Source organism: Sorex fumeus, unplaced genomic scaffold, assembly GCF_029834395.1.
Source record: "Sorex fumeus unplaced genomic scaffold, SorFum_2.1 ptg000013l, whole genome shotgun sequence".
In the NCBI taxonomy this organism is placed as follows: domain Eukaryota; kingdom Metazoa; phylum Chordata; class Mammalia; order Eulipotyphla; family Soricidae; genus Sorex; species Sorex fumeus.
The window spans coordinates 7,696,244-8,786,181 of NW_026606070.1; the positions used below are offsets into that span (position 1 = coordinate 7,696,244).

Here is a 1,089,938-nt window from a genome sequence, read left to right on the forward strand (position 1 = left end):
CTCTCGGTTGAGAACCATAAGAGGTCAACTGGAGGTTTCCCAGAAAGATGTCCCACTCTTGCCTCTTGTCAGGATCGTCTGTTCCTGACATTGACGATACTCCTGCTCTCTCCAGACTCAGAGACAGACCCAGACACAAGTGTGTTGGAGTTAGGTAGGGAGAATAACGGAAATTTCCCAGCTTTCTCTGCTGTCATCAAGTTGCTAAAGTCACCTGCTAGAGCCTTTGGACCTTGAGACTTATGGACATGTGACACAATAAATTTCCTTATCACAGAAATGTTTGAAAATAGTTAATCATTAAATATCGGTACTCATATCTCAATTGGGCTGGAGCGATAGCATAGCAGGTAGGGCGTTTGCCTTGCACGCGGCCAACTTGGGTTCAATTCCTCCGCTCCTCTTGGAGAGCCCGGCAAGCTACCGAGAGTATCTTGTTCGCACGGCAAAGCCTGCTAAGCTACCTGTGATGTATTCAATATGCCAAGAACAGTAACAAGAAGTCTCACCATTTGTTGTGAGACATTACTGGTGCCTTCTCGAGCAAATCAATGAAAAACAGGAGGACAGTGCTACATGTCTCAATTATAACCCCATGTAAGAACTTGGTTCTTACATATTTTCTGTCACAGCGTTTGCTACAGCTAGTACCTCACTATTTGTTTGGTGTGTTTTCTCTCTAGCTGCTGTCTCTAGCTGCTGAGATCAATATAGATTTTATTCACCACCGAATTCTCAGTTTTTAACACCAGGTCAGAGGCATAGTGGTTGCTTAAGCACATTTTTGAAAGAATGACTGAAAGTCTAAGAAAGAAGTCTATTTTCCACTCTTTCTGCCCTTCACAGTTCCTCTAGATGGAACTGACAGAATCTCACTAAGATAGAATCTAACACCCAATACCCCAAACTCTAACAGTTGGGTTACCCTGGGCATCACCAGTGATTTTTAAACTCCGACCTCAGGAACAGTAAGCAAAGACAAAGGACATGGTTGACTCAGTACGAAACATTTCTGGAACATATTTATAATACGATGTACTTGATATTTATAATGTGATGTACTTGATATTTCTGTTCCATTGTATTTCATTTTAAAATGCATGCTCTGATCTGCTAATTAGCAACTCACAGTTCCCAAACACACATACAAAAAAAAAAAACTGGAATAAATGTAATGCAATGTAAGTACTTTGAAAATATCTGATTTCCTCCTTTGCTGTTAACTGTTCATAAAAATCCCCCCCATTGACTGAACACTCTATTATTATAGGGATTTAACCATGACTTAATCATTTTCCCCTCTCCTGTGTAAATTCTTCTCCATCTCTCAGTCGGGTGATTTTGAAGGCCTGCATGAAATGAAAAAACGCTGGCGTATGTTCATGAGAAATTACTTTGTGCTTTCTCTCTCCCCCCCACCCCCCACCCCCTGCCCCAATTAGCACAAAACCCAACAGAACTGCATTCTTCCACCTCTGGAATTTAATGGCTCCGTTCAGCTAAACATATTTTATGGAGGCCTCATTTCTATACGAGTTTATGTAAGTCCTAGTGCAGACCTCCGCTCCCGGAACCCCACCGCCGCCGCCGCCCTGTGGTTTAAAATCAGAGCGTTGGGTTCGAACATTCTCTGGAGGCGCCCTGAAATAGACCCTCACTGTAATTCACATCCCGCAGCACAGAAACTGCCCTTGTCCTTGGTGTCTTCGCCAGGGAAATTCCTCTTGGGGCAGGAGGAAAGGGAGAAAGCCACACCAAGGTCTCCCAACTCCAGACTCCAGAGCACAACAAATAAAGCGGTGTGTGTGTAGGGGGTTAGGGGGTGGTGGAGAGGGGGTGTGTATACGTATATTTAGAAAGCCACAATGCAAGCCTGGGCTGGGAGGAATAACAACATGCAAGCAAAGGACTACTGGAAAGAGTATTTCCAGTCTGAGTGATCAAGAATCCTCGTGCAGGGCTGGAGAGATAACACAGGAATTTAGGTGATTGCTTTGCATGCAGTTGCCTCGGGGTTCAATCCCTGGAGCCCCAGAATGATTCCTCAAGTTCCACCCGGACTGATCCCTGAATGCTGAACCAGAAGTAAGCCCTGAGAGAACTGCTGGGTGTGATCGCCTCCCTTCCCCTCGGCAGCCCCCCAACTTTGAGAAATGCAAAAAATAAGGAAACAAGAATACTTCATCCAAAGGCAGACCTCCGTGCGGATGTCCTAAGCTGGGAGGTCACTCGGGTTCCTTGGAGCTCCGTTCAAACCCCGCACCCCCGCACCCCCAACATCACGGAACTTGGTAAACTTGGAACAAGTGGCAGCTCCAGAGCACTGAAAAGAGAGCGCACGGCCAACGTGCCCGAGCCACAGAATTCCGGGAGGACGTCGGCGGGAGCAGGGAACAGAAGGTCCAGGACACGTGCGTGCGCTCAGAGAGCACGGTGAGATGAGAGATTTTGCAAAAAAAACGGGGTGCGGGGGGGGGGGCGGGGAAGGAAAGAAAAAAGGAACGAATTCAGCAACTTTCCTCTGTCCTCGTCCGCCCACACTTAAAATAGAAATAATCACACACACACAGACACAGACACACACACACACACACGCACGCACGCACACACACACGCATACATACACACACGCACACGCGCGCGCGCGCCCCCAAAGGCGATGCCAATCCCGACTTCAGTGGCCCGGCACGGGCCGAGGGGCATCAAGTGCAGACTCGGGACGTCGCGCGCGGAGTCGAGCTGGGGGCCCCGGGCGGGGGTGCGCGGGGGGTGACCCCACCCTCAGGGCCTCGTCTCGCGGCGCCCGCGTTGACCCCCGCCCCGTCCCGCCCCTCCTCCCCGCCCGCCTCCTGCCGCCGCCGCCGCCGCCGCCGCAGTTCGGGCCTCCCTCCCTCCCTCCGCGCGCCCGCCCGCGCCCCGGTTCCCACGTCCCCCGCCGCCAGCCCCGAGACCACGCGCGCACGGACTGGGGGTCGCGCCGGCGGGGCCCGGCCGCGCACCTGGAAAGTTCCCCGTCGCCTGGTGAGCTGGGCCAGCCCGAGGGGCCCGTGGGGGGCCGGGGGTCGGGGTGCGCGGGTGCCTGCGTGTGCCCCCTGCACGCTCTGCCAGCGCTGCCCGGTGCTCGGCGCGGCCGCCGCGCGCGGTGGGGAGGCCACGGGGTTTGAAGAAACGGGGTGCAGGGCGCCAGGGGCACCCTCAGCCGCGCGTCCTGAGGGTTCTCCTTTAGCTGGGGACTCGTTCTGGGCCGGGATGGTGGTAGGATTTGGAGGTGGGTGGGGGGAGGGTTGCTGGTCCGCGCGGCCAGAGCGTGCGCTCCGAGCACTTCAGCTCCATCAGGCTCTGGGCAGGTAGTGGGGGTGACGCGTGCTCAGGCCAAGACTTGCTGGGTGTCCTGGTCAACTTGTGTGGGTGTCTTGTGTCTCTCTCTCTCTGGGCACGGCGGCGAGGAGTTGCCCACCTTTCTGGCTGCGATGAAGAAACAAGAGCAAGCAGAGCAAAACAATCTGTCAGTGGCTCGGAGCTGCGGGGCGCGGTGGGGGAGAGACAGGGGGTCGAGTTGGAAGAGCGCTAGGGTGGGAGTAAAGGCGCCGCGGTGGAGGCCAGGGCTGAGACGAGAATAGAAAGAAGCCAGCCAGGGAAGAAGGAATATTTAGAAGGAATGACGCTCTGACAAACTGAGGCTCTTGAAGCCATGGTTTTCAGAGCCCGATCCGGAGCGTGCAGGCCTCTCTTTCTGGCCATGCACCTGTTTTCGCCCGCCCCTCCAACTTCGGAGTCGTCCAATGTTTCTTTGTTCTAAGTTTCTGTCTAACTCCTGGAGAGGGCGACTCTCCCGGATGACACTTGGTCGCTGTCACAGTGCTCCTTGTTTGCTCTGGAACGGGAGGGAGGCTAGGAGCTAGAGCGGTGGGGATTTGTTTCTGAGAATTAGGAGAAAACCTTTCCATTGGAGCACTGTATAGCGCTGTCCTCCCGTTGTTCATCGATTTGCTCCAGCGGACCCAGTAACGTCTTCATTGTGAGACTTGTTGTTACTGTTTTTTGGCGTATTGAATACATCATGGGTAGCTTGCCAGGCTGGCAAGATACTCTGGGTAGCTTGCCGGCCTCTCCGGGAGGGATAGAGGAATCAAACCTGGGTTGGCTGGGTCGGCCGCATGCAAGGCAAACGCCCTACCCGCTGTGCTATTGCTCCATGGGAGATCAATGTTAAATAGAAGTGAGAGCAGGGGGAAGGATGGTGCCCAGAGCTGTTTCTATTAGTGAAATACTTCTAGACTGCTCGAGAATCCTTGTGTTGCAAGGCTAATTCGCAGGAAAGGCTTATGGTGCCAGGATGTCACCCAGGGCTTCTGATTCCTTATTATCTTGTTTCCTCTGGGCTATTTTCCTATCAGTGAAACCCCTTTCTCTTGTGCTCTGATTTCTGTCTTCACTAGTCGATTGTTCTGGGATTACAAATGCTCTCAGATTTCCACTAATTTAAAAACTCAGTGCCTGGACCATGATACCATCTTGGAATGGCCCTTGGGCGCTGGGTCCCTGTACCACATCTGCCACATAAGCCTCACTTCAGTGTTTTCCCCTTTCATCTCTTTTGATCTGACATGCCTGTGGGGTGGGAACTGCAGCCTGCTCACCTTGTAAAAGAACTCATCTTCGTGTCTTCTTTGAAACTTCCTTTTCAGATTTTGTTTGCTTCCCTTCTTTCATAAGCAGCATCCCCAGATATTATCTACACATGCTTATATAATACTGGCATTGCTTTTTGTCTTCCTTTAGTGATCTCATCTCCTCCTTTGATTTTATTTTGGTTTGGGGAGCCATATCCAGCAGTACTGGGCCTCCTCCTACTCCCTGGGGATCTTGAGCGTGTTGGCTCAATGAAAGTACCTTAACTCCTGCACAAATTCTAATAAACATCTTACCTGACCCCTGTGAAGCTCTCTGACCAAGACCTTTTTTCTTTGCTACTGTTTCCAGGCATCTGGATGACTCACAAGCACCTTTCACTTAGTATATCTTCACTCATGACCCTTTCCATGAAGTGAGAAGGTCTGTGTTACTTTGCACACAGTGTCACGGTGCCTAACCCACACATGGTTCTCTATGTTGAGTAAATGGATGAATGAATGACTTAATAGGGTTACCTTTCTCTAGAGTCTTCAAAGATCAAAACATCGAGATCATTTTTGACTCCTTTCATGTGCTCAATGGTTTTACCATCACATAGAGATTTTTCCCTTTGAAGAGTTACCCCACCCCATTATTACTTCTCATCCTTTACTGCTTATCCACATTCTCAGTTTACAAGGAAATCATTTTTTTTTACCACATCTATTTTTTTTCTTTCAAACTTCACCTGGACCCTGACAATCTTCCTCTCCTCCGTGTCAGCCTCCTGGCGATCTCATCTCTTTCTTCAGCTTTAGCCTGCATTTATGTAATAGTGATTGCTAAATATTTTCAGCTTCCTTCTGTCACTTGGTTTTCTTACTATTACTTAGTCCTTTTCTTACTATTGAACTTCTCTGCCCTTAAGTTTCTATAGGCCCTTTATGCCAAGCATTTCTAAAGTATGACTTACTGTTTTGATTTTCAAATCTGACTTATTATTATTTTGGTGAAAAGGAGAGAGAGAACATAAGGGAATGCCCTGCCACAGAGGAAGGATGGGATGGGGGAGATGGAGGTTGGGAGGGATACTGGGACCGGTGGTTGTGGAAAATGGGCACTGGTGGAGGGACTGGTATTTGATCATTGTATAATTGAAACCCAAGCACAAAAAATTGTAAGTTTACAACTGTACCTCATGGTGTTTCACTAAAAAAATTAAAATAAATAAATAAATAGATGAGACAAAAATATTATTTTGGTGAAATGAAGTCACCTTTCACTTAGTTATCATAACAGAAACTTTGAACTCTCTTACTGGTTGCCATCACATCCAATGGATGGGTTCATCACATCCAATTTGCTGACTTACACCTATAGAACTACTTTTTGTGTGCTCACCTGTCTTTCTGACATTCTAGCATTTCCAAAAAATTACTGAATGGAATGCCCCAAATCTGACAATTACAGTGTGATCTGTAATTGGCATGTATAAAAAAATGTGCCATGAACATTTTGCACTTGAAAGTAGGGGCACTTTAAAGAAGGTGGTCAACCTCTGGAGTAGCTGGACCTAGAACAATAAAAAAGCTCATATGACTGTCTGACAAGAGAAAATCACTTTCCAAATTAAGATACTGTGGACAGAGAAAACAAGCAGTGGATTCAATACCGAGCCTTAGGTCAACTGTCACAAGGTCAGATGAACAGATGCTTTTAATTGTGGCTTTGAGATGGAATTGAGCTGTTTCCTCACAAGGACAGCTCTGTGTGGTTTGCTGCAGGAGAAGGAACAGGGATTTAAATATCCAGTGATGGTTAATTATTTTCTAAAAGAACTTTAGTGAGACAAAGAGTAACCCTAAATGCACCCCAGTATGTTTAGAAAACTATAAAAGCCTGCATAATTTCCTCCTCTGATTTTAGGCTAGACAACTCACATCATTAAAAAAAATTCTTCCCTACTTTTCATGATTTATTGAGGGGAAGGAAATGGTAGAGTTATCTACAAGCAGAGTGTTTACCAAATCTATGACTGTGTCCTTTTCCTTCTCACCACCTTGGAGATGGTCCTTTTTTTTTTCTTGAGTACAAGAAATTGAAGACATTAGAATAGGGTTGGGAATACTGTCTGGCCATAACCCAGTTCTCATCAATTGTTATTTGGATATGAGAGGAATAAGAAATGATTCCATATTTACTGCCAAGAAAACTAACTCTCTGTAGAACAAATGTGACCATACAATGTAAAAGGTTTCACTTACAGTACAACCCAGATACCATAGAACGGCATATAGTGTTTTTAGTACTTTTTCTCAGCTAGTTCACTTCTATCCTGTGTCATCCACCATGCATTTCGCCCTTTCCCTGAATATGCTGTTTTTTGTGTGTTATAGAGTTTCCTTTTACTCTCCTCCTCACTGTTTTCCTGTTCTTCACTTTTTGCTTGTATATATTTGTTATAATTAATGAACCAATGTTGATACACAATTACTAACTCTCGGAGAGCCCGGCAAGCTACCGAGAGTATTCGATATGCCAGACACAGTAACAACAAAGTCTCCAATGGAGACGTTACTGGGCCCGCTCGAGCAAATTACTAACTAAAGCACACAATTTACATTAAGGCTAATTTCTTGTATTGTACATTTTGTAACTTTGGACAAATATATAAACATATATCCACCGTTAAAGTATCACAAAGAACAGTTTTACTGCCCTGAAATTCCCACTCTTCACCCTTTCTTTCCTTCTTTACTCTTCCAGAGAAGATTATCACTGACTTCTTTTTTTAAAATATTTTTTATTAGTGAATCACCATGAAATACAGTTATATACTTACAAACTTTTGTGTTTGTGTTTCAGTCATACAATAATCAAGTACACATCCCTCCACCAGTGCCCATTCTCCACCACCAATGTTCCCAGTATCCCTCCTGCCACCCTCTTCCCATTTCCCCCACCCCACCTCTGTGGCAGGGCATTCCCTTTTGTTCTCTTTTTCCTTTTGGCTGTTGTGGTTTGCAATAGAGGTATTGAGTGACCATCGTGTTTGGTCTATAGTCCACTTAAAGAACACATCTCCCAACCCAAGTGGGTCCTCCGAACACCCTTTACTTGGTAGTCCCTTCTTATTCTGAGCTGCCTTTCCCCCCAAGCATAAGGCCGGCTTCCAAGTCATGGGGCAAACCTCCTGGTCCTTATCTCTACTATTCTTGAGTATTAGTCTCCTATTCTGTTACTTTATATTCCACAGATGAGTGCAATCTTTCTATGTCTGTCCCTCTCTTTCTGACTCATATCACTGACTTCTTTATTGTCTTCAAGTTTTGTTTTATCCAGAGTGTCACACAGTTAGAATCATCATATAGTATGTAGGTTTATCAGATTGACTTCTTTCGATCATCAACAGGCATGTAAAGTTCCTTTGTATCTTTCCATAGTTCGATGGCCATTACTTTTCATCACTGAATAGTATTTCTTTTGCCAAAGATAGCTTGACTATATCTGAGTTCTCTGTTGTGTACCATTGGTCTCTTTGTCCATTCTTTATTTGCAGTTTAGATTATTCTAATTTTTTGGCAAATCTTGAGGTCTGGTAGTATCAGCACTCTTTGTTCTACACTACTGTATTTAGTGCATACATTTTATTTTGTATACTTTCTACTAAGACAAGTTATTGTAAAATAATGTTAAGAAACTAATATTACTATTTCATGTATATTTAACATGTACAAAGATGTCAGGGTACTGTGATTAATTCTTGTCATAGTTTCTCATTTAATACTCAAACTCTTAATTAAAATGTTAATACTCTCATTTAATACTCAAATTATTTTGCTCAAAAGGTAATATAACATGCAATATTATTTCACCTGCCTGTCCTTTGTTGACATAAAATAGCTTTTCTGTTATTGCTGTTCAAGCTCAATTTATGCCTCAGGATTTACACTGCTATACAACTGCCCTTGGATAGGGATTGTGGCTTTATAACTAAGTGAGCCCGTGCAATTCTATTTCCCATATTAATGTTATACATGAAGCTATACATATAAATGTGTGTGTCTGTGTATGTATTTATATCAGACTCCAGATGGGTACAGAGAGGAATAGCTATCAAGATTTGAGCCAAGATTTTGGTTTCAAGCTACTTTAGAACTGGGGAAAAATAGACAACAAAGCTTACTTAGTTCCTACCATGTTGACTGTTGGGTGTTAATATGACTACAAGAACATTCACAATCCATTTTGCTTTCTTTGTGATTTTTCGCATTGTGTCTTATACGTGATGTTTTGTACATAGCAATAAATGTAATGGTTATTTAGATTGTAAAGTGTTCCTTTCCTGACATTTCTTGCTACATGCCACTATTTAATCCATTTTCTCCTGTTCTGCCTGAGGAATACCATCTTCACAGTGGATGTGGTGTTTCTCTGCTTTCAGTGATAATCAGATTCGACCTTTTGGTTTAAGGATTTCACTGTAATATATGAGTATCAGAAGGGGTTACATGCGGAAATCATAAATTTTAAGAAATCTTCACGACCCAGGAACTGTGTTATTCCTGATGCTATTTTGATGTTTCTTTTAGAATTCCTTCATTCTTTTTTTAGTGGAAGCTATGACCCAAAGCCAGAGAGATATCGTGGAGAGATGGAGCCATGCATGCAGGAGGCCTGGGTTTGAGTCGTGGCATGAAATGGTTCCCTGAGCACTACTCAGTATAAACCAAGATACAAAAGGAAAAATATAATATAAGCAGAATAACCACAGTCCCCACCACTCCAAGAGACTAATTTACATATTTAAAGACCCCCTGTCTAGAAGACTTCCATTTTACTGGACCTCTGACTCACCCAGCAAAAATATCCTCTGGGTATTTCCTTACACCAAGATTTCACAGACTTTGTCTCTGCTCTCATATTTTATTATTTACTTGATGCCTGCTACACACCAGACATTGCCTGGGTCACTTTTCCCAGCCTAATCTGAATAATAACTTTGTGAGATGGACATAATTACATCCATTTGCTAGACAGATAGATTCTAGTAGTAATTTATAGGAAGTTACACAGCTGGGGAAGGGCAGATTGTTTTCTTCCCTTGGCTAGTATGATTCCATTGTTCACATAAAATGCTCTTTATCTAAAAGCTCACTTCTAATTGCATCATGTTCTGCTCACCAATTATAAGATGATTTCAATAAGCTATGGTACTGGCTAGATTGATGGGGCAGCATCCTGTGGTCCAATGGCTCTTTGGTGATGGGGCAGGATCTTGTGGTCCAGTGACTCTTTCCACACATAGATGAGAAATGACTTCTCTTGGTGACTGAACAGAAAACTGAGTGATTCTAATTGCTCTTACGAAGCCAGATACGTGAAGCCTTGGCTTGAGGGACAAAATTTTAATGGACAAACTGCAAAATAAGGCTTACTATTGAGCCATTCAGAAACTCACTTGCATATCTGAAATTGGTGAATGAAAGATGCCTTAGTTACTCTCATTTCACTCTTCTTTGGAATTCTAAATAGCCTGTAAGATTTATACAGCTCCAACACTGACTGCATTAAAACCAGAGAATAGTCTGCATTTTGGGAGAATTCAACATCCTCTATCTAATTGCACTTCAGGTTTGTGCAACTATTAGATCAGTAAAAAGAGTGCTTTAGATTCCATACATAGAGGGAAGGAGTCTTTTATATTTAGAATATGAAATTGAGAATGATAGAACTGCTCTTTAATGTGTCACATCTGGATAAATTGATGTAGGACGAGCCTTAATAGAGTGCATAAAAGTTAGGCTTTAGCAAGCAATGGTTCTGTGGATAAAGGCTTATTAACTTAATGATAGTGTTAAACATTTTCTGCTTACGTTAACATTTTTATTATCTATTTTCAATTTATTTTTAATTGAAGTATCATTGGCTTACAGGGGTATGCATGGTTCTGTGTTATTAGGGTTTCAGTGTTGCCCTCTGAACCTACCAATATCCCTCCACTACAGCCCATTGTACCTTGACTCCCAGTTCTTCCTGCATCCCCTGAGTAAGGTAAAAGGTAAAGGTAAAGACCCTCCCGTTGATCATTGATTTGCTCGAGCGGGCACAGTCATGTCTCCACTGGAGACTTTGTTGTTACTGTGTTTGGCATATCAAATACGTCACAGGGGGCTTGCCAGGCTCTGCCGTGTGGGCGAGATACTCTCAGTAGCTTGCTGGGCTCTCGGAGAGGTGTGGAGGAATCGAACTCGGGTCGGCCATGTTGGCTGCGTGCAAGGCAAATGCCCTACCGCTGTGCTATTGCTCCAGCCCATCCCCTGAATAGGATTGATTTTGTGGCCAGTGGATTGTTTTCTATGAATGTTGCCTCTTTCCCTTGTTTGTTTCCTTACATGAAATAAAATGAAATGAAATAGAAAATGAAAGAGGAAATCCCATATGTATCTTTTTCCTGCTGACATATAACTTGTTATTCTTGCTTTTGTTTTTCATAAGGTCATTCCCTTTCCTTCTACCGTTGCTCTTCTTCTTCTAGCCTTCCATTATTAGGAATGTTTGTTCTTGAACCAACAAAGACTATTTAAAGAAAGGCACACTGCTACAAATTAAATATTTTTATGCAATATTAACTGAAGAGCCTTTAGAGTTTTTTTGCCTATCATTCAAGATCTCATTTCAGTTGGGGGGATGGGCAGTGAGGTAGGGGAAGGGGGAGGGGGGAGGTGTCACACTGAAAATACTCAGGGATTCCTGTTTCTGCACTCAGGAATTACTCCTGGTGGTTCTCGAGGGACTATATGCAATGCCAGAGATGGAACCTGGGTCAGTTACATGCAAGGCAGGTACCCTCCTTGCAGTACTGTCTCTTCAGACGCCTCAAGAGCTCACTTAATTTTATTCTTCAGTTCTAGTCAAACATTTTTCAAATTGTTTATTTTGAGATACAGAGGTGTCCAGGACCACTTCATTGAATTCCTATCTCCTCAATCTTTTCCTATATTCTTAATATACTAGAATCGTAAATGCTTCCAAGTTAACAGAAGCATAAAGGTTATACTTGCCTTGTTTCTGCAACACAGTAAGGTCATTCTCTGGAGGACAGAATTTTTTTTTTATTTATTTTTTTGCTTTTTGGGTCACACCCGGCAATGCACAGAGGTTACTCCTGGCTCTGCGCTCAGGAATTACCCCTGGCGGTGCTCAGGGGACCATATGGGATGCTGGGAATTGAACCCGGGTTGGCCGCGTGCAAGGCAAACGTCCTACCCGCTGTGCTATTGCTCCAGCCCCGAGGATAGAATTTTTTAAGTGACTGCTTTCAACCTCGATTCATGAGGAATATCTGAGTTTTAAAATGAGATTACTTATATAAATACACTTATTTTCTGTATGTACTATCCATTTTTGGTAACTGCATTAGTTATTGGACTGCATCTGTTTGAAACTTGCTCTACAATTTTCCCCGTGTAGGTAAAGATGCCTTTGTTGTTGCAGAGGTTGATAATATTGCAGTAGAGCTGGCAAAGTTCATCTCAGCATTTTATTTCTCTTTGAGTTTGAAATTTAGAGGAAGGGAGGGGGAAAGAATGTGTGGGTTGCACCATTTTAAAGTGTGATTTCTCTCATTGATATTTGACAACAAGAGGTAATTCAGATTTAGTTTACAATTGTTATGATGCTTCTAGGATTGTGGCTGACTAAAATTTCACATACAAAACTGTGATGTTTAAGTGTTTGGTCTAGAAAGACTTGACTCCTTGGTCCTTAATCAGAACAGTATATCTCAGACTTCACCCTTTCAATTCTTTTTAAAAAATTTCATTTATAGGTCCTTATGATCACTGATGTTTTATTTTCTGTTTTTATTGAATGTGTTTAGTAAGCCTAATAATTTTTCTTCTTAAGTGGTATAAATAAAATCACAACTTTATTGTGCAAATTAAGGTAAAAGGTAAAGGCCCTCCCGTTGATCGTCGATTTGCTCGAGCGGGCCCAGTAACGTCTCCATTGGAGACTTTGTTGTTACTGTGTTTGGCATATCGAATACTCTCGGTAGCTTGCCGGGCTCTCCGAGAGGGGCAGAGGAATCGAACTCGGGTCGGCCATGTTGGCTGCGTGCAAGGCAAACGCCCTACCGCTGTGCTATCGCTCCAGCCCTGTGCTATCGCTCCAGTGCAAATTATTTATATTTATAATAAGAGTGAAATGCATAATTATTAAACTGAAAAGTGGCTTTTTGTTTTCATTCTTGTTTTGCTATGGACCATACTTGGTCCAGGTGCTTGATCTTATGGAGGCTGTATGTATATGTGTATCATATCATGCCTGTTGGAGAGCACATGCAAGGCCTTGTGTAAGCTAGGCTCTACCTCTTGAAACACATTTTTGACTCCTAAACAAAGGTTTGTGAATCATCATTTTTTTTGAGGCACTAAAATTATGACGCATAATCCCGGATGTGCTTGTTGTAACTCAAGACCCAGTGGACTAAGAATTATTTTAGGATCAACACCGAGGAGACTCCTAACAGGAAAATAATGGAGCTTTGCACCATAGGGCATCACTGGTGGACATTCCAAATGTTAAGGAAAATGTGTAATAAAGTTCCCTTCCCTGTTCTACTCTCTAATGACTGAGCCCCTACAGGTTTTAAGAGCAAACATTAACAGAAATACAAGCCTGCTTATAAAGGGACACCACCGCCGTGTCTCCCTCCTGAGGAAAGCAGATGTGTTATTTTCAAATCAGAGATGCTTTCTCTAGCGTAGCCGCACCAGGAGCTCTGAGAGTTGTGATATTTGCAAGCCTCGGCTGCTTACTTGTGTTTTCTCTTTACCTTGCTGACATAGAATCACAGTCTTGTTGCGCTGTTTTTTGACAGTTGTACAGAGAGAACCACCAAAGAGCACAGCAGGTGACTCAAGCCATCTATGCAAAATGCTTCCATATGACACTTGTGCAAACAAAAGGTCAGGGAACAATGAAACCCCTGCCACCTCTTTCTCATGGAGGACTCAAGGGTCCAATCCCAAGCTCTCCTCTGGGAGCAGGGTGGGGATGGGGGGATTTATGTTTCTCTGAAACAACGATGACTGCTGCGTTTTTATTTATGTACCGATGGGAACAAGAGGAGTGGCCAGGGCTGTCGGGAAGTGAAAGTCCACCGAGTAATGACAATTCTCTGTCCTCTTGCAGACCCTCGCACAAAATGGGAAATGGTTCGGTGAAACCCAAACATTCCAAGCACCTGGATGGCCACAGGAATCTCAGCAATGATGCTCTGCGGAGCAAGGTGCTAGAACTGGAGAGAGAGCTGAGGAGGAAAGAGGCCGAGATCCAGGAGCGGGAGTACCATTTGAAGGAGCTGCGGGAGCAGCTGTCCAAGCAGACCGTGGCCATCGCCGAGCTCACGGAGGAGCTCCAGAGCAAATGCATCCAGCTGAACAAGCTTCAAGATGTAGTCCACCTGCAGGGAGGAAGCCCACTGCAGGCATCCCCAGAGAAAGTACCTTTGGAGGTGCACCGGAAGTCCTCAGGATTGGTCTCTCTGCAGAGCAGAAGGGGGGCGAAGGCAGGGGTGTCTGCCGAGCCAACAACCCGTACTTATGACCTCAACAAACCCCCTGAATTTTCCTTTGAGAAAGCAAGAGTCAGAAAGGACTCCAGGTAAGAAATTCCCGCGGTCTTTGGTTTTAGATGAGCTTCTTCTCATCAAGCACCCGAGTGCTGGTGACTAAGCTTCCCCATGGAAAAGACCATATGAACTCTTTTTGGAATTGGGCTGAGAGAGGTCTTTCATATAGTTTCATTTTACAACAGAATCTCCATCTGAGCAGAACTTTTCTTTCAAGGCATGAATAGTACTGTACCTGAATTTTAATGTGTGATGATGTTCCTGAGGATCCAAGTGTATGAAAAATCATTTCCATTCTCTTGAAAATCTTAGCAGAGTAATAGTTGAAAGAAATCTATCCTCTCGTTCTCTACACATCACAATGAATTATGAATGCGTGTACTGCAAAACCACTCCTCGGCACTTAGTCTGCAAGGGTCATAAAAAAGTAATAAGATGGAGTTTCATTCATTCATTCCTTGATTCTGCGTTTCTGTTGAATGCTTCCTTTTGCCAGCCTCTGTGCTCTATGCTAAGTATATATCAGTAAACAGACATAGAGGCTTTCTCACAGTAGTGTACACAGAGATGAGTGAATGTTATGTGATCATTAGTTGGATTTATAATAAAAAGGAAGACAACACATTAGTGAGTCATATCTGTGAGTTAGGAGGTCAAGAGGTGATAGAATTGTTAGTGAGACCTAACTGAGCAAATTATTCTTACCTGAGACCCAAAAGAGAGGGAAAAGCAGCATAAATAAGTTGTTAGAGTAATCAAACATAGGAAACTTTTTTAAAAGCTTGAATTGGTTTTTTGTTTTCTTCTGTTTTCTGGGCCATGCTCAGCAGTGCTCAGGACTTATTCCTGGCTTTGTGCTCATGAATCACTGGTGGCGGTCTTGGATCACCATATGGGGTGCTCAGGGTCAACCCAGATCAGCTGCATGCAAGGCAAACACCCTATCCACCATATCTTCACTTCTGCTTCTAAGATAAGAATTTTTTTTTTGGTTTTGGTTTTTGTCACATTCATCAGTGCTCAGGGTTTACTCTTGTTTTGGTGCTCAGGAATTACTCCTGATGGTGCTCAGGACACCATATGGGATATTGGGAATTGAATCCGGGTCGGCCATATGTAAAGTAAGCACTCTACCCACTGTACTATCACTCTGGTCCCGGATAAGAATATTTTTTTAAGAACACATTATTATTTCCCATAGTATTCTTGTGCATGCATGTGTGTATTTCTTTCTGACTGATGTTTGAACTTCCTAGCAGGAATTGATTGGAAGCATCACAAGCATTACTTTTCAATGGGTAAATATTTATTAGTTGAAATTAGATCTATGCTTTAATTTTTGCTGATCTAGCATCTCTTTAGCAAAATATCGATTTGTGAAATCGAATAATTTTTTTCACAGATGCAAGTGATATAAATAAATATAAGATACTTTACTGAAACAAATGATTAATTGGCAATAGGATTAAAACGGGGCGGAGGGCGGTGTTAAATTAATCTGCTGACAGTATTTGGCTCACTAAATACTTGTTAAGGAAACTGACTTCATGTTGGATCACCAATCATGATACTTGTGACTAAAGGAAGCCATGCTAATACGAAGTTTCAGAAGAACTTAAGCCAAAATTTAAATCTAGTTTTGACTGGTTGAGGGTAGTCTTATCTTTTTGTAAAAGTAATAATTATTTTTGTACTGGTTTTAATGGAGCAAATCTATACATCATAAGTATCATAAACAGTCACTTGTTTCACTAAAATTGAACAAGTTACTTCTCTCTTAATAATGTAAGAGAATTGCATAATATTGGTTTATAATGTATCATATGGCTTAATAATATCTAAGTATGTTATTTTGCACAACACATACTTCTGATAACAATGATCTATATATTAGAAGTGCGTGAAAATTAAAATAACTTCATTTCCGATATATATTATGCATATTATACCAGATTTCCTATAGTGACCAAAGATTATGTTTAAAAAACTTGGGCTTTTCTTGAGGCAAAGTTTGCCTGATATTAGGTAACTGAAAAATCTAAGTATAATAATACTTTCCATTTATTGACTATTATAACCAGGCAAAGAAAATTAGTAATTATGAACATTTTCTAGAATAAACCATAGCCCACCAGTCTGTTTAAAGTGAGTGGGACACAGACGAGGAAAACTCCTGAGTAAGGGTGACCCACGATTCTTTGCATCACAAATGCATGCCCGAATGGGCATGAGTCTGTGTTGAGATCATGTGATATGGAAACAGTCCATTTTTTTCTAAATTTAATTTTTTTTATTTAACGAGCTGTGATTTAGAGTTATCAATAGACAAGTCTTAGAAATACAATATTCCAACTCCAATTCCATCAACAGTGTTAGTGTCTACTTCCCCCACCAGTATGCCCATATGCTCCCTTCCAGTCGCCCTTCCCCTGACACCTTGACAGGCACATTTCAAAGTAGTTCTAGTTTAGATCTCATGAGAGACAATTGATTTCTTAATGATTAAGTCCCCAGGCGACCAAACTAGATCGGTAAGGCCCTAATCAACTCCCATCTACTGTTATAGTCAATATGGTTGGGGCAAACTTTTTTGGTTGACTGGTTCTGTGCCTCAATTTTTCCAGCAAAATGTCCCCCCACCCCAGGTCTAGAATAATAGGTTTTAAACAGATAGGTAAGATGTAGAGATTGAAAATTTCCAGTTTTTGAAAGTGCTCAATATTACAATTCATTTCCTCTTTTCCAATAGTTTTATGACCTATCACAAATTTGTAAGGCTCAATATTACAATTCTTTTCCTCTTAACCTATCACAAATTTGTAAGAAACAATTTTTAGAAGTTAGAACATTAAACCAGATCCTGGAACCGCGCGGCCGCATTAAAAATTAAAAATATAGGAATGAAATGAAAAGCAGTACGCGTTGGTTTGGGTACCTTTCCAAGTCTTCCTGCTAGTATTGAAGAAGTTAGCATATTAGTAAGAAACGCCTCTTTTACTTAGTTTTAGATTCTCACAATTTATTTTTTATACTTCCATAACGTTTTCAGACTGTATTCATGACTAAATATGTTCCTACTAATTAGTATCAACTGCATTTTTTATTTACATTAAGTTTCCACTTCACACTGAATCAGAAAATCATTGAATGACTTTTATTTTGGCTCAAAAAATATGTTACTGGCAATGATTATCAATGAGCAAGAAACCAAGGGGGAAACTCCTAGTCCTCTGGCAGTAGTCGATATATATGAAGTATCTATAGAAACAGAATGACATTTGGTGGAATGATAGATTTAGAACTTAAATGGAATAAGCAACTCATGAGAAACTTTGATATGCATGTGCCAGTAGTGTGTGAGTTTTCTGAGGCTTCTGTTCTCAAAAGTATTTTAAATGCCAGGGAAGCTCATTGGATGCCAGACTCAGGCTCACTTGTCCTGCACCCATCAAGTGAAGTTATAATGTCTAAAGAGGTGACTTAAAATGTGGACTACATTCCTCCTACTGTATAGTTGCCTTGTTGACTTGGGGGCACTCAAAAATGTCTCTTACCAAATTCAAGGGCCTATATTTTAAGATTTTTTGTGTGGTTCTAATATAATTTGTTGGTGTTTAGTAAAACTTTCTATGCTAATGAAAATGTTCTATTAGTGTTTTCCAGCATGGTGACCAATAGCAAAATATGACCTTGGAAACTTAAAATGTGCTGTAAAGCAATTGAAGTTTCAGTTTTAAATAATTAAAAAATGAATATATATAGAATATATATAGAATATGTATCTTATACATATATGTGTATATAGAGAGAGGATGTTTCCATTCTAGGATTTTAAATTATAACTGATCTCTCCTGGTTTGGGAATTATGACTGAATAAGGTTTACGAAAATGTAGTAGAAAATAAACTCTGTGTTAGGGCTTAGCCCAAGACCTCAGAAAATGAGCAGAAACTGTCTGATTGAATTGGACACAATGTGAACTTGCTCTTAAGCTGCGCGGAACCATCCATATACCAAAGGCTTTGTAGTGACTTGGAGGCATGCCCACTGACCATTTTAGATCCTCAGAAGCATCTGGGTCTGTGGGCATGCGGCCCGTTTCTATTACAGGTACTCAGCCCTATGGAAGGCTCATAAATCATGATGAGTCAGAGTACATAGTATATCAAATACTCTAAATTCAGATTTAAATTTAATGTGGTACACATCAGACGACTTGAGAGCTGGAAGAACTGTAAAACTTTGACATACTAGCTCCCTTCCCGGAGAAGTGAGGAAACAGGTGCACGGCAATGGCAATGCAGACAGATGTGACTGAGCTAAGATTAGAAGCCAACACTCTTGGTGCTGGAACCGTAGTACAATAGGTAGGGATGGGACGCTTACCTCGTACGCTGCAGACTTGGGTTCAGTTTCCGGCACACCATATGGTCTCCTGCACCCTACCAGGAGTGATCTCTGAGCAAATGGAGTAAGTTCTGAGTACAACCTGGTGTAGCCTCAAATACCACCCCCATAAAAGAAAAAAAATCCCAAACTCTTGACTTTAAAACTATTCTTTCCCTCCAAATTTAGTGTTCTTAGAATTCCCCCACAACAATAAAAGGCCTAAGTTAAACCATTATGGGCACCAGTTGGCTTTTTTAAGTCACATGGCCAGTGATGAGTAGAAAGAGCAGTGATTCTGTCTGCTTCTTCCGAGAGTTGAACACAGCCTACCTCCCATCAATATTCACTAATATCCTGTGAGTGCAGACTTGAGTGAAAAGGGCACAGAAATGGATTTCTTTCATCTGATGACACAGACTGTGATATTTATCCAGGGCAGGAATGTGTCTGCAAATGAGTGCAATAATTCTCAAGGCTAAGAAGGGAATATCAGCAGCAAAGGACAGAGAGGGTGACGGTAAGAAAGTGCTAAGGCAGCATTTCTGTTCATGTTTTACTTCTCTTGAACACCAAGACAACCGTGCATTCAGAGTGCAGACCTTTCACTGAAATTGAATTTTATGTTTCTGTGACGTTGTTTAGCAAACTTCACTTACTGGAAGGGAAAAATTACCAGCTCATGCTGACTATCTGGTGGAACACAGGCAAATTAATCAGAGACATCTGGCAAGTGGTTGGTATGATGGCCTTTGGCTGAGAATTTCAAACTATTGTTTTCTGGTGAAAAAGAAAAAACAAACAAAGACTTACTGATTTCAGGGCTTGAGTCTAGTTTTAGGAAGCACAATTGGTTTCACTTGTCACTCCCACCCCAAAGCAGACTAGGTACAAGTGGAAAATGCTAGTGAGTCACCCATTTCAAAAGGATCAAGGAAGACTCTTTGTGATTATTTCTGCTTCCTTACAAAAGCAGTGCAGAGCAATTAAAAAATGTGAATTTTTTATTGAGCTGGAGCCCGTCTATTGAATAATAATAAACATTTACTATCACTAGGCACCACTCTCATAAATACTGGATGCTTATGACAAATCTCTAAGGTAGATATTATCGTTATCACCCCTGTTTTGATATGAGGAAAGTGATGGGGACTTGTAGAATTAATTACCTTGTTTAAGATGACTCAACACAACTTTTCCCCCCTTCTTTTTATTAGATAGGGTCATCAGGGCTCTATCTGGATGTGCTTGGGGACCTGCAGGACCAGAGATCAAATTCAGGTCTCTCAAATGCTGATCTCATATTCTACCACTTAGCTATTTCCCCCTCTCAAGTGACCCAGCTTTAATACTGGAACCAGGATTTTAAATGAGAAAAAGTGGGGCTGGAGCGATAGCACAGTGGGTAGGGTGTTTGCCTTGCATACGGCCAACCCCGGTTCGATTCCCCGCATCCCATATGGTCCCCTGAGCACTGCCAGGAGTAATTCCTGAGTGCAAGAGCCAGGAGTAACCCCTATGCACTGCGGGGTGTTACCCAAAAAGCAAAAATAAATAAATAAATTAATTAAATGATAAAAGTTTTGTTGAAAATCTGTCTTAACAATTCCTATGTATTCCTTGTATTGGAGTGTGTGTGGTGGTTGGGACGGGGGACAGTGGCAGTTGTTGGACACACCCAGAGGTGCTCAGGGTGTGAATATCTGGTGGACAAAGGCAATTAATCAGAGACATTTGGCAAGGTGTTGCTATGATGGCGTTTCGCTGAGAATTTGAAACTGTTATTTTTGGTGAGAAAGAAAAAGCAGAAGTATTGTTCTTTGGTGAGAAAGTAAAAGCAAAGACTTACTGACTTTAGCTCAGGGGCTATTTCTGGCTCTGTTCAGGAGTGGCCTCTGTTCAACAGTGCTTGGGGATCATGTGACACCAAGGTTTGAATTCGGGTCAGCTGCACACATGGCCAGTGCCTTCTCTCCTGTCCAATCTCACCAGCCCTATATCGCTTTTTTCAAGATGAGAGTTGGAGGAAGACTTCATTTTTCTGTTGGGAAACTTTGTAAATTTATGTACATACTCAGAAATATGTTTCTAATGTTTTTCTGAAATATTACAGGTAGCTACCTGTTTTTATTTTTTTCTTAAATTGTGCTTGTAGTAAGTGCCAGCTATATTATCAGTTCGCAGCCAAGAAAAATTTTGTGGGTGGGAAGGTAGGGAAGCCTTGATTCTTTCATGAAATAAAATAGTGACTTTAATAATCCAGATCATAGATATCAACCTTCGATAGCACAGCGGGTAGGGCGTTCGCCTTACAAGCGGCCAACATGGCCAACCCGAGTTCGATTCCTCCTCCCCTCTCGGAGAGCCCGGCAAGCTACCGAGAGTATTCGATATGCCAGACACAGTAACAACAAAGTCTCCAATGGAGACGTTACTGGGCCCGCTCGAGCAAATCGACGATCAACGGGAGGGCCTTTACCTTTTACCATGTACTATGATATTTTTATAATGCACCAAAAAAGCACATCAGAATTTGACCCCAAAATCTTGGTTTGCAGTTATGATGTCCAAGATTAACTTCTTCAGGCTTGAGAAGTATAACCACTCCTTTTCGACACAGTTAATACATCAAATATTGAATATTCAGCTAAGTACAGTCACTGCTGTGTTTTATTCCTCCTTTTCTTTAATTTGCTCTATTTCTAGTTCCACTCCCCCATTTTTAACTTAATATTTTATTTTGTTTCTCCTTCATTTGCTTCTGTTCTCAGAACTTAGTATAGTTATTGGTCAACAGTTTTAAATATCAATTATAGGTCATGCTCAGTGAGCTGTGACCAGTATAGAGCTAGTCCTAGTGTTTGCACAGCAAGCCCATCGTTGAATACTATTCCGAGCCTTTCAGCAAGCAGAAGTCGCTGGTCTAGGATCATCATTCATACTTCGTCATTACTAGTGTCTAAAGTAGTGACCACCTCGATTTAATCAGAGGAATGATGACAGCTGCTGTTTAGTCAAAGAAACAAAGACACCTCCATTCATTTCCCCTGCCTGGATTTTTAGTCATTGATTAGGTGTCTTTGGCAGTATGTGAGTCTGCTTGACTCTGAGTAAGTGACAGCACGTAAATTTAGTAGTGCTCCTCTGGGACAGCAGCCTCCAGGTCTCATTGCCTTCTCAGTGTCCTCTGAAATAGGACATCCCTCATGACCCGTTTCTTTTCTTACCAACTTAGCATGGATGTTCTGGGCACTGCCTATTTCCTTGCTAGATTCCCAGAAAGTAGGGTGTAGTAAGTCATGTCTTTGAGGAGCCCATGGCCTCTTTCACTTTGCCTCTTAGACTTGAGGGAAGGGTGCTGTCGACCTTTGTGCTCTAATTAGCATTGCAGTCTGTTTCCTGGACCTTCCTTTTCTTCCTGAAAACCTAAGCTGTTTAGCTCTTGTCATCTGACTTGAAACAAGCAAACAAAAATTCAAGAACAGATAACTTTACCAAGAAGAGGAACAGATCTGAAGCCAAGGATAAAGTTTTTCGGTGTTTAGATTTCCTTCGGAATACCTCAAAAGTGATAGATTAATTTCTTGTGTTTATCTCTTGGCTAGTTTTTACAACCAACTCCCCTTCCTGACTTTTAGAAGTACTCGTTGGATCTATATTTGTTAGTGCTGTTTGCCAGGATTTTTTTTTTAAGTCTGCATCTAGGAGTGACCAGATTCTCTTATACATGATATTGATTTTACTAACGTGTTCAGTAACTACCAGTTTTATTTAGTTCTTCCAAGAGTGCTTGTCATGCCAGGTTAATTTTAATTGACAGTTTTGATGTTCTCTGGGAGTTTGTAGATCAAGCTTGGGAAAATAGGACAGGAAGATCTATAGTCCTAATCCACTCATACCGGACAGGAAAAAAAATGAGATAAACTTTGATCAGTGCAAGATACCACATGAAACTTCTAGGAGAGAGAAACTTGGAACAAAAAAATCTATGACCACATGACAAATTACTAAAGATTTATCAGCTTGAAATCTCAAGTGTTTCCATAGGTCAGGAATCTAGACCTGCTGTTATGGTCATCTGCTTAGAGTCTCACATGCTGCAGGAATGGTCTCAGTTTTGTTTCCAGAACTGTCTATTTGTTCTTCCAAGTTCATGTGATCATGTCAGAGATAAGTTCCTTGTGGCTGCAGTCTTCAGTTTCTTGCTGACTGTCAGCTGAAGGTTGCCCTCAGCCTCTGATGCAGGGCCTTCTGGAGGGAAGTTCCCTCTTACAGGCTCTCTAAGCTTCCTTCTACCAGCTCCTTTCTACCTCGGGAATCTCTCTACTTTGCTAAGATGAAGTCTTACATAACATACATAGTATAACCCTTATGCCACAAATGCCATATTCAGTTGGGAAAAAGTAATTCACAGCTTTCATATCCATTCCCAGGCAGGGAAATTCTTGTTTTCTCCTTTGTAAATTTTTCTTTTTGAATCACAGTTACAAAGTTGTTCATGATGGGATTTCAGTCATAAATTTTCCAGTATCCATCCCTTCACCAGTATACTTCTTCCACCACAAATAGTCCCAGTTTCCCTCCGTTCCCCACCCCATACCTGCCACTCTGGCAGGCACTTTTCTTCTCTGTCCCTGTCTCTTTCTCTCTTTCCTTGTGGGCCTTACAGTTTGCAATACAGATAATTGAAAGGATATCAGGTATATCCCTTTACCTACTTTCAACACTCAGTTCCTGTCCACAATGATCATTTCCAACTGTTATTGTCACATTGGTGGTAGGGAAATTCTTCAGTAGCAAATACTAGGGGATCATCTTAGAATTTTTCATGTGTTCACCCTTCTTACTTTTCTGTTGTGAGATTCTGTGGTTAAGGATGTTAGCCATGGGTTTCAGGAATGTTGCACGTTTTTAAAAGTCTAGAGTCTTGTGCACTCATGTTATTAGCAACTCGATAGCCAGAAGATGAAAATAGCCCAATTGGCCATCTTTGGGAGAACCAATAAGCAAACAGCATTGAGATAGTGTTCTGCTTTAAATCACTGTATCACTGTCATCCCGTTATTCATTGATTTGCTCAAGCAGGCACCAATAATGTCTGCATTTGTCCTAGCCCTGAGATTTTTAGCAACTTCTCCTTACTAGTCTTTCCCAATGCACCATGAAATCCCATCAATGGACAAGATCCAGAGACTATAAAACAAAGCTCCCAGAAGAGAGTGACAAAGTCTCCTGCCCGCACGCCAGGATGTCTTCACGGGGGCCCCTTGGAGGGAGGCGGGTTAAGTTTCCCTCCCCACCTCAAGCAGAGCCCCACAGCTGAAGACCTCCAGTACCCAGTCTGCTTAAAAAAAGGAAGAAAATTCATCTTTCATTCATTAGGTTAAGTGAAATAATTCAGTCTCAAAGGTACAGCATTATTTCTCTTATATTATGCACTTACTGGGTGTAATTCAGAATGGTATGGAGTGGAATTGAAGTTGCTAGGAGGGTGGTAAAAGGGGAGATTGGGGATCATTGTTTAGTGGGTATAGAGCCACAGTTTGGGAAGATGAAAAATGTCTTGGACATGGAACGTGACAAGAGTTGCAAAGCAATGAAAATAGACATACAACTACTCAATTATACTCTTAAATATGGTTGGTTAAAAATGGCCTGATTTTTGTGATGTAGATTTTACCACAATTAAAAATTAAACAAAACTTTCTGGGGCGAACTTGACCCCAAGATTTCAAATGTCTGACCATGTTTCAAGTTTCATGCAAGATGATGGGAATAGAAAGAAGAGAGCTATAAGTTCCCTTATTTCTGTATATATTTTTTAGGATATAAAGGGAAATTTAATATGTCAAAGTCTTATGGCTACAGGCATAAATTGTTATTAATCAATGATTATTGATTACTTAAAGTAATTGTTTGCTGGATGTGTCTTTTTCAATGGAGTCTTAGTTCCAGTGCTGAGGGAAGACAGAGAGAAAGGAAAAGTTCAAACTCCCTTTTCTGGTTTTCAGTTTTGTTTTAAATAGATTATTTAAAAAAATTTTAAGACTATGATCTGCAATCTTGTTGATATTCATGTTTCAGGAATCTAAGAGCATGATCAGGGGATGAGGGTGCCTACATTTCTGTCCCCATCTCTCACCCTCCCCTACTCTCACCTTTCCACTTAGCAAACTCAGTTCTATAGGTAGACCCTCAGGTTCTGTTATCATTGACCTTTTTTTAAAAAAAATTATTTTATAATTTAGTTCACAATATTTGATTACATTTAATATTCAAACACCAATCCCACCACCATAACACCTTCCCACCACTAAATTCGGGATGTTTCCATCCCAAGCCCCAATACGTGTCCCAAAACACAAACAAAAGAATATATTTTGTGTTGTCTGTTATGAACAACTTCTGAACATGCTTACAAGTGTTCATATAGAAAACAGTGTGAAGATTGTTCTATTTTGGCAGGAGCCATTATGACATTCTATAGGATATTACATAGCACTGTAGCAATGTCCTCCCATTGTTCATCAATTTGCTCGAGCAGGCATCAGTAACGTCTCCATTGTGAGACTTGCTGTTACTGTTTTTGACACATCGAATATTCCATGAGCAACTTGCCAGGCTTTGCCGTGCAGGTGGGATACTCTTGGTAGCTTGCCAGGCTCCCTGAGAGGGGTGGAAGAATTGAACCTGGGCCAGCTGCATGCAAGGCAAACGCCCTACCTGCTGTGCTATCGCTCCAGCCCATATACATATATATATACATATATATATATATATATATTTCCCTCTATGATTGGTTGTCTACTGTCTGAACCCCATCAACTATGGTGTGGCAACTATGGAAAATGGGTAGGGAGTGTCTTGTGATATGTCTTGTGATGTCTGGGGTGCCAAGTGAAAACAGCCGGGCTTGGAGTCAGTGGCATGGCTATGGGGGGGGCCTCATTTTATACTCCCTTCTGGGAGAAGCAGCTGTGGGATCTGGAGGATGGTGGCTGAGGAGATTATCTGGTGCCTGCAGGAGGTGGCTTATGGGAGTGACCCCTGGGTCCCTGGAGACTGGGGGAAACAGGAGAGGGGAAAAAAATCTCTCCTGGGTCCCATTGAGTCCAGAGTTTAAGGCCACAAAGTTCCACAATACCTGGGTTCTGTGGGACTTCACTCAGGTGTGAGGCTCGACCCAAGCATGTAGAAAGTGACCTGGAGCATGGCGGCAGTCAGCTGCTGGGGCTCAGTCCCTTGGGGGCAGGGAGCCCCTCTCTAGGGCACCCTAAGTAAAAACAGCCTGGCGTGGAGTCCGGTAGCATGGCTATGGGGGCCTCATTTTATGCTCTGACTTTTTTTTTGTAAGTAGTTGTGATACTACACATTAAATGCATAGTGTAATCCTTTGAGAGTATTAAAATATACTGATACCCACAACAACTCCCAGAGGCCTGATTATATTGGTTGAGGTGAAGGTGCCCTCTGTCAGAATTGTCAGAAGCTCCCTTGATGATTCTGCTGTGCAGGAATTTAACAGGATGTACATTTTGTCTTATGAACAAGTTTCCTTGCAATTGACTCCCAAAATATTCAGTCTGATGGCCTATGAACAATACTCATTACAGACTTTACCGGCTATTCTTGACCATTTCTAATTAGCATGCAGCACAATGATGTTTATGCATATCATTAAGTTGTCAGATTAACTTCCTTGTAAGTTTTGGTTGTTTTCAACATTTCATTATTAAACTCTGTTCTTGGATGCTCCAGGGAATTAGAGTATCTGCATATATTTAGAAGAGGTAGAAAGCAGGGTTTGTTGAGAGCATGAAATAACAGTAAATGTGATTAAATTGAATTACAACTGTTCTTAGTTCCACGGGCAGTAAGGTAAGAGAGTTGACAGGAAAGAGTCCTGCTTGTTTTCTGATTACCCATGGCCTGACCTTTTCTTTCCATGCTTGTTTCCATGGACTTGTGAGCCTATTAAGGCTTACTTTTCTTGTTGATTTATCACTAAGAAAAATTTGGGAAAGCTAAAATTAGATGTTTACCCTGTTTCTTATCTGTTGTTTCTTAGCTGACAGACATTTTCCACATCAACTCCTGTCTCTGTTCCCAGGATTGGTCAACTAGAAGAATTTTGGATGTCCTTTAGCATTCTTAATTTTGTTGCGTTCCTACCCTTTTAGGCACGATACTAAATTTTTTTTTGTAAAAGTATGAAGAAGTCTAGTTATGTCCTTGAAAGTCACAATCTCTTTGGGGAGATTAAAATAATATTGCAGTCTTGTATTCCGGGAACACAGGAAAGGCAAGGGTGGCGGGGGTGGGAGGGGGATGCTACATTTTTAGGAGTTTTGCGAAAGGGCCTTCCCAAGTACAGAAGGCAGGCCTTAAGCCTCACTTTCAGAGCTGATCCAAATCAAGGGTTTTAAGTTGCTGGGAAGACGCGGACTTATACCAGCAATCGCCATACAGTATGTAATGTAGTGTAAGAGTCGGGTTCTCTTCTCTATGCTTGCTTTAAACTGTCAACTCATTCGATTCTCACAGAAGTCCTATGACCTGTGGACTGTATTTATTGCTGTGAGAACAGATTAACTGGGGCTTTAGGGTTCCACAGATAATAACTAGCAGAATTGGGAATCAACTGTGACATTCTCAGTCCAGCTACTGTGCCCTTACAAGTATGCTTCACAATGTGCTTTTTATTTATGTCTATGAAATCAAGCTATGGAAACAGGCTCACAAGAAATCCCTGTAGATACGAAAGAAGGTAGTGGCTGCTGGCCCCTGCTTTTGGGCAAAGATCCTTAGGCAAAGAAGATTGCAAGAGACATTCTTCATCTGACAAAACAAACTGTGAGAACACCACTAATAAGCGGACCCGAGGAGGAAGATTGAGGGCCCAGCAGAACAAGAACTGTCAGTGGACTTTGACAAATTAAACTTCCTGAAGCAATTTAGAGGACAAGAATTTATAGCTGCAGAGAATGTTGATTATGTCAGTTAGGGATATTAAAGGATTTCAAGAGATTGCTAATGCTGCCACTGACAAGCTTGTATTCAAGACCCAGCCTTATGGGAAGAACTTTGAACTGAGTAGAGGGTCTTGGCTGTGTCTGTTTTTATTTTGCTTTGTGATTTCCAGAACTTTTTCCATTCCATTATTCCCCTCCTCATGTCATATATGCAGTAACTGATCACTGCCAACCACTATTCATGTTGCCATTTACTAAGTATTTACTAGTACTTTATTTTAGTGAATGAGCATAATACACTGTGAAGAAGGTATGATTTCTAGGCTCTAGTCCGAGAGGAGAAAACAGATTCAGAAAAGTTAAGTGAATTGTCACACAGCTAGGAAATGACAGAGTTGGGATTTGAAACTAGGATTTCAGACCCCAAAGCTATACATATATTATTTCTTATGTATTTATTTATTTATTTACTTACTTACTTACTTACTTGAGTCTTGTGCCACACCCAGGGTGCTCAGGACTTACTCCAGGCTCTGCACTCAAGGATCACTCCTGTCGGGTGTGGATGACCATATGGGGTGCCAGGGATCAAACTGGGGTCAGGCAAGAGCAAGGCCAACACCCTCCCCCACTGTGCTATTGTTCTGACCCCACGTATTATTTTAAAATAACTTTTTAATTGTCTACAAATTATAAAGTGAACATATAAATTATAAAGTGAACATATTACTCAACAACAGATTGAGGAATAAAACATTGTCAGCACCTCCAAAGTCTCGCCTGCTCACTTCCAATCTCTACTCATTGTTTGCTCAAAGTCGGCTGCTAGCTGCACTGGTATTGCAAGAGAGGGACAGACATAGAATGATTGCACTCATTTGTGGAATATAAAGTAACATAATATCAGACTAACACCCAAGGACAGTAGACACAAGGGCCAGGAACATTGATCCATGTTTGGAAGCCTGCTTCATGAGCTGGGGGAGAAGGCAGCTGGGATAGAGAAGGGATCACTAAGTCAGTGATGGTTGGAGGGATTGCTCGGGATGGGAGATGTGTGCTGAACGTAGATAAAGGACCAAATGTGATAGCCTCTCAGTATTTATATTGCAAGTTATCATGCCCCAAAGTAAGAGAGAATAAGAAGGAAATTGTCTGCCATAGAGAAAGGGGATTGGATGGGGTGGGGATGGCTGGAGAGATACTTGGGACATTGGTGGTGGAAAATGTGGAGGCACAGGTGTTTAATCATTGTATGAATGAAATTCAATCATGAAAGCTTTGTAAGGATCTCACAGTGATTCAAGTTTATATGTACTTGAATATATGTATTTATATGTATAAAGCAGCCAAAAAAAAAAGGATCCCAGTATTTTTGTTCTTTTCCAACATTCGGTTAGCCATTTTTCATTCTCAGAACTTTTTATTTTGTTCTGCTTTTTTGATTTTTGGCCACTGAACTCCAGGCTCTCTGCTCAGGAATTATTCCTGGCTTTTCTTGAGGGACCGTATGTGGTGCTTCGAAAGGCACCAGGATTTGGGCTGCATATATGTAAATAGCTTTAACCACTGTAAACTTCCCCTGATCCCCCATTTTTGGGCATTAGTACGGCTACACAGATTTTAGAATTAGTTTGTCAATTTTATAAAAAAGATTCTTTGCAACTCAGTGGAATTTGAGTGATCCTGATCAATTTGAATTGAACTAAAAATTCACAGTCTTTGAGTCAAAAATCTGGTATGTGCCTTGATTCATTCAGATTTTCTTTAATTTCTCTTAATAGTACCACAGTAGCTGGTTGTTGTTGATTTTTTCATGTTTTCAACTGATAATATATTATTATTTTTAGTTACTTGATGCTGGACTATAGAAATACAGTTGAATAATTTTAGTGATGATAATCAGTAAGATTACTTAAATTCCTTGTTAACTTTGATAGTAATCTTTTCTCTTTTTTTCTTTGCTCTGCTCTCAGTGATCATTCCTGGAAGGAATTGGGGATTTACACAGATTGCCAGGAATTGAACCTAGGTGGCCACACTCAATGCAAGCACTCTACTTGCTGCACTCTCTAGCCCTGAAAAATTTCTTTTTAATCTAAACTTGTTAATTTACTCAGATTTATGATTCAAGGTCAAAATGAAGTGTCCCACTTCTGCTGTCTTAAAGGAAGTTTTAGATACATGACTATGTGATACAAAATCCTATTTTTGCTTTGTTGTATAAATATCTTTTTTCATCAGATTAAGAAAAGTCCCTCCTCCTGAGTTGAGCTCTTTATAAAAGTTAAGAACTCTAAGTAGGTGTGCAGTTTGATTGAATTCCTTCTTGTGGTCAGAGTCCTAGTACAGAGTGAAGGCATCTATCTTGCAGTGACTGACCCCTGTGCATTACTGTGCAGCTCTGGATGGCAGCGAGCACTGCTGAGGAGCCTTCAGTAACCCCCCAGTATAGGACTGCAGGCCATGAGCAACCTCACCACCTCAGGTCCAAACACAGAACCACCAGCCCAGTTGGGGTGAGGGGACCCCTGGCTGTGAGGGAACCCCTGGCCTCCTGAGCACTGTGGGGAGGGGTACCCTGAACCACCCCAAGTACTTTCTTTTATAATATAAGAATTGAGTTTTTCTCCCCTCCTCCCATAAGGTTAATTACATTGATTTTTAGCTTGAATTATAATACTTACCTCTCATACTTATTTTTGAGTTTGACTTTTACATCATCATGAGGAATATTAATTTTGAATTACCTTTCTTGTAATGTAGGTTTTGGCATCAGGCTTTCCCAGAACTATGAAATATTTGGGTAAAAGACTTTTTAATTTTTTAGTAAAATAACACATAGCATTAACAATATTTTCTTTAATACATCGAATACTTAGTAATCATGTCATCTGGATCTGTATTTTTTTGTAAGGTAGTTTTTATTTAATTTTTGCTTTGCCAATTCAACTTGCATTTTTGGAGTTAGATTTGGTATGCTTGATGCTTCAAAGAGTTTTTTATTCCATATAAAATTTTTAAATATTTTAAAATATCATAAGATTTCTTTTTGCATATATATAATATATAATTATTTTTTCTTATTTTCAAAGTTGTTATTTAAACTGTTTTTCAAAGTTGTTATTTAAACATTTTTCTACTTTCTTGTCAGGGATTTATCCATTCTATTTATTTTTCAAATAAATTATTTTGGACAATGATGTTTCTCTTCTTTGAATGTTTTTTCATTTCTTTTTCTGTAACTTTGTTTTTTCTTTTTTTGTTGTTTTCTTTTGAGTTTTGGGTTACACCCGGGAGTGCACAGGGTTTATTCCTGGCTCTGATCTCAGGAGTTACTCCTGGCGGTGCTCAGGGGACCATATGGGATGCAGGGAATCGAACCCGGGTTGGCCGAGTGCAAGGCAAACGCCCTACCCACTGTACTATCACTCCAGCCCCTTCTTTTCTTTTTTAAACTTTTCCTTTTTTAAATTTTTCTTTCCCTTTATAGTTACCTTTCTTTTTCTTGGTCTTTGAATTGGTACAAAACAAAGACATTTGTAATCTTTCTTCTATTCTGTTATAGCTACTTAAAGCTATACATTTTTCTTTAGAATTGACTTCACTGTTTTCACAAGTTTGAAATTGTTCTGGTTATTTATTCAATAAATCTGACTTCCTGTTTGATGTATTTTTTAATCAAAGGGCTATTTAGAAGTTCTTGCTCGATAGCCAACAATTTGAAAAATTTCTGAATACTTTTTCAGTTTTGACTTCTAGTTTATACCTACTGTACTCAATAAATATAATCTGTCTTATTCTGTCCTGTGAAATTGAGATTTGCTTTTCATGGTCCACTATATGGTCAGTTTTCATGTACACTCGAAAAGAATGTATATTCTGAATTTGTTGAATACAGTCTTTCAAACTATTAATGGTATAAAGAGAGATGCAATATTTGAGGTGTATATCCTGTTCTGAGCACTGAGGATGAAGTCTTAAGAAAGAAGGAAATTTTATACAAGACTTCTTCTGTTTCCTTTATCTAGCTTAATGATCCATAGATAAGATAAATGAAGGAAGCATCATCTATGAAATTTTACATTGTGTTTGAAAACTTTCTATGTAGAAAAAAAATCACCAATTGTTAAATAATAAATCTAGTCTGAATTAAAGAAATAAACATGAAAAAATCCTATTAAAATAGTGCTGAATTTGAGCAAATAAATTGTGCAGTCAAAAATATTGTGCAGATATCTTTACTGAGCTTAAATGGCAATTTTTTTCCAGTTCAGTAGTTCTATGATTTGTATATATGTTAATTAAATATTTGAATTTTTGGTAATGAACTCTGGGAAATTATTTTGAGCTACTTCTTTCTCTGAAAAAAAAAAGGCATGTGGACAAATGAACCTTGGATTTGGAGAAAGCTGTGAGGCAGGAATATAAATCTGTCTAATCGAGACATACTAAGAATGAAAACCTATAAACCCAAGTAAACTACCACCATAAGCCCCCTCATGGCATGAAAGCTAAGGACCCCCAAGGGAGCTAATTTACTCATCTCAGAAGAGGTACTCAAAAGAGTGAAAGTAGCTCAGACTTCACACTGCATACTTAGGCTTGTTTGTTTGGTTTTGGGGCCATCCCTGCAGTGCTCAGATCGACTCCTGGCTCTGTGCTCAGGGATCATTCATGGCAGGTTCAAGGGATATTGGGGAAGGCATAATGTAGTGCTGGAAACTGAACCCTGGTCAGGCACGTGCAATCAAGTGCCTTACCTGCTGTATTATCTCTCTGGCCCTTACAGACAAAGGTTTAAGAAATAAGTTGTTTCTTATCTTTTGGTTGACTATGCTATACAATAGGAATAGTAATTATCTTTCACAATGGGAATGAGGATTAAATAAGATATAAAATAACTAGTACCACAGTGCTATCTGTGCTTGTGTGGATACAGTGAATACTGTGTCTTAGTCTCTTGAATATTCCTCTTTGTATCTGTCATATGCACATGTTTTTCATCTAGAAATCATGTAATCTGTAATGCATCTAGGCTTCCTGAGAGTTCTACATTTGTAACCTTATCAGGAGTAGTAAGGGTAGTAATAATTACCATAATCATAGGAATGTTCAGAAATGTTTCTTCAGCTTTTATATGTAAAATGTGATAATTGCAAGGGGAAGACATTTAGTGGACTAGAAAAAAAAAGCAGAAATGTGAATCTGAAGAGCAAAATATGGATCTTCATTATAACTAACATTTCTTTTGTTATTCCAGTGAGAAGAAGCTCATTACCGATGCCCTTAATAAAAATCAGTTTCTGAAGAGGCTAGATCCTCAGCAGATCAAAGACATGGTGGAATGCATGTATGGAAGAAATTACCAGCAAGGGAGTTACATTATTAAGCAAGGAGAACCAGGAAACCATATTTTTGTACTGGCAGGTAGGTTTTAGATTTTTTTCCAATACTCATACAACAAATGTTTTGCTAATATTTTTTGTGAACATTTATAAAAACACAGAATATTTTGTCCTATTTGTTGAAAATGTAACAGAACAAGCTATGAAATCGTAACATGATTGATTCAATCACAGTGATTTTTTTTTTACTGTTTACTGAATGCTTTCTACATGTCATTTTGAGCACTTAATAGATCTCATTTCATCTCACCAACTCTGTTGGACTAGGGTTGTTATCTCCATGTTACTATTATTTCTAAGAAGTTAAGTAACTTAACCAAGACCACACAGCATCTGATGGTAGAGGCAGATGCAGATCTTGGCAATCTTACTCAGGAGCTACACTTTGAATCATGGTATCATTATTCAACAGCTAGCAAAAATATTTATATTCAGTGTACTGCTGCTTATGTTGACACATTTTTAGGTAGTTGATCCAGGGGAAAAGAAAAAAAAGTTATTTGGAGGGTTCTGCAAAGTATTTTGGCTACATACACAAATATTCATAAAATAAATATCATTATAATATTTGATAAATTTTATAAATGCAGGTATTAAAGATATGATTTAGGTATGTTTAATCAATAGACAAATAGAAAATTTTGAGATTATAGGCTAGAGAGATAGCTCACTGAAAATGTTTACACATTGGAACAGTCTCCAATGCTTAGCTAGCCAAAGGATTTATTTTTCAAATTTGAATATTTTATAGAACTGCTCCTTCCCTCTCCCCACAAATTTTACATATTGAAGCAAGAAGTTATTTGAAAAAGACTTGCTTATGGTTATTGAGTCTCTTGTCAAATTTTTTAATTGCCTCAATTTGTTGAGTCTTACTGGAAATGGTTGACTAGACAGACTGTTCCCTGAGAAATGCTATAATCTCTGTTTGGTATTGTAGTTCCTGATGGCCTAAGCAAAACCTAGATGATCCTTGTTTTCTTTTGGGCAGAAGTCACCTGTCGAAACAAATTAAACAACACTCTAGGTACAGCATATAAGAAATTGCTTTCACATACTGATTTTCTAAACTTTTAGGTTTTGTAATTATTGGTTGCTGATAGCTGATATACATCTTTTCTATTTTCAAGAAATTTTTCTACCGAAGAAGTCAATTATAATCCTGATTTAGTAACCTTCAAGAGCAGTTTTTTTCTTCTTTCTATGCTTCACTTCTGCTTTAGCAACAATAGAATATTCTGGTAGGAGAAGATAGGTCATAAAGTCAATAAATATTTATGGAGTCTGCTAGGAAAGGATGAGACACTGATGCCAGGCTATTTTGTTCCTTGCCAGTAACTCTGATGAAAGGCTCAGGGAGAGAAGTGTTTGAACTCAAGTCAGCATCAATACAGCCATTGAAATGAAGGCGAGAGCACACAGCAAAATGAAAATTGAACACTTCTTGCTTGAATTAATTATGGCATTATTTAAGGACTATATTGCTTGATTTAAAAAAGGAGCAAATTTACTTGTTAAGTAAAATCTTACTCATAAAATCGTCTTACTAGCAAATAGTAAAAGCATAATTAGCTTAAGCTTTTGGTATTTCACATAATTCTTCAGTTTTGTTCAAATTCTGTGGTCCAACATCATTAGGAAATAAAACACTTGAAATGTATTAAGATCCATGATATACACTTCATAGACTCAGTAAGTGATTTTCATGAAATAAAATATAGTTGTAATGAGAAATTATTAAATTGACATCTCATCTGTAGTACTTGGAGTTGAAACAGAGCTTATTTTTTACTAGATATAACTAGAATTCTGCCAGGGTATGTGTCTTTTCTGTTTCATTCACTCTCACGCTATCTCTCTGGCAGCTGGCCCAGTTTCTGGGATAAATAGGCACTTAAATCAGATTTGTTGAGTGAATGGATGGATAGAATTGACTCAGCAGCACAGTGCTGAATTAGAAAAAGAAACGCTGGGTAAAGATAAAAGCTGGGTAAGGAAACGTAAATGACCACGTTCTCTTATCTCCTGTCTAGAAATATAGGACATTTTTGTCTATGATTTTCATTAGGTAAGGTTTTATTTGCATTTCTTTGAAGGGAAAGAAAAATCTTCCAGAGCAAAAGGAATTGTGAAGTGGCTGTCTAAATGTATGTCTGTCCTTCCCCTCATCCTTTGGCCTAGATGAAGATTTGTGTAAAACATGCTTCTTTTTTTATATAGAGCTTTATTTATTTGGAGCAGTTTTAGGTTTACAAGAAAATTGAAAGAAGGAACAGATTTCCCAAATATCTCCTGCCCCCACATATCTGGAGCCTCCTCCATTTATCCACATTACTCATCTGAATGGGACACTTTTTTTTTTTTAAACCAAGTATCAACCTACATTAACACATTGTAATCACCCAAAGGCTATATTTAGTGTTCTGCATACTATGGGATATTTTTTCCTGCTGTTTTAAAGTTTTTTGGTTTTGAGGTCACACCTGGCTGTGCTCAGGTCTTACTCCTGGCTCCGTGTTCAGGAATCAGGGACCATATTGAGTACAGCCCAGGTCAGCCGCATGCAAGGGCAGCACCTTCCGTGCTACACTCTCTCTCCGGCCATCGCATACTATAGAATTATAGGTTTGGACAAATGCATAATGGCATATCTTTTTAATATCCTACACATCATGGTGGGCTGGAACGATAGCACAGCAGGTGGGACGATTGACTTATATGCGGCCAATCCAGGTTCGATTCCTCCACCCCTCTCAGAGAGCCTGGCAAGCTACTGAGAGTATCCTGCCCACACGGCAAAGCCTGGCAAGCTACCCATGGCGTATTCAATATGCCAAAAACAGTTACAACAAGTCTCACAATGGAGACGTTACTGGTGCCTGCTCAAGCAAATCGATGAACAACAGGAGGACAGTGCTTCAGGGCAGTGCAGTGCTACACATCATGGTATTTTCAGTTGCCCTAAAAATCTTGGGTGTTCCAGAATAAGGGTATGTTCAGTAGAGGAGCTCTTGATTTGCGTGGTGGAAGTTCTAGGTTGTTCTAGCACAGCTGGCACCCCCCAGGCAGCTGTGAATGGTCTTTTTTTGTCTCTGTATTTCCTCTTTTTCAGAATGTTATCTGGATAGCCTTTTCAGATTTCTTTCACTTAGTGCTAAACCTTTATGGTTTCTTCATGCCTTTTTATGGCCTTTTTATGTCATCAATTCTCTTTAGTACTAATATTCTGTTACCTAGAGAGATTATGTATACATTTGTCTACTGAAAGAAATTTTAGTTATTTCAAAGTTTTAGGCTTTTATTTTAGGGGAACTGGTAACTCTTTAGTAGTGCTGGAGACCATTGGGGCGACACCCAGTACTGCTTAGGAGGCCACATAGAGTGAAGTGTTGAACTCAGGGACCTCCATTCCAGCCCTGTGAGCTAACCACCACTCCACCCCCGTTTTGACACTTATGAATTAATCGACTGTGAATATCCATGTGCAGGCTTTTGTGTAGAGCTAAGTTTTTAACTCCTTTGAATAAATGCTAATAAACTTAATCTCTAGGTTGTATGATTGTATGGGTGTATGCTGTATGGTAAGAACATATTTACTTTTGTAAGAGAACTACTACTAAATTGGTTGCACGTTTTAACTTTTCTACCAGTATTACGATGGCATCAAATCCTCAACATTTGCTGGTATCAGTGTTCTAGAACTTGGTCATTTTAATAGGTGTTAAGAATAAAATTATTATTTTAAATATTATTTAACTTTAAATTATTTAAAAATATTATTTAAATTTACCTGAAAAATATATGCGGTACACTGTTTCATATTTGACATCTGTGTGTTTACTTTAACGAGTGTTAAAGTCTTTGGCCTGTTTTTAACAATGTGGCTATTGAGGTTGTGTGATGTGTATTTGTTTGTTTGTTTGTTTGTTCATTTTAAGTGGAGTTACTCAAAGTCACATGAAGTCAATAACTAGAAAGAACTAAGCAGACTGACTTTAGGGTGCCTGCATTTCTTAATTATCACAAGTCAGACCCTACAAGAGAAATGGCTTCATGTCCTATGTTTGTCATAGGGGAGAATGAATTAACAGGGCCTAACTATCCACTGCTTCAGAGCGAGAACTTTGTAACGGTGATGATAATATTATTAGCAACTGTTCTGACAAAGCATTTACTATGTGCTTTTGCTATACATGATTCTGGGTCCTATACCTATATTAACTTACTTAACTTTCACAACATCTGTATGTTACCATTATTACCCCATTTTATCAGTGAGGAAACTCAGGCAGAATAACTCAAGATAAAACAAGTGATACTAAGTGGTAGAAATTGATTCAGACTGTACTCTTAACCACTTTATTCTTTTTTGTTTAAGATATCTTACCAGTTTATGCTTTGTGTACTTTCTAATTAAAAAAAATGATGTATAGAATCCAGGTAGATTTTTGACTGTTTCTCACAATTTCTTCCTGATAGAGGGCCGACTCGAGGTGTTCCAAGGGGAGAAATTCCTCTCAGCCATCCCTCTATGGACCACGTTTGGGGAACTGGCCATTTTATACAACTGCACAAGGACTGCCTCTGTGAAAGGTAACAGGAAATGAAGGGCGGATGTTTGAATTGATGCACAGCATTAAAGGCTAACTGGCCAAGTCAGTGTTTTGTGCCCAAAATCTCATTAGTAAAATGTTGGGCTAATGAAGATTTTTCTACTGAAGAACTTGTGAAAGTAATTGAGGCTTTATAGAACTCTTCTATCAGACACCTGTCTATAAAATAACAAAATGAACTTAAATGGAATGATTTAAATATTTGTCTGACCTACCACTTTTCTTTTTTAAATTTTACTGTGCAAATTTCTGCCTTTGATTCATCCACAATATGTACTTTCTCCTCTGTCTAAGAGGTCCTGACAATATTATAAACCAGAAAATCAATTAACTAACAAAATGTATAAGTTCCAAAAAGAATGTGAATTAATTAGAGTTTTCATGGATGACTTTGGGGAGTTTAATTGATTCTCTCTAGATTTATGCTTCCATTTACTTTATTCATTCATGGGGGTTTTAGGTTTTCTTCTGAATTATTTAGATATGTTGCTTTCTGTGTTTGGAACTTAGTTATAGTCGCAGCAATGTTGTCCTACTTAATAAAAATGCAGATTCTAGAGCTTTACTCCAAACCTGAATCAGAATTTCTGGCAGTCTGACCCAAGGACCTGTATTTTTAACAAGAATACCTAGATAATTTAAATTTATTGTAAAATTTAATAAGCCAGAATATTGGACTTTGTCATGTAGTCTCTCATTACTCCTTTGGAAATATCTAAAACAGATTTTCAGAGTTGCTTCTTCTGTACTTTGTGCTTTTTACATTATATTCTTGATTTTGAGTTTGCTTAATTTCTTTCGAAATAATTGTATACATTTTATACCGAAGTAACCATAGAGATCCTTAAAATATATTGGTTTTCATTAGCAACACTGTCTAAACAAAAGATATAAAAGCCCACTTACAGAATGGCATATATCAAAAAGTCTAGAAATAACTAGTGTTGTCAGAGATGTTTTGAAAAAGGAACACTCATTTGCTGTTGGTGAGAATGTCATCTGGTTCAACCTCTGTGGAAAGCAGTATGGATATTTCTCAAAAGAAGTAAGACTAGAATTTTCATAAGGTCCTGCAATACTACTTCAGAGTTGATTGGTCCACAGAACTGAGTTTACGAGGGAGAAAGGGGTTGCAGGGGGAGGACGAGATTGGGTGGGAGGGATCTTTGGGACAATGGTGGAGGAAAGTGGTCCTAATAGGTGGGTGTGGTGTTGAAATAATGTATGAATAAAAATGTAAATGGACAAAAAAGTAAAAAACTTCAAGTACACACACACACACACACACACACACACACACACACATATACAGATCTTTAACTTTCAACTATAGGCGTGTAATGTCTTCACTCTGCATAGGTATAGGCTGACTAGTTTTCTCTTATATCACATCACAAACCTTAAAAACATCCTGATGATGTAACAAGTAATTGGGGATTACAAACTAATTCCAATATCAGTCTAAGCAAAACATAATTAGAAAAAAAATTATTTGCTACTTAATTCCAAATCATGGCTCACTTCAAAGCCAAAAAATATTTTATAAAATTACCTACTGTTTATATCATGGTTTCCTTCTACTGCCATGTACTTGTTAAAAGAATACAGCTTCCAAAAAACATATCTTTTTCTGAGAATATATAACACACAACTTGAGAGAATTTTTTGAAATGTTTAAGTGGGGTGATTAAACATTTTTATCACTTTCTTGATTTCTACAAAGCTGTTACCAATGTTAAAACTTGGGCACTGGATCGAGAGGTATTCCAGAACATAATGAGAAGAACAGCTCAAGCTAGAGATGAACAGTACAGAAACTTCCTCAGAAGGTAAGAAAGAGACATTGAAAGACCAGAAAGTGTGGTAGTCATATCACAGTTATAATGGTTCTATCGGAATAATTATTTTACGACAGGTCTTTCTCATTTGTTTTCCACATAATTAAGGAACAGAACTATCCTTGTATTTAATATTACTCTATACGAAAGTTTTTTATTTAACTCGCATCAGGTTTATGCCTCGATTAACTTCTTCCACTAGTTTTGCCCTTGATTGATCCTATTATGGTATAGAAAAAAATGTGTGAAGTGTTCTAAAATATTGTTCACTTTGAAAGTCATTCTATAATTTGGAAATGGATAACAAAATACCATCTTCTTACAATGCTTTACTTAGACTAATATTAAAGTTGATTAATTTTACAATAGCACAGCGGGTAGGGCGTTCGCCTTGCATATGGCCAACCCAGTTTGATTCCTCCGCCCCTCTCGGAGAGCCCAGCAAGCTACTGAGAGTATCTGGCCCGCATGGCAGAAATTGGAAAGCTACCCGTGGTGTATTCGATATGCCAAAAACAATAACAACAAGTCTCACAATGGAGACGTTACTGGTGCCTGCTTGAGCAAATCAATGAACAATGGGACAACACACAGTGCTATACTTGTTTTAACTGAGGCATTCTATTTCAATTCCTTATCCACAATATCTTCTATGATATTGCTACTATTAATTTGGGCACCATGAATTACAATAGTATAAATATTAATGTTTTAAGAATATGGAGCGATAGCACAGCGGGTAGGGCGTTCGCCTTACAAGCGGCCAACATGGCCAACCCGAGTTCGATTCCTCCGCCCCTCTCGGAGAGCCCAGCAAGCTACCGAGAGTATTGGATATGCCAGACACAGTAACAACAAAGTCTCCAATGGAGACGTTACTGGGCCCACTCGAGCAAATCGATGATCAAAGAATATAGTGTTGCTATGCAGAAAAACTATTATTTATAGCAAATTAACTTGCAAAAATGTTACTATGCTTATCTCGATGACATTGATCCTGGCATGAGAACTGTATTGTACCCTTTTAAAGTTAGTTTATTTATAGAGAAACAAATATCTATGTGACTGAAAAGGTACACATGTAAATTTTTAGAAAAAAATATGGTCAATTTATGCTATTTCAGTGTTTTGGGGGAATTTTACAAGTTTAAAGCTGCAGTATATATACTAATTAGTGCCTGTGATAACTGGTAATAATAAAGTATTATATGATTTTCAAGAATAAATTTGAATCTCTTTTCATGTATAGTGATGTTTTTCTTGCATAACTAGCTTGCAAAGCCAATGATTTCCATGCCGTATAGTTTATTGCATTTATTGGGAACAAGCACATTGTTAATCAGTAAAACATCACTGGCACTTAAAATTTCTATAAAAAAGCTTGCTGATTCACCCTTTTTGAGATAATACTGACTCATAGTAGAGGGCTGCGATAATAAAATGAGGTGTTTTACTTAGACGCCAACCACTGCATTGTGGATTCTATATACTTGAATGGGATCTCAAAATCTAACAGCTGAGCACTGCACCTCAACATTTAAAGCTAATTTACTAAACTTATGCAAGGATCAAAAAGTAAATAAGCTACCACCCATGTTTGCATTTGAATAGCCCAGATAAAACTTGAATTAACAGGCAACAGGCTGACCAGTGGAATCTGACTTGTTCTGTCATTATGGACTGAGTTCAGAGTATTTACCTGTAAATTCCTTCCTTCCTTCACTCTGTTACCTCATTCACACATTCATTCAACAAGCATTTAAGACAGACCCTAATCATTATCCACTTAGCAGTAAGTAAAATAAACCTGATCTCTGTCATCATAAGAACAATTTTTTCCTTCATATCATCTTCCTCCAATTCCCAAATGTCATAGATTAATAGGAGAGAATTTTCACTAACCCTCCTTGGCCTAGTTTGGGTCAGAGCTACAACTTTCATGGTTGGCATGTTCATCCAAGACAAGCCCTACCACCTCTCATTAGTAGAGGGAAGTAAAAGAGAAACATTTTTTTTATTAATAGTATACAATAGGCTATTATACATTTGCACCTTTTTATTATGAAATATGTGATGCATTCATAAAATATATATAGCACTTATCTGAGTTATAAAACACAACCAAATGAACACCATCAAGCTAGGTCCAACCTGGGAAGTCAGCAATGAGCCATGTTGGATTTATCCAGATTTCTCCTTATTATTTCCAACATTTCCAGTCCCTCGTCTTAGGACAGTTAGAGCATCAAGTTCAACAATCATTCTATCATTATCTTGATATTCTCTTATTTTACTCATAGCAGGATAGCCTATTTTTGAGCATCCTAAAAAATGGTGTTATTTTTGCAATTAATTTTTTTTATTCAATGTTCTTCTCTAAGGTTCATCCTTTTGAGTTTCAGTTCAAAGTTGATCAGTGTAGTCATCTGCCCTGTTGGAGAATTCCATCATCTGCCTTAATAACTGTAGTGTATTATTTGTTGGGGCAATTCAATGTCATGCAGTTATACAAAATTTTTGTGCAAACATCTTTATATGCATCTTTCCATGCTTGTACACATGTGACAGTCCAGATATCTGCTTTCAAAAATCAAATCCAGTTGTGTATTTTTGGAGTAGTTTCATTTTTTCCTTCAGTCGTGTCATTTTAGATAATAACAAAAATGTATTTATCGTATAGTTTCTTATGTTGTGTCCTGAGTAAAAATGGACAAAGTAGAATAGCAAATCTCTTTGATAACTATTAATCATATTGATGATATTGATATGATATTATGATGATATGATATTAATCATATTGAGTGGAATTTTTGATTCAAAATATAGTACTTTTTAGAATTCCATTTCACTCTGTATATTACTATCATTATCTGTAAAAACGTTTCTGTTAAAAAACTGGCCATAATAAATTCTAACTGACAGAATAGTATGGCTAATAATCAGCTATCATTTGAATGCTGATTGCTGCATTCTCCCTGGATATCAATTTTATTTGATTATGAGAGTTTAGATGAAATTTTATACTTCTCTGAAAGTAGAACTCTTCACCGATTCTAACAGAGTTTTTAAAAATTATTCTTATTAAGACATGGTCATTTACAAAGTTGTTCATAATAGGGTTGTTTTAGGAAAACAGTGTTCACACACTAATCTCAACACCAGTGTGATCTTTTTTTTCACCAAAGTCCCCAAGTTTTCTTCCAACCCCCCCAGCTGCCCACATTGGAGGCATTACAACAAATTTATTCATATTGCTTGTTCACACAAAACTTAAAGGAATGAAAAATAGAATTATTAGAAAATACATCAGTAAAAATCAGTTTGTGATGATCGATTATATATGATTTTACCGTATGTTAATAACAAAATTTAAATCATTCAACACAATATATTAATGTCTATTCTCATTTTTATAAATGAGTTTTCAATTCTGGCACCTAAAATATATTGCATTCAGTAGTTTTTTTGTACTTAGTCTTAGTGTGATAATTATCAGGTCTTCCTTATTATTAAAGGTAAAGGTAAGGTAAAGGCCCTCCCGTTGATCGTCGATTTGCTCGAGCGGGCCCAGTAACGTCTCCATTGGAGACTTTGTTGTTACTGTGTCTGGCATATCGAATACTCTCGGTAGCTTGCCGGGCTCTCCGAGAGGGGCAGAGGAATCGAATTCGGGTCGGCCATGTTGGCCGCTTGTAAGGCGAACGCCCTACCCGCTGTGCTATCGCTCCAGCCATCCTTCTTATTAATAAAAGCTTATTTTTTAAAAATTCTGTGCCAATGTATTTTAGAGCTTATATGAAATACTTAAAACCTACAGATGTAAAGCTTAGTAAGAATGAAGCAAATAAAGAAAATTTAAAGAAAAATCTAAATAGGCCTGTAAAAGTACCAAGTGTTCTAAGAAAGGAAAAAATAGGTTTTACATTAGAAAGTATTATATAATGGATACTGTTTGAATATCTGCATCAAAAGTAAAAGCTTGCAATAAAAGTCTTTCTGTATATGTAAAGAAACTGATCATCGTCAATATAAATGAGATTCTAATTTATTATTGGAAATATGTAAAAATCCCTTAGCAAACTAGGAGTAAACATACCTAGTAGAGGGTTACAATAAGCATCATGAGTGAGTGACATATTTAGTGCTGGCATATTTGTCCTATCCAAAAAAAAAAGGGGGGGGGGATTTTGTGATGTTGGAAACACTTTTCCAAAAATGTTTACTTTCAAAACAAGCAGTAAAAATTAAAATCAAATTTTTTCCTGAACAGAAAATATGTGATCTCTTTCCTTTATGGTATCTTACTACTTTATAAAAAATTTTTTTTATTAATTAATTCATTTATTTTGAATACCCATCCCTCCACCCGTGACCATTTTCGACCACCTCGGATCCCAGTATCCCTCACACCTCCCACCCTCCCCTCATTCCATCCTGACTTTGCGGCAGGGCATTCTCTTTTGTTCTCTCTCTCCCATTGGGTGTTGTGGCCTGTATAAGAGTTAATCCTGGTTTTCAGGGAGAAACGTTGGATGATGTACTTTCCTTTGATTACCTTGCATATAGGGAGATGTCGCGCGGTTGCTTATGCGGCCGCGCAGTTTGGAGTAAAAGTCCTAGTTCCCGCATATTCGAGCTATGCTTGTAGAGGCTCATGGTCACCAGGGTTCTATCTGGAGGAGGCGGGATGCGGCACCTACCCCATCTGGGACTTCCCGGTGATCTCAGCTCTCTTCAGGACCTAGTGCATTCTCCGGGAGCTGTGGAGCCTCCTCGCAGCCTTTCTTCTCTGTGGCTGTGTGCTGTAAAGATCTAAAAAATTGTTTTTGATAGATGTCTGTGATCATGTAATTTGTAATTTCATTGTATTTAGATTTGATTATTAGTGTGTGATATAGTTAAGGATTTACTTTGAGATAACTAATATGCATTTTATGTTTATATTCATGCAAAGACTTTGAATCTGCAGATATATCTGCATTTATAGTTTAATTCAGGATACTAACTAAAGATTTCATTTTAATTTTGAAGTGTTTCCTTGCTGAAGAATTTACCTGAAGATAAGCTAGCCAAGATCATTGACTGCTTGGAAGTGGTAAGAAATTCCAAATTAAAAAAAAAATTTATTAAAAGATTACATCATCCACTGATTGCTAGCACCAGAAATGAATTTAGAGATCTGCAGAGACCAGTAACCATTCCTATTGTGAAAAAGCTTAGGCTAATTCACACTCTTCTGAAATGTAAAAAAGGAGTTGGGTTCGCACATGCAGAGTGACATTTGATTTACATATTTTTGTCTTTTTAGTATTTTTGAAACTAAACTGTCTGACTCAAGAGGCATTCAATTTTCTGCAATTAACATGACAATTCCTTACAGAAAGTTCATAATACAAAGGAGTCAGTAATGCATAATTAGCAAATGGATTAGAGAAAGAGGATATTGGGGCTTTTGGTGACAGGTTTTTGAATCAGGTTATGAAAGACCTCCCCGCTGCACCCCAGTGGTGAAAATGCTACACCAGGAGAAGACATTTTAAAAGTCACACTTACAAATCAATTTACCTATTTTAACATCTCAGGAAAACTGGCATATTGGCATGTATTCAGAAGCATTACCCAGATGGTTGGTTCTAACCCAAGATTAGTTAATTCTTTTCATGAATAATGCTCTTCTAACTTGTACCTTGGATTCTAATGATATGCATAATATGAAACCTCTTCAGATTTCAGAGATTAAAATTCAAAGCAAATAACCTTTCCCTAACTTTTGGGGGATTCAATTTCATAGAAAGGAAAATGGCTTTTACGGAAGGTAAGGAATAACCAAAGAGTCCCATGAAGACTTGAAACCTTTATAAAGCTGTTCTCAGTAGGAGACAGAAAATAGCCTGAAAGACTGATTATTGACAGAGTCATACCTTTGTCAATCACAATATATAATGTAAACTAATATCTGTTGAGAAAAGAACCCTGATCATTGTATCCTTAAGTGTAAGTGACACCAGTAATGTTACCATTTACAGTCGTGGAAGTCATCCAGCAATTTATCAAGGATCAGCTAGGGTGACACAGAGCGGCTGTGTGTCCCAAGAGTGTTCTGATATGAAGTCATTTTCCAGAGGACTTTTGCCCCCTATCTCTCAGGATTTTCCCCAATGTAACACTACCCAATAACAGATGTTACAAATTAATAATTCATCCTAATTTCTGAGTGTTTCTTAAGCAAGAGAGGCCCTATATATTTTTTGTTAACTGAAGAAATCTGCTTTTAATATAATACTAATAGAGTAGATTCACTAGAGGGGAATTCCAGGAGGGCAATAAATATTATCACAATTTAGTGTTATGAAAAATAAATGACAAATTAGGCATGTATACCATAGCCACAAGCAAGCGCTGTAGAATATATAGATGAGGGCCTCCAAATTGGGTATTATTTAAAATAAAATTCAAGTTTGCAAGCTCATTTTTTGAAATACCCTAGAAAGACTTTATTATATCAGCATTCATGGACACTAGCATGGTTATAAAGTGCTCTTTATGCGTACCTGGCAAACAAATGTATCTGTGTAACGTGTGTGAAAATTCTCAAATGCGGAACGTGATTAACAAGGGAGTGAGGCTCTATTTAACTCTAAGAAAAAAGCATAATTTGATCACCATAACTCGGACTAATCGCCCATCAACACGGTCCTGACAACAGCCCGTCACTTAGGGATGGGAGTTCTGACAGCTTGCCCAGATGAGTTCCAAGACCAGCTGTCCTGCAAACTGGTTTCATAATCATTGAGAAAAGCAGGCTGAATCTGGCAGGTTGTGTGGGAATTGATTCGAGAAGGTTTTGTTTTGTTTTGTTTTGTTCTGTTCTCAGGGCGAGGGTGGGAGGCTACAATTACCTACCACCAAGAAGATAATATGTTATGTTTATTAAGAGTGTTAAATTCCTAGTTCAAATGTTTCTCACTGTGCAGTGTTCCAGTAGCTTGCGTCACTGTCACCTAAATCACCAAGACACTTCTAGGGGCAAACACCACTTTGAAGCCTTTTCTCTTCATCTGTGGAACGTGTAAGTGGGAATTGTGCCAACATATTCACCAGTGGGCTTTAAGAGTTAACAAATGAGCATCATAATGGAAGATACAGAATTTGAGTGCCATGTAACTATGATGATAATGAAAGTGATAATGACACATCTGCACCTGGCAGTGAGTGGTAGGGAAGACAGGAGTGGATGCAGTTCCAGCTCCCATGCTCAGGACTCAATCCAGGAAGCATGAGATTTGACTGTGGTAGTTTGCAAAGTCACCTGAGTCTGTTACTGAGCTTTGGTATTTGGCCCAGGGTCCTTGCAACTCCAATTCCATCATTTCTGATTGTAGAGGTAGAGTAGGAGGTGAGTGGAGTGGTGTGGAATGCTCTCCTCCTTATCCGGATCACCTGCCGTGAGCACTAGGGGAATGCTTAGGTCAGCCATGACCTCAGAGTACATGGAGAAGAAATGCAGTAAAGAAAAGAAATCAGAAATTGAGGGGTAAAGTAAGAAAAGCAGGAACCAGAGAGACAGGGGTCAAGGGTAGGTTGGTCATGCATTACCTGTAGATCCAGACCACCAAACCAGCATTGGAAACGTGAGATCCAAACTAGAACAACCAAACAAAAATGTGCCTTTCAAGGAGACCGTCTGAGGAGTGGGAGGGAATCTGGGGACACTGGTGGAGGGAAGTGGACACAGGTGATGGGGTCTGTGCTTGAATATGTTGTGATTAAAATTCAGCCATGAATAACTTTGTAAATCATGGTACTTTAATTTCTTTTTTTTGTTTTGTTTTGGTTTTGGGGTCACCCTCAGTGGTGCTCAGGAGTTACTCCTGGTTCTGCACACAGGAATCTTTTATGGTGATGTGCAAGGGACTATATTGGGTACCAGATGTCAAACCCAGGTTGGCTACTTGTGAGGCCAGCAGCATCTTGCCCACTATTCTATCATTCTAGCCCCACTTTAATATCATTTTTTTTCTTTTGGGGTCACACCCGGAAATGCATAGAAGTACTCCTGGTTCATGCACTCAGGAATTACACCTGGCAGTGGTTAGGGGACCATATGGGATGCTGGGAATCGAACCCAGGTCAGCATGCAAAGCAAACGTCTTACCTGCTGTGCTGTTGCTCCAGCCCCCCACTTTAATATTTTTAAGTCAGCTTCCCAGCGACCATACACTGAACCAGAGACCCACATTTTAACATTTTAATCAAGTACTTATTATATGGGGCTGGAGCGATAGCATAGCAGTAGGGCGTTTGCCTTGCACGCAGCCAACATGGCCGACCCGAGTTCGATTTCTCCTCCCCTCTCCGAGAGCCCGGCAAGCTACTGAGAGTATCTCGCCCGCGGGGCAGAGCCTGGCAAGCTCCCCGTGATGTATTCGATATGCCAAACGCAGTAACAACAAAGTCTCCAATGGAGACGTTACTGGGCCCGCTCGAGCAAATCAATGATCAACGGAGGGCCTTTACTTTTTACTTTTACTTATTATATAGAGAGACACACTCATTTAAAGTCATGAATAAAATTTATATACTCAGAGTTTGTCTCTTCATTCAGGGATTTCTCCACTTTAATCAATTTGTTTTGCTTTGTTTCGGAGGCCACAACTTATAGGGTGCAAGGAATCATTCAGGGAGTTTCCATTTTAATCATTTTTAAAAAAAAAACTATTTGGGAGACACATTATGGGTTGCAGGAATCAAACCTGGGCCAACCATACGCAAGGCAAGTGCCCTACTTGTTCTATCTATCCCCAACCTCTTTTAAACAAATACCCTTTTTAGATTATAGGATTCAACTCACTGGTAAACATAAAGACAAGTTTTTTAAGAAGTAAGAATAAGCCTGGTTGGAAAGTCCTGTTTTATATTAATGTCTAGGTATGCATGTACCTGGGTGTACATGTAAAATGCATTTCTTACTTTAGGTGAAAGTAAGAAAACACTTGAAAGCCATTGCTCCCACAGGATAGGGATTTGGGCTTCTTAGTACTCTAAAGGACCCCTTTGCGAAGTGACCATAGGACAATAACTTCAGTGTTTGTGCTTCTCTTTTTGGTCTTGGTGACCACCTAGCTCGCCTGGCTGCACCCCCTGGTTGACAAACACAGTCTAGCATTGTGGCCAGTGCTTCCCAGTCTATATTTTTGGTCTGCCTCCGTCCCCAGCCTTTTTTTGATCTATGAACTTACTGTCAACACAGTGGGAGGTATTATTTATCTGCCTTCCACGGTTTGGGGTGACAAAGAACCATTCCCAGGAAAAACAGCCACTAGGAAGTTTGCTCTGTGGGAGACAACGAAGCTTTCTCAGTGTTCCCTTTCAGGTTATTCATTTGCAGGGTCACTGATGGGAACTGGAGCACACCAAAGGTTTTTACAATCACTGAACGACAGCCTGCCAGTGCTTCAAGACCTCTCCATATTCCTGAGCCCCCCGGGTGGGCCCTGGTATCTGAGTTTGGTGTAAGAGAATCTGAAGAGTAGAAGGTATGAACCAGGAATATGGAGTGCTCCATCCGCCCTTATGGTCAAAACAGGGAGCAGTGGCTACAGAATAATGATATCTACACTCTGCATCTATATGGCACATTGCTCATGCAATCCCTTGTCTCAACTGTAAAAGTCAGCTTGCCTGAAAGTTTGTGATATGAAGTAGAATAAGGAGTTGGAGTAAGGAAATTGTGAGGCTCAAAGTCCAAAGTATATTCCAAGCAAATTTGTCTCCTGTGGAACAGTTTAGAAAATTCATCCCTGTTGGCTTCAGATGACTGCTCTGCCTTTTCCCATGCGGCCCCTCTCCGAAGACCCACTGGGTTGTGTCACTGCAGTTGGGGGGAAATGATGAGGAGGGCATATGAAAGGACTCTGGGGCCCACCTTGGGAGTGAGAATCATCACTTCCGGTCAGATTCATTTCATTAAGCCGGTGGTCACAGCTCAGCGTGGGGAAGCAGGGGAGTGCGGTGGATCTGAACAGCCAGGAGTCACTAGGGAAGACTTTGCTGGTCAGCTTTGCATCTTCCACAGGAATGATCAGTCACAGGCGCCTGGCGTGTAGCTGTATAGAGCTGTAGCATGTATAAAGCTGCCTGTTCTTTTCTATACAGCTGTGCCAGCTCCTCGAGTGTTAGTTGAGGAAGGTTATTTCATCTTGTTTTTGCAAAAAAGGAAACAGATATGGAATAGTCAACCCTTAAACAAACCCTTATCATTCTCCTCCTTTTTATTGTTTAATTTTTTTTAAGATAAAAAATAAAATTCTAACCGACTTCGACCATGAGTGTGGAAAGGTCGGATTACAGCTGAATCTCACAAAGACAATGTTCATGAGAAACAGTCTTGTTCCTGATGTTCCATTCACTCTCAATGGAACCACCATCTCCGAAATCAACAGTTATATATACCTAGGTCGAGAAATCGACATGATGAATGACCTGGCACCTGCGTTATGCAGGAGGAAGAGAGAGGCTTGGAATGCCTTCAAGAGCATTGAAAAATAACTAAGAGGACAAAGAACCTCCAGGTCCGAGCACATCTCTTCGATTCCACTGTTCTTCCTGCATTGACATATGCCTCAGAGACCTGGGTCCTACGAAAACAGGATGAGAACACTATTTGGGTCTCTCAAAGAGGAGTCAAAAGAGCTATGCTTGAAGTATCACGCTTCACTCAAATGAGAGATAGAATCGGGAGTTCCGATCTCCATCAACGCTCAAGAATCAGGGACGCTATCTCATTTGCCAAGGCATCAAAAATCAGATGGGCTGGACACGTAATGAGGTTTAGAGATGACCGCTGGACTAGAGCTATTACTGACTGGATTCCATGAGACATCAAAAGATCGCGTGGACGCCCACCTACAAGATGGTCAGACTTCTTCCTCAAGACCCTTAATGATCGGTTTAAGGCTCTGCATGTTCCTAGAATGAGCAGTTGCCATTGGGCTATGGGATGTCAAAAGATTGCTTGGATGCCCACCTACAAGATGGTCAGACTTCTTCGTCAAGACCCTGAATGATCAATTTGAGGCTCTGCATGTCCCTAGAATGAGCAGATGCCATTGGGTTACGCTATCATGCAACAGGGATGAATGGAGATGTTACTGGCACCCGCTCGAGTAAACCAATGAGTAACGGGGTATCAAGTGATCAAGTGATCAAGTGATTTTTTTAATTAATTTATTTTTTTCTTTCATCTCCCTTTTCTTTTTTTTTTTCTCTTAGGGTGGGAGAAGCATGCTGAAAGTAGACTATAGACCAAACATTCTCCTCCTTTTTTAACATTTTCTAGTCACACCTATTGCTGCTCACAGTTTATTCCTGACTCTGTGCTCAGGGATCACTCCTAGCAGGTTTTGGGAGACCAAAGCTGTGGCAAGGATGAGACCTGGGTCAGCCACACATAAGCGCCTTCCCTGCTAAACTATCTCTTGGCCCTATTTTATTATTATTGAAATGACATGGTTACAATAGTGTGCATGTGTGTGTTCTAGGTATACAAAGATACAGTACCTCTACTCTTCCACCAGAGTGAAAATTCCCTCTACCACTTCTTTTTTTTCTTTTTTATTAGTGAAACACCATGAGGTACAGTTTTAGACTTACAAATTTTTGTGCTTGGGTTTCAGTTATACAATGATCAAGTACCCATCCCTCCACCAGTGCCCATTTCCCACCACCATGGATCCCAGTATCCCTCCCACCCCCTCGCCCCCCCACCCACCCTGCCTCTGTGGCAGGGCATTCCCTTTTGTTCTCTCTTTCCTTTTGAATGTTGTGGTTTGCAAAAGAGGCATTGAGTGGCAATCATGTTTGGTCTATAGTTTACTTTCAGCATGCTTCTCCTATCCTGGGAGGATCCTCCCAACACCCTTTATTTGGTGCACCCTTCTCTGTCTGAGGTCCCTTTTCCCCTAGCATGTGTGGCTGGCCTCCAAGCCATGGAGCAAAATTCCTGGTACTAATCTCGGCCACTCTTGGGTATTAGCCAGAATCTGGAAAAAACCTGAGTGCCTGAGGACAGATGACTGGTTAAAGAAACTTTGGTACATTTGCACAATGGAGTACTATGTAGCTGTTAGAAAAGATGAAATCATGACATTTACATACAAGTGGTACTACATGGAAAGTATCATGTTAAGCAAAATGAGTCAGAAAGAGAGGGATAGACGTAGAAATATTGCATTCATCTGGGGAATATAAAGTAACAAAATACGAGACCTACTCCTTCTACCACTTCTTTATGTCATCAGGCCCCTTCTTACCATGACAGTCATTGAGTACTATTTCAGGAGCTCTGAAAGCTTAAAAAAAAAAACACGGACTTTGTCTTTTTTTTGTGGAAATAGAATGAAGTCACCCAAATTGTTTACACCTTAATTTCTGGAATGTGTGACTACGTTATAGTACATGACAAAAAGTATTGAATTATAGATACAATTAAAATTCAGGACTATCAGATAGGATGGTTATTCTGAGAAGAGAATTTTCTCTGGCTGGAGTCATAGCGATGCAGGAAAACAGAAACTCTGAGACATCCAAGTTTAGGCAGAATTTGATGTGCTTGTTGCTACGTCTGCACCAGAGGGAGGCCTCTGAGAGTCCAGGTAGTCTCCAGATGATGGTCACCTGGAAATGGGCTGAATACTAGGAACTGAATTCCACTAGCAGCCTGAATGGGCACGGAGGCTGCTTTTTTCCTAGGAGCCTCCAGGAAGTGACTCACCCTGGGGAGTCTTCATGGATCTTAGACAGAGACCTCCAGTGGGACTGTACTGTTCTGGAATGTCTGATCAGAAACGAACATTACAAATTTGTGTTGCTTCAAATCACCAACTGTGTTATTATTTGTTACATTTCCAATAGAAAATTGATGTGCTTCTCTTCTCTGAATCTGTGAAAATAAAGATTACTATCGGAACCTTGTAAATTATAGAAGTGAAATTCAAAGTAGAACTGAGAATTGAATCCAGATCTCTCTGATTCAGTGTCCTTTTCCTGCTGAGATAGTATGCTTCCTTTCATGACCTTGTAATAAAAGTTTTATGTAAATAAAAAGTATGTTTATTAATATTAGAACTAAAGATTTTCATCTGTGTAGAGTAAATGATCAAAAATATCACTGAAATACAGTAGACACAAAAATTGTTTTGTTTTTAATTTAAGTCTAACAGAAAAAGGAGAGCTATTAATGTTGTTTGTTGTACCTTTTTGTAAAATTAAACAGGCCTACTATTGTCTGAATAATTATACATTTCAGTGCTGAGACTTTAAGACAAAATCAAAATAAAGCAAAACAGATGTGGACAGTTCAGTCCATCTTTTGTTTTCTAAGAGATGGAGGTGCTCCTTTGTCCTGACAGGTGGATAAATTACTTGCACGCGCGCACACACACATACACACACGTAAAACAAATGACAGTTTGAGATTTTATAGTCAGACCTACTTTTAAGAATCGACTTTACATATGAGAAATTCTGATGTCTATTTTTTATGATGATAAATCTTTAAAAAGGACCCATATAGAGGAGGTGCTGTGTATATAGAGCTTCCAGGAATTCAAAGGCCCGAATCTCTAATAACAATTGAGGAAAATAGTTCTAAATTATTCAGGTACTCACTCAATTTACGTTTAGATTATTTTGGTGAAAACTCAGCTATATATTAGTGATTATTGCCTTATTCTCATTATTCTTCATGTCTTCAATCCCATGCCTGATACTTACCATTCCGGTGACACTTTTTTTCCATTAAAAATTGACCTAGGGCCCAAAGAGATAGCTCAAAGGGTGGTCAGAGTACATACTGTGCATGAGGCCTTCTGAGTTGACCCCCACAACCTTATCTCCCGCCCCTATCCCCCTCTATAGCACTACTGAGCGTGATCCTGGTGACCTTTGGAATGCAGCATTTAAAAGTCATGGCTACATAAAGCAAGAAATAAGAGAGGCAGGCACGAACATGGCTAACTCAAGGACATAAGAGTTTGTGTCTTTAAATGTATGTCTTCAGTATGTCTAAACTTTCTTTTTCTCTCTTCCCAATAGGAGTACTATGACAAAGGAGATTACATTATTAGAGAGGGTGAAGAAGGAAGTACCTTTTTCATTTTAGCAAAAGGAAAGGTAAATGTTATTAAAACTTTGTTTAAAGTAAATTGAGTCTTTTCAAAATCAGTTTGCCTAGCTTGTCAGTGCAGTCTGAGATCTTTGGAGATACAAGAGGTTTGCCAGAATCCAATGGAGACATTTGGTTCATGCAGGCAGGTTGCTTGACTTTCTTTTTTATTTCCTCCCTCCCCTTCCTCCCTCCTTTCCTCCCTCTCTTCCCTCCTTCCTTCTTTCCTTCTTTCCTCCCTTCCTTCCTCCCTTTTTTCCTTCTTCCCTCCCTCCCTCTCTCCCTCCGTTCCTGTCCCTCCCTCTCTTCCTTCCTTCCTTCCTTCCTTCCTTCCTTCCTTCCTTCCTTCCTTCCTTCCTTCCCTCCTTTTTGGGACCAGACCAAGTGATGTCAGGGGTCATTTCTGACTCTGCACTCATGCGCTCAGTATTTATTCCTGGTGATACTTGTGGACCATATAGGATGCTGAGGACCGAACCTGGACTGTGTGCACATAAGACAAATGCCCTCCCCACTGCACTATCGCTTGGACCCAGTATTTTTTTTTTGGTCTTAGTTTTATTATATATGAAATGACTGGATTATTTCTAAAGTCTTTTCTAGCTATTGAATATGTGAGTATCAGTCATTCCAAGTATCCAGATTTCAGAGTTGGAACAATTTTCCTGCCCAACACATAAGAAAAGTAGCAGTGGAGGAAAATGTTTCTGGCAGTTGGAGAGAGTAATAGTCAAATGTAAAACTTTAGTAAATATGTCTCAAAACCTTAGTATATACGGTTTACACAAGAGGTCAAGTTGGTTGATGCTGATTAAAATATAATAATATATACATTTATGTTATGCTAATGTGTATACTTTACACTGATTTATGTACACTCAATGTACCTTGAAATGTATATAGTGTTTAACCTGGATATTGGGTGGATAACTTGTCAGTCACTCACTTCTTTCATGATTCTCAATACTATTTCTCAGATATTAAAAGCTTTTGTAAAATGTTGAAAGTGTAAAATCTTGAGCATTTGTGCCTACACATTGTTAAATTTTACATGTTATTACTGTCATGGAAGAGTTTATCATAGAATCAAGCACTATCCTCTGCAAACTTGATTGTGACCTATTTGAATGAAGCCCTAAGTGAGGGGGTGAAATTAATAAAAATAATTTCAAACCTCAGAAAGTCTTCAATACTTAGACTCACATTTTATTCTCTCTCCAACCTGGATCCCATGCTTTAAAATAATTTTGGCTAATAGTAAATTGCATTTATTATTTAAATGTTAATTGTTAATTGTCAATTAGAATTCCTAATCATCATAAAGCAACCCTTATTCCTATGTGAACTGGAGTCATATAGGTCACATGTAAGAAACCTTGACATTTTGTGGTCTCATTCATGAGGTTCTTAAAAGTCCTGAGATGACAGTCACAGTCAAACACCCATAGAAACTATGAACCCTTCCTAACTTTAAATTTATGGTTAGAGAATTAAGTGAGTTAATCTGTAGAAGCCAGACTTAGAATGCCTAACACTCAACCTTATCGCTGTTAATTTGTCACCTCTTTTTGAATATTGGTACCACTTTGTTTTGAGTACTGCACTGCACTGCACTACACTGCACTGCCCTCCTGTTGTTCATCGATTTGCTCGAGCGGGTCCAGTAACATTGTGAGACTTGTTACTGTGTTTGGCATATCGAATACGTCACAGGTAGCTTGTTTTGAGTAATGCCTTGAAAAGAGTAATTGGATCCACATCTTGAAAAACTAAAACAAAAGCTTTTCTTTTTCCTTCTTTGGTCAGGTTTATATAGATGTAAAGGGTTTGATCGAATGATTATGTGTTCAGATTCTCCTGTTTTTTGTCTTTCTCTTGGTGTCCTTTAGGTAAAAGTCACCCAAAGTACAGAAGGCCATGAGCAGCCACAACTAATAAAAACATTGCAGAAGGGGGAATACTTTGGAGAAAAAGCTCTTATCAGGTGAATCTGTATATTTATACACTGTGTTTGAATCTTTGATTATTCTGTGTATGTAGCTACTCAGAGTTGTCAAATTGTACTACCAAATTCATATTTGCCAGTATTTAGGAATTTAAAAAATTGAACTCTATTTAAAAAATCATTGTTGTGGAGAAATTCAGTACACTAAAATTTTAGGGTAAACAAATTGGGAAGCTTGCAAAGACTTGCTAGTAAAAATATAATTGGTATTTTATTAGTATATTTTAAAAGATATTAAGAAAGTGAAATTGTAACTTTTCCCCCAAAATGAATTTTTCTATTTTCAAGGTTTAAAATATAATCCTGTTTATAGATTAGAAGTGGTCAGATATTTATTTTACACATTTTGTGTAGTTTTAAATCATGCTAAATAAAATATTTTCTTAGGGATTTTTATCAACTCATTCTGCAATTTTTGGAAGTGACTTAAAATAGTTAATTTGAAATAACTACCTTAACTCTTGGTCTTTTGGTCCAAGGGCTTATTTACTCTTGATCTAACTGATGGAAGAAATATTTATAAAGGTTAATTAAATGACTCAGGAGAAAGTTTGTGCTTCCTGGACCTCAAAAAACAACCTCAGAAAATAAATTTCTATTTCTGAAAAATAAATAACTTTATTAAAGCTAGAGTTAAAGTTTTGGCCAGCACACTTCTTGAAGTTTTATATGCTTTGAAATGATCTTGAAATTAATTAAAAATATATATCATAACTAATTGTTTTTATTTTAAATTTATACTCATAAAAGCAGTATTTGCCTCTCAAATTATATCTAGAGCTACTGGTTTTTCTTATTAGCATGTTAGGATTATATGAATAAGGATCAAGAAAAACTTAAGAAATTATTTGAAGACAATTTTGATTATTTAGTATTCATAAAGCTCTTTTTTGAAAAGAAAATCTAAACTTAATTGTGGATATTGGTAAAAATTTAAAAATTGAATTAAAGACAAGTTGATTTTTCTTTCCTTTTTACTGGCTGTTAATGAACTCTCAATTCATTTCTAACCAGAAAATAAGAAAATCACCTCCTTTTATTTGTTTACTTGTGACAGAATAGATTACGTGAGTGTGATCTAATGTCATAAATATGTAAAGTTAGTATTCATGTTTTTGATATATTTATTGTTAACATTTACAGATTATTTTCTCATAGCTCTAACAAAACAATTGAAGTTTGAAAGTTCAGGGAACTTTATAATTGCACTAAGAGTCATAGTTCCTGAAAGGAAACATGCTCTCTGGTTTTGCTGGATCTAGAATAATTTTTGCTGTTACATTACAGCTAGATGATTAGAGTGTTTTCTCATGAGACATCAACAATTTACATTTAACAAGACACCTGGCTCCGTAATGCATTTGAAAATATAAAGCTTGGCATGTACTAGACCATTTGAGCTATCTCCCTGGCCTATGCATGGAAGCTCAAAAACCACTTTGAAAGGGAGTTGGACACAAATATTTTTCATTTTCTTCATTTTTATGCCTTCGCTTTTTAAGACCACTGTAACTCTATATTCCTTGTATTCTATATAGTTCCATAACTCAACACTAAATAGTCCCAGGAGTTCTTTCATAATTTTATGTGCACAAATAAGTCTATGACACAGTGACTATGAACAAGACATCTCTGTATTTATAAGCCTCTTATACATATAAAGTGCTTGTAGAGACTGTCCAGAGAAATGAACGGAATGCTAGACTTGTTTCCTTTGGTTTTCACTTGTTTGGTTTTATGTGTGGGGGAATTGTGTACGTGGGAATTAATTCCAAAGCTTCACATATGAAATTCCAGTCAGACTTCTTTGGACTCACAAAAGGTAGCCTGAATTCAAGATCACAAATATATGTATATAATATCTTTATTTAATTACCTTTATGTCTTTAGATATCTGCAGATATTCAGGTTGAGTCCAGACTACCAAAATTGCAAGTCAGGTGTCCACGGAGCTGATATGATTCCACTGATGATGCTGTAAATGGGAGGGGTGGTGGATTATTGTGGAGGTTTCTGGATACTGTGTGGACAGGGAACTTCGGTTGTGGAAATTTCTTCCATCCCATCACTAGGAGAAGATGAAGAAATATGTGTTGTGTGATGCCATTTTTGACGAAGTCACTTAGAATAGTCTCAGTATTATGTGCTACTCCAAGTTACCCAGCACAAAAGCTCAGAGCACTAGGGGCTATAGGAATAGAAGCCTTTCTGTCAGTGTCTTAGGTTTATAGCCAATGCACTATCCTCCTGTTATTCATCGATTTGCTCGAGCAGGCACCAGTAACATCTCACAACAAATTGTGAGATTTCTTGTTACTGTTTCTGGCATTTCGAATACGTCATGGGTAGCTTGCCAGGCTTAGCAGTGCGGGCGAGATACTCTCGGTGGCTTGCCGGGCTCTCTGAGAGGGGAGGAGGAATCGAACCTGGGTCGGCCGCATGCAGGGCAAACGCCCTACCCACAGTGCTATCGCTCCAGCCCATTCCTTTCACTATCTTTCATTTTCCAAATGATGAAGCAGGTGAACTGAGTGGTGAACTGAGGAAGTGGTCCGCTGAGGTGAACTGAGGTGAACTGTGGTGAGCTGAGGAAGTGGGAACTGGAATGTGAAGGGATTAAGAAGCCAATGCAGGGAGGAGAAAAGAAAAATTAACCCTGATACTTGACCTGTTAAGTAATATTCATTAGGCAATTAAATTCACCATTGTTTGATCATATGCATTTGATCAGTAAATTTAAAATACAAGTTATAAGATATTTATATGGTATATAATATGACCCAGGGGTCACACCCATAAGCCACCCCCAGCCAGTGCCAGAAAATCTCATCGGCCACCCTCCAGAACTCGTGGCTGCTTCTCCCAGAGGGGAACATAAAATGATGCCCCCATAACCATGCCACCAGACTCCAAGCCAGGCTGTTTTCACTCGGGGTGCCACAAAGGGGGGTGAGTGAGAACCCTCCCCGCCCCAAGGGACCCCACCCCGACAGCCGACCTCCACTACCCAACCACCGCCAAGCTCCAGGCCGCCTTCCACACACTTGAGGCGAGACTCACACATGAGTGAACATAATTATAGACCGAGCGACCGCTTTTGCGGTCGCGTGACGCATCATAAGACATTTCCTACCCATTTTCCATAATTACCACACCATATTTGATGGGTTAAGACTGTAGGCAACAAATTTTATATATATATATATATTTATATATATATATATATATATATATATGAGAGTATCCCACCAGCTAGGCAGAGCCTGGCAAATTAGCCGTGGCGTATTCGATATGCCAAAAACAGTAACAATAATGGGTCTCATTCCCCTAATCCTGACCCTGAAAGAACCTTCAATACATTGGGAAAGACAAGTAAGGAGAGGCTGCTAAAATCTCAGGGCTGGGACAAATGGAGATGTTACTAGTGCCCGCTCGAGTACATCGATGAACAACGGGATGACAGTGATACAGTGATACAGTGATATATTATATATTATATATAACTATTATATATCTGTATGAAAGAAAACTATGTGTCAGTTGCAATGGGACTCATGCTTTACTGCAAGACAAGCTCTGATTTGGGAGATTTTAAATGGACACCTTAAATCTTATTTTTTTTAAAAAGGAGTACTTTAGTATTGAATTCTTTAGGTGCTTTGACACTGGGTTTAATTCACGATTGGCTTGTTATATGTCAGTTACTTAAAGTTTACCATTTCTTCAGTTAATTTTAGTTTTTCCTGCTTATTCACAATTCCTGTTGTATCTGAGGGGGACTATTTTTTTTAGGCTGACACAAAGCTCAGAAGAATTTTCTTTACGCAGATGCAGTCACCGACTCCTTTGTGTTCTAATGCAACTATCCTTTCTGAGTTTCTATGTCCGTAGCCTTCATTGGGACATCTTTCAAGTCCTACCCCTTATATTTTGGGGACAGGGATATAGTACACATAATATTAGGGGTTGGAACAATACTATAGCAGGCAGGGCATTTGCCTTGCACATAGCCAACCTGGGTTCAATTCTCAGCAACCTGTATGGTTCTCCAAGCATTAAGAGGAGTGATCCCTGATTATAGAGCCAAGAGGAAGCCCAGAGGACCACCATATTTGTCCCAAAAGCTAATAATATTTTAATGATAATCTTAAGGTGTTTCATACAAAGAAACAATAAATTTTTAAAAATGGATGCTTAATGTCTTCGTCTAAAAAATAGATTTTCCTTTTTGTTGTCTGCAGTGAAGATGTTCGATCAGCTAACATTATTGCTGAAGAAAATGATGTCGCCTGCCTGGTGATAGATCGAGAGTGAGTACCCTGATGTCAGGGAGCCAGACTCCTGCCACCTTTGAACACTTGACCTTCTGTTACTCCAAGGGCCATCTGTCTTCTCATTCATCAGCTCTTGGAAATGCTGGCCAATCGTCAGCTGAGAGAACATTCTATTAAAATTCATGGGAAAGAACTGGGGCTTCTGATCTGAATCTAACTGTGGCAGTGGCAGATGCCGGCAGGCTAAATATTTTGTGTGCAAAGTTTGTACATAAATATCAGCAGTGGGCTTATTTGAATTCTGCATCTTCCAGAGCAATAAGCTTATACATGCTCCTGGATTATTTCCCCCACACAGCACAATGAGCAGTTTCATAATTTAGTTCCAAAAATACTCTCAACTATCAAAATAATTCACAACAAAACCTGTCTCTTCAGATAAAATACAAAGTACCCATTAGCTTTTTAAATTGTGGTCATTTTAAGGCTGAGGCAACAGTACAGTGTGTCGGGTTAGCTTGCCTCGCATGCAGCTAACCTGGGTTCAATCCCCAATACTCCATGAGGTCTCCTGAGCCTGACAGGAATGATCCATAAATACAGAGCCCAAAGCACTTCTGTGTGTAGCTCAAAAACAACGACAAAAAATTGTCGTCATTTTTAAATGATGTGTATCATATTTACATATAGGCATCAGATGATTTTTCAGAATATCTTGTCTGGGTCTTCAATTCACTTCAAATCACGTTTGAGTCTGGATCCTTAGATCCTTTATTAATATTCGAGTGCTTATTAATTAGCTAGATATGGTAGATAAAAGTCAAATTCTCCAAAGCTAAATCCTTGTCTGAAGATTATAATGCAATTAAGAAATAGAGAATGCTCATGAATAGAATTAACAAGACCAGTGGTGACAAGAAATATGAAAATAAATTATGCAGTAGACTACTAATTGGATAAAATATCCATTTAACATAGATTCATAGAGATACAGAGTTGGAAAAATTACTGTTAAAATTTTTAAAAACTTTATTATAGAATTGCAAACATATTTAAAATAAGCAAGATAATGTTTACGTCATAATACACATAATACACATTCAACAATGATCAGTTCAGTGCTATCTGTGCCATTTTACCACTTCACCTTCTCCACACTAATTTTAACAAATTTCAAGCCTACAGCTATTTTCTTCATTCTGAATAATAAGTTTTCATTATTTCAATGCTACTCCTTGTAGATGGAGGTGCACATAGTGGTTTTCAGCCCTTTTCTTTACATCTGCAACCTGGTGAGGGTCTGTGTACTGTCTAACAGACCAGCAGTTGAAAAACACTGGGTGAATTGCCCTGTACTGTGTTTAATAAAATAAATCAGAAGGAGAAAAAGAAAGACTGTATCATATCATTGTATGTAGTAGACCCAGAAACAAAAGGCAAATGATCAAAACAAAGTACTGTAGCACTGTCCTCCCGTTGTTCATCGATTTGCTCCAACGGGCCCAGTAATGTCTCCATTTTGAGACTTGTTGTTACTGTGTTTTGGCATGTTGAACACACTCAGGTAGCTTGCCAAGCTTTGCCGTGTGGGTGAGATACTGGTGCTGGGCTCTCTGAGAGGGGCAGAGGAATAGAACCTGCCTCGGCCAAGCTGGCTGCACACAAGGCAAATGCCCTACCGCTGTGTTATCTCTCCAGCCCGATCAAAACAAAATTAGAACAAATGGCTTTACTCTAAGAACAAAAGAATGATTACAGAAAGGGGTCAACTCTGTGATGATGGATGGAAACTAGAATTTTGGTGACCAACATAGGGTAATTGACTTATACAGAAGTTGACTTAAAGGACTGTGCACCTGAAACCCATATAATGTTTAAACCAGTGCTGCTTTGACTTCAAAGAATAATGCAAAATGATTGTTCAACACTGACGTCTATGCTAGAGAAGGGATCCCACCCAGTTCCGCCAACTCCTTTAGATGTTCTTTTCGCCCTTTGCCTCCCATAGTAGCTTTTCAGAAAGAGCAATCCACAGTGCAGCAAAGTGGCACACTTTTTTATAAGTATGGGAATGATGCTTAAAGTCAAGAGTTTTTTCCTAGGCAAAGAGAAAATGCAGAAGTTGGGATTAGTAAAGAAGTCAGTGGAAGTGAAGTAGAACTTCAAAAGCACAGGGCTAGAAAAATGCAAAGTATGTTAAGATAAAGGTCATTTTTAGATGCCAACTCTCAAATGGAAATAGGTTGGCAAGGTGTTATCCAATGATTCATTGTTTTCTTTATGAGTTCCCTAAAAACATTCATGCCCAGAATTGCATTAATGCTGTAGTACCATCTAAGTTGTTCCAGAACAATAGGACTAATGAAACAAAGTAAAGCAGTATTCCTCTTTTTCTCACTGTAGTCAAATCAAATATATAGTATCTCATATACTCATAATCTACAAAGATGATACATGATTTTATATAGTTTACAAATCTTTGAAAGCATATTCTAATATTTTTAAAGTTAAAAATATTAAGATGTAAAGTTAAGATTCTATAATATTCAATGTAATGTGATAGACACCATGATATCTAAACATTTCCATGAATATTTCCTATCATTGAGAGAAGCTGAATATCTGAAGAAGCAGGTTGATTTATATCCTAGAGTTCCTAAGATGTTTCTGATAATCTCAACATATTTACTATTGATACCTCTTCAATACCGTGAAACAAGTAAAGACCCTCATGATTACAACCTCTTTGATTTCATAACCTCAAAGGATCAACTATATATCTTCTAATAATTATGCTCCAAATTATGGAAACTTTAACATAATAAATCATTAAAGAACAATTCACACAACTGTGCATAACCATAGAAGGAGTCTTTTATGAGCTTAAAAATGATATAAAGTTTTCAATGATAACTATTGGAAGATATTTTTAATTGTATTTTATTTATTTAGAACATTCAACCAAACGGTTGGGACTTTTGAAGAACTACAGAAATATCTGGAAGGGTATGTGGCAAACCTAAACCGAGATGATGAAAAAAGACATGCAAAGTAAGTAGGGGAATCTTTTCTTAAGCAGGATCTGATTCCTGCATCCAATGAACTTGTGATCCAAAGGGTGTGAGTCATTGTGTAATAACATTTGACTTGCCTACACTACAAATTGAGGGGAATTCCTTCTAATTATTTTACACACGCACACAAAGATATCATTTACTATTATAATAGGTATTGGTTTGGACTATAAGCTTTTGGCTCCTTTCTTTAGGGCTGGAGTGATAGCACAGCAGTAGGGCGTTTGCCTTGCACGCAGCCAACATGGCTGACCCGAGTTCGATTCCTCCACCCCTCTCGGAGAGCCCGGCAAGCTACCGAGAGTATCTCGCCCACTCAGCAGAGCCCGGCAAGCCACCCGTGATGTATTCGATATGCCAAACACAGTAACAACAAAATCTCCAATGGAGACGTTACTGGGCCCGCTCGAGCAAATCTTTAGATTATAAGTAGAAATATCAGGAAGAAATATCCTGATTGGGAACCTTGGGAAAGGAATTATTTATATATTTTTGGTGATTTTGTTCAAAATCAATCACAATCACAATCACAACCATCCTGTTATTCGTTGATTGCCTCGAGCAGACCCCAGTAACGTCTCCTTCGTCCTAGCCCTGAGACTTTTTAAAAAAGTGCCATATTCAATGCTCTTTCAGAGTTAGGAGAATGAGACCCATCATTGTTACTGGTATTTGGCATATTGGGTACGCCACAGAGAGTTTGCCAGACTCTGCCATGTGGGCAGGTTACATTTGGTAGCCTGCCAGTTTGTTCAAAATAATATTAATTAATTTGAGAAATAAGCCTTTTGTTTACCTTTCCAAGGAAATAAAACAAGATTGCTAAGAGACTAAAGTAGATCATTTATTCTCGATACATACGTTGGGGTATCAATATAGTTAGTTCAAGGTAGATTCTAAGGAAACAAATTCCCAGTTGTGGACCAGTGTGAGGTAGGAAGAAATTGGGTAGGTCTCTAATTGCAATATGCCAATGAGACATTTTATTTAATGTAAAGTTCTACTTTTTTTTATTTTTGGCAATCTAAGTCCTTTGCTCAGGGTTTACTCCTGGCTTTATGGTCAGTGGTCCCTCCTGGTGGGCTTGGGGGAACCATATGTGTTATCAGAGATCAAACCAGGTGGGCTATGTGCAAGGCAAGTGTCCCACCCACTATATTATTGCTCAGACCTGAAAAGTCTACATTTTAAAATTACAATGATTAAAAAATTGTATTGAACATTCATAAAATGAATGTCTGAGCTGGAAGATATAATTTAGGAAGAAAAAAAATGATACCAGAAAGAGAAGACAACATGCTAGGAAAGTATTAAGTAGTTAAGAATAGTAAGCTTATATGTAAATAAAAGTAAATGCCTGGTATAAAAATTGTTTTGATTAAACAATTTTAGAGTATATTTAAACATATATTCACCAAATATTACCATCAAGGTAATGGAAACTTCTAGGAAACTGAAGAGCCAAAATAGAGCATTTAATCAAGAACTTTAAGGAGTTTTTGCAAGAAATATATTCAAAATTTTATACCAAATGCATTTAATATTAGTTCATGAATACATAACTTAGAGAAGTAAGTCCTAATTGAAAGGAAAAAAATATTTCCAGGAGATTCAGGAGTTAAAGCACATGCATTGTGTGCGGCTGACCGTGGTCTTAGTACCTGAGTATTCCCCAGTACACCACTGGGGTAAAATGGATAATCCGGCACCATAGGCCTGAGCATTGAACTGTGTCCAGGTTGTTCAAGAATCGCCCTGAATGGCCTCCGGGCACTTGAACTCTACTTGTGAGAGTTCCTGAGTAACCAAATCTGCAAACCAAAAAGGAACACCCTTACTTATTTTTTATTGTCCAATAATAATATTATCTCTAACGCAGATAATGTAATTTTGTTCTACAAAACTGTTGTTCTGGTTTATCCATGGGAAGCTTCAAGACATGACAGAAATAGCAAAACACAGAAAGATTCTCAGTGCAGCAATTTCTTGTATATGGCACAGCAAGGTAAACAGCTTTACATTTAGTCATTGACACTTAACTTTAACAGCTTTATTGAGGTATCTTTTAATTGACACTTAACTTTGACAGCTTTATTGCGGTATGTTTTAAATGCCACACAGGTCACCTGGTTATCTTATTTTTAGCAGAGACATTTGTCCTCTGCTAATTTTGTGAGTTTGTCAGCCTTTTGTTTACAGATTTTATTGACCTCCCTTCCCCATGCGGTTGATTTGAGAACGACTTTGTGGAAACATGAGAGCAGTAATTACTGACAGAATAAAGACAGGGGTGGAATTGATGGCATAATCCCCACTTGAGGGAGCATGTATGTGAAGTTTCACTTCTTTTGTGCAGGAGATCCATGTCTAACTGGAAGTTGTCAAAAGCACTCTCTCTGGAAATGATACAGCTGAAGGAGAAAGTGGCCAGATTTTCCTCATCATCCCCATTCCAGAACCTTGAGATTATCGCAACACTGGGCGTTGGTGGGTTCGGAAGAGTTGAGCTTGTAAGGGGTTTACGTTTCAAGCATCTGAGAGAAGCCTTATGACCTTTTTTTTTTTTTGTTTATTTGTTTGCTTTAGATTTTAGTTTATCTTGGCAGAATAGATGAGTTGTTATGCTTTCTTGCATGCTTTGAACTGAAATTGAAAAATGTGTGCTTTTTACTCTGTATGTTGACTAGGAGCAAACCTCTGATGAGAAGTTGTAAAACTATAGTTGTTATTCCACGCCTCTTTTATTCACATTCACTGATAGAATTTTTTCCCTTAATAGCAAAATTAGAGAATTGATAGGCTCTTTATATGCTAAAAAATATTAGGTGCTGGAGAGATAGAACAGCAGGTAGGGCATATGCCTTGCATGTGGTCTCCTACCTGGGTTTCATCTCCGGCATCCCATATGGTCCTCCAAGCACCTCCAAGAGCCAAGAGTAACCCATGAGTATGGCTGGGTATGGTCCCAACACATAAACAAACAATTAGACTGTGTCCAGTAGGCGTTTCATAGAGATGAATTCTATTAATATCTTAGAGTGAACATCTTTTAATCAATCCATTCCCTTGTGTGTATTTAGCTTTAATTGATCTATTTGGGGGTTGTTCAGAAATTTCTAGTTGAAAGAAAAGAAAAGTTGAGCACAAGAAGTTATTTGAAAAGCAGCCTTTTGTAGTGTTGATTGGTACTCACATTAAGTATTCTGAATGTGAAGCTGTAGAATGGAAATCTGGGTACAGATGGCTCTGAACCCATGGCAGCCTTGGGCTTATCTTTGTATTTTTGCCCAAAAATTTTTTAAAGATTTTTTTAGTCTAGCACCTTTACCAGGTGCTAGACTAAAACCAGCCATCACAGCCTGAGTTTAGAAGATTTTTTGAACATTAATACCTTTCTTTAATCTGAAATTCTTCAAGGAAACAAGATGTGTGTCTTCACACACAGTATTTTGTCTCCAGTAGAAGAGGGGGGAGTGATTTTTGAAAGGGGAAATAATATCTATAATGTTTAGCCTGGCAAGCTACCCGTGATGTATTCGGTATGCCAAACACAGTAACAACAAGTCTCATGATGGAGACGTTACTGGGCTCGCTCGAGCAAATCGATGAACAACGGGAGGACTGTGATCCCTGATCCCTGTGAATGTTTATTATGTCACTTGCATAAACAGGGACAGTTTCCATCTACTGTGGTATTTTTCACCAAAGAACTTGTCAAATATTGGAATGAACAATGCTGGCATCTCTTTTTTTTCTGTAGTTAGCTAACAGTAATTCAAACAGTAATCCCACCATTAATTTAAAAAGTCATGTACCAAACCAATGACAAAACTGTATGAAATATGGGAAACAGTTTCTGTATAGTTTTGTTGTGCATCAGATATCGTCTTATTATGGAAGTTTAGGGCTGAAGCAATAGCACAGTGGGTAGGGCGTTTGCCTTGCACATAGCCAACATGGCCCATCCGAGTTCGATTCCTCCGCCCCTCTCAGAGAGCCCAGCAAGCTACCAAGGATATTGAGCCCTCACAGCAAAGCCTGGCAAGCTACCCCTGACGTATTCGATATGCCAAACACAGTAACAACCAAGTCTCACAATTGAGACGTTACTGGGCCCGCTTGAGCAAATCGATGAACAATGGGAAGACAGTGACAGTGACAGTGATGGAAGTTTAAGCTTGTCTAGATAAATACCTACTGAAATGACTTTCTTTCCTCTTAAGGGAAAATTCTGTTTGTCAATCTAGGGCAGTAGTCTCAAAAAATATCTGTACTCTAAAATATATTCATCATTTTCAATGTCCAGTACAGAAGCTATTAGTTATGTACAGCTGGTGAGCTTTTGAATTGTTCCTAGTACATCTGAACTAGAACAATTTGACTAGTTAAACTGAACCTTTTTCATTTAGTTATCTAAAACTGAGAAAACCACACAGGACAGGTAGTAGAGCAGATCAGGCACTTGCCTTGCAACTGCTGACCAATGTCTCTTTCCTCAGCACTACATGTGGTCCCCTGAGCACTGCCAGGAGTGAGCCTTGGGCAAAGAACCTGGAGTAAGCCCTGAGTACAGACAAGTGTGGGTCCCCAAACAAAACAAATAAAAAAAATTAGATGACCTCATAGAACTAGTGGCTGCATATTAGATAATGTATATAATAGATTCTGCTTTAGTATGTTTTCCTTTATCAAAGGAATAAGTATTTAATAAAAGGAACTTTTGGTAATCTGGGGCAGAGCTTTTTATGTCACACACTCAAAATGAAAAAGATTTCTAAATATTCAATCATCTTTCCAGAGATGATTTTTTTCTTGTTTCCAATGCAAAAACTTTGTGGCTTTGCCCCAGTTATGGGAACTATTTTTGAAATTGCAATGAAAGGGAAGTGTGTATCTGAATGAAACTTAGTTCTCAAAGGAACTAATGGATAAAAGCTTACATGCTATTTCTGTAATATTTACTCTCACTAGTTAACAGATTTTGTATGACTTTTGCCAATCTTTTTGTAGATTAATTTTGAGGGTTCGTTCTCTTACATAGGTTAAAGTGAAAAATGAGAATGTTGCTTTCGCTATGAAATGCATAAGGAAGAAGCACATTGTTGACACGAAACAACAGGAGCATGTCTACTCGGAAAAGAGGATCTTGGAAGAGCTGTGTTCTCCCTTTATTGTGAAGTAAGTGAGCAGCTGACACCTAGGACGCAGGAGTTTAGAGTTTTCTTGAGAGTGTTTCCACTTAGGAGATCAGAGAGGAAGAGAAAACTGTCCTCTGAATTTGGCATCCACATCAGGGCAACTATGCAGAACAGGAAAGAAGTTTGAAGCTTTGGGTCAAGAATCCAGATTATTTTGTTTTTGAGTAAACCTCAGGAAAGTTGTGTGTGTGTGGTTGTGTGTATGTGAGTGTGTGCATGTGCATGTGCATGTGTGTGTGTGTGTGTGTGTGTGTGTGTTTAAGTACAGTGAGATAGCTTGAATTGGTCATCTAATGCAGAGCAGATTCAGAATTTAGGAAGCAAGAATGTATTTGAAACCCCTTGGGGGCACGCTATTATTGTATTTCTGGAAGAAATGTCATTTGGACACAAGTATGTTGTCAAAGGATAATAGAGAGTGGTGGTAGAAGCTATTAGATGCCAAAAGACCATCATACAATAGTTATTGTTCTATTTGTAGCTGTCACCAAAGTTTGGAAGAAAAATATGTCTTTCCAGATACTGGATTCACCTGTGAAGTCATGGACTAGTGGTATAAGCCATATACTTATACTTTTTTCCACTTATGCTTTGTTGCTTTAGTGATTTCAGGATGATTTTAAAGTACCCTGATGATGAATATGTACTTTAAAAAAATAAATACTTGAAGTGACTACTGTTGCCCGCCCATATTCCTAGTCCCATTACACTTTTTTGAAGATTAGAAAAATTAAGTTTGGAGACCAGAGAGTCCCCTCAGTGAACTCCGAGCATCTTTTTGTGCTGAGGTCCTAAGTTTAGTCCCTGACAATGAATGGTCTACCAACCATTGCAGCGTGGGCCCACCTGCACGAAGGTGCAGCTAACCAAAGTTAGTAATAGAAAGGCACCCAACATCTTTATATTAATGATGCTCTCATAATGTGTTCCTATTTTCTGTTTTGCCTGTGGGCCACCTCCGGTGGTTCCTGGCGATCCCTCCTGGCAGGGCCCAGGGCACCATCTGGTGTACAGGGAGGGAACCCCGGAGTGGCAAACAGGCACCTGACCTGCTGGAAACTCTCTCAGCCCCACCATGTGTTCCCTTAGAGCTCATTAACGGATGGATGGTGTAGGGCATTTTGCTCACTTAGCATTTACTCATTTCCTCTTTGTAAAGTGCTTGACACGTAGTAGGGAAATAATGTCACTGTCACTGTCCTCCCATTGTTCATCGATTTGTTTGAGTGGATCCAGTGACATCTCCATTGTGACACTTGTTACTGTGTTTGGCATATCGAATACATCACAGGGAGCTTGCCAGGCTCTGCCATGTGGGCGAGATACTCTTGGTAGCTTGCCGGGAAATAGTAAGATGGATAAATATTAATGATAGCATTTATTGAGAAATTAACATATTCCAGTTATCCTTATCTGCAAATATAAATAGATCATGATTTTTGGTTTTATTTTGATATTCAATGTATATGTCTATATTTACATCACTTGTATGTATACATTTCATATACACTGGTACATATTTATATATTGAATGAGTATATGCAATAAATATCAATAAAATATCAGTCAGGAAATAATCATATATAAATGACTTAAATCTTTATTGCCCTATTATGATGATCCAGGACAGTAAAGCGGTGTGGTCAGCTAGCTAACTCAGGACCTAAATGAGATACAACCTACTTCAGACTGCTTGGTTCCCAGGCTCCACTGAACCGCTTAACTAGATCGTTACTGTCGCTCTTGGGTCTGTGGTCAGGGAGAAAAAAGGGAGTGTCTTGATTTTTAAAAGCCCAGAAGTGGGGCCGGAGTGACAGTACAGTGGTTAAGGTGTTTGCCTCACACGCGGCCAACCTGATTTTGATTCCCAGGATCCCATATGGTCACCCAAGCACCGCCAGGAGTAATCCCTGTACATTGCCAGGTGTGACCCAAAAATCAAAAAAAAATTAAATTAAAAATAAATAAAAACTGAAAAGTTGCATTAGCCTATTGTTGAATATGGTGCTCTGAGTCCCACATCAAGATTGACACAGTTCTCTCCCAACTTCCAGGAGTGTTACCATCTAAACACTCTGTCCAGCTCAGTCCCTGTCTGACTATTACTTGTAGGCAGATTCTCTTTGCTCCAGGGCTATCTTGCATCCTTTGATGGGGCAGCAGAGGTCCTGGAGCTGATACTTCCAACAAAGCTAGATTATAATTCGGCTTTACTCCTTTCCAAATCAGCTTTTTCTCTTCCTCAAGGTGTCGTTCCAGTGTATTATTCCTCAGTAAACATTTCTGCTAACAGCTTTCTATTTCAGGGTCTATTATCTGGGGAAACCAATACAGATGAGTTATCTCGAAGCCAGAAGAAGTGAACATGCATAACTGGGATGCTAGGCAGCCTGTAGAGGAAATATATGCGCCAGGTCTCATGAGTCTTTGAAGGAAGGAGAGGCTATATTTGGTATGAGAAATAAAGAGTTGCTTTATCAAGAAGGTGGCCTCTTAAAAATGGGTAACACTTTTACAGTGAAACTGGGACTAAGAAGTTCTTTCTGGGTTTAGAGGGAGGATTGTCTAAATAAAGGAGTCAACACAAGCAAAGCAAAAAGAAAGGAAACAGATGAAAGAGGATTCAACAGGAAGCCCAGGGTAGTGTGTTTGGAAGGAGATAAGAACCGTCATTTAGAGTGGTATTGATGATTCTCTTACACAACTCTAAAGAGCTTTTAAAAGTGGATTTCTAATAATAGCTGTGTTTTTATCTTCACAGACTATATCGTACTTTCAAGGACAATAAATATGTGTACATGCTTCTGGAGGCCTGTTTAGGTGGAGAGCTATGGAGTATACTAAGGGACAGGTAATAAAAATAAAATTCCAAACAAAGACTTTTGTCTGATGCTCACCTAAAGAATGCTGAATTCATGATCATCTAAAGAGCCATGAAGGAAGTTGTTAGAAAGTGACTTAAAAAATATTACTGGGTGAAATAAAGAAATCAATAGTACTTTATTGGCTAATCTTATAATTACATCCTGTAAGGTGTTGGTTCCCATTTTAGGGATAAAGGAATTCCGGGTTTAGAAGGAGATGCGAATTCTCTGTTACATGGTTAGTGTAGGTATAGACCCAAATGATTTCAGTTTCCGAATTGGAAAGGCAGAGAGGAAGGGAAACTGATGAAAGATAAAGCCATAAAGTTGGAATTGGATTTGTATCTTTGTGAATAATGAATAGGAAATTTTGTGTAACAAAAAGGCATGAGGAGGGGAAATGGGAGGGTAGGTGTGCACCAGATTATGGCAGTTAGTGCCAGGACAAACTTATAGATAGTATTGACTGGCCAGTGTCACTCAACATCACATTTACAGTGGCATTTTTTTTTCAAAGTAAAGATTCTGGAATCTGATGCCAGAAATTGTGATTAGCACTGTTGGGATGGGGGACTAGAAAATGGTTTTTTAAATGCCTCACAGGAAAATCTAATGTGCATTCATTATTCATAATGAATAACAATTCATAATTGTTGCAGCTCATAGTAAGAGACATTTAAGCATCTGAATAGAAAATCAAAAAGAAGCAGCTGAAAAAATGAAGTGACCTATATGATATCTGAAGAACTATTTGTATCTTCTTCCTTTCCTTCAGCAAGCAAATCTATTTCAAAAATTTAAATTTATTTAGAAAAAGGAGTTGTTTCTATGTATTAGGCATCTACTTGGTCTTTATAGCAGCCTGTTTAAAGACTGGTAAACTCATTTCACAGATAGGGATCTGAAGCTCAGATCAGATAAACCACTTGCTAAATATTCGGTAGAAGAGTTAAAACCAGTCTCTTACTCCAAAGCCACACCCTTCCCTTATATCCTTTAGTAAATAATCACCACATTTGAATAATTCAGTATGACAGTCTACTCATAGTGCTGAGAGTGGTCAGCTATATTATCAGGGTGTACCACAGAGGGAAAAGTTCTGACCCATTTATCATGTGTTATTGGTACAAGTTATATATAAACAGAAAATGAAAATAATTGAGCTTTTTTTTTTAAGTCAAGCCATCAATTAGTTGCATTTCTCCAGAGTCTTTTTTAAACTATTTTTTTTATCTTTCAATTTTATGTACATATATGGTCTGGATGTAAAGGTTTGAATTTTTTTCTTTTTCTTTTTTTTTTCTTTTTGGGTCAGACCCGGCAATGCACAGGGGTTACTCCTGGCTCTGCTCTCAGGAATTATCCCTGGTGGTGCTCAGGGGACCATATGGGATGATGGGAATTGAACCCGGGTCGACCACGTGCAAGGCAAACACCCTACCCGCTGTGCTATTGCTCCAGCCCCTTTGGTTTGAATTTTTTAATTAACATTTTATTTAATTTCAAGTTAGTTCTTCTTTCTGTCTAGTATGTCCAGAATTTCTTTATGGTCAGCATTTGAAACCATTGCCACTATCAAGTGTTTTAGAAGTGGCAAGAGTGATAGTGCAGAAATTAAGGCACTTGCTTTTGGGTCACTGACCCTGCTTTCATTCCCAGCCTCAGAGCACTGACAGGAGTGCTCCCAGGATAAGCCCTAAATACTTGATTTTGACCCAACACCACCCAGTACACCCAGGACAATAGTCAACACAACCAAGATGCATGTCTAGACTATTAAGAGGGAAATTGTGTCATTGCAGGGGCAGCTTTGATGAATCTACCTCGAAGTTCTGTGTTGCTTGTGTGACTGAAGCATTTGATTACTTGCATCGACTAGGTATTATCTACAGAGACCTGAAACCAGAAAACTTAATTCTAGATTCTGATGGTTATCTAAAACTGGTAAGACACATTTTCTAATTTATGGGTTGATACAAGATATTTCCAAATGCAGCGTTGTTTTATACTTGCAAATGTAATTTTATTTTATTTATTAAATTTACTTATTTATTTGCTTTTTGGGTCACACCCATTGATGCTCAGGGGTTACTCCTGGCTTTGCACTAAGGAATCACTCCTGGCAGTGCTCGGGGACCATATGGGATGCAGGGAATCAAACCTGGGTTGACTGCCTGCAAGGCAAACACTCTACCTGCTGTACTATCGCTCCAGTCCAATGCAAATGTAACTTTAATATACCAATTATTTTCACTTTGGGGGTATGGACTTTGAAACTGGCACCGTTACATGGGGCAGTGTGACAAGCACATTATTTTTAGCCCAGAAGTTTAATGTTCCAACCACATGTAACCATATGGAAGAAATCATTCCATAATAGGATGCTTTTAAAATCATATTGTATTAATGTTTCTGTTTAATAATTTAAACTGGCTTTAGCTGATTTTTGCTACATAAGATGAACTGTTTTAAGGAGTAATCAGAGAAGATAGTCTGGATCCTTCTGCAAGATAACTATTGTCTAGATACGGTTTTAAGAATAACAGATGAATGGTGATCATTTTCTCTTTAAATCTTGCTAATATGATTTTATTTTATTTTATTTTTTGCTTTTTTGGTCATGCCCGGTGATGCTCAGGGGTTACTCCTGGCTCTGCGCTCAGGAATTACTCCTGGCGGTGCTCAGGGGACCATATGGGATGCTGGGAATTGAACCCAGGTCGGCAGCGTGCAAGGCAAAAGCCTTACCCGCTATGCTATCTCTCCAGCCCCATTGCTATGTGATTTTAAAGTGCAACCAGGATTGAAAATGATAACATTGAGGACAGAAATTTTCCTGTTATCCATCTTCTAAAATTTAACATGAATCCCCTTGTAGGTTTACCTCAAGAAAAATTATGCTACGACACAGTCTAAATTGCTTTCACTGAGATGGCAATTATGATTAGGAGGAAACTAAGACTCCCTGAATCTCCGAAGGGAGCCCCAAAAGAATGGAGAACCAGACTAAATTTTCTTAAGTCTGTTGTGTCAATACCACAAGGACATTAAATCATCTCTAACTTCAACTTCTGAAAAGATATTAAACTTTTTTATATCATAACTTTTGTATAGAAAAATAATAGCTACCATTTAAGGAATAGTTGCTGTGTTAAATGTTTTGTAATTGATTTAATAGTCAATGAAAATGGTTCTATCATACACATGTTAAAGTCTATATAACATGCCTTAGGAATTTAATGTATGTAATTGCTAAAAAATTTTGCTCCGGAGTAAAGAAGTGAAATGAAAGGTTTATTTTTCTTCTTCTTCATATTAAAATGGGCTGCCTTCCAAGAAAAGTTTTGATCTATTCAACTTTTCTTTGACCCATAAAAAAACAATCATGAGAGTTGGTGAGTTATTAACACAAGGCCTCAATCACTTCTCTTGTTCACAATTCTTTTCTTTCTGAGAATTCAGTAGTCAAACCTTGGGAATTTTCTAGAATTAAAACCATCATAAAGGATGTAGATTATTTGATGGATTTAACCCTCCTTTCTTATAACTGTTTTGAAAAAGATAACGTAATATCATTATCATTTATAGGCATAGCGGTTATAAATTCCCCATCTCTTAGCCATTATAATGCATAGAACTAACTTACCAACTAGGTAAATGAAGAATAATAACCAAAGTCTTTAGAAATTACAAAAAATACTTCCACTTCTAAGTTACATATCAATCTCGATCCTGAAATATTCTCATGTCAAATTGTCTAAAAATGCTGATAAAGCAAACATTTTAAAAAAAAACCATGTTATAAGTGCATGGTTGAATTTTTAAGATAGCACTGGGATTCATTCTCCAGAACTAGAAACCCAAGTTTGAGCAGTATACAGAGGGCCTTAAACATTGAAGCAGATATTTTCGCTCCCAGCAATCCCAGGGGACCTTGATTTTAGTTGCTGTGTTCAGTAGGAGCAGGAAGTCAAGCTTTGCCACTGTGCAGGGTGGAACCTTTGACTCAGAGAAACTTACACAGTCCCAGAAATCACAGAGATTTCACTCCGAGGGAAAGAGAAAACAGAAAAAAAAAAAACTCCTGTGTATAAATAAGACAGAATATTTGCAAGAAAAACATGCCTTTCTCATTATTGGGCTCTAGGTAGAGGAATAAAAAAATTCTCCTATAAGAATTCTTTGCTACTGGATTGTCTTTATGGGGGTTGGTTGCCTAGTCTTCTAGGTGAAAAACACTCAAACAAAAATTAAAATGAAACTGCATCCTTGTTGATAGTATGCACATGTTTTCAGGAAGCAGTGTAAAATACTTTCTTCCAAAGGGTACTCTTAACTCAGAACACAAAGAACTGCAGGTGATAAAGTGCTAAGGAACAGAAACTCCCATTAAAAAAGTAAATAAAATTTAAGACTATAGGAGAAAATGTAATATAAAAGCAAGGTGCCAGAAACAGAAAGAACTGATCACTAGGCACATATATATTCATTCATTGGGTTAATACGATATAAATATAAAATAAACCCATTTTATGTTTCTTAAAAGTAAAGGTGAGAAAAATGAAGTAAAAGAAGCACTCAGAAATGATCTAGCAGTCTTCGGAAACACCGAACTTTCTGGTTTTAAGTAGAATGTCTATAATGAAATTAAGAACACAAACATTGAAATTCACTAATATTCAGTGGGTGTTTCATTTATAGTGGAGAAGATTGCAAGAGATTAATCCTCTTTCTGAGACTAATGATGATATGTATATAAGATGTGTGTAGACACTTGAGAGCAATAAAAAGCAGACGTTCAGATTTTGATGAAAGGAATCACACAGGGTGAATTGCTGTTACTATTATATAATTGTACACTTGATCTTGTTTGAAACAAATTCATTTTTATTAAAGTGGCATTGATTTTTAGAAGTCAAAATATTTATGTTTTGAGGGTACAGTGTTGCAAAACCATGTACCCCGTCACGTCCTTTATCCTTATCTTTTATCCAATATTCTTTCTAAACAGTCCACCTCTAGGGACTGCTTCAGCTTACACCACCCTTCTTGGTAACCCCAATTCTGTGGTCAGAATATGTTTGTTTTCTTGGGGACCTGTTCCCTTGCTTTGTTCTGTTGCATTACTCCAATGAATGAGATCATCAGTATTTGTCTTTCTCTTTCTAACTTCCCTCTGCTTCTCTAACTCTCCATTTCCATCCACACTGTAGTGAAGGTCATGATTTATTTATTTTTCCCTTATAGCTGAGTAGTATTCCATTTGCATATACCCCTCATCTTCTGTATCCAGGCATCTTCTGGTGAGCTCTGGGGTTGTTTCCTGATTTGACTATTGTAAATGGTACTGCAATGCACCTGGGTGTTCATGTATGGCTGGAATTAGTGTTTTTGTGTTTTTTGGATATACATATAAACATGGAACTGCCTTCAGACAATTGGAATTTCTTTTTTAACAAGAAAAAAAATGTCCTTATTACCAACAAAGGCAAGATTATTTGCTCTTGCTACCGGTACCCGTTCGAGCAAATCTATGAAAAACAGGAGGACAGTGCTACAGTGCTACTTTCATCCTACTACCACCTCCAGCATTTTTGCAGAGGTCTTACCAAATGTAATCAACCAAGATAAAAATTATTAGTTGGGGCTAAAAGGTTGTACAGGGATTAAGGTGCTTGCCTTACATGCAGTTGACTCAGCTCAATCCTGAGTACTCTATATGGTCCCTGCAGCATAGCCAGCATAACCTCTAATGCCACTAACCCACGTTTGATGTCCTGCACCACATATGGTCTCCCGGCACCTGCCAGGAGTGATTTCTGAGCACAGAGCCAGGAGTAAACCCCAAGCACAGCTGGGTGTGGCCCAAAGATAAAACAAAATAATAATTCAAAAATTAAATATTTATGCAAATACTCATGATGAAAACCATGTAAAGACAATGCTGCTTGGTTTGATGTGAACCTGGAAATCAGGGCCCTGATCACAGAGCACAGAGCACCTTGAGTCCTGATCACTGCCAGTTATGGCCCAACTTTTCCCCTCCTAAAACACTCCAGATTGAGAAGTTGCCTGTTATTTGCAAACATATATTTTCTCAAAAAAATCTAAAGAATCTGTCAATGAAATACTAAAAAGAATAAATATAGCATGATAAAGTATCAATATATTAATCATATTCTCTTTATATAAGATCAGTATTTATAAATGAAGCAAAATATGTATGGTAATCCAAAATTATTAAACACTTTTAACTTTTAATGACTTTATATTCACATATAAAAATGTGTTAAATATCTACATTGGGAACCACCTAGTATCACTGTATTGAGAATGGATATGTTTATATTGGATTACTAAATATTTTATAAGATTTCCAGTCTCCCCTGAATTGATCTATAAATTCTTTTTTTTTTTATTAAGGAAATGCTCTCCGGCTTCTAATTAGCTGGCAGTTTTTGTTGGTTTAAGTCATGGGTGACTTTCCCGAATTTGTGAGAATTTCCCTCCCCCCCCCCTTGTTGTTAATAAAGGAAATTTATTGGTTGACTTCAATAAACGTATTGACATCTTGGTTTTTTTGGGGGGGAGGAGGGCAACACCAGCGATGCACAGGAGTTACTCCTGGCTCTACACTCAGGAATTACCCCTGGCGGTGCTCAGGAGACCATATGGGACACTGGGAATCGAACCAGGGTCGGCCGCATGCAAGGCAAACGCCCTGCCCGCTGTGCTATTGCCTCCAGCCCCTGATCTATACGTTCAAGTTCAGTACAATAAAAATTGGAGTAATCACTTTTTTAAAACTGGGAAGTTCTTTTAAAATTTTCACAGAAATGCAGTTTTTTTCTTTCTTTATTAAACATATTGAACACTCATCACTCTTCCTTAAACTCTCACCCTTTCTCTCACTTCCCACTGCTCTCAGGTAATATCAGTTCTGTTTTTATTATTCACTATTTTATTCCTATTTTGTTTTACCCACTCATCAAATTTATCTGCCTGTCTTGGACACATAAGTGAAGTCATCTAATACTTGTTCTCTGAGTGAGATCATCAGTATTTTTCTTTCTCCTTCTACCTTCTCTCAGCTTCTCTAACTTCTGTAATTTCTATCCAGTATAGTGAAGGGCATGATTCAATTTTTGACATTTAAATTAAAAAGAATATTTTTTTTAGTTTTTAGTGGCCCATACCAATGATGCTTCCTAGCTTTGCACCCAGGAATTATTTCTAATGGTGCTTGGGGCACCATATGGGATGCCTGGAATCGAACCCTGGTCAGCAGCATGCAAGGCCAACATCTTACCCACTGTAGCCTGATGCAGAATTCTTACTAATTCTATCCATTTTGCTGCAAGTAGCAAACTTTTAATTATGTGTATATATAACAAATTTTTATCCATTCATCTATGGATTGGCACTTCTGGTATATATGACTTAGCTATTGTAAATAATGCTGTAATAAACATGAGGGTAGATGGAGCTTTTTTGAATTAGTGTTTTCATGTTCTTCAGCTAGACACAGACTGAGATTACTGGCTCATGAGATAGCTCTTTTCTAAGCTTCAAGAAATTTCCCACTTTTTCCCCACAGACACTTGATCTGTTCACATCCTATCAACAATAAATGAGGGTGACTTTTCTTTTTGTTTTCTTCTATAGTTTTTGGGCTACAAGGGGCAGTCCTCAGGGACTGTTCCTTCATCAGTTCCCGGGGTCACCTCCGGTGGTGAGCAGAGTTGATTCCTGTAATCCAAATGGGCTTCTGCATGCAGTATGTGCCCAAACCTTTGTGTTGCTCTTTGGCCCCAGGGTTTTTCTTTTCCGACATTCTCACCACTGTTTGTTAGTGTTCATTTTCATGTAGCTATTCTCATAGGAACAAGGTGCTATCTCATTATTATTTTGATTTTTACCCTCCTAATAATAAATGGTGAGCACTTTTTCATTGACTTCTTTGAAGAAGTTTCTTCTATTCAGATCTTCCTTGAAGAAATTTCTGTTCAGATCTTCTGTCCCGATAGGTTGGTGCATTTGTGGAATTTATTTACATATTTATTACAAATATTTGGTATGCCAAACACAGTAACAACAAGTCTCACAATGGAGATGTTACAGGTGCCCACTCGAGCAAATCAATGAACAACGGAAGGACAGTGCTACAGTGCTATTTATTACAATTTATTTAAATAAGTGGAATTATACTTGCATCACTATAATAAACGTCTCTTGCTGATGGTGTATAATTCATTTAATTGTAAGTTTTTAAATTTATTGATGATATTTTTCATTTGTTTTTCATTTAATTTTCATTTGATATTCACCTATAGTTTTTGTGGTTTCCTTGTCAGGTTGTGAAATCAAATTAATGTTAATCTCATAATATTTATTTTGTGCATATTCCTTCTTAATTTTTTTGTAAGCATTTGAGAATAGGGTTAAGTTCTCTGAAGGTTTGGTAAAAATCACTAGTAAAACTCTCTGCTTCTGAACATTTGTTTGGTGGGAGATTTTTGATGATGTTTTGAATTTTCATGCTTTGTGATCAGTCTATTCAAGTTTTGTGTTTTATTGTGTTTCAGTCTTCGTGGGCTGCATTTGTTTAAACATTTACTCATTTCTTCTAGATTATCAAATTTATTACATATGTATGCTGGAGCGATAGCACAGCAGGTAGGGCGTTTGCCTTGCATGCGGCTGACCCCAGTTCAATTCCTCCTCCCCTCTCAGAGAGCTGGGCAAGCTACTGAGAGTATTTTGCTGCAAGGCAAAGGCTGGCAAGCTACCCTTGACGTATTCGATAAGCCAAACACAGTAACAAGTCTCACAATGGAGACACTACTAGACCAGCTCGAGCAAATTGATGAACAATAGAAGGACAGTGACAGTGGATTGAATATGTTGTTCATAGTCGACTCAAGATTATTTATATTTCTGTGGTATCCATTATCCTCTTTCATTTCTTCTATTTAAAGAAAATTTTATGTAGGCACTGTGGTTTACAGTATTGCTAATATTAGGGTTTCATGCATAAAATACACTGTCATCACCCCTACCAGACTGTCAGCAAGCTCTCCTTCTCCACCCCCCCCTCCTTGAGTTGGGCTTTTATGCAGCTTCTCCATTGTGTCTGCTACCCTCTGGGGTGAATATTATTCATAGCTCACTCCTTAACACTAAGTGACTCAGCCCTTTTAGGTACTGCAGGTACCCTTAGGATTGTTGGCAGAGCTGGGGCCCACACAGGAGAGTTGCAGACACCCAGAACTCTCCTCTTACCTTCTGATTCTATTTTTTAGAGTTTTCTTTTTTTTTTCTTTTAGAGCCTACCTAAAGATTAATACATAATACTTATTTTTTTCCAAAAGTCACCACTTAGTTTTTATTGATCCTTTCTATCTCTTTTATTTTTTTCCTATTAAATGTATTACTAGTATAATTTTTATTTTTCTTATCTATTAATTTTTGGTTTTGTCTGTTGTTCTTTTTATTGTTACTGTTGGTGTGATATTAAATTTTTTAATTAGTTTTTATTTTGTTTCTTCATGAAGACCTATTTGCTATTAAAGTCCCTCTTAATACAGCTTTTACCAAACTATACCATAGGTTTTGATAACTTGTGCCTTTTTTTTTATTTGTCATTAGTGTCAATAGGCTTTTTGTTGTTGTTCTTTTAGGGTTTTGTTTGTTTGTTTGTTTGTTTGGGGGGCACCATTCGCACATTCAGGGCTTATAGTCAATTGTGTGCTTAGAGATCACTCCTGGCAGTGCTGGGATAAAACATGCAAGGAAAGTTCCTTGCATCCTGTAGTATTTCTCCAGCCCCTTCATTAGTTATTTTTTATTTATACTTTATGTATTCATTGGCCCAGAGGTTACTGAAGAGTAAGCTTTTCCATTCTCATTTGTGAGGTTATTATAGTTGCCTGTTTGTTGATTTTTAATTTTATAGAACATAATCAGAAAAAAATACTAAGTATGATTTTAGGCTTTATAAGTATTGACAATTGTGCCTTAGCATATGGTCTACTCTTGAAAATGGGCTTGAAAAGTTCACCAGTTTGAGTTGAAAATTTCTATAAATGTCTAGTAAACCCATCTCGAATATTTCATCTTTTAAGAATATTGTTTTCTTAGTTATTCTTTGTTTAGTTGCTCTGTCCATGGTTATATTTGGGCTGCTAATATCCCCTACTATTCATTGTATTGCTGTCAGTATTTCTCTAGTTTTGCTGCTAGTTGGTTTATTTATTTTTGGTGCTCAGAAATGCATAGATTATTCATCGATAACTTAAGAAAGAATTGAATAATTTTTAATGCCTATTAAAAAGTTTTACTCCAAGTTTAATTTAATGCTTCAGTTATCAAGACAGCATCATTTTGTTATAACAATAAATTAATAACTTGATCTGATGGAACAAAGTGCAGAAAATAGTCAACTTATTTTTAGCAGAAGAGTCTAGTCTTTTTAATATGTAGTGTTGATACAACCGGATATTCTTGTTTATATCCAACAAAAAGTTCTTTTGATGAGACACAAAAGAATTTACAAATCTTTCAGTCCTCTCTGAACAACAAGGGGATTTATGGAAATGAGGAGAAAGAAATGCTAGATGGTCCCCTGAAATAGGAGGAAGCAGCTGGGGGTCAGATAAGGCTGACTGGGCGTAAAGTAGTTCTATTTCCTTCTGTAATAGAGAGGCAGAATATTTTGATGAAAGATGTTCTTATTCTGAAAAGCTCAGTCCTCTTATCTGGAATTGGGTATTCTTTTGTTTTGTTTTGGGTCACACCTAGCAAAACCCGGTGCTTTTTTTCTGGCTCTGTGCTCAGGGAGTACTCATGCAGTGCTCATGGGGCCATATAAGGTGTTGGAGATTGAATCAGGGTTAACCACATGTAAGCAAAGTGTTTTTATCCTCTGTAATATCTGTTGGGCCAAGAATGGGTATCGTTTTTTTGGTCAACTCAGATCTGTTACAGCAGTTGTGAGGAATGGTACAGGATAAGGGAGAAGCTAGCTTAAAGATAAGGAGAGCTGGGCTGGGAGCTTCCATTGTGGGCTACTGATATTATGTGGATAACGAGTTGAATTCTAAACTTAATAGAAGACAGGAACTGGTACCCATTGTTAGGGTCTGGAGTCGACCACCCCTTAAGGACAGAAAACAGAGCTGATAATGCAAATCACATAGCAAGGTCTATTGTTCCAGCTAGCTGGGGTCCAAATATTCTCCCGGCGCAGTGGGTGTCAATAAGGATTCCAAGCATTAGATTCAGCAAGTTCTTATACTTTCATTTTAGCAAGTAGGCATTACTCAGTAATTTTCTATTAACTATAGAGCACATATGTTTTGGTCTGCATCATTCAGCCCACATCCTGATAGTTAAATTCCAGAGACCTAATCTCATTCCAGGTACCTAATCTTTGATGGCCATCTGGTTTTTCCACTTTTCTTGTTCCTGGGAGAGGCTTAAGTCAATCAGAGTCCACAAAGCCTTTAATGCAGTTCTCCAGCTAAGCAGGTCCTAACACCATTAGCTAGCATCCTTCTATAGATTGGTATTTTTTTTTTTTTGCTGGAGACAAGAGTTGGAGCATATCCATGCCAAAATTCTTTTTCTTTTTACTAGAGGTTTTTTGTTAGTTTTGGCCACACTTGATGGTGCTCAGGCCTTATTCCTGTACTCAGGGATTACTCCAGCATAGGCTTGGGGGACCATATGAGATGCTGGGGATCAAACCTGGGTCAACTGCATGCATGCAAGGCAAGTACCCTACCCAGTTGTACTATTGCTTCATTCCCTGTTTTATCTTATAATTCCTAATATTTTATAGCTTTTTTAGTGGAACAAGTCTTCTATGTCTAGGAGGTCATTTCATGTCCCTGTCATTCCTACCCATGTCATTCATATGTGAATAAAAATTAATCTGACTTTAGCCTCACCTTATCTACAAAAAATCAATTCACAGCGTTTTAGAGATAGGTAACGTAGCCAGGACAAGACATCCACTAATATCTTTCCAACCTCTGGGTAGGCAGAGATTTCTTAGAATACAAATAGTAGTAATCTTAAGGGGAAAAATAAAAGAAAATTGGTATTATCTTGGTTCCGCCTGCTATAATTAAAATATGGTTTGTGTCCATTAAATAGTAAGCTTTTTAAAAAAAATTATTTACTTTTGGGCTATCCTTGGCTTACTCCTAGTTCTACACTCATGGATCATGCCTGGTGGGACCCGCAGGACTGGGGTTCAAAGGGTGCTGGGGATCAAACAGGTCAGCTGCGTGCATTACAAGCAGCTTACCCACTGTACCAGGTCACTGACTCCTTTTTACAATTCTCGAGTCTAGGAAGTTCAAGATTAACAGGTTTTGACATATTTGGAGTCTGGTCAGAGCCCACTCCCTGACTTTTAAAAAGTCGGTTCTGTCCTTGTCATATGGAGACAGAGAAAGAAACTCTGCTCTTACCTCTCCCAATAAGTTCATTAAAATTCACTCTTAGGATCTAATTTATGATCTAGTGCTTCTCATAGGTTCCATCTCCAAATACTGTGACATTGGGATTAAGGCTTTAATATGTGAATAAAAGGCAGTGGTTGGAGGAGGGAAGAGGGGACAGAAAGATCTAATCCAAAAAATCAAAATTAGGGTTTAGAGAGATAGATAGTACAGCAGGTAAGGTGCTTGACTTGCCTGCGGCTAACCTCAGCATCCCTGAGCCTGCCAGGAGTGATTCTGAGTGAAGAACCAAGAGTAACCCCTGAGAACTGCTTGGTGTGACCCCAAAACAAAATTGAAAAATCAAAATTAATCCAAATTTAAAATTAAAACCATCAAAATATAGCACTAAGAAAATGAATACTTGTGCCATAGATTTGGAGAAAATATTTTAAATATATATTTGTAAAATTTAGCACTTATATACAGAAAGTCATAAAGAAGTCCCACAACTCAATAACTTAAAAAGTAAGTAATTTGGTCAAAATTGTTAAAGATCTGGAAAAACATTTCACACAAAATATTACAGAATAATCAACCATCTCATTAGTTATCAAAGAAATAAAAATTAAAACCACAAAGAGTTATCATTTCACAGTCACTGGAATGTTTAAATATGATTGCTGGGAAGAACCATTTCCTCAATTTCTTGTACTTGGGAAAGGAAATTATAAACCCTTTAAAGGATATTTGTTAGTTTCTGATAGAATCAAGCATGTACGAATTCTGTGATGAGATCTACTAATCCAGGTATTTACAGAAAAAAGAAATCATTTAAAAATCTAGGGCAAGTGTTATCATAGTCGCTTTATTCCTAAATCCCTAAATTAGAAACAGCCCAAATACTTATCTGAATATGTAAACATACAGAGGTATATTCATTAATAGAATATGACTTAGCACTATGAATTTATTAAATACCACAGGCAAAAATATGAATGAATTTTAAAATAATAGAGAACAGATGGGAGACATAAAAATCTAAAGATTTACAACAAAGATTAAAGAAGAAATATAGGGGAAAGAGCAATAGTACAGTGATAGGGTTCTTGCCTTACATGTGACCAATCCGGGTTCAATCCCTGGAACCCCATATCAGTCCCTGGAGCCCGCCAGGACTGATCCCTGAGCTCAGAGCCAGGAGTAAGCCCTGAGCATCTCCGGATGTGGTCCCCGAAACAAAAAAAAATTAAAGAACAAAACTAGAATTGATGAATAGGCAATTGCCTCTGGGAGATGCATATGATTGAACAGAGGCCTGACGTAACTATTTGAGAAAATGAATTGCCTGTAATTTGACCATATGTTGGTGTGGTTATAAGCATTTAATCTGCCTCAAAATTCAATTAATCTTATAGCAAGAATCTGTGAATTTCAATTGCTTATAAATTATACATCAATTTGAAAGTGTAATGGAAAGGTTTATAATAGCCAATTTACAGATAAAGAGAAAAATCAATGAACTGAATGAGATGACTTGGAAAAAGGAATAAAAATTTCTAAAACATTTAGAGTCCAAGATATAAGCAATATAGGAAATGAGGAAATCGGTATTTAAATAATGACAGAGAATTTTCCAGAAGTTACAAAAAAAGCACCAATCATCACCAATCATCAAGTAAAGCACCCCCAACAAATCCCAGCTGGGACTAATTATACTTACTATAACTACTATCTTTGCATAATAAATCAGTATAAAGCTACTTGGCTTATTGACAATAATCATTTTGATCTTACAGTTTTGGGGACAGAGAAATTTGGGAGTGGTTTGATTAGGTGATTCTAACATGGGGTCTCAGACAAAGTTTCAGTCAGATTTGAGCTGGGGTTGTTGTAGTCACCTGAAGGCTTGACTAAAGCCGGGGTGATTCAAACATGATATAATTAGCTGTTGACTGACAACCTAATGGTGACTATTAGTTGATGCCTTTAATTCTGTTAACTACATGGGCCTCTTCATGGAACTGACTGAATAACTCATGCGTGGGTGGCAGACTTCCCTTAGAACTCATCATCAAAATGACAACAAGGCCTTTCAAGATCTACTCTTGGAGGTCACATACCAGGATTCCTACTGAGATGCTGAGATGTATTGGTCTCACAGAGCAAGGCCTAGTCTGTGAAATGAGGGGATGGCTTGAAATACCAAAAGGAAATCCGTAGGATACCTTGGATGCCAGTGAGTGCAGTAGAGAAAGTACAAAACAAACAAAAATGAAGCATAAAAACTAACAAAGAAAAAGGAATGAAACTTAGTCTTTTTTATTTTTTGCTTTTTGGGTCACACCCGGCGATGCACAGGGGTCACTCCTGGCTCATGCAATCAGGAATTTCTCCTGGTGGTGCTCAGGGGACCATATGGGATGCTGAGAATTGAACCTGGGTCTGCTGCGTACAAAGCAAACGCCATACCCAGTGTGCTAGCACTCCAGCCCCCAAAACTTAGTCTTTTAGCTGTAGTAAAAGACTACATCCATTCATCTTAACATAAACAATATTAGTTAAAAATCTGGAATAATATCTTTAAAGTTCTGAGAAAATATAACCAACAAATTTGAGAATTGCATCTCCAAGGAAACTAAATTTTAAAAGGGTTAAAAAAGTATTATCTGCTGGGAGGATCCTCCCAGGATGGGAGAAGTATGCTGAAAGTAGACTATAGACCAAACATGATTGCCACTCATTGCCTCTTTTGCAAACCACAACACCCCAAAGGATAGAGAGAGAACAAAAGGGAATGCCCTGCCACAGAGGCAGGGTGAGATGAGGGGTATGGGGGGTGGGAGGGATACTGGGACCCGTGGTGGTGGAAAATGGGCACTGGTGGAGGGATGGGTACTTGATCATTGTATAATTGAAACCCAAGCACAAAAATATGTAAGTCTACAACTGTACCTCATGGTGTCTCACTAATAAAAATAAAAAATAAAAAAGAGACCAAAAATAATACTGAAGTTCCTAAAAAAAAAAAAGTATTATCTGGGTCAGAGAGAAAGTTCAGCAGATAGTACATTTGCCTTGTGCTCGGTCAACCCAGGTTTGATCTTTGGCACTGCATATGGTCCCTGATGATGTCACCAGGAGTGATCCTTGAGCACAGATGGATGTGCATCCCCCAACCCCTCACCCCCAAACAAGCCAACAAAAAGTTAAGGGTCAGCAAGACAAATATTCAATCTGGACTTGTGTTCTGGAACTCCATGGTCCCCCAAACACCTCTGGGTGTTGACTCTATAGCCCCCAGTATTGCAGTGGTACCTGGTTTACCCCCAGCAGTGCAGACCCCCAAGCAGCACCCTATCCTTGGACACTTCCATTGGGCCAAAAGTCTGAGAATTACCTGTGGGACTAGGGCCTGCTGAGCAATACGTAGGAGATCCTCCCCCAAAAATCTGTAGCACTGTCATCCCGTTGTTCATCAATTTGCTTGAGCGGGCCCCAGTAACGTCTCCATTGTGAGACTTGCTGTTACAGTGTTTGGTATATCGAATACGTCAAGGGTAGCTTGCCAGGCTTTGCCGTGCAAGCAAGATACTCTCACAGCTTGCCGTGCTCTCCAAGAGGGACAGAAGAATCGAAACTGGCTCAGTAAGGCCAGCCGCACGCAAGGCAAATGCCCTATCGCTGTGCTATTGCTCCAGCCCATCCCCAAAAATATTTTTTTAAATGTTATAAAGTAATAATTATCATTATAATATGTAGTTTGAGATGAGAAAATGCTAGAAAACAGGTCTGTTGAGAGTGGTAGAACTTGAATGAGAATAAGGGAAAATGGTCATCACTTTAAAAGAAGGCCATGAAAAAGAATTTGACAGTCTAAAACACAATGCACAAATTGAAAGTAGTCAGTGATCACTCGATCACTTGAAATCCTATTACTCATTGATTTGCTGGAGCGGGAACCAGTAACATCTCCATTCATCCCTGTTGCGTGCTAGTGTAGCCCAATGGCGTCTGCTTGTTCTAGGAACACAAAGAGCCTCAAACCAATTGTTCAGGGTCTTTACAAAGAAGTCTGACCATCTCATAGGTGGGTGGTCATGCGATCTTTTGACGTCCCAAAATCCAGTCGGTACCGGCTCTAGTACAGCAGTCGTTTCCAAATCTCATTACATGTCTAGTCCATCTGATTTTCGACGTCTTGGCAAATGAGATAGCGTCCCTGATTGTTGATCATCGATGGAGGTCAGAACTCTGGATTCTTTCTCTACCTTGAGTGAAGTGCGATACTCCAAGCAAAGCTCTTTTGGTTCTTTTGGAGACCCGAATAGCGGTCTCATCCTGTTTTCGTAGGGCTTAGGTCTCTGAGGCTTATGTCAATGCAGGAAGAACAGTGGAATCGAAGAGATGTGCTCAGAGCCAGAGGTTCTTCATCCTCTTAGCTATTTCTTCAATGTTCTTGAAGGTGTTCTATGCTGCTCTGTTCCTCCTGCGCAACTCAGGTGCCAGGTCATTCGTCATGTTGACTTCTCGACCTAGGTACACTGTTGCATTCAGAGATGTTTGTTCCATTGAGAGTGAATGGAACGTCAGGAACGAGACCGTTTCTCATAAACATTGTCTTCATGAGATTCACCTGTAGCCCTACCTTTCCACACCCACGGTCGAAGTCGGCCAGCATTTGTGCCTTGGCTGATGTTTGGTGTTTTTTAGAATGATGTCATCAGTGAAAGGGAGGTGATAAAACATGTAAATAGATAACTCTCTTCATAAAACCAAGGATTTTCTTAAGTATCTACCACTTCCTCATCAATTTAAATATAGTAGAAAGATTATCTTAGGAAATTTGGTTCAAGTCTCCCCTCAACTATCTAGGAGGGGACATTAATTTTTTCATCTTTAACATGGAGGTAATAGCCCCTAACTCATTGAAGTTTTGTGAAGATTATATACTTTATACACACACACACATATATATTATATATATATATATATATATATATATATATCACGATCACCATCATCCTGTTGTTCATCGATTTCCTCGAGCAGGCACCAGTAACATCTCCTTCTTCCTAGTCCTGAGATTTTAAAAGAGCCATTTCAATACTCTTTCAGGATTAGGAGAATGAGACCCATCATTGTTACTGGTATTTGGCATGTTGAGTACGACATGGGAAGTTTGCCAGACTCTACCGTGCAGGCAGGATACTTTTGGTAGCCTGCCAGGTTCTCCAAAGGAAAAATAAGATAATAAGATGTCCTGTGGCCACGAATGTCGCCGCGCACGCTTTCGGGAGCTGGGTTTTATAATCTCTGCGTCTTGGCCGTTGATGGGACCAACCTGGTGCTGGCGGCAGCTGGTGGGTATGACGCATACCTACTGGAAGATGGGGGGGGGGGGGTGTCTGGGTGGAGAAGGCCCAGTCCCAATCTGAGTAGGCTTGGAGACCTCAGCCCCGGGACTCGCATGCCTGGGTTCCTCTGCCAGTTCTTTCATGCATGAAGCCCATCCGGACATGTGGAGAGTGGTCCCAGCATGGCCGTGGCTGGCTCCGGAGGTCCTCAGCTGCTGGGGCTCTGCTCGGGGTGGGGGGGGAAGAAACTCAACCCTCCCCCCTCCAAGGGACCCCGGTGAGGATAGCCAGGCGTGGGGGCAGGAGACTCTGCGCTGTTTTCCTCTGAGAGCTGGGTTTTATAGTCTCTGCGTCTTGGCTGTTGATGAGACCAACCTGGCGCTGGCGGTAGCTGGTGGGGGTAAAGCCTACCTACTGGAAGATGGGGGGTCTGGGTGGAGAAGGCCCAGTCCCAATCCGAGTAGACTTTTATATATATATATATATATATATATATATATATATATATATATCTTATTTGAACCAGTAGCAGATATTTCTTCAGTCAGATTTAGTTTTTACAGCAGATGTTGAACTTTTCCTGTGTGCCAAATGTGGTTCTGGGTATAATGAATAGGATATAGTGCCTCTCTGCATAGTGTTTGATTTACTCACACACAACCAAGAGATGATGCTATGGGATGCAATTGAGTGATACAAACAGCGTTAAAAAAGTTCTTAAGAGAAAGCAATTGTTTCTGTAAACTTTAGGAAAACATTAGTGGTGGTGACATATGAGATGTATTCCCTACTGGTTTTTTAGCTTATTCTCATAAATATGAATATCTCCTTCATCTTGCCCACTTCTTACTCTAATTGCTTCAACCATAAAGAGTACATGTCGCTACAAAAGATTCCCCCACCCCATACCTTAGTTTCTCTCTATTTCTGGTCAGTGTCAATACCTACCGTTGTTTATTTTAGTGGACGGAAGTTTGTATCACAAGGACATAAATTATTGTTGGTGTTGGCAGAGAGAATAAACAGATTCCATTTTACCCTTGTCTAGACTTGGGTAAAGAAAGTGTCCTAAAAATACCACATAAATATTTTGGAATGTTATGTCTCCATGAATCATCTGGCTTAATTAGACTGGTCATTTTGGATCCATTTTTATGCAACCAATTTTTTATGGTCACCAATATCTGACCAATTTACAAACCCAGAGAGAATCTTCTGGGAAATGCTAATGCTTACTGAACACAAGCTCCAAAGAACCACAATACTATTTTTTTAAATTTCTAAGTGATGCAACCATGATTGCATATTTTTAAAAAAATCTTAAAACCTCTTAGTTCATTAAAAGTTTTGAAGCCGTAATGTTTGTAAACTCTCAGAGTAATATAAAGTATAATAATGGATTGTCAGTACAGATAAGGAAAACCTGTGTGTAGTTTCTTCAGAGTTCTCAAAAGGCTAGTAGAGATTGAGAGAGAAAACGTGGGGAGTCTGATTTCTTGCAGAGAATAAATTCTGCCACATTAGCCAGGCCTTGCATATGCCTTTCTCAAAATTATCCATTGTGCCCATAGGGTAATTTTGAGAAAATTTTGATAATTTTGAGAAATTCTTTCTGCGTGGTTTTCCAGTCACTGTCTGCCTTAACTTCCTGCCTCTCTGCCCTGTACACACTCCGGACCAGTCACACTGACTCTCTTGCCAAATTTTGAACTAACCCTACTTATTCCTAAAGCCTCAGCCTTTGCACTCACTCTCCTTTTGCAAAATCACTCTTAGATTTTTACTGAGCTCACTTTCTTATTGCTCTGACATTCCTGTTCCAGTCTGCTCTAATTTATCTCTTTGGGGGTCTTTTCTTGACTACCATGAAAGTTGTGTTTCTATAACTAACTCTGCTGAGTATTTTTTGATAGCAGAATTATTACCTATAAAAGTACATGTGACATTGTGTAATTTCTTATGATTGTTCTTTTCTTGATGATAAGACTGGACTTTGTTTTCTGCATGATACATGGTGCTGTGTACATATACATTCAATAAATATATGAAAGTAACTCACATTCCCTTTGCATAGAATTAATAGTGTTTAAAAAAATGAGAGAGTTTTATTGGTAGTATCCACGGTGGCACAGAACAGAGGAAGTATATGGTTTTATAGAAAGAGCACAAAACTTAACATCAGAACTGATCCATATTACCCTGATTACTTTGGTAGTGGGCTGGAGTGATGGCTCAGCAGGTAGGGTGTTTGCTTTGCACGCGACTGACCTGGGTTCGAGTCCTCCATCCCTCTCAGAGAGCCCGGCAAGCTACCGAAACTATCCTGCCCACATGGAAGAGCATGACAAGCTCCCCATGGCATATTCAAAATGCCAAAAGCACTAACATGTCTCACAATGGAGATGTTACTGGTGCCTGCTTGAGCAAATCAATGAACAACGGGATGGGAGTGCTACTTTGGTATTAAGTTTGAGTATCATTTTCTGCTGACCAAATGAATTAGAATAAAGCTGATTAGACCAAAGGATAAGAGGAAAGTAGAAAGTTTTTGTAGCTCTTTAAGTCTTAATATAGTTATTACTATATCTTGTCGCCAATATGCAAATATTACAAAAGCAAAACCAACTATTCAAATTAAAATTTACCACTTTGCAAACTAAGAAATTGCCCCTAAATGGCCAGTTAGCTTCTAATAGCTATTAAAAAGAAAATTTTAATTCAATGGGAAGAAAAAAGTTGAAAGACTGCTCGATCATTATTTTAAAAAGGGGGAAATATGATATTTTCACATATAAGTGCTCATAAATGCAATTATAAACATAGTCTTTGTGGCTTTTAAATTTCAATTTTTAGAAAATTATCTTGAATTTCACATTGGTTCTTACTCTAGAAATAAGTAGATAAGCTAATCTTTGCTAGTTTCAAATTTTAATTTCATAATATCCCCTGCCATCTCAGATAGAATGTTTAGGTGTCATACTGTGTGGAGAAAAGAAAAGGGAACAACAACAAAAATAATATTGTTTAAATTCCCTTCTCTAATAAGGAAATTCATAATGTTGTGTCATAAACTCTAAAGAACATTACATTTCTTAGAGATAAAAGCAGGTAAATTTCTTAGAGATAGGTTAAGTTAAAACCAAAAAAAACCCTTTAACATTAATATTTGGACAAATAAATGAGAGCTCGAGTTCATAATTTATGAACTGATACTTTCATAGGTGAGGGCTAATTTTAATATGGTAGCCTTATTTACTTAATTATTTTAGCCAAGGATATTGCCGTATTACCGAGATACTTCATGAGTAATGAAGCTATTAAAATTGCATGTTACAGTCTGTGTGTAATTTGTGTGCCTGTTTACATGAGTGAGGTGAAGGAGGTTTATTAAAATAATATCTGTATGTATTTGAGATGAAAAGTACGTGCTAAATGACCCTTGTGGAAGGAAACCAACTGTTTGCTCTGCAGGGCAGGGTTTCACTCCTATACACTGCCTCGATTCAAAGAGGGACTTCTTGCTACTCCAGCCTTCTTTGCTGTCTCTATTCTCTGCAGATTTTATTTTATTTTTTAATTTTTATTAGTGAAACATCATGAGGTACAGTTGTAGACTTAAAGATTTTTGTGCTTGGGTTTCAGTTATACAATGATCCAGTACCCATCCCTCCACCAGTGCCCATTCTTCATCATCTACATTTATTTTTTAAATTTTTGTTTGTGAAACACTATGAGGTGCGGATTTTATTGAGTTGAGCCTCTGAGAAACAGAGGAGACAGTTGAGGGTAGCACCAATCTATTACCCTGGGAGAATTCCTAAGCTCAGTCATGGCTGAGTGCCAGTGTTTCCTCCTGATGAAATCTTTTCCAGCCATTTTCTTAATGTCACGGAAGAATATGTTCTTTGATCTTCTGAGTTAATGCTTTGCACAGATTTCTATATAGCTTGCACCACCTAAAGTTAATCATGATTGTGTAAATCTTGTCTATCTGCTCAATGTCTCCTGGTCAACTCTGCCTGTGAGCTTAACACAACCCATAGCGAGTGCTGATGGGATCTTTTCACGCTAATTTGATGGAGGTGCTATCCAATAGTCACGTCTCTTCAAAGAGCTGAAAATTTAAGCAGCCCAACCAAAGTTGAGATGGGGTGCTCCTGTCTTTCCTTTGGACTGCTAAAACTAGGAAGGTGTGGAAATGGTTCATACTACTTTTTTTAAAATTCCAGATTTGGTGGCTGAAGCAATAGCACAGCGGGTAGGGTATTTGCCTTGCATGAGGCTGACCGGGTTTGATTCCCAGCATACCATATGGTCCCCTGAGCACCATCAGGAGTGATTCCTGAAGGCAAAGCCAGGAGTAACCCAAAACTGGGTTACTGAGCATCACCAGGTGTGACCCAAAAAAGAAAAAAAAATACAGAATTTAAACCCCCATTCTCTCAGTTGTTGTTATTATTACTGTTATAATGACACTTCCTGTGCAAGGATCAAACTGCTCCATCTCATTTCCTCTTTCCACTGAATACAACCCTTGACTTGAAAGTTATTTAATCCTGAACTTCGCATATGTCACTGCAGTGCTATTCCACTTGCTAACTATTCCCCTGGTCTTCTATATGTTATAAATGTAGATATGAATGCATGGAACATTCTTGATGAAAAAAGATTTATACTTGGCCTTGCCAGAAAAAAGAGGCTCTGGGGTGTGTGTGTGTGTGTGTGTGTGTGTGTGTGTGTGTGTGTGTGTGTTTCCACTAACATTAGGGGACAGATATAGATTGAAGATTGGGGAAAGGGGGCGATTTAAAAAGAAATTGATTGACCCCAGTTTCCCTCCCATTAGTCTGATGGGTGTTGGAACATTGTATGACTGAAACCTAACCATGAACAACATTGTGAGGGTCTATCTCAGTGATTCAATTGATAAAAGATTTTAAGAAAAAGAAAAGAACAATTGAGCTCTATGGTTTCTGAACAATTCTTTGACATTCTTTTCTAGGTTGATTTTGGATTTGCTAAGAAAATAGGATCTGGACAAAAAACATGGACATTCTGTGGAACTCCAGAATATGTTGCCCCAGAAGTTATTCTCAACAAAGGACACGATTTCAGTGTAGATTTTTGGTCACTGGGAATTCTAGTGTATGAGCTCTTAACGGGCAAGTAAGTCACTCAAGTTATGTTCAACCTCTTCAAAAAAAGTTCTAAAATAACTTACTAGTGATTTAAAAATGGATATGAACTTAATATTTTGTAAATTTACTTTTACTAAGTATAATGTCTTTTCCTCTTTTCAGTATTTCACATGTAGTATGTTTGCTAGTTCATCTGATGACAAAGCATTTAGGAAGCTGAGGAAAAAAAGAGTATACATTTCCCAAAATTTCCCTAAAATGGTAAAGCCTATTATGTTAAGTGTGTGAGGGATATGATCATTTGAAAAAAAAAGAGTAAGAAAGGGAATTAAAGTCATGACTTTTATGACTATTTCTTCTTATATATTATTTTGCAATTGAGAAAATAGCGATCACAGTTCAATTAAATTCATTGAACTTTAAACCAAGTTTAGTCATGTTCTTCCATCTTCCCAATAAATCATTAATCAGAAATGCTATGAGAAAGCAACATTGCTGCATTTCAATTTTAATCTCCTTGTCAGTTGCTTTCTAGATGTGCTAATGAACAGAGACAAGACACAGTGGGAGTTTTAGCAGTTAAAATTGAATTGTCATTCCTGGTGAGATAAAAGGCTAGATTAATGAATACGGGATCTCAGATTTCTACACACACACACATACACACACATTTGTATGTACACATACACATCTAGGCTATATGTAATATTACCTCACATTTATATAGTATCTTGCAGTTTACAAAGAATTTTTAAATGCTTCAAAGTCTTGAGACATACTTTGTAAAAAGTTGTAGAAAGAGAGTTTCATAGAATCTTCTTTAACATTTTAGACTATAAGCTTCGATATTAAATTACCTGGTTGACTGTATCCTGTTACGGTCATACCCACACACATTGAATAAACCTATAAGAAATATTGTTTTATGTCTTCTGAAGTCAGTTTTGAATATGTATTGTTTATGGTTTTGAAGAAAATAAGAGAGAACTAACTGGTCATTTCAGAAAAACATTTTTAAGGGATGCAAGAAATTCTCTTTCATGAATTGCATCCTCATACCTAGGAAATCTGCGAGTTGCTTTTTAAAGAGAAATATGCTACTTTCTGTAGCTAACTGGCGACTACATATATTTATGTATATGTATATATATATATGTATATGTATATGTATATATATATTGGTCCTCTTTGGCCGAAATAAATTGTCATAAAAATAAGTGAGGTTGTGAAGAAGTGGGGGAAAATCCAGTAACTAGGAGTTTCTATTTTTTGACACTAATTATTAGGAAATTATTTTTGTAAATATTTTCAGGGAAGGACATGAGAGAAGTTCATTTTGAGCTCCCTGCATCCTAGAGAATTGGGATCTAAATGAAAATGATAAAAGATCTAACAAAACAAAACATAATATGGTGGTAAATCTATAAACAAAAATATTGCAGCAATACTTTTTAAAAAAATTTCTACATCATTTTTCCTTTTATAAGCGAGATATAGATTATTGAGAACTTGACTCACCTGTCTCATGGTTATTTCCACAAATGAGAACTGTCAGTACTAATAGGTTCAAGTATGCTGAAATATAACATAGTTCATAAAAGTCATTTTCAGTTAAAAAAAATAAAATGATAATAAAATAAACATGAAAGTTAAAGTATTTTTATAGGCAAATGTGTATTTTAAAATATAATCAGCTGGGGTTGGGGAGAGCACCGTGATAGGACATTTGCTTAACATTCAGTCAAGTCAGGTTCAATCCCCAACATCCCATATCGTCCCCTGAGTTCTTCCAGAAGTGATTCCTGAATTCAGAGCCAGGAATAAGTCCTGAGCATTGCCACGTGTGACCTCCAAATATAAACAAATACTAATAACTAAATAAAACAACACATGTAGTGGTCAGTTCCCTTGGTTTATACTCATTTTAGCATGAAATACTATGGGGCTTGGTGTCTAGGACCTTCCTTTCTCTCTTTTTGTTCCAACTTTGGTGACATCTTCTCATTTTCCATTGCTGGCTTGTCACCCACACCTGTCATTGCTGGGTGACTTCAAACCTTTATCTCTTTTGCATCTACTTGCTGGATATTATGAAATTTTATGACTCCTATACTGTCTGTTGATGCTTTGGAAACATAGCTCCATCCTTGTTATCCTCCCATCACTTAATCACTTAATCACTTAATCCCCGTTATTCATCGATTTATTCGAGCGGGTGCCAGTAACGTCTCCATTCATCCCGGTTGCGTGCTAGCGTAGCCCAATGGTATCTGTTCATTTTAGGAACATGTAGAGCCTCAAACCGATCATTTAGGGTCTTGACGAAGAAGTCTGACCATCTTATAGGTGGGCGTCCACGTGATCTTTTGATGTCTCGTGGAATCCAATCAGTAATGGCTCTAGTCCAGCGGTTGTCTGTAAACCTCATTACGTGTCCAGCCCATCTGATTTTTGATGTCTTGGCAAATGAGACAGCGTCCCTGATTCTTGAGCGTTGACGAAGATCAGAACTCCGGATTCTATCTCTCATTTGAGTGAATCGTGATATTCCAAGCATAGTTCTTTCGATTCCTCTTTGAGAGACCCGAATAGTGTTCTCATCCTGTTTTCGTAGGGTCCGGGTCTCTGAGGCATATGTTAATGCAGGAAGAATAGTGGAATCAAAGAGATGTGCTCGTAGCTGGAGGTTCTTTGTCCTTTTAGTTATTTCTTCAATGCTCTTGAAGGCATTCCAAGCCGCTCTCTTCCTCCTGCATAACTCAAGTGCCAGGTCATTCATCATGTTGATTTCTCGACCTAAGTATATATAACTGTTGCATTCGGAGATGGTGGTTCCGTTGAGAGCGAATGGAGCGTCAGGAACAAGGCTGTTTCTCATAAACATTGTCTTCGTAAGATTCAGCTGTAGTCCGACCTTTCCACAATAAATGGATCTCATCCTCCCATACAAGACTCATAAATTCTGCTATTTGCTTATATCATCCCTTTGGATGTTCCAAAAATAAGTCTTGATTTTCTTTCCTGTAACTTGCTTTGACCTTGGCAGTCCTACCCTAAGCATTAGCTCCATTCTATATGGCAAACCTATTCAGCATCATAGTTTTAATTGCAGTATGATGATCTACTTTGTTGTAATGTTTTAGACATACAGTGCTAACTGCACTACAACTACCAAATGCCATTATTCTCCTACCACTATCCCTAGGTCCCCTTTCTCCTCCCCATTTCTCACCTTGCATTTGGCAGATTCAATTCTGTTGGAAAAATCTCAGGGCTTGTTCTCTTTGACCATTATCTATTCCTTACTCCTATCTCTTTACACTCCACACATGATGGAGGTCACCTTATATTTGTCCTTCTCCTTGTCACTCACTTCCTTTAACATGACACTGTCCATTTTCATTGAAGCTGCAGGGAAGTGCAAGACTTCATATTTTCTTCTATTCAGCATGGTTCTAGAAACCTTTCCTCATGCCAGACAAACCCTCTTGACTTTTACCATCTAAAGACCTAGAATTCAGCTATACCTCACCATCTACATCATGGTCATTCTACTCCAGACTTTCCCACCTGAAACACCATCGCAAATTATACTCCACACACTAAAATAAAGATTACATGGGCTATTGTAAATTAGATTTGTTAGATGTGAACCCATTTCCAGATGATTACCAGAATTCACTGGTTCTATATGATATTGTACTCCTCCCTTATACCATTATGCAAACTCATCCCTTCTCTTCGGCATTGCCTACTGCAAGAAGGAATGCTCAGTCCTGACTCACAGTCTTTATACTTTTTTTCCTGCCCACAGATAACAGCACACCTTCTTCATCCCTCTTGGTTTTTAGCTCTGTGATTATCAAATTATGAGAGAAACGTTTCCTATTCGTTCTTTAAAAAATTAAAATCACACGTTATTTTATTCCTCTTCTTTTGTTTCTTTTTCACTTAGTTATCTGAAAAATAACTTGTATAAATATGTGTGACTAGTTTATTAAGTGTCATAAAATTAAGTTAACTATATTTTAGTTTATATTAAGGATTCTTATGAAACAACTGAGAGAGTAGGAAGGAAAAATGATGAAAGAGGAAGAAAAGGAATTTTGTTATAAATGTGTCTAATACCTGTTATACTATTCTACTCCCCCCAATAGTCCACCCTTTTCTGGTGTTGACCAAATGATGACCTACAATTTGATTCTCAAAGGAATTGAAAAAATGGATTTTCCCAGAAAGATTACAAGAAGACCTGAGGATTTGATTCGAAGACTTTGCAGGTAATTGGTACTTCAAAACACTAAGCTCTTGGGGGAAAATTATGAAGGCTTCATATTTTTAAATTAGGAATTTTATTTTTTTAAATGTAGCTAAATTATATTTAAAAATAATTTTCCTGGGGCAGCAAGTTAGTTAGTGGGTAGGGAACTTGTCTTGTATGCAGCTGAACCAGATTTGACCCCTGGCATCTCAAATGGCCCCTTGAGCACGTCCAGGAGTTATTCTTGAGTGTAGAGGTAGGAGTTAAGTCCTGACCATCACTGGGCATGGCTCAGAAAACATAAACAAACAATATTTCCCATTTGTATTCCATTCTAGGAATTTGAGTTTCCAAACATAATTGTAATTCGACTGGATTATGCTGTTTATAAGAGATCTGAATATTTTACTTTATCTTTGGCAGTCATCTTCATCAGTTATTAAGCAAAATAAAATCACAAATACTAATTTTATAAAGGAGTAAATAATTTCTACCTTGTTATTTTGACAGAAAATTCGTGGTTATGATAAAGAAAGTAAATCCCTTTGTTGGATTTCCATTCTTGAGAACCTATTTCTCTAGCCTTATTTAAAGTACTCCAAATTTTAAGTTACCATTATAGACCATTTATAGAAGAATAGACGATAACTAGATTTTTGTTTTACTTTATTTTGCTGCTTGTTTTCTTTGTGTCTAAACTCTTTTTTAAGGTTTAAAATTTAGTGACTTTAGAAAAATGTGTGGTTTTCCAACAGAAATTTTTATCTTATTCTAAGCGGCTAGCTCTGGTGTAATCTTTTTCCAACCATGGAATCTTTCCGGCCATTTTTTTCTATCCAGTGGGCCCCATGTCCTGTAGAATGACCCCCGGGTCTCATGCCATGGACCCCTATATGCATGAGTTTCACCTATGGTACTCATTCAGTATCTTGGGGCATCAGAGCAGGCCACATGGCTCTGACTGAGAGGCACTAAAGTTCTCCATGGTTTTCTCCATAGTGTTGGGGAGCTAGCATCCTGCTCTTCCTTTAAGCACTGATTCATTTGAGTTAAAGTATGGGAATATATTTGGAAGCCATGAGATAGAATGGCTAATAGTGCATTTACCTTGCATATGACCCGTCTGGATTCCATTCCCACATCTCTTATGGTCCTCTGAGCAGTCTAGAAGTGATTTCTGAGTACAGAACCAAGAGTTAGTCCAGAACATCTCAGGATGTGGCCCCAAAACTTAAAAACAAAATATGCATCTCCTGCTGATTCCATTTGACTGTAACTGGAGCTGAGAAGAGCAAGAGATTTCTATCTCCTCTTACTCAGATGTCTGATCCTTAGATCTATAACTATTGTTGAATATATGAATCATTGAATAAAGAGAAGTAAATTCTAATTTAAAATTTTAATCAAGCATAATTATCATGTCATTTAAATTTTTTTAGGCAAAATCCAACAGAAAGACTAGGAAATCTGAAGAATGGCATCAATGACATTAAGAAACACAGGTACAAAGTGACATTTTTTGCTCAAAAAAATATTTATTTTAAAATGTGGTAAGCTTGATATTTCTTTCTATATGCCGTAGAATCTCTTTAGAGACTCCATATTTTTCCTTTTATGGTGCTTTATTTCTAACTTCTGTTTTTCTAAATGCAGTTACAGTAATCAGTTTCAAAGTGATAGCTCTAATACTGAAAATTCATCTCTAGAATGGAAGAAATCATAAAAAAAAGTTACAAAAATCTCTTTTATTAGTTATAACAGCTTAATTTTGTATAGAAGCTTAACGTTTATTATTTTATATCAACTTGGTTACCATAATAACTAACTTTGACATTTGATATTCAAATTAATATATAATATATATATAATGGCTTATCTGAATTCATTGCTGCATACTATTCCATTTCAGGTTTATTTAATAATATTATTATTTGCTTTAAATATGACTTTCCATTTGTCACAGATCAATTATTGAGTCCCCATTACCCTTCTCAAATGGAGATTGGGAAATACTGGGGAATTTCTGCCTCCAACAAATGTTCCTTGTAATCCATGCAGGGATGGAGGGAATGAGGGAGATGGTGTTTGGAGGGTCTGCTGCCTCAGTCTTGCAGGACTCTCACTTTTAAGCACAACAGTTGGAACCTTTTCCCCACCCTTATAATTGCATGTAGATGTGTTTGCCACATGCCCTATGTGGAAACGTTCCCTGTTATGGAACCCGTGCTTCATTAGTATGCTAAATCTCAACGTGTCTGTGATCTTTAATACTAAAATGATCTACCAAGCAGTGCTCAGGGTTCAGGGGTTTCTCTCCAGGGCCCACATCAAGCTCGACAGGTTGGTAAGAACCTCGCCATGTAGATGTGGTTCTATCACAGGCCGGGTAGTGCTGGGGACGGAGACATGTGGTGATAGGGAGTCTGTTTGGATGTCATTTTGGAATGAGTGGAATTGGTACCTTTGAGCCTTCCTCACTTTCCAGGGACATCAAGGCTCCCACGTTCTTTTGAAATAGGATTGCAGGAAGGGGAACAGTTGGTCTCACTCAAGATATAGGGCAAGGATGTGAGTGAATAGCAGTGAATATCTCTTTTTTGGGGGGTCTGGGGAGTCTGAGGGGAGCATGCCAGGACCTTCTTCAGGAGCTTCTCTCTGTGGTGTCCACAGCTTTCCCATGCAAACCATGACCCCCAGCCCATCAAGATATGTCCCCAATCCCTAGGTTTTCTCTTAACTTATACTCCTGCAGCTGTTAACATTCTAACATTCATTTTGATACCTCATGTTGTATTTCAATTTGGGGGTAAAGTCCATGGATTTCCATGGCAATGAGTACTTTATCCTCATGTAATAATACTCTCAAGTGTGCTTTTTGCAATTTTGTGAATTGTTGAAACAGCCTTCGGAACTGTCAGTGACTCCCATGAAATAGATATGGTTTGTGATTCTGATTTGTGGAATATGTATAATATGAATATATGTGGAAGTATAACCTTGAGATGAAAAATGTAAATAACTCTAAGAGCTGACCACAGGGAGGAATTAAGGTTTAGGGGCAATACTGGGTAATGGCGACAGATTATGTTATGCCTGAAACCCTATTGTTAACAGGATTATAAACCATGGTGCTAAAATTCAGAAAAGAAAAAAATAAATCCATACCTATATAAGTCTTGCAACTCTCAAGTTTTTTTTAAATTTTGTTTATGACTTATGGATACAAAAACCTCACCTGCAGTGATATTACAAAACAATGAATTTCAGAATATTATTATTGGAAACCATTGAACACACCGATATGTCTACTTTTAAGAAATAAACCACTTTGCTATATTTTACTTCTCTCTGGTTATTTGTACTGAAGATTTTGGAACATATCAATGTGGTGTGAAAATAAAGGAAGAGATGTTGCTGAATAAAAACACTATTCATTTAGCAGTAGTGTTGCTTCAAAAAAAATGTCCTAAACTGCCAACCCTGCTTTATATTCATGAACTTTCCTGAAAGAAGTCAAGTTTTCAACATTGTAAATTCTTATCAGGCTTTGCCTTAAAAGTGTATTAGGCAGGGAGGTAGCAGGGAAGGCAAAGAGAGAGATTAAAAGACAGAAAGAGAGTGAGACAGACACATCTGTGGATTTTTATAGCCATCAAAATGCTTATAATTTGTTTTTTGTCATCTTTTGGATTGCCTTCAGTGGTAAGCTCATTACTTGTCACAGATTCCAATTTATCTTTCTTTCTACATGCTGTTATCACAATTTCTTTCCTCATTATGAAATGACAGATAAACACACCATTCATATTGAACAATGTTTCATCAATTAAAGTCATTTCTCCAATGTTGTTTTTCTCCTTTTTCTCATTAGTGAAGCATCTTCCTATTTTGCTTTGGGGTAGTTGGAAAATAGCAGAGATATAATTGTTAACAAGCTCGAAAACTCCAGCTTCATCTTTTCCTTATTTACCTGAGGCACCTTTAAATGTAGCTGTCAAACTATGATTGGATGCACATGCAAATTGAGGCTAAAGGAGTTTCTCACCTCAGCATGATAATGAAAAAATCTTAAAGTTCTTTCCCTGTAGGGATTAATTTACTCAATCTTCTTAACAGGCAGGATGTTCTTTGTGACAAAACTGTAGAGATAGAGTGCAGTGGGTAGGGTAGAGTTCACTAATAAGAGGTACCGAATTCACATGGCGTCCCTGGCAAGTCTAGGAGACAGTTACTTCAACTTACTTTCACAGTGCTTATGAAGATTATCAGTCTGGAGTGTGGTAACGATGGAGAACTAAAAAGTATAACTCTCCCTGCCTTCAGAAGGTTTGTTAAAAACCCTCACAATTTTCCAAGTCATATAGCTTGTATATACTTAGAATTACGACAATAAAAGTTGGAAATGATCACTCTTGACCAGACCTGAGTGCTGAGATGAGGTAAAGTGAACTTGCCTTTCAGTAAGACTATTGCAAACCACAGTGCTGAGAGAGAGAGAGAGAGACAGAGAGAAAGAGAGAGAGAGAGAGAGACAGAGACAGAGACAGAGACAGAGAGACAGAGGACAGACAGAGAAGAGAGAGAGCTATCTGTTATAGAGGCAGACTGCAGAGGAGGGGACTGGGGTAAGAGATGTGTTGGAGGGAAGTAGGGTATGTTGGTGGTAGGAAATTTGCACTGGTGAAGGGAACATTATTTGACTGAGACTCATTCATGAAAGACTTTCTAACGGTATATCTCATCGTGATTTAATTAAAGTATGCACTTTTCAATTCTTTCTAAAATTTGCCACCAGTTTCCCACTCTTCTCTAAAGTGAAACTTTCTGTATTTTATTCTTAGAGACCTATATGTTCACTTTAACTTTGTATTTAAACACCATGCAGTTCAATGTGAAACACTGTCATATATTTGCTCAGCCTGTTTCTATTTGTGAGCTAACTTAGAAGATAAGCACCAATCAAGTCTTCAAACAGTCATCTGAAAAGAGAGATAATGTACTTTTAAGGATACAATTAAATCTTTCCTGCTTGGTAATGAAGTACTTGATTTCAACTTTATGTTATATTTTGTTCTTCTATTTCTCTAAATTTTTTTTCAAGAATAGTTCATACAAGTCTAAAAATGAAGAACAATTTTCATCCACTGATATTTCTTTGATGACTATTTTTCACATCTGAGTGCATCCTGTCACTTGAATGATTCAAATTGTGGATAATAACTCCTGATCTGCACTCAGAAATCACTCCCGGTGGTGCTCAGGGGATCATATGGGATGCTGGGGATCAAACTCTGATCCACCACATGCAAGGCAAATGCCCTACCCACTGTGCTATTGCCCCGGCCCGCAAGAGAGTTTTTGTTGAACAAAATTTACTTAGAAAGATGTGAGGGTGGGGCTGGAGCTATTGTATAGCAGGTAGGGCATTTGCCTTGCATGTGCCCCACCTGGGTTTGACTATCAGCGTCCCATATGGTGCAGAGCCAGGAGTAACACCTGAGCATTGTTGGGTGTGACCCAAAAAGAAAAAAAAATGTGAGGGGAGAGAAAAGGAAGAATTGTTAGGACCGTGATCTCCCTTCAACGACAAAGAGACTCCAGAGACTGCAAACAGCAAGCAAGGTTTATTGTAAGACTGGCTAGCCAAGGTCGAGCCGCCTACACAGACACGCAGGTCAGATAGGTGAGGCAAGACCCCGAACTTCTTCAAAGGGGATCTTATATAGGCCTTCACCGGCCATTACAGCAAAGCCCGCGCATTTCATAGCCAATAGATTTGTAACAACATATACTTTCTTAACCAATCCATTTAAAAGTGCATCACTCCTTAGCCTATAGATTCAAAGATCAGCATTTACGTACATAGGCATTGTGGCTAGTGGGCATCTGGTAACTCGGACATTTGGTTATGTTCTTTGTTCCCTTTGATTCTCAGCTCATGGCTCCTGCATTCAGGTGGAGTTGGATAAGGGAGAAGTTCCTAACAGAGGTAACAGATAAGGAAGGGCCAAGGAAGGGTTTCCGAATTTACATCCCAGCAAGGAAGAGTCAACAAATGGTTTCAGAATTTACATCCCAATAAGGAAGGGCTTCACAGCTAAGGCTCTACTAGGGAGGGGGCAGGAAAGGGAGAGTTACTAATTAGCTGAGTTTAGCTCTGGAATTTTCCTCAGGGTCCGACCCTAGGGACCTTACAGAATCTCTTCAGCACCGAATATGGGCATCTCCAGTCTCCAGTGTGTGGGGAGAAAGAGTGGAAAGTGAGAGAGATAGGAGTTCAAGGGAGGATTGGAAGGGCTTGGAAGAGCCAAGCCCAAAAGGTCTTCTGTAGGAATTTAAGTACAAACCCTCCAGGTGGGTTTTTCTTGGAGTTCTCTGTGTAAATAGAGGTTAATCCAAGCGATGTCACAGGAAGAACTTCTGGTTTTTTCATGATCTCATCCCTGGCCCTGTTCATGCGGGTTTCATAATCTTACAGACTTTTCTGTAGCTTCTTATTCCTTCCTCTCGTCCACTGAGAGGGCCCTGCTATAGCTCTGCCCTTAGGCTTATGCAGGTGACACAGAAGCAGTGGACGCAGGTCTCTGTTTGTTCACGATTCCCAGGTTCTTCCGTATTTTCCTTCAAAATGAAAGTATTGAATAACAAAGATGATCAGAGTTGGAAAGAAGAAAAGTTTATTGGAAAGTAGAAGAGAAAAGAAAAGGAGGAACTTAGTGTAAGGCTACGTTACAAGTAAGGGGGATTTGTGTAAGAGGTTTTTATTATTATTATTATTTTGGCTTTTTGGATCACACCTGGCAATGCACAGGGGTTCCTCCTGGCTCTGCACTCAGGAATTACTCCTGGTGGTGCTTGGGGGACCATATGAGATGCTGCGAATGGAACTGGGGTCAGCTGCATACAACGCTAATGCCCTACCAGCTGTGTGGGTATAACTCCAGCCCAGTAAGCGGTTTTTAAAGCTCTCTGGTCAATTGAATTTCTTATCAATTGACAAATGTTACTGAGGATACACGGAAATTACAGGTAAAGGCTCTTCCCGTAGACATTTTCAGTGGAAATTGGGATCTTTACATTTCTTATCAATGAACCAGTATCCCAGAGGTTGTAAGGAAGTTGGTGGTTTATCTTTCTAGCCATTTGCCTCAGGCATTGTGGCTCCCTGTGAGACTAAGCCCCAGGGCAAAACTTTACGGTTGGGGAATTCCTGGGAAGTGATGGCAGGAACTGATGGACAAAGTATGTGTTAGGTGGGTGGGGAGAGATAAGCATCTGGCAAGAGAAAACTGGGTCTTCCTGTCTCACTGGCAAGGGGAAACTGAGGCTGCCTCCTTCAACTTCCCCCTGCTGTTCATTCTGGTCATTTTTCAAGCCATGTCAGGAAAGTGGAAAGGTAGTCGGGAGAGGGACAGAGATATATGAGGGCAGGGGATGTGGGTAGCCTGCGGGGATGGAGGAATGAAGAGGCCAAGGAGAGGGCCCAGACACCAAGTGCGTCCTGAAGTCCTTGAGGTGCTACAGGGTCACTAGAGTTCCCGCTAGCTGGGAACGCTCTTGGGCAGCACCTGTCTGCATACTTGGGATTCAAGACTGCTGAGGAATAGGTACGGTCTACACTCCCTGGAACCAAGGTGTAAAACGGTCTTTACCCATTTGCCTCGTGCTGAAGTATGGCTGCCAGTGTCCCCCACTCCCAGTGAAGCTGCCTCTTCCTCCTCCCATGACACGTCTCTGTGACTTGGCCCTTCTTCCCACACTCTCCCTAATAGTCTGAGAGGGAAGAATTGGGTCAGGGCGGAGCCTGGTTGGTCTAAAGGAAGGGAGGAGTTGGGAGCCCCAAACTTCTTTCACCTTTCCTTGTCCAGCTTAGCACCTCCACGGATTACTCAGTGCAGGGAAACAGTAAACAGCAGGGTGGTCAGCAGGTCCCAAGCAAAATCCCTGAGGCCTCCTGCTTTGATCTTTTAAAAAATGCTTTTGGGTTTTGGACCACACCCCCGGCAGTGCTCAGGGCTTACTTCTGGTGGATTCAGGGGACCATCTGTGGTGGCTGATCAATTTTGGTAGGCCACATGCAGGACAAGCACCCTACCCACTGCACTATCTTTCTGGCTCCGTAATTCCCAGTTACTTTCTCTTCGGCAGCCATTGTCTCCTGTCCACCAGTCAGTTATACCTTTATTCACCTTTTCCTTTTGTTCAATTTAGATTTTGATATTTTCATTATTATATGATATGTCACTGTCACTGTCCTCCCGTTGTTCATCGATTTGCTCGAGCGGGCCCAGTAACGTCTCCATTGGAGACTTTGTTGTTACTGTGTTTGGCATATCGAATGCATCACGGGGAGCTTGCCAGGCTCTGCCGTGCGGGCGAGATACTCTCGGTAGCTTGCCGGGCTCTCCGAGAGGGGCGGAGGAATCAAACTCGGGTCGGCTATGTTGGCTGCGTGCAAGGCAAACGCCCTACCGCTGTGCTATCGCTCCAGCCCCATCATATGATATGATCTATGGAAAATAATACAATATGACTTAGTTTATAAAGAAAAAAGATAAGTGTCAGAAAGATCAGTGTTGAGCCTGGTTAGATCACTGGAGCCATCTAGAGTGACTCTGGAGCCAGGAGTAAGCCCTGAGCATCACAGTGACCACAAACCACACAAAAGAAATCACTCCTTCAAATACAGACATGCTCTATACATATCCTTCCTCCCAAACCTTCCCCATATCTGCCAGCTGCCATTTTGCATCTTACTGGTGCATTTTAGTACCTGGATATATTTGTATTGTTTATTTGTTTTTTCTTTATCACATCTTAGCCAAATGAAAGCATCTTTAAAAAGAGGGACTTTTTGGATTTTGTTTTGTTTCATTGTTTTTTTTAATGCCTCAAAAGGATCAAATTAACTTTTCATAAACATTCATGGACTGACTGACTAGAACTTGGAATCCAAGCTCAGTGACTAGAGAATAGTATTCCGTGATCCTTATAGATATATAAAAACAGGGAGCCCTGTGTGGAGAGAAGCCCGACTTCCTCACTCCTGATCTCACATTTCCAGAGCACTAAGCTTGAAGTGGATCTCAAAGACCAGATTGGTCCTCTTAGATTATGATAAGGGAGCAATAAATAGAAGAACTTTATGTGGCCACAGTATGCTATTATGAGATACTTTAGTAAGAAAGAGATGCTGTGGTAAGTGTGTTCTCTCGCTGAGTCACACTATTCAGCAGACACTGATGCAGGCTTTATTCTGTGTCGGTTGCAACTCCCAAGAGTTAAAGACTCAAAGGAAAGGTAACAGGTGAAAAACCCTGTCTGCACAGATTTTATATTCTGGGGAAGATAAAAAATAAACAAGATAGCTAAGTAAAGTCTATGGTATCTACATTAGTTAGTAGAAAGTGCCAAAGAAGGGGGATAAAGGCTAGAAAAACTGTGCGTGTGTTTGTGTGTGTGTGTTTGTATGTGTGTGATAACATGTAGTGGATTAAATGATCAATGATGGTTTCACTAATGAGATGATGTTTGTGGGGTGAGATGTGGGGAAAGGTGTTGAGAAATAAAATTCTGTAGAAATCTGGGAAGATACAATTCAGACAGAGGCCATAAATGCCAAGGTCTTGAAGTGGGAATGCCTGTAACTTGTTGAAACAAAATAAAAAAAGTAATAGGCAGGGGAGGTTGAGAGAAAAATGAGAGGAGAAGGTTGGGAAGAGGGTTGTGAATAGGGAGGTTCTGTAAGGCCTTAGGAGTTATTGTGAAGACAGGTAAAAACAAACTTTTACAGTATGTGAAACAGGAGGCATTGGGTAATTTTGAAGGAAGACATGATGTAACCTGATTTATGTTTTAAGTGATCTCTTTGGCTGTGGGTTGTTTATGGACAAACCCTTGAAAATGTAACTGTAGTAATGTAAGCAGGTCTGTGCTTCCTGAGAGAGTGAGGGGTTTTAATGCATTCAGTTTAAAGACAACACTGACAAGATTAAGTCAAGAGAAAGGAAAAGTCCAGGTTCTTTGGTTTGAGCAACTAACAGAGTTGACGTAAACCTTAGGTGGAAAATGTACAGCTCTAATTTGTTTCTAATGCATGCGATCTATTTGTTAGACCTATATCTGGAGGGTGAGGACTAGTAATTTACTTGTACAACAACATGGGAGATTTTTTGTTTGGAAATAGAAATTTAGGAATCTTGGGGCTGGAGTGATAGCATAGTGGCTAGGGCATTTGTCTTGCACGTGGCCAACCCAGGTTTGATTCCTAGCATCCCATATGGTCCCCCAAGCATCGCCAGGAGTAATTCCTAAGTGCATGAGACAGGAGTAACCCCAGTGCATCGCCAGGTATGACCCGGCAATGCAAAAAAAGCAAAAAAAATAATAAATTTAGGAAACATTCATCCATAAATGTTATTTAAAGCCACAAGACAATGAGAATACCTAGGGAGTGAGGGTACTTGAAAAAAAGAAGTTAAAGAATACCAGGGAACACACCACTGTGTGTAGAGACAATCGTGGAACATGAAGTAAATCACCAAAGAAGTTAGGGACTAACTCAGGACAGTGAGACATGTATACAGAACACCAAGAGAAGAAAGTATGAATGGTGAGTTAACACTACTTAGAAATTAAGATACAAGCAGAATTGAGGTGGTGTGAGGTGTTTTGAGGATGAACACTTGACTGTGCTTAGGAGAGTACTTTCATGGAGTTTTCCTTCAGTGGGAGAAGGAAAGTGGAGTGTGAAGGAAACAGGCCAAGAGAGGGTTTTGTTGCTGAAAAAGTAGATGTTTCAGTACCGATGGGAATGATCGGGCAGGAGTGAGTTCAAGAGAAGAGACTCCTGAGCGCATGTCTTTGAATGTCGAAGAATCTGAGAAGTCCCGTGAACAGTGGAGGACTGAGCCATAGCTCCATGCAAAAGCTGCTCAGTCTCGGTCCAGGAGAGAAGGGAACCACAGTCAAGGCTAGGTGGTTACATGAGTCTGAAAGTTCTCTCATATTTTTCCCCTTCAGTTTTCTCAGTGACATAAAAAGGAAGCCAAATTGTCATTTAGGAGGATGGGGACTTGGTTCTGGAATTTTCAGGAGGAAAGATGTGTGTGTGTGTGTGTGTGTGTGTGTGTGTGTGTGTGTGTTGTGTGTGTGTGTGTGTGTGAGAGAGAGAGAGAGAGAGAGAGAGAGAGAGAGAGAGACAGACAGACAGACAGACAGACAGACAGACAGAAAGACAGACAGACAGGCAGGCAGGGAGATAGCATACAGCAAGTATGATTATTTTCCTCCTATTATTTGCAGCTGTGCTGACAGGCAATAAGATAAATAACGTGACATGCTAATAGTTTACCAAGCAAGTAATATTCCTCTATACTATTCTCATTTTTCAGATGGTTAAATGGTTTTAACTGGGAAGGATTAAAAGCACGGAGTCTCCCATCACCTTTACAAAGAGAGGTATGTTATCTTTTACTGTGCATCTCTGTGGAGATTTATTTATTTTATCAGTCTTAATTAAACACATTTTAAGACTATGTGTGTATATGCAGTGAAATATTTTTATCTTTTATTTAAATTTATTTTGATCTTTTAAATGTTTTTAAAGATTACAGTAAAATGTCATAGTAGTGATTATAGGAATTTATATTGTCTCACCTATTTGAGAGGCATTACCTCACTTCTCAGAAAACAGTTGCATTTAAATCCAAGTCCCTGGGTGGTGTGTTAGTCAGAACTGACAGGTGGTTCTAGAAATGCAATATGAGCAATTTTCTTGTCATATAGAAAATATAAAGAAATAAGTGAGATTAATTTGAATTATAATATAGCCAATTATCACTAATACGCTCTATATGAAATATGAATGAAGTATGACAATTTTTTCCACACTAACTTTTCAAGATCTCCAGTGACTTCGCACTTGCCACCAGCCTCATTTCAGATTAGTCACATCTTGGGCACCGGGTCACCATGTGCTGCCAGTTGCTCAGCACAGTTCCCTGAAAGCAGAACATCTGTTAAAGTGGGAGGAACAATCGGGACTTGTGAAGGGCAAGGTCCTGGCAGAGGCTATGCTGGGTTCTCTGTAAAGTAATACAGAAGATCTGTGTCTCCTCTATAATTCTTTAGGTAGACATCTGAAATTTTCACTGCAAGTTTATGGAAGATGCCATCTAGCTTGTTGTAAATAATGACATTTTCCAAAGAGAGGCTACTATTTCCTCAAAGAACTGGAAGGATAGCTTCTATAATAAAAGACTCTCATAATTTAATTTACAACATTTGCATCACGGTATGCAGGCATAAATGTGTTATCCCTTTTTCTTTTTGAATTAATATTACTCATTTTATTCCATTTCTCTATACAATTTCATCATAATGCCAAATGTTTTGATAATTGACAATATTTTTAATTGATCAGGTACATTTCAATGAAAATTTTCTTTTTTGGAGTTTGGGCCAGATATGGCTATGCTCAGGGCTGACTTCTGGCTCTCTGCTCAAGGATTATTCCTGGCAGAGATTGGGGGGCTGGGGACCATATGTGGTCCTGGGGATCAGTCTGGGTTGGCCAAGTACAAGGCAAACACTTTACCTTCTATATTATATCTGCAGCCCCTTAATGACAGTTTTATACATTAAAATTTTGGTGACCCCACAAATATTTTTTTAATGAAGCTTTATTTTTTTAATTTTATTTATTTATTTTTTTTGCTTTTTGGGTCACATCCAGTGGTGCACAGGGCTTACTCCTGGTTCATGCACTCAGGAATTACTCCTGGCCATACTCAGGGGACCATATGGGATGCTGGGAATTGAACCTGGGTTGGGCTGCATGCAAGGCAAATGCCCTACCCACTGTGCTATCACTCCAGCCCCACAAATATTTTTTTTTGTAGTCAGTTATAATTACATTTGTATAGCATGCCATTATTAACAAGATAAATATATTACAATTTTGAAGTAATTGCAAAACAAAAAATTTGGAAAGAAATTGGTATGCCTGAGTATATGTGACTCGTTGGCAGAATAAGATCAGATCCCATAGCAATTCAATTTCCTTTCATAATCATAAGCAAATGCTAAGAATTTTGTCATATTAAATATGTAAATAGGAATAGAAGGATTTATAGAAACAATATTTGTTTGAATATTCTCTAAGTGATTTTCTTACCCCTACTGAAATACATCTATTACTGATAGATTTTTTGATGCTCTATTAGTTAATTTAGTTAGGTACTTTTGAAATTTGTTTGAAAGTAGATAATTGGAATCCATTAATTTATAAGATACCTTAATTCCAGAATCATTTTACTTAACAAAGCAACTCATACTCCAGATACATTATAGAGGTCAAATTCAGAATTGGTGAGAAACTTTTTTGGTTTTGTTTTTGTTTTTTGGGTCACATCCAGCAATACACAGGGGTTACTCCTCACTTTGCACTGAGGAATTACTCCTGGCAGTGCTCAGGGGACCATATGGGATGCTGGGGACCAAACCCAGGTTGGCCGTGTGCAAGGCAAATGCCCTACCCACTGTACTATCACTCCAGCCCCAATTGGTGAGAAACTTTTATAAAGTAGAAGAATGATTCTGGAAAGTTTTAATTTCCTCTTGAAATATTTTTATTTCAGTTTGAAAAGCATGGACATTTTTCCATCATCTTTCCTTTTAGAAATAACTCCTCAGGTCAGATACCTTCAATTGTGACCCAGTTCATTTGGTCTACAGAGAAAGGTTTGAACTGAGGGCATGACTGAAGTAACCATTGACCATCTTCTCCTTCTGTGTATCCTATTAGCCGTCATAGTACAAAGCCAGTGTGAAGGTATAGAGCGTTGCTCATTTGTAAGTTCAAGTTTAGTCAACACTGTTCTCACCTTTAGTTTAATCCTTTCTCTGTCAGCTCAGTGGACCCACAGATCACAGCTACTTTGACAAGTATCCACCTGAGAAGGGTGTGCCTCCGGATGAGCTGTCAGGCTGGGATAAAGACTTCTGATTGAAAAAACAAGAAGAAGATCATTATTTAGCCTGCATAGAAAAGGATATGAGGAAAAGTAATCCAACACGGATTTTTTTCACTTTGGAGTATTACAGTATACCTTACAGAATACTGTCTGAAAAAAGAAATCCCTGCCAGGATTTGAGGGTGGACAATAATGGGTATGGAGGTGGAACTGAATTATAATGTCTTATTGAGGAGCTGTGAATTACTCATCTATTCCAGTCTTTGTTTTTATCAACTGTTAAAAGCTATCGATTTTTCTCCATTGTCAGTCCATTATTTTGTTGCAGAGACATATCTTTTTTTCTGCAGTCTATGTCTCCATCCCTATCATGCTCCTCTAAAATGGGTCTTGCTAAATTGAGTTATCCTAATAGATGAAAGGTTGTGGGTAATTTTGAAAGATTTTCTCTGCTCATGGCATCTCCAATTCAGCATGATGGCATCTTAAAATGGTGGTGTGCAGAAATCTTGGTAGCCAATAGAAGCTTTTAACTTTTATCTGTATTCAACTTAGAAATATGTTATTATGCTTCTGATAATAGTTTAGGGAAAAGCAGGTTTGAGTATTAGTCATTGGTAACACCTCCAAAAATTAATCCAGATAGGTAATTATAATTGTTCTTTGGGGAGAATTAAGAAAAATAAACACAGTCTATATTTCATTCTCCTGTGACCAGTTGTGAAACCTCAGAGTCTTTTCAACATGGTTGAAAAGGTGGTTGTCCTAGATGGTCTGGTGATGTGCTTCTGGGAAAGTTTTATTTTATATACTTTTTATCTATATAAATTATCTATATATTTTCTCACTAAAAATGGAAAGCATGCAGGAACAAAATTGTGAAGGACTTTCCCTTCCATTAAATATGAAGGAGAATAGGTTCTAATAGATAAGGTTGCTGACTCTAAAATTCTGAGATATTTTGAGGAACTGTATGATTGTTGCTGTTAATACACCCAGAGTACAGAATAAGCACAATTAATTTTTAATGAAATTCCCATTGGCAAATGTGGAGGTACTGTAATCATTGCTGCATTTGCAACTCTTTTTAAAGGCATTTGTTTGACTCATGGATGTGTTTATAATTTTAGATTGTTTAAGTTAGGCAAGCTGCTGGAGAAGTGAGGGAATGTTAAGAGTAATAGAGACATCCAGCATCTGTCTCCTCTTGTGACTTTCTTGAAGTCTTCTGAGTCATTAACAGGTTAGTTTTAATAGCACTGGATGCCAGAACCTGAGAATTTTACTGGAAAAATGTTTTTATGTTTCACTCCCGTGTTCTACCATGATTATTTCCTACTCTCTATCCCAAATAGAAACAGATTTTTTGTGTATCTTTTCTGGATCAAGAAAAGTAAAAATAACATCTAAGTTCCCTGCATTATTCAAGCTTCTGAGTTATTTTTATTTGCTAATGTTCTATGGGAAAAGCAACCTCTACCCACACTCCACCCATATTTTCAGCGCCGCAAGAAAGTCAGCTGTATGCTTCCCGAAGAGTTAAATCAGATAAGTGAAACCTGAGTGAAGAAGGTTCATCTTCAGCACATAGAATCCTCCCATTTAGAACCCCTTTGCTGAACCAAAGAATTTTGTTTCCTGAAGTTGTATTTTTTAAGATTACGTATTGTACATAGAACCATTTTTAATAGAAATATAATCTGCTTAATGAACTTCTCTAAGATTTTTAAAGACTTTTATTTCCATTTGGTTTGTATGCACTATATGTTTTCCCATGTATATATTTTTAAGTTGACCACCTATAAATTTGGGAAATTTTTGTGTTGGGTGGACATTTGAACTGTACAGTTATAATAGCAATGATATCACAATGGATGTAATTCAAAAAAATATCTACAAATAGACAAATAAAAATGAACTTTGAGTACAGCTGTTGCCTGTGATTTTTTTGCCCACATGTGATTTTTATTGTGTTTCCATCAGAGTATTTTATAAAGATGAAGAAATGAACTATTGAAAAAAAAATGAACTCTTGAACCCTTATATAATTCTGATCTTACTTTCTCCCTGCTGTTGATCTTGGGGGAAAGGTCTTCATTTAATTTTGCATATTTTCTTCCACTTGTGCCTTTGTTTCATTGAACTCATTAAACACTCTTATTAGGTGGCTCAAAGCCCTTTACTGAGAGGCTGTAGAGATGGTTGGGATGAGTTAAATTACTGTCTTCACTCACTAGCTTGGTGGGCTTCTACGCTGCTTCCGGGTTGTGTCTTTTGCAGTCTGGAGGTGAATTTTTACAGTTTACCATTCACCCCCACACCCCAAGAGAGCTCTGGGAGGGATGGATGGAAAAGTTGTAGCACTTTTCCTTCCCTGCCCTACCTATCCTAGTAAAGTTTTTCTGTTTCTGGTTTCTTGTTTTGAGTTCATGGTGTGGTTTTACAGGGCAACATCCAAAGTCATGGGCCTTCTCCTCCTCCTCCAGCTATAATTTGGGGTTCTGTGATTTATTACTGCCACTGCAGCCTTGTGAGGTTTTGCTGTGGGATCTGTGGATTGAACTGGGATTGAGTAACTATTAGTCTGAAGTGACTGGGGGCAAACGGGGCCACACATGCGCCTGTGGGTTCACTGCAAGACATCTCAGTGTGCTCATGTGAGATATGAGGTAGAGAGTTCTGGAAACTGAGAAATTCTTGAACTTGAGATAAAGAGGCAACATTTCGTACATAGAGTCCTTCTGTAGATGAGAGTCAATTGGTCTGAGGGAGGCCCAGGAAGAGGGAGGGGCACAAAGAACTCTACTGGGAGATGGATCACTTTTTCCTTTTTTTTTATAATTAAAAAATTTTTTTTAATAGTGAGACATCATGATGTACAGTTATATACTTACACATTTTTGTGCTTGGGTTCCAATTATACAATGATCAAATACCATCCCTCCACCAGTGCCCACTTCCCACCACCATGCATCCCAGTGTCCCTCCCACCCCCCTCCCCCCCATCCCACCCTGGCTCTGTGGCAGGGCATTCCCCTCTTTTCTCTCTCCCCTTTTGGGTGTTGTGGTTTGCAAAAGAGGCAATGGGTGACAATCATGTTTGGTCTATAGTCTACTTTCTGCATGCTTCTCCCATCCTGGGAGGATCCTCCCAACACCCTTTATTTGGTGTTCCCCTCTTTATCTGAGCTCCCTTTTCCCTACTATGTGTGGTTGGCCTCCAAGTCATGGAGTAGAATTCCTGGTACTAATCTCAGCCATTCTTGGGTGTTAGTTTCCTATTTTGTTACTTTATGTTCCCCAGATGAATGCAATCTTTCTATGTCTATCCCTTTCTTCCTGAGTCATTTCGCTTAACATGATACTTTCCATGTAGTACCATTTGTATGTAAATTTTGTGACTTCATCTTTTCTAACAGCTACATAGTACTCCATTGTGTAAATGTACCAAAGTTTCTTTAACCCGTCATCTGTTCTTGGGCACTCAGGTTTTTTCCAGATTCTGGCTATTGTAAAGAGTGCTGCAATAAACAGGCAATTGCAGATGTCACTTCGACTATACTTTTTTGCCTCTCTGGGATTTATTCCCAGGAGTGGTATTGCTGGATCAAATGGGAGCTCAATTTCTAACTTTTTGAGAATCGTCCATACTGTTTTCCAAAAGGGCTGAACCAGTCGGCATTCCCACCAACAGTGAAGGAGTGTCCCTTTCTCACCACATCCTCACCAGCACCGGTTGCTTTTGTTCTTGTGGATGTGGGCCAGTCTCTGTGGTGTGAAGTGATATCTCATTGTGGTTTTGATCTGCAGGAGATGGATCTTTGACCGGGGATAATGGCAACATCTGGTAGGCAGAGCCCTAATGAAGTCCTTTTCATATTTTCTGAAATTTCTCCAGGGAAGATTGTTAGGTGGTGAAAATTAAGAGATTTTGAGGCAAATGATCTGAGTTGGATTTCCAGCTCTCCACATTTTCTTGACTAACAGAAAGCATGAACGACAAACCAGACCTTATATTTTCTGTAACTTGGTGATTTATGTATGTACATGTAAGGTTTTGAAACCTAGGGTCAGATAATTATTACTCATAAGTCATTAATAGTAGCCACTTATGGATAAAATGTATGTATACTTATTTTAATTTTTTTAAAAAGTCCTTGGTTCTAATTGACAGGGATTATACTACATTAATTATATACTTGATCTTGTTCATACAGTATTACTTTTAGTGAGGTAAAATCGTTTTTATTTAAGGAAATTTGCTTAGAGACATGTTTAATTATGGGAATTGTGTCCCATTCAGTGAATATTTCTAAGGAGCCAGAATATGGTGAAGGACAGGAACAATGGGCATTGCAACGAGGTTTTCAAAATTAAACTAAAGCATGTTTTATTAAACAAGGAAATTACTTACTCCTGGTCCAGTGTAGTGGAAAATAGTTCAAGGATTACATGAGGCTTCTTACTTAGGAAGAGATGCTTTAGCAACAAGAGTAAAAAGTATCTTCCCTAGGAAGGGGATAAATAGGACACTCAGAGAAGTAACTCTGGGTTGTGCTTTGTGTGTGGTTGATGAACCTGGTGGGAATCCTGGACCTCCTCTCCCGGTACCCCATGTTCAGCTTGGGGGAGCCCACCCAGAGGAGGACTGGGTGAAATATTTATTGGTTCTTATTGACACCTTTTTTCACTCAGGGAACCTCAGAGTGTGATGGGTGAGAGCCCTCCCTGCCCCAAGGGACCCAGCCCTGGCAGCAGACCTCCACTACCCAACCTTCGCGATGCTCCAGGCCACTTTCCAGACCACTTTGCGGCCACGTGACACATTATAGGACACTTTCTACCCATTTTCCATAATTTCCACACACCATATTTGATGGGATTCAGACAGTAGGCAACAAATCATAGAAATCTATAAATATATGTCTTCTGGAGAGCCCAGCAAGCTACCAAGAGTATCCCGCCTGCACGGGCAGAGCCTGGCAACACCTCTCATTCCCCTGACCCTGAAAGTGCCTCGAATTGTTGGGAAAAGACAAGTAAGCAGAGGCTGCTAAAATCTTAGGGCTGGGAGGAATAGAGATGTTACTGGATCCCGCTTGAGTAAATTGACGAACAATGGGACAACAGTGATACAGTGATTGACACCTTCATCAGGTAGATCGATTCATTTGCCACCCATACAGAGAAGGCCAGAGAAGTGTCTAGAGTGTTACTTAAGAAAATAATTCCTACATTTGGCTTACCCAGCCACAGAAGAGAGACAATGGTGCTTCTTTCACTTCTAAAGTCACTCAAGATTTGGTCTATGATTTAAAAATAAATTAACTCCATACAGTTTGGCAGCCCTAACCATCTAGAAGAGTGGAGACATTTAATCACATAAAAAAGATTTTTGGAAAATTATGTCAAGAAACTTTTGAGTCTTGGCTCTCTTTCTTGCCTAAAGTCCTCAAGTATAGAATATCTCCTTAGGCTAAACATTAGTCAGTTGAGCTATTGTATGGCTGGCCCTCTTTAATGACAGACTTCTTATTGGATTCAAAGTTTAAAATTAACTAAGTATGTTATTGATTTAGGACAGGTGCAACAGGCAATTCAAGAATACAGAAATGCTATTTTACCTCACCCAAATAGAGAATTAACCCTAACCAAAGTTCAGCTTGGTTTGGTCTTGTGGAAAACCTGGAAAACTGTCTAAATAGAAGAAACCTATTATATTATCTTAAGCACTCCCACAGCTGTAAAAGTTTGTAAAATTTATAGCCGGGTTCTTCTCTCCAGAATAAAACTGGTTTCAGCTACATCACACAGGACTTTAAAACCATATGTATACCTTGACTCATGACTGACTTAAAATTGAATGTTGTCCTTAAATTTTTCTTATATTCACAATTAGTTGTGATGGTGTTACAGAGCTTCATTTCAGTTATTATCCAAAGCACCTCACAAGGCAACTTATTAGGATGACCATTCTCCTTATTGATATTGTGGATCAAGAAGTCAGTTAACACCCAAGAAAGATGGTTGGTCTCTGTACCACAAAATCTTAGGCATCAAGTGGAAAGACTCGATGCCTTGGAGGACTCAATAGCTGTGAACTAAAAACCACCTGGATCCACTTCACCTCAATATTCTGGAGCCCAGAGTGGGATTAGTTACAGACTATGTCAGCGGACCAGGAAGCCTGCACATAACCTTCCGTGCAGAATTCTTTCCATCATGGTATCCTGAAACTAATCAAATCCATTTCCTGATTAGACCTGTAAGAACCAGTATCCCAGGGAACAAGGAAGAAGCTCTGTCATCCTTTACAAATCAGTTTGGGTGCCACATATCATCACTTCCACAAGACTCTTAGTGGAAATGCTTACAACCACCCATATCTGGGGTAGATTCAAAGTGGTTAAATTTTTTTTTAAATTTCTGTATGACGTAGATGGAATTGAGTTTATCCTGGAGGTAAAGAGAATGTCAAAAAATTTGCAAGTTAGCTTTAGAACTGCCACAACAAACTTTCTGACCACAGATGATTTACTTTCATATACAAGTAATTTTATTCCCCCTCAAGAATATCCCATAAATATCTCATTAGGGATTCAGACTTAAATTCCCAAAACTTTCATCTAAATCCTTTTACGTGTAGATGAGACTCATTAGGTATAATTTCTTGATTTATTTTTGGGGGTCCAAAAATCTATCAACTAAGACAACAAATAATCTATCCCCATATTCAGAGTATTAAGTGGTAGATAACAGAGTTGGTCACAAAAGAGACAAAATCCTTCCTTATCTGTGGTTTTGTTTCCTGAGGTTTGAGTTATTCATGTCAACTGTGGTTCAGATAGTACCTACAGGTTTCCGAAGAGAGGCCATACTCATATCTTTTACTATAATTTTGTTCATACATTTTATTATAATTGGTGTATTTTGTAATTATTATTTTTATTGTGGCATATGTCACTTTATAAACTAAACTTTATTAAATGTATGTATATATAGAATATATATATTCACCCGGAACCCGCGTGGCTTTGTCCCTCTGCCAGTACCTTCATGTGTGCGGAGAGTGGTCTCAGCATGGTGGTGGCTGGTCCTGGAGGTCTTCGGCTGCCGGAGCCCCGGTCGGGGCGGGGAGGAAAGCTCAACCCACTCCCCTCCAAGGGGTCCCGGTGAGGGACACCCAGGCGCGGGGGCAGAAGACTGCACTGTTCTCGTCCGGGATCTGGATTTTATAGTCTCTGAGTCTTGGCTGCTGATGGGATCACACGGCGCCAGGGGGCCAGGTGGTGGGTGTGACTCCCGCCTACTGGAATTTGGAGGATCTGGATGGAAGATGCTTGACTCCAACCCGAGTAGGCTTGGAGGTTTCGGCCCCGGAACCCGCGTGGCTTTGTCCCTCTGCCAGTACCTTCATGTGTGCGGAGAGTGGTCTCAGCATGGTGGTGGCTGGTCCTGGAGGTCTTCGGCTGCCGGAGCCCCGGTCGGGGCAGGGAGGAAAGCTCAACCCACTCCCCTCCAAGGGGTCCCGGCGAGGGACACCCAGGCGCGGGGGCAGAAGACTGCTGGGGCCGAGACCTCCAAGCCTACTCGGATTGGAGTCGAGCATCTTCCATCCAGCTCCTCCAAATTCCAGCAGGCGGGGGTCACACCCACCACCTGGACCCCTGGCGCCGTGTAATCCCATCAGCGGCCAAGACTCAGAGACTATAAAATCCAGATCCCGGAACCGCGCGGCCGCATTTGCAGCCGCGCGACATCTTATCAAAACTTTTTTTTATGACATCTTATTATCTCATTCCTACTTTGGACAAACTTGCAGGCTATCGAATGTAGCCTGCCCACAGGGCAGAGTCTGGCAAACTCCCCGTGGCATACCAAATATGCCAAATACCAGTAACAATGATGGGTCTCATTCTACTAAAGAGCTGTGAATATAATCTCAGGGCTAGGATGAAAGAGACGTTACTGGGGCCTGCTCGAGGCAATCGACGAATAACAGGATGATGAAATGAAATGAAATATATAGAATATAATGATTTATATAGGCTTTGGTTCTCTATGTGATCAGTTATCACTGGGAGTCTTAAAATGTGTCTCTGATGTATAGGCTGGGGATGACTCTACTTTTATTCGAAGAAGAAAATAGATACTGGTCTGAGGTATTCTGGAGTTTGACTTGAAAATTAGTCATGTTACTATTTCTCTGCTTAAGACTCAGTTCTACTTCCTGTGATGTACTTTCTAGTGCTCTTGGCTCCTCTCCACCATCTTGGTTCTGCCTTTGAGTCATCTTTCTTTTTCTATAAGAAATGGGTGGTATTTTCAACTGAGTAAACTTCTTGGCCTGTTTCCTGCCTCTCAATGAATGGTGCCTGTTTCAATTTGTCTCTTTATCCTAAGGGATACATTTAAAAAGAACATAGTGAATTTCTAGTTTATGAACTCATATATACTCTGTTGAAGAAAAACTATACTAATAAGTTGTTTATAGTAAGATACTGTAGAAGAAATGGTTCATAGAAGGTTTACATTTTAAAAGAGGATGTGCACAGTATATGCTGAAGACACTTTAGAAGAATTTTTGTTTTGACAAAATTTCAAAACCAATTTTGTGGGAGACAACTGCTTTGAAAGTGGCTTCCACTGATCCCTGCTTATAGTATTCAACTCCTTCATAACCTCTTCTCCTTGCATCTTGAGTGAAACTTGTGAAGTCCTTCTAAAAATGAGAAATAATAAAAAGTGATGGGAGGCCACTTCTAAGATAAATTCACAAAGTGACTTTTTCTATGTTCAGTTTCCTGGCTCTTGCTTTGTTTGTTTGTTGTTCCATAAGCACAAATACTTGTTTGTGCTTATGGAAGTCAGTGATGGAAAGATACAGTCAGAAGTAAGTAAGAGAGCCAACAGCCAGCGAGGAATTGAGCTTTCCTGTCCCACATCCCTTGACTGAATTGAACTGGCAACGTCCCCGTGAGTGAGCTTGGATGCAGATCCTCCTCTTGTTGAACCTCCAGGTGAAATAGCAGCCACACTCGACACTGGCTGAAGCATGAGACCCTTGAGTCAAAAGAATCACATAAGGGGCTGGAGCAATAGCACAGCGGGTAGGGCGTTTGCCTTGCACGCAGCCAACATGGCCAACACAGGTTCGATTCCCAGCACCCCATATGGTCCCCTGAGCACTGCCAGGAGCAATTCCTGAGTGCATGAGCCAGGAGTAACCCCTGAGCATCGCCGGTTGTGACCCAAAAAGCAAAAAAAAAAAAAAAAAAAGAATCACATAAGCAGCTCACAATGAAAAATAAACTATGAGATAAGAAATGCTTGTTCTAAACTAAGTTGTGAAGGATGGGAATAGTGAGGGGGAAGCCAGAATAAAGTACCAAAGAAACTGAAATTTGTGAAGGTAAGCAATAGAGGGCAAATTAAAGTCTGCATCTTGCTTGTCAACGTGAGATGACACCTTTCAGGTATACCTAGTTTGGGACTTACAGGTGCCAGTGGAGAAATCTGACTGGAGCTAGAAGAACCACAAGCTCGGTTATCATTCCTTAGGGGGTGAGGGGACTGGGGGAGGGAAGGTCAGCGCCATGCCTGGCTATATTCGGGAATTATTCCTGGCAATCCTCAGGCATTTGGTACTAGGAATTAAACAGGGGTTGGCTGTGTGCAAGACAAGTGGCTTAACCCCTGTACCATCTCTCTGGCTCTTGGCATTTGTCCTTTACCACAGGTAGACCAGTAGATCAGCTGCATAGTACACGAGTTGCAACTAAACTCGTTTTTGCCCTGACCTCCAGAATCTACACATTGAAGCCACTCACCTTTGCATTTCAGATTTGCCTCAGAACAACGAAGGGAAAAGAATTTTGGGAAACTTCCTTTTTGGCTACTCTGATAAGTACAAAGTTATTCCATTTCAAAACTGTGAAATATGGACCCCAGAACATACATGAAACTGGCAATGACAATTTGTCTCAGGTGATTCGTACACAAAGTCTGAAACAAATTTGGGCTGGAACATATTCTCTTTTGGGAAATAGAAAGTCAAGATTGTTTTTTTATTTTAGTTTCTAAGACCCTTGGTTACTAAATTTAAAACTGTATAATAAGAAGTAGCATGAGATTTGGCAACATCCTCAATGAGAAAAAAATGTTGACATACATGAGGGAAAAATAAATGTAAAATATATGTGCTAAAAAAGAGAATCTCAGTAATGAATCATTCTGGATATCAAGTAAAACTAATGGCCCTTTACTATGAAGGGAGATGGGAGAAAGCCTGGGATTACCATAGAAGATAGGCTGACTAGAATAAGTCACTCAATTCTTAAATATTAAACAAATATTAAAAATAGCTATAAATAAATATTTGAAATTCAGTATAATATTCTAAATGAATGCTTGATGGATCAATGAAAAGAAAGACTGGAAAGCTGATCTCTTCAACATTCTGCTTGGTCTTCCAAATATCTTCATAAAGAGTATTCACTTTGGCATTGGAAAGGAAGATAAAATGATTAAATATGCCTAGAAAGGCTTACAAATGCCACCAATAAGTTGTTTTCAAAGAAAGCAAAGAACAGCAAATAAAAATACTTTGAAAATATTTTTGGTTTTGATAGCCCATAATAATTTTGGGAAAAGGAGTAAGGCAAATTCTCTTGACTGAATGTGCAAAAAAAAATTAAATCAAGTCTTAACTGATTAATTCTATAACTCTTAATTGGACACCATTCTAGGCATTATTTTAGGAGATGGAAGTATAGCTGGAGATCAGATACCACAACTCTGGATAGTCATAGATTTTAGATGATGGCAAGATTCGAACAAACAAACACTGTCTTCCCATTGTTCATCGAGTTGCTCAAGTGGGCCCAGTAATGTCTCCATTTTGAGACTTGTTGGTACTGTGTTTGGCATACTGAATACATCATGGGTAGCTTGCCAGGCTTTGCCAAGCGGGCGAGATACTCTAAGTAGCTTGCTAGGCTCTTCGAGAGGGGCAGACGAATTTAACCTGGTTTAGCTGAGCTGGCTGCGCACAAGGCAAACGCCCTACCGCTGTGTATCACTCCAGCCCGTCAATTCAATTCAACTCAACATTTCATCTAATTTTTAAAACGAAACTTTTATCTACTTTCTACTCCAACTTTTATCTATATTTATACCTATTCAGTGTCCCTGAGCTTATGTACTAATAAGTCACTTGTCAAAATTTCTCTACCAAGCAAGGTTATAGAACATCTTATCTTTCATCTCTACACACAGGTAAAAATATGCAATTTTGGGGCCAGGGATATAGTTCGGCAGTAGAATTACCACCTGCATATTTCACATGAAGCCCAGGGCTTGATCCTCAGCAAGGTAGTTGTGGGAATATTTTGTGTGATGAACTCCGGCTTCTCTGGTCATGGATACTTTTCAAGTATCTCTATTTTCAAATCTTTATACTTTGAACTTTTGTAAATAGAAAATAGAAGTTACCTTGAAAAATAAATTTGACTCAGAGAAATAAGCTAGAAAATAGGTAGTAATTGGCAAAAAAAAATTCTGTTGAATAATATTTATTACATACTTCACAGCTTGAAATTGCTTAAAACATTTTGTCATATATTCATTTCCTAGCTGGAGCAATAGCACAGTGGGTAGGGCGCTTGCCTTGCACATGGCTGACCCGGGTTTGATTCCTTGGCCCCTGTCAGAGAGCCCGGCAAGCTATTGAGAGTATCTTGCCCACACGGCAAAGCCTGGCAAGCTACCCATGACGTATTCGATATGCCAAACACAGTAACAACAAATCTCACAATGGAGACGTTACTGGGCCCGCTTGAGCAAATCTATGAACAACGGGAGAACAGTGCTACAGTGCTACTGTGACCTACAATGCTTTTAGAGAATGGATCTTTTTTGATTTGGAGACATACCTATCGGGACTCATGACTTCTGCCTGCCTCCACACGCAGGGATCACGTGTGGTGGTGTTTGGAGAACAACAGGTGGTATGGGGCATCAATCCTTGTTGGTTGCACACAAGGCAACTGTCTCACCCACTTTAGTATCTTTCTAGTCTGTACAAAACTTTTAATAATAGAGTTTCAGGCGTTTAGTGTTCCAACACCAAATCCACCACAAGTGTCAGCATCTCTCTAACCATGAATGATCCAAGATGCCCTCCCTTCCCATCTCAACTTCTTAACAAAACCATCTTTTGGTTTGCTATTTATTGCTTAGTTAACATACTTAGAATATTTGACCCCTATGGTTTTGATGTACATCGTTACCTCACCTCTACACTACCAAAGTATTCAAGGTTTACCATTATTCTTATGCTCTCAGCAGTCAGCCTCCTGCTCATCCTCTCTCACACATCTTTGGTGGTTCTCATTTCTAGAATGCAGGGTAAAAGGTGACAAACCCTTAACCCTGGAGTGGTTTTTGGTTTGGGGGTAGTTAAAGGCTACTCCCAGCTAAATAGCTGAGAGTCACTCAGCTCTGCTAAGGGCACCATGCCATGCCAACAATCAAATCTTGGCTCCAATCCATTGAATTCTCTCTGGCTTAAGCTAAGTTTTTGGTTTGGTTTTGGTTTTGGGGTTATATATGGATCATACTAGGGTCCATGCCATGCAGGCCTTAAAGCAGACCACATGTACTGAATCACTGAGTTATCTCTCCAGCTGAAATTGCTTTAGACCAATTGACAACCTCTCAGACTTTCCTAGAACTATGCCCTTTCTTAAATCTTTAAGACAAACTTATAAACTCTCTTAGTTCTTACCTCTCGATTATGACAGATTCCACACTGGTTACAAATTAAGCCTTATATTTAAGGTACTTGAAGCTGCCTTTAAAAAATGTTTTGTTCTGTCCTTGAGACATCCCAGCCCCTATGTTTCTGCCTTCTTCCTCATTCCAAGAAAGAGTATCTCCCATACAAACTTCTGTCTGTTAAATATCTTTGCATCATGGGTTGATTATTGCATCCAAATGTTCCCCTAATGAGTGGTGCCAGGTCCTGGCTTCAACAATAAATACAACAAGGTCCCTTCCATCAGGAAACATCAATGTTACTTGTAAAAGAAGAGTAAATTGTGAAACAAACTAAGGCCAATTAAAAAAAGCTTAACCCAACATAAAATTTAGATGTGTGTAGGTAAATAGAAAAAAAGTTAGGGAAAATATGACTAATTTCAGTCCCACCCCCATATCTCATCCAGTTTGAAGTTGATTCAGTCAAATCATTTATATAACTCCCCCAAGGGAAATTAGCACTGTAGCACTGTCCTCCCGTTGTTCATTGATTTGCTCGAGCAGGCACCAGTAACACCTCACAACAAATTGTGAGACTTGCTGTTACTGTGTTTGGCGTATTGAATACGTCACGGGGAGCTTGCCAGGCTTTGCCGTGCGGGCATGATACTCTCAGTAGCTTGCCAGGCTCTCCGAGAGGGGCGGAGGAATCAAACTCGGGTCGGCCAAGGGAAATTACTCTAAAATTTTGATGGGTATTACATTTTAATGGGGAACGTCTTATTGGTATCAAGGATCACACAGCATTTCACTTTAAGTAACTTGGGGCCTTTTAGGGTTTATTAGTTTCCCAATTGGTTTTTGTAAATCACAAAGCATGACAAGCATATCTCTATAAAATGCTGTCTCAGACTAAAGGGCTCGTATACTCATTCATCCTCTTTTTCAATTATATTTCCAAGATAGGACAAATTCAGGCTCTAAGGTCAAATGTCAATTTACTGCCATTTGACTAATGTTTATAGCAAAAAGTTCTCTTTGGGTTGAGATGGGCCCAAATACCCTCTTGAAGACCTGGGACCACCTTTGGTTGCTGCAGACACCAGAGATCTTTAAGGTTCAACTGTGTCTCATTTCAGCTCTTGCTGGAAACTGCTTTGCAAGACTTACTATAAAGTAAGTCTTTATAGTAAATTGTGAAACAAACTAAGGCCCTCTGCTAAGCTCTCTGGGCAGAGGTTCCCAAAGTTATTTGGCTTATTATCCCAATTATGATAATAAAGATCACTCAATGGTGCCTTTCCTTATAACTTCCTTAAATGAAAAACAGAAGGTACCCCAGGACTGGAGCGATGGCACAGCGGGTAGGGCATTTGCCTTGTATGCGGACAACCCAGGTTCAATTTCCAGTATCCCATATGGTCCCCCGAGCACCACCAGGAGTAATTCCTGAGTGCAGATTCGGGTGTGACCTGAAAAGCAAAAAACAAACAAACAAACAAAAAAACAGAAGGTATCCCTTAAGCCTGAGAGTGCTACTGCCTCTCTGGATTGATTGCTCCATGGTTTCCCCCTAACCCAATGTGCATTGCCCACCTTGGGAAACACTGATAAATCTTTTTATTTCTTTCTTTACCTTTTGATTGAACCACCATGATATGCACAGTTACAAAGCTTATCATGATTGAGTTTCAGTGATCCAATGTTCCAACACCCGCCCCTTCACCAGTGTACAGTTCTCACCACCAGTTCCCCTATTTACTATATTGCTACAACACCCCTGCCTGCCTCTTATGGAAAGCTTCCAATAGTGACTCAGTCCTCCTGGCCCTAGGATAAACCTTTCTGTCCTTTCCCTTTTTAGTGGAAGTAGTGCATTTTATCAAAGTAGCATGAAACTAACTCAGGATACTTAGCTCAAGACCAAATTCTGTGGATGGTGCTGTCCTCCCAAGGTTTCAGTCATTTGTTCTAGGGCACCCCAAGTCTCAAAGCAGGAAGAAATTTTTTTTTCTTTTCTCATTCTATGGTTCCCGGAGGGTGAAAAGGGGGCAAGATTTCTCCTCTTTTCTCTGTCCTGCCCTTATACACATACCATTCTCAGGTGTCTTCTAAAAACTCTGATCACTTATAAGCTAAATGAGATAGAGAAATTTAGATCATCCAACCCAAGAGCTGAAGGTTAGCTTTCAAATTTTGAAAGCTTGATGTTACCTAAGACTTTTTTAATTTCAATCTGAGAGATGATCTACAGAACTTGTAACTGAGAGGCTGAATGGGTAAATGATAGAGACCCTTTAGCCAGAGACAGTAGTGTGGGAAGCAGACACTCTGGTGACAGGTATGGTGTTGAAATGTTATGCACACGAAATGTTACCATTGCCAGTGTTGCAAGTCATGGTGCCTCTATAAAAAATATATATATTTTTAAATCTTACTGAAACTAATCCCATATGGCATATGGTAGCCATAAAAGAGAGTTAATAATTCTCAGGAGAGCAAAAATCAAATCCATTAATAATTTTTAAAAGAATGGTTTCCTTTTTTAAGATTAGATAAGCAAGGACATTTAATCATAGTGATAACTTTATTAATATAATTCAATAGAATAATGTGATTAAGTAGAGTTGAGGAATGGTGAGAACAACTATGAGATGGTTTCCCAAGCAGTTCAAGCTGAGACCTGAATGGTGAAAAGAAAACAATTCAGACCATGTAGGAGAATATATTCACAATAGACAAATCAAATGCAAAAGTCAGCAGGTATCAATAAACTTTGTATGTTTGAAAAACTGAATTCTTGTGAGTTTCCAAATTCATACATATTAAAAGAGGTAGACAAGACCAGACAATAACAACCACTGAAGTCACTATAAACTGCCATCTAAGTTCTATCCCAAAGAAAATATGAAGTCATTTGAATTTTGTTGTTGTTGTTATTGTTTTCTTTTTGAACCGTTTCATGTTTTCCAAAGATCACTCAGGTGACCAAAATATTATATAGCATGGACTGGGGGAAATGGAGGCAGGCAGACTGGTTTGCTGGTAGTTGATCAATTTAATTCAGTGGAGGAACAATGGGAACTGAATCAGACAAGATTTTCAAGTTTGTCATATATGAGTAGTGATGGGTAAATTGGGATTGTGTTTTGATGGAAGGGAAGTGAAAGAATTGGATGTGAGAAGTGAGAGGATCAGAGGATGCAAGAATGATCTTTAGATTTTTAAGTGTCTAGGTAAAATAATGTACTATAAAGGCATAATGGTGATTTCAATAATAAGAGGTGTAAAAAAGGAAAGGCACTAACACTTGAGTTTAACATTAATATTTAACACTTAATGTGCCAGGAAGTGTGCAAATTTCATTTAATCTCACTGGTAACTTATACTTAGAATTATGAAGTTATTTTTCTTTTTGGGGGGGGGAGGTCACACACAGCGATGCACAGGGGTTCAAGTTTGTCATATATGAGTAGTGATGGGTAAATTGGGACTCTGCACAGGAATTACTCCTGGCTGTGGTGGGGACCATCACGGATGCTGGGAATCGAACCAAGGTTGACAAGGCAAACACCCTACCCGCTGTGCTATTGCTCCAGCCCCTGAAGTTATTTTTCTACCAGTTTATTTGTGAGAAAACATACTCTTGATAAAAGAGAAACTCATGATTGTAAGATTTATTTGACAAACATTTAAAACAAAATTACTCTGGGTTCAAAGAGATAAATACAGTTGTATTTGGCTTGCATGTGGTCATCCCTGATTTGATATCTAGCATAGTATGTTATTTCCCTAATACTTCTGGGAGTTACCCTTGAACACAGAGCCAGGAGTGACCCCTGAGAACCACCATGCAATTCAAAACCAAAAAAGCAAATAAACAAATAACCCCTCAAAAGAAACCACTGTGCGTTATCCTCATCATTCAGGGTCAAAATGGAAAATATCATGACTATTATGACTACTCTCTGGGAAAAGCAAAAGTTTAAATTCTTCTTATTATATGGTATACTTTACAAATGCAAAAATAATTAGAATAAAGAGCTTGCCATTCATACACTACATTAAACCAGATATAGGAGCAGAGTCAGAAATATTCTTGAATATGCACTGAATCTGGATGTTGGTCAAAACAGGTACATTATGTACAAGTAATCTTGTTATGGCTTGAGATGGTGGAGTATGGTCTGTGGGGGAATGTTTTAAACTTAGTGGGCAACCCTGGTTTGAATCCTTGGCACCCCATATGGCACCCTGAATACTGCAGGGAGTGTTCTCTGAATACAATGTGAAGACAATGTGGTGCCGGGGATCAAACTTGGCATAGCAGCTTGCAAAACACAAACTGAATCCTCTGTGCTGTTTCCCTAGTCGCCAAACAAGCTTATTTTTGAAGGTAGTGAGTATTTGAAGTTGTTAATGATCAAGGAAGTGACCCATAAAAAAATTTAATGGACCAATTCATTCTGAACACCAGTTTCTCTTAAGACGGATCTAGAGAGGAAAGGAAACCTAAAGACATACGGAAATGAGTCAGAATTTCATATCAAAAAAAGAAAAAATGAACTTCCAAATAGATAAAAGGGATACCAAAACTTGGGGAAGATGTAGCTTTCCAAAGAAATTACTTTGGTCATGGAAGGCAGCAGTTAAACAGAAGAATAAATTCTAATGTGTTCATTGAATATTGGGTGTTACTACTCTAGTCACATTGTCCTCTTCCACCTGCCAGCCTTTTTTCATTTTTATTTATTACTTTACTGTACAGATTAAAGTTCATTGCTACTACAACTCCTTAATCAAACTCCAGACATCCATATCTTCAACTTTTACTATATTAGAAGTTTGGGAACTTGTTGGGCTGGAGCAATAGCATAGCGGTAGGGCGTTTGACTTGCGCACAGCCAGCCCAGCTGAGCCGGGTTCAATTCCTCCTTCCCTCTCAGAGAGCCTGGCAAGCTACCGAGAGTATCTCGCCCGTGATGTATTCAATATGCTGAACCCAGTAACAACAAGTCTCAAAATGGAGGCGTTACGGGGCCCGCTCTAGCAAATCGATGAACAGGATGACAGTGTTTGTTTGGGAACTTGTAAAACATGTCTAAAATATGATTAGTCATCTTTCAAACCCCAATTTCCCTCTACCATTTATCCATATAGGGCACCCCAAAATTATCAAACTCATACTATGTACATGTCAATTGGCCTCTATAAAAGATATGAAACTTTCCATTTCTTCCTTTCAGGACTCCAGTATTATTCCCTCTCTTCATTCTTTTTTTTTTCCTCTCTTCATTCATGACAGTCATTCTCTATGAAATCAAACCATTCTATCCAATTCATTTGGCTTATCACAGCAGACTGCTGGTATTTACCAACACTTGTATAAGTGTAATTCCAAGTCCCCATCTCTAGGCCGAACCTGACCCCTGATCTTCAGAGCAGTAAGTTTTTGAACATAGCCACTTAGAGTTTCTTAATCACTTAATCACTTAACTTCCCGTTAGTCGTCGATTTGCTCGAGCGGGCGCCAGTAACGTCTCCATTTGTCCCTGTCGCGTGCTAGTGTAGCCCAATGGCATCTCTTCGCTCCGGGAACATGAAGGGCCTCAAACCGATCGTTCATGACCTTGACAAAGAAGTCTGACCATCTGGTAGGTGGGCGGCCACGCGGTCTCTTGACATCCCGTGGAATCCAATCAGTAACAGCTCTAGTCCAACGGTCGTCTTTAAATCTCACGTGACCAGCCCATCTGATTTTCGACACCTTGGCAAATGAGACAGCGTCCCTGATCCTTGATCGTCGACGGATGTCAGAACTCCGGATTCGTTCTCTCATTTGAGTGAAACGTGATATTCCAAGCATAGCTCTTTCTATTCTTCTTTGGGAGACCTGAATGGCGTTCTCATCTTGTTTGCGTAGGGCCCAGGTCTCTGAGGCATATATTAATGCAGGAAGAACAGTGGAATCAAAGAGATGTGCCTGGAGCCGGAGGTTCTTCGTCCTCTTAGCTATTTCTTCGACATTATTGAAGGCGTTCCAAGCCGCTCTCTTCCTCCTGCGCGGCTCGGGTGCCAGGTCATTTGTCATGTTGACCTCTCGACCTAGGTACACATAGCTGTTGCATTCGGAGATGGTCGTTCCATTGAGAGCGAATGGGGCGTCAGGAACAAGGCTGTTTCTCATAAACATTGTCTTCGTAAGATTCAGCTGTAGTCCTACCTTTCCACACTCACGGTCAAAGTCGGCCAGCATTTGTGCCACTTGGCTGATGTTTGGTGTTATTAAAACAATGTCATCAGCAAAGCGGAGGTGGTGTAGTTGCCGACCATCTATCTTCACTCCCATTCCTTCCCATTCCAGTCGTCGCATGATGTTCTCGAGGGTGGCACTGAAGAGTTTTGGTGAAATGGTATCACCCTGCCGCACCCCTCTCTTGACATCAACGATCACTTCTTTGTAGAATGGTGAGATCCTGGTAGTGAATCCGCAATAGAGCTCACGGAGGATCCTGATGTATTGGGCTTGAATGCCCTGATTGGCTAGGGCTTCAATGACCGCTTCCGTCTCAACAGAATCAAAGGCCTTCTTTAAATCAATGAACGTTAAGCAGAGCGGCATCTTGAACTCCCGAGAAACCTCAATGAGTTTGGTTATCGTGTGGATATGGTCGATGGTGCTGAATCCTTTGCGGAACCCTGCTTGCTCACATGGTTGTCCTTCATCTAGTGTTCTGCCAATCCTATTCAGGATGACTCGAGTGAACAACTTGTAGATGACAGACAATAGGCAGATCGGGCGATAGTTGCCAATGTCATGGATGTCTCCCTTCTTGAACAGTAGTACGGTCCTGCTGGTTTTCCATTGAGATGGAACCTTGCATTCAGACAGGTAGCGAGTGAAGAGCCGAGCCAGTGTATTGATGAGTACTGACGGCAGGTTCTTCAGGTGTTCAGGTCTGACCTTGTCTGGGCCGGGTGCTGTTTGCTTCTTTACTGACGAAATGGCATGTCGGATTTCGGAAGGGAGAACGTTGGGAACGACATACCCATCCTGTGGAATTTGGTATGTCGGCAAGTGGACATGGCTATCGAAGAGATTTGAGTAGAAGTCATGGATAATCTTCTCCATTGCCGTTCTGGAGGATGTGATGGATCCATCAGGACGTCGGAGGGCAGTCATCTTGGTCTTATAGTTGGCGAAGGACAGGCGGGCGTTACGAATACTTTTCCCGGCTTCTGCCGCATCTACCAGTACTTCTGCTCTTCTCTCTTTGAGGTCTTCCCTGATCGCATCTCTGCACTGCTTTGCAAGCTCGGACGTTAGCTTGCGGTTGCCTGAGGCATGCGCCAAACCACGCTGGCGAATTAGCTCAAGAGTTTTCGAAGATAGGCGACTTTTTGTGGCTATCTCTCTCTTGGCGTTCCTCGCACATTCATGGAGGTGCTGAACCAGTCGATCGTATTCCTCGTCAATGTTGTCAACAATGGCATCTTCCCATGTTGCCGCAATAGTACCAAAGAGTTCCCAGTTGGTGGTCGTTCTGGGAGTTCTCTTTTTGAACTTTGCAGCCCTTTCTCCCCGCTCTGTGAAGTAGAATTTTGCACGAAGGAGACGGTGGTCCGATCCCGTTCGAAATTTTGGGACAACAGCGACATCAGTCAGGCAAAACCGTCGATTGAATATGATGTGGTCTATTTCGTTGTGGAATCGTCCACCGGGAGACTCCCATGTCCATCGTTTAGATTCTGCCTTCTGGAACTGTGAGTTACCATGAATGGTCTTGGTCGACATGATGAACTCAGACAGTCTCTCACCCTGTTCGTTCCATTCTAGGCCATGGGTTCCGATGTGAAGTTCTTCAGCTGATCTTCTCGGTCCTATCTTGGCATTAAAATCACCCACAATGATCTTGTAGAAGGTGTGGTCTTCTTTATAGAACTTCTCTAGCTCCATGTAGAACTTCTCGATTTCTCTTTCATCATAATGAGATGTTGGTGCGTAGACAACGAAGATAGAAACTGCAGGCAGTGAGCCACATCTATTCAAATGTAAACGTCCGATTCGGGTTGTTAGGCATTCGAATGAATCAATGCTCTTGGCCAAGTTTGTGTTGATAAGGACACCGACGCCTCCAACACCTCTTTTATCGCATGTTCCGAGGAACAATTCTTCTCCAGTGTCGAAAACGGCATGGTGAGATTCGTGTCTTCTTGTCTCGGTCAGACCAATGATGTCGTACTTGATCATTCGCGCTTGTACCATCAGGTCCTCGATGAGTTTCTAGTCACCATCAATTCAATTTAAAAACATGACTTTGCTTAAGCTAAGATGAATGTTTGCTGGGCATATTTGTACCTTGTGGGACTGTTCTCCAGCCTAGATTTCGGTCAGTTTCCATTTGAATTTTTTAAAGATTATTTTATCCAAAACTCAAACTTAATAGCAGAAGACTATTTTGGTTAAATTCATTTTGCCTAAAAGCATTTTGCCCAATTAAAACGACTTTTTATGTTAAATTAGATTTTGAAAAAAAGACCTTTATAATAATCAAAGAAGTACTTAGTATGTTCAAAGTAGATTGCAAAAACAAAACTAATCACACATGAATTTTTAAAAAACTAGGAACAATAAAAGAATGACTTTCTAACAACCATTTTGGATGAAAATAGTATTTTTTTCCAGTATGATTCTGACTTTTTTTTAATGACTCTGAGTTTTAAGACTACCTGAAACTGTAAAATTTTGTGATAGAAATCAATAGTAACATTAGCAAGATACGTCAAAAATCTGTGGTATAAGAATTTAATACAATGCTTTATGGGCTGGAACGATAGCACAGCGGGTATGGAATTTGCCTTGCATGTGGTCTACCAGGGTTCCATTCTTCTGTCTCTCTTGGAGAGTCTGGCAAGCTACCGAGAGTATCTCACTCGCACGTCAAAGCCTGGCAAGCTACCAGTGATGTATTCGATATGCCAAAAACAGTAACAAGTCTCACAATCTGTTGTGAGATGTTACTGGTGCCCGCTTGAGCAAATCAATGAACAACAGGAGGACAGTGCTACAGTGACAGTGCTACTTTATCAGTGAAAATAGGCTTCATATTTACCTTAGGTGACTAAGAAAGTAAACAAATACTAGGAAATTAAAGGTAAGGTAAAGGCCCTCCCGTTGATCGTCGATTTGCTCGAGCAGGCCCAGAACGTCTCCATTGGAGACTTTGTTGTTACTGTGTTTGGCATATCGAATACTCTCGGTAGCTTGCTGGGCTCTCTGAGAGGGGCAGAGGAATCGAACTCGGGTTGGCCATGTTGGCTGCTTGTAAGGCGAACGCCCTACCGCTGTGCTATCGCTCCAGCAATAGCACAGCGGTAGGGCGTTTGCCTTGCACGCAGCCAACATGGCCCACCCGAGTTCAATTCCTCCCCCTCTCTCAGAGAGCTCGGCAAGCTACCGAGAGTATCTCACCAGCACGGCAGAGCCTGGCAAGCTCCCCGTGACGCATTCGATATGCCAAACACAGTAACAACAAAGTCTCCAATGGAGACTTTACTGGGCCCTCTTGAGCAAACTAGGAAATTAGAAGAAAATATTTTGCATTATCTAATAAAAAATAATTTAGATCTTTACTATAGACAAAGCCGAGATATTAAAAAGACCATTATAATAAGAAAAAACTAAGGCCCATTTTGGAGAAAAATAGTAATCATAAAAGATAAAACTACAAAAAATACAGATTTGGATTAATTAAAATAAAAATTATTAATGTATAAAAATGGTAGTGTTCAGTGGTACATAAACTACTAAAAAATAACTTTCATAAAGGTAGATATATGAATCAAAACAAATAAATTTTTAAGTTTATACATCTGTAAGGCAATGATCCAGATACTTTAATAGCATTTCAATAGACACTTACTATAGTACCTAAACTTTTTCTGTAGAAAAATGTTTTGTAATTCATCCTCTAAGGATAGTATAGACATGATATTTTTCTACAGTGTACAAGAACAACAATGATTAGTTCACCAATCTTGTTATTTTATTGGTGTTTTTATGGCCTATATCTGCTAACACCTCAGGTTTTTTCCTGCCTCTGTCCTCAGGGAACACTCCTGGTGGTGCTGGGGATCAAACTCATTTCAGCTGCATTCAAGGCATGCACCTTACCCACTATACTATTTTTTCTAATTCTGCAATAATATTTTTTTTAAAAAATGGATGTGAAGTCCTAAATTAGATACCAGTAAATTATATCCAAACTACAAGACTCATTTACAATAATCAGGCAGAGTGTAACTCAAATATTTGGAAATGCATTAATGTGATTAATAAAAAGAATGGGTTGATGAAAACTTATTATTCTATTGAGATGTGATGATGATATGATGATGGTGTGATGATGATATGGTGATGGTATGATGATGATGGTGATGATGATAATGATGATGATGATGATGGTGATGATGATTTTGGCTTAGGGACCACATCCTTTAATGCTTGGGAGCTACTCCCTATTTGATGCTCAGGAGTAGATCCTGAGAGTGCTCTAGAAACCGTATGGTACAGGGAATAAATTTCAGGGCCTCACACATGCAAAACAAGTACTTTATTACTTAGTCAAATTGGTGGCCCAGTGGACCATTTCTAAAGGATAAAATTTAAGAGTTAATTTGTAAAAACATGTATTTTTGATAAACTTGTTAAATTCTTTCTAAAATTCACAAGAAACTGTACATTAAAAAAGTCAAGGTATTGAGTAAAAGGAATAATGTTTCTATTCTATATATGTGAAAAACTGTAACTTACAATTTATTTATTATTATTTACCTGGCACCTGAGCTGCGCAGGAGGAAGAGGGCAGCATGGAACGCCTTCAAGAGCGTTGAAGAAATAGCTAAGAGGACAAAGAACCTCCAGCTCCAGGCACATCTCTTTGTTTCCACCATTCTACCTGCACTAACATACACCTCAGAGACCTGGACCCTATGAAAACAGGATGAGAACGCTATTCGGGTCTCCCAAAGGGGAATCGAAAGAGGTATGCTTGGAGTATCACGCTTCACTCAAGTGAGAGAAGGAATCTGGAGTCCCGACCTCCGTTTACGATGGAGAATCAGAGATGCTGTCTCCTTTGCCAAGGCATCGAAAATCAGATGTGCTGGACACGTAATGCGATTTGAAGGCAACCGCTGGACTAGAGCTGTTACTGACTGGATTCCACATGATGTCAAAAGAACGCGTGGCCTCCCACATTTGAGATGGTCAGACTTCTTCGTCTAGACCCTGAACAGTTTGAGGTTCTTCGTATTCCTGTAGCAAGCAGACACCATTGGTCTACATTAGCACAGGGACAAATGGAGACATTACTGGCACCCTCTTGAGCAAATCGATGAGTAACAGGATATCAAGTGATCAAGATTTATTTATTTTTGGCTTTTTGAGTCACACCTGACTCTGCACTCAGGAATTACTCCTGGCAGTGCTCCCAGGAACATAAGAGATGCCAAGATTCAAACCCAGGTCAGCCACATGCATGGCAAATGCTCTACCACTGTACTATTGTTCTGGCAGGTACAATTTATTCTTATTTAAATAAGTAACTATAATTGAGGACTAGATAAGATCTGGATCTCTCATCTCTGTTTATGGCATCTTATCTTTTACCTTATCATTTGTTGCTGACTGTAGGATAACACTGTTTTGTCCTTTCTGCATAGCCTCAGGTCACAATCACGACTGTCCTGTTATTCGTCGATTGCCTCAAGCAGGTCCCAGTAACGTCTCCTTCGTCCTAGCCCTGAGATTATTTTAAAAAGTACCATGTTCAAGGCTCTTTCAGAGTTAGGAGAATGAGACCCATCATTGTTACTGGTATTTGGCATATTGGGTACGCCACGGGGAGTTTTCCAGACTCTGCCGTGTGGGCAGGTTACGTTCAGTAGCTTGCCAGTTTGTCCAAAGTAAGAATGAGATGATAAGATGTCGTGCGGCAGAGAATGCAGCCGCGCGCTTCCGGGAGGTGGGTTTTATAGTCTCTGAGTCTTGGAGTCATGAAGGTACCTGCAGGGGAACAAAGGCACGTGGGTCCCAGGGCTGAGATCTCCAAGCCTGCTCGGATCAGGGCTGAGCATCCTCCACCCAGATCCTCCAAATTCCAGTAGGCGGGGGGCACACCCACCAACTGGCCCCCTGGTGCCGTGTAATCCCATCCATGGCCAAGACTCAGAGACTATAAAACCCAGCTCCTGGAAGAGAACATCGCAGAGTCTCCTGCCCCCGCGCCTGGCTGTCCTCGCCGGGAGCCCTTGAAGGCTAGCGGATTGAGTTTTCCTCCCCGCCCCCACCAGGGCTCCGGCAGCTGAAGACCTCCAAAACCAGCCACCACCATGCTGAGCCTCAGGTAGTTTAGGTTTATTGGGTTGCTCCCATCACAATGCTCCCATTCCTCTGTGTTAATTTGTAACTTCTTTTTTTGTGATCTGTTGACCTGTAAATATTTTTTTTTCTCTTCTAAGTCCTTTCCATAGTTTATTTAGAGCAATGTCCTTTTTTGTATGGACACAAGAAGACAGTATATGCTATGTTTTTGTAACATGACTCTCAGTGATATTCTCCTCCTAGGCATCTGTTCTCTCAACCTAGGGCTCAGTTGCCCTTACTTCCTAGCACCCCCAAAGGCACGGTCCCAACGAGGGACTGGATGGAACCAAGGCAAGCCGTAAGCTATATGCTACCCTGGCATCAAGATGGGCCTGGCCAAAGTGCAGTAATGCTTATTTATAAGTTAAGAGCTTGGTCATGGACAATTTCTGTCATAATCCAAAAAGTAATAACTAGATTCGGACCCTGCTAGGTTTGAAAAGATTAATCTGGCCTGAGCTCTGTAGTCTGAGTCTGTGGCAAGATGTTCCCAGGAGAGCTGCCCTATAAGCCTCATTGTATCTCTTACTGCGCCCATACAAAAATTAACTAGTATTAAGATGCTGACAGAGTTATTGGACTGAGGAAAGGAGAAAAACACCTTAAGAGGTATTTTACCCTTGAGCAGTCAGGAAGGGCTTTGGAATACCAGTAGGTGATGCTTCCACCCTTGAGCCTGGCAATCAGGAAGGGCTTTCTTATGCTGATTTGGCTACCTGACTGTGTGCAGTGTCAGTCCAGAGTGCAGGGGAGGTAGAGAGAATATGTGTGGGTGAGAGAAGAGAGCTGGTGAGAGAGAGGAGAGAGAACAGGGCAGCAAGATGGAGTGCAGAGAGACTAGCAAGGGGAACAGAGAGAGAAGAAGGTAGAAGAAGAATACAGGAGTAGGCGCGTGGAGAGAAAGAGCCCATATTGTGAGATGGAGCACGGAGAGATGAGCGGGAGAGACAGGAGGAGTCAGAAATGAAAGGAGCGTGAGACTAGAATAGGAAACTCAGAGAGACTGGGGCAGGCTTGTTGGGAGAATGGAATAAATGGCATCTGATCAATCAACCAGCTTGGCCCTCGTTTCCTCCTTCTGTCTGCCCTATGACCCAGACTGGGCCACCGGCCCTTGGACCCCCGAACTTGGATGGCTAGAGGAAGAGCCGTGGGGGCCACCCCCTGTCCGCTCCCTGGAGATATTATACAGCTGACTATGTCCATTCTGCATCTATTCCTTTAATTGACATCGTATTCATATTCTGAATTAATTTTGAATTGCTTTAATCATCTGTTAAATTCCTTTTAAGTACATGATTTTATTTTCATATATAAGAACCACAGAATTTACAATAGAGATTGAATCTGTTAATTTATTTATTTTTTAAATATCTGGCTGTTTTTTTTTCAAAGAACCATTAAGATGTCCAAATTAGTCTTTTAGAAGAATACATTGTGCCAAGTTTTAGCATGGTAGCACGGTGCTCCCATTGTTCATTGATTTGCTTTAGCAGGTCCAGTAACGTCTCCATCGTGAGACTCCTCGTTACTGTGCTTGGCATATTGAATACGTCACTGGTAGCTTGCCAGGCTTTGCCGTGCAGGCAAGATACTCTCGGTAGCTTGCCGGGCTCTCCTAGAGGGGTGGAGGAATAGAAAATGGCTTGGCCGTGGCTACGCGCAAGGCAGATGCCCTACCACTGTGCTATCTCTCCGAGTTGTGTACACATAAAATTTCATTTTTATAAATGCAATGAGAAATAGACAAGGTACCAATAAGTGAAAAAAAAAGTATAGAAAACCCAGCAAGGTAATTCAAAATTTTTATCTATAGGACTATTAACGTTGTCCAGTCTTCTGGCAATCACATCAAACTTCAGATTAAATGTGTCCTCACATATTTAAGGAAATTTTTGTATTGTTAGAGAATTAGGGAAAGAGAAAACAAAGCCGTTCATGTGGGGTGAAGGGTGATCTGAACTGCAAAGCAAAACTTGCAAGAATAAGGGATTATTATATATTTCTAAAAAATATTTTTTAATATACTTAAGATTTTTTTGTTTCAGTCCAAGAATTCCTCAGAATTGTCTGTCACATGCCATTGCTCTCTGGTTAAATGGTTGGTGTTTTCTGAAGCCTATCTTTGTTTTTTTTTGGGGGGGTGGTAGGGAAGTTCATACCCGGCATTGCACAGGGATTATTCCTGGCTCATGCACTCAGGAATTACTCCTGGCAGTGCTTGGGGGATCATATGAGATGCTGGGAATAGAACCCCAGTCCACCCCATGCAAGACAAATGCCCTAATCACTGCGCTATTGCTCCAGTCCCATGAAGCCTATTTTGAACTGTGTCTTTCACACATATATAGCCGACACGAATTTCAATGGAGTGAGTTTTTAACATTTGCTTTGGACTTAAGCTACCTGGAAGGGAAAATATGGATATTTTAGCATAAGTATATAAGTTGTTGTTTTGTCCAACTCTAATGAGGGCTAAGTTAATTTGACTAGTTGTGAATCTTTGGTGAAGACAGAGCAAATATGCAAACGGAAAGGTCTTGAACGTTAGAAGATGGGGGGTGTTCTGACATAAAAGCACTGTTACTAGGGGCCAGATGTATAGGGGCCAGTGGGTAGTGCGTTTGCTTTGCAAGAGGCCAACCTGAGTTTGATTCCTGGCTTCTTGTATGTTCCCCAGCATCGCCAGGAGTGATGCCTGAGTGCAGAGCACTCAGGGTATAACCTAAAAAGAAAAAAGAAAAGCCTATTTGTTTTTATTTTCAGCCATAGATCACTTGTGCTTTGCCCATGCTTTCAGAACTGAGATTACTGAGCACTTGGGGTGCAGAAGAGGTGGGAAGAGGAAGGACAGGTAGTCTAAAAGTGATACTGTGGCAGTTGTGGACTATCTTGTGCATCTTGGTGGTGTGCAGTGCAATAGTTCCGTACATCAAAACAATAAGTGTCAACACAGTTGTAACCCTGTGATCTAAATAGCAGGAAGCAACAACTTGCAAATTTTGGATGTACCCAAATGGTTTTCCAACTCTGCTATGCCTTTTTTGAAAGAATGTGGCAAAAGGCATGCCTGAAAATATTTCTTGACAAAGAGTCAGTGACTGAGAGGTCAAGAGGGATTCCATTCTTTAGTTTAAATTGTCAAATTATTTCTTGAGGTTTCTTAGGTTGTGGTGAGATTCTCTGACCAGGTGAATCTCAGAGTTAGGAGTGCTTTCTGGGCAAGATCATCTAACCTAGGACAGGGATGTGTGGAATATACTGTTTTTTTTTAAACACAAAGCAGATGAAAGAAAAAGGGAGAGGAAGTCTATGAACCTCTAAAGACAGCTTCAAGTTTTTACCGAGTGGGTAATTATTTCTCTCAATAATGAGAAAGACCTTCTGATCTCCAGTGGGATTGGCTAGCTGCAGAGCAATCATTTCTGCATCGGTTGCCCTGAGTGTCACTGGGTCCATCTGGAAATTAGGACTTAAACCAGCAATCTTATCTCTTCTGGCTAATAACTGGACTCCATCTAGTGGTCAGAAGAAGAAACTGGGATAAATCTGCTTCCATAAAGAGACTACATTAAGCAGTCCAGCGCAGTACTGGAAATATCTGCGCTGTTGTAGTGGTGAATGAATAAATGACATAGTCCTGAGCTGTTCGACCCTCTTATCAGGTGTTTGTCACCCCCTTTTTTCAGTAAGAGCCTGTTGTTGCTGACGTCCTGTGCAGTGCTAACCTGATGGTTTTCTTATTTTATTTTTAGTGAAGCAAGGTAGTTTTTATTCAATGAAACTTACCGAGGAAGACGTGAGGGGAGAGAAAGAGAGGAATATACCCCAGAGAGGAAGAAACAGAAATAGAGAGATACTTAATCGAGGGAGAATATGGATTTGAAGGCAAGTCTGATGATTTCATACGATGCCTTTATTTTGTGGAACAGTGGGTGAGGGATGGAAGAGCACAAAGCAGATGCCATGAGGATGGTCTCTGAGTTCGCAGGTCCAGTGAGTGTCATCTCTAGGGGATGGTTTCTTTGTATAAGAGAGAGAAGGTGAAACTCCGTTTCCCTTCCATAATCACCTGCTTCACCCTATACTCCTGCTTTGTGGGACTCAGTGAGCTTGAAGTTCAAGGGAAGGGATAGAAGTTTAATATAAGCGTCAAAATTATACCGTAGAAAGTACCTATTTCCATACTGGAAGGTGACAGGGAATTTCATGAAGAAGACTGACCTTAGATGGTTAGATACAGGGAGAGATAGTGTGGAAACTTGGTCTGCATCTGCGACTGAGTGTGACTCTTCATAGCCACACCAATGTTGTTCCCAGAAACTTTCCATGAATACACACCACATATAAAACTATATACATATAACTGTCTGAATAAATACATATAAATCTATATACATATAACTGTCCGCATACATACTTTCAAAAGCTCCATGTAATATTTTTACCAACTGATGGTCATGTAGGGAAAAACAGAGAAGCATAAAGTACAGGGGAAATTGTATTAAAAAATCTCTGAAGCAAATAAATAATCAAATATGCGTTCCTTTGTGACAAAACAAGCAAAGTATGTGAGAAACGTTGTCCAGAAAGAAATGATGGAACGAATTGCTGCCCACAAAAGGCTTCTCTGGCTCCTGAACAATTATTACCCCAGAGGCACATAAACCAATCTCGGAGCCCAGCAGCTTTTGGCAGAAATCCCTCCAGACTTATTACTAAAATATCAGAAATCCAAAATCATGTGGCTGCTATTGCGGCCGCTCAACATCATACGCTCTTCACAATCAGAAATAGAAAACAAATTATCTAATGATGCCTTTTCGGCAGGTCTGATTGTTGGGGAAAATTCCGAATAATAGTGGTGGCTCTTTTGTCATAATATTAAATGTGATCAAAGTGGGGAGAGAGTCAAGTGGAAATCTTCTGCCACACAGGCAGTTGGAGGAGTGGGATGGGAGTATACTGAGGTTCTTGGTGGTGGAAAAAGATGTGCACTGGTAAAGGATGGGTGTTTAATCATTGTATGACCGAGACTTAAACTGGAAAGCTTTGTAGCTGTTCTCACAGTGATTCAATAAAAAATAAATTAAAAAAAAACTTATGGGACCTGGAAATTTAATTTAAAGGAATAGAGTGCATCATGAGATTTCACCAAAACTCTTAAGTGCCACCCTCGAGAACAACATGCGACGACTGGAATGGGAAGGAATGGGAGTGAATATAGATGGTCGGCAACTACACCACCTCCGCTTTGCTGAGACATTGTTTTAATAACACCAAACATTAGCCAAGTGGCACAAATGCTGGCTGACTTCGACCATGAGTGTGGAAAGGTCGGACTACAGCTGAATCTTACGAAGACAATGTTTATGAGAAACAGCCTCGTCCCTGATGCTCCATTCGCTCTCAACAGAACGACCATCTCCGAATGCAACAGTTATGTGTACCTAGGTCAAGAAGTCAACATGACAAATGACCTGGCACCTGAGCTACACAGGAGGAAGAGAGCAGCTTGAAACGCCTTCAAGAGCGTCGAAGAAATAGCTAAGAGGACGAAGAAACTCCAGCTCTGAGCACATCTCTTCGATTCCACTGTTCTTCCTGCATTAATATACGCCTCAGAGACCTGGGCCCTACGCAAACAGGATGAGAATGCTATTCGGGTCCCCCAAAGAGGAATCAAAAGAGCTATGCTTGGAGTATCATATTTCACTCAAATGAGAGAAAGAATCCGGAGTTTCGACCTCCATCAACGATCAAGAATCAGGGACACTGTCTCATTTGCCAAGGCCTCAAAAATCAGATGAGCTGGTCACGTAATGAGATTTAGAGACGACTGCTGGACTAGAGCTGTTATTGACTGGATTCCATGGGATGTCAAAAGACTGGGTGGCCACCCACCTACCAGATGGTCAGACTTCTTCATTAAGATCATGAACAATCGGTTTGAGGCTCTTCATTTTCCTAGAGTGAACAGACACCATTGGGCTACATAGCACGCGACAGGGACAAATGGAGACGTTATTGGCGTCCTCTCGAGCAAATTGACGATTAACGGGAAGTCAAGTGATCAAGTGATCAAGAGTGCATACCTTGCAAGTGGAGACCCTGAGTTCAGTGCTCTGCACCACTTGTTCCCCACAGAAGACCACAAGGTGTGGCCCTGGAGGCCCCCAGCATCACTGGCCTGCATACTGAACCAAGGGGTCTGAAGGAAATAGATAGACTTTCTTATTTGGTAGTTTAGATCCATAATTTCATCATTTATTACAGCCCTGTAAAGATCAGCAAACTGCATGATTTCATTCTTTCTTGCAGTTTCTATTGTGATTACATTCCACATCTTCATTATCTATTTATACTATGCTGATTCCATGTCCTAGCTATTGTGCTAAATGCTGCAATGAACAATGGAATGTATATATCCTTTCAAATGAATTTTTTTGTGTGTCTTATGGTTAGATACAGAGAACTAGAATTACTGGATCATATGGCAACCTTATAGGGCAGATAATTGTTGCTTAAATAATTTTCCCTTACAATATTTTCAATATTTTAAATATAGTATTCCATTGAGGTATTTTTTTTTTTTGCTTGCTCTTTTCATATGAGGAATCTGTTTTGAGCTTTATGTTGTTGCTCTTACATTATAGCTTTTACTTCCCTCGGTGTTTTAAGTTATCTGTCCTAATCACTGAATCTTGCCACTTTGATTACAGACTTTGTGCACAAGCTTCCTTCTTATTATTTGGGAAGTTTTCAGCTATTATCTCATCCGCTAATCTTTCATTCCCTTTCTAATTTTTTCCTCCTCAGATATTTGGAGATTAATCCTCTTGCTATTACCCACTAAGTATTTTTCACTTTCTTCCATTTTAAGCCACTTTTAAAAGAAGTATAGCAAGTTTATTGGGGAAACGTAAGGAAGAGAAGGAGAATGGTAGATTAAGGCACGTGCTCAAAAGAGAGTATGGCTGGAGTGATAGTACAGCAGGTTGGGCAGTTGCCTTGCACATGGTCAACCTGGGTTTGATCCCCAGCATCCCATATGGTCCCCTGAACATGCCAGGAGTAATTCCTGAGTGCAGAGCCAGGAGAAATCCCTGAGCACCACTGGGTGTGGCCCCTCAAACAATCAAATGAGAGAGAGAGAGACAGAGAGAGAGAAAGAGAGAGAGACAAAGAGAGAGAAAGAGAGAGAGAATGTGGCAGGGGTGGGGGTGAAGAGAGAGAACAGATGCTTCTCTAGAATGGAGAGAGCCCAGAAAATATAGAGGCCCCGTATAGTACACATCACACATCTCAAGAAGAGAAATGCAGGCAACACGTGTGTCCTTCTTTCTCTGCTAAATTAGTTTACATACAGGTTTTCTCAAACTGGGTCCATCCCTCTCAGCTCCTTGCTTAGTGTGGTTGCCAAGAGGAAAAGCTTGGAATAGTTGGAGGTCTTTGTTGTCAGTGACTCTGTAAAGTGGGAGCAAGGGAATAGACTCAGAAAAGATTGCTTTCAGCTCTCTGTAAGACCACCTCATTCACCAGTGCTTGGGGAAATGTCTGGCCTGGGTGAGGACAGGCAAATTCTGGTATAAGTATCTTCACAGTTTGGATGCTCACCTCCTACCATTTCCCCGAGGCTACTGTGAAGCTGCTCCTGAAGTCTACTTGTTCTGCATGGCATCAGAGATGCTCCCTCCCACCTGACTACTCTGGGAGTCCTGGATGCAGCTGGAGCAAGGACTTGTTCCTCAAAGGAGAGGAATAGTCAGTGCTTTACAGGCATTCTGGGCCTAACAACTTCCCTCACAGAAAAGAATCTCAGGAGGAGGTGAAATAGTGAAGCAATGAAGCAAACTAAACTGTATGGAACCAAATTTATTTAGATGTATGGAAGAGAAAGAGGGGAATACATGCTCAATAGAGAACTCAGGATTCTCAGAGTGGAAAAAGCAAAGAGACAGAGACAATCGAGTGAGATCTATATTCAGGGGAGAATGTGAGTTTGAAGAACAAGTGGTTAGTTACTTTTCCACCGCCTCTTCTTTTGTGATGTTAGCTTGTGTTTTTTCCTTCAAGATAACTGATGCAGTTTTCAACATCCTGAATTATGTTGTTGTAGCTTTCTACAGTGTTCTGTTTTTTTTTTAATTTCCAAGTAGATCTCATTTCTTTCTTTTTTTAAAATTTTTTGGATTTTTATTAGTGAAACACCATAAGGTACAGTTGTAGACTTACAAATTTTTGTGCTTGGATTTCAATTATACAACGATCAAATACCCATCCTTCTACCAGTGCCCATTTTCCACTACCATGGGTCCCAGTATCCCTCCCACCCCCCATACCCCCATCCCACCCTACCTCTGTGGCAGGGCATTCCCTTTTGTTCTCTCTCTCCTTTTGGGTGTTGTGGTTTGCAAAAGAGGCATTGAGTGGCAATCATGTTTGGTCTATAGTCTACTTTCAGCATGCCTCTCCAATCCTTCATCTCTTTCAATTTCATTTCAGTGATTTCTTCAATATTTTGCATGTTTTTCTTTGTTTTGGCTGAATTTCATTTCCAGAGCTTTATTCCAATATAATCTTTTCTGTATAATCCTGAAGACTTGTTCTGATGTCCTCCTCAAAGTTCTTGATATGTTTGAGAACTCCCCTGGATTTTTCTCCCCTTGTCCTAAAGAAGCTTGTTTTCTTGGATATTTTCATTGTTATGAGTGTTTCAGGAAATTCAGATGTGAGAGATATCGATGAAGATCTGATAGGCTGATATGTTCATAACATAGCAGGCTTCTATTTATCTTTGTTTTGCTTCTAACCATCTCTGATGACTTGTGACGCTCTTTCAGTAGGATAAATTGGATAACACTAAGTCCTACATTTTAGTAGTGGGAACTTAAGAGTCAGCAGGGACAAAACACGGCTGCATGGATTTTTAATACACTCAGAACATAGAAAACTAGCAGAACTGAATTGCTGGGAGAATGCAGCAGGGAAATATCCAGTTGATTTGGCACAAATGAGGTGAATTGAGTGAGCAAAGCTGCAGCACAGCTGCATAAGTGGCCACAAACTTTTTCTTGGAGGCAAAGGACAGGAGGTGGGCAGGCAAGGCTGCTGTTCCAAGATCCAGACCCAGCAGTGGTGAGGAAGGTCACCTGGGGTTCCACACAGACCTGCAGAGGAATCTTGATGCTGTGAGAGGGGACCAGGCGCTCAGGGGGTGCAGCGTCTCTGCATTCTGGGCTGCATTGGAGGCTCGTGGAGGAATGTGGCAGGGAATCCTGCCGTCTCAAGACTCAGACCCTAAGAGCACTTCTAAGTCCGAAAGACAGTGCTGAAATAAGATGTGATTTGAGAACTAACCTGGGAGAATTGAAACAGTTATTCTGACTGCAAGGTTCTCAATTTGACTCACTTGATGTGTGCAACACTCAGGATGATTGGTGCTTTATTACCAGCACCGACTACGGATGACTTACTTACAGAATGTCATCTTGGAGATGTGATGGTGCCCTGAACACGGATCTATGGTGCATTTCTGTCACGTTACAATTATTTGTTTGCTCATCAAGGTTCCCATGGTGCATTATGTGACTTTAAATCCCCGGTGCATAACCTATTGTACATGCTCAATAAATGTTTATTGACTTTATGACCAGATGCCCTGGAACCATTAGTATCAGATGCCAGGAAATGGTTCCTGCACTTTCCTGGTGGTTCCTGGCAGTCAGCCCAGCTTTCTGGCTGTTGGATAATTGCGCTCTGAGGTCAACCTGAGGTAGCAACAATAATCTCTATTGCCTCCAGGGCAGAAATAGAGATCACTGACTGCTTCTTTTCATATGATGAACATACTGGAAATTTCTGATGGGAAGTAGCATACCACCTGGCCTTTTTTGGCATCCTGTCCTGCCATTCTACTTTGTTGGCTGAATCTACCAGGTGAGTCCTCTGAGAAAGAGGATTAGGGTTATCTTGTTTATGTTTGTATCCCCAGATTTTCCCCAGTGCTCAGGTTAGAGTGCAAAGAATATTTGTGGAATAAATATACAAAAATGGAGAAATAAAATAATTATGAAATAGGGAACCAAGTGAATTTAACATGGAAAGATTGTTATTATTTTCTACTTGAAGTTAGAAAATTCACTTACCTTTGGATTTCACTTACAATATCTATGGGGGGTAATATAGATATATGTTCTACTAATAAAAATGTTGTATATAACTTTTAAAAGGTTTTATTTATTTATTTAGATTTTGGGCTGCGCCCAGTGATATTCAGGAGTTACTCCTGGCTCTGTGCTCAGGAATTAATCCAGGTGGGACCATATGGGATGCCAGGGATAGAATCCAGGTTGGTTGGCTGTGTGCAAAGCAACCTTACCCACTGTACTATCTCTTTGACCCCTGTTGTATATAACTTCTGAATGTATTTCTGGAAGTCCTAAAACAATAAGTGGATGACCTGGTAGTTCAAAAACCACGGAGACCAAATAGAACAACATCCTTGGGTACCCGATCACTGTATAACTGAAACCCGAGCACAAAAAAAATTGTAAGTCTACAACTGTACCTCATGGTGTTTCACTAATAAAAATTTAAAAAAATAACTCAGGAAGTAAAAGATGGTTACCACATGGTTTTACACACCGTGGAGTATAAATAATCAAAGCAAACAAAATGGTATATCACAAACACACTGCAAAACTATTCTTAGACTGAAAAATATGGTTTACTAGGAAGTCAGGAAGGAGGGACACAAGGGATGGGTAGAGGGGGTTCTTTGGAGAGAGTATTGGCACTAGCTTTGTTGTGGGCGTGGTGAGGCATTCAAATAAAGAGGTTCGAAATTGTTCACCTGGATTTTTACAGTTACAGTTCAAATAGAGTCTATATATTTTATAAACTGTTAGATCTTGACTATTTACTTAGTCTTTTCAAGTCTCAGGTTTCACTATTGTAAGGTTAAAAGTAACTGTTGTGAAAAAATAGTTCACAAACTATTGTGAAAAATAATTCACTGCTCCTGAATGAATGGAGGGACTTATCATAAAATTATTCATATCAATAAAATTATTCAGATCAAAGGTTCTAGCATTGTATATTATTTTGATTATTTAGAATCTTAGTTTTAAGAGTATCATTAACTTTCACAACTAAAACATAAAAGAAGATTTGTTAGGTTTTGATTTTTCAATCTTGAGAATGCATTGATGCAATACTTAGGAAATAAAAGCAACTAAAGAGTGTATAGTATTCTGTCATGCACAAAAATACTTTCACAGGGGCTGAAGTGATAGTATAGCCAGTAGGATGCTTGCCTTGCATGCAGCCAACCTGGGTTCCATCTCAGTACCTGGAGCCCCCCCAGGAGTGTTCCCTGAGTGCAGACCCAGGAGTAACCCTTGAGCACTTCCCAGTATGGCCCTAAAAACAAACTTCTTTTTTTTTTTTTGCAATCACAACATTCATAATGCTGTAATAAACTATGAACTGCTGGTAGTCTTCCATATATCACAGTGGGTTGTATTTATTCCTCAGCAGATTATTTGGAATTCCTAAGAATGCTAAAGGCCATGTGTAACTCATTTACCTGGCTGATTTAAGAGGAGTTTGATAGCTTCCAAAAGTTTTGATTCTCTCTTTTCTAGCCAGAAAATTAGACCGCAGGTGCATCAGAGATATTGAAGGGAGTTTAATGTAGACGTGTTGAGGGCGGGGGGAGGCAATATTTGAAGAAGCAATATCTGCAAGTGTGTGTGTATGTGTGTGTGTGTGTGTGTGTGTGTGTGTGTGTGTGTGTGTGTACACACAGGCATGTCTGTCTGCACATTGCACTTAAGAAACGATGAATGCCAAGAACTCCTCTACATTTAGTAAGAGAAATTGCCACAGAGACAAATAATTACTTTTCTCAAAAATGAGAAAATTTCAAAGCAAAACCAAAAGAATGAAGTTGTGCCATTTGCAACAAGATGGATTGAATCTGAGGTGATTATGCAAAGTGAAACGAGTCAAGAAGAAAAAGACAGTTACCACGTGGTTTCACTCATGTGAAATATAAATAACCAAAGGCCAAAAATCGCATACCATACACACACAGCAAAACCCTTTTTTGGACTGTGAAAAATATGGTGGATGGAGCGATAGCACAACAGGTAGGGTTTGTCTTCCTTGCATCCCATCCGGGTTCGATTCCTCCATCTCTCTCAGAGAGCCCAGCAAGCTACCAAGAGTATCCTGCCCGCATGGCAGAGCTTGGCAAGCTACCCGTGGCGTATTAGAAATGCCAAAAACAGTAACAACAAATCTCACAATGGAGATGTTACTGGTGCCCACTAGAGCAAATCGATGAACAACAGGATGACTATGCTACAGTGCTACAGAAAAATATGGTCTGATAGGGAATGGGGAAGGAGGAACCGGAGGAATGGGTAGAGGGGCTTCTTTGGATAGAGTAAAGGCACTAGCTTTGAGCTCTTAGATCTCTTTACTCTCCAGCCTTTTGAAGTCTCTCATTTACTGAAGTTCACTTTCTTTTCTAAGTAAGCACGTTTACTAATTTATTGCCGTTTCAATCAGAACTTACCAACTTTTCTCAATCTTAACATTTCCTATAGCTGTATGTTATTATTAATTTCATTTTCTTGATGGCGAATTGCTCACAGTTTCTATTTTAAAGAAAGCACTCTGTCATTTACTCCTTCATATCTGTAGATGCAATACAAATAAAAGTCCTAGAGATAAATATATCTTTTCAAAACATAAGAGATATACGTTGCGGATACTATGATACCATTCTAAGGCCAGAACCACCAACACACCCACTTGACACAGAAGTATACATCCTGGAAAGGAAAAGGAAAAGAAACAAAGTCTGAATGGAGTTCAAGTCCTTCATCAAACAGAAAGCAAGCGTGTCTTCTGATCCAGACACTGTGTATTTTATCTTTAAAAGCAGGTGTTCCTCCCCTCCCACCTTCCTGGACTACACCCAGTATCATAAGCTATGACTAGAGAATCTGAAATTTATTGCTTTAGTCTACTGAGTACCTATGACTTTCTAGGTTAGCCTTGAAAATAGCTACCTTTTCTGGTTAAATTGTTTGTCTTTGTCACTTATCCTTGGTGCTCTGGGAATCAAATCACATGTGGTTCAGGGGCCCTGGTCTGCCATGTGTAGGGCAAAGGCCTTGACCTCTACTGTCTCTTTGGCCCTATTTTTTATTTATTCCGGTAGAAATATGGCTTGAAAGACTAATGATAAATTTGGGAGAACATTTAATATTTTATAACATATAAATGTATCGCTGTATCACTGTCATCCTGTTGTTCATCTATTTACTCAAGTGGGCGCCAGTAACGTCTTCATTCATCCCAACCCTGAGATTTTAGCAGCCTCTCCTTACTCGTCTTTCCCAACTATTGGAGGCTCTTACAGGGTCAGGGGAATGAGACCTGTTATAGTTACTGGTTTTGGCATATCGGGAAGCTTGCCAGGCTCTGCCCGTGCGTGCGGGACACTCTTGCTAGCTTGTCGGGCTTTCAGAGAGGCATATATATATATATATATATATATATATATATATATATATTTTCTCTATGATTTGTTGCCTACTGTCTGAACCCCATCAAATATGGTGTGATAATTATGGCAAATGGGTAGAAAGTATCTTATGATGTGTCCAGAAAGTAGCCTGGAGCATGGCAACGGTTGAGTAGTGGAGGTTGGCTGCTGGGGCTGGGTCCCTTGGGGCAGGGAGGGCTCTCACCCACCCCCGGTGGGGCTGCCCAAGTGAAAACAGTATAATTTTAATAGTAATTGTGGCTTTAAAATAGCAATTTAATAGTTGTAATCAGTGCACTCATCTGTCACTTTTCACTTGAAGAATTATTAAACATTTATTGTAAAAATGAAATTGAAATAAGGGTTTAAAAAAAACCAAACTATCAGCTACTTGTAGTTGCTCAAGTTAAGAAAGAACAAAAGAGTAGGTCCTTCAAAGTGAACTGAAAGAAGGAGAAATAACTTGTCAGATTTGATGTTATCATCCTATGTAGCTTAAGTTATAGAAAAGGAGTTTTGGGAGCTGCCTAGAGCACGTAACGAATGTAATGCTGGAGAGACTAGCACAGCTGTGTTTGATGGTAATTAACATTTGTATTACAAATAGAGGTTGAATAAAAAGTGAAACCAGTGCCAGGAAAAGAAAAAAAACTCAGGCAGTTTTTTTTTTTTTTGTCAGAGTGCGGTTTGTCTATAATTGCAAAGATGGGGGTGGGTTAATTTACAATTTCTAACACTGAAAACTTCTATATTCTGCCCTGAGGATGAGCTTCTTTGTTTTGCTTTGCTTTGTGTGGGGCCACAGCTGGCAGCTCTCAGGACTTACACCTTGCTTTGGCTCAGAGACTCCTACTGGCAGTGCTCAGTGGCAACAGGGATTGAATGTACATTAGGATCCTGCAACACAAGCTCCCTACCCTTTTGTACTATCTCTCTGGCCCCGCAATGCTGCTTCTCTTATTGCTTTTCAGAGTTTATATATTGTCAGAGTATCTTCCTATTTGATTTTTCACTTTGCTTAGGTGAAGGACCTAAAGTTGAATATTTTCACCAAAGAAACTAAGTAAACTACTTCCTGTTTATGCCTTAGATATATATGGCCCCAGGAAATTTTCTGTGAAGATGGAAATATTTTCTCTGTCCAAGAAGTTTGCCATTAGTTCCAGGTGGGTGTTGAATACTCGGCACTGGGATTTGTTGGACCAGAAACTGATTTTTAAGTGTTATTTAAGTTAAATTAGTTTAAACTTAAATAACCAGGAATGGTGGTATTCACACAGGCTTTGATTCAAATTCTTCTAACTCCTATCTGCTGATAAAGTTTTCTGGGAATTGTGTAGTGTTATTTGGCCTTTACAACCTAGGTCAACACTTAAACCCAAGCACCACCCATCACTGAAACTACTTAAAAGTAGCTTACATAGCTTTCGTAGTCTCTTCCTCATTCAACAGCACCTGACCAATGCGTTCACTTTCAAGCAATGCCTTTCGACGAATACATCTTGAGTTAGGACCTCTTGTCTTTCATGGTGATCATAGTATCACTTTCAATATTCCAGTGATTCAAAACAGACATTTTTATGTGAGATAGTTGTTTTAAATCTGTTACAAATCTGTAGGACTTGACATTTTTTTCTCATTAGTTCAGTAAATGTAAAATATGCTTTACATTCAATGTGCAACTCTTAGTCTTTTTCAATTCACTGTGCAATTTTAATCATTCCTTTTTCCACTGACTCCACTTTTTCACCCTAACTCAAGTTTATAGATCATTCTATGTGTGCTGAAGAATCACTTTGATCTAAAACTTACCTCTTGTTCCAGGAAGCTGCAAGAGACCTGAGAAAGAATAACAAAATGTACAACTCTTTAAGAATTTAAAATGTAAATAAAATGTGACACTAATTTAAATCAATATACTAATGTTTAACTGATTTCTTCATCTCTGTCAAATGACCTGGGGTCATTTTCATATGTGATTGAAAAGTAGTTCAAAGCTTAGTGTCATAGAGAAGTTTGGCTGCCATAATAATCAGTTTAATTATGTCTTGTAGATCTCAGTTCTTGACTCATTAGAATAGGAAGAAATTTTAAAACAACTCATATGAAACTCCACTAGAGGAAATGGCAATTGTTGTTGACATTAAAGGCAACTATTATCTTTCAAAGACTCTCAGACTAAACTTTCCAAACAGTAATTTTTTTATATAAGTTTGTTCTCTAACCTTTCCTAACCCATGCCACTGATTGGTATCCCTTGGCATTGCTACAAAATGAGGTTTAGCTCAGAAAAAAGTACAGCTCCAAAGGTTTCAGTTATCTCTCAAAGCTCAACCCCTAGTCAGGCAGACAACTACTTCTGCATTAAAAAAAAATCATCCTGCCATTCCTAATAAGGTGAACGTCTTGATTTATGTCATTGATAGGAACGCCGAGTCCAGTTTCCATATATTACCATGTGCCTTTACACTGCCAAAATTCTGGTACTATGTCTCAATTTCTCCCATTTCTTAACAAAATGATTTAATAAAACTGCGTATGCTGGCCCCAATGTTAAAAGTCCCTGTATGTTTGTGTGCCTGAATTTCAATGTTTATAGTGATGGAAAATCTCCAGAAAGCAGACTGAAGTCCTATAAACACCAACATGTTTCTCTTATGTAAGTTCATTTTGAGACAAGCTCTGGCACATGGTTCCTGTGCATAGCGGCCGCACCTCTGGACTGACGGATGGCTGATTTCACATCTGGCCTGAGCCCCAGGAGGTGGGGATTGGTTTCGACTGTAACCTGATGGCAGTTTGCCCGTGTTCAGAATCTGAAAATGCAGTTGGCTAATATTTTGATCCAAGGGGTGGGAGCATAACCATATCTTTTCCCCTGTCTCAGTGACACTGGAGGGGAGCACATATGTGCACACACGTGTACATGTGTAGGGGGGGCCGTGTGGGTGTGAAACATTGAGTGTTGGTGCAGAACTGAAGGAATGTGAAGAAGGAAAACACCTGCTATTCTTTGCCTTAAATCTGAGTGAGCCTGTATTTCTCTTTGTCTTCAGAGTAGGGCTTCCATGTCTAGCAGGAAATGGGGCCAAAATGAAAGCCAAATTGTTCCAATGAAAATGAACATTAAAATGTATGTGTGTGAGAGTGTGTGTGTGGGGGGGGGAGGTTGCTTTATATTCTAAACTTGGGAATTACCAGCAGTTCACAGAATAGACTTTCTTCTTCCAACGGCAGCTCAAATACCAAGAGAACGGGAATCTTGGCCTTGGTGCTAGCCAAAGATGGACTGTTCTCTTACATCCTCTGATGGCTCAGGGCAATAGCAAATAAGGCAAGCAAATTCTTACAAAATCAAATTCTAATTGCAACTTGAAGTCATCACTCAATCTCCTTTTTTGGTTTACAACAAATGCTCACCAAAGTTGAAAGAGTGATAGGAAGCAGTTCATAGTAACAATTTACAGTTGGGGAATCACTTTTAAATTGAAATTTAAATTCATTTTCCACGCTTTCACAAATGGGACGCTGCCACTACCCCACTTGCTAAGATGGATGGTCATGTGTGATAAGACCTGTTTCTCCCTCCTGCCACGGCCTCGCCCCAAGAGGAGGTGTGGTCCTACTGGTAAGTGAATGAGAGCGGGTCCTTCCCCAGTTGATCCATATTTCTCAGTGGAGTCATGTAAAGATTTAAGCCAAGAGGGACACAAGGCCCAGGGCTCTCAGTTTTATATAACCTCCAGACCATCTCTTTTGCTTCTCCCTCCATTCCTCTTTCCTTGATATTTTTGTTTCTGTAATCTAGTGCCGGAATTTGCCCACCTTTGCTATCTACCCTTTCCTAGACATGTTATTCTGTGTGTCACAGATCGATAAGAAACTCCAGTGTTTGTTCTTGTCCTTCTGATTTAATGTTAGATCTTTCAGTTTCACCCATGTTGAAACAAATAACATCATTTCAATCATTTCTTGTGACCGGGTAGTAATCCATTTTGTATATAGATAGCTTCATTTTCCCACTCTTTTATCATTGTGCATCTGGGTTGTTTCCATAGCCTGGTGAAGATACTAAGTACCACTTTAAGTATATATATCACTGCATCACTGTATCACTGTCAGCCCGTTGTTCGTCGATTTACTCGAGTGGGCACCAGCAATATCTCTATTCCTCCCAGCCCTGAGATTTTATCAGCCTCTTCTTATTCATCTTTTCCCAAGAGTTGAAGGCTCTTTCAGGGTCAGGAGAATGAGACCTGTTGTCATTACTGTTTTTAGCATATCGAATACACCACGGGGAGCTTGCCAGGCTCTGCTTGTTCATGCTGGTGGGATACTCTCTGTACCTTGTTGGGATCTCCGAGAGGCATATATTTACATAGTTCTCTCTATGATTTGTTGCCTACTGTCTAAACCCCATCAAATATGGTGTGGTAATTATGGAAAATGGGTAGGAAATGTCCTATAATGTGTTGCACGGTCTGGAACGTGGCCTGGAGCATGGTGGTGGTTGAGTAGTGGAGGTCGGCTACTGGGGCTGGGTCCCTTGGGGACGAGGAGGGCTCTCACCCGCTCCACTCTGGGGCGCCCTGAGTGAAAACATGAGTGAAAACATATGGCGTGGAGTCCCATCATATAAGTATATATAAGTGATACAAAGTGCTATTTTAAGTATGTATATACTTATATACACACTTAAACACATATCTACATATACAAAGATATATATGTGTGTGATAAATATACATATACATGTATATATATATATATATATGCACACACCTTAAGGTGTACATTTTTTTTAAAAAAATGATTTTGTATCTTCCAGGTAAATACCAAGCTGTGGCATCACTGGGTTATCTGGGAACTCAACTTTAAGTTTTTTGAAGAATCTCCAAAATGTTTTCCATAAGAGATGAAATAGACAACATTCCCATCAGCAGTGAATGGCAGTTCCTTTTTCACCACATCTGTGTCAGCACAGGTGTGCTAATATGTGCCATTATCACTGGTGTGACATGATATCTCACAGTCATCTTAATTTGGATTTCCCTGATCACAAATGATAATATAGTTTTTATATGCCCATTGGTCATCCATCTGTCTTCTTTTGAAAAGAAGCCTGTTCACTTTCTCTCCCCATGTTTTAATGTAGTGACTGAATTTATTGGTTTATCTTTATGAGTGCTTGTATGTGTTGGCTCTTAATCCCTTATCTAATATGTTGTATGCAAATATTCTCTACCAACTCAATGTTTCTTTTGACAAACAGAAACTTTTTCATTTGATATAGTCTCATGTTTTGTTTTTTTGCTGTCATTTATTTCCTTTTAAGGGGAACAAGTTACTTGGTTGACTGTGAAAAATGGGAACTGAGATTATAGTTTAGTCCCAATTTGACATTCCTCTTTCCAGAATTATCTATTCAAAACATACACTTATTCTCCCAAGGTCTTAGTTCACAGCCCAACTGCTGGGGTTATTTTAGCACAAGATGTGCTTGTACTAAAATATCTACGACTTGTGATTTAATAAGCATGTTTGGATCATACACTTTGATATCCAGAGCAAGAAGGAATTTTAGAATATAAGTGGTCTTTTTTACCTGAGAGAAATTTAGTGCCATCAGGAGAAGAAGGAATTTAAGGAAACACATACACCAACAGTTTAGCTACACAAAGGCTGGAATATGGAGTAAGACCTAATATATCTGAAAAAAAAAAAACAATACTATAATCCAGTAAAATGTTAAAAACTTTCTTACTAGGAGAGCAACCTTTGTGTGTAAAGAGAAATGAATGAATAAAATAAAATTATTACATTTTGTATGCCATTAACATAAATGTATACATTGCTGTGTCTTTTCTGATTTTCAGTATATTTGAGTTTTACTGGCTGTGTTCACTTGATAATAGCTACATTATAGGTATTCTCCAGTTCTGTGACTGTGAATATTTTAGACATTGATGCTTTGTATCAGTGTTTCTCAATCTTTTTTCTGAATGCAGATCCTTTTCACCTTGTTTTTTTCCTGTGTCCACAAGATCCTGCTATCAGCCTATTCCTTCCATGGCACTGGTCTCATGTCATTCATGTCATACATGCACCCTTCCAAAATTTTCACCTGGAAGGACCTTGAAATATCCTGGGGCCCTATTCTTGGTCATATGGCCCTGGGGTGAGAAATGCTGTTCTATATTTGAGGTTCATCTTTACCAATTGAGAGATCACAGTGTGAGAAATCCATGGATATTAAATAACTTACAGGGTAATGTGGGCTGGAGCGATAGCACAGCGGGTAAGGCTTTTGCCTTGCACACGGCCGACCCAGTCGACCCGAGTTCGATTCCTCTGCCCCTCTCATAGGGCACCGCAAGCTACCGAGAGTATCTTGCCCACACGGCAAAGCCTGGCAAGCTACTCGTGAAGTATCCGATATGCCAAACACAGTGCCAACAAATCTCACAATGTTACTGGGCCCGCTCGAGCAAATGATGAACAGTGGAAGGACAGTTACAGTGACAGTGACAGTGACAGGGTAATGTGAATTTGCGCTTCAAGTTATAATTTTCAACTCTAAACTTGATCACTTCTCATAACAGATACATACCCAATCCTAAAGAGTATTTCAAAGTACTTTTCAAAGTACTCCATTGCCATGAGAACTGAAGTACCCTATAACAATAGTGGCTCATCTGGATGTCTTCATTAATCACAGAACTGGCCACTCTGATGTTATAATAACCAGATCAATATTCCTCTAAGGCACATACTACCCAGGTAGTAACAAATAGTGTTTGTAATCAAACACAAAACTATTATCCCCAAAAGTCTACGTTCTCTGCATAATTGTATGGAAGTTTCAGATACAGAAGTTTCCAGTAATTTTTCATATGACCATGACCAAAGTTGATTATATCTTAGTCAAGATTCTCTTGGTTGCAATATATAGATATAGTATCAAATTTGCTTAAGTAAGGGTGAACACTTGTATGGATATATTTTTTGTATGGATATTTTTGTATAGATATTTCATGTAATCCAAGAAAAGGAAGCATGGAGGAGAAGAGGGAAAGGAAGAAGTAAAGCTGAAAATGGAATATAGTTAGGAAATATGGCAGTTATGCTCCTTACTCTACAAGGCTAAAAGATTTATCAGTGCCTAGTTTATTCTCTCTCTTTGTCTCTGAATACTGAGTTTTAAAGTTTCACATGCCTCGTTGATGACAACCTTCTCACCAACCCGACACCACTACCTAGCTTTACGGTAATTTACAACATTGGTAAATAATCAGCTCCTGCCAAAAGTCCACCTTTGTCATGTGCCTGTTGGTTGGGGCCAGTTTTTAAAGGAAGGCATGATGAGCAGATACCTAATAGATGCGAAGTACAATATATCTTCATATCATTTTTAAAAATAGGAGAATGGGATAGGGAGTGATTGTTAGTAACTACTAGTAAGTAGATTTATTGTCACATTGTATAGGTGATATAAATGAGACTCAGGGAAGTTAATTTGCTCAAGATGATCTCTAAAGTAATAGTGCTAGATTCAAAAATTGTATGTCTTTCATTTACTATTATAGTTTGAATATATCTAAAAGAAATAGATTACATGTACAAAGATACAAAGGCATATTTTATTTATTAACCTCCAGTCATTCTTTTCTATAAGCAAAAGATAGAGCCTAGACCAAAGTGGCTAAATACATCAAGTAAAGTAATTAAAGTTAGATACTTGTTCTGCTAAAAATGGACGGCATGTGGTAACAATGACTGATGGAATAAAGTTATTGTCAAAATAGTGAGTTAGGCATATCAGAAAAAACTGCCAAGAAGGAAGTATGGAATTTTCAGTGAAAGAAAAGATATTAGAATTCCCCAACCTCCACCAAATAATAAAGAAAATTTAAAAAGACACTATTCAAGTTGAGTTTCTCAAGTTTGGAAGACATGCAAATTCTCATATTATGGATAAATTTCAATACTGTTCCACAGTATTAGCCATGTTACATCAATAATATGTTATAAGGTTCTATTTATGCAACTTGAGAGTATTCAGATCTGTCTCCATGCATTATTACCTGTTTCCAAATGCAGCACAGTTGAAAAAGTTTTGAAAAAAAAAAGTCTTTTCCAAAGATAAATATAAAAGAATTGGGTAATGTTCAATTAAGCAATTTTTATTTTCATTTTGCATAATAAAAAGCTCCTATTATTGAAGAAGATGATACAAATTCAACAAAGCTCAGACATTAGTACTGAAGTGTCTTTCACAGGTTAACTGCTCAAGGATTGAACTGAAGAATCAAATTTTATTTTGCATGTAATAACTATGGTAAAAAAGTTTTTTTTTTCTAACCATCTAAGAATGAAAATTGTCACTTTTATAGGAAGGAAACCATCATTAAATAAATTAAAAGCATATTTAAAGTTTTCCATATACATATTATATATATATATTTTTTAATCGCTATTGACTGTACAAGCATTAAATTCTCCACTAAAACATTTACAAAAGCTAGTGTGGAAAGCTGAAGGGAAGGCCAGAAAAGAGTGATTATTTAATTACCTAAGAACTACATTAAAATAGAATTCTCAAATGTAAAACACTATACAGAAAGTCAGACTTACTCACGATTTCTTATTTAAACTGATATTTAATATTACACATCAGGCATACATAACTATTTCTCTAATGCAACCTTGATTCAACAAGAAGTCAATATGCAGATTTTAGTTATTACCCTAGAGAAGAGTGGGAGCAGAAAGATAAATAATATAATACAAAAAATTGTTATGTCATATTGGTAATGCTATTTACATATTTGTCTATAAAATATTGTCTGGGAAATAAGAGATTTTTGTAAAACAGAAGTTTTAAAGTAAAAAATTTATCTTAAAGAATCAATGATAATCAGTTAATATATAACTAGGTGAATATAAAAATTTTCTGACATAAAATAATCCAGGGATCTGGGGAAGCCAATCTTCCAGTTTAAATTCTACAACCCCAATCCTGTATGCTATTTACACAAGTTACAAAAAAATAGTGCGAAAATACTATATTGATATCCATATCCTCTGAATTTAAATTCAAAACAACAGTTATTTTAAAATTTTCTTTGACTGTTATAGTTCATCTCTAGGAAGTGGTTAAGGAAATAGCTGGGAGATAGAAGGGGTGGGTTATTCATCTCTACGAAGGGGCTCAGGGGTTGGCTGGGAGATAGAAGGGGTGGATAGTTCATCTCTAGAAGGGGCTCGGGGATTGGTTGGGAGTAACTAGGGGTGGGTAGTTTATCTCTACGTAGGGGCTCAGGGATTGGCTGGGAGTTAGAAGCGGTGAATTGTTCATCTGGGGCTCAGGAGATGGTTGGGATATAGAAAGGGTGGATAGAGAGAGAGAAGAAATGGAGATGCAGAATGAGAAAGCGATGCGTGATTTAGAAATGGCACTTATAAACATAATTTCTCTTCTCACCACTCCTGCTTTCTGTAAGATCTAGCAAATTGTGAAAGTAATTCAGTTTTCAAACAATATCATATAATTTTTAATTAGACTATGAATTTATATACATCAGCTTCCACACTGAAAAGTAAGTTTCCTTTATACTTTGGGAATAAAATAGTTTCAATTTAATCGATACTATATCCTCAATGCAGTATATGGCATTATACTGATAGGAATAGGGCCAGGTAGTGAAAATGACCAGTTAACAATTACTCTGAAAGGATTAGGGAAGTGGCTAGGTGGTAGAAAACATTTCTCATTGGTGTGATGCTCTGGGTTGTATCCCTAGAGCCAATTTTGATTACTAAAACTACTTGAGTTTTTTTTTTTTACTATTTTGTAATTATTATCATTGTGCTTAGTTTTTAACCATTCAATTAAATTATGTTATTGTAATTTAAAATTTATGCCTAGATTATATTGGGAAAACTTCATTATTTGGAGGACATTTTTAGATGTTTTAAGATTTAACTAAATGGGTAGCAACTAAAATTAAGAAAAATAACATACAGATACCTGGATAGAATTCTGACAAGTAATACTGGGACTAGCTAGAGATTTTGGTAGAAAAGTGAAAAATTTCATCAAATCTGCCAATGAAAAACAATAGTTTTGCACTGAAAGTGTTTTTTCTTAACATATTGTAAGATGGCCATGTGCTGACATACTTCTGTTATATATCTCTGCATTCAAATTTTGATGTGATTGTTTTTTACTTTTGTGGGGACATACCTGGCAGTATTCAGGACTTGCTTCTAGCTCTGGTCTCAAGGGTCAATTCCGGTGGTGCTCAAGGAACCATTCTTAGGTTTAACCACCGGCAAGGTAAGTGCCTCAGCTAGAGTAATGTATCTCTAGACCTGCATTCGAATTTTTGATGAAATCTATTCAAAGGTGCTGGTGTCATCTACTTCACTTTGAATCTGCAATTTTATGTTACCGAAACAAAAAGTGAATTCTTAGAAGTTGCAGTAATTCAGGCACCAATATTTAATGAATTATTTAGAGCTGAGTTTGGCTGGAGTGATAGCACAGTGATAGGGCATTTGCGTTGCATGCAGCCAGCCTGGCCGAGCTGGGTTCGATTCCTCCGCCCCTCTCGGAGAGCCCAGCAAGCTACCGAGAGTATCTTGCCAGCATGGCAAAGCCTGGCAAGCTACCGGTGACATATTCGATATGCCAAACACAGTAACAACAAGTCTCAAAATGGAGACGTTACTGGGCCCACTCGAGCAAAATCGATGAACAACGCGAGGACAATGCAGTGCAGTGCTATTTAGAGCTGAGTGTTTCTTTCATGGAATTAACACACACTCATGCAGACTTTTCTTACACCTAAGTGCTAGATTCTTTTTCATGGGATTTTTCTTTTCTTTTCAACAATACAAAAAAGCCGCTTCAGCCAAAGAGGATGCAACGTACAAACACTGAAGAACAGGATATTTATGGACAGAGGTACTTGTAATGTTTGGGGTTATTACTCTCATCCGTTCAAGGAAGATGTGTACAAATAGCTAATATTTTAAACGCAAACTTTCAGTGCTAAAATGACCTTCCAATTCAATCAGTCAGCCTGTACATCTTACCACTAAAGACACAGACTTAACACAGTGTCTTTTGCAAAATATATGCTCAATAAATATTTATTAAATTTTGAACAACTATAGTAACAATAGGCAGAGACAGAACAAAATCCCATGTCTTTTGATATTTCACAGCCTATAAAATAGCTTGTCTTTAAAGAGCTGATATTAAAAAAAAGTGATTATTAACCACAGATATAACATCAAAAACAATCCATGGTTTGAAAAAATTATGTCATACATATATGTAAATAAAGTGAGTGAATGATTTTTGAAACATATTCAAGGGCAAAAGTGTGAGGAGATATTTAAGCAAATCAAAATGGGACAAAACTCCCTAAAACATCTATAGTGATTGCCTTTCTTGGTGAACAAGTTTTGGTGCTAAACATGCCAAAGATGGTTTCTATTGATGAACTAAAAGTCTTAATCTGTGTGAAGAAGTACCTGAATCTGGTTGTAGTAAAGATTGATAATAAACCTATGATTGTTATTAAATAGGACACTCAAAGAAGTGTCTAATATTCCCTTAGTTCTTGAGGCTTGATACCTATTGTTTCTTCACAAGAAGTAAAGTCATAGAAAAATAAAAATGGAAAAGCTTCCGGAATAATTCTTGAACTCAAGTTAACTAAGTGTTCTTATGAAGATGAGGTATAGAATAGGAACTACATCTGGGTTTTTGAAAACTGCATTGTTGGATTCCTTTTCTGGGAGGCAAAGAAATGAAAACAACTGTATTTCCAATTAACTGTCTGGGCCAAGTGGTAACTCTCTGCATATGCTCTTGAAACACTCTATCATTTTTGGTAAACTTCTCATAATCAAATGGTGCTGGCCAGAACATGACATGGAAAAAAATTCTGTGTAGACTACATTATAAAAGCATATCAAGCAAACCTACCTTCCTACTAAGGGCATACGAATCTGACAATGTATGTTCACAGATACACCAAGGCACAGCACACATTCTTCACTCAACTTTTAACTCAATGCAAGGTGGGAGGAAGAGACACAGGTAAACAGACTCAAACTTTCTAAAAGAAACAGTAATGTTGATTGGATTATTTAGCATTTGTTTAGTACTTGCTGAGTTGTTTTCTTTTTTTCTTTCTTTCTTTTTTATTTTTAGGAATTTAAGGCAGTTCACCTACTTTAAATACAAAATTATCCTGTAAAGAGTAGAGATAAATGATAAATTATAGTGTTTTCAATTAATTTTCAAATCCCAATATAAAAATAAATCAGTGCTTTTTAACAGTTCTAAAAAACATTTAAGTAAATTTTTCATGTTTGATTGAGGAAGAGAAATATATGTTCATATTTACTTAAATCTCGCTTTAAGTTACATTCGGAAACGAATACAGTCTAGTTCTGGTTGGTGGAAATTAGCAGTCGATTTGCTTGGTCTCTTTTGACTGTTAAAAAATCCCTTGAAATGAAATGCATTGGCAGTGCAAAACAAAAGTCCATAAAAATAAACTAATGATTGAATTAAGATTTCCAACAAATTCTCTGCCAGGTTATCTGCAAGCACAAGACTCTACTGTCATGTTAGGATATACTTTAAGAACCACATTCTTATTTTCATCAAAGAATAAGATACTGAGTGATGACATCTTTTCTGGAACACAGCAAGGCTCTGGAATTCCAGGAACGACCCCCACAGCTCTGACTATGCTCTGGATGGTGGCATGATTTGATGGCTTCAGAGACTAGAAAAAGAAATGGGAGAACACGTATATTAGGCGAACTGTTTTCTTTTAGAGAAAAGTGATACATTTATGCATCACTAATATGCATCCCTAAGGAATTCATTTCAATAATAAAGCACTGACATCATTACACATTCAGCACAATCTCTGGTACCACCATCACTTATATGGTGACCATTTGCCGTTTATTGAGTACGTGCTACATGCTAAACATGCTAGACACGTCTCTAACACTTACAAAGGAGTTGCCCCTCCTACATTGTATTAGTGAAGAAATATATTTTAAAAGCTTAAATGATTTGTCTGAAGTCAAACAGCTAAAAAAATGCTAGAATGAGGATCTGGCTTTGGTTAGCTCAGAAAGACCTAATTAAAAACAATTTAATCGCAGGGCTAGAGTGATAGTACAGCAGTGGGGGTACTTGACTTAGACATGGCCAACCTGAGTTCAGTCAATTCTGGGATCCCATTTGATGCCCTGAGCACAGTCAAGAGAGATTCCTGAGTGCAGAGCCAAGAAGTACCCCTGAGCATTTCCAGGTGTGGCCAAAATAATAAATAAATTAAAAAATAACTTAATGCCCAAACAAGGGTTTAACATATTCTAAAGTAATCTTGATCTCCATTATAGAATATTTAAACTGCAGCCAAAAACGTTTGTTCTCAATTCTAACATGTACTTAACACAAATAAAGCATTGACATCTCAATAGTAATATTTGTATTTGGTTGTTAAAACACAGCTAAGTGTGCCAATGACCATTGATTTACTGAATAACTGTTACCAGGAAAAACTGGTTGGTAATTACTCCACTCTGCCCTTAGGTCTCCTCGGAAGTAAGTAGTAGCTACGGTTAGGAGGGCTACAGAATTGGCCACTGGGGGTCACTGTTACTCTGTGTTGAGACTCAAATCCATTAGAATTGCAAGTGTTCAAAGAGTGGGCCAGGTCCTTTGGGAAAAATCTAGGCGGTCTAAGGTTATCCCATGAATATCAGAAGTCTGACCCAAGGAGCCTGAGTAAAATCTGTTGCTAGAAAATGCCAAATGGGACCATTAACGTCCAGGCGAAACATGTGGTTTTGTTTAGATGGAATGCCACACAGCTCAACTCTCCCTGACAGTCAGTTTTCCAAGCCCAGAATGTTTAGGGATTGCCAGAATGGTTAAGAAACTGTTTTGAGAGATGCCATACTTTTCATCATTTTCCCCCAAAGTCTCTTTTAGGCAGGTGAAACCAGTTTTGTTTTAAACACATTCAGAAACAGAAATTTGGTATCTTGCCAGAGGTCACATGTCATTTCAGTAGTGGGATTTCAGCCAAAGCTCTGGCTTTTTAATTTCAGGATACAGAACCATGTTGCTCATGGCTCTGAAACACCTCTGCCCCGGTGAATAGGTACTTTAATTTCTTACTTCTAAACACTTAGTATGGGGAACTGGAAGAAGTTAAAGGAAGAAGGGCACACACCAAGCTAAAAGAGAAGTAAATAATAAAGAAAGCTGGCATACTGTTAAAAAATATAATGCCTTTCTTTGGCAGAGAAGACAAACAGTTGGATTTGTCTCATACTATCTTTCAATTTTAATGACAAAAAGTAAAATAAATTAGACCTCAACTTTTTTGTAAAGGGCTATAAAATTCTTAAAAGTCAACTTAATAGACTGCCTTTTAAAAAAGTTCATTGTCTAGGAATTGTAAGTATTTGTTTAAAAAAATATTAACTTTCAACTAATTAGCTTTCAAACTAGGCATTTTCCCCCTGAAAAAGAGAAATCAATATATTTTCTATTTTACATGCACCATGCAAAATTAACAAAACATAGGCAATTGACCCAAGTTGGATTCTATATTAAACAGTAAAGACTAATAGCCATAATGTTACTTTGTTAGTACTTTCTAATGAAAATCTACTTTCTTTATTGATTTCAAGTTGTTCTTAAGACTCAAAGAGCTTTTGAAACCCCAAACGATTTTTTTAAACCACAGACTTCTCCACATTATTTTATTGATTATTTTAATGATTCCTATAGCATTTACGTTTCCTAGGAAGTAGAGTTACTGAAGAAGATGAGTTCTTCATTCTTAAATTCCCTGCACAACTATTTCTTAGTGCCTGAGCACCGCAAGTTTTAGATACCTAAACTTATTTGTGCCCCCCACACATACCCTTTCAAGAAAAAAACTACACAGCAACCCCCTGGAAATCTACCTCCTTTAAATGAACAGAGAACATTCTGTAATTATACCAGAGGTTCCCATGGATGGTTTCAGCACCTAGGGTCTGGGAGGTGGTATTACTGACTTTGGGAAATTGCTGTAAAAACTGAGCAAATGCACCGAATAGACCCATTTGAAAGACGAGTGGCATACCCTCCATTTTCCCTCTTTCTGAAGAAAATAATTCCCATCAACAAAAACAAAAGGTTCTGTGCAAATGACCCAGCATAGATATGGAAAATATTCAAGGGTGTTCCCTAGGAAAATTCCTGACTTTTTGGAAAGGGCTGTAACTCACAAGTGATAGCTTCACGATCGAGGGCAGTTCCTGATGGACTGCTGGGATCAGGCGCAAGGCCTGGTGCCTCTTATCAAGAACCTCTCGGCCCTCCGGGAAGCTTCTCCCTTCTTTCCTCACTATGGAATCCTCTGATCAAGCTGACATTACCAGGAATAATTATGTCATGCAGCAAAGATTCATGCAGTAATTTGCTAGTTTGAAGCATATTCTCGGTCCGTGATTTTTGTTTTCGACTTCAAATCATGTTTCTTAAGACAAGCTGTCTTATAGCTGAGAATGCTAAGTGAACAACAAAAGCTATTTCCCTCACCAGTCCCTCTTTTATGGAACTTGAAACATTCCTTTTATATTAGTTTAGGGACTCTTTGGAGTAGGAACCGCAGTGCAGCAAGATTTATGAATTTTATCATTCACCTTCGGGAACCAGAAGACTCGGAGAGATAGGAGATGGAACATGGAGGCTGTACCATCTTAAAGTAACGAAATGTGAATTTCTTCTTTCTGTGGGACACTTGGTTCAGTGTTTAGATTCTTCGGTGCCTAATTCGGTGTCTTTGCTATTCATAGTGTTTGCACCATTCCATGCAAAAATAACTTCATTCCTCTAATCCGTGTTGGGTCTCTTGGATCTGTGTCAGCAACAACGGCTCAGTCCTTTTCACTTGAAATCTCTGGTTTCCATATTTGCTGGGGTGGTGAGGCGAGGCAAATGCATATGACTTGGCTTTCGCTAGACGGGTATTTTTTTTTCACTTCATGGCAGAATTCCAAAGATCTCTCTCTCCCTGGGACAGCAGATTGGGTTGAGAGGCTAGAAATCAGAAAAACCCCAACCTCTGTGCCTGTGAATGAAATCTGCAGTGGTCAGACGTGCACCTGCCAAGCTGCAGACGATGTCCTCAAGTTGAATTTGATTACAAACGCATTAGCAGGGGAGAGTATGTCATGAGCTCAGAGCTTTCATTCCTGACCTGGGCCATGGGGCTTTGCTCCGTTCTCTTCTCCAGTCCAGCCCACATGGGTGTGATAGCCCAGAAACTATCTAATTGGAATCAGTGAAAGGGCAAAGCTTGGAATTTGGGAAAGGCAGAGCACAGCTGTTCTAAATTACAGAACAGGTTGTCAACTTTTGCAGACCGAAGCGCTCTACCATAGTGAGCAGGCTTCGCGGAGGAGGCCAGCAGGAAGGTGGGCCAATAGGAGAATGCGTCTGGGAGAACTTCACTTCGGGGCAAAATGTATATCTAAAGTTTGAAAGTTCTTTGGCACCTCAACTCTTCCACATGTGTTTGTACTGATCTGGTCAGAGATCTTATTTTGCTCTGTTGCTCAGACTATATTTTTATGGAAAGAGTTCACTCTGGTTACCATGTTGGGGGGGGGGGTGGATAACAGTGATGCTTATTCCCTACCTGTCTGGTAGCAGTTTCATACTGTTTCCCCTTCTCCATCCTTTTCGCCACTGGACCACTTGAGAGTCACAAGCTAGAAGGTTTAAAGGGAAGCACTCGAAGACTTTAAAAGTTTAGCAGATCCACACAAGGTGATGAGAGACGGAGAACTCCGGGTAACAGCCAAACTTCCACTCTCAACTTGGCAGAAGGAAATCTCCAGCTCACAGAGAAACCGCCACAGTTCTCCCTGCTATGTCTCCCTGGAGTTCTGATGCCATTCCAAGTTTTGACAAATATTATGATGAGTTCAGTGGCTGCAGCTGATGCTCTTCTATGGTATTGCTCTCCAAAGAAACATAACTGGAAGGGCTTATGGGCCATTGAATCCACAGAGAGAATTCTATTTTGGACTTTGTGATATTTCGAAGGGGACTAGAAGCATTTTCAAAACGTTTTCTTGTTGGACATCTTTAATTCTCTTGATCCCTTTCTTATGTGGGATTTATTCACCCATCCTCCATTTAATTTTCTATTCTCAGTCTCAACAATGGCCCTTAGGAATGACAAGAACAGACTGTTTTATGTACGGCCATGTTCAAGGTGTTTTTTTAATTCTGTTTCCCACTGTTTTTATTACGAAGATTTAAAAGAATACTTTACTACTATACTTATTACTAGATTGGGAAAACTAACACGGAGTTTGAGTACGTGACACCCAAAACCATTGTTGGTAAAAACAAGATCAAGATGAAAAGATTTGACTCTTCTTTTGCCACACAAGGCCATTTACGGGCCAGTGGTGGCATCAACATTTTGGAGGTTGTTAGTAGAATCTTATGTCCATCCCGCAGGACCTCTATATACTAATAAGATTCCCAATCAATTTGCCAGAAGATTAAGGTTAAGAAACCCAGCTGTAAGGCAAATGGGAACATTTAAGGGTTCTGTTGCACTATTATACTTCATAGGTTAGTGTCTGTTTTTCTAAAGTTATTCTACATGTGTTTCTAAGTGTATTTTATATATATCACCAAGAGCCATGATGAAATCTACTGAAGCAACAGTGATGTTTTAATCAATAACAGCTAAGTAGAGAAAGGAAGAGTAAATTGGGATAAGAGAGCAGGGTTGCAGGCTTGTGCTCCAGAGCATGAGTAAGATGCTTAGCAATTTGGTATCACTGCATTATTACAAATTCCTATGTCCTGGGATATGGAGGCGAGCGGTGGTGGGAGTGAAAGATCTCCTCAGGGTGACCAGAAGAAATTACAGTTTAGGAGAGTACGAGCAATTGTTTTAAATACTTAAAGACTCATTGAAATTGGTCCTTCAGGTTTCCTGGGTTCTGACATCTTGGTTGTGTTTTTAAGCTGGGTAAGTTCATTTCATTTCATTTCATCATCCTGTTATTCGTCGATTGCCTCGAGCAGGCCCCAGTAACGTCTCTTTCATCCTAGACCTGAGATTATATTCAAGGCTATATAGGAGAATGAGACCCATCATTGTTACTGGTATTTGGCATATTTGGTACGCCACGGGGAGTTTGCCAGACTCTGCCCTGTGGGCAGGCTACATTCTATAGCCTGCAAGTTTTGTCCAAAGTAGGAATGAGACAATAAGATGTCATAAAAAAAAAAAGTTCTATAAGATGTCGCGCAGCCACAAATGCGGCCGCGCGGTTCCGGGATCTGGATTTTATAGTCTCTGAGTCTTGGCCGCTGATGGGATTACACGGCGCCAGGGGGCCAGGTGGTGGGTGTGACCCTCGCCTACTGGAATTTAGAGGATCTGGGTGGAAGATTCTCGACTCCAATTCGAGTAGGCGTGGAGGTCTCGGCCCCGGAATCCGCGTGGCTTTGTCCCTCTGCCAGTACCTTCATGTGTGTGGAGAGTGGTCTCAGCATGGTGGTGGCTGGTCCTGGAGGTCTTTGGCTGCCGGAGCCCTGGTCGGGGCGGGGAGGAAAGCTCAACCCGCTCCCCTCCAAGGGGCTCCGGGAAGGAACACCCAGGCGCGGGGGCAGAAGACTGCACTGTTCTCATCCGGGATCTGGATTTTATAGTCTCTGAGTCTTGACCACCCTGAGGCAGAGGGACAAAGCCACGCGGGTTCCGGGGCCGAGACCTCCAAGCCTACTCGAATTGGAGTCGAGCATCTTCCACCCAGATCCTCCAAATTCCAGTAGGCGGGGGTCACACCCACCACCTGGCCCCCTGGCGCTGTGTAATCCCACCAGCGGCCAAGACTCAGAGACTATAAAATCCAGATCCCGGACGAGAACAGTGCAGTCTTCTGCCCCCGCGCCTGGGTGTTCCTTCCCGGAGCCCCTTGGAGGGGAGCGGGTTGAGCTTTCCTCCCCGCCCCGACCAGGGCTCCGGCAGCCAAAGACCTCCAGGACCAGCCACCACCATGCTGAGACCACTCTCCGCACACATGAAGGTACTGGGTAAGTTTGGTCTGACTAATAAAATGTCCTTCATAAATATGTAGACAAAATAATATTCCTTACAGATATTTAGAAAAAATCTACTGGACTAGAGAGGTAGCCCTGAGGGTCAAGCCTTATATGCTACTGACGCAGGTTCCATCCCTGGACCCTTTAGCTCCTTCAACAGTAAACTCTGAGCACAGAGACAGGAGTAATCCCTAATCACAGGTCTGTGTGCTTCTCCTCCTGAAAAAAAGGAACCATATTTAAAATAAAGTTGTTCATAAAATTATAAATGTATGTATTCTTTGCACTGTGTTTGGTTTATAAAATTTGGAATGTGGAAAAGTACTTGGAAAGAAAAAGGAAAATATGAAAAGTTTGTCTTATTGAGACATTCACACGTAAAAAAAAAAGGGATTTCCTTCAAATGCTAAGGTGTTCAGGCAATCTGGCCCTCCTTTGGCCTTACTGAGTGGGCCTTTTGCTTTATGCATGTCCAAATTACAATGATCACAGGATTAAAGCATGTTTGTTTTAATTATCTGGAAACAGAAGTTGGTCTTTTTTTGAGGCATAGGATTTTTTTACATATCATATAACAGCAAACGTTTATTATTTTTAAGTTTGGGAGAAGGAAAAGTTGTTTTTCTGTGAACGCTCTTTCTAGAGTGACTTTCTTTGTAAAAGATTCAAACTGTTACAAGATGAGAAGAAAAATGCAGCAGTAGCTTTAGCTGAAAGGCAGAGACCATCACTATATTTTACAACTCTAAATTCAAATAAAACAGTCACTTGGACTTTCCCTGCAGGATAGGGATGGGGACCCAGGAGCCTTTTGAAAACATGTTGTCAGGAGAAAGTGCAGTTCCTACTGATTCTGGAAGAGATACAGGGAAGCACTAAGTTGTTGAAGTGGAAAAGTTTCACGGAGCGGCTTTTATTTATTTATTTTTTGGTTCTTCCTTTTTGATGTTTATCAGAGAAGTAAATGAATTAAGCAGCTGCTGGATTCCATGAGGAAAATTTACCTGGCTCAACCTTCATCCTGAACCCTGTGGGAAAAATTCATTTCACAAGAAACCCTAGACATAGAAAAAAATGTTCTGCATCAAGGCATCAATCCAATTAGTCCCTCCCTGTGCTCCCCTGACATCCATTCATTCCTTAAATATTCCCTCAAAGATCAGCTTGGGGATTGCTTACTCTGGACAGGTGTAGAGTCACACAGGGCTCGCATAGCTGAATATGCACATTGTTTGGAAGCAATACAAGACAAACGTTATGCATACATTTTTGCTATATTATTTTAACAACCATTAAAGAGAAACCAAACATAGCCACAGTACTTACCATACTTTAGAAAGCAATAAATAAAGGTCCAGATGGGCTTTGTAAATGAAAACATATACTCAGTTGAGTCAACGGAAGTAGGAAATATGGGACAGAGAACATTGGTTACCTTAGGCATGGGGAACTGGCATGCTCCCGAGCAATAATAGGCATCAAAGGATTTGGGGGAGATAATCCAGTCACTCCAGCCAATATCTGCGAAGTCGACTTTCAGGTATCGCCTGGCACAATTCCGTGGTTCAATCCACTGCTTTCTCCTTGCCTTCTTCAGCGTCTGCTCATCAAATTGGAGGGTCTGGCCGTTCTGGTGGGGTCCCTTTCTCTGTTTCTTTTTGCTCTTACTCTTCTCAGGAGGCTGCGTCTGAAGCGTCTTGTAAGGTTTTCTTTCCTCCCAGGCGCCGTCCTCCTTATACTGATATTCTGCGCCGGGAAGCTCGTTGTTCTGCAGAGGCAGCAGGACCCCCGTAGAACGTTTCTTCCTCCGTTCAATAGAAAGGGCTGCCCTGATGTGGCTACCCATTTGGGGCATGGCTCCACTGGGGAAACTTCGGTGTCCTTGTAGGCTGGATACAACACTCTCTGGCTCAGAAATGGCAGCATCGTTGGCGTACACCAAGATATAAGGTTCAGGAGATGGTAGCATCTTCTTTGGCATCTGGTGTCCTTTTGAGGTAATGTTAAATCCTAGGAGGAACTCCTCATCTTCCTTGGCTTTCCTCAAAAGTTGAGTGATGTCTTTAGACAGCCAGGACACAAAGTCTCGGTGAGGCTTGGCTCTCTCTATTGAAAGATTACCGAGAAGTTGACTTTGGTTTCTGTTGGACTTGAGGATCCATGCAGAGATATCAATTTGGATGTGTTTCCTCAAACCGTGATGCGAACATCCTCGAGGCATGGGGCAAGTCTGGCTGATGTTTATAAGTTCCCCAACATAGAAGTACAGCGTGGCAGATAAAATGTTTTCAGACTTGGTTAGAGAAGTCAGGTTAAAAACATGAAGTCCCTTGATGTCAAGGGTTCCTAGAAAGGAAAGCAGGAGTGTAAATAAGAATAACAGGGCGCTTAGCTTACGTCATATACAAAAATCAACAACCTGGTGTATAAAGAAGATGTGCAAATATATATAAATTATATGTTATATTTAAATACACATTTGTATGCATTTAAATAAGAATGGGAATATTAGCTACAAGAAACAAAATCCTTCCTTTTTCTATAACATGGATGAAACTGGAGTTCAGTCCCTGGCATGTCACATGACTCCTGAGTGCAAGCAGAATTTATTCCTGAGGCAGAGGCAGAAGTAAGCCTTGAGCACTGCCAGTACCCCCAAGTCAAAAGGAAAACTATAGACAAATTAACAAAATTAATTGATGAAATATATAAATAATATTGTAATATTAAAAGCTTTTGTGCATCAAAGGATATTATTAGAACATCTGTCAAACCTACCAAGTGGAGAAAATATTCTCAATCTGATTAGTTACATTTATATAGAAAATAGACATAATTCTTACAAATCAATAACAGATAAGACAGACCTATAAAAAGTGAGCAAAGGAATCAAGTAAACATTTCTCCAAGAGGATATCCAAAGGGACAATAAGAAACTTGAAAATGATCAATGTAACTTAGTTATCTGAGGAATGTAAATAAGCTACAATGAGGTACACTGTCTAGAATAATTTAAAAAATACAAAATATATGTTAGCAAGGGATTGAAGAAATTGGAAACTCTTCACATTGTTACCTGGAATATAAAGTTAAACATGGTGACTCCACAATTTCAATGCTGGGTATCTAGTGAAATTGAGCTGATCAATAGAAATAATATTTACTCTCCTGTCATGAGAATTAAGTGAGCTATAAGTAAAACACTTCATAAAAGGTTAAGTAGTGTTTTTGAAACATAAATTATTATTATTATGAATGGGCTGGAGCGATAGCACAGCGGGTAGGGCGTTTGCCTTGCAAGCGGCCAACATGACTGACCCGAGTTCGATTCCTCTGCCCCTCTCGAAGAGCCTGGCAAGCTACCGAGAGTATCAAGCCCGCATGGCAAAGCCTGGCAAGCTCCCCGTGATGTATTCGATATGCCAAACACAGTAACAATTGTCACAGTGGAGACGTTACTGGGCCTGCTCGAGCAAATCGATGAACAACAGGAGGACAGTGACAGTGACAGTGATTATTATGAATGTAGATCAGTTCAAGTGTACAGTTCATAAAGGATTCAGTAAGTTTTCTTTAAATACAAGTCAATGTATCAATGATAAAATTGACCTTATTAAAGAGATTATATATTCTATTACCTGTCTCACAAAATTTAGGATGCAGGAAGAAAGTGAGTCACAAGGGGGTATCTCAAAATTTAGTAAAGCAGTTGAAAAAAAATGAGCTCTGGCTTCAAAGCATTATAAAAGTACTACCACTTTCGTGAAACTCATCTGACATTACAACATTCCATTACTTTGAATGGTTTCTTTTCAGCTTAAGAAAGTTATTGAAACTGCTCAATTATATTTCCAGTTCTTCACATCCAGAAATCAGAAAACAACCAAACAAGAGATTGGTTAGTAAGGACACATGTTGCTTCCTTCTCTTAAATCATCTAATAACTTCAGGATAAGACTGAGGTTTCATGGAAGAAACCCCAATTGTTAGACTCAGCCACCAGACCTTGGACCCTCTTTCGTGCACTTGTTTCATATACATATTTGTTTCAGAAACATACACGCAATCATGAAATTATGTTCTTGATCAAAAACATATTTCAGTAAAAAAACAAAACATTTTTATAAAGACGTGGAAACTGAAAATGAGTTCATTTAGTCCCCAAGCACAAGGGAAGTGCAATGGGAAACATATTTTACTCATTTTTTTTAACACTGTGTGAAGGAAAAGGAGGAAACTGCCATTTGTGCACATTTATATAATCCATGACACCAGGATAATATTTTACAGACCTTTATAACAAAGCCATGGCATCAGGGTTATTCAGACACTCTTGCCTTAATTCATACCAGTCACCATAAACATACACTTTTACCCAAACTTCGTGTAGCAGATGGACGATTAAATGGAAGGAACGAAGTCTCTGTGTTCTAAGAATGTGGTAATCAAATGGTTGCACAGATTTGTAAGGAAGAAATGAACTCCGAGGAATGTGGGTGCTAGTCTGAATGGGTAAACCAGTTATGCTTCTTCCTCCACCCCTTCTACTTCAACATGTTGTTTAAACATAGTTCCAGACACTCTGTGACCTGTGGCTCACCACCTGCTGTATCTGTTGTATATTTTCTCAAAAGTATTCCAGAATTTTCTATACTGCCCCATGGCTTTCATTTAAATTCAGTGCACTGTATTTGAAGTCAAAGCTCTATCGTTTTGGGGGCTGGAGCAATAGCACATAAGGCAGGGCATTTGCTTTGCATGTGGCCAACCCAGGTTCGAGTCCAGCATTTCGTATGATCCCCTGAGCACCGCCAGGAGCAATTCCTGAGTGAAGAACCAGGAGTAATCCCTAAGCATCGCTGGTGTGACCCAAAAAGCAAAAAAAATAAAGCCCTATAGCTTTGTCTCAGCTCCTCTGCTGCCAACTACGGTCCTAAGCAAAAGAACCTAAACCCTTTAAATATCAGTTTGTTCATTTGTCAAATAGATTTAGTAGTCTTTACTGCAGCACAGTTGGAAGATTATTTTAATGGATGCATGTCAAACCCATAATACACAGGAAAGATTTAGTGAATGGTCATTAACTAGAATGTACCTCCTGAAATGCTACTTAAGTTCAAATCTAAATCTACAATAAGTGTAAAATACGCCCCTCATTTTGAAAACTTTAAAATAATGTAAATATTATACTGTTATGTTTTGTACTTATTATAGATTGAAACGACCATAATGGATAAAATTAACATGATTAAAATTAATATTACCTGTTGCTTTCCCTATTTTTTTCTGTGTGGTCACTAAATTTTCTAAATTATATATGTGATTTATATTGTGGCTCAAATTAAATTTCTTTTGGACAGTGGTCTAGAATAACCACTACTGTTGTAGCTGTATAGTGCAAAAGGTGGGGGGGGGGAGAATCAAATGCAGTAAGAATTAGCATTTTTTCAAATATGAATGTCCAAGCAAAAACAGTAAATCAGACAAAAAATTTCTTTGGGGGTCAGACAATAGTACAGCAGATTGGGCCCTGGCTTTGCATATGGCCAACCTGGATTTGACCCCTAGTGTCCCATATGGACTAGGAATAATCCCCAGAGCAGAACCAGACTGCTGGGTGTGGCCCCAAAAGAAACAACAAAATTGTTTTTTTCTTTGGGGATGCAGCATTCTTTCCTTTATGAAGGACAGCTTAGATAAAGAAAATTTTGGTAACAAACATTTCCCTCCATCTGTAGCTAATTGTTTCAATCTGCAATCAAATCTAAGACCAACAAATGGCTCTAAGGTAGAATTAAATGGGTTGTTTAAAAGCAATTAAAAGCAACAATGCTTTAAGACAGTTAATGCATGCCTTTGGTTGTGCTATTTGAGTTTCACACATGCGCATCCACTATAAGGGGGGGGGGGGGGGGGACAGGAGCCCAAAGCAAGAGAATGAGCCCAAACCAAACAAACGCCTGATCTTAACCCAAATGAATTTCAGGGGCTGGGTCCTTGGCTATGCAAATGGCCACTACTGTCCACTCTAAAGGGGCAGAAGCTTCATAGGCAATAAGCAGGAAGCTAAGCCAAGATCATGCTCCTGCTGTCAAAGGTGTCTTTGGATGACAGAGGAAGGAGAAGCTAAGGAAGAGATAACCTTTGAGAGAGTTTTAAGACTGGGAAAAGGGGGGCCTGGAAGAAAGGATGGAAAGAACACATCGGATGCAATGATGCAGTTTGAAAACCTGTATAAACAATTTGGCTTATGTCGGAGGGGTAAAAATATCCTAAAGTAACTTAGCGAATTGCCAAGTTTCAAAGAGGGCGTGATCTGTTATTCACTTCCTCCTACCATAGTAATGATGGCTTTGCTGTTCCTAGCCAGGCTGAGGGATGTGCTGGCCCTGCCTCTTCTATGTTCTCCTTCCTTAACACTTGGGGCCGGGCCGAGGTGGGGGGGAGGAGAGGTTGGGAAAGCACAACTGGCTGAGCTCAAGGCTTACTCTAGGCTCTGTGCTCAGGGATCACTCCTGGCCTGGACTGAGGAAATATATGCAGTGCTGGGAACTGAACCTGGGCCTTCACCCTTGCATTACATCTTTGGTCCTCTCCATTCCATTTATTTTTTAATTTTTTACATTTTATTGAATCACCATGAGATAGTTACAAGCTTTCATGCTTGGGTTACAATCACACAATGATCGAACACCCACCCCTCCACCAGGACACATTCCCCACCACCAATATCCCCGGTATAACCCCCCTTTGCCATCCTCCCTCTGCCTCCATGGCAGACATGATTCCCCATAATCTCTCTCTACTTTGGGGCATTATGGTTTGCAATACAGACGCTGAGAGGTTATCGTGTTTGGTCCTTTATCTACTTTCTGCACACATCTCCCATCCTGACCGATTCCTCCGGCCATCTTCTTCTTAGTGATCCTTTCTGCATTTCAGCTGCCTTCTCCCCTTTGTTCATGAGTCAGGCTTCCAGCTAGGGAGCAATCTATCTGTCCTGTGTATCTACTATCCTTAGGTGTCAGCCTCATGTTATGTTGTTTTATATTCAACAAATGAGTGCAGTCCTTCCATTCCATTTTTTAAACCACAAGCTTCAAATTTCATTTTATTAAGTATCTTTAACTTTTTACGTGTCTGATTGAATGTCTTGGCCATCGAGACTCTTTAAATAAATCTCCTTTTAATTTCTATCCTATCGATACAAAACATCCAACAAATATAAAAAATATTTACAATATAAAAAATAATACTTGAATAGTAGTATGGTATAAGTCAGTATAAAGAGATAAATAAGATGAGATAAACATTCTCCTGCAAGTAGAATTATATGATAGTAGATATAAAGCTCTCAAATCTTTGTATATTTTATAGCAAGGAATATCACGATCACGATCACAACCATCCTGTTGTTCGTTGATTGCCTCGAGCAGGCCCCAGTAACGTCTCCTTCATCCTAGCCCTGAGATTTTTTTAAAAAGTGCCATATTCAAGGCTCTTTTAGGGTTAGGAGAATGAGACCCATCATTGTCACTGGTATTTGGCATATTGGGTATGCCGCAGGGAGTTTGCCAGACTCTGCCATGTGGGCAGGTTACATTTGGTAGCTTACCGGATTGTCCAAAGTAGGAATGAGATAATAAGATGTCTGGGAGCTGGGTTTTAAAATCTCTGAGTCTTGGCCGTTGATGGGATTACACGGCACCAGGGGGCCAGTTGGTGGGTGAGACCCCTGCCTACTGGAATTTGAGGATCTGGGTGGAGGCTGCTCAGCCCCGATCCGAGCAGGCTTGGAGATCTCAGCCCCGGGTCCCGCATGCCTTTGTTCCTCTGCTGGTACTTTCATGCGTATGGAGAGTGGTCTCAGCATGGTGGTGGCTGGTTCTGGATGTCTTCGGCTGCTGGAGCCCTGTCGGGGCGAGGAGGGAAACTCAACCTGCTCCCCTCCAAGGGGTCCTGGCGAGGACAGCCAGACGCGGGGGCAGGAGACTCTGCCCCTGCATCTGGAATATTAATTATTTTATTTTTTTGGTAATGTAATCTTTAAAATGATGATCTTGACCTACTCAAGAATTGGGGTTTATTGTAGGTTTCTCCCTACTCCCTCAGGACATATAATAAAGATGAATATAGATATCTATGTTCCAAATGTTAATGAAAAAGATTTTAAAGCTCAATTTTTATAATCTTCAGAAATATTCTAATGCTAATTTTAATTACTTAATCAGAAACCTTCATTAGACTTTCTAATCATTGGGAGCAAACAAATATTGGGTGAAAAGTGGATTTTATCAGGTTATAAAATAGCAGAGTTTAGACTTTCCATTATGTATCAGGAAATGTAAATGTATTAACCCATTTCTAGTGGGGCATTGAATACAGGGTGCTCTCATTTTAAATGTATGTATTTAAATTTGTATACTGATTTAAAAGAAAGCAACTAGGAAAGCAACCCAGCTGTTGAAGGGTTTGGTTACTCTTATATATTTCAGTTCAATGAAGAGAATATATGGACCAGGAAAAAAATATTCAAAAGGTTTATCAATGGCATGAGAATAGTTTACAGATATTCGGGTGACTGTAGAGTGACCACGTTTCTTCTTTCCCACTCATCAAGGTCAAATATGAGGTAAGTCTAATAATGAAAGTTGAACAGAGGCAAAATCCAGGCAAAATCCATAAGCAATGACTTTCTAAATATCTAGCCTGATAGCTAGAGTCTTCTGTGAGTGGACAGCGAGAGGCTATCTGGTCTTAATTCTACATTATTATATTAGGAGCTCTTCGTAGGAGCTCATCAAAGTGAACTCTTGTGAATCTCTTCCAAGGACTTGATTTCCACCTCTTTGCAAGGAAATGTTTCTGATGCCAAAATATCACTACCAATAGGTGGTGCTATTTTCTTACTATTCATTGGCACTAGCACAAGAAGAGATTTGATTGCCAGGAATGCATTTATTGGAGTTTATTTAGGATTTGTTATAATTCTACCAGAATCTTCTAGAGCCATATCATTGAGAATTGAAAAGGGGGTCAAGAAGTCAGGTAATTTTTCTGAACAAGCCATCCTACCTCTTAGGACCACACTTGCTGTAGCGTTTCCCTGGAGTACCTTCATCCTACCTTGTTCTCTGTGAGCCAAATCTGTGTTTTAAGGCAAAGCAGAGGCTCTGCCTCTTGATGAAAACTTGTGAACATCGCTCATTTGGTTGGAGCCCTCCCTCTCTTACCATTTCCATCATTTCACTGCTTCTACCTAAGACCATAAATTCCACAAAGACAAGCCCCTAGAGTAATTACTAGTCCCTTGCTTTAACTCAGATGTGGTAGAGGTAGGTAAATGCTTCTTTTATGAACAAATATGAAAGATCTCCATATCACTGTAAAAATGCAGTATACACACACACATCTCCAAAAATCCATTGCTAACTGGTGAAATCCTATGGCCTTTCACACACACACACACACACACACACACACACACACACACACACACATGCGCGCGTATAAGAAGGGTCACAGCACTTAACCAGTTCGTTAGCAATTGAGTTTTTGATTATTACACAAAGAAAGAAAATATGCTCCTGTTTTCACCGGAAAACAAAGCACCTGTATCTAGGAAACCAAGCACTAATCAAGGAACCCGCTTCTAAGAACCATCAGTCCAATCCAGCTCCTCTCAAGGAGATGCGAAGGGAGTGCTGAGGGAGCAGGAAGCAGAAGTTCACCTTCGTGCTGGCCCACACAGAACATTTTCAAAGGGAATTAGAACGCACAATGGAAAACTTTTTATGTAAAGTCTGATTTTAAAACAAATAGACCCAAAGAAATCTTGATGATTAGTTAAATCCCCAGGAAGCAGGGAAAACATTTTAGTCACACAGAAAATATGTAACTCAGAACAATCTCCACCCCCCCACCACCAACTTCTTTCTCCAAACAAATTATAGCCATTAGCCATTCCAAGGGTACTGAGGACAGGGCCATATACACTGGTAGTCACCGGCTAATTATTTGCTGCAGATTACTGAGTCAAAGCTGCAATTTTTCTGTGCCACCTTTAGCTTTCAGGCAAAGGCATAAATAGAACACAGTCATAGAATCCTGTTTTTCTTGCAGTCCCTGTCAAATGATTGAGTTTTATGGGATCTCAAAACAACCATTCTCTATGGGTCCAAAGTAAAACATGGCCAAAGATGATATAATGTATGTTTTTCTAGAATAGCAAAATGTTCATTAATCAGTTTATCTACTCCATAACCTCCACCCAGGGGCATTCCTAGACTGTGAGCTCTCGGAGGGCAAACCCATGGCCTATAAATCTTTGAACCCCTAACGCCTAGCACAGTCTGGAGTATTTATGTCCTGAAAAATATTTGTTAAATTTGTTGAATGAACAACTGTGTAAACTCACCAGATTCAAAAGTGTTTCCTACTTAACACCAAAGTGAAAAAAAATTCAAGTAGTTTCAAGTACTCAAAGTCAGCAAAAGTCCTTCTTGGCTCTAAGTACTATATGGCATTTCCTTCTAGTTTATCTAAAAATAACCACTATTAGAACAGTGGTACATAAAGTGGGATAGGATTTTCAGAATTCCCAACATATACATTGAAAATGCCTAGTGGGGAATTCCTTCATGGCGAATTTCTTTTTAAATGATACTTTGGCAAACAGCTTTTTAAAAAATATAGATATTTCCTTTTCCTATCTTGTCCCTTAAATACCAAATTAATCAGAACTTAAATATTACTGAATGTCATCTATGTGGCAAACTATTCCAAGTTCTCAGAATACAAGGGTAAAGATATGCTCTTTGGCCTCCAGAAAGTTGTTTTTTAGACATCACTCCCATTATCTTCCTTCTGACAACTAGCTGATTAAACTCAAAGTTCTGAAGCTGTGAAAGAAGGGAAAGAGGTCTTGATTTGTTTACTTTGAAACTGTCCTCAGTGCAAAAACAGAAAAACAGCGAGATGAAAAGTTTACCATGATATTCATGAAAGCATTTGTCCATGGAATGGACCACTGAAAGCTCTTAGTGCACCTAGATTAGCTTAATACACTCTAGATTTCAGACCCGAGACACATGAGCTTGGGCTGTGCCTCTTGAATATGGTCACAGTCACTGTCACATCACTGTTGCGACTTTTTAAAGCATAGATTTCTGGATTAGAGAAAAAGTACAGTGAGTAAGCTCTGCATGCACTTGACCTGGGTTTAGTTCCTGAATGTGGTCCTCATAGCACCAGCAGGAGTGATTCTTTAGCAGAACCATGAGTAAGCTCTGAGCACTACCAGGTATGACCCCATAATAGCAAAAGAGATTTGCATTCACATCGCCTATTAACCCCAGAAGCAGAAAACAGAAAAACTAGTCACATTCTCTTTTCATCCTGAAAACCTCACTCATAGAGTAGGAACCTACCAAAGCTGGTAATGTACTATGATCATCAGTTTGTTCACTTAGTGATGGTGTGATTAAATAAAACCAACACACGAATTTACTATGTTCTTTTACCAACACAAGATTAATCTTAGAGAAATGTAGATCACCAAAGAAGCCAAAGGACCACTGACATTTGGTTCTAAGATCAATAAAAGGACACTAGTCCTTTAAAAACATTGCCATCCCAGAAAATAGCTACATGAACTGGGTGCAGGATTTGCATGTTAAAGGCCTACATTCAATTCCCAACACTGCATGATACCCTGAGCGCTGAGACTAGGCTCCAAGCACTACCAGCCATGACCCCAAACCACCCCCAAAATATTATCCCTTAAAATGTGTTACTGCTTTGTGTACCAGTATGCTAAGACACAGGACCACTAACATGTTAATAGACCAGCAATTTCATGCATTTCCAAGTATATTCCATATATGAAGGCTCTTCAGTTACACTGTCATCATGACCAAAGTAGATACTATCTGTGTATAAGCATGTCATTTGATTAATACTATGTCAATATTTCCATTACAAAATTCTATTTCCACGGCCTCATAACATAATCATGAAAATTCATTTTGAATTTAAACTTGGCATAGGAAAGTTCAAGCTGAAATTTTCTGGTGCCAAACTTTTTTCACTATAACCACTAAGTTAAAGTTATTGTGATGCTAATTATTAGGATATACACAGTGAACAGTTGGGAAAATCATCAGAATTTGGAGAGAAAACTTCTGATGATGTAGCACAAACATCCTCAGTAGTCATTATCTATGCAGAGCTGATGGACAATTTTCACCAGGACTATTGATAAGAAATTTTTTATTTTTAATTACACCTTAAAAGCAACAAACAAATGGGGTATATACAAAGGATTTAATCAATGTTTTTACTTAATGGGTCTTTCAAGGTATTGCACTGTAGCACTGTCCATCGATTTGCTCGAGTGGGCACCAGTAACGTCTCCATTGTGAGACTTGTTGTTACTGTTTTTGACATATCAAATATGCCACGGGGAATTTGCCAGGCTCTGCTGTGCGGGCAAGATACTCTCAGTAGCTTGCCGGGCTCTCCGAGAGGGATGGAGGAATCGAACTCGGCTCCACTGCGTGCAAGGCAAATGCCTAACCCACTGAGCTATTGCTCCAGCCTTCAAGGTATTAATGGTGATAAAATAGCAACAAGGTAATACAGATTATCTTTCATGAATTTTGCCACAAATAAGGTAGCTTTTCTTTTTTTAAAAAATTATACTAGTTGTAAAATACTATCAATTTCCTGGACTATAGTGAAGGAAATTTTACAATGAAGTAAGAGAAATTTTAATGACAAAAAGACTCTTTTAAGATGTTAAAACAAAAAAATTGAAAGATGACAAACTGTAAACTGGACCCAAGTACAAAATATAACAATATAAGACAATGGCTGGAGCGATAGCACAGTGGGTAGGGCGTTTGCCTTACACGCGGCCAACATGGCCGACCCGAGTTCGATTCCTCCGCCCCTCTTGGAGAGCCCGGCAAGCTACCGAGAGTATTCGATATGCCAGACACAGTAACAACAAAGTCTCCAATGGAGACGTTACTGGGCCCGCTCGAGCAAATCGACGATCAACGGGAGGGCCTAAAAAAAAAAATTGTGAAATTGATACTAAATGGAAAATTAGAAATTGGGTTGCTCTCATACCATTTTTTCCTGTTGTTTTCCCTAAATTGGGAATGTTCTGAACCAGTGTTCCCCACATTAGATATCAAGAACCACAATGACCTGAAATCCTCTCTTGGGGAGAAAGGCACCACTCCTAAAGAAATTCCTTAGAAGTAAAAGGCCCTGAAAAGTGTCACAGCAAAGAAAGGGAGAATTTCCAAACATCCTCGCTCATGAAACCCAATTTTTATGCAGTGCCAGCTGACATCTTCCAAAGGCTCATTTGGATGAAATTTTCTCCTAAGAGTTGCATCTAATTTTTAAAGCAGTACATTTTTTGGGGTGATTTCAGTGTTTAAATGTCTAGGAAGTTCATTAGAGTGCCCATTGTTTTCTCCCATAAAAAGAAGAAATTGGGTTCATTTTCTTTGCAGTGGTAGCATGGAAGGCAAGTGTCTGACCACTGGGAGCTACATCTTGAGAGGACTTATTTTCGTAAAAGTCTTTCTGGAATGCAGAACTGCAAAATCCCCAAATTCGCAAACGCAGGTTTAATATAGTGTTACTATTTATTTTTTTAGAAAATCTGAAAGGAATCAATCAAGAACTGTTAAACTTCCATTGCATAGCTAAAACAGATGCAATTCTTGGAATTTATTTGATTTCTGGCTATATTTTTGATATACAAATATTGCCCGGTCAATCATGTACTTAAGAGAGTATTTCATTGACCTTCAGGGTCTCTGAGTCTGTGGGTCCATGTAAAACATTCAATTTAAGTTATTTTTGTATAATTCATTCTTTCTCCTTTCCATTAGTATTAATAGTCAAGAGTTCATGGAATTATGGGTTTTTAAATATCAGGGACTGTAAAGCTGTCTCGCCTACTACAGTAAAATCTTCAGTAAGAACAATCATATATTCAAAGTAATGCATAATTCAAAGTGGTACACATTCAGTTCGCCATGTTTAGAGGAACTATTGTCCTTCCTTCGAACAGAAACATCAGATGATAGGAGTATTCTTTAATTTCCATCCTAGTTTTAGGTGATAGGAATTTCATTGTAATTGTATTTTAATAATGCAATATCTATTTGCAATCAAACCCTTCCAAAAAAGGATGCTTTTTCCACTACCCTGTGGCTTTGACAAAAAATAGTATCATTAGATTCATTATTCAGCCTCAATTACATCTTTCCCAAAGGCTTGTATTTTAGTTTGCATTTGAGAAACAGGTGAAATGATAATTCTTCATTTTTGAAGATTTTTTTGGGTCACGGTAGGAAAGATTATTTTTTCATTGAAGGAAAATATTCAGCTAAGTCTGGATTTCCTCAAATTTTTCCTTTTGTCATGAACTCTGTGTGATTTGTTTTTAATAAGGCGACATGTATCCATTGTAATGCAATCTTTTTACAGTCATATATCATAAATTAAAATAATAATAGCATCCTAAGAAGATCACGTGTGCTTTAATAGTGTGTTCTGAAGAAGTTAAATTTATGATTAAGAAAAACAAGATTAAGTGACTATAGGAATGATGAGAAGTTAATAAACACAAAGTATGTATCATAGAGGATCAAGCCAGGAGAAAAACCTCACTTAATGAATGTATCCTTTCCCTGCATAGTAGCCAAAGACAAGTGAAACCAAGATGAAAATAAAAGCTGATTTCATATCCCTCTTGTCTTCTTTCAAGAGGCTGTGTTTTTACAAAGCTGAAATTCTCTGTCATCAATAATTTTGTAAATTGCCTTTTACAAAGGGAAAGATAAAGCCTATCTTTATGTAAACTCTCACACATCACAAAAAGACTTATGAGGAACTATGGTTTGGCACACCAACTGCATAACATTGGGGGGGGGGGGGAGAAAAGGGGTTAGCGGGAAAGTGTATTTAGGATGAATGCCATCCACCATCAAGTAAGGGTTTAAGTCGAAGGTAATCAGAGGGAGACCACAGCAGCTAAATTCCAACCAGAGATATTCTAGGTTTAGAACAATAAATAATTTTAATCAGGTATGTTGCAAGGAGCAAATTGCGTTCTAAGGCCCTAACTCAGCCTGAGTAAGACCTGGGAAAGTGTGTCTGCTCACCAGTCACCCCATCTATTAACACACCAGTTGACTGTGTGTTATAATCAGTAACATGGTTAGTACAAAGAAACCCATGAAACCCAGGCACTGTGGAAGAGAAAACGCTTCTGATTTATTAATGCAGACAGTCTCTTTCACCTATATCAGAACGTATGTCCTAAGGGGAAGGGTGTTATGGAAATGCTGACAAGGATAAAGGGGAGTGATGCACGTGAGAGCACTTAGTACCTTCCTTCCGGGAGCTGTGCCTTCGCAGAGCAGAAACTGCCTTCTAATCAGGTCTTCTAAGTGTGTTCGTAACTAAATACTCTTGGAAGAGTTCCAGTAAGAACCACCTCTGCAGGGGTCTTCAATGCAGTAACGTGACCTTAAGCTTCCACAAAAACCAATGTCTACGTTTGATGAATAAGTCATTAAGACCGTCTCTAGGATGTAAAAGGGATTACCTTTCTTATCAGAGCACACAGCCTGGTATACACGCTTTAAGCTGCAATTAATCATTTCAAGGGAACTATTGGCCTCTGTATCAGAGTTTATCATTTGATGATATGGAAGGACAAGAGGATGACAAGAGACACTCTGAAATGATCACGCATGGGATGAGCTGAAATCAAAATGTTTGTGGTGCCTGAGTTCTTCAAATCCCTACTCATCTCTCATTCATGGCCACTCAGCCCCACACCATCGGTAACTGCATCCATGAATGAGCAAACTCACATGATACTTGAAAATCCTGTGATTCAAACTGAAAATGAAACTTGTTAACACAAAAATACATTTCTTGGTTGCCTCGGCTACTCCTTACAGATATTAGCACAAACATTCAGTGATTTGAACCTGCCTGGCCCACCCAACTTTCCTCCCATTCCTGTTGCCTCTCTGGGTCTCAACATTGAGCTTCATCCTCAGAGTTGCATTAGAGTAACAATGTTTGCTGGTGTGTGAGGCTGGACAACCTCTTCCAAAGGCCAAATCACCTTGGATAAACTCAACACCTCTCTATTTTCTCAGCAGAGCCGTTTCTTTCCTTAAACAATATGTTCCTAGTTTGAAGAAGATGGTTGAGCTCAGACTCAGCTAAATTCCTCTGAGTTACAAAGCAGAATTCACATCTACTGTAAATGTGAACATGTGAGCTCTAGAATGTATTTACAGCGTGAACCAACAAACTTTCCTTGATGGAGTCTCTAATTTCCACCCCACCCCCAACTTTTTGTTCCCCAGGAGTTTTACATATGCAAGTTTCTGGAGAATACTTCCTAGTTATTCTGACAGAATGGACAGAGTCTGAGGCATGCCCCAGGACTGGAAGATTCTTGTCTATTGTCCAAGGATTCCCTGAAGACAGACCTTGCCTTACAGTCCACGCCTTATCAAGAACACAGTGAACAAAGAGCAGGGTGCATCCTCAAAGCTTAGAAACTGAGTTAGCGTCCAGGAAACTTTCCCTTAAGCTCTTAGCGCAAGAGAGGCAGGCTGTGAGCATAAGTTATTCGCTTCACCACAGGGGCCAGGAGAAACCGCCTTAAATCATGACTTGCAGTCCGCAGTGATCTGTGTGTTGAAACATGGACGAGCAGATTTTCATAGGCAAATGCCAAGAGGTGTTTACATGCAGGGCTGCACTCCATGCTTACCTCCTCCCTCCCCACACATCACCTCCTCTCTCCCTGCATGGTACCCTCTCCTCCCCCGTTTGCCCAGATGGGCTTTAAGGGATTGGAACAGCTGGCCTAATTTGTGTATTTGCCACCTAGGGACCACCAAGTAGTAGAAAGCATCCAATACAGTAACACAGTAGACGCGAGTTAAACTGAACTGCAAAGGGGGAAGATGTCAGTTCAGGTCTGACTTTTCTCCTGGGTGCCAGAGGCTTGGCCGAAAGATCGCATCTGGGTAAACATGGCTCAAGCCCAGTCCAAGGGAATTTCCGTGGACCGGTTTAAGAAACAGCAGCACCAAGGTACCCCGGAGATATTGGGGGAGTGTCCCCAGGGCCGGCAAGATCCCAGGGGCATTAAAGCAGACACCCAGTGCTTGGTGTTCATGCAGTTTCTGGAACCAACCTCCCTCCCCTGCTTCCAGCCCTTCTATGCACTTCTCTCGCACCCTTCTTCTTGGGAACTGGCCTTCCCGGGTGGACAAATGCATGCAAGTACCATCTCCTCGCAGCGCCACGGAGCGCGGGGCTGGTGTCCTGGTGGTTGTGTGCGCGCGCGTGTGCGTGTGTGCGCGCGTGTGTGAGTGCGTGCGTGTGTATGTCTATGTGCGAATGCACGCTTGGGTGCCTGAGTGTGTGCGTGTGCGTATGTGTGTCTGTGTGTGTGTGTGTAGGAGCGTGTGTGTGTCTGTGTGTGCATGCGTGCGTGTGTGTCTGTGTGTGTGAGCGTGTGCGTGCGTGCGACCGTGCGTGCGTGCGTGTGTGTGTGTGTGTGTGTGTGTGTGTGTGTGTGTGTGTGCATGCATGCATGTGTCCGGGGGATGGTGGGCTTCCCCGGGGAAAGCCTGGGCTGGGACCTGCGGAGCCCCGGGGTGCGCCTCACTCACCTGCCGCTGCAGCTCGGAAGCTGCGGACCGTGTTGCCTCGGCGTGGGGGCTGCGAACCCGGCGCGGCGACCCCCGGCGTCCGCGGCGCGCGGTAGCTGTCATAGAGCCTCAGCATGTGCTGGGACACCTGGTCATGCGCCAGGCTCAGGCACACGCAGCCCAGGCACAGGTAGAGCAGCGGGCGCGGCCGGGCCATGGCCGGGTCCCGGCGACGCTGGGGGGTCGGTGGCACGGGGACGGGGTCGCTCGGGGTCCCGGTCCGCCTGCAGGTGGGTTCTCTCCCGGCTGTGTGCCTGCCGGACTCCCGGAGCGTCGGTCCGCGCGCGCGCGCGCTACTCGCACGGGCCCCGGGAACTGCAGCCGCCGCGCCGCGCTCCCAACGAGCTTTGGATTTTGTATGTGTGTGTCGGTGTGTGCGTGTGTCTGTGCGTGCGTGCGTGCGTGTGTGAGTGTGTGTGTGTGTGTTTGTGTGCGTGCGGAGGGAAAGAGGGGGAGAGGGAGAAGGAGAGGGAGGGAGAGGGAGAGGGAGAGAATGAGAGAGGGAAGAGAGGGAAGGGAGGGAAAGGGAAAGAGGGAGGGAGGGAGAGAAGGAGGGAGGGAGAGAAGGAGGGAGGGAGGGGGGAGAGAGAGAGAGAGAGAGAGAGAGAGAGAGAGAGAGAGAGAGAGAGAGAGAGAGAGAGAGAGAGAGAGAGAGAGAGAGAGAAAGAGAGAGCCGGTTCTCTTGCCGGTCCGTGCAGTCGCAGCCAATCTCCTTCTCTGCCAGGTCCCTTCTCCCAGCTCTGCCCGGGCTGCAGCCTGGAGAGGAGCGGAGGGGGAGGCGAGCGTCAAACCAGCTGCTCGAGGGAGAGAAGAGGAGGCAGGCAAGGATGGGGGTGACTGGGGAGAGGAGGGAGGAAGGAGATCGCGGAAGAAAAACTCAGGAGGGATGGGGTCGTGAAGGCAACCTCTTCTGAAACTTGGGCCGTGCCCCCGCCCGCAGGAGGGCAGAGCTCATCAACTTCCTCGCCCCTTTCTTCCCGGATTCCAAACAAAACCAGGACGGGATGGTCCCCCCGCCTCTCCGCGACCTTCCCCGTGGCACCCCCGGGCCGGACTGGCGTCCTGCCACTCGCGAGGTGCCCAGCATCCCTGCCCCGCGCGCGCAGTCTCTCCCCCCTCACCCCAGCTTCAGTTTGCATCAGTCCCAGGGGATAAAACAAACAAAACCGGGAGCCCATCACAAAAGCAAACACACACCGTGCCACCTCCTGATCCTTGGCTAGGGGATCCTTTTAGCAACACGGGGCATCTGGGCGAGCTCAGAATCCCTGGCGGGCACCCAGACTTGCTAATTCTGACGTCCCCCCTAAAGTCATCTTCTCCTGCACGTTTTAAAAGATTAGCTAAGATGCCACCCCGCCCCCATCTCATGCTTAAACCCTAGGCACTCAGCGCTCCTTTGTATTCTCAGTGTTAGCTTTCCTTTCAAATGAAATCCATTTTACAGAGGAAGAAACTGAGGCCAAAGGACATTTACAGCTAGATGGCTGAACAAACGCAAGTCCAAACTTAAGTGTGGGTCCGGGGCCACATCCAGCTTGCTCAGGGCTTACTCCTGGCTCAGTGCTCACCAAATATTTCTGGCAGTGCTGGGGGACAAGGCAGGGAGTGGGGACAGTTGTGGTACCTGGGATGAGCCGCGAGTGGGGTTGTGTCCTACCCACTGTAAGATGTTTCTGGTCCAGCCCGCTCAGGATTTCCACACAGAAAATGCAGCTGGAATTTCTATTGGGGTCCATGTGCTCGGCACCAAGTCTGGTTCCGCAGCAGCTCAAGTACCTTAGAGGGAACAGTAGTTGCTTATGGAATACACAGGCTCAGGGTTCTGATCGGTTTCCAAACCCCAGTTTCTGCTTTAAAGATGAATAGCAACACCACCTCCCTCTCAGAGTTTTGTTTGGATGCAATTAGAAAAGTGTTTTCAAGGGACTGGCAGACTGACTGGCCTTTAGGAGGGAATTGATTTCCTTTTATGCCAAATTTATCCCAAATGCAGACGACAATTCTCTCTCCTCTTCACTTCTAAACCCATTGTGGTTTGCTGGCTGCCCTTAGCCACCCCAGAACTATTCTTCAGATAAAAACACATGCTTCAAGGGTGGCTGTGAGGATTAAATGAGATCATGTGTGTGATCTGTGCTTGGCCTACAAAACATAATAGCGTTTGTAATTAATAATGGGGACTCAATTGCACAACTCAATAGGCCATGCAAACTCTCCCTGTTTGAATTTTTCCTGTGAGTCTTTTGGGTTTTTTTTTTCCCCCTTCTCCTTTCTGTTCTCTACGTTTCTAGAGCTACCTTCTCCTTCCGGGTCTGCCCTGGAGTCTTTCTAGCATCCTTATTCTTTGGCATAAAACAATTCCAAATTGAGAAGTCAAAGATTACAGAGATGGGAGCCCGGGAAGGAGAGGTGGTCCAGAGGTAACATAGGAGTCATCACCAGGGGTCTTGGGCACAGGGAGAGTTGAGAGGTCTGTATTTATATAAATCACTAGAGATGACTTGATTGTAAGCATTGGGCTCAAACTTAAATAAACTCACAAAAGTTAAGGAAGTGAGCTTGTGGAGGGAAGCAGAAGGGAGGGAACCTATGGATATTGGTGGAAGAACATTGGCACTAGTGGTGGGACTGGAATTGGAATATTGTATGCCTACAATTATTGTGTTGGCAGCTTGGTAGATAGTGGTACCTAAATAAATTTAAAAAATTTAAAATAAGCTTTGGTGGTCATATATTTTATTGAAATTTAAAATTATCTATTGATATTTTGGTGGTAAGAATCAGGCTAATTTAAGACAAGCAATCTAAATTGGAGCTCTACACCCAGTCATAAGGACCCATTAAATATTCAGTTCTGGGGCTGGAGAGATAGCACAGTGGATAGGGCATTGCACGCAGTCAACCTGGGTTCGATTCCCAGCATCTCATATGGTCCCCTGAGGACTGCCAGGAGTAACTCCTGAGTGCAGAGCCAGGAGTAACCCCTGTGCATCGCCAGGTGTGACCCAAAAAAAGCAAAAAAAAAATGCAGTTCTTAGCTGGAATACAGAAGGGATCACTAAGAAAATGATGGCTGGAGGAATCAGTCGGGATGGGAGATGTGTGCTGAAAGTGATAATGGACCAAACAGGATAACCTCTCAATATCTGTATTACAAACCATAATGCCCAAAAGCAGAGAGAGAGAGAGTATAGGGAATATTGTCTGCCATGGAGGCAGTGGGAAGGTGGGAAAGGGGGAGTATACTGGGAATATTTGTGGTGGGGAATATGCCCTGGTGGAGGGATGGGTGTTTGATCATTGTGTGATTGTAACTCAAACATGAAAGCTTGTAACTATTGTATAGTAATTCAATAAAATTAAAAATAAATAAATAAATAAATATGCAGTTCTTTTCTTTCTGTTCCTGGGTACTTTGCCCTGGGTACTTTGTTAACAACTCACCCATACCCTGAAACTTTACTTTTTATATTTCTAGTGTTTTTTCTCTCTCTCTTAACAACAGACTTTTTTTTTTTTTGCTTTTTGGGTCACACCCGGCAATGCGCAGGGGTTACTCCTGGCTCTGCACTCAGGAATTGCCTCTGGCAGTGCTCAGGGGACCATATGGGATGCTGGGAATCGAACCTGGGTCGGCTGCGCGCAAGGCAAACACCCTACCCACTGAGCTATCGCTCCAGCCCCCCATCAGACGTTCTTTACACAATTCTTTATCCACTAGTATGATTGGTACAGTGGCTGTTGGTACTGTGACATGTACTCTCAATCAAATTTCTAAGGACATTTTGAAAGAGACTAGAACAAAAGGTACTAGAACAGAAATAAGACTAGAAAAAAATTTGATTGAGACTGCATGTCATACCATGTTTCAATGTCTACCTTAACATCTTTCTCATTGTATGCCCCTTCTTTGTCTTGTGCTGTACCAAACATATTTCAATTTGATGCAGTCCTAATTGTTTACTTTCATTTTTCTTGCCCTTGGGGTTGAGTCCCAATAAGCATCTCTAATGCTGATATCATGCACATTCCACTTAACGTCTTCTATATCATTGATACCTTTAAGTCTTAGATCTTAGTCTTTAATTTTGGATCTATTTTTGTATATGAGGTTAGAGTGTAATCAGTTTTATTTTTTCCCAAGTATTTGTCAAGCTTTCCCAACTATTTGTTCAAGAGTCTCTTTTTTATGTATTTAGTTATAAATTTAAGACTAAAATGCATATTTAATGCTTTGGGATTTCAGGTATTTACCATAGATGATCATTTCTATTTTTTATTCTAGTGCTACACAAGTTCAAATTACTGTTCTTTGTAATATAGTTTGAGGTCAGGTAACATGATACTTCCATTTTTATTTTTTCTTCCTTAAGATTGCTATAGGTATTTGATGTAATCCCATAAAACACTGGTATTTTTGCTCTAGTCTCTTTCAAAATGTCCTAAGAAATTTGATTCAGAGTGCATGGTATCTGTATTGCTTTGGTATAATGAATATTTGACAGCATTCATCCTTCTCACTCAGGTATGTCTTTATATCTCTTAACATCTTATTCTATGTGTTTTTACAGTATCTTATACTGTAAGTAAAACCTTATCTTACTGGTTTTCATTATACTGGTCTTTCATGTCTAATTTACACATAGACATTGTGTTTTTTAATATAATTGGATGTAGGATTGATTTCTTAATTTCTTCATGTTATTTATTACTTGCATGTAGGAATGCAACAGATTTCTGTGTATTGATTTTGCAGCCATCTGTCTTTTAACCCTTGAATGTACAACCTTTAAATAATGATAGTTTCACTTTTTTCTTGCTCTGAATTCCTTTTATTTCTTGTCTATTTGCTCTGGCTAAGACCTATAACACTAAAATAAATAGATGTGGTGATAGTGGACAGCGTTTTCTTGTTTCTGACTTTAAATACAAATATTTTGTTTTCCACCACTGAACATTGGACTGGAGCGATAGCACAGTGGGTAGGGCGTTTGCCTTGCACGCGGTCAGCCCAGCCAAGCTGGGTTCGATTCCTCCGCCCCTCTGGGAGAGCCCTGGAAGCTACAGAGAATATCTTGCCCACACGGCAAAGCCCGCCAGGCAATGCCAAACACACTAACAACAAGTCTCACAATTAAGACGTTGCTGGAGCCCGCTCGAGCAACTAGATGAACAATGGGAGGACAGTGCTACTGTGCTACCACTGAACATGATATTAGCCATGGGTTTGTAGTGTGTGGCCTTGATTATGCAGACATATGTTATTTCTATGCTCTTTTTATAAAATAAGACACAGGGAGTTTGCAAAGGATCACTGGACTGTCCATTCCAAAGACACAGCAAATGCCTAAGAAGAGCCATTATGAATTAAGATTCTTGCTTGTATGCATTTATCTAAAGAAGCCAAACCCTATCTGCTTTTGTATTTCAGTGCTCAGAGACTACTTCCAGGATAGACAAAGTAACAAGTAGCACAAATATGTTAAATATATAGATTAATCCCTGGCTAAGACTCTGTTTTAATTGCAGAACTGAATTAGAAAGTATGGGCAGAAACCAGGAAATTGAATAACATTTGGAGCAGCCAAATTCTGGTCTGAGTGTGGTTCATTGTTAATAAACATACACTCAGGACAATGAAGCTATGGATGGAAACAGATGAGGCCAGCAGCAACATTTTTCAGCAATAATAAGTAAATTACACCCATGTCAAACCCTTTGAGTGTGCTCTTGAGAAGATGAATTGAAAACAAATTGAATTGAAAATCACAGCACCCTTCTACAACATACCTGGGGATGCCGTCTTCAGATATTTCAATACCATACACATGGTAAAGATGGTAGAGAGAAGTAACGCCAATATACTGATTCATTCTTCATTGTGGTCTGAATACACGATGGATTACTACTTGGTTATAATAAAAGATGAACTTAATTTTTTTTAATTTCAAAAGCAATTCTAATGCTGAAAATATCTGTTTCATTTAAAGGTGCATGCCAAATATAGACAATCATGAATAAAACTTTTGAGTTCAGATTTCAAATCAACTAGCTCCCGACATAGTCACATAGAAATATTAGCAACATCAGGGATGGAGAGATACTACAGTGACTAGGGCATTTGCCTTGCACTTAACTGACCTGGGTTTGATTCTTGGCATCCTGGCATCCCAAGCACCACCAGAAGTGATCCCTGAGTGCAGAGCAAAGAATAACCCTGAGCATTTTCAGGTGTAACCCCTAAATAAACAAAAAATAGCGTGATCCCTGAGTGCAGAGCCAAGAATAACCCTGAGCATTGTCAGGTGTAACCCCCAAATAAACAAAAAATAGCAACACCACCATTTTGGGGGATTTGATTTTATAATGTACCAGAATAATAAACTTAATAATCATAGCAACACTATACATTTTTCTCACCTGGCGAATGTAATATAACTTTCCTAATTACACAATGCAGAAAGCAGAGGCAAGGGAAGATGAAAGATGTGATCCTTTGCCACAACATGGATGACACTGGAGAATGTCGTCCCAAGTGAAAAAAGTCACAAAAAGATGGATGCCAGATGATCTCATTCATGTGTGGTATATAAAGAAAGAACGTGAGAGAATAGATAGTGTCCAATGAAAACTCTGAAATCAGAACTGAACTTATCTAGTAAGTGATGAGGAAGGGTAAGTGATTGAAAGAGGGTCTTACAATGAGTGGAAGAGAGATTTTGGTACTTGGTTCATAGTGTGGTGTGGTAACATTTTACCCCTAAAATATATAAACATTTGCACTTTTGTTACAACAACAATTCAAATTTACAGCAGTGTTTTTTGTTTGTTTTTAATCAAAGTCACAGAATCCTAGATCAGGATCTATTAAATTATTTTAGAATACTGCTATCTTTAGATACCTCCTCTAAAGATAGGAATAAATCAGGAGATTAAAAAAATTCTGATTGGGTACCTAACTTAATATAAGAAGGCTTTGTAACCATTTAATAAAAGGAACTTCAGAACTTAAAATGGTGGTGATAAACTCCTTATTAGTCATGATCCAGAGACACATAAAAGAATCTCAGAACCGAGCAACTCCTTGCAGAGATGCCTCCGGACTTTGCATCAGGCCGATTTCACTGGGTGCATCAGACAGGTGCGGGGGGTGAGGGGTGGTAACAGGCATCCCTCCACCTGCCCCCTAAGAATCCTGGTGGTCACCAGACTTTCAGAACCCAAAGAGAAGTGCAGGTACGTGGGATCAGTGACTTCAAAATCCAGGCCTCAAGAGGTAGGGGATAGGCTAGTCCTTCTGATCTTCTCATCCCAAGGGACCCTAGATGTCACACCCACAAATTGCCTCCGGCTGCTGTTTAAGCTCCTGAACAGTCATAATCCAGAGACACACAAAAGAATCTCGGAACAGAGCACCTGGCTGCAGAGATTTCTCCAGACCCTAATTATCTATTTTTTCTTTTTTGCTTTTTTGGGGTCACACATGGTGATGCACAGGGGTTACTCCTGGCTTTGCACTCAGGAATTACCCCTAGCAGTGCTTAGGGGACCATATGGAATGCTGGGAATCGAATTCAGGTCAGATCTATGTGCAAGGCAAATGCCCTACCAGCTGTGCTATCACTCCAGCCCCAGACCCTAATTATCTAAAATTTTAGAATTCCAGGAGCAGTGGCTGTTTGACATCTGTACTATTCATAACAAGCAATACAAAGAGAGTATGGGGGAGATTGTCTGCCATAGAGGCAGGGGGAGGGATGAGATGGGGGGGACTGGGGACATTGGTGGTGGAAAATGTGCACTAGTGGGGGGATGTTGTTCGATCATTGTGTGACTGAAACTCAAGCATAAAAGCTTTGTAACTGTATCTCACCGTGATTCAATAAAAATATATAATACTATGGTGGTGGCACGCCTGTATCTTGTGTCTGATTTATTCATTGAGTTATTGTTTAATAATATTATCTTTCTAATTTAATGCCAGAGTGTTATTGTGGCAGTCAACCACTGCAAGTGCCATAGAAGGTATTGAAATGCTGAATTTTAAACAGTGACATTTTCTTTTCCTAAATATAAACAGAAGTAAAGACAGTCCTGTAATTAAAAATAACAGCAAATATGAATTTGGAATTTCAATGAATTCTGTTCAGTTAAGGGCTCCTTTTGATAACAAAACCATGTATATGTATATATGTATATGAGATACATGCCATTATAGATATTATAAATTAACATTTACATAGGGCTGGAGCGATAGCACAGCGGGTAGGGCGTCTGCCTTGCATGCAGCCAACATGGCCGACCCGAGTTCGATTCCTCCGCCCCTCTCGGAGAGCCCGGCAAGCTACCGAGAGTATTTGATATGCCAGACACAGTAACAACAAAGTCTCCAATGGAGACGTTACTGGGCCCGCTCGAGCAAATCGACGATCAACGGGAGGGCCTTTACCTTTACCTTAACATTTACATTTATCTTCTAAAGACTTTCTATCAGGGACTGGAGAGAGTACAGTGGGCAGGGTACTTGCCTTGTATGAGGCTGACTCAGATTCCTGCCCAGCACTCTGGGAACTTCCAGAAGTGGTCCCTGAGTACAGAGCTAGGAGTAAGTTCTTAGTAAAATTAAAAATTAAAAAATTAAAAATTAAAAAGAAAAATAAAAAGCTTTCTATCAACAATTATTACTATACACTTACTAGAGCAGTAGAAAAAATACATAAGGAAAAGTTCTTTTTGGCTTGGAGGGAGCATACTTTTGTAGTAGGTAAATGTTAGAAACAAGTATAAGATAATGAACAAATAAGAGGAGTATTAATATAATATTTAGTTATGTTTTTTATGCCATGCTCAAAATTTGCTGTCAAAATTTGAAGGAGATAAGTGGGAGATGGAAATCTGAGGACGATTTCCTGGAAATGGTAGGGTGGGCTCTGCCTCACTCTGACAATTAAGCCAGGTTTTAGGTAAGTCAAACATAAAGGACAATTTAGAGGAAAATAATAGAAAGTGATAAATCCAAGAATTAAGCATGTCCTTCTTATCTTTCAAAAGCAGTATCTGCTGGGATCAACATGGACTTACTCTGTTTGAAGAATTCGTGTGTTTTACAACACAGGGCAGAGATGGTCTGTGGGGGCAGAATGAGTTATGTATGGGGTTCCCTCTTTGATAAATCAAGGGGGAGTAAGGAATTGTAGAAAGTTTTTTGAAAAGAGAAAACATTCTAAAATGTAAAACTCCCCAAAAGTAGTCCAGAAATTTTTGATAAATAATAAGTTTCTTGCCTGTGGAAGCATATGAACTTAAGTTAGAAAACAATTAAGTTAGAAAACAATTTGTAGAAATTTTGAGTTGTTTCAAGTATCAAAAAATTTATGGAAGATAATTAAAGCTTAATGTTATTCATGAATTATTTATGTATATAATTCATAGTTGTTTAAATAAATATGGTTTATTTTTCTCCTGGTTTTAAGTTAGCTTTTAAAAAGTTGTTGGTATTTGTGTAGTGGTATCATTACTAGCGTTTATGTGACTTATTTGAGATTTTCCTCCTTCTTGGTTCCCCGTGGTTACCATATAGCTCTTGCAATTCCAATTCAGTTCAGTTCCCTCTCAGGGAACAATGAGGTAAAGGAGACACACCACCTTTTTCATTATTTTCACCAGGAGAAACAAAAGCTCTCTAAAAGCTTTTGACAGAGTCTCTGCAATGTCACTGGCTAAAACTTCCAAGTGAGTTGTCTGGTTTGGGGCAGACTTGTCCTCTAAAATAGAATTTGAATTCATATGTCAAGGAAGAAAGAGACAGGGAAAACAGTAACTATCTTCTACAAAGATTTTCAATCTTGAAATTTTATTAACTGTAAGTAATTTCTAATAGTCAGTTTTTTTTCTAGCCTGCTTCTAAACTTGCTTGTTTTTCTCTTTTCTAAAATAAAAAAATAAAGCATTTCTTTACCCATCTGCTTCACAAATTATCATCCTATCACTTTCTTGTTGAACTGTGAACTTTAAAAAATAACATATAAGCCACATTTCATTACTACTTACAAGTGCTGTGATTATAACACTTATTTATTTCTTACCATCTGTAATGTAGTATTTGTACTATACTGAAACATTTTTGTATTAAACATTACACTTTGAATTAGCAACTTCCTCAGCTCTCCAGTTTTCATATATTTGTTTGATACCATTTACCACGTCTCCTGAACTCTCTTCTTTTTCTATTATATGTATTATGATACAAATGTGTATATGTGTGAAATATCCTTGTATATTTCTATTTGATTATCCTCGTCACTTTTAATCATTGAATAAACATTTAATGTCTAATAAACTTTTATTTTTGACTAATGTGGTATAGAACATGAAGATGAGATGAAATAATCCCTATCCATTGAATAGTCTACTGGGGAGATAGAAATATTATCATTTAAAAACCTTAAGTTAATTTAGTCTGCTTGAGTAAGACAGGAAGCAGTGCATGGAGAAATTGGTATTTAAAGTGATATTTGAAACTAGGCTAGTGATTTCCCAGAAGTATTTTAGATAAGGCATTCCGGGAAGGAGAAGTGTCAAGAAGAAGTTAGGAGGGGCTGGAGTGATAGCACAGAGGGTAGGGCATTTGCCTTGCAGGTGGCCGACCTGGGTTCAATTCCCAGCATCCCATATGGTCCTCCAAGCAATGCCAGTAATTCCTGAGTGCAGAGCCAGGAGTAACCTCTGTGCATCTCCGGGTGTGACCCAAAAGAAAGCAAAAAAAAAAAAAGTTAGGAAAGGCAGTCCTGGATAATCTTTTAGCATATCAATTTCCTTCCCGCTCCCCAAAGATTTCCTCAACTAACACACTTTAGCTATGTTCTATGTATTTATCAGGAAGTTACCTAACCTACCATGATCTTGACAAAATTTCAGATGCCCATTTTTCTTTGACTACTTTTTATTGCTGCCCTGTACTAAGGCCCTCTGCTAGTGCTTTCTCACTCATTTTGGCTAAAATTGATCACACCATTTATGATTAGTTTCTGTCACACTGTTGACACAGTGGAACTTGCAAACAGTAATAGACTAAAGCTTCGTGGAGATAAATGTGCAGAAACCTACACCCAACTTCATAATCTGGTCATATATCATATATTTATGTATTTTTGCTCTTTGCTCTTGATCTTCTGTTATGGGGAAGTTCTTCATCCTGACTCTTGCACTGCCATAATTCTCTCTCTCTGTCTCTCTCTCTCTTTCTCTCTCTCCCACCCCCATGTCTCTCTCTTTCTCAGCTCTCTCTTTCTCTCTCTCTCTCTTTCTCTCTCTCTCTCTCTCTCTCTCTCTCTCTCTCTCTCACACACACACACACACACACACACACATACACACACACTCCGAGCATTACTCAGTATGCCCAACAATTCTCCTGGTGAAATTTGGTCATCCAGATCAGATACTTTAGTACAATGGTTGGCAATGCAATGCTCTTTGGTTCTTGAGTGCTGGCGGGACCAGGACCACAACCAGCATTGGTTGGGTGTTAGCCTGTGACATGGATTGAACTCTGGTTTTTGTTCAATCATCTCCCTGGCCCTTGTATAGCATTACTTTACTGAACATACACTAAATACCTGAAATTCTTTCTAGCTGCTAAATATGCATTTAGGAACAAAGTAAACAAAGGTAATATTTGTGTCTTTCTCTTCATTTTCTTCTTTGAAAGAAATTCTACGGTCAAGGCAGTAAGACACAGAGATGCACAGGTAAGTGTTTTTCTCCTCATTCCTTCTCAAACATATCTATTGAACATACAGTATGAGTTGCACATTATATTATAAGCTGAGAACATACCTATAAGTAAAGAATTAAAAATTTCTAACCTTATGGGATTGATAATCCAAACAAAATGGACAGTAACCTCTCAAATATAGATCATGAAGATAATAAGACAAAAACAATAGGCTCATTTATTATTTGTAGCTGGAAGCTTCTGTATTTAGGATTGTATTCTAGGACTGGAGCCATAGCAGAGTGGGTAGGGAATTTGCCTTGTACACGGCCTACTCGGCTGACCCGGGTTCAATTCCTCTACGTCTCTTGGAGAGCCAGGCAAGCTACCGAGAGTATCTCACCTGCACAGCAAAGCCTGGCAAGCTCCCCATGACGTATTCGATATGCCAGACACAGTAACAAGTCTCACAATGAAGACGTTACAGGGCCCTCTTGAGCAAATCAATGAACAACAGGATGACAGTACTGCGTGCTATTCTAGGACTGTGAGGTGGTAAATAAAAAATTCTATAGAACTGACACCTGGATGATGGAAAAGAGGAGGCAGAGGACTGGCAGGACAATGACCCAAACAACAGGGAAAACATAAGAAAGGAGATTCAGCTGAGCTCCAGATTGTTCACTTAATGATTCCCTTGGGGCATGAGCAGTCATGGAAAGAGTTTTACCCAAAGGCTTGATTCTATTCTCTCTTTATAATAGGAAAATCAGGTAGGAATACAAGTCCTGCACTCAGGGTCAGGGAGGGGTGGAAATGGAATTTAATTCCAAAAAATGAAATGCAAAAACCTTAATGGTATTGATAGTTATGGATCATAACTGCCCTAATGCCCTTAATACCCATAATACCCTTAATCACAATACTCTTAGTGCCATTCCCAAGTTTTCTTATACACTGTTACATACTTCACAAATATTTGCAAACATGAATCCTGTTCAATAGTGAAAATTAAATTGAGGGAGTCTCAGTCATATATCGCCTACCAAACATTTTTCCCTATATAAATATATACGTGTGTATATATACATATATATATATATATATATATATATAGTGATTAAGAGGAAGTGGTTAAGAGAACTTCTGGCTCTGGGCACATCTTTTCAACTCCACTGTTCTTCCTGCACTAACATATGCCTCAGAGACCTGGGCCCTACAAAAACAGAATGAGAATGATATTCGGGTATCCAAAAAAGGAATAGAAAGATCTATGCTTGGAGTATCACACGTCACTCAAGTGAGAGAAGGAATCAGGAGTTCCGACCTTAGTTGACAATCGAGAACCAGTGACGCTGTCTCCTTTGCCAAGGCAGCGAAAATCAGGTGAGCTGGGCCGTCAAAAGATCACGTGGCCACCCACCTACAAGATGGTCAGACTTCTTTGTCAAGACCCTGAATGACTGGTTTGAGGCTCTTCGGGTCCCTGGAGGGAGCTTACGCCATTGGGCTACGCTAGCACACTACAGGGATGAATGGAGTCATTACTGATGCCCGCTCAAGCAAATCGATGATCAACGGGATGACAAGTGACAAGTGATACAAGTGTTAAATATATAAAATAAAAGTTTTATTTACTTGGTTTTAGTTAATATCTCCTTTCATATAGCATTTATTTATTTAAACTTATTTCCTTTTGTCCTTTTCTGTTTGTTTTTTTAGGTCTGTTTGTTTTTTTAGGCCACAACAAGTGGTAATCAGGGCTTACTCCTGAATATGTGCTCAAAAATCACTTCTGCTGGTGTTAAGGGGACCACATACAATGCAGAATTTTGAACTGGGAGTGACCACATGTAAGATGAGCACCTTACACCTGCACTATCTCTCTGGCCTTGACTGATTTTTCAATGAAGACATGATTTAATTTTTTCACTTGATCACTTGACATCCTGTTACTCATAGATATGCTCGAGCGTGCAACAGTAACGTCTCCATCGTCCCTGTCACATGCTAGTGTAGCCCAGTGGCATCTGCTCGCTCCAGGAACACGAAAAGCCTCAACCCTCAAATTTAATTCTTTAATGACATTAAAATCAAAGATGACTAAGTGAATATAATAAAAATGTTTCGGCTCCTTGGAGGTAGAAATAATATTTCATATAGTTTCATATCACTTGTAGCAATAGGCCATAAACCAAAGCAAAATTGTAATTTTTCTTCTCTGTCTTTCGGTCTAAGGCATAAAATAATGTGAATTATATCTTTATAATTTCATAGATTTTTTGACATTTTTATCTGCAATTACAAACAATTAGGTTATAAAAATAACAGGCTTTGCAGATACTCTCGGTAGCTTGCTGGGCTCTCGAGAGGGGCGGAGGAATCGAACTTGGGTAGACCATGTTTGGCCGCGTGCAAGGTAAACGCCCTACCCGCTGTGCTATCGCTCCAGCCCTTCTAAAACTCGACAACTAAAATATATTCATAACCTAGCAGTTGTCCCATACACAATTTAATGAACTTTTTTATTTGTTCTTGGATCAGACCCAAGCAGTGCTCAGGGGTTATTCTTATCTGGTTTCTGGGATCACTCCTGCTTCTGGGGACCATTGCTGGAGATTGAACCTGGATTGGCTGCATCCCAAATAAGCACACTACCTGATGTACTATCACTCTGATTCCTTCATTCAAATTCCATTCATATCTGCACTGATTTTTTTCCCCAAGAAGTCAAACCACCAAGCTCCTATCAGTAAGAATAGCTCGACTGCAATGCAGTTCCCGCCCACCCTTTCCCCACTCAGTTCTCAAGTTCAGATTCTTCTCTACATTTCCCCGCTTTTAAAATTCTGCTTCACTTTGCCCCTCCCCCATCCTACCAACCATATTCCTAAGTGTAGTCAAGGGGGCTGATTGGCTATCTGTGGACAGGAGAAGACACTGACTTTCTAGCATCTAGAGATGAAATGAAGTTGTAAAGTTAGTGGAGAGAAATGACTTCATTTCATCAGCAGCCCAGGGGTCCAGCCATTAGCAAGATTGCAAGCATTGGCCTTTTCACCCTGCATATTTCCTGGTGAAACTGATGAAATGACCCGCCTCCCCCTCATAATACCTTAACGGGATCAACAAAAATGACTTAGGTATGATGATGAATGCTTAAAATATATGGACAAGTGGGTGTAGAAACTATAAGTATCACCATTGGGAACAAATTTCATTCTTTATTTTTGCTTCAGGAATTCCAGATGTTTTTTCTGTTGTTTTTTTTTTCCTAGAGGGAAATCATTTTACTATTATTAATATTTTATTTATGTTATATATATGACAAATAAGTTTTTTGGGGGGTATATACCCAGGGGAGATCAGGACTTATACCAGTTCTGCGCTCAGGGAATTATATGTTGTGTGAGCAGCAGAACCTGGTACATTGCTGGTGGCAAGTACCTTACCTTGTGTACTATCTCTCTGGCCCAAGGGAAGTAATTTTAAACTGCCCCTGGATATCTGCCCACAGAAAGGCAAACAGCTTTCTTTGACTACAAATGATCACCACCAACAACTCCTCCACCCTGTTTTTCAATTTTTGAACTCGGGGGTAAATTCTTGACTTATAAAATGAAGGTCTAGATAACTCTGGCAAGGAATCAAGCCCTGCAAACCAGTTCGTTTACTGGGCAATGAAGAGTGATTGCATAAACACTCTGTAAATATTTCAAGTATCCATGTTGTCAATCCTGGTAACGATTGCTGAGCAGTAAACAGAGCAGGGGTTTCTGGATAGTGCTTGGCGAGTGGAGTATGATTTGACTGGACAGGAATGAAAATGGAGTGGAAGGCAGCAGACCAGTTTAACCTACGTTGAACATAGCGAACGCTACTGCTTGTCCATTGTTTTGCCATCTCCACATCCATACTTAGTAAGCAACTTTTTTGAATTGAAATACACATTCTGAAGGAAGCATGATTGAGAAGAAATTTGTGATTATCTTTATAGAGAGTTTATTTTATAAGTAGAATACTGTGTCTATGGAAGTAACATTCATGATGTATATTTCAGGTGCCTACCGTTACAAATAAACATCTGCATATACTACATTAACTTCATTACTAAATGTCTAATTTTCTTTTTCCCTATGCACTATGTATTTTTGACTTTGGGAACTGACAAGGAATGTACTCAAAGAATCTGTTGCTGTCCCATGGCAGTTTCTCTTGCCTTAAAACACTCTGCTGCAAATGACCTCAATATGACACACAACCAAACCAAAATGCTAATCCTTTCCAGATTAGAAAGCTTCCTATTTTATTTTTTGAATAAAACCTTCCTGCATAAGGCCAGACCACTATTATTTGGCACAAAAACACATGAGAACTTCATTGACCATCTAAAGTGGTAATTTGAAAACATTTTTTCTCTACCTAGAATGCAGTTTCTTTCGGTTTTCTTCTTGGTTTTGAGGTCACACCTGGTGGTGCTCAGGGCTTACTCCTGGCTCTGTGCTCAAGAAACTTGCCTGGTGGAAATTGAGGGATCATATGTGGTGCTGGGGATTAAACCTGGGTCTTCCACATGCCAATTAAATACTCTACCCATTTTACTGGAGCGGTAGGGCATGTACCTTGCATGCAGCTGGCCCAGCTGACCCGGGTTCGATTCCTCCGGCCCTCTCGAAGAGCCCGGCACGCTACCGAGAGTTATCTCACCAGCACTGCAAAGCCTGGCAAGCTACCCATGACGTATTCAATATGCCAAACACAGTAACAACAATAGAGACACAATAAAGACACAATAGAGATGTTACTGGGCCTGCTCGAGCAAATCGATGAACAACAGGAAGACAGTGCTACAGTGCTACTGATTTTACTATCTTGTTAAGGTCAAAATATTTTCCCATTGCTTGGGACTACTCTGCTTAAAGTTGATGTTCGTTCTATGAATGTAAATAATTCCAGAAGAGCAACTGAAGAATGACTCTAAGGCACAGTGACATTCAATTCTGTCAATAAGATTACAGAAAGTTGAAAATGAAAGAAGTCTTTCCCCTTTCCCCTTCTCCTCCTCCTCCTCCTCCTCCTCCTCCTCCTCTTCTTCTTCGTCTTCTTCTTCTTCTCCTCCTCCTCCTCCTCCTCCTCCTCCTCCTCCTCCTCCTCTTCTTCTTCTTCTTCTTCTTCTTCTTCTTCTTCTTCTTCTTCTTCTTCTTCTTCTTCTTCTTCTTCTTCTTCTTCTTCTTCTTCCTCCTCCTCTTCTCATTCTCCTTTCTCTAATTGGCACTATATATTATTTCTTCCAGTGTTGGTAGAAGTACACAGGCTGGAGCGATAGCACAGCAGGTAGGGCGTTTGCTTTGCACAGCTGACCCGGGTTCGATTCCTGCACCTCTCTCAGAGAACTTGGAAAGCTACCGAGAGTATCTCACCCACATGGAAAAGCCTGGCAAGCTACCCGTGAGGCATCCGATATGCCAAAAACAGTAACAACAAGTCTCACAGTTTGTTGTAAGATGTTACTGATGCCTGCTTGAGGAAATCGATGAACAACGGGAGGACAGGACAGGACAGGACAGGACAGTTTTTATATAGAGAAATACAGTACTACTTTTTAAAAATCAATAAAAATACTAGGAAAAATTAATATTTTTAATTTTAAAATTATTTTATTGAGGTATCATGATTTACAATAGTATTAGTATTTATATTCTAGTTTTTTATTTTACTGCACTGTACTTTATTATGTAAAAATCCCTCCATCACTGTCAGTAAGTCAATTTTTATTGTTCCCCCTCCCCTCACTGGATTCCTCAGTTTCGTTGGCAATATTTCAGAGTTTCTTCTCATCGTCTGTTCTTTAACCTTGTTCTTTATACTCCATGTTTCTCCCAGTACTTGCTTTTAACAGTGTCTTTTAATATATAAGCCTTTCTCACTGATGTTATGTGATATCTGAGCGACCAAAGCACATATTTTTAATATTTATTTATATGAATTCAACACATACATAGTATGTGATTGCCACCTTGAAATCTCTAAAATGAAGAAAGGCCCAAAATACACGTGAGTGATCATATGGCATACCTCAGTGCCTAAGTTTTTTGTTCCCACCTTCATCTTGAATTATATACAATAAACTAGGTATTTAAAACTTTGTCCTAGTTTTCATTGTAGAGGTCCTTTACCCCTTTAGTTAGGCTGAACAAAAGCAACTGGTGTTGGCGTGGATATGGCAAGAAAGGGACCCCCCTTCACTGCTGGTGGGAATGCCGACTGGTTCAGCCCTTTTGGAAAACAGTATGAACGATTCTCAAAAAATTAGAAATTGAGCTTCCATTTGACCCAGAGAATATATCCCAGAGAGGCAAAAAAGTGCAGTCGAAATGACATCTGTACTTCTGTGTTCATTGCTACACTGTTCACAATAGCCAAAATCTGGAAAAAACCTGAGTGCCTGAGAACAGATGACAGGTTAAAGAAACTCTGGTACATCTACACAATGGAGTACTATGCAGCTGTTAGAAAAGATGAAGTCATGAAATTTATATACAAGTGGTACTACATGGAAAGTATCATGCTAAGTGAAATGAGCCAGAAAAGGAAGGGATAGACATAGAAAGATTGCATTCATCTGGGGAATATAAAATAACAAAATAGGAGACTAACACCCAAGAATAGCTAAAATAAGTACCAGGAGGTTCACTCCATGGCTTGGAGGCCAGCCACACATGCTAGGAGAAAAGGTAGCTCAGATAGACAAGGGAGCACCAAATAAAGGGTGTTGGGAGGATCCTCCCAGGATGAGAGATGCATGCTGAAAGTAGACTAGAGACCAAACATGATTGCCACTCAATGCTTCTTTTGCAAACCACAGCACCCAAAAGGAGAGAGAAAACAAAAGGGAATGCCCTGCCACAGGGATGGGGTGGGATAGGGGGGTGGGAGAGATACTGGGAGCATTGGAGGTGGAAAATGGGCACTGGTGGAGGGATGGGTATACAATCATTGTATAACTGAAAGCCAAGCAAAAAAATGTGATTCTACAACTGTACTGATGGTGTTTTACTAATAAAAATAAAAAATAAATAAATAAAAAGTAAAAAAAAATAAATAAATAAAAAATAAAGCTTTGTCCTACACAAATCCAAACACAAGGCCATGGGCAACCAGCTATTTTCCTGGTGGTTTAAAATGATACCATCTTTCCTTTCCCTCCCTCTCCTGTTTATCTCAAATGTTGCTGATCTTAGAAATACTGTGGAAAATGTCTTCCCAGCTAGGTGAAAGAAATTTTGCCTGGTGGAAGTGTTTGGATTGTATTCCCAGAAAATAGAAGGAGATGGTTACTTGCTAAAAATACTTGGATACAGGGAATGGAGATAGAAAAAATGTCTGATATTCTGCTACAGAAATGGCACAGACAGAAGGAATTGGGTCCCGATGTCAGGTAATTGTAGGCATCTTCTTTTTATTTCCATGTTTGTCCTCAAGACCAAACAAAACCTCAGTGCATTTGCTAATGTAGTTGGAGGTGAAGTTTCTCCCTGTACACCCTCTCGGGCTGGCAGAGTACATAGGACCTATGGATACAGCCCCAGGACAGTACATTTTGTGAGCTATGGGAAGGGACAAATTCTCCATCAGAGATTCAAAGAGCTCCTTTCTTTGGTTCTTGAAATACAGCCAGCCTTTAAGAGCCCCCCAATAAAAGGTAGATATCCCTGGGAAGGCTAACACCTTGAGCATTATCAAATGGTATCAGTTAACACCTTGAAGGAAACTTCGGACAGTTGCCAGAAGTTGATAGAGAAAGAAAGGGGAAATGAAAATAACACTGGGATAAGCATTTCCTACTTTATTCTTTGGTCCAAGATTCTCCTTGCCTAACTCTGTAGAACAAGTGGACTTCTGTCTTACTTCAATGGCCTTGGACAAGTCATTCAGCTAAGCCAGTTTCTAGTTTACCTGTTAATCGGGGGGAGTAATTATTCTTTATCACACGAAGGGTGTTGGAGAATTTATGGTCTATAAAACATGTGAGATTTTCAGTGTGAGGCAGTTCATAAGTACAAAGTGTTATTACTGCTTTTATTATGGGACTATAAAGTTCATCATAGTAGCATCATAATAGCAATACTTTGTGGAAGTACTTATCTCTAGTTCTGCTAGGTTGTGATAGAAATGCTACTAAATATTGATAAATACAGATTAAGTTCTGATATAAAGGAGATGTTGTTGACTTTTATTAACAGACACAGGTGTTTTACAGTACCTCTTATCACAGAGTAATATTCAAGCACAGAGTTAAACTATGCTCAAAGTCAGTCAGGGTAAAATTTTATTTTTAAACCCTGTGAACTAGCAGGAAGGCCTTCTTCTATTTCAGCATTATTATTTTTAAGGTAGAAATGTCTTTTTGTTTTGTTTTGTTTGTTGGGACCATAACCAGTGATGCTCAGGGATTACACCTGTCTCTGAACTCAGGCATCAATTCTGGTGGGTTCCATGGGCCACATAGGGTGTCAAGGATCAAACCTGGATCCACTATGTGTAAGGCAATTCTCTACCCACTGTACTGTTGCTCCAGCCCATCAGCATTATTTTTTGTACTTGTCTTAAATATTAGGGACACATGGAATCATGTCACTCTAGAACTGCTGTCTTTTTTCCATAGTCCGTGTCTTTTCCATTCATAGGAACAGAATAAGAATAGCTAAGAATGTTTCAGTAATCTATGATTACTGCCTAGAGCCTAACATATTTAATTCTCAAACTCCTCAGTCTAGAATTCAAGGCCTCTATCTTTTGTTAATTTATTTCTATTTTTATTTTCCCACAAACCAGTGCATCTAATAACATTGCCATGAATGACCTACCCCCTGTGTAAACTTTATGACTTCAGCAATGGTTTTACTCCCTGTACCATGACAAGCATCTGGTTCACAGTAGCTGTTCAATAAAGACATGTTGAAGGCATGAATAAATGATTTAAACCATGAAACACTTCATTCTCTCTCTTAATATGTGTTTATTGAGTCTTCAAAGTCAGGCTCAAAATTCAATTCCTCCAGGCAACTTTTAAATTCAATGTGATGAATCATTAAGCATACACCAAATGCTTAACACAATGACCTCCTTGACTGTTCATACTGCTATTGAAACTCCACACTTAAAATTCAAATTTAATTCTTCTGATTTTCTGCTTTATGGAATTAAGTGTTTATAGGTTACTGTATGTTATATATATACACATATGTAACATGTGTGTGTGTGTGTGTGTGTGTGTGTGTGTATGGGCGGCTTGGGTGTCACAACTGAGTCCTGAGCCCTGGCCTTATTCTTATCTAACTGTGATTCAGGAATAATTTATTGTAAAATTTAGTGATACACACATCAACACATCTTTGTGTAAAGTTATTATTTGGCTGTTTGGAGGATTAAATTAAATTCAGTCATTCCTCATCTTTCTTAGTTTTCATTATAGTGGAAAAATGATTGCTAAGTGGTTTCTGCAAATATTTGTACATGTAGGGTATCACTCTGATAGGGAAAGTTCTCACACGGCTAGGAGAACTTTACAAAATGCAGTTTGTGGTAAAGAGTGAAAACTTTTAAAAAAAAGTCTTAAATTATACCTTGCATAATTTTTTTAAAAAGCACGCTGTAGCTTGTATCAGTTATTTATTATTTTTTACTGCCCAGAAACATTTCTGTGTGGACACACTATATTTTGTTAATTCACTTACCTATTGATTGACATTTGGATTATTTTCCTGCTTTGGTTATTATAAATAGAATTACTGCAATCACTATGTACACAATTTTTTTCTTGAACATAAGGACAAGATATTACATAATTGCATTTTTATTTAATATCCAGAAGAGAAAAATCTCAAGAGACAGAACGCAGATTAGTGGTTGTCAACATTTGGGTAGAGTGACTAATTAATGGGATTCTGTTGAGGTGATGCAAAGGATTTGTATCTTGTAGTGTTGACAACGGCATACTGGTATGCAACGTAAAGATAGTTTTGAAATGATAATTTTTATGTTATAGGCATTTTATCATACATACAGCCAACCTAGGCAGTGCTAGATTAATTTAACTGGACAACTTATGGCTAACAACAATTGAACTATCTTGCAAATCTTTGTGACTAGTGTTTCTTCTCAACAGGTAATTTTCTGCAGGGAAATGATACTTAGGTGTAGAATGATAGGCTTGTCCTAGCTTGCCCAACTCTATCCTAGTTTTTGCATTGAAATCCATGTTTAGTGCAATCTATTTTTTTCTAGGAAAAATAGGATGGCTAGTATTTTGTTAGTGTTCTACAGAGAAACAGAATCAATTAAGACAGACACACAGATACCTAAATAAGAGATAGAAACTGATCTATTTACATTTAGGGGTTTATTTTAAGGTTTGGTGTCATATGATTATGAGTTTTGGAAAGTTTGCCCTAAGGCAGGTCAGCGGACTGGAAATTCAGATGAGAGTTGATATTGCAATCTTGATCCTAAATAAAACAAAACAACAACAACAACAAAACAGAACAGAGTGGCAGGTTGGAAACTTAGGCAAAATTTTTATAGGCTTTTGGCAGAATTCCTTCTTCAGGAAGCCTCAATCTCTTCTCTTAAGGTCTTTAACTGATTGGGTAAAGCCCACCCACGTTATACAGAGTAATCTGCTTTACTTACTGTTAACTGATTGAAAATGTTAGTCACATTCACACATATATTCATAATGTCTAATGTTTGATTAAACATGTAGGAACTATAGCTAAACAAGTTAAACAAAATTAAACATTGCAGTCACTTATTTTAAATGCCTATCAAAAAGTTTGATATCTACTATAATCTCGAGGATGCAGTAGAAATAAGTTCTTTTTTTTTAAAAAAAATCTATGAAAAGTATTGGTACTAATGACAGACTTTTCTGACAATGAGAAGTAAGGTAAAGGTAAAGGCCCTCCCGTTGATCGTCGATTTGCTTGAGCGGGCCCAGTAACGTCTCCATTGGAGACTTTGTTGTTACTGTGTTTGGCATATCGAATACTCTCGGTAGCTTGCCGGGCTCTCCGAGAGGGGCAGAGGAATCGAACTCGGGTCAGCCATGTTGGCCGCTTGTAAGGCGAATGCCCTACCACTGTGCTATAAAAATGCAACCATACAGAAAACTAAAAATCTGGAATTCATAAAAAACTACAGTAGTGGCTGGATATAGAATGTATAGGGAATAAGGCACTTTCTCTCAGGAGACTGACCCTAGTTTGAATCTCAACATCACATATGGTCCTGCAAGCTCTTAGAGAAGTGATTCCTGGGCAGTTCTGGGTGTGTCCTACCCCCATCCCTCAAAACAACAAAAGAAAAAAAGGCACACAATTCAAAACTGAAACTTCAGCAACAACATCAAAAACTATGGTGCTTATCAGAAGGAAGGGAGTGAGAGAAACGTGTATGTAGTTTATTTAGGGGTGGTACTAGAACTTTTGTTGTCTAGAGATGAGTTTCATACACATATAGAGTTAGATATCAGTACCCTTGAAATTATATAATGCAAGAGCTGCAAAAAACAGAAAGGAAATATAAATAATACTTTAGGGGATTAAAATAGTTGAATTGATAATGGGAGGAGTTCTGATGCATCTAAAGTTGTATACAGGGGCCAGAGATAGTATGGTGAATAGGGTGCTTATAAAATGTTGATTCAGGTTTGATCCTCAGAACTTCATTTGGTTCCCAGAGTCCCATCAGGAGTGATCCCTGGGCACAGAGCAAGTGTAAGTCTTGAATACTGCTGGGTGTGGCCTGTCACTGTCACTGTCCTCCCATTGTTCATCGATTTTTTCCAGGGGGCCCAGTAATGTCTCCATTGTGAGACTTTGTTGTTACTGTGTTTGGCATGTCAAATACGTCACGGGGAGCTTGCCAGGTATGGCCTAAATACAAAAAAAATCTGAAAGATGTTTAAAAAAGCATTGATTTTTCTAACGCCCTACATGAAACCACTGCTCAACATTCTTCTTCAAAAAGAGATACTTTAGTGATGGAACAAAGAGGTGTGAGAGAGGACACTAAGAATATGCTGACTGAATGGAGGTAAAAGGTTGAATTCAAATCTTGGCTTTTCTCTCAGTGGTTTATGAAACTTGGGAAAGTTATTTTATATCTCTGGGTCTCAATTTATTTACCTGTTAAACATGCCGTAATTGTTCTTAGAAGAGCAGTGGAAGACACACATAAACTGCCGGGTTTCTGGTTTAGTGTTTGATTCAGCTTTCAGTACTTACATGGTAGCTATAGAGAGCTCATCTCTTTAGAGATCTTAAGTCGATAGCAGTCACCAAACATGTCATTATTTTCATTTAAATTAATTAATTTGGGGGCCTCCCAAGCTGGTGCTTCAGGAGGCCCTTAGGGCTCTCCCTATGATTTTGGCCAACTAGTGTGAAGCTTCAGTGGTAGGATTTGAGGACGTAGTGGGGATCATCTGCCCATCCTGAGCCTACCAGGATCAGATCTAGTGGTACCCAGGGGTTTCCAGCCATATGATTTGGGGGGAATCCTGTGGTGCTGTGAATTGAACCAGAGTTGCCACATGCACGGCCTGTGCTGTAACAACTATACTTACACTCTGGCATCTCATTCTGCACTTTAATACACTCTGAACTGTTATAGTCAATTTATAAACATTATTTAATCATCATACTCACTCAGTTATGTCATGATTGTAAGCATTCCCATTTTACCAGCAAGGTAATCAGGAAGTTACCTGATATTTCAAGGTTAAAGAACTAGTAAATGTAGAACTAAAATATAAACCAAATTACTCAGTGTCTAGAACAATGTTCTCGATTCTTCTAGCACACTGGCTATTTGGGAAAAATAAGCCTAGATGAGGCTCACCCTGAATAATAATTGAGGCACTTATTTTCTAGCTGGATGCCCTTGGCCAAATTCTTTAAGTGTCTGGATCTTCGCTAACTAGGAGTCATCATAACTCTGGCCACTCATTTTTTGCAGATTCACTTCCGAGCTGGAATTTATTTGTGCCTTAAAACTTTGCAGTCATTTGTGGACACATGCAAGTGGAAAAAAATGTGAGATGTCCAATGTGTACATCCCAGCTGACTGAACAAGGAGACAATCTGCTCCTTTTGCTTTGCTCTCAGACCACAAACAGGTGTCCTTCTCACAGTCTGTTGGATGGCATCTCTTTGCCTGTTTTGTGCTTTTTGGTCGGCGCCCCCAAGCATAGTGTTAAATGCTGCCTAGTGTTCTGACACATAAAAAGGCTGTGATGTGCTTATGGAGAAAACATGTGAGTTATATAAACTCCAAGCTAGGCATGTGTTATTCCTGCATGGTGCTCATGCGTTTGGTGTTAATGAGTCAACAATATATATTACATAAGGTGTCCTTAAACAAAAACACATGAAACAAGGCTGTGTCTTGGTTAGCTGGATGAAAATATTGTGATTACAGACCCCTAGAATCCTAATACTGTATTTATCCGGGAACAATGGTTCAGAATCTGTCAATGCACTGGTGTCTTTGGAGACCACAAAACTATTATAAATAACTTGAATATAGCCTGTTTCTTATGAATATTAATAAAAATAATATACTGTGCTTGGCACAAAGCAGAAAATGATAAAGTTATATTTTTGTTCTCTCTATATACATATCACTTCTTTCAAATTTAAAGGTAATTTAGTATAAATATGACTATGCTGCTCATCTACACAATTTTATTTAAAATATGTGCTATTATTTACACATGAAAGAGAATTAAAAACATTTTTGGAACATTATAGTTAAAAGATATACCAAAATAGTTACAAAAGCTATACTATAAAAACTTTAGAATTAATGCTTTTGAATCTACTGTGAATCATATGTAAATTAATAGAATTATGTAATATAGTCAAGTAATTTCCAGTTCTATTGCTTTGTTTTATTTGGGGGCCATATGGCCACACAGAGCTGGCCATACTCCTGGCTCTGTACTCACAGAGCTCTCCTGGTAGGCCCCAGAGTGGCAGGGATTGAACCTCGGTCAGCTGCATGCAAAGGAAATACCCTACCACTCTTCTATTCCTCCAACCCTAAGTAATGGTCATTTCCAAAGACAAACTCATACTGCTTTAATTCTTTTAATCATAAGAATGAAATATTTCCCTAAAAAAATTAGAAACGTTTAAATATTCATGAATTGAACAGGATTCTTTATTTTAATTAAGGTATTTAAGGTCTTTTTGGGAGAACAACAAAAGAAGCACATCAAAAAAACCTGTAAGATCCCTTGTCCTTTGTAAGAATATTGAACTAATAAGCTGCTATTTTAAAACTTCCTTTATCTGTTTACAGGTTGGAGCAATAGCACAGCAGGAGGGCGTTGGCCTTGCGCAGCCAGCCAGGTGGAGCCGGGTTCGATTCCTCTGCCCCTCTCAGAGAGCCCGGCAAGCTACGGAGCCTGGCATGTACTCAATATGCCAAACACAGTAACAACAAGTCTCAAAATGAAGACTGGACCCGCTCGAGCAAATCGATGAACAAAGGGAGGACAGTGTTTGCTTGTTTGTTTTATCTGTTTACATTATGTGGCAATATGAGAATTTAAGTCTTGCCCAACTCTTTTCGAGGCTTTCATAACAGTTATTAATTTCTCCCAAAGAGAATAGTTTCTTTTTAGTCTTCTCGACCCATGTGCGATTCCTCCACCCCTCTTGGAGAACCCGGCAAGCTGTCGAGAGTATCTTGCCCGCACGGCAAAGCCTGACAAGCTCCCCGTGACTTATTCGATATGCCCAAAACAGTAACAACAAGTCTCACAATGTTACTGGGTCCGCTCGAGCAAATCAATGAACAATGGGAGGACAGTGTGACAGTGCTACAGTATTTAAAAGAATATGCATTATTCTCCAAAAGGCTACTTTTTAAATTTAAGATTTACAAAATTGACTTTTGTCTCACATTGTGTTTGTCTGTTAATCAAGCCCTTTTTATTTTATTTTATTTTTTATTATTTTTTTAAGTTCCTAATTAAAAATGTTGTTGTTATTGCCAGAAGTTGAAGGAAGTGGGGAGGAAGTATGGTTTTGTGGTGCCAGGAAAAATAATTCAGGGTCTCATGTATGCAAAGCATGTGCTTTGCCACTGAGCTACATCCCAGTTTTTAGTTTTAAATTTTTTGACATACAAAGCAATAATTTAATGAACAAGACCAGCCATGTAAATGAAGAGTTAGGATCATAAATATTAGCAAAAAAAAAAAAACTTCAAATAAAGATATGAGAGAAAAATTTGAAATACTTCTATAAGGCAAGACTGGCTAATAATAAATGATCAAAAAATAGAATAAAGCAAGGTATGATGTGCGGAGAAATCAGATTCTGAAAATCCTTATATGTTATTCTAAGGGATTTTAATTTGAATTGAAAATGCCACTTTTTAAAAATGAATGGCATCTTATTTATTTTTTTAATTGAAAAACATTCTATTCTTTTATTTAGTTTTTGAAATTTTTATTAGTGAAACACCATGAGGTACAGTTGTAGACATACAAATTTTTGTACTTGGGTTTCAGTTATAAAGTGATCGAGTACCCATCCCTCCACCAGTGCCCATTCTCCACCACCACTGATCCCAGTGTCCCTCCCACCCCTCATTCCCCATCCCACCTCACCCCTGTGGCAGGGCGTTCCCTTTTGTTTTCTCTCTCTTTTTGTGTGCTATGGTTTTCAAAAGAGGCATTGAGTAGCAATTGTGTTCGGTCTATAGTCTACTTTCAGCGTGCATCTCTCATCCTGGGAGGGTCCTCCCAACACCCTTTATTTGGTGCTCCCTTCTCTATTTGAGCTGCTTCCCCCCCACCCCCCCCAGCATGTGCGGCTGGCCTCCAAGCCATGGAGTGAACCTCCTGGTAGAAAGTGCCACTTTTGAGGTGAAATAGCTTTGTACTACATTGTGACCTTAACAGAACAATAAACTGCAGAAAATACGAACAAAAAAGAATAATCTGAAATCATCGGTTTATATAGAAATATAGGCAGATTTTGGAAGGATGGCAAGATTCAGATTACAATGTGGTATAGGTAGCTGTCATTTTACCATCTGACCCTCAGGCAGGACACACTGAGTCCCTAGAATAGATGAAACTCTGATTGGCTATGTGACATCTATTGGCCATGGAAAGTGAGAAGAGAGTTGGAGAAAAAATGAAAGCAAGTTAACATTTCAGGTAATATTTTAGCAGCTGGAGAGCCAGGAAGTGAGGGTAGTGGGAATGTTATAACAACATTTTTATTCAACATCTCTTTTTTTTTTCTTTTTTTGAGTCACACCTGGGGATACTCAGGAATTACTAGTTACTTCTGGCAGTGCTCAAGGGACCATATTGGATGCCGAGATTGAACTCAGGTCAACTACATACAAGGAAAATGTCCTAGCCACTGTACTACCATGACTCCAGCCCTATGATTAAGTATTTTGCTGATTCCTAAATTACACATGCACAGGTAGCCTGATGAAGGAACCAGAACTGAGCTGAAACCGGAGTTGCTTCCTGAAAGAGACTTTGCAGCATGAGTCCAGTGGAATTAAAACCTAAAAATAAACAAAAAGACACATTTTTTTCTAGAAGAACAAAAGAATATAGAAATTCAGAATAAAATATATCAACTCTTTGCAATGCATCACAAAATTGTTTAACAAAACAAGAATTAGGATAATGTGATGCATTTTTTTTTTCAGGGGAAGGGAACTTACCTAGTAGTTCTCAGGGCTTATTCCTGGCTCTGTGCTCACAGATCACTCCAGGTGGTACTCAGGGGAGCATAGATGGTCCCAGGGGTTTAATAAGTAAGGCAAGTGCTTTAACTTCTGTATTATATCTTTGGCTTCCATCACGATCACGATCACGATCATCCTGATGTTCGTCGATTTCCTCGAGCAGGCACCAGTAACGTCTCCTTCTTCCTAGCCCTGAGATTTTAAAAGAGCCATTTCAATGCTCTTTCAGGATTAGGAGAATGAGCCCCATCATTGCTACTGGTATTTGGCATATTGAGTATGGCTACGGGAAGTTTGCCAAACTCTGCCAACTTTCTGAGGACCTCCGGAGGTGGACTCGGCAGAGTCTCCTGCCCCCACGCCTGGCTGTACTCACCGGGGCCCCTTGGAGGGGGGAGGGTTGAGTTTCTCTCCACCCTCCTGCCCCAAGCAGAGTCCCAGCAGCTGAGGACCTCCGGAGCCAGCCACGGCCATGCTGGGACCACTCTCCACATGTCTGGACGGGCCTCATGCATGAAAGAACTGGCAGAGGAACCCAGGCCTGCAGGTCCCGGGGCTGAGGTCTCCAAGCCTACTCGGATTGGGACTGGGCCTTCTCCACCCAGACCACCCTCATCTTCCAGTAGGTAGGCGTCACACCCACCAGCTGCCGCCAGTACCAGGTTGGTCCCATCAACGGCCAAGATGCAGATACTGTAACACCCAGCTCCCGGAGGAGAACAGTGCAGTCTCCTGCCCCCGCGCCTGGCTGTCCTCACTGGGGTCCCTTGGAGGGGGGAGGGCTGAGTTTCGCTCTCCCCCCGACCCGAGCAGAGCCCAGCAGCTGGCCTCCATATGATATATTTTTTAAAAAAATTAATAGAACCAGCATTAATTGGGCTGGAGCGATAGCACAGCGGGTAGGGCGTTCGCCTTACACGCGGCCAACATGGCCGACCCGAGTTCGATTTCTCCGCCCCTCTCGGAGAGCCCGGCAAGCTACCGAGAGTATTCGATATGCCAGACACAGTAACAACAAAGTCTCCAATGGAGACGTTACTGGGCCCGCTCGAGCAAATCGACGATCAACGGGAGGGCCTTTACCTTTACCTTTAGCATTAATTAGAGCTTTGTGTTAAACTAAAAAAAACGATATCATAAGTATATTATTGTCACATTCATATTGCAATGGGAAATATACTGATAATAAATTAATATGCGTGCCATCTTGACTAGGAAATAAGATCTGTGCCACAATCTAGACCATATATTGCTGTGAGTGACCTCAGGTCTCTGAGTACAGCTAGGAGGAGGGAGTCAGTCATGAATTTTTTTTTTCTTTTTGGGTCACACCCAGAAAGGCACGGGGTTTACTCCTTTCTCTGCACTCAGAAATTACACCTGGCGGTGCTTGGGTGGACCATATGGGATACTGGGAATCGAGCCCGGGTCGGCCACATGCAAGGCAAATGCCCTATCTGCTGTGCTATCTCTCCAGCCCCTCATGAATTTTTTTTATTACAACATAAAATTTTGGAACTGCAAAATAAAATATCTGAAAATTTTGTTTGCACTTAGCAGAATGGTGGTATAACAGTAAACTTGGTAGCAGAGACTCACCTTCCTTAGAGTCTTCTCCCAGAATTCTGTGATTTTTTTTGTTTGCTTGTTTGTTTCTTTGTTTTCTGTTGTTGTTATCTTGCTACTACTTCTGAGTGGAGTTTTATTCATGGAAGTGTATTTCTTGGGGACCAGTTTATGCATGATATAGTGATAATATATTGTCTAGCTGATGTTTATCTGTAAAACTCTATTTCTCTTTCAAAGATGAATACTAAGCGGCTGGAGTGTTCTAGGTTGAAGGTCTTTCTCATTCAGCACTTTGTACATATCCGGCTACTCCCTTCTGGCTTGGAGAGTTTCCCTTATGCTAATACAGGAAGCAGTTATGGAAGATGAACTTTCACCTGAAAAATTTACTGGGTAAAATTTCTAGGGGGGATTTCATAGGCAGGCTTATAATAGGACCCTATTAATGATTTTTGGGAAATAATAGCACTAAGAATAAATTGCCTAGTATTGAAGTAGCTCTAAGGCATGAGGGACATATCTCTTTGCGATGCAATTAAGCTCTTTGGAAATGGAGAAACTGAGACACCACCCACATGGAGAAACTGAAGTACCACCCAGAGAAGGGTGGACCCCTCATAGAGAATGAATAGTTACAGGAGACCAGAGAGTCATGAAGAGAATATGAAAGGACATTAAGAGTCCAGGCTTTATCTCTGTCACAACACCCAGCTTAACTTTTATGTATACAGAGAACACCAGGCCAAGACTATTTGGAGAAATTGTGTATAAACTCCCTCAAATCATTTAGTTTTTTCTGTTCTGGAGGGGTCCAGCTCTTCCTTGAACACATATCTCTTTCTTTTTCTCTCCCCTCACATTGTTTTTCTAAATAATTTGCTTTAAATAAAACTGCATTCCCAAAAGAGAAAATGCTAATAATTTTATGGAGGTTCCCTGATCCATGAGTATTTGGTTTTCTTTTGATACGTTTAGGATTTGCTCTTTGATTTATGCCATTTTTAACCACCCTGTAATATAGCGTATGTGTTTATTGTATTTGGGTTTATTGTATTTGGAACATTTTGAGCTTCTTAGGCCTTAGTGCGTATGTCCAATCTCAGTTTGAGGGTACTTCTCAGGTATTTCTCCAAATAAGAATTCTGCCCCTTTCTACTCATTCTTGAATCCTCCCTCTTAGGATAGAGATGTAAAATGGATAAAGAGGTAAAATGTCTTCCACAAGAACTGCAACTAGCTTAGGTCATGGGAGGTGATCACTCTGCCGGCTGCAGTGATCCAGACTCCTGTTTACACATTATGGTTTATTGCTGCCCAGTTCAGTACTGCAGGTAGAGGATGGTAAGATTTGGGAGTTAGGTGTTCAACAACCCCTACCTCCACTCCCCAACTTGAACTTCTGCACCTTAAACATCTCTTCCTGATTGACGCTTACTACTGACACTCATGGCGGACATTCTTTCTTGGTAGGCATCTCTTCCTATCTCCAATCCATCTGGATATTAGGTGCTATTGTTTTGTTCCATTCTGCAGAAGCCTTATTCATTAGGTCATTTTCTGTGTATGTTCATGCAACATTTGGGGTGAATCTGTTGCAATTGTGAGAGGAGAGGAACACAACATCTTCCTGTTTGGCCATCTTGACCCTGTACCTAAATTAGTTCTAGTTTGCGGATGACTAATTGGTTCTGTATACTAGGAAACTCAACCATGGTGGGGACATGTGGCAAACTCCTGCTCATGCCTTGAGGGACTCCAGATTTTGTTTTCTTTGTAAAGCCTTCATAGCCAAAAGAGAACTTTTCTTGTTTTCTCTGGTAGAACTTCTCCCATTCCCTGGTGCTTCACTGTTTGTACCTGGCATTTTCTTCTCTATCTTCGCCACTGAGTCATGAACAGTGAATGTTCAATAAAAGCTTGTTGAATGAATGAAAAAGTGAAAGAAATCCCCCTGCCCATTTCCAATTCTCTCTCACCCTCATTACCTCTATGTGTCTATGTGGTGGTGGTGGTGGTGGTGGTGGTGGTGGTGGTGGTGTGTGTGTGTGTGTGTGTGTATGTGTGTGTGTGTGTGTGTGTGTGTGTGTGTCTGTGGTGCATTAATTTTTTGAAAAAAAATCCAAGTCACATAATTAGTGTCAGAGCAGCATTAGAATAGAAAGTTCCATTATTTTTTTTCCCTGATTCACTCTTTTTTGTACTTTCTCCTTGTTCCTTAGCCACTAACATTTAATTCTCTCAAGAACAACTTCTGATCCACGTAAAGAGTTGAATCTACGTTCTAAAGAACAAATTTGGGGTCATTCTCAAATGTGTTTTTCTTCGTCCAACACTTACCTTGTTTGGCGTAATGAAGGATATCTTCGTCAATTGTAAAACAAACTGTTAGCTCTAATGCAGCTTGTGTTAACATTAAGTATCTTACTGATGAATTTAAGATATGTAACATTGAACCCTTCTTGACCTCGGGCCTTGGAGAGCTGGGAGTATGTTGACAAGACATATCAGTCAGCACTAGTTTGAGGACAACTTATTTCTTGTTATTTGTAGTTCTTAGAATGTCTTATGGCCTTTATATTACAAAATTATTGTCTGTCATGTAGAATTTCTTTACTGAAAAATCCTCATTTTATTCAATTATCTATTCTTTTTTTTTATTCTATGTTTCCAATTGTTCCCATATCTTGTCGATTCTTGTGGTAAAATTAGATCCCTTTAAAATATTAAATGTTGCATTAAATATTTTATTTTCAAGTAGCAATGTTTAATATTAATATAAACTTAATATTGACAGGATTTAAATTCACAATTATGTGTCCTCAGAACTATGTTAATGCGAACTTATGAGTTTTTCCAGTGAATTAAATTCATGAATCTCATCTATCTACTTTGCATAAAGCTAATGTATCATATTCCTGGAACACAAATTGATTCTTTCTTCTGATAAAAAAAAACACATTGAATGATTCTTTACTATCCATCTGATTAGGGATAAAAGGTTTGGGTAACTTAGTATGTATATATTAGGAGAAACTTTCATTGCTGGTGCTGTGATATATCTATAAAATTTATGCTCTATGCCACTGTTGCCCATTTATTTATTCTTAGGACTCCATGGGACTTGTGACACTAAAGGAAGTATATGTACTTAATTTTTTATTGGACAAATAAATTATGAAACTTATTTTAAATTCTATTTGATTTGAGTGACTTCTAAATGAAATATATAGTTGTATGACACTTATTTTTATGCTTATGGAGACACCTACGAAGGCACTTTGAATCTACAGGGGACAAAATATATTAATTTAGTTCTAAGATAAGAATTTAGTTCTAAGATAAGAATTTAGTTCTTTTCAATCTATACAGTTTCAGGTGTACTGACTTTTTGCTTTCTATCTTACAACGTGGAGAGATTGCAGAAGTCCATGTGTGTTGGGTGTGTCTAAGATCATGAACCTATCTAGTTTCTGTTTTATTCAGATTTCAATTTGACTTAAAGAAGAGGAATGAAGGGATTTGGAGAGATAGTAGCATACATAAGGTACTTGCCTTGCATGCAGATAGCCTAGGTTTGATCCCCAGACTTATGTGGTCTCCAGAGCACTACGAGGAGTGATTCCTTAGTGCAGAGTCAGGACCAAGCCCTGCACACTATCAGGTATGGCCCAGACACACAAGAAAAGAGAAACATAAAACCCCAATAGAATGAGTGAAGAAATGATGCATTTTATTAGTTGGCTTTTCCCTATTTCTTCTAGATCTAGTCCTGGTAAATTTTCAATTCCTTCTACCACTATTTAATAGGCCAAAATGATCAGTTGAAAAACTCTCCAATGATATTATTATAAATTAACTCAATATTTCCTACTGTTTTTTTTTCCTACCATCTATATCACTAGTACATGACTATTCTCTGTGCTTGAGCTATCTAGTTCTGCTTTGTTTCTAAGCCAACTTTTACTACGAGAAGACAGAATATCTGATGCATCTATCACTACGAAAAGTATAAGTTCACATTGTTCGGCAGCAGAGATGAGCCTTACCTATTTGATTCCATGGGGAGAGTCCTTCAGCGTTTTCTAGCTGACCACTTCACCCATTAAACCTTTACAAATCTTTTCTTGGATTGTGACAAACGCTGGGCTCAGCTGTGACTTTTTAATCACCTCTCCGGAGATTGCCATGCTGGTATTTACCACTTTTTTTCTGGCCATTTCTCTCCCTGAACTTCCTTCCTTCTTCCTGTCATCCTTGCACATTCGTGATCTTGCCCAACATCTGCCCTTGGCCCAGGGGGCAATTTCCAGCTCTGGGTATTGTCTATTTCTTTTTTTAACAGTGTCTCCCTTATGACAATAAATACATATTTTTATTTCATTAGCAACACCTGGCTATGTTTAAAAAGAACCACCCACAAATATTTAATATTTTAACACAGGAAAAAGCTTCTCCTTTCTGATCTGTCTCGATTCGGCTTCCTGTCTCACACAGGACTTGCTATAAGCACAGGTGAAGCTTAATATAATCCTGCCTGACTAATTGTGCTTTTCACACTTTGAACTTGTGATAAAGTTCTACTTACAGTTGTAATTGTTATCTCTCACCCTTTTCCTCAGGGACTTACCAGGCCTTGTTCCATATAAAGCATCCGGAACTTGACTTAAAGGAGGGGGAAAGTATGATGACTCTCTTCTCTCACCTCTCTCCTTCTCTACACAATCCCTCAGATTGTCACAGAGAAACATGATTCAAGATTATCCAACTCCCTTCCCATTGGTGGTGGAAAATGTGCACTGGTGGAGGGATGGGTGTCAATTGTCCCTTTTCAGTAAACTCTCTCCTGCTCTATAGTATACTCTTAACTTCATTACTGCACTTTAAGTTGATCATACAGTGAAGGAACCAAATCTATGCAAACGTACTGATGACTTTTTTTTGAGTCAGTGAAATAAAAATTAAATGCATCTGTCTCATGATCTGGGGAGAAGGAAGCTGGAATAGAGAAGGGATCATTAATGTGTGGTGATGGTTAGAGGGACCATTCGGGATGTGTGCTGAAAGTAGATAAAGGACCAAACGTGATTGCCTCTCAATATCTATATTGCAAACCACAATGCCCAAAAATAGAGAGAGTGATTATGGGTAGAGTTGTCTGACATAGAGGCAGGGGGAGGGTTGGAAAATGGGGGTGGGGGAATACTGGGAACATTGGTGGTGGAAAATGTGCACTGGTGGAGGGATGGGTGTTCGATCATTGTATGACTGGAACTCAAACATGAAAGTTTGGAAACTGTTTCTCACGGTGATTCAATTTTAAAAAAAGAAAAAAAAAGTGGAATGATATTGTAACCCTATCACCCAAATTACAATTTTTTAAATAAATTTTTTTTAAAAAAAGAAAAAAAATTTAAAAGTATCTAGCACTTGTGAATTTCAAAACGTTCAAAACACATACTAACCCTTGGACACAAAAAATTATTATTACCATCACTATGTCCATTTTCCTAAGTAAACTGATGTCTTAAAAATTAAATTTCCACTCTACTAAAAAACAAAAGCAAAAAAACCCTATATATAAGCGTGTATTACTTTTAATTTTCTAGTCTCTGCTAGTACAGAATCAAACTCATTCATTTTTTTGTTCATTGATCTTACAATTCTTGAATTTATTTTTTGTTGGTTTGGGGGCTTCACCCTGTGATTCTCAGAGCTTACTCTTGGCTCTGTGCCCAGGTATCATTCCTGGCAGGGATTTAGGGAACCATATGGGATGATGGGGATTGGATAAGGCTGGGCATGTGCGAGGCAACTGACCTACTTGCCGGACTAAATAAATCTCTGACTCCAATTCTTGAATTACTACCACAAGTGAGACTTACTATTAATTGAATGAATATATGTTAGATGGTGTGATTTAAAGTTGTCGAACATGTTTTAATGCTAGTTCTTTTCTCACTTTTAGTACTTAGTACTTCAGTGCAACACAATCAGTTATTGTATATTCTACTACCTATCTCTTCCCATAGCAGATCCATGAAAACTTGTTTTGTGCACTCATAAATTAGGACACTTACTTGTTTATTGTAACAGGTTATAAGAATTGGGGGCTGGAGCAATAGCACAGCGGGTAGGGCGTTTGCCTTGCATGCGGCCGACCCAGGTTCCATTCCCAGCATCCCATATGGTCCCCTGAGCACCGCCAGGAGTAATTCCTGAGTGCAGAGCCAGGAGTAAGCCCTGTGCATAGCCAGGTGTGACCCAAAAAAGGCAAAAAAAACCCCAACAATTAATGGATTGGGGATGGAGCTAAACCAGCATTTAGGGTGATTGTTTTGCTCATGACCAATCAGTATGATCCCCAGTACCACATATGGTTCCATGAGCACAGTCAGGCCCCTGAACTCAGATGAGGTGTAAGCCCTGAGCATTCCCAGATGGATCCCTCAGACCAACCAACGAATTAAGCAAAAACAATTAATTGATTCTCATTTGTTAAACTCAGATTCTCACACTGGCATTCTTTTTCATATTATTCTGCATATTTAGGTTATTTTTTCAGGAAAAAAAAGAGGTCATATATAAATATTTTCTAATATCAAGTTTAAAATATGCTATATAAATTTCATTCTTCAATTTATCATCAGACATTAAAAATAAGGTATTTAATTTATAAAAGATAGATAAATGCTTAATAATAATCCAAAAGAAAGACTAGAAAACAAACTACTATTGTTGAAAACTACTTGGAATAATTTAGTTCTGGTATAATGGGAATTTCTGTTGATTCGAAATGTGTGAAGAAAAACAATGAAATATTGTCATCCTGAAAGTATTTTTCTTTATAAAGCATTAAAATAATAAAATATGACACTAAGAAATTTACAAGAATATGTTTTCATAAATGTTCTTATTGTCACTGTCACTGTCCTCCCATTGTTCATCGATTTGCTCAAGCGGGCCCAGTAATGTCTCCATTGTGACACTTGTTACAGTGTTTGGCATACCGAACACGTCACGGGTAGCTTGCCAGGCTTTGCCCTGCTGGCGAGATACTCTCAGTAGCTTGCCGGGCTCTCCGAGAGGGGCGGAGAAATTGAACTCGGGTTGGCCATGTTGGTTGCTTGCCAGGCAAATGCTCTACCCGCTGTGCTATCGCTCCAGCCCAAATGATCTTATTATACACAATATAGTCATTATAAATTATAAGCTAAAAGCAAAAGAGAAGGCATGTAAGTCTTCTAGGAATGAGTTAAATATACAAATAAATCCATAGGTCTTGAACAAATTGTATACCTTTTTAATTTGAAACCATTTTTTTAGACAAACCAGCAATATATTTGTATTGGCATTATGCAATGCACTATTAAATTGGTTAATAGTTAACATTATTAACTTCACTAGCACAGCGGTAGGGCGTTCACCTTACAAGCGGCCAACATGGCTGACCCGAGTTCGATTCCTCCGCCCCTCTTGGAGAGCCCGGCAAGCTACCGAGAGTATTTGATATGCCAAACACAGTAACAACAAAGTCTCCAATGGAGACGTTACTGGGCCCGCTCGAGCAAATCGACGATCAACGGGAGGGCTGGACCTTAACCTGCATTAACTTCACACAACATTATTCAGGATAGTGCTAAAAACTACTCTATACGAATTGTATTTTTGTGACTTTTTAATCAATTCTTTTATTTTTAAAATTTTATTTCATTAATGAACTGTGATTTATAAAGATGTTTATAGTTGTGTTTTAGACATACAACGTTCCAGAATTGATCCTACCACCAGTGTCAACCTCCTTTCACCAATGTTCCCAGGTTCCCTCTCCAACCTTAATAGGAACTTTTTAAAGTTTGTTTGTTAAAATCTGGGTTTCATGATTTCAGTGCAGTTGAATCTGTGGTTTGGATACTTAGCTCTATGGTTCCTTAAAACCATCAGTATACCCCCTCCCTGGACTCGATCCTTGGACTCTATCCCTGTTGCTTATCATCTATCTCTTTCTCACCCTCTTCTGACACTCAAGTTCTTCCCTTCCCCTTCCTATAATTTGGGGCCAAGAGTGATGTAGGCTTCTTCCCTTCAAATCATTGCATTTCCTCATCCAGTTATTCTAAATACCACCTGTAAGTGATATCATCAGTTTTTATCCTTCTTCTTCTGTAATGCTGGGGAAGCATTACATTTTCTAAAAAAAAACTTTATTTCTTAGTTGGGACTGGATAGTATAGGGGTAGGACCAGGGTACTTGCCAGTTTGATCCTCTGTATCTCATAGGGTCTCCTCAATCTGCCAGCAATGATCCCTGAATGCAGAGCCAGGAATAAGCCCTAAGCACATTTGGCTGTGACTCCAAACAAAACAAAACTATATATAAACAACAAAACAAAATGAAATAAACACCCTTCAAAACAAATAAACAAACAAAAAAATGGAACAAGTACTATTATCTTTCATTTTGCAGATCCAAACCTATGTAGGTCCAAATTATATTCTCTAGTCCATATAGCAGATAAGACAGACATAAGGACAACTTTATGAATATCACATAATCTGGTTTCAAAGACATAAACTCTTTGTGTGTGTGTGTGTGTGTTGTGTATGGGGCACATCTGGTGATGCTCAGGGGTTACTCCTGGCTTGTGCCGAGGACTCACTCCTGGCAGTACTGGAGGACTACATAGGATGTCGGGCTGTGTGCAAGGCAAGTGCCCTACCTTCTGCACTATCACTTTGACCTCAGAGACATAAACTCTTAAAGCAAACTCTCTCAAGCACTAGTGCTACCCAGTCAAATATGGTTGGAAAGTTTACACTCACAAAGTCCACACAGAAGAAATACAAACTTATTTGGGCCGTGTTTCTAAAGAAAGTAATAAAACACATAGACAAGTAGTGATGTGTTCTTTATGGCACACAGAAGCGCTCAATCATTCTCTGAGGAAATGAGTGTAAAGCTTGAGTTCAGATTTGCGCAGCAAAACATTGGAAGATGGTTATCATACACTTGCTAACTCTAGACCTTTCCTTAAGACATGGAGTTGGTTTATCTCCTCTAGAAATAAGCACTGCTGGATATTCCTTTCCTCATGCTGTCAGCATCTACCCAGTGGGTCATGACTGATTTATTACTTTGTTGATCTGGTTGTGATATTTAATTTCATATATGAATTGATAAGTATTTGACTTCCCTAGTTGAACCTAAAGTCATAGGAGCCTTTGCATTACTTAGAATTAACTCTAGAATTGTTGAAATATTATACTTGCCTGTTCAATTGTGTTTGTTTGTTTGGGTTTGGGTTTTGCGGTCAGATACCCAGACATGCTCAGGACTTATTCCTGGCTCTGTGCTAGGAGTAGTTCTGGCATGCTCAGGAGACCATATGTGGTGCTGGGGATTAAGCCCAAATTGACTGTGTGCAAAGCAAATGCCCTTCCTGTTGTAGTAATGCTCTGGCCCCTGCCTGATAATTTTTTAAAAGTGAAATATGGTTGAGTGGTTACTCAACCAAACAACCAAACAAAATCAAAGCAATGGTAATGGGAGGAGATCAAGGAGAGAAATTCATATTCCCTTTATTTGTTTATAAAAATAAGAGAAACACTTCAAGAAAGAACGCTGACTAGTACCAAACTCCATCACAGCTTCCTAAATCACTCGGACAATTAAAATAACCCTGTCTCTCTATCTGAAGGAGAGCAAAGCAGCAGTACTCATGAGCACAAAGTGAAAATTTCGGTCTGTTATGCAAGATCAGTTTTCATACACTAGAGAAGAAACAGCAGAGACAGAAATTGTGTCTGGCCTGTTGTCATTCTTGCGAACTATCACTGATGTCATTAATCTTGAAAGAAATCTTTAAAAAAAACTTAAAAAGCATAAGTTAGTTCAGTTTACTTGGAAGACATTTTTCAGCATCAACAGTGCTATCATAAGGGTAGTATTAGGAAGAAGTCTACATTAACTCATGTTCTGGTGATTGTAAATAATTTATTAGTGAAAACATCCCAGCCTATTTCAAGGAGGCGAGATAAGAGGAGAGAAGTGATGTATTCACATCATTCTTCTCTATCTAGTTGTTTTATATTCCAGTGACAATTGGTGTCTAGAATTTACATTAACAATCCTTAAGATAATCACTGCATGGAGGCAGGTGCTAAACTTATGGGGAAAAGAGATATTATGAATTGCATTTTTGTGAAATCATTCTATATATGTGAGAAAAATAATATAGTGTATCTTTAATCATTGCATTCACAATGTTATAAAAAAGTCATAGAAATATTTTGTCACCATCAGAGTCAATATATTCAAAATAAGGATATGGCATAGTTTTAGAAACAATGTAGCGGAATATATTAAAGCCTACCTTGGTGTTTAACTATCTGTTTTCAAATTTGAATTCTGCTACTTGTGATGTGTGATACTTGTAATTTCACTTAAGATCATTGCACCTAGATTTCTGCATCTGTGAATGAGGACAATTCCTAGAACCTCCTGCATAGGGCATCTGAGAGATTAAGGTATTTTAAGGTAAGATTAAGGTAATATTAAGAAAATGTAGAGATCCATTTCTTAGAACAATGTGTTAAATGACAGATTATTTGTAAAGCTGTGTTCTAATAGATAAATAATTTTTAAATGGGCATTTGATGAAGGCAAACAAGATAGTGTCCTACTTTAACTAGGTATTTAAGAAGTTTCAGATAATTCAGAAGCTAAAAACAAAAGTCATATCCTAGTCATTATTATTACAATGTGAATGATGAAAATGGTCAACAGAACACTGGAATCAATCCAGGAACAAGAATTTATCAGGGCACTGCAGGAGCAATAATACAGCAGGCAGGGCACTTGCTTTGCACACATCTGTCATGGGTTCGAGTCCAGCATCCCAAAAAGTGAATGCAGAACCAGGAGTACCACCTGAACACCACTGAGTGTAGCTCAAATAGCAAGAAAAATAAAGAATTTATCAGTCCAAAATGAAATTTGGTCAGCAGAGTGAGAACTGTGTAATCTGGTGCCCTTGCAGATATAGGTCAAGTGTGGAGACAGACAGAATGACATCATCTCAAGTTAGTTTAAAGCTATGTTCTCTCATTCCATGCTTTTTTCCATGCTGGGAAAAAAATCCCCAGTTGAACATTTCTTTTCTCATGTGCCAACCAATGTGAGCATTGTCATATTCTTGCATCTATATTTCTTTACATATTTCTTCCTATTGCCACAATATGTGTTGTTATAATTTTCCCTATAATTGCATTTTGGGTCATACCAGAGTTTTATTTTACTTAGCAAGTGTTCTAAAAGGCCTTTTATGTGAATGTGTAAAAAAAAACAAACTTTAGAAACTCTCTCTCTCACTCTTACACACACACACACACACACACACACACACACACACACAAATCTGGAAGATCCAGTCTGAGGTAGAGAAGTCCCAGTGATTCTGAAGCGAGTAGTTTTTGGACCACATATTTGTTCTGGACCATCAGAAAAATTAGTTTTGCAAATAGACCAGGTTCTGGAACCAAACCTCTGCCCATAAAATCTGTATGATTTGTGGCAAGATACTCAGCATTTATGAACTCCGTTTTTTTTTTTTAATGAAATAGAACTGATGGTTCTCTAGGGGAAATGTGCTAAATATGGATTTCAGGGAATGTGCTAACACAGTTTTGCATGGAAGTTATTGTTATTTCATCACTGGGAGGCAGCTCTTGGCAACTATTCATTTAAAAGAAGTGAAGCACTTATGACAATGCTTCTAACATAAATACCCAGAACAAGATGACAGAGGATAGGATCCATCAAGGCTGCTGGTGTCTTCAGAGAGATACTTCATTTGTTAGTACACTTACTTCAAGCACTAGATCCTCACTCAAAAAATGCCAAGTTCCTTTTCTCATACATGGATAAGTGGCCTCAACCCCCGCTCCCCCATTTTAACCAGTAGGTCCTTGTGTAAAAATTTCTAACGTGACTAAATGCTGGTATATCACAGTGTTTGCTTATTTTTTGTGTTTAGAGTGAACAATTCAAAATGTTAAAGCACTTTGTTCATACTTGACGAACTCTGAATGTTATCTGTGCAGCTAGAGGAGTAAAACATAACCTGGTGATGCTTTTCATTCTGTCATAGACATTTTTGTCTGGAAAAGACCTTAAAATTATCAAATTGATGTGCTGTCTAACGTACAGACAGAGGAACTGAAAGACACTCAGATTCAGCTCTCAGTTCCTGTTTCTTGTCTCTTCTGTCATTCTTTTTATGGTCCTCCAGGTAGATGTGTCACAGCTACTTAGAGTGCTCTGTGGTGCGAGCGTGGTCAGGAGTGGCAGATTTCACTGGGTTTGGTTCTGTTCATTGTAAGGAGGTGTGGTGCAGAGACTTTAGACAACTTTGCTTCACTCCACAGATTATATCTGACAAAGTCCAGGCACTTTGGATATGTTGTGTGCTGACAAAGGCCTTGACAAATGGGAGACCCCGAAGAGAGTGCTGGTGGGTGGGAGAAGGTGCTAATTGTCCCCTTAGGACTTCAAACAAAAAGTAAGAACTACAAAGTGAATCCAGAATATGTCATTTTTGTAAGGCCTCACTTGATTTGGCCAGAATGCTTCTTTTGAAACTTCTCTTCAAATTCTGAAGTAGTTAAATTTATGTTAATGCAAATTATATATTGCATATAAAGTATATATTGATTTCATGTTATAAAATTATTTTGCGTATATATTTACTTGAAATAATGTTGACTTATATGATTTGCTTATGTTTTAGGAGCACAGGTTCATAGCCCTTCTAATGTATATTTGAAGATCATCCAACACTGAAGTAGGGTCTACCACTGTCCATTTGCACTTGTCTGCTCTTTGATTCTTCCACACCCACTGCTTCTGGTCATTAACCTCTATTCTACAGTCAAAATCCAAAGGTTTCTTTTCATTTGTCTCTTCCTTTTGCTTTGTTACTTTATATTTCACATATCAGTGAAATTGATTGGGATGTCTTTCTCAATCTGACTTATTTAGCATAATTCCCTCAAGTCCCATTTACGTTGTTGCAAATGACAAGAATTGATCATTTTTTAAAATTTTAGTAGAGTAGTGAGGAATTCCTCTTTTGGCAATGAATTGTTTTGTGTTTCAATGGTACACAATGTTAGCTAGTATAAAATTGAACTTTTTATTATAAAGGCTAAGTGAGAAACTAACCTAAGTGTTCAATGATGTGTTAAGCTATTTTATCATGGGAATAAGATAAGATAAATATTGTTTACTCAATATTGTTTACTCCTTAAGCTGTCCTTAAGCTGGGCCATAGCACAGCGGGTGGGGCATTTGCCTTGCACGCAGACAACATGGCCAACCCGAGTTCGATTCCTCCGCCCCTCTCGGAGAGCCCGGCAAGCTACCGAGAGTATCTCGCCAGCACGGCAGAGCCTGGCAAGCTACCCGTGACGTTTTCGATATGCCAAACACAGTAACAACAAAGTCGCACAATGGAGATGTTACTGGGCCCGCTCGAGAAAATCGATGAACAACGGGAGGACCGTGTGACCGTGTGACCGGACCTTAAGCTGTAATATTCTTTTATCATCTGTAAGATATTGAAATTTGAGGGTTCTAAGCATAAAGATTTATACATTGTTTTTCACATTGAGAATAACTGAATTTTAGGTGATATCCCTGAAACAAAATATTTATTCCAAACTTTAATGGGAATGCTTCATAGACCTCTTGGTAAATCTCTTTCAGCCCCACAATACACTTTAGTTCACTTCACTGACCAATCGTGTCTCTGTGATGACTTATTTGCACCTTATTAGATCAATCTGCTTCCCTGAACGTAAGATGAATTGTATTTCATGAGCAAGAAATAGTGACAAGTATTACTTCAAATCTTTGATTAAAAAAAAAACACAAAAAGGGAAGAAAAGATAGAAAGGGAGGAAATAAGGCAGAAAGGAATAAGATACAATAAAAAGGTAGTCTATTTAATGGGTAAATTAAGGAATAAAAGGATTCATGGTTTCTATGGAAGTAAGGACATATAATTAGATAGAAGATCATATGTAAAAGAAAAATTTCTATATCTGCTCGTCTCTTTTACCGAGAATCATAACTTCATTAGCAGATTTTTTTTTCAATCTTGGAATCTTTTGTTGAGGACATGTTTATCCTGTAATTATTCTTATGTGTTAGCTACCCTACTCCATCAGGGGACTAACAAATGTCTGGGTTCAATGTCCTCATTCAGCCATTTGTGATTTTGTCCTGAAAAATAGAGTGGATTTTGTAATCTTACATATCAAACCAAAAGAACTTCTCTTCTGCATATCTACAATATTATCTATGTTTTTACTCACCAAAGATTTCTTTCATAATCTTATGTGTCTGTTTTACTTGTGCAAGTTTAAGCAATTTTGTTCCTTAGGCTGGAATTACTTTCTCATAATAAAATAAAATATAAAATATAAATATAAAACAAAACGTAAAAAATAAAATAAAGATAATGATAACTTATTATCATTATCTTTATCTTTATTTTATTATAGTTTTGGGAGCATGTTTATTACATCATTAATGCTTATGGCTTTGATGCACTTATTTATTAAAACTCAACCGCACCATAGTTCCCAAGATCTACCATCAATGTCTCCATCATACTTTTAGTCTATGTGTATTTTAAACCCCACCACAATCCCCGATTAAAAATCTCAGTCTTATCCTTCAAGGCCAAGGGCACTGCTCATTTTATGACACTGACCATTTCCTTACTTTACCTCTACATATCATAAGATGAATGAGATCATCTGGAATTTGTCTTTCTCCCACTGACTTACTTAACATGACATCCTTCAGTTTCACCCATAAACAGTAAACTGCAAGTTCAATTTTCCTTGTAGCTCCATAGTATTCCATCATATTATCAAGCATAACATATAGAACCTCTCTGACTCTCAGTTTAACATTAGCCTAATGAGAATAATAAATGATTATAAGAGTGATATATTTTACCAACTCATAAACTCATAAGATGCACATCTCTTTTAACTCATAAATTTCACATTAGTAACTTCAAGTAATGGAAATAATTATGCTAAACAAATTGACAAAAAATTGCAAATCAGGGACTTCCCCAACCACCAAGAGTCTATTTTTAAACATTTATTTGTTTACCTCTGCTTATATAGGAAAATGAGATAGTAAATAGATTATAGGGATAATAACCATGGACATGACTATCTGGATAAAATATTAATTCTCTTTTACCTAAGCCACCCCTCAGAACACATGTGTTTTAAAATGGCATATCTCAACATCTAGGCAATGGAGAATAACAATCGAGTTTTATTTATAAACTCAATTTCCAATTTCTAATTATCTTCATACTTTATTTATAGTATTTTATGTGACCCATTTTCTCTTCCTCATTTTATTTTTGTTTTTGTCTCTGCCAGTTTTTTTGTTTTTGTTTTTGTTTTTGCCACACCCAGGGCTTACTCCTGACTCTGAGCTCAGAAATTACTCCTGGAGGGCTTGGGTACCATATGGAGACCTGGGGATCAAACTTGGGTCAACTCCATCATGGCAAGCACCCTACTCACTGCACTTTCTCTCCAACTCATCTTCTTTTCTCTAGCACAACTCAGAAGTCTTGTTTGAATCTCTCCTCCAATTCTCATTATAAAATAATACAGTGTATCATAGAGAAAAGCATAGTGTTGCAGTTCTGGTATTATTTTAAGTGTAACTGTAATAGATCAACATCATTTAGTGGATTTTGTGGGGAGTTTCAAGTTTAATATGATGAGTAATAATAGATTTTGCACATATTAAAGGTGGGGGAAGTTTTCTTGAATGAGATCATCTTAGTGCTTATTTAAGAAATATGGTATGCTACCCTTGAATGGAAAGAAGAAAGAGTGAGGTGGGTGGGTCAGAGAGGTCTTAATTGCTGAGGAAAGGCACAAATCACAGATCAAGCAGGAGATGTTTGTATTAATCAAGGGTTTGAGGCAGAGCTGGAAGGTCAAGCTGAGACCACATCCTTAAAAGAATACACAGAAATTTGGAATTTGGCAATGGGTGGTTGTGGAGGATTGGGAGGGAGGCATTGGTCACACTCAGTGATGCTCAGGGCTCATTCCCCTCTGTGCTTAGGGATCACTCCTAGTGGTGCTCAGGAGTTGGTGTTAGGGTTCAAACTAGGGTGGGCAAGGAAAGTGCTTTAAAACTCTTGCACAACTTCTCCAATCAAGACAGAAATTTTTACTTCAATATTAAATGAGAAAAAGGCACGGCAGAGTAAAATTATCAAAATTACATTTAGAAAGATTAATTAGGTAGTACAAAAGACGAATTAAAAGGAGAGACAGGAGACTAGTAAAGAATATCGTTTTCTGGCAACTCAAACCCATTGTCTGCCAAGCATGAACAATATTGTTCTCTGTTAGGGTTAATATGATGATCAGATGAAGCCGTATCTATAATTCATGTGAATTCAACTGGCAGGGTAGTTGTAAGAGCGTATCCCTCTTCCCTAAATCTTTAGAAGAGAGTAGTAGACTTTGAATTCTCCAAACAGCAGCATCTCTCAGATGTAAGTGAGAGCTTAGAGTCCATAGGCAGGAAGATGGAGAAGACACCCGTAATTTCTATAGAAGCAGATGCAATCTGTTTTCCTTAAGACTTAAAGATAAGAGGAGAATACGTGGGAGGCAGACTGGCTATGGAAATACCAGACTAGTCCATAGGCTCTGCTTCTCAGCACTCAAGTAATTAGCACATCTTGACAGGGTGAAAGCAGCCACCCAGCCTTTCTCCTCGGAGGGGCAAAGGTCATTGACAGCTGGTGCGTGGGCTTTTTTGGGGGGGTGGGGGGGGGGCTATTCTGCCTGAGACCAGCTGGGGGAAATAGATCCCCAGGAAAAGTGGTTACTCAGTGATGAGAGTTGTTTTTTTTTCTTTCCTTTTTTCTTTTTTTTTTTTTTTGTAAACACTGAATACCCTTGAAGGCCCATCTGCACTCGTCCAATATATTCTGCACCTGGGTTTTTGTTTTCTTTGCAGAGAAGAGTTGCCTGGTATGCATCAGGCGTTTCCATCTGTCTCCCAGACAGTCTCGGAGCTCTTGACTGTGTTGTCTCTGAGAATACCCCACCTCCAAAGAAGATTTCACCCTAGACTCAGTGTCATATTAGATCTCAATATTATGAATGTTTCAATGGTAGAACCTGATTATACTAGGAACGGAAAATAGGTATGCGTGCAAAAGAATTAGAAATAATATGCACTTGCTTGGTGATTTAATTAATCTCTGTTTTCTTAGATGGCAACTCTCAGAGCTTTTGGCAAATGCAAGTCCCTGCAAAGACACTGTGCTGGAATTTTTTTTTTAAACTTTTTATTTGTCACAGCGAAAAATACTGAAATTTGGACTTTCTAAGTAAAAAAAAAAAGCTGGATACCAAGATGTAATGAATTTTCTAGTGTTCTTTTTACAAGTTAAAGAAACAATATACAACAGTTGCTTTATAAATTCAAAAGCACGGCATTCTAATTGAGTCTATTCTTTGCAAATCTTTTTGCAGGTGACTTTCCCATGGATTCTGTCATCTACAAAGCATCAAGCCTTTTCTCAAAGGCAGAAACATCTCATGGAGGCTGTACGTTTGCTCTTTCTTCAAGGAAGAGAGAAGTCAAGAGATTTCTAATTATCCATAGAAACCCTGCCAGTCCCTTTTTGCTCATTGTCGGCTCTGAGTTTTGGAGGTGATGGAGCAAAATCTGGTTCCCTGGATAGAGCTAAGCATAGTCACTGTCATTGTCACTGTCCTTCCATTGTTCATAGATTTTCTTGAGCGGGCACCAGTAATGTCTCCATTGTGAGACTTGTTGTTACTGTGTTTGGCATATAGAATACATATAGAATACATCACATGTAGCTTGCCAGGCTTTGCCGTGCGGGCGAGAAACTCTCGGTAGCTTGCTGGGCTCTCTGAGAGAGGCAGAGGAATCGAACCCAGGTCAGCCGGGTCAGTCACATGCAAGGCCTTACCAGCTGTGCTACAATGTAAAAAAAAAGTTGTAAATGGATAGACATGGAGAGTATCATGCTAAGTGAAATGAGTCAGAAAGAGAGGGACAGACATAGAAGGACTGCACTCATTTGTGGAGTATAAAACAACATAACATGAGGCTGACACCTAAGGATAATAGATACACGGGACAGGTAGATTGCTCCCTAGCTGGAAGCCTGCCTCATGAGCAAAGGGGAGAAGGCAGCTGGAATGGAGAAAGGATCACTAAGAAAAAGATGGCTGGAGAAATCGGTCGAGATGGGAGATGTGTGCAGAAAGTAGATAAAGGACCAAACATGACAACCTCTCAGTGTCTGTATTGCAAACCATAATGCCCAAAAGTAGAGAGAGAGTATGGGGACTATTGTCTGCTATGGAGGCAGGGGGAGGGTGGGAAAGGGGGGGATATACCGGGGATATTGGTGGTGGGGAATGTGCACTGGTGGAGGGATGGGTGTTTGATCATTGTGTGATTGTAACCCAAACATGAAAGCTTGTAACTAACTCAGGGTGATTCAATAAAAATTTTGTCACAAGGTGGTAAGTCCGCTAGAAATGAGCATTTGCATCCCATTCCCTTTCCTGTACTCTGTTCTGACTTGCATAGCCTAAGTACTGTGTGGATATGGAAAGGTAATTAGGAATGAGACAGCATGATTCCAAGGAGCCCTTCTACAGTGAAAAACAGTCCAAACCAGGTTTTGATATTTACTTCTCAGTGTGCTTAGATGAGCAAAATAACTCAATGAAGATGAAAGAAGCCATGCTTGGTTTTGACACAATTTTACTTTGTCTCTGTTCATGTGGCAATAGCCTTAAAATGGGAGATGCTATGTAATTCATATCACTGTTGCAAGATTTAAATGTAATAACCACTGAATGTGTACCTGATGTATTTGAGTTTCTCAAGAAATATTTGTTTAAAGACTGAATCAGTCAGCAAGCAAAAGAAAAAATAGTTTCTCTGAAATATCTCAAATTTAATGTTGCCTTCTCCCAAAAGGGAGATTTTAAATTATCTTAAAGGAAAAGGGCTGGAGCGATAGCACAGCGGGTAGGGCGTTCGCCTTACAAGCGGCCAACATGGCCAACCCGAGTTCGATTCCTCCGCCCCTCTCGGAGAGCCCGGCAAGCTACCAAGAGTATTTGATATGCCAGACACAGTAACAACAAAGTCTCCAATGGAGACGTTACTGGGCCCGCTCGAGCAAATCGACGATCAACGGGAGGGCCTTTACCTTTACCTTTTACCTTAAAGGAAAATAATGTCTACAAACTTCTTTAAAAATAAAACACAAAATATACACTAGCATATATACATATATAGTATAAAATATACTCCTGTAAAAGTTTCTGCTAAAAGATGACTCACTGTTTAGAATACCGTGAGGAGAAAATGGGCTATCATCATAGATTTTGGATGAAAGTCTATTGTAAATGCAAGAAGTCATAGAAATTCACTCTTTTTTTCTTTTTACTCTGAGTAACTATTAGGTTTCTTTAAGGATTCTGTAGCTGCAGATAAAGAGAAATAAAACAAAAATTTCAGAATTCACTAGCTGTTTAAAAATAAAAATGTAGAAATAATATGAATCCATGTATGATCATTTTGAACAATTGCCTATTTTGCAAGCTTGCAACCTTGCCTCTTCCTGAAATTGAAATGTCAGTCAACTTTCTTCCAGAGTTCACATGGCAGTAAATTTTATTCTATCATGAAAAAGCTATATAAATAGAAAGAGTAGTAGTAATATATGATGAACATATAACCTTTAAAAACATATTTCTCCACTCTATCAGTCATTTCAGATACTTACATTTAGCTGAAAATGATTTCAGTATAAACAAAGTGTAAGTTTGCAAAAATATAATTTTTTACATATTTTTACATTGAAAAAATGTAAGTGTAGAAGTATAGCTCCAATTATTTAAATTCTATTAATTTTATTCATTTTGTATACATCACGTTTTCACATTTGTAGTGTACCTTTTCTTGTATTTCAAACTAAAGTCTCCCAAAATCATGCCAGTTTAGTTGAAACAGACACATTTTTAGTGTGTTTGTTTCTTTTATGATAAAATTTCTTTTGACTTACTTTGAATTTTTATGCATCATTTTCACTATAATTATCTTTTCAATATCCCTGTAGGATACATTCATTATGAAGATGAAAATGTGGAGAGGTGAATTGTTCTAGCCATAGAAAATTATTATTCAACAGCAAAGTCAGTAACAGAGTTTCTATCTTTGGACAAGGACTACAAATTTAGTACTTACCTACTCTTATAAGGCTTCCACAAGAAGGAAACTGAATTTGAATATTAATTAGGTGAGGCTTAGTCATAGAGAGGACTGAAGTCGTCCTATTGATGCCAACTGTAGAAAGAATAAAGAAATTAGTACTAGGAAAGTTAGCACAAGCAAACTAGGAAAATAGATTTGGAGTAATGTAAAATCTTATCACGCCAAAAGTTGTGTGTTCACGAGCTCACTGGATGGCACTGTCTCACCGCCTGCGTTCGGTGCTCTTGAGCTGCTGTGTGTGGCCTGGATCGGAACGGCTGTTGGCCAAGGGCAGATGGAAGAAGAAACGAGGGCCAGGCCAGTCTATATCAATAGTAGTTTACTCCAATCCTCTTCACTCCTGTCTTTCTCTGCCTCCTTCTCTCCTGGGCCCCAATCTCGGAACCTCTCTCCTTCTGGCTCTGACTCTGGATCTCTGGAACCTGAGCTCTCTCGCTTCTGACTCCCTTTCCGAGCTTACATCTTAGTTTATATAGCAGTCACATAAGGCGGTGACATAAAGGTGGGTTGAATACTGACGAATCAACAAAGAGAGGTAAGACCACTCCTCCAGGAGATTAACTCAAGGATAAAATCTCATCTACAGAGATTACTTCAGATTACTAGGAGATCCGCCCAAGGGTCGGATCCCAACAAGGGTGTGTTCTTCCTTCAGTTAGTAAGTAAAAGTAAGTAAAGGCCCTCCCGTTGATCGTCGATTTGCTCGAGTGGGCCCAGTAACGTCTCCATTGGAGACTTTGTTGTTACTGTGTCTGGCATATCGAATACTCTCGGTAGCTTGCCGGGCTCTCCGAGAGGGGCGGAGGAATCGAACTCGGGTCAGCCATGTTGGCCGCTTGTAAGGCGAACGCCCTACCCGCTGTGCTATCGCTCCAGCCCTTATCAGGACTATCTCTTAATCACTTAGTAATCTACTTAAATAGTTGTAATAAATCTACTTCTAATATTTCTAGCAATGTCATTCTGTATGAGCACAGTTTCATTTCATTTCATTTCATCATCCTGTTATTCGTCGATTGCCTCGAGCAGGCCCCAGTAACGTCTCCTCCATCCTAACCCTGAGACTATATTCAAGGCTCTTTAGGAGAATGAGACCCATCATTGTTACTGGTATTTGGCATATTGGGTACGTCACGGGGAGTTTGCCAGACTCTGCCCTGTGGGCAGGCTACATTCGATAGCCTGCAAGTTTGTCCAAAGTAGGAATGAGATGATAAGATGTCATAAAAGATGTCCTGATAAGATGTCGCTGGGCCGCGAATGCGGCCGCGCGGTTCCAGGAGCTGGATTTTATAGTCTCTGAGTCTTGGCCATTGATGGGATTACACGGCGCCAGGGGGCCAGGTGGTGGGTGTGACCCCTGCCTACTGGAATTTGGAGGATCTGGGTGGAGGATGCTCGACTCCAATCCGAGTAGGCTGGGAGATCTCGGCCCCGGAACCCGCGTGGATATGTCCCTCTGCCAGTACCTTCAGGTGTGCGGAGAGTGGTCTCAGCATGGTGGTGGCTGGTCCTGGAGGTCTTCGGCTGCCGGAGCCCTGGTCAGGGTGGGGCGGAAAGCTCAACCCGCTCCCCTCCAAGGGGGCCCCGGCGAGGAACAGCCAGGTGCGGGGGCAGACTGTATGAGCACAGTAAGAGATATAAATTTAGTTTGGTTCTTCCTGAGAACATCTCACTATCCATTTCGCAGTCCACAGGCCAGGTAAATCTTCCTAGCTCCAGCAGGGCCCTAGTCTCGTCGTTACTTACTTTTGGATCATGACAGCATTTGTCCATGATCATGCCCTCAATTTATAGTTGAGTATCGTGGCTCTTTGGCCTGGCCCATTTCGATGCTAGGGTAGCTCACTGCTTGCCCTGGGTCCATTCAGTCCCTAGTCGGGGCCCTGCTTTTGGGGTGCTAGGAACTAAGGGCGACTGAGTCAAGAAATCAGATGCCCAGGAGTAAATATTATTCGGAGTCAATCAACTCCCAAGTTACAAAGCATAATATTAACTGTCTTCCTGTGTCCACACAGAAAGGACATTGCTTACAATACAAGTTCAGTGTTCTTAGATGGGTGTGAGCTGACAAACCTAAGCTACCTGAGGAAGGACAAAAGAGTGTTATCCTACAGAGTAAGAGCAGAAAGAAAAAAAAGAGAAAGTAGGAAAATGGAGGAAAGCAGGAACAAGTAGGAACTACGGATCAATGTTCTGATCTCTTTTGTGGAGGCTGCTCCCTTCCACTCCCACAAATTCCATCATAAGTCTAGTTACTTCGGCTGCATATTTCCTCAGAATATACTTTAGCTCTCCAATTATGGCAATTGCCAAAGCAAAATTATATTATATTACTTGCTTAACATTTTTCTTGTTACTTAGTAAGTCCCATAGAGACAGGTACCCTGTTGTACCCCATTGGGACTGGCATGTATGACAAACCTAGCATATGCTCACTCGCTATATTCTGAATGTTTAAATAAATAAGAGATAGAGTAATACCATGAGTTGCTTGAATGTCCTAATTTAATTTTTTTTGACATGTTTCTTCAACAGCTGAGGGATCTTAAAGCTGAAATGTTACGATGAAAATGGTTCGAAATAGGAGGCTCCTAATGGAGTTGTCATTTGGACCGATGAAATACTTTCTATTTAAAAATGTAATGCATATTATCTTCCATTGCATAAGGAGGACAAGGCCCTCTCAATTGAGTTTTGAACTTTTGTCTGCATGATCATGATTGTAGTCTGTTTCTTTATGGTAGAGTTTTCAAATTACCTAATTGGACATGATTCATGTTCTGCTCATATTAGAAAGTGAGTTTATTTCCTAACACTGAATCTGTTTGGCAGTGGAAAGTTTATTTCTTCTTCTTTACTAATTTGATTAGGAAGTGCCTGTTTCATTCTCCTATAATAATAATGACTCTAATGTTTTTGATCTGTGCCCGAGGTCATTTATACCTCAAGAGCCTTTTTGCATCTTTTCTATCTTGTTTCACTTCCTGAGTTTTAAGACTATCTCTATTAAAATATTAGGCAATTAATTTTTTTAAAAGGTAAGGAAAAAATGTCTCCCTGAGGACAAAACCAATTTCTTTAATTGAGTTTTATGCTATAACTTATAAGACATATTTGAACTCTATAGAACCCTAGAAAAAAATTCTTTATAGGCTTCTCTTTCTCCTACTATTTAAATCTTACTTGAGCATGCATTTTTAGACCACAGTATTTCCTGTGATTTTACAAAATGCTACCTTTCAGCCATGAACTAATTTCTTTGACTAAATTGCATAATATGTATCACATTACTAAAATCAAATAGATGCTTTGTTTTTATGTTGTTCAGAACTACTTAAAAATGCTGTTTTTGAAGCCAGTACCGTAGTCCACCAGGTAAGGCGCTTGCCTTGCACACTGCTGGCTACTGTTTGATCTCTGGCATCCCGTTTGGTCCCTGAGTCCACCAAGATTAATTCTAGGTAGGGCTGGAGCAATAGCACAGCGGGTAGGGCGTTTGCCTTGCACGCAGCCAACATGGCCGACCTGAGTTCGATTCCGCCACCCCTCTCGGAGAGCCCGGCAAGCTACCGAGAGTATCTCGCCTGCACGGCAGAGCCTGGCAAGCTCCCCGTGATGTATTCGATATGCCTAACACAGTAACAACAAAGTCTCCAATGGAGACATTACTGGGCCCGCTCAAGCAAATTGATGATCAAGGGAGGTCTTTACTTTACTTACTTACTTACCTAGGCCAAAGTGAGCCCTGAGCACTGTTGGGTGTGACCCATAACCAAAACATAAGGTATGCTTCTAAGATACCAATTCTTAATTCGTGTACTAAATAACCCTGAAAATGTTTTGTATTCTTAGTAAATTGCATAAATGTTTAAATGTCATTACATCTTAATGGAGAAACAGTTGTGTATGTCCGTGTCCTATTCTTTGATGATTCATTTTGATCTGTAAAAAACTGTCGCAGTATATTATCTTATTGTGTATCCTGATGGAAGGAGAAAAATGACCAGGCTGGGATAGGTTCTATAACTTCTGAAGAAAAAGGATGTTTGTATGAATAATAGAATTTGGTTTCACATGTTCTGTAATCTAGTATTGTAAGTCCTTATTTGATCCCGTGTTCTTTTCTTCTTCTTTTTTTTTGTTTTTTTTTCCTTTCATTTTCTTTCTTATTCCTCTTCCTGTGTCTCATCTCCCCCTTCTCCTCCTCCTATTTCTCTTTATTTATCTCTTTGTTCTTCTTTGCTATTTTCAAATATTAGGCTCAGAGAGTATGTTAACTTATGCCACAGTCATGACAAAAACAGTCAAGAGAAGTCACGGATGCATATTTGGTTGAGTTCTATGGCACTTGACATGGAAACTATAGTCAACAGCCAATTTCCCACGTGAAGAATTTCTTTCAAGAACAAAAGAATTAAGAACATAATACCCAGTCACTTCTTCTGTAAAGGAAAACAAAAGTCAGTAAGTCAATAAGATAAGACTATGTAAAGTGTAAAAAATTGTACAGAGTTAAAAAAAAGGATCACAAAAACAAAAAGCAACATAACAGTTTGATTGAATATATTTGTGCACCACACATTCAATGAAAGGTCGATACAAATGATACATCAATACCACTTATATGTAGTATTCAAGAGAATGAATATGAAAAGATTTTTCCATAGCAATATTAATCATAATAACAGAAACACAGATTCAACTTAATTACCTGTCAACAGTTGTCTGAATAAAGGAGCTCTCTCTCTACATATATATATATGTGTGTGTGTGTGTGTGTGTGTGTGTTGTATTCTCAGTGGAATACTACTTAGCTGTTTAAAAAGGTAAGCGATGATCTTTGTGGCAAGATGGATACAATATGAGGTGATAATTCTAAATGAAATATTAGGAAGTAAAAGACAATCTTCATAGTTTCAGTTGTGTGTGTAATACAAATAACCTAGCAAACAACTTGCATAAAGCATCCAAATAAACTCTTAGACTGAGTACTGTGGTGATCATTTGAGAAAAAGGGAATGGATGCTGGGAAGAAAGCAGAAGAATTATTTTTACAGTGGGCTGGCACAAGAACTTTGGTGGTGGTTAAAGTGAAGATTGTATTTATGTTGAGGTGTGAAGCTATATTGGCAAATTTCTATAGAGTTATAAACCAAAAGTAAATTAATGACCTTTGAAGGAATAAATTAAGAATCTTGTGTATTGTTAGCTTTGAGAAATCTTACCTGATAGTCAATAAAATACAGATATAGTTCCTATAACCAGGCACTTAACTAATATTTGGTCTACATAAAAGAATAATAAAATATGATTCCTAAATTTAAGAAATTTAAAATGGGAAGAAAATATTATTTGCATCATGTGTTACAATTTGCAAGTCACTTTAGCTTACATCATTTCATGAATTTTAAGGAATATCTGATTACTATATAGTTGTTTTTTATTAATTTTAATTTTTTATGAAGGAACCGTGATTTACATAGTTGTTCATATAGAGTTTCAGGCATGCAATTGCAATGTTATTTCTTCATGTTGTAATTGAAGCAGTCACTTACCCAAAGACCTGAGTGACTCAGCCTGGGTGATAAAGAGGCTGAAAACATGATTTCTTGTTATTGTTATAGTTTCACAGCAATTGTTTTTTTTAAATTATTCAATGATGTAGTGTTCTATATATATGTATATGCATGTACATGTGTATCTATAAAATAAATAGTTTTGTCAGTGGAGGCTAATACTTTCCCCTACACTTGTTTTAATTTTATCCTTTTCAAAACTCCTCCTGTTTTAGAACAAAGTTCGGAGGTCTTGAACATTTTTACAATTGCTAAAAAAAAAACAAACAATATATAAACAAAGAGATGATTCTTATTTCAATTATATATATCCAACCCACTATAGGTAACTAATTCTACTACCTCAAATATTTTTACTACATTTCAGTATCTTATTTTTTGGATCAATAATGACTGCCTAATGCCAGGGATACAGTATTAAACAAAAATAGACATCAGGTGAGGCAGAAAGAGAAAGTATATACTGCAGGAAAATTGGGATAAGTTCCCTAAATAAATTTCTAGGTTCTGAAGGGTCAGTGGTTCTTGGGATTGAATGGGAAAACATAGTCATTAGGATTTTTAAAAGTAGAATATAAGAATATAGGGAAATTGTAAAAATAGGGCCAGAGATATAATATAAGGGATAATGAGCTTGCCCTCCATGTGGTTGACCCCAGTTTGATTTTTGATTCTGCTTATGGTTCCCCAAGCAATGCCAGGAGTGATCACTGAGCACAGAGACAAAAGTTATCTCTGAGCACTGGTGGGTATGACCCTTCAAACAAATTATAAAAATAAACAACATATAATGGAGAAGGGCTGAAATGATAGCAAAGTGGGTAGGGCATTTGCCTTGCATGCGGCCAACCCAGGTTTGATTCCTCCATCCCTCTCGGAAAGCCTGGCAAGCTACCGAGAGTATCCCGCCCACACAGCAAAGCCTGGAAAGCTACCCATGATGTATTCGTTATGCCAAAAACAGTAACAACAAGTTTCATAATGGAGATGTTACTGGTGCCCACTCGAGCAAATCGATGAACAATGGGAGGACAGTGCTACAGTGCTACAATAGAAAAACTATTTAATTAAAAGCTTATATATCTCCAAATTCTTTCCCTGGGGATTTAATTGCGATATGTATATATTAATATTCACAGGTATTCATTGTGATTCTTAATAAATTTGAACAGCCTTATATTAAAACACGCTGAAGTGATCGCACAGCCGGTAGGGCATTTATTTGCCTTGCACATGGCCAAGCCGGGTTCAATTCCTCTGTCCCTCACAGAGAGCCCAGCAAGCTACCCAGAGTATCCTTTCCTCACGGCAGACCCTGGCAAGCTACCCGTGGCATATTCAGTATGCCAAAAGCAGTAATACAAAGTTTCACAATGGAGATGTTACTGGTGCCCGCTTGAGCAAGTCGATGAACAAAGGGATGACAATATTACAGTGCAGTGCTGCTATATTAAAATATTTAGTATATTTTATTATATAACAAATTATTATATAATAAATAATAAGTTATTAACACACATAGGAAAAAATCATCACTGATTAGCAGTCAAATGCAAATCAAAGTGATAATAAGGTTTCACTTCATACCAATGAAAATGGCCTATTCCAATGAGTCTGCAAACAGCAGTGTTGATGAGAATTTGTCAAAAAGAAAGCTAGTTACAGCTGATGGGACTTCAACCTCTGGTTAATTTTCAATTACCCTTTAAAAATTATTTTCTTTTAAAATCCATTTCAATAATATCTTTTTATGGAACATTCATAATTTACAATTTAGTGCATAGATTTTAAAGAGAGGCAGTTTTAATACATTATTATTATTATTATTATTATTATTATTACCATTAGTAGAAGTTGGTAAAACTTGATCTTCCCCCCATCCTGATTTTTAGCATTTTTCTATTTTGTGGTGAAATACTTCCAATATCATATCACCAAAATTAAGCTACCAATGCTGTAGTAACCAATATGAGCATCTCTGAATAGTAAATAAATAAAACATTTTGGTGGATTTGTGAAAGCTAATTTAGACAATTTTTGAGTAACTGGAGAACAAAAATGGCATAAGAGGAATCCCTTCTCATGAATTCCCAGGTTGGAGTTGGTATGTGAAAGATAATAGGCCCACAGAATTAATTTTAGTTGGAGTAGTGAGAAAAAAATTACACATTTGTATGAGAGTTCACAAGAGAAACGGCCAACACAATGTACATCCATTTATCCATCCATGTATGTATATATGTATGTATGTATCTGTCTGTCTGTCTATCTATCTATCTATCTATCTATCTATCTATTCATTTGTGTAGCTAGCTAGTGAATCATCTTTCTCTGTAAAGAATTGGCTCATGGAAATGAAAGGTGAAAAGTATCAGTAGTCACAGATGGCCATTATTGTTCCAGAAAAGCTGTACTTGTATCTCCAATCTGAAGGCCTGAAAAATCAGAAGGGCTAGTTTGAATTAATCTGTGTACAAGAGAGATTGTACAGAAAAGTTCATATCCCAGGTCAAGTGCAGACATGAACAGGGAGAGATGTCATTTTACTCAACCTTAGGCTTCCAGTGAATTGGATGGAGACCATTCGCATTGGGGAAGGCAATCTGCTTTTACTGAGTCTACTGATTCAAATATTATTCTCAACCAGAAACATTTTTATGGAATACTTAAGGAATAATGTTCAACCAAATAAACAAATATCTCAGTGACAAGGTGACACGTAAAATTGACCATCAGAGGCCAGGTAGTATAGGAGTTAAGGCCTTGCCTTGAATCTAGCTAACTCCAGTTTGAATCCCTCACATTTCATATGATCTGAGAACCAGCAGGGAAGTCACCCCTAAGCACAGAGCTAAGACGAGTCCTGAGATTTGTTAGGTATGCCCTTCTCCAAATTAACCTTCACAATATTTTGATTATTAGGCACAATGCAAAGAGTGTAAATCATGGGTAGGGCGTTTGCCTTGCATGTGGCCAACACGGCCGACCTGAGTTCGATTCCTCTGCCCTTCTCTGAGAGCCCGGAGAATGGGATGTAACAAGAAACCTTTCTCAAGTATGAGCTAAAATGAAGTTAGTAAACAGGGCATTACTATTCCCATATTATTAAATTTCTAAATTTATCTTTTTTTTTCTGGTGAAAAGTTTTGTCCATCAACTGGCAGCACTCAGGATATGGCAGAGAAACTACAATTAAAATAAAATTTCTGCAGAGAGATGAATATACTTTGACTTTTCTCTTTCATTTGAAAAGAAAAAGTTGTTTCTTTTCCCAGACAATAAGAATCTCACGGTCAAGAAACTTCTAGAGAGAGACTAAGTGGGCATATACTGGATCTGACTGGACTGAAGAATACAGGGTTATGTAACCAAGAGCCTTGACCGAGCACCAGGCACGATGACATCAGTGCATGTTCCCTAAGGGTTGGGCGTATGTGTGGACGCAGGGGTTCAAGATTGCTTCTCACTTGAAGAATTTTGAAAGTGAGGAAGTTTGCGATTTGGTAAACTGTTCTTCCGTTCACTGACAGGAGAATAAATGATATCCTTTCTTAAAGACTAAGAAATATTTAGCATGGTGCATAGATCTGAGACATCTAAAGGCAGCTGAGTGCTGGACCATGGCACCCAGATGGAAGGGTCTGTTTCGTGACTTTTAGTGGCAGTACATAATACGCTGGAGTGATAGCACATTAGTAACCAGCCCAGCCAAGCCGGGTTTGATTCCTCTGCCCCTCTTGGAGAGCTTGGCAAGCTACCGAGAGTATCTTGCCTGCACGGCAAAGCCTGGCAAGCTCCCCGTGACATATTTGATATGCCAAACACAGTAACAACAAGTCTTGCAATTTGTTGTGAGACATTACTGGGCCCGCATGAGCAAATCGATGAACAACAGGAGGACAGTGACAGTGACATAATACACCACTACTAAAAGGTTATCGAAGAGATTTGAGTAGAAGTCATGGATAATCTTCTCCATTGCCGTTCTGGAGGATGTGATGGATCCATCAGGACGTCGGAGGGCAGTCATCTTGGTCTTATAGTTGGCGAAGGACAGGCGGGCGTTACGAATACTTTTCCCGGCTTCTGCCGCATCTACCAGTACTTCTGCTCTTCTCTCTTTGAGGTCTTCCTTGATCGCAACTCTGCACTGCTTTGCGAGCTCAGACTTTAGCTTGCGGTTGCCTGAGGCATGCGCCAAACCACGCTGGCGAATTAGCTCAAGAGTTTTCGAAGATAGGCGACTTTTTGTGGCTATCTCTCTCTTGGCGTTCCTCGCACATTCATGGAGGTGCTGAACCAGTCGATCGTATTCCTCGCCAATGTTGTCAACAATGGCATCTTCCCATGTTGCCGCAATAGTACCAAAGAGTTCCCAGTTGGTGGTCGTTCTGGGAGTTCTCTTTTTGAACTTTGCAGCCCTTTCTCCCCGCTCTGTGAAGTAGAATTTTGCACGAAGGAGACGGTGGTCCGATCCCGTTCGAAATTTTGGGACAACAGCGACATCAGTCAGGCAAAACCGTCGATTGAATATGATGTGGTCTATTTCGTTGTGGAATCGTCCACCGGGAGACTCCCATGTCCATCGTTTAGATTCTGCCTTCTGGAACTGTGAGTTACCATGAATGGTCTTGGTCGACATGATGAACTCAGACAGTCTCTCACCCTGTTCGTTCCATTCTAGGCCATGGGTTCCGATGTGAAGTTCTTCAGCTGATCTTCTCGGTCCTATCTTGGCATTAAAATCACCCACAATGATCTTGTAGAAGGTGTGGTCTTCTTTATAGAACTTCTCTAGCTCCATGTAGAACTTCTCGATTTCTCTTTCATCATAATGAGATGTTGGTGCGTAGACAACGAAGATAGAAACTGCAGGCAGTGAGCCACATCTATTCAAATGTAAACGTCCGATTCGGGTTGTTAGGCATTCGAATGAATTAATGCTCTTGGCCAAGTTTGTGTTGACAAGGACACCGACGCCTCCAACACCTCTTTTATCGCATGTTCCAAGGAACAATTCTTCTCCAGTGTCGAAAACGGCATGGTGTGATTCGTGTCTTCTTGTCTCGGTCAGACCAATGATGTCGTACTTGATCATTCAAATCTCTTCGATAGCCATGTCCACTTGCCGACATACCAAATTCCACAGGATGGGTATGTCGTTCCTAACGTTCTCCCTTCCGAAATCCGACACGCCATTTCGTTGGTAAAGAAGCAAACAGCACCCGGCCCAGACAAGGTCAGACCTGAACACCTGAAGAACCTGCTGTCAGTACTCATCAATACACTGGCTCGGCTCTTCACTCGCTACCTGTCTGAATGCAAGGTTCCGTCCCAATGGAAAACCAGCAGGACCGTACTACTGTTCAAGAAGGGAGACATCCATGACATTGGCAACTATCGCCGATCTGCCTATTGTCTGTCATCTACAAGCTGTTCACTCGAGTCATCCTGAATAGGATTGGCAGAACACTAGATGAAGGACAACCATGCGAGCAAGCAGGGTTCCGCAAAGGATTCAGCACCATCGACCATATCCACACGGTAACCAAGCTCATTGAGGTTTCTCGGGAGTTCAAGATGCCGCTCTGCTTAACGTTCATTGATTTAAAGAAGGCCTTTGATTCTGTTGAGACGGAAGCAGTCATTGAAGCCCTAGCCAATCAGGGCATTCAAGCCCAATACATCAGGATCCTCCGTGAGCTGTATTGCGGATTCACTACCAGGATCTCACCATTCTACAAAGAAGTGATCGTTGATGTCAAGAGAGGGGTGCGGCAGGGTGATACCATTTCACCAAAACTCTTCAGTGCCACCCTCGAGAACATCATGCGACGACTGGAATGGGAAGGAATGGGAGTGAAGATAGAAGGTCGGCAACTACACCACCTCCGCTTTGCTGATGACATTGTTTTAATAACACCAAACATCAGCCAAGCGGCACAAATGCTGGCCGACTTTGACCGTGAGTGTGGAAAGGTAGGACTACAGCTGAATCTTACGAAGACAATGTTTATGAGAAACAGCCTTGTTCCTGACGCCCCATTCGCTCTCAATGGAACGACCATCTCCGAATGCAACAGCTATGTGTACCTAGGTCGAGAGGTCAACATGAGAAATGACCTGGCACCCGAGCTGCGCAGGAGGAAGAGAGCGGCTTGGAACGCCTTCAAGAACGTCGAAGAAATAGCTAAGAGGACGAAGAACCTCCGGCTCCGGGCACATCTCTTTGATTCCACTGTTCTTCCTGCATTAACATATGCCTCAGAGACCTGGGCCCTACGCAAACAAGATGAGAACGCCATTCAGGTCTCCCAAAGAAGAATAGAAAGAGCTATGCTTGGAATATCACGTTTCACTCAAATGAGAGAACGAATCCGGAGTTCTGACATCCGTCGACGATCAAGGATCAGGGACGCTGTCTCATTTGCCAAAGTGTCGAAAATCAGATGGGCTGGTCACGTAATGAGATTTAAAGACGACCGTTGGACTAGAGCTGTTACTGATTGATTTCCACGGGATGTCAAGAGACCGCGTGGCCGCCCACCTACCAGATGGTCAGACTTCTTTGTCAAGGTCATGAACGATCGGTTTGAGGCCCTCCATGTTCCCGGAGCGAACAGATGCCATTGGGCTACACTAGCACGCGACAGGGACAAATGGAGACGTTACTGGCGCCCGCTCGAGCAAATCGACGACTAACGGGAAGTTAAGTGATTTTTAAGTGACTAAAAGGTTATAATTTATTAGATTGAGGCTGTCACAAATAGTATATGCCAGATTTGATTCATCTTTCTTTATTACCATTTACTTTCCAGATTAAAAATCATTGCTACTACAACTCCTTAATCAAACTCCAGACATCCATATTTTCAACTTTTACTATATTAGAGGGCTGGAACAATAGCACAGCGGGTAGGGTGTATGCCTTGCACGCAGCCTGTTTCGATTTCTCCACCCCTGTTGGAGAGCCCGGCAAGATACCGAGAGTATTCCGCCCACATGGCAGAGCCTGGCGAGTTCCTTGTGGCATATTTGATACGCCAAAAGTAGTAACAACAAGTCTCACAATGGAGACGTTACTGGTGCCCGCTCGAACAAATTGATGAACAAAGGGAGGACTGTGCTACAGTGCTATTAAAGAATGGTGACCATCATAATCTTTTCCTTAAAAAATTAAATTCTAATTGACATGTATTACTTTCAGTTGTATAACCACAGTGATTTAATCTTTGAAAGCATGTAAAGGGATCACTAACCTAAGTTTAGTTGACACCCATCTTCATTCCTACATACAAATGATTTTTTCTATGATGATAACTTGTTTGAATTACTCTCCTGACCACTTTCAAATATGCAAACACAGTATTTACTAAAGGCTATACTTTCTTATTTTCATTTCATTTCATCATCCTGTTATTCGTCGATTGCCTCGAGCAGGCCCCAGTAACGTCTCTTTCATCCTAGCGCTGAGATTATATTCAAGGCTATTTATTCAAATAGCCTTGAATACTTTCTTATGACTTTTTAAATTTTATGACTGGAAGTTTGAACTATTTTTTAAGTGCAAAGATACCTAAATTATTAATTTTGATCAGCTTGAATATGTAATTATGAATGTGAATGATATAAGCCAAATTTGACATTAAGTAAAATTTTTCTTTTTTATTTTAATTTTTTGAGGTAAGTGATTTATCACTTGTATCACTTGTCATCTCATTGCTCATCTATTTGCTATAGTGGGTGCCAGTAATGTCTCCATTCGTACTATCAAGTGATTTATTAATAATACTTTCATGCACATGTTGTTCCAGCACTAGAATGTCTGCTTCCCCAGATTAATGTCTCAAAGATCTTTCCTGTCCAGCCTTGCCAGTCAGGAAAGATCAGTTCTATAGATCAATACTTCAGTTTAGTTGCCTTTTGTTTCGTGTACCTCCCTTTACTATATATTGCTATTTAATTTAGTTTACTTTAACAATTTATTTTTCAGAAATTCTGTTATTTTGAGTTAGAAAATCTTTTTTTTAAAAAATGCTGCCGAATTTCAAAGTGTTTGTGTTTTTCGCCCATTTATTTTTGTGATTTTAATTTTCAAATCGTCTTGGTCTGAAAGTCGAGTTAATATGATTTCTGTCTTCTTGATTTGATGGGAATCTGTTTTGTGACCCAGCATGTGTTCTGTCTTGGAGAATGTCTCATATGCATTAGAGAAAAATGAGTACTCAATTTAGTGGGGATGAAGGACCCTATAGAAGTCTGCAGTTTCATCTCTTCCATTTCTTTCAAGGTCAGGGTTTCCTTGTTGATTATTTTGTTTAGTTGATGTGTCTAGCAATGATAGAGGAGTGTTAAGTCTCCTACTACTATTTTGTTGCTGTTAGTATCTTCCGTAGTGAGATTATTGAAATGAAAGAATTTATCATCACCATTTTGTGGGAGTTATGTTATGCAGGTTTATGAAGTTTGCCTTGTCTTTTAAGGAATCCCCTTTAGTGTTTTTATACAAAACTGGTTTGAAGACTGTGAACTTCATAAATTGTCCTTTAGCATTATTCCTTCAAATCTTCATGATAATCTAGATTAGGGTTGAATATTCATGGTAAGGCATTTCAAAGGGGCCTGAGGATATCACCCTGGGGGTTAGCCTTACCTGGGAAGAGGGAATAGAAAGTATTAATGGCTACCAATTTAAAAAAGGTGCTGATGTTAGATTCTGTCATATAGTATGCAGTCAGCAGTGAAACACTTGTATGACCTAGAACTGCTTTTACGTTCTTACAGGGGAAAATAAGATGACTAAATTAGTCTATGGATATCTGCCTCAATTATCTACATAATATCATCTTCCTTTATTTTTCAGTTAGCAGAGACATAGCCTTTTTTAATTTATTTATGACAAAATAATTGAACTTCGGGACTTTCAAATAGTTTTCTCTAGTAGAAGTGTTTGTGATTTTCACTACATAATTACAATAATTTACAAACAATTCAGTGTATTTGATTCCCTTCTTCATTTTCTCTCCACCCTCATCTCTGCAACTATCAATGAATCTGATTTTTATTTTTCAGATTTCACATATAATTGAGAAAATGTATACTTTTTTCTGTCTTAATGATATCTATCATTTTGTTACATATGGCAAGAATACATTATTTTTATGGTTACATAACTACCACTTATCCATAGATGAATTGTTTAATTTGATACTTGTTTTCTGATAGCTTCTCTTTATGCTATAATCTTATAGTTTAATATTTTTAAACTAATATTTCAATACCTTCTGTAATTTTAAGCAATCTTAGCTAAAGTCATGTAGGCGTCAAACTGTAAAGTAGATGAAAACACTTAAATGGCATACATACATTATGTACTTTACTTATGGAATAAGTTTTCGCTGCTTGGGCTTTATAATGTTTATTTTAATGTATAATCTCTGTTCCTTATCCTTGACCCCCAACACACCTCTGTTTCAATATATCCATTTGTACTCCAAAGAAAATGACAATGATGTTTAGAAGAGCAAAGATAGGCAAAGAAGGAAAGATCTTTTTTGGCGGGGTCACACCAGGTGATGCACAGGGGTTATACCTGGCTCATGCACTCAGGAATTACTCCTGGAGGTGCTCAGAGGACCATATGGGATCCTGGGAATCGAACCAGAGGTGGCCACGTGCAAGGCAGATGCCCTACCAGCTTCCAAGAGCTGGAGCGATAGCACAGTTCGATTCAGGTAAGGATTCCTCTCTCTCTCTCTCTCTGAGAGCCCGGCAAGCTACTGAGAGTATCCTGACTGCACGGCAGACCCTGCAAGCTCCCCGTGGTGTATTCGATATGCCAAAAATTGTAACAACAGGTCTCACAATGAAGATGTTTCTGGTGCCCATTCGAGCAAATAGATCACCAACGGACGACAGTGCTACAGTGCTACGGTTTAGAAGAGCAAACTGTCCTAGATAGGTTCAGTCTGCCCTGCGCACACATCTGTTCCTGAAGTTGGTTCATCTCCTTCAGCCATCCTTATTATTGAGTTGCCTCTAATCCCTTTGGTTGAGTGTCATTTCTAATATTATTTTCCTTCTCACTCTGTGGTGCTGCACAGGAAAATAGCCAGAATCTGTACTTTTATAGGTAGCTTTAGCCATTCATTACTTGGCTTTGATTTGTAATATGCTGCAAAAGTTTATCTCAAAAGTGTGAGGAGGTAAGGTGCTATCCTGATGTTTAACCTTCAGTATTACCTCTGAGGTGTCTGCTACATGCTATTCTGGAATTCTGGAGTAGATTCCTAAATATCTTAAATACAAAATAACAACAAACACAAAACATCAAAAATATATAAGTACATAAAACTTCATATTTCTTTTTTCTCTTAGAAAAGAGAAAGTCTGTGTCTCTACATACAGTGAGAACTTGGATGATCATCTACATCTTCCTTTTTGTCTACGCATGATCATTTCTTTCCTGTCTTAATACCAAATTTCAGCCAGAAAACTCTCTTGTCCTCATTTCTTCCCCATCAAATTCCCAATCTCGTGTTATGCTGACCTCAAGAGACCCAGATGAAAGAAAGATTCCACACATCAGATTTCCCAACTTTGGAGACAGTGAAATGTATTCACACCCAAACCACATCCAGTTCAGAATGTGTTTATCAAATGAAGACGTTGCAGAATTATTGGTGTTCAGTTTCCACTGAATGGAACTTTTTGATGTGTTCAGATTGTTCATTTTATATAAGAAAATTTAACTCAGTTCTTAGCTAATTTTTGAGGATTATATTTATCATTAAGGATAATATGATTTATGTGTTTTAAGTACTTAAATGAACTGAGTGGAAAATTTAGCAAAATTGACTTTTTTTCTTTCACGATTGGCAAAATCACTAGAGAAGACTCAGAAAGTCGGAGACCATATTTCAAAATGAAGGTTTGTTCAGCGCCCTACATAAGACTGTCTTCAACATAGCTTAGACATCTGTCTGTTCGGAATATTGCCATCCAGTGTCCAAATGATATATTACAGTTTTAACCAATCAAACACCAAAAGGCCAAACAGAACATCCCTTTACTAAAGATGTACAAAACTAAGTGTCTTAAATTATAAACACTGATCTGTCTATGGCTTTACGTCAATCTCAGAAATGAACATTTTCTGATCTGTGACCTTGTCACAAAGAACCAGCAACTTACTAAATTCAGGTTTAAGTTAATGAATGTAGCAGTAAAGACTATCCCCCCTTGGAACTTTCCAACTTTCCTGGACAGTATTTTCATCAAGTTCTGTGAGAGGACAAATTACTTTATAATCGCGTCACATAAGAGGTATTTTGAAAATATTAGTATCATTTCCTTTTGCCAAGGGAAATACAGAGAAACGCCTTTGACACGTCTTAGCCACTGTGCCCCTACTAATTATATGTTAATGGAGACATTTTAGAAAACATTTTAGGTAAAACGTCTGACTAAGCTTAAACTTTTAGCTTTCAGATGACTTTAACTACTTCATGTAGATGTTGGATTAGTTTGTGCGAGTCTCCCTTTTCTCTACCTCCACACTGTGCTCTGTGCTATTTTCATGAGGTTTAGTACTGTTTAATGCCGTTATCACTCCCAGTTTCTCAGGTTAGCGAGAAAGAGGGCACCTGCAATCTCTTTCTCACCCACAGCCAACTGGTCCTCAAACCATCTTAATTCTACCGCAAATATATCATCTACATTTGCTTCCTTCTTTTAGACCTTTGCAATTCCTGCCTATAATTTCTCACATGAATTACTGTGGTTGACTCGTAAGAGACACCCTCTGCTTCTCATTTCTCCATCCAACCCATCCATTTCTCTGAGCAATCTAATCGGATCCATGCAGAAGTTAAAAAAAAAAAAACACAAAGGCTTTCTTTGTCTTTCTCTCACCTCTTAGAATCTACTCCAAAAAAATGAAAATTTTACTTTGAAAATTTCATCTCCCTCAAAATTTTTTTCATTTTTTTTCTGTCAAGTCGTCTGAGTTTGTCAAAACCAGCTACAACTACATCAACTACATTGGTAGAGTGACAAAACTCTCCGTGATCCAAATTCTGTTCTTCATGGTGGAGATTTACTTCTCTCTCTCTCTCTCTCTCTCTCACCATTCACATCCTACTTCAGATATTTTGTTCCAGCAAGTCAAACCTTGTTACCCAAGCAGGTCATATTATTTCTATAATTCCTATTTTATGATAGCTGTCCAGCATTATCTGACTATTTCTTCTTCTGGATTTATCTGCCGTGTCACTCTGTCCAGAAAGCAGTCTAGATATTTCTTTAGATTATCAACAATTTTGTGTAAACTTCTGTCATACTCCTATGTAAATGTAATGAGAATGGTTTAACTATATTCTCAATATACCACTAGAGTCTCAATTCTTAGAAATTATTTTTTTAGGGGGTTGACCACAGATTGTGGTGCTCAGTAGCTATTTCTGCCTCTATGCTTAGGGATCTCTTCTGGCAGTGCTTGGGGGACAACATAAGGTATCAAGGATCCAACCCTGGCTTGTTATTTGTAATGCAAGCATCTTTGCTATTGTACTATATCTCTGGCCTCAAATCTGTTCATTTTAACAATAGTGATCTCTTTATTTTAAATGACATTTCTTCAGCAGGCCACTTCAGCAGTGGAGTCAATATTCTTTTTGAATAATGATGATATTTGCATGTCAAGAAGATGGTTGTTTGTTCTAGAAATATTGAAGCAGTTTCCTTATCCCTTTTCTTTTTATATGGCTCCCATTTCAGCCCATATAATTTGCATTTTCTTTGGCTAAAATGTCCCAAAGCCCAGGAAAACATTCTGAAAACTTTCATGTGGTTATCATTTCTGGGAAAAATTGTTCCCCTGTTATCCATATGTTTGGCACATTTGTCTTACTTTGTCTGCCCAGGGCTCTGGGATGACATTGTTTAGAGAAAACAAAATTGTCATTTTCAAAAGATGGAAAAATAAGCAAATCAGAGAATGGAGTAACAAACATTGGACTATTCTGAAGAACCCTATCAACCTTAGAATTGTTCAACCTACAAGATTGTTTCTGTTCTAAAGAATAATAATATTCCTCACACTGCATATGAAACTCAGATGATATTTTTGGATCAAACAGTTTTCAGTTTGACTTCCTTTTAAAGCCATAATATGATATTTATCCTCTAGCACACAAAGATAATTCAATTATAAAGGACACTAAAATATCAAATGTTCCATTTGAGGCACATTATATATGATTCTTAAGATCACCTTCAAACTGGTCAAGAGAAAATGGCTTAAGTGGCTTTTCTGTAGTTATTTGTTTAACTTTTATTTTCTGTTTCCTCTGGTTCAACAATAAGAAGTTCTTGATCATCTTGTGTCATCACCTGAACAATGCATATCTTTTTAGATGAAAGCAGGATACTAGTTCTTGAAAGGTTGATGGATTTTGATACTTAATAAGGACAAACCATCAAATGATGGCTTGAAGTCATTAAAAAATATCAGGAAATGTAAGCAATAGTTAAGTAAGAACATAAGAGAAAGACAATTCTTTCATTTCACTGATAAATCAGAGAAGGCCTCTTGGAAAGGATATTCATGGATATTAATTTGAAGGCCAAGCAGAACTTCAGTCACTGCAGATGGAAAGGAAGGACATTACAAGAGAAATGATGTGCAAAGACACAGTAACTGGAAAAGTGAAGGGCTGATTTGAAAAATCACTTCTGATAGTCCTTAGATAAACAATTGTCGGGAAAATAGAGGGAGATGGCTACAATGAAATTAAAATATATTGTATCTTAAGTTTAGTCATTTGGTTTTACTTGGTAGGCAAAATTGCTGGGAAGTTTTGAGCTAAAAAAAGGGAGTAAGGATAATCATCTCTATTCTTATATTAATTAACCTTGCAGCAGATATCAATTTTCTATTGCAAATTATCACAAACCTAAGTGGCTTAAATTTGTACACCCCTCTTAAATTTCTGTAGTTCAGAGCAAATTGTCGTCAGCTGGCTTGTGTTCTTTTCTGGAGGCTGTCGCAAGATTGTTTCATTCAACTTTCCTTACCTTTGGGCTTGTAGATGCTCCCTGCCTCATTGTGTCATGGCCTTCTCTCTCCAGCTTCTTTTTGTTTTTGGCTCTGGCTTGGGGATGACACCCAGCTGTCTGAGGGCTTACTCCCGGTTTCAAGTTCAGAGATCACTCCTGGAGGGCCTGAGGAACCATATGGGAATGCTGCCTACTGCAGCATTCCAGGTAGGCCGGGAGCGATGCAAGAGCCATACCTACTGTAGTATTGCTCTAGTCCAGTCTCCAGCCTCTACGTCAGCAATATTACAGCCCTACATTTTGATTTAGTCATTTGGTCCTCTACTAACGTGAGAAAAGTACCTCTGATTTAAAATTTTTCCCACCTAGTTAGACGTTCTTGAATAATCCATGATAAACGCTCAATCTCAAGGTTCTTAGTCTTAATTGTATCTTAATAATAATCACATACTCAAATATGAAAAGTCTATTTTTGTCACATAAGGAGACATTGCCTCAAGTTCTCGGGATTAAGAAGAGGACATTATAGGGTCATTAGTCTGTCTTTCACAATAAAAATGGTTTGGCTCTGGAATGAGGCTAGTCATGAGGACTAAGTAGGAAGCTTTCTTTTTTTTTTTTTTTTTTGCTTTTTGGGTCACACCCAGCGATGCTCAGGGGTTACTCCTGGCTCATGCACTCAGGAATTACTCCTGGTGGTGCTCGGGGGACCATATGGGATGCTGGGAATAGAACCCGGGTCGGCCATGTTGGCTGCGTGCAAGGCAAACGCCCTACCCGCTGTGCTATTGCTCCAGCCCCCGTAGGAAGCTTTTTTTAAAAATAAATTTTTATTCAATCACCCTGAGGTAGTTACAAGCTTTCGTGTTTGGGTTACAATCACACAATGATCAAACACCCACCCCTCCACCAATGCACATTCTCCACCACCAATATCCCCGGTATACCCCTCCTTTCCCACCCTCCTCCTGCCTCCATGGCAGACATGATTCCCCATAATCTCTCTCTACTTTTGGGCCTTATGGTTGCAATACAGACCCTGGGAGGTTATCATGTTTGGTCCTTTATCTACTTTCTGAACACATCTCCCATCCTTGTAGGTTCCTCAAGACGTCATTTTCTTAGTTATCCCTTCTCTATTCCAGCTGCCTTCTCCCCCTTGCTCATGAGGCAGGCATTCAGCTATGGAGCAATCTTCCTCTCCCGTGTATCTACTATGCTTATCTGGCCCATGTAAGGTACATCACAGAACTGATTTAGGGTAATAGTAGTGAGAAGTACAGAATGGGTTAATATGACACTGGAGACTTCAAAGAATGTGAGACTAAGTGGAAGTTTCTAGATACTGAAGAATGATATTCATAGGAATAGATACATCACAAGGAAAATATTTAGACGGGAAAATTATAAATTCTGCATTGAATTTGTTGAATTTAATGTGTCAGTGGAGTGTTTAGTCACAGCATTATAACAGGAAGATACAACAATATGACTGAATCTTCAGAGACAAGTTGATTTTCACATTATGGTCAAGATAGAGAAATACAAACAAACCGACACAAATAATGAGTAAGTATCTTTGCATTAATAGACCACACATAGCACTATGGACTATGTAGTGTATCAACTTAGATAAAACATCTTTGCCTAATGTTCATTATAAAAATTAAAACCAGATCACATTCTTCTTGTCAAATGAATACAATTAATGGAGCAAAATTGGTAGTCCTCATATTGAATTCTAATTTATAACATATTCCACTTTATGCTGTCAGCTTTCATACTGAAATACAAAAATATGACTTGACATTTAATATTTCTGCCCTAAATTTCATTATGTTTAGTAAATTTCCTTGGCATTTAAAAAGTGGTTACATTTATTTCAAAGAAACTTATCAAAATATCAAAGATAGTTATCTCAGTCTAATATCAGGGTATTGTGGTTTTCATCTCAAAAATGCTAACAGTGGAGATGGGATCATCTGAATTTAATTTTGGGGTTTAGCCACCTTTTTCCTGGCCCTTTGCCTGTGTTGTTCTACCATTACCCGCTAAAGTTAATAGAACATGAGGATATGTTTTATATTGGGCAATAGGAAGAATTCTGCACTTTGGGTTTTTTTTTTTTTGAATTGTTCAGTAACCATAAAAAAGGCTATTAGAAGAAGGCATAGTACAGGAGAAAGAATGTGCTGTTTGAAGATGACTTTGACTTTGTAAATATGGTCTCTCTAATATTTTGTTATAATACACTGTATTAAGAATCGTATCGTTTAATTATGGCAATAATGCATGCAATTCCTATTTTTTTATGTGGAGAAACTGTGGCTTGGAAAATCTACAAGGATTTCCTTAAAATAATCCCATTAAAATGTGAATGAATTGACACACAAACGTAGGTCTCTTAAGTTCCAAATCATTGCTTTTTCACAATCTTAGAAGCACAGTTTATAATCTCAGGATAGTGCTCTTTTGTCTGTTTCATGTTGATTGCCTGTGTGCTCACTGAAAGGGAAGATCCCCGGGACCAGGGGCTTAGACGACTTAGCCCCGGCGTTTGGAATATCAACCCTATGTAGTAGGGGGATCAGAGTATGTTCTTACATTTTCCCATGTTCTCAAACACTGAGTGATGACAATTTTAGATGTTGAGTTTCAGGTGTTATAAGTTGCTTATTAACTCTCAATAGGATATAAATGGAGTCTCATCAACTAGTACTAAACCTAGTGTGTGGGATATCCTTGTAATATGCTAAATTGTGTTTGTGCACAAATAATTCTGCATGTGAGAACTGAATGGCTGAAGAAGGGTCCAGAGCAATTGAAGGACTTTCTCAAGTCAGTTACAAAGGATGAACTTGCATCTTCTAAGGATTCTGTTTGTTAGGTGGTGTAAGGTGTCTTGTTACTGTCTATCATTGTCTGTCTGGACAGAATTATACTTAGCAGTACCAGCAACAGAAAAATTTATTAAATGGAACTTTAGATGCAGTGATTCAATACCATAGTTTTCTATAACTCATTCTTCCTTCGTTTGATCTGGACATCCCTTGCTTTCTGATTTTTGGTTTACAGCTTCCTGAGTAGGCAAGTTTGAAATTACACTGATTTTTCTCATTATTATAACAGTAAATAATTTTTCACAGTGGTAATTTGGAAATAAAAGTACTGAAAAATGTTAAAATAATTGACAAATTAACATCAAAGAATTCGGTTTGTAAATTCATCGATGTTTTAAATTTGGCATGTGGTTATACCTTGCAAAGTAAGAAAAACCATGATTCCTCCAATGTTATATGCCAACTATGATATGAATAAGCTATCAAGAAAAAGCGTAAATGTTTTAAAATTTTTGATTATTACTCATTACAGAATTAGATTAGCAAATATGCACTTATTTGGTTTCCTGAGGGAAAATACATGCTTGTACTTATTTATACATATTTGATTATCACAACACTTTATAGGGCGATTAGAGACCGCCCCAAAAGCCTCTATCCCTCTCGGAGAGCCTGGCAAGCTACCGAGAGTATTCTGCCTGCATGGCAGAGCCTCGCAAGCTATCCGTTCTGTATTCGATATGCCAAAACCAGTAATTACAATGGGTCTCATTCCCCTGAAGGGAAAAATGGAGATATTACTGGCGCCTGCTCCAGCAAATCGACGATTAACGGGAAGTCAAGTGATCAAGTGAACACTTTACAGGTTGAATGTTCATATTTCTCACATAAATTATTTTGAAAAGAAAATATATTTTCAGTAGCAATCATTTTTATTGTTAGGGGACATTTTGAAATATTTCAACCTTTAATAAAGCACTGCACTGCACTGTTCTCCCATTGTTCATCGATTTGCTCCAGCGGGCCCAGTAACGTCTCTGTTGTGAGACTTGTTGTTACTATTTGGCATATCGAATATGCTGTCACGAGGAGTTTGCCAGGCTTTGCTGTGTGGGTGAAATACTCTTGGTAGCTTGCCGGGCTCTTTGAAAGGGGCAGAGGAATCGAAACTGGCTCATCTGGGCCGGGCTCTCCTAGAGGGGCGGAGGAATCGAATCTGGCTCAGCCGGGTCGGCGGCTTGCAAAGGCAAACGCCCTACCGCTGTGCTATCACTCCAGCCCCCTTTAATAAAGATTCTTACTAAAATAGAACTCTCAGTGACAAGGAATGGGAAAAGCAAAAGCAACACTTGAAAGCTGTTGGTAACCATCTATCTGTCATAATCTCAAGTGTAAGATTACAGAAAGGGCAATATTAAAGAAATCACAAATTTAAATCGACCAGGTAGAGAAGTGAAAGTACAACAAAGACTTGTTGAAGACTAATATATAGGCACAGTTTTTCACTTCTTGCATACATTTTGATAGTCTACCAGAAAGGGAAATCTACCAAAGAGAAGATATGATTGTTTAGTTTATTTCCAGGCTATCATTAACTGAAATTAAATTCCTAGTTACTGTGTCATTAACTTAATTGTATTCACGGGAGCTGGTATAAAATGCTGAGGACAATGCAATTTTCCCCAACCTATAAGTAACAAAGCAGTACATTTAATAACAACTAAATGGGAATGAATCTCTGTTAGTGACCATCTGGTAAACAGAATTGAGATACATAATTAACAAAAAATTGCAAAACGAAAAGGAGATATGGCAGTGCTTCCGAATCTAGTAATATGATGTCAATCTACAAAAAAGCATCACATTTACCAGCGGTTCTCTGTGAGTGAAGGGTTTTTTTCAACCACACAATTTTTGACAATGTCTGCAGATGTTTTCTTCTGTTAGCATTGTTGTGGGAATAGCTACTAGCTACAGACCAGAGATCAGGATATCCCCACAAGAAAGAATTATCCAATTCTACTAGAAGGTCAGTGGTAGAGAGTTTGAGACACTTTGGTGGTGGGCCATGGTAAAAAGCAGTTATTTTGTTCATTAGAACCATACAAATGAATACTATTGAAACCGTTTTGCCTGAATATATATAGACATAGTTATTTCTATAGTGATTTGGTCACATCCAGCAGTGCTTAAGGCTCACCGGCACTGCTCTGGAGGACTCAGGGGACCATCTGGGGTGATGTGGATTGAATTGGTCCTGCCGGGTGCACAGTAATTCCCTTCCCTACTTGCCTTACTCTATCTCCAACTACTAAAAAAATGTACATATATGTTTCCTTAAGTTCCTACTTAATTTTGTCTGTAGCTTTGCTCATTGAGCATTGCTTGATTTTATTATGGCAGTATATTTTGCAACCAAGTCTTTTGAAGTTAAGATAATAACAAGGTCTTTTGTACATCGCAAAAAATAAGGATTTATACAAATTAAAAAGTCAAAGTCAGTATTGATTATTTTGTGCCTGGCCTTCTCCTTTCGGCTAACTTTAGTCAACACAAAACTCTCCAGATCCAGCTACATAACGGCAAATTGCAAATTTTATTTTTTACTGTAGCTGAGTAGTATTCTATTAAGTATATGTACCATAGTTTCTTGATCCAGTTATCCGTTCTTGCATATCTGTGTTATTCCTAGAATTTGGCTATTGCATAGAGTGCTGCAAAGGACATAGACATGCAAATGTTTCTTCTAAATAGAGTTTATGGGATCTTGGGGTAGAAGCTAAGAAGCGAAGTTGTTGGCTCATATGGAAGCTCAATAGTTCAATTTCTAATTTTTGGTGAAGTGTCCACATTGCCTTCCAAAAGTACATTGTCACCAGTATTGAATGAGCATCTGTTTTTCTCCACTTCCATGCCAAACGTGGTTGTTTTGTTCTTTGTGACATATAACAGTCTCAGTGGTGTGAAGTGATATCTTATTGCCCTTTTGATTTGCATTTCCTTGATGAAAAGTGATGCAGAGCAGATCTCTTTCATATGCGGCATAAATGAACATAGCACTGTAGCACTGTCATCTTGTTGTTTATTGATTTGCTTGAGCGGGCACCAGTAACATCTCCGTTCGTCCCTGTCATGTGCTAGTGTAGCCCAGTGGCATCTGCTTGCTCCAGGAACACAAAGTGAGACTTATTATTACTGTTCTTGGCACATCGAATATGCTACAGGGAGCTTGCCAGGCTCTACCCTGGGGATGGGATACTCTCAGTAGCTTGCCAGGCTCTCCAAGAGGAGCAGAGGAATCGAACCTGGGCCAGCCACATGCAAGGCAAACTCCCTATCCACTGTGCTATCGCTCCAGCCCAAATGAACATAGTAGAGGAAGAACAAATGCTCAAAGGAAAGAGAGACTTAGAATTGGCCCTTAGTAGAAAGCTTAGCACAGGGGTGAATGGGTGAGAAAATGGATGGGAAGGGAGACACTGGGACAATGATGGAGAGAAGGAGACACTTTGGTGGAGGGTATGGTACTATAATGTTTTATGTGTAAACACACAAAAAATAAAAAGGCCGGCGGTCTGGCCGTTTCCCCACTCCAGGGAGGTCGATGGCGATGGTCAGGCGAAGGAAGGAAACGAGGCCAAGCTGGTTGGTCTTAGCAGCCGTTTATTACATGGAAGAGATGTATGTCATGGAGGCCTCAGGAATTCCCGAGCACGTGCGCCTTTGTTCTCTCTGCTTCTGTCCTCAGCCCCATCTTCCCAGGTTCTCTGGTGCACGTGTCCCCCTAGAGAGCCCTGAAATCTCCCTTATATAGATCATAGTACCTCTAAAGGCGCAATATAATGATGTCATCAAAAGGAGTTACAGAAAGAACATTGAGGCAGCAAACATACATTGTTTCCTTACATCCGCAGGCCAGTAATCCTTGCCTCACCTTTTCACAAGCTACAAGCACTTAGATTAGCACAACAAAGACCATTCTGCTAGAGCTTGGAATCTACATCTCCAAAAAAGCAGTCTCATCCAAGCTAGTCAGGACACACAGGAAACTGCTTCTAGGATGTGTTTCTCCTCTCCTTGTCCAACCAACATATAAGCATACATAATATCAATCATTTCGTATGGACACAGTAAGAAATACTTTGAGCTTATAGAATTGCTCTCCTAGGACCATCTCGATCTCAGACTGCAGTGCTCAGGCCAGATATCTTTCCTATTCCTAGCAGCAGGGCCCTAGTCTCGTCGTTACTTTTGGATCATGACATCATTTGCCCATGATCAAACTCTTAACTTATAGTTAAGAATCGTGGCACCTTGGCCTGGCCCATCGCGATGCCAGGGTAGCACATAACTTACCGGCTTGCCCTGGTTCCATCCAGTCCCACGTCGGGACCCTGCCCTTGGGGTGCTAGGAAGTGAGGGCAACTGAGGCTTAAGTTGAGAAGGCAGATGTCCAGGAGTGAATAATATTCAAAGCCAATCAATTCCTAAGTTATAAAGCATAATATTAATTAATTGTCTTCCTGTATCTATACAAAAGGACATTGCATTAAGGTAAACTGCTCAAAAGACATAAGGAGAGGAGAAAGGCAATATTAACTTACAGTACAGCTTCGGTGTCTAAGAAGGATGAGACCTTACAAATTGGTTGGGGAAGAGAGCATAGAAGTGGTTACAGACTGACAAAGTAATGGGAGTGACTCGAGAGCACTGTGATGGGCACAATCTGATATACCTAAGCTCCGTGTACTCCAACAGTTTTATGCATGAAAACTGTCAAACAAACACTGTCCTCCCGTTGTTCATCGATTTGCTCTAGTGGGCCCAGAAATGTCTCTATTTTGAGACTTGTTGTTTCTGTGTTTGGCATATTGAATACGTCACGGGTAGCTTGCCAGGCTTTGCCATGGGGGGAGATACTCTCGGTAGCTTGCCAGGCTCTCTGAGAGGGGCAAAGGAATCAAACCCAGCTCGGCCAGGTTGGCTGCGCACAAGGCAAACACCATACCCCTGTGCTATATGCATGAAACCCTACCATTAATGGTATTGAAAACCATGGTACCTACAAAAATAAATAAAACATGCAAACCAAACCCCCTCTCTCTTTTTCTTTCTCTCAAAAGAACTGTTCTCTGACAAGTTCCCCAATAATCTACCATTTTTTAAACAACTGGACAAGAACAAGAGACACATACAAATAAGTTATATCACAGATTCAATACCCTTGAGCAGAGATAGAAAGGATCCTGGTAAAAATGCAAGCCGAGAGCAAAAACTATTCTGATATCTTAGGTATTTAATAACATGAACAAAAAAGAATGTCCAACATCAGTCCAAGATAGCTTCATTATTTAAACAATTTCAGAGGATAACTGCACACATTCTTCTGTGGTTGAGGAACAGCTATGAATAGAGAATTCAATCAATATCCAAATGCAGAGTGAATGAGAGCAATGGAAATTTCACCATCTTCTCTGGCAGCAAGTACAAGGTTTAGATGGATTTTACTTATTAAATAACATTTTAACTATACTAATACATACTGAAATATTTAATAAGTAGTAATAAAACATTCCTTCCTAGCACTATTCCTAATAAACCAACTTCATTATTCTTTTAACTCAATATGATTTTGGAAAGTTTTGCAGCCTGTTATAAGGTTAAAATAGAAATGAGATATAATTATAAGGAAAGATATTAAATTTTCATATTCTAACATACATATTTACGTACTACTCTTAAGATATCCACTGGAGTGATTTTTGTCAACAACTTAGTTATGAGAATCGATACAATAAATATCACACTAATGCCATTCATAAACTATCTAGAACACTAATGCCAGTTATATACTATCTACAAGAGTACATTGGTAGATGGGAAAATTTATTAATAACACCAGTAGCATCAGAAAACAAGAATAAAATGTATTATACCCTTTATATTACTTTTGTTCTAAGCCGGTGAATAAATTTTGGTGGGAAGAATTTATTAATTATCATGCAGTTAGAAATGCATCTGGCTTACAACGTATCCTCTAAAAGCAAATGGGTGGTCATTTTCTTTTAATTTTCCTGACACTGAGGCTGGAGCGATAGCACAGCGGGTAGGGCGTTCGCCTTACAAGCGGCCAACATGGCCGACCCGAGTTTGATTCCTCCGCCCCTCTCGGAGAGCCCGGCAAGCTACCGAGAGTATTGGATATGCCAGACACAGTAACAACAAAGTCTCCAATGGAGACGTTACTGGGCCTGCTCGAGCAAATCGACGATCAACGGGAGATAGTATATAATGAACTTACATATTTTAAATATTATTCATAGGATATAAGAAAATTAAAAACTGATAACACATCAAATTGTTTTGATTACACAATTGCCTAACTTATAAAATTGTTTCATAAATCTGAAATAATACAAAGAGGATATTTACCCAGCTTCATTATTATTGCTGTTTTTCTTTCCATTCTCATCGAGTTGCAAGAGGGAGAATAAGTTGATGGTCCAATGACTAAGTTCCTTAGCAGTCTACTATCCTTTCTTCAGTCCTACATGCTCCTCTATTACATTTAATTTGATGCATTGTTTTTATCAGAATTATGCTTTTTTTCCCCTAAAGACTCTTACACATTCTCAAGGTCATCATAGTTTGTACACTTATGGGAGGAATATTTTGAAGTCTGTACATGTTAGATTTTAATACGAATTGAGTCTGAACTCCCAGTTGAAGATGAGTCAAGTGTCCATTCTCTGGGATTTTGGGCAAAAGAGAAGGAAATAGAGGAAAAGAGAGAGTAAGCAAATGGGTAATGCAAAAGAAAATGGGGGAGACAAGGAGGAGAGATATGCGCATTTGGAAAAAATAGAAGGGCTTTTTTGTAGAAAGAGAATAATGATGCAAAGATGGAGCAAAGTAATAGAATAGAATGGTGGAAGTTATGATGGTGTCGTAGTATTTGATTTTCATCCTGCTTAAAATATCTATGTATTATGTAGCTGTTAGAAAAGACAAAGTCATGAAACTTATATACAAGTGGCACTACATGGAAAGTATCATGTTAAGCGAAATGAGTCAGAAAGAGAGGGACAGACATAGATTGCATTCATCTGGGGAACATAAAGTAACAAAATAGGAGACTAACACCCAAGAATGGCCGAGATTAGTACCAGGAATTTTGCTCCATGACTTGGAGGCCAGCCATACATGCTAGGGGAAAAGGCTGCTCAGATAGAGAAGGGAGCACCAAATAAAGGGTGTTTGGAGGATTCTCCCAGGATGGGAGAAGCATGCTGAAAGGTGACTATAGACCGAATATGATTGCCACCCATTGCCTCTTTTGCAAACCACAATACCCAATAGGAGAGAGAGAACAAAAGGGAATGCCCTGCCACAGAGGCAGGGTAGGAAGGGGGGGATGGGGGATGGGAGGGATACTGGGATCCGTGGTGGTGGGAAATGGGCACTGGTGGAGGGATGGGTGTTTGATCATTGTATAATTGAAACCCAAGCACAAAAATTTGTAAGTCTACAACTGTACCTCATGGTGTCTCACTAATAAAAAATTTTAAAAATCTATATATTCTCTTTGTTTTTGGGTAACACACCTACCATTTTATTTACAGAAGAAAACAAAAATGTTAAAATAGGATTTCTGCCACTTGTAACCAGTCTTGGATAATGCCATAAACTATATTTGGGGAAAATTACACTTAACTTTCATGATTATTCTATTCAGTTGATGGATTCTATAAATAGATTAGAAAAACAGCAATGGGAAATCAGAGATGTTTTGGATTTTGAAGGAACCTTCAAGAGCCAAAGTCTGGAGAGATAAAGTGATTTGGCCAATTACCAACATCAGCTTGCCAAATAGTCTGGTTCTTAATCTCTTTACTCTTTGTTGCATTGCTCAATTTCTTGTTTCATTTCCGTTCAGTTGGCTAGCTCATTCTCTGGTCCTCCGTCTTTGGCCCAGTGTTCTCTTGTCTATTCTCACGTAGATTTCATACAGTCCATTTCTTTGACCTCACATTCAACCATCAGCTTCAGATTAGTATCATTTTCTGACTGTGCCATAGATTTATACAAATCATTTTTCTAATGGTTTTATTTACTTGGTGAAATTCACCTTAATAAACTTCTATCAAGGGAATTTTCAGTTTATAATAGCTGCATTATTCTGCCCTAAGAACCATGACAGCAGAGCAAGGCAAGACAAAAGAGAGATACTCAATGAAATTAGGCATCATATAAATATTGATAAGCCTTGTGATTATGCTGGCAGAAGGAATATAAAAACAAATGAGACGTGGAATAAGATCTTACAGAGATTCATTGAGTACTAATCAAATGGGTGGGTGCTGCAAACTCACATAGTTCTAGAGAATTAGGTAATATGACTTGGGTTCAGGAATCATGAACAGCAAAGCAACTCCCATTAGAAAGTTATGATATTGGAACCTGAGATGTCTAGACTTAATTCAGAATTGACTAATTATGTGTAACCACGAGAAAAATAACCTGGATATTTGTAGTCCACAGATGGGTATCCTCCAAAATTCAAGTTGAATGTCTACCTTTCATTACCTCAGAATATGTCTGTACCTTGATATGTGAATATAAAAGGGGGTGATTAGGTTAAAATTATAGAAGAAAATTTGGGGAACAGAGTGACAAGATATTGGGATTGAATGCAACTGTCCAAGTTCAATCCCTGATGCCAATTATGGTCTCCTGAGCATCACGAGGAGGGATTCCTATGCATAGAGCCAGGAGTAAGCCCCTAGCACAGCTGGTTGTGGCCCCAACTCAAAGAGAGAAAAACAAAGCAAAGGAAAGAGAAATTTGGGGCCTGGGACAGACACTTGGAAAATGTAACCAGAAGAAATACCATGTGATTATATAAGATGGCTGCCATCTGTAAGCAAAGAAGACAGACTCAGAAAAAGTACTAAAGATGCGACATTATATTCAGTTCAGAAGCAAAAGTTAAAATTGTTTGTGATGATATAATTGACATTTTCGTGTTTTGAACCACATTGGGGTTAAATACAGGAATAATCTGTAACTATATAGTTTTAGATAACTTAAATATCTGTACTTTAAATAAAATTTAAAGTATATTTATATAAAATTTTATATTTAAATAAAATTTTGATTTAAAATTTGAAACAGTTACAACTTTTAAGACACTCTGGTGACTTTAGAGCGTTTAATAGTCAGCCTTGCTCTTCCAATTTAAACGTGATATTTGATGGGTTGGATAGATCTAGAACACAGGTTTAAGGCCTGTTCTATCTATCCAATGCCAGTTGCTCAGGCCAATGCCAGTTCAATCCCGGACATTCCAGACAGTTTCTCACAAACACCAGCAGGAGTGAGCCCTGAGCACACCTGAGCAAAAAGCCAGGACTAAGCCTGGATTGCAGTCAGGTCTACGATGAAACCAAAGAAAAAAAAAAGATTTATATTTTTCCTTTTGTTTGTTTTGTCTTTCATTTTTTTTTTGCGGGGGAGACACACACCTGTGTGTGTTCAAGACACACTGGCATCGAGCTCAGAGATGACTCTTGGCAAGGCTTAGGGGACATACAGAGTGCGAGGCAGAGAACCTACGTCTGCAGTTTTCCTGTAAGGTAAAAGCTTTACCTGCTGTACTAACTCTATTGCCCCCTTAAAGTGGTATTTGAATAATTATCTCAGATTTCATTTTAAGTTGAAAATCCATAAATATTTAAATCGTGGAAAAGTTTCAAAAAACTTGTGTCATACTTTTAAAATTTAATTTATTGAATTTAAGGGCATTATTCAACTTCAATGAAAGCTTGTTATTTGAACATTTGAAATTAGAAAACTCAACACAATGGATTGAGTAGGTGAAATTTAAAATATTTTAAGGAATTTGGTTAAGTACACTCTAAAGAACTCATAATAAAATTGGTAACATTTTACTAAGTCTATAGCTAGAGCAGTAAAATTTAAGCATTGCACTTAGAGCAGAAGGGTCTGGGAATTTGAATTTATAAATGCAGTAAATTAAATATTTTATCTCAAATAATCTCAGACTCAGAGAAAAAGTGGCAAGTATAACAACAAAGTTCTTATCCCCCTGAAAACATTTATGAATAATTTGCTGACATGATACCCTTGGCTCACAAATGTTTTAAAGTAATTTCCTACAATCAAGCACATTTTCAAATGTAACCACAACATAATCATCAAATTCAGGACACACACATTTTTATAGTACTGCCTTCTTTTCTTCAGAAGTCACTCAATATTCACCAATGTTCTCAATTTCCCTTTCTAGGGCAAGGAAACAGAATCACATGTTGCATTTGACTGTCATCTCTCTCCAGTCTCACTTACTCTGGGATAAGATTTCTCAGGTTTTTTCTTCTACTTCCTTGATTTTGACACCTCTTACAGTCTCATACCAGTACTTTTGTTTAATGTCTCTGGTTTTGAGTTTGTCTGATTTTTCTCTTAATTAGATTCAGGTTACTTAACTTTGGCAGAGTTCTTACAAAAAGGAAACTGCCTTCCTCTGTTGCATCTTATTCAGTCAGGAATAAATTCAGTTGGCCTCATTACTGATCATCTTCTCTTTGATCACTTACTAAAAGATGTGTCTTCCAGGCTTTTCCAGTGTTCCCTCTGTAATTAATAAAATTTTTTGATATTCTATGTAAATACGTCATTCCTCATCAAAATTTCCATTTATTCATTTATGTAGATCAGTATGAACTTGTGGCTTACTAATTTGTCTGTTTTTATCATTATTTATTTTGATGCCCCAAGTGACCTAGATTTGACCAATGAAAACCTTGTTTTTAAAGAACTTCTTAGCTTTATGGGATGGAAATGTGTTTTAGGCTTTTTAAATTTTCTCTTCCTCTGCCTTGAAATCAGTAATTCATTAAATAAAAAATATTGCATCTTTTTTGGTAGGAAATGGTGCTAACAAGAAAGACCTTAGTATTTGGTGTTTTAACTGGTTTGGAATTATTGCTGCTCTGAGATTACGAGAGAAGTGAAGGAGAAAATATGCATGCTTATATATATAAGCAATATATGTTCTATATCTATAGTATGCACTCAAAACAATTATATCATAATGCATACTATTTTAATGATTTATTTTCTTATTACCAAGGCAGCATAACTCACAAAGGTGCAAATATTTCATGCTTTGCACGTACAAAATTACTGTACATCCACCACCGTGAAAGTGTCAAAAATTTCTTCTTCTGTCTTTAGTTTTCTCCCTGTTTGCCGCACTCCATCCACACATCTCCTTGGTTACATACAACATCATTCCTGTTGTCACAGTCCAGCAATTTGCTCTTGCCTCAGACACTGTCCATTCTATAGCTTGTCTCCTTATATACCACATGAATTAGTGGGCATTTGCCATAACCTTCTGACTTCCTTTGCTACACATGGCATCCACCGGTTCCAGCCATGTTGTAAAAGACACAACTTCTATCTTTCCGTCTAGCTGAGTGGTGTCCCATTGTGAACGTATGCCACAATTTCTCTATCCACTCATCTGTTTTTGAACATTTGGGTTGTCTCCAGGTTTTAGTCTTTCTAAAGAGCGTGGCAATCAATAGAGGCATGCGTATTTTTATAAATCAGTATTTTTGTCTTCTTGGGATAGATGTGACAAATGGAAGTGCTAGGTTGGATGGTAGTTTCTTGAGAAATCTGCAGCGTTTTCCATAGATAGTCTAGAATCCTCAGTTCTTAGGTAAAGGGATATACCTGATAACCTTTCAGTATTTGTATTGCAAACTACAATTTGTGTGTGTGTGTGTGTGTGTGAGAGAGAGAGAGAGAGAGAGAGAGAGAGAGAGAGAGAGAGAGAGAGGGGAAAAGTGCCTGCCATAGAGGTAGGCTATGTGGGGACCTGGGAGGTGATGAGAGGGAAATTGGGGACACCGGTGCTAGGAAATATACACTGGTGGAAGGATGGGTGTTGGAATACTATATGACTGAAACCTAATTACGAACGATTTCATAAGTGTATATTCCACAGTGTTTCAATACAAAACTTTATTATTTATTTATTTATTTATTTTTGCTTTTTTGGGTCACACCCAGCGATGCACAGGAGTTACTCCTGGTTCATGCACTCAGGAATTTCTCCTGGTGGTGCTCAGGGGACCATATGGGACCATATAGGATGCTGGAAATCGAACCTGGGTCTGCTGCGTGCAAGGCAAACACTCTACCCGGTGTGCTCCAGCCCCTCAATAGAAAACTTTTAAAAAATGCGGTTTTTAACATGAAAAAAAGATAATCTAGAATCCAATTTAAAGTCAATTAGGGTTTCTTTACACTGACTCTCACCATATGCTTTTTTACCTAGATTATTATGTCCTCCTCCTCCTCCTCCTCCTCCTCCTCTTCTTCTTCTCTGACTCTCACCAATATGGTTTTTTACCTAGATTATTATTTCTTCTTCTTCTTCTTCTTCTTCTTCTTCTTCTTCTTCTTCTTCTTCTTCTTCTTCTTCTTCTTCTTCTTTCTTTCTTTCTTTCTTTTTGTATTGATTACTCTCTCTGGTGTGAAGTCATTTTTTTCATTTCCCTGGTAATCATTGATGTGAACACTATTTCATATGCCTGAGTAGGTTTTTTTAAGGAAGTGTTTTCGACTCTCTCCATTTTTGTTTTTTTTTGCAGTGCTCAGGGTCAAGTTACTCCTCCAGCTATGCTCTGGAACCATTAATAGTAGTCCAGTATTAAGTCAGAGTCAGCCACATGCAAGACTGAACCTTTTTCCTCAACCCCCAGAATCTTTTAAGTTTGATGTAGTTTCTTTTTATAATTTCTGTCTGTATTTTCTTTGCCTGGGCTGGAGCGATAGCACAGTGGCAGGGCGTTTGCCTTGCACGCAGCCAACATGGCCGAGCCGAGTTCGATTCCTCTGCCCCTCTCGGAGAGCCCGGCAAGCTACCGAGAGTATCTCGCCTGCACGGCAGAGCCTGGCAAACTCCCCGTGATGTATTTGATAAGCCAAACACAGTAACAACAAAGTCTCCAATGGAGACGTTACTGGGCCCGCTCAGCAAATCCACGAACAATGGGAGGGCCTTTACCTTTACCTTTACCTTTTCTTTGCCAGTGGAGTTCAGTCATTGAAGATACACCTAAAATCAGTATCACAGGCAGTTCTACATGTTTTCCTAATAAATTTTAAAATTTGGATCTAACATCAAAATCTTTAAGTCATTTCCCATTAACTTCTAGATATACAACATGTATGTAGTAATCCAATTTCACTTTCATGTGTGTGACTATCATTTTCCCCAATACCGTTTGTTGAAGAGACTTAACATTTTCCACTCAATACAACTAACGTCTCCGAGTTAAATTCACTATCCATATAGATGAGGGTTCTGGGTTCTCAGTTATATTTCTTTGATTTTAAACTATGCTTCTATTTCAGTTATAAACTATTTTGTGTAGTATAGCTTTATAGTACAGTTTAAATTCAGGAAATGAACTTCTGTAATTCCTATTAGCCAAGGTTGGGCTTTGAAATCTTGTTCCAAACCCTGAACTCCCCCACAGATACGTTCTTCCTATCTCTCGGACTCTGACAATCTGGTATGATCTATCACTATACATACACAGTCCAAACGTCTACCTTGATTGCACCCCCGAATTGTTTTCGCACTAGATTGTTCAGAAAAACAGAACAGAATGGGAAGAAGAGAAAGAACTAAATATTAATTTAATTTTACACTTTTCAAGTGTGCTGGAAATAGGATCAAGTTCTCAAACATGTGAAGCGTATACTCTACCAATGAGCTAGTGTGAGCTTCACAATTGCACCATAGCACTGTCCTCCCATTGATCATCAATTTGCTCGAGTGGGCACCAGTAACATCTCACAACAAATTGTGAAACATGTTGTTACTGTTTTTGTCATATCAAATACATCACGAGGAGCTTGCCAGGCTCTGCCGTGCTGGGTGGGATGATCTCGCTAGCTTGCCGGGCTCTCAGAGAGGGGCGGAGGAATCAAACCCTGGCCTTTCTCATGCAAGGCAAAGGCCCTACCTGCTGTGCTATCACTCAGGCCCAAGCTTCACAATCAGTGCCTTTAAATCACAGTGACCTCTGAGTAACATATTTTCTGCACTAAAGTTTTCTGCATGAACACTTAGGAGGACACATTCTTTTGTCTTAAGTCTTAATTTTTCTAAAATATTGTGATTTCTTCTAGACTTTATTTTCCCGGCTTTTTTTCTCATGGGGATCAGAGTCCAGAAATGAATGCATGAAACACTTTAATCTAATTTATGTACCAGTCAGAAAATATTTTAGATTTTATTTACACCCTTGGTGTTGTTGGAAATATTACATTTATATTACCTCATGACTGCCCTTCAATTTGCAAGTCCTTATCAATATTCAACTATTTTATGCCATATGGCATAAGGCTTGGTCCACATGATTTGGCAACAGAGAAACTTGGAACATTTTGTTTTGGAAAAATTGAGCTACAAAATATGTCACTAATTACTGTATCTTTGCAACAGCAACAAGATTTTCTCCCATGAATTGTTATAATCAACTTCAGTTTTCAGGGGAAAAAAATTAGAAAATCTCAAGTTAGATTAAGAGGCTATTTGTATAATTGAAAGAAAAACAAGAAGACAGTTTTCTCTCTAATTTCTTTACTAACTTTTGTTATCTCATCTACAAGGCAATTTAAAAATTAAAAAAATGGCAATTTCCTCTGGTTATGAGATTCATTTAAATTTACCAACCAAGATGTTGGTAATTAGGTCTTTCTTCTAGAAATGTGGTCAAAAATGACAGCTTGAATGTAGAGATCTGTCTGTATAGGGATTCGAATAGAGTTGTCTCCTGGTTGAACCTAAAAACATAAATTAGATTGTTAATGAGTCAAGTCCATGCAAATCAATGGCAATAAGTGAATTTTTTTGTCGGTTAAAGCAAACATATCTTAAAAATGTGTGAAAACATTTTCGTTCCCCAACTGATTTTTTTTCCCCCTCAGAAATTATAATCTTCAGTCCAGAGTTTAAGGTCCTGTGCTGTGTCTCTACTGAGAATATCTCAAACTAAAGCAGTTTCCCAGTTTCCTGTTCTTCTAAATTCTGCTGAACTAACCGTAGAAAACCAAGAGCAGGGTTCTGCAAACACAGGTGACTACAGGATAGTCGGGCTGGAGCGATAGCACAGCGGGTAGGGCGTTCGCCTTACACGCGGCCAACATGGCCAACCCGAGTTCGATCCCTCCGCCCCTCTCGGAGAGCCCAGCAAGCTACCGAGAGTATTCGATATGCCAGACACAGTAACAACAAAGTCTCCAATGGAGACGTTACTGGGCCCGCTCGAGCAAATCGACGATCAACGGGAGGGCCTTTACCTTTACCTTACCTTTACCTGTTTGGAGCTGTTTTGGGCTGTAGAAAGTACTTGTCTGTAATGGGCTTCATTGAAAGGCTTCTAAACACTTTCAGATCACATCTGTCAGAACAGAGAGATGGCGCAAAAGGGTGCATTGCAGCTTTGTAGGTGCAAGGCCTGGTGCTCCTACACACTACCAGGAGAGGTCCCCAAGAATTGTGCTGGCAGTATTCTCAGAACATTTCTGGGTGTGGCCTCCAAAAGGTTCTCCCACCCAAAAAAGGGGACAAAACCAAATCATGTCTTTTTATCTTTTCTCCCATTCAGAATGATAGCACTGTAGCACTGTCCTCCCGTTGTTCATCGATTTGCTCGAGCTGGCACCAGTAACGTCTCCATTGTGAGACCTGTTGTTACTGTTTTTGGCATATTGAATATGCCACGGGGAGCTTTCCAGGCTTTGCCATGTGGGCAGGACCCCCTTGGTAGCTTGCCAGGCTCTTGGAGAGGGACGGAGGAATCGAACCAGGTCTTCTGCATGCAAGGCAAATGCCCTACCCGCTGTGCTGTTGCTCCAGCCCTCAAAATGATAAAACTGTGAGAAATCTGGTCCTTTTACCTTTGTCCAGAAAAATCATATTTATGGGTTTCTACAAAACTCCTTTGAGAACAGGAATTGAATAATGTGCTATAGAGAATAGAGAGATGCTAACAAAATAGAAGATGGCCTATCCACCCTAGCTCTTTTCTTGCATTGTTCGTGTGCAATTTTATAAATCTTCAAGTTGTAGACAACTAGTATGAAAAATATTATCTACAAAAATGCAAACTACAAAGATGCAAACTAATTATTCTGTGTTGAGACCTGTTTTACATCTCTTTGAAAATTAATTGAAATTTTGTTTACTCCCTAATTATGTTCTGTCCTCGAATTCTCCTTTGAACTGCTGGTGTTTACTGGTTCCTTTCATAATTAATAAATTAAACAAAACCTTTAGCACATATATTTTATGTATTTTGAGAGAGCCAGAATTCTGTTCCTTTTAGGCAATTATCTTGTAAATATTTTAGAGGTTCCACTATGGTTCCCAATGGATTCATCAGTGACTGAGTAGTTTGTGTCACTGGAGAAGTGTTACAACGCAAGGGCAATTTAAAACTAGGTATTTATTTTCTTGGCTCCCGGAGGTAAAGCCTCAGTAGCAACAGAACTTTCACTTCGCTGATTCTGTTTCTTTAAGTATTTCCCTTTTCACTAGTTTTGTTTTGTACTTTGAAACTTTTACAAGAGATAAATTATTCACCATTGGTAGCAGCAGTGATTTGGAAATTGGTTTTGTTGCCTAATCTTTTGATCGTTGTACAACAAATTAACAAATTATGGAAATTTATCCTTTCTTTGATGAGCGACAACAGAGTCTGATGTCGCAGCATTTTATTTCCTGTGTTTATTTGTCTGCACTTCTACTTGAGCTCATATAAAGTCTGATATTCCCTTTATGTAATTTTTTTTATATGTGGACTGATAGCTTTTGTTTAATTTTGACTGATGATTATATTTATAACTACTGCTATAAACACTTTGTAATCTCTATAGACTATGTCTAAATATATATGTAGGATATATAGGATTTGCTTAAAATTATTTATATATGTATATGTATTAGGCCTTTACAACTTTTTGTATATAATATTTTCTTCTCTCTTTGGTAGTAATACATTTATTTCAAAAGTCTCCTAACTTAAAGAAACTACATTCTGATTGACTAATAGAGTTCTTAGTAAAAATATACTCTTGATAAATATTTATAAATTTTCAAGACAATCTGAAAATTAAAGATTTTAAACTCTATATGTGAAATACTTAAAAGATAGTATTAAAGGGAAATACTTAAAAGATAGTTTTATAGAATCAACTTAGAATGTTTTGAAATTTAAGTTTATAACTAGGATAAATCTTTGGTAAAACATGAGGCTTCTATAATACTTAGATTTTTTTGTTTGTTTGTTTGTTTTTGGTTTTCAGCCACACTCAGCGGTGTGCAGGGCCTACTGCTGGCTGTGCACTCAGGGATTACCTCTGGTAAGGCTGGGGAGACCATATGAGGTTCTGAGTATTGAACATAGGTTGGTCACATGTGAGGTAAATGCCCTACCTGCTGTAAGATCTCTTCAGCCCCTTTAACAATGCTTTAAACATCTTTTTTTCTGATTTACCAATGTTAAATTTAATGTAATATCGCTTTTCTGCTAGGATTTACTTAAAATAATTCAAAACTACTGATCAAATAAGCTAATATCACTCCTACACAATATTTAAAACAATAAGAAATATAAATGTGTGCTCAAAATTTGAATCATCATTTCAACAACTTTTTCAATAGTAATCATGTATTTCAGTATGTCAGCTTGAATATAACTCCCCCAAAGCTTAGGTAACATAAAAGATTAGATTATTTTAAGAATATTTATAAAATTTAAATGAATATTGAATAATAAATATTTTTAGGACTAGATAATTTGTAATAAAGAACACTAAAAAAAGAGTTGAATAATTCTTATGAAATTTATTTTCTTTGTTATCTTATCGTTGCTAAATGAATATGTTAATTTTATCTCTTTAAAAAAGGTAGGGATGATTACAGAAAGTTAAATTATAAGCTTCATCAGGCTGTTAAACAGCTTTTAAGGAAGATTATTACTTTTTCTACCTCTATATTTTCCCCCTATGAAATGGAAGTACTTTGGTTAAAAGTCACAGATAACATGAATGATTACAGTATGACATCATTTGTGTGTGTGTGTGTGTGTGTGTGTGTGTGTGTTTCATTTCCAAGGGTTTTATTGTGGAAATTTACTGTAGTCCATATCCAAAATAATAGATTTTCATGTTTTTTATATTTTTTTGTCCTATTTGACCAAAGTTCCTTGTGGTCAGAGTGATAGTATCACAGTTAGGGCACTTGATTTGCACGTAGCCAACCTGGGTTCAAACAGCGGGACTCCGTATGGTGATGGAGCCCATCAGGAGTCGTCTTTGAATGCAGAGCCAGGAGTAAGCCCTGAGAACAGCACGCCTCCACCACTCTGCACCCACCAGCCACCACCACCCAAAAAACAAGAATCCTAATTTATGAAGAGCTAAGGTTCTTTACAGTCATACTAGTATTCAGTAATATTTTAATGTTTCACAATTAAATAATTAGCTAACGATTCTGTGTATAGCAACCTGATCCCATCTAATTAAGTATGCAAATGTATCTTGACAATTTTTCCTGATTTTTGTACTTTTATACCGTAATCTAGCACTGTAACACTATAGACTCTTTGTTCACTGATTTGCTCTAGCAGGCACCAGTAACATCTCCATTGTGAGATGTTGTCTAGCGATGTTATCTAAATACAGAAAAACGTAAAAAACCTTTCTACACCCAAAACTCTCTTAGATTTCCTAGAGAGTTCCTGAGAAGAATCATTGCAATTTACTCTTTCACCTTGAGAAAATTTTTCAAATTGGAATAGATAAGCGGTCTTACTTACTTCAGGGAATTCCCTGAAGTTATACTATTTACTTTAATATCTTATGATACACTTTTCTCTCAGGGAAAACATTCATAGCAACTCTTAATATTTCTATCAGCTTGCAATGTTTTTCTTTTTATTTATTGATGTTTTTATCAAATGCTTTGCCTAATGATACCAGAAACAAAAGTAGTATAAAATCATCGGTCACAATTCAATCTATTGGTTAAATAATTACAAATGCTTATTCCTACTGAAGACTTGCTGAGCCCTTTACTTGATATTCTTGCTATGAATAATTATATCTCAGGATTATTTTATGCGGTGTTTCAATATTCTTTCCTCTATAAAATTTTCCCTCATTTTTTGAATCAGCTATAATATTTACATTTTGTATTTCATGCCACAGGAGTACAAATAAAATGAACTTCCAATCTATTGTATTTGTTATATTATGAGCCATTATCAAACTATTAACATTTGATAATTATTACTGGTATACGAAGCACTGTAGATTTATTACTAGTAAATCATTGTAGACTACCATTTAGAGATAAATATTTTTTATCATGAGCTGGAGTGATAGCATAGCGGGTAGGGCATTTGCCTTGCATGCGACCGACATGGCCGATCTGAGTTCGATTCTTCCATCCCTCTCAGAGAGCCGTCCCTCTTGTGGAGCCCAGCAAGCTACCGAGAGTATCTCACTCACATGGCAAAGCCCGGCAAGCTACCCATGAGGTATTCGATATGCCAAACACAGTAACAAGTCTCACAATGTTATTGGGCCTGCTCGAACAAATCAATGAACAATGGGAGGACAGTGACAGTGATTTTTATCATTTAACATACTTTAATATGTTAATGTACAACATAATTATTATCATCATACTATTAGCATTATATGTAATAATATAATTAGCATTATATGTTAATACTATGCTAATATTATGCTAATGTTACGACAGTATTGTCATCTCAAATGTACTAACATTTGAGAATTATAACTAGTATATCACCTGTAGAATTAGTACTAATGAATCACAATAGACCATCATTTACATATTGTTTTATGCTGATGATTTCTTGAAGTCTGCTATAGGTTTCAGGTGGGGATTTGGGTCTTCAATAAAGAACATGAACTCATGAAAAAGATTTGTACTTAGTACTTCACTTGTCAGCTTCGCATCTCAGCTGTGAAGGTCCGATAAATTTCATACTGTACAACAAGTAAACTGACTCTGAATTTCTGGGTCACAGTAGAGCAGTTGATATCTAAACCAAAATCAGTGGAGCAGGAATTAATTAAAGTAGGACTGAATTAGATAAAAGAGAAGTCTTTATGTGGGATGCTGTTGATATTCTTTTAATGCTCTATGTCAGTGTTCCTTAATCGTCCAATTGTGGCTCCATTCTAATATTTCTTTTCTGTGGCACCACTGTTCTGCTGGTTGGCCCTCAAGTCTCATGCTACGGCTCCACACTTACATGTTTTTCACCTGTAGCATTGTAGCACTGTTGTACCGTTGTTCATCAATTTGCTCAAGCAGGAACCAGTAATGTCTCCACTGTGAAATTTGTTACTGTTTTTGGCATATTGAATATGCCATGAGGAGCTTGCCAGGCTCTGCCGTGCAGGTGGGATACTCTCGGTAGCTTGCCAGGCTCTCTGAGAGGGGCAGAGGAATCAAACCCGGGTCGGTCATGTGAAAGGCAAATAACGCCCTACCTGCTGTGCTATCACTCCAGCCATTTTCAAATAGGGCTCGAGTAGCCCCTTAAAATATCCTGGAAATATTCATATGGACCTTGGTTGAGAAATGCTTTTTTTAAAATTTATTTATTTATTTTTTATTAGTGAAACACCATGAGGTACAGTTACAGACTTACAAATTTTTGTGCTTGGGTTTCAATTATACAATGATCAAGTACCCATCCCTCCACCAACACCCATCCTCCACCACCACGGGTCCCAGCATCCCTCCCACCCCTTATCCCCCCTAACCCATCCTGCCTCTGTGACAGGGCATTCCCTTTTCTTCTCTCTCTCTCCTTTTGGGTCCTGTGGTTTGCAAGAGAGGCACTGAGTGGCAATCATGTTTGGTCTATAGTCTACTTTCAGCATGCTTCTCCCACCCTGGGAAGATCCTCCTAAGACCCTTCATTTGGTGCTCCCTTCTCTATCTGAGCTTCCTTTTCCTCTAGCACGTGTGGCTGGCCTCCAAGCCATAGAGCAAAATTCCTGGTACTAATCTCGGTCACTCCTGGATGTTAGTCTCCCATTTTGTTGCTTTATGTTCCCCAGATGAATGCAATCTTTCTGTGTCTATCCCGCTCTTTCTGACTCATTTCGCTTAACATGATACTTTCCATGTAGAAATGCTTTTTGAATTTAATAAATGTAAGAACACCATATCTCTTCATTCAAAGAGTAATCAAATCAGTAATCAATAACAATTCGGTAAAATCTGCTTTTGTGAATTTGACATCCCATTACCCGTTCACTTGACATCCCATTACTCATCAATTTGAAAATGCTTTACTCTGTACACAATTCCAACACTGCACTGATTCCCAGTGTACCTACCCCCCCTCATGAAAGGTCCACAATGGCCTTCTCTTTTATACCCCTTGTCTTTACTCAGTTATGATCATAAATTCTCCCTTTGTATAGCTTTTAGCTCTTTGTTGCTACTTTGTTCTTAATGTTAAATCCCATAAATGATCAAATGAGAGAATCATTCTGTGTCTCTTTCCTTCTAATTAACTCAGCATGATATCCTCTAGTTCCATCCATGTCATGGCAAATTGCATGATTTTATTCTTTCTTAGAGCTTTATAATATTCCAGACACAGCTTCTTGATCCATTCATCCATCGTTGGGCATTTGAATCGCTTCCATATCTTGGTTACTTGTACTCTAAGTGCTGCAATAAACATAGTTGTGCACATATTCTTTGCCATTCATGGTTTCGTGCTATGGAGGAAGATGCAAACAATGATATCACTGAGTCATACAAGGGTTTTATTTCTTTGAGAGACCTCCATACCATTTTCCAGAGGCTGAACTAGGTGGCATTTCCACTAACAGTGGATAAGGGTTCCTTTGTCACCACCACCCCATCAACACTGCCTGTTTTCAAACCTTTCAAAATGTGCCATTTTCACTGCCCCGAGATATTTCAAAGTTGTATTATTTGCCTTTTACTAATCATGATTGATGATGAGCACTTTTCTATGTGTCTTCTTTGGGGAAGCATCTGTTCATCTCCTCTCCTCATTTTTGGATGTGGTCATTGAATCTTTTGTTGTTGAGTTTCATGAGTGCTTTATCTTGGGCATTAGTCCTTTATTTGATATATTGTGTGCAAATATTTTTTTCCATACAGTAGGGTGACTTTAACTACATTTTGAGTTTCTTTTGCTGTGCAGAAACTTTTTAATTTGATGTAGTACCATTTGATCTTGTTTGCTGTCTTTGCCTCTATGGTCATCTTGACATATTTCTGTAGTTAATTTCCTGGAGAATTTTGTTGATGTTTTACTCAATTATTTTATGGGATCTGGTCTAATCTTGGGGTCTTTAATCCACCTTGAATTTACTTTTGTGCATGGAGTGAGGTACAGTTCTAATTTCATTCTTTTTGTCCAGTTTTCCTGGCACCATTTGTTGAAAGGATTTTCTTTTCTCTGTTTCATATACTTAGTTCCTCTGTCATGGATTAACTGCCATAAAACTGGGGATTTAACTCAGGCCTCTGAATTCTGTTCCATTGGTCTGCAATTCTATCTTTAGTACAATATCACACAGTTTTGATTATCATGGCTATGTAGTATAGTTCAAAGTTGAGAAATGCAATATCATAAAGTTTCCGGGAGTTACATCGAGGCTTCTGAAAAAGAGTTCTAACCTCCCTGCACAGTATCCTGGAAACAGAGGTCAGGTCTGTGGGTGGAGCTGGATTTCTCAGACCACCTTATAAAGATATCTCTTTTTGTGTTTCGTTTTTTGGTGTGTGTGTGTGTATGTGTGTGTGTGTGTTTGTGTGTGTGTGTGTGTGTGTGTGTGTGTGTAGGGGAGGCATAACTATTAGTGGTCAGGGTTCACTCCTGGCTCTGCACTTAGGGATCACTACTGGAAAGTCCAGACGAACACAGAGAGTGCTAGAGACCAAACTCATGTCTACTAAAGGATGTCCCTGATGTACTATCTCTGCGCCTGATTACCATTTACTCCTCTAGGATTCAGAAATTAAGTCTCCTTACTTCCGTGGATATTTAATTATTTGCTTTGGTTAGTTCAATAACAAACTGTCATATTAAAAAAATTAAAACCAGAATGTAGTTATGCAAATTGTAAGACCAAAGCCTTGCTTGGAATCTCATATTTGAAAACATCGAAGCAGGACTGACTCTCTAGGAATAAAATTTCACTTTACTTATGGAAGCAATGTCTACAAATTCTTGGCCAATTTCTTGGCTTAAAAGTCTAAAAATATTCTATGTTATATATGTCACCTTAGGATATTTTGGGGACCTTGAAAAGAGCAGACTGCACAAATTTATAGTATTTCAGTGAAATATGGTGGAGAACATTTCTTGGACATAGATTTCTAGCCTCAGGTCAATAAATAATAGATGGTTTAATAGATGGTTTAGAAAATTCAATTTGAGATGCCTTATGAAAACTTGCAGACACATTTTAACATTTTTTTCCAAAACTATATGAGTTTACAAAGGGAACTTAAGATATTCTATATGGAAAATGAATACTTTTGCTCTATCTGTTAAGTGATCAGGCAAGTCTATAAGATTAACTTGTTATATAACCACCATTTCTTCAAAATTAGTAGAATAGATTAAGTTATTAAAAATTATTAGAGTAAATTCTGAGATTCAAAATGATCAAAAATTAAAACTTTTTATGTAGAATACTCACACCTAGGTTTTTTTTTTTCCATTCTGAAAATGATTTATTTACAAATACATATCTGCAAACTTTCCAAAACAATACATTCAAGTCTGAGTGGGCACTCCTGCAGGAAGTGGAACTGCAGGGGATATTATCATCATTGATAACATGTGTTAGGTATATAGTTCCTAAATGATGGAGGTAAATACAGTTCTTTTTTTTTTTTTTGATCTTTGGGTCAGAGGGTTTTATTATTTCTACTGAGGTAATATAGCAGTGTTAGTAATTATGTTTTTTTTATCTTTATTTTCATTTAATTAAACTAATTTACAATTTTTTTTTCCCTTTATTTTTTTATTTTTTTAAAGTTGTAGATTTACAATTTTTTGTGCTTTGGCTTCAATTATACAACGATCAGATACCCATCCCTCCACCAGTGCCCATTTTCCACCACCATGGATAATATCCCTCCCACCCCCATCCCCCCATCCCCCCTGTCTCTGTGGCAGGGCACTCCCCTGTGTTCTCTCTCTCCTTTTGGGTGTTGTGTTCTACAAAAGAGGCATTGAGTGGCAAACATGTTCAGTCCATAGTCTACTTTCGACATGCATCTCCCCTCCTGGGAGGATCCTCCAAACATCCTTTATTTGGTGCTCCCTTCTCTATCTGAACTGCCCTTTCCTCTAGGATACCTGGCTGGCCTCTAAGTTATGGAGTAATCCTCCTGGTGCTGATCTCAGCTATTCTTGGGTATTAATCTCATACTTTGTTACTTTATATCCCCCAGATGAATGCAATCTTTCTATGTCTATCCCTCTCTTTCTGACTCATTTCGCTTAGCATGATACTTTCCATATTGTACCACTTGTATGTAAAGTTCATGACTTCATCTTTTCTAACAGCTACATAGTACTCCATTGTGTAGATGTACCAAAGTTTCTTTAACCAGTCATCTGTTCTTGGGCATTCAGGTTTCTTCCAGTTTCTGGCTATTGTAAAGAGGGCTGCAATGAACAAACAAGTGCAGATGTCACTTCGACTATACATTTTTGCCTCTCTGGGATATATTCCCAGGAGTGGTATTGCTGGGTCAAATGGGAGCTCAATTTCTAATTTTTTGAGAATCGTCCATACTGTTTTCCAGAAGGGCTGAACCAGTGGACATTCCCACCAACAGTGAAGGAGTGTCCCTTTCTCGCCACATCCACGCCAGCATCGGTTGCTTTTGTTCTTTTGAATGTGGGCCAGTCTCTGAGGTGTGAGATGGTATCTCATTGTGGTTTTGATCTGCATCTCCCTGATGATTAATGATGTAGAGCATTTTCTCATGTGCTTTTTTGCCATTCGGATTTCTTCTTTGAGAAAGTTTCTGTTCATTTCATTGCCCCATTTTTGGATGGGGTTGGATGTTTTCTTCTTGTGGAGTTTAACCAGTATTCTGTATATCCTGGATATCAACCCCTTGTCAGATGTGTATTCGGTGAATATCCTTTCCCATTCTGTAGACTGTCTTTGTATTTTGGTCACTGTTTCTTTGGAGGTGCAGAAGCTTCTTAGTTTAAGATAGTCCCATTTATCTATCTCTGTTTTCACTTGCTCAGCCAGTGGCGTGGCATCTTTGAAGATACCATTAGCTTCAATGTCATGGAGGGTTTTGCCAACTTTATCTTCAATGTACCTTATGGTTTCTGGTCTGATGTTGAGGTCTTTAATCCATTTTGATCTTACTTTTGTACATGGTGTTAGGCAGAGTTCTGAGCCTATTTTTTTGCATGTAGCCGTCCAGTGATGCCAACACAATTTATTAAAGAGGCTTTCCTTACTCCACTTCACATTACTTGCACCTTTATCAAAGATTAGATGAGCATATGATTGAGGAGAGATGTCAGTGTATTCAACCCTGTTCCATTGGTCTGCAGTTCTGCCTTTGTTCCAGTACCATGCTGTTTTAATTATTACTGCTTTGTAGTACAGTTTGAAGTTCGGGAGGTTGATTCCTCCCATTTTCTTTTTCCCAAGAATTGCTTTAGCTATTCGTGGGGGCTTATTGTTCCATATAAATTTCAAGAGTGTTTGCTCCATTTCTTTGAAGAATGTCATGGGTATCCTTATAGGGATTGCATTGAATTTATACAATGCTTTCGGTAGTATTGTCATTTTGACAATGTTAAGTCTCCCGACCCATGAGCAGGGGATATCTTTCCATTTCCTCATGTCCTCTTTTATTTCCTGAAGTAGCGTTTTGTAGTTTTCTTTGTACAGGTCCTTTACTTCCTTAGTTAAGCTGATTCCTAGGTACTTGATTTTCTGGGGCACAATTGTGAATGGGATTGTTTTTTTCATGTTGCTTTCTTCTCTCTCACTGTTTGCGTATAGGAAAGCCATGGACTTTTGGACACACCTAGGTTTTTTCACCTTAAATTGGCATTGCAATTCTAAATTGTAGAAATATAATAATGCAAGAATTTCTTGCATGTATTAAAAAAGCAACTGTGTTTGATAGAATGCAACTAATTGCACTGATTTTGACAGGCAAGGGAAGTTATCAGAGAGAAGGAAACAAATACAAAGAGACAGACAAATACACATGGACTCTCCAAGCTTTAGGTTGGCTGGACAGTCATTAGTGGTTTCACAGGTCATTAGTTTAACACAAAATCCCTCCCCACACACACACACACACACACACTGGGTTCCCAACAGGTAAACCATTGTTGACTGAGACATTGAGACATTAATGATAGGAAGCACATCCACCACAAGTAGGCACATGAAGATCAGAGGCTGGGGTATTTTACATAGCTACCAGAAGACACCCTTAAAACATAAGGTCCTGACAATTTCCTATTCTTCTTTTGCCCAGGTTGTTTCTACATCTAAAATCCCTAAATAGATTTTTGCAGTGGCAAATATTTGTTATCTATACTTTTCTCTTTTTTTATATTATTTCTTCATGAGTGCAGTTTTGAAAAACCTATAATCCTAAAAAACACTAGAGTTCTGTATTAAATTGTTAAATTACATTAAACTATCTTATCTAGGGTTAGGGTTAAAGTTTAGGTATTTAAAGTTGAGGGATAGTTTAGGTAGTAAACTATCTTACCTAGAGTCCTCCCACATCCTTAGGGTTTTTTGTTGGGGAGACAATTTCCAATTGACACATGTTCATTTTATGTTTTTATGAGAATTGCTATTCTACTATTTAAAAATTATTCCTTAACCATTGATAAACAAGCATTGATATGTATATACATAAAACAATAAATAATGCATAGGTGATAAGTTCAACACTTAAAATTCTCATTTCAAATGTCTAGCATTTGAAGCATTCAACACTTAAAATTTAAGCATTCAACCCTTAAAATGCTCACTTCAAATGTCTAACAGTGCTAAAAAAAACTTTAGCAAGAAGTTATTACTAAGCTCTAGGAAATAAAAATTACAGTTACCAATGCATCACATGCATATAAAAATGTTCATCACTGAAAATAATAAAATTTTAAATCAAAATGATTCCAAAGAATTGTGTACTGTAAAGCAATCTTTTAAAATATGAAAAATAAATTGTGATAGTTAAACAATTCAGGTAAAATTGTATATTATGTAGTCTAATTAAAAGCTATTTGATAATATCACTCTAAAGCTTTTCAGAGTGTAAATTTTATGAGAAAGCAATTTCTATTTTAGGAATCTATATAGAAACAAAATAAAAAAAACTACCTGTACAGAGTTGTTATTTATTTAAACTCTGGTCTGGGAGAGGGAGGGAACAAACCAATCTAAGTAAGTATCAATTGGAAACTTTTATATAAATTACGGCCATTTTTCAAGGTTGAATATTATCCATTTTTTGTTTGTGGTTCACACATAGTAATACTTGGGATATTACACCTGGGTCTGCACTCACAAATTACTCCTGGCAGGGCTTGGGGCACCGTGTAGGATGCTATGGATCAAACCCAAGTCCCATGCATTCAAGGCAAGTGCTCTATCCCTGTACTCTATTCTCCAGCTCCTCCATATAGTTTTAAGGTTTGCTTTATTTCATTTAACTGTACCAACATTATTATGCTAGTACAATTATATCAATAAATATAGTTTTAACTCATTTTAAATGATGTATACTATTTCACAGTAGTGATGTATCGATTTACTTAACCATTACATTGTCAGATAGTTTATTCCCATTATTTCCAGTTTTTAGTTACTGTAGTAAAAAACATATCCTTTTAAACCTTTCTGTAAATTAATATATCACCAGGAAGCAATATTTACCCATATGTATGGGTATATATGTGTGTTTATATATATATATATATGTATATATGTATATATATACTCTTCCTTTATACAACTTGGCTTTTAAAGGGTTTCTCCCAATCTGCCCCAAGGTAAGGCTTTCAACCTAGTAGGAATACATTGCTAGGGAGGTTGCCAAGGTGCAGGGTTGGAAGTGGCTGATGGTTTTCTTTGATATTCCTTTCCTGGCCTTTGTTTCTGCTGGAGCTTCTCTCTGAGGGGGTCCAGCCTTCTCTGCTGTGCAGGCACCAGGTAAAGGTCTTATCAGGCTTAGTTCCTGTGTGCATAGGATGGTCTTTTTAGCAGCCTTAGGGCTACTTTGTTTTATTACTTCCCAAGAGTTCCATGCTGGGGGCTTGGTGTGTGTGTGTGGGGGGGTGTCCCTTTTTCCTATGTTTCAGCTTGCCAATTCACCTTCATGCATAAACCACTCCAGCAACACCCTCTCCATCCCTGTCATCTTGCCTCCACTATTGTCCTAGTGCTCCTGGGGTCTGTCTTCCACTGCCCCTGTGGCAAGCTTCCTACTGAAGTCCAGTTCTCAGCTTCTGTTGCCTTGAGAATTTATCATCCCCTACTTTGTTTTTTCTTTGTATCTCACATATGAGAGCGATCATTCTGCGTCTGTCCCTCTCCTGCGAACATTGCCCAGCATGAGACTTTCGCCATATGTCATCTTTGGTTAGGCTGCCTTGTAATTAGAAGCTTAAAATAGCACTTTTTCTTGGGCACATACTTTTCATTGGAATATATGATTTTTCTTTTCACTATTGATATTCAACGTCAATGATGGAAAGTTATCATTTATAACCTCAATACTAAGCATTGCTACACAAAGAAAATTCCAAACGGCAAACTTCTTTGTTTTCTTCCAACCAGCTTACGCTTTCTGTGCTTTATTTTGCCTTAAAGTTCATTTACTGACCACTTGACAATATCCTTATCTCTGAGGGCTGTTCCATAACATTGTTTATAAAATTAAAATCAGTTTTCCAGGTCAAGAGGAGGGCACAGCATTTAAGTTTTAGTAGCTTTAATTCATAAAACGCAAATGCTGATATGCAATTTTCAATATATTCCTCAAGGCCATTGATTTTAGCAGCAGTTAGTTGAGTAAATACTTAATTTATATGTGGTGGACTTTGAGTTCAGGAATACCAGGTGATTGCCCAGGGGAAAAACTGTTTAAAAGCTTCTTAGTATGTGGGTGTTTTAAGGCTATAATCAACCAAACATTCAGTAATTTGGGCAGCAAAACCAGAAAGTTGGCAAGGCCTCAACTTTACTTAATAACTGTGACTGTGCCATAGTTAAAAAGCAACATTTACAAGAGGCCTCCTAGGAAAATCCAGGAGCCAAAAAAAGTGGTGTGGGTGAGTCAGTAAGTATCTCACATTAATTCAAACATTAATTCAAACATTAATTCAAGTTTGTATGGCGTTTGAAGGAACTCTACTGAAGACTGAAAAGAAACCATAGCCTGGCTGAAACTAATTCTATTCAGCATGCTCTTATGTGTTTAATTTTTTTAAAATGTTTTTATGTCCAATAAGAAATCTACCTGGGCCCTGTAAAAGACAGATTGTAAAACTGAGGACCTTCTCTGGGAGGGTTGAGCTTTCAGAGATTAAATTCGAACCATCTGCAGAAAGACCAGAGGAATGTTATGGGCCTCCATTTTTGAAAATAGCAATTTTCAAGACTGTGATGAGCGCCACCTGATTTTAATGTCTGCAAGGTGAAGGAAATTAAGAGCTATAAGTGAACTGGGAGGTGGCATTCTGGAGGCAATTAACACCTTTCTGAATAAGAGCAGTAAGTGTGAGGATGGATGGAGGTTCTTTGCGAGTATTACAAAAGAAAAGAGAGGAGCTATGGGGAGGTCTTGTCAAGCTCTTCCTCTAAAGAATAAAACTTTAAAAACGTGTTCTTACAAGTAGAAGTTATTTTTGATTTTAAACCTCGTCTACCTATACATTCTTTGGCTCAAGGAGGAAGAAAGTCGGGTTTGGCCTTTATTATGATTTGCATCTGTGTGCTGTGCAATAATGCTAATATTTATTCATAGTTAAATATTTGCTTATCTCCTTTATCTATAAGCTTAATACATCACCAATGCGCTGAAGACTCAGGGCAAAGAACCCCAAGGGTTAAGTCACCTACTGGGAGTCGAGCCCCTGTGTCAATTACTCGAGTAATTTTCAGCTAAAAATAGCATCAGCTCTACATATGTTTTTAGTGCAAAGATTCTAAAATATTTTAAAGTTAACCTCAAAAGTTTCCAGGATTATTTTTGGCTGTAGTATTCATTTCTTTAGAAAATATTTAATATTCAATTTGTTCATTCCACCAGTGTTTACTGAGCACCTACCATAGGTAAGCATACTAGCCCAGAGAAAGAATGAGAAATGCCCAGAAAGGTTCCTGGCTCACAGGTTCAATTTTTTGTTTTACAATTCTTTATTTATTTATCTGCTCACATGGACAGTGCCACTCGAGGCCCGGAACAAATCCACCTGACAAAGGAGTTTTCGATGAGGCAGTGATAGCAAGCTTGAGTCCTATAATCGTCACTCTACACACATGTTAGAAAAAAAAAATAGCAGCGGTTTATCAGCAGAAGCCTCTTATGTGGTTCTTAAGCAATTAGTAGATGGTCTGTATTTTCTAGCCTTTTATGCAACCTCTGGAATGTACCATTGAAAAGACCTGTAATGAGGACTGTTATAAATTGTTTCAGAGGGATGAAGTTTGATTCCTATGTGGGCATATAGTAAGGAGCAGTAACGTCAAACATACTGTCAAACCCAGCTAGTCTTTAGGATCACCTGGGGAGATAGTAAAATATAAAGATTCCTGGGCCTCATCACATACTCCATATGAATATTTAGGCATGGAGACCAAGCAATTTGAAAGAAAGAAGAAATACTTTACCCAATGGACAGACATTGCTTCCTATTAAATCATGGCAGGCTGGGTGTTTATAATGTGCTCTAACAGTTTGTATTCCACAGTAGCACGTATTAAGTTTGAATAATTATGTTTCTTGAAGATAGTCTAGATTTGAGGGCTTCTGTGTATGTTGAAGAGTGTTGATGTGTTAAGAGAACAGAAATCCGTCTGGCTAATCCCGGCGCAGTCTGCATGGCACAAGCATTCCGAGTTTTGAAACTTTGACAATGGATCCAGAAAGGCTGATACTGTATGTCACTTTATGAATTCCCTACACCTAAATGAAACCACATACCTCTGGGATCTTGTAACAAGTGGTTGTCTGCTTGCTATCAAACAACTGTATTCAATCTCTATCTCATTAGTTATTAAAGAAAGTAACAAAAGGCAACTCAGTTCTACAGAATTTCATATATTTCATACAATTAATTTTCCATTGCATAGGAATGAAGGTTAGCTGTCAGGAAAAACAAATCACCTTCTTTCAAAATGGCATATATATTCATATATATTCATCCTTGAAAATATTTATTTTAAATCATAATACAATGGTATATTGACATGACAACAACTCACTCACTAGATCTATGTTCCATGGTTGGAGTCCACACTTCTCTCACTGCCTTCCTGTACCTTGCTCTCAACCCTGATTATATTTTGTTTTGATTTTGTTTTTGGGTTACACTTGCCAGTGCTCAGGGGTTACTCCTGACTCTGCTCAGGAATTACTCCTGGCGGTGCTCAGGGATGATGTCAGTGACTGAACCCAGGTCTGCCATGCACAAGGCAAAAGCCCTACCCACTGTACTATCACTCTGGCCCTCGATGCTGATTATGTGTTAAAATCAACTGAGGACACTTTTCAGAGGACTGAATCCCAAGGACCAAAATTAAGTGCATCTTAGGGCTGAGGTTGACACCACATAATCTAAGCTTCCTGGGTGATCGGGATTCTGTGCTGATTGAGGACCACTCTTGGCTGAAAAAGAAGTTCTCTCCCCACACACATAGCTTCTTGCTCTGGGCTTCCACATTTTTGTATATGATGTTTTCTTACCAAACACACAGCTTCTGAGCCCTCATGTCCTCTGCAGATCCACGCTTCAGAATTTCGTTCCCATGCTTTCTTTTCCATGAGGTTATTTTTGGATACTTTAGATCCAAAATAAATTCGGCCAACTCTGAACCTTAGAGAGTTTTTCTGTCTTCTAAGGTCATTTTCTAGCTTGTTATTTCTGTGCATATTATATTTTCCCACCCACCAATCAAACTTTATGCCTTTCAGGGCATGAAGTCTACCATTCTCATTCATATTTTATACCTTATAGTACCTTGTGACTTCTTGGTAAATAGCACGTGAGGAAGAGAAAGAAGAAAGAAGAGGTAACATTCATTCAGGTCACCTTCTTATTTATAATGAATCTCTCTCTCCATCCACTCCCCCTTCCATGGTTGAATCTTCTTTACTTAAATAATCAGTTACATGAAACAGGAAACACCAAGGATTTTCCTAATTTTGGAAGGACCTCAAAGACCTCTCTTGTTCTGCACCAGAATTATTTTTATGTTCTCATTGTCTCCAGATTTTCCTTACTACTTTGCCTAATTGATGGCTGCTAATCTCCTTCAAATATAACTTTCACACTGTTATTTTCTTCACAAGGGCCTTGGCATATTTCTCCATTTCCTATCAAGCCAGTCCAAGATTGTCATCAGCCCTGTATTCAAGGCTTTCATGACCTTTCCAGGCTTAATTCCCTTGACACTTCTCTAAGCTAACTAAGCAGCCAAATTGAGCTATATTTAGATTTCCTATCCTTTGTTTTACACTTGTCAACCTTATCTTTGCTAATAAATTTCATTCCCATTACTGCACGCCTCTCTGTGGCTTTGAGTTTAGTCTCTAACTAACTTCAGTGCTTGAGACAAGCAAAAAAAATGCCACCTTCATTATTACCCTATACTGTTGCCTCATCATCCCTATCATTTGTGTTTTGTCCCCTAGTCAAAATTTTTCTCTTCTTCAATTGAATCCCCACAACATTACTTGCCTTTGCAACACTTCTTTTTTTCTTTTAAAAGGAAGTGATGTTTCTGGACATGTCTATTTCTCTAAAAACACTAAAAGCATTTCAAAAAGGCAAGGGCAGAAACTCTCATCTCCACATGTCTGTGGTGTCTCATTTAAGTTCAAATTCCATTGCAAGATTCTTCTGATAATAAATTATGTGATCATGAAAAAATCATGGAGTCTGCCCTGAGTCAATTGGTTCATAAATGTAAAATATATTCTAATTCAGCAGTCTTAATTTAGCATGTTTTAAATTACATACTCTCAAAACTGTACAGAAAGGCTTAAAAGTCTTTGCCAAAATTAAAATCTCTGCGTAACTTCCACAACACCTAAAATCATGGCCACGGTAGCCGTTTCCACTGATTTACTTCTGTAGATTCTTAAATTGAATTACTTGGATCAAAATAGAGTGAGGCGACTGTATCCTTTCTTGGTATTATGGCTAACATCAAGTATCAGTAATACCATTCACTACTCAATTTGCAATTATTACTGCATTACTTTTGTGCATATGAAAAGAATCAATCATTCAATTATTCATCATATTCAGTAATCAATTAACTGGGCATTTTTTTCAGGTAATGGGTTTTCATATGCAATGAATGGAAGAAAGAAGAAAAAGCTAGTATAACTAAAGAAGATCTTTCCAACTTTAAGTATTTATAGGCTCTTACTCCCTTTAGGAGATCATTAAAGATTTTAGATCACCAAAGTTATACTAAGACTCAAAGCAAACACCCTCACGGTCAATGTCTGTTAAAAGCAAAAAGAAAAATTCCCCCCTCCACACCCCACTCCCAACATTTGTCGAGATAATGAAGGGAGGGAGTGCAAAGTACTTCCACTCAATCCTTCTAAAGATAATACACTGGAAACATTTGGGTGGGTGTGAATCACTCAGACAAGCATTCTTCACTCAAAAATAGAAACTTGCCTTATTTGTTCCAGATGTTATACAGCTGCAGGGAAGTTAAAGCCAGTGGTCCTGTTTTCAATGCAACCAAACTCTTATTGCATTTGGAATTTCTTAACCAATGAACTCATGTTACTTGTTCTAAGACCTGTACAATTTTCCTTTTTCCACTGTTACCACTCACAAACAACTATGTTTCATGGGAACCATACTTCAAAACTAATGACCCTATATCTGTTTTGTACATAGCAATGCACCTTATTTATCAAGACTTTCACCATGTATATATCCTCACCTTTAAAATTTTAAGTATAAAATATTTTGAAGAGCATTTAAAAGAAAAAAAAGCTGAGTATTTAAAAGAAAAAAAGTATTGATCTTAAAATATTTTACAATACAACAACAGTGGAGTAACAGGAAGTTATTACTCTTAGATTTTAAGAATCATTATTATAAAAATACTAAGTATTAAACTGTAGTTCTGGAGCTAGAGAGCTAGTATAACAGGTAGGGTACTTGACATGGCTGAACAGGATTTGATCCCCATGTTACATATGTTACCCCCAAGCATTATTGGCATAAGTACCGAGCCAGGAGTAAGCCCTGTGCACTGATAGGGTGTGGTCCCCAAATAAAAAATGTATTTTTTGGTTTTTGTTTCTGGGCTCCACCCAGCAGTGCTCAGGGCTTACCCCTGGCTCTGCACCCAGGAATCTCTCCTGGCCAGAGACTGAACTTGAATCGGTCATGTGCAAGGCAAAGTATCTTACCCACTGCACTATCTCTCCAATCCCAAAGGAATCCTCGTTATAATATACTGGTTGCTTTTAGAAGTTGACACATTTATTTTGTTTCTTGGCTCTTCTGTGTGTCAGAATTGTCATAGGATGTGGTGTTCAGAATAACTGGATGTGGCAACGCAATGATTTAAAATGGGGATGCCTAGATCACTCTTAGCCCAGGATATTAGGAGGAGAAGGAAAGAAATCGCGTGGAGGGTGAAGAAGAGACAGATGAGAAGTAACAGTGGGCAAGGGTCAAGGAAACTAAGGTACATCAGTGCTATTAAAGAACGGAAGAGCTGAGGTTTGAAAAGGCAGTTACGATGGAGAAGGGACCACTAAGTAAATGATGGTTGGAGGGATCGCTCAGAATGGGAGTTGCATGCTGAAAGTAGACTAAGGACCAAACATGATGGCCTCTTAGTATATATATTGCAAACCATAATATCCAAAAGTAGGGAGAAAGAAGGAAGGTGCCAGCCACAGAGGAAGGAGGTGGGATGGGTGGATCTGAGGGGAGGATACTGGAAACATTTCTGGTGGAAAATGTGCACTGGAGAAGGATGTATTTCTTGATCATTGTGCGACTGAAACTTAATCATGAAAGTTTGTAACTGTATCTCACGGTGATTCAATAATAATGATAATGATAATAATAATAATAATAATGGGCTAAATGCCCAAACCACAAAGTCAACAAAACCCAAATCACGAGGTCCAAACTTTGACAACCACTTTTTCTTTGGGGGGGGACTACACCTGGCAATGCACAGGGGTTACTCCTGGCTCTGCACTCAGGAGTTATTCCTGGCGGTGCTCAGGGGACCATATGGGATGCTGGGAATCGAACCTGGGTCGGCCGCGTGCAAGGCAAGCGCCCTACCTGCTGTGCTATCTCTCCAGCCCCAGACAACCATTCTTAAAAAGGTACCTGTCAAGTTGGTAGACAGCAATGGTGGGGGTAAGGGAGGGAACTTGGGACCATTAATGGAGGGAAATTGACACTTTTGGTGAAATCCGGGCTGGAACATTGTATGTCTAAAACTCAACTACGAATAGCAGCAAATCACCGTGGCTTAAAAAAAATAAAATTAAAAAAGAAAAAAAATGTCATAATGAAAATTAAATACAAATATACCACGGCTCTTTGAAAGCGTGGACATGTGAAATTACATAGAAGATATATATGCTAATTTATATCTAGTCCATGTAATTTAATATATATTTTGTATTTTGAGGAAAAATATTTGAGAAAAACTGTATTTGAGAAAAAATGTGCTGAAGAATACAGTGCTAAATTTATTGAGATTGTCTTTTATTTCTTTAAAAATTGTGGTGCACAAACAATCTGTAGTAGAATTACAAAGTCTGCTTATGAAAATATGTACTCCTGGATTAGATGACTCAAATCTCTCAACATTTGACCTAGAGCTATAGGAGAACCTTAGAGATCAAACATCCACACCAAAGTGTTTTTTTGTTTCTTCTTTCCAGCTTTGATTATGAACCCAAGGGAGATCTGGAACAAGTCTTAAGGGCATTGATTAATAGTAAAAATAGAGCCAAAATTTTATGTACTGATTCTAAGATTCATTTCTAATAAGCTGGCTATTAATTTTTTATTTTAGAAAAAGAAAAAAATACCATAAAATTTAAAAGATATTGTTAGATGTCTCACCAAATAATGTATTCCTATCACTAATTAATCAGATTTCTATTTTTTCCCAAGTTTTGATAATACCTTTCCTTCACAGTCATTAAAAATATTTTGAATTGCATCACAATTTTTGCAGAAAAGGACAGCAATTTTATATTCCATGTCATTTAAATTAGGTCTTTTAAATATCACCAGTGATTACATTAGTGAAGGACTTTTCAAAGTTATTTTAATTGTGCTAAGAAACAGTTAGCACTCAGTGATTTCTCAAAGACCGTAAAACTATAATTCATGACATAAATTCTTGAAATATGTCTGTGCCATCAGTTAAAATAGTTTAAGTGTGATATCATTCAAAAGTGAGTCAAAAATGTTTTACACATTGTAATGAAGCTATTAATAATTTTCTATCTTCTCTTATGTATATATTTAGTTTGGCTTTTGAAAAGGAAAAGACTCTGAAAGCCATTCATTATCCGTTTGTACTCAGATCACACTTTGACACCCATTTGTGATAAGAGGCACCACTGGAGCTGGAGAGAAGCTGGTCAGAAAACTTCTTTGGGATTCATACATTGACAATACCAGGGCCCTAATGATTTTCTGGCCTGGTTCCTCATTTTGCTAACAGGATTCTAGAGGGGGAAAATGTGTTCTTTTGTTTTGTTTTGTTTTTCTTCTTTGGGACCCACCAGGCTGTCCTGAGGCTTTACTTCCGGCTCTGTATTAGGAGCTCACTTCTGTAGGGCCTCGCACCTGCTCTGCCATATGCAATGGGAGGGAACACACCACCCACTGTCCTAGGGCTCCCAAAATTCCTATTTTTTTGAAAAGCATAGCTTGGGGTCAGAATCTGGCACTTTGTTTACCTAAAATTCACTTTTTGGGCTGGAGTGATAGCACAGCCGGTATGGCGTTTGCCTTGCATATGGCCAACCCGGGTTCGATTCCCAACATCCCATATGGTCCCGTGAGCACCACCAGGAGTGATTCCTGAGTGCAGAGCCAGCAGTAACCCCTGAGCATTGCTGGGTGTGACCCAAAAAGCAAACAAACAAACAAAACAAAAACAAAAACAAAAATTCATTTTTCTTACCCCCCCCCCCCCCCCCGCAACTCCAGTCTTTCTCTGGGGCCATGATTTTTTTTTTTAATAAAATATTACATTTCCCAGTCTTCCAGGTTCTCGGGTATGGCCATATGACTACATTCCTTTCATGAAACAGAAGAGAATTTATCTGTGTGGTAGTTTTGGGAGAAGAGTCTTTTTTTTTCTTCATCACAAATGACTTTTAATTATTTATTTTCTGAAATTCTATTTGTCATTCATTTAAGGGTTTTTAAAATTTATTTTATTTTATTTTTTAGATTTTTATTAGTGAAACACCTTTCAGGGTCTTAGGGGTGAGTCCTTTATGCCCTGTCAGTCTCTCTCCAGGCCTCTTGTTCAGAACATGTTTGTCTAGTCTAGACATTTATTTGGTCCATGGTGATGACTGTGGGGCTTTTGTTTCAACTTTGCATATTCACATAAGGGGATGGAAGAAGCTTCTATCAGGTTTAAGTCAATATTCTGTGATCCCTAATATTCAAAGCTGCATTTGATTATATGGAAATGAGCTATTTTTTTTCAGTATGTAGTTACTAAGCACTTTTTTAATGAGAAAGGAACTATGCTAAGTGGATATGAACAAATTAATTTTATTTTTCATTTTGAATTTCTGAAGACTCTGGAAAATGTTTTTAAAACCGAACTCAAACTCCTCTTTTAATGAATCCATTCTGGCCTCTATTCCATGCATACCCATATTTCACTGCATATTCACTGCAGATTTTATGCCAAATATTTGTGAAAAAAAAAAGTGGGGTGTGACCATAATGTGAAGCTTTTTAAAAATTGTGCCAGTATTACTTAAAAAAATTTTTTTTTACACAATGTCTACAATTACACAACGAAAGGTTATAAACTAGTTTCTGGACTGGAAAAACAGGGTGCTACAATTATGTGGTGAAATATAGTATCGCATAATTCTCATTTTTTTCACTATGTAGACATATTTTTCTTGACTCTGGATTTTAGACTTTTTGGATTTAGACTGTCATGTAACATTTTTCAAAAGTTAAAATCTTTGGAAACACAATCCCATATGAGTTTAAGTATAATTTTGATTTTCACTCAGACAATGCAAGTTCTGATTAAAGGTCACGATGCAAATGAAGCCTCTGAATATATGTAGAATGTCCATATTTGTCTGTAAACCAACTATAAATAACATAGATCAGGTTTCCAAAATGCTGTATAAATCAATTTTCTATTTTGAAATTTTATTTTACTTTAGGGCCATGCCTGGTTCTGTCAGGACTTATATTCCTGGCTCTGAGGTCAGGTATCATTCTTGGTGGTGCCCACAATACTTTCTCTCCATCCCCATAAATGTATTCTCTAACAACACTTAGAAAGACAATAAGGGACATACTGTTTTTTCAGTGTTAGTACCACAGCAGAAAGGATATTAGAACCCTGGGTGAATCTGAGGCCAGAATCTTCATTCCTAAATGATTCATCTCCCCATTCATAACAAAAGTTGGGTGGATATTTCTAGGATCTGAACAAATAGTTGCTCGTTCCATGTTCTAATTCTGTTGCTAGACACTGAGAACTTCCCTATTTCTGAGGTCTCTTTTAAATCCCCCTCCCAAAGTTAATGTTCATTTTTTATGATATTTTATTTCATCTTAGAAATTTTTCTCTTTTTTTTTAAATTTTACTAAGAAACCGTGATTTACAAAGCTTTCATAATGGAATTGCTTCAGGCATAAAATGTTGCAACACCAACCCCACCACAACTGTCCCAAGGGTTCCTGCCATCCCCTAGTCTACTCCCTTGCCAAGCAAATAATAAATTTGCTAGATTCGTTTTAAAAAATGTTAAAGAATAGAACATGTTCTGGGTTTCAATATTTTCCTTTCCAAATTAAAAAATTAAGACTTTCACATATACAATATAATTTTCAATAGCAGTAGTAATATAACAAGATTGCAAGGCATATATTAAGTATAAAAGCATACTTACTTTTGGGTCCACATTAAGAGTTTTTCTATCTCTTTTGTATCTGAAAAGTAAGCCTTCGGGATTATCGGCAATCACTTGATAGTTAGGAGTTGAATTACACATAGCAGTATGACTGTTCCAGTTGTAAAAGCTAAAAAAAGAATTGTTTGTTAAGAATTAATATGAATAATACATTAAACTGGCAAAAATATTTTGGAAAATATTTGGGACAATTTCTTATGATAAATGAGAAGGTTCACATTGTACAAGCATGCATCAACAGAGTGATGAAAATTCTTTTTTTTCTTTTTATTGAATCACGCTGAGATAGTTACAAAGCTTTCATGTTTGAATTTCAGTCATTCAATGATCAAACACCCATCCCTTCACCAGTGCACATTTTCCACCACCAATGTCCCCAGTAATCCAACTCCTTCCCATGCCTCTAAGGCAGACAATTTCTCCCATACTCTCTACTTCGGGGTATTTTGGTTTACAATACAGATAATCAGAGGCTATCACATTTGGTCCTTTATCTACTTTCAATACACATCTCCCATCCCAAACCATCCCTCCAACCATCATTGAATTAGTGATCCCTTCTCTATTCCAGCTACCTTATCCCCCAGCTCATGAGGCAAGCTATCAACCATGGAGCAATATTCATGGACCTGTATCTGCTGTCTTTAGGTGTCAGTCTTATATTGTTATTTTATACTCCATAAGTGAGTGCAGGCATTCTATGTCTGTCCCGCTCTTTCTGACTCATTTCACTTAGCATGATACTCTCCATGATCATCCACGTATAAGCAAATTTCATGACTTTATCTTTGGAACATTTTCTACTACTTTGCATGATTTCCTGGTTTGAACACTTAGACCTAGAGTCTGTTCTGGTATTACATTTCCAGGAAGTCAAGAAAAAATTTGATACAATTTCAAATGGTTTCTTTTAATTCAGACTATTCAGGGTGTCAAGAATATTGGGATATTAAGAGATTATTTACGAGAAGCAAAATATGTTGATTATTTTTCAGGAACCAAAAAGTGAGGAAACTATTTGTATTTGAGAAGTTATCATAGTTCAAGCATGATATTATAACCATGATTATACTCGTGAAATTACTCTCATTTCACAGACAAGGCAGGAGACTAGTGAGGTAACTAGCAGAATAAAAATCCTACAATATAATGAAAGTAATATTTAAAAGTTATCTGCACTTCAAAGCAAACATGCTCTTTCTGCTATTCAACAATATCTGAATTTTTATTACTTTTTCTGGGGGTATGGATTTGTTCAGTGGAAATATAGATTTTCCTTATGTCTTGACTTATGCCCACTTCTCAAAATAGATATAACATTATTATATATGTTAGAATAATCATTAATGTACAACTTTTATGCATCTTTTTCATATGAACACTTTTTATATTAATGTTGTGTTTTTAAATGACAGAGATAATTCATATATAACTTGGAACAGTATGTTCACAAACACTGAAAATACCAATTTTTAAAAAATTTTTATTAGTGAAACACCATGATGTACAGTTGTAGACTTACAAAAATACTAATTTTTAATCAATTTTTTCTTATCCTTTTTTATGTCTTATTTTTCCTTTTTTTACCCTCATTCTTCATTTCGAAAGAGTCAATTTTTGTTGATTAAACTCACTCTGAATTACAGTTTACTGGAGCATTGACTTTTGTATTGTTATGAGAAAATGTAGTAAAATGCTTAGAGAGTTTTGACTCACAGATGACAAATTTACATGTAAATCATTGAGTGGGCATATAAGTGAGCACCATTCTCTTTACTTTGATCAACATTTTTGTGTTCATATTTAAGAATTCATAATAAATGCTTAATCTTTAATATTTAGAATAATCATATAAACAAAACAATTTGATTTGTTTTATGCCTATTGATTTCTTGTCCTCAATGATCATATTTATGACAATATTTTAAATTCTCTTCATATAGATAATAGTGCTCAGTTTCTCTCGGGTCTGTTCCTGAAATTTTACCTTGTTGCTTTTTCATTGTTTTCAGCATATTTGCCTGATTCTTTATTCTGGACTCTTTATGTCGATGCATATGAATTTCCTATGCCTATGGATTGGACACAAGCAAGCACAACTCATATCGTGGGGAAGACAGCGACCATTAGCTGGTCAAACATTCTTGAGGCTCTTCCAACTTTTTCCCCTCTCTTCTGGCAGAGGCTGGAAGCAGTGTTTTTGTGTGTTTGCTTTCTGATGATTGGGGGTAGGATCTGCAATATCTGCCAGTCTAACTTCCATCTCCTTTTCCTCTAGTTGGGCAGACTCTGCTGGATCCGTCAAGCTAAAATATTACCAAGGAAAAGATTCAAAGTTTGGTGGCAATCATAATGTGTATAATAGATGACTTATAATGCTGTGCAACGACGATCAACGGGAGGGCCTTTACCTTTGCCTTTATAATGCTGTGCAACCAAAACATGTAATGTCATGAACTGATGTTACTTAAACAAAACAATAAAAATCTCTATACAAATTTAACATATAGTTTTTAAATAATAGGAACCATAGAACTAGTAGTATAAATATCAAACTCTGAAAGGCAGATAATAGAGTGAACCAAATCCTTATTTGTTATAACTTAAGAATACCTTCTATATTGGTAAAGGTAAAGGCCCTCCCATTGTTCATCGATTTGCTCGAACGGACCCAGTAACATCTCCATTGGAGATTTTGTTGTTACTGTGTTTGGCATATCGAATATGTCACGGGGAGCTTACCAGGCTCTGCCGTGCGGGCGAGATACTCTCGGTAGCTTGCCGGGCTCTCCGAGAGGGGCAGAGGAATCGAACTCGGGTCAGCCATGTTGGCTGCGTGCAAGGCAAACGCCCTACCGCTGTGAAATAAGTTAAGCTTAAGTATAGTTAATGGAATTTGCCTCTCGAAGTGGGGGAGGGGATACCAATGGAGGATACTAATCCTTACATTTTTCTGTTTGATAGTATTAGATCGTTTGTATACACAATACTTTATTAACTTATTATTTTTTTAACTGAATCACCATGAGATATGGAATTACAAAGTTGTTCATGATTGGGTTTCAGCCATACAACGTTCCATTACCCATCCCTCCTTCACCAGTGTACATTTTTAAAACATTGGGTTAAAAAACAGAAACTGCAGATGCTTCTCTGCTGTCCTCAGAGAAGTGTTTCCATAAAGCCTTCATTTCCTTTACAAAGAGACAGAAACCAGTCCTCTGGGGAGCCTCCCAAACAAAATTGAAGCTCTCAACACAAACCACACTTAACATGCCCCAGAGTAGCTGAGCTCTATGGATTTCCTTTTGCTTCTATGTGCTCAGAGCTAGGGTAAAATTCCAGCAAGAGGAAGGTCTCTTCTGAATTTTGTGAAACTTATTTTGCATTTGCCTGGGGTAGAATGACTTATAATTCCTCTTTAGAGTTCCCACAAAAGGAATGTGTGTGGAATTTTTCCTGGGAACATGTGATTGTGGGGGATGAGAGTTAAGAATTCCTACTCTACTATCTTGTTGATGTCATCACTCTGAGCATTCCTTTTGCCTGTCATTCCTTGATTAATTGGAAATAGCAAAATACATGTCAATTCAAAATGTGTTAGTATAGGTTTAATCATTTATTCCACTTTGTCCAAGCCACTGATATTTAAATACTCTAAAATATGAAATCTAGAATACGTTGCTAGTTTTCAGTCTGTTTTTCCAATAGATTTTTTTGAGTATATTTGAATTCTTTGCAAGTCTGTATATTGGGTTTCTTGGCTTTTCCTTTCTGTCCTAATTTATTTCAATAAATTCATTACTTCTATACTTGTCCCATATTTCACTTTTGGCAATAATCATAACTCTCTTGCTCAAGTGACCCTATTTATAGAGAATGCACTGGCTTTAGATCGACACAAAGTTTATCCTTCTTATTTCATGATCTGGTGGGTCTTCTGACAACTCTTGCTGCAAATAATCTCTCATTCACTTGATCACTTGATCACTTGACTTCCCGTTAATCGTCAATTTGCTCGAGGGGGCGTCAGTAACGTCTCCATTTGTCCCAGTCACGTGCTGTGCTAGTGTAGCCCAATGGCATCTGTTTGCTCTAGGAACATGAAGAGCCTCAAACCGATCGTTCATGATCTTGATGAAGAAGTCTGACCATCTGGTAGGTGGGCGGCCACGCGGTCTTTTGACATCCCATGGAATCCAGTCGGTAACAGCTTTGTTCCAGCGGTCGTCTTTAAATCTCATTACGTGACCAGCCCAACTGATTTTTGACACCTTGGCAAACGAGACAGCGTCCCTGATTCTTGATCATTGACGGATGTCGGAACTCCGGATTCTTTCTCTCATTTGAGTGAAATGTGATATTCCAAGCATAGCTCTTTCAATTCCTCTTTGGAAGACCCGAATAGCGTTCTCATCCTGTTTGCGTAGGGTCCAGGTCTCTGAGGCATACGTTAATGCAGGAAGAACAGTGGAATCAAAGAGATGTGCCCGGAGCCGGAGGTTCTTCGTCCTCTTAGCTATTTCTTCGACGTTCGTGAAGGCATTCCAAGCCGCTCTCTTCCTTCTGCGCAGCTCGGGTGCCAGGTCATTTGTCATGTTGACTTCTCGACCTAGGTACACATAGCTGTTGCATTCGGAGATGGTCGTTCCGTTGAGAGCGAATGGGACATCAGGAACGAGGCTGTTTCTCATAAACATTGTCTTCGTAAGATTCAGCTGTAGTCCTACCTTTCCACACTCATGGTCAAAGTCGGCCAGCATTTGTGCTGCTTGGGTGATGTTTGGTGTTATTAAAACAATGTCATCAGCAAAGTGGAGGTGGTGTAGTTGCCGACTATCTATCTTCACTCCCATTCCTTCCCATTCCAGTCATCGCATGATGTTCTCGAGGGTGGCACTGAAGAGTTTCGGTGAAATGGTATCACCCTGCCGAACCCCTCTCTTGACATCGATGATTACTTCTTTGTAGAATGGTGAGATCCTGGTAGTGAACCCACAATACAGCTCACGGAGGATCTTGATGTATTGGGCTTGAATGCCCTGATTGGCTAGGGCTTCAATGACCGCTTCCATCTCAACAGAATCAAAGGCCTTCTTTAAATCAATGAATGTTAGACAGAGCGGCATCTTGAACTCCCGAGAAACCTCAATGAGCTTGGTTATCGTGTGGATTTGGTCGATGGTGCTGAATCCTTTGCGGAACCCGGCTTGCTCGCATGGCTGTCCTTCATCTAGTATTCTGCCAATCCTATTTAGGATGACTCGAGTGAACAACGTGTAGATGACAGACAATAGGCAGATCGGGTGATAGTTGCCAATGTCTCCCTTCTTGAACAGTAGTAGAGTCCTGCTGGAATCTCTCATTAATGTAATTATAAATTTCAAATATTAATCTGAATTAAACTCCTGATACTGTAATTTTTATCTCTCAATATACTTTCTATCACTCATTATGTTCACATATTTTCTACTTTCCTCACATTTCTCAAAAGAGGATCTCACCTCATTTTTATAGAAAATAAAAGACATCAAATATGAACAAGATCAATATCTCTTACCATCATCAGAAATCTTAGCTGTATTGGTCATGTTTCCTAGAAGAATATATGTCCATCTATTTTCCATATATTTTCATTCCATGATACTTTTTTTATAACTTGAATTATATAAACTTTCTCTATTATGATTTAATCATAATAGATTAGATTATGACCATTTTCCCTGGAATTTTCAAATACATGTTAATAGCAAACTAAGCAAAGAACAGAATAAGAGGAAGAAAGGAAACATAAATAGAAAAAAGAAAGTGAGAAGGAAAGAAAGATGGAAATGAAGGAAGGAGAAAGGGGAGAGGAAATGAAAAATAAAAACACTTGCCAAGGACTGTCGTATTTCTCTCTTAATATGTTACAACGTGTTTGATAATTATTGCTGCATCATAGTTTATGAACCTACTGAAGTTGTTCTTTTGTTCTTGACAACTAGACCAGTCATGGGTGTCTCAAGATGCTGCCACTATTCTGCCACTGTATTGAGCACTATTCCATCACCTAGCCTGCTCAGTTCCCAGTTCTATTCATCGTGTATTGGGATGGTCTAACTTCATTCCTTGATTTTTTATAGTTCTTATAAGAACGAGATTTTCAGGCATATGTCTTTTAGTAACTGGTTCACTTCACTTTTCATAACATCATTGATTTAATCCAAAATGAAAAATGTCATATTTTTAATAGATGAATACTATTCCATAGTGTGAATAGATTATTATTAATGTATTTTCCCATGACAATTAACCTGCCAAGCACTATATCTCATTTCTTTTGAGCAGTTGATTCATATCATTTGTTCAATTATACTTCGCTTGTATCTCTTGTCATCCCGTTGATTGTCGATTTGCTCAAGTAGGCCCCAGTAACCTCTCCATTCGTCCCGGTCACGTTCTAGTGTAGCCAAATGCCATCTGCTCCCTCTAGGAACATGAAGAGCCTCAAACTGTTTGTTTAAGGTTTTGAGGAAGAAGTCTGACCATCTCTTAGGTGGATGGCCACCTGTCCTTTTGACATACCATGGAATCTAGTCAGTAACAGCTCTAGTCCAACGGTTGTCTCTAAATCACATTACATGTCCAGCCCATCTGATTTTCAATGCCTTGGTAAACAAGACAGCATCCCTGATTCTTGATTGTCGATGGAGGTCGGAACTCCGGATTTCTTCTCTCGCTTGAGTGAAGCATGATACTCCAAGCATAATTCTTTTGATTCCCATTTGGGAGACCCAAATAACGTTCTAGTCCTGTTTCTATAGGGCCCAGGTCTCTGAGGCATATGTTAATGCAGGAAGAATGGTAGAGTAGAAAAGATGCGCGTGGAGCCAGTGGTTCTTCATCCATGTAACAACTTCTTTGATGCTCTTTAAGGCGCTCCATGCTGCTCTCTTCCTCCTGCGCAGTTCTGACACCAAGTCGTTTGTCATGTTGAGTTCTCGACCCAGGTACATATAGCTACTGTATTCGGAAATGTTTGTTTCCATTGAGAGCAAATGGAACATCAGGGACTAGTTCATTTTTCATGAACATTGTCTTGGTGAGATTTCCACACTCACGGTCAAGTCAGCCAGCATTTGTGCTGCTTGGCTAATGTTTGGTGTTATTAGAATGATGTCATCAGCAAAGCGGAAGTGGTGTAGTTGCCGACTGTCAATCTTCACTCCCATTCATTTCCATTCCAGTAATCGCATGATGTTCTCGAGGGTGGCACTGAAGAGATGAAATGGTATCACTCTGCTGAACCCCTCTCTTTACGTCGATGATCATTTCCTTGTAGAATGGTGAGATCCTGGTGATGAATCCTTAATACAGCTCGCTGAGGATCCTGATGTACTGAATTTGAATGACTTGCTTGGCTAGTGCTTCGATGATCACTTCAGTCTCAACAGAATCAAAGGCCTTCTTAAAATTGATGAACTTTAGACAGAAAGGTATCTTGAACTCTGGGGAAAACTCAGTGAGCTTGGTCACCGTGTGGATATGGTTAATTCAATTATATTAAATATAAATTATTCAATAATATTTTTAATGAGATAAATCAAACTCCCCTATTTAAACATTTAAAAAAATGTAATTTTTCTTTCTTATCTGAACTTGGCTGGAGCAATAGCACAGTGGGTAGAGTGTTTGCCTTGCACACGGCTGACCTGGGTTTGATTCCTCCATCCCTCTCGGAGAGCCCGGCAAGCTCCCAAGATTATCCCGCCCGCATGAAAGAGCCTGGCAAGCTCCCCGTTGTGTAGTCAATATGCCAAAAATATTAACAACAAGTCTCACAATGGAGACGTTACTGGTGCCCACTCGAGCAAATTGATGAACAACAGGAGGACAATGCTACAGTGCTACCCTCCAAACTCATTTATTTTTACTTGCTCTTTTTGTATCAGTATGTGTAGCTCAATAAATTTCAATTGATTCAGCTAGTGTCTATCTGTTATTATGATACACTTGATTATATTATTTCCTTCATCACAGAATCAAAGGAATTGCAAAAATAAAAAACCTATTTTATTAAAAATTTATTTTGGATATTGATCTGAAATTTAGAATATCCAAAAACCTTTGTTTGCTCATTGGATTTTGGACCATAGCTGGTGTTGCTCAGGACTTACTTCTGACTTGAACTCAGGGATCTCTCCTGGCAAGGCTTGGGGACCATATGGGGTGGTGGGGATCAAACCCAGGCCTGCAATATAGAAGGCAAGCATCCTAACTGCTGTACTGTATCTCTGACTATAGAAATCTAAGGCCTGGTACAGTTATTTCAATTTTGTGTCATCTAAAATTGACAGGTTGAATTATATATCACAAAGATTTGTTATAATGTAAACATCTATAATTATAAAATTATAATTTAACTGAATTGAGTTCTTACAATATTTTTTGATTTATGTTTCAGTATGCACATTTTGAGAACATATAAAATTCAAGCATACTATATTAGGGAAAATTAAGATATAAATTAAATGAAATTACATAAGGTACTTCGAATAAATGAACACTTTCCCATTTGTTTTCTGTAACAAATTTACCAGAAATTGAGTTTATATAAATGTCTTTAATAAAACAGTAGGGCTAATAAAATGAAATGTGCTAATTCTGTTCATTAAGTGATAAGGGAACACAATCCATGTAGTTAAAATTAATTTTTGCTTGTCATCTATTTTACTAGATAAAATGCTTGTCATCTATTTTTCCCATTATCAATCACAGTCCTCCCATTGTTCATCGATTTGCTCGAACGGGCCCAGTAACGTCTCCATTGGAGACTTTGTTGTTACTGTGTTTGGCATATCGAATACATCATGGGTAGCTTGCCAGGCTCTGCCGTGCGGACGAGATACTCTCAGTAGCTTGCCAGGCTCTCCAAGAGGGGCGGAGAAATCGAACTCAGGTCGAATATTTTGATGTTATCGCAAAACATCACTAGAGGGAGGAAATGTCAGTCATTATCTCCAGATGCCTTTATGTTCCCTAGTTTAGCTCAATATCTTTGAAATGAATTAAAAATTCATAAATTTTTATAAGATATGGAAATTAAAAAGGCACAAACACCTCATAATGTTCTAAAAGATTTAAAAATTTCACACATAAGTCATTTAAATGCAAGCTAAGCTTTTAAGGGTAAATATAAAACAAAAATTGTTATAACAACTTCATACTTCAGTATATAAATAAAAGAAAAAATGAAATTGCTACCTCAGTATATAAAATATCACAAAGACTTTATCGCTGAAACAGAAATTTTAATTGTCTGAGATTTTCCTCATGTTGCTTAATTTCACCAGTATGAGCAATTATTTATAATAAGTAGGAAGAAACTTTTGCTTCCATCCACACCGATAATGGAATCTTTTTGAGTCTCATGCGGTTGGAATCACTAGCATTTTCACTAAGACTTGTACATATTTGTAAAGATATAACTCATTTCCTTTGAGAGAGAGAGAAAAAAGAAACATTTCTAAAATAAAGTTTTAATAATGATATTAAATGATATATTATTAATGATATATAATTATTAATGACATCTTTATATTTTAAGAAAATTCGTAAAAACACTAGCAATATTAATTTATAAAACCAGTTTACTCTAAATAAAAGGATGTTATTTGTAGTGCATTTGGATTTTATATTATTGGGGGCTGGAGTGATAGCACAACGGGTATCCCATATGGTCCCCTGAGCACCTCCAGGAGTAATTCCTGAGTGCAGAGCCAGGAGTAACTAACCCCTGAGCATCGCCAGGTGTGATTCAAAAAGCAATAATAATAATAATAATAATAATAATAAAATAGATTTTATATTATTCATGAGGGTATTTGTGTTAAATTATTATATTAAATTTAAAAAGTCTATAGATAAGGGCTGGAGCAATAGCACAGCGGGTAGCGCATTTGCCTTGCATGCAGCCAACCTGGGTTTGATTCCCAGCATCCCGTATAGTCCCCTGAGCACTGCCAGGGGTAATTCCTAAGTGCAGAGCCAGGAGTAACCCCTGTGCATTGCTGGGAGTGACCCCAAAAAGACAAAAAGGAAAAAAAGTCTATAGACAGCCAATAAATATTTGGCATCATAGTTTTATTGTCCAAACTAAGATTCTTCTGAGTAAGAAAAGAGCTGATAGTACTAATTGTGCCAAGTGCAAAGTCCAGATGATTCCAAGCAAACTGAGATGTTGTGGACTCCATAGGCACAGATCATTTAAATCCGTAGTCTTAAAGTCAATCTATCCACTGTTTGTGTAAAACGTTTCCAAAATTTTGCCAGAGGTTTGCCAAAAATATGATAAAGATGTTTAAACAATGATAAAACATGTTTTCTTATGGTTGAGCTTTTTTATTTTATTACTTTGGGAAAATAATATGGAATTGTAATTATGGTAAAGGGACATGAAATTTAATCTAGAATAATAAATATCTCTGTACTTCTATTTTTCAAACAATATCAAAGAAATAAAATGTTCTATAACTAATTTTCTGAAATATCATATTCCATGTAAAATATAGGTTAGCTCACTTATTTTGGTTGGTAAGAATATTAAGCCTAAGGTTTAGTGTTTTCCTAACTTAGTTAACTTGGCTCTTATTCAAGGCTATATATTGGGTTTCTAACTTCAGTCAGCAATTTGATAAATGAATTTGTTAGTTGGGGAAATACAGATAACTGTAGGGAAATGTATTGCAACTATTAGGATAATTAAATGCATGAGAAATCATATAGTCAAAAAAGTAATTCAATTCAACACAAATTCAAGTATCTATTTGTTATAATAATGGTCTTGAGTATTTAGCAGAAAGATGAATCATTCTCTTAGAAGTTACTGTCAATAAACTCAGAGTCTATGGGATTTCTAAAATGCAAAAAAAATTTCTGTATATTTAAATTCAAAACTTTATTTTAATTTTAATGTAGAAAAATCTATAACTGTTGATACAATTATAGAACTAATAAAATGTCAACAATAAATTATAATAGCTGGCAAAATGATAGATATGGAATAGTATAGGCATTTTCGATTAGAGTTAAAAATATGTTTTTTGAATTATATTTTATGAGATTTTTACTGACCCTGATGGAAATATGGAGAATCTAGAATTCTAATTAGAAAGAATAATATATTTGAGTAGATAAAAACAAAATTATACATACATCAGCTCATAATTATGAGAAATTTTCAGTAATAAGCTGAGAGATGAGGCAAAAAGGTAAATTGCCATCAGCTGAGAAATAAGTGTGAAATGGAAATTTTAGCTATCTCTTACTAAATTACAGAAATTTTGGGTATGCCTTCCCTCTGAGGCTGGAGAATAAACTTAGAATGAAGGAAACAAGAGTAGTGGATATAGTTACTCCCTTATCACTTTCACTGTCACTGTTCTCCCGTTGTTCATCAATTTGCTCGAGCGGGCCCAGTAACGTCTCCATTGGAGACTTTGTTGTTACTGTGTTTGGCATATCGAATACATCACGGGTAGCTTGCCAGGCTCTGCCGTGTGGGCAAGATACTCTCAGTAGCTTGCTGGGCTCTTGGAGAGGTGTGGAGGAATCGAACTCGGGTCGGCCATGTTGGCTGTGTGCAAGGCAAACGCCCTATCGCTGTGCTATCACTCCAGCCCTTCTTATCACTTTAAGGCAGATAAACAGAAGAAGCCTGCATTACCAGTTGCTATCACGACTCGTTTTCAGGTGAAATAAGACAGATGTGCACCTGTCTTGTAGATGAATCACGTCATAGATTTTGACATTATTACAAAAATGTAATCACAAATGGATAAGATGTTTGCAGAAGGTCCAAAGGGAAAAGTGAATAGAATGTAGTACTAGGAATTACATTCTGGACAATTGTAATACTTGAAAAATGGAAATAGTCCCTCAAGGGTAAGAACTGTGAAAACATTGGGTCCGTTTCTCAAGTCAAGACCAAGAAGTTCCTAGTTCAGAGACTCATCTGTTCAAGTAGCCATTTGAAGAAATATTCTATATATTATTAAACTCTAAATTGACCTCTCACTGATAACCCAACCCATCCAGTGGAGTATCTAGGAGTACTAGTCCTATAGCAGGAAAGGAATGAGTTATAACAGAATGTGTATTCATTCTGATATTTTCATGTACAGAGCTATTTAAAAAATATAGCAAGCTATTTCATATTTTTCAACAAGGGAAAGTATTAGAAACATCCTTGAGTATCTCTCAATTGCAAATCATGGAGTATTAACTGAAATACTGATAAATAATGCTACTAGCTACTCCTATAGTAATTGGGCTATAGGGTCATTTGTTGTAGATAAACTAGGGTAGAATCACATTCCCAAAGTATGAACATGAAAGAATGATTGCAGGGATGGAGAATTTGTCACTGGGAGTCATACCATAACATCATTGCCTCAATATTATTAAAGTAGTATTAAAACTTGAAAATAGTAAAACTGGCCTACTTCTCATCCACCAACCATACTGCACTGATTCCTTACTGGTGAGATGAAAGCCAAGCAACTAAAAATTCATGGAAACACCAATTCCCAAAGCTGAAAAGTCTGGAGTGCCCTTGGGAGGTGGGTGGACTGAGCAACCCTGGGGTCAGCACCTACACCCCATTGCTACAGCTCTACCAATGGATCAATGCCACTGCTTTATGAATGTTCCCTGCAGACACCGAACCGCGAATAATTTCAAGTACCCTGGTGCCCAGGCTGAGAATTCTGGTATCTTTTCTAAGCGTGGGCAACCTCCACCACCCTGTACTTCTAAAAGCCCGGGCAGCCATACCCACCTCCCTGCCTTGTCAATTCATTGGCCCAGACCATAGATTCTAAAGTCTCCGAACCACGTGATAACTCCTAATTCCTCAATACTGAAATTCCATTCGGAGCAAACCAAAGTATATGGGAACGAAACATAGAAGCCAACTGAACTCACCAAACAAAATAACAACACATTTGGCTCAACTAGCAACGAATAGCTTAGGAAATTCTTAGACAGGGACATAACAACCATGTGATCTAACAATTTTTCACATAAAAACTGACTTTTTGGAGGGCTGGAGAGATAGCACAGTGGGTAGGGTGTTTGCCTTACACGCGGCCAACCCGGGTTCGATTCCCAGCATCCCATATGGTCCCCTGAGCACCGCCAGGGGTAATTCCTGAGCGCAGAGCCAGGAGTAACCCCTGTGCATTGCTGGGTGTGACCCAAAAAGCAAAAAAAAAAACAAAACTTTTTTTTATACTTACTGTTTTAATATTGGAACTTGATTATCTACTCAATTTCAACTCTAGAATTATACCAACAGTTGTAGCTTTCATCTACAATAAACTAAATAAAAATTTAAAAAAATAGTAAAATATGTTTTGTATTTATGTGGTGCTCTGTTATTAGGAAAGACACAGGGAAATAGTACAGCAAGTAAGGCACTTTGCTTTGCATGCAGATGACCTGGGTTCGATGACCAGGAGTGATCCCTGAGCACAGAGCCAGGAGTAAGCCCTGGGCACTGCCTAGGGTGATCCCAAAGCCAAAAAAAAAAAAAGTAAACAACCCCCAATACAAAGAGCAGTCTCATTTATATGCATTCTCCTGCCTCCCCATCTGTCTCTTCCTATGGTTTCTGAGATTACAGGGAATGCCTGGAAATGTGACCCCAAATCCTTAACACCTTCAAAGTCCATTCTGTTATACCAGGGAATGAACGCAGATTCTGGAAATAGTTCCATGTCCATTAGATGCATAAACCCCAGTGCTCCTTGAGACACACAGAGCCAGCCAAATCCCTTTACTCCCAAGCCCCACTCCCACCCCAGAGACCTGTCCTAAGCACACAGCCAGTTGGCTGCTAGACTAAAGCCAAAAGGGTCTAGTAGGTATTACTGAGGCACCTCAGGATGCTGGGGAGCAGACACTCGGGCCTGTACTCCATCACCGTCAGGAGGGAGGCTGTGCTGGGACCAGCTCTGAGGGCCAAACTCCTTAAAGTCACTGTGTCTAGGTGAGTGTCATTTTCAGTTCAAGAAGATGATTTGGTGAAGGTGACTCAAATAACAGAAAGAGAAGGCATGTGAACTTCAAGTTGGCTGTGTTTCAACTGAGACAATTGGTGATGTCAGAAAGATAGTAGACAGAGTGATCCTCTGATCTGGCCAGAGCAGCCTGGCCTTCAAGCGGAGCAGTAAGCAGGCCTGAGTTAATTTTGCCAGCAGCGAGTCACTCCAGTGACTGGCAGATCTTCAGTAGGCTTTCTTTCAAGGGTGATGAGCCCCTGGGCTTCCTGCCATAAATCAGTGTGAGGTACTTGATCCAGATGACCTAGCTCCTGATACGCCACTCTAACAAGTGAATCAAGGTTCCTTCAGAGGGCCAATACAACCTTACACAAGATTCGGAGTCTTTCCAAATTCACCCTCATATAATAATCACTTGAGAAATTGAAATTTGCCAGCATGCAGTTTAAGACTATAGTTGTTTCAGTGTTCCTTTCCCTCAACCCCATGTTTCCCTCCCTCATTGGTGGTGCATGATTATCTACTCAATTTTCTGAGGCATGAGGCAGACAAGGGATGGGAGTTACAGACCTCTTACATGCTGGTTTGGCCTTTGGTGGACTTAAGGTTGGCACCTAAACCGGTACCAACCCAGACCATATGCCTCACTTGCAATCACAAACCAGCCCACTCAGACTCCGTCGCTTTCAGTGGGGACCTTGAGGGCGACCAACTGTGAAGCAACAAACCTGAAGCACACGGGAATCAGGTGACACACCCAATCAATCACAGGGGGGTTATACAATCTTTCCCGAATGTCTCTCCTTCTGATGGCTCAGCCTAGTATGTCCAAAGCTCTTGGTTCCAGAAGAGCCAAAATGGTTTCTAGGCTGCCTATTTGGAAGGTGGCAAGGAAAATAAGCGTTTAGTTTTTGATTTTAGAAGAATCATTAAAATTTATAACCATATTTAAAATACAATTAAGGTCACATGGTTATAACTCTGTTAATGTTTATGGTATTGATGTGAAAATTAAGACACCTCCCAGCCTCCAACACAGTTCCTATGTCAATTCTAGTCCACAATTTCATTTCCCTAACTCCTTCCCCCCACTGCTTGGGAATATGGATCTTATAATCCAAAACTCATAGGTCTTCCATTGTTTAGTACTGTATATTTCCTTGTCTATATTTCACAGGTGAGTCAGATCAACCAATATATGTTATATATATATATATTATATATCTCCTCCTTTTGAAAGATAAGAATAAAGAATAAAGAATAAAGGCCCTTCCATTGATCATCGATTTGCTTGAGCGGGCCCAGTAACGTCTCCATTGGAGACTTTGTTGTTACTGTGTCTGGCATATCGAATACATCACGGGGAGCTTGCCAGGCTCTGCCGTGCGGGCGAGATACTCTCGGTAGCTTGCCGGGCTCTCCGAGAGGGGCGGAGGAATCGAACTCGGGTCAGCCATGTTGGCTGCGTGCAAGGCAAACGCCCTACCGCTGTGCTATCGCTCCTGTTAATTATCTTATATTTTTTCTTTCTCTTTTTTTTTTTATTAGTGAAACACCATGAGGTATAGTTGTAGACTTACAAACTTTAGTGCTTGGGTTTCAGTTATATAATGACCTCCACCAGTGCTTATTCTCCACCACAATGATCCCAGTAGCCCTCCCACCCCCCATCCCATCCCCCCTGACACCATCCCGCCTTTGTGGCAGGAAATAAATTGCTTGCTTGCTACCACTGTGCTATATTTCTCACACTAGACCAAAAGTTCTATGTCTCCAAAAAAAGCTATAAAGATTCCCCCCAAGAATAAACAACAGGGAGAGAGAGGAAAGTCAGGAATGAATATCAAATAAGTAACTTTTAGATTAAAATTGCACTTTATGGAAAGTTAGTACACACTAAAAAGTAGCTGCTTAATCTCTGGAAGGATACGGAGAGGTTCCAATAAAAAAAAATTGGCTATGCTCCACGTGAATTTGAACAGAATTAGAAACTTCTGAGCTTTGGCTGAGTTCACTCATCATCTAGGATTTATGTGCAAGCATGTGTTTGATAAAATTCCCACTCTTTGAAATTTGCTGAATTTCAAACAAGGATGAGTGAAAGCCTCCTGGTATGGTATCTCTGTTCCTCTTAATTTGATTGTAAATTGTAATAAACAGATCATGTTGTGGCTACTGCTTATATGAGCGCCAGGGTTCTCATTCAAATGAGATATAATATGGTCTGAAATGAACAAAACTGCAATCTGGTTCAGTACATCTAAATTCATGGGGCATATTATGCTATTTTCCCAATTGTTCAGATTAAAGGATGCTCTCTATATCACTTATCTTTCCATTTCTTTTTCTGAATAAGTTACAAGAGATTATAATCAAAAACATAATAAGCAAAGAAGATTTTGTTGGAGTATTTCCAATGTCAAGGTAGCTCATTCATTCAGTTTTCCTTCAGATCAAGAGGAAGAACATGTTTGAAATAGAAGTTGCCTGACAGAGCAAGACAAGATGAGAAATGTCTTTCCGGTTGTGCTAATGATTTGTTTGTTGTTTAAAAAACATTAATATAAAGAGTTTGGACTTCAAATTATATATCAAACAGAACTTTATATGCTTGATATAGGATGAAAAATAAGAATTCCCTGACTCGTGAGTTGACTCACCCTCCACCCCCACCAAAAATAAATCCAAAGAATACCAAAGTATGTCAAAAAACATTGGTAATGAGAAAGAGCTAAGCATGATGGAGGATCATATGTGAAGAGAGACATTTGTGTTGCTATCACTGGAGAGACAGCACCAGATTATCAATAGAGCTGCAGGTCATTAAAGGACTTTTCTTAAGCAAGTGTGTGTGTGTGTGTGTGTGTGTGTGTGTGTGTGTGTGTGTGTGTACCAGGAATGAATTCAGGACCTAACATAATCAAGGCATGTGTTCTACTACTGAGCCACATTCCCAGCTCTGTTATCAAGTTTTGATGGTAGTATTTTCCAGGAAAATGCATCATTTTTCAGTCCAAGAAGATGATTTGGTGAAGGTGATTCAAATAACAGCCCTTTAGAAAGGGAAGGCATTTGAATTTCAAGCTGGCTGTGCTTCAACTGGAATATTTCATGATATCAAAAGAGAGGTCCTTGGACTATAAAAATAGTTTTCCATGTTTGTGTCTTTCACAGGATAGTAAGACTTAATCCTTTGGATCAGGGAGATGTATTAGGTAGAATTTAAAGTAACTTCCATAGTTAGATCCCCCGTTGTTGTATAATCAGATATAATGCATTATTAGCAAAATATGTAACGAGGTAACTGATTTTTATTATTTGAAATGAGATGAAGAACCTGGTTTATCCAAATGGGCGCAACATAACATCAAGAGGTCTTAAAACAGAGAAAGAAAGGATAAAAATTTAAGGCATGAGAAGAATTTGAATCACTTGCTGGCTTTGAAATGGAAGGGCTAGAGAGGTTAGTTGTATAGCAGAAAAGAATGAAATCCTGTCAACAATTAATCTACAGAGAAGGACATATCTCAGCCTTTACTGAAGACACAATCACATCATGATGGACTTCTAATTTATAAGCTATGGCATAAAAAATGGTATTATTTTAAACTACAAAATAATGTGTGCATATGTTACTTGGACATAAACAATTTACACAACTTTAGAGTTACCTTCAAGTTGTGTTGATATGCAAATATACATTTTACAAGTGTGGAATGCTGAAATAGGCCAGATTCTAATAAACAAAATTAAAAGGATGTGTCCTTATTCATATTCAAATGCAGGGACATAGGAAATTATTATAATTAGAATGTAAAGACAAAAATAACAATGAAACAAACACATATATAAACACACATAAACAGTGAAAATTCATGCAGATAACCAGCCTTAGATTGAAAGAGAAGCAGTCCACTTTCATCACCCTGTGTATTTTTGTACAGGAGAGGATAAATCATCTTTAAAAAAATATTTAGGGTCCAAAGCAGTAGTAAAGCTGGTAGGACATTTGCCTTGTACAAAGCCAACCCGGGTTCAATCTGTGGTACCCCATATGGTCCCCTGAGCACCTGTTATTCGTCGATTGCCTCGAGCAGGCCCCAGTAACGTCTCTTTCATCCTAACCCTGAGATTATATTCAAGGCTCTTTAGGAGAATAAGACCCATCATTGTTACTGGTATTTGGCATATTTGGTACACCACGGGGAGTTTGCCAGACTCTGCCCTGTGGGAGATTCGATAGCCTGCAAAGTTTGTCCAAAGTAGGAATGAGATAATAGGATGTCATAAAAGATGTCTTGATAAGATGTCGCTCGGCCGCGAATGCGGCCGCGCGGTTCCGGGAGCTGGATTTTATAGTCTCTGAGTCTTGTCCGTTGATGGGATTACACGGCGCCAGGGGGCCAGGTGGTGGGTGTGACCCCCGCCTACTGGAATTTGGAGGATCTGGGTGGAAGATGCTCGACTCCAATCCGAGTAGGCTGGGAGATCTCGGCCCCGGAACCCGCGTGGATTTGTCCCTCTGCCAGTACCTTCAGGTGTGCGGAGAGTGGTCTCAGCATGGTGGTGGCTGGTCCTGGAGGTCTTCGGCTGCCGTAGCCCTGGTCGGGGCGGGGAGGAAAGCTCAACCCGGGCCCGGTGAGGTACAGCCAGGCGCAGGGGCAGACTGCACTGTTCTCGTCCCCCTGAGCACCTTCAGGAGTAATTCCTGAGTGCAAACAGGAATAATCCCTGAGCAGCTCGAAGTGTGACCCAAAAAGCCAAAGAAAACAAAAGAAAAACATCCTTAATTTTTTTAATAGTTAAATTATACAGACCTAAATCCAAAAAAAAAGTTGGTTCTTTGTTTTTGTTGTTTTGATGTGTTTTTTTGTGGTGCCAGGGATCAAACCCAGAGCCCATCCATGTAAGCTGTGCAGGATATTTTGGGTCAGAATTAAAATAAGAATAACTATTTGTTGGTGATGGTAGTCAGAACCAGTAGAGAAAACATTTAGTGCACAGAACCACAGCTGACAATGGTCTATCCTTCCATATCCAACATATTTCCTTCTTCAATGTTTAATTTTTTATATAAACTTATTTTCTGTTGTTTATTGGGACGTCACTCATGGTTCTCAAGGGTATTTCTGGTGCCGTCCTCAGGGGTCACTCCTGGCAGTACTCTGTGAACCACATGCAATGCTAGGATTGAATGCTAGGATTGAACTAGGATTGAACTAGGATTGAACTGGGGCCACATGCATACAACGGATTTTATCTTTTTCTCTCTGGCCCTCCGGTGAATTACACTCATACTCATTCTTGTGTCAGAACTATTGCCACGGTAGTTCAATGCTACTCAGTTTTCCCCTTCGCAACTGATTATTTTCCTCATTCCTTTTCCACTGTTAAAAAGTGAAATGTTAAACAGAAGCAGAAATGTTCTCTGAGTCATAATTCGATGAACATGAGTCATCAGTAAGTGATACCACTATCCACTCTGTCAACCGAGAGAGAAATGGGGATCATCCCAAGCTTTTCCCTCGTCCTCACCCAGCATCCTGTCTCTTCCAAGTTCTATCTCCTCAATCGTTCTCATCTCTATCCATTTCCCCCCATGCTCAATCACATCAATTTTATTTGAGCTAACACAATAAGTTCATAATCAGTTCCACTTCTGTCTGCATTTCTCTCATCCATCCTCCCCTTGCAATCATAATTATCTTTAGACATATCAAATCAGATATTACATTCCTGCATAAAATATTTTCCAGACACCATGACTTTCTAGCTTAAAATGGGAACTCTATAAAATCTGGAGTTACTTCTGGTCATTCTTCACTTTCAACCCCATACTTCTTTTGAACTTTATCCACTGTCTGCAGTTCTTTAAACAAGTCGTTCCAGTCTTTGTCCATAACTCTGTATTTGTCCATGCTGCTTCCTTTGCTAGAATGTTCTCTTACACATTTCACTTTTAAAAAATCTAGCTAAGTTGAACAGAATTCTTCAAATAACATATCATACAATACCTCCCAAGGAAACTTAACTTATTATCCTTAAACTAGACTATTTTTTATTTTAGTCCCTAGGCAGAAAAGAGACTCTATTACAGAAATTAAAGTTTTGTCATGGAATAATTGATTTATTATTATTTTTTTCTTCTCTTTAACCCTATGAGTCCCATAAACATAGAAGTTGGGCCTTGTTTGGCTTTCCTAGACCTTACTGTACACCTCGAATATTCCAACGAGTGTTCCTGATATTCCTCTTCTCTGCTGAAGACAGCCATAAATGGTGTGATATGACATTGATTTTCTGTATCAGTTCTTGGCTTTTGTTCTGGGCTAGTGTTCTGATCCACTAAGAAGTTTAAGTCAGGGTGTAATTAGATATTTGTACAAAATAAATAATCTTGCATTTGTGGATGTCATGATCTCTAATTGAGGAGGTGCAGGCTGTCACTTTTAAAGGGATGTTCTTGAGTGCAAAAGGAAAAAGTTTGCTAATTGTCCTTCAGCCAAATAGCAGCAGTTCCTTTTGCTGGCCAGATTCTCTCTAAGTGGTACAGAAACACCAAGCACCTCATTGTAATTTGAATAGTCAATGCCATTATGATTTGTTGAATCACATTAAAATTGCCCATTTAGTTTTTGTTTTTCTTTTGAGGCAGTGCTCAGGGCTTACTCCTGGCTCTGCACTTTGGATCTAGTTCTGGTGAGACTGAGGGAGCCATATTGGGTGCTGAGCATCTAACCTGGTTTGCCCACATATACGGCAAACACCCTCCCGACTGCACTATCTCTCCAGTCCTCCTATAATCACTGTCTCACTGTCATCTCGTTATTCATTGATTTACTCGAGCAGGCACCAGTAACGTTTCCATTCGTCCCAGCCCTGAGATTTTAGCAGCCTCTCCTTACTCATCTTTCCCAACGTATTGAGGCTCTTTCATTTCAGAGTCAGGGAAATGAGACCCGTTATTGTTACTGTTTTGGGCATATCTAATACGCCACGGGTAGCTTGCTAGGCTCTGCTGTGCGGGTGTGATAACTCTCAGTAGCTTGCCGAATTCTCCGAGATACACAAACACACACACATACACACACACACACATATACACACATATATATATTTCCAATCTCTCCAGTCCTAGTGTAATAATTAAAAAAATATCTTGCTATAAAATTATGACTGCACTGCATTGTAGCACTGTCCTCCCATTATTCATTGATTTGCTCGAACAGGCCCAGTAACGCTCCATTTTGAGACTTGTTGTTACTGTGTTTGGCATAATGAATAAAATTTGAATAAATGCTTTTGTAGTTAAAAATGAGAAACAATCATAAAAACATATATGTATGTGATTCTCCTTACCAGTGCAGGTGATGTGAGATAAATGTGCTAACTAATAGCTTGTGGGAATATAAGTCGTTAGACATTTTGGAAAGCAATTTGGTAATGTTTATAACAAGTCTTAGAAATGTTTATATTACTTGACCTACCAATTCCACTCCTAGAGATTAGAGACAAAGACATATGTATCTAAGTCTCTTCAGGGGATTACTTATAAGTATAATGCTTCATAAATAGCACCAGTAGTCCAAATTCCCATTTCAGGCAACCAGGAGACAAATTCTGATTTATCATGGGTCTCAATAAGTAGTAAAAATAGAAAGATAACAGCATGAGGGGAGAGAGGTGATGCATTAAAAATGGATATTCAGAGGTAAAACTTAGAACAGTGGCTTTTAGTGGATGGAAAGGTCCGATGGTCAGAGTGGACGGTGGTAACAGATTTCTGTAGCACTGTAGCATTGTCCTCCCATTGTTCATCTATTTGCTCAAGTGAGCACCAGTAACGTCTCCATTGTGAGACTTGTTACTGTTTTTGGCATATCGAATACGCCACCAGGAGCTTTCCAGGCTCTGCTGTGTGGGCGGGATACTCTTGGTAGCTTGCCAGGCTGTCCGAGAGGGGTGGAGGAATCAAACCAGGTTGGTCACATGCAAGGCAAATGCCCTACCTGCTGTGCTATTGCTCCAGCCCAATTTAAAAATATTTATACTCTTGCAAATCAATGCTACCTCAATGCTAATTGATAAAAAATGATAACTATTGGGTCTTTTGTGGATTGTAGAATCAACTTGGTGGGCCAAATTCAGAAGGAAAATGTGAAATGATTGAGAACAGAATAGATGATATTATAGGATCATTCACCGGTTGTATCCACTTTCACAAAATGCTTATCCAGCTTATTTAGTGACTCCAACTAAGTACAAAACTCCCTCTTCTCCTTTTAAAAAAATGTATGGTAGAAACAAGTGTGCGTGAGGCTGAGGGTAGGTAAGATAGAAAAAAAAAACACTATGACAATAATCACTGGGAATGATCATGCTGTATCATTCTGGATAAAATTTCAGTATCAATATTGCAAACCACAGTGCTCAAACGGAGAGAGAGAGAGAGAGAGAGAGAGAGAGAGAGAGAGAGAGAGAGAGGAGAGAGAGAGAGAGAGAGAGAGAGAGAGAGAGAGAGAGAGAGAGAGAGAGAGAGAGAGAGAAGCAAAACACCTGCCATTCCATAGAGGCAGGCAGGGGGTGGGGGGAGGGAACCCGGGGACACTGATGCTGGGAAATGTACCCTGGTGGAGGGATGAGTGTTGGAATAATGTATGATTAAAATCCAATCAGGAACAGCTTTGGGAAAAAATTAAAAAATAAAAAGTAAATCATATATATATATATATATATTTTAAGTGTAGAGTATTTCAACGATACCTAAAAGTAGAGAGAATAGAATAATGAATTCCCATGTACCTATTATCCAGTTTGAACAATTGTTTCACTCCCATAAACTTATAGCCACCAACCAATTTTTTTTTAAATTTTTTATTAGTGAAACACCATGAGGTACAGTTGTAGACTTACAAATTTTTGTGCTTGAGTTTCAGTTATACAATAACTGAGTACCCATCCCTCCAGCAGTGCCCATTCTCCACCACCTCTGATCCCAGTATACCTCCCACCCCCTCAACTAAATTATATTAAAGTAAACCTAAGGTATCATTTTTGTTTGGTTTTGGATCCACCCCTGGTTGTGTTCCAGGTTTTCTCCTGGCTCTACTCAGAGGGAATACTTTCTGAGCTACTTGGGGAACCATCTGAGATGCCTGGGATGGAACTTGTATTGGTTAAGTGCAAGGCAGAAACCCACTCCACTGTACTATGGCTCGGGCCCTAAGATATTATGTCTTAAAATTGGTAACCTAAACCTCTATTTAGTTTTTGGTTCACAACCAGCAGTTTTCAGGGCTTACTTTTGACTCTCATGGCAGGGCTTGGGGACCATATGAAATGCTGGGATCAAATCTGGATTGGCCGAGAGCAAAATAATCACCCTCCCCATTGTACTATCACTGTGGCCCAAATCTCAGATACCATTTCACTTGAAAAAACATCAGGGTGGGTCTCTGAGGCGTTCTGATATAACAAGAAAAAACACAGTAACAACAAAGTCTCTAATGGAGACGTTACTGGGCCCACTCGAGCAAATCGATGATCAACGGGAGGGCCTTTACTTTACTTTTACTTTACTCTTCATCCCAAGTTTCTTACACAGAGCCCTGAAAACTTGCATGATTTGCAATAAGATGGGAAAAAGAGAGCCATTCTTTCATTTGTAAACAGCATTTTCAGAGTTTGTGCCAGTGCACCGACTCTTGATGTACCCAGATGGTTTTAGAATGGGGTCTGGTTGCCACATGAACCAACTATGTGATCAGAGAACTGGAAATTTTAGCCCCAACTCAAGACATCTTCTGTGGGGAGAATGGTTAGAGTGCTAAGAGATGGAGTTAATTACCAATGATTAATCACTTACTTATTCAAACCTACATAAAGGAGCCTCCATAAAACCCTCAACATTGGGGGTTTGAAGAGCTTCTCTTGAATATACTCATGTGTCAGGAAGTTAGTGGCAAATACCAAATACAATGGGAATGGAAGATTTTTCATGAAGGAACCTTTTAGACATCACTTTAGGAACTTCTCTACTTTGGTATGCTTATCAGTATCCTTCATAATAAATTAGCAAGTGTGAGTAAATATTAACTGGATTTTTGTTAGTTGCTCTAGAAAGTTACCAAACCTGGAGGTTGTGAGAGCTTGACCTTGCAGCCAAGCCTTGTAGAAGTGTAGGAGGTAGCTCTGAGACCCATTACTCCTAAAAGGTATCTAAAGTGATAGAGTATGTGGAACTGAGTCCTTAAACATATGGGTCTGACATTAACTCGGAGGAGAGTCAGAATCACATGTATTGATAGGATACCCAGTTGGTGTATTGAGAGATGGAAACTGATGTGGAAAAAATGACACACATATTTGGTGTCAGAGGTGTTGAGTAGAGAATCAGGTTTCTTGCCATTTCTAAAAGATGGCTCTTTTAAAAAAACAAACAAACAAAAAAAGAGACCGCAGCTAGGAGGATTGCTCCATGGTTGGAAGTCTGCCTCTTGTGCTGGGGGGAGAAGGCAGCTGGGAAAGAGAAGGAACCAACAAGTCCATGACGGTTGGAGGGATCGGTCAGGAGGGAGACGTGTGCTGAAAGTAGACAAAGGACCAAATATGATGCCCTCTCAGTATATCTATTGCAAACCATAATGCCCCAAAGTAGAGAGGGAGTAAAAAGGAAAGTGACTGCCATGTAGGCAGGTGGTGGGGTGGGCTGAGGGTGTCAGAAGGGAAACTGGGGACACTGGTAGTGAGAAATGTACCCTGGTGGAGGGATGGGTATTCAACCATTTTATGACTGATATTTATAATATTTAAATATGCATATTTTACATTTTAATAACATTTTAATGTTCATAATATGATAAGTTTTAGTCAAGGATCTAGAAGTAATGAATTTTCCCAAGCCCAAGAGGAGTGATTTTAATTATTGTTTTTTATGCTTTATAGTCTTTTATAGTTTGTATATTTTCTAAAATGAGTATAAACTATAGTTGGTTTTGAGAAATGTAGTATCATAGGCGCTTTTATTTAACAGGATAATGGTTCACATCCTGCAGTGTTCAAGAGCCTATTCACGACACTGTGCTCAGGACTGTCCCCTGGCTGTGCTTTTGGGGACCATATATGCTGCCAGGGGTCAGACATTGGTTGGCTGTAAGCAAGACCCTTATCCACTGTCACATCTTTTTGGCCTCTTTCATTTTCAACAACAGTATTAAAACTGCCTCTCAGCTTTCCTTCTATAAAATCATAAAAAATATAATTAACCAATTTTCTAATCCTTTTAAATATAGAGACACTTCCCAGTAGTCTTGGAGACTGAACGGTGGGAGTGATTCCATTGGCAGTTCACAGGGTTTCCTAAGGCTACACCTAGAGGAACTGGTTGAGTGGGAAGATATTTGGGATTGCAATGCTGGGATCTTGCTGAGACCATCACCTGCCCTCGCTTCCTTACCTGTTCATATTTTAATTTGCAAGGAAAACTTTCTCTACTCAGTGTATTATCTCAAAAATACGATAGCTACATGGATATGAAGTAAGTTGCTCCTTAACAAACAGTTAACAATGCTTATATCTCTGCAAAATGGACCACATAACTATTAACGATAGAAAAAAATGGCCTCCTTGGACAATTTCTTGTCTCACTGAGGTTACTATAAATATGAAGGAAGTTCCTCCTCTGTTTTCTCTAACCAGGTATCTCAGAGATTAAATCTTATGCCTCTATAATAGATAGTTCACAGATACTTTATATTCGTGTCAAAAGATGAGTCCTTTATAAGCAAATTTCATGACTTGCTTTTTTTCTAACACCTGAGTAGTATTCCATTGTGTAGATTCTTTACCCGGTCATCTGTTTTCGGGCACTTGGGTTGTTTCCAGATTCTGGCTATTGTGAACAGTAGCACTGTAGCACTGTCCTCCCCTTGTTCATAGATTTGCTGGAGTGGGGCACCAGTAATGTCTACATTGTGACACTTGTTGTTACTGTTTTTGGCATAGTGAATACGCCATGGGGAATTTGCCAGGCTCTGCTGTGCAGGCGGGATACTGTCGGTAGCTTGCTGGGCTCTCCGAGAGGGATGGAGAAATCGAACCTGGGTTGGCCGCATGCAAGGCAAACGCCCTTCCCGCAGTGCTATTGCTTCAGCCCAGTGTGAACAGTACTGCAATAAACATAGGAGTGTTCTATGCTGGCATTTCTGGCATTTCTGTTGTGTGTTTTTGGGCCTTCAGGGTATATTTCCAGAAGTGGTATTACTAGGTCATATGAAAGTTTAATTTCTAGCTTTTTGAGGAATGCCCCTGTTGTTTTTCAAAGAGACTGGGCCACTCAGCATTCTCACCGACAATAAAGAGCCCCTTTCTCCCCTCATCCAATGCGACAGCATTGGTTGCTCTTGTTCTTTTTGATGTGTGCCCACCTCTGTGGTGTGAGATGATATCTCATTGTTGTCTTGGTTTGCCTTTCCCTGATGATTAGCAATGTAGAGCATTTTTTTCATGTGTCTTTTGGCCATTTGTATTTTTTTCCTTGAGAAAATTTCTGTTCATTTTTTCTCCCCAGTTTTTGATAAGGTTGGATTTTTTTTTTCTTGTAAAGTTCACCAGTGTTTTATATATTCTGGATATTAAACCCTTAGCAGAGGGGCAATATATGGGCTGCCTTTGTATCTTGATCACTCTTTCCTTTGATGTGCAGGAGCTTCTTAGCTAAATGTAGTCCTATTTGTTTATCTTTGCTTCCACTTCCTTGGTCACTGGTGTTTCAACTTTGAAGATGCCTGTAGTTTCAATGTTGTGGAGGATTTTGACTACATTTTCCTCCATGTATCTTTTGGGTTCTGGTCTAATATCAAGTGAGTGAAATGAGTCAGAATGAGAGGGACAGATATGAATGATTGGACTCATTTGAGGGATATGAAAAAATATATAATATCAGCTTTATAATTCTGTATCTCAGGATATCAATGTATCACTGTCATCCCGTTGTTCATCGATTTCCTTGAGCAGGCACCAGTAACTTCTCCATTCATCCTAACCCTGAGATTTTAGGCAAGTGCCACATTAGAGGCTCTTTCAGGGTCAGGGAACCCATCATTTTTACTGGGTTTTGGCATATAGAATACACCACAGGGAGCTTTCCAGACTCTGCCATGCGGGCAGGATACATTAGGTAGCCTGATGGGTTCTCCAAGAGCGAGAACTAGATAATAAGAGGTCGCTTCTGGGAGCTTGGTTTTATAGTCTCTGGATCTTGGCCACTGATAGAATTACATGGTGTGGGGGCAGTTTGTGAGTCCAACTGTCCAGCTACTGGAAGATGGGAGATCTGGGTGGAGGAGGTCCCCACCAAAGCAGGCTTAGAGATCTCAGCCCCGGGTCACACACACCTGGGTAACTCAAGGTAACTAAAAATAAATAAATAAATAAATAAATAAATCACTATCACTGTATCACTGTCATCCTGTTGTTCATCGATTGCCTCAAGTAAGCCCCAGTAACGTCTCCTTTGTCCTAGCCCTGAGATTTTGAAAAGTGCCACAATTGAGGCTCTTTCAGGGTTAGGAGAATGAGACCCATCATTGTTACTGGTTTTTGGCATATAGAATATGCCACGGGGAGTTTGCCAGACTCTGCCGTGTGGGCAGGATACTTTTGGTAGCCTGCCAGGTTCTCCAGAATAAGAACTAGATAATAATGAATAAATTAATAAAAAAATTATAAAACAAACAAACACAACAAAACTGAGTCCCTGATCTCCTGTCTTGAACTCCATCTGAATTTCCTATCTGGGTGTGTTGGTAGAGTCTAGGTGACTCTCCCTTCTCCTCACAGACCACTTACACCCAGTGCTGCCAGTCTCCCTGCACAACTATGTCCCATGACCCATTGGGCCTGGCTCCTTATCATTTGCCTCTCTCCACGACAACCCTAATCTTTAGGCCTTAAGTAGCAGCTTGTTTGTCTCCTTGCCTCCTATCAATTCAATCCATCTTCCTCTCAGCCTCTAGGGGTATTTCTCACACAGGGATTTAACCTTCTTACTCCCTGATGCAAATCTCAGCTAATGACTCATCATTACCTATAGAAGAAATTCCAAACTACTTAATTTGGTTTGCATGGTGCTTCCTGTCTTACTGCTCCAAGTTTGAGACTTCTGCGCTAACATCCCTGAACTATTCATACTTTCCTTGCACAGAACATGCTGGTTTATTTATTTATTTTTTACTCCATTGTTCAGACTATCCCCTCTGATCAAATGCCATTTCCCTATCTTTCATGCCAGGAAGCATCTATTCATTTCAGAAGAATGAGCTGTCAGTACCTCCTCTAGGAAGCCTTGCTTTTTCATCCTCATTAATCCTTTCTAGATTCTTTTTACTTGGATATGCCATGGGCATATTTTTATCACTCTATTTCCAAACTGTTTCATAATTCCCTATGACTGACTTTCTAAAAGATAATGCATCCCTTGAGGGAATAAATTATGGCTTATTTAGACTTTATCAAATCACATAATACTGTGTCCAATGCATAGTAGTTTCATGAACAGCATTTAGAAAATAAAACGCTGAACTTCTGCTTGCTACTCCATCATTCCAGATGAGGCTGCCTCTGGCTGATGGCTGATGTTTCCAGCCCTCTTCTAGAACAGGAGACAGAATCCTTCCCTACCAGGTGAGTCCCAGCTGCCTTCACAGCAAAACCTGTGGCATATTAAGGCCCCATCCCATAGCTCCTGCCTGACTTATTCAGCCTAAACTTATGCTACTTAAGCAACTACACGACAGAGCTACTCAACAAATTATATGGTGGGCAATTATTCTTTCTGTCCTTCTGTGATGATGGGCAGAGACAGAGAACAATCTCCAGCTTAATCCCTCAGAGTTTTCCCTGGGGGGAAGGAGTAACAACAAAGTCTCATTCCCAGCACAACAAAAACACAGGAAAGCCAATGGGGAGAATACATAGAAACCGACCAAACTCAATGAGTGAAAATATCACTGAAGACATAAACACCACCAGGGTCCTCAGTGTTGTTAGTGACACTATGATGAGGATGTTCAATGACTTCAAAGAAATGATAGCACAGGTAGTCAGCAAAGCACAACAAAGTATGAGAGTCAACATTTTATAGTCAGAAATGGCAGAAATAAAGAACATGGTAGATGACATAAAAAAAAGTGAATGGAAGCTCTGAATAGCAGTAACAGAACCTGAGCAAAAGATCAAAGAGCATCAACATGAAAAGGAAGAACCCACTAGGAAACAACGGAAGATGGGAAATAATCTGTAAAGAAGTGAATAGCTTAGCAGAGAACTAAGGGTTGAGTTCAAGAGGAAGAATATGAGTCTTTGGAGTCCCTGAAGAACAAAAAGGAAGAAATCAGTAATAAAAACTTCCCAGAGTGATGATTACAGGAACTGAGTTCCAAGGGGCTGGAAGAGTCATAGTGAAAATAGACCCAATCAGGAAAACTTCAGAACACATTCTACTCAACATGACAAAATCTAAAGACAGTAACAGAATACTGGATGCAGTATGGTCAAGAAAGAAACATATAAAAGAAAACTAACGAGATATGCAGCAGAGCTATCAAATAAGATTGTACTAGTCAGAAGAATATGGAAGGATATAGCACAAAAACTCGACAAAATCAACGCCTCCAATAATACTCTCTCCAGCTATCATTTTGATTTGAAGGAACTACACAGAGCTTTATGGATAGGCAACAGCATAGGAAATTTATAACCTTGAAACCCGTTTTGCAAAAAAACATTGAAAGAATCTTTAACGAACAGGAGAAGCTTCATATCATTAATGGTATATATGTTTGTCCTCTACTAGATTGAAAAATTAAAAAACATATAGAATTCATCATTACAAATTGACTTTTATTGATTTATTTTCTGATAATTTAATTGACCATTCCTTCACATTTTATTGAACTATGTAATATGAAATAAATTTGTTCTATGCTTGTTAAGGAGTAGGCTGGTGGGTGGGAGGGAACTTGAGGATATTGGTGGAGGACAGGTGACACTGGTGGTGCGATTGTTGTTGGAATGTTGGATGCCTAAAACAACTCTCTTATGAACAACTTTGTAAATCATGATGTCTCAATGAACACTCTTGGGAAAAAAGAAAATAAAAGAATAAATGATGTATGGGAGAGTATATGAACTATTTTTATGAAATTTCCTGGGGAAAACAGGACATGAGAATGGAAATTGACATTTGGTTTTTTCAGTTAACATAAAGGAAAAATCATGATATAAAACTTAAGACTAGGTATAAATTGTACCTTCAGTAACTAAGAAAAAGTTATGATTTGCAAAGAATAGAATAAAGTTCAGGTTAATAGATGTCTAGTTTTTATAAAGAACAGATTGAATTACCATCAGAAGGAACAATTTATTTTTTGTAAATTAGGTTTAATTTCCATTGATTTAGAAAATTAGCCATAGGCTTAGAAGACCTCAATACCATGCTAAATTTTCTTCCCATACTCCAGAGGAGGAGTTCCCCAAAGCAATAGAAACTGAGACCAAAGTTCCCTGCTTCCTGATGTAGATGTCATGAGTATTCAGGGGCTTCAAGATATCATTAGTAAATCACAAAAAAATAAGTAAAGATTGCTGTACCATAATTTGTCTGTAAAAATCTACATGTCTTAGTGAAGACTGAGTTAGGCATTTCAAATGGAAATTAGCTAACAAGAAGATGCACTATGAGAAAGCGATGAATGATAGTGGATGGAATTAATAAGAAAGAGAACATCTATGTGATATTACCTCTCAAGACTCACAAAAGTGTTGTAGACTTAGACCATGAACCTCAGTTCCTTGGTGTAAAGGAAAGGTTAGGTGTGCTGACATGACAATGCAGCTCATATTCTACATGACAAAAACTTAGCTTTGATTAGTGTAGCTTTTATTAGTTGGAGCTTAATTTGATTCAGTTGGAGCGATAGCACAGCGGTAGGGCATTTGCCTTGCACGCAGCCAACATGGCCAACCCGAGTTCGATTGCTCCGCCCCTCTCGGAGAGCCCGGCAATCTATGGAGAGTATCTCGCCCACACAGCAGAACCTGGCAATCTACCCATGACGTATTCGATATGCCAAACACAGTAACAACAAGTCTCATGATGGAGACGTTACTGGGCCCGCTCGAGCAAATCAATGAACAACGGGAGGACCATGAGTCTCCAGAAGGTTCATCATGTATTCAATGTAATGAAGAAGAGTGGGGCATGGTCATAGATAGGAGCTAATAAGTCTACCTCCATACATTTAATGGCTGCTAAACAATATTCATTATAAATATTTGTCAGAAACAGAGTCTAACTAAAAATATCTGTACAGTTCCATACATTTGAAGGAGAAATTATAACAGTGCAACTCCTGATATGGAGTTGGGATGGAAAATGCATCACATAAGATGAAAATTTTACACAGAGGGTTTGCAAGTGAAAGTTTTAACTGTTTGTTTTTAGTGTATTTTTGGGGGGGAGGATGGATGGGTTTGGGTCCTGTCTGGCTGTTATCGAGGCTTACTTCAGGCTTTGCACTCAGGGATCACTCCTCGCAAGCTGGAGGAAGTTAAGGGATCCAGGAATTGAAAATGGGTCAGCCATGTGCACAAGTTTCTTACCCACTGTACTATCTCTCTGGCCCTGATGTTATTTTTAAAAGATCTGATAAATCTCTAAGAGAACCCTGTGATTTATATTGTCAAACTGGATATATCTAATCATTCTCATATATATATTATGCAGCACATTAAAACTCTGTAAAAAATCTGGGCGAGGTATCTAAATTTTGACACTTGAGAAATGATTAATATATAAAAAGTATAGGTCCTTTGATTTTATCAGGATCGAAATGTTTTAAGTAACAATATCTAATATAGGTATACTACACTTAAAAATTTCTTAAAATAAATTTGATATTGGATTCTCTGAAGCAGATACATTTGGGCTAATATAATAGAAAAATGATTCCCACCTAGTCATAAAATGATCCCAACATATGGAATTTGTGAGTCAAATATTCAGAAAACAAAAGTTATGTATTATGAAAAATGAAAGAACTGTTGAGTTTAAACAACAAACTCAACAGTTTGTTTGAGTATATTATCAAATATACTCGAATAATGGGTGACTACCTGAGAGTCTCATACTAAAGGTTGAAAACAGAAAACATTTCAATAGCCTGAAACTGTAACAAAAAATTCTACCCACCCGAATTATAATGTGCAGAGAACTGCAAATGATTGCATTTCTGCCTTATACAAGATTGTGACCAGAGGCTAAATTCTTGAACTTTATGTACCACATTTGTCCTACAAGTTGAATTAGAGGGTTGCACGGTGATTCAACATGGTTATTAAAACATAGGCAGGCTAAAATACTGATATAATACATTGGATTATAACCTGATTTATAGAATCTGGAAATCATTGTAGCTAGGAATATTCTGTTTTGCAATTTGCTCAACTTGTAGCATGTGTTAGGAACTAATATTTAGAACTAAATGTGCATTTACGGAAAGAGAAGAAAGAAAATATATTCAAGTCCTCAGGGTTTTGGGTTCAGTGCCAAGTTGTGGAAAAACTACAGAGATCGCTGGCTTTTGCCCATATAACTTACAACCAACATTGCTCTTGCTGTTCTATGGGGACTCTTCCTTTACCCACTGATTGACAGAGAGGCCAGTTATGCTGCCACATATCTTAGACACCATCACACTCTACAGACTTTTTTCTTTTCACTTAGCTTCTCTATAAATGAATTTTCTAAATAGAACTTAACATCCTCAGAAACAAGTTCTTTGAAGCTAAAACTTCTCTTGATTTACTGGTTACTTTTGAAACAATCCAAACCTGCTGAAGGTTTTTATCTCCTTTTACCATTCAGGGTGGAGAAAGCCATATTATTTGCATTAAAATATTGAAACTTGCAACATATTTTTCCATAAAACTGGAATTGTAAAGGATAGTTATCAGTTTTCCATTTGAAGTTTATATACGCACAGTAGAAGTAACTATATCATTGAATTAACCTAACTGTGATTAGCATTGTTGGCAAAATAGAAAAATGTTTCCAACAGCCAGTTTAAAAACTTTGGGAAAATAAATCATTTGTAAATTTGGATTTACAAGAATAAACTAGATATGATCTATCATACATCAGAATCCATTACTTGCTAGCTCTTCCCACCATCTTCAAGAGGTGAAAATATTCACTGTGTTATTCAGAGCCATGGAAACTAGAAATTTATCTCATAATTAGAGTCAAGACATGTAGGAACAAAAGAGATATAGGCAAAATGCTTGTTTTAGATGTGTTGTGAAATCAACTGAATCACTCTAGGATAACTGGAGATTAACCTGTGCTTTATGAATGTAATAGAAAGTCAGGACCATGTAAGATAGTGTTAGTCCAGGTGAAGAAATCAAAGAAATCATGTTTGATTGGCACCTTCCTATCTTAACTTAAAAATGGAAAGTAGCAGAGCTAACAGAACAGCATGTTGCAATAAGTAGACTATCAAATTTAATTGTAGTTTAAAATGAATAGGCAACTATACAATTTATTATGAACAAATTTCTATAGCCACACATGAAAGTACCTGCAATAGGTGATCTTTAGATCCTTCAAATAATATTATTTATGTTTGTGTCTGATTAATGTTAAAATGCATGATTTATCCTGGAAGTTGTCTATAAAAAGAAATGAGCGAAATTATAATCTATTTTGCCATTAGAGTTTATTTTTGCTGTATAAAATCTTTCCTCAAAACACAAAAGGTTCAGATTCATTGGGAAATGCGCCACAGAAAGGAAATGAAAGCATTAGCCTGGCAACCGCTGGTGGTGACTATTGAACTATTTGGAGGCTTGTTTATCTGAAGGTAAGCCAAAATTCTGGTAAAGAATATGGGCTGGAGTTCCCTCAAACACAACATTTTATGTGCGGGTTCCAATACTTGTGTAAGTAATTACACAGAAGAATGGCTTGCCTTGCATTACGATAATATTTCTAATTCCTTTTCAAATCTAGAAACCGAAAGACATTCAAAATCTAAAACAGAAAAAATATTATTATTAGTTTTTCTTCTTACTAAAGTAAGATTGACATGAGGAGAGAAATTGAAACAGTCAAACATCTGAAAAGTCACTAAAATCATCCATATTGAGCACGTCTATTTTTTTAAAAAGGATTTATTTATTTGTTTTGCTCTTTGGGTCATCCCCGGTGATGCTCAAGAATTAATTACTCCTGTTTTGCAAAAGAGACATTGAGTAGCAATCATGTTCGGTTTATAGTCTACTCTCATCATGCATCTCCAATCCTGAGAGGAATCTCCCTACACCCTTTATTTGGTGCTCCCTTCTCTATCTGAGTTGCCTTTTCCCCTAGCGTATGCATCTGGCCTCAAAGCCATGGAGTAATCCTCCTGGTACTTATCTCGGCTATTCTTGGGTATTAGTGTCCTATTTTGTTACTTTATATTCACCAGATGAATTCAATCTTTCTATGTCTGTCCAGCACTCAAAAGGAGAGAGATAACAAAAGGGAATGCCCTGCCACAGAGGTAGGGTGGGATGGGGGGAATGTGGGGTGGGAGGGGTACTGGGATCAGTGGTGGTGGAGAATGGGCACTGGTGGAGGGATGGGTATTCGATCATTGTATAGCTGAAACCCAAGCACAAAAATTTGTAAGTCTACAACTGTACCTCACGGTGTTTCACTAATAAAAATTTAAGAAAAAAAAAAAGATTTACTTCTGGCAGTGCTTGGGGGAACATATTGGATGCTGGGGATCAAATTCAGGTCAGCTGCATGCAAGGCAAACACCTTCCATGCTGTCCTATCGCTCTGGCCCTGAGCACGTCTATTTTGCTCATATTTAGGTCTCTTGACCAGAGCTGGTGTCTGCGAAACAGAATGTTATTATTCAAAGACCTTCAGGACATTGGATATGCCGTCATCCTCATAAATGACAAGTACAGAACAGACTCACCATCTCCCCTTTGAAAACTATTTCTCTTTGTTCAAATTCTTTTAGTATCACCTTTTGTGACACTGATAGTATCTGATACCTTTTATGTTTTGAGGAAAAATTTTATACAGCAAAAATAAACTCTAAAGGCAAAACAAATTATAATTTTGCTCATTTCCTATTTCAGTAGAAATAATGGAGTTATCTTTGACTTCCCCCCCCCTCCGTCTTAATTATAGCGAACTTGTCAACTTGCTTTAACATTCAAATAATGTCTTCCTTAGAAATGTTGTTTGTGTTAACCATATCTCTTTTCTTACTGCTCTATGATAATCATCGCTGACTAACACTCAGATTGATTAATTTTTAGGCTGGCTTCCCTGTTTATCGATTTTAGTTCTTTAATAAATGGAGTTATTTGATTCTAGATTTTAGCCCTGTTCTTATATAATCTAAATTCTCAAAAATCAAGAGTAGTTGAACTTTACTCTTCAGTTGTAATCTGGCTATTCAGCATGACTTTCAATATCTTTTATGTTTAGTCTGTTTGATATAACCTAATCCTAGTCACTATTATGACCCCTTCAGAACCAAAGAAAATAAATACTAAGACACAATGTACTCAGAATGACCAAAGCCCAAAACAGAGACAGAATATTAAAAAAAGCAAAATCAAAAAGGAACTTTCATACAAAAGAAATCCCATAATATTCACAGTAGATCTATTAAATAAGACTTTACAAATCAGAAAAGAATGGTAGGATATAATTTATAACAAAAGAAAAAAACTCAATGAAATGAACACCTCACTAAGAATATCTATCCAGATTATCATTCAGATTTGAAGGAATAAGAATATCTATCCAGATTATCATTCAGATTTGAAGGATTGATAAAATGCTTCATAGACAGAAACAGTTTAGGGAATTCATAGCCTGGACACCAATATTGCAATCGGTGAATTAAAGAATCTTTACAGGACACGACAAATTTTTGGCACTTTGCCATCGAGTATGGCATTTACTCAGGACACATATGGTTGCTCTTTGTGAGATTATAAAAGATCTGATTATTCTTTGCTTGCTAAGGGTATTTATGCTTTTGACCATTATAAATTAATGCTACATTTATATAGAATGTTCTATGTCAATTTAGGTAGTTTAAAAATATCTATTGCTATTTTATATAATAATTATTACTGAAGATACTACTTAAGCATTATCTGAGACTTTTTTATACTTTTATGTAAATATTACATTTTTATGAAAATATAAAATATTTTCTAACATATAGCTAATATTACCTTGTAAGGGTAAAACACACATATATTTTATAGGCAATTCAAATTTTGCTCAAATTCTCATCTCCTTATGGTTATTAAATTCTATATTAAAAAGTATATTTGTAGCATTTTCTATTTCATGTAAATTTTAAAAAGTACTAGCATAGAATTTATCATACTATTTAAAATGTTAGCATAGAATTTGTCATATTTAAAATCTATATGTCCATAACAAATGAAAGATATACAGAGTTATAATGTTTTAATTAACCAGTCATTAATTTATAATTTTGTGAAATTTCAGGTTAGCTTTATTAATTTATGTATGTGAAGGTGTTATTAATTCCACAATTAAAAAAAGATCTCTCTCACATGTGCAACATAACTAAACGTAGTGAGAGAACAAGTGGCCAAAGGAATCTGAACTAGAGATGTTTTCTAAAAAACTGCGCTTCTGTGGGAAGGGGTAATGGAATTGACCCTTAGGAGATTAGAGGAGAGAAGTGGTAGAATAATGCATGCATGAAAAGTATAAGTAGCAGTATTGTAAATCATCAATAAAAACAGTCTTAAAAGGGGCAGAAAAACGTAATCCATAGCCAAATAACATACCAGGAAAAGAAAAAGAAAAAAGTCAATGAATGGAAATATAATGTAATTATAAAGAATCTACGATATATCTTACAGGTATGTTAAAATTGCATGAAGAAATGGACATTAAGATAGGAGAATAATCAAAATATAATTTTAGAGAGGAAATGTTTTGCAGCTGAAATGAAAAAAATGCAATCAATGGGAGACAGACACTGCAAAGGGAAAAATAATGTGTGAACTTGAAGCATGCAATTAGAACCATAAAAAACAACAGCACAACATCTCTTAAACTAACCTGTGCAACTCTAGTTCTAGAAGTGAGAAAGGCAGATTCAAGAGAAGTGACAGGGAGAGACACTGGGAAAATATATGAAGAACTAAAGGACTCAAACTCCAAATGTTATGAAAATCCTCATCTGTAAAAATCTCAGAGAATGTGAAGTGAGTAAATATGTTAAAAAAATCAAAATTAATGACCAATATCAAGAAAAGTTTTCAAGATACAAAAAATTATTTAAAAAGTGATAAAATCATATTAAAAAGGGTAAGATTGATAAACTGAGGAAATTTCTCATTTCTATTTAATTTGTTAATTTTTAATCAGTCAAAGATATCTTTTAATAATCAATAAAATGCATTATTCTAGAAGGCCTATTAAGTCCCCTGATACTATTCAATACTGTTATTCAGCTACACCAATGGACCCTGATAATTGATATGCTCTTGTGACTAATTGATATGGTGTTACTGAGCCCTCAGGACTTTCTTGGGCAACTGTGACCAAGAATCCACCTTCTGCACTCTGTCCATGAGAACCACACTTTTCTTCCCGGTGTATTAAGTGGGAAGTGGGAAGATTGTGGTGGTAATATCACATTCAAGTATTCTCTAAGCAAACTTGAATATTAATTTTTGAATATTAATTTTTTCCAGTGGTGACAGAGAAGGTTTTGCACAAGAAACACTATGGAATCTTAAATTCCAGTTCCATTTTTCAATACATTTAGATCTTTATTAGACAGTAGAGTACACTATTGGCTTATTTGTTTTTCTTTGATATGTTGATGAAAGGGCCACAGAATGCCGAATCTCAATAAATACGACTCATCTAGGGTCTCAGACACACATTTTTTTTATCTCTAAGAAGGATTAATTAATGGTTTGTTGCCTTGTGGTTGGCATCCCTCAAATAAAGAAAAATCAAATATATACTTTTTCCTGGGAAGTGTCAGATAAATTCTGCTTTAAAACAGTTCTAAGTATATTATTATGTCAAAGGCTACATAATTTCCTGCATATGGTGAAAAAAAAATAACCCACACAAAGGAACACAGGTTTCTTGAATGTAAAGAGATTACTCTACACTAAAAATATATTCTTGCCTTAAGAGTATTTCTTATTGCATTATATTGATCCTGACATATGTAATTCTGATTTGCTTTCTCTGATGTGTGGTATAGATTTTAAAAGCTGGTGTGATGTGCCTTATTGTGACATGAAAGTCATCCTGAGATTTGTGGAATTACCAGAATATTATTGCAGTCAGATTTTTTTCTAACAACCTAAGCCTGACATCAATATGAAGAAGGAACACACTTCATTTAATTTTTTTTTAGCATATGAAGAAATAAATGGTTAAGGGGGAAAAAAACCTTCCTCAACAATTGTAATAGAGACTTGGTCTGAAATCTATCAAAATCTCGTGTTTTCAGTAAGTCAGAAAATGTTTTTATTTATTTCTTTTTAAAATAAGCATGGAGATAACAGCTTTTTGGGAGACAAGATAAGGGGAAAAATTATCTGCACCATAGAAGATTCAGAAGAATAAGAAGAGAGAAAGGGAGTCAAGAATTTATTTTAAGAAATAACAGAATACTTTGTAAATGAATGAAAAAAAGATATTCAGATCCAGAAAAGTTGAGTTCCAAGGAAAATAAATCCTAAAAGATAAATATTAAGACACAATGAATTAAAATTGCAAAAATCAAGAGAGGTGGTAAAAGCAGTCAGAGAAAAGAACAGTCGCACTTAGTAGAAATCCTAAGACTGGTAGCTCATATCTCAATAGAAACTACAGACCAGAGGGGAGTATTTGATATATTCACATTTCTAAATGAAAAGAATAGCCAAATATTTTACACACTGAGCTTATCTCTTAGGATTGAAGAAATTAAGAAGAGTTTTACAAGCAGTAGTTAAATATATTTCCACTAAACTTATTTGCAGCAGAGTCTCCTGCCCCCGCACGTGGCTGTCCTTGCCGGGGCCCTTTGCAGGGGAGAGGGTTGATTTCCCTCCCCGCCCTGAGCAGAGCTCCAGCAGCTGAAGACCACCAGAACCAGCCACAACCTTGCAGAGACCACTCTCCACATGCATAAAGGTACCTGCAGAGGAGCAAAGGCATGAGGGTCCCGGGGCTGAGATCTCTAAGCCTGCTCAGATCGGGGCTGAGCATCCTTCACCCAGATCCTTCATCTTCCAGTAGGCGGGGGTCACACTCACCAACTGGCCCCCTGGCGCCATGTAATCCCATCAATGGCCAAGACCCAGAGACTATAAAACCCAGCTCCTGGAAGCACGCAGCCGCAAATGCAACATCTTTTTATCTTATTCTTACTTTGGACAACCTGGCAGGCTACTGAATGTAACCTGCCCACACGGCAGAGTCTGGAAAACTCCCTGTGGCGTACCCAATATGCCAAATACCAGTAACAATGATGGGTCTCATTCTCCTAACCCTGAAAGAGCCTTGAATATGGCGCTTTTTAAAATCTCAAGGCTAGGACGAAGATGTTACTGGTGCCTGCTCAAGGCAATTGACGAACAACAGGATGATTGTGATATGATCATGAAACTTATTTGCATGTAAATATTAGTATTTTATTCCTTCAAAATGAAAAGAAACTATACTTAGAGCCATCAAAATACCAACAACATAAAAAAAAGGGGAGGTAGAGAGTGATAATGGGAACTTGTAGAATAAATTTGAGATACATTTGCTTTTAATTTAAAGTAGGGTATAAGCTTAGAACCTTAAGTTGTAAGTAAGGTTAAAGATAAGGTTCTGAATTGACTCAGCATTATCTCATAACAAAACTAACCAAAAAAAAAATAAAACAATCAATAAGACAAAAACAGAACTGGAACATCACACAAAAGATTAATATCAAAGAAAAAATCAAGAAATTGGGATGGTGATTTTTATAAACATGCAAAGATCAATCTATCCAAGAACATTTTACACTAATTAATAGATATGTACCATGTGATTGAGTATTAAAATTTATAAAGCAATTATTAGCAGCTTGAAGAATGATGATGATAATACAATAGTAGTAAGGAACTTATACTATTTATTCTTAAGAAAGGACAAAGGAACCAGGACAAAAATAAACAAGGAAACAACAACCATAAATATACAACAAGAAGGTACTCTCTCAACACTCTTAAAATTAAGTGCACATTGTTCTCAAGAATTCATGTAACAGTGCTGGGGAGATAGTACAGCAAGGAAGTCACTTGCCTTGTATGCTGCCAACCTGAGTTTGACCGTGGAATTATACTGGTCTCCTAAACCCTTCCAGGAGTCATCTCTGAGCACAGGATAAAACCCTAAGCATTATTTTGTATGGCTCAGTCCACAAACTGCCAACCCACTCCCCTCCCTTAAAAAAAAAATACATGTAACAGTCCTGAAGCTAGATCACATGCTGGCATAAGCAAAAGTGTCAACAGATAATTAAAATGGAATAGTTTAATACATACGCACTAGATCAGTGAGGCACTCAAAAGATAACCTGTAATAAAACACCTGGAATCAAACAGAAGTGAAGTGATAAGAAGCTTTCATAACCTATAAAATGCAATGAAAACAACGCTAAAAGGGAAATTCATAGTTAATCAGCTATAACACAAAACAGTAAAGTCTCAAACAATCCAACATGATAGTGAAATGAACTTTAGGAGGAAGAAGACAACCAAAATACAGTAAAGAAAATTATAAAATATTATAGCAGAAATAAAATAAATAAATTAGAAATAAAAAACCAACTGAAATCTATAAATTCTAAAGCTAGTTTTTCAAAGCTATAAAAACATTAGAGACGTTCATTAAGAAAAATAAAAGAGGTATTTGAGTTGCTCACATTCTTATTTAGGGCATGATTTTCATAAAAAATTTCTCTCTTCATCTCTCTCCTATTATGTTCTCCTCAGAATTTGTATTGTTTTCCATAAAACTATTTCCCTTCCAATATAAAAAGGAAGAGGAGAAACTAATAATGGTATCATAAATGAAAGATATGTTTTGACAGATACCACAGTAATATAATGTATAAATCTGAAACTACTACAGACATTCAAAAATCTAGAAGAAGGGAACAAATTTTAGAACTATATGCCTCAAAATTGAATAGAGAGAAAAGAAAAATCCAAATACATGTTACAACATAGAAATTATCACAGCAAAACTCACTCCTTCCTCTCCTCCTCCCAAAGGAATCTTAAGACGAAGATTTGTTTGTTCACCAGCGAACTGTTATCAACCATCAGAGATGACCTAATAGTTATACTTTTCAAACACTTTTAAAATAAGAGGGGCAATACCTCCAAGTACACTTTATGATGCCAAAATTGTCCTGATAAAAAAATCAGAAAAGGTCATTCCAAAAAAAAAACACCAACACCAATATCCCTGATGAACATAGATGTAAAAATCTTTAAGAAAATCTTAACAATCCAAATTCAATAACATATTAAAAGAAATATACATCATCACAAAATGGAGTTTTTTCTTTGAATTCAAAGATGATTTATCATATATATATCAACACGCCATATAAACTAAAAGAATGACAAAATCATATAATTATATCAATAGATGCAGAGAAAGCATTAGACAAGATCCAATATTTATTTAGAAGAAAAGTTTTGCATAAAAGGAAAATTCTCAAATATAATAAAAGCCATTTATGGCAAACATATAGCTACCATCATACTCAATGGCAAAAGACCAAAAGATTTTCCTCTAAGATCAGAAACAGAACAAATGTGCCTCCTGTTACCACCGTTACTCAATAGGGTCTTGGAATCCTAGCTAAACCCATCAGTCAGGAAAAATATATAAAAGGAATTCAAGTTGGAAAAGAAGTGAAAATGGTACCACGTCTGAAAAACCTTTTAAGTGTCACTTTAAAATCTCTTGTATTTGGGACCAGAGAGATAACACCGTGTGTAGAGTGCTTGCTTTGCATGAGGCCAACCCAGGTTTGATCCCCAACATTCCATATGGTCCCCCGAGCCCTTCAGGAATGACCCCTGAGCACAGAGCCAGGAGTATGGCCTAAGCACTGCCAAATGTGGCCCCCAGCCCACAGAAAAGAACCAAACCCAAAAGAACCAAACACCCCTGGAAATAATCCAGTATAGAAAAATTGGCAGTTTACAAAATCAGTGCAAAAAGTCCTGATATATTTCTATATGCAAATCACTAAGCTGAAGAGAAATAAAGAATACTATCTCATTTATCATTGTTTCAAGAAGGAATTATGTATTCTGTAATAAACTTAACAAAAGAGGTTAATAACCTGTACAAATGAATCTATAATAAATGGAAGCATTGTTAAATAAAAGAAGATATAAAAGCACAAAAGTTATTTAGAGTTCACTGACTGTAATAATTAACCTTATTAGAATAAATATCCCATTCAAAGTATGCAGTTTAAAATGCAGTCTCATAAAAATTCCAGCGATGTTCTCAAGGAAATAGAGTAATCATTACTTAAATCTGTATGGAACCACATGCCAAAGCTACCCTGAGGAAAACGAAGAGAGGAGACACAATATATAACCCAACACCAAACTATATTATAAAGTGATAGTAATGAAAATAATAGTATATTAGAACTAATGTAGACATAAAGATTAATAGGCTGGAATTGAAAGCCCATAAGTAAATTCCATGAAATAGACAATCTATGAGACAGGAACTCAGAGTATACAATGGAAAAAAAAATCTTAACAATTTGTGCCTATAAAACTGCATAAACATATGCAAAAGACTCGAAGTAGAAAATGATTTCTTTAACCTTTCCCATCCAGGCTCCATATTCACTCCACAAATGCTGCCAGAAATACTGATTGTAACTGACTTCAAATTAATCTTTGGTCACTGCAATTCAGAACCCTTTTACTGTTGCCAATTATTTTGTGACCCCCTACAGTTAGATACTTGACCCCTGGGACCCCTTAAATTGTGACCTACAATTTAAAAGCTAGGGAGCATGTGAGAGATGGAGACAGGGATTGAAGCATTATGGTCGAGGGAGGGAGGCATTGCTGTGACAACTTACTTCTGAAGAGGTATGAAAAAACACATCTGAAACATAGACACTAATATGAACCAGTACTCCACTCCCTTATAGAGCAAAAGGCTAAACTGGGGATGAGTCAAGAAATTGAAAGCCAACGTAAGTAAAATAAAGTGCTATCAAACATTTATTAAAAGACCTAAATTGCAATTTCATTTTATTTGGAAGCACTTCCAAAACTAAACCCTGAGAGGATGGCACAGATCTTGAAGAGAGCTTTGCCTTCATAATATTCAGATTTTTTTCTTTTCAGTGCAGATTTGCCAAACGCAGTAACTGTCACTGTCCTCCCATTATTCATCGATTTGCTCTAGTGGGCCCAGTAACGTCTCCATTTGTGACACTTGTTACTGTGTTTGGTATATCAAAATCGTCACGGGGAGCTTGCCAGGCTTTGCCATGCGGGCAAGATACTCTCGGTAGCTTGCCGGGCTCTCCAAGAGGGACGGAGGAATCGAACCCGGGTCGGCCATATTGGCCGCTTGCAAGGCAAATGCCCTACCCACTGTGCTATCACTCCAGCCCAAACACAGTAACAAGTCTCGCAATGCTACTGGACCCGCTAGAGCAAATCGATGACCAACGGGAGGACAGTGACAGTGACAGTGCAGACAATAATGACAAAGATGTGTTTTAGTGTAAACTTTGGTGTGCTACTCCACTAAACAACAATGACTTTAAAAACAAAAACAAAAAACTTATCTATTTTTGTTTGTTTGGCAACACTCAGGGCTCATTCCTGCCTCTGTGTTCAGGGATCACTCACTCCTGGCAGTGCTTGGGGGACCATATGCGGTGCTGGGGATTAAACCCTGGTTGGTTGCATGCCAGGCCAGCACTTTTACCCCCATACTCTCTTTTTGGCTGCAGAAAAAGACTTCATTATCAAGCATATATTCAGTTTCTTGAAATCTTGTCTTTGCATTTTGATTTTATATATAAACATCAACTTCTGAGTTATTGTTTATTAATTTCTTGGACCACCCCACCAGTGCTCAGTATCCCGCAAGTCATTCTAGTGATACGTGGCCTCGTAGAACAGGCCTGAAAAGTCTGGCGCTCTGGTCTGGTGCTGGAGGCCACCAGGCCCACACCTGGCAGTGCTCAGGATAGCATGCTGGCCCGAGGACAAAACTCAGGGCTTCTTGTGTGGCAGGGATACGCTCCGATCCTTTGAGATCTCTCCCCAACGTTCTTTTAAAGCCTGAACTATTTCAGGTATTTCTTAGTAAAAGTGTGGAGTAACAGTTCTTTGAATTTCTTTGTTCCTCCAAAAACTCAATTATTCGACCAAATTAAACCATTAAAAACCACGGTTATGTTGCAAATCTGTTTTATTTTTTTAATGCTGAGATTGAACAGCCTTTTAAGCATATTGTATTTTAAATTTCACAGCGCCATCTGTTCATTTGAAAAATGCAAATAATTTACATTTTGCTGTCAAATATTAAAACATTTCAATTTATAAAAGAATTAGAATTTAAGAGTAAGTAAATTATTTTTAAATTTGAAATTTAAGAAATTTCAGTCAATAAAAACTTAATATTCTCCAGATGAAAAATTTAGAATGGCAAGACATATTATTGCTTATCAGATTTATAGTCTTAATATTTTCTAGGACTCTAAAACTACATATTTTTTGATACATGTACTTCATGATTGCTAGACAATTACATAATAATTTACCATGTTTGTTTAAAATAATCATGAATTTATTATTAATATAATTAGTACAATAAAATCATAAATTTTAATCTGGAAAAATTTCAAATTGTATCTTGGAGCAAATACCTGAATAAACTATTATAGAAAATTGAACATTTTTTCTGCATTGTTGAAACACCCCATGCATTTAGTAAAATTTGATGAGTACCGAACTAATTTTGGTCAGTTGTTACTGTTAATGTAGTGGAAAAAATTAAAGACAATCAGATAAATTCAGAATCACCATTGTTGACATTTGTGTTAAGTAAATTATTAAAGATTTTGAATTTTTGAAGTTTGAAATAATTATAAGAATTAACAAACTATAAGACCTTTTTTCATGTTATGTTATAAGGCTTTCCAAATATTTGGGTGCATAATATTAGCATTAGAATTTGACTTATGATCTTAGGGCTCAAATCATATGGATCTAAGGCAGAATATGAGAATATCAGTGTATATATATGTATGCCTTTGCACACACACAAAAGTGTATGCATTTTAAATGTATTTCCAAACATCTGGATTAAATATAGTTATGCCTTTAAGTATACAGAAAGCACTAGTCAAGTGATGATGGGAGATACTGGTGAGTATTAGTACCTAAAGATGACGTCAATGAACTTGCAGCATGCTTTAGTAAATGTAGCAATGAACACTTAAACAACTAATAATACACTGATACCCATAAGAACATGCAGCTTGCATATTATTTCCAAAGTATTTTTTTTCCTCATATGTCTGCCGACGCGGGTTCGATTCCTCCTACCCTCTCGGAGAGCCCGGAAAGTTACCGAGAATATTTTGCCCGCACATCAAAGCCTGGCAAGCTACCCATGACATATTCAATATTTGATATGCCAAAAACAGTAACAGTAACAATGGAAACTTCTTGTTACTGGTGCCCGCTCTAGCAAATCAATGAACAATGGGAGGACAGTGCTACAGTGTACAGTCATGGAAGAGGCAGCAATTTTTCACTTATGTCCATACAGGCGGGTACAACATCAAAGCAAGGTAGGGAATGAAAGAATAAAGTTGTGGCATGGAAATTACCCTACCTTGGATACCTTTCCCCAAACTTTGTAGCTTGCACAGAAAAGTAGAGCTAAATCTACATGCTTCAAATATTAAACAAAAGAATGAGGGAGAACAAAAAATTTTTAAATGTTTTTAAAGTTTAAACACCATAAGACATCCTACCAGCAAAATTAAGTGTTGCTGATTTTGTATTTTGTGACTCCTTTCACAGCTCTGATGAATGTAACCCACAGGATTTATGCACTACCTGCAGCCAAGATATTATTGTACACAAAGTTTAAATGCCTAAACTGTAGCAACACAGTTCATTGCTAGTCTCCAAGTTAGAGATGATATGGACCTCTGAGAAAATAGCAAAAGAATTTATGAGTTGAGAAATCTAAATGCCAATATAAAAGACACTTCGAGCTCCCTAAGCTGTTTAAAAATATTTCGCTTTTGTTCGTTAATCTCAAAATGGAAAACAACAAAAAACAACAACAACAACGACAACAACAACAGCGACAACAAACACCCCAAAGAAACAACAGTTAAAATTTTAGGGCTGAACCCTCTGTCACAAACAACAAAAACCTTTCCTCCATCGCAGCGATGAGAAGATGGGAGCTGAAGCTTTCTGGTAGGCTTCCCTTGGTGTTATTTTGGCACTCTTGTGGGTGAGGGAGTTTCTAAGTAAAAACTTTTCAGGGGATATTTCCTTGAGCAATAGAAATATTTTTGTGTAGATTCAAGTCTTTAGGATTCGATTCTTTTAAGAAAAGTTATATTTCTTGGTTAAAGCATATTTTAATTAGAAGTAGAAATGGATATCTGTCATTAATTATATTAAATATAATGTTTATTATATTAACACTTGGCTAGAATTTCCACTAATTCAAGAGCAGGAATTCGATGGCGGTGGATACTTATGGGAAGATTCATCATGAAGTTTAGTCTAATAATATTTTCTTTCTCTTAATGTTCCTATATGGACTAAATTCAAGCACATTATCTAGGGAGGCTCAATTACCAAAAAGCTTAAATGGTAAAATGGTCAGTCAAAAAAAGCATAGTTTTGGCACTGTAATCGTAATAATATTTTATTTTATTGTGAAGTACAATGCTATAATACCATATCCACTTTCATCAGTAAATATAAGATACTTCCTTATCTCAGAATCCCTTTGGGATCCTCAGCTCTGATATCAAAATCTAATGATTCTTTGGACAATAACTTTTTATTTTGGTAGATTTATATTTATTTCATGAAGGAGATTAGATTGTCTAATTCCATAAGAGGTCGGTTTAGATTTATTTTGTGCAAATTTTTATTTTTAGATTAATTTTGTGCCAGGCAAAGTCTGGCAAGCTACCCATAACGTATTCGATATGCCAAAAACAGTAACAAGTCTCACAATGGAGACGTTACCGGGCCCACTCGAGAAAATCAATGAACAACGAGAGGACAGTGACAGTGACAACTTCTACTACAAGTTTGCTGCTACTACCATTGCTACTATCTTTACTACTTCTATTAAATACAATGTTTATTATATAACACTTGACCAAAATTTCTCTAGACTTTGTTTTTAAAACAAAAGGATTAAGCCAATATTCAATATAAAAACTAATGATTTTTAATTTTCTAAATTTATTCCAACATCAGTATATTAAGATGTGCTATAGAAGTATGTGTAATTCTTTTCTTCTCAGCTTTGAAAACATTTTGAGATTTTGTTTTTATTTTATTTTTTGCATTAGTTTATTTTATTTCTTTATTTTTATTAGTGAATCACCGTGGGATACAGTTATAAACTTACAAACTTTCATGTTTGAATTACAGTCATACAATGATTGTTTACCCATCCCTCCACCAGTGCCCATTCTCTCCCACCAATGTTCCCATTATTCCTCTCACTCCCACCCCACCCCCCACCACCCCACCCTTCCTCAATGGCAGGGCATTCTCTGTTATTTTCTCTCCTTTTGGGCGTTGCGGTTTGCAATAGAGGTATTGAGAAGCCATCGTGTTCGGTCAATAGTCAACTTTCGGAATGCATCTTTCAACCCGATTTCTGTGCCATATCCATCTGTGCTCAGGACTTACTTAAGGGTCTGTGTTCAGGACCGACCCCTGGTGGTACTCAGGGAACTATACGAGATGCTGGGGATGCAACCCAGCTCAGCTGCACGTAACCCAAGTGCCTTAGTCACTGTACTATCTCTATGGTCCCAAACAGTAAGACTTGTCAAATGCTGTTATTGTTGTTGTTGTTTCATTTGTTTGTTTGTTTTGGGGCCACAGCTGGTGGTGCTCAGAGGTTACTCCTGGATCTACACTCAGGAATCTTTCCTGGTTGTGCTCAGAAGATCACACAGGGTGCTAGGGATTGATCACAGGTTGGCCACAAGCAAGGCAAGTACCCCACCCACTGTACTATATCTCCAGCCCCTACCTTAAAACCCTTTTGAGCCAAATATTGAATTGAGAAAAAATAATATAAAATATAGAATTTTAAATATAAATTTATATTTAACAAATATTTAATAAAATAATAAATGTGTCGTTTAAAATAATATTAAAATATTTATATAACCATATGAAATGCTGAGTGTAAAACACGTTACACGTAAGTCAATGCATATGAAATCTTTTGGGAGGGCTGTTTGGGTCACACCTGGTTATTCTCAAGGGTTACTCCTGGATCTGCACTCAGTAATTATTCCTGGCAATGCATGGAGTATGGAATGCTAGGGTTCAAACCTGGGCTGGAGATGTGTAAGGCAACAGTCCAACTCAATGTGATATCTCTCCAGTCCCCAGCATATGAAAACTTAACAACGAAATATGACCCACTTAAAATAAAACAAAGTATAAACTTTAGAACTGAGCAAAGATCTCTAAAATTCTTTATTTCCCCCTTCAATCTGAGTGAAAATGTTGCTGGGTCGAGTGTAGAGGGTTGTTATTCTTTTTCATTTAACATTTTTGTATATATTGTGACCTGTCAAGGTTTCTATTGATAAATCTGCTGGTCAGGTATTTTTTTGGGGGGAGGGTTCCCTAACATATGAGGACTCTCTTTTCTCTTTTTACTCTTATGAGTCACTTTTTATCCTTAGCTTTTTACACACTTATCATAATGTGTCTTATCGCATGACTTGATTTATTTTTTTCATAATTCTTTGAAAACTTTGGTTCTGGAGTCTAATTTTTTTCGCAGCTTGAGGAACTTTTGGTTATTAATTATTCAAAATAAGAATCCCATCCCTTTTCACTTTCTCTCTTCTTCAGGTACCTCTATAATGCAAATGGTGCTCCTATTCATGCTGTGCAAAGTCTTTTTTTGGTTATCATATTGTTTTTGTTTGTTTGTTTGTTTTTTAAATTTTTTTTATTAGTGAAACACCATGAGGTACAGTTGTAGACTTACAAATTTTTGTGCTTGGGTTTCAGTTATACAATGATCAAGTACCCATCCCTCCACCAGTGCCCATCCTCCACCACCCCGGGTCCCAGCATCCGCCCCACCCCCCCAACCCCCCGACCCCATCCCACCCTGCCTCTGTGGCAGGGCATTCCCCCTTGTTCTCTCTCTCTTCATCATATTGTTTTTAATGCTTGCTTCTTTTTCTGGTCTTTTGAATGTCCATTACTTTACCCTCAAGCTCACAAATTTGATTTTTGACTGCTTCCATTCTGTTGCTGAGCCCCTCAATTATATTTTTTAGATCAGCTTACTTATTATTCATTTTCTGATTTCTTTCTTCACTTTCCTTAGACTTTCTCTGTCTTTGTTGCAATTTTCTTTCATGATTTACTCATTTCAGTGAGCATTTTCGCAAGTGCTGCTCCGAAGCTTTTAGAGAGACTTGGATGGTTCTGTTGTCTGAGGAGTTCATACAATCCAGTGCTTTGTTCCACCTCTGTGGGTGAGTCACTCCTCTCCCTGTTATATCTCTTGTACTCCAGGACAGGTGCAAGTGGTTTGCATTAAAGGCATGGGCAGCAACAACAATCCTTTAGGCTACTTGGTTGAACACACTGGGAAATGTCTGGAGAACTCGTGCTAGGGTTGGTTTGAGAGGAGGCTACAACCTTAACACTTCTTGATGAAGAACACACTTTGGGAATTACAGACAATGGGCCTGGTTGGCACTCGGCAGTAGTGGAAGCACAACAAAAGACAACCTTCTGCTCCCTGCACACACACACACACACACACACACACACACACACACACACACCACTTAGCTCTACTTTAAATTTTTCAGAGTGCTTACTCTGTAAGGGTGTGGCTATTTGCTAACAGTCAGATGAGGACTGGCATAGGCAGGGTATATTTATCGCCAGGAGAAAAAAAATTGATAATTATCTCTCAGTCCCCAGTTAACTCAGATCTTTGCTAGTGATGGGTGGAGCACTCAGGAATGTGCCCTAGGGACTGTTACTATGGGAGTGAAATCCAATATGGCGTCCACCAGCACTGCTATCAGCAAAAGTTGGAGAAGTTGCCAAGATGGCACCAAACAACTCTGACTCTTTCATAGACACAACAGTTTCTTGCCTTCCTTTCTTGTGCAGGATCATAAGATTGAAGTACTGGGTGTTTAATGCAAGCCACAATTGCACCCTAGAGTAAAGCTCCCACATCATAAAATTTCCCTGATTTCAGTTTATTGACCCAAAGTGGCATTTTAATAAAATTATCTCTTTATCTCCAATCCATCTGGGTGTTGTCTTATAGCCCCGTGTTGTAAAATTTTTATTTGTTAGGTTTAAAGTAAATTTCTTTGTAGACCAACCCAAGTTCTGGTGTGAATATTCTGTGATCATGAAAGGAAATGGCACAGTTTCTCCCTATTTGGCCATCTTGGTTCCGCATCTCTGCTACCGACTTTTATAAGATAAAGAAAATGACATAGTAATAGAATCAGAATGGTAAATGAGGTTTGAGTCACTCTAAAGCTCAGTCTTCTTAAATGTAAGGTATACAACAAGATACAGTCATAAGTAATTTAATCTGTTCTCTATTATATTCACCAAACAGTTATAGAATGTAGACATGTCCATAAATATGATGATTATAGAACAAAAATAAATTATTAGAATACTAAAGGAGAGAATGGTCCAAATGACCTTCCGCTACCTTTTATTTTTACATTTCCTATCCTAAACAAAGTTTTCCTTATTTTCTGTTGTCCTTTCATAGAGGAATACTGTTCCCATCTATCTAGAACTGCACACTCATTCTCTCTTTCTCTTTCTCTATCCATACAATTTCTATCTTTCCATTTTGATTTTTCTCCTCAATTTGTGTCATTCCCTTGTGTCATTCCCACTCAAATGATGTCTCAGTCTACATCTCTAAGTTATACTTTAATGTACAACACTTTTTTGTTTCTTTAACAATGAAAAAATATGCGTTCAGAATTAGCCAACTGGACTCAATCTGTAGGCTCTCAATTTTGTTGGCAACCTCCAACGCGTCATTGTCAGGATCCAGCTGAATATATGGGCTCTTCTCTCCATCCGGCCTGGTCAGGGTGTTGACCTTGGCTACCTTAATGTACAGAATTTCCTCACAGCCTGTTTCATATGGTCTTTGTTGGACTCAAAAATAGTTTTTCCTAAATCCAAACCACCATTCTCTTGAGACACACCATTCTTCTAAAGGTCATTACTATTTGCTACATTTTCAGATACAATGGGCATAAATTGTCATAAATGACAATGGGCATTTAAGACAATGGGCATTTAAGATGCTCCTTTTTATCAACAGGTAACTAATTTATTTATTTCTTACATATTCTCTTTATTTTTCTAACTTTATTGATATAAGATGACATGACATGCATTCTCTTTTTTTTAAATTTTTTGGTCACACCTGACGATGCTCAGGGTTTACTCCTGGTTCTACACTTAGGAATGACTCCTGTCCATACTCAGAGGACAATATGGGATGCTAAGGGTTGAATCCAGGTTGATTACATGCAAGGCAAATGCCCTCCCCGCTGTGCTATTGCTCTGGCCCCATGATGTGTATTCTTAAAATGTATAACACGTTGGTTCGATATTTATTTACATATTAAAAAAGGATTACTGGGTTAGCTAAGACATGCTTTATGTTGCATATTTCTTTTTGTATGATGATAACATTTCAGGTCTATCTTAACAACTTTAAAGTATATTTTCCATTAGATTGTTTTAAATTGAATCCCTAAGAGTTATTCTACATATAGTTGGAAGTTTGTAACTTTTCAAACTTCCCTTCTCCCTACTCCCGAAACCTGATTACAATCTCCAAATGTATTTTTGAACAGTCAAGGTTTTTTTAGATTCTATGTGAGACTGATATCATAAATATTGTCTTTAACTCTTTGATTAATTTCACTTGGCATAATATCTACAAAATTTATTCATCTTTCAGAATGGCAACATGTCCATTTTTATTGACTATTTCAGTGTTTGTGGTGGGCTGGAGCGATAGCACAGCGGTAGGGCATTTGCCTTGCACGCAGCCAACATGGCCAACCCGAGTTCAATTCCTCCGCCCCTTTCGGAGAGCCCGGCAAGCTACCGAGAGTATCTTGCCCACACGGCAGAGCCTGGCAAGCTCCCCATGACGTATTCGATATGCCAAACACAGTAACAACAAAGTCTCCAATGGAGACGTTACTGGGCCCGCTTGAGCAAATCGATGAACAACGGGAGGACAGTGACAGTGGACAGTGACAGTGACAGTGTTTGTGAGTGTGTGTGTATCGCATTGAAAAAAATCTATTCCTATGATGAGGGACATTTATATTGCATCCATATCTTAGGTTGTTTCTGGATCTTAGTTTTAGTAATTAGTACTGCATTGAACATAGGTATGCATATTATCCTTTAAAATTGTGTATTTGTGTTGTTAGCATAAATACCTAGGAGTGAAATTTCTGGATGCAATAAAAGGTAAAGGTAAAGGTAAAAGCCCTCCCGTTGATCGTCGATTTGCTCGAGCGGGCCCAGTAACGTCTCCATTGGAGACTTTGTTGTTACTGTGTCTGGCATATCGAATACTCTCGGTAGCTTGCCGGGCTCTCCGAGAGGGGCGGAGGAATCGAACTCGGGTCGGCCATGTTGGCCGCTTGTAAGGCGAACGCCCTACCCGCTATATATTGTTTTCAAAGTACCTGGACCAATTTCTGTTCTACCAACATTGGTAATTTTCCACATCCCCATCAGTCCATATTGTTTCTGGTCATTTTATATAGATGATTTAAAAAATGTTGATACTGATTTTATAACAATAATTTCAGTAAATGTCAATGACCTGAATTTAACAATTCAAAGGCAGTCTGTGGCCAGATTTTTTGGGAAAAGAATACATAGATTTCTTTAGGTGCCAGAGTACCGAGAGTATCCTGCCTGCATGGCAGGGTCTGGTAAACTCCCTGTGACGTATTCTGTATGCCAAAACCCAGTAACAATGATGGGTCTCATTCCCCTGACCCTGAAAGAGCCTCGAGTGTGGCACTTTCTAAAATCTCAGGACTAGGACGAAGGAGATGTTACTGGTTCCTGCTGGAGGAAATCGATGAACAGGATGACAGTGTTACAGTGATAGATGCTGGAGAGATAGTACAGAAGTTAAGATGCTTCCCTTACATGAGCTGACACGGGGTCAACCACCAATATTGCATATAGTCCCAGGAGCACTTTTAGAACATCTTGCATTAATCAATGGACATACTAATCAGATGAACAATTAATGAAGAGATAACAGTTTTAAATGAAGAGATCAACAAGATGAGCATAATAAGACAGTTACAGGAAATTCCATTTTATTTAAAAAAAATGCTGTGATAGGCATTGTTCTCAGATGTTCATGGAACACTTTCAAAATAGAACACATGTTGGGACATAAAACAAATGTCAATAGATCACAAAGGTTGAAATTGCATCAACCATCTTACCTTATTAGATCACAATGTAAAGTAACCAGAAATCAACTACAAAAAGAAACTTGAGGTGGGTGGTTTAGAGTTATAGTGCAGTGGATCAGGCACTCCCCTTGCATGCAGCCGACTCAGGTTCAATTCCTGGCACCCATATGGTTCCCTGAGACTGCCAGAAGTGATTTCTGAGTGCAAAGCCAGGAATAAGCCCTCACACAGCTGGGTGTGGCCCAATGCACACTCACACACACACACACCCCACACATGCACACTTACACACACACATGCACACATATACACAAAACACACAAAGTTGGGAACACTTAGAACATAGGGAGATGAGACCAAATACTACTGGCTCTACAAGAAAATTTTGGATAAAAATGTTTGTTTGTTTTTTTTAAAAAACTATGCAAATATAAAATAACAGAGTCATGAATTTGTAGGACATATTGGGGACAACAAAAGAGAGAGTGCTAAGAGAGACATTTATAGCAATGAAGTCCTGCCATGAGACATAAAAACAAACAAATAAATAAAAACAACCCTTAAATAAGCCATCTAATGTCATACCGAAAGGAAATAGAAAAAGAATAAATACAACCTGAAGTCAGCAAAAGGAAATCATAAAAAAAACTGAATAAACAAAATATAACCCCCCCAAAATATAAAAAAAAAAATGAGCCAAGAGTTGTTTCTTTGAAAGAATAAACAAAATGTTCAAAATCTTAGGCTTAGTGAAAATGAAAAAAAAGTCCTTTAATATATGAAATATATCATTTCCTTTCATAAATGAAAGGAAAATGTTACAACAGACACCACAGAAATACAAAGGATTACGAGACTACTTTGAACAATTTTTTGCCACTAAGTCAGAAGAAATCCAATGTGACTTTAGAGTGGAAACTCAATCTTGAGTCTGTTTTCTCAATCCATACCAAACGGCTGTGAGAAATATTTATATCCTTATTAGATCTCATTGTGCTCAAACCAACTTCAGGAGATTATTTTTCTGCGTGTGTGTGTGTGTGTGTGTGTGCGTGCGTGTGTGGCAACACTATATGTTTTATTGGAATTTATTTAGAAATATGTGAGGGGAGAGAAGAAGAAGTATGTGTTTGAGAGACTAACTCCTAAGAATAGCAGAGATAAGTAACAGGAGGTTCACTTCATGGCTTGGAGGCCAGCTGCATATGCTAGGGGAAAAAGCACCTCAGGTAGAGAAGGGAGTACCAAATCAAGAGTGTTGGGAGGATTCTTCCAGGATGAGAGATGAATGCTGAAAGTAGACTACAGACCAAACATGATTGCCACTCAATGCCTCTTTTGCAAACCACAGCACCCAAAAGGAGAGAGAGAAAGAGCAAAAGGGAGTGCCCTGCCACAGAGGCAGGGTGGGATGGGGGGAGGGGGGATGGGTGGTGGGAGGTATACGCATTGGAGGTGGAGAATGGGTACTGGTGGAGGGATAGGTACTCAATCATTGTATAACTGAAACCCAAGCACAAAAATTTGTATGTCTACAACTTTACCTCATGGTGTTTCACTAATAAAAAATTTAAAAATAAATAAATAAATAAATAAATAAATAAAAAGAGAGAGAACACAGCTTCTCCAGGGTGGAAATAAGCAAGCAAAGAAATAAGGAGAGAAGCAAGTGATATTCATGTTCAAGAGAGAACATCAAAAGCAAGCCTCTTTCTGTGCATTTAAAATGCTAATATCTAAAGAGAATTACTCTAAGAGAAATTAACCCTTTATTAACCTTTAAATTCTTATTTTGCTGAATTCCTAGTGTCAGACTATAGCTTGTCTCAAAAGAGTAGAAAGTATATGATTATTGACTTTTGTAACATGAAGCTTTTGAAAGGTTTAGTTTCTTTATAGAGTAATAGAAACTTCTTTAAAATAATCTATGAGGAACTTCCTGCACCTTGGTCTTTCTAGCACCATGGAATCCAATATTCATTATGTCTAGGCTCTAGAATATGGCAAATACCATAGATAAGGGGACTGAGATGGCTTCACAGTTTTCGGCCACAAACTGTCCCTAATATTTGCCATGTTTCCCTGTGATTCTTTTTACAGTTTAAATGCTCCGTGCTCCACTTTCTTACTCATTTTTTTAAGGACACGCTAAATGATTTTCTTGCAGTAATCTTTCCTGTCTTTCATCAGGTGATTAATTAATCACATCTTAATTTGTATTCCTGTAAATACTTTGCAGCATTTTATTATAGCTTTCCTAGAATAACAGATTATACTTTATTATTCTGAGTCACTGTGTTATAATTGCTTGGTGAAACAAAATCTATGGGTGAAGAATACTAAAATTGCGTGTTGATTGTGAAATGTGCTATAAAAGTAAAATTTAAGTTATCATTTTATTGGCACATGCAGAAGCATGTAATAAGCATATATTTTTCCAGGTAGATAGACTTTAGCGTTTTGTGTGTGTGTGTGTGTTTGTTTGTGTAAGTGTAGATATGAGTGTGCACAGCGGGAGAGGTATGTGTGTAGTTAATTGTCTTACAGAGAAACTGACATTTTCAAGCCATAGAAGAAACATCAAGAAGCCACATATTAACTTGTGTGACTGACTTAAAGAGCAGCAGGCTCTCTCTAAGCAGTTCCATAGGAAATTAAGGAATAATTCAGTTTGGAATTAGTTTATTCTTTCATATAAACATTATAATAATTTCTTAACCAAGTAAGTTTAAATTAATTCAATTTTTCCTTTTAAATAGATCATATACACTTTGAAAATTATGTTTCATTTTAATTATTTCAAAATATCTATTCCTCAGATCATCTCAAAAATTTTCATCATATTAATATGTTAGGTTATTCATATTCAAATAGAATGCTTTCATTATTCTCAACATTTTAAGTTTTCTTCTTCACACAATTTTGCTAGGATATGGACAAAATTAGGCAATATCTTGTACTCTAAGTATATTAAATGAAATATTTAACGTTTGCAATATTGGTACTGTCTCTCCACTAATTTTACTGTGTATTTGTTTATAAATGGAAATTTGCATCAAAAATAAAGTAAAAATAAGCGACAATGTTTTCCATATTAAACAAAAGCCAGATGTGGGAGCATGCTTTTCCAGATTAAACATTCACTGTGTTGGCAGGAAAAGACTTTCTTTCTCATTCATCCAAGTAGGTTTTGTTTGAATGGATTCTAATTTCTAATCCCTTTACCCTTTTCACCAGTTTTCTGTTGCTTTGTATATCTAATAGTGGTTTTTTTCCCTACCACTGTCTCGCACAGTTCTGTACAGCTGCTTCCCAGATGAGGTAAATAGCTAATTTTTATCTTTAGATAAGCTTAAACTATGGTCAATTCCTCTATGGCTTTTGAGAAACAGGGATAAAAATCTCTGTAACTGTTGTCATTGTCACACATTTGTTTTTAGAGAACATTTAAAAGGAGCTTATCTATACTTTAATGTTAGTATTTAACTCTTTATCTTTTAAACCAGATACATTCTTGAAAATTAGTACGGATAAGACCTCTATTTCTGAAGAATATAAAGAAGTAGCTAAAAAAATGTAAAGAAAATGGAGAGTTTCTATTTTTTTTATCTTCTAAACGTTGATTAATCCTTTCCTACACAATATTATCCACCTAAATGTCTTTAAAGTAGCTTTAATCAACTTTAGTTGAAGAACCAAAGACACAGCTCTCATTAAATATGCTAATTTCATGTACTCATATGAAGTGAAAAAATTAAGATTTCCAATTTAGAGATATTTAGAGAAATTATAATCCGTTTTTCTTTTCTTCTTCCTCTCCTCTTTTCCCCCATCACTCTCGCCTCTCTCCCTTTCCTTCCTTTCCTCAGTGCATTCTCTCTTCTCCTCTCTCTTCACCTTCTCTCTCTCTCTATCTCTCCCTTTTTCTTTTTCTTCATCCTTCCTACTCTTTACCTTTCCTATGATCATTTACTGCACTTTCTTGAGAAAGCACTTTTGTCAAACAATTTAGGCCCCCCTACAATTTAGACAGTAAAATTTGCAATTCAAACAATAAAACACCAAAGATTTGATATTGTAACATTCCACTTTGATAATGGATAAAGATTATGCGAACTAATACGGACGAGGCTCTTACCGATAATTGATAATTTGCCTTTCTATGTTAAACTTGCCTATTGCTTTTATTATATGAAGTTAGAACGTGATAATGAGAAGCTGGGTCTGGATTATGACTAAGGAACCTACACCACTTAAAAACAAGCCTTTATACTAATACTAATCCATTATGTTTTGGCACAAAGCTGAATGTTACCAGATTATAAAGTATGTTGATGAATCAAAATTACAGAGCTTGAGGGTTTATCTGGTACAATTCATTCTTTAAAATAATCATGAATAAAATGTATAAAAGAATTATAAATATTAATATAATGTAAACCACGATGAATTTTTAAAAAATTTTAACTATATGGTATTTGATATGTTTGTCACTCAGTAAGTTAACTAACTTTCATTTTGTTGTGCTTTTACAAATTTATGGATGATTGCATATAAATGACTCAGATGCTAATGTGCTAGCAAGCCTTTACAATATTTTTATGTGCATAAGGGTATTATATATTCTACCTCTGTTTCCATAACTATATAGAATTTAACTCTACCAATTTGGGAAAATTATATAATCAAAGAAATAGAGGCAGAGAAAATGAAGCAATACACAGTTTGTTTCTTTGCTATAGAATCTTTTATAGAACAATCAGACTTTTTAAAATTTTTCTGGTTTTCTACTGTTTAAAAGTCATCTTATGTTTAAACGGTTTTGTAATATTCAAATGTGAAATTATATATTGTTTGGGGAAACTGTCCATTGTTTTATTCATTTTCACAAATCAGTAGAAATTAGGGGAATGAGTTTTATGCATGTTTTATATATCTGTATATATAATCACTTATTTACTTATAAGTAATTTGGTAGTTGGCCAAAAGACCCTAAAAGCTGACTGACAGAATTGAAACTGCCAGAGATGGATAGATAATACACTGGGTAAGACACTTGGCTTTGTGTGGAGTTGACCTGGGTTCAATCCCATATGTTCCCCCAGACCTCCAGGAATGATCTCTGAATGCAGATCCAGGAGTAAACCTTGAGCACAACCAGGTGTGGCCCAAATATCGAAATAAGAAAAAAAAGGAGAAATGGGAGTTATCTGGAGTCTGGTCTTGCATGCAGCTCTCCAGGGTCTGATCCCCTCTACTATATGGTCCTCCGAGCCCCAACAGATGTGATTCCTGAGCACAGAGCCCAAATTAAGATCTTAGGACTACTAGGTGTGGCCCAAACAAACAAAAAAAGAACTGTCTTCCAAGGAGATGTTGAAGAAAGTAAGAAGGGATTTGGGGACATTGGTGAAGAGGTGCTGACACACTGGTGATGAGTGTGGTTGTGTAATACTCTATCATTAGCTGTACTGTACATCATGGTACTTATCTAAAAATTGGGGGGGGGGAATAAATAAAGTTAAAATAAAAATTTAGTGACTGAAATTGTAGTGTTTTCAACTTACTGCTACACACTTATTTCACTTACAAATGAAAATTTGATGTAATTTTTAAAATACTTTTGAGGGCTAGAATAATGGTACAATAGGCAGTGTTTATTGTGTAGATGGCCAATCCAGGTTAGATCTCAGCACAAGGTCCCTCAAATACCACCAGGAGTAATTCTGAGTGCAGAGCCAGGAGTAACCCCTGAGCATCACTGAATGTGGCCCCCAAACAAAACAAAAAATTCTACACAAATATGATTGGAAACGCATAGACTCTGTACGCATTATACGCTACTCTCAGGTATTTATGAAAACAATGAGAGCAAGGTTACACTAATTTAAAATATTGACTTTAACTGCATACAGTGGTAAGGGGTTTGATCTGTGGAACACTTATTAAAGAATTTTGACAGAGAGCAACGTGAAAGAGACCAAGCACATATCCCTTGGGGAAATGGGGGCATGGAACAGGGAAAGTACTGCAGCTTGGGTGGAGGAGAAGAAGGCTGGGAAGCTTAAAGGTGGTAAAGTGTTATGCTTGAAACCCTATCAGTAACAGTTCTGTAAACCATAGTACTGAAATATAAAAGAGTATCTCTCATAAAGGCAGACTGGGGGTGGGAGGAAAAGTCAGGGTAGGGGGAGGCTTTGGTGGACGGAAGTAGAGATTGATTTTAAAATACTGTATGCCAGAAACCCAGTCAGGAATAACTCTGTAATTCAGGGTAACTGAATTAGATTTTTTAAAAAAAGGATTAAAAAAGTGTAATCCATTCACAGTACTGGAGCATGGGAGAGCATAACTGAGCCAATTAAACTGTGCCTTTTCAAGTCTAAGACTAGCTTAACTTTGGCAAATTAAAAACTAGATTAACTTTTTCTACTTAATTTATGTAATTATATACAATTTATGATTTCTTCACTGCTGGCTTAAATGCAAAGAGGAGTAGAGAACAAAATCTAATGGGATAAATTCAAGTGTATCTTCCACACTTAATGAAAAATTCTAAAGCTCTGCTAAGTTTAATATAAGAGAAGAATTTATTGTTCTCTTCGACTGTAATTTCTTTTTTTCCAGAAATTTTAGAACTTCAGTTTTACTGGGGAGTTGCGAGAGTGGTATAACCATCTAACAAAACGCAGACTTAACAAACACTGAAATCATGAGATCTAAGTTGCAAACACTGGAACTTTGTAATGTGTCTGTTAAGTTGACACTTAGGGAAGAGGTGGGGATTAGAGGTGGAGAGGAAATATGTTAACAAGACAGTCAAGAGATAAAAGCAATGCAATTTTGGTACGGTTATGGATGGTAGCTCATAAAACAACTATAAAAGACATTTAGAAAACCAATAAAAATATTTAAATATGACAAAGATATATGAAAGTAGAAAATATAAATTTCCTTTGTAATGTGTGTAATGGCGATACTAGTTAGGAGAATGTTCTTATTTTTAGGATCATTATGAGATATTTAGGACTAAAACGTGCAAACTATTTAAAAATAATACATCTTTAGGCATATTAAAAAGAGTAGATGCAAATGTGGAAAAACATTCACAACTGTTTAGTCTAGATTGTAAGTATCCTGGTATTTATTGTGTTGTTCTTTGAACTTTTCACCCACATTTGAAATTGTACATAAAAATTTGGAAAAGTTGAGTAATTCGGAAGTAGTTAATGTTACCAAACAGTATACTTTAAATGTTTAAAATTATAAATTTTATGTTGTGTAAACTTTACCAAAACAAAAAATTCTGAGAAAATCTTGTGTAAAGAATAATCCTGTCTTAACCACTGTAAATGCTGTCAATAAACTAAATGTTGTTTCAGATCTCTTATTGTTCACTTAAGGTTCACCCAGAGACATAATCATGAGGGAACACATTCTTGACAATTAAAAAAACTGCCAGATGGTTTCCATGATTTTGATTTTTTAAAAATTAAAGTATGCTAAAGATCCTTGATAAAATTTTGACTATAGAATCATTCAGAGATTGATTTCAGTAAAAATACAATAAAAACAGTATATATATATATATACCTTAGTATATGTGAGTTTTATACTGAGGCAGGAGGGGTTATAGTTTTGAGTATCTTTCTATCTTTGAGTTTTCAAAGAGAGAGGGGGGATGGTAGGGAAGAGAGAGAGAGAGAGAGAGAGAGAGAGAGAGCACTTCATATTTAGTTGGGGGTAAAAACGAAAGTAAAGTGAGTTAAGTATTAAAAAATTACATTTATTTGTAAAAATATTTCAAGTAAATATTACAAAAAATGTGTGAACCACCCTTAAGAGGATAGGAATAGATTTTGAAAGTATTCTGGGACATAACTGAGGTCAGCAAGTCAGGGCCAATTTTCTCCCTAAAGACTTTTAGGCTCAAGCCACAATTAAAGGCCACTCTCAGTTCTATCCAGAAGTTTTGCACACACCAAGCTGTGGGACACTGTAATTCTTACTCACAGTGACTGAAAATAAAAGCCTGGTTAAGTACAAAGGACTGTTTTCTGCCAAGCTCAGTGAAAGGAGGAAGTGGCAAGGGTGGGTACTGGCTGACCGGAATTCCCCAGTCTTAGCTGTGGACAGTAGGATTGCTCAAAATTCTGAAAAACAAACCCAAATTAGGTCTTGTCAAGTCAGATATCCTACTGCAACAGAAATATATAACGTGACAATGACTGGGATATAGATGGAAGACCAAAGTGGGAAATGGTATCTTTTTCTGACAAAACCCTAAAATGATACCATACATTCAACTTGAAAATGAAAAATCATGGCATTTGGAGTTTCACCATTTTCTATTTGGACGCATTGTACTGGAAATCAGGTTTCCAACTGGGAATACAAATCTGTCAGTGTGTGCATAAGGCAACATGCTTCTCTGAAACATATTCTTGATGTTAAAATGTGAAAAAGATCCCTAACCCACAAGCCATTTGTAAAGATGAAGTGAAATGATGTATATAAATTATTCAACACAGTGCCTTGTTCACAGTAAGTGCTCAGTTAATTTTTATCATCATGATAATCATCTCAGGCTTTGATTAATCCAGCTTTGTTAATCACAACAGTATGGAATAACTCTACAGAGCCTAAGGGCTGAAACGAAACTCACTCAGAGTGGTCAAGCAAAAGAGAACATAACTGTGCTAATGGAAAATATGTCTGCTAAAATCTAAGATGGTAATTTGCACCAGAAATCATAAACTCAGATGCGTAGGAAAATTCAACAGGTACTTTAAGTGAGTGAACAAATGAGTGTGAATGATAATAATTGATGATAATAAAGGATGATAATCAATTGCCATTATGTCTGATTTGTCACATATGTGTTCGTCTCATGAGAACAAAGCTATGTAAATGAACAACGGCTATTTATTTCTAGGTCATATTTAGAATGTGAATATGCAGATTTATAATTTTCGACTGAATCTGAAAAGCGAAGACATTTTATGTGATACTTCCCATTTCTTAAACATTTACCCTTCTTTTCTTTTTTAATTGTATTAGTTTCAGTAACATGGTCACAGTCACAGTAGTGTTAATGTTTATGGTTTTGATGCACAATGTTACTGCCGATCTATATTCATTGACATGAATCTTTTTGTTTTCTTACTACACCAGGTGGTGCTCATGGCTTAGGCCTGACTCTGCACAGGGATCACTCCTGGTGGAGCTTCAGATGTTGGGAATAGAGTTCAGATCACCTGTATGCAAGGCAAAAGCTCTACTCACAGTACTACCTCTTTAGCTCCTGGCAGAAATTTTTAAAGACACTGTACACGTCAAATAAAGTATATATGTAGTCAGACCTGCCGCATGCTACGAGCAAGTGATCTCTTACATAACATTTAAGATTAGTGTTGGTCCCAAAGATTCAGATGTGATTTAACCTCAGATTCAGGAATACATAAACCATAATAGTACATATATATATATATATATAGTACTGATATATATATACACATATATAGTAAGTTATAAATGCAAGTCATGTATTTCATTTTTAATTTTCTAGTAGTCACATTTAAAAAAGAGTGAAAAGTAATGTGTGAAAACGTTTAATAAAATATAGGTAATCTAACCTAAATTATCTAACATCTTATGTAACAAAATTAATGTGAATTTATTAATACATATTTGCCTATTTTAGGAAAAGTCAATAAAATCAGTTGTGCATTTTACACATATGGCTTAAATTATAGTTACGATTAAATATTCAACAATTGGATGTGGACCGTGACTACCTAGTAGGTAACAAGTCAAGAGTATGCTTCTCAGACTTTAATATGCTTATTACAATTTGGGAGATGATGCTAAATCACCAGCTCCAACTCACTTCCTGGGAAAGTTTGAGATGATTTACTTCTTATAGGTCATAATAGTTTCATGGACTTCTGGACCAGTCAGGTGTTAAGTGCTTATGTTAAATGTGCTTTAGTCAGTAAACTTTCACCTCAAGCATTCCTTTCTCTTTCAAATTCAGTTAATATCTTATAAAGAAACTAAATGGATGTTCTAATACTAGTTGAACTATATTCAAAGGCTTTTAAAAACAGGCAATAGGCCTTTGCAATGTGGTAAACAATTAGTATCTCCTCTCTCCTCACCTCTACTTCTCTCTCTTTCTCTCTCTCTTTCTCTCTGTCTCTCTGTCTCTGTCTCTCTTTCTCTCTGTATTATTTTTAATCTGAAACCTACCAGCATATTACCAGATTTTTTCATTACACTGAAAGTAGTTCAGGATAAATTAGCTTCAGAAGTTTGGCATCTGAAACATTTAATAAAATAGAATAAAATTATGAGAGAATTTTTTGATAATACCTTTCAAATACTTGAGGGCATTCTTTAGTCAAAAGATGAAGAATTTATGGATTCACCAAAGAAATATAAAAAATAAACTTTTCTTTTTCTTCTGAGCACTTTATTGGAAAAATGAGTAGATTTCATAGGCCCACACTGGACGTTGTTTAATAATACATTAAAATGGACACTTTAGTAGGAAAATATGGGGAAGACTATAATTCAAGGGTTCTAAATCGAACAACTATCCTTAGGATATAAAAGTTTAAATCTAAAATAGTATTTTGGAGGTTATCAGTGAGTCATTATGCCTAAGAACTTGTTCAAAGAGAAGCATGGGCTCAAAGAGCTGATGGGAACTATCTTAGGCACCAGGAGCGTGGGTGCCAAGGACTCAGCCAAGAGGGTGCTCTCCTGCTAATAAGATGACTGCAGGGGATTTGAGGATAGACCAGTAGTAGGTGCCATTTCCCTAGAGTGCAGCTGCTAACGAGGCCACCAGTTATGCTACTCCTCTATAGCCCTTAAGATCCTTTTCTTGGCCTTCTATACTAAATTCTTATCAGGGTGTCCTGGCTACCCCAATCACATTAGGCAATAGTTCATTGGCTCATACCCGAATCAGGTGAATATAGTCCAAAGAACACATTCCCCAAATCAGTTAGAAGGGGAACGAAAAGATCACCACATCCAGACTGCTATAGGTACTGTGGGAAAACAGTGCAGAAGCCTACCAGGAAGAGTGAGGGAAAACAGAAGCCCTGAAGCCTCAATAAGTAATGCCCACATACACTAATCTCTCTGATAAAAAATTTAGAGATGAAATGGTAAAATGTTTAATAAGCTCAAAGAAATAGTGGAACATACAGTCAATAAAATACAGAAGGATGAGAGAAACAGTAGAGCAGATATCCAATAACATACAAGAGGAAATGGGAGCAGAATTAAGAAAACGACAAAAACATCATTAATAAAAAATTTGGTCGATGAAATGAAAAACTCAATGAATGCCCTCAACAAACAGTACAGTAACAACAACTTAAAGATGGAATCAGTGAGCTTGAAGACGAGCTGCAGAAAAACTACAGGTAACAAAAGATGGAAAGAGACCTCAAAATAGTTCATGGGTGGACAATAAAAAAATTGGATGAATTCAAGAAGAACAACATTAAGTATTATCAGAGTCACAGGGGACATGGAGGCAACTCGAATGAGATAGCAACAGATAAGCATCACTGCCAAAAAATTTCTGGAGCTGGAGAACACAGTCATCCAGATATCAGAAGCCTGAAGGGGACCAGTTAAAAGAGACCATAATAAAAAGACTCCAAGACATATTCTAATCAGAATGACAAATACCAGAGGTCGAGAAATAATACCGAAAGCAGCAAAATCAAAAAAGGAAATTACATAGAAAGTAACAACCCTTAGATATACAGCAGACATCTACGTCTGCAAGAAACCCTCCAGGCCCTAGGTCAAGGTGGGATATAGTTTTAAAAACTTAAGGAAATAAAGGCCTCACTAAGAATACTTTACCTGCTTAGACTCTCATTCAGATCTGAAGGAAGTATATGCAGTTTCATGGGTTAAAAAAAGGCAAGGAACTTCACAGACTCAAAACAAACTTTGTTTTTGTATTGTTTTTTCATGTGCCTGTTTTTTTTTTTTATTGAATCGCCGTGAGAAACAGTTACAAAGCTTTCTTTTTTTAAAAAAAAAGCCAATATTATTTATTTATTTTCTTTTTTTGGGTCACACCCAGCAATGCTCAGGGGTTACTCCTGGCTTTGCACTCAGGAATTACACCTGGTGGTGTTTGGGGGACCATATGGAATGCTGGGGATTGAACCCACGTCGGCTGCGTGCAAGGCAAATGCCCTACCTGTTGTGCTATCACTCCATCCCCCAGCTTTCATGTTTGAGTTTCAGTCATACAATGATCAAAAACCCATCCCTCTACCAGTGCACATTCTCCATCATCAATGTCCCCAGTAGCCTCTCCTCCCCCCCCGACATACACTTTCCCAACCCTACTCCTGCCTCTATGGTGGACTATGGCGGACAATTTCCCACATACTCTCTCTCTACTTTTGGGCATTATGTCAAAGCCAACTTTGAAAGAAGGACTAAAGGGACCACTAAGGCAAGACAAACTCCAAAAATAAAAAAAGCAGCAAACTTTTACAGAAAGATAACACAAAATGCCTTGAGAATAATCTCTCTCAGTGTCAATGATTCTAAACACACCAATTAAGAGACACAGAATGGTTCAATGGTTTAAAAGACAGAATCCAACATTCTGCTACCTACAAGCAACCTACTTGAATAGCCAGAGCAAACAAGATGCAAAGTCAAAAGTTGGAAAACCTTTATTGTAAAACAATGTCCAGGATATGAGAGAGAGTGAGAAAGAGAGAGGAGAGAGAGAGAAAGTACCTACCATAGAGGCAGGCTGGGATGGTACGGGTGTGAAACTGGGACATTGGTTGTGGGAAATGTATACTGGTTAATGGATGGGTATTGTAACATTGTATAACTGAAACCAAGTCATTAACAACTTTGTAAGTGTGTATCTCATGGTAATTCAATTGAAAAAAAAAAGTGTGTGTGTGTGTGTGTGTGTGTGTGTGTGTGTGTGTGAGAGAGAGAGAGAGAGAGAGAGAGAGAGACACTCGGAAAAAAACCGTGTGTGTGTGTGTGTGTGTGTTGTGTGTGTGTGAGACACCCGACAATGCACAGGGGTTATTCCTGGCTCTGCACTCAGGAATTACTCCTGGCGGTGCTCAGGGGACCATATGGGATGCTGGGAATCGAAGTCAGGTCGGCCGCATGCCAGGCAAATGCCCTACCCTCTGTGCTAGTGCTCCAGCCCCCACAAAACCTTGTTTTTAATGATGAACTACTCATCACTTTTTTGCTTATCACTTTAGTAAGTGGTTTTCTCTATTTTATCCTTTCTCAAATAAAATAATGGTTGTTAAATTTGTTGTAGGAAGATGTAAGGAAATGAAAAAGAACTTGGCAAACTCTATCACATCATTTGCCTGTAAGCTATTCACAAGCAGGTTAAGAGGAAAGTACTGAATCAAAAAACAAAATCAAAATAGAATCTGAACTGACATGATATCATCTGCGCAGGCACCTTACTACTATTACCTTCAATAAATAATTGTCTTTTATATTTCCTGCTTCCATTTAAATTTTTCATGATAAAATGCAAGATTCTAATCATAGAATCAATGTATCTTACAACGCAGAATCAAATCAAAAAGATAAATAGGAGACATTGTGAAATCTTTAATTTTCAAGTATGTGTTCTAGCTCTGAATCTAATAAAATGTTGAACACTAAAAGCATCTTTTCTCCAATAACAATTATTTGTGTCATTTATTGGCATGACATCTCCAGAGAGAAATACCTGCTATTTGATTCTGAGGACCTAAGTGAAAGTGACATGGTAAAAATATTAAGTGGGTCTATGTGAATACAATTTATTTTAAAAGGTCCAGAATAATCTGGCACTGAGTAGAAAAGAAATTCCAAGTGATAAATCTGAGAAAATCATAAATGTTATTAAAAGACAACCATTAAGCCATGAATTAATGTAAATAAATGGAAGACAATAACAGATATGCCAGTTAACTGTACAGTGATTATAACATGAAAACAATTTCAATCAAAATGACACCAGAGGAGGATGAAAGCTGGTACCAGGACAGGCCGAGCAGTGGCGGCTCTTAGAACTCTCAACTGCAGAGAGTGACGGTAAAAAGCTCTCCAAAGAGGTTGGAGTGATAGCACAGAGGGTAGGGTGTTTGCCTTGCACGCAGCTGACCTGGGTTCGATTCCCAGCATCCCATATGGTCCCCCGAGCACCGCCAGGAGTAATTCCTGAGTGCATGAGCCAGAAATAACCCCTGTGCATCACCGGGTGTGACCAAAAAAAAAAAAAAAAGAAAAAAAAAGCTCTCCAAAGTTTCGCAGGAAGGAATTTGGGTATCTGTGAGTTCACAAAGTGGGGGTCTACAATGTGTGGGTTCAGTGGTCAAGAGCTGCTTCCCGGCCTCCCAAGCAGAGGAACAAAGAGACAAGAGACGGGGGAACCACAGACTGATGGTGAAAATGGCCTGTTTAATGCAGAGCTGCTAGCATCCTTATAGAACATCTGAGGGGGGTAAGGTAGAACTGCACTTAGGTGTGATTGATCATTTCCAAAGGTAAATGTTTCAGTGGAGGCAATTCTCTTGGGGGGAATTAACTCAAGGAGATGCTCTGTCTCCCTGGGACTTTTATATTGTTTTTCTCTTCCCCTTAAGTCATACATATTAAACAATTGAGTTTACTTCGTATCAATTCATACAGTTACTTGGATAAACACAGTTAGAGATAAAGACTCCAAAACTTAGTTCTCTGGTCTCTGAGAGCAAGCAAGGCTTTTACCATAAATCCCAGACTAAGTCCTCAGACAAGTTTAGCTTGCTGTTCCTCGTGGGGGGGGGGGGGGGTGTCGTTCTGTCTCTTAAATCATAACAGTTTGCATCAAGACCATGCATTTATGCTTCTAGACTGTCCCATTTTGATGCTGGGGTAGCTTTGCCACTCGCCCTGGGTCGATCTCAGTCCCAAAGCAGGACCTCCCTTTAGGGGTGTTAGGACCTATGGCAACCGAAACCTAATGACAAATGCCCAGGAGTAGATTTATTTCAGAGTCAATGAATTCCCAAATATTAGGAGCACATCATTAACAGTCTTTCTGTGCTTAAGCAAAGAACATTACTCTACAGTGAAATATGAAAAGCCTATAGGGGAAATAGAAAAGCAAGTAATTCATTACAGACACAAAATCCAGAGTTACCAGAAAGTTTTGACTTAAATGTCACCAGGATTGACTTGGGATAATACGACAATGAGAGGTCAAACACAAAGGAAAGGTTAAAGATAAACTCGGGGGATTGAGGTGCTCACAAGAGCACTGTAAACTTCTCTGGGGGGAGGGAAAGGGGCATATCACTGATGGAGCCTAACAGACCTAGGGTTAATGTCAACAAGTGTCAAGTTTTTAAAAGGCCAGCCTGGTGCCTGGACTGCCATGGTGCTGTGAGTTCCTGTCATGAGCTTGGACGGCTTGGTGACCCTCGAAACTGAATCACCATGAGATAGACCGTTATAAAGCTATACATGATGGGGTCTCAGTCATACAATATTTCAACATCATCCGTCTCCCAGTGTACATTTCCCTCCACCAATCCCCACCCGCCTCCCTGCCTGCCTCTATGGCAGGTATCTTTCTTCTCTCTCTCTCTCTCTCTCTCTCTCTCTCTCTCTCTCTCTCTCTCTCTCTCCTTCTGTACATTATGCTTTGCAATACAGGTGCTAAGAGGTCATTGTGTTTGTCCAGGGCATTCCGTATTTTTAGAGGGAAGGCACAGTTGGAGTAGTTTTATTGTTTTTTAAACTTTGGGGGTGTGGACAGGACTGTCAGGGCTTCTGGGGGTACAAGGAGGTAAGGGGAAGGTAGCCCACCCCCACCCCAACAAAACCTGAAGATTTGGGTCACAAAACCTGCATACACAGATTTTCAACAGATTGATACCTCACTGAGGTCCATTCTAAATGGTGGAGTCTGGCTGGGGACACAGCAGCGATTTTGGATTACGGGAGCAAGCAGATGCAGGGACTCTGTTTGGGCAGGCACCAGGCAAACTCACCCCCCTTCGGTCTACCCTGGTCTGTTCAGCTTTGTGCAGGTTGGAGGTTAACTGCAGCTTTCGATCTCTTTCAAGATTTATTTATGAGTCTCTGAAGAAAGGCTGATAGGTGAGATTCTATGGCTCTGCCGGAGGTGATTTGTGGGCGTGGCTCCTACATACTTAACTTTTGGTAGTTTAATTTCTCAGGAAACTTGGTTCTGAGTTGCTGGAGTCCAGCCAGAGGCACAGCTGTGAATTTGGGGTGTCAGGAAATCTGAAGGCACCTTTAGGTTGTTGATGCACTCATCCTACAGGTCCTGGTTGACCTGCTGGTGGCACCACGCCCCCTGGGCTCCAGCAAGGACCAGGACCAGAGCCAGGGCTATACAATTAATGGTCTGAGCAATCTGGGTGGGCTGCTGTCACCAGCCCAGCAGAGCTTGAACCAGGGGCACTGTCCCTATCTGGGTCTACAGACAGTTGTCACTCAGGCAGGTTCTCCTGTGTAATATGCTGCAGGAGTTGTGGGCTAATCTGGGGAAGAAATCGTAGCAGAACTGCCCCACTGAGGGTGCAGCTTTTGGGCCCAAAGTAAGTGCCCAGTCAGCTGCGAGTTTCTAGGGTCACCAAGCCATCCAAGCTCATGACAGGAACCTGCGGCACCATGGCAGTCCCAGGCACCACGCTGACCTTTAAAAACTTAAAAAACTTGACACTTGTTGGGAAGAAAGAAAGAAAGAAAGAAAGAAAGAAAGAAAGAAAGAAAGAGAAAGAGAAAAAAGAAAGAAAAAGAGAAGAAAGAAAGAAAGAAAGAAAGAAAGAAAGAAAGAAAGAAAGAAAAGCAAGAAAGAAAAAAGAAAGAAGAGGTGAGGGGTGTTATAAGTCTCACAACACGCACGCACGCACGCACGCACGCGCACACACACGCACATACACACATACACATACAATAACAGACACCAAGGATATGGTTCAAGTACTAATGCGTGAGCCTGAAATGATCATGGCTCTATGTTTCAACTCTAGCTCAACACTAAATTACTGCTGGATGTGACCCCTATTTTTTAAAATATGACATTGTTCTTAAGTGTGGGAACTTAGCTTTACTACAAAATTTATACGAAAAAGTAAAGGAGTGGGGACTGGAACAATAGTAAATCAGATAAGGTATTTGCTTTGCAAGTGGCCGACTCAGGTTTGATACTGGCACCTCATACAGTTCCCTGAGTCTAGCCAGGAGTGATCCCTCAGTGCAGAGCCAGGCATATGTCCTGAGCATAGCCAGGCATGACCCTCCAACCAAACAAAAAGCAAAAGACTAGTGTAGCCTAATTTGTCCTTATGAATAAAAATAAGGGAAAGAAATTGCCTTTCTTTATATCAATAATTATAAAAATATAATTAGTGAGCAAACTTCTCTTATTTCAAAGAGAGACCAGTAAACAAGAGTGAGCCAGACACAAAACAACACACAAGGGACTTAAAACATGGTCTTGCAGTGTGGGAGAGTTGCTGATACACTTTTCAGCTTGGAAAATTTACCAGTTACATGGTGCATTAAAAAAAAAAAGACAACGCCTGAAAGTGAACCCCTATCTAACCACAATATACAGTATTAATGAATTCTTATAAAAATATAAAATAAAAAGTGTAACCCAAGCACAAAAATTTGTAAGTCTACAACTGTATCTCATGATGTCACACTAATAAAAATTAAAAAAAAAGTGAAACCATAATATTGTATAAGACTCTATCTTTATGAGCCTCAAGAATATAAGGATTTGTTAAGCCAAGCACAAAAAGTAAACACTTAATATAAAAGGATTAATAAAATGCAGCAACATTGTCAAAACTTCTATTCATTGTAAATTCATAATAAGCTTAAAAATTATTTAAAATTGCATATTTAATGCATCTGAGGAAAATTTTACTCAATATAGTAAAATAAAAATGAAAGAACTTCCCTAATCTTCAAGAAAAAATTAGGAACTAGCAGGAAGAAATGAGAAGATATCTCAGTAGACACTTCAAAAGAAAGAAAATATAAATAACCAATAAAATATGCAAAATCTGAGTAGTAATCATGGACATGAAAATGAAAACCACAACGAGAAAAAATTTCTAACCACTGTGGGGGAATAAAAGTGGACTAATAGCATATGTTGTGGAAGATGAGAACTAACCAGATGCTTCCATGGTACTTCTAGTGGTTACAATTTGGTATAAAAAACTGGCCTGATTTGTATATTCTTTTGTGCTTCTCTCTCTCTCTATTTTTGTCCACACTCTAAGGAGAACAATCCAATATTTGTTGTATCTTTCTACAGATCCTGAATTCTGTTTCAAGATAAGCAAAAGGTGATAATGAAAAGTTACTACTATGAAATAGGAATAGCTAAAAATGCAGAATGAAGGATATAATTAGAAAAAAAATCACCATTTGCAAAAACATTGGGGGTAGTTTTTCTACTAAGCCGCTAAATGAAATTTGATAGGGAAACTTTACAATGGAAACATCAAACTGACCCTTCTTGAACCTATTATTCAAACTTTCAGAACTTAATTAAAATCCATCCCCTTTGCTAAGAAAAATAATTGAGACTAAATTTCCTGAATCCAATCAATAGGAAATAGAAGTTTAGAGGTTGGGTATAAGGGACACCACACAGTTTCAGTCATATTAAAGTATTATACACTTCTTAAGACATATGTCCTCATTTCTCTAGCAAATGAATAGCATAAAAGATGAGAAAGGGGGACATTACATTACAAATTGAAAGAACTGATAGAGATAGAATAATAAAAACAAGATATCCTTGGAATTTGGTTGGTTAAACCAATTGTCAAATGTATCTTTAAGACAATCAATGAAATATGAATGACGAAGGTACTATTTTGTCAGTCATTCATTGACTATCAACATTATGATATTATGACGTTCATTTTAAATTTGATTATTTTTGCTTATTTGGGTTTTTTGTTTATTTGTTTTGGGGCTCACCCACACTGGGAAATGCTTAAGGAGTATTCCTGACTCTGTGCTCAGGGATCACTTCTGGGGGAGCTCAGAGAAATATATACAGAGTTGATGACTGAACCAGGGAAAGCCACATCTAGAACAAGTGCCTCAACCACTGCACTATTTTTCCAGCCTGTGTTGAACTGTTTACAGATGAAATGACATTGTCCATTTAATGATTCTTAACAGTCTTATATTAAATAAATTATTACTCCTAACATAGTGATCATGTAGTGGTAATGGAGTGAAAGATATGTACTAAATTTTGCCTTAAGTTGCAAGGGTTATACTAATTGTCAAGATAAAAGAATCCAGAAGCAAGTTCTGATAAATAATTCAGGTATTAAACTTTGTTTAATTTTGGACATAAATATTAAGTGTTAGTGGGAACTAAAACAGTTCTCTATAATGAGTAGTATAAGAATTGAGTTTGAAAGAAAGAGAGATGTGTGCGCTAAGTTATAGTTGTGAAGAAAATTTCACGAAGAAAAGTGATCAATGCACCCAGGAGAATGTATATGATGAAAATAAAGTCCTCTAAGAAATCCATAATACTGATATGTATGAAATAAACAAAAGGATAATTTAATGAGGATTCTATTAAAAATGATGGAATACTTAATGTTTCAGAAGAATTTATCAAATAACAATCAATTAAAGCTAATAAAACAATGTAGAGAGGTAACAAAATAAATGCAAAAAAATCCACTGGATTTTGAAATTGGCAATGTGTTGTGCTTCTAGCAAGATTAGTTTCATTTGAAAAATGATGACAGGAAACTCATTACGGTGGACTAAACACCTACACAAGAAGCAAAAGTAGACACTATTTTGAAGAGATAAGCTGGAAAATGATTTAGAAATAGTGCAATACCACAAGGAGGATTTCCTTTCTTTAATATGTGAGCGACTTTGGCAAGTTTAAAGGTAAGATAAAGGAGCTAATAGAGAGAAATCAATTTGAGAATCTATGAAAAAAATACTGACAAAATAATAACAGATGAAATGTAGCTTCAGTGGAAAGAGGGATTGGAAAGCTTCAAGAATTAGTTGAATAAATTAGCTCTAAACAGGACAAGGAGTTCTTTTTTCTCTGAATCTGGAAAAATGTGGTGAGAGCAGATGCGTGTATAAAGGAAAATTTCACTTACCAAGTACAAGCATTTAATTTTTTTCAAGAAAACACAAACCATTTTCTAGGAGAAGAGAGTGGAGAGTTACCTGGGGCTGGAGCTATTTTATTCCAGAATTTTCACTATAAAAGTTGAAGTGACTCATAGCATCTCTTTCCTCATATTCTTGAGGAAGGCTAACTTCCCCGTATAGGGGGATGTATAAACTTCTATCAAATTGGCTCTCTGGGATGTCAGCTAAGGAATAGCTGAACAGTGGTGCAACAAGACTTAGGAACAGCCACTTATGAAAGTAGAATCCACACCCTACATGTGGGCTCAGAGCCAGTGACCCCGTGCTTGGAGTTTTGACTAAGTAAGTGGGAATAATAATTAGAAGAGATTCTGATAAGAGCACTGGCTTATGAGCAAATTGATTTTGGTTAGCAGAGATGCAGGCAGATCAACTGGTAATTTCTATGTTCTGACCCAATGTTTTCTATGAAATAAAACACAGATGAAATATTGAGAAGAATCACGGTCAGCAGCTGAGAATGATTGTCTAGGGTTGTACTTATTATTTAAAATTAATGTTAATGAAAATGGACTAATTGCCATCTATGAAGAGTTCATTTTAGACCGTTAAAGAAAAATATGCATCTGGGCTGGAGTGATAGTACAGCGGGTAGGGTGTTTGCCTTGCATGAGGCTGACCCGGATTTGATCCCCAGCATCCCATAGGGCCCCCCAAACACCGCTAGGAGTAATTCCTGAGTGTAGAGGCAGGAGTAACCACTGAGTGTCACTGGGTGTGACACAAAAAGCAAAAAAAAAAAAAAAAAAAAGGAAAGAAAGAAAAGAAAAATATGCATTTATCTTCATTCTCTATTTCAAAAGGTATTTATCATCTTGTTTAAATTTGTTGTTCAAACAACAATTGATGCTACATAGATACCAGTATTCCATGCACAATGCAGAATATAAGCTACAAACCTGATTGTACAAAATTGATTTTTATTCTGAAGACTTTTTCTCTTATTGAAGGTATGGGAAGTGCATAGGACCTACCTCAGATCTGTGGGTTTTGGAAGAAGCCTTTTTATTCCATTAAAGTAGACTTCAAAATCTTCAACTTTCAGCCTATAAGCATAGTCGATGTATCCTGATATCTCTTGTCCAAAAGAATTTCGGTCACGAATAAAGATCACAGACTGGCAGCAAAGAAAAACAGAATGAAGAGAGAGAATGAATTAATCATTTTAGTCAATTACCGGGGCAATGAAACTTAGTTTTTAAATAACTTTTCATAAGTTATTATAAGTGATTTATAATACCATTCTCACAATGATCCCAAGAAGTAAATATTAGTGTTTTCTTTCACAAGAAGAACTAATGTTTAGAAAGTTAATTGCATATAATATGCATGTGAAGCAGCTTTATGTGACAATATTGATAAATATTTATAGGAAACCTCTTAAGAACAGACATTATTTTATGTGTTGATAGTCTATTAATTTACTTCTCCGCAATCCTATTGCATTTATTTAGCTATAATTTCTTTTTAAAAAGAAAGCTAATGAACAGAGAATAGTGCACTCAGAATCTCACAGCTGATAGAAAATAGACTCTTGTGTTTTCTTTGCAACATAACAATATTTAGTTTGTGTCACTTTATTGGACTTTATATGTTGTATATTTATAAATTGAAATTTTCTTAGAAATAATAAAATAAAATAATCAGAGCCAGAGCAGTAGTTCAGTGGGTAGGACGCTTGCTTTGCATATGGCCAACCAGGGGTCCATCCTGGGAACAACCTGTTTGTCCATCCCCTGAACGCAGCCAGGAGGGATTCCCACATGCAGAGCCAGGAGTATAAGCCTTGAACACTGCTTGGTGTGACCCACTAACCAAAAAGGAAAAGAAAAAGAAAAGCAAAAATTAATAATTTATTTCTTTCATTCCCCTGTCCCTCCTGCAAATAACAGTCTTATTGAAGTATAGCGTACAGAGAAAAAAAATTGTCCTAAAGGTTTCAGTGTACAACTTAGTAACTTTTAGTGAACTTACAGAGCTGAGCAATGCGATTTAGTTTGGGAATATTTTCATCACCCCAAAGATATCTGTTGCGTCCTTCTGCAGTCATTTTTATTCTACCCCCGAACCCCAGGCAACCACTAATCTACTTTCTGTCTCTAAGATTCACCTTTTCTAGACTTTTCATATAAGTGGAATCACATGATACAGTCTTTTCCATTCTAATAGCAATTTTATTGCAATTAATTTCCCCAAAGACACATGAAAACTATCTGTATTTTAAATGATGTTATGTTTATAAAAGAAAAATTTTCAAAGTGTGTATTGTCTTTAGATAAAACCACTTAATCCTCTATAGAACCAATCAAGATACAACGCAGTAATTCTGTAAATCAACTGACATTCATTTAAGGCCAGTGAATATTGATATACACTTATTTGCATTATTATTTGTCTAATTAATAATAATTATAAAATAAAATACTGTTAAATATCAAGACATTGAGCTTTTTCTTTTAAGTCAAAGTACAGATACCATTGAACATGTAGAATTTGAGATTTTACTGAGATGATTTGTGATATCAAGTGCTAACTTAATATTAGTTGAAGAGACTTATGGCATGCTTAGTTAGGTCTGCATTACTTCTGTGTTTGGGAAAGATGAATTAAAGTTCAGTTTAGACCATTAATATATCATTTGGATCTTTGGCTGCTTGTCTTTTCCCAGAAGTGGATTAAAATACAATTTCATCAACTTGTTATGGGTCGAGTACATGTGTTGTCTGATTTCTCTTGCCAAGCACTAATGAGGAAACATAAACTTGATACATTGAAATGGGACTTAGTCAACAGTGAAGTCAAAGTCACTGAACAAAAAAAAAAGAAAAAGAAAAAAAGGAAAAAAATTAAAAACCAAAAAGCAAACTAAGCACTCTGTCTCTGCATGAAAAGGGAAACATCCATTTCAGGGTGTGAGAGCGGTGGAGCAGGCTGAACTCTGGTCCAGGCCCCTGAATTCAACCCCCTGAGACTGTCCTCATGCTCCCTGATGGACAGAACGTTTTTATCTCCGACAGTTTGAAAACTCTGGAAATGCCTTTATGAATCATTAGCTTCAGAGAATCTTTTTTGTGTTAAAAGTGAAATTATTTTGCAAGTGGAGTCTAAGTTCTGACCTCCTCCGTGCCCTACCCACCCCCTCCAAAACCCAAACATTGTTTTCTAACATTTTAGAAGGTTTGCCATAAATTTTTCTGAAACCACTTAGGTTCTGGAGTTTGTATGCTGATAATTATTTTCAAATTCTCTATTTTCTTACTGAATTGCAATTTGACAAATGGATTTGTTTCTTGTGCACAATTCTTGGGGTGATGGCAAAACAGTTCTTTGTCTTTCCTGTTGGAAGTTTAGAGTCAGAATTTAGACACTTTTGCTCTCAGATCCTGTTGGCTAAAGGTCAGAGGCCATCATGGATTCAAAAGGTGGGGATAGCTATTCTTGAAGAGGAAGTAAAGACTCTCATTGCAAAAGGCATAAATAAAGAACAGAAAGAATTGTCACCATTTTTGTAATCTATAGCTATTTACCCAATAGACCCTAAGAGTTTAGCAGGTAGCTTATTTGTCAATTTGGCAATAACTAAAAATTTATTAGCTATCTGTATTATTTTTCTCTCTCAGCTAATGAAACATTTGAAATGCCTTTTTTATATTAACTCAGTTTAATGAGAATCTAGAAATATTTTACTTTACTAATAGTATTACAGAATTTGTATATGTTAATAAATGAAAACAATATTTAACATAAAACATACTTTATATATGTACACAATATGCTGCATGGTAGAGAATCAAATCATAATGCATATAAAATGACAATTTATTTAGCACTTTTGTTGTTGTATTTGGACCACACCTGGCTGTGCTTAGGAGCTTTTGCAAGCTTGGAACTTGGCCTCAGCAATGCTAAAGAGATCATACAGTGCCAAGAATAGATCCCAGGGACACATATATGCAAGGCAAGAGCCCTACCACCGAGCCACATCTCTGGCCAGACGGAGATGATCTAAGACAGTTAATTGAAAAACTCCCAAGACAGCTTAATAGGCTGATTAAGCATACACATGTGTGTGCACACAAACACACACATATATGTTTTACATATGTGAAAGTTTGGGTTTATATTAGCAATAATTTATTAGCTATTACATCACCGTCACTGTCACATGTGATCTATATTTGAATAATTATTTTTTTAAATTAAAAATTCTTCTAAGAATGTTTTACAAAATTTTATCTTAACAAAATAAGAACTCAACAGAAAGAGTACATAGTTGAAGGGAATTTTGATATAAGTGTTATAAATTTGTAATAAAATTATAAGCAAAATACCAATTAGGTATTTTTGATTACTTAAAAATTTACATTAAGGAATAAGTTGCTATGATCTCTGAAGATCTAAAATTATTTTGAAAATGGGAACTAAATAGTAAAATTTGGAATACTATTTATAAATTTATGATAATCACATATAATTGTCACAGTGAATAATGAAAAATAACTCCAGTAGCACATACATCTATGCAGAAACTATGTGTAATGTCTACATTTTCTGTAATGAACATCTATACTTTGTTTAACTACATTATTCCAATATTGCTTTCAAACACACTACACTCTGACATCCATTTTTTTGACTCACATATTCTGAATTCACAATCAAACATTTGTTTTAGCTCTTTAAAGTTTTGAATTCATTAAAATTCTATTGTTCACTGTTTATTACTATCACTATACACTCACTTTCTCTCTTAATTTAGCTAAAAGATCATAAAAATCATCAAAATGATTCACTTGCGTTCTTTTCAATTTCTTTATACTCCTCAGTTACATTATTTGAGAAACAATCAAATGAAGTTCACTTTATTTTTATTCTACTTCTTGCATAGAAAAAAATGGTTTTACTAGAGAAAAGGGAAACTATCACGTCCATCTCACATGAATTAATAAACACAAATGCAATTTGTTCAGTAGATCTTGCATAATAGTTATCTATAATATTTTTTCTACACATTCCAATATTTTATGTATTTTATTTCAAACTTCCAATACCCTTCTCAAAGTCAGTGATGTTTATCACTGAAAATCAAAGACACTGGATCAGAAACACCTTCTTTTCCTCCCTTAAAAGTTATCTGTGCAACTTCACATGGATCCTATTTTATTCATTTTAGCATTTCCCCCCCTATTAAGTAAGAATGAAAATGTCTAGTTTTCGATCCAAGACTGGCCTCTCCTTTGGTAGGCTTATATTCATTCCCTCTCTTGTCATTCTTAAATAGTTGACTTTTTAAATTTTTCTGTTGGATCACTACTATTGACAGGTTGCTACAATATCTACTGTTTGGCACTCTTCAAATAGCATTGTCTCTCAAATCTTATGTTTCATCTTGTCAAACCCAATGGTAAAATTTCATTTTTAATTTTACTTGGACTCCAAGTAGCACTTGACATTATTGTTTGCTTTCCTCTTCCTTGAACTGTTTTTGCATTTGTCTTCAGTGATGTCACAAATTCACATATTTTTCTGTCTCATTATCTTCCTTTTTTTAGGTATCTTCTCTTCTCTAAGTATGGGTTCTCATTTCTTTTTTTTTCCTGTTTACTTTCACGTACAGGACGCCCTCCACTCCCATAAAACAACTATTTTATCTTACCCAGTTACATGCCTTTATCAATTCTCATCACGTATCAATTCTTATTATTCTTTAATGAGTTTCAGACTCATTATATCTGGATGCCATGTAGGCATTCTGGTTTGCAAAATAGTAAGATCATTATGTAAATTTGATATCAATTATGCCTTCAAGACAGAAATTAGTTTGAGTATCAACAGGTAAAATCTTTGTATTAACTTTGAACAAATTCTCTTAAAACATGCCTTTGCTTTTTATATGGCAATTACCAATATCTTACTTCAAACCATATTATTCACTATCAGAATGACACTTTCCCACTCTTCATTGAAAAATATTTTCACTTAAGTTTCCTCCTTAAAAGAATGTATTTTTCTCCTTGTTCTTTTAGCAACCTCTTCTGAAACTCAATTAGTATTGTAGGTTGTCCATAATCAGATGCCAAATAGCATTTTAGGAACTCTATGTATCTCCATTTCAATGTCTTTTGTAGAAGATAATTCTCTTAAATTTCATATTTGACATTTATTTTTATTTGATAATGACTTAATATATGTTTTAAAACTTAAAAATCCACCTCAAGTTTATGAAGATATATCATCTTATCTTCCTTACTCTTTTATCTTCTTGATACCTGTTCCTCAGAAGAGCCTTGTTTAATTTTTTTAAACTGTTTCTACCAAAATCTAATGACATTATTCAAGGCCACAGAACAAATACTACCAAAACTCCCTGAATGACTAAAACAACTCTGAGGGGAAAATAAGGAAGGTACTGCTTTATTTCAAACTATACTATAAAATTAGTGTAATTAAAATAGTGTGGTACTGTAATGAAAGCAGATTAAGAGACTATTTTAATTTGATCAAAATTCCTAAATAAGCTCTCAAATATGTGGACAAATAATTTTCACCAAAGTCACATAGAGCATAAAATGGAGGAAATTCTCTCCAACAAATGATGTTGGAAAAATTGGTTCAGGGCATGGAAAAAAGTGAAAAGCAAGGGGATGAAGAGGAAGAAAAAGAAGGAAGGGGAGAAGAAAAGGATGAGGAATAGAAGACAAGGTAGGAAATGAGGAGAAAGAAGAAAAGGGAGAGAAAGAAGAAGATGAAGAGGAGGAAGGGGAGCTGGGAAAAGAGGAAGAGTTGCAGATAGATGAGAAAAATATTAATTAAAAATTTATCTATACCATATAAAAAGTCAGCTCACATTGTATTTAAGACATCGAATTAGTATTGATGTTGAGAAAAACTTAGGCAAAAATTTTTATGATACTGACTTCAGAAGTGTTTTCAATGATTCATTTCCATTGGGAAAGAAAGCAAAACCAAAAATAAACAAATGGAACTACATCAAACTAAAACATCTCTGCATTGTTAAAGAAACTACGGATGAAGACAAAAAAACAAAATGTAAATACTTGGGTAAATACTTGCACACCATACATTTGAGTACTCACAAAACTCAGCAATTCAAAACAAACAACAAAAAATAACAAAATGTAGAAAATCTGACATATACTTCCACAAAGAAGACATAAAGATATCTAATAGGCATATAAAATTGTTTATAATCCTTTACTATTATTAGGAAAATACAAATAAAAATAATAATATTTATAACATCAAATGAAGGGAAGAACACCAGTGAATTTGGCCTATGTCCAAAAGGTAGAAACAACCAATAATGGCAGGGATGTGGTACAAAGTTACCCGCATTCATCACTGACAGAAGTGTAGATTTGTTCAGAGTCTATGGAAAATAGTATTAAGACTTCTCAAAGGATTAAAAAATATAGAGTTACCATATGATCATTTAACTTCACTCCTTGTCATCTATTCCAAGAATGTTTATATCTACAATTACATTAAATTAGTGTTTTTGAATACATAGATAAGATATTGTAACAGTGTGTACAATAACCGTATCTAGAATCAACTCTAAGTTCTAACAATAACTGAATTTAAGAAGAAATTTATATCTCTCTATCTCCAATGGAATACTATTCAGCTATAAGAAGTTATAAAATCTTGCATTTCACCACAACACAAATAGTCTAAAGGTTGTCATTTATGCAAAGCAAGTAAAAATAATAAATATAAGTACAGATTATACCACTCATAAAGGTAAAAGGTAAAGGTAAAGGCCCTCCCGTTGATCGTCGATTTGCTCGAGCGGGCCCAGTAACGTCTCCATGGGAGACTTTGTTGTTACTGTGTCTGGCATATCGAATACTCTCGGTAGCTTGCCGGGCTAAAGAACAAAGCAAGGAACTGGACAATATTTAATAAAAACAAAACTTTAAACTCCCCCAAAAAATAGGTATAGAGGAGTTGAGCTGTAAAGGGTAGGGCGGGACAAGAAGAGATCTACATACAGTGGTTCAGGTATACTGGCATTTTGATGGTGGTTCTGATGCCATAATATTGAACATACTAAACATAAGTAGCATGGGGTATAGCACCGCCAGCAGGTCAATCTGTACCTGTGAAGCGAGTGCATCAGCAGCCTGATGGTGCCTTCATACTTCCAGATACCTCAAAATTGCTGCTGTGCCTTTGGCCAGACCCCAGCAACTTGGGGTCAAGTTTACCAAAAAAATAAATGGCCAAAAGTTAGGTATGTGGGAGACACACCCACAAATCACCTTAGGCTCAGTTATATAATTGGAGGTAAGGCCTCTCTGGTTCCTGCTTAACGGCCATGATCTCAGAAACTCAGAAACAAATCTTGGAACCCAGCGGCTTTTGGCAGAAATGCGTTCGGTCCCCGCAGTAGGTTACTGGCACCAGGTCACACCAGGGGTGAAAGGGTGCTGTCCCTTCGCCTGTTTCCCCTTGGTGGCTTGGTAGCTGGCATCCTCCAGAGGCCATTGGACGGTCAGATTTGGGCCTGCAGTGACGAGACACATAGGGCCTCATGGGATGGGGGGTGGAGCTGGCCCTTTCCTCTCCACCCCACAAAGACCCTAAGTTGCCACCCACGAACAGCCTCTTTGGCTCCTGATCAAGCTGCCTAATGGCCATGATCCCAGAGATTCAGGAACAAATCTCAGAACCCAGCAGGTTTTGGCAGAAATCCCCCCGGATTTAATTCTTAAAATTTTGCAATTCCAAAATCGCACTGCCACAGTAGTAGTAGTCATAGTAACACATATGATGTTAACATCATATGTTATTCATAATCAGCAATAGAAAACAAATTGTCTACTGTTGCCTTTTCAGCAGATCTGTGTGTTGGGGTAAAATTCCAAATAATAATGGTGGATCTGGTGTCGAAATATTGAATGTAATACAAGTAGAGAGAGAGTAATGTGGAAATCATCTGCAACACAGGTAGGAGAAGTTGTTGATGGGGGTACACTTGGGGTTTTGGTGATGGAAAATGAGCACTGGTGAAGGGATGGGTGTTTCATCATTGTATGACTGAGACTTAAACCCAAAAGCTTTGTAACTGTTCTCACAGCGATTTAATAAAGAAATTTATATATAAAAAAAAGTAATGTGGAATTCATGCCCAATTCAATCAGCCTAATCAATGGCTGAATAAGTAGCAAAACTCCTACATTGAAAAGAAACAAAAACATAAATAACACTAGAGAACTTGAAAAAAATCTCAGTAAATATCGCGTGGAATTGAGAAGATGATGATAAGAATAAATGAAAATAAAGAGAGATTTAGGAATTATAGAGATGGAAAAATAAGGTAAAGGCTTTGTCTTAATTTTCGGGTGTAGAGGACTATTGTAACCAATATAAGCAAAATAAGCATAAATCTTTTTATTACATTATTTTAGGGACTTTTTTAGTATTTAAAATACACCCTGTTTAATTGTAGTCTGAATTATTTTGCATAAGTACTCCAGGCTCTCAAACCTTATTTACTAGTGTTACCTAAAGAGTCTAAAGGAATAAATATTCAAGATTAGTGATCATTTATGATTATTTGGAAGGTTTGCTGGAAATACCTGGTGCAGAGTATATGGACTTAGGCTGAAACATGTGACAGAGCAATTGGTATCTAGTTCTAGAAGTTACTGGTATAAGATTACAACTGACCTACTGAAAGACCTCTTACTCTATTTCCCACTTAAGCTCACACCCAAGCTTCAGCTACTGTTGCTAAAATCTAATATTTATTGAATGGTCAAACTGGGTCAGGACCTATACTAAAGTCGTCACACAGATTAGGTCACCTAGTGAATTTACTAAGCAAGCACACTTATCATTTCTATTTTACTGATTAGAAAACTGTGACCTGAGCGAAGCAATTTTCTTCTTCTAATTATATGTGGTAGAGGTGAAATTGGAAGCCAACCTGGTTTCTGAACTCATTTTCTCCTCCATTATACAGTATTGCCACTAATTCTATCCTGACGAGTCTGAATTGTCTAGTGGAATGAAAAAGGGAAAGAATGTTAACTATTTCCCAATGCCTAGGGTAGATTTGGTTAAAAATAATCCCCTCCCAACACACAGCACCCAATAAGAGAGAGAGAACAAAAGGGAATGCCCTGCCACAGAGGCAGAGGGGGATGGGGGGGATGGGGGTGGGAGGGATACTGGGATTCGTGGTGGTGGGAAATGGGCATTGGTGGAGGAATGGGTATTTTATCATTGTATAATTGAAATCCAAGCACAAAAATTTGTAAGCCTACAACTGTATCTCATGATGTCTCACTAATGAAAATAGAAGAAAAAGAAAAAACTAATCCCCTGGGGGCTGGAGCGATAGCATAGTGGGTAGAGTGTTTGCCTTGCACGCGGCCATCCTGGATTCGATTCCCAGCATCTCATATGGTCCTCCAAGCACTGCCAGGAGTAATTCCTGAGTGCATGAGCCAAGAGTAAACCCTGTGCATCGCCGAGTGAGACCCAAAAAGAAAAAAAATAATAATCCCCAGGGCCACAGTGCAGTTTAGTGGGTAGGACATTTGACTTGCATGCGCCCCAACATCCCTTATGGTCCCCTGAGCCCTGTCAGGAGTGAATCCTAAGCACAGAGTCAGAAAAAGGTCATGAATACTGCTGGGTGTGGCCCACAAACAAAACAAAATCTTCAAAATATGAAACAAATGAACCATCAAATTTGACCAAAATGACCCACATAATAGGTGTCAGGATTAGAATTTAGCAACTCGTATCCTATGATATTGCTTAACACCATGCTGGAGTAATCTTTTCATCTATGTTTGCTGTTCCTATTTGGAGGAAGATTCAGTCAAAGTCTTTCAGCTCTCCCCCAGTCTCCTCTGGGGAGATCATCTCCATGCCACCCCCAAAAGGAGACGTGATGAGTCAGGTTCCAGAGCTGTTACCACAGTGCAGTTCCATTTTCTTACTGGGGTAGACAGGTTAATTTCTCTTAGCTTTATTTCCTTGCCAAGATTTTCTAATTATTAGACTGTTAAATGAAGGTTTTCCAGAGGGTTTGGATGCAAATGAAACAAGAAGATCTGCCAATCTATTTCAAGTGTCTTCTGTAATTTAGGACTATGCAATGCAGACAATCTTTATCCTTAATGAGGTTCAATTAAGCTGATCATGTGTCTACTTTAGGCTTTGGGACAATAACTTCATTTCAATAGGGGGTACTTATTTGCCAGACTAGTGCCTTCAAGAACGTCGAAGAAATAGCTAAGAGGACGAAGAACCTCCGGCTCCGGGCACATCTCTTTGATTCCACTGTTCTTCCTGCATTAACATATGCCTCAGAGACCTGGGCCCTTCGCAAACAAGATGAGAACGCCATTCAGGTCTCCCAAAGAAGAATAGAAAGAGCTATGCTTGGAATATCACGTTTCACTCAATTGAGAGAAAGAATCCGGAGTTCTGACATCCGTCGACGATCAAGGATCAGGGACGCTGTCTCATTTGCCAAGGTGTCGAAAATCAGATGGGCTGGTCACGTAATGAGATTTAAAGACGACCGTTGGACTAGAGCTGTTACTGATTGGATTCCACGGGATGTCAAGAGACCGCGTGGCCGCCCACCTACCAGATGGTCAGACTTCTTCCTGAAGATCATGAACGATCGGTTTGAGGCCCTTCATGTTCCCAAAGCGAACAGATGCCATTGGGCTACACTAGCACGCGACAGGGACAAATGGAGACGTTACTGGCGCCCGCTCGAGCAAATCGACGACTAACGGGAAGTTAAGTGATTAAGTGATTAAGTGCCTTTGAGTCTTAATGAAGAAAGATATGGTCACACAGGTTTTAGTTGGGTGTGAATCAAGTAGTTTTTTTGCCCTTTGAAAATATTATAATTATTTATACTAATCACTAGATTTATGTTAAAATAAAATATTAGTGTTACCTGATATATACTTTTATCCAGTGTGATTTTGTAAATTTCCCATTATCTATTAAGTTTTGAGAAATTGTATTAATGAACCCAAATGATATAAGAATTTATGGAGTCCCATGGCCTTATCTGATCAACTGGATGACACAGCCAAATAATCAACATCATTTTGAGCACCAGAACTGCCAACACCGATGTCTGAAAGCTGGGTTTCCTCCAAGTACAATAAATATGTGACCTTTACTGCCAGTGCCACTACAGAACTGAGTTGGAAAACCAGATTTCAATTAAGATGCTTACTTCTTCATGCAATTTGCTAGTGCATAGATGGAACTGGAGAATATTATGTTGAGTGAAGTTAGTCATAAAGAGAGGGACAAATACCGAGTGATCTGTTTCCTATTTGGAATACAAAGAAACATAGCAAGGCAATAACAAATGGCCAAAGGCAACAAAACCTGAGTTATAACCTACAACTCTGATGTTACCAAGGATGAGGATTGGATGGGAGGAGCCCATGGGTCTCTGGTGGAGGAAAATGAACACTGTGGTGGTGGGTGTGGCATTAGAGCACGGTATTCATGAACTACATCGCTAACAGTACATGTAAATCATGGCTCTTCAATAAAAATCGACAAAAAAGAAGTCTAACCTCAATCAAGGTATATTGGGGGCTAGAGAGATAGTGTAGCCTACCCAGGTTCTATTCCTGGAATCACATATGATCCCCAAGCCACCAGGAAAGATTCCTGAGCAAAAAATCAGGAATAAGCCATGAGACCTGTTGGGTGTGCCCCAACAGAACAAAACTAAACTAAACCCAAAAACAAAACTAAAACTGTGTTGGGAGGATCCTCCCAGGATGGGAGAAGCATGCTGAAAGTATACTATGGACCAAACATGATTGTCACCCATTGCCTCTTTTGCAAACCACAACACCCAATAAGAGAGAGAGAACAAAAGGAAATGCCTTGACACAGAGGCAGAGTGGGATGGGGGGATGGGGGGGTGGGAGGGATACTGGGATCCATGGTGGTGGGAAATGGGCACTGGTGGAGTGATGGTAAATTTGTATTGTTAATTGAAACCCAAGCACAAAAATTTGTAAGTCTACAACTGTACCTCATGGTGTTTCACTAATAAAAATTAAAAAAAAAAAACTAAAACTGATGGTGCATTGATTCCTATGTCATAGAATAGAGTAAAATATACCAGAAAATAGTAGTTCAATTATTCCACTATATTGTGTGCTAAGCACATGGATGAACAAGGTACTATTGCTGTCTTCAATATTTCTAGTGCACGATTACATACTTCTCCTTCTTGGAAATACTTAGTTGCCGTGAATAGCCATTTGATAAGAGCAGAAGGTGTCTAGATGGATAGAAGCGAAAACATCAGGATGCACTCCCAATTCTGCCATAAGACAGCTAGATGACTACAGAGAAATAACTTATTCATTGAGACTGAATTCCTCATCTGTAGAAGTAAATTGGCATAAACATACCTCTAAATCTTAAAACTCTAAGAGGAAATGACGTATTTTGGGGTCATTTTAGCCTGGTATTTTCCCAAGAAAATTGGAATACTTTGTGCATTTAATAAATATTGTTGGATATTAATCCTCTAGGTTACATGTGTGACTGCCAGTGAATCTGACCAGAGAACAGCAGCATTCCCCTGCTGAAGGACTGCTAGAAGTTGTGGTGCTCCAGCTTCAGTGCTCCCTATAGTTCACTGGACTCCTAATTGTTGCTCTCCTGGGACTCACTGCTTTGACCACTACTGCTGTGATTGCAGGAACAGCTCTCCAAACCCTGGCTCAGACATACGATTTTGTCAAAACACGGCTAAATGACTCTCACCACCTCTGACAGTGCAGGATGATTGGACACTTGACAACAAACACTGTTCTGGGTCCAGGGATGGGCTGAAGTTTTAGAACAACAAATGAGACTTTTTGTGATAGGAATTGTTCCTCTATCTATTGAAAGAATTATTTCAATATCTTGCATTTTGCAAACAGAAAAGAGGGAGATATCGGATATTAACCCTAAGTGTTTTAGGCTTTATCAATGAATTGCCCCTTTACTTCCCCCCAAATATTAAACTCACAAATATTAAGCTTACAGTGTTCTTAGGAGTCCTCTTCCCTCGCCTCATCCGTCCTCCAGTTTATCTTTAACCTTTATTTTGTGATAGCTACCAGATACCCCCAAGTCAGGCTGGGTTACTTATAAAGTGTAACTTTCTGATAATTCTGAACTTTGTATTTGTAATGAATTACTTGCTTTCCTATTTTCTTTAGAATCATTTCATATTTTACTATAGAGCAATGTTCTTTGCTTAAACACAGAAAGACCATTAATGCTGTGCTCCTAATATCTGATTGCTGATTGACTCTGAAATACATCTACTTCTGGACATCTGTCATAATCACTTGACTCAGGCTTCGGTCGCCATAGTTCCTAACACTCCAAAGAGGGGATTTCCACTGTGGGACTTGGATGGACCCAAGGTAAGCAGCAAAGCTACTCTGGCATCTGAATGGGACAGCCTTGAAAGCATAAAAGCACAGTCTTGATGCAAGCCATTATGAATCTCCATCTCTGCTCCTCTGTTTGGGAGACCCAGGGAGGCGGCTCTTGGCCACAGAATGTGTCACACACTTGAACTCACAAATATCAAATAAAAATAAGATCATTTTAATCCTCTTCAGTTTTCATAAATTCAGAGGACCTTTAAAGAACTCAAAACTTTACATAACATGCTAGAGAACAAAAAACAAAACAAAAAAACCCTCTGAGAATAAGCCTTACACAAAAAGAACCAACCTTAATCCTAATCTCTTTTAAATTCGAACATGCAGGATCTGAATAAAGGTTATATAACATTTTAATTTTAAGATTAAAAAATAATAAAAGTGTTCTTATATTATTTTTCAATTTAAAGTATGTTTTGTTCTAAAACCACGATAATACAAAAACCTAGTAGTACTTACCTTAAGGACAAAATACCAATTTGCCTACTCATTCACAAAGATATCAAATTTAAAACATCAGGTTCTAAGTTGTTCTGCCTTCATTACTTGCTTAAGAATTTTAGTTGAACCGCAAAATGGTAAAAATGCATACCCATAGAAGTAACTAATGCTGAACTATATTATAATGAAGACAAGATTAGAGCACATACCAAGGTTTTTATATATTTGATTATAGAAATATTAATTTAAGGTGGGTCACTCCAATCAGAAGTCAAGTTTGAATTTCAAATGTACTTATTAATACAAACAAAGTGAATTAATGGATGGAACTTTTCAGTTTGCTTGAATTAAGCATCTAAAAATAATTTTTGCATACGAGTTTTACCAAAACTATCTCATTTGAAGATTGCAACAATCCAGTAAGATAGTTTTGATACCTACATAATGGGTACAATTGCAGTTCAAATATATTAGGCTTCAGTGGCTCAAGATTTTCCTTGCTGAGATCTTGGGTGTTTTCCAGGAACCCAAAAGTTTTAAAAGAAAGAAAAGCTAATCAGTTACTCAAGTGCTGCTTCAAAAATCATAACAGAGGCTTTTTACTACTTTAAAACATATTCAGGGAATATTTTTAATAGGAATTTTTTAAAAATGAGAATTCCACAGGAAATGTGTGTTAAAAATCCCCTTGGGAATTCTTGTCTGCGAATGTATGTTAAGATGACCTGAAGCATGAATCTGTATAAGGTATTGATTAAAGTGAATTATTTTCATTTATTCACAGAAGAATTAAGTAGTGTAGATCAGAAAGAAAGAAAATACCTATTGTAAACAGTAATCAGTGGGCCATGATGCAGGAATATTGGCCCTTGCACACTCAGAAGGTGAGTGTGATATAGTGACATGCATTTTGAAGAGGTGCGAAATTATTCCCTTAAAAACAAGTCTTTCAAATCAATGTCACCTCAATTACACTATTAATGCATTTCAGTTTTGCTGATGAGGAGATAGAGGAATGATTGAGATTTAGTGCTCAGGAGATAACCCAAAGGACTGGAGTGTGTGCCAAGCATGTGACAGATCCATGTGCTTCCTGGCATCACGTGTTACTTTCAAGCACCACCCAATATAGTCTTCATTGCCCTCTAGGACACCTGAGTTGCAATGGTAGCTCCCAACACCCCTGGTTCTAAACAACATCTCATAGCTAAGATGTGCTCAGACCTGAGCTTTGAACCACCTGGACTGCATAGCTAAATCCAGGATCACCAGGATTGCCTTCTGGTCGGCTGAGTGCCCCTTGGGAAAACTAGCCTCCTATAGGGAACAAAAACCATGTGTGTTAAGCAATTTCGAGCATTCTTTGCACTTCTAGACATTGCCTTCTCATTTTCCGGTAAATGCTCACTAATAATGCTCATACACAATAAGATGAAGGTGAAGATATAGACTAGTCAAGAAATATTTTACAATTATATACAGAAGGCAGAATGGCATGATAAGAGCAAAAGGAAAGGGAAGAAAAATGCTTATTATTTGTCATCAAGTATTCACAGTTCATTTGGAAGAAAATGTTTACCCCCACAAAAAGCAATGAATAATTCAAGACCATTCATATGCAACAAAACAAGTATCTGAATTTGAAGTAGTTTAAGCTGTGGGCTGGGATGATCATGATAGGCTCATTAGAAGAGAAAAACATAGTTTCTGATGATTTTCTGAATCTGAGACAGGCAGAAGCATCCACAAAGCTTAGAAATGAGCAGCTGAGATTTGGCTAGTTTACTTTAACGAGAAGACATCAATATGCTTTAAAAAAACAGTGCACCAACTTTCTGACAATAGATTTTAAAATAACCACACACACAAAAAGAAATATGTAGAAGCTGTAGAGAGAGTACAGTCTATAGGGCATTTGCCTTGTACATGACCAACCCAGTTTGATCTCCAGCATGGGGTGGAGTCAGGAGTAAGCCCTGAGCATCAATGGGGTGACTCAAAGCAAAAACAAAACAAAACAAGGAATATGTAAAACATGTTAATTATAATTTTAGTTTTTTTCCCCTCCTCTGTGAATAAGTACTGGTAAACTCAATCTTTGCATTCAAGCTTGTGAATTTATAAAAATAGGATCTCTTTATCACTTACTCCAAAAAGGAACATCTAACAAGATGCTAAACAATATAGTTTCTAATGGTATTAATAAAACCATCACAGCATCTATCTTTAAGGGCTGAATGGGAGCATACTTCTCTGTTTATGGGTACTTGGGTTGCTTCCATCGGAGTCTATTGTTATAGTGCTGCAATGAACACAGGTGTATACACATCTCTTAAAAGCAGTGGGGCATTTGTTTGTTTGTTTGTTTTGATAAATACCTAGAAGCAGAATTACTGGATAGTACACTAGATTCCTTCATGATATTTTTGAAGACTATGTGTAGTATGTTCCATAGAAGCTGAATCAGTTTATATTCTCAGGTACAGTGAATGAAGGTAGCACTTGTTCTGACCATTATACATAGGTCATTCTCACTTCTATGAGGTATCATGTTATAGTCATTGTTTTCTTGGTAATTAGTCATATGAGCATTTTTTTTCCTGTGCTCATTGGCCATCTGTGTGCCTTCTTCAATGAAGTTTCTATTTGGCTCTTTCCACATTTTTAAAAAATGGGTTGTTTGTTTTCTTCTTGAGTTTTACAAGTGATTTATGTATGTTGGACAATAGCCCTTTGCCAGATGAATGGTGTGAGAATATTTTCTTCCACTTAATAGCATGCCTTTTTACTTTAGTTATACTTTCGTTCTGCAGAATATTCTTAGTTTGAGTCAGTTCTATTTGTTTTTGCTTGTCCCTTGCCATTAGAGTCAAATGACCAGTACATCACAGAAGTCAGTATGTACTTTTTTTTCCTATACTTCCTTTGATTTATTCTATGGACTTGGGTTCAACACTTAAGTTTTTAATCTATTTGAATTATATGTTATGTGTTCTTTTGCATTGTGATATCCAATTTCCCCCAAATCAACAGTGATGTTGCTTCATTTATTAAAATTAATATGAAATATTATTAAAACCTACTAGTTGATCAAAATTAGGTTGAAGAACTAGCAGAGTTAAAGCAACTATGGTAGAGAGTATAATATCCTTTCTCCTGAAAGACTTTTATATCGTTGTAACCTCTGAACATATCACCTTATGAGAAGAGAGATTACCCTGGATTATCTAGATCAATCCAACAGAAGCAAAATCCTACATAAGAGGAATAATTCCCCCAGCTGTGATCAGAGATGGGGTGTTTGAAAGGTGACAAAGATGCAATGTACAAAGGTTAGAATGTCATACTCTTACAGCTAATTAAAATTTACATTTAGTCTTTTACAGTAACTTTGTATGAAAAGAGCTAAACAAGTTCTATCTATCAAAATTTTTAAATTTTGTTTTGTTTTGGGGCCACACCTGCTGGTGCTCAGAGCTTAATCCTGGCTCTGCACTCAGGAATCACTCTGGAAGTACTCAGTGCAATGCCAGGAATCAAACCCCAATTGGCCTTATGTGAAGCAAATTTCCTACCCACTGTACTATTGCTCCAACCCCCCCACACCCCGACACACATAGACTTTAATAGTTTTTTATTCTTGACCACACCCAGCAATGCACAGGGGTATCTTCTATTCAGTCCTGGGGGATTGCTTCCTCAGAACTCGGGTCTCCTGCATATGGATTACACACTCCTGCCCATGGAGCTATCTCTATGGACCTATAAGTCTTGTGTAAAAGATGAAAAAAATCAAAATGAGATAAAAAATAAAAGTGAAACATGATTTTTTATGAAGTAAATTTGTTTGTAATTAGATCACAAATCACAAATCACAAATCATCCTGTTAATCGTTGATTGCCTCGAGCAGGCCCCAGTGACGTCTCCTTCATCCTAGCCCTGAGATTATATTAAAGGCTCTTTAGGAGAATGAGACCCATCATTGTTACTGGTATTTGGCATATTTGGTACGCCACGGGGAGTTTGCCAGACTCTGCCGTGTGGGCAGGCTACATTCGGTTGCCTGCCAGTTTGTCCAAAGTAGGGATGAGATAATAAGATGTCATAATAGGATGTCGCGCAACCAGGAATGCGGCCGCGCGGTTCCGGGAGCTGGGTTTTATAGTCTCTGAGTCTTGGCCGTTGATGGGATTACATGGTGCCAGGGGGCCAGTTGGTGGGTGTGACCCCCGCCTACTGGAATTTGGAGGATCTGGGTGGAGGATGCTTGGCCCAAATCCGAGTAGGCTTGGAGATCTCGGCCCCGGAACCCGCGTGGCTTTGTCCCTCTGCCAGTACCTTCATGTGTGCGGAGAGTGGTCTCAGCATGGTGGTGGCTGGTCCTGGAGGTCTTCGGCTGCCGGAGCCCTGGTCGGGGCGGGGAGGAAAGCTCAACCCGCTCCCCTCCAAGGGGCTCCGGGAAGGAACACCCAGGCACGGGGGCAGAAGACTGCACTGTTCTCGTCCGGGATCTGGATTTTATAGTCTCTGAGTCTTGGCCGTTGATGGGATTACACGGCGCCAGGGGGCCAGGTGGTGGGTGTGACCCCCGCCTACTGGAATTTGGAGGATCTGGGTGGAAGATGCTCGACTCCAAATCGAGTAGGCTTGGAGGTCTCGGCCCCGGAACCCGCGTGGCTTTGTCCCTCTGCCAGTACCTTCATGTGTGCGGAGAGTGGTCTCAGCATGGTGGTGGCTGGTCCTGGAGGTCTTCGGCTGCCGGAGCCCTGGTCGGGGCGGGGAGGAAAGCTCAACCCGCTCCCGTCCAAGGGGCCCCGGCGGCGAGGACAGTCAGGCGTGGGGGCAGGAGACTGCACTGTTCTCTTCCAGGAGCTGGTTTTTATAGTCTCTGAGTCTCCAAGCCTACTCATATTTGGGCCGAGCATCCTCCACCCAGATCCTCCAAATTCCAGCAGGTGGGGGTCACACCCACCAACTGGCCCCCTGGTGCCATGTAATCCCATCAACGGCCAAGACTCAGAGACTATAAAAACCAGCTTATAATTAGATATCTCTCAATATTAATGATGTCAAATTTACTGAACATTTTATACAGCATGACTTTTAAATTTAAATATAAGTAAAAAGTAGCAGTTTTATTATAAATATATTTAATAAGCACATTTTCTATAAAGGAAATTTAATGGTAACAAATACTAATACTCCAGGGAAAAAATAGAAAATTATATATTTATTTAAACAGTAAAGATTAGCAGTTACAGCAAAAACCTTAAATTCTTGACTTTTAAGGTAAAGCCAAGTTAAGGAGAAAATTAAAACTTTATATTTGTTTTCAAATGTAATATCTAGGGCTGGAGTATAGTATAGCAGATAAGACACTTGCCATGCATGAGGCTGAACTGGGTTCCCTCCCTCAGCAGCACATCGAGTGATGTTTTGAAAATACCAGGGCTCAGTGCCTACCAGAAGTGATCCCTGAGCACAGAGTCAGGAGTATCTGACACATACACAATGACCCCGAGCATCATTGTGTATGGGTCCAATAACAAAATAAACAAGTAGAACATTGTCAAAAATTGCATACCCTCGGGGCTAGAGTAATAGCACAGTGAGTAGGGCATTTGCCTTGCAAACAGCCGACCTGGGTTCGATTCCCAGTGTCTTATATGGTCCCCTGAGCACCTCCAAGAGCGTTTCCTGAGTGCAGAGCCAGGAGTAACCTCTGTGCATCGCCGGGTGTCACCCAACAAAGCCAAAAAAAAAATTGTATACCCTCATAAGTTGTTTAAAGCATCTTTCTAATTTTAATTTTTAAACTAATGTTTCATAATTATGACACGGTAAGATTTAATATAACCATCTACATATAATATAAGCAGCATCCAGTATTTGTTCTCTTTTTTTCCTGACTCAAGTAATTAAAGATGTTATCATTGTGCTCTTACTTGGTGGTGTTTAATCAATTCGCATGTACCATTTCAAGTTATGTTCATGTTTTCCAGTGAGATTAAATAGGAACTGGCAAAGTGAGATGAAATTTAGGATGCAGGAGTTTCCTTGGGGTCTAACTGTTGCCTCTGAGGAGGGGAGCCGTGTTCCACATCATGCACCGTGATATGGTTGGGGCGCCCTGCAGCGAAGTCGTGTGGTGCAAATCCTGCATTGCTCCACACGACAGCCCATAAAAGACATATGGGAAACTCGCTCCAGGGAACACTTAGAGTCTGTAAGCATTAAACAACAAATATTTCCGAGCATCAAAGGAATAAAAATCCATTCATGTTGTGCTTATTGTTTTCAAACAGAGAAATAAATATGACACATGTTTTCTGGGGAAGCCTTATTTGGAAAGAGCTAATGCAATCTATGGCCTAGATTTATTATGAATGGGAACAGTACATTTCTGACATGCGAAACTGTTTGGAACACCATTCACAAAATAATTCCCGCTGACTCGAGGAATTGTGTCCTCACACAGAACAGTGACTGATGCGGGATTGATGAGAAATGACAAAATAGCAAGAAATAACCAGTGGAAAAATTGGACATCATTTTTTAAAATTATAGGTCCTCAACAAATGCTATGGAAGAGTATCAAACATTAGAAAATTTATATATAAAAATATACCTTGATTGCAAAATGTTTATAAAATATAAATATAAATATCATAAGCTAATAACTCTTAAAAGTTACATGATATAAAAGTACATAGTAAACTTATTTAACTTGGGCTGTCAGTTAAAATTCATTTTTTGGACTATACTGTCAGAGATTATTATTTAGAATAATAATAATAATAATGGGAAAGAACCTAGGATTTACATGTTAATCAGAAGTCAAAAATCTTATTTGGGGAGGTCAAGCCCAATATTTTCTCCAGTCCAAAAATACTCTCAAATTCTTAAAACAGAAATATTGTTCCCATGCTTTGAAAAACATTACTATAACTTTAATATAATGGTGGCCTGCAGTCATGGTATTTTTAAAACATTTAAGAAAAATTAATATACTTGTCCATGTGAATTTTGTGGTTGTTGGGCATACCATTCTTTATGTTGAGCTGGTTCATTGCATTGTACAAACTCTCTCTTCCTTACTTATCTTCAACCTGGTTGTTCTATTCCATTTTGAAAGTGGAGTGTTAAAGTTTTCAACTATTTCTGAACTATATCTCTCTTCAATTCTTTTATTACTTGTTTCATAGAGTTCAATTTCACATTATTAGGTGTGTTTATAATTGTTATATATTGTTGTACTGAAACTTTCATTAATACATAATTATTTTGTATTTCATAGTTTTTGTGCTGTATAGCCTATTTTGCCTGATATTACTGGAACCACCATATCTGTTACTGTGTTTGGCATATCGAATATCTATTTTGGTTATTCTTTATATGGAATATCTTTTTCTAGTCTCCTACTTTTAAACTGTGTGTTTGTTTGGATCGAAAATGATTCTATCATAGATAGCATGTGGTTTGAATCATACTTTTGGTTGTTGTTTTTATAAACAACATTGTTTTTATAAACATTTATTCAGTCAATTTATTTCTTTTATTTAAAGAGTTCACCCATTTACACTTAATCATTGATAGGGATTTATTTCTGTCATTTTTCTATTTCTTTCTTGTATTCTTTATAATTCTTTATAGCTATTTTTATCCTTAATTTCTGGAGTCCATCTTCTTGCTTAACTGATATTTTGTACTAAAACATTTCAATTACTTTTATTTTCTTTTTACATATCATGACTATTTTATTTACAGTCATAAGAGTTCATAAGAGCTTAAATTGAGTAAAAATAGAAAGTCTGCTGATAAACTGATCTGTTCCTCCCTCTTTCAGTCATGGATTTCATAAAGTGACAAGTTTATACATGGTATCAAAACACAAACCATTTTTTCTATAATGCAGTTTCTCTGAAGCTATATAAACTATAAATAAACCATGGGGTTACAAACCTATGTTATGCTAATACTTGTTGACTAAAGATTTTTTAATTTATTCATCTTTAAATTGTGTAGTGCTCTAATATAGAACTAAAATGTAGAGATATAAGCTATTGTCAAAATAATATAGTAGCTTTTATAATCTCTCACATACCTTATTAAGATCTTCATTTACTCATATGTCTTCAGATTATTGCCTAGAGTTCTTTCATTATAATCTGTAGTATGCCTGAGAATTTCTTGCAGGGCAGGCCTAGTGTTTAGAACATGCTGCATCAGTGAAAGTTTCGTGGGAATAAAAATAAAAGTGAGTTTTCATCTGATACCTTATTAGGAAAATTTACAGACACAGAAATTTTGAATTGCACAGTGAACCCACATACACTTGTGCCTTGATTATATAGCTAACAGTTTTGCAAGAATATATGCAATCAATTAAGTTATGCATCTTGGGAAAATTACTTAGTCTCTTTGAACCTTAGTTTCCTTATCTATAAAAGGGAGGTAGATAATAGGAATAATAAAAATAAATTTATATTGTTGGAAAAACTCAAATAATGTAATGCATGTTGGGTGTTTGATCAGAACTAGTCATGAAATACATGCACACGGTCAGTGTGAGAAACAGAAATCAGCACAATAAATAAATGGATGAATACATTAATAAACACACAATAAATTTACCGAAACTTAGAAGGAATTTTTATATTAATATTTTAACTTCTGGATATAGAACAATGGTCCCTCTATTTAAGTATAATTACCCCAAAGAATATGCGTATCTATTTTTTTCTCAGTGGTTGAACCAATGTACTTCTAAAAAATTGTAACAATTTATTATCTACTATTTAACATTTTCTGGTTCCATACCATGGAAAAGAAAAGTGTGTATGGGCGAGTCTATCTTTTCATTTCATTAATTAAAAACAGTTAACATTATATGAGGGGAATGCTCAAGCTTCTGATTCAAAAATACATCGCATAACTAATAGCTACATTGAGCTGCAATTATCTGTTCAAACAAAGAGGATAGATAGGAGAGGCAGGTGAAGGACCCAGCTAGAGTGAAGCAGAAAACAGCAAGTCTTAGAACAATCTTGACAATACATCAGCTCTATGCAGGCTGCACTTTTGTCTCTGAGTGGTTCAAGGGCACATGTTTAGGGTTAGGGCAAAAGAGAAGGTGCTAAGTAGGTCCAGGTGGAATTCTTAAAGGCAAAGTGGCTGTTTTCCAGTTTTAAGCCTTACTCACATACTTTTGACAGCTGCATTACTGCTTAAGTCACAGCTGGTGTGTTCTCTCTTGTCCAAGAACGGTTTGAACTATTCCTAAGACTCGATGTTAGTGATTTTTAAAGACCATCAGAAACATGTCCTTTGCTATGAATAAAAGTGAGACAAAAGTTCAATACAGATAATATCTAAACCTAAATTTTAGAACTATTACCCATTTTTAAAATTTAGTTTGTCATGTAAGATTACAGCCTCATTGAAAAATAAGGAGGAATGACTATGTACAATAAATAAGCTGCACAAAATTCTAGAAAGAGCATATTGTGTTAGATGTGTAAAACCTATTTTTATGTTAACTATACTATTGAATGTTGTCCTTTGTTATACTGCCTTTTTCAATGTTTTTCTATTCTTAAGCCTTTAGAAATGTTCGAAAGTATTATCAGTAAACAAAATCCTAGATTTCTGAAGCTGCATTTATAAAAATGAGATTTCCTTTTATTTTTCCTGACATGAATGAGCATTAATTTAAAAAAACCACTGAGTGTAGTGACTGTTTTAAAACTGAGCAGATTCCTTAAGTAATTTTAATTATTGCTTACAAATATATTTAAAATAAGTTACTTTATAATATTATGAACGTTCTCATAAATCTTATTGCTCTATTACCAACTTAAATCATGTTTTCTGATTTATTTAGAAAAATATTTCAAACTTCAAATCTGAATTTATGGAAGTTGAAAAACAGGTCTTTCTTGTCAATTCCAAGAAACCCAGTTCTGAAAAGTTTTCAAATGTCAGTGAAGGCTTTTCAGGTTACTTGAATGCACCTGCTTGATCAGACTTCAACAAAGTATTTTCATTGGCAAATATGTAATTTATGAATAAATAAGAAGTTGGATTCCCGAGAAGCTGGAATAATAAGTATCAGGACTTAGTTTTTGTGCAAAGTCTTGTATGACGTTTCTAGCAAACTTTCGCAAAATTAATTTTAGCAAATCCAAGTGCTTGGGATACACTGGGAAGCTAAAGAGAGGCCTTTTCACAAGTTGCTCCCCACTTTCAGCCGTTTTTTACTATTAATTCTCGTGGCAGCCCAGCAGACCTTCAGGAGGGATCTTGGAAAACTCCTTTCGTGTGGTGTGTTGTGGGGTGTGTGTTGTTGTGTGTGTGTGTGGGGGGGGGGTGGGTGGGGGGACTCTGTGTGTTTTACCGCGCATGCGCATGTGTCTGTGTGTGTTCTGAACCGCTGGATAATTACCCATCCACCCCCAGTCAAACGTTTCCCTTGGATGAACAATCCTGCCCTGTTAGTGTTCTGCAGGTGTCCCTGGGTGTCAGCTGGCCTCTGTTTATTATTGGTGTGCGGTGTGGAGGGAGGCGGAGTGGGCCTGCAGTAGCAAGTCTTTGCAAATGGGTCAAGGAAATGAAAATAAAGCTTGTGAAGCAGCGACTTTTAGGGTCTAGGGTTTCGTGGTAAATTCTGTCCAAGTTCCTCTTGAGGTGCAACTTTCAAATAACTACTTGTTTGGCTTGGATGAGACTTCACATGAGAGGACTGGAAGATTTGTGTGTGTGATTGTGTGTGTGTGTGTGTGTGTGTGTGTGTGTGTGCATGCGTGCGCTGGGGGTGGGGGTTCAGGGGAGAGGAGCAGAGATCAGGTGCCTCTTTTTCATTTTCACTTTGCCCAGAACACATCTGAGGCTTGGTTCAGCGACGTTTCTCTTCAGAAGTTTGTTTGGTTACTTTGTTTTCCAAAAAGGAGGGAGGGAGTGATTAATTGGCCAAGTTAGGTATCATTGCTACAATTTTTCAACTGAGTTTTCCATTCAAATCTTTTACTCATAGTTGAGGGAAGAAATAAATATCTAAATTTTGAAAACCTTCCCTGCTCAGCTGACATTTTTGGTGACTCAAGAATATGGTGGAATTCTCCCTTCAGGATTACTCTGGATCACTATGCAAAACGAACTTCGTGCAGAAGAAGGTCACTGGTTTACTTAAGGCTTACTCAGAGTAAAGTGGGTCACTTTTAATAACTTGATTACAGTACTGAAAAACAATTTCTGCTAAATGGCTAACTTATAGAAACTCCTTGATACAGCTGTTCCATGAGAAGTGAAGTAGTTCTGTAATAATCATTGGCATTTTCCCTGTCAGTACTCTAATGATATTCTAGATCCTACTTACTACATTTAAAGAGATGTGGTAAAACTAAAAGACTCAGGATTATTAGTTCTGGGAATCTTTTAACTAGCTCTTCATGCTTAATGGATTTCTCTCTGCATAATAACTGACATTATTCAAAGTGAAAGCCTGTAATATTGGAGAAATTTCTATTTATTATATTCATACCATCCATAATAGTCTATCAACATCTTTCATTCATATATTCACTTATTGAGCGTTGATTGAACCACAAAAATGAGCTAGGTCTATGCCAAGTGACTCAAAAGAACACAAATAGAATGATGACTCTTTTTAAATCCCTTCCCAGTAATATTACTATAAAGCAACCAGAATCTTTTAAAACATGAGTCACCACCTTCCTGCTTAAAATGACCACAAATCTGCGCTTTGCTAGATCCTTCTTCCTGGACCACTCTTTTATCCTAACTCACCCCATACCTGCTCTGCCCCAGCACCACTGGTATTCTTCTAGTCCTTTAAAACACCAGTGAGCATGGCACACACCAACAATACTGAGAAGAATCTGTGTTGGCAGGGATGTGGCGAAAAAGGAGCTCTCATCCACTGCTGGTGGGAATGTTGTCTGGTTCAATACTTACGGAAAACAGTATGAAAGGTTCTCAGAAAATTTAAAATTGAGCTACCACATGACCCAGCAATTCTACTTTTTGGTGTCTACCCCAGAACAGAAAAATATTCATTCAAAAGGATAGAAGGATATATGCACACAGCTATTCATTGAAGCATTCAGTAAATATATATATATATATATATATATATATATATATATACACACACACACATGCAGGAGCGATAGCACAGCAGTAGGGCGTTTGCCTTGCATGCAGCCGACCTGGCCAACCCAGGTTCGATTCCTCTGCCCCTCTCGGAGAGCCCGGCAAGCTACCTAGAGTATCTTGCCCACAGAGTATCTTGCCTGCTCGTCAAAGCCTGGCAATCTACCCATGATGTATTTGATATGCCAAACACAGTAACAAGTGTCACAATGGAGACGTTACTGGGCCTGCTCGAGCAAATTGATGAACAATGGTAGGACAGTGACAGTGACAGTGAATATATATAAGGGCTGGAGTGATAACACAGCGGTAGGGTGTTAGCCTCGTGTGCAGCTAACCTGGCCCAGCCGGGTTCGATTCCTTTGCCCTTCCCGGAGAGCCCAACAAGCTACCTAGAGTATCTCGTCCATACGGCAAAGCCTGGCAAACTACCTGTGATGTATTCGATATGCCAAACACAGTAACAACAAGTCTCACAATGAAGAAGTTACTGGGCCCACTTGAGCAAATTGATGAGCAATGGGAGGACAGTACTACAGTACTATCTATCTATCTATCTATCTATCTATCTATCTATCTATCTATCTATAATGGAATATTATGCAGCTATAAGGAATGAGGAAGTCATGAAATTTACTGCAATATGGATGGAACTGGAAGATATTTTGCTAAATGGAGTAAGAAGGACAAACACTATGGTGTCATTTGGAATAAGTGGATGAGGAAATGCAATGGATTAAAGGCAGGATGCCTAGAACACCCTTGTCCCCAGGGAGTGGGAAGGAGAGGGAAAGAAGCAGAGTGAAGGGAAAGGAGAGAAAAGACAGATGTGATGCACTGTGTGAGGGGCAAGGGAATTCAGCTACGCTGGAGGTGGTAAGTAATGATAGAGCTAACTATCTAAACCACAGAGTCAACAACACTGACATCTTGAGACCTGAACTTTAATAACGAAACTTGAAAGGTGCCTGTCAAGATGTCAGGATGGGGCTGGGGTGGGAGGATGGAGCTAGCAGGATGGGAATCTGGAAACACCGGTGGCAGGATCAATGATGGAACTGGATAGGTCAAAATACCAACTATGAATCTACCACCATGTTGACTCACCAACCGACCCTACTCTACTGATTCCCAAATAACTCTCCAAGAAGATGCATGCCAAGTAGCTAAAATTCATGGAAACACTGGTCCCCAAAGCTGAAAACCCTAGGTGCCCTTGAGAGGTAGCCAGTTAGAGTACTTAGGCCCTGGCGGCAATACCCATAACACACCCCACCCAGTGCTGCAGCCACACCAAGGGCTCAACGTCACTGCATCCTGAATAGTCTACAGAGACACCAAACTGGGAATAATTTCAGGTGCTCAGGCTGAAAACTCTATTGTCCTCTTGGCGTCAGGGTGGGAAGCCTCCCCTTCCACCCCCAGTACTTCTCAAAGCCCTGGCAGTCATACCCACCTCCCATATCTTATCAACTCTTGGCCCAAACCATAGATCTTGAAGTCTCTAGACACCTCCTAATCCCTCAATACTGAAATTGTTGTAGGAGCACATCGATTTAGGTGGGGAAGTAACATAGAAGCCAACTAAACTCAACAAACAAAAAATAATAACACAGAAGGCTCGCTTAACTAGCAACAAGCAGCTTAGTAAATTCTTTGACAAGGACTTAATCCTGTGATCAGATAGAACACTTTTCACAAAAAAATTGATTTTAGTACTTACTGATTTTAATATTGGAGCTTTGTTATCTATCAATTTCAACTCTAGATTTTTACCAACAGTTGTGGTTTTCTGTGCATAAAAATAAATTATTTTTTTAAAAGCCAACTCTGAATAACTTTGTAACTCACAGTGCTTTAATGAAATCAATTTTGGGGAAATACCCAGCAGGCATATATTACTGACTTCCTGTTCTCCAAACAGCTGTTCCTTGCCTTCATTGTACTCCTCCATTGCCCCCATTACCTCCACTGTGCTTATCTCCTAGTGGAATTCTATTCTCATTAATCCCCAGATTTGTTTTGATTTCTTGTTTCCTTAGGGGAGAGCTTTATAGGGTTCGGTTTTCTCTCTTATATTCCATGTGCCTGGAACAGTTCTTTACAGACCAGATTTTTCAGTAAAGTTTTGTTCAGTGACTGGATGTATGCATAAGTAACTAGTCTATAGTCTAATTAGAAAGAATAAGAAGGGTCAAGGATGTGACTTACAGGTTAAGCACATGCCGTGCATGCACGATCCTTTAGTTCCATCCAAACACCACAAATATATATATATATATGTAAATAACTTAATATAAAACAATAAATAATATATGTAGTATAAAATATGACAGGGATTATATATCTGCTTATGCTTCATAAAATGTAATTTTTCTAAAGTGTAAATCCACATGATATCAAAAGTTCTCTTATAAATTAAGGAAAGCATCATTTTTAGTATGTTACTATTTTTTGGGCTCCTGTGATATACCCAACTTTGTAATTCTGTAATTCTTTTATCATTCTCAAATTGTCACACCATCCACAACCCTGAAAAAAATTTAAAAGTGGGAAGTAAGAAATATCTCAATGAAGAAAATTTAGTGAAATGTGTACATTTGAACTAATCCAAAACCAAATAAACAATCCCAGGAAGTTGAGACAGTAAAAATATAACTTCTTTTATTTCAATTATTGTAAGAAATTATCCAGTCTGTAATCTCTGAATTAGAGAGTGAAAGAGAAAGAGGCTAATTTGCCCAAGAGTTTCTTAACAAGAACATTTAAGCCAACTATTATTAACTAATGAATTACTGAACTTTATTAAGTACCAGACATTGTTCTAAATATCAATTTATATTATATGTATTTGTGAAATTATTAAAAATCTATGTAGAAAATATTGTGGTTGTGCCATAGGTAGATAAGGAAATCAAATTAATGAGAATTTCATAAACTCCCTCAAAGTTTCCCAGAAAGAGGTGATTCCAGAGACCACTTTCTTACTCACTATATTTACTCTTAAAATTACACTGAAATCTAAGTTAATGCTAATGGTTGTTTTTTTTTCACCCAAGTAAGACACTGCACTCATTAACCCAGAAGAGTAGAGGGTCTTACTTGTAGGAACTGTCCATATTCTATGGTATTTATGTGTGACTTTAACCCTTAAAAGAAAACTATCAAGAGTGAAATAGTTCATATGGAGTTGAGCCAAATGTAGGACACTGTGGGGACACTGTTGAAGCATGGATGACAGATGGGCAGCTATTTACAAAAGGACCTCAAGAGAAAGAGCTAATGCAGGGCTCTAGGTCTCCCTATGTGGCAAGGAAGAATCAGCAGAATGGACAGGCCCCGTGTGCTTGGTCGCCTGTGCCCCTGGCCACGCCAGGTCTGCTCATCCTGGTCATCAGGTCAACATTTCTCCTGTCCTGAACTCCACCTGCTATTCCAGGGAGTGGGGACAGGTCAGTACTTGCTTCTTCCTCTCTTGTCTCTGCCACCTGATTTTATTTCATAGATTATATGACCAGCTTTCTTCAGGATTTTCCCTTTGGATTCTTAAGGAAGCTTTCTTATCTAAGTAAAGCCTGATACTACCAAGTCAATGCTTTGTTATTACAAACCTATGTGTCTCTTGGAGAGGAGTACCTCTTTGAGTAATTTCTTTCTTTTTTCCTGTTATATTCCAAGCAATCTAAATTCTCCTTAAATCAGTATAAATGCCTCTGGCTGGTCAGGAAAGAAACAGTGAAGTATCAAAAGAAATCAGTATTTGGCAAACAAAAAGAAAGAGAAAACAAACTGGAATCTACTGGAATCTTTCTTCTATGCTAGTCATAGTTCAAGGGAACATTCAAGCTTAATAATTATCCTTAAAGTTTTCAACCAGGGACAGGGGTGCAACCCAGTGGAAAAGGACTTACTTCCCTTGCATGTTTGAGGCCCTGCATTAAATCTTCAGCTCTCTCTTTCTCCCTCTCTCTCTCTCTCTCTCTCTCTCAAGAGTTTTGTTTGATTTAGTTTGTTTTCTTGTGTCTTCCCTTCTCTCTATATCATAGAAACAATTATTAGTCATGATTCCTTTTATTCCAGAATAGAAAGGGACTCTAGGCCTTAACTTTTGTCTTAAGTCTGTCTTTAACTTGCAGCAAGCTTGGGTTGACAAATCTCTGAACGAGACAATGTGTTCTCATGTTGAAGAAGGTTTGGAACAACTATTTCAGCCATAATGAGGTAACCATTGTGGGTCAAATGTCTCTGGGAGAGTGAAGCTACACTGTTCCCATGATCTCACAAGAATTCTGCCTCTCTGACCCCCCAAAAAGGGGTATTTTCACCCCATTGTATGTGGAAGGCAGCTGAGGCTTACATCTATGGTAGTAAAAAATTCAGTATTCAATATCTAGTTTAATTGATTCTTTTTGTGTTTTGTTTTGGGGGCCACATCTGGCAATGCTCAGGACTTACCCCTGGCTCTGAGTTCAGGAATCACCCTTGGCAGGCACACAGAGCCCTATGCAGTGCTAGGAATAGAACCTATGTCAACCACATATCAGACAAATACCCTGTAGGTTGTACTACTGCTTGTCCCCTTCAGTGTTCTAGATTATGAAGCATTTCCTCAACACACAAAAAAAGCAGAAAATATTTTCACGGATTCAGAAAAATGAGCTTTTGTACTCTGAACCATGTCTGCTTACTGGATTAATTCAATCTTTAGAAAATTGAGAATAAGAGCCTAAAATTTGTGAGTATCCTTTGTAACAGGAGTTATAAACCAAGAAATTAGTCCTAAACAAATTACATGAATCTGTACTAAATAATATTTATGCAAGAGAATATTTCCTGAAGGAATTTCCATAGCATTTTTTCCCAAACTGAAAAGTTCCATAAGTAAATGTAACGTATTTTTCACTGGAATATAACAGAATGGTTCAAAATGACATAAATATATAATATATTCATATATAACATATATAATTCATATATAACATATATAATTAAGGTAACATGAAGTTTTTATGACTTTTTCACAATAAAACTTAAAACACAAGGGAGATGTCAATAGTAGCTGTATTTATTTATTAAACTATTTTCTTTTATATTCTACTACTACTAAATAAATACACCTACTACTGATATCTTCCTTGTGTTTTAAGTTTTATTGCAAAAAAAGTCATAAAAATATGTTACCTTAATTATACAAATATCACTGTTGTGTAAAAGTTATTTTCAATGAAAGAAGAAAAGAAGAAAAACAAGAAAAACTGAGTAAAAGCAAACAATATTTAAACTTAGGATGGGTTAGAAAGGTTGAATGCATTAGGTTGAATTCCTCAGGAAGCAGATTCTGAGATAAAGATTTCCAAGAGGGTTCTTGGGAGACGGTCTAGGGATCAACACGTCTAAAAGATGAAGGAAAGATTGTCTGAACAGTAAAACAGCTGCAACAGATTCCTCAACCAATGCTATGATGATCCCTGGAAATGGGATGGCCTTTAGAATGTCCTAACTGAGACAAAAGAGCCTTTTGACTCCACAACACAGGCCTGTTACTGGATCTAGGTTTCTCTCTTAGCGGGGATCTAACCTGGCACGAAGCAGATTCTTTGACTGAGAGCAGCCCTGGGAGAGACTCAGCTCTGCTTCTGGGGAAATTGGTATCTTGGACCTGAAAGGAAACAGGGTGGAGACCCTTAGGATCCATTTACTGGAGATTTTCTAGAGAAATACATGGTCCCTACACTGAATTATTAAGGGATTAAAGATGTTTTTCTCCTTTTGAATTTATTAATGTTAAGTGAGCATTATAAAAAGGAATGAATTAGCATTGCTTCAAATCAACCCAGAGGTAAATAAAGTGATAGGCATATAAAAAGTAGTGTATTAATATAAATTATTAATTTCCATTGTGATAAATAGCTGTCCTGAGACCAAACTATTTCTCTATGTTGGCTGGCTGTATATTATCTACCAAATTGAAAATATTCTCCTTGTGAAACAAAGTTAATACCATGAGATTTCTTGGTTGTATTGTGAGAAATGAAAGGTACTGATAAAATACTTTTCATTTTAAAAAATTTTTATTTTTTGGTTTCGGGGTGACCCCTGGCAGTGCTCAGGGCTTACTATTGGTTTTGTGCTTAGGGATTACTCTTTATGGGGCTCAGGGGATCATATGAAGTTGTGGATGAAACTTGTCATGGTCACGTACAAAGCAAATTCCCTAGCCATTTGTACTACCACTCTGGCCTTCTTTTCCATTTTTATTGATGTAAGTATTACTTCTAAACTGAGATAGTCTCATTACACCATTTTCTATGTTAGAGCTTCCCTTTATAAAGGTAACAGTTACATTGATTTTCTAAATTTTTGGGAAACAAAGTAGATTCAACCATTGATTTATTTTATTTCTTATGTTTACATGTTGTTTCAAAATGTAAAAAAATCTTATACACACATTTACAGGTAATCTACAGGATGGGCTTCTCTGGGTAAAATTTCCACTAAACTTCGTATTTATATAACTTATAATTCCAAAGAAGGTATGTTTTACGTAAAATATATTTTTCAATTATTATGTATACTTTTCTACTGACTATAAATTTCCTTGTAGAAATGACATTTAAGTTGGAATTTTTTATTACACATATGTAGTAATTTTTATCCACATTCTAACTGTTTTTATTAGCATAATTTTGGTATTATTTCTATTATTATGTCTGTCCTACACAAACTACAAGACCAAGATGACTGCCCTCCGACATCCTGATGGATCTATCACATCTTCCAGAAGGGCAAAGGAGAAGATTATTCATGACTTCTACTCAAATCTCTTTAATAGCAATGTCCACTTGCCCATGTACCAAATTCCGCAAGATGGATATGACGTACCAAATTCCGCAAGATGGATATGTTGTTCCCAATGTCTCCCTTCCGAAATCCAACACGCCATCTGGTCAGTAAAGAAATAAAGAATACCTGGCCCAGACAAGGTCAGACCTGAACACCTGAAGAACTTACCATCAGTACTCATCAATACACTGGCTCGGCTCTTCACACGCTACCTGTCTGAATGCAAGGTTCCATCCCAATGAGAAACCAGCAAGACTGTACTACTATACAAGAAGGGAGACATCCAGGACATTGGCAACTATTGCCCAATCTGCCTATTGTCACTCAAGTCATCCTGAATAGGATTGGCGGAACACTAGATTAAGGACAACCATGTGAACAAGCCGGGTTCTGAAAAGGATTCAACACCATCGACCATATCCACGCGATAACCAAGCTCATTGAGGTTTCTCAGGAGTTCAAGATGCAGCTCTGTCTAATGTTCATTGATTTAAAGAAGGCCTTTGATTCTGTTGAGACGGAAGCGGTCATCGAAGCTCTAGCCAATTAGGACGTACAAACTCAATACATCAGGATCCTCCGTGAGCTCTATTATGGATTCACTACCAGGATCTCACCATTCTACAAAAAAGTAATCATCAATGTCAAGAGAGGGGTTTGGCAGGGTGATACCATTTCACCATAACTCTTCAGTGCCACCCTTGAGAACATCATGTGAAGACTGAATGGGAAGGAATGGGAGTGAAGATAGATGGTCGGCAACTACACCACCTCCACTTTGCTGATGACATTATTCTAATAACACCAAACATCAGCCAAGTGGCACAAATGCTGACTGACTTCAACCGTGAGTGTGGAAAGGTCGGACTACAGCTGAATCTTACGAAGACAATGTTTATGAGAAACAGCCTCGTTCCTGACGCTCCATTCGCTCTTAACGGAACCACCATCTCCGAATGCAACAGTTATATACACCTAGGTCGAGAAATCCACATGATGAATGACCTGGCACCTGAATTGCGCAGGAGGAAGAGAGTGGCTTGGAATGCCTTCAAGAGAGTTGAAGAAATAACTAAGACGACAAAGAACGTCAGGCTCTGAGCACATCTCTTCAATTCCACTGTTCTTCCTGCATTAACACATGCCTCAGAGACCTGGGCCCTATGAAAACAGGATGAGTACGCTATTCGGGTCTCTCAAAGAAGAATCGAAAGAGCTATGCTTGAAATATCACGATTCACTCAAATGAGAGACAGAATCCGGAGTTCCGATCTCCGTCAACGCTCAAGAATCAGGGACGCTGTCTCATTTGCCAAGGCATCAAAAATCAGATGGGCTGGACACGTAATGAGGTTTAGAGACGACTGCTGGACTAGAGCCATTACAGACTGGTTTCCACGGGACGTCAAAAGATCGTGTGGACGCCCACCGACAGACTTCTTCGTCAAGACCCTGAATGATCGGTTTGAGGCTCTTCATATTCCTAGAATGAGCAGATGCCATTGGGTTATGTTAGCATGCAACAGGGATGAATGGAAATGTTACTGGCACCTGCTCGAATAAATCGATGAGTAACGGGGTATCAAGTGATCAATTTTGGTAAGTAGCATTTTTAATGTTACTAGTACTAGAAAATGTTACTAAAAATATATTAACTGTAGTTCACTCCACTCAAAACCTAGATCTATTTTTTGCCCCAGAGGTAAGTATTTTCAATAATTTTAGGTATATCTTTCAGCCTTTACTAACATATACATAGTTAAACAAAAGTCCACAATGTTCAGACATAATTGTGACTAAAACTTATCATAATTTTTCTACTTATATATAACATTATTATAATACATATATTATGTATTTTAATAATAATCTTAATTGAAACATTTATTTTGATTAACAATGGTTTTACTTTATTTTACCAATCATCTTATTAATCTTTAAACTGCTTCATCATTTAGTGACAAAGTTTATTTTCTTCAACTTCTTCCTTCTCTTTGGAGTTTATTTCATGGTGTATAATCCTGTATTAATTATGAATCATTAGAATAATAAGGGCACATGTTGAGTGACTTTCTAGTGCAAATTTAAAATAATATATAATTTAAAAATTTTAAGTTTTGGTAATTTATTTTGAATTATCTCTCAGCCCCATATTTATAGAATCCTAGATTTAGATTTAGATTTATTTACTTTAGTTTTTTAAAATTTTTTACTGAATCCCTGTGAAGATGCAGTCACAAAGCTTTCATGTTTGAGTTTCAGTCATAAAATGATCAAACACCCATCCCTCCACATTCTTCACCATCAATGTCCTCAGTATCCCCTTTCCCATCCCATCCTCTTTTCCTGCCTCTATGACAGACAATTTCCTCCAAACTCTCTCTCTCCTTTTGGACATTATGGTTTGCAATATAGACACTGAGAGGCTATCAAGTTTGGTCCTTTATCTACTATCAGCACACGTCTCCCATCCCAAATGATTCGTCCAATTATCATTGACTTACTGATTCCCTCTCTATTCCAGCTGCCTTCTCCCCCAGCTCATGAGGCAGCCTTCCAACTATGGGGCAATATTACTGGCCCTTGAGTCTACTGTACTTGGGTGTCAGTCTCATATTATGTTATTTTTGTATATTTATATTTTATTTTGGTTTTTCTGTCACACCTTCCATCTCCAGATATTTTGTGTTACATCTGAGAGAATGAGATCCATTTATTACAGTTCCAAAAGGCTGACTCTAAACGTTGGACATGGGAGTCTCCCGATGGACGGTTCCACAATGAAATAGACCACATCATATTCAATCGGCGGTTTTGCCTAACAGATGTTGCTGTTGTCCCAAAATTCCAAACGGGATCAGACCACCGTCTTCTTCGTGCAAAATTCTACCTCACAGAACGAGGAGAAAAGAATGCAAGGTTTAAGAAGAGGACTCCCAGAACGACCACCAACTGGGAGCTCTTTGGCTCTGTTGCGGCAACATGGGAAGATGCCGTCATTGACAACATTGATGAGGAATACGATCGAATGATTCAGCACCTCCATGATTGTGCGAAGAATGCCAAGAGAGAGATAACCACAAAAAACCGCCTTTCTTCGAACACTCTTGAACTTATTCGCCAACGTGTCTTGGCACATGCCTCAGGCAACCACAAGCGAACATCCGAACTGGCAAAGCAGTGCAGAGAAGCCATCAAGGATGACCTCAAAAACAAGAGAGCAGCAGTACTGGTAGATGCAGCAGAAGCTGGGAAAAGCATTCGTAATGCCCGCCTGTCCTTCACCAACTACAAAACCAAGATGACTGCCCTCCGACATCATGATGGATCTATCACATCTTCCAGAAGGGCAATGGAGAAGATTATTCATGACATCTACTCAGATCTCTTTAATAGCCATGTCCACTTGCCCACATACCACATACCACATGATGGATATGTCGTTCCCAATGTTCTCCCTTCCGAAATCCAACATGCCATCTCGTCTGTAAAGAAACAAAGAGCACCTGGCCCAGACAAGATCAGACCTGAACACCTGAAGAACTTACCATCAGTACTCATCAATACATTGGCTCGACTCTTCACACGCTACCTGTCTGAATGCAAGGTTCCATCCCAATGGAAAACCAGCAGGACTGTACTGTTATACAAGAAGGGAGACATCCAGGACATTGGCAACTATCGCCCAATCTGCCTATTGTCTGTCATCTACAAACTGTTCCCTCGAGTCATCCTGAATAGGATTGGCAGAACACTAGATAAAGGACAACCATGTGAACAAGCTGGATTCCGAAAAGGATTCAGTACCATCGACCATATCCACACGATTACTAAGCTCATTGAGGTTTCTCAGGAGTTCAAGATGCCGCTCTGTCTAACATTCATTGATTTAAAGAAGGCCTTTGATTCTGTTGAGACGGAAGCGGTTATGGAAGCCCTAGCCAATCAGGGCGTACAAACTCAATACATCAGGATCCTTCGTGAGCTCTATTGCGGATTCACTACCAAGATCTCACCATTCTACAAACAAGTAATCATCCACATCAAGAGAGGGGTTTGGCAGGGTGATACCATTTCACCAAAATTCTTCAGTGCCACCCTCGAGAACATCATGCGACGACTGGAATGGGAAAGCATGGGAGTGAAGATAGATGGTCGGCAACTACACCACCTCCGCTTTGCTGATGACATCATTCTAATAACACCAAACATCAGCCAAGTGGCACAAATGCTGACTGACTTCAACCGTGAGTGTGGAAAGGTCGGACTACAGCTGAATCTTACGAAGACAATGTTTATGAGAAACAGCCTCGTTCCTGACGCTCCATTTGCTCTCAACGGAACCATCTCCGAATGCAACAGTTATATATACCTAGGTCGAGAAATCAACATGATAAATGACCTGGCACCCGAGCTGCGCAGGAGGAAGAGAGTGGCTTGGAATGCCTTCAAGAGCGTTGAAGAAATAACTAAAAGGACAAAGAACCTCCAGCTATGAGCACATCTCTTTGATTCTACTGTTCTTCCTGCATTAACATATGCCTCAGAGACCAGAACCCTACGAAAACAGGATGAGAATGCTATTCGAGTCTCTCAAAGAGGAATCGAAAGAGCTATGCTTGGAATATCACGATTCACTCAAATGAGGGATAGAATCCGGAGTTCTGATCTTCGTCAACGCTCAAGAATCAGGGACGCTGTCTCATTTGCCAAGACATCAAAAATCAGATGGGCTGGACACGTAATGAGGTTAACAGACAACCGCTGGACTAGAGCCATTACTGATTGGATTCCACGGGACATTAAAAGATCACATGGACGCCCACCTACAAGATGGTCAGACTTCTTCGTCAAGACCCTGAATGATCGGTTTGAGGCTCTGCATGTTCCTAGAACGAACAGATACCATTGGGCTACGCTAGCACCCAACCGGGATGAATGGAGACGTTACTGGCACCTGCTCAAGTAAATCGATGAATTTTCATTTTTTCATTTCATCATCCTGTTAATCGTCGATTGCCTCGAGCAGGCCCCAGTAACGTCTCTTTCATCCTAGCCCTGAGATTATATTTACGGCTCTTTAGGAGAATGAGACCCATCATTGTTACTGGTATTTGGCATATTTGGTAGGCCAAGGGGAGTTTGCCAGACTCTGCCCTGTGGGCAGGCTACATTCGATAGCCTGCAAGTTTGTCCAAAGTAGGAATGAGATAATAAGATGTCATAAAGAAAAGTTCTGATAAGATGTCCGGGATCTGGATTTTATAGTCTCTGGGTCTTGGCCGCTGATGGGATTACACGGCGCCAGGGGTCCAGGTGGTGGGTGTGACCCCCGCCTACTGGAATTTGGAGGATCTGGGTGGAAGATGCTCGACTCCAATTCGAGTAGGCTTGGAGGTCTCGGCCCCGGAACCCGCGTGGCTTTGTCCCTCTGCCAGTACCTTCAGGTGTGCGGAGAGTGGTCTCAGCATGGTGGTGGCTGGTCCTGGAGGTCTCCGGCTGCCGTAGCCCTGGTCGGGGCGGGGAGGAAAGCTCAACCCGCTCCCCTCCAAGGGACACCGGGAAGGAACACCGAAGCGCGGGGGCAGAGACTGCACTGTTCTCGTCCGGGATCTGGATTTTATAGTCTCTGAGTCTTGGCCGCTGATGGGATTACACGGCGCCAGGGGGCCAGGTGGTGGGTGTGACCCCCGCCTACTGGAATTTGGAGGATCTGGGTGGAAGATGCTCGACTCCAATTCGAGTAGGCTTGGAGGTCTCGGCCCCGGAACCCGCGTGGCTTTGTCCCTCTGCCAGTACCTTCAGGTGTGTGGAGAGTGGTCTCAGCATGGTGGTGGCTGGTCCTGGAGGTCTCCGGCTGCCGTAGCCCTGGTCGGGGCGGGGAGGAAAGCTCAACCCGCTCCCCTCCAAGGGACTCCGGGAAGGAACACCGAAGCGCGGGGGCAGAGACTGCACTGTTCTCGTCCGGGATCTGGATTTTATAGTCTCTGAGTCTTGGCCGCTGATGGGATTACACGGCGCCAGGGGGCCAGGTGGTGGGTGTGACCCCCGCCTACTGGAATTTGGAGGATCTGGGTGGAAGATGCTCGACTCCAATTCGAGTAGGCTTGGAGGTCTCGGCCCCGGAACCCGCGTGGCTTTGCTCAACCCGCTCCCCTCCAATCGATGAATAACGGGGATTAAGTGATTAAGTGATCTGAGAGAAAAGTTTTATCTTCTAGCTTTTTAATTTACTTTTCAAAAATATCACTACATATATTACAGAGTAAGCAAATTAGATATAAAATGAATTAGAAAGACTACATGTATATAGTCTTTTTGGGCTATGTCTATTTTTTTTTTTTTGCTTTTTGGGTCACACCCAGCGATGCTCAGGAATTATTCCTGGCGGTTCTTGGGGAACCATATGAGATGCCGGGGATTTAACCCAGGTCGGCCATGTGCTATGCTATCACTCCAGCCCCATTTTTAGGCTATATTAACATGCATGTCAATTAGGGTTTAGCTGAACTTTGACTAGTTTCAACAACAACAACAACAAAAAGATCAATTAAATGCCATTTACAAAATCATCTGAGGGTGTGGGAGATGAAGCAACTGAGGCATCTGAAAACAACTCCCTGAACATGAGAGAACTGGCCAGGCAGGGGGCTGCTGTTTCTTTAGCTCAGTGAAAAATCTGTCACCACAATTGCTGGATTCCTCTCCAAATGCTTCGCTACAATCCAGGGATAAGATGCCAGTATTTTAAATCAGTTTTTGCCAAAAGTCCGTGTAGCCTCAGCCCTGACATGTACAAGTAAACAGATGTCACATGGAGGTTCTGAAGGCCCACAGGGCCAGATCACAGGACATGGACCCATGCTAGAGCCACCAATGAAAAGTCAAAAGCTTCCTTGATTATAGGTGCCAGTGAAAATTACAGAAGCAGCCCAAACTTCCAGCTCAGCCTCTTCACTTTTGACTTTCAAATAGTACATGTGGAATTCTCTTTTCAAAATATTGGCTTGTTCCTAAGCAAACTTTTAGAGTTTTTCTTTGTTTTAGCTATTAAAACTTTTATCTTTGTTTTTCGCTATTTAAATTTTTTTCTTTGCCTTAGCTGTTAAGACCTTTGTCGTTCCACTGTTTATTAATTTGGCACACTTTGGGTTATTCGTTTTTCTAATGTTTCACAAATTTTTGTGGGGGGATGAACATATCCTGAGGGGTTCAGGGCCCACTTCTGACTGTGCTCAGGGATTACTCCTGGCAGTGACTGAGGAACCATATTTGGTGCCAGGGATTGGACCAGAATTGGTCTCAAGCAAGGCAAATTCCTTAACTGTTGTACTATTTCCAAAGCCCCTTTATTTGCTACTATTTTTACTTGATAAATCCAGTTTGCCACGGGCGATTGTAGAGATTGATTTCATTGGCCAAGTTCTTGTGTCTAGTGTGTGTGCATATATGATGTGAGTGCATGTGTGTGTTTGCATATGCAAACTAAGTCTTTTTTCAAATATATGGTTTGCATGTATTTCAGATTTTACATCTCTTGGGGACAGTGTCCTGATATGTGTGGGTCAGAATTTTCCACAATACAAATCCTGGAAACAATTTTTTGTTACTTAATATTCTCTCTCCCTCAACTGTTTGTATGAAGATAAGAGGTTACCTCCGGCTTTGCACAACTTATTTTTCTAGTGTCAATAGTCACTTGGGAGATCTTTTCAGCCAAACTGTTGAGCTTACTAAGAAATAAAACCAAGAATTTTTGGAAACATGTATTTTAAATTAGTAGCTTAAAGTGAGCAAAGATTGTAATTTTCTTAATACTTCAAGGAAATAATTTCAATCACATATTCAGAGCATAAACTAATTAGAGCATTAAATTTACTCCCAAATTACCAAACTCTTAGAAAAACATCCTCTGAACACAAAACTCACTAGGGAGTTGATTTCTTGCTTATTTACCCCTGGAATGTGTGTTCTTGCTCAAGCATCCCCCTTTCACTGAAACGATCTAAATTTGTGGAAAATCTGTTACTTTACTAGTGATACAACAGTGCTCATGTCCATCTGTATATGGTATGAAGTGCCTACATCAAGCGTACACTTCCGAACGTAAAATACAGACGTGTGTGTAAGAAGGTTTGCAGGATTACTGGGCAACATGTGACTGTCTCCACAAACATTTTGAAAGGAAAGGTCACTTGTTTAAAGGATGTGATGAAGTGGAGCCGAGTTCAACCTCTCCAAACACACATTACAAAGCTCTGTCAGTACTGTTCAATTTCTTAATTTGAGGAGAACAATGACAGAAGTCAGAGTACAGGATTTGCACCAAATGAAACTTTCCAGTGCCTTTGAGAGATACTTAACAAAACAAACCATATCAGATTCAAATGTGTCCAATAAGGAACTCAAATTCAAAAATATGTAACTTATTAATTACAAGGAGAAAATTTTAAAAAAATAGAAACACGACCTATATTTAGCAGTAAAACTAATTCAGACAAACGGATAAAATGTTACACAATAAGGCAAGGACTATTTTAATATCTATTCTGATTTTCTGGCTCCCTGATTTTTTTTGAGAAGACTAAAAAAGTATATAAAATTTCAACTACATCTGGTTTAATCTTAATCTAAACTTAACTTCTGTCAATGATTTAATGATTTTTTCATGGTTTTTTTCACCTTATAACACTTGTCTCAGCTACTAATATAAACATATGGATAGACAGCACCTATCCCCAAATAGCTATTTAAATACATTTATTTCCTATACCTCTTCCTCTATGTTAAAAATAGAACTACCCACCATTTTTACAAACTTAATTTTTAGAATATATGAATACATTGCCTGTCTCATTAGAAACATACTCCACTGTTAAAATATATGCCTTTTTTGGAAGTTCCCATTTACATAATTCCTGTATTACAAGGCACTTCATATATTGTATTTTCAGGTACTACCTCCTATATTTCCTTCTTATTCCAGATTTGTTCAGTTTCCTGCTTTGTACATATTTTTGCTCTGGGTTTCATCCTGCCTTTCCATCTTCTCCCCTTTCCGTTCATTTCTGGCTCTGAGTTTTCAGTGTACAGCAAGATTAATCTGTCCACCGTGAAGGGCTGGATGTTTTCTCTTTAATCTTTGAAGTTCTTTACAACCAGATACACAAACGTGCAGTTTCTCGGCTCAGTGTGCTTTGACCAAAAAGCAGACACAATTGACCCATTGTCTGTAGGTCACTTCTCTGTGTACCCAAAATTCTGAGTCATTAGGCTGTGGTAAAGGGGACAGTTTGTTGGCTGCAAAATATCAACACAGAGAAAAAGTAACCAAAGCATCAGGACATCAAAACTTTGACCTTACCTATTGTCCTGAAAGCACTAACCACTCAGTGAAAGCCACTGAAGATGCGATCAGCATATCTGATGCCATTCATACAATGACCAAATTTTAAAGAACATCTGCATGATGGATACAGTGCTTAATAGTAGAGATTATTAAGTTTTGATATTATATTTTTGTTGGAGGTGTGAGATGTATATCATGTGACAGCACAAAGAAGACATTTAAATATACATTTTATAGGTGTATATATTTTAATTAGATATTGTTTGGCTCGGGAGCTACAGCTAGCTGTGCTCAGGGCTTACTTCTTACTCTGTACTCAGGAATGACTCTTGGGAAGTCTCTGGGGAACATGTGGGGTGTCAGGGACTGCATCCAGGTCAACCGTATGCAAGGCAATGGCCTTGCTCACTGTACTCTCTGGTCCTCCACATTTTATATATTTTATTTTAATAACACTCTACTCAAGGTTCTTCCTACTACAGTGATATGGGTGAAAGATGATGAGCATTTCTGGGAAAGAGAGCAACTCCAATCTAAGCAGCTTTGGCTTGCCCAAACAGAAGACTGCTTCCCTTCCTACTCCCAGACAGGAAGGACAGGGTTGCAGAAAGACTGAGCACACTGTGTAAGAAAAACTGAAAAAAAAAATAGAGGCAGTTTTGAATTCCTCCTCTGCCCACGCTGGAACTAGAACTAGAACTAGAACATATTCCTCTTGAAGGCAGCACCGGAACCCGGTCACACCCACTCAAGAAACTGATTCTGCAGGGGGAAGAGAGTCGAAGCTCAGTTCCAAGCCGTGTGCCCAGAGATGGAGATTCCCAGGCAGCCGGAGCCAGCGGGAAGTCACCGCGCTCTTCACGGCAGACCCCCAGGCCTTGCCATTCCTCCCCCACCCCACAGCTGCTGGTTTGGTGGCAGAAGGTATATGCTGGGTTGTGTAGGAGGGGCCAGCGCAGCAACAAACTAATGAGGTGTGGGCTGGGCAGGGTGGAAGAGCCCATCAGGGACTAGGAAAGGAGCCGTGGGGTCATCCTCTTTCTAAAATCTTCTACTGGTGCTTTCTGTGCAGGCCAGCCTTGGGTGCTGGTCACCTGGCGTGGTCTTACCCACCCGGGTAGCCAACTTCCATCCCCCCATACTCCTCCACAGAGGTGGTTCTCCTCCAAACACTGAGGTCCCCTTCCCTATTGAACCAGTTCAAGTGGCAGCCCTGACTATAACAGCCACAGGTATTGTGACGTAGAGTGAACAGGAATGAACCACAGTCTAAAGCACAGGGCACAGGATATCTGCGAATCATGCATTGGGCCCTTAGCTCACTCCTGAGTCTCTGGAGCACTGAAACCTTGGCTCCTAGTGGACCAGGGGGCCCCACTTCTTGCTCTCTAGATCTACATTCTATGTCGTTTAAATGTAAAATTAGCAAATTAATTGTTAAAATAGTGTGATTTAAGTAGAACTTTTTCTTTGGGGTGAGGGGGTTGGTACACACCCAGTGGTGCTCAGAGCTTACTTCTGGCTCTGCTCTGCACTCAGGAATCACTCATGGAAGTGCTCCGGGAACCATACAGAATGCTGGAGATTGAACCTGGGTCAGCTGCATGCCAGGCAAGTGCCCTACCCACTATACTGTCACTCCGCTCCCTACATAGGACATTTTGATGGCAGGTTTTATTTTTTCAATGACTGCAGAGAGCCCCATAATATTTGAATATTTTGGAGATGATTGGGATCTATAAATGAACAATTTTCATAACCACTGCATTGAAATTGTGCTATGAGACTCAGTTTCTCTTTCTTAGAGTTTGCGGTCTTGTCATGGAGCCAAGACATATGGATATGCAAGGCAAAAGATAAGGTGACATGACTGGAAGCAAATAAATGGGCCTGATATTTCATTTCAAGGCAGCTCCGAGCAGAGAGCACCCATGTCTGGCTGGAGTTTTCATCAGTAAAGGTTCACCACATTGGTGAGAGTTACACAGGGACTTGAAATACAAAAAGGATAGAATTATGCTCACAAATGAAATAACCTGGTGGCCTAAAACAGGTATTTAGCCCCTTAGAGTCCTAGAGGCCAGTTAGCATGAAATCAAGGTGTGGACAGGATGGCTTTTTCTGGAAACTCTAAGTTAGAAACCTTATTTTTCTCTTTGCTTCTGATGTGGCAATCCCTGGCATTCTTGGCGACAGATGGAACTCTTGTTCCTTGTCTCTTTCATCACATGGTCTTCTCTGCCTCTGCCCTTTGTTAGAAAGATTCCATTTAGGCAATACTAGTGGGATATGTGAGTGTAATAGGGGTTGATTTCACCTCTGAACTTTAGTCAATGACATCTAAAAAATTGCTATTCCCAAATCAGGTCACATTCTGTGATTTAGAGTGAACATAAATCTTGGAGAACACTCTTGAACCTACCATAGACTGGTGAGATAAAGCTCATGGGGACATAGGACACTGGTTATACATCTTTGTGAACTCTGTAAGTAATGGGTAACTTTTAAGATAAGTCTCGAGCGGGCCCAGTAACGTCTCCATTGGAGACTTTGTTGTTACTGTGTCTGGCATATCGAATACTCTCGGTAGCTTGCTGGGCTCTCCGACAGGGGCTAGAGCAATAGCACAGCAGGTAGGGCGTTTGCCTTGCATGCAGCCAACATGGCCGACCCGAGTTCGATTCCTCCGCCCCTCTCGGAGAGCCCGGCAAGCTGCCGAGAGTATTCATATGCCAGACACAGTAACAACAAAGTCTCCAATGGAGACGTTACTGGGCCCGCTCGAGCAAGATAAGTCTAAAAATTGAAAATTCAAACATGAAGTCACAGAGATCACATAGGGACACTACTGAAGGTCTGTGGGCACTTTGGTGGTATTTAAGGTTAAGGCCCTCCCGTTGTTCATCGATTTGCTCGAGCAGGCCCAGTAACGTCTCCATTGGAGACTTTGTTGTTACTGTGTTTGGCATATAGAATACGTCACGGGGAGCTTGCCAGGCTCTGCCGTGCGGGCGAGATACTCTCGGTAGCTTGCCGGGCTCTCCGAGAGGGGCGGAGGAATTGAACTTGGGTCAGCCATGTTGGCTGCGTGCAAGGCAAACGCCCTACCGCTGTGCTATTTGGGTGTGGTAATTTTATTTAAAAAATCATAACGTTTAACACAATTTTACTACTGGAAAAATAATTTAAAAAATAAAACAAACATGGTGTGCCTAGAAATCTGTCACTGTCGTCACTGTCCTCCCGTTGTTCATCGATTTTCTCGAGCGGGCCCAGTAATGTGAGACTTTGTTGTCTTTGTTGTGTTTGGCATATCGAATACACCACAGGTAGCTTGCCAGGCTTTGCCGTGTGCCTAGAAATATACTACTGAAATCCTCAGTCAGAGAACACCCAGTTCGTGCCCTCCAATAAACTACGACAGTGGCCCAAAAGGCTAGCACTGGGATTCAGGAGACTGTTGTGCATGTCCAACCCTCATTTGATCTCAAGTATCACATCACCCCCCCGCCCCCCGTCACTGCCAGGACCAACCCCCGAGCACCATTGGGGTAGCCGTGAGCATCATTAACTGCACCCACTCCCCCATTAATAAACAATAGCAATAAAAGTTATTGATGTTTGAGTGTTTGATATATACTCGGTACGATTATATTAAACATGTAGCACTGGTAAATCAAATTTTCTCCGAACCTCTACAATCCCAGATACGGTGATGATATTGAAGCTGAGTTTGTTTATTTTTTTTAAAATATTTGTTTATTTATTTAAGTGAATCAAACTTGCTTAGAAAGGTGAGAGAAGAGGATGAGGGGAACCATGTGTTCAATAGAGAACACAGACTTTTCTAGAGTGGAAATAGGTAAGCAAAGAAACAGAAAAGTAAGCGAGAACATGGGCTGAAGCTATTTTAAACCATTGGCCTCTAGACAGAGCTGGGCACTAGGGGATGGAGTACAGCCCACCTGACCCGAATTCCAGAGACCATGCACTTTCCACTGTTGCTTTACACGGGCAGACCCACTGGTGGAAGAATAGTTTGGAGACAGCATGGATGCTTGTAAGGCATCAAAAGGGATGCTCTCTCTGAAATGTAAAGTATGTGAATCAGTGAAAAATTTGAGATTAAAAGCAGGTCACTGCAAAGGCTGTGTCACTCACCGGTTAAATATCTAGGAGGGACTGAAGAATAGGGAACTGGACATTGTTAGGAAACATTTGCAGGAGATAAGAGCCTGCACTAGGGTGTTGGCGATTATGAGTCATTTCAAACATCTCGAGAGGGAATGACCAGGGCTGTGTGGAGAGCCTTCTACTTTCCCTTCTCTCTTTTTTCAGAGAACTGAGAGTCTCCTCACATAGTTAACGATAAGTAGGAAACGTTATCATTGAAGATTCAGGTGGCTTATTCTGTGCACTGCTTCACTTCCTCAAATGTTTGGCTTTTGGTCACCTAGATAGAAACAATGCAATCGTCCTGTTTCCACCCGAAGGATTTAGCTATAATAGACTATCAAAAAAATCATGAGTGATCCCTTCCCATAAAATTATAGGGTGTGTCACAGTGCAGATGTCTCTGCACAAAGCAGGAGTAGCCTGCAATTAGCCAGAAGAATTTTGGAGCAAATGTGGTTAGAGGCAAAAGGTTTACTCTAAATTTGACAGCTCAAGCTATAGCTATAAATAGTTTGTTGGGGTTTTCTTTTCTTTTCTTTTTTTTTGTCAAGGACATTTTTGCTTCATTTGAGTATTTTCTGCAAAATAAAGTTACGACTATGGATGCCATATGTAAAAGCTGTTTTTGCTTTGGATTGGTTTCTCCTCACTCAGAATGGTCTGAATAATCCATTATGAAAATGTTTCTGCATTTTCCCTGCATCTGGAAGGTATGCATAAGAATTTATAATGCTTATGTGAGGCATAAGTCAGTGGTTAATCCATCTGATTGTAAATCATGTGACTGTGTACCATGACCACATTAAAACTTTACCACAAATAAAGAGGGAGAATGCGCTCTAACCTATAATTGTGGCTCTTAGAATCAAGACTCTCGTAAGCGTTTAGTCCTAAATGTGTCACATGTAAGAGATGCCTGAAAAAAAATCACATTAGTTAATGTGTAACATCTGCAAGACAGGGAGCAGCTTTTGAAATGTTTATTTTATGAAAATACAGAAAGGGTCAGTATATGTTCACTGCGTAAAGGCACTATGGTTGATTATGTAATACATACTGAAACCAAAGATCTTCGAAAAATTCAATAAACTCCCCTTTGCATATCAGAATCAGGAACACACTCTGTAGCATTGTGGCTCATATATTTGAGTGAGAAATTATGTTTAGAAATTCTTGGAAAAATAGTTTTGTTCTGTAGGAAAATAATTTAAAATACAGATTGACAACACATCATAAGTTTGGCATTTCAGGTTAAATTAATGCTTTCATTCTGTTGCATGTAAATACTTCCAAAAGTCATCTGGGGTAGTAGTATACTCTGGGTTATATATGTCAAACTCTTATTTCAAATAGAATTTTGATTAGTAACCAAAAGATCTGAATGAATATGGTTTTATCGTAATGCTAAACACATGCAGTAGAAAATTTTCACAGCCAACTTACTTGATTGCACTCAAAATTTGAATATTTTGGTGTTAATATTGAAATATAACTGTGAACTTCCAAATACTTATCACTGATATTTAACTTTTTCCAGGTTCCGTGTAATTGAAACAAAATGCTTATTTATCCTTTTGTTTTCTTTGCTCTTCACTTATGTTAAATTTGCTCAGATGTTAGGCTCTCTTCTAGATTTTCTCTGTTTAAAATTTCCATCTTCATGCAAATTTCTGAAAAGAGGCAACTCAACCGATGAGTTTCTCTCACCACTAACCATCTCTTTTAATTATAACATCATGAATCTGTCTGTGTCTATAACTCCATGACACATCATTACTAAAATGATGATCCCTACCTAGAATGTAAGACTGAAATGTCACTGAAGGGCATCAATCTAGTTGATACACTAAATTCTTGGGCTTAGAGAGGCAGTACCGGGAGTCGGGTACTTATCTTGCATGTAACTGACCCTGGGTCACACAGAGGCATGCCAGATAGGCTCAGAACATCACCTGGAAAGACTCCTGAGCACTGACTCATGCGACCTTCAATCTAAAAAAAAATTATTAAGTTATCATCATAATTTTTTTGCATAAAAGCTCTTTATCATGCTTATTCAATTCAATGTCACCCCTCCCCCTTTTCTTTTGCTTTTTGGGTCACACTTGATGTTGCTCAAGGGTTACTCCTCGCTCTGCACTCAGGAATCACTCCTGGCATTGCTCGGCAGACCATGTGGGATGCTGGAGGTTGAACCCAGGTTGGCTGCATGCAAGGCAAATGCCCAAACCATTGTACTATCACTCTGGCCCCATGAATGTCCTTCTTAAGGCCAATTACAGCCTACAGCATACGATGAGATACAAGCATTGGTTGTGTGGAGACAGGAACCCTTATACTCTGCTGTAGGAATGTAAATTAGCCTAGCCTCTGTAGAAAACAGTACAGAGATTTCTCAAAAATATTTAGAAAATAGATACACCATAGGAGTTATCAATCCTACACCTTGGTATCTATATACTATTTCAAAATTATATATGCCATGCTCCTTATAGAGATTTTTAATGAATAGGTAAGATATAAAAAAAAACTGAGCTCACCTACAGAAGAATGGAAAAAGAAAAGGTGCATATGTGCATAAATGGAATACTATTCAGTCACTAAGCAGATGAATTATTTTATTACGTAGCAACATAGATGAAACAGGAAAGGGTCATGACAAATGAAATAAGTGAGATGGAGCCAAACAAATACTAGTCTCTCTCATTCACATGTGCAATGTCTAGGCACAAACCTCAGAATACAAATCTGACGTTACCAGACAGGAAAGGGTGAGAATAGAGGGATGGAGAGAATGCAGTGACTGAGTGGAATAATATTGATACTTTGGTGATAATATGATGGTGTGTTATTGATATTTTGAGAATAATTAAAACTGTATCCCAAAACATAAACAGCATTGTAAACCAGTTTTGCCCTAATAAAAATGTTAAAAATAAATAAACTGGATATAGCAAAAGAACATCCTTTTAGTCATCATTGTCATCATCTAGGACTAACACTGAGACATTTCCTCATGACCAATTATTAACAGTGTATTTTACAACTAAAATATCTTTATTAAATATGGACTCACATTATCAGTTATACTTAATCACTATATTTTAAAAGTATTGAATTAATGTTTTGAAATGATTTCCAATTTTCCTCTGCTGTTTCTTTGTCATAAATATGTGGTGTAATGTGGCACAGTATCTTTGAAATTCACATTTCAAAGATGTAAAAATTTATTTTAAATTTAATCGAAACTAAATTAATCATAAAATTATACTCACACATTATCATCATCTTGAGAGTGTTGTAATTTACAACATGTATCAAATACTTTGTTGTAAAGGTAGTTCAAAATATTTGGTTTCATCTATAAGCAAAACAGAGTACCAAGGTGTATTTTGTTTGCTTATTTTTGGGTGGTGCTCAGGAGTTAATTCTGGCTCTGTATTCAGGAATTAAATACCGCATGGCTCTGTATTCAGGAATTAAATACAGCATGCTAACCCACTGAGCTGGAGCGATAGCACAGCAGTAGGGCGTTTGCCTTGCACACGGCTGACATGGCCAATCAGATTTCAATTCCTCAGCCCCCTTTGGAGAGCCCAGCAAGCTACCGAGAGTATCTCGCCCGCACGGCAATGCCTGGCAAGCTTTCCGTGACATATCTGATATGCCAAACACAGTAACAAGAAGTCTCACAGTGGAGACGTTACTGGGCCCGCTCGAGCAAATCAATGAACAATGGAAGGACAGTGCTACAGTGCTACTCAGGAATTACTCCTAGTGGTACTTGGGAAAACCATATGGGATGCAGGCGATCAATCCCGGATCAGCTGCATGTAAGGCATTCTACCCGCTGTACTAACTCTCCAGCTCTGTATTATTTTTAATTATTATCTGTATTGCAGCTATTCACCTTTTCCAAATGAAATCAATGCTTAAAGACAAAAATCCTTTGCTTCTAAAACCCTGGAAAATTTGTTTCTAAGAAAGAAGTACTTGATGTAACTTAATATTGATAAACTGCTATTCTTCCATGGACCATATTAATATTTTAGGAGTGAGTCCAGTGGAATTCTGTATTTTCAAAGCTTGCTATAATGAGATCTATATTTTTTACAGTTATTAGGCAAACCACAAATAATTTCTGATGATTAAAAATGAACAAATCACATTTAAGAGATGTTCTCACATTTTCTACCATCTAGCAGGGGCTTTGAATTCCTTAATATCTTGCTGTGTAAGAGGAAACAAGTTAAATGTGTGACTTGAACCCGTAGCCAACCTAGGTCCTTCAGTTACTAGGGAAAGAGCTACATATCTGCCGGCACAGACATTCTCCTTTTGGACCCAGCAATTCTAGTTCATCCTCCAAGGCCCACCCTGATTTCCACTGATACTTGACAATTGCTTTTCACTGAAGGAGCACTGTCATTGAAACATCAACGCAGGAGTGCAGAATTTTTGCTAATAAGCTTGTTTGTGCTTCTAGTGATATACCTCTAGAACACTGGATAACGTGATAAAAATTCAGTCAAACTTGTATAAGTCTCTCTTGAAAAATTATCCCTGAACTGTATCACAGATGTTTTTGGTTCTTTATATGACTACCATAAGAAATTTCTTCAAGGACATCTTTACAATTCTAGACTCTCAGCACAGTTCTGTCATACAGTGTGCAGTCAACAAATATCTACTGTGTTGAAGTTTAATATTAAGGATTTACAACAAAAGCTGAGTTGTGTGTCCAGAACTATTCGCCAGAGATGTGGAATATGAAGAATTGTATATTAATCTCTTCAAGAGGACTTGATGCTAAATAACATCTGAAGCATTACATCGCATAACTGACATAGAATAGTTCACTAATTCACTCATTTATTTTTTTAAATGAATCACTCTGAGATATAATTACAAAGCTTTCATGATTGAGTTTCAGTCATACAATGATAAAACACCCATCTCTCCACCAGTGTACATTTTTCTACCACCAAAGTCTCCAGTATCCCTCTACAACCCCCATCCCACCCCATCCCACCCCATCCCCTGCCTCTGTGGCAGACAATTTCCTTCTTACTCTTTCTCTACTTTTGGGCATTATGGTTTACAATACAGATGCTGAGAGGCCATCATGTTTGGTCTTTTATCTACTTGCAGCACACATCTTCCATCTCGGGAGATCCCTCCAACCATCATTGACTTTGTGATCCCAGCTCATGAGGGAGGCTTCCAACTGCAATTTACTCATTTCAATTTTAGGGCATGAATATGTATTTGCATTCTTTTAAAAAAGAAGGAAGAATTAGGTACATAATCTTGCATCCTTCCTATTGAGTATTCTATTATTCTGATATTCTAGATTCTCTTTCTTATTATACTAAATTACTACTGTTTGATATGTATCAATTGCTATATTTCTCCCTAGGGTTTCTTGATAACTGAGATTGTTATATTTGAATTCCCAGGGCTTTTAGCATATAAGTGTATGTTCTGAATAAGTCTTTAAAATCTAATTGGCAATTTATTTGCTAAATGTATTTTAAATTTAATTACAAATAATCTGATGAATTAAAGAGCTGGCCTCTTGCTTTTATGAAGCATTCAGTAGAAAGATCATTTACAAGCTTTCCTCTGAGGCTATGTGACTCTTTTATCTTTTGATGTGTGTTGGTGACATAAATTATACTCCAATGAGTTTGAGTTATAAAAAGGTATGAACTTGTAGATTTTGGTATTTCTCAGAATAGTAAGGCTACAGTCTCAAAATTTGTATATACAACATAAACATATTACACATAAACCTTTTACATATATACCTCAAATATATTATGCACTGAATTTTATACTTGTGCTCTCAAAAAAAACTGTCAGTAATTATAATAAAGTCTCTCCATACTTCTGTTTCTGAATATGTAATGTGGAAACAATAGTAGTGCTTATGTGAGGAGAAGTAATAATATAGTTAACAAAAACATATTAATTGGAAATCATGGGAACTTTAGATAACAATGCTCCTTACACAACTTGATAAATTGATTAATTATATAAATAAAAATTAGCACATAAGTAAAAAACAAATAATTAAAATTATCTGAAGAATGAAAAGAGGGAGTCAACAATAATTAAATTGCTAAATTTATATATTTCAATTAAAATACACAAACCACAACAGAAATCTGTGTAAATACAGAACGCAGTAAATTTTCTCATGTCAAATTGAATTTGCTAATATATTGACAATATGTATGCTTCCATTATAATCACAAAATTATTTGTATTACTATTTTAAACATATTTTGTTGATATATTTAAAGAGTGTACTATTAATGTGAATATATAAACTTTGATCAAATTATGATTTATCTAGAATTATTTTGGGTATTCTACTTACAGAATATTTGGGATATTAGAGAACCAATATTCTGATAATATTAGATAATAAAATATAAAAATGACCATATTTCAAGTGATAACTGTTGTAATTAATGCTCACATCATTTAATTGTAAGCCAACCACTGGTATGAGGTTCTTATATTTAGGAACTCATTTAACCACCAAACAATCTATGAGGAAGTTAAATAACCATGACTCCAATTTTACAATATGCAAGATTCACGGATTTATCAATATAATACTTACAAGGTTTTAAAGTTAATGAAGATTTCACTATAAAAATATATGAGATTTATACAAATTAATAGTCTAAGTGCATTAAATTAGAATAAAAATTTCTTACATATTTCATATTTAATTATACACTTTCTAAAGTTATGAGACCCAATATAATTGTCCATTAAATATACAAAAAAATAAGGTCAAGTGAAAAAAAAATCTTTTCAAATGATAGTAAGGAGATGGAAAAAAAATTAAAAGAAAGCAAAGTGGGACTCCCTTCAAATATTGATCATTTTCCTAGAATTTCTTCTAAATACCGAAGGTCTCAAATATCAAAGGCTCCTTTGATGGCAGAGATGAGGACTACATGTGGGAGCTTTTAAGATGGGGCAGAGACTGTGTACCGTGCTCCTAGGTGACCACAAGGGAACTGAGAGCAATAAGTAATGAAAGCATGTAAGAGGCATGTATTAGTGAGTTCATATTATTATTATTCTTTTCAAATGAAATATGAGAAAATGAGAATATGAGTGAAAAGTAAACAATATCACAATCATATATACCACAACTCAGAGCACTCACCCATTTTTAAAAACATACATTTTGAGTAAAACCAGACCTCAAAATGGATAAAAATCAGACTTCTAAAATCTCTGACTCACTCCATGTAAAACATATTTTAAAATATTTTTTTACAATTATTTTATTCCTACAAATTTTCTTTATGTACAAATACATAAGGTCCTTGACATAAGAATGTTCTTATTAAACTATTTAATTTAAAGGATACATAAAAGACCTGAAAGATTGTACAGCAGTTAAGGTGCTTTCCTTGAATGCAGCCCTAGCCTAATTCAATCCCTGATACTATTAGGAGTGATCCCTGAGAACACAGAAAAGTGTTAGGAGTAAGCCGTGAGCATTACTGCCCACCGCCCCTCAAAAAAAAAAAAAAAGAAAAAGGGAAATAAAACAATCATATGCAGACAACTTTTAGGCTAATGTGGCTTGAAGGTTTAAATCATATATTAAAAATATCATGGAGTGTTTAGTTCTTTATGTTAATGTGTGACTTCCTGCTTCAACAAAAATGGCTTTGTAGAAACAACACAACATGTTTCTCTGACATCAAAAGTGCTTGCAACACATTGTTATGCTGAATTAGTTGAAAATGAATCAGAAACATAAGGATTATATTTCTACTTAACTTCACAAGAGCCTGAATGTGAGAAAGCAAAGTGTGTTCTGTGCAGAATGGGTTTGAAACAACTTTCTTAACCCATTCTTAGGAAAGTTAGATATACTACTTATGCTTATTCCAATTACTTATAATTTTTCTTTCTCCTTGAAACTTCTTCCCATTTGATTTTATAACTGTACAGAACTTGAGAAAAATTTGCCAAAATTTACTCATGATAAGTGAAATAAGACTGACATCCCATTATGACTAACCCTGAGTCAGATGAAGCATATTTTTATTTAATAATTCACAAAACTGGTTGAAGAAAATATTCTTGAAAATAAGGTTTTATTTCTCCTTTATATATGTAAGCGTAATGAACAACCTGTCAACATCATTTTATTCACTTTTCTAGAAATGACTGATAAAGCAGGCATCTGAACTTTACTTCATAGATGACATAGCATTTTAAAAGTAAAATGAAAAATATAACACTTTGTTTATAAATTATAAATTTTACTTGCATTTTATTCATATATTTTATTTTAAATGTTTATTTATTTATTTATTTTGCTTTTTGGGTCACACTCAGCGATGCTCAGGGGTTACTCCTGGCTCATGCACTCAGGAATCACTCCTGGCAGTGCTCGGGGGACCATATGGGATGCTGGGAATTGAACCTGTATCAGCCATCTTGGCTGCATGCAAGGCAAACACCCTACCTGCTGTGCTATCGCTCCAAACCCTTAAATGTTTTAAGATGGGAGAAATCATTGCAGGTTATAAGTTCTCAAACTGTGGTATTCAAATTAGATACCTAGTTAACATAATGAAAATTACTTTGAAGCTCAGAAATTCATTGTTTTGTTCTTTTTGTTGTACCAGAAATGGGCATCCTTCATTTACAGACAAAAAATAAACAAATTGGATACTATTGGGTACTCATTTTTACATAAAAATTATGGAAGAATGACTTTTAGAATCTCCTTTTGAGTTCAGAAAGAGTGTCCAATGGGCTATGCACCATTTTTGTTGTGGGAGACTGGGTTCTATTCCTGGCAGTGCATGGTTCTCTGAACTCTGCCAGAAGGGAACACAGAGCACCAAGTCAGAAGTGGCCTCTGAACACTGCAAGATGTGGCCCTAAGACTAGAGACCAAAAAGGCCAAACAAAACAAAGATCTCAATCTCCTTTTGATATGCAATGCGTCTAGTAGTCTCCAGTGTAGCTTGGCATAGATATGCACATACTTATCTATACATATGTATATCCATATCCATGCATATATAATACACATAACCATGTACAGATAATGTTTATATACATATTCATGTATGATATAATACATAGATAATACATATTTATGCACACCATGTCAATTACATATATGTATTTATATGTAATTTATAGAATATATATCTTGATCTTGTCAAATTCCAGTTTTCTTCCTTATACTAAACTCTGGATAAAATAAAACTATCTGAATGGATATTTTTGTTCTTTTTTTCTTTGTTCTTCCTCTTTGTTTTCTGGGCATGCCTGTCAGCGTTCAGGGCTTTCTCCTAGCTCGAGATGTCAGGAATCACTCTTGGCAAGGATCAGTGGAGCTTATGAGATGCTGGAGATCAAACCTAGGTCAGCTGAATGCAAGGCAAGCACTCTCCCTGCTATATTACATCTCTCTTCCCTAAAAGGCATTTTCTAATGTTACTAATGCATCATTATAAATAAGAAACTTCCATGTATGATGTATTTAACTTTTGACTATGTGCTAAAAATATTGTGTCAAACCCACAGATACTACAAAGATCACACTGAGATGAAGTAAGAGCAAAATTAAAAATCAATGTATATAATGATGCTAATTGTGGACACTATGATTTCATGCAGATCTTTTTGAGTGAATGCATTGCTACATTCTTCAAAAGTTGTTTATTTGTTCCATTATTCCAGGGAGGAAATATTTAATTACTTGCCTGGTCTATCACCTCGGTTTAAGGAATTGATACAAAATCATAATAGATAATATTGAACTCGGTCAGAACATTCACCTTACATATGAGCCTATGTCAACTCAGATATTTTGCTTTAAAGTTGTAACTGATGTCTTGAAAGGCTTAACTAAATTAATCCTGTGGAAAAGAGATCATAGCATTTTTTTAAATGTAGTTAAAGGTCCAACTCAGTGTCAGTGAATACCTGGACTTTAATTAACTTGATTTTTAAACTTTAATCTGAATAATTTACATATAGTTAGGAACTATCATATTAGAAAATTATTACCAGATAAAAACTCCAAGTCTCCCATGAAACAAAAACCCAGTTAGAAACTGGTTCAATAATGAGCTCTTCCAAACCATCAATGATAGAGTCTGAAGGTCTTACAGATAATAGGAAAAATAAGAATTATTTGCTTCTTTTATGTTATCAAAAGCAGGCAGAGATATCACTAAACAAGAAAATTACTTAACACATATCACTTATGAATACAGGCGCAAACACCATAAAACCTTAGCAAATGTAATTAAACAATAGACAAAAGCATGAAACGCCATGATCAAATGGGATTTATTCCAGGGATGCAAGAGTAGTTCAGTATAGCTTAATCAATTGATGTGGTACATCACATCAAGAGAAAGAAAAATACCAGTCATAATGATCACACTAATAGGTAAAAAGAAAATGTATGACAAGATTCAACTCAACATTTGTAATGAAAACCAAAGTATGGCCACAAAGAGGAGGAATTTCAAGTCTTTTATAATTTGTGAAATCTATCATGCACGGTGAGTATGAAACTATAAAATATTTTTCCCACAGGTAAATTCACATTTTAAAGAAATTTCTGCTTTTAAATGGAATCTGGTGGTTCTAAAACTCAAACTTATATAACAAAACTCATTATCAAGCACTGTGGGGAGAGATGGAGAATGAAGAGGTGACATAGATGTGACCTAAGGATGTTGGTGGAGATACTGAGCACAGAATACTGAGCGCTTTCGTGTGTGTGTGTGAGAGAGAGGGAAAGGTAGTAACGGTGTATACCAAAACCATAAACATTAACACCTGCAAGCATGTTAACAAACCAATAAACTAAATTTAAAAAAACAACTCCCCCTAAACTATGATAACTTGAAAAATTATGATTACCTTTTGTATTAATTAATTATAAAAGAAACCCTCAAAAAAATTAACTTTATATTTGTGGGAAGAGAATGTAGTGCTGCAGATTAGATCATATTGGCAAGATTCTCTACTTATTTCTACTAAGGAAACAAAATGCTAGAAGATATGTTTCCAGTTTCTTTTATCAATCCTTTATAAGTTGATTATGTAATGGTAGAAGGCACATATTTAAATGTTTTAAAGAAAAATAACTATTTGGGAAATTTTATGCTTCAGACAAATATTAGGATGGCTTATAAAAATTTAACCTAGTTGCAAAATATGTGGACAGATTAGCAGATTTTCATACTTAATTAAAATGTCCTAAAATTCCTACGGAGAATTAGTTTCTCAGGAAAATCTCTCTTATACAGAGACTTTTTTTTTCTCATCTTCAGTTTCATGAGCAAAATTTAAAAACAATTTAAAAATCAAAATAAGTCAGTGAAGATAAATGTCTAGCTAAAATCCTGAAATATATAGTATATACTTGATAATATTTGATTATTCATTAAGACAGTGAATATAACCTGGTATCTGTTTATGAGGATGTATAACAGAATATTTGATCAGATCATAAAGAAAATCATTATTTATAATTCTATATTAGGCAACGTTTTTTAATGCCAGTGATGCTCAGGGCTTACTAGTTTGCTCTGTGCTCAGGAATCACTGCTGGTAAATTCTGGAGTCCTATGGAGTACTGAGTACTCAACAGAGTACTCAACCTGAGTCTGCCGCATATAAGGCAAATGCCCTACCCACTGTATTACTGCTGTGGCCCCCAGTATTAGGTAACCTTGTATAATTATTAATAGTTATTCAAGTTTATGAGATGAACTAGGGTAGTTCAGGTTCTCCTTGAAATCAATTATCCTCCTGATGGTTTATACTACTATCCTTCCAAATATTCTCCCAAGTAAATTAAGAAATCAATCCATATGCTTCAGCCACTCCAATATAGAAGTAAGCAGACTTCTTTTTCCAAAAGCATCATCGGTTTTCAGGATTTCGGTAAAAAGGATCACCTCAAGGACATCTTGAAGACACGAGAGATGTATCTTCTTCCTACCTGACATTAGTCCAAACAATTGTTAATTTCTATTAGCAAGTCATTGTTCCCTTATATTTCCTATAATTTAAGACATTTTCCAGGTCATAATCCCCTAGAATTTTAGTGTGCAGATAGCTCCAGATGGAAAAATAAGCTCATATGATATGTTAATCATTATTCAAGAACTGAACTATATTCCAGCAAACCTCAAGTTACTTGGCAATGGGCCATGGAGGGCAGCTATAGGAGAAGAAGAAAGTATTAGATGTTTATGTTAAGTCAACCACATTTAATTTAAAGGTTCACCCATTCCAATGAAAACCAAAGTTTTGAAAATTCAAGAACATATTGTCTAACCCTAAACCACTTTCAATAAACAAGGACATTCCAGATACCGCAGAAAATCATGTTTCAAAGGCCTATTATGTGTCTTCTTGTCCTCTCTTGATGGTTTTCTCTTCCTCTGCTTCTATTCCCCTACCACAGAAACTGGGTAGTATAAACTGCAGTTAATATGGTAAGTAAAGAGAAGAGGGAGACTTTTCCAAAAGATATATTTGTAACCCTAACAACATACCATGTACTAAATACTTAATACTAGAAAATGAGTTCATCACTACACACACACACAAATACACATATACAAATCAAAACATGCATAGAGGATTATATTATACATTTGCATATATATTATGTGTCAATATAGTGTGTCTTCTGAAAATAACCAGATATAGTGGATTTTAGGGCCTTTTTATTTGTTGTTTTTTGTTTGTTTGTTTGTCTGGAGGCCACACTCAGTTGCTCAGGGGTTACTGCTGGCACTTCTCTAAGGATCTACTCCTGGTGGTGTTTGGGTGACTATGTGGGATGCCAGGAATCTAACTAGGCAGGCTGCATGCAAGGCAAACACTTTACCTGCTGCACCATAGATTCTAGTTCTAACTCTCAAATAGAGATCAGGAAACTAAGATTCCATAATTTAATTTTAGTTAATAATTCAAGTAGCTAATTACTGGTACGATAAGGCAAAACACTCATTTACCTCCAACTTCAAAGTAAATCAGCTTTATTCAGCACTGACTCTATACTGAACATCAACGTGGTCTCAAGAGAAAAGTACATAAAATGTCAAATAAGATCAAGTTTTTTTTCTCTTCAAAGGGTGTGTGATCAAGTTTCCTTACTATATTTTAATGTTTGGCTAAAATTTCTAATAGTGATTTTCAAAATGTATTCCCTCGATTATCAGTATAGCTACTCCTTAGAGATTGTTAGAAATGAAAATGTCTCTGGGCTGGTTTCAGAATTACAGAATCAGAATCTCAGATACTGTATTTAAACATGCCCACCGGGTTATTTGGTACAGATGGAAGCTTGGGAAGAGATCGGGGAAACACAGAACTCAACATAGAGATGTGTGAGAAGTCTTCCTGGAAACGGACTGAGTTATGTCAGGAAGAGTTACACATTCTCCCACCTCCCACCCAGCAGAAGTGACAATGATCAATGTTGAGAGAGAAGGACGGCGTGCATTTGAAACTACTAGCAGTTATAAATCAGACGCAGGGAGTGGCAATAGATAAAATGGAAGTCGATGATGGTTCAGTCTATGTACGGTTGAACTGTTTTAGGCTTCTTCTCATATCTATTAGCAAATCACCTAGAGATGATAGCACAGTGGTTAAGATGCTTGCCTTGCATGTGGCTAACCCTGGTTGAGTCCCCAGCATGTAAATGCTTTCCTAAGCACTGCCAGGATAATCCCTGAACACAGAGGTAAGAGTAAACCCTGTGAACCACAGAGTGTGCACCCCATCCCCATCTCTGCACCCTTCTCCCCTAAACCAAAAAGGACCCACTACTCAGACACCTGGAGTACATCTCCTTATACAGTGTGCTTCTTTTATTAAAAATCTGTTACTGGCAGGAGAGATGCATGGAACTTCCTTGAGTAGTTTGCTGTTAAGTAGGATGAGGGAAGCATGTTGCTGTCTTAAAAAGGGAATGCTGGGACAGATAGAGAATAAGGAAGAAGAAGTTTCAGATGCAGGCACTCGAAGAAAACCATAAAATCTCTGGGAAGCAAATGGGATGCGACAATTAAAATTGATTAAGATGGAGTGAAGAGCGGGAAGGGAAGAGTGAGTGATGGTAAAAGGTGAACTACAGTTCAGGTTGATTTCATTCTAAATAAGACTTAATACAGCAAAAGTAACAACTGCAAAGTGCAATGAACCATGTGGATAAACATGGCTATTCTGGAGTTAATCTGATACTCAATTCACAAGCTGAATCTCACAGGAGATCGGAGATTATCTACTTCACTGTTATCAATGATATTCTTGACAATGATAAGACCAAGATCATCTCTGCACACTTCCTTTCTAAATAGTCACAGAAATCTGTCATTACTTGATGTCGGAGTATCGTTTTCTTATTATCAGAGCCATTTTATAGGGACAATCTAAATATCTTGCTTGACCATTTTATTGATCAAGGGTGTCAGGAAGACAAATACCTTTTTACATCTTTTTACACTTGGACCAGTGAATAATTACATTTAAATTAAATCTTTAGTATTAAGGTAAAGGTAAAGGCCCTCCCGTTGATCGTCGATTTGCTTGAGCGGGCCCAGTAACGTCTCCATTGGAGACTTTGTTGTTACTGTGTCTGGCATATCGAATACTCTCGGTAGCTTGCCGGGCTCTCCGAGAGGGGCGGAGGAATCGAACTCGGGTCGGCCATGTTGGCCGCTTGTAAGGCGAACGCCCTACCGCTGTGCTAGTTACGCGACCCCCGAGCGGTCGGCATCCCCCAAATCTTTAGTATTAATCACTAGAAAATCTGGGTTACAGAATGCGACTGATATTAACATTGGTAATATTATAGCAACCCAAAACATTTTCAAACTCAGGGGCCTCAAGTGGTTGAGGAACAGTTACAAATTTAGCATTCCCTCATTTTAAGCATTCCAAAATATTTTAGTGATTGTCTTGATAGGATTCCAGTAAAAAACAGCTGTCAAAATGTATCAGATATTTGCAAAACTCCTACACAGCACTGCTACCATAATTGGTTGAGGTTTTTTTGTCTCTCCCTTTTTCTTTTTAACTAGACTTTTAAAAGGTTGTGGAAAGCATAATTTAGGTTTTGTCCAACTTTTATTAATGTTCACAGGAGGATTGTATCCATAGTCAGACCTGTTTTTAAAGTATTTTTATGTATGAAAAGTAAGCAAGTTCATAGGTGGCCAGTTTTCTTTGCAGAATCCTTTCAGACTGAAGGATGGAGACTTTATCTCCAAACACCACTTTTCAATCTTTTGTATCTGTTTCATCAAACAGCCAAAGTAATCTGGTAAGAAGCATTTTCATTGGCTTTAACATTTCCTTCCGTATCTCCTTTCCACTCCAAACTATCACTTAATTGCACTACAGTTATCGTATTAAAACCATGACATTAAAAGTACATGGAGCGAAACTATGATTGTTTCTGCAGAAATCACAGTCTTCTAAGCAGAGTCTATTAAATTGATCACATGTCTATTATAAGTGCCTTAGAATTCAGAGCAATTAGTTTGCTTATTAAATATAAGCCAGCTAACCATTCCAAATTGCACAATTTTTAGGAAATATACAGAGGTCTTTCTGACACTGAAGAGACCTAAAGTGATTGGCAGACAGTCTATTGTAGTGCTCTGAACTACTAAATAATGATTCTGATACCACATAAACTATGATACTTCAATTAAAAATAAATTTAAAATGCTTAGAATATATAAAGTTTTCATTATTATTATTGTTTTGTTCTATCTGTTCCTAAGCTGCAAAGTTTATTGGCAGGCTCAAGAAGGGCACTTCAAAAGAAAACAAAAAAACAACACTTTTATTACTTACACTACTTTTCTGAATTATAAGTCAGAACTTCAGTCCTGAACCCATACTTTTGATACAATCTAATTATAGAGTCTAGTGATTTTTGCAATCTGCAGAACATTGTTATTCCATTGTTATACAAAGCAAGTTTATATATACAAGAGTTCACAATTTATATATTATGTAAATGTTTAGGATATTTAATGCATGAATTGATCAGAGTTTCCAGGGTTGATTAGAGTTTTGATACAAAATTTCCACATTGAAATGGAGAGGAAATGGTGGATACAAATAAATGTTCTATAAAAATTTTAGATTTAGTTAGTAAGAACTTTAAATTTGTTATATCAAGGACAGCTGAAATGAATTTCCTGGTGGGAAAGAAGGAAGACAAATATAGAAGATAAGAAAGTATTACAAAATAAATTATTATTTTTGTCAGAGAATTTTAAATACATACAAAATGGAAATCTTAAAATAAATGAAAATATTATAGTAACAAGAAAACATAATAATAAAACCCTAATACATAATTTTCTATTATATCAAATATTTAGGAGATTGTCTTAAATATTATTCAATCACTAAGTTTTATACAGTTTTACACAAAAGAGTGATGTTGAAATTTAGGAAAAAAATGTCAATCTACCTAATTTTGCTCTAATATTTTGAAACAAATTAGTTGATGAAACTTGTCACATTCATCAGTCATAAATTGTTTGCCCATTCTGTAATATGGAACATGCCATGAGAACAACAGAGCAGAAAGACAATTAAAACTTATTAAACTTTGACTTTATGAACTTTAAAAAGCTTTTTAAACATATTGTTGCTAAAAAAATCAATATGAAAAGATGAGGAAAGACAGGCTATTTAAAGTAAGATGAAAGAAGGAACAAAGATTTTCATCTTTTAATTAATTTTAACTAATCACTCAGGATATTTTTGGTAAAGTAAAAACATTTGAAAGACCCTTTTAAAGGGTCTTTTTCTTAAGACATAAGTCATTTTCTAGTAGCGTCTTTTTTATGTTACAATTTATAATTACTACTTAAGGGCATAGGGTTATTGAGTGTATAACTCTGTACCAGTCGGACTTCTTTGTTCTTCTATGCCAGGTTCCATCCCCTAAAGGATAACCCTAATAAGTGTACCTAACCTGCTGTACTGGCTAATTTCTGATTGGGTTTGGCCAATGAATTGTGCAATGAATTAAAATTCTCTTTCAAGTGTATATTTTAAGTTATATTCATATTAATATCCTTTATTACTTATAGTCTTATTTTATTTTATTTTATAGGAACACTTTCAGCAGAGTATGCTCCAGTGTGGATTGATGGTATTTAGGTCAGTGATGTTTAGGGGCTGCTGGAATATTTAAAACACTACCCAGGGGTCACTAGGTTTATGCTCTTAGTAGAATGTAGGGGTAGTTTTGCTTTTGTTATTATTCATTTTTTAGGGCAAATCCCAGCAGTTCTTTCAGCGGCATCAGGCAGAGGAAAGTAGAATGTGGTTCTCGAGATCAAACTCGGGCTTTCAATGAGCAAAACATGTGCTCTACCACTTTTGTTTTATCACATGTCACTGTAATAGTTTTAAAATAGACATATTTCCTTTCCTATTCGAACAGAACACTGCCAAGGTATGCTATAACCAAAATGGCAGAACAAAAGAGAAAGACTAACACTAAACTAGCCAAGAGAGCAACAAATCCTCAGACACAAGGGAAACATGATAAAAATTCAACTCAGGTGCATCAAATACAACTCTACAGGGAAAATGGGACTGGAATCGGATAATCAAAGAAAGAAAAGAATCTTAAAGCAAGAATCCTATGTATTCAAGATTATAACTCAGATATGAGGAAGTGATAACAAAACTTCAGGAGCTGGAGAGAGAGTACAATGATGAGGGCACTTGTATGAAGTTGATCTGCTTCAATTTCTTGCACCACATATAGTTCCATGAATACCTCCAGAAGTGGTCACTCAACACAGAACCAGGAGTAAGCAGTGAGAATGTCTGGGCGTAGGGGTAAAAAGCACAGCAAGACAACATCAAAAGCCATTTTCAAATAATAGCAGAAGACATTTATTGCATCTAACCAGCTCTGCAAGTATATAGATTGGGCTCCTATAGAAAACAAAGGTCAAATGACAAAATTGAACAAAACCCTAACAGAAAAATTACATTATTTCAAATCAGTAATTTTTCTATATGTTAATTACCAATTTCTCTCATCAAAAGTCACAGAATTGCTGGATGAATCAGGAAAAAAAACTGACCATATCTAATGCATACAAGAGACACACTTGAACTCTCACAATGAAGACAGGCGGAGAGTGAAAGATTGGAAAAAAATTAAACAAACTCATAGTTGATTTTAAAAAGCAGGGTGAGGGTGACCATGCTTGTATCATACCAAATAGCATTCAAGTTACAAAAAGCAATGATACAGCGATGGACACACTACACAATGGTTAAGGAATCAATGAATCAAGAGAACCTTACTCTTTTTTGGGGGGAGGCTTTTTGGGTCACACCCAGCCATGCTCAGGGCTTACACTCAGCAATTACTCCTGGAGTTGCTGGGGGGACCATATGGGATACCAGGAATTGAACCCAGGTCGGCCATGTGCAAGGCAAACATCCAACCTGCTGTACTATCACTCCAGCGAAAGAACCTTATTCTGATTGACACACATGACCTGAAGTATCAGGAAAGTTTATAAATCAATAAAGTTTATAAATCAATTTGTAAATCAAAGTTTATAGCACTGCACTGTAGCACTCTCCTCCCATTGTTCATCGATTTGCTGGAGTGGGCCCAGTAACATCTCCATTGTGAAACTTGTTGTTACTGTGTTTGGCATATCGAATACGTCCTGGGTAGTTTGCCAGGCTTTGCCATGTGGGTGAGATACTCTTGGTAGCTTGCCAGGCTCTCTGAGAGGGGTGGAAGAATCAGTGTCAGTGGGCCAGTGGCTTGCAAGGCAAATGCCCCACCACTGTGCTATTCCTGTGCAGACATATTGGAAGCCATAAAGTAGTAGTGGGGGACTTTAACACCCCACTACCATCATTTGATAGATCAACCACATCTGTTAAAAATTTCAATATTTTTGTCATCAATTTTTTAAATTATTCATGTATTTAAAATATTTACTTTTAATTTATTTTAAATTAAATTTAAAAATAAAATTTCATCAATAAAGAAACAGGAACCTGACATTGGGATTTAGAAGAACAGAGATTAATAGATAAGTAGAGGATTCTCCAAACTCTCATGCCCAATTCTCAAACAAAGCCAATTACATATTCTTCTCCAGTGCACATGAAACTTTATTCAGGACAGACCAAATAATGGGACATAATTCAAGTGTTCATAATGCCATGGACACACAAATCAAGTATTTTTTTTCAAACAATATGCCATGAAAGTAGAATTAATTATTAGAAGAAAGCTGAGAAAATCTTGAATATTGGAAACTGAACACATGCAGTTATATAAAATTATGTCACAAAAGGAAATTGAAGAAATAAAAGGACTTCAAAATGAATGGGAAGGAAAATGCAAGTCATTTTAGCCAAAGGAGACACATCCAATGCAGTACTGAGGGGGACATTGATAGCAATTCAAACCTACATGTGGAAACAGAAAAGTCTCAAATTAATAATCTTGATAAACTAGAAAAGGATCAAGAAAGGAATCTGAAATAAAGTAGAAGAAAGATAATTAAAAAAAGTAGAGCAAATATCAATGACATGTAATCAAGAAAACAAAACAAAGGGTCACTGAAGTCAGGAGCCTGTTTTTCAAATAATAAACAAGATTACTTAAACCTTTAGGTAGGCTAATGGGGGGATGGGGAAGAAAAAAATAGAACTGAAAATAGAATTTATCTAGAGACAAATGACAAATGGGGAAAATTTAGTGTAAACATCTCAGAAACACAAAAACTCATAAAAGGTTAGTATGAATAATGGATGAATTCTTAGAATCCTACAAATCTCCCAAGATTGAATCACCAGGAGGAAGAAAATCTGAATAGACTGATCATATGTAATGAATTTTAAATAATGATTAAAATTGTCCCCTAGAACAAAACCTCAGGTCCAGACAGGTTCACTAGGAAGTCTTACTAAATCCTTGAGAAACAATAGTATACTACTCAGTTTTCTCCAAAGTATCAAAGAAACATGAAATGTCTCCAACAGATTCTATGAAACTAACATCCTAATACTAAATGCAGAATATATATTACTAAAAATTAAAATTATAGGCTGATAACCTTAATGAACATCAATGAAAAAGTCCTCCACAAAATATTAGCAAAGTGAACCCAACAATATGTCAAAAGGATCATATAACACAATCAAATGCTATTCATTCCAGCATTTGTTACAAGGGAGATTCAATATACAAATAAACTAATGTCACATATCATGTTATAATTATAAGAACAATCAGGGCTGGAGTGAGTAAATCAGGTAGGGAGCTCACCTTCCATGCAGCAGACCTTCCTTCAATCCCCAAAATCTCAGTGATTCCACATCTTGGCATTTACCCACTAAATCCCAAAAACATTAACTCAAAACTATGTATGTACACCTGTATTTGTTGTCGTACTTATTACAATACCCAGAACATGTAAACAACTCAAATATCCCATGACAGTAATATGGGTAAATAAATTGTGTTGGAATATTATGCAGCTGTTAAGAAAAGATTAAATTTTGCAATTTTCTGCAACCTGAATGGAACTGGAGTAGCAATGTGTCTCAGTGGATTTCATGTGAAGCAAAGCAAATTAAAGGGAGGACAGATGCCGGATGATCTCACTCCTCTATGCTATATAGATAAAAAAAAACAAACACTAAACATTATTAAATGATGACAAGCCTTTGGCTCTGAATTGCAAAACTGAAATTACCAAACAGTTTGCAGGGAGAGTACGTAAAGAGGCATAATAGGAGTGGCATCTGACAATTGTGGAGAGTTTAGGTGCTTTAATGATGGAAAGGTGCAGTGTCATTGTACATGAAAATCATAAATATTAACACTATTACTGTCATGTTATCTAATAAAATAGTTTCATTGCTAGAATGATAGACAAACATCAAATAAGTTTTCTAGTTTTTATAGTCTGGTATTATGTCTACTTCTCAAATAAAATGATGACTGAATAAACAATAATTAAGTCATCATGCCTGAGACAGTTAATTAAAAAGCTTGCCTGTGGTTAAGAGAACAGGTTCCAGAATAGGATGTATTTGGTCCCAAATCTTACCCCATCACTTAACAGCTGTGTGATCTTGGACAAAAAAATTCACTGTATTACTGTATCACTGCCGTCCCATTGTTTATTGTGTTGCCCGAGCGAGCACCAGTAACGTCTCCATTCGTCCGAGCCCTGAGATTTTAGTAGCCTTTCCTTACTCATCCTTCCCACTGGTGCCGTATTGGAGACTCTTTCAGGGTCAGGGGAAGGAGGCCCATTATTGTTACTGTTTTGGGCATATCGAATGCGCCACGGGGAGCTTTCAGGCTCTGCTGTGCAGGTGGACAAAAAAATTAAATATTCTAAACCTGATGCTTGCAAACTTATTTGACCTATTTCCTCTTTTCAGACAAAAAATTAATACCCATCTTTTCCAAACCCCAAAATCTATATTTTTAAGGTGAATAACAGAAGCACCTACCAATTGCACAGGAGGGTACTACTGACCCCTAGGTCATTCCAGTGCCTACCCTCAGAGTAGTGTCACTCAGTATGGGAAACACTGTGCTAAAACTGAAATTCTTTTTTTATAAAGTAGATGCAATAATAGACCCTGTGTGTATGCCCAGCCTCCGAGATGGAGAATAGAGAGGGCTTCCTAGTAGCCTTATCCTTGTGTGGTCCCCCTTCCATTCTTGATTAGGACCGTTTGTATAAAAAATAGGATGATGTTTGAAATAATTTCATCTCTAATACTCAAGTATAAAATACATTGAAGCTTGAGTCTTGCTCTCGAGTTTACTCACACATTCATCTTGAACGTCTAGTCCTCTAGTCCCCAGTCAAGTTCTCAGATGTTTGTAGTCCCAAATGGTAATTTGACTGAAAATTCACAAGAGACCATGAGTTGGAAGCAATTAAATACAATGCTCCAAAATTCCTGACTTACAGAAACATTTTAAAATAAAGTCATAAACTTTGATAGTATTATGGAGTCATGGATAGCTAATGAATTTTGCTTGATAAGATTGTGAGGATGAAGGATAAGTATTAATTCCAACCGAGAATATAATGAATGTACAAGAAAGATGAGGTTAATTATATACTCACGCACCAGTATGGAAGTGTTAGTTATATATCTGAGCATTATTATATAATAGGAGACATAGAGAGATATATTGGTGTATAGATGATAGATAGATAGATAGATAGAAACCTCATATCATTAGCATCATTTCTCTTTTAAGTGTCAAAGACACAACTCAAAACAGCTTAAGCTAAACCATTCCCCACACACGAAGAATTTGTTAGTCTAAGTAACAAAGTGGAAGGGAAGAACTTGTTTTCCAGACAACTGAATTCAGGGGCTAAGACAATGCCCCCTGGTCTCTTTCTACCCTTATGTTTAGTTCATTGCCCATATTATTTGAGTTCTTAAGTTTCCTGCAAGAATGTTTCCAGCAGTTTCAGTCCTGTATTCTAAGTTTCATTATCATGGGATAGAAAATTTCTCTCCCTCCCAACAATCCAGGCAAATTTTCATTGTATTATTTTTCTTTGACTGGACAAAGTCAATATCTCTTATCAAACCCCATGATCATGGAAAGGAGAATCTAATTGGCTAAGGGAAATCACATTCTTCCACTATACTAAAGAGGATAAAAATAGGCTAAAAATGATGGTAAAGATGATAATCAGAGGAAAACTTGAACATTAGGATCTCATGATTTGGAGTAAGACAAAAGGTATGCTGAGTAAGACTAATAGATATTTTCCATGTTTCATCAATCACATAAGCATTCTATTGTTGTTAGTTAAGGGTCACTTCAAGCGGTGCTTAGTACTTACTCCTGACTCTGTTCAGGGATCACTCCTGGTATGGCTTAGGGGACCATACTGGGTGCCAATGCCCAAACCCAGGTCAGCTGTGTGAAAAGCAAGCACCCAATCCACTGTACTATATTTCTGGCCCCAATATATAAAACATATTATTATCATACTATAGATAAAATAAGATACAGCTTGTGTGGCTCACCTAAAATTGCAAGATTTTAGGGAAATGCCAATCATATTCCATATTTTGTACATCATTTTATTTATCATTAAGTTAGCCTATTAATTTTTTATTTAATGATTTTATTGCAACATGAAAAATTATGTTATTTCGATACTGCATATTATACCTACCTACACTATCTAAAATAATACTGCTGTTTTGTATATTATGACAGCTTTCTCCTGCTCACATTATTATATTTAAATATCCCAGTTAAATAAAATACCTCAAATGGAATGGACCATATTGGTAATCCATGTACAACTTTTTCTTATAATTATAGGGCAGACAGCAAGTCTCAATTATTTTCCGCTGAACCCATTCAAGTAGGCTTACTCTGCACCCAGAAAACCAGAGTAAGTTTTTGTTGTCTACTTTCTTATTCTTTATGAATATTTTCCTTAGATATTACATTTCAAAATAACTATTATTATGCTAATTAGAAATTTTTATTAATTTCATATATATCTTTGTTCATATACTCAAGTTCATCTACTCAAGCCAAGAGTTGAGGTTACTGGTGAAGAGGAGAACAAAAGGGGGAGAAAGTCCTAGGGATGGTGGTGAAGGAATATTAGTACTTTGGTGATGGCTGTGGTATGAAAACCTGATTTGAATAGGCACAGAATAATACACTACAACAGGAAATCAGATGCATGTATGTATATATGTGTACATAATATAGAGAGGAGGGATAGGGGAGAGGACAGAGAGATATTAGAACTATATGAGCATTAATTGGAGTATGTATAAGAAAAAGCAGGCATGATGTAGAACAATGGAAATGAGGGTGTTTGGGAGGCGAGAGCAATAGTCCAGTGGGTAAGGCATTTGCCTTGCATGCGGCTGACCCAGGTTCAATCCCCAGTACCTCATATAAAAGGCCCTCCCGTTGATCATCGATTTGCTCGAGCGGGCCCAGTAACGTCTCCATTGGAGACTTTGTTGTTACTGTGTCTGGCATATCGAATACTCTCGGTAGCTTGCTGGGCTCTCCGAGAGGGGCGGAGGAATCGAACTCGGGTCGACCTCATATAATCCCTGAGAATTTCCAGGAGTGATTCCAGTCCTGAGTGCAGATCCAGGAGTAGCCGCTAAGCATCACTGGGTATAACCCCCCCCCCCCAAAAAAAAAACAAATAAAAGAAATGAAGGTGTTTCTAGGGGAGAATACTTCAAAATACAATAGTGAGTAATTTATTATATTAAAAATGATTATAATTAGAATGCAACTGAACATATTGTTTGTTGTCACAGAGGGCATTTTAGATAGAACAGTAGAAATTATTATTGTGAAACTACTCTGTATCTGGTTTTTTAATTGTTTATGCTGTTTGAATATGGAAACAATTATGTGTGTAGTGATTCATTTAAAAATGGATTTAAGATTTTTATTAAGATATGGACACTTACCCACATATCTTAATTTTTACATATAATTTTAAGGAGTGATAGCACAGTAGTAGGGCGTTTGCCTTGCACACAGCCAGCCCGGCCGAGCCGGGTTTGATTCCTCCGCCCCTCTCGGAGAGCCTGGCAAGCTACCCAGAGTATTCAATATGTCAAACACAGTAACAAGAAGTCTCACAATGGAGATGTTACTGGGCCCGCTTGAGCAAATCAATGAACAATGGGAGGACAGACAATTTTAAGGTGTTATTTGAACTCTGAAATACATCTATGACTTCAAGTTAAAAAATCAAGAAAGAATTGAGAGTTCTCTTGTTTTAAAAATATTCAAGGAAGGTTGGCCTGAAAATATAATCAAAAAGAAACATGAATTGATATGACTTTTGGCAATGGTTATAAACTATTTGTGAAAAGTTTCAAATTAGTGTGAGATATTGTGTATTTCACATTTAATCATCTGTACAAGTATATTCTTATATCATAACAAGTTGTATATTCTCAATTACCTTGAAGAATTTTATCCATTAAACCATTTAAATTATTTTCAGTGTTGGAGTTGGCAAGAGAGTGTTTTGAAGCTGGTGGCAAAGATCTCCATCCAGGGAGGAAAAAGGAGAAAAAAGAGATCCAACTTGATCCAGAACACCATCTATGCAATAAGACAATTTCTTTTATAACATGCCAATATCCTCAAATGGCATCTAAGTGTCATATTTACTTTGTCAACTCGGTTGGGTCCTAAAATGCAATTTAAATCATTTACTGGAATATTTCAATGTGTTAAAAATAATATCAAAGCAAACAAAGACTCATGCTCTTCTCAGTTCATATAACGACTCTGTTTACAAATTTGCATCCCAGACAAAACTGTTTCATTTGGATAGCTATTTTTTCAGAAATATTCTCCCAAATTCTCACTAGTCCAAGATTTTTAACTTTATATAAACATACTTGCACTTTTTTTTTATTTTCCTACTTTGCGTGTTCTGATTCTTCATGTAGTTCATTTCCAAATTATTTCTTTTCAGTGTAGTCTAATAAATACTTGGTTTAATTTAAGAGTATATTATAATTTCATTCCCCATATTACTTCAATGATCTAAAAATATATCAACTCACTCTAATAGCAACAAAAAAGTAAAGAGCGATAGAACAGTGGGTAGGGAGTTTGCCCTGCATGCGGCCGACCTGGCCTATTGAAGTTCGATTCCTCCGCCCTTTCCAGAGAGCCTGGCAAGCTACCGAGAGTATCCCTTCCACACTCCAGAGTCTGGCAAGCTTCCCGTGGCATATTCGATATGCCAAACACAGCAACAACAAAGTCTCACAATGGAGACATTACTGGGCCTGCTCAAGCAAATCGAAGAACAACAGGAGGACAGTGCTACAGTGCTACATGGTACATTACAAAAAGATAGGCATAGTAATAAATTAGTAAATACAATGAAGACATTTATAAAACTGAATATTCATTTTTGCATTATTAAATTATAAGTTGCAGTTATGACCATGCAAGATCATTAAGGGTAATCTGGATTATATAGAGAAGCATAAAGTAAAGGCCCTCCCATTGATCATCGATTTGCTCGAGTGGGCCCAGTAACGTCTCCATTGGAGACTTTGTTGTTACTGTGTCTGGCATATTGAATACTCTCGGTAGCTTGCCGGGCTCTCCGAGAGGGGCGGAGGAATCGAACTCGGGTCAGCCATGTTGGCTGCGTGCAAGGCAGACGCCCTACCCTGGTGCTATCGCTCCAGCCCTAAGAGAAGCATAAAGAAATAATATTTTAGGAGCTGGAGAAATAGTTCAAGGAAATGAGCATATGCTTTGTATATGGGAGGTCTGAGTTCAATCCCAAGCACTGCATGGTCTCCAAGAATCACTCTGAGCCTTGAAAGGGCAAGAGGAAGAGGAAGAGGAAGGGAAGAGAAGGGAAGGGGAGGGGAGGGGAGGGGAGGGAAGTAGGAAGGGGAAGTGAGAAGCAGCAAAGGGGAAGAGGAAGAAGGAAATCAAAAATATGAACACATTTTTACAAGAAGACATGCTAATAGTCAGGAGGTACATGAAATGATTCTCAACATCACATGCCATCCCCCTGCCCCACACTGCTGGTCCTCAGTCCCTCTAGGCCCTAACAGCACAGGGTTTCAGTGGTCCTGAGAACTAAACTACATCAGTGTTGGTTTGAATTTTACTGGGAGTGGTCCTGGCTGCATCTCACCTCATCATCTAATCCCTAATCTCCACTAAGCATTGCTCCTTAAAAGTTGTTTTTCATCAGAAGAAATACAATTAATATGCCAGTGATGGATGTTAAATTAACTAGACACTGTGGTGATCTTTTAATAATATGCACAAATATTAAATCTTTATGTTGCATAATTAAATCTAATGTATATATTATATATAAATAAACATTAACTATATGAAAAGAAACCTATATAAAATGGGTTTGATAGATTACATTAGGAAACATGCATTTAGTTAAATCTAGATGATGATGGTAGTTTGAAATAAGTGAGGAGCTGTGGAGTCAGAGATTGGATTTGAAGCTGTTGTGTAACTTTAAATGCATTATTTAATTTTTATTGAACGCAACGTATAAGGATTTGTAGTTCTAGAGAGAATATCTGTATGTGAAAAATAATTTCTTTATTTTTACCTTACTTCCACTCTGGAAAAGCCCTTGTTATCTCTTGAATACATAGCTCTCTCTTTCTTTCCCTCAAATTTTTATAGATAAGTTCCACCCAAAAAAGAATAAATGACTGTATAATCAAAAAATTGGTTTCCCATATATATGTCTTTCAAGAATATAAAAAATCAGATTTCAAATATATACACATAATTATATTATATACGTCTATTTATAATAATCACGATATGGAAACAGCCCAAGTGGCAGCAACAGATAACTGGATAAATTAGAAACCGCAGAATATATGCTAAATGTACTACCATTCAGCTATGAGGAAAGATAAAATTATATTTTCCTGTAACATGAATAAAATTAGAAGGTGTCATGGTAAATGAAATGAGTCAAAAGTAGGAAGATTAAACACTCAACGATCTTACTTATAATCTACAAAGAGAATGGACAATGTCTAATTGAAGAAAAATAAACCCTTAGACTATGAGAACAGAACAGAGATTACCAAGGGAATGGGCCAGAACAGACCTAGGGATAATGGAGGCAGGATATTGGCACTGTGGTGGTGGGTTTGATGTGGTAATGTTCTACCCCTAATTTGAAAAAGACACATAAAGCCCAATGTTCACAGCAGTACAATTCACAATAGCCAGCATCTGGAAACAACCTAATTCCCATCAGTGTGTGACCAGATAAAGAAGATGTGGTATAAATACACAATGGCATACTTTTCATCATTAAAATATAGTACATCTTGCCATTTTTTAATAATAAGTATTGACCTTAAAAGGATAATGGTAAGTAAAGTAAGTGAAAGAAAGACAATTACCTTTATGTCTCCACTCATACATGGAAAATAAAGAACTAAATAAAATAAATAAATAAAACTAAATCAACTAAACTCTTAGATTTTGACAATAAAACAGTGATCACCAAAAGGAGATTTAATAATGAAAAAAAAACGGGCAAAAAGAATAGTAGATTGAAACTAGACTTTTATTATTGACAGCAAATGCAGATATTAAAATGTAATACTGCATACTGAAACCTGCGTATAGTTGTGGACCAGTGTTAGTTTTTTGAAAGTGATTTTTTCAAAAGAATTATTACTGAGTACAAAGCCATATATATGCTGGGCATGGCACAACACCCCAATCCTCCTACCCAACTCCACAGGGGAAAAAAAGACAAAGAATTATGACAAGTTTGGTCCTAAAGTACAAATGAAAGGAGATTGTCCTGCCTGGCATCTGAATTCTACTGACAGGAAAGAGATGGCGAATTATTCAGTTGTAAATATGTGCTAATTCACATCACTGAAGGAATGAGTCTTCAGAAAGTAGACTGAGGACCCTGAATATGGTCAAAGAGTCACCAAATATAACCCACAGGTTTTAAAAATGAATTAAGAAGCTCCTCTTTGGCAGCTAAATTACCGAAGTGCTTTGGACCAGTTCCTGTTTTACCCTCATATAAAAGGAGTGTTGTGGGCAGACTGTGGGCATATGACGTGTCTCTCTACCTTTATAGGGCCCTAGATGAAGAAGAACAGTGCCCAAGTAGTCATTATAAGCTTAAAGTAGGAGCCATCATGGTACCATATTAAAATGATTCAGATAAGATTGCTTTTTCCCCTCTGGGTATCAGCTATTATTTAATATTTTATCAATAAATTATGAAATTACCCCCACAGCTCCTCAGGTAATCTAAAAGCGAATCAAGAAGATATAAACAAAAAAGCCTTGGAAGAAGCTTAAAAGAGGTTCCCAATTTTCTATTAAGAACCACAATCCTATTTTTCACATCAAAGTGTTTTGATTTCAGTCACAGTGATTTACAATACTGTTAATGTTAGGGTTTCATGCACACAATGTTCTAATAATGCACCAGAGTGTACCCTTTCAACAGACTCCCCCTCCATCTGCCATGGTCATCTCAGTTCTGTAGAACAGTTCTCACTTTTGGGTGCCTTTGCCATTTGTTATTCCTTTACTGTGGTTCTCTCTCTCTCTCTCTCTCTCTCTCTCTCTCTCTCTCTCTCTCTCTCTCTCTCTCTCTCTTCTCTCTCTCTCTCTCTCTCTCTCTCTCTCTCTCTCTCTCTCTCTCTCCCTCCCTCCATTTATGACAGAGTTCATTCCCTTTCTATGCCTCTTCAACTTAACTTCAGCAACGTACTCACCAGATCCACATGTGGCAGCTAGCTATAAGATTTTGTGTTTTCTCATAGCCAAGTAGTATTTCATAGTAGTTTCTTTCCCCAGTCATCTGTTCTCAGATACTTGTGTTATATCCAGATTTTGGCTATTGTGAGTAATGCTGCAATGAACATAGGGACACAGGTGTCTTTTACCAAGGGTTTTGGGCCCTCCATTGCCGTAAAGCAGATCATTACTAGTTCCTCTTTCACAAAGTATGCATGTCACAGATTGCTTCTCTGAAAAGTAGACTAAGAAATAGTTCTGTGTTCTGGTCCTTGTTAAAAAGTGATTTGGGGATCAACACCCGTGGAAGAAAATGAAAGGAATTTTGATTTGACAGTAGTAGAGGTTGAAATATGATGCAATTACAATGAATGCTTCAACTGACCCCATGTGTGGCTTCAGACCTGGAATTACACGTTATAGTAATTTCCTATTGAGGAAACAAATGCCTGGACTTTCTTCCCTGTCAGTCGGTCATCAGATACTGGCCGCCGGAAGCCTAGGCCATGGCTTTGGTGAGACAACTCCTTTTAGCTGAGATAATTTCTAAGGGGTGCTGGCAGCGAATAATTGTCTATCACTAATAACAGCTGGAATAATTTCTTTACTCCTGAAATGAGATATAGCAGTATATCAAAATGAATAAAAAATGTCCAGGGTCCCAATTCCTTTCCTCGGGTATACTTGATACTTCCTCTTACTCTATTTTCACAACTTTCCAGCACTTATACCAGGACCAGATGCATTAACAGTTTATGAGCTTCTAGTTCCTATTCACTATTACTAGAGACACTCAAACCAAAATGCTCTTAGAAGTTAATGTAGGACCATATGACTGTTCCTGGAAGCAAGTTGTTTATTCGAAGTGCCTTTTATTCTTATGATCTTTATCTACATCTATGAGGTTCAAATTTGGGCTATTATATTTCCTCCTGCCACCATTTCTATGCATATGTGAAAAGTTTTGCATGTTATCTTGACCATCAACTTAGTAGGAAAGTAAATGTATGTTTTCAATTTTTATATTAACTTAAATTTACCAGAATTGTATAAACTGCAATATATGTGTTGCCCATTATACTTTACATTGTGTTACAACCCTGTACCAATTAAAAAGTAATCATTTTTCTTTAAGGGTACATAGGTGAAGGTCTGTCTTCTATAAATGGTGCAGACTCTGCCAATGTATTACAGTGAAATACCATATAAACTTAAGTAGTAATTGGGCCCAGGCAATGATTTACAAAGAGGATGAAATCCCTGTGGGGTACCTCTTACAGGTGGAGAGATGGGAGAAAGGTGGGCTCTGGTAATAAGCTTTGGGAAAGAAGAAATTCCCCAGGCTTGAAGTAGACCAAAGTCTGATAAACATACCATTGAGATGCAAATCCTAAACTCCAGGGAGACAGGGGGGTTGAGCCCAGCCAGAGGCAAAGAGTCCCTCTCAGAAGAGCGAGAAGCTACTGAAGAATCAAAGGTCAAAATAAGAACTTGACAAGAATATGAAGGAGCCATCTAGAGTCCAAGGCTTTTCCTGTGACAGCACCCTAATTAACTTTTTTATATGCAGAAAACTCTGGACCAAAGTAATTGAGAGAAATTATATATAACCTCTCCCAAAAGTTATTGGAGATTTTTTTCTACTCTGGAGAGGATTTTGTTCTCTCTTTTTCCCACTCACATTTCTCTAAGTAAATTTTTTTTAACTAAAAGTGAATCTTGCTTCATGAAGACAAAATTAAGATATTTATTTTTGTTGATATTAAGTGATATTTTATTATATTTTAATTCAAATTCAAATGCATATACTCAAATCTTCAGTAAATTTTGTCTGTTTTTGTTCATCTTACATTAACTTGCCTATGTCTGTTCCAGTATCAGAGTAATATTTTTTGTTTCATGTTTTATTTTAGTATGCAGCATCTTTTAGGCTCTCCTAACATTGGCTAGCTATTTTTACTAAAATAAACATTAAATTCCCTATTTGCATTGGGCGCTGCACAAGCCACTCTTTGGATATCATTACATTATTTAGGTGCTGCATATTCTCGTATAATTATAATTTACTTGCCCTATTTTTTTTTATTAATTGGTATTTTTTTTCTTTAATCATTGGCAGATATATGGAAAAAGCTTTTGCTTTTATTTTGTATGATTTTTAGAGCTCTATACTTGTTGAACAACATTTGTTTAAGTTTTAATGACATTGATTTGGATCTAAGGTAAAACACAGTCTTTACAGTGACAAATAGTGCAGCATATATTATCACTAAAAATGATCTATCAGATAATCACCAGAGGAAGTAATGGAGGATTTGAGCTTCTTCATAATCTAGTTCTAAGCAAAATACCCTTTGAAGTTTAGTTTACAAGAGAATTTTGAGGTATAGTTCTTATATAAAGATCACAATAGTTACCACCCAGAAATAAAGCTTATGCTGAAAGGATGTAGTCAGAAAAAAAAATTACTTAAATACATATTCTTGTTTATATTATACTTTTTAAGAGCATTGAAATTGAGAAATTAAAGTAACATATAGTTCCTATTATATTTAATTATTTCTAAAACATAGGGAGACAATACTACTAATTAAAATCTATTCTCATCTAAGATCAGAGGGACTTTTAAAATGGGAAGTCTCAGATAAGTGAATTGCTAGCAAATGCGTAAGAGAATAGTAAAAATAAATTTATGCATAACCATTCACAATTGTTATTTATTTGGTGAGGGTTGGGCCTTTCAAGAGTTGCTCAGGGGCCTGGGGTCCATTCCCACATGCAGTTCCATGGGAGACCCTAGGGATGTGGTGCTTCTTAACAGGACCACCCAGTGGTACCAGGGAGACTCTAGACGGGGGTTTCCAGAACTGCTCAGAGACCATGTGGTGCTGTGGATCAAACCTAGGTTGATTGGTAATTTTCTACTCTCTCTCTGGCCAAAGACTAAAAATGTACTCCTTCCTTAGAAGTTCTAGATCTCTTGACCTTTTTCTGGTTTTCCCTGAACAAAGTTACCATCATGATCTCTTTATTTTGGTGCATTCCAAATGTGAACTGTATCCCTTTATTCATCTTTCCAATTCATCATATCTGTCCATCCATCTGGTACAAGTTAAGACATCTCATTACCTAGGAACGCTTCCCTGGTGAGTTCTATTGGAAGAACTTCCCTCCCATAACCCATAATTTTACCTGCACTTACGCTTCTTGTTTTTTTTTTTTTTTTTAACTAAAGAACATTTATTTGTCTTTCACTAAGATTTTATCTTGAGGACATAACTGTGTCATCACCCACCCGCCACCCGATCCTGAAGAATGGATAGTATAGTGAGTACTATTAAAGTGGAACACATAGTTGGAAGGGCTGAAACCAAGAATAACTGACAAAGAACAACCTCCATCTAAAACATCGTAAAAATGTTTTAAGCAAAAAAAAAAAAAAAAAAAAAAAAAAAGGAGAGGGGCTCGGAAAAGGGAAGGAGGCAATGGGGATTTTCAGATTGAACAAGATCATCATGTTTCATTCAATACATTCAACCCCGGCTAGATTGTACCAAATGGAAACAGGATTATTAGAATACAAAACATCCACTAGAGTTTGATCTGCACACCTGTATTCCAAGCCTACTCCATCCCCCTAATGCTTCCAGCTCAATTATTTTCCTACTGCTGGGCCTGCCCACGAAGAAGCATGTAGATCTCTCTAACCTAGTCTTTGTTGTAAGGCTGGTTTGTCTGGGTTATCAGCTCGGTAAAGGAGGCAGCTAAGGTCTCCCAGATCGTCAATAAAATCAATTGACTGATATCATATGTGATAGAGGGGCTGTTGGGGTTCATTCTCTTCAGATGTTCTTCGTCCATTTTACAAACACCTTCCATGCATTCATTCACAGATTCATAGTCAGCATAAATTCTGCCTTTTGGCCTCTTGGTGAACTAGACTAGGAAAATGGTGTGAGACACGTTGCCAAACACTTTTGATGCAGCCCCTGCCGACACCTCCGCCACACACTGCTTCTTGATTTTTGTTTCATTGTTTCATTGCTTCTGATACGTTTTTCCCCTAAAATAAGTGAACTTTGAGAAGACAGAGCATTCTTGGTTAGAACTGACTCCTAAAGGACCAGCAATGGGGCATGGTAAGCAGTAAGTGCTTATTCAATACTGAATACGTAATGATTTAATATTGAATACGTAATGATTTAATGAGCATCCTCCACCCAGATCCTCCATCTTCCAGTAGGCGGGAGTCACACCCACCAACTGCCCCCCAGTGCCGTGTAATCCCATTAACGGCCAAGACTCAGAGAATAAAAAACCCAGCTAGCAGAAGCGAATGCGGCCGCGTGACATCTTATTATCTCATTCTTGCTTTCGACAACCTGGCATGGCAGAGTCTGGCGAACTCCCTATGGTGTACCCAATATGCCAAATACCAGTAACAATGATGGGTCTCATGCTCCTAACCCTGAAAGAGCCTTGAATGTGGCACTTTTTTGAATCTCAGGGCTAGGACGAAGGAGACGTTACTGGTGTCTGCTCGGAGCAATCGAGAAACAACAGGATGATTGTGATCGTGAATGATTTAAAAATAGCAGTGTAGCAGTCGTGTGTGAGTGAGTTGACTGCACTGAATCTATGTTTCTCAGAATCTCTTTCCTGTTTAGATCCTGGTTAACAATATTAAGCAAAAGAGAAATGTGGGCAAGGTATGGGGCACTGGAACACTGTGCTTTGAGTGTCATTGTGGTGAAGCACTGTGTAGGAAGATGTGGAGAGGGTGGTGGTGGTTCCTAATTTGCCCCTGCTTCCTCTTGCTCTATGTTTAACACTTATTTATTAGAGAGCCCTGTTTATTCCTCAACTTCTTCCATAATTATGTGAGCTTTACTCCGTATAAAGTGGATGCGGATGGCCTATTTCACAGTCTTATGGTAGGCTGCATTTCAAATAAAATCCCAACTAAAACAGAGTGATGATCATTATTTCTCTCTCAACTTATTTTATACTTTGATAAAATGTATTAAAAATGAAAATTATAGCCATGAGATCTCACTGTAAAAGTATTGGACCAATTTGGCAGTTTTAAAAAACCTTTAAAAATTGAGAAAATTTTTATGAACAGCTATAAAATTGACTAAATAAAGGTAAGCTAAATAAAGTTCTTTTTGGCTTTGGACAGTTTCCTAGACTTGTGAAGAAGCTGCCGGCAGCTGTGGGCAAACATACCCATAACATAATTCCAAATAAAAACATTTCTGGGATAAGATCTAGAGGCCTCTTGAAGGAAAAGGAGGTTTAAAGGGACCATTTTGAAGTGAATAAGTACAGCATAAAAGTAAATTCATCATTATTTCTATTTTTCTAAGGTTCTATAACACTGACTCAAAATTATTTGTTTTCTATGTTTATTAGAAAGTTTGTGCTATACTCTAATATAAAAACGATAATAAAATAATTCCACAAAGGAATGAAACAATGATGGTGTAAAATTTGCCTTATTGGTGCAATAATCAATAGCATTAATTTCATTTTCTTTCTCCCTTCCCCATCTGTCTCCCCTTTCTTCTTTTGTGTTGCTAGGTCTTGAACTTGGGGCATCAAACATGTGAGTCAAGTGCTCTACCACTAATCTAAATCCACAGGACATTTTTCTGTCATTTCTTCACATAAATGCAAATAGAGGTTAAAAGGAGAAAATACAAGAATCAAACCAAACCAAATACAACTTCAAATTTTGTTCAAGTTTTTTTTAAGTGCAGCCATTATTAACATAATTGTACTCTGCTCAAAGTATTTTAGAATATAAAGTAAAGTTCAGTGATAATCACAGTAACTGTTCTCAGAGAACCATTTTAAGTGTTTTTCTTTCACAAATATCTGAGTACATATTTGTATGCATGGTTATTTTCTACATTCTAATCCACCATGAGGCTTGGAGCACTTTGAGAGTCTACATATTAACCAACTTTGTTTCCTCTTCAGAGACGACGGTAGTGTCAGTCACAGAAGTAGCACTGGACATGATTTATTGAATTAAAGTAACTTAAACCACACTGAGGAAAAAAAAGGCAAGCATATGACACAAATCATATTTTATGTCTTTTTGTGGTCATATCTTTATTTTTTATAAAAATACAAATACTTTTCAAAATAATTTTATTGGGCTTTACTACTCGTCAGGGCTAATTTTAATAGTAGGAACACAGGTCAGTATAAAAAATCAATAGTGCTTTATTGCTATTTCACTATTAAAAGATTGTAGGAATCACTTTTGGCCAATTAAATTTGCCTCTGTTATACCCACATTTGAGAAAGTTTGTCTTCTGGTATCATCACGATCACGACCACCCTGTTGTTCATCGATTGCCTCGAGCAGGTGCCAGTAACGTCTTCTTCGTCCTAGCCCTGAGATTTTTTTTTTTAAAGTGCCATATTCAAGGCTTTTTCAGGGTTAGGAGAATGAGACCCATCATTGTTACTGGTATTTGGCATATTGGGTATACCACGGGGAGTTTGCCAGACTCTGCCGTGTGGGCATGTTACATTTGGTAGCCTGCCAGTTTGACCGAATTAGGAATGAGATGATAAGATGTCGCGCGGCCGCGAATGCGGCCGCGCGCTTCCAGGAGCTGAGTGTGATGATCTCTGGATCCTGGCCGTTGTTGGAGTTACACGGCAGTTGGTGGGTGTAACTGTCTAGTTACTGGCAGGTCCAGTCCCAAACTGTACAGGCTTGGAGATCTCAGCCCCGGGTCCCACACACCTGGGTTCCTCTGTCAGTTCTTTTATGCGTGAGGCTCATCCAAGTGTGTGGAGAGTGCTCCCAGCAAGGCCTTGGCTGGGCCTCGGTGGTCTTCAGCTGTTGGGCCCTGGTGGAGACAGTCAGGCATAGGGTAGGAGACTCTGTCTTGTTCTCTCCCAGGAGCTGAGTGTGATGATCTCTGGATCCTGGCCGTTGTTGGAGTTACACGGCAGTTGGTGGGTGTAACTGTCTAGTTACTGGCAGGTCCAGTCCCAAACTGTACAGGCTTGGAGATCTCAGCCCCGGGTCCCACACACCTGGGTTCCTCTGTCAGTTCTTTTATGCGTGAGGCTCATCCAAGTGTGTGGAGAGTGCTCCCAGCAAGGCCTTGGCTGGGCCTCGGTGGTCTTCAGCTGTTGGGCCCTGGTGGAGACAGTCAGGCATAGGGTAGGAGACTCTGTCTTGTTCTCTCCCAGGAGCTGAGTGTGATGATCTCTGGATCCTGGCCGTTGTTGGAGTTACACGGCAGTTGGTGGGTGTAACTGTCTAGTTACTGGCAGGTCCAGTCCCAAACTGTACAGGCTTGGAGATCTCAGCCCCGGGTCCCACACACCTGGGTTCCTCTGTCAGTTCTTTTATGCGTGAGGCTCACCCAAGTGTGTGGAGAGTGCTCCCAGCAAGGCCTTGGCTGGGCCTCGGTGGTCTTCAGCTGTTGGGCCCTGGTGGAGACTTTAGTCTTCTGGTATATATTATGTAATTCCTCTTAACTTTTTGAGGCTGGAAAAATGTATCACCTTTACATGACAGATATGCGTTTTCCCATTTGGGGATTGAAATGCTGTTTTGTTTATAATAGTATCATTTATATCCACTAATATGTTATTTAGAAATTTAAATTATATTTTAATATTTATATCATATGTATGTAATAGAAAAAAGTCTGTAAGCATCAGTTTAATTCAATTAAGGCTGAGAAAATTAAAAATTAACTTCATAAACAAGTTAAAGTTAATGTTTAACAATGAAGTAATCCCACATAAAATTGTGAGCATCCAATGATAGAATAACATACTGAATAATCGAATTTAAGCTCTAGCAAGAGACTGTGGAAAAATTTGGATGGTAGCACCCTTATGGCATTAGAAAGACGATGAAACTATATAAATAAAGCATAAATAAGCTATCAGCACATAATTTTATTAAATAAAGTTTAATTTAAGGAAACAAAATTTCCAATAGAAATACCCCAAACCATTGCTAATGAGAAATAAAAATTTTTGTACTGAAATGAAATAGTTTAAAAAGTACTTTTGAATGTTAATATATTATTTGCTTTTAATAAGATTTTAAAGTCAAAATTGTCCATTTTAGGGATTTTTAAAATAATTTTAATAAGCTAATAAAGATAATTTTAAAAATATGGCTGTCATACTTTATTTCTAATTTTAATTTGCTTATTTTTTTATTTCAGTGCCACTTATGGGAAATAATGAAGCAATAATATGAAACCTGAGTTACAAAACAAACAAGAATAATCTTTAGTGGGTTATGAATATAGAAAAAGTATATTATTATAAAGAACAACACTTTTATGTGATTTGAGGAATCATTCTAATTACTTTGAAATTGATTAAAACACAAACTATGGTATATGAATAAATGTATTTGAATAAATATCACATGTCACACACATCACTTTATAAATATCCAATATATCTTAGAGAATCATTAATTCTATGATAATGATGAGTATATCCACCTATTACTTCTTGAAAAAATTCTTTTCCTTCTGTAATACTATAACTCAATCGTTCTAAAAACTTTATATACAAAAGATATCACAACCTTTTTATAAATTTGGAGATGTAGATATTTTAGGGTTTTTGGGCTGTACAGTTTAATGGAAGCCACTCAACTGTGGCATCGTAACAGCAACTTTCAAAGCAAATGTGGTTCTGTTATAATAAAACTTTACTTACAGCTAATAAAATTTGAATGCCATTCAATTTTATGTGCCATGAAATATACTCAAAAATATCAAAATAATCCTTAACTACTCGAGAAAGACATATGGTAAGCTAGAATTGACCTGTGGGTCACAATGCATCAAGTCTTGATATGGAATATGGAGTAGTTCAGTGATCTCAGTTACTAAATAACAACAATAAACTGATTGTGGAAGATATATAAAAAATAACATGTGTATGTCATGGGAACCTCTCCAGAGATACTGGGGCCTCTGGAGGTCAAACCTGGGCTTAGTGCATATAAGGCAGCACTTAAGCCCTTTGGCCCTTATGTACATTTTCAAGCCAAACAATGAATCACAATAAGCTTGAATAAAATAAATTGATAAGTTACACTGTGTAAAGATAAGTTCATGAGGCTGGAGTAATAGCACAGTGGGTAGGGCATTTGCCTTGCACGTGCCGACCCGGGTTCAATTCTCAGCATTTAATATGGTCCCCCGAGCACCACCAGGAGTAACTCCTGAGTGCAAAGCCAGGAGTAACCCCTGTGCATCGCTGGATGTGACCCAAAAAGCAAAACAAAACAAAACAAAACAAAACAAAACAAAACAAAAAAAAAACAACTTTAGTCCAATACCTGAACCATATTTCCTTCATATAGGTAAAATAAAACTTCAAAGATTGAGAGCACACATACTCACAGAAGAAAGAAATGAACGAAGTCACAGGAGATAGCATATTATGTTAGTTTCTGTGGGAGACCTTCTTCCATAAATTCAAAATAGATACTATAGTGTCTATAATAAAATTATGTAAATTGGGCCAGAGAGACAATTCCGAGGTTGAGATTCAGGTTAACCCTTGGTTTTGATACCCAGCACCATATGTGGTTCCCTGAACATCACCAAGAGTAATCTCTGAACACAGAATCAAGAGTAAACCTTGAACACAGTGAGTGTGATGACCCCCAAACACAGTAACCAACAAAAACAACTCCATCCCCCACAGAAATAATAACAATAAAAACTCACAAAACACTACTGAAACTATAAAGCAGAAGCATAAAGATTCTCTTTGGAAAGTTACAGTTTTGATGACCAACTAGTAGTTCAACAGAGGCTGTGTCCTTTTGCCTTTATGAAAGTGAAGAACTAATGTTTTCTTAGTGGAGAGCGAGAAGTCTGCAAAGCATCACTCTTGGATATCTCTGTGGAGAATAGCCCTTTGTTACTAAAATCATTAAAAGAAAAGCAATAGCCCATATTTGAGCCACAGTTTTTTTAAGCTTATTTATGTGTAATGTACATAAATTTTTGTGTGGACAAAGAATTAAGCAGATGTTTCTGTCGGCCACAAAGTTCTAAGGAAAATTGTGAAGCTCATTGCACAAGAATACAGCTCAGGAAGGCAGAGTTTAAGTTTCTTCATCAATGACCAAAAAATGATCCAGAATTTAACATGACTTGGGTTAGTTGGTTTTTTCCATTTCCCTTTTAGCTTAACCTCTACTTTCATTATTCACTTATCACCCAGAAGAGTAAAGAGTGAGCTTAATTGATGGTAGGCTCTTCTGAACAGTCTTCCAAGTATTTGTTCTACATGACTTATTGGTCTTTTAATTTCATTCTCAAAATATTTTGTCATAATATATAATTGAGAAAATATGAAAGCACAGTTTCCTAATCAAATAAACTGGAAATTTTCTAAATTTTAAACACGCTAAATTTTAAACTGTTACAAAGAGCATGCCATTTATTACCCATGATTATTTTTGGTTTTGGATTTTTTTTGGTGTTGTTAGATCTTACTTCAAAAGAATTTTTTTTTCACTTAGCTTATTGCCTATTGGTTCTACTTTTTCTCTCATGGAGCAGACCCTATAATGAATGCTGTATTCTTACTCTCTCTATAAAAGTCTAAATAATAGAGAACTAGAATCTCCATCTGCTTATCTGTTAACTTCCCTCTTGAGACTAGTATGCACTCTGTCTCATTTGTTTGTTCTTAAAGATCCAGAAAATCTCAGACATCAAGACTGCAATTTCTATTGCCTCTTGACAATTAATAACTGAAAAGTAAGCATCCAATTCCACACAGAGTTATGAAAAAGAAACCAGCTTTGCAGCTATCCATAAAACAAAAACGACTAGCAATGCGAAAGCACAAATATTCTAGAACTCTTCAGAAAGTCGAAGTCGCTGCCCAAGTAGAACATAAGGTGGCGTCTCCACAATCAGACAAGAGTGCAAAGTTTCTTACCTAGAACAGATTATGGTAAACATACGGGATTCAAATTAGGATAAATTTTTTAGATAGGAGCCACATCTGATGTTATTCAGGGATCAGCAGGGTCCTATTCAATTTGATTGGGAGGCCATGCAGTGCCAAAAATAAAGCACATGACCTTATATATGCCAATCAGGAGCTTTGCCACTTAAGTCTCTCCCTGTTTCACGTTCATTATTGGGGTAAAATTGACTAAAATGACGGATATGTCTTAGGGATGCATTTTCACTGCACAAGCAAACATGTACAGTTTGACAGCAGAAGAGCAATATATAATAGTTGGGAACCATAGACCTAAGAGAAATTCACATCAGGATATTTTTGCGTAACTTTAAAAAAAGGTAGTTAAAATCATGAAAAAGTTTCTCTAAAGATGTCCATTGGAGTCAAAGATCAATCACTTTCAGAAAAGAAAGAATCAGACGTACCTCTGCCCCATATCTTCCATTCCTATAGAAAAATGTAAAAAATCTTGAAGTGGGAGAATGAAAAATAAACACTATCACTTTTGATAGCTCACGAAGACTGAATGCAAGTGAAAGAAAGAAACAAAGAGAAATCTCAAACATTATCAGACCCCAAGTAAAGAAAGAAGGTGACATGTATGACCAGACCTAAAATGGTGGCCAGGATCACTTAGATGCACTTAATTAAAACCTTTTGACAAAATGACTGTCAAAGACTAGGGCTTTATCAGTACAATGAATATCCCTGACTCCCATCAATAGTGGATGGTAAGCACTGAGTAACAGCAGTTTTTCTATTTTTCTTTTTTTTTTTGTTAGGGTGGAGACAAGAGTTTGTTGAAAGATTCTCTCCTAAGGTGGTGTTCAAAGAGAAGACTTAGAGGTGAGGGTTAAGAAACGGGAAGTCAACCTTGCCCTAAATAAAATGTGAGGCTACCAGATTTAAAAGTCAATAATCTACTAATGACAACTCCCATGCTAAAGGACAAGAAGTACAGAGAAGTATGCCCATTTCTGTAAAGTGATCCTATTTCTATCTACAGTGTTCTACACAGTATGTTGAAATGTCAACAACAACAAAAATAATAAAATAAAAAAAACAAATAATCAAGGAACTCCAAAAACCTGGAAGTCAGCCAACAGAACCAAACTCTGACTATGACAGGTTTTACTATTGAATTTAAAATTATGATTAATCCTGTTAAAATTTTATAGTATAAAATTTGGAATCCATGCAGGTTTAGATGGGCAATTTCAGCAATGAAGAAAGGTATTAAGAATGCATGAAGTAAAAATGTTAGAAATTTAAAAAATTATCCTTAGCAATAAAAGTGAACACAATTCTAACAATCTTAGTAATATAAATAAATTCAAGTATTACATAAGCAAAATAAGATATAGAATAATACATACTGAATTACTTAATACATATAAAAATCTAATAAGGAACATATAATTGATGTTTCCTTAACTGGGGGGCAGAAATTTACTATGAAGTCAAAAATATTTTTAGATACTAAGTAAAACATTTTATGGAGATTAAATTTGTTATCTTTTATTGTCATCGATGCTTCAAAGTACATATGTCCAAATCTATTAAAATTTACACTTAAATGCAGATATATTACATCTAGATTATATATATCAACGATATATTACATAAATATTATTCTTTAGTGTGTTGATTATATAATGATCTAGTTATTCTAATTGAGAAGTGGCTAAAATAAAATAATGTTAATAATTTTATAATATCTATAGACTATTAAAAGAAATTTAAAGAGTGAATGACTAAAAAAGCTAAAGGGGAGAAAGGAAATAATACTAAATACAAAAGAAATGAGAAACCAGAGGAAAAATAAGATAGAATGTGGATTGATGAATGTAACTGAGTATGATGGGCTATTTAAACATTATATGTTAGTAATTAATCCTAGTACTCCAAAGGTAAATGTATAGAAACTGAAAGAAAAAGACATTATATTTTATATATAAAACAAGAATACTTAATCGCAACAAATGAAAAAGATGCCATAGAAATCACAAAAATATTTGTTAGTGTGACTATTTTTTAAGACAGTGGAAATTAACTTATATATGATAGGATTTTATATCATATATATCTTATATATGATATACATGATATATATGATAGGACTTTCTCAATGATAAACTTTCAACATAGCAGAAAGACGAAAACATTCCTAAACTTCAACTTATCTAATAGTAGTTAAAAATTTGTTGAAGAATTTCATAAACATAATTAAATATAATTGTATTGAAAGATATAAAACATAATATACATGATAAACTCTCAGTACTATATTGCCAACCATAATGCCTGAAGGAAATAGAGTGAGAGAGAGACAGAAAGAAGAATGTGCGCAGGGTGGGGCTAGGGGCATATGGGGAGGGTTGCAGGAGAGAAACTGGGCACACTGGTGGCAGGAAATGTACACTAGTGAAGGGATGGGTATGAGAAGATTGTATGACTGAAATCCAATCATGTACAACCTTGTAACTAAAACAGACCATTATACCCAATAGCTGAACTCTGCATTATATGGAACTGAACATTTAGAAAAATTAATTTCATGCTTTACTGTGAAACACATTTCAAGGGATGCAGTTCAAGTGATTTACAGGACATAATACAGGGAGTTAGGTGCTTGCCTTGCATATGGCAGACCCCAATTTCATCCCCAGTACTGCACATGGTCCTATGAGCACAGCCAGGAGTGAGTCAAAGCCATATGTTATCCCTGAGCATAAGTGGGTGTGACTCCAAACCAAAAAAAGTGAAGAATAAATTCACAGTCCAAACTCATTCATTCATATAGCTACAAAATTTTATGTGCAAAATATTAACATATCAAGTTTAGGGGCTGGAGCGATAGCACAGCGAGTAGAGCGTTTGCCTTGCATGCGGCCGACCCAGCCAACCCAGTTTCGATTCCTCTGCCCCTCCTGGAGAGCCAGGCAAGCTACCGAGAGTATCTCACCCGCACAGCAAAGCCTGGCAAGCTACCTGTGATATATTCGATATGCCAAACACAGTAGCAAGTATCACAATGGAGACATTACTGGGCCCACTGGAGCAAATTGATGAACAATGAGAGGACAGTGACAGTGACAGTGACCAAGTATAGATATACATAAAAAATAGTGTTACTATGTTATATTTATAAATTCTAATTAGAAAATCAGCTTATGTAATAAAACACATTGAGAGAAAAAAGTATCTGTGATGTATTCAATATGCCAAACACAGTAACAACAAATCTCACAATTTGTTGTGAGACGTTACTGGTGCCCGCTTGAGCAAATCGATAAACAATGAGAGGGCAGTGCTACAGTGCTACAGAATAAAAGAAAATATTTAATGATTTCAAATAACATCCAGAAAAATATATATAAATTCATGATACAAAGGTATCAGCAAACTTAGAATTAGAATGGACTTTTCTTAATGTGATAAAGAGGGTCAAAAAATCTGAACAAATCTTCTACTTAATCATAAAACATCCACTCTATTTTCAGGAAAACGATATGGATATTATTTATCAACACTCCTATTTAAAATTAAAATTTTTGCTGAGATTATTGAATTCCCACACACACCTGGTAGGAATGTAAATTGTTAAAGCTACCAGTCAGAAGTATTAAGATTTTCTAATAAAGGAGAAGTTAGCAATTTTTTAATTTGGTCACACTCAGTGATGCTCAGGATACTGGTTTGCTTTGAGAAGGAGACTTAAAAATAAGGATCATGCATCAAAGCTTAGAAGTATAACCTGAGGGCATCGCTGTGGTATACTCTTGGCTTTACCGGCATTTCTATAGATGTATTCACTTTGTGATCTTACTTTTAATTTGATATCAGTGATTTCTGTACTTTTCTATACTTGCTAGGATAACCAAAGATCCAAAGTAATTAAGTAGGTGAAGGTGTGGCAAGGTGGGTGGAAAACTAAGATAACATAATTTGGGGTCAGAGAGATAAAGAGCTTGCCTGGTATGCGGAGGATTGATCCCTGGCGCCCCATATGGTCCCCACAGCTCAGCCAGCAGTCATTTCTGAGCAAAGAGCCAGAATTAAACCCTTTTGGACACTCCATGTGTGACCAAAAGTCTTTCATAAAGCAATTAATTGTCACATATTAATCTGTATAAAATAGGTATAGTACTATTATCAAAACTATCGATGAATTCATTTTCTAATTTTCATTATTAGAAAATTATTTATCAGTAGACATAAATTTCAAAGGTAGGATACATATAAAAATTCTACTATACTATAGATTTATATGTTATACCTGGTATAATATATACACTTATATATTATATTATTATACATAGTGACTTCGTATATTATTCATAATATATGATCAAGTTTATATTTCAATTACTCTAAAGTTTTCAAAACAAAGATAATAAACTAGAGGTATATATACCTCTAAAATTATAAAAAAATGAAAGCAGTCATGTATTTCCAAATACTTTGTTCAACCGCTATTTTGCCTACATTTACCTATAAAGATTCTTAGAAAGTTATTATGTAACCACCAGCTGGGCTACTAATTAGCATGAGAAACTGAGAGGTAGATCATTCCTCTACATATAGGAGAAAGCATAGCCATTGTACAGGAAGGTACAAAGGATGATGTGATTGCAATAGTCAGGAGTAGCTGAATTCCCGGGTACCAGAAGCGAAAAGAAAAGACAAAGATTATTCCCTATGACTTGATTATTTCTGTTAAAGAAACTCAACTTCATCACCATCCTTACCATCCTGTTTTATCCTCAAATTTGTCATCATCAGCATAAACCAGTAAAAATTCCAGATTCTTATAAAGGCTGCGTGCAAAATCATCATGTGCATTATTTAAAATGTGTGATTCTATCTGTTGATATTGCTCTTATGTAAACTGTTGAAAACAGCTTCTCTCTGCCCGCCTCTCTTCACATCCTGCTGGCAGATGCATTTCTTAAGGATGTTTTGATGTCCAATTCTACAGAAACATTGTTTATAATGCCAAGTAAAGTAATGCCAAAGACTGACAGATTACGAAACATACAAATTTACTCTCCTAGATCTGGTGAAACTGGAAGGAGAATGAGAGGGACCCAGCGAAGAGAAGCAGAAGGGGAATCAGAGGAGAATGGAGAGAAGGTTGGAATAAACTGCAAATGATATAGACCAGCCTGGCCCTCGTTCCTTCGCCTGCCCATCACCATCCACCCCCCAGGGCAGTGAGAGAGATAGCGATAGAGCGTCACTGCCTTTTAGTAAATACACATCCCTTTACCTGTTTTTAACTCTTAGATCCTGTCTAGTCCGCAGACTAATGGAACAGAGTTGAATATTCTGTCATAGACTCTCAAATATATGATCATTTAATCTTTGATAAAGGAGCAAGAAATATGAGATGGAACAAGGAAACAGTCTTCAACAAGTGGTGCTGGAATACTGGACAGCTACTCGCAAAGAGCATAACATGAGTCTCCCATAACCACACCACCAGACTCCACGCCGGGCTACTTTCACTGGGGGCATCCCAAGGGGGGGGGGTGGGTGAGAGCCCTCCTGGCCCCAGCCCTGGCAGCTGAACTTCAATAAACAACCGCCGCCATGCTCCAGGCTGCTTTCCAGATGCTTGGGCAGAGCCTCACGCATGAGCGAAGTCCCACAGAACCCAGGTAATGGAGAATTTTGTGATCTTGGACTCTGGGCTCAATGGACCCGGAAGAAGAGATCCTCTGTCTGCTTCTCCCAGTCTCTGGCATCCCAGTGGTCATACCTGAAATCCACCTTCTGCCAGCACAAGATAATCTCCTCATCAGCCACCTTTCAGAACACATGACTGCTTCTCCCGGAAGAGAGATTAAAATGAGGCTCCCATAACATATTCCTGAATACATCATCATAAAGGGAAATATTTACATTTCCCTCCTGGAGAGCCTGGCAAGCTACTGAGAGTATTCTGTCCACACAGGAATGCTTGGCAAGCTCCCCGTGGCATATTTGATATGCCAAAAACACTAACAATAATAGGTCTCATTCCCCTGACCCTGAAAGAGCTTCCAATCATTGGGAAAAAATGAGTAAGGAGAAGAAGCTAAAATCTCAGGGCTGGGACGAATGGAGACGTTACTGGTGCCTGCTCAAGTAAATCGATGAACAATGGGATGACAGTGACAGTGACAGTGACAGATCTGGTGACCGGGAGGTTGAAGATTAAGATACCAGAACATTGTTTACCTGTTTCACAGACCACTGTCTTTCCCGAGGTCCTCCTGACAGACGGAAGGGGACGCTGGGATAATTTTCCTAAGGGCAGCAATGACATTCTGCATCTTCATCTCCCAAGACAAGGCTTTCAAATACCATCATCCCGGAGACTCGGTTACAATATATGAATTTTGAAAGGACACATTTAGTATTATGCCTACATGTTAAATTCTATGTGGAGAAAGAGAACTATGTGGCAAATTGAATACTTCATGTTTGTTTAGAATAGAAGTAGATATAGAGAATAGAAGACTGAATTTAAAGTAGTCTGATTCTGCATTCCATTCCTTCCAACACAATTTACCTAATATTGCTCTGACCCTAGGATAAGATTTTAGAAGTAACTAAGATCATGTACATTAATATAATATGGATTTATGGATATATGGATTGGCCCTTATCTAATATGACTGATGGTCTTATATGGAGAGATGATTAGATAAAGATGTATAGATTTAGAGGTAAGATCATGTGAAGATACTAGAGGAGAAAAAAAGTCATGTTTAAGCTTAATTTAAGAGAAACATTTTAAGAAATGTGTCCTTCAATATTTATATACAAAGGATAATAATCAAGATCTATAAAATGCTCACAATACTCAACAACAAAAAAAATCCAATGACCCAATTCAATAATGGGGTGAAATGAACAGAAATTTCCCAAATAAGACATATGGATGGCAAATCGTTATCAATCATAAGGAAAATGCAAATCAAAATAACACTGAAATACTATCTCACACCAGTGAGAATGACTCATATCAAAAAGTCTGGAAACACCCAGTGTTGGAGAAGTTGTGCTGAGAAAGGAACCCTTATCCAGTCTTGGTAGAAATGTTCATCTGGTTTAGTCTCTATAAAAAACAATATGGAGATATCTCCAAAAACAGAAATAGAATTATTACATGACCCAGCAATAGCACTTCTGAGTATATAAGGCACAAACACAGAAACATTAATTTGAAATAAAATATGTAAAACTATGTTCAGTGCAACACTTAGTAGTCAAGATATGGAAACAATCCAAATGCCAACTATAGATGAATAAATCAAGAAATTGTGATATTTGTACACTATGGAATACTATGAAGTTCTATAAAAGAACAAAATCATACAATATTGCTAACATTCTGATCTTGAACTTCTAGTCTTCGGAATTGTGGAAAGGGAAAAGAATAAAGAAGTTTTGAAGCCAGTTTATATGACGTACTTTGAAGCCCCAAATTCAATATAATACAGAATACACTTGTATTAAGCTAAAAAGAGCATTATCTTTCTAATTTTCATCTCTTCAAAGCTAATAGAACTTAATTTATATGTGGACCTTTGTTAGTTATTTAGAACATACGAGAACTGGAATCCCCTTTCCTTTGTTCTACTTAGATTTTCTCTTCTTCCTTTCTCCCTTTTGTGCTTCCATTTTTACTTCTTCTTTCAGCTCCTAAGTACTTTTCATTTCTTAATCACTTAATCACTTAACTTCCCGTTAGTCGTCGATTTGCTCGAGCGGGCGCCAGTAACGTCTCCATTTGTCCCTGTCGCGTGCTAGTGTAGCCCAATGGCATCTCTTCGCTCCGGGAACATGGAGGGCCTCAAACCGATCGTTCATGACCTTGACAAGGAAGTCTGACCATCTGGTAGGTGGGCGGTCACGCGGTCTCTTGACATCCCGTGGAATCCAATCAGTAACAGCTCTAGTCCAACGGTCATCTTCAAATCTCATTACGTGACCAGCCCATCTGATTTTCGACACCTTGGCAAATGAGACAGCATCCCTGATCCTTGATCGTCGACGGATGTCAGAACTCCGGATTCGTTCTCTCATTTGAGTGAAACGTGATATTCCAAGCATAGCTCTTTCTATTCTTCTTTGGGAGACCTGAATGGCGTTCTCATCTTGTTTGCGTAGGGCCCAGGTCTCTGAGGCATATGTTAATGCAGGAAGAACAGTGGAATCAAAGAGATGTGCCCGGAGCCGGAGGTTCTTCGTCCTCTTAGCTATTTCTTCGACGTTCTTGAAGGCGTTCCAAGCCGCTCTCTTCCTCCTGCGCAGCTCGGGTGCCAGGTCATTTGTCATGTTGACCTCTCGACCTAGGTACACATAGCTGTTGCATTCAGAGATGGTCGTTCCATTGAGAGCGAATGGGGCGTCAGGAACAAGGCTGTTTCTCATAAACATTGTCTTCGTAAGATTCAGCTGTAGTCCTACCTTTCCACACTCATGGTCAAAGTCGGCCAGCATTTGTGCCGCTTGGCTGATGTTTGGTGTTATTAAAACAATGTCATCAGCAAAGCGGAGGTGGTGTAGTTGCCGACCATCTATCTTCACTCCCATTCCTTCCCATTCCAGTCGTCGCATAATGTTCTCAAGGGTGGCACTGAAGAGTTTTGGTGAAATGGTATCACCCTGCCGCACCCCTCTCTTGACATCAACGATCACTTCTTTGTAGAATGGTGAGATCCTGGTAGTGAATCCGCAATACAGCTCACGGAGGATCCTGATGTATTGGGCTTGAATGCCCTGATTGGCTAGGGCTTCAATGACCGCTTCCGTCTCAACAGAATCAAAGGCCTTCTTTAAATCAATGAACGTTAAGCAGAGCGGCATCTTGAACTCCCGAGAAACCTCAATGAGTTTGGTTATCGTGTGGATATGGTCGATGGTGCTGAATCCTTTGCGGAACCCTGCTTGCTCACATGGTTGTCCTTCATCTAGTGTTCTGCCAATCCTATTCAGGATGACTCGAGTGAACAACTTGTAGATGACAGACAATAGGCAGATTGGGCGATAGTTGCCAATGTCATGGATGTCTCCCTTCTTGAACAGTAGTACGGTCCTGCTGGTTTTCCATTGAGATGGAACCTTGCATTCAGACAGGTAGCGAGTGAAGAGCCGAGCCAGTGTATTGATGAGTACTGACGGCAGGTTCTTCAGGTGTTCAGGTCTGACCTTGTCTGGGCCGGGTGCTGTTTGCTTCTTTACTGACGAAATGGCGTGTCGGATTTCGGAAGGGAGAACGTTGGGAACGACATACCCATCCTGTGGAATTTGGTATGTCGGCAAGTGGACATGGCTATCGAAGAGATTTGAGTAGAAGTCATGGATAATCTTCTCCATTGCCGTTCTGGAGGATGTGATGGATCCATCAGGACGTCGGAGGGCAGTCATCTTGGTCTTATAGTTGGCGAAGGACAGGCGGGCGTTACGAATACTTTTCCCGGCTTCTGCCGCATCTACCAGTACTTCTGCTCTTCTCTCTTTGAGGTCTTCCTTGATCGCATCTCTGCACTGCTTTGCAAGCTCGGACGTTAGCTTGCGGTTGCCTGAGGCATGCGCCAAACCACGCTGGCGAATTAGCTCAAGAGTTTTCGAAGATAGGCGACTTTTTTTTCATTTCTTAGTAAATTATTTTGCAAATTATTTTAAAAATTGTGAATAGCAACTGATATTTAGATGATACAGAACAAAGAAAATAATAGAAATACTTTAGGAAAAATATAAAGAGTAAAAATTATAAAGGTGAAAAGTTCTATTAGTTTTAGAGAGGTGAAAATTGGAAAGAAAACGCTTTTTTTAGAACAAAGTTCTTCATTTAAATTTTTGATACTCTGAAAGCATAATAAGAACTTTATTTTTGAAAATATATCATGCTGCCTAAACTTCTTGTTCCTGACGCCCCATTCGCTCTCAATGGAACGACCATCTCCGAATGCAACAGCTATGTCTACCTAGGTCGAGAGGTCAACATGACAAATGACCTGGCACCCGAACTGCACAGGAGGAAGAGAGCGGCTTGGAACGCCTTCAAGAACGTCAAAGAAATAGCTAAGAGGACGAAGAATCTCCGGCTCCGGGCACATCTCTTTGATTCCACTGTTCTTCCTGCATTAACATATGCCTCAGAGACCTGGGCCCTACGCAAACAAGATGAGAACGCCATTCAGGTCTCCCAAAGAAGAATAGAAAGAGCTATGCTTGGAATATCACGTTTCACTCAAATGAGAGAACGAATCCGGAGTTCTGACATCCGTCGACGATCAAGGATCAGGGACGCTGTCTCATATGCCAAGGTGTCGAAAATCAGATGGGCTGGTCACGTAATGAGATTTAAAGACGACTGTTGGACTAGAGCTGTTACTGATTGGATTCCACGGGATGTCAAGAGACCGCGTGGCCGCCCACCTACCAGATGGTCAGACTTCTTTGTCAAGATCATGAACGATCGGTCTGAGGCCCTCCATGTTCCCGGAGCGAAGAGATGCCATTGGGCTAAACTAGCACGCGACAGGGACAAATGGAGACGTTACTGGCACCCGCTCGAGCAAATCGACGACTAACGGGAAGTTATGTGATTAAGTGATTAAACTTCTTTATTGTTATTGTTAGCTTGCTAACAATATTTTTCCACATGTAAGCCTAACTACTGGGAAAATATATCAAGAATTAAGAGTGGTGTCATCTTCCCTTTTATGTATGCAAAGTGCCAAATATTTTGATATAGATGTGAAAAGTCTTCTATAAATACTTCAAGGTGAAATTTTAATTTTTTAAAAATTTTTTATTAGTGAAACACCATGAGGTGCAATTTTAATTTTTAATAATAATATTTGACTTCTTTACTTTTTGCATAGTTTGAGCCATGCCTGGCAGTGCTCAGGGGATATTATTTAAAATTGCTCAGGAGTGTTCAAGAAGGGTTATTCTGCAGTACTCATGAAACTATATGTAATGCCAGAAATTCAAACTAGGGTCAGCCACATTCAAGGCAAGCTCTTTACTTCTTGTACTCATACTTGATATTACTATTTTAAAGTGTAATTATACAAGGGTGGTAGAGAGGCTTGTCCTTATTGGCTATAGTTACTCACAAGACCATGAGGAAAGAAAAATATCAAAATTCATTTAGGAACAAAATTCATTTTGTATAGTTACCTTACACATACAAATGTAGTCCTAAAGAAGAAAAGAGTGACAAATTGAACACCATTCATATGAGTTCCTGTTCATTGAAATATCTCATAAAAGAAATGTAAAGGCAAGCCATAGCGTGATATGTGTTTATTAAAATTCATTAAATAACTGATAAAGGTACACAAACAAAGTAAATAAGTCATAAATAAATAAGAAACAAACATGATATATACATGTAGATATGTATACACACACACACACACGCACACATACACAAGCCAAAGGAGAGTGCGAACATAGTCCCTCACTACCACAAATTCTGCAATTGAGTTTCCCACATTTGGGGGAAATTGCAAGGGTCAGCACACCTGGAATTTACCTTGGGAAAACCACGCTACCAGGTAAGTATTCAATATATATTTAAGCTTTTTTTTTTTTTAAGACAATTGCTCATTCAACCTATAGAGAATCCATGTGCAGGTAACATTTGAAACAATATAAATCCTATTAAAAGTCAGGAAAATGTACAATGATATTGCAAAGTGGTGCCTCTACAACTCACCAGAATGACAAAAGAGTAAATCAGCAATTCCAATTTTTGTTGAGTTTAGAGAACAACTGAAGGACTCACACTTCACGTGGGATGAAATTTAAAAACTTCTATGTAAAACTTCTAATATTTTCTATTGAATACAAAGCTAACAACAGTCAGTGGCCCAGAGGTTCTACTGCTTGCATTTTTTGTTGTTGTTGATAATACATGTGGAGGTCTCTAAGAAGAAAGTGTTCACGGCTGCATTATTTATGTTAGCTCAAGTAGGAAACAGCTGAAATTCATGGTGCCTGTGTCTCCATTTCTTCTTTATCTAATTACTTGCGAAGTTCTTCCTCATCTCCTATCATGTAAAACTATGACATGTAAAAATATGTCATCTTCCATATACTTCACATCAAACTCACTGACACTGAAGGATTTCCCCTAATTCAAATAAGAAATAATTTAAAATTGGCAACATGTATTTCAGTATGGAATAAGCAACTGTTTAAGCAACACACACATAAGAACAAAATCAGCCCTGGTTGGACAATAGCTGCTTTTCGTCAACCCAAGACAAACTACACCACTGGATAGTGTAAAAATCTGGAGAATATTATTATAAAAAATGAACCAGAAGATGTGGAAGAGGAATATGATAGGAATCAGTCTCTGCTTAGAATATTGATTCTTTAGATGAGTAGCCAGATATGTGTCAGCAACTCCATGTGATGTGACATTTTGTATTAGTCCGTCAATGTGATAAGTATATAAGTACCTCCAAGCTGCTAGAAATTAAAGGAGAGCTCCCTTAAACCACTGATACTTTCCATGGGCAGATTTGAAATCAAAGCCCTCGCTTAACAACTGCATAGCAAGAAAGGCATGGTTCTATGTGTGGTTAAGTGTCAACGGTCTCAGCACTCTGTTTATGCACACATGGTGACTGCTCTGTGTCAAAGTAATTTAATTAGTTGTGAAACCACAGATTCTGTTTAGAACTATTGCCTTGGCAAGGTACCTAGGAAGATTTCTTTAGGGAAACAAAGACTGATATTTGGAAAACCGTCCAAAGATATGCTGATGCTCCAGCATCTAGAGTAGAAATGAAAATGGACTCATTTCTCACTTGCAAGTCAGCTGTGATCTGAACACAAGACCAAGATTTGCTTAGTCGTTATATTTACTGATGTTTTATAACTCTATGACTTTCACAAAAGAAGGAAGCTTAATTCCAAGAATGCTCTCTTTCACGTCATCGAGCCAACAGCCATTATATTTACCACCTTTGCAAAATATGGTTAGGAATACTGGGAATCTTAAGAACCTCATTTCCCCCCATAGTTGTATGATGCTTTTTCTTATGAAGTTTATGGTGGTGAAAAATGGGCACTGGTGGAGGGATGGGTATTTGATCATTGTATAATCAAAACCCAAGCACAAAAAATTGTAAATCTACAACTGTACCTCATGGTGTCTCACTAATAAAATTAAAAAAAAAAACACTAAGAACACCAAATGAGTCTGTATTTTCCAGTATTATAGTTATCATTGATCCAATCAACGGCCAAGACCCAGAGACTATAAAACCCTGCTCCTGGATGCATCTTCTTATCTAGTTCTTACTCTGGAGAACCTGGCAGGCTACCAAAAGTATCCTGCCCACATGGCAGAGTCTGCAAAACTCCCCATGGCGTATTCAATATGCCAAAACCCAACAATAATGGGTCTCATTCTCCTGACCCAGAAAGAGCCTCAAATGTGGCACTTTCTAAAATCTCAGGGCTAGGACGAAGGAGACGTTACTGGTGCCTGCTCGAGGAAATCGATGAACAACAGGATGAGAGTGATACAGTGATACAGTGATAGTTATTGTTATTATTTGGAACTATTATTGAAGTTTGAAGTTCTGTCGAATGATGTTAATTTAGAATGTGCACACTTCTTTAACAGAAATATTGGTAATACTTGTTTCCATTTCTAATTACTTTTTACAATTTTCTAATTACTTTTACATAGAGTATAAATTTAATTAAATTAGTATCCATAAAAAGTTATTGATAAATAAAATAACTTCAACTAAAAGTAACCCAAAGATGGAAATGGTTATTCCAAATAATATAAATTTTAAGCATAAACATAACTAGAACTCAGGATTTGGGCCAAATTATAAATTAAAATTTTTTTTTCTGGCCACACTCAGCATTCTCAGGACTTATTCCTGGCTCTGTGCTTGGGGAATCTCTTTTGACAGAGTTTGGAGAATCATTTGGGGTGCTGGGAATCAAATCTGGGTCAGCTCTGTGCCAGGCAAACAGCCTTTCCACTCTACTATCTCCTCCCAATTATGCTTTGCCTTGTATAGGTTTTTTTATGATATACCTAGCAGTAATATTCTTAAGGCATAAAATTGAATTCGTTAGGCCTTAGCTATATAAAAAATTGTTTGGGTAAAATAACAACATATAGTCTTCTCTAACAATGAACCATCACCACTGTTTTTCATCGTCTGGAAAAAGTGCAACTACAGCAGATAGACAAGAAAAAGAAAAGAAAGGAAAACACATTGGAGAAGAAATCAAACTATCACTATTTGCAAATGAGATTGAAGACCCCAAAAATTCCACTAAAAATATCTAGAAACAATAACTGAAAACAGCAAATTAGCAGGGGACAAATCAATACACATTAATATGTTGCATTTATATATGCAATAATGCACAGAAAGATAAATACACCATAAGGAATAGCAGATTCTATTTTAAATAGTGTAAAAATGCATTAAGCACCTAGGAATCAACTGACAAAAGCTATGTAAGACCTATTCCTTAAAATTGTCATTTATAAAAGAATTAGAAGAGGGCACTAAGAAATGGAAAATATTTCATGCTCATGGACTAGAGGAAATTATTTCAAAATGACCATTCTATACAGAGGATAATACAGATACAATGAATTTCCTATCAAAAATCCTATCACATTCTTACTTAGAACAAATACTACTAAAATGTGGATGGCACCATAAAACTCCTTTATTTATTTTGTATTTTTTAAATTTTTATAAATTTATTTATTGAATCACCGTGAGGGCAGTTACAAAGCTTTCGGGTTTAAGTCTCGGTCATACGATGATGTCACACCCGTCCCTTCACCAGTATACATTTCCCAACACCAAAAACCCCAGGATACACCCCCCATCCCACCCCCACCCCTACCTGTGTGACAGATGGTTTCCATATTACTCTCTCTTTACTTTGATTACATTCAATATTTCGACACCAGATCCACCATTATTATTTGGAACTTTGTCCAAACACTCACAACCGCCAAAAAGGCAACACTAGACTACCTGTCCTCCATTGCTGACAAGGAAGAGTATACAATGCGGTCGCTCGATTTTGAAATTCTGAAATCTTAATAATTAGATCTGCAGGGATTTCTGCCAAAAGTCGCAGCATTCAGAGATTTGTTTCTGAGTCTCTGGGATCATGGCTTAAGTCACTTGTTGAGTAGCCAGAGGGCTCATCCATGGGCAGTGACTCAGGGTCTTGTTGGGGTGGGGGAGGAAAGGGCCAGCCCCGCCCCCATCCCATGAGGCCCCACATGTCTCCTCACTGCGGGTCCCCCCCGGCTGTCCATTGACCTCTAGAAGATGGTGGACCCAGAGCCACCAGGGGTAACAGGCCAAGGCACGAAACCTATACCCATCTGGGGTGGCCCAGGGCTGGTCAGCTAATGTGGAATTCAATGCATTTCTGCCAAAAACCACTGGGTTCAAAGATTTGTTTCTGAGTCTCTGGGATCATGGTTTAAGATGCTTGTTGAGTAGCCAGAGGCCTCCATAAAACTCTAATTGCCAAATGCATTCTGACAAAAAAGAGTTGGGAGTTGTGACATTTCCTGACTTTAACTTATACTACAAAACTGCAGTAATCCAAAGTTCATGGTATTGGAATAAGGATAGACTCTCAAACAAATGAATTTGATCTGAGAGCTCTCAGATCTTAGGCCGGTTTATTTTTCACAAAGAAACCAGGTAAATTAAGTATTGAAAAATTTTTTGAAAAATGAGATGTGGGTAAAGTTCAAATGCAAATTTCTTTATTATATTACCTACATTACATTTCTAACTTTCTCATATACATTATATATATTCTGATGCTTTGCTAAATAAAATCCTGCAGGGTATTTTTGCTAAAATATACATACACATGAAAACAATTTCTTTGTGTTGCTTCTAGCAGGTAAATTTGCATTTTTCCTGGATGTATATGTTATTTATTTCTTCCACAATAACTATTTATTTCAATTTAGCTTCATGCATCATTACCTTGAGTTTCATATTCGCAGTCTTTAAAAGAGTTGGGTTTAAAGTAAAATAAGTATATTCAGATACACTTTATGAATATGTGGAACCTGGTTTAGTGAAAATGTTACTGGGAAGAAACCAAATGATAGCAGTTTTTTTAGATCATCCTAATTCTACTATAATAATGAGGGGCATATTAAACTATGAAACAAAGACAAACAAGGAAGTATACAGCTAACCCAGACAAAAGTTTTAAATCCTTTCTACCCTTCAGAGGATCAAATTCTATCTGCAAAGGTGTCCAAGGCCTCCTTGACAAAGACCAGAGACAACCTTTCAGTTTTTCCCCGATATTCTTTTCTTCTTCTCCATTGTATAGGTGTAAAATCATCATCCACCTGCTTCAGATAAAGTTAAAATTGTCTTATAAATAGAGATTTCTTCCAAAACCAAATTAAATTGAAAGCAGAGAACATTAAATTTCCTTTAGGCTCCTTGCCTAATTTTTCTAGGGCTCAGAGCCCAATTTCCATTAAACCCATTTAGTTTTTTTTTTAAGCTATGGATACAAAGAGCAGTCTTTATTATCATGATCACACAATCTTATCATATTCTGAAGATCATTCCCAAGTCCCTATTTTCAGTTTTCTAAAGGCCTTATTTTTGAATATAAGCTTCTGGAATGAACTTGGTTTGGTTACTTTTCATAAACTAACTGAAAAATGCATTGCAAATAAGATTACATATTATCCTCTTTCTATTTTTTTCACTACCCACTGAACTAGAAGTCTGTGAAAACAACTGCTCAATACGAGGGTATTTTTACTACCATAATAACGACTGTTTTTCTTTTTAACTGAGATACTGTGGTTAATAATATGATTGATAGTGGTTTCCTGTGCACATCATTGCAATACCATACTCACCACCTGTGAACCCACTTCCCTTCCCTAAGTACCTCTCTTTCATTCCTCCCCCACAAACTCAATGATGGAATCTCAGTACTCCCATTGTACTGCCTTTGGACCTTTGTTATTACCTTGTTGTGTATCTTAAGTGAGAGATGATTCTGTATCTATCCCTTCACTCAGCATGATATCCTCTAATTCCATTAAGTGGCTGCAAATTTCATTTTGTTCTTTCTCAGAGCTGCATAGCATTTCATTGTGCATATACACAACTTCTTGAGCCATTCATCTGCAGATGCGCATTTGTGTTGTTTCCACATCTTGTCTATTGTACTAAATGTGGCAATGAAGAAAGTATGCATGTATCCTTTAGAAATTTTTTTGTGTTTGGGGAACAGATGCCAAGAAGTGTTATTATTGGGTCATGCCATTCTAGTTCCTTTTTCCTGAACTCTCCATAATGCTTTCCTTAAAGGCTGAACCAGAAGACATTCCCACCAGCAGACGAGGGTTCCTTTTCACCATGACCCCATTAACATTGAGTGTTTCCAGACTTTTTGATAAGTGCCATTCTCATTGGTGTGAGATGGTATATTATAGTTTTTATGATTTATATTTCTCTAATCATGAGTGACAATAAGCACTTTTTCATGTACCTATGGGCCATCCATCCATATGTCTTCTTTGGGCAAGTGTCTATTCATCTCACCCCATTTGTGAGTGGGGTGATGGATTTTGTTGTTGTTGAGTTCTGTGTGTGCGTTACAGATGTTGGTTATCAACCCTTAATCGAATGTATGTTGAGAAAATATTTTATATGAATGATTATCATTTGATTATGAGTGTAAATTGCCAAGGGTGATCAGTCACTCAGGAGCTGACCCATCTCTGCTGCTAAAAGACAGCATGTCAACCTAGTGGATAGAAAACTCTAAATTTGATAAATAAAATAGAGAAGAAAAGCTAAATATTTTTACTTAGAGATAGCTATGGATTCACTCTTGCAAATTCATAGGCAAAATATTATTTCACTTAAGACAATATAGATTCTAAATTCATCATTATTATATCAAAATCACTAACTTTATTTTATGGATACTAGTTTCTTTATTACATCCAGGAGGATTTCACTGAGACTTTATTAACTGTCATATTTGTTTTGGGATGTAAGTGGAGGCAGAAAGATAAGTCAGGTCCCTGGTCACATCCAGCTGAGAGCACTCACTAATGGACTATTTGTGCTGGTGCTATTCTTGTCTGATTCTAGGTACTGAGTCACTGATGGGAGAAAAATGGGTGGGAAGCTGGAGATTGTGAGCAATGAGCTGCAACAGTCACATTCTCTTTAAAAATACACCCTTCAGGCCTGGAGTGATAGCACAGCGGGTACTTGCACGTGGCCGACCCGGGTTTGATTCCCAGCATCCCATATGATCCCCCGAGCACCGCCAGGGATAATTCCTGAGTGCATGAGCCAGGAGGAACCCCTGTGCACCGCCAGTGTGACCCAAAAAGCCAAAAAAAAAAATACACCCTTCAGGGGGAAGGTGTTATGGCGGTGGAATTGGTATTAAATTATTGAATGTAATCAATTAATGTGAACAACCTTATGAAAATAGAATTTAAAAATAAAAAATAATAAGGACAAATCAGTCAGGAACAAGTAAAAAAATACACCCATCAGAGTAGTTTAACTACAGAATTAAAGCAGCCCTCCAAATATCATGGAACAGGAAGACTCATGAACCCACCAAAGATTAGAGGGAAAAGTAGAAAAATTCTAAGCCAGAATCCGTGAACTAATACTCTTTGAGCTTATGATTAAATCACTCATTATAAATAGGTATTTTTAATAAAAGCTGGAACAATAGCACAGCGGGTTAGGGCATTTGCTTTGCATGAGGCTGACCCTGGTTCAATTCCTCCACCCCTCTTGGAGAGCCCAGCAAGCTAATGAGAGTACCCACCTGCACAGCAGAGCCTGGCAAGGTCCCCGTGGCATATTCGATATGCCAAAAACAGCAACAAGTCTCACAATGGAGATGTTACTGGTGCCTGCTTGAGCAAATCGATGAACAATGGAAGGACAGTGCTACAGTGCTATTTTTAATAAATGAATCACGGTTCTCTCATTGTTCGTCCATTTGCTGGAGCGGGCCAAGTAATGTCTCCATCGTGAGACTTGTTGTTACTGTGTTTGGCATATTGAATACGTCATGGATAGCTTGCCAGGCTTTGCCTTGGTAGCTTGCCGGGCTCTCCAAGAGGGGCGGAGTAACTGAACCCGACTCTGCTGGGCTGGCTCCGCACAAGGCAAATGACCTACCACTGTGCTATTGCTCCAGACCAATAAATAAATAATTGATGTTTAATTATTTCTCTACATATGACATTTTAAAGAAACTATTTAATAACAGTCTATCAAAGAACTAAATGAGAAATTTAGCACTCTTTGGCTTCTTTTAACTGTTATAATACCTTTAAAGAAGAAATTGGTTCATGGTAATCAACTCATTGGAGATTACCTTATTTTATCTAAGTCTAAAAATTATGTAACTGGCTACATTTTTGTCTCCTGTGAAAATCCTATTTCCCAAATTGCATAAAACCTGAAGGTCCTTATTTGCTTATACTTTTTTTGTCTTTGCTCCAACACCACTTTGACCAAGATAGATAGCTGACAGCTGGAAAAATGGAGAAACTGCAGAAATGTATTTGATTTCCTTGGGAGATTTCTACTCTGAAGTCACACATAAAACAAGTTAAAATATATCAAACAAATCCCAAACGAGGGGTTTTAGGATCAGTAATCCTCAAAACTGTCAAGTCTCCCAGGCAAGAATAGTCACAGAGAGTACAAAAGCCAAAAAGAGCCTTAATAGATAAGTAAATGTAAGGTCAAATATTTGATAGGATAATGGAAGAGGTAAAGAACCTTAGATTAAAATGAAGAAAATAGGTTTTATTTCCTGAAATTTTAGGTATGAATAATTTACATTTTTTAAAATTTTTATTTTGCTTTTTGGGTCACACCTGACGATGCACAGGGGTGACTCCTGGCTTTGCACTCAGGAATCACTCCTGGAGGTGCTCAGGGAAGTAAATGGGATGCTGGGAATCAAACTCGGGTTGGCTGCGTGCAAGGCAACTGCCCTCCCCGCTGTGCTATCACTCCAGCCCCTGAATAGTTTCTATTATCAAATAACTTTCACTCAATGATATCTATAATGATAACTATAAGTACAATTCAAAATGAATGTGAATTTTGGCGAAGACTTAACCACATATAAAGGCAAAATTGCCTGGCCAATCATGTCCATGCAAAATAGCTCAAACTAAAATTTAATTGAGATTTGGTTTGAATCGGCTGGTCATTTCACCAACAGTATTCTATATAATCTATGCCATTCATTTCATAATTTTATATGAAGGTATGACCTTTCACATATTCCTTAAGAGTCTCAATGTGTTTGTGTGTGGAATGAGGAGATAATGATAGATAACTCAAGGGATTAAGTTTACCAAGAGATGAGATAATAGTATCACATCTAGTGGACTATTTTCAACTATGTAAGCTTTCAAAATAAATTGTTATGGTAATAAAGCCAATTTTGTATACATATCATCAAATTTTGTTCCCTGCTTGAAGCTGTCTGAAACCTTTTAGAAGGCAAACTGAGCAGATAAGAAATATCCCTTTGAGATATCATAGCAAGCTGAGCTAAGGCATAGAGCATTTGAATGAATCACCAAAGATGAGTCTTTAAATATTACAACACAGTGGGAAGTTCTGAATATTTGCTATATCAAATTTTACTTCTAGGTTATATTCTTCCTGGTGATTTATTAAGGCCTATGTGTATTATATAGAGTTGACTTAAAACTTAGTATGCATATGAAACATATTTTGAAGTCAGATTTTATTTGTTCTCTTTCATTTTTTAGCCAGATGAGATGCTTGAATTTGTCTTGGTTGAAACAAATATTATACAATAAACTCCTCTTGTGATGTGAACCTTAATTCAGAATGCTTTTATAAACCTGTAAGACATGAATTTGCCAAATTTGTTGTGAGACAAGGAAAACAAAAAGCAAAAATAAACAAATGAGATTTCACCAAATGCAACACATCTTCACAAAGGCCAAAAACCATTATTTTCAAGAGTGTGTAAAAAAGAATCCTCATTGGTATAATTGTAAACTGACCTTTATGGAAAAGAGTATGGATATTTGTCAAAATATTAAAAACATATATTCTACATGGTCCAGCAATGCACATCTAGGTACCTATCTTGTGAATAAAAAATACTAATTTACAAGGCTATTTGCACAACTGTGATCAGTGCAACATACTTAACAGCCAAATTATTTTGAAAATAGCACAAGTAAGCAATAACAGATAAAAGAACAAAGATGGTGTGCTATTTCTAAATAGTATTACTCAACTATGAGACAAGATGAGGTCTTGCCTTTTGCCATGTCATGAGTAGAATTGGAGAGGAGTGTGTTGAGTAGATAAAAAGTCAGAAAAGGGAAGACAAATACCAGAGATTCTTGCTAATGATATATATAAGAAACGACGCAATGGACAAAGTCCAATAAAAACAAAGGCTTTATACCCTGACCACAGACCTGAGGTTACCGAAAGGAAGGATGTGGGTTTCATGAGAGCAAGGAGTCTCATAGACTGTGGTGTGGGGATACAGACACTTTGCTGAGGGATGTGGTGTGATAATATTACTTCCCTAAGACATATAAACACTTACAATCTTGTAAACAAAATTTACCTCAACAAAAGGAAAAAAGGAAAACGAGAAGGAAAAGACTACTCGTATTTTACATGGAGGCATTAAACACCTTTACAGACATTTGCTTTTATTACTTCTGACACATCACAAATTAAGTTATATTTTGTAGATTTCTATTCCATTCCTTCTCAAATACCACAGAAGCAAAGAGTGTTTTTCAAAGACCCTCTGCATAGGACCAGAGAGATAGGACAGTGGTAAGGCTTCTGCCTTACATGCAGCTGGTCGGAATTCAATTCTCTGAGCACTGCCAGGAATGATCTCCGATCACAGAGCCTGGAGTAAGCCCTGAGCACAGAAAGGGGTGGCCCTAAGACAAAAATACACACAAAATAAGGATTCCTACTTAGACTAGGTCAGAAATGAGTCTGTAAGGTCAAATAATTTCATACTGTGATCTCAAATATCAATTGAACTCTATTTAAATTTATTATTATTTACCCATCTATATTAAGTGCCACCAGCAATATCAGAAATCAAAATTTAACCCACAGATCAGATATATTCACTTATATGTGTATGAATATATGGGATGGGATGGGATGGGATGTGATGGGTTGGGATACTGTGGGCAATACCCGAGTTGACCACATACAAGGCAGGTCGAACGCCAGTTATTTGTGCTGCTACTTGGAAGGTTGTGTTTTGATGGTGGAGAGGGTGTAGTAACTTTGCAAATTAGCACCATAAACTTTAGTGGCAATCATATTATAACTAACGAAAATATAGTAAATGGAAATACTTAAAAAGTTAAATTGTAAGTGAAACATTTTTAAAAGTCATGGTATCTCCAGTTGTTCTCTCTCTCTCTCTCTCTCTCTCTCTCTCTCTCTCTCTCTCTAGCTTTTATTTTTCAATCTGGGGAGTCAATTCAGGATGTCATACATACCAGGCAAGTGCTTGTACTCCTAAGCTACACCCCACCTCGTTGCTATTTCTCTCCTTTAATTGATGATGTAAACAAAAGCTCTGATGCATTTTCTAACTAACTCTCACAGTGCTAACACAAAATGCTAATTTCATTAAAAATAAAGAAAATCTCTGAATTATCAAAAATCTGAGAAACCACATTTAATATGCAATGGGAGACTAGCCAGCAGATCATTCCATGTGCTGGAAATGTCAAGCAAAGCTCATAGTTCAGTGTGTTTGAGTCTTAAATTCCCAAAGCATCTATGACTGTTCTCTGAGCAAACAGCAATATTTATAAAGGAAAACCATAAAACCGAATTATTTCTTCCAAATATTCCACCTATTCTGGTATGTTTTCAATCAGATTGGCCTTTTTCTGATTCTGAGAGTTCACAATGAAAACATATGATAGAGTTTTTTAATGCATGGAACTTTTTTCACTTTTAACAAGAAATAATATGATAAAGTTTATGAAGTTTTTTTTCCATTAAATTTTTATTAGTGAAACGCCATGAGGTACAGTTGTAGACATACAAATTTTTGTGCTTGGGTTTCAGTTATACAATGATCGAATACCCATTCCTCCACTAGTGCCCATTCACCACTGATTCCAGTATCCCTCCCACCCACCATCCCCCCCATCCAACCCTGTCTCTGTGGCAGGACATTCCCTTTTGTTCTCTCTCTCCTTTTGAGTGCTGTGGTTTGCAAAAGAGACATTGAGTAGCACATCAAACATCTCCCATCCTGAGAGGAACCTCCCAACACCCTTTATTTGGTGCTCCTTTCTCTATCTAAGCTGCCTTTTCCCCTAGCATGTGCTGCTGGCCTCAAAGTCATGGAGTAATCCTCCTGGTACTTATCTCGGCTATTCTTGGGTGTTAGTCTCCTATTTTGTTACTTTATGTTCCCCAGATGAATGCAATCTTTCTATGTCTGTCCTTCTCTTCCTGACTCATATCACTTAGCAAGATACTTTCCATGTAGAACCACTTGTATATGAATTTCATGACTTCATCTTTTCTAACAACTGCATAGTACTCCATTGTGAAGATGTACCAAAGTTTCCTTAACCAGTCATGTATGAAGTTTTTGATCTAGAGGGAAGTGCATAGAGTATACTATAGTAAGCACATGACCAACCTGATGAATTAAAATATAAACTATAATTATAAATCAGCAAAAGGTCCCATTTATAGTTGATGAGAATTTTAGTCAGGGATCATTTATTTCAGCTTTCTATGGAGATTAATAACTTGAAACATTGTGATAATGTATAAATAGTTTATTAAAATTACTCATCCCAAAATTGGTGTAGTTTTAAATCAGTAAACTTAAGAATACATGATCAGAGAGAGAAAGAGAAAGAGAGTGAGAGAAGAGAGGTGCCTGCCACAGAGGTAGCCTGGGGGTCGGAGGTAGCTTGAAGGGGTCAGAGGGAAACTGGGGACACTGGTGCTAATTAAATTACACTCATTACACTCCCGGAGAGATGGGTGTTAGAACATTGTATCATTAAAATGTAATCATGAACAATTTTGTAATGCTCTATCTCACTGTGATTTTAAAAATAAAGTGTTAAAAAAAGGAATACATGATGACAATGTATTTGATCCTGGTCAAGTTGAGGAATTCATATTTTCGTTCAATGGCTTGCCATGACAGTGCTAACGAGGGAGCCAGGCCAATGAGGCCAAACAGATGGAGTGGACACTAGTAACAGCCAATGATAACGGGATTAGGTGAAAATAAAAACCTGTTAAACCACAACTACACCTGCACCCATTAAAGCTTGGTAATGGCCACTGGATCTTGATAGAAACCAGAACCCTTGAATCCTTGTAATCTGAAAGGTATTTTATGAGTCATTATTGTGTATTTCCTCATGCATGCCTTCCTTTTTATTGTCAGTGAAAACTTTAAGTAACATTGCCACAGGGAATATTTTAAATGCAGAAGATCTAGTGATTTTGCCTTATCTGTCTTTGTTTATCCACATAGTCTAAGTTGATGCTATTTTCAACAATGTGGAATTACCTTGGGCCTACTATTTCAATAAATGAGTTAATTGGAAATTTAAAGCTTTCATAAATTTAAAAAAATTGTTAGTCAGGAGTCTGCTACTATCACCAAGATTCCCTTTCTATTTTTCAAGAGGAAAAAAGTAGGTTTCATCTTTCAACATACACACAGAGATAACAAGCATGTGAAATTAGGTTTTATATTTGTGAGTCAGAATTATCTCTCAAATAATCACAATGGAATGTGAAATAGAGCTGTGGGTATTTAAGGTCCTTGCCTTGCATATAGTCAACCAGGGGTCAATTCCTGGGCACCATATATGGTGAGTTGAGCATAAAAAAAATGGTGAAATTGTATGTATATGGCATCAGAAGAAGACTTAAGTACGTTTTCTCAGGAAATCATAGAGGACAACACTCAAGAATGAAAGAGATTAAAGGAAGATCTAGAAAGAAATCCTGTGCCTTGCACAAAGGTCAGTAGAAATGACACATTATGTTATGCATTAAATCATTTTTGCCTGGGGTTGGGGTGGGGGAGCAGTCACACCCAGTGTTTTGTATATAGGGGCTAGTTGTGGCTCTGGGTTTGAATATGTCCTGACAAAGGTTGGGGCATGCGTGGTGCTTATTCAAAACTGGATTAGCTGCATGCAAGGCAAACCCCTTACCTCCTGGTTTTGGTTTTTTTGGTTTTGGGATCACACCTGGCAATGCTCGGGGTTACTCCTAATGCTGCATTCAGGAGTCACTCTTGGTGGCACTCCAGGGACCATATGGAATGTCAGGGATTGAAGCCGGGACAATCGAACAGTGCAAGCGCCCTACCTGGGGTGCTATCCCTCTGGCCCCTACAGTTTTATCCCTTCGGCTCCTGTATGGAAATTTCGAAGTTGTTCTACATTTCAGCAATTGACAGTCAATGCATCAGATGGGAACACAACTGTTGTGAAGTGCAAGCTCTGGTTATTTTGTACCCAAATCACACGCAAATTTGGTAGTTTAAAACTGTTTATCTCACCGCTTTCTATGAGTCAAGATGAGGACCATTTACCTGGGTGCCTCTGACTCATTTTCTCTCATGACTAAATTTGAGGGATCTGTGCCAGGGATGACAATTTCTTCAAGTCTTGATATTTAGGAGCAATATAGAGACTAAGAGAGAGTCATAGAAGAAGTGAGAGTGAGAGATTTTTTTTTTTTGGTAACTGATAGACTTTTATAAAGATTTTTTTGTAACTGAGAGACTTATTTTTATAAATAAAATGCATAGTAATTCACTTGGGATTGCCAGAGGGATGGTTAATTCTTATTCACATAGTTTAATTGGTGAGATGTATTGGAAATGAAGAAGAAAAAATGAGTATGAAAGAATGACAACAGGAAAGAATACATAGAACACATGGCTCTGAATAATTTCGTAAATATAATGTCAAAAGAAAGTAAATGAAAAAACTAAGATTAATTGTACTACTTAAATAAGCTTTAACTGAAAAAGAAAATAGAATCCCTGATAACATCCTTAAGTGTTGTTTTTACCTTTCTACATAAATATGTTTTAGTCTATTACTCCATTTTTATTGGAATATGTAGAATGTACTTAGTAAAATTTTGTGGATTCAGAACTAAAGAAAAAAAAGGTTCTAATATTAGAGAGAATATTCTACATGTTTGAAAACATGAGTAGATGGCAGAGGGATAATGCTATAGTGTAAATATACTTAGAAAAATACCATTGAAGATCATTTTAATTTTAAAAAACTGGAAAAATGTTTGTTATTCATTTTTAATTTATTTGAGTAGAATTTTAAAAATTATTCCTGGAGGAATATCCCTAAAATTCATTGTTTGATGTAGAAATAATTTTTGTTATTCATTAAATGTATGATTTAATTGAAAAAATTATTCAAAAATTTATTAATATTAACATATCTTCACAGTAGACTTTTCTAATGACTTGCCAAATAATTCTCATTTATAATTTCTTTCCCGAATATATTTTGCTTATTAATGGTTGCTTTGAAAGGTAATAGAAATTAGATTATGTAAGAAATTCTGTTTTCTTTCACATTCTCCTTTATTCTCACACTATTACAACACTCAAGATTTTTTCACTGCATGCTTTTTTTTTCTCACATTAAGCAATTTTGCAGCACTGCAAGATATTCCAAGTTATTGTTGGTGCTGGAGAGATAATACAGGGGTTGAGGGACTTGGGTTGCCTGGAACTGACCCAGTTCAATCCCAGTTCTAAGCTCCTAAACTACCTGCAATTTGATTTAACTATACATGTGACCATATCTTCTTCCCCCTGTATTCCATTATTTTCTAGGGCAACACAGAGAAACAAAAAACACGCTTATGCAATCATTTAAAAATATGCAAAATATAAAGACAGTCTACAGAATGAGAAAGGATATTCGCCGAATACACATCCGACAAGGGGTTGATATCAAGGATATACAAAGTACTGGTTGAACTCCACAAGAAGAAAACACCCAACCCCATCAAAAAATGGGGCAACAAAATGAACAGAAACTTTCTCAAAGAAGAAATTCGAATGGCTAAAAGGCGCATGAGAAAATGCTCTACATCATTAATCATCAGGGAGATGCAGATCAAAACAACAATGAAATATCATTTCACACCACAGAGACTCGCCCACATGCAAAAGAACAAAAGCAACCAGTGCTGGTGTGGATGTGGTGAGAAAGGGACCCTCCTTCACTGCTGGTGGGAATGCAAACTGGTTCAACCCTTTTGGAAAACAGTAGGGATGATTCTCAAAAAATTAGAAATTGAGCTCCCATTTGACCCAGCAATACCACTCCTGGGAATATATCCCAGAAAGGCAAAAAAGTATAGTTAAAGTGACATCTTCACTTCTTTGTTCATTGCAGCACTCTCTACAATAGCCAGAATCTGGAAAAAAACCTGAGTGCCCAAGAACAGATGACTGGTTAAAGAAACTTTGGTGCATCTACACAATGGAGTACTATGTAGCTGTTAGAAAAGATGAAGTCATGAAATTTACATACAAGTGGTACTACATGGAAAGTATCATGTTAAGCGAAATGAGTCAGAAAGAGTGGGATAGACACAGAAAGATTGCATTCATCTGGGGAACATAAAATAACAAAATAGGAGACTAACACCCAGGAGTGGCCAAGATTAGTACCAGGAATTTTGCTCCATGACTTGGAGGCCAGCCACACATGCTAGGGGAAAAGGAAGCTCAGATAGAGAAGGGAGCACCAAATAAAGGGTGTTGGGAGGATCCTCCCAGGATGGGAGAAGCATGCTGAAAGTAGACTATAGACCAAACATGATTGCCACTCAATGCCTCTCTTGCAAACCACAGAACCCAAAATGAAGAGAGAGAACAAAAGGGAATACCCTGCCATAGAGGCAGGGCGGGATGGGGAGGATGGGGGGTGGAAGGGATACTGGGACCCGTGATGGTGGAAAATGGGCACTGGTGGAGGGATGGGTGCTTGATCATTGTATGACTGAAACCCAAGCACAAAAATTTGTAAATCTACAACTGTACCTCATGGTGTTTCAATAATAATAATAATAATAATAATAATAATAATAATAATAATACCTAACTTTAAAAAAATAAAAAAATAAAAATATGCTAATCTGGGTTTCATTTGTATGCATAGTAGAACAAAGCAGGTCCAAAGAGTTTGTATGGTGGATAGCATACTCCTTGCATGTGTCTGACCTGGGTTCAATCTGTAGCACCCCTTATGGGCCCCTGAACCTGGGCAGGAGTGTTATCTCTGAGCCAGGAATATTCACTGAGTGAAGTCAAGTATGGTCCTACTTGTCCACCAAAAATATGGTAGGTACCAAGTAAAAAATATTTCATACTTTTAATTTACATAATGCAATAGGTGAAATATATTTTAAATACAACTATGTAAAAGGGTTTTAGAAACTATGTGCTAGGAATTACGAAGAGTAACTTTTACATTTCTTATTATCTTACAGAGACAGACTGAGCATTTCTGACTCGAATCAAACGTCAGACTCTCGTTAAAAAGTGATTTAAATGAGATTAAATGTTAATAATAAAATATATGACATTTATTGAATTCATTAATAAACATGACTTCTTTCCATTATACTTACTGCTATTATGCTACGCTTCCTAGGAGTATTTCCTTTTTTTAAATCTTAACACTTACATGAGGTGCTTTACTATTAAAATGGAAAAAGCATCCATAAAATAATGAGAAAAGCAAGAGCAATGTATTCATAGAACAATAATTGGCGAATCAAGATCTGAACTCAGTAGTGAAGACTGAGTTCATTAATCTTAACTACCTCTTCATGGCTAGGTGTTTGCTGCCTCAAAAGGAATAGTACATTAATTTTAGAATATTATACATTAAAACAACTCCTATCATACAATATTTGAAAGAACAATGTACAAACTAGTTAACTAATTTTCTGAAGATTTTTTACCTATATAAATATATTATAGTAGTTAAGTAATAGCATATGAAGTGTTCCAGAAGGAAAGAAAACATATAGATAACTTCATTAAATGACCTTGAATTCTGAACTATGTCATTTTACTAGTAAGCTGAAATAAAAATATTTTTTCTAGAAAGGATACATAGGTGTTCTTTCAGATTGAAAGTAAATATTTTTTCTTAAAATATTTAAATGTTATCGTGGAACACATAGGAGATTGCCCTAACTCATGATGATCTATTTCCTTTTATTTATTTTTACCACTTTTTTTTTTCTGGATGACTGGGGTAAGTGTGGGGAAAAATGGAAATCTTAAGATTTTCTTTCTGAACTGAAAGAAAAACAATACAATCATGAAAAGTAGTGCTATATGAGAAAAATCCTGGTTGATAAACACACTCCTATATCCAACTGATTATATAATACCTCATGGGTACTGTGGCAATACTGTAAAAACATAGCTTGTATCTATGAAATATCTGACTTAATTTAAATCAGTTTTAAGTCAACTACTTTATTCCACTACCAATGAGTAATACAGCCAGTACCCACAATATTTGAGTTAGTGAAGGAATGGAAAATCAGGAAAAGAACATGTGCTTTTCTCACATAGTATCTGCTCTGTATGAGAAATACCAAAAGTATTACAAAGAAAGATAGCTCATAAAAAACTCAGTAACATTGAAGTGTGGTAAAAAGAGTTAAGCTCTCCGTGATACATTTATTTCTCTTTTCCTTTTTATTCTTATTATTTTACTACTATTTTTAATTTGGATATTTAAAATATATATATATATATTCATTTTTCTTTTTAAGTATATTTTAAAAACAACTATAATATTAAATAACTGTCTGAAGTCTTTCTAAAAGCCATTTTCTTCTCTCATAACACAAGTTAAAATTTAAAAACATACATAATCATTAATAGGACTTCTTTTAATTTCTCCTTTTAGTGGAGAAGATGAGGAATCAAAAGGGAAAAATTCCATGCAAGCTTTTTGCCTGCAAATTTTTAAAATATGATGATGCCTCCTTCTTAAACCAAATGTGAATCAAAGATCAGAAAAGTCCTTAGTAAACTGCTAAAGCTAAAAATCTGACTTTGGGGATGTTGAAGGTGTTCCTTATAATGTTTTGACCTTTATTCTTTCATGTAGGTAAGATTTGCATCTGGTAAACTATTCTTTTTATACTTAACTAGTCTTTTTAAACTATTCTTTATACACTTTTATCCTATATCTACTGGTGATAAGTTATTTCACCTTTTCTATATTTGTCAAAGTATTTTGCTTTTGTTTTTAAATGTTTGAAATTTCATTTAAACACCGTGATTTACAAAGCTGTTAATAATAGAATTGTTTCAGGTATTCTGTGTTCTGGGTTTAGGAATTATTAAATAATTACTATTCCAAGCATTAAAATATAGGATAAATCAGAAAAGTAAAAAATATAAAACATCAATACGCAACTGCAATTGTAGATTAAGAATGGTCAAAATAGGATAATATTAATAATGAAAAGTTAATTGTGCAATGGAAAATATCAAATGTTTCAACTAGTATTTAACTATGGTTGCAAATTTAATATTTTAGAAAAGTAAAACTATGAGTGATATATTCTGATGCAAAATAGAGTAATTCATTTCAGTCCTGACAAATGAATTAGTGATAAAATACTAAACTTCCAGGGTTGTTGCTAGGATTGGAGCTACTGAATACTATTTTTTTTCTGTTACTGAATTGGTACTGAATTGGTATGATATATGTTGAAGCTCTTGTTTTCATTTTGAATTTATTTTTGCATAAAGATGCACATTTTAAAAATATTTGAAGGAATGAACAAACAAGTGCAGGTGTCACTTCGCCTATACTTTTTTGCCTCTCCGGGGTATATTCCCAGGAGTGGTATTGCTGGGTCAAATGGGAGCTCAATTTCTAATTTTTTGAGAATCGCCCATACTGTTTTCCAAAAGGGTTGAACCAGTTGGCATTCCCACCATCAGTGAAGGAGGGTCCCTTTCTCGCCACATTCATGCCAACACAGGTTGCTCTTGTTCTTTTGAATGCGGGCCAGTCTCTGTGGTGTGAAATGATATTTCATTGTTGTTTTGATCTGCATCTCCCTGATGATTAATGATGTAAAGGACTTTCTCGTGTGCCTTTTAGCCATTCAGATTTCTTCTTTGAGAAAGTTTCTGTTCATTTTGTTGACCCATTTTTTGATGGGGTTGGATGTTTTCTTCTTGTGGAGTTCAATCAGTACTTTGTATATCCTTGATATCAACCCCTTGTCAGATGCGTATTCGGCGAATATCCTTTCCCATTCTGTAGACTGTCTTTCTATTTTGGTCACTTTCTTTTGAGATGCAGAAGCTTAGTTTAAGATAGTCCCATTTGTCTATCTCTGTTTTCACTTGTTTGACCAGTGGCATGACATCTTTGAAGATACCATTAGTTTCAATGTCATGGAGGGTTTTGGCAACTTTATCTTCAATGTACCTTATGGATTCCGGTCTGATGTTGAGGTCTTTGATCCATTTTGATCTTACATGGTACTGGTGTTAGGCAGAGATCTGAGCCCAGTTTTTTGCATGTAGCCGTCCAGTTTTGCCAGCACCATTTGTTAAAAGGGCTTTCCTTACTCCACTTCGCATTTCTTGCTCCTTTATCAAAGATTAGATGATCATATGTTTGAGGGGAGATGTCAGTATATTCAACCCTGTTCTATAGGTCTGCAGCTCTGCCTTTGTTCCAGTACCATGCTGTCTTGATTATTACTGCTTTGTAGTAGAGTTTGACTTCGGGAGATTAATTTCTCCCATTTTCCTTTTCCCAAGAATTGCTTTAGTTATTCGTTCCATATAAATTTCCATATTGTTCCATATAAATTTCAGGAGTGTTTGCTCCATTTCTTTGAAGAATGTCATGGGTATCCTAATAGGGATCTCACTGAATTTGTACAGTACTTTGGGAAGTATTGCCATTACAGCACTGTTTACAATAGCTAGAATATGGAAAAAACCTGAGTGCCCGGGAACAGATGACTGGTTAAAGAAACTCTGGTACATCTACACATTGGAGTACTATGTAGCTGTTAGAAAAAATGAAGTTATGAAATTTACATAGAAGTGGTACTACATGGAAAATATCATGCTAAGCGAAGTGAGTCAGAAAAAGAGGGACAGACATAGAAAGACTGCATTCATCTGGGGAACATAAAGTAACAAAATAAGAGACTAACACCCAAGAACAGCTGTGATAAATACCAGGAGGTTCTCTTTATGGCTTCGAGGCCAGCCGCACACTCTAGGGGTAGAGGCAGCTCAGATAGAGAAGGGAGCACCAAATAAAGGTGTGCTGGAAAGATCCGCCCAGGATGGGAGATGCATGCTGAAAGTAGACTATAGACCGAACATGATTGCCACCCAATGCCTCTTCTGCAAACCACAGCAACCAAAAGGCGAAAGAGAACAAAAAGGAGTGCCCTGCCACAGAGGCAGGGTGGGATGGGGGATGGGAGGGGTGGGAGGGATACTGGGATTGGTGGGGGTGGAGAATGGGCACTGGTGGTGGGATGGGTACTTGATCATTGTATAAATGAAACCCAAGCACAACAACTTGTAAGTCTAAAACTGTACCTCATGGTGTTTCACTAATAAAACAAAAAATAAATTAAAAAAAATATTTGAAGGAAGACCTTGGATATAAGTAGCTCAAAGGCCTTTCCAGGATATATTTTGGAAGAATTCAGATGTTTTGTCTAGAAGCAGTTGGAAGGAAAAAATAGTGGTCATGTGTGATTTCTGTTGACCTGAGTTTATTTCCAGAAACACATAGTGGTCACAACAAAGTATTCAAATATGACTTTGTATATCTCAAATGTCATAGGAGAAGCTGGAACTACATAGAAGGAAATCATTGCCAGACATGCTGCGTTGTTTACCTTATTTAAAAACAGCTAATTCAACTCATCCTTTAGTTTTCTGCATAGCAGGCTCATACTAAGGCCATCCCTTTATGCCCCTCTAAGCATTTGCATGCCTTAACTCCAATTTTCACTAGCATAATAGTTTTTATTAGCAATTGTTTTATCACTAATTTTCATTATCTTTTTTGTTTGTTATGGGTTTGGATCATGCCTAGCAGTTGACCAGGGCTAACTCCTGGCTCTGGATTCAGAGATCACTTCTGGAAGGATTAGGATATTTTAAGGGGTCCTGGGGATCAAACCTGGGTAGGCTGTGTGCAAGGCAAATGCCCTAGCCACTGCACTATTGCTCCCACCCCTTTACTTGATATTTCTTTCCAACGTAATGCAAACTCTAAAAAAATAAAAGAAGATCTGTTGGCCTTATTCTGTCAGTGCTGTAGTTCAGTTCCAAACTGATTCAATAAATACTTATTGAGTAAACGGGAAAAGAAGTAAATTATCCCATTGATAACTGTATAACTGAAACCCAAGCACAAAAATTTGTAAGTCTACAACTGTACCTCATGGTGTTTCACTAATAAAAATTAAAAAAAATATTTTCAACTTGCATCCATCAAATAAAAAAAATATCATCAGAGATTGCTCTAGAAGTCTGGGTCTGAAGTATTTAATAGGGAGCATATCAATGCATTCCTTCAAAGACCTCTATAGGAGTGAAGAAATGTTATTTGTGGCACCAGAATAGGTTTTCTATAAATAATACTGCTATTCCTCAAAGACCTTCAGGATTTACAGTGCTTGGGACCAGTAACACCTTCTCAGTTTTTAGATATACACTAAATGTGCATATAATTATATTCAACTAAATTGGTTTGTAGAGATTTAGCTATGTAGCAATGTAAGAGTTATGTACTTCATCCCACAAGTCAGTCAATGATAAAATATTTAATGTGGTTGAATATAATTTTCATTAAAAATAATGAAATGGGCACAAAATATTACAACTTAAGAAAAGTCATGTAACATATTAGTCAAATAGCAAGGATGCATATAGACAAGACATAAGCTTGCATGTTGGAGGCACATGTACTTCCAAGCATGAGTCCCAAGAAACTTTAGTTTCCATGAACAAGTTACTTTTGTTTTTATATGATTTGCTATGAGCAATAAAAATATTTTTGACAATACAAACTGTAGGCTTGTTTTGGTCTTTCAAAAGCCGTATTTATTGTTAAAATATTTGCAATTTCCACATCAGAAACAGGATGACTATACAGGGAAAAAATTATGCCAACATAAAGGAAAACTTTTGTAGGCAGTATTACTTGCTATATTATTATCATCGACTTTGAACTGAGAATCACCAAAGTTTATAGAAAGGTATCACTTTTTTTTGTTATTTTTTTAACCTATCTTATGGATTGGATCAAATAGAGGCAAAAATGTTTTTTCTCTTCTATTCTGTTAGATCTGAATCAAACAGTCTTATTTCAGAACATTTATACTTATATAGTAAACTTGAAATAACTATTTTATAACTTGTATTATGTGAACAACTTAAAAGTATCAAGGTTTCTTAATTCTGCCAAAAGTCATCCATGTGAAATGTGGTAAGAACTCAAGGCAATTTTAAAATAAACCTGGCGATGAAAAGCAATTTTAAGAAATGATCATCTGTCAGATTTTATGTTTTCTATGGATAAATGTGAAAAATGGTCAGTGTCAGAAGTCTGATGAGCAGACTTTCAAAAATGGCTAAATTTCCCTACCTGGTATGATCTGAAAATAATGGGAAAGTTGACTTCTCAGTGATGGAACAATATTGGCCCTTTGTAACATTATGTTTAGTAGCATTATGCATACTAAAACCTATAAACACTCACACTCTTGTAAACCAAGTTATACCAATTAAAAAGGGAAAAACCAAGATGGTTTGGACTGTTAGTAAAAGCACTATATAAAGTTTTATATCTTTATAAATATTTGGGAGAAATTAAATTCAAGTAGAAAAAATGTTTAGGATCCTGTAGAACAAAAGTTTAAATTTTCAACTTCAAAAGTACTATCTTCTACCCTGGTTCTGGAGTACTTACAAACCTACTTTCTGAACTAATCCTTTGGCTTTTGTAAGGGAAAGTCACCTTTCATCACCTTTAGGTGAGGGTATAAACATAATAAAACAAACTGGATTACAATCAAGTAGCATCAAAGGAAGATACTTTCCTTAAACTCACCACAACTCCAAGTGGTTATGAAGGTCTAGCTTCAAATTTCCTTGACTTAGAAATTTGATGGTGAGTATTCTAGTAACAGATCTGTGTTCCAACAACACACACATTAGCCAAAGTAGACAAATTTGTAACGTATACAAGCAATTGCTATTCAAAGAATTAAAAATGAGAACCCTGGTGACTGGAGTGATAGCACAGCGGGTAGGGCGTTTGCCTTGCATGCGGCTGACCCGGGTTCGATTACCAGCATCCCATATGGTTCCCCGAGCACCGCCAGGAGTAATTCCTGAGTGTAGAGCCAGGAGTAACCCCTGTGCATTGCTGGGTGTGACCCAAAAAGCCAAAAAAAATGAGAACCCTAATTATTCATCTCTATGGTACTTCTCTCATTTTCTCTACTCCCTTATTGTTATTCACTGTCACTGTCCTCCTGTTGTTCATCTATTTGCTCGAGCAGCAGGCCCAGGAACATCTCCATCGTGAGACTTGTTGTTACTGTGTTTGACATACTGAATACATCACAGGTAGCTTGCCGGGCTTTGCCATGCGAGCGAGATACTCTCGATAGCTTGCCGGGATCTCCGAGAGGGGAGAGGAATCGAACCCGGCTCCACCGGGCCGGCTGTGTGCAAGGCAAACACCCTACCACTGTGCTATTGCTCCAGACCTTATTGTTATTAACTTTTGGGATAGTAATAAGTTTCCATTTGCTTCCTCTTTTAGCCCCTTCTGTATAATTTCCTTTGAGGCTACCATATTACTCACATCTAAAGTTCAAAGCTCATTTTTCCTTCAAGGTTAAAGCAAGTAAACCTTTAGTTCAGAAGTTCCCATATTACTGCTTCTTTCTCACTTTATTTTTTTTGTATCTTTCTATTTCTGAGTGAGATGTCCTTTTATAGCACATCACTGAATATTTCTCACAGAGCTGACTTAAAAATATATTAAACTTTTTCATCTAAATTTTTTATCAATACCTTCTAATTTGAGAGGTAACCTAGAAAGATGGAAGATTTCTAAGTTTCTTATTGAAGATTTAGGTTATACCATACCTAATTCCCTTCTGGCTAGTAGAGTTTCAATTGAGAAATTCTCTGTGTCTCATAGGACTTCCCATATGTGTGAATCTGCTTTCCTTGCTGATTTTAACGGTCTTTATTTCTCTTTTGACTGAAATGACGAGGATTTTGAATTTCCCCAAACAAGACATGTATAGCTAGTAGGCATGTAGAAAAGTTCTCATCATCATTTATTATTAGGGAAAAGCAAATCAGAACAACAAGGAGATATCACCTCTTACCAGTGAGGATAGTATATAACAAAATGTCTGGAAATAACCAGTGGCAGGGATGTGGTAAAAGGAAACTCTCATTTACTATTTGTAGGGATGTCATCTGGTTCAAACTCTGAAAACAAGATGGAAAATTCTTGAAAAAGTAAGAACAGAGGAATGCATGGTGGTGGGAAATGGGCACTGGTGGAGGGATGAGTGTTTGATCGTTGTATAATTGAAACCCAAGCACAAAATTTGTAAGTCTACAACTGTACCTCATGGTGTCTCACTAATAAAAATTTTTTAAAAAGTAAGAACAGAACTCCCATATAACTTAGTAATATCACCATTGGCATCTACTCACCAAACATGAAAACACTAATTCAAAAGGATATCTGCATACCTAGGTTTATGCCAAGATATAGAAACACCCCAAATATCCAACCACAGATGAATCAACTATGTAGTGCTAAGAAAGGATGAAATCAGGAGGAAGGTGAGGTCTTGGACACAGCTGAACTTGGTTTCATCCCCAGTCCCCGTGTGATCCCTGAGCACTACCAAGAGTGCTCCCTGAGCACAGAGGAAGGAGCACTGAGCACTATTGTGTGTGGCCCCAAAAACAAAACAAGCAAAAATTGAAGGGATGATATCATCCAATTTGTACTATATAGATGAAACTAGAAGGTATCATACTGAGTAAAGTGAGACAGAGAAAAGAGAAGGGAGCTAGGAAAATTGTACAGCAAGTAGGTGCTTGCCTTGCAGATGGCTGACCCAAGTTTAATCCTTTCATCCCCAGAACCCCATATTGTCCACTGAGCCCTGCTAAGATTCCTGAGTGAAGAGTCAGGAGTAAGCACTGAGCAGTGTTAGGTGCCCTCTTGCGAACCATGTCATGATAATAAATAAAAGACTCACAAATAAATCTTGGAAGACAGCTACAAGTTGCAGACATTCCTCCAGACCCCACTCCAGGCTCATTATCATCAAAGCAAACTGTAGGGGGATGGTGAGCTCCCCACCCACCCCCAAAAAAGAGCTGCTGCAGCCAAAAACCTCCAGAACTTAATTGCCACCATGCTCATGGCCAATCTCGATCCTTGAGTGAATCTGCTGAAAACTTCAGGTATGCGGATTTTGTGACCAAAATCTCCAGGTCTGCTTGGAATAGGAAATGGGCAACCTCCCCCAATTTCCCTGTTATTCCCGGAGCCTGAAATTCACACCCATGAACTGCCTCTGGTGCCATATAAGTTCATTAATTGCCATGATCCAGAAACTCACAAATGAATCTCAGAAGAGAGCCACAAGCTGCAGAGATGTCTCTAGTTGCCAAAGTCACCATACAGTTAAAAATTCAATTTCAGCTGTATCACCCTATTTAAAATTTTAGGATTCCTGAAGTGCATGGCTGCCATTCACAGCTGCATGACATCTCATATTCTACGCCGTTGATGTACCAAGAGTAGCACACCACTTTTGATGGGATGTAAAGTAGAAGACAAACCAATCTTGATTAAAAAAAAAAATTCACACAGTCTCAACCTGTACCAATATGTTAGTAATCTCATATATAAGGCCTTAATGGCTCCAGGGTAAGATACAACAATCTTCACACACACTTTCCTCTAATGAAACTTTTCTGGATTGTTTTTAGCAGATTATTCAGAACACTGCACTGAACTGCACTGCATTGTCTCCCGTTGTTCATCAATTTGCTAGAGCAGGCACCAGTAACGTCTCCATTCTGAGACTTGATGTTACTGTTGTCGGCATATCGAATACGCCTTCGGGAGCTTGCCGGGCTCGGCTATGTGGGCAAGATACTCTCGGTAGCTTGCCAGGCTCTCTAAGAGGGACGAAGGAATTGAACCCTGGTCAGCTGCGTGCAAGGCAAATGCCCTACCTGCTGTGCTATTGCTCCAGCCCAGTCAACAATACATATGTATAAATATAATAGAACTTTGGTGCCATTTTTGCTAAATCTAAAGGGAATTTATATATAAATTGAGAGGAAGTTATTCACTGGAATGTTAAATAAATCCAATTGTTACTGAAGGAAAAAATCACTCCAAATTACTTCTATATATAATTAAGTATTTGAACCCATTACAATATATTTATTGATTTGAAATTTTAGAGTTAGCTTATTTTAACTGAGAAAATAACTGGCAATTCTTAAGTAGGGATCACAGAATTATTTACCATTACTGACTTACATACCTTTTCCTTCCTTCCTTCCTTCCTTCCTTCCTTCCTTCCTTCCTTCCTTCCTTCCTTCCTTCTTTCTTTCTTTCTTTCTTTCTTTCTTTCTTTCTTTCTTTCTTTTTCTTTCCTTCTTTCCCTTCCCCTTCCTCCCTCCCTCCCGCCCTCCCTCCCTCCCACCCCTCTCTCCCTTCCTTCCTTCCTCCCTTCCTTTTCTTCCTCTCCTTCCTTCCTTCCTTCCTTCCTTCCTTCCTTCCTTCCTTCCTTCCTTCCTTCCTTCCACCCTTCCTTCCTTCCTTCCTTCCTTCTCCTTCCTTCTTTCTTTCTTTCTTTCTTTCTTTCTTTCTTTCTTTCTTTCTTTCTTTTTCTTTCCTTCTTTCCCTTCCCCTTTCTCCCTCCCTCCCTCCCTCCCTCCCTCCCTCCCTCCCTTCCTTTGTCCTCCCTTCCTTCCTTCCTCCCTTCCTTTTCTTCCTCTCCTTCCTCTCCTTCCTTCCTTCCTTCCTTCCTTCCTTCCTTCCTTCCTTCCTTCCTTCCTTCCTTCCTTCCTTTCTCCCTTCCTTCCTTCCTTCCATTTGGGCCATCTCTGACAATGCTCAGGGATCTTTCCTAGCAGGGAGCTCTGTTACCTATTATGGTGCAGGAGATCAAACCAGGGTCCACAGTGCAGTGCCTCACCCACTGCACTTTCTCTCCAGTCCCTAAACAATTATTTCTTAAGTGTACTACTGAAAGGTCCCATGTAAACGTAGTCTCATCTTGAAAGATATTTTTTCTTAGAAGAAATAAGAAAAAAAATTACATATAAATATATAGGCATCAAAATTCAACTAATTTTAATTAGTTGGTTTCATATTTTAGAAAATAAAAGTAGTAAACAATAAAGTATAGACTAACAGAAGACTTTTAACCCTCGTTCCACCTAGAAATAATTAGTATTCTGACTTTGCTACACACAAGCTATGTGGCCTTATGAAATTTAGCCTTTCTCAGTCTGATTATCTTTATCTGTAAAATCAATGTTACCTTCTCTGTTAGAGATTTCTGTGGCACATAAAATAATTTTAGTTAATTAATATTAATTGTCATGCTATTACTATGTCCTATTACCATGTATAGAGACAGATTGAAGTTTGGAGTGAACCGAAAGATAAATAAGTCCCATACTCCTATGCTATTAGGAGAGAAGCAGATATGTGAAGAAGGGGGTCAAGGATGGAGCAGAGGGATCCCTGTGTGAGTAAGGAATGATGTTCACCTTTTTAAAAAAATCCTTTTATGCATTAAAGAATTAAAAATGCATTTCAGTTCTTCAGATTTAATTCTAAGCATCAGATTTAATTCTAAGCATCAATCAATCAATGCTTCCAAGTCCAAAGCAATTATTTTAAACATAAAATGTCATTGACCAGAGTGGTTTGCCCTAACTCTCTAGTTGTTTTACTGCAGAATTGGAACCAAAATCTGTTCCTCCACTAATGTTTACTTGAGCTTCTTTCTTTCAACCCAAGTTTGTACCTTTCTGGAATCCCTAAGAAATCTCATTTCCTTTTCTGGTTTCTTGATGTTGCTTTTCTTGGACAAAGTTAAAACTATTTTCTTCAACTCTCCTAGTCAATGAGAAAACAATTGTACCTACCTCCACATTAGGCCTCAAATATTGAAGCACGGTTGAAATGCCCTCCTACCTTACATTCTTCTGATTTCTCAAGCCTATGGAGAGCTGGTCACCACTCTCTTCCTGCTTTATGCCAAAAATTTCTAATTCTACTATTTTCTCCAGCTATCCTGTCATTACCATTCATTAGTGTAATTCTATTCTGATTTAGGTATCATTCTGAGGTCATTCTCTCCAGTTAATATTTAGATTAAGTTGGTAGCATCCTTATAACCATTATTTTTTTCATCGCTAATTGGACCTATAAAAATAAGTTAAACAATTGTACACTACTTATACGTCTAATCCAAAATACTAAGTTTGGAAGTTACATAGGTCCTTGGTTGAATAACACCTTCTGTAGATATTCACATTGATTATGTGATAAGCAATTGCCTAAGGAACTTTGCATTTATTCATTTATTCAGTTTCTACAGTGGAGGGGACAGAGAAATCGCTCAAGAGGTTGAGGAAATATGTTGCATGCACGGGCCTGTATTTGATACCTGGTACCTCCTGGTTCTCTCAGCACCATAGGGAGCAAACCCTGAGGAAAACATTGGAAGTGACCCACAGATGTGCTGGATGCGACCACCGAAAAACATACCAAAATAAAAACAACTTATACAGTAGAGAGTAAATGTTAATTGCTGTCCTTGATGTAAAGGTTGAGGAATGGAGGGATTCAGGCACTAAAACAATTTCCCTGATGTAACACAATTGAAAATCATAGAGCTCTTGCTCTAAGGCCCAGATTCTCAGCCATCATATTCCACTGTCTCTTAAAATATGACCATATTGTTTTTTTTTTTAATTTTGGGACCACACCTGGCAATTTTTAGGGTTATTCTTGCTTCTGCACTCAGAAATTATTCCTGGCAGCACTCAGGAATGATCCAGCTGTCAGGTATCAAACCCAGGAAGGCCTGGTGCAACGCAAGAGCCCTACCCACTGTACTATTGCTCTGGCCTCTGATCACTGTTTTTTTTTTTAATATTAATTTAGAAGAATTTTAAAGAAGTGAGAGTCCTAACTCTGTTGTGGCCCAACAGAATACTGGGCTGCAATAATTATTGTGGAAATTATTCTTCCTTAATTTCCTTCCTGCCTTTCTCATAGTTGTCTTAGATTCCTAGAGTGTTGACGCAATAAGCTTTTATTAATTTTTGTTTTGGTTTTTGCTTTGCACAATGCCACAAACGTAAGTGAAATCTGGGCTGTTAATGGAACAAAGCAAACTCTTCGCCCAACTAATCTGTTCAGTCCTGTGCCTAGTGACCCCAAAGATCTCAGTGTGTTACAATTTAGCGTCTAGAACAGCAGGGGTCTTAGCTAAGGGAGGTTCTCAGGGCTAAACCCTGTCTCTGAGATGAGGGCACACTCCTGGCAAGCACAGGAGACCAGATGGGGTGCCAGAGATCAAACCCAGGTCAGCCATGTGCAAGGCAAAAGCCCAACCCATTGTACTACCATTCCAGCCCCTGAAGAATGAATTGAAATATGAGGAAAAAAATCACTCAATAGGGCTGGAGTGATAGTACAGCGGGTAGGGCGTTTGCCTTGCACGCAGCCGACCCGGGTTCGATTCCCAGCATCCCATATAGTCCCCTGAGCACCGCCAGGAGTAATTCCTGAGTGCAAAGCTAGGAGTAACCCCTGAGCATCGCCGGGTGTGACCCAAAAAGTAAAAAAAAAAAATTCACTCAATTAAGGTTATTAATCATAATGACAGAGATATAACTTGTAATATGAATGACAGCAGCTATATCTAACAGTGTTTCTGAACCCTCATATTTGATCCAGAGTATTTATATGCATTAATACTTATACTTGTTTGCAAACTTGGTGAAAATATTCTTGAACTTTATGCTTTACAAAAGCACCATTGACTTGCATTTATTCACCAAAGAGAATAGCACTGTAGCACTGTCCTCCCGTTGTTCATCGATTTGCTTGAGCGGGCACCTGTAACGTCTCCATTGTGAGACTTGGTACTGTTTTTGGCATATTGAATATACCATGGGGAGCTTGTCAGGCTCTGCGTGTGAGCGGGATACTCTCGGTAGCTTGCCAGGCTCTGTGAGAGGGACAGAAGAATCGAACCTGGGTCGGCCGCATGCAAGGCAAACACCCTACCCTCTGTGCTATTGCTCCAGCCCCACCAAAGAGAATATAAATTAAAATACTTTCAATGAAACCACATCAGTTAACAGAATGTTTCAACATAGAAGAAAAAAAGATTCATTCTGTATTTTTTCCATAGCTATTGACTAATGTCTCAATGTGAAAGAACTTGGATACCTGGAAATATTTTAGTTATGGAATTTATTGCACTCATTTTTTTCTAGCATGGTTTTTCTAGCTATTGAAATAAAAGAAAAGTATTAATAACTAAAGTGTTTATGATAGTAAAAACAACTGGCACTTTTAATTTTGTGTGGTTTAAAATTTATTTGAATTTGCTAACTATAGATGCGGTGGCAAATTGATCATACTCTTATTTATGTCAATCTTTAAATATGCCTTTTTATCTTTGTAGATAGTACTTTCAGCCATCTATTTTAATATTCTATGCTGAATGTTCTATTAGTTATTAAAAGTTTAAATTCGAAGCTGATTTCTCATAATTTTTCTAAGTTTTCATATTAGCTACATTTTTGGACTGGAGCTATAGCACAGTGGGTAGGGTGTTTGCCTTACACGTGGCCGACCCGCGTTCGATTCATCTGCCCCTCTTGTAGAGCCCAGCAAGGTACTGAGAGTGTCCCTCCCACATGGCAAAGTCTGGCAAGCTACCCATGATGTATTCTCTATGCCAAAAACAGTAACAACAAGTCTCACAATGGAGATGTGACAGGTGCCTGCTTGAGCAAATTGATGAACAAAGGGAGGACAATGCTACAGTGCCATATTTTTACTTGCATTATTCTCATGTGTGTGATCATAAACGGAGAGAGCTTATATATAAAAATTTCAGCTGAAATGAGAGTTCAAGTGACTCTTCATTTAAACCAAGTTTTTTTCAGAGGTAAATCTGTACTCCATTTGGTGGATAAATAATACTAACATTTAGCATCTTTTTTCATAGTTATAGTACATTAATTTAAAATAGAATATTTGTAAGTTATAAGAAAAATATGGACTCAAAGTCTTTCCCTATTAAATTATTCTATAGGATATTATTCCAACTGCGATGAGTACATTTAATCAACTTGAAAAAAATGCCAAATATTGAGTGGAATGTTGAATTCAGTTTTACTTATCTTCAGCTAAGCAGAATGGATATGAAATACAGTTAATACAGTTATATTGAGCGCAACAAATGTCAAAATCTAAAGTGAAGATTCATCAGTTCTTTCTAATCAGTTCAAAAAAAAGACTGCTGGAAAAGTGCTTGAAATCTAACAGGAAATCCCCATGAATCCATCAAACTGAAAATCACAACAAATGAAGCAACTTAATTAAAAATTCTGCCAAGAGCTGGCTTTGCCTGTAAGCAGCTGCCACCTGTATATGTTAGTAAAATTACCATTCCTGATTGCTATTGATACTGGTTCCAGAGTTCCTATTTGGAATCAAGTCTCAAACTTAACTACTCGAACCTCAAGTATGACAATATTTGAAAGTGTCTGGCTTGTGCTGCCTAGACCTTCAGAAAGTTTCTCATCAGATTTCTGAAACGTTCCTGCTTCCAAAGACCACTTAATACGATTCATTACCGCTGCAGTCATTGTGACAAATGTCCATGTATACAATGGTACTTTCTGAAACTCAAAACGAATACTCACTTAATCTAATTTTGTATTTGTCACACAGATCATTAGAATTTAGTCACAAGTATGACATGCACATCGAAATATTCATAGTCAGAAATAATGGGAATAGTGTCCAAATAAGGGACAGAAATAAAGTTGAATAAAAATTCAAACTCAGCAATTAATTTTTTTTCTATGTCCAGGACAAGAAGAACAGAAACTAAGAAGCATTATGAAATAAAAACATATTAGGCAAAGTAATCAACTGAGCCTCAGTAATAATTAGATTGTGTATGCTCTTAGCAGTTGCACAACTTTGATTGTCAAAGTTAAGCAAATTTACTTCAACTTAAAATAAGGAATTAAAAAAAAGAAACCTAAATGATAATTAGGCATGTCTTCAATTAGAAGTAATTAAATGTCAAATTGAATAATGTAGATTGGTGATTATAAAAATTACCAGGATAGAGAGATATGATGGACACCAGGTGTGTTAATTAAGAGTATGACTAAAGTGGCTAATTAATCATAGTACTTAAAGAAGAAAACAAGTTACATAAGAATGAGCAAAGGGGCTGGAAATGTAGCCTTGCATAGAGTCCTTCGTTTGATTCCTGAAACCACCCCTTTTTCCTCGCTTCTCACACACTCACTCAAAGACCCACACATGCAAAAATGGGACAAAAGATTTTATACAATGGGGAGGTAAAAACAGAGACTGTTACTGTTAAGAGTAACCAAGATGAATGACTGAGAACCTGAAAAGTTTTGAAGACCATATTTTACAAAATTGATGATAACAGAAATGAAGAAGTCCTGCAAGACATTTGGGGTAGACACGCAAGTGGGTCACACCGTACTGTCACAGTGTGACTGAGAAACTAAAATGTGTCAGAGAACCAGGCTTGAAAAGAAATTGTGAGATCAGAATGTAGTACTACCACTATATAAATGCAGAATTACTGAAAAGAAAGATAGCTGATGCGGAAAAGAAAAAAAAATGGGATTTTACATAAAAAGTACTTAAAGGGAATAGAGTCATGGATTCTGTCATTAAACTACTCACATTTGTTAAACTCCTAATTCTGAAAGACTAAATCAGTGGATAGAGAAAGACAAGTTTCTTGATAGAGTGGAAACTAAATGCATATGTGGATAATATCAATAGTAACAGAAATTCACAAAAAATAACTTTACAAATTTTGATAAGAATTGAATTTTGTAATACCACCATTTCTTCTTATGTTTTTACTTAAAAACATATAAAGGTAAAGGTAAAGGCCCTCCCGTTGTTCGTTAATTTGCTCAAGCGGGCCCAGTAACGTCTCCATTGGAGACTTTGTTGTTACTGTGTTTGGCATATCGAATACGTCACGGGGAGCTTTCCAGGCTCTGCCATGCGGGCGAGATACTCTCAGTAGCTTGCTGGGCTCTCCGAGAGGGGCGGAGGAATCGAACTCGGATCAGTCATGTTGGCTGCGTGCAAGGCAAACGCCCTACCACTGTGCCTGGCAAGCTACCCGTGCGGGCGAGATACTCTAAGTAGCTTGCCGGGCTCTTCGAGAGGGGCAGAGGAATCGAACTCGGGTCGGCCATGTTGGCTGTGTGCAAGGCAAACGCCCTACCGCTGTGCTATCGCTCCTAAAAATACCACTCCAGTCCTTAAAATTTATAAAATTCCTCATTTAAGGCATAATTTTAAGATGGATACAGCATTTCTTAAAAGTAATCTGGAATCAATACTTGGATTATTCTTATTTTATTAAATTATTAATTTATTAATTATTCAATTTTAATTTAAATATCCACTATGCTTAAAGAAAGGAAAAATAAGCAAAGACTATAAAGGTAAGGTAAAGGCCCTCCCGTTGATCGTCGATTTGCTCGAGCGGGCCCAGTAACGTCTCCATTGGAGACTTTGTTGTTACTGTGTCTGGCATATCGAATACTCTCGGTAGCTTGCCGGGCTCTCCGAGAGGGGTGGAGGAATCGAACTCGGGTCGGCCATGTTGGCCGCTTGTAAGGCAAACGCCCTACCCGCTGTGCTATCGCTCCAGCAAAGACTATACAGATAGATAATATTTAGAGTCCATATTTGGAAAACATGTTCAAATATTTGAAGCAAAGTATGCAATATGAAACTGAATAAAATACAAATAATTTGAAGGCTTTGAGAAAACTTTTGGGATAGAGGCAAAATTTGACAAAGATTCAGGGAAGTTCTATTACCATAGGCTGTGTCCTAAAGGCCGCGGGGGGGATTGTAGAATAAAGGGGTATGTATGAATGTACTCAATGGAGAGATTAGTTTGTAAAGTCATGGGACACACTGATTAGGAAATTATGCAAAGTGTAGCTTGGTTAGATGATTGGATAAAGCAGTTGATGTCATGAGATGGTAGTAGATGATAAATGCCATATAGTATTGACTTAGTAAACGTCCTTCTCTAACATAAATCTATGATATCATCCTTACTTAAAATTTTAAAGGCTTATTCTTTTTTTTCTGTTTTAAAAATTATTATTAGTGAAACACCATGAGGTACAGTTGTAGATTTACAATTTTTTTGTGCTTGGGTTTCGATTATACAATGATCAAATACCCATCCCTCCACCAGTGCCCATTTTCCACCACCATGGATAATATCCCTCCCACTCCCATCCCCCCAATCCTACCCTGCCTCTGTGTCAGGGCAATCCCTTGTATTCTCTCTCTCTAAAGGCTTATTCTTTAACCTACAATAAGTGTGATTTTTGAAGTAGGCAATGACTTGAATATTATGTTTCTATTCTTATTTTTATCACTTTTCTATATCTCACATGTTAAGCTATGTGTGACAGAAACAATTAAATATTTACCTGAGTATCTATTAAGAAAACAAGCCTTACCTCAGGATCTTTGCACATGAATTTTCTCAAACACACTTTTCCATTCTTTGCTTTAATGGTTCCTTTTATTATTTAAATCTACACTTGGGTGTTCATCAAAAAGAAGAACTGTCTATGCATTCAGTCACATAGTCTTTGATCACTTAATGTTCCATTCTTGCTAGTTTCTTCCAAATAGCTTTTAATATTTTCAATGCCTAGAAGAGTTCCTCACTCAAATAAAAGAATTTAGAATTTGTAGTGAATAACAAGAGTACCCACATGGCAGAGTCTGGCAAACTCCCCGCGGCGTAACCAATATGCCAAATACCAGTAACAATAATGGGTCTCATTCTCCTAACCCTGAAAGAGCCTTGAATATGGCACTTTTTAAAATCTCAGGGCTAAGATGAAGGAGACATTACTGGGGCCTGCTCGAGGCAATTGACGAACAACAGGATGATCATGATCGTGATCGTGAACAAGAGTAATTTGTTTGATCGTGAACAGGAGTAACTTGTTAAGATTCATGAACATTTTACTAATTTTTAATTCTTAGCTATGCATTATTTTTGGCCCACTACACAAGTTCATATGAAGCAGAGAATATACTTCTTTTCTTCACTCAGTATCTCCTACCATGACTAACAGAACACCTTGCATATAATTGGTGCACTTAGCTATGGCAAAAACAGAGAAGTCATGGAGGTCAAGTGTTGGTTTGCTTCATTCTGAAGAAATGAATATTTGAGCTCAATTTGAACATATTCAATTATAAATATGAAATTTGAGTTTGAAACTTTCTTAGGACTACATCAGTGGTGTTTAGTGTTCAGAAACTGAAATCATGACAGTGAAAGGATTATCTTTGGAAATCACGATGGGCGTTCAAAAATGAAAATACACAAAAAATAGCTTGACTGATTTATTTAAGAATATTTAGCTCTGTTATGGTATAATAAGACTGAATCTTTCTAGGGAGAATCAGTTTAGGTCTATTAATTTCTATAAGACAGAATTGATGTCCATGCACTCTTTCAGTTCAAAGAAATAGGATAAACAGTGAAAATAATGAAAAAAGTGAAAATAGGATAAAAGTGAAAATAGGACAAAAGTGTCTGTTGAAAGCTAATGAAATTATATGAAATGAATTCATAGGGGGCTGGAGCGATAGCACAGCGGTAAGGCATTTGCCTTGCACGCAGCCAACATGCCCAGCCCGAGTTCGATTCCTCCGCCCCTCTTGGAGAGCCCGGCAAGCTACTGAGAGGATCTCGCCCGCAGGGCAGAGTCTGGCAAGCTGCCCGTGATGTATTCGATATGCCAAACACAGTAACAAGAAGTCTCACGATGGAGACGTTACTGGGCCTGCTTGAGCAAATCGATGAACGGGAGGACCGTGACCATGAATTCATAGTAATTCATTTTACTTTTGGCCTATATAGGAATATACAAGCATCATTATCTAACTTTTAAGTCTATCTAGAATTATAACATGGATATAAGGTGTTATTAAAAGGAAATTCTAGTTGTGCTGAAAGTTTTAAAGAATTACATTTATCATATAAAGTTTCATAAACTACCTGGCCAACCCAGGTTCGATTCCTCTGCCCCTCCTGGAGAGGTACCTAGAGTATCTCGCCTGCACGGCAAAGCCTGGCAAGCTACCTGTGACGTATTCAATATGCCAAACACAGTAATAACAACTCTCAAAATGGAGATGTTAGTGGGCCCGCTCAAGCAAACTGATGAACAATAGGAGGACAGTGACAGTGAAGCAATTATTAAAAGAGAACAACACACAAAAAAAATCTTAGACACACACTTTTGATGATGGTGTAGTGTAGCCAGTCCTACAGAAGATGGGAAAATGGAAACAAGCACCAAAATGAACTCTATGGCCATTATCATCACCTCACCATTAGTTGAACAATTCTAAAACAAAGAGTAACATATTTTTTCCTATGGATAGAAAGACATTAGCAGTTTAGACATTGTAATCCAAGACACAAATTGAAGATATTATGAAAGTAATTACACAATAAGAAAATTTTAGAATTATTTAATTCAAATAGTAATTACAAGTATTTTTTGTAAAACAGGTATTTTAACAAGTATGTTTTGTTGTTATTGCTTTGGAGTCCCACCCAGCTATGTTCAGTGCTTCCTCCTGGTTCTGCACTTATGAATCACCCCTAGTGTGCTCACGGGACCATATCAGGTAACAGGGACCAAGTCCTGTTCGGCTGTCTGCAAAGCAAGCACCCCACAGTCTTGTGGTATGCTGCGGCTACAGCCAGCAAGAATGCTGAGTTGAAATATTTTGTTTTCTAGCATCAAAATCAGTTGCAAATATCCATCTATTAATACAAATTTTCAGTTATATCATGCATTTCAAATACAAATTGTTAATACTAACATTACACAAAATAAGTTTAATTGAGCTTGAAAAATATTGACAAAATTCCATTGAATTCTGCTTTCGACACCTTCTTTTAAACATCGCATAGCAGATTAACCACTTCCAATTAAAGTTTATGTGAAAGTTTTCAAATGAATAATTAAAGACATGTTTGGGGTTTGGTTTGGGACCAGACTTGGGGGTGCTCAGGGATTACTCCTAGTTCTCTACTGAGGAATCACCCCTGATGGGGCTTGGCTGAGAGGAACCATATATAGGGCCACGATCCAATTACAGGCCACCAGCATGCTACGTAAGCACCATAACCCCCCTACCCTCTCTCTAGCTCTTAAATTAGTTTTCAAGAAAAGTCCTTCATACACATAGAGTTCCAAGAAACACTACTCAATTGATAGTATGAATTCAAAATCATATCTTCTAAGCACTTGAGTTTAAAAAGATAACCTCCAGGTTCCAACACCACCAGAGTGTCTGCTTCCTTCCACCAGGCCTCAGGGTTCCTCCCAGCATCCTCCCGTACCCCTGGTCTTGGGGACTCTGTTCTCAGGGTAAGGTCTTCGAAACACCTTGATGATACATGTGTGTGAAAGAGAGAATTTCAAGATGACCCAAGATCTCTGCCTTCTAGTGTACATAAACTATTTATTTGGGAGCATTTTAACACTCCACTGTTGAGACTCATTGTGTGAGCCCTTGAAATTTGGTTGCAGGGTCAAAGATACAGGAAGTCCAAGACAGTAAAAAGTGAGAATATTTGATGTACCATTGCACTGGTGGTTTAAAGACAGGGAAGGTCACCTGGTAAAGAACACGTGGAGACTCTAGATACTAGCTAAAGGCATTACGAAAACTTGATTTTTTTCCTATTGTATAATTGGAAGAAATTTAATTCTGCCCTCAGAATGAGTTTGGAGGTGGGTTTTTCCCTAGAGCCTCTATGTGAAAACTCACTCTGGCTGACACCTTGATTTCAGAACAGACTGTAAACTAATGAATGTGTTCTGCATTGAATTACCTAGATTGCAGCAATTTGTTACACAGCAACAGAAAAGTAATATATTAGATTTAAACAATGTGAATTGTTGCTGACATGACTACTGCTATAAAATTTCACATATAAACACAGTATTGCTTATAAGACAAGGTTGAATTCATGAAGAAACATTGTCAATTTTAAAGCAAATTAATTAAAAAAACTGTTCAATATATGAAAATATTAAAAAAAAAACTTTCCAGGGTGGCAGGAAGAATACTGGGAACATTGGTGGTGGAAAATGGGCACTGGTGGAGGGATGGGTGCTCGATCATTGTATGACTGAAACATAATAATGAACGTTTGTAAAGTCTGTAACTGTATCTCACAGTGATTCAATTAAAAAATAAACTTTCCAGTTCAATCTTGATTTTAAAAATTATTATAACAATATTTTTAAAAAATATAAAAGTCCTACTAGGCTATTGAATTACTTCACAACAGGGCAATAATTCAAAGTTAAACCAATGGACAATAGTTAAAGCATCATCAGAGTGAAATGAGTTTACTACTCGAAGTATTTGTTTGGTAATTCACTACATATTAAAATACTTTTACCCTAATGATAAATAATACTTTAAGTACCTTGGGTTTGGGTTGTTGTTTTTGCAGATTGTTAATTTATACAACATATCTTTTATTTTTATTTCTGTCATTGGATATAACATCTTCACTGTTACCACCTCAGTATATAATAAAAATTAGTACTTTCACAACTTTTAAAAGATTTCTTCCAGAAGTTCTTCCATAATTTATTTATAATTATTCAGATAAGTACCATCAATATCTTTTGACTGAGCAACAATCCATAAAGTCATTGAAAATCATTTTTCTTGGTCTTCAGTTAAGTATTAATGCTGCTCCCAACATTCTCAAACTTTTTGTTTATTTTTTTTTCATTAAAAATAATTTCTGGGCTGGAGAAACAGTAGAAAGAGTAGGATGTTGGCTTTGCACGCAGCCCTCCTGGGTTCAATCCCCGGCAATCCCCACAAGTCACTCAAGAATTACCAGGTATGATTCCTGAATGCAGAGCCAGGAGAAATCCCTGAGCATTGTCAGGTGTGCCCCTACTCCGAACTACTTTCTTAGCATTGAGGCAGTTACAATACTGCTAATATTTATGGTATCTACATGCAAAATTACTGCACCCAACTCCAAAAAGGTGTCCTCTAGTACTAACCTTATGTCACCTCTTTTCCCTCCCACCCTTTTCTACTTGGTAATTTATTTTGTATTCCAGTGTTAAAGATTTATTACTGTTTAGCACACCAATGATCATCTTTGTCTCTCCATATTCCACAAACAAGGGAGCTCATTCAGTATATGTCCTTGAACCTCTGACTTATTTTCCTTGACACAATCCTTCTAGGTCCATCCACAATGCAATGTACTGCATAATTTCATCTTTTCTCCTAGTTGCATAATATTTCATTGTTCTATATACCACAACTTCTTTGTTCTTTCTTTTTTTTATTGAATCACCAAGAGATACAGTTACAAAGATTTCATGATTGAGTTTTATACAGTGTTCCAATAACCATCCCTCCACCAGTGTTCATTTCCCACTACAATATCCCCCATATCGAAGAAATAGCTAAGAGGACGAAGAACCTCCAGCTCCGGGCACATCTCTTCGATTCCACTCTTCTTCCTGTATTAACATACATCTCAGAGACCTGGGCCTTACGAAAATAGGATGAGAGTGCTATTCGGGTCTCCCGAAGAGGAATCAAAAGAGCTATGCATGGAGTATCACGTTTCACTCAAATGAGAGAAAAAGAATCCAGAGTTCCGACCTCCGTTGACAGTCAAGAATCAGGGACACTGTCTCGTTTGCCAAGGCATCAAAAATCAGATGGTCTGGACATGTAATGAGATTTGGAGACGACTGTTGGACTAGAGCCATTATCGAGTGGATTCCACGGGACGTCAGAAGACTGAGTGGCCGCCCACCTACCAGACGGTCAGACTTCTTCGTCAAGACCCTGAACGATCGGTTTGAGGTTCTTTGTGTTCCTAGAACGAACATAATTGGGCTACACTAACACTCGACAGGGACAAATGGAGATGTTACTGGCACCCACTCGAGCAAATCGATGATTAACAGGAAGTGAAGTGATCAAGTGATTAAACTTGTTTGTTTGGAAAAGCAAGAATTTTCCATGTGCCATGTTATCATCATCTTTTTTTTTAAGTTTTAGGGTCACACCACTGGTACTTGGGGCTTACTCCTGGCTCTGCTCTATGGGATGACTTCTAGTGAGGCTTGGTGCCATATGGAGTGCCTGAGTTAGAATCCAGGTCAGCTGTGTGCAAGGAAACCACCCTATATACTGTAACATCTCTCCAGTCCCTGCATTATCATCATTAAGGGTCATTTTTCATAATGAGATTGAATAGATCAATTCTAGTTGCATTCAACAGTTTATGAATGTTGGATAATTACATTTAATTGCTAATTTCTTAATTAAGACATGTATTCAAGCAGAAATTAACTAGAAGGAACCAGATGGGTGTTTTAAATCTTTAAGCAGATCACTTAATCACTTAACTTCCCGTTAGTCGTCGATTTGCTCGAGCGGGCGCCAGTAACGTCTCCATTTGTCCCTGTCGCGTGCTAGTGTAGCCCAATGGCATCTGTTCGCTCTGGGAACATGAAGGGCCTCAAACCGATCGTTCATGATCTTGACGAAGAAGTCTGACCATCTGGTAGGTAAGATCTAGATAAGCAGATATCTAGATCTAAAAGCAGTGGTTCTTGCCATACCTCTTAGCCGGAAGTTAATATGGCACTGTATACAAAATGGACTGACACCTATTTTCCTGGAAAAATAAATAAATTACATTTTCAGCTTCCCTTACAATTATTTAGAATTATGAATAAGATAAGTAAGATACCGCTAGCAAAAGCAGAATGCAAAACTTCTGGCCTGTCCCAAAATTTCCCAGAAGATAACCACCATTTAATCTCTTACTTCTTGCATTAGAAGGGAACTTACAACCTTCAAATCCATGTCTTGAAGATGATAGAGACTCCATTAATCTGAGTTAGAAATAGAGCCTTTCTACTTTCCACTCACCTGGTTGTGCTCAGAGCTATACTATAGAAATAGTATCTACTTTTTGAAGCAATTACAAATGCTAGTGTAATAATCATACATATTTCTATTGCTCTATTCCTAGGTCATTTTCTATTGCTCATTTAGGAGATAAGTAAGCAATAATATGGAATTTCTTTTTATTTTGTAAGATAAACTGCTACTTTGTTTTTATGATGCCTGTAATATACTGCCTTCACCCTTACCATCTTCTCTCGTTTCTATTTGAGCCTCCCATAGCGTCCAAGGATAATAGCATTTAAAACTGGAAATCTACCTCCAGGACACAAAACCATTAATCCAAAAGGACATATGCAGACCGGTATTCACTGCTGCACTGAGTACAATAGCTAAGGAATGGAGTCAACATGGGTGTCCAATAACAGGTGAGTGGTTTATGAAGCTGTGGTATATATGCACAATGGAATCCTACAGAGATGTAAAGAAAAATAAAAAGATGCAATTTGATGCAATTTGAGTAGAAAGGATTTCATGTTAAGTCAGGTAAGTCAGAAGTAGAGGACAAAAAGGATAATTTCATTTATTTGTAGTATATAGAATAACTTGATAAAGGAATGCAAGTTATTAGAGGGAGGCTAATTTGATCACCTTTGGCCGCAGAATATAGGTAGAAGAAAGACAAAAAAGGAAAGAAATTAAAGGAGGTAGCAAAAATGGACAGGACGTAGCGGGGATTGGAGGGGGAAGTGTCCCTGGTACATCAGTGCTGTAGAGAAGAGATAGAACCAGATGTCTGAACCACAGAATCAAAACTGGCCAGGAGATCCAAACAACAGCAACCAAATATTAAAATATGCTTGTCAAAGAAGCAAGTTTGAGAGTGATTGATGAGAGAGAACCTGGGGACACTGGTGGAGAAAAGCATGCCTAAAACTCAACTAGGAATAATTTGGTAAACCATGGTGTCTTAACAACAAAAAAAATAATTAAAAAAACAAACAAACAAACAAACAAAACCCAACGAGTTAGCTGGACACAGTTTCAGTCCTCACATTTAAAATGATGAAATAGCCAGTTAGTCTTGCTTTTGTTATTTCTAACTGAAAATTCCCTTACTGTAACAACATGACTATCAATATTTTACAGAACAGAATGAATTAAAATAGACTGAAACCTTCAAAAGTGCTTTGAAAAAACTGCAGGTAAGTTTCTGTCTAGGACAGGGAGGGATAGTTGTGGTGACTGATTTGTTTTGGCAACAAATATTGAATATTTGATCAAATTAAAAATCATAAAAAATAGCGTGTTTCTTTTGTGATTTCAGGAATATTTGAGAGTTTAAAAATAGTAACATAAATATGATCATGCCTATTATCTGCTATCTCTAGATCATGATCCAACATAAAATAAAACTATAGAATATAATGTATTATTCTCAGAAATAAATTTTTAAAATGAATTTCTTAAGTGAAACTTGCATTACCTCAATATGTATCTAATCTTAGGTCTTCAATTTAATTCTGCATTCCTTAAATTCAACTGACAGCATATCTTGGTTCCTATGATAACTCTCCAATCATTTTTTGCTCTTCACAAGTGTCCCTCTCCTATCTTGCATTTCTCACTTTCAGCAGCTACATTACTGAGAGGGTGCAGGTCATCAAACGTTGAGTTCACTCAAACATCAAATGTGAGCTTCACCTTGAATGCATTTGTAACTTCATACATAAGCTCTTCCTTCCTTTCACAGCAAATGAATGAATTCCTAGCTTTGTCAAATGCCACCTGTTTTTTTCTAGTTAAAAGGATATGCCATAGTGTCCTTTATTCAGGTATCTCTGTTCAAAAAGAATGAGAAATAACTGCTATCAGACTGGATATTTTCTGTAGACTTTTGTAGATATGATTCTTCCTTAAGTCTCTGTAACAGTAACAGGGGACTTACTGAAATAATGCAGTATCATAAACAAATTTCTCTTAGGTGTAGATTTGTCACTGTTTATTTATAGAATATGGTGGATTGACAGTGTTTCTCATGTCTTTGGGAGCAAAGTCATGGGCTGAGAAGATAACTGTCTACAAGAATTGAAATCTGACAGTTATTGATCCATTTTTATACTCTATACATTGTTTATTGTTGAAGATAAACATTCTTAATGTTTATCCTTGTTCACAAGAGATGCTGTTATTCTGCAAAGACATAATGATCATTTCAATCATCACTTCATTGAACTTAAAAAAAATATTTACGTGTGCTTGTAAATTTACACACATATATGGAGAGAGATGGCAAACTAAGTTATTTTCTCAATATTCGTTTTCAGACTCATTTCCTTTGAGGTAAGAGTATATGCTACAGAGAGCAGAATGTCACCTGCTCCATGTCTAATCAAAGACCATCAACTGATCACAAAGATTTCGCTTTGATAAACAAAAAGCTTGTATGCTAACTGGGGTTAACATATAGTAAGAAAGACCTTTTAACTTCTTGATTAAGTATGTTTATGTTAAGGAGCAGGTGTATATCGCCCTTCAGTTACAATAAGTCAAGACAGGTCACAGAAGGCAAAACAGACTTAAGTGGAAAAAAGAAAGTTGATGATATGTCAAGCTGGAGGTTAATCTAACTATGAAGGATGGGATTAGCACAGTTTATTCCATGACATCTTTCCAGAAAGTTAAGCATTTTTTCTTCCACTATGTCAAGTTTTCCAATGCTAGTACAAGAAACACTCCATGACTCATAATACAGAAACACTGAAATAGTTTCATGTATTTTCTGATGATATTTACTAGCTTAATACATGATACAATATTTTAATACTTATTAGCAATTAACCAAGATGAAATTGCATACTAGAAGAAAAATTATCTGCGACCTCATAAGCTTACTTATAAGTATATAAAGTATAAACTATTTTCAAGGATAACTGTATTGCTTGCTAGCAGATTTTGTAAAAGCAGGATGACCTGGAAAAATAGTTAATAAAATTCCAGAGACTACTAAATGACAATAATTTTTAAACAAATAAATAAAAATAGCTGAATGGTTTGAGCTGAGTGCATTTTTCTTTAATGACCTAATATATACCACAGACCTGTAGATTACAAGATACTGATGCCAACACTTCAGACATTTGGTAAGAGATTTATCCCATTCCACTTAAGAAACAGTTCAGTGCTGTATATTAAAGCAGAGAAAAGTCTATTTCTTCAGCAGTTCCAAGAGAAATGTTCTGTTTCATTAGTTTCTTTAAATGATAAATGTCTTTTTTAACCAAAGGGAAGAAATGACTAAACCAAATATGGACTTATGAAGTATATATTTAAAATTTACTGAAAAATTAATATTTACAAATATTGAACTGTCCTTTACCTTGACTCCAGCAAAGAAAATGCAAAGTATGTAATTAGAACTTTCCAACCTTGCGATTCATTTGAGTAATTGGAAAAGGTCAAGGAAATTTTTGAAAAGACATTATAAAAATAAATCTATTTATGCATCTCTTCAAGCATCTCTGTAGAGTTTTTCCATTCCACCTCATTCTCCCACCTGTTTGGAAAGATATATCCTGGCACTATGTCGAAGACCTAATATCATTTTTAACCACATACAAATTGAATTCCAGGCTCATAGCATCAAACCTCTGGAGAATAAAATCTGGCCACATACAAGGAACACAAACTGTTCCTTCACAAGTTGGCAGGTATTTGGCACATGATTTGGGTTTTGTTTAAACAAGCTGATTAGCAGTATCACATTGGCAAGTTCATTGTTTATAATCATTCTATTTCATTTGCCTATAAAATGTGGAAGCACACATCCTGTTTTATAATCCTGGTATGAATAAATAGGAAATTTTTCCCTCACAAATTAATAGGACATGGCTATAAACTAGGGGGGAAAGATAATTTAAGTGCAAGAGGTTTTTAATGCCCACCAACAACGTTGTAAGAAAAAGGTTTCTGCTAACAATTACCCCATTAGCCACACTCAGAGTTTTGTAGAAAATAAAAATAGAGACACCAGTAAATGTCATTCTATTTCCTGCCTAAAATCAGTGTCGATGAATGGATCTACTTCCCATTACTGCTTTGAAAAATCACGTTTTGGAAAGGGGAGTTGGGCTACACCAGCTGTGTTCAGGCTGACTTCTAGTTTTGTGCTTAGGGATGACACCTTGAGGTGCTCTGGGGACCATACGTGGCATGAGGGATTGAATCCAGGTCCACAGTGTGCAATGGCAAGTGCTTTAACCCCTGCATTATCTCCTCCGCCCCCGAAATATCACATTTGAATACTTCTTGCCAAGTCTTAGTATGTTCTTAAAGAGAACTAGGGCATTTAATTATTTTCAAGAAGCCAAAAGTTAATCTTATTTGCTTCAGTAAACAACTGAATGTTTGGACTCAGAACTTTTGACAACCAAATATTAGGATTCGAAAAATTGTCTGTAGATTTGTATGCAGTGCCAGGGAATGGTGGTAGGGCCTGACATATGTGAGGCATCTGCTCTACCACGGAGCCACATGTCTAGTCCAGTAATTGTTTTTTAAGTGTAACTGATGTTCTTTTATTTTCCCTGGACCAAAGCTCTGGAAAGTGAGGAAGCAGAACACTTGTGTCCTCAATTCACACCCAACTCTTCATTTTAGGTTCATTTTCCATTTGTACTTGTATTCCAAGTATGCAAATCAAGATAAAAGTGAGGGCTTAGTAAAGAAACCGAGTCCAGGCGATCCAAGGTTCAAGGCCATAGTTGAAGCATGTAGCATCATCAACTTTCAGGCGTACCTGCCACATCTTGTTTGGATTTTGCAGCTCTATTGGGTAAATGAACCTAATGCTTACAATGTGATACCAAATGTTTTTCTAATAGTAAAGTAATGAATTTTTATTAGTTTTGGTGTGATTTTCTTAAGTAGTTTTCGCATCTGCTTTGCTAGCGTTATATAAAATCATTCTATGCCATTAAATCTATTGTATTTAAAATACTAAAATTTTTATTTTAAAATATATCTGCTTCTCTCTAGCTACCATCACCATACCTATTTTCTTTCATCTACAACCTCTTATACAAAATGTTTGGCCTTTTGTCATTTCATTTATTACTGAACATCAGGATTTTTATTTACTACTCTATCTTACCACATTTCTTTAAAGACAATCATCACATCTAAAAAAATTTAGACTGTTTAGTTTTAGAGGACAATTGTACTCCCTCTCTCAAGCCAGACCTCTTCCTAGAGCTCTAGACTCAGAATCTTGCTGTGCATTGTTGCTACCTGGATTTACAACTGATTTCTCAGGTTCCATAAATTTGAGTAAAAACAATACCTAAGTTTACAAATTTTTTAGTCTTTCCTTTTCTGTTGCCTATTCCATTTAGTGATATCACTACTAACATTAATATTATTAATAGTCAATCATATAAAAATGTATTTTCTATTAGTTACTAACATTAATTAGCAACAATAACCAGTATATTAAAGTCAATTAATATATAGAGGTCACAGTTCTAAGTATTAATATGTGAATTAATACAAAGATTAATTCACTTAATTTTTACAAAATTTCTCTGAAGTATATGGTATTATTATCTGATAAAGAACAGGATTAAATACCTTGCACAGACACACACAGAAATTAGTAAAAATAAGTATTTGTTCTCAGGAGCCCATATGTTTAACCACTTTACCATAACGACTGCAGTTTAAAACCAGAAAGATAAAAGTCATTTTTAACTTCTCAATTTCATTTTTTTCGGTTAACAAAGTTCCAAATTTTGATAATTCAATCGACCTATAACAGACTTTTAAAAATTTGTGCTTAATCTCTCCTCTATTATGTCATTATTATCTCTACTTCTTTCTAATCCATCCACCCAAATCTTACAATTGTCTGGTCAACGTTCAATTCTGGTGTATTAATTCCCTGCTTCAGTGCTTCACAGTGGCATTAAGGATAAAATCAGGTCTTACTATATGACACTGCCCATCATCTCCGCAATGTCAGCTCTTGTAACTTTTATACCCAAATAAAATGTTCCAGAAAAATGAAAATAACAAATTGAGCCTAAGCTATGGTCATGGCAAGACATATTAGTTATGTATAATAACCTGATAAGCTATTTTTGTTTTGTTTGGGGTGCACACCTCACTGGACTCAGGGCTTATTCCTGGTTCTTTCTTCAGGGTTCACTCCTGGAGGGTTTCAAGAGGCTACAGATTGAACCCTAGTTGGCCTCAAGCAAGGCAAATTCTCTGTTCACTGTCCTATCTCTCTGGCCCAGAGACCTTTTTTTTTTTTTTTTTTTTGAGCCTACCTGGTGCTCGGGGCTTACTCCTGGCTCTTACTCCTGAACTCAAAGATCACTCCTAGAAGGACTGGGGAAATTAATTCATGTCGGCAGAGATGGAACCTGCATCAGCCAAGTGCAAGGCAAGCAATCTACCCCTATACTATCACTGTCTGCCCATAGAGAATATTTTTTGAGCAGGGAACTTTAGAATTTTCTGGCTGAATTCAAATCCGAGGTGTAGAGTAGGAGGAGGGTAGGGGGGGGTAAAAGGGTAGATAGGAATCAACAACTAACAAATTGGATGGAAGGAAGTCAAGGTAAGTTTGGAGGGATGGGTACTGGATCATTGTATAACTGAAACCCAAGCACAAAAATTTGTAAGTCTACAACTGTACCTCATGGTGTTTCACTAATAAAAATTTTTTTAAAAGTTCGAAAGATAACATAATGAGTTAACTTAAATTTCAAAAAAAATGTTTTAAAGATCCATGGGCAAATCTTTATGGCACTGTATAAAACCTAAACTTTGAACACACATTTGGTTATAAGAAAGAGGACTTACTTTCAAATAATTTGTAGAGTATCATTTGAGGGAACTGTAAAATAATACAGAGAACATTTCTTGAAAGTCTATTGAAGTTAAATCAAAGGAAATCACTCTCCTAGACTGTTTTCAATCTTGGGCACTCTGGGGCCTTGGGCCATCTCTGATAATGCCTAGTTGAACAACAGCTGTACTTTCTGCATCTGAAAGAAACCTGGCTGCCCATGGGGAATTATGGAGTCAGAAAATGCAGTTTTAGATAAGATGGTATTAGAGTTGCAATAATACTGAGTGAAATGTTGACAGGCCACCCATAGGTCAGCAGAGAGCCTGCCATGCCCAAAAGAGCAAACGCAGAGCTTGTTTGGAACCAAGTTTTCACAAATGTGTTTGAGATAATATTGACTAATCTCAGAAATAGCTAGAGGGCCAGGGGTGTGTCACAATTACAGTCCTCTTGGTTCTGACGATGTGGGTCACATTCTAGAACAAGGAAGAAGGGGCAGAATGTAAATCGCAGTTACATGACTTCTTTGCTACTGATAAGCTTATGGGGACTGAGAACATTCAAATGGTGCCTAAATCATTAAACACTTGGTAATTTTCCAAGTATGCTTGGCAGGCAAGCTGCTCTCTTAGCTCTGTGGGATTATTTGGCAGCATTGTTGTGAAGTCTTTGAAGGCAATATGTATCTGTCTAACCGGAAAGTGCATAATTCACCGAAGGCTAGTAAAAATTAAAAAAATCACTTTATTGGGATGAGTAAAGAGGAGAAAAATACATTTAATTAAACACATTAAAATTCAAGTGTAGTAAACTCACTCATGTAATAGTAAGATATGTAATTGCAATTGTAAGTAAGAGATGTAATAGTACAGATAACACAACTTTTGTGGGTAAAGTAAATACCATTAGAAGAGAATAATGGAGATATTAAGTTGGGGTACTTAACAAGGGGACAGACATTATATTATGTCTGTAAATAGACAATCCCATTAAAGTACTAAAAATGGTGATGGACTTTATATTAATTGTGTTGCATAAGAGTATGTCCCTCAAAGATAACTGTAATTTGTTATAACAATGATAACAAACATAACAGCTTTAACGACAGATTGGAAGTCATGGAATCAGAATTCCGATTTTAGGGTCTATGTTATGTTAGCACTAAGGTTCTTTGATCATCCTTCAAATACCTATGTCACTTTATTTTTTTAGTCATGTTAGCTACTCTTTTAAAATATATCAACCTCGACATGTGTGCAGTAATAAAGGTCTTTGAAATTCTTTGTTTAAATTGTTTCTTATTCTTTCTCAATGAGCTTCAAAATAAACATTTCTGTCAAAATGAAAAATTTTGTCCTTTTCTTACCTCCAGTGATGTTGTATGTGAGTGTATGTGAGTGTTTTCTATGGACACATCTTGGTACATGCTCGCCTTTGTCATGTTACCTCATAGTAACAGGACAGCCAGTTAAACCAGAAGGGATCTTGTTCTTGGCTTCTTTCATTGTGAGCCATCATGATCGCATGAACACGTTTACTTTTTTCCATGACCCCAAATCATTAGCAAAATTAAGGAGGGCATGACCTATTCTAGTGAGTGGTACTCATGACCAACACCTCAGTTTTACTGGTGTTTAGTCAAAATCATAGTCTCACGATGATGATGAATCCATAGGCCAGGAGTCACTTGATTCTAATTTTAATGTCTTACATAGTTTTGTTTCATTTATCTGTTTATTTGTAGAGATGACAGTGCTTGTGGCCCAGTACTTATTGAATAGACTGGGAAAGTTGAGAAAGTAGGGTTCTATTCTGAGAGCAACACACATTAAAAAGATACTCCAAATTAAAATTATATTAACATATTTGCCTCCCTTAAATGAGGGGGCTGGAGTGTTAGTAGAGCGGGTAGGGAGTTTGTCTTGCACGCGGCCGACCCGGTTCGATTCCCAGCATCCCATATGGTCCCCCGGGCACCACCAGGGGTAATTCCTGAGTGCATGAGCCAGGAGTAACCTTGTGCATCGCCAGGTGTGGTCTCCCTTAAATGAAAACCTTAAATTAGCTTATAAAGAAATTCATCTTTAAGGCTTCATTGGACCATATTCTCTAGTTATGAATTGTTTTTCTGGATCATTTCTTGAGAGAGCCTTCATTAACATGATCGTACTATGTTTTAGGGGGTATAATTTCATACCACTTCAAATTGTGTAACACACCACAACCAACACAAAAGTACGAGTACTTTTCATGATTTAACTGTTCTGATTAAGATTATCAGTCACTGTCCTCCCGTTGTTCATTGATTTGCTCGAGGAGGCCCAGTAACGTCTCCATTGTGAGACTTGTTGTTACTGTGTTTGGCATATTGAACACGTCTGGGGGAGCTTGCCAGGCTTTGCCGTGTGGGCGAGATACTCTTGGTAGCTTGCCAGGCTCTCCAAGAGGGGCGGAGGAATTGAACCTGGGCCGACCAGGGTTGGCTGCACGCTAGGCAAACACCCTACGTCTGTGCTATCGCTCCACTGATGAAGATTATTATTTAAAAAAGCAAGAGTTGTTTACATGTGTCAAATACACTGAACTTCAATACACATGCTTTTTATTGACAAAAGAAATACAAATTCTGCCTCTCAGAGAAAAAAAAGTCTCATGGTCTAACTATTTTCCTATCCTTAAATCATACTGTCTCCTGAGCACTTACTACAGTGCAAGAAAAGTGTGTCTCTTACTGTTCACACACATTAAGCTCCTTTGTGCCTCAATGGCTCATGTTTACTCTTTCTTTTGCCTAGAGTACATACATCAGGTTTTTTCCATTGCTCCTAGTTCTTTTAGCCATTCACAAATCAGCCCTCTCATCTCAGAGAGATTTGTCTCAGATACACTGTCTAGAACCAGCCTCTGAGAGTATATTTTCTTCCACACTTGTCACATACCTGGTTTGCATCTCTTAAAATTTAAAATTTTAAATCTTTTACAATTTACCCTGTAGAATTCAAAGCTTATTTTTATGCATGTGTTTAGAACCTGAGCCTTTTCATAAAATATACATTATGCCATAAAAGGAACTTTTTCTTCGAGTGTCTGTTCAATCTCCTCAGGGCGTGCTTTACTCCTTACTACCTAGAACACAGGTGACCATAATAATAACCACATAGTTTCAGTTTTGATAGCCAAGTATTTAATCCATTGTAAATTAAATTTTATTCAGGGTGTAAGATAATGATCTCTTTTTATTCCTTTGCATGTGGCTGTATAGTTTTCCAAGCATCATCTATTGAAAATAAACATAACTTTCTCGATTTTATGTTCCAGGTTCTCTTTTATGTCTTAAGGTAATTTTCCGATGTGTGAGGATTTAATTATGAGTACATAGATCTATTGTATTGATTTCTTAAATTATCCCAATACAAAAATGTTTTGTTTACTATAATGCAATCAAAATGAAGTGTGATCTTCTTTTTTGTCTCAGAAACAATGGGCTACTTGGGAGTCATAAAAAAAATCTAAGGAAACTATTTCTATTTCCATAAAGATTGTCACAGAATAGTGATAAGGATTACACTGAATCAATGTAATGCTTCGGGGAAGACAACCATTTTGAGAATGTTAATCTATGAGTATGGAATATTTTTCATTTCCTGTGTCTTTCTCTACTTATTTTAACAACAACATGAGTCTTACCATCTAAGTCTTTTACCTCATTTGCTATTTTCATTCTTACATACTTAATTATTCCTATGTGATTGTATCATGCTGAGTGAAGTTACTCAGTTGGAAAGAGGCATGCATAAAATGATCTCTCTCACATGCAGGACAGAAAGAAACACAATGATGGAATAACATATACCCAAGGGAAATGGAAACAAAGAAAGTGGAACTGGTAGTCAACAGGAAGGCTGCCATTTGAGGGGCTGGAGATAGGAAAGTGAGGGGCTATGTCAATACTGGAGGGAAGCGTTCAACTGAAGCAGGGCAGTGGTGCTGAAAGGTGGTAAAACGTTGTGTGGAAAACCCCTACTGTAAGTAACACTGCAAAAATGTATATTTCTTAAAGGTCCCTCTCATCAAAAGATAGAAGCAAATGGAGGGGGGGGTCAGGACATTGGTGGAGGGAAGTGGACACTGGTGAAGGGTTTGGTGTTGAAACATTGTATGCCTGAAACCCAATCATGAGTTACTTTGTAATTTCATGCTAACTAAATTAAAAAAAAAATCCTTTTAAAATGAAAGCAATAGCCCAGAAGGCTCAACCAACAACACACAGTTTTTTAAACCCTCATAAAAAAGACTTAATGACCCCATGGTGAGATATAACAATTTTCACAAATTTTCTTTTACTGAAGCAATTTTTTTAATAATCCACTAATCATTTAGTTATAACAAACAATACAAAATAAATTATTGTTTTGCTATGGGAATAGACTTGGGGGGGCAGTTGTTGGATAACATTGGATTGTCCTTGCTCCTCCTGAAGGGAGCTTAGGTTTGTTGAGTTATTCCCACAACAGTGCCCCCGAGGGACACCCAGTTCCATTAGTTCCAAGCACTAATAATCCTATATTGCTTTTCTCTTTCCTTTATGTCACTTGCATGGTTCAGCACTGGTCTTTTTGTAGAGACACAGGAAGACAGTTGATACTATACTTTGAACCACAGGAGTTAATTGACTCCAAATAATATTTACTCCCGGGCATCCATCATATTTACCTGACTTAAGCCTCAGCTGCCTTTTCTTCCTAACACCCGCAAAAGGAGGGTCCCAACAATGGGACTGGATGGACCCAGCGCAAGTGGTAAGCTCCCCTGGCATTCGAAAGGAACAAGCCAAGTGCCATAAGAAATACAATAATTTAAGAGCATGGTCATGGGGCCATGGGGGGAACTTATCTATTTCTTTTAGGTTTAAAATTGTTCATAGTAATTTTATAATCTGAGAAATTGCTTAGTGATGCTTCCACAACTACTATAGACTGCATTGTGCTTATTACTAAACCCCAATTATATCATCACCATCATCACTCTACATCTGTTCCCTGCTACTAACAAAAGGTGAAAATAATAAGAATCTAATTCAAGGTATGTAAATGATGTTCTTTTTTTTATCTTGGAGCCTAAAATTTATGATGTGTTTGTTGTATACAATTTAATTACTACAACTCCTTCATTTCTTATAATATCCAATTCAATAATTGAATTCATGAACTGTATTTAGTTTAGTGTAAATTGAAAGGGATCTGAGATATCCAAAAGATAATAAACCTGTTTTATACAAATAGTGGATATAAAAGATAATAAGCACAATGATTGCTACTGAGAGCCAAAACTTTGGGATAAAGTATTTATTTTAAAGACAAAATTTAAGCGATCAATTAAATATAGTTAATTCTGGTGAATATTAACTGAATTCACAAACTTTATCAGATATTCGCAACTCTTTTGCACACCTGCTAGTATACGTTCATATAAAATGTAGTTATTCAGAATATTTGGCAAGTCATCTGCTTTTAAACTTTTTTGGTAATCAAAGTTAAGATCAACATCAAGTTATATACTGTCTTATCATATTGAGCACTGTCACTGTCACTGTCCTCCCACTGTTCATCGATTTGCTCAAATATATACATATATATACATATATATATACATATATATATATATCAAAGTATGAAACGTAAGGCATTATTTGTTCAGGTGAAAAAATACAAAGCCTTGAATGTTGCTTAACTTTGACCAAATACAGAAGATTCCAAAGAATGTCCACCATGTGTGACTTCAGAACTCAGCGGTGTATTTCCAGTACTAGTATGATGTACAAACATCACAGTTCCTAGTGTAATGGCACTGCTATGCACAATAATATTTAAATGGAAAAAAAATCAATATTTTTGTTTATAGTAGCTAGAGATATTAGAATAATTTCTTTCTTGGGGACTGGAGCAATAGCACAGCGGGTAGAGCGTTTGCTTTGCATGCCGTCAACCCGGGTTCGATTCCCAGCATCCCACATGGTCCCCCAAGCACCGCCAGAAGTGATTCCTGACTGCAAAGCCAAGAGTAACCCCTGAGCATTGCCGGGTGTGACCCAAAAAGCAAAAAAAAAAAAAAAAGAATAATTTCTTTCTTGACTGAAGACAGATTTTAGACAGTTACAGTGTAATAACCCATTAACTAAAAGAATCCATTTTGAAAAGTTATTTTTATTGTAAAATTTCTAATTGTGGAAGCTAATGTTCTATATTCAAAGTTGTCTTTGTATGATAAAGCTCATATTCTGTAAATATAATAATAATAATGTAATTTCAAATATTTACAAAGCACCCTGCAGATATTACATTAGTCATAAAAACCATTCACCTTGAGAATTTACAATAAGGAAGCTTCACTTCCAGGCAAAATTCTCCCTTTGCTTTTCATTTGCTTTATATTTTATTATTATGATTTTAGCTTAGTTTTTTGTTTGTTTGTTTGTTTGTTTTAATTACCCTCTGAGAACCAAAGCAATAGTACAGTGGGTAGGGCATTTGCCTTGCACACAGCAATTCTGGCAACCCATATGGTCACCTGCGCCCCCTAGGGGTGATCCATGAGCACAGAGCTAGGAGTAAGCCCTGAGCAGAGAGGCAAGGCCCCAAAACAAAAATTTACTCTCTGTATCTTTAAAGTTTTATGAAATGACAAGTTACTGATCTTATCTTCCATATAATTTTTTTACTTAAAAATGTGAATATTAAAATGATTAATCACAAGTCTCATCATAGAAAATCTTAAGATTCTATAACAATTAACTAAGAATTCTGAGACTGAAATTGTGGGTGGTGAAGAGATTAGAGATATACATGTGAAGAACTGGGGTTTTATAACTATATCAGAGGAACAAGCACATTCTAGGGAAAGAAACTGGTTGAACACAAGTTGGAGGAGAATAATCAATATCTGAAGTCTTATAATAGATGAATTTTCTATAGTGAAGAGTTAAATCTGGAAGAAAGTTGCTGTAAATTGAGCCAGATGATGTAATTGCTTGATTGTTCAAGGAGGGGGAGAGTTAGATTGTTTTGTTTTGTATTTTTGCAGTGCAGGGAACTGACCCTGAGACCTTGCATATGCAAGTCAAATGCTCAACCACTGAGCCACATTCCTCTATTGTATTATCAAGGCAAAAGTGATGTTTGAAAAATAATAACAGCTTTTGCAAAGGCTCTTGCACATAAATTTATGAAACTCACTTATGTGGATACATTTGAAGAGTAAGTATAATTTCTGATTCTGGTAAATCCAAAGCCAGAAAGAAACAGACATAGAAACATAATCTAGGTGATTTCAGTTGAAAATGTAAAGGAAGAAACATTAATATTACGTATCATGTGCATTAAGCAGTGAGGGTCTATTTAGCAAGAATCTTTGGAAGGAATTTTGAACATACTGCTCTCATATTGCATGGCAAATGCGTTAGATCATAGTAGAAATCGAGACTCAGAAAAGACCATCCTCTTTTCTAATAACAGAGATACAATCAGTAATTCCATTTTTATGAAAATTGTCCTGTTCCTCAGCATCGGGAAGGACATCCATGCATTGTGCCTGCTCTATGAACTCCTCAGTTGTTCAGTAATAATAAAACCGAGTAAGCAGTTGCCAGGGTAATAGCATAGCAGTTAGGGTGCTTGCCATGTAATGTGGCTGACTAGGGCTCAATCTCCGACATCCCAAATGGTCCCTGAGCACTGTTAGGAGTAGTTCCTGGGTACAGAGACAGGAGCAAAACAAAACAAACAAACAAACAAACAAACAAAAAGAAGCAGTGAGACCTGGGCATTACTTCTGCATCAGGGAGTGCTACAAACTTTTCCTTTATGTATATTTGAAGGCCTTTAATCAACTGGAGATTTTTAGTGAAAACATTTTGCTCTAATGTTTTTAAGGAAGAGACTATTGTTTACTACATCATAATGTTCTAAAAGAAGGAAAGGAAAACCAGAGAAACTAGAGATGCATATGAGGGTAGAAAGGTATAAAATATGGGATTCTACTTGATCAGGCAACAATATATAAACTGTTCTCTGCAGGAGGGTGATTCTAAGAGTCTTCGCACAAACGTTTCATCATATTTATCAGAGATTTGCAATTCTGCAGCACGCATGCTACTCTTGGTTGTTTTGTTATAGATCTGCAATTAAATTGTGAAAATGGTTCTTAGCATATTACCTCTAGGGTCCTTCCCCGCCCCCAACTTAGTTCCCACAAGAAGATGAAAAATATTAAGAACCTGAATCATTCTGTATTGCTTGTGCCAGATACACATTGTAGATCCCATGGCAGACATATTTAATGAGGGAGTCAGTTGTTGCCTCACTTCTAGTTTGGCCTTTCCCAGTGTCCAATATGTTTTTCTCAGATGAACTGGTCCATGGGGAGCTTCAAAAAGTCAGGGTGTGTGAAGAGAAGGAACAGGGAAAATTTCAGCTTTATGACAGTGTTCTGCAAGCTTTATTTATTTTTTTTTACAAATTTATGTCAATTGATTTCTATGGTTTAAATTAACCAGAGCACAGGCATCTTAATTAATCAAAAAAATTCCCCTTAATATCAACTCACACACATGCTACCATTACACTGTGGAGTAGCATATTTTTGCATTGTTCTGCATATGGTGCAAATTAACACCTGCATAGTTCAGTTATTAAATGAAAAACAGTTCTTTACTTGACCTATAGAATTCTTGTGTACAAGAATCTATCCAACAGCGTTATGTCTTCCCTTATCAGATGTGTGTGGTATGACATAATGAATGTAACACTTCAGTGCAATTGGCAAGATTTCAATTCCCAGCCAGAGGGTCACATTTCCCTGCGCATTGTTTTGAAAGCAGACATTATGCATTGGGTAGCTCATAGTGAAGCTCTGGATTTTTCCCTGAGAGATCTCAAACCAAATCTGAGAAACCAGTAACCTAAATTTAATAACAGTCTGAAAATTTATTTGCTGAACAAGAACTTCTTAGACCAAGTGATGAAAACTCCAGAGAAATGTTAGGTAAATGTGTGAAGCCAGCCCCGAAGTTGCTTTTATTTGAAAACAACTTAAAGGATAATAGCAATTAATAGAGCAAGTCTGCATTTGAGAATGGGTTTCCTTGTTACTTGTTTCAATAAAGCAATATTTTGGGTCCAAATTTTAAATATTTTTTCTAGAATATTTTGAATTTCATTATTATTCAAAGACGTGATTCAATCTTATTGTACTGTTTGTCTGTACATTTTGCCATTTCTATTTTTTAAGGGGGGGGGGTTGGAGTCACACCTGAAAGTACCCAGTGCTTACTTTTGGCTCTATACTCAGTGGCTGTACTTAGGGGGCCATATGCAGCACCAAGGATCAATCCGGGGTCAGTTGTATATAAAATCAAGAGTCCTAACCCCTGTACTATCCCTGGCACTGGTCTAATTTCTATTTATTTTAGTTTTTTCTGCCTACTCTGATTCAATCTCTGGCATCCTGTATAGTTCCCTGAACCCCATCAAGAGTAATCTCTGAGCACAGATCCAGAAATAAGCCCTTGGCGCCTCCGGGTGTGGTTCCCCAAAGTTAGCACTGTGGCACTGTCCTCCGGTTGTTCATCAATTTGCTCAAGCGGGCCCAGTAATGTCTCTATCGTGAGACTTGTTGTTACTGTGTTCGGCATATCGAATACGTCATGGGGACCTTTCCAGGCTTTGCCTTGCAGGCGAGATACTCTTGGTAGCTCGCTGGGCTCTCCGAGGGGGGTGGAGGAGGAATTGAACCCGGTTCGGCCGAGCTGGCTGCTGAAGGCAAACGTCCTACCACTTCGCTATCACTCCATCACCTTCTTAGCACAGTAGGCAGCGTGTCAGTCTCATAATCACCAAAATTAAATGCACAAATAATGATAAAAATTCAATGTCGATATCCAATGCTGAGTGAAGTCAGTCAGAAGGAAAGGGAAAAGTACAGAGTGATCTCTCTCTCTCTCTCTCTCTCTCTCTCTCTCTCTCTCTCTCTCTCTCTCTCTCATGTGTGATATGTAAAGATACACAACAAGGTATTAACAAAGATCCAAAGGCAATGCAATGGGAGAACAGATTCACACAGTTGAGTGGTGGTGGTGGTGGTTGGGGGGGGTGGATTTGGAAGGGAGGGGTGCTGGGGTCCTTGGAGGAGGAAGTGGGTGCTCTGTGAGGGATGCAGTGTTGAAATCCTGTGCATGATAAACCATCATTAACTGTATTATAGATCAAAGAACCTAAATCAATTAAAAATAATGACACCTCATCGCCCATGAACGGCCTCTGTGGCTCCTGATCAAGCTGCTTAACGGCCGTGATCCCAGAGACTCAGAAACAAATCTTGAAACCCAGTGGCTTTTGTCAGAAATATGTCCGAACCATGCAGTAAGTTACTATCGCCGGGCCAGCCCAGCAGGGAGAGGGTGCTGTCCCTCCACCTGCACCCCTTGGTGGCTCGGTGGCCGCCATCCTTCAGAGGCCATTGGACAGTCAGGTTTGGCCCCACAGTGACGAAACTTGTTGGGCCTCACGGGATGGGGGTGGAGCCAGGCCTGTCCTCCTCACCCCAGTGAGACCCCAAGTCATCGCCCACAAAAGGCTTCTCTGGCTTCTGATCAAGCTGCTTAACGGCCATGATCCCAGAGACTCAGGAGCAGATCTCTAAACCCAGTGGCTTTTGGCAGAAATCCCTCCAGATTTAAGTGTTAAAATTTCAGAATTTCAAAATTGCACGCCACTACTGGAGCTGCGTGACATCATATGTTATTCATAACCAGCAATAGAACACACATTGTCTACTGTTGCCTTTTCAGCAGATCTGAGTGCTGGGGTAAAATCTCAAATAATAATGGTGGGGCTGGTATCAAAATATTGAATGTGACTGAAGTAGAGAGAGAGTAATGTGGAAATCATCTGCCCCACAGGTAGGGGGAGGGTGTGCGAAGGGAGTATACTGGGGTTGTTGGGGGTGGAGAATGGGCACTGGTGAAGGGACGGGTGTTTCATTGTATGACCGAGACTTAGACCCGAAAGCTTTGTAACTGTTCTCAGTGATTCAATAAATAAAATTACAAAAATTGAAAAAAAGGAAGGTGGAGTTCATGCACAATTCAATCAGCTAATCAGTGGCTGAATAAATAGCAGTACTACTACATAAAAAAAATAATGACACCAAATTAAAAAATTAAAAAAACAGATTTCTCTTGTCATTGCATGCTTTCCATGCAGCCACCCCCATGCCCCTGGTGCCACATACAGCACTGGGACCACCATCCCGACACTGCAGGATGTAGCCCTAGAGATTCCCAAACAGTGCTGGGGAGACCTGGGAATCAGCAAAGCATAGGACCAGAGCAGGAACTCAGGATCAAAGCAGCACACATTCTTGGGGCCTCATCTTGAACCATCAGCCAGGTGAGCTAAGAATTGTCAGAAGGACCCTCAGCAGCCTGCATGGGAGAACTGCCACCCTGCCTTCCCCCTGCCCACACACACCTTGCCTCACCAAAATTAATTAATTAATTAATTAATTAAAAAGATGTTCTTGGGTACATAATAGAATGGAAATCACAGTGGTGAATGGAAAATAGTACATACATCGATTGGTTTTCAATGATGAATGTTTGAAACATATGCTATATTGTCGCTATCACTGTCACTGTCCTCCCGTTGTTCATTGATTTGCTCCAGTGGGCCCAGTAACCTCTCCATTTTGAGACTTGTTGTTACTGTGTTTGGCATACTGAATATGTCACGGGCAGCTTGCTAGGCTTTGCCTTGCTGGCGAGATACTCTCAGCAGCTTGCTGGGCTCTCCCAGAGGGGCGGAGGAATTGAACCCAGCTTGGCTGGGCTGGCCGCGTGCAAGGCAAATGCCCTACCACTGTGCTATTGCTCCAGCCGGAGAATGTTTAAAAATCTAAAACTAAAACAAGTCTTAAGATGCCCTTGAATATAAAACAATGAATATGTATCCTAGAAACATTTATGATTAATTAGTAGAGGAGAAAAGATATAACCAACTTGGAAAATCATGAAAAAAATCACCTCAGCAATTAAAATTATTAAGACTTTAACATAGTTTTCATATAAAAATATATTTGAATGGCTGGGGAGATAGCTCACTGAGCTGGAGTGTGTACTTAGCAGGCAGAAGACCTGGGTAGGATTTCTGTACCACATGACCTCTAAGAACCTCTGGTTTGGAGATTTATATAAGACACATAAACATATAGACATTGCAAAGTATATACACATAATCTATATTTAAACTAGAAGCATTATTCTGCTGCATAGTTGCAATTATTGGCAATACAAATTTATAATGGGCTGAATCCATGACATAAATTGCATTGCATCCTATTTATAGACAGGAATTGTTTAAATAAACAGAGAAGACAATTTTTCTATAATGTCAGAGAAGTCTAGCAGTACATCCTTTATTACTGCTCATGGGTCATCACTTGACTGTTAGGAGTTGGGTTTTACTGTTTGCCTTTGCTTTTCATGTCTGAACACTGACTTTCAGAATACAACTGCCAAGTCTAGGAACTAGGGAGTTACCACCAAACCAGTTCCATTCTAGTTGATTCTAGTTCTAAACTGAATATAAGGACAGACTCTTACACGCAAAAAAGCAGCAAAAAAACTTTCCAAGAAGGCCCACAACTTCACGGAAGCTACAGGGATGCCAGGATGTGTGTTTTCTTCAGGGTAACAATTGTTTATCTAGTATTTTGATAGTAAGGGGGTTGCAGAAGAGAACCTGTGTTATGTTCTCAACTAAAGGGACTTCCTTTTCAGTTATTCTACTGCAAATTTGAGGAAACTCATTTAAACATTGACATAAACAAGGAATGCATCTTGCTCTTCGAGAACACATCATCTAGAGGAATAATGTCCCCATGGAGAGATGCAACAATTTTCACAATTTTTATTTTACTGAAGAATTTTTTTAATCATTCCATTAGCCAATTAGGAGTAACAAGCAATATAAAATAAATGACTGTGGGCCTGCTATGAGGGCATGCTTGCACGCTGGCTAGGAAAATGTAGACAATGGTGGAGGGAAGGTGACAGTGGTGGTGAGATTGGAGCTGGAATATTGAATGCCTGTAACAAACCATCATGAAAAATTTTGTAAATCACTGTCACTGTCACTGTCCTCCCATTGTGCATCAATTTGCTCCAGCAGGCCCAGTAACACTGTGAGACTTGTTACTGTGTTTGGCATATCGAATACGTCACGGGTAGCTCACCGTGTTTAAATAAAGTGTGTGTATGGGGGGGGGAGAATAAATATTATATAATTTATTCATGAATAAACTGCATATCTTATAACTGCTACCAAAAAATGGTAAGATTGAAGCCTACTAAAACCTAAAAAGAAATCACACAGATATTAAGGAGTAACATGCTAGAAATAATGTCCATGCCTTAGTAATCAAAGAAAGACCTTTTATAACAGAAAATTTCACTGGATTTCTATGAAAACAAAAAAAAAACCTCTTTAAATAGATGTTTATTTTACATCTTCTATGGATTAGTCACTATGTGGATAATATGTATTCAACATAGATCTAAGTTTTATGCTGTTTCAAATCTCAAAAACTGAAATTACAAAGCACTTGAGAAAGATGTTCTTAAACAGTTATGTGTTAATCATATGGAATTCCTTTACTTAAAGGTTAACCTTAAAATACAAATGTATATTCAAGAGATATTTCACTATTGACCAATTAATTTTAGGCTAGTGAAAGAAAGTTGAGACTTCTCAGGTGTATCTATATGTCAGGATATAAAATAAATCTGTCTCCCCCATCAAACATTTATAAGAAGAGACAGAATAAAAAGTATTCAATTGAATAAGCAAGGACAACTTCTGTAAGATATTTGGCTTTATAAAGATTTATAAGTAGCGGGCACCTTATCAAGAAGCATGAGTTCCTACAGAGATTTAAGAACTGGACAATATAATTATCCATTAGTAGTATAGAGGAAAATATATTGGAGAAAATGCTTATACCCTTGTGAAACTATAAATAATATTTTATAGGCGTTTCACTTTTACATCACAGTTCCCTCCATACCACGTGACATCATCGTGTCCTTTCACAAAATAGCAAATCCATTCTCAGATTTTCTTTGAGATAGAGGCGTTATAGATAGGAGAGAGAATTTTAAGTCTCTTTGAAGCATGAGAAGAAAAATGGGTTGAATAAGAGGGAAATTGCAACCTGTAAATCAACAGCCCTCATAGGAAGTTGAATGATGAATTGATACTATATAGGGAGGGTTCCCTGGCAGGGATCTCGGGGTCCTGTTCCCAGTATCAATTTGTTCAAAACTCTAATCAGCAATTAGGATGATAACAGTAGAGGAACTTTCCTAGGGCAGTTTTCAAATGTTAGGAAAAATATATTGGATGACAGAAACAAGATTGAAAGCATCCCATGGGCCAAAGTTGATACGGTGCAACTTGAAGAATGAAATCTAAGTGATATTCATAGAATATTGCCTTTACCTGTGTTAAAGACCTAGAGTGAGAAAGATTTAGCTTAAAAGCAGTAAAGATGCGACCTTTGTGAAAGCGACATAACCTTCAAGGCCTGACTTTTGGAGGCAATCAGTGGAATGTGTCAAATATTTCATTGTGCCTACCTAAAAAAATTATCAAGCGCAATAATGAGTGCCATGTGCTGTTCATGAGGACACATCATTCCTTGTCTGTGATACTTGAAATTGTTTTCCTTCCCTAGATATAAAATACTAGTAATATTTCTGATGCTTTCTTTAGAAAAAATATATACAATAACAGAAGTGGAAACGCGGGCTTTAAAATAAGACAGACCAGCTTTGTAACTAGTACACTATATGATATGGGAACATATTACTTGAGGGCTCTCTGTCTCATTTTTTCATCTCTGAAATGGGAATGAAAACAATTGTAAACCATAGGGTTGCTGAAAGAATTCCAGAGATAAAAATTAGCACAAGTGTGGTCCATGGAAAATGAAGAAGAAATCTTAGTTATTATCAATGACTATTATCAAAATCATTTCATTCATTCATTCATTCATCATCCTGTTATTCGTCGATTGCCTCGAGCAGGCCCCAGTAACGTCTCTTTCATCCTAGCCCTGAGATTATATTCAAGGCTCTTTAGGAGAATGAGACCCATCATTGTTACTGGTATTTGGCATATTTGGTACGCCACGGGGAGTTTGCCAGACTCTGCCCTGTGGGCAGGCTACATTCGATAGCCTGCAAGTTTGTCCAAAGTAAGGTAAAAAGGTAAGGTAAAGGCCCTCCCGTTGATCGTCGATTTGCTCGAGCGGGCCCAGTAACATCTCCATTGGAGACTTGGTTGTTACTGTGTCTGGCATATCGAATACTCTCGGTAGCTTGCCGGGCTCTCCGAGAGGGGCAGAGGAATCGAACTCGGGTTGCCCATGTTGGCCGCTTGTAAGGCGAACGCCCTACCCGCTGTGCTATAATGAGATAATAAGATGTCATAAAAAGATGTCCTGATAAGATGTCGGGGGCAGGATTTTATAGTCTCTGAGTCTTGGCCGTTGATGGGATTACACGGCGCCAGGGGGCCAGGTGGTGGGTGTGACCCCTGCCTACTGGAATTTGGAGGATCTGGGTGGAGGATGCTCGACTCCAATTCGAGTAGGCTTGGAGATCTCGGCCCCGGAACCCGCGTGGCTTTGTCCCTCTGCCAGTACCTTCATGTGTGCGGAGAGTGGTCTCAGCATGGTGGTGGCTGATCCTGGAGGTCTTCGGCTGCAGGAGCCCTGGTTGGGGCGGGGAGGAAAGCTCAACCCGCTCCCCTCCAAGGGACCCCAGCGAGGAACAGCCAGGCGCAGGGGCAGGAGACTGCACTATCGAAATCAAATAATTTAAATTGAAAATAAAAATTGCTTACACAAAATCCCTCTATTCTTCATACGTCTTATACTTAACACAAAAAACTATAAATTTAAATAACTTAGGACATAGGTATTTAATAGGTGAATTTGAAAGATTTAAGACTCATTAGTTACAAGAAAAATAATTAGAATTATTTCTAACTTGCTCCATATTTTGGTGATCTTTATATTAATATTCACTATTAAGAGATTATTTTGCACAAAATCTAATCTTTGAGGTCTTCATTATATTTTCATTAAATGCTAGTTTCATTTCAGTATTGGTCTCAGGAAAACCAGAAAGAGATAATTCTCCAGAATTGCATAAGCTTTGTTTCTCCCCTGTATTTTGTTTTCTAATTCAACAATCTTCTCCTTTACTGTGTTCTCATTTTTATCTGAAATAAAATGTTTCACCTCGTAAAATGAACACCTGAAAAGGATGAGATTTTTAATAATTTCTCATGCATATCGAATCAATAACTTAAATCTTTTAAAGCAAGTCACTCAATCTATCAACCATAATTACCTGTCCAGTTCTCCAACAATCACTCTGCCCTACAATCTTTGACAACTGTCCTATCTTAAAAGATATTTTCCTATGTGGGGTACTAAGTAAGATATATATCTGTTGTCATAGAACTTCACTAGAGATTTGGCAATGATGAACAAGGAATAAGTGTTGCTGCATTGTAAGGAGGGGCACCTGAGAATAGGATTTATTGAGGAGTTGGGCAGAGTCGTTGCTCCATCAAATTATCTTTTCCACCAAAAAGAAGACAAAATAGTTAGAAGAATGAATTTTTTAGGTGGAAAAAGAGGTGTATTTATTGTTATCTGCTCTTTCTTTACTCATTTAGGAAGATAGCTATTGTTATATAAGAGATCTGTTGAGAAATACTGGTCAGCAATAAGGCAAACTTTACTTCTTTTTCATTTGGCAGGGGAAGAATGCTTCACCTAGTGAGTCAAACTTCAAGGAGGTGAGAGGCCAAGAAAGAACTTCATATGCGCCATGACAGGCTGCACTACAGCAAAACAAGCAGCAGGCCTAAGTATCTGTTTCCCCCATCGAAGAATTCCCTGAGACTGTCCTTGGCTGAAGCTGGAAATCCCCTAGATGCCTCTAACCAGCCCTATGATAAGTAGGATATCTCTGGGCACAGCAGGTGGGCATGATCAATTAGTTTACAGACTTATGACTGCTCCATAGCAATTCTTGGGAAAACCCACCAACTGTAACCAACAACTGTGCCAACTTTGCTTATGTCACCAAATGTGGATATAATGTTTCCTGGAACTTGGGTCGGTGTCCTGGTCAAGACTCCACTGCATTGGATGAGGCTTGAACCCAGGCTCGAGCTAGCAAAGAAGATTCCTTTGCTTTCACATTCTCACTTCTGGAACTGGTCTCTTCATGAACAAGAAACCCAGAACCCGGGTATAACAGAGGATGCTTCCCAGAGTGTCCTCTCCTCCCAGCTGGTGCAAAAGGACTCTTCTCGGGATGAGGCAGAACTCTCATTCAGCGATAAGACAATATTTCATAGTATTGCCCAGCATTGTTCTAAGAACATTGGAGTTATAATTGGGTTCATGTCTTATTATATCACTTCACTTAATCACTTAACTTCCCGTATGTCGTCGATTTGCTCGAGCGGGCGCCAATAACGTCTCCATTTGTCCTTGTCGCGTGCTAGTGCAGCCCAATGGCATCTGTTTGCTCCGGGAACATGAAGAGCCTCAAACCGATCGTTCATGATCTTGATGAAGAAGTCTGACCATCTGATACGTAGGCGGCCACGCGGTCTTTTGACATCCCGTGGAATCCAGTCGGTAACAGCTCTAGTCCAGCGGTCGTCTTTAAATCTCATTACGTGACCAGCCCATCTGATTTTCGACACCTTGGCAAATGAGACAGCGTCCCTGATTCTTGATTGTCGACGGATGTCAGAACTCCGGATTCTTTCTCTCATTTGAATGAAATGTGATATTCCAAGCATAGCTCTTTCTATTCTTCTTTGGGAGACCTGAATAGCGTTCTCATCTTGTTTGCGTAGGGCCCAGGTCTCTGAGGCATATGTTAATGCAGGAAGAACAGTGGAATCAAAGAGATGTGCCCGGAGCCGGAGGTTCTTCTTTCTCTTAGCTATTTCTTCGACGTTCTTGAAGGCGTTCCAAGCCGCTCTCTTCCTCCTGCGCAGCTCGGGTGCCAGGTCATTTGTCATGTTGACCTCTCGACCTAGGTACACATAGCTGTTGCATTCGGAGATGGTTGTTCCATTGAGAGCGAATGGGGCATCAGGAACGAGGCTGTTTCTCATACCAAATTCCACAGGATGGATATGTCGTTCCCAAAGTTCTCCCTTCCGAAACCTGACACGCCATTTTGTCGGTAAAGAAACAAAGAGCACCCGGCCCAGACAAGGTCAGACCTGAACACCTGAAGAACCTGCTGTCAGTAATCATCAATACACTGGCTCGGCTCTTCACTCACTACCTGTCTGAATGCAAGGTTCCATCCCAATGGAAAACCAGCAGGACCATACTACTGTTCAAGAAGGAGACATCCATGACATTGGCAACTATTGCCCAATCTGCCTATTGTCTGTCATCTACAAGTTGTTCACTCGAGTCATCCTAAATAGGATTGGCAGAACACTAGATGAAGGACAACCATGCGAGCAAGCCGGGTTCCGCAAAGGATTCAGCACCATCGACCATATCCACACGATAACCAAGCTCATTGAGGTTTCTCGGGAGTTCAAGATACCACTCTGTTTAACGTTCATTGATTTAAAGAAGGACTTTGATTCTGTTGAGATGGAAGCGGTCATTGAAGCCCTAGCCAATCAGGGCATTCAAGCCCAATACATCAGGATCCTCCGTGAGCTGTATTGCGGATTCACTACCAGGATCTCACCATTCTACAAAGAAGTGATCGTTGATGTCAAGAGACGGGTGCAGCAGGGTGATACCATTTCACCAAAACTCTTCAGTGCCACCCTTGAGAACATCATGCGATGACTGGAATGGGAAGGAATGGGAGTGAAGATAGATGGTCGGCAACTACACCACCTCCGCTTTGCTGATGACATTGTTTTAATAACACCAAACATCAGCCAAGCGGCACAAATGCTGGCCGACTTTGACCGTGAGTGTGGAAAGGTAGGACTACAGCTGAATCTTACGAAGACAATGTTTATGAGAAACAGCCTCTTATTTTATATTTATTTTATATGTCATAGCATTGTTCTAAGAACATTGGAGTTATAATTGGGTTCATGTCTTATTTTATATTTATTTTATATGTCATAAATAATATATAAGATAAACAAATAATGAATTACCTTAAAATTAGGGGCTGAAGTAATAGCACAGAGGTTAAGGCATTTTCCTTGCATGTGGCCAAGCTGGGTTCAGCCAGCATCCCATATAGTCCCCCAAGCACCAGCAGGAATAACTCCTGAGTGCAGAGCCAGGAGTAACCCCTGTGCATCGCCGGGGTTAAAATTAATAAATAAGGTAAGATAAGGTAAAGGCCCTCCCGTTGTTCGTTGATTTGCTCGAGCGGGCCCAGTAACGTCTCCATTGGAGACTTTGTTGTTACTGTGTCTGGCATATCGAATACGTCACGGGAAGCTTGCCAGGCTCTGCCGTGCGGGCGAGATACTCTCGGTAGCTTGCCGGGCTCTCCGAGAGGGGCGGAGGAATCGAACTCGGGTCAGCCATGTTGGCTGCATGCAAGGCAAACACCCTACCGCTGTGCTATAAATAAATAAATAATAAATGGAAGCAATACACAAAGAAATAAAATTCTCTTAAATAATAATTACACATTACTCTTAAACATCCAATTGACAGAGGACTGGCCCTTTAATCCACAAGTGAATTGAGAGGGCTTTATTGAGAGTTAGTACAGGGAATGAGGTACCTGGTGTGTGAAAGACCCTGGTTCAAAACCCAGCACCACATGGTTTCCTGAGCATTTCCAGGTGTGACACAGGAGACCCCAAGCACCACCATGGTTACTTGGGTGATTCTCACCACCACAGGTCCCTTGCATTGAACCCACCCTGTTCAGTTGGCCAAGAATCATGGTTATGGAACCCTGGACCATTTGGGAGGTCCTTTCAATTAAAAAAAGTGAATTAAAATTACTGTAAGAGTATTCTTAGTGAATATTGAGAGAGAAGGTTATGCCTATAATACTGCCCATGAAAAAGAAAGACCAATTTCAGAGAACAAATGTGAAAGCAGGAAATAGAGAAAAAATGAAATTAATCTCTTTTGCCTATCCCACTAAATTCAGCCCACTGAACAAGCTAATTGCTCTTAGTTCCCTTTCATGTGTATTCCTGTATTACCTCATTTTCCTCCCTGTTCTCTACCATCTCCTGAGGCTATAAATTCCCAACTTCTTTCCCAAAGAAAAGCTCTGGTGGGTTAATATTCTCCAGGTTTTTGAATTCTCATGGGCTTCCTTTGCATTAGGCCACATGGAGATAGGCATCAAATTTATCCTTTTGTCAATTTCTATACACCATATTTCTCACACAAAGCAGTCATGAGTTTGGGAACTTTACTAAATAATTTCAGTGATTAGTCAGGAACACATTATGCATCTTAAACATTTTTCCATCTGTTATTTTGGGGTATTTTATGCTAGATTTTACTCTCATTTTATTCTGCCTTAGTGCCTTGCAACCTTTTCAACCCTCCGTATGCAACTCTGTATCAGCAGGTCTCTAAAGAATTAAAGAGGTAGGTCGATCCAAGTTTCGTTTAGACACCTACATAGAAGTAATCTCTAATATCCACATTCCCATCATTCCGGTCCCAGGCATCCAGTTCTGCAGCCTCCTTTCCTTGACCAGATTCTCATCATGTTTTTGCCTCTGGCACTAAGACTTTGTGATTCTCTTGTTTACCAGACGCAGTCCTTTGCTCAGCACACCTGGGTACAGCTCGTTTTCATCCTTTGTTAAACTTCCACCCCATCAATCTTCTGAGCGATGGAGTTTTCACAAACATTTGCATGTTTAGGACTCAAGATATTTTCCTGTGCCAGGAGAAAAGATACACATCATACCATTCAGTGGAGAGAGAAGCTCTCTTTCATAATCATATTAGCTACGAGTAGTAGGAAAGGGAAGTAAAACAGTGTCATGCAGAGTTCCAAAGATCCTATTTTTGCATAAGATTTTTAGAGTTGGAACAAATTTATCTCAATGCCCTTAGAGTAAGAATGAGGAAAGTGAGGAAGTAAGGCCTAGAAGGATTCCATAACTTCCTGATCACCACACAGATTATGGGAGGTTAGAACAAGACTCTCCCAACTTCTCAATTGCCATTCCTACACTGTTTCTATTATACAAAACTGTCTCCCTTCATATTCTAATGGTTTAGATCTTTACTAATTAACAGAATTGCTGGAACACATTTTTAAAAATTTATGGCCGTTTGTGTAGCTGAACAAAAGCATGCCAATAGTGCAGTTGATTTCTAAAATTCATTAGGAATCTCAAGAGAAGCAAAATAACCGGAACAAACTTGAAAAATAACTAAGTCCTCACATGTCCTGTATTTCTAAACTGCTACAGAGCAATCATAAGTGTGATGTCAGCATAGAAAGATGAATGGATAATGAAATAAAGTATAGAGCACAGAAGTAAAATACTTACATGATAGTCAAATGAGATCTATACCAAGATTATTTCACATGGGAAAAGATAGTCTTGTCAAAAAATGGTACTGAGAAAGCTGGATATCCACATGTAAAAGAATGATGCTGAGTAATTAATTTATATCACATATGGAAAAGGATCTCTACATGTGTGAAAGACTAAACAGAAGCTCTAAAAACTTAGACTGGACTATAGGGTAAATCCCTTGCGATATTGGACTTAACAATGCTACCTTAGATTGACATTAAAGCCACAGGTAACAAGGTAAACATTTAAAAAGACATATTTGAATATGAATAAAATACAAGGAAAAGACTAATGCAGATTTCCCTAAGTGTTCATTAGAGGACTTAGCTCAAAAAGGTGGAGTGCAGGTTTGGATACCCAAGGCTCTGAATCTGATACCTGAGCACATATTCCTTGCCAGGACCATGAGTATGGCTCCAGTGCTGGACCCCATCCCCAGCACTCCTGGAAAAGACATGGTAGACCAGCATTGGCACAAAACTGTCGAAAACACAAACGAGTGACTTACTCAACCCCTAGAAGGGCCACAGAAGATAGCTAATAAGCAAAGAAAAGAAAGTAACAAGTGTTAACAAAGATACAGAGAAATTAGGAATCTTGTGGAATTTAAAATGGTTCAGCCACTACGGAGAGCAGTATATCAGTTGCTTACAAACTAAGGCTGGAGAGAAAGTATTGAAGTTAAGGCTCTTACCTCACATGTTAACTCAAATTGAATCCCTGGTACAACACATGGGCAAGCACCCCCATGACTGATCCCTGATCATATAGTGAGGAATGATTGCCTAAGCAGAGAGTCAGGACCAAGCCCTGAACACCACCAAATGTGGCCACAAAACAAAGCAAACACAAAATTAAATATAGAATTACCATATTATCCAGCAATTGCACTTCTGAGTATGGTCATGCATTGCTGAAGGATTGCATCCTATGTGAATGTCAGAGTGTGGTTACACAAAACTAGACAGTAGGATTAACTACACACCTAGGCAATATCATATTAGAAAGAGCATCATACATTTGGTCTGTCATTGACCAAAATTCTTTCGAGCCATGTGTGCAAGCGTGATTCACCAAATTCACTGAAAGTAGAAATTTGAACAAATGTGTGTGCCCTCGTGTTCATAGTAGTATACAAGGAGTCTTCATTTCTAGAAGATGTGAAAATAAAATTCCTCTAGACAGTTGTTTCCATACCTGCTTATCTTACCATACTTGAGACAAAATCCAGGTAATCTTAAAACAACATGAGAGGTTACATAGCAGAGGAAAAGAAATTGTCTTTTTTTTTATGTGACATATCATCCTTACATTGGGCACTATGCCTAGGTAGAGTTCTGCCTGTTTTTGAGTTCAGGCCACACTCAGTGGCATTCACGACTATTCCTGATAGGTCTGAATGCAAGGCATATATGTTTGAAAACCCTTCGGATATTCAACTTTTGCACATTAACTATTTAATTTGTTTCTAATGCATCCTTTAGCATTAAGTATACACTAAAGAATTAAACAAGATAACCACAGGCTAAAGGTAAGCGTTTTTAGCCTTAGTTTGGGAGTAGATGCTGACCACTGAATAAAAATATTGAATATTTTTTTTTCTTTTTGGGTATGCTATGCTCAGGGATTATTCTTGGCTCTGAACTCAGGAATTACTCCTGGCGGTGCTTGGGGAACCATATGGGATGCTGAGGATCAAACCCAGGTGGGCCGCGTGCAAGGCAAATGCCCTACCCGCTGTGCTATCGCTCCGGCCCCAAAATATTGGATAATTTTCATTTGTTTGAAGATATTTCCGGGAAGAAAAGACACACTGCAGCTGAAGGCATATTATAAACAAGGACTTGACAAGAAGAGTTGTTATAGACAAGCAAAAGTGAGATTAATAATGGTTCAGCATAATCATATATGATAAAATAATTTCAAAAATTCAAAAAATATTTATCTATCTTTCAAAATATACAGGAAGTGACTTAAAGCATTTCCTATAATAATAGTCTATTTTGTATAGCATCAAACTGTGAAAATAATCTGTTCAGCTCTAAGCTGAAATAAATGCCTCAAACATTCAACACATATATATTGAAAGAAGCCAAAATGATGAAGTTACAATATTCTCTTCATCTGTGCTGAGCATTGGTCTATGCATATTCAAAATGATATTATACAATTTTGTGCAGCTGTTCATTATGGGCAGAGGAGAGGGAATCATTCCAGCAGCTTCCAGCCGCCTGACTTCCACCTCCAAATAGAAGTTCAGTACTAAAGAACTGGGACATGGTTTACATGCCAATTGAAGGAGGAGGGTGACAGAATGTAAATTTCTTTGTTTTACATGTGAAGGTTTTCATAAAGCAGTTGGCAGCTTTCCAGTTTTCCTTGTGGGGTACCACGTTTATCATTTCAGGGGCAAAAATTCACATAATTACAGTTTCAATTTTACTTGGAGAATATTGTTGGACTTCCTTTGTGCCTGGCCAGCTGAGCAGCTGTGTCTTGAAGTCGAAGTTTCTACTCATTGTTTCAACCATTTTATGAAAACAAAATGAGAATCATATTTGATGGTACTATTAAAGAGAAAAAAATATACCATGCCCTTGGAAGATGAGACGATTGCTTTTATATTTATTCTTCAAGAACAACACATGTAAAGCATCTGTGAAGCCAACACAGGTGCGGGACCCACTTCTACCAAGTCTGTCTAGCCAGCATCCTTTCTAGATGTTGGAGATTCAAATTTAAGATTAATAAAATGTATTTCCTCTGGTAACTCCTGTTATTTTGTTTTTTAAAATTTGTATCCGAGTAATTTTATGTTAGGCACCAATAGAAGATAGCATGCCTTAAATTTTCATTTTTTCATCATTTTATGGAGATGGTTTGGAAACAAGTTGAATTTCTAGAAATAATAAATTCATAAATGATAACTTACCAATAATCAAATTGATAAATACCTATGTCAGTAAATCATTTTCACTGAAAATATTGACTATTTTAATTATAAAGTATACAAGTCCTGGGTTATTATTTTTAATAAAAGTAATAAGTTCATATTGTTCATTAAGTGGAATCATTCTAATTTAATGAAGTCCCATTTATTTTTTATTTTGCTGCCTTTGCTAATGTCATCATATCATCAAAGACATCTTTCACATCCAAATGTTGGAGCTTCTGCCTTAATGTACTTTAGAGATTCTAGGCTGATCTCAAAGTTTTGATCCACTTTGAATCGACTTTTGTGAGATACAAACCCAGCTAAAAGAAGATATTAAAACCAGTAGATCTATTTAACCTGGCACACATAAACTGTAAAAAGTCAGTATGTGCTAAAAGAAAACAAACAAGTAATCACAGCCAAGCACTCAGTTTTTAAAGGTTTTTGGCATATCTTACTACTCATGACCAGAGAACAGACAGAATGAATAGAAACAAAAGGAGTGCCGAGTGTTATCTCAACTGTAATAAAGGCTGTTGTATTCCTAATTTTTTGGATAAAAAGTACAAAATGTTCTTATCATAAAAAGTATAATTATGTGATATGAGTGGGGCATTAGTAAAAATTGGAGTGGTAGTAATACTGAAATATATATATGTATATATGTAGTCTGTGTTATAAATGGGTACAGGTAAGAATCAAATAAATGTATCATCTTACACAATTATAGGTTCATCACATATCAATAAAACAATGAAAACAATTACACATAAGTGTTAACAGGTTCTTCATTAACTTTGTTGGTTTATTTTTCTCATCCTTGTGGTTTGCGTTTTTTAAACCATTTATTTGAGCAATGAGGAGATATCATAGTTTTATTCTCAACTTAGCTTAAATCAAATTCACAGTTTTAAGTAGAAGGGACATTATTTCTGAACCCAAGGAAAACTTATGTTAACTACTTTCATAGATTTTTTACTCAGATTCACTTATTTTTTATTTGTAAAACATGGAGACATAAATCTGAGATTGGTAGAAATAGGGCACAAGGAAAGAATTTCTAAATAAGAGGTGAGTCAGACTTTGTGGAATATAACGTAACAAAATGGGAAGGTAACACCCCAAATTAGTAGATACAAGGAACAGGAGGATTGCTCCATGGCTTGGAAGCTGGCCTCACATACTGGGAGTAAAGGCAGTTCAGATAGAGAAGGGACCACCAAGTAAAGGATGCTTGGAGGACCAGCTTGGGATGGGAGATGTGTACTGAAGTAGACTATAGACTGAACATGATGGCCACTTAACGCCTGCATTGCAGACCACTACACCCTAAAGGAGAGAGAGAAATACAGAGATTGGGGAGGAGGAAATATAGGAGGGGGTGGAAGGGATACTGGGAACATTGATGGTGGAGAATGAGCACTGGTGAAGGGATGGGTACTTGATCATTGTATGACTGAAAGGTAAGCATGCAAGTTTGTAAGTCTGTAACTGTATCCAACGATGTCTCACTAATAAAAAAAATAAAAATAGGGGAGTTGGGTCTAGAAACTCAGCTCATTTGTGCACTGGTTTGGGGAGAACTTAACTAGGGTTTTTCTTCAGAGAAAACTGTAGAGGAAAAAAACATGCTATGTTTATTGAGAGGGGAGAAGTGTGGAGTTTGGGATCTACATGGAAAAAAAAGAGGGCACACTAGAGAAAGAATGGAAAGAAGTAGGGGTTCATGAGTCTAGGAACTGAGGGGGAGCAGACAGCAGAATTTGAGGAAAATGCCTGGCACACAGGACACATTCAGGAAAGACTAACCATTAATGAATTTATAAATATTTTGTGCTATTCAAATTAAGATGTTTTACTAATTATTCAAAATATATGCAATATGCAAAAATATAACACTCCCACCCCATGTAACTACTACCAGCTCAATTTGTCTTGGGCGTTTTTAGAGATTCACCCAGATTTGGGGCTGGAGGAGTGAGTAGTACCGTGGATAAAGCACTTGAATGTGACTGAACCTGATTCGATCCCCAGCACCCCGTATGTTCTCCTGAGCCCCTTTAGAAATTATCCCTGAGCACAGAGCCAGGAGTGATTCTTGAGCAATAACAGGTATGGCCCAGAAAACAAAACAGAAAAAATAAACAACTTTAAAACTTCAAATGTAGAAATTAAGTGAATCCTCAAATTGATAAATATATAGAGTATTTTCATAAGTTCTTTAGGTCACAAATAAAATGAAAGCAAAGGAAAAACGGAAAATAATATTTTCAGTATAAAATAAAAAAGTTACAGAAGCTCATAAAAACAAATCAAGCTTAATATCAAGTATACATGTCTTAGGTAGAAAACCACCAATATTATGAAATAATAAAACAAAATGAAGATACTACTCAAATGAAAGAACATTTAAGAAGCTGATATATGAGTTGAATATCTAGTTCAACTATGAATTCAAAACCTTAAAGCACTTGCTGCTTATATTCCCTTACTGCTCACTTAAATGGACATAAAAATGTAGAAGTTTGTTTTCCTCCATGGTTACACTAGAGACAATATGAACAGTGTAAAGGTCAATCACAAATAATTAGATAAATATAATGTAATATGACCAAATGGTAGCATTTGTGTAAGTCATTACTGTAATGTTCTTTAAAAATGACTTAGAATATTCAATGATGGTAAGGTGTGCGCTGAATGAAGACTAAAGTAAAACATGATGTATTCGGGCTGGGGAGACAGCACAGCAGGGAAGACATTTGACTGGCATGTGGCCATTCCGGGTTCAATTCCTAGCATCCCATAGAATCTCATGCTAGGAGTGATTCTTGATCACAGAGCCCGAGTCAAGAGTAATTCCTGAGCACAGCTAGGTGTCTAAAAACCAAAAAGAAAAAAAAAGAACTATGTATTCATGTGATTTGGATAATGATAATTACATAGTTTAATATATTTGTAAAAGATGCATTCTGCAAAGTTTTTCAGAATGGTAGGACAAAAATTAGTTTTGTTTTATTGATGTTCTTTTTCAAACATTGTTTTTAGATTATTATTTGCAAAACAAATACTGATACTCAAATATAGCTTTCAATATGTGAATGTTTTAATTTCTTCAAATTATTTTTCAGGTTATAATTTGCAACACTAAAAATTATTCTTTATATTAAAAAGTACTGATATTTTCTTATACCACAGCACTTCTGCACTGTGAAGCTATTTTGTAGAAACACTGAATAAGTGATACAACTGCACTTCTTTCCCCCATTAACCATGTAGAAAACTAAAATTCCATTTTTATTAATATTATTCTTCAGTGATTTATGAAAGGAAACTTCTTAATTCCAAAATACATACATACAAATACACTTGAAACTAGACCATGTAACAATAACTTAGAACATCTTAAGCCATTTGAAAATTCAATTTTAGTGACATTGAGGAAGGAGAATATTTGGTCATAATTGCATTTGTACACAATAAAATTACATTTATTTTGCTTTTGATTTAGAAATAATTCAGGATTTATATAAAATGATCTTAAATATATTCTTAAATTACTCAAATCCTTTCAATATATTAACTTACCACCATAATACTTAAATATTAAAAGAGACAAATAAAAAATATTTTCAATATCTTAAATTTCAAAAATGAGAAATACATTATTTTATACTCAGCAGTAATTACTTTAAAGTGAAGAACTACTTTACAGAGTTCACAGATTATTCATTTTATATCTGTTTATTCACTTGTCAATAATTTTATATTTATAATTGTTTTTCTGCACATAATTCAACTGTATCACCAAATCATTCCAAAATATTTGGTTTACTTTGTTAAAACAGTTTCACCTGTACTTATTGCTTAGAGCTATCTAATTCAATTTCATGAATAATTAAGTAATAATTAAATAATAAACTAATGCAATTATTGATAACAAGAACAGTTAACATAAGTAGGCATGATAACGAAATTAATGACCGTTGTTCATCATGCAACCCAGCCAGAGTAAGCAGGAATTAAAGCATGTAAGTCCTTTACACTAACTTCATATTCAATTTATTACAGTCATCCATCAATGGAGTTTCAGAAGAAATGGATAATCATGCTTCGTATTTTAGTGATTCGAGAGTACAGATTTATAGGATTAATATTTCATTAATTATTTGATTCCTTATAAGACATATGATACATAGAAAAGAACCATAAGATTCATGTTAAATTTACCTACAAAATCACTTAACTAAGAACATTAAACTATTATTTGATATAATTCAAAAGATTACAATGACAAAATCAAAAGCTAACAGAAGTATCTGAGAATTGACATGTTATTTGAGCTCTATACAAAGGAATTAAAGTTATCAATAACTTTAAGTTAATAAATTTTATTAAATTGAAATTTGTTAACTCCAAAACATGCTACAAACTGCAAGCTACTATAATTATAGTGTCAAAATAATTTTGAATTTAGAGATATTATATTACATATTTTTGCATCAAAAGATGGTTTATGTCCTCTATTATGTAGCCATATCCTTCAGTTACTGTATCTAGATTGTTTTATTCACATATCTAGTCAAATAAAGCTTGATAATTATTTTTATCTACATATTTATCTAGAGCTGGAGTGATAGCACAATAGGCAGGGTGTTTGCCTTGCATGTGGCCGACCCAGGTCTGATTCCTCCGCCCGTCTCAGAGAGACCGGCAAGCTACTGAGAGGATCTTGCCCGCATAGCAAAGCCTGGCAAGCTACCCATGATGTATTCGATATGCCAAAAAGAAAAACAGTAACAACAAGTCTCACAATTTGTTGTGAGACGTTACTGCTCTCTCGAGCAAATCGATGAACAATGGGTGGACAGTGCTACAGTACTATATTTATCTATTTATAAGTATAGTCATATCAAAACACACATATTTATAAATTGTATTTATAAATATGACTTATGCTTATATTAAATTTGCATAATGAAATTTATTTATGATTCCAAGTGTGACTTTTATTTATTTATTTATTTATTTATTGGGAAAGGTTACAAAGCTTTCAGGTTTAGGTCTCAGTCATGCAAATATCAAACACATTTCCCTTTACCAATACTTATTTTTTACCATGAAGAACCCCAATAAAACCCCACCCCCCACCCCTCCCAGTCCCTGTGAGGCAGATGAATTCTAGTTAACACTCTATCTGCTTTGATTAGATTCATTGTTTCAATAAAAGATTCACCACTATTATTTAGAGTTTACCCCCCCCCCAAATCAGACATGCTGAAAAAGCATTGTGAAGTGATTTGCTTTCTACAGCTGGGTTCAAGAATTAAATGTTGGTTTTGGATTTCTGCTATTTTACTTATTGACCCTGGAAGTATTTCTACTGAAAGTCAGATAGTTAAGAAATTGGTTTCTGTGCTCTGGAGTCGTGGCCGTGCTGGAGAGCCGCTAGTGGGGGGCAACTGGTGGCCTCGGTAGGGCGTGAAGGGCGGACCGAAATGCCCCCTTCCCATGAGGTTTTAGTCGCCCCCACACCCCCGGCTCATACCTGCTGTCCACAAGGCTCCCATGCGGCCGCCATCTTTCTTTCCAGAGAGGAGAAGGCGAATGGGGCAACACCCTTTCCCCTCTGGACAGACATGATGGCCTGGATTAACGCATAGTCCGTTCACTTTTCTGCTCCAAGCTGTCGGGTTCTGCATTAAGTCCTTGTGCTTCTGGGGCCGTGGCTGTGCTGGAGAGCCGCTCGCGGGGGTGTGACTTATTTTTATATGTGCCACTTTATAAAAGACGGCATGCATAGAAATGGGGCTTTTTCAACATGATCTATGCAAAGAAAGAATCAACCATTTGACTATGACATGTGTATGCATGTCACACATATACGTGTGTGTGTGCCTTTATGTATATAAAGATGGAGTGATGCCTGAGCACAGAGAGTGTGACTTTCAGCCCTCTGTGGTCAGGTGTGTGCAAGCAGCACAACTAAAAACTGTGTTTCTCCCATCCAGTTTTTCAGTCAAGTGTGTGTACTGCAGCCAAGAGAGTTCAGCCACTCTCATCACAACAGACAGAAGCGAAAGGTAAAGAAGAGGAAAAAAACTCGTTTGTGTGTGGGGGCTACCCCTGGCAATGCTCAGGGGTTGCTCCTGGCTCTTCACGCAGGAATTACTAGTGGTGGTACGCAGGGGACCATTTGGGATGCCAGGGATCGTACCTGGATTGGCAGTGTGTAGGGCAAGTGCTCTACCTGCTGTGCTATAGCTCAGGTCCAGGGAAAAAAATTTTTGATTTTGGGTTTTTTTTTTCGGTTTTAGGATCATACCTGGCATTGCACAGGGGTTACTCCTGGTTCATGCACTCAGGAATTACTCCTGGCAGTGCTCAGGGGACCGTATGGGATTCTTGGAATCGAACCCGGGTTGGCCATATGCAAGGCGAATGCCCTACCCTCTCTGCTATCATTCCAGTCCCAGTAAAAACCTTTGAAAAGTTCTCATATCTGGTATCTCATTTGAATCTCACAACAATATGAGGCCTTAAGAAAACCTTAAGATGTTTCTGTCATGACATAGAAAGATTGCACTGATCTGTGGAATATAAAGTAACAGAATGGGAGACTAACACCCAAGAATAGTAGATATAAGTAGATATAAGTACCAGGAGGTTTGCTCCACGGCTAGGAAGCCAACCTCACATGCTGGGGGAAAGGGCAGCTCCAGAGAGAGAAGGGAACACCAAGTAAAGTCTGGTTGGAGAACCTGCTATGGATGGGAGATGCGTGCTGAAAGTAAACTATAGATTGAACACACTGGCCACTCAATAGCCCTATTGCAAACCACAACACCCAAAGGGAGAGAAAGAACAAAAGGGAATGAAGGGAATGCCCTGCCCCACAGAGGCAGGGGGTGGAGGGTTGAGGGGGGGTGGGGGGATGGGAGAGATGCTGGGTTCGTTGGTGGTAGAGGGTGGGCACTGGTGGAGGGATGGGTACTCGAGCATTGTATGACTGAAACACAAGCATGAAAATATGTAAGTATGTAACTGTACCTCATGGTGATTCACTAATAAAAAATTTTTTAAAGAAAAGATCAATCATAGGTACATTTAAAGAGAAAGTCGTGATGACCTACAGTAAAGCTAAACATACCAATTTTTATGTGTTAAAAACTACTGAGCAATAAAAATTTACAACATGAAAATGCTTATTTTAGGACTTTTCAGATTGTCAAATTCCCCTGTTCCACGTTTGAAAATCAATGCTTTTTGTTTAGATCATTATTCTCTATTTTAGATAATTATTCTCTACTCTAGATCGTTCTCTGCCTAGAAACAGCTGCCTCAATGTCTTACACAGAGGTTCTCTCTGTGTTTTGTGATTTGGAAGAGGATGGAAACAAAAGAAAGTGAAGAGGGACGGCAGGGGGGGAAAAGGAAGGTGGACTATAGTCTATTTTCAGCATGAATCTCTGAAAATAGACTATAGACCAAACATATTGCCACTCAATGCCTCTTTTGCAAACCACAGCACCCAAAAGGAGAGAGAGAGAGAACAAAAGCGAATACCTGCCACAGGGGTGGGGTGGTATGGGGATGGGGGATGGGAGGGATTCCGAAAGCATTGGAGGTGGGGAATGGGCACTGGTGGAGGGATAGGTACGCAATCATTGTATAACTGAAACCCAAGCACAAAAATCTGTAAGTCTACAACTGTACCTCATGGTGTTTCACTAATAATAAATAAACAAACAAATAAATAAATAAATAAAAAGTTTGGGGGGGGTAATACCCATTGGTGCTCAGGAGCTACTCCCTTGGGGGTTGTTCTTGATGGTGCTGAAGAACCACATGGTGCCAAGAATTGTACTCAGACTTCCTGCAGGCAAGCGTGTGCTCCAGCTCATTCAACTTCCCCCAGATCTGGAAGCCTCTACTTTTAAACGTATGAAAATGGTCACCCCAAACTTCTTATATTAAATTCTATGAAAAATGCTTTTAAAAAGGAAGGTGGAAAGAACAGAACCAGACAAAGAGTTCTGTTGTTACCTGGCACTTAGGCTTGAAAGACAGCAATGAATGCCACTGATAAAATCAGTGCACCTTGTTTTCCACAAATGAATCAGATAAAGGCATAGAATGTGATCTTATTTTCTAATGAAACTTTACAACTAATTTTATTATTTTTTCTCTAACTATTTTAACATGCATAAAAATTGAAAGTGGCTCACATCAGAAATAATTAAGTGGAGAATTTGTGAACATGACATGGAGACTATAGGATTCTATTGGAATAAATTGCAGAACTCTTGTTCTGCACAGTGGATCGATGGTAATATGCTGATTAGAAATTAGGATAATAAGTCACCAGCAATCATCAATTTAAATTGGATGCAGAATGCCAGCTCTAATTCCATATTCCCCTAAGTCAGGAAAACCATGGTGAAAAGAATTTGCAAGCTACTAAATATCACATCTGGGTGAAGCATGTCTGCTTCTTTTTCCCTTTTATTTAACAAATATTGCATGGGATGAAGGAACGTCAAGGCTAAACTCTATAACATGGATGCAGAACATGTGCATATGTGTCAGCTCAAAGCAATTACAGGCATTGAGGCACTGTTATGGTCTGGCAGTCAGAATCACCAATTTTCATTAATTTGTGGTACAGATACACCACATTCAGGAAAGGATGCAGTTTTTTATTTTCCATGACTAGGGTGTTGAAATTAAATCATAAAATCTAAAAAGTAGAAACAATCCGTTGATGATTCATGCAGAATTTCAAATATTTCTTAAATGGAAATAATTCTATCACTGTAAAAAACGTGGTTTCTAAACCAAAGTTCTTTGTAGATAATATCTTCCCAAATCCTTTCTTCTTTTTCACTTGCTATTGTTTGTGAGAAAAGGCATAAACAGCACTTGAGCTTGCGAGTCAAGAAGGAGTTGGAATATGTGAAAAGGGAAAGTATCTAATATAATAGAGGCCAAGTAAGTCTTCCTGTCTCAACTTTTTGCAAGAGATAGGGAGACCTTTCAGCTACCCCAAGGACCATTAGTTCTTTCTATAATCCTAGTTACTTTACATCCCATAAATTCGAAAACTTGATCACTTGATCACTTGACTTCCCGTTAATCATCGACTTGCTCAAGCAGGCGCCAGTAACGTCTCCATTCGTCCCTGTCTTGTACTAGTGTAGCCCAATGGCATCTGTTCATTCTAGAAAATGAAGAGCCTCAAACAGATCATTCAGGGTCTTGATGAAAAGACTATCTTATAGGTGGGCGGCCATGAGGTCTTTTGACGTCCTGTGGAATCCAGTTGGTAATGGCTTTAGTCCAGCGGTTGTCACCAAATCTCATTATGCATCCAGCCCATCTGATTTCCGACGCCTTGGCAAATGAGACAGCATCCCTGATTCTTTATTTTTCTTAATTTTTTATTAGTGAAAAACCATGAGGTACAGTTGTAGACATACAAAGTTTTGTGCTTGGGTTTCAGTTATACAATGATCGAATACCCATCCCTCCACCAGTGCCCATTCTCCACCACCACTGATCCCAGTACCCCTCCCACCCCACATTCCCCCCATCCCACCCTACCTCTGTGGCAGGGCATTCCCTTTTGTTATCCCTGATTCTTGACCATCGATGGAGGTCGAACTCCGTATTCTTTCTCTCATTTGCGTGAAACGTGATACTCCAAGCATAGCTCTTTCAATTCCTTTTCCCGGAGACCCAAATAGAGTTCTGAACATGCGACAAAAGAGGCATTGGTGTCGATATCCTTGTCAACATGAACTTAGCCATGAGCATTGATTCATTTGAATGCCTAACAACCCGAATCAGACAATTACACTTGAATAGATGTGGCTCATTGCCAGCAGTTTCTATCTTCATTGTCTATGCACCAACATCCAATTGTGATGAAGAAGAAATTGAGAAGTTCTACATGGAGCTGGAGAAGTTCTATAAAGAAGACCACACCTTCTACAAGATCATTGTCGGTGATTTTAATGCCAAGATAGGACCGAGAAGATCAGCCAAAGAACTCCACATTGGAACCCATGGCCTAGACTGGAACGAACAGGGTGAGAGACTGTCTGAGTTCATCATGTCAGCCAAGACCATCCATGGTAACTCACAGTTCCAGAAGGCCAAATCTAAACGTTGGACATGGAAGTCTCCTGGTGGACGGTTCCACAACGAAATAGACCACATCATATTCAATCAACGGTTTTGCCTGACCAATGTCGCTGTTCTCCTGGAAATTCTAAATGGGATCGAACCACCGTCTCCTTCATGCAAAATTCTACTTCCCAGAGCGGGGAGAAAGGGCTGCAAAGTTTAAGAAGAGAACTCCCAGAATGACCACCAACTGGGAGCTCTTTGGCACTATTGCTGCAACATGGGAAGATGCTGTTGTTGACAACATTGACGAGGAATACGGTCGACTGGTTCAGCACCTCCATGATTGTGCGAGGAACACCAAGAGAAAGATAGCCACAAAAAAAGTCTGACTTCAAAAACTCTTGAGCTTATTCACCAACGTGGTTTGGCGCATGACTCAGGAAACCACAAGCGAACATCCGAGCTCACAAAGCAGTGCAGAGATGCGATCAAGGAAGACCTCAAAGAGAGAAGAACAGAAGTGCTGGTAGATGTGGCAGAGGCCGGGAAAAGCATTCGTAATGCCCTCCTGTCCTTCGCCAACTATAAGACCAAAATGACTGCTCTCCTATGTCCTGATGGATCTATCACATCTTCCAGAAGGGCAATGGAGAAGATTATCCATGACATCTACACAGATTTCTTTGATAGCCACGTCCACCTGCCGACATACCTAATTCCACAGGATGTATATGCCATTCCCAATGTTCTCCCTTCTGAAATCTTAAATCCAAAACACAATTTCGTTGGTAAAGAAATGAACAGCACCCGGCCCAGACAACCTGCCATCAGTTCTCATCAATACACTGGCTTGGCTCTTCACATGATACCTGTCTGAATGCAAGATTCCATCCCAATGGAAAACCAGCAGAACTGTACTACAGTACAAGAAGGCACGACATACTGAACATCCACAACATTGGCAACTATCGTCCAATCTGCCTATTGTCTGTCATATATAAGCTGTTCACTCGAGTGAAAAAAAAAATAAAAAAACTGTAAAAATCAAGTCCCCCTAACTTTCTACCACCCTTTCATTCTCACTCCAAAAACGAAATAAATTTTGTATTTGCATCTTTAAAAAATTTTATATTTGCATCTTTAAAAATATGTGTACCTAGGTCGAGAAGTCAACATGACAAATGACCTGGCATCCAAGCTGTGCAGGAGGAAGAAAGCGGCTTGGAACGCCTTCAAGAGCATTGAAGAAATAGCTAAGAGGACGAAGAACCTCCGGCTCTGGGCACATCTCTTTGATTCCACTGTTCTTCCTGCATTAACATATGCCTCAGAGACCTAAGCCCTACGAAAACAGGATGAGAACGCTATTCGGGTCTCCCAAAGAGGAATTGAAAGAGCTATGCTTGGAATATCACGTTTTACTCAAATGAGAGAAAGAATCCAGAGTTCTGACCTCCGTTGATGATCAAGAATCAGGGACGCTGTCTCGTTTGCCAAGGTGTCAAAAAGCAGATGGGCTGGTCACGTAATGAGATTTAAAGATGACCACTGGACTAGAGCTGTTACCGACTGGATTCCACGGGATGTCAAAAGACCGCGTGGCCGCCCACCTACCAGATGGTCAGACATCTTCATCAAGATCGTGAACGATCGGTTTGAGGCCCTAGAGCAAACAGACGCCATTGTGCTACACTAGCACGCGACAGGGACAAATGGGGGCATTACTGGCGCCTGCTCAAGCAAATCGACGACTAACGGGAAGTCAAGTGATCAAGTGATCAAAAATATCATTTTCGTAGTAATACAATCTATTAAAATACGCACAAGGCACATGCTTCACTTTGTTTTAAAATTGGAAATTTAAACATTGGTGACAGTTTTGTTCCTCACTTGCCTAAGATACATTGAAAATACATGAGTCAGAGCTACACTACAGTAGACAAGGCATCCAGCTTTCACGGGACTGACCTGGTTAAATCCCTGGCCCCTCATCTGGTCTTACAACCCCACCAGGAATGGTGTCTGACTTCAGATTCAGGAGTAAACCTGCTGGGTGTGACCCCCCCCAAAAAAAACCCAATAACCTTCAAAAACAAAAAAAAAAACAAACATAGATTTGATTTAAAGCTATGTTCTAATAGTTACCTAGTACTCTGCAGTGTCATGTACTAAAATGCATTCAACTAATTCCCAACTACGGATGGACAAATGAGGTATAAAAACTTTATCTTAATTCACATGAGACAAAAATCACTAAGGAATCCTGCACATCTAATGCTACAAATGCATATGATGCCAAAATTCATAACATGACATAATATTATATACTTTTTATTTTATGTTAATTATAAAATTATTGATAGAAGTTATACCAAAAACTCCTCATTCTTAGCTAATTTCTTTGATTTATATTTCTTTGGAATTAGTGGATCTGAAGACCTAAGAACATAATTTCTGTATGATTTTAAATATATTAAATCTACCAATGTTTATACAAGGACCCCCAAAGCGCTGCTTTCCCCAATCATGTGAAATGAACTAATTAACTTTCTATCAAAGAGCTAATCTTCAACTGGTAAGTTATGCATCATTGTCCTTCACATACTCAAATGCATCGCTCTACAATTCATTTTTAAAATTCATTCTCAAATTCATTATTTTAATAGACTCCAATTAACATGCAAATAGCCTGCAATCTAGGTACTACAAGAAAGACAAACCAACAGTTTGCAACTCTACCCTTTTTTAAATCAATCTCCTACAACATATTGTTTAGTTATCTATACAAATCCCTTCTTTCTTTTTCATTTGGTGATAGTTTATCCTCACCCTTTCCTTAAAATCAGATCTTGAAAGTAACCAGGACCTACCATCTCTCAAGCCCACAGCATCTCTTGTCCCACTCTCCTCTGAAAACAATTCATTGACTTTTCTTGTCCCACTCTTCTCTGAAAATAATGCATTAACTTTTCTTCCAGTTCAGCATTTCCCTGGGTTTTCCTTTTATTTCAGAGACCACTCTTTTGCAGGGTCCTTTGCTCACCCCACACCTAACACGTACACACACATGCATGCGTACACACATACACACAAACATGAACTCCAAGAGTGGAAGGATTTTTGTGTCTGTGTTGGTAACTAATTTCCCCAGTACTTAAAGCAGCATATCACATTTGATAGATCGTAGTGTACTGCCCAGTTACTTTTCACTGAATCATGCAGGTACAGGAAATTTTAGCACTCTGAAAACTCAAGGAGTTCTCTTAATCTGTTAAATGTATGAATAGAATTAATCTTTGTAGCACTGCCTTCCCATAGTTCATCGATTTGCTCGAGCGGGTGCCAGTAACGTCTCCATTTTGAGAGATGTTGTTACTGTTTCTGGCATATTGAGTATACCACGCAGAGCTTGCCAGGCTCTGCCATAAGGGCGGCATACTCTTGGTAGCTTGTCAGGCTCTCCAAGAGAACAGAGGAATCAAACCCAGGTAGGCCACGTACAAGGCAAACGCCCTACCTGCTGTGCTATCACTCCAGACCAGAACTAATCTTATTCTTTTCATAATCCAGCTTTTACTCCAACCTTCCCTAGTTCAATTAATAACATGATCATTCATTTCCCTAGTTAAGTAGATTACTCAAAACTGTACTTCAAATGCAACCAACTGTCAACTCCTCCTATAAGTTTTATATTTTCTGTACAATAACGGGGATCTGGTGCCACCTGTGCGTCCATGGCTCAAACTATTCTTCACACTGACAAATTAATTTCCTGATCAGAAGGATGCTAATGAGCATTTACAACTTAAATTGTTTTGTAGCTCCCGAATGGCAATGAATTAAATATAAAACACTCAGACCGGTTTTGAGGGGCCTAATAAAAATATAACCAATCCCTGCTTCTTTTTTTTTCCCCCTTTATTTTATTTTATTTATTTTAAAGTTGTAGATTTACAATTTTTTGTGCTTTGGTTTCAATTATACAATGATCAGATACCCATCCCTCCACCAGTGCCCATTTTCCACCACCATGGATAATATCCCTCCCACCCCCATCCCCCCATCCCCCCTGTCTCTGTGGCAGGGAAATCCCCTGTGTTCTCTCTCTCCTTTTGGGTGTTGTGGTCTGCAAAAGAGGCATTGAGTGGCAAACATGTTCAGTCCATAGTCTACTTTCGACATGCATCTCCCCTCCTGGGAGGATCCTCCAAACACCCTTTATTTGGTGCTCCCTTCTCTATCTGAACTGCCCTTTCCTCTAGGATACCCGGCTGGCCTCTAAGTTGTGGAGTAATCCTCCTGGTGCTGATCTCAGCTATTCTTGGGTATTAATCTCATACTTTGTTACTTTATATCCCCCAGATGAATGCAATCTTTCTATGTCTATCCCTCTCTTTCTGACTCATTTCGCTTAGCATGATACTTTCCATATTGTACCACTTGTATGTAAATTTCATGACTTCATCTTTTCTAAGAGCTACATAGTACTCCATTGTGTAGATGTACCAAAGTTTCTTTAACCAGTCATCTGTTCTTGGGCATTCAGGTTTCTTCCAGTTTCTGGCTATTGTAAAGAGTGCTGCAATGAACAAACAAGTGCAGATGTCACTTCGACTATACATTTTTGCCTCTCTGGGATATATTCCCAGGAGTGGTATTGCTGGGTCAAATGGGAGCTCAATTTCTAATTTTTTGAGAATTGTCCATACTGTTTTCCAGAAGGGCTGAACCAGTGGACATTCCCACCAACAGTGAAGGAGTGTCCCTTTCTCGCCACATCCACGCCAGCATCGGTTGCTTTTGTTCTTTTGAATGTGGGCCAGTCTCTGAGGTGTGAGATGGTATCTCATTGTGGTTTTGATCTGCATCTCCCTGATGATTAATGATGTAGAGCATTTTCTCATGTGCTTTTTTGCCATTCGGATTTCTTCTTTGAGAAAGTTTCTGTTCATTTCATTGCCCCATTTTTGGATGGGGTTGGATGTTTTCTTCTTGTGGAGTTTAACCAGTATTCTGTATATCCTGGATATCAACCCCTTGTCAGATGTGTATTCGGCGAATATCCTTTCCCATTCTGTAGACTGTCTTTGTATTTTGGTCACTGTTTCTTTGGAGGTGCAGAAGCTTCTTAGTTTAAGATAGTCCCATTTATCTATCTCTGTTTTCACTTGCTCGGCCAGTGGCGTGGCATCTTTGAAGATACCATTAGCTTCAATGTCATGGAGGGTTTTGCCAACTTTATCTTCAATGTACCTTATGGTTTCTGGTCTGATGTTGAGGTCTTTAATCCATTTTGATCTTACTTTTGTACATGGTGTTAGGCAGAGTTCTGAGCCTATTTTTTTGCATGTAGCCGTCCAGTGATGCCAACACAATTTATTAAAGAGGCTTTCCTTACTCCACTTCACATTACTTGCACCTTTATCAAAGATTAGATGAGCATATGATTGAGGAGAGATGTCAGTGTATTCAACCCTGTTCCATTGGTCTGCAGTTCTGCCTTTGTTCCAGTACCATGCTGTTTTAATTATTACTGCTTTGTAGTACAGTTTGAAGTTCGGGAGGTTGATTCCTCCCATTTTCTTTTTCCCAAGAATTGCTTTAGCTATTCGTGGGGGCTTATTGTTCCATATAAATTTCAAGAGTGTTTGCTCCATTTCTTTGAAGAATGTCATGGGCAATCCCTGCTTCTTTTGACATCCATCATCTTCATTAATTCTCGCATCCAGTTGTGCCCAGTAGTACCGTTGATTTACAGGTTCGTCGGTGTGCTGCATGTTGTCATTTTTGTTTGCTTTTCTTTGTTGGGCCAAGCCCTGCTGTGCTCAGGCCTCACCCTAGGTTCTGTTTGCTCAGGGATCACTCCTGGCAGGGCTCAGGAGGTCGGGATGCAGTGGGAGGGATCAAACCGGGCATTAGCCTCTGCATCCTCTCTCAGGCCCAGATTCCTCTGTACTCTCAATGACATTTTTATTCAGTACTTGTTGAATTATACTTTGATTTCAGCTGACAACACTTCTGCCCAACCTATGTGCCATCTTTTCCCTGAAAGGTTCTGTTCAGCCTAGTGATAGGAGACTGTCACCCACTTTGTGACCGCATGCTTTGTTAGATAACATCCATAAGATGTCAACTCTAACTTTGCACTTGTATGAAATGTATGCTATAAAGAAACTCTTTATTTGTGATGAAATCCTTGGTAGCACTTGGTATAAAACCATATAGAGAGAATACCTTTAGTTACAAAATTAACCTAAGTTAGAGACCACAAGATGCTGCTCACAAACCACCCCTCTGGCTACTTATTAAGTTCCTTAATGGTCATGATCCCAGAGACACACAAATGAATCTTGGAACCGAACGGCTTTTGGCAGAAATGCCTCCGGACTTTGCATGAGGCCCCCTGTGGCAGGCCACCCCAGATGGGAAAAAGTGTTGTCCCTCTGGCTGTTCCCTGGGAAGCTTGGCGACTACCATCTTCCAGAGTTCACTGAACAACACAGGTACAGACCAGCAATAACGAGACACGGGGCCTCAAGGAATAGGAATGAACCGGGTCCTTCTCCTCCCCCACCCCAAAGAGACCCCAAGATGCTGCCCTCAAACGGCCCCTCTGGCTACTTATTCTGCTTCTTAACAGTCATGATCCCAGAGACACAAAAACGAATCTCGAAATCTCAGAACCGAGCAGCTCTTGGCATTAATCTCTCCAGATCTAATTATTATTAAAATTTTAGAATTCCAAGATCACATGGCATTGAGAGAGACATTATATGTTATTCATAATTAGCAATAGAAAACAAATGGTCTAATATTGTCTCTTCAGCAGGTCTGAGCATTGGGGGAAAATTCCAAATAATAATGGTGGTACTGGTGTTGAAATATTGAATGTATCAAAGTAGAGAGAGAGAGTAATGTGGAAATTATCTGCCACACAGGTAGGAGTAGGGGTGGGATGGGGAGTATACTGGGGGTTTTGGTGGTGGAAAATATAAACTGGTGAAGGGATGGGTGTTTGATCATTGTATTACCGAGTCTTAAACACAAAAGCTTTGTAACTGTTCTCACAGTGATTCAATAAATAAATTTATAAAAAAATTAACCGAAGTTAATAAATCAGGAAATTTTTCAAATAAATCAGGAATTATAGAATGAAAGGAATCTATTTGGTTTTTTTTTTTTTGATTTTTAGGTCACACCCAGTGATGCACAGAGGTTATTCCTGGTGGTGCTCAGGGAACCATATGGGATGCTGGGAATCAAACCCGGGTCAGTCATGTGCAAGGCAAATACCCTACCTGCTGTGCTATCACTCCAACCCCGAAAGGAATTTATTTGATATAGGTAACTGTGCTCTGATAAATATATGACTTGTATAGAAACTCATTTTATATATCATTATGCAAATCTGTATAGAAATAAAGACTAGGTTATAAATAGATGAAAACAAATCTTGCAAAAATATTAAGTAAGATAAAAGCTATTCAAATTATGAAATTTGCTGATATCATGTTTAGTAGATACGAAATTTTTATATCTGCAGTGACCCAATTTGCCGGACAATTTAATTGATGTGTGTAGCCTATCACTTTAATACTTGCATTGAAATGTGAAACATTTTCATCTGGACTTTGTAAAGCAAAGTAATGGACTCTATTCCCCAGTGATGAACTGCAGAGGTTGTCACTGAGAATGCACAGGGGGCTACTAATTAATCTTGAGAACCCCCCTGAGACATCGATAATAAGCAATGTGCGCATGGCGGGGAGAGCAATAATTCACCAGAAAGTAGCGGAAAAGTAGACTAATGCAAGCAAATATAATAGTTCTTATAGTTGGTATCTCACGTCAATATTGGAGTTGACTTTGGGGAAGTTTGGAAATTTCCAGGACTAATCCTGGACCATAATTACATGTGTTTTCTAGCATTCTGGGGAGATAAACTAAAGATGAGGAATTTGGGACTCACCTCATCACCAGCGATGGGAATACTCCGAGTACCACTCTGTTTTCATAGGCTAGGCAGTGTTCAGCTCTGCCCAAGGGACGTACACCTGAACAAAACAGGTGGCTTAATAAGAGGGCTAAACCTGTCTGGGTAGGTAAAAATACAATCTGCTCACAAACCTGGCTTCAGTCTTAGTGGTCCTTATACCACAAACAGGCCTCTGGTATTCCCAGATATAAAAACTTACCAGCATCTCTCTAGCAGGCTGCAGATCTGAGCCAGCTTTCTTGGGCATAACCTCCCATCAGCTATAAAGACCCCACACTGGCTTTTTTGATTATTGTGCTAAAAGGGACTTAACATTATAAATTATCAATATCTCAATAACTTTCACGCATACAATTTATTGGCAGAAAATACATTTGCAATGCTATGCAACCTGTCACAACCATCCATTGTCAAGATTCTTTATCAACAACCCCATCCTTGGATCGGAGAGATAGTAGAGGGGTAACGTGCTTGGGTTTGCATGCAGCTGATAATGAGTGAGATTCCCTGCATCGAATATGGTTCCCTTAGCCCTGGCTGCTGATGTGTGAGTCCAAAACAAAAGCAAAAGTAAACACAAACTTTGTGCCTTTCCCCCAACCCTGTAGTGCCACCAGATTTCTTTATAACTCTATGATTCTGACTATGCGTGGCACCTTTTTAAAATAAAATATTCCTCCTTTTACTCATACTTGCCAGCTGGAGCGATAGCACAGCGGGTAGGGCGTTTGCCTTGCATGCGACCGACCTGGTTTTGATTTCTCTATCACTCTTGGAGAGCCTGACAAGCTACCGAGGATATCCCACCCGCATGGCAGAGCCTGGCAAGCTCCCCATGGTGTGTTCTATAAACCCAAAACAAGTCTCACAATGGAGACATTACTGGTGCCTGCTCGAGCAAATTGATGAACAATGGGAGGACAGTGCTACAGTGCTACTCATACTTGATTCAATGCTTTGATGTTACTACCTTGAAAGCCTAATAATTTTAAACCAAAGCCACTTCATTTTCGTTTTTGGGGAATGAGGAACACACACAATGAGGAAACTAAAAATTTCTCCAAATAGAAAAATGAGATTAGCATTTCATGAAAGATCTATGCTAGGTTTATCATATATGTTTTCTTCTGTTCTGAGCCATCATTCTATTTAGTGTTTATCTCTGGAAATGAGTCTCAGATCCTCAGTTTCTTCATCTGGCAACACATTTGATAATTGTGACTCTCCTTAAACTTTGAACACTTCAAATCAGTGGAGTCACCATCTTCCGCTCCAAATGACAAGTGCAAGGATAAAATTAATTTAAAAATAATTTTATCATTGCTAGAAATTAACTATGACATTCTATATTTAATATTTTAAGTGAGTCACCTATGTATTTCAAAACAAACTATAATTTCTATGACAATAGGTAATAAGGTCCCATGACCTCACGTTGAACTAGACTTGAATGTGTGACTTTTTAAGGAGATGACAGAGATCATATGCTGATATGTTGTTGGTTTTCTCGCCCTATTCTTTTAAGCCATCTAATAGGTCTAGTCTAGTGTTTCTATTGGCTCCTTTTCTATGGAATGAGACTCCCTTTACTTGTTTGTATCTTTCCTGTCAACCATGTATTCTCATTTGGGGACCTATGACAAGGAAACAAGCCTGGCTGATGGGGAGTTTTTATATAAAATGAAATGCTATAGTTCTGGGAATTCTTCTTTAGTTTTAACTTTAAATTCGATCTTTGAGTTGCATGACTGACCACCTTATTATTACCCGTACTGAAAAAAGGTCCATCTGTACTAAATATCTTAGGTCCACAGACCAAAAACAAATGCTACCATTGTGTAGCATGGAATAATCTGTCGAGAAAATGCAGAGGCATTGACAACTATTTCTTTCCAAAGTAAGAGAGCTTCACAAGAATTATTATGCATGTCTATCACGTCTCCTTTCTACTGTACATTATATCTAGTATAGTTTGCTGGCAATTAATTTTTTCTCATTTTCCCTCTATCTTGCTGGAAGAAAATTTAGAGGATCTGACCCATACCCTCATAGCCATTCCATACTAAGATTTTTATCTTTATTAAACATGATACAATGGGTCTTAGATCCTTAGTTTAATAAATAGTCTTTCAATTATCCACAACTGCCATTATCTATTTTTATAATAGACTGAATACAATTTCATTGATTTCTGAAATACACATTGAATAATATTTTTTAAATTTTTTACTTTTTCTCCTTTCCAATATATACTCAAAACTTAATTTCTTATACCTAAGTAGCTTTTGCTTTAATGGATCATTAGTCACATATTTTATACTTTGTGAGCTATACAGTCTCAAATGTGAGTGAGTTAATTTGCGTCTAAGCAAAAGCAGCCACAGACAACAAATAAATGAATGCACATAGTTGTTCTACAATAAAACTATATTTACAAAAGCGAAAAGAGGAGGGGTGAGAGAGTGAGAGAGAAAGAGAAAGAGAGTAGGGGTTAAGGTGCTTTCCCTATACATGCTCAACTCTGGTTCACCTTTCAGTACCATATATGATCCCCACGGGTGGTCTAGAGAGGTTCCTGAACACAGAGCCAAGAGTAAGTCCTGAGTGTCACTGAATGTGTCCCCGACCCCTCCCCCACCACCAGCACTCCCCCTAGAGAAACACCTCAGTATGGAATTAGGTCAGAGTCAAGTTTGCTGTCTTCAGCTCTATCCTACTGTATGAATAGTTTTATGAAGTTCTTAAATCCAGGATGCCAATATGAATTTACTTAGAATAATCTTGTCCATCCACTATATCACTCTGGAATGTCTATTTGAGATTCTTGAATTATATTATAAACTGCTTTTTGGTTTAGGTGAATCTCATCAAACTCAGACATCCATATAGTCACTTAAGAATGTCCTTGACTACACATGAACAAATTCTGAAGCTAAAATTAAAACTATGAACAGCTTTCTGATTTAAATACTAAAATTTCTTACTAGAAAACTTTTATTTTTATTGTTTTTCTTTGAAAATCAAATTTCTGAGTGTCTATAAAGGAAAGTCCATTTATTTAAATCTTAACACTTAATATTGGAAAGGAAGGATCTGAAAATAATTTAGCTATGGTGTCAGAGAACAAGTGAGTGGTAAAAATTAAGACTACTCTTCCAGACAAACACTTCTTGATTCCATTTCTAATTATTCAGTTATTAGAAATGATAAAAACAGAAATGTTTATTCTGTAGAAAAGAGTGAGTTTTTAGGTTTGAGCTTTTGGGACAAAGCTTTATATTTTAAAATCCTGATGAATATTAACAGCCACAGTGCATGAAAACTGAAACAACACTAAATAATTTGAAATTTTGATACAGCAGAAATGGTGATATGATTTGTTTTTCATGGTACTTTTTTAGTATTAATGAACATATATGATGTTTCCTATAGGAAATGTATCATTTCTGTTCTACCAGAATATGTAAATAATTATCAGTGGGTCATCTTGGGTGAAGATCTCCAAATTCTCAGCACTTGCCTAAAATAGTAAAGTTGAAGAAATAAGGGATCATCGTTATTAGAAAACTAGTGAATGCCTGATTCTATTTTTATACTAATCTGGGTCGGTCATGAAAATGTATTTTCTGGCAAATGGCTGCTGTATTAAATGGGAGGAATCTGAGGGCAACTGTGAAAATGTAAATGATTATATAAAGCAATGCTATATCTTGCTAACTACATTTGCATTTATTTAAGAATAATTCACAGAAGTCAGGTATATCACTTGAATTCAATATAGTTTTATTTAGACAATTTATCTCATATTTTTAAATAAAATACTCCATTGCTGGAGGCCAGAGAGCTAGCAAAGGGTTTAAGTTACTAACCATTCATGAGGCAAGCCTTGTTCAATCCCCAACAATGCACATGGTCCCCTAAGGATTGCTAGGCAAAAAGTAAAAAGCAGATTCTAGATTTTTAACTCAGATGAAAAATCTTTTTTTCTAGATATGGAATTTTGTATCTCTCGTGAAATACTTTCTGGGCAAAGCTGTATATGATGAATCCTTTGATTTCACTGCATTCAACTTAGCTCTACAATATCAAGACATAAAATGAACTGAAACTAAGAAATCTGAAATGTCAGGATGAAAAATGCCCATAAACATGCACAAAATTCATTTCCTACTTCATAATTCCAAGAATTATACAACATTATAAAGTTTGATTAGTCTGAGATCAGGAAGTCTATGCATTTTTGGTATAATTAATCATTTTATGTTAAATTCCTTTGGGACGTAGCTTAATAAGAAATGATTTACAATGACATCAGTGAAATACATCATGTTAATTTTATTTCACTATTCACATTTTCTTCATTTCAATATAGACAAAGAGCATTCATATCTTTTATATTTTAGCAATTCTAATTTAGCCGGCATTTGGTATATGAAACTCTTTGTCAACCTTAATTGTAATACAAAAGCAATAAATATAGCAAATATTGAAAATGATGTCTCCAAAGATCTGGAGAATCCCTAAACACTTTCAGAAACTTAGAAAATTCATATTAGGATATTTGATAGTTTTGTACTTAGACTATAATCTAGTGAACTCTCCAGAATACTGAGGACAGAGGCACCTCTAAGGAATCAACAGCAAGTAATGATAAAAAAATGGTAGGACATTAAAACCAAATGCTTCTGCACATTAAAGGAAATAAAGAACAAAATAAAAAGACACCCCCCAACTGGAAGAAAATATTTACCCACTACTCATCTGATAAAGGGTTAATATTCAAAATACATAAAGTACTGGTAGAACTTTACAAGACAAAAATCCAACCCCATCCAAAAATGGGAACAAGAGAATAACAGACAATTCCTCAAAGATGATATACAAATGGCCACAGGGGAATGCTGACTGGTTCAACCCTTTTGGAAAACCGTATGGACGCTTCTCAAAAAATTAGAAATTGAGCTCACATTTGACCCAGCAATACCACTCGTGGAAATATATCCCAGAGAGGCAAAAAATTATAGTCGCAGTGACATCTGCAGTTGTATGTTCATTGCAGCACTGTTTACAATAGACAGAATCTGCAAAAAAAAAAAAACTCGAGTGCCCGAGAACAGATGACTGGTTAAAGAAACTTTGCTACATCTACACCATGGAATACTATGCAGCTGTTAGAAAGAATGAAGTCATGAAAACTGCATGTAAGTGGGTCAACATGGAGAGTATCATGTTAAGTGAAATATGTCAGAAAGAGAGGGTGTGACATAGAAAGATTGCACTCATTTGTGGAATATAAAGTAATAGAATGGGAGACTTACCCAAGAATAGTACAGATGAGTACCAGGAGGATTGCTCCACGGCTTTAAAGCTGGCCTCACATGCTGGGGGAAAAGGCAGCTCAGATACAGAAAGGACCATCAAATAAAGGGTGCTTGGAGGGCCCGCTCGGGAAGGGAGAAGTGTGCTGAAAGTAGACTATAGACCAAATGATGGGCACTCAATAATTTTCCAGGCTTTCTGGAAAATATGAATATGCCTCAAACAATTAGGAACTGTGCTTCCATCAGACTCAACAATTCCACTTCTTGGAATATACCCCAAGGCTCAAAAACACAAAGAAAAAAGACTAAAATTCTCTACTTCTTGCTCCAACTAATACACACACACACAACCACATTTAAAATGTGTGTTTTTAATTTTCCTTTTGGGGTCACACCTGGCGACGCTCAGGGCTGGTTATTCCTGGCTCTGTGCTCAGGAATTACTCCTGGTGGTGCTTGGGGTATGGGATGCCAGGGATCAAACCCCAGTCTATCATGCAAGGCAACATCTTACCCGCTGTATTATCATTCTGGCCCCTGTGTAAGTATTTTAGTCATTCTTAGGAACACTTACCAGTGGTTTAAGATAAAATATTATGTTACTATCCTGCTGCTAATGAGTCCAGAAATTTGTATAAATTCCTCAACTCATTACCAGCAGGACAGTAACAGAATACTATAGTAGTAACCATATGCTATTCCAGTTATTTGTGTAGTATGTAATGTAACTCCTTCTATAATAGTATCTGTATTAATAAATCAAGGGGCTGGAAAGATAGCACAGCGCCTTGCAGGTGGCCGACCCGGGTTCGATTCCTCCGTCCCTCTCAGAGAGCCCAGCAAGCTACCTAGAGTATCCCCCCACGTGGCAAAAAGCCTGGCAAGCTCCCTGTGGCTTACTGGATATGACAAAAATAGTTAACAACAAGTCTCACCATGGAGATGTTACTGTTGCCCGCTCGAGCAAATCGATGAACAACGGAAAGACGGTGCTACAGTGCTACAGTGCTCTCTCCTGTACTAGTATCTGTGAAAGCACCTAATAACATGACTAGCACATCACTGCTGCTTTTGCTTTCATTGGCTTCTTGAGTCTTTCCTTTCCCTTGATTGGAACTTCTAACTAGCTTCTAAAGGCAAATAAAATTAGCAAACCTGTCAGTAATTATGTATCAAATGAAAAAAGACACAGAGTGAAAACCTAAGGCCACAATGTTTAGAGACTGGGATGTTTGGGGGAATTCATACTTAAGTCAGAGCATTGAGAATATTAGGTTTAACCACAAAGTGGAAGTATTATTAGAACATTTTAAATTAAACATGGATATTTTATATGTGTATTATTCATATACACAGTTACAATTCAACTTAAAGGTAAAATCTTTTTGTAAATACAGAGATTTCACAGGATATTAGTAAATAATGACAGATGACTTCAGCCTTTTAAATGTACGAAGTATTTTGAATAAAAAGGATATAGGTTGGTGAAATTTTAAAGAGATACTTTAAGTTTTTAAAAAAGTCTTGATATAATAACTTTTAGAACATTAAATTAGTATTGAAATTAGAGAAATTATTTTGTGAATATACTGCATTAATTCATCTTCCTTAATAAGTTTTGGGTTATTTTTTAATTCAGTGTGTTTATTTTTTTTTTCTCTTTAAGGAAAAAATGGGAGGCAGGACATAGAAAATAAGGCAGGGAAAAAGAGAAATTACATATTTATATACAGAAAAAGTAAATGTACAAATTTGCTAATAATTGAGGATGTAACAGGAACCTTTAATTTATTCTCTTGCTTTAATTTTAGATGTGAATGATATATTCTTTTACGATATCTTACGAGCAAGATGTAATAGGGTTTTATAAGATATCTGGTAGTTTCCTTTCCCCTGTTTCTTATATTTAGCATGTATTTGTATAAATTTAGATGTTTCTAAAATAACAAAACTGTTTCTAAATTAATCTAAAGCCACTTGGCAGGTTTTCCTTTAGGAATATCAGCAACCAAAATAACAAATCTTTAGTGCATGACCATCATCAGTGATCTGTGAAATTCTCATATTTACTCAATCATCTGCTTTATTTTTAGAATTGATCCAAACTCATGGCCTTCCACAGAAATACATCAGATCAAAATACACTTATATTTCAAGAATCCTCTGCTTGGGAGGGTATGGTCTGAGAATCGCAAGGCTACAGTCTAGTCAAGTCTTTTTCCGCAAGTCAAGACCCACCAAAGCGAATGGCAGCTTGGTAGTAATACGGCTGAGGTATTCAGTCTTTCACATCCCCTGTCATCTTTGGTTAATGAGGAGTTAAGAGATCAAATTCCCCAAATGTTCAAGAGAACGCAAGAGAATTTGCTCAACCAAGTTCAACGATCGGACTAAAAACAAGTTGCAATTCAGATTTGATCCCTGCTTCTGACGAGTGTCCCAATCCAGGTGTGGCCTGATTTTATAAAACATTAACTTTGTTCTTTTTTGTAAATAAAATGGTAGTTGTGCAGGTGCACCTGCTGGGTGGTATTACAAGCAACCACAAAGTTATTGAAGTGTAACACAGAAAAACTAAACAGAACAACGGTGCAAAAGGGGCACATTTAGATGACCGTTGTAGATTACGCACACAGTGAAAACTGCCAAATCAATAGCATAATGTTGGGCTTTCCTGGAAACTTAAGTTCCCCACCAGTCCCATATCATCTGCTGGTATTTAGGTAAATATTTTAAAATTTTCTCAACAGTGAAATAACTGGAAGGTATCTTAAAATACTATAAAGGTGAAGCCAAGTGTCGCTAGCTACATAATAAATGGGCTGTGTTTACATTTAATTTCTTTTGTAAAATAAAAGAATGATAGTGAGTACTAGGAACATTTATTATTGACAGGTGTAATTTCACCCCTACTTGAAAGGCCATGACTTGAAAAGGAGATGAAAGCCTCCAGCTGATGAATGAAGGAAGAAAAAATTGACAGGAATAACATGACAGTCTCAAGGGAGTTGAGTCATGTGCTCCTGTGGTTTACCATTTGGCCATGAAGTTACAAAGATTTACAGTGTACTCCAAAGGGGGTTGGAATTCATTTATTTGCATTTACTTTCTGGGGAACTGATAGAACTTGAGAGCTGATAGAACAACTTACTCAAACTAAAAACATTGTGATCAGCTCATCCCAACAACTGATAATGAATAATGGCAATAGACCAGCCAGAGCAGTTTAACCATGACTTACATTGCTTAAGCCATTGCTTAAATCCTCCTGTCTGCAAGTTTCTGAGCTAAATAATAAAATGTGAGCTATCAATATGGGTATTAAAAATCTTTTATAGTTATCATTTCGCATGAAACACAGATTTATATTGTTAAAGGGACTTACAGACCTATGCCGATTCTACAGTTTTTAAAATAAGTCTTTAAAGGACATTTTAGATTTGGGTTCACATTGATAAAAACTTAGGTCTCAAAATTAAATATATTGATTAAACCAATAGCCATTCTATACTCTTATTTTGAAGTATTTTTAAAGTACTGAGCTTATTAAAACTGTAATAAAGTTAAAAAGTTAGTGGGAGAGAACGTAAGTACGAATTACTACAATGTATGAAAGAATATGATGAGTGTCAGAGGAATTATAAGCTAGACGGATAATAATAAATGTTTATTACCTATAACACTAACTTGGCATACTATTTTTTTAAGAGTCCACTCTCTTTGGGGAGAAAGTGTTTACAAACCATATATCTGATAAAAAGGTGACCAGTACCAACTTATACAAAGAATCTATACAACTCAATAGCAAAATATAAACAGCTTAAAATGAACAAAGGACCTGAATAGATATTTTGGCAAAGAAAATATAAAACTGGCGAACAGGTATATGAAAAGGTAATCTACATCATGTAAGCAACAAGAAAATGAAAATCAAAACCACAGTCAGTTGTCCCGTCATCGCTTTGGATGGCTATCATGATGTCCAGAGATCCTTTTGGTAAGGATGTAGAGAAAGGTGATTTTTTTAGACATTGCTGGTGGAAATATAAACTGGAAGAACCAAGATAAATATTGGCCCCTCAAAGAATTAAAACTAGAACTACTATGTGATCCAGTAGTCCCACTGTGGGTTCATTTGCAAAACAGATAAATCTCGATCTAAAGAGATGACTGCACTTATGTTTATTAGGGATTATTAATCACAAACAAAATATGAAAACAATCTAAATATACACCAACAAATGAATTGAAAAAACAAACATATATATAATTTTCCAGTGTGTGTCTAATTCACATAGATTTCTATGAATATGATATAATTATGAATTATTATTTAATCATAAAAAGGAAATCCTGACATTTGTGCCAATGTGAATGAATCTTGAGAATATCTTAATGAAATAACCTAATGTTGAAAAACAAGTACTGTAAAATGTCACTTGTGTGAGGAATCTTAAAACAGGAATTATGAGTATTCACAGGAATGAAGAGTAAATTGTGAGCTTCAAAGTTGCCATAGAAATGCAGTAGAAAATTGGAAAGAAATTAATCAAAGGATACAAACTTAATTATATATGAATAGTTTCTGAAAAACTCACTACAGTTAATAGTACTCAATTGCAAACTTAAAAATTTTCTAACACTTGTGTTCTCACAGAAAAGGAGGATTAAGTATGTTAGATGGCAGTGTTAATTAGTTTCATTATGGTCATTACTTCACTATATGTGCATATTGAATCATAAAATACAGTATAAACATATATACACAATTTTTACTTGCACTTATATTTATTAACTTATATACCTCAATAAAGTGAAAAGTTGCCAACTTTTCATCATATGTGAAATTTTAACTATTTTAGTGCTTCTTCAGTTAGGGATATAGGAGTGACTAGAAAAGTTTGGAATTTTCACTCCAGTGAAATCAGTGAATCACTGCAATATTCTCTGTGAACAAAGAATACATTTTTATTTCCCTTCACTCCCCACTTGTGTTATTTTCATTGAGCAACTATTAAATTTGGAAGTTGATAGTGTAATTGGAAAGAAGAACTATAGATAGAACTAAAATATTTTCATTAATAAAAAAATTTTAAATATATCCATCCATACATTCCTTTATATTGAGTTATAAATCTTGATTTAAAAGTCTCATACAATAAAAACATCGAATAGAAAAATATGAATGTAGGTTATCACAAATAATTTGTTGAACTGAATGTTCTCATTTACAAAAAGGTTATAATGAGAACATTATATTTTAGTGAATTTTATTTCCTTTTATTGTGCACTTTCTCCTATGTGCCCATGCACGTGCGCGTGTATGCATACACACACACACACACACACACACACACACACACACAAATACTCAGAGTTAGCTTTATGCATTTTTGAGAAATTCTAATTCATTTCTGACCCTCACATAATAGCTCTGTTCTCAATCCTTACTACTTCTCATTAAACCTCCTGGATTCATCCTATTATATCACATCTGCTTTCTATAAGTACCAAGGAAGACAGATTACTTTAAATGAATGTTCTTCAAAATATGAGAATTAAAATATGAGTTATATGGATCCTTAAAAAGTAGAACTCTAAGTCATTTTAATACATCCAATTTTTTTTAAAAAAAATGGAAATCCTCCATTTTTGCCAAGAAAATCGTGGGAAGTATCAACATCTGTACATTGCAATAAAAGTACTACTTGCAATTGCCATTCATCAAGTCAGTGAGTAATTTGGAAAACAGTAGCAATAGACCTTGGAATGGAGCACATGCAGGATAAAGCCAAATGTTTTTCTAACTTATAAAGGAAATTTTCCATGAGCATTACTTTCTAGCAGTTGCTTCTTTGAGGTAGGAACAGCATTAGCCTTCTGCTGATGTAAGTCCAATAAGCGGAGAGGAAATCCAAATGAGGTATATTTCATATGTTGAAGAATGCGCCTAGTAAAGTAAAATTGGAATCTCACCATCTGGTATCTTTATAGACAGCGGTCTAGCATAGTGATAAATTTGATAATATTCAATCAGTAAAATAAAAATGTGCAAGCTCCTATTAATTATTTGTATATATCATTCACTTTTCTTTTATGAAACCAACCATTAATGTTGGTGAGATACATGACCCCAAGGGGGAACCGTGACAGAGATGAAGCAGGAAGTTAATAAACTGAATAAATTATTTCCTATTTAGGTAAACATGCTATAAAAGGCACAAAACTTAGTTCATATTTTATTTTTATAATTTCAGCATCTTCATAAGTTATAATTATGCAAATAAATCTATGTATATCATAAGTAGATACACAGAAATAAAAATGGAGGTGTAAGTGAAATACAACAAAATGCAAAAAAGAAATTTTAGCTAGAACATTTTACAAATATCTCTGCCATATTATACTCTATGAGCAACATGAATATTTCTTGAAGGAATTATGCTAAGTGAAAAAAAGACAAAACTTATATGATCTCAGTTAGTTCTGTAAAATTTAAAAATAAATAAATAAATAAATAAATAAGAGATCAGATTTAATTTATTTGGTTACCAGAGGTGGAGATATTTAAAAAGATGAGCAGTTGAAAGGAGGCTGTCAAAAGGAACAAGCTAGTTATAAGCTAGTTATAAGATAGCTAGATACTAGTACAAGCTACTTATAAGATAAATAAGTACTAGGGATGTAAACTACAACAGAAGGAGGAGAGGTATCACTGATGTATGCTACATTTGTAGGAGTTATGGTGAAAGTAAATTCTAAAGGATTTCACCCAAAGAACTTTTTATTCATCTCCCTCTCTTCCTTCTCCTTCCCTCCCTCCCTCCCTCCCTCCCTCCTTCCCTCCTTCCCTTTCTTCCTCCCTCCCTCCCTCCCTCCTTCTTTCCCTCCCTCCCTCCCTCCCTCCTTCCCTTTCTTCCTCCCTCCTTCCCTTTCTTCCTCCCTCCTTCCCTCCCTTTCTTCCTCCCTCCTTCCCTCCCTCCCTCCCTCCCTCCTTCCTTCCCTCCCTTTCTTCCTTCCTCCTTCCCTCCCTCCTTCCCTCCCTTTCTTCCTTCCTCCTTCCCTCCCTCCCTTACTTCCTTCCTCCTTCCCTCCCTCCTTCCCTCCCTTTCTTCCTTCCTCCTTCCCTCCCTTTCTTCCTTCCTCCTTCCCTCCCTCCCTCCCTCCCTCCCTCCCTTTCTTCCTTCCTTCCTGCCTCCCTCCCTTCCTTCCCTTTCTTCCCTTTCTTCCTTTTCTCTCTGGAATATCTTCGTGAAAGATAGATGTTCAAAGAACCTATAGTGATAACCATTCACAAAATACCTAAAGCAAACCATCAAGTTCAATGACTGACTTAAATATATAAAGTTATGTGTATTGATCATTTATCAATAAAAATGAGGAAGAATCAATTAGCTTCCATTGAGAAATTACCTGGACTCCTACTTCAAATTATCTCCCTGAATGACTGAGAACAGCAATTATGTTTCTATTGCCATAGCATTGAGCAACTGATCACTTGCTATTTCGTTACTCATCCATTTGCTTGAGCAGGTGCCAGTAATGTCTCCATTCACCCCTGTCATGTGCTACTGTAGCCCAATGGCGTCTGCTCATTCTAGGAACATGAAGAGCCTCAAAATGATTGTTCAGGGTCTTAATGAAGTCTGACCATCTCGTAGGTGGGTGTCCACACGATCTTTTGATGTCCTGAGGAATCCAATCGGTAATGGCTCAAGTCCAGCGGTAGTCTCCAAATCACATTATGTGCCCAGCACATCTGATTTTTGATGCCTTGGCAAATGAGACAGCATCCCTGATTCTTGATTGTCAATGGAGGTCGGAACTCCAAATTCTTTCCTTACTTGAGAGAAGCGAAATACTCCAAGCTTAGCCCTTTCAGTTCCTCTTTGGGAGATCCAAATACTATTCTCATCCTGTTTTCATAGGGCCCAGGTCTCTGAGGCATATGTTAATGCAGGAAGAACAGTGGAATCGAAGCGATGTGCCTGGAGCCAGAAGTTCTTCATCCTCTTAGCTATTTCATTGATGCTCTTGAAGGCGTTCCAAGCCGCTCTCTTCCTTGTGCGCAACTCAGGTGCAAGGTCAATCGTCATGTTGACTTCTCGACCTAGGTACACATAACAGTTGCATGTGGAGATATTTGTTCAGTTGAGAGCAAACAGAACATCAGGAAAGAGGTCATTTCTCATAAACATTGTCTTCGTGAGATTCGGCTGTAGTCTGACCTTTCCACGTTCACAGTCGAAGTCAGCCAGCATTTGTGTTGCTTGGCTAAAGTTTGGTGTTATTAGAATGATGTCATCAGCAAAGCGGAGGTGGTGTAGTTGCGAACCCTCTATCTTTACTCCCATTCCTTCCGATTCCAGTTGTCGCATGATGTTCTTGAGGGTAGCACTGAAGAGTTTCGGTGAAATGGCATCACCCTGCTGAACCCCTCTCTTGACATCGATGATCACTTCTTTGTAGAATGGTGAGATCCTGGTAGTGAATCCATAATACAGCTCACTGAGGATCTAGATGTACTGAGTTTCAATGTGCTGTTTGGCTAGGGCTTCAATGACCGCTTCAGTCTCAACAGAATCAAAGGCCTTCTCTTTATCAATGAAGTTTGAGAGAGCAACATCTCGAACTCCTGAGAAACCTCAATGTGCTAGGTAATTGTGTGGATATGGTCGATTGTGATGAATCCTTTTCAGAACCCGGCTTGCTCGCATGGTTGTCCTTCATCTAGTGTTCTGCCAATCCTATTCAGGATGTCTCGAGTGAACAGCTTGTAGACGAAAGACAACAGGCAGTTCTGGTGATAGTTGCCAATGCCTTGGATGTCTCCATTATTCTACACTAGTACAGTTGGCTGGTTTTCCATTGGGATGGAAATTTGCATTCGGACAGGTAGTACGTGAAGAGCCGAGACAGTGTAATGATGAGTACTGACGGCAGGTTCTTCAGGTGTTCAGTTCTGACCTTGTCTGGGCTGGGTGGTATTCACTTCTTTACCAACAAAATGGCCTGTCGGATTTCGGAAGGGAGAACGTTGGGAACTACATATCCATCCTACAGAATTTGGTATGTGGGCAGGTAGATGTGGCTATCAAAGAGATCCGAGTAGAAGTCATGGATAATCTTCTCCATTGCCCTTCTGTAAGATATGATAGTTCCATCAGGACGTTGGAGGGCAGTCATCTTGGTCTTGTAGTTGGTGAAGAAAAGGCAGGCATTGTGAATGCTTTTTCTGGCTTCTGCTGCATCTGCCAGCACTGCTGCTCTTCTCTCTTTGAGGTTTTCCTTGATTGCGTCTCTGCACTGCTTTGCGAGCTCGGAATGTTTGCTTGTGGTTGCCTGAGGCTTGTGCCAAGCCACGTTGGCGAATGAGCTCAAGATTTTTTGATGACAGGCATCTTTTTGTTGCTATCTCTCTCTCGGCATTCCTTGCACAATCATGGAGGTGCTGAACCAATTGATGGTATTCTTCCTCAATGTTGTCAACAACTGTATCTTCCCATGTTGCAGCAATAGTGCCAAAGAGCTCCCAGTTGATGGTTGTTCTGGGAGTTCTCTTTTTAAACTTTGCAGCCCTTTCTCCCCACTCCGTGAAGTAGAATTTTCATGAAGGAGATGGCGGTCCGATACCATTTGGAATTTTGGGACTACAGCAATATCAGTCAGGCAAAACCGTCAATTAAATATGATGTGGTCAGTTTTGTTGTGGAACCGTCCACTGGGAGACTACCATGTCCAATGTTTAGATTCGGCCTTCTGGAACTGTGAGTTTCCATGGATGGTCTTATTCGACATGATGAACTCAGACAGTCTCTCACCCTGTTCATTCCATTCTAGGCCATGGGTCCTGGTGTGGAGTTCTCTGCTGATCTTCTTGGTCCTATCTTGGCATTTATATCACCAACAATAATCTTACAGAAGATGTGGTCTTCTTTATAGAACTTCTCCAGCTCCATGTACAACTTCTCAATTTCTTCTTCATCATAATTGGATGTTGGTGCATGGACAACAAAGACAGAAACTGACAGCAGTGAGCCACATCTATTCAAATGTAATCATCTGATTCAGATTGTTAGGCATTTGAATGAATCAATGCTCATGACCGGAATGCTCTTGTTAGTTTGCTGGGCTCTCCAAGAGGGGTGGAGGAATCGAACCCAGGTCAGCTGTGTGCAAGGCAAATGCCCTACCTCCTGTGCTATCGCTCCAGCCCGATCTTTTTATTAGTTAAAATAATTAACAATTTGTTTAATTGCTCTCAACAAGTAGAGAAGCCATTCTTAGAACTACAAGAAAAAGGCATTTTTTTTTTTATGTAGGAGTACTGCTATTTATTCAGCCACTGATTAGCTGATTAAATTGGGCATGGACTCCACTTTACTTTTTTTCATAATTTTATTTATTTTTTCTTCTTATATTTATTTATTAAGTTACTAAGCTTTCATGTTTAAGTCTCGGTCATCACAGTCACAGTCACGGTCCTCCCATTGTTCATCGATTTGCTCGAGCGGGCCCAGTAATATCTCCATCGTGAGACTTGTTTTTACTGTGTTTGGCATTTCGAAGACTTCACAGGTAGCTTGCCAGGCTTTGACGTGTGGGCGAGATACTCTCGGTAGCTTGCCAGGCTCTCCGAGAGGGGTGGAGGAATCGAACATGGCTCTGCAGGGCCGGCTGTGCAGAAGGCAATCGCCCTGCCACTCAGTCATACAATGATCAAACACCTTTCCCTTCACCTCATATTTCACCACCAAGAACCCCAGTATACTTCCCCGCCCACCCCTCCCCATGCCTGTGAGGCAGATGATTTCTACTTAACTCTTCTCTACACTGATTACATTCATTATTTCGACAAAAAATGAACCATTATTGTTTAGAATTTCCCCCCGGAACAATCAGAATTGCTGAAAAGCCATTGTGAAATACTTTGTTTTCTATAGCTGGTTATGAGAATCATATAATGTCATGCAGCCACAATTATGGATTTCTGCAAAGAGCCAGATAATTACGAGATTGGTTTCTGGGTGTCTGGTGTTATGGCCGTGTCGGAGAGCCACCCGTGGGGGGCAATTCGTGACCTCGGTAGGGCGTGAAGGACGAGCCGGTACCACTCCCCTTCCCATGAAACTGCAGTTTTCCTGTCACCGCCGGCTCATACCTGGCTTTTCTATAAGCTCTGAGGCAGCGGCCACCTTGCTGCCGGGGGGGAAAATTGCAGAAGGGAGCAACACCCTTTCCCTCCCAGGGAGGCATGGCACTGTAGTTTAACATATGGTCCCTGGCAGCAAGGTGGCCGCCACCTCAGAGCTTATTGGAAAGCCAGGTATGAGCCAGCAGTGATGGGACAACTTCAGTCTCATGGAAAGGGGGGCGGTACTGGCTTGTCCTTCACACCCTACCGAGGTCATGAGTTGGCCCCCACGAGTGGCTCTCCAGCACAGCTGTGGCTCCAGAGGCAAAAGGACTTAATCCAGAGCCCAGCAGCTTGCAGCAGAAATGTGGATGGACCATGTGTTAAACTACGGTGTCATACCTCCCTGGGAGGGAAAGGGCGTTGCTCCCTTCCACCTTTTTCCCCCCTGGTAGCAAGGTGGCCACCACCTCAGACCTTATTGGAAAGCCAGGTATGAGCTGGAAGTGATGGGGCAACTGCATTCTCATGGGAATGGGGGTGGTACCAGCTCGTCCTTCACGCCCTACCGAGGTCATGAGTTGCCCCAAACGAGCAGCTCTCTGGCACGGCAAAAGGACTTAATCCAGAGCCCAGCAGCTTGCGGCAGAAAAGTGAATGGACCATGCGTTAAACTACAGTGCTATGCCTTCCCGGGAGGGAAAGGGTGTTGCTCCCTTCCACCTTTCCCCCCCTGGTAGCAAGGTGACCGTCACCTCAAAGCTTATTGAAAAGCCAGGTATGAGCCAGCAGTGAAGGGGCAACTGCAGTCTCATGGGAAGGGGGGCGGTACTGGCTCGTCCTTCACGCCCTACTGAGGTCATGAGTTACCCTTACTAGCAGCTCTCCTGCATGGCCATGGCTCCAGAGGCAAAAGGACTTAGTCCAGAGCCCGGCAGCTTGCAGCAGAAAAGAGAAAGGCATTTTGACTCACCTATATTGCACTAAGAAAACTTGAATGAACTGGCTTTTCCCAAAACCTATGAAAAAGAGGAACCCTGCAGAATTAACAATACTTACTGTACCACTGTCATCCCACTGTTCATAGATTTCCTCAAGCAGGCACCAGTAATGTCTCCATTCGTCCTAGCCCTGAGATTTTAGCAAGTGCCACATTGGAGGCTCCTTCAAAGTCATCATTGTTACTGGGGTTTGGCATATCGAATACAGTACAGAGAGCTTGCCAGACTCTGCCGTGTAGGCAGGATATACTCAGTAGCCTGTCGGGTTCTCCAAGAGTGAGAATTAGACAAGAAGAGGTCGCATGGTCACAAATGAGGCCACGCGCTTCCAGGAGCTGGGTTTTATAGTCCCTGGGTCTTGGCCATTGATGGGATAACAGGGCACCAAGGGCAGTTGGTGGGTGTAATGTCTACTGGAAGATGGGGGATCTGGGTGGAGGAGGCCCAATCCCGATCTGAGCAGGCTTGGAGATCTCAGGCCTGGGTCCCTCACACCTGAATTCCTCTGCTGGTTCCTTCATGCGTGTGGTTCATTCAAACGTATGGAGAGTGGTCTTAAGTATGGCTGCAGCTGGTTCTGAAGGTCTTCAGCTGCTGGGGCTGTGCTTGGGGCGGGGAGGGAAACTCAACCCGACCCCCTCCAAAGGGACCCAGTGAGGACAGCCAGGCACAGGGGCATGAGACTGTGCACTGTTCTCTTCTTGGAACTTGGTTTTAAAGTCTCAGGGTCTTGGCCATTGATGGGATAACAGGGCGCCGGGGGCAGTTGCTGGGTGTAATGCCTAGCTCCTGGAAGATGGGGGAATCTGGGTGGAGGAGGCCCAGATACTCAATATGTTTAAATGTTTTTGAAAATTTCCATTAAAAAGAATAGACACCAAACAGTAAGTAACAATGGGTAAAGAGTACACATGTGAGCTCTGAATTTGCTGTGTCCGTTCTATAGTTTGAAATTATTTATAAAAGAAATTTTTTAAAAATTTTTATTAGTGAGACACCATAAGGTACAGCTGTAGACTTACAAATTTTTGTGCTTGGGTTTCAATTATACAATGATCAAATACCCATCCCTCCACTAGTGCCCATTTTCTACCACCACGGATCCCAGTATACCTCCCACCTCCCATACCCCCCATCAAAATAAATAAAAAAAAGCCCTCCCGTTGCTCGTCGATTTGCTCGAGTGGGCCCAGTAACGTCTCCATTGGAGACTGTTGTTACTGTGTCTGGCATATCGAATACGTCACGGGGAGCTTGCCAGGCTCTGCCATGCGGGCGAGATACTCTCGGTAGCTTGCCGGGCTCTCCGAGAGGGGCGGAGGAATCGAACTCGGGTCGGCCATGTTGGCCGCTTGTAAGGCGAACGCCCTACCGCTGTGCTATCGCTCCAGCCCCATCAAAATGAACTTTCTTTTAAATAAAATAAGTGCTGGCACAATATATAAAGCTGATTGGAATAGCAATTACATTTTTGGCTTTTGGGTTCACATTTTGTTTGTGGTCTCATGTTGTTGTTATGGTTGTTGTTGTAGATGGTGATGGTGATACCTGATGGTGCTCAGGGTTTACTCCTGGCTCTATACCAGGCGTCTCTCCTGGAGGTGCCCAGGGGATTATATATGGTGCCTGAAATTAAATCCACAGTGGCCCCATGAAGGGCAAGCACCTTATCCCTGACCCCAAGTATTTGTTTAGATTTCTAAAATAAAAAAATAAATGTCCCCTTTTCATTTTATTTGTAGGTGGCTTATGTTTAGAGCCAAAATGAAATTTCACAAGCAAGACATTCATTCTTGAAAGCACATTCTTGACATTTGCTTCCTTTATTTAAAAAGTGATGTAGAAAAGTCAGTGAGAGTATTTTATAATGCTATTTTATCCTGGCTCTATCTTCCAGTTTTTCAGTTTTCCAGTCTGTACTTAGAATGAGATGTATTAGCATAACTCCTTTTATGTTTAAGGAAAAATGATTATTAGGAAAACACTTGAGGAAAATCATTTTGGTATTTTCCTTCTCCTCCTGTTAGACCACTTTTTCACCTTTGGAAAATAAAATCATAGACGTGCTTATTCGGCATTTAGTTGAAAAGTAAATGTTCAAGACAAGGTATTGGCACAAAAGTATCTTTTCAATGAAAAGTATCTAACTCCTTTCTACCGTATGAATTATTTTAACACCACCCTAAGTAGGATTGATAATTATAATTTCTCTTCATTGAAATATGAATTTTACTCAACTTAGTCATTAAAATGTAACTGGCTTTTTTTCCTCTATAACTGAACTTACCTGGAGGCAAGGGGTGGGGGTGAATTTCAAGGGTGGCAAAACATGTAATGTTGCCAATGTAAAATAAACTCAGTTACTTTTTTTTTCTAGTCTAAACACACTTTCTATGGGGAAAACATTTGGTTGACTCAGAATTCTCCTCCTTCCAGTTCTCAGTCACTTGCTTATGCTTAAAATATTCCTTCTGGTATCATAAGAGCCTAACTTGCATCTATTCTATCTTTCTGGTGTAATAGGCAATTATTCTGCACTAGTTGGATTTTTATTACTTTGATGTTATCCCTGCATTTTTCAGGGAGACTTGATTACTGTTTCTACTTCCTTAGTATTTTTTTTTTATTTTATTGAATCACCATGAGATAGTTATAAGCTTTCATGTCTGGGTTACAACCACACAATGATCAAACACCCATCTCTCCATCAATGTACATTCCTCACCACCAATATCCCCGGTATAACCCTCCTTTCCCACCCTCCCTACCCGTGGCAGAAATAATCTTGATCTACTTTTGGGCATCATGGTTTGCAATACAGACCCCTAAAGGTTATCATGTTTGGTCCTTGATCTACTTCCTGCACACATCTCCCATCCCAACCGATTCCTCCAGCCATATTTTTCTCAGTGATCCATTTTCTATTCCAGCTGCCTTCTCCCCTTTGCTCATGAGGCAGTCTTCCAGCTATGGAGCAATCTATCTGTCCCATGTCTCTACTGTCCTTGGGTGTCAGCCTCATGTTATGTTGTTTTATACTCCACAAATGAGTGCAGTCCTTCTCTGTCTGTCCCTCTCTTTCTGACTCATTTCACTTAGCATGATACTCTCCATGTCTATCATTTATAAGCAAAGTTCATGACTTCATCTCTCCTGACAGTTGCATAGTATTCCATTGCGTAGATGTACCAAAGTTTCTTTAACCAGTCATCTGTTCTAGGGTACTTGGGCTATTTCCAGATTTTGGCTATTGTGAACAATGCTGCAATGAACATATAGGTACATATGTCTTTTCTACTGTGCTTTTTTGCATCCTCGGGATATATTCCGAGAGTGGTATTGCGGGATCGTATGGAAGCTCAATTTCTAGTTTTTGAAGAACTGTCCATATTGTTTTCCAGAAAGGCTGGACCAGTCAGCAGTCCCACCAACAGTGAAAGAGCATCCCTTTTTCCCCACATTCACACCAGCAATAGTTGCTTTTGTTCTTTTGAATGTGTGCCAGTCTCTGTGGTCTGAGATGATATCTCATTGTTGTTTCGATTTGCATCTCCCTAATGGCTAGCAACGTGGAGCATTTTTTCATATGCCTTTTGACCATTCGTATTTCTTTTTTCAGGAAATTTCTGTTCATTTCTTCTCCCCATTTTTGATGGGGTTGGAGGTTTTTTTCTTGTACAATTCTACTAGTGTCTTGTATATCCTGGATATTAATCCCTTATCAGATGACCAAATATTTGACCACTTAATCTTTAACAAAGGAACAAGAATTGTGAAATGGAACAAGGAAAGCCTCTTCAAGTGGTGCTGGGAAAACTGGATAGCTACCTGCAAAAAAATGAACTCTGACCTCTGTCTAATGCCATGCACAAAAGTAAGATCAAAGTGGATTAAAGACCTCAATATCAGACATGAATCCATAAGGTACATATAGAGGAAAATGTAGGCAGAACTCTCCACGACATTGAAGCTAAAAACATCTTTAAGGATAAAACAGCACTGACCATGCAAGTGGAAGCAAACATAAACAAAGGGACTACATCAAACTAAGAAGCTTATGCACTTCAAAAGAAACAGTGACCAAAACACAGAAAGAGCCCACAGAGTGGGAAAGAATATTTATCCAATACCCATCTGATAAGGGACGACTTCCTTAGTATTTACCTGTTCAGGGTTTCTATTTCTTCCTGATTCACACTTGGAAGGTTGCAAGATGTTAAAAAATTGCTCATTTTTCCTAGGTTTTCTAAGATAGTTACCTAATGTTTGTAGTAGTCACTTGTAATTCTTTGTATTTCTGTGATATCTGTTGTATTTAACTTTTTCCCTTTGATTTCTGGTCCTATATTTTGAAGTTTATGTTTTATCTTAGTCTAAGGGTTTGTCAGTTATGCTTATTTCCTTGAAAAAACTCTCATCGATTTTCTATATTGCCTTTTGTATTTTATTTCCACTGAATGCTTTTATTATTGTCTTGCTTCATTCATTCATTTTTTATAGTTCCCTTAGAGATGATATTGAATTAGTTGAGAATTTTCTTTTTACTTGATGTAAGCCTTTATGGAGTCCAATCATTCTATGTCTGTCCCTCTCCTTCTGACTCATTTCACTCAGCAAGATACTCTCAATGTCCATCCATTAATATGTGAATTTCATGACTTCATTTTCCTAGTGGCTGAGTAGTACTCCATTGTGTAGACATAATATAGTTTCTTTGTGCAGTCTTCTGTTCTTGTACACTTGGACTGTTTCCAGATTCTGACTATTTTGCAAAGTGCTGCAATGAAAACAAAAGTGCAGATCCCTTTTCTGCAGTGTGGTTTTGGGCCCTCACAGTTTATTCCCAGAAGTGGTATTGGTAAGTTATAGAAATTCAATTTCTAGCTTTTTGAGGAACGTACAACTGAAAAAAGAGCAACCAATGCTGGTGCGGGTGTGGGAAGAAAAAGACTCTCCTTAACTGATATAAATATAGTTTTTTAAAAAATACATATAATCTCATCTGTCCCAAGTGCTCTCTCTCTCAATCCTTGAGGCAGGCTTCCAAACATGGACCATTTGCCCTGATCCTTTTTTCTACTGTCCTTGGGAGTCAGTCTCTATGCTTTGTTTCTTTTTTCTTTATTTCCCTCAAATGAGTGTAGTCATTCTATATCTTTCCTTCTCCTTCTAACTTATTTCACTTAGCATGATACTCTCCATTTCACGAATTTCATGACCTTATTTTTTCTAACAGCTCTATACTATTCCATTGTGGAGATGTACCATAGTTTCTTTAACCAGTCATTTGCTCTCAGGCAGTCAGGTTGTTTCTAAATTCTGGCTATTGTGAACAGTACTGCAATGAACATAAAAATGCAAATGTCATTTCTGCTGTGTTTTTTTTGCAGCTAAGGGGCTGGAGCGATAGCACAGCGGGTAGGGTGTCTGCCTTGCATGCAGCCAACATGGCCGACCCGAGTTCGATTCCTCTGCCCCTCTCGGAGAGCCCGGCAAGCTACCGAGAGTATTCGATATGCCAGACACAGTAACAACAAAAGTCTCCAATGGAGACGTTACTGGGCCCGCTCGAGCAAATCGATGATCAACGGGAGGGCCTTTTAAGCGGTAGATTCCCAGAAGTGGTATTGCTGGGTCATATGGAAGCTCAATTTCTAGTGTTTTGAGGAATGCCCATATTGTTTTCCAAAAAGGCTTGACCAGTCAGCATTCCCACCAACAATGAATAACAGTCCCTTAGTCCCCACATTCGCACCAACACTGGTTGTCTTTTGATGGGTGCCAGTCTCTGTGGTGTGTGAGATGATATCTCATTTTGATTTTTCTCTTCCTGATGATTAGTAAAGTAGAACATTTTTTCATGTGCCTTTTGGACATTTGTATTTTTTCTTTGAGAAAGTTTCCGTTCATTTCTTCACCTCATATTTTGATGGGATTGGAGGTGTTTTTCTTTTAAAGTTCTATTGGTGCCTTATATATCTTGGATATATATCCAAGAGAAAGGATAATTATGACAATAATGGAAAAGATTGCTCTGGATGGTAGACATGCACTGAAAGTGGTCAAACAACCAAACATAATGGCCTCTTAATATCTGTGTTGCAAACAGTAATACCCAAAAGGAGAGAGGGGAAGAAGAAATGAGAGAAGGCCATGGCAGGAGGGATATGGGGAATATTGGTGGTGGGAAATGTACACTGGTCGAGGGATGGATGTTGGAATATTATATGACTGAAACTCAATCATGAAAGTTTTGTAACTGTATTTCACAGTGACACGGTGATTCAAAACATACATATAATTTCTTCTGTAATCAATTTTTTCTTTATGGAAATACATAAATTTATATGTAAAAAATTTAAACATATGAGATGATTCTATGCTTTCCCTCACCTTTTAGCTGATTTCTCTCAGCAAAATACCTCTTTCCAGCTATATCCATGTTGCAGACACTTGCATTATTTCATTTTTTCTTATAGTGGAGTGATATTCCACTGAGCATATATTCCACAGTTTCTTTTTTCATTCATATGATCTTGGTAAAGTATATTAATTCAGTTTTATTTTTTTGTATGTGGCTATTCAGTTTTACCAGCACTATTTGTTGAAGAAGCTTTCCCTGCTCCAACTTATGCACACAGCTCCTTTGTCATAAATCAACTGTCCACAGATCTGAGGATTTATCTATAGTACTCAATTCTATATTTTTGGTTTGAGAATATATCTTTATTTCAGTATTATATGCATTTTATTGCTATGATTTTATAGTAAAATTTAAAGTCAGGAAATTAAATTCCTCCCTTCATTTTTCTTAGAGTAGCTTTAACCTATTTGGGTAGTTTTATGGTCAATTACATACTTTAGTAGAGATTTTTCTAAACCTTTAAAGAATTCCACGAGGAGGATGGAAAGAGAGTACAGCAAGCCGGGAGCATGCTTGTCTTGCATGTAGCCCGCCTAAGTTCAAAATCCGGCACCTCATATGGTTTTCTGAGCCCTGCCAGGTGTGATCCCTGAACAGAGAGCCAGGAGTACAAGTTCTGAGCACAGGTATCACAAAATACCAAGAAAGGAGACAGAGAGAGAGACAGACAGAAAGAGAGAGGATGTCATCAGAATTTTTATGTGAATTGCATTAAATTGATAATATTTGAGGGTAAATGGTTATTTTTACAATGTTAATTCTTCTAATCCATGAACATAAATGCTTTCCCATTTCCCATTTCTGGTGTCCTCTGCTGTCATAGTTTTCTATGTCATAGTGTCATAGTTTTCTATGTGTATGTCATAGTGTCATAGTTTTCTATGTGTAAGCATCACAATTCTGATGTCAAATCCTATTATGGTTGTGGAAACTACTTTAAATGAAGATGTCTTCTATATTTCTTTCTCAATTCATTTGTCATCTGTATATATAAAAATACAAGGGATTTTCTGTATTAATTTTGTATCCTGTTACTTTTACTGTGCTGTTATTGGTTTGTTGTTTCCTTTCTTTTTATTTGAATCACTGTGAGACAGATAGACCATCGATTGCAAAGCTATTCATGGTTGAGTTTCAGACATACGATGTTCCAGCACCCATCTTTCCACCACATTTCCCACCACCAACGTCCCCACTTTTCCATCCACCTCCACCTATACTCTCACCACCACCACCCGCCTGCCTCTAAGACAGGCACCTTTCTTCTTTCTCTCTCTACTTTTGTGCATCATGATTTGCAATACAGGTACGAAGAGGTCATTATGTTTGTTTGGGCCATTTAATGTTTTTATCTGTAAGGTACAGCTGGATAGCTTTTTTAACTGGCTTTGGCTTCATGGGTGTGGACGTGACTGTCTGGATTTCTGGAAGTACAGGGAGCACGTGGGGAGGTAGCCCATTCCAACCCCAAGAAAGCTTGGAGATATCAGTCACAAACGTCGCACACCCAAATTTTCAGCAGATTAGTATCTTATCGAGGTCTTTCCCGTGACCGTGGAGTCCAGTTGGGGATTTGGGGGCGATTTTGGATTATGGGCTAGGGCTTTGTTTGGGTAGGGACCGGGCTGACCCCACCGCCATCCAATCTACCACGATCTGTTCTGCCTTGTCAAAAAAAAAGTCAAAAGCAAGTCAAATAAAAAAGACTAACTACAGCTTTTGATCTCTTTTGATATATATTTATGGGTCTCTGAAGCAAGGCTGATAAATGAGCTTGTCTGGCTGCACTGGAGGTGGTTTGTGGGCGTGGCTCCCACATACCTAACTCTTGGTGGTTTAATTTCTGGACAAATTTTGCCTGAGCTGTTCAGAGTCCAGCCAGAGGCACAGTGGTAATTTGGGAAAATCAAGGAGCCTGTAAGCACCATCAGGCTGTTGATGCACTCACCATCAGGTTCAGGTTGACCTGCTGGTGATGCCGTGGCCCCTGGGCCCCAGTGGCAACAGCTTGTAGTGGCCCCAGCAGGAACCAGGACTGGGCAGGGCTACTCCTGTTCACAGTGCCTAGGTACTCTAGCAGGCTGCAGTCACCAGTTAGGCAGAGCCTGACCCCATTCTGGGTCTCCAGACAGTTGGTGCCCAGGGAGGTTTTCCTCCATAATATGCTGCAGGTGGAACAAGATGTTCCAGGGAAGATATGGTGCTGGGTCCGCCCTGAGGGCAGTGAATCCCAGGGGTCCCCTGGTGGGAACCCAGGTGACGCCTCAACTCCAGGCCCATGCTCCACAGTGGGGACAAGATAGACTCAGAGTCCTATTCAGACATGTTAAAACTTCTGCCTACCACAGCGACAATAGCTGTGGTGTCTCTGCCCATTGGCTGCTGCACTGACGCCGTCCTCAGTGGGGGGCCAGTCAGACTCATTTAATGGCATACCCAAGGGTCATCCCCATTCACTCATGTAATGTAATGACCCCTTGGGCTGTTCAGAGCACTGAAAGCTGCCGTCCCTCCCCCAACCCTGGGGCTGGCCACTGCAGCATGCCAGCTACAGGACTGTCCTGATGGAGTTTCCATTGAAATCCAGGATACAGACCTGGAAGCAGTTGATGTATCCAGGGCCCCCAGAGTCCCTGCATCCCCTCAGTTCCAGGCTCCACCTCTTGGATGCTGGGGGATCTGAGGGGAGGGGAAGAGGTCCTCTGCCTGCTCTAGTCTTTCACAGCTGCTGCTTTCTGGTTCATTATTTCTAAGAGGTTTTTAGTGGTGTCTTTAGAGTCTTCTAAATCTAAAATCATGTCACCTGAAAATAGTGATAATTTGACTTCTTTTCAAATTTGGACATGTTTGATTTTTTTTTCTTATCTAATTGCTGTGGCAAAAATTCTCAAACCTATACTGAATAATAGTAGAGACAGTGAACATCTTTCCTGTACCTGATACACAGAAAGAAAGAAACCTTTCAGCTTTTGCCATTGAATATAATGTTGCATGACACATTATGTGTTATAATGGTGCATGACACATTCTGTATTATAATGGTGTATAACACACATAATAATAATAAACCCAATGGAATACTGTTTATCTATGTAGCACTGTCCTCCCATTGTTAATTGATTTGCTCAAGTGGGTACCAGTAATGTCTCCATTGTAAGACTTGTTAACCTTATTTTTGGCATATCAAACATGACAGGGGGAGTTGGCCAGGCTCTGCCGTACAGGTGGGGAATTCTCAGTAGTTTGCCGGGGTCTCAGAGAGGGAGGAATCAAACCCGGGTCAGCTGCGTGCAAAGCAAATGCCCTACCTGCTGTTTATCTATAAAAAAATAAATAAAATCTTGCAATTCACAACAACCTGTCTGGAAGTCGATGATACCATATTAAGTAAAATAAACCAAAGAGAAAAGAACAAATGCCATATAATCACACTCATCTGTGAAACACAGGGAGTCAACACAAGAAAATAGAAATTAATAAATAATGACAAATCCTGTTCCTAGATTTTAAAACTGATCTAGAGTTGGGTGATGATGAGGTGGACTAGAGGAACACAAAGACACTGGTGTGGCAAATTAGAATATCTTGGTGGAGCTATAGTGTAGTCATTACATATATATATATATATATATATATATATATATATCCAGAGCACAAACATTAAAAGTGATGTAAAATATTTATCATTACAATAATAGAAAACATTAAATACATTAAAATAAATTTACTATTAGAAACCTTCTTCCATATGTTTTAGATATTCAGAACCAATCTTTTTATGAGGTTCCCATTCCTAAGGGTGAGTAAGGGCAAGGGCTGAATATTTCAATGGTGAAAGGAAAATTAAAAAATCATTAAAGCATTGTATGCGATAATTGTCATGAGAACTACAGCATGGACTTAACAAAATACCCTTAATTTCGCTATTTTCACCACTGACACATTAAGAAAAATCCTGTTTCTTTTTTAAAAACCTCCTAAGAGGACAAGAAATTCAGTCTGTATTCTTAGGCATTTGCATTTGGAAAATAAACTTATAAGTCAAAGGATAAAACAGACTCAAACAGAAGCTGATTAAATGCTTGAATATAATTCAAGGTATTATACCATTGAAGTGATTCCAAAAAATGACATGAGTGTAATATAAGATCCTGAACTACATCGGGAGTCTAAGACTTAGCAAAAGGGTGAGAGGGGAGTTCATTCATGTAAAGGAAAAGAAAATTTTCTTTGGACTAGTTATATCAGATAATATGTTTGTTTAAGGAAAAATAAATAGGTGGGAAAAGTTCTGCCTGCCTTCTGTGGAGGGGAGGATTTTTGTGCCTAATATACTGCATAAGCTGTTTTAATACACCTCATTCTTTTAAAAATATTACTCTGACATTGAGACCAAGGTCGGTTTGAATTTAGGTAATCTGCTATATATCTGTATATACATATGTACATATATAGAGAGATCTATATATTTTAGAATATTTCTGAGTCCAGTTTATATATGTGTAATGTGTAAACTGAACTCAAAAATATTCTGATACCCTACCTTTTCCAAATATTTTCTCTACTTATTATTCATGGATTACTCTATTTTTCCCCCCTTGAGACCTAGCAATGTTTAACTTTTTGTTTGTATCCCAATTTCAAGTATTTTATATCCAAGTTTCCGACTGATAACCAACAACCTTCATTTCTTCATTGCTAAAGGCATATGTTATGATTTGGTCAAAGCCTTATAAAAGTAACACCTTTTAAAGAATAAATGACCCATTTACAAGCTAAATGCAAGCTTTAGGCCCTCAGTCATTTTTTGCTAGTGTAACAATCAAACTCAGTAATAAGGACATCATAACACAGGCATGAGGTATACCTAAGAGCACTTTGATTCCCCACTCACTTTTGACAATGAACCTTATCTTAAATACCTCAGCAATTTTGAAGCTGGACATTGTACACTGATGGGATACAAAATAAGATCGTCAGTGAAGGGAATTTTCTAGATTCTATACAACTTGGGCTGGAGTGATAGCACAGCGGTAGGGCGTTTGCCTTGCACGCAGCCAACATGGCCAACCCGAGTTCGATTCCTCCGCCCCTCTCGGAGAGCCCGGCAAGCTACCGGGATTATCTCGCCCGCACAGCAGAGCCTGGCAAGCTCCCCGTGACGTATTCGATATGCCAAACACAGTAACAACAAAGTCTCCAATGGAGACGTTACTGGGCCCGCTCGAGCAAATCAATGAACAACGGGAGGGCCTTTACTATACAACTCACACTCTAAAAAGGTTGTTTTTAGTTCTTATGTGATAACAGATCACGTAAGGTAGTTCATAGAGGAATGCCATTATAGACTTGGTTATAGCAGGCAAACTTTCCTTTTAGAGTATAAAACCAGAAATCATCTATACACCAAAGCAAATTATCCCCAGCTCATCTCTAACTTGCCTGGAAGACCCTGCTTCTATGGAACTGAAAGTTAGTGATGGGTGCTCAGGGATGGAGAAGCACGGAGAGCGGGATGTTACCGTTGTCTTATTCCTAACCATTGCTCTTTGCTAAAAAGCCTGGGTAGGAGACAATGATGGAGATCTACAGACCCTAATATGGGGGTGACAAGAAGCTCTGCTGGTGGAGACAGTGAACTAGTACCAAATATTGAAATTGGTGAGCTCTACTGTTCTCCTCGTGCAGAATACTTGAAGATTTGGCGACTGAATCAAGACCTAAAAGGAAGAGATTAGAAAGAGAGATTTCTGACATGGATAAGACACTAATGTGGGCACTAAGGGCAGAGCATGGAATTCTGGCTTGGTTTACTCATTCACCAACGCCATTCAAAGGACTTCATAGGACTGTGATCTGCTTTCTGGGTTCCCCATATTTCCTTCCAGCTCCCAACTGTGGTCATGTAAGCAGAGAATCACAGCATTAAAGTCACAGTACCACCTATGGGAAAACAAAAGAGCAACTCAGAGACAGAAAATGTCAGCCGGAAACCACCATAAAAATCACAAGGGTGGGCCCAGCTGAGCTTCTCGAAGGACCATGCAAGCTTCACTACCAGACATATATGACCCATCATATTTGCAGAAACAAAGGGAGGGTAAAAATGTTTTTTTATCTAACTTGCCTTTAGTTTTTTAAAAGTTCTAAATGTATCAAATCTGAGATATCCAAGCCTGCTCGGATCGAGGCTGAGCATCCTCCACCCAGATCCTCCATCTTCCAGTAGGCAGGGGTTACACCCATCAATGGCCCCCTGGCGCCATGTAATCCCATCAATGGCCAAGACCCAGAGACTATAAAACCCAGCTCCCGGGAGAGAACAGCGCAGACTCTCCTGCCCCTGCACCTGGCTGTCCTCACCGGGGCCCCTTAGAGGGGAGCGGGTTGAGTTTCCCTCCCCACCCTGAGCAGAGCCCCAGCAGCCGAAGACCTCCAGAGCCAGCCACAACCAAGCTGAGACCACTCTCCACATTCATGAAGGTACCAGCAGAGGAACAAAGGCATGCGGTCCCGGGGCTGAGATCTCCAAGCCTGCTCGGATCGGGGCTGAGCATCCTCCACCCAGACCCTCCATCTTCCAGTAGGCAAGGGTCACACCCACCAACTGGCCCCCTGGCGGCCTGTAATCCCATCAACGGTCGAGACCCAGGGACTATAAAACCCAGCTCCCTGAAGCGCATGGCCGCTTATCTCATATTATTATCTCATTCTTACTTTGGACAAAATGGCAGGTTACTGAATGTATCCTGCCCACATGGCAGAGTCTGGCAAATTCCCCGTGCTGTACCCAATATGCCAAATACCAGTACAATGATGAGTGTCATTTTCTTAACCCTGAAAGAGCCTTTAATATGGTACTTTTTAAAAAAATCTCAGGACTAGGATGAAGGAGACGCTACTAGGGCCTGCTCGAGGCAATCGATGAACAACAGGATGGCCGTGATCGTGATTGTGATCAAATTATGTTTATCAATAAAATTATTTACTAAAAAAAGTGGGGCACCAGCATTAATACAGTGATCAGGGATTTGCCTTGCCTGACCTCATACCTGATACAGACACCTGAGCTCACCAGGAAAGACCCCAGATTGCAGAATCAGTGCTCAGAATCTGAGCACTGCCAGACGTGGTCCCCAAACAAAGAAACATAAAAATTATGAATGTTACCACTATTGCAAACATGTTATATCAATTATAATATTTTTTCTTCAAAACTTAACAAGGGTATTTTTATAGGGAATGTATTTATTCTTTAGGCAAAATTGTTATTTTGACAAATGTTGAAATTTGTCAGATGTTAGCCCCTCCCATCTATGAACAGGGAGCGTGTATCTATTTCCTCACATCCTCTTTTCTTTTGGTGGTGGTTTAGCATTTTCTTTGTATGAGTTTTCCTCTTTGTTAAACTATTTATTAGGCGCTTGATTTTTCTGAGGCATAATTGTGAATACATTTTTTAAAAATTTCTCTACTATTTCATTATTTAAATATAAGAAAGTTATGGATTTGAGCATGTTTATTTGTAGCCTGCCACTTTATTATACTAGTCTATTGATTCTAGGAGTATTACTATTTAGTCTTTAAGGTTTTACAAGTATAGTATCATGTTATCCACAAATAGTGAGAGTTTGACTTCTACTTTTCCCATCTGGATGCCCTTAGTATTTCTTTCTTGCCCAATTGCTATGGCACGAGTTGCCAGCACTATATTAAATAGTAATGGTGAGATTGATAGCCTCAAATTGTGCCTGAACTTAGAAGGCTTACAGAGTTTCACCACTGCGCACAATGTTTGCTGTGAGCTTGTGGTAAATGGCTTTAACTTTGGTGAGGAAAGTTCCTTCAACTCTCATTTCATTGAGGCTTTTATCATAAATGCATGTTGGATCTTATCAAATGTTCTCTCTACAGCTAATGATATGATCCTATGAGTTTTATTTTTCCTTTTATTGATATGGTATGTTATATTGACTGATTTGTGTATTTTAAAATAATCCTAGCATCTCAGGGATAAATCCTACTTGGTCATGGTGTATGATCTTTTTCATGTATTGCTAGATTCCATTTCCTAACATTTTGTTGAGGATATTGCATTCATGTTCATCAGGAATACAGGTTTTTAGTTTTCTCTCTTCTGTGATATCTCAGTCTGTCCTTGGTATCAGGTTGATGTCTGCCTCAAATATACTGTGTGGGATGCTGGAGCAATAGTATAAGTGGATAGGGTTCTTGCCTTGCACTCAGCTAATAAAACTATGATCTTTGGTATCGCATTACTAAGTGCTAATCAAATTGTGAAATTATAAGGATTTTCATGCATGGTTGCTGAGAATGCACATCCCAATCACTTTGTAAAGAATTTGGTACTGACTGCTAAAGATGATTTATATAATAATTATACAACTTTCATTATTTTTACATAATCTTTATTAATTTGTACCTTTATGCTCTACCAACTTTACTTATAAGTGTATGCCCAATAGAACAAATGAGAACAAAGACAGGTCTAATAACATTCATAGAATTATTATTTATAAAACACCAAACTATAAATAATTCATTGTCCTTAAATAGTAAAACAGAAAATACATTATGTTGCCATCTAGGGGAAAAAATCACAGAAATAAAATTGTTTATATTACAACTATATACAACATGCATAATTCTCACAAATGAAATAGAGTGAAAACTCGGACAATACGTTTCTATTTTTAAAAAAACTTCAGGAATGTTCTCTCGTGTTAGAAATCAGAATAATTATCTTGTATAGAAGAAAAAGAGTAGTAAGTGGGTGCAGAGAAGGCTTATTTAATATCTAAAATGTTATTTCTTTGCTTTCTTTTTTTAAAATATTGGGGGTTGGGAGACACTCAAGCAATATTCTGGGACCTGGGGGAAATGCCCTGCGGTATTAAGCTAATCAAGCAGGTGTTTTTTATGCCAGGGCCTACTGATGTGGTGCTGGCCAGGTTCAGTAGCTATGGGCCACCTGGGAGACATCTGTCAGTGCTCAGGAGGCCATACTATATGGCCTCCAAACTCAAGTCCCTGTGCATGCAAGACATACACACCTGACCCCTGGCTATGTCTGTCCTTTCTCCTTATTCTGGGCTGATCTGATCTCTCATGGCAACCTGTGGAGCTGTACATTTTGAATCATATACTTTCATAGCTAACCTATACAATATATAATATTAACTTAAAAGTTAGTTAAGTACTTTGAAAATCAAAGAATATCAAGAACAAATTATTCAGAGTATTAAATCTTGACTAAAGAGTGACTGGGGGATTAAAATTTTAACTAAAACAAGGTTCAATAAGTTCAATAGAAATAATGAAAAGGTATTCTCCAAAAATCACATTGGTATTATATTCCATTGCCTCAAAAGACCAGGAACCAAAAAAAGCCTTATTTTTCCTAGCATTAATTCTTGAACTCTGGAAAATTAGCGACCTATCAATGAAAGCATTTAAACTATTCTGTCAGAGTAACTAAGAAAAGAATTTCCATGTTGGAAAACAACTTCAACAAGATACATTCCGTTTTCTTCATTTCTGAGATGCTACAGTTCATGATGAAGTTGGCATCAAATCTATCTCTATCTTTCCTCCCTCTCTCCCTCTCTCTCTTATCTCCTTTCATCCATGACATTTCTTTCCCTCCCCCTGATTCTAGAAAGGTAATAATAGAAAGCTAGCTCTTTATTTTATCAATTTGATTTATTTTTGATGAGTCACACATCACCTATAAATGTGATGGGAATTCGCACAAGAGCCAGATGTGCAGCGTATCTCATGCCCGGCCAACTCTGTTTTCCCCAAAGAAGGTATTTTGGAACTAAATGGGCCTCCTCCACAAATATTTCTTCGAGAATCTTCTCACAGATTTCTACTACCTCAGACAACACAAGAAAATATGTGCCCTTGCTAGACAACAATAAGTGTTTAATTCTGGTTACAGATTCCATGGTGGTAAGCTGCATCCTTTCAATGAAACCTTATCTCTTAGGTCTATAGAACCCAAAAGCAAAAATAGTGTTAAATTTTATATTAATTTTGGCATACTAATTCTTTGTAGCCTAAGACCTCCAGAACCAGCCACAACCATGCTGAGACCACTCTCCACACGCGTGAAGGTACGGGCAGAGGAACAAAGGCATGCGGGTCCCGGGGCTGAGGTCTCAAAGCCTGCTCTGATAGGGGCTGAGCATCCTCCACCCAGATCCTCCATCTTCCAGTAGGCAGGGGTCATACCCACCAACTGACCCCTGGTGCTGTGTAATCCCATAAATGGCCAAGACCCAGAGACTACAAAACCCAGCTCCCGAAAGCGTGACATCTTATTATCTCATTCTTACTTTGGACAACCTGGCAGGCTACCAAATGCAACCTGCCCACACGGCAGAGTCTGGCAAACTCCCCATGGTATACCCAATATGCCAAATACCAGTAACAATGATGTGTCTCATTCTCCTAACCCTGAAAGAGCCTTCAATATGGCACTTTAATATCTCAGGGCTAAGACGAAGGAGATGTTACTGGTTCCTGCTCAAGGCAATCGACGAACAACAGGATGATTGTGATCATGATTGTGACTAATTCTTTGATGCATGAGATATTTTATTACTCTTTACCCCAAATTTAATAAGGTACAAACCATTTAGGTTAAATAGGAGTATCTACTGCAAAGCAGTATACACATACACACATACATAGACACACATACATACATACATAATGCTAGACAGAACCATAAATATGATAACCCAAAATTCTATAAGTCATTTAGTGCATGTATTACCATGACCAATGACTAGCAAATATTTCTATTTTATTTAATTTTAGGCACAGTGGTTTGAAAAGGTATTCCTGATAGAGTTTTATGCTAAATTATTCCAGCACCATATCTTCAACCAGAGTTTCCGCTTCCCTTCACACTGACTTCATGTTCCTCCACCCTCATCTTATCCTCCCACACACTTTCTTACATATAGTAAACTTCTTGCTAAAGACGAGCTCTCAGTATCTATTTCATGGGTATTTGTTCTTTCCCTACTATATTTTTTTATATCCCACATATGAGGAAGGTCATAGTATGTCTATTCCTGTCCTTCCGACTAATCTGACTTAGCATGATACTCTTTGGATCAATCCACGTAGCAGAAAATTGTGTGATTTCATTTTTTCTAAAATCTAAGTAATAGTGTATATATACCATCATTTATTTATCCAGTAATCTGTCTTGAACACTTGGGTTATTTCCAGATTTTGGCTATTTTTTATTGTGCTTTGATGAATATAAGCGCGTGAATGTCTTTTCTGAATAAAGATTTTGGGGTAGATGTCATGAAATGGATTTGTTGGGTCATATGGAAACTCAATTCCTAATTTTTAAAAAAGTTTTAGTCCATATTATTTTCCCCAAAGGATGGATCCATTGAACTTCCCATTCTGGATGGGAATAAAGTGAGGGTCCCTTTATTCCCATCCAGACCAACGTGTGCCAGTCTCACTGGTGTGAGACGATATCACATTGTTTTGTTTTTACTTGCATTTATCTTACATGATGCAAAGAATTTTTAATATGCCTTTTGTCCAAAGAAAACGTTCACAATCCTCAGCATGCATCTCCCATCCTGGGTTCGGAGGGATGCTGGGATCGGTGTTGGTCGAGAATGGGCACTGGTAGAGGGATGGGTGTTCGATCATTGTGTAGCTGAAACCCAAGCACAAAGGTTTGTAGGTCTACAGCTGTACCTCATGGTGTTCCACTAATAAAAATTTAAAAAAGAAAAAAAAGAAAACATTCACATGTGTTTTTTGAAGATGTTTCTATTTATCTCTTCCCCTTATTTTTGTTGTTTTTTTTTCATTAATTTTGTAAAGTTCTACCAGTGCTTTACATGTTTTGGATAGTAAGCCTTTACCAAATAACTGGAGGGTGATATTATCACCCAGTCTGTGGGAGGTCTTTTGTTCCTTTATCAAAGATTAACCATCTATATAGGTGAGCATCTGTCTCTGGACTCTCAATTCTATTCCAGTGATTTGAGAGTCTATCACTCCAGTACTGCTCTTTTAATCACTACAGCTTTTAATATAGTTTGAATTTGAGGAAAGAGATGCCTAACATCATTTTTCCTTGGGACTGCTCTGACAACTGAGGCTTTTATTACTCCCTATAAATTGCCACAGTGTTTTATCTGTATCTTTAAAAATACTACAGGTATTTCTGTAGGGACCATATCTGCAAAATGCTTTGGTAACAATTATCTATTTTGACAATATTGATTCTTCCAATCCATTAGAAGGAGGGTTTGTTTTTCATTTTCTCATGTCCTCTCATTTTTTAGTAGTTGTTTATAATTTTCATTGTATTTGATTTTCTTAGACTAGAGATTTCTTAAAGTGTGAAAGATAACCTAATGCTTTGAAATACTTCTTGTATATTTTAGTAACTAAAGAAGAATACAAACATAATTGGGATTAGTACAAATCATTTCTGATTTGATATTATGGATTTTTGAGCGTAAGAAATACAGTGGTTAAATTAAATTCACCCTCTCAATTTCTCGATTCAGAAAAGTAAATACAGAGAAAATCAATAGTCAGATCTGTGGAATCTGACCATTCATCTAAAGGAACATAATCCTCTAATGGCTCATCTTATACATACATAAATAGATCGGTAACTTTTATTGCTGCATTTAAAGTAACATGATTATAATAATGTAAATACTTATGGTCTCGCTGCACAGTTAACATGTCTTAGCATCATCAAAGTTCCCACATCCTCTTTTCCACTAGGCTTACATCATTTCTAATCTACCTTGTCATCTGCCTGTATCCTCCTACTGCTTGATTATATAATTTTTTAAATCTAGGACAAAAGTTTATCATCTTCTGATACTCTCAGTTCCCTTGTTTTGTTTCTCTATATGCCACAGATCAGCCACACACCACTTGTTCATTTCCCCTGAACCCTTTCCTTTAAGGTGACACCCAAGTTCCATCCAAGTTGGAGTCAACTATAAGATTTTATCTTTTCTTCAGCTGCATAGAATCCCATTGCATATTATTGTATCAGCTTCTTTGTCCATTCAGCTGTGTTTAGACTTTTTGGTTGTTCCTAACCATAATAATTGCGTTAACCATTGCAATGAACATAAGTGTGCATACCTATTTTGAATTAATGGTTTTGTGTCCCTGAGATTGATATCAGTAAGTAGAATCACTGAGTCATATGGAAACTCTATTTTTTTTTTCACGGCAGAGCCTGGCAAGCTCCCCGTGACGTATTCGATATGCCAGACACAGTAACAACAAAGTCTCCAATGGTGACGTTACTGGGCCCGCTCGAGCAAATCGATGATCAACGGGAGGGCCTTTGCTTTACTTTACTTACTTATTTTTTTTTAGATTTTCGAGAAGTCTCTATATTGTTTGTCTGAAAGACTGAAAAGACAACACAACTATGAATGAGGGTTCCTAATTTTTTCACCACATACTACCAACACTGGTAGTTTTCAGTTTGTTTTGTTTTGATATATGTCATTCTTAAAAGTGTAAGGTAATATCTCATTTTCATTTTTATTTGCTGATAGCAAGTAATGATGGACACTTTTTCTTAATGCTTACTGGCAAGATGACCCCTTTTTAAAATATACTCTTCCTCTTCGATTGAAGAGTGGGAGATTGGAAAAGAGGATTGAAAGAATTTTGTTTTCTTTTCAGTTACAGAATATAAATAGACAAATAAATAAACCAAGTTTGCTTTAAAATGTCTCTAAGCAACATTTAATATGTTCACTAATTCAGGTTAAGAAGACAGAGAGGAATCAATACAGTTGCTAAATTTCTGCGTGTAATCAATCCAAACTTTGCTGTTGACATATCATTCTCAAAATACTAAATTATATTCAATTAAATATCAAATAAAAATTGACATTATGCAACATAGTTTTCTCTTAGTAATACAGACATTAAATTAGACTTATTAGATAATAAGCTTTCTGCTGAATTTACCCACATTCTGCATATTAGTCCGTGTTCAGAATTTCTAAAAATAATCATTATGAAAACCTACTGTTGTCAGTAAATTCTCCTTTTTATTATAGTACATTTAATATTCTCCTATAACTACTTCATATTATATTCTTTCTTATAGAATACTTTGTTAACTTTAGGAGGTAAAATATTGTTGACACAAGGCTATCTGACTCATTAATTTCTAAGAATGTATTGCATTTATCAAGAAATTTATGTTCCCACAGTTTCTTTTTGATTAGTGACAGTACAAAAGTCACTGTAATTATTAAAATTTTACGTACAGTAGTCTTTTTCTTTATTTATGAATGATACTAAGTTATATCTAGTATAAATTAGTATCATAAATATATTCGACTTCACTACAAGTGCAAAAATTGAGATCTATCTATAACTATTTCCTCAGATAAAGAGAATATCAACTTTTATGATTTAATTAACAAAAAAGATGCCCTACCGCTGTGCTCCTGGATAGCACAGCAGTAGGGCATCTGCCTTGCGCGCAGCCAACCTGGCCAAGCCAGGTTCAATTCCTCTGCCCCTCTCAGAGAGCCTGGCAAGCTACTGAGAGTATTCAATATGCCAAACACAGTAACAAGAAGTTTCACAATGGAGACGTTACTGGGCCTGCTCGAGCAAATCGATGAACAACAGGAGGACAGCTCCTTACAGCTCCTTAATTAACAAACAAAAAAAAAATAGTAGCATTCTAGCACTGTAGCAATGTCCTCCCATTGTTCATTAATTCACTAGAGCGGGCACCAGTAATACCATCTCTGCTGTGTGTTTTGGGACCCTTGGGTTATATTCCCATAAGTAGTATTGCTGGGTTATGTGAAAGCTCAATTTCTAGCTTTTAGAGGGATAACTGTTTTACAAAAAGGCTGCATCAGTTGGCATTCCCACCAATAATGAAGAAGAGTTCCTTTCTCCTGGCATCTATGCCAGCATTGGTTGCTCTTTTTCTTTTTGATGTGTGTAGTCTCTAGTATAAGATGATATCTCATTGTTGTTTTGATTTGCATCTCCCTGATGATTAACAATGTAGAACATTTTTTCTTGTGAATTTTAGCCATTTGTATTTCTTCTTTGAGAAAGTTTCTGTTCATTTCTTCTCCCCATTTTTGATAGGGTTGAATATTTTTTTCTTGTAAAGTTCTACTAGTGTCTTAAATAATTTTAATATTAACCTATTATCAGATGAGTATTGGTAAATAATTCTTCCCAATCTGCAGGCTGTCTTTATTCCTTGGACACTGTTTCTTTGGAGGTGCAGAAGCACTGTAGTCCCATTTGTTTATCTTTGCTTCCATTTGTTTGATCAGTGGTGTTTCATCTTTGAGGATGCCTTTGGCTTCAATGTCATTGAGGGTTCTGCCCACATTTTCTTATGGATTCAGGTCTGATATCGTGGTCTTTAATCCATTTTGATCTGACTTTTGTGCCTGACATTAGAAAGAGGTCTGAGTTCATTTTTTTTTGTAACTGTCCAGCTATCCCAGCACCCCTTGTGGAAGAGACTTTCCTTGCTCCACTTCATATTCTTGCTCCTTTATCAAAGAATTAGTGATCATACATTAGAGGGTCAGTCTCAGGATGTACAACCCTGTGACTCTGTCACCTAGCTCCAGATGCTGTAAGTGTAATGGCTAATTAATGACACCTGAAATCTCCTCACAAGTCCCTTGCTGACCAGAGCCTCATACCCTGCCACCTCACGTGGAAGTTGGTGGTTCACTGATGAGGACAGGATGGGGGGAAGGGCAGTGTGTAGTCTTATATCCAACATCAGCCCTGCCCCACCCCAACTCCTGTGCCTTGGACAGAACAAACTCTGATGCAGTTCAAACTCCTGAGCTACCTGGGTGACCAGCCTAAATCTAGATTTCCAGTGAAAGCCAATCTCTCACCTTTCCCATCTATAATATCATGCTTCCCTTCTGCCCTCTAAGGTTCCTCAGGAAAGAGTTTTCTAATTAATTACTTCACTAATAACTCTAACTTAGATTCTGTTTCCTGGGAACCTGAAACACTACATAGACTTGATGCAAAATACTTACTAAGGATTACACTTATTTGTGCTTTAAACATGATATGATTTAATTCCAAAAACATCTTGCTGGTGTGAAAATTACTACCCCTATATACAGTGGTTTGTAGAAACTTGGGCTCTGTAAATTTGAAACATTTGGGTTTAACTTAGGATAACTTGGAAATCTAAGAATCAAACTCAGATTAATGCAGCCCAATAAACTTTATCCTTTCTAGAATTTCTCACTGCTTCTATATCATTTTTTTTTCAGCTAGGAAATACAAATTTAAATATCTATCCAACTATAAAATTTTTCGTAAAATGTAAACCGATGTCTATTTTATTTTCCAAGCCCTGATGTAATTTGTTTAAAATGAAAGTAAGATTATGTGAGTCACATAATTTCCATAAGGGTTTATTAGTGGACAAGCATGGATTCAATTAAAAAGGAAATAAACATCTGTATAATACCTTCATTTTATTGAAAGGGAATATTTTATAGAAGTTGGAAAATAGCAATGAGGGAAAAGATCATGTCAGCACAATGTTACTGGTCATACACAACGCAATCTTAGGTTTCAGAGAGATTTCAACGCAGGAAACGGGTATATTAGGAACTGCCTAATTCATAGGTTTTCCTAACTCATGTACAGTGGTTTCTTTGAATGATTCCGAAGGAAAAGCTATAAGCAGTGCTTTTAGACGGCTTCAATAATGCATATTTCAAAGCCCAAACTGGTCGGCCATATAACTGTTTACATAGTCAACATTCAGTGGGAAAATAAGGGTCAACAGGTTCCACTTTTCTAGCCCAGAACAGTGCGTAATCTTCCATTACCATCCTCAGGGGTATATAATTAGGAAGGGAATGTTTTGTTTTTGTTTTTTTTCCCCTCAGTAACTCTAGAATTCTCAGTTTACTGCAATCTGAAAAATAACTCCCTCCCACCCAACTTCCAGCCTATTGCCACTCTGCCATTTAGTCACTTAAAAAGAGTTACATAATCCTATTAAGTTAAACACTCTGTAGTAAAAGCCCAAGTGTTATTCGTCTTTGTGTAAGTCAAATAGCACTGTGGTTTGCACAATGAAAAGCTAATGAAACGCACTGCGGTTTCCTGTAATATCAAATAAAAACATTAAAAATAATAGCATAAAGTGTTTCGTAAATTCCGTATTGCTATAATCTCTGTTGACAACGACCCACAATCTATATGTCTAATAAATCAGGTAAGGATCTGTTTCAAGGAACCCTTTCGACTATATTTTCTAAAGAGACTTGAAACTGCTCAACACCCCCTTTTAAAATTATCAGCAAAGGACTGGAGAGATAGCACAATGAAAAGGGTGCTGTTGCCTTACACCAATCAATCTCTGATTTGATCCGCAGCATCCTATATGGTCCCCTGAGCATCATCTGGAATAATTCCTGAGTGCAGAGGCAGGAGAAACTTCTGAGTTGTCCTAGTGTGCTCCGACCCCAAATAAAACAAATAAAATTATAAGCAAGAGCTTGCATATTTTATACATTCTATTTTGTTTACAATATTAAAATGCAAAACAAAGGTGCTCATTTAGTCTTTACATTACAGAACATGACATTGTGGTTGAGAAAACAACATAATCCTTTTGAGACTTGACATACTGGATAAGCAATAAATCTGGAAGTTGAATCACTGCTTAACGTCAACTAACCAATTCATTATCAGTTGTTCACGTTCCACTGGCCCTCCCGTTGATCATCGATTTGCTCGAGCGGGCCCAGTAACGTCTCCATTGGAGTCTTTGTTGTTACTGTGTCTGGCATATCGAATACTCTCGGCAGCTTGCCGGGCTCTCCGAGAGGGGCGGAGGAATCGAACTCGGGTCGGCCATATTGGCTGTGTGCAAGGCAGACGCCCTACCCGCTGTGCAATCGCTCCACTGAATCTTACAAATAGAAATACTTGAGCAACACTCAACTACTTCTTCTCACGCTTTTTGATACCAAAACAAAGAAAACGATTTTCATCTTTCTCATAGTTTTCTAATCCACTTTTTCTCAATATTCACTATCATTTCTTTATGCCAGTCCTTTTAATTGAGAGCTTAAACTTACAATACTCTTTTGATTGATCTCCTATCTCCCTACAAACTACTTCCTACATACAATTTCTAGTACACTCTTAGAATGTATATCTCTACATTTCAATTATTTCTCAAAATTCTTTCACACAGACATTGGGGATGGAGAGATAGTACTGCAGGTAGGGTAATTGACTTGCATGAGGCTGACTCCAGGTTCGATTCCTGGTATCCCATATGGTTCTTCTCCCCCCACCCCCTCCTCCAGTACTGTCAGCAATGATTCCTGAATGTATAGCAAGGAGTATCCTCCTAGCATAGGTGTATGTGTCCCCCCCCAAAAAAAAACAATGATTTTTTTCACACAGACCCATCCTGTTCGGATGTATAATCATGCTCTGAAGACAACACAACAGAGCCCTTAGAGTAAACTTCCTTCTACCCCTGTTAGCTGTCCTGCACCCTCTGTCACATTGATTTGAGACACATTTACAAGGTAAAATGAGCAAACGGGATGAAAGTTCTCAGAAAGTAGGAGAAAAGCAAAATTAGTTTATATGTAGATTAAATGCTGAAGCATAACCATGTAGAGATTAACAATGGATTGAGTTCAGATTTTTCTTCAATTTGTTTAACATCTCAACATCTATAGTCAAAACTGACTCAGACTCAGTACTGAAAACTCAGATCCAGAATTTCTGCCTTCCGTTCCTGACTCCTGCCACGTCTCAAAGACACAGGACCATGCAACCAGCTGTGAAGACCAATTACCCATAACGCCCCTTTTGCTCCAACCCCTTCCTAGAGCTACATCCTATCACCACGTTCTGATCAGGAGAACTTACAGATAACTCCTAAATTACTTCTCTTTATTTTCTTTATTATCTTGTTGTTCCACACTATCATCTCACATGATCTGGTATTGAATTATCTAGCATCTGTTTTTTTCTGTTCTATGATTTCTATATACCAAAGTTATTCTGATGTTTTCATTTCTAAAAACCTGCTGCTATCTTTTAACCTACTTACACACTATTAGATTTTTTTTGATTTTCCATTTATAACACCTGATTCAGTGGCAATTTTTCTTTTTTGTGTAAAACCTGATTATTCTCTGTATTTCTCAAGCAACTCTAAGATCCATAACAAAATCACCATGTATTTTTTATTAATTTTAATTAGTGAGACACCATGAGGTACAATTGTGGACTTACAAATTTTGTGCTTGGGTTTCAATTATACAATGATCAAATACCCATCCCTCCAATGAGATATCATTTCACACCACAGAGATTGGCCCACATCCACAAGAACAAAAGCAACCAGTGCTGGCGTGAATGTGGCAAGAACAGGACCCTCTTTCACTGCTGGTGGGAATGCCAACTGGTTCAGCCCTTTTGGAAAACAGTATGGACAATTCTCAAAAAATTAGAAATTAAGCTCCCATTTGACCCAGCAATACCACTCCTGGGAATATATCCCAGAGAGGCAAAAAAGTATAGTCGAAGTGACATCTGCACTTGTTTGTTCATTGCAGCACTCTTTACAATAGCCAGAATCTGGAAAAAACCTGAGTGCCCGAGAACAGAAGACTGGTTAAAGGAACTTTGGTACATTTATATAATGGAGTACTATGTAGCGGTTAGAAAAGATGAAGTTATAAAAATCACCATGTATTTTATCCTCAGAAGCCAATACAGTATCTGGCATTGAGCAAACTATTGCCACTTAATGAATAATGGAGTAAAATAGTCATAGGTAACACTAAAGATTAAGGCTTTGTTTTGATATCAGGAAGAATATAGTCAGGAAATAGATTGTGGAAGAGAGATACAATTCAAGTGGAAATACACTGTAATCATCCCAAGGAGACAAAGACCGAAAGTCAACAAGAAAACTATAATCAGAGAACCAGTAGGAAAGAAATTAAATTGAAAATCTGCATAAATACTAAAGAGTAGGCTAGAAAGAAATCAGAACTTATCGCCTCAGAATAACCCATTTTTCCCATTGATTCTGAATTATACCTAGTATCTTTTTCAGTTATTGCATCTTCCACCCAAAATTTATCTTATAATCAAATACGTAAATGAAATTTCTTAAGATATTACATCTTCAGACAAATCTATCTATAGTCATGAATTTTTGACAAGGGTGCTGAGAACATGAAATGGAGTAAAAACAGCCTCTTCAAACCATGCTGGGAAAAACTGCATGATGATATGCAAAAATTAAAGTTGTAGGCTGGAGAGAACTCATTGGAAAATGCAGGTATGGGGCAGTGGTAACGGCAAATTCCAAGCCTCACGGGATAGGAGAGGAGCTGGCCCTTCTCCTCCCCGACCCTGACGGGAACCTGAGATGATGCCCACAAATGGTCCTGACTACTTATTAAGTTCCTTAATGGCCATGATCCCAGAGAAACACAAAAGAATCTCAGAACTGAGTGGCTCTTGGCAGGGATCTCTCTAATTATTAAAATTTTAGAATTCCAAGACCATGTGGCTCCTTGCTATTCATATGCTATTCATAACCAGCAATACAAAACAAATTGTTTAGCATTACCTTTTGGTCAGGTCTGAGTGTTGGGGGGGGGAAATTTCAAGTAATAATGGTGGGTCTGGTGTCAGAATATTGAATGTAATCAAAGTAGAAAGAGAGAGTAATGTGGAAATTATCTGCCACATAGGCAGGGGTAGGGTTGGGATGGGGGGTATACTGGGTATACTGGGGTTCTTGGTGGTGGAAAATGTGCAGGGATGTGAAGGGATGGGTGTTAGATCATTGTATGACTGAGATTCAAACATGCAAGCTTTGTAACTGTCCTCACAGTTATTCAATAAATGAATTTTTTAAAAAATTAAAGCTGGGTCTAGAGCAATAATACAGTTGGTAAGGTGTTTGCCTTGCGTGCAATCAATCCAGAGTTGATCCCTGGCATCCCATATCGTCCCCTAAAACCAAAAGGAGTGAATCCTGAGAACAGATCCAGGAGTAAGGCCTGAACACTGCTGAATGTGGTAAAAAAATCAATAAAGCTGTATCCATATCTCACACCCTATACAAAAGTCAATTTAAGTAATATCAAAGACCTTGAGATTTGGCCAGAATCTATAAAGAACAAAAAGATGATATATACCTTATATAGGCAGAATTCTCAAAGATTTGGACCTCAAAAGGGTTTTCAATAAGATGCCATTGGCAAAGGCCATAGAATTAAAAATAAAGAAATGTGACTACATCAAATTAAAGAGGTTCTGCAAGGCAAAAGAAGCATGGTATAAAACTAAAAAACAGCTAACTAAATGGGAGAAAATATTTGCATTCAGCATGTCAGATAAAGGATTGACATCTAGAATATAACTGCTTAGTATACACAAAAAAAGGAGAGAGAGAGAGAGAGAGAGAGAGAGAGAGAGAGAGAGTTACTGCCATAGAGGCAGGCTCTTGAGCGGAAGAAGGTTGGGGGACAGGAGGGAAATTGGGGGCATTGATGGTAGGAAATGTACACTGGTGGAGGGATGGGTGTTGGAACATTGTATGACTGAAATCCAATCATGAACAGCTTTGTAATGGTTTATCTCATGCTGACTCAATAAATAAATAAATAAATAAATATTAGCATTAAGACGGATTAACAACAAAATTCAAGAATCCTATCCAAAAGTGAGAAGAGGAAATTAATAGGCATTTTTTTGAAAATGAAAGGGAGATGATTAATAGGTACATAAAGTGCTTATTATCACTTTTATTATGGAAATCCCTTCAATAAGATATCATCTCACACCAGTGAGAATGACACATATCGAAAATACTGTTAATAATCTGTGTTGGTGGGAATGTGGTAGAAAAGAAATTCTCCATCCACTGCTGGTAAGAATGTTGTCTGATTCAACTCCTATGGAAAACATCAAGAAATGAGGTCCTGAATTCTCTTCCTAGTGTTCTAGAGCATCCTAATAGCACCAGGTGCGGCTCTAGGGGCCCCTGGGTATGACTGAGCCTGCATGTTGCTGCATCACCAACCCATCATTAAACCATTAGTCCACACTCCTGAGTCAAGCATCACTGGAAGTGAGTTCTGCCCTTCCCCACCTCAGTACTACTAAGAACCCTTTTTAAAGAATTTATCTAAGCAATATCTGTACCAACAACCTCTGACCATTCAACCATTTAACCAGAGAAAGCCTTAAAGGAAGTAGATTTTCAATCACTTTTTTTCTTCGAGGAGTATTTTGTTCTAAAGAAGTATATATGTTATAGAAATAGCAATTTTCATAAAAACCTATTTCCTCCAATGGTGTACACACACACACGCACACACACACACACACACACACACACACACGTAGATATTTCTGACACTGTATATGTCCAAGCAGTAGGTATGTGGGAATGTTGGGGTAGGTGCCCTTGGGAAGGAGGGACAAGAGCTCTATTTCTAAAGCTCTATGTTCTATAGTAGAATAAATTCAAGAACTAAATGGAATAAAACACAGTTAATTTTGTAATTAGTTGACCCTAGGGAAAAAGAGCATACTCAAAATAAGATTCAAGAATACTAAATAGCATTGAAACTTTAAATCACCAGGCTTAAAAATAAAACAAATGCTGCAAATGCACAGCTATAAATCTAATATTCTAATTTCTTAGCTACGTTTGAAGAAAATTAACCAGGAAGATTGCTATGGCATTAGTCTTGCAAACCACATTAGGCCATGTGGGTCAACTATGTCAGCTCTAGCACTGCATCATAACTTCTCTAACATGCACTTTCACTAAGGGGAAGGAACAGAATGGACAAATATGCCTCTAGATTGAAGTCCTCTATTTCTGTCACAAGGACACATTATGTAGAGAAATTCTAATGCTTAGGAAATCATCATTTCCCTTAGAGAGTTCAGACCCCATAAAATTTGCATTTAATTTCTGCTGAAAGTAAATTGATATAGATGAAAACCTCATGAACATTGCATAATTCATATGACTGCTTTTTAGAAAGTCTATCCACTTGGTAAATGGATTTTAAGTCAACTCATTAGATCTTTCTAAACCATGATGCACTTTGCTATAATTTGCAATAAAACTATTGAGAATGCTAAGACAGGTGAAAAATTAAGTCTATTTTTTTAAATTTTATTGAATCACCATGAGATAGTTACAAGCTTTCATGTTTGGGTTACAATCTCACAATGATCAAACACCCATTCTTCACCAGTGCACATTCCCCACCACCAATATACCAGGTATACCCCCCCACCCTCCCCCTGCCTCCATGGCAGACAATATTCCCCATACTCTCTCTCTACCTTTGGTCATTATGGTTTGCAATACTGACACTGAGAAGTTATCATGTTTGGTTCTTTATCTACTTTCTGCACACATCTCCCATCCTGACCAATTCCTCCAGCCATCAATTTCTTAGTGATTCCTTCTCTATTCCAGCTGCCTTCTCCCCAAAAAATTAAGTCTTAAATATTGGCCTTGATATAATGATGTGTATTTTACTGATTACAACAATATCACAAACTCAGATGCCCAATAAATGATCACCCATTTTTTTCAGTCAGTAGAGGATGAGTTTGACAACACTCTTGTTTCCAAATCATGGTACATCCAGCCAGCATTAAATGCTATTTAGCCTAATGAAAGTCTTTTTTAATTACCAATGTAATTAAAGATGATTTAAAGCACTGTTTCTCTACCAAGGACCTTATGGCCCCCTCTGAGACACTGAGATAGCCCAAGAAAGCCATAGTAAAAGTCACCTAAATAGTGTGGTTGTGGCTGAAACTAGAGGCCCAATCCTTATGGCAGGGAGCCAAAGTGAGGAAACAGGAGGCTATGGTCGGCAAAATGGTTGAGAAACTGATTGGGCAACAACAAAAGAAGGCAGAAATGCATTTGCAACAGAAGTATCTCATATTCCCCAACCTCAACCTACCAACCAACTTAGACCATAATAGTTTCCTGCCAAAACATTAATAGTTGCTTTGCCATTCACAAAGGCACACCCTTTCCTGGCATCCTGCATCCCATCTTCCATTTAAGTAATTTCCATTTCTACCCATATTTTTCTGTTGTGCTAAGATTTTCAACACACTGCTTTTTTTTCTTATTATTGATTCGTCAAGAATATATGCCAATTTTTATCATTGGCTTGGAACGTTTAAGATTTACGGAAGACTTATCATGGACATGGCGTGTGTATAATAACTATATTGTGCACATATATGATATTAACAAAGGGTGAAAACAAATATTCAACACGTCAACAATATAAAATATTTGATATCGTATATATTTTAATAGAGAACATGTTCTCTCTAAATGATTCAAAATCATCTCTCATCTATCACATCTTCTGAGGTCAGACTTAAGACCCACAATGGGGTTTTTGTGGGTGATAATATTTTGCAATGATCATACTAAGTGTAATGTTATGGATATCATCTGTATCCTTACTGTAACAACCTTTAGTTCTTGGCAAAATGTACTCACGCTCACTTTTCCAGTGTTATTGTCTTCTTCTCTTGCTGCCAAAGCCTTCAGAAAATTGTCTTTCAGTGTTTTACCAGCACTTGTTAATGTCCTATAAAAAAGTAAGTGTTTGGTGAAATTAGAAAATTAGTAACTTAAAACAATCATGCTTCTTTATACTGATGATTTCTCATTACATAAAAAATATTTATACCCCAACTATAATAATTGGGGGGTGTCAAAGTCATGCTCAGAGGCTCAGGGAGAGTATTTCCTTAAATTCTCTATTTTCAGCCAACTAAACCTAGAAGTCTACACGTGGCCTAAGAATGCAATCGAGTTCAAACCTGACTGAACAAAAAAAGTTAAACTCTGTCCCATCAGTGTTAGGAGTCTCCAGGGCCATTCCCTGTGGCAATCAGTGTTCTCAAAGACAACATCTTAGTGGTGCTTGGGGAGCCATTTGATGCTAGAGATTCAACACTGGTCCTTGCACACGCAAGGTAAGTACCACTGGTCCCCTGACTCCTATTCTCCAGGTCCCATTCTATTTTTCAGAAGAGAATACAGAAGCTGTAGAGATAGTATAGGGATAGCACAGTTATGCTTGAATACTGTCAAGCTCAGTTCAAACCCTGACACCCAGATATAACCTAGAAGGCCCCCAAGTACCAAGAAAGAAAAATTAGTAGAAAAATAACTTTTGGAGCCAGAGAGATAGCACAGTAGACAAGGCACTTGCACAACATGCAGTTAATCTGGGTTTGATCCCCAGCACTACATATGGTCCCCCAAGCTTACTAGGAATGATCTCTGAGTGCAGAGCCCAAAGGAAGCTTTGAACCCCACCAGGTGTGGCCTCAAAAACAAAAAATAAATAAGAAAAACAACTGTCCCTGGGAGTAACCTCTAAAAAACAGATTATAACAAAAGTTGCAATTAAATAAAATTATATCACATGATAAAAAGTGAATTCAAGGAATTTCTGAAACAATATTTATGTTTTCAGTTATTTTACATATCATCATTTCATTGTATTTCTATAATGTAGCAGGTACTGACTCAGGCACAATTCCTTTTTCAGAAGTAGCTTGTGATCCATAGAACGGAATATTTGTATAAACATTATAATATTAAACTATGAATAATTTTAGCAACACATAAAAATAGGAGTTAATAAGAGACATTTTATAGTTATTTAATTCAAAGGAGTTAATAAGAGACATTTTATAGTTATTTAATGAAACATCACTTAATTTTAAAAAGGTAAAGTGAGCATCACTAGTTGAAAAATGTGGAAGAGAGGGGCATCAAACACTATTGAAAAAAATCAATTCATGGAGATATAAAACTTCAAAGTACTTTGGGTAACAAAAAAGGGTCAGAAAGTGCATAAAGTGAAGGCAGAATCATATGATTCTAATAGAAACAGTTTTTATACATCTATCACTGCAAATAGGTATCTACAGTACTCAGATAGTAGAAGAAGCACCCTATTTCAAGCTATATAGTCTCGTTCTAAAACTCATTCTCAACTCTATAGGCCATGCAACTTTCCTAGAAGGGCCTCCGATAGTATGTTAAGAATCCTGACCCTTGTCTTCTGGGAGAGGTGAATGACAAAAGTCTCTTGAAAATAAATAAAATGATCAAGTTTTTATTTTACAAAGAAAATCCAGCGGCTGAGAGATATATAGCCTGGATGAAAACAACGCTGTTGGATCAATTACAGGACTATTACACAACGTAAGCATGAAATTATAAACACCCAATTGAAAAACAGTGACAGGAAAGACAGAAAGGAAACAAGTTGGTGGTTTATTCTGTGAAGAATTCAAGATCACTGCCACGTTTCATTAAGTCAAGACAGCCATGTAAAATGCATGGACTACTGATTACATTGTTGATGTGTGAACGCAAGCTTTTAAATAAATAATAACTGACTGCTTTAGCTCTTCCAGATTTATGGAATTTGGTTGCAAAGTCAACCACAGCAGATATTTCAAACATTGCTGGAGCGACAGGACAGCAGGGCAGGGAGGGAACCTGCCCTCCACGTGGCCAACCCACTTTCCATCCCCAGCATCCCATATGGTCCCTCAGGCGTGCCAGAAGAAATGATCCCTGAGCACAGAGAGCCATGGGTAAGTCCTGAGCACTTTCGCGTGTGGATTACTTAACTGAAAAAAAAATCTAAATATGTATTAACCACAGGTTACTGTCTGGGGCAAAATATCTACTAAACTACTAGAACGAACATGAAAACTTATTAATTTATAACCAGTTTAAGACATGAGACTGACGATACAGTAAAATCAGAGTAGTCCTCTTTTACTATTATTTAAGCCTTATATACTGGGTCTTTGATCATTTTCTTTGATCTCTAAGAAGATAAAATGAACAAATTTTGTTTTGTCAATTGAAGGCAAAGAAGAGAACTACAATTCCTAAAATATTTGAAGCAGAATAAAAAAATGTTTCATACATAACCAACCATTAGAGTACACTACATCTGAGAACCTGAGACTTCCCAACAAGGGAGAAATAATGGAAAAGAAAGTTAATGCAGAGTGTGTGGTAAGGAATTCTTAAATCTTTAACATGCATTACTCTTACTTAACTAGGTTTATTTAACAGTCAGTGACCTGAGAAAACTTGCTTAAATAAATATTACACATGGAGTTGCTTCCTTATGAAATGAAGTAGCAAGTTTATTACAAAATCTTAGGGTTAAAGTTTTATAAAGACAAATACTCCATCTTTGCTGTTTACACTTCACTACACTTTCAAAATGAGGTAAAAGTTATATGGATGAGTTAATTTTTACCAACCATGTTTAATCATTAGCTGTAAGAACTTACATAATCCTACATGAGAGACTCAAAATATATACTGAGCCCTCAACAATTAAGCTACTGGTTTTATGATTTAATTCTGAAGTTTCTGCATCATGTATATTCACATTTCTTTAGTTAATACAGGAAAAAGGAAAAGGAGAAAGACTGAAAAAGCAAAATAGAAATTCATTTTTAAGAACAATTTTCTTAGGAATTAACAAAAATATTTTTCTTTCAGTTAATATTAGATTTGCTTATCACCTTAAACTTTTAAATATATATTGAGAATGACCTAATAATAAAGATCTCATTAATCATCAAACTGTGTTCTAATAAACACTAAATAATCCCTAAATCAAACCTGAGACGATTTTTACAATTTTATCTATTGAAGAATATATTAGCCTCAATGCAAGACATTTTGCAAACACTTCCTATTAATCTCAAATCAAACCCTGAAGGGGAAAAATATCATCTTCCACTTTGAAGAGGAACATAATTATCAAATAGAATTAATATTTTAATCTCGATCTCCCTGATTCTAGGCTTATTCCTTATGTAATATATTACTGCTTCGCAATATCATGTTTTACATATAATAGTACTGATAGACTACTGGGGAGAGTTGGAATACACTGTGGTGTTCAGGGGCTATTTCTGGATCTGTCCTCAGGAATGACCCCTGATGGTGCTCAGGGGACTATCTGTGGTCCCAGAGATTTGATGTCTAGTCAGCTGCACTCAAAGCAAGTAGCTGAACTCTTACACTCTATCTCCAACCCAACATTTATATAATATTTTTACATCATGGAGACAGTGATCATTTACTAGGGAGAAGAAACCAAATTAACGAGACTGAGGGTGAGCTGGGGAATGCAGCCTTCATCACAGGTGCTTTGAGGAGTTATCAGAACCGAACTGTTCGGCTTGAAACCTCTAGGGAAAAGTAATCAGCCATGCTTATCAATAAAGAAGTCCAGACATTAGTTCTGATTAGCTACTTTATCTAGAAATGTTTTATCTTCTTTAATGTCAGTGAATTCTCACAAAACCTGTATCGCATATTTCTAAAATTCAACATAAAAGCACTACTAGAATATGAAATTCAACCTTTCTCTCTCTCTCTCTCTCTCTCTCTCTCTCTCTCTCTCTCTCTCTCTCTCTCTCTCTCTCTCTCTTTTGAGGGAGAGAACTTTGGGATTACACACAACTGCCCAAGGTTTACACACCCTTGTCTCGGTGCTCAGGAATCACTTTGGGACCATAAAGGATGTTGGGGACTCAATCCCAGCCAGTCACAACATGCAAGGCAAGCACCTTACACTCCATACTATCTCTCTCAACCCTTTTGCTATTTTTAAATGATATTTTGCAAAGTTCAAAAAATTTTAGGGACCATTCTCTGTCCTAGAAATTCAAATGCATGTCAATCTAAAATGTATATCCTCAGCTCTCTCTCTCTCTCTCTATCCAAATAGATTATATAATTAAGGCTTGGTGCCCTCTCTCTTACCTCAAATAAAACTAATGATTCCTTAGAAAAACTCTTTATAAATATTAAAATTTTGCTTCTAAATATCATTTCCATATCCCCCTCTTTTTTAAAAGTTGAGCTTTGCTCTCTCATCAAAGGTGAAACAGGGGTGCTCTTATACATATATTATACTGGGACATTAATAAATTACATTTATGGGGCCAGAGAGATAGTACAGCAGACAAAACTTGCACATGGCAGATCTGAGTTCAATTCTCAGTGCCACATATATTCCCGAGAACTGTCAGAAGTGATCCCTGAGTACAGAGCCAAGAGTACGTCCTGTTACCTGTCAGACATAGATGGGAACGTTTGTAATATATTTATAATATTGATTATATAACATTTTATCTCAAATATTTACCCATTTGCTCTGCCTTGAATTAGTTTCCTATTATTAGTATTATTCAATTATTTATCATTTCTATTATGAATTTTTTTCAGTGCTGTGACTTGAACTCAGAATGGCCACTTACTGTGATTTCTGATAAATAAATGCTATGGAGTTATTATTTGGTAATTAATTATTAGCGACTTATTTGTATCATTGTAAATTAATTCATTAAACATTTAGAATTTCTCTTCATGTCATGTTAACAGTCTTGTTACTAAAAATCTTAGATATCAAAATTATGACTCATTTATCTAAAATACTTTAGTTCTTTTACTTATTTATTTTATTTAGTTGTTTATTTGTATAAAAGATATAGCACTTTGTTTTTATATTGAATAAAGTTTATCTAAACATACTGATATGATTGATGTATTTTACCTTACTTTTTGTTCATTATGTGATAGTGATTCATATTACAATATATGCACATACATAAAAGAGATTTTTATTGATGACTATTTTCTTGTTGGTATTCTTCTTGGAATTCAGAATGGCTATTATATTGCTTAAATGACTACTTTAATTTGAAATTGTTATCCTCTTTCATCTAAATGTGCATTGTTCCTATTATAAAAGATGATATTAGTTTTCAGCATATTTTTCTCCTACTAAATTTAACCTCTAAGTTGAAATAATATGCTGTTATACCCAATTAATGTTATTAGACTTATTCTGTTTCATATATTTTCTCTTATTTTTTAGTTACTATACTTACATTATTATTCGAAACTGGCAGCCCATTCACACATACTTTAAGAATAAAACTACTGAACATAATAATAAACTTGTATTAAAATATATTAAATCTTTGTAAAGTTCGTTTTTAAGTTAGCAAAATATTTTCCTTTTTATATGATTATTTTCCTCTTACATATTGTGGACCATACAAAGACTTAGGAAAAATGTTATAAGACTTAAAAGGTCTGATAATAAAATAACTCACTATTTTTAATTAAAAAAATTATGACCCATGTTATTCTGGTTGAATTTCACCTAGGTGGCTCATAGTTGGTGGCACTTTTATATCCTCATTATGCTATGATAATATTTAACAGTTCAGGATCAGGGAAAAGAAATTTTTCATTTTCATTTCCATTGAAGGCACCTTCATGAATAAAAGAAACTCTGTCTTCCCAATTACAGAAGCAACCATAGCATATAACATAAAGATGGCACCAAATTTCCAACTTTAGCATGCAATGTTTTAAAAGTCCTTATGAAATGATATCCCAAGAAGCAATTATTTCTGTGTTGCCCCAACAGAGAAAACAAACTAGCTTCTATTACAGGAATGATCGTTTGTGTATTAATATATCCACAAATAGCACACATGTCATTATATTTTATCTTAAACAAAATAATGATTTCAGTTCTATTAAATACAGGCAGATATTATTACATGTAAAGATTTTAAATAATTGTTTTAAAATGTAACAATGTGAAAAAAATTTTAAAAAAAGAAGTTATTAAAAAAATTAAAATAAAAAAATAAAATGTAACAATGTGAAGAAACTACAGGTTCAATGCATGAAACTAGAACCAATTTGGAGAAAAATGAATAACATTATTCATAGTAAAGTTCATTCATATCTAGACTTACATGCAACACATGGACTTGAATGAATCTATTTTATTAATATAACCAATATTTCCATCCGGTATTTTAGTGCCAGTGAAATGTGTTATCCTTTATAAGAAATAATTGGATTAGGAAGTCACATTTTTAAAACTTAGATTATTAGTCACTTAGACATTGTTGGCAGATTGTCAGCTAAAATATCTCCTATATAAATATGATTGTTACTTATATAATCTACTGTAAAGGAAATGCCCTTATTTTAAGAACCTTAATACTGCATATTTTATTGTTTCATAAAATGAACAAGGAATTGTAAAAACTATACTTGCAATGTGATATTTGATACTTCACAGTGTAAATAATATAAATATATATTACTATTGCTCACATTCTCCAGTAGAGCAGTTTCCATGATTCCCAGAGTTTTGACTTATACTAGAAGTCCACATATGACCAAACACAGGCATGAAGGAGTCAGTGGCGCTCCCCCAACATGACCAGTATATCCAGCCTAGGTTATATATTTACAGGTTACACACACATTATAGACATATATACACACACACCTATATACATTTTAGTCATATATATATATATATTATATATTAAGGGTTTTTTTTAACCAACTTTCTGTTAATCCTGTAAAGTCCACCACTGGATGTGGCTCAGTATCACAGCATTTGACCTGCAAGAATGAGAAGTAGGTTTAATCCTCAGTATTGCAAAAAAAAAGTGTACCCTGGAGCTAGAGAGAAAAATACAGAGCACAGGGGCTGAAGGGAAAAGAGCTGACCTTGCATATGGCTGACCCAGGTAATGGCACCCCAGATGATCCCTTGAGCCCCACCAAGAGTAATCCCTGAGTACAGATCAGGAGTAAGTTCTGAATAGAAGCAAGTGTGGCCCAAAAAAATTTAAAAAAAATGTAAACAAGAAGTTTCTTCTTCAGTATAGCATAAAACATTAAATATGAGTAAACCTTCATATTTTAGAAGAATGTGTACTGAGAATTTAATGATACTTTTAAATACTTAGAATTGAGTTATTTTAATAGTAAACTCTCCTAATATTTTCTATATAAAATTATTTAGAAAGTACTCTATTATATGCAATCACGATCACGACCATCCTGTTATTCGTCAATTGCCTCGAGCAGGCCCCAGTAACGTCTCCTACGTCCTAGCGCTGAGATTTTTTTTAAAAAGGTGCCACATTCAAAGCTCTTTCAGGTGTAGGAGAATGAGACCCATCATTGTTATTGATATTTGGCATATTGGGTATGCCAGGGGGAGTTTGCCAGACTCTGCTGTGTGGGCAGGTTACATTCGGTAGCCAGCCAGTTTGTCCAAAGTAATAATGAGATAATAAGATGTTGCGCTTCCGGGAGCTAGGTTTTATAGTCTCTGAGTCTTGGCCGTTGATGGGATTACACGGCACCAGGGGGCCAGTTGGTGGGTGTGACCCCTGCCTACTGGAATTTGGAGGAGCTGGGTGGAGGATGCTCAGCCCCTATCCGAGCAGGCTTGGAGATCTCAGCCCCAGGACCCGCATGCCTTTGTTCCTCTGCTGGTGCCTTCATGCGTGTGGAGAGTGGTCTGAACATGGTGGTGGCTGGTTCTGGAGGTCTTTGGCTGCCGGAGCCCTGGTCAGGGTGGGGAGGGAAACTCAACCCGCTCCCCTCCAAGGGGCCCCAGCAAGAACAGCCAGGCATGGGGGCAGGAAACTCTATTCCTGCAATACTTTACTCCAAATCTGCTGGGAAATTATGTAACATTAATATAAGGATAGCAATGATAGAATGACAAGGAATGAAAAGAGAGTGATCAGGGTCATAGTATAATATCATGCTATATTTAACAAATTAAGGAAATTAACCAATAAAATTTTTTTTAATTTATTTATTGAATCACTGTGGGAAAGGTTATTAAGCTTTCAGGTTTAGGTCTCAGTCATGCAAATATCAAACACATTTCCCTTTACCAATACTTATTTTTTACCATGAAGAACCCCAATGAAACCCCACCCCCCACCCCTCCCCGTCCCTGTGAGGCAGATGAATTCTAGTTAACACTCTATCTGCTTTGATTAGATTCATTGTTTCAATAAAAGATTCACCACTATTTTTTAGAGTTTACCCCCCCGCCCAAATCAGACATGCTGAAAAAGCATTGTGAAGTGATTTGCTTTCTACAGCTGGGTTCAAGAATTAAATGTTGGTTTTGGATTTCTGCTATTTTACCTATTGACCCTGGAGGTATTTCTACTGAAAGTCAGATAGTTAAGAAATTGGTTTCTGTGTTCTGGAGTCGTGGCCGTGCTGGAGAGCCGCTCGCGGGGGGCAACCGGTGGCCTCGGTAGGGCGTGAAGGGCGGAGCGAAACGCCCCCCTTCCCATGATAACCAATAAAATTTTATTGGAGGGTGACTTCCCAGTCTCTACTTAGGTAGCAGTTCCATGCTGGGAGTCAATGCATCGATTTTATGCTCAGTTTCAACAAGCACCAATTGTTTTGTTTGTTTGTTTTTGCTGAGCTACTATATCTTACAATAGGGTCTCAGGCACACCATGTGACCACCTCCAATGCCACCACCATTTCAATGCCACCATCCCCAATACCAATCACCCCATTCCTCCATCAATGATCCCAGGTTTCAGAAACATACTTTAGTTTAATTATTGTGCCCATGAATTCAGAAGTGTTCGTTCTAGTAGTTTAGTAGATATTTGCCTGCACCCTGCAGAAGAGCCCAAAGCCTTTGACCCTTGCTATTTCCACATCTCTTCTTACTCCACCCCACCCTATTTCTTAACTTTCGTGGTATTCTTGTGTCTTCAATTTAGGGTCAAAGTTCTTCCCACTTTTGATAGTTTTCATTCCCAATACATGTAATTTTGTATTTGTGAGCAATGTTAATTTTAAGACCGAGTATTGATTTAATCCTGAGTCGGGAGGAGATGCTTAGCATGCCTGGTGCTCAGCCCAGGTGATGTTAGAAGCCACCAGGGGGACCAGGGGCTTGGAAGAACCACAGGGTGCTGGGGATTGAATTTGCAGATGTGCACTTTTGCCCTCCGAGCTAGCTCACTGGCCCCAACTTATCTTTTGAGTCATATATTCACTGTCCTCCCGTTGTTCATCGATTTGCTCGAGCGGGCCCAGTAACGTCTCCATTGGAGACTTTGTTGTTACTGTGTTTGGCATATCGAATACGTCACGGGGAGCTTGCCAGGCTCTGCCGTGCGGGCGAGATACTCTCAGTAGCTTGCTGGGCTCTCCAAGAGGGGCCGAAGAATCGAACTTGGGTTGACCATGTTGGCTGCGTGCAAGGCAAACGCCCTAAAAATACCTGCCAAAGATCCAATAATAAATGAATATTTGAGTCAGACTTGGCTATAAAAAAAGCATAACTTTCTAGAATAGATCAATTAAAATATGTAGATATACTTCATTTTGGGAGGGATGGGTCACACCTGACAGTTCTCAGGGCTTACTCCTGACTCTTTGAAGAGGAATTACTCCTGGTGTGGCTCAGGGACCATATGAGGTGCTAAGGAGAAAACCCAGGTTGGTCTCATGCAATACTATAGGCCTACACACTGTAATATCGCTCTGGTCCCAATAAATCTGTATTTAATTGCAAAAAATGGGGTTTTTTTGTTTTAAAAAATGTGATTGTTTAGTATTTACCTGATTTAACTGAAATAAAAGGTGGAATCAGCACTTAACATTGATCATAAATATTAATCCTGATGATGTGTACTAAACATAACTATCATTTACTAATAACTTTATACACTACACACGCCTAACATAAGTGTGAGCTCATTGCAAGATTGTTGAAGAGATACAATAAAGTCTATAGCTATGAGTATATTAAGTCTACAATTTTTGAAACCTTAGCTTCAATTTTATTCCTATAATAATTTGAAATAATTTAAAATAGTAAAATTACAACAGCATTTTGTAGATAATGTCTTCATGATGTGAAATTTTTGCAAATGATGTGTAAGAAGCTTAGATGAACCAATAAATATTAAATACAACAAAGAATTATTAATGATGGAAAACATTTGTATTTCCTTTGGCTTTACAACAATGAGAAAGTGCATAAGTGAACTTTTTCTCTCTTCATGAAATTTAGCAAAATTAACTCTCCCTTCAATGTTTATGAGAAACAGCCTTGTTCCTGACGCCCCATTCGCTCTCAGTGGAACGACCATCTCCGAATGCAACAGCTATGTCTACCTAGGTCGAGAGGTCAACATGACAAATGACCTGGCACCCGAGCTGCACAGGAGGAAGAGAGCGGCTTGGAACGCCTTCAAGAACGTCGAAGAAATAGCTAAGAGGACGAAGAACCTCCGGCTCCGGGCACATCTCTTTGATTCCACTGTTCTTCCTGCATTAACATATGCCTCAGAGACCTGGGCCCTACGCAAACAAGATGAGAACGCCATTCAGGTCTCCCAAAGAAGAATAGAAAGAGCTATGCTTGGAATATCACGTTTCACTCAATTGAGAGAAAGAATCCGGAGTTCTGACATCCGTCGACGATCAAGGATCAGGGACGCTGTCTCATTTGCCAAGGTGTCGAAAATCAGATGGGCTGGTCACGTAATGAGATTTAAAGACGACCATTGGACTAGAGCTGTTACTGATTGGATTCCACGGGATGTCAAGAGACCGCGTGGCCGCCCACCTACCAGATGGTCAGACTTCTTCCTGAAGATCATGAACGATCGGTTTGAGGCCCTTCATGTTCCCGGAGCAAACAGGTGCCATTGGGCTACACTAGCACGCGACAGGGTCAAATGGAGACGTTACTGGCGCCCGCTCGAGCAAATCGACGACTAACGGGAAGTTAAGTGATTAAGTGAACTCTCCCTTCAATGATTCCTTCAAAGTTCCTTCCACTAGGTATTTTATTACCTAATTTCGAACTGTATTATAAAGCTATAGTGACCAAAACTGAACGAATCGATGACAGTGCTACAGTGCTATAGTGCTACATAAAATTAAAGAGCTTCTGCATGGAAAAAAAATAAGGCTAAAACTAAAAGACAGCTAACTGAATGGGGGAAATATTTGTATTCAAAACACTTCAGATAAAAGCTTTATATTCAGGATATATAAATTAAAAAGCTCAACGACAATAAAAAATCAAAACCCTATCAAAAAATAGGGAAAGGAAATGAATAGACACTTCTCAGAAGAAGACAGGCAGAAGGCAAGTAGGCAAATAAAAAAATACTCAGCATCACTATTATCAGAGAAATCCAAATCAAGACAAAAATGAGATGCCATCTCGCAGCAGTGAGAAAATGGTTTATGTCAAAAAATATAATGAGAACAATCTGTGTTGGTGGGGATGTGGTGAAAAAGGAACTCCTATCCACTGTTGGTGGGAATACAGTCTGGTACAACCCTGTGGCAAACTGCGTAGAGAATTCTCAGTAAATTTAGGAATGAACTGCCATTTGATTCAGTAATTCCAACTTGAAATATCTACCCCCAGGAATAAAAGCACTCTCTCAAAAAGACATATGCACACCATTACTTATTGCTGCACTCAGTACAACAGTTAAGATATGGAATCAACCTAGGTATCCAATGACTGGTGAATGGGTTATGAAGATTTCATGTATACATACAATGAAATAGTGTGCAGCTGCAAGAAATGATGCAATCATGAAATTTGCTGCAACGTGGTTTGAACTGGAAGGTACTGTGTTGAGTGAAAAAAGCCAGAAGAAGAAAGACGAAAACAGAATGATCTCACTTATCTGTGAAATACAGAATACTGGGTGAGGAAATGTACCGTAGAAAAAGGTAGAGTTCTAGATCACCCTTGACTCCAGTGTTTAGAGAGGAGAAAGAGAAGGAAAGAAATCCACGGGGAAGAAGCGAATGGGAAGTAATGGGTTAACAGGCATCGGGGCTTCAGTTACAAGAATGATATGGGAGAGTGGTATAACCACATATCCAAAACACAGACTCAACAACACTGAACCCATGAGATCTAAGCTGCAACCACCAAAACTTTGTAATGTGCCTGTCAAGTGACTGCCGGAGATGGGGTAGGCGTTGGGGAGGGGAGGAAACAGGGGGACACTGGTGGAGAGGTGACGGTAGGGTGAGATTGGTGCTGAAATATCAGATGCCTATCAATAACTTTGTAAATCAAAATTATTTAATAAAAACATGAAAAAAAAGTTCTTCCCACTGTCAGTGTTTAAACACTCTCAATCCACAAAAGGAATCCATTAAAAAAACAGGTTTCAGTACTCACAGTTAAGAACGTTTTGAGAGTTACATGCTCCTTTAAACAACACACACAAAGTGTGTTTAGCAAGAAAACTAAGCCGACGTGAATTTTATTAACACAAAAGTTTCCACTGTTATCTTGCTGAAATTCCTCAACGCCCAACAACACATGATAAACACTGAAAAGTCAGAGAGAAGCAACCTCTAACCTCACCTCAATTAGTAATCTTCAAAAAGGTTTTTTTTGCTTGTTTGTTTGTTTGTTTTTATTTTTGTGTTTCATTTATTTTTACCCACAGAATTTTTTTTTCATTTCTGGGTGCAAGGATTCTACATACATAACAAGTGTAGTGTAGAAACTGTGGAAATACCTCAGTGCTTTAGCTCCTGTAGTCGCTCACAGTCACTATCTTAGTTTGTGTCCTTTTGCAATAGCTCTAAAATCCATTTAGTCTCCCTATACTCTTTGCCACTATCTGAGTTCCAACTCTTGTCATCATTGTGTCAAATATCACAATTACCTCTTAAAAGTCCGACTTTACCATTTATTTCATTGAAGCCAGAGTACTCTAAAGATGTGTGTATATATGTAAATGTATATATCTCTTACTTGGACAGATCCCTTTGTTTCCTGGAGTATGTCAAATAATATATATTTTTAAAAAAATCAAATCTGTTCTACAAGGCATTGGAACATTTCCCTAGTCACTTTCTTTCCCTCCCACCCTTCCAAACTCAAAGATCTTGGGTAGTTCACGAAACATCTGATGCTTTTTTCTACTTCAGGGCTCACTCCTGCAAAGAGATTTATTTTGTTGAATATATCACTGGAATAGAAAAAAAAAGGCAGAAGAACTGATGGAGGCAAGTAGACACTGGTGAAGGGGCACTGGAACCTTGTACACCTGAAACTTAATCAGGAATAACTTTGTAACTCTGTAAGTCACAGTCATTTGGTTTAAAAAAAAGAAAGAAAGAAAAAGAAAAAAGAAAGGAATGAAAATACTGCCTGAGGTTTTTATTTCCCCCTAATCTTTGTAACGGGCTGGAGTAATAGCACAATGAGTAGGGCGTTTGCCTTGCAGGCAGTCGACCCGGGTTCGATTCCTCCGCCCCTCTTGGAGAGCCCAGCAAGCTACCGAGAGTAATCCGCCTGCAGGGCAAAGCCTGGCAAGCTCCCCGGGACATATTCAGTATGCCAAAAACAGTAACAACAAGTCTCAAAATGGAGACATCATTGGTGCCCACTCAAGCAAATCGATGAACAACAGGAGGATAGTGACAGTGAATCTTTGTAATAATTTATTATCTAGAGTATGTCCTTTTAAACATAATATCCTCGAACAGCTGCCTCAATTCTCATTTCAATTATGTTCACAGAGTATACTGGTACTGAATGCAAGATAATTACAGTGAAACGAGTATTTTGTTATAAAAGGTAGATATGCAAGGAGGAAAGTGAGTTCAGTAAACCATGATCTCCTGACCTGGGTCAAAATTCACACAAATACACACACAGGCGATGGGGGATCTCAGCTCCCCATGACAGGGATAAGCCAAACAACTTGAACCTTGTATAACAGTGCTGTTGGCAATACTTAGAATTTATCTCTTGTGTATTACAATAGCTTATTTTTTAGTTCTTATTATTTCTTTTGGGCTGGAGCGATAGCACAGCGGTAGGGTGTTTGCCTTGCACGCAGCCAACATGGTCGACCCGAGTTTGATTCCTCAGCCCCTCTCGGAGAGCCCGGCAAGCTACCGAGAGTATCTCGCCCGCACAGCAGAGCCTGGCAAGCTCCCCGTGACGTATTCGATATGCCAAACACAGTAACAACAAGTCTCATGATGGAGATGTTACTAGGTCCGCTCGAGCAAATTGATGAACAACGGGAGGACCGTGACCTTATTTCTTTTAATCACTGACATAATATCTTTTCTTGCCACTCTTGCTGTTTGACCACTAGCTCAATGGTGCCTTAGTCCCATGATAATAACTGCTTGGAACGTCCTATTACATTATTTTAGAGTTTCTATAAATTAACATGGAATATTTTTATCTTCATAGCATTCATAATGTTATTGGTTTTTTTCATCTTCAAATGTCTGCTATCCTTACAGGATTCAATCCGGTGAGACCAAGAATTTAAATTTGTTTAGCACTCAATAACCAATGAGTGGCAGAGTTTATAACCAATAAATGCCTACAGACTTAAAAATAATCATTGTATGAAACACCTGCTATGTATGTTACTATGATCAGAACTACAGTTTCTCCCTTTAAAAAGTTATACAGTAAATGCAATGAAAAAAATGAACATAAGTAGACTATTTAAAGAGTTTGATAAAACTATTAGACACAAGGAATATTAATAAGTCTTAGAATGGCATATAGTACTACATTAAAAACATTCTTGGGTTTTCTTACATAACCAATTATGTGAACAAGGAAAATATTCATATATATCTTTACACATTTATGAATTTGATTGAGCTAACCCATCTGTTTCTTTGAAGAAATGTTTAATTCTTATAATAGAACAACCAACCACAATGAAACATGGAAACAAAGAGTTCAAAAAAACTTAACCATGTTTATATGGAAAACACATAAACAGAGAAATTATATTCCTGCAATGTCTAAGGAATATTTGAACAAAGTTTGATGTATATTATTTCTCACAATTATCTTTCCTGTCACATGAAACACTTTCTGTACATATGATGTTTAAATCACATAGCATATTATCTTGATCATATTTCTTGGAAAGGGAAAAACATATTACTAAATGTCTTAGGGAAAGCAAATTTCTCTTTTGTGCCAAGGTTTTAATTTGACCGCGATACTGAGATCAGAGCAAGAATTTAATCGTCTGTTACTCTGATTCTTCTGTGTGGTAAACAGCTCTGATAATTATCAAGAATAAAAATTCTCACCAAAGAAGCATTTGAGACTCTTGCAAAAATTGAAAGGGTTTAATTCCCAGCTAATTACTACAAACATGTTTTTTTAATATGGTATAGGAAAAAAATTATGTGGGACCATTTCTGGCATATTAAACACTCAAATATTTCTAAATGTACAATATCAACCTTAGATCATAAAAATTAAATCTTCGCATGGAGAAAATACACATTCTTTTTTGTATGAACAAAAGATTTTAAACTTATTGTCCATGTATAGAAGTCTGCTGGACATACCGATGAGTGACTAACAACTCCTCTTGTTTTTTGTGTACACATTTTGTTTGGACTTCTAAGCAACAGTTGTGCATTTTGAAGTAACACTTTCCTTTATATTTCTCCATGTTATCAAAGTAGTCATAACAAGTCCACACCTGCAATTGCAGTTAGTTGTAGCACTGTAGCACTGTCCTCCCATTGTTCATCAATTTGCTCAAGAGAGCACCAGTAACGTCTCCTTTGTGAGACTTGTTGTTACTGTTTATGGCATATCGAATACAGCATGGGGAGCTGGGGAGTTTGCCAGGCTCTGCCCTGTGGGCAGGATACTCTCAGTAGCTTGCTGGGTTCTCTGAGAGGACAGGGGAATCAAACCTGAGTCTTTAAAATTGTATTTGTTTATTTTTTTCAGTTTCTGAATACTGGAATTGCATAATCTAGTTATAAATTAGTTATCCCGCTTATGATTCCATCGGTTCTTATTATTCTAAGCATAATTATTTTACTGATGCTAATATATACTTTAAATAGTTAAATATTTTCATGTTTGGAATTTTCATTTATCAAAGAAAAATTCAGAAAGATGTAATTTTTGAAATTCTAATTTTTGAAATACTAGAAATTCACTGTATATCTTAAGATTTTGCTTTCAAACCATATTAACACCTGTTGGCTGGATTAGGCATAAACAGAATTAATTAAAAGACTGTAAGAAACTCACAGTATTTCCAATAAGACCAGAAATTCAGGCTATCAGGACATCAGCCACCAGAAAATGGTTGATCACATTAAACTGATGGCTTTGGCAAAAACACAAACTGATAATGTCCTTGGTGTCCATCACAACCTTTGAAAACTGCAAGGCTTATATACTAAAAACAAACAAAAACAAAATAAACCTAGATTCCAGAAGATTATTTACTTTTGGCCCATAAGCTAGATTCTTGACTTACCAAAAGTATATTCTCAATGTTCTTGCTCCCTCTAAACCCAAATTTCTAGCAAATTCACTGATTAGTCATACTGAAGTCACATGTTTATGCCCCCAAAGCACGGGAGACCAGAGCAATGATCTCTGGCTTCGACTTTGGAGAAGTGTTCTGTGTTTTCTCAAAGTCTGTTTTTTGTCTTTTGGGCATCTATTATGCACAGGGCCATATTAACAACCAAATTTGTTTATATGTCCCTGCAAACCAGTTTTTGCAGGCATCTGAAGACTGTTTTACAAACCCTCTTACCAATAGAGACTTTACACACCCAGCCACATCCTTTATCTAATTCTCAAGCACCCAGCCAATATTTTTTCAACTTTAAATTTTCCGGGACCAGGTACCAGAGAACCACAGACCACCCCTATAGACCAGAGCCCTCTGACATTATTCATCATAAGATTTTTTTTTTGCTTATTCTGTGTTTTTCCCATGAAAAATACAACAAAGATTGGGTCACCTTTTCACCTCACTTCTGACAAAACCTAGTGCCTCTCCGGGTGATTCTTAATGGCATGGCATGCTTTCTGCTCTGGAAAAATTCTGTCCAAAACACCTGCTTCTTAGGGCAGAGATAGTACAGAGATTACGGTACTTGCTTCGCACACAGCTGACCCTGGTTCAATCCAAAACACCAACAAAGGAGATCCCTGAATACAAAGCCAGTAGGAAGTCCTGAGCATCAAGAGTTGTGACCCCCGCCCCCCAAAACCAAACCGACAAAAAGACCTATTGTTTCTGAACTATATCTCTCATGGAATTTTTGTAGGGGTTGCCCTCGGTGGTTCTTTAGGGGTCTGGCTCCCCCCATCCAGTGATACACAGCCCATCCGTGCGGGACTGACAATTCCCGTGCTGTTCAGGAGTAAATGCAGCACCAGGGATCAAACTTAGAATCATGTACATGCTGCATATCAGGAGTGAGCTCCTTCGCGCCAAGGTTTATTTGTGATTTTCAATAACTTTTTCCATGTTGAAGGTGTCACTAGATTGGAGCTTTCTGTAGGCTTCAACTGTGCATCTCTGAAAATCAAGAAGCGTGGCCCCTTTATCGGTATTTTCCTCTCCGCTCAGACTGCATCATACTTCCCTTCTTCTCAGTAACCAGTACTTGGTCTGATTGTTTGGTTGGGGGGCCACACCCAGAAGTGTTCAGGGCTTACTCCTGGTTCTGTGTTCAGAGCACACTCCTTTCAGACTCAGGGGATCATATGCGGTGCTGGGGATTGAACCCAGGTAGGCCACATGCAAGGGAATTGCCCTACCCATTGGACTATTGCTCAGACCCCACCACTAACTAGTCTTGTATCCCAAATGTTAATTACTGTTTTACTGAGACTGTTTTCAATATATTCCACATATTAGTGAAATAATAGAGTGGTTGTCTTTCTCTACCTGGTTTATTTTCACTAAGCAAAATAGCATCTAGGTCCATCCATATTGTTGTAAATAGAATTTTAGAGGGTGTTCCTCATGGTAGTGCATTAAATGCGTTAAATTTTCACTTTTAATGTTATTTTATACTTTATATTCTTTTTTAAATTGATGGTGATGTGTCAGGTAACTCCTTCTTCTATCCTGCTGCTGAGTTCTGCTACTCTGCCTTTTAGCTACTTTATCTTATCTAAATGAGTTTTCCTTTCCCCTCAAGTACACTGAATCTCTTTGACAACAATTTTCTCAGCTTAGTGACTACTTAGATCATTGTTGCTCTGAAGTCTTCCTTGGACTATATCTAATTTTGTGATTAATTCAATGGGCTTCTCTTCCCATTCACTGATGCAGCTTTATAAAAAAAATTCCTGGTACTTTGTGGATTAGACTTTTGGAGCTCTGAATAGCCACTGGTCTGGGTAGTGACCCAGGGCATCCATTCACAGTATCAGGATATTATCTGTGAGCCTAAAAATTTCTGGGAGCTAAGGATACTTGTAAGGCTCTCCCAGGGGCACCAGAATGGATGGTGCTAGTTCCAGTGCTCTGTTTCAAAAGGAGTTTAGCAGTCAGCCAGATTCATGGTGAGTCGGTGCAGGACTCTTCATCCATAAATTTTAGTGTGACTCTAAAAACATCTTTATTCCTTCTTTTGTTACAGTTTAGGAAGGTTACTATAATGTTAAAGCATACGGCATTGATAGATGCCACCTCCACACCACAGTGCCCATGATTTTATGCCATTGTCCCTCTGTCTCCTCAGGTCTGGTCATGTGCCTCCCTTCATCTGCCCATTATTTGGTAACTAGTTCTTTATTCCAATACCAAGCTATATCCTATAAATGTATTATTAAAATAAAAATACTGTTAATGGCAGGATTTTATGTATATAATTATCAACACTCCACTCTCCACTAACATGTCCACACTCCCCAAGCATATCCCAAGGATCCCTCCCCACAGGGTACCACTCACCTTGGCAAGCTCAGTTCTGGAAAAGAACTCTTAAGATATGTTGCCTTAGGCCATCTGCTGTTCCCTTCATATGTTTCTTTATAGCTCACATTTATTTGACATTTATAAATGTGAGATATAAAGAATATCCATCTCATTCTGATTTTATTAAACATGATAACATAATACCCTCTAATTCCATCCATGTGGCAACTAATTAATTCATCTTTTTTGTATCTTAATATCCCATTGTATATAAAATACATGTGTATCCCAATTTCTTTATTCAGTCATTTGGGTTGTATCCAGATCTTTGCTAATGTGACTAGACTTGTAATAAACATAGGATATAAATGTCTTTGCAAAACAATTTGGGGAGGGGGGAGCGTTGGAGCAGATGCCAAGAAATGGAATTGCTAGAAATGGAACTGCTGGGTCTTATGCAAGTTTAATTATTAGAGTTTGGAATCCATATTGTTTTCCAAAGAATTTGACTCAATAGGGGCTGAGGATTCCATTCCCTTCATGCTTATGACTGATTGATATTTTTTCTTTTTGGGGTTGCACCCGGCGATGCATAGAGGTTACTCCTAGCTTTGCACTCAGGAATTTACTCCTGGTGGTGCTCAGGGGACCATATGGGATCCCAGGGATCGAACCCAGGCCGGCCGCATGCAAGGCAAACACTCTACCAGCTGTACTATCCCTCCAGCCCATGACTGATTTTTTTTATGTGTGCCAATCTCACCGGAGTGACATGGCATCTCATAGTTATTTTGATTTAGTTTTTCCTGGTGATAAGTTATGAACAACAGTTTTTTCATATATCTATTGGCAATCCATATATCTTCTTTAAAGTCATATCTGTTCATCTCTTCTCCCCATTTTCATACAATTGTTAGTACTTGAGTGGTAATTCTTTGTCAAACAAATGATGGGTAAATATTTTCCCCCAAATTGTGGAGTATCTGATAAAATATATTTACTTTGGTGCTTTTACACATGAGCCCATGATTTTTGTTTTGAGATAAGAAGAATGTGTTTTAATATTCCAGACATAGAAACTACAAAATGACAGCTGCAGGAGATAGCACGAACAGGGAGCACGTGGCTGGCAGATGCAGGAGTTTGATCCCTGGTCTGTGTGTTCCCTCCTGGCACTGTTGTTCATTACCCCCTGAGTACTCACTACTGGATCCTCCCACTCTGGAAGGTATCTCTACTTTTTAAGAAAGAAACTATAATATAAAATGTCTTGCTTATACAATGGATTTATACTGCTACCACAAATTATGCAGTCGAGTTTCCCACATTTGGGGAAATCGCAGGGGTCAGCACATCCCAAGTGCAATGGATGGGCCTCACCCTGGGAAAACCACCTACGTGATCATGGTGTCTCCCCTGCTAGGTACTGCTAAAAAGTAATTAAATTAGATCCAAGATAGAGTGTGTGCTAAGTTTCGGGTCAGAAATACAAGACTTAACTAAGTTTCTCTGCAAAGTTCGACCAAAAACACCAACCATTCAGCGTTTTTCTGTTCAGCCCAAATTACTCAACCAGTTGCAAGAATTCCTTTTGCACCATTTACGGAGAGTGATTCTTCTTTAATCAATCACAAATGCCAAGTATTCTTTTCTTTACTTTTTTTTTTGAGGGCGAGTTCAAACCATTTTTGTTTTATTTTTATTTATTTTTTAAATTTTATTGAATCACCGTGAGATAGTCACAAGCTTTCATGTTTGGGTTACAATCACAAAATGATCCAACATCCACCCCTCCACCAGTGCACATATCCCACCACCAATATCCCCGGTATAACCTCCCTTCCCCACCCTCCCCCCTGCCTCCATGGCAGACATGATTCCCCATAATCCCTCTCTACTTTTGGGCATTATGGTTTGCAATACAGAGCCTGAGAGGTTATCATGTTTGGTCCTTTATCTACTTTCTGCACACATCTCCCATCCCGGCAGGTTCCTCCAGCCATCTTTTTGTCAAACAAATGGTGGGTGAATATTTTCCCCCAAATTGTGGAGTATCTGATAAAATATATTTATTTGATCTAAATAAATAAATAAAATATATTTAGTGATTCCTTCTCCATTCCAGCTTCCTTCTCCCCTTTGCTCATGAGGCAGGCTTCCAGCTATGGAGCAATCTATCTGTCCCGTGTATCTACTACCCTTAGGTGTCAGCCTCATGTTCTAAGTATTCTTTTCTTGTTCCTACCCACTTTGCTATATTGAACCCTCTTCGCTATATGACTTTTTGAAAGTCCTGTTTTCTAGAATAATTCTTGATGATTAATAAATACTAAAACACCAACTATATCAGCAAATTGTGGAACTTTTTCTTTTAAAATAATATTCTAAGCTTTCTTGTTCATGTAAGTAAAATCAAGGTACATTTGCTAAATTTTAATAAAATCATCAAAACCTTAAAAGTAATTTTCTAGATGCATTCTGCATTATGGGGATTCACCCACATCACCTCTTGAAACTCTCTCTCCTTTTCCTTGATGCCTCAGGTTTCTCTAAATAAACCTATTTTCACTTCAAAAACAGACATTTTCTAGTTATAATTAGCAAAACTTGTTATACATTGGACTCAAATTACACTGAACACCTATGGAGAAACCCACTTAAACTTCCCAAATCTAGATGAGATCAAATCATTTTAAACAGAAATATTCCAAAAGATACAGGCAAAGATGCTCTAAGTTTTAAAAGAAGGACATGTTTCAGGGATGTGGGCAAAGGCACCATATGGCAAAAGGAAATACACATCTCTAGTAGACATGTGGACGAACACAGCTCGTTTCTTCTGCCAAGTTTGTTTATACACAATTTTCCCAATCTGCTCCCTAAAGTCTATTACTAGGGTATTGCCAAGGGGGTGAGTGTGGAGATGATGGATGATATTCCTATTTTGATAGTCTTGGAGTGGCCTTTGATGCAGTGAGTCTCTCAGTGCTCTAAGTCTGAACATTACTTACTTAATTCTGCATCTTAGAGGTTTTTCAGTATCCTTAGATCAGGCCTGTGTCTCTACGACCCCTTCATGCCTTTGGGCTGGTATAGGTCCCAGACAATGTTCTGTTTCCCAGTCTGCATTACAAGGATCCCCATCTTTCTGCCTAGAGGATGTTCTTTCCTTTATCCATGTCAGATATGAATGATACTAACATTAATCATAGTGTTTTATTCAAATGGTTATAATTGTCTAAGCACAGTACATGAACCAACGGAAGTTTCTGTGTATTTCCATTGTTTGCATGCAGTATTATACAATTATGTCTTGTTTTTCATTTCTTATTTAAAAATTCAAGAGCATATTTCCAAATCACAGAGGTTTTGGTTTTTGTTAGCATTTTTACTTAGAGAACAACTAATAATCATTAGTTATAAGAAGCACACTTATTGTGTGGTTTCTCTACCTTTCTTTGATGGAAAACTACCCATATATTTTGTGTTATAAATAACTGTGATGAACATCATTGATTGAGTGCTCATATGATGCGGAATTCATCTGTAGTAAAAAGCTTCTTAAAGTGTGTTAGATTTGTATGAGACTTTTTGAAATGTTTTTGTTACAAATGTCAAGAGACTCTGGGAAATGACTGGGTCTTCTTTAATTTGAGAGTCATATTTAGTAAAATCCTTTTTAAAAAGTCCCCTGAGACAGGAAACCTAGTTGCTTTGTTCTGCCAACAGTGAAGGCTCTTCTATAATTAAAACTGCAATAGGTACCCATCCAAGCCAAAAAAAAAAAAATGGATTCGCTGGCAAAAAAAAAGTCCCTCCTAACTAGAGAAGTCCAAAATAAGGTGTAAAAAAAAACAAAACTGGAACATTCCAGTAAAAGAATTTATAAATAGGAATCCTAGAATTCCACACCTGTGCATACTAATAAATGTTAACAACCTTCATTCAACTTTGTAAAGAGTAAAAGGTAGACAGATTTAGGGAACCATGCTTGAATACAGTGTTTTAATCTTTTGTGTCTAGCCAGGTAACCAAGGACAGCTTCGATTACGCAGCCACTATTATGCAAATGAAATTGAAGCCAGAAGTCCAGCACCTGTGCCTGTCTCTGGATTTAATATTCCTAATGAGTTCTTAAATCCTGTTCTACAGACAACCATGTGAGATTGCTCAACTCAGATTACAGTAGAGCAGGTGAAAAGCTTTTCAAAGGAAGACAATACTTTCAAGGAGTTCAGTAAGGTATTGCATACACAAGGATTACACATTGTCAGGTGGAGAATAGACACAGGCAAAGTGCAATAAATTATGAAAACGTTTGTTAGTATTGAGATGCTGGTGCCCACTGAGCGAAATCCCATTGACATTACAATAATGAGCAAGGCTTTGCTGCCCACAAGCTTTTCTGAGTGGGAGGTCCTTTGCACTCCTGACAGCCATACTCAGTGGAGCTATATCAAATTTTTAGTCCTTCCAGCTCTGTGGCTTTTCTTCCTGCTTATATAATGTGGTCAACTCAACCTTTGCACAAAATCTCACTGTGTTACTCTAATATAAAATACAAATATCTGTTGAAATAATAGTAATAGTAGCAGACATGTAATTATCTCCTGTGCCAGACACAGGCGGCCAGATTTCAGGAAATTTACAAAATTTATCTATTGGATGTCACTTAATCCTCACAACAAATTAATGAGAAAATAACTTCTAAATTTGCAAATAAGGAAACTGAGGCTTAGCTGAATCAACCAACTGTAGCAAAATCACATAGTAATTAAGGGACAGAGCAAGCAATAAGCCAGCCCCAAACTAACAATCAGAAAAATGAGCTTTCCAAGCCTACAGTCAGATTTGTCGCAAAGAAGTCAACTAAAAAGTCAAGAGCTTTATAATTTTTACACAAGTAATTGAGATGCTGGTGCCCACTGAGAGAATCACTTGTTTTTAATACAAGTTATCAATTACAAATTTATTACAAATTTGTGTTATTAAAAATTAGATTCCTTCTAATATCTCTTGTCCTAACACTTAGCAGTGAATTATTTAACACAGGTGCTACAATCTTTCTTATGTGTATGCTATTCATTCAAACAACAGAAGTATTAAACTGTGATGAAATATGCACCAAATTTACAAGATAAGCTTACAGATAAGTTAGCTGTACAAAGCAGTAAATAATAAATTGAGGTTTGAGAAGTATCAAGCAAAGTCAGAGGACAAGAAACAGGTCCCATGGGAGAATTGGCGAGCAATCTTTGTTAAAAACCTTTACCAGAATGGAAGACTAACACCGAAGGATAGTAGAGATAAGGACCAGAAGGATTGCTCCACGCTTGGAAGCCAGCCTCATACACTGGGGGAAAAGTCAGCTCAGACAGAGAGGGGACCACCAAGTAAAGGATGCTTGGAGAGCCCACTCGGGATAGGAGATGTGCGCTGAAAGTAGACTATAGCCACTTAATACCTGTACTGCAAACCACAACACCCAAAAGGAGAGAAAGAGCAAAAGGGAATGTGCCTGCCATAGAGGTGGGGGGGAGGGAATGGGATGGGGGTGGTGGGAGAGATACTGGGATCATTGGTGGTGGAGAATGGGCACTGGAGGAGGGATGGGTACTTGATCATTGTATGATTGAAACGTACACACGAAAGTTTGTAAGTGGGTAACTGTATCAGAATGGGCTGGAGCGATAGCTCAGTGGGTTGGGTGTTTGCCTTGCACATGGCCGACCCAGGTTCGATTCCTCCATCCCTCTCAGCAAGCTACCGAGTGTATCTCGCCCACATGACAGAGCCTGGCAAGCTTCCTGTGGCATATTCTATATGCCAAAAACAGAAACAACAAATCTCACAATGGAGACATTACTGGTGCCGCTCAAGCAAAATCAATGAACAGGAGAACAGTGCTAATATCAGAATAAGGTCCACAACTAATGCAGGGGATGCTAAGAAAATGAGAACTTATAGCAAGGTACACTGTCACCTTGAATCAAAATAGAAATAAGTTTTAGGTTTTAAGTATCAATATGTTTTGTGCCTACTCCTGGTTCTGTACTAGGGAGTATCTCCTGGAGGAGTTTAGGGTGCCATATACAATTTGGGGAAGTCAAACCAGAGCTGACCCTATGCGAGGCAAGTGCTTTTATCTCTGTACTCTCTCTGACTCCAGAAATATATTTTTTAATAAGGAAGAGAATGGATATCGAATAAATCATTGTCAATTGTTTCTTGCACACTACGAGTCTTCTGATTTTCTCTCTCTGAAGATTTTGACAATGCTAAGACAATAATTACTAATTAAAATCCTACCTTAGAAAGATGGGATGGGGGGGGATGGGGGGGTGATGCTCAGACCCGTGGTGATGGATGACAGGCACTGGTGGAGGAATGGGCACTTGATCATTGTATAACTGAAACCCAAGCACAAAATTTGTAAGCCTATAACTGTACCTCATGGTGTTTCATTAATAAAAAAAGAAAAAAAATAGAAAAAAAAAGAAAATTATACCAGCTGTAAATACTGCTTGGTATCCAGGAATAATAGTTGAAACAAATCTTTGATAAAAATATCAATAATACATATAAAATAATAATAAATAGTAAAATGAACAAGTATACTGTTCAGCTTTGAGATATTTGAAATGATTACTATGCATTCAAGAGGAAATGTCTAAAGGTAAATATTTTAGGTAATTCATCATTAATTCCTTGAATTTACATAACAATTTACATCACACAAGCAATACATCAGGTAATTTTATGACAGTTGCTTCCAAAATTCACCTTGAATCTGGCCACAGTTTGCAATTTCCACCCTCCTATCATCACCATCCAAGCCATCCTCCAGAGTTTTCTGTATTATAAAACAATCTATCTCCCCACTTCCTCCTTTGCCTCTCAACACAACAATCAAGCTCGCACATTTTAATATAAATCATCCCTGCTTTTGCCTTAAACCAGCTGAAAGATTTCAATCTTTTTCAAAACAAAATATAACTTTTATGAAACACAAAGGACCACACATAATCTATGCCATCACCCACCCACATACTACATGCTTTGAATCATCTCATTTCCTTTAACTCTCTTATTTGTCACAGAGGCACTCCTTGAACTACATGTTCATCTCCTGCTTCTTGTTTTATCTCTGTCTGGAACACTTAATCCCCCAATTTTATGTTCCTCACTTTCCTTTCATCTCTTCTTAGCCATCATAATGTCAATTAAGCATCACTTGACATCCCTATGACCAACAATATAACCCCATCTCTATTCTCATATTCTTACCTTAACTATTGTACTTTGTATTTCTGCACTGCATTCATCACCGTGTAATAAACAATGAACTCTCTCATGGTTAAATTTCTCTCTTTTGTACACAGAGTAATTTACAATAAAGCAAAGGTTGTATTATATTGACTGGTAAATCTTGTGCCTAGAATGTTACTGGCACATAAAAATAAAAATGTTTATTCAGTGGCATGCTAGACATCATTATTATTTAAGTTTTAAAAGGAGGATCTGAGAGATGATGCAGGGGCTGATTTATTTGCCTTGAACATAGCAGGCTACAGTTTATCTCTGGCACCATACATGATCATCTGAACAACTCCAAGAGTGATCCCTGAGCGCTGAGTCAGAAACAAGTTCCAAGCACTGTTTCATGTTGCCCAAACCAAGCCTCTTTTTCAAAATAAAAAATTCATATTGTTCAGAAGAGCCTGTTTTCCCCCTGGATCTGCGCAGGATGGGGAACTGAGGCACATCTCGTGGAAACAAAGCTGAACGGCTCCAGGCACTCTCTCCTCATTCGAACAGGTACTGCCCGGTGCCCAGCGCCAGGGACCCTTTCCGGAGGCACAGCCGGTAACGCGGCCGCAAATTACTCTCCCACCACATATCCCATAGGAACCATAAGTTAACCTCTTAGATGAAACGTTCTCTAGGTTAGCTCAACCTCTAGAAACACGTTAGCCAATAACTCGTTAAGACTATCTCAATTCATTCTGTATATCAAGCAGAAAAGTAACAGTGAACGTGAAGGACTAAACCACACTGGTCACAAATGGTAAAGCAACGCAAAAGCCCACCAAGCTTTCTTATTAAAGAGGCTAGCCCAGAAGACACCAACAGTACTGTAGTGTTAGACAACCTCTCTGGCAAGGAATTCAGAAGGGAGCTACTTAGGATGCTTAGGGAACTAAAAGAAACAATGGAAACCAATGCCAATAAAAGACAAGAGGATTTGAAGGCAGAAATGAGGAAAATGCAGACGGAAATGTCAGACCTGAAAAACCTGGTAGGCAAATTGAAAAACTCAGTGCAAGGCCTCTGCAGCAGAGTAAGAGCTGCTGAGAACAGAATCAGTGAGCTCGAAGATGAAGTTCAGAGACTCTCCAGAAAAGAGCAGAAAATGGAAAAGAGACTCACAATTCGGGAACAGATGGCAAGAGAAGATCGTGATGAAGCCAAGAGGGGTAACATAAGAATTATTGGAGTCCCAGAGGTACAGGAAGAAAACCTTGATGAAGAAGAAACTGTCAAAGACATCATTGCTACAACGTTTCCAGAGCTGAAGAAAACGTGTGACCACATTCAGGAGGCCCAAAGGGTACCAGCTAGAAGAAATCCGAATAAAAATACCCCAAGACACATTCTGATCAAAATGACCAAAACCTTAGACAGAGAAAAAATTCTGAAAGCAGAAAGATCGAAGAAAGAAATCTCTTACAAAGGAGCATCCTTAAAATTCACAGCTGATTTTTCTGATGAAACCCTCATGGCCCGAAAACAGTGGTGGGACATAGTGAAAAAACTCAATGAAATAAATGCCTCCCCAAAAATACTTTTCCCAGCAAGACTCTCATTCATAAAAGAACGAACAACACGCAATTTCACAGACAAACAACAGCTGAGGAACTTCATAGACTCAAGACCATGGTTACGAGAACAACTAAATGGGCTACTTTAAGGCAAGAAAGGCCCCTCAAATACACCAAATTTCAACAAAAAATGGGACAAAACCCCATAACAATAATCTCTCTCAATGTCAATGGGCTAAACGCACCAATTAAAAGACACAGAGTGGCAGGATGGATTAGAAAATTGAACCCAACATTCTGCTGCCTGCAAGAAACACATCTCAATAGTCAAAGCAAACACAGACTCAAAGTTAAAGGCTGGAAAACAATCCTACAGGCAAACATCTCCCATAAAAAGTTGGGGTAGCCATCCTAATATCAGACCATATCGATTTCAGAGTGAAGATGGTCACAGGAGACAGTGAAGGCCAATTCTAACTGATCAAAGGTTCTGTACAACAGAAAAAACTTACAATGCTAAATGTATATGCACCTAATGAGGGACCAACAAAGTACTTAAAACAACTACTCACAGATTTGGAGAAAGACATCAATAGCAACACAATACTAGTGGGAGACTTCAACACCGCTTTATCACCTCTTGATAGATCAACCAGACTCAAGATTAATAAGTACATACTTCATCTGAGGGAAACAATGGAAGAAAGGGACTTAGTAGATATATACAAGACATGTCTTCCTCAAAAAGCTGAATACACATTCTTCTCAAGCGTACATGGAACATTTTCCAAGATAGATCACATGCTGAATCACAAAACATACCTCCATAAAATTAAGAAGATAGAGATTGTATCAAAAATCTTCTCAGACCATAATGCGCTGAAATTAGAAGTAAATCACACACAAAAACAGAAAACTAAATCAAACACCTAGAAATTAAACAGTGCACTATTGGACAACGATTGGCTTAGAAAGGAAATCAAAGAGGAAATCAAAAGATTCCTAGAAATGAATAAAAAGGAGGACACGAGTTACCAAAACTTATGGGACACAGCAAAAGCTGTGTTAAGAGGAAAGTTTATAGCTCTACAAACATTCCTCAGGAAAGAGGAGCGAGCCCACATAAATAACCTAACCTCACAGCTTAAGAGCTTGGAGAAGCTGAACCAACAAAAGGAGCACAATCCAAACAGGAGGAAGGAAATAATAAAACTCAGAGCAGAGATTAACGAGATGAAAACCCAAAAAACAAACCGAAAGATCAATGAAACCAAGAATTGATTCTTCGAGAAAATTAACAAGATCGATAGGCCTCTATCAAAACTCACAAAGAAAGGGAGAGAGACAAACCTAGTAAACAAAATCAGAAATGAAAAGGGGGTCATCACAACAGAAACTACAGAAATTCAAAGGATACTCCGGGAGTACTTTGAGAAGCTTTATGCCATGGAACATGAAAACCTCGAAGAAATGGATAAATTCCAAGACTCCTACAGACTCCCAAGGCTGAACCAAGAAGACCTGGAATACCTGAACAGACTTATCACCATCAAGGAAATTGAAATGGTAATAAAAATCCTCCCCAAGCAAAAAAGTCCTGGCCCGGATGGATTCACTAGTGACTTCTTCCAAATCTTTAAAGAGGACTTACTCCCAATCCTCTTTAAGCTTTTTCATGAAATTTAAATATCAAAAGCACTTCCAAACAGTTTCTATGAAGGAAATAATACCCTGATACCAAAAGAAGACAGAGATACCACAAAGAAAGAGAATTACAGGCAGATATCCCTGCAAAGATCCTCTCCTCAACAAACTACTAGCGAATAGAATCCAACTACTCATTAAAAAGATCATACACCAAGACTAAGTAGGATTCATCCCAGGGATGCAAAGATGGTTTAGCATTCAGAAATCAATCAACAGAATCCATCATATCAACAAAAGAAAATATAAGAAGCATATGATCATATCAATAGATGCAGAGAAAGCATTTGACAAGATCCAGCACCTCTTTATGATGAAAACCCTAGCCAAAATGGGTATAGAGGGGACTTTCCTCAACATAGTTAAAGCCATCTACCACAAGCCTACAGAAAGCATCATCCTCAATGGGGAAAAACTGAGAGCCTTCCCTCTAAGATCAGGGATGATACAAGGATGCTCACTCTCTCCACTGCTGTTCAATATAGTACTGGAAGTACTTGCAATAGCGATTAGGCAAGAAAAAGATATTAAAGGCATTCAGGTAGGAGAGGAAGAAATCAAGATCTCACTATTCGCAGATGATATAATACTATACTTAGAGAACCCTATAACTTCCACCAAGAAACTCCTAGAAAAATAGACTTGTATAGTAAAGTTGCAGGCTATAAAATCAATACCCAAAAGTCCATGGCTTTCCTATATGCAAAGAGTGAGAGAGAAGTAAGTGACATGAAAAAAACAATCCCGTTCTCAATTGTGCCCCAGAAAATCAAGTACCTAGGAATCAGCTTAACTACCTGTACAAAGAAAACTACAAAACGCTACTTCAGGAAATAAAAGAGGACATGAGAAAATGGAAAGATATCCCCTGCTCATGGGTCGGGAGACTTAACATTGTCAAAATGGCAATACTACCTAAAGCATTGTATAAATTCAATGCAATCCCTATAAGGATACCCATGACATTCTTCAAAGAAATGGAGCAAACACTCCTGAAATTTATATGGAACAATAAGCCCCCACGAATAGCTAAAGCAATTCTTGGGAAAAAGAAAATGGGAGGAATCAACCTCCCGAACTTCAAACTGTATTACAAAGCAGTAATAATTAAAACAGCATGGTACTGGAACAAAGGCAGAACTGCAGACCAATGGAACAGGGTTGAATACACTGACATCTCCCCTCAATCATATGATCATCCAATCTTTGATAAAGGTGCAAGTAATGTGAAGTCGAGTAAGGAAAGCCTCTTTAATAAATTGTGTTGGCATCATTGGACGGCTACATGCAAAAAAATAGGCTCAGAACTCTGCCTAACACCATGTACAAAAGTAAGATCAAAATGGATTAAATACCTCAACATCAGACCAGAAACCATAAGGTACATTGAAGATAAAGTTGGCAAAACCCTCCATGACATTGAAGCTAATGGTATTTTCAAAGATGTCACACCACTGGCCGAGCAAGTTAAAACAGAGAAAGATAAATAGAACTATCTTAAACTAACAAGCTTCTGAACCTCAAAAAACAATGACCAAAATACGAAGACAGTCTACAGAATGGGAAAGGATATTCGCCGAACACACATCTGAGAAGGGGATAATATCAAGGATATATAAAGTACTGGTTGAACTCCACAAGAAGAAAACATCCAACCCCATCAAAAAATGGGGCAATGAAATGAACAGAAACTTTCTCAAAGAAGAAATCCAAATGGCAAAAAGGCACATGAGAAAATACTCTACATCATTAATCATCAGGGAGATGCAGATCAAAACCACAATGAGATACCATCTCACACCTCAGAGACTGGCCCACATCCAAAAGAACACAAGCAACCGATGCTGGCGCGGATGTGGCGAGAAAGGGACACTCCTTCACTGTTGGTGGGAATGTCGACCGGTTCAGCCCTTCTGGAAAACAATATGGATGATGCTCAAAAATTAGAAATTGAGCTCCCATTTGACCCAGCAATACCACTCCTGGGAACATATCCCAGAGAGGCAAAAATGTATAGTCGAAGTGACATCTTCACTTTTTTGTTCATTGCAGCACTCTTTACAATAGGTAGAATATGGAAAAAACCTGAGTGCCCAAGAACAGATGATTGGTCAAAGAAACTTTGGTACATTTACACAATGGAGTACTACGTAGCTGTTAGAAAAGATGAAGTCATGAAATTTACATACAAGTGGTACTACATGGAAAGTATCACGCTAAGCGAAATGAGTCAGAAAGAGAGGGATAGACATAGAAAGATTGCATTCATCTGGGGGATATAAAGTAACAAAATAGGAGTTTAATACCCAAGAATAGCCTAGATCAGTACCAGGAGGATTATTTCATGGCTTAGAGGCCAGCCGGGCATTCTAGGGGAAAGGGAAGCTCAGATAGAGAAGGGAGCACCAAATAAAGGGTGTTGGGAGGATCCTCCCAGGATGGGAGAAGCATGTTGAAAGTAGACTATGGACTGAACATGATTGCCACTCAATGCCTCTTTTGCCGACCACAACACCCAAAAGGAGAGAGAGAACAAAAGGGAATGCCCTGCATCAGAGGCAGGGTGGGTTGGGGGGGGATGGGTGTGGGAGGGATACTGGGATCCATGGTGGTGGAAAATGGGCACTGGTGGAGGGATGGATACTTAATCATTGTATAATCGAAACCCAAGCACAAAAATTTGTAAGTCTACAACTGTACCTCAGGGTGTTTCACTAATAAAATTTTTTTAAAAATGCAAAAAAGTCATATTGTTCAAAAATAGCAGGAAAAATAAAGACCTTGGTACACAATTTTGACAAATTCTTGGAGATATTCATGCTGAGCAAAATAAGTCAAAGGGAAAAGAACAAGCATAGGATGACCTCACTCACCTGTGGCATAGAGAGAAACAAATCAAGGGTATGGAAAAATATCAACTGATAACAAACTTGGATACTGAAATATGGCCGTGAGATGTCAGGTTTGGGAGGAGTGGGTGTAGGGAATGAACAAAGTGACTGGAAGAAGCAGGGCAACATAGCTGGAGGGTTCTAAAGCACATGAGTGCTACTAAGGGAGGTAACAGTTGGTACTAAAACCAGAATTAGCAATTAACAAATCATGAAGAGAAGGGTAGGAGAGAAGGAATGTCAAACTGGAGGTGACAAAGGGACAGATAGGAGGGCGTGAAGGGGTCATGGACACTTCAATGATAGGGGTGTGCAGTAACTTCCATAAAAATACCATAAACTTGACCATTATTACAACCCTATTTCTTAAATTGTGAAACAAATTTTTTCCACAAATTTTATTCTCTAGAAAATATCATCTAGTTAGCAGGATATCCCTTTTAAAGTACTTACAAATGACTTTACTTGACTAAAAATAATTATATCTTACAAATAACATTTGTGAAAGAGATATTTAATATAATCATGGCATACTTTGCGACTCTTTGCATTTCAAACCTTGAATCACCACGATTATAGTTTCAGGTACACTTTCAAATATTTTCATGATTTCGGTGATGTCACTGAACCATGTTCCAAAGCAAACAACTGGGATTTGAAATCCCTGTGAACTTCATATAAATATTGACACTCATAGTCGTGAATATGTAACCTGTTTTGCTAATTCACAAGTATTTTAAAAATTAGTATTCAGATACTATAAGGAAAAATATTTCAACTCGATGATTTATAAAAGTTCCTCCCTTGATTCATGTTCATTTTTCCCCTCACAGTTTTGAAACACTCTTTTCAAAACTAAGAGACTAAGTTTTTGAATTTTTTACTGTTTCTCTTAACAGTAAATTTTAATTTAGTTTATTTAATACACTTTCTTCCTTTTCGCTCACAAAGATACTGTGTTACTCATTGTATGTTGAGAATGCATTGCTGATCTCTCTTTATCTCTGCAATATTTTCTTGTTGGGCAGGAAGAAAATATTTTTATCTAAATAGTATGTAACAAATAAAGGTAAACAAGGAATCCTTCCCATCTCTCTATGCAAGCAGGGAAAAAAAAACATATCAACACCAAAATAGCTATTAAGTATGTTCCTCCTCATATCTGTAAAAAAAAGTATGTTTATAGCAGCTACTCAAAAAATTGTATTTAGGCAATGATTAAACTGCATTTGCAAGATCCAGACAACTAACTTTACTGTGAATTAATGAAACAATTAGCATAGTTTTTTTAAAAAATTTTTAAATTAGCACAAATATAACATAGCACTTCTTTGAAAACTAATGTTAGTTAGATGCTTATCTATTGTCATGAATTCACAAGACTAGAAGCCAAGGGATTATTGGGAGAAAGTCTTTGAGGAAGAAGAAATGTACGAAGATTGAACACAAAAGAATGTGTGTCTCCTCGAATTTGCATCTTAGGGTTCCACCATCAACTTACAGATTTCATTCTCTAATTCTTCCAGACGTTTCTAAATATCCACACAATTGCCCCCACAAGATAACTTCTTTCTCTCACACTTGCCTTGAATTATGTAGCTTTATCAAAATTGGACATAAATTATCGCTGGATTCTATCCCTCCTCACCATCTCCTTTACCACTGCATTCATCCACTCACTCATTCAACATTCACCAAATATTTAATTCCTGCTAGAAACCATCCTAGGATATGCCAAGATAAATAAATCAATAGTTTATTGAAGCAGGCAGGAATGTAAATAATTACAAGACCATGAGGTGCATTGTGATTAAGAACATGAAGTTGCACAAGACAGCATAAATTCACATTTTTTTAAAAAATAAATGTTGGTTAATAATGGGTGCTCTGGGTCCGAAAGATCGTGAGAATTCAATGCACTATGAGGAGACATGGTTTAATGGAGGGAAGAAAGGAACAAGTTAAAATATAGGAAGTGACAGCTATGACACTGCCTCATGCTTCTGAACGTATAAATAATGACATGACTTGAAGTATGTAAGAAGTGAAAGAGGAACTGGCAGGAATAGCAAAAACAATAAATAGGAGAAAGTCCAAAAGGAGTTTTTCCTACTTTTAAAAAATGTCGTCAACACTACTAGAGCCTGAGTTCACATAATTCTGGTAAAGTAGTGAGCAAAGTAGACAACGGTAGGGAAAACAATCTTAATGTGGTTGAAACAGGGGCATGACGGAGCTGACAGGACTTTGTGGGCATTATCCAGTTGGAGGCAAGGAAGCTATGCATTCATATACTGACATCCATTGATTCTTTGATGTGGACTCCCTGGGCAGTATGGCTAGGAAGTGAGAATTAACCTCATGTTGGGCAGTTTCGTCTGCAAGGGCAATTCACGAAGAGTTATCCAACTGTGAAGCTACAACAGCCAATAGCATTTTGGCAGCTGAAAAAGGTCTTGTTCTAAAAGGGATTTACTATGAACTGAAGTTTTGTGCCCCCTATCACCTATATTCCTATATTGAAAATGAATCCCCTCACTTTGGATGGGAGATGTGTACTGAAAATGAGGAAAGTTCCGAATATGATGGCCTCTCAGTATCTGTACCACAAACCACAATGCCCAAAGCATGCTGGGGGAGTGCCTGCCTGCCACAGAGGCAGGCTGGAGGGGGGTGGAGGTGTCAGAAGGGATATAGGGAGGGGATATTGGTGGTGGGAAAAGTACACTGTGGGGGGATGGCTGTTGGAACATTATATGACTGAAATACAATCACGAAATTTTGTAACTGTAACTCATGGTGATTCAATAAAAAAAAAATAAAAATGAATCCCCAATGTGGTACTATTTGTATGTAGGACTACCAGAAGATGAAAGATCATAAGTGTGAAAGATCCTAAGATTATAAGTCACTGTGAGTATTATCGATGTCTTTATGAAGGGCATCCAGACTGCTTCCTTGTTTTGTATGATAGAGGATGAAAATGCAAGAGACATTTATGAAGTAGGAAGCAGACTGTCAGTGATGATTTTGCCAGCCCTACAAGAACTATGAAATTGATTTCAATTGTTTATAAACCACCCATTCAATAATATTTTTGTTACAGCAGCCTGAACAGATACTGTATGATCTTATATTCTCCCTTTGCTGATTTACACATTGAAATATTAAGACATGAGACTCATAATCTTCCATGAACCGTGACTATAAGAACCAGAGAAAAAGAACATGCATTTTATTTTGAGCAAAGTGGCATAACTGCATGTCTTCAAAATCCAATAAACAGATTAAAGTTGTAAACAGTCTCCGCTACACTCATAAAAATGCCTATCATAATTCTGTCAATGGAAATTAAGCCCAACTTTGAGAATATTTTTAATATACATGGGAAAACCATTGAACAGTTTCTATCTATGCTGTCCTACTAACTTACAAAAATATCACAAAACAGAGTAGAAAGCACAGATACATCGGAAAACAGACACCTTAATCAATAACCTAGCATAAATCAAGAGCCATCGACTGATCAAAATGCAGAAATGGGGGATGTGGGGAGAATTTAGCACCCAAGCAACTGGGAAACCTGAGAGCAGAGATCTGTCAACTCAGAAAACAACAGTCATTCCTGTCTTCAAGGTAGCTATCCCTTTACCCTTTTCCAACAATTCTTTCATTCTTTTTTATTTTTTTAAATACTGCCAAAATTACCACTTTGCTGTTTCAGTGCTGCTACACCATGCCACCATCACCATGCAGTGCATCTACCATCACCTTCTCCCCACCCCACCTTAGCCCCCACAAATCATGGTCCTACTGCTCCATCTCAGGCTCTGTTTCCACTCGAGACTGTCTAACCACTTTTTTGTGTTTTTTTCTCTAATCCATTTATAAGCAAAGTCACCTGGTATTTACCATTTTAAAATTTGCTTCATTGAGCATGATGCCTTCTAATTCCATCCAAGTTGCAGAAAACTGTAGATCTCATCTTTTCTCATAGTTGAGTAGTATTCCATTCTTTATGTCTGCCACAATTTCTTTTTTTTAAATTTTTTGTTTATTTTATAAGGAAGTTCACAAGGGGGTATGGTGCTGCCAGCAGGTCATCCTGTACCTGTGGGGTGAGTGCATCAGCAGCCTGATGGTGCCTTCAGATTTCCAGATACCCCCAAATTACTGCTGTGCCCTTGGCCAGATCCCAACAATTTGGGGCCAAGTTTAACAAGAAATTAAACTGCCAAAATTTAGGTATGTGGGAGACACACCCACAAACCACCTCCGATTCAGCTTTATAAGCTCATTTATTGGCCTTATTTCAGAGACCCATAAATCTCAAAGGAGATCAAAAGATGCAGTTAGGATGTGTAGCACAGAGGTAGACGGGAACCAGTGACTGAGAGCTCCAGGCCACTTGGATCAGGAATAGGCCTCCTCCCCCTCCCCCAATCCCAGTTTTCCAGTAGCTTGGCAGTCACACCCACAAACTGCCCCAGCACCGTGTAATCTCATCAAGACTATAAACTAAAACTCCCATAAGAGAGCGCCCCAGAATGTCCTGACTCCACGCCAGGCTCCCTTAAACAGGGCACCCCAGAGCGGGTGGGTGGGGGCCCTCCCCACCCCAAGGGACTCAGCAGCCAAAATTCTCCACAACCCAACAGTCGCCACACTCAAGGCCACTCCCCACACACTCGGCTTGAGCCTCACACATGAGTGAAGTCCTATGGAACCCAGGTAATGCAGAACTTTGTGACCTTGGACTCTGGGTCAACAAGACCAGGAGTGGAGATCCTCTGCGCACTTTCCCCAGTCTCTGGAGACCCAGGGGTCATGCCCATAAGCCACCTCCTTCTGGCACTAGATAATCTCACCATTGGCCACCGTCCAAATCACAGGCCTACAAAAGGAGAGAGATAACAAAATGGAATGCCCTGCCACAGTGGTAGAGTGGGATGGGAGATGGGGGGAAGGGGGGGTGGGAGGGATACCGGGACTGGTGGTGGTGCAGAATGGGCACTGGTGGAGGGATGGGTATTTGATCATTATATAACTGAAACTCAAGCACAAAAATTTGTAAGTCTACAACTGTACCTCATGGTGTTTCACTAATAAAAATTTAAGGAAAAAAAATCAGAAAAAAAAAATCACAAGGCTGCTTCTCCAGAAAGGGAACATAACATGAAGCCCCCATAACCATGCCACCAGACTCTGTGCCAGGCTGTTCCACACAGGGTGCCTCAGAGAGGGGCAAGTGAGAGCTCCCCCCACCCAAAGGACCCAGCTCCTGCAGCCAAAAGCCTCCACAACCCAACCGCCACCACACTCAAGGCTGTTCCCCATACACTTGGGCCGAACTTCACATATGAGTAAGCATAGTCCTGGACCGCGGGGCTGGTTTTGCGGACACGTGACACATCATAAAACATTCCCTACCCATTTTCCACAATTACCACACCACATTTTATTGGGTTCATAAGGTAGGCAACAAATCATAGAGAGAAATATAGATATATGTGCGTAAATGCATATTTTAAATATATATACCAAAGCTCACACCACCCAAACTTTAACAACATGTTAGTGATATCCTGTGTAAACTCACACAAGAGGGGGCACAGCACACACAGCGGCGGTGGCTCTATCTCTCCCGCCACCCGTGTTCGGTAGTCTCACCCTTCTCCCACCCCAGAGAGGTCGATGGCGATGGTCAGGCGGAGGAAGGAATGAGGGCCAGGCTGGTAGGTATTAGTCGCAGTTTATTCCATTCCTCTCTCCATCTACACCAGTCTCTCTTGTCTGTCTCTGCTTCTGTCTCTGCTCCCTCTCTCCTTCTGTCTCTGTTCCTTGTCTCTCCTTCCTACCCCATACTACTTCATTCTCCTTCTCCATTCCCCTTCATCCTCCTTCTCTGGAGTCTGGGTTCTGATCTCTCTCCACGAGGAATTGGGGGGACAATTACACATAGGTGCGGTCACAATCAATAGGGGCAGAAATCAATAGGGGTAGAAATCTTAGCCTCAGGGAAGGCTGCTCCTAGGACAGATCCTTCCTCAGCAGGAGGACCCACCCTAAAGCAGAATCCCATGGGTGTGCCTCTCCTCTCCTTGTCCGACAAGCATATAAGAATATAATATAAATAATTTTGTATGGATACAGTAAGAAATATCTTAAACTTATAGAATTGCTCTCCTAGGGCCATCTCGATCTCAGACTACGGTGCTCATGCCAGATAGTCTTTCCCACCCCTAGCAGGATCCTGTCTTGTCATTACCTTTGGATCATGACAGCATTTGTCTATGATCCAACTCTTATAGTTAAGAATCGTGGCACTTTGGCCTGGCCCATTTCGATGCCAGGGTAGCTCACCGCTTGCCCTGGGTCCATTCAGTCCCCCATCGACACCCTGCTTTTGGGGTGTTAGGAACTAAGGGCAACTGAGGCTTAAGTCGAGAAAGCAGATGCCCGGGAGTGAATAATATTCAAGGCCAATCAAATCCTAAGTTACAAAGCATAATGTTAATGGTCTTCCTGTATCCATACAAAAAGGATATTACTTTAAGGTAAAATGTTCATAAGGAATAAGGAGAGGAGAAAGGCAATATTTCACTCATACATATAAAATCATAGATTTCTGGGAAACTTATCTTACAAATTAACAAAGTCTGATTAAGGGGAATGCTGATTAACTGGGTGGGAAGGAGAGCATAGGGAAGACTGTTTACAGATAAACACAATGGAAGTGGAAGTGCTTCAGGAGCACTATGATGGGTGTAACCAGATAAACCTAAGCTCCTTGTGGAAGAAGGACAAAGCAATGTTACCCTACAATATCCTATAGAATGTCTTTTTTTTTAAATTTTTATTAGTGACACACTATGAGGTGCAGTTGTAGACTTACAAATTGTTGTCCTTGGGTTTCAATTATACAATGATCAAATACCCATCCCTCCACCAGTGCCCATTTCCCACCACAACAGATCCCAGTATCCCTCCTACCCCCCACTCCCCCACCCCACCCTGCCTCTGTGGCAGGGCATTCCCCTTTGTTCTCTCTCTCCTTTTGGGTGTTGTGGCTTGCAAAAGAGGCAATGAGTGGCAATCATGTTTGGTCTATAGTCTAATTTCAGCATGCTTCTCCCATCCTGGGAGGATCCTCCCAACACCCTTTATTTGGTGCTCCCTTCTCTATCTGAGCTTCCTTTTCCCCTAGCATGTGTGGCTGGCCTCCAAGCCATGGAGCAATATTCCTGGTACTAAACTCGGCCATTCTGGGTGTTAGTCTCCTATTTTGTTACTTTATGTTCCCCAGATGAATGCAGTCTTTCTATGTCTATCCCTCTCTTTCTGACTCATTTTACTTAACATAGAATGTCTTAATGGCTCCTGCCAAAATAGAACAATCTTTACACTATTTCCTATATGAACACATTTTTGTAAACATGTTCAGCAGTTCTTCATAAAAGACAATATGAAATATATTATTTCGGTTTTGTTTTGGGACAGGGATTGGGGCTTGGGATGGAAACATCCTGAATTTTGTGGGGGGAAGGTGTAATAGTGGTGGGATTTGTGTTTTAATATTGAATGCAATCAAACATTGTGAACTAACTTATAAAATTAAAAAATTTTTTAAAAAAGTAATGTAGAGTTCATGCCCAATTCAGTCAGCTTCATCAATGGCTTAATAAATAGCAGTGATCCTACATTATAAAAAAAGCAGTTCACAATATTTTATTACATTTAATATTTGAACACCAATCCCACTACCATTACACCTTCCCGCCATCAGGTTTCAGATGTTTCCATCCTGAACTCCTGCCCCAAATCAGAACCAAAATAATATATTTTGCATTGTTTGTTATGAAAAGACACTAAAAATGCTACAAAAGGTATCCTTAGAGGAAAGAGTGTGAAGATTGTTGTATTTCACCCATGGGCCAGTAAGCTCTTCTATAAGAGATCACTAACATATTGTTAAAGGTTGAGCCTTGTGTGATTTTATATATATATATCTCTATGAAAAATATTTTCTTCTAAGATTGCTTGCCTCCTACTATGAACCCCATCAAATGTGGTGCACTACTCTTGGAGTATGGGTAGGGTGTGTGTCATATGAAATATCACGTGGCCATGGTCTAGGAATAGGTTCACTTGTTAGTTAGGCTCAGCTGAAGTGTGTTGTGTGGAGAGCAGTCATGAACGTGGCAGCAGTTGAGTGCTGGATGTTTTTGGCTGCTGGGACTGGATCCCTTGGGGTGGGGAGGGGTCTCACCTGCCCCCTCTCCAGGTTCCCCTAGTGAAACTGCCTGGTGCAGGGTCTGGAAGCATGGTTATGACAAGTGTCATGTTATGCAACCTTCCAGGAGAAAAGAACATCTGATCTGGATGGTGGCTGATGATGAGATTATCTGGCACCAGCAAGAGGTGCCACAATCTCTTTATCCACTCACCTGTTGGGGTAGTTGGGTCACTCCAGATCTTGTGTTATGTTAATAATGATGCAATGAACATAAGTGTACATATATCCTTTTGAATGTCTGCTTTTTGTTTGGGGGATGTATGTCCAAGAATAAAACTTCATGGCCATACAGAAGATTTATTCTCAATTTTTGGGGCGTCTACAATTTTGCCAATGAAAATGAAACAGGCAATAGTGTCCCTAATACTTAGTGATACTCCTTATTGATTGGGAGAAAATATTCCTGCATCATACATTCCAGGACTAATATTCAAGATATATAAACCAATCTCAAAACTCAACAACACAAAGTGAATAAACATCAAAAAATGGGAAGAGGCGATGAACAGACATTTCCTTTAAAAAGGATATTAAAATGACCAACAGGCATATGAAACAATCATTGTCATTAACTGTTAATACAAAGTCCAGAAACAATAAGTGATGGCCAGTGGTGGAAAAGCAGCAATAGTTTTCTTGATGTAACTGGATCACTGGGTGTCTATCCTTTCTTTTCAAATATACACAACATTTGCAAAAGCCATCATCAGAAGCCACGGATAATTAACCGAGGACCCCACCACGCAAGCAGAAAGATAAGAATAGAAGCAGAGAGGTGACTAAGGTCATGCACTTTCAGGAAAACAACACGGGGCAGCTGTGCTGAGGAATAGGAATCCTTTTGTAAGTTGAATGGCGATTTATTTGGTGAAAGGTAGGGAACTCCCTGATTATAAAGCGACATTCATTCTCAGACTGGTATTGCACACACCACACCATCCTCTAAACAGCACTTTTCAGAGGGGCCAAGGGGAGAGCACATGGGCCCATTTGACCTCTCAGGATGTTTTAGTGAGCCACAGGCAAAGAGCACATAAATAAGAGGCCACAGCATGAAACTATGGTGTCAACCAGCAGAGCAGGAACCACCAACAACGCTCTAAACAAAAGCACATAATAATCAAAGACTTTTACAAAAGAAATTAGGAGGTGCATGATGAAAATGGTATCTCTAGAACACTAATAAGGCCCTCTGCCCTACTTTTGTATCCTCGTTTCCAGGAGTAACTTAAACAAATGTTGAAAGAAATGATGCCCCCAAAAGAAAATATTTACAAATAAAAGCATATCCTACTACCCCTCCCTGCCTTAATTTGCCATGAAAACTGCTTCCGATTGAAGTAATATTATACTTTTTAACAGAAACAAATGTTATTCACCAACAATCTTCAGTGAGTTCCTGACATAAAAGCCTATACACAGAAGGGCACATTTCTGAAAGATGATGCATCTATATGAAGACAAAACAACTAGTATGCTTAGTGTGGGGTAGTACACATAATAAGCACTTATGGGTATGACCTCATTTCATCTTCATAATAATATATTAGCTAGGTACTGAATATGGCTTGAAAATTCAACAACTGTGCTAATCACAACTGGTGGTTTGCTTTCATACATTATAGTTGGGAAAAAGATGGAAGAACATATTTTGTGTGATTACTTGTGACACTGAAAAATAAAAGTCATTAAGAGGTGCTCAGACAAGAAATAAATATAGAATGGATATTGCATACTGTCAGGCTGTATACAATGCTAGGAGTGTTACGAGGTCAGGAGGGTTGAGAAAGAGAAACTATGATTACCTCTTTCTCCCATAACAGCAAAATCTACAAAGTTTGGTGTAATCTATATGGAAATAAATCCAGAAAAAAACAAAGCATCCACAACAAGAGACAAAAGGCAATTGCCAAGTGGATTTAAAAAAAAAAAAAAAACAGAAACAAATACAAAAGGGAAAAAAAATCACCAATCAAGAAACCCCTCGATATAAGCCAGAGAGATAGAACAGGGATTAAGGCACTTGCCTAACACGTGGCTGATCCCAATTAGCCCTCAGGCACCTCATATGGTCCTCTAAGCACTGCCAGGAGTAAACAGTGAGTATGGCCAGGTGTGGCCTAAAAAAACAGACATTAAAATAAAATAAGAAGTCCCAATGTGGGAAACCAGGTATAATCAGGAAGGTATTTTTCAGGTGTGTAATTTCACCCATGGAGGGGAAGGGTAGAAGCATGGCACACACTCAACACATAAATTCAATGATCTAGCAGAGTGGAGACAGACCTTGGGACATTTAGGTTGAGGCCACGGAGAGATGAGTTCAAGAAAACCTAGGGAAAAAGAGGCAACTAAGATCCAGCACTCAACAAGGCCCCTGTGCTTGCCCTGGGTCCCCAAGCAGCAGCATGGATCTGAATAGCACCCAACCCCCAGAGGAAATCCCACAACTGACTGGCAGCCCTGGAACAAGAGTCAAACAGCGAAGGCAGTTGAACCAAGATGGAAAGTGACAGGCCAGTACCATCTAACTGACTTCTTCCAACCTGCTGAATTATTACTGGTGGATATGATATGGGATCCCACTCCCCAAACCCACACTCTAAACGAAAACCCCTGAAAAGAATTCTATGCCCCCCAATCCTCCCAGGATGGGAGAATCATGCTGAAAGTAGACTATAAACCGAACATTATTGCCACTCAATGCCTCTTTTGAAAACCACAGCACCCAAAAGGAGAGAGAGAACAAAAGGGAATGACCTGCCACAGAGGCATGGTGGGACGGGGGGGATGGGAGGGTGGGAGAGGTACTGGGACCCGTGGTGGTGGGAAATGGGCACTGGTGGAGGGATGGGTACTTGATCATTGTGTAATTGAAACCCAAGAACAAAAATTTGTAAGTCTACAACTGTGCCTCACGGTGTTTCACTAATAAAAATTTAAAGAAAAAAAAAAGAATTCTACACCTCCCTCCAAAAGAGCTGAGCTAGTGAGAGAATGAGACACAACTCCCAAGAGCGCTTCCTTTGAAAGAAAAGCAGAGAGGGCGGGTACCAAATCTGCACCTGCCTGCCAGCCAGCGAGCCAGCCACATCCCGGCACCCCCAAAACACAGCTAGCAAGGAGGCCCGCTGCCTGCTGGTTTCTCCGACTGGCCTGTTGCCATCTAAAGTCTTTTTCCTGCCAAACTGTGTGTCCCCCATCAGCGGCAAGGGATCAGAACCCAGATTCCTTCCAGACACGGCCAGGTGCTGAGTTCCCCGGGCACCACCCACATCTGCATGACTGTGGCACCTTAGCAGCTGCCAAGCACTGAGCACTCGGGTCCCCGGCCAACACCACATGCCACAAGATGATGTCGTCACAACAGCCGCCAAGCACTCAGGCCTGTGATCTGTGACAACCCTCCCCTCCCACTCCACCCACACACACACACACACACGCAGGTCCTCTCAACCTCCTTAAACAGCTGTGAACAGACACTGGCAACAAAACTCCAAAGCTGCCACCCGAAGCCCACACAGGCTCAGGCCCTTGTTCCCCACCTCCACACTCACAAACACTGCCCGGAGAATACGGGTCCATGGAGAACAAAACTTCACCATCACATTGTCTTCTACCCAAACTTCCCCAGCTTGTACCCAGGGCCTTACTGCACCCAGCAAAGGTAAATAAACCTTTGGTTGAGTTATTTATCTCTGTGCTCTCAGTTCTTTTTCAGTGATGTGAATAAATGTTTTCAGTGCAATATGACACTGTTTTCATGTCTTGGCAGTATTGTTGGAAGCCAGGAAGCACGATGCCACCACTCTTCTTCCTGTCCTCAGTACTGCGTTGGCTACTCAAGCTCTTTTCTAGTTTCCTACACATTTCAGTAATGTCTGTCGAGGAATCTCCTTGAAGAATGACATTGGGATTGTGACAGGGCATTGTGACAGGGCATTTCTCCTTGAAGAATGACATTGGGGGCTGGAGTGATAGCACAGCATGAAGGGCGTTTGACTTGTACACAACTGACCCAGGTTCGATTTCCAGCATCCTCTATGGTCCCCTGAGCACCACCAGAAGTAATTCCTAAGTGCAGAGCCTGTGCATTGACGAGTGCGACCCAAGAAGAAAAAAAAATAAAGAATGACATTGGGACTGTGACAGGTATTGCATTAAATCTGTATGTAACTTTGGACTGAATGATCATTTTCTATGTGCTAACTCCTCCAGTCCTTAAGTATGCCCTATCTTTCTATTTCCTTGTTTCAATTTCTTTTTCCAAAGATGCATGTCTTTAGGGTTCCTTGTTGAGCTGATTCCTACGCATTTATTTTTGATTAGACTACAAATGGGAATCAATTTTCTTGCTTTTGTTCTCTTCTAGTTTGTTGTTGACATATACAAATGCAACACATTTCTGTATTGAGCCTGCCAGTTTACTGACTTCTGTTTGTTATTCTGAATAGTTTTTACTGGAGGTTTTGGGATTTTCTATATACATTACCAGGTCTTCTACAAATTGTAAAAATTTAACTTCTTTTCCAACTTGGATCAGTGCAATTGCAATAACCTTTTATTGGCTGATGAATTTGGCTAGGATTTTCAATACCATGTTGAATAATAGTTACAAATGTGACATCATTATTTGCTGCTTGATATGAGAAGAAACTGTCATATTTGCACGATTAAGTGTAACAGTGACTGTGGCCTTGTCAGATATGGCCTGAACTCTCTGCCACTCTCCCAACCTCCTTTCTTCCCTCAGTCATGGAAGCATAAGTTCAGGACCCTCAATGCTGTAACAAAACTGTTTCTTTGGTACATCTACACAATGGAATACTATGCAGCTGTCAGGAAAGATGAAGTCATGAACTTTGCTTATAAAAGGATAGATATGAAGAGTATCATGCTAAGTGAAATGAGTCAGAAAGAGAGGGACAGACATAGAAGGACTGCACTCATTTGTGGAGTATAAAACAACATAACATGAGGCTGACACCTAAGGATAGTAGATACACGGGACAGTTGGATTGCTCCACAGCTGGAAGCCTGCCTCATGAGCAACGGGGAGAAGGCAGCTGGAATAGAGAAGGGATCACTAAGAAAAAGATGGCTGGAGGAATCGGTGGGGATGGCAGATGTGTGCAGAAAGCGGATAAAGGACCAAACATGATAACCTCTCAGGGTCTGTATTGCAAACCATAATGTCCAAAAGTAGAGAGAGAGTATGGGGAATCATGTCTGCCATGGAGGTAGGGGGAGGGTAGGAAAGGGGATGTATACCAGGGATATTGGTGGTGGGGAATGTGCACTGGTGGAGGGATGGGTGTTTGATTATCATGTGATTGTAACCCAAATATGAAAGCTTGTAACTATCTCACGCTGATTCAATAAAATTTGATGTTTCTTTGTCAGCATCCCACACTGCCAGAAAATTTGGGGTATTCACTAATCACTCCTACCAACTGCACCCAACCCCCTAAGGGCGAAATTCACACAAAATCACAAATCATCCTGTTAATCGTCGATTGCCTCGAGCAGGCCCCAGTAAGTCTCCTTCATCCTAGCCCTGAGATTATATTCAAGGCTCTTTAGGAGAATGAGACCCATCATTGTTACTGGTATTTGGCATATTGGGTACACCACAGGGAGTTTGCCAGACTCTGCCGTGTGGGCAGGCTACATTCGGTAGCCTGCCAGTTTGTCCAAAGTAGGAATGAGATAATAAGATGTCATAATAAGATGTCGCACGGCATCTTATAAAATAAAGGGCGAAATTATGGGCTGAAATAAGTCTCAGGCTAAACCCTTGCCACCTGGAGTAGAGGTTTTGAGGGCAAACACTTTGGTGGTGGGGGTTGGGGGCGAATGAGCCACACCTGGAGGTGCTCAGTGCTTACTCCTGGCTCTGCACTCCAGGATCATACTTGGTGGGATTCACAGGACCATATGCAATGCTAAGGATCAAGCCTGGGTTGGTCACATGCCAGGTGAGTGCCCTGCCCACTGCAGTATCTTTCCAGCCCCCAGGGCAAACTCTTTTGCTCTTATCTCCACTAGTGTATCCAAGGTCTTTTATCCATTTTGTGTGTTTGTTTTTTTCAGCAGAGTGTTATAACTTCTCCAAAAGTATTGATTTCCACACTGGCTCTCTTGTCTTTCTGTGGGTGACTCTACAAATCCAAGCTTGCCAGGTGACCCCAGATCAGTGCAAGGGGGGCAGAACCAGATCGTGGGTTCACATGCATATGGACTTGGCTCTCCTGTGGACTCTTGAAACCTGGTGCTCGATTTCACAACTCCCACTGTGGCACTTGGTGGTTATGCCTGAGTTCCAAGGTTTTGCAGGGTGGGAGAGAGAGGACAAAAACAGTGGATGAGTTCTGCTGCCATGGCACAAACAGCTCTAACTCCTTGGTAAATGCTTTGACTCACTGTATTGAAAGAGGAGGGGATTTTATGGCAGGAAAAATAATTATCCTAAATTACGAAAGTAAATTCATCTGGTCAATCAGAATGAAGTACAACTCTCCCTACTGTGTCAGAGAAGGCTGATATAGGGATAGGGAATAAGTGAATACTAAGGTAACTGCTGTTGGGTGAACCCCACCTAGCTGGCACAGTCAATATTGTGGTACTCAAAAAATATTACAATAATAAAAATGGTTCCACTCAGTACTTTTTTCAATCCAGGTTTATTTTTGTCTGGTTGCACTATAGGATCAGTTAACTATATACATTAGTGTTCCCACAGTGTAAACACATAGAAAATGAAACAAAGAGTTTTAAAGTTAACACATGCTTTGTTCATACTTTCCCCAAATATCAGTTATAAGATCTCTAGTGAGAACCTCTGCCAGGGGTTGCCTGGAATGAGAAGTGCAGAGAAAAGCTACAAAAATCTCCCTTCTCTGGCTCTCTCTGTCATAGTCCATCCCGACACATGGTAACTACTGTTCTGACATGACATGAATCATGAAACTTTAACTCAGAAAATTATGCTCAGAACTCAAAATAAGACCCCAGGTATGCACAGATGAATAAGCTCCAAGGTCCTTACACTTTTTAGTTTTATAACTTCTAGCACATGACATACGTTTGAGGGCCCATGATTTTGGGCAGTTAGGAGAAACTGTTGACACATTTTTGGCGATGATCAACTCTGACATTCAAACAATCACAGCTGTCCATTATCTTTCCTACCACTCAGATCTGTTTTATTAGTATTTTGTTTTATTTCCTTGCACCAAATCTTTGATGTTGGCAAAGTGCCAAATTTCTAAATTCCTCTACTTTCTCCCTTATCAAAGGGTCTACTCAAGTCTGCACTTCATCTCATGCTTGGCTCCATAACGTTGCATTATTAATCTCACCATGTCATGCCCTCAACTCCTTTGCATTTCCCTCATTGATCTAAACTGAAATGCCTCCCATTCATACCTGCACAGCTAACCCCAGCTAAAGAAAATCAGAGATACAGTGTCGATGTGGATCTGCAGCCTCTAATACAAACTGACTGTTCTAAAATTATGTGTAGGTCTCACAAGTGACTCTTCTCTTGCCATCGATCATGTAGTTATTTCAAAATGTCTTCATGCACCACTAGGCACCAGGGATGTGTATATATTTGGGGTGGGAGTTGGGGACAAAAATGCCCCCACCAAAAAAGTCTTCACTCATCTCAAAATGTTGGTTACATTCTTGCTCAATAAAGATTAATGTACTATCACACAAACAAAATAAATAAGGCAACATAATTTTCTTAATTTTCTACCACCAGGTCTACTAATTTAGCTCATCACATGTCTGTTTCCTGCTATGATGGAAAAATGGTTTGGCCACCCAGTTAATGGCAATTTGTGTTCCCATAAGTAAGGACCATGTGACATCTCAATGAGCTAGCTCTGTTCAACATATTTCTTTCTTCCAGAAGCTTCTCATAAGCAATTTAACAAGATTCGTTCTTTTCAGTCTAAGACAACAGAATCCCTTGTCAAACCAACTTTTATTCTTCCTTGTCCAAAGAGTAAAGTTTAAAAGTGCACCAAATAAAGGGTGTTGGGAGGATCCTCCCAGGATGGGAAAAGCATGCTGAAAGTAGACTACAGACCAAACATGATTGCCACTCAATGTCTCTCTTGCAAACCACAAGATCCAAAAGGAGAGAGAGAGAACAAAAGGGAATGCCCTGCCACAGAGGCAGGGTGGTATGGGGGGACGGGGCGTGGGAGGGATGCTGGAAACTGCAGTGGTAGAGGATGGGCACTGGTGGAGGGATGGGTACTTGATTATTGTATAACTGAAACCCAAGCACAAAAATTTGTAAGTCTATAACTAATAAAAAAATAAAGGGAAAAAAATTTTTTTAAAGTGCTGTTATACAAAATCTTGCATTCAGACAACTCATAGCTATTCCTCAACAAATTGTGAAAGGTAACATTTCACTTAAAACAACTAGAGGAAAAATACCCTTACCAAAGTTGCAAATGAAAATCTTACCAACAAATTTGATAGAAACATATTTCTTCCTCTAAATTCACTCATTCATTCAATGAATGTTTACTAAAATCTTTACCAAGGCTGCAAATTTGGTGCTGAAGATAGAGTTGCAATAAAATAAATGCAGTTGCCCCCTTGTAAACATAAATTCTAATCGGGTTGTTCTGATAATATTTCCACCACACACAGAAAGTCTCCTATTGAAGAAATGATTTTTCACTCCCTTACCAAATAACTCAAAATCCTGTACCTTATTGCTTACATGCTTGGAGAGGGTAACTATATTATTTGAATTTCAATAACCAATTTCCTGATTTCTTATCAGGTATCCTATCTTGCTAACCTGTATTATGGCATTATTGTTTGACTTCACCTTTTTTCTTCTAGTGAGATTATGTAAATTATGTCACTAACACTTAACAATAAGCTGCATTAATGCATTAAGTTTACAATTACCCATCTTCTGAAAATAAAAGATAATCTTCTGTATTCTATGGATTCTATGAGGACTTATCATTAAAGAATCATTCATATATACAAATTTTACATATACCTATGACACAGTTTTTAATTTAAAAAAAATGTTACAGGGGCTGGAGCAATAGCACAGTGGGTAGGGCATTTGCCTTGCACGCGGCCAACCTGAGTTCGATTCCCAGCATCTCATATGATCCCCTGAGCACCACCAGGAGTAATTCCTGAGTGGAGAGCCAGGAATAACCCCTGTGCATTGCCGGGTATGACCCAAAAAGCAAAAAAAAATATATATAAATTAAATAATTTTAAAAAGTTACATAGAGATAAATTTCTTGTATCATAATCGCCAACTACAAGACCAAGATGACTGCCCTCCGATGTCCTCATGGATCCATCACATCCTCCAGAACGGCAATGGAGAAGATTATCCATGACTTCTACTCAAATCTCTTCAATAGCCATGTCCACTTGCTGACATACCAAATTCCACAGGATGGCTATGTCATTCCCAACGTTCTCCCTTCCGAAATCCGACACGCCATTTCGTCGGTAAAGAAACAAACAGCACCCGGCCCAGACAAGGTCAGACCTGAACACCTGAAGAACCTGCCGTCAGTACTCATCAATACACTGGCTCGGCTCTTCACTCGCTACCTGTCTGAATGCAAGGTTCCGTCCCAATGGAAAACCAGCAGGACCGTACTACTGTTCAAGAAGGGAGACATCCATGACATTGGCAACTATCGCCCGATCTGCCTACTGTCTGTCATCTACAAGTTGTTCACTCGAGTCATCCTAAATAGGATTGGCAGAACACTAGATGAAGGACAACCATGCGAGCAAGCAGGGTTCCGCAAAGGATTCAGCACCATCGACCATATCCACACAATAACCAAGCTCATTGAGGTTTCTCGGGAGTTCAAGATGCCGCTCTGTTTAACATTCATTGATTTAAAGAAGGCCTTTGATTCTGTTGAGACGGAAGCGGTCATTGAAGCCCTAGCCAATCAGGGCATTCAAGCCCAATACATCAGGATCCTCCGTGAGCTGTATTGCGGATTCACTACCAGGATCTCACCATTCTACAAAGAAGTGATCGTTGATGTCAAGAGAGGGGTGCGGCAGGGTGATACCATTTCACCGAAACTCTTCAGTGCCACCCTCGAGAACATCATGCGACGACTAGAATGGGAAGGAATGGAGGTAAAGATAGATGGTCGGCAACTACACCACCTCCGCTTTGCTGATGACATTGTTTTAATAACACCAAACATCAGCCAAGCGGCACAAATGCTGGCCGACTTTGACTGTGAGTGTGGAAAGGTAGGACTACAGCTGAATCTTACGAAGACAATGTTTATGAGAAACAGCCTTGTTCCTGACGCCCCATTCGCTCTCAATGGAACGACCATCTCCGAATGCAACAGCTATGTGTACCTAGGTCGAGAGGTCAACATGACAAAAGACCTGGCACCTGAGCTGCGCAGGAGGAAGAGAGAGGCTTGGAACGCCTTCAAGAACGTCGAAGAAATAGCTAAGAGGACGAAGAACCTCCGGCTCCAGGCACATCTCTTTGATTCCACTGTTCTTCCTGCATTAACATATGCCTCAGGGACCTGGGCCCTATGCAAACAAGATGAGAACGCTATTCACGTCTCCCAAAGAAGAATAGAAAGAGTTATGCTCGGAATATCACGTTTCACTCAAATGAGAGAAAAAATCCGGAGTTTTGACATCCGTCGACGATCAAGAATCAGGGATGCTGTCTCATTTGCCAAGGTGTCAAAAATCAGATGGGCTGGTCACGTAATGAGATTTAAAGACGACCGCTGGACTAGAGCTGTTACCGACTGGATTCCACGGGATGTCAAAAGACCACGTGGCCGCCCACCTACCAGATGGTCAGACTTCTTCGTCAAGATCATGAACGATCGGTTTGAGGCCCTTCATGTTCCCGGAGCGAACAGATGCCATTCGGCTACACTAGCACGCAACAGGGACAAATGGAGATGTTACTGGCGCCCGCTCAAGCAAATCGACGACTAACAGGAAGTTAAGTGATTAAGTGATGACCAATTAAAAATATTTCTTTGTATAATATAGTTTAAAAATGGCTCTAAATAAAAATAATTAAAATCTTTTTTGTAGCATTAACTGTTAAAAGACTTGTGTGCAGTTTTCATGTTTGAAGATTATAATAAAAGACACTCCATTTTGGGGGGGAGGGGTTTGCTTTTCACTTTTTTAATTTTTAATAGTGAAACACCATGAGGTACAGTTGTAGACTTACAAATTTTTGTGCTTGGGTTTCAGTTATACAATGATCAACTACCCATCCCTCCACCAGTGCCCATTTCCCACGACCACGGGTCCCAGTATCCCTTCCACCCCCATTCCCCCATCCCACTCTGCCTCTGTGGCAGGGCATTCCCTTTTGTTCTCTCTCTCCTTTTGGGTGTTGTGGTTTGCAAAAGAGGCATTGAGTGGCAATCATGTTTGGAAAGACACTCCATTTAAGCAAAGGAGTTTGCTGGGCAGAACTCATTCCCTTGTAGAACAGGCACAGTCCTGAGTGAGTTGGGGTAATTCATGAATCGTCTGTGTCTTTTATATTAAGAAAAATGTCTCTTGGGGCCAGAGAAATGGTGCAGATTCCTTGTCTTGAGGTTAAGCAAGTCTTGTTTGTTCCTCATCCCCAAGTAGAGACCCTGAACACAGTGCAGGAGTAGCTCCTAGGACCATGAAGTGTGGGATAACACATCCCCCACAACCAAAAAACTGTTCATATTATAGTATAGTATAGTATAATATATTATTATTCCATAAATTTCATCCTGTAGCTATTGAACTCCAAACTAGTTATGTTTTTATCTTTATTCAAGTTTTTTCGAGGCATAAAAAAAATTCCTGTTAGCCACTAGAATCTATCAAAGAGGGGGCTGGGGTCGCAAGTATGAGATGAAAAAGGTGGATGAAGCATCAGCTAATGTACAAGCTGTAGTTAGGAGTGAGAGAAACTCTAAGGCTTAGGGCTTTTATATAATGAAACTGCAGCATCAAGAGACTACTGAGCTTTAAATAATCATTTTAATTTGGTGGTGACTTTTTGGTAATTCTCCTGAATCAGCCCTTTTATTTTTCTCTCCAGTAATTCTCTTCCTACTGACTTAAAGAATTAAAGACCTTTAAAACTTTGAGCCATTCTATTTTGTGCCTTCTCTTTTCTCATAATGCTGCTACATACACTTAAGGTTTATTGTAATTATTGACTACCCCTCAGTAAACTTTAGAATTAGCTTAAGTGTTATTAAATTCCTAGAAGATTAATAACACGATCAAAGAGTAAAGCCTATCCCTTAAAATGCAGTTCTCAAATTTGGGTTTTAAATTACATGAAAAGTTGAAGACTTACCGGTGTTCTGAGCTGTGCATTTGTAAACTGGTATATTTTTTTACTTAATAGTAGGTTGAAATAACATGCTAGCTTGATATTAAAGACATTTGTAACCTAACATGAAAAGTTATTAAATAAAATAACTGAAAAGAATTTGCAATATAACATGAAAATTTTATCTTAAGGGGTTCCAAAATGAGTATTAATATAATTTCCAGAAAGGTTCTAAAATAGAAATCTATTGGAACACCAGTCACCATATAACAAAGAATAACTGTTTCATGGTATTCTCTTCCCATATTGTTTTTTTTTCTCTGACTTTATACGTATAGGTTAGATTTTTTCAGTATCTTTCATGGCATAATTTCATTATTCTTTAGTTTACAATGTGCATCAGGGCTGGAGCGATAGCACAGCACGTGGGGCATTTGCTTGTACGCGGCCAACCTGGGTTCAATTCCCAGCATCCCATATGGTCCCCCAAGCACCGCCAGGAGTAATTCCTGAGTGCATGATCTCTAGCAGTAACCCCTGTGCAATGCCAGGTGTGACCCCAAAAAATAAAAAAAAATGTGCATCAGTACCGTATTTAAAGTAATAAATGTAGGTAGTATCAACCAGATCTCTAATAAGAATTTTTTTTCTTAGAGCTTGGATGACTTCATAAAACAGTTCTGAAATGATACAAAATTAGGAATGTTTATTAAAAATTAACAAAACTAATATTGCTACATATCTAATTACTAATAAAAATAATTCACATCTGCTTATTGAATTAACAGACATTATGCTATATCCAAGGAACTGCTTCCTGCAAAAGCAAGGAATTTACTTGTGGTAAAATTATCTGACAAAATTGTGTCTTCAAAAAGATAATTTTGAATGATACAAATTTGGTTTTTTGTCGTTGTTTTGTATTTTTAGTATTAGTTTTGTGGCTGTACCTGATGATTAGTGATCACTCCTAGCAGTGATCATTCTGGGGAGTGAAAAGGGGCAGCCTCATGCAACGTAGATTCTTAAAACCCATTAATTTGTGGGGTCCCTTTATCTCCAGCCCTACAAATTCTTGACTATTGCACACATTTAAATCTACATAAACCTACATAAATTTAAATCTGCTCATTAAAAACTAGACTTGAATTTTAGGCTACTATTTGAATAAAATGTGCAGCAAAGTAGGAATACGGTTTTAATTTGAAGACTATGAATGAGGAAATACTTAAACAACATAAAGTTGCACTGATAGCAGAAAAACTGACTCCTGTGACTGGACCCAATTTTCACCAATGCTTCCAACTCACAACTGTTGCTGAAGAACTTCCAGAATACTTGAGGTTATGACAGCATTTTACAAAGTTTTCTGGCACTACATGGTATGTGCACATGCTTTATCGAATAAGGCACATTTTTGAGAACCAAAGAGAGTATTATGAATTCTAACTTAGGACATCTGACATAATATAAGATGATCACCAAAACTCATATGATCGCTTCTCAGCCTTTTGGCTAAGATCAAGTGTAGTAACAAAACTCATATGAATATAATCTCCTTAATTTCAAGAGACCAATGTACATTTACTTCATATAAATATATATATATGTTTTATTAAGTGAAAATTCAAACGTTTTAAACATATTTAAAGGTAGCCTAGGATATAACCATAATTATTCTTGATCTACTATTTTATGCGATCAGTTACCTTTTTAAAAAAATAGTATTATGTTTTTTGATTTGCGTTCCCTGATAATTAGTGATATAGAGCATTTTTTTCATATGTCTTATGGCCATGTTTATGTCTTCTTTTAGAAAGTCTCTGTTCATCTTTCCCCCCCAGTTTTTTGATGTTCTTTTCTTGTAGAGTTCTACCAGTGCTTTATGGATCTTGGATATTAACTCTCTATCAGATGAATGGTAGATAAATAATTTCTCCCTATCTGTGGACTGTGTATTCTGAACATCTGTTTCTTTGAGGTGTAGAAGCTTCAAAACAACAATTAAATATCACCTCATACCATAGAGACTGGCACTCATCAAGAAGAACAACAACCAAAGTTGGTAAGGACGTGATTACAAAACAAAAGGACCCTCACTCACAGCATGTGGCAATGTTTACTGGTTCAGCCTTTTTTTTGGGAAGACTATATGGACATTCCTCAAAAAACTAGGAATTGAGCTTCCATATGATTCTGCAATGCCATTCCTAGGAATATACCCCAAGGGCCCAAAAAACAAAATGCAGAAAAGACATCTGCACTCCTATGTTCATTACAGAACTATTCAAAACAGCCAAAAATTTGGGAACAACCCAAATTTACAGGAACAAAAGACTAGATAAAGAAACAAAGGTATATATACACAATGGAATACCACTCAGTCATAAGAAACAATGAAGTCATGCAATTTGCTGCTGCCTGGGTAGATCTGGAGAGTATCGTAGTGAAAGAAATCAGTCAGAATGAGAGGAACAGACTCAGAATGATCCCTTTCATCTGTGGGATATAAAGAAACTTCATCAGTGAATATCAAATGCCTGAACCGGCCTTTAGTAGGAAGCTTGCTACTGGGTGGCAGTATTGGGGGGTAAGTTAGGGACAAGTTGGAGTGGGAAAGTAGTTGGGAGACAGGAATAAAACTGGGGACATGGGGACAGTAGAGAATATTGGTGAAGGGATTGGTATTGTAGCATTGTAAGTTACTGAGATCTAAAAGCACCAGAAACATCATTTATTCTATTGAGGTGACTCTGAGTGGACTTCAAACTAGAACCAGTAGGTGAGAAGCACCAATGTTAGCTTGGTCTTAAAACTGGCATGTGAAGTATGGAAGAGGGAACAGTCTCATGGAACTGAGCTCTTAATGTGTGCAATCTGATTCTACCTCCAGGTAATGCCAGAATTGTCTTCAATGTATAACACCCAGCTAATGTCGCAGAGAATTGCTTGGTATGGAGTAAAACCTCAACACCTGGGTGTAAGGACCAAAAGTATCAAGAGTTCTTAGTACAGAAGACACAGACGATAGACAAAAACTGGGTTTTTCCTTACACAAGGAGACAACAAAGGATTTTCCAACATACCACCTTACTATTCATTGACTTCCGTGGCTCATTCATATAATGCTACCTGTCCACTAAACGACCTGAGGACCACATCCTCATTCAGATCAAAAATGTGTCCCTATTGAGTTTAGAGCTGTTATGCACGTGTAATTCCATAAGTATGTTGTTCCTAAAGCTGTTCTTTAAAATTTTTTAGATAGGTAGACTAGCATAAAACTATTTTAGCATAATTTGGAGTGTAAGTTTCTTCCATATTTTCAACTTAGCTTACATTAATGCATTTAGGCAATCAATTAAATAGACAGCTGGTGGAGAAAGGTGTGACTCAATTTAACAGAGACATTAACATTATTTTGGTCCTTGAATTATAGTTTATAAAATTTACCCACCATCAATGCAAAATAGTACTCATACATTTACTATTTTCCTCCTTTTCAGTTATATTTAATCTTCATTTTAGTCATTGGATTTCAGTCACATAAAGTTGGAAGTTGAACCTGAACAATTTGATCTGTCCTACTTAAATATTTAAGAAAGGGCCCCTTTTGTTTTAAAACTTCTAAAATTTGATCAATAATTTCCCAAATTTAATACTTTAATAAAGCCAATGTAGAAGCCTCTATGTATTTCTCAGAATTTCAGATGAACTCTTAGCCTTAACTTAGCAATTAATGTAATGATCCTAAGAGAAACTGTCATTAAAGCAATTCCAAAGTTAATATAACTTTAAAGAAAAGAAGACCTGTTATTTTATGCTTGGTTTGACTATAGTTATTGGTACACCATTAAATTATATAAAATATCTTATTGAATCAACCTTAGGTCATATGAGGGGACCAGGATGAGTAGTATTACTAATGCTAAATAGGACTTATTTGAAGACTGTGCTCTTTAATAACATTAAAGGCAAAGGGTCACAGTTTACGTGATATGCAATAACCAAATCCACTAACTTCCATCATCACTATGTTCGTTGGTAGTAACTGACTTACTAATAATGTTTGCAGTGACTTACAAAACCATACATATTAAAATATAAGTCCCTTTAATATAATACTTTAGTGGAAAGATAAAGAAGTCATTTTGAATTTTCACAATATAATAGTTATATTAATACACTTTTTATGTCATAAAATAGTCAAATAAACTCATTTTACATATTAATCAAATCACATTTACAACTCAGCATTAGTATAACTGTAATGGACTTAAATTTAAAAGCATTGGGTGCTATCGGCATCTCATGTATTTCATATTAACAGGAGTATAAAGTAACTCCCCTTGGACAGAGAAGCCTCAGTCAACACACTTGGTGTTCGTAGGACATGTGAACATTGATATGGTCTTTTATCCTTTGTCTCAAGACTCTGTTTCTGCCTCAAAATGTAAATTGAGTTGAATCACCAAAAGCAATATAGAGTTAGAATTTCCAATATGTTATCAGTTTTCATATACATACATACACATATTTGTGTATATATATACAAATATATGTACATATGCATACATACACATACACACACACTGATGTGGGTCATCCATAAAGCTGGTACTTTATATATGGTAGAGAGACACACAGAGATTAAGTAGATTAACAAGGTAAGTGGGGTTGGAAATTACAGCTAATCAAAACAAAATGTACATCTTAACCACCAGTGCATTATATTGCATCCCTATTAAATGAGTAAATAAAAAATCACCCCAAAGTATTAAATATATGGAAAACATTCAAGTGGAAGCAAAGATAAACAAATGGGACTACATTAAACTGAGAAGTACAGAAATAGAAAGAGAAAGAAGCCATAAAGAGATTTTTGGTCTTTGTCTCTGGTTCCTGGCAAAGAACTAAAATTCCTTGTGTAGGAAATGGAGTGATAGTACAGCAGATAGAGCACTTCTCTTGCACATGACTGACCCAGATTCTATCGCTGGCACACCATATGGTTCTCCAAGACCTCCAGGAGTAATTCCTAAATGAAGAATCAGGAGTAAGCCCTTAACACAGCTAACGTGGCAAAAAAACTATATGGAGAGAGTTATATATACATATATGTATATCTATGTGTCTATGTATATATGTGTGTATATATACATCCATATATAAATTTATCCATCAACAGGAATTATTAAGCCAAATAATGCAAAGAGTTTTTGTGGGTACACTAATCATTAGAGGTTTATAATTATAATTCCTTCATGATTTATAGATGTTAGTATATAAGTATATATACATATATACTTATATACTTTGAATGATATATGGGTATCATTTTATACCAAAAAGCCACTTTCAACTCCACCTGTGTTTAACCCTGTAAAGTAACTCTTACTGCTCTACTCAACACCTGCAGGACAGATGGTTGTTAGAGAAGACGGTCCAGTGATGAAGGAATGGACCTTACAGTACCATATCAGACTGACAAGGAGTAAAGAGTTGAAGGTTAAGTTTATCACCGATGGTCAGTTGCTCAAAAATCATTATTGTATAATGGTATTTTCAAAAGATCACCTGAATGACATAGTTCAGAATAGCAGGGGCTGGCAAATACATGAAAATATGGTTTTCCCCAAGTTTTTTTCTCATATCCCTGTATATGAGTATATTTAGTTCTGTATAATTTTATTACACGTATGCACTACCTAATAGTTCTATCATAAGAATCCCTCCTTTTACCCTTTAATAAATACTCAGATCTCTCAATTTCCAGCCCTTCCTTTAAGCCATCCCCACTTCTAAAATCCACTAATTTATTCTCCAGTTTGAAAATTTTGAAATTTTTAAATTGCTCCTTTTGTGGAACCCATAATGTAACCTTTGCTGACACTTTTTTAATTCTTTGGAAATTCATGTAATTTTCTATAAAACTGTGAGTCACTTTCTTGAATTTTTGTGTAACGTTCAATAATATATGCACCGTATTTAGTTTAAGCATTTATCTGTTGAAAGACATCTGGCTGGTTTTATTTTTTTGATCCTTACAAATAAAGTTGCTAATAACATACAAGTACAAGAGTTTATAAGGGGTAGGGATATGTACTTCAGTGGTGCGTGCCTGTCTATAAACTTAAGTTTCATTATTCTGAGATAAAAAGCAACGAGTGGAATCGCATGGAGGGTAACTACATATTTAGTTTTACAAGAAATTTCTAACTGATTTTCCAGAGTTATCTAGAACTGAGTCCTTGCACTGAAAATGACTAGGAAACTAGAGAAGGGTGTGGAGATGTATATCCAGGAAGCAAGAGTAAAGATGCCAGATGGATGCCCTCCACAGTGACATCTTAAACAATGCTAAATTTAAAGAAATTCAACACTTAGAAAACTATCCCCCCAAAGGCCTTCCCTTCAAAGATGAGAAAGCAGCACTCATCAGCGTTTTTACACCTGGACCAGGATCAATTCTGCGTACCAGTCCCTGGAATAGAAGTTACAACCAAGATAATAGACCGTGATTTTCAACCTTTCTACAGCTGCATACTGACACCTATCCATGCACTGATGATTGAAGACAACTGTTACAGGTCATGTAACATGACAAGAACTTTCTGGTTGATGGTAGAAATGCAAAGATTAATAACGAGCACCCTGTCTTAACTCTAATTGGCTAAAACACTAGCTAATAGAAGAAGAGCCTGAATGGGAATTTAGTTAACTTTTCACTGATTAGAGAATATTCAAGGGAGAAAAGCAGGCGAGATGAGAAGGTAAAGCAAAGCAAGGATGTCTGCACAGATACTGTCTACTTTAATCCAGGTTTCAGGGAACATCCAGGGAGCTCTCAATATGAATGGCACCACAGAACAGTTGCACCTCAAGGCAGAGAATGGACCTTTTGCACCTCAACAGCATAACTATTTAGAGAAACCCGACTCTAGGCCTTTATTTAGCAGTCTGTAGTCACTGTTACTAGGAAATTAGAGAAGTAACTTGTGGAAGAGATCCGGGTGGCCTCCACCAGTATCCACCAGAATTGCCTGGGATATAAAGCAGGTAATAATCAGGTTAGTGTAATTTGACTTATCAAAGTTCAGACAGCAACAAAAAAAAAACCTATATAAGAATTAAGAGAAAGACTAGATTCTGTCTGGGCATCTCACGAAGACTTTCTGCATAATTTGTGGGACCCAGTGGAAAATTTAAACATGGGGCACAGAGCTCAAACTCTTGTGATTTCAAAATGATGGCAAAATATTAGCTTTCTAAATGTGGGAATTTTCAACTGCAGTGATCCCTTATCCATGAATCTGGGTCTGATAGGGGATCTAAAATAAATAAGGGGGCTAGAGTGATAGCACAGCAGGTAGGGCATTTGCCTTGCACGCAGCCGACCCAAGTTCAATTCCCAGCATCCCATATGGTCCCCCGAGCACTGGCAGGGGTAATTCCTGAGTGTAGAGCCAGGAGTAACCCCTGTGCATTGCCGGGTGTGTCCCAAAAATCAAAAAATAAATAAATACGGAAAATTGGGGATAAATTCTAATATGTATTTTTAAAAGCATTTCCTAAAAGCAGGGCAGAAAATTACCAACGAATAAATTGTATGATTATATTGTATATTCTAGTCAGTTGAAATGCCTCATTGCTCACCTCAATGAAGGGAATGTTCAATGTCCAAAATGTATGGTGACTTTCTGCTGCTGATTATTAAACTAACATCTGTAAAGTTGTGAAGGAATTATAACTATAAATTTCTAATGATGAATGTTCTAACTAAAAATGTTTTTCAAATTACTTGACCCAATAATCTCTATTGACGGGTACATTTTATATATAATACAGAGATCAAGGAGGAAGACTTAACTCAAGAAAACTACTGAGTGCTCATAAAAATTAATTCTTGACTACAAGTCACATTAACATGTGCATGTAATAAGAGACTTTTCTATTTATTCAGCTTTCATTTCATTTTAAATTTTTTCATCACACCGAGTGAAACTGAACTTCAGCAAGGAATACAGTAACCAGCCACATAGATGGAGGCCCAGGAATATGCCTAGTAAAATTTTTTAAATAAGTATTCTGAAGTTACTCAGGAGGCACATGCAAGCAATTTAATGTTTCCAGGAAAAAATACAAAACCAAAATACAAAATATAAAAACTGGAGTCATAGCACAGTGGTAGGGCATTTGCCTTGTGTGAGGCCAGCCCAGCCAGCCAGGTTTAATTCCTCCACCCCTCTCAGAGAGCCTGGCAAACTACTGAGAGTATCTTGCCTGGCAAGCTCCTCGTGATGTATTCAATACGCCAAACACAGTAACAACAAGTCTCACAATGGAAACGTTACTGGGCCCGCTCAAACAAATCGATGAACAACCGGAGGGCAGTGCTACAGTGCTACGGAGTGAAAAAAATCAGAGGGAGAGTGACGAGAGTCAGAGGGAGAGCAACAGGCAGAATGATCATACTCATTTGCTGGACAAAAAAAAAAAAAACCAGTATGAGAATCATACCCAAAGACAGTAAAGATGAGGGTCAGGAGGACTGGTCCATGATAGGAAGCCTGTCACTAGTTGTGGGGGAGTGTAGTAGGACAGAGAAGGGACCACTATGACGATAATAGTTGGTAGTGATCACGCCAGACAAGAACTGAGAGCTGAACGGAGGTAAAGGGATATAAATGATAACCTTTCAGTAACAGTGTTGTAAACAACAATGCCTAACAGGACAGAGAAGGGAAGGGAAAAGGAGGGCAAGGGAGGGGAGGGAAGGTAAGGAGGGGAGTACCTGACATAAAGGCAGGCTGTGGGGAAGAAGGTGATGGGAGGGAAATTGGAGACATTGGTGACAGGAAGCATACACTGGTGAAGAGATGGGTGTGGGAATATCGAATGATGCAAACAATAATAAACAAGTTTGCAACTCTATCTCATAGTGACTCCATAAAAAATAAAATAAAAGCCTATTTCATATAAAGGCAAACATATCTAAAACTTTATTAACTATATATATGATACTGTTGTCATTTAATTCTACCTTCTCTATTAAAGCTTGTTCTCAAATACTTTCATGTATATTCAAGATTTAGCAATCTGTGATACAGGGCAATAAAATACAAAGTGTCATGCTGATACTTTTTATAAGGTATTTAAACTAAAAGTACATAATTTCATGTAGTTGGTGTGTATACATACAAGTATGTTTTACATTTAATTTACATCAGTCACACTTAAGTTTCTGAATCCGACCACACTATATCCTGTGGTTTAAATATCTTCCATCATTCCCTCCATTAGTCACCAGGATCAGCATGGGAACATATGGTTCAGAAAGTTCTGTTCGGGATTTAGATTTTAAAGAGGCGAATGCTTTAGAGCTGATCTCCAGCTCTAAAAGTTTGTAATTCTCCGTCTTAACAGTACTTTGAATCCAAGTATTTCTCGGCTGGCAACTTGTCATTTGGCATTCTTTGGGTGTGTGCATAGCTGTGTTCTGGAGTAACCATCAACATTGAGAGGAGGCAGCAATTCACTAGGAACTTGGGAATTAGTGCTGAATCTGAAGTCTGACTATCTGAGTGGTTCTATTACACATCACAGATGAGACCTTACCTATTCGTGCTGCTTTTGAATAAAGAATACCTGGATTCACTTCTAGCTATGATCTCAAATGCCTCACTCCTCCAAAAAAATCAGGGCAATTTCCATTCAAGAAAACTCTAAAGAACTTATTTTTGACATAAATCAAGTAAATAGTGGAGGGGCTAAGGTGTATGCATGCCTTGCACGTAGCACTTTCATTTAGCACTGTCGTCCCATTGTTCATCGATTTGCTCGAGCGGACCCAGTAACGTCTCCATTGTGACAATCGCTACTGTGTTTGGCATAACGAATATGTCACAGGGAGCTTGCCAGGCTTTGCCGTGCAGGCGAGATACTCTTGGTAGTTTGCCGGACTCTCCACGAGGGGCGGAGAAATCAAACCTGGGTCAGCCGGGCTGGCCGAGTGCAAGGCAGATGCCCTACCAACTGTGCTATCGCTCCTCTAGGGACTCATGTTCTATATTGCTTGAACCTTTCAAAAGGAGTAAGATGAAGGGTCTCTCTTCGCTGCAATCTCAAAATCCCAAAGACTATACAACAAACTTCTAAAAACAATAAACTTAGAAATTAGCAAGATACAAAATAAACCACTCAAGCAAATCAGTGAGCAACAGGAGGTCAGTTCTACAGTGCTATAGAATAAATGCACACAAATCTGTTGCCCTGTTTATTGTTACAACAAAGTAGAAAAGAAATATATATGAATATATGTGTATATATATGCATATCCCACTTATAATCATGTCAAAAAATTGAAGTATGGACCAGAGCAATATTATACTAGAGTGCTTACTTTGAATACAACTGACCCTGTTTGATCCAGAGCATCCCCTGACCCTACCAGGAATGATACCTGAGTGCAGAGACAGGAGTAAGCCCTGAGCATGGCCAGGTGAGGCCCAAAAAAGCAAAACAAAAAAAAAAAATTAAAGTACCTAGGAATTTAAAAGGAATTAAAAGACCTATTTAGTGAACATTGAAATTTATAAATCTCTTCTGAAAGAAATAAAGAATGACAAAAGGCAATGGAAACTCAATAACAACAATAAGTACAACAATGCATCCAAAAATGGGAGAAGAGTTTCAAGAGACAATTCTTGAAAGATCACATAAAGATAATAAACAGACATATGGAAAATTGTTCAGCATCACTGGTTACTGGGGAAATTTAAATAAAGCAACTGTGGGATATTATCTTATACCAGTAAGAATAGCCTATATTAAGTCCGGGAACAATAAGCACTGGTGGGTATGGGCAAGAAGGAACTCTTCCTCATGCCTACTGGGACTGCTGCCTGGTTAAGCTTCTTGGGGAAATTAAAGACTTTACAAACCATTAATATATGACACTAAAATTCCACTCCTGGGCATCTACCTCAAAACACAGAAACATTAACCCAAAGGACATATGTACAGCTCTTTATAAATTATACCCTTAAAAAATAAAATAAATTATATCCTTATTACAACAGTCAAGATCTGAAAACGAGGCAAGTAGCAACCACAGATGAGTTGATAATGAAATTGTGATGTAGGCATGAAATACTAAACTCAGCTATGAGAAAAGATGAAATCTTATAATTTTTCACAAATTAGAAGAAACTGGAAAAGGTGTGCTAAGTGAAGTAAGGCAGAAAGAAAAAAGACAAACACCAAATGATTTCACTCATCTGAGGAGTATCCAGAAACAAAGCAAGGGATTAGACGGACATGATCAAGAGAACTATGATCTGCCAGGGTCGTGGTGGGTGGTGAGGACCAGGAGACCACCGAAGAGGGATAATGGCACTCTGGAGGTGGGACTATTCATGGCTCAAGGGCACTGTAAATAGAAAACAATAATATGGGCACCATCCAGATCCCATGTCCTTCTCTCCTAGAAGGGAGCATAACACAGATGCTCGACATAACCATGCCACCGAACCCCGCGCCAGGCTGTTTAAGTCAAGGCACCCCAGGAGGGGATGGGTGAGACTCCTCCTGACCCCAAGGGACCCAGTCCCGGCAGCTGAAAACCTCCAGAACTCAACCATTGACATTCCTACGGCCACTCTCCACATGCTCGGCCAAGCCTCATCCACGAGTGAATCTATTCCTGGACTGCAGCTACAAATGCTGCAAATGGTACTTCATATGACACTCCCCACCCATATACCAAGAGTACCGTACCACATTTGATGGGATTCAAAGTAGGAGGCAACCAATCTTAGAGGGATTTTTTTCACAGATATATATATATGTATATATATATATATATATATATATATATATAAAAGCACACAAGGCTCTATCTTTAATGACATATTACTAATCTCTTACACAAGGGCTTAATGGCCCCAGGGTGAAATACAACAATCTTCACACTCTTTCCTCTAAGGATACTTTTTTGTAACATTTTTAGCGTTTTTTTTATATCAAACAATACAAAATAAATTATTTCGGTTCTACTTTGGGGTAGGGATTGGCGTTCATGATGGAAACATCCGAAATATGGTGGTGGGAAGGTATAATGCTGGTGGGATTGGTGTTTGAATATTAAGTATAATTAAATATTGTGTGAACTGTCACTGTCACTGTCCTGTTGTTCATCGATTTGCTTGAGCAGGCCCAGTAACGTCTCCATTGTGAGACTTGTTACTGTGTCTGGCATATCGAATATGTCACAGGTAGCTTGTCAGGCTTTGCTGTGCAGGTGAAATACCCTCGGTAGCTTGCTGGGCTCCCCAAGAGGGGCAGAGGAATCGAACTCGGGTCAGCCATGTGGGCTGCATGCAAGGTAAACGCCCTACCCGCTGTGCTATCGCTCCAGCCCATTGTGTGAACTACTTTATAAAAAATTTTAAAGTCTTACAATGTTACTGGGTCTACTCAAGCAAAACTGATGAACAATGGGAGGACAGTGACAGTGACAGTGAAAAAAAAAATGGCATTGGCTAAACTTAAGGCATTTGTGATATTGTGATCATCTGATCTCCTTTTGTTTTGCTTTTGCTTTTTGGGTCACACCCAGCGATGCTCAGGAGTTAGTCCTGTCTCTGCACTCAGAAATCACTCCTGGTGGTGCTTGGTGGACTACATGGGATGGCAGGGATCAAACTGGGGTCGGTCTCATACAAGGCAATGACCTTCCCACTGGACAATTGAACTGGCCACATCTCAGCTCTTACAGACAGTTCCTATACTCAATCACCTATACACAGACATAGTACAAACATAGAACACAGTTAGAAAATGTGAGTGGCTGGGTTGGAACAATAGTTCCATGGGTAGGACATTTGCCTTGCACACTGCCAACAAGGTTCTATGTCCAGCACTTCATATGCTCGCCTGAGTATTGCCAGGAGTGATCCCTGACTGCAGAACCAGTAGGAAGCCTTGAGCAGCACCAGACGTGGTCCAAGAACAAACAAAAATGTGAGTGGCTATAAGATACAAGAATCAAAATCTCTAAAGCCCCAGATAAAATAAACCTCATTGAGTTTACATGATTGAGATGGACTCCATTTAAACTGAAGTAAATTCATTTCTCAATTAAAATGCAAATAACTCTGTGAAGTATAAATATTTATTTTCTAAAAATAAAAAAAATGTTAGATAGACTAGTTCCTGGAGTTTAATCAGTAGCCATGCAAGGCTGGCTATTTTTCTTTATATTAAACTGAAACTTCTTGAACCAAACAATTCCAAATTGAATTCCAAAAGTCAAGCACTGCCAAGAGTCTACACCTGTGTTACTCTCAGAACCCACCAGTTTTAATTTGCTTATTAGATCATCTAAAGTATTAGAGAAGTTGAAGTTTGCAAGAAAGAAAGAGACTAGATACTTGCAGACACAGAATAAGGGAAGAACAAATATCCATAGGCTAGGGCCAAGGCAACAGTACAGTGAGTAGGGCACTTGCCTACACACGGACAACCAGGGTTCAACACGCTACATCCCATGTGATCCCCTGAGCACTGTCAGGAGTAATTCCTGAGCATCACTGAGTGTGACCCATAGGCAAAAAAAAAAGTGCTCAACGGCAACAAAAATTGAGAACTTGTCTTTCAGTAGAAAGTTTGGAGGAAAGAAGTGAGGGACACAGGGACTGTGGTGGTGGGAAGAGACAGCAGCGTAGAAGGCGAGGTGCTAGAATATTTAATGTATAAAGCCCTACTAATAAGTTAGATTTCATGTGCGAAACCCTACTAATAACAGTTTGTACACTATGATGCCCCAAAATATGTTAATTCAATCATTAAAGAATAGTTGCTTGAGATTAGGAATAGAAGAAAAGTTTGGGAGTAAGTTTTTTGAAGGAGAAATAAGAGGAAAAGATAATTTTTGTAAACATTTACAATGAATTTGATGGTTTCTGGATACTTCATTCTATATATCAATATATTTAAACTGACTCACATGGCATAAGAAATTAAGCTCATCTCCCAAATTCACTCTTCCTATGAAACAAAAATTACAAACTGAAAGAAGAGCTATTGGGGCCAGACCGATAGTAAAAGGTTTAAGGTGCTTGCCGTGTGCATTGCTGAAGATGGTTTAATCCCAGCACCACATATGTTCCCCAGCATTGTCAGGAGTGATCTCTAAGCACAGAGCAAGAAGTAAGCCCTGAGTGCCAACAGGGAGGGAGGGAGGGAGGGAGGGAGGGAGGGAGGGAGGGAGAGAGGAAGGAAGGGAGGGAGGAAGGAAGGAAGGAAGGAAGGAAGGAAGGAAGGAAGGAAGGAAGGAAGGAGAGGGAGTGGAAAGAAAGAATAAATGTTCTAATTCAGAGCACATTTTGGAAATAGTACACTATAGGCTTGTATTTAGTTAATTTAATCTCAAAAATATTTTCCTTTCACAAGTCGACTATCTCAACTAGAGTATTATCTTGACAGAGACACAGCCCCCGCTGATTCCAATAATATCCATATGACTATAAAAAATGATTCCCCACATCCAGAAATCTCACTATATGCACATATGTTTCAAATAGTTTTGCCTGTATTTATTATAACCAAAATTCCTTAAAATGAAAGCTGTTATTAAAATATATCAATCTATCATAACAGTCTGAGGGTTTATGAATTGCAGTGTTTTACATTTGAAGTTAAAGCAATTAAAAATAATTTTATCATGCATATTTAAATGTCATCTCCAACAAAAGATCAAGAAACAGTGTAGACAAATACATTAAAATCTGTAAGTAAAGGTTACTTAACAAACCTTTTTTTTGTAAAGAACACAAAGGTATAACACATAGGATTTACTTGCAAAGTAAGAAAAAATATTTGTTTTCATAAAACATATACTTTTTTTTTGCTTTTTGGGTCACACCTGGCGATGCTCAAGGGTTCCTCCTGGCTCTGCACTCAGCAATTACTCCTGGCAGTGCTCAGGGGACCATATGAGATGCTGGAATTCGAACCCGGGTCAGCCGCATGCAAGGCAAATGCTCTACCCGTTGTGCTATCACTCCAGCCCCAATAAAACATATATTTTTAACCCCTGAAGTAAAGTATCTTCTAAGATTTTGCATTAAAAGACATGATATTCAGTTCCCATATATAGCTATAAAGCTCATACCTTACTTTTCATGGGCACCTTTCTTGATTAGCATTCAAACACCTTGACTGGAAAAATGAAGGGATAGTCATTTGTACTTTAAATTACTTAATATGTCTCAAGAGGGTATGATATGATGCTGGCAGGCCCCTCTACAAGAATAGCCAGAAATGAACTATTATCCACTCTGAAATCTGACCAACCCAGTCTCTATTTCACAGGATGGTCACACCGATACTTTCTCTCTGATGGAGAGTTGTTCTTTCTCCGAGGTGGTCGAACATGAAGTGGAGAAGGCCAAGGCCATTCCCGATGGCTGAACTAGGGGACAGCCCGTTCTTTGTGTGGGCAGGCAAACACAGACACCGTCCTTCCCCAGGGAGGGTGAAATGCCCTGCTGCTTCATGACTGATCCTTGAGAGCTGGAATTGCGTCCAGCCAAGACAGCAGCACAGACATCAAGGCCTCATTCTGCAATCCCTTAAGAAACGAGAATAATGAGACTGAAGACAAAGCTACGAGCAACAGAGAACTAAAACACTGAAGCGAAACCTGGAAAGTGGAATCTGAGCATGAACTGGTGGTAGGTCTGGACGCGCAGAGAGAAAAGGAAGCAGATGTTTCTCCTTGGGTCATCCACCCCTTCGCTAAAACGTTTAGATTCACCTGTTCCTGCCATCCCCCTTCCCACCACCGAGATAAACAAGGAAGATCCCAAAATTGAAACCACAGTGCCATCTACTGAAGAGGGGAAAAAAGAAAAACTCCCTTACAAAAAGTGAACCCTGAGGATGTGATAAAGAGAGCATGTTCCCTTGTGCAAACTCTTGGCCATTTGGATATTTTCTTGGACGAAGTTTCTGTTCATCTCTTTACCCCGATTTCTGATGGGATTGGAAGTTTTTATCTTGTAAAGTTCTGCCAGTGCTTTATGTATTTTGAATATTATCTCTTTATTGAATGAGTGGTAGGGAAATAATTTCTCCCAGTCTGTGAGCTATCTTTGTATTCTGGTCTCTGGTTCCTTTGACATGCAGAAGCTTCTTCATTTAATGTAGCCCTATTATATGATATAATAGGACTAAAGTACAATTTTCTGTTTACATTTAGAACTCTATAATAGGACTAGAATGAAAAATAAAGAATGTTTTACCCTCTGGGGTACATTATTTTCATTACATATGTGCTATATGTCTATAGATAATTGTTAAGCCACTTGTTTATAAAACCATATAAATTATAATAGCAAGTAGGGGTAAGTTTCATTATCTCCACAGGGTACTTCATGCCCACCACCAAGATCTAGTTAACAATTCACAATTATCCACCTGACCATCTCCACTGGTGTGTTACATCCCTCAGGTTTTCATATACACAAGCACATATAAATGCATATATTTTCAAATATTCCTCCTATACTGGTGACTATACACAGATGTATGTAGCATAATGAAATTCCCATCAATTAAAGAACAGTCCTACAACAGTAGTAGCTATATAAACAGCCTATATAATGTGGTATGTTATACCATCTATCTAGGTTTTTGTAAATGCACACAAAATGTCTACAAAATGAAGAAATTGCCCAAGGATGCATTTCTCAAAGTATCTCCATATCATTTAAATGACACATAACTCCATATCCTTTTTTTCATCTTCCTTTTTAACTCTTCCTCTTAGACTTTGCTACCTTTATAACATGCTACCTTTTCTTTCACCCACTTTCCTTGACAGTCCCATTACAATCCCACATTATTCCTCACTTCTACAATTCTTCTCCATTCTCCCGAAATTATCAATACCTTAGTAAAAAATTAGGTCTTAATAAACCATTTGAAAAGTGTATATGTTACCTCAGTCATTCATTTATTTAAAAAAGAAAGACTTGCTCTTCCTCTTCGTCCCCCAAGCTGTGCTGGTCTTCTTCCCCACTCAGGTCAGCTTATTCGTCAGTATTCGAACCTGGGACTTGGATTTCTCCCTGCAAGTCCCCCAGGCATCCTCTTGGACCTTAGAAAAAAGCAGTCCTGAGCCTCTGCCTCTTCCTCTTCGTCCCCCAAGCTGTGCTGGTCTTTTTTCCCCACCCAGTCTTTACTCCCCCCCCACACACACACCAGTATCCAAAATTATAACTGTTTATAATAATTGCAGTGTATCATAAGAATAATGTCATCAACCCATATGGAAGTCAAATATTTTCAAAATATATCAAATCTATTAAGCATAAAAACTATATCTTTGTTGATACTTAACAACTTGAAAATATGTATGATCACTGCTGTACTGAAAATGAGAAAACATAAACGTACTGTTTAAATAAAGGCAAGGATAATTTACTTTTATAATCAAAAAATAAATAAATAAATAAATATAAAATAAAATAAAAAAAGAAATAAAAACAGAGAATTTTGGAATTTAGCAAAATTTAAGTACATATTAAAAGTAAGTAGAGTAATTGAGTGTAAATGATAAATTTATATTTTAATTATAAATTCTGGCCACTCACCACCTGGGAAGCTGTCTGCATTTTACAGATTTAAAGCATTCTTTATATATAAGCTGCAGGAAGAAAATTTCATATATTCTATGTGATACTTTCAAGATTTTTTCAAATATATCAAATATTTCCATATTCCTCCCATACCTACCCAAACATCTTATTATCTTAAAGCATCAATTCATATCCTTTCCAGGCCAATCCATCTGCTTTCCACATTACATGAAAATATTTGAGATTTTGTTTTTCTGTGTATAAAACTGTTAACATACAGTAATTCTTTACTATCATTCTTTTTTAGTATTCATTTTTATTTATACTATTTAACTAAACCACCATGAGATACAGTTACAAAACTATCATGTTTGATTTTCAGTCATATAATGATTGAACAACCATCCCTTCACCAGTGCACAGTCTCCACCACCAATATCCCCAGTATACCAGCACCCGCCCTTTCCAACCCTCCTTCTGCCTCTATGGCAGACAATTTCCCTCATACTCTCTCTCTCCTGGGCATTGTGGTTTACAATACAGATACTGAGAGGTTATCACGTTTTGTCCTTTATCTACTTTCAGCACACATCTCCCATCCCAAATGATTACAATACAAAACACTCCACAAAGATTTACCACTACCATGCTATATTATACCAGGTTATCTTTTATCTCTTTCCAAGTCAAACTAGCATCTTTTTCTCATGTTCACCAAATTCTCCCTGCCAGCAAGTTAATATATATTCCTCTCTCTCATCACAGAACACTTATCACTTCCTGAGGAAGAATTTAAAAACCTTGCAAACAAAGTCACATTCCTCAAGAAACATGAAAAGTACCACATACCAGTCCTTTCATAACATGATGTATTGGGTTGAATCCCTAACTGTACGAATAGTTGTATGATTATTTGATTAATGTCTTTATTAACCACCATTCTATAAAATTCTCAAAGGCATAAACCAGGGTTGCTCCCCCGCCATTCGCTATTACCATCAATTGAATAAAGTCTGAACTTTGATGCTCTGGCATTCTTTACAGTGCAACTCAATTTGATGTGTATCTAGTTTTTTTCCCATTTAATTTGTGACAAGAACAGAGGTGAATAAAATAGTGTCAGCCCCCAAACTACTTGCAAGCCTGTAAGTGCCTGAAAATGTATGATTAAAAAGTACCAACAACTAAGAAAGTGACATGCCAGCTACTGTCCTAAGAGATAAATACCCATAGCCCTTAACACCATAAGGGAGAGGCACCACCCTTAACTTTTATAGCATCGTGAAGATGATCATAAAAGGAAAAGTCAGGATACCAACCCGAAGAAGTCTATGTTCTAAGCCATTATTCTTAACAGCAAATTATTCCTGGCCTGGTGCTCGAGCATCACTCCTCATGGAGTTCAGGGAACCATATGTGGTACTGGGGATAAAACCCTAAATTTCCCCTCATATGTATGAAAAATATATATATATTTATATAAAATTAACAGAGAAAGCATTAATAACAAAAGTAGCACTTACTGAGATAAAAAGTCAAGTTCACTACTACTAAACACAACGCACTGATTCTATATTTAGCAGTTTTGTTCCCATTTAAGATAATTTAGTGGCCAGAAAGATAATGCAGACTTTAAGTCCTTATATACAGCTGATATCGATAGGTCCAATCCCCAGCACCCATAGGACCTACCAAGAGTGCCAGGAATGAACCTTGAACACAGAGCCAGGAGTAGCCCGTGAGTGCCTCTGGGTGGCACTTAATTAAAAATTAAGCTATAATTCATATTCTAAATAAAAATGTTCATGAGCAATGTTCACTTTGGGTCATAAAAACACTCTCTCAAAAAGATGCATGCACCCCATTATTTATTGCTGCACTCATTACAATAGTTAAGATGTGGAATCAACCTAGGTGTCCGACAACAGATGAAAGATGATGATGTGGTATATATACACAATGGAAGACTGTGCAGATGTGAGGAACAATGAACTCATGCCAGTTGCTGCAACATGGTTAGAACTGGAAGAGAGCATGTTGAGTGAAGTAAGTCAAAAGAAGAAAGACAAGCACAGGATGACCTCCCTTATCTGTGGGAGAGAGACAACCGGATGAGGAAATGTATAGTAAAAGGGGAAGGCTTGGGTCATCCTTGACCCAAGTGTTTAGAGAGGAGACGCAGAAGGAAAACATCAAGAGAGGAAGAAGAGAACAAGAAGTTATTGGGTTAATGGGCAGGCATCAGAGATTCAGATATACCAGTGATATGAGTGAGGGGTACAGTCAGATATACAAAACACAGGTTCAACAGAACTGAAAACATGAGATCTAAGCGCAAACACTGAAACTCTATAATGTGCCTTTCAAGCTGACAGGTGGGGGTGGAATGGGGAGTGGAATGGGGAGGGAATCTGAAAACACTGGTGGAGAGAAGCTGACACTTGAGGAGGGATTGGTGAATTATTGTATGCCTAAAATACAACTAACTTCATGTCTCTTTAATAATTTTTTTAAAAAAGGAACAGTGTTCAATATAAACTAGAGTTACATGGGCTCAATTTATCTTCCCAATTATCGAAAATGTTGATCATTAGTAATCTATATTTGCTGTGACCACACTTATTTTGAGGACAGGAGGTTGATTTTTGAGCCATGCCCAACAGAGTTCAAGACTTACCCCAGACTCTGTTCAGAGACCACTCCTGACCATTCAAGGGGTCAAAACATGGTCAGTCATTTGCATGGTATATAACTTAATCCCTGCACCATCTCCATGGCCCACAAGCACACATTTTACGAACTTTAGGGAACTTTACTAAAATCACCAGTTTCAGAACAAGATGAATATATGACTGTTATATCTGTCAGTTATCCACATGTTAGTTAGGTAAATAAGACCATTCTCCATTTGACAGTTCTACTTATTTTGAGTACTTAGAAGAACCAGTAAAGTCCAAAATGCCACAAAGAGTAGGCGGTTTGATGAAGGAAAAAATGGTTTTTTTAAAAAAAGTAAGTAGAATCACTTCCTACGGTTAATGTTTTAGAATGGAGTCCAGAACAGTCTGTACCAATATTGTGGGTTTGTTGGTATCTCATTTATGAGTATCGGAAACAGATTTGCACGGGTTCCATGCTTTGAGTAGGGTCACGTGCGAGACAGATGGAACTTGTATTTCTATCAGATGTAATTAAAGACTTATTGAATATACTGCCAAGCGCCACAAATATTAAACCATTTTAGAATACATTTCCCATTGTTTTGACAGCAGTTTCAACAAAATAACTCGTTATTCCAACTAATGAGAAAGTGATTATATATTCAACTATTAGAATTATTGTCATTTAAAATGTTAGTTTGATAGAAACTACTTTTGTCCATAAAATAAAATCCAAACATATTTATATTTAAGGATTTTATTATTATTTTTTTCGATTTCTGGAAAACTCTCAATAATGCCAATGTTTCAGAAAGACTTGATAGAATAGCAGAATTAAATTAATAGAATCCATGGAAAACACTGGCAAGGGCATTTTTAGTTGAGATGGGAGGTCATTTTAGAGTGCAGGTATCTCTCAACCAAATCAACATTTGCCTAAAACTCCCTTCAGAGAAGTATATAAACTCAGACTGGAGACATAGTACAAGGGGCAGGACACATGCCTTGCATAAAGCCAACTCAGGTTCAATCTCTGTTGCCCCATATGGTCCTTGCCAGGAGTGACTACTGAGCAAAGAATAAGGAGTAACTCCAAGCACTTCCAGGTGTCAACCCAAAACCAAAATGTGCATATATGTATGTTTGTATATATATAGAGAGAGAGAAACTTATTCAAAACAAAAATGTCTAATCCTGTCATTTAAACAAAAAAATGAAGTAATAAAGTACCTAAAGTTATTGATGGCTATTTTATAAAATAAGATATAAAATAAAAATGGTAAGGTTTACTGGGAAGTTATGAGATATCTTGCTACCAAATACTCTACAATAGATGTTTTATTAGAGAAAAAAATTTACCTTATGCTTACTATTCATCTTTAAAAAAAAAAAAAGCTAAGTTAAAAATGGCAGAAAAAGCACATATGCCCAAACCTCTCATGTACCCACCTACAAAAGTTAAATTAAATGCAGAACTTGAAAAAAGAGAAGGAGGAGGAGAGAGAAGTTTCCTCCATAGAAGGGTCTAGGATGGGAGGGAAACTGGGGACATTGGTGCTGGGAAATGTACATCAGTAGAGGGATGGGTGTTGGAACACTGTACAACTGAAACTTAATCAAGAACAGCATTGTAAGAGTCTATCTCACAGTGATTCAATAAAAAAAAGTTTTAAATTTTAGGGGCCAGATCAATAGTACATCGGGTAGGGCATTTGCCTTGCATACAGCTGACCTGGGTTCGATTCCCAGCATCCCATAGGGTCCCCCCAAGCACCGCCAGGAGTAATTCCTGAGTGCAGAGCCAGGAGTAACCCCTGAGTATTGCTGGGTGTGACCCAAAAAGAAAAAAATTAAATTAAATTTTTAAGAAAAAAATAATTTTAAAAAGAAAGAAAATGAGAGCATAGAGTTAAGGAATTTAACCCTATTTTACACACAAATAAACCATTTTACATTCTGACAACTCATATAGTCTCCTGAGCACCCCCAGAAGAGATCCTTAAATACAAGCCATAAGTAAACGCTTAGCTCTGCCCAACTGACCCCTAAATTGAAAATGAGTTGAATTTTCAATTTTCTTCTTAATGCTAACATTTTCTGTTCAAATGAATATGCAAAAAAATTATAGACACGATGTTTGTAAGAAACATATCAACTAAAAATAAAGATAAAATAGAGGAAAAAAAGTGTCTATTAGGCAAATGCTACTGATATGTACAGTAATCTAGAAATGCTAATACCGGAAACATCATTTCAAGATTTAGCCATTACATGCTAAAAATATTCTCTAATCTGGAAAATAAATTCATGCTTAAAGTGTATTATGACTTTTGGAAGGTGCTTAGGTACCTATGGAAATATAATGCAAAATAAAAATCCTAAATTCAATCCATATTAGGACAGGGCGATAAATTACTTTGGAATCAGAGAGATAGCTCAAGTGAGGAACCCAGAGATGTAGGTACAAGGCTTTAAGTTTTCACTACGGCATCACCCCATCACCCATGCACTAAGAAGTGCAGCTCTCTGGTGGCCCTCAAAGCTCCCAGCATGAGCACTGTCAGGAGAGGCTACTGGAACTGCCTGCTGTAGACCCTATAAAAATTAAGCTAAACAAAACCACTATTTCTGAAAAGCATCCATCATTCACATTAACTTAGCTCAGAAAACAAACTAAAGACTCAAAATACTAATGGACAGAAAAAAAATATGTTTTATCTAGACCATTAAATGTTACTGCAACAAATATCTGACAAGGGCTAATATCCAAGATATATAAAAAACTCCCCAAACACAAAACCATAAAACAAACAGTCCCATCATAAATTGACATCACATTTACATTGATTGTTCTATACCTGATCAGTTATTTTTTAAAATTTTTATTAGTGAGACATCATGAGGTACAGTTATAGACTTACAATTTTTTGTGCTTGGGTTTCAATTATACAAGTTATTTTTTACATCCAGAGATTTTTTTGCAATCTTTTACTTATTAATGCAGATACTTAAGTAGTATCTATAATATTTTCTGATATAACCCAATATTCCATTTCTTAAGACAAAAAAAATGTACTTTTAAGGCCTATCTACATTTTCCCACTTAAATTTTCTTAATTCTCTTCACCCTTACTAAATTTTACATTTGTAGGTTTTGTCTATTTCATGAAAACTCTAAAATGTATTGTACATAATTTGTAAAAAAAAAAAGTCTTTATTTATGATTGGGAAGACAGAATAATTACCATAATAAGATCCTAGTACAAAATAAAATTTAATATAATATATTTAGATGTAGGGTTGAAAACTTACTTATGTAAATAAGAACAGGCAGTATACTATATTGTATCAAATAGCTGGAATTTATTTGCATAAGTTTAAATCATTTTTATTGTTTTTGATTCATTTTTAACCAAACTGACTTTCATTGATTCATTTTCTGATAATTCTATTTGCCTTCCCGTTAAGTTTTATTACAGCAGAAACATTAAATAAGTTTTTTATATACCCGCCAAGGGGAAAGGCTGGGATTTTGAAAGTTGGAGGGAACGTGGAGACATTGATGGAGGGAACAAGACATTCCTTAGTGGTGGGATTGGTGCCGGAACATCGTAGCATGTAAATCATAAAGTTGTTGTGAACAAATTAAAAGGAAAAAGTTTTTTATAAAGAAGTAGAAAAAAAAAAAGAAGTAGAGACAGGAATTCCTGAGGGGATTACTGTCTGTATAAAGTGAGGTTTCATTTGAAGAAATGATACGGTGCCAGACTTAGTAGAATTAAGTAGAATTCCTCCTAAATCACTAGCTAATATTATATTATTGCAAACAGTACACTATTTACTATGTCTTCAAACTGTTGACAAGTGCCATATTGTGGTAGGGCATTTACCTTGCACACAGCCAACCCGACTGAGCCGGATTCGATTCCTCTGCCCCTCTCAGAGAGCCTGGCAAGCTACCAAGAGTATCTCGCCCGCAGGGCAAAGCCTGGCAAGCTACCCGTGACGTATTCAGTATGCCAAACACAGTAACAACAAGTCTCAAAACGGAGACGATACTGGGCCCACTCGAACAAATCGACAAACAACAGGAGGACAGTGACAGTGACATTATTTTAACTAACTCAAAGATCTTCTCAATGTATATTACTATAGCCTGCATACAATATTTATATAACTTTATGAGCTAAAATGCTCTCATTACAATGTATGCCTGAAATCCATTCACATATTTCTCTGTAACTTTGTAATTCATAATAATTCAATAAAAAATAAACTCAAAGAAAATTACAAGAGAAAAGTTCTCATTTCTTGGATGAATTAATAAGAAATTTCTTTGACTTATTATAATCTGGGATGGTTTGCTATCTTTTCTCCATAAAGAACTTTACAGAAATTTTATTTTAAAGAATAATAAAAATATACTCTAGACAAAAGTGATTATTCATAGTATTTCAGTCTGAATTTGCTCTCACCCTCTTAATTTGCTCTCACCGCTATTCAGGGCTGCAGTTGGATCCAGTACTGATGATATTACTGCGAAGGGCTTCATGTATACTTTCTTAATGATCCCATGTACATTGCTGGTAAAGGAATTTCAAGCATCATAAAAGTTTTGCTTAAATTCTATATTCCCAGATAGAGTCACCACCTGTGCAGTTACAGAGCGACTTTACAAGATCCCCTGACTCTTCCACTTCTCTTATTACGATCCGCTTTAGACAGAGATCCTAACTCACATAATCACTCAAAACATGTGTGCCTATATTCTCAAACAATACCACATTTGCCAGAACACAAAACATTCTGTATTTCCACTTCTTGAAATGAGCTGTTTAAATTAAGTGTTTGATCTTAAGTATTATTTATGTACCAGATCCTAAATATAAACCACATACTGGAACATTCTTAGGCAGAATAATTGGCATGTGTGTGGGCAAGGAATACATGGTAGAACCAATACCATGCGTGTTAACTGGCAACAGTTAATATACATTTATTCAAATATTTTCTGCATTTAGTTTTAGAAATAGGAACACTTAATTTTAGCACCAGATCTATCAATTACTGGCCTGTAATTTTAAACAAGTCAATTTTAAGACATAAGGGTCATGCACGGTTTCCTCAATCTATAAAATAAGATAATAAAGTAGTTTTCCAAGTTTCCTTCCAGTTTTAAAGTTAGTGACTTTGGTCAGCAATCCAACTTCTTCCAATCATTTTGTTCTTTTTAATACAATTATTTTGCACATGAAGTAAACACTTACTCTTTCAACAGAATATAAAAAAATGCCTTAGGCCAGAGAGATAGTGCATGGGGTAAGGTGCTTGCCTGCCCATACATAGCTGACCCGGATTTGATCCCCACACCACATAGGATCAGCCAACACCATCAACAGTGATCCCTGGGCAGAATCAGGAGTTAAGATCTGAGCAGTACATTGTGTGGCCCCAACACCAAATAAATTAATAAAATTTAAACACTGAAGTATGCCTTTAGTTCCCAAATAATTTGGCCGGACTGATAGTACAGCAGGTAGGGGTTTGCCTTGCACAAAGCCGACCTACGTTCGATCCCCCGAGCATCGCCAGGAGTAATTCCTAAGTGCAGAGCCAGGGGTAACCCCTGAGCATCACAGGGTGTGACCCTAAAAGAAAAAAAAGTGACCAAATAATTCCTTGGCAGAGCATCTGCCTTTGGAACATGAGGTTGCCCGTTGGATTCCCCCAACACCGCCCGGTATTTTTGAGTGTGATCTCAGTGTAGATGCTCTTTTTTTCCTTTTGCTCTTTGGGTCACACCTGGTGATGCACAGGGGTTACTCCTGGCTCTGCACTCAGGAATTACCCCTGGCGGTGCTCAGGGGACCATATGGGATGCTGGGAATCGAAGCCGGGTCAGCCACAGTGCAAAGCAATTGCCCTACCCGCTGTGCTATTGCTCCAGCCCCAAATGTTTTTTATTTCCCAGCACCACAACAAAATGATGGCCCACCTACGGCAACTACGAAATCTGCAAGCACCACACCTATGGACGTACCCACACTCAACACAAGATAAAAGCAGGGAAGGGGGAAACAGTAAATGTCAATAAGTTTAAAATATATTCACATGCTTTAGTCTATTTCAATCGTTGAGTTAAAAACTCAACAGTCCAGTAATCCACATATATACTAAAATAGGTTTGTTATCATGTTATTGGGGACTTATCATGTTCAGTCAAACCGAATATCCTCAGAACATTTGTTGGTTGCCTCTGCCTAAACTTTTTCAACAAAATGTTTTTTTTTTATTAGAACTGCTTTCCCAAACAAACTCAGGCTGAGTTTTATCAACATTTTTAGAAACACAATCCAGAATGTAGAAGATTTTCTGTAGCACTGTAGCACTGTCTTCCCATTGTTCATTGATCTGCTCGAGCGGGCCTAGTCACATCTCCATTGTGAGACTTGTTGTTACTGTGTTTGGCATATCGAATACCTCACGGGGAGCTTGCCAGGCTTTGCCGTGCAGGAGAGATACTCTGGGTAGCTTGCTGGGCTCTCCGAGAGGGGCAGAGGAATTGAACCCAGGTCAGCTGGGCCAGCCTCATGCAAGTCAAACACCCTACCACTGTGCTATCACTCCAGGCCTGAAGATTTTCTATATGTATTAAAATTGGGTTCATTTTGACAGGAAAATGATATTTTAGGAATGTATTTTTGGAAGCAATTAATATAAGAAGAAACAACGAATATCTTTCACAATATAAAATTAGACACCTTAGATTACCATATAATTCTTAAGAAAACATATAGAAAAATTTTAAGAAAAAAAACAGTAAAAATACAGTAAAAGTTTTTATAATAATTTGTTTTTAAGAAAATTTCTCTTTACATAAATTAAAAGCATGTATCAACCAGATATTACCCTGGTACACATTAAATTGCTACAGCTGGATCTACCATTAAAACAATTTTTGAAATTGACCATTAGGAGATACTAGGCCAATGTAAATCAGAACACATGCCTTAGCTTTATGGCATAAACTGTGAGATTTTTGACACTTGGTCTCTTACAGTTTCCCAAAATGTGTTAATGTTCCAGGTGTCCATTTAATTCATTCAGTCCCAACATAAAGATTTTTCAAGATGTAATTTATTGAACTAAACACATTATACTGAGGTGATGTAGCTCTCTATAATCTCACAGTGTAAAATAACTACTTAACATGAAAATATCTCCCTAGGTTTAAACAATTAAGATATTTGTTTTTGATTTCTTCTAATATTTATAATATACCAGTTTTAATAGATAATCCATACATAATCTATTATTTTGTCATTTTGTAGAAAATGCTTTCACTTTTGACTAGAAATGTGTCCTTTTATCACCTTAGTTGAAAAAGAACAACTAGTGACAGAAGGATGAGAAGGCACTTTCATCAACATAGTTAAAGTCACTTACTTCAAGCCCACAGTAAACAATGTACACAATGGAGAAAAATTGAAAACCTTCCAGCTAAATTCAGGCACAAAACAAGGTTGCCCACTCTCCCCACTACAATTCAATATGGTATTGGAAGTCCTTACAATAGCAATTAAGCATGAAAGAAATATTAACAGCATCCAGGCAGGAAAAGAAGTCTAACTCTTACTATTCTCAGAAGATATTTATATATACATATATATGTATATTTATTTATATATAGAGAACCCCAAAGACTCAAAAAAATCTCCTAAGAACAATACATTTATAAAATAATGTTGCAAGTGACAAAATCAATATGCAGAAATCCACATGCAAATCATAGGTTTTACTATATGCAAATAATTAAATAGAAATCACTGTCCTCCCATTGTCAATCGATTTGCTCAAGCGGGCCCAGTAACGTCTCCATCATGAGACTTGTTGTTACTGTGTTTTGGCATATCAAATAGGTCACGGGTAGCTTGCCAGAAAAAAATCACAATTATGCCTGAGAAAATCACTTACTAAAAATCAGTTTAACGAAAGAGGTGACTGATTTATATAAAGGCTATAAAACATTACTAAAATAAATAAAAGAGGACACAAGGAAATGGAAATACATCCCTTGTTTATGGACTGGAAGAATCAACATGGCAATCTTAATCAAAGCATTATGCTTATTTAATGTAGTACTTATAAAAGTAATATTTTTATGGACAAAAGTTAAATGATGTTGAAATTTATTTGGAGTAATAGCTCCTCACTCCCTACAGGAAAGGAATTCTAGGAGAAAAGAAGATGAGAGGCTTATCTGTCCTTAGCTTCAACTTCAGACTATATTCACGATCACGATCATCCTGTTGTTCGTCAATTTCCTCAAGCAGGCACCAGTAATGTGCCTTTCTAGCCCTGCGATTTTAAAAGAGCCATTTCAATGCTCTTACAGGGCTAAGAGAATGAGACCCATCATTGTTACTGGTATTTGGCATATTGAGTACGACATGGGAAGTTTGCCAGACTCTGCCATGTGGCAGGATACTTTTGGTAGCCTGCCAGGTTCTCCAAAGGAAACATAAGATAATAATATGTTGCGTGGCCGCGCGCTTCCGGGAGCTGGGTTTTATAGTCTCTGGGTCTTGGCCGTTGATGGGACCAACCTGGCGCTGGTGGCAGCTGGTGGGTGTGACGCCTTCACACTGGAAGATGGGGGTCTGGGTGGAGAAGGCCCAGACTCAATCCGAGCAGACTATACTATAAAGCTATAATCATCAAAACATTATAGTATTTGAATAAGGTTGTTCAGATCAAGGGAATAGAATTGAGAGTTCAAAGATATTCAAATAAGGTTGCTCAGGTCAACGGAATAGAATTGAGAGTTCAAAGAAAGACCCTCAGTTCAACATTTATTAGTCTGTTTGATTAACTTTAAGTTGTACTGAATATGAGGACTTTGTTTCTTGATCAACCAAGTTCCACTTTTGCTGTTTGTGACAATTTACCTAACTTATTTTGTTCTTTGTAATAAATATGACATTTCTATCCAAAACAAAAGACCCTCAGGCATATGGAGAGATAAATTTCAACAAAGGAATTGTTAAATGACTTCATCAAGAGGCCATTAGAGTAAGGTGGTAATAACGCTTTAATGGCCTTAGTATGCAAACTAAGTCTATGCCTAAAATGCCTCAAGATTATATCATAAAATTTCAAGGAATAGCAATGACAAACCACCTAGTAAGTTTTAAGCAACAGCAAATTTTCTTGTTTTACTTAGCCATTTCTTTCTTTATATAAATAGTTCTCCCCCCCAATCCCAATTATTTAAAAGTACTCCAGCCCATAAGGCTTGCAGCTATCCAATTTTTATGCAAATAAATTAAATTTCCAAGATGCTTCATTTATCTTTTAACCGCTTATAGAGATTAACCTATACGGAAGTCTAAATTGAACTCCACGGTATCGAGAAAAAGCGGTGAATGATATCATCTGAAGGCATGATTTTCAAACCAGGAGATGGGAGAGTCCAAGAACGATTGTTCAGAAACAGCTGTCCAAGAAATATGACAGCATAAGGTTCACCACCACTGTAAAGGGATGTCGGGAGAAGAGCGAGTGACCTGGAAAGAGCTCCAGGAGCTTCAGGATGTGCCTAAGGGGTAGAGAATCTGGCTCGAGGGGGTAAGGCTTAAATTTCATCCTTAACACTGCCCCTATCCACAAAGGAAAAAGAAATTCTAGAAGATAAGTGATCCCATGCCAGAGTTTCTGTATTACCTACATAAACAGAGAAACAGAAAATAATGAGATTAATCCTGATGTTATTGTGGGCATCCATCTGGAACTTCAGGTATAAAATTGGTTTTAAAAATTATTAGCATAAAATTATTTTAAAGTGGAAACACTTGAACCAAAGACATTTTGGGAAACGCCTCACATAAACTCCCCTCATGAATAAAGCAGAACCTCCAGAAAATAGTTAATGTATTCACTTTTCTGTTATTTATGATGTTTAGTTGCCATGTAGACATATTGACTATTCCCACTCGTATCAAAAAATGCAGGAAAACCTTCCAAAACTTTCTATTTAAGTTCCACCACCTCAAGTTCCCTTCTATATTTCTAAATTAAGTATATAAACCTCTAGTCTCTTTTCTCTACTCCTCACCACTGAGCATTCCTGAATGTATATTTGGGTGCATAAACACACAAATAAATTATGTCCTTTCTTAAAATTTAAATTTTGCTTCAATCCCAGTGTTGGGTCATATCCCCAACTTCTGGACCCAAGTTGAAAATGGAAGCATTTTCCTCCTAACATTAACAAGCAGAAAGTGGGTGAAGTTGAGGAATATTAAGGAGAAAGAAGGAAATGGGGGCATTTTTGCAGGATCTTAAAGAATTGAGAACTCCTAATTTACTACTACCAATGATGCTATGAGATTGGAACAGGACAGTCTTAGTATAGCACTATGTAGGTCTTGCACTACACAATTCTCTCATTAAAATTCACTGGGTCTTATCCAGAACTACTGAGCACTTAGCAAACTCTTTGCTAAATGAGACATCACATTCTCCTGTTTCCACTCGGCCTGACTCTCAGTTTTTTTCTAAGTGAGTTTTCTCTCCTCATTTCTAAACTTTGTATGTTTCCAAGACTATCCTCGGCCCTCTTTATTTTCCACTCTCAAGATTCTTAGTCCCACTGCTTTAAACATCTAATAGATGGTGCTTAAGTATTTCCAAGTTCTTTGATTGCCTCGAGCAGGCCCCAGTCTCCTGCCCCTGCGCCTGGCTGTTCCTCGCCGGGGTCCCTTGGAGGGGAGCGGGTTGAGCTTTCCTCCCTGCCCCGACCAGGGCTCCGGCAGCCGAAGACCTCCAGGACCAGCCACCACCATGCCGAGACCTCTCTCCGCACACATGAAGGTACTGGCAGAGGGACAAAGCCACGCGGGTTCCGGGGCCGAGATCTCCAAGCCTACTCGGATTGGAGTCGAACATCCTCCACCCAGATCCTCCAAATTCCAGTAGGCGGGAGTCACACCCACCACCTGGTCCCCTGGCGCCGTGTAATCCCATCAACGGCCAAGACTCAGAGACTATAAAATCCAGCTCCCGGAACCGCGTGGCCGCATTCGCGGCCGCGCGACATCTTACCAGGACATCTTTTTATGACATCTTATTATCTCATTCCTACTTTGGACAAACTTTCAGGCTATCGAATGTAGCCTGCCCACAGGGCAGAGTCTGGCAAACTCTCCGTGGTGTACCAAATATGCCAAATACCAGTAACAATGATTTCCAAATATGCAATTTAAATCCTGACTGTTTTCAGTTAAATTTGCACGTATCAACAAGTGGCCATTCAATGAAAAATGATATCTCAAGTTTTACTTTCCAAAAGAATATGCTTACTCCTGCTGTGTTCCCAGGATGAACAACATCAGTCTCAGTTTTCTCTCTCTACCTTGATATCCTACTTACTCAGAATAACAATAATTAAAATGTCTGAGTTGATTCTTCTCTGTTATTCACTTTGGATATTGATTCCATAAAATATCATACTACTCTATTTCCAGAGGTAAAAATAAAAAAATATCCCCAGTCCTGTTATGTTCCACCAAGTCCCCCTGGAACAAACTCAACCACACCTTTGCCATTTGTTTCCTGGGCTAATGAAGAATCTATTAACTGGCCTGCCTGATTCTACTTCCCGCTATGATCTGCCCTGCATATAACACAGCGATCTTTTACAATGCAAACGTGTTCACATTACAATCCTGGTTCAGGTGCTCTGTGGGAGCTCACGTATACCCGGTTAAAGAGTTATAGGGTTTATGGCCAGAAGGCTGAGCATAAACATGGTTGCAAGATCCTGAAGGCAGAACTTGCTCAAGAGATAAGGGTCTGCTATGCCTGAGCTCCCCCAGACTGTTCCTAATTCCTTTAGCTAACGTAGCATGCTGTCTGGAACACAAGCCCCTATTAATCATCCCTAGGTTTCAGCGTCAGTGCCCTGCCCTGCGTACCCTGGACAGCTGCCTCTTCCTACTATGAAATTATAACCAGTAAAAGCTAGGAGCCAGAGACAGTCGAGGTTGCCTTGACCCTAGAGCAAGCCCCCTCACTTTAGTTCAGAGCATCGCATCATTAGATCCCTGATGAGACCTTCACTGACACCTGTGAATGAAAAGATGAGTCTGGGTATCTTTTCCTGTGACATCTTGTCATTCATTCAGTGAACATCTCATCAGCGATCCAGAGATGCTCTAAACTAAGTGCTTCCCAAGGCCTGCCATGAACTCCCCGCCCTGTGCTTTCCAGGCACCTGCCTGCCTCCTCCAGCCCTCCCTCCCTGTGGCCCCAGGTTCACAGGTCTTCTCACTGTTCCCCAAACATGCCAGACTAAATCCTATCATCATCTTCAATTCCTAAATGGCGTAAAAAAAAGTGCAGATTCCTTGCAGGACTTGCTCCTCAGGTTCAAGCCTCTGGTGATTTTCCCTAAACACAATGAAAAGAAAGGTAGACAGATGTGAAGTGTGTGCCTGTGTGTATGTATGTATGTGTGTATGTGTGTGTGTGTGTGTGTGTGTGTGTGTGTGTGCATACACGCAAGCGTGCTGGAAACCCACTGAGATGCAGAAGAAGGTGAGATCCCTAAAAAGGAGAAGCTCTAGTGAACAAAAGTCCCTGATAAAAAGATTAAAAAACCTCCCAAACAGTGCTATTCTGTTACTAATATCAAACTGATTGTTATGAATTTGTAATAAAAAGGAGGTCAAATACTTATAATCTTCCAACTTAGGTTCTTCACAAATATTGTGTCGACCAACCTTAGAGTTTTGCTTTTCCTTATAAAGTTTAGTATCATGGATTTTGATAGGAAAACTAATGTCTTGTATAAAAAAACACCTTGAAAATATTGAATGATTCTATTTATGAGGAAGAAATACTTATAAATAAAAATATCTATTTGTATGGACCAAAAAACCCCCAAGATTTTCAAGTTCTTCACTTGACAACACCCTAGCAACAGAATCTTACCTTCGTACCTTTCCACAGAAAGGCCCTAGTGGGGGCAATTTAGAAAAAACAAAAGCTTATAAAACTAAAAAGAAAAACACTATAAAAATAACCTATAAAACTGGTGAAGGAAGTACTGCATATTCCCAATTTTGGAATTTGCCTGCATTTCAGCTTCTCAAGTCAGCGTGCGTACTTTTGCCTCTTTCCTTGCAAAAATCCTGCGGCTTTTTCTCCTCTCACATTCCCTGTGTGATTTTGGTCACAAAAGCCGCATACCTGAGTTTTTCGGCAGATTCATTCTCAAAAGTAAATTTAACATTTTAAGAATTTATTTGAGGGGCTGGAGCGATAGTCCAGCCAGTAGGGCATTTTCCTTGCACGTGGCCGACCCGGGTTCAATTCCCAGCATCTCATATGGTGCTCCGAGCACTGCCAGGAGTAATTCCTGAGTGCAGAGCCAGGAGTAACCCCTGAGCATCTCCAGATGTGACCCAAAAAGGAAACAAAAAAAAGAATTTACTAGAGTAAAAAATGGTTCTAGTTGGGCAATGACAACAGTAATTCATTTCACTGTTCGTCTCCTTCATGAAATTCTTTTCTGCAAAGACAGATGACAGACCAAAGAGTCTGGAAAGAGGTCAGGGGTGACTTTCCTGTTTCTACAAAGAGAGACTGTCACTCCTCAGATGAGACCTCAAGTGGAAGGGACGGGTTCCTGTACCCTGAAGATCAGCCAACTTTGGGTAGACCTTCAGAGATGCCCGGGGATGTGGCAAGATGTTGGGGGTCAACTAAGGGCAGGCCATCCTGGCAGAATTTACCAGAGCCTCCCCACTCTTCTGGTCTTCCTCAGGGAGGCTAAAAGAGGATTGAGTGGGAGGGTGGGAGCATATGCTCAAGGCTATTATCTCCCTTGACCCAAGTCACCTATATAAGGCCCCTTACCAATGTCTGGAGACCTACAACAGCTTCAAGCTCCCCAGACCTACCTCTTCAAGAGGAACTACATCCCCCACATTTTAACAATAGTGCCACTGGGAGTCACACAATCACCTTTTCCACTTGCTAGTATCCATGACCACACTAGACTGCATTGGAAACGGGCTTATTATTACCTATCTGTCTTCATTGCTGAATGTGATGCCCGTGCACAAAAGCACCAAGCCTATCCTTTTGTTTGTTTGTTTTTTTTGGGTCACACCTTGCGATGCACAGGGGTTGCTCCTGGCTCTGCACTCAGGAATTACCCCTGGCCACACTAAGGGGACCATATGGGGTGCTAGGAATCGAACCCAGGTCGGCCACATACAAGGCAAACACCCTACCCACTGTGCTGTCGCTCCAGCCCCAAGCCTATCCTTTCCATCGAAGGACTCCAGAACTTAAAATGAGAGGTTACCAATAAATAATATTGCTTGACTGAACTTATGGCAAGATGATCAATTTATAAACATATGCTTTACATTTCAATTCTTTTCTATTGATTTATAGAGGTATAAAGTTTAAAATATAGAATGGTGTAGACCAATGATAAATTCATTAAAAAGAAATAAAACTTCAAATGCCAACTAAGTCTAAATTCAACTTTTTCTGACCAAAAAAAAACTCAATTTAATTCCTTTTTTCATTCTGCAAAATATTTCTAAATTGACCCATCCCTACATCCAATTAGATGATAAAATATGGTTATTTTATATAGTTAGTTGTATAAGTAATTAGAGTAATTTTACATAGTTAGTTATATATAGGTAGTCATAGTAAACTGGAAGTGACATGGAACTTGCTTCAAAGTTAAATCTGAACACGTGTACATCCAAAAATGTTTATATACCTTTCCATACAGCACTGCCATGTCAGAAGAAAAAGAATTATATTTGTTTTAGATTATTTTGGAGAATAAGCACAGCAATTATTTAAAATCCTATTAGCCTTTAGATGTTCAAAAACTGACTTTAATTTGTTGTCCCATCTAAGAAATTTCCAAATAGTAAAAAACAGACTTTAATTATTGTTGCATTATTGTTTCCATCTTAAAAAAATTTTCAGCGTCAGTAACCTCACTTCTCAGCGTTTTGTAAGGACTTATAATTCAATAAATTAATATCTATTAAATCATATTTGCCTGATAAAATATGTTCCCAAACATGACTGCTCAAAAAAATGCATGTTATGCTTATTCTTACTCAACATGTTCTGTTGCTTAGTGAATATCCTGCAAATATAAAATGATTAGAGAAGTCTGATAGTTAGAACATGATGAAAATGAAATTTATTGGTTTTGCTCCATTGAGATAAAATTGACTAACAGCCTTACATAAATTTAAGGTGTGTAATTGTTGTTTTACCATTTAGTTTGTTATGATTGCATATTGAAAAATGGTAACCACCATAAAAGTATCAAAAACCCGCATTAAACCACATGCTATCTAAGTTTTTTTTTTTTTGAAGTGAAACCATGTAAGGATTTTTCTGGGAGTAACTTTTAAACATGTAATACAGTACTATTAACAATAATCAACATGCATCCCTTCGATCGCCAGGACTTATTTATTAAAGCAAATCAGGGTTCAGTTTAGTTGTGTTCATTAAGGCCATTTAATTAGTTTCAAAATCATAATTCAAAAATTTTAAAAACTTTGATATAAAATTCTTTGATAGCAAAAACATTTTTAGCAGTTCTATGCAGTTTTGATTGAACTTATAATCAACCACTTTTTGATAGTTTGATAAAACAAAATTAATTCATGCTTCTTCCTATTGGAAAAGTGCAATAAAATCTAAATAAAAAGGAAGCTCCATGCTCAGATAAAGAAGGGAACACCAAATAAAGGTGTTGGGAGGATCCTCCCAGGACGGGAGAAGCATGCGGAAAGTAGACTATAGACTAAACATGATTGTCACCCATTGCCTCTTTTGCAAACCACAACATCCAATAAGAGAGAGAGAACAAAAGGGAATGCCCTGCCACAGAGGCAGGGTGGGATGGGGGGGATGGGGGGTGGGAGGGATACTGGGATCCGTGGTGGTGGGAAATGGGCACCGGTGGAGGGATGGGTATTATTGAAACCCAAGCACAAAAATGTGTAAGTCTGCACCTGTACCTCATGATGTCTCACTATTAAAAAAAATTTAATAAAATTAAAAAATGGAACCCCATGAATAATAGTCCACCTTCCCTGCCAAAAAGCTGCACACTGGACTTTTAAGCAGGGGATCATTTATCTCCCTCATCTGGGCACTTAAAGATATACATCCACTTAGCATCAAAGGGCAAAGACAACAAAATGGGAGAAATGATCCACACAATTCGGTTTGGGGGAGCCTTGAAAGGGAAGAAGACCTTAGGGAGTCCTTAGGGAGGGAGGTGGATACACGGTAATGGGTGTGGTGTTGGAATTATGTGTCTGAGAGGCCCTCATTAGCAATATTGTAAATCACAGAATCTCAATCAATAACTTTTTGGGGGTTTTTTTGGGGGGGTTGTTTTTTGTTTTTTTGTTTTGCTTTTTGAGTCACACCCAGCGATGCACAGGGGGTACTCCTGACTCTGCACTCAGGGATTACTCCTGGCTGTGCTCGGGGGAACATATGGGATGCTGGGAATCGAACGCAGGTTGGGCCGCATGCAAGGCAAATGCCCTCCTACCGTGCTATCACTCCAGCCCCTCAATCAATAACTTTTAATCAAGCAGGGGATCATTTAAAGGTATGCTCGATTTGCTTGAGCGGGCCCAGTAACGTCTCCATTGTGAGACTTCTTGTTACTGTGTTTGGCATATTGAATACTCTCGGTAGCTTGTCAGGCTCTCCAAGAGGGGCAGAGGAATCGAACCCGGCTCAGCCGGGCTGGCTGCATGCAAGGCAAATGCCCTACCGCTGTGCTACCACTCCAGCCCATTTAAAGGTATAAAAACTATAAATTTAAAATGAAACATTAGAACCACTTGGGAAGGAGTCATAATACTCAGCCTGGACCTCTTTTCCACTCAATATAGTATTTTTTAGAAATATGTTGCTGCTTTGGGGAACTCACACATGCTTCACTTTCTGCTGAAAGCGTCCTGCAGCCAGACCTGGCCTTCGCTTCACCTCGGATACCCTTGTCTCAGCCGTAGGGTTTCTGTCTGGCTGTTTCTCTTCTGTACAGGGTTTCCTGACCTCAGGACACCTGCATCAGGAGATCTTCCTATGCATCACAGTGACCTATGCCTCCTTCTTCAATATCTCTAAGGGGCTATTTGCTTCTCTCTGATCTTAATCAATTTTAATCTCCTTGTGGGCCTGAACTTACTCTCTTTTGAGCAACATATCTGCTGAAGCAACATATCAAGCCCTTCATTCACACTCGGTCTCCTAACCACAGTCCCGATTATTTCTCAAGAAATCCCAAGGTCATGGTGAAGCCCTGGGTTCTATCACCGGTGCAGCCTGGACCTCGGAGCACCAAAGGATGTGACTTCTAAACTGAGCTGGGAGTGACCCTCAGCACACTGGGGGTGCTTTCAAAAACTAACAAACCAAATCAAAAGACCAATGCAATCCACTATTCATTAATCTTGTCAGAAAGCAACATGTGCGATTTGATAAAAGTACATTTTTTTAAACTCTCCATTAAAGTGGAGCATCCAAATATTTCAACAGTCACTGCCAATGTGATATTATATAGGCTTTTCTCCCCACTGTATCACACCATGGACCTAAGAAACCTCAAAAGAAAACTGTCACCTCCAACCTTACTATCTACTTTATAAAACAATCTCATCTTAAATCCGTGATCCCTATTTTCCAAAAGATACAATTTGGGTGTGTGTGTATGGGGTGGGGGGGGTATTCTTAAATCCATATAAAAGCAAAAAGTGACACAAAAACAACTCCCCACCCCACCTCTCTCTCTCTTTAATTTATTGCAATTAATATCATTTTATTAATTGTTTGATGTAGTTCATTGAATTATGTTGCTTATTTTTACATACTATATTTTAATTGATTGTGAATTTAGTTTTACACATTGTATTTATTTACTTTTTTTCCTTTTTTATATTTTTTATTTTAATTTTAACTAGTGAAACGCCATGAGGTATGGTTGTAGACTTACAAATTTTTGTGCTTGGGTTTCAAGTGCCACAATATTTACCAGACAGAATCCATTCCAGTTTAGGATTTAAGAAAAATGTCTGTGTAACATTCTAAAAAGGAGTGAGATTCAACAAACTGCTTTATATTAAATTCCAAGCTGAGGACTCCTAAGTCAACATCCTAGCAGCGCTAGCTAGCGAAAGTGTAGGGACAGTGCGGCTTGCCATGGCTGAAAGCAACCCAAAAGTTGTGAGTGAAAGATGGCTTTGGGGTCAGGTCTGCCAAGGCCTCTATGTAAACACAGGTGTGTGAGAAGGGGAGCCGGGGGTGCCCCGCAGAACAGCTAAAGAAACACTGGCAGTCACGCTGTGGCGTCTGAATGCTCAATTTTGAAAACAGATCATTTCTGCAACATGGATACATCTTATTTCCCACGTTAACACATCCTCAGCGTCAATGGCTCGTGAAACACACCTGAATCTCATATCACTGTTTTTCATTGAAAAATGAAGCAACTGGAAAGCCGATCTATACTCCCCCTCCCCGTCCCCTGCTGAGCCATCTCCCCGCTGAGTAAGGTAGTTTGAAGTTATTACCACCTCATTTGCCGGCATTTAGCAAGGATTCTTTTTATGGTCACATGAAATGCATGCCACAGAGAACTTTTCATGCCAAAGTCTATAAAATGACATAGCAGCGTTTTTTTTTCAGAGACTTAGAAAATTATGCCACACACTATAAATGTGTTTATCAATAACAATAATATCCGTTCATTGGTTCGTGTTCAAGAAACTTTTAACTTGGGGGGTGTCTTATTTTTGTACAGCTTTTTATTTTTATGTTTTGTTTGTTTTCAGGGTATTTTGTGTGTTTTGGTGAGACTGGCTTAGTTTTCTGACATATCTGTTGTGAAAATATTATTAAACCATGTATAATGACCTCTAGGGTAGCCAAGGATTTATGAACACAAATTCTAGGTTTATATTTTAGTTGAACAATCTTGAACATATGGAGATAAGAAAAGTATCCTCCCAGTGGAGATTCAAAGATATGTATTGAAGATCCAATACACATAAAATATTAATACGCAACCTAATTATTACTGCCATTATTGGCACTTTGTAATTGGAATTTATTTATTTCATTTAGAATCTAATTATCAATTATTGTGTTGTTGTTTTGTTGGGCCACACCCGATGGTACTCAGGATTGACTCCTGGCTCTGCATTAAGAGATCACACCTAGTGGCTTGTAGGACCCATATGTAGTGCTGGGGATTCAATCTGGGGTGGCCACATGGAAGGCAAACACCATACTCACTGTGCTATTATCTCTCTGGCCAAGAACTGAATTTCTCTTGATGTAATTTACACACCGATTAATTGCATGAAATGATTACCCACAAGATACAAGAAAATATATTTTAATAAGCTTCACAGAGCAAATATGATATTATCTCCTTATCTTATAGAATTCCCTCAATTTTAAATATTTCTTTTTAGGCACTGTCCTGCTGGATGGGAGAGAAAACTGATGAAAACTGCCCGGATGCTTCCTACATGCCATGCTGCTATTTCTGGTACACAGAAGAACTGGCAGGTTTTAAGTGAAGCCAAAAATTCTATTAAATTGAGACAACTCTCAAATGGAAACCTTAAGAAGGCAGAAACGAGCATGGACCCTTTTTGTATGTTTGTTTGTTTGTTTGTTTGTTTTTCTTTTCTTATTTGTTTTGGGGCCACTCGGCAGTACTCAGTTACTCCTGGCTGTGCCCAGGAGTTACTCCTGGTGGGCACAGGGAACCACAAATAGTGCTAGGGATCAAGCCCAGGTCAGTCACGTGTAAGACAAGCACCCCACCTGCTGTACTATCATTCCAGGAAGGAACTTATTTTTGAGGAGATACTATTACTTGGTCATGAAGCAACTATGAAGTCAGGAGAGAGATCAAGCAGTAGAGCACGTGCCTAGCACACGCAAGCCCTAAATTCAATCGTGTCCTTTCATCATGTCCCCACTATATCCCCATCACCATTTGGCTCCCAAGCACCTTCAGGAATAGCGTCTAAGTTCCACACCGCCCCACCCCCAGACCTCAGCATTGAAACTCCCAAAGCACTCCTGAATGGTGTGACCTGTGTTGGTTTTCAAGTTTTTTGGTTTTTTTCTCTAACGATGTGGTACATTTCCATTTGAGCTGATATGTACATGCAATAAATACATACTTTTATCTTAATTACGAAACAGTACTGATTTAGTGAAACCACTCCAAATTCTGTTCTCAAGGGCAATATATTCAGGTTCAAAACTAGAGAGGAACACAGAAGGCAGATGGAGAATTTGTTTCATTCGCTATTTATTTTTGTGAATTAAAGGGGTTTTATTTTAATCTTTTGTTGACATGCTATGAGGCAAAACAAAATGGATACCATACAAAATAACAAAAAATCAATATTATGCAACTCACATTTTGTAGGATTTACAGTATTCTGTGCATGTTCAGGTTTATGTAAGAAGGTGAAAAATAAAAACTCAAAGTATTAGTTTATGAACACAGAGCGAGAAACAAAACAAGTAACTGTCCAGCTTTCCACATAAGTATTGCAAACTCGTAACCTAATAGGCCGTCACACAAGCTTGAAAGAAACCAGCAAAACTTACACAAGGTCCACCCTTTAGCTTTCTTCACCATTTCATCCCTGGAAAACACCCCTCACCTGTCTGGCTGCCTGACACTGCCCTACATTCAAGGTCATGCTACTTCAGTAATGGGAACACGGTGAAGTCTATACTGGAAGCATTTAGGTGCCACAGTGGTTTAAGTCTGACCTTAGAAGTGAGTTATCCCAACCCAAGTGCCCTACAACTGATGGCTGGTTAAAGAAATTTTGGTACATCTACACAATGGAATACTATGCAGCTGTTAGGAGATGAAATCATGAACTTTGCTTGTAAGTGGATAGACATGGATAGTATCGTGCTAAGTGAAATGAGTCAGAAAGAGAGGGACAGACATAGAAAGATTGCACTCATTTGTGGAGTATAGAATAACATAACATGAGGCTGACACCCAAGGACAATAGATACAAGGGCCTGGAGGAGTGCCCATAGCTGGAAGCCTGCCTCATGAGTGGAGGGGAGAAGGCAGATGGAATAGAGAAGGGATCACTACGTAAATGATGGCTGGGGCTGAAGCAATAACACAGCGGGTAGGGTGTTTGCCTTACATGTGGCCAATCCGGGTTCGATTCCCAGCATCCCATATGGTCCCCTGAGCACCGCCACAAGTAATTCCTGAGTGCAGAGATAAGAGAAACCCCTGTGCATCATCAGGTGTGACCCAAAAAGCAAAAAAAAAAAGAAAAAGAAAGAAAATGATGATTGGAGGAATCAGTCGGGATGGGAGATGTGTGCCAAAAGTAACCAAACATGATGACCTCTCAGTGTTTGTATTGCAAACCATAATGTCCAAAAGTAGAGAGAGAGTTTAGGGAATACTGTCTGCCATGGAGGCAGGGCGAGGGTGGGGAAGAGAGGTATACTGGAGAGATTTTGGCCTCCTTCAAAAAAAAATTAAAATTATGTAACTCTCTTTCATAGAAAAAAAATAAGGGCACCTATTTCTTAATTAAGAAAAAAATAGAGATTCTATATTTCATTGCATGACTGTGACCACAGCATAATCCAGCCTGATGTTTCTAGGTAACACAGGCACAATTCTTTTATGGGGCCTGGAAGGAGTCACAAAAGTCAGTGCTCAGGACTGACACCTGTATCCTTGCTCTGGAATCCCTCCTGTCAATGCTCAGGAAAGCATATGCAGTGCCAAAGATAGAACCATGGTTGGCTGTGTTCAAGGTAAGCACCCAAACCCTTGTGCTTTCTTTCCAGACCTCTCCCTGCACCATTAAAGAGAAAAAAACTTCACATAAAGATCCCTCACCTCCATTTTTTTAAAAAGATCACATAGCAATATTCAGTGAGTAATAAGTAAATATTCAATGGGGCCTCTCTGTCCATTAGTTTCTAACTTAGCAGATCTAAGGTGTACCCTTAAAAATTATTTCTAGCAAATTACACATGATATTGAAGCTGCAAGAGAGAAAACTCATTTAAGGTAGCACTGGGAATTCTAAAGCTTCTCTATTTGTCACAGTTAATAAGGTAATTTCGACTAGTTCTTTTTTATTTTGTTTTGAATTCACACTCAGGTGTGCTCAATGATGACTCCCGGATGAGCACACAAATTACTCTGGGTAGAGTTTGAGGACCATATCTGGTGCCAGGGATCAAACCTGGGCTGGCCACATTCAAGGCAAACATGCTACCCTATCCTTTCTCTCCCTCCTGAACTAAGTTCTGTTTGTAAGTCATACAAATTAATTTGCCACTGAGTAAAAGAAAGAGGGAGAAGAGTTCCTCAACAACTATCATCTCAGACCAGTGAGAATGCCGTGTATTAAAAAGACTAGGAATGGCTGGTGTTGGTAAGTCTGTGGAGAGAAAGGAACCCTCATCTACTGCTAGTGGGACAACTGCGAGGTTCAGCCTCTGTGGAAAACAGGGTGGTTATTTCTAAAAAAAAAAAGAAGGAAGAAAGAAAGAAAGAGAGGGAGGGAGGGAGGGAAAGAGAGGGAGAGGGAGAGGGAGAGGGAGAGGGAGAGGGAGAAGGGGAAGGGGGGGAAGAAGAAGAAGAAGAAGAAGAAGAAGAAGAAGAAGAAGAAGAAGAAGAAGAAGAAGAAGAAGAAGAAGAAGAAGAAGAAGAAGAAGAAGAAGAAAAAGAAGAAGAAGAAGAAGAAGAAGAAGAAGAAGAAGAAGAAGAAGAAGAAGAAGAAGAAGAAGAAGAAGAAGAAGAATTAACAAATTGTGCTGGCATCACTGGGCGGCTACATGCAAAAAAATGGGCTCAGAACTATGCCTAACACCGTATACAAAAGTAAGATCAAAATGGATTAAAGACCTCAACATCAGACCAGAAACCATAAGGTACATTGAAGACAAAGTAGGCAAAACCCTCCATGATGTTGAAGCTAATGGTATCTTCAAAGATGTCATGCCACTGGTCGAGCAAGTGAAAACAGAGATAGATGAACGGGACTATCTTAAACTAAGAAGCTTCTGCACCTCCAAAGAAACAGTGACCAAAATACAAAAACAGTCTACAGAATGGGAAAGGATATTCGCTGAATACACATCTGACAAGGGGTTGATATCCAGGATATACAAAATACTGGTTAAACTCCACAAGAAGAAAACATCCAACCCCATCCCAAAATGGGGCAATGAAATGAACAGAAACTTTCTCAAAGAAGAAATACGAATGGCAAAAAAGCACATGAGAAAATGCTCTACATCATTAATCATCAGGGAGATGCAGATCTAAACCACAATTAGATACCATCTCACACCTCAGAGACTGGCCCACATTCAAAAGAACAAAAGCAACCGATGCTGGCGTGGATGTGGCGAGAAAGGGACACTCCTTCACTGTTGGTGGGAATGTCCACTGGTTCAGCCCTTCTGGAAAACAGTATGGACGATTCTCAAAAAATTAGAAATTGAGCTCCCATTTGACCCAGCAATACCACTCCTGGGAATATATCCAGAGAGGCAAAAATGTATAGTCGAAGTGACATCTGCACTTGTTTGTTCATTGCAGCACTCTTTACAATAGCCAGAAACTGGAAGAAACCTGAATGCCCAAGAACAGATGACTGGTTAAAGAAACTTTGGTACATCTACACAATGGAGTACTATGTAGCTGTTAGAAAAGATGAAGTCATGAAATTTACATACAAGTGGTACAACATGGAAAGTATCATGCTAAGCAAAATGAGTCAGAAAGAGAGGGATAGACATAGAAATATTGCATTCATCTGTGAGATATAAAGTAACAAAATATGAGATTAATACCCAAGAATAGCTGAGATCAGCACCAGGAGGATTACTCCATAGCTTAGAGGCCAGCCTGGCATTCTAGTGAAAAGGGCAACTCAGATAGGGAAGGGAGCACCAAATAAAGGGTGTTTGGAGGATCCTCCCAGGAGGGGAGATGCATGTTGAAAGTAGACTATGGACTGAACATGTTTGCCATTCAATGCCTCTTTTGCAGACCACAACACCCCAAACGAGAGAGAGAACAAAAGGGAATGCCCTACCACAGAGGCAGGGTGGAATGGGGGAGGGGTGGGGGTGGGAGGGATATTATCCATGGTGGTGGAAAGTGGGCACTGATGAAGGGATGGGTATTTGATCATTGTATAATCGAAACCCAAGCACAAAAAATTGTAAATCTACAACTGTACTTCATGGTGTTTCTCTAACAAAAAGAAAAGAAGAAGAAGAAGAAGAAGAAGAAGAAGAAGAAGAAGAAGAAGAAGAAGAAGAAGAAGAAGAAGAAGAAGAAGAAGAAGAAAAGAAGAAGAGAAGAGAAAGAGGAAGAGGAAGAGGAAGAAGAAGAAGAAGAAGAAGAAAAGAAGAAGAGAAGAGGAAGAGGAAGAAGAAGAAGAAGAAGAAGAAGAAGAAGAAGAAGAAAAGAAGAGGAAGAGAAGAGGAAGAGGAAGAAGAAGAAGAAGAAGAAGAAAAGAAGAAGAGAAGAGGAAGAGGAAGAGGAAGAAGAAGAAGAAGAGAAGAAGAAGAAGAAGAAGAAGAAGAAGAAGAAGAAGAAGAAGAAGAAGAAGAAGAAGAAGAAGAAGAAAAGAAGCTTCCACATGACCCATTGATCCTACTTCTTGGAATCTACCCTAAACACATTTATTCATAAAGAAACATTTATTCATAAATATCTGTGCATAGTTCACTGTCACACTTAGTACAATAGCCAGGATATGAAAGCAACCCAATATACCATCAATGTCCCCAACTCAACTTGGATGAGGAGGGAGAAGTGGGAAGAGAGATAATCTCTAATTGTAGCACTGGCTAGAATTCATCATGTGAATGTGCAAATATTCTCCACCCCAGTCGAATCCAAGTTGGAACAGATGAGAAGCCCCAATCCCAAGTTAAATGAAAACACAACCTAAAGGAGTCCTGTATGAGAACAGAGCTGAATCTAGATTATATTGCTATGGCCTTCTCACCGCATTCAACTAGAATACTGTTACCAAGATCCTAGGTTGGACCCAGAGTCATCACATCTTACAGTTCATAGAGAGGCAGGGGATTGTCTCATATAAAGGTTTCTAACAAACTTTTTATGCACAATCAGTTCATCTTTTGGTCCTGGCCTATGTTTCTGTCTGCTCTCACGGGCAGTTAGAGAAATTGACTCATGGCAGTCTGTTATGAGAGCAGTGACCAGGTAGTAAAGATTACTACAGGGGCCACAGGGGATGAGATTGGTGAAAACGACTCAGGAGCTGAAAGAGAGAAACCAACCTAACCCACTTCTCTGGCTTTGGGTAGTCTGGTGAGGCACAGAAAGTCTTTTCCACAGTTGTCTTCAACGGTAGACTAGAAGGCAAACAATTTTCCAAAGAAAAGAAGACCCCCTCCCCCCAAGGATCTGGAACAAAATGATTAGAGTGTTTTGATGGTACTCTGAATTACTTTCAGCTCTTCTATTTAATTAAAGCATTGCAACTGGGGATAACAAAACCTGAAATTTGCTACAAATCCTCTGGGCCCCACAGATTCTCTTTCTTCCCAGAAATTACAACTGCTGAAAGAAAGAGGAGTTTACATTCGTCTCTGTGTGAAACACAGCTTATGTTGCTGGACTGCAGTCCTCAGCGTTGTGAATGTTAATCATGTGAAAGTGTTTATTCATTAGACGTTCCTTCTCTGTTTTCTTTGGCCCCACCTGTTTCAGAAGCCCAGCTCATTTGTTCAATGGTTCAAGGAAAGAACAGTCTAAGGAGAATTAAAACGTTGAGGGAAAACTCCAGGATGTGTTGGAAGGCTGGATTTGTTATGTTTGTGTGCTGACTTGGTTAGGTTTGGTTTTTTAACCCGGTGTCATTCATTTCTCTTCTTGGTTTTTCCTCCTGTTTCACTCTGCTGGTGGGGGCTACAGGTGGTGAGAAATACTGGGTCTGGGGTCTATTTTCATATCTTCATCATATAACAAACTTCTAGAATTGCAAGAGCTGGAGGGTCAATGGGGAATATAGAAAGCTGAAGCAATGGCACCCTTTCTGCCTTTGGACAATGTGGGGTATATGGAACTTTTACTTCTGTTACTCATTGATCATCTCGCTTAGAACTTGATAAACTCCGCCCCTTCCTGTTTCTTGCTCAAGGAGAACTGTGGCCTCTCAACCCTTTCTTATTCCTGTCCTGCCAGTCTGTATCTCCAGTAAAAGAATTTAGGGTTTTCATCCATGGGTTTAAAGTCTTTTCATTTTAATCATATTAAGAGAGAATCTTCAAAATCTATTTTTATTTTCCTGACCTTTATCTTCTGGAAAATAGTGTTCAGTTGATACAATGAGTATAAATTTAACTAAGCAATCTGGATTGTTTAGAAGAAACACATGCCCAAGAAGAATTATAAGATGTATTCTTTGATAATGGCAAATAAAATTTGATGGTTACTGCAAACCAATTTGTTTATGGGAGAATAATTTTTAACTGGAATGATGAAGTAGTTTATAATTTTAATGTCTTTCCAAATAAAGAAATTGTATTCACCGTAGAAGGAAAATAATACTTGTCAGTATTTATCTTGCTAAAATAGAAAATTGAGTGGCTTAACAAGAACAAGCTATGAAATCTCCATAGTATACAGGGTCCTTGTTTTTCTATTTATTAAGCAATAATATCCAGGTACTTAATTGATATGAAGTTCACTAGTAAGCTGAAATATTAGAACAAGGTAGAAGAAGCTATAAAATTTCTAGATATTAGTTTTTATACCATTTGGTCCAGTTCACAGAGACTTTAACACATTTAGAATTTATTAAACATGAATAATTTTGTTACTACTAACTGTATCTGCAAATGGAATATGCTTTTTTTTCAAAAAGTATACTTAAAAGGAAAGGTTAGAAAAATAGCAGAAGTAAAACAGAAACGAAAAGTTTGTTAGTTTGCAGTTTACTTTTTAAGTCTTTTGAAGTTTGGGACGCTGGACGATATATCGCATCTGTAAGACTCTGAAATATTTAGAACAAAATTTTTCAATACTGGTAAGTTAAAAGACACTCATTTTTCAAGTTCCTTATCACAGAGTAGGTGTAACATTTAGCATTATAATGCTTTCTGAGGCCAATGAATGTCTCCCTTTTACACTTTTAGGTAACAAATCATCCATTTTTGGTGAATTCTGAAGAGTGGAATGCACAGAACATACGGCACACAGTTTTCTGTATCATGCACTATGCAGCTGTGTTCCAATTTCTTTAGCTTAAGTACTAGTACTACAAGTCCATATCGCAGTAGGCAATTAAAAGCACAGTGCTACAGAGGGTTTAGCAAAGTCCCACATTTTTCAGAGAATTATAAATTGGTCATAACATTCGCTCCGGGCTTAAGCTTGGCATGGAACTTCTTGATTGGAGTGGGTGATTTTTTTTAACTTTATAAAATAGAGTCAAAATTAGTTTTCTTGTTATTTAATCAAAGGAAGCCAAAAATAACATGATCTTGGCCGAATGTAGATATTTTTATGCATCTCTAATTTAAAATCAGCTTTAACTTTAAAAATGAAACGGTGCCGACATTTGTGGATAATGAAGTCCAGGTCCAATTGGCATAGCTTTAAAGTTTGCTCACATGACCCGTGCGTGGAATAATATTACCTAGCAGGCAAAACATCATTTCCCAAACCTCTACTTTAGTTCGCACAATGATACAGAGGGAGTTGCATCCCCCCTCCCTTCTCCCCCAAATCCAAAATTCGTGTGTTGAAATACTAATCTCCAATATGACTATATCTGGCCTTTGGGGAGGTAATTAAGTTTAAAAAGAGTTCATAATGGTGGGTTCCTAAATTGCAGGACTGCAGGATTGATGTGCTTTCAAGAGGAAGAAACACCAGATCTCTCTCTTCTCTCTCCTCCTCTCTCTGCCCTCAAGCTCTCTTCTCTCTCTCCCCGCCCTCCCTGTTCTCTATTTCCCTCATCTTTCTCTCTCCCTCTTCTCTCTCTTTCCCTCATCTCTTTCTCTCCTCTTTTTCTGTCTCCGTCTCTCTGTCTCTCTGTCTCTCTCCTCCCCCGCCCCCTTATTTCCCTCTTTCCAGCCTCCCCTCAGAGAAGAGGCCTCACGAGGACACGGAGAGAAAGCCGCCACCTACACGCCAGGATGGGCTCACTAGAAACCGAGCCCCATGGCCCTTTGAACTTGTACTTCCAGCCTGTAGAAATGCGAGAAAATAAATTTCTGTTTGGTCACCAGTCTGTGGGATTTTTTATAGCATCCCGAACAGACTAATACATACAATATCACACTAAAAAAAAAAAAACTGGAAGGACCTACTATTATTTCAAATAAATATTTACATATAATCTCTTTAAAGGTAGTTTCTATTTTTTTTCTTGTCAATAAAAATTCTTTGGACAGTTTTCTTTGAAGGCATATCCTTTCTACCTACGGTGTCAGAGGCTGCAGTCCTAATTAATTCATTCCCATAGCACTGTCTTCAAAATAACTACTTAGTACATATGATGTTCGGAATTGTGCTTTCCTCTTCAGTGTTTTGTATGGTATTGCTTTTCCTTTATATTATACATGTTTTTCCTTGCATGCAGCCAACCCAGCTTTGATTCCTGGGTCTCTCTCGGAGAACCCGGCAAGCTACTGAGAGTATTCCACCTGCACGGCAGAGCCTGGCAAGCTTCCCGTGGCGTATTCGATATGCCAAAAACAGTCACAAGAAAGTATCACGACGGAGATGTGACTGGTGTCCGCTCGAGCAAATCAATGAACAATGGGAGGACAGTGCTATAGTGCTACATGTTTTAATAAGTCACTGTCACTGTCCTCCCATTGTTCATCGATTTGCTCGAGTGGGCCCAGTAACATTGTGAGACTTGTTGTTACTGTGTTTGGCATATCAAATACGTCACGGGGAGCTTGCCAGGCTCTGCCATGCAGGTGGAATACTCTCAGTAGCTTGCCGGGCTCTCCAAGAGGGGGTTTTAATAAGTATGTGTTAAAAAATATTTTTTAAAGATTCCAATCACTTTATGCAGACCTAGCTATTGCCAAAGGACAGGATTTAATGATTGCGCCTCTCTTGCTCACTGGGTGGATGAGGGGCGTGAAGCAGCCAGTTTTGTCTCTGAGACCTTCAACTATGAAACCGCCTGTGTGAACAGCTTCAATTCTGCATGGAGGCTGGCTCAGGTCTTAACTCAGTCCCCATCCTGTGGGGAGACCATTTCTCCTCACCACCTCATTCTCCCGTATTCTCTAAGGAAGCAGGACATTGGGAAGGGGCAGATAGTGTTAAAAAGGACTTTGTTTTGCATTGAGGATTTAGAAAGGGGTTGAGGCTTTCTAGGTGACAGGCTGAGGAGTTCGCTTGGGGACATGTTGAGTTTGGCGCATTTGCGCCCCCTCCAGTGAGCGTCTCGAGGAGGACTTGGATATACAGATCTGAAGCTGGGCACAGGTTGGGGCTCTTGTAAACTGAGAAATTAAGTGTGCTGAGATCACTTTCAATATGTAAAGAGAGAAAAGAGCAAATAAATACTACCGGTATTTAATAGCTGGTGCTGGGGGAACTGGAATTGAGAAATAAGAAGAAAAACCATAAAAGTCAATGTATCAGAGAAACATGTTGGTAAGAGGGTGAGAAGTGACTAGAGTGTGAATTTCAGCAGAAAAATCAGCAAAGTTAAGACACGAAGAACGTTGGTTTGCTCTTAAAATTAGAACTATGAATGGTTTGCTGACCTTAGCCACTAGTGGAGTAACTGAAATAGAAAGTGAGCCTGTCATGAGCTGAAGAGGAGAGTGTGTGGGAACACCAGGAGAAGGATAAAGAAGGAAAGAAATCCAGAGGGAAGAAGAGAATAGGAAGCAACGGCTAAACAGGCATCTGGGCTTCAATTACAATGGTGATATGGGAGAGTGGTATCACTGTGTCACTGTCCTCCCGTTGTTCGATTTGCTCGAGTGGGCCCAGTAACATCTCATGTTGCGACTTGTTGTTACTGTGTTTGGCATACTGAATACATGACGAGTAGCTTGCCAGGCTTTGCCGTGCGGGCAAGAAACTCTTGGTAGCTTGCCGGGCTCTCTGAGAGGGACGAAGGAATCGAACCCGGCTGGGCCGGGTTGGCTGTGTGCAAGGCAAAAGCCCTACCGCTGTGCTATCACTCCAGCCCAGGGAGAGTGGTATAACCATATATTCAAAACACAGACTCAACAACACTGAACACAAGAGATCTAAGCTGCAACCACTGAGAATTTGTGATGTATCTGTCAAGTGGACAGGCGGGAATGGGATGGGGAGGGAACATGGGAACACAGAGAGGGAAGCTGACACTGGTGGTTGTCTGATTTGCTGTTTTATTAAAAGCAGAATCCACAATACACTCAAAGAAAATGGTGAGCATGCTGTGGAAACTATGAGAGCAGGATGAATTTATTTTCTCACCCAAGAAATGTGTTTTCAGGGTGAGAGAGATTGCTAACTGGACTGAATGCTCGCTTAGCAATGCAAGAGGTCAGGGCTTGATCCCCAGCACTCCACAGTCCCCTGAGAACTACCAGGGGTAGCCCCCAAACAAAAATCAAAAACACCTACCACGCATCATCTTCTGTGTTCACATTAGGATTCTAGGATGGTTAAAAAGCAAGAATGGGGGGGCTGGAGCAATAGTACAGCAGGTAGAACGTTTACCTTGCATGCAGCCGACCCAGGTTTGATTCCCAGCATCCCATATGGTCCCCCGAGCACCACCAGGAGTAATTCCTGAGTGCAAAGCCAGGAGTAACCCTTGTGCATTACTGGGTGTGACCCAAAAAGCACTGTAGCACTGCACCGTCCTCCCATTGTTCATCGATTTGCTCAAGCGGGCACCAGTAACATCTCCATTGTGAGACTTCTTGTTACTGTTTTGGGCATATCGAAAATGCCACTGGGAGCTTGCTAGGCTCTGCAGTAAGGGAGGGATACTCTCGAAAGCTTGCTGGGCTCTCAGAGGGACAGAGGAATCAAACCCGGGTCGGCCATGTGCAAGGCACACGCCCTACCCGCTGTGCTAAAAAAGCAAAATAATAAATAAATAAATAAATAAATAAAATAAGGCAAGGATGGTCTGGGGCCAGGGAGCACATGTTTCTATGCAGGAGCACTAACACCACATTGTCCCTTGAGTAACGCTGGCAGTCACCCCCAAGTACTATACCAGAAGTAGCCTCTAGTAGCAGCAGGTATGACCTCAAATAAACAAAATAAGCAACCAAAAAAAAAATAAGTAGTGTGGTTTCCACATTGTTGGGAGTCTGAGATTGGCCAAAGGTTCTGTGAAGTTAAATGAGATGAAAACACAACTAGTCATTAGTCTCAAGAATAAAGAGTACAAAGTTTCTCAAATGACAGATAAAATGAGCAGAACAACTGTTGGCATGCTTGTGGGCAGAGCTCTTCAATTTCAAACTCATGGGTATTGGAAGAAGTAAGGTCTGCCACATTCAAGACAAGTGCCTAAACTTCTGTGTTCTCTCTGTAGTACTCATTCCACAATAATTTTTATTACTATGAACATCATTACCTAGGCTTATGATTGGCTTTGGATGTCTTTCCTATTTTTATGACATCCAAAGTCAATCATAAGCCTAGGTGATGATGTTCATAGTCACGGTCCCGGGTCCTCCCGTTGTTCATCGATTTGCTCGAGTGGGCCCAGTAACGTCTCCACTGTGACACTTGTTACTGTGTTTGGCATATCAAATACATCACAAGGAGCTTGCAAGGCTTTGCCATGCGGGCGAGATACTCTCCGTAGCTTGCCGGGCTCTCCGAGAGGGGCAGAGGAATCGAATTCGGGTTGGCCATATTGACTGCATGCAAGGCAAACGCCCTACCGCTGTGCTATCACTCCAGCCCAATGTTCATAGTAATAAAAATTATTGTGGAATGAGTGCTGTAGAGAGTAGCACAGAAGTTTAGGCACTTTTCTTGAATGTGGCAAACCTTAGCTTGATTTCCTAGAAAGGCAGACGGTCCTTTGCGTATCCCCAGAAGTCAGTCTAGAGTGTCATCACATACAAATCACTCACTTGCAGACCAAACATAGATAAAAAGTCAGGTCTGTATTTATGTTGAACTCTAATTTTTAAAAAAACTGCTCTAACAAAGTAGCTTAGAAATTTCAAAGGGTTAAGGGAATAGAAACCTGTTTTACTTTCATTTAAAATTCTTCAGAATAGGATTGGGGTCCATTTGTGAAATGATTTACAAGTCAGTTAAGGTAAGGCTCTGACATCACCCAGATGCAGCTTCCAACACTACTTTAGGAATTGGTATCCAACCAGTTGTTGGAAAGGGTGATAATCAAGTCAGAGGAATATAGAATGTTTAGCAGTATCACACATCATTTCTACTCACAATCATTGTTCAGACCTCAGAGACTTTAGCACCTACATCACAATATACTTTATCAGTCCAAATGCCATCACCCTTTATCTTGACTTCGTGTGGTCCATGAAATCATGAAAGTTTTCAATTTACAGTCCTTATTTTTCAAAGTTGGGGCCACTGTGGGGGGAGGAGTGGATGGTGCAGAGACATCTCTCAGATGCTCCAAATCTGCAAAATATAATTGTGTGCAAAGAGAGAGTTGGGGTAAATAGGCAGTTTTGATGTGTGTGGGGAGTGGGGAGTCAAGGAAAACAAATAATGTAGGAAGGATGCAAAGAAATGAGGGGAGAAAGGAGAAAGGAGAGGGAAAGAGAAAAGACAGAGACCACAAAGTTCAGAATATAAAATAAAAATAAAGATAAAGTTACCAAGTAAAATGAAAAGTAAAGACTTGAAATATAAAGTAGTTGCTGGACTAAAGATTAATATTATATAGTAGGGATCAGAAAGACAGAAAAGGTATCTTTGATCAGAAGTTAGGCTAGTAGAACTTTGGAATCAAGAGACAGAGGAATCTGAGGCATGAGAGGGTCGAACATTTCAACACTAGCCGACTTCTAAAAACATCGTGAATGTGGGGCCAAGGGGGGACTACGCTACATGTCTGTCATATGCAAAGCCCTGAATTTAATCCCACAAAACATCTGGCCCTTGAGCACCAGACTTCAACCATATCACCAAGCCCAGCATCAAACCACAAGGCCAGGAAGTTCTCGGCACAAGGTGGAGCATCTGAGAGATGTCTCTGCAACATCCACTCCTCCCCCCACAGTGCTGGAGGTGGCTCCGACTTTAAAAAATAAGGACTGTAAATTGAAAACCTTCAGGATTTCATGGACCACAAGAAGTCAGGGTAAAGGGTGATGGCATTTGGACTCACAAGCAATATTGTGATGTAGGTGCCAAAGTCTTTGACAGACACAAGAATGTGTCTCAGAAGTCCAAAAATATGAGGACTACATCTCCAAGATGGAGGGTTTTCTAAACTGGAAGATGAGAGATATGGTCTAGAAAATTGAAAGGGAGCTCTGAGTCCTGTGAAAAGGCTGTGAAATAAACTGTCCCTCTGTAGATGCTTTACAGTGAGTATTCTCAGCGTGGGGTGCGAGGGGGAAGAGTTTCGATTAGGGAAGGATGATCGATATGAAAGAAGATCAACATGAAGGAAGATGATCAATATGAAGGAAGATCAATATGAAAAATGAGTGATAGAAAATAATGTGGCTGCAGAAAGCCTGGAAGTCTTGTGAAGATGACCCAAAGGACATGGAAAGATAAGGGAAAAGGTTTGGACTTGGGAAAAGAAAAATATATGACTATAAAACCTTAGATCTTTGAGCAGCAGCCAATAATTCAAGGACAGGAGTATGAGCTAAATCGGAACCAAACAGAATTCTTGCTCACTAATTTGTTTCAGGGCCTACTGACGGTCACATAATAGGCACACTTGATGCCTTAAGTCACCTGGGCCTGAACCAGCAAACTAGATTCACTACATCCCTGAGGAGCGAGGGTGTAGGTCTACGCAATTAGGACCTGTCAGTCCGGGGTTTCTACACTACAGCACTACTTTCTCTTTTTCCTGTTTTAATTGAATCACCTTGAGATATAGTTACAAAGTTTCCATGTTTGAGTTTTAGTCATACAATGATTTCTCATTTCTCCACAGGGTGCATTTTCCACCACCAATTTCCCCAGTCCCCGCCCCCCAACCCCCTGCAACCATCCCAACATCCCCCCGGCCTCTATGGCAGACAGTTTCCCCCATGTGCTCTCTCTACTTCTGGACATCATGGTTTGCTATACAGATACTGAGAGGCTATCACATTTGTTCCTTTATCTACTTTCAGTACACATCTCTCATCCTGAGTGATCCTTCCGACCATCATTGACTTAGTGCTCCCTTCTCTATCCCAGCTGCCTTCTCCTCCAGCTCATGAGACAGGCTTCCAAGCATGGAGCAATATTCCTGGTCCTTGTGTTTACCATCCTTGGGTGTCAGTCTCATATTATGTTATTTTATATTTCACAAATGAGTATAGTCCTTCTATGTCTGTCCCTCTCTTTCTGACTCATTTCACTTAGCGTGATACTCTCCATGACCATCCACTTATAAGCAAATTTCATGACTTCATCTTTCCTAACAGCTGTGTAGTATTCCACTGTTTAGATGTACCAAAGTTTCTTTAACCAGTCGTCTGTTCTCGGGCACTTGGGTTGTTTCCAGAATTTGTCTATTGTGAACAATGCTGCAAGGAGCATACAGGTGCAGTTGTCATTTCTACTGTGCTTTTTGCACCATCAAGATATATTCTCAGAACACAGCACCACTTTCCAGACCTCTCTTCTCCTAAGGAAGAAATTACGTTCCATATCTCTCCTTCCTGTCAAATATTGGACTCCTTCTCTTCAGGACTCCAAGCAGAAACTACTGAAATGGATGCTTCACCCACCCAACTCCCAACGGCAGGGGCTGGCAGGTGCGAAAAGAACGCTAAAGACAGTCTAAGGAGAATGGTCAGAGCAACAGTGGCCTTTATCTCAGTTCACTTAGCAAGATTTCCAGGGAGGCGCTGACTCTTTTGTTCGGTTGTCTTTATTTTTCAAAAGGGGGAACAGTAGACACAGAACCTCTGCAGGCCTAGAGAAATAACTGAGGTAAAGAAGTGCGAAGAAACTACCTGTTAAGATATTGGACTACAAAGCACAGCCCAGCAAATAGCATCTCCACACAGGAACTGACCACATACTGCGAGTTCACCACACATGAAGTAGAAACAGCATTCTAGGTACTCAATGAATACATTAAAAAGCAAAACTATTTCCTGAGATGTGGCCAACCCATACAAGCAAGAAGAATTTAGTGGGTAAACATCTGTCACCCCATTTATTTTTCGTAAGTGTGAAAATTCAGAAGAATATATTTTTAAATGCCACCAACACGGTAGCCTCTTTGATTCTCTTCTCCAAACTAGGGAAATTACCAAAAACAACTTTCCAATATGCCCCAATGGTGATTTCAGGTTTCAAAAACGCTATGAGGACGTAGGCAAATAACAAAGACAATTACCCAATTTCCCAAATGATTTACTGGTGGGGGCTAAGGGGTGGATGAGAGGAGGTTGCTGTGTATCATCAAACAGTGCAACCCTTGCCTTTCCATTTAGTGGTTAAGTGAATAATTTATTTCTACTCTGCTTACTTCAAAGTTGTATTTGAAGTGGCTACATTTTGGCATAATGCAAACTTCTTGCAGTATTTCTCTTCCATTTTTACGTATTTCCAGTGCCCCATAAAATAATAAGAGCAGTACCACTACCCGTTTTTAGATGAAAAAAAATTTTATAAAAGCATTTGGAATGATTGATCATTGCCTCCTCCTCAAAGTGCTTCCCTGTCTTGTTATCCAGAACAGCAAACTCCCTTTCTTCCCCTTCTGGCTAACCCTTGTCTCTATACTTTAGGTCTTTCTCATCTTTTGAACTTCTAATGTTGCAGTGTGATAGAATTCCGTTCCTGAAACTCTTCTTTATCTTATTCTGATGCATGATTTTAAATACCATGAAGCTTGCATGACTTTCAGATTGGTATTTCCAGGCCACATGTCTCCCCTGAACTAAGGATAAGTGTTATAACTCTGCTTTCCATTGCTATTTGGATTTCTCCATAGAACTCTAACTTGAATAGCTGAAACACAATTCCAGATTGCAAGTTTCTATAAAATCCTCCTCCCCATCTTCCAGACCTAGCCAATGGCTATTTCATCCTTATCAATACTCTAGTAAAATCTTGGTACAATTTTTAAATCTTTTTCTTCTTCACATTTTATATCTTAATCTGTTTTTCCTTTAGTCTTCAAAATACATCTGAACACTGCATACCTCAAATACCTCACCATTATTATTCTTGTCTAAAAGCTTTACCTCTGACTTGGCTTATTATAATAGTCTCTCGAGGCTATACCAGTTTCTACTGATAATCTCACTATAATCTTTTTATAGTCAAGGAGAGATTCTTTTTATCAGTGATTGTCACTCCTCTAAGAGAATCCTTTCAAAGGTTTCATGCCACAAAGTGGAGGCCACAGTCTACATTACAGTCTGTCTGAATACACCTCAATCCTCTATTTCTCTGGTTCTATTGGTCTTTAAACCACACAACAACAATGTCACTGTCCCTTTACTCTGTCCCCAGCACACCAGCTTAGAAGTATAATTCCTATTTATCTTCTTTGCTACGTTGGTCCCTTGAGCTTCTTTGCTTAAAAGTCATCTTTTAAATGAAATCCCTGTTTCAAAACTAGAAATAACTCCAAACTTCCTAAAAGCCCCAAATTACTTGAACCAGTAAAGTACCCACAAAGGCCTGAAGAAATAGCATAGTGCTTTTGTGCTTTACAAGTATCTGGTTACAAGTTCAAATCAAGTATCCACCATGTACCAAGTGAAATTCTGTTATCTTGGCAGCACCACCATTTGCTCCGGGCAGATCTGCTCTCTGAGATTCCTCTAGACTGCAAAATACTTCTCATCAAATGGTAGCTCAATGTGTGTAAGCACCACCAAAGGGGAGTAAGCCACGGTGAGCACTAGGGCTTAAAGCTATCCCAAAGCCAGGAAGTGGGAATCCTGGTGAGCACTGTGTGAGCATCACATTGACCCTTGAGAAGCATGATCATAAGATATGCCTCTGCTAAGAATTTGACCCCCTGCCAATACATGCAAAAAAAATAATGGAACTAAACAAGAGTGCAAAACTCAGTGAGAGCAGCCAAGTGTGCAAACACCACAACCGGAGGTGAGACGTCTGGTGAGCAGGGCGGCTAAGTACATGGAAGCCCCACAGGCAGGCATGTGTGCGTCCCTCATGCAACAGCAGGGGTTTAAAAACACTCCCCACCACAATTTAAATAAGTAGTTGCTTCATTTGGGCCCACGGAGGTATTTCTGCATGATATTTTTTTCTAAGTTTAAATTTTGTTTTTATTTTATTTTTTGTTTAAACACTGTGATTTACAAAGTTATTCAGAACGCAGTTGCTTCAGGCATTCAATGCTCCAACACCAACCTGCACAGTTTTATATGCTTGTCTTCATGTTTCTTGTTTCATGCTTCCACAAATATTTGTTGAAATACAGCCATCTTTTTAAATTTCTGAATGAGGCTTCAGATCTATTTCTGGAGGATTAATACATGGGGGCTGGAATTTTTTTTGGTACCGAGTGGGTCCTTATGCCTAAGAACTTCTCTATCCCAGAATGTAAAGGTCTCTGCCATCAGTACCCCCTCCTACACCAGCTATCCCCGCAATATAAATAGCAACTTACTTCAGAAGAGAAGAACTATTCCATACTTTTCCAAAGTTGAATGATGTTATTTCTTAAGTATCTGATCCACCATGGCAGAGGTTCCCAAGCTTATTTGGCTTATAGCTCCGTTTTCATATTAAAAATTAAATCTACTCATAACCACCACCTCTTTCCACCATACCACACACATGCGCACACACAAACGTCTACCTTCTTTATAAAAACAAAGAAAAATCACTCCCTACTTGTACTCGAGGCCGCTGTTGACCTCCTGGGATCTCCAGCATCCAGCAATGTACCTCAGAATGAAAAGGATCATCCACATTTAGAAACACTTCATTTGAGGCATAAAAGATTATGAGACTTTTCCTGGACAGATCTTTGATATTGTTGTTTTTAAACCCCTGTTCTGTATTAGACCTGGCAGTCCCAAGTCTTGAGTCTCTTTCGGATTCATCAAACCAAAGTTGCCCTCTATGATCTGCCCTTCCTTATTCTCCTCCTTCCTGTAACTCTTCCTCAAGCTGCTTTCTGTCAGAAAACTGTTAAATCCTAATGTTCACCTCCTGTGATCTCCTCCGAGTGTGTTTTTAAATCTCTTTTTCTTTTCTTTTTTGGGTCACACCCGGTGATGCACAGGGGTTACTCCTGGATCTGCATTCAGAAATTACCCCTGGTGGTGCTCGGGGAACCATATGGGATGCTGGGAATCCAACCCAGGTTGGCCCCATGCAAGGCAAACGCCCTACCCGATGTCCTACAGCTCTAGCTCTTTAAATCTCTTTAATGTGTCTAAGACAATAGATCAGTGTGTTTTCTGGAATCAACAATCTCTCACGTTTTTATGGTTTTTTTCTTTTTTATTTAATTTTATTTTCATAAAATTGCCCACAATCATTTATCACATTCAGTATTCCAACACAAATCCCACTACCATTACACCTTCCCACCACCATATTTTAAATTTTTCAATCTCCCCCTACCAGCCTGCACCCAAAGCAGAACCTAAATAATTTATTTTGTATTGCTTGTTATGAATAATTTGCTAAAAATGATTCCAAAAAGTTTCCTTAAAGGAAAGTGTGCGAAGATTGTTGTATACAACATTAGAGCAAAAATAGTTATGTTTTTAAACAAGATTGTTTGCCTTATAGTTTATGTCCCATAAAATGTGATGTGCTACTTTTGGTATATCAGTGGCATAGAGTATGAGATGTCACGTGCTCCAGGAATCCTAAAATTTTAAATATGGTGATACAACTGAGTTAATTTTTTAACTGGGTGGTGACTTTAGGGTCCATCTACATTTTCTTCAGCTTGTTGCTCTCTTCCAAGATTTATTTGTGAGTCTCTGGATTATGGCCTTTAATGAGCTTATATGGTGCCAGAGGCAGTTCGTGGGCATGACTGCCAGGCTCCCAGAAGAACAGAGAGATGGAGGGAGGTCGCCAACTCCATGTGAACCTGGAGATTTCGGTCACAAAACCCACATACCTGGGTTTTTCAGCAGATTCACTCATGGATGAGGCTCATCTGAGGCTGTGGAGATCGGCTGTAAACATGGCAGTGATTGAGTTCTGGAGATTTTCCGCTGTTGGAACTCTGCTGGGGCAGGTGGAGAGATCACCCACATCCCTCCAGGTCACCCCTGATAAGATAGCCTGGCATGGGATCTGGATATATCTCTGCAGCGTGTTGTTCTCTTCCAAGATTTATTTGTGAGTCTCTGGATCATGGCCTTTGATGAGCTTATATGGTGCCCAGAGGCAGTTCATGGGCATGAATGCCAGGCTCCTGGAAGAACAGGGAGAAGGGGGGCAGTCACCCATTCCTGAATCCATGCAAGCCTGGCAAACTCTCACTTTTAAAGTAGGCGTAAAGCCAAATATACTAGGATGACATCTAAGTGTGCAAAGTTCTACAGTATGCATTCAGGATTGATTTTAAGGAATGATTTTAGGCATAGGTATTAAAAATTGGATTAACAGGCCATGCTATCAACTAGTCAACAGCTTCGGAGAGGAGGCAAACATTAAATTCAGAGAACAAGTTAATTAAAGGGTTGATATATGAAAACACATCTCCTAGTCTGAGTACCCGTAAATGCCTTAAGTGCCTCTGTATCTCCATAGTTAGAAAAAACTCTTGTCTATTATATTTGAAATGTTTGTGGTCTGCTAAGGTTCTGCAGACAAAAGTATAATCCAGCCTAATACTTTTTAATGATTTTAAGAACTGACCTGTGTATAAATAAAGAAAGGGCATGGATATCTCACTGCATATTCTAAAAATCCTATAGAATAGGTGAGTACATACTAGGTTAATCAAACTAAATTTGGTAAGATTACTGTTTCTGAGACCTCATTTGAGTTTACAATGACTCTCCAAGTTCAGGCAAGTTAATAACCTGTGCCAATCTTTGTTTTCCCTCTACTCTCAAACCATGAACAAGCACCAGGGACTATTTCAATGTAAACATCCTAAGTATCAAATGCATTATCCTGGCTGTCTGTTTTTACTACCATTTCTCATAGTGTCTTGGACTTCAACTAATAATGCAAACATCATTTTTAAATTAATCAGCAGAGCAGTGTGAATTGTCTTAAGTTAAATTAACATCTCTGAAGATGGCTAATGAAAAACACCAATGTGGACAGATGTTTTCATTTGGGAAAATGTGTTATATCCCTTCAAACAAATCCCATAATCTACCCCCACAACTTCTACTGCTTAACAAGTAATCAAGTGAAATATAATAATTTAATTACATTATTTTTTCAAACGTATTGTTGTAGCACATTGTTCTCATTCAGCCTGGTTTGCCAACCCTTTTAATGTTAACAATATTAACAATAATAACTTTAACCCCAAAAAGCATTACATTTCTGTCATCTAAAACAAACCATCAGATTCAGTCTACAAAAGTCTTCCCCCAAACAGCAGCATGTTAACAAAAATTAGCTAGCCCCATACAGTATACCCATAGTCTTTACAAGTCGGAGACTCACCAATTCTCAGAAGAAATTCTCAAAGTAATTTTATCCTCTTCTCTTTCCCAGAAAGGGCAGTAGCCAGAAAAAACTAATTTGGATTCACATGTCCTGTAATTTATTCTGTTGGGTGTTCTTTGTTTCAAGAGGAATAAGTGGGGAATGAAATGAATAGTTGAGGGCCTGTTTGTTCCAACGGGATGATGTAATTGACGAACAGATACCCACAGAACCATGCAAAGGCCACATGTTTCTTTAATGTAAGGAAAGGATTCCGGTTACAGCATACTGCTTACTCCATACCCCAATACTGGTGTGGCAGCACTCACTCCCAAGCAGACACATTCTTCTCTGCCTCAAGACTCTGTAAATCATCCAACTCTGGATAATGATGTCTCTCCAGGGTGAAGATCTACTAATGTCTTCTAGATATTACATTTATATTTCTCCTTGTCAGTCGATTCTTTCTGCCCATATCAAACAGACGTGTCCCTACTAGGAAAAAGTGAACAGAGAACAGTCCTAGCGATTCCAGAATGCTTACAAGTCCTGTTACAAAGACATGTTTCTAGGAACGATTTTCTGGGTAACAGTTTAAGTCCATACAATAAAATAATTTCCAAAAATTCAGAGTGAAATAAATTTCTTTTTATGAAGTTTCAGGCCACAACTGGTGATGCTCAGTGGTTACTCCTGGATCTATGTCCACGGGTGACTCCAGGCAGCATTCTGAGGAGCATATGGGATGCTAGGAATCGAATCACATGCAAACCAAGCACCTTACCTATTTATTGTACTCTTGTATTTGTACCTACAAAACATACATCTATATTTGTAAACACCATAACTGAAATAATAGACAGTGAGGTAGAAATGTGAGAGGGAAATTCTCGATGCCATTGTTCACACTTTGAGCTAAACTCAAAACCAGAGCATGATCAGTCTCATTGGGAATGTGTCTGAAATTCTGGATATGGCAGAATTTCATTATAATGTTAAACAAAAAACAAAAATCCACAGTTTTAATTCTAAAATTTACCTCAAGTTAAATTAAAGTTTGCTACAAGTTGAGTCTAAAGACTTTTTTTTCTGTTTTTATCTTTTTTATTATTAGTGAGACATCATGAGGTACAGTTGTAGACTTACACATTTTTGTGCTTGGATTTTAATTATACAATGATCAAATACCCATCCCGCCACCAGTGCCCATTTCCCCCCACCACGGATCCCAGTATCCCTTCCACCCCCCATCCCCCCATCCCACCCTGCCTCTGTGGCAGGGAATTCCCTTTTGTAATCTCTCTCTCTCTCCTTTTGGGTGTTGTGGTTTGCAAAAGAGGCAAAGGGGTACAATCATGTTTGGTCTATAGTCTACTTTCAGCATGCTTCTTCCATTCTGGGAGGATCCTCCCAACACCCTTTATTTGGTGCTCCCTTCTCTATCTGAGCTCCTTTTTCCCCTAGCATGTGTGGCTGGCCTCCAAGCCATGGAGTAAAATTCCTGGTACTAATCTCAGTCATTCTTGGGTGTTAGTCTCCTATTTTGTTACTTTATGTTCCCCAGATGAATGCAACCTTTCTATGTCTGCACTTGTTTGTTCATTGCAGCACTCTTTACAATAGTCAGAATCTGGAAAAAACCTGAGTGCCCGAGAACAGATGACTGGTTAAAAAAACTTTTGTACATTTACACAACGGAGTACTATGTAGCTGTTAGAAAAGACAGAGTCATGAAATTTATATACAAGTGGTACTACATGGAAAGTATCATGTTAAATGAAATGACTCAGAAAGAAAGGGATAGACATAGAAAGATTGCATTCATCCAAACACTTTTTTGTCTATTAGGTTAAATATCACTAATAGCTGAACAAAGTAGGATGCTCCATTATGTTCCCAGTCTTGTATTGGTGACTGTACCAGGTCCCAATGCCTGGGTCCAGAACTATGGGCAAGCATTCTAGTTAAAAGCAAACAATCTTCCATATACTAAAGTAGAAGAGAACACAAATGTATATTTGCTACCAAATACTAGCACATTAAATAGCATCTCAAAGACACTGAAGCAAAGAATGGTGTCTAAAACTTCTAAACTAAGAAAGAAAAGATTTGGAACTTTTGTATTTTGTTCTCCACTTCTTGTTTTTCTTACTGAGTCAGTAGTCACACGTGTTGTGGTGCATTAGAGACTGCATACCTGCTGCAGTGCCAAGGGTTACACACTTGGTTGTGGTGCCTATACACTTAGTGGCAGGACTGGTGGAGAGTTCCATACACCAATGGGACTCAGTGCAGGACTCACACATTTGGCTGTAATGAAACAGGGCCTAGACACATTCATTATGTTGTCAGGGTTCTTAGGATCACACTGGATCACATGAGGTGGTGCTGACAATCAAACTCACAGTCTCATGCCTGCAAATAGGGTGCTCTATAACTGAGCCAAATCTCCAGGCTCTGAATATCAGAACATGTTTAAGAAGGCCTACTTAGGGCCTAGTAATAGTTGAGAAGGTATAACACTTGCCTTTCACACAGCCAACTTGGTTTTGATCCCCTACAAAGTCCCCTAAGCACCACCAGGAGTGATTCCTGAGTGTAGAGCTTGGTGTGGCCCAATACCCCAACAAAAAAGAAGAGAGAAGAGAGAGGAGAGAGAGAGAGAGAGAGAGAGAGAGAGAGAGAGGGCGAGGGAGAGGGAGAGGGAGAGGGAGAGGAAGGAAGGGAGGGAGGGAGGGAGGGAGGGAGGGAGGGAGGGAGGGAGGGATGGAGGAAGGGAGGAAGGAAGGGAGAGAGGAAGGGAGGAAGGAAGGGAGAGAGGAAAGGAAGGGCTACTTAACTCACATATGCACACATTTTTAGACTATATTGGTGAGTCAGTAATTTGAATTTTATTTGTATAAGAAACCATCTTAATAATATCCAGGAAGATACTATGTTCTCAACAGATATTCACAAGCTATTAAATAAAATTAAATTCAACTCTTGAATTTTTTTGACTTTAATAGCACAGAACTACATACTTTTTTTAACTTGATAAAAATATATGATTCAAAACAAATATCCATTAATACTTGATGACGTTGCATGAAAAGTAGCCTCTTGTGAGTATAGAATATAGAAATAGTTCCAGAATACTATAATTTTATATTGTCCTCAAGATACTAATCAAAACAAATGCAGATAATAGAAATTAATAAGCTATAAAAATACAGGAAGAAAGAAGACAAATTTAGAATAATTTCATGATGCATAGTTACTTACTTGCCAAGACAATACAAAAGAACTGACTGAAAATCCATTTTTAAGGTAGAAAATTATAAGATATACAAAATTAGGTAGCTTTTCTAAAACCTATAAAGGGATCACAAAATAAAAAATAGTTTTACATAAAAATATCAACCATAAGGGAAAGAAAAACAATGCTGTGAGGATATAGGATAAAGGTAACTTTGGGACCCTGCTGGTGGGAATATGAATTGATATAGCCTCCCTGAAAACTGTATGAGATTTCTGATAGAAGTAAAAATAGAGAACAGAGAGATAGTATGAGAACCAACTTGATCTAAAGCCCAGTACCACATGGGCCTTCCAGCACAGTATTCTTGGGATCTTGCATCAAACCACCTGTCCATGAACTAGAATTACCAGGAGAAAGCCCCTGGGCCTCCTGAACACCACTTGGGAGAACCCTTCCCCCAAATGAAATTGATCTGATGCAGAAATATTGCTCCTAGATGCTTATGTAAAATGAATGAAATACTCATTCAAAAGGACATTTTCACACCGATTTTCATAAAAATATTTTTGACAACAGTCAAAACATGACATCAATCTAAATGGCCATCAACAAATAGTTGAGTAAAGAAACAAATTTGATATGACCCAAAAATTAAAAAATTCAAATGCAAATATGAATGTATTTAATGATAAAGACTATAATGATAGAGACTATAAAATCCAGATCCCGGACGAGAACAGTGTAGTCTTCTGCCCCCGCGCCTGGGTGTTCCTTCCCGGGGCCCCTTGGAGGGGAGCGGGTTGAGCTTTCCTCCCCGCCCCGACCAGGGCTCCGGCAGCCGAAGACCTCCAGGACCAGCCACCACCATGCTGAGACCACTCTCCGCACACATGAAGGTACTGGCAGAGGGACAAAGCCACGCGGGTTCCGGGGCCGAGACCTCCAAGCCTACTCGGATTGGAGTCGAGCATCTTCCACCCAGATCCTCCAAATTCCAGTAGGCGGGGGTCACACCCACCACCTGGCCCCCTGGCGCCGTGTAATCCCATCAGCGGCCAAGACTCAGAGTCTATAAAATTCAGATCCCAGAACCGCGCGGCCGCATTCGCGGCCGCACGACATCTTATCAGAACTTTTTTTTATGACATCTTATTGTCTCATTCCTACTTTGGACAAACTTGCAGGCTATCGAATGTAGCCTGCCCACAGGGCAGAGTCTGGCAAACTCCCCGTGGCGTACCAAATATGCCAAATACCAGTAACAATGATGGGTCTCATTCTCCTAAAGAGCCTTGAATATAATCTCAGGGCTAGGATGAAAGAGACGTTACTGGGGCCTGCTCGAGGCAATCGACGAATAACAGGATGATGAAATGAAATGAAAAATGATAAAGGTGCCATTTAAAAAAAACTGGAGAAAAAAATTACTTAATAAATTATCTTAGAAAAAATTGAAACATTTGGAGTCTTCTCTGTCTTAACCTTTACAGGGCCCAGAGCGATAGTACAGCAGGTACTCTTGCCTTGCACTTAGCCAACTCAGGTTCAAACCCTGGCATTTCATATGGTCCCACAAGTCTTGCTAGGAGTGATTCCTAAGTGCAGAGACAGAAGCAACCCCTGAGGATCTCCAGGTTTGTTCCCAAAATATCCATCCACACTTACATACACACATACATACTTACATACATAAATACATATATACATAAACAAAAGTTTTAAGACCTTGATCACTTGACATCCCATTACTTATAGATTTGCTGGAGCGGGTGCCAGTAACCCTGCTTTCTGGCCACTTTGCGGCTGTGTGACACATCATAAGACACTTAATATCCATTTTTTTTATTATTACCACACCATATTTGATGGGGTTCAAATATGGTTTGAACCATGGGAACACCTGCAAGGGCAATAAGAGGCCACCCTAAAAGCCTTTGTCCCTCTCAGAGAGCCCGGCAAGCTACCCAGAGTATCCCGCCTGCACAGCAGAGCCTGGCAAGCTGTCCGTGGCATATCTGATATGCCAAAAACAGTAAATACAATGGTTCTCATTCCCCCTGACCCTGGAAGAGCCCCCAGTATGGCAGCACTACTTTAAGACCTTACAAATGAATACTTATGTGTACATACAAACACATTAAATAGAACAAATGAAAATAGATTTAATCAGTTTGGATGATTTCTGGAAATGAACTAAGTGTTCATGAAGGAATAAATGACGGGAAAACCAAGAAGTCAGAACAAAGTGTAGAGAAACTAGCATCACTGAAACCAGAACAAGAAGAAATAATAATCGAGGTACAAGTGATGGGATGAGCTGAATAAGCAAAGTACCCATCTGAGGAAAACTTAGATTACCACCAAGGACTTTGGCAATAGCAGTTCTCCACAGTTCTTTTATTTTCACCCATGCAGCTAGGAGCGATACTCACAGACATTTAATCCAGTCTTCCCCAACGTGCTCGCATAGTGAATAGCCTTTGAAGAAGTGACATTTATCTCTGTGGTCAAAGGTAGGTTTGCTATTTAAAACTTGGGAAGAGGAAGCACATCTCCCCCTCTTCTGGAGTAAAAGGTCGGCATACTGACTTTCCATTATTAAAAAGTGTGTGAGTAATCTTTGTCCAAAATACTCTCCAGTCCCATGATCCTCTGAGAACACAGGCTTCTAGTCTTCGTATTTCCCTTATGAGAACAGAAAAAACAGGTGTGAGAAGAACAGGTTGATCCCTGATTGCTGTGGTGAATGTGAACAATAAATGATGGTTTACTGCTGACTTAGGAGTTGTGATTTTCTGCCAACATTTACAAAGCTATGGCAAGCTTAATTATTATTGTACAAGTAGGGTAAAACCCTTGACCTTTTACAGGGCTAAATAGATGATGAAAAAATGAACATTTAAACATTTAAATATAAATGTGCCTTAATACCTATCTGTCTCTAGACATATCCTATCTCCTATTCCAAGGTAGCTCACATACCTTATCCATGTTTTCATTAATAATTTAATAAAGGAAAGATGGAAGAGAGTCAACATATTATCCTCTTAAAGATACAACAAGTTTTGTTCTCACCAATCCTCCTTATAGCCCCATAGCCAGGTAACAATCACTGTAAGAAAGATAAGCAACTGGACCTATTCCAGGCTGTCACACACACAGATAGTTAAGAACCAGGGGATAATGGAACTAGGGCTTTTTGAAAGATAGAGAAAACGAAAATTTGAACAGAAATAGCACTCTTCCTATAGTCTATAATGGGGCAGGGAGACCCAAATATTCATTACAACCTCCATTTTTCATAAAGACTGCACTTATACCCCAAGGGAGAAAGCCCCTAAGTCCCATCGGTAACTGCATCCAGGTAAAAGGTCTTTCATTTCTGGGTGATGTATAGCTCGTTCCATGAAGTTTGGTATCTCGTGGCTTGACAGCTTTATAAACTAAGTTTATCTGCCACCAACATATCAATATTTAAAGCCTGTGAAGTAAGTGGATGTGGTCAGCTACATTGCTCCAACTGAGAAAAGGAGCATTTGGCAACGTACAGCAATCAGCGCCCCATGTAACTCTCAGGACCAGGAAAAACTCAAATCCCACCACGTAAGAATTACAGATTTCCGGATGCAAAGATGGAGTTAATTTCCTTGGTTAGTCCATATTTGAAGCCCTTTTTCCCTGCCTTTTTGGAGAAAGTGTCCATCTTCATCCAAAACCACTTATCTGCTCTCTGAAGATGCTTTTCCTGTTTTTCACCTCAACTGCCATGAATCATGGAAGTTGTCCATCTTATAGAGAACAATGTTTCTTTGGCCTTCTGCTTAATAGCCCAGATTTGGTGGCCTGGGAATTTCCTTAAGAGTTAAACAATTACAGGCTTTTGCAGTCCATGTTGTTGTTCTTTAGCCATACAATTCACTCCAAACCTGAGCAAGCTTCCAGGCAATTTGTTTTGGACGAGTTCCATATGTAAGTTACGATCGCCAAAGATCTAATCTAGACAGAGTCCTTAAGCCTGAAAATGCTTGTCTTTTCTTTATTACACTGTGTGCTTTGCTTATCCCCTCTCTCGGTGGAAGCTACATCTAGGCTATCTGAACCATTTTGTTTGGGTGGAAAAGCAATACCCTTAATATGATTTTGCCTCTGGTCTGGCTCTCAAATCTGGCAGGACACTGAGCTTATCTGCTACTAAAGCAGTGGCTTTGAAGCTACCAAATATAATTGCTTTGGTTTGGGGTAGGGAAGGAGTTGACTTTTTCAACTTTTAAAGGCCCCCAAATTATAGGAATCCCAGAGAAATTATTTTGCTAACCCAGCACAAAGAGCCTTTCTTAACAGAACTGTATTCCTTTCCACCTCCGCTTACAGACTATTTAACTCTAGCTTGAACTCATTCCTGTAATAGGATTTTGTTAGAAGAGCAAAAAGCAGCCAACCATTAAAGAGTCTGCCGTTTTCCTGATTCCCCCTAAAATTATGGCCTAATTAGCAGATATTCTGCCTTCCCATATATCACAAGGCACCATCATACCATTATTTGGTCTTAAGTGTGAACAGACTGTTTTCCAACCTCCAATACCTGTGTATCTCCCTCCTGTCTCCCAATATTTGTAACATATTCTGACACATCTGGATTATGCCACACCCTTCTGCTACCAAAATTTGTCTTCATTAGGATGTAGGCTTGAAATACATAACAGTGATTTAAATAAAAAAATATGTAAAGTAAAGCGATATTTAGGGCCAAGGATGTGGCTCAGTGATAGAGACTTTGCCTTGCCTGTGCAAGATTCTGGATGCAGTTCCTAACACTACCCCAAAAGCAGGGAGGCAGGCTACCAGAGAGATGAATCACAGAAGTGGAGCACCTGCTTTGTGTGCAGGAGTCTCAGGTTTAGTCCACAGCACTGCAGGACCACTCAAGCATCCCTGGGAATAGCCACAGGTGACAGAGGGAGGGAGGAGGTGAGAGGGCACACGGAGGGAGGAAGGGAGAAAGGGAGGGAGGGAGGGAGGGAGGGAGGGAGGGAGGGAGGGAGGGAGGGAGGAAAGAATCAAGGAAGGAAGGAAGGAAGGAAGGAAGGAAGGAAGGAAGGAAGGAAGGAAGGAAGGAAGGAAATGGAAGGTAGGAAGAGAAAGAGGGAGGAAGGAAGAGAGGGAGGGAGGAGTCAGGGAGGTGTTTGACAAAGAGATATTTTACATAATTTTATTAGCATATTTTTAGAGTGATTAAATTTATCTACTTCTAATTACTAGAGGTTCCAGACTGTGTGTAGTTGATACTTTTCACAGCAGAGGCTAAATCTTTGGTGACTTGAGAAATGAAAGAACTTCTATTGCCACTCTGTAGTGACCTGGGTAAGTCAAATATAGAAGTTATTTCCTTAAACAACACTTGAGACACTTTTTTGGCTTTTACAGTACGGGTGGGAACTGCTTCTACCCACCCAGTGAAGGTATCAATAAGAACGAATAAATGTTTGTACCCTGAGCGTGTAATTTGTGTGAAGTCAACCTGACAGTCCTCCCCTGGGTGGGTTCCTCAGTTCTGCCAGGAGAGGCAGTCCAGGATTTTCATTAACAGCACATGAAACACAGCCTTCAGCTGCTTCTCCTGCTATTACCTTTAACCCCTTGCCATGGAAGACAGTTTGTCCTGTCCGAGTATCCCTTGCTAATGAGAAGATCCATGTTATCCTTTAAATATTTTCCACTGTACTGAATGGAGAGCTGCAATTTCTCTTATTTCATGAACTTTCTATTATCTTTTGGAAATTCTATTACAATTCCCATTATTCCTGTCCTTCAGAGTGCTCTGGCTCATTAGAACTCTTCGCTGGATAGGATATAAGTCCCATAATTGAACAAGAATGAAAGCAGTCTTCCTAGCTATGGCATCAGATTGGCTATTTCCCATCATTATCTCTTTTCCTATGGCCCCTGCCAGACACAAAAGCTGTTTCTTTGGGGGCTGTACTGTGCCAGTAGCTCTAAATTTTGTCCTCTATGCTTCACCGAACTATTTTTAGCTGTGAGATATCCCCTTTCCTCTCATATTGTGGCATGAGTCTGGGTGACTAATGAAGCATCTCTAGAACCAACAGAGATGTTTACTCTAAGTCCTTCAGCCAACTGGACGGCTCCAGTGAAAGCAACTACTTCTGCCTTTTGAGCCGAATTTCCCCTGGCAGGGTTGTAGCTGCCACTATCCTGGTCAGACTCACAACAGCAAATGCAACTTTTCGAGTCCCTTCATGATGGAGGCTACTGCCATCTGTCAATCTATAAACTAAGTTTTGTCTGAGGGATGGGGTAGTGGTGTCTTTTACATCATACCTATTAGAATAGGTTCTTTCAACCATCTCTGTGCACGTGTGAGCTGTACTTTGGACTTTCACGGGTTTCCTCAGGGAGGGGAATGGGGCTGCTGAGTTAAGTGTCTGCCCACTCCTGAGAGTTACTCCTGAAGAGAGCGACAGTGGGTCTTGGTGCTTTGCTCACTCCACCTGGCAGCCACGGGCAGCCTTTGCTTTCTAGCACACTCTGGAGATGGGAAGCCTGGACTTCAACTGCTGTCCTAGCGCCTCCTCTGCCAGAAGGGGCAGTTGCATCCAGATATCCCCGCCACCTGTGGACCACACTGTCCAGTTATTTAGCTCAGAAAGCTATAAATGGGGCTGGAGCGATAGCCCAGCGGTTACGGTTGTTTTCCTTGGACACAGCCAACCCAGATTCGATTCCCAGCATCCCATATGGCCCCCTGAGCACTACCCAGGAGTAATTCCTGAGTGCATGAACCAGGAGTAACCCCTGTGCATTGCTGGGTGTGACCCAAAGAGTAAAAGAAAGGAAGGAAGGAAGGAAGGAAGGAAGGAAGGAAGGAAGGAAGGAAGGAAGGAAGGAAGGAAGGCCTTTCAAAAAAAGAAAGAAAGAAAGAAAGAAAGAAAGAAAGAAAGAAAGAAAGAAAGAAAGAAAGAAAGAAAACAAAGCTACAATTCCAGGAGCTCCCCTGGACCAAGTGCCATCCTTTCCTTCTCTGCTACCTATTAAAGGGAAAAGCTTTTCTAACTCAGTTATTGCCAAAACTGAAGTGCAAACTATCAGATTAACTTTTGTGTCTGCAGAGAATCCCAGGCCAAGACAATTTGGATAAATTATGTAGAATCTTCCCCCAAAAGGCAGTCTCTACTTTTTCCACTCTGGAGAAGCCATTGTTCTGTCCTAAGTAAATCTTTTTCTTTAAAGAAATTTTTTAAATTCTAATTAAAGAATTTTTTTTTAATTTGGGGTTGTTGTGTAACAACCCAAATATGTTTTAGTATAAAGAAATGTAAATATGGTTTACATTTTGCATCAAATGCCTGATAATTAAGCATTTGATAAATAGTTATTGTAGCACTGTAGCACTGTCCTCCCGTTGTTCATTGATTTGCTCAAGTGGGCCCAGTAACGTCTCCATTGTGAGACTTGTTGTTACTGTGTTCGGTATATCAAATACATCACGGGTGGCTTGCCAGGCTTTGCCGCGCGGGCCAAATACTCTCGGTAGCTTGCTGGGCTCTCCGAGAGGGGTGGAGGAATTGAACCTGGCTCGGCCAGGCCAGCCGCGTGCAAGGCAAACGCCCTACCGCTGTGCTATCGCTCCAACCCAAATAGTTATTAGTGCAGTATATATTTGACAGGTTACCTATAGAACTGAAAGAAAAAGTTGAATGAAGCATTAATGAAAGGACCAGTTAGCAAATATTAAGTAATCCATATGAGGCTATACCTATATTAGTCATTAAGAAAATAACAAAAAAGGGTGTGACATGAGAGGAAAGAAATGGACACTTGATTTTCTGATAAAATTTAAAGCACTGTATATAAATGAAGGTTATGAATACGATGAACGAGAAATCTTTAACATCATTCCCAAGAATTTTATGGAAAATAGGGCTCTTCTAAAGCTTTGTAATGTCTGTCAAGTTGACAGGCAGAGGTGGAGTGGGGATTGGACTGGGTAGGGAATCTGGGATCTCTGGTGGAGGAAAGTTGACACTGGCGGAGGGATTGGCGTTGAATCACTGTCTGCCTAAAACACGACTATCAGTAACCTTAAATCATGGCTCTTAAATTTAAATAAATAAATAAGGTTCTTCTAAATTATTTTCTTAGCATAATTTTTCAATTTCAAATACAATTTGAGAATCTCTTGCTAACTTGCTCTGAATAAAAATGTTCCTTCCAGGCAACTGAATTGACATTATTAATCTAACTCGCATATTATGCAAAAATACAAACAAATCTCACAAATTTGGTTAAAAAGCAATTTCAAATATAACATAAAATTCTGATGCAATAATCTGCTTAAAATTGGATTTATTCCTTTCACATTTCAGCATGTAAATAGAAGGCCCTGCGTCTCCCTTGTTTTCCGAGTAATTTGAATCAATGACAACTTAATATTTATATAAATTAGAGTCCTTTGTGATTTTATATGATGAATAATCCATTCATAGTTTTTAGAAACTGAGAAAAGCAAAACCTTGAAACAGTACTTTTTTTTTGTCCTTGTCATTTTTTTTCTCCATAAATGTTTCTATTTTCAAACCTTTCATTCCTGGAAGCAGAATTTAGTTGTCACCACAGATTTTCAGGGACACGGAGCTGTGAACACTGGGCTGCATATTATTTAAAAGAGTCATGAATTAAAGGAAGAGACTCCTCTACACAATTTATATTATTAAAACAAATATGTAAAATGTTTATTCTAATCACTTAGGAACATGGCATACCCCAAATTTTTCCCCCTAAACTAAGTTAGGAGAAATCACGCTTCAGTCTTTCCTGATTCGATTCTCCCCATCTTTTTGCATATTCGGAAATAGCTAAGTAAGATAAATTAAGAACAATTGCTAGAGAAGCAGCTGTTCAGCAGCTGCCAGGCACATCCAGAAAAGTGGTTTTTTGTTTGTTTTTGTTTGTTTGGGGGCCACACCCGGTGATGCTCAAGAGTTTCTTCTGCCTCTGTGTTCAGGAATTACTCCTGGCAGTGCTTTGAGGATCATATGGATGCCAGGGATTGATCCTGATTTGGCCGTGTGCAAAGCGAATGCCTAACCCACTTGTAATATCTCTGTCCCCAAACAGGAATATTTTCAAAGTCTCTTGGCTGAGAGCACATTTTTTTTTATTCTTTGATAGCAACAAAGACATCTAGTTCTCTTTGAGCATTAAGTTAAAAAAAAGAAGAAGAAATATATTTTGTTAAAAATATTATTTAGATAAAAATACTCTGGGAAGTTAACAAGTTAAGCATACTTATTCCCCTGCAGTCAACTCCAAATTCCCATTTACATGCATAAGCATATGTGAAACTAAGGTGTATGCTCTTACATAGGTGCACTTTTGTCAGCATGAAGAAGTCAAGAAATAGGGACCAGCCATCCATTTGCCCCTTAAAGATATAAGGAGGAGGAATCTCTAGTAGGGATATGTTGCATTGATAGTAAAGGAGCCCTGGGAAAGAACTTTGGGGAAACAGTAAGACCTTTTTTAATTTTAAATGAAGCATAATGGATTTTATTGAAAGAAATTTACTTAGAAAGAAGTGAGAGGAAGAGAAAGAGACAAACCATGTGTTTGAATACCACCAGCTCAAATAGCCAGCAAGCTGGAAAGTAAAAGTTAAGATAAAAGTTGTCGATCCCTGAAGACTACATCCTTTTTTTTTTATTTGATTTTTATTAGTGACAAACCATGAGGTACAGTTGTAGACTTACAAATTTCTGTGCTTGGGTTTCAATTATACAATGATCAAACACCCATCCCTCCACTGGTGCCTATTTTCCACAACCACGGATCCCAGTATCCCTCCCATCCCCCACCCCCAACCCATTCCCCCCATCCCACCCTGCCTCTGTGGCAGGGCATTCCCTTTTGCTATCTCTCTCTTTTTGGGTGTTGTGGTTTGCAAAAGAGGCATTGAGTGGCAATCATGTTCGGTCTAGAGTCTACTTTCAGCATGCTTCTCCTATCCTGGGAGGATCCTCCCAACACCCTTTATTTGGTGCTCCCTTCTCTATCTGAGCTGTTTTTCACCCTAGCTTGTGTGGCTGGCCTCCAAGCCATGGAGTAAACCTCCTGGTACTAATCTCAGCTATTCTTTGGTGTTAGTCTCTTATTTTGTTCTGTTCCCCAGATGAATGCAATCTTTCTATATCTATTCCTTTCTTTCTGACTCATTTCACTTAGCATGATACTTTCCAAAGACTACATCCTTTTGAGAGCTTTTTGGAGATGGAGAAACTGAGGCACCATCCAGAGAAGGGCTGAGCAGCTCAGAAAAGGAGAAGTTATAGGAGAATATAAAGGTCCTGATAAGAACATGAAAGTGGGACTCACAAATGAATCTCATAAGAGAGCAGCATGCCACCGAGATATCTCTCTGCCCTGAACCAGGCTGATTTCATATGGCCGCCTTGGAGGGGGCAGACATATCCCTCTGCCTGCTCCAAAAGAACCCCAGCAGCTGCAAACCTCCAGAGCCCAATCAACACAGTCATGGTCAACCTTCACAGGCTTACCCCGAGTCCCCCGCACATGAGTATTAATCCACTAAATAAAAAAAGAGAGAGAGAGAGAGAGAGAGACAGGTATGAGGGTCTTGTGACTGAAAACTTCAGGATTAATGAAGTTGGGAATGGGCCCCTCCTCCCATCTCCCAGCCCTTCAGGTTTTTGGCAATTGCACCCACGAAACACCTCTGGGTCCATTTAAGCACATTTACAGCCATGATTCAGAGACTCACAAATAAATCTCGGAAGAGAGCAGCATGCCACAGAGATGCCTCTAGACCCCAAAATCATCATCCAGTTAATAAATTTAACCCCAGCTCAAGCACCCTATTTAAAATTTTAGAATTCTGGGAGCATGTGGCTGCTTTTTCAGCCGCGTGGCCTCTCATACTTTATGCCATTGATATACCAAGAGTAAAACACCACATTTGATGGGGTATAAAGTAGAAGACAATCGATCTTGATCAAAAATATATACATATATAAACATTTATATTTATATATACATATATATGTTAGCACACAAGGCTCAAACTCTAACAACAAGTTAATTATCTCTAATATACGGCTTAATGGCTCCAAGATAAGATACAACAATTTTCACACACTTTTCTCTAAGGAAAACTTTTTGGATCATTTTAAGTCAATTATTCATAATGAGCAATACAAAATAAATTATTTAGCATCTGCCTTTGGTACATGCTTGGGTGGTGGTGAGAAAATTCAAAATAATGGTGGTGGGAAGGTGTTGAAATATTGAATATAATCAATTATAATGAACAATTTTATGAAAATATTTTTTTAAATAATATGAAAGGGAATTCAAGAGTGAAAGGCACCCCCTATAATAACACCCAGATTAACTTTTACCTACGCAGAGAATCTAAGCCAAGAAAATTTGGAGAAATTATATATAATACTCTCTCATAAGCTATTCTCTGCTTGTTTTCACTCTGGAGAAGCTCATGTTCCCTCTCTGCACAGATCTCTTTCTCTCCCCTTACTCTCTCTAAATTTTTTTCAATAACTATTTTTCTTAACTAAAATAATAAATGATAAACAAACATAATGTGCATGTTATGCAAGAACTGAAAACTGTGCCACTAGCTTCAAAGAGTTGTGTAAATATATGAAAGAAAGCCCTAGTGCTGATACCTCAATTTTTTTACTTTTGTTTTGGGGGTTACACCCTGTGATGCTCAGGAGTTACTCCTAGGTCCGCACTAGGAGACTATCAGAGATTGAACCCGGATTGGCCGTGTGCAAGGCAAGCACCCTAACCTGCTATACTATCACTCTGGCCCAAACACCTCAATATTTTTATAGGGGCCATACATGCCCAGTGATGCTGGAGGATTGTGGGGGGTGAATAAAAGGTGGTTGTCAATGAAATCACTCACTGAAATATTTGGTCTAATGCTTGGTGGTGAACCGGGGCTGTTCCATCTGAAGGCGCTTTTGGACCACCAAGACCACCCCAGTAGTGTTTAGCAGGTCCATGCAGTAATAGATATTAAAATCCTCTTACTCCCAAATATTTTATCACCACAAAATGGCCTCCATCTTCATTTTCCATTAAATTTATGCATCTCTGTTTTTTAAGGAGAGTTACTTCCTGCATTCAACAAATGCTTATTGCGTTCATTTTACAAAACAGGAACTGTTCTATGTATGCCCAGATACTCAAAATAAGATGGCATCTCGTGTGGAGGAAAGAGGACAGACAGATGATAAGCAATGGAGGCCAGGACAGGGGACTCAGGTGCAAAGGTGGTGATAAAGAATTATAGAGACAAATATCCAAACCACAGCGTCAACAGCACTGAAATCAAGAGACTAAACTTTGACAACAAAAATTAGAAAAGACCATGACATGATAGTTGAAAATGATCACTCTGGACAAGAACTGTGTGCTGAATGTAGGTCAAGGGACAAACATGATAACCTCTCAGTACCTGTATTGCAAACCTTAATAATAATGACTGAGGGGGGGGGGAGAGAGAGAGAGAGAGAGAGAGAGAGAGAGAGAGAGAGAGAGAGAGGAGAGAGAGAGAGAGAAAGAGACTGCCATAGAGGCAGGCTGGGGGTGGTGGTGGAGGAAGGGAAACTGGGCACATTGGTTGTAGGAAATGTACACTGGTGAAGGGTCAAGTACTGGGTCAGACGCTGTATGTCTGAAACCCAATCATGAAAAATTTTGCAACTGTGTTATCTCACAGTGCTTAGCACTGTAGCACTGTCCTCGCATTGTTCATCGATTTGCTCAAGCGGACCCAGTTAACATCTCCATTGTGAGTCTTGTTGCTACTGTGTTAGGCATATTGAATACGTCATGGGTAGTTTGTCAGGCTTTGCCATGCGGGCGAAATACTCTCAGTAGCTTGCCGGGCTCTCCAAGAGGGGCAGAGGAATCGAACCCGGCTTGGCCGAGCCGGCAGATTGCAAGGCAAACATCCTACCACTGTGCTATCACTCCGGCCCTCACAGTGATTAAATTTAAAAAAAAAAAAAAAAGAAAAAAAAGTCCCTGTCAAGAAGGCAGGAAAGGGGGGTAGAAGGAGAGAAGGAGATATGGGTGGAATCCTGGGAACACTGGTGGAGAAAAATTAACACTAGTGGTGGATTGGTGCTGCAATATAGTATGTCTAAAATTCAACTGTGAATGACTTTGTAAATCACAATGCTTTAGTTAAAATGTTTTTAAAAGATTGCATCCTTAGAGGCTGAAGTAATAGCACAGCAAGTAGGGCGTTTGCCTCGCATGTGGCAGACCGGGTTCGATTCCCATTCCCAGCATCTCATATGATCCCCCAAGCACGGCCAGTAATTCCTGTGTGCATGAGCCAGGAGTAACCCCTGTGCATTGCAGGGTGTGACCCAAAAAGTAAAAAAAAAAAAAAAGATTGCATCCTTAATGATCTTACAATTCACTACAATGAATAGTGATAATCAACTCTGTGACTATGTCACCATGTTGTGGGGTTTAGAGGAAAGTCATCCAGGTAGCTGGTGTTAGGCAAGACCTGCAGCGCTCACTAAAGAGACTAGCCACTCCCATAACAATGACTCTGTAATCACATATCAAGTGGCATTTAAGGGGCACTGAGCTATGAGCTGAATTCAAATAGTAGGGCTATTGAGCAGGAACCCTGAAGGCTTCTGGTGATATCCAGGCAATTAAATTTTCAGGAAGCTAAAACAGAAATTCCATATAATTTCCACAGAGATTGTTAATCCAAACAGGGTTACAAAAAGAAAACTCACCTAGTTCAGGTCATCCGAAGCCTAATCAGAAAAATAAAAGAGGAGCATGAGGAAGGGAAGAGTAAAAGGAACCAAATGGAAAGAAGGCAAAATCTGCTGTTGGAGCAGCAAATTCTATTACAGAACAACTATGAACCAGGTATCATGCCTGGTAATGAACAAAGCAGTAACATTTCTGCCCAAATGATTCCCATTCTAGTGAAGGCATTATCAATAAGCACAAAATAAGTTAAATGCATATTGTTAGATAGCTATAAATGCAAGAAAGAAAAGCAGTATGAAACATAGGTTAAAAACCGTTACCGTGGTTGCCGCCCGCGAAGAGCTCATCCACTCCTGAATGGCCATGATCCCAGAGGCAAAAAAACCAATCTCAGAACCCAGCAGCTTCTGGCAGAAATGCTTCTGGATTGTGAGCTAAGCTACAGCCCCATGCCGCCCAAGGAGAGAAAAGGTGTTTTTCCCTCTATCTTTTCCGCCTGGGCAGCAGCATGGTGACTACCATCTTTCAGAGCCTATCGGACATAGAGATACGAGCTTGCAGTGACAGGGCACACGGGGCCTCTCGGGATGGGGGGTGGAACTGGCCCTTCTCCCCACCCAGAGGAGACCCCCGAGTTGCCACCCACAAATGGGTCCTCCAGCTCCTGAATGGCCATAATCCCAGGGGCACATGAACCAATCTTGGAACCCAGCGGCTTTTGGCAGAAATCCCTCTGGACTTAGTTACTAAAATACCAGAAATCCAAAATCATATGCTCTTCATAATCACCAACAGAAAAAAAGTTATCTTATGATGTCTTTTTGGCAGGTCTTATTGTTGGGGGGAAATTCCAAATAATAATAGTGGTTCTTCTGTTGAAAAATCAAATGTAATCAAAGTAAGGAGAGGAGAGGGAGGGCTGGGATGGGAGTATACTGGGGTTCTTGGTGGTGAAACATGTGCACTGGTGAAGGTATTTCTCTTTGATCACTGTATGACCAAAACTTACACCAGAAAGCTTTGTAACTGTTCTCATGGTGATTCAATATACAAAAAAAATCCATTACTGTGAGGAAAAGGAATCTTTGTAGTGAGTTAGTCAGGAAAGGTTGCACTTAAGAATGTGATTAGAATATGTTGGATTTGTAAGAATATGAGAGACACAATTTCTAGCAAAGCTTCAGCAGCTGGAACATTTATGGGCTACTGGAGAAATAGGAAAAGTGTGACAAGGCTGGAGCTGGGGAAACAAGGAGTAATGAGATTTGAGAAAAACAGGGTGGGGACTTGAGTTAGGAATGTGTTGGATGAGAAGCAGGGACATGAAGGATGACTCAGATTCTGAGCTGGGTTACCACTTACCAGAATGGAAAAGCCAGGAGAACAAGCAGGTCTGGAGAAACAATCAAAAATGTTAGATATGCAAAACGATAGAGGTAGTCATAGGATGGAATCTGGAGATTAGAAGGTCTGAGATAGAGAATCAGGAGCAGATGGCTGACAGGGTAGCGACTTAGCGTCTTCGTCGATTATCAAAGATACAAAGACCTATAGGAAAAGTAGTTCAAAGATGGCCCAGGAACGCTATAATAATAAAACCTCAGAGAAATCTTGTAATGGTGGAATAACAAATACCCAAAGACAATGGAAACAAAGATGTTGAGAACTGGTATTCAGTAGGAAATGAAGCACTTGGAGGGGGGAGCAAGGGAAGGAGGGGGCAATGTCTATGGTGGAGGGAAGCATTCAAATGGGTGGAGGAGGTAGTGCTGAAAGATGGAAAAGTGTTATTTATGAAGGCCTATCAGCAACAGTGCTGTAAAGCAAAGTGCAAAAACTTATTTAAAAACAAACAACAAAAAGGGCCTCTTGCAGAAGCAGACTGGTGGGTGGAAGGCTAATGGGTTGGTGTGGGGCCCATTGGTGGAGGGAAGTGGACACTGGTGAAGGAACTGGTGCTGAAACATTGTACGCCTGAAACCCAATCATGAATAGATCTGTAATTTCACGGTGACTGAAAACAAAATAAAATAAAATTCATTTTAAAATGTTTAATTAAAAAAAAAAACCTCAGAGAATCCCTAAGCTAAGTGGAAAAAAATGTTCCAAAGTAGGAGAAAAAGTTTCAATTCAGTGGAATATCCCTGCATTTCAAATAGGATTAAGAATGCCGTGGGATTTATTTGTTCTGTTTATTGTTTTGTCTCCTACTCAAGAGTCAACACTGCTTTGGCAGTAGTGTTTTTGTCTATTTTTGTCACAGACCAATTCTGAGGGATTCTAACAGTTACCTGGTAAACAATTCATATTATTAATTGGTTCATACTGAATAAAACGGAAAACATTTTGAAGTATAAGTAAATTTATTTATAAGTATTGTTATACTAAAATTGCAAACCCTTGTGTTTACCTTCAGGTTCTAGATAGTGCCTATTGAAATATCAATTTAACAAGTAGGTGAGAAAAGTTCAAAATGAAGTATGAAATGTAACATCTCTAATTTTCTTTAGCAGCCAGTTTCTTTGACCTAAACTTTCTATCTACAAATAAGGTGATTTTACTTTATATTTTTCAGTGACACATTAAAAACTATAGTTCTTCATTCCAAATCAACTCTTTTCTAAAAGTAATGTTTAATTCTATTAAAAGATACTAAAGAACTGCACAGAAAGTTCTGCAGCATCTCAGAGATTTATTACTTTCCTGAAATCGGAGTCCAGACTCATGTAATATTATTTGACATAGATTCAATTTGAGCTTATGTCATCTGAATGTGGCATAAAATTTTCATAAAATACAACTTTTAATTCAAATAACATAAAATTTCCACATTACAGCCGCCACAATCGATGAACAAGTGAAGAATGTTGGTGGCATAGTAATTATGCAACAGAAACATGTCATTGACATTTCTAAAAAGTTCCTACTTAGATTTTCTATTGAGATAAGTAAATTAGGTATTTCTATATTCTCTTTTTCTAGTAATACTAATATTTAATATGTTTTGTACTTTAAAAGATATAAATATAGCATGCATACTTTCTAACTTTTAGGCAAAAGAGTGCTTGAAACAATCAATCAAGTGAGCTCTGTTTTCAACAAAACAAATGAAGAGTTGTCATATTTAGTCAAATAACTCTACAGCAATTATTTGGTCCCATCTGATGACTGATTTTATAGTATTGGTTGAGTAATGGGTGGGCTAAATGGAAACCTACCAGAATTTTCCTAGGCGATTTGCCAGAGAGAATTCTTGTCAAGAAAAACAGTACTGTGATTTCAACTTTGAACTCTGAACTGTACATTGTGTGAACTTGTCAAAGACTCATCCCACAAATAACCTCATGCTCTTTCTGAAAACTTTGCCAAATGCAATGAATCTGATTTAGTGGAAAAAAATATCGAGGCCAAGAAAAATACACACATTGTGTATAGAGTGTCAATAATTCTGGAAATATTAGTTTACCCCTATTCGTGATTTCACTTTAAAAGAATGCAGTGTTGTTTCTCCTGAAATATTTTGCTGCAATTAGTTCATTTTTCTCCTGATGAAAAAAATTCTTCATATGTTAACACATTTGCACATGATTGTGCTAGACTAATTATTAATTCATCTGGTTAAAACAGGATGCTACTAAGGTTAAGGTTTCATTATCTGCAATACCCAGTCATTCCCCGGTTCTATTAAAATCACTTAAATTATTAAAATTTAGCCTGTCACCTAAATCTTGCTCAGGTCACTTTATAGAATACAAATAAAGAACAAACCTGCCTGCAGTCTTTTTAACAGATGAGCAGGGATAAAATCAGAATGAAAGTAAAACTTTGTATAATTGTAGAATTGTACTAGCAACAGAATAATAGCCATTAATAGGAAGAACTAAAACTGGAAGTAAGGAAAAGCAACAAAACAGCTATCAGAATTAACAAAATGGCGGAGTTGTTGGTTTGCTCAACAAGCTCTGTGAAAATTGTACCTCTTCAATTTCTGTTACTTTTTTTTTTTTTTTTTTTTTTTTCCCCTTTATTTTATTTTATTTTTTTTAAAGTTGTAGATTTACAATTTTTTGTGCTTTGGTTTCAATTATACAATGATCAGATACCCATCCCTCCACCAGTGCCCAGATCCATCAACATCTATTGTGACTTGTTTTCCAGTTTGTTATCTTCAAAGAAATGTACACCTCAAATAAATAGCTACCCCTTGAAATCACATTATCATTCCTGTTTAGATATTTACTAATATGTGGTAAATAGTAGCTATTTAATAATAATTTATGAATTCACTGTATCACTGTATCACTGTCATCCTGTTGTTCATCGGTTTCCTTGAGCAGGCACCAGTAACATCTCCTTCGTCCTCGTCCTGAGATTTTAGAAAGTGCCACATTCGAGGCTCTTTCAGGGTCAGGAGAATGAGACCCATCATTGTTACTGGTTTTTGGCATATTGAATATGCCACAGGGAGTTTGCCAGACTCTGCCGTGTGGGCAGGATACTTTTGGTAGCCTTACAGGTTCTCCAGAGTAAGAACTAGATAATAATTTACTACTCTATCAAAATGAAATAATCTCATTTCCTACAGGAAACAAAAAAACATTCATTTTAAGTAAAAACATAATCTTTTCACTCTCATCTCTATTTTCTTATCAAATATGTGAGGCAAGATGGTGCCAGAAGAATACAGGAGTTATGCACCTGCTTTGCATGTGAATGACCCTGGTTTGACCCCCAGAACCACATATGAGCATCCCTGAGCATCAACAAGAGTGACCCCCCTAAGTACTACCAGGTATGTTTAAAAAACTTTTTTTAAGCAGAAGAAAATTAGGCAACCTAATTAATCCAGAGCAAATCTATAATTACTGTTAAGAATTTATGAATTCCATATGAATAAATTTTAAATGCACCAGGAATCCAAAGCAGCCATAAAAAGTAAGATTTAGGGCTGCCCTTAAGCCTATTATTAAATCTACTGTTAAATTTCTTTTTTTTTTATTTGGGGTTGGCACTTCAAGCCCATGTTCTCCCTTGAACACCTGTCTTCTTGCTTGTCTGTTTCTTTTGCTTCCTTATTTCCACTCTGGAGAAGCCTGTGTTCTTTCTCATGTACTTCCCCCTTTCTTTCCCTCACATCTTTCTAGGCTTCCAATTAAAACTTTATTGCCTAGAAAAAAAGATTTTGACCTTCCCTGTTCTCTCATTACAAATTCCATGCATTATAACTAGTTGAAATAAGCTAGAGTATTTATTTACTAGACAACTTTGTTAATATACAAATACACACATGAGCTAGATAATCTAACATTTTCAAAAAACATTTTTTAGTCTTCCCTTTTAAAATGCTTTCAACATTGTTAGAAATTACTACAAATGTTTGATTAACAGTAAATTTTTAATAGCCATAAATCTATTTGCAAACTACACTTTATTAGTCTTTAATGGGTATTTGATCATTATATAATTGAAACCCAACCACAAAAATGTGCAAGTCTGTAACTGTACCTCATGATGTCTCACTATTAAAATTTTTTTTAAAATAATTGTAAGGTAAAGGTAAAGGTAAAGGCCCTCCCGTTGATCGTCGATTTGCTCGAGCGGGCCCAGTAACGTCTCCATTGAAGACTTTGTTGTTACTGTGTCTGGCATATCGAATACTCTCGGTAGCTTGCCGGGCTCTCCGAGAGGGGCGGAGGAATCGAACTCGGGTCAGCCATGTTGGCCGCTTGTAAGGCGAACACCCTACCGCTGTGCTTTCACTCTAGCCCTAATTGTAATTAAACAAAAAAAAATTTTTTTTAAATAAAGAAATCGGGATGGAGCGATAGCACAGCAGGTAGGGCGTTTGCCAGGTTCGATTCCTCCTTCCCTCTCAGAGAGCCTGGCAAGCTACCAAGAATATCCCACTCGCACGGCATAGGCTGGCAAGCTCCCTGTGACATCAATATGTCAAAAACGGTAACAAATCTCACAATGGAGACATTACTGGTGCTCGCTCAAGCAAATAGATGAACAACAGGAGGACAGTGCAGTGCTACAGTGCTTAAAGAAATCAAGATGTCAGAATAAAAGAATAACAATGAATCTGCACATATTTTTAAGAGAAAATAGCTAACTCAGATGATTTTGCACAATCTTTTTTTGTCTGCTTACTTGTTTTTTGTTTTTGAGCCGTACCCAGTGGTGACTGGGACTTACTTCTGACTCTGAGATCCAGGATTGCTTTTGTTGGTGTTCAGAGGCCCATATGCAGTGAATGTCAGGGATTACACAAGAACCGGTGCTGAGCAAGGCAAGCATCTAAATCCCTGTGCTCTCTCTCAAATCCTTGGATTTGCACATCTGAACAAGAAAACTTAACCCTAATTTGCCTGACAGAATTCATAAAAGCAAGGAAGGTAACAGAAACAAGAAATCTGAGCCCAACAGAAAGAGCTCCTGCTGAGAGGTAACAGGACGCAAATACTGAGTCTTGAGCAATCATGGTCCTTCCACAATTCTTAATCACAAACAAATATGCACAATCCAGAAACTATGAGTATGAGCAAAATCACTGAAACAAGAACGTGATATTAAAAAACGGAAATCAATTTTTGTAGTAGTGGATTTGTTTGGAGCATACTTAATGATTTGCATCTTCCTGATGATTAGTGATGTAGATCATTGGTTCATGTGTCTTTTGCCATTGTATTTCTTCTTTGAGGAAAATAAATGAATTGATACGTATCATAATCTCAGTGAAGTTCCAGAGAACTATACTGATTAAGAACCACAAAAGGAGCGGGACGCTACAGGTCTAATGTATTCTCTCTCTCTCTCTCTCTCTCTCTCTCTCTCTCTCTCTCTCTCTCTCTCTCTCTCTCTCTCTCTCTCTCTCTCTCTCTCCTATCCCCCCCTTATGGGCATTATGGCTTGCAATACAGGTACCGAAAGGTTATCATGTTTATTCCTTAACAGTTACTGTCACTGTCCTCCCATTGTTCATCGATTTGCTCAAGCAGGCCCAGTAACATCTCCATTTTGAGACTTGTTGTTACTGTGTTTGGCATATTGAATACGTCACAGGTAGCTTGCCAGGCTTTGCCGTGCGGGACAAATACTCTCAGTAGCTTGCCAGGCTCCGCGAGAGGGGCAGAGGAATCGAACCCGGCTCATCCGGGCTGACTGCATGCAAGGCAAACGCCCTACCGCTGTGCTATCGCTCCAGGCCCTTCTTAAGAGTAATGACTTGAAAGTAATAAGTTTTTCTCTTCTGAGTTTCTCTTGCTTTCTAGTTCTAATGATTAAAGATGGATTCGTGAGAAAAGTGTGCTCACCTTCAGCTGTCTCAGCTGTCATCCAGAATTCATGGAAAGCTTCATTCAGAGTTCTGCCACATGTGGAAACATGAAGAGCAAGTAGGAACAAACCCTAAACTAGATGAAGTCATCACTTGTCTACAGACTTTTCAACAACAACAACAAAAATCTCCTGCTAGAAATGGATTCAGAGATTAACACCACATTCTGGAGGCTGGATTAGATGATCTAGATGCCTTGCTGAATAGAAAAAGTTTGATGCTCTTAAATTGAGGGATCAAGAACTGAAGTAAACTTTCCATATCTATATTAGTCCACAGGAATCAAGCTGCTTAATATTTTTAATTTTTCTTTCCCAGTCAATTAAAAGTTATGATGCTTATCTGGTTTCTACACAACCCACATATCTTGAAAGCTTCCATATCATTAACGAAGTGTCTAGCATCTCATATGCTAGTTAATAAACCTCTTCTATTTAAATAACTATCTCTTTCAAGAGTTAAACAACTTCTCTTAGCCTGTGAATTCCTGATTATATCACTTGAAATGTTAAGAGATATATATTGAAAATACTCTACATATGAGAGATATGATAGCAGACACGGCATTTTCTTGCCTTGCAAATGGTCAACTCAGGTCCTATCTCAGGCCACCCATACAGTCCCAAGAATCTGGCCACAAAATGAAACAAAAAATAATCTGCATGTAGATATCACCCTTTGTATGCATAACTATTTAAAGAGTTACAGAGAAGATAGTTTAAAAAATTTTAGGTCTTTTGTAACATGTATAACTCAGGAAATGTCATTTTAATGTTGAAATACATGTTGCATAAATATACCTTTCTTTACTGAAAAACTCAAGAAAAGACTGAAATTGCTTCAAAAAACTGAAAATAGTACGCTGTCTTAATCCTACTTTAATTGGTACCTAACATATTTAAACAAATTACTCGAGCGGGCCCAGTAACGTCTCCATTAGAGACTTTGTTGTTACTGTGTCTGGCATATCGAATACTCTCGGTAGCTTGCCGGGCTCTCCGAGAGGGGCGGAGGAATCGAACTCGGGTCGGCCATGTTGGCTGCATGCAAGGCAAACACCCTACCGCTGTGCTATCGCTCCAGCCCATTTAAACAAATTAGTGGGTTTTATCATTACTTTGAAAAAAATTACTTGAATATGTACTAAATTCAATAATAATACTTATAAATGTTTATCTTTTGCCAGGCAATGTGCGCTTGACACAATTTACTGTCCATTTCATCTATATAGTTACCGTCCTTATACCCTATTTTTATTCCCCTCTAGGTTTAAGCTAATCTACATGAGAAAACCATGAGAAACATGAGAAAACCAAATCTTAGAGCGACCAATAATTTCCCATGTATTTCCTGCTAATAGAGAAAGTCAAGCGCCTTTTTCAAATGTAGTCCCAAACGCCCTCTCTTAACAACTACCTGGTATTCCTATGCTAAACAAACACCCAAGCATCCCCTCAATCCCCGAGAGGGCTGATTCAGCAGAACTTCCGGTGGGGAATTTACTTTAGCAAGGAATACTCTCATAAGACTCCTCGAGCAAGAAGTCTGGGGAGTTCCATACAAAACTTCTGAACCTGTGAAAATGCTTGTGTTTAATTTAAATTCTAATATGTGTGTAAACTAAATTAATAAATGTTAGCTTTTTATTTTTTCATTTTTTAGTGAAGAAAAATTGTTATTTTTAAGAAATTTGCTTCGAAAACTGTGAACGGAGACAAGGAGAGAAATACACATTTAAAAGAGAACACAGGCTTCCCCAGAGTGGGAATTAAAGCCACAGTCTAGTTTAAGATCCACATTTTTCTATAGAATGAAGAAGACCAGATACTCATTTACCTTTCTATATTCTGCATCTTTGATAAAACATTAGAAAACTTCATGTCCCAATATAAAGAATAAAATCCAAAACTTCCTAGAAAATACATTAAAATATATGTAACATAATGTAAAAATATATAGTAACTAGTCAATAATTCCCCACATGATACAGGAAAAAGGAGCTCAGATAGAGAAGGGAGCACCAAATAAAGGGTGTTGGGAGGATCCTCCCAGGATGGGAGATGCATGCTGAAGATAGAATATAGACCGGACATGATTGCCACCCATTGCCTCTTTTGCAAACCACAATATCCAAAAGGAGAGAGAGAACAAAGGGGAATGCCCTGCCACAGAGGCAGAGTGGGATGGGGGGGGTGGGGGTGGGAGGGATACTGGGATCCGTGGTGATGGGAAATGGGCACTGGTGGAGGGATGGGTACTTGATCATTGTATAACTGAAACCCAAGCACAAAAATTTGTAAGTCTACAACTGTACCTCATGGTGTTTCACTAATAAAAAAAAATTTTAAAAAAGTAATTTCTATTGAACAGATATTGAATATGGTCAGCTAAGTAAATATAGCACTGTAGCACTATTGTTCCAGTGTTCATCAATTTGCTTGAGCGGGCACCAGTAACGACTCCACTGTGAGACTTGTTGTTACTGTTTTTGGCATATCGAATATACCAGGGGGAGCTTGTCAGGCTCTGCCGTGCAGGCGAGATACTCTCCTTAGCTTGCCGGGCTCTCCTAGAGGGACAGAGGAATCAAACCGGGTAGGCCGCATGCAAAGCAAAAGCGCTACCTGCTGTGCTATTGCTCAAGCCCCATAAGTAGCAAGTAAGCTAGGGATTAGGCTCAGCATGTACAGTAAAGCTCTGAGTTCGATTCTTGTCACTGGAAGAAAAGATAGGGTAAAAGTCAAAATACAAATGTCAAACTAATTTTAAAAAGGCATTTAAAAATGCTTACTTTAAAGGATTCTTATTTTATGAGCTCTAGAAATTCCATGAAACTGTCTTTGGTACTCAATTTTATTAAACACAATCTCAAAGTTAATGAGCATAGCTTTTGATTAATTCTTTTTCCAGGTTCTGGGATAAAAATTAACTTTATCTAGAAATTTAAGCACATGCAGACACACACCACATGAAGGATTCTAGTGAGATCCACTTTCATCAAGCTTGTTTACCAGACTTTTGTATTTTATCCTAAGAGTCTGCTATTTTTACACAAGACTATAATCATTCCCCAGTGTAAAATCACTCCCAGGCCATTCAGAGGCTTAATTGGCAACACCTCCCTTTCACTAACAGCTCCACAATAAAGGAAATGTTTTTAAACACTGAATATATAACAAGGCAACATGTGATTAAAATTCAGCACACTATCTTTCTTCAGTTTTATTACCGCAGGTGCAAATCACAACTGTTCAAAGGCTTGCTGAGAGCAAGGCTCTCTTTCATTGAAAACAATTCTATTTATACACCTGTGTTTACAGAGATTCTAAGTTTGAAGAAAGAACTAGGAACAGATAATGGAACAAGAAAATAACACTAAACATTATTTTCACAGGAGCATGAATCATTCTTTCGCAAGCAAGTGAAGGGGACTGAGAATGATTATTGATCCAGGAAAAATATGTACCAAGCTCTGTGTGATCTCAGAAATTTTTTATAGACTAATTATATGTTAGGTTGTGAGGGAAATATTTCTGATTAGGCCCCAAATTAAGAACTTGTGACTCAGAACAAAGTTAGGAAGTTACTCCATATCATTTTACAATCATTGTAGGTTGTACTCGGCATGTATTAATCATTAATTAATCATTAATTAATCATTAATCCCAAGTACATCTTGAGACACCAAAATAAATGCTTATGCTAAGTGTAAAAAATCATTGTAATAAACTGTGATCTAGGATAAAGAGACTAATAAATATAAATACTAAGTAGAGTTTATAATCTACTGAGGAAGTATACTATATACTGGCTATCCAAAGAAATACAAAGTTCTGTAAAAATGCACATAGTCCCAATTGTTTATCCTTACTTTTATTTCACTTGCCAATGGAATTAAATTTTCAGAACATCTCTGATGCCTAGGTCCTAAGTGTATAACTTATTTTTCTTCTATGTATTTTATGACATCAGGTCTAATATCCAACTCTTAAATCCATTTTTATTCTATTTTTATGTATAGTATTAAACTATAATCCGGTGTCTCTCTTCCTTTTTTTTTTTTTTGCATGTAACTGTCCAGTTTTCCCAGCACCATTTGTCAAAGAAACTTTTCCTTCTCCATTGTATGGATTCAAAACTTTTGTCATAGATTAGATGGTCTTAAATGTATGGATCTATTTTGGGGCTCTCTATTCTATTCCATTTTCTTTGTGCCTATTTTTGTTCCATTAGCATTCTGTCTTAATTAGCATTGCTTTGTAATATAGTTAAGAGTCAGAGATGCCTCCATTATTCTTTTCTCTGAGAACTGCTTTGACTTCTTGATGTCTCTTGTTTTAGTATTGTTTCTTTCTGTTTCCTAGAGAAAGAACATGGTGTTTTGATAGGAATTGAATTGAATTGAATCTGTTCATTGTTCTAGGTAAGATGGACATTTAATCATGTTTATTCTTCCAGTTCATAAACAGGCTTGTCTTTCCGTTTCCTTGTGTTTTTGTTCTATTTTTTAGTAATGCTAAAAACAAATAAATAAAAATAGAAGGCAGGGCCAAGATCAAGATAGCCAAAAGGTGTCCTGTGACGCACACCAAGGAGAAAATGCAACAAAACAGAAATGACCACAGTATTCCCCGAGTTATCCCTCAGTGGAAGAGCAAGGCAATAATTGCCCAATCCCAAGGCAGGCTGTAGACATGAGCAGCTATTAGAGTAAGGCAACTGCAAGCGTGGTCACAGGGCTGAGGAAAGAGTAAAGAAGTCAGTGGTGCTGCACAGCGGGTGAAGGTTGTAGCTGGACTGACTGCAGCAGCCCAGGACACAGTGAAATCTGTGAGCTGCAGACTCACCTACTCTCTTTTGGATCTCCAAATCTGCACAAGACAAGAAGTTCGCCCAGAGCCCAGCAGCCCCCAGAATAGGGAAAGCAGTGGGAGATGAGTCAGAGATTGATTCTCAGCCAGAACTTCACACAGGGACTTCTGCTCCAGTGGGGAGGGCTGAGGGGAGGGTAATGGGGGTGGGGGTGGGGGACCAACAGAAAAGACTGTTAAAGACTGTAACTCCCCATAAGTCCCATCTCAGGGCAGGCTTCTACCGAGTTAGAGAAGTACAGTCAGACATTTTTTTTCAAGGCATGTGGATATTGGTGGTCCAGCAACCCAAAGCCAAGAGCTAAAGCAATGGGGCTCCAGTAGGTCCCTCAGAATTTCGTTTGGAGGGAGCTGTGAAGAACTGTCCTGCACATGCTCAACAACAACTGGATGCAACATAAATGCAGCAGCAGAAGCAGCCAAGCTCCTCTGGTCCGATACTTTTATTTGGCCAATCTGGCCAATGCCACACTTCACTAGGCATCGATAGCAGTGACTCACAATATCAATGTGATTTCTCCATTATTCATTTTGATTATTCTTGACCCATTCTGGATACTTCTTGACTTGGTCTAAAAATTAATGGTACCTTCAAGAAAGGGACATGAGCAAAAATGCTAAAACTTTTACCTGTGCACAAATTTTCATTGATCTCTGAATTTGGATACAGTTTGAGATTTGCGGTCATGTTTATGGGGTCTCAAACAAATGGGATTTCCTCTAGAGAACCTCTTTGTTTCTGCCTAGACACTTGTATCCTGCATACGTGCCAGACAACTGCATGGCTCACTTACAAATACTACTGAATTATTTATGTTAAGCTGGAGGTTAAGTGCTTATAGACAAAAACTGTCTCTAACTCAGTTTATCTGAGTGGTCAGCACTAGCACAGGACATTTACTCAATAAAAACTGGTTACGTGAATGACTGATTTGGTTAATTCCACATTAGAAGCAACATTTCCTACCAATGGTTAAGTGCAACGCTGAAAAAGCTTAAGGCCTTGCAAGTAATGTCACCTATTAGGAACATTTAGCATCTGTTTGCAAACGTCCTGAAAACAGTGAGCAAAGCAGCTCTCATCACGTTGTAGAGGATTAAACTGGGGCCTTTGTAGTACTGTGGTAAATGTGGGTGGCACTAGAAAAACCACTGTGTTTTAGATTAGGAAGAGAGGATATTATTTTCTAAACTACAGAGCCCTGTTTCCTATAAAGATGTTATACCAATAACTTTATACGATACTAAGTTATGGGGTGGCAAGGTGTGAATGTAGATTCAGTGGAAGAAAGGATGTCATTCTGAAGTTATTGCAGTCTGTGTCTCCTTAAAGCTTTGTCCATCTATAAGAAAAACAGCATTTCCCTCCACTCTCTAACTTCACATCCACGTCTATGTCTGACTACAAATTTTTATAATTTATCTCTTAAAGTGAGATTTAGAGGTATAAAAACAACCTTGACATATTCACTAAGTCTTACCAATGAATAGTATCTTAGCCAACAATACAAAAGGACTATCTCTATGGCATGAAGTTGTATTGACAATAATTATAAAAGTAATTTATACATGAAACTTGTATTAAAAATATATTTTATATTTTATATATAGCAATACTCTTCCAAATGCCATGACGAAGTAGATGAAGACAAAAATCTAAATATAACAGTGGAATTTTGCTTGTTGATTTTTTTTATAAAAGATGCCTTTGAGAATTATATCAAAACTACTGGGTCATTCACAATATTTGCCTGCAGTCTCTTGTATTTCCATACCATCTAAAGGTCATTCACTGAGTACCCCTTTCTACGAGAAATAAAGAACCCAGATTCAAAAGCTGATTTGACCTGTGCTGAAATATATTCTATTGATTTCTACTACCACCCTCTACTGTTCCTTTTTATATAAATATTTTTAAATAAGGGGAATACAGAGAGATATTAAATTTCATAAGAGCACATAATAAGGAATAAGTAAGTACAAAGTATTTGAAAACTGCTATACTCACTACAAAATATCACAAAACAGGAATATTACTCCAAATTTTAAATCATATAATATATATGGGCTGGAGCAATAGCACAGTGGGTAGGGCGTTTGTCTTGCACGTGGCCAACCCGGCCGACCTGAGTTCAATTCCTCTGTCCCTCTTGGAGAGCCCGGCAAACTACCAAGAGTATCTCGACTGCACGGCAAAGCCTGGCAAGTTACCCGTGACATATTCGATATGCCAAACACAGTAACAAACAAGCCTCACAATGCTACTTGGCCCGTTCGAGCAAATCGATGAACAATGGGAGGACAGTGACAGTGACAGTGATAATCTATATAAAAATTGATTTTAAATCTATATGTATGTCACAAATGCTGACAGCAATCTACAAAATACCATGCTATAGATTATGGGCACAGTAGAGGGACCAAAACAATGTCTGTATTCCCCAGAACACTAAAATCTGGGGACTCTGTGGTATTTTCATAAAGAGTATTTAAAGCTTTTGTGAAAACTTTAAATACTAAAATCTAATAATAGGAACTCTAAAGGCTTTGCATAAAAATTGAGAATACAAAACATCATGTAAGTTATCATGAGAAAAAAAATACAGCCAACACGACCCTATGTCTTTAAATCTCAAAAGAGGAAAGTAAGGTTATTCAGGAAGGATTCATGCAGTGTTTCAACTAGACTTTGAACAACTTATACAACTATATGTAAAGAGATTGTAGAAGAAATCATTCTTTGAGAACAACACAAAACAGTGCTTATAATAGCTTAGTCTGTTACATAGACTATAGATTAAAAATAAAGTATGAATACAGAGGCAGTCCAAAAGCCTTTGTAAGCCAAAGAGAGAGGAAACATGAGGAGACTAATGGGAAATTATACAGGATGGTAAAGCAACAAGGATGAGGAAGCTGATAGTTTTGACTAGAGTGAAGCAAAAACTATAGCTTGGACTCAAGTGAAGCAAAACTATAGCTGCATTTTGGTGAGAATGGAATAGGTAGTGCAATAGAAGGCAGAAAAGTACCAGAAGCATACCATCACTTGCTATATCGCAATGAAAACACTGTACCTGGCAAGGGAAGCACTGGATACTGCTTGAAATTTAATGGAATAAGAATTGTGAAGAAATTTTAAATTGCTATCCAAGGACTTGAGAGATAGTATAGCAAGTAAGGCGAGTGCCTTGCATGCAGCTGACCCAGGTTTGATCCCTGATATTCCACATGGTCCCCTTCACACTGCCAGGAGTGATTCCTGAGTGTAGTAACCCCGGAGCATCACCGGGTGTGGTTCAAAAAACAATCACTTAATCACTTAACTTCCCGTTAGTCATCGATTTGCTCTAGCGGGCGCCAGTAATGTCTCCATTTGTCCCTGTCGCGTGCTAGTGTAGCCCAATGGCATCTGTTCGCTCCGGGAACATGAAGGGCCTCAAACCGATCGTTCATGATCTTGACGAAGAAGTCTGACCATCTGGAAGGTGGGCGGCCACGCGGTCTTTTGACATCCCGTGGAATCCAGTCGGTAACAGCTCTAGTCCAGCGGTCGTCTTTAAATCTCATTACGTGACCAGCCCATCTGATTTTCGACACCTTGGCATATGAGACAGCGTCCCTGATTCTTGATTGTCGACGGATGTCAGAACTCCGGATTCTCTCTCTCATTTGAGTGAAACGTGATATTCCAAGCATAGCTCTTTCTATTCTTCTTTGGGAGACCTGAATAGCGTTCTCATCTTGTTTGCGGAAGGAAGACAAAAATGATCGTCTGTACTTTCAATGCACGTACGCTAGCATCAGATGCATCCATTGAGGACCTGATGGTACAAGCGCAAATGATCAAGTACGACATCATTGGTCTGACCGAGACAAAAAGGCACGAATCTCACCATGCCGTTTTCGACACTGGAGAAGAATTGTTCCTCAGAACATGCGATAAAAGAGGTGTTGGAGGCGTCGGTGTCCTTGTCAACACAAACTTGGCCAAGAGCATTGATTCATTCGAATGCCTAACAACCCGAATCGGACGTTTTCATTTGAATAGATGTGGCTCACTGCCTGCAGTTTCTATCTTCGTTGTCTACGCACCAACATCTCATTATGATGAAAGAGAAATCGAGAAGTTCTACATGGAGCTAGAGAAGTTCTATAAAGAAGACCACACCTTCTACAAGATCAAAAAACAATAAATTATCCAAAATAAATTGCTACCCAATTGGGATATTAATCCTTTGTAAAGTGAAAATGATCAAATACCAGGGCCGGAGATATAGTACAGAGTACCATCAACACTTATATTTCATGTAGCCAACTTGAATTTGATTCTGGTCACGCCATATGGTCCTCCAATCCTTGAGTGCAGAGCCAAGAGTAACCCCTGAATATTGCCTATGTGGCCCATTTATTAAAAATTAAACTTCTTTTTTTAAAAAATTGCATCAAAATAGGAACAGAACACAGAGTACCATCTGGAGAAAAAAGAGCCACGACGATAAATAAGATCAGAGCTTTCCTATTTGACCTCCTGACCAATATGAAACTAAACAGCTCTTGGTAAGCTGCAGAATAGTATTCCTGCCCCATTAGCTTCTTTTCTAAATTTCTATGTTTTTGACTAAGTCCCCAGACCTCAACATGTATGTTCTAAAGAAATCTTTAGGCCAATAATTATAAGACAACACAACATCTACAAAATAACTTTATGTTTGAACCTTTTGAGAACAGTATTCATCTGATTTGAGTCAGTGAAAGACAAGACAAAGTTTGTGGAAAAATTTTGATATGTCAAAAAGAAACTTGTGAATTTTTTTATTCCTGAGGGACAGAAAATGTGTAGATTTATAATCTCTGCAGACTGCTAGATCTGCTATTTAAACGTGCAAAACTTGTGTTATCTATGTCCACTTTTGACACATTTTAAGCTACCTGTCTTCAGTTATGTCTCCTTAAGACAAGGAGAGTGTTTCCCTTGTCGAAACTTGACAAAAAAATACAAAAATGTAAAAAAAAATAGCAAATATGTATGAGATAAATTATAATCAGAACATACTCTTAACAAATGCATTTATGTAAGAAAAACCACAGCTTTAAATGGCAAAGTCAAATGGACCATCATAGACATTTTACAATTATAAGGTTTCTAATGTAACTTTTTAATAAATCTAAGGTTATTTAATAACCTTTATAGGTTCTTGGAGCATAGACATCAATTGACTTTCTAGCATTTGTACTAATAATTTTTACTTGCTTTCAGCAACATTTCAGGGAAAATAATTTTTTCTCCAAAAGTCAATAGTGAATGAGAGAACAAGCCAGTCACAGATCAGGAGAAAATATTTTCAAAAATATGCAAATATTTCTTAACACAAGAAAAATATTTTTTTGAATCTAGAGAGACAGTAAAGTGCTTTCCTCACATACACTGACCCAGTTGGAATCCTAGTACCACATGTGGTCCCCCAAGCACTTCCAGGAGTGATCCTTGAACTCCAAACCAAGAACAAACCATGAGCACTACTAGGTATGCCACTCCCGCAGAAAATGAAAAACAACTGGGGATTGAGGGGTAGTGGGGAGCAAAGAGTGACCACTTGTGCTGCTCTGGGGACCATATGCTCTGCTGGAGATCAAACCAGGATCAGCTACGTGAAAGGCAAGTGGTTTAGCTCCTCTCTAATCTCTCTGAACCCAAAAACAAGCTGACTTTAAAACTCGCCAAAAACATTAACAGATAACCTTACCAAATAAAATATTCAGAAGGCAAGCAGGTAAATAAAAAGATGTTCCACATTAAAAGTCATCAATGAAATACAAAACAGGTAACAGGGAAAGTCACCGTATACCTATATAAAGAGATTCCAAAATATTGACAATACAAAATTCTGAGGACAATGTAGAGCAATAGTAACTTGCTCATTCTTGCAGGAGTAAAAATTTATATATTAGAGTCACTATATAAACGAGACCATTTGGCAGGTTTTTTTTTCTCCTTACCATTTAAAAAATATTTAGTCACCATGCTTCACAGTGCTGTCAATGATGGTTCAAAACAGACAATTTTCCAACACCGCATACTGCTCATTTCCCTCCACCATTGTCTCCCTGCATCAGCCCCCAAAGCGGTAAGATCACTTCTGGAGACAAATTTATAGACCATGCTGCTTTGGGCCATTATTTATTCCCTTACTGTGCTTCTTTCTAAGCCACATATGAGAGATAATCATATTCTCCCTCTCATTCTAGTTGACTTCACTCAACACGATAATACCTTCCACTTTCATCCACATAGTGACAAATTACATTAATTTAGCTTTTCTCATAGCTGACTAGATTTTCAGTGTGTACATGTATCATAGTTTCTTATTCCGGTCATCCATTATTGGATGCTTAGATTGTTTTCAGATTTTGGCTATAGTGAATAGTGCTAAAACGAACTCAAGAGTACAAATAGCTTTTCTCAATAGAGTTTTTAAACTTGAGGTAGAGGGTAAGAAATTGAATTATGTAAATCAGGTAATGAGAGTTACAATACTGTTCATTATACTTTTCATGTATATATCATTAAAACACCACACCCACCTCCAGACCACCAGCGTCCCTCCACCAGAGTTCTAGGACTTCTCCCATCCATGCACATCCCCAGGCCAGCTCAGCTCTGAAGACAAAATCTCCAGTTCTAATGCCTTTGGGTACCTGTTGTTCCCTTACTATATTGCTTTATATCTTATGTATGGGAAGATCACTTTTGGATTGTGGGGGTGATGGTATCTACATACATATAGATGAATAAACTTCCTAAAATATCACAAAACTGTACATCAATGACAAATTGATTTTAAAAATTTCAAATAGTACTGTTTATCACAGTGCTTAGATTAAAATAAGAAAATCAAGGACCACTGATTCTTTTTACATATATAAATTTTTTAAATCATGTGAATAATTATAGACTGAGTTTTTTTTACTTTACATGAATGGATAATCTTACAAATGTCACGACCACGATCGATCACGATCCTCCCGTTTTTTGGTCGATTTGCGGGCCCAGTAACATCTCCATTGTAAGACTTGTTGTTACTGTGTTTGGCATATCGGATACGTCACATGTAGCTTGCCAGGCTCTGCCATGCGAGCAAGATACTCTCGGTAGCTTGCTGAGCTCTGCCGTGCGGGCGAGTTACTCTCTGTAGCTTGCTGGGCTCTCCGAGAGGGGCGGAGGAATCGAACTCGGGTCGGCCATGTTGGCTGTGTGCAAGGCAAACGCCCTACTGCTGTGCTATCGCTCCAGCCCAATCTTACAAATATACAATTTAATAAGAGTAAAGAGAGGAGAATTTTTTTTTAATTTTTAATTTTTATTAGTGAAACACCATGAGGTACAGTTGTAGACTTACAAAATTTTGTGCTTGGGTTTCAATTATACAATGATCAAGTACCCATCCCTCCAGCAGTGCCCATTTTCCACCACCACGGATCCAAGTATCCCTCCCACCTCCCATCCCCCCCCCCGACCCACCCTACCTCTGTGGCAGGGCATTCCCTTTTGTTCAGAGAGGAGAATTTTTTAAATTTAAAGGAAAATCTGAATAGCTCTATAGAAGTGTAAAAGTGTTTTATCCTAACAAGGTAATTTTTTATATGAAGATATACAATATTGGGTGGTGCTTAGGCTAACCATAATTGCTGCGAGCAAATGCCATACTCACGGAAGTGTTGAGAAGTTTGTTTTGTCTTTTAAAGAAATTCCTTTAGTTGTTCTTGCAAAACTGGTGTCAAGGCTATGAATTCCCTAAGCTGTCTCTGGTGTTGAATCTCTTGATGCATCAGCTTGTGACTCTTCAGAGTTTCTTCGTATTAAGTTGCTTCTTTGATCTTGCCACTTTCAGTATTCTGTTTTGGGATTGGCTTTTTTCATTCTGATTATTATGTGCCTTGGAATTTTTCTGTCTGGATCCATTTATGCTGGGGCCCTTTGCCTCTTGGATCTAGGTGTCTGCACTCTTCAATTCTGGAAATTCTTATCCATGAGTTTTTATCTCTGACTAGTGGTTTTTCATCGAATTCAACCTTCCTTTTTTTTTCAGGTCTCCAATGAGTCTTGTAATCTTCCTCTTCATCTCATCCCATAGTTCTAGAGTTCTTTTCATTTCATTTCAGAAGTGTTATTCCATTTTTTATGTTCTCTAAATGTTTCCTGAATCTCCAGTCTTTTTCTCAGCTGCTATTATTCTATTTCTTGCCATTTCTATGAAGGTTCTCATTTTACCCTATAATACATTACATTTAAGTCACTTCTGATTACAGTTTTCTCACTTGTGCTCATACTTTGCTATGCTTTGCTGAATACCTGAGCCATCATTTCTTTGAGCTCATTAAAACTCCTCAATACGGTGTTACTAAAGCGTTTTCCCAGAGGTTACAGAGCTGGTTACTAGTAGAGCCTCCTTCACTCATGGAATTTAATGGGTATCTACATGACTTCCACCTCGTGTGTACTACACTCTGAGGGTGACTCTTGCAGAGAGTCCCACTTCAAGAGTCTCTGAGGAATTAGACTGGGATTTGCACATTTTCTTCCCTGCCAGCCTTCAGAAGGTAGAACACAGAAGGTCTAAGTATGTGCATGTGAAGTGCAATGAACTGAGCCTTCGTGGCCATGTCTCAGGAGAGGTGTTATAAGGTCCAGGGTGTGAATATGGGCCTGGAAGGCTGACTAAACACACAAGGTCTAAGTGGGGCTATTGGGATGGCAAGTTCAGGAATGAAAGCTCTGATTCTTACAAAAGTTGATATTTGCTTACCATATGATCTGTCACTGTCACTGCCCTCCCATTGTTCATTGATTTGCTCGAGTGGGCCCAGTAATGTCTCCATTGTGACAATTGTTACTGTGTTTGGCATATCGAATACATCACAGGTAGCTTGCCAGGCTTTGCCATGCTGGTGAGATACTCTCAGTAGCTTGCCAGGCTCTCCGAGAGGGGTGGAGGAATCGAACCTAGTTTGGTCGGGCTGGCTGCGCGCAAGGCAAAAGCCCTACCACTGTGCTATTGCTCCAGTGGTATTTACCTCAAAGATTTGAAAGCATAGGTCCAAACAAGAACAAGCAAACATATTTATACAGCTTTATTCGTAATTGTCAAATTTTGCAAGCAACCAAGATACACTTCAGTGAAAAATGAAGAGACTGTGATACATCCAGATAATGGGTGTATTCTGCACTTAAAATTAAATAAGTGGGGCTGGAGTGATAATACAAAAGTTAGGGCATTTTCCTGACACAGGGCCAGCATGGGTTTGATCCCAGACATCCCATATGGTCTCCTGAGCACCGAGTGGAATAATTCCTAAGTGCAGAGCCAGGAGAACCCCTGAATATCACCAGGTGTGGCCCCCAAACCAAAAGAATGAAAAACAACAACGAAAGAACCAGTAAGCCTGAGAAATTTTCTCAAGTGACAGAGCACATGTCTGACACGTGACGTACTCTGAGCTCAGTCCCTGTCACCGCATATCCCCGACCAAGCACAAACAGGTGTTGAATTCATATTACTAAGTGAAAGAAATCCATTTCAAAAGGATACATGCTACAAGATTCCAACTATATGACATTCCTGAAAAAGAAAACCCGCTGTAGACAATAGACAAGCTAGTACTTGCCTGAAGCTGACAGGAGAGGGATAAAAAGGTAAGACACAGGGATTTTCAGAGCAAGAAAAATCTGTACAATACCCTCTATTTTACTATAACAGTGACTACATGTCAATATGTATTTGTCCAAACTCATATAATGTACAACATCAAGAGTAAATCATAACATAATCTCTGCACTTTCATTTTGACAGGCCAGTCAGGTTAACCATATGTGGTACTCAGTGCTCTGCGTGATGGTAGGCAATATGTACATGGGAAATCCCTACACCTCCCTCTCAATTTTGTTGTAAGCTTAAAACTTCTCTAAAAACAAATCACTTAATCACTTAAGTTCCCATTAGTCGTCGATTTGCTCGAGCGGGTGCCAGTAACGTCTCCATTTGCCCCTGTCGCGTGCTAGTGTAGCCCAATGGCATCTGTTCACTCTGGGAACATGAAGAGCCTCAAGCCGATCATTCATGATCTTGATGAAGAAGTCTGACCATCTGGTAGGTGGGCGGCCACGCGGTCTTTTGACATCCCGTGGAATCCAGTCGGTAACAGCTCTAATCCAGCGGTCGTCTTTAGATCTCATTACATGACCAGGCCTTTGATTCTGTTGAGACGGAAGCGGTCATTGGAGCACTAGCCAATCAGGGCATTCAAGCCCAATACATCAAGATCCTCCGTGAGTTGTATTGCGGATTCACTACCAGGATCTCACCATTCTACAAAGAAGAAATCATTGATGTCAAGAGGGGGGTTCAGCAGGGTGATACCATTTCACCGAAACTCTTCAGTGCCACACTCGAGAACAACATGCGACGACTGGAATGGGAAGGAATGGGAGTGAAGATAGATGGTCGGCAACTACACCACCTCCGCTTTGCTGATGACATTGTTTTAATAATACCAAACATCAGCCAAGCAGCACAAATGCTGGCCGACTTTGACCGTGAGTGTGGAAAGGTAGGACTACAGCTGAATCTTACGAAGACAATGTTTATGAGAAACAGCCTCGTTCCTGATGCCCCATTCGCTCTCAACGGGACGACCATCTCCGAATGCAATAGCTATGTGTACCTAGGTCGAGAAGTCAACATGACAAATGACCTGGCACCCGAGCTGCACAGGAGGAAGAGAGCGGCTTGGAACACCTTCAAGAACGTCGAAGAAATAGCTAAGAGGACGAAGAACCTCCGGCTCTGGGCACTTCTCTTTGATTCCACTGTTCTTCCTGCATTAACATATGCCTCAGAGACATGGGCCCTACGCAAACAGGATGGGAATGCTATTCAGGTCTCCCAAAGAAGAATTGAAAGAGCTATGCTTGGAATATCATGTTTCACTCAAATGAGAGAAAGAATCCGGAGTTCTGACATCCGTCGACGATCAAGAATCAGGGATGCTGTCTCGTTTGCCAAGGTGTCAAATATCAGATGGGCTAAAAACAAAAATCTTAAAAATTCAATCGTCTACTTTCTCAGGTTCAACATGCTGATATCTGATTCCACAAAAATTAGTAATCAACTATACAAATGGTAGCACTGTAGCACTGTCCTCCCGTTGTTCATCGATTTGCTCGAGCAGGCACCAGTAATGTTTCCTTTGTGAGACTTGTTGTTATACTGTTTTTGGCATATGAAATACACCACGGGTAGCTTGCCAGGCTCTGCCTTGTGGGCGGGATACTCTCGGTAGCTTGCAGGGCTCTCCGAGAGGGATGGAGGAATTGAACCCAGGTCGGCCATGTGCAAGGAAAACACCCTACTGGCTGTACTATAACACTTTTATATTAAATTCTGTTACAAACAGATTTTTTTAATTTAACCTCCATTATGTTATAGATTTGGGGGGAAACTTAGAAAGCAAAAATTAATAGCAACTTGTAAGCCTCTTAAATCATTTTGAGGCCCAAAACACACATTAGCTCATCCAGAAAGTCTGCCAGGTTTTCTTTAGAAACACTGACACAGCCACAAATTTACCAAGTAGTATTAATGGTAGAGGTTGCATTTTCATTGTGAAGTTGACTTCATTCAACGAATATTTATTAGAACATTTGTTATGTGTGATATAGTTCCTGAACTTTTGTTATGTGTAATATAGTTCCCTGTCTTTATCTTGTTTTTGATTTACTTGAATTTATTCAAGTCAACTGTGCTGTGGCTCTCTCTATGACACAGACAGTTGTCTATAGGTTGCCACGATGAAAAAAGCAAAGATGCACTCTTCATGGTCCTTAAAACAAACATACATGAAACTGCTCATATATAATACACAAGACCAAAAAATATAATCAAACATATCACAGTCACAGTCCTCCTGTTCATCGATTTGCTCGAGTGGGCCCAGTAATGTCTCCATTGGAGACTTTTGTTGTTACTATGTTTGGCATATCGAATACATCACGGGTAGCTTGCCAGTCTCTGCAGTGCGGGTGAGATACTCTCGGTAGCTTGCCGGGCTCTCCGAGAGGGGCAGAGGAATCGAATTCGGGTTGGCCATGTTGGCTGCGTACAAGGCAAATGCCCTACCGCTGTGCTATTGCTCCAGCCCATCAAACATATAATTAAAAGAAAAGAAAAATGTCAAAAAAGATGAAATTTCTCTAAGGTGTCTCAAGAATAGTCTCTTAGGATTCCAGAGGTTGAGTGGGGACTATAACTAGGAGAAACTGATAGACCCTATTAAGGTATACTATGGATCCTTTTAGAGGATACGGCCAGGAGAGGTCGATGCCACTTCTCAATACTCCAACAACAGCATTCTACTCACATCTGTTTTATCTTTGGAATTGCACATGAGATTCCATTTGCCAAAAAAAATCTGCTGAGGGAATAAAGAGCTTTGAAATTATTGACTTAATTACTATGCTTCACTTTCCCAAACTTTATGAAAAACTACTTCATAATTGTATTAAAAAATCCTATGATATTAAGGAAAAGCATTAAACTGGCTTCTAATTAAAACCTGAGTTTGGAATAATCTTCTCTAGCTGCATTCTTTAGACTTGTAGCACTACACTAGAGATGTCCATCCATTTCTTAGAGGCTGCTCATACCCACGTGCAGAAAACAACTGGTCTCCCTTCGGAGAACACATGACTGCTCCTTTCACAGACAAGAGACAAGAAACTCCCAGCCAGAAGTAACTGGCTATAACTCAGTCATCTCTTTTTCCCTCCTCCTGGAATTTGGCTACTGTGACTCACGGTGTTGATGGCTCGAACAGAAGGAAATGCAAGACTGCAATGGCCATTTTAGGGCATAAGCAAAAGAAATAAAGAAGCAAGTTTCTAATTGAAGACAGAAAACAACACAATTGTGGACAAAAGCAGAGAGGAGGAACTAGGGAGTTGTTCCAGGAAGAGCATCTGACCATCACAAGCAAGGCTGTGAGTTCAGTTCATGCACTCACTGGAACCCGCCCTGGTAAAGGCAGCACCAGAAGTGACTCCACTTAAAAAAAAAAAAAAGACAAAACTGAATGAGGTACCATAAGCAGGAGATTCAGAAAAATTAAACTTCATTTCTAACTTCTGAGCTTGATGGATTCTGGGTCCAATGAAAACCAGCGATAAAATGGGTTTCATTTCCCTTCGTTCAGAACCTTGAAGTAATTCACTCTACTGTTCTTTCAGATTTCTGGTCCCCTCACAGTTCCAGATTTTTCACTCTTGATGAGTAAGTTTCAGGCTCCGAAGTTAGAAGGTACAGAAAGGATTTTACTCAAAGTATTAGCCTCATTCTCTAATGATGCAAACATCTCCTACTCCTGATTCTTTCCCTTAGAATTGTCACCGTGAGCTGACATGCCTTGTCATCTGCCACTCCGGGCTCTCTCAGGAATGCATAACAATTATACGGTTACCTATGGGTGAGGCTTCACAGCCAAAACTTTCTCATTTTAGATAAACACAATGACAAATTGAAATCGATTCTTCCTGAAAACAAAATATTGATGCTATAATTTTAAATCTTGAATATCTTAATATTGTAGCACTGTAGCACTGTCCTCCCGTTGTTCATCGATTTGCTCGAGTGCACACCAGTAACGTCTCCATTGTGAGGCTTGTTACTGTTTAGGGCATATCGAATACGCCAAGGGGAGCTTGCAAGGCTCTACCGTGTGGTCTAGGTAGCTTGCTAGGCTCTCCAAGAGGGACAGAGAAATCAAACCCAGGTCGGTTGCGTGCAAGGCAAACACCCTACCCACTGTGCTATCGCTCAAGTCCATTTTTAATATTGCATTTAAAAAATTCTTGAGGTTGGAAAATGAATATGCATTAAGAAAAGCAATCCCCACAGCAATAAAGAGATAATTTTAATCATCATAGAAGATTTGACAAAGCATTGAAGATACATGGATGGATTCCTGTTCATGTCTCACTTCTTGATTGTCCTCATCCAGCAAGTAATTGTGCCATATATCTACATGTTGTTGCATACCTCACAATCCTCAATGGGTCAAAGCTGCTGGAAATATGTCCCTTATGGCACATTTTCTGAATCTACATGTATCATACTTATCCATTTAAGCACAAAAATTCTTTAGTTCTTTCTCCTTAAGGCAAAGTCCATGCCAAATGAGAATGAGTTTTTCTCTTCTATTCTCTACACTTCTGGAATACATTATTTATACTTCTCTTATACCAGTTAGCATATTTTGATTAAAGCAATAATTTTAGTAAAATTTATGTGATATTTTCCTCTCCAAATGGTAAGTTCCATAACAAAAAGGACTTTTTTCATGTTTAATTTTTACCCAAAATGTGACATATGCAACACATTAATAGTGGCTTAAAACAACAGATATATTTGAGTTACAAAAATTTTATGATTAATGCCTAAATAACCAAAAAAAACGTATTTTGAAAAAGGTACAGAACACAAACAGAAGAAATTGAGCATCTTAAGATTTTGCACATACAAGAAAATTCAGATGGAGAAACATGAGGCTAAGGGCACAGACACTAAGTTGACTGCGGATTGTCTGAACTTCATTTTATTTTTCTTTTTTTAATTAATCAATTAATTAATTTAATTTTACTGAGCCACCATGAGATATAGTTACAAAGCCTTTCGTGATCGGTGTCTGGACTTCTTACACCATAGTTAAAGTATCAAGATTACTGTCGAGCTAATATTGATGTTTGAGTTACAAAACAAAAGTGGGCATCCACCAATTTTACACCAGTGGAGTAGAGAACTGTACCTCTACCTCCAGCCAAGTGAAACTTCTAAGTGTCACTCGACTGCTCTCTTATGTCACTTCTAGTCTGAATCCTAACACTTCATTATGTGAGTGACCTGGATAAGATACTTAATCTCTTGGTAACTTGGTGTGCTATTCATTAACAGTAACTAATTAGAGCCCCTGATGAACGGGATAGGAATGGGTCTGATGTGCATTCATGCCTGAAGAATATTTAAAGTACCACCTGCCAGGCATAAAGCAAACGTCTGCGTAAAGTACTTTAGATATGCAGCCCAGGATCAGGATCAAACCAGGCAGCTGCATACAAAACTAGCATCTAACCCACTGTACTATCATTCCAGCTCTCATTTATGATTTTATAGGCCATCATATGGAGAAAATGGCCAAAGAAAAGAATCACCTTTGGTTATATACAGTGGTGTATATAACTTGGTTATATACATAAATTAAGTTAATCCAGATACATATCACCAAATTTTACCTCAAACCTAATCTTGGGAATCACCCATTCAACTCATATTTCCTTATTACTTCTTAGTAAAAATCACCACTTTAGGCAATTTATTGTAATTTTTAATATTTAAAACAAACTTCCCGGTTTTAATGAATGATACTTCTAAATGTATGTAACATCCCAGAAGAGAAAAAAAAAGACAGTGATCAAGGTTTAAATTCTGCCTTTGTCACTAATAGGATAAAGGACCATAAACCGATGACTAAATTCTGTCAGTTTCATTATCTGTAAATGAAGAAATACACCACCTCTCTTACTGAGACAATTTAGTGTAGTACCTGACATTACCAATAATAATAGCTGCCAAATTTCTGAATTATCATTGCAGTTACAGAAAATCCAGGGAAGAAAGACCATGTGTACTACAACTCCACTGAATAAGCAGGTGTGCGCTCATTTTTTCTTTCCACTACACTCACTCATAACTCTGGAGTTAAGAAGAGATCAAACATACTCAGAGAAATAACTAGTATCTCTTTGATCTCTGCATATGTTGAATTCTGGCTTCCAGTCTTAAATAAATACTCCTGTCTACCAGAGTGGAAATAAAATGCACAGAATCTCAGAACTGGAAGATTTTCAAAGAGGGAAAGAGGGAGGCTTCCAGCTCTGAGGTGGAATGACAAGAAACCCATCAGTGGCAGATGTCCATCTATTGCTAGATTTAATAATCTCTAAGGACTGAACTTCTCTACCTTGCTTGGTTTACCTGTTTCAGTGTTCAATTCCTTCTATATAGTTATGTCCATCTTTAAGACCAACTGAACTTTTTCTCTTGCTACAATTTTTAAGTATTTCCTTTTATTCGGTCTCCTGTGGAAGTAAAGAACATCTGTTCTACATCTTCCATATAATAACCTTTCAAATACTTGAAGACAGTTAAATCACCCCTTACTCTTCCCTTCTCCAAGTTAAACAGTCTTGATCCCACTGAGCCTTCTCTTAAGAGCTAGTCCCTGCTCCTTACATCACTTTTGCTGATCTTTGTTGGACCCTCTCCAGCGTCTCCATCTTCTTTTCCAAATGCAAAGACCAAAATTTGAACGCAGCCATAATGCCAAATAAAGCAGGAGGATTACTTTTCACTTCTGCATCCCTCCTTGATAAAACATTCCAAGTGGTGTGCTTACCCTTTATTTTGCAAAAATACTATATATTTTCCAAAAGTTGCTCTTTCGGGGCCTTTTTGCTTTGCAATCATGTATACTATCATCTTATGGTACATTTCTATAAGATGTATCAAAGTTAAAGTGCTTTGAATAATTCTGTGCTCTAAGTAATGACAATTTTTTAAGTATACACTTGAGAACATTTTTTTCTACCTTTTATAATAGGTAAAATAGAAAAACTATGGAAACAAAATTCAAGCCATCCATAGGATAACCATCAACATTTACATTTTGATGACATTAAGATGTTTTCTTCAAATGTTTATATAAATCTTTTCTTCTAACTCAAGAATGATATATTCTCACATATTTTGTAATTAGTAATAACAGAAAATTTATTGGAAAAGACTAAAGTTTAAGACTTATCAGTAAATATGGAGATATCATCTCACACCACAGAGAGATATCGTCTCACACCAGAGACTGGCCCACATCCCAAAGAACAAAAGCAACCGGTGTTGGAGTGGATGTGATGAGAAAGGGACTCTCCTTCACTGCTGGTGGGAATGCCGACTGGTTCAGCCCTTTTGGAAAACAGTATGGACAATTCTCAAAAAATTAGAAATTGAGCTCCCATTTGACCCAGCAATACCACTCCTGGGAATATATCCCAGAGAGGCAAAAATGTATAGTCGAAGTGACATCTGCAATTGTTTGTTCATCGCAGAACTCTTTACAATAGCCAGAATCTGGAAAAAACCTGAGTGCCCGAGAACAGATGACTGGTTAAAGAAACTTTGGTACATCTACACAATGGAGTACTATGTAGCTGTTAGAAAAGATGAAGTCATGATATTCACATACAAGTGATACTACATGGAAAGTATCATGCTAAGCGAAATGAGTCAGAAAGACTGCATTCATCTGGGGAACACAAAGAAACAAAATAGGAGACTAACACCCAAAAATAGCCGAGATAAGTACCAGGAGGTTCACTCCATGGCTTGGAGGCCAGCCGCACATGCTAGGGGAAAAGGCAACTCAGATAGAGAAGGGAGCACCAAATAAAGGTGTTGGGAGGATCCTCCCAGGATGGGAGATGCATGCTGAAAGTAGACTATAGACCAAACATGATTGCCACTCAATAACTCTATTGCAAACTACAACACCCTGAAGGAAAGAGTGACTAAAAGGGAATGCCCTGTCACAGAGGCGGAGTGAAATGGGGGGAAGGGGGGTGGGAGGGATGCTGGGATCATTGGTAGTGGAAAATGGGCACTGATGGAGGGATGTGTACTCAATCATTGTATAACTGAAACCCAAGCATGAAAGTTTATAAGTCTACAACTGTACCTCACGGTGTTTCACTAATAAAATAATAATAATAATTAATAAATAAATATGGAAAAGGTCTAAGTATATAGTACACTTGAAATCTTGTTTGAATTTTGGAATTTTAACCTAAACTTTTTAATAATGAACATTTAACATACATTTTATGACATTGCTATTGACTTAAATGTTTGAATATTATAGCAAATGATTCATATGTAGTATTCCATAGTTGGCAATAACCTTTAATTTTTTATTTTTAAATACTATATATTTGAAGCCAACTGAAATGTCTTTTATCTTTTCTGCTTACCTTTCTGAAAATACCTATGTCCAAATTCTCATTTCACAAACCAGAATTAAGTATCTTAATACACACGCTTATCAGTTCTTTACATATTTCAAACACTATTTGTTTTATTATTTAGGAAAAAATAAATATAATAATTTAAAGAAAAACAGTGAAAGTATGTTTTCATTTTACAAATACAAAACTCTTATTTTGTTTACTTTGGGGAAATTCATAACTGATGCTTGGGGGCCTAGGGACTAATACCAGCAACATGTGGGCTGTTGGTGTGACTTGGTGATTCAAGCATCAGACCTAGCAAGGCAGTACTGCTGCACCCAGTACTACTGCAGGCCACTAGGGCTACCCTAGAGGTGCGCACAGGCTACTAGGACCATACTCATTATAATGTGCCCGTCATGTTGACAGGCAGGGATGGGAAGGAGGTTGGAGTAGGAAGGGAAAATGGGAAAACAGTAGATGGAAGTTAACACCACTGGTGGTGGGATTGGTGTTGGAATTTTATATGCCAAGAACTCACCTGTCAATAATTTTGTAAATCACAATTTTTAATTAAAAATAAAAGGTAAAATGAAATACGAGTTTAAAAAAAAAATCTTCTTTAAAGAAAAAAGTCATGGGGTGTTAAGGAAGAAAACCCAAGCTTTAAACATTCAAAGCATGTTCCTCCATCCTTTGAGCGACTCCCAAGGCACTAGAAATTCAACTCTTCAATGAAGAATTTTTTCCCTAGTTTTTCCAATATGTTCAAACATTTTCTGGATGTCTTGTCCTCCCTCCCAATAGCCTCAAATAAGGATGCACAAACTAGAAAACAGGAGGACACAAGAAAAGCTCTGTCCTGCTCATATATAAATGCACTTATAACTTACCTGTGGCTCCTACTAACCTCGTAGGCAAGTTAACTTGACATTCAGTCTAAAGCGATCTTAAATGAAGGAAAAGGTAAACTACAACTTGATAGACCTACTTGAAGCAGATAAAAACAGAAACAAAAATAAAATATTCCTAACGAGAAAAAAACAAGTATTTTTTAAAAAAATACTGAAAGACATAAAATTTTAATAAAATGGAAACATATGTGGCCAATAAATTTAAGAAGGGATTGACTTTCTAGTGATTTTGGAATACAAATTAATGGTCATTGGAAAGCGAATGGGTTCAGCCATTTCAGATGTAAATTTCACATTCCTATACCCTACAACTCTTATAGCTCAGTGTACAAAATATATCCAGGAGGAACTCTTATATATGTTCATAAACACTCTGTCCAAAATGACAAAACATTCAAGTGATCCAAATCCCAACCAAGAACATTTAAGACTCAACATTGAGGCCAGAGTACAGTGGGTAGGGCACCTGCCTTACACACCACCGACCTGGCTTCAATCTCTGGCACCAAGTATGGTCCCCAAGTCCCACCAGGAGTGCAAAGCCTGAGCATCATCAGGTGTGACCCAAAAATCAAACAAACAAAAATACTCAATGCTGATACAATCCAGAGATTATTAGAGAAGGCACAAAAATATTATAGCAACAGACATGAAAATTTCTCTATGCTAACATGTAGAAAGGGGTGGGGAATTCTGGCAATGAGTTTTTGAAAAGCAGTAACATTTTATCTCAAAAAAGAAGTTCATCTATTTCCAGTTCTCTTACCAGCCCCAAAACACAAATTCTAGGACCTCTGTGGAGATACAGAAGTCGTTAAGGTTTTGAATGATGTTGATGCTAGCCCAGAGATGGTTAGACCCCTCAAGAGAGGAGAAACTTCAGCAGGAATAAAGGAAATTCTTAGGAATTTTAGGAAATTTTAGGAAAAGTGAAAGAATATCACCCAAGGTTCAAACTCTTTCTTCCATGACAGTGCTCAAGCAACAGAGACTTTTCTCCAAGGAAAGCACCCAGGTAGAGGAGTGTGACAATCTCGGTAAATCCAACTTTGCAGGAACAAGTAACACATTCGATTCTGCAGTTGACCACATCCCACCTTGATGTCTATAATTCCCTTCTCTTATTCCATAAGGTTCTCCCTTTTCTCATAGCCGCTTGATATGAGAACTCTTTTAGTATGTCTTCTCTAGGAAATTATGTTCTGTGGCATAAGGACAAGAACCTATACCCAAACAGAAATTAGGATTGACATTTCGGTGGTTGGGAAAAATCAGAAGTGCTCAGAGGTAACTCGGTGGTGCTGTGGGTACTGATCAAACAGAGGCCAGCTGCACCCAAGGCAGTACTTCACCCCTGCACTCTCTTTCCAACGCCAAGACTGGGACCAGTCACTATCTCCACCAACATTCTCAAAGACTCTACTTGGATATGCAGTCTCTGTAAAATCAAAACAGTTCTGAAGATTTTCATTTTAGGAATACAAAAGTGTAAAAACAGATATAAAAATTACATTAAGAAGAAAAGTAATAATGAAGACTGAATCCAAAATGTTGATGAATGAAATGTTTTCGCTTTTATTTTTTTACTTCATTTTTTAATAAAAATGGGTTACAGCTTTCACAATCCTCTCCCTGCTCTTGCACTCCTTGGAAAGGAAGGCTGCACCTCCTTTCATCAAGAAATAGAGTTCATCACTGCACCGTCTATTCCTGAAATGGCCCTGTGACTTGCTATGGTGAACGCAATGGTACAGAAATGATGGCTTGCAAGGTCCAAGTCCTATTTTTTACCTTTTAATTCCTTCCTCCACCAAGGGAATATGCCTGCTGGGGTTCCGAAGTGGCATGGAGCAAAGATGAGTCCCCCAAGCAAAACCATCCTGTCAACTTACCAAGTGACTATCAAGTCAGAAGCAAGCCTGTCCAAGGTCAGTCATAGGAGGCCCACAGCAGGAGCAAAGCAGGCAGAGAAGGGTGGGGATCTGGAGTGGGGAGGGGTTACTGGCAATAAATTTCAAGAATCAATAAAGCCGAGATGGGACATGAAAAGGAATTCCTGCGGTCAGACCCCAGCTCCAGACCAAAGAAAGCTGCCAACTTTCAGAGCCTGGGACCCACTAATTGATTTTTCAAGGGACCCTTCAGCAAGAAGAAAGGCTTGATAAGACTGAATGGAGACCACCAGAACTCCAGCTCCTTCCTCTTTGGCCTTGAATGCCACAGCAACTCCTATGCCTGTTGCAAGCCCCCAAGCTGAGGCAGTTTGGAAGAGATCACCTATAAATGAGGTTTACAAATGCAATCCCCCAACGCTTGCCCAGGATTGACTTTACCTTCCGATTCGGGACGCGCAATTATGAACCCCCGTTCTCTCCCATACGCCTCTAATGAAACTATTCTGAAGTTTCACTCTCTATTCCTAAAATTCTTTTCCCGGGAATAGAAAAATGGAAATTGAACCAAGAAAACTGAAAATGACATCTGCCTTCCCTGCAAAAAGCGTGAGCTCAGGGCAGCCTGGAACCGGCTGCCAAAACTGGCGTGAAACGCTGCAGAGGTGGTAACTCACAGCGAGGGTCTCAGGGGCCGTTCAGGGGTTGCTGGAGTGAGGCTGGCCGGACTGGCGTGTCCAAGTCAAGCAGGACTTGTTGTAGACTCGTCTCAATCTGGTTCCGAGGGAATTCACCGGTGGTCCAAGCTGGAGGGTGGCAGCAATTACTCCGTTTCTACTGCGTCTTCCTACTCTGGTGACTCCCCACTCACCTCTCTGGCCACGGCGGGGCAGAAATCAGCCAACCTCTACACTCACACACTGGAAAAATACTTGCTGTTTCCAGGCACTAAAGAGTGTGGTGGTTTTAATACACAATTTTCATGAAGACACAGAACTAATCCAGCTTGAGTGGAAAGAGCCAGGGAAGTACTTTGCATGCTCTTATTTTTCGATTCATTGAAAAATCCACATGTCTATCATTCATTCATATTGTCCATAGACTGATCATATTTATTCTATTTTTTTTTTTATTCTGTGGTTTGGGGGTCATACCTAGCAATGCTTAGTGGTTAGTCCTGGCGCTGTTCAGAGAACCATATGGAATGCCGGGGATCAAACCCAGGTCAGCAAGGCAAATGCCATGCCCACTTTACTATCACTCCAGTCTCCCAACCATTTTTCATTCACTTATCACTTAACTTCCCGTTAGTCGTCGATTTGCTCGAGCGGGCGCCAGTAACGTCTCCATTTGTCCCTGTCGCGTGCTAGTGTAGCCCAATGGCATCTCTTCGCTCCGGGAACATGGAGGGCCTCAAACCGATCGTTCATGACCTTGACAAAGAAGTCTGACCATCTGGTAGGTGAGCGGCCACGCGGTCTCTTGACATCCCGTGGAATCCAATCAGTAACAGCTCTAGTCCAACGGTCATCTTTAAATCTCATTACGTGACCAGCCCATCATTCTTGTGTTTTATTTCATCATAGAGATAACATCTGATACTCATCTGGTATCATTATGCAACACACAAAAAAAGTTAAAATGATTTTTAAAATATTAACTTAGGGTTATAGAATGAAATGTGGATACAGGGGTAAATTTTGCAGAGATCTCAGTAGCCATAAAGAGGGAACAGTTCCCTCCTCTGTGGCCGCCACACCCACCTATGTTCCAGTCCCTTGCAGACATCAACTTAAGACAGACTGAACCGTAGTAACTGACACCAAGTGTTCATGTAAGCAACATAGCTAGCAATGAATTATTATCACTTAGTTTGCATTTCCTCACATCTAGAATTTCTCCAGCCTTAATTAACAAATTCAAAATTGGTTTCTTCTTGCTCAGTCAGAATTTTGGGAATTACCATATTTCTCTCAAAAAGACAAATGCTTTGTCTCCCTCTATTATATCAAATGTTAAGAATAACCTACCCACCAAAATGGTATAAAAACAAATGTTTGTGTTTGTTGGGGGTGGTAGGGAAGAATAGCAATACAGATTACCAAGAGCTATTAGTTTCTTCATCTAGCCTTCAAAAAAACAGATTTTTATTTCATCCATGAAGCAGTATTTTCATTTTATCAAGAGATAATAATAAAAAGTTGCAAATATCATTTTTGTCTTCCCTGAGGAACTATAGATGTGGTACAGAACAGCTTTGGGAATATAAAGACCTCATCAATACCCAATGTTAGAACATAGATAAGCAACTTACCTCCTCAGCACGACATTATCTAGATAAAGAACAAGTCTAACTAAAATCATTCAGTTATAAATCATGCATAAAATTTCGATAAAAATCAGATAATATCCCTACAAATAATATTGAAAATTCAAGAGTGAAAAGTCATGTAGCAGTGACAAAATTAAGCACCTTGCAATTCCCATAAGAATTCTTAGGTTAAGGGGGTATGGTGCTGCCAGCAGGTCAATCTGTACCTGTGAGGCGAGTGCATCAGCAGCCTCATGGCGCCTTCAGACTTCCAGATACCCCAAAATTGCTGCTGTGCCTTTGGCCAGACCCCAAAAACTTGGGGCAAAGTTTACCAAGAAAGTAAACGGCCAAAAGTTAGGTATGTGGGAAACACACCCACAAACCACCTCCGGCTCAGCTATATAATAGGAGGCAAGGCCTCTTTGGTTCCTGATTGAACTGCTTAATAGACATGATCCCAGAGACTCAGAAACGAATCTCAGAACCCAGTGGCTTTAGGTAGAAATGCGTCTGGTCTCTGCAGTAGGCTACCAGTGCTGGGCCAACCCAGGTGGGAATAGGTTTCGTGCCTTGGCCTACTCCCCCTGGCGGCCCAGTGGCCGCCATCCGTCTGAGGCCACTGGATAGTCACATTTGGGCCCCCAGTGACGAGACACACAGGGCCTCACGGGATGAGGGTGGAGCTGGGCTTGTCCTCCCCACCCCAACGAGACCCCAAGTTATCGCCCACAAACAGCCTCTCTGGCTCCTCATCAAGCTGCTTAATGGCCATGATCCCAGAGACTCAGAAACAAATCTCAAAACCCAGTGGCGTTTGGCAGAAATGCATCTGGACTCCACAGTACGTTACTGTCGCCTGGCCACCCCAGGGAGGAAAGGGTGTTGTCCCTCTGCCTGCTCCCTCTTGGCGACTTGGTGGCTGTCATCCTCCAGAGGCCATTGGACAGTCAGGCTTGGGCCCGCAGTGACGAAACTTGTTGGGTCTCACGGGATGGGGGGGGGGGGGAGGTGGAGCTGGGCCTGTCCTCCCCACCCTAACGAGACCCCAAGTCATCGCCCACAAACGGCCTCTCTGGCTCCTCATCAAGCTGATCAACGGCCTTGATCCCAGAGATTCAGAAACAAATCTCGAAGCCCAGCAGCTTTTGTCAGAAATGTGTCCGGACCCCGCAGTAGGTTACTGTCACCGGGCCACCCCAGGGGGGAATGGGTGCTGTCCCTCCACCTGCTCCCTCTTGGCAACTTGGTGGCTGTCATCCTCCAGAGGTCATTGGACAGTCAGGCTTGGGCCCGCAGTGATGAAACTTGTTGGGTCTCACGGGATGTGGGGGGAAGGTGGAACCGGGCCTGTCCTCCCCACCCTAACGAGACCCCCAAGTCATCGCCCACAAACGGCCTCTCTGGCTCCTCATCAAGCTGATCAACGGCCTTGATCCCAGAGACCCAGAAACAGATCTTGAAACCCAGTGGCTTTTGTCAGAAATGTGTCCAGACCCCGCAGTAGGTTACTGTCACTGGGCCACCCCAGGGAGGAAAGGGTTCTGTCCCTCCGCCTGCTCCCTCTTGGCGACTTGGTGGCTGTCATCCTCCAGAGGCCATTGGACAGTCAGGCTTGGGCCCGCAGTGACAAAACTTGTTGGGTCTCACGGGATGCGGGGGAGGTAGAGCCGGGCCTGTCTTCCCCACCCCAATGAGACCCAAAGTCATCGCCCACGAATGGCCTCTTTGGCTCCTCATCAAGCTGCTCAACGGCCATGATTCCAGAGACTCAGGAGCAGATCTGTAAACCCAGTGGCTTTTGGCAGAAATCCCTCCAGATTTAAGTGTTAAAATTTCAGAACTTCAAAACCACATGGCCCTACTGCAGCCACACGACATCATGTTATTCATAACCAGCAATAGAACACAAATTGTCTATTGTTGCCTTTTCAGCAGATCTGAGTGTTGGGGTAAAATCTTAAATAATGGTGGGTCTGGTGTTGAAATAGTGAATGTGATCAAAGTAGAGAGAGAGTAATGTGGAAATCATCTGCCCCACAGGCAGGGGGAGGGTGTGGGATGGGGGTATACTGGGATTTTTGGTGGTGGAGAATGGGCACTGGTGAAGGTATGGATGTTTCATTGTATGATTGAGACTTAGACCCAAAAGCTTTGTAACTGCTCTCACGGTGATTCAATAAATAAAATTATAAAAAAATGGAAAAAGAAAAAAAAAAGTAAGGTGGAGTTCATGCACAATTCAATCAGCTAATCAGTGGCTGAATAAATAGCAGTACTCCTACAAAAAAAAAAAAGAATTCTTAGGTTAAATCACTTTTTCTTGAGACTGTCTGGCATCAGCCAATTACAACCACAGTCTACTCAGAATTATGTAGGGTTGAAGTCATACTATTAGTAGGTAAGGTAAAGGTAAAGGCCCTCCCGTTGATCGTCGATTTGCTCGAGCGGGCCCAGTAACGTCTCCATTGGAGACTTTGTTGTTACTGTGTGTGGCATATCGAATACTCTCGGTAGCTTGCCGGGCTCTCCTTCTTAGACGAGGTCATAAAGTGCTATAGCTAGCATTCCTCAGTTAGTGCTACATAAACACTAGTCTTACAAACTGAATGCCAAATCATCTTACATTGCACACTATCTACCCAGCCACCAGTTCCCTCAAGTCCTGACTCAAAGTCATTTCTTAAACTTCGTCAAGAACCTGCTATTCTCAATCACTCTGATTTGTTAGATAGTGGTGAGCAAAAGGTGGGGGTCCGGGGGGAATATTTGCTTTCGTAGAGCTTACAAGTAGCTGAGGAGATAGCTTGCATATATATCAACAGAAGCAAATGCAAAATAATAATGTCACTAACTTTAGAGAAAAAGTGCAGTGTAAGTGGCTGGGTGCTGGTGTAGACCGATAGTCACGAAAACCCTTTGTTGAGAGGAGATAAGCTTGAAGGACACAAGAACACAACTGTCCAAGCAAAAGAATTTCCTAAACAGAAAGAATGGAAAGCATGAAGTCCATGAGTGAACAAGCTTTATGCTCACAGGGAAAAAAACATCTGAACTATTAGTTAGTATGGGTAAGGGGTAGAAGAGCAGCAGAGAGGAAAAGGATTCATTCAAAGAAGCAGAATCATTTTAAATCTATAACAGCCTTGGAATCCACAAATTACTGCCTCTATTCAAACCCTCAAAGCTTGAGGATTATTTACTTGTTACAAAGAGTAATAATCCTTATTAAAGGGAGATGTCTTGTTATACCTACATACACAACTTTTATTAATTTTATGTGGGCTTTTCCATAATTATTTAGAATTTAAATACTGTAAAATCACAGAAAAAAATTTAAAGGGCTCCCAATTTATTCTTTGGTTGAGAAAGTTTGTTATCACTGTCCAAATCCAGGTGCAAAAACATTTTTGCTCAAATGCACTACTTAAGAGAAAAAAGCTACACAAACACACCTGTACCTTTTCAGGGCTTATTTAATATTGTGTTACAGTAAACATATTAAGGACATGAACGTTTAGTCACCAAAAACGTTCAATTGCCCAATTTGCTACTCAGAGTGACAAAAACAAGCTACCAATTTTCTGATATACCTTCATTTCACAAAGTTCCTTTAAAACCCAATATTATCAGGCAGTACTTGGTGTTTATGATTTCACATTAATATAAGCCTGGTTCATGAGCTATCTGACTCAGAATATATAGATCAGTCTATAATGGACAGAATATATTATTAAGAAAATGACATTTAATGTCATATTTCAATAAAGTGGTGGTTGACCAAGGACTCAAATAAGATCTGAGAAATGTGTCAGGAAATTTCATTGTTGTGCAAATATCATAGAGAAACCACAAAAACCTAGACAGTTTAGCCTAGCATAGAGCTCAGCTACACAGTACAAGCTACTGACATGACCATTCATTACAAGGTCCATCGTGAGCCATGTCCAGCAACACATGCCTCTGTGTAAGGCAAGAAAATGTAGCAAAGAATCCAGATTTCGGCCATTAGTTGGCTTGGAGTTTCACACTAATTCTGCCTCATACTGCTAGCTTAAACTTGTATGCAATCTGTGCATACTCGGTCTTTGAATCTACAAAATGCAATAATACCAATTACATTCACTGAGGTGTCTATGGACATTAAACAAGTTGAAACGTAAAATATTCTACAAAATCTGTTGCATATCAGCAATTATAGGTATAGTAGCACTGTAGTACTGTGCTCCCGTTGTTCATCAATTTGCTCGAGCGGGCCCAGTAACGTCTCCATTGTGAGATTTGTTGTTACTGTGTTTGGCATATGGAATATGTCACGGGTAGCTTGCCAGGCTTTGCCATGTGGGCGAGATAGTATAGTGCTGCTAATTATTACTATACTTGTACATAAACATTTAATTTACATTATGTAACCAAGCACATTTCTGTCTAGTTACATTCCCATAAAAGATGTTATTATGTACATCTTGACAAAAAGAGAATATAGAAAGTACAAAATAAAGGTGGTATATGACTTTAGTGCAGCAAATATATGAATTAAATGTTTTAATATATAGTAATTCTATTATCATGATTCATTTCTAAGCTGTACCACATAACCTTTTAACCTTAAGGCAAATGTAAACAAAAGGAATCTGTGCTTTAAAATAAAAAATATGCTGCTTCCAATGCATAATATGTCCAGTCAAAAAATTAGTACACATCTGGGAACTGTTTGAACATTGAAACTACAGAAGAGAGTAGTACTAAACAGATCATTTTTAATCACTTTGATTTAATTTCTCTACTGGAATGTTTACACAGATCCCAAAAAATTCATATTCCCCATCTGTGAAATTAATTTCAATGCTAAAATCATAGTACAAATTTTAGAATTCAATGTCTTAATATTTATATGAAAGACTGTCCTTAAATAGTCCCAAAGGATTTTTACAATAACCATTGAAATACATTTATAGCAAACAGAGGTGTTTGATCCTATGATATACTGAACTTGGATCCACTCATGAGAAACCAGAAGAAATCCTATTTACCCATTTTCTGACACCTCTTCATATCAATCACTATAAAGTATAGAGGTAATGACTATCGCCAACTCTCAATGAGCAAAGGAGCATTATGATGGAGTTTTACCATTCTTCTCTTAGAATATATAGTTTGGTTTTGTGGGTGTATTTTTTGATTGAGTTAACATTGGTTAATAGTAGTGTAAATGCTGCAAAGTAGAGTTTTATGCTTCTTCAAATATATACCAGGTCCTCCAGATTTCAATGCAGCGCCCCCCCCCATACACACACACACACACACACACACACACGCACACACACACACACGCACACACACACACACACACATATCATTTCAGTCTCTGTCTCTCGAAATTTCACTTCAGGGTCAGAATACAAGGTCTGTTTTATTTTGGCTTAGTCCACTTCCTCCCTCTCTTTCTCTGTATTCCACATATAACTGAAATTATCTGGCTATTATCTTTCTTTCAAATGTTTCTTGCTTCTTTGGAACACACCAGCAGTGTTCAGCGCTTACTCCTGGCTCTGTACTCAGGGATCACTCCTGCCAGGGCTTGGAGGACTCTACGTGGTGCCAGGGATGGAAACCATGCAAGGCACGCACCCTACTGCTGTACTCTCTCTCTAGTTCCCTCTTTCTGACTTATTTTGCTCTTTGACCCCGCCCCACCTTGGTTCACCAATATTGCTGCCAGTAGTGAGACTTCATTCATCTCTTCTGATAATTGAATAGCACTGCTTTTGTGTATCCATGCTCTATGTTTTTCTCCACTCACGTTGTTGGGCACTTGGCTTTTTTTCATTTCTTAACTACTATAAACAGAGCTACAATGAACATGGGATTGCAAAAGCTTTTGATTTGTGTTTTAATTCTTTGTATATACTCTAAAGAGCAGAATTTCTGAATAATATTGCATATCTATTTTTTAATGTTTTGATATACAATTAAGTTGAGCTGATACATTAATAGCATCACTGTATCACTGTCATCCCGTTGTTCATCAATTTCCTCGAGCAGGCACCAGTAACGTCTCCATTCGTCCTAGCCCTGAGATTTTAGCAAGTGCCACATTGGAGACTCTTTCAGGGTCAGGGGAATGAAACCCATCATTGCTACTGGGTTTTGGCATATCGAATACAACAATGGGGAGCTTGTCAGACTCTGCCATGCAGACAGAATACTCTTGGTAGCCTGCCAGGTTCTCCGAGGGCGAGAACTAGACAATAAGAGGTCATGCGGCCCCATTCTCAGGGGCATGCTTCCAGGATCTTGGTTTTATAGTCTCTGGATCTTGGCCTTTGATGGGATTACATGGAACAGGGGCCAGTTGGTGGGTGTAACTGTCTAGCTACTGTAAGATGGGGAATCTGGGTGGAGGAGGCCCAGTCTCAATCCGAGCAGGCTTGGAGATCTCAGCCTCGGGTCCCACACAACTGGGTTCCTCTGCTGGTTCCTTCATGCATGAGGCTCATCTGCGCATATGGAGAGTGGTCTTAAGCATGGCTGTCGCTGGTTCTGGAAGTCTTCAGCTGCTGGGGCTCTGCTCAGGGCGGGGAGGGAAATTCAACCCGCCCCCCTCTAAGGGGCTCTGGTGAGGCCAGCCAGGCGCAGGGGCAGTTTAACAACGCAGAGAACAACAACAATTAATAGCATAGACTTAGAAATTCCTTAAATATATTTTACCACTTTGACAGAGGGGCAAAGGAGCAAGAGATACAGGACAGATGCTGAGGCTCTTGTGTTGCAGGCACCATTGGTTTGATCCCCTGCAGTGTATATGGTCCCCCAAGCACTTCAAGGAGTAATCCCTGACTACAGCCCAATTCAACAACAACTAACCACTCAAATCAGGGAGAAATCTATCATCTCTCTCCTCAACACACACAGACACACACACACACAGACACACACACACAGACACACACACACACACATGTACACACACACACACAATCAAGGCAGGACCAATGGGTGCAATTCCTAAGTGGTGGTGACTTGTAATGAGTGTGGGCTTCCCTTCTGTCCATGTCCTTGCTCTTTCCCGCTTCTTTATACACAGATGACTCGAATTTAATATTGACAAGTCTGCTGACTTGGTTTTTTGTCCTGGAAGCTCCATTTAAGCTTCATGAGCTTGAGTAATTTGATCACCTTCATGAACTTGAGCAATCTGATCACCTTCTATGCTTTTGTCTAGGGCTGGAGCGATATCACAGCAGGTAGGGCGTTTGCCTTGCATTAGTCTGACCCAGCTGACCCCGGTTCAATCCCTCTGCCCCTCTTAGAGAGCCCAGCAAGCTACCGAGAGTATCTCACCCGCACAGCAAAGCCTGGCAAGCTACTCGTGACGTATTCAATAGTCTCACAATGGAGACGTTACTGGGCCTGCTCGAGCAAATCGATGAACAGGAGGACAGCGCAACAGTGCTATGCTTTTGTCTAAAAAGGAGCACCATTTAGATCTCTGAGAGTTGTAGGAAGTAAATACTGCAATGATACTCTGATACTTTGTACATCCAAAGTAGAGTTAGATTAGCTGGTTATGTATGACAGCAATAACTCCCAATCTCTTATTATAGCCTCATATCCAATGAACTAATCTGTCAGCTGAAATTTTAAGTTCTCTTCTATTTTGTGTCTTACCAACGAGATCACTGGTTTTGTTTTATGATTATTAGAATGATAACTTCAAAACAAATGTTTTTTTTCTTTTTGGGTCACACCCAGCAATGCACAGGGGTTACTCCTGGCTCTGAACTCAGGAATTACTCCTAGAGGTGCTTGGGGCACCATATAGGATGCTGGGAATTGAACCCAGGTTGGCCACGTACAAGGTAAACGCCCTACCCGTTGTACTATTGCTTCAGCCCCAAAACAAAATTTTTTTTTACCTTACATGGGATTATTCTCTCATGGAACTTAAAAGTACTTCAAATAAATTAATTAAATATGCAAATTTTATGATATTGATAAACACTATTACTGAGTTGATTGTTGTAGAATAACAAAAACTACACATTGAGTTTTTCCTTTTCATTTCTCCTCCCCCTTTCTACCCTCACACTTCTCTCTCTTCAACAATTACAGAGAGTGCTAGATTTGGATATCATCGTGTACTATACATCCATCATCTATCTAGCAATAGGTGTGTCTAAATTCTTATTTCTTTGTTGAATACTATGAAACATGTTCATAAGTACAATTAATTCTAAGTCACAAATGTAGCACTGTCGCACTGTCCTCCCATTGTTTGTCGATTTGCTCAAGCGGGCCCAGTAACGTCTCACCACAAATTGTGACACTTGTTGTTACTGTGTTTGGCATATCGAACTACATCAAGGGTAGCTTGCCAGGCTTTGCTGCGTGGGCGAGATACTCTAGGTAGCTTGCCAGGCTCTCCAAGTGGGGTGGAGGAATCGAACCCAGCTCGGCCAGGCCGGCCGTGTGCAAGGCAAACACCCTACCTCTGAGCTATTGCTCCAGCCCAGTCACAAATGTAAATGGACAAATTTTTAAATGAATCATTTTTGTAATTAACTTATTGTCACCATTGTCACATGCCATTATAAATCTCAGCCTTATTCAGTTTAAAATAAACCTTAAGCTTCCATAAATGTAAACATGCAAAAGCTAGTGTTCCGGTAATGATTAACTAAAAACAATGAAAACTTCACATTTAAAAATATTATAACACTGTTTTCAAAAAATGCTTACCAATATCTCTATTTTGTTATTACTTCATTTAGTACTTGGTCTAATGTATTCATAGTAACTCATAATCATTTTGGCTTATTTACTCTGTGTGTGTATGTATTTGGTTTGTGGGCCACACGTGGCTATACTCAGGGTTTACTACAGTCAGTGAGGTCCAGGATGGGGGAATTGAGAGTGGGTATAATATGTTGTGCCAGGGAACAACCCCAAGTTGGCTGTGTGCAAGGCAAGTACCTTACCTTCTGCACTACATTTATTACATGATAATTTCCCAGTTCTCTTAAGTCTGCTATCATCTGATGCATTTGTTCTTTATTCATACTTCTGTTCTCTCCCAGAGATTTTTTTATCATTTTGTATTTCACTACTTCCATATTTCAATAAATTTTATGTTTTCAGTTCCCATAAATCTTATTTATTTATATTTTTGGCCATACCCATCAGTGCTTAAGAAAAAGCTCTTGGGGGTCTTGGGGGACCCTATCTGTGAGATATCCCATCACAACAGTGAACAGTGAACAGTGAATACAAAAGTACAAAGATCATAAACAATAAATGTAAACAATAATGTAGAAGAAAAGGAATCCTCATGAACTGTTAATTAGAATGTAAATTGGTTCGGCCTCTATGGAAAACAGTGTGGAGATTTTAATTGATCTACCACATGTTTTAACCTAAGAATCTACCAAATACAAAAAAAAATCACTACTTCAAAAAGGTATATGCACACCTCTGTTCATTATATATATATAATAACCATTATATATTATATATAATAATCATATATACTGACCATTATATGTATATAATAGCCGATGTCTATGTTTTTGCAACATTCTCCACAATACCAAAATCTGGAAACAACCCAAATGTCTAAAAATAGATGACTGGACAAAGAAACTATGGTACATATATACTGTGATGTATTACTCGGCCATAATAAAAGATAAAAAAGTATGTAATTTGCTGTTACATGGAATGACCTAGAGTATTGTGCTAAATGAATTTACTCAGAGGAAGAAAGACTGACACAGAATGACCTCTCTCATACACAGGATATAAAGAAAAAATGCTGAATAACAAATGCCCCCCTCCAATACCCAGAGACAGATGCGCAGACAAAGAACATGCAGTATGAAATTTTAGTATAAGAACAAGTAAAATATTGTCTCTTGCAACAAGGACAGAAGAGAGGACATCATGTTAAATGAAGTAAGACAAAAGACAAATACCAGATGATTTCACTATTATCTAGAATTTAAAGAAACAAATCAATGAACAATGTCCAATTAAAACAATTAAAATTTAAAAATTAAAATATTTATGTATTACTAAAAACCTTGGACTTTGACCAAAGAGTTGGGGCTTCCAAGGATAGCATGGCAGGTGCTTAAAGGATGCAAGGTACTGTGTGCAATTGAGAGATATTGGCCTTCGGTGGCTGGTGTGATGAGGTAACACTGAAGCCTGAAAACATATAAACATTATATTACATTCTTGTAAGCCAAGATTAGCTCAATAAAAATAAAATAAAAATTTTAAGGTTAGAACAGTCTTATGTGTGTGTGAATCTGAGTTCAATCTCTTGCATGAAAAAGAAAGAAAAATAAACTATATTTAAAGGAAGACAAGAAAAGATCAAACTGAGTAACTATAAAACAGCAAAATAATAGATCTACATATACAACCATGAAAACATGAGTGGTTCAAATGTACCAATTAAAGGCCACACTTGAAGACTGACTTTTATTTTCTGGGAACCTTTGGTATTCCTTGACCAACAGATACGTGATACAAATCCATCATCATGTGGCACTTTCTCAGTCTGACTCTCTTCACATAATCATTTTCTCCATAAGGACACCAGTCTATTACATGAATGGCCCATCTTATTTTAATAAGAACTGATCTAAAATTAACTCATTATGTCATCAGTGATTGTATGCTCAAACAGCATCACTCTCTGAGGTGATGGGGTTATTGGGGTTTGGTTTCCACACCATCTAAGGGAGAGATAGTTAACACATCCTGAGATGAAAAACCTGTGTGTATGTATGTGTGTGTGTAAATGTGTGTGTGTGTGTTATGATCAGAGCTTACTCATAGATCTGCACTTAGGAATCACTTCTGGCAGACTCTGGGACTTTAGGGGTTTCGAGGGATTGAACCCAGGTTAGTTGCATGAAGACAAGCTCCTTACCTGCTGTACTATCTCTCTGGTCACAGGAAAATGTTACTGGTGGACAGAACTTAGTTACTCATGTTATTTGTTTTGTATTGAAGGATTAGGAAAAATATGAGGCCTTAAGATTAGAAGATGCAATGGTTAATGAACTGACTGGCTAGGATATAGTCCCAAAAGAAAAAAACCTAGGAAAATTGGAGATTAAGAATGTCTGAAGTGTAGGAATGAAAAGGAATAAATTGGAATAGGTAGCAAGGGCAAAGGTTTGTATAACACCCCCAAGTAGGCACAGGACTCAGTGGGTCGGCATTTGCATGCTTTTGCAGGTGGTCATTTCAATCCCTCATGATTCAAATCAATAAAGAAGGCTAAAAAGATGAATGTCCTATAAAAACTCAGCAGTAAAGTCTACCACCTACCAAGGGTCAACCCAGTTACTTCGATTGGCAAATGTTCAGTTTGACCATAATGAATGCCAGTGCTGAATAGAAGAGCAGGAAATTAAGGAGTAAAAAAAAAGAACTTTTTGGCCCGGATGGATTCACTAGTGAATTCTTCCAAATCTTTAAAGAGGACTTATTCCCAATCCTCTTGAAGCTTTTCCACGAAATTGAAATATCAAAAACACTTCCGAACAGTTTCTACGAAGCAAATATTTCCCTGATACCAAAAGCAGACAGAGATACCACAAAGAAAGAGAATTACAGGCCGATATCCCTGATGAACACAGATGCAAAGATCCTCAACAAACTACTAGCAAATAGAATCCAACTACTCATCAAAAAGATCATACACTATGACCAAGTAGGATTCATGCCAGGGATGCAAGGATGGTTTAACGTTCGGAAATCAATCAACATAATACATCATATCAACAAAAGAAAAGATAAAAACCACATGATCATATCAATAGATGCAGAGAAAGCATTTAACAAGATCCAGCACCCCTTTCATGAAAACCCTAGCCAAAATGGGTATAGAGGGGACTTTCCTCAACATAGTTAAAGCCATCTACCACAAGCCTACAGCAAGCATCATCCTCAATGGGGAAAAACTGAGAGCCTTCCCTCTAAGATCAGGGACGAGACAAGGATGCCCACTCTCTCCACTGCTGTTCAATATAGTACTGGAAGTACTTGCAATAGCGATTAGGCACGAAAAAAATATTAAGGGCATTCAGGTAGGAAAGGAAGAAATCAAGCTCTCACTATTTGCAGATGATATGATACTATATTTAGAGAACCCTATAACCTCCACCAAGAAACTCCTAGAAACAATAGACTTGTATAGTAAAGTTGCAGGCTATAAAATCAATACCCAAAAGTCCATGGCTTTCCTATATGCAAACAGTGAGAGAGAATAAAGTGACATAAAAAAACAATCCCATTCACAATTGTGCCCCAGAAAATCAAGTACGTAGGAATCAGCTTAACTAAGGAAGTAAAGGACCTGTACAAAGAAAACTACAAAACGCTACTTCAGGAAATAAAAGAGGACATGAGAAAATGGAAAGATATCCCCTGCTCATGGGTCGGGAGACTTAACATTGTCAAAATGGCAATACTTCCAAAAGCACTGTACAAATTCAATGCAATCCCTATAAGGATACCCATGACATTCTTCAAAGAAATGGAGCAAACACTCCTGAAATTTATATGGAACAATAAGCCCCCACGAATAGCTAAAGCAATTCTTGGGAAAAAGAAAATGGGAGGAATCAACCTCCCTAACTATAAACTCTACTACAAAGCAGTAATAATTAAACAGCATGGTACTGGAACAAAGGCAGAACTGCAGACCAATGGAACAGAGTTGAATACACTGACATCTCCCCTCAATCATATGATCATCTAATCTTTGATAAGGTGCAAGAAATGTAAAGTGGAGCAAGGAAAGTCTCTTTAACAAATGGTGCTGGCAAAACTGGATGGCTACATGCAGAGAAAATGGGCTCAGAACTCTGCCTAACACCATGTACAAAAGTAAGATCAAAATGGATTTAAGGGGGTATGGTGCCACCAGCAGGTCAATCTGTACCTGTGAGGTGCGTGCATCAGCAGCCTGATGGTGCCTTCAGACGTTCAGATACCCCAAAATTGCTGCTGTGCCTTTGGCCAGACCCCAAAAATTTGGGGCAAAGTTTAACCAAGAAAGTAAATGGTCAAAAGTTAGATATGTGGGAAACACACCCACAAACCACCTCCGGCTCAGCGATAGAATTGGAGGCATGGCCTCTATGGTTTCTGATTGAACTGCTTAATGGTCATGATTTCAGAGACTCAGAAACAAAACCCAGTGGCTTCTGGAAGAAATGTGTCCGGTCCCTGCAGTAGGTTACCCGTGCTGGGCCAACCCAGGTGGGAATAGGTTTCATGCCTTGGCCTGTTCCCCCTGGTGGCCCAGTGGCCGCCATCCTTCAGAGGCCATTGGACAGTCAGGTTTGGGCCCCCAGTGACGAGACTCGCAGGGCCTCATGGGATGGGAATAGAGCCAGTCCTGTCCTCCCCATGCCAACGAGACCCCAAATCATCGCCCATGAATGGCCTCTCTGGCTCCTGATCAAGATGCTTAATGGCCATGATCCCAGAGACTCAGAAACAAATCTCAAAATCCACTGACTTTTGGCAGAAATATGTCAGGACTCCACAGTACGTTACTGTTGCCGGGCCACCCCAGGGAGGGAAGGGTGTTGTCACTCCGCCTGCTCCCCCCTGGTGATTCGGTGGCTGTCATACTCCAGAGGGCATTGGACAGTCAGGCTCGGGCCAGCAGTGACAAAACTTGTTGGGCCTCATGGGATGGGGGGAGCCGGGCCTGTCCTCTCCACCCCAACGAGACCCCAAGTCATCACCCACGAATGGGCTCTCTGGCTCCTGATCAAGCTGCTTAATGGCCATGATCCCAGAGACTCAGAAACAAATTTCTAAACTCAGTGGCTTTCGGCAGAAATGCATCCAGACCCCGCAGTAGGTTACTGTTGCCGGGCCACCCCAGAGGGAAAGGGTGTTGTCCCTCCGCCTGCACCCCCCTGGCAGCTCAGCGGCCGTCATCCTCCAGAGGCCATTGGACAGTCAGGTCTGGGCCTGCAGTGATGAGACATTTTGGGGCTCACGGGATGGTGGTGAAGCCAGGCTTGTCCTCCCCACCCCAACAAGACCCAAAGTCATCTCCCACAAATGACCTTTCTGGCTCCTGATCAAGCTGCTAAATGGCCATGATCCCAGAGACTCAGGAGCAAATCTCGAAACCCAGTGGCTTTTGACAGAAATCTCTCCAGATTTAAGTGTTAAAATTTCGGAATTTCAAAATCACATGGCCTTACTGCAGTCACACGACATCATATGTTATTCATAACCAGCGTTAGAACACAAAATCTCTACTGATGCCTTTTCAGCAGATCTGAGTGTTGGGGTAAAATCTCAAATAATAATGGTGGGTCTGTTGTCAAAATATTGAATGTGATCAAAGTAGAATAATGGGAAAATCATCTGCCCCACAGGTAGGGGGAGGGTGTGGGATGGGGGTATACTGAGGTTTTTGGTGGTGGAGAATGGGCACTGGTGAAGGTACGGGTGTTTCATTGTATGACTGAGACTTAAACCCGAAAGCTCTGTAACTATTCTCATGGTGATTCAATAAATAAAATTATTTTAAAAAATGAAAAAAAAGTAAGGTGGAATTCATGCACAATTCAATCAGCTAATCACTGGCTGAATAAATAGCAGTACTCCTACATAAAAAAATGGATTAAAGACCTCAACATCAGACCAGAAACCATAAGGTACATTGAAGACAAAGTTGGCAAAACCCTCCATGACATTGAAGCTAATGGTATCTTCAAAGATGTCACACCACTGGCCGAGCAAGTGAGAACAGAGATAGATAAATGGAACTATCTTAAACTAAGAAGCTTCTGCACCTCAAAAGAAACAGTGACCAAAATACAAAGACAGTCTACAGAATGGGAAACAATATTCGCCGAATACACATCTAACAAGGGGTTGATATCAAGGATATATAAAGTACTGATTAAACTCCACAAAAAAAAATCCAACCCCATCAAAAAATGGGGCAATGAAATGAACAGAAACTTTTTCAAAGAAGAAATCCGAATGGCAAAAAAGCACATGAGAAAATTCTCTACATCATTAATCATCAGGGAGATGCAGATCAAAACCACAATGAGATACCATCTCACACCTCAGAGACTGGCCCACATCCAAAAGAACAAAAGCAATCAGTGCTGGTGAAGATGTGGCAAGAAAGGGACAATCCTTCACTGTTGGTGGGAATGCCAACTGGTTCAGCCCTTTTTGAAAACAGTATGGACAATTCTCAAAAAATCAGAATTTGAGCTCCCATTTGACCCAGCAATACCACTCCCGGGAATATATCCCAGAGAGGCAAAAATGTATAGTCAAAGTGATATCTGCACTTGTTTGTTCACTGAAGCACTCTTTACAATAGCCAGAATCTGGAAAAAACCTGAGTGCCCAAGAACAGATGACTGGTTAAAGAAACTTTGGTAGATCTACACAATGGAGTACTATGTAGCTGTTAGAAAAGATGAAGTCATGAAATTTACATACAAGTGGTACTACATGGAAAGTATCATGCTAAGCGAAATGAATCAGAAAGAGAGGGATAGACATAAAGAGATTACATTCATCTGGGGGACATAAAGTAACAAAATAGGAGATTAATACCCAAGAATAGCCGAGATCAGTACCAGGAGGCTTACTCCATGACTTTGAGGCCAGCCGAGCATTCTAGGGGAAAGGGCAGCTTAGATAGAGAAAGGAGCACCAAATAAAGGGTCTTTGGAGGATCCTCCCAGGATTGGAGATGCATGTTGAATGTAGACTATGGACCGAACATGATTGCCACTCAATGCTTCTTTTGCAGACCACAACATCCAAAATGAGAGAGAGAACAAAAGGGAATGCCCTGCCATAGAGGCAGGGTGGGATAGGGGGGTATAGGGGGGGAGGGATACTGGGATCCATGGTGTTGGAAAATGGGCACTGGTGGAGAGATGGGTATTTGATCATTGTATAATCGAAACCCAAGCACAAAAATTTGTAAATCTACAACTGTATGTACCTCATGATGTTTCACTAATAAAAAATTTTTTAAAAAGACTTTTTTTGACATTTGACTACCTTGGACCATTCTAGTCTCTAAAGTGAAGGAAGAGAAACTCATTCTTGGAGGGAAGATAGAAGTGTACTTTTGCTGCTTTGGGGCTTTAGGTAGAAACATCTGGGTGCTTCTGGAACACCTACTCCATAGGCATGGGCTGTGATAATACACAACATCCCAACTAGAGAACCCACTTTACAACAGAAAGAGCTCATGACAATGACATCCTCTGGCCATATCACAAAGTATACATACCAGGGACTGTCAACATCAGGGTGCTGAAATGGTCCACAAAGGCATCAGTTAAATCATCAGCTTAAAGGCAACAGACTCAAAGATGAGATGTCACCACTTAAGTCCCCCTTTCTGATGAAAAGTGAAGATGCCTAACTGAAACACTGTAGCACTGCACTGCAGCACTGTCCTCCCATTGTTCATGGATTTGCTTGAGCAGGCACCAGTAACATCTCCATTGTGAGACTTGTTGTTACTGTTTTGGGCATAACATCACAGGTAGCTTGCCAGACTTTGCCATGCGGTCGGAATACTCTCAGTACCTTGCTGGGCTCTCTGAGAGTGGCGGAGGAACTGAATCTGGGTCAGCCACATGCAAGGCAAATGCCCTACCCGCTATGCTATCGCTCTGGCTCAACTGAAACACAACTACAGCTATTACATGGGCACACTGTTCTACTATGCATGTGCCAGAAAAGAGAGAATACCATCTCTGATCAGCAATTAGTGCTGATGAGGAAAAGCAGGGCTGCTCTTAGAGACTGGATGAACATATGACAAAGGCAGGCAATGGAACAGAGAACCGCTAAGAATACTCCCCAAGAAAACTTTTAGTAGCAATAACAAATGTATTGACTCCAGTCTACAGAGAGTAGGGATATTAGGACTTGCAAATGAGAGGTCTTGCAAATGAGAGTTCCAGATGAGAGTAAAGAAGGTATTAAAGTGATAGAGAGGCTAGAAGGAGATGAGAACCAGTTCTGCCCCTCAGTCAACTGCAGTGATAAGTAATGAAGCTCAGCCCATAGACTCTTCTTCTAAGTTTCCTCTCAGGAGACAATGGTCCACAACGCTCTGGAAAAGCTACTTGGTAGATGTACAGAGAGGGCCAGTTGCAGGGGTGGGCACATGGACAGGCACCACTCAGATACCCTTGGGAGACAGGGCTCCCACTTGGCTGGTAAGCATGGTGGACTGATGGACCACCATGATTGATTTCCCCTTCAGAGTCCATTCTCATCTTTCAAGGTGAGCACACATCAGTGACTAGACACAGTTGAGTAAAGCAGCCTCCACCAGTGCCTAGACACAGTTGCAATACTAGCATGAGCCATTTCACCAAATGTGGGGTTCTCTGAATGAGCAACCTTTACCCTGAAGCTCTCCTTGTGCCAAGAAAGTCTCTGAAACTTTGACAAGGTTCTGTCTGTGCTTAGTCCCATTTCTTGACTTTTCATTTCCTTCTCCCCCTCTTTTGCCTGCACACCAGCACCTATTCTGCATACTCATCGTTCATGAGCTAGCAGTAAAAACCAAGGCAGTAGATGAGTACTTTGAAGGTTTCAACACCCGCAGACCCTACTGGTCTGTGGAGTGATGGTTAAAGACCAGTAATCTAAATTCTCACAGATACCCTTTTCATTATATATCTATCACATCTTCCAGAAGTGCAATGGAAAAGGTTATCCACGACTTCTTCTACTCAGATCTCTTCAATAGCTACGTCAACCTGCCCACATACCAAATTCTGCAGGATGAATATGAGTTCCAAGTGTTCTCCCTTCCAAAATCCAACATGCCATTTCATCAGTAAAGAAGCATATAGCACCCAGTCCAGTCAAGGTCAGACCAGAACACCTGAAGAATCTGCCACCAGTACTCGTCAATACACTAGCTCGGCTCGTCACACACTACCTGTCTGAATGCAAGTTTCCATCCCAATGGAAAACCAGCAGGACCATTCTGTTGTCCAGAAGGGAGACATCCACGACATTGGCAATTATCGCCCGATCTGCCTGTTGTCCACCATCTACAAGTTGTTCACTCAAGTCATCCTGAATAGGGTTGGCAGAACTCTAGACGAAGGACAACCATGCGAGCTAGCCAGGCTCTGAAAAGTATCCAGCATGATCGACCATATCCACATGGTGACCAAGCTCATTGAGGTTTCTCAAGAGTTTAAGATGCCTCTCTAACGTTCATTGATTTAAAGAAGGCCTTTGATTCTGTTGAGATGGAAGTGATCATCGAAGCCCTAGTCAAACAGGGTGTTCAAACTCAGGATCCTCTAAGAGCTGTATTATGGATTCTATTCAGTGAATAATATTGCTATGACCATTGATGCATGAGTTTTTAAGTGGTATTATCTTTTTCAATTCTCTTGAGTCTATATTTAGCAATAGAATTTCTGGAGTATATTTCTATGTTTATCTTTTAGAAGAATTATAAAATTATTTTGTATTTTATAATCCCACCAGTAATGTCATTATGTGTTTTCATTTACGTAGGCTTCAAATTTCTTGAGGGTGGGGACCAAATACTCTCTTCTTTATATCCCAGAACCTACAATAGTGCCTAATATATAAGATTATATTCATGAGTACTTTTGAAATGCATCGGTGAATAAAAAGTCTGAAGGAATTTTTCTTATGCCTCATTCTGATAAAAAAAATTTTACCAATAAATTCCCTTCATCAAAATACCTTCCCCCAATATTTTCAACTTGCATCTCTCCAGACTCTGTCCTCCGTAAAATTATTTAAGAAAACAACACACTCTTCGGTGTCAGTACTTCATGAAGGGATACCCAGAGAACTGTGGTCTCTTTAGGATTGCTCAGCTATACATTAGGGAAACTCAAAGTAAGATAAACTTATAATTGAAATAAAAGTTTTCCAGTTGGTGCTGCTGGACAAGTAGTCAGATGTTCCGATATATTTTCAGTGATGCGCTTGCAAAACACACACGTGGGCCGTATTTGGCTCTTGGTCGCCCTCTGCTGGCCCTACTGCCAATAACACCACAACAGTGAAGCCAGCGTAGTGATTCCCACGTGGGACAATAGACAACATATGGGACCCATCCCGTTACAAAGAGAGCCGGAGAAGATCTGCAGATGAAAGGACCTTCAAATTTTAGCAGCTCTGGAAAGGGATTAGCCTCCCATGAATGGCACTTAATTAGCCTGATGATTTCCAGCTCTGACCGGTTAAAGACACTACTGCGTAGAACAAATACCCACTTTGATCCCCAAACACAAAATGGACATGGACATGGATGGGACTGACACTTTAAACATGACCAACTCCTCTCTGGATAGGAAACAGATTACATCTCCAATAAAATTTTAGCACACATTAATTCCTTACAAGGTTTCACCCAGGAACGCTCCAGTATCCTGGCTGCTGGACAATTAGTGATAACCATAGAAAGAAGAGCCTGATACAATATACTGCATGTGTACTGCATCACATCCATTTTCTAAGAAGTGTAAGTGTAACTGTGTGATGTCATTGAAGACGTATATTACACCAGAGAAGCAGACTGCCCCCTCCCAGTTACACCTATGCCCTAATCCCGATAACTGATAAATATGTTTCATGAAGTAGCAAAAGGGTTTTGCAAATAGAATTTAAAACAAAAACATTATGCTAGATGATTTTTAAAACTTAGATTATCTTGACAGGTCCAGAGTGATTATCAACCTAAAGAGATCCTTCTCCGGCTGGAGGCAGGAAAGATGTTACAGAACAGGAAGTCAGAAAACTATGAAGGGTGAGAATATCTTGGCCCATTTCTGCTAGAAACGGACCAGGCAGAAAGGAACAAAAGGAATGTGGGCAGTATAAGAGCAGACACGTCCCCAAATGACAGTTGACAAGAAAAGGGAAACCCAGAAGCTCATTTTGCCCAGCACCACACTCCTGCTGCAATATGTGTGGAAGGTGGGTTTATCCTCAGAGCCTCCAGTTAAACACTCAGTCCAGCCAGTACCAAGGTTTCCATTCTGTAACATGCCAAGAACTCGAGTGAATCACTTTCTTCAGACTTGTGAGCTATACAACTGTGAATAAACTTGTTTTTCAAAGCCGATAACTTTGTAATGAGTTACAGCAGCAACAGAAACTAATGTATAACAAGATATATATATTAAATTCCACTATTTCATCGTTCAGAAACATAAGCACTAGAGAGATCTATTCAAATTTTCACATTCCCAGAACCAGCTCACATCCTGCTACAAAATATTAATAGTTATTGGGTTTTATTACAAATAACAAACAGAGCTGGAGAAAAAGTACAGTGGATAGGGCACTTGCCTTGCAGATGGTCGACCTGGGTTTAATCCCAGGTTCACAACACCATCCCTCAAGCCCCATCAGGAGTGATCCCTGAGAACAGAGCCAGGACTAGCCTAAGCACCACTGAGTAGGGCCCGCGTAAAACAAAATAATAACAATAACAAATTTTCTATTATGTATCTACATCATAACTTAAACTTTAGCACTCAATTTAGAGAGTAAATGGCTACTTGTCAAGTCTTTTTTCAAAATGACTTATCAGTTTTAATGCTACTTACTTTCGGTGTGCATCTCTTTCATACTATCTAACATATTTTGTTACAATTATATTTTATAAAACCATAACTAGTCACATTAACAAGAGTCAGTGACCATTATGGTCAAATGAGTCAAAGCTTTCAGAACTGCCAGAAAAAAGAAATAAGACCAGAAATTTACAGACCTTAAAATCACAAAGACTTCTAGAGCAAAAGTCACTCAGATTTTTAGTAAGTATATAAAAGTAATAATAGTGGATTTTATCAGGACTTTGGGGGTTTGAAACTGTATTTTTATATTCCTACTTCTCAAATAATCACAGAAATTACATGAGGGTTTTTTTTTTTGGGGTGGGGGTGTTAGTTTGGGTTTTGTCTGTTTGTTTGAGGGCCACACCCAGCATTGCTCAGGACTTACTCCAGGTTCTGTGCTCAAGGTTCTCTACTGACGGGTTCAGAGGACCATATGTGGTGCCAGGGACGGAACCACACCCAGGTCAGGCACACGCAAGGTAGGCCCCCTACCCATAGAGGCTTTCTTACACGTCCCTCTGAATCGGAGAGTTCATGCTTGGGAGATTCTGATTCCACCTGCTCCAGTTTCTCAGTTACAACAATGCAAACAAGAAACCTGAACTTTTTCCAGAATCTTCACAATATAATATAAAATCTAGATTTGGAATGAGACACTCACTTTTTCTGACTTCTTTCGGCCAATCTTGTCACCTCTATTGCTGCCTTTCTTGCTTCAAAATCTTCCCTTTTGATCACCTCTCCAATCCCTCGGTAGCCTAGCTCCACCAGCTGGCGGGCCAGGCCTTCATCCTAAAGAAAACATCAGTCATTAGGTCTGTGAATGAGTGGGACATCTTACTTAATTCAGAGCATACTGAGTAACTGTTTACAATTAAAATTCATATTTTTATATAAGATGAGATCTATTACATATTTACAAATATTTTTATTTTACTTGCAGTGTTTACAATAACTTGGTACATCAATATTATACACAATATATACAATAACATACACCAACATTATAAACTTTAACACTATCATAACCATATCGCCCAAACAATATAAAATTTTCTTAAATAAATTTAACAGTAATTGGAAAATTTCTTTAGTAATAATCTTATGCACACCCAAGTTGTCATTCTCAGTGACGTAAGACAGAAATACAAGAACATCAATCATTACATTTTCTCTAAGGGACTGGCATGCAAAAGCCCGTCATGTTTTTCATCAGTTTATGAAAACAGCTGTAAATATTTAATGGAGTATCTTTACAACAATAAAACTAGGAACAATAGCACTTATACAAGAAAGAATTTCTTAAACCAACAGCATAAAAGAGAATTGAGTTGCTTTCAGAAAGCTTTGACATTTCAGAGACTTACTTCCTTGAAGTCAATTAACTAATGACACAGCATTATAACTTCAAATACAAAACAGGAGGATGAATTTCCTATTTAACTGGAAAGATATTGTTTCCATATAATGTTGGCACCAATAAAGGCATTAAGTAGAAATCCAAGATGATGACCAATTTCAAACTGGAAATAAAAAGCCTACAAAACTTTAAACTTTCTATATTTCAGTTACATTAAGAATTAAGGAAGACATACAGATGAACAACAGAAATGAAAAAGTGTTCATTACTAATGATTATCAGGGAATTTCAAATCTAAACAATGAGACATCACCACACACCAGTCAGAATTGTTTATATCCAAAAAAAAGTCTGGAAACAATCAGTACTGGTAAAAAAAAATTTAAAAAAAAAACACTCATTCTCAGTCAGTGGGACTATTGTTTGATTCAACCTCTATGGAAAATAGTGCAAAGACTTTTCCAAAAGTTAAGATGAGGGGTAAGGAACACATGCCATGAGTGCACAATGCCCAGAATTTGATTCCAGTACCTCCAGGTACAGCTCTGGAGGCCTGCTACCTGCTGGGCCTGACTGAAAGCCACACAGCTGGGTCCCAGCATCTGGTTCTGCTGGCCTGGTGTCACCAGGAGTAACCCCCAGGACCCAGGAACTCTGCTCTGGAACCCCCTCTAAAAAGAACCAAAAGATATCTAACGACGACAATACAAACTTCCTCCCCAGCTGGGGAGTTTCCTTCCTTTCCCTTCTATTTTCCAATAAGCCTTCCTGTCACTGTCACTGTCACTGTCCTCCCATTGTTCATCGATTTGCTCGAGCAGGCCCAGTAACATCTCCATTGTGACACTTGTTACTGTGTTTGGCATAACGAATACATCATGGATAGCTTGTCAGGCCTTGCCGTGCGGGTGAGATACTCTCGGTAGCTTGCCAGGCTCTCCGAGAGGGGTGGAGGAATCGAACCTGGGTCAGTCTTCCTATTGGAAAAAAATCAATTGAACTATCATATAATTCTGCACTTCTACTTCTTAACATCTATCCCCATTACACAGAAACATTCCTTTGAAAAGATGTGCGTGCACCTATATTTACCTTGACCAGTACCAAGATTTGAAAACAACCCAAAAGACTTTTAAAAAATTTTAAAAACCTGAAGTGAATTTTTTTAAAAATAACAACTGTGGTTTATTTACACAATGGACTACTACTGTAAGAAAAGATGAGATGTTGCCTTATGCTTCGACTTGGATGAAATTAGATGGTGTCATGTCAAGCAAAATGGTTCAAAGGATGACAAATGCTAGATGATCTCTCATGCGTGGCACATAATTTTTTTTAAAGAAAGGAAATGGATAATAGCCCAAGAAAATATACCTTTAGACTGACAAAAGACTTGAAGCTATCAAGGGGCCGGGAGGGAGTCTGGGGGCGGGGGGTGACAGTGTAGACTAGAAGAGACCAAAGAGTGGCCGGGCATTCCAAAAGTGTAAACATTAATGCAGTTATAAGCCCCATAACCTCAATAACAATAAAATGAAATTCACAACAAAGAATTGCCTCACTTTTTTGTCACTCACCTGGATATTTCAAAACCAACATTCCTTCCCCAAACTTTGAAGAGATGTTATTTTACATAGTTTTATAAAAAATCAAGTGTTAAAAGTTCTATGCGAAAAAAATGCATATGACATAAGTATATGCATTAATGTTGCATATATCTAAATGAAGATTCAATAATTAAAATTTAGAATAACATCTATTTTGTTGTGGATCTTTATGTGACATATATCACTTTAAATGTCATGGTGGTTGTCTAACCAAATTAATTTTTAAATAGTAATATTTTTAATCTAGAGAGGCTATTATAAAGTGTTGCAAAAAAAAACCTAAGAATCAGTGAGAAATCACTATGGCACAAAAAAAAACAACTTGCTAGTTTACATTGCCAAACATTAAAAGCAACGATTCTATTTAGCAATGGAGATACATTTGCCAAACCAACACACTAAACTAATAATGCCAACGCAGGGCCTTGGACAGACTATATGCCTCTTTTTCTGATATTTATCCCCTGAAAACTATTTATTCCGACTCTCTAGTTTGCACTACAAAACTGAGCAAATACCTCCACCTAGTGGAATTAATACTTAACAGAAAAAGCAATATAGGTTTGGTACTTAATACAAAAGGGAGTATAAATTTTCTTAAACACATTGATAACAGTAAAGTTCTGGGATGAATTCTTAGAGTTCTATAAAACTATTATGTTTTTCTAAGAGATATATCGCATAAAGATCATTAACAAGTATAATTAAATGTTCATTCCTGTGTGTGAGTTGAGCTCCACAAAAGCATTTGGACAGTTTTGATGATCTACCCTAATATATATATATGTATATGTATGTATGTATGTATGCACATACATATATATGTGTGTATATAGAGAGGGAGAGCAACAAATAACAAGATCTAAGAAAACAAGTAGAAAGTTGTATGTGGTTGCCTGACCTACTATTCCCATGCTCTAACTGATGAAATCATGAGTCATCTCCCACTTTAAATGGCCAATTATCTTTAAAGAAGATAATTACTTCTAAAGAAACAGAAAATATTGTTATGTCTTCACAAACTTAGAACTTCAGTGTTTTTCTTTCCCTTATAATGATCCACCCTTCCCACTGAAACTCAAACTCAATTTTCCTTCCACCTAGACAAACACTCATAAACTTTTCTTCTGGTGTTAGCCAGCTAACAGATTCTCTTGATTTCTGTTTTACTGTAAAACTAGCCACTTCAGCATAATTTTTGAAAGATTTTTTTTTAAAATCTAGTGCCCCAAGTTGAATAATTGATCTCAGTTCTTTAGAGATGTCAGTCCATTGTATCCTTATTTTAGGATTATTTAAGATTTTTTGTCTTTGTTTTAGTTTACATAATTTGTCCTTTTATTTTAAGACCATTTTCCCCATATACTTCAAACTATTACATGGTTTCATTATGTTTATTCTGCTTGGCATACACTTTAGTCTTTGTTCTTCTGCATTAATGCTTCTTTAAAAATACAGAACATTTTAGCCATTATTTTTTCAAATATATTTTATTCCCTGCTATTTTCTGATCCTTCTGGGACCCCACTTACATTTTCTGAAAGACAAATGTGTTATTTTTTTTTATTAAACTCTAATGATCTTGATATTAGTTAATCTTAGTACAAACAGAGCATTAAAGTTAACACTCAAGTAAATACAAAAAGCAACAACCTCATGAATCATTAATGCTTTTTTTCCTTTACGTAGTCAATTTTGTGGAAGCTAGTACTTGGGTTGGGAGGTTGTTACCAAGACCGATCATTCAGCGAGAACCTAGTGGTGACTTCAGCGCTCTACACAAACTGGAGAGCGTGTGGAAACGGTAGACCGAACCAGGTAGGCCACATACGTGGTAAGCTCCGTATTTTTTTTTGTAGACTATTAGACTGGGATGAATTTTAGACTCCTCGAAGGTACCGGAATGCTTGGCTACCAGGATGCACAACGAAACCAACTATGTGGGTTGCTGTCAATCTTAGCAGAAATTGGACTGGAATCCTAAGGTAGGCAACAGGAGCTGGTGCCTCTGTTCGATTCTCTTGCAGTACTAAGGAGTATTAATGATGTGTGTCCCGTGCATGAAGTTCACATTGGATCACTTTGGACCACTGTGCGTTCACCCAGGCTTGGCTTGGGGCTTAGGTCTCGGCACCTCCATGCTGTCACTTTGAATGGGACTGGGTTTGTGGACTTAAGGATGAGTCTGGGACAAGGGATATCTAGTACCTGGGACACTCGGATACTTCTCATTGGAAAAATAGTGGGAAAAGGAAAAGAAGAAATGAAGTCCACAGTCTTTGCTCAACATTGAAGGTCTGAGTTTGTCCCACCAGCTGTTGAAGCATGATCGTGTCTTCTGTTGTTATTTTGTCCTTTGTTGCTTGAGAACAGTCATCGTAAGTAAAGCTGAGGCCCTTTGCTATTTATTTTTCTTATAGGGTGCAGTTAATTGTCCTTGCATTTTCATAAGATATAATCATCCTGCTCACAAGCTACAATATTATGACTCCTCTTCCAAATATTTATGAAACTTTCTTTCACTGTAGTATTTCTTTGACCAGATGGCCAATAAAAAGTTGAGCAATACCAAGCTTTGTTTCATGTTTCTGATCTGAATATTAAACTTTTCAGTGTTTACCGACTGAAAGCGATGTTTACTCTTTGCTTGCTATGATATTGTTATATACATGTTTCAGCCTACTTTATGGTAAGTTCAGAATTTTGTCCTGTTCTTTTCCCAAATCTATGAAGCATATGATATTTTTCTCTTTTTAATTTGTTAACGTCATGACTTCATGCTTTCATTTCTATGATAAGCCGCACACTCATTCATATTTCTGGACTTGTTTTACATTTCTTTTCATCCAGTTATTACATTTTACATTTTACACTTCTTTTCATTTTACATTTCTTTTTATCCTGATCTTAAATAAAAAGTGAAGAGGTGAGAGTAAGCCCTGAGTTTGGCGTGGTATAAATACAAAAAAATCCATCTTTCTCTTTTTGTTAATTTTTAATTAAATATCAGGCATGACTACATTCTCCTTGGGTACACAGAAAGCTTTGTAGAGGTAATGGATTTCTATTCTATCAATTAATCTAGAAATTTTATTGGCAACTGCAGATGAGATGGGGGCACAAGAGTGACTTGTAATAGTTCTGGGAGGCAGAACCAAGGGGCAGTTCTTTGTTCTCTCACTTATCATATCTTCTCCTTCAGCTTCTCGAGTCCCGGGTAAGGCACCTGCTTACCTCTGGTACTAGAAATGCCAACTTTTCCTGCAGCTCGCCCCTTATCAACAAAGTGGCAGGTGTGGAAGGGATAAGAAACTGGAACTGTTTCACTTTGTCCCAGTGAATTCCAGAAAGATCCTTGAAGATCTCCATTTGCCTTTGCCTTGCCCGCTTGCCATTTTTCTTTCCTTTGTGTCTGTCTATCCGAACATCTTCAAGCTTCAATATCAGATACCAAAAAAGAGAAAAAAACAGCTTTTCAAAGACTGTTCAAATGGTTCTTATGACTATGTGAGACCAAATCTCTTTTAGAGGGCCAGAGAAATCACTCAAAGGGTTTGAGCAGGGGCCGGAGAGATAGTTCAGCAGGTAGGGTGTTTGCCTTGAACACAGCGGACCTGGGTTCAATGCCCAGCATCCCATATGGTCCCCCAAGCACCGCCAGGAGTAATTCCTGAGTACAGAGCCAGGAGTTTCCCCTGAGCGTCACTGGATATGATCCAAAATGCAAAAATAAATAAATGCTTAAAAAATAAAAAGATCAAAGGGTTTGGGAAATTGTAAGCATTCAGTTGAATCCCTGGCACCTAATGGTCCCCAGCACCTGTGTGGTCCCACATCAGTAAGCCAGCAGTTCTCACCATAAGTGCATGGTCAGAAAACAAAGGAAGACCAAGGAGACAAAACACAGCAAGCAACAGGCCTTGAGGGTCAGGCCACAGAGAAGCAAATACAGATAACAGAGCAGCAGACCTCGAACCAAGCAAGCAGCGGGGAGCAGATGGGACAAGAAATATAATTCACAGGAAAGAGGAAACTGCAAAGGGACAGGACATGTGATGCCGCACACAGGAAGCAGAGAGACCTGAAGCAAAGAGAGCAATGCCTGCACATGGGGGGAGCTAGAATGCCTTCTTAAACTGAGCAATAATGAAAATAGGGGCCAGAGAGGCAGTCTAGTGTCCCCAGCCTCTGACAAAGCACTCGCAACTTGACGTCTCTGTGAAACTCACTCCCTGAGGGAGGCACAGGGTTATTTGCTCTTGTGTTTTTAGGTTGTAAGACTTTTTTTTCTTATGAACTGCATATTGGCACCTTATGTATTAATAACTATTTTTCCTTCCTAAGCGTGGTCTTTTGATTTTGTTGTAGAGTTCCTTGGTGCACAAAATGTTTTAATTTTATGCCACCTCACACTGAATTTTTTTTTCAAGAATTCTGAAATTCTACCACTATCTGCCCAGGTCTGGATGTCCTTCATTCATCACACTGAGAATTCAGCAGGTGCTTACTATCTTGAGTTTATTTCCAACACAGGGAGATTCCTTTACAGTTGATTATTTTCCCTTTATATTATACATAATTTTTTTATGGTACATCACTTAACATGGGTCACCTAGAATCATTATTTTATATAGTTTTTATTTTATCTTAATAGTTCTTTATTCTCATCTTTTTCTTCAGATTCTGGGCACTCATATCCTGTTAACTTCTACATCAGTAATTTCTCTCCTTTTGGGGGTGGAGATGTGGGGGTACACACAGCAGTCGGTGGTGAGTGTTTTCTCTAGGCTCTCTACTCGGAGACCGCTCCTGGGGCACTGGGGCTCAAACCCAGATCTGCCATGTGAACAGCAAGGCCCTACCACTGTACTATCACTCCAGCCCCACAATTTTTCCTTTATGGTGGAGGTAAGTAGACACTCTGATGGGGGCGGGGTGTAATGTTGGAATGTTATGCACAAGTCCCAATCATTAACAGAATTGTAAATCAAAATGTTTCTATTAAAAAATTAAAAAAGCATTGACACTGTTATAAACATGTGACCTAAATTGTAATAATGAGAACAAGACTGAAAAATCACGTGACTAAGACTGCATTTCAGGCTTCAGAATAGAAGGTCAAACTCTCCCATTTAGACGTCTAAGAAAGTCTGGTTTTGTAACCAAACGACTGCCAGCTGCAGAAACTAATGGTTGGGCCAAAGTGCCAGATCTGGGATTAAGGAATTTGAACTCAGGCTGGGAAATGATCAGTCTCACGGGGAGGACAGCAAGAAACTGTACTCGGTTAGCCCTATTCCTGCCAGGATGGTGAGCAAAGGAAAAACCAACCCCTCACACACCTGCCCTGCTGAGAAAAGATACTGCAAAACTAAATCCACAGCGCCACCTACTGGAAATACAAAATACAAATGCCAAAAGTGCCACTGCAAAAAGAATTCGAGTAACAAATCTGAAGTGCATCGTAAGGGCACAGAAATGTGGCATCAATTTAATCAAAAATAAATTAACTATCCAAAAGAAATCAACAAGACACAATGAGTTCTGACATGGGGGGAATTATTGTAATGAGGAAAGAAAGGCGGGAGATCTTTACCAAAGAAACTGAAACTTTTTTTTTTTAATCCAAGAGATAGTACAGAGGCTATCTGTGTGTGCTTAATGGGAGGTTCAGTACCAGAACACTACTGGGTGTAGCTCTGGGGACACCTCAAGCATCTTCGAGTATAGCCTTGGAGACACCCCACCCCATCCCCACATTGTATTCTCACAGTGAATTGCAGGCTGGACCACTCGTGTGGATAATGCCTTGGAAAAGTCTTCCTTGGGAGTTTAGCTGTGCAATAGTTGCACGGAACTAGAAATGAGTTCTTATGCTCACGGTGTACCTGGGGCAGCCCTGGCCTCATGGGTCTGTGGATTCAATGCAGGAACCTCACACAGGTGTGTGTGCCCCGAGAGGGGTGAGTTGGGCGGGGGGAGGGCAGAGCAAGCAGCCACATGATTCTGGAGAACCCAAGAAACAAGTTCAATCTGCATGGGAAGGACTGATCAGAATCAGCAGGGTCGGGGACAGCACGCGTGGGAAGTAGCTACGGCAACAAGAGAGACCTTGACCTGGGCGGGCAAGATCCTTGGGATGCGTGCCTTGCTGATCCAGGGAGCCCGCGGCCCCCCGCCCTGCTCTCTCACGCTATCCTCTCCAGAATGGACCTCCCCTCTTGCATCAGCACCACATCAGGGAATCTGCAGACCTCTCTGGATGTTTCAGAAAAGCCTGTTAGAAGCATCACATAGGTGCCTCCTGATTCTCACAGCTCTTGGCTAGGGAGCTGGAGACAAAGCAATTTGGGACCTTGCATCTGCGGATTAAATTTTCTGTAAACTCACTGCAATTTTCCAGTGGCATTTTTTTTTTCAGAAGTGGGAATATACTCCCAAATTTTATCTGTAACCACAAAGGACCAAAGCAATCCTCAGAAAGAACAACAACACATAGGATACATCCCACTTTCTGATTTCAAACTATTTTACAAAACTATGTTAATCCAAATGTGTGGTATTGGTATAAGAACAGACCCGTGGACCAATAAACCATGATAAACAGACAGCTAATATTTGGAAAATGAGTCCAGAATATTCGAAGAAGAAAAGCTGATCTCTTAAACTGAAAATTAAGATGTTCATATGTGATGAAATAAAATTTTAAAAACTAGACACCGACCTAATATCACTCACAAAAAATAAATCAAAATAGAGTGAATACTGAGATTTAATATCTGAAACTACAAAACTCCTAAGCAAAACCTTAGAGAAAAAGACAAGGGTCGTAGTCACATTTTTTTGTATATAGCACCAAAGCATGCAAAAAACATTTCAAAATAAGCAAGGAAAATACATCAAATAGAAAAGCCTTCTGCACAGCAAAAAATAATTTTTTAATTCATAGTATAAAGTGTTACAAAAATCACAGCTCTGGCATGACATTAATAGCCTAAATTTATTAAGATATATTAGATATTATAGATATAAGATATATTATATTTATATAAATATATATAATAGCATACATTTATAAAGATATAAAAGTGATATAACTCAATAGCAAAATTATAAGCAACTCAGTTTTAAAACCTTCCAAAAATCTAAGTAAACGTTTTTCAAAAACAGAAAAAAAACATATTTGAATGATCAGTAGGAATGTGAAAAGGTGTTCAGCTACTATGAAATCCATTAATTTTACTTCTAAGTGTGCATCTAAAAACAATGAAATCACTGCCACTGCCAAGGAGATAGCTGCACACCCATGATTATAGAATTATTTACAATAGACAAGATATAGATATAGAAATTAAATGAAGTGTGCACCAACAGAGAAATTGATAAAGGAAAGTAGTATATATAAACAATGGGATACTACTAAGGTAAAGGTAAAGGTAAAGGCCCTCCCGTCGTTCATCGATTTGCTCGAGCAGGCCCAGTAACGTCTCCATTGGAGACTTTGTTGTTACTGTGTTTGGCATATCGAATACGTCACGGGGAGCTTGCCAGGCTCTGCCGTGCGGGCGAGATACTCTCGGTAGCTTGCCGGGCTCTCCGAGAGGGGGGGAGGAATCGAACTTGGGTCGGCCATGCTGGCTGTGTGCAAGGCAAATGCCCTACCGCTGATTTGACTCAACACGGGAAACCTCACCCAGCTCGGACACGGACAGGATTGACAGATTGATAGCTCTTTCTCGATTCCGTGGGTGGTGGTGCATGGCCGTTCTTAGTTGGTGGGATACTACTAAGTCATAAAAACAGAGGGAAAAGTTTGCTATTTGCAAGAAGAGACTTACAGACATTCTGCAAGTAAACTAAATCAGAGAGACAAATATTGTGTGACCTCACTTACATGGATAATCTAAAAATAAAACAAACTTATAGAGGCAAAAATTCTGATTTGTGATTACCAGAGGTGGGGAAATTAGCTAATGTATTAAAAGGTACAAACTTTGAGTTATAAGATAAATAAGTCCTAAACAAACATGACTATTGTAACAAAGTTGTGTGGTATCTATGAAAGTTACTAAGAGTATAAATCCTGAAAGGTCTTACCACAAAGAATTTTCTCTTTTATGTAGATGAGACAATAGTTAAATTTATTTTACAATCATTTACAATATTGGTAAGCCAAGCCATTATGTCCTATACCTTAAACTTAGGTAGTTTCATATGTCAAGTAAGTCACAAACTGAAAGAAAATGTAAAAAGCTTTGAATTGTGGTGCTGTCTTGTAACTATGAGCACTGTAGCACTGTCCTCCCATTGTTCATCGATTTGCTCAAGTGGGCCAAGTAACGTCTCCATTGTGAGACTTGTTGTTACTGTGTTTGGAATATCGAATACGTCACAGGTAGCTTGCCAGGTTTTTCCATGCGGGCAGGATACTCTTGGTAGCTTGCCAGGCTCTCCGAGAGGGGTGGAGGAATCGAACCCGGGTCATCTGGGTCGGCCGCAAGCAAGGCAAACTCCCTACCCGCTGTACTATTGCTCCAGCCCATGAATATGAGCAGAAATGAAAAATTTCTATCTGTCTATTTCTATCAAACTGATCCGCTGAAGGGAAAGAGAAGGAGGCCGGCCACCAGTTAGACCAATTTGCTGCCAAGTCGTAGGTAGGTTACCCTGAGAAATTATGCTTTTTCAAAGGTTTTGGACTTGGTTACTGACAAGGTGCCATTCAACAATGGCAGAAGTTAGACCAGCTTTGTTTAGTGGAAGCCCATGTGATTTGGCACGATGGATAGATTCAATTTATAGAGAACTCACCAAATTTGGCAGACATAAAGACTCTGACTTTAACTAGCCCAATCCTTCATTTTTCAAATGCTGAAATAAGAGTTTCAAATCGAGGCTGGAGAGTACAGCAGGAAGGGCACCTGTCCTTTACAGCCAATCATGGGGGAGATCCCCTGGTACCCCAGATGGTCCCCTGAGTTGAACCAGGAGTCAGCCCTAAGGATCGCCTAGTATGGCACAACAATAAACAAACAAAAACCAAAAGAGAGTTTCAAATTGGGGTTTTTTTTAAATGGGAAACCATGATCCTAAAGGGACACAGTTACCTAACATTGAAAAGGTCGCTTAGGAAGATGTACCAAAGTTTCTTTAACCAGTCATCTGTTCTAAAGCACTTGGGTTGTTTCCAAATTTTGGCTATTGTGAACAGGACTGCAATGAACATATAGGTACAGATGTCATTTCTACTGTGCTTTTTTGCATCCTCGGGACATATTACCAGAAGTGGTTTTGCGGGGTCATATGGAAGCTCAATTTCACAACAGCCAAAATCTGGAAACAACTAAAGTGCCCTAGAATAGATGACTGGTTAAAGAAACTTTGGTACATCTACACAATGGAATACTATGCAGCCGTCAGGAGAGATGAAGTCATGAACTTTGCTTATAAATGGATAGACATGGAGAGTATCATGCTAAGTGAAATGAGTCAGAAAGAAAGGGACAGACAGAGAAGGACTGCACTCATTTGTGGAGTATAAAACAACATAACATGAGGCTGACACCTAAGGACAGCAGACACACGGGACAGATAGATTGCTCCATAGCTGGAAGCCTGCCTCATGAGCAAAGGGGAGAAGGCAGCTGGAATAGAGAAGGGATCACTAAGAAAAAGATGGCTGGAGGAATCGGTGGGGGTGGGAGATGTGTGCAGAAAGTAGATCAAGGACCAAACATGATAATCTCTCAGGGTATGTATTGCAAACCATAATGCCCAAAAGTAGAGAGAGATTATGGGGAATCATATCTGCCATGGAGGCAGGGGTAGGGTGGGAAAGGGGGGTATACCAGGGATATTGGTGGTGGGGAATGTGCACTGGTGGAGGGATGGGTGTTTGATCATTGTGTGATTGTAAGCCAAACATGGAAGCTTGTAATTATCTCACGGTGATTCAATCAAATTAATAATTTAAAAAAAGGTTGATTAGGGGCTGGAGAGATAGCAAAGTGGTGAAGGTTCTTGTCGTGCATACAGCAGACCCAGGCTGAAATCTCTGGCCTAATCTACGGTCCCTCAATCCCTGCCAGAAGAGATCTCTGAGCACAGAACCTGGAGTAAAACCTGAGTACCAACAGGTGTGGCCCCCAAACAAAAACAAAACAAAATAGAAAGGAAAATTGGGGTTATACAAAAGTCACAACTTTCTCATTGTCTCACAGGCAACGCTTTGCGGGAGTAGAAAAATACGTGCGTTAGAGAAGTTTTGTAGAGAGCCACAACAAACAAAAACTCACACAACCTGACCCCCGTATTCCTATTTGTCTTTAAGTTGCATACAGCCAGAAGAAGGGTCAGAGAAATAACTGCAGCTACCTTGGTTACATTCCCAGGACCAGCTGTTCCCCCAGCATTGCCAGGTGGGCCCCCACGGCACCACCAGGCCTAGCAACACCATGGACCTGGTTTTCACAGTGCAATTCTTGCTCCTGGGCACCCATTTCCCCTGTCAGCAAACAAATCCAGCCAGAAGAGTCTAAATACTCTTACAAGCTCTGTTTCAGGAGCAAATGCACTTAATCACTAAGAAGCCCAGTGACCTGATATCTAAAGAAAATCATTCTGTTTGTCCTGAATCTCCTCTTGTTTCTAATTTGTTTCTCAATTAGAAGACTAAACTCCTATTTGCGAAGCTGTTCTGTGAAACAAAGGGATAGGTTGGTAGATTTAAGCACAGTTCCTACCGCATTGCTCTTTAGACTAAAATAAAACCATTCCCTTCACACAAGTCTAAGGAAAGGTGTTTGGTTTACTGATAGACTAGGCTATGGATGCCCCACTTAGCATCAGTACTAAAAGATGAGCGATATTTGGCTTAAACCAGGATTTGTCTTTCTTGATTTTCTCCTCTTCTAAGAGTTGGTCATGTTGTCCTAAGTCTTTTGCTGAATAATATTTTATGGTAGCCCAAATAACTCATATATCCTATTTTGAGTCTCTGGCTTCTATTGTAGCCCTCCAAAAAAGTGTGTTTTCAGTTTATGTTCAAGTTTTAATGTGTGTCTCTTAGCTGCTTTAATTTCTGCTCTTAGCTCTTTATCCTTAATAGGAATGCTTTCACTCTGATCACATGTGTCATTCAAGGAAAGGTAAGAAACTCAGGCATAGTTATATACAATTTTTATTACCACCTTCCCCTACCTTTGCTTCCTTGCTCTTTAATTGCTTTTTTGTCACCTTAAACATCTGTTGCTCTCATCTCAAACCTTCTTCTCATTTTTAAAAGCCCACAGAAATGGGAATTTTTCTATTAAAGGTTTACCCACTTTCCTTGCTAAATGTGCCCTGCCCTCAGACCAGAACCTTTAAAATGGTATTACTGCTCTATTCATTTTCTTGTAAATCTTGGCTTGTTTCCAAAACATGCCTGCATTTTTGTATACCCTATGATTTCAGGTAGTTGTATATTTGGCTTTTCCTCACATTCTGTATACCATGTATAGTTGTTCTATCCAATGCTAGTGCAATATGAACTTACTCTACTGCTGAAGTGGAATTTGCAATTAAAATACAAGTCCCAGGGCCGGAGAGATAGTACAACAGGTAGGGCGTTTGCCTGGAACGTGGTGGCCGATCCAGGTTCGATCCCAGGCATTCCACAATGTCCCTTGAGCACCAGCAGAATTAATTCCTGAGCACAAAGCTAGGAGCAACCCCTGAGCATCACCAGGTATGGTCCAAAAAACAAAAATAAATAAATAAAAATTTAAATAAAATACAAACCCCTTATAGTCATGTGTAAGGATTATACATTATACAGAATTACACAGAATCTCAATCCGACCCACCTCCCAGACCACATTGGCTCCATTTCCCCTTTGTTCCTCGCACACCAACCATGCTGGCCTTCCATAAGCATTCCAAACTAGTTCACCCTAGAGATATTTTTGCTTGCTGTATTTTTTGCCTGATTTTTAATGCTAACTCATTACTTACATAGCCTTTCATTCTCATGAAACTTTATGTGTCAAAAGCTAAATTAACCCTCTTATCTATACAGTAATACTTATATATGACCGGTGAGAGGCAGTACAGTACTTCAGGTGCCTTCCTTGCTTGTGGCCAACACTGGTTTGATCCCTGGAATCACAGTCCCTTAGCACCACTAAGAGTGATCCCTGGGCACAAAGGCCAGGAATAAGCCCTGAGCACCGTGGGGTGGCTCCAAACATTAAAAAAAAAAACAACATAAATTAGTACAGAGACAGAATACACATTTCATGACACTAGACACTTCCAACTAAATAATTTAAAATGTGGTCCATTCAAAATGATTACTATCATGCCAAAAAAAAAAAAAAAAAACCATGTTGCATAGCATAGTCCATGAAACCTGAAGTAAGCTTCACATATGAACATGCCACACATATGAACATGGATCATGCCATTGCAACAATTCTGATGAGTCCTCTGGTTCCTGTGCTACCTAAGTGGGCAATTCACTCACATACACAGAACATATTTGATAATATATGACCCCAGAGCTAATGGCACTTAAAATTTTCGTTATTTAATCCCAAAGTTTAAATGCTTGCCTTAATGTCTTTATTCAACTAAATCTTTCATTTTATTTTTTTAGGAAAGTCCAATAAGAATAGTGCCAACTTTCAAATTAAACTACTTTATCTTTCTACCCTCTAAACATAGCCACCATCTTCCATTTTTAAGCCTTCAAATTTCCAATTGATAACACACAAAAGACGGATTTCTTCCAATCAACAACAATGCATTTAGTTCCAGATTAACAACATGAAAAAACCCTGCCTTTAGAGGGGAAAAAATGCATGGAACCTCTTCTCATGATTCCAGGCTTTTAGCTGGGCAACATCACTCATTTTCAAAATTACTTCTAGAGGTGCAGGAGTCAGATGTGCATGGAAGCCGCCGGGAAACGTCCCATCAGAAGAGACTTGAGGGTCGGACAAAAGCGGGGCACCGGCAAGGGTGACAGGCGACCCCGCGCGCAGCCGCTTGCACGCGAGTGTCCACCCTGCGGAGGACCCGGGAGCGGCCACCTGGGGGGCGGGTCACCGAGCGGGTCGCTGCTGGGCCGGGCCCCGGGGACGCAGGCTGCACCGCGCTCCTCACCTCCAGGTAGTACAAGTCCACGGTGGTGATCTGCGAGTCCAAAAAGTCCTCATAGGTGCTGAACTGAGTGACGATATTGTCAATAGTGGCCAGCCCCTCGTCCCTCTCCATCGCGGTTGCCGGGGCCGAAGCGTCCCTAGCGACGCGGCACGCGGGCGGGAGGCGGGAGGCTCCGCCCACTTCCTGCCTTCCGGCCAATCGGCTGAGAGTCCTGCAAGCCCCGCCCCCGGTTTTGGTCCTGCCAGGACTGGGGGGCACCAGTTCCTCCCCCGGTTCTGACCCTTACTGGGATCCGATGGACTGATGCGCTTCGGGGAAGCGTGGAGCCTCCGCAGACGTGCAGAATCCAATCCAAAATTTAAAAAAATAATAAAAATAAAAAATAAATCGTAGCCCCACTCCCCACTTCCAGCAGTTTTGTAGACCAAGTTTGAATGCATCTGCACTCCTAATCTGTTTTGCAGATTACAAATAATCACGGTGGGGCTGGAGCTATAGCACAGCGGGTAGGGTGTTTGCCTTGCACGAGGCCAACCCAGGTTCAATTCACAGCATCTCATATGGTCCCCTGAGCACCGCCAGGGGTGATTCCTGAGTGCAGAGCCAGGAGTGACCCAAAAAGCAAAATAAAATAAAATAAAATAAATAAAAATAATCAGGGTTAGTTCTCCCGGGAACTCGCTTCTGCAAGGGAGTATCCGAAAACAGAAATCTGGAAAACGTCATGGGACCCAAACAAATAATAAAACCAACTATTTTGTTTAGGAAGTGTCAGTTATCATTTGAAGGCCAATTATTGCGACTGTTTGAGTATGGGGAAGAACCTCGCAAAGGAAAGAAATTCAAGAAAAATATTTTTCAAGATGATTTTTGGCTTCTAAGTGCCCGGTTCTAAACTTACTTTATTTTATGATTTCATTTTTACTTCCAAAATTTTAATAAGTACAAGATGAAAAGCCTGCCTTGGTAAGGCATGTTCCTTTGAAATCTGTGGAGAGGTCACAGAAATAGTACAAGGGGGGGACATGTCTCCCATGTACACACACACACCCACACCCACAGACACACACATACACAATACACACACACACAGAGCACAGTAACCCCTTGAGTTCTGATGGTATGGCTCCAATGTTTCTATGGAAACTTAGAAAGTAGTTTTTACTCTAAGGACTTTTCATTTAGAGTAAAGCTTTGTATTTTTAAAACATAGAATTAAGCGAAAGGAATGAAGAGATAGTACAGCTGGCCTTGCACACAGCCAGCCCAGGTTCTATCCCTGGCATCTCATAGATCCCTGAGCAGTTTCAGGAGTGATCCCTGAGCACAGAGCCAGGAGTAGGCCTTAAGGACTACAAATCACTAGGCATGACCCCAAAACAAACAAACATAAACATGGATTTAAAAATCATCCAACCCGGCAGCTGCCGAACTTTTCAGAATGTATAAATGGACTTTTAAACAATTTTTGTGGAATATTTCTAACTTCGGGAATTAAGACATGGTATAATGTTGAACCTGCGGTTCTTACTCTCTGAGTACTTCGTTGAATTAATTCTGGAGATTTTCACAGATGTGCTTTAAATTTGTTAATTGTAAGATGTTTTACTTTCGGTTCCTTTACCTGTTTATAAAGGTCATCTCAGGGCAGGTTCCAGGGGCTGGAGCAAAGGTCTGGCACGAACAGGATTTCAAGTGGGATTCCAAAGACTAGTGCACTGCCCAGTGTATTCCAGGACATCAGGGAAAGCCCTCCCCAAAACAGTAAAATCAAATACAAAAAATGAAATTATAAATGAGGGGACAAGGCAGGGGAGGTGGATCTTGACAGAACATGTGCCTTACATGCAGGAGAGTCAGGATTCAAATGCCAGTGGCCAATTTTATTTTTTATTTTTTGGTTTAAAAAAAGGCTTTGGGGCAGGATGTAAAACCCGAATCGGCTGGTCATATGCTTTGCATGCAGGAGGCCCTGGATTTGACCCCTGTCACTCTATGGTCCCCCAACCACTGCCAGGAGTGTTACCTGAGCACTGAGGTAGGAAGATCCCCCAAATACTACCAGCCCTGGGACTGGAACAGTAGCACAGCAAGAAGGGCATTTACTTTGCTCAAGGCCAACCTCGGTACAATTCCCAGCATCCCATAAGGTCCCCTGAGCACCACCAGAAGTAATTCCTGAGTTCAGGGCCAGGAGTAACCCCTACGCATTGCCGGGTATGATCCAAAAATTTTTTTTAAATACCAGCCCCCCATAAAACTAAAAATCAAGATATTTCAAATATGTGCATTCTAGGCCAGTTGATAAAGTAGACTTTAGGATATCACTGGCTCATTCTCATCTAATTAATGTATTCTAACATATTTTTAGGGGTATTTGTTACTGAGTTTTTAAGGGCATTTGCTATAGTAGACTTTAGGATGTCACTGACTCAATTTTATCTAATAAATATATTCTAACATATTTAAGGGCATTTGGGGCATTTTTGAAAATACACTTGAACCCTCAGATTGAAGAGAACACAAAAGCCAACCAAAAAATAATAATAATATTTGTAGCAGTCTCACTGCACATCAGGTTCTGTACTAAATGCCAAATAATTAACTAGTTTTTGTAATAACCACCAACAACTATGACATCACCTAACATCCAAAAATATACAAAAATGTGAATGACCCTGGAATGAAAAAGAAATGATTGTGGCTTATTTAACTGACAAGGAACACAGATCATCTCCATTAGAGAGTTCTATTGTCTAAGTCTCTCTTCAAACAAAGTTTTATTTTTAATTGAATATAAGGAAAAATTTTAAAAATATTAGCTGCTTTCAGTGTTTTTTTAAAAGTAAAGTAAAGGCCCTCCCGTTGATCGTCGATTTGCTCGAGCGGGCCCAGTAACGTCTCCATTGGAGACTTTGTTGTTACTGTGTCTGGCATATCGAATACTCTCGGCAGCTTGCCGGGCTCTCCGAGAGGGGCGGAGGAGTCGAACTCGGGTCGGCCATGTTGGCCGCATGTAAGGCGAACGCCCTACCCGCTGTGCTATCGCTCCAGCCCGTTTTTTTAAAAAAAAAGAATAATTTTTAGTATGACAAAAGAAACCTAAAATTTTAGCCACTTAGATTTAAAAAGTTACTTCAGTACACTAAAGTAAGAGGAACACGATGCCCCAAGAGTAATACTGGGGTTTTCAAGTCAAATTTTAAAAAATGACCTAAGGGTTGTGGGAAACTTGAAATACTGAGGCAGGCAGGGAGACTCTGAATAAATGCCCATACTATATGGTATTTCATATACTAGAGTTTCTAGGTGAGAAAATATAACATATATTATAGGCAGAGTGGCCAAGTAATTTGATTACAGTGCAGAGAGAAATAAGGGAGAAATCGTATGCTAATTCATAAGCAGACTATGGTGTGGTTTGACAACTTAGAGTTCCAAATATTTTACTATTTTTTATGTTAAATAGGACAGTTTAGTATGTTATATACTTTAGTATGCTGTATTAAATGAGAAAAGTTGTTATTGCATATTGTTATTCAGAAACTTTAATTATAATTCTTCATGCAAAGGAGAAACAAAGGTAAAGTTTAGAAAGAAATGCTGCTTTAGGAAAATTGTCCTGTCACCAGAAAGAGCTCGAATGAAGTACAGAAAGATTTCTTACATCTAAGAGAGAGAAGCAAATTGGAGTCTGAATATGAAAATAGGTCATGGAGAGAAAGAGCAATTCAACAAGTCTTTGGGGGAAGAATTTTACAGAGGAGCAACTGATTTCAAGCAAATTCTTTTTGTAGTGCATGAACCAAGGTTCATGCATTAATTTATTTCTCATTGCAGCAAGAAGATCAACAGGCATAATTCCATGCTTACAGATTTCAAAGGATAGCCAGCCCAGGCAATTTGAGCATATTATCTAGAAGGCAATAAAATGTATACATACGTTATACCCTTGAGATTCAGAAGCTTTTCATTTGGAGCAAACTTCTGTTTGTTTAAAGTGAGAATTAAAATGGCTGATTTTTAACGAAACCTTGTTGGTATCTCACAAACTCAAATGAGGCAAGGATTTGAAGGGTAAAAAAATTCAGATAAAATTTCAGGAAAAAATTTAAAATGACAACTTTAAAATGCCAACAGACAAAAATGGAAAGAAGCTGTCTTTCTAACTGATTTTAAGCCCTCTAAAATACACAAAGTCCTCTATAGAATTAAGGACAGACTTTAATCTATTTTAAACCAACATCTTTCCAGCTTCTGAATACAATTTCAAAGCTTGTCAGTTAAATGAAAATTTCTGCTGCCATGGTAATAATAACAAAGCAGGCCCAGCCACAAGGAAGACAATGCAGAAAAGGAGAAAAGAGTAACCGGGAGATTACTAGACCTCACTTAACTTTTTAGAACCATTCAAGGAAGAGATGCAAATTCCATTAAGAGCTAAGACACTCACGGTACTCAGTTCAACTTTCCAGGATATCGATTCTCTGACTAGAGATAAGTGAAATAAAACTATCACATTAGCAATTTTTTCAACCCATCTTTCCCACTGACTCATCCATAAGCAGAAATAAAACTAATTCATTGGGCAACAATTTAACATATACAGATCAGGCACTGTTCTGTATGCTAAAAAAATTCAATAGAAAATAATGCTGGTCCTTTACAGATACTAGGATATAAGAATTTGGAAATAGGAGGTAGATAGCCTGAGGTGATAAGAGATGAGTGAAGGAACAGAAGATGATGCAAGCAGATTTGGGGAAACAGATTTGTAAGTAAATGAGGAATATGCAGAAGCTATGAGAAGAATATTTACAATGTAGAGTTGAACATAGGCGAGAAAATGAATTTTATGTATGAAGAAGAAACTTAGGGGAAAATGTATGTCAGTTAAGAAATAATAAATATAAAATCACTCTACCTTATGTAAAAAAAATGTTAAGACTGGAAGATCTCTGGGATCTAGCCCCAGAATTTTATGATATTATAAGATAACATTTTTAAGTGTCTGAGTTTAATGTAAAGAAGACTATGAGAGCAGAGGGGAAATGAAGTGTTCTCTCACAATGCACTTTGCTGGGAGATAAACACATACGGTATGATAATATTTTACTCAGGCTCTCTCCAGCAGTGCTCAGAGGCCACCGGGACTACTCCTGGCTGTGCTTGGGGGAGGGGACACAGTGGGGACACAGGGTACCAGGGATAAAGCAGCTCATACTAGGAATATGCCCTACTACCTGATCTTTTAATTGAATATCCATTGAATATCTTTTTTTTAGTCCCTGAAATTATTTTATGATCACAGATTGCAACATTCTTGGCAAGGCTAGGATATTGTGTTAGTATATTGGTTTTCTTGTTGTAACAAATATCCACATCACATATTCTTTTCATCACATAATCGTTTCCAGGGGCTGGAGCAATAGCACAGCGGGCAGGGCGATTGCCTTGCATGCGGCCAACCCGGGTTCAATTCCCAGCATCCTATATGGTACCCTGAGCACCGCCAGGGGTAATTCCTGAGTGCAGAGCCAGGAGTAACCCCTAAGCATCGCTGGGTGTGACCCAAAAAGAAAAAAATTGTTTTCATCCCTCCCTTTCCTTCCTCTCTACCCTCTCACCTACTGACCCACACTATTCATCCATATCTATACAGCAGTTTAATTTTTAAATATCAAAGCAGATCAGATGAATATTCTTTTCAGGAAAATCGAGACACCATTAAACAGAACTCTGGCCAAATACTCTGAACATTAAGTATATTGATATCTTAGAATGTCTTTACGAAGAAAAATGAAAAGCTTTGCTAAAGATTATTCCCCTTTGCTAAAGTGATGAAGTTAACATTAGCCCAAGGAACACAGAAATATTGATTTCAGTAACCAAGAGTGAATATTTCTGGCAACGGCAATATTTTAGTAGAAGTACTTTAAATTTATTTTCTCAGACATAACACAAATGTTTGCTTGTGTGATCACATTAGTGCTGCTCCAGCTGTTGCCTTTCTACAGGGCTTCATTGACTGTTTTGTTCTTTTTTTAAATTTTCCAGATTCCTTTTGCTTTTCATCTAAATTTGAAATTTCAATACATGTACTGTTAAGTGAACATTCATAATTACTAGCCCTCGTTTTTTTTTTCAAAGTTGATGCTATTTCTTGAGAACTTCTCATTTCTTTGAATACTGCTTTCTCCCAGAGCACAGGGCAGCCTGCAGCCACAAGAGTATTAAAGCAGAAGCTGGTAAAAGTAGTAACACAATAGGAATAGATGAGTTTGAGGGAAAATGAAAACTTTGGTCTTTCTGCTCATGTTTATCAGCAAACAGATTCATTAATAATGATAACTTTGGCCTCTGTTTACGATGCCATTTGAAATGGCTTCTTAGTTTTACTCTTTTCCATTTACTATTTTGTTATGAGTCAGTTATTGGATTTTGAAGAGTTTTTATAAAGGGCTGATAGTAAAAATTGATTGCAAAGTGCTTAAAAGCCTTTTGCAAATGATAATCACTCTGGAGTAGGTAAGACAGTTTTGACTTCACGTTCTTTTATGTTTCCCAATAGACTACATACTCCAGAAAAAGTGAACAAGTATGAGAGTCTTCCCTGATTTTTCAAGAGGACGTTGCTTTAAAATATTGTCTCTTACTTCAAACAAACATAGAATTTGCTCGAAAGCATTTTCTGCAAGGAGATCCAACAAGAACATTATGACTATTTGCATTTGATCTAATTGATGTAAATCACTAAAAGTTTTCATATAATTGTCAATACACAATGAACCTAATTTTTAGTCAGGAAAAACAAAGTGTACTGAAAAATTTTAAAATAAAATGAAAATTTCTACTGATTTCTGGAAGTTTGAATTATTCAGGAGTGCAGTATTAAGTTTAATCCTAGACCAAGTTCCTCTCCTCATGTTGAGTGCCTTTTCCTTTCTCAGCACGGGGAGTTTCCTTCTCTTCAACTTTCCTATAAACTTTTCAAAGAAAAAAAAAAGAGTGAAGTGTTATACTAAGTTTCTAAAACGCATGCTTTCTATTATAGACACAGATAATTTACTGACCATTGTAATACATGGGAACAAATAATTTTCTCTTCAACATGTTGTCTAATTTTAATCAGCAGCTTTTTTTAGGGGAATATGATTTTTATGTGGCTCTTGCATATGAACAGAGGTAACTAAATCTTCTAGGTTTAGAAAAATATTCTTAAGAACAATTTCTAGAGAAATAAACAGTTCATCCGTATAATGCTGGTCTAGGTTTCAGAAAAAATATCAAAGTCCCATCAAATTTAATCAGAGCTCAAAGTCGAATTCTATAATCCCTGAGTCTTACTTTGTCTTTGGAGAATCTGTGAATGATAGCTTCCTTCAAGTCACTGAAACCGAGGAGCAGAGTGAGACAAGGAAGCTTCATAAAACGAAGACGATGCTTTCTACTTTCCAATCGGAGGCCACACCAGACGGTACTCAGGGCTTAGTCCTGGATCTGCACTCAGGCATCATTGTGGCAGGTGAGTTCAAAGGGCCACATATGCTGTGTTTCTTGATGGAATCCGGGTAGACTGCATGCCAGGTAAGCACTCTACCCACTGTGTTATCTGCCCCTTGACCTTGGTTTTCATTTAAAGTCACTGGACTCTTCATTCCACCAGATCTATACCCAAGACTTCACATAATGTCTGACTGATTGAAGGCAATGGTCAGTATCTTGATTCAGAACCAACCGTTTTAATGTCCCCACCCTTCCCAAGTGACTTCAGATGTCTCATTCAGTAAGAAGTTTGTCCTTCTTGGCCAGGGCTTCTGACCTTGGTACTTCCCTCCCACTGTTGCTTCACCTTTTTTGAGTAATGCACTGAGCCCAACAACCTGTGGGGGGCGCTCCCGCCCGAATCTCCCCTCCTGGAAGCCTGCTCACCGGGGTGCCTGTGCTCTGGAGGCTCTGCTTTACACAGGTAAAGACGTGGTTTGAAGGGAATCAAGCCTGTCAGCCAAAAGTTCCCCTGGCAGCCCATCTGAAATTCCAGCCAAGGATCATTAGTGTTGCTCCCTAAAATAACTCTGTTGTTTTGAATCTGAATCTTTCAAGCCCCTTCTCCTCTTTCCTATTGAAATAATTGCTTTCCTACATGATTATTGAGAACTCATGGTTTCTTAAGATTTCAACAGTTGGGTGATAGAAAAACAGAAGGTGCTCTGTAAACAAGTTGTTTTTTTTTTTTCCACTGTAATCAGTTTATCTTTCTTTTGTTGTTCTTTCGCATTGAGGGAATAATACAGTATATTTTTTTTTAAGTCTGTTTCCTAAGTGCTGGAGAGATAGTGCAGGGTGCTGGCCTCTGCACGTAGCCAATCTGGTTTAATCCTGGGCATCACATGTGGTCCCTCAAGCCCTTGAGTGCAGAACCAGGAGTAAGTCATGAACACTGCCCGGTGTGGGCCCCCAGAACTAAACAAAACCAGGTTTGTTTCCTGGGGCAGGAAAGATAGTTCTCATAGGATTTGCCTACGAGAACCACAGGGTAGGTCCTGCCCTTATCACAGGGATCCCCTCAGCACCATACAGAGGGAGCCCAGCCCTCCGCCTTGCTAGGTGTCCCCACCCCAAACAAGTCTGACTCTGTTTTTGCATTTAAAAACGAGATTATACTACCACAGAAGGAAAGTGGCAGCAGCAGAAATGGTGAAAGTTGTAACTAAGAAAAATCCAAGCAGACACTCTAAGAAGAGTGTTCAAACTGATCTTCAAAATATAATTTTGTTTTCCTGAAACTTAGAGCAGTCTTTTGCATCACTGTGGAGGTTGTTGCATGTCTAAATGCCTTGTGAGCAGAAGAAGGTTTGTAACAAGATTAAAGAATTTTTGTTCCGGACCATAATGCACAAAAGGAAAAGGGGAGAGAGAGCGAGAAGGAAAGTGCCTCTAATAGAGGGAGGCTGGGGGTGAGGGGGGGTGGGGTGTTGGGGGATAGTGGGAGGGAAACAGGGGACATTGGTGGTGGGGAATGTACACTGGTGGAGGGATGGGTGCTGGATCATTGATTGAAACTCAATTATGAATATCTTTGTAATGGTCTATCATGGATATTCAATTAAAAAAAAATTTTTTAAAGTAGGTATTTGATCATTGTATAATTGAAACCCAAGCACAAAAATGTGTAAGTCTACAACTGTACCTCATGGTGTCTCACTAATAAAAATTTTAAAAATTTAAAAAATTTTAAAAAAAAGTAAGGTGGAGTCCATGCCCAATTCAATCAGCTTAATCAATAGTTGAATAAATAGCAGTACTCTTACATTAAAAAAAAAAAAAGAATTTTGTTCTGGGGGCCGGGGGGGATGGATAATATGGATCATCAAAGATACATTTAATTAATTAGGCTATCGATGACCATGGGCTGGAGCGTTAACACAGCGGGTAGGGCATTTGCTTTGCACATGGCCGACCCAGGTTCTATTCCTCCATCCCTGTTGGAGAGCCCGACAAGCTGCTGAGAGTATCCCGCCTGCACGCAGAGCCTGGCAAGCTCCCTGTGGCATATTCAATAGGCCAAAAACAGTAACAACAAGTCTCACAATGGAGACGTTACTGTTGCCCGCTCTAGCAAATCGATGAACAATGGGAGGACAGTGCTACCGTGCTATTGATGACCATATCAAACCAAATAGAGACTCAGCCCTACAGACTTCAGTTGAGAAGGATAAGGTGAAATCAAGAGACAACTAGAGGAGGTGACCCGTTGAGGTGGAGAATAAGAACTTCCCCAGAAATACTCGGGAATATAGTGGAATTTTGGGTATTGCTGTAGCACTGTAGCACTGTCGTCTCGTTGTTCATCAATTTGCTCGAGTGGGCACCAGTAACGTCTCCATTGTGAGACTTGTTACCGTTTTTGGCATATCGAATATGCCACGGGGAGCTTGCCAGGAGGTTGCAAGGGGGGAAGATCACCAATATTGAGAAGAGCATGAAGGGGGGATGGAAGAGACACGGGGAGATCAAAACCAACTTGGCCATTTTACCCAGCACTTCAATTGTTATGAAATGTGACTCCTCCTGAAAAAGAGAGGGAGCAATCCCAGAACACACAGAATAGGAGAGTCTAAAGAACAGTCAGTAACTACTACCAAGCATCCCTGGGCATCTGCACTGCCTGGAGTCGTTTCTCCTGCTCTCAACCTTGAGGCTTAAAGCCAGAGTTTTAACATGAGCCATACCATTCCGATCCACTCCTCAGCAGGGGTCATATACCCGCAGCATTACAGGGAGTCAACAGGGATTTCTGAGGTCCCAGGTTCCTTAATTTAAAAGGAAAGGATCCAAGTCAGGAAGGAGATGACATTTCAGCTACTTAACGCTTTACATTGATTGTTTGGGGGTGGGGGGAACAGGGCACACTTAGAATTACAGGGCCCAGAGAGCTGGCACAGGAGTTAAAGCTCTTGCCTTGCACATAATCAATCCCAGTTTGATCCCCGGCATCACATATGGTCCTCTGAGGTCCTCCAGTAGAACTCCTTAGCATAGTGCCAGGAGTAAGCCCTGAGTGTAGCTGGTTATGACCCAACCCTGATCCCCTCTCCTCCTTAAAATACAGGGTCCAAAAGAAGTATGGTGTTCCTTCTGCTGCTCTTCCTCCCCCCATAAAAATCCTTCCTTTAGAAAGAGAGCAACTGGGTCGGAGCAATAGCACAGCAGGTAGGGCGTTTGCCTTGCATGCGGCCGACCTGGGTTCGATCCCCAGCATCCCATATGGTCCCCCAAGCACCTCCAGGAGTAATTCCTGAGTGCACAGCCAGGAATAACCCCTGAGAATTGCTGGGTGTAAACCAAAAAGCAAAAAGAAAAAAAAGAAAGAAAAAGAAAGAGAGCAACTGAGAAAAGAACTGAAGTCCCAAAGGACAGTTTATGAAATGATCATTCCAGTGACATGTATGCAACTAAAAACATTAGCCAGTCATCACCGAGCTACAATTGTATTGTTCCATGTGCTCTTTTTCTTCTCTTGAAAAGCAGACAAAGAATAAGAGAGCAGGTGGCATATAATCTAAGAGTCTTTCAAGAATAGCAAAATATCTGTCCTATTTGGACAGGAATTTTCAGACATTTTAAAGTGATGACACCTTTTCATAAATTTCCCAGTGTCCGATTTCCATTGGCAATGTTACTAAAATGCACATTCCATTTTGATTTATGTGGCTTTCCACTTAGTATACGACACGACGAGATTTTCTGAAACCCAATAACAAAAGTAAGAAGTATCAAAGTAAGGAAGCATTTTTATTGTGTACAAATATGGACAAAATTTCTCATTGTTTAAAGGGAGGTTAAATGGATTATACACTGCTCTGTAGATCAAAGAAGAATTAAAAAAGTGGACTCTATTTATAATCATAAATTACTTTTTATTAAATGTTATTATTAAATATCATGTTTTGTTTTACAGATGAGAAAGCAAATCTAATGACATTGCACGTCTAAATTGTACTGTGCACAAATTACGTACTTATGTATTTTTTTGTTGAATAACAGAAAAAGTATGGAGAGCTAGAGATAATGGCAGAACCAGTATAAGAGCCCAGAAGGTCTCCTGATTCCTAAGAATTGTTTTGAAAGTATTCAATTTTCTAGTAATCATGTGAGACAGAATTCTTGTGAAATTATTCAATTTTCTAGTAATCATTGGAGGAACACTTGTTTTGAAGTACTCAATTTGTCTAGTAATCATTTAGAATAAAGAAGTTTTATTTACACTTGGATGTACTTCAGCATTTTTTGGTCTGCATGTGTGTCTGGTTAAGGAAGTTGAAACTTACTCCTCAAAGCATTAAGACCTAATCTTACTCATGTGGGTATAAAACCCAATATGCAATGGGATGGAAGAAAATAAAATCAACAAAGAACACACTCTCAGTCCAGCACTACGCCTTCATTCTGGTAGCAGAGGGAATCAGAATGCCATTTCTTTTTAAAGGGCATAACAAAAAGTCCTTGCCTCATGCTTGTTGGGCGCAAGACCCTGGCAGAAAGGAAGTGTTCTAACCTTCTGAACAAATGGGATTACAGGAAGAGTTTCAACTTCTTTAACCAGACACACATGCAGACAAAAAGATGTTGAAGTATATCCAAGTGTAAATAAAGCTTCTTTACTCTAAATGATTACTAGACAAAAAAAAAATATCTGGCCTTCTCTCACTTCTTAAATACTTTAGCAAATGGTCTGTGTTGGTTTTTTATTACAGGATCAAATTTTTACCTAAAACTACAGTAGTTAACTGAGACAGAACTGGATTTAATGGGGGGGGGGGAGTGTTAACAGCCCATTGGTTTTATTATTTGTTTTTTGATTCTTAAAAAAAGAAGAAGAAAAAGAAAGAAAATATAACTACCGATCTGCCTTATGTATGGAGTCATTCCCTACCAAACCAATGTTCCAAATGTAATTCCATCTGCTTGATACTTTGACATTTTAGGTCTGGAAAAGCACAGGGTGAAAGATGGCAAAAAGCAGGGAAATTTTAGTTCAGAAGTGCAACCGTTCACTTAGAGCAGAGCGTTAGGAAAGCAGAATCCAAAACCACTGTGACTAATACATTTTTTCAGAAGTATTAAGTAGAAAGACTCAGAGGCAAAGACAGACAAGTGGTGAGCAGAGTTGGCTCTTGTACCGACTCTTCAGGATTCTGGTACAGTGCCCTAAGATTATTTTCATAGCTGGACAAGAATGATAGATTGCAAATGTATAACTCATTGGCAAGATAATACTTTCTAGAAATAGTATTTTCTACTGAGATATCAACCCCCCAAAAAATGGATATGAGGGCTACACCAACTGTTTCTCTGGACAGGGTGCACCTGTTTTAAAAAAAGAAAAAAAGTCTAAAGAATTTCTTCTCCTGTTTCACATCCCATGACCTTTTAAACCATAATGTTACAATGCTAATAAATGACAAACCAAAGTTAAATAAATCTCTGACATATATATATTATGTTTATTGATCCAGACCAAATAAATTTCTCTTGAAAAGGGTTTGAAATGTTTTCTTTCTTTGCATAAGCAAAACTGGAAAACCAATGAAAGAATTGATATTTGTTATTAAAGGCATATAACTGTTGCTATAAAAATAACTGACTTGGGACCAAAGAAATGGTACAGGAGTTAAGACACTTGCCTAGCATTGTGGCCAAAACTGATTTGATCTCCTAGACTAAATAATCTCTGAAACATCACTGAGCATGACCCCCAAGCACAGAACTTGGAGAAGCTTTGGACATCACCCCGTGTGGATGCAGTTCCCCGTCAAGATAAATAAATAAATAAATAAATGATTTTGTTGGTGTTCAATCTTGCCTGTAAATGTGAAGCCTGGTGTGGATTCAATCCCCAGTATTACACAAAAATTATTAATTTCAGAAATGAGTTCATTAAAGCATTATTCAAAAATCATACCATTGACAAATTTAGAAAGCACAATTATGGCACAGTTTTACCTAGCAATTGAATCCCATACAGCAGGATATCAAAACCCTGAGCTGTTCAGCTCCCTCGTATAAGAGGAGACAGTATTTTATATAATCTATACAAATCCTGTCAAATACTTAAAATAATTTCTAAATAACTTATAATCCCTAACATAAAACTATGAAATATAATACTATGCAAATAACATAATAGAATACTATGCAAAAAACAATATGCAAATAAAAGGAAAATATTTGTATATGCTTGGTACAGACTGCTATTTATACTAATAAAGTTAACCATAATAGACCAAACTACATAGTGGGTGTTTCCTATCAGTAGTTGATTGAATCAGATGGAGAACCAGAGAGAAAGAGGGCCCAGTACAATCTTAGGTATATTAGTAGAGTTGCATAACTAATCAAGATAATCAGTTTAAGAACACTTTATTGCAACCTTGAATCCTTTGATCTCACCCTTCCCCCCATCAGGTAGATTAACACTCCCAGTTCTAGGGAACTACTGGTCTCCTTTCATCTCCAAAGACCCGTCTATTCTAATTTCATTTATATGGAATTGCATATACGCAAAATGAATTTTGGGACTTATTTCCCTGAAAAGATGCCTTTAAAGTCTTTTGATGTTATAACATGTCTCTAATGTATATGTTTTGTGATGAATAATATTCCACTATGTGAACATGACATACTTTATCCGTGCATTATTTATAAACATGTTGGTTTTTGAATCCATAGGCTACTACCAATGCTGCTGCTGCTGTGAAAATCCTTTACTCAACTTTCTATGTAGATGTTTTTTCTTGATTAGGAACATAGGTCTAGAATTGCTGATCAAATGATAGTTTCATCTCTAACTCTTTGAGGAACTATACATTATCTTGCAGAATAGCTGCACTGGTTTACGTTCCTACCACCATCATAAAAGTAAAGTAAAGGCCCTCCTGTTGATCATCGATTTGCTCGAGCGGGCCCAGTAACGTCTCCATTGGAGACTTTGTTGTTACTGTGTCTGGCATATCGAATACTCTCGGTAGCTTGCCGGGCTCTCCGAGAGGGGCGGAGGAATCGAACTCGGGTCGGCCATGTTGGCTGCGTGCAAGGCAGACGCCCTACCCGCAGTGCTATCGCTCCAGCCCACCACCATCATATATGGACTCTATATTTTTTACACTCTAATCATCAATTGCTATTATCTGACTTTTATTATTTAAGCCCCTTTAATGAATGTACAGTGGTATCTCATTGGGTTTACACTTCCATAATGTCTAAAGATTTTGAATATCTTTGATATTGGTCATTTGTATGTCTTCTTTGGTGAACTGTTTATTTGTATCTTTTGTTCATTTATTAATAAAATTATATAACTTTTTAATAACTGAGTTGTAAGAATCAGTTTACGATATAGGGACAAACCCTGATTGGACATATGATTTACAAATAATTTATCTCACTGTGATAGTTGTATTTTTATTCTCTTGAAAAAGTGCTTTCATTTAGTGCCAAAGCTTTTATTTTTGTAAAGTCCATTTTCCTTTTGTTACTTGTAGTTTTGGTATCTAAGAAATCATTCCCAGGGCTGGAGGAATAGTACAGCGGGTAGGGCGTTTGCCTTGCACCCGACCGACCTGGGTTCAATTCCCAGCATCCCATATGGTCCCTTGAGCACCACCAGGGACCATATTCCTGAAGCAAAGCCAGGTGTGACACAAAAAGCAAAAATAATAAAAAATAAAAAAGAAGAAGAAGAAGAAATCATTCCCAAATCTAAGGTCATGAAAAAGTTTCTTTATATATTTTCCTAAGAGTTTCAACATTTGTATTTGTCTTTAATACATGTCAAGTTCATTTTCATATGCAGTATGAAGTAGCTATTCTTTTCAGGGTAAATCTAATTGGTTCTAGCATCATTGGTTAAAAGGACTCATCTTTTCTCATTGGGTCTTTGTTTGTTTTATGTTTGGTTTTTTGTTTGTTTGTGGGCAAATCTAGTGATGTTCAGGGGCTTCTACTAGTTCTGCACTAAGAAATTACTCCTGGAAGTGCTCAGAGGACCATATGAGGTGCCAAAGATTAAACCTGTGTCAACCAGGTGCCAGGCAAACACCCTACCCACTGTACTATTTCTGTGGCCCTTTGACTCTCTTATTAACCATAAAGGTATGAATTTATCTCTCAACTCTTTATTCTGTTCTTTGGATCTATATACCTATCAATTTGCTGGTAGTGTACTATCTTGAAAACTGTTTCTTTGAGAAAATTTTTAATTTTGAAAGTGGTGACTCCTCTTTGTTTTTTTTCAACATTTGTCAGGATGTTTGGGGGTACTTCCAGTTTCTATATGCATTTTAATATCAGGACGTCAGTTTCTACAAAGAGACCTGCTGGATTTTATTAATTGTATAAAATCTTAGTATTGACATCTTTAAAAAAAATTTTATTTTCAATCCATGAATATCAGATGTCTTTCACTTATTCTTTCAACAATATTTTGTAGTTTTCACAGTATTGGTTTACACTCATTTTGCTACAATTTTTCCTAAACAGTTTTTTATTTTTTGTGTGAATAAAAAAATTTTTTAAAAAAAAACTGTGGGCTGGAGTGATAGCACAGCGGGTAGGGTGTTTGCCTTGCACACAGCCGACCCAGGTTCGACTCCTCCATCCCTCTCGGAGAGCCCAGCAAGCTACCGAGAGTATCCTACCCACATGGCAGAGACTGGCAAGCTCCCTGTGGCATATTTGATATGCAAAAAAAAAAAAAAGACAGTAACACAAGTCTCACAATGGAGACGTTACTGGTGCTCTCTCGGGCAAATAGATGAACAATGGGAGGACAGTGCTACAGTGCATGTGAATTAAATTGATGCTCTGAAAGAGTATAGAATACAACTTATGTAATCTGCATGCCTTATGGATTTTTATATAGTTAATTTGTGTGCCACAATTTACCTAATTCTGTTTCTTATTCCTAATGCCCATTAGCAAATTCTTTAGTATTTTACAAAAATGTATTGTATTTGTTTACAAAATCACCTCAACTCAAATGATGATGATTTTACTTCTAATGGAGGTATGCCCATGCAGTTCTCAGATCTCACTCCTGGCCCTGAACACAGGTATCATTCCTGGCGGTGTTGGAGAGTACAAGTGTGGTCTTGGTGTGCAAGATTAGTTCTGTAGTTGCTGCCCTATCTCTACAACACCCATTTTACTTCTTAATAAATAACAAAATATTTAGCTTAAATCGAAAGCATTGAATGTGCTTTGCCCAGATAAAAGACTTTAATTATTGAGAGTTCTCATTTTCTGAATATCTTCTTTTCACCAATACAGCTCTGATAAAACCTTCATTGCCTCTTATTTTCTGTCCTGTAACATAAATTCCTGGATCTTGATTTCTTTCTTCACTTTACTTCCCCACAGTAAAATTCTTACCTTACTATATAAAAATGAAGGCAACAAACCAGCGATATAGTTCAGGAACTGGAACTCAAGGTTTCGGGGTGAGAATTTCAAGAGCCCAAGTTCAATCATGGGATCTCTTGAGCACCACCAGAAGTGACCTCTGATCATGCTGGAAGTCGCCTTAAACTACCATATATTTTGTAAAGATTGTATTATCCTATCAAATTGCCAGCACTCTTTAGTTCTATAAAATTAGACAAGTTTCCTTATAAAATGATTTTACACAGCAATTGAAGGTAGAAAAAGACAATGTCCTACACCGAGGCAGTAAGTTTGTAGTTATAGAAACAAGACAATATAATATCTTCCTACAAACGGTCACTCAAATTTCTTGATGTAACTTTCACATTACAAAATTTCAGTACTTACCATATGTGGCTACCGTCCCCCCTCTTCATAGAAAACTGCTTCTGTAATAATTTTGCACACGTTGAAATTTAAAACCACCAGCATCTGGCACTAGACTGATAAAAAAAAAGTTAGTTAAGAGTTATACAAGTGATTCTGGGAACACTTTGAGGTTTTCAACATGTTTCTCTGTCTCTGCCCAAAATACATCTATCATCCACATATGGCTGTCTTCATTAGAATTATGTTTCTGAGCCACTCATTAAGGAGCTCAGCTGATGGGATACTGTGTTAACAGCAGAGGGGAATGAGTTCAGGGACAACCTTCTGACCCCAGAATCATGGAATATTACAAAGAGAGAGCCCATGAAGTTTCTCTGGGAAAATACTGTCCTTTAGGAAATTGTATCTTGAAATTTGTAGAGACTGAGAAAAGAGTAAAAGAGAAAAGGACACACACACATCAATGAAGTTAAGTCTCTATCAGAAGGAAATGAATTTGTGCTAGGACTTCAGCTTTGTTCTGACGAACTTATAGAGAGTGTTTATGTACAAGAGAGATACATAGTTCAGGAAAAGTTTAAACAAGTAGTTTCCTAGTGTGGTTGTATTTCATATTTTTAATAATTATCCACTAACATTTTTAAGACTAAGCCTTAACTGTTATAAAAACAGTTATTGAATGTATATTAAAAGTTGGCAGGGTTGATAGCCTAAAGTTATCATTAATTCATATTAAAAGCAAACCACAAGAATGCTTACTTACAAGTGACTTATCCGAACATGCCCCAATAAAACGCATTTAAATGCTGTTGATTTCTATCTCAGTGGGCACATATATTCATGAAGAGGTAGGAAAATCAATCCAGAATTCACTTCTAAACCTGAACTACAAGTTTTTAAATTAAAATTGAATTTTGGTCTAGGATCTATCCTTTTGTAATTATGTCACAAAATTAGGTAATGCACAAAGTCTCATTTATTATGTGGAAGTAATAGAACTACTTAGTTTAAGAAGTGTTTTAGAGGACAAAATGAAAAAATACATATACAAGAACTTAACATAGTGCTTGACACAATACTCAACACTCATATAGATTTTTAATTCTACTCCTGTTCTTAGCCTACTTATCTGAAAAACAACATAATTCATATGTATTATACCCATTTATATCAATTACAATTGAGAGCTAATAAAAATGCCTTTCTCATTAATAACATATATCTTGATTATACCTATTATTGTTATGTTAATGAGAAACGTTAAATTTAAATGGAACATATGTAGCATATACTTATTGATGCTATACGTGAAACACATCTAATTTTAATATAAATAGATTTTATTTTTTATATTGAAACCACAAATACTTTTAATATAAAGTATATGTGTATATACTTAATATCAATAGGTTCATTGAAACTGTGACTTTAAGCAATGTACAAGGAAAGCAGATACTTAAATGAGATTATTAGGATGGAATTTTTTTCTCATCAACTTGATAAAGTTGCACCAAAGAATTTGAGGAACTACTGTGTATGTGTCTGTGTGGGTTATCTTGTAATTTTCCTACCACAGTCTTTAGGAATCCAGTACTGTCTGGTTGAAGAACTACCAGATAATGAATCATAGTTTGCATGGAACTTTAAGCCCACATTAATTTAACAACTACTGTTATGTCTAGGGTACCTCTTTTCACAAGAAGTTGACACATACTACCTGAGAAATGACAAGCTCATTTTATTTATGCATCAGCTAAAGAGTTTAGCATAATTTTTAAGGAATATATCAGCTCAAAAAGTATTCACTGAACAAAAATCATACAAATATCAACAAATATCTCAGTAATTTGGTATAAAATAGGGAAAAAGGCTGGAGAGATACTATCATGGGGAGGACACTTACCTTGCACAAGACAGGTACTGATTCAAACCCTGGCACCTCATATGGTCACGTAAGTCCCACCAAGAACCATCCCTAATGCAGAGCTAAGAGTAAACTGTGAGCACCACCAGGGAAAGAAAGAGAAAGAAAGCGAGGGAAAGAGAGAGGGAAAGAGAGAAAAAGAGAAAGAGAGAGAAAAAGAAAGAGAGAGAGAAAGAAAGAAAGAAAGAAAGAGAGAGAGAAAGAGAGAGAGAGAAAGAAAGAAGGAAAGAAAGAAGGAAAGAAAGAAAGAAAGAAAGAAAGAAAGAAAGAAAGAAAGAAAGAAAGAAAGAGAAAGAGAGAGAGAGAAAGAGAAAGAAGAGAAAGAGGGAGGGAGGGAGGGAGGGAGGAAGGAAGGAAGGAAGGAAGGAAGGAAGGAAGGAAGGAAGGAAGGAAGGAGAGAGAGAAAGAGGAGAAAGAAAGAAAGAAAGAAAGAAAGAAAGAAAGAAAGAAAGAAAGAAAGAAAGAGAAAGAAAGAAAGAAAGAAAGAAGAAAGAAAGAAAGAAAGAAAGAAAGAAAGAAAGAAAGAAAGAAAGAAAGAAAGAAAGAAAGAGAAGAGGAAGAAAAGGGAGAGATGAAGGAAAGGAGGGGATTGAGGGAGGGAGGGAGGGAGGGAGGGAGGGAGGGAGGGAGGGAGGGAATTCAGACTAAAGTGGAGACTATTAGTGTATAATCAAGTATAATCAATCACCAGGCAGCTAGGGAATCTCCTGCAGCTCTCTCTCTCTCTCTCTCTCTCTCTCTCTCTCTCTCTCTGGGGCAGATGAAGGAGGAAACGAGACGAGGGCCAGGCTGATTGGTGATCAGTTGCGGTTTATTCCGTTCTCCCCCACGTGCCTGTTCCAGTCTCACTAAGCTCCCCATTCTAGTCTCACACTGCCCCTCATTCCCGTCTCCTCCTGTCTCTCCCACTCATCTCTCTGTGCTCCATCTCACAGCCTGGTCTCTCTCTAGTCTCTCAGCAACTCCCCACACTGGAGGTAGCCACCACACCCCCATCCAATAGCAAAATCAACATATGAAAGCCCTTCTTCTGCTCAAGGGCAAAATACCACTTAGGGATGTTTCTCCTCTCCTTAGTCCAATAACTTAATTACATCTTAACATCTTAATTTTACTTCTTAACATTAGTTATTTTGTATGGATAAGAGATACATTAAGCTTGTAAGGTGGCGCTCCTGGGCACATCTTGCTATAGGTCTCAGACTACAGTGCTCAGGCCAGATTAATCTTTCCTAACCCCAGCAGGGTTCTAATCTAGTTGTTACTTTTTGGACCATGACAATTTGTTCATAACCATGCTCTTAACTTATAGTTAAGTATTATGGCACTTTGGCATGGCCCATTTCAATGCCAGGGCAACTCAGAGCTTGCTCTGAGTCCATCTAGTCCCTTGTAGGGACCCTCTTTTGGGGTGCTAAAAACTAAGGCTACTGAGGCTTAAGTCGAGAGAACAGATGTCCAGGAGTGAATATTATTCAGATCCATTAACTCCCAAGTTACAAAAGCATAGCATTTACTGTCTTCCTGTGTCTATACAAAATGGACATTGCTCTGAATTAACTATGCAAAGGACTTAGGGGGAAGAGAAAAGCAATATTTACAAGTTAACAGAGTCTGATTAGGAAATGAAGGTAAATGACCAATTGGGGAAACAAATCACAAAGAAAGAGGTTACAAATAAACACAGAAGAATGGGAGCACTGTGATGAGAGTATGAATCCAATAAACCTAGGCTCCCCGTCACAAGGTAGAAAGGACAAACCAAAGTTATCCTACATATTAGGACAATGTTTCAGTGGAGTGACTATAAATAAATATAAAATTATTTTACTGTATTAATTCTTGGGCTGGAGCGATAGTACAGCGGGTAGGGCATTTGCCTTGCACATGGCTGACCCCGATTCGATTCCTCCACCCCTCTCAGAGAGCCTGGCAAGCTACCGAGAGTATCTCGCTGGCACAACAAAGCCTGGTGAGCTACCTGTGACGTATTCGATATGCCAAAAACAGTAACAACAAGTCTCACAATTTGTTGTGAGATGTTGCTGGTGCACACTTGAGCAAATCGATAAACAACGAAAGGACAGTGCTACAGTGCTATTAAGTCATATACCTTATATCATATGTTAGTATAATACTACTATATGTAATTTAGAAATAGTATAAAATCAGACCAAAGGATTAAATAATTTTGAAGGTGCTTTTTAATGGGGAGAGTAGCCAGGAGGTGCTCAGGGCTCATTCCTGTCTCTGTGCTCAAAAATCACTTCTAAGGACTGAATATGGTGCCAGGGGGTTGAACCAGGGTTGACTGTGTGCAAGGCAAGTGCTCTACAAGCCCTGTGCTATTTCTATGGGCCCTGATAGGGTTGTTTAAAAAGCATAAAGCCGTGATGGAGGGTTGCTGAAATATTTCCTAGTCTCCTACTAACTATCCATCATTTTTTTCCAGCTTAAAATTCCTCTAACCTGAAATCTTTGTGTTTATACCCAGATGAAATGGAAGAGAACTGGAGTGCAACCAAAGAGCAACAGGCATAGAATAGATGATGATGAGTATGTTCTTCATCTAATTCCCTAAATCTCATTGGTACCATGCAAATTATATGATCAAGAAACTAAGCTCCTAATGTGTTTTGTAAATAATTCACAACTCATAGCTGAAAAACTTGTTCTAATATATAGTTCATGTGTTTCACTGGATTAAAGCAATCACTTTCATATAAATTCTCAAAAATATTTGTAGAACTTTCGGTTGGCTAATTTAGTATTTTCAAGAAAAGGACTCTAGGGGCTGGGTGATAGTATGGAGGGTAGGGCTTTTGCATGCGTCCTACCTGGGTTCAATCCCCAGTACCATACGTGGTCCCTCTAACAGACCTAAGAGTGATCCCTGAGTGCAGAGGTAGGAATAAGCCCTGAGTAACCCCCAGGGGTAGCCCAAAAAACACAAAGCAGAGAAGGACTACGACTGTCCTTGTGAATTTTGTGGATTAGTCTAGGACTTTTATTTCTCTTTATAGGGTCTTTGTTATTAAATTTCTGTCATTGATAATCATCTACATAATTGACCTTCCTTTATAAACACAAAATATTAATATATGTTTAATTTATATTACATATTTTGTATGACATGCAGGATATACTTGATAGAAATTGAAAAGGATGAAATGAAATATAGCACAATATTTTAAATAAAGGATATGTTTTAATAGTCCTTAAGTCTCTTGTTATTAAAAAAAAACAAAAACAAAACAAAAAAAAAACCTTTATTGCCCAGGCCAGAGAGATGGTACAGTAGGTAAGTTTCTTGCCTTGCATGCGGCTGATCTAGATTCAGTCTAAGCTCTGCTTACTTAATCACAAAACATACTTTCAGTCAGTAATGTAAAGAAATATTTGAAACCCAGAATTTTTGAAATCGAGAAAATATATCACAAACTTCCTTGACAGCAATAGGTTCGTTTTTATACTAAATAGTGTTGTACATCTTTAACTCAAGTTCTTTTTCTCTGGTCTTTATTTTTTTAATTTTTTTTTCATAAAGTTGTTCACAGTAATCACTTAATCACTTAACTTCCCATTAGTCGTCGATTTGCTCGAGCGGGCGCCAGTAACGTCTCCATTTGTCCCTGTCGCGTGCTAGTGTAGCCCAATGGCATCTGTTCGCTCCGGGAACATGAAGGGCCTCAAACCGATCGTTCATGATCTTGACGAAGAAGTCTGACCATCTGGTAGGTGGGCGGCCACGCGGTCTTTTGACATCCCGTGGAATCCAGTCGGTAACAGCTCTAGTCCAGCGGTCGTCTTTAAATCTCATTATGTGACCAGCCCATCTGATTTTCGACACCTTGGCAAATGAGACAGCGTCCCTGATTCTTGATCGTCTGTCGACGGATATCAGAACTCCGGATTCTTTCTCTCATTTGAGTGAAACGTGATATTCCAAGCATAGCTCTTTCTATTCTTCTTTGGGAGACCTGAATAGCCTTCTCATCTTGTTTGCATAGGGCCCAGGTCTCTGAGGCATATGTTAATGCAGGAAGAACAGTGGAATCAAAGAGATGTGCCCGGAGCCGGAGGTTCTTCATCCTCTTAGCTATTTCTTCCACGTTCTTGAAGGCGTTCCAAGCCTTTTATACTAAATAGTGTTGTACATCTTTAACTCAAGTTCTTTTTCTCTGGTCTTTATTTTTTTTATTTCTTTCATAAAGTTGTTCACAGTAATAGATTACATTCAATAATTTAATACCAGTCCCACCCACCACCATCACACCTCCCCACCACCATTATTTTGAATTTCCCACCACCTCTTAAACCTGCTGAACAGGCAGATGCTAGACAATTTATTTGTATTGCCCTCTATGTTGTTGGGCTTCCCTGTTGTGCACTCCTAGAAATCTAAAATGTTAGATAATTCAGGTCTGGAGAAATCTCTGCATTGAGCTGCTTGGTTCTGAGATTCTTTTGTGTGTCTCTGGATCATGGCCATTAAGGAGCTTAAGTAGAAGTCAGATGTAGCTCGTGGGTGACATTCAGGGTCCCATGGGGTCAGGGGATGAGAGGGACTGGCCCATCCCCTATCCCTTGAGGCCTGGAGTTTGCCATCACTAAACCCACACACCTGTGCTTCTCGTTGGGTTCTGGAAGTTGGAGGTCGCTGGGGTTCTTGGAGGGGGGGCAGGAGGAGGGATAGCACCTGTTCCTGTAGGAGGCACCCCTGTAAAATTGGTCCGATGCAAAGTTCGAAAGCATCTCTGCAGCAAGCTGCTCAGTTCCGAGATTTTTTTGTTTGTCCCAGTCTTTATATGGAAGTCACATACTTACTATCTTGAAGATCACTTTAGGGCTAAAGAAAAAATAGTTTTTATTATGTCTTTGTGTGTACACATATTTGTATCAATACACATGTATTCATATGGGTTCATGCACATGTCTATATCAAAGTTTATTAAAAGTACATGAATAAAAACTGAAATTTGTTGATTAATCTGACCCTCAACAAGAACAAAAGTTTGCATGAACTCTCAAGTGAGAATTCCTGGTTTAATAATACTTGAAGGTATGTGAGAGTAATAGGGAAAAGGGAGGGGAGGAGGGAAAAAGGAGAAAAGAGAATCTTTATAGCTCAGAAAAAGAAATATTTACAACATTAAAATGTAAGAAGGTAAAGTATAGGAGCAATAAAGATAGAAGTCATATCTGTCTCCTTCCTACATACTCAATTTAGAATCTGATCTGTTTGGTTTCCAAATCCAGCAGTTGAAACCAACCATGATGAATGGACCATAATAATTATGTGATACGCTTCATATGGTACCTCTCAGAATCATATGCTGTCTGGAGCATCATTTATGAGAGTAAAGGAATGTGCCGTGGCCAAGCCTTTCTGTCTTACCTTATCAGGCCTTCATAATAAAAAAGAATCATGAAATCAAATGTAAGCACATCTGACAGTAGTCTTAAAAAAAAAATCAGTCAGAGAAGCTTCTTATTTTTCAGAGGCAATTCCTTTTCTTTCATGAAAATTTGATTTTATGGGTAGTGTAACAGATTGTGCCTGAGTCTTTAGTAATTTTTCAGTTGGGAGAGGTAAAGTAGCAATCTCAGTTCACATTGTGAACATAATTCTGGCAATTTCTGAACTTCCCACTTAGAGCATCATTCTAATTTTTTAAAAAGTGAAAGGTTAAAAAAAGTGAAAGGTTGACTTAAATGAAAAAGGCAAAGGAATAAGACTCAAGCATCAAAATCTCAGTCTCTTTTGATGTACAAATGACCATTTACATGAAACAAGAGACCATGAGTGAAAGTTTCATTTTAAAACCGGGAGGAAGCTTGTTTGGTAGCTCAGATAAGGAAGCAGGTATAGAGCATTTAAGGTACTTGATCTAATTATGTCATCTCTTATTGGCAGGCAGATGCTCCAATGCAGATTTTTCTCACTGAGACGGTAGTTCCTTCTATGAACTTAAGTACATTCCTCTCGCAAAGAGGAAATTAGCCAAAAAAAGTCTGTAATCTTGGTTTAAAGATAACACCTTGTGCTTTGAGGAAACATCACAAACTTTGTCTCAGCATTTGAAATTAAATTGCAAATGCCATGCCTTAAATGATAAAACTTGACAGCAATCATTCTCAACCCAGGTCACACACGAGGGTCATCCAAAGAACTGGCAATAGAGAAGCAAGGCTGGAGAGATAGGACAGAGGTTAATGCGCATGTCTTGTGTGCAGCCAGATCCAGTTCATACCCCAGCACCACATGGTCCGTCCCCTGAATATCTGTGAGCTCAGGCTCTGGCATTGACCCACCAGGTTGGGAGCCAGCAAAGATGAGAGGGTGTGGTCACTGGGTCTCCTGAGAACCATTGGGGAGACCACCTCAAAGAAGGGAAGCAAAGTTTCTGCCTCAGAAAATAGGGATTAACATAAGAATTCCTAGGAAACATCAGAATTCCAAGGATACCAGGAAGCATTTTAGAGTGGGGGTTGTTGGTTTTTAGGATGTTTTGGGTAATTCTGGCGGTGATTTTTGTTATTAGCGCCTCATAAATCTCCTGTGCCACTAGAATCAAGAGTCTTCAGCGGAAGCTTACCCCTGTCTCACTTATGAATTACTTTACTGGGTTATGCTTATGAATAACTCTACTGGGAAAAGCAAACCAGGGTCACTGCTAAAATCTTAGGTCAGTGTTCTTGTTCTTGTTGCCCTTTCTGTTCCCATAGGTAGACAACTTGCCCTAAGATCTGTTGTCAAACTTTCCTGTTTTTCAGAACCTCTTACGTGGTCTTCCTGAAACAGATTTTTGTCCCACTTCCCCTTCAACCGTGGAACAATAGCACAGCTGTAGGGCATTTGCCTTGCAAGCCGCAGACCAGCCAAGACAGGTTCGATTCCTCCGCCCCTCTCGGAGAGCCTGGCAAGCTACCCAGAGTATCTTGCCCGCATGGCAAAGCCTGGCAAGCAACTTGTGACATATTCGATATGCCAAACACAGTAACACAAGTCTCACAATGGAGATGTTATTGGGCCCGCTCCAGCAAATCGATGAACAATGGAAGTAAAGTGCTAAAGTGCTCCCCCGCAACCCAAGGTTTCTTCCTCAGTACGCCTGTGACCAGAGAATTTGCATTTCTTAGGTGAATTCTCCATTGCTACCAGCCTAGGGACTTCGTGTTAAGAAGTACTGCTTTAAGCAATTGGTAAAAGCCCTCCTTCATTCTATGGAGACAGCTCTCCAGAATGATCTTTCCCCAGAAAGGTCAAGAGTTTTCAACAACTAGCGCCTTACATTAATACTTATCCTCTTCCACTGGCTTTAGGAAGCTTCTAACAGATTTGACCTGCTAAATATTTCCTTAAAAATGCCAAATACACTCGAACAAAGAAATTGATGAAGATATATGTTTCCATCAATGCAACGCAGTGCTATTTTCATTCCACTGTCTCATGTCTGTGTCATGTACACATGAGAAGGCATGAGAGCATCACATTTTGCTTTGACACACTACAAGTAACTGGGTAAAATCTATCTTTTCCTCCTCTGAACTCATTGATTCTGTATATATAAGAACTTCTGCTGGTAAGTGGAAACTGATGTTAAAAGTTTGAGGGATTGCGGCTAGAGAGATCATGCAGCAGGTACAACGCTTGCCTCACATTCAGCTGACCCAGGTATGAGCCCCAATCCCATACACCCCCAGTCAACACCCCATATGGCCCCCTACTCAGCCAGGAATGATTCCTGAGCCTGGAGCCATGAGGAAGCCCTGAGAACAGCTGGGTGAGGCTAAAAATGGGAAATAAAGATAAAAATAAAATCTGGGGGATGTCAGAATAAACGTAAATCAGGAAAACTTGAGGTCCATTTAAAAGAATAAAAGGCCCGAGCGGGCCCAGTAACGTCTCCATTGGAGACTTTGTTGTTACTGTGTCTGGCATATCGAATACATCACAGGGAGCTTGCCAGGCTCTGCCGTGCGGGCGAGATACTCTCGGTAGCTTGCCGAGCTCTCCGAGAGTAAAGAATAAAAAAGAAATCGAATTTTCCTGAATGTCTACCACTGGGCAGGATAATTAGTTTGTTGTTGCTGTTGTTTTTAATTCAAAAGTTTTAAATTTACAATTCCGTCCGGAAGTTGCAAGTCTTCCCTGCAGTTCTTATGTAAACTAACATTGAGAACAATGAGAATTTTAGGTCGATTAATATTGCCCTAAGGCCTAGCTTCTTAAATGCTGGGTCCCTTAATTAACTGAATGTGGCAGCCCTGAACACGCAGCAACAATCACGCTTCTGAAAGCTCAAGGATCAAAATTTCACTCAAAGTCAAACTCATGAGGAACCTGAGGTGTTTCTGGCAGTGCTCACCTATGTTGTTCCGTTTCTCAGGAGAAGAGGGGCCAAGTGTGGAAAACATTTAAGAAGTCTTAGTTTAAAACAACCAAACACTGTCCTCCCGTTGTTCATCGATTTGCTCGAGCAGGCCCAGTAACGTCTCCATTGTGAGACTTCTTGTTACTGTGTTTGGCATATTGAATACTCTTGGTAGCTTGCCAGGCTCTCTGAGAGGGGCGGAGGAATCGAACCTGGCTCGGTCAGGCTGGCTACGCGCAAGGCAAATGCCCTACCGCTGTGCTATCACTCCAGTCCTAGTTTAAAACAAATATTTTTGGAAGGGGGGAGGAAAAAGCACTTTGAAATGTTAGCAGGTGTGATATAGTTTCATCTGAAAGAGGAGTCCCTAAAGTGTCAAACAAGGCAACTGGGGACTTCAGGAAAAATCCCTGGGGGTGGAGAGACTGCTGAAAGAAGGAATGAGCTGGAATGAAGAGATGAAGGGATGAAGGGATGAAATGAAGGGATGCTTCAGATTAGACAGACACAGCCTGTTTGGGGTCTGCCAGGGTCTTCCTCGACCCACAGAGTCCATCATTCGGAGTCCCAGAGACCTATCTCACAATTACATTTTAATATCTAAGGTGATGTATAGACGGAGTTGAGAAGGGAAAAATAATCCAGTTTGTAGGGAGGGGCGGGGATAGACAGGGATGAGGGAGGGAGAGTGCTAAATCAGACAGATTCCAGCTTAATTCTGATAGTCACTTCCTACCTGGTGATCTCAGGCAAATTACTTAATCTAACTCGGGTTTTGTCCTTATCTATAAAAGGGGATAATCATACCTACCTCAGAGAATTGTTGTGAGGATTAAAAGAGATAATGACATGCTTGGCACCCCGTGGGAGCTCGATTGTCCAAAGGCAGCTGGCAGATCCAGCTCTCCCTCAGGCGGAATGGAAGGAGTCCTACCTTGTTTTGTTTGGTTTCTTTTTATTTCCCCCCTGTTTTTTAAGTAGAAGCTTTCCTGCTGGTGTTTTGGCTTTTCGCTCTCTGCTTGGTCCTGTGTGGATGGAGATGGCCGGGCCCGGGAGAAGGGGCAAATCCGTCTTTATTTCTCTGGGAGTAGGTGGGAACTATTACATCTCAGCCTGCTCTTGCAGCCTGCTCACCTGCCGGCCCCTCTAGCTCCTGTGTGGGTGGGGAGGGGTGCCGCCGAAGGCGTGATTATTCCTCCAACACCCAGCCAACTCTGCTTGGAGAATCAGTCTTCATTAGTCATTTGCCTAGCATAACTCAGCAAATCTGTGTTTTCAGAAAAACCACCCCCTATAACACTTTCAATCTCTCCGTTTTCCATTGCAACAGAAATTTAAAAAGTGGGAATGAACTACTTTGGATGGAGGAGGTCTCTCTGTCTCTGTCTCTGTCTCTGTGTCTCTCTCTTCCTCTCTCCTGCTCTCCTGCTCCCATGTTTTAGATTTTTGGATGTTAAAAGCGAATACTTGTGATCCATAGATGAGTTCTGCATGCCAATTCCCTGTCAACTGTAGGAAGCACTCAGCCAGCTACTACATTAGGTTTTGGTTGAGAGCCACTCTAAATGATTTATTGTTTTTAAATTATTTACATGGCATTATTCCTTTCTTGTAAAATGCAAAAGTGCTGTCAGGAAGCACACAGCAGCAAGGTTATGAATGGTACTACAAGTAAATCAAGGTAATTAGAGGCTTCAAGTTGCAAATACTGACAAGTTCTCCCCCAGCCACCACTTCACTGATGATAATAAAATTTGCATGATTTCCTGACATTATACTTACCACATATTTTCACTGCACGCTCACTGTAATTACACAGGGCATGATCTCACACTCATGGCAAGCAGAACTCTCACTGAACCCAGCATGACTATTACAGATGCTTGAAAATGGAGTGGATGGAATTGAGGGGAGAGTTCCCTACATAGCTTTAGGGATCTGTGATGTGTCAACTGAATTTGACAGCTAAGAAAAGTGGAAAATAGTCACAACCCCTCCTAAGTCACTGTAAAGTCCAAGGAAAATAACACTAAGGTATCTCAAAGCCAGAGTTTGGGTTTTGTGGCAATTGATTCTTTTTTCTTCAATCTTGTTTTTTTTTTTTTTACCATTTTTATTTGCTCGAGCGGGCCCAGTAACGTCTCCATTGGAGACTTTGTTGTTACTGTGTCTGGCATATCGAATACTCTCGGTAGCTTGCCGGGCTCTCCGAGAGGGGTGGAGGAATCGAACTCGGGTCGGCCGTGTTGGCCACTTGTAAGGCGAACGCCCTACCCGCTGTGCTATCGCTCCAGCCCTGCTATCGCTCCAGCCAGAGTGATAGCACAGTGGTAGGGCGTTCGCCTTACATGCGGCCAACATGGCCGACCCGAGTTCGATTCCTCCACCCCTCTCGGAGAGCCCGGCAAGCTACCGAGAGTATTCGATATGCCAGACACAGTAACAACAAAGTCTCCAATGGAGACGTTACTGGGCCCGCTCGAGCAAATCGACGATCAACGGGAGGGCCTTTACCTTTACCTTACCATTTTTATTATTTTTTATTTATTTATTTTATTATTAAATCACCTTGAGATACACAATTACAAAGTTATTCATGATTGGGTTTCAGTCATAAAATGTTCCAACACCGGTCCCTTCACCAGTGTATATCTCCCATCACCAATGTCCCCAGTTCCCTCCTTCCACCCCTCCTTCACAGTCTGCCTCTACAGCAGGCAGACAGTTCTTGTGATTGTGTCTGTTTGTTTGATTTTTTTTTTTAAAGTTCTAATCTCAGATACGAACGCAAATCCAGACACAGCTATCTAGGCAAAACTACGGCAAGAAAAATACTGTGTTATTCTTCCAACATTAGCATGAACATGTAAAAAGGATTTGCACTGAAAGATCAGTGGAGATCTATAGAAGTACAGGGTGATTAAAGTAGGTCAGGTTCAAGACCTTTATCATATCCAACTTTTCTATCACATAATTGCTCAGTACTTGGTGAGTCTCTCCTTTACACCACCACTTGATTTCATACCCTCTCCATGTGGAGACTGAGCAAACAAAATTCACATTTGCTCTTATTTTTTAAAGACAAAGCACACACACACACACACACACACACACACACACACACACACAACACATGCACACACCCATATGTGAAGGGAAAGTTCCTATTTTTAACTAGGATGCATAGCAGAGTTTTAAGGATGAAAACGTTGAAAGAGCTAAAACTTATAGAGAAAATGAAGCAGTTTGATTCTAAGCTTTGCCTTGTGATCCTGGCAAAGCTATAAATCTCTCAGCCATTTCATCTACTTGAAAAAGGAAATATTATGCATAAACACTGATTGTGAGAGTTTACTAGATTAAGGGAAAGTACTCTGGTACTCTGTACCTAATCTATAAGAAGTAATGAGAAGATAGTCATATTAGCCAGATATTTCTCTCACTATCGGCCTTTTTAGGAAGTCCACATATAATGCAAGGCCTTACAATGGAAAGTTGGTGTCTTGGTTAAGAGAAAACTAGGAGAGAGCATGAAAAGGAGTAATGAACTTTCGGAAGGATTCTCAGATATTAAGCTGACTCCAGTTCCAAATTTCAACCATTATTTCTGGATCTTCCTCCTCTGGAACTGTATTGATGCAGATATCTCTTAGTAGGAATGCATTAGGAAGGGGGTCGCGTTGTAATGGTAAGGGATATGAACTTGTAGTAACATATATCCGATCGTTAGAAAAGTAGAATAAAGTCCATTGTAAATAGTTTGTGGTAATTACCCTAAGAGATTACATCAAGCTCTGCGGTAGGTTTACTCATCTTTAATTATATCCATTTTTAGACCAGTAGTAACTTACGAGATTTCTGGAATGTGTTTAGTAATCCACTGAAGAGACTGACTCAGAATCATGGAAGAAAGATATCCAGTGTGTCCAATTGCCGTGACTTTTGACTTCTATCATTTATTACCCGCACTTCAACATGAATAGGGTATGCGTCAAAAGTACATAGTTCAACAAGCACAACAGCAAGCACGAAGCTATTATGTAGATGTGACATATTTTATCACATGAGTGGTCATAACTTCTGCTAAAAATACATGTCATTTTGCTTGAAGTGGCCTTTTTGCTAGCCCTCACTACTCTAGTCTGAGAACCAAACAGGCAGTCTTTTATAGAATTCAGCAGCTTGCTCATTTTGTTGTTGTTGGTGGTGGTGATGACAATAAAGTTCTCATTTTTCTCACTTACAACATGTGGAAAATGAGCCTCAACCCCCTCAAAGACAGGATCACAAGCTTTCTGAGTGTGCCCCTCACTAGTGACTGTGTGACTTGTCTCTGAGTTAAGTTCATCTTAATGTTAGTCCCCTCTGAAGGCTATTATCATGGTTTTCCACTTTAGTAATATTTTGAGCAAAAGATTATATTATAATTAATGCACCAGTTGTTCTATCAACATGTTTGCAACTAGTGAATTTAAAAAAAATGTTTAAGTTTAGATCTGAATAAAGTCTTAGAAGTAATTTAATCCAACTTTCTGTATCTCAATGTGTAGATTTGTCACTACCTTGCTTTTTTTGTAATTTTTTAATTTAAATGCCTCTCTTTCTCTGCTCTTTCACTCTCTTCACTCTTCATTTACAAAGTATTCACCCTAAGGAAAAGAAATACTCTTATCTAAGGAAAAGGTAATTTAGTAGATTCATGGAAACTCAAGTTAGTCAGTGTGATTTTTTTGGCAAGAGTCAAGTTGAAAATAAGATTTAAATCTGGTTGGTGAAAAAATAATCTAGTAGGTGAGCTTAAATGTTTTGTTTACTTCTAAATTGGGGTAACCTGGTCAACTTCTCCTGGCCGAGTTGAAGTGATGTCACAAGACCTTTGAGAACTGGAATAGACCAAGAAGAGAAGTAAAAGCACATTTTCCCACTTATTCAATGAACATTGATTGAAGTAACTGCATCCAAATGGCATTCTCTCATCTCCGAACCCTAGTAGTTTCTAAGTGATTATTTATGAATGTACCAAATTCAAACTGTTTGAGGATATGTATTCTTTGAGAAGACTTTGTCTTCTTCCCATCTCTCCATCAAGCCCTTTCTGATGGTAGCTAGCAGAGGTCCATGAAGCTTTGGTGGAAGAGTAAGCATTCTCATGGTATCATGTGTAGCCTAGCTTCTCCACTGTAGCTAAATATGGTTGTCCTAAAAAAATTTTGCTCAAGCGGGCCCAGTAACGTCTCCATTGTGAGACTATTGTCAATAAATGTTGATTTGTATACAACTTTATAAACGTATATAACTAGAGTTGTATAAAAATTTCCCAGGTAGAAAGGAGTTACAAATGGGAAAGGTTTACAAAACCTGATTTACAGTATGGACAGTAGGTTCAACAGGGGGAGCAGCTGACAACCAGCTGGATGTGACAACCAGCTTTATGTGTCAGTCTGACTGAGCTAAAAATTCCCTGATAATTGATAAAACACTATTTTTCTGGTGTACCTATCAATGTGTTTCCAGAAGATATTAGCATTTAGTCAGTAGGCTGAGTAAAGAGCACCGTCCCCAATAAAAATTATGATTATTCAATCCATTGGCTCAAGTAAAACAAAAACTGAAAAGATACAGAAATAATAAATCCTCTATTTCAGCTGGTCATCAGTCTTCTACTCTTAGACCTTTCTTGTTCGAAGGATTTTGGATTGAAACTAAGTTATAACACTCTGGTTTTTTAGTTTGAAGACTACAGTATTCTTAGCTCTACAATTGCATGAGAAATTACTATAATAAATATCCGCTTTTATAGGTAAATAGGAGACACAGAGTGAGCAAGAAAGAGAGAGAGAAAGAAAGAGTATTGGTTCTGACTTTGGAGAACCCTAACTAATACAACTCATATTGCTGAGAAACTGTACAAATTACTAAGTTCCATTGTATTTGAGCCCTTCCAGTTAATTCCTAGGCCAGAGATGCATCAGGACATTGCTAATTCTTCCTATTACACAGGAGTATATCCAAGTAGTTCTCATTTTTGGTGAACTTACATGATTAAATTGGTAACACACAATTGTTTTTAGGGCTTACTCCACGGTCTGTGCTCAGGGGTCACTTGTAGTGGTTCACTGGGGACCATATATGGTGCCAGGTTTTAAACTGGAATCAGTCATGCAGTAGACAAGTGCCTTATACCTTGTATTGTCTCTCCTTCTTTAATTATTTTTATATATCAACACATATTTATGTTTGATGTTTACTAAACATAAACATTGGTGCGTTTTATAAATAGTATCTGTTTGTAAAATGTTTATTCATAATAAAATTGATGTTTATATATTGATCTATTTATTATCATTTACTGCTGAACTATAAAATTTTAAACTGGTATTATTTAGTAATAAATGTAAACTTGACCTTAAAATTAAGTAAAGTGTGGAGATCATGCAACTTTTAACTTAATTTACTGAATCCAGTAATAAGGTTATATGCCATTTAAAATTTCAATCCATTCTGCATTCCAAGTAATAAAATTTAGATTTAAGTACTTTTAGTCACATTCTCTTTTTTGCCAAAATAAACTTACTTTGATGATGAACATATTTTTTGGTTTTGCTTTGTTTTCCTTTAGGGGCCAACTGGGCTATGCTCAGAACTTACTCCTGGCTTTGCACTCAGTAATCATTCCTAGCAGTGCTTGGGAACCATATGGGATGCTGGGGATTGAACCTGAGTCAGCCGAATGCAAGGTAAGTGTCCCACCTACTGTCCTATCACTTCAGCCCCAATAATTATATGCTTTTTAATAGCACCTAAGGTTAAAATAAGTAATGGCCCATATCAAAATATACAAGACAGAAGTGTGCCAGGCCCAGTGAAGAACACATGGTGACTTTCGTCTAATGCTTTCATCTTCTGTTCCATTTGTGAAAATAAAACTAATTTTTCCGGCTCATTAAGTTTCATGAACATCAAAGACATAACCCTACATAAGCACATTTAAGACACTGCAGCTTATTATATTATACAGTTTTTAAAAGAAAACACAGAGTCTGCAAGAAAATGGGGTCAGGACTACAATACTCCAAGCCTCATTAACCAGAAAGATGACTCAAACGGCTGAGTCATGCAGGAGACCTAGGTTTAATCTCTAGCACCAAGTAAGCACAAATGAGCACTGCTAGGAGTAACCTGTAAACACTGGGTCAGGTATAGCCCAAATCAAGACCTTACCCCCATCAAAGAAAATGAAAGAAAAAAAAATTTTATCAGCAAACACAAAATAGAAACCTGATTAAAGTGACTGAATAGTTTTAATTTAGAAAATGGTTTAAACTATAAATATGACATCTTGGCTTTAAAATGGTTTTACATGTGTGTGTACTTTATTAAGCATCTAATGTGCTCTTTATAAAGAGAAGAAATAGAGAGAGAAAAAAGTGCCTCAAAAATCTTGTCAAGATCCATCAGCACTTCTATGTTCATTGCTGCACTATTCACAATAGCCAAAATCTGGAAAAAAAACCGAGTGCCCGAGACTGGTTAAAGAAACTTTGGTACATCTACACAATGGAGTACTATGCAGCTATTAGAAAAGATTTGAAAAGTCATGAGATTTACATACAAGTGGTACTACATGGAAAATATCATGCTAAGTGAAATGAGTCAGAAAGAGAGGGACAAACAGAAATATTGCATTCATCTGGGGAATATAAAGTAGCAAATTGGGAGACTAACACCCAAGAATAGCCGAGATAAGTACCAGGAGGTTAACTTCATGGCTTGGAGGCCAGCCTCACATGCTAAGGGAGAAGACAGCTCAGATAGAGAGGAGAGCACCAAATAAAGGGTGTTTGGAGGACCCTCCCAGGATGAGAGATGCATGCTGAAAATAGACTATAGACCGAACATCATAGCCACTTAATGCCTCTTTTGCAAACCACAGCACCCAAAATGAGAGAAAGAAAAAAATAGAATGCCCTGCCACAGGGGTGGGGTGGGATGGGGGGGAGGTGGGAGGGATGCTGGGAGCATTGGAGGTGGGGAATGGGCACTGGTGGAGGGATGGGTACTCAATCATTGTATAACTGAAACCCAAGCACAAAAATTTGTAAGTCTACAACTGTACTTCATGGTGTTTCACTAATAAAAATTTAAAAAAAAAGAACTGAAAAACTGGGGTGAAAAAATCTTGTCATGAAAAAAAAATAAACAGAGAACTGTGAAGGAAAATATCAAAACTGCTGAGAGAAGGGGTGGAGTGGGGAAACTTAGATAAGAGGCCCATTCTGTTGCATGCCAAGGTGACATGGTAAGGGATAGACTCACTGTGAACTCACTTGCACTGGTCAGCTCGGGCTTGGGGGACAAAAGACCACAAACTGGGTAACTGAAACAAGGAACTCATGACTTGCCTTACAGTTCTGAAGGCTGAAAACCCTGACTCCAGTCAAAGATTCCTGCAGACTTCATTTCTTTTACTTTTTAGAGGACATGGGAATGAGGCACGCAGGACAAAGTTCTGAACTTACTCCTGGCTCTGTGCTCAGGAATCAAACCTAGATTGGCCACATGCAAGGCCAGCATCCTACTGGGCTATAACTCTGGGCCCAGATTCCTTTTGGGAGTATGGGGGAGTGAGGAATGCACAGTAGGCGGACGGCTCTTGGGACTTATTCCTGGCACTGCACTCAGGGATCAGGCGGGGCTCAGAGGGTCCTATGGAGAGCTGGGCATGGAAACCAAATACGCCAAGTGCTAGGCAAGGCCTTACCAGCTGAGCCCTCACTCCCTCCCTCAGAATCCATTTCTTCCCTTCCTGGCCTCAAGAGGTCTTTCCTGCCTGTAACTCCATTTTCCTTTTCCTCTGGGTGTGCCTGTGTGCATTCAGGGAGAAGGAAGGAGTGTATTCTTGTGCCTTCTGTTTTTTTTTTTTTTGATGTGTTTTTCTCCTTTTTTTATTTTATTTTATAAAGTAGTTTTCAAGATTTAATTATATTTATGGGGCTGGAGTGATAGCACAGCGGGTAGGGCATTTGCCTTGCACGTGGATGACCCAGGTTGGATTCCCAGCATCCCATATGGTTCCCTGAGCACCACCAGGAATAATTCCAGAGTGCAAAGCCAGGAGTAATCCCTGTGCATCGCTAGGTGTGATCCAAAAAGAAAACAAACCATTTAATATAATTAAATATAAGGGGCCCCTTGGAGGAGGGTGGGTTGAGTTTCCCTCCCCACCCTGAGCAGAGCCCCGGCAGCCGACGACCTCCGGTTCCAGCCACAGCCATGCTTAAGACCACTCTCCACACATTCGAACAAGCCTCATGCATTAAGGAACCGGCAGAGGAACCCAGGTGTGTGTAGATCTCCAAGCCTGCTCGGATTGGGACTGGGCCTCGTCCACCCAGATCTTCCATCTTCCAATATGTAGGCGTTACACCCACCAACTGCCCCCGGCACCGTGTAATCCCATCAACGGCCAAGACCCAGAGACTATAAAACCCAGCTCCCAGAAGCGCGCAGCTGCATTTGCGGCCACACGATATCTTATTATCTAGTTCTTACTCTGGAGAACCTGGCAGGCTACCAAAAGTACACTGCCCACAAGGCAGAGTCTGGCAAACTCCCCGTGGCGTATTCAATATGCCAAAAACCAGTAACAATGAAGGGTCTCATTCTCCTGACCCTGAAAGAGCCTCGAATGTGGCCCTTTCTAAAATCTCAGGGCTAGGATGAAGGAGATGTTACTGGTGCCTGCTCGAGGAAATCGATGAACAGGATGACAGTGATACAGTGATACAGTGATATTAAATATTTTAACACCAATCCCACTACCATTACACATTCCCACCACCATATTGCGGGTGTTTATTTATTTATTTATTGAATCACTGTGAGTAGATAAAGGACCAAACCTTCCAATGATAACCTTCCAGTATCTATATTGCAAATCATAATGCCCAAAAGTAGAGAGAGAGAGTCTGGGGGGAAATTGTGTGCCTTCTTTTTTTAATAGTAGGCACCATCCTTCTGGATTCGGGTCCCACTCTCCTGAATTATTTGACCTAACATATCTCCTCAAAGGCCCTGTTTCCAAATAGGGCTTTGACACACAAGTTTGGACAGGGCATAGCTCCGTAAGCAGCATTGCTGAAGGGGGCTTATCTAAACTCATAGAGCAAGGCTGCAGCACCAAATGAGGACAGATATGACTTGTTGATCTCCTACAGTATGTGCGGGCTGTATTGGAAAGCTCTGTGCAACTTCCTTTCGGTTCAATGCCAAGTACTTCTCATGGATGAAGGCGCATAAAAGCAAACACAAAATTCACATTATGCTCAAATTGTTCCCTTGCATATCCATTGAATTAGAACAAATTTGTTTTCAAAGGAATAAATAAATCAGAATCGACTGTATCCTGTCATTTAATCAGCCAATATTAAGTGCCTTCTATGTGCCAGGTGCATTGCTTGGTGCCAGAGATAATGCAGTGAGCACGCCGAACAAGGCAGCTGCCCTCACGGAGGTGCTTTCAGTCGACTGAAAGAGGGGGGCGGCCTGCTTGCACTTCCGGGGTTACCACTCCATGCAGATGGAGAGAAGGCAATTAAGGCCTTCTTAATTAATGTGAAAAGCACAAGAAAGAAACAGCAGAGAGGGTGAAACAGAGCCACTTGAGGAGGACTCTTGATTTTTATTCCTATTTTTAGGGAGTGTCTCCCCAACTGAGTTCAGGACTCAGGGGCCTCTCCAGGTAATACTCTACCCAGAAATCTGGGCTGGATGATCTGAGGGTCCCTTAGTGCTAGGTCCAGTGGTAGCAGGCTACTCAGAACCAGCAATGCCAGATGGTACTGGAATGCCATCCACTCCAGTCCTTCGGACTATCTTCCCACTCCTCAGAAAGGCCCTTCATTCTGTTTTGGGTTTGGGGCCCACAGCTAATTGTGTTCAGAGCTTACCGCTGACTGTGCTGAGAGCTCGCTCTTGGTACTGTTCAGGGTGCTGGGAATTGAATCCAGATTGGCCAAGTGTGAGCAAGCCTACCCTATGTACTAGCTCTTCAGCCTCCAGGAAGTCACTTCAAATAGGATCATCAGGAAAAGCATCCTGGTGGAGAGAATAGCGGAGATGGTGAAGCACTAGAGCAAAGGCCTTGCTGTGCTGACTGGTATTTAGAGCAGAGTACAGGTGGTGGAAGGAGTTAGATGCAACCAGCTAGAAGTGACCAGATCCATTCTTGTGGCTTGGCATATTACTGAAGTGTTTGATTTATGTTTTTAAGTTTTCACTCCGACTACACTCTACAAATCCCATACCATGAGAAGAAGGGACACCAGTGGGGAAGCTATAGCAATAGATCAAGCAAGTGATGAAGTTTGCTTGAGCTGAGTGTAGAGAAATGAAGGATGCCTTTGAAAGACTGAGGAAAAGGGGTTACAGGTAGGTAAACTGATGAGGGAAATGAGGGAAAGAGAACGCCCAAGAATGCTTCCTAGATTTTTGGCTCCAGTCACTGCATAAATCATTATGTTGCTTGTAACATGTGGAAATCTAGAAGCTTAACCGGTTTGGAACTGAGTTTTGGACTTGCTCGGTTTGAGATTCCTGTTTGACATCCAAGCAGCAATGTAGAGCCGGCAGCTGATTGTGTGAACCACTCCGGGAGAGCTTGAGGTTAGAGATTTAAATTTAGGAGTCATCAGCATACAGGTGGTATGTAAAGCAGAGATGAGATCACGTAGAGAGTGAGAATTTGAAAAGAGCCAAAACCTGAGCCCTGGGGTCCTGCAGGGTTGAGAGGTCATGGAGAAGGGGAGTTAGCCAAGCAGACGAGGGCGGGGCCCACAGCAGGCTCATGGAACCATCCAGAGCACAAATGGAAAATAAGCAAAACATGTTTCATGAAGGGGGCAGTGATCAACTTTAAAAGGACTTTCAGACATCTGGATGATAAGGAACCAATTATTCTTTTTCTTTTTTTTTCTTTTTTTTTTAAATTTTTATTAGTGAAACACCATGAGGTACAGTTGTAGACCTACAAATTTCTGTGATTGGGTTTCAGTTATACAATGATTGAGTACCCATCCCTCCACCAGTGCCCATCCTCCACCATCACTGATCCCAGTATCCCTCCCACTCCCCTCATCCCCCCATCCCACCCTGTCTCTGTGGCAGGGCACTCCCTTTTGAGGAACCAATTATTCTAATCTCCATCTAGTTTAGGAAAATGTAGCCTGTATGGACAAATAAATAAAACACAATAAACATAAACATGAGACAGCTAATGTGTTAGGTGGGTCGAGTGAAATACTAATGCCCAAGTGTCATACTATGTAGAAATAGTATTGGAATATTTACACTAACGAGAGTATCTCGCCTGCACGGCAAAGGCTGGCAAGCTCCACATGATGTATTCGATATGCCAAACACAGTAACAACAAGTCTCATGATGGAGACATTACTGGGCCCGCTCGAACAAATCGATGAACAACTGGAGGACAGTGCTACAGTGCTACATAGCCAGGGAAACTTCTGATTTTGCCATTGTTCGTGAATGGTATTGTCTGATTCATCTCCCTGCTAATATTCAGGCAGGATTTTTCTAAGATTTCTAGATGTCTAGACCATTGTTGGGAGGATTCTCCCAGGATGGGAGAAGCATGCTGAAGTAGACTATAGACCAAACATGATTGCCACTCTATGCCACAGCACCCAAAAAGAAAGAGAGAGAACAAAAGGGAATGCCCTGCCACCGAGGCAGAGTGGGATGGGGGAGGGGTGGTGGGAGGGATCAGTGGTGGTGGAGAATGGGCACTGGTGGAGGAATGGGTACTCAATCATTGTATAACTGAAAGCCAAGCACAAAAATTTGTAAGTCTACAACTGTACCCCATGGTGTTTCACTAATAAAAATTTTTTTAAAAAAGTGTGACCTAATGTATATATGTATGTAGGCCCTGTTTGTATGTGTTAACATTATAGATCTAAGGTAAATCAAGGCCCTGTAAAACTCAGCAGGATTATTACCATTATTTAAAGGATGAAGATTATCTAAATTTAGGGACTTCCTCAGAAGCGACTTGTTAATTGGAAACTATCTTAAGGCAGAACAAATTTCTAAAGTCAAGGTTACTCTTCTAAGATAACCCCTCTCTTGTCATATGAGACCCCTCCCTCTCTTCTTGTTTCAGGTCTCTGAGCTCAGAGTAACCCTCCATTTGCTTACTATTTACAGCCATGTAAATCTCCATCCATATGCAATTAAATTCAACATTCCCTCCCACTAATCTCTCCCATATGCATTTATTTTTTTATCCATCTACAAATTAACCCAGTGGGATTTTCCCCCCTTGGGTCCTGAAAATATGAAAGTCTATGCACTCAAGGGTACAGTGAAATATAGCCCCCTAAAAGTGGAAAGACATCCTTCCACTTCCACTCCCTATTCTCCCTCCCTTTTGTTTTTGTTGTTGTAGTTTTTTTTTCTATTTTTCTTTTCTTTCTTTCTTTCTTTCTTTCTTTTTTTCTTGTGAACTAAAATAGCTTTTACTGAAATATTTAGAGAGATGTGAGGGAAGAAAAAGAGAGAGAGAGAGAGTTAAGTGTTAAGAGAATACAGATTTCTCCGAAAGCAAAAGGCCTCCTTCTGTTTTCTTTTGCAGTTCAGGGTAGTCCCTGAGGTTTACTGTCCATAATACCTTTTTCTATAAAATGGATTCTTCAGAAACAATCTAAGGTTGAGATTAATATACAGAGGATTTATTGGTAAGGCTTCTGGAGAGTGATATCTATAAGTCTGCTAAATTTTGCAAATACAAATACAGAATTCCCGTTCAATATCTGCATACCAAAACATTACTCAGACACTACTGAAATACCTGAAACTGAAATTTAACTTAATATTGAATTATTATTATTATTATTATTATTTTTGCTTTTTGGGTCACACCTGGCAATGCACAGGGGTTACCTCTGGCTCTGCATTCAGTAATTACTCCTGGTGGTGCTCAGGGAACCATATAGGATGCTGCGAATTGAACCCGGGTAGGCCATGTGCAAGGCAAACACCCTACCCGCTGTGCTATCACTCCAGCCCCAACTTAATGTTGAATTTGACTTGCATCTTTACTGTAAGACAATGAAGAGACAAGGTGGATGTAAAGATTAATCTTCTGTCTGGTTACAACAGACACCTCGGTTGATCCTAGAACTGTTTGGAAGCTAGATCTGAGCTCCAATTTGTTATTTTCCATAGGAAGATCCACCTCTATTTGGGTAGCAAGAAGCTAAGATTAGTCCTCAAAACCAATGTGAGCACCATTTTTGTATTTTTTTCTTTTCTTAATCAATGACCCTCTCTGGCCTTTGAGTCTCCTTATTAGGCCATTATAATCAGACCAAATCCTGTGCCATTGTTTTTTTTAATATTCACTTAGTAGTGGATTATTGTTGTGATGCATAACTCACGATATGCTTTAAAGAATTAAAGTGATAAGGAACCTTTCCTACTTGGGTCCCTGCCTTTGGGAAATTGTGAGTATTTCCTTTCCAAAGAGTGAATGCTGATGAGCACAATGGAATATGATGCAGCTGCAAGAAATGATGAAATCATGCAATTTGCTGCAACATGATTGCATGGAAAGTACAGTGTTTAGTGAATTAAAACAGAAGAAGAAAGACTGATGCAGGATGATCTCGTTTATCTGTGGTATATAGAATACTGGATAAGGAAATACATTGTAGTGAAAGGGGTATGCCTAGATCACCCTTGCGCCAATTGTTTGGATAAGAGGAGGACAGAGAAGGAAATAAGTCAAGGGAGAAGAAGAGAATGGGAAGTGATGGGTGAACAGACATGGGGGCTTCAGTTATGCTGGTGATATGGGTGAGGGGGATAGTCATATTATTCAAATCACAGACTCAATAGACTAAAAACATGAGATCTAAGCTGCAACCACAGGAACTTTGTAATATGCCTGTCAAGTTCTCAGGGAGGATGGGGCGAGGGTTGGGGTGGGGAAGACTAGGAGGACACTAATGGAAGGAAGTTGATGCTGGTGGCAGGACTGGCATTAAGATACCATGTGCCTAGAATTCAACTAGAAATAATTTTGTAAATCACACCGTTCTTTAATAAAAAAAAACGTGAATAAATTTTAAAAACTTAAAAAGAGTGGATGACATCCTCCACAGCCTCAGCCGTGAAAGTCTGATGAGAAGTACAAGAGGCTTTAGTTCTCTCTGAACTGGCAACCTCACCTCTTATGAATGCTTCCTTCCATTAACCCTTGAGTGAGTCACGCTGATGCTGGATGATAATCCTCTGGTGGACATGCTTCTCCTCCCAGAATGAGTGTCGACATGAAGAAGTCTCCAGATTCCCTACAGCCAGACCAGTGATCCCAAATTTCACCCTCATTGGATCCTGCCTGCGTATTCTGCCTCGGGCTCCACGCCCACCTGGACGCCCACGGCATGAAGCCGTGACCACAGAGGCATACTTGCAGGGTGGTCTTCCGAGCACACCCTTAGGGAAAGAGACATGAAATATTTATTGACTACAGGCCAGAATGCCGGCTGAAATCTCTGCAAGGGTGCCTCTGTAACACCCCAGGGAGTCAACAGCGTTTCCCAGCCCCCTCAAATGTCCTAGGGGAGGTTGGTTTAATCCTAGCAGCCCCCAAAGCAGCAGCTGTTCTCAGAGTGAGTCTGATATAATCCTCTGTTTAAGACCAACAGTGGGAGGTAGTGTTTTATTTAAAAAAATGCGCCAAATTATTAACAACTTCCCTGCTTCCTCTAAGAAGGTAGAAAAAGAACACTGGAGAAAGTCAGGCAAAAGTAGGAGCCACATTTACATTTCAATGTTTATCCTATGTGATGGTATCTGTATCTTGATTTCTACCCATACGCTGGTTTCTATCCCGCATACATCTCTGTCTTGGGAAATATCTCCAACTCTGAGGCCCACAAGTCAGTTCTTTTGCATCTCCGAATAATCCTAGTATCAGATGGTCATCGATCTTCCTGTTCTCACTCTCAGATCTGTTTTGGATATAACAGATGGAATTGAGGTCTCTCATGAAATGCATACATATCCTTTTCCTGTGCTAAGTTGGACCCCTAATTATCTTTGCACTGAGAACTATCTTTTATCTTTATCAATAACCAACAGAAGACTCCATAAATTGCCAAAGCACGTATATACATAAGGAGCTTGTGAAGTACTTCCAAAATATGTAGCATAACCTAAGAATTGAGTTTTTAATTCTATTGTAACAAATGGTATGCTAAATTAAATTTCTTTAGCAAGAATGTATCCCTTCTAGCTGACTGGAAAACTGGTTATAATAGACAAATGTTATGAGCCACTGCCCCAGCAAACATAAGGAAGAATATAATTTTCTTCCCACCAAAGGGGTGGTATGTTCAATTTTATCCTTAAATCCCCAGATTAATGCTGATACAGAGAAAGGGATTCAATGTCCAATGAATACTTTTTTATTAGAAATATATTAGAAATTTCTGCTATAAATTATTCGTGATCAAAATTAGTGAGCTTTTTCCTTTTCCTTTCAGTGAGTCCTTTGGACATTGAACTTTGTAGACCCATTTGATTTTGCATCTGACACAGCAGGTAGGGCATTTGCCTTGCATGCGGCTGACACTGCCGACCCGAGTTCAATTCCTCCTCCCCTCTCAGTGAGCCCAGCAAGTTACCGAGAGTATCTCGCCCGCACGGCAAAGCCTGGCAAGCTACCCGTGATGTATTCAATATGCCAAACACAGTAACAAGTCTCACAATGTTACTGGGCCCGCTGGAGCCAATGGACGAATGCCGGGGGGGGGGGGGGGGGGGGGGGGGGGGGGGTGTTGCATCATCAAATACTAAACTCCCTTGACAAGTAGAGAGATCTTGTGGTTTGTGCTCTGTTCAGCAATCTATAACTTTTTCTCATTTGGTCTCTTGTTCTCCAGAAGGCAAATGTTGAAAATTTCAGGAATCATAATTTGTAAGGTGAAAAGAAACTATCTCTTAAAGCTGAACCCAAGGCATCTACTACGGAAATACAAATGAGTATGATTTTCTCTCATAATAGTGATTTACAGAACTTCAATCTTCAAAGGAGGTGCTAGAGCAATAGATAGTACAGGGTAGGGTGTTTGTCTTGACATGGCTAATAGGTAGGGTGTTTGTCTTGCACATGGCTGACCCGGCTTTGATTCCCAGTATCCCATATAGTCCTCCGAGCACCGCCAGGAGTAATTCTTGAGTGCAAAGCCAGGAGTAACCCCTGTGCATCATCAGGTGTGACCCAAAAAGAAAAAAAAATCTTCAAAGGAAATGATAGTGATTATATTTTCATCTTCTGGTAACTTATCCTTTACACAAAATAAAAACAAAGAGCCTTTTATGCTGCTTTTTGTTTCTAAAATTTAAATTCATTCTATCATCTTTTTCAAGATGATAAATTAGGAAAATCTTTGTGTATTCCTCTTGTATGTTAAATATTCTAATTAGATTCACACCTATTCTGAGGGGAGCTTTATTGAGGAGAATACGGGACAATTAGCAAACTTTAACAAGTGTAAATATAAAACCTGTAGAAAGACAGGTTATGGGATGCATGCTGCCTACAAAAGGGCTCTAGGTTCAAATGTCTAGCTGCTGGGAGCTATATTTGTACTCCAGAGACTGAAAGACATCGTGTTGTCTCAGCAGCAGAAATTCATCTCCAAATATGAAAAATCTGATAAATTTTCCCATTTCCCACAGAGAGAACAACAGAGAATTTAATGAGAAATACTTTGGAATAGGACCTGTCACCTTGTGATTATGCACCCACTAATCTCTCTGTAGGATACAGGAAAAGGCAGTATTCTCAGGGAGAGTTAATCTGAGGAAAAAAGGGAAAACACAACTAGAAATAAATTACTGAAAAATAATGTCTTCACTCTCCCATTGATACCCACTGGCATCCCGCTGAATTGCTTGTTTGGCTGAACAAATAACGAAGTCACTGGGATTTACACCGTAACCTATCTGCATGATTGCCAATGCAGTTGCGAATTCACCAGGTGACTAATTTATTGCCACTTCGATGCTGTTGCAAGAGCCCAATTTTCTCAGCTGTATTCAGGATTCATGTTTGAGAAATCCAAAGGCAGTAAGAGAAACACCCACTACTTGGAGCAATTTTCTCTCACACACGAAATTCTTTTAGAATCATCATCACTTTCAACAAATAAACCTTATTGAGCACGTAGATCCTTTTTGGAAGCATTTCTGAGCACTTGTCTGGGTGATATCTGTATACACAATTATTTTCTATGGTTATATGCTATCTATTATTTTATATATTGCATATATAGACATAAGTATATTATAGATCTGTACTTAAATTCCAAGTTCTGTATTGGTAATATAGAAATAATATCCAGCGATTTCCATGAATTAAGTCTGAGAGACACATCATTTTACTGTTATAAACAATGAAAACTCCTTTTTTGTTTTGTTCTGTTGAGGGAATTAGAGAAGAAGCCTCCCCAGTAGAAGACCCAGGAGTGCGAGGAATCTTTGATCTGCCCTAGTTCCTACGAGTCCATCTCAAGTTCTTATAGCCTGACTTTAGGCAATGAGCAATGAAAAAGGCCATATTCTCCCCCAAAATGCATTAATGTTAATATCCACAAGGAATGTATTTAGTAAGTAAGTGAGCAAATAAAAGAATGTTCCACTAGCTGAGAGTTAGACAAATCACGTCTCCAGATTGTGTTAATAATAATTAGCATTATTAGATTTACATAATAAAATAATAATCGTCAAAACACTAAGGGAAAGGTCATAGAAAATTGAATCATTACCCAACCTATACTAAAATTTCTCCCTGAATGCCTGGAAAGTTTCCTAAGGAGAGTAGGATTTGAGTTTTAAGAGGAAAAAAAAAGTACATCTCTTATTAATGTCTTAGAACTATTTGTTAGCAAAAATGGGTCCTGAAAATATGAAAGGTCAAATTGCTTTGACCATTCCCCTCTGCATTGATTCAAATCTGCAGTTTGCAAATACAGTACTAAATCAGAATTGATACCTGTTCTGTAAATCTTCTGATCCAGACTTGCATTTAGGTGTGTGTTTTTTTTAATTTTTAATCTAAGATCCTGAAAAAGAAAATCTATGTTTAATACCTTATTGACATTTTTTTAATGTAGCTATTATCATCTAGACATATAGTTTTCACTTCATCTGAGGAGAAACCATGTCTTTTTGTCTGAAAACCTTAACATTCTAATATTTATGCAGCATCTGATAACGACAGCATTAAAGATCACATAGAGAAGGATCAAAGGAGAACTAAGGAGTCAGTGATAATAAGGCAGAGTCAATACAAAAGATGACTTAATAAAATTAAAAATGTGGAAGAGTTACTGATTTTCACATAGTATTTTATTTTATACTTTGATGGATGCATTCTAGCTCGATTTTCTGATGATACATTGGAATAATATATGTGGTTCTGAGATTTAAAAATACCTCTACTGACTCCTTCAAGGCCGGATTCTTCTCCCTAGTCTCCTCGGGCATTGAAGCATATTTACTTTTCTGAAATTATCTTTCAATTACTATCAGAAAAGAGCATGGAATTGAAAATAGATTTTACATGATCACCATTTAGATACAGCTATAAGGTAAACTTTAGATTGCTATTATTATTTTTTGCTTTTTGGGCCACACTCAGTGATGCGCAGGGGTTACTCCTGGCTCTGCACTCAGGAATCACTCCTGCCGGTGCCCTGGGGACCGAATGTGATGCTGGGAATCAAACCTGGGTCGGCGGCGTGGAAGGCAAACACCCTATCAGCTGTACTATCTCTCTGGACCTAGATTATTTTGGAATTAGCTTCTCAAAGCACTAACTACCATCCTGTTATTATTTGCAAAGCTAGCCATACAAATGAGTATCTGTCACTGTAAACGTAGTGCCATAACTCAAGTTTTTTGTTGTTGATTTTGGTCACACCCGGGAGTGGTCGGGGCTTACTTCTGGCTCTGTGCGTAGGGGTCGCTCCTTGGATGGTCAAGGGAACCATATTCGGCGCTAGGATCTGAACCGGTGTGAGCTGTATGCAAGAGAAGTGAATTAACTTCAGTGCTATCATGCTATTCTATGGCATGCTTCACCTTTTTTGCTTAGAGCAAAATCTTTATTTCATCACTGAAATAGTGGTAAGCCATGACTTATTTCCTCTCGCCTTCACAAGACTGGAAACTATTAAAGTAAGAAAATGTTTGTCTTCTATTTCAAGATAAATATGAGAGTAAATGTATCCTTCGAATTTTCAGTTATAATACAAACCGTCATTTAAACAATATAATTAGTGAATTTGTAAACAATTATTTGTCAGTATCCTTTCTAGTCACATAGTATTGAACCATTGAGACACTATAACTCAGCTAAAAAACTTTAGATAATTTATATGCACTCTCTCAACTTGGTTTCTTTAAGGGAAGTGATGATATGTTTTGGAAACAAAAACCAGTGTTTCCTCTACCTACCTCAATAGAAGTTCCATAAATTGTATTAAATAAATATAACATAATTGCTAAAACTGTCATTCTAAAGATGTTTGTTGTCTCTCTTGTGGACAAATTGGACCCCTACAATTAGTGTAAAAAATCACTGAATCATAATTTCAATTAAATAATTTTGCTCATATTAAATGAGTCTAGATACTTAAAAACCCCAAAACTTTGTTTAAGTAAGGAACATTCTGGAAAGTTGGATGTATTGGTATGAAATTATATTACACATATTTTCCACATGTGAGTTCATTCAATTAATTAATTTAAGTATCTTTATGCTCCAGTGAGCATTAATTAAATATAATTCTTGATGGCCAGTAAACTAAAATTGAGTGCAATTTAAATTGTTTTTTTTTATCTTAGCTTGGCTTTAAATTTTGAAATTAATGAGTCCTGACTTGCATAATAGATAGTTGGTAACTATCCTACTTTAACCTTCACATGCTAATCAAATCAGGGTAGAACTACAAGATAAGTTGTTATTTTTCAGTTTAAAATGAACTACCAGCCAGATTAGTCTCACATAATATATGCATTAACTTGGTTTGTTATTCAGCATCATTAATATAATTTTTCCTTGCCCATTTAGCAAACACATCTCTATTCTTGCTGTTTTACAACTTTAGTTTTTCATGTGTACTAAGAATTTGATATACAGCACACAATTCTTAACAATAAACTAAAACAAACTGGAGGATAATTTTAGCCTTATATCATGCATATAAGGTGGTATTCCAGCTGGATAAGAGTTAGACTTATCTATGTTTGCAAATTCTCATCATTTCATTTAACTCAGGAAAATTTTACTTTATTAACTTAAATTTTTGTAGTTACCCAAGTTATATTTTTCAAGTCTTTCATTAAATGCAAATAATATTTAATCAGGTCAATGGATAATATATTATTTCATAATATATGCATGATGTTTTTAGTGAATAGATGGAGTTTATGTGTTACATGTGTATTATATTTTGTCTCCTTAAACCGGAAACCATCTGTTTGAGTGGAAATAACATCAATTTTGGTTGCTTTTTACTTTGCCCTCCCTTTGATCATCGATTTGCTCTCGAGTGGGCCCAGTAACATCTCCATTGGAGACTTTGTTGTTACTGTGTCTGGCATATATAATACGTCACGGGGAGCTTGCCAGGCTCTCCGAGAGGGGCGGAGGAATCGAACTCGGGTCCGCCATGTTGGCTGCGTGCAAGGCAAATGCCCTACCGCTGTGCTATCACTCCAGCCATTTCCAAGCGATATCACTTTCCAAGCGATAGCACAGCGGTAGGGCGTTTGCCTTGCACGCAACCAACATGGCCGACCCAAGTTCAATTCCTCCGCCCCTCTCGGAGAGCCCAGCAAGCTACCGGAGAGTATCTCGCCTGCACGCCAGAGCCTGGCAAGTTCCCTGTGACGTATTTGATATGCCAAACACAGCAACAACAAAGTCTCCAATGGAGACGTTACTGGGCCCGCTCAAGCAAATTGATGATCAACGAGAGGGCCTTTACTTTTTTACTTTACTTTTTACTTTGCATTTATACACCAAAATAAATGTTCTCTTAAAAATGTTTATCACGGGGCTGGAATGACAGCACAGCGGGTAGGGCATTTGCCTTGCATGCGGCCAACCCGGGTTCGATTCCCAGAATCCCATATGGTTCCCTGAGCATCGCCGGGAGTAATTCCTGAGAGCAGATCCAGGAGTAACCCCTGTGCATCGCCGGGTGTGACCCAAAAAGAAAAAAAAATGTTTATCAGTATCCTTTCAAAGAAGCACACTTAAGTACATCACAAATTTTCATTGAATATGTCTTTCTGCAAGAGACATATACCTTTCTAAACAGTATCTGTACATTTTTATCACCACATTTCTTATGATAAATACTTGTACTTGATAGAAATAGATAAAAATGATTATCCAAGGAAACAAATAAGTTAGGTTCTCTTCTGCCATGTTTTGTGATCTATGTCCAACATGAAATATTTGCATTGAGAATTAAGTACCATTTTAATCATCAAATTCCCAATTAAGTTTCTCATATCACCAGCTTTTTAAAATATATATATCAGAAATTTTTCTATGAAGCAGAAAACTATTCACTGGGATAATTAACTTTATGATAGGAAAGTCAAAGGGTATTTGACTGAGTAATAAAAATGTTTTGACAATGAGACTTGATATGGATAACTTTACAGGATTCATTTCCTTCAGTTCTTCAAAGTCTTCCCCTATGGGACTAGTTCCCCGTGAGTCTATACAATGAGGATAGCAGAGGATCAGAGAAGAGGTATTTTTAAGTAGTCTGCTTTCATAGTATATGCTTGATGGAGAGAATTAAGAGTATTCCTCCAGCTGTTCAAGAATGAGGACAGGGAGTAGATAAAAGAAGTAAGGACCAGTCAGAATTAGATACCAGTAAAATGCTACAAACAGTAAATTTGTACCTCTAAGTCTATTCCTACCTTCAACTCTAAATTCCATCAAAAAAGTTATTACATTTTCCTTTTTGCATTTAACCCATATAACCCTTGTGTCTGCAAAAGAAATAAAATTTCATGAACCAGGATAATGCCGTGCATTTAAATACACACACATACACGCACACACGCACACACACGCGCACACACACACACACACAAATTCAAACTGAGCCTTTAGGTGCTATTGAAGAGAATTTAAACATTTTAAGATGTAGAACTAAGCTTACATTATCTGAGGTATGGTAAAAAAATAATAAAAAATTAAAAGTGCAATGGATAATGAAACTGACAAAGAAATCCACATGTTACAAATAGGCTATGAACACATTTGTAATTCATAAACTGCATTAAAACAGTTGTTTCTCATATTAATTAAAATAATAAAAGTAAGAAAATATGCTCAATGCAGAGGTACTTTAAAAAAAAAAAACAAAAAACCCACAAAAATTAATAAAAATATTTATCTGCATCAAAATAGTCTTTGGAAACCAAAATTTTTTTTAAAAATGTGTCATGTGTGTTCTTTCGGGCTGATCTGTAAAAGTCAGAAAAATACACAGTCCACACTGTTTAACTTTCCGAAAATACAGAAGGCGAGTGTGAATTCAGTACAAAGCAAAAGAAGCCTCACGGAACAGAAGGTGTTGCTCTCTTTGTTGGTACAAAGAATTCCAATTCAGTTTCGAGGAGAAAATATTTTGGTTTCAGTCGAACTGAAACAAGTGCCCTGACGTCATTACAGGGGAGCATAGTGAAGCTGAGTCCAAAGATTGTTCTTCAGAGTTTTTTAAAGACTGCAGACTCCTGAGCGAGAACACGGTTCCTCACAAGGCCAAGGTAGGTGCTATCCAAAGCGAAACTTGAGTCTGTATTTCACTGTGTTGGGGCTTTTCCGAGGTGCAGTGAGAGGGACCCTGGGCTTCACAGGACTGGGGGGCTTCTTCTTCTCGGGCACAGTGACTGTGAAAGAAAGCTCTGGCTGCTCCGACTGCTTGAACCTGGGCAGGAAGTGGGTGGAGATGTGCTGGGGTTTCACCCGAGGGCTGCAGCCTCGTTTCGCCTTCCCTCGTTTGTTCAAGGCCACGTACCACTCCCGGCCCGTTTTCTCAGTTCTGTGTATAGCTGAGGCATAGGTATTATAGCTGTTTTCCTGAAACCGTTCCCTGAACTTGCAGTCATCTGTAAATTTGGCCTAGAGAAAAACAAAAGAAATTTAGGCATCCCGTATTCAACATGTAATAACACGAGGTCTTCTTAGTGAAGAAAACCCAGGATTTCCACTGACCCCTGTCCAGCTGTTTTATTATCTGAAGACACCCTTGCTTCCTTGAAAGCTGATTTTGAGTTAATTCTTTTCATCACAATATTCCTACTCTATCCACTTTTGTAAACTGTTCTAGTTACTGGGTATATTTACTGAGTACTTGGTGAAGCGTTGTCATTGTATATAAAGAAATAAAACTCAATATAAATACTGTCACTATTTAAAAATTTTTATGAACTTTGTATCTTAAAAGTCCTCTTAAGGGGCTGGAGAGATAGTACAGTGGAGAAGACTATTGCCTTGCATGCCGCTGGCATTCCCTGGGTTCCGGGAGCATCACCAGGAGTGATTCCTGAGTGCAGAGCCAGGAGCAACCCTTAAGCATTGCCAAGAATGGCCCCCACACGAAATAAAACAAAACAAAGCAAATAGTCTTTTAACATAAAGGTTTTTCTCCCATAAACCATCATAAAGCTCTAATACTAAGAAACAACTGTCTGGTAAAAATATGAATTAATGTTTAGAGAAATGGGGTAATATTCCTTTGAAAGAAAAATACAATCTTCAGTTTTATCAGTATGATTAATGACATGACAAGGGCCTAGGACCCTATTAATATTTATGTGTAAGAACTTTTTCGAAAAAGTTTTTTCTTCAGATCGTGCTACAAAAAAGGTATTTTCAGTCAAAAGAGAAAAAAAAATGTTTTTCAGTTTGAGTGCTACACTCATGGGTGCTATAGGATTACTCATGGCTCTGTGCTCAGGAATCACTCTGAGGAATCTCTTTCTCTGTCTCTGTCTCTGTCTGCCTCTCTCTCTGTCTCTCATCTCAAGTAAATGTTCACAGAATAATGCAGAGAGCAGAAAATTTGAGATCCTTTATGATGCAGCTTAATATATAGAATCAGATCAATGTTTTGCATGGAGAACAATGATAGCTTGGAAGGAGGACATCTAAGAATGTGAAGGTAATGGAGAAGAGGAAAGAAAAGTCTCCTCAGAAAAGGTGACATTTGAGCTAGTGTGACCGTTATTAGGGGGGCAGGTGATGTGAGAAAAGATTTTCAGGAAAAACAGTGTGCGCGGATTAGCATGACACTATCATAAAAGCAGTTCTGTGTAACTGCCACCTGGGATGATGAGAGAAGGGACGGGTTGGGGGGGCGGGGAGGCTAACAAAGGCCATTACAAGCTCAAGTTCAGTTTATTGTGGAGCTCAAAGTGTCTTCCTTTACCTAGTTGAGGACAATGAAGAAATATGGAATAAGAACAGACGGTGAGGATGGAGTCCAGTGAATATGTGATTAAATATCAATTCTGTCCGTAGAGCTCTTAGCCTCGGGCTTCTCTTCTACCATCTTTATACCATACAGTTATTGTGATTATAAAAATATTTTGATTTGGGGAAGGGCTCTGTTACTGTCCTCACCCACATAACTTCAAAGTATTGAGAATTTCTAGTCTCTGGCAGATTGCATTATTTCAAGAATTATTATTTGTACAGAGTCCCCAGGCTTTGGAATATTCAATATTATGGTGTAAAAATGCTTTCGATATCTGGCAAAATGCTTTTTATCTCTCTTTCTATATAGAGAACAAAAAGTTCTTTATTGGAGTTTAAAAAGATATTTTTCCTCCTCTTTTTTAATAATAATGCTGAACTTTGGTCTATAATAGAGATCACAACACTGACATAACTGAACATATAGAACCCTGCAAGTTGTTCTACACTTATCTAATGTTGATGGCTATGTATAATTTTCATGTGTACAAAGGACTGACAATAACAGAAGACAACCAATATGCTATGTTTTGAATAGCATGCTTATTTACGTTCAAGTTTGATTCTATCAATATTGCTCATTGTTTGGGGTTATGAAGACACGTATACTGAATTTCCACAAATCTACTATTGAACCTTACTAATAATCACTAGCTTGCTAGAAGCCAGTGTCCCTGTGACGTTCGTTGCATCCCTGAATTACTCTCGGTGGTGCATTTGGGACCATATGGGATGCCAGGATGGAACCCCAGTCAGCCGCACACAAGGCTGCACCCTACCCACTGTACCATTTCTCCAGCCTTAACAGTTTGGATTTGAAAATGTTCTGCACTATTTGGTCTTTTTTTCCCTCTGAGAAAAGAACTTACCTAAAATTGGTGTGACTAACTGACTCACATATGTACACATGCACTTACACATATCACTTTACATACATCACAGGGTATTAAAGCAATGGCAAGTCTTTCTTGGAAATGAGTTGTTAGAACAAGAGTCGGTTAGTATCCAACTGACTCTGCCCCTAAAACTATTCCATCTAAAAACTTACCTTTTCCCCTGAAAATTTATTTTCCAAACTTCTTCCTTAAGGGGAGCGTCTTAAGGAAAAACCTGTTCTGGAGATGGCTTTAAAATTTTTAATGTCATTAAACTCTCACACAGGATAGATATGTTCAAAACTCTGAGGACCCAACACTACTTAAAGCCTTTCACTCATTTCAAATTTCACATCAACACAGAAGAAATGCCTGTAAGACTGTTTGGGCTTTCTTAATTGACTTCGAATTTAATGTTTTGTCTGAAAATTTCTTCCAGTTGTAATAGAACAAAGCATTTGAAACATTTGTTTCATCAGGATATCCAGTTTCTTTTTAAGGAATCTAGAGTTTCTGTCATTAGTATCTCTGTTCAAACAAGATGATTATCCTAAGCTGTGTCTTTCTGTCCCTAACTACATGAATGAAGCATCTTAGTGGCAGTCACTAATTGATATATGTCTTCGTTATAGGTGTTTAAATACATGCTAAAAAGGTAAAGAGACAGATATACACAGATATAAAACCCAGCTCCTGGAAGAGAATAGCGCAGAGTCTCCTGCCCCCGCACCTGGCTGTCCTTGCCAGGGCCCCTTGGCGAGGAGCGGGTTGAGTTTCCCTACCCGCCCCAGCAGAGGAACAAAGGCATGTGGGTCCCGGGGCTGAGATCTCCAAGCCTGCTCGAATTGGGGCTGAGCATCCTCCACCCAGATCCTCCAAATTCCAGTAGGCAGGGGTCACACCCACCAACTGGCCCCCTGGTGCCGTGTAATCCCATCAACTGCCAAGACCCAGAGACTATAAAACCCAGCTCCAGGAAGTGCGCGGCTGCAAATGCGGCTGCGCGATACCTTATTATCTCATTCTTAGTTTGGACAAAATGGCAGGCTACCGAATGTAACCTGCCCACATGACAGAGTCTGGCAAACTCCCCGTGGTGTACCCAATATGCCAAATACCAGTAACAATGATGGGTCTCATTCTCCTAACCCTGGAAGAGCTTTTAATATGGCACTTTTTAAAAAAATCTCAGGGCTAGGACAAAGGAGACGTTACTGGGGCCTGCTCAAGGCAATCGACGAACAACAGGATGGTCGTGACCGTGATACACAGATATACATTGCATAGTTTGAAATAATAAATTTCCAGGATATTTTAATGGTCATTTTGTTTTGCTTTTTTTTTCAGTTTGGAGATACTTCTGGCTCTACGTTCAGGATCATTCCCTGCTGTGTGTTCTTGGGGGACCCTGTGTTTGGATCAAACCCAGGACCCAGTCTGCAAAGCACAAACTGAGCGATATGAGCTATCTATGCAGCCCAGCACATTTTTAATATTTGAATTCTCCATAAATTATTAAAAAGCCTTTTAGCAAAATTAATACTTTAAGAATAATTGAACAATATTATTTTTCTAGAAAAAGGGTTGGCATAGACTCTTTTCTACTGTTGAAATGTGAAGTAGAGAGGTGAATCAAATTTCAAAATAACTATTGAAATTATAACCTACATCACCTCATTGCCCTGCCACAAAATCAATTATTAAAATGTCTGTAATAACCCTTGTCTTTGTTTCAAATTCATATTTTTGTGAATATATTCAGCAATCAACATTTTTGCAGAGAAAAACTATTACAAGTACATTCCTTTTCATGGTCTCTGTTACTTAACTATCTATCAATGTTTTTCTCTCTTCTTGATCATGCAAGTGTCAACAAGTTCCATCAGAAAGCCGCAGTTGAAAGTTACAACAAGATATTGGAATCATAATAAGCTAATTTCTCTTTACTTTCTCTTTACTCACCTTTTCAATGAGAACAATACAACAAATATCCACGCGATATCCATAGGAAGGGTCAAAGTCAGTTTTTATAAAGTAAAAATGGGGGCTGGAGCAATAGTCCATTAGATAGCTCGATAGGGCACTTGTCTTTCACGTTGTGAACCCAGGTTTGATCCCCAGTATCCCATTTAGTCCCCTGATACCACCAGGAGTGATTCCTGAGTGTAGAGCCAGGAGTGAGCCCTGAGCACCATTGGGTGTGACCAAAACCCAAAAACAACAACAAAAAGAAAACACAACAACAACAAAAAGAAAGTGAAAATGGACCAAAGAGAATATTCACAGGACTAGATAAAGCTTTGCATGTGAATCTGATGTCCAATGCCCATGATAACACTAAGTTTGGAATAGCCCCAGAACTGAGGGATATGACCCCAACAGAGGACAGAAGAAAGGAAGGAAGGAAGGAAGGAAGGAAGGAAGGAAGGAAGGAAGGAAGGAAGGAAGGAAGGAAGGAAGGATTTGATTGACTGAAATGTTCCAGAAAATCATGACTCCACATCATTAAATCCAATGGTCAATTAAACCAAAAATGATTCTTACTGAATTATTTTTTAAGTTCTTTGTAACACTTTTAATGTACCTTTGTACCTTAGCAAATGTCATGTTCCATAATGATTGAGGATCTTGTACATCATGGATGGAACTTGTACAAGTATGGAGCAATTCTCACTGTTTGCGACTGGAGAACAAGAAGTATAGTTTTTGCCAGAGGCACAGAGAGAGGAACAAGAGCTGATGGCAGAGCTCAGAAGCAGAGAACTTGCTCTGTATGTGCGAAGCCTTGAGTTTCACCTCACATCACAGGACAAAGGGAAAGTAAGAGAGAGAGAGGAGTGAAGCTGACAAATACTGATAGGAACCTTGAATTTGGTGGACTATTCATCTATTTTAATTTTTACTTTATTTTGATTTTTCCCAACTTTCCTTTTATTTGATTAAACCTTATAAAATGAGGAAATGATCAACTGTTACTGCATAATAAATAATAAAATAATAAAAATATAATCATAAATCATAAAAAAATTAAGTATGAACCAAATTGTACTCTCAGCAAGGCTTCCTTGCTGCCTGTATCTGTTCTGCTGGTTCCTGTGCATCCTCTTATTGCTACTTAGTTCCTAGACCTACTTCCACCAATGGGCTGCGGGGCTGGGTGTCTTAGGCTGGGGATAGTTTGTGCCACCCAGTTTTAGTAGAGAGCGAGAGCTGAAAGTCAGGCCCTACTCCAGTTGTTCCCGCGCAGAATACACAGTATAGGGCAACTCACACCCAGAATGTCTGTCTTCAGCATTTAGCTCTAGAAGCTAAATGGGTCATTTATCGACATGCCAGGCTTTTCCGTAGCATGGACATACCTCACCCAGACCCTAGGCTTCTGTCCTTTCTATATCTCAGTTCTCAATCCTTCAATCTGGGCAATCAAGGAATACACAAATGGAATTTAATAAGGAGTCAAATTAATGCAATCACTGTCACTGTCCTCCCATTGTTCATCGATTTGCTCGAGCGGGCCCAGTAATGTCTCCGTTGTGACACTTGCTACTATGTTTGGTCGAGTACGTTCACGGGTAGCTTGCCAGTCTTTGCCATGCGGGCGAGATACTCTCAGTACCTTGCCGGGCAATCCAAGAGGGGTGGAGGAATCGAACCTGGTTTGGCCAGGTAGGCCGCATACAAGACAAACACCCTACCCTCTGGGCTATCGCTCCAACCCAAATTAATGCAATCTACTGTACATAACCCCAAGACTTTAAATGACTTAGGGAACTGGTTAAGAATGCAGACTCACCATGCTCTATCTTCAGAAATTGCAAGTCTGAAGTGAGTCTCCGGGTTAGTCTACTATGATTTTTGTACAGATTAGAAAAATAACTCCTGGTATATGATAGAAACTTTCTTTGATACACAAATAACTTGGTGAAGATGGACTATTGAAGGTACTGTGCGCCAGGCCTTTTACGTGTCATTTCATTCTCACAATAATTCCATGACTATTTGAGTACTGCTATCTGATTTTCCAATAAGAAAATGATTCATCTGTAGCCCTGCTTTTATCAAGTGCCAGGAAAGAACTGTGACTTAAATCTCAGCTCTCTGGGACGTTGGTGAAAGGAAGTGAGCACTCTGGTAGTGGGTGCTGTGTTGGAACAATCTATATATGAAAAGTCTAATGAACAATTTTGCACATCATGATTTTGCAAATCATGGCATATCAGTTGAAAAAGTAGAGAAATAGAACTGCAATTTTAAAAAGTAGTAGAATTTGCAAAAAATTCAAATAATCTAATAACTAGTAAAAGTTCTTTCTGTAACATCATACAAACTAAGGCTCTGTCCTAGGTTTTTCTAAATTCTTCCATACTTTGAAGTTGCTTCATATTAAAATACAGATGAAAACGAAGAGCTACTCCAGAACAACGTAGAATAGAGTGCTCCCACCTCTCTCTGTCTCTCTTTCTCTTTCTCTCTCTCTCTCTCTCTCTCTCTCTCTCTCTCACTCACTCTCTCCTGGAATGGATCTCAGAAGGCCATTTCATCACATTCAGATTTTTTGCATAACAGATTTAAATAAGTGTGAAAGTACAGGGAATGCATTTACTGAAAAAGCAGCAACTTAGAGTCACTTCTGCACCTGAACTGGTAGATTCAAATAGAAAACTCTTAGAGGACAAGAAAAGTTCTATTCAAGTGCTCCTAGTCTTGACTAGAAGAGGAAAGGACCTATGAAGTTACTTCATTTTTGTTTGTTTGCTTGGGGGGGTCACACCCAGAGATAGTTGAGGGTGCCAGGGATAGAACTTGGGTTAGCCACATGCAAGGCATGCACCTTACCGCTAGACTGTCTCTCCAACCTGCAGTTCTCTTTAATGGTGGTGGTATCTATTGCTCAAGTCTCCATTTACCCTTTCAGTCAACATGCGCAGCTCTAGGGGCTGCCGGCTTCTCCTCACTCTGCCCCCAGCATAGGAAATCTAGTTCAGTCTCTCGAACCAAGCCAGCTGGCACCCTTCGAAACCAGGAAAGGAGGACGCTTTAGTCCTTGCTTAGGGCTGATCAAGCTCACATTCCATGCCTGTTTCGTAAACTCTGCAATTAGCTTTCCTTCCAAACATGATCCCCTAAAACCCTGAGAAACAAAAATAATCCCACCACATGCTTCTCTCTGGGTCTTTAAATAGGTTAAAAGATTTTTCCCCCAATAAGCCATGAGCTATCATGCATTCTATATGAAAAGACTGAAGAATACATAATAACCAGTTTTGCCAGAATTTACATTTCAGGTTAAAAAAAAAGGTGCAAAAGAGAACTCCAAAAGGATTTCTGAGACCATAGCCAAAGAAACTCTGTCTCTTTAAGAATTTAAGGCAAAGAAATTTGCTTTTCAATTAGGTTTCTTGGAAAAAGAATACCCAGGAGATCAGGATTTACTTGTGCTTGAAAAGTTTGGACCTAAAAAAAAAAGATTTAATGATAAGAAGAATTTGGAATAAGTTTATATATCAGGAAGACCTTTAAAAAAAAAACAGCCCGGGGCTGGAGCAATAGCACAGCGTGTAGAATGTTTGCCTTGTATGCAGTCGACCTGTGTTCGATTCCCAGCATCCGATATGGTCCCCTGAGCACCGCCAGGAGTAATTCCTGAGTGCAGAGCCAGGAATAACCCCATGAGCATCGCTGGGTGCAATCCAAAAAGCAAAAAGAAAAAACCAACCACTTAATTTGTATAGTGTAGTATGATGTTTTGAATGAGATAATATGTATAGTACCTCTAAAAAGTATTCAGCACTTAATTTTTTTTTTTAAAAAAAGACTTTCTTCATGTGCTCTCAAACCACTAGCTCTTTGCTGATCCTCCATCTCCTCTCTTAGAAGATGTTCTGATTTGAATATCAGGCAGTTGCCACTAATTAGATGGTTTGGGAACAGAGATAGCACATCAGGTAAAGTTTTCGCCTTGCAGGCGGCCAAGTGCATTCTATCACCCCATACCAGTCAGGTCCCCAGGCACTCGCAGGAGTGATCCCTGACAGCAGAGCCAGGAGTAAACCCAAAGCACCACCAGGCTTGGACCCAAAATCAAAATTCAAAGCAAGGCATGGTTAGTGAAGTGATAGATTGCGATGCTGCATTGTGGGTTCAGGTGACCAGACTTTATCCAACCGCTGAAGGCCTTTGCCTGTAAAGTCTGTGATTACTTCCAACCAATTCTGAAAGGTTCTCCTTGAACTTTCTATGAAGATGACAAACCTGTAAGAGAGTAGGAACGGCAGGAGGAGGGAGCAGGAACAGACAGGCTATCAGAGCCAGAGAGACAGAGAACAGAAGAGAGCTCCAACAAGGAACTGCAGCCTGCGAAAAAATTGAGACAGAGAGTAATCACAGCAAAGGCTCTGACTAACTCTCGTGGTTCTCCGAGAAGCAATTATCCCCTCCTACTCTCGATGATGATTCCAAACAGATTTTGAGAAGGAGAAACACCTTGGTCCTTGTAAAGAATGCTGAAAAAGCCTGCAAGGTAAGAAGGTATAGAAACTGCACCAAGAACGCACAGCAGTAAAAGTTCTAAGAAGTGCTCGGAGTTTGGTGGAAGTGTGCAATAGTTCACAACGCTGAGGTGGCCCCATTCAAATAAAACTGCCCTCACCACTGTAGGAAATCTCGCACCAAAAGAAAATCACTGTAAAGGCTGCTCAGTCTTTCATTTCGCTTTGCCATCATTGTGTTCCCTGAGAACAAAGCCTTTTGAAGGAAGATTTTCAAAAGACACATGAGATCACCGTTGCGCTTTTCAAAATTTCTCCTGAGAAGGGTACCCCACAAAATTCACATCTCGTTGGATAATGATCACCTCATTTGTAGCACTCTGTGGTAAATAACACGGCAGACACAACTTTTTTCTAGGTTGCAAATCAAGTACTAGACACCCAAAAGTAGAAGAGGGAGAAACACAGATTTAAAAACAAAACACAGATTTGAAAAAAAAAAAAAGTTCTGGAGTAAGAGAAAAAGAAAGAATCACAAAACTATTCTAAGGATTTTCCATAGTGTTCATTCATTAAATGTGATAGAAAGTGTTCTAAAATCATGTAAAATTTTTTTATAAAAAAAGTATGTAAAAACAGTGCTTCTGAGAATGAACATGGGCCAGGTAGGTAGCTCAAAGGATTGAGCCCAGGCTCTGTATGCAGGAGCTCTGGAGTCAATCCCCAGCACCAAATGGTCCCCTGAGCACCACCAAAGAGTCAGAGAGAGCACCTGAGCATGGTCAGATATGACTCCAAACACAGAGATAGAGACAGAGAGAGAGAATTCTAAAGTGATGTCGTTATGGGCAATGAGTTCTTAAAACAGTAACAGCCAAAGAAGTTTGGTTTTTCAGAGACACCTCACTTAGGTACTGAGATAACTAAGAGCTTTTAAAACACTGAGACATGATTTCAACTTAATAACTAATTTATAATATTCAGAATGTATCAATTAAAAACAAATTGGAAAGTATACAATTTTCCATAAATATTTTTCAAAATAACATGGAAACTACCTTTCACATAATAACAAATAGGTCTGATTTTAGATCATTGTAGACAGAACCCGAAATTTACTCTACAAATTTTTTCAGTTTTATTGGGATAACAAGCAACACTGTGTAAAGTTAAGATGATATACTTATAGGTTGTAAAATGACTATAAGTACACTCCATAAATGTCTTTATACAATTATCAGTGAAAAGCAACTCACAAATTACATGTCAAATCCTCAAAGAAGTGTTGCGGTGACTATTCTCATTGTAAAAAAGAAAAAGTAAAAGAATAACCCAATCAAATAATATTTTAATTATTTTAGAAAACCATTTTAATAAAATTTAAAGTTACAGGAACGATTTTTAAAGATGTTTAAACTAGAAACTGAAAACAGGGAGGAAAAACCCATCTGGTTATAAAGCTGATAATTGCTTGGATTAATATTATTCTTAGATTTAACTTCCTTAAAAATAAACCACTTTTTAAAAAACATTTCCAACTAGAGAAAAAGCACCAATAAAAGTTCAGAGAAGCACAAAAATTGGTAAGTCTACAACTGTACCTCATGGTGTTTCACTAATAAAAATTTAACTAATAAAAATTTAAAAAAAAAAAAAGCTCAGGGAAGAGAAAGTAAGCTTGGATGATTGGTTTGGAAAAAAATCACATAATCAGAGGGCTTAATTTTTTTTTTATCTCCGATTCAGCTCAGAGTCATTAGAATGACTTTTATATCAAAGAGCTTCAATGAGTGACAAGAGCAAGACTTGCTTTGGACTATGAAAGTCATTATTCCATGAAATAACTTTAGCCTGCCAAAATGAGAAAGAATAACAGATGCTGTTTTTGCTTTATCTACATTATTTCAGCCAGCCATCCTTAGACATTTGGGTCAAATTTCTGGATATTTGTTACTTGCATTTGACAGTGGAATCATGTATCCTAACCGCTTACTTCGACCTTTCTAATTGGCATCCATTTGTAATACTTCCCTTTCTGGGGCAATTATCCTTAAGCTGGCCAAAGTTCAGTCTATTTTTTGCTTGCGCTACGGCCTGAATTACAATACCTAAAAAAATTGAGATTTTACCCAAAACAAATAAACCAATCGCAGAACATTTTTTTCACAGGCACTGCATATTATGATGATGATCAAGTTTTTAATCTTATACAAGCTTAAGCTAGGCAAAAATATGCTTTTCCCCCTTAAGATATACTTTATTATTATTTCTATGTGATGGGTGTAAAAAAATCATATTTAATTTTTTAAGAAAAGTTGTCTAGGTGTTACCTCCAGCAATGCTTGGCACATCTACACATGTGTAGTCCAGTGTTCTAGCTATGTACTGTGGTGCTACAGTGACCAGTGTCACATCTGGCATTCCAGGGTCCATGCAATGCTAGGGCTCAAATTCACATATATTTATATATGTATATATACATACATATACATATACATATATATATACATATACACACACACTCTTACACTGGAGCTATCTTCCAACCCAAAATATTAATTATAAGAAAATGACTGTGACCAGGATAGCTCCTTTGTCTTTATGTGGCCCACCTGGGTTTGATACTGGGCACCCCATATGGTCCCCTGAGGCCACCAGGAGTCATTCCTGAGCACAGAGCCAGGATTATGCCCTAAGCAGTGTTAACTGAAACCCCAAAACTGAGCAAAACCAAAACAAGAAAAAATGTATGCACAGACACACAAAAGAACATGGCATGTTTTGCCTTTCCACAGTGAGGCAGAACTTTGCACCTTCAATAAAGAAATAGCACTGTAACACAGTAGCACTGTCCTCCCGTTGTTCATTGATTTGCTTGAGCGGGCACCAGTAACATCTTACAACAAATTGTGAGACTTGTTGCTACTGTGTTTGGCATATTGAATACAACATGGGTAGCTTGCCAGGCTTTGCAGTGTGGGTGAGATACTCTCGGTAGCTTGCCGGGCTCTCTGAGAAGGGCGGAGGAATCGAACCCAGGTAGGCCAGGTGCAAGGCAAATGCCCTACCTGCTGTGCTATCGCTCCAGATTATTTCTTTATTGTTTATTATTAAACAATTTGCTCAAGCGGGCCCAGTAACGTCTCCATTGGAGACTTTGTTGTTACTGTGTTTGGCATATCAAATACTCTCGGTAGCTTGCCGGGCTCTCCGAGAGGGGCGGAGGAATCGAACTCGGGTCGGCCATGTTGGCCGCTTGTAAGGCGAACGCCCTACCCGCTGTGCTATCACTCCAGCCCATACAATAAGGAAATATATAATGAAAAAACAATTCTTTTATGAGTACTATTTAATAGCTTGCTGGAATGTAATAGCCAGGTTAGAAAATAAAGTAAGTAATTTTTTTTTTTTTTTTGCTTTTTGGGTCACACCCGCCGATGCTCAGGGGTTACTCCTGGGTCATGCACTCAGGAATTGCTCCTGGCAGTGCTCAGGGGACCATATTGGGTGCTGGGAATCGAACCTGTGTCGGTCATGTTGGCTGCGTGCAAGGCAAACGCCCTACCCGCTATGCTATGGCTCCAGCCCCAAGTAAATATTTTTTATAATTTTTGCAATGGTTTACAAAAAAAAAATCAAGAAAAGTTTTCTATTTATCATAATAAAATGAAATTTCAGAAATTGATTATAGAATATGATATGACAACAGCATTTATTCAGCTCTGCCATAGACCAATGTTACTTTAAAATTTTTATATGTATCATTTTAATTCTCAAATAATTGTAGCAATATTTTTATTCTATTTTTCATCAAGGGATATTAACAACTTACTTTTAGATGGATAGGGCAAGGAAAATTAAAATCCTTAAACACTGAAACAAGTGAAATTCTCATTGCATCTTTTAAAGGTATTCAAAATAGAAATTATAAATAGTAAATTTCAGGTGATTGCACTCAGCTATAAACTTATTATACACTCTGAAAATGAGAAAAGAAATTTTCCAAATCATTTAATAAAAGTTAAATGGAAGTAGAATTAAAAGACTAATATAAAAATAATAACTTTTGGGGGGCCACACCCAACAGGGGTCAGGGCTTACTCTTGATTCTGCACTTCAGGATCATTCCTGATAGGCTCAGGGGACCATATGGGTTGCCCGGGATCGGACTGGAGTTGGTTGCAAGTGCCTACCTGCTGTACTAATCTCTCTAGTCCCAGCTTTCTAAAAATATATCATGGAAATAAACTCCATACAGTATAGAAAAAGCATAAATCACTGATAAGTAGTATTCACTTATACTAATAGAAATCAATAGAATCAGTGTTTATAAAAAGTAAGTTAAATATATTTTAATCATCTTTAAATTGACTAAATTGAGAAGAATTTTTTTAATGTAGGAGTACTGCTATGAGGAGAATTTTTGAAAAAATATAAATTTATAAAGTTATTAGAAAATATGTAAATATATAAATAGTTTAGAGAAAATTTTGAGTGCAATATTAGTCTAGTATTAAAAAGTAATTATGGGTGATGCAACAAAAATACTAGATGAGAATCCCTCAAATGAATAAAAAATTATTTTTCTGAAAAATTATCTTTTTATTATTAGTTCCTTTCCTCTATACATAATAAAATAGCTATGTCCTGTATTACTTAGAGCAAGATTTTAAGATCATCAGTAATTTGTATAATTCAGTAACAACTCAATTAATTCTACAATTACCCATATGCATACAAATTTAGTGTTATAGTTTTTCTACAATTTCTCTTCACTTGAACTGCTTTTGAAAAAAAAATATCACTTTTATGATGCTATATTCAAATACACTTACGCTTAAAATTTTCTTTAGATTCTATATTATCATTTTGAGCAAATATGATATTTAAATAATGACTTATTAAAAAATCTTCAGGTACATAATTCATCACTTATTAAAAGCACATCCAGGTACACATGATGAACACAGAAATTCAGTTCTCTGAGACAATTGTCCTATCTACTATCCACAACACTCTAACAAATATAAAGTAGTTCTACTTACACTTGCATGGAGTTTTCCTTTTTTTGACATCGCTAAAAATTTGTTGCTGAAAACTCCTCGTATTCCTACAATCCCCTGAGACACAGCAAATATTTCCAAAACACCTAGGATGACAGAAATCCCAAAATAAAACAGAATCCTCTATAAAGCATTGTAAGAATTAAATTTCTACAGATTCTTTCCATTTTTATTACTGTGATTTAAAATAAATAACATTCTTATTTTTCATCATATTAATTATGGCATTTTTTGTTTTGGCTTTTGGTTCATTGGGGGGGGGGACGGACACACTTGGGAATGCTCAGGAATTACCTCTGGCTCTGCACTCAGGAATTAACTCCTGGCAGTGCTTGGCAGACCATATGGGATGCTGGGGATTGAACCCGGGTCAGCCGCATGCAAGGCAAACGCCCTACTTGCCTACTTGCTACACTATCTCTGCAGTCCCTAATTATGTTTTTTTTTTAAAGGTTATTACTCAGGTATTAATTTAAAATCGGGTTGAGGATTCTAAAGTTTATTTTTTCATTAATCATTCTTTTTTTCTTACAAAGGATATTACTTTTGTGAATTGTGTCTTACTTTTAACTTCGAAAGGAACTGAATAAACTTTTTAAGGTTTTTTTTTGGGGGGGGGTCACTCCTGGCGATGCTCAGGGGTTACTCCAGGTTCTGCACTCAGGAATTACTCCTGGCGATGCTCAGGGAACCATGTGGGATGCTGGGATTAGAACCCGGGTCGGTCGCGTGCAAGGCAAACGCCCTACCCGCTGTGCTATCGCTCCAGCTCCCTAAACTTTTTAAGGTTTTTCAAAGTCATTCTTATGTATTAGTCTCCTATTAAATATAAATCTTTGCTTTAAATATTAAAGTACATAACATCTATATTCCAAATTTATAAACCATTGAAAGTCTTGAAAGTACCTATTTACATAAAAGAAACCCCTCTTCTCAAATTCTCAAAATAGAAAAAAGTATAAATCAATATAGGGTATACTCAATGATTTAGCAAGCAGTTCATTTAATGAGCACACATAACATGATATTGAAACACCTTTTAAGTAATTTGGGATTATTGGCCCAATGAAGTGCTTAATGGATTATGGTTTGAGACATCTTGCACTTGAGTAATTTCTGAAAAAAATGTAATCAGATATGTTATCACATTGTTATTTATATGAAATATTTCATAGTATTATCAAATCAGTGTCCCTCTGTGTCCTATAATAATTTGAAAGCACAGATCCTGTAAGTCGACAGAATTATACACCACAATTCATAAAGTATTTTAAGTCTATTTAAGAAATATTTTAAGATGAAACTCGTTGTAGAAATTTATGCCTGCTTATCACAGACTAACACGAAACATTGAATTAACATGAGAAACACACCGTGATTTTTGTTAATTGCTTACATTAAATCGGCAATCAAAAACAAAGAGTGACAAAACAAAAGCCATTCGCTAAAGCTATTTGGGGAAGAAAACAAGCAAGGATGGTTGGTTGGAGAATGGAAAATATCTAAAAGTCATATTTGTTAGATTCTGGGCATGTGTACTAACTTAGATAACATCACGACAATGCTATGGGAAAATCCCCATGTATTCTTGAAACAGTCATCTGCCCCTCCATTATTTAAAATAAATAAAGAATTACTATGTTTACAAAAGAAGCAGAACGTTGTGTCTGACATACGTGTATATATGGACACGAACATATCTTTTTTCTTATGACGCAGGAGCTTAAATTCAGGGCATCCCCAATGAGACGCATGTGCTTTACCAAGTGTGCTAAATTCACCAAGCCTACGTGAATATCTCTATTGGGATATGTTGCTTACATCCTTACGATGCACATTTTTAATGCAGCTGCTTATTATTAAAATTACTTTCTTCAATATACTTCATCTGGTCTCGGAAGAGAATTCAATGCGCTGAAGCTCACGTTTTGCTTGTGGAACCCTCTATTCAATACCCAGCACCAAATAGTTCCCTGGGAGAAGCCCCCAGCACTGAGTGGGAACTAGCTCCAACCAAATGTGGCCCCCTCAAAAAACCAAAACCAAAACCAAACAAAAACCCTTCAGCAGCATAAAAAGCAGAATCAAAAATTTCATGGTTGGGGCAGGGAGAGAAACTGCGGAACTATTATTTTTGGTATAAGCATTCTTAGCTCAGAGTGAATAAAACACAGTACAAGGAAACTGTGCTACCAACTTATCAGTGGGTAGTTATTTGAAAGGAAAAAAACCTAAAACTTTGAACACTTGCACAAAAGAAACTACTTTTTCTTTTCATAAAAAAAAATTATTGTCTCATAAAATTGTTTTTGGAAATATTTTCAAAATGTTATTTACATTTTGCTATACAAATGACCTCACTAGGGTGCACACATAAATGTAGAAGAATTATGATTTATATAATAGAAACGGCATACAAAATGTTTTGTAAAGTTCAATATACCACACAATGTAATAAGATAAGCAATATTAACATAGCATTAACAGAAAATCTTACCCAGTTATATTGCTATCAAAATCACAGAAGGACATTACAAGCAATATTTATGATTCTGACATTTGAGAGGTGAGGAGTTTTATTGTAAACATAAGTTTTAAAGGACAGAGGAAACAATGACAAGTTTTCTATGTGTGGTATAAAGTAATGGTAAAAATGAAAAAGGATACTATTCATGGCTCTGTATTATGAGAGTTTTTTTTATTTATCTCTCTGGAATAAAATTTTCTGAAAAGTTTACCTAGTTTTTCAAAAGCAAATCTATTATTCTATAGCAAAAAAATACAATATAGCATAAAAGACAAAATTCTTATTATATATGTTTTCCCGCTAACCTGTAGGTCAGGATGGAAAAGCTCTATAAACATTTATCTTTTGGAAACACTATTTTGCTTTCATAATTTATGAATTTCTAACAAATAACATTCTAAGTTTTAGAACATCCATTGTTCTCAACATGTGTGTGCTTTGTATATGTATGTATTCTATAAACCTTTCATTTCAAATATGTGAAAGATGAAATAATAAATGTAAAAGCATTATTGTTCCACACTACATAGCTTCTTTTCTTATAAATTCCAGTAATAAAATTATATATTGTCTAAGAATAAAAGAATTCTTTATAATTTAAGAAAATTATATCTTGTTGAAAGCTTTAAAATACACCTTTATAACCTCATTAACTTTTAAATTGTGAAGTACACATAAAGGGAATAAAATAGGATTAAGTTAAATGTCTTTTCACATAGACAGTTCTGGTATGATTTTCTAAATCTTAATATAATTTTATCATGATATTGAGAATTCTCTTAAAATAATAATAATTTTAAGTATTTTTAAAAATAAATTTGTGATTATTAAATTAGTAATTCAACATAATTTTCAAAATAATTTTCAACAGTAATTTCACTGTTTTGTTTCTAGAACATTGGTACAGATTCTACGAGCCCCACAACTCAAGTTTCTGCTCCAGGTAGGAGATCAAATACATACTGAGTTTACTATGCCAGATACACACTGAGTTTACTATGCAGCAATTTACTAGTCTACACAATATTTTAAACACATTAAATTACATACTTGTAGAGCCTAGGAAAAATAACTAATGATTTTAAGTTTCAGTGATTTCTCGACTCCTGTCAATTAGAGTCAGCAATAAAATATTTGAAGACAATTTGCAATTAATGGTATGGATGCTAGGATAATATCCACAAGAAAAATTAGGGGAGGCCAATATTTCTCACAGATCATAAGAGCCTATGAAGTTCTGCTAAGTGGGTTTTTTTCCACCTTTTTACTCTCTCACCCCATGTGCACACATGTATAGACACAGATTAGTACTTTCCTGCTATGTGGGCCCTTTCTCCACCTGGGAGGTGGGAAGGATTGGTATAAATTGATTCAAATTTAGTGGCCAGTGGGAATATGTTATCTTTCTTAAGGTGTTCATATTTTAGAGGATCAAAAGAAAAAGTTTATGTTTAACAGGAGGAATTATTCTATCTTAAAATTCTGGGTGAACATCTCACTTGCAGGAAGCAATAACTTGGTATCTCTCAGGTCATAGACTCTGTTTAATCCACTGATTTGGAAGTACAGTTTTGCATTAAGAAGTTTTTTCAGTAGTATACATGGAGATTTTTAAAAAGTTTTAGTTCTTCCAGATTTTTCAGGCAACAAAACTGTATTAATAATGAGTGACACAATTATATAGACACTTCCCTTTTCATGGTAAATAAGATCTAGGAAAATGCAATTACAACATGCATTTAAAAGCTTTTAATAAACCATTAGAAAATCCCCAAAGAAAATTAATTTAAAGCCTGACTTTCTCTCTCTGCAGTCACACAGCTAGACACATACTATATCCTTGTCAACTCTGAGCCTAAAAACATCCAGCCTAGTAGTTTTCTTTGATAAAATAGTAGTAAAGTCTCTGGTCTACCTAGATTTGGGGGTCATATAAAGACTGCAGTAGGCCATATTAGGGAACTATATTAAATACTTCAGATATTACTCAAGAGAATATAAAAATTGGTGAAGTTAATTTAAATTTTTAAAAATCAGTAAAATTTGAGATTCTATTTATCCACTATATAGCATTATAATTTTCATACTTTAAACAGAACATTTTGGTTTTGTGGAATTTTAGGTCATAGTTTTAAAATTTTATTCCTAAATTGACAACTATCTGATCATCTATGCTTCAGATAAGTCGATAAAAGCACTGTCCTGAAATTAAACTTGAAAGTATGTACAGAAAACTTTGTTTCTATGTGATAGAAATATTTCATTATCTGCCTTATTCATTTCTTTCAATTCTTTCCCAGTATCTCTTCCATTATGAGTTTATGTGTAATCAACATTATCCCTTTCTCTATCTTCAAAATGTTGGATAGTAATTCTATAAAATATGCAAATATGAGCTACTTTGTATATTTTAGCTTAAAATTATGTTATCAAACGTATGGTCAAGATTTGTGGTACACTCATATATAATGTATTCAGTTTTCAAAAATAAGTGTGAGGGTTGGATTTGGGGCCACATCTGATGGTGTCGTGTGGGTCCAACCAGGCCTGTTACCTTCAAGGCAAGTGCCATAAGGTTTGGACTCTTTCTCAGCATCCCAGTTTTTAAAAATTTTAATACCAAATAACAGTATGCATACAGATGTATGTTCTATCTGATACAGTTTACACCCAAAATAGGGAGTTTCGAAAAACATGTTAGCAAATGCAGTCAAAAGTTTTGACTCTTCTGAAGTAGCAAGCTGTGACCCAAACCTGTTTCCTATCATTGATAACTCACAGATGTTAGCATTCATTCAGTGATGACAAAAAGCTCTGGTGTTCCCTCTGTGGTCTTTGTGTCTCATGAGAGACTTTGACAAATGTTTCCTCGTATACCCTTACCAGCAGTCCATGACCAATGCCTTGGTTTACCTACTCATCAGGGAATTGTCAAAGACTGCTCTCAGAGAAGTAAAGGACCAACTGCAATTAGCAGCCTCTAGCTTCTCTTTCATGACTGTCTAAGGGAAGCGATCCATTTCAAATTTCCAAATTAAATGTGATCTTAAACATGCTGTGTTCCAAGAATTCCTTATCAATTAACATTAGCAAAATGTTATGAAGTGTTAGACACTCCAGATTCTCACTAAACAAAAAATTATCATGATTTGAACATTATATTAAGCTTTCTTCTGTGAGCCAGACTCCTTTAACCTCTTCTCTCCACAAATTTGAATTCAAAGGTAAACAAAATGCTAAGCTTGATAAGATAGCTATCTTTTCTTGGATGCTCGCATGAATGAATGAATGAATGAATGAATGATCAAAAGAGACTAAACCGTGGAAGTTGATTGTAAACTGGAATAAATCAGGGAAGGGGCAATTGAATCAAGGAAGTTTTATTTTGGAACTGCTAGGAAGTCCCTATTCTTCTTGTAGATATCTTTCAAAGTGGACTTTTAAATAAATTGTACCTTGGAAGTAATAGATATTGGTCAATATCTTCTTTAGCTGACTGTTATCTTGGTTGATCTATTTTCAAATTCCTTTCTGTGCTTTTCTACAACTCTGCAAGGCCTAATGTGCAAATAACAACAACTCAAAAATCCCACTTTTTTTCTTCTTAATGTTCCCTTTGGCTTTCAGAAATCAAACTCACTCACAGCAAACCTACCCCAGACCAACCCCTAGGAGCCAACCCATTGTCTATCACTTACAGAGGTTATACTTCTGTTAGTGTGGATTTTCTACATAGAGAACAAGAATGTGGAAAGTTCTTCTGGAAGAGAAAGAAAGTTCTTCTGGAAGAGAAATAAACTTTTGTGTGATGGAGCATAGGGTTGGGTAGGGAAAAGTTAAGGACCGTCGGAAACAGTGGAATTTACACAACTTTCAAGCCCGTGAAATCTCAGAAATCCCCCAAAGACCTTCCCTGTCTCGTCAAAGATAGGGATTTGCTTGGTAAGAATGGAATGAGCCCTAGAACATGGAAACGGTCTCTGCTAAGGACCGTGACGAAGGCCCAGTGAAGGGCATGCTCTCAGTTTCCAAGTTCCAGGCCGCCTCCCCAGCGACAACAGCGCCGGCTGGAACTGCACTGCCCGAAAAACAAGATGGGCAAGAGGCTGGAGCGGACCCGCTGCCCCGCCAGCGCAAACGCCCAGGTCCTCCAGCCTGGACTCCGGGAAGGGGCCTGCGCCTCTCTCCACACTCGGAAAGTGGCTGCCAGACCCCTGCGTGCCTCTGGCCACCGCACAGCCCCCAGCAGGGCTAAGAACAAGCCCCCTGGGGCCCGGCCTTCATCCGGTGGAGATTGACCAAGTTAGGTCCGCCTGGGAGCTGCCAGGCTGAGTCTGGAGAGGTGACAGGCCGCGCACCGCGCTATCTCCTGGCCAGTTTCCACGCTCTCGAGGCATCTAGCTGCGTTTCTCTCCGGGGAACTGACTCCCCGCGGGAACGGTGATCCCACACTCCCCGTATAATCTCCCAAAACCCAGTACTGATCACTGTAGTTCACCAACCCGCCCTCACCTATAGACCTCGAGAGAAACCAAACCAGAGAGGCGAGGATGTTGCACAAGGCTGAGAGTTGAACGCAAGGGAAATCAGAAAGGAGGCGGAGATGCAGAACTCAAGGGGAGGTGAAAGCCTCAAACGGAAACATTTCAGCTTGCTTCTTAACTGCAAGATTTTCACCTACACCAAATCATACCTCCTCTAAATTTTTATTCAAATACAGAACTTTTTCCTAACTATCCTTGAGACCCTAAGGTTGGCCCCTCTTCCAAAGTAAGTCATTGCCATGGTTGCCAAGATACTCCAGGTTGCTAAACCCAACTCTGGCATTGAAATGTCCATCATGTGTCCCACTCAAAATGTGGCCAGTTTCCGGGATCACCCTCCCCCGCAAAAAAAAAAAATAAATAAATCAGGGAGTATCAGGTCTCCTGCATATGCATACCCAATAATCTATGAGTTATATGATTAATACAGAGTTTATGGTGGTAGCTGGAGGGGGGAGTTAGAAGATTTCAGTCTTCTAAAGAAAGAAGCAGAAAGCTGGCTCAATTATGGACTGGGGGAAGAAAGTACTTCGGTGTTTCATAGAACATGTCAGCCTGGCACAAAAGCAGAGAGAAGAGAGAAACTCAAGGAGGCGATTGGAATGGGTTGTGTTCGATTTCCCCTTTTTCAACCAGATTAGATGAGATTTCTCCAAGCTCTGCCGGTGCTTGGTCTTTGGGACCAGAGCAAACTAGAAGGCAGGTTCCCGGCCCCGGGGAAGTTACTCTTGAGGAAAGGGAGCCCATCCCTCGCGCCCACCACGGAGAATCGTGTGTGCGCTCCCCGCCGGGTGCTCTCCAGGCTCAGGGGGTGGCCGGGGCCGGGGGCTCCCCAAGGCGCGTGGGGGACTCTGGCCACCCGCCGGCCCTCCTGGCTCTCTCAAGCCGCCGCCCGCCCGCCGGGAGAGGCTTTTGCATAAGCGCCAGCAACTTACTTAACATATTGGCTTCGTGGGAGCCGTTGACTTTGCCATCCGGGTAGATCTGCAGATGGAAGCCGATGCCCACTCTGCAGTAGAGGCTGCCGGTGCGGCGCCCCGAGGGGCTCCACTGGAAACTGCTCTGCTCCAAGCCGCTGCCCGGAGTGCCGGAAGACGCTGCAGAGGAGGACGAGGAGGAGGAGGACGACGAGGAGGACGATGAGGAGGGGGAGGAGGAGGAGGAGGAGGTCGAGGAAGCAGAAGACGCGCTGCTACCGCTGCTCCGGCTGCTGCGGGCGCCTCCCGGGTTCCTGGCACCGGCACCGGGTCCCGGCTGCCCTCTGGGGGCGAGGCGCTTCTCCCCTTGAGCCCAGGCGCTGAGGATCAGGTGGCTGAGGAAGAGGAGGAGGAAGGGCAAGCTCATTCTTCCAGCCGCGGGGGTCCGAAGTGCATCTTGGAGGGCAGCTCCTGAGCTCCGTAGCCCGCGCGCGGCTGCGTGCCTCTGACGCGGCCCCTCTCCCGGCACCGGGTGGACATAGCCTCGGGGACGAGAGGGGGAGTGGGGGGAGCGGAGGGCGAGCGAGGGGCGAGGCCACCGGCGCGGATCCGGGCTCGGGCACCGGGATATTTATAACGCGGGTGATCTCACTCCCGGCTCGGCGCACGCCGCTCTGAGCGCTCCGGGCCGGTGCGGGGAGGGAGCCGCGCTCCCGGGGGCGGGGGGTGTGCAGGGGGGAGGAGATGCGAGCCAGCCAGTGGGAGGGGAGCCGGCCGCGCCCTCCCCGGGGCCCCGCACCCCGGCTAGCCGGCCTGACCCCCACCCCCCACCCCGCCGCTTCCGACCCTCCGGCCCCCCGCGGGCCTCCCAGCCCTCCTGGGGCCGCCACGGAAACGGGGGTCGGGGGAGGGAGACGCGGCCGCAAACGTGCTACGAGTCATCGTCCCCGGACCCGGTGTTCCAGGCTTTCTGCTCTTACGACCCCCCCCACCCCAAACCCTGGCGCTCTGCGCGCCCCCCGGAGCACTCTCTTCTGAGTAGCGAACGAGCCACTCTAGGCTAAACTCGGGGAAGCTTTGGGGTGGCGCGCTGGGAGGAGAAAGGTTTGGTTGCTGCCGCTGTCGCTGCTAAGGATGATTTAAGAAAGGGCTAGGGGCAGGGTTCAGAGAGCCACCTTCAGAGAGTCACCCTCAGCCACTTTGTGAGGACCGTCTAGAGTGCTGATCCTTCGGCACAATCCTTTTCCCTCTGCGGAGTTCTGGGTCTCTCTGCCTGAGGGTGAGCGCACACATACGCCCATGCTTGGAGCCAGGCAAGAGGGACCCGGGGCTGTGCACCAGCACCTGACTGTCCAGTTGTCAAGCCCCAGGATCCCCTGGGCAGGAAGGATTAGTTAAGAGCCCCGCTTTGGTTTACTCTCGAGCTGCCGGCCTGAAAGGCAGACCCCAGTGAATGATTAATGATGCGCCCCTGGAGATCCAGGAAACCCGAGAACGGAGACTCCCCCTTATGCAATGCCCCCTCCTGCCGTTTATCTGAGAAATATACCTGACTTGCATTCCTGAAATGCTTCTGTCTGAAAGAGCATATCTGAAGCTCTAAACTACGCTGTTACAGTATGCGGTGGTCATTTTAATGAGATGATCCGTGCAATTTCCATAAGCCCAGGTTGCCTCTCTGATACGGCCTTGTCTGTTATCACTGAGCACCGCCCCTAGGGAGTCCCATTCTCACAATGAAAAGCATCTACATTGCTCTGCTCGTGGACCTTCCAGGACTGGAAATCATCCCTGGCTAGACCAGGTGATATCCAGGCAGCTGTGAAAGCAAAAGTCACACAAGAGCACAGACACACAGGCAAACAGGGGCACCATGTGTCTGGCACTGAATCCGTTGCTGCCTGAACTTCCCTTTCATAGGCTCAGGGTCTGTGTATCTGACATCACTAGCACAGGCAGGCTACAGGAAGCCCTGAAAGTGAGCATTGACAACACACACACACACACACACACACGTGCCCACTTCACTGAGCTTGCCTCCTTTCTGATGCCAAGCCCGGTCCCGGGGACTTCCACATGTGATGTCTCGGGGGTCTGTGCGCGGACGCTGCTTGGCCTAAGGCCCGTGGGTGGTGCTGGGTATCATCAGAGAGTTCTTTCCTGTCCTAGACTTACCCCCTGTGCCTAAAGAGGCAGATTTGCCCAAAGCAACTCCAACGGCTGCTTTCCCTCCTTTTTCTTCTCTGGGGCTGTGCTCCAAGAGTGGGATGGTGGGTCCCACCCAGGTGTCTACATACTCCGGACTCTGCCTCCTGTCTGCTCCCGCCACCCACCGCAAGACAACACTCTGAGGGCCCTCTTATCTTCTGCAAGATGCCAACCCCCTGGGATCAACCCTTCGGTGACCTGGATAACCAAGACACCTGGACGGGGCGGGGGCGGGGCTTTCACACCACCTCAACTCTCTCCGCAGGTGAGATTTTAGGAGGAGTCGTGGTTTATTAAGGAAGAGGTGGCTGAGTTTGGAAACCACCGCCCCCCCCCCCACCCCCAACCCATTTCCCTTCTAGGGATCTAAGAAAAGAATAAACTAAAATGCGCGCGCGCGCTCAAAGCAGCTTGGGACGCAGAGCGAGAACCGCTTGACCATGCAAGCGCGGCACCGTCCGGGCTCCCGCAAATCTCACATCTGAGATCGGGTGACATCCGGAGATGTCGCACCCGAGCGCTGAGGACGCCTCTCTGGCGACTTTGAAGAAGGAGGATGCTGAAAAGCCCTTGGCCCGGCGCGGGAGCAGGGGTCAAGGTCCCTGAGGCGTCGGCGGGACGCGCGCACTGGACCGCAGCGCGCTCATCCTCGCCTGGTGCAGAATCCCGCGCTCTCGTGCAGGGTCACGGACAGTGTGTGCCTCCCGCAAGCAACGGGACCTCAGAGAGCCACTGCCGATCACTGCCACCTGACAGGTCGCTTGGACCTAAAATGAATGGGACACCCCTGGCCTCACCGCCACCCCCACCTCCACCCCCCACCCCGTGTACTGCCCCAGCATGGGCCCCTGTCCCCACCCCTTTGAGTTTACCCTCCAGAGTGTCACTTTCCCAAGCCCCTCAGACTCTTTTGCTTCCCGCTGAGTGGCCTCATAAGCTCAGTTATCTTCTCTAACCCCAGGACCTGAGCCATTTCCGTGACAACCCTAGATCTCTTTTGAGATACCCACAGAGTGTCACTAAGAACACTAAGAACGGGAATCAACTCCAGGAAAGCTGGATCCAAGCCATGTTTCCTCAGACTACAGAGAGGGGATGGGGGGCGGGGGGGGGGAGAGAGAGAGAGAGAGAGAGAGAGAGAGAGAGAGAGAGAGAAAGACAGGGAGAGGGAGAAAGGGAGAGATGGGAAGAGAGCGAGAGAGATGGAGTGAGAGGGAAAGAAAGAGGAGGAGGAGGAAGAGGAGGAGGAGGAAGAGGAGGAGGAGAAGGAAGAGGAGGAGGAGGAAGAGGAGGAGAAGGAGGAGGAGGAGGAGGAGGGGGAGGAGGAGGAGGAGAAGGAAGAGGAGGAGGAGGAAGAGGAGGAGAAGGAGGAGGAGGAGGAGGAGGAGGAGGAGGAGGAGGAGGAGGAGGAGGAGGAGGAGGAGGAGGAGGAGGAGAAGCTTCCCTCACCTGAAGGACAATCTCTCCCACCCTCCCTCTGGTGCTCCAGAGATTCCAGTTCTCCTAAGCAAGGTCTCCAGAGGAGGCCAGGCCAGGGCCTTGGTATGCCCTGGAGACACCAGTAGGGGCAGAGGGGTGGCTAGAGGCATATCACAGGCTATTGTGAACAGCCCTGGGCAAGGTGTCTGGAGGCCCTCCGCCTGAGAACCAGCCCATCCCAGGGCTTCAGTCCAGAGCCTGTACCACTGAGGCCTACCATGGCTGAGTCTGCCATGGAAAAGGCAAGTGAAAGCAGTCAGGCACCAGCCTCACGAGGCATAATTTTGTTCGGTTCAAACAAAAACTTCCCCGTTTTTCCTAACTATTCTCCTACCAGAGCTCTTGAACCTGACCCTAAAGGGCGCTAATGGGCCCTTCTGTTCCTTTCTCATGTTCAAAAGTTGTCTCTGGATTGCATTTATGCCACTTTTGCCTAACCAGGTCCCTAGTGAGCCCACATTGACTTCTAATTCTGTTTCATGTTAACAGAGGCAGCTGAGGTGTGTGTGTGTGTGTGTGTGTGTGTGTGTGTGTGTAGCAGGGGGTGGGAGGTGGAGCTGACTCTGTTGGGGTCCTTGGTCCATGTCCTTGCCAGAATCCTTTATTTCCGCCAGTTCTGGCTTCTCGCCAAGTTGGCAGCAACTACACAACAAATAGCCTATGGCTAATACAGCCCGGAGCAGGCTGAGAAGGAAGGCAAGGACAGATTGTGTAAAAGGAAACAAAGAGGGGGTGGGCACGCGGGGTGCTGATTATGTGATTAGAGCTCCAGTGGGCCTGAGGTTAGATCACTTCCCTTTTCTCCGGGATTTGGGGGGGATGTTTCAGCTTTTTGAAAATGGTCAGCACAGCTGGACTCTCTACAGCAGTCCACTCAGAAAGCAGAGCAGTGAAAAAGATGTATTTTGTTATCTTGGTTGACTCAGTGAAATCAGTTACCTTTTCTCAGGAATTTCCACCCCAGTGTCTTTCAATTCCACCCAATGACTTTTTGCTTTAACCTTTTTTACTCATCCCTGCACTGAGTCCTAATGTTCTGTAGCTGCCCTATTACCTCAGCTTGCAGTGTCCAATCATAAGGAAATAGCTGCTCTTTGAACTGCACTTGTCATGTCTGTGGTCCCCATGGAAGGTGGAGGGTAAAGTTCTCGGTGCTTGTCATGAGCACAAAATTCATAATTTGAAACCATGCCATCACCCCCTCCCCCAGACACAGCTTCTTCTTCCCTTCATGGCGGGTTTTGTTCATGGCACAATCCGCGTCTAATAAGATCTGGAAAGGTCGTTATGAACACGGATGGAGAGGTACACTGCTTCCAGAACTAATTCCCCACGAGAAGTTGTGTCTGGTGATAAGTGGGCTCAGGAATCAGAGACTTTTCTCCTCTGCGAGAAAATAGAAAATGAATCACATTCTAAAGAAATATACCTTACAGACTTGTTCTAAAACTAGGGACTTTCTAAGAAGTGCGAGTCATTTGGACTTAACCAAAAGTTGAGGATTATTTTCGAACAGCATGCTTGCTTGACTTCTGAGGCAAAGTCAATGCAATTTATTTTCAAGAGCTTGTATAGAAATATATGTTAATGAAGTTCAAGAATTCTAGTCCTCATCTTTAGCCCTCAGAATCCTCTTGTTTTCCATTTGCACCAGTGACTGACTGGTGCAAATCAGAGTAATTAGGGAATTAGGGAATCCTTCATTTCTGGGGGAGAGGGGACAGGAATGAGTGAGTGACTAAATTATGCTCATAGACATTTGTAGGAGAAAAATGTGTCTTACCTAAACTATTCTGCTGTTTAGCCTCTCTTTGAAGTTCTTGTACGATGCTTGAGGGAGTGATTGAAGTGCTTAAGGCATATTACTATCAAGAAGTTACTAGTTATAAATGAAGGAAATTTACTGCTAGGAGCCAGAGAGGCACACAGTGGAAATCAGTGCATGAAGGTGGGTATCAGCAAACACTGTAATTTGATTATTGCTTAGTTCACTCTTCTTCCTTCCTTCCTTCCTTCCTCCCTCCCTCCCTCCCTCCCTCCCTCCCTCCTTCCCTCTCTTCCTTCCTTCCTTCCTTCCTTCCTTCCTTCCTTCCTTCCTTCCTTCCTTCCTCTTTCTTTCGCTACACCCAGTGATGCAGAGAAAGATGTTGTGACCTCAGGCTGTATTTCTCAAGAGCAGGCAAGGAAGGAGAACTCGTCTGAAGTCAATAAGCGTTCCTCAGCCCTCCTGGGCCCTAAGCAGGTGCTTTTTCCTGCTCTCGAGGCTTACTCTTAGCTCATTCGTGAATGCAAAATTCATAGATCAGCCAGAGGTCATTCCTGGTGGTGTTCAGGAGACCTCTGCAGGGCCAGGGATTGAACCTGGGTGGGCTGCAGGTAAGGCAAGTAACCTTTATAACTGTCCTTGCTCCTCAGGTCATGCTTCACTTTTCTGATGTGTCTCAAGGAAATCATACTTCTTTAAAGACAATCTCCATTCTACACACACTGCCTTTGAGTCTCCTAAATGCACAATAATATAGATTCTCCAAGAGGGTCTTTATGAGGAACCGTTTCAAAATAGGGGCTCAGGAGTCCTTTCAACCTCCACCCCACCACCACCACCAAAGAAGTGAGAACTTTAGCATTTAAACTTCATGGCAACACGTTGCTGTGTGGTCTATCATTTTCTCCATGGAGGGGCTGCAGGACAGGCAAAATATGAGTACGAGATTGTCTATATCCTTGTCACTTGTAGGACCATAACTCCTAATTACAGTGATCATTTTCGCAAATGGGCTTTGTTTTCCACTCTGGTTCCTTGGTTTTTGGCAGGCTGCCCCAGGCAAACACCTGTTGTCTGGTGCTACAGAGAAACACCTGACAGTGAAGTCACTCAGTGCTAACATAGGGACTGTCACCCGGGGTTTGGGGAAACTTTTGCTGTTGTCAGAAGAAAGGAAAGAGCACCTGCTTAGGACCCAGGAGGGCTTTGGATGCGTTTTCCTTCCTTGCCTGCTCCTGAGAAACACAGCCTGAGGCCACGACATCTGTTTCCTGATGCTTGTGGCGGTATTTGAGGAGAACTCCTTTTTTTAAAAAGACCAGGCTGACCGATATTTTGAGGCATCAAAGACTAAGTGGTATTTTGTGGATGAATTTACAGCTGATTAGAATGGAGGGGAAGATGCGAGATGAAAAGAGTGAGGAGGCAAAGAAATGTTGGGAACATAAATAATGGCCAAAATTTTGTTCCATAAATTTACCTTCAGAAAATCACCATCTTGAGTGCACTGGTAGTGGATTGGTTCTCTGCAGAAACAGCTATATCCAAGTGGGGAAAGTTGATACTAATTTCCAATCAAAGGGCCAAGTAAATAGGGTGGAAAGAGTACTTGCTTTGCATGAGGCTGACCAGAGCTCCACCCCCAGCATCCCATAGAATCCCATGAGCCTACTCAGGAGTGATCCCTGAGCACAGAGTCAGGAGTGATCCCTGAGCACTACTGTGTGTGGCCCCAAAACAGAACAAAGAAACAAAAACCCCAAAGAAGTCTAATTCCTAATCACTATGGTATATACAGGGAGAAGGTGGGGGGAATGACGAAAAGATTGGGGGAGGGGGAGAGAGAGAGAGAGAGAAAGAGAGACAGAGACAGAGAGAGACAGAGAGAGAGGGAGAGAGAGAGGAAATAACAGCTAACCTTTTCCAAAGAAAGATTTTCGCACCTATATTTAATTTTAGACTCCTAACCTTTTTGTTCACCGTGTTTAAAGATATATAGAAATCCATGCTAGCACAGAGAAATGTTTGAACCCATCTCATCCCCTGAAAGATAACCCACAGAGCTGGTTACTAAGGGCCATGGAGCCGTTCCATCTGGATCTCTCTGCAGTTGGGACAGCGCTCCACAGTGTTCCGTGGGAGGGTCTGCTAGCCTGAATTCCTCCCCCATGTGGATTTTTCTCACTGGTGCCCATTGTCTCTTACAAAACCACTTTCCTTTGCCTACATTTTGATTTTCCCTCTCCCTGAGAGCTCACTTGGCACTAGAACCAAGGGAAAAATGGGAGTAGACAAATAAACTGGTTGGTTTGAAGGAGGGCAGGCAGGGACGATCAGTAAAAGAAAAAACTTTTCATCTTCCATTCATTCTTGCTTTTACGCTTTCCGCCCTCTTACATGCAATCCATTCAGAATCCCATTTGCCTCTATCTTCAAAATGTTTCCAGGTGGAGAGATAACAAGACAGGTAGGGCAGACCCAGGTTCGATCTCCAGCATCCTATATGTCCCTCCAGCAGAACCAGAAGTAATTTCAGAGTCAGGAGTAATTTCAGAGTCTGAGCATCACTGGGTGTTATGCAAAAACAAAGAAATGAGAAAACTTTCCCGAATCCAGACACTTCTTGACAATGTCACCTCAATACCCAAGTTTATGACGCTGTCCCACTCTGATGTGGGTAACTTAGTTCTCATCTCCTGTCTGTACTGTTTGCAACTTGTTAATGCAGCAAGGTAATATTTATTTGAGATATAAATGCCAATTTATGCCACTCCTCAAAGCCACCAACTATCTCTGTTTCTGTCTCTCTTTCTGTCTCTCTGTCTCTGTCTCTCTCTCTCTCTTTCTCTCTTCTCTCTCAGAAAAAAATCTGAAACCCCAGTGGCCCCCCAAGTTCCTTCCTGATTCCTGGGCTCACCCATTGCAGCTAGTTCCATCACTACTTTTCATTGTTCCCCGAGGACATTAACATTTGCTCCATTAGACTGATTTCCCTGATAAATTTGTCTAGCTAACTCTTTCCTCTCCCTTAGGGCATGCAACCTATGTCTGATTCTCAAGTGCCACCTGACCACCTTATGTAAATCTTCACCTTCCACACATCCCTACAACAAGGCTGCTTTTGAGTTTAATTTGTGGGACACACACACCAGTACCCAGAGATTACTTCTGGCTCTGGAATCTGGGGGTAGGGGCATATGAAGTACTGGGATTAATCCATGGTTAGTCACATGAAGACAAGCATTTAACACCTGACTATCTCTCCAGCCCTATCTTTTCAATGTTTTGCAGATTATTTAATATACAGTTATGTAGCCCTTACTATGTACCAGGCATCCTTACCAAACAGTAATTGATTTAATGTGCAAAGCAACTCTATGGAGAAGACACTATTTTCTTGTGTGTATTGTGAGTCCTATACAAACTGAGACACAGAGTAAATAACTTACCTAAATCACACAGGCCAGACGTGACGGATTAGAAGTTCAGACTGAAATGTGACCACCGGTGCAATCCTCTTTAACTATGATGTGCTGTAATCACGATCTAAGAAATGATAAGGCACCATGTTGTATCATGTTGGCTGTGTAGCTTTTCTTGTATCCTGCTAACGGGTAGCTCCACAAAGGGAAGGATCTTTCTCCCATTCATACAAATTGACCACACACGGAGCCTGATGCTGGACACATTGTAGAGCCAGGTACATATCTGCTACGTGCATAAATTTGGTGATGGTCCAGAGAGATAGAAGAGGGGTTGAGGTGTTGGCCTTGCATGACACCCACCCTGATTCCATCTCCAGCACTGCGTATGGTCTCCTGAGCACTATGAGGAGTGATCCCTGTGAACAGATCTAGGAATAAGCTCTGAGCATCACTCAGTACAATCCATCTCCTCCCCAAATAAGTTCTTCTCAGCCTGAGACACAGTACCTCAAGGTCACTGCTTCTCAGGCCCTGAGTTAATCTTGAAAGACTTCAGAGAGATCTGAACAAAGAGAAAAGCATTCTGGTTCAGGTATTTTCTTTTATTCATGTATCTATTTATGTTTTCTTTTTGGGCCAACCTGGTAATGCTTAGGGCTTACTCCTGGCTTTGCACTCAGAAATTTCTCCTGGCAGTCCTCGGGGACCATATGGGATGCCAGGGAATAAACCCGGGTCGGCCATGTGCCAGATAAACAATCTATCCACTGTACTATCACTCAGGCCCCTCAGGAACTTCATTTTATGTTATAGCTTCTGAGTGAAACTGCCTTAGACATGCCGCTTTTATTTTTCTCTAATACTTGCTCATTTTAAGTTTCCTTTGAGACTTATCAACCCCACTCATGTCCACAAATGGAAGGTGATAAATGTGAGCAGAAATAAGAAAGGCAAAACCAAAGGTTCACCATGGTGGTTATAAACAGACACCAAAGCACTTAACAACTGAATCGTCATCCCTGAATGAATTTGCTGTTAAGGACAACACGTAGGTCTGGAACCAGAAAGTAGACTCGTGACAAAAATGCAGGAAACGACATCTAAAAACAAATCAGTGTATGAAAATTTCTTAAAATACCAGCAGAGCAAGGTAGAATCCTGCAGTGCCTCAAAAGTTGATCAATTTTGTAAGGATAGAGAGGCAGGCGGGAAGACCCTCTGATATAGCATTTCCCACAGGGGGTGAGAGGGTAGGAGCACCCCTGGGGAGTGTTGGGGCTATAGTGGATGTGGAGAGATAGTGCCCTGTCCTGTGAAATTAGAGAGGTGCTTTCAGCTTGTTCATTTATGGGAGGGAGATTTCTGGGGAACTAGAGGGACTTGATTTCTAGAGAGAACAAATAATTTAGGAAGCTCTGCTCTAGAGAAAATCAACACATGCACAAGCATTGTAGAAACAGGAGTAACCATTTTTGTCCTGATGTTTTTCATTTTGAAAAGCAAATAATAGGATCCCAAGAGTATGTAGAACAGTGAGGAGGGCACGTGCCTTGCACGTGGCTGACCTGGGTTCAATTCCTGGCCCCTCAGTGATCCCCTAAGTACCATCAGGAGAAATTCTTAAGTGCAGAGCCAGGAGTAATCCCTGAGCATCAGGTGTGGCCCCAAAACCAAAGAAAAAAAAAGTAAATAAGAATTCAGGTGTGCCTGTAATGCTAAAGCGTTCATTACAGGTACATTATAATTAGTTGTATAATTATGAAAATTATAATTATTGATGTTAAATTTGTCAAAATAATGTCTAAAAAGTTTAATGTCTGAGTAGAAAATGATTTTATTATATTATTTTGCCTCTGGAGAAATGCAGATCGTAAAACAAATAAAATTTATTGCTCTCATAGGTCATAATTTGTGCAGAAGACTTACTCCAAGAACTTAAAGGAAAAAAGGTTTTAGGGGCCAGAGAGATAGTACAGTGGGTAGGGTGTTTGCCTTGCATAGGGCGAACCAAGTTCTATACCCATTCCTCATATGGTCCCCCCAGACCTACTAAGCATGGAGACTGAGCTCAGAGCTAGGAGTAAGCTTTAAGCACTGTCAGGTGTGACCCCAAAACCAAACAAAAATAATAAAAACTTAAAAATTTTAAAATAAGGTTTGACTATGAGTCTGGAAATATTTCAGCAGCTGAAAGATAATTTCAGTGACCCTGCGTGAAGTATAGAAAGAATTAGATTTTATCTGCTTCATTCTGAAGAACACGAAAGAAAAGCAAGTTCTTCAAAGTAAAGAATCCCATCTGTGTTTTCAACGGACTTCAAATCATGGTCTTCTATTTCCAGCGCCATACAAAGGCAGCAAGAACTACTGTGTGCCCTATTTATTGCCTCAGAGATGTCTAGCAAGTGAAGCAGTTTTCTTTGGATTTCTATGCTGGAATATCTCTAGCAGCCAGCCTGGTGGCCTGCAGTTAAAGCAATTTTTCTTTCAAATCAAGTTAATGATTTCAAATTAAGTCAAATAATCTTGAAAGACTGAATTACTAAGAAAGATCACCTGGAAGATATTCCTAAGGTGTTTTTACCTCATTAGTTCCATTAGTAAAACTGAGATACAATCTTCTTGGCTTAGGGTATTTTTCTCAGAAATACTAGATTGGAATATTTTTGCTTTTTGGGTTTTTTTTGGGGGGTTGGTTGGTTGTTTGGAATTTGGACCATACCTGGTTCTGCTCAAGGTTTATTCCTGGCTTTGTCCTCAGGAATCACTGCTGGTGGGGTACAGGAGATCATTGACTGTTGCCGGGATTGAACGCATGCAAGACAAGCATCTCAATCCCCTATGTTATCTCTTTGACCCAAATCTTAAATTTTTAAGAAATAGTATTTTAAGTTCTGGAGAAATAATTGAATGGGTAGAGTGTGTGTTTTGCATGTTGGAGATCTAGGTTGAATCCCTGCAACTGCATGATCCCTTGAGCGCACTTCTAGCATTGAGTATTAGTCACCAACTGTGATCTCCAAAACACAACAACAAAAATAGTATTTTAAGGTCATACTAATAGAACAGCAGGTAGGCTACTTGTCTTCCATGCAGTCAACTTGGATTCAATCCCTGGCACTCCATATAGACAATGGAGTGATTCCTGAGTGCAGAGCAAGGAGTAAGCACTGAGCACAGGTATCTTTCAAAGCAAAAAAAAAAATTAGAACTTAATTTTTTCTTTTTTCCTCCTAACACTTCCTTTCCCCACCTAGAACTTTAATATTTAAGGTTCATCAATATGTTCAGAGAGGCATGAGAATGGGACTGTATGTTTAAGCATAATGAGAGCTTGGGACAAGTCTAATAGTAAAACTTGAAAAGGTCTATGTGTTTAAAGAAAATAATAATTATAGGGGCAGAGCAATAGTTCAAAGAAGTGGAGACATATGTATGCTTCACAATCAGGAGGTCTGGCTCATTCTCCAGCATTACTGAGCTCCATCGAGAGTGACCCCCAAGCACTGAGCCTGGAATAGCCCCTTGATCACTGCCATGTGTGATCCGAGAGTATTTTTAAATTTTTAAATAGTAATAATTATAAAGGACTTGTCTATGTCCGTGGTAAATATCATGTATATTTGTAACACAGGCAAAGCATGTTGGGGTCTGGGGACTTGGGGTATTGAGACTTATTTAGAAAGATGTGAGAAGAGAGAGAGGGAGAAGTACACGTTCGAGAGAGAACACAGCTTCTCCAGAGTGGACATAGGCAAGCAAAGAAACATCAAGACAAGCAAGCGAGATGCTTGTTCAAGGGATAACACAGGCTTGAAGAAGCCAGACAAAGCATTTTGAACTATGTAAAATTGTTACCAACAATACTGCCTTTGCATTAAATAGCATTTATTAATGAAGAGAAAAGAAACCCTCGCACTTGCCTTTTCAAAGTTCACACCTGTCATATTGATACTGAGAAGCCCAGTTGTTGCCTATGCAAAATCTTAGGGCACTGAGCTTCTTCACAGGAATCGCAGGAAACTGCGCTTTATCCCAGAAGTATTGAGCCCCCAAAGAACTGACCCAAGATCCTTCAACAGGAAGAAATTCGCGTCCACCTCAGTTCCAGCATTGGAGGCTGCCTGAGTGATGAGTCAGCTTTACTCCTCTCCACCCCCGCACCAGACTTCAGCACACAGCACAACCAACCCCTGACACAAGAAAACTCAGAACGCCTCCCAGCTCTGCAGTCTGGGGTCCATTAATTAGCCTGCTACTCTCCTCATTTGTAGAGACAGAGACCGTAATGAATCTCTGCCTCAGAATGCCTCAGAGTGCAAGTTGGAATATTGTGGAAAGCAAGAAGTTTACACACAAAAATCAACTTGGTTTTTTTTTATTTTCAATAAAACAAAGCAGTTCAATCTTTGTCTGGCACCTCGGTTGCTTTGATACTCTTAGCCAACAGAGACAGCTTAAATGGACTTCTAGTTCTCCATTAGATTTTTCTGCTTCTGTGAGAAGTGAATAAAAATGTTTAACTGAGTGGTAAAAAAAATCACAAGGGATTTTCTTTGTCATAAATATCAGTGACAAGGCCATCAGATGACATGTCAAGAAAATGACAGCCCTCTAATTTATCAGCAGGTGTCCAAGTTTTGCAGGTTATGAAATGATGATCTTTCCTGCCTCGATGTTACAGGAGTAATGACTGCCAGGTACCTCGATCACATGATTTGCCAGTGAATGGAGCCATATTTCTTCCAGATAACAGACACTTGTCTGTGGGACCAGAATAAAGCCTTCAAATGATATGCCATTTATAAAATCAGTATGCTTCAAAACATATTTTCCTTCTGATGGTCTTAGTAACCTGTGAAAATGTTAAAACCATATAAGGAGTCCTGCTTGTATTAGAAACACAGAACAAACAAATCTCAGCAAATTAAAACAAGAGCAAATGTCCCATTTGCAAGGGCAGACTCGTTTCCAGAAAATACACATAATCCTGAGTGGGCAGGAGGACGTCAGTAGTAAATGCTACGTATAGTTTGTATTTTGTTTGATTTTTATTCCCTTAATAAATGTAATAAATGTAAATGCCATAAGGACCCTTCTCTTTGGTAGACTGATATGATTTTTGTCAAACACAGACTAGAGTGGGGATAATTTGGGTTGTCACACCAGGTGATGCCCGGAGCACATTCCTGGCTCTGTGCTCAGGGATCACTCCCAGCCGTGTTCGGGGGACCTGACGCAGAGCTTCAGGGACTCATGGAAAACACATCGTGGAAAGACCTAAGCTAGTTAGAAGAAAGGGCACAAGGCCAGCAAGGTTTGTGGAATAAAGCAGTTTTTAAAAAGAGGTGGTGGGGGATCAGGGATTAGTGGAGGGGAGAAGAAGGGGAAAAGAAAATAGTTAAGGAAAATTGTGGGAAGTGTGATGGCTCATTTCAGAAGTCAAGAGCCCACATAAATTTGCTTTGATATTTTTCCCATTCTTTATGTTTTATTTTAAAGGAGTGAATCATATATTGTTAGTTAAATAGGGCTGGTGTCAGAGCTATAATACAGTGGCACCCAGACAATTTGGCTTCAATCCTAGGCATCTGATATGGTTGCTGGAGTCATAGCAGGACTGATCCCTGAATACAGAGCCAGGAGTAACCCCTGAGTATTGCCAGATGTGACCCCAAAACAAACAAAAAATTTTTTAAAATAAATTACCACTACTTAACACATTTTATCTATACTTATTTTGGCAGTGATTGGGGCGGGTGTGTGTGGGGAGGTGAGTGTTAAATTTGTTTTCTTACATAACTTTTACAACATTGTTAGTCTAAAGTCTGTCTCCCACACTTCTTAACTTAAAAAAATAAGAAGCCGTGTATGTGATTAGTCCCTAATTTCTTCTGAAACTATCTTAATGAATGTTCGCAAACATTAGCTTAAAATAAACCCAGATCCTTTGATTTAATTCTCAATGACACCATACATCATGTTGTAGAAAGCAAGAGTCAGTCTGTACAACTGAAAATCAAGAATGTGTTTCATAAAGTGTATAAATAAAATTAAACGTGAATGGGTTTTTTTTTCCTGAATGAACTTGTTTCCCCCGAATAAATGCACAAGTAGTGCTCAAGGGTCAGAGAGATAGTATAGTGAGTAGGGAACTTGCCTTGCATCTGGTTGACCCGGGTTCAATCCCTGTCATCCTGTATGATCCCAGAGGCTGTCAGGAGTGTTTTCTGGGTGTAGAGCAAGGAATATCCCTTAAGCACCACTGGGTGTGGTTCCCCCCACCAAAAAAAAAAAAAAAAGAAAATATAAAGAAATAACCCAAGAATCAGTCCTCTGAAAGTTAGACTCAAAGGTCAACTACCTTTCAGTGGCTTTTACTGGATAATAAATTCTAAACCCAGCTTGTCCTCAGTGATTGATCTGGGTTCAAAACTCCATAAGAGGGGCTAGATTGTTAGTACAGCGGGCAGGGTGCTTACCTGGCATGTAACTGACACAGATTCAATCCCCAAACACCGATATGGTTTCCTGAACCACACCAAGAACGATCCTGAGCAAAGAGACAGAAGTTAAGTCCTGAGCACCGCTGGCTGTTATGTGGTTCCAAAGCAGAACAAAACAAAAGTACGTAAGCCTACTCCACTTGATGTACATCGGCCAGAAAAACAGGCTGCATCAACACTCGATGGTCTATCAAGTAGGAATTCTTGGTACTCCAATTTCAAGGGTTCCTCATTTCTTCTTCTTTTTTCTTTCTTTTTGCTGATGTGATGATATTAATACTTAGGCCATTACCTACCATGCACTTCATGGACATGGGATCTGTGTGTGTGTGTTGGTTGTTTAGATTTTGAGGAACAGGCCTCCCCAGCAGGTTGAGGGAATACTCCCAAGGGTAGTGGGCTGGGCCTGACAGTGAAGCACTGGTCCCGGCATGAGGTGCTCTGAGCAGGCAATACTGGTGGTCTCCAAGGCTATGCACAGTTGTCTGGGCGTGGGACAAGAGGGAACACAGGGGACTTCAGCTGTACTGGGATGCAGGCTGATCACAGTCCAATATTGGTAGTTTTTTTTTTTCTTTTTGGGTCACACCTGGCTATGCTCAGGGGTTACTGCTGGCTCTTCACTCAGGAATTACTCCTGGTGGTGCTCAGGGGACCATATGGGATGCCAGGGATCTAACTCAGGTTGGTTATGTGCAAGGCAAATGCCCTCTTCACTGTGCTATTGCTCTGGCGCCAATTTTGATAGTTTTTCAATTTCCATTCCCTAGCATGATATTTGTAGCTATGAATGCACTCAAAAATATTTATAAATGGATTCTCCTTTTGGTTCTTTTTGTTTGTTTTGTTTTGTTTCTTGTTGTTTTGTTTGGGGGCCACACCTGGCAATGCTCATGGGTGATTCCTGGCTCAGCACTCAGGCATTACTCCTGGCAGGGTCAGAGGACCATATGGGATGCTGGGGATTTGAACACAGATCAGCTGCATGCAAGGCAAGCACCCAACCCACTGTATATCTGTTCAGTCCCTTACCCAGATTGTGACATTAGTTGAACCAATCCTGTGTTTGGTCAAGCTACTTGCTTTTCCTAGTTTAGTCTTTTTTCATCATGAAATATAAAAATTTATTAAATCAATTAATTACTGAGACATTTTTTAAAATAAGAAATATATAAATATAGGACCAAGAAGAACAAGTCACGCATCTCTACTGTATATCTCAGGGCTTATTGCAAGGTCACAGCCTATTTTAACTGAAATGTGTTAAATAACCAAGTGCACATTAGTCACGATTATGTTGATAACCAGTGAGTGACTTTTACTTAAATTGCATGTATCTTTATTTTGTTATATGTAAACTTTCTTTTCTTATAGGAGAACAATAAGATATTGAAGATTCTATTTTAGCACCACCGTTCAGTAATTCTGATTTATGTGTTTTACTTAAAGTTGTGTTTTTTGTGAAAATCCATTAGTTTTTATTCAGTAACATTATTAAGTCTTCTAAACATTATGAAAAAGAAAAAAATCATGCAAATAAGTAAATTCTGTGAAAGGCATTAGAGAGTCAGTATAAAACTGGCAGGAACCAAGCAGAGAGGAAAAATGATATTCCAGGAGATGGAGTTAATTGTGCTTGCTGAAGGATTAGTATATTGAAACAGGATCACAGCACCCTTGCTACAAGAGGATGGATACTCTTCCTTACAAGAATGGATTAATCATTTCATCTCCCAAGCTTTTCAATTTCGTTCACTATCTGAAACAACGATTTGATTCAAGCAGAACAATTTTGCATCATTCTCTCAGGGTGCAGACAGCTTTTATTTCTGCAAGGATATCTTTTAGCCTTTGGAAAAGTGCCAACTATCCCGGATTTCTCCAGATTTCAACCACATTTCTGACACTGTGCCTCCAATAAGATATGACACATGGACAGAATGGCTTCCTAAAGGTATTTTTAAAAGGAAGGAAAACGCACTTCTTTGTTAGAAGACTCGACCTCTCTCGGGCTAACAAGACCAGACAGGACCAAAATATCATTCATTTTCTGTACTATTTTACATTCTTTTACATAGACAGTATTTTTGTATTTAATGAATTAAAGTGGGACACCAAACCTTCATTCAGAGCAATAAGAAAATAAAAATGTGTGGGTTAAGGAAATAGTATCAGGGGTTAAGGTACTTGCCTCAAAATGGTCAAGGTTTGATCCCAGGTATCATATATGATTTCTCAAGCACAGTCATTATGTAAATCCTGAGTACAACCAGACATGGCCCCAAAACCATTTTTTTAAAAGTGTCTTCTGAGGTGAGAAAAAATAGTTCAGCAGGTAAGTTACTTGCCTTGCACACAGTCAACAAGGGTTTGATCTCCAGTACCGCATTTGGTTTCCCAACCACCACCAGGAGTAATTCCTAAAGGCAGGAGCAACCCTGAGCATCACTGGATGTGGCCCCAAGTCCAAAAACCAAAAAGCAAATAAAATTAAAGATTCTACTTCAGTCGTGGAGGAAATAATGATGGTGGGAATGTGAGAAAGAAATTTGGACATAAGTGATGCTTAATATCTTATTGACTCTTAAAATAGTCACCACTCAGTGACAAAGCATCTTATGGGAGACTATGATAACTGATCAGAAATTTGAGCTGCACTGAGTTTAAGGGAGAGAAGAGATTGGGCAGTGACCAGAGATTCATGACAACAAGATCCTGGCATCTCTGGTCCCGGAAATGGACTGCACCTAAGATGGCAGTGTCCTCTACTGAGCTGGTGTGGGGAACATTTAAGGAACATGTACCAGGGTGACTTTAAGAAGAAGCTGGTTAGAACAGAGAAGGGATCACTAAGACAATGATGGTTGGAGGGATCGTTTGATAGGAGATATGTGCTGAAAGTAGATAAAGGACCAAACATGATAGCCTCTCAGTATCTATATTGAAAACCATGATGTCCCAAAGTAGGAGAGAGTATGGGGAAAATTGTCTGCCACAGAGGCAAGGAGAGGGGTGGGATATGGCGAGGGGGGTGTATACTGGGGACATTGGTGGTGGAGAATATGCACTGGTGGAAGGATGGGTGTTCGATTATTGTATGACTGAAACTCAAACATGAAAGCTTGTAACTGTATCTCAAGGTGATTCAATTAAAAAATAGTAATAATAAAAAAGAAGAAGCTGAAGCCTCACTTTCAGCTGCTGTCCAGCTGAATATCCCATGGCTGGCAGAATGCAGAGTGTAACTGCCAATGGAATGGTCCTTGCCAATGGGCTTTGGTGACAAGGCAAATGTGTGCGAGAGGGGCTTCTTAGGGGCAGAAGAAATCATTAGAGGTTAAGAAGCTCGCCTTGCATATTGCAAACCCAGTGAGAGTCCCTGCGACCAAGTACGGTCCCCTGCACTACAGGAGGTCACCCCTGAGGAAAGTCAAGAATAGCTTCTCAGGCTCACCAGCCATTTTGCCAGCAGTGAAGCGGCCAGTCACGTTTCCAGAAGAACACTATACGGCCAAATCTCCCCCAGGTAGCCTGGTCTGACCAGAGAACTCTTGGGATTCTCCCACTGGGCCTTCTCTAATGGCCCTCTCTTCCTGAGAGCCTGCAGCCCTCAGCCACACCCATCTTCATATCTAATTTCAAAAGAATAACCGGCAACTGAGTCTTTCCAGGGGGGTATCAATCCATAGGTTGGAAACTTTGGGGTGTTCTCTAACTGTGGGTGGCCCTATGCCCCCACACCTTCCACCCCACTGGAAAATCCAGCAGCCCCCCAACTCCCACCCCCAACACAAACATCTGCCAACTTGCCCAAAGAGGTACAGCCCAGAGCCACTTCTCCAAAAGAACATGATACTTGCAAATCTTCCCAAGCACACTGGTCTGGACTGAGAGCTGGGGTCTTCTGGGAATGATGTGAGCCCATTACCCTTTCTGCCTGAAGGCACAGCAGCCCACAGCCACACCCGACATCCTCTGACATAGAAACAGCCCAGCTCTACAACTGAACCTCATCAAGCTGCCATACTACCAAGTTGTTACCAAGATTTGCAGCTACTGGACATTTCAGAACTTCACAGTGCTGTCAGATCACAGCAAATCTGACCGGTAAGTCGCACAGAAACCCACCCACATAGAAGGCTCAACTGTCACCAACAGGCACAGTAGATCCTCAGCATCATGAGATACAAGTAAAGGCCCTCCCGTTGATCATCGATTTGCTCGAGCGGGCCCAGTAACGTCTCCATTGGAGACTTTGTTGTTACTGTGTCTGGCATATCGAATCACAAATTGATTCTTATCGACCTAAGATTTGATAATTTTATTTGCCTTTGTGTTGTAACAATATGAGGTGAATTTGATTCAGGTTGGGATGGTGACATTGGTAAATGGATGGGCATACTAGTGGTGGAATTGATGTTGGAACATTTAATACCTGAAACAGCTGTATTATAAACAACTTGATAAATCACAGTGTTATAGTAAAAAAAAGTTTTTAAAAAACAAATAACCTCTCAACACTTCAAATTGTAAACTTCCTCCTTCCCCTCACCACCTCCTCTCCAAAAATACTATTTGTTTGCTATCAGGCAAATGTGGTCTGGGCACTAGTGAGCCAGGCTGTTTATCTGATAGGCACAAACAATCTGCCATATGGAGGGCCTATTCTTCATGGTGCTCAGGGGACCCTACAAACAGTGCTCACAAAAACAAGTGGTGCTGGGAATCAAACCCAGGGCTGCAGAATGGAAGCCTGAGTTCCAGTCCTATAAGCTATCTCCTCTGTCAGCAGCTACAAAAATAATCTTGGGAAAGTCTTTAAATCTTCAGCTAGCTTGACAGATTCCTAGCTCTGGGTGGAGGTCTCACCAGCATTTGCCCTGAGGTGCCGTGGAAACTGTGTTACTTTAGGATGCCCACCAGCAAGACGGATAGCATCTACTGGGGAATTTGGCCTTTTTCCTATTATGAAGTTTCTTGCCTCCTGTTCCATTGTTGGAATAATAGGATCATCGAGTCATGGTGCTGGATGTTCACCTTAGAAATACCTGCCCAACCTCAGTTTGCTACCCCAACGTGGGTTTTCCTTATATCTGGGGAGGTAAAATTGGGGGGGCGGTATTGAGTTACACCTGACTGTGCTCAGGGCTTACTCTTGACTCTGTGTTCAAGGATCACTCCTGGAAGACTTGGAGGACCATAAGTCTAATCTCTTACCTGCAGTGCTATGCTCCAGCTCTGGGAGTTCCTTTTAGCTAGGACTTCTCTCCATCTCCCATCAAGCTAGGGACTCTCTTTTGTCTCTTGCTGTAAAAGCTTTAGGGATGGGTTTTCCAGATAGTGTGTGTGTATGTGTGTGTGTGTGTCTGTCTGTCTGTCTATGTGTCTGTGTCTGTGTGTCTGTGTAGATCACTTAATTCTTGATATGGATTTGCTTTTATTGCAAGAGATAAACACAAATCCTTCCTATTTGAACATATTGACCAGAGCCTTTCCAGTGAAACATTTGCTTATTTTTGGTTTTGTGGCCAACCCAGTAGTGTTCAGATCTTACTCCTAACTCTGAACTCAGGGTTCACCCCTGGGAAGACTTGTGGTACCATATTGGTTGCTGGGGATGGAGAAAGGGTCAACCACATGCAACGCAAACAGCTTACCTATTCTACTGTCTCTTCAGTAAAGCATTTTAAACAAATTTCCTACCAGTGTTAAGATCTCACATGTTAAAGACAATAGTAAGTAGAAGGGGGATGGAGAAGTAAATGCAAAGGAGCGACAGGAAGAACAAATTTGGGGAAGGTAAAGAACAAAGTGGGTTGGAACAATGGTAAAGGCTGATTTTGAGAAAGACATTAATTAATTTCTAACTTTCAAAGGAACATTTCAACTAATCTCCCAGGCTCCTAAAACTTTGCATATCCTGAATATTGTTGAATACCTTTATCTTAGTTTTAATGAGAGTTTACAAAGACTGTTTGCATGATGATCCTAACAAGGAGAAAAGAGAGAATTGAGAGATAAAACCAAAAATAAGAAAAGGGGCAAGAGTGGATTTATAGTATGCAATTGGTTACCAGCATAGGTAATTGGGTGCACCAAGTATTTGGCAATATCTCTTCCTTTATTTTTGGGGGGGGTGAGGGTGGGCACACCTGGCAGTGTTTAAGGCTTACTCATGGCTCTGTATGTAGAAATCTCTCCCGTTGGGCTAAGAGAACCATATGGGGTGCCAGGAATAAAACCCCTGGTCAACCACGTGCAAGGAAAGCATCCTACCTGCCGTACTATCTCTCCACCACTTTTTCTTCATTTCTAAGCTCTACCTGTACACTAGTTAAGGGTAGTAATTAATGACTTAGGAATAAGATTTGGGGTAGATTAGCAGGGAAATGCAAGTTTTCATTAGAGATGGGAATCTGGCAAGAGACATATAAGTATTTACTCCAGTAGTGCTGAAACTATTTGGGGAAAAAAAAGGTGATGTTGGGTGGGAGGGATACTGGGATCAGTGGTGGTGGAGAATGGGCACTGGTGGAGGGATGGGTATTCGATCATTGTATAACTGAAACCCAAGCACAAAAATTTGTAAATCTATAACTGTACCTCATGGTGTTTCACTAATAAAAATTTTTAAAAATTTAAAAAGGTGATGTCTCAAAGCATCTTATATTAATATCTTCACTCCTACCTTGCTCCTCCTTAGTCATATTTATCTTTTCCATTAATATAATCAGCTTCTTCCAGACTATTCTACCCCGAATAGTCTGCTTACATTAACCCAAATTATACTTTTGGAAGTTGTGTAATATCATTTTCTTTCCCATCCCCAGTTTTTTCAACTTTATGTTTTAATTTGGGAAAACATTATGGACACGTCATTCATCCAGAAGTGTATGGCATGGTCGTCATCATTTTAATTATGGTATATCTTTCACAGATCATTTAACAATTTGATACTTTAAAATCTAAAAATTTAATTTGGACTTCCTTGTAAAAATAATAGACCTATACTTTGATTTGGGTTTCTTTTATTTACCTCACTAATGTCCATGATATTGAAACCAAACGTTTGCGAAATATCCATTTCTCCACCCGTAACTAAATTATGGAAGGAGAATTAAAGGCTTTATCAAAATCAAAGATTAATGGAGTATTTTTGATTAATAGATTTTGTTTTGATAGAATTTGAAGTTCTTAGAAAATCCTGAAAAGAAAACCCTAAATACCACAAACCTCAGAACTTGGTGGCTTCACGCCTTAGCAACAACGAGAGGTGTGCACCATCTCAAGGACAGATGACATGATATCTCCCAGATGTCACTGTTTAGTTGTGTCCTTGTCGAGCAGCCACTGATTAGGAAAAAAAATCCTTCCTGCCCCCTGAAGGAGCAGGGCCAGCACCGAAGGCAGTAGGGGAGATGTTGGCAAGGTACCGGAACAGGTGGCAAGAGCAGGTGTGATAGGCCAGAGATGACAAGGGCACAGAGTGTGCTGTTGGCAACCTGTCGGGAACCAGAGTTCAGGAACTCCTGAGAGCAGAGACGGTGACGCTGGGGCTAGAGGAACAGGCAGAACAGACTGACATCGCAGGATGACACGTACCCCCTGAACAAGCGCAAACCGGGACCGTGATGAGAGTGGAAGTGGTGGCTTGCTCGCCCAAATTGGCTGGCAAGGCTCGCAGGTGGGGGTGGTCGGGAATCTTTCTGACTCCTGCAGAGGTGAGAGCCATCCAGAGATCACAAGCCAGAAGGCTTCACGACAGCCACCGGAGGGAGAGGGCGGCCAAGACATAGTAACCCTAGCGGTAGTTCCCTCTCCAACCATTGCGGATGCTGCGCTCTCTCCTGTCCTGGAGGGAGAGAGAATCTGCCGACCAGATATCCCAGAGCTCTTGACTGGGAGCCAGAAATGAAACAGCTTGTTACAGTGGGCCAGAGAGAGAGTACAGTGGGCAGGGCTTGATCCTTGGCACTCTATCGGGTCCCCCAAATCCCTCCCCAGGAGAGATTCCTGAGCACAGAGCCAGAAGTAAATTCTGAGCACCCCCAGATGTGCTCTTCCTTTAAATAATTAACAAATAAACCTCTTGCTCTAGTTGCAATTTGATCAGCTCTGTAGCTGTGTGGAGACCACAGATCAAAATGGCTAATTACAGATGACTGCAAAATATATCTCTTGCACAATTTTAAAAAGTAAATACTCTTTTCTCCCCCACCCCAACGAGACCCAGGAACACCTCTAGCTACTCAACAAGCTCCTTAAGCCATGATCCCAGAGACTCAGGAAACAAAGCTCGGAACCCAGCAGCTTTTGGTAGAAATTCCTCCAGATTTAATGATTAAAACTTCAGAATTCCAAAATCATATGCTATCCATAATCAGCAATAGAAAACAAATTGTCTAATTGCCTTTTCGGCAGATGTGAGTGGTGGGATAAAATCTTAAATAATAATCGTGCGTCTGATGTCAAAATATTGAATGTAATAAAAGTAGAGAGAGAGTAATGTGGAAATCATCTGCCATACAGGTAGGGGGAGGGTGTGGGATGGGGGTATACTGGGGTTTTTGGTGGTGGAAAATGTGCACTGGTGAAGGGACGGGTGTTTCATCATTGTATGACCGAGACTTAAACCCATCGTGAGAGCTTTCTATCTGCTCTCACGATGATTCAATAAATAAATTTATTTAAAAAAAGAGTAAATACTGGGGCTGGAGTGATAGCACAGCAGGTAGAGAGGGCTATTGCCTTGCACGCAGCTGACCCGGCTTCAATTCTAAGCACCCCATATGGTCCCCTGAGCACTGCCAGGAGCTATTCCTGAGTGTAGAGCCAGGAGTAACCCCTGTGCATCACCAGGTGTGAACCACCCCCCCCAAAAAATAAATACTGATGCCAGATGATGGTGGAAAGGTCCTATAACTCGGGAAGTTGCTCTACCTGATTTGGATCTGCCTTGCCATGATGTCAGCATACAATGTGAAGACATTTTACTTTAATGTGATAGAATTCCGCCAACATTTCCTTGTGTTTTCTCTGACAAATTGTCTCATACAGTCTATGTTTCCCCTTGGAGGACAGTATTCCAATATGTCAATCAGCTCAAAAGAGAGCTAAACTGAAAAACTGAATTTAATAATAACTTTTAATAATAAAACCTAATAACTTTCACTTTTTTTGCTCTTTGGGTCACACCTGGCAATGCACAGGGTTACTCCTGGCTCACGTACTCAGGAATCACTCCTGGCGGTCCTTGGGGGACCATATGGGATGTTGGGAATCAAACCTGGGTCAGCCGCGTGCAAGCAAACGCTTACCCACTGTGCTGTTGCTCCAGCCCCAGAATCTAATAACCTTTAAAGTAAACCTTTTTGAAGTGTCATCTTGTAGCAATAGCAAAAACAAAATTGGTGTATTAATCCGAAGTTTTTTTTCTTATTTCTTATCTCTATTCCATGTGCTATTCTAGATGCTCGAGATGTCATAACTATAAAACCATATAACTTCTATTGAAACTTCTTGCCAGCAAAGGAAAACAAAAACTAACTAGGCCATCAGAAGCTATAAAATATAGGAAGCAAGATGGAGGTATTATGTCAAAAGAATAAAATTTTTCTCTTTATCAGAGTGCTCAAGACTGTGACACTTTATTTTGAACAATACCATGAATCATGAATCTTAGAAGTGGGGCAGCAAGTTGTGTAAATACTTAGAGGAAAAATGAGTGGTTCAATTCAGAATAATTCTTGTATCAGTGTGACTGAAACAGAGTGAGAGAGAATGAAAAGTGTTCGAGAGAGAGAGTTTATTTCCAACAACAAGAAAACCAAGAACATAAACAAATAAAACTATCTCACTGAAAGACCTTTGCACTGAAAAGAAACCTGCATTAAAATGCAAAAGGACAAGACTAACCAGAAGGTATTTGCAAACCAGATTCAGCTAAGGGGTTAACACCCAAAATATATAAATAACACATTTAACTCCAAAACCACCACAAAAAAATATACAACCTGAATTTTTTCAAATGGGCAGGTGATCAAAATGTGTATTTTACCAAAGATAATGAAAAGATGTTCTTAGTTCCTTATCCCTGGGAAACTGTGAAGCAAGACCACTATAAGATTTCACCTCATACCATTTAGAGTAGCTATAATTTTAAAAGTCAAAAGATTAGAGATGCTGAGGAGAATGTGGAGAAAAGGAATTCTCTATGTGTAGGGACTGTAAATTCCTACTGGGGGGTGCTGGGGTGGAGCGGAAAGGGTAGGCAGTTTGCCTTGGATGCAGCTGTTCCAGGTTCAATCCCCGGCATCACATTTGGTACCCTGAGCACGGCCAGGAATAATTCCTGAGTGCAGAGCCAGGAGTAACTCCTGCACATCATTGGGTGAGACCCAAAAAATGCAAAAATGAAAAAAAAAATCCTGTAGTCACTATGGAGGGAGGTATGGAGATTTCTCAACTAGTTTTAAAAATAAAATGGCTTATGATTCCAGCTCTGAGTATTTACTGAAGAATTCAAAAACACCATTGCAAAAGTAACACACACACTCACACACACACACACACACACCACACACACGTACACACTCACACTCAGTCATACTCACGCACATTCTTATGTTTGTTTACATTGTAGTCTTACTCACAATTGTCAAGATCTGGAAAAGCGCCCAGTGACAGAAGAGCAGATTAAGATGTAGTATATACACAATGGAATATTACATGGCTCAAATGAATATTACATGGCTACATGTGATATTACATGTTACGTGGCTTAAATCCTACTAGAAAAGATGAAACTTGGGACCAGAGTGATAACACAGCTAGTAGGGCACTTGCCTTGCTCACAGGCTGAGTTCGATTCCAGCACCCTACATGGTCCAAACCCACCAAGAGTGAGCCCAAAGCCCAGAGCAAGGAGTAAGCCCTGAGCACAGCAGGGTGTCGTCTGAAAACAAACAAAAAGACATGAAACCTTGCCATCTGTGACCACATAGATGGAGTTTGAGGGAGTTAAGCAAAACAAGTCTGGAGGACTTAAACAAAACGAAACAAAAAGGTCTGGAGGAGAAAGACAATATGATTGCACTCCATTGTGGAGTATAAAGAAGCAAAAAAAAAAAAATGAACGAAGCAAAAGCAAACACTTAGACCCTGTTAGCCGAATGACAGGAGGGTAGAGAAGAGAAATTAGTCACTCGATTAGATGGGAACAAGGAAAGTATAGAGATAAAGGAATTTAAAGTAGTCACTCAAATATCATTCAAACATATTCAGACGCTACTTATGACTATTTATAATAGTGAGATCCCATTAACAAAAATCATACTTTGAAAGCCATTAAAAATACTTTTTGGGGGGCCGGAGCGATAGCACAGTGGGTAGGGCGTTTGCCTTGCACGCGGCCGACCTGGGTTCGATCCCTGGCATCCCATATGGTCCCCCAAGCACCACCAGGAGTAATTCCTGAGTGCAGAGCCAGGAGTAACCCCTGGGCATTGCTGGGTGTGACCCAAAAAGCAAAAAAAAAAATAAAATAAAATTTTAAAAAAAACTTTTTTTTTTCATTTTTTACATTATCTCATTCTTACTTTGGGCAACCTGGCAGGCTACCAAATGTAACCTGCCCACATGGCAGAGTCTGGCAAACTCCCCATGGCATACCCAATATGCCAAATACTAGTAACAATGATGGGTCTCATCTCCTAGCCCTGAAAGAACCTTGAATGTGGTACTTTTTAGAATCTCAGGGCTAGGATGAAGGAGACGTTACTGGTGCCTGCTCGAGGCAATCGACGAACAACAGGATGATCGTGATTGTGATTGTGACACTTTTTTATTCTGATTGTTCTGGCTAGGACTTCCAAAATCATGTTGAATAATAGTGTGAGTTATATTCTTGTCTTATTTCTAATTTTTTGATCTTGGGGGAAAAACTTTTGGTTTTTTATAATTGAGAATGACATAAGCTGCGAATTTGTCATATTCTCTACTTTGTTGAGATATGTACCTCATATTCCCAATTTATTGAGTGGTTACTTTTTCATAAGTGGATATCCTGGCATTGATTATTTTTATCTTTTCCTTTGTTGATGCTACCATTTTGTTAATTGTGGTATTATATCATTTTATTTGTACATATGTATTCTTGTATTCTTGAAATACATTTCATTTGAATTTAAATGTTTAGATCACTTAAATAAATAGACCATTTAAATTTAAATAAATCATTTAAATAAATTATTAAAAAAATAAATGGTTCTTTTTGTATATTACCAAAAACTTGATTTTTTTGAGGATTTTTAAATCTATGTTAATCAGAGATACAGGTCTATAATTTCTTCTTTTTTAATTTTATTTTTATTAAAAAACACTGTGATTTACAAAGTTTATTATACAGTTGTTTCAGACATTTAGTGTTCCAACTCCAGCAGTGTGACCTTCCCTCCACCAGTGTCCCCAATTTTCCCTCCCATCCCTAATACGTTTCTCCTTTCTACAACAACTTTCTAAATATTAGAACTTACTCAAGGGGCGAGGAAATGTCCCCTCTCCCCACCCCCAGCATCCCTGAGTGCAGCTCTGGAGAACACCAGCAATGCCAGCATGGTCAGGGAATGGGGAATCCTGGCACCTCTGGTCTCAAACAGCACCACATCCTCAGGCCTGTGCCATAAAGCGCTGGTCAGGAAAGTGGAGAATCACCATTGGGCCCAAAACCTCCAGAGTATCACTTAGGAATACTGCCACCTCCCTCCTCCCAGAGAATTTCAAGCTGACCCAAAGCATACAATAAACACACAACTGCCTAGAAAAGGGAAATAATGATAAGCATTTGCTGAAAACTAAGAAAACATATTAAATTTGATTTCTGACATGCCAGTAGAGCGAAATAACAGGATTAGTTACAAACAGCTTTGCAGGGCATGTGTATAGAACCAAAGGCACTTGCCTTGCATGCTGCAGACCCCAGTTAGGTCCAAACACCATATGTGGTCCTGAGCACAGAAGCAGTAATAGCCCCTGAGTACCTGGTTATGACCCAACAACCACTTCCTCCCCAAAGAAAGCTTCTACAGTAGTTTGTTCCTGCAGACCAGGGGGTTTCAGCCTCAGAAAAGGCTTCTTTTATGAGACTGTCTGTGCCTTGGAGATGTTAAACAACAGTTCCCACCTAGCAACACCACTAACACATGTCTCTACACACTCCTGAATAACTCCTGGAGAAGAAAGCTACCCCAACTTGGGAAACACTGTGATAAGGATTTAATAAGTTCCTTTTCTGAAAATTCCATTTAACATCTTAAACTAAACCTGAAGGACTTGGAAGAGTTTTCAGTAAGATGAGAAAATACTCCTTTCACCTAGCGTACCTAAGCCATCAGAAAGAATTTGATCTAGTTGAGTTAAATATATAATTAGGCAAAGGAATCCCTCACTTAAAAAAATAAAATATGAACTTATTTTATATAAATATACTTCTAAAATAAAAATATACTTCTGCTTTTGGTCTTCCTACAACTTGCTAGAAATAAATTTGAACATTTATTTAACAGCTAATAGGTTTACTAGCCCTTCTGTTACAGAAAACAATTCTCTTGGCCCTTCTAGTCTTTGTTCTTCGTGAATTAATGATTGCTAGTTTCATGGCTGGAGCGATAGCACAGTGGTAGGGCGTTTGCCTTGCACGCAGCCAACATGGCTAACCCGAGTTCGATTCCTCCACCCCTCTCAGAGAGCCCATCAAGCTACCAAGAGTATCTCGCCCACATGGCAGAGCCTGGCAAGCTACCCGTGATGTATTCGATATGCCAAACACAGTAACAATAAAGTCTCCAATGGAGACGTTACTGGGCCCACACAAGCAAATCGATGAACAACGGGAGGACAGTGACAGTTTCATCAGCCAACTTTATATGTTGATAGATTTTTCTGGTGAATCGTTTCCACCAGGACCCTGTGGAACACAGTATTTTCTCTGAGCGAATGTAAGAAGAGAATACATGTTCAGAGCTTTTTTGATTATCTCTTAAAACATTGACATTAGCCACAATCCCATTTTTTTCCTGCCTACATAATTATCTTAGAATTTACATAAACTTCTCACCAAACTCAAGGACACTCTCTTCTAGTGTGACTTGTGTCAGTAGCAAGCCGAGATCTACCTCAGTGAATCTGTTATTAGCTTTGAGTTTTACTTGATGACTAAAATAACTCTTTTCCCTTTTGAGCAATAATTGTATTTTTCATCTTTATCCTCTAGCAAGAAGCCTTTCACTTGGAAGTCTATGGAAAAGCAATGATACAAGGAATTCCAGGAGCAGCAAAATTACCTCAAGAAGAACGGTGAGAATGTGCTAGAAAAGGAGCTGAAGAATCACTGATAGAAAAGGGAGAGGAAAGAGAGGTGGAGGGGGAATGATGTGAGGAAATGCAGACTGTGGATGGCTTTCTTCTGTGGGGCACTGACAGCTCCCATTCGGCTAAGCTGATCAGAAAGAAGGAACAGAGGGAGGAGGGTATGGAGGAATGCACGAACCTGAGGGAGAAACTGAGGAAAAGGAAGGAAAGTGAAACCTCAGAGAGAGGAAATTCCATGGATTAGTGTGTCCATGATAAAGAAATGAAAAGTGAATGGAATGAAAGAAATCTAAATCTAAATTAACCATCATAAAAAAGATTTTAAGGGGCTGGAGCAATAGCACCGCGGGTAGGGCGTTTGCCTTGCACGCGGCTGACCTGGGTTGGATTCCCAGCATCCCATATGGTCCCCTGAGCACTGCCAGGGGTAATTCCTGAGTACAGAGCCAGGAGTAACCCCTGTGCATTGCCAGGTGTGACCCAAAAAGCAAAAAAAAATTTTTTTAAATTAAAAACTTAAAAAATTAAAAAAATAAAACTTCCCTGAGGTTTGAGAGCTGAAGGCTCTGTAAATTATATGGCATTGTAAATTGCACAACTATCCTTATGTTTTAATATATAAAAACAATTTCTAGGGGGGACTGGGAAGGTGTAATCATCTGACCTGCAGTTAAGTTGCCTGGTTTCCTCCAGTTTTTCTATATTGAAAAAAAAAGTTTTGTAGCAATTTCAATTTTTAGAATAAATATGTTTTTGGCTGTTTTTTGAAAGCATGTCATTTATGTTTTGGAGGAATAAAATATATGAAATATTTTCAAGGAAATCAGAAGCTTGACTAAAACTTGATCTGTTTGTGTTCATGTTATTTAGCCATAAAATGCTGAGTTCTGCTCAATCCCCTCAGTTTGAGGACACCACCAAAGAATCAGTCCTGAGGAATAAGCCTGTCCTCACACTTTATTCTACTTTTTAACCTAAAAAAGAACCAGGAGAATTTAGAACGTACTGGAATTGGGAATCATTTCTTCTTTTTTTTTTTTTTTTTTTTTGCTTTTTTGGGGCTGGAGCGATAGCACAGCGGGTAGGGCGTTCGCCTTACACGCGACCAACATGGCCGACCCGAGTTCGATTCCTCCGCCCCTTTCGGAGAGCCCGGCAAGCTACCAAGAGTATTCGATATGCCAGACACAGTAACAACAAAGTCTCCAATGGAGACGTTACTGGGCCCGCTCGAGCAAATCGACGATCAACGGGAGGGCCTTTACCTTACCTTTTTGGGTCACACCAGTGATGCTCAGGGGTGACTCTTGGCTCTGCACTCAGGAATTACTCTGGCAGTGCCTGGGGGACCATATGGGATACCAGGGATTGAACCCGGGCCAGCTGAGTGCAAGGCAAGCACCCTACCCACTGTACTATCGCTCCAGCCCCTGAATCATTTCTTTTCTATTTGTGTGAAAACACAATTTAATCTATTGTGCTCTTGCACTGGTAGATGAGCTACCAAACTGCCTGTAATAATTGTCATCAAGCAATTTTGCCAGGAACTGGTAGAGGGTTTAAAGGTTAGAACAGAGACCTGGTGAGCAAAAGCCCTAAGTTAGGAGCCCAGCACCTCAAGTCCCTTGAGCATGGGTGACCCTGGTGGTCCCAGAACCATGGGCTTGGCCAACACCACATTGAACCAGCCAGTCCACATGGCTAGACTGAGTATCACCATGTGACCCCAGGCCTCCTGAGCACAACATAGGAGCCCCCGCCCAAGTAATAATTATTTTATTTGCCAAAAAAGTCTGGATGTTCCCTCTATTAAAAGCTGTTGTTTTTTGTGTATTTGGGTTTTGGGCCAGGGAAAGATAATAAGTATATAACTTCCAAAGAAGCAAAAGTTTAAATCCCAAAGTGGGAAGAATAAGTATGTTCTGCACTATTGAAAACATTTATTTATTTAAAATATTTATTCAGGAAGGAGAACGGAAGAAAGAAGTGACTCAGAACAGACTTAAGGATATTTGTCCTCAGTATGTGAAATGCTTTTAAAAACATAAAATATCTGCACTGCACTATCCTCCCATTGTTCACCGATTTGCTCCAGCGGGCCCAGTAATGTCTCCACTGTGACAATTGTTACTCCACTGTGACAATTTACTCCTGGCCTATGTGAATGAAATCTTGAGTTCCACCCCAGCACTGCAAAGTATAAACATATAAATTAAATAATACAAAACTACACAAATTTAAAAATAAGCAAAGAAAACCAAGGATGAGTGGAGAGAATGAAGTTTCTGGATAAAATAGGAGACTAACAACCAAGAATGGCCAAGATTAGTACCAGGAATTTTACTCCATGGCTTGGAGGCCTGTCACACATGCTAGGGGAAAAGGCAGCTCAGATAGACAAGGGAGCACCAAATAAATGGTGTTGTGGATCCTCCCAGGATGGGAGAAGCATGCTGAAAATAGACTACAGACCAAACATGATTGCCACTCAATGCCTCTCTTGCAAACCACAGAACCCAAAAGGAGAGAGAGAGAACAGAAGGGAATGCCCTGCCACAGAGGCAGGGTGGGATGGAGGGGATGGGGAGATGGGGGGTGGGAGAGATACTGGGATCAGTGGTGGTGGAGAATGGTCACTGGTGGAGGGATGGGTGATCGATTATTGTATAACTGAAACCCAAGCACAAAAATTTGTACATCTACAACTGTACCTCATGGTGTTTCACTAATAAAAATCTAAAAAAAAAAATTCCTCACAGGGGAGTTTGTTTTCAGTTGTTGTTTTTGTTTTTTGGTCATACCCAGTGATGCTCAGGGTTTACTCCTGGTTTTGCATTCAGGGATCACTCCTGGTGGGTCCTGGGCGGGGGTAGGACACCCATGGTGCTGGAGATTGAACCCGGGTCTGGGGAGTACAAGGCAAGTGCCTTACCCACATACTATCTCCCTCACACACCCCCACCCCCATCCACCCACCCACTGGCCCCTTTTTGTGATGCTTACAAACATGCGCCTGCAGTTCTGCCAGAAATCTCTTGCATGCCAGGAATTGCCCAGGATAAGATAGCAGCTGGTAAGTGGAGGGCTCCGGGAGTTTGTGCTTCTCTGGAAAGTTCTCTAAGCTCCCACAATCTTCAGGCTTTCCAGCATGGTCTTTCTCTATGTTATACCTACAAACCCTCCAGTCCAAAAACTAATCACTTTGTGTTAAAAAAAAAAATCTCCTACTGGGGCTGGAGAGATATAGCCCAGCAGGTATAGCCCATTTACCTTGTATGTAGCAGATTCAGGTCGATTCCCAGCATTCCATATGGTCCCTCCAGCACTTCCAGGAGTAATCCCTGAGTGCAGAGCCACGAGTAATTTTTGTGCATTGTTGGGTGTGACACAAAAAGCTACAAAAAAAAAAAACTCCAAACAAACAAAAAACCCTCCTACTGACTTTTTTTGGTCAGATCCTACTGCTGCAGAGCATGTATTCTACCACCAAGCCCCACTCCCTGCCCCATTATTGACTATTTTATGTCTCCAGAGCTAGCACCTCCAGAGTCTCCCTTCCTTTTATCCTCTGAGTTCAAGTCATCATTCACTGCTCCCTACTCGCTGGTCTCCTTGAAACTCTTCTCTCAAACTAAGTAAAAACTTCCTAATTGTCAAATCTTAACTTTTTTCCCCAGCTGGGGTCTGATCAGGCTATAGTAACTCCTCACTCTTATTTTTTTTTCAATTTTTAGTTTTTTGGGTCACACCCGGCGATGCACAGGGGTTATTCCTGGTTTTGCACTCAGGAATTTCTCCTGGTGGTGCTTGGGTGACCATATGGGATACTGAGAATCAAACTCAGGTTGGCCGCATGCAAAGCAAACAACCTACTCGCTGTGCTATCCCTCCAGCCTCTCACTCTTTCTAAAAATGCTCCCCAGCCTTGCCAGCCAGACACTCTATTGAAAATGATGCTCTTTGTAGAACTCATTCTACCTTTGTGGAGTTCCTTGTGAATCATTCTTCCCATTCCCAATATGTATAGGGTGATTTATTATTAAAAGGAATTAAACACGTAATAGATATACTGTCTGCCACTGTCCTTCCGTTGTTCATCGATTTGCTCGAGTGGGCCCAGTAACATCTCTATTTTGAGGCTTCTTGTTACTGTGTCTGGCATATTGAATACACCACGGGTAGCTTGCCATGCTTTGGCGTGCAGGTGAGATACTCTCTGTAGCTTGATGTAAACATATCAAATTTGCATCATCGCTTTATGGTAACACTTCAAAAGGGCACAGATGCTAACACTATCCTCTTAAAAGGGTTCTGGGGGAAGGGCGGGGTCATTATTTTGAGCCAGAGAGATAGTACAGGGGTTTATGCATTTGCCTTGAATGAAGCCAACTTTGGTTCAATACTTGACATTACATATGATCCCCTAAGCACTGCCAGGAGTGATCTTCACCAGAGTCAGGAGTAAGCCCTGAACACTGCCAGGTGTGACCCCAAGCTCCCTCCCCAAAATAAATTTAAAGCCATTATTTTGAAAACTGGTAGAAATAAATAAAATAAATTCTTGACAGAATAGGACTGCAGTCCTGTTGTTCATTGATTTGCTTGAGCGGGCAACAGTAACGTCTCCATTGTGAGACTTGTTGTTACTGTTTTTGGCATATCAAATACACCACCGGGAGCTTGCCAGGCTCTGCTGTGTGGGCAGGATACTCTCGATAGCTTGCAGGACTCTCTGAGAAGGACGGAGGAATCGAACCCGGGTCAGCCCCGTGCAAGGCAAACACCCTACCGATGTGCTATCGCTCTCCCCTTTGACAGGATAAAGAGCTTAAATTTGCTTATACTAGGCCACAAAAATGACCAAAAAATAGCTTAAGGCAATTTTTTGTTTTATATTAGTTGTTATCTTGCATCTTTTCTACACAGCTTGCAGTCTCTTCTTCTGCTTTCTGTGTTGGCCATTAATTAGAACTACTTCATGTAGCTGTTACCTGAAAATATGTAGCCTGAACAGATTCACCCATCTCTTCTGGTGACTCGATCATTTCAATGTGGGCCACTTGCTGAAATCTACCTGCCACTCAAGGGGTACATAATTTGGAAGGGGAAAGGAGTCAACACTCAGTGAATCAGCCACTGGGTAACAGGAACGTTTATCTATTCTGTTCTTGACAAGAAATCTTTGAAGTATAATCAACTGGGTCAGCTGTGTGAAAGGCCTGGGGGAATCATATGGGATGCCAGAGATCAACCCTGGGTTGGCCGTCTGCAAGGCAAATGCTCTACCTGCTGTACTATTGCTTCTGCCCCTAAAAAGATTTTTTAATGGCTTCTGAAGAATATCAAGTAATAAAGGCTCTGAGATGGCCTGTAGAGACCAAACAGGCACCACCAGAAGTGATTCCTGAGTGCAGAGTCAGGAGTAACCCCTGAGCATTGGTGGATGTGGCCCTCAAAAAAGTTTGGTATAGACTTCAACCCCAAACTTGTCTGCCTAGAACTGTCTATTTCATACTAATAAGGAATAATTTTGTATCTCAATCAAACACTGATAAAAGTTTCTTGAGAAAATTCTAAACTTTTTAATTTAATGATATAACATTATGCCCATAGGCAACTTCACAGCCCATACTGGGAGTCTCTGATGTCTTTGAGCTACACCAATGCCAGTTTCTTACAACTTTTTCAAACTGTTTCTTGTTTTATTTGTTTGTTTTGATTTGGCAGCCACGCCAGACTGTCTTGAGGCCTCACTCCTGGCTCTGTGTGCAGGGACCACTCCTAGCATACAGAGAGAACAACATGAAGTACTGGGGATAGAACCACGTCAGCCACATGCAAGGCAGAGCCTCAATCCCTATGCTATTATTCGGGTCCCAAAGAGTTTCTTAAACTCTCTTAAGAGAAAGACAATTTGCTTCTTTCTTATCTATCTACTGTATAGTGTCTGCCTACAGATATACCTCAGTGAAATCAATTATAATCTCTGACTGACTATAAACTCCGTTAAGCAGCTATCCATAGAAATATATCCAACATAGATATCAGATAGATGTGCAATATCTAGAAAACCAGACTATAATCTATTTTCTAAGGCCTTCCATGTCTATGTGTGCGGAGAGTGGTCTCAGCATGGTGGTGGCTGGTCCTGGAGGTCTTCGGCTGCCGTAGCCCTGGTCGGGGCGGGGAGGAAAGCTCAACCCGCTCCCCTCCAAGGGACTCTGGGAAGGAACACCCAGGCGCGGGGGCAGAGACTGCACTCTCCGCACACATGAAGGTACTGGCAGAGGGACAAAGCCACGCGGGTTCCGGGGCCGAGACCTCCAAGCCTACTCGAATTGGAGTCGAGCATCTTCCACCCAGATCCTCCAAATTCCAGTAGGCGGGGGTCACACCCATCACCTGGCCCCCTGGCGCCGTGTAATCCCATCAACGGCCAAGACTCAGAGACTATAAAATCCAGATCCCGGAACCGCGCGGCCGCGACATCTTATCAGAACTTTTTTTTATGACATCTTATTGTCTTATTTCTACTTTGGACAAACTTGCAGGCTATCGAATGTAGCCTGCCCACAGGGCAGAGTCTGGCAAACTCCCCGTGGCCTACCAAATATGCCAAATACCAGTAACAATGATGGGTCTCACTCTCCTAAATAGCCTTGAATATAATCTCAGGGCTAGGATGAAAGAGACGTTACTGGGGCCTGCTCGAGGCAATCCATGTCTATATTGGGGAAGATGATTAGAAAGCAAATGATCATATCACCATTAATCAGTCAAAAATATAGATTTTCCAGGGGCTGGAGCAATAGTACAGAGGGTAGGGCATTTACCTTGCACGCAGCCAACCCGGGTTCAATTCCCAGCATCCCATATGGTCCCCCAAGCACCACCAGGAGTAATTCCTGAGTGCAGAACCAGGAGTAACCCCTGAGCATTGCCAGGTGTGACCCAATAGGCAAAAAAAAATGGATAGATAGATAGATAGATAGATAGATAGATAGATGGATAGATAGATTTTCCCAGGGCCAGGGAAATAGCTCATGTGGCAGGGCCTCTGCCCCGCACATGCAATCCCCTGAATTTAATCTCTAGCATGGCTTGTACTCCTTTTCAGCACCGCTGATGTGGTCCCGATGGTTCCTCAAGTACCAATTAAAAACTTAATTTTATAAGCATACAGAGAGAGAACAAAGCACTAATAATGTGAAGAACTGGAAGAGTAATTCTCAGCTTCTAAGAGCCCTAAAGATATTTGTTAGTAGTTTAATAACTATTACATATTAACTCTTTTAAAGAGTGAAGCAGAACAACTTAGAATGTTTATGTATAATTAATTTAGATATAATATAATAAACTAACTTAACACTTCATTTGAAGGATAATGCCTTTCAAACCACAAATAATTTAGTAGGAGATGCACTGTTTTACATTGTTGTAAACATCATTACATCTAGCTTGAAAGAGAATTGGATTCCCATATATGTCTCTGCATTCTACCATATGGAAAGTGCTTGCATTTTTGAAACTCTTCAATGAGCATGCTTGAGAAACTGAGATTGTTTAAGATAGCACTGACAATATGGACTCCATAAAACATTCCTCAGGCATCTCTGAAATTCAGCCTACTGTTGTGCATGATTGATAAACACTTAAATCCAAATACCTGCTTTTACTTCTAGAACACAGGAATTAAAGTTGAATAGATACCGCAACTCCTCAGAGGCATAAGTTTCCTCAACATTTTAACATTAATTTTCTACTCCTGATATGAAATAGGCATTTAAAAATGTTTATTAAACAAATTCTAGATTCCCAATGTTGCCAGTAATTAGAAAGATTTATTACTACAATTTCAAGATCAAATTGTGCTAGCTATTGGTTGGTAAATTTTTTTAAATATACAAATATTTTAGCAGGAGTAGAGCAATTAAAATTTACACCGAATAGAGGAAATAATAGTAAAATTAATTTTACTAAAGTGCCCAGAAATAACTTCATGAAAAGAAAAAAAATTGTATTATCTTAAGGGTGTTATTATTGCTGTTTTGGGCCATATCTGGAAATTCTTTTGGGGGCGGCAGAGGAGGGTCACACCCAGTGATACTCAGGGATTACTCCTGGCTCTCAGAAATCACTCCTAGTCATGCTTGGGGACCATATGGGATGTTGAGAATTGAACTCAGGTCAGCTGCATCCAAGGCAAATGTTCTACTCGCTGTACTATGACTCTGGCCCTCACACACCTGGAAATTCTTGTGGCTACTCCCAACTCAATCCTTAGGGTTTAACTATGTGGTGAAGGTGACTAAACCCAGGCCTCCAGCATGCAAAGCATGTACTCAGTCAATGCGCTATCTCTCAGCCTTTAAAAGTGCACTTTAGGGAGCTGGAGATGATAGTACAGGGGGTAGGCATGATGTTAACCTGGTTTCAATCCCCTGAGCACCATAGGAGTGATTCCTGAGTGCAAAGCCAGGAATAAGCTGTGTGGCCCCCAAACCAATATGTGTGTGAAACCCCCCCAACTTTTTAAAGCGCAATTAAAATCAATAAGAAGATATAAAATATTCATCAACTTGCATTGTTACCCATTTGGAAAATTCATAAAATTAAATTTTTAACTCACACTAAAATAATTCTCAGAAAAACTGAAGACAAAAAAAGTAAAATAGGAAAATTACAAAAGATTAGAAAATGATATAAGATATGAGAATTCATTTTTAATATGCACTTTTGTTTTGAGGGTAAGACTAGTTTGAAGCAAGATGCCAAAATTAAAGTCATTAAAGAAATAATAAATTAATAGCATCAAAACAGAAATTTCCTTATGATGATAATAATTATCAAAGTTAACTATTAAGAGGTGGACTGGAAAACTTTACATGAGTATAAAAATGATGATATTCAAAATATATAAATCTCCTATAGATTATTAGTATAAAAAAGTAAATAACGCAATAGAAAAGTGAGCAGGGCCAATTGGTAAGTCACTTGCCTTGCATATGGCTGGCCCAGGTTTGACCCCTAAAAGGAATTTTTAAACTGCTGGTTTGGAATAATTTTTGGAATAGCTGAAAGAGACTTGCTCTTCAAGCACATGTTCTCAGACACACATCTTGTTTGATTGTCTCTGCTTCTTTGCTTGCCTATTTCTACTCTGGAGAAGCCCGTGTTCCCTCTCAAACACATACTTTCCTCTTGCTCTTCCCTCACATCTTTCAAAATAAGTTTCAATAAAACATATCTTGCTTCAAACCTGCCTCATGAGCAGAGGAGAGAAGGCAGATGGAATGGGGAAGGAAAATGATGGCTGAAGGAATCAGTCAAGATGGGAGATGTATGCTGAAAGTAGGTAAAGGATCAAACATGATAACCTCTCAGGGTCTGTATTGCAAATCATATGCCCAAAAGTAGAGAGAGAGTGTGGGGAATATTGTCTGCCATGGAGGCAGGGGGAGGGTGGGGAAGGGTGGTATACTGGGGAGATTGGTGGTGGGGAATGTGCACTGGTGGAGGGATGGTTGTTTGATCATTGTGTGATTGTTGTTTCTTTCAAGTTCTCCTTTAATTTACTGGATGTCTGTTCCATCGTTTCTTTGAGTTCACTGAACATCTTCAGCATTTCATGTCTGAATTCTTTATTGGAGAGTTCACATTTGTGGGTAACGCTTATTGAGGCTTCTGGACTTTTTTCACTGTCCTCTCCTCATGGTGGGGATTTGTGTTGTTTCTTCATGTTGTTGTGGTGGTATGGAGATCAAGATGTGACACCAGATTGCTGGGTATGGGTAATATAACAGCTGCCCTAAAATAGGGCAGGCCCACTTCTGCAGAGGCCATGCCCCTGTCATGAAGGTCATGCCCCCTATGGGTACCTGGTATGGGGGATGGTAACCTGGGAGAGGGAGAAAACCGGCCGCTGCGTTGGGGATGGACCAGAAGGTGCTCCTGATCATTGTGTGATTGTAACCCAAACATGACAGCTTGTAACTATCTCACGGTGATTCAATTATATATATATATGTATATATATATATGCATATATATATATACACACATATATATCTTGTTTCAATCCCTACCCATATAATAAATAGCTGAAAGACTGTTTTAAAATCAATATTATAATGAATGTAAAAAGATGTAATGAGCTTTTTTATTTAATGAGAAACCAAGAATTTTAAACTTTTGCCATCTGGCTTAATAGAAAATACTCAGCAAGTAAAAAATTATGTGTTTAAATAAAAAGCTATATTAGCAAAATCATAACAGTATATGAGTTTTTGTGTTATTCAAAGAAAATGAAGGCTTAAGCCAGAGTATATGAGGCACTAAGATTTTAGTCAGGAACTGGCAGAAGAACCCAGGCATGCGGGTCCCAGGGCTGAGATCTCCAAGCCTGCTCGGATCGGAACTGGGCCTTCTCTACCCAGATCCCCCATCTTCCAGTAGGTAGGCATTACACCCACCAGCTGTTACACATTCGCAGCCGCGCAACATCTTATTATCTCATTTTTACTTTGGAGAACCGGGCAGGCCACCGAAAGTATCCTGCCCGCACGGCAGAGTCTGGCAATGTTCCGTGTAGTACTCAATATGCCAAATACCAGTGACAATGATAGTTCTCATTCTCCTAGCTCTGAAAGAGCATTGAATATGGCTTTTTTAAAATCTCAGGGCTAGGAAGAAGGAGATGTTACTGGTGCCTGTTGGAGGCAATCAACGAACAACAGGATGATCATGATCATGAAGATTTTAGTCATTGCTATTTAAAATGTGGTTTAAAGCATAGATTAATAGATCACTAGGGAAATTAAACCAAGAATTATAGAATTCAGAGATTCATTCAACAAATGTTGACATTGAATATTTTTTATCAGTAATTAAGGTTTGTAAAAGAGGTGTTGGAGGCGTCGGTGTCCTTGTCAACACAAACTTGGCCAAGAGCATTGATTCATTCGAATGCCTAACAACCCCAATCGGACGTTTACATTTGAATAGATGTGGCTCACTGCCTGCAGTTTCTATCTTCGTTGTCTATGCACTAACATCTAATTATGATGAAAGAGAAATCGAGAAGTTCTACATGGAGCTAGAGAAGTTCTATAAAGAAGACCACACCTTCTACAAGATCATTGTGGGTGATTTTAATGGCAAGATAGGACCGAGAAGATCAGCTGAAGAACTTCACATCGGGACCCATGGCCTAGAATGGAACGAACAGGGTGAGAGACTGTCTGAGTTCATCATGTCGACCAAGACCATTCATGGTAACTCACAGTTCCAGAAGGCAGAATCTAAACGATGGACATGGGAGTCTCCCGGTGGACGATTCCACAACGAAATAGACCACATCATATTCAATCGACGCTTTTGCCTGACTGATGTCGCTGTTGTCCCAAAATTTCGAACGGGATCGGACCACTGTCTCCTTCGTGCAAAATTCTACTTCACAGAGCGGGGAGAAAGGCTGCAAAGTTCAAAAAGAGAACTCCCAGAATGACCACCAACTGGAAACTCTTTGGTACTATTGCGGCAACATGGGAAGATGCCATTGTTGACAACATTGACAAGGAATACAATCGACTGGTTCAGCACCTCCATGAATGTGCGAGGAACGCCAAGAGAGAGATAGCCACAAAAAATCGCCTATCTTCGAAAACTCTTGAGCTAATTCGCCAGCGTGGTTTGGCGCATGCCTCAGGCAACCACAAGCTAACGTCCGAACTCCCAAAGCAGTGCAGAGATGTGATCAAGGAAGACCTCAAAGAGAGAAGAGCAGAAGTACTGGTAGATGCGGCAGAAGCCGGGAAAAGTATTCGTAACGCCCGCCTGTCCTTCGCCAACTATAAGACCAAGATGACTGCCCTCCGACGTCCTGATGGATCCATCACATCCTCCAGAATGGCAATGGAGAAGATTATCCATGACTTCTACTCAAATCTCTTCGATAGCCATGTCCACTTGCCGACATACCAAATTCCACAGGATGGATATGTCGTTCCCACTGTTCTCCCTTCCGAAATCCGAGACGCCATTTTGTCGGTAAAGAAACAAACAGCACCCGGCCCAGACAAGGTCAGACCTGAACACCTGAAGAACCTGCCGTCAGTACTCATCAATACACTGGCTCGGCTCTTCACTCGCTACCTGTCTGAATGCAAGGTTTCATCCCAATGGAAAACCAGCAGGACCGTACTACTGTTCAAGAAGGGAGACATCCATGACATTGGCAACTATCGCCCGATCTGCTTATTGTCTGTCATCTACAAGTTGTTCACTCGAGTCATCCTAAATAGGATTGGCAGAACACTAGATGAAGGACAACCATGCGAGCAAGCCGGGTTCCGCAAAGGATTCAGCACCATCAACCATATCCACAGGATAACCAAGCTCATCGAGGTTTCTCGGGAGTTCAAGATGCCGCTCTGTTTAACGTTCATTGATTTAAAGAAGGCCTTTGATTCTGTTGAGACAGAAGCGGTCATTGAAGCCCTAGCCAATCAGGGTATTCAAGCCCAATACATCAGGATCCTCCGTGAGCTGTATTGCGGATTCACTACCAGGATCTCACCATTCTACAAAGAAGTGATCGTTGATGTCAAGAGAGGGGTGCGGCAGGGTGATACCATTTCACCGAAACTCTTCAGTGCCACCCTCGAGAACATCATGCGACGAGTGGAATGGGAAGGAATGGGAGTGAAGATAGATGGTCGGCAACGACACCACCTCCGCTTTGCTGATGACATTGTTTTAATAACACCAAACATCAGCCAAGCAGCACAAATGCTGGCCAACTTTGACCATGAGTGTGGAAAGGAAGGACTACAGCTGAATCTTACGAAGACAATGTTTATGAGAAACAGCCTCGTTCCTGACACCTCATTCGCTCTCAATGACCATCTCCGAATGCAACAGCTATGTGTACCTAGGTCGAGAGGTCAAAATGACAAATGACCTGTCACCCGAGCTGCGCAGGAGGAAGAGAGCAGCTTGGAACGCCTTCAAGAACGTCGAAGAAATAGCTAAGAGGACGAAGAACCTCCAGCTCCAGGCACATCTCTTTGATTCCACTGTTCTTCCTGCATTAACATATGCCTCAGAGACCTGGGCCCTACGCAAACAAGATGAGAACGCTATTCAGGTCTCCCAAAGAAGAATAGAAAGAGCTATGCTTGGAATATCACGTTTCACTCAAATGAGAGAAAGAACCCGGAGTTCTGACATCCGTCAACGATCAAGAATCAGGGACGCTGTCTCATTTGCCAAGGTGTCGAAAATCAGATGGGCTGGTCACGTAATGAGATTTAGAGATGACCGCTGGACTAGAGCTGTTACCGACTGGATTCCACAGAATGTCAAAAGACCGCGTGGCTGCCCACCTACCAGATGGTCAGACTTCTTCGTCAAGATCATGAACGATCGGTTTGAGGCCCTTCATGTTCCCGGAGTGAACAGATGCCATTGGGCTACACTAGCACGCGACAGGGACAAATGGAGACGTTACTGGCGCCCGCTCGAGCAAATCGACGACTAATGGGAAGTTAAGTGATTCAGTGATTAAGGTTTGTAACAATGATCAGAAATGACTTGACTACTTCTACGCTCATACGAAGGTTGCATATCTCTGGTCCTTTCACACTGATCAGCACTCTAAAATTCATCAGAACATGATGCTAGGGATGGAGCAATAGCACAATGGGTAGGGCATTTGCCTTGCATGCAGCCAACCCATGTTCAATTCCCAACATCCCATATAGTATCCAGAGCACAGCCTGAGTGCATGAGCCAGGAGTAACCCCTGTGCATCGCCGGGTGTAATCCGCTCCCTCCCCCCCAAAAAAAGAACGTGAGGCTAATGTTCAAAAAGTAAAATTTAAATAATTTAAAAATACAATTTATTATCAAAGACAATCATTAAAAATGTCATAAGACTTACAAATTTTTGTGCTTGGGTTTCAGTTATACAATGATCAAGTACCCATCCCTCCACAAGTCTATAACTGTACCTCATGGTGTTTCGCTAATAAAAAAAAAATAATAAAATACTAAATAAAATAAAATACAAAAAAATTAAAAAATAAAAATAAAAATTGGGAAAAAAGTCATAAGAGATAATGACTTGAAATATAACATGTGACTTCAATATCAAAAAGATTTCAGGAAAAAAAGTTTGAGAAATAGTAGAATTTTTTTTCTGGCTGCAACAGAAAGCTCCAACATTGAAAACAAAAGCATGTAAAAAATATAAAACCTGAATGACAAGAATCAAACTTGTCTGAATTTCTCTCTTTTTAAGGGAAATAAGTTGTAAAGTGACCTCTAGTGGACTTTTAACTTCACATATAAAGCTGGAGCTTTGTATTTTGAAGAAAAATTTGATTATGGTGTATATTGGTAAAGACACAAATTTGGATAACATAATTTTTAAATACATATTCTAATTCATGCACATTTAAGTGTAATCATATAGTCTAAATAATGTATTCACTTCTACTGACTTCAAATTTTAAAAAATGCTATTGAAAACGCTCACAAATTCTCTTGACATATTTAAAATAAGGCAAACTTTAAAAAGTTATTTTTACATGAGGAATGGTTTAGGATCAAAAATTCAATCTGGGGGGCTGGAGCAATAGTACAGTGGGTAGGACGTTTGCCTCTCATGTGCCGACTCGGGTTCGATTCCCAGCATGCCATATGGTCCCCCCGAGCACCATCAGGAGTAATTCCTGACTGCAAAGCCAGAAGTAAGCCCTGTGCATCGCTGAGTGTGATCCAAAAAGAAAAGAAAAATTCAATCTTGGGACACTTTTGTCCTAAGACAGATTCAACATAGCATAACTTGGTGAAAAATAATTAACGTTATAGCAACACATTTATTTTCTGTGTCTGATGTTTCATCTAGCTACCTACATGGCCAATGACTCAACTCTCAAAACTGACAAACAGGGGGCCAAAGAGATGGTACAGTGGGTAGAGAATCTGCTTTCCAGTATCTGGAACCCTAAATAATCCCCTGAACCCTAAGTGATCCCCTTACCCAGCCACAGGTGAGAGCAGAGCCAGTTGTAAGCCCTGAGCACCACTGGGTGTGGCCTAAAGCCAAATAAAGAAAAGAAAAAGGAAAATGCCCTCTATACACTCACTCCAGTGGTCTAATATGATCATTAAGGTAGAGGTTAAATGCATATTAAACATTTTTTATATAAATACTTATTTATTGGTGACCTGTCCACAACTTGTCTCCCCAGTATATCGGTTCTACATGCTTCTTGCAGTCCTTGAGAAGGAACTTATCAAGACCTCCCATGCTGCTCACCTGAAGTGAGTGGGCAAACAGGTCTGGCCAGAGTGCCCTAAAGGCCAGCATTCCTGGGCGCACCAGACCACCAGGGGAGGGAGCTCCCCCAGCCGTGAGTTTCCAAAGGAGGCTGAGTGGATTGTTACCCAACATGTTTGAGGAGATAAGGAATCTACTCTGACGTGTGGGGGAGTTTATGGTCAGACTGGGACTCTCTCTTAGTTTTTCATCTACACACTTTTCTCATTCTTTATTAGTTATTTTCTTGTTTTTCTTGTCCTTGACTAGTTTTTCAAGCAAGTAAAGGAAGTCAAGATCCCAGAAGAACATCTCTTTCATAATTGTTTAGCAACATCCTCCTTAGACAGACTGTCCTATTCAGAAAAGAGAGAAGAGTGCATAGCCCTAAAGTTAAGAAGCCAAAAAAAAAAGTGAAAACAAAAAAATTCACGGGGCTGGAGCAATAGCACAGTGGGTAGGGCGTTTGCCTTATACGTGGCCGACCTGAGTTCGATTCCCAGCATCCCATATGGTCCCCTGAGCACCGCCAGGAGTAATTCCTGAGTGCAGAGCCAGGAATAACCCCTGTGCACTGCCACGTGTGACCTAAAAAGCAAAAAAAAAAAATTCACAAAGATCTATAATTGGTGTGAAGAAAACAATAATTTGCATATATCTAATGCTTAGTGTGTAATTTGGATTTGTGCTTTATCTTCCATCTTTAATATAAACTACATGGTTTCTAATATGTGAAAAATTAGGTTCAGAAAAGAAAAGTGAATTACCAGTCATATACTTTATCACTAAACACCACTGAGGGCTAATGCCAAAATCTTTCTGGCTCTAATTCATATTTTTTTTAATTTTCTTTTTGGGTCACACCCAGCGATGCTCAGGAGTTACTCCTGGCTCTGCACTCAGGAATCACTCCTGGTGGTGCTCCGAGGACCATATGGGATGATGGGAATCGAACCCAGGTTGGCCGCATGCAAGGCAAACACCCTACCCACTGTGCTCTCACTCCAGCCCTCTCTAATTCATATTTTATTCCACCTCTGACAACCCAGAAAAGCAAAGATGGTCAGTGCTTTTTTCTTAAGTCCGTACTCTCAGTGCCTAATGATATTCTTACTAGATGCCTAGTCAATAATTTTAATAACATTCTATCCCACCAATTAAAACAAAAAAAAATTAAAGAGATTTTAAAAGTAGGGTGGAGTAGTATAGTGGGTAGGGCACTCTTCTTGCACATGGTGGGCCAGGCATCCTGTATGGGATCCCGAGCCCTGAGTGATCCCAGAGCACAGAGACAGGAGTCACTTCTGAGCTCTGCTGGGTGTGAGTCAACAACAACAAAAAAGAGATTAAAAGACAAAACAGTGTCTTTTTCTATACCACTTAGAAAACCAAAACACTCCTCAGTTACACCGAGGTATGAAAGCTATCAGAAATAATTCCCAAATGAAGCCTTTACCTGTACAGAAGCCATAAAAAGCATTTAGGCAACTTGTAGATTCTGCCAATTAATATACTTTTTAGAATGCAAAAATAAGGAAACAAAAAATTGTTATGATTTGGGATATTGAAAAGAAACAAAGACTTTGAATCTCTGAGGCAATTATTTCACTCTTAGAACACCAGAATATTCTAGGCTTCTTGCCAAATGAATGTTTGACTGAATATAAATAAGCTTATTATCATGCATATGTATAAATGATACAAAAGAATTGAGGGTTAATAAAACATTTTATACCTAAGCAGACTGACACTCTAGGAAGGGGAAAAAAAGCTTTGTCACTTTTGCCTATGTGTCTGAGACATTTTTTCATTTAATCCTGTCCCAATTCTAAATACCAGTAATATTTCAAATTTATTTCATTATACAACAACTTCTTGCTATTATGAGCCATAGGAAATGTCTGAAAGTTAACATTTATTATTTGAGAAATCTCTTCTCATTTATTACAACAAAAATGTTTAACTTCGAAAATTGAGCTTTCCTGCTACATATATCAAATAAATAGGCATTTAGCTAATTAAAAAATAAGTGCTGTCTGGGGCTGGAGCGATATTACAGCAATTGGGGCATTTACCTTGCACGCTGACAACCTGGGTTGGATCCCCAGCATCCCATATGGTCCCCCAAGCTCCGCCAGGAGTAATTCCTGAGTGCAGAGCCAGGAGTAACCCCTGAGCATTGCTGGGTGTGACAAAAAAAAAAAAAAGCAAAAACCAAAGTAATTAATTAAGTAAGTGCTGTCAAAAAAACTCTTTAATATTTTAATATGTGATTATTTCAACTTTTATGACACTGTTATTTCCAAAAATGATCGTCGATTTGCTCGAGCGGGCCCAGTAACGTCTCCATTGGAGACTTTGTTGTTACTGTGTCTGGCATATCGAATACTCTCGGTAGCTTGCCGGGCTCTCCGAGAGGGGCGGAGGAATCGAACTCGGGTCGGCCATGTTGGCCGCTTGTAAGGCGAACGCCTTACCCACTGTGCTATCGCTCCAAAAATGATGAGGTACAATTTACCAGCCATGATCCAGAGACTCATAAATAAATTCTAAAGAGATCAACAAGTTGCAGAGATTCTTCCAGACCTTGTGCAAGCCTTAGACGCCAGGGGCACCAAGAGGAGGGCGGGTGAGGCCAGTGCCTGCCCAGGGCCCTGGCAGCCCAGAGCCTCCGCAATTCACAATCGCTGACATGCTCCCAGACGGATTCCACTGCTCCAGAGGAGACTCATCCAGAAATGAATCTGTTGGAAAACTCAGGGACGCAGTTTTTGTAACTGAAATCTTCAGGCTTTCGAAGAGCCGAGGATGGGCTATTTCCCCCCATCTCCCTATACTTCCGGAAGCCCCAGCAATCACACACATGCCCCAAAGCTGCCACTCAATTAAAACTTTAACTCCAGCTGTATCACCCAATAAAAATTTTGGACTTCCTCGAGTGTGTGGTGACTTTTAAGGCCATGTAATATCCCAAACTTTACAACACTGATAAACCAGGAGCTGCATACCAGATTGGATGGGATGAAATGTAGAAGGTAACCAATCTCAGTTAACAAAATATATAAACACAGACGTTTTAACCTGTAACAACATTTTAGTAATCTCTTATACAAGGGCTTAATTTCTCCGTGGTGAGTTAAAACAACCTTTACTAAGTTTCTTGTAAGAAAACTTGTTTTTTTTTTTTCTTTTTAGGTCACGCCTGGCAATGCACAGGGGTTACTCCTGGCTCTGCACTCAAGAATTACCCCTGGTGGTGCTCAGGGGAACATATGGGATGCTGGGAATCAAACCCGGGTTGGCCACGTGCAAGGCAAACGCCCTACCCGCTGTGCTATTGCTCCAGCCCCCAAGGAAACGGTTTTTGATCATTCTTCTAGCAAATTATTTATAACCCCTCCCGTTGATCGTCGATTTGCTCGAGCGGGCCCAGTAACGTCTCCATTGGAGACTTTGTTGTTACTGTGTCTGGCATATCGAATACTCTCGGTAGCTTGCCGGGCTCTCCGAGAGGGGCGGAGGAATCGAACTCGAGTCGGCCATGTTGGCCGCGTGTAAGGCGAATGCCCTACCCGCTGTGCTATCGCTCCAGCCCCATTTATAACAAGTTTATATATAAAATAAATTATTGAGGGCCTGCTTAGGGGCAGTCTGAAGGGGTGGTTGTAAAAATTGGAGATAATGGTGGTGGAAAGGTGCAATGGTGGTGGGATTGGTGTTGGTAAATTGAATATCTATAACAACTTTGTAAAAAACTAGCTAAATAAATTTTTTTGATGATGAAGTATGATCACTAAGCAAAGCCGTGTGTGTGTGTGTGTGTGTGTGTGTGTGTGTGTGTGTGTGTGTGACTGTGTGTGCATGTGCATATGCAGTTTTGCTTTAAACTATTACTGGGCCAGATAAATAGTACAGCAGGTAGTAAGGAGCTTGCCTTCACAACATAACCTTTGTTGAATTCCCCCATAGGGCTGGAGTGATAGCACAGCGGTAGGGCGTTTGCCTTACAAGTGGCCAACATGGCCGACCCGAGTTCGATTCCTCCACTCCTCTCAGAGAGCCCGGCAAACTACCGAGAGTATCTTCCCCCCACGTCAGAGCCTGGCAAGCTACCCGTGATGTATTCAATATGCCAAACACAGTAACAACAAAGTCTCCAATAGAGACATTACTGGGCCCGCTCAAGCAAATCGATGAACAACGGGAGGACAGTGACCGTGACCGTGAATCCCCCACACTACATATGGTCTCCCAAACACCACCAGGTACGATTCCTGAGAGCAGAACCAGAAGTAAGCCCTGAATAGGGCCTGGCATGACCTCCCAAATCAAAGCCCATGAAAATAACAATAATGTATTACTGTCTTTTGATGCAACATAAGTTTGCATGGAATACACATGAGTTGTTTAAAATGTGGTGGCGATTATATTGTAAAGCATGTATACCTTATATAGCATCAAATCTATGAGTTGGCATTTCATATGAGTCCAGTGTGAAAAATGTCGATACGTTTATGGGAACTAAGAAAATATGCTAAATTATCAGGTGTCATGAAGTGCTAGAAATAGGTAGTTTGTTATCACCATTCAACTTAAAATAATTGATCATGAGAAAGATGTTTAAATGAGCATTATTAAGTTGGAAGACTAGGAAATAGCAGAAAAGTTAACTTCCAAGTCCCAAAATGAAATTGGAGATAAACTGCCTTCTTAGAAATGGAGTATATTCATGGTAGATAATCCAAAAGAACTTCTTTTTAAGGCCGCAACTGGTGGTCCTCAGGGTTCTGTGCCCAGAGATCACTCCTGGTGGTGCTAGGGACCATAAGTAGGGCCAGAGATCAAACAGGAGCGAGCTACATGCAAGGGAAGCACTTTAATCTTATACTATCTCCCCACCCCATTTTATTGTTCACCATGCTATATAACATGATTCCACTACAAGGCAGCAGAGAAAATTCTACCTCTAAAGGGAGTGCGGTGGAAAAGGGAGCTCAGATGGAGAGGGGAACACCAAATAAAGGTGTTGGGAGGATCCTCCCAGGATGGGAGAAGCATGCTGAAAGTAGACTATAGACCAAACATGATTGCCACTCAATGTTTCTTTTGCAAACCACAACATCCAAAAGGAGAGAGAGAACAGAGGGGAATGCCCTGCCACAGAGGCAGGGTGGGGTGGGGACGGTGGGGGGGATGGGGGGTTGGGGGGATACTGGGATCCTTGATGGTGGGAAATGGGCACTGGTGGAGGGATGGGTATTTGATCATTGTATAATTGAAACCCAAGCACAAAAATGTGTAAGTCTGCAACTGTACCTCATGATGTCTCACTATTAAAAAAATTTTTTTAAAAAGGGGGGGGTGCGGTGGGACACAAAACATTGGTAATTAGCTGACAGATGTGCCTGTTCAAGGAACAAAAATATTAAATTATGTCAAAATGTAAGTAATAGATCAGTCTGAGCGTTTCTTTTATACCTGCAGAAATAGCTCCTTAACGATTTATGTCATGACCTCTCATTTGTCTTCGTCACTTCCAACTGTTGCTTTAGGCCTGCGGTGATCCTTTTCCTCGTTTTACTGCTGAAATTACCTGCCTAATTGAGGAATTAGAAGATACAGAATAGACTGGTGAAATTGATCATGAAAGTCACATAGACAGCCCCATAACCTGATGAAAAGAATAAAGTTTCACATTATTAGCTGAAATGTTTCCCTCTGAGCAGAGGTGGGTCTGGTTACTAAGTTCTTTGCACAAAGGAAAGCAACAGAGGAGGGGCAATTTCTAAGAAAGGCGTTCTTCTCTGGTTTCAGATTTGGGACCTAGAACTTTACTCTGCTGTTTCCTATGTCTTCTAGCTATTTTCTTAGCACTCATGTAAACATATTTCTCACGACTAATTATTTTTAGTTGAATGATGATAGCAACCTATCTACCTTTCAGTATTTCATAACACCTGATCATTGAATATACTCTATTTTCTGTAGACTTACTGACTTTCACGTCATGCCCAACCTCTTTGAAAGGGAAAACTTTGCAGTGATCCTTCCATCTTAAGACTGTACAGAAAGCAACAGTAGCCAACAATTTGAGCCCAAACAATTTGATAACTTAAGCTCTCTGAATGACATCATCTGAAATAAGACCCCTTCAGAGGGCATACACATAGTAGGTTAGCTAATTAAGGATTATGACATTCTTGGGACATACCAAGGGCTATTAAAAGGGAAGTATCTTTAAACTCCCTCTTCCTTCTCTGGCCTACCTTAAGTAAGACTCTTACAGAATTACCGCGCAGTTAATATCCTCCTTCACACTTGTTAAAGGTCATCAACCATAAATCAGTAAATAGTCACTTCCTAAAGTTCAAGGCAGGAAACAATAAAGGATGCTATATCCAAGTAGAAACTGTGAGAATAACTGAGCTGGTAGAATGTAATGGCTGAAGTTAAAATTAGCCAGGTCACCTATTACAGGCAAAAAAACAAAAACAAACAAAAATCTTGGGAACCTGGCAACCAAATAAATAGATAGAAACTTCCTTGCCACCTAAATAAGTCACTTTTTGTCCTTTGTTGAATCAATATTCTAGAGGCATCTACCTTCTAACTGACAACTTTGCTCCCTACACCATTTTGACTGTTTACCCAACTATTAAAACGACTCTTAGTGTCATACCTGTATTTTATAAGCTTACAGTCTGATAATAAAAGAAATTTTATAAGTCATAACAGTCAACCCCAATTTTTCATAAATGAAAATAAGTAAGCAGTGAGATTTACCCAAGCTGAGTCAGCTCTATTTATCTTGATTATTCACTGCTAAAACTGCCATTCTGTAAGTGACATCTTATATTTATCAATTAATTCTTTTCTCTCTTCATCTGAATATCTTTGGAAGAGATCATGTTCAACTTTATCATTCAGCTTATGTATATTAGTTGTTCAATAAAAATGAAAAATGTGGCTTGAAAGTCAAAAGTGATATAGCAGCAAAATGTAGAAGACGCCCTTTAATTAACAACGGATAGTTATTCACTATTCAAAAACTTTTTAAAACTTTGGTAGTGCTAACATATTTTTTTGTGGTTAAAAAATGGAATTACAAGCAGTAATGCTGCTGCCTATTTCCCACTAGGTGGCAATATATCATTTTCTTTACAGTTTGTTTCCCCAGGATAGATTGAAAATACTTCTTTGGTAGTTTCTCTTTCACTCTACACTCATTGAAAATTAAGATTAAGGAAAACTCAAGAAAGAAACATGAGAAATCAATGATGTATTAAGATAGGGGACAGGGTTGCTTTATAAAACCCAGAATTAAAATTAAAGTAATAAATTCTACTTCATGTATGCTTGTGATTAAAATTTACACTTAATTTACATGAGCACATTTAAAATGTGGTAGTGATTTGTTGTTTAATTGAAATCAAGTTTATTTATGATTGGTAGCAAAAGTGCTGAAAATTGTTTTAGTCTTATTACTTAAAATATCATCCTTAAAACACAGTGGAAGATATAGTATGGGGATGCTTGCCTTTACATGTGGCCAACCTAAAATCAAACCCCACCATTCCAGATGGTTCCACAAGCACCACCAGGAGTAATTCCAGAGTGCAGAGCAAGAGTAACCCCTGTGAGCATCACTGGCGTGGCCCTAAAACTAAAATGAACAAACAAAATATTAGATCATATTTTTAAAAATTATATTACTTTTTCCATACCTTATTTTCAATCATGACTTTGATCAAAAACACACTCATTAAATCAAATCTTTTAAATTTATTTACGTTAATATCTAAAAATAAGTTAATGCGGATCAAAGACATATGCTATCTTGTCAAGTTCATAAGAGGTTTCAGTAAACTTTAAGACAAATGTATTAGTTAACTAGATCTGCTATACCACTGCATCACACGTTTAGGGAGCGAAGCAAATTTTCTCACAATTCTAAAAGTTAGAGGAGCAAGACTGGGCTGGAGTGATAGCACAGCGGGTAGGGCGTTTGCCTTACATGCGGCCTGACCCGGGTTTAATTCCCAGCATCCCATATGGTCCCCTGAGCACCTCCAGGAGTAATTCCTGAGTGCATGAACCAGGAGTAACCCCTGTGCATCGCTGGGTGTGACCCCAAAAAGCAAAAAGAAAAGAAAAAAGAGAGAGAAGCAAGACTGAGCTTTAAAATAAAGTTGGTTTCTTTTTTATGGGGTGGAGGTGTTGGACCATACCTGGCAGTGCTCACAGCTGTGTGCTCAGGGGTTGCTCACCTGTGGTGGGGGAACCCATGGTACCAGGTATTGATTGTGAACAAGGAAAGTGCCTTAACCCCTGTTCTATCTCTCTGTACTGTCTCTCCAGCCCCTAGTTTACCCAATTTAGATTCTTTCTCTCTTTGGAACACAGATGGTCACTATATCCTCACATGGTTTCTCATCCTTCCTTTTATTAATCTCTTCTCTTCCCCTAACCCCCCACTTTATCTAAGCAACATGGTTCACAAATCTGTTCATGATGATTTGTTACAGGTATGTAATATTCCAAAACCAATTCCACCACCACTGTCCCCTTCCCTCTGCCATTGTCTTTGTGGCTGAAACTCCAGGTCTTCCTGAAGTTGGAATGGGCAACCTTCCCCACCTAGCCATACTTTCAGAAGACCAGGCAGCCGTGCCCAGTTAAATATTTAACTTCCCCATCAAATATTCTGAACTTTCTGAAGTGACATTGTCAAACTCTACAACACAGATATCCCAGTAGTAGCACACCAGATTGGATGGGATGTAACGTAGAAGCCAACAAATCTTAACTAACAAAAGCATTAACACAGAAGGCTTAACTTGAAGCAACAGCTTAGTAAACCTTCCGACAAGGGCTTAATGTTCCCATGGTAAGATACAATAATTTACACAAATTTTCTTCTATAGAAATATTTTTTGATCATTCCCTTAGCCATATATTGGTAACAAGCAATATAAAATCAATGATTGTGGACCTGCTACAGGGGCAGACTTAAGGGGTGGTTGGAAAAATGTTTTCTAATCTCTTCCCAAAAGGATAGTAGTCATAGAATTTGGGTCACCTCAGAGACCTTATTTTCCTTATCTGCTATGCAAGCAGTGGCTCACACTTGAAAGTGGCTTAATTAACACAAAATTGCAAAGCTATTATCAATATTTTAAAGGCCTCTTCAAGCACATTGTGAGATACTATTAGTTGGGAGATGAGGGAAGCACAATTCCGTCATAAAAATAAGGAAATCTGTATATACAGAAATGCTCTTTCTTTCTAAACTAAGGTAGTATTCATGTATAACCAAGAATTCTGGATTAGAAGTTGGGGTTCTAGAGACCAGGAAAGATCTTAGAGATAAACTAATTCACAATGTTTGTTGGGTGCCAATAACTGGCTCCACACTTAGATTATCTGATCGATTATTTGAGACAAGTTGTGAGCATTTTTAAAACTTTCAAGAGTTTTCTTATGTGAGCTATATTGGAGAATCACTCATCTAAACAAATGTGCCCAAAAGTGAATAGACAATCGCCTGCAGTAGATACTGAAATGCAAATCTTGTACGCCAGCCACCCACGGCAATCTTCATTCTGCATCCCCATCAAGGGAGCCAAGTTCATTTAACAAGGTCCCTAGAAGATACTATGAACTCTGGAGTGTGGAACACCCTGACCTCATCTAACCCTCTCATCTTACAGGTGAAATAAATGAGGCTGAGAACAGATAGTTCATCCAAGGGCACATAGTTTAGGGACAGCAAAGCCAGGAGATTAGATGCAAGATTTCCTGACAAGGAAGAGTCCTGTACTTATAAAGCAGAAAGTTAACTTTAATGGAATCTTGTAGCTCTGGCCCCCAGATCAGATTGTATCTACCCTTGGGTTCATGCGTGTCTTAACAAATCTAGATAGAAGCCTAAAAGAACAAGATTATCAAAGCTAAGCTTACATTTCAAAGACACATTCCAAGAGCCCATTTTATGCAGAGGGATACTGTACTCAGGACTAACTGGTGGTGGATTGTGGGAATTCTTCCTCTGTCCCTGTGTCCTTCACCCCAAACCTCTCAAATCAGGTCTGAGGCCAATATGGGAGGGAATTGTAGTGAGACTTTTGTAAATGAAGAAAACGAAGCCAATGGAGGCTGGCATTCTCAACTGGCAGTTTCTGCAGCCGAAATTAGCGTAGAGTCACTCATCCTCTTGCAACTTGCTACTTTTTTTGTAGCACTGACTGGCAAAGAGGCAAAGTGGCTGACTGGTTGAGTTGGAACAGAAAACAAATTGGTAGCTCAAAAAATTTTCAATTCTTGGGACTGGAGCAATAGCACAGCGGGTAGGGCATTTGCCTTGCACACGGCCGACCCAGGTTCTATTTCCAGCATCCCATATGGTCCCCCAAGCACCGCCAGGAGTGATTCCTGAGTGTATGAACCAGGAGTAACTCCTGTGCATTGCCGGGTGTGACCCAAAAATGCAAAAAAAAAAAATTTTTTTTTTCAATTCTGAGGCAGGAGGCAGGATTTTCAATTCTGGGCAGTGTGTTCACCTTGCACGCAGCCGGGCCCGAGCGCTATCCTTGGCTCCGCATACGTTCCCCATGAGCACAGAGCTAGGAGAAAGCCCTGAGCACAGCAAGGTGTGGCCCCAAAACCAAAAGAGAGGGATTGTTAATTCTTTCACTGGAGCACATGCTTTGCAGGCAGGAGACCCAGGTTTGACCCCCAGCACTGTCCCCCAAGCTCTAGGAGTAGCTGGCCCCTGAACCACTGGGTGTGAACCCCAAACCAAAGCCAATCAGAAAAGGAGATTCTCATTTTTACTGATACTACTAGTTTGAAAAAAAATTCGTAAAGATCTCTCTCCAGAGAGTAGATCAGCAGGCAACCCAATGAAGGACAGGGACATATGCAAAGAAGTGATGGTATAACTTTAGAAATGCTAATGTGTTGAAATCTGCAAAATCAAAAAACAGACAACAAAGCAACAATGGGAAGGGGCTAGTCAGATGATCCATAAATAAGGGAGGTGGGGTTGTTTGTTTTGCTTGGCGGCTACACCTGGCATTGATGGGTATTCCATTCCCTGGCATTCCATACTCCATTCAACCATCAGGGGTGAGGCAGGCTTCACTGAACTTGGCTCCTTTTATAGGGTGCCAGGGATCTAATTAGGGTCGGCCTCCTTTTTCCTTTTTTGGGGGGAGAGGGTCACACCCAGAGATGCTCAGGGGTTACTCCTGGCTCTGCACTCAGGAATTACCCCTGGTGGTGCTCAGGGGACCATAGGGGAAGCTGGGAATCGAACCCAGGTCAGCTGCATGCAAGGCAAAGGCCCTACCTGCCCCTAAACCTTTAACACTCTTTTAAGTCCAGCCCCTAAACCTTTAACACTCTTTTAAATCCTGAATCTACCTGCACTAGGGTGATTACTTAAAATGCAAGATTCAGTGAACATGGCCTAATCTTAAGGTTCACCCGGAAATCTGCATTTGAACAGCTGTCAGGTAGTAATCATTTCCTTTAGGAGTTCTAGAGTGACCCACAGGTGGTACTACTTTCTTTCTGCCCTGTGTGCATTTATGACCTATTATTTCTAAGAAAAATTTTATGAAAATTGAGGTGATGAGGAAATGACCTCTTTCTGAGTTGTTTCCTTGATGAGTCAGTGAAAGTGTAAAGCCCTCATCAGAAGACTCTCTTTTCAGCCAGAGCCATAGTACAGTGGGTAGGGCATTTGCCCTGCACACAGCTGATCTGGGTTCGATTCCCGGCATCCCTTATGATCCCCCAGACACCACCAGGAGTAATTCTTCTGTGCAGAGCCAGGAGTAATCACTGGGCATCACTGGGTGTGACCCAAAAAGAAAAAAAAAAAACTCTCTTTCTGCCCCTAGCTGACATTCTGGCAGACCATGATGAGCAAACTGCTAAAGGTTGATGGAATAAAGACTGAGAAAATGTACTTAGTAAACTAAAAGTTTTCTTTACCTAAAACACGTTCAAAGGAAAATCACCCAAAGAAAAGATAATTGTCTTTTATTCAAAATCTCAGCTTCTTATCTCTGAGCTATATAAAATTGGCTTCCTCCCAAAATAACTGCATTTTTAAATATTTGAATGATAGAAGAAAGTCATATGTCAGCTACTAGCAACCGTATAACTTGTTGAAACTTGTTTCTACCATGCAATTATCTTTACTATGTGGGGAATTCAATTTTTTGAAAAGCAATTTTCTAACTATAACCCTGATTTTAAGTTTAGGCATGTTTGGAGGCTTCCTAAATGCTTTCAGATGCAGCCTCAAAACTCAAAGGCCTCTGCTTTGGAAGCAGTTTTAGGCAGTGTACCATGGAACACCAATGTCTCACCTCTTCTGAGATGTTGAAAATAAGCGCTCCAGAAAGCAAATGGAGACAATGAATATGCCCTCACATAAAGTTAACATTTCTTTTTGCTGTTTATTAACACTGATGGGAATTTTCTATCACAGCCACTCCTCTTCTGGAAGGGGAAGAATAAAGGGGAATCCAAGAAAGCCTAAGGTGGAAGATAATGTTCAATGGTGATTCAAAGACGGAATTCAGAGAGGGGATTAACCTCTGCTAAAGAACATAGGTTTTTATTTTATTTATTTATTTATTTATTTATTTTTACCTTCCTATGGTTTTATTTATTTATTTATTTATTTTATTAGTGAAACACCATGAGGTACAGTTGTAGACTTACAAGTTGTTGTGCTTGGGTTTCAGTTATACAATGATCAAGTACTTATCCCACCACCAGTGCCCATTCTCCACCCCCACCAATCCCAGAATCCCTCCCATCCCCATCCCCCATTTTTTTTAAGTTAGAGTTTTAATTTATTTATTTAGCTTTTGGGGTCACACCTGGCAATGCACAGGGGTTACTCTTGGCTCATGCATTCAGGAATTACTCCTGCTGGTGCTCGGGGGACCACATGGGATGCTGGGAATCGAACCCGGGTCGACCGTGTGCAAGGCGAATGCCCTACACACTGTGCTATCGCTCCAGCCCCAAGAACGTAGGTTTTTAATGATGAATCCTAACTTACTTGTCTTTCTAAGAGAAACCCTAAGAGAACAGCCCCTATCTTTTCTTTCTTCTACCCTCACTTGGGTCCATGTAGACATCTAAGTGCTGAGACTTCTAACTGCAAGATTTACTCTCCTTTCTGGGCTGGGTGTCGCTGTTTGGCTGTGTTGTGTTTGTCTTTCTCAAAGAATTAGTGAAATCTTGCCAAAGGGGAAAACAGATCTTAAATCATTTGCTTGCCTGGGGACAAAGAAAGAATCAAATACCCTTTTTTTAGGAAAAAAAAAGTTTTATACTCTATAAAAAGGTAAACACAGAAAAGGATCCTTTGAGTAGACCTACAAGTGAAGTGACCCTGGTACACCCACCCAGGGAACAATGGAATCATATTGCTTCTTGTGTTTTATTTCTGGGTTCTCACACCCAGCAGTGCTCAGGACTTACTCCTGCTCTGTGCTCAGGGATCACTCTTGGCCGGGCTCGGGGGATCATATGGGATGCTGAGGATTGAACCCAGGTCACCCTTGTGCAGGAAAAGTGTCCTACTCGCTGTACTATCACCCTAAATAATATGCAATTTTTTCCCCCCCAGATTTCAACCCCATATATTGGATGTGCCTGGAATCTTGGTCAAGGGTAGAAATGATTTCTGGATTTCTTCCTAAACCTACAGTTCTGCAGAAGAGGATGTGAGGGGAGGGGAGAGGTGGGGAGGGGATGGGAGGGGAGAGGTTGGGAAGGGATAGAGGAACTTGGAATTGGTGGTTAGACATCAGAAGAATTTATTCATTTTGTCCCATGATTTTTTCTCTTTTAAATTTCATTCCTCTTCTTAATTTACTGTAGCACTGCAGTACTGTCCTCCCATTGTTCATCAATTTGCTCGAGCTGGCACCAGTAACATCTTCATTGTGAGACTTGTTGTTACTGTTTTCAGCATATCGAATATGCCACGGGGAGCTTGCCAGGCTCTGCCATGAGAGCATCGGGCAGGATACTCTCCGTAGCTTGCCGGGCTCTCCGGTAGGGGTGGAGGAATCAAACCTGGGCCCTGCCCGCTATGCTATTGCTCCAGCCCTCTTAATTTACATCTTAATTTACAAACAATCTAAGTATTTTCCTGGTGTGGGGGGTTATTTCCTTGCAAAGTTAATAAAGAGATTTATGAAATTTCCCAATATTCACTTAAAACCAGGGTAAATGGATGATTAATGCTCAAGGTCCACTTAAAAATGAGCAGAGACCATTAAAAACAGTCAAGGGTTTGTTGTTGTTTTTTATTTTGGAGATGGGGCACACACTACTGGCTCTACTGGTCAGGGATCACTCCTGGTGGGCTTGAGGGACCATAGGCGGTGCTTGGGATCAAACTCTGGTCAGCAGCATGCAAAGAAAATGCTCTATCTGCTGTATTATCATTCCAGCCTCCCCCCACCCCCAAATTTCTTAATTAGGTACTTGCATCTTGTCCACTAAAGAAAAAAGTTAATTGAGGCAAATGCTAAGTTTTCTTCAAGAATAAACTCAAGATCGGAGAGATAGCTCAAAGATCTGAGCTCAAGCTTTGCATTCTGGAGGCCTGAGTTTGACCCCAGCACTGCCTGATCCCCTGAGCATGACTGGGAGCAAACCCTGAGCGCAGAAACCAGAGCAGCCCTCAAGCACAAATGAAACAAGTCCTCCCATGGACCAAAAAGAACAAAATCATCATGAAAACAGTATGGAAAGTGGAGGTAGAGAGATAGTACAGTGGGTATTGCTCTTGCCTTGCTCCTAGACAATCCACATTCCATATGGCTTGATCCTCAGCATTCCATGTGGTCTCCCAAAAGTCATTCCTGGGTGCTGAGCCAGGAGTAAGACCTGAGCACTGCTGAGAGTGGCCCCTAAGCAGAAACAAACAGAAGGAAAGAAAAGTTGGTTGTGATAGGCTGCGCTAATGAATGTGCATGGAACTACCTACTCAGTGCCTTTTACTTGTGTGCCAAACACATAGAAGGCACTGAAAAAAAATTTTGGGAAATAATATCAAGTATAGCATAGTGGTAGGGCATTTTCCTTGCGTGTAGCCAGCCCGGCCGAGCCGGGTTTGATTCCTCCGCCCCTCTCGGAGAGCCTAGCAAGCTACAGAGAGTATCTCGCCTGCACAACAAAGCCTGGCAAGCTACCCGTAACGTATTCTATAAGCCAAACACAGTAACAACAAGTCTCAAAGTGGAGATGTTACTGGGCCTGCTTGAGCAAATCGATGAACAGCAGGAGGACAGTGGCAGTGACAACATCAAGTAAACTTATCCATTCATGTACACATAGTTTAAAGTGACTTAGTTATACTAATCCTAAGTAATAGGTACAGTCCCCCAGTACTTAAAGTTTATTAACCAGCATAATATTCAGAATGAAAAGACTGTGAGAGAAATCCCTGCCGTAGTAATCCCTGTGGTAGAAAATGCAGAAGACTATGGCCTGGAGAGACAGTCAGAGGGTCGGGCGCTTGTCCGGCAGGGAGGGTTGGCACCTCAGGGAGTCCTTAAGCCTGGTCTGGAGTGAGTGCTGAGCAGATTCAGAAGTCAACCCGAGCACCACGGGGGTGGTCTAAGAGCGAAACCAGCAGAAGAGCCCCCCAGTTCTCTTCTGGGGCTGCCATCTAACAAATGGCACTAGCTTAAAGGCCATTCTGTGCTCAGTGTGTGAGGAGTGTGGGGGTCCATGATGGATACTCCTTCCACAGGACAAGGGGTCCTCTGCTTCCTGCTGAGATTTTCAGTGCCTGCCAATTGTATCTATCTATCTATCTATCTATCTATCTATCTATCTATCTATCATCTATATGGGGGCTGGAGTGATAGCACAGCGGGTAGGGCATTTGCTTTGCATGCAGTCAGTCCGGTCAAGCTGGGTTTGATTCCTCCACCCCTCTCAGAGAGCCTGGCAAGCTACTGAGAGTATCTCGCCTGCACGGCAAAGCCTGGCAAGGTACCCGTGATGTATTCGATATGCCAAACACAGTAACAACAAAGTCTCCAATGGAGACGTTACTGGGCCCGCTCGAGAAAATCAATGAACAATGGGAGGACAGTGACAGTGATATATATATGAGTGTATATATATTATATGTGCATATATTATATAGGCATACATGTATGTCTTTGTATGTATGTAAATAGTTAGATACCCAGACTAAGTAATAATTAGATATCCTACTAAAGTTGTACACCTATCAGCCCTCTAATTCTAGAAACATTTATAAAAGAAGGGTTTTTTGGCTGGAGAGATAGCACAGCGGGTAGGGCGTTTGCCTTGCACGCGGCCGACCCGGGTTTGATTCCCAGCATCCCATATGGTCCCCTGAGTGCAGAGCCAGGAGTAACCCCTGTGCATCACCAGGTGTGACCCAAAAAGCAAAAAAAAAAAAGTATTTTACACAACACCCAAAAGGAGAGAGAGAACACAAGGGATCGCCCTGCCACAGAGGCAGGGTGGGATGGGAGGGATGGGGGCGGGAGGGATATTATCCATGGTGGTGGAAAATGGGCACTGGTGGAGGGATGGGTATTTGATCATTGTATAATCGAAATCCAAGCACAAAAAATTGTAAATCTACAACTGTACCTCATGGTGTTTCACTAATAATAATAATAAAAAATATATAAATTATGATAAAAAAGAAGGGTTTTTAATCCTTCTTTTTTATTTTTTTTTTGAGGGTGGGGCACACCTTATGGCTTCAGATTTTACTCCTGGCTCTGCATTCAGGGATCACTCCTGGTGGGGCTCCAGGGACAATGTGGGGTGCCAGGGATTGACCCTGGATCAGCCACATGCAAGGCATGGGCCTCACCCGCTATGTTGTCTCTCCAGCCCAATAATGGCTCAATGGCTGAGCACCTGCTATGCACGAAGGAGGCCCAGTTTTGGTCACTAACACTGACAATCCCCCAAGAACTGCCAGAGCAAGTCACAGGCACCCACAGGACAAGCCCCCAGCACTTCTGGATATGCCCAAAAACAGGAGAGAAAAAGAGTGGAGAGGAAAGGAGAAGGAGGAGAGGGAGGGAAAGGGAGAGAAAGGGAAAGAAAGGAAAGGAAAAACCAAACCAAACACAAACTTTCTTTTACCCATTTCTTCCTCTATCAGTCATGGGGAATAGAAGTACTTCTTTTAAAAAGAAGTTACAACAGGGGGACTGGAGTGATAACACAGTGGATAGGGTATTTGCCTTGCACGTGGCCAACCCAGGTTCAATTCCCAGCATCCCTTACGGTCCCCGGAGCACTGCCAGGAGTAATCCCTGAGATTCATGAGCCAGAAGTAACCCCTGTGCATCGCCGGGTGTGACCCAAAAAGAAAAAAAAAGTTATAATAATTAAAAGGGCCCAAGTGATAGTATAGTAGGTAAGGCTTTTGCCTTGCACTCGGCTGACCCAGGTTTGATCCCTGGCATCCCATATGGTTCCCTGAGCACTGCCAGGACTGAGTCCTGAGCGAAGAGCCAAGAGTAACCCCTGAGCACTTCTGGGTGTAACTACCCAAACCCCTTCAAAAGAAAAAGTCTAAGACCTTTAAGAAAAGCTGAAGTTGCCTTAAGAATGTGATCTGTGAAGCCCGCTTCTCTCCCACATACGAAGACCAGCAGGCAGCGAGACTCACCCTGGGAGACAGTGTCTCTGCCTCAGCTTTCTTGGTCTGGAAGGGGTAACACAGAGTTCTCTTCTTTCTAACACCCCAGTTCAGCTTCTGGTCAGGCCGAACTTCCTAGATTCCATGCACAAGTTTCCTAACTTGTTTGTTTTCAGCCTCACTGTAAAAGCAGGACATCTGCAACCCAGGCTCAGAGTAGTCTCCAATCCAGGTTCCAAAGGCAGCCCAGGGCCTTCAGACGGGAGGGGGTAGGGGGGGACGACTGACTTCAGCACACCTGTTTGCACCTCAGGCAGGAGCTGGGGTCAGTCGCCTCACTGACCACTGCAGTCTCCTTTGAAGGTGGCTGCCCCAGCTGTGGGGTTTCCTCTGAAAACTCCAGGAAGGGCCACAAGTGTGAAAAGAGACAGAAAAGCACAGAGTGGGAAGAGAGGTTGAGAGAAGGGGAGTCAGAAGGGACAGTATCTCCACAGCAGCTGGGGACAAAGCCCGGAGTGTGACAAGCTGATTCCAAAAAGGGGAGAGGAAAAGAAGGGGAAACAAAATTTTTTTGAGAAGTTAAAGTTTATTATGGTTATTATAGATGGATCCTGGTTCCCTATGCAAACATCACTATCTCAGCTGACCTCTCTCTGGTCCGGATTACCACGTCAGGATTACCATGACCTGGCCTTGTCCCCACATTCTCTCCTTCAGTGTATGTGTTCTCTCTCTTTTTTTTTAAGGTGTGTCTTTTCTTTTTTTAATTGAGTCACCCTGAGATACAGTTACAAAACTTTCATGTTTGAGTTTCAGTCCTTCAATGTTTGAACACCCTCCACCATTGCATATTCTCCACCACCGATGTCCCAGTATTCCTGCCCCCCCCCACACACACACACACACAAAATTTCCAGCCCTTCCCCTGCCTCTATGGCAGACAATTTCCCCCATACTCTCTCTCTACTTTGGGCCATTATGGTCTGCAATACTGAGAGGCTATCATGTTTGGTCCTTTATTTACTTCCAGCACATATCAAAGGAGGAAAAATTTAAAAGGAAAAACTAAAGCAGTGAGCCTGCAGCCCAGCTGTTCCGACCCCTCCCCGCCCACCCCTGGCATCTGGTCTAGGGGAGCCAGCTGGGGTCCCCAAGGCACCCTCAGGCCCCAGAGGCGGGGGCGGATCAGTGGTGTGGGCGGGAATCTGACCATTGGTCTGGGTCGAAGCTTCCAGCATTTCTCTGCTCTGGGCCCCACTCCCTGGACCGGGAGGGCTCCTTCGCCCACCACCTGCTGGCAGAGGGGACCCACTAGAGCCAAAGCAGCGAGAAGATGAGGGGTGGACGAATGCAAAGCGCGCTAGGTGGGCGCGCAATTGTGGAATGGGGCGAGACTCCTTGGCAGGGCCCCTCCCAAGCCAGTGTCCCGTGGCGCCCAGCGCATCTGTGCTGGCAACTGGCAGTGACTTGGACGTGACTGCGGGTCTCCGGGTCTGGGGGCAGGGTAGGGTGGCGGCGGTGCAGAACTTGGGGGAGGGGAGGTCGCATCCCCGGAACTTTCCCCTGGAAAATCCGGTTTCGTCCTCGGTCCTCGGTTCTCCAGCGCCTGCAAACAGGTTGCAGAGACGTGACTTATTCTCTCCCCCTCACTCTTTCTCCACGTCGCCTCCAGGGGCAAACGGTACCCCCAAAAAAGCTGATTCTGGGAAATGCTGGCGTCTCCCCTTGCACCGCCTTGCCCCAACAGACGCCAAAAAAAGGAGCAGGACTGGGAATCCGCTCGAGAGCGCTCGGAAATCGCAGGTACTGGGACAGTTCAGGTATTCACTAAGTGTGCAAGCACACGCTGGGTTTCCTTCTCTGCCACTTTTCGGACCCAGTGCCCTGGCACGCGGAGCTCAGCCACTCCCTAGGGCGCGTCAAAGTCTGTTTGACTCTGTGACCTTGTGCCTTAGCTGTTCCAGGAGCAAGTGATGGAAATCTCCAAACGTTGGTGGGACAAAGTTTGACAAGTTAAGGTGCTTCTAAAAGATAATGCTGCACCTTTGAAATGAAACATTTCTGGGTTCTTCTGGCTGAAAAAAAAAAAAACAAAAAAAATTGGAGGGGGGGACTTAGTGACTCAGGCCATATCGTTCTCTGGGCAGCCAAACGTCCAGCCGTAAAGTGTTGCCTACTTGGATCCTGGGGTGGCCCATAATTCCAGGCTTACTTGTCTCTGATTTTGTGGATAAAGACAAAAGGAAACGCAAGGGGAGTCCCTACTGTCCTACAGAAAGTAGGAGTGTGGTGTGTGTGTGTGTGTGTGAGAGAGAGAGAGAGAGAGAGAGAGAGAGAGAGAGAGAGAGAGAGAGAGAGAGAGAGAGAGAGAGACCAAATGATGCTCAGGCATTATTCCTGGCTCTGCACTCAAGAATTATTCCTGGTGATGCTCAAGGGACCATATGGGATCTAACCTGGGCAGTTGAGTGCGAGGCAAACGCCCTACTCTTCCTCACTGAACTATCACTCTGCCCTGAAAGTAGAATTTCAAACTAGGAGGATGCACTTCTCAAACAATAAATTTTTGCTTCCCTTGCTCTGGCCCTAAGCTTCTCTCTGTACTGTGTAGATCAGATCATGGAGGTAACCATATTGGAAAGCAGAGTTTGGAAGATGAACAGAAAGGAAAGGCCACTCTACTTCTGTGTTGGGAGGTTGGTTTTGTTTTGCTTTGCCTTTTGATTTGAAGTTAGGCTCCAGACAACCTGGCTTGGTTGAGTTTTAAGAAAGTTTTATTCCTTGGGGTCAGAGAGATAGTACAGGGGGGGCAAGGGTCTACCCTTGCAAGTGTTTGAACCCCAGCACTTCTGAGCACAGAGCCAGAAACAAGACCTGAGCACTGCTGGGTGTGGCCCTATACTCCCTCCCCCCACCGCCACACCCCACAAAAGATCAATTTTAGCTCTGTAGATCCACTGGTGCCCCAGGCCTGGAGAGTTTAACTGCTGTTTAGGCATTTTGATTTATGGATCTCTGTGACCCATTTTCCATTTGCCCCTAAATATATTTCTCACTTCTTGTCATCAAATTTGCTTTACAATGAGTCTTGTCCTTTTCATGACAACATAAAAACCCTATCGGTTTCATTGGAGCCTTGATAATACCATTAAAAAGAGATAAGCACTTCATTAAAGGGAGACCCTGTCGCTTTCACCTTACAGATGAGAAAATCAAGCATAGATAAACACGAGACACTAAAAGGATCACACTAATTATGAACAGCAGTTGGCACAGAATTCAGGCCTATTCTCACACTTGGCTGAGGGTAACTGTATAAGACCACTCCCACCCCCAACTGTCACATAGGAAAACTGAGGGCAATGCAGAATTAAAAACCACTTGGATAGGGATGGAGAGATACCACAAGTGGTAAGGTGCTTGTATGGCATGTAGGACAAGGGTTTAACTCCCAGTACCACATATGGTTTCCCGAGTCCTACGAGGAGTGACCCCTGAGTGCAGCTGGATGTGACTCCAAAACAAAAAACAAAAATGATCTGGGTAATCTTAAGACAGGCAAGCTATTTTTTTTAAAAACAAGCCTGGCTCACAGTCTGGATTTATACTTTATCCTAATCTTGTGTCTTAATTATAACTTGTTCTTATAGTCCCTTGAAAGCTAATATGACCTTTTAGGAAAGACTAATAAAAGCCTGCAGTGAGACCTTACCTAAGTTTCCCATTTCAGACCTTTTCACAAGTGTGAAAGAGTAAAAAAATCCCTTTTGACATCCTAGTGAAGAATTAGCAGGATGTGAAAGAACACATGGGAAAGAACAACTCCCAGACTGGTAACCCGACAGAAGGACTTCAGCCCCAAGGATTAAGTACAGCTACATGAGGACTAACATTAGGAATAGTATGAATGTTTGATGTGGACATGCCACATCCACCTACTTAAAGGCACCCTACTTAAGCCTTTTGCCAGGGGACCTGAGTAGATAGGGCATTTGCCACACATGTAGCCAACCTGGTTAGATCCCTGGCACCTCATACGGTCACCCCCGTCCCCCAGAGCACTGCCAAGAGTGATCCCTGAGAGCAGAGCCAAGATTAACCCCTGAGCACTGCCACGTATGGTCCCCCAAACAAAACTGTGAGTGCAGGAAGAGTAGAGAGGGTTTTTTTTGTTTTGTTTTGTTTATAAGAGCAAGGGCAGGGAGCAGAGGGCAGTTGTCAGGGTCAACCCCAAGCTTGGTCCTGAGTACATAGATCCCTGTAGTCATTTCACTTTGCTGTCTAAAGACACTCTCTACAGACTTTTAATGGGGAAGGATAGAGTGCTGAAGAGTTCTAGAGCAGAAGGTACTCTGCAATGTAGACACCTAGTAGGGTGTAAAAGCGAACTTTCCATTTGGCCTTTCTGAAGTAGGCCTGAAAATGGTCTCAGGCCTCTAGTAAGGAAAGAACGCTGGCATCCTAGTGATGGGTTAGCTATACTGGGATGGATTTTTGCTTTTCGGTTCCTTCCTTCCTTCCTTCCTTCCTTCCTTCCTTCCTTCCTTCCTTCCCTTCTTTCTTCCTCTTTCCTTTTTTCCCACTTAAGCCTGTTGCCAGTGGGCCCGAGTAGATAGGGCATTTGCCCCTCATGCAGCCAACCTGGTTGGATCCCCGGCACCTGCTATGGTCACCCCCCACCCCAAAGCACTGCCAAGAATGATCCCCTTCTTTCCTTTTTGTTAATAATCGCTTCAGATTTTCCACACTGTCTTCTGACACTGAAGTTCAAATGAGCATATAGTCCATAAATCAATGCAAGTGATTTGCCATCTCTCTTTTCCTCTATTCATTTGTCTCTTTTATTTCTTTGGGAAGGGGAGCAGACTCGGAGATGTTCAGGGCTCATTCTTGGCTCTACATTCAGGGACCAACCCTGGCAGGGCTCAGGGGACCATATAGGGTGCTGGGGATAGACCTGGTTAGCCATACGCAAGGCAAGGGTCTTAGCCAGGATACTACCACTCCAGCCTCCTTTTGATTCTTTTGAGGGACTCAATGAAAATGGATAGCATCTATTTATTCAAAGGGTAGCCCTTCGCTACACAGATATTTTAAAATATTTTCCAAGTAATTGCTCTGATGAAAATAGTCATTTATTGTCAAAGCATCCAACATACCCGGATAATCTATAAAGTTTAATAAATCTTTCCAGGGATAAAAGAAACACATAACTATTCAGACTCCATTTCACGGGCACAAAATTACACTTTGTATTAAAAGGAAATACATATTTACATAATGATGACATTCTTCATTGAAGTCCATAATCATTTCATGATACATGCACTTCTCCCTGGAAACTTAAACGGAAACGGCGACCCTTTTTTATTTGTTTTCTTTTTTGTAAGAACGCAAACTGTCCTCAAGAAATGCAGAAAGCATCTCACCCTCCTTTATATCTAAAATAAATTTTGCCCTTACATATAATTATTACATCTAAACCGTAAGTGCTTAATAATTTAAGTAGAAACGTATGACAAATGCATCAATATGCTGCAATATATGACATTTTAAAAAATGTACTTTTGTCTTTTTTTGGGAAAGTGAAAATGCGTGCATTCGAAAACAAAAACCAAAAAAAAAGCAAAAAGAAAAATGCCTCAAACAACCCACCTAATCTAAAATCCACCAGCCTGTCGTGTGTGTGCGTGCGTGCCTGCGCGTGTGTATGTGTGCGTGTGTGTGCGTCCACGTGTGCATGTGTGTGTGCGTGTGTACCTGCGCGGGTGTATGTGTCTATGTCTGTGTGTATGCGTGCGTATGTGTGTGGTGCATGTGTGCATGTGTGCTCGTGTGCGTGTGCATGTGTGTGTGTGCATGTGTGCGCGCGTGTGCGTCTGCACGCGGTTCAGGTCACAGGGAGGCGGTGGGCGTCCTCGCGTGTCCGTTCCTGCAGGTGGCTGGGCGGGGCGGTGCAGGGGGCGGCGGCGGCGGGGAACAGAGCGGGGGAGGGAGGGAGGGGGTCCCCCTCCGACGTCAGTTATGCGAGGTCATGTGCCGGGACAGGTGGTGGCGCTCCCTGAAGGACTCGTTGCAGATGGGGCACTTGAGTTTCTCCTCCCGCCGCCGCTTCACCAGGGGCTCCATGGCATACTCCTTTTTGTGGTGCGAGCGCATGTGGTACACCAGGTCGGACGTCATGCGGAACGAGGCGTTGCACTTGGCGCACCAGTTCTGCGCGGGCAGACACAGCGACGTGAAGGAGGGCGGCAGCAGGGTGAGCGCCGACGGCAGCTGCAGCTGCAGGGGTCCCGCGGCCGCCGCGGCCGCCGCCGCCGCCGCGGCCGCCGAGCTCTTGGGCCAGAAGGCGGTGGCGTAGAGGAAGGGGCTCTGCTTGGGCAGCCCCCCGCAGCCCGCGCCCAGCTCGGCCGCGCCCTGCAGCTTCACGGCCAGCGGGTCGCCCGCCGCGGCGGCCGCGGCCGCGGCGGCCGCGGCGGCGGCGGCGGTGGCGGGGTAGAGTCTGGCGGGTCCCACGCCGTCGGGGGGGTGGCAGGGCTCCAGCGCGCCCAGCTTCTGGCCCAGCACCAGCGGCGGCAGCTGCGCGAAGGAGCGCGCGGGCTGCGAGAAGGCGCTTTTGCGCTCGTCCGACGCCGCCGCCGCCGCCGCCGCCGCGCCGGGCCCGGTGCCCGCCGCGCCCCCGGGGGCGCCCGCCGCGCCCGCCGCGCCGCCCAGCTGCGGCACCGACGTGAAGGCGCTGCCCCGCGCCGGGCTGCCGCCCTCCAGCCGGCCGGCCAGCGGGGCCCCGGGTCGCGGCGACGCTGCCACCGGCGTGGACGAGCCGCCCCCGCCCCCGCCGCCAGCATCCTGCTCGTCGGCGCCCCCGCCGTCGGCCGCCGCCGCCGCCGCCTCCTCCTGCAAGCCCGCCGCGCGCGCCGCCGCCGCCGCCTTCTTCACCTCCACGAAGGCGCTGCGCTTGGCCTCGCCCGTCTCGGGGCTGGGCGGCGCGAACAGGCGGCCGCCGTCGTCCAGGCCGAAGTAGCTGCCCGGCGCGCGGTACTGCTGCTGCGGCGTGCACACCAGGTCCTCCTTGGGCACGGGCAGCGGCCGCTCGGAGAAGCGGCTCCGGCCCGCCGCCAGCCCCGCGCCCCCGCCGCCGCCGTCGGCCGCCTCGTCCGGGAATTTCCTCTTCCCCTTGGCACCGCCCGCGGCGTGGCCGTCGGGGCTCAGCTCCGCCTCCTGGTGGCCGCCGCCGCCGCCGCCGCCGCCGCCGCCGCCGAGGCCCCGGCCCGGGGAGCAGCTGCGGCCGCCCCCGGAGTTCTCCAGCTCCCGCGCCAGATTGTGGAAATCCGTGGAGGGTTTAGCGCCGCCGCCACCGCCGCCGCCGCCGACGGGAGGCGGGTTGGTACCCTCGGGGGAGGGCGCCGGGTAGTGGTGGATGGGGCCGGCTTTGCTGCAGGCGAACTTGGGGCCCGGGCCCAGGGACGCGTCTTGTCGCGGTGGCGGAGGGTCTTTGGCACCAACGCCGACTCCGCCGCCGCCCCCGTGGTCCTTGGTGCCCACGCCCACGCCGCCGCCGCCGCCGCCGCCTTGCTCGTCCGGGGGGCTCAGATCGGCGCTGTGCAGCCTCTTGGGGCAACGGAAGCGCAGATGCGCCGCGTAGGGGAACTCGAACTGGAAGCGTTGGCTGCATTCCAGGCAGGTGTAAGGGGACGACCCCGCTGCGGTGAGCAAACACACACACACACACACACACACACACACACACACACACACACACACACACCACGTGGTGGTTAACATCGCACCGTCTGCAGTCCGCTTTGCCAACGCCCCCTTCTCCAATCCACCTCCGTTTCCCCAGGTCCCCATCACACCCGAGTCAAAAACACCCGGGGGAGAGGCCGGAGAGGCCGGATCCAACTTTTTTTCTCTTGAATTTGGGGGGGGGGGGGGGGCTGGGGGGAGTGCAAACACGGAGCCAAGTGTCCCTCCCACCCCCGTTTCTGCCAAGCTCCGTTCTGTATAGCGCCCGGATGCAGAGTGAGACCCACCCCACACCCCCCAAGGGGAGCAAGGAGTAAGTCCCTGCCCCCCGCCCCGCCCAGCTCCTAGCAACCCCCCGCCCGCTGCGCAGGGCTCCAGCCAACCTACCATTCATCTTGCTGTGGGACCGAGAGGGGCAGAGCAAGAGTAACTCAGTCAGTTCTTTCCCGTACCAAACTAGTAACTCCTCGTCTTTGGCAATCCTGCGGAGAGAGCGGTAAAACAGCTGTCCGTTTTTGATATAGGCTTCAAGGTTCTGCTCCTCTTTATCTCGGGCGGACTGGACCAGCCGCAGCCACATGAGACCTTCTGAGGAACCGTTGGCCGCAGAGGTGTCTACCTACAGCGGAAGAAGAGAAGATACGAGAAGGAAGGTGGAGGGGAGACCAAAGACTTAGCTGTGGCCAAGCTTGCACACACTTGACCCAAGCTGCCCCCTACGCTCACGTTTGTAACCCGCAGGTCTGATTACTGCCCTGCGGATCTTGCATCTCGCTGGTCACTGGGGTGGATTTAAATCGCCCTTTATATATATATATATTTATATATATATATATATATATATTAGCGCAATATGTTTCCAGACCGAGGGCTTTCCTTCTTAGGACTCAAACTAGTGTTAAACCCTTGAAGATCCCACCTTACGAGCCTGTGGGAGGGAATTTTGCTCTTTGGGGAAACTGTAAGTAAGCTCAGTGCTTACCAACAATTCTGTGGCCTCGCCTTCCTGATTGTGGCTTGAACCATCAATGGTTATTTCTTTATAAAGAAAGACTAATAGGGAAACTTAAATTTCTATCTTCAGACACACAGAATAATGCTGCATTAAAAAAAAGCATGAAAATTTTGAATTTAAATTCCAAGCACTGGTCGCTCATGGTGTTGTCAGAAAGAGTCACATTTAGGGGAAGAGAAGGTCATTGAGGTTAGCAGGCGAAGGCACCCAGTACAGATAGTAAAAGTTAAGTCTAGGAAGTATTTATTATGCAAATAGCCTCATTTCTAGCGTAATCCCCCAGAACTCTTAGGAAGTAGGGTTCATCACCAGGGAAGCCCAGTTCATAGGGCCAGCACTGCAAGCAAAGTTTGCAATTTATTCCTGGAAATCACTTGACACGAGTTCCCTTTTCCTTTGCTGATTCTAGGTTTATAAAACAGGATGATTCCCATTGTATTTTCTGCACTTAGAATTTCGCTCAGCTTGTCAGCAAAACGACACTTGGTCCCCTTCCCACAGGCTGTTACCCTCATGCCTAATCCAGCATCAGCCAAACTTACCCGGAAGATATAAGGGACTGTTCTCTTGTCCGTGGACTTGAGCGCTATGAATGCTATGCTGTCATACAGGGATGTGTGGCTTAGGACGCAGGGCCCAAAGATGGCATTCTCGGGGATGTCACAGGTGGTGTAGACGCTGGTAAAAATATCTGTCAGACACTGCTGCACGGCCTTGGCATCGCCATCCCAGAGGCCTCGCTGGATGCCCGAATCCTCCATCACTGAAGACAGACAGAACGATGGTGATGCCAGTTACACAGCTCGTTTTTGCTTCTGCAAATCTAGGCAGAGCATGTTTAACTACTAAACAGATTTCTCTTGGATTTGCCTGAGTTTTTTTTTTTTTTGCACAGCTCTATTTCAGAAATAAAGTCAGTGGCAGATTAAATTGACGTATTCTGAGGATGCCAACCAAAGAATACTTTTTTTCGTTTTTTTCTGCTCTTAACAGTAGGAATGCTGGAGTTCTCAGTGGACTGCTTGAGAGGAAAAAGACGATCACTTCAATTCGAATCATCTTGGGGGAGGCTGAGCAGGACTGGGCAGGGAGAAATCCTTGGATGGTTTCTATACTAACTCACGGACTTTCCTGACTCAAGGAAACTTCTAATCTTCTTGTGTATTTGGACAGGGTGCCTGGGAGCTGATTTTATGATGAATTTTTCTTCCAAAGAGGGGAGTAGCGTTAGCAAGCAGGCAGACACGTAGCGTGGCAAATGGATTTCAAGTATCACGGCCACTGACTCCTTGTCAGCCAACCTTTCTCTGCAGCTACAAGAGGGGACGGATGTCTGCTCATTACCATAATCCAACACTGTCCCTCTGAGGCTTTAATTAAAAGCAGCAAGCAGAGGTAATTATTTTTTTTCTCGACATGCTTATTTATGGATGAGGGAGAATCCCAGTTACCTTGTTATACAAGGGGGTGGATTGAATCTTATGTGTCTTATGCAGGGACCAGTTTACTGTGCAGATCTGAAGTGTCCCCGTCTGAAATACCGAGTGTGTAATGACTGGTGATTTCTGGCTTCCCCAAGACACAACCCTGTTTGGGCAAGAAGAGGGGGTCAATCTGCTCTGAGTAGACCTCGGTGGGCGCTCCAGCTGTTTAATCTGAAGCAATTTAGAAAGTAATGCCCCAATGGAGAACTTTCTATTAAGCTGTCATAAAAAGACATTTTCCTCCCGGAGTGGCTGGACTCCCACCATAGGACATCACTGAAAACCAACACTTAAATTTTAAACTGTCCTTGAAGGGACTGCACTGGTCACTCTTTTTTTTTTTTTTTTGGCCTGGTTAAAACACTCCCCCACGTTACCTTATCCTAATAGTATAAGGCCATGTGTATCTTATATACTTTAGGGAGTAGGCAATAGTAGACGTAGCTCTTTTTCTCTGAAGCTATTCATTATGGAGTGAAATTGGTAATGCTCATTTTTTAATCTCAGTATCTATTAACCAATTAATCCTGCAAATACGATTACAAGGTAGTGCTTTCCTCCCCTTTTAGCTAACCGAGCATGAAACTTCAGTGAGCCTGTCTGCCCATTGAGTAGATGTACTCCACGCCCTACACAGCAACTATCTTGCCAGGCAGAAAGAAGCGAGAATACTACTAAGCAGAACTTAGTTTATTAGCCTGTGTCCCTGAACATTTGGTAGCCTCCTGCCCCACCAGCCGACGTTCGAATATCCCATTTCAAGTGTGAATACATTTCAAAACAGCAACAAAACCTCCAGAACCTCTTCTTTTCAACGCATGCTCTCCGCTCCTTTCAATTTCCTCAATTCGGGCCCCAATTTCTCTCCTCCTTTAACAAAAAAAAAAAAAGTCTCTTTCACACAAGCGGTTCATTGTGCCAGGAGGTCGCCCCGTCCGTTCGTGGCAACGGCGGGGACGCAATCATTAAAATGCAGTTCTACCTAACAATACGGTGAAAAGATCCTCGCTACGCCGCGCTAATCGGGTCCGCGTCGCCGCGGCGGCCGCCACGAGCCTCGAGCCCATCACAATAAGCGTCGGGCAGAGCCTGGGCCCGAGCCTCGGCGCGCCGCGGGCACTGCTGCCAGCCCCGGGCGGCCCCGGGTGCCCCCCGCAGGCCCCGGCTCCGACCCGCGGCCGCTGGGGGTGGCGCAAAGCCCGTCGCGGCGGCCGCGATCGCCCGGGCCAGTCTCAGGCATTGTCTGGCGGCCGCGCGCTGCCCAGCGCCGCCCGCTCCTCCGGCAAAGTGCTCCTCCTCGGCCGCGCTTCCCTTTGTATACTCTGCCAGGCGCGGGGGTGGGGGTGGGGGGGGGAAGACCTCCACAACAGGGTCCACGCTCCAGACTGGCCCGCCTCCCATCCCCCTCCCGCGGCCGTGCAAGTCGACTCACCAGGAATAAGGTCAGAAGCCGCTGGGCCCCCAAAGGCCACCTTGAGCCCGGGAGGTGTGATGTAGGGGTGCTCCCGCTGATGCTCTCAGTGCCGGGCCATGGCTAAGAGGCTTGGATGAGGCTTCTCTGGCAGCCTCTGCCTAGAGAGAGAGGGAGGGATGCAGAGATGGAGAGATGGGGAGGAGAGAGGGAGAGTGAGAAGGAGAGAGAGAGAGAGAGAGAGAGAGAGAGAGAGAGAGAGAGAGAGAGAGAGAGAGAGAGAGAGGAGAGGAGCGCGGAGAGAGTTGTACAGATGGACCCGATGCAGTGACTGACTGGCACGCAGACACACACTTTTTGTTTGCTGCACATAATCTGCCCAATGACGCGTGACAGCCCACGTCCCCTCCTTTTAACTCTTTGCTGGGCTGGGCGCTCCCTCCGGCGGCGCCTGCCTCTCCACGCTCCCTGGCCCCTTCCCTCCTCCCCCCCACCTTCCACCCCAGTCCCTCCCGCCTCGCCCCAAAGCCTGGGCTCTGCGGGACTCTCAGGGAGGGGAACTGAGTTTCGGGGAACGAAAGAGAGGTACCCTAAGTACGGCAGGGGGCTGGGCGCTAGGGGCTTTCCCCACCGCGCGCGGCAGAGCAGACCACCCGGCACGCTCGGGGACCCCCACGCGCTTGCCCCGGACTCTCGGAGCTGCGCAGGGGAGGGGGGTGCGGATGAGCCCCGAGGGATTCTCTGGCTCGGAGCGGCCGCCGCTTTGCACAGCCTGTTGCCTGGGGGGGAGGGGTCGAGGATTGGGGGGGATGCCCCCGCGCCGGGTCGCACCCCGGACGCTCTCGCTAGCAAGACCCTCCCCGGGCACCGGCGTCTGCACTGATGCGCTGGGGTGCGAGCTGGGCTCTGTCGGGTCCCGGGCGCACACTGCGGAGCGCAGGAAGGACAGTGGAGAGGGGGCGCCGTCAGCTCCTAAGAGGGGCTTTCCGGGATGCGGGGGTCCCAGGACACCCCTACCGGGTCCAGGGGCAGGGGTGACCGGGAGCTGGAAACAGGGGCAAGGCCAGGTGCGGGGTTCAGGCGGCCGGCGGAGTCCCGGGGTTCCCCCCAAGGGGGTGAGGGTCGTGTTCTAAGATCTCAGGGTGGCGGGAATGGGCAAGGGGAGGGGTCATAACGGAGATGATTACCGAGGTGGGCTCGGGGAGCGTCTCTCGTCCGGCGAGAAGGCTGCAGGGAGACTGGAGTTGCCGTAGGTCCCCGGAGCCCGGTCTGCGCGCTCGGCCCGTCCCCTCGAGGGCAGCCGTCGGCGAGAACGACGTGCCGTCCGCAGAGGGCAACGAGTGGACATCTGCACCGGGGGGCTGCGGACAGTCTCCGCTGGGGGCGTCTCGCCACAGCTTCCCGGCTCCCGAGGGAAGGCGGGACTTGGGCAGCTGATGCCTCGGCCCGGCCCCCAGCCTCACCTCGTCGAGGAGGGCGACCTGCGAGCGCTGGGATCCGTCGGTGCGCGGTGGTCCGCCTGCAGAGTAGAATCACCGCAGACGGAGCCCACCTCGCTTCGGTCCAGCGTTGCGCTCAGGTAAGGCTGGCGTTTGAGACTAGGGAAGGGCGCAGACCGCGTGACTGATCTTCCAGCTGCTCTGACATCTCACGGTGCGGTGCGTAGGTGGGGGAGCCCGGGCATCGCGCCCCTCTATAGGCCAGAGTCACCGGGTCCAGCAGGCCGAGGAAGGATTTTGCTAAAGAGAAATTTAAAATTAAAAATAATAATAATAATAAGGAGAATGTCCCACTAAGTTTTCTCTTTTCCTCTCCGCACCTCTCTCTCCCTTTCGCTCCTCTCTTCCCTTCTCCCTCCTAATCCCTCCCTCCCTCTCCACTTCTCACCTTCCCAGTGAGGTCGACTCCCTCGTCTCTCTACAAGTCCCCAGATCTTAACACACTCTGCGCGACCCAAGAAGGCTGGGGGCTGGTGGAAGCAAGCTTGCAAAAACTACTAACTTTTTAGGAGAAAGCAGGGGTGGGGTAGGTGGGTAGAAGGTTAATTTAATTTCCAGATTAGCCACTAGAAAGTCTCTTAAACTTCAGTTACCTTTCATGTTAAGCAATGCTTTTATGCATGCTTGTACAATTTTAATAGTTTGGCTCAGGAAGACTCATGTAATGAAAGCTCAGCCTCTCACTCGTGTGTATATTAAAACTGGTCACTGTGTTTAGTCACGGTTTGTTTAATAACTGACTGGCTCTATGTGTCTGTTTATCTATCCAGGTAGCTGTCACCTATCCACCCATTCATCTTTATCTGACACCACATCCAATCACTAAAAAAATAAAACAAAAAAAAAATAAAGGAGGGGTGTGTGTGTATTGGGCGAAGTGCGATTAGAAATTGTGAAAATTGTCTCAAATGTCTGGATTCACCAGGCTCAGTAATAGTAACCAAACATTTAAGTAATTTTGAGAAGAGACTCCTTTTGCTTTAATTATAGGAATCTTCTCTCTCCCAGGAAAAGGCATGTGCCCATGAAAACACTTTTGAAAAATCCTTCTCATTTTTTTATTTATCTATTCCTGAATGTAGGCATTTAGAAAACTTTGAACTCTAACTGGAATTTTTAATTTTCCCTGGTCTTTTTCTTTCTTAAATATAAGTTGCACTTAGGCTGTGTCTCCTTTGAGATTCTACTTTATATATACACATATGTTTAATGTTTCTGAATTTATGGGGGGAGGGGAAAGGGGCTGAACCTGACCTTCCTAGTCTCAAGCTAGCAAACAGTTAATAAACTTTACATCACAGAGGGGAGAGATGTATGAGGAGTCTGGCTATCAGATAATATTTCCTCTGTTTCACTTTTATGTTCTCTAATTAGATCCCTCCCCCACTGATTTCCAATAAAAGTTCCTAATTAAAAATTTTATTAAAATTTATGAATCTAACCAACTCTTTGTCTTCCAGATTAAAATACTGACATAACAAAAAATATGAAGATGATTAAACTTAAAAATTCCTCTTTGGAAGGTTTTCTAGTATTTTGTGGTACATATTTTGATTGAAAATATAATAACCATTAGTAGGAGGTAAAGAAAACCCATACATCAATTTATCTAGAAGTGTAGGGACTACAATGGTACATAAACTAATCTGAAATCACTCTACATTATTACTTACTAGAATTCATAGATACAAAATGTAGGGGTGAAACATTTATTCAGCTTCAGACGGTACTATAAAAACGAACCTTAGCCAATATTTGTATCTAATCCACATGGAACAATGAGTTCATGCATATTTTTATTTTGTTGCTCTCTTTCCCTGAATTTTATTTCCAATCAAATGATTGAAGGGGTTGGAGGAACAGCAATGAAGAGTGAGTATATTCGCCTTGCTCCATTTTAGAAAGGCTCTTGCAGTAGCAATAAAAATACACATTTAGACACCTGCATCCTTGTTTGGAAGGGAAGACTGCAGGAAAAGTGATGGATCATCCTTAGTATGATGCTACTTAGGACTTAGGTGAGGAGGTGGAGAAAGAAAGGAAATCTGATTCTTAGAGAGTATTAAAGTGAATAATGCCATTCCTAGTCCCCAGATAGAGAAATCAGGCTCAAAATATCTCAGCTTTCAGGATAGGAGGCAAGTGAAGCCTCTAAGAATACATGTCAAGAATTAGTAGCTGTAAAATGGCAACACATAGGTTTTTGCTTCTCTCTCCCTTTCTAGGTCCCAGATCATTCACTCTAATCTTATTTTCTAAGCATTACTACAGAAAAGTCTTAGCTTTTAAAAAGACAGTTATCAACTGCAGAAAGAAAAAAATGCACAAGAAGTCAAGAGGATTAATTTTCCACAGGGAGGTCTCTTGAAGGAACTGTGAAGTTTGGAGGAGACAGCATAGAACCTCAAGGGGTATTACCTCATCATGGAGAATAAGGAAATTTCTAAGGAGGATAAACTTGCCTACTTGTACATGAAAAACAAACCATAATTGTACATAAGTCTGGGGGCAACATTAGTGACAAACATGTCCTTCAGAAAGCTGTTAGCTCATTTCCTACCCCAACGCCTTTAGAGGGAGATTAATAACTGTGGCATTAAGAAAAGAACAAGAGGTTATCTATTTGATACTCTATTTTCACATGCTGGTGAATTAATATGGTTCACACTAGATAAAAGTTTACAAGGAAAGGTTGGGAAACACTTTATACAAAGACAAACGTGAAATCTCAGTTGGGTCTGTTCCCTTGCTGAGGAATGAATGTTGCCCAGGCTGTTCCCGGGAAAAACTAAGGAATGAATAGCACCAAGGAGGCAGGACTCCAGGTTACCAACTGCAGAGATCATTACTCCTGGCTCCTGGTTTCCCCTCTCTGGCTCTTCTTCTTACTCCACAAATGGTAGTTGATTTTTCTTGCTGCTGTTGTTGCTACTAATATTTCTGCTGTTGTTGCTTCTGGCTATTGCCACTTCTACTACTGCAGCAGTGATGATGAGAGTCAAACTATCACACACTTAAAACATTCTCTCAGGGCAGTCGCAAGTCCCATTTTCCCGTCTGTTGGAGCTCAGCTGAAAGTTGAATAGTCTTGGAAAGATTTGTGTAGTTCTTTTCCTCTCTTGGGATCTAGGTTGTAATCTACTGGCTTCATGGCTTCTGAGCATGACTTCTATGAGGGCAAGAAAAATGAGGCGACACAGAAGACAACTACCATGAACCTGAAATCAATGCCTCGTGCTCACAGTGGAAGTCTTAGAGTGAACATGGTCCAATATCCAGCACCTTGACTCCCTACTGTAGTTTTGCAACATGTATACCTGGCTCTGCTTTTCTATCTAGTCACCTGAGTTCAAGAGAGTTGGCAGAGTCTCTGGAATATTCTGATTTTTCTGTCAAAACCACAGACTGAAAAATCATTCTGACTCAAACCACAGACTTTGATTAGATTTCAGCAGGAATTGATTTGGTTTAAGGAAGCAAGGCCCTGGTGGTCAGCCACGCGGGTTTCTCATTCTGGGGGCCAGGATTTTCAGGCCAAATGGAGAGCAAGTCTTCTAGCAATCTCGAACAGGAAGGAGTATCGGATTTTGAGAACATTCTGTTGGAATATCACCAGGTTGAGTGACTCAACAGTAAACCTCTCCACACAGCTGGGAAAGGGAACATAATCCCAATAACCAGTCTCCAAATTCTACCTCTGTTGCTCTCTATCTTGGCTGTATGTAATCCTTTAAAAAGAGAGCTTGATTGTCACACAGTGGGTACATGCTGGGCAGATGCTCTTCCCTGGGTGATGCCAGCCAGTGCAATTGACATGGAAGTGCTGAGGGTTGACACCATAAGCATCTCTCTCCTGGAAGTGGAGGTAGGCAAAAGGCAAACATGCCCAGAAACAGGACCTACTAGCTTGGAACTCACCCCTAGGATTCTTCTCCTGATGTCTAAGGATACTGACATCTGATTCTCCAGAAAGAGCGGGGGACATGGTGGGGGGAGGGGGGGAGAAGGGAAATAGATTTGGGATGAGAGATAAATGAGTGACTACAGAGTGATGACTCACTCTGCTCTGCTAAGAGTCTTGGAAATACAACTTAATTTCTTTACAAACCATGCTTTTCTGCTCAAACTGTTTTCCTCCTGGTACTATAGGTTGTCCTGTTTTGAAAGAAAACCATCTTGCATAATTTCAATTAAAATGAATTGCAGGTGTTTCCTGGTTATTAATTCGGTATCAGTGGGGGAATGTCTCCTTATACTCATGAAAAACCTACAGCCTTTTAACAGGGTTTTGTAAGTGCTTAAAACCTACCACTGGAAACTTTTAATTCTTAATACTTAAGAGAAATGGTCTTTTAAACAATTGGAAGATGAACTTGTCACAAACAATAATAATAGTATGACTGCTATAAATAAAAGTATATATTACAAAGTGGTAGGAATAATGGGGGGGGGGATGAAAATTTATTTCTACTGTCTAACTTGATGAGTGAAAAGTCAATCCCAAACTGATCTGACAGACTTCTGGCAATATGATATAAAACGTTACCCAGGTATAATTCTAATCTCTAGCACTTTAAGGAAAACACATACCCAGGCATCCAGAATTTTCAAATAAATCAACCACAAGATCCTAAAAAGAGTATGTATTGAATATAATGACTTGGATCCTGAGACACCTTAAAGGCAAGAGCACAGTTTTATTGCTGACCAAAGGGTGTGTATGTGTGTATGTATGTGTGAGTATGTTTGTTTGCTTAAAGAACCTGATAGTGAATGTTGTTGAAATTAGCCACTAGAAAAACCATTAGGACTGTCATTTTCCTCGGTTTCCTGTTCATAAGGTTGTCAGTGATCCTAGTTGCATATTTGCATAGATGGTTTTGAGAAAATAGTGTATATGAAGCATGGGGCCCTGGAGAGGCAAAGCTGAATAAAGTTCTAAAGAATCAATTTTCTACTATCAGTATCTCATCCTTCAAAAGGCCTAGGAGGTTCCTGTTTCCCCCAAAAGTGGGGTGCTACTGAATTTTTGTAATTATCTTGGAGGACAGTCCTACCCCATTCTTAGCCAGAGGACTGAATTAGCAGCTCTAGCCCCAAATCAAATAACAGCTGGATTTGAACACAACGTTTGGCATGGCAGGGCATGGGAATGGTGTCTGAGAGTCTGGATTCTCTGGGGCCCAAGGAAAGGATGGCCAAGCTAAGAGCAGAGATGGCTGAAGGACAGAGTTAGCACCCAAGGGCGCCCACAGGTCCCAGAGAAAGAGTCCCGGGAGACCCTTACCCCGACACTCCCCCAGCCTCAGTCTCCTACACTTGGTTGCTTTAGCAGCGTGCAGAGATGCACCTGGGAAACAGGATCAGACCAGAGCGCCACCTTTCAGTGGGTGTTGCTCGGTTCAGAAGACGCGCGCGCAAACCTTAGACTCACGCTTTTAGACGTGTGGCTGCGAAGCAGCCGCGGAACGCGCTAGGGGCGCTCCAGACACGCCACGCCAGGGCCAAGCACCGATGAGGGTCCCTCTTCCCGTTCCCCCGCCTCCGACAGCGCTTCCCTGGAACGTCAACGCCAACACTGGCGGTGCAAAAAGGTGCCCCCAAAGCGGCCCTTTCAGAAGCTTCTAGGGTCGGTTCCCACAGCCGCGCTCAGCTACCGGCCGCCTCCTTGACGTAGCGGGATATATGGCACGTTTTAGTTAAGTGTAGGCTAGAGGCTTCCTGGACCTGGATGTCCCTGCATGCACAGGAAGGCTGGCAAGAGCCGCACCCCGGTTCACTGCATTCAAGGGCAGGACGCCTTGGCTAGCCGCTGCTGAGCAGATGGTAAGGGATTACTTCCAAGAGCGGGAGTTCATTTCATTCCAGCCTAGGACATCCTGGAGAGGTCGTGATGGCTTCACGAAGCAACCTTCTCCTGGATTAGAAGTCGGGAGAACTTCTGACCTGAGAAAAGACCAACAGCTTGGACACAGGCCACAACTGCCATCAGCCGAATGAGGCAGTTCTTCCAACCCCTGCTCCTGACTCGGAGCAGGGAATGGAAACTCGGTCCTCCAGGCCTTCAGCTGGAAACCAAGGACTAGCAAGGAAACCCGCATGTGCTCAGTTCCTCAGTACTCTCGCGTTGTTAATTCCAACACAGGTGCCTTGGAATCTGGAACAGTGCAGATGGATTCAAAGGCTCTCGTGACTGGCTGCACATGTCTCAATGCTTCTAGGGAGATGGGTAGCAGAGGGTGAAGCAGGGAGGAGGAATCAGTTCCGGGATCCCCTTTACACCAAAGGGCCCAAAGTCCCAACTGAGTCCTCTGGAATCCCCTTTCCACTCTTGGCACCAGAGCAAGCAGTTTTCCCTGACCTGACTAGACTGAACTTGCAACGGCCACAGCCAAGCAGGAGGTAATTCTTCAGGTCTAGCAGAGAGATACCCAAAGTCATGGCCATAGAACCAAGGACCTGGGCTGAGAAGTGGCAGCATCCTGGGGGTGTACTTAGCCAAGTACAGGACTCTGGAAACTTAGGGAGTGTGGAGGCATCGGCCTGTGTAGGGGTGGAGGTCAGGGGGCAGAATTCGGGTCTCTCTTCCAACCAGGGCTGCTACTTAAACACCCCTGAGCTTCCCTATACCTTCACGTGTACGAAGCAGTGCTAGAGGTTCCACACTAAGGATGCCAGTTGCCTGGAGATTTCTAGACATGCTGCAAGCAGAGAGTACAGCCGGGCTCACACACCCCGTCTTAGTCCAGTCTTTGCCTCAGCCAGGGGGAATCTCCTTCCTGGATCCACCCAAATGGTGCAGGTGTAGTCCCCAGCAGACTCCTTCCTTTAGACTGTTGCCTGCAGCCCAGGCTCTGTAAGGCCATGAGCTATGGGGCTGGCTGCTCTTTCTCCAGAGTGATCCGAGAGGCAGAGATTAAGAGCTCTGCATCCAGAACACTTAGGTTTCAAGCCAAGCTCTGCAGTTTCTCTCTCTCTCTCTCTCTCTCTCTCTCTCTCTCTCTCTCTCTCTCTCTCTCTCTTTCTCTCTCTCTCTCTCGGCACATTCAGCAATCTCTTCAAACTTTACTTGACTCACACCTTTAGCTGACTCAAATACAGAGGGAGGGGGGCTCAGAGCATTGCAAAGGTCCAGCGAGCCTGGGTTCAGCTCCCTGCTGGACCACTGTGCTTTGGGCTCCCGTGCAGGAGGGAATCAGTGGAAGAGGGGTTAGGACACTTAGCACTAAGGGCGATAAGAGATAAGTGTACTAAGCCTGGTAGACTTTCAGCTCAGCCCACATTAAAGAGCTTAGGAAATTAATTATGCAAGCATCTTAGCGTATGTGTCCTGGACATGCTGGGTGAGTGTGAGTTTTAAATCTTTGCTCTCCTGCTCCACATGTGCTCCTTTTCAGAGTGCATGATGGACCATCGTGTGGGAGTGCAGGACTGGGGAGATGCTTGGGGGCAGAATGTTGGGAGTCTTTCTGGAAGCCACTCACCATGACTTCCAACATTTCTGCTTCAGTTTCTAGAGACAAGTAAAAGAATAGGAAAGGTAGGAGACAGGCACTTAGGATGTGGCAGATGTTTTAGCTGGCATTTCTTAGGTCAGACAAGGCATTTCAGAGACAAGGAGTCTCTAGCTCACACAGAGATGGACTTTTTTCTGTCAAGCTGCTGAGAACGTTTCTTTGTGTTTTGAAGCCAAGGTTCTTAGGAGGGAACCGTCTCTAGGGAAGGGAGAGAGGGTGGCTCTGGGTGAAACAGGTTTGAGCAGAAGCAAGGGGGTATATGCCCCAACCTATGGAGAAAGATTGCATTCCACAGAGCAAGCCTGCCACAGGAGAAATAAAACCCAGGAAAGGGGAAGGAGAGAGAAAAATAGGCAGAAAATGAATGATGGACCGGGCTGGTGGCGAATCAGGCCTTCAGTGGGAGGGTTGGAATTTGCATATGACCCAAAGCTAGAAAATTAAGCTGCAACGGGAAAGTCCAAAGGCTCACCTAGCCTACAGGCTTACTACTCATCCTCAGAGCTCACACCCAGACAGAGAGAAGAGGGGACCAGTCAGAGAGAAGATAGACCCCTTCACGGGCACCCCACTTTTCCAATCCCCCCTTAGCCATTTTGGAGACATCCTTTTTGTTCCTTATTAGTAACAGGATACTGGAGAGTCTTATTTAAAAGGCAGCCTAACAGGACAGTTAGTAAAGTATGACACCCCCCAGCTCCGCCCTCCCCCCAAATCATCCACACCCTTCTGCTCCCCTCCCCTTAGGTCAAAGAAAGCTGAAGGCACAACAACCACCTGAGATGGTTTCAGAAACTTCCGGTTCCTTTCAGGCCCTGACTACAAAGTTTGCAGAAAGGAGAAGGACACACAATAACACCAGTTCCTCCATGTTTCTCAGCTCTGGGTAAGGGAGGTAACGGATGAGAAGAAGCCTCAACTTGGAAAAGATTTATTTTTCCTGGCCATAAATCTCCTAGCCTTGGTCCTCTGCCCAACGAAGCATGATAAACTCCTTTTCCATAAAGTATTCAGCATTAGAGCCACAAAGCTTCCCCAATCAGTTGCCATCTGCTTCAACCATCACTGCTGCTCCCGACGGCGGAGAGAAAGGGCCGCACTGTTCCCGCCCGGACAAATGAGGAGCCTGAATAGCTTTGGTTTTCCTTGTGGATCTGTATCTATAGAGACAGGAGAAGAAAGGCCGCATTATATTGATACAACAATTGCAAAACAAAACACGGAAGAGGCATCTGAAGGGCAATATCGCATGCATCAGGGGTCCCCAGATAAAAGGGGAGCTAACAGATTTATAGAAACCTTTAATTGGTTTTCAATTGAAAGCTAAAGAGGCCTGAGCGAGCTGTGAAGAGCGGCCAAGTGCTCTCCTGCAGCCGCGGGTGTGTGTGTGTGTGTGTGTGTGTGTGTGTGTGTGTGTGTGTGTGTGTGATCGATTTCATCATGGGGAGGGGGGAGTCACGGGGGATCTAGAATCCACCCGGAGCAGCCCCAGTCCGGGCAGGGAACCAGGCCTGGCCAGCTGCTCTCCCAACTGGTCTTCCCTCCGCTTGCTCTGACCCGTGCGAAGAATGCAGAAGTGGATCTAATTTCCTGCCTCCAAAAGGAATAGATCTCGGGTTCAAACCCTGGTCCTCGGTTTCAAGGAGGGGGGGAGGGGAAGCAACGCACGGAACTAAACTGAGTTCTCTTTCAGCCTACCTTTGCCACACTCGAACAAAAAGCGAAAAAAAATTAAAAACGCAAAGCACCACCCCCTCGCCCCCGTCGAAGATACCAGGCGTTATGCCACGCGCCGAGGCTGGTTTCCAAGCGCATCTCTGCACTCAGCCAGCGCCCACCCGCAGCAAGGCCCTGCATCCATCGCTGATCAGCTCCCCAGGCAAATTTATTGGCCCAACCCTCCATTATCTTTTTTTTTTCCAGTTTGCTAATTAATCAGAGATAAAAGGCAATGGTGCAAATTACGATTATGAGGGAACTGGAAGAGGTTGTGAATAAAATGGGAGAAAAGAAATATGATTAATTGAACTACACGATAGTGAAATCTTGAGGGCGAGAAACAGGACCCAGGGGGGCAAACCCTGACCTCTTGGTGTTGCGGGGGTGCGTGTCCTGCCACCCCTCCCCCACGGCCCCCGGCCTGCTGTAGCGCCTTGGCAACAAGCCCCCCCAAATTAGGTCATCTGCGCCCAGAGGGATTCTGGAGAGAGAGCTCGATTTCCTCAAGGGCTCCCAAACATCACCAGACACCGGCCAGTCAAACAACTTCCTGCACCAACACGCATTATTCCATCACCCCCTCCGCCGGATTTCGGGGCTCCAGTCCAGTGTCACCACGCCGAAAGTTATAAAGAAAAATTGCAGTGCACCCGCATAACTGCACCGAAGAACGGAAGGCGGGACTGCGGGACACGGCCCCGCAGGTCGGAGGCTGCATTCGCCCCGCGCCAGCTCGCCTGCATCAGGACCAGCTCGCTCAGGCACGCGCTCTGTAGTCGCTGCGCTGATGGGGGCTTCCGAGGGCACCGGTACCCTCCGGGACACTGATGGGGGGTGACCGAGGACGTGGCGCGCGCCAGGCCTCTCCAAGCCCCAATCCCTCTCCCCAGCAACAGCAGCAGCGGCCCGGGGGACAGTCGGAACGCTTTGGTTCCCTTAGGGACGTGTGTCTGGGAAGGATGCTCGGACGGTGCTCGCTCGGGAGGAAGGGACTCCGCGCACGTCACTCTCATCACACCCTCGTCTACCCAGGGGGATCCTGGAGCCTGCCACAGAGCGCGCGCTGTCCCCAACGCTTGGCTCGGCCCCGTGGGTCTCAGGGCCCCCTCCTCTCCCGCAAGAAGGCTCGGCCCCGTGGGTCTCAGGGCCCCCTCCTCTCCCGCAAGAAAACGCGCTTGATCGCGTCCCCCAAACAAGGCTCCGTTCTTAGGGGCGCACCCCAAACACCAACCCTGGTCGCCGAGAGAGAGAGAGAGAGAGAGAGAGAGAGAGAGACAGACAGACAGACAGACAGACAGACAGACAGACAGAGACAGAGAGACAGAGAGACAGAGACAGAGACAGAGACAGAAAGACAGAAAGAGACAGAGGGACAGAGAAAGGAGGGTGAGAGGAGGGAAGGAAGGAGGATAGAGGGAAAAGAGGGAGGAGGAGAGAGAGGAGAAAGGGGAAGAGAGGAAAAGAGAGAGGAAAAGAGCTAGGAGAGAAAGGAAAAGAGAGAGATGGGGAGAGAGGGAGAGAGGCAGGGGAGAAAGAGAGGTGAGAGGAGCGAGAGGGGGGGAGAGAGAATGAGAGGGAGGGAGGAGAGAGAGTAGTAGAAGGAGGGAAGAGGGATGGAGGGAGGAAGAGAGCGAGGGAGGGGGGAGGGAGAGAGAAGGAGGAGGAGAAAAGGGGTGGGAGAGGAGAGAGAGAGGAGGGAGGATGGAGAGAGGGAGGAGAGAGAGAGAGGGAGGGAGGGAGAGAGGAGACAGCAGTGCTAGGGGAAGGCGGTGCGCGGGGGCGCACTGGGGGTGCGGGCGCGGCCGTTACCTCTGAGTGCGGGAGGGCCCCCGGCTGGCAGAAACTCCATCCTCGGGGCCGGCCCACCCTCGGGTCCCCTTGTGGGGCTTCGGGCGCCCCCTGCTGGCGGCGGCGCGGAGACTGCGGCGAGCGGGGACCGGGATGGGGGCGCGCTCCCCCGGGCCCGGCCTGCTCCCCGGGAGGTCGAGGCGGAGGGGGGGCGGTGGCAGTGGTGGTGCGGGCCGGGCCGGGCCCCGGAGCCCCCAAAGCGCCGCTCTCCCTCCGGGTGGGGTGATCTGGGTCCGGGAGCGGCTCTGCAGGGCGGGGGCAGTAGAAGGGGGGGCGGCACCCTGACGCGCGCACACGCCCCCCGGGGGGCTTCCAGGCCGCCCCCCGCCGCGGGAAGCGTCCCCCTCCCCCCGAGGCCCGCCTCTGGGGACGCGGCGGCCAGCTGGTGGGCCGGGCGCTGGCAGGATGTCAGCGGGGCGGGGTGGGGGGGTGCAGAGACGCCCCGTTTCCGGCGGACGGCGGAGAGGAATGAGGAAGATGCGCAGGGCTGGGGCGCGCGGGGCGCTTCTCGGGGCGCGGGGCGCGCGGAGGGGGAGGGGCAGCCGCTCCCGCCCGCCCCGTCCCGCCCCTCTCCTCGGCCGCCTGATGCTCCGGGAGCTTTCGCTCGAAAGCACCCCTGGCCCGGAGTTTGCACCCGAGTCTTGCAGAGGAGGTGCCGAGCGTGGGAGCGCGCGGAGGGGTGTGTGCGCTGACCTCCCCGTCCGGGCGCTCCCTGGGAGGGAGATGCCCGCAGACCTCGGGCTAGCCCAGCGGAAGGGACACTGGTCGGGTTCACGGGAGGTGACGGGAGGCCTGATTTTTTTTTTTTTAATCAAAAAGGAGAAAAGCGAACTCACTCCCACCTCCCAAGGCATCGGGAGTCACCCCCCATCCCCAGCTGTCTGGTGTCCGGCAGAATGACATTATGTAAAAGATTTGGCATGTCACCCAGTGGCACATCTGGTAGGTGTAGATGGCATTCATTAGCACAGGGCTTCGACTCTGCAGCATGCCAAAGCCCTGACAGAGATGCCCGCTGCCAATCATTCATTCGCTGCCAATCCCAGAGCGCGGCCGGGCGGGATGGCTCCCTTCCACCCTGGCACAGCGTTTGCAGGAAACAATGTGCTGCGATCTGCGGAGAGGAGAGTGGTGCTGAGGACGCGAGGCGCCCAGCAGATGCATCCCGTGAGGAGATAACGGTGCCGAGAGTCGTTTAGCAAGGAAGCATATGCGGGAGCGCAGGAGGGAGGCCGGGCAGGGGTCTGCCGGCCCCCCGCGGAGCTGAGGGAGGAGCCGGGGAACCCCCCTCGGAAATCTTCAAGTTGCGTTGAGGAAAAACACCCAAAGACCCAAATCCTCCCGCGGCTGTTGGCTGGTCCCTCTCTGTCTCGCTTTCTCTGCCTCTGTCTCTCTCCTCTCTTGCCACTGTACTTCCGTTCATCTAACTAGGGCTGGGGAGACAGAGTTATCATCCCCACCAAGTCTTCTGATTCCCTCTTTAAAGCAGCTTCTTTCTCTTTCTCATTGGAGGAAGGAAGGAAGAGTGCTGGGCCGCCTCTTTACGTTTTAAAAGGCCGGGATAGGTTTTAATTTCTATTTATTTATTTATTTTTTTCAAGAGGGCAAAGATGAACAAAGGAGAGCAAGGGGCTTATTAAAAGGCGAAAAGTGGACAAACCTTTAATGCAGAATGGACGGGGGCCCTGAACTTTGTTCTTTTGTTTCCGCAGGGCGGAGATTCCTAGGTGGTTAGTATATCGCTTTTCCTTGTGCCTCTGTAGATGTAATACTCATTTTGCTCACTTACTAAACAACAACAACAAACCTTGGCTTTTGAGAAGTTGAGGACCTCAATAATTGAATCCAATATAACAGCTGTTTACTGAATTTATACATTTATATGTTATATGATATATGTTACTATCATATATTCCATAGTATACATAGGATACAACGTTACTATTTTTAGTGTATTTATATACTATGGAATATTTTGGGAGTGTGTTTATTCTTATAGCTACAAAATAAATTCTACAATTTCAGATATACCACAGCTCTAAACATGAAAATAGGAAGGGAGTTGCAAAGAATAGTCCTTTCCAAGACCAGAGAGAGAGTATAGTGGGCAGGTTCCTTGCTTTGCATAGGGCCAGGCTGATGTGGGTTGGATTCCTGACACCCCAGGTGGACCCCTAGTCATCACTAGGAGTGATCCTTCACTGCAGAATCAGGAGTAAGTCCAGAGACTGTTGGATGTGGTTCCCTGGTCCCCTCCCTATCTCCACCCCCCACCCGCCCCCCAAATAGTTCTTTTATCAATAAGGAAATACTTTACTTTTCATTAACCAGATCTGAGTTACCTAATCCCAGATACATCATTGCAAAGGAGTCTTCCAGAACTTACTTTTAAAAAGTCAAAACGTAGGAAGGGTAAACTGGAAGTGATTGTTATGTTGCAACCAAGGTGTCTGCCAAAAAAACCTGAAAATAAAGCAAAGTTAATGTTAGCTTTAGTTAAGAACAAATTCTCATGCTCTATCTTTGTTTCAAATAAAATTCTTTTGTTTCTATCATGGTCATTAAAACAGCCATGGTGCTATGTTGAATTTAGCATATTTTTGGTAGCGTGTCAAACTGTATTTGGTTTGGCTTCTGAGAAGCCAAACTGGATCAATATGTACATAAGATAACTGACATAAAATCTCATTACATTTAAGGACGATTAGTCTTTGCAAGAAAGATATAAATAGAACTCATTTACAAATTAAGATGAAACAAGGAAAATAAGTCTTGTTGGGACTAGAATTTGGATTCAAACACTGACTCACTAGCTGTGTGACTGGGTGTTTTGCTTATCTAATCCTATTTCCTTGTCTGTAAAATGGACTGATAATATTAATAATGGATTCTGGGCTCAACAAGACCCGGGAGCAGAGATCCTCTGCCAGTGACCTAGGGGTCACACCCATAAGCCACACCCTGCTGGCATCAGATACTCTCCTCATCAGCCATCCTCCAGAACTCACCGCTGCTCCTCCAGGAAGAGGGATAAAATGAGGCCCCCCATAACCATGCCACAGGACTCTAAGCCAGGCTGTTTCCACTCAGGACACCCCAGAGAGGTGCGGGTGAGTGGCCTCCCCATCCCAAAGGATCCAACCCCAGCAGCCAACCTCCCCTAAACAACCGCCTCCATGCTCCAGGCTGCTTTCCACACACTCGGGCCAAGCCTCACATATGAGTAAACATATTCCTGGACACACCATAAGACATTCCTTACCCATTTTCCATAATTACCACACCATATTTGATGGGGTTCAGACAGTAGGCAACAAATCATGGAGATATATATATATATGTATATATATATATATATATATAGGAGCTGGACAAGCTACTGAGAGTATCCTGCCCACACAGCAGAGCCTGGCAGGCTACTCCTGGTGTATTTGATATGCCAAAAATAGTTACAATAACAGGTCTCATTCTCCTGACCCTGAAAGAGCCTCTGATTATTGGGAAAGACGAGTAAGGAGAGGCTGCTAAAATCTCAGGGCTGGGACAAATGGAAACGTTACTGGTGCCTGCTCGAGTAAATCGATGAACAATGGGATGACAGTGATACAGTGATACAGTGAATGTTAATAAGGTCTTTCTTTCAAGGGTATGGCAAGGTCTACATAATAACACACATTAACTTGTAAAATACAGTAATTGTCAGGGAGACTCAACAGGAAGCAGAATTTAGTTCAAATAGAAGATAAAGGCATGGGCAGTGTGGCCAGAATGATAGCACAGTAGATAACTGACTTGCCTCACACAGACTGACCTGGGTTCAATCTCTGGCCCCCCATATGGTCCCTCAATCACTATTAGGTATAAATCTGAGTACAGATCCGGAGTTATCCTTGAGGACCCCTCTCGAACACTCCCCCCCCCCCAAAAAAAAACCCCAAACAAACAAAATAGAAGATGTGGGCAGGGCCGTAGCAATAGTACAGTTTGTAGGGTGTTTGCCTTGCATGCATATCACTTGATCACTTGACATCCCGTTACTCATTGATTTGCTTGAGTGGGCCATTTGTCACTGTCATATGCTAGTGTAGCCCAATGGCATCTACTTGATCTAGGAACACAAAGAGCCTCAAACAGATCATTCAGGGTCTTGACGAAGAAGTCTGACCACCTCATAGGTGGGCGGCAATGCGATCTTTTGACATCCCGTGGAATCTAGCCGGTAATGACTCTAGTCCAGCGATCATCTCTAAATCTCATTACATGTCCAGTCCATCTGATTTTTGATGCCTTGGCAAATGATACAGCATCCCTGATTCTTGATCGTTGACAAAGGTCGGAACTCCGGATTCTTTCTCTCATTTGAGTGAAAGTGATACTCCAAGCATAGCTCTTTCATTTCCTCTTTGGGAGACCTGAATAGCGTTCTCATCCTGTTTTTGTAGGGCCCAGGTCTCTAAGGTGTATGTTAGTGCAGGAAAAACAGTGGAATCAAAGAGATGTACTCGGAGCCTAAGGTTCTTGGTCCTCTTAGCTATTTCTTTGACGCTCTTGAAGGCTTTCCAAGCCGCTCTCTTCCTCCTGTGCAACTCAGGTGCCAGGTCATTCATCATGTTGACTTCTCGACCTAGGTACACGTAAGTGTTGCCTTCGGAGCTGTTCATTCCGTTGAGAGTGAATGGAACCTCAGGAACAAGACCGTTTCTCAAAAACATTGTCTTAATGAGATTCAGCTGGATTCCGACCTTTCCACATTCACAGTCGAAGTCGGCCAGCATTTGTGCTGCTTGGCTAATGTTTAGTGTTATTAGAACGATGTCATCAGCGAAGTGGAGGTAGTGTAGTTGCCGACCGTCTATCTTCACTCCCATTCTTTCCCATTCAGGTCATCACATGACGTTCTCAAGGGTGGCACTGAAGAATTTTGGTGAAATGGTATCACCCTGCTGAACCCCTCTCTTGACATGGATGATCACCTCTTTGTAGAGTGGTGAGATCCTGGTAGTGAATCCATAATACAGCTCACGAAGGATCCTGATGTATTGACATCCTGATGATTTCGACACTGCATGAAGATGCCCCTGGCTTAATCTATGGAACCCAGTATGGTCTCCTGAGCCCTGCTAGGAATGATCCCTGAGTGAGGATCTATGAATAAGCCCTAAGTACCCTTATATCTGAATCCCTCTCCCCCACACCGCTATGGTGAAGCATGCAGAAAAACACATAAAGAATATTTAGGAATGCCTAAGAACAGATGTCTGGATAAAGAAACTATTGTACGTATACACAATGGAATACTACTATGCCATAACAAAAGATAAAGTTATGCAAATTGCTGCCCCATGGATGGATCTGAAAAGTATAACATAGACTGAAGTTAGTCAGAGATAAAGAGACAAATACAGAATGATCTCTCAAATGTAAGATACAAAGAAACTTCGTAGGGGAATCACAAATATCTCAATTCAAGAGAAATTGAAAGCGGGAGAACTGGTCTTCAGTAAGAAACCTGTCACTGGGGTGGGTGGGGGATGAGTTAGGGAAAGGAAAACTGGGACAAAGGTGGAGGGAAAGTGTCTACCATAGAGCCAGGCTGAGGGGTGGTGGTGGGGAAACTGTGGACATTGTTGGAGTGAAGTGGACACCGGTGAAGGGATTGGTATTGAAGTGTCCTAATGAATAGTTTGTAACTTAGTAATGAGTAATCTGTAACTCTGTAATTCACAATAATTCATTTTTTAAGAAAAGAATGCTTGAGTGTTTCTAGGGCATGGTGTAAACTGTGAAGTGGGAGGAGCGTCAGAATAATAGTACAGTGGTAGGGCATTTGCCTCACATGTGGTGGACCTGTGTTTCATATAGTGTTCCATAGGGTACCTCAAGCCTGTAGTGAGTGATTCCTGAGTGCAGAGCCAGGAGTAATCACTGAGCATTGCCAGGTGTGGCCCAGAAACTGAAACCAAAAAAGCAAACAAACAAAAACAAACAAACAGAAAAGAACCCCAAGGCAAAACAAAACCCCAAAAAAACTAAACTGGGAAGAGAAGTCTCTTAGGAGCCATCAGTACACTGAACTGGCAGGGTGGCACTGTTACAGCAAGGATGGAGGCCCAAAGACAGAGGGAACCATTTTTTAATGAATAAAATTAACCCTTAACTAACTAACATAAGTGTCTAAGATTTTAAGAATGAGCTCTTCGAGTCCATTAGCTAAAGTTGGTTACTAGCTGACAAAAAAACATTTCCTGGAGTCTTAAGAAACTTCACAAGCCAAGACCTGAAAGAACTTGAGAGGATGCCCTAATAGTTCTCTTTGAACATCCCCAGCTCTCTCCTTCTGTGACTTCCTGTGTCAGAATCAGTCACCATAGGTCTGGTTAGTCACTGGCTGATTATGACTACCCCCTCACAAATCAAGCTGACAACAACAGGAAATCCTGTCTTCCCCTTACCTCAGTGTCTGTAGAGACTTCAGATTAAAGTACTTTTCCTCTTTCTGATTTAGTCATCTGAGTGCTTTCCTCTTGAATCCAAACTCACCCCAAGACAAAATGATGGAAGCAGACAGTGATGGCAAAACATGTTCTCTTCCTTAATTGTAGATAAAAATGATAAACAACCACACTGGAGAGAGAGTACAGAGGTTAAGGTCCTTGCCTTCCATGCTGCCCCTCACATCCACCACTGTTTTATCTTTTGGCACCACTTCTGGTTCTTGGACCACTACTGGGAATGATCCCTGAGCACGGAGCCAGGAGTATACCCTGAGCACCACCAGATGTGGACCCCAAAATCTCCCTAAAAAGTATCCTAACTAGTATCAGAGTTTTGAATGTTCACTCTTGATATTGACACAAAGCTTAATATTTGATTTGAGCCACCCCTGGTGGATCTCAGAGCTACTCCTGGCCCTGGTAGTGCTCAGGGGAGCACAGGTGAAGCCAGGATCAAAATGGAGTCTGGAGTCAGTCACATGTGAGGAAAGCTCCATAACCCTTACAGTAGCTCTCCTTCTCAACTCCTCATTTTTCAATCCTCCAGAATATGCATCTGAAATTTGACAATACTGAAACAGGTTGACAGTCATAGTTTTAATGCAGCTAAAAAGATAAAAAAGTTAAATATGAATGAGGGAAAAAAGAGGAATACTCTCAGCCATACCACACATGACTTAACAGTAAGTTTAACTTAAATAATATGACAGAATCCAGACCCATTTCCCAATGAAATTGGTATTTAAAAAAAAAAAGTGTCCGGGGTTATGGTGCCGCCAGCAGGTCAGTCTGTACCTGTGAGGTGAGTGCATCAGCAGCCTGATGGCGCCTATAGATTTCCAGATACCCCCAAACTGGCCTTTGGCCAGACCCCAAAAACTTGGGGCAAAGTTTACCAAGAAAGTAAACAGCCAAAAGTTAGATATGTGGGAGATACCCCCACAAACCACCTCCGGCTCAGTTATATAATTGGAGGCATGGCCTCTCTGGTTCCTTATCGAACTGCTTAATGGCCATGATCCCAGAGACTCAGAAACAAATCTCACAACTCAACGGCTTTTGTCAGAAATGTGTCCGGTCCCTGCAGTAGGTTACCAGCACCGGGACACCCCACGTTTTGTGCACCCCAGGCAATAGGTTTTGTGCCTTGGCCTGTTTCCCCTGGCGGCCCAGTGGCCGTCATCCTCCAGAGGCCATTGGACAGTTAGGTTTGGCCCCACTGTGACGAGACATGTGTGGCCTCATGGGATGGGGGTGGAGCCGGTCCTTTCCTCTCATCCCAACGAGACCCCAAGTCGTCACCCACAAATGGCCTCTCTGGCTCCTGATCAAGCTGCTTAACGGCCATGATCCCAGAGATTCAGGAACAAATCTCGGAACCCAGCAGGTTTTGGCAGAAATCCCTCCAGATTTAATTGTTAAAGTTTTGGAATTTCAAAATCACACAGCCACTACTGCAGCAGCGCAACATCATATGTTATTCATAACCAGCAATAGAAAACACTATTGTCTACTGTTGCCTTTTTGGTAGATCTGAGTGTTGGAGTAAAAACCCAAATAATAATGGTGGGTTGGGTGTCAAAATATTGAATGTAACCAAAGAAGAGAGAGAGTAATGCGGAAATCATCGGCCCCACAGGAGGATATGGGATGGAGGTATACTGGGGTTTTTGGTGGTGGAGAACGGGCACTGGTGAAGGTACGAGTGTTTCGTTGCATGACTGAGACTTAGACTCGAAAGTTTTGTAACTGCTCTCACGGTGATTCAATAAATAAAATTATAAAAAATGAAAAAAAAAAGTAAGGTGGAATTCATGCCCAATTCAATCAGCTAATCAGTGGCTGAATAAATAGCAGTACTCCTACAAAAAAAATTGTCGATGCACTACTCATAAAGCATATAGAAAAAGAGCCCATTAATGAAGGCAGTTCTGGAAACATTGACAACGACAAACATCTAAGGAAGAACTATTTGTTATATTTATTCAGGAAAGTAATACCTCTTTGCTAAGAAAGAAGAGACTGTGGTATCTAGAGTCCCTTCCTTCTTCCCAGGTCCCAACACGGTGAGTATAATCCCCAGACAGCCACAGCGAGGAGCACTGAATCCTGCAGCCTGGAGTGATGGAAGCCCGGAACATTGCTGGCCGTGGTCCCCTCACAACAACAACGACAAGAACACAGAGTCCCCTCTCTCCCAGCTAGAACACTTGCTTTGCAACAGGAGCAGGATTTCTTCTCTTTTTCTCCTGTCCTAGTGCTCGTTATTGGGAACTTCTCAGGGGAACGTGATCAAGAGTGGGCTGGAGAGACAGCGGAGCAGTGGGTAAGGCTCCAGCCTTGCGTGCGCACTGAACCTTCTTGGATACCCAGCACCCCATGTGCCCCCCAAGAGTGATCCCTGAGTGCAGAACCAGAAAGTAAACCTGAATACCACCTCTCTCTCTCTCTCTCTCTCTCTCTCTCTCTCTCTCTCTCTCTCTCTCTCTCTCTCTCTCCCCTCCCTCTCTCCCCACCCATGGCTTGGGGAAAGGATGTTCTGTTTTCCGTTGGTATCTGGTATCTGCACTCACCGTCCTCAGCAAAGGTTCTGTCCAGACCCAGCAAGCTGTGAAGACTGGGGTCCCCGAGCAAGAAAGGAGCTTGCTCTTGCCCTCGCTCCCAGGGGCAGACAGCGCTCAGCCATCCTGCCTGTCAGGAGACAGGGGACGCTGGTAGCTCTCACTATTTCCCGAAAGAGCTGACTACATGGGAATGATGTGTGAAAGTTAAACTAAAAACCTGCCTTCAGAAATGGTAGAGAGAGTGGTCAAAAGCAATTTGGAGGATTTATACAGTTTCCCTTTGGACATCTACTGAAGATGCATTGTAAAGTTTGTGTGAGAAGACAAAGGGGGAAAGAGCTAGGAGGAAAACTCCCAGAGCTACTTGAAAAAAAATTCTAAACCAAAACACTGTTCCATGCAAGAATCCTCAATATGATTGGGTTAATTTGTAGAATTCCACTCAATGGCGTCTTTGGTTACTAATTTTCATTCATTACTGCATTTTCTATTGTCTTATTTTGTTGAGGTATGATTGACAAATTTGTATGTACTTTACAAATTTGTTTGATTGGATTTGATTCCTTCGTCCCTCTCAGAGAGCCTGGCCAGCTACCGAGAGTATCTTGCCCGCATGGCAGAGCCTGGCAAGCTCTACATGATATATTTGATATGCCCAAAACAGTAACAAGAAGTCTCACAATGGAGACATTACTGGTGCCCACTCGAGCAAATCGATGAACAATGGGAGGACAGTGCTACAGTATGTACTTCAGTGCACAGGGTGATGATCTGACATATATGCATAGTGCAATTACTATCAAAAGCAAGTTAATGACACATCAATCACCTCACATAGTTTCTCTTTTTGATGCAAATGCATAAAAACTAATATAAAAAAAACTTTTGGTTTACGTTACTGGGCCTGCTCGAGCAAATCGACGATCAACGGGAGGGCCTTTACCTTTACCTTTACCTTTGGTTTACAGTACCATTTTGTTAGTCATTACACTATTAGATTTTCATACTTTAACCAAAGTTTTATACCCTTTCACCAATATCATCTCATTCTCATTCCACCTACCAGACCCTGACATTCTACTTTTCTGTTTATTTATTTATTTATTTATTTGATTTTTGGGTCACATCCAGCTATGCACAGGGGTTACTCCTGGCTCATGCAGTCAGGAATTACTCCTAGCGGTGCTCAGAGGACCCTATGGGATGCAGGGAATCGAACACGGGTCGGCCGCATGCAAGGCAAATGCCCCTACCCACTTTGCTATTGCTCCAGCCCCTCTGTTTATTTTTTAAGTATAAATTTAAATTATTTTTCAAATATAAATTTATATTTGTAATATATTACTTAAGTCCCTTAGCACAATACTTCCCAGATTCACCTATGTTAAAATGACAGGGCTTTTCTTTTAAGTACTGAATAGTATTTCATTGTATATATAACATTTTCTTTATCCATACATCTGTCAGCAGCTGTTTTAGTTGTTTCCATCTCTTGGCTAGCATGAATAATACTGCAAAGTATTTGAGCATGTAGATATCTCTTTAACATACTGATTTTGTTTCCTTTGGATATATCCCCAGAAGTAGGATTGCTGGATCATATGGTAGTTCTATTTTTAATTTTTGAGGAAACTCTAAGCTGCTTTCCATAATGACTGTACCAATTTATATTCTCACAAGGGTTACCATTTTGCACATCCTTGCCAATACTGGGTTTCTCTTGCCTTTGTGGAGATAATCTCACCAATATGAGGTGATATTTCGTTATGAATTCAAATTGCGTTTCCTTGAAGATTAGCACGTTTCTCTTCACATTATTGTTGTCTTGGGGAGCACACCTGTAAGGTCACTCCTGGCTCTGTTCTCAGGGTTCACTCTTAGTAGTGCCTGCAGGACATCCTCATCCTGGTGTTACTAAAGTCATTCTCTGAGAGTTTACAGAGTTGGTTGGTACTGATAGCTCCTACTGTACTAATATTTCCACTGGTGGATTGGTGGGGTTATGCGTGGCTTTCCTGTCATCAATGCTATACTCCGGGGGTGAATCTTTATAGCTTGCTTCTGGAGTAGCTCTCTGAGGGATTAAGCCGTGGGTTACCTTTTTCTTTTCCTCCTGATCTTATCCAAAGACCTTTTGCTGCTTCTAGGTAAACTTGCAGGAGGCTGACTTGAGTTTGATCTCTAGCATCCTATCTCCTGAGTCCTGCCAGGAATAATCCCTGAGCATAGAATTAGTAATAAGTCCTGAGCAGCGCTGGGTGTGACCCCAATACCTTCTTCCCAGCCCCAAATAATAGTTACACCAAGCAGGGGCTGGGAAGACAGCTGGACAGTCAAGGGCACCTGTCTGGCATGGGCTAGGAGCTGAGTTCATGCCCTGGCACCACATGAACCCCTGAGTCTCACTGAGTGCCTTGAAGGGCCCCCCAAATCCCTAGTGGCTCCTGGCCCACACCAAATGTCGTGATCAGAGCACTGAACCTCTGCTCCTGCTGACTGGGAGGTCCCCACCTCCACAAGCAGATTCTTATGCTTCAAAAGATGATGCATCAAGCAAACAAAAATTATAAGATGCAGAGTGGCTATCTTAGCATAGAAGAAAATAGACTGAAAAAAAGTGTTACTAGTGATGAATAAATTAGTAACTTAAATAGATATAATAATTAGAAATATACACATTAATAATAACTCTAAAATACATGAAGCAAAAAGCCAACAGAAATGAAGGCTGGAATTATGATTTAACAATACTAATTATAGACTTCAGTATAGCACACTGTAGCACTGCGCTCCCGTTGTTCATCGATTTGCTCGAGCAGGCATCAGTAACGTCTCCATTATAAAATTTGTTGTTACTGTTTTTGGCGTATCGAATATGTCATGGGTAGCTTGCCAGGCTTTGCCGGCGGGCGGGATACTCTTGGTAGATTGCTGGGCTCTCTGAGAGGGATAGAGGAATCGAACCCGGGGTGACTGCGTGCAAGGAAAATGCCCTAGCCCCTATGCTATCGCTCTGGCCCAGATTTTAGTATACCTCAATTTAAATATAGGAAAAAATAACTGGTCAAAAGTTTGAGAAGTAAATGAAAGTTCAAGAAAAATCATAAATGAAAGTTCAAGAAAATTCATAAGGCAGTAAAACACTACATAATAGTAACAGAATAAATGTTATTTTAAGTTTGTATAGAATATTCTCTAGGAAAAAAATCACGTGCAAATTTATTTAGAAAGTTCACTAAATTAAAAAGTATCAAAATAATATAAAGTATGTTCACCAACAATGGCAGGAAGTTATATATTAACAGGGAAACTGTGACAAACTATCAAATATATAGAAATGAAATAAAATTTTATATCACTAGTAAATCAAAGAAGAAATTAAGAAAAATACACAGAACTCTTTGAGACAATAAAACTAAAGCCACAGCGCATAAAAATGTATGGATGTAGTTAAAGGAACACTCAGAGGAAAACGTATAAACTAGACTTCTCTAGTTATTTATATAGCTAGTTATAAACACCTCATATAGAAATAAAGAATGGTCTAAAATCTGTAATTTTGCACCCTATGGCGTTGAGTCAAGAGCAAATTAACCCTGGCTGCAGAGTTTTGCTTTTGGATGATACGGCTTTCCTCATTGGCTCTACTGGTTCTCAGAACTTCAACATTGAATTGAATTATTCCACAAGCTTCCTGGGTCTTCAGCTTGCAGAAAGTTGAGTGTGGGACACATCGCAGTATCCATAGTTATGTGTGCTGACTTCTTGTTAAAATAACAATTTTATCCATCCACACATCCATCCATTTGTTTATCTATCCTGGGATCCATTGATCTTGGTTTTAGTCTCTATAGCTTCTATTTCTGAATGAATGAATAAATGTATGATGGAGTATACTTTTATTTATTTTTCCACCATTCTTTCTTTTTCCTTTTAAGCACCAGTAGTCAACGATACTGCTACTGGTAGGGTCTTTATTCCTCCCTCCCTCTCGTTTTCTCCCTCCTTCCCTTCCTTTCCTTTCCTTCCTTCCTTCCTTCCTTCCTTCCTTCCTTCCTTCCTTCCTTCCTTCCTTCCCTCCCTCTCTCCTTCCTTCCTTCCTTCCTTCCTTCCTTCCTTCCTTCCTTCCTTCCTTCCTTCCTTCCTTCTTTCCTTCCTCCTTTCCATCCTCCCTCCCTCCCTCCCTCCCTCCCTCCCTCCCTCCCTCCCTCCTTCCCTCCCTCCCTCCCTCCCTCCCTCCCTCCTTCCTTCCCTCCCTCCCTTCCTCCCTCCCTCCATCCCTCCCTCTCTTCCTCTCTTTTTTCCTTTTATTGTTTCTCTCTCTCTCTCTCTCTCTCTCTCTCTCTCTCTCTCATTTTTGAGACACAACTTCACAGACACACCTGGCTGGGAACTGAACCCATATCATGGCTTGCAAGGCAAGAGGTATTTTACCCACAAGGTAAACACCACAGGCATTTTTGGCTGCAAAAAGAAGGTAATTTTTCCATGGGATTGATATATACATTGTCATTCCTATTGGGTTATCATTTACCAGTTACATACCAGAACTATCAAATTATTCATTTGTTTTTCATATTGCCAACAGTTTGACAAGGGTTTTTTGTTTTTGTCTTCAATTATATTGATTTTAGTTTTGGAGTCTTCCTGTGTCTCAGAAACATCACACACAGAAAAACTGGATCTGCCTGGCGATTTCTAAGATAGGAAGAACTAGCATTGCAAAATAATTCTTAGAATCTGAATTATTTTTTCCTAATCTTAATTTTAGGTGCCAGTGACTATTAGCCTTCATGTTAATTTTAACCAAAAGTAGACTATGATTCTAGTAAGAGATATTAAAACCAATAAGGAAAAATTAAATGTCAACCCTTACTACTCATTTTGAAACATTTAGCTTCAAATAATAGAATGAAAGGGTATCTAAGTTTATCCTAAAAAAATAATTACTTCGCAAATCTGATTCATTACTATAAAGTCAAGTTAGCTGATGATAGATTCTTTTCCTTTATTTGCTTTCTCGGAAGGCATTTTTTTTTCACTTTACTGTTTACTGCTTGTCCAATATTTTGTTTTTTCTACGATTCTTTGTTCAAACTGCAAAAATCTGAAATAAAAATATAATATAGAAGTATAGGCATCAGCTAACATTTTCTATGGCATATGGTACTTCAGATGCCATATGTACCAGTGTTTAGTAATTCTGGCAAAGAGGCATAGAATGGTGAAATCCAACTGCCAGGATTGCTGAAAACAAATATGTAAATGCTCCAGGGCTTTTGTTATTCATAACATACCTCTAACACAGCACATACAATATGCTGTTCATTCTGTAACTAGTATAACTAATAAACCACATACACCACATTCTCCTCTCTCATTTTTCAAGGTTCTTTCCAGTTTGTGCGACCTCTAACCTTCAATCTCACTATCGAACCCTGTACTTCATGAAGCTCCTATTAATAAAAGAGGACTCGGGGAACTGAGGCATTCATCCTTTTTCAAGGGCATTTAGTGTTTTTTTGTTTTTGTTTTTGTTTTTTCCCAAGTTAAAATCCAAAGTCTTCTGCAGGCCTCTTTTGTGAAACAAAGGAATCATGCTGGGCAGGTTTCTGCAGCTCACAGTCACTATTAGGGGAAAGCACCAGGAAAAGCCAATTTGAGCAGAAACGCAGGAGAAGCGACTCAGCTTCTGTTTCTTGGGGCCTCTCCAACAGAGAAGTTCTCGAGGCTGGTAGATAGAATGACTTTAAAATCGAGGAATGATCCCTGCAATAACTTTCATAGTGCTATCAGTGTTCAAGTTCATGCAAACTGAACAGTTTAGAGAATCAAAGTTGACCCTATTTTTGTTTGGCTCAGTTTCTGCCAGTTTAGACATAGCTGATGGGCAGTGCACCCCATCTCCTCCTTTCTGTTTTCTAGAAATGGATTCCATGCAAAGTGGAAGGGACAGCCGACAAGGCTGCAATACTCCGCGGTCATTACTTTCCATTTGTTATCAGACGAGCTGTTTAACCTCTTTGAGCCTGTTTTCCTATGTGCCAGGGGGATAATATCTTCCCTGAGGACATTACAGGGAGGATAATATGATAGAATATTTGTGGGAGTGCACTTATGTAGCATTGTAGCACTGTAGCACTGTCCTCCCACTGTTGTTCACGAATTTGCTTGAGCGGGCACCAGTAATGTCTCCATTATGAGACTTCTTGTTACTGTGTTTGGCATATCAAATATGCCATGAGGAGCTTGCCAGGCTCTGCTGTGCTGGTGGGATACTCTTGATAGCTTGCCGGGCTCTCCAAGAGGGATGGAGGAATCGAACCTGGGTCAGCTGCGTGCAAGGCAAATGCCCTACCCGCTATGCTATGGCTCCAGCCCATATTTAGCAGTACTATTATTATTAAAAAGAAAGCAACTGCAGATTTGCTGGTAGGTTTATTATCCAAGGAGGCTTGTACCACTTACCTTTTAATATTTTTCTGTGCACAAAAAAATCCTAGAAGGAATACTACAAATTAAAAATTGTGATGTGCCCATAAGATGATCAATAATGAAAATCATTTCATCTGGGTTTAATTCTTTTAGGTTGGATCAAGTGAAACTATCATTTTAATTAAACTATCATTATCGGAGAGCCTGGCAAGCTACCGAGAGTATTCAATATGCCAAACACAGTAATAAGAAGTCTCACAATGGAGACGTTACTGGGCCCGCTCGAGCAAATCGATGAACAATGGGAGGACAGTGTTTGTTTTGTTTGTGGATCATTAAAAAGTTTTCTTAACATATAAGATATTTCTCTTGATTATTTTGAACTGTTTGGATGGATTTCCCATAAACACTCACATGCGCATTTGCACACAGATTCACACACTTTGCTCAAGCAGACACTTAATTCATTATAGTCTCATTTGTTTCTGCACAATTGCTTCTACCTTTCTATCACCTCCAACTTGCTGCGAAGTATTTCGAATGTAACTCTGAGATACCGCTCTAATACTAAATTTTTATCCTGCTAATCTTCTGTTGAGTCTTTATTTATTGTTTAGACAAAGTATTATCCTATTATAATATTCAACCAAATAATTCTCTGCAGGCAGCATAATGGGAATTCGGAGGTATTGGGAAGCGGAGTGGGAAAGGGGTTCTCAGAGAGAGCATATTTGTTCCGGGATTTGTCTGAGATCCAAAGTATAATTGTAAAGGGCATGAATCGAATGTTGGGGGAGCAAATAACGTGTAGGAAGTGGTTGTTAGAACAGTTACAAAGAGGAAATTAAGTTCAAGACAGTTGGGGCTGGAGCAATAGTACAGGTAGGGCGTTTGTCTTGTACATGGCAGACCTGGGTTTAATGTTTGGCATCTCATATGGTCCCCTGAGCATGGCCAGGAATGCTCTCTGAGTGCCACTGGGTATGGCCCCTAAAACTAAAAGAGAATGAGAAAGTTGTAGATAGAATCAGATTATAGAACTTGCATTAAAATAGTGATTAACATTGTCTATTCTTTAGTCTTAATGAAAGACCGAAATCAGAGGATAAATTCTTCTTACCTCCAGGTAAAATTGTCTAGAATTATTCTCTGGAAAACTTGAGGACTTAGCCTTTATATAAGAAAATAAGAGTGATGTCACAGTATCCTATAAAAAATTCATAAATAGAATTTGAGGTCCCTAGACTACTGCATGTAATATTTTCCCCTGTAAGATAAAACTATTATGGTCTATTAAATATAGCTCAAAGTTGCTGAGTTACTTTTATTTTTTTTTACTTATTCTTTAACTAAATTTTTAAATTGAGGTAACATTAGTATGCAGGATGGTATATGTTCTACATCTTTAATTTCACATCTCCTCAAAATTACAAATTACTACACTTACTACATCACATCCACCCCAGATTTCCAATTTTTCTCCCAGACAGTCCATGAACTGCCTCTTTACTTTAATTTACCTCCCTCATATTGGCTAACTCAGTTCTGAGTCCAAGGTAAGATGCGGAAGCAACCCAAATGCCCAAAGATAGGTAAATGGGTAAAGGACAATTGATATAGATCTCAACTGTAAAGAAATATGAAAACTTTTGTTTTGTTTTCTGGACCACACCAACAGTGCTCAGGGGTTATTCCTGACTCTGAGTTCAGGAACTACTCATGGCGGAGCTTGGGAAATCATATGGGAAGTTGGGGATAGAACCAAGTTTGGCCTCATGCAAGGCAAATGCCCTACCTGCTGTACTATTGCTCCACCCAAAAGATAAAGACTTTTTAAAATATTAATATTTAATTTTATTGAATTACCATGAGATAGAGCATTAGAAAGCTGTTCATAATTGGGTTTCAGTCATATAATATTCTAACACCCATCCCTCCACCAGTGTATTTTCCCACTACCAATATTCCCAGTCTTTCTCCCCCCTCCCTCTGTCAACCACGCCTCACTCCAGTCTGCCTCTACGGAAGGCATCTCTCTTCTCTCTCTCTCTATTTTTCTTTCTCTCTCATTTTAGGCATTATGATTTGCAATACAGATGCTAAAATGTTGTTATGTGTATCCCTTTACTTACTTTCAACACTCAGTTCTTGTCCAGAGTGATCATTTCCAAGTATTGTTGAAGATGAAGACTTTTTAAAAAAAATTGACACCACTGAATTAAAAAAAAAATCTATACATTCCATTTGAAAGCTCCTTTTGCTTAGGAAAGATAGGAAAATTCTTATTTATTTGGGTGGGGGAAGGACTGTGCTACCATTACACTTGGCTGTGCCCAAGGATTACTCCTGCTTCTGTAGTCAGGAGTCAGCCCTGATAGTGCTGAGAGACCATATGCGGTGCTGGACACTGAGTCTGTGGGTAAAATGTAAGGCAAGGGGCTGGAGCAATAGCACAGTGGGTAGGGCATTTGCCTTGCATGTGGCTGACCTGGGTTCGATTCCCAGCATCCCATGTGGTCCCCTGAACACCAGTGGGAGTAATTTCTGAGTGCAGAGCTGGGAGTAATCCTCCTGCATCGCCTGGTGTGACCCAAAAAGAAAAAAAATAAATAAAATGCACGGCAAGTGCTTAACACTCAAGTTATCTAATAATTGGTCCTAAAATAGGGAATGGCCCCTAAATTGCAACCATAAAAAATGGTAGTTACAATTGAATTTCACATAGGTGAAATGATTCCAAATTTCTACCTGAAAAAGCAAGTAAGAAACACTAATTCTAGTATGGCATTCTGAACAAGCTTGCAAAGGACAGTGTATAGAATGAGCAATCCCTTCATCATGAGGCCTCAATTACTGAGTGGACCATGGAAATTCTGGGACTATTAACAATAGCACTGTAGCACTGTCCTCCCGTTGTTCATCGATTTGCTTGAGCGGGCCCAGTAACGTCTCCATTGTGAGACTTGTTGTTACTGTGTTTGGCATATCGAATACATCACAGGGAGCTTGCCAGGCTTTGCCATGCGGGCGAGATATTCTCTGTAGCTTGCCGGGCTCTCTGAAACATTTAAAAAATCATTTCTGGTTTTATTTTATTTTTAATTTTTTTATTAAGGTGCCTGTGATCTACAAAATTATTCATAGAAGAATTTTAGGCATGCAATGTTCCAACACCAATAACAACACTGGTGTTGACTTCCGTCCACCAAGGTAGCCAGGTTCTTCAGAGAAGTCTTTCCATTTCTAATAATTCCAACAATCTTTAGACAGATGCTTGGCTTTGGGGGGATAAGCATCCTTAAATTCAACAGAAATTGTGACAAATTATCCTGATTTGGCTATAGAACTAACATGTGCTAGATATATTCGATCTACTAGAGAAGTACCATAATCAGAAAAAAAAATGATATTAGATGCACCAATATAGTGCTGGTATACTGCCAGAGCTTCTCACTGAATAAAAGAGAAAGACCAAAAGCATAATTGTTGCATCCTTATTTTTCAGTGACACTGGTACAACTGAAAAAAGGTGGGGTTCATATAATGCTTTGCATTCCCTCTACTCTTTATTGCAAAAAATATGTCTTAAAATTTGCAATAATTATGTGGTTTGGAATTCTTTATAGATATGATATGAAGTATGTGGTGATTAATTCTTCTTAGATTGGTCATAGAAGACTTCACTAAAAGAAAATTCTCTCCTTTCTTCCTTTCCTTTTTCTTTTTCCTTCCTTCCTTCCTTCCTTCCTTCCTTCCTTCCTTCCTTCCTTCCTTCCTTCCTCCCTCCCTCATTCCCTCCCTCCCTTCCTTCCTTCCTTTCTTCCTCTTTTTTCTTTCTCTTTTCTTTCCCCTTCCTTTCTTTCCTTCTTTGTTCTTTCCTTCCTTCTTTCTTTCTTTCTTTCTTTCTTTCTTTCTTTCTTTCTTTCTTTCTTTCTTTCTTTTTCTTTCCTTCCTCTTTTTCCTCTCTTTCAGGGATTAAGGTGTTTGCCTGGCATGTAGCTGACCCCATTTTGAATCCCTGGCATTACATACAGTTCCTTGGGCACTATCAGGTAAGACCCCTGAGTACTGCAGGATGTGCGTCGAAAAATTAAAGAAGAAAGAAAAAGAACAAAAGGACTACATCACAGTCACAGGGGAGAAGAAATCAGGGTTAGAAAGCCTGGAAGAGCAGGAAATAAAATTTTGCCATCTGTAGAAAATTTAGGTTACAGAAAAGATAAAGTAGGGAGATGAAAAAAATCTGGAAAATGAAGTAACTAGATTTTATTAGTATTTTTCAGAATAGGGATATTAATAATCCGGTATGACCTAACTTTTTAGCTAGCAGGTATAAACACAATTAATTTAAAGTTATTACAAGGTTGGCAGACGCCTTAGCCCAGGTAGTTGTTTATCTGAAAGTATGGAGTCTTTTTTCTTTTGGTCTGAAGGGTTTCACTTGATAGGTCATCTGGGAATCTTCATTATTTTCCTTTAGTTTTTGGGCTACACTCAGTAATGCTCAGGGGTTCCTCCTGGCTCTGCACTCAGGAATCACTCCTGGTGGGCTCAGGGGAGCTTATGGGATGCCAAGGATTGAACCAGGTTGCTCTCATGCAAGGCAAGCACCTTACCTGCTGTTCTATCTCTCTGGCCCTATATTTCACTCTCCCACATACCCCCTTCTTATTATTTCTTCTCCTTCACCACAGACCCTCACCTTAGAATATGTGTAGATACACGTTGTCAGTCCAGTTGAAACTGTGGCATGGTTAAACAGGTGGGTATTTTTGAGTGACTAATTTTTGTTTTGGCCACCACACCCAATAGTGCTGAGTGCTTACTCCTGGCTCTGAGTCTGGGCTCAGAGAACATATGTGCTGCCTGGAATCTAACAGGTGCATTACATGCAAGGAAAGAGCCCTTGGGGCTAGAGTGATAGCACAGCGGGTAGGGCGTTTGCCTTGCATGTGACTGACCCGAGTTCAATTCCCAGCATCCCTTTTGGCCCCCTGAGCACTACATGGGTAATTCCTGAGTGCAGAGCCAGGAGTGATCCCTGAGTATTGGCTGGGTGTGACCCAAAAGTAAAAAAAAATAATAAAAAAAGGGAAAGAGCTCAACCCAACGATACCATCTTCTCGGGCAGCCTGAGAGAGTGACTAGTTTTATCCAACCGTTGTTGCATGACTGCAGAAGTCACACCAGAAGCTGGTCTCAGGTGCTCTAGGTGGCTGGTCAGCCTTTACTCCCGCCTGCTAGTGTCTATCTTGAAATAACCACACTGAGAAAATAAGTGGATGAATTATTATTTTTTCACTTATAATTGCTTTTTATTTTTTTATTTTTATTCTTTAAAAATTTTCATTGAATCACTGTGAAATAGACCCTTACAAAGCTGTTCATGATTGGATTTCAGTCATACAGTGTTCCAATACCCATCCCTCCACCATTGTACATTTCCCAGCACCAGTGTCCACAGTTTCCCTCCCATCACCCCAGCAAACCCCCCACACTGCCTCTATGGCAAGCACTCTTCTCTCTCTCTCTCTCTCTCTCTCTTTCTCTCTCTCTCTTCCTTTTGGGCATTGTGGTTTGTAATATGTATACTGAAAGTTTATCAGGAATATCTCTTTACCTACTTTTGACTGTCAGTTCTTATTCAATGGGATCAATTCCAGCCAGTGTCATACTGTTTTCTTCTCTGTCTTACCTACACTCCACCCCACAAACACTAGTGGTTAATTCCACCAATTGACCAGTCCTCCTAGCCCCTGTTTTCTCTGGACACACACACACACACACACATATATATACACACACATATATTATATACCACAAATGAATACAGTTATTCTATATCTGTCCCTCTCCTTTTCACTGACTCATTTCACTAAGTGAAATTTTCATGTCCAAGTGGTGAATTCTTGTCAAGAGAAAAATCTAAATAAGGGTCGTGCAATTGCTTCTCCTTCAGATGAAAAGAGAATAATGAATTGAGTAAACCCTTCACTTATCCACTGGAACAACAGAAGCCTATTCAATTCTTGTATTTTAAATCATGTTTTTCTGGGTGCAGGTGATGAAGAGGTGTTAGTTAACCTACACCTACACATCTGAACCACAGAAGCAACCACACTTGCAGAAATGAAACTACAACAATCAAACTTAAAAATGTGCTTATTCAGGAGGCAGGCACTGGAGGAATGGGAAAGTAAATGGTGACTTTGGTGGAGGGAAGTTGACACTGGTGATGGGATTGGTGTTGAACAATTGTATGCCTGAATTCCAACTGTGAATGACTTTGTGCCTAAGTAAAATAATAAGTGAAAAACAAACCAAAAAAAGCAAACAAAAATCCAAATCTCCCAAGCATTTAGGTTAGAGATGTGGTTCAATGGTAAAATACCTGCCTTGGAGACCTGAGTCCACAAATTCTATCCTAGGCTCTCAGCTCTCGGCTCTGCTGGTGCAATTCTTGTTGTTACTCTAGATGTTAGACTACAGTGACCAAGTGCGCACCATTCCTGGTGGAACAACAACGAAAGAAAGGAAAGGAAAAAATAGCCAGTAGCAAAAATCATTAAATTAAAATATAGAAAAAAATACTTCCGGTTTATTCTATAACTGTAGTGTGTGTGTGTGTGTGTGTGTGTGTGTGTGTGTAACATCATTTTAAATTGAGATTACTATTTGGAGAAGAGAGGGTCTCTGCATTTGCTCATCAAATGGCATATTGAAAAGCATATTACTGTTTACCATTATAGTGGCACCATAATGATACTAAAGTTTTACTTAATTATATACTTAAGCATGCACGTGTATGCACGAGCACACACACACACACACACACAACTACTTATTGTAGAACGAGCCAAGGCCCTTTATGACAATTTTGCCAACGGAATAAACAATCTTGAAGATAATGCAAAGCTTGCCAATTCCTGTCAGAAAACTCTTGTGGCTCAAAGCAATTCTCAAATGGCAACAAACCACTAAAATAGCCCCTTCACTCAGACTCGGTGATTCCCTGCAGGAAGCTTTTGTTGCAGTTGCCACTGTGAACAAAATCAATCAGCTCCAACATGCAGATTCAAGGAATAGAGCATGGGGACAGGCGCGGGGATGCAGGTGTGCACTCACACGCGTGTGCAGTGTTTGTGCGAAGGGAGAGCAGAGACCCTCACTCTAATAAAATACATGTGAACTGGCCAGGCGAGTCTATTAGAATTTAAAGACCTTTTCTTGTTCACCCAATAGAGTTAAATTTTTTTTCTTCTAATGAAGGTTTTCATGCAAGCCTTATCCATGGATATTTAAGTCCATATTCACGAAGGACAATATTTTCCAATATTAGACCCTGCTCCAATAGAAAGTCATGACATCAATTTAGAGAGTTGTCATTAGTGTTCTACAAGATGAAGTAGAACAGAATAAAAAGCTCCAGGTTATAGATAGTGGATGGGGAGAATGAGTGTTCCTTGCAATATGTGTGTATTGAGTTTTCATTTGAAAATGTGGATTTTAATTTTAAAGAAATTTTGGATTATATTTCTTGTGTTATTATCCCTGGACCATCAGAACAAAATACCAACAGCAGAAATGCATTTGCTCAGAGGTCTGGAAGCTGATGGCTGAGGTCGGGATGCCCACAGGGTTGAATTCTGCTCAGAGCTTTCTTCTCCCCTGTCTGCAGGCATTTGCTTCCCTCCTAAGGTGGATTGCCAGGGAGAGAGCTGATTCTGCTGCTGTCTCTTCTAACCAGGGAATTAATTCCATCATAGAGGCCGTACCCCTGTGACCTAGTCCAAGCCTAATTGTTTCACTAATTCCCAATCCTACCATATTACACGGTAAACTTTCAGCAGAGGAAATCTGAAAGATCAAAATTCAGTTCCTACTGCAGAAAGAGATTATGTCTTAATTTTTTTTATCCAATTTGCAATATTCTCACACTGAACATTGTGAATTTTTTGAAGGCAATTAAGTATTCTTTTAAAAAAATTTTAAAAATATTTTATTGGATCACCATGGGGTACAGTTACAGACTTACAGATTTTTGTGCTTACCGAGTGAAAGCACAGCGGGTAGGGAATTTGCCTTGCACGCAGCTGACCCGGGTTCTATTCCCAGCATCCCATATGGTCCCCTGAGCACTGCCAAGTGTAATTCCTGAGTGAAAAGCCAGGAGTAACCTCTGTGCATCGCCGGGTGTGACCCCCCAAAAAATTTGGGGCTGGAGCGATAGCACAATGGGAAGGGCGTTTGCCTTACACGTGGCCGACCTGGGTTTGATTCCTCCATCCCTCTTGGAGAGCCCAGCAAGCTATTGAGAGTATCCCACCCACATGGCAGAGCCTGGCAAGCTCCCCGTGGTGTATTCGATATGCCAAAAACAGTATCAACAAGTCTCACAATGGAGATGTTACTGGTGCCCATTCAAACAAATCAATGAACAATGGGAGGACAGTGCTACAGTGCTACGTTTCAGTCATACAATGGTTGAGTGCCCATCCCTCCACCAGTGCCTATTCTCCACCACCAATGCTCCCAGTATCCCTCCCATCCCCCCAAGGCAAGTAAGTATTCTTGAAGGCAGTATTGGATGTAGTTTTATAGCCCTGGGAGTGTCAAGCTTTTACTGGAAGATCACAAAATAGTCAACAGACAAATGCTAAGGGTTCCAGACATTGGTACTTAGAAAGGTAATAAAGATAATCATTTGCATTGCTGTGGCACTTACTACTTTTCCAAGTGCTTTCAATTAATGGTAATTCAAAAGTATTCTTTGGGAAAGACGCATGCAGAATACTGCATTACGCGGTTTAATTATTTCCCAAGTATGTTCCACATTATGAGTGTACAGTAAGATGTACTTAGGGATGGTCCTGGTTTTGTAGGACCTAAATATTTTAGAGAACAGCTCTTAGCACAGTAGTAGGACATTTTATTAAGAACCAAGATACCAGGGGCTGGAGCCATAGCACAGCGGGTAGGGCGTTTGCCTTGCACGTGGCCGACCCGGTCCTATTCCCAGCATCCCATATGGTCCCCTGAGCACTGCCAGGGGTGATTCCTCAGTACAGAACCAGGAGTAACCACTGTGCATCGCCAGGTGTGACCCAAAAAGCAAAAAAAAAAAAAAAAGAATCAAGATACCAAATGACAATAGAAAGAATTGGAAATAATAATAAATATTAATTTAGAAAGAAAAATGAAATTTCAAAATGAAAAAAAGTTGAAAAATACTACAAACACCACAGAACTCAGGAAAATGTAAATGACATTTTTATCACTAATTGTCCAAAATGTTTCTTTCTATTTTTTTTTTTTGCACATGCTTCCAGTATGTCTTTCATGATGAGGATTGTATGAAGCCGTTTAATTATTTTTTGTGAGCATGCAATTGTACCAGGGCCTCACACATGCCACACATGCAAAATGAAGGAAATGCAGTCTACCGCTGAACCATCTCATTTCTGGGCTTTGAAGGATCTTTTTCTTTCTTTCTTTTTTTTTTTTAATGCATCTTACATTTTATTTATATACATTTGGTAACTACTCATCAAGTACAGGTAATAAGATACTCTAGCTGTAAAAAGTAATACAATACATTCTTTCACTATCTCATATTAAGGAAATATGTTACCTCTGGCAGTCAAAAATGTCAGGTCAGGACTTACTCCTGGAGCTCAAGGATCACTATTGGCAGTGCTTGAGGTACCAAATGTGCTCCCAGGAACCAAACCAGGTTTGGCTACCAGGTAAGCACTTTGACCCTCTGTACCATCTCTCTGTTTGCTCACATTTCACTAGCATAGCACCTTACTTACCTGTATGGTCACAAAAAGCAAGATTTCATCTGCTCTTTTAGCTTGTTGTTGTCTTTGTTTATGGGCCATACCCAGCAATGCTCAGGCTCTACTCTTGGCTCTGTTCTCAGTGATCACTCCTGCCGAGCTCAGCGGGGACTGGAAATTGAATCTGGGTTGGCTGAGTCTGAGGCAAGCACCCTACCACCTGCTGCTTTAGCTCTCCAGCTTGGTTTCAACTATTTTCTTATTATTTATTTATTTCCCACTCCCAGAGGCTCTGAAACAATTCAATGTTTTCTTCAATGTATTTTATAAATTATGGTTCAATTTCTATATCTTTGTATCTTTAATCCGGGCTGGAGCCATAGCACAGTGGGTAGGGCATTTGCCTTGCACACAGCCGACCCTGGTTCGATTCCTCTGTCCCTCTTGGAGAGTCCGGCAAGCTACCGAGAGTATTCTGCCAGCATGGCAGAGCCTGGCAAGCTCCCTGTGGCAAATTTGATATGCCAAAAACAGTAACAAGTCTCACAACGGAGATGTTACAGGTGCCTGCTCGAGCAAATCGGTGAACAACGGGAGGACAGTACTTACAGTGCTATCCTTAATCCACTTTCAATAACTTTTGTGAATGGTGTGAGGAACAGTTCTAATTTCATCTTTTTACATGTGGCTTCCAATTTCTCCAACACCTCTCCTTGAAGAGATTTTCTTTGCTCCCCTTCATTTATTAACTCTTTTGTCATAGATTAAGTGGGTTAATTCTGGAGAGTTAACCCAGAACTCTCAGTTCTGTTCTGTTCTATTGATATGCAGAACTATCCTTACTAAAGTACAATTTAATACTTTTTGTTTGTTTGTTTTCTGAGTAACACCTAGCAGTGCTCAAGGGTTACACTTATTTAAAAAATATTTATTTTTATAAAGTTGTTCAGGATTTATTACATTCAATATTCAAATCTCATTACCAGTGTACCTTCCCACCACCATTATTTGCAAGTTTTTCAACCACCCCTCAAGCCTACCCCTATAGCAGGCCCTGAATAATTTATTTTATAAAAATTGCTTGTTATAATTCTCTATAAATGATCAAAAATATTTTCTTAGAAGAAGGTGTGTGAATATTGTACCTTACCATGGAGCCAATAAACCCTCATTGAAGAAATTACTAACATGTTGTTATTGGTTAAGTTTTGTGAACTTATATTTTCTTAATCAAGATTGGTTGCCTTCAACTACAGGGGTTACTCTTGAGGAGTAATAAGGGATGCTAGGGATGGAATCTGGGTCTACCTTAAACAAGGCAAGCATCCTAGCCAATGTACTCTGCTCTGCCCCCACATGTCATGCAGTTTTGATTTTTATAGATTTGTAGAATAGTTCAAAGTTGGAAAAGGTAATGCCGCCTATCTTATTTCCCCTCCTTAGGAATTCTTTGGCTATGATTGGAGAAATTGTAGGAGGTTTCCATACACATTTTAGAAGAGCTTATTATATGTTGAAGATAATATTTAATGCAAAGGTGAGTTTTCTGGGGGGAGAAAAGTCACATCCAGCTACACTCAGAATTTATTCCTCGCTCTGTGCTTAGGGTCTGGAGACCATGTGTGGTGCCAGGAATGAAACCCTACTCAACCACCTGCAAAATAAGCACTCTACCTCCTGTAATGGTACTAAGATTGTTATGCAAAATTTTAGTTTTTTCATTATTTCTCAATGTATTTGTATCAGGGGTTACTCAGTGTTTCTCTATAAGTATAGATAATGGTTATTTTCCAACATGTACCTGTCTACTTTCTCTGTTTTAAATAAGGAATATTTTTAAAATAGGATTATACAAGGTCAGCAAAGGGTAGATTTGAGACATTTGGGTAGGTTTAGTGAGAATTTTAAAATTTTTTTTGTTTTATTGAATCACTATGATTCAGTATCTTCTTTTGAGTCATGCTCACCTGTGATGCTCAGTGGATCCTTGCAGTATAAGATTACACTTTTTAAATAAAATCTTTCCTCATGATGAATTAAGCCCCAATATTCAATAGGAGATTGAGCAGAACCTATATGCTCTTATTTATAATCAATATTTTGTACTGTAATTTTGTTCCTACTTGCTTTGAAGCTTTCTTCGTGCTTCAATAGGAAAGAAGTATGAAATTCAGTTTTAATGTTAAAATTGAAAAAGTTGCATTGTTTTAATTCAACAAAATGTATGTAGGCACTCAAGTACTTATGTGTGCACAGACAGGCACACAACCACACACACATACACAGACTAAATAAGAGCTAGGATTCCATAGCAGTTTTCTTCGCTTTCTCTTCTACTAACAAAAGGATATATAATAGAAAGGAGTGCAGATGTAGGACAAAATAACACTATTGCTGCTTGTAGAAGGTAAATTAGATTACGCGGAGGCTAAATGAACCAACTAATTGAACTCAGAGTGAGTTATAGATAATGTTGGACCACAGGAAACTTCATTATAGGAACCAAGTTCTTCTCTAGTGGATTAATGGATGACATTTCCCAGCAGAAGGGCACAAGGCACAAGTTCCCAGAAGAAAACTGGAAGAAACTGAGTTAACATTCGTATTTATTTCCCCCAACTCCACCCATCAGATAAATCATTCCTTTCCTTGTGGGAGATGGATGAAGATTATGTAAAAGATACTAGCAATTACATCGGGAAGAAACTATTGGGAAGGAGTAAGACATGTTTCTCTGTTATTAGCAAGTAATAGCTATTAGTAAATAATTCTATATTAGGTAATGTGCGATTTAATGAAGTCCTTTCTTTAACCTTATGACAAATGTACAATTTACACTGCTTCTAGGAAAGAACTAGAGCTTTTCAATAGAGTTCACAGCAGTTCTCAGAGTATGGTTGAAAGTCACGGGTGTCAGAAATTCTTAATGACTTGTAATATATAGCACACTTTACAAAATATTATTAAAGTGTAAATTTTTTTTTTGCTCTATGGGTCACACCTGGCAATGCACAGGGGTTACTCCTGGCTCTGTACTCAGGAATTATCCCCGGTGGTGCTCAGGGAACCATATGGGATGCTGGGAATTGAACCCTGGTCGGCCGCGTGCAAGGCAAATGCCCTACCCGCTGTGCTATCACTCCAGCCCCCTATTACAGTATAAATTTTTGTAGACTTTTCTTGGAACTGAATTTAATTCAGCCAGTTAATGAAAGGAATATTTGTACTGGCATTCATATAAACCCAGGAATTCAGAGATAGCTGTGTCATTATTGATTTAAATTATTTCCACCTTTTCTTCCTGAGTCTTCAACTCGTTTTCAAGTTGTAATTTAAAAATTGATTTATAACTTTCCAAATTAAATTATAAAATTTAATTTTCAAAAATGTTCCTAATTTTATTGTTTCACAGCATCAGAAGTTTGACATAAAATCTTACTATAAGTGTCTTGATCTTTGTTGGCCAGGCATTTCATGTTTACCCTAGTAAGGTTCCATTCATCCTAGTAATGTTCCTTTATCTCTAGTTGGGAGAATTCCATTTATATTTGGGTGGGGTGGGTGAAGAAATTGTTTCTTAACTGACTCTTGTTAAAATTTATTGGTGTGGCATAACCTTGGAATTATGTTGTTCAAAATAAGCTACTCTGAAGTAGGGGGAAAGCAATAAGATGTTTTATTTTATCTTGATAAACAAAGAATTAATAAAGAGTGATTTCAGTTATTTCAAAAATGTTAGTCTTGTGAAAATGAAAAAATATATTAATGTAAGTAATTATTTTAAATTTAGGCAATGGTTTATCAGTGTATAATGTTTTATGTGAATAATTTTATGTCTCTTCAAAATGTATGTTAGCTCACTATGTCAGCTGTCAGGTATTAATACCCTTCAACTATTTTCTCCTGGACTACTTCTTCCCTTTCCTCTTGCAGTCTTTGATAATGTTAGTTCTATGAGCAGAATCCAAGGTTTGCTTTTGGTTGACTTTTGCTTGAATTCATTCCACATGTGAATCAGTTCACCCAGTATTTATCTTTTTTCTTCTAACTTATTTCACTTTACATTACACATTTCAGGTCAATTTACCTGGCAACAAAGGGCAAGATCTCATCTTTTCTCATTGCAGTGTAGTATTTCATCCAATATCATCTAGTTTCTTCTTTGTCATTGGAAACTGGGGTTGATCCAAATTGTGGCTATTGTAAATAGTGATACAGTGAACACCGATGAGCACATATAATTTCGAATTAATGTTCTTGGGTAGATAACTAGGAGTGCAATTTATGAGTCATGAGATAGTTACACTTTGCGGGATGGGAGAGGGGGTTATGAGGTTTTGACCAAATCTGGTGATGCTCAGGAGCTACTCCTGGCTCTTCACTCAGAAATTAGTTCTGGTGCCGCTTGGAAGACCATATGGAAGGTTAGGGATCAAACCTTGACTGGTTGTGTGCAAGACAAATGCACTACGTGCTGTGCTATCACTTTGATTCCAAGATAGTCCTATTTAGAAAAATCTTTTATTTTCCATAGAGGTTGAACCAATTTACATTCCTACCAACAATTAACAAGGTGTTCTTTTTCTTCACACCATTTCCAGAACTTTTGTCTGGCCTTGTGGAGATACGAGACTCTTACTTTTGTGAGATGATATCTCATTGCTGCTTTTGCATTTCCTTGATAATAATTTACAATGAGCACTACTTCTCATGGGACTGTGATCCATTTATATGTCTTATAGCATAAAATTTCTGTTCAGTTCTTCTCCCCATTGTCAGCGGTGATTATTTTTTGCTTAGTTTGCTGACTTCCTTATGTATCTTGGATATTAGCCCTTTGTCAGATATACGGTTTGTGAATATTTTCTCACATGGAAAGATATTTAAAATTGTAAGTCTGAGCTGGAGCAATAGTAGAATGGGGAAGGATATTTGCTTTGCATGTGGCTGGCGTGAGTTTGATCGCCAGTATCCCATGTGGCATCCCAAACACTAAGCACGGTCAGGACTCATTTCTGAGTGCAGAACCAGAAATAATCCCTGAGCATTGCTGTTTGTGATCCAAAAAACCAAAAATAAATAAATAAATAAAAGTTAATTTGGTTAAAAAAATTATAAACTTGTGCCTGAGAAGCATCATTTTAACATTTCCTATTTTGGACATCGTTTCAGATTAATGTCATACTTTTCCACCTTTCCCCTCTTTGTTATTGCTTTGCTGTTGTTTTTGATTTTTTTGGACCACACCTGGCAATGCTCAGTGGTTGCTCCTGGCTCTGTGCTCAGGAATTACTCCTGGTGGTGCTCAGAGGACTATATGGAATGCTGGGAATTGAACCCATGTTGGCTGTGTGCAAGGCAAGCACTGTAACCACTGTACCATTTCTCTAGTCTCTGTTATTGTTAACGAGATAGTAGGAGTCACAACATACTTGCTTGTGTTACTCACACATTTTGTTGTGGTGCTCACTGGGATTACACTATACATATAGTGCTCATAAAGGCTTTACAGCTTTTATAGCAATCCTTGCACACACACACACACACACACACATGCCTGCTTGTCAGAATGTGTACTCCTTCAGATGTGTTGCTCATTCTGGTTGCAGTGCTGGCCTGGGGTCACGGTGTTGCTGTGTTTCTTCTAGTTGTGGTGCTCACGTATTTGTGTATATAGTGCCCTGAAGATTGCACACTTTGTTGTGTCCCAAACAGAGTTTCACTCATTAATGATTAAATTAGTAGCCCCATGCTTATAGGCAGGTGTTTTTTGCCACTGACCAATATTCTTGGGCCCCCTTTCAGGTGTGTGTGTGTGTGTGTGTGTGCACGTGTGTGTTATTAGAAATCGAATCCAGTGTATCACACATGTAAGGCAAGTGCTCTGCCACTGAGATACATTTTGGATTCTCTTCTGGGGGGTTGTATAAGGTGACTGGAGATGTCCACAACAAGTTTTAATGATGTGAATATTTTACTCTGTAGACTAGATATAAAATCTTACTTTAATTTTTAAAATGCATGTGCTAGAACATCAAACAGAATTATGTAAGCATTTTTGTTTTTCACACTTATTTTATGTATTTTCTTTGACTCTCTTATTTATCCTAAATTCTACTTTTTCTGTTTTCTAAATGTGGGGAGTGAATTTGCATGGATAGGAAAGTGAGTAATTACGGGGCAACTATGACATTCCTAAAACTTTGTATGATCTCAGATAATCTACACAACATTCAGTTAATTCTCAGAAAGGTTAAATAAATTGCTCAAGATTGCACAGGTAGCAGGTGGCAAACTGGGATTAAATTCCAAGCCCATCTGGTGTCAAAGCTGGGCTTTAATTACTTTACTTTCCTTGACAGAGGCTTTAGTGATACCCCTATTCCCTCATCATCAACATTTCCCTGACTTCCCAGCCATATGGAAGGTCTAATCCTCATTTTTTTCTTTTTCCCATACTAATTATCAAATTGGGTGTTTAAGAGGAATTTTATCTGTTGTACAGCCTTTTTTGTTTCTTTAGATTTCCACTGATGTTCCATGGCACATGGATCCTTACAGAGTATATATGGAATTGTGATTAAGGCATCTGGATACCTGCTAATGTGAGCTCTAACTTAGGTTAACAGTTGGGTAGACAAATTAGCATTTAGTATCTCTGCAGCCTTTCCTCCATTTCTGTCTAAGACTTCACTCATAAGATTAAAAATAAACTAAGAAGTTTATTCATATATATATATACATACACATATATAAACATGTGAATAAACTTAGCACTTGTATGGGATTATCTTTATATGGGGGCTAGAGCGATAGCACAGCGGTAGGGCGTTTGCCTTGCATGCAGCCAACATGGCCGACCCAAGTTCGATTCCTCCATCCCTCTCGGAGAGCCCGGCAAGCTACCAAGAGTATCTCGCCCGCACGGCAGAGCCTGGCAAGCTACCCGTGATGTATTCAATATGCCAAACACAGTAACAACAACAACAAAAAGTCTCCAATGGAGACGTTACTGGGCCCGCTCCAGCAAATCGATGAACAACGAGAGGACAGTGACAGTGATCTTTATATAAATAGCATTTTGTTTTTGTTTTGTTTGGGAGTAACACCTGGAAGTGCTCAAGGGTTACCCTTGGCTCAGTGCTCAGAGGTAGCACCTGATGTTGCTTAGGGTAGGTGTTGTACAAAGATGGACCCAAGCATGTAGTCCAGCCCACTGAGCCATCTCTTTGTCCCCCTTGATAGCATTTTGCATCAGAGTAGCTAAACTAAGGGATGACAGATATAGGAGCTGAGTACACTCTTCTTGTCTCAAATGGTAAAATTTCACCTTATTTTCCCTTTTGTTTTTTTCATAAGGGCATAAGCCATAGAACTTGAGGGCTTACTCCTGGATCTGTGCCAAGGGTTCACTCTAGGTGGGGTGGGGGAATCCATCCTTGTCTCCTGTGCACAAAGCAAGCATATGACCTCTGTACTATCTCTTAGGCCCCACAATTTGTTTTGTTTTGTTTTTAGGTAACAACTGGTGGTGCTCAGGGCTTAGTCCTGGCTCTGCACTTACGGATCACTACTGGCAGGCTCAAGGGATCATACAGGGTGCCAGAGATCAACCTGGGTCAGCCACTGGTAAGGTAAGCATCTTACCTGTTGTACTATCTCTCCATTGATCCCACACAATTTTCGCTTTAAATGACAGAGTAGAATTCCATTGCATATATATACACCAAAACTTCTTTATCCAGTCATCTACTGATGGGAATTGAGGTAGATTTTATATTTTGACTATAGTGAATGTTATGACAAAGTAATTCAAATATATTTCCTTCCTTCCTTCCTTCCTTCCTTCCTTCCTTCCTTCCTTTCTTTCTTTCTTTCTTTTTCTTTCTTTCTACACCAGCAATGCACAGGGTTACTCCTGGCTCATGAGCTCAGAAATTATTCCTGGTGGTGCTCGGGGAACCATATGGGATGCTGGGAATTGAACCCGGGTTGGCCACGTACAAGGCAAACACCCTACCCACTGTGCTATTGCTCCAGGGCCCCCAAATATCTTTCCTAATTAACGCTTTCATTAATCAGGTAATAAAATTTCAGATAAATACTAGGCTGCATCATAAAAAATATATATGAAAGGCATCTTTTCCTTGGATAAATGAGAAAAATGTGGATTTAGTTACCTTTTGAAAACAACAAATCTATGTAGTAGAGATGACATTGACATAAAAATCTTCCTGTTGAACATTTCTTTGCTACAAAGGGTAGATTCAGTTGTGTGCTTTTTGTTTGGACTTGCCACTTAAAATGTCAGTCTCTTGAACTAAAACAGTCATATGTTAAAAATTATATAAAAATAGTTTACATAAATATACAAATATTAACATTATCAGTTTTTATGTTTATTCTTCCTCTCCAATTCTTCCATTTGTCACTAGCATCAAGCATGTAGATACTAAGAAATGTTTTAAGGAATTTTATGAATTTTGGACATTCTAACCTCCATTTGATATCACTAATTATGGTGATTAATAAGTATGATCATGTATACAGTAACTTTTCCCTGCCTAAAACAACGGCATGCCAGTTGCAGCTTTATTCAAGCACTTATTATTTCTAATTAGGCCCCTGGGAACCATAAATTCTGATGCTATCGAGCTTAAAATTATGGAGAGGGAACCACAGATTCTCAAAAGCGAGTCTCTAGATAATGTTATGAGAGATTATGCCTACTTCCATATCTTGATGGTGAATTTAGCTTCAGATCAGAGTTATTATTTAAAATTACCTAACCCATTTTAAAGGAAACAAGTTGAATTGCAGGAAGAATCCCTAATCTAGCAACAATTGCCTTCCCCTGTAAGAAGTCACTTCTAAGTGAACCCCCAGAAGCTGCATGTTTTGTAATAGCACTATTACAAAGATTAAAGTAGTAGTAAGACAATGCAGGCATTTCGAATGACAGAAGTAAGATATAAGCCCACTGGCACTCTGGTGTCTCACATCTGTCATGAGAGTGCTTGTATTGTATTAGTCCTATTTCAATCTTTGTACTCCACAGCTGGTTCCATGTGTGTGCCTTCCACTTTTATCAGTACGTGTTTCTCTTGTGCGTAGTTGTAAGTGTTCTGAAGAAGGGCAGTTATATTCTTGTGCTAAAAGAAGCCTTCTTCAACAAAGGAGACTGACTTTTGTCAGTGGGCTCTGAGTGTGACAGCTGCCTCAGATTTGGAGACTGGCTGAGCAGTGGCTCACACTGACCTTCTGCTTATTATTCTTCAACTCTTTGGGTTGTACCCATATTGCGTATCTATCAGTTTACCTCCCAGGACTTGAAGATTTATTAGATATTGTCACATGTCAATGAGAGTGATGATCCCTGATTCTCACTCTAGCATTTGTTCTTATGCTCTTAATTCTTTTAATTAAAAAAGTTCAACTAAGATGATATGATTTACAATAGTGTTGCTATTTGTGCTCTTAGGCATGAAGTTTCTGTACCACACCATCACCAGAGTGCCAAGAACTCTCTTCTACTGGCTCTAGTTCCCTTCTTGTTTGCCTCCTCTCCTCCCTCTCCCCCTATGCCCTTACCGACACTTGCTGAACTCAGTTCTGTTATCACAGTGTAAGGGTTTGTTTTCACTGGCTATTGTCTATTCCATTGCTTTGTTCCTCTTTACTCCACTTTTGAGTGAGATCATCTGGTGTTTGTCTTTCTCCTTCTTATTTTGCTTAACATGACACCCTCCAGTTCTGTTCATTTTGTAGTAAGTTTCATATTTGATCATCACTGAGTAATATTCCATTGTGTTCTTATGACATGGTTTCTTTATCTCCTCTTCTATTGTAGTGCGCTTGGGTTGTTTTCCGATCTTGGCTACTATAATCAGCTCTGCAATGAACACAGGTGTGCATATAAAGTGAAGTAAAGTAAAGGCCCTCCAGTTGATCATCGATTTGCTCGAGCGGGCCCAGTAACGTCTCCATTGGAGACTTTGTTGTTACTGTGTCTGGCATCTCGAATACGTCACGGGGAGCTTGCCAGGCTCTGCTGTGCGGACAAGATACTCTCGGTAGCTTGCCGGGCTCTCCGAGAGGGGCGGAGGAATCAAACTCGGGTTGGCCATGTTGGCTGCGTGCAAGGCAAACGCCCTACTGCTGTGCTATAGCTCTAGCCCTTTTCAAATTGGTGTTTTCATGTTCATGAAATAGACATCTAGGAGTGGAATTAACTGAGTCATATGGTACTTACAATTTAAAGAAAAAATTGTGTAGAACATACAGAACCCAGCCTTTAGGTCTTTAAGCATTTTCATAGCTTCTATTCTGGGACACTAACTCTATTCCCCTTGTTACACAACCATCACCACTGTAGAGCTGAACTTTTTCATCTTCCCAAGCTGAAACTCTGATGTCATTCAGTAATAACTTCCACCTCCTGTCCCGAGGCCCTGGCAAGCCCAATCTGTTTTCATTCTGTGAATTTCACTACTCAACATACTTAATATAGGGGACTGGAACTTAGCATTATATCCTCAAGGTCAGCCCTGATGTGGCAGGTGATAGAACTTCAATTCTTCTCAAGGCTGAATAATGTTCTACTGCATAGACAGACCAGCATTGGATTAGGCTGGGTTTGGTTTTTCCTTAATGACCAACATTATTGCAAGGAAAAGTGTCTTACTCACCGTACTGTCACTCTAGTCCTTCAATTCTATTTTTGTGTACACACACACACACACACACATAATTCCATATGTATGTGTGTATACACAAAATAGAATATATATAGGATTTTTCAGTTACACCCAGTAATGCTTAGGGGTCACTACTCCTCACTCTACACTTACGAATCACTCCTGGAAGTGCTCAGGGGATCTTATGGGATGCTGGGGAATGAACCCGGGTTGGCCAAGTGCAAGGCAAACGCCCTACCCACTGTACTATTGCTCTGGCTAGGCACTGTTAAACGTTAGCATGTTATTATTCCTCATTTGTAAATTGTTGGAGAAATGTTTATTCCAATTAGTGGGCATTTGGGTTGTTTTTGCACTGAGCTGTTGTGAATAAAATCACTATAAATATAAGTGTACTGTTGGAGTATTTGCTTTCTGTTTGATTATATGTTTAAATACTTGCTTTCAATGTGTTTGAGTTTGTACACAGAAATAGAGTTGAGGGGCCAGTACAGTAGGAAAGGTGTTTTTCTGGCATGCAGCCAACTCAGGTTCGATCCCCTGCATTCCATATGGCCTCCCTGCCCCCTAGCAGCACCGGGAGTGCTTCCCGAGTGCAGAGCCAGGAGTGACCACTGAGCATCACTGGGTGTGGCCCAACTTCCTCCCCCGCCCCTGAAAAAAAAATTAAAGAATACATGGTAATCTTGTTTTTATTTGGTAATCATACATGACAATTTCATCTTCTGGGGAACTGCCTTACTATTTATTTGCTCATACTTATGGCAACCCTTGGTTAATTATATCTTTATGGTAAGCCTTGGAATTCATATCAAGGTCTTCAACTTTGTCCTTTCTGAAAATAATGAGAACTAGCACAGCGGGTAGGGCATTTGCCTTGCACGCGGCTGACCCGGGTTCGATTCCCAGCATCCTCGAGCACTGCCAGGAATAATTCCTAAGTGCATGGGTCAGGAGTGACCCCTGTGCATCGCCGGGTGTGACGATGAACAACGGGAGGGCAGTGCTACAGTGCCACAGTGCATTCTATGTTGTTTGTATTTCTATTAAAATATGAGATTCACCTCGGCCTGGTAGATAGCTTGATGGGCTGGAGTGATTGTAGGATCCCTCAGCGTAATCCTTGGCACCAGACTCTCCGCCTGTCCCACCCACCCCCAATCCTGTCCATTCCCCTTCCCACCTCTCCAGAAAGCCCCTGATTGAGCATGCTGGGTATGACCCTAAAATGAACAACAACAACAACAACAACAACAACAACGATGATTTGATCAGGGACCACACCTGGCTGTGCTTAGGGCGGCCTCTGAACTCAGTGATTAATCTTCCCCACCGCGTTATCCCACAAAACAGATTTTTAAGTTCAGCTGGTTAATTTCTATATTTCTCACAGATCCCAGAATAGCCCCTGAGCGTTTTGGGTGAGCCCACACCCACCGATGCTCAAGGTGACTCCTGACTCTGCACTTGGGAATTGCTCCCAGTGAGTTGGGGGGCCCTGAGGGATGCTGGGGTTCGAACCCAGGTCTGCTGTATGGAAGGCAAACGCCCTACTGACTGTACTATCTCTCTAGCCCAACCTCTGTGTATTTTGACTGGATTCCGTTGCACTGAGTCGCAGATCAGTTTAGAAACTCTCCTCCTTCACCTCTTTGATCGTCCAATACACAAATATGGTATGTGAAAGTCTTTTGACAATTCTCCAGGGATGTTCTATATTTTCAGTGTATAACCTTATGAATGATAGCACAGCCGTAGGGCGTTTGCCTTGTATGCAGATGACCGGGCTGCCGTGGGTTAGATTCCTCTGCCCCTCTCCGAGAGCCCGGCAAGCTACTGAGAGTATCTCGCCCGCACTGCAAAGCCTGGCAAGCTACCCGTGACATATTCGATTTGCCAAACACAGTAACAACAAGTCTCACAATTTGTTGTGAGACGTTACTGGTGCCCGCTCGAGCAAATCGATGAACAAAGGGAGGACAGTGCTACAGTGCTACATGGTACTTCTATTTTAATTTTTCAAAAGAGTCTTCATACTGTTTTCCACACAGAATGAGCTAGTTTATTATCCTAGTCACAGTGAATGAGGGTTTACCTTTCACTGAATTCCTACCAGTACCTTTTATTGTAGGCCTCACTTGCTAATGGTGCGCCCTTGGTTTGCTTCTCCCTGATAAACACACTTTTCCACATAACTGTTGGCCATCTGTATGTCTTTTCTGAGGAAGTGACTGTTTAGCTCTTTTCCCTAATTTTAATGGGTTTGTTTGATTTTTTTGTTGTTAAGTTTTATGAGCATTTTATGTATCATGAATATTAGCCCTTTGTCAGATGGGCTGTAAATATTTGTGTAATATTTGGTATGTGAATATTTTCTCCTCTTCAGAAACATTTAAAAAATTAGCATAGTTCTTTGATAGTACGGGAACAGTTTTGTTTGATGTAGTCCTATTGATTTATTTTTTCTTTATCTTTTGTTTGGTTTTGTTTTGGTTCTCCTTTTAGAACTGCTCAGGGCTTACTCCTGGTTCTGTGTGCAGATTCTCTAGACTCAGTGTTTTTTTCTGAACGTATTTGTTCAGAAAATAACCAAATGAGCATATTTCTTTTTCTGTCCCCTGACTTTTAAAAAATCCTAATTTAGGGGCTAGAGAGATAGTACAGGGGTGTAGGGACTTACTTACCTTTAAGGCCACGAATCATGGTTCAATCTCTTGCAAACACAATGGTCCTTAGTTTCCACAATGTGGTAAATGTGGGTCATATGCCTTCTAGATTGTGGTGCTATGTTTTTCTCTCAATTGCCACTAGTGTTAAAGGAACAGTAGCATCTACATCTTGTGCTCTGATGGTGGTTTATGACAAAAAGAATTTCCAAGAACATTTGGAAATTTTTCTATCCTTGTCTTTTATAAAAGGGAGTTTTTTCCCTCCCAATTGAATCACTGTGACAAACACAGTTAAAAAGTTATTCATGATTGGGTTTCAGTCATACAATGTTCCAACATAAAAGGTAGTTCTCTAGAGTCTCACTCAATTGTTATTTCATTTTCTATAACAGTTGACTTAATTCTGTCTTCTCAGTCATACTGATTCAAACTACCCTTTGCATTGAGATAACAAATGTAGGATTTAATTATTTTCTATAAATTGTTTCATTTTCATGATTTAACTACTTAGCATTAGGGATTAGTTTAGAGGATGGTCTTATTAACATCCTTATAAATGATGTGGAAAGGAAATTATCCACAATGAAATTTCCAAATTTGCCAATGATCCTAACTCTTTTGCCTAATAGAATACTAAGCTGATGGGGATAACCTCATCTGCAGGAAACCTCAGCTGCAAGAAAACCTCATGCAGTTATGTTAGTGGACCAAGTAAAATGAACATATGAGCCATAGAGAGGAAAAAGATAAGAAAATGAGGCAACACTTTTAGGAATAGAGTGATACAAGCCAAAGTTGTAGAGCAATGGCTTTGGAACAATTCATTAGAAATCAGAGTTCATTGAAGACTCTCCTGGTGTACAGATACTAATTTATTAAAGTTGTTAAATTTATGACAATCATCAGAGAAAGGAAACAAAATCAAGCCCATTACCCTTTCTCACAGAAACTCATGATTTAGGTGAACGTATCATTTATAGTTTGATGATTATATTCAAGAACACAATGAATTGTAAATGAATTGTAAAGTGCTAAAGATAAGATATTTGAAAAAACAAGAATAGCTATGTTGCTACAAATTGCTGTATAGAATGGTGAAATTTGAGAGAAAATTAAGCTTCAAATTTTGCAATCTTTAGTTGTTCATTTTTTTAACAATTTCACTTTTAATTGATTCAACACACAGTAAGTTTATGAAACTGATTTCCTATATCAGACATATTTACATATACATATTTATGTATATACATATATAACGTATATGTGTATTTATGCATAATCTACAAATAAATGCATTGGTGTCAAAAGCAACTCCTCAGGACCATAGTTCTATGAGTTAAGAAGTTAAATATGGAGATGTATAATTAGTACGTGCATTTCTCAAACATCTGTCACATCATATTGTTTAGCTATTATTGCGACAAGGAAGTAAACATCTAACAGATTTAATCTTTGTAAAGCACAGAAACATTTCTCAACAATTTTCTTCCTTAAGAAGTGACATCTCATCTGGGATAGACTAGCTAACGTTAAAAAAACATCCCTCAGAATTTCTTTGTAATTTGAGTTTATGTGCTTAAAATAACTCGGAAATCTTAGTTGCTTCAGTAGTGTTGATTTTCAGTAACAAAAAATACCTAAGATAGAAAGAGTCAACTATAGTATTCTGGCGTTTGCTAACATTCAAAAGCAACCATAGGATGGTTAATATGAGAACCATGTATAGGTACATTTATTTCTGTCTGCAATCTTTTGTCACTTGTCAACTACTTTTTAAAACGACCATTAGTAAAAACTTTGTAAGGCAGGGATCAACAGTATTTTTGTAAAAAGGTTCAGGTAATAAACATGCTATGCTTTCTGAATGGTCTACCAATCAAGTTGACATTTGTAGCTAAAAAGTAGCCCTAAACAGAAAATAAACTAATAGGATAGACTTTTTTTTATTAGTGAAACACCATGAGGTCCAGTTGTAGACTTACAAACTTTCATGCTTGGGCTTCAGTTATACAGTGATTGAGTACCCATTCTTCCACCAGTGCCCATTCTTCACCATAAATAATCCCAGTAGCCCTCCCACCCATCCCCCCACTCCCACCTTTGTACTCACTCTTTCCTTTAGGGTGTTGTTGTTTGCAATAGAGGTATTGAGTGGCCATCGTGTTCGGTCTATAGTCTACTTTTAGCATGCATCTTATATCCCCATCCCAAGCGAGTCAATAGGATAAACTTTATTGTGGAAAAGAGGCACCAGGCCTGATCTGATTGAATCAACTGATCAAGAATCGACTGTGGAGCTGATTGGTCAATTGATAGAACTCAGCTGTAGACTTTATGAATGAAAAATAATTCATGCAAGCTTTCCAGAGTAATGGCATTATGTTAAGGTCTGTAGTTTTACAAGATTTCCCTTCAGTTTGACCTGTGCACATAGTAAACATTTATGTGCTTTAAATGTTATCCTGGTCTTCTCAGGTTTTTCCCTATGGAAGCATAGGGCTTGAGCTCAAGGTCTATTCTTTGTCTTTTTTGGACCTATGTGATCTTGAGCCATGGAGCTTAACTTCCCTAATTCTTCATTCTTTCTTTATAAAATAGAACTGTATTTTCAGTTATGAAAATAAAATGAAATAATATTAATGAGAAGGATTTTCTAGGAAGCACCCACAAATACTTAAAATACATTAATCAATAGTCATAACTATCACCCTCCTGGTCATTGGTTAACAAGGACCCTTTTCCACTCTGTAGATTACTTCATAGGTTATTTAGTTTCAGATATTTCCCCCCAAAAAATAAATAGGTTAAAGCAAGGGGGATGTAGAAACATAATCTATTTTACCAAAAGAATTTAATTATTCATTAATAACTAAGTTGGAAGAAGTACACATTTGTAGAGATAAAGAAACCCTAAATACTGCAAAGAGAAATTACTGTGGCCGACATAATGAAAACAGTATTTAAGAAGGGAAAAAAATGTCAGAAGGTGAAAAGATGGGGGGGAGTGGAAGATGAAAAGCAAATCAAGAACAAAAATAAAATAGAGCCAGTAATGGAAGGTTTGGGAAAGAATTAAAAAGGTAACGTCAATGTATTCAGGTGAATTCAAGATAAGTAACCAAGTCAGTAGGAAAAGTACTGCCAGGAGCTGACAGCTCTCTGTTTATCTGTCTCCTGTACCAGTGCAACCCATTTTCCTTTCTACACTTTGTTTTAGCTATTACACTTGGGTCCTTTCTGATGCTCTGTGTACTGCTAGACATTAGAAGATAAACACCAGGAAGCAGTTCAAATAATAGTCCACAGTTCTATTGCTTTGGGATTTCTAATCAAAGAAAGCTTCCTTGAACAAAATGAGGCCCATGTGCCCTGACTACAAAATGAGTTGAGATAAAATGAAGATTAAATAACAGACTTGTTCATCAGGATTTGGGGTAGACTTAGATTTTCACAGTCCATTTTCTCGCTCTCACTTTCTCGCTCTCTCAAGCCTGTATTCCTGCTTATACATTTTTCACAACACACATCCACACCCACGCACGCCTGTCATACTTTCTCTACCCAGATGGATAAATGGACTGAAGTTGGGTGCACCAGTGTGTCTTCTATAATCAGTATTCACTGTCTGCGAGTCAGAGAAATGAGAATAAAATGAAAAGCGTACATTTTTTTTTAAAGAAAAGCATTGAGAAACGACACTCTTATTTTTCTTCCTGTTATGACTCAAAGGAACCTATCTAGGTATCACATTTATATTAAGTGGATATTTAGTTCCACCATCTGGCAAACAGAAGGTTAAAAAGAAACAAACAATAATGGATGATTTTATTTTTCTCCTCTATGAAGTACTTAAAATATATCTTCTCATCCCCAGAGTTATGTTCACTTACTAAATTATATGTATTATATATTATACATATCTGATCACAGAAAAAAATCACAGTGAATAATTGATCCTTTTATTCATTTGAAATTTAGTGGATTGGGAAGTTTAGATCTTCTGAGAAAGGAAGAACATTTAAATATTGAGAATAAGAAAAGTCAAGTCGGTCATGTGCAAGAGCAAGAGATTTACTGCCGAATGAGGAAGAGTTTGACAATCCTCCACAGTATTATCTAATGGCCCCAAAGATGAAAAGATATCAGAAAAAATTAAGATCAAGATATCAATGTCATTATATATATATATATATATATATATTGACTTTAAAGATGGAGAAGAACATGTTGGTTACTTGTTTAAAACTTCTGAAGAAAAACACATTTTGGTGATAGTACAATCTTCCTTTTTCATTTTTAGCAATTAGGTAGGGTGTTATAACGGAAAGCAGAACTTGATCAATATTTTCTCCAGACTACAACCCCCCCATTTTTATAAGTAATTTTTTTGTTTGTTTTTTTTTGTGTCACACCCGGTGATGCCCAGGAGTTAACTCCTGGCTTTGCACTCAGGAATTACTTCTGGCTGTGCTTGCGTGACCATATGGGATGCTGGGAATCGAACCGGGGTTGGCCGTGTGCAAGGCAAAGGCCCTACCCACTGTGCTATCACTCCAGCCCCCAGTAGTTCTTTTGTACTCTTTTTTCTCCCTAGAACTTTGATTTTCTAATTTTAAACTTACTGGATCCTCTTCCACTCAAAGGATCAGCCTTCCTGAGACGATGCTTTTAAGATATGTTTCTCTAAGTATGGGGAATAATGGAGGCAGTGAGAGGGTGGGAAAGGGGGCGTATACTGGGGATATTGGTGGTGGGCAATGTGCACTGGTGGAAGGATGGGTGTTTGATCATTCTGTGATTGTAACTCAAACATGAAAGCTTGTAATTATATCTCACGGTGATTCAATAAAATAAAAAAAAATTTTAAAAAGATATGTTTCTCTATAGAAAAGTCTGTCTAAAATATTAACCCAGTGACAGACCTAGTGTTATGCATTCCCCCTGAGGTCCTCCAGTCCAGCTCAGAAATGTCTGATATACCTATACAGAAAACACAGGCTTAGTCTCATGTTCACATTTTTTATTTGTTCAATAGGTCCTGATTGGATCTCTATCACCTTCATTCACTTAGAGAACTGTAGTTTGATTTTCTTGGTTTTTCGGCCACACTCAGCAGTGTTGAGGGTTTACTCCCAGATCTGTGCATAAGGGATCACTCTTGGCTGGCTCCACGGGACAATACAGAATATCCAGGGTTCGAACTCGGCCTGGTGGGTGCAAGGAAATAACACTGCATTAATGCTCTGCCTCCACAAAGGCTGTAGTTTCTAAACAGAATAGGCCGTGGTCTTAATGAGCAATGAGGCAAAGACTTGAAGCAAGAACCTGAATTGGGTTTAAATTACTAACCCTAAATTGATATTTTACCTGAAGTATAACATGACAATCTTACATAACAGAAACTATGTACTTAAGGCTTTCTGAGCAGCTGTTCAAGTCTTAAAAGTATTCTGTCTTTTTCTCTTAAGAAAATCCAATAAAGAAGAAATATTCCACTATGGTAACACGATGAAAGTGACACTGATTTGGAATGTAGATATATGCAGGGTGTTTTAAACAGCATTTTGTATGTCAAAATCCTTTAAAAATATACACTATATTTGAAATTAAGTTGACAGAATAAGATAACAACCATTCTATCCTACTTTTAATTTTTGGGGGAGACCATAACCTATGGTGCCCAGGGTCTACTCCTGCTCTGTGCTCAGGGACCACTCCTGGTTGTGTTTGGGAATTGTACCTAGTGCTGGGATTTGAACCAGGGTCATGGGCACAGAACTTATCCTGTGTACTATCTCTCTGGCTTCTACTATATTTATTTAGCTATTATTTTGGGGCCAGCCCCAGCCATGCTCAGGCCTTAACACCTGGCTCTGCTCTCAGGTATCTATCACTGGCAGAAATTGGGGAGGGCATGTGGGGTGCTGGGGTTTGAACCTGGGTTGACCATGTGCAAGGCAAGTGACCTTACCTATTGTACTATCTCTCCAGCCTCTGTTATACTTTTTAAAAATATAAGATGGAAAAGAATATTTACTTAAATATATATAAATATATTTACTTTATAAAAAAAGAGGAGATATTTAGCTCAGTTATTTTTAAATCCTTGGCTATGAAATGGAGCTTGCTAAAATGATTTTCCATTAGGTTGAAATTATAAAAATTCTGATACTCAAAAAATTTTAAAACTAACACAGAGCTTAATTTTATTTCAGGCAATAGTTTAGCCTGAAACAGTTCTCCTCAAAAGAACAACCTCTCTCTAAACGGACTACATTTTAAAAAGTGTAGGCACCATGATTTAGAATGCTATTAATAATAGTTTCAGGCATATTTAAACTCCAATTTCATCACCAATATCAGCATCCCTCCCCCAATGTCCTCTGGTTCCCTCCAACTCCTCACTCTAACTCCTTAATGTACACATTTTTATTTGTTTAAATTTTTACTTATTTTTACTTTTTTGCTTTTTGGGTCACACCTGGCAATGCACAGGGGTTACTCCTGGCTCTGCACTCAGGAATTATTCCTGGCGGTGCTCAAGGGACAATATGGGATGCTGGGAATCAAACTCGGGTCGGCCTCGTGCAAGGCAAGTGCCCTACCCACTGTGCTATCACTCCAGCCCCCAATGTACACATTTTTAGATTTAATTATTGTAACTTGGGTTTCTCACTTAGAGGAGCATTGACCCTAGAAGTTATATGTCCTCACCTCTACACCATTAATGTGTCCAAGACCCTGGACCATTGCCCCTGTATTACCTCCAAACCATCTCTTCTTTCTTCCTTTTTCCATTTTTCTCCTTCCTTGGAATTATCATTTCTGTAATTTAGAGTCAAGGAAGAGTTTTTCTGCTCTTGCTGCCTTCCATTCTCTTGTTATTTTATATACTATGAATCAGTATTTGTCCTTATTCTTCTAACTTATTCATTGAACATGATATCCTACAGTTACAGTGAATTGTATGATTTTATCCTTCCTTATGGCTGCATATTATTCCATTGTGTCTGTATACAACACCTTCATTGCACACTCACATGTCCTTAAATATGCGGGTTGTTCCCAAATCTTGGTTATAGTACCTAGAACTGCAATGAACAGAGGTGTAAATATATTTTTTCAAATGAATTTTTATGGTGTCTTTTGGACTTGGACACCAAGAAAGGGAATTACTGGGTCGTATGGGAGCTCTATTCTTATTTTCTTATGAACTTTTTATACTGTTTTTCTTAGTGGCTGTACCAAACAACATTTCCAACAACCATGACAAGAAACATTTTTTTCCTTTAATTAAAAATAATTAAATTTTTATTTATTTATTTTCACTGAATCAGCATGAGACACACAGTTACGAAGGTGTTCGTGATTGGGTTTCAGTCATACAATTGGTGGTGGTAGATGTACACTGGTGAAGGGATGAGTGTTGGAATATTGTATGCTTGAAAAGGAATGCTTTTAAAAGTGTGATTCTCTTGTTAAAAATTTTTTTAAAAGCACCTAAGGTTTTGAAACTATACCACTAGTGTTATAATAAGTATATACTTGTCCATACAATTTCCCACTGGTAGTGTTTAGAAATCAGGTGAAAATTTTATACTTTATGTGAATTTAAAGTTCTTATCTAGACTTTTGCTCCTAGGATCTTTCTATAAGATCCCTATAATTATAAAAAAATTTCTTGCAGATAATGAAATATAATCTTCCATCTCAATATAGTCACATTTGCAAAGTCCTTTTATGGGAGAAGGGGTTGGACTACACTGGTGGTAGTGGTGCTCAGAGCTTACTCTTAGCTCTGTGTTCAGGCATGACTCCTGATGGTACTTGGGGGACTATTTAAAGTGCTTTGGAGTCAACCTGAGTCAGCTGAGTGAAAGGCAAGTCCAAGCTAAGGTCTTTCCCCAAACCTTGTAAAGTCCTTTTTGAGGTATAATTTATTATTATTTGGACTGGAGCGATAGCATAATGGTAGGGTGTTTGCCTTGCATGCAACCGACCCAGTCGACCCCAAGTTCTATTCCTCCACCCCTCTCAGAGAGCCCAGCAAGCTACCGAGAGTATCTTGCCTGCACCACGACAAAGCCTGGCTAGTTACTCATGGTGTATTCGATATGCCAAACACTGTAACAGTAAGTCTCACAATGGAGATGTTACTGGACCCGCTCAAGCAAATTGATGAACAATGGGAGGACAGTGGACAGTGGACAGTGGAATTTATTTATTTACTTGGGACAAATGGAGATGTCACTGGCACCCACTTGAATAAATCAATGAACAACGGGATGACAGTGATTTATTTGTTTTATTGAATCACTATAAGATATAGTTACAGAGCTTTCATGTTTGAGTTTCAGTCATACAATGATCAAATACCCATCCCTCCACCAGAGGGACATTTTCCACCACCAATGTCCCCAGTATACCCACCTTCCTTCCTTTTCAACCACCCCCTGCCTCCATGGCAGATAATTTGCTCCACACTCTCTCTCTACTGTTGGGCATTATGGTTTACAATACAGATACTGAGAGGCTATCACGTTTGGTCTTTTATCTATTTTCAGCACACATCTTCCATCCCGATCAATTTCTCCAACCATAATTGTCTTAATGATCCCTTCTCTATTCCAGCTGCCTTCTCCCCCAGCTCATAAGTTAGAATTCCAACTATGAAGCAATCTTCCTGGCCCTTGTGTCTACTGTCCTGGGGGTCAGTCTCATCTTATGGTATTTTATATTCCACAAATGAGTGTAGTTCTTCTATGTCTGTCCCTCTCTTTTTTTTTTCTCAAGAATTTTTTTTCAAATACCCATCCCTCCACCAGTGCCCATTTCCCACCACCACGGATCCCAGTATCCCTCCCACCCCCCCCCCCCCCATCCCACCCTGACTCTGTGGCAGGGCATTCCCCTTTGTTCTCTCTCTCCTTTTGGGTGTTGTGGTTTTCAAGAGAGTTAAGCCTGATTTTCAGGGAGAAATGTTGGATGATTTACTTTCCATTGATCATTTTGTATATAAGGAGATGTCCTGGTACCCGAATGCCAGAGCTATGCTTGTAGGAGCTCATGGTCACCGGGGTTCCCTCTGGAGAAGGTGGGATGGCAGCACTTACCCCATCTGGGACCTCCCGGTGATATCGGCTCTGTTTGGGACCGGAAGCTGTGAGGTCCTCCAGCCGGTTTTCTTCTTTTGTTCCTCTCTTTCTGACTCATTTCACTTAGCATGATATTCTCCATTACCATCCACTTATATGCAAATTTCATGACTTCATCTCTCCTAATAGCTGCATAGTATTCCATCGTGCAGATGTACCAAAGTTTCTTTAACCTGTTGTCTGTTCTTGGGCACGTGGGTTGTTTCCAGATTCTGGCTTTTGTGAACAGTGCTACAGTGAACATATAGGTCCAGATGTCATTTCTACTGTGCTTGAGGTATAATTTAACAGTCACAGGTTCAGAGGGTCAGAATGTGGGCACTTGTATTTATTTGGTTTTTGGGTCACACTTCTCTGTCTTCATGGCTTACTCCTGGCTTTGTGCTCAGGGATTAGTCCTAGTAATGCTCATGGAACCATGGGTGGTTCTAAGGATCAAACCAGGTTTGGCTACATGCATGACATCAGGTGACAAAATAGTACCAAAGGGTGAATAAAAACTCAGCATTACACAGTGAGGACCAAAGATATCACACTACATGATATAACCTGGCCTTATAATGAAGATATGTCAAAGAAAGTAGGTTATTATTTGTGAGAGGAAAAAGGGAAAAACATATAAAATATATTTTCAGTTCCTGATAAAAAGAAATTGAAACATATCTGGAAATGACCAAGACACATTACATTAGGAAGATTAAGTGTTCCTCTAAAGAAAACCTGAGAACCAAGTGAAAATAGCACAGCGGTAGGGCATTTGCCTTGCACGAAGCCAACATGGCCGACCCGAGTTCAATTCCTCTGCCCCTCACGGAGAGCCCTGCAAGCTACCGAGAGTATCTCGCCCGCACGGCAGAGCCTGGCAAGCTCCCCGTCTCCCCGTGACGTATTCTATATGCCAAACACAGTAACAACAAAATCATTAACAGACAAAAAAATTCTATTTAGCACTCCTACTTTTCATTGCTTGAAAAGTTTATGCATCTTACAGAGAAGGAACAAGAAAATGATGTAAGAGAGGTAGTTCAATTACCAGGTTTGATGATGAAGATTATTGGCCGTAAGTATTTGTTTCTTGAGATTTTATATTTGTTAATTTTAGGGTCATCAGAAATGTTGGTTTTTGAACATTTTATAAAGAGTAATCTTCAAAGTTAACCTTACTAAAAATTCTTTGAGAAGATTGAAAGAGAGATTATATGTGAAATGTTATGGAAAGTCTTAATTGAGTGTAAAGGATCATCATTTTCATTTCTTAAATGGTAAAGGCATGGTGAATGGCAAAACCAGTTCCTTAACTGTATAGTTCCTTAACTGTTCCTTTTTGGCATTATTCATGTCTTCTATGCTACAAATGCACACCATAGACATTGTATCTTCCATTGGATTAATTCTTCTTTCTTGCCTTGACATAATCAGAAATCAGAAGATGGTGAAAACAAAAGTGCTCAGTTTCTTTAGTTTTCAAGTCACAAAAAACAATAATAGGTGTCTGACTAGTTGTTAATAACAGCTTGAAAACGAGCGTGTCACCGGGACACGCTTATTCTCTAAAGTCCATCATTTCAGCAACTTAATGTGAGATATTTTATAGAGAAGGGGTGGGTAGAAGTCTAGCTTCCATTTCCATTTCCTGTTGATTGGAATCACAATTGTCACTCACCTGCTTGAACTGCAAAAAGAAAAAATAAAACAACAACCTTTTCAAGAGCTTGATTGTAGAAACCTCCTGTTAAGTTGAAAAAAGTCTCCCATGCCTTTTAGCAAATCATGGTAAACATGTCAACACATTATGGGATGTGGTAAACTTTTAAATATTTGAACATCTGATGAGGAGATCTTTTTGATCAGAACATTTATGTTGGTTCAATAGGCAGGACTAGTTAATTCACTTTGTTTACTTTCAGGTACTTGAGATAGTATACACACATGCTGGGGTGTGGGGGGTCAACTCTCTGTAAAATGTATGGAAACACATTCAAGGCATAGGCTTCTGAATCTCTTCCCACTCCCCCTGGTATTGTAAATTGAGAGGTCCTGCCTCTAGGATGGTGCCTAGAGGTACTAAAATAGATACACAAAAATTCGTACTAAACACACTTCATTTTGGAAGGGGGGGGGTGTTTGTAGCACATTTGTAGAAGTTGTTAAAAGACTTGTTTTGCTAAATTTTCATTAGCACATTCTTAGTGAGATAGTAACATTCAATATCACTGACAAATACATAGAGCATTTCTGGTAAGAATTTTTCTAATAACTGAATCTGTATATAGTCTGAAGTTTGAAGAAATTCTATACTTACAGCTTAAAGAAGCCAGTAATGACTGTGATCACCCTAATATTTCACTTGTGCATAGCCCCAGCTGTGCTTGTGAGAATGCATTGTACTCTGGGCACCACTGTTACCCCACTTGAGGAGGAAACCAGAGTCAGGCAGATAGAGCAGAAGGATGGAGGGCATGATTTGACTTTGATCCTTGGCACTGCATGGTCCAAAAGACCCTTGAGTGTGATCTTGGTGGCCCTTGAGCATATGAGGGATACAATGAATTGTCATGTCCACACTGCATGCCTATAACAAAGGGAGTGGCCCCTGATCTCCTGATGGAGAGATCCCTACAAAAAATTAAAAGATGAAGATGTTGAGGAGAAGGGCTGACTATTTGGTCTAGGCTACATAGTGAGTGGCACTGTCGTAATGAGCATCAGTCCATTTCTACAACCAGTCCTCTTAACCAGCATGGTAATGACATTCCACTTTCTTAAATCTTTATTTTTAAAAATTTTATGTAAAATTCAGATTTAATTTTTTTGGGAGAAGTTTTAGGTGCATAGAAATATTGAAGGCAAGGTACAGAGATTTTGAATATACCATTGCCCTTATACATGCATAGCCTCCCTCATTATTACACCTCCTGCCATAGTAAATTTACTCACATTGATGGACCTTCTTCATTATTTGTGTGTGTGTGTGTGTGTGTGTGTGTGTGTGTGTGTGTGTGTGTGTTTACGGGGGCTATATGCTATGTGCAATATATCAAATCCCATTTGATGCTATACATTTCGGTATGATGTTTTTGCCACTTCCCACAAATTTTAATGATTTTCATTTTGTCCCAATTATTTTAAATTGAGATTTATTTTTGACCCAGGTATTTTAGAATATCTTGTTTAATCTCCCTATATTGGGGTGTTTTCCAGTTATCATCCTGTTATTGGTTTTTAGTTTAATTCAATAGTGGTCTGAAAGGAGCTGTGACATGATTGTATCATTTTAGCTCTATCTTGGTGAATGTTCCATGTAAACTTGAGAAGAATGTCTATTCTGTTCTTCTGGGATAAATTAATCTATATATGTCAATTACATCCAGTTGATTGATGATGTTGTTGAGTTCAACTATGTCCTTACTGACATTCTGCCTACTAAATCTATCCATTACCCATAGAGGGATGTTGAAACCTCCAACTGATATGCTGTGTCCATCTATTTATAATTGCAATTCTATTACTTTTTGTCTCACATAGCTTGATGTTCTGGTATTAGGTGCATGTATGTTAAAGTATGCTATGCCTTCATGTAAACTTGATTCTTTTATTATTATTACTCTTTCTCCATAGCAATATTTCTTGTTTTAAAGTTTGCTATCTGGCGCATATGCTGCCTGAGCCCGTGTATTGCTTGGGCCCATGTGGCCAAGCACATGTGTCACCCACATCTCCCCTCTTGAGATGTGTACTTTCATGCTTTCATGTCTGATGCTGATGTGTGTAGGGTCTTTCTCTTCACCCTTGGAGAATCCCAGGTTCTCTCTTGAACATGTTGCTCTCCATTCTCTTCCACTTTCTCTTCAATCTTCCCTTCAAAATCTCCAATGAAAACTGTAATTTCAAAATAAAATAAAATAAAATTAAGTTTGTTATCTGGAATTGATAGGTCTACTCCGGATTTTTAAAATAAATGTTAGTATGACATTCTCTACATTTATTAACTTTTAATATACGTGCGTCTTTACAGTTAAGTAGAGTTTTATAGAGAACAGACCAAGGTGATATAAGAGTTTCTTTATGTTGCTTTTGAGAGAAATAACTGATAATCAGAAGGCTAGGACACAGAGTACCACTGATAAGGTAAAACTAAGGACCCTTCTTAATTCTAAGGGACCAATGCAGACTGCAATCAAAAGGACACAGAGAATATTTACATTTTATTAGACAGAAGCAGGAGAGCAAAGGGTCTGGAGACTGTGGTCAGGGATAAGTAGTGCTCCCTGGCGTGGCTTCTTTTTTTTCTTTTTTTCTTTTTTTCTCTTTTAATTTTATTGAATCACTGTGAGATAGTTACAAGCTTTCATGTTTGGGTTACAATCACACAATGATCAAACACCCACCCCTCCACTAGTGCACATTCCCCACCACCAATCTCCCCGGTATCCCTCCCCCGTTCCCACCCTCCCCCGCCTCCATGGCAGACAATATTCCCCATACTCTCTCTCTACTTTTGGGCATTATGGTTTGCAATACAGTCCCTTAATAGGTTATCATGTTTGGTCCTTTATCTACTTTCGGCACACATCTCCCATCCCGACCGATTCCTCCAGCCATCTTTTTCTTTTTCTTTTTTTAAAATTTTTTATTAGTGAGACACCATGAGGTACAGTTGTAGACTTACAAATTTTTGTGCTTGGGTTTCGATTATACAATGATCAAATACCCATCCCTCCATCAGTGCCCATTTCCCACCACCATGGATCCCAGTATCCTTCCTACCCCCAACCCCTCCCATCCCACCCTGCCTCTGTGGCAGGGCATCCTCACAGTCATCTTTTTCTTAGTGATCCCTTCCCTATTCCAGCTGCCTTCTCCCCTTTGCTCATGAGGCAGACTTCCAGCTATGGAGCATAACATGAGACTGACACCTAATGAAAGTAGATACATAGGACAGATAGATTGCTCCATAGCTGGCATGGCTTCTTGTTCAGCCAGAACTCTGCAGAAGGTATAGCAGAAACTGTGGAAGCAAATGCCCTCGATATAGCTAAAACTCATGGAGATGTGGTTCCTCCTCACAGACTGGAACCCTAGCAAGGAGAACAGAAAGTAGGTTAGATTCCGGCTCCTTCATTCCTTGCAACCTCATGAAATACACTGAGAACAGGCTCTGCCAACTTCCTGACTGGGATCCCAGGATTTGCCAAACACAAACCAGGCACGCTGCCCACAGCACATCCTCAGCAGAGGATAACTCCTACCTGCTGCCCCATACATCTGAACATAATAACTGCCCATCTCAGAACCCACAGAAACCAATAGAGACCCCACAAATCACATGTGACCTGCTTCAAAATTAAAGTTGTAGGTTGCTCAGACAAAAAATATAACATAATGGTCACAGCATCTTGAGACTTCAAGGGAATATGACATTACAGGAATGACTTACACAATAAATTAGATGATATGGAATTAATAAATAATTAATTACAAGGCACTCTACCTAAAAAAAACAGAAAATGCATTCTTATCATGTGCTTACAGTTATTCTCAAGGTTAGGTGTATATTGCAACACAAAATAGTCTCAGCAAATTTACAAAGATCAAAATAATATCAGCATATTTTGAACCAAAATGGTATAAATTCAGAAAAAAATCTAAAAGAAGAAAGAGTAGAAAAACAAATTTGTGGAAAAATATTACATTCTACTGAAGAATTGATAGGACATGGGAAAATAAAAAGTAAGATGAAAAGTACTTGGAAATGAACACAAATGAAAACAGTGTTTATCAGAATCTGTGAGATGTTACAAAAAGTAATGTTAAGAGAGACATTTATAATAACAAAAGATTTTATCACTGTATCACTGTATCACTGTCATCCCGTTGGTCGTCAAATTACTTGAGTGGGCGCTAGTAATGTCTCTATTCCTCCCAACTCATAGATTTTAGCAGCCTCTTCTTATTCTGCCTTTCCCAACAATTGGAGGCTCTTTCAGGGTCAGGGGAATGAGACCTATTGTCATTACTGTATTTGGCAAATCAAATATGCCAGGGGAGCTTGCCAGGCTCTGCCCATGTGGGCGGGATACTCTCGGTAGCTTGACGGGCTCTCCAAGAGACATAAATGAGTAGGAAGTGTCTAATAATGTGTCTCTCAGCCAAGAAAGCAGTCTGGAGCATGGTGGTGGTTGGGCAGTGGAGGTCAGCTGTTGGGACTGGGTTGCTTGGGGTGGGGAGGGTTCTCACCCATCCCACAGCCTGGTGCGGAATCCGGTGGTATGGTTCTGGGAATCTCCTTTTATACTCCTGTCCGGGAGGAGCATCCTTAGTTCTGGAGAGTGACTAATGAGGAAATTATCTGGTGCTGGCAGGTTGTGGCTTATAGGTGTGATCCCTGAGTCACCGGAGACCGGGGAAGCCAGCAGAGGATCTCTGTTCTGGGTCCCGTTGAGTCCAGCATCCAAGGTCACAAAGTTCCACATTATCTGGGTTCTGTGGGGCTTTATTTCTGTGGGACATTCTTGTGTGAGGCTTGGCTTGAGCGTCCGGAAAGTGGCCTGGAGCATGGCGGTGGTTGGGTAGTGGAGGTCGACTGCCAGGGCTGGGTCCCTTGGGGTGGGGAGGGCTCTTACCCGCCCCACAGCCTGGCATGGAGTCTGCAGTAACACTAGGCTACTTCAGAAAATAAGAAAAAATACAAATAAAACAGGCTGGAGCGATAGCACAGCCAGTAGGGCGTTCACCTTACAAGCGGCCAACATGGCCGACCCGAGTTCGATTCCTCTGCCCCTCTCGGAGAGCCCGGCAAGCTACCGAGAGTATTCGATATGCCAGACACAGTAACAACAAAGTCTCCAATGGAGACGTTACTGGGCCCGCTCGAGCAAATCGATGATCAACGGGAGGGCCTTTACCTTTACCTTTACCTTACAAATAAAAAATATATAAGCTAATATCTAAAGTAGTAAAAGAAGAAAAGGAAAAACAAAGGATAGTAGAACAAAAGGCTGGAGAGATAGCACAGCGGTAGGGCGTTTGCCTTGCGTGGAGCCGGGCTGGCCGAGCTGGGTTCGATTCCTCCACCTCTGTCGGCAAGCTACCGAGAGTATCTTGCCTGCACGGCAAAGCCTGGCAAGCTACCCATGAAGTATTCAATATGCCAAACACAGTAACAAGTCTCACGATGGAGACGTTATTGGGCCTGTTTGAGCAAATCGATGAACAATGGGAGGAGAGTGCTACAGTAGAACAAAATCATACTACTGTAACAGCATGCACAAAAATTAACACAAAATGGATAAAATATATTCTTGAGGCTACCTCCCTTGCTCCCCACTTTACCAAGTGACCTACAAGAGTTGAGTTTTTGTACTGTACAATATTATTTTTGAGATTTTATTTTTTTAATTTTTTAAATAATTTATTTATTTTACCTTTAAAAATCCCACCTGCATGGAAGATCCTGGCAAGCTATCCGTGGTCTATGCCAAATAGACCAAATTGATATGCCAAATCCAGTAATAAATGGATCTCATTCCCCTAACCCTGAATATGGCAGAGGCGAGAAGGATATGGAAGGAAAGGCTGATAAAATACCAAGGCAGAAATAGGCTGCCAAAACTAAGAAAAACAAAAATGATTGTACTTTTAATGCTCGTACGCTGGCATCTACTGTATCCATTGAAGACCTGACCTTATGGTACAAGCACGAAAGATCAAGTACGACATCATTGGTCTGATGTCTGTGAGAAGACATCAATCACATCATGTCATTTTCGACACTGGAGAAGAACTGTTCCTTGGAACATATGATAAAAGAGGCGTCGGTGGTGTCGAAATCCTTGTCAACACAAACTTAGCCACGAGCATTGATTCATTCGAATGCCTAACAACCCGAATCAGACGATTACACTTGAATAGATGTGGCTCACTACCAACAGTTTCTATCTTTGTTGTCTATGCACCAACATCAAGTTATGGTGAAAAAGAAACTGAGAAGTTCTACATAGAGCTGGGGAAGTTCTATAAAGAAGATCACACCTTCTACAAGATCACTGTCGGTGATTTTAATGCCAAGATAGGACCAAGAAGATCAGTCGATGAACTCCACATCGGGACCCATGGCCTAGAACGGAACGAACAGGGTGACAGACTGTCTGAGTTCATCATGTCAACCAAAACCTTCCATGGTAACTCACAGTTCCAAAAGGCTGAATCTAAACGTTGAACTTGGGAGTCTCCCAATGGACGGTTCCACAATGAAATAGACCACATCATATTCAATCGGTGGTTTTGCCTAACCGATGTTGCTGTTGTCCCAAAATTCCAAACGGGATCAGACCACCGTCTTCTTTGTGCAAAATTCTACCTCACAGAATGAGGAGAAAAGAATGCAAGGTTTAAGAAGAGGACTCTCAGAACGACCACCAACTGGGAGCTCTTTGGCTCTGTTGCGGCAACATGGGAAGATGCCGTCATTGACAACATTGATGAGGAATGCGATCGAATGATTCAACACCTCCATGATTGTGCGAGGAATGCCAAGAGAAAGATAACCACAGAAAACCGTCTTTCTTCGAACACTCTTGAACTTATTCGCCAACGTGGCTTGGCACATGCCTCAGGCAACCACAAGCGAACATCCGAACTGGCAAAACAGTGCAGAGAAGCCATCAAGGATGACCTCAAAAACAGGAGAGCAGCAGTACTGGTAGATGCGGCAGAAGCAGGGAAAAGCATTCGCAAAGCCTGACCTTCACCAACTACAAAACCAAGATTACTGCCCTCCGACATCATGATGGATCTATCACATCTTCCAGAAGGGCAATGGAGAAGATTATTCATGACTTCTACTCAGATCTCTTTAATAACCACATCCACTTACCCACATACCACATACCACATGATGGATATGTCGTTCCCAATGTTCTCCCTTCCGAAATCCAACATGCAATCTCGTCGGTAAAGAAACAAAGAGCACCTGGCCCAGACAAGATCAGACCTGAACACCTGAAGAACTTACCATCAGTACTCATCAATACATTGGCTCAGCTCTTCACACGCTACCTGTCTGAATGCAAGATTCCATCCCAATGGAAAACCAGCAGGACTATACTACTATACAAGAAGGGAGACATCCACGACATTGGCAACTATCGCCCAATCTGCCTATTGTCTGTCGTCTACAAACTGTTCACTCGAGTCATCCTGAATAGGATTAGCAGAACACTAGATGAAGGACAACCATGTGAACAAGCCGGATTCCGAAAAGGATTCAGTACCATCGACCATATCCACAGGATAACCAAGCTCATCGAGGTTTCTCGGGAGTTCAAGATGCCGCTCTGTTTAACGTTCATTGATTTAAAGAAGGCCTTTGATTCTGTTGAGACAGAAGCGGTCATGGAAGCCCTAGCCAATCAGGGCATTCAAGCCCAATACATCAGGATCCTCCGTGAGCTGTATTGCGGATTCACTACCAGGATCTCACCATTCTACAAAGAAGTGATCGTTGATGTCAAGAGAGGGGTGCGGCAGGGTGATACCATTTCACTGAAACTCTTCAGTGCCACCCTCGAGAACATCATGCGACGACTGGAATGGGAAGGAATGGGAGTGAAGATAGATGGTCGGCAACTACACCACCTCCGCTTTGCTGATGACATTGTTTTAATAACACCAAACATCAGCCAAGCAGCACAAATGCTGGCCAACTTTGACCGTGAGTGTGGAAAGGTAGGACTACAGCTGAATCTTACGAAGACAATGTTTATGAGAAACAGCCTCGTTCCTGACACCTCATTCGCTCTCAACGGAACCACCATCTCCGAATGCAACAGTTATATATACCTAGGTCGAGAAATCAACATGATGAATGACCTGGCACCTGAGTTGCGCAGGAGGAAGAGAGTGGCTTGGAATGCCTTTAAGAACGTTGAAGAAATAACTAAAAGGACAAAGAACCTCCAGCTCCAGGCACATCTCTTTGATTCCACTGTTCTTCCTGCATTAACATATGCCTCAGAGACCTGGTCCCTATGAAAACAGTATGACAACGCTATTCGTGTCTCTCAAAGAGGAATCGAAAGAGCTATGCTTGGAATATCACGATTCACTCAAATGAGAGATAGAATCCGGAGTTCTGATCTTCGTCAACGCTCAAGAATCAGGGACGCTGTCTCATTTGCCAAGACATCAAAAATCAAATGGGCTGGACACGTAATGAGGTCTACAGACAACCGCTGGACTAGAGCCATTACTGATTGGATTCCACGGGACATCAAAAGATCACGTGGACGCCCACCTACAAGATGGTCAGACTTCTTCGTCAAGACCCTGAATGATCGGTTTGAGGCTCTGCATGTTCCTAGAATGAACAGATACCATTGGGCTACACTAGCACGCAACTGGGATGAATGGAGATGTTACTGGCACCCGCTCGAGTAAATCGATGAATAACGGGGATTAAGTGATTAAGTGATTATTTATTTATTGAATCACTGTGGGAAAAGTTACAGAGCTTTCAGGTTTAGGTCTCAGTTATGTAAATATCAAACACATTTCCTTTTACCAATACTTATCTTTTACCAGGAACCCCAATAAAACCCCACCTCCCACCCCTCCCAATTCCTGTGAGGCAGATGAGTTCTAGTCAATACTCTATCTACTTTGACTAGATTCATTGTTTCGATAAAAGATGCACCATTATTATTTAGAGCTTACCCCCCCCACCCCAAATCAGACATGCTGAAAAAGCGTTGTGATATGATTTGCTTTCTACAGCTGGGTTCAAGAGTTAAATGTTGTCGCACAGCCGCAATAGGTTTTGGATTTCTGCTATTATACTTATTAACCCTGGAAGTATTTCTACTAAAAGCCAGATAATTAAGAGATTGGTTTCTGTGCTCTGGAGTCGTGGCCGTGCCGAAGAGCCACTTGTGGGGGGCAACTGGTGACTTTGGTAGGGCATGAAGGACAGGCCAAACGCCCCCCTTCCCATGAGGTTTTCGTCGCCCCCAGACCCCCGGCTCATTCCTGCTGTCCACAAGGCTCCCGTGCGGCTGCCATCTTTCTTTCCAGAGAGGAGAGGGTGAATGGGGCAACACCCTTTCCCCTCCGGGCAGGCATGATAAGTAAAAGTAAAGTAAAGGCCCTCCCGTTGATCATCGATTTGCTCGAGCGGGCCCAGTAACGTCTCCATTGGAGACTTTGTTGTTACTGTGTCTGGCATATCGAATACTCTCGGTAGCTTGCCGGGCTCTCCGAGAGGGGCGGAGGAATCGAACTCGGGTCGGCCATGTTGGCTGCGTGCAAGGCAGACGCCCTACCCACTGTGCATAGTCCGTTCACTTTTCTGCTCCAAGCTGCTGGTTTTCTGCATTAAGTCCTGTGCTGCTGGGGCCAGGGTGTACTGTACAATATTTTTCCTTTTTTTTTTAAAAATACTTTAGTGGAGCAAAATAGTTTGAAAGAAATTTATGTAGAGAGGTATGAAGGGAAGAAAGGAAAAACCAGCTAGCAATACTTGTTCAAGAGAGAACATGGACTTCTTCATAGTAGAAAAAGCAGAGACTGGCTTTTGAGAGAAGGCATGACATTCCATGCATACATAAAAGTTAATCTGGGAGTTACGAAAAGTCTTGGACTTGTAAATACTGGCAAGCCAAAAGTCTTGGACTCCTGATGACACTTTCATCTTCTTATGATCTCTAGAGTCTCCTGTAGCATTTGCCTTTCTTTGGGTGGGGTCCCAATTCCTATATCTGACCCATGCTCTAGTTTCTTAACATCCAAATAGCTCAGGGTTTGCATTTCAAATGGAAGAGCTTGTTCCTCAGGCCTTTGGGCTATGTTAGGGACTAGGCATTTTCTTCTTAACTTTTATTACTCTTCCCAAACTCCTTACCAGGGTCCCCAGTCTATCTGCATGCTCCACAGCTTAAATCTTGGAGGGGCCCCTGGGAGAATGTCTTCTAGAGCTGCTTCTGCCACAACAGGTGCAGCAACTCAGGTTCTTGTCCTCATGCAGCCAAGATTGAAAGCAAAGGGACTGGAGAGGAGATTCAGATTCTGAATTCAGAAGACTTTATTTAAGGAAAAAAATAAAGGTAGGCAGGGAAGCTCCCAGAATATGAGTGGGGCTCCTTAAAGAGGAATTCCAGAGAAAGGCAGAGCCCGTCTCCAAAGATGAGTCGGTACCATTTCTTTAGTATGTTCCAAGAAACACTAAATTTTAGTGAGCCACTAAAATGGGGAAGAAGATGCTTAGATGTTTATTTTCTGGTTACTTGGGTGACAGGGCCTAGGTCATCCAGGTTATCTGGCACCATCTAAGTGACCACATTCCATACCTGTGATTCCCAAGTCCCCTTATTTATTTATATTGTGCTGGCGTGAGCCATGAATGAACAGAGAAAGAGAGACAGCTCAGGATAGGATAGTGAGTTTATTAGAGGCTCAACACTGAGGACCCCAAGTCAGAAGAGAAAGAGACTTGGAGCCCCGTTTGCTGAGAGGGTCTCTCTCTTATCCTCTAAAGATGGGCTACAAACTACGCACATTCTTATCAGTGAAACCAGAGATACAGAGGTAATTGGCAAAAAAACAATTAATGCATCTTTCCTACATGGCGTGACCTTCAGGCGCTCAAAGGGAAAACAGCTGGTATCAATATATCTCAACCTTTTGGTGCGGCCTTCAGGGCCTGTCTCCCAGGCACTCCCATAAATCTGTTGGGCCCAGGACACTCCCATGGCGGGCCCTTAACTCCATAAATTGGGGTCGTCAAAAGAATGTTTCTCCCTTGCTTCTCTTGTTTAATTTAGGGGGTCAGTTTCACTTTCTCGGTCCCCATAACATTTTCTTAATTTTCGTTATAGTTTCCTAATTCTTATTACATACAGCTTCTTATTTGTCATTGCAATTTGTTTATTTATGTACTTGGTTTTGGGACCACACCAGGAAATGCTCCGAAGTTACTCTTGGCTTGGTGCTCAGAAATCACTCTAGCTGGTTCTAGGGACCATATGGGATGCCTGGGATCCAATCAGTGTCAGCATAGTGCAAGGCAAACTCCCTCCGTGCTGCACCTATGGTTCTGGCCCTGTAGTTCCCTTTCTTTAGGGTCATATTCCTAACCTCGCCCTGCCTGTTCCCCCTATGTCCATCTCACTTCCTGCAAAGGAATGGACCTGTCTGTGTAATGCAGTAAAAATCTCAGGTTAATTTACTGTTAATGACACAAGGCAATAATTTACTGGACTTCAGAGTTATCAGCCTGAAAGAAAAATAAGAATATAATTTTCATTACTTATTTTCTTCATATTTGTTGTTGTTGTTATTTTTAGTGGTGGTGGTGGTGGTGGGTCCCTTCTGATGCTTAAGGTGGGCAATGACATGTGTTTCTGATGATTGAATGTGGGACCTCTAGTGCTTGAATCAAATCTCTAAACATCTTACATGTTTTCTTTTACTCTTCTTTTTTTTCTGTTTTCTTCGGGGATTTATTTTCTTTATTGAAATGAATGCTTAACTAATTGACTTGTATAATTTCATCTCTCTATTCTTTGAATCTTTTCCTCTGACTCACATTCAAGTTCATTAATTTTCTTCAATTTACTAATTTGCTCACAAACACTGCACTGAATTCTGAATTTTGGTTATTGCTGTTTTTATTCCTAAGATGTATTTGTTTTGTTTAAGAATGAATTTTAACTCTTTGTCAGAATGCTGACTTGTTTCTGTTAATGTATTAGTGATAGTTATCTTTAAGTTGCTCTTCGCAACGCTGATGCTCCTTTATTTCTTCTTTATTTCTCATGTTTTTGTTGATATTTGATTGATGAGATTTTGTATCTTCTTCCTCTTGAGTTTGGATTGCCTGCCTGACATTGTCTACTGAGTATTGTTGGATAATTTGAAGCCTTTCTCTGGAGACAAAGTGGCATCTTGAATTTAGGAAGTCTCTTCTATGCTTTTACTTTTGTCAGGAATTGAAATAATATCTCATTTCTGTGTCATCATTCTTTTGGAAAGCAAAACAAAAGGAAAATTTATTCAAGAATAAAGCACTCATCCAAGAAAGGGTGTAGTTATTGCTAATATGGAGTGCACAGAGTTACACTGGGTAGCGGATTATATATATATATTTTTTAAAACCAAAGTTCCTTGACTTAGACCAAGGGTCATTGCAAGGGAGTTGTTAAGGAAAAGGATTCTGAACTGTGCTGCCATCTTCATTCTCTCAGTCTTACCAGGGCGTGTTCAAACCTGTTAATTATCTCCTTCTGAAATCTACCCTACTTAGATGTAAGTATAGGAGGTATAGCTGAGTATAGGATTGTTCCTTCTCTCCCCCCTTATTCTAAAAGATAACTTTGCTTGCTTATTTTGGGGCTACAACCAGTGGTGCTCAGAAGCTACTTCTGGGTCTCTTCTCAGGAATATTTCTCTGCTTAGAGAACAATCCTTAGTGCCAAGGATTCAAACTAGCTTTAAGGCCACAGCAGCATACAAGGCCAACACTTTAACTTCTGTACTATCTCCCAGACCCACAATGGCTCTTTGTTTGAAATGTGTCTTGACTCTCAAAATATTTATTGGTTTCATGGCTTCCTGAAATTTATTGCTATGGGACTTCCCACTTGGATGTCATTTCACATTTCACCTTCTAGTACTATTTGGAATCTCACCTAGTTGTGACCAAGCTCATAGCACAGCCTTTTGTGGTTTATTTGCTTGCCTCTTATTTAGTAAATATAATACATCGATTACATCCTAGTTAGAAGAACAAGTAATTTATTTTTTCCAGTTGTTTCACGTTGTTAATCAGTGAATCAATAGCACAGTGGGTAGGGCGTTTGCCTTGCATATGGCTGACCCATGTTCAATTCCTCCGTCCCTCTTGAAGAGCCCAGCAAGCTACCGAGAGTATCCCGCCTGCACGGCAGAGCCTGGCAAGCTCCCCATGGCATATTCTATATGCCAAAAACCGTAGCAACAAGTCTTACAATGGAGATGTTACTGGTGCCCGCTGGAGCAAATTGATGAACGAAGGGAGGACAGTGCTACTGTGCTATTTCACATTGTTGACATCCTGATAAATCTCTGACTCTTTTCCTCAGTATTTTACATAGACCAAATAATGCATATGATAGTTGCTGTAGCAAGTTATGCATATAATAGTTATTCAGGCAATATAAATCTGCTTTAAGTCTCCATGTTATTTATTAAAACTGTTAGATTTGTTGATAGGTATATATTACAGTCTGGGTCAATTTTTCCTTTTTAGATTTAAATGGGAACTCCTTTTAACAGTGTTTGTATGAACCTGGCAGATGAATTATTTTATTATAATTACCTTTTTTGTTATAATAATCTTTAAAAAAAATTTAGGGGCCATATCCAGTAGTGCTCAAGGCTTATTTCAGGCTCTATGCTCAGGGATCATTCCTGGCAGGCTTAAAGAGTTGTTGGGGTGTCAGGAATTGAATCTGGGTTGGTTGCATACAAGGCAAACATCCTACCAACTATTCTATCTCTTCATTCAGTTATAATGATTCTTAACTAACTAAATTTAGTATGTTGACAATAAATTATCTTTGCTTATGTATATTTAAAAATAAAATTAGCTTGTCAAATACAAAAATTTTGAATATAGTTACTAGTTTAATATAACAGATGATGCTATTTTGCTAAGATTGAACTACTCTTTGTGATGGATTTATATGAAGTAGGTTTTTCCGAGCCCAAAATGCTCATGCTGAACCCTTTCTGTGGGATGGCTTAATTTCACATCACTTTGTCTCTCTTTACAGACTTTTAGAGAATTCTATGACTTTGACTTTCAAAAATATTAAGATTAGCTTCTTTTCCGTTCTTTTTTTGCAGGGATGAGAGTGTGTGGGGACCACTGCTGGCAGTGCTCAGTTCTTATTTCTGGTTCTGTACTCAGGGTAGGGGATTGTATCCAGGTAGGCTGTTTGCATGACAGGCATCTTACCTGCTGCACTATCTCTTCAGCCCTCTTTCCCCCACTCCCATTTGAAGTAATAATTATTCAAATTGGACTGTGCAAGATCAATTTGAAGTGTGAAAGAAAATTCATTTTGTTCAATGTTTTGTTATGACACTGATGAAGAAAAACATTTCTTGAACAAAATAGAGCTGCTTTAATTATATGTTGTTTTGTTTAAAGTTGCTCTTGCCAAGAACCCATCAATGACATTGAGAACTTAATTTACTTAATAAATGATTATTGATTTTCATACAAGTTGGAGTTTAAGTACTGATTCTACTGCTGCCTTACAAATGTAATTTTACCTCTCTGTACTTATATATCTGAAAATAATGATATTGATTTCATAGGATTGCTATTTAGTGTGAATACAGGATTATAAGAAAAGTACATTTAAAATTGTAAAATAAATACAAAGATAAATTCTGGGGTTAGAGGTGCAAAAGACTGCATATAAATCTAGGTTAGCAAAAGTCCCATTAAGATGCCAAAAGTGTTCAAGATGTACCCGAAATTTTCTGTGACCTGAAAAAATCTTTTAATTGTTCTATTTTCCCCCTCTATTGCACAACAAATATTGAAATGGACTGAAAAGTTAAATTATGCATTAGTTATACAACAGTGAATTATGATACTAAGGACTTAGTATCCCAACAGTGAAGCTATTTGGTAATGATCATATGAATAGAACTGTATATTTGCTGTGACAGTCCATATCTTACCTGAAAAGGTGCTGAGATTTTGTTAGTAAGGACACTATGAATGTAATTACACGGAAAGCAGAAAAGTCCCCACAAAACTATCTTTTCAAGATCACCTATATGCTGGTATGGTAGGCCATAGGAGAAACACCCAACCCTCATTGAGGTTAAACTGAATGCTCCTTCACGGCATTTCCTTCTTTTCTCTCCCTAGAGTGCTTAAGACAACCAAATTTAAAAAGAAAACAGCATCAACGTGAGCTATTTTCCTCAGAACCATTAGGCAAACGTAGGACCATTTCATAGACTTAACGTGACAATGAATGACATGTCCAAAGCAGGTTGTGTGTGGATTCTCAGAACAAAATTAAGAGTCATTCTAGGGAAGGACATTGCCACAGCTTTGGCATAATTAGGAATCATCATAATCAAATACAGGAAATTGGCACATCTGCTTTTCAGGCTGTTGATCCAACTGTGAGCTGCCTGCACGCTCTGGCACAAGCGGTTCTGATGCAGCTCGACGTGTTCTGCAAAGCTGTCTTGGCATAAATATTTACATAATTTCCTCCAAACACCACTCTAAGCAGTTGTTTTTTATCACTTTCCTCCCTAGGGTTATTATTTCTTCCCGGTAAAGGAGTGATCACTTGTTGTTCTGAGGATTTCTCTCTTTTTAAGTTGAGAGGAAAATCTCAGACCCTGAAAGCTTTATGAAATAGCAGTGAAGTGGCCGATGAAGATAGGGATTTGAATAAGTGTGCAAGAAAGAAAAAGTAGACTCAGTGAACAGGAGGAAATGCAATGTATGAAAGATCCAAGAAGGTTAGACAGAGTGTATGGAAGGGTTTGAAAATGGAGAAGCAACAGAAAGCTAAGCTGGTGGGAGACATTATAGCACCTTAGGAAATTATATACTCTATCCTCACCGTTTTTTCCCTTTATTTATTTATTTATTTATTTTTGCTTTTTGGGTAAGACCTCCAGAACCAGCCACAACCTTGCTGAGACCACTCTCCACACGCATGAAGGTATACTGGCAGAGGAACAAAAGCATGCAGGTCCTGGGGCTTAGATCTCCAAGCCTGCTTGGTTTGGGACTGAACATCCTCCACCCAGATCCTTTATCTCCCAGTAGGCGGGGGTCAATGGCCAAGACTCAGAGACTATAAAACCCAGCTCCCGGAAGAGAACAGTGCAGAGTCTCCTGCCCTCGCGCCTGGGGGGCCCCTTGCAGGGGGGCGGGTTGAGTTTCCCTCCCCGCCCCAAGCAGAGCTCTGGCAGCCGAAGACCTCCAGAACCAGCCACAACCATGCTGAGACCACTCTCCACACGTATGAAGGTACCAGCAGAGGAACAAAGGCATGCGGGTCCCGGGGCTGAGATCTCCAAGCCTGCTCGAATTGGGGCTGAGCATCCTCCACACAGATCCTCCATCTTCCAGTAGGCAGGGGTCACACCCACCAATTGACCTTCTGGCACCGTGTAATCCCATCAATGGCCAAGACCCAGAGACTATAAAACCCAGCTCCCGGAAGTGCGTGGCTGCATTTGCAGCCGTGCCACATCTTATTATCCCATTCTTACTTTGGACAACCTGGCAGGCTACCAAATGTAACCTGCCCACACAGCAGAGTCTGGAAAACTCCCCTTGGTGTACCCAACATGCCAAATACCAGTAACAATGATGGGTCTCATTCTCCTAACCCTGAAAGAGCCTTGAATATGGCACTTTTTAAAATCTCAGGACTAGGAGGAAGGAGACATTACTGGGGCCTGCTTGAGGCAATCGACAAACAACAGGATGACCATGATCGTGATCGTGATCATGATCGTGATCGTGACTGCTTTTTGGGTCACACCTGGCGATGCACAGGGGTTACTCCTGGCTCTGCACTCAGAGATTACTCCTGGCGATGCTCAGGGAACCATATGGGATGCTGGGAATCAACCAGGGTCACCTATCGCTTCAGCCCCCACCTCATGGTTTCTTTGTCTGTTTTTTGTTTGGGGGCCACGCCTGGCAGTGCTTAGGGATTACTCCTAGGCTATGCTCTCAGAGATAACTTCTGGCGGTGCTCAATGTACAATATGCATTGCCAGAGATTGAAACCGCGTTGGCTACTTGCAGGCAAGCACTCTACCCAGCCCGGTTCATTTATTTTTCACAGGTAAAAGTCCTTTACATAAATATTAGACAAGGAATCCTTTCATTTAATTTGCCTAATACTCTGATAGTTTCCTTTTCATTAAAATGACTTAAAGCATCTCTTGGTCTCCTGCATTTTGGTATTTTATTTCAAATTATTGAAACTATGAATGTTTTAAAATGAGACATTTATATGTTAAATACAACAAAACTCTGCCATATTCTCTGTTTTTAAGGATTCTTCATCACTAATGTGTACAAGTGTTAAATCATTCTTGAAACTGATGAGAAAAAATCCTGGTAAGCTTATTTGATATGATAGATGATAAAATGATATAACACCATTACAATGACGTTTTCGTTATGGTTTCATCAGTAATGTCTAAATTGCAAAAGAGAAAATATTTGACATCTTCTATTTAGAATAACTAATAGAATCTCTCCATTGTTGAAGCATAGTTGTTCTATCTCCATGTCATCCTTTGCCTTTGAAACACTTTTAGAAGCACAGTGCCGTGAATTGGAGATTTTGTACATTTGAGGGTACTGTAGGATGCACTTTCCTTATAAAACAGAAGATTCATGTGGGAGAAGTATGTTTATTTTACCTTCCAAAATTATTAGAAGGACATAAGTCTTCAACAATTAGCAAATAAAAAATAAATTCTACTTGATAAAGGTAAGAAATCATCCTTAATCCTATACTCCACTCCATTGATAAACAAATGGAAAAGTGTTGGCAGTTATCAGTGGCTTTTTAAATGATGTATGCATCTGAAAAATAGATTGCTAGTTGGGATGTCTATGTAATATGTTTATTTTAAACTGTTTATCGAGTTTACATAGTTTGATTATAATTCTTTTCAATACATTGTTATGGAGCGATAGCATAGTGGGTAGGGCATTTGCCTTGCACGTGGCTGACCTGGGTTTGATTCCTCTGCCCCTCTCAGAGAGCCTGGAAAGCTATCGAGAGTATCCCACCGGCACGGCAGAGCCTGGCAAACTCCCTGTGGCATATTCGATATGCCAAAAACAGCAGCAACAAGTCTCACAATGGAGACATTACTGGTGCCCGCTCGGGCAAATCAGTGAACAACGGGAGGACAGTGCTACAGTGCTACGTTGTTGTGGTATATTAAACCACCTTGACATCGCTCTTTGAACTGGCCCAGAAGGTAGGGTGGGGTGGTAAGGGGATCCTGGGATAATGGTGGCTGATAGTCTGGTGGACGGTGTGGTATTGGAATGTTTTATGCATGAAACTGTCATTTTTCATTTCATTTCATCATCCTGTTATTCGTCGATTGCCTCGAGCAGGCCCCAGTAACGTCTCTTTCATCCTAGCCCTGAAGTTATATTCAAGGCTTTTTAGGAGAATGAGACCCATCATTGTTCCTGGTATTTGGCATATTTGGTAGGCCACGGGGAGTTTGCCAGACTCTGCCCTGTGGGCAGGCTACATTCGATAGCCTGCAAGTTTGTCCAAAGTAGGAATGAGACAATAAGATGTCATAAAAAAGTTCTGATAAGATGTCGCGGCCGCGCGGTTCCGGGATCTGGATTTTATAGTCTCTGAGTCTTGGCCGCTGATGGGATTACACGGCGCCAGGGGGCCAGGTGGTGGGTGTGACCCCTGCCTACTGGAATTTGGAGGATCTGGGTGGAGGATGCTCGACTCCAATCCGAGTAGGCTTGGAGATCTCGGCCCCGGAACCCGCGTGGATTTGTCCCTCTGCCAGTACCTTCATGTGTGCGGAGAGTGGTTTCAGCATGGTGGTGGCTGGTCCTGGAGGTCTTCGGCTTCCGGAGCCCTGGTTGGGGCGGGGAGGAAAGCTCAACCAGTTATCAGCATCCCTCCAGCACTATAAATGCCATGGGGTCTCATACAGATCTTTGACCATGAATTTGATCCCTGGTTCGTTAGTTATATTTTTGAATAATTTCTGCCATGAAACAATGGCTGTTTACTCAACATTTGGAGAAAGAAGGGCTAGATTGGGATTGGGGGACCAGCAATATAGATTTGGGAGTTCTTTACAGATACAGATTTGGGCGTATTGGAGATGGGACTCATCATTATTCCAATTTTTAATGGAAAAGTGAAAACAAATGTTTTGCTGATATGTCACTGTCGGAACTAGAGGCAAATTTGCAACAGACTAGATCCCATTTCTGGGTTAGTACATTAAAGAACAAAACACTGAGAATTTTCAGCAACATCTTTTGTCATACCTGCCTCTCACCGTCAGCTAGCAATGTTTATTTGCTTTCTGTTTTGAATTGGGGGGTGGAGTGGGCCATACCCAGCTGTTCTCAGGGCTCACCTCTGGCTCTAAGCTCAGGGACCACGCAAGGTGGGGATTAGGGACCATCGTTAGTGCTGGGAATCAAACCTGAAAGCCGTGAGCAAGGCATCTACCTTCTTTGCTTTACTATTGCTCCAGCCCAATATCTCATTTGTTTTCTGCTGACATTTATCTTGGGAAAGACTTTTAAAAAGATTTTCACATTTGCTTTATCATATTTTCATTTTATAATATAGTTATTATTCCTAACTATGATAATCTGAAAAATATATAACACAAGTTTCCAAGTTTGAGAGATAGTATTATGTGGTGAGAAGAGCTTTTTGCTGGAAGTTTAGTATTCATGTACAGGAGATCCAATTTTTTATCCGGAAAGTGAGGAAATTTTACTAGAGAAAATGTTAGTCAATATTTATTGAGTAACTACCAGTTGTCAGCAACAATTATAGGTGCTGATGTAAAAAGAAAAATTCTCGGTTATGGTATCACTGGGAGAAAAGACAAGTCATAAGCAATTAAAATAAATTATAAAAGAGCAATATAGTACTTTGAGGCTACATCTTCTTTGGAAGATTTTTGTTTGTTTTGTTTTTGATTGTGCTCAGGGATTATTCCTGGCCCTGCACTCAGGAATTACACCTGGTAAACTCAGAGGATCATATGGGATGCTGGGAATTGAACCTGGGTCCACTGGGTGCAGGACAAGAGCCCTATCCACTGTGCTATCTCTCAGCTCATCTTTGGAAGAAAATTTTTACAGGAAAACACCTTAAACTAAATTATGTTTAAGATAAGAACAAGATATAAGTAAACAGCAATAAACAAGGATGATGGAGTAGTGATTAACATAAAAGTTCTCTTACAGTATAAAGTGTTACAGTTATCAGGTTGGTTTTTGTTCCACAGCCAGGCCTTACTCCTGGCTCTCTGCTCAGCGATCACTCCTGACAGTGCTCAGAGGCCGTATGCAGTGCCAGGAGTCAACCCAGACTTGCTAGCAGGCAAGCCAGCATCTTAACCCCTGTACTTTCCCTCCAGCTCTCTAAAGCATTATCAATTGATCATTCCACCTTTATGTTTATCATAAAAAATGGTATCATGAATCATAGAATGCAAGTTTAGGTTTGATCTGCAATCATCAATCTTTTATTATTCATTTCTTCTATTTTTTTTAGAGCTCACTCTGTGTCTATGAGTTCAGAGAAGAAATTTTCATGATTTAATTTCTTAATCAAAATAATATAATTTTTAAGATAGAAAAGATGGTAAGGTAAAGGCCCTCCCGTTGATCACCGATTTGCTTGAGCGGGCCCAATAACGTCTCCATTGGAGACTTTGTTGTTACTGTGTTTGGCATATCAAATACGTCACGGGGAGCTTGCCAGGCTCTGCCGTGCGGGCGAGATACTCTCGGTAGCTTGCCAGGCTCTCCAAGAGGGGCGGAGGAATCGAACTCGGGTCGGCCATGTTGGCTGCGTGCAAGGCAAACGCCCTATCACTGTGCTATCGCTCCAGCCCGTTAGTCAATATTTATTGAGTAACTAGCAGTTGTCAGCAACAATTATAGGTGCTGATGTAAAAAGAAAAATTCTCAGCTATGGTATCAATGGGAGAAAAGACAAGTCATAAGCAATTAAAATAAATTATAAAAGAGCAATATAGTACTTTGAGGCTACATCTTCTTTGGAAGATTTTTGTTTGTTTTGTTTTTGATTGTGCTCAGGGATTATTCCTGGCCCTGCACTCAGGAATTACACCTGGTAAACTCAGAGGATCATATGGGATGCTGGGAATTGAACCTGCGTCCACTGGGTGCAGGACAAGAGCCCTATCCACTGTGCTATCTCTCAGCCCATCTTTGGAAGAAAATTTTTACAGGAAAACACCTTAAAGTAAGTTATGTTTAAGATAAGAACAAGATATAAGTAAACAGCAATAAACAAGGATGATGGAGTAGTGATTAACATAAATGTTCTCTTACAGTATAAAGTGTTACAGTTATCAGGTTGGTTTTGTGCCACAGCCAGGCCTTACTCCTGGCTCTCTGCTCAGCGATCACTCCTGACAGTGCTCAGAGGCCGTATGCAGTGCCAGGAGTCAACCCAGACTTGCTAGCAGGCAAGCCAGCATCTTAACCCCTGTACTTTCCCTCCAGCTCTCTAAAGCATTATCAATTGATCATTCCACCTTTATGTTTATCATAAAAAATGGTATCATGAATCATAGAATGCAAGTTTAGGTTTGATCTGCAATCATCAATCTTTTATTATTCATTTCTTCTATTTTTTTTAGAGCTCACTCTGTGTCTATGAGTTCAGAGAAGAAATTTTCATGATTTAATTTCTTAATCAAAATAATATAATTTTTAAGATAGAAAAGATGGTAAGGTAAAGGCCCTCCCGTTGATCACCGATTTGCTTGAGCGGGCCCAGTAACGTCTCCATTGGAGACTTTGTTGTTACTGTGTTTGGCATATCAAATACGTCATGGGGAGCTTGCCAGGCTCTGCCGTGCGGGCAAGATACTCTCGGTAGCCAGGCTCTCCAAGAGGGGTGGAGGAATCGAACTCGGGTCGGCCATGTTGGCTGCGTGCAAGGCAAATGCCCTACCGCTGTGCTATCGCTCCAGCCTAAACCTTTTACTTGAGGTATTTTTTGGTACTGTTTTTTAGGGAAGGAAAATTAAATAATGTGGCTATTCTTCTCACAGTTGGCTAGTTGTTGAGTTTGCACTTAAAAGTTTCTGATTTCTGTTTTAGGACTAATTCAGTTCTATTAGATTAGGTCTTTATAATATGGCTGGAGCGATAGCACAGTGGGTAGGGCATTTGCCTTGCACACAGCCGACCCAGGTTCGATTCCTCAGCCCCTCTCGGAGGGCTCGGTAAGCTACCAAGAGTTTCTGGCCCGCACAGCAGAGCCTGGCAAGCTCCCCGTGGCGTATTCGATATGCCAGACACAGTAACAACAAGTCTCACAATGGAGAAGTTACTGGTGCCTGCTGGAGCAAATTGATGAACAACGGGAGGACAGTGCTACAGTGCTTTATAATATGGTAATTAATAAGTACACGTTTCCATAGTATTTTGTATTCAAAATACAAAAGGAGAACATTTCAAGAGGGAACAGAGACAGAAGTGGAATGGGATAGGCTTTTAGTTTTAGTTTTTGTCCTCTGGTTAGTAATTTCATTATTGTGATAATTAAGAATGTATTTCTAAAGTTAAAAAACACATTTACTCCTATGTCATGATTCATTTTGGTGTTAATAATAAATCAAAGTTAGCATTACTGAAGTGATTATTTTTTTATTTGCTTTTTGGGTCACACCTAGCGATGCACCGGAATTACTCCTAGCTCATGCACTCAGGAATTACTCCTGGCAATGCGTGGGGGACCATATGGGATGTTGGGAATCGAACCCGGGTTGGCTGTGTGCAAGGCAAAAGCCCTACCTGCTGTGCTATCGCTCCAGTTCCTAATTTTCTTTTTCTTTTTAAAAAATTTTTATTAGTGAGACATCATGAGGTACAGTTGTAGACTTACAAATTTTTGTGCTTGGGTTTCAATTATACAAAGATCAAATACCCATCCCTCCACCAGTGCCCATTTCCCACCACCACGGATCCCAAGGATAGATATCTGAACTTCACTTTTTTCTATTGGCATCTAACTCTCCAATATTATCCTTTAAGTTGTATATTACTCTAAAATTCTTCTATTTGGTTGGCTATGACAGGAATTAAGAGTTTTGGATACACGGACCGGATGATAGTACAGTGGGTAAGTCACTACAACTCAGAGCCAGGAGGAAGTTCAGAACAGCTGGGCATGACCTCAAAACCAAAAAAAAAAAAAAAAAAGCAAGCAAAACAAAACAAAACAAAACAAAAAATCCCATGACAAAAGAGCTTTTGATGATCCAGATTCACTATTACAAAGTATGTGACCTTAGGCAAGTAATAGAACCGTTCTTTAGAATCCTATTTCTTTGCAAAATGGAGATGAGACTGTGATGCGGATTTAGTGTGATAGCTTGAGTAAATCATTTAGTCTAAGCTCAGAAGAGAGTTTACTGCATGTTAGCGGTTATTATTCTAACGATTCATAAAATATCAAGTTCTCAGTAGAAATAATGATTAGAGGCAGTTTCCAAAAACACTGCTTGCAGGAGTTCTTGTCAAAGCAAATAAAAAACAATTTTTTACATTTGTGGCGTGGAGCAAACCAGTTTTGATATTGATGTTACTACTGCTGTTGCTGGAAACCAGATTTAGTTTATGGGTCTTGGCTGCCAGATGAATGAAGCTGAGAGCCAATTTCATGAAAGTGAGCCCCCTGTGAATCCTGGGAGTGTCCGGAATGTGAGGAAGGCGCAATGTGTGTTACTGTCGCAAATCTCTCTTCCTGCCAGGAGTGACATTATCTGGATAGCTTGGCTCAGCCTGGTCATCCCACCCTACTGGCACCAAGACAACTGTGAGAAAGGAACAAACAGCCTGGGCCAGGCAAAGCAAATCCTCTGGGATATATGGGGAAAGGTTATGGAGAGCTCATACAAAGATAAGAACAAAGAAATTTAAGGAAGGATGTGATGAAATAAAAACTCAAGTACAAGGCTGGAGCGATAGCACAGCAGGGAGGGCATTTGCTTTGCACGCGACCAACCAGGGTTTGATTCCCAGCATCCCATATGGTCCCGGAGCACCACCAGGAGTAATTCCTGAGTGCAGAGCCAGGAGTAACCACTGTGCATCGCTAGGTGTGACTCAATAAAGCAAAACAAACAAACAAACAAAAAAGCTCAAGTGCATCTATTACATGCATTCCAATTGGAAAAGGAGAGATAATATTTTGGAGATGTATCTGAAGGTTTTCCCGACATTTTCTATTTGTGCTCTCTTTTCCTCTGAGTTCATACACCACCATCTTTCCCTTTGCAGTTGTGACTTGGTTGGCACATGCCAGACTTAACTCGTCCTTCCTTTAGTAGCTCTGTAGAACTCTAGTACTGTCCTCCCGTTGTTCATCATCGATTTGCTCAAGCAGGTCCAGTAACATCTCCATTGTGAGACTTGTTACCGTTTTTGGCATATCAAATATGTCACGGGTAGCTTGCCAGGCTTTGCCTTGCAGGTGAGATACTCTCAGTAGCTTGCCGGGCTCTCCGAGAGGGGCAGAGGAATCGAACTCGGGTCGGCTGGGTGGGCCGCTTTTTCCACTTATATCAGTACCTTGCTATTAAAGACATTTCTCTGATTTAAATAGCACAGCAAAAGGCTTACTGAGTTTATTTATTTCAGGAAATCTCCACTTCAGTACAAATTTAATGGTTGGAACAAAATAAATACTATTGAGTTCTTGAATATCCAAATCCCAAAATGAGATGCAAATGTGAAGCATATCGAATATTATTTATTTCCTCTTGAATTTTTGTCACTGACTTCTGTTTTGTCACTGACTTTACATCTAACTGTGCGCAGGGATCACTCATGGCCGATCTCTAGGTACCCATATGTGAAGCCAGGGATTGAACCCTGTTGGCTACATATAAGGCAAGTGCCTTATCCAGTGCACTGTATTTCCAGCCCTCCTCTTGAATTTTTCATTTCTATTCTAAATAAAGCACTGTAGCACTGTAGTCCCATTGTTCATTGATTTGCTCCAGCAGGCACCAGTAATGTCTCCATTGTGAGACTTGTTGTTACTATTTTTGGCATATCTAATATGCCATGGTAGCTTGCCAGGATCTGCTGTGGGGGCGGGATACTCTCAGTAGCTTGCTGGGCTCTTCAAGAGGGATGGAGGAATTGAATCCAGCAAAGGACCTACCCACAGTGCTATTATATCTTAAGAAAGGTTCATACTATTGCCAATGCTTGTTAGCAAGAAAATGGGGTGGTGGTGGTGGTGGTGGAGAGATAATACAGAGGTCAGGTTCTTGCCTTGCAACTGCTGATCCTGATGCAATCCCTGGCACCACATATGGAACCACTAGTGTTCTTTATAATTATGAAGCCAATATGGATGCAATATAGTTCTAAATGAATACAGGAATGGCAACAAATCTCAAAATTTTCTTGCTGAACTAAACTAAATTACTATTTGAGGGCTAGATTTTTGTGTTTGTTTATTTAACAATATTTAGCGAAAACAAGTAACTGGTGAGGCACCATGCTTGACAACGGGATATGCCAACCAAAAGTTCACGTGGTCCAGGGAGAAGGGTTGTTTACAAGCAGAGACATTAATATTATTTTTGTGAAATAGTAGCAATGGAAGTATGATTCTTAGAAATAATTTCTACATAAAAAGGTTATTTTATCATAGTCTTAGGTGGAAATGGAATAAACTGTAATATCCTTTCTCCAGCAACACTACCGTTCCTGAAATAGTTTCAGAGAAGGACTGAATACTGAGAACATGGTGGCCAAGTTTTTTCTCATTGACTGATCTGACTTGCTAATTTAAAATATAAGACCTCTCTTCTCAATTACACACTTAACATTCCTGTATATATTTGGAACAACAGATAATTTTGGAAGCTCAAAGCAGATGGATGACTGGTAACTGCCTTAGCAAATCTAGGAAAGTTAGAACCTTAGCTCTTCCATAAATAGATTAAAACTACTGAACCCTGGAAAAGCTCCCAAATTGAAAAGACCAGGTGTTTTCTGAAGTTGAGGAAGCAGGGGAGGAAAGTAGATGAGGTTGATAGTGGTAGAAGAAGGAATTCTTTCTGAGGCCTTCTTCTCCCCTAGAAGAAATCTGGAGATTATTCTCTTGAACCAAAGATGCTCTGCTCTCATACCAAATTCTTATGACAGCGGATATAAGGAAGAGTACATAATAAGAAATGGAAAAACGGTGAACGGCATTCTGTAGCCAGAAACAAGCGCGAAGAAAAGGAATCCACATTCACTTTACACAAGGAAATGTAAATTGGTTAAAAGTCTACAGAGATTATATAAGATTGCTTTAAAAATCAGAGATAAAACTACAGTATAATCAAGCAATTCCATTCCCAGATCTCTATGCTAGGAAAACAAAACACTACTCAAAAAGATATATATATATGTATATATATATATATATATATATATATATAAAACTATGTTCATTGCAGCATTATTGATAATATCAAAGATCTAGAAACACTCCAAATGCTCAACAGGGAAGAGTTGAGAAAGAAATTGTGGCATATAGATATTAGTACCAGGAATTTTGCTCCATAGCTTGGAGGCCAGCCACACATGCTAGGGGGAAAGGCAGCTCAGATAGAGAAGGGAGCACCAAATAAAGGGTGTTAGGAGGATCCTCCCAGGATGGGAGAAGCATGCTGAAAGTAGACTATAGACCAAACATGATTGCCACTCATTGCCTCTTTTTCAAACCACAACACCCCAAAGGAGAGAGAGAACAAAGGGGAATGCCCTGCCACAGAGGTAGGGTGGGATGGGGGACATGAGGGGTGGGAGGGATACTGGGATCCATGGTGGTGGGAAATGGGCGCTGGTGGAGGGATGGGTATTTGATCATTGTATAATTGAAACCCAAGCACAAAATTTGTAAGTCTACAACTGTACCTCACAGTGTCTCTCTAATAAAAATTAAAAAAAAAAGAAATTGTGGCATATATCATGACCACGACCATCCTGTTGTTCATGGATTGCCTCAAGCAGGCCCCAGTAATGGTCTCCTTCATCCTAGCCCTGAGATTTTTTAAAAAGTGCCATATTCAAGGCTCTTTCAGGGTTAGGAGAATGAGACCCATCATTGTTACTAGTATTTAGCATATTGGGTACGCCACAGGGAGTTTTCCAGACTCTGCCATATGAGCAGATTACATTCAGTAGCCTGCCAGTTTGTCCAAAGTAAGAATGAGATAATAAGATGTCGCATGGCCGCAAATGCAGCCGCATGCTTCCAGGAGCTAGGTTTTATTGTCTCTGGGTCTTGGCCGTTGATGGGATTACATGGAGCCAGGGGGCCAGTTGGTGGGTGTGACTCCTGCCTACTGGAATATGGCATATATGAACAAGGGAATCTATCCACCTGTATGAAAAGATTGTCTTGAGTTTTTCTCTAATTTGGATGAAACTGTGAAGAGAAAGACTATCACTAATGACCTCACTTATGGGTTACATATTTAGACAAAATAAGGGAATAGATAATATTGTCACTGGCACTGTCACTGTCCTCCCATTGTTCCTTGATTTGCTTGAGCAGGCCCAGTAACATTGTGATATGAAAATAAATTTGTAGACTCTGAGAACAGAGTTGAGGCTCCCTAAGTGGAATGTGGGAGAGAAAGGTCCTTTAGCCTGTGGTGGAGAGGTGTTGACACGTTAGTTGTGGATGAGCAGTATTGCACAGTGTGGCAATCCTGTATTCCTAAGACATATAAACATTGCACTTTCAAAAAAAGTTTACATCCTAAAAAATAAGATTTCAGGATACCTTTATGTGGAGATTATTCTTAAATGCTTTAATTAAAATTAATTTTTAATTGAAACAATTCTTCATTGTAACACTGTTTGAATTGTGTTTCATTAAAAATCAGTATGTGTGTATACTACACTAAGTTCATGACTAAAACCCTAATTGTCCCTCCATGGAGTTCTTAACATCTCTATCACTGGGATTTTTCTATATTTCTCAGGTAAAAAACATTGCAGGGTTCATCTCTGGGAAGACATACCCCAAGAAAAAAAGTCTACACACACTTATACTATTCTATTATAGCTGTTCTAAGGAAATGAATGAGACCAGTTGTAGTTACTGGTCGCCCGATCTGCCTATTGTCTGTCATCTACAAGTTGTTCACTCGAGTCATCCTAAATAGGATTGGCAGAACACTAGATGAAGGACAACAATGCGAGCAAGCTGGGTTCCGCAAAGGATTCAGCACCATTGACCATATCCACACGATAACCAAGCTCATTGAGGTTTCTCAGGAGTTCAAGATGCCGCTCTGTTTAACGTTCATTGATTTAAAGAAGGCCTTTGATTCTGTTGAGACGGAAGCAGTCATTGAAGCCCTAGCCAATCAGGGCATTCAAGCCCAATACATCAGGATCCTCCGTGAGCTGTATTGCGGATTCACTACCAGGATCTCACCATTCTACAAAGAAGTGATCGTTGATGTCAAGAGAGGGGTGCGGCAGGGTGATACCATTTCACTGAAACTCTTCAGTGCCACCCTCGAGAACATCATGCGACGACTGGAATGGGAAGGAATGGGAGTGAAGATAGATGGTCGGCAACTACACCACCTCCGCTTTGCTGATGACATTGTTTTAATAACACCAAACATCAGCCAAGCGGCACAAATGCTGGCCGACTTTGACCGTGAGTGTGGAAAGGTAGGACTACAGCTGAATCTTACGAAGACAATGTTTATGAGAAACAGCCTCATTCCTGACGCCCCATTCGCTCTCAACAGAACGACCATCTCTGAATGCAACAGCTATGTGTACCTAGGTCGAGAGGTCAACATGACAAATGACCTGGCACCCGAGCTGCGCAGGAGGAAGAGAGCGGCTTGGAACGCCTTCAAGAACGTCAAAGAAATAGCTAAGAGGACGAAGAACCTCCAGCTCCGGGCACATCTCTTTGATTCCACTGTTCTTCCGGCATTAACATATGCCTCAGAGACCTGGGCCCTACGCAAACAAGATGAGAACGCCATTCAGGTCTCCCAAAGAAGAATAGAAAGAGCTCTGCTTGGAATATCATGTTTCACTCAAATGAGAGAAAGAATCCGGAGTTCTGACATCCGTTGACGATCAAGGATCAGGGACGCTGTCTCATTTGCCAAGGTGTCGAAAATCAGATGGGCTGGTCACGTAATGAGATTTAAAGACGACCGTTGGACTAGAGCTGTTACTGATTGGATTCCACGGGATGTAAAGAGATCGCGTGGCCGCCCACCTACCAGATGGTCAGACTTCTTCGTGAAGATCATGAATGATCGGTTTGAGGCCCTTCATGTTCCCGGAGCGAACAGATGCCATTGGGCTATACTAGCACGTGACAGGGACAAATGGAGACGTTACTGGCGCCTGCTCAAGCAAATCGATGACTAACGGAAAGTTAAGTGATTAAGTGATTAAGAAAATGAAAGGAGAGAAATTCCGCATGTGAGGTAATGGTGTAAGGACTATAAATCCCATGTTTTAGAGTAGACATAGTCATCGCTAAAAAATAAAGATATATCACATTAAGCACGCTTTTTTCTATTAAATGAAATTATAATGTATGAATAATACCATAAAATTCTACTAACATATTTGCAAATGGATTTATCCATTTTCTCCCTCTGATTGATGGTTAGTTTTGATTTTTATTTTCTTTTTAAAAACTAGGAATAGAACTTCCATATAATTCAGAAAAACCAGTTAGCAACTATCCAAAGAACACAAAAACATTAATTCCAAAAGATGTACACTTGCTTTTGTTCACTGTAGCACTAACTGTAATAGACTTTATATTCTCTATCCTATTGTGGAAACAACCCAAAGGTCCAATGATATATGAATGGATAAGAAAGTTGTGGTTCATTTACACACAATGATACACTATTCAGCTATAATAAAAGATGAAAATCTTGTTCACTGCAACAAGGCTGAAACTGGAGGGCATCACACTAAGTGAAATTGTTAAAGAGAGAAGAACAAATACTAGATGATCTCACTTGTCTGCGGTATATAGAGAAGCAAAATATGAAACTAGAAAATATTAAATGAGGACAAATCCTTGTTCTTTGGTAACAAAACTGGGATCTTAAGCTGTTGATGAGGAGTGGGTGAAAGAAGAGATGGAAGTGACATAAAGGTAGTAGTGGATGGTAGGAGATAGTGGGCACTTAGGTGATAGAGAAGTACAGTAACTTTCTACATCAAAACTATAAAAGTTAAAAAAATGATTAAGGCACTGTGGTTTATAAAGTTATTCGTTTTTGAGTCTCAGAAATACAGTGTTTCTACCAATCCCACCACCAGTGTCCAGTTCTCTCCACCAATGTCCCTAGGTTCTCTCTAACTGCCTCCTTGAAGGCACATTTTAAGGCTTGGTTGTTGAAGTTTGGGTCTCCTGCTTACAGTGCTGTTGGCTCTGTAGTTGAGGTATGTACATGTCTCACCTTTACACCGCTGGTGTGTCCCTGAGCACTGTCTCTCTACTCCCATCTGCCTCTTCTTAATCCCCCTTGATTTCTTTCCTTCCCTGCCCTCATTTCTATAATATTGGGTCAAGCTACCACCTTTGATATCTTGCATTCCTATCATGCTATACTACATACCACATATGAATAAGATGACCCAGTATGTGCCCTTCTTCCTCTGACTGACTTCACATGATACCTTTCAGTTTCATTCAAGTTGCAGCAAATCACACAAATTTATCCTCCCTTACTGGCTGGAGCTATAGCACAGCGATAGGGCATTTGCCTTGCACGCATCTGGCCTGGCCAAGCTGGGTTCAATTTGTCTGCCCCTCTCGGAGGGCCCGGCAAGCTACCGAGAGTATCTCTCCCGCACGGCAAAGTCTGGCAAGCTACCCATGACATATTCAATATGCCAAACACAGTAACAGCAAGTCTCACGAAGGAGACTTTACTGGGCCCACTCAAGCAAATCGATGAACAATGGGAGGAACATGACCATGACTGCTGCGTAGTACTTCATTGTAAAACTAAAAGTTAACTCTACCAGGCCTGGTAATATAGTACAGAGGGCAGGGGTTTTGTCTTGTATGCAGCTGACCCATATTTACTTCCAGGCACCCCATATGGTCCCCCAAGTACTGCGCAGAGTGTTGCCTCAGTGCAAGGCCAGGACTAAGCCTGGAACACCACTGAATGTGGCCTGACCTCTCCCTCACCCCCCCATCCTCAACCACCACCCCCCATGAATAAAAAGTAACATGTAACCATGTTACCAAAACTTCTAAAAATAAAAATTATTATTTTTTTAAATTTAAACACTTTTTAATGAATCACCGTGAGATATAGTTAACAGATTTACAAATTTTCGGATTACATTTCAGTCATAAAATGATCAAGTACCCATCTTTCCACCAGTGCCCATTCTCCACCACCAATGTTCCTAATCTTTGATAAGGGGGCAAGAATTATAAAGTGGAGCAAGGAAAGCCTCTTTAACAAATGATGCTGGCAAAACTGGACAGCTACATGCAAAACATGGGCTCAGACCTCTACCTAACACCATGCAAAAAAGTCAGATCAAAGTGCATTAAAGACCTCAACATTAGACCAGAATCCATAAGATACATTGAAGAAAAGGTCGGCAAAACTCTCCATGACATAGGACAAAAGATGAAACGCCACGGACCAAGCAAGTGGAAACAGATAAACAAATGGGACTATCTTGAACTAAGAAGCTTCTGCACTTCCAAAGAAACAGTGACCAGAAATCAAAGACAGTCTACAGAATGGTAAAGAATATTCACTCATTACCCTTCTGATAAGAGTTAATATCAAGGATATACAAGGCACTAGTTGAACTCTACAAGAAAAAAACATACAATCCCACCAGAAAGTGGGGGGATGAAATGAATATTATTATTATTATTATTATTATTTTTAAATGCGAGATGTTGGGGCCCAAATTGTGGCTCTGTGGTAAAGATTCTGCCTTGCAGGTATCTGCCCACAGGTATCTGCCCGCATGTTGGACCCTCCCCCCACATGCTCAGGGATGCTCCTGATCCCCTGATGAGTGTGTGATCGCCAGTGAAGCAGTATCCGGTGTGTCGGTGAGCACTAGAGCTCAAGCTTCGGCCAGTACAAGTGTGTGACTCTTTTTTGTTTATGTGTTTGTTTTTATCAAAATAACAGTGACAAAGGAAAAGGACTGAAAAAGGGGAATTAATAAATACATCTTCAAAGTAAAGAGAGGGACAATGGGATAATACGGTATTTGCTTTGCCAACCTGGTTTCGATTGACGGCACCACATACCATCCCCCAAGACTGCCAGGAGTGATCCCTGAGTACAGAGCCAGGAGTAAGCTCTGAGCACCACTGTGTGTGACCCCAAGACAAAACAAAAGAGAAACATGGTACTTAAATATTAAGGAGAACAACACCACGAGACCAAATATATCTGGATTCATACCTCAGCTTCTGTACTGTGAAGTCTGTGACAATGGCTCCATTTCTTATGTTTCTGAAATTCAGCTTTCTCCCCAGTAAATAGATACATAGGAACATGCACTTATTTATAGTACGTGCACAATAAATATCTCATCTAAATCAGTTTACTATTGAGATAATTTAAGTGACTAGTAAGCATTAATACCAATAACTGCTGCGATAATGCTTTCTGAAACATGGAAGGAACATTCAAATCAGAGTAAGGAGAGAAAAGTTGGCTGAGTACATGCACACCACACAAACAAATGCACATACAAGTTTATAAAGAAGAGGAGGAAGACACGAGAGCTTTTCTTAGGGAGAGTTACATTTATTCCTTAAGTCTGAAGAACCATATTACTTGAGACAATGCAAATTATTTTAGGAAGTAAGAAAACATGTTTCCAGCACAATCTTTTGCTTATCCACTATAACTGCTTTGTGGAATAACAAATAAATCCCCCAAATCAACAAAGTATCTACAATTAGCAAAATATAATTACATGGTCATAATCGCCCTATAAAATATGTAGGATAACACTTTACAGGTGATTTTACTAGGAGGTAAGAAATTGGGGAGAGTGATAAAAAGAAAGTCTAAACATTAACATAGCTAACAACATAGAGATATTAATTTTGTACTAGGCACCTATTTTTATATCTCAGTGTGACAACTTGTTTATTAATTTTTTGGTGTGAAGTACAACTGCCAAGTTGACTAAAATACTTATATCACCTGGTTTGTACATTCTCTCTCCTGCAAGAAAAAAAAAGTGTTTCCATGGAAATTAAAATAGGTTGTTAGAAATGCAATAAAAGTGCAGTTTCAGGATGATATTATTGTTTGATATCATCACATTTTAATTCGTACTGTCACCCAGCACGTTCTCAGGTTGTATCTGCAAAGAAAACAGAATATCTATGTCAGCTAGCTCTGATACCTTCCTCTCTGGTAGATCTGAAATTACACAGATAGAATTGTTTTCTTTGACTTTATTGGACCATCTGCTGAAACTTATCTAGCTTATCAGTACAACTGATTAATTTAATGCCAGCTCTTATGTAAAATATCATCGTAGGTTTACCTACTTGATGAGTATTACATATTTTAAATGACAATTAGAAAGCCCATTTTCTCTAAGGATTAAAAATGAACAATGTATCTGTGTAGAGTTTTCCAATACCCTTATAAGTACTTTAAAATGAAATACAAGATTTCACCAAATTGAACTTGAGTTCATTTTGATATGAATGAAACTAAAGAGGATTATTGGGTGAAGCAAACATTAAAAACATAGGTGCCAGCTTCAGAGTAAGGAATGTACAGTTTTTGATATTCCTTAGAATTGTGTGTACATTTAAGATGCTATGAAACTCTTAATTGCTACCCTTATGTTTCAAGCTTTGTTTGTCTTAGCTAGTGAAATGTCACTTCAACAAAACCAAAAGAATTTTTAAAAATACCCACATGCTTAGGAAGCAGAAAATAGCAAAATGTGGGAAAAAAGTCATCTTTGCAAAAAAAGGTCAGTAGAAACATATGGATCCCAAGTGAGATTAAAATAAGGTTTCTGTACAGACTAGATACTGAGGCAGATAACGGTGCCACAGGCCAGACAGAATGTTCCCAAGGCCCCAGGCTGCTTTCTTACTTCTGCTCGGCTGAAGACTTTATCCAACATTATTTTGGTGATAACACTTGTTATACATCCTCTGGATCCTCAGATGCTAAATCATCCTGTAATAGACTTTATCCAGGAAACCTAAAGGCCAGCCATATTTCATCATTTCTTAAGTTTCAGTGATTATAAAACAGCCATCTGTACATGTCTAGAAGCATATTTTTATTTGGGCTATTATTTAATAATGCACAGACAATCCAATCTTCAATTCGCTCTAATGTGACTATTTAGAAAAATCTTTAAAAATCTTTTAAAAGTCATCTTTTTAAAGTTGTATTGTATTTGATTGAAAAGCATGTACAACTTCTTGAAACCATACTAAATTGGAAGAGATAATTGCAAACAAAACAAAGAATGCTACTTGAAATATTTGATTCCATTAATTTTTTTTAAAGCTAAGTTTACTCTTTATGTGATAGAGCTAGAAACCATATAAAAACACTCATATATACTATTAGACTTTCTTATGCATATAGAAAGTTCGTCCTAAAATTTTCTCTGTAAGTCACATTCTTTAACTCTTGTATTATACTAACATATCATCTATTAAAGTGTTTTCATTAACAGCCAGGTTCAAAGTAGGGAGATAGTTTGAGCTATACATAAAAGCAGCTTTGAAATTCAGCTCTAGCCCCTAGTCCCTTTCCTTAACTACAGATCTTTGAGTCTGCATGGTCCCAAACCTGCCCCTACATCAGCTGAGAGATAGGCCTGGCATTAACACACTAGATGATTTGTTCTAAGGTAAATATGACAACTTTTTTGGTCAGCTTGAGGAAGAGGTACAGAGATAATAAAGATTTAAAGTGCATTAGTGATGCAAAAAAAAAAAAGGCAGATTGCTTCTTTTCATGAGGAAAGTCCATAGAATTTTAGTTTGTTTGTTTCTCTAGAGCATTATCAGCAGGAATAGATACTTTAAAAAGAGCTAGAGAAAAGCATTGCTGAGATGGCCCACAGTCAAAAACAGGAAGTGCGATGAAAGTTGAAAGCTAAAGTTGGAGACTATTATGTAGAGGTAGGCCCAGCAATCAGTTTCCAGCAAGAAACAGAAAGTGTTAGGACTGCATACCCATGGATAGCTAGTTTATAAAGTACAGGATAGGAGTAGGCTGAGTGGGAGTACATAGAGAAGAAGCTATGTGGACAGGGATGTTGGATGGAAAACTGGGACCTTTCATGAGAGGACTCAGCAGAAAGTCTAGTTGGACAAAAGACCACACATGGGATCTGTAAACGCTTGAAATTAATGAAGGTTCTGCTCCACAATGTACTAGCCAAGTTCGATTCTCAGGACTCAGTTTTCTCAGCCAGAAGAGAAAATTCTTTTTTTCCATAATAGAACTGAGGACATCAGTTCTACACGTACCCCAAACAATAGAGATCTACAGAAAAGAAAGGTCAGAAGAAATGGACACTTAAATCTCAGGGATGCAAAAATTAACAGGTAAACAAAAGAAAGACTTGATTTACCAGGGTCAAGTCTAAGGTTTTGAAGGTGATTAAACTTCCATGTAGGCACTCACAGACACGGGAATCAGAGACATGTGAAAATGGTATCCAGAATTCAGCTAAGTTCGAGACAGGATTGCAAGACTCAGAGGGAGAGGAAAGTTACCAAAAGTCAAACTCGAACATTTCGTGAATAATTAGAACCAACACTATGAAAGCTCTATTTTCCGGTGAAGTACTGTCCAAAGAGTTAAGAGTGCAGATACAGCCCTAAGGTCCGCTCCCCACTCCAGCTCCAGACAGGAAATGAAATAGATTTTTGCAAGCAGATTATTTCAGACGTTTTGTCATATTTCTTAAAAAAATTATTTCATACTAATGCATACACTTTCTGTTTTCATTAATGATTTATTAAACCAGAGCAGGACTTAAAAATACCCTTTTCATTTTTTATTTCCCTATGCAATTAGATTTTAGTTTAAATTCCAGCATAGAGTAACGTATGAAGAATATCATGTGCTTTATCTCTTATAAAGAACTCATAAAACTTACAAGTGCAAAGCAATCCTACACTTTAGTCTGCATCAGAGAAAGGAGAAATGATCTCATGCTTGATCTCTGCTTGATCTCATGAGTTTGGTATTGTGTTATGAAACCATCAACATGACATGGCATTTAAAATTCCATGTGAAGTCCCTCAGTTTTACTGTCAATCCAGGCAGGAAAATCCTTTTGTTAGAAGTGTCAACAATATGATGAATGGTGAAGATGTCAAATTGGTTAGCTTATTTTTTTTGACTGCCACATGACTCTTCTTGTACTATATCATGTATGAATAAAAAGACATTAATTCAAGGAATAGAAGTTGAATAACTTTTAAACTAATCACTTCAAGGTGATATCTTTAGTATTCTTTTCATGATGACACGTGTGACTACTTGCCTCCTTTGTTTTATATTCAATATTTGTAACATAGAAAAGAAAGTTTTAATGAGTTTTTTAAAGTGCAAATTTGCCAAGGTCAGAATTTCATAAATAGAAGCTTGTTGGCTGAATTGTGCACAGCATTTTATTTCTCTTTAATAGTTGATTAGGTTATCGATCAAAATGTTGATAATTTGTTTTTTAAAAGTGATTTTTGAAAGTTAGCTTTCTATCCTCCTTTGTCTGAGCTTTATGTGAGAGAAAACTTCTTTATACAGGCAAGGTTTCAGAATATGATCAGTATAAACAAGGTGGATAATTATTCTCTATGGAATTCAGGTTTAACCTGAAAGAACTTGACAGTTAAGCAGAATTTTTTGAAGTGGATCATGTTATTTCAATGACTCTCTTTGAAGAAATGGCCTATTTTGGTACCAGAGTGATAGGACAACAGGTAAGGCACTTGCCTTGTCCATAGCTGATCCAGGCTTGATATCCAGCATCCCATATGGTCCTTCCAGCACTGCGAGGAGTGAACCTTGAATGCAGAGCCAGGAATAACCCCTGAGCATCTCTGAGTGTGGCCCCAAAACAAGAGGGAGGGAAATAGAGAGGGAGAGAGAGGATAAGAGAGGAGGGTGTCAGCAATACCACTCCTGGGAATATATCCCAGAGAGGCAAAAATGTATAGTCGAAGTGACATCTGCACTTGTTTGTTCATTGCAGCACTCTTTACAATAGCCAGAAACTGGAAGAAACCTGAATGCCCAAGAACAGATGACTGGTTAAAGAAACTTTGGTACATCTACACAATGGAGTACTATGTAGCTCTTAGAAAAGATGAAGTCATGAAATTTACATACAAGTGGTACAATATGGAAAGTATCATGCTAAGCGAAATGAGTCAGAAAGAGAGGGATAGACATAGAAAGATTGCATTCATCTGGGGAACATAAAGTAACAAAATAGGAGACTAACACCCAAGAATAGCCGAGATTAGTACCAGGAGGTTTGCTCCATAACTTAGAGGCCAGCCGGGTATCCTAGAGGAAAGGGCAGTTCAGATAGAGAAGGGAGCACCAAATAAAGGATGTTTGGAGGATCCTCCCAGGAGGGGAGATGCATGTCGAAAGTAGACTATGGACTGAACATGTTTGCCACTCAATGCCTCTTTTGCAGACCACAACACCCAAAAGGAGAGAGAGAACACAGGGGATTGCCCTGCCACAGAGACAGGGGGGATGGGAGGATGGGGGTGGGAGGGATATTATCCATGGTGGTGGAAAATGGGCACTGGTGGAGGGATGGGTATCTGATCATTGTATAATTGAAACCAAAGCACAAAAAATTGTAAATCTACAACTTTAAAAAAAAATAAAATACAATAAAGGGGAAAAAAAAAGAGAGGAGGGTGAGAGAGGGGACAGAGGGGGAGAGAGAGAGAGACAGAGAGAGAGAGAGAGAGAGAGAGAGAGAGAGAGAGAGAGTGTCTTCCATCCTCCCAGAGTGGCTGCCATCTTTTTATTATGTTCATACCTCTGATCTTCAGCTGTAATCTAGGGTTAACATCTGATCCAAACTTGATCAACAAAACAGAATCTTTTTTTTTCTGGGTTTTTCAAATTGGGACCAGATTTTCCAGGCTGGACATCTGTAAGTGGCATCTTAGTTTCCTATGAGAAACATCCTCTGGTTCCCTTGAGAGGCTCTTATTTAACAGTGCTTCCTTTTTGTTTTTACTGAATGCAAATTGCTATCTGTTGCTGAAATCTGATTTATTCCTTCCTTGGGATGAACCCTATGGATGGAATGGAAACCTTCGGTTTAAGAACAACAGATGGAGTGTTTACTGTGAAGACCTCTGGGTTCCTGTCCCAACAATGAGATTTCCATGTGCTGTTTCCTGAGCTTTTCCTCCCCCAACACCGAATCCCCCACACAGAATCAAGCACCTTTGCTCTTGCTCCAACTTATGTTTCAACTCATGTTGCTCCAACATTTATTTGCCTCTAGGCTGTGTGCATTTTTGAGATGCAGGAATTCCCTTATATCCTTCTTTTTAACAGTATCATTCTCACAATTTTGCAGTAAATACACAGATAAAATTCAATTAATAACACCAAACTTTAGCTACCTTATAAATAATGGGGGAAGGGTCTTCCCAAACAGTGCTCAGAAGGCCCTGACTTTCCCTCCGTGGCCATACTCCAGAACTTCCAAAATTCACCTGACAATGCTTGGGGAACCATGCAGAACTGGGGATCAAACCTCGGCCAGGTAGATGCTAGCCATGAGTCCTAACAGCAACACTTTCTCCCAGCCCCCTGTAAAAATTTTAGGTGCTCTCTGCTTCTCAGGAATTTTCTTATCTCATTTGTCTTGACATTACAATCTGCTCATGTAGATTAATCTATAACAATCTGATTAAAAGCATAGCTCATTCGAACCCCTTTGTAGTTTAATATTTGCTATTGTCTTCCTTTTGTCTAGTTAAAAAAGCATCTACACTAAAAGATTTTTAAAGAATTTTATCTAAAGCAGTTGGCAGTGTCTGCATTGAAGGTCAGGAAGTAAGTAGTTCAACAATGAGATTTGTTAAATCTCTGGGCTACTTGGGTTCTGTCTCATTTGTTGAATTCTTCTATTATACCCCAGAAATAGCAACAGACAATATGTAAAAGATGAAGATGGCTATGTCCAATAAAACTTTATTACAAAAACAGATGGTGAGAAAGGGAGGTGTGTTGGTGGGAAAGCACATATGAAACAAAAGTAAATGAACAGAGACAGTGGTATGTGATAAGGTTGATTTAAGGTTCCTACCTACTGACTCTCATTCAGCTTTGTCAGTTTACGTCCTATTATATTCCTTCACAATTAGGACACCATGGAAATTAAGCTAATTTCTGTTTAAGAATTCTATATTCACCATTCTAGACATTTATTTCCTCGAGTGTGATCTGAGGTAGAGAATAGGGATGCTGCTTTCTCTAAGTACATTTTCCATACAGTTGACTTTATCTCAATTCTAATGTAATATATGGTCATGCCGTCTGTTAAGAGTATGATGAGAAGAGGAGGCCAATGAACCATGTGTAGGGATACTTGCATTTGGATGCCAGGTGTGGTGTACTAACATACTTAGAAGAGGAATATAATTGTATTCTTAAGACACAGTCTTTAAAACAACATTGTGAATAAAAAAAAGAGAATACAACAAAAATACGCTGGAAAAACATAGATTAAAATATACAACTAAAACATATTACTAATAAAAGGATACTAATAACGCCATATTTTTTACCAGATTAAATCCAATTATGCCTCTTTCAGCATAATCTTCTTTCCTTCACTGTCACTGCTACTGTCCTCCCGTTGTTCATCGATTTGCTCATGCGGGCCCAGTAATGTCTCCATTGTGACACTTGTTAATGTGTTTGGCATATCTAATACGTCACGGGTAGCTCGCCAGGCTTTGCCGTTCGGATAAGATACTCATGGTAGTTTGCTGGGCTCTCCGAGAGGGGCAGAGGAATTGAACCTGGGTCGGTCAAGTCGGCCAGGTTGCCCACGTGCAAGGCAAACGCCCTACCCGTTGTGCTATGACTCCAGTCCTTCATCTTTTTAAATCTAAAAACACTAGCCCAGATTTTATGTTGCAGATTAAATGTTCTGTTAATTTTTCTTTTTATGGAATCCCTATTATACTCCATTATCAGTCTTAGAATTGTGGGTTTTTGTTGTTGTTGTTGTTAAAGTATCTTTTTTTAGTAACTACTGTATATATCTTAATTGATTCTATTCCAAAGAGCACATATCAATGTGTTGGAGAGTGCAAGCATTAAATAGTTAATTTAATTATTCCCTTAAAATTTTTTGTAAATGTACATTTCTTCAAATTAAAGTTGCCTTTATTGGTTGAAGAAGTGTGAAGACTGAGTTAAGTTCTGGGTCAAAAACAAAACCTCTGGTTTACTAATCTTTAAAAAAATACCCGCAGGCACTGTGGTCTGGGGTGGTATTGTTGAACTCATCTTCATATTTTTGCCAGCCAAATTAAGTACATATGCAACCCATTGGCCATTTGGGGATCGACGAAGTTCCTACTGCTCCTTTCAAAGAACTTTCCATGAAAACCAGGATAGATAATCTATGTGCCATATGTGCTGTTAAAATAAAGATGGGAATGCACTAATCAAGCCATTTTTCATAAGAAACATAAAGCCTCCAATATACAAAAAGAACCCCAAATATTTTAATAATAGTGCTGTGGTTAAGTCTCCCCAAAAAGAAAACATCTCCAGCCTTTTTCTTATAAAATATAATTTCTATGAAAGCTTAAACATATTAGAAATAACGTGACTATTAAAAATATCGCATAAACAACTTTGAAGAAAGCAAAATAAAGGTTTTACACAAAGACTAAATAACTGCCTAGCTTAGAAAAAAGAACTCTTGCTTAGAGATAGAAGTACAGGGGACCCTCTCCAAGGAAGTTTAGAGGCAAGAGAACAGGGAGAAGCTGGATGTTTCTGAGTTTCCCCTGCCCTAGATTGCCTAAAAACATCCCTGTTTCAGTCCCAAGATACCTACTCAGTATAATATAGTCTTTTTCTTTTTTCTTTTAAGGAAGGTGATAAATATGGAATTAAAATAAACTACTTTTAATTTGCAATGTACACAGAACAGCACTGAAAACCTGGAAATATTTATTAACTTATTTTTGACTTATATTTATTGTAGATATAAGTACCTTGCAAACTATAAATTGCTATGCAATTTTGTTTCTGTTATTATTTTTCATTATTATTTTATTATTATTTATTTATTTATTATTTTCTGGGCTGGAGTGATAGCAGTGGCTGACACAGCTGACCCGAGTTTGATTCCTCCACCCCTCTCGGAGAGCCTGGCAAGCTACCAAGAGTACCTCACCCACATGGCAAAGCCTGGCAAGCTCCCCGTGATGTATTCGATATGCCAAACACAGTAACAAGTCTCACAATGTTACTGGACTGGGTCCGCTCGAGCAAATTGATGAACAATGGGAGGACAGTGACAGAAAGAGTATTATTTTCCAAATTTCACATGAATTTTAACAGTGAGAACTGAAGTTCTTCAAAGCTATTCTTTAGGGTAACCTCTTGTCAGTAGGCATACATGTGCAATTCCTTTGTTTCTAGTAATTTGGGATCACTTAATCACTTAACTTCCCGTTAGTCCTCGATTTGCTGGAGCGGGCGCCAGTAACGTCTCCATTTGTCCCTGTCACGTGCTAGTGTAGCCCAATGGCATCTGTTCGCTCTGGGATCATGAAGAGCCTCAAACCGATATTCATGATCTTCACGAAGAAGTCTGACGATCTGGTAGGTGGGCGGCCACGTGGTCTTTTGACATCCCGTGGAATCCAGTCAGTAACAGCTCTAGTCCAGCGGTCGTCTTTAAATCTCATTACGTGACCAGCCCATCTGATTTTTGACATCTTGGCAAATGAGACAGCATCCCTGATTCTTGATCGTCGATGGATGTCGGAACTCCGGATTCTTTCTCTCATTTGAGTGAAACATGATATTCCAAGCATAGCTCTTTCTATTCTTCTTTGGGAGACCTGAATAGCATTCTCATCCTGTTTCCGTAGGACCCAGGTCTCTGAAGTGTATGTTAATGCAGGAAGAACAGTGGAATCAAAGAGATGTGCCTGGAGCCAGAGGTTCTTTGTTCTCTTAGCCATTTCTTCGACGTTCTTGAAGGCGTTCCAAGCCGCTCTCTTCCTCCTGCACAGCTGGGGTGCCAGGTCATTTGTCATCTTGACTTCTCGACCTAGGTACACATAGCTGTTGCATTCGGAGATGGTCGTTCCATTGAGAGCGAATGGGGCGTCAGGAACAAGGCTGTTTCTCATAAACATTGTCTTCGTAAGATTCAGCTGTAGTCCTACCTTTCCACACTCACGGTCAAAGTCGGCTAGCGTTTGTGCTGCTTGGCTGATGTTTGGTGTTATTAAAGTAATTTGGGATAGCAAATTAAAAAATTACATATGTCCTTCATAATTTTAATCATTCTTAACCCTAACCTGTCTTCCTTCCCAGTTGCCTTGCTTCTATCTATAATCAATCCCCTTTGAATTTTGTGATTTAAGAATTTCAGTTATGTGGTCCATAAGTAATTCAATTTTACTTGTCTTGCAAAATTCTCACTGGAGATCAGATCTTTTTCTTTTCTTTTTTTTTAAATTTATTTATTTATTTTTTAGATCTTTTTATTTTCTTAAAAATTAATTTTTCTTTTTCCTTCACAGTTTCTGACTTTGCCAACCAGAGGAATAATGTAAATGCAAAGGATAATTTAAATACTGAGAATTTCGTATCTCTTTTCTTCTATTTAAGGTTCACAGATATGATATATAACTCTAGAACTTGTCGATCTCTTTGAAAACGGAATCAACCCTAGCTGCTTTAACAGAAAGGGATTTATTCAGTGGAACATAGTTATCACTCACGGAAACATTTTCCTTGTGGAAAGCATGTGGAGGTGAGATTTTGGGGGAACAGATCCCTTTGTCTATTCCAAGTACTCTCCCTGCTGGGCTCTAGGGTCACTGCCCACTGCATTGAAGGAATGGAGGTAACTCCAAAAACATCATCAGCCCTTCAAATGCCCTGTGATGGCACACGGCTCCTATTTTTGCACCAGCAAAAAGGTCACTCCACGGCCTACCTCTGTCCTGTGTAACTTGGCTCTGCTTTGGCGTTTGGATGTCAGTTTATATGAGTGCTTTCTAAATCATGTAGGAAATTTTAGCTATTTTTGTGTATCTTTTTGGAGAGCGACGTTTGGGCCACATCCAGTGGTGTGCAGAGGCAACTCCCCTAATCAGTGGGGATTGCTCCGGGGATGATGCTATACTTGTGACCGAATCTAGGTCTCCTGCATGCAAAGTCTGATTCCAGCCTGTTGAGCTGAAATCTCTCTTTTGATCCCAAATTGTCTACTATGAAGCTTTTCTATCAAACAGAAAAACAAGTGTGGGGGTGGAGATTGTTGTTGAATTCATGCATAGTCTTCACTGGTTCAGATAACTTTTTTTCTCTCTTTTTTTACTGTTCCCCCTCCCCCTTTCTAATTTTTAAAACGTTCTTTCCAAGGGTCTGGAACAATTTTATGGTGGGAAAGATGTCTGCCTTGCATGCATCCAACCCATTTTTAATCACAGGGATCCAATTTCTTCTCTAGATCCCATCTGGAGTGATCCCTGAGTACGGAGTCAGGAGTAACCCTTGAGCATCACCGGACATGTCCCACAAAAACCAAAGCAAAAAAAAAAAAAAACCAGAATTGTTTCCAAACAAGGATCTAGGATCTTCTGGTTTCAAGTGTTCCTCTGTGTTTGAACCTCTGCTTTCTCTTCTCTCTCTTTCTCTTTTGTTGTTGTTGTTGTTGATTTTGTTTTGGGGCCACACCTGGCGATGGTCAGGGGATATTCCTGGCTCTGCACTCAGAATCAATCCTGGCATTCTCAGAGACCATATGTGTTGCCAGGAAATTGAACCAGGGTTAACTGTATGTAAGGCAAATACCCTTCCTGCCGTACTACCACTCCAGTCCTTAACCTCTGCTTTTTGTCATACTCGGGTATTCATTCATGGCCATGAAATCTCAAGAAAGGGGTGACAAAGCAGGAAGCTTCCCTGGCAGGAGTCCTTTGCTCATTTCAGAGGTGGCAGAAACACACATGGACAATTTTCCTTGGAAGTCATCTGTGAGGACTCACCGGGCTCTCTCTGTTCCATTTCCTCCAGCTTCTGATGACGTGACAGGAAAATCTTCGTTGAAGATACTGGATAACAGTTCCCAAACCCACAATGCCTGCTTTGAATGCATCGAGCTTTCAGATATTCTGTGTTTTGTCTAGCTGCCTGAAGAACTGATTCACGTGCTCACCTTGACTGGGCATGGGGAGAGGACCACCTCTTTGAGGGACATTGAGTCTGCTTTAGACAGAGACCAGTCTCAAGATGGGCCACAGAGGTAGAAAGGTTGTAAGAACTTCAAGAGTACCAGAAAATACTTCTCTGAAAGGTTACTTCATGAATGTGATCTTTTAAACAAATGGCACAAAATTTCCCTTGGTGCTGCTCAGTCACGATCTTGCCTATCTGAGGGCTAGTTCTGTTTTTTTTTTCTTTGACCTTTACTTTGTTCATATTTCCAAATGAGCTCTTGGACAAAGCTACGAGGTTTGGAATCCCCAGCTCACAGAGGGTTCCCCTGATTGAAGCATTTTTATAGTTTTAGAAGCGAATCCTGGTGGCTTTTTTTGGCAGAGCCATATATGGCTCTGTGCTCAGGAATCATTCCTGTCAGGGTTTTGGGGGATTTTATGCAATTCCCGGTATCAAACCCATCAAACCCAGGTCCTCTGCATGCAAGGTAAGCACTGAGACCTTACCCTGATCTCTCCCTCTGGCCATATAAATTTTTATCAAGTGGAATCTCACAGTAATCCTCTGTACCAGTAAATTCATCCACTGAGCCCTTGGATGAAAATAACAAAGGCTGAGGAATTTGGCACTTCTAAATCATGATGTTTTATTTATTTTTATTGAATCACAGTGAGATACACAGTTACAAAGTTGTTCCTGATTGGGTTTCAGTCATATAATGTTCCAACAACCATCACTTCCACTAGTGTACAATTTTCATCAGCAATGTCCCAGATTCCTCCCACCCCTCCCACCCACGCCTGCCTCTATGGCAAGCACTTTTACTCTCTCTCTCTCTCTCTCTCTCTCTCTCTCTCTCTCTCTCACTCTCTCTCTCTCTCCCCCTCTCTGTCCTTTTGAGCATTATGGTTTGTCATGCAGATACTTAAAGGTTATTACGTACATCTCGTTACCTACTTTCAACACTCAGCTCCTGTTTAGAGTGATCATTTACATCTATTATTGTTTAACTGGTCCCTTCTCTATTCTAACTGCTTCTTGCTCCACACACACTTGTGGCAAGCATCCAACCATTGACTAGTCCTCTCAAACCATGATCCTTTACTTTTCTTTATCTGAGGTGCATTTGATCAAGTTTTTTTCCCCCGGAATCATGCAGAAGTCATTCTTCTCTTTTAAACCTGAGCAATTCCCCTTTCCTCTGGTCTTTTCTTGATTTTCAAAGGCCTACAGGCCCTCTTTTTTCCCCAGGTTTTCTGAATCCAAAAGGAATTTTCTTCTCTGCTTGTGTGCCATAGTTTTCAGAGCATGAACTGGAACTTTCATTTTTGATGCTTTTTTTTTTTTAAACTCCGACTTCTCCCCCAGCTGTGATATTGTAAGCAGTATCAATCTCATTAAAGAACTAACTGAGGCAAGAGAAAATGACCCCATATATGACTTCTTTGGGGCTACCAAAAATTACAGCTTGGAAACATGGGTCGTATTGGGCTACAGTGTGTCTGCAGAAGCCTTGGAACTGGCTGTATTTATGGGCAAGGAGTGAAAAAGAGGGGAAACCAGCCAATAAGTTTATTAGCTTGAGAATGGGTAGAGATTCTAGGCAGAAATTTATTGACTAAGGTGCAAGCTTGGCTGGTTTCCTAAAACAGAAATCAGTTTCTCAGTCTTAAGTTTACTTTTGTAGAAAGGTCGACGCTCAAGTCTCCATTTTATAGTCTCAGTTTCTCTTCCAGGTTTGAAAAATTCTTGTCAGCAGCAAAATGAATAAAATTTTATTGACTTACTTATCTATTTTTGGCTCCTGAATAGATAGGCAGTGCTCAGAAGGTCTGGGGCTCACAGGGAATTCTCAGCTAGGAAACGGCAGGTCGTGCTTGGGCCGAGTGGGGTCAGCAGTTACTCAGCCCCCATGAAGATGTTGGGAGTCTCTGGGACTATATCCAGACTATTCCAAGGCCTCCAAAGCTTCCATTCAACCGGACTTGGGCATTATACATACGGTGCCAGGAATTGAGCCTGGAGCCTGGTAGGGCTACTATTGTAAGGGCAAAACTGATGCCATGACAGGAGGCAGAGATGAGAAAAGTCAGCTAGGCCTCAGGTTCAGTGTCTAAAACTGAAACAGTTTCAGTTTCCCAGAAATCGAACAATGTGTAGCTAGCCAACCTGAACCCACCTGGAACGTTCCTGGGCCAAGTGGGCTCAATCCATCATGATGTGCCAGAACCCATAGAGAATGTACCCGGCAATCACAAGCCTACCAGAGTCAAAAATACAGCCCAGATGCTTGACAAACACCTTTATTTGGTAACTTAGATTTTCCTGAAACAGTAAAATCTGCTTATGTAATCAAACATACTGCTTATGTAATCAAACCCTATATAAACTGCCTGCACTTCAAGGTGGGGACCACTATCAAGAGACCTCTCTGTGGGTGAGACAGTTGACCCCAGTTAACGAATAAAACTCCAACTGCTTTTGCATTATCTTGTTGGCGTCTCTCTCTGTCTCACTGTTTGGGAACCCATAGTCTTGGGCTCAACATTATCTGTTGCACTTTTTCCTGGCCTCATGATTAGAATCCTAAAATGGCTTCTGAATAAAATTGTGTCTACATTGATCAAGGACCTATGAAAAGAATAACTGTTTTCTGGAGCGATAGCACAGCGGGTAGGGCGTTCGCCTTACAAGCGGCCAACATGGCCGACCCGAGTTCGATTCCTCCGCCCCTCTCGGAGAGCCCGGCAAGCTACCGAGAGTATTGGATATGCCAGACACAGTAACAACAAAGTCTCCAATGGAGACGTTACTGGGCCTGCTCGAGCTAATCGACGATCAACGGGAGGGCCTTTACTTTACTTTACTTTTTAAAAAAAATTTATTAGTGAAACACCATGAAGTACAGTTGTAGACTTACAAATTTTTGTACTTGGGTATCAGTTATACAATGATCAAGTACTCATCCCTCTACCAGTGCCCATTCTCCACCACCACTAATCCCAGTATCCCTCCCACCCTCCATGTCCCCCATCCCACCCTACCTCTGTGGAAGGGCATTCCCTTTTGTTATCTCTCTCCTTTTGAGTGCTGTGATTTTCAAAAGATACATTGAGTGGCAATCATGTTCAGTCTATAGTCCACTCTCATCACCCATCTCCCATCCTGGCAGGAACCTCCCAACACCCTTTATTTGGTGCTCCCTTCTCTATCTGAGCTGCCTTTTCCCCTAGCGTGTGAAGCTGGCTTCAAAGCCATGGAGTAATCCTCCTGGTACTTATCTTGGCTATTCTTGGGTGTTAGTCTCCTATCTTGTTACTTTATGTTCCCCAAATGAATGCAATCTTTCTACGTCCGTCCCTCTCTTTCTGACTCATTTTGCTTAGCATGATACTTTTCATGTAGTACCACTTGCATATAAATTTCATGACTTCATCTTTTCTAACAGCTGCATAGTACTCTGTTGTGCAGATGTACCAAAGTTTCTTTAACCAGTCATCTGTTCTTGGGCACTCAGGTTTTTTCAAGATTCTAGCTATTGTAAACAAGAATAACTGTTTTCTTTTAAAAAATTTTCAAATATTAAGTCATTGTGATTTACAAAGTTATTTATAGTTGAGTTTCAGGCACACAATGTTCCAGCATATTCCCTCCACCAGTGTCAACATCTCTCCGTCAGTGTCTCCTGGTTCTCTCCCAAACGCCCCTACTCCAGTCTGCCTCTTTGACAAGCATATGTTTAAGTTTGGTTGTTGTATGAAAAAAAATTCCTTTCTTTCATTTTTTTAAAAATTGGATCACAGTAAATTACAGAGTTACAAACTTATTCAGCACTAAGTTCCAGGTGTACAATATTCCAACACTAATCCCTTTACTGGTGGATCTACTCCCTTCAACTAATGTCCCTCATTTCCCTTCCATACCCCAATCTGCCTCTGTGACAGATGCTTTTCCTCTTCCCCTTGCCTTAGCATACCTACTTCCCTAATTGATTCCCCACCCACAGCCCAGTGGCAAGCTTCCTACTCATCCTGCTGATGCCAGACTCTAAACAAGATGTGTCTAATCTAGAAGATAAGTCAGGTATGTGTCTGAACAAGACGGTCTTGTTCTTGTTCTTGTTCAGAATGCTCTTCCTTTCTCTTGCATTTGGGCCCTTGTTATTCCCTTAAAATGTTTCTTATTTATCTATCCCCCAAATGAGAGAAATAATTCTGTGTCTGTCCTTCTTCTTCAAACTACTTTACTTAACATGATACTCTCCCGATTCATCCATATAGCAGCGATCACATGACTTTATTTTTTCTTAGAGCCAAAAAGTGGAATAGTCACTTTCCAATTTCCTTAGTTGTGAGTTTCTTCTCTGATAATTAAACATGTGGCCCCCATTATCCACATATTTAGATCCATCTACTTATGCATATGTTTTGGGACCGCTTCCAAAGGTGGTTCCTCCTTGCTCTGTGCTTAGGGATCATTCCTGGAGATGCTTGGGAGACCTTATGTCATATTTTTTTTTATCAAACTGGTATCCATGCAGTCAAATGGATACCATTGTCATGGCAGAGTCTGGCAAACTCCCCGTGGCGTACCCAATATGCCAAATACCAGTAACAATGATGGGTCTCATTCTCCTAAAGAGCCTTGAATATAATCTCAGGGCTAGGATGAAAGAGATGTTACTGGGGCCTGCTCGAGGCAATCGACGAATAACAGGATGATTTGTGTGATTTGTGATTGGTACCCATGCATGAAAGCAAGCACCTGTACTATTTCTCCTGCCCTTACTATGAATTTTTTTAATTTATCAGTTTCTGTGGAATCTAACCGATTCTTATTGTCCCTACAACCCACCTTTAAACTCTGGTAGCCTCATTTTGCAGGACCTGCCACTGTCACCTCTCGGTGCCACTGCTTAGACTGATAGACTGTGCTAAGCTGTCATCTACCAGGGCTCCTTTGCCATCCCGTTGGGGTTCTGACATCCTCTAGGAGATAACCTGTGGGGGAAATGGCTCCAATCTTGTTCTGAAGAGCTCCTTCCTCCGTTAGGGGATTTATAAAGGGCAGAATTTGGTCCTAGGACCCCAACCCCACCCCACCTTTACAGCTGGTGCTGTCATACCCTGCCCATAATGAGACTATCTTGTTCAACACATACTACACTTACCTTCCAGATTAGACTCAACGATCTTAGGGTCTGGCGTCAGCGGGGTAGCTTCCCCCAGTAAACTGCTGTGCTCACTCAGGCTCCGACTTGACATGATGGATTCTACCTTAAGTTGATTTCTCGTCTTACTTGGACTCAAGTGAACAGTTTTATCCTCTTCCAAGCCCCACACTCATGCAGAGTCATTCTCTGCATCTGGCCACCTACTTGACTCCTTGATCATATGCTGAGCTTTCGCCTTCTCATGTGGATGGCTCCTTCACCCTTCCTGGTTCTAAAACTCATGCTAGATGCTCCCTCCCTACACTAGGAGGACAGGGCATTTCCTCTTTGCTTGGCCCCTGATAGCTGATTTGGTCTGTACTAGTTCTGCTGCACCCTGACCCCATGAACTTCACCCATCTAATGGCTTTTGACCTGATCCTTTTGTAAGGGCTGGAAGGGAGAAGAAAGAGAGCTAGAATTTGATATATGGAATACTGAATATGGAGAAATGGAGTTAAAAAATGAGAAAAGACCCAAAGGATCTATTGTGCAAATGAGGGGCACAGTGACTGCCGTGGTTTCTCTGAGCACGGAGAACCTAAGGATGGGACTGATTTCTGAGAGGTGAGGATAACAGAGCTACTTGGTGATGCTCTTTTGGGGAGCCTAAAATTGCTAGAAAGTGATAGCTAAATGGTAGATAGGTGATTAATAGAATTGACTCTAGCGTTACCCTTTCAGAAAATATAAACCACAGCACCATTAGTAGGAGGAGTGCAAAGATAGAACATTATTAGAATAATTCCATGGGGAAGAGAGAAACTGACGTGGACACGGTCTAAGACAGAAGGCACAAGAGGCAGAATGGATGCTTTTACATGACTTCTTTTACCAGGATGCCGAGCTGAGCCTGAGTATGTTTAGGAAGGTCTGACATTAGATGTGAAATAAGACTTTCATCAAATAAATTTCCAGCTGCCTTGGTTCTTTGTAGATATATTAGATACTGAGTTTGTGTTATCTGTTTCTCCTTCAGGACTGGAATATTAATTTTTTTCAAAACCAGGAGTTTATTTGCTGCTGTCAACTCCCAGATGAACTCCCCATAACTCCTCATAACTACTACTACTTCTTCTTCTTCTTCTTCTTCTTCCTCCTCCTCCTCCTCCTCCTCCTCCTCCTCCTTCTTCTACTTCATCTTCTTCTTCTTTTATTGAATCACCCTGAGAAACAGTTACAAAGCTTTCATGTTTGAGTTTTGGTCATACAATGATCAAACACCCATCCCTTCACCACTGCACATTTTCTACCACCAAAATACCCAGAATCCCCCTCCCCCAGCCATCCCAACCCTCCCTCCTCCTGTGTGACAGACAATATCCATAATACTCTATACTTTGATGACATTCAATATTTCGACACCAGTCTCACTATTATTTTTTGAAATTTTCCAGCCACCACTCAAACCTGCTAAAAATTCAATGCTAGACAAATTATTTTGCATTGCTTTTTATGACTAGCATAAGATATTGCATGGCCAGTCTTGTGGCTCTGCGCTCCTGGAATTCTAAAACTTTAGATAATTTGGGGCTGAAGAGATCTCTGCAGTGAGCTACTTAGTTCAATGTTCTTTTGTGTGTCTCTGGATCACGGCCGTGAAGGAGCTTCAGTAGTAGCTAGAAGCAGTTAGTGAGCATCATCTCATGGTTCCATTGGAGTGGAGGAATGAGAGGGACCGGCCCGTCCCCCACACGGTGAGGCTTGGCTTTTGCCATCACTGCTCCCATGTACCTGGGTTTTTCATTGGGTTCTGGGATATGGTGGCCACTGGGATTCCTAGGACCCAGACCGAGAGACAGCACCTGCTCCCATCTGGAGTACCCCGACAAAAGTGACCTATTGCAAGATCAAACTCCTCAGAACTTCTCTAAGCTAGAGAAAGTTGCTTTGTCCATGCCTATGATCCCTCTAAAGGAAACGAACCTTGGTCCTATGACACAATTCCCAATAAAAGCTTGAACAGTTATCCCAGCTCTATAAAGAACACAGTGTGAGACTATTACCCACGATCAACAGAAATGAGGGCAGGAGGACTGGCCTGTGTTTGGAGGCTTGTTAATAAGTGAGGGTTAGGGGGAGAGGGCAGTTAGGACATAGAAAGGCCAATGACAATGATAGCTGGAAATGATGGAAATGATCACTCTGGACAAGAACTGAGTACTAGAACTAGGTAAGGGGATATACTGTCACTGTCCTCCCATTGTTTATCGATTTGCTCGAGCGGGCCCAGTAACATCTCCATTGGAGACTTTGTTGTTACTGTGTTTGGCATATCCAATATCTTATGGGTAGCTTGCCAGGCTCTGCCGTGCGGGCGAGATACTCTCGGTAGCTTGCCGGGCTCTAGGAGAGGGGCAGAGGAATTGAACCCAGGTCGGTAGGGTTGGCCGCATGCAAGGCAAACACCCTACCGTTGTGCTATCGCTCTAGGGATATACATGGTAACTTAATAGTACCTGTACTGCAAATCATAATGAGCAAAAGGAAAGAGGGAGAGAGAGAGAGAGAGAGAGAGAGAGAGAGAGAGAGAGAGAGAGAGAGAGAAGAAAGGTGTCTGCCATAGAGGCAGAGGCAGACTGGGGGTGAAGGGAATGGAAGGAGGGAAACTGGGAATACTGGTGGTGGGAAATGTACACTGGTGAAGGGATGGGTGTTGGAACACTGTATGACTGAAATCACGGGATTTCATTAATCATCAGGGAGATGCAGATCAAAACCACAATGAGATACCATTTCACACCAGAGAGACTGGCTCATATTCACATGAACAAAAGCAACAGGTGCTGGCGCGAATGTGGTGAGAGAGGGACACTCCTTCACTGTTGGTGGGAATGCCGACTGGTTCAGCCCTTTTGGAAAACTGTATGGACGATTCTCAAAAAATTAGAAATTGAGCTCCCATTTGATCCAGCAATACCACTCCTGGGAATACATCCCAGAGAGGCAAAAAAGTATAGTCGAAGTGACATCTGCAATTGTCTGTTCATTGCAGCACTCTTTTTTTTTATTATTAGTGAAACACCATGAGGTACAGTGGTAGATTTACAAATTTTTGTGCTTGGATTTCGGTCATACCATGATCAAATACCCATCCCTCCACCAGTGCCCATTTTCCACCACCAGGATAATATCCCTCCCCCCCCATCTCCCCCACCCCCCATTCTCCCCTGCCACTGTGGCAGGGCATTCCCTTTTGTTCTCTCTCTCCTTTTGGGTGTTGTGATCAGCAAAAGAGGCATTGAGTGGTGAACATGTTCAGTCCAGTCTACTTTCAACCTGCATCTCCCCTCCTGGGAGGATCCTCCAAACACTCTTCATTTGGTGTTCCCTTTTCTATCTGAACTGTCCTTTCCCCTAGAATACCCAGCTGGCCTCTAAACTATGGAGTAATCCTCCTGGTGTTGATCTCAGCTATTCTTGGGTATTAATCTCATATTTTGTTATTTTATATCCCCCAGATGAATGCAATCTTTCTATGTCTATCCCTCTCTTTCTGACTCATTTCGCTTAGCATGATACTTTCCATATTGTACCACTTGTATGTAAAGTTCATGACTTCATCTTTTCTAAGAGCTACATAGTACTCCATTGTGTAGATGTACCAAAGTTTCTTTAACCAGTCATCTGTTCTTGGGCACTCAGGTCTCTTCCAGTTTCTGGCTACTCTAAAGAGTGCTGCAATGAACAAACAAGTGCAGATGTCACTTCGGCTACACATTTTTCATTGCAGCACTCTTTACAATAAATCTGGAAAAAAACTGAGTGCCTGAGAACAGATGACTGGTTAAAGAAACTTTTTGTACATTTACACTATGTACTATGTAGCTGTTAGAAAAGAGGAAGTCACGGAAGCTGTTAGAAAAGAGGAAGTCACGAACTTTATATACAAGTAGTCACTTAATCACTTAATCACTTAACTTCCCGTTAGTCGTCGATTTGCTCGAGCGGGCGCCAGTAACGTCTCCATTTGTCCCTGTCGCGTGCTAGTGTAGCCCAATGGCATCTGTTCGCTCCGGGAACATGAAGGGCCTCAAACCGATCGTTTATGATCTTGACGAAGAAGTCTGACCATCTGGTAGGTGGGCGGCCACGCGGTCTTTTGACATCCCGTGGAATCCAATCAGTAACAGCTCTAGTCCAACGGTCGTCTTTAAATCTCATTACGTGACCAGCCCATCTGATTTTTGACACCTTGGCAAATGAGACAGCGTCCCTGATCCTTGATCGTCGACGGATGTCAGAACTCCGGATTCTTTCTCTCATTTGAGTGAAACATGATATTCCAAGCATAGCTCTTTCTATTCTTCTTTGGGAGACCTGAATGGCGTTCTCATCTTGTTTGCGTAGGGCCCAGGTCTCTGAGGCATATGTTAATGCAGGAAGAACAGTGGAATCAAAGAGATGTGCCCGGAGCCGGAGGTTCTTCGTCCTCTTAGCTATTTCTTTGACGTTCTTGAAGGCGTTCCAAGCCGCTCTCTTCCTCCTGCGCAGCTCGGGTGCCAGGTCATTTGTCATGTTGACCTCTCGACCTAGGTACACATAGCTGTTGCATTCGGAGATGGTCGTTCCATTGAGAGCGAATGGGGCGTCAGGAACAAGGCTGTTTCTCATAAACATTGTCTTCGTAAGATTCAGCTGTAGTCCTACCTTTCCACACTCACGGTCAAAGTCGGCCAGCATTTGTGCCGCTTGGCTGATGTTTGGTGTTATTAAAACAATGTCATCAGCAAAGCGGAGGTGGTGTAATTGCCGACCATCTATCTTCACTCCCATTCCTTCCCATTCCAGTCGTCGCATGATGTTCTCGAGGGTGGCACTGAAGAGTTTCGGTGAAATGGTATCACCCTGCCGCACCCCTCTCTTGACATCAACGATCATGTTAAGCGAAATGACTCAGAAAGAAAGGGATAGACATAGAAAGATTGCATTCATCTGGGGAACATAAAGTAACAAAATAGGAGACTAACACCCAAGAATGGCCGAGATTAGTACCAGGAATTTTACTCCATGGCTTGGAGGCCAATCACACATACTAGGGGAAAAGGGAGCTCAGATAGAGAAGGGAACACCAAATAAAGGTGTTGGGAGGATCCTCCCAGGATGGGAGAAGCATGCGGAAAGTAAACTATAGACTAAACATGATTGTCACCCATTGCCTCTTTTGCAAACCACAACACCCAATAAGAGAGAGAGAACAAAAGGGAAAGCCCTGCCACAGAGGCAGGGTGGGCTGGGGGGTGGGAGGGATACTAGGATCTGTGGTGATGGGAAATGGGCACTGGTGGAGGGATGGGTGTTTGATCATTGTATAATTGAAACCCAAGCACAAAAATGTGTAAGTCTGCAACTGTACCTCATGATGTCTCACTATTAAAAATTTTTTAATATTAAAAAATAAATAAATAAAATAAAATAAAGGGAAACTCAAAAAATAAATAAAAATAAAAATTAAAGAGAAAGAAACATCATCCAAGTTCTGGACCCACCGAGGTCCACTGAGGCCTCCTCTGCAGTTATGTCTTGACTCAGCTTTTCCTCTGAGCAGTCCTGCCTCCTTCCCTTCTTATGTACATAGTCTTCTTCCTGAAAGCATGTACCAATATATTTTCCTCATGAAAATCTTAGTCGCAGATTTGTTTCTGGGAAACTGAATTTAAAACACATCCAGTCCCAAATGTACATGTTGATTATCATTCTGTGTCACTGGCTGACAGATCCTGTTGTCATACTCAGAAATCTTCATTTAGCGGTAATTGTACCTTCTGAAAGCATTTTGTTCACTTTCAAGAACTGGTTCAGACATTAAGGAAACCCATATCTCTAATGACTGTATATGTTTAAGTATACTTTGTCATCTATATAGGTACTGAAGATTTATTTTCTCCCTCTAAATCACTGAATATATCGTGAAATGAATCACTCCACTTGTAATGTGAGTATGAATCACTTCCTGTGTAACACTTTGCTTCCAGAAGAATCAGGTTTGTTACTATGGATGTCATATAAAGATATGTACTTGTAAATGACATATGTTGCTTTGTCTTGACACAGAGAGAATATATTTACTTTGGTTCAGCTTTCTGTTCTTCCTTGTTTGTCCCTTATGTTGGTCATTTATTGGAGTTCTGGGCAACAGACATACATTGAAGATAAAATACTGGAAATATTTTATCACCCCTGAGAGCAGGGTAATAAAATCCGTGCTTAGAACATTACCAGGTAATAGTAGCCATCAGTAAATATTTTCTAAATAAAGATCAGGAAATGAACAAGCTTTAGCATTAAATTTATAGAAATCTTGCAGTTAGGGGACGAATGGTAGAGGCCTACTGAACACATGTCTGCATCAGGCATGTCTATTTCAAGCTAACTTTAATATGTTCTTATAGATATTAAGGGGTTACTCCTGGCTCTATGCTCAGAAATTATTCCTAGGGTGCTGGGGATCGAACCTCGGTTGACCGTGTGCAGGGCAAGTGCCCTCCTCCCTTTACTGTTGCTCCGACCCTGCACTTCTGGACTTGTTAGCTGATTTCATGCAATAAGATGCTACATTCCAACATTAAATTTGAGACACAGAAGACTTTTTTAAAGTGTTGGGCTTGCAACTGACAAATTGCTCCAGCAGACTCCTAGATAATTTGATGAGGGAAATAGTTTAGATGAATAATTTATCTAAATAATTCTGTTAACTTACCCCTTGCCTTAAATGACTATATTAAACATGTATAGATGTTTAAGGCAAGGAGTATATAGATTTCTCTTACCCATTTTCCATAATTACTACACCTTATTTGATGGAGTTTCAGACAGCAGGCAACAAATCACAGAGGGAAATATATATATATATATATATGTGTGTGTGTGTGTATATATATATATACATATATATATCACTATCACTGTCCTCCCGTTGTTCATCAATTTGCTTGAGTGGACCCAGTAACGTCTCCATTGGAGACTTTGTTGTTACTGTGTTTGGCATATCGAATACATCACGGGGAGCTTGCCAGGCTCTGCCGTGTGGGCGAAATACTCTCGGTAGCTTGCCAAAGTCTCCAAGAGGGGCGGAGGAATCGAACACGGGTTGGCCATGTTGGCTGCATGCAAGGTAAACACCCTACCCGCTGTGCTATCGCTCCAGTATATATATATATATATATATATATATATATATATATATATATATATATCAGAGAGCCAGTTGGTGGGTGTGGTCCCCGCCTACTGGAATTGGGAGGATCTGGGTGGAGGATGCTCTGCCCAAATCCGAGCAGGCTTGGAGATCTCGGCTCCGGAAGCCGCGTGACTTTGTCCCTCTGCCAGTACCTTCATGTGTGCGGAGAGTGGTGTCAGCATAGTGGTGGCTGGTCCTGGAGGTCTTTGGCCCCTGGCGCCGTGTAATCCCATCAACAGCCAAGACTCAGAGACTATAAAACCCAGCTCCCGGACATCTTATTATCTCATTCCTACTTTGGACAAACTGGCAGGTTACTGAATGTAACCTGCCCACATGGCAGAGTCTGGCAAACTTCCCGTGGCATACCCAATATGCCAAATACCAGTAACAATGATGGGTCTCATTCTCTTAAAGAGCCTTGAGTATAATCTCAGGGCTAGGATGAAGGAGACGTTACTGGGGCCTGCTCGAGGCAATCGACGAATAACAGGATGATTTGTGATTGTGATTTGTGATCAGAGAGCCTGGTAGGCTACCGAGAGTATGCCTCCTGCACCACGGAGCCTGGCAAGCTACCCGTGGTGTTTTTGATATGCCAAGAACAGTAACAGTAACAGGTCTTATTCCCCTGACCCTGAAGGAGCCTCTAATACGGCAGCATTGGGAAAGATGAGTAAGGAGAGGCTGCTAAAGTCTCAGGGCTGGGACAAATGGAGACATTACTGGGTCCGCTCGAGCAAACTGATGAAAAATGGAATGACAGTGATACAGTGATTTTTTTAACCTCATTCTTTATTTTAAATGTGAAGCTGAACAGGGTGTAAACAATCAGTCATGGGACAAAGTTCATTTGAAATCTTTTCTGGCTGATGTCCAGCATACAATGAGGTCTTTTACCTGTAGAGAGAAAGAGGAAGTGTTGCTGTTGGCTTCTCTCTTCACAGTGGAGAGACAGTGGAGTCTGTCGTTGTTTTCACATTTTCTCATTATTGCTCAGAAATAGGATGATTAAGAACTTCCTTTGCCAGGAACCATCCGAGACAATCCCCAGTTTTAGCACTGAAAGTCCCATGTCCATGGACACCTCCCAGACTAGGACAATATGCGATGATTGCTCTAGTAATTAAAGTTCTTACCACCAGGAAGGAATGATACCATGATTGAATAGTTATTCAACCTCCTTTGCTTGCCTATAATCAGGAAGGAGTTTAGTGGGAGTTTAGGGTGAATCCGGGACCCGGAACTTTTGAAGAACAGCAAATATCAAGATCAAGGAATTTTGCCTATGGCGAAATCCATCTTACAGCAAGATGGATCCCTAGATCATTTCCTTGAACTTGATATTTGTGGAAATGAGTCAAGAGGTAAATGAAAAAGAAGTCCATATATGGGTGTTATTTTCTTTGGGGAGGAAGGGGGATATCAAGGTTATATCTGGCAGTGCTCAGGGCTCACTCCTGGTGGATTACGGTATCTGATGTGGGGGCTGGGTGTTCAGCTGGGGTTGAATTTTGCTAAACAAGCACCTAAACTCTCTACTATTTATTTGTTTATTTATTTATTTATTTTCTTTTTGGGTCATACCCAGCAATGCAATTTTCTCTCCTCTGGACCTCCCCACAACACTCTCTGACTCTCTGTCTCTCTCTGTCTCTCTCTCTCTGTCTCTCTCTGTCTCTCTGTCTCTCTGTCTCTCTCCTTCTCTCTCTCTCTTTCTCTCTCTCTCTCTCTCTCTGTCTCTCTCTCTCTCGTGTGCACGTAACAAACTTCTGTCCTTTCCTGTGGATTCTGATATAAGTCTTCTACCAAGTCAAGTATATCACTGCAACAATATCCATCTCAAGTAATAAATATTTTCAAATTGGGGTTCTGCATAAACTAATTTTTTTAAAATTCTAATTTCTTTATATTTCACAGTATAGGAAAATATTCCGAGGCAGCACTTTGGAAGGGGGAGGTTGGGTCACACCTAGTGATGCTCAGGGGACTGACCACATAGTTCCAGAGATAGAATCAGTGTCCGCCACATGCCAAGCAAATGCCTTAACCCCTACAATATCTGATCCCAAAGCCACCGTATTTATTGTACTTCAATTTCGGGATTCTGATTCTTGCAGCCTCCAAATTGTATTTTACCAGCAGGAGTGATATTTGGACAACAGATGACCTCAAATTATCTCGGTCCTACCCTAGGGATTTCAAAGCCTCCCAATGGGCTCCTCTCGTTCAATTCTAAATATACAAATTCTAGGGACCAGAGCAATAGTACAGCTGGTAGGGAACTTGCCATTAACTGAATAGATTCCGGGCATCCCAAATGGGATCTTGAGTAATTCCTGAGTGCAGAGCCAGGAATAACCTTCGAGCATGCCCGGTAGGTGACCCCAAACCCAAAATAAATAAATAAAATATACAAATTCTAAATTATGGATTTATACAACATCACATAACCAGGTCCCTGTCTCCTTTTCTTGCTCCAGTCACCCAGCTTGCCTTTGGCTCTTGTATGTGTTATCTTAAAGCTTATGGAGATTGGCAGTAACTAGGGAAGTTTGTGTCTCTCTAGGTTTTGAAATGACTGACTTTGTAGTCATGTAGTACTTGGTCTTCTATCATAGTCCATGTTTTAAATTTCTGAAAACTGCTTTTTTCTTCCTGATGAACTTTCTCCTAATACTGCCTTTGCTGTATCCCACAAGTTCTGGTAAATAGTGTCCCCATTCTTGTTTGTTTCTCTGAATTTTTAAATTTCCGCCTTGATTTCTTCTCTGACCTACTGTTTGTTCAGTATTAAGCTATTTAATTTGCAGTGTTTGAGTTGTCTCTCCATTTCTGTTTGGGATTAACTTCTACTTTCATGGGTCATGGTCTTAGAAGATAGTTGCTATGATTTCTACACTCTTGCCATTGGGAGATTATGCTTTGTATCCCATTTGTGGTCTCTCTCAGCGACTGTCTCGTATGAGTTGGAGAAGAAAACCCCCTGTCTTCCTTTTCTTTCCTTCAAACAAGTATTTCTTTGCTGAGCTTTAATGAAACCGATTTACTAAGAGGCGACAGAGCTGTGTTGAAATCTCCAATTACTATTGTGTTGTTATCAATGTGCTTCTTCAGTGTACTTATTAGCAGTTGTTTTAAGTATTTTGTTCTGGACCATATGTAGGTGCATATAACGTAAAAACTGCTTTTCAACATTAACATTTACTTATTTTTGTCTAGATTTTTCTTCTCCAACAGGGGCTTGTTCTTTTGTTCTGCCATTACCTGTAAGTCCTAGAAGGCTGAAGAACAAAGGTGTCTTTGCCAAAGAGACTGGGCTGTGGGAAAGTAACATAACATGAGACTAACACCTAAGGATAGTAGAAATAAGGATCAGGAGGATTGTCCATGTCTTGAAAACCGATCTGATGCACTGGGAGAAAAGGTAGCTGGGATGGAGAAGGGATCACTAAGTAAACGATGGTTTGAGGCATCACTCGGAAAGTACATGCGTGCTGAAAGAAGACTATGGACCAAACATGATGGTTGCTTGATACCTGTATTGCAAACCATAACACCGAAAAAGACAGAGTAAGAGGAAATGTGCCTGCCACAGAGGTGGTGCTGAGGGGGCCGTGGGTTAGGGTGGGTGGGGGAGGATGGGTGAGAGGGATACTTGTAACATTAGTGGTGGAGAATGGGCACAGATGGAGGGATGGGTACTCAAGGATTGTTTAACTGAAATGCAATCATGAAAGTTTGTAAGGCTGTAACTATCTTATGCTGATTCACTAAAAAAAAAAGGATTGAGTGCAGGCTCTCCATGGAGTAGGCTCAGGTACAGCACCAGGGACTCCCACCCCCACCCCAAACCAAATCCAAATGCCCCCTCACTCCAAGAGTTTACAAATCTGGTAACTTTGGTTGCATAACAAATACAATGTAAACAAAAAGTTGAATATACATCTAAACAACCCATAGAAGAGATGTTAAATTGTCATTTTCTTATGGCTGTCAGGGGGCAGGCTGGGGGTGGTGGTGGGAGAGGGTTTGGGAGCACCGGTACAGGGCAGCTGACATTTAAAGTTAGAATAATAGTATTAATTAATGTGGTGGTGGGATCAATGCTAGAACATCCTACGTCTAAAACTCAATTATCAGTAACTTTGTATATCACGGTCCTTTAAATCAAGTTTAAAGAATGTTATATCAGCAATGTTATTAAGACCCTGAGAACTGTTTTTCCCCGTTTTTGGGTCACACCCAGCGATGCTCAGGGGTTACTCCTGGCTTTGCACTCAGGAATTACTACTGACATGCTGGAGGGACCACATGGGATGCTGGAGGGACCACATGGGATGGAATCGAACACAAGGCAGGTGCAAGCAAGGCAAACGCCCTACCCACTGTACTATCGCTCCAACCCCCAAAGAACTATTTTTGATCTAAAGGACTGATTGAGTTGGAAGGAGGTGACTGCTCCTGTTGCTGTCCATCATTAGGATGCCTATGTCCTTGTTGCTGTCAATCATCAGAGCTCCTGTACCCCTGTTGCTGTCGATCATTAAGATACCTATATCCCTGTTGCTGTCAGTCATCAGGGTGCCTGTATACACCCTGTTGCTGTCAATCACTAGGGTTTGGTGGCTTGGCTGCTCCTGCGTCCCTGAAACCTAGCGAGATTCTAAGTTTTCAAAGCCAGTTTGAACAAGAAACAGCGTCAGAGGTGAAGAGAAGAAGGTGCTGGAGAGCCAGGCGAGTGGAGACTCTGAAGGCGAACTTGGACTCTCCAAGTTAAGTTCGAACTTGGGAAGCCCAGCAGCGGGATGGAATATTCTGGGGCACACTGTCCCGGGACACCCGCTCGCTCC

At 39.4% G+C, this 1,089,938-nt stretch overlaps 5 protein-coding genes, 1 non-coding gene and 2 pseudogenes across 8 annotated transcripts; 2 read left to right on the forward strand and 6 right to left on the reverse strand.

The window, feature by feature from the left end:
* Window positions 1-2,903: 2,903 nt before the first annotated feature.
* Window positions 2,904-112,565, forward strand: PRKG2 (protein kinase cGMP-dependent 2). Of its 2 annotated transcripts, XM_056111288.1 has the most exons (19): window positions 2,904-3,021; window positions 13,813-14,283; window positions 32,873-33,039; window positions 37,497-37,610; window positions 39,354-39,459; window positions 44,500-44,563; window positions 53,563-53,640; window positions 55,522-55,616; window positions 59,879-59,947; window positions 62,864-62,962; window positions 65,342-65,495; window positions 68,027-68,163; window positions 70,945-71,034; window positions 72,850-72,991; window positions 93,856-94,019; window positions 98,149-98,271; window positions 99,692-99,754; window positions 109,646-109,712; window positions 112,165-112,565. In XM_056111288.1, exons 2-19 carry the CDS (start codon window positions 13,826-13,828, stop codon window positions 112,258-112,260), a joined length of 2,286 nt encoding a protein of 761 aa, XP_055967263.1. In that variant the 5' UTR covers window positions 2,904-3,021; window positions 13,813-13,825; the 3' UTR covers window positions 112,261-112,565. The 2 variants fall into 2 exon arrangements, with proteins under 2 accessions (XP_055967263.1, XP_055967264.1); XM_056111289.1 differs by lacking the exons at window positions 2,904-3,021; window positions 13,813-14,283; window positions 32,873-33,039; ... (5 more) ...; window positions 59,879-59,947; window positions 62,864-62,962 and having other exon boundaries at window positions 65,357-65,472.
* A 48,873-nt stretch (window positions 112,566-161,438) lies between these two features.
* On the reverse strand, window positions 161,439-188,098 carry BMP3 (bone morphogenetic protein 3). The gene is made up of 3 exons (XM_056111324.1): window positions 187,897-188,098; window positions 171,594-172,504; window positions 161,439-163,790 (listed from the first exon to the last, which is right to left on the reverse strand). Exons 1-3 carry the CDS (start codon window positions 188,090-188,092, stop codon window positions 163,599-163,601), a joined length of 1,299 nt encoding a protein of 432 aa, XP_055967299.1. The 5' UTR covers window positions 188,093-188,098; the 3' UTR covers window positions 161,439-163,598.
* Window positions 188,099-275,685: 87,587 nt separating this feature from the next.
* Window positions 275,686-818,055, reverse strand: CFAP299 (cilia and flagella associated protein 299). The gene is made up of 6 exons (XM_056111429.1): window positions 817,945-818,055; window positions 802,493-802,623; window positions 614,289-614,379; window positions 375,686-375,828; window positions 300,464-300,593; window positions 275,686-275,781 (listed from the first exon to the last, which is right to left on the reverse strand). The coding sequence occupies exons 1-6, from the start codon at window positions 818,053-818,055 to the stop codon at window positions 275,686-275,688; spliced, it is 702 nt and encodes a 233-aa protein (XP_055967404.1).
* Window positions 455,270-524,565, reverse strand: LOC130020534 (enhancer of rudimentary homolog; annotated as a pseudogene).
* LOC130020843 (U1 spliceosomal RNA) lies at window positions 634,696-634,852 on the reverse strand. The gene has a single exon (XR_008792046.1). It is a non-coding gene; the product is annotated as a U1 spliceosomal RNA (small nuclear RNA).
* Window positions 668,982-669,079, forward strand: LOC130020856 (uncharacterized; annotated as a pseudogene).
* A 51,404-nt stretch (window positions 818,056-869,459) lies between the features above and the next one.
* On the reverse strand, window positions 869,460-892,250 carry FGF5 (fibroblast growth factor 5). Of its 2 annotated transcripts, XM_056111414.1 has the most exons (3): window positions 891,596-892,250; window positions 883,572-883,675; window positions 869,460-869,807 (listed from the first exon to the last, which is right to left on the reverse strand). In XM_056111414.1, exons 1-3 carry the CDS (start codon window positions 892,002-892,004, stop codon window positions 869,460-869,462), a joined length of 861 nt encoding a protein of 286 aa, XP_055967389.1. In that variant the 5' UTR covers window positions 892,005-892,250. The 2 variants fall into 2 exon arrangements, with proteins under 2 accessions (XP_055967389.1, XP_055967390.1); XM_056111415.1 differs by lacking the exon at window positions 883,572-883,675 and having other exon boundaries at window positions 869,659-869,807.
* Window positions 892,251-960,342: 68,092 nt separating this feature from the next.
* PRDM8 (PR/SET domain 8) lies at window positions 960,343-966,147 on the reverse strand. Its single transcript, XM_056111306.1, has 4 exons — window positions 966,016-966,147; window positions 963,642-963,862; window positions 962,472-962,703; window positions 960,343-962,038 (listed from the first exon to the last, which is right to left on the reverse strand). The coding sequence occupies exons 2-4, from the start codon at window positions 963,858-963,860 to the stop codon at window positions 960,357-960,359; spliced, it is 2,133 nt and encodes a 710-aa protein (XP_055967281.1). The 5' UTR covers window positions 963,861-963,862; window positions 966,016-966,147; the 3' UTR covers window positions 960,343-960,356.
* Between the last annotated feature and the right edge of the window lie 123,791 nt (window positions 966,148-1,089,938).

Bases quoted from the DNA above. Each gene is read 5' to 3' on its own strand.
- PRKG2 (XM_056111288.1), top strand. From the start codon at position 13,826: ATGGGAAATGGTTCGGTGAAACCCAAACATTCCAAGCACCTGGATGGC. The intron at 33,040-37,496 runs GTAGGTTTTAGA...TCTTCCTGATAG, and splicing joins CCATATTTTTGTACTGGCAG to AGGGCCGACTCGAGGTGTTC. The intron at 72,992-93,855 runs GTAAGACACATT...ATTCTTTTCTAG, and splicing joins CTGATGGTTATCTAAAACTG to GTTGATTTTGGATTTGCTAA.
- BMP3 (XM_056111324.1), bottom strand. From the start codon at position 188,092: ATGGCCCGGCCGCGCCCGCTGCTCTACCTGTGCCTGGGCTGCGTGTGC. The intron at 172,505-187,896 runs GTGAGTGAGGCG...TTTCCTTTCTAG, and splicing joins CTTCCGAGCTGCAGCGGCAG to GAACCCTTGACATCAAGGGA. The intron at 163,791-171,593 runs GTAACCAATGTT...TTCTTTTTCTAG, and splicing joins GCCAGTTCCCCATGCCTAAG to TCTCTGAAGCCATCAAATCA.
- CFAP299 (XM_056111429.1), bottom strand. From the start codon at position 818,055: ATGGAGAGGGACGAGGGGCTGGCCACTATTGACAATATCGTCACTCAG. The intron at 375,829-614,288 runs GTGAGTACATTT...CTTTGCTGCCAG, and splicing joins ATAACACTGGAAAAGTGAGC to TCTGTGATCTTTATTCGTGA. The intron at 275,782-300,463 runs GTAAGTATGCTT...TTATGTTTTTAG, and splicing joins CTCTTAATGTGGACCCAAAA to GTTCAACCAGGAGACAACTC.
- FGF5 (XM_056111414.1), bottom strand. From the start codon at position 892,004: ATGAGCTTGCCCTTCCTCCTCCTCTTCCTCAGCCACCTGATCCTCAGC. The intron at 883,676-891,595 runs GTAAGTTGCTGG...CTGTCATCCTAG, and splicing joins CCACGAAGCCAATATGTTAA to GTGTTTTGGAAATATTTGCT. The intron at 869,808-883,571 runs GTAAGTAGAACT...GTTTTTCTCTAG, and splicing joins AAGGAAAACTCCATGCAAGT to GCCAAATTTACAGATGACTG.
- PRDM8 (XM_056111306.1), bottom strand. From the start codon at position 963,860: ATGGAGGATTCGGGCATCCAGCGAGGCCTCTGGGATGGCGATGCCAAG. The intron at 962,704-963,641 runs GTAAGTTTGGCT...CTTCCGCTGTAG, and splicing joins CAGTCCCTTATATCTTCCGG to GTAGACACCTCTGCGGCCAA. The intron at 962,039-962,471 runs GTAGGTTGGCTG...TGCTCACCGCAG, and splicing joins GTCCCACAGCAAGATGAATG to CGGGGTCGTCCCCTTACACC.